This window comes from Furipterus horrens, unplaced genomic scaffold, assembly GCF_987537825.1.
Source record: "Furipterus horrens unplaced genomic scaffold, mFurHor1.1.pri manual_scaffold_2, whole genome shotgun sequence".
NCBI classification, from domain to species: domain Eukaryota; kingdom Metazoa; phylum Chordata; class Mammalia; order Chiroptera; family Furipteridae; genus Furipterus; species Furipterus horrens.
Window position 1 is genome coordinate 61,396,548 of NW_028327172.1, and position 1,077,735 is coordinate 62,474,282.

General features: G+C 38.2%; 4 protein-coding genes, 1 long non-coding RNA gene, 1 other non-coding gene and 2 pseudogenes across 14 annotated transcripts; 4 read left to right on the forward strand and 4 right to left on the reverse strand.

Moving 5' to 3' along the window:
* Window positions 1–61,028: 61,028 nt before the first annotated feature.
* On the forward strand, window positions 61,029–786,284 carry DLG2 (discs large MAGUK scaffold protein 2). 5 transcript variants are annotated; one of them, XM_090265790.1, is made up of 22 exons: window positions 61,029–61,137; window positions 80,166–80,219; window positions 146,457–146,507; window positions 201,985–202,109; window positions 232,652–232,821; window positions 287,881–288,017; window positions 301,665–301,809; window positions 304,036–304,174; window positions 344,169–344,324; window positions 400,836–400,904; window positions 437,291–437,447; window positions 482,085–482,187; window positions 630,672–630,786; window positions 711,967–712,143; window positions 721,118–721,193; window positions 756,578–756,677; window positions 770,893–770,943; window positions 771,874–771,975; window positions 773,703–773,875; window positions 775,946–776,055; window positions 780,908–780,999; window positions 782,984–786,284. In XM_090265790.1, the coding sequence occupies exons 1-22, from the start codon at window positions 61,033–61,035 to the stop codon at window positions 783,088–783,090; spliced, it is 2,514 nt and encodes an 837-aa protein (XP_090121916.1). In that variant the 5' UTR covers window positions 61,029–61,032; the 3' UTR covers window positions 783,091–786,284. The 5 variants fall into 5 exon arrangements, with proteins under 5 accessions (XP_090121916.1, XP_090121917.1, XP_090121918.1 ...); XM_090265791.1 differs by lacking the exon at window positions 756,578–756,677 and adding an exon at window positions 757,504–757,549; XM_090265792.1 differs by lacking the exon at window positions 775,946–776,055 and having other exon boundaries at window positions 782,984–783,045.
* On the reverse strand, window positions 189,056–189,186 carry LOC150018666 (small nucleolar RNA SNORA72). Its single transcript, XR_016509544.1, has one exon. It is a non-coding gene; the product is annotated as a small nucleolar RNA SNORA72 (small nucleolar RNA).
* On the forward strand, window positions 455,281–475,007 carry LOC150018667 (L-lactate dehydrogenase A-like 6B; annotated as a pseudogene).
* Window positions 786,285–865,081: 78,797 nt separating the features above from the next.
* LOC150018668 (large ribosomal subunit protein mL42 pseudogene) lies at window positions 865,082–865,578 on the reverse strand (annotated as a pseudogene).
* A 33,855-nt stretch (window positions 865,579–899,433) lies between these two features.
* Window positions 899,434–917,686, forward strand: CCDC90B (coiled-coil domain containing 90B). 3 transcript variants are annotated; one of them, XM_090267817.1, is made up of 9 exons: window positions 899,436–899,933; window positions 902,110–902,229; window positions 903,419–903,522; window positions 909,451–909,552; window positions 910,134–910,175; window positions 910,270–910,341; window positions 910,436–910,489; window positions 911,835–911,949; window positions 916,937–917,686. In XM_090267817.1, the coding sequence occupies exons 1-9, from the start codon at window positions 899,834–899,836 to the stop codon at window positions 916,990–916,992; spliced, it is 765 nt and encodes a 254-aa protein (XP_090123943.1). In that variant the 5' UTR covers window positions 899,436–899,833; the 3' UTR covers window positions 916,993–917,686. The 3 variants fall into 3 exon arrangements, with proteins under 3 accessions (XP_090123940.1, XP_090123941.1, XP_090123943.1); XM_090267814.1 differs by lacking the exon at window positions 910,134–910,175 and having other exon boundaries at window positions 899,434–899,933; XM_090267815.1 differs by lacking the exons at window positions 911,835–911,949; window positions 916,937–917,686 and adding an exon at window positions 910,602–910,690 and having other exon boundaries at window positions 899,434–899,933.
* A 3,380-nt stretch (window positions 917,687–921,066) lies between these two features.
* Window positions 921,067–979,121, reverse strand: ANKRD42 (ankyrin repeat domain 42). Its single transcript, XM_090267316.1, has 13 exons — window positions 979,071–979,121; window positions 978,106–978,991; window positions 976,415–976,581; window positions 970,943–971,050; window positions 965,058–965,177; window positions 963,738–963,873; window positions 952,380–952,580; window positions 947,841–947,966; window positions 939,257–939,362; window positions 937,831–938,006; window positions 930,953–931,079; window positions 926,858–927,002; window positions 921,067–921,205 (listed from the first exon to the last, which is right to left on the reverse strand). The coding sequence occupies exons 1-13, from the start codon at window positions 979,119–979,121 to the stop codon at window positions 921,116–921,118; spliced, it is 2,439 nt and encodes an 812-aa protein (XP_090123442.1). The 3' UTR covers window positions 921,067–921,115.
* Window positions 979,122–979,164: 43 nt separating this feature from the next.
* LOC150018671 (uncharacterized) lies at window positions 979,165–986,349 on the forward strand. 2 transcript variants are annotated; one of them, XR_016509019.1, is made up of 5 exons: window positions 979,165–979,583; window positions 980,726–980,769; window positions 981,076–981,188; window positions 985,124–985,233; window positions 986,226–986,349. It is a non-coding gene; the product is annotated as an uncharacterized LOC150018671 (long non-coding RNA). The 2 variants fall into 2 exon arrangements; XR_016509018.1 differs by lacking the exons at window positions 985,124–985,233; window positions 986,226–986,349 and adding an exon at window positions 982,760–982,974.
* A 6-nt stretch (window positions 986,350–986,355) lies between these two features.
* PCF11 (PCF11 cleavage and polyadenylation factor subunit) lies at window positions 986,356–1,009,989 on the reverse strand. 2 transcript variants are annotated; one of them, XM_090265796.1, is made up of 16 exons: window positions 1,009,497–1,009,989; window positions 1,005,730–1,005,855; window positions 1,003,465–1,003,653; window positions 1,002,874–1,003,068; window positions 1,000,651–1,001,765; window positions 1,000,071–1,000,251; window positions 999,877–999,967; window positions 997,412–998,970; window positions 995,456–995,555; window positions 992,884–993,003; window positions 992,263–992,368; window positions 990,068–990,251; window positions 989,414–989,569; window positions 988,877–988,969; window positions 988,331–988,366; window positions 986,356–987,436 (listed from the first exon to the last, which is right to left on the reverse strand). In XM_090265796.1, the coding sequence occupies exons 1-16, from the start codon at window positions 1,009,686–1,009,688 to the stop codon at window positions 987,221–987,223; spliced, it is 4,659 nt and encodes a 1,552-aa protein (XP_090121922.1). In that variant the 5' UTR covers window positions 1,009,689–1,009,989; the 3' UTR covers window positions 986,356–987,220. The 2 variants fall into 2 exon arrangements, with proteins under 2 accessions (XP_090121922.1, XP_090121921.1); XM_090265795.1 differs by having other exon boundaries at window positions 999,484–999,967.
* Window positions 1,009,990–1,077,735: the final 67,746 nt, after the last annotated feature.

Below are 1,077,735 nucleotides of genomic sequence, written 5' to 3' on the forward strand. Positions count from 1 at the left end.
TTTAACATGGTTCCAACATATTTTATCATCTAGTTGATCAGCCTACGATTCTCCCTCCCCCCACACTGATTGGCATATGGAAGAGAAATCTGGGGAAATTAGTGGCCACTGACATGTTCCTATGATATAGAAGGGGAAAGAAATGCTAAAATCCACTGTAATATGTGAAGATGTGTGCTCAAGATGTTATAGCAACTTTTGGATATCTAACATAAAAGAAATTAAGCCAGTATAGTCTTTGTAGACAACACTGTAATCTACTCCATTACAATAATACATATTTGCAATGAATGATCAGAGCAAATTTATATTAATTATTAACTAATAAAACTACTATATGGGGACTATAAAAACTGTCATATATAAATGTATATTATATTTAATTCTCACATAAGCACTTCAAAGTATGTATTATTGATACTTTATATATAAGGATACTGATGCTTCCTCCGCTGCCTTGCGGCATACCTCTTCAGGGGAAAGGCTAAGGGAGTAAACCCCGACAGAAAATCCGGAGCCGGAGTCCCTAAGGCGGTTTGACGTTGTAGTCAACACCGGCAACTCCTGCGGCGCACCTGAAGCCAAGCTGTATTGACTCCGTCTTTCCCTTGGACCCTTCAGCTGTGAAGAGAGGGGGGGTCTGCGGCATGGGCAACAGCAGACCCTCCATATCACCCTGCCCAGGCTCTGTAGCTTCAGCTTCACTGGAGAGGACACTCCAGCGTCATCGCAAGATGTCGATTCAACACAGGAGGAGACAGATACCATGTCACTCCCGAGTCGGACTGCACAGCCATTCTCGGCAGTGCAGATAGACTGTTAAGAAGCTACACCATCGTCTCTCGAGACGGACGGCTGCCGACGACGACTGATGCTTAAAATTAAGGAAATTGTTTAAGACCTCAAATAGTGTCACTAAGAAAATTTTAAACTAGCTAGAAAATCTATTTGTTGACAACTTCTCTTATTTTCATATTCCATAAAAAATGAGTTGCAAAATATTAAATCGAGTATTTAAACCAATTATATCTAAAAATCTTCAGAGAAGAATGATCAAGTTGCTTTCTCAGGTTGGGAGTCATCAAGGAAATAAGGCTTGGATTGGTAAACTGAATAGACAATGAAGAAAGGCATGTCAGATAGGCAACCCTTGTGGACATTTGAACCAAAGTTCATGTGGATGGGCCTTCTGACCTATGCAGATTTGATACCCATCTCAAACTGCATTTTTTGAAAATGATTTATATATGAATGAATAAATATTTCTCTTATTTAAATTTTGGTACCAAGATGCACACTAAGTACTTTAGTAGTTCAGCAGGTCTATGCATCCAGCAAATTGTTCTTTCATGTTTACTTCTCTTCTATTTACCTATTTGTCTTCTATCCTGAGGAGCTCCAATATGGGTTTTGCACCAGATGCTGGCTAATCTGCAGTTTTTAGTGAAACCCATGATCACTGTGTTGTAATGATATTTTATGAAGTACTGTTTCTTCCTTAATTGTGTGATGGAGAGAAAATCTCTTCTGTTTTGAGGTCTTGTGTCTGTTGTGACTTTTGTCAAGTAAGTCCTTTTGTGAGTCAGTGAACTGGGAACTTGCCTATAAATCTCTGAGGCAGTAGAAGAAATATGGGCTTTAAGACCATTATTAGAGATGTGAGACCTGGTCAAAGATATCAACTTGTTTAGTCACTCACACCAATTTTGTTTTACCCTATATAATTTACTGAGAATATTTATTGATATAAAAATATCAAAAAGTATATTAAGCATAAAAATAAATTTAAAACAGTAAGCATAGTATAATACTACTTTTGGAAAAATTTGTAGAAAACATCTAGAAAGGTCGTCGTCGTCGGCAGCCGTCCGTCTCGAGAGACGATGGTGTAGCTTCTGAAGAGTCTATCTGCACCGCCGAGAATGGCTGTGCAGTCCAACTCGGGAGTGACATGGTTTCTGTCTCCTCCCGTGTTGAATCGACATCTTGTGATGACGCTGAAGCTACAGAGCCTGGGCAGGGTGATATGGAGGGTCTGCTGTTGCCCATGCAGCAGACCCCCCCTCTCTTCGCAGCTGAAGGGTCCAAGGGAAAGACGGAGTCGATACAGCTTGGGTTCAGGTGCGCCGCAGGAGTTGCCGGTGTTGACTACAACGTCAAACCGCCTTAGGGACTCCGGCTCCGGATTTTCTGTCGGGGTTTACTCCCTTAGCCTTTCCCCTGAAGAGGTATGCCGCAAGGCAGCGGAGGTTTTTTGGAGTCAGAGTTTTCCTTCTCTGATCTAGAAAGGTAGTACCAAAATATTAAGCATTGTTATTTATAAGATAGGGTCTGTGAGTAATTTTTTCTCTTTGCTTATCTGAATTTTCCAATTTTTTCTGCAATGAATGCAATAGTTACAGTAATAGTAGTAATGATCACCAACTTTCATCAAGTGCTCACTATAGTGAGCTAACAATGGTCTCTGCTCTGAGGTCTGACCACATGGGTATGGATCCCAGGTTCCCCTTTTATTATCTGTGTTAATAAATAAACCAGGTATCTCACATGTATTATCACTCAACATCTCTCTGGAGCAGATGCTACTATAAAGTTGAATTTATACATAAAAAAACTAAAGCTTATAGAGTTTAGTATACTTGCCTATGTTCACATAAAATGTGCACATTTAAAACAATAGAATAAAATGAAAGAAAATTATTCTTATAAAGAATGTCAGAAATGATCATGTTAATTACAGTGAAATTTCATGAATGGTTGTTTTTATCAAGATCAAAAAAAGTTTAATGCAATATATATATGTGTGTGTGTGTGTGTGTGTGTGTGTGATTGTGGAGGGAGGGAAAGAGAGAGAAAGAATGTGAGAGAATGAGAGAGAATGCTTGTTTTCCTTTGGACTGAGTTTGAAATTTGTGAGGTGTGAGGATATGAGCAATATTTCATTTGTGGGTACTCAGTTATACCTCCTACAGCAAGTTCATCAGCTTGTTTTCTCCTTCTCCCCTCTTATTATAGTCATCCATGCTCTGCATCTCTGAACCCAGAAAAGCTGCATAGCCATAGGCTTGCTTCAGGGTGGAAAGACTGGCTGTCTTCCCAGACTTGGCTCTTGACGAACCATGTTGGTTTTTTAATGTGGTTGCTGACTCAGGGCTTAGCACTAGAGATGATGGCCCACCAATGGGAGGGGCCTTATGAGAGCCAAGAGAATGGATAAAAAACCAGAAGCCAGGAGAGGAAGTTGATCCAAATGACTGTCATGGGGCTCAGTGGTCTTGGTAAGAGGAATCTATCTGTAAGGCCAAACTGTGAGTCTAAGTAGGGGAGCAAACTTTACGAGTTTCTGGTTGCTGCCTAGATCAGCACTCTTTAGTGGTATGATTGGCAGGCATGAGGTTAGATGAGGGTTGGAAATTATTGGAAGGAACTGAATTGAATCAAGCACAAAAGACACTGGATTACAGTAGAAGACAGGGGAATAGGTAGAGATGGAGCTAAAGAAATCAATTAGTTCTTCATCAGGAGGCTATAACAGTCGTTTTTCAATTGCTACAGTATTTAATCAGAGAAATCATCTTTCTTGATCTCAGTTTTTACTACCCCCAATCTTTATGTTGTGTAATGTTAAATTACCACATAGGCAAACTGGGAATGTGCTTAGAGAACTGACAAAGCACAAGCATCAAAAAGTGAGAAATGGCCCTGTTTCTAAACACATCCATACTTTTGCAATCAGAAAAAAATCTACAAAGAAACCTTGTAATTACAACATAAATATGAAAAATATTAATTAAAAGAGTAAAAAAATTTCCCTGGACAGGTGGCTCAGTTACTTGGAACATCATCCCATGCACCAAAAGGCTGTGAGTTCAGTTCCCTGTCAGAGTACATATCTAGGTTGTGGGTTCGATCCCAGGTCAGCTCACTTACAGGAGGCAATCAATCGATCTTTCTCTCTCTCACATCAACGTCTCTCTCCCTCTTTCTCTCTCTCTCTCTCTCTCTTGCTTCCTCTCTCTAAAATCAATGAACATATATTCTTGGGTGAGAAATTTTTTAAGTAAAATTTTATTTTTAATTATATTGGTGGGGATACTAATCTTTTCAGGGCTCAGAGTCATTAAATGCAAAGGCTTCTTCATAGTTTTTTATCCTCTCCTCCTTCCTCCCACTTCTTCATGGCTACCTTCACCACAAAGAAACCTAAAAACTGATTCCTTCCTTGCAATGTACCAGATAGGCATGGTGCTAAATGCATTACAAGCATCTCTTCTTAGGAAGAGATGACTGAGGCAGAGGGATGGTAACTGGCCTGTTAGAGAAACCACAGCTGTTATGATGGTGGAGCTCAGGTTTAACTTCAATTCTCCCTTCTTACCTGTTAAGTACTCTGTAAGTCAAAAGTCATATAATGAGTAATGCAGGCAGTTAAAAATGACATTCAAACTCCAGGTTTAAAGGTTTGAATCGGTTTAAAAAACTGAGTATTCAGGATACCCATACTGCTTTAGAGGGGTCATCTCAATGACCCATGTCTGTTCCCAAATTCCTTAGATATCTGTCAGTAGTGCTATCCTTTTATTTGACAAGGATTTCAGTAATTCCCAGCATGTTATCAAAATAAGAGAGGTCCGTTTTTCTTTGTCTTTATTTGTAATTGTTATCCAATATAGTACAACTTTGCTACCCAGTGCAGTCTAGTAATGGTATAAACTTCTTTGTATTGTTTTTGAAGCTGTGTTAAAATTGTTGTCCACCTTTTCCTCCTTTCCTTTTTTCATCTCTTTCTTTTTTTCTTTATTCTTTTGTTTTAGTTTTTTTTGTAATAAAAGACTTTAGTCAAAATATAAGACTGGCACCAGTTTTAAATAATAAGAAAACATGCATTTGGGACTGTAAATTTTAGCTATTTGCGTTTTGGAATACATTTGTGTATGTGTGTATAACATAAAAATTTTCAGATTGTAAATTAATTTAAAACATTTTGATTTTATTGGCCAATTGATCAAGAGTGGAACAGATTTTGCTTTCATATATACCAGGTTTCTCAATTGAAATGTCACATCCTCAGGAAAGCTGTCCCTAAAATATCTCTTAAATACTCTCATACTTTCTAAACTTCTTCTTTATCACCACTACCAAAGTTGTAATTAAATAATCATATGTCTAGTTATTTGCTCAAAATCTCTACCCTTAGTCTGAAATGAGCATCAGGGCATGGATGGCATCTGGCTTATACATTGCTGTAAACTGAATTTCAGGCCCAATGCTGGGTTATAGTAGGCACGCAATAGGGGAATAAAATATCCCATCCTTAATTGTTTCCTGTATTTGGTTCTTAATGATGAGGACAAATAGATTTCAACTATTTCAATATTTGGCTGCCTTTGAGAACCAAAAATGTCAACAAGCAACGGTTCTCTTGAAATCTAATGGAAACTGAAAAAACTATATCATGTGGCATTTCTCTCTGGTAATTTGATACCTCCGTGTCTGCTAGTAAGAAGGGCAATCATGCCATGTGGAAGAACTAGCAGAATGCGAGAGTGTCCTCGCAGACCTCCATACAGGTGTAGTCACTAATGTAGGTCAGGTTTTAAAAGTTCTAGGGTTAATCTTGGAAAAGTATGAGTATTGTTTGCATATAAGCCAAACATTTCGGGATTGCAACAACAGAAGTTTTTCCTCTATCCTGACTTTGTGTGAGATTCCAGGAGACTGAAACATAATATTGGCATAATTTTACGGAAGGAAGCTGTGAGAGTAATTTACAATTTTTATATTGATTAAGTGAAGGTCTCAGAGTCTGTTGCTGTGGGAAGCTCTGTTTAATATTTGGGCATTGTGGGGATATCCCAACCTGCAGGGCATATGGAGTATCCTGAATCTAGGAAGATCCCAGAGTTGGTAGCAGATACATCTGGATATTACCTATTTCTCTGCCTTCGCCCCTCACCCTCGCCACACATATGCTCACATTTGCAAGTCAGCTCCATTTCTCTGAACCCCACCATTCTTAAAAGTGTCATTGTATTTGTAATCATAATATCCTCAGGCACTTTTAAGCTTTAACTGATTTGTCTAAAACCTCATATGCTTAGAATAAAGTAATTCCTAGTATGTGTGATATTATGAGGATTAGAGATCTAAACAGGCTCATAGAAATGACTTTCAGATCATTGCAATGTTAAGCTCAGCATTATAGGTTTTAATGTTAAGATAATGGTGCTATCATCTTTGTTGAAAGACATCCATTTTATTGTGAATGTTGTACTTATGTGGGTTTCTTTATTCTCAATTAAAAAGTTTGGCTCTAAGAAAAAAAAGTATACATAACCTTTTACTTTCCTGTAACAAAATTGTACCCATTAACTGCCAAAGTTATTAGGAACCAAAAGTGATGGCTTTAGATTACTTTTCAAAAGGGGCCAGGTCCTTTCTGGAGCAGCAGGAGGATATAGCAGAATTCAGCAATGTCACAAGGAAGAAACTGTAGATCGAATGCCAATTCAGTCGTGGACCAAACCTGATGGTTGACACAGCCCTAGATTGTATGAGAACATATTTTAGTCAAAGCCTAATTTAAGTAAGAAACTATTGTGTTTTACTAGTTGGAGAACCATTTGGAAAACATGCCTTGCAGCCCTATCTTATTTTCAGAGACATTTTGTGCTGTTTTCAAAAGATTTTTCCTTGGACCAAGACACCAAAGGAATATTAGTCCTTTGCATTTATCTTTGCAGAATTCCTTATAGGAAAGAAGGACCGTGCGTGCCAACAGTCAAGAGGCAGTGGTTAGGGAAAGCCAGGGGATGTTTGAGAAGTGGACTGTAATTCAAATGGTATCTGTCCATGACATGCAGGGGTGCAAAATGTCAACTCAGCTACTCACCTGGACTCTATTGAATCTCATCAAGAGTCTGCACCGAAGCTTTATTACTGGGACTTCCTGTTGGATGCTCCTTTCTTGAAGGATTTGTTTTACTGCCTTTAATTCATTTTTCTACCTTGAAGGAGATTGATATCTATTTTGAATGGTCTCGTTCTTTCTAGCACTGAAAGGAGGCCTGGGTGCCATGGCACAGTGACCATCTTGACTAGTAATACGTTTCAGGCAGAATGAGGTGCTGTTACTGATCTGTCTAATGGAAAAAGGCCACCTAGAAGATTGGATGCAAGCAGTCAATAAGTTCCCCCATTGCTCTTCAGACTGGCTACTCCTTACCCACATGAAGAGGGCAAGCAATGTTGTTGTCTTCAAAGGGAAATTATAAAAGGAAGGAAGGAGAAATATCAGATAATTAATTTTATACTCTATTAGCTGATGATTATTTAGGAAATTGCTTACAGAGTGATGTACATTCTTACTGCACATTTCACCAGAAGAACATATTCCAAGAATGAAGTAAATGACCTTTCAACAAAAAAGAAAAAAGTTTTATTGTTTACTGCATGTTAATAAATATGTAAGCCCTGGCTGGTTTGGCTCAGTGGATTGAGCGTCGGCCTGCGAGCTAAGTGTCGCTGGTTCGATCTTCCAGTCAGGGCATATCAGAGAAGGAAAACTCTGACTCCAAAAAACCTCCGCTGCCTTGCGGCATACCTCTTCAGGGGAAAGGCTAAGGGAGTAAACCCTGACAGAAAATCCGGAGCCGGAGTCCCTAAGGCGGTTTGACGTTGTAGTCAACACCGGCAACTCCTGCGGCGCACCTGAAGCCAAGCTGTATTGACTCCGTCTTTCCCTTGGACCCTTCAGCTGTGAAGAGAGGGGGGGTCTGCTGCATGGGCAACAGCAGACCCTCCATATCACCCTGCCCAGGCTCTGTAGCTTCAGCTTCACTGGAGAGGACACTCCAGCGTCATCGCAAGATGTCGATTCAACACGGGAGGAGACAGATACCGTGTCACTCCCGAGTTGGACTGCACAGCCATTCTCGGCGGTGCAGATAGACTCTTCAGAAGCTACACCATCGTCTCTCGAGACGGACGGCTGCCGACGACGAATAAATATGTACAAAGTGAATTTTCAAAATACATTTTTGGTGTCAGTACCTGGGCTCTAAGCAGGCTGTCTTGGGACCAGCATCAATTCTGCAGAACCCAACCCACAAATAATTTGCATATCATGTGTGCTTTGTTGGCATATGAGTGGAATCTAAAATAAAGATTTGTTTGAAAGGTCTCACAGCAGGCACTTTGGCATTTGGGTCTACAATATCACATTTCATTTAACCCAGCAGGCCTAAATGAATATTCACTGTCAGGTGGCGAAGAACTCCACCCAAAGTAGCTGATAACTAATTTCTGTTTGGACTTCTCACCAACATAGTTTTTATATAATTAGAGTTTGAGTTATTTTCCCAAAACCCCACAACTTGACTCAGAGTTTATATCAACCAGAGGTAGAAGACTCATCACTTTGATTCACCTGTTTTGTTTTGTTTTTCCTCTGAGGAAAGCAATGTAGTAGAGTAGGAAACATCAGATTTTGGAATTAGACTGACCTGGATTTGTATCATGACTTTGCCGTTTAATACCTGTATGACCTTGAACAGTTACTTAACTTCTCTAAACCTCTTTTTTTTTCATCTAGAAATAAAAATGATGTGACATCTGCCTTTCAGGGCTGTTCAGAGAATTAGCTCCATTCTGTGTATTTCTTGGCACATTCATAGCAGATAATCAATAAATGGTAACAGCAGCTTTTATGATTAAAGCTGTCCTACAGCTAGAAGAAGTGGATTTATGTAAACTTGAACCTCTTTCTCATGGCTACAAAAAACCACAGATGCTCCTGGATTTATATAAAAATATAAAATTAAGGCAAAACTTTATTTTTTATTTCAGATATTCTAATTTAGGAAGAAGACATTTCTTTCAGATGTCTCAAAATTCTGATTGATCCTTTCCTTGGGATCATAAATAGAAACAGAGAAGGCCAATGCCAATTATTTTGCTAACATTAAACTTGAAACCTTAAATTTTAGGTTTACTAACTGTTTCTCATCTTTTATCCTTTTTTGATGGCAAAGGGAGTGACAAGGAAAAAAAAGTGCTGTGTGAGGAAACAGAATGGAATAGCAGAAAGATTTTGGACTGAACATTGAGCTTTGCATTCTGGTTCCAACAATATCACTTATCAGCTGTCTAACTCTAGTCACATTATTTTACAACCATGATTTTCAGTTCCTTTCCTGCCTACCATTTGGGGCTATTTCAAGGATTAAGAGAAATCAAGAAGATAACAGTATTTTCAAAAACCAAAGTCTAACATAAAAATGAGATCCTATTTTGCATCGTTTTCTTTTTATTGTTAGAATATTTATTTTTACTTTTCATTTATTTGTATTAAGTTTATTGGCATGACATTGGTTAATAAAATTACATAGGTCTCAAGTGTACATTTCTAATATGCATGATCTGCATATTGCACTGTTTGCCCAGTAGGTAAAAGAGGCCAAATATGCGGTGACAGAAGATGAGTTGCACAGGTTCTAGTGTTGTATGAACCTTAATTTTATTCCTGGTTTCACTTCTTACAAATGCTATGACAATGAGAAAATTATAATATCTTTTTAAGCCAATATCTTTATCTGAAATTGGCATCTCAAGGTTATTAGGATCAAATGAAGTACCTATGCTTAGGCACATTGTAAGTACTCAAGAAATTATGAATATTTTTCTAGTGGTGATGTTATTTAGCACCTGGCCAAGGGGAAGAATGAACTCAAGAAAGGAGTTAGGAAGATAAGTTTAGGACCAATATGGAATTCCGGCATTCAATGGAAATCAATTGACCGTCACTGAGTTTCTGTATATAGGCACTACAGAATTTTTTAATGTCAGCCTCTGGGATTTATGATTGGAGTGCGAAGCATGGGAACTATGGAAAGAATGATGAAGAGGATGATAGATAAAGTGTATTGTGTATTATCGGTGTCAGGCACTGTACTAAGTACTTTACAGAAATTTACTCACATTATTCTCACATCAATTCTATGAGGTAGGAACTATTATCACGTTATGTACAGAAGAAAAATTAAGACACAGGGATGATAGGTAAACTCAGAAGTCTAATTCTAGAGCTCATGCTGCATCTATTATGACTAGGAGAAAATAATCACATAAATGTTATACTAAGTTTTATCACATTATGCAAAAATATTTTTTAGATGTTCCAAACAAGGGAGAATTTTCATCAGACTTCAAGTATGTACGCATCAATTAAAATGTTCTGAGTCCTTAGGTGAGCTCTGTGAAAAGCTATTTAGGGAAGGGAGAGGTGCTTGCCTTAGCCTCTGAATAAGTGGTGGAGGTGGTATGCATATGAGAGTCTGACTTAGAGGCTATGCTTCTAACCACTGAGTCACACTGCCTCCCTGTTTGTCAAGCTCTTATTGAAAGAGTTTCAAAGTGAGAAAATAAACCAAAAAACTCACCATGCCATACTTTTAACCACAGTTCTATGTGTTAAAAATGTTACTAGACCTAAGTTTTTATAATAATAATATATTACATCTATATTTCTATAGTCATTTGGGAGGCATGGTGATTAAACCTAAAGATATTGACAGGGCATCATTTCTCAGCTATGCCTGCCTTTCAACAACCACCCAATGTGCTTTCGCAGACTTTTTAGTCCACTTCCTTAATTTTACAAATGGGGTCATTAAAACTTAGCAAGTTAAAATAACTTCTCCAAGATGAAAGTTAGTTAGCTGCAGAGCTGGAACTAGAGGATGTTTTCTAAAGCCAAGTCCCATATTTTCCAAGTTTAAATCAAGAAGTATTTACTGAGCAATAAGAATTGTATTATGAGGCAATGACAAGGAGGGTATGAGTTTACAAATAAAACATGTTTTTCCGCTCTTGATAAGTTTATAATCTAGTAGTAAAGACAAACATGCCCACATGAAATTATAAAATTCACCATAATGGAACACATTCAGTAGCGGGGGACATCTCTCACATTGTCCCTGTATGTATGTCACTTGACACACTTGTTAATTCAAGGAATTTGGCCCTGCCAAATTGCTACCCAGTCTACAGTTCACTACTTTATCACTAGCTTAGTTCCTGGTACAGAATAGGCAGTCAAAATATTTATTGAATGAAATGAAAACATGAAAGCAAAATAATATGGAATGACAGAGGAGATCATTAATTAAATGTGAATTTAAAATGTACAGGCCAAAACAAAGATAATTAGATAGAACTTTAGTAAAATGTCAGTCTCCAAGAAGAGGAGACCATTCATCTGGAAGAGGGCCCGTCATTTCTATTTATCCATACCCCTGCCTTTAGGCCAATCCATAGATGAATTATCTCTGACAAGTCAGAATCTGGCTTATTTTTAACTCAGAATGTTTTTTTAACCTTTTGGTAAATTTCAAATATATCTATTACAAATTACTCATCAGGAAAAAAAAAGAACATGTAAAACCTAGACCAGAGAATAACTGATTCCAGATCATGGTTCTCCTCCAAATTCTGGGTGTGACAACTGCAAAAAGCCAGGTAGACTGGTGCAAGGGGACCTCGGTGGCATGTGCCAGACTGTTCCACAGACAGAGGAAGGTCCATTCATCTTTACTCCAATTTGATACTGTGCATGGCATCATTCAACCTACCTCTATGTTTTATCTTTTTTGAGAGCTATTTTTGCTCATTTTGTGACTATTCTTTCCCCTTTTCTTTTCTTAGTTTTGTTTTCTCTCCTTTCCTCCCTTTCTTCCTTCCTTCCTCTCTGTTTTCTCCCTCTTCATCCTCCCTTTCTCTTTTATTATTTTTGCACACTTCATTGTTCATGCATTTTCTCTCTCATGAAACTCAGAACAGGTGGTGGCATGTGCCTTTGCCCCGTGTGGGGCCCCATGCTCTCTGTTCCTGCAACCAGCGAAGAGTCAGTTGAGCATCTAGCATTGGAAGTGTGGGGACACTGAACTTGGAAACAACACACACAGGGTGTTACATATATTAGTTTCCCAAGAGTCTCATTGAGAGCCAAGAGCACCCCCCCCCCCCATTTAAACCAATATACTTTATAAATATTTAAATTAACCGTTAAGCTGATTAAAGCTTGGATAAAAGCATATATAACTATGCACTAAGTCCAGAGCTTAGTGATACAGTTTCTGTATTATGTAACTAAAGAAGTTAAAAGTATAAAAAATAACTACAATTATAAAAATATGTTAACGAATGCATAATACAAACTATGTAATTTGTGACATTAATTACAAAGTATGGGTGAAAGTAAATGTGTAGAGTGTATAATTGAAATTAAATTGTTATCAGCTTATTAGTTTACAATAGATTGTTATAACTATAATATAAAATAAAATGACAAAGGAATCATGTCATGCCACTACAAAAATATCATTGAGACACATTGGGAGATAACAAGAGAAGAAAAGAGGCATACCAGAGCTTTAAAACAGAAAACAATTAACAATATGACAATAGTAAGTTCTCTCTTATCCATAATTTATTTAAATGTAAATGGGTTAAACCCTACAGTCAAAAACATAGAGTGACTGAATGGATAATAAAAACAAGATAACTGTGTGATGTATATGGGACTCACTTTAGATTTAAGGACACATGTAAGCTGAAAGTGGAAGAATGGAAAAATATATTTTATGCAAATTGTAACCAAAAGATAGCAGGATGACTATACTTATATTAGACAAGTTAAGTCAAAAACTGTCAAGAGAGACAAAGGATTGTAGGGTCTATTTTCCAAGAGAATATAACACAAAAATATATATGTACCCAACATCAGAACATCTAAAGATGTGAAGCAAACATTGACAGAACTAAAGGGAGAAATGAAGAGCAACAGACTAATAGTAGAAGATTTCAGCACCTGACTTTCAATAATCTATAGAACATCCAGACTAAAGGTTAATAAGTAAATGGAGGATTTTAACAGCACTATAGATAAAAATGTCCTAGCAGATACAGAGAGAGCTATTTCATCCAATAGCAGCAGAATACACATTCTTCTTAAGTGCACAAGATGTATGCTATAGAATTAATCATGTGCTAGGTCATAAACATGTCTTAACAAATTTAAGAAGATTGAAATTATATGAGTTATATTTCAACCCTAATGAAATTAAACTAAATATCAATAGTAAAGGAAAACTGGAAAATTCACAAATATTTGGAAATTAAAAGGTACATTTTTGAATAATCAGTGGCTCAAAGTAGAAAGCAAATGGGAAAATCAAGAGTATCTTGAGACTAATAAAAACAAAAACACAATATACCAAAACTTATGGGATAAGAAAAAATAATACTAAGAAAGTTTATTGTGATAAATGTTTACATTAAAATAAAAAAATCTAAAGTGGATAACCTAACACAACACCTCAAGGAACTTGAAAGGAGGCAGAGGAAGGTATATAGTGATAAATGCCTACATTAAAAAAAGAAAAATATAGATCTAAAGTAAACCATTTATCTTTTTACTTCAAAGACTAGAAAAATAAGAAACAAGTAAACTTAAAGTTAACAAAGGGAAGGAAATAATTACGGTTGAAACAAAAATAAATGAAGTAGAGAATAAAAACAATAGAAAAGGATCAATAAAACATAACAACTGTTTTTTAAAAGATAAACAAAATTGGCACTCCTGTAGCTACACTAACTAATAAAAAAGAGAAAAGACTCAAATAAAAACAAAACTGAAAGGGATGTTACAATTGATGCCACAGAAATTAAAAGGATTGGGACTACCATGAAAAATTACATACCAACAAATTGGATAACCTAAAAGAAACAAACTCCTAGAAACTTATAACCTATAAAGATTGAGTCATGAGAAATAAAAAATCTGCATAGACCTATATAACTAGTAAAGGAATTGAATCAATCATCAAAAGCCTCCAACCAAAAAGACCCCAGGCCCAGAAAGATTGACTGATGAAATCTACCAAACATTTAAGGAAGAATTAATATAAATTCTTTTCAAACTCTTCCAAAAAATATTTATTACTATGATGCCAAAGCCAGAAACAGATACCACAAGAAAAGAAAACTTCAGGCCAACATCCCTGATAAACAAATTAAAAATTCTATATAAAATACCAGCAAACTCAATTAAATAGCATAATAAAAGAATTATACACTATGAGCAAGTGTGTTTTATCCCTGAAATTCAAAAATGCTTTAAAATGGAAAAAAATTCAATGTGATACACCACATTAACAGAATAGAATAAAAAAATCACATGATTATCACAACAGATGAAGGAAATCATTGACAAATTTTAACACCCTTTTATGATGAAAACACTCAAACTAGAAATAAAAGGACATTACCTCAACATAATAAAGGTCATATATGAAAAGCTCACAGGTAACATCATGCTCAATGGTGAAAAACTGAAAGCATTTTTTCTAAGATAAGGAACAAGATAATAAGGGTACCCACTCTCACCATTGTCAATCAAAGCTGTACTGGGAGTCCAAATCAGAGCAATTAGGCAAGGAAAACAAAAGGTTTTGAAATCAGAAAGAAAGAAGTAAAATGTAAAACTGTCTCTGTTCACAGGTAGCATAATTTTATATTTAGAAAAAAATAAAGATAATACGTACAATTGACAGAACTCATAAGCAAATTCATCAAAGTTGTCGTCGTCGGCAGCCGTCTGTCTCGAGAGACGATGGTGTAGCTTCTTAAGTGTCTATCTGCACCGCCGAGAATGGTTGTGCAGTCCGACTCGGGAGTGACACGGTATCTGTCTCCTCCCGTGTTGAATCGACATCTTACGATGACACTGGAGTGTCCTCTCCAGTGAAACTGAAGCTACAGAGCCTCGAGAGACGATGGTGTAGCTTCTTAAGAGTCTATCTGCACCGCCAAGAATGGCTGTGCAGTCCGACTCGGGAGTGACACGGTATCTGTCTCTTCCCGTGCTGAATCGACATCTTGCGATGACGCTGGAGTGTCCTCTCCAGTGAAGCTGAAGCTACAGAGCCTGGGCAGGGTGATATGGAGGGTCTGCTGTTGCCCATGCAGCAGACCCCCCCTCTCTTCGCAGCTGAGGGATCCAAGGGAAAGACGGAGTCAATACAGCTTGCCTTCAGGTGCGCCGCAGGAGTTGCCGGTGTTGACTACGTCAAACCGCCTTAGGGACTCCGGCTCCGGATTTTCTGTCGGGGTTTACTCCCTTAGCCTTTCCCCTGAAGAGGTATGCCGCAAGGCAGCGGAGGTTTTTTGGAATCAGAGTTTTCCTTCTCTGATGTGCCCTGACTGGAAGATCGAACCAGCGACACTTAGCTCGCAGGTCGACGCTCAATCCACTGAGCCAAACCAGCCAGGGCTATCAAAGTTGTAAGATACAAAATCAATATACAAAATTTTGTTTACATACACAAACAATGAACAATTTGAATAGGGAATTTAAGAAATCTGAATTACAATAACATCAAAAGGATAAAATGCACAAGGAAAAGGTTAATCAAAATAGTGAAAGATTTTTTATACTAAAATCCATAAAACATTGACAAAAGAAACAAAAAACACAAATAAATGTTCATAGATCTGAAGACAACATTTTAAAAAATGTCTATACTACCCAAAGCAGTCTGCAGATTTAATGCAATCCCTGTAAATATTCCAGTAATATTCTTTACAGAAATAGAAAAAAAAAATCCTAAAATTCACATGGACCCTGGATAGATAAAAGCAATCTTGAGAAGGAAAAACAAAGCTCAAACCTCTTAGTACGACTATTATAAACAACAATAACAAAAACAAAGCACACACACACACACAGAAAATAAGTGTTGGTGAGGATGTGGAGAAATTGGGATACTTGTGCCCTGTTGTTGGGAACATAAAATGGCTAAGCTGCTATGAAAAACATGGAGGTTTCTCAAAAAAATTTTAAACCATCATTGATAAAAGAATTCCATTTCTGTTTATTTATTTAAAAATTATAAATTAGGATCTTGAAGAGATATTTGCACAACCTAAATATCCATTGAAAGATGAATGAATAAAGAAAATGTATATACAGACAATAAAATATTATTCATTCATATAAAGGAAGAAATCCTGTCACATGCTACATGGATGCACTTTGAAGACATAATGTTAAGTGAAATAAGCCAGTCACAGGAAGACAAATATTGCATGAGTTTATTTATATTATATGAGATATCTAAAGTAGTGAATTCATAGAAGCAGGAAGTAGAATGGTGGTTGCCAGGACCTGAGAGGAGGGGAGAATGAGGAGATGCTGTTTAAAAGGAATAGCATTTTAGTAATACGTGATCAAAATATTCTACAGATTTGCTGTACAACATTGTGCATATGATTAACAATACTGTATTTTATACTTTAATATTGTTAAGAGGATAAGTATATATTATGTATTTTAACCACAATTTTTAAAAATCAAAATAAGGTAGTTATAAATAATAATGGTGTTTAATTATTTTTAAACTCTTTTAACTTGATTAATGGGGGGAGAGGAGGCTTAATCTTGCTTTTCTGCTTTCTAATGTACACTTTCAAAATTCTGTGAAATAACTGTGCCTTTGGGATATCATTTTAAGAGGGTCGAGACTTTAGTGGTTGGGGCTTGGGATTTTCTCCCTGAGGTCCCAATGACTGGCTTTTGATTGGGGAACCAGTCCCCCTTTTGCACTATCTAGTTATGAAGGGAGAACAACTTGAAAACACTTGAGAGAAAATCACAGCTGTCGGGAAGTATAGCTTTTACAAATGAATATCTTAACTAGAACAAACAAAAGCTGTTCCAGTTTCTTAGTATTATAAGACTACTAGCAAATTTCTTCCAAAAATGAGTTAATGCATATATACCATTTTACCACTCAACCAACCTGAATGTTTCACTTAAATGACCTCAAGAGCACATTGCTATTTTGTGTTTGAATTAAAAATGCTTATTTATTCATTTTGCACCAAGACATAGAACACAGACCTGAGTACAGATGTTGGTATAACCAGTGAAAGACAATTTTAACTTCTTTCTTGCTTTTATTTATTTTAATAAATAATAACATTTACTTTGTGGCTTGGTACAGAGGATGCAAATTAAAAAAAAAAAAAAAAAAGCCCTCTCTCTTTCCTAATGATGTTTACTTACATTCTGATTGAGGAGAATGGCATAAAACGTGCAATAGTGTAATCATTATTTTAAATACAATCATCTAAGTGTTGAAATAGAAAAGCACAGGTGCTAAATGAGTGTTTTGTGGGAGAATGACATCATCTGTTCTGGAAGAGGGGTTGGGTACAGCGTCCAGGGAATGCTTCCTTGGAAAGGTGACATTTGAGCTGAGCTCTAGAAGGCAGGGAGGACTCCAGAATTTCTGAATAAAAGAGTTTTTGGGTTGGCAAGCTGGTGGGAAGGAAGGCCTGGAGACTTATTTTGGAGCTGTGTTGCGTAGTAAGCTCACCCTTCTGGAGTGTATTGTATGTTTCCTTGGGATGGCTTTTGGGAGGTGTCTCTTGATGCACCTCATGAAGGGTGGGCAAGAATGAATTACGTGAATGTGTAGAGAGGGTAAGAGGGTATATGCAAGGGCCACAGGGTAGTCAAGGCCTGTGTGGTTGGAGGGTGGAGGCCAGGGGGTGAGGTCAGGATGAGACTGGTGGAAGTACCAGAGGCCAGGTCACAGAGGATATGATTAAGGACTATGCAAGCCACTTTAAAGCTGTACTGTCCATGAGGATAAAGATCTCAGAGAATGAGATTTTATTGACAGGCATTAAGCAGAGTAGGACCTTATCACATTCGCATTTCAGAAGGAGTCTCTCTGGCCCCTATGTGAGGATGAATTGGAGTAAGGGTGGAGGCCAGAGACCAGTTAGGAAGCTCTTTCACCAGCGCTACAGAGAAATGATGGTTGCTTAGACAAGGGCGGTCGTCACAGTGATTGAGAGGAAGAGACAACTCTAAAAGATATTTACATCTACAAGTACACAAATATTATGGAGTGTAACTGACTATACCAGAGGTGTCTGGAAAGCTTCACAGAAATGACATTAGTTTCATCTTGAAGAATGAGACCAAATTTCTTGTAGGGGTTGTAGTTCATTACTTAGATTCAATTGCTAAAATATGTATATTATACATGATTATTACTGTTTCATTAGTATTCTTTTCAGAATCTCTAGGAAATGTCATATAACTTGTATTCTAATTTCTCCAATAGTGTTACTGTGTTAGAATATAATTAATCTGCATTTCCTGAAAACTGTTTTACAATTCAGCCTTATATTAATTCAGATTAATCTCTTTCAACACCCCCCAAAATCCAAGTATATCAGTGAGAATATGAGACATTTTAAAACTATATTTTTTACTTTTTATTAAATTCTATATCCAGGTTAAAAGTCTATAGAAATTAAGCATGTATCCTCCCTCACCATCAATTCCTTCTTGCTTTGCCTAAGATTTATGACTAAATTGGTTTAAGTATTTTGTAAATAAATTTAGAGACTAAAATACTTTAAATATTCTTGGTTCTCTTATTTCAAAAGGTAAATGTAATTGGATCTGGAGATTGCCTAGGCTGAAGGTTGTTGGGTGTCCAAGAATATTAATTTGTTAGCATTTATAACATCTCTAGTCTTTGCCATCACAGGAATAGACTACATACAATTTTCAAGTCAAGATAAATTGTATATAGTACTTTATATCATTCTGTGATTATTTAACACATTAATTATGGATGCTAAAGGGCTTCTGCTCTTCTTTTGTAATTAATATTTTTATTATCCATATGCAGAGAAAGCCTGAAGGAAATTTTATCTGGAAAAAATATATCTACATAGTGTTTTAGTGCAGTGCAATTTGCTTAGCAAGTCATCATTGTTATTTAATTTTAAACAAATCAAGGCAGGATATTAATTTTAAACTTCAGCTTTAAAACTAGTGGTTGTTCTATTCAGACAGTAAGAGGTCAAAGAGAGGTCACGAAGATATATCTCATCTAGGCATTGCTGTGTGCACCATCTGCCCATGTTAAATCACAGTGATAAGTGGGATATGTACTTGTGCACCACTAATTCTTGTTTGGCCAGAATTTCACGTCATCTCATGGTCATTACAATTGTCAAATTACAGTTGATCAAATTGAATTATCCTTAATTAGTAGGTCTGTCTCATCATACAATGGGTTAGTTGAACATATTTATCTGTTTAAGTGGTCTGTTCTCAGACTTGGAAAGCCAAATGTCATATTTGAAAAGAAAAAGTAATTGAGGGGGGAGGGGAAGACAAAAAGCTTGAATTATTTTACATGTATTACAGTAAAAAAGTGATTTCAATATAATCTCGTAATGAGTTTAACCAAAATTTGTTATGGTCTTTGAGATCTTCCAAAAAAAGTAATATTAGTTATGCAACATATGTAGCAATATAGAAATGACTTGCTGAGATTATTAAAATAGGAATTCTGTTGTCCTTGTGTCAAGAAGAAATAGATCATAACAAATAACCCAGTCATAGCAATTTAGCATTCCTGTGAAGATTTATAATATCTTTGAGCAGTGCCCAACCAAGAAATTTTCTGTTTTGCAAGCTGCACACACCATTACAAAATTACAGTGGATTCACACTGACTTACTCCTGTGCAGATTGATTCTTACAGTTGTGAGGTAAATTGGTGAGAACAGGGCATGTTTTCCCTGAAGATGCCAATGGGCTGCAATGACACCTGCCTGAAAAAACTGGAAAAGTGTCTACAGTTACATAAGACTTGAGAGAGCCAAACTTACCACTTCCCAGCATTCAGGGCATTTAGGTGTAATGGAATTGCCATATCACATCAAGCCCCACTGTATAGCCATGAATCATGATACCAGACATATATGAAGTTCTCTGGGGCTTTATTGATCCGGACGTTTTTTCAGGCATTATCCATGGATTAAGCCTAAAAAATGAGAGAAAGAAAGAGAGAGAAATGATTTTCTTCTTTATTCTTTACTGAGTATCACATGATGATCTATTTGCCTCAATTTTACTATTTTAAAGCATTTATATTGACTCCTTGATTTTCTTTCAGGAAGAAAGACCATAATGCTACTGGTATTTCTTCCCAATAATTCATGTTTTTATATTTTTTGGCAAATTTCTTTAACACATCCAAACCAGCACTGAAGCTAACCTTAATGGAAGAGCTTATGTTTATGGAGTATTGATGAATGAAATATTGTTTTCAAAAAACTGTTGGTCAACTCCTTCATTCCTCTACACTTCCATTCTATTTATATATCTACCCAGCCATCCATATAACTATTTAAAAAATCTATTTATAAGCCTGCTATGTGCTGGGCAGTTAGTGTGCTGGGTACCTGGGGGGAAAAATCAGTAATGGTGCAGGGCCCACCTCTGGAACTTATTCACATGGGTTGTGATTGTTTAGCAAAGATGTTTTGGATGCCTACTGTGCCTAGCAAGGTACTAATGTCAGCCTCTTGTGCAGAATTTTGAAAAGCACCGTTTTGTGGAGATAAGCCAAAAGAGAAGATACTGCTTCTTTTGTTCAGGATTTTCATATATAACAATGATTTATATAGCAGATCCCACTGTTGAAATGAATAATATGATATAATCCTGACCTTTGAAATAATAACTTTGCCAACTCAGTCAGAAATGAGGTCTACATTACCCCGATCCCTGGCCAGTCCATGAGAGGGTAGGTCTGATGGTATCCGATGGCATGTAGAATAAGATTATTATATCATGGGATTATATCATCATTGTTGAGTGCTAAATGGATGGCAACTTGCTTCCCAATCAAACAAAAATTATTTCTTTAGGGATATGTGATAAGGATAGACATTTATGTTACAGATGGGGAAAGTTTCAAACAGGAAAGAAATTCTAAATGCCTTTCCCTTTACTGGAAATATTATGAATGACTTCTACAATCATACTAAAATTTTCAAACAATCATGTCCTCTCTGGAAGGCAATTGCTTTAAATTGGATAGATTTTACTTATTTTTCAGTGAAAGAATTTTAAAATTTTGTCTTTGGAAACCAAAACACTGGATACCAGAGCTGGATGTGTCTTTCACTTTAAAATGCAGACTTTCTCTGTGGTGAATGCATTTGTTGTGGTAAAGTATTTGAAAGGAAATCCTCAGAATAATTTTGGGTAAGGAAAAACACTGTGTTAAAATATGCCAACCCGTCAGTTCTGAACTTTAAAAATTGCTTTATTTCAAATCAGAAAGAATTAATAATGGTTCCTAGCATAAAGAATATATGCTTAGATTACAGTGTATAATCATGATCTAAAACACATTCAAGTTCCAAATTTTAAAGAACTGTAGTATCATTCTGTGATCTCGGTGATTTTTCTAAATGAATTGAGGTTCTTTAGAGTTAATATTGACACTCTTAACCAGTTACCTCATGATTTGGTCTGTCTTGGCATATATCTCTTTAGATAAGTGATTCCTGTAAATGTTGGAAATTATTTGACAGGTTAACTTTCTCATCATTTTAATCTGCTTATGCTATATTGTTTCAGACTAGATGCATTCTTTCCAGAAAGAGGGGTCCTGCTAGTCTGATAAGAAGCTCTCTGCCCTGAGGTCTGTATTTTGTGTGGGGATCAGCCAGGAGAGGAAAAGCCAGAATGCCAAATTGCAGAGAGTATTCTTTACTGTGGGGCTCCATCCAAAAAGGGTTTGTAACACAGTGTACAGTCTTGTAGCCCAGCTGTGTGGAGCATTGATTGCTTCTGCCTAGAGCAGGGATACTGTCAAGTTGCTCTGTGAGTTGAGTCATCTATTGACAAAGAGCTACCAGCCCGCAGATAATGCTGTGCAGAGCTGCTCTCGCTGCTCCCACTGCTCCCACGATGCACTGCTTATAGCAGCTGTCAAAGATACTGAGGGATCCAAGGGAGGAAAAAGAAAAAAGACTTTTACAACTGCCTGGAAGAAAGGGGTGTGAGGGAAGAGACATTCCTGTGCAGAGCTGACCAAAGGAGAGAGTAGGCATCAGTGCAGTATGAATGCATACCTCACCAAGCAACACAGCTGCAGCCGGGGGTCCGACGGCCTGGATGCCGGCAGGAGTGCACCCACACTGGTCAGGGATGCCCACTGCACTTGTGGCTGGCCAAGGAGCCCTCAGGGGCTTGGGTACAATTCTCAGACCATGCCCTCTTCAGGACCTGCAGGACCAGCTTCAAGCAGGACCAAGCTGGTCACCTTGTGGGACAGTATGCGGAAAAGTCCCCACAAGATGAGCACCAAGGGCAGAGGGACTTGTGGGGAGCATTGTGCCTGCCCACATGGTTGGTTCAGCCCAGCACAGGTGAGCCTTTTCCTTATGACTTTCCCTTGAGTATCAGAAGAAACTGAGAGCAAGTTGTGTCAGGTGGGGATGGCTTGGGAACTCGGCTGAGTCCTCCTTGCTGACGGGGCACGCCTGTTTGGAAAATGGTAGGCGAAGAAAACCTGTCATTTTCACAGGTGTTTGTGGGCTCACACCTCTGGGTGGCCTATGAACATCCAGGGATGCTGTGCTCAGGTTTTCTTCGTGACTTTTCCCCAAGTTCAAATGTTTTGGTCCTCAGATGATTTTACTTTTCTGCATCATAGTCTTCTAGCTGCACTTCTACTTCTGATCATTTTTAACTTTTCTATTCTGCCTAGCCTAGGGGTTTTGTTTGTTTATGGAAGAGAAAAAGAGCTTTAATCTCTTTAAAGATTGAAGAACATAGATTTCTTCAGTTATGGAAGGTAATGATTTGAAGTACATTATTCTACTTTTATTCTTATAATGCTCTATACCTTTTCAGTAATAAAATTTGTTTATACTGAATATTTTACAAACAAAAGGAATAATTCAAAGCAAGCTACAGGACTATTACACTCAAAATAAACTAATGAAACATTTCATTTTTTCATAGAGGAGCAATAGGTTATTTATATTAAACAACTCTCTCTCCTAGATATGCAGATCCCCTTAATTTGATTCCTAGCTTATTCTTGGCCCCAATAACTAGCATTTTATCAGAAAATAAATTGGTTTATTTTTTTCTGCTTCCATCCAGAGAAAGAAAACAACTTTCTGTAAATGATGTAAAATATAAATAAAATGCACCTGTAATCACTGTCATAAGTGCAAAACAATGACTGTTCTTAAATATGCATTGAAAAGAGAAAATCTGTGTTTGCAAAAAAAAAAATCCTTTCTTGATATTAATTGGTTTTTAGCATAATTTAGAAGTGAATATTGATCATGAGTAAAATGTTATGATATGAGAGTTGTAGAGAACATTCTAATTTTATTTTTAGTTTTATAAGAAGTACTTCCAAGAATATATATCACTAGATCTTAATGATACAGTTACATGTACCTGGCCAAATATATGGCTTTTGTTGCATTAACATCAGGCATCTTAGCGTCCTGATTTAAATCGAGGAATATATTGTCATTATAGTATTAAATTAATTCGGCTTGAAATGGAGCTTGACATTTTGAAACTCAGTTAATTTTTAAAGTTAGCATTAATCTCAAACTGAAGAAACAGCTGACAATTTTGAAGTCTATATATAGTCTTTAACATGTGTTTAAATGTCTTTAACCTATATGTCTGTACTGACTGCACTCTCAAGGCTCACAGAGGCAAAGCACACAAACTCATATCTAGTTTATGGTTTTTGTACAGAGCAGAAAAAAAGCAAACTTGGTTTAGAGTAAAATAAGCAAACTTGCTTTATTATTAAAATGTTTATCCAATATGTAACAAAATTTTATTTCATAAATGATAATGTCCCAACAAAATCTCTAATACTATATTATAATAAGTATTCTCTAAAACTCTTTATACATTTTCCATCAACCAAAAGAAACTTTTCTCTTCCTTGGTTTTTAACAAAATCAGCCACCTACTTGCTTTAAATTTATAGCTATTTAATGCTTTAAAGGATTGAAATACACTTTCTGCTCTGATAAAGACCCAGTGACATGTGAGAAGGCAGTAAATTGAGACAAAAACCATCTCCCATTGTTATTTTGAATACACATTTCTATACCTTTTCTCTTTTATTCCCATGTGCTTTATTATTGGATAGGGAAAACAGTAGTTCTTAAATATTGGAGCTAAAATACTATATCATTTAGGGTCTTCAGAGTTGTGACCTCTTACCCGATCCTTTCAGTCTTATACCATTTCAGTCTTATAAAGGTGCTGAGCTAGACTTATCAATTTCTTTCTTTAGGCTACTCCTGTACCTTTACAAATATATCGCTGAATAGTTTTAAATTTGCCTGTATATACATATGTGCATAGATTTTAATATATGTATTTAAATATTTCTAAATACCTATCTACTTGCATTGCATATATTAATATTTTTATGTATACATAAGTATGTATATAAATATACACACGTATGCATGCATACACATATAAAAAGTAAAGTTCTATATTCTTTTTATCTAGAATATACTAGCTTGTCTTTGCAAAACCATGTCTTTCTCTGTATAAAGTATATTTACTTTTGAGAGGTACTCAAAAATGCTGATAATATATATAATATGTATGTATGTTGGTATTCATTCACATATGCATATATAAAATATATCTAATATTTGAAGTATACAGATATGTGTATAGACTATATGCCCATGTAAAACTATCACAGAAACAAGAGCATATTAAGTTTATATGAATATGCATTCATTTAAATTAAGTCTGTTTTGAGAATTTTGTCATACTACTTTTACCCCTTAAATTAACTACAGATATTGTAGGAAATATTGTAAAACAGAGAGTGGGGGCTAATGATATTAAATATTAGAATCCTGATAAAGCAGGAAGAAGGATAGTGCATATTTTAGAATAGCCTAGGGACCCACATGTGGTACAGAATGTGCCTGAGGGCTGTTAAGTGTCTGGGAGCTGGGATTCTGCCCTCGGAGATATTTGCTGTATTACATGGAAATCAGTGTGATTTCCGGCTACTATAGTAGAGGACTTGAGCTCCTCCCAAGGCTGTTTGCCAAACTACTGTTATTCGGGGTGCTGTGTACTAACAGGACTCTGTCATTATGTTGTTCCTCCGCAGGATTTAAAAACAGCTCTGTCCATTCTCCAATCAGTTTTCATTCCATTTGGATCTGTAGAATTAATATAACCATAATAATAGGTAAGAAAATGGAAAATTATAGAGTCCATAAATGAATTCTAGAATGTACTTCTAGGATAATAGTGTTGGCCTTGGGAGTTGGGGAGAACAAACAAATAAACCATGCCCATTATTGTTTGTGGGGCATTTCTCCCCTATGCAGACTGATCTGGGAAGGCAGCACAAAATGGTGATCTGGAGACTGGTGATCTGTGCATTTGTTCTTCATTCTTTAATTCATTCATTCTTAATTTGTTTATTTCCTGAATGCTTCCTCTGTCCTACTCTGTCAGGCTCCATGGATATAATAGTAAACAAAGTATATACTATCCTATCTTTGTGCAGCCTATGGCCTTTAATGGTATATAATATTTAGCAAATACATATATATCATTATGTACACAGAATTATACCATCATGAATCACAATTTGGAAGTGAAGCAAAGTTCCGTGGAGTGCTACAAATTCCATAGTACATGTATATTAGGACACAGGGGAACCACAGAGAAGTGAGAGAGCAAGATACTTAAAAAAAATAAAAATAAAAAGATACCACATCTCTTTAGGCCTGGGTTTTCTGTTTTATAAAATGAGGATAAAAATATACAGTACCTAACTCATATGATTCTGGTGAGGAATGATTAACATAATACACGTAAAGCACTTAGCAAGTATTTACATATAGTACAGGCTCAGGAAATATTTGTAGAATGAATGAATAATAAGTTCTCCAAATGTTGACTGTTATTAGGCTATTCCTTAATTTATTACACCTGATTTTCTGGGAAGAGAAGATAGGTGAGTCTGTGAAGACTTCATAGAGATAGTAATATATGGGTTGAATTGAATTGAATCTTGAAAAAAAAATCGAATTTATCAAGAAATATGCTTTGGGAATGAAAGTAACCGAAACAAACACATGTAACACATGGGGCCCATGTGGAATCACCCCTGGTACTGTGTGCCCAGGGAGAGATGAGGGGGATTGGTCACAGAGGCCTGGTGGGCCTGGATGAAGACTCCATTGTCAGCAGCGAAGAGTCACCACAGGATCTGGGTGCCTGCTCTGCCACTGTCTTTGTGTCAGGCAACCTTCATGGTCATTAAACCCTTCAGGGTCTCAGTTCTCTGTTTCGAAGAACACTGACTTTCCCTAAATGAACCTCCTTGTCTCTGCCAATACTAATATTCGGTGACTGTCAACTGACACCTATTAATAAGTGGGAAGCACTTTGGAAAGGATGTATGTACTAGAGCTCGATAATCCTAAATTTGAACTTGCTAGATCTATGTGACCTCCCTTGTTTAACCTCTTGAAGATTCATCTGTGGCCTCTGTAATACTTAGGATGATAAAATTATATTGTCAGAAAAATATAGCAAGAATTCAAAATAATCCAGCATGTTACTTAGAACACAAATTTTTCAGTTGAAGAAAGTTATTTATGATTACTAGTAATACCCAACTTATGTATTTTAAACCTGAAAAACTTATTATACATAAAATTAATTGTTATTATTGTGGTCTTTTATTAGAACTTCTAGCTTGTCTACAGAATTTTCTGATTACTTACTTATAATGATGAAGGTTAGGCTAGCCAACTGTCCAGAAACATTTGGCACAGTACCGCATGAGGACAGGGTGATATTTTGTCCTTCAGGGTTCTCAGAGATTTACGACAGTACACACTAAAAAAGATCATGTAAAATGGAATTGTATTGATGAGGTAGCATTCCCATAAACTTGTATTAAGAGGTCGGTGATGTTAGGTTTTCTCAGTAATATTTTGCTAGAACAATCTCATTTGAAATATTTAGCCAAAATCTATAAATCTTCTCTAACAGCACCTTTGAAGCTTCTCCAGAAACAGCAGTTTGCAGCAACTTGAGTGCAGAGGACTTTTTAGTCCAAGAAGTAGAGTTGCCCTAGGCTCAGCTTATGCCCAGCCAGAAAGATCTGTCGGCTTGTTTTAACTCTGTGGTTGCTTCCACTGATTCCTTCTATAAAAAGAGCCCCTTACCAATAAAGAATAATAAGATTTTTTAGACTCTGGAAAACCCCAGTAGCTCCGGAGCAAGGGAAACAGAAAAGACTAAGAGGTATTATTACAGCAGGAATTAAGCATTCCATGGGCAGACCTGAAGCCACCTTGTCAACACTCCTGGCACCCCTGCTTCTGGACGCTGACATCAGCAAAGCATTCTTTCCAGGGCAGAACAAGGAGAAACAGAATACAGATGGTGGGGAAAAAAAAGAGCAGAGATGACAATGTTTATTGAATACTCACAGTATCTACAATGTGTTAGGGGCTTCACACTATCATTTCTTTAAATTCTCCCAATGACACTAAAAGAGTAGAATGGTAATCCCCATTTTACAGATGTGGAAATTGAGGTTAAGAGTAACTTGCTCATGATGGGACAAATGATAAGGGAAGAACTAGTTTCAAATGTAGATCTATCTGATCCCCCTAAGCTTTCTGTCATATCTTACAGAAAGGCCTCTTTGAGGTACCCTGGGAAGCAGAATACCCCTAGAGACTTCTTTAATTCTGTCATTTAACAGGTAATTTCCATAAGGGATTTGAATGTTTTAAATAGTTGGGAGGACTGGCCCCCCTAGCTGAGTCTTAGATTTCCCCATTCTATTTCGTTTTCTGGCCTCTTGAATTGGTTGGGCCCTTAAAGGGCCCTCTCTTCTCTGATCAAGGTTAAGAACTGTGCTGATCTGAACCAACTGGAATTAATCGCACAGCACTGAACACCAGAATAAGATACTTGCTTCTAGAAAGACTTCATAATCTATGGTTATTTACAGTTTGGATTCAGTATTGCAAATTTTTAAGAAAATTTTTATTGAATTTATTGAGGTGGCATTGGTTAATAAAATTATGTAGGTTCCAAGTGTCCAATTCTATAATACATCATCTGTATTTTGCACTGTGTGTTTACCACCCAAAGTCAAATATCCTTCCATCTTTTGCAAAGTTTATGGTGAGGAATTGGGAACCATGTACTGCAATACAAACTTAATATAAATACAAAATAAATGTGCATGTGGACATTGTCTGTCTTTAAGTCAAAGAGTATCATCTCACATTACTGAACATTAATGAATCACATCTACATAGTCTACCTACCTGTGTATCTATCATGCCAACTATCAAGTATCTGCCTTTAATACCACCATCTCCATTGTCTTCTTCTTTTTCCTGATAGTTTTATTTGTTACAAATATAGCTTTGCTTGATTTTATTCTCCTCTGTTATCTTCTCTGTTCCATTCGTTTAAGTTCCCAGAGGCATATAATGTTTTATAATTATGTTAGAGCAGTATGGGAATTTAGAGGTTATTAGTATATTTTCCAAAGTAGAACCAGAAGCCTGGAAAAGTTAAGACTTGCTCAAGGTTATTCATTTTGTGACAGAATTGATCAATGTTTTTGAACTCAGAATTGAGTTCCTTTTATACTGTTTCAAGCTGCACTGCTTTTCTGAGCCCCTATGTACTCATCTTCATGAAGTGTAATTATTGACAGAAGATTATTAAGTATGCAATTTGTTGATAATGCAGTGTTGGTCATTATACAAAAAATTGCATAAACCTAATTTCTACTATCTCATAATTCAGACCAACAGTCCCCAAAGAGATAAGGAGAGAGAAGAGCCACTAAAATTATTTTAGAAATGCATGGAGGTATTTATGTGTGGATAATTACTGGCATTCAGGAGAAGGGAGACAGGGGTGCTAAATGCACTGTAATGTGAAGAACAGTCCTGCACAACAAAGACTTGTCCCGTGTACTGCACAATTGTTAACAGTCCACTGGATATTCATGAACATGTTGTTAGTTTATGATTTTCTAAGCCTTCTAAATCAAATTCAGTTTTACAAACAAACACAAAATATTTCCTGAAAGGATTTAATAATCAGTAAATATTCTAGGAATGTAACTCCTGTGCAAATCAAGGAATTGTACTTTGTTCTGTTAGAAATTTTATCAGGAGTTGATTCCCATTTTGGAAAATCCCATCCTTATAGCAATGCTGCTGCTCTTGGTATTTGTGTCACTGATACACCTCTCCTGAAAAGGACTACATTTGTATATGTCACCTGCAAAAATATAGTTGAAGAGAAAAATATAATTGAAGAGACTTAAGAACCTTTTGAATAAACTTAGACCTAAAGATTTTAAATTGGTAGAAACATGAAATACAATGATCTCACCAAATTTGATTACCATACCACATATTAATTTTAAAAATAATTTATCACACAATAAGAAATCTGTTTTGTGAAATTATATGAAATTATTTACTTTAGCATTTTCTTTTGTCTTCAATGTTACTCTGATACTATCCCAAAGATCATCAACACTAAATTTCCCTATAGCCCTTAGTTTGATGAGCTTTTTGTTTGTTTATATCCATTTCCCATATCCTTTTTTTTTTTTTTTTTTTGGTCAAAGGATAAAGTTCCAAGGTCTTTTGAAGTACTAGAAATTAAATGTATACCTTTACATCAGGGGAAAGACATAGATAGGGGATAGGGATAGAGATAATTAATATAATAGATGATAAATAAACTTTGTCACTGGCCTGCCCTATATTAAACAGAATTATTTTGATGCTAAAGTAATAAATAAGGGCCGTTTGTTTATAAAAATATGACATTTTATATTCTCTTTATATTTTTATTTTAACTATTGTCAACATTGTTAGATTATCTATATTTCAACTAAATTTATTTCCTTTGAACACTTATCATATATAAATGATCTATTATTACTTCTTCTAATACTAATTTTTAATCTATAATTCATTACATGTCTGCTTTGTTACTTTTCCTCTGCTTCTTGTAAGAAATGGTATATGGTATCTTTATTCCACTTGAAACTATATTTATTCAATATAAATAACTACTGTATTACATTTTCTACTATAATTGGGCTTATAGATTGCCTTTTGAAAAGATTTTAATAAAAAGTAATTTCTTTATATTTCTCCTTTCACTTGAGTTATGGCAATATATAAAAAATTATGTATAGGCAGTTGTATTATTATGAATTTGCTTTCAGATGGAGAAAGGAGGGTATTACAAAACATTTGTTATAAAATGGGAAAGTTATAATGGGTCTGCTATAATTGAGAACCACTGGTTTAGACATTTGATGTTGTTATGTGTTTTGTTATGTGTGTGTTTAGCTTGTCTTACAGCTATACCAAGAGTCAGTAAAGTATAACATACTTGTACAGGTCAGATCCAACCTTATACCAGTCTTTATATAGCCCATATACTAAGGATGTATTTTTTTAATATTTTTAATAGCTGAAGAAAATAAGAAGAGTAATCTTTTATGACATTTGAAAATTATTAATATATGAAATTTCAATTATACCATCTAACAATGAAGTTTTATTAGAACACAGCCATGCTCACTTGTTTATGTATTGTCTATGGCTGCTTCTGCGTTGTGGCCCAGTTGAATAGTGACCATACAGACTATAGGGTGAGAAAGTCCTAAAATATTTACTGACTGGCCTTTTATAGAAAAAGTTTGCCAACTTCTGCACTAAATGAGCAGCTGTCCATTTCCTCCTGATAAAATGTCCCATTCTGCCTGACAAATCCTATCTGATTTTTAAGGTCCTGATTCAAGTATATGCTCCTCTTTGATCCTTTCCAGTCCATTTTAGCTCATAAAACTTCTGCTTTACATGGTGATCTACACAATTAGTTTATTACCTTCCATCATGATTAGTTGTTTCCTTCTCAGTTTCCTGATTAGAGAGGGAGAGATTCCTCATATGCCCACTGTAGAACTAAACTCACAACAGCCATCTGTTCAATCAACTCTGTGGCAGATCTTGTAGTAGTATTATTGTTATGTAGTGGACCCAGACTTGTCAGCTGCATCTGTGGCTGCAGAATAGAAAGACTTTGTCTGCTTTATCTTTATATCTATACACTTCACTAGCTAAATTTCATTAGAGCGCAACCTGTTTATATGTCCTTGTTTCTCCAGTGCCCAGCATGTATCAATGGTCAATAAATTGTCCTTGATTTTTGAATGAATATTAGCACTAACCCATGTATATAAAGGTACCTTATCAGTTTTGGATTTGATTTATAATTATTATTATTAATTATGCAAGTGCCTTCAGATCAAGAGGGACATCTTCTACCCTAACAGTAACTCAATTTAATAACAAATAGATTGTAATAAACATTAACATAGTTTATTATTTTATTTCTTTTTCTTTTTATTTTACTCAGATTCTTTTTTTTTTTTTTAAGATTTTATTTATTTTTAGAGAGAGGGGGAAAAGAGGGAGAAAGAGAGGGGGAGAAACATCATTCTGTAGTTGCCTCTCACATGCCCTCAGCCAGGGACCTGGCCCACAACCTAGGCATGTGCCCTGACTGGGAATTGAATTGGTGGCCCTTTGGTTCTCAGGCCGGCACTCAATCCACTGAGCCATACCAGCCAGGGCCTCAGATTCTTATTCTATTATATGGTGCTATTAAAATATTGAAATGACAAAATTGGTTCTACATTCAAATGAGTTCATAAACTGGTTCATAAATTGCTTCTACGTTCAAATGGGTCATGGTGTTCAATGAGGAAAGCTACAGTGCTGCAGTTTGAGAGGACCAGAAAAAAATCTGATTTGAAAAAAAATCTGATTCTACAGTTTCTTTGTCTAATTTAGGAGTCACTTGTTCTCTAGAAGTTTGAAATAATGTCATGAAATAACATTTTATAATTACTTTCTGTACAGCCTGTGGTAGACTGCATTATGTTTCTTTCCCACCATTTTTGTTGTTAAATATAAGTGCTTTAAGTACGGTAAGTAGGTGACAGTACCACATTAAAAATTCATAATTGAACAAATTTGCCGTTTATTCTGAAAGGCTGTGCTATTTAGTTAGTGGTCAACATTTATTGTTATAGTTTTTCAGTAAGTTTTTTTTCTTTAAAAAATGAACTAAATTTAAAACTATATAAGTCACTTTTGAGAATAATTAACATTTATATTTGCTTCTGATAGACTGGGATGCTAAGCTTATGAAACACTTTTTGATTCTGTTTGTATACTGGTCATCTCTGATCTATTTTATTTGTTCTTTATCACACGTATCATTGCACTTAATTGCAGTGTTTTAGCTTTTGTACTCTATTTTTTACAGCAGTTTTAGGTTAACAACAAAATTAAGTGGAAGATACTTGCAATATTTTTTCTTTGTTTTCAGCTTCAAGTTTTTAAAATAAAAATAAACCTAAAAAGCTAATAATAAATTCTCTTAGTTTAATAGTAGGCATTTACATTTTAAAGATATTTTTATTTGTTATTTTTGCTGTAGAAATAATACAAGTTTATTATAAGCTAATGATATGTTTGAGAAATTAAAAAACACCTAAATTCCACCTAGAGCTAACCAGTTTATAATTTGATATAGTTTTAGTTTTTAAAATTGTCTCTGTATATGTATCTTCAGAAAAAATATATAATATTTTGTACTAAAGCATGTTGATAGATGTACCTAAATTTAAAAGTATTGCTTATATGTATGTTAGTGAAAATATGAGAATATAAAACTCTATTGATTTTTCAACTTAACATCATATTAAAAACATTTTTCTAAGTAAAATATTTTTTTGTTGATAAAATTTTTAATGACTGCCAAATATCCCTGTTTCTACCAAAACTCATATTTTAGACATTTAAGTTACCGTATTTTATTTTTATTAATATAAACAACACTGAATTAAGAATTGGTGTACATGAACTTTTAACCACATTTGTCATAAGGACATATTTTCAGAAAAGGATTCACTGAGTCAAGGGTATACATTTTTTAAGGCTTATATTTATCTAGCTATTCAGTCAATTTTCATTCAACAATTAAACTATTGAGAAGTTCTCTCATGCCAAACACTGTGTTAATCAATGGGGACATAATGGAAAACAAAAGAGATTTATTCCTGACCTATCGACCTTAGAATTCATCGCAGAGTTGCTTTTAAGAAGACTACAAAATTAGAATCCCCCTGTTCCAAAAATGTATCAATATGTCTTTTCCCCTGCACCTCTGATGGTTTTATTTTGTAAAAAAGAAAAATCATAAATCCGGCAGGTTAAGAATTTCACGCCATTGCTATTTTAATTTTTTTTATTTGTTAATAAGGGTGAGTACTTTTCATGTCATTTTAATCAGTGGTGACACGATTTTGTCATCTTTAGCATACCAAGTACAATAATAATGCCCAGTTAACAATTTAATACATGCTTAGTTTGTTGACTAGATAATGGTAGTTAGGAAGGAGAAATGGAAAAAGATACAAATAGGTGATTTGTCCCTATTTAAAAGTCATCGTGAAAGAAATTTTCACCTATCCTATTTAGCAGGGTAGTTCTTAACTGTCTTTGTAAGTGATCTATACTCCTGTCTCTCCTGTCGCTGTAACTTCTTTCTTTGTGTCTGTTTTCTGGACAGAAAAAAAGCTGAATGCTCTTCTTTTTACACTGATGTGGGTGAGCAAGATTGAATTGAGTGATAGATAAAAAGATAATTAGCACAGCAGTTAGAATTAGACAGGCCACCTGACTGTCGATAGAGTGTTTGCTGAGGAGTGCAATATGGGCATTAAATTGACAGTGAGGGAGCTTAAAGAGGGCAATACTCTGGAAATCGCCTGCCTGTTTATATATAGATAAGAATTTTATGAAATTTATATGTAGATACTTTCAAGGATGAATTTGTATCCATGTGTCTTAAAGTGCAGGCAGTCACACCCTAAAAGTCAAAACCATAATATATTAGAGTGATTGGTTGAAATTTTATCCCTTAAAATTACGCTATTACTGCAGTCCAATGCCAGTATTAGAATTAAACATATACATGCAACAACTCTGTGAACTCCTCTTACAAAAGTTGGGCAACTGCTGGCTGTTCTAAAAAAATCTAAAGCTACTCTGTCAGTAATATGAGGGCAGCTATTTTTTAATATAGAAGGAAACATCATTTTCAAAAGAAGGAATAAAAACGTGACAGATTTAGAATTATAAGTAAATTGAGGACAGAAACTCTTTTGAATTTGTGAAAGAGCCCAATGTAATTGGGAAATTCTTTTAGGCTTGTAATTATTATTTTCCCAATAATTGACTAAAAAAAACAGTTCAGTAACAATTAACATTACGTTACCCATCCCTTTCTGTGCAGTTCACTCAGAGCCTTGAGCCTGTTTTTCATTACACTTCCCCTTCTCTTCTCTACAGTGCTCTCAAACCTGTTTGAGAATTCACTCCGTCTACCACGCCAGAAAATCAGGAAGTCATCACCAGCTCCATCATCTTTCTACTCCCAAAGCCCTCACTAATTAAATGAGGACTAGTTGACACAGAATTAAAGCTCAGAGTGTTTCAAATGTTTTCCCTTTTTTACATTCTCACTCTCAGTGCTTGAGCATACATGTGCATTATCATCTACATAAGCTTTTTGCAATAGCGAGTAACCTCCCAAATTCCTTCCATACAATCCAAGTGTTTTTGTTGCCAGATTTATCTTAACACTCAGTTCTGTTTGTATCACTCACTGAGGTAAATGAATTAACAACCCAAAACCACTTTAAATGTATTCTGACTTCTGGAGAAGGCAAGTATGTCTGGAAATATTAATGAATGGTCTATATTGGATTACACATGTGAAGCAGTTGTTTATTTTTTAGTATAAAATATTTAAAATGCTTGGTGGTTTATATCTCCCAAAGGCGGGTAAAATGTGTGGAGCCTTTCCTAAATGTGTGTGATGATGAAATCCCTTTTTCATGGATACATATTTACCAGTATCTCATGAAACACAATTTCCCAAAAACTAGTTTACAGACTAAAATTTGATTCCCTAGCAGAACACTCAAAGTTGTCTTAAATATGGCCCCAACCTGCATTTCCAACCACTCCTGCTATATTCTGGTCACACCCAACCACTGTATTTTCCATGATTTCCTGAGCCACCATGATGTCTCCTGTCAAGTCTTGTTTTAATGACCTCCTCTCTCTATAACAATGCTCTTTGTCTCTGTGTTTGATAAACTCTTATTTATCAAAGGATCATCTCAAATGTTACCTTTGGTAAGCCTTCTTTTCTCTGTGCTGCCAGAGAATGTTGTACATATACTTGCTTTTCATTTAGCATTGTGATGGCTTACATGTCTGCTTCCTCTATTATATTGGAAGCTTTGAGAGAACACAAATCATGCCTCAATTATTTCTGTATGTTTAGTGCTAGGATAAGACCAGATGTATTTTATGAATGATTGAAAGAATAGTATCTTTACAGTTTGGTAGGGAGGCTACTCTGGCTGGGTATCTAGGTTGTTTGGAGCCTCGTCCTGTGCACCAAAATGTTGCGCGTTCTATCCCTGGTCAGGGCACATGCCTAGGTTGAAGGGTCAATTCTTGGTTGGGGTGTGTACGGGAGGCAACTGATTCATGTTTCTTTCTCTCCCTTCCTTGCTCTCTAAAGTCAGTATATATATCCTCAGATAAGGTTTTTTAAAAAAATGATAGGGAAGGAATAGTGTTGTGTCAGGCAGGGCACACTGAAGAAGTACTTCTTTTGATGATTCTGTGGTTAGATTCCTAGATTCTGCATTTTGTCTCTCTGATAAGTATCCAGAGGGAATTGGGACCAAGAAACTGACTCAGACTTGATAAAATGTACATGACATCAAATTATGTAAAAATTATTTATTTTAGTGAAAAATATAGTTATTAGAGGAATTGAAACACCATGTTCATAAAATTTATTTGTTTATTCAGTTGCAAGGATTTGCTGATTATCTATTATATGCCAAGCCCTTTCCTTTTCTAGAAGCCTAGAAATATAGATAATTCAAAGCATACATTCTAGCTGGGAAATACTTAAAATTAACAAGTAAACAAATAACATTACTTCAGATGGTGATGTGCTATTAAAAAATAAACTCAGGCAATGTGATATGGACTATAGGTTGGTGGAAAGGGAATTACTTTGGATAAGCAGTAAAGTAAGGAAAGGCCTTAATGAGGATGAGACAAATGAGTTGATATTTGATGGATCAAAGGCAAAAAAGAAGACAGCCTTAGGCGATCTTTAGGTGATGTCACAAACAAAATTGTAGCATGTTCAAGGACCCTAGGGTAGAAACAAGTTCCTGCAACAATAGAAGGTGGACAGTATGGGGGAGGGCAGGAAAGACCACTGGAGTGTTAGGGACTGCCAGATCATGTAGACTTTGGAGATTATGGGAATAAGTCTGAATTTTAAACAAAGTTCAACAAGAAGCCATTGGATTTTGTAGAATAAGGATATGACATTGAGAATGAACTGCGGGCAGGTGGTATGAAGGCAGGGAAACTAGTTAGAATGCTGTGTAGCAGCACTTCCAACAGAGAGGTCATAATGGCTGGACTCAGGTAGCAGCAGTGGTGTCAGAGAGCCACTGTGTGGATAGAGGATTTTTTTTATAGAAGGAGGAGAAAGTTAGATTAAACAATGTGGTTTTCTTTGAGGTAGACTGTGACAAAAAGCAGTTAAGACAAATAAAAGTTCAGTTTAACTGCTTAGAGTAGGAACATCTTCAGAAGTTGTTAATTATTTGGACTCAAATATCCAGACTCCTTTCCACCTAGTAAATTCCTAGATTGGTGAAAAAAAAATCTTGCCTGTCTGACTTTTCTTTTTCTTTGCTTTTCTTCTTGACCCATAACATCCTTTCAAAATTTTTATTGATATGGTTTTCTTTAGTGAGAATAGCATATTTATCTTGCTGGCTGGGTGTTCTTTCATTCCTTTATGGTTATTTGGCATGGCTAAGTTTTGATCTTACAAGGGCAATGATAATTTACCTCATTTTAAGTTGCAGATTTGGCGAATATCTTGATAAAGCCCAGATGCTGATCACAAGGCAACAAATCACTACTCACCAAATATTCAATGTTGACTTCCCCCTTTCTCTTCAGTTCTGTGCTTGACCCTCCCTCTAATGCTTTAATGAGAAAGGTATTTATAATATCTCATTTAAATACATTGGCTGATGAATATCCTTTATCTAAGAAAGTCTCCAGATAAAAAGTTTGGGTGGGGTGCTAAGAAGGATATAAAGTAACTATTTGACTCTACTGGAAAGTATTTTAATTTTTTAGAGCATGTGGTCCCAAGCCTATGGTCTCCCTGTCTCTCCCCACTTTTCTTACTTTTCTGCTATACTGTGAAATCATAAGAACATCCCTGGAACACCATTTATTAACTTCACAAGGAATTTCTCCAAAAATGAATGGTCTAGGAATTTGAGATCATTTAAAATGGGGAGCCTGACTCATTTCTTACAATTTAACTTTAAGTAACAAAATAATACTACAGGCATATGTCTCTTGTTGATTCTGAATCTTTCATTTTGAGAGTTGATATTGATTATTTTGATGATGATATTCCAGGAAGATTTTTATAAAACCTATTTTTTCTAAGAATTATCCTTTCTTTAATCTGGAGTTTAATTTAAAGACAATAACAAGTGAGTTGTATTTTCAGGAACAAACTTCAGCCACAGAGAACAGATAATTTCATTGTACATTCTAGACCAATGGACTAAATTGATGTAAAAATTGATATATCATATTTTGAAGTACCTGAAAGTGTCCTCTCAGCATGAGATGCCCATAGCTAGCATGGCAGCAGCTTGGCTAATATCCACTATCTTACCTCTAAAATCACTGTATTGTAGACTCTGTTCTGTCATTGGTCTTGACACAGTACATGAATAGTCTCCTAAGCAGTTTCTTATTTCAGATCAGTCTGTAACTGCATATTGCAAGGGCCATGATTCAATTCATACCTCAGCAAAAATCATTGTCAGGTGAGGTTCAGTGATCTGTCTCTTCTAACTTGTACTCATGCTTGAATTTCACAACTCAGGAGAGAGAGAGTGTGTGTACTGCAGTGCAAAGATACAGAACTAGCCTCTCAACTCTGAATCACCCTTGCAAAGTCCTAGAATCTTAGTGTCTTCATGTCAACTGCAGGAAGTTTGACTAGATGAAAGACATGATTAATATGTTTCACTGTGCCAACTCTGATTGATTCATAATGGTTGTATAGACTGTTGTGCTAAGGATGGTAAGGCTACATCAGGGCCCCTCAGAAAAAAATAATGGTGAACATTAGCACAGTTATTCATGAAAAAGAAAAAAGGGAACAGCCAAGATCTGTAGTTTCTTTTACAGACCTGATGTTCAATGGTGCTATGTGCTTTATGTGAATGACATAACTATAACAAATTAGAATAACAACTCTAATTTGTAGAGCATTTCTTATTTATCATTATCTTGATTTAACCTTAAAATGTCATGGGGAGGCCGGTCATCTCATTCCCATCTTATAAATAAACAAATAGACTTTTAGAAGCAAAGTGGCTTGCCCTAATTCACACCACTAATAAAGACCAGATTATGGTTGGAACTCAGGTCTGGACCCAAAGGGGCAGTGCCCATTCATATGAAAGCCTGCTTTTGTTGATGTTGACTTAATTTCTAAGAATCTGATAAGTAAGCAAGGAGTGGTTAGAAAACTAAACTTATTTAGGTCACTGTATAATTCAAAAAATAATGATTATGGATGAGGCTTCAGCAAATTTAAACAGTTTAGGAATGAAGTAGGAAAAAATATACTTTATAAAATAATTTACAGCTATTTGGGAAGTTCTATTTAATTTTTTTTCTCCTGTGACTTCATCATTCTGTAATGGGAGTAAACATCTCAAAAAAACTTAATGAGAAAAGCTTTTTAAACTCCTTTGAAATTGGAAGACAATTGTAGATGATTTAAGGATAACCCCCACTCCCAGGCTGAGGGTCAAGTGTGGCTACTGTAGTTGTTCTATCCAAGAGACAGATCCAGTAAGTCCTCAATGAATAATTGCTGAATGAAGAGTCATGGTATCACATTCCTAAGCTTTATCTCTCATATCTGCAATAGACAACAAGAGATGTTCTTCAGAAAGCTAGCTCAGTTTACCTTTTTAAACTTATGCATAATAACTTTAAGATATAAACCCATACTTCTCGTAAATGAAAAACAGAATGCTTGTTTAGCAAGATGAATCTGGGCCAGAGTATGGATAGTTAGAATAGCAGCTGTGATTTCCAGTCCACTCTTTATTCATTAGAACTGGCCTCCTATCTAGTTATAGGGTTACACCATTAGATGAGTCATGTAATGTATTATCTTTCTTCAAGCCTTTATGCCCGAATCTGTTATACAGGTACTATTACATGCATATTCTGTTTCTGGTGTTGGTAATGGTGGTGCAGGGAGGGAGGGAGAAGGTGGTGTCAGACACAAAGCTTGTATCCTCGTGATTTCCTGCAGAACATCTATTTTTTGCATGATTGGTGAAATCTGGCTTGTCTTTTAGACAATGTTTTTTAAAGTAGTTGTGATTATTTGTGATAAGTTCTAGATTGCCCAAATAATCCTCTCTTCACTTCAGCAATAGCTGACCTTAAACTTATTTCTCTTATTGGAACTCTCATTACATGCAGCTCCCCCCACCCTGGGCCTTTATATTTTAACATTGTGCTTTCAATTTAAGTATGTTGGCTTTTTGTCTTATACTTCTTGGATTCTAAAGGAATTTAGAGGTCAATAGCAAATCAATGACTAAGTCTACACTCAAGGATCTTACCTGCCTTATTGGAACAGTTTTTAAATTGTCTTTTGTCTCCAGTGTACTGCATAATACATCCATTTCAAGCTGCCAGAATCCCTCAAATATCCCCTTCCTCCCACCAAATGCCTTGGCATTCTCCTGCTTAATATCCTTTGTTGACTCCTCATGCTTATGGGATAGTCCAGATTCCTTAAAGTCACCCCGAACCCTCTATAATCCATTCACTAACCAAATTTAAACCTTAAAAAAACAATTTCTCCTCCTCTGCCCTTCCTAAGTATGTCACTCTTCTGAAAAAAAGAAAAGTGTCATATGAATACACTATGCATTCCCTTATTTCTAAACTTTCAATCTCTATCAAGTTTGAGGGGGCTCAATAAATACCACTTTTTTTCATCTAAAGATTAAAACAAGATAAGATAGTGGCGCCAGGTTCTGATAGATATTTTGTAGAAGTTGGATTTACTATTGATAAAAGCTAGACTGGAAGAAATGGCTATAGCAGGCAGTCCAATGGGCTTACCAACATCCTCTGTACTCAAGCTAACTCCTCACGCCCAACTGCCAGCTTGTCCTGCAGGAGTGCCTGCCTTTCTAAGCTGGTCTTATGGTGAAAGGAGAATGCAAGGCTTATGCAGGCTGGCAGCTCCCAAGAGGAAGGAGTGAGAGAGGAGGCACAGTTCCTTTTTTCAAACTTACCCAGCATAAAACTTCCTTCTCCTTCTGAGGATGGTACAGGAGACCCAGAGGATTACACTGGAAACATCTCTCCATTCAAAACCACAGGCGTGAAGAATAACCTACCTCACAGCTGTTATTCTGAGCTGGGGAAATCCTTTCTATCCTTGTCTTCTGCAGAATTCCAGTTATCCCTGCACATCCAGGCTTAGTGACATTTCTTTTCATTCATAGCTTTTCTTAGTCTACTGACTATGCTATGTAGATTAAGAGAGAGGTTCACTAAAATTTTGCCTAAATAGCTATGGAGCTGATATTCAAACCCAAGTTGGCCTATTGTTCTTAGATGAACTCTTGTACTCCTCTGATTTCTGATCTTTGGGTCATTTGTAGACTGACATTATTTTTTGGAATATAAATCAAACAGATAAAGGCCACTACATGGGGGAAAAAAAACTCACACTCATGTATATTTTGGCCTTGTTCAATGAGTTTTTTGAGATACGAGAGTATAAGTTTAGAGGTTGGCATTTTCATATTGACTTTCTAACATTTTCAATGAGGGGATCATAGGTCTCATATCATATGGAATATATACTATAAATTACACCACACACAAATGAGTAGCCTGGAAGTTAGATTATAAGTTAGCTGTCTGTCAAGATATTTAATTTTAAGATCTGTGCGTTACCATTTAGTCTAACTTGGGAATATTATTTCTTTTTATCCTGACTTTATTCACTTTCTGTTATCTTGACCATAACTTTTCACTTTATGCCTGATTCGATTTATTTCTTTAATCTGGTAAAATTGATTACACCCAGCTGACTTCCAATCATTTTAGTCAATGTTCATTTGTATGCGATAAAATCTACATCATTTTCAAAACAGTTGGAGTAAATTATGAGGAATTAGATGAATTCCCTAGATCATTTACTGAGCTGGTTGCTAACAAAAACAAAAATTGTTTTTAATGATGAAACAATATTAACTGACACATAGTGAATGCTGTGTGCTGAGTGTCCTGCTAAGTGCTCTGCGTGCACTTGGAAATCTTCACAAGAACTCTGTGGGATAGTCACCTGTCTTCCCCATTTTTAGCTGAGACAACAAAACTGCAGGGTGAGTTTAAGCAACTTACCCATGGTGACACTGAGTGAGTGGCAGCATTTGAACTCAAACCTTTGCTGACTCACTCTCAAACCTTGTATTTTTACCACTTTGCTACCAAAAGCATAATTCCCATTTTCTAGAAGCTATGTAATGTATTTGGAAAGAGGCAAAATTGAATTTAATTCTGGCTCTACAAATAACAAGCTTTGAGACCCTAGATATGCTACTCTGTCTTCCCACCACTTCCCTTACTCGCCCATTTAGTGAGCATAATGCCTACCTATGTCATGGAGGTAATTTATTATTAAAAACCATAGTAAAAATAAGAAAACAAAAATAAAAGACCTAGTACATAAGGAGTTTAGTGCTGTACCTGGTACTTGGTGATATTCAATGAATGCTAAATCCCTTTTTCTTTTACTCACATAGAAAAATAATCACTTCTTATGTTTTCAAAGCTTTTCTACACTTTTTATTTAAGTCCCCAAGATCCCCGTGATGACAGGAATTATAATTCTTATATTAAAATAGGGAAAAGAAAGGCTCAGGAAAGTCAAAAGGCTTAGTTTTAGTCATACACACCTTGTAAGGAGCAGAGCAAAGACTCCCTGTTTCTTACCCCTTTTTATTACCTAATATTTGCTTCTCAGAAAAACAAGTGAAAGCAAGAAGAGGATGTCAATAAAATTTAAAAGTCACTCTATGAAAAAATATTTCACAAAAAGTATTTGCTCAATCTTCTATCCCTTCTTTCCCTGAGAGGCAAAAATATAGCAAGAACTCTGTTAGGAAGGAAGAATAGGCTCCATTAGGAAGATTGTCCCTTAGCTCAGTGAAGGCCCTGATCTGAGTTGACATCTAATTGTATTTGCTTATTTCAGTGCTGCAGCCGCTCAGCCTCTAGTGAGAACTGTTCAGTAATAGATTAGAAGGTACACTGATTATTACCAGAATGCCTAGATTTAGTTGTTAAGAGTGATCCAAGTGGTTCTTGTTAATAACAAGCAGGAAGCCCCTTTCTAAAATGCATTGCTATATTATGGACCTGGTTAACATTCCCTGTTGGGCCTCCAGCAAAGAGCACTGTGAAAGGGACTTATTTTTTTTGATCACCACACAGTCCCCTAAAATTCTTAAAACACAGAGGCCAGAAGTGGAAATGGTTGATACAACCTGCTCCTATTCCTGTAGCTTGCACTAGTCTCTCCAGACTATTCCCCTTGCCTGCTTACTGTTAAGGTGAGGCAATCATACTCAGAGGGATCATCTCTGATATTTGTTTAAGAACTGTCTTTTCCTTCTGCTCTGGGCTCCAGGAAGTTGGGCAGTGCCATTAGAAAAGTTGCTTGTGAGTCTAGATCTCACTTATTTAGAAGAATAACTTGCTTCTAGCTCTCTCTTCGGTGTAGAAAGTTTTCCCTTTTTACTCCTAATAATGTGGTGTGACTTAGATCACAATTACTTTTTTGATTCCACACTATTGGTGCTATAATGTGTTTTTCCCCCTGTGTTAAAAAACATGGGTCAATAAAGGCCAAGGTTTGTTTGATTCTTATAATTTTCCTAACGGTCTCAAAATAGCTTGGACCAATAGTCTTTAATTCCAAGTCTGTAACTTTAACATAAAAATAGTAGTACCTAATGACTGATTTTTGTCACCCAGTTGTAAAAGTGAAACTCTTTTGTTACATTTGAAAGAACTTAAAAACGAGAAAGCTAAGGGATTAACTAATTACGTATAATGATTAGAAACTCTTCATCACAGCAGTTTTCCTTTCATTATAAAAGAAAAATTGGAGGTCCCCTGGGGAGTGAGGATTCCCAGCCCCACACCAGAACCCTCAGCCCAGGATCCAGTGCAAGGAAAAGAAGTCCCCATAGCTTCTGGCCGTAAAAACCAGCAGGGATTGAGGCTGAGTGAGACAGAGGGTGTCTGGAGTCCCAGATGTTCCTCTTAAAGGGCCTGTGCATGGACTTAAGAAAATTCACCCCACCTTAAGCTCCAGTGCTGAGGTAGCAGCTTGAAATGAACTGGGGACATACAAAGAGGAACTTAAGTTATCTGACATTCAGGCCAGGGCTGGGGGAATAGCTTTCTTCCAGACAGTAGTGCTGGAAGAAGCCATTGTTCCTTTGATGAACCTTCTCCAACAGAGCCTGTGTCTCCATCAACCTGGCTCACACTGTTCACCCAGCTCTAGTGATTCCCCAAGACCCTGCCCCACCCAACTTGTGGGCTCATTCAAGCTATTTTAAGTGGCTTTTCCATAAAACTGATTTCTTTTGCCTCATGCTTTAGACTTTCCAAAAATCTCTCAAGCAGCATTTGGCCTTGGTGTGCCCTGTACTTTTTGCTAAGTGGCCCCAGGTCCATCACTAGCATTGGCCAGCCTTGGTTCTCAACTTGGTCTCTCATAGGCACCTCCAAGCCCAACACAAGTAACAGCCATCTACAGATTACTCTATAGCTCCTGCCAGGTCACCCCGGGCAGGGCACAGGCAGTAGCTGATGAAGCAACTCCTGGGAGGTTCTAGAGCAGGTACACTTAATACATACCTTCAGACCCTGCCAGATTACAACCTTTCCATCTCCATGAGCAACACATTCAAAAGGTGGAACTTGATTAGCACCAAAGTCCTGCTAGAGCAAATCCTGCTCTATAGGGTTGGCTCTTGCATACCAGCTCCTCCACTGTAGTCACAACTGATAGGCATGGGTTTCAGTCCCTCACAGTATGCCAACAGCAATTAAAGCTCAAATATAATAGCACAGTGCACACATCTTACATAGGAGTGCATCTGGAGTGCTCAGCTCAAGTGACTGGGAAAGCTGCACCACTGTATCCTAAAAAAACCACCTACTTACTATACAAGGCCTCTTTGCCAAGTCTGGGAGATGGAGCAGCTCTACCAAAACATAGAAACAAACATAGGGAAGCAGCAAAAATGTGGAGGCAAGGAAATGTGCTAAATGAAAGGATAGGAGAAATCTCCAGAAAAAATAGCTAAATAAAATGGAGACAAGCAAACTACCAGGTATGGAGTTCAAAACAATAGTTAGAAGGATGCTCAAGGAACTTAGTGAGAACTTCAACAGCATGAAAAAGAACATAAAAGCCACGAAAAGAACCAGTCAAAAATGAAGGATACACTAACTGAAATGAAAAATAATTTACAGGGACTCAATGGTAGAGTAGATGTTGCCAAGAGTCAAATCAGTGACTTGGAATATAAGGAAGTAAAAAAAAAAAACCAATCAGAACAGCAAAAAGAAAATAGAACCAAAAAAATTAAGATAGTGTAAGGAGCCTCAGGGACAACCTCAAGCATACCAACATTTGCATCATGGGGGTGCCAGAAGAAGACAGACAGCAAGAAATTGAAAACCTATTTGAAAAAATGACAGAATACTTCCCTAACCTACTCAAGGAAATACACATACAAGTCCAAGAAGGACAGAGTCACAAACAAGATGAACCCAAAGAGGCCCACACCAAGACACATCATAATTAAAATGCCAAGAGTTAAAGACCAAAATAGAGTTTTAAAAGCAGCAAGAAAAGCCATTAGTTACCTACAAGGGAGCTCCCGTAACACTATCAGCTAATTTCTTAACAGAAACTTCGCAGGCCAGAAGGGAGTGGAAAGACATCTTTAAAGTGATGGAAAGCAAGGACCAAGAATTACTGTATCTAGTAAAGCTATCATTTAGAATCAAAGAAAAGATAAAGAGCTTCCAAGTTAAGAAAAAGCTAAAAGAGTTCATCACCACTAAACAAATATTACATGAAATTTAAATATTCTTATTTAAGAATAATAATAAAAGACCAAAATATGAATAAAATGGCAATAAATACATATCTATAAAAATAAAGGAAAACTGACAGTCTCTGTTCAATTAGAGTTCATTGAAATGTTTTTTAAATAAAATTTTTCTGAATAAAAGGACATCAAAAAGCATATTACATGATTAAAAGTCTTGCTTTTCTACTTTTTTATGGGGAATTATTAAGTCCACAAAACATTCTGTTTCTGTGCATGAGTAATATTTAAGTTTCAGTGCTTTATAAAATTCAATATCACAAAAGCTTCACCCCACTATAAATGTTTGTGATCCCTTTGTTAACTAACATTTGATCATGTCAACACAGTTTAGCAAAATCAAAATTGCAAGGCTTATTTTTATGAAATTCATTATTTGTGTTTATGGTGCTGCCTTTCAACTTTCAAAAAGTTTATATGTCACTGTCTTGACTTCATAGTATAATTTCAAATGATTTAGTTTGTTTAATTTGGGGTTTTGCTATTTGTATATTAACATTTTATATACAATTTTATTTTGGGGTGAACAGGCCTGGATCTCACGAGCACCATGGAAAAATGCTTTTGATGGCTCTGAGACATAGATTTTTCTTGTTCTAGCCCAGAATCACTCAATTCTTGCAAGTAAATCCTAGCTGAACTCCTTGTAGCTACAGTACCTGCCTCTCCAGTTTTTAATAAAATAACTATAAATTTTCTTTCCATAATAAATGTTCTTTCCTTATAACTTTTTACTGCCTTACATGTCAAACAGGAATTTATCACTCTTAGCTTGATTAATTGAGGCCTTCTATACTCTCTCCTTCCTTAGAGCATTAATAATATTAATGATAATGACAATAATATTGATGGTACCCAACATTTATTCATTACTATTTATTTAATACCTTTTTGTGTTCTAAGAAATGTTAGCTATAAATAATTTATTTAATTCTTTCACTAACCCTAGGAGATTGATAACATTATTATTAATTATTATTATTCACTGTTTACAAGGGAGAAAACTGAGACTTGGTGAAGTTAACTAAGTTTCAAAAATTCCCACAGTAAATAATTAATGATGTAGACACTCAGACCCATTCATCTTCCCCAGCAAGAATGTTCGTTTGTTGTTTTTCTGCTGTTTACAAGCTTTATTAAAATCAGGTACTGTGTCTCTCCCCTTTTTGTGTTACTTTTCTTAAACCCAAATTTCCTCCATTTCTTTGATTTTTTTATGTATTAATTGTCCCCTTACCTGCTCTAGTAAGCCAGGCTCAGCTGTTTTCAACTCTCGCCTCATTCCAAACATCTCATCACATAAACTGGAAACCTTAAAATCATTATTAATGTGGCCTTCTTCATCCATGTGAAATAGACAGGTGTGTGTGTGTGTGAAAGAGAGAGAGAAAGAGAGAGAGAGAGAGAGAGAGAGAGTATAGAAGAGAGATACAGAGGGAGGAAAGGAGAGGATGGAGGTAAAGGAGAGAGAAAAAGAGAAGAATCAATGAGGAGGGCAGGACAGAAACAGAGAGAGACATGTGAAAAACATTGACTAGAACATGCAGTTGCTACCCAGGCAGATGTTAGAGGAAGAAAAAGGTAGGACAGATTTCCAGAAAACTTTACTTTAGGGTCATCTTGATATCTGAAACAGTTGAGACAGGAGATAATCTATGACAATTCTATTGTTTTAACAGAGGAAAATAATATTCCTAAGAAAAACAATGCTTTAACCTGTCCCTAAGTATCTAACTTCATAATTATAGGCACACTTCCATCAGTCTGCATCTCAGTTTCCAGTATGTAAAACAGGCACAACCATCCAGCCTCCTAGGATTGTTGTAAAAATCAAATGTGATATAATGATGAAAATGCAATAAGAATTAGATTCTTGAGGTGCTTATGAACTAGTGAGTTTATAAACATCTGACATATAGATGCAGCTTAGTAATACACAGAAATAAAAATATGTCCATGTAAGTAAAGAGAGATAATAGCCAATAATTATTTGTTGGATGCTTATTTGTGCTGACCAGATTAACTGGCTCATTTAATCCTCACAACAACTATATGACAGAAATATTACTATCAAATCTATTTTACCAATGAGGAAACTGAGGCCTAGAGTAAGCTGAATAAGATCATGCAGTTAAAAATAAATGTAGCTAGTATTCTAGCCCAGAAAATCTGACTCTAAATCTTGAAGTCAACTATTTTTTTCTGCTGCTGTGTAGAGATGGGAAAACGTAGGTGTTACTTGAGAGAAGGTACTTCAGCCTCCAACCACTGCTACCAAGTAAGAAGATTCTATCATCACAAAGCGCCCTCCCCCCAATGCAGCTCCCCTCCAGGGTTGCAGAGCACCTCTGTGTCAGGTTTACCTCTTACAAGTGTGCTCTGCCTTCACTCAGCTCTTTGTTATTGGGATGAAGGCACTTAGGTCATGCAAATATATTTGTTTGGAAAAAAAACAATCGAGCACCTTGGAGCATAGAAGTGCATTAGAGACATACCATTTAAAAGAATTTCTATTTTCAGTTGAGATTTTTTTGCTTGGCCATATTCAGGTAGCAAGGTAACAAAAGATAACTTTTTTAAATATTTTATTTATTTACTTTTAGAGAGAGGGAAAGGGAGGGAGGAAGAGAGGGAGAGAAACATCAATGTGTGGTTGCCTCTCTCGCACCCCCAACTGGGGACCTGGCCCACAACCCAGGCATGTTTCCTGACTGATAATCAAACCACTGACCTTTTGGTTCGCAGGCTGGTACTCAATCCACTGAGCTACACCAGCCAGAGCTACCCTAGCTGGTTTGGCTCAGTGGATTGAGCGTCGGCCTGCGAGCTAAGTGTCGCTGGTTCAATCTTCCAGTCAGGGCACATCAGAGAAGGAAAACTCTGACTCCAAAAAACCTCCGCTGCCTTGCGGCATACCTCTTCAGGGGAAGGGCTAAGGGAGTAAACCCCGACAGAAAATCCGGAGCCGGAGTCCCTAAGGCGGTTTGACGTTGTAGTCAACACCGGCAACTCCTGCGGCGCACCTGAAGCCAAGCTGTATTGACTCCGTCTTTCCCTTGGATCCTTCAGCTGCGAAGAGAGGGGGGGTCTGCTGCATGGGCAACAGCAGACCCTCCATATCACCCTGCCCAGGCTCTGTAGCTTCAGCTTCACTGGAGAGGACACTCCAGCGTCATCGCAAGATGTCGATTCAACACGGGAGGAGACATATACCGTGTCACTCCCGAGTCGGACTGCACAGCCATTCTCGGCGGTGCAGATAGACTCTTAAGAAGCTACACCATCGTCTCTCGAGACGGACGGCTGCCGACGACACCAGCCAGAGCTAATAAAAGATAATTTTAATCAAGTATTCTTGGAAGTTTTTCATGTTCTGGTTAACAATTCTGCAATGCCTTCATTAAGATCAGATTATCTTTACTTGCCACGTAATTACTTTTCTCCAGGACCACAAGGCTAAAAGTACCATCAAAGCAAATTCACTCAGAAGATTTATTGATTGATTTTTCCCCTCTTGCATTCCCATTACAACAGGAGAAGCCCTAATCACCTTCCTCCTATATTTAATATGCTGTGAGTTTTCAAAAACATCTTAGTGAGGCATCATTGAATGCCACCATGAGGTCCTGAACATTTCAGACCTTGCAAAAGAGCTAAGTGTAAATTACTGTTACATAGATGCAATGAGAAGCTTGGAAGGGAAAGAGGTAAAGTGATACGATGAGATTAACAAAATGGTAATGACAGTAAAAAGATATATGTAGATAAGAAGAATTGAGAGTAATAAAACCTAGATGCAGGTCTGATACAAATATACCATTTATCAATAGTGTAATTTGTGTTCCTGTCATTTAACAATTCTGTGCATCTGTTATCTCCAGTTAGAAATGATAGTGCCGATTCTTGTTATACATGCTCCATATAATTTTTGTGATAATTGAACTCATTCATTCATTCAACAAATATTTATGGAGCATCTATCTCATGTTAGTCACTATGTATGTACAGCATATAATGACAAACAGCTGTTCTCTATCCACAAAGGGGTAGTCTAACAGGGAGTTCAGCAATAATCTGAAAGTCACAGCTTTTTCTATGAAAAGCTATAACAGAATGTCTTGGTCAAGGTTGTGGTTCTCAACTGAATTTGATTTTGTACCAACTCCCCCGACCCCCAAAAAGGTTTCATTTGACAATGTCTTGGAATCTATTTGGTTGCCGCCATTAGGGGAAGAGAGCACTACCGGCATCTAGTGAGTAGATGACAGCATGCTGCTAAGCCTCCTAAGTTCCAATGCACAGTGGAACTCAGAATTGAAGGATAAGTTGGAGAGCATTCTGGAGAAGAGGTGGGAGAAGGTTTGACGCAGAGTACATAGCATGTGTATAGGAACCGACATGAGAATGAGCATCATTATAGCCTAAGTATTGAGAGCAGGCCTGTGGAGCAAGGGCATAGACATGAAATAGAGGGCACAAGAGGGCATTAGAGACAGGAAGAATTAGACAAGGCCAGGCCCAGAGGGTCATGATGAAGTGGATATTTGGGCTTCCTGAGATGAATGCATAGGACTTGAGCAACTGAGTGGAAGGACCTGGGGTTTACTGGGTAAGGACATAAAAGATGAGGAAGTTTGAGGAAGTAGAAAAGAGAAGAACTCAGATTTTGAAGGTGGTAAATCTGAGATGTTTGTGAGATGCCTGAGTGGAGATGACCAGCAGGCAGCAGGATATGCAATTCAGGAGAGAAATCTGGGTCAAGGCTAGAAATGAGGGAGTTATTGGTATACTAATCATGAAATGAGGGAACAGAAACAGTAAAAAGTAAAAGAGAATTTCTAGTTGTGAAAGTGCTTTGTCAACTGAAGTATGCTCTATAAATACAAGAAATTCCTATTATCAACTGTCAAGTGCAATACTTTTCACATCCGTTTATCCATTTATTTAACAAAACTTAATCTGTCTTTTGTTGTGTGCTAAACAATGTGCTGGGGCCTGGGGGTAAACAGATAAATAAGAATGACACCTGCCCTCAGAAAGAACCAAGAAAGTAAGTGGGAGAGAGATAAATTAGAATTTTAATACTGTCCTATTAATGAGTTCATGCAGTGTTCCTTCTGTCAGGAGAGTTCAGGGGAAAAGAGCTGAGGGCTCTTAAAGGGGAAGAACATGAAGAAGACAGACTTGATCTGTCTCATAGTTCTATCCAAGTTAGCCTCAGCCTTAACTCTGGCCTGAGGTTTCTCATGCTGCGATCTAGCGTTCAGTAGAACTGTGTTCAAACACAATGTGATGTCCTGCCTACTTCAGTCAGTTTCCTTCTGATCACTTGCTTTCTCACCCTTATAGTAATGGATTTAGGATTCCAAAGACTCTGCCCAGTGAATGGACTAGCTTTCTACTACAATGACTTGCATTCCTGTAAGTACGATTGACTATGTAGCACAATTCTCTATTGTATGAATTTTGTTATGCTACAGGTCATGTCATGTCCTCTGGAACACTACTGCCTACAATAAAAGGTCATTGGCCCTTTCACTGTGGTATAGTCATGTGAGTCTTGCCCCAACAAAGAAGTGCCATTCTCTCTTAAATACGAGAAAACGGATCAGATGTGAGTTTTTGATAATAAGAACCATGGCCAAATTCACCAGAAATCTTCAAAAATACAGAATAACCTGTACAATACATTAACATACATTTTTGAAATTTTAATAAACTTTTTTCTATTTTAAGCCCAATTAATAACAACATCAAGCAAACACTGAAAGAGTCTGCTTTCCAGGCACTGCTGGTGCTGACTGTACATTTGCTTTGCTGCCTGGGGCAGGCTAGAAAGAAAAAGTAAATCAATAAATTTATTTCAAATTAGTATTAGAACTATGAAGAAAATAAACAGGGTTCAGGAATAAAGAACATTAGGAAGAACACAGACTAGACTAGACTAAAATGTGTTGGTGGTCAGGAAAAGTGAATCTGGAATTTCCTCAATATTTACTAATTTATTGCAAAAGTGTATATTGGATCAAGAACCAAAAGATATAAGTTTATCTTAGTGTTATTACTTACTTTATTATTTAATTATCAATTAATCAAATAAAGGGGAATAGGATGATTTCATGAACACTAAACGCTAATTATGTGTTGAACTCTGCTGTAAAGTTTTACAAATATTAATTCTTGTTTAAACCTCAATAATCCTATGAGATAAGTAACCATTATAATCTCCATTTTACAAATAAACTGAAGTGAAGAGAAACTAAGGGATTTACTTGTCCAAGGTCACATGTCTAGTAAGTGGTGAAGAAAGTTACATTAGCCTCTGTGGACCTATTGCTCTAACTGTAAATTGGAAATAATATCTCCATGGGGGTGAGGGAGTACTACATAAAAAAGCAGTTTTTAAGAAGTGCAAGGGTAGATTTTTATCTTTATCATTTTAATACCAGTTGTAATGTCACTGTTACAGTGATGCAGGTTCTGAATTTTAAATGCAGTGGGGAAGCCAAATATTTTAAGACAAATGAACCTATCCTCAAGAGAGTGTACCATCTTTGTTTAAAATTATTTTTAAGTTTTTAATTATAGTTGACATACAATATTATATTAGTTTCAGGTGCACAGCCCCAGTGATTAGACATCATATAACTTACTGTTATCATCCCATTAAATCTCATCCCCACCCAACCCCACAATCACCACACTGTTCTTCATGTCCTTGAGTTCTTATTTTTTATTTCAATTTCCATTTATTTTTTGCTTATAGAGAATACAATTGATCTTTTTAACATTGATCTTGTGTCCTGCAGCCTTGCTAAAATCATTCATAAATTCTAAAATTTGCTTTAGATTCTGTGTGATTTTCTACATAGATAATTATTTCAAATGTAAAGAAATGTGCTTTTATTTCTTCCTTTACAATATTTATTTCTTTTTCTTGACTTGTTGTGCTATCTAGAATCTCCCAGATAATGCAGAGTAGAAATGTTGAGAAGAGATATCCTTATCTAGTCCTGAACATTTCTTTTTTTTTTTTTTTTTTAATTTTTTTATTTTGGTTTTTCAATTACAGTTGTCCCCTTTTCCCCCAATTTCTCTCCCCCACCCAACCCACCCCCTCTCCCACAATCATATCCCTCCCCGTTGTCCATGTCCATGAGTCTTTCATACAGGCTCTTTAATTAATCCCTTCCCTTACTTATCCCCCTTCTCTCCCTCTCCCCTCCCCCCTATTGACTGCTATTCTGCTCTTTGTTCTATTTAGTTCCTTTGTTTGTGTTGTTCTTTAGTTTCCTGTATTAGGTGATATCATATGGTATTTTTCTTTCTTTGCCTGGCTTATTTCACTAAGCATAATTCTCTCTAGTTCCATCCATGTTGTTGCAAATGGCAGGAGTTCCTTCTTTCTTTCTGCTACATAGTATTCCATTGTGTAAATGTACCACAGCAGCACTGTTTACAATAGCTAAGTGCTGGAAACAACCTAAGTGCCCATCTGTAGATGAGTGGATCAAAAAACTGAACATTTCTTTTTAAACAAAAAGTAAATTTTGGATTTTGTTAAATATTGTTTCTGTGCCTATTGAAATGATCATATGGTCGGCTGGTTATTTTTTCTTTAAAAAAAATTTTAATATGAATTACATTGGGCCATTTCAAATGCTAAATCTAATTGATCATGATTCACTATGCTTTTTATATATTTTTGGATTTACTTTATTAAAATTTCATTTAAATTTTTGAATATATATTCATGAGAGCATTTTGGTATTTGCTTTCCTTGTATTATCTTCATCTGATTTTATACCAGTGTAAATATGACTTCAAAAAAGAGTTGGAAACAATTCTTTCCTTTAATTCTCTGAAAGAGTTTGTGTGTAATTATTATTATTGCTTCCTTATATGTTTGGTAGAATTCACTAGTGAAATGATCTGGGCCTTAAGTTTCTTTGTGGTTTTTAAATACAAATTCAATATATTTAAAAGACATATAGTATGGCTATTTAGGGTTCTTATTTTTCTTGAGTGAGGTTTGGTAGTTTATATCTCTCAAGAAATTCATCCATTTTATCTAAATTGTTAAAATTATTGGCATAAACTTGTTTACAAGATTTTCTTATTAACCTTTTCATGACTGCAGAATCTGTAGTGATCCTTCCTCTAATTCCTGATTTTGATAATTTATTTCTTTTCTTTTTTCTCATTAGCCTTACTAGAGGGTTATCAGCTTTATTGATAATGTTGAGCAACTAAATGATAGTTCCATTGATCTTCTCTTTTCTATAAGCTATAATTATGGATTTTTCTATTTCTCTTTGTTTCTTTGGTCTCTTCAGAAAACCAGCTCTATTTCCTCGATTCAGCAAGTTCTGAAGGGTCTTCCTGGCAATGTGGCCTGGACATTTAAGGTTGTAAGCAAGGCCATCATAGAGACTTAACTGACTTGTTTCCTTTGCTATTCTTTGTTTTCTAATGTCCATTTTTGAAATTCATTGTTTCATGTATTTTTTATAGTTTTTTGTTTGTTTGTTTGTTTGTTTCAGATAGAAGTATAAATCTAAGACCTGTTACTCTTATTTTTACTGGAGGTACAATTGTCAGGAACTTATATGTAAACCAGTCACCAGCAGAAAGAATTCAAATGCAGACCTATCTGGGCATAGCAATACTACCATACAAAAAATACTTTTAGACATTCTAAGGCTTGTATCTAGTTTAGAACATGATGATATTTTTAGATATGACAGACATAGGGCCTAGTGACTGAGTGTTTAACAGGAAAAAAAGGTAGCCATTACGTATCAGGCAGTGTGCAAATAGGAAGAAATATGAACACTGTACTTTGTGGTCAGGGACAAATGTGCATTGAGTGGTAGTTGGAAGGAAACAGAGGGTTGAAATTATATTTACCTTTGCAGTCCCTGTTCCTAGTACAGTGTTTAGTGCATAGTAAAGCTTAATAAATCTTGTTAAATTGAGCTAAAATGAACTAAGTCAAATATTTGATCAGATGAGATTCATTGTGGACCCTACTTGGATGTGAAGGTGAAAGATCTTACAACTTATAAAAGTGATTGGGCATTAGTGCAAAATATATTACATATACTTAATAAAAATCACATGATTATTTAACTTAGTGATGTGGCTGAAATGATTGAGACACCTAAAACCTCCAAACATATATAAAATATACCTGTTTTAAAGAGTGGGGATAAACATATGGAATTTATCACCTCATGAGGTTTATTTTAAGGATAGTTTCACTGAATCTATGCATATTGATGCTGTAAAAATTGGTTAAAGCTAAATTTAGTTAGCATTAAGAATAGGAAATTACTGGTAGACTTTCGGCCAAGATGGAGGCCTAGACTGACACTCTGCATCTCCCTCCACAACTAAGAAGGAATACAATTACTTCAAAACTAGAGACAACTAGAAGTTCCAAAAAATCGAGCTGCATGGAAGTCCAATAAACAAAGACATAAAGAAGAAATACTCATCCAAACAGATAGGAGGGGCAGAGCCAGAATGGAGAGAATGCAATGTGGTGGCAGCGGCAGGCTGGCGAAAGTGCAGTCACATTTTAAAAAGTCAGGAGGGACACCTGGGGAGTGCTCCCAGCACCAGACAAGACTGCGCAGCTATGGTTCCAGTGCTAAGGAAAATAAAGCCTCATTGCTTCTGATTGTGCAGACCAGTGTGGGTTGGGGTGGAGGAAGAAACTACCAGTCTCTCAGCAGAGTCCACTTGTTTAAAGGACCTCATGGTTCTAGCACATCCACAGACCCACCCAGTCTGGGAATGACAGGCAGGACAACAGCTAGAGAGGCAACAGTCCCATATGGAAGTGAGAGAGGTGCCTGGAAAAGGTTCGAGTGCTGAACAAGTGACATTGTTCCCTCTCAGACCCCTCCCCCACATACAGCAGTGCAACATGGTGAAATGGGTCGCCCTATACTGATGAATTCCGAAGGCTCCACCCCGTACAACATAACAGGTGTTACAGCTCTACCTAAGACACAGAAGCAAACAAATCCAGGAGCCTGTCAAGATGAGGAGACAGAGAAGTATGACCCAAAAGAGGGAACGAATCAAGGTTCCAGTGAGAGAACTAAGCAACAAAGAGATAGCCAACCTAATAGATGTAAAGTTCAAAACATTGGTGATAAAGATGCTCACAGGCAAATGCATAAGGGAAGAAGTAAAGGCTATGCTAAATGAAACAAAGGAAAATCCACACAAAACCAATGGTGAAAGGAAAGAAACCGGGGTTCAAATAAATCATTTGGAATATACGGAAGAAAAGAACAGTCAACCAGTGCAGAATGAGGAAACAAGAATTGAAGAAAATGAGGAGAAGCTTAAGAACCTCTGGGACAACTTTAAATGTGCCAACACCCAAACTATGGGGTGCCAGAAAAAGAAGAGGAAGAGCAAGAAATTGAAAGCTTATGTGAGAAAATAATGAAGGAAAACACCCCCAATTTGGCAATGCAAATAGGCATAAAAGTCCAGGAAGCACAGAGAGTTCCAAACAAGCTAGACCCAAAGAAGACCACACCAAGATACATCATAATTAAAATGCCTAAAGTTCAAGATAAAGAGAGAATCTTAAAAGCAGCAAGAGAAAAGCAGAGAGTTGCCTACAAAGGGGTGCCTATAAGACTCTCAGCTGATTTCTCAAGAGAAACTTTGCAGGCAAGAAGGGGCTGGCAAGAGGTATTCAATGTGATGAAAGCAAGGTCTTACAATGAAGATTACTCTATCCAGCAAAGCTGTCATTTAGAATGGAAGGGCAGATAAAGTGCTTCCCAGACAAGGTAAAGTTAAAGGAGTTCATCATCACCAAGCTATTATTATATGAAATGTCAAAGGACTTACTTAAGAAAAAGATCAAAATTATGAACATTAAAATGACCACAAACTCACAACTATCAACAACTGAATCTAAAACATAGGAACAAAATCCAGCTAAGCAAACCAGCATAGGAAGAGAATCATAGGTAGAGGATCATTTGGAAGGTTATCAGCTGGGAGGAGAAAGAGGGAGAAATGGGGAAATGGTGCTGGGATTAAGAAGCATAACTGTTTGGTACAAAATAGACAGGGAGAAGTTAAGAATAACATAGGAAAGGGTGAAGCCACAGAACTTATATGCACGACCCATGGACATGAACAAAGCGGGGTAGGACTGCTGGAGGGAAGAGGGTGTACTGAGCAAAGGGAATCAAAGGGAAAAAAATTGGGACTAATGTAACAACATAATCAATAAAATATACTTAAAAAAGAAAGAATAGGAAATTACTGACTTTTTACTCAAGAATATGTGTAGTCTTGGCTGCAATATAAATCTGAGTGTTAAGTTTTTTTGGTAATGTGTTCCTTCCAAACCAACAAATAAGGACCCACTTTCCCACTCCATGCTTTTGGTCTACCTTTCTTTCCTTGGGAACTTCCCCTATCTATCACTGCATGTCCAGATTTTCCCCACACTTCAAGCTCTAGCCAAGTGCTAAATCTTCCATGAGGCTGCCCTAATTTTCCCAATGGGTGTATTTTTAATTGTTTTATGAAGAGTTTATATCAATGTTTTTATGGAAATTATTCTATTTTAACTTGTCTTTTTGTTATTCATTACTAAATATCATCTCTTCAGTTAGACTTTAAACTTCTTTTTTTTTTAATGTGTTTTATTGATTATAATGTTACATTTGTCCCAATTTCCCTTCCCTCTGCTCCCCTCCACCCGGTGGCCCCCTTCCCCCCAGTTGTCCCCCCCTTTTAGACCATGTCCATTAGTTGTGCATATAGTTCTTCTCAACCTCTCTCTATTCCATTCCCTCCTACCATGATCCTTAATTCCTATATCATCTCCCTCCTCTCCCCGTTCCCCCTCCCTGTTGACCTCCCCCCAATATGTTCCCCATACCTATAGTTCTTTTTCCACTCTTGTTGCCTATTTAGTTTGTCTTTGTTTCAATTCCCTAGCTTCTGTTGTTGTTTCTTGTGATGCAGTTTTCATTTTAGTGTTCATAGTTTTGATCCTCCTTTTCCTAAACCAGTCTCTTTAACATCTCATATAACAGTGGTTTGGATCTAATGAACTCTTTCAGTTTTATTTTGTCCTGGAAACACTTTCTCTGCCCTTCTGTTCTGAATGACAATTTCGCTGAATAGAGTATTCATGGTTGTAGGTTTTTGCTTTTCATTACTTTGAATATTTCTTGCCAGTCTCTTCTTGCCTGCAGGGTCTCCCTTGAGAAGTCATCTGATAGTCTAATTGGGACCCCTTTGTACATAATTCTTTTCTTCTCTCTTGCCACTTTTAAGATTCTCTCTTTATCTTTAACTTTTGACATTTTGATTATAATGTGTCTTGGAGTGGTTCTCCCTGGGTCCAGTTTTTTTGGAACTCTCTGTGCTTCCTGGACCTGCAAGTCTATTTCCTTCCCCAAGTTTGGGAAGTTCTGCTTTATTATACTTTCACTTAATTTTTCAATTTCTAGTTCATCTTCTTCGCCCTCTAGCAAACCAATGATTCTTATGTTGGGCCTTTTATAGCTGTCCCAGAGGTTTCTGATCCTCTCATCCTTGCTTCCCATTTCCTCTCTCTGCACTGGTTGACTGTTTGTTCCTTCTCTATGTTCTGGTTTGTTGATATGAACTCTGGATTTTTTTTCCTCACCATCTGTCTCATATGTGGTTTTGTTCCTTTCATTATGAGTGTTTTTCGATTCTTTCTCATCTTTTTCCAGATCTTTTGTTAATTCTGTAAGCCACCTGATAACAATGGCCCCGAACTGAGCCTCTGACAGGTTTCTTATCTTTTCATCTGTCAGATTCTTCATCTGTTGCCTGGTGAGCTGCGCCACCAGGATTTCTATAGTTGTCTGCCTCATTTTGACAGATGCGTTTTGTTTTCTTGGGCCGGCTATAGGGGGCAATGCCTGTGTACTCGTCACGACCCAGCGACCGGCGCTGATCCGCAACCTATTTCGCAGCCCTGTGGAGCTTTGTGTGGGGGCGGGGGTCCAAGATGGATTCACACAGTTATTCTGCTAGGAGACCGGGATCCGTCCTCCTGCCCTCTGGGCCTCACTGTTCAAGGCGATGTGGTGGCTGCTTTCCCCAGCGTTGGGGTTGCAAGCTGCCGGGGGTTCGACTGCAGCCGGGATTGTCCTCCCTACCGCTGGGATTGTTCTCCCTGCCGCTGTCCCTGGTGCCACCGCAAACAGCACCGCCCACTTTCGCTCTTACCTGCCCAAAGGGCGCCGCTGGTTTATAACTTCATACGTTGGGCTTCCGTGTAGTTTTATTTTCTGGAATTTCTAGTTATCTTTTGTTTTGAAGTAGTTGTATTCCTCTCTAGTTGTAGAGGGAGACCGAGCGTGTCCGTCTAAGCCTCTGTCTTGGCCGGAAGTCTTCAAACTCTTAAACTTCTTAAAGACAGAATCAACATCTACTCTATCCACTTGCGAATACTACAATCAAATGCTATAGCACTTGGGAGATGCTTGATAGATTTGTTGGGTTAATGAATAAATAAATGCATGTATGATTCCAGGGGCATTTTTTATGTAGAGTTTCTACATGCAGAGACTGGATTTTTACTCATCCCCCCCCCCAAAAAAGGAAAGGAGGATCTTTTAGATGCTGCATAATTGAAAGACTAACAGGACCTGATGAATAAGAGATAGAAGAAATTCAAGCATGACAGAAGACCCAGTAACAATGAGCATTTGCTCAAGTAATGTAAAAAGGATTGGCCAGAATTTTGGAGGGTAATTTAGAAAACAACTTTTTATTTTCATGTTCCTTGCTGAGAGAAATACAGAACATTGACTAGTTAAGGAATATTTTCCGGAAGTTGTGAACTGGCTTGTTGACAGCACTTAAGAAAGAAGCATGTGGCTGGAGCAAGTGGGAGACTAGAAGGGCAGGAATGAAGGCAGAGGAGGACCTGTGGGTGTGAGCTGAACAGAAGAACATCGTGAATGAGAAGAAAAGCTTTATTACATTGATATTGAAAAACAAACTGTCTAATGGCAATAGCCTTCTGGTGTGTATTCATGAAACATTAAGGAAAAACAATCTCCTTACATATTATACCAGGTAGAAATTTTAAAAGGTCAATTCTACTTGCACACTCTTCAATTCAAAATTGAAAGTAATTGAGATGAGAGGGAAACTTTGCTGGTATCAACCTTTGAAATTTTCACATCCAAGGTCATTGGTAGGAGCTAATCCACCATCACCAGGGTACAAATGCAGAAAAACTAGGTAACCCAAATCATGGAGCTCTTCTAAAAATAATTCAGCAAAAATTCTTCATTTATGTTATCAAACTGTACCTTGCTTTATACTCCTTGGATTTTCTAGGTCGATTAAAAGCATGATTTATTCATTATATTGTGCATTGCTCTCAGTTTACCCCTCACCTCTGGAAATGCTTGAAAAAATATCCCCACTGTTAGCTTTTTAACTGGCCCTGAGAGTATGGATTCCTTTGGAACTTCTAAATGCTTAGGACCTTATGAGCTACATTAACTCCACTTCGACAATCCCACAGATAGTGTAGGGAGGTAGTGGAGCCTCACCTTATTTTGTGAACTCCTGCCTTAGGTGAAGGAAGACTCAGAATATGTTGCTATATTCTGCTGTTCATATATATATATATATATATATATATATATATATATATATATTTTTTTTTTTTTTTTTTTTTTTAGTGCTTACTAGGATTTTATTGTCCAGGGCACTCTCAGGTCCCAGGAATATTTAAATGTTCAATTCTCCTGATATTGTTTATGTAAATTATACCTAGAACAAGAAATAAATGTGACTTTTATCTAACACATAAGACAACATGAAGGTCTTCTAATTGCTCTTTAATTTTAAGATAGTCAATGGACTGCATTTTATACTCAAGAACCTTCTGTCTAGTCTTTAGAGATACTCCCAGGTAAACAACTTCATGGTTAATAAGACCAGTAATACTCTGTAGATGAAAAATATATCTCATCCAGATCTTAACTGAGAAGAGAACTGGGCATATTCAATGACACTGGGAGAATGCATGTATATAATTGTACTTTTCACACAGCAGAAAGTGCAGACACCTGCATATGTATGTACATGTATGTGTGTATAACACACTGCCTTCAAGCTAACACACTTTGCACAAGCTACTCAAATGCTACCTCCGTTGCCTGTCACCGAAATCTTCTGCTGGAAACATTTTTTCACATCTCTCTCCCTCCCACTTCTCTCATCCCACACACTTATGGTATGTGCAGTTTCGCTAGACCCATGTAAAGGCAGGGAAACATTGATGGGATTGCTTTTCACAAGTGTGGGAACAAAAATCCTTCCCAATGAAAACGTCTGTCTCTGTTCAAGTCATGCCCAGTTATCCCCCAAAAGAAATGTTCTCATTAACTTTTTTTTTAAGTCTTAAGATAGCAGTTTGTGTAGCAGATCTAATTAAGAAGTTTATGTAACAGATCTGCAGGGTTTTTCCATTCAACTTGGTTCTTTGAGCTCAGTTTGAGTGTTACTAGCTTTCACCATGCAACGGCCAAGTGCTTCCCGGGCTGAAAATTATCAGCTTTTGTGGGATACTATTGCTTCCTTAAAACAATGTGAGCAAGCTATGCAACATGCATTCATTCCGGTAAGGAGAATTTTTTTCTTTTTATATTTCTAGGGATTTTTAAAATTTTTATGATTTTTTTCTGGCATAGCTCTGGATAAATGGCATGTAGTATATTCACTTAAAGATATGGTATTCTTTTTTGTACTTCTTGTTTGGGATAAATGTATGTCTGTTTTTCATTTATTTTTTTGCTCTGTATGAAATCTGAATTTTTAATGTGGTCTAACATTAATTGGTGAAAAAGAGTAACAGTGGTCAACAAATTTATCCCACTGAAGTTGGTAGTTTCTAATAGTAAGATGTATTAAAGAAATAGCACAAGATTGATATTCCTCATATTAAAATTTAAAACAGATTTCAGTGTGTGCATCCTGGTTGGTTCCAATGACTTCACTGTTTTGCAGATAGAACAAGAAGCCAAAAGTTAGTTCTTAAATTTCAGTTATTTCCCTATCCAAGTAAAACCTACCATAAAACCTCTCTTAAAAATTGTAATTGTTCCTTCAGTAAGGTAGTGAGACACTACTTAGAGATTTATAACAATGGCTGATAGAAGTGTATAGATATATAAAGTGATTTAATAAGTCAGTGTTATGTTTTATATTGCACAAATAATGTGTGTGCTTATAATTATCCAACCACAGGAATATTTGATAGGTTGAGTTGAGGTAAATGGGACTTGGAAGAAGAGTATTAAAATATTTAATTTTTAATTAGATCTATTTTAAAAGATTAAGATAATCTATTAAGTATAAGAGAACACTATTGGAAATTAACCTCTGATAAAAATTTATTTCGAATCCCTCAAGAAAAACATTTTTCTGACATAAAAACTCAAGAGATGTGCTCCTTTTGGTAGTTAGAATAAATCTTTAAAGTTCAAGTTATTTTCAGTGACTTGTTAGATGCCATTATATTTTTCTCTGTAACTTGGAATTATGTAAATGTTTCAAAGACTGTACTATATTTAAAGTTCTTCTCTTTGAATACTATTTTCTATTCGGATCTCTCTAAATTGATCTTGAATGTTAAAGTCATTAAACATATACTTTTTGCAAGAACTTTAAAAACTAATGGTGGGAAACTCTCTAAATCAGATTAAATTATAATGATTTTAAAATACATTGAACCAGAATCTGATGTGTATAATCTGCTTCTATCTTTATTAACTTCTTCTTGCTTTATTTCATCAAGAAGAGGATGATACTTCTTGTGAAGCTCAAGTATCTCCTCCTTCATGAAGCCCATTATTAAAATATTACTATCAGTTGAGGATAATTCTGTTTAAATTGAGCCTAAATTTATTTCTTTGTCTGAGTATATAAATTAGATATCAGAAAATGGACCCCATTTATTCTGTCTGTTATCCACTTTTTAACCTAGTGATACATATTTCATAAACACATTTATACACACACATACACATACATGGATAGATGGCATTTTTACATAATAATACCATTATTTAGAATATCCAAGTAAATCCTAAAAATACACATCATTACCATGCTGTATTAAGCATATTAAGGAAATGACAAACTATATTGACTCAATCAATTTGCCTTCTTTAAAATAAACCTAGTTTTATTTTTTTAAATACTTTGAAATGAATTATGTGTAGAAAGTATAGACACACACTGACATAGCTAATCTTAGGAAAACTGACCTGAAAACTTCACAAGTAGGTAAATGCTGTCTGTGCAGATCCCCTTTGATAATCTAGACCATTCCTTCCACACACAATAAGCTATAGATCACAAATGATTTCTCAGTCCTTGCAGTTCTATGGATTACTAATAAATCTGACTTAAAATCTCAATTATAATACAATCACCCCATGTAGCCTAGATTCCACAAAGCAGCTCATATAGTGTACTTCCCTAAATGGTCAGCAGAAAGAAGGAAAACAAACTATGAAGTCTTTCAAAATTTCACTATTTGATTTCACATAATACATAATGTCCAATAATGATGAAATGGAGATCAAATTTGGATCTTAAACAGGTTGGTCTACTTGACCAAAGAACAACACAGAATTTCCCAAATCCTTAACAAAAGTGTCAACCAACACAAGCTCCTAAATATTTATTGAATGAAAGTTTTTTTAAAAGCTCTTAAATGAAGTGCCATAAATTCATTCCATCACTGAAGCTATAAGAGCATTTTTATAGACAGTCAGTATCTTTGGGTATCAGGCAAATCAGAAAATCAAATGTTGTTGGTGTCTTATTATGTGAGTTGATATGCTTATAAGAACAGTCCCATAATTTGTATTTCTTTTCATAGAGACTGAGCTGTGTTTCCATTCACTTCATTCACATTTTATTGAGCCCCTGCTATGTTCGAAGCATGGTACTAGGTGTAGGATAGGGACCTGAAGGTATGCTTAAACTTCTTTGTGACACCATCACATTGAAAGAAAGACTGCATTATCCCTTGGCTGAATTGTGCCCCACTGTCTCTTACTGCAATGTATAAAGTTGATTTTCCATCATTGGATTTGGTTTAATGTTAAGTGTCATCAAGCTTGCCAAACACTGGAGGAGATGTGATAACTAAACCAGGAGAACCCCTGATAAAACCTACATGTAATCCTGCCCACAAGAAATTTTCAAGTGAATGCATAAATCACTTTAACACCAGCTACAAAGTGTTGAATACCTTAAGTACCCATTAATTACAATAAAAATTAAGGATAGGGGCAAGCTTCATGGAAGGGTATCTCAGCTGGGTTTTGAAGGTTAAGAAGAATTTTTATATGCAGTGATGATGGAGGAAGAAACCATTCAAAGTTGAGAAAGCAGTAAAGGCACTTACTAATTGTGTAAATGTGGCCATTTTTTCACCTGTTCATTCATTCAATTAATATTTATTAAATGCCTTATGTAGTTGATATTGTAATACGTCTTGGCTTATAGCAATAACTAAATGAGCTAAAATGATGTCCTGAGGGCACTTATATTTTAGTAAAAGAAACAAACATTATATATATATATATACACACTTGAATACTATCTTGTGAGGGTTGTTCATGGCATTTCTCACAATTGCAATTCAATATTCTGCATATACATTCACAAATACACATCTATTATCAGAATAGCATAACAGCTCTAGATATTTTGCAAAGCCACTACAGACAAAACAACACACTCTTTCCCAAATATTTTGTAATCTTAAAATACAAGTTGCTTTCTTTAGCCAACAATTGGTACATCCTGTCTGACACATCCTGGGTTTGGTACTTTTAGTATAAAAGTGATAGTATTTATTGAACATCTATTTTATGTCATGTGCTGTTCCAAGCATTTCAAATATTATTTTACTCTCCAACAAATCTCTAATATGGGCATTATTATCTCCTTTTTTACAAAGTTTACAGAGGATAAGTAATTTTCCCCTAATTTCATAACTAATACATGGAAAGACCAGGTCTTGAAAATAGTTATCTGACACCCAGACCATTGTCTTAAAAGGGTTTACTAGAATAAGAAGAAAACCACTGAAACAAAAAAGAATGTAACCAGTATGAAAGGAGAAGTAATCAAGGGATGTACAAACCACAGTACATGCAGCAAGGTGGAAGTGGTCCATCTGCTTGGAATGGAGGAGAAGGATGATTAAGAAAGACTGAAAAGGGAAAAGACAAAAAGAGATATTGATATGGTTTTAAAATAAGGGCTTATCAAGTGAAAAAGGTGAGGTGGGAAGAAACAGTATGTGCAAAGGCACTGAGTCATGAAAGAACATATGAAATTAGAACTAGTTATCAGCTTTCCCCAAGTCCTCATATTCCTTTTTGAGCATTAGGTTGGAAAGCCAGAAACAACAAGGATTAGAGTTGGGTAAATTATTTTAGGTCAGATATTCTGCAGGTCAACCACAAGTAAAGCAATGAAAATACAGGCCCAGACTAAGGCACCGAAGCTATAGAAGAGAATCTCCAGTGGAGAAAGAAACGACTCCCAGACACCTGTCTTCATTACCCCCACTGTGCATGGCCTGGCCCATAGGTTAACACCTATCTTTGCCAGGGACTGACATATGCACAGTAAAGCTGAGAAAGCTTGTGCACAAATATAAAAGAATGAAGCAAGAGTAGAAAGAGAAAAGGAGATGAGAAACCACATGGTCCCCAAGAAAGATACTGAGAGACTTGAATCTGACAGGAACAGCAAGTGAGAGACTGAGAGCAGCTGGATTGTGGCTTCCTGGGTCCTGCAGAATCCCCAGTTCTTAGTTTCTATTCATCAGGTGGCTAACCTGCCATGCTTCCTGCCCTTTTAACCTGGTAAGTTCAAATTTTGCTTAAGTCTATGCAAGTGTCTTTCTATTCTCTGCAATCAGAGAACCTTAACTAAGACAGGGGCCAGCTTGTGACTAGTAGTCCAGGAACAGGATCCAGCTCTACAAGAAAGGGCAGAACAAGAGTTGCAGAGAAAAGTGCACAGATCTCCCGAGTCCACTGGGCTTCAAGGTGAAGTTCCCTCCTTTAGGGCTTCATTCACAGCCCCTTCCACAAGACTTTCATCACAAGTCATAACCAGATGGTCTGCCTTCTCCCTCATTATTTCAACCCTGATTAATGCTCTCTGAAGAAAAAGAAGAGTAGAGAACCTACTTACATATACTTTAATCTACACGTTCTTATTTAATTATCCTGATACCAATAAGAAATAGCCCCAATATTCTTATCTTCATTTTTGAGGATCAGTGAAATCAGATACCTTATAGGTACCTTGTTTAAAATCATATAGGTGTTAAAACCAGGAAAGAACCCAGAACTCCTGGCCCGAATTTCACTTGCCTTCACACTCACCATAGTCCTTTGCCCCTATATCTCTTGTGATATTTCTCTGCTTTGTATTATAAGCATTTGAAGGGTTTCTCTTATTTGCACATGACATTGTACAGTCCTTTCAGGGACAAACCATGTGCTTCATCTTCTTAGCTTCTGCATCCCAAGTATAGTATCTTAACTACCATGTTTCCTAAATAAATCTGTATGGACTGATTAATAGTTAAAATGTGAGCTTAGGCAGAACTGAGGTAATGAGGAAATACTATTTTCTGTCTCAAATACATCCTTGAAGCCTGCCTGTCTCCTCAGCTGCAGTGTCACTTCCGCAGACCCAGCCTCCAGTCCCTAGATGTCGAGTCTGAACTGTTGTAAGCTTAGGTCAGCTCTAAATAGAATTTGTTCAGTGATGAGATTTAGTTCTAGTTCATGGTGTTCCGAGTCTGTTTGTCCTTTCTGGATTCTAAATATTACTTGACTCATCATTCTCAATCATGTTGGATTCATTTCTCTATTTTATTCTTCTTGGCCTTGCTTTGGATTTTTGTCTAGTAATACCCCAACTTTTAGTCAATTTCCTTCAGAAGAATATGAACAAGGCTATTAACGGAATTTCTATTAGTAAGGAATAAAGATGACACATTCTATAGAGATGTTCAACCTCATGGGGGGAAAATAACTACACCAGAAGTGACCTGAATAATTGCAACAGCCTGGAACTGCACAAACATTTGCAGATTTCTGGTAAAAGGAATGGAATTGTCACTTTTGTTGTTGAACAAAAGGCAAGAGCTTGTTATCTTTTTATTTTCTTCCTTTGTGTGATTTGCATTTTCTTTGACTGCTGGTCTTGTGATTCCTGTGCATAAGCATCTGGAGTCCATGAAAAAGTAATGCCAGGTGCAGATGCCTTCTCTTTATTACAGTATTGCTCATTGTAAAATGCTTGTGTTGACTCATCAAAATGAAGTATTAACAAAGATATATATTACTGTACAACAATGTAAAGCCCCTTCTCTGATACTCCCATCTTTTCTCACCCACTCCAGAAATTGCGAAACTAAAACACAAAACATTTTTGTTACAGAATAGAAAAATAGTTGTTCAGAGTTAATAATGCAACTTTGCCAGGTAGCAAGGCAGGTTTTAATATCCCTATATTATTTATTTAAAAAAAATTGAAGTTCAAAAAGTTGAAGTGGCTGGAATCAGAAGTGGTTAAGTAGTAAGTTATAATGTAGTAAGATTAGAACCTCAGTCTAGTGCACTTTTGCTGAGTCAGAATTTTAATTACTTGAAAGGTCTAGATCTAAATCCTTGCTCTACCACTTGCCATCTTGGGCAAATTGCTGAACTTCTGTAAGCCTCAGTTTCATCCTCTATAACATTTTATATTATACAAATCTCTTCTGGGTTGTTTGCAGTTTTAAAGATACTGTGAGTTAAACCCTTAGCATAACAGCTAACTAAAGAAAGTGCCCATAAGTGTTGCCATTACTAATGTTGCTAATTTTTAATATTATCCTAAATGTATCCTTTTATAAATTGAATAGTGTTTTATATATAAACTCATTTGCTTATCAAAGAAGCGCATGAGGATGATTAAGTAATAATTTATAATGTCCATTTATACATGAACTGGAAGCTTCAGAGAAGTTATATTAATTGGCTAAGAGCATCATATACCTGAAGAGAAGTGTCTTAAAGCCAATCAGATGACCCAAATCCTAAACTCTTTCTATCACACTTTTTATTATATTTAAAATTAGGTTAGTGTTAAAGTCAGGTATCATCCAGTCCTTTTTGATAGTTGGATACAACCTTAGAAATAATAGAGAGTTAAGTGACCTGACCAAATTCTGTAAAGGCACAGCCGACTCTAGAAGCCTCATCTGCTAACCCCAATTGTAGGGCTAGAAAGTGCTCATCCTAAAACATAAAAGCATAACATACAAATGCTTCTGTCGAGTCTGTGAAGAAAGGTTTCAAACATTATATTTATAAGGAAGTTATCTTCTTTCCAGTTTATTTAGGAAATTCTTTATAAAGCAAATAAAGGTTCTAATGTGTTCAAGTTTACAATTCCAGTGGGCAGAATGTCAAAGAGAACAGAAGTGAGTCAGCCTGACAACCATAATTCTGCTTTCCAACTTGTGACAAGTCCCTGTGCTACAGAAAACATCTCCCCTCTGCTTTCTTCCTCTTCCGTTCATTCTTCTCTCTTATTATTTTCCTCTCTCTTTTCTAGCCCACAGTAACAGATAATATTCCTCTATCCTTACTCTGAAACATACAGTTGTAGCATTATCCTGGGCTCAGTAGGAGATAAATTGGCAAACAGAACCCTTGTTTTGCAGAATAACTGAGGGTAAGAAAGCCATTGGAAAACTGAGAAACCATGACCAACATACACACTGCCACTCTGAGAAGCTAGAGCTGCTGTGGGGCTAGGAACTGCTTGGCATTTTGGATCCAGAAATGTGTAGGCTCTTGGCTGTAGAACAAAGAGTTTATTGCCTGGTCAATGACAGCACAAAAACACATCTGCAGAATATATTCCTTGGTACCAGCAAATGCTAGCAGTATTTGGCCAACCCCCATTTTTCTAGTCCCCATTCATTTCTCCTTTTTACTTATTCTTTCTCAATGTTTTTCTTATTGAAAATAACTCCAAATATAACATTAATTTTGAAGAAAACTGGTAAAATAGAGATTGATTGACTTACAAATGTTGTGAAAATTTAAAATAGGGAAAATGGAACTGAAATGTTCTTTACTATGTTCAAACCTAGCCCAGTTGCCCTCTCTTAGAGGCAGGTCTTGAAACATCTTCCAGATCCAACATTGGTGTGAGCATGTTACAGATTACTAATGGTTAAACAGTAAACTAAACACACCTCTTCTTGGTCTCTCTTCCTAACATTTCCTCTTATACAAAGGAATCATTCTAGATATGAAATGTTTTAAGACTTTCTCCGTGGCTTAGTCTACTATGTCTTAAGCTATGAGTATATGAACTGGTATTACATTATGGTTGATAGAGGACAAAATGAAAGCTTATTTTAAATGTTAGAAAACTTTTTCTGAAGATAAGGCTAAAGAACATGGAGAAAGGCAAGATAGAAGACAGAGATTGATAATTCTCTGCTTCACTTTACATCTTTTTAAAACTCTTGTTTATTCTGTTACAGTTGTCCCAATTTCTCCCCCTTGGTCCCCCTCCACCCAGCCCACCTCCCACTCCCACAGTCAGTCCCTACATTATTGTCCGTGTCCATGGGTCATTCATAATGTTCTTTGACTAATCCCCTCGCCTTCTTTCCATCATTCCCCCTTCCTCATCCCCTCTGGCAGCTGTCAATCTGTTCCATGTTTCCATGTATCTGGTTCTGTTTTGCTCATTAGTTTATTTTGTTCATTAGATTCCTCTTATAAGTGAAATCATATGGTATTGTCTTTCACCAACTGATTTATTTATTTTCTTTCTGCTGCATAGTATTCCATTGTGACTCCTTCATATAGAAGGTAATTTTTTGTTACTAATTTCATGGTTTTGAGTCCATAAAATTAACTGATTCATAAGCAAAACAAAATATAGGCTATAAGCATAGAACAGTAGAATCACAAATGGATTTTAGGTGCCCTTCTCAGACATATAGAACCTCATCTTTTAGCCAATTAATAAGAAACCACTTTATATGCCATTTTTTAAATGTTAATTTTGTCTTATTTATGCTGGCCTTTAAGATGTTATGTCTTCTAACTTTCTGTATCTGAATATAAAAGCAGAGATCATTTCTTTCTGGGAGGAAGAGTTGCATAGCATCCCTGCTTTCTTTCTAGTATTTCCCAGCAGGAAAAATTTATGAGTGAAATCAGATTCTTGATGAGACATAGATTCTTATAGGTCGTTATTTACACTCTTTAGTCCTCAAATACAGAAATAAAGGGGGAGGCTCGGTGACTTGGCTTTCACCTGGTTACTCTACTTGCTTGGTCTAAAACTGAGATTTCCTGATTCCTAGTCCAGTCATCTTTCTAACAGGGACATAATCCCTCAACTGGACTGTGGTTACTACTAGGGAGATGGGCTGCCGGAATCTTAATAGCCGTGTAGCAACTACTTGAGATATCAGCTTGACTCCATTATAAATAATGGAAACATTATTTTTTGTTAAAAATATATGTTTATGAATTAAAATAAAACTATATATATTTTTATGATAAAGCATGAGGCTTCAAATAAATGTCTAGTTTTAGATGGGTCTTTTGTGATACATCTTCTGAAATGTTTGATAAATGCTTAGGATAACATCTTGCTTTTTTTTTTTTTTTTTTTTTTTGGTCTTTGAGTTCTTAGATTTCCACCAAATCCTATGCTGCCTCTTACCTCTCCAACTTCTGAAATATACAGTGGAAGAATAGGTTGGTGTGGGCAGCTAATTGCAGTTATCTTTCTTGCTCCACACAGGGTGGTGACACAACAAAAATGGGGATTTGTTGTTAAAAAGAATGAGCCTTTCCTCCACTAGTATTAATCTGGTGAGCTTGAGCAAGTTGTGTTGTAGATTCATGCCTTATTTTACTTATCTGTATAATGATCATAACTGCAGCATGTAATTCATAGGCTTGTAGTCAACAAAACCAGGCAGTGTGTTACAAGAGCTAGTTACCAAAGAGCAGCATGAAATTGCCCCTTCCTATCCATGTGATCTAATCCAGTGATGCATGTTTTCTCATGTATCCTATTTCTTGTTGCTATGGCTTTCATTCCAGAGGTTTAAAAACCTAGTAGCAAATATCTTTGAATATATTGTACACCATGCACTTTTAGGAGTATACCTGGGAGTGGCTGGTGAGGAAATGAAGTAATATGAGGGGTCTGCCCTCAAGACATTTAACTTTTGAGCAAGAAGATAAAATCATCACATATGAACCCCTTAGCCATCAACATCTTTAAGAACAGAAGGAAACGTTCAGTAGGAATGTCAAGGCTTGGTGCTTTCACATAACTTCTGTCCTTTAATGTTTATAATTCATCGTGAACCAAAGTGGTATAAAGATAGATAGATGGAAACTTGCATTGAGGATTAAGGAAACTTCCATGGAGAGTCTGGGACTTGAGATTGTCATTGCAGGATGGATAGAATTTTGTTGTGTAGATAGGAGAGGGGACCATGATTGATTCAGGATGTAGAGAAGGGAGAAAGGTAAACAGTGATCTTATAGTAGGCAAGCAAGCTTTATGCTTGGAGTAGTGAGAACCCTGTCCTGATGGAAGAAAAGAAGGAGACAGAAGGAAACTAAATAGCAATTATTTATTGGTCCATGTGATACAGAATTAAATACATTCCACCTTAGTCGGATGAACCAGGTTATTGACAGGTTGCTCGCAATTCTGGTACCTATGTCTGGAAAATACAACTGTACTGCTGATATATTAGCTCTTTGATGGCTTAGCAAAAAGGAACAGATGGTATCTGCATGGATCTTTCCAGGAAAGCGCCACATGGAGTGAATCAGTGAATTAAGTAAGTACGGTTATTGTGGCATGGGGCATATTGACTAAATCACGTCTGAGACTTGAACTAATGACTCCATTTTTTATGTAATCTTCAGAGACTACTTGCACAAATAAAGCAGTTAAGTTTATAAAAGCTCAGTGTGGATCAGTGGGATTTATGGTATCATGGAAAAAATGGGGAAAAACAAAGAATTCAGAATTGACTGATCTGAGTTTGAATCCCAGCTCTGCTTCTTTCACTGAATCCCTTTGAGCCTCTGTTTACTTATCTATAGACAAGGGAAAATTCCATAAGCCTTTCAGGAGTTCTGTGAGGAGTAAACAAGAAAACACAGGTTTAAAAGGTTCCCATATTTTCTGTCGCGCTGTGGGTGCTTGCTCAATCAATGCTAGTTCCCTTTCTTCTTCCTATGAGAATTAAATAATCTAATGTGTGTGGGAACAATTTATAAATTATAAGACATGTTATCAGTGGTCAATCTAATATAATTATCAATTTGAATTTCAGTGATGATGTGCAGACCTAGTTTTGGTGAGTTTTTATTTCAGCCTTATTTTCTAAGTGCAAAGAGGTATGTGCTAACGGTACAGGACAGAGGTCTAAAGAGTCTTTGTAACTAAGTGTACAAGCAATTTTTCTCTCTTGTTTCAAAAGGGATGGATTCTAGAGAAAATATACAGTAAAGAAAACTCTCTTTGGTTCTGTATCTCCAGTTTCTATGCCTCCTTCTCTAGACTGCCCCATCTTTTCTGCACTGGGGATAAAGAAGTGCACAACTCAGCCTAACTGAGGTCCTCAAGATATCATCCATTTTCTGAAACATATCACACTGCCTTGTATTTTAAAGGAGGCTCAAGCAGACATGTTAACACTTGAATCCAAAGGGAAGAAGTGCTCATGGTGGGTTTTCAAATATCAGTGAGAGAATATGTGTTGATGAGAGCAGGCTTCTGGGTACATATGAAACCTAAATAGGGAGGCAAAGCAACTGTTTTGCAGTTGTTAAGTTACCCACATAGGCACAGGCAACAGTGTGGCGATAGCTAGAGAGAAAGGGAGGTTGGGGGTGGGTGGACATGGGCAAAGGGCGGAAAAATGGGGCTGGAGAGAGACTCTGCTTGAGGCAATAGGCACATGATGCAGTGCGCAAATGGTGTTTTGTTGAGTTTCATGCTCGAAACATGTATGATCTTGTGAGCCTATATCACCCCAATAAATGCAGTTGTAAATATAAATACATACATACATACATACATAAAATATATAAGTCTTTTTAAAAAGTCACCCTCTTTGGAATCAGGCTGATAGGTTTGACACTTGGGCCTGCTATTACCAGCTGGATAGCCCTGGGAAAAATACTTAATATCTCTGTGCCTCAGCTTTCTGTAAAATGAGAATATATTATATTTATTATTAAGTGAGTTCAGGTAAGCAGAATTGGATCAAGTTCAAGCCAAACATGAATCAAACTTTCTTCTTATTTTCTGATATAAACTGGTGGTAGCTAATCATCTATGCCTTTTGTTAGGTGCTAGGGAGAGGGACCAAGGTGTTAGCTTCCTCCAGAATTGCTCCCTTGAGATATCCTGCCATAGCCATTAACCTGTTGGTAAGCCTGTCTAACCAAAGCTTCAGTATGCACCCTGTTTGCTCACCCACCCATCAGTTATTGCCTCAGGGTCCTCGCCTGTGACATGGGGCCCTATGTCATTGCAGGGTAAGGGTGAACCAGGTGACAGGCCACAACCCCTTGGTGCTACTATCGGTGGTAACTCAAAGCAATACTGTACTGAATTACACCACGTGGTTGGTCTTTTGGAGACAGAACATGAGAAGTAGAAAATCCAGGAAAGCAAAAATAACCACAGTGATAAGTAACGTAGCCTTAGCTCTAATGCACTTCACATGCATCATTTCTCCAGCTAACTTCTTGGGAAATAGGTTAACTGGAAAATAACATTGTCCCATTTTTTTCAAGTGGTTTGCAAGAGATTAAGGGACCTAGAAACCATCTGAGAATTTGGGAATTGAATCTGAGTCAGTATGGTGAGAAATTTCTCTTCAGACTGTGAAAGAGAAACTAACAACTTTCAGGGCAGAAAATAACTGCATTTTCATCCTGGTAGCCTGGAAAAACTCAGGAGCAAGAATCAGGAGATGTGGGCAACTGCCAGCATGGGTGCAGGGGCTAGAAAGACATGGACTTGAGACCTGGGTGTGGTACCTCTCAGATTTGTGACCTTAGGCAAGTGACTAAGCCACTTTGATCCTTCCCTCGCCCGCCCCTTTAAAAAACTTTTTCTTTAAAAAAAATGGAAACAATAATAATATTTTCCTTAGAACATTTTGAGAATTAAATGCATTGATGCATCTTCAGTATTTATCCCAGTCCCTGGAACATAATAATCATTCAATAAAGGCTTAATATTTTATTTTTGTTATTCTTATTATTATCCTGTCTTCAGTTTTTATTCTAAATAATTGTGAGATCTGGGATATGTCACTTTCTTTCTCTCTCCCCATTTCATATTTGTAAAATGAAAAGGTAGAATTAAATGATCATTAAGGTCCCGGCTTTAAAGTTTTATGGTTCTAGGGTATATTCTCCGTATTTTGTTTTTCTTCTCTCACACAACTGTCAATAAAAATGTGCTTAATCAGTCATTTTCCAAAGATTTCCTTTGGCGCTTACTGAAAAAAAACCTGATTCAGTCAGCCTGGGCGTACCTGTGTCATTAGACTTCTCCTGGAGCTTGCCCCCTGCAGACCTGATCACATGGTCTACTGGAGCTCAGTAACTGAGGCAGAGGGAGGAGGTGAGGGTTCAGGTGCTAGCCGGTATCAAAGTGGATAGGTCTGATTTGAGCTGCTTTCTGAGTTGTTGGTGAGCAGTAAACATTAAAATCCAAAGAGTTTTGGAAAAGTCTGATTCCGCCGTGAGAGGCAGTACAGCGTGACTCTCAAGAGTGTGGGCTCTGAGTCGGATTGTTTGGGTTTGAAGATTCTCTCTCCATCCCATGTATGACTTTGCAAACTTACTTAACCTCAGTTTTCTCACCTGTAAATTGAAAATAACAGGACCTATCTGTTTGGTTATATGTAGATTAAATAAAAGATGTAAATAAGTGCTATTTAAGTACTTGTCCTTATCATTATCTATACCAGTGTTCATATATCAGGAGATTTGGGTGCGACTGGGTCATGGTATCATGAGGTTCAAGGTAGCGATGATTCTCAGGCAGGCAGTTGCAGGCTCCAGGTAAATCCTCTAAGGAGGAGTAGGATTTGCCAACCCCTAGGGTTGTGAGGCCCCAGCACAACATTATGGAAAATAAGGTGAGGAAAGAAAGGCTTTCATTCCCAGCAGAAAACTAGAGTACAACTCAGGAAACCCAGAATTAAGTCCCCCTCCCAGCACATCACATTATTTATTTCCAGAATGGACCAACATGATGGATGGGTAGGGAGAAAAATCTAATAGAAAATAAGTGTATTTTGAGTTCAGTCATTAACATACCATTTAGTATTTCATGTTAAATATCTCATTTCAGACCTAATTGAGGATGTGAGTAGTAACCCCACATTCTGTTTTCTTGGTTAGGATCAGAGCATAGTCTGACTGCCAATATGGTATCTTGTAGCAGTCAATCCAAGACAGTTAAGATTTACCATGAAGTTCTGGAATCTCCAGCTCTCTTAATGAAATCATGCGCATACACAGAATGGATTTACTTTAAACTTCCAATGGCTTCCATTTCATTTCAAGTTGTCATGCCATACTATATATAAAAGTCATAGGGCCTGTCCTTTAAGGCAGAGAAGATAAGTCAAAGATGCTTGACCCCAAAAGCCACTCACATGTTATTCTTGCCATATTTTACCTCCTATTTAACTTGGCCTGTTGACAACTACCTGCTTTCTAGTCACATGTTTTAGGCAGTTGAAATTCCTGCTCAATTTCTAACTCCTTCAGTATTTCTGGTATTACTACCATTCAAACCCTGGCTGGTTTGGCTCAGTGGATTGAGCGTCGGCCTGCGAGCTAAGTGTCGCTGGTTCGATCTTCCAGTCAGGGCACATCAGAGAAGGAAAACTCTGACTCCAAAAAACCTCCGCTGCCTTGCGGCATACCTCTTCAGGGGAAAGGCTAAGGGAGTAAACCCCGACAGAAAATCCGGAGCCGGAGTCCCTAAGGCGGTTTGACGTTGTAGTCAACACCGGCAACTCCTGCGGCGCACCTGAAGCCAAGCTGTATTGACTCCGTCTTTCCCTTGGATCCTTCAGCTGCGAAGAGAGGGGGGGGTCTGCTGCATGGGCAACAGCAGACCCTCCATATCACCCTGCCCAGGCTCTGTAGCTTCAGCTTCACTGGAGAGGACACTCCAGCAACATTGCAAGATGTCGATTCAACACGGGAGGAGACAGATACCGTGTCACTCCCGAGTCGGACTGCACAGCCATTCTCGGCGGTGCAGATAGACTCTTAAGAAGCTACACCATCGTCTCTCGAGACGGACGGCTGCCGACGACAACGACGACTACCATTCAGTTCTTTCTGTCTAAGTCAGTTGATTATGTGGACTTATCTCCTGTTGTAGTTTGCTTCTTAAAAGCTTAGGCATCACCTGGGATTAGTCTTTTGATGTTTCTACTACCTAGCTTACCACTTGTCAGACCTAAGCTTCCCAGAATGTGTTCCTGGACTGTCTGGCTCCTCTACCTCCCCTGTCAGTACCTTGCTGGAAGAGGTGTCCTCACTACAGCTGGCCTGGTGACTACTTGCACATTTATTCAGAGGCATTTCTTAGATCTACACTTTACCAATATCAAGAAGTAATCACATCTGTCAGAATCAATGAACTCCTTTGAAAATTTGCATTCATTATGTCAAGCAACAGAAGTTTATTTTTTCCTGGTATAAGCAAAGTTATTGATGCAATATAAACATGTTTGGGTATTCCATGGAACCCAAGAACAGGAAGTCAGTAGAATTCATGAATAAATTGATCTGATAATTAAGATTTTATTGGTAGTCTCTTTGCTTGCTTCTTGCTTCTCTATATTCTTCCTTCTTGCTATAAATTGGCTTTCTCCAGATGGAAGAGAATGTAAAATAAAAGACAAACCATTTTCATCGTATAGTTTGCGTTACCCAAAGCAGATTAATTTTCTGAAGTCTTAAGTCTAAAGTTTGCCTAGATTTACATAAAGTCAAGCCTTGAAGCTTCTGATTAAAAAAGATATTATTTTCTATTTGTTACAAATCTTTTTTCAGTTAAAGGAAATAAGCACATTGAAGGGTGATACTGGAATCTGCTAAGTTATAAGTCTGATTTAAGGGGTCAGTTAAAGAGGATATCTAATATGGAGAGAGATGATGTGGGGATAGGTCAATGTGAAGCGTATAGATAAAGATTAGAAGGAATCATCAAAGGAACTTAAGGATTGATTTCAAGTCTCAGAAATGAAACCAGATCAATCTAGGCATGGACTCACTTGAGTTCAAAAGTGAGACAAGAAACAGTAGTCAGGCTGAGCCAAGGCAAGATCTGAATTTACCAACTGGCGAGAACACAGTCCTGGGATGTACTTAGAATTCTACTGTGCTTTGTGTTATTACCACTTGATTTTTATTCTCTGATGATATGTTCCATTGACTATCTGGAAGATTCTAGGACACTTCTGTACAAATGGTCTGAGGTGGACTGTGAGGGTCCTGGAGCAGAGCAATGCAGCAACTTCAGAGAGCCCGGTTTAGTAGCACGGTGAGATAGTTTGTTATTCAGAATAGTCCACCATGGCATCACTTTTCCATGCATACCAGGGTGCTACCAGTGTCACATGTATGCAAGGGATGTGTGTGTTCACATAACTCACACATCCTGTATGTTCGTGCATTTTTGGTGACTTTTATAGATGTAGGTGTTAATAGTGGCTTCTGGAACTTTTTATCACTGAAAAGAAGCAAAAACCTTTCTACATAACATAAATTATGCCTCAGAATTCACATTGTCCACATCCTGGGATTATGAAATAATTAGTATTTTATAAAAGCCAGAGCTAAGTAATAGTGACTGATTAAAGAAATAATCAATTACATATTAGAAAAGTAGTCATAGTCACAAGGTTCTTGGTAACTAGATACGTTTGAGTTTTCTTAGAAATGTTCTCCAGATCTTATAAAGCTTTCTATTCCTTTATACCCTCATCTATACTTTATAGATACATTTAGTAAACAACTCCTAAGTATTTATTGAGCCCTTTCTGTGTACTCAGGTGCTGTGAAGAATTCTAGGAAAGTATACAATCCTTGTAATTTTCTAAACATAGAGTCTGATTGAAAAGTCCAAGTTTATATGTATGAAATGGAAAATAGCAACATAAACATGCAAAAATGATGAGTGGTACTGTATGGGAAGTGGGTTTGTGTCTAAAATTTATTCTCAGACCACATTAATTATAATCTATAAGGAAAAAATAACATAGATTGAAAGCCCCAAATCATTGATCATACTATGCTAGATAATAAGGTGAAATACAAGTATTCGGTGTGATACTGAGAAAGTTAGTAAAAGAAACAAGGCACCATCACTTTCTGGAGTCCTGGGAACCAATCAGAAAGCAAAGGAGAGGTGACATCAAAAGTAAAAACAAACAACAACAACATATGACATTAGGGCATCTCCAGGTTGCTTTCAACACCTAATATGCAAGACCCTGAGGCATCTCTTGTCTTCACAGTCTTGTATGGTATTCTAGCTAGAGATCTCTAATCAATGTGAGATGGAGCCACCTACATCCTGGATCATGGAGAAGCATAGTAAAGAAAAAATGGATTTTGAGGTTAGAAAGACTAGTATTACATCTCAGCTCTCATTTTCCCTGAGCCTCATTTTTCTCACCTATAGTTTAAACATGGTGATAACAATGCCTCATCAATGTGCTTTTGGGAAAGTTAAATAAGAAAATATATGCATATCCTTCTATATGAGCAAATCATATGCATTTAACAAATGGTAGTTCACATGATCTAAGCTATTCTCTTCAATGCAGTTATGACCACAAATATAGTGTTGAGATCTCTGGAGTATAAACAGTTCACAAGCCATTCAATGATATATCCTCATAGTAGTTCATCTTTAGAGACACTTAACTACTAATAATATTTAACATAAATGCTGAAATTTAAATTTACAAACATTCAAATACATCACTTCATTTATTCTTCAAACAACCTTTTCGGAATGTGATTATTTCTAATCCCATTCTACAGAGAAGAAAATGAGGCAAAGGGGGTTGAGGGACTTGTACCCAAATCACTCTACAAGCAAGTTGCTGAGCCCTCAAATCATATAATTAGAAAGTTGAAACAAACTTGAACCCAGGTCTTCTCATTCTAAACCTCATGTTTTTCTCCCTTCACATGCCTTTTGGCAAGCACTGGTTTTTTGTTTTGTTTTGTTTTGTTTTTTTGAAGTCCTGTGGAAACTTTCTCCAAAGCCTCCCATTAACCCACAAGGTACTTGCTATTAGGAGTTAACAAACGAACCAGGAACATCTAGTTGACCCACTATGTAGGTGTGTAGGCTGGGGTCATGTTCTCAATTCCCAGAGTGTTTAGTTAAAACATGGAATTTTGTTTTGTAAAACCTGTTAAATTGCCGTTTGTTTTATCATTTGATTAGGATTTCATAGGCACAGATCAACATTATAAAACTGACAACTCTTTTAGCTCCAGAGGGTACATCTAATGAAATGTCCTAGAATTTGAGTACTTGCCAGAAACCACTGTGACTTATAGAACAGCTCTCAATTAATCATGATGAGAGTATTTCCTCTATCTAAATGAAATCTGCAGTTTGGGAAGGAGATAAAGATCTTTCAGGGGATGAAGGGAAAGTTGCTGTGGAAGTTCTAGAAACTAGAAAATAAAGATAGGTCTACTCAATATTCATGAAGTCAGAGCTGTTGGTGCATATACAGATTGCAATCTTCTATTTTTTTTTAATGACTTGGCTTGTTGTTCTCCTACATCAATTTTACAGAGATTCCTACTCAACTTTAAGGCAAATGACTGAAGTTTATACAGATTTTTTTAAATGGAAGTTTAACATATCCAATATGATTGTCTGCCATCTTTGACTAAGTTTTAATTTTAAATCTAAAGATTTGTACATTATATTATCAGAGGTATATAAATTACAAAGAAAATATATGATTCATCATGTATAATAGCTAAGCATATATCACTAAGTGAACTCTCCTATCTTGCATTGAATACAACATACTCTCGAAAGACAGGTTAAAGAGAAGGGTTGTAAATGTTAATTTAGGTTTAATTTTGCTTCTTAGAGTAGGAAATCAAATTTATTTAGCACAGCCATTTTAAAAAGAAATGTTACCAACTTTAACTCTCACACAATTTATTAGACATCCTTGCCTTGTAAGCAACACAAATCCTCATCTCCTGCACTATCAGATAAAATTTAAGGAAAAATGAGTATAAGTTCTATCTCTTACTTCATTTCATTATGTGGTAAATGTAGCAAACAGATATTTGGAGGATGTTGGCAACGTTGAGCCATTTCATTTTTTCTACCAACACCTAACACAGTGCCTATACAGGTCCTCAAGAAATACTGTTGAGCTCTTTGTAAATAACTTAACAGATTCTCAGAATAGACTACTTGTTACTTAAAATTGTTTCTACTTCTCTTTTTTAGGCCAGCCCTGCTCCTATAATTGTCAACACAGATACTTTGGACACGATTCCTTATGTAAGTAACATTTTTATTAAGAGTTTCTTTAAAAACTGTTATAGAACATAATAAGCTAAATTTAATACATATTTAGTTTTACTCAATCCAGATAATTTTGTGAAATGGTATGTAGAATGAGTTTCATGAGTTTTCTTTTATATTTGCTAAATCTCAGCTTAGTCATGTAAACATTTTTCTCTTTTATTCATTGTTTTGTAAAGCACAAGAGCCCATCATAGGGAAAAAATAACATAGCCAGTTGTGTTCAGATAATGTTAGTTCCCTAGGTGGTTCACTGAAAGAGATTGAATTGCTTATGGAAGAGATGAACAAACTTCTTTGAATCCCTTAGTAAATAAAAACTCAAATCAGTTTCTGTTACAGAGCCTAAAACATAAGTAAGTGTCAATAAATATTTAATGGATTTTGCTGGGCTTCTAACAAGCACTGGAGCAAAAGTTTTGTGAGAGTGAAGGCTGTGTATATATAATAAAGTGTATGGTCTTGTACAAGCATGGAACATGAAATGATAGGATCAGTCAGAGCAGTAAAGCCTGGGATTCTATACCTGAAATACAATCACTATGATGGCCAAAGTTCTTGACAACACAGTCTGGTTGAGCAGGGGAGATTGGAGAGGCAACAGGCCATAGCTGGGATGAGTGGTTGGCATTATGGAAACTCAGCAAAGCTTTGTGAGTGGCGCTTAACTGGTGGATAGAGAATAGTGATTTGGGAAAATGGAAAGATGTACATCCATGCAGACAGGGGGGTTTAAAGCAAGGAGAAGGGCTTCAAGAATAATGGATGTAAGAACAGGCAGATTTCTGAGCCTTGGTTAAATGAGTGAAGAATGTGAAGCACTTAGAATACCTGGCACAAAACAAGTGCTTGGTAAATACCAGCTACTTTCAGTCTTACAGTTCAACCTCAAATGCCTGCAAGGGCCAAGCAAACAGATCCAGATCCAGACCCAGTAACAAATAGAGCAGTGAGGAAAAGAAAGCACATGGCCTTCCAAAGGGAGCAGCTGTTACTCAGCTCCAGTGGGTTGGTACCAAGGAGAAATGGGGGCCAAGTGCTGTCAGACCATCCAATGTCTCAACAGAAGTCAGAACTTTGAATTTTTATGTAAAAGTCTGCAAGTTTTAGATACAAGCATCTAATTTTCAAATGGTCAAACACTATGTGCCAAACCAAGTGTAGTTTCTAGTTCAGAGGCTGCCCTTTGGGAGATGTCTGCCTCAGAGCACCTGGAGGACCTGAGCAGGTCCTGCTAGCTGGGACTCAGCTGCAGGGAAGCAGAATGCTAGAGCTGCAGTGCAATGTGGGGGCTTGATTACAGGAACAAGTGACTAAAACTGGGACACAGGGTCAGGACAAGAATAGCAGCAAACTTGATTTAATGCTGAGTCACCTGACCTACTGATCTAGGGCTTCTTGAATTTCTTTCAACCAGAGTTGTTTGGGATCAGACCGGAAATGGGGTTAAGCTTACTGGTGAGAGTCAAGTGGCCCCAGCTTTGGAAAGTAAAGGACATTGTTAGAAGGAAGCAAACCGATGCATTAAGGACACAGAGTATCCAGTATTCTATCTCTCACTCTTTCTACCTTCTTTTACTTATTTAACATATATATTGTGATTAATGTATCCCTGACATTATTTTAAGCACTAACAAATATTAGTTCATTTAATCCTCATAATAACCCTATTAGAAAGATATTATTAATTTATCCATTTTACAAATGAGGAAACTGAGTCATAAAGAAATTAAATGACTTTCTCGAGATTGCACAGTAAGAGGCAGAGCCAAGAATGAACCTCCATAGCCTGGCTGTAGAGTTTGAGATCTTACTTAGTGTGCTGGTCATGCTCCTTTCTTCCTCCCTTCCCTTGTTTTCTGCCTCTCAACTTGGGAACAAATTTTGCTTACTTACTCCTTTGCTACATGTAGTTTTGAGTGGGAGCCTTGTCACAGAGGCTGCAACCCTTGGGGCAGAGATCCATGTCTATATTAAGGAATCCAAAATCTTTACTATAATAAATCTTGTTACTGTATCCATTGACAAAGCAAATGCTTTGAAGAAGTAGACATGGAGCATGAAAACTTATTTATATAAGTAGGACTGCTTTCTTGGGTTAGACCTATATTAGTTTAAAGCCTTCTACCAAGATTTTTGTGGCTCACCTGACAGATACTCTCACAAAGAAATAATTTACCAATAGAATCTGAGGATTTTGTACAGACATGCCTAATTGATATTTCAACTAATTAGCTAGTAAGACCAGCCACATAAAATAAATAACCAAACTGCTCTCATTCTCCTAAATATCAATTTTGTACATGACTTTAAGTTCCTCAAAGGGCTTTTCTTTCCCTGTCTTCAACTGTTTCATATTTGGTGCAACTCTCTTACAACCTTCTTGAGTTAGGATCATTAAGGGATTTTGCTGAGCAGATAGATATGGTGAAAATGTTTCAATAGTCATTGCAGTGTGTTCTTGGGTAATTCATTTAATTTTCATGGACCTAAATTGATCCATAAGACAAATATAATGCCAACTTCAGAGGTGGCTGGTTATGAGAATAATGAGATTATATATGTGAATTGATGCTTTGTCAACTTTTGGTTGCTAAGGATTTATTTATTTATCATTTTATTTGGTAAACACTTATGAAGGAATACATGCTAGACCCCAAGAGAATGGTAAATATGAATATTTCCCCCCATATAGGAGAAACATGAGTAAATTATCTATTAAAAGCGGCAGATCTAGTACATAGACATTAATGTGGGATATGCTTTGCGTCTTAGCATCGGCCCAACTCTCCCCTTTTTTTCTTGACTCACTGGATAACCTTGAACAAATCACTGTTCCTTTTGCAGTCTATTTTCTCATTCCCCAGTGTTCTATACTTTGTTTTCCTCTTTTATTTCTCATGTTCTAGTTGTTCGCATAATTTCAGCTCTATTTAATGAAAAAACGATTTTAGAACTCCCCAGAGCATTTCAGTCATGTTTCATAAGAACGTTTCCTTCTTTAAAAATATTACCTAAGTGACAACTTTTAACTTATATATTAAAGTTCTTCTCAAAAATAATTTCATTACAAGTAAATGTATTAATTTGGTCAATTACCAAATTTGATTTTAGCAACATATTGTCCTTGTGGAAATTATTTCTTGGCATACATGCAAACAGCAGTTGGGTAACTAGAGGAAATCTGTGGTCAAAAGAAATTCTTAAATAAGTGTCTAAGAAAGGTACAATAGATATTTTTTAAAGATTTCTGCCTTTTTTTTAGGAGGATAAGTTGAGGATATTAGAGCTTTTAAAGTGCCTGCCATTAATAAAAGAGTTACTTAGTCTCTTACACATGAATTTTTCAAATAAACTAAACCTTGTATAATGTCATGATATTTTGGGGTTGTATAGGACCTTATATGTGCCATAGTCAGCCCTTCGTGCAAAGCAGGAATACCCTATATGTAGGTGTTTTCATTACAGGGTCCACTATGGAGTGGGACAGTACTACCCAGAGTTTGTCATTTTGGTTTGCAACTAACAGCCACAAAATCAGTGGCAAAAAGCAATAAGTGTTTATTTGTCCCATAAGAATTTGCTGGTTGGCCTGGTTAGCTGCTTCAGACTATAGATTACTAGGTTGGCTGGAATATCTTTGTTTCACATATTTCAGTATGGGGCTCAGAAGTTGAGACAGTACTACTCAGAGTATATTCTTTTCATTATGATGGCTGAAGACAAGAGGACAAGCCCAGGACGTAAATATAGTTAAAGCCTCTGCTCATATCATATCTACTAACACCCCACTGGACAAAAGCAAATAATATTGTCAAGCTCAAAGTGAGGGGAGAAACAAATATTTGCTAAGCAAGAAACTAATTTGCCATACCAAATCCTTAAATAAAGGGGCCAAGAATCTCTGTGTGTCCCTTTTTAAGAAAAATCTGGTACTTTAAAAATATGAGTAGGTCAATGATAATAAATAATGAAAGCTTCAGAGAGGCCTGGTTAACTGATACAGGAAGTGGGTGTCTATTAAGGGTGTCTAAGGGAAAATAATGATAAATAAAAGAAACATCTAGCAAGTACTGGCAGTACAATGACTTTAGTTTCCTGTGAGACACTGTTGTCTGAGACCTTGTTTCCAGAAGTAGAAATAATAGTGGAGACAAGGGAATTTGTTCCAGAAATTCCAGGACTGTGGCTTGGAAAACCTCCTAAAAAAGAGAGGAAGAGAGAGAGGAGAGGAGAGAGGAGAAAAGAAGGAAGAGTTAGGTTACAAAAAAATGCAAGAGGGTCCTTTCTAGAGGCTATTATGCTAAGTGAAATAAGTCAGTCCGAGACAGATAATACTATATGAGTTAACTTATATGTGGACTCTAAATAATAAAATCAGTGAGCAAACTAAATAGAAACAGATTCATAGATACAGAGAACAAACTGACCATTGACAGAGGGGAAGGTGGCTGGAGGATTGGGTGAAAAAGGTGAAGAGATTGGGAGGTACAGATTGGCAGTTACAGAATAGTCATGGGGATGTGACGTACAACATAGGGAAAATAGTCAATGATATGGTGGTGCCAGGTGCATTCTAGAAATATCAGGAGGAACAGTTTGTAAAGCACCTGATTGTCTAACCCTATACTGTACACCTGAAACTAATAAAAATAATATTGAATGCAATATTATTTTAATTTAATTAAAACAATGAGAAGGTCCTGAGTAGAATCACCCATTGTATTTGCCGAGACGATTGTTTATATAAAAGTTACTTGAAAACAATCATAATATCTTTATAATATTATGAGAGAGATTTTATGAAGCATGTTTTAAATGTTAACGGTGATTGGATGCAGCTATGATCTGGAGCATAGCACAAGAGAGTGACCTAAAGGGAATAAAGTGGACTGAAGAAAGGCTGACAATGTGAGTGAAGGCCAGTGAGAAGAGAGAGGGAGGAGAACAAATAAAGGATGACATGGGTTCAAGGACATAGACAAGCACTGAGGTTCATTTGGGAACCAAAGAATGGGCTTGAAACAAAGAGGTGTTGTTAAGCAGGATATAAATGGCATTCCTGATTGATTCCAGCAGCAGGAAGCTGAGAGTAAGTCCTCTGAGGGGGAAGCTGCTGTAGTACAGAAGTGGGATGACCAAGGGCTTGGTCATAGAGGTAGACAGTTAGGCATTCATTTCTTTGAGTTATGTTGTGCAGTAACAGACCCTTGTGATTTAGGCTACTATTCACTTTTAATTGACTAGTTTTTCAGAATGATTCATGAAGGTAAGAAAACAGAATTATGTTTGTTTCTTTGAACCATCCTGGCAGTGATTAATAATGGCAAGGTATTTTGGAAGAATGTGCTGAATTCAGTACATTGATCCTTCACTGAAGAAGTTTGTTTCTTTTTGCAGTTTTTCCCATGAACACTGTTAAAACTATATTTTTGATATTTTTATCTGTTGGGAATGTTGTATAAGCTAGAAATGAAAAACCCTTACCTGCCAGAAAACAGCTTAATTTTGGCTTCACTTTGCCCATGAGACAATAGGAATTTGGCAGTAGAGGCAAAGCTATCAATATTTGTTCCAGAGTCAAACCTAGCCAATCTAAATCAATTCCTCAACCACCACAATCAGCAGATTCCTTATCCCTCCACTTAATACTTTGCTCTAAAAGGCAAAAGATGGAACATAAGAGTGCTTCTCAAATATTCATGTGTATAAAAACTACCTGGAGATCTTAAAATGCAGATTCTGACTCAGTGGGTCTGGGATGGGTCTCATACTCAACTGCACAATGTACCACACCCTTAGTAAATAAAGTGTCTAATGAGAAAGACTGGGCTTTAGATTCAGGAGCAACTGGGTTCTTAGCTCTTTCTGCCTGTAAGTACTCAGGTGAATTTTTGTTAAGTCAAATAATCTATATAAACCTCTGTTTTATTATTTGTGAAAGGGGGGTGATAATATTTGATTTGCTAGGATTGTAATGAGTTTTCTTCATAATATCTAGAAGGTTGTTAATAAATGTCCATCCTAATATTGGGGGAGACATATGCTTTTAATAACACAAAATTTTTTAAATTTAATTTTGAACTGCTTAGCCAAGAATGCAGAAGTTGGTTCAGAGGGCAAATAGCAATTATGTAGGTCCATGGGCTTACCTATATCTAGATTTCTGCTTCTGGAAGCGTAGCCCATTGACTGGCAGCATTGTTATTATTGGGGAGCTTGTGAGCATAGAATCTAAAGTCCCATTGAAGACCTACTAAATCAGAAACTGTTTTTAACAAAAAGCCCAGTGAACTGTATGCATATTAAAGTTTGATAAACATTAGTCAATATGACAGGATTTTTTTTTCCTGTTTAGATCCTGCAGATCCCTTTTTAACTCTTTCACCTAAAAGCACATACGTAAGGAAAAAAAAGGAAAAAGGATCAATTTATTCAACACATTGACACTTAATAACTTAATGACAAATTACTGTGTTGCACTGGCTTCTAGACCTGTGCTCTCCAAGAGTTCATTCAAACCTCCAATTAGGCCCTTAAATTATGGGCCAGGTTATTTAAATTTTATTAATATAAAATTAAAATTCAGTTTGTCTGAATTTTGAGTGCTCAGTAGCCACTGTGGCTAGGGGGTACCATATTTGGCAGTGCAGATTTAGAATATGTCCATCATTCCAGAAAGTTCTATTGGACAGGACTGTTCTAGATGCTAAATAATAAGAAAGAAATAGAAGGGGAAAGGGAGCTAGTGTTTATCAAGAAACCATTATATTCTTATATATTAGCTAATTAATTATTAAAATTATCTTTCCAACTTTTGAGAGTTGGTTTCATTTTATTCTTTTTAGAGTTGAGTTCTTTTATGTCTTCCAAATAGTCATCACTCTCTTCAGGAATTGTAGGAAATTTTCATGTGTAAGACATAGTCCCTGTCCTCATGGCCCTTAAAAGTTTATTAACTTTTTAAATTTGTATACATGACATATATGGAGGCAAATGCAAGCAATTATTGAAAGCTTTCTTAAAAGTTCAGTGATTCTCTCATCATTTTTTTCTATGAAATTATAAAATTCCTATTTATACTGAAATGAATCTTTAAAAAAATATTAGTAAAGACTTGATTGACCTCCTTACTCATTGACAAACCTACTTTAATCTTTCTTTCCTGTGGTACCCTTCTAGAGGGCATTTAGCTGGCTACTTTACTCATAACTCCCCATCCACTGGCAAGCCCCCATATATAGATTTGTCATAGTGCACCTAAGGTGGAAGGCAATGGGAAAATATAACAGTTGTCTGAGTGGAGAATGTGATTGATGGGTGAGAGTCACCCCAGAGGCCCTTCTTTCTGGTAATGATTCCTCTGATGGCACATGCATGCCTTATATTAACTTGGGCAAAGAAGCCACTGATTCCAAGGAGCTCAGCTTGGCAGAGCAAGGTTAAGAACAAGGGAAATAATTCTGATAAAAAATATGTGTATATCTTCTCTAAAGCATTGTTACTCAAGATGCAGTCTGTGATTGAGTAGCATCAGGTGCCACTGGGAAGATTATTAAAATTGCAGAATCTCCAACTATCCCAGGTCTATAGCATCAGAATCTCTGAAGGTAAGACCAAGGAGTCTATTTTTACAAGCACTCCAGGTGAGTCTTATACACACTAAAGTTTGACAGATGTTAATAGGAGCTCAAAGAAGCTTTTGATGCTGGGATGAAGTAGGGGTGAAAAGTAGGGTAGGAAACATTGCATATAGGAAAGACAAAATAGAACTCTGGGGTTTCACTAAAGTACATTGGTAGCATATTTAGAAATAGTCTGAGCCAGTATTTAATTCTAGAGTTGTTGTTGTTGCCATTGTTGTTGTTTAAATCATGTGGGATGTTTTTAAAAGCATTGCTTTTAATAGTCTAGTGGAATCTACTGAATAATGCATAGTGGTAGCACATGGTGTTATAACATCCCTTGACTATCTCTGCCTGGTTCACTCCTGTGCATCCTAAAGGGTTCGGATTGAATAATGCTTCTTCTGGGAAGCTGAGGTTAGGCATAATGGTCCTCTTGTGTGTTTCCACTTCAGGCTCTTCTTTTCCATAGAAGTTTCCACACTGCATTATTTCTTTAATGGCTGATATTTCTTCCTGGATTATAAACTGTAAGCACAGAAAAAGAAATTTCTTCATCTTTCCAACCATTGTTACTTCTATAACGCAGCACATTTTTACTGGGCTGGCTAAAGGAATGAAGGAATGAATGAATAAAGATGTGAAGAAATTGCATTATGGAAATATGCTGTAAGAAACCATCCCATTTGAGGAATCAGGGAAAAGTAGAATTTTAGCTAGCTCTTAAAGAATAAGAAAGATCAGAAAGAAAGAAGGAACTCCTGCCATTTGCGACAACATGGATGGAATTAGAATTATGCTTAGTGAAATAAGCCAGGCAAAGAAAGCAAAATACCATATGATATCACCCAATACAGGAAACTAAAGAGCAACACAAACAAACGAACTAAATAGGCAAAGACTAGAATAGTAGTCAGTAGGGGGGAGGGGGGAGGGAGAGAAGGGGGATAAGTAAGGGAAGGGTCAGGTCAAGGAACGTATATGAATGACTCATGGACATGGACAATGGGGAGGGATATAATTGTGGGAGAAGGGATGGGCTGGGAGGGGGGAGCAATGGGGGAAAAATGGGACAAAAAAAAAAAAAAGAAAAAAAAAAGAATAAGAAAGATGTTTCCAGGCAAAGTAGGGAAAAGGCATTCCAGGGAGAGGGAACTTTATGTTCATAAGTCAGAGGCCTGGAAACTCATATGTTCTGAGATCTATGTGGCTGAAGCATAGAACAGTAGCATGAGGCTGGAAAAGTAAGATTGAGTCTGATTGTTAAAACTTTATTTACTTGATCCTGTACACATCACTATTAGTATCATCTTCTCATATTTGGGAACTAACTTATAGACATTTTTTTTCACCACTAGGATTTTTTTCATGCCTGCTATATAGTAGGCACCCTAAATATATATTGAATAAATAAAGCCAAGAGTACTTAACAGCAATGTATCACAAGCTTTTCTTGAGTCTTTTGTATACTTTCTTATATCCTTGCCATTGTTCACTCTGTCCCATTAGCCCAGAATGTCTTTTTTCTCCAAACAATATCTTTACAATCTCATAAAACTACCACCTCTACCAGAAATTCCTCTTCAACCATTTTAGGCAAAGTTAATATCTCCTTCCTCCTCGATTCTATAGTATTTAATTCACAGAAGGTTGCCTGCTTTAAAGGATGGACTTTGGACTCTTTTGATTCTACCATTTACTAGCTGGCTAACCTTGGAAAATTAACTTCTCTGACCCTTTTCCTTCATCTGTAAGTACAGAGGTTAATAACTATGTTTTATCAGCTATTAACTAGTATATATGTTCAGTTATATATAATAGAGACTAAAATAACAGTGCTTTTGCAAGATAGAAATGTATTTCCCCTCACATGTATGAGGCTACATGTGTTTTCCAGAAATTGAATATCTGCTCGGCTCTACAAAGTCTGAAAGGGACCCAACCACCTGATCTCCTTGCTCTTCCACCTTTGGATATTGCCCTTGTATACACAGTACCATGATGACCTGCCAAAGAGTAGGTTAGAAGACAGAGAGATGAGCATGGTTCCTGCCTTTAAAATATGATTTTATTTATATCTCCAGAGTAGAACTTAGGCACAAAGCTACACCTAGCTGCAATGAGGGATATACATGTACTCTTTATTCTGGGCTACCCTGGGCCCAGATAAAAATTTGGGAATCTCATCACTATGGAAGAAAAGGATAATAAATATTGAGGGATAACCAGTGGTCTCTGCCACACAACCGACATATTAGTGTTCTTCACTGTGGGATCTTTCTCCAGAGGATGCTAAAGATGGTCCAAAGCTTTTTCTTTTTCTCATCACTTCTAATTTCAATATTTGGATTTGTTTCATAAAAAATATAATATATTATTACATTTGTACAAATATATAATTACCAATTAGCACATATAAGAAATGCATCTTCATAAACATTTTATAGACAGAAACACTGAATAAAAAACTATAGAGATCATTGGTTGAAGCATTAGAGATAATATTTATACATTGCTTGACTTATAAATAAATGTGTAACGAATGACATTTCTACTGTGCAAAATTAGTGCCTACTGTATTCTTTCTTGTTTAGGAATAGTTCTTATCATTCTATATTAGTCTTTAAAATAAAAAGCCATGTTTAGCTTATCTTTAAATTCCAAGGAGCATCTCACTCAGATTCATGCACATAATAGGGTTCTACTTGTTATCAGTATATTCTGTTGCATTAGTCAAATTTAGCTGTTTTATTGAAGAATAAGTTTTTATATGAAAAGGTAATTTATCAGGTCAAATATGTGTGTTTTAGTTTGATCCACGAGACCACAAGGATTGAGGTGCATGATACTACCCAAGAGTGGGGTGCCCAGTTTATTATCTTATTTGCAAAATGTAACATATTCATACATAACCACTCTTTTAAAAGTATGATGCTTTTAAACTGCTTTTTCTTTCTCACATAGTTTTGAAAGAAAATGTAAGCAGCTATATATTACAAAGAAGATTATGGTTAGCTGGATGAGATCAAATAGAAGAAAGAAAAAGAAAGAGTTAAGTAAAAAGCAAAATCAGTGAAAGAAATGAAAGCATAATATTAAAGAGAAATGACTTAAAGCATTTATAATGTCTTCCCTCAATTTTAAGAATATTACAACTGGAATGAAGCTAACAACACTTCTTATAACTTAAAAAAAAATCAGAAATACTAAAACATCATTTATCTAGAGCCTCAGGAATTTTATGTGATACTTAGAGTATTTTATGATCTCTTATTAAATGTTGTTAAGCTTTTAAATTGACTTTTCTACACTGATATTTTCTAGGAACCAATTCTTGGGGGACAATTACAGCTGCATATGCTCTTAAAAATTTAGCACATACCTTGTTGTTGTTGTTTTTTAATATAATCTTTATTGTATTTTTTCCATTACCATTTAGTCCCCTTATACTCCACTGCCCCCAACAATCACCACACTTTATCCATGTCCATGAGACCTTTTTCCTTCAGATACCTTGTTTCTTTTGTGACTATCCAATATAAATCCTTCCATTGGCACCCATACATCATTATTTGAACTAATTCAAGGGCTAATTATCTTCTTAAGAAAATCTGTGATTGTTGGCAGAGACCAGGATTGTGGGGTGCCTAGAGTGGGGATTCTGGGTCACAGCCTGAAGATATTTAGGCTCACTTCCTGGCCCTCTTCCTCACACAACCACAGCAAAAATTACAGCTGAACTACAAAACAACCATCACTTAGAATCATCAGAATATCAAGCTGTATGGAAGTCTGACAGTCAAGGAATTAAAGAAATCACATCCATCCAGATGGGTAGGAGGGGCAGAGATGCAGAGACACAGAGATGTGGAATTGGGTGGTGCCACAGCCACTGGTGGTGGATAAAAATTGGGAGGGATATCTCAGGGGTGATGGATCCCGGCTCAGGGTTCAAGTGCCAGGAAGATAAGCCCCCATAACTTCTGGCTATAAAAACCAAGGGATTTAGGGAGGCAGAAAATACTGTGGGTTTTCAAGAGTCTGATCTTAAAGGGCTCAAAATCGACTTAGGACTTATGCAGACTCACTTCTTCTGGGCTCCAGCACCAAAGCAGCAGCTGGAAGAGCACCAGTGGCATATGGGGAGAAACTGAAGTATCTGGCATCATGGCGAGTGCAGGGGTACAGCTCCCTTTTGGACAAAACACCAGGGGCCAGGCAGCAGCCATTGTACTTGTACTGAGCCCTCCCCACCACAGAGCCACAGAGTGGCGACACCATACTTGAGACTCCATCAACCTAGTTCACACAGGTTGCCCCATACTGGTGATTATCTAGGCTCTGCCCCGTCCAACTTACAGATGTGCTTGTCTATAATAGGCCACACTACTAAGACAGGGAGTTAAAGCAGCTCTGCCTAATACATACAAACAAACACAGGGAGGCTGCCAAAATGAGGAGACAATGAAATATGGCCCAAATGAAGGAACAGAACAAAACTCCAAAAAATGAATTAAATGAATGGGAGATAAGCAGTCTATCAGTTGCAGAGTTCAAAACACTAGTTATTAGGATGCTCAATGTACTCCAATAGCATAAAAAAGACCCAGGCAGAAATGAAGGTTACACTAAGTGAAATAATGAAAAATTTAAGGGAACCAACTATGGAGTACATGAAGCCAGAAATCAGATCAATTATCTAGAACACAAGGAAGAAAATTAATTCAATCCAAACAGCAATAAGAAAAAAATTTTTTTTTAAAGATAGGGTAAGGAGCCTCTGAGACAACTTCAAATGTACCAACAGTCAAATCATAGGGGTGCCTGAAGAAGAGGAAGAGCAAGAAATTAAAAATTTATTTGAAAAAAACTTTTGTAATTTGGTGAAGAAAATAATATACAAATCTAGGAAGCACAGAGAGTCTCAAAAAAGATGGACACAAAGAGGACCACACCAAGACACATCATAATTAAAATGCCAAAGGTTAAAGATAAAGAGAGAATCTTAAATGCAGCAAGACAAAAGCAGATATCATAATTACATACAAAGAAGTTTCCATAAGACTGATAGCTGATTTCTCAGAAGAAACTTCGAAGGCTAGAGGGGCTGTCAAGAAGTATTCAAGTGATGAAAAGAAAGGACCTACAACCTAGATTACTCTGTCCAGCAAAGCTATCATTTAGAATGGAAGGGCAGATAAAATGCTTTCCAGACAAGGTAAAGCTAAAGGAGTTGATCATCACAAGGCCGTAATTATATGAATTGTTATAGGGACTTCTTTAAGAAAAAGAAAAAGATCAAAACTAAGGACATTAAAATGGCAATAAATTCACAACTATCAATAGCTGGATTTGGGAGGGGCAGTGGAGAGCAACAGGGGAAATAGTGGGACAACTGTAATAGAACAATAAAAAAAGAAATTAAAAAAAATGACTCTAAAAAAAAAGCTAAGCAAACAAGCAGAACAGGAACAGAGTCATAAATATGGACTTCATTTTGGGGGGGCTTATCAGTTGAGAGGGGGAAGGGGAGAATGGGGAAAAGGTGCAAGGATTAAGCATAATTGGTATGTACAGAATAGACAGGAGAATGTTAAGGACACTGTAGGAAATGGAGTAACCAAGGAACTTACATGTATGACCCATGGACATGAATTAATGGGGGGATTGCTGGAGGGAAGGGGGGTACTGGGTGTAGGGGAGCAAAGGGAGAAAAACTGGGACAACTGTCTTGGCATAATCAATAAGTCTGTGACACTGGCTGTGGAAATTACTTTAGCTTTGTTGTCTGGCAGGCATACATTGTATCCTTCTTGGTTCATCTACTAGTCCTAATAACACTTGGAAAATTACTTTAAAATTTTGCACCTCAGTGTTTTCTCCTATCAAATGGGATGAAGTTGCCTACCTCATGGGTCCATTTATAAAATAAAGTATTAAATATGAAACATTTAATATAGAATCTGAAGTAGAGCCATCAATTACCTCTAATCTCTGATTTTTTGATGAAGGAATCCATTTTCAAAACAATTAAAATTTTGAGCAACAACAAAAAATATCCTGAGAATTTGGTTTTCAAAAGAGCCAAATGGTTCAATCTCCTACACTAATAGCAATAAGCTCAAAGACGAAGATGCATTGTCCTACCTGCATTCAGGCTGTGACCCATCTACCAAGCAGCCTTCAGTGGTTGATTCCCCCTATTGTCTTCCCTTTTCTCAGTGTGTCTGTCTCAGACCTAAATTATTTCCCAGACTTATCACTTAGAAGTTCCAGGTTTGTGTGAATATTTGAATAACAGGATGAACTTTTATGAGTCTTTCCTTTGGTGAAAAAGCATAGTTGCTGCTTCAGAAGCAGCAATAACAGCAATGTGTTTTGAATATCCTGCTTTCCGTGAAGTGCTCCAAATGATGTTTTGCCCAGAGGTGTTTTCTTTTGGAAGCTCAGGAGCATAAAACTCAAATAATGGCAATCTAATGAGGTGTCACATGAAGGAAAAGCAGTTATGAAATAACAAAGCCAGATAGGTCACACAACATGCAAAGTGGAACAAATAAACTAGCCCATCTATCAGTATTTCTTTAAATACAGTCTCAGAGAATTGTCGTTTCTTGTTTTTTTAAATGCATTGCTAATACTTTCCTTAATCCCTTGAACCAATAGGTCTAACCTTAGTTTCATGTTTTATCTCTGTGTGTGCTTTAAAAATACTGATATCTGGACTCTAGAAACTGAGATTTCTTTTTAATGGGCCTGATGATAGCCTGACTATAGACATTGGGATGTTTAAAATCTCCTGGGTTATTCGTTTATGCAACCAAGGTTGAGAACAACTGACTTAGAGCTACAAAATGGAAAGAGTTTGATCTATTTGAACTGAAAGTATAAAAGTAGAGGCTAGCTCTTATATTGCTTAATATTTTGAGAGGAAACCACAGTAGCTGTAGCGTGGGCTGTGTCATAAATCTTCAAGAATTTTAAAGCTACTGGTCTTCCTAATCCATTGTGATTCTAGAAAAGCGTTTCAATGAAAATGGTTGCTTTGGTGGACTCATTATAGGTAGTAACCTGAACTTGTTCCCTGTTAACTTGGTAACAGACACAGCCACAGTTAACAAAGCTGTCTCTGCAAGGCGCATGACCCCAGGTTCAGACTGATCAAGTTAATGGAATGTCCCTCCAAGGGCTGTTCTGATGACACATGTCACCGTTTATGAGTTGTAAATGGGGTAATTGGCCTGTACTTGAGCAATTTGGCCTAAGGCCCCTTACAAGACTGAGAAAAGAGATTTTTAGGCTAGAATACTGCTGAAAACTAGTCTGAGTTGACCTTTAGGTAGGTCATTGTGGTAACCTGGGGCTCAGTGTAATTAAAAAACAGTCATATATCTAGGCTCTGCCCAAGTCTTTCAGGAGCTTTTCCTGACCACCCAAGTCACTGAATTTTTCTTTCTTTTAATGCCTATTGCTCTTATTTTAAAAAACACACTGGTTGAAAGTTTATTTAATCAAGTTTATTTGATGGCAACTGGTTTTAACAAATGTCCAATTTCATAGGGAAATAATCTGGTTCTTATAAAATGGATCACAATGTTGGCATGGCCAAAAATATAGACTTGGTGTCCTACAGAAGTGGCTCTTTAACTTGAATATCAACACTGCCACTTTATTTGCTATGTGAACTTAAATTTTCCAAACCTTAGTTTCTTATTCAGTAAAATGGGGAAAACTCGAAATACATCCTAGTACTTGCAAGGGAATGATCTGAACAATTTCATACATGGTTTAATAAATGGTAAGGATAAAAATAGCTAATTATTTTTTAACTATCGATATATCCTATGCACTATTAAAAATTCTTTACATATATTAATTTAGGCAATCCCAACAATACCCTGATGTTACCGGAGAAACCCTGAGTCTTCTCATAGACACAGCAATGAATTAAAAATCAGTGAGCCTATTAGCATGCACGCAGTTTATTAGTGCTAAGTTCTAATGGGAGAGCAAAAGCAAGGGTGACTAAAGTAAGAGTGGCAAAACCAGGGTGGCTAGAGCCCAGGCGACTAACACCTGGGTGGCCAGAAGCCCCTCATGGCCAGAGGCCCCCCGCAGCCAGAGGCCGAGTGGTCAGGGCCACTGTGTGAACAAGAAAGGGTCAAGAGAAGAGTCCTTTTTTCTGGGGACTAATATAGTTGGCAGGATGGGGGTGAGGGAGTTGCATTTTGATTGGCAAGTAAAGGGGGTGTCAGCTTTCCTCAGGGGAACATGACTACCCAAATATAGGTATAGAGTGGAGGTCTGTTAGCCCAAATTCTTATCTTGCGCCAGACTCTATTTTTTCATCTTGTTTTAAAACATACATGTGACAGGAGGCAGTTAATTGAAGTTGAAGCAGTTGTCAAAAGTCATTTACGGGCTCTTTCTGTAAGCATTACGGACTCTGTAAAACAGATAGCAACAAGAGGTAGGCAATTAACCAAAGCTGTTTTACCGGTTTCTTCTTTGGGTACTGTGGACCCCCTTCCAGGCCTTGGAATGAAAGCACAGCTTCAAAGGCTTTCTTTCTCAGACAGTGGAGATTGATACATAGAATTTCAAGTACTGCCCTTCTTCCGTGTTAGCATGGTGTTTCTTGTGATGTTGGAATTTTTAATTTTTATTTATGATTTCTGGGTTCTATACTTCTGTTTACATACTGTGATTCCTTCATATAACAAAAGTGTTTTAGATCCTACAATGTGTCAGGCTGACTTGAGTTCAGTTTTTGGGACCAAAACAAAATTGCCACTCTTATGTAGCTTATATTCTAGACAAAGTGAAAAATAACAAAAAAATGTAGCTCCAGAACAGTGGGTGCTCAACCTTCCTAATACCATGACCCTTTAATACAGTTCCTCATGTTGTGGTGACCCCCAACCATAAAATTATTTTCCTTGCTACTTCATAACTAATTTTGCTACTGTTATGAATCATAATGTAAATATCTGATATGCAGGATGTATTTTCGTTGTTACAAATTGAACATAATTAAAGCATAGTGATTAATCACAAAAAAATGTAATTATATATGTGTTTTCCAATGGTCTTAGGCGACCCCTGTGAAAGGGTCGTTTGACCCCCAAAGAGGTCGTGACCCACAGGTTGAGAACCGCTGCTCAAGAACAATAAGTGCTCAGAAGAAAATAAAGCAAAGTGATGTGATAGTTGGAGTGGGAGGGCAGTGACTTCTTTAAAAAGAGGACTTAGAAGGTTTCTTGGAGAAAGTGATATTTAACTTGTAACATGAATACAAGAAAGACTCAAACATGAGGGGAAAAAAATTTCACTGTTGCTGTTTTTCTTTTCTATTTTTCCCCTATCTATTCCAAAAAGCCTGACTTTTGTTTGTATTTTGTTGTTATTTCTTTTCCTTTCTTCCTCATTCTCTGTCTTGAAGAATTAAATCACCATTAACTCAAAAGTCCAAGCCATGTTCCATTCCTAGGAGTCATCCTGACTTCCCTATGCTTCCTATCCCCGCATTGCTAATTCTTACATAGTATGTTTGCTGAATATCTCTTTTCTCTCATCTTCTTCGTTGTCAAGGCTCTTAGTCCAGGGCTCTTTACACTCCAGGACTCCAGCAATTGCCTCCACACTTGTCTATCTGTTTATTGCTTTTACTTCCTCTAGTTCACATAGCTCTCTGAATTATTCCAATAACCAGTTATAGTCCCAACATGTAGCTATCTAAAAACCTCTATTAGTCCAGAATTGCCTCATAATATCTAAATTCCTTAGTATGATATTTAAGGCTTTTTACTGATACCTATTAACTCTTCTCCATTCTCCCCATTCTAGCTCTTTCCCACTACTCAGAAGTTCTCCTAGTTCCAGAACACACTGTATTCTTGTTGATTTCCATGCACATGTTGGCCCCCCATCTCCTACTGATCTCCTCCCTTTTCTTCAGTAATACTTTAAATGTCACAACCTTCTTATTTTTGCACCTGTAACACTGAGAATTAGGATAAGTGGCATACAAATCCCAAAATAAGAGCAGAAGAATCAGTGAAAGAATTTATTTTTCTCTCACATAAATGAAGTTGAAAAGCTAGACAACCAGTCATTTTTTCTTAACTCTTCGTGTATTCTAGCACAAGGACCCCTGTTTCTCAATCATCTCATGCTTGAACGGCTGCTATGGCTCCAAACATTACATTACATTTTAGGCAGCAGGAAGGGACATTAAGAAGAATATGCTCCCTACTTTTAAGAATACTTTCGGATTATGCACAAGAATCAACTCATTAGTTGACTCAAAATAGTCATGTGGCTATACCTAGCTGATTGAAGCTAGAGTATTTCATGTTTTAGATGCGTGACAATTTTTAAGAAGAGAGTAGATATTCAGAGACAGTTAACAGCCTCTACTTCAATCACTCTTTGTATATTATTATTAGTACTCCTCACAAAGAGGTTTATTCATTTAGTTTTTTATCTGTTAAGTTCTTATCCTTCCACAATAACTCACACCTGCTATGGATTAGAAGACATATGTTGTCCTCTATGAGCTGGACCTTGCCTTTTTATCTCTACTATTAATTTCCAGGACTCTCCATCCTCCTCAGTACCCATTATTATATCTAAAGTTTCTCATTTGTCTGTTTCACACTTCTGTGAAATTGCATGATATTTTCCTTTAATTGGAATGCTCTATCCCACCCCTAGCTCTGATATATGAACACTCTCGTTATCCATTCCCTATCCTTCTGGGGATTCTCTTGTATTTAATTGTTGCTCACATATATGTCCCCAGCTAGACCATGACCTATTTGAACAAACAGACTATAAGGTTTTTTTTTTCTTTTCTTTTTCTCAATTTAAAATGGTTTTTATTTATTTTTAAATTTATTTATTGTTTTTTTTCTATTAAAGTTGTCCTACATTTGCCCCCATCTCCCCCCATCCCTTCTCCCACAGTCCATCCCCACCCCATTACCCCATTGTCCATGGGTTATTTATACTACAGTACTTCCTTCTATACTTTTCTCCTTTTTTCTTCCTTCTCTCCTCTGATCATTGTCAATCTACTCCTTGTTTACTTGCCTCTGGTTCTATTTTGCTTATTTGTTTGTGTTGTTTATTAGTTTCATTGCCTGGCTTATTTCACTAAGCATAATTCTCTCTAGTGCCATCCATGTTGTCGCAAATGGTAGGAGTTCATTCTTTCCTTCTGCTGTGTAGTATTCCATTGTGTAAATGAACCACAGTTTTTTGATCCACTCGTCTACAGATGGGCATTTATGCTGTTTCCAGCACTTGGCTATTATAAATAGTGCTGCTATAAAAATAGGGGTGCGTATGTTCTTTTGAATTGTTGTTTCAGGATTCTTTGGGTATAGTCCTAGCAATGGAATTGCTGGATCAAAAGGCAGCTACATTTTTAGTTTTTTGAGGAAATTCCATACTCTTTTCCATAGTGGCTGTACAAGTCTGCATTCCCATCAACAGTGCACTTGGATTCCCATTTCTCCACATCCTCGCCAGCACTTGTTGTTTGTTGATTTGTTGATGATGGTCATTCTGACCAGTATGATGTGGTATCTCATTGTGACTTTAATTTGCATATTACTAATGGATAGTGATGTTGAGCATTCTTTCATATGCCTTTGGACCCTCTGTGAATCCTCTTTGGCAAGGTGTTTGTTCAGGTCCTTTGCCCATTTTTAATTGCATTGTCTGTCTGCTTGGTGTTGAGTCTTATAAGTTCTTTATATATTTTGGAGATCAAACCCTTATCTGAGGTGTCATTGGCAAATATGTTTTCCCAAACTGTTGGTTCCCTTTTCATCTTGCTAACATTTTCTGTTGCTGAACAGAAACTATTTAGTTTGGTGTAGTTCCATTTGTTTATTCTTTCCTTTATTTCCTTTGCTCTAGGAGATATATTGGCATAAATATTGCTATGTGGGATACCTAAAATTTTCCTGCCTATGCTTTCCTCTAGGACTTTTATTCTGTCATGGCTTACATTTAAGTCTTTGATCCATTTTGAGTTTATTCTGGTGTATGGTGTAAGTTGGTGGTCTAGTTTCATTTTTTTGCATGTCCATGTCCAGTTCTGCCAGCACCATTTGTTGAAGAGGCTCTTTTCACTACATTTTATGTTTTTTCTCCCTTTTTCAAGTATTAGTTGTCCATATAGACCTGCATTTATTTCTGGGCTTTCTGTTCCATTCCATTGATCTATATGTCTGTTCTTATGCCAGTACCAGACTGTTTTGGTTACAGTAACTTTGTAGTATAGTTTAATGTCATGTATTGTGATTCCTTCTACTGTGAACCTCCCTCTCAGGGCTGCCACCACTGTGTCCCATATGTTTTGGGCTGTTGTATGTTCATTTTCATTTGTTTTCAGAAACTTTTTGATTTCTTCCTTGATGTCATTGTTGACCCATTCATTACTTAATAGCATGTTATTCATTCTCCATAAATTTGAATGTTTTTAAGTTTCTTCCTTGAGGTTGATTTCCAATTTCAAGCCATTATGATCTAAGAAAATGCTTGATATAATTTCAATTTTATGTTCTACCATGTGGTCTATCTTTAAAAATGTTCCATGTGCACTTGAAAAGAATGTATATTTTGCTTCTCTGGCATGAAAGATTCTATGTATATAAATTAAGTCCATTTGATGACTCATGGACATGGACAATGGGGAGGAGTATGATTGCAGGAGAAGAGGTGGGTTGGGTGAGGGAGAGAAATGGGGGAAAATGGGACAACTGTAATTGAAAAACCAAAAATAAAAAAAAGAAAAATAAACAAATTTAAAAAAACAATAAAAGCTATTTTTATTAGAAAAAAAATTAAGTCCACTTGATCTAGACTGTTTTTCAATGCCTCAATATCATTGGTATTTCTTTGCTTTGAAGATTGGTCCATGGTTGACAATAGGGTGTTAAATTCCCCTGCTATGAGTGTGTAGCTGTTGATATCCTTCTTGTAGTCTTGCAAGATTTTTCTTATATATTTGGGTGCTCCTATGTTGGGTACGTATATGTTTACCAGGGTTATATTTTCTTAATGGTTGTTCCCTTAAGTATTATGAAATGTCCTTCTTTGTCTCTTTTTATGGCTTTTGTAGTGAAATCTATTTTGTCTGATGTAGGTATTGCTAGCCCCCCCCCTTTTTTTTTCATGTTCATTTGCTTGAAATACTTTTTTCCATTCCTTCACTGTAAGTCTGTGTAGATATTTTGTTCTGAGGTGGGTATCTTGTAGACAGCATATGTGTGGGTCATGTTTTCTTATCCATTCAGCTACCCTATGCCTCTTTGTTGGTGCATTTAATCCATTTACATTTAAGATTATTATTGATAGGTACTTATTCATTGTGATTTTCTTCCCTTTGTACCTGTGTTCTTCTCTCTCCCTTTTTCTTCTTCTTCTTAAAGCAGTCCCTTTAGCATCCCTTGCAATGCTGGTTTGGTGGAAATGTGTTCTTTTAGCTTTCTTTTGTCTGGGAAACTCCTTATTATTTAACCTTCCATTTTGAAAGACAGCCTTGCTGGGTAGAGTAGTCTTGGTTGTAGGCCTTTGTTTTTCATTGCTTGAAATCTTTTTTTGCCATTTTCTTCTGGCTTGTGGAGTTTCAATTGAGAAATCAGCTGATAGCCTTATCAGGGCTCCCTTGTATGTTACTTACTGGTTTTCTCTTGCTGCCTTTAGCGTTCTTTCTTTGGGTTTGAATTTTACCATTTTAAATATGATGTGCCTTGGAGTGGGCCTCCTTGGGTTCATCTTCATTGGGACCCTCTGTGCTTCCTGTATTTGTGAGACTTCTTCTCCCTGCATGTTCAGGACGTTTTCTGTCATTATTTTTCAATCCAGTTTTCTACCCCTTGCTCCTTTTGTTCTCCTTCTGGTATCCCTATGATACAGATATTATTACATTTCATGTTGTCCTGCAGCTGTCTTAAACTATCTTCATTCTTTTTCAGTCTTTTTTCATTTTGTTGCACTGTCTGGGAATTTTTTTCTATATTGTCCTCTAGCTCACTGATCCGATCCTCTGCCTCCTCTAGCCTGCTTTTTATTCCTTCTACTGCATCCTTCAGCTCATGAATTATATTCTTCATTTCCTTCTGGCTCTTATTGATAGTTTCTATGTCCTTTTCATACTGGTTTAGTTCTCAGTAAGTTCCTGTAGCTTCCTTGTAGTTTATTGTGGTTCCCCTTGAGTTCATTGTAGTTTTATCTGAGTTTGTCAAGTTCATTGAGCTTCCTTAAACCATTCTTTTGAATTCCATATTTGATAGTTTGCTTGCCTCTATTTCATCTAGCACTCTTTCTGGGGATTCCTCTTTTCCTTTTGTTGGGAGGGTTGTGTCTTTGTTTCCCCATTTTAGGTGCCTCTTCTTGTTTTTATTTCTTAGATTTGTCTGCTTTGATTTCCCACCTTCGTGGTGTGACCTTCTGTAATAGAAGACCTGCAGGAATCAGTGGTGCTGTCTCATTGATCTCCTGATCTTGATGCTCTTGGGATGCCCTTTATGATGCTTGTTTAGGCTGTCTGGTTGTAGTTCAGTTTTGGTTGTTGTTGTGTTGCTCTTTGGTGGAATCTTCCCTCTGGCTAGTTGATTGAGAGTCACTGCCCACCATGTCTTGAGTTCTTTTGTGGAGATGCTGTTAAAATATATACAACCCAGGCAAGAAACCCACACCTTCCAAAATATCCCTCACCCACAATCACACTATCAGCAGCAAATGAGCCAGTATTAATATAGACATAAAGAGATTAAGGCTATTATACTAAAGAAAAAATGGATAAGAGTTGGCTAACTGAAAGAAAGATGATTTTTGAGAGGGAAGGTGTAAGAGTAATAATACTAGCAAGCAGGGACAAGACAATGTGAGACAGTAAACAATATTTACATTGTATATTGAAAAAGGGAGGGAAGAAGACAGAATGAAGTGAGAGAGTCAAAGTATATAGTATTAGGTTTATACATAGGTTATATGTTATATATTTAGTGAGAGAGGGAGCATAAACAAAACAAACAAACAAAAATAAAGAAGAAGGAGAGAAGATAAGAAACATATTAAAGGAAGAACTTTTTTCCAGTACAACCTTTGGGCTATGACTGATATAGGTGGCATAGGAATAAGATGGGAAAAAGAAAGAAAGAAAAGTTTAAGAGATGTCCAAAGTAAAGGGCAGTGAATTTTAGATGATAGAGGGGGTAATTATACTAGGAATGAGGAGTGAAAACCAAGCTAAAAGAGGAAAAAAATTTTCCAAATTTAAGCTGAAAGAATGGATACTAGTCATAGTAGGAGAGAAGATAGAATTTAAGACCAAAGTAAGGAGAGTTTGGATGTTAAGGTGGGGTAATACAAGGGAGGAGCAACATATGATATTTGTAATAAACTATAAATAACAACTGGTGACTTAAAATACAGAAACTAGGAGGGCAAGAAAATAGCTCACGAAAAATACCATGGCGGAATTTGTCCCAGTAATGTCTGGTTTTTTACCACTGTCTTCTCTTTCTGGACCTGTCTTGGTCTAACTTCCATGGGTTTCATATCTTCCTTTCTGGCTGGCTGTCTGTGAGGAAATCTAGCTGGATTCTGGGGCTGCTATTCTCTCACTTGCGGGTCTGCCACAGCTCTCTGCTGTGAGCTGCACTGAGCTGGGCCCCCCACACTGGTCCTGCAGCACCCTCCAGGGCTCCTCGCACTTGTCTAGCAATGCTACTCTGCCAGCGAGTCAGTGTGCATGCTCATAGTCCCTGCCCAGCCTCGGATTCTGTCTCTGTTCCTCCTCCAAAAACTCTTTGTGGCCTCCAAACTGTAGCACCAGCCCGCGTTTCTGCCTGGAAGAACCTTTTTGTGCATGTGGGTACAGAGTTGCCTGCCTAGGGTCCCCATCAAGTCTGGGGTTCTGCTTCAGCCACTGTGTGGGCCCCTCTCTGCGGCTCAATTTTGTGTTTTTGTTTGGCAGAGCCTTGGTGCGCACACCTGCCGGTGCAGGGTTGCCAGCCCAAGGGGTCCCTACCAAGCCTCAATTCACACAGTTTCTTGCAGTCCGAGTTGGTTTCTGTCTTCCCACGCCTCTGACTGTTTCACCAAACCTTCTCGCTGACTCCGTCCCAGACTTTGCTGGTCAGGGCACCTATAACAGGAGCACAGTTTCCAAGCAGATCCTGCTAATGAACCGGTCAGCAGCTGCCCCTTTCGGTGCGGTGGATGCGCTAGGCTGGGAAGCCCCGTGACTCCACCTGGAGAGTGTGGGCAGTGGTTTCTGCCCTCTCCCACGCTGCTTCAATGCTCCAGTCTCTGTTCACCCTAGCTGAGAGCCACTCTCACTCCCTCTCCACTCCGTGTTTGTACTCCGAGCCCTTCTGCAATGGGAGCAAGCAGACAAGACTCTGCTGCCATCTCCCCACACCCAGACTGAGTTTTTCATTTCCGAATCTCCAGCCCCTTGAACAGAGCCAGAAGAAAAAAAAAAAAAAATTAGACACCCAACGCATTCTTGAATAAATGAATGAAATGTACACCTGAGGTATGTATTCAACCATTTTTTCTTTTATTTTAAAAGATTTTATTTGTTGCTAGAGGGAGGGGAAGGGAGAGAGAAAGAGAGGGAGAGAAGCATCTATGTGAGATGATCAGCTGCCTCTCATAAGCCCCCCAACTATGGACTAAACCTGCAACCCATGCCCGTGCCCTGGCCAGGAAAACCAGTGGCCCTTCACTTTGTGGGAGGATGCTCAACCAACTGAGCCACACTTGTCAGGGCTCAACCATTTTTTTCATATTTTTGAAAACATTTATTTATTAATGGTATATCAAAAATCAAGCGGCAAGCTGGATGCTGAGATATAGTAGTGAATAAGATAAACATTTTTCCTCTATCAGGGAGTTTAAACTCATGATGAGGGAGACAGACAACAAACAAATAGAGCGAGTTTAGCTGTGAAAGAGGTTGATGCAAAGCAGGAAGAAAACAAACTATCCATAATGCTGAGGGCTACTAACAGGATGTATTTTAGCTCTTCATAAACCTATTTGCATTCTTACTCATGAAAAAAGTAGATGAAGGAGTTTGTTTTATCATGACAGGTTCATGCCTCTGAGTGTGGCTCCTGCCAAGAGAATTGTTAATGAGCTTCTTTTTTAAGTTCAGTGACTTTAAAATTTATAACATGCCAAGCTTTGGATGTGGAGATTAATGTGATTGTTGACATTAATGACTTAAAATAAATTATTGTAGTGAATTAAACTCAATTAAAATTGTGAGATGTTCATCTTGTTGACTGGTTAAATGTTTATAACGAGAAACCCTTATTATTTTAAAATTTTTATATCTATTGAGTGCTTGCTCATTACTGGTTGCTGTTTTATATGTTTTGCATATATACATTAATTAATTTTGTCCTCACACTAACCATTTTAGTTATATACTAATATTATTCTTATATTACAATAAAAAGAAAACTGACAGAAAGAGAAAATAACTTGTAATGTGGCCAAGGTCAGGTAAGAAAACAAGTCAGTCCTCAAACCCAACAGGATCTGTGCTCTGTGTCCTTGCTACTAAAAAGGGGCCGCCTCAGGCCAGCAATATCAGCATCACTGGGCAGCTTGTTAAAAACACAGACTCTCAGATCCACCCAACCTACTGAATCTGAATTTTAAGAAGATCTCCAGGTGTTTCAAATGTGTACCAAAATTGGAGAAGCACTGCTCCAGACCACTATTTTATAGTGCCTTAGGAAGCTTACATTTGGGAATACTTTCATATGCTAAATATTTACTTGGTTCCCTTTGTCTCTGGGCCAGTCAGACACTTCTGTCTTCCTGCAGCCTCAGCAAAGCAGCAGGTGAAATGCTCCAGACTGCATAAGTGCTCCCTCAGAAAATAGGTATTTTCCATTGCTTTGTTCTTTTTTATTTATTTTCTTTTTTGTTTATTTTTTATTTACAGTTGACATACAATATTATATTAGTGTCAGGTGTATTACAGTTCATATACCTTATGAAGTGACCAGCGCACTAAGTCTAATAACCATCCTTCACTATAAATAATTATTACAGTATATTAACTGTATTCCCTGTGCTATACTTTACATCCCCATGACATTTTATAACTGGCAGTTTGTACTTCTTAAACTCTTTCATCATTTTTGTCTATTCCCCCTATTCCCTTCCATTTCTTATGTTCTATATATCACAATGCTATATCCACTGTGGAATCTTGCTGCTTACTGAGATTTAATTAAAATATCAGTCAAAATATTGACACTATTGACTTCTATTTCCCTGACTTGGGTCATGTGGATTAAGAGAAATGAGGTATCATCTCATTATTAAAAGTAGTTATACTATGATATTGAAAAAACTTGGAAGCAGGAGGTTAGATGTCCCAGTAAAAAGAACATTTTAAATCCTCCATTGATTTTCTTTCTCTGTGTTTTCTCTTTTTTATTACAGGAATACCTGCCAGCATCATTTTCTTATTTCTTTGGTTTATAACTTTTCCATTAAAAAGTAATTTGAAAGACAGTATGGTCAGAGAGTTTTATCTGTAACTCTCTTATAGCACTTTATCATTTTGTCTGTTATTTGAGTACATACCAGGGTATGATTAAAATCCTCAGCATCTATAGAATGTATATGATAAACGAGAAATTGTGGCAAATGGTTTTTATCCCCTTGGATAATTTATTTGATCCTCACCACTACTTTACAATAGAGCTGTGATGTGATCCTCATTTAACACATGAGGTATCTGAGTCCCAAAAAGTTTTAAAATATACACAAAACTCACAGCTTGTAAATGGTGAAACCGGAGTTGAACCCAGGCAGTCTGTTTCCAGAGCCCATGCGCTGTACCTATGTACTGTGCCAGCGAGATGATTTCGTTATAAGCAATGGGTATAGAAATAGCATAAATAGTAGTAAGCTAGAGTTTATTTTTTCTGGATCCTGAAAGACAGTTGTTTCATTCCTTGTATTTTTGAATTATAATTTTGCTCTCACAAAATTATAGATATTTCAGTGATAAGTGTTTTAAACATCTTATTGTTCAACAACCCCCTTTTCTTTCATGTATCATATTGGATCAGAATGTGTAAGCATTGAATTACAATTATATAGGTTTCCATTTTGAAGATCACTTGGCCCAAACTCTAGAACCTACATAAAATTATCAATTCATAGTTAAAAGTAAAACTCTAATTAATGTCTGGTTCCCTACACATAATAACTAACAGTGGCTAAGAAGCACCAATTGAATAAGTGCCAGTGTAGTTCAAAATGATGTGTCAAGGGCTAATGTGATGAAAATAATTAGTCCCTAAATTACTTTGAATCATAATAAATCTATGACCAATGCAATTAAAACAAGTATGATTGGATCTGACTAAAAAAGCAATAAAAATATTCTGGAAAATATTCCTAAAATAAGCCTGTTCCATGGAGTCTAGAAGTCAGGCAAGAGTGTGATAGTCAGAAGGGAGCATTAGAGGAATAAGAAAGCCCATCATATCAATGAGGCACCAGATGGGTCAGATAGTTAGAGAACAGCAATCATGAAATAGTTTGTCATATTGGTTTTAATTAAAATGAACACAAGATTTTGCAGACTTCCTGTATAGCACTATAGATCCAAACCTTTGAGTCCAGATTTTATGGCATGAAAAGTTATACATGTAGTCATTCACCATATATTTTTTAAAACATCACCTCTGCCTGGCATAGAGCTAGCTGTTGGGAATAATATGATATATGAGATGGCTTCAGCGCTTAAGAAGTTTATAGTTTAATAGGAGAAGATAAAACTATTTTGATCAAATAACTATAAATTGTTATAGGTGCTATGACAGTAGTAGTAAGTGTCTCCGTGGGAACAGAAACATGAGAGTGTTCAATTCTTTAGCATTTTCTATGACCTTCCTGACCCTAGAGGTGTCTTCTCTGATGCCTGACTTCCTTTCTATCCAGTTTCACTGAATGTCTCTCTTCCTATGTCTCACTCCCTTGAGTCACATGGGATTTATTTTTCCAATGATTCCATTATCTTTTCTAACCTGCACACATTTGTACTTCTTTTTCTCTATGCCTGGAATTTTTTTTTCTTTTATCTCCATCTGAAAATAATTGGTTCATCTTCAGAGCAGAGCCTCTAGTAATGCCACCTCCTCCGTGAAGCCTTCCCACTCCTTGTTTTAAGTACATCCTCCTCCATGTTCCGACAAACTCTAAACTTGACTCTAATTTAGCATGTGTCACATTACATTTGCTTATATGTCTGTAGGTCCCTGAGCAATGACTTTTTAAATATTTTCTCAAAGATTTATCCAACTGTCTGACATGTATTGGTTTGGTTTTGTTTGTTTTGAATATATAAAAGCATAAAATAAACTGAGTATTTCTTGAATCTATTTTCTTTTTTAGTCCATTATATAGAGTTAGTTTATACATATTGTGATATACATACTGTTGGAAGTAGTATTCCTAATTGATTTTTACATTGCCCCATGTGGGGTTTAAAATCCTATTTGGCTAGAATGTCTATGTTTAATCTACCTTCACATTGTTAGGGATTTATATGACACTTCTATTCCTAAATTAAAATACAGTGTACAGTATTCCCTCACTTATTGCAGGTATTACATTCCAGCACCCCCCATGATAGGTGAAAATCCATGAAGTAGGAACCTTACATTTATTTTAGTGTGTGTGTGTGTGTATATATGTATATATATATATTTAAGGCTTTATAAACCCTTCCCACATACTTATAAACTATTCCCAGTCCCTTATTAACCTTTCTCACTTCCTTATTAACCTTTCCCACACTTTTAACAAAGATGAAAATTATAGAGACTTCATCCTACAAGGAACATATAGTGGGGGAAAGAACATGGGAGGGAGGAATGTGGACCTTGATGTTCCATCACTGTGTGTGTCCCATCTCAGTGCCAAGGAACTGATGGCAAAAGAGCCCACCAAAGAAGAGGGATGCCCTTGTGTCACATCGTAGGGGAGTGGTCAGTACTAGAACATTCTGCATAAAAACAGACAAGTCCATTGGTACAATTGAAAATCCTGACAGAGGACCACTCTGGTGCTGGAAAAAAATTGTCCTCTCTAGTTCACCAGCACAAGATTTAAAGTTGAAGGAACTGAGACCAATTTTTCTTAATATAGCTTTCTTCTCAGTTGTTAAACAAGGCTCATAATGATCTCTCCTTTACAGTTTGTGTGTCTGTCATATGTATGTGTGTGTCTATGTATAGATAAGTCAGAGTATGCATAAAATTGTATAAGCGAAGTGCTATCCATAGAGTTATTAATATTAATTTATTCATTTATTACAGAAATATCCATTAAGTACAATTACTATGTTTGAGACCTTATGCAATATACTGGCGCATGGAGGGGAAACTAAGTAGAGTCCATGTCTTCAAGAAGGTCTTAGGCTTGTAGATGACAGAAATAGTAAACAGACAAATGAAACTCAATATAATGACTATGAAGAGGGAGTACGAAGTACAGTGGGACACAGGCAAATAAGTAACTAACATTTCTGAGTTCAGGAGAGGCAAATGTTTTTGGTAAACTAAACCTTAAGGTATAGGAAGGAGAACCTATGGGCAGATGAGGTTTGGGAAAGGGTAATCCATAGGGGAAGAAATCTAGTGTAAAGATTCTCAAGTACTAAGAAGCTTAGCAAATCAGTCAGCTGTTTCTCGTTGGTGGAACAGGAGTAAGGTCTGCAGGATGAGGGGTGGTGGGTAGTTATGCAGAGCAGGGGGCAGTGGTGTAGCATAGCACAGTGGTTAAGAGCATTGGCTCAGCCACTCTGCTAGGGTTTGAATTCTGATTCTGTGGTCAGAATGACCTTGATCAGTACCTAATTTCCTCATCTATGAGATGGGGGCAATAATGGTACCTATCTCATAAGGATATTTGAGAACTTCATTATAATGCATGTAAGGCATGAAGAAAAGTGCCTGGTACATAGTGACAAGTGTATGTCTGAGCAGTCATTATTATCATGATTAGTCCCAGCCTATTCCTAGGAAATGATGTACACAGTTGCATAGCCATTGATCCTAGATTCTGATTTTCTCATTTAATATTTTACTCATGAATTTCCAACAAAAATATGAGGCAGACAATAAAAGAGCAAACAGCTTCTTAAGAATTTAGGAACTTTGTCAGGCTTGGTCAGTGAGATGGAAGCAGCCCAGGATCAACTGTCTTCGACGGTGTTGCCTGACTCTTAGCTGGCTGCTTCAGTCTTCCTCCTGGCAACACCATTATTCCTGGCTAAACACAAGCACCTCTCAAGTATCGTGAAATACCCACTCGCAACTTCCTCTAGCCTTGATCAGAGCTCTCTGCTGCATCCTTCCTCAAAGTCTTCCTAACCTTTCTATTAAAATAAAGCCAAGTATTTCTGGGAAGCAGAGAAGGAGCTGGGTGAATGGGCTTTATGTGTGTGGGGAAGCCCTCTGTCTTCCATGCCCCACTTTTTCCTGCCAGTGACCTAGAGGCCCAGACCAAGACCCTTGAGTAGAAAGACAGGTCTCCGTGAAGATGGGAGGAGGCAATTCTCCTGCCTCCTGGCCTTGGTGGGCTGCTATTAGAGTGTGTATCAGAGAAGGGGTGGAAGGGCAGAAGAGAGGACAGGGTTTCTTTTTGTATGTATGATGAAGAGTTTTTATTTATTTTTATTGCTAATATTTTTTGGAGGAGGGTGAAAAGATTTTACTCTTTTTGTATGTAATGTTCTTAGGAAAAGACCTGTGTGCCTACAAAGCCTGGGGTGAGGGCAGGAGGCTCTGTGGTGGACTGACCCTGACCCACTCATGCAAAATAGGGATGTTTCTTCAGAGCAGTAAAAACCTAGAAAAATCCTGTTATTTAGATTTATTGACCCAGAAAAGCACATTAATTATTCCATGCTATATTCTATCTCCGAAATATTTTATCCAGCACAATAACTTTTCATTCAATTCCATGGTGCTTTTTGTTTAGACCAGCACTGTATCCCTCCTCACTGTTGGGTCAAGTGTCCTATTATTACAATGAAACCTGACATTTTCTGCTGCTACCCCATCTTGTTATTATTTGGGAGCCGAACAATAAGAGCTGCTACACCATTTTGCATGTCCACGACTCTGATCCAGCTGTACTCCTGCCCCAAGGGAGGAAGTTGCAACAATAGAGAAACATGCTGAGGGTTCCCACTACACAGACGTGATGAGTTTCACAAACTATATCCAAGCATTAAACTCATTAGCATCTTCATTTTGCTATGCATTAGCCAAGGATTTTATCACCTTTTTTGTTCATTTGCAATTTCACTAAATTGGTGCTCTGCTCTTTGTATCTATCCCATTAATAGAAATTAGGAAAAAAATTTAATAGTCATTTAATTAGTTTTAAACATATATCTCTGCATCCATTATTAAACTCTACAGTGGGTTTCTATAAATTCATCAGAGTAAGGTAGGCAGAAGCCACAGTGTGTGACTGTGCATGTCCAGTGACCTGTCTGGTTGGGCCTCAGGCTCTTGGGCTGTAGGACTAGAATATTGATACCCATCTCCTACAGCTGTGGTGAGATTCAATAATATCTATGAAAGATATTTTATGAACATTAATATATGTGAGATATTTTGGTTATTATTGTTGTTGCTATTCAATATCCAAGGTAGGGAAATTTGGTGCTTAATATGCCTTTCCTCTTAGTTACGTCTTTCTTGCAATATGAATTGTAGTTAAATTCTGAATTAGTTGTGAGTGTGATAAAACTGAAAAGTATCTGTGAGAAATGTCATAATAAATTAATATACTATAAATACAAGCACTTATATATAATACATTACTATGTTAATATTAACATAGCATCAATATTCTAATATTGTTACCTTTTAGTTCTTTAGCCTTTTATTTAATATTAACAGGATAATAACCGTAAAGACTTAGAAAAATTAAAAAATAGTGGACATGATGTTTTCTATATATTTTAATTTTAATGTGAGTCAAATTTATATACCATTTATTTATTCAGCAATCATTTGCTAAATTTCCAACATGAGGCAATTGGGGCACTAGTTATTGGAATAAGCAAATGTAAAGAGATAGTTCCTGCTTTCGAATTATTATGCTAACCCCAACTCCCAATTCTCTTAAAAGAAAATATTCTCTGATATTTCTTGGAAAAGTTGAAAGAAATCTTCTTGACAATAACAGGATCTAACATGTAAAAGAAGTTTAATTAAATGAGGTCTATGAGAATCAAACTTGACAGCTATACATAATAAAACTTTTGATAAAAATGGCCTGGAGTAAACTCAAAGAGACTTTGCTATTCAGCAGCTTATAAAAATAGCATTAATTGGGAAGGATGCTTAAGAAATTGCATGTGAAGCTGTATTAGCTAATATAAATTATTTATAATGTAAACAGTCAGTATCCTGAATCCTCTAAACTAATTTAGAGGATGGAATTTTTATATGTTATTGGGCTTTTATTTCCCTTTCATTATCCAAACTTCTTAAGTGTGTAACCGTCAGACGTGTAAGCATATTAGTATTATTCCCTGAGTACCCTAATTTAAGATTAGTATTGCCCAAGTTATAGTCTTGTTTTATGCATCTCTGTCTTAATTTTTAATTGCGTTTGTTAGCACCATAGCTGATAGCTGAGATTTAGAAACCAATGGATTTAAGTTTTTGTGTATGTGTTTGATTTGTGAATCTTCTCCTTAGAGTCAGTGAGGTATTTAGAAAAAATATAGTAGAGAATAGTAATAATCTCTAGCCTTTGTGTGAAGCAGTAAATATTAGAGCTATTTACTAAGCACTTATCATATGTCTAGGTACTGTGTGTGTGTGTACATATATATGTGTGTGTGTGTGTGTGTGTGTATCAGTAAATTATGGTCTGCTTCATTAAGGAATTTAGTCTAATAGGAAAGATAAGAGAAGACATAAACCCCAAGTTCAAGGCACAAGGCAACGATTCTCAGCACAGAGCTTGATGCTTATTGAATATTTGTGGAATGACTAAATCAGTGGAATGAGTGGACACCTGAATGAACAAATAATGAGGGATACTGACTAGGGAGATTATTTTTAGCAGATTTCTCAGGGAAGTTTTCAGGGTAAAAGCGAGGCATCTGGTAGAGTGGTAAATTTGGACATGAAGGAATTTCAGAAAAGAGGAACAATGTGATGCCCTGCCTAGGGTTTTCTTGTTTGTTTCCCCGATTTTTTAGAATATAAATTTATTGTAAATAAATAACTAAAATTAAGAACCTAGTTACAGTACAAAGCACAAAGGAGCAACTTTAAAACCATTACACCTAAAAGTTTGACAGACTGGCAAAAGAAATCCAAATGTGAGTTGATCATATAGCATGCATGTCACAAAAACGAAAGGCTAACCATATGTCTAAGTGTTCTGTGCAGGATCACATATGCAACTCTGTGTAGAACAACAGTACTTGAACCATCTTAGGAATTTACCACCACCCTCATTGACGGTAAAACATAGTGAAGGTTAAGCAAAGATCTACCTAGAAAGAAAGTAGCAGTGAGTAGTTCAGTGATCCTGGGCCAATTTATATTTCTTTTTTCATAATAATTTGTTATTTAAATGTATACTTACCATGTTACAAGTATTATACTGTCTAAAAAAGAAAAATATTTTTCATTATTTCTATTTGCAGATGAAGTAAAACTCAAAGACATATACATATACTTAGTAATTTTTCCAAAATTATAATTTTAGGAAATATCAAAACTAAGATTTAAAAAGAACAGATATGAAGGACCCATGGACAAGGACAACAGTGTGGGAATTGACTGTGGGGATGGGAGATGGGATGGGCAGAGAAGGGCAAAGGGGTAAAATTGGGACAACTTTAATAGAATAACAATAAAAAAAAGGTTTAATAAAAAGATGTCTTTTTAATCCTCCAGTCCAAGCTTTTCCTACATTAGGCTGTCTCTCACTCTAGTATAAAGGATTTAGAGGCAGAACCTTGTGACGATAACCAAGACAACTAGAGACAAAGAGCCCATTTAGGAAACTTTATAACAGACCAGGAAGGAGGAATGTATGTGTGAGTAGGATATTAACAATAAAAATCAAAATTTGGGCCAAATTTCAGAAATTATCTGAAGGTAAAGTCAGCATGTCTTTGCAACCAGTGCAATGTGTTATCTTCATATTTACAGTATCAGTTATGTAGTCTGATTTTCCTGAAGTGTAGTCTTGGAACACTAGCTCTGGGAGAAACTGCACAGAACTTAAAGTAACAGATGCTAGTGTAATAACCCCTGAGATTTTAGGGACTTAATACAATTGAAATATATGTTTCCCTCATTTAACTGTCCAATGAGGAACTTCTCACATTGGACTGGACAGTCCGTTGCTGTGTGGGGACTGTTCTGTACATTGTAGACTAAGAGCAGCATTCCCAGCCTCTACCCATTGATACTAGTACAATCCTCTCCTCAACTGTGATAACCAAAAATATGTATAAACCTTGACAATATCTCCTGGTGGTAGTGGGGGGTCACTGTAAATCCCACTGGCATGAATTGGTCATGTAGCCATACCTAGATGCCAGATCTGCCAGGACATGCACTCCTCAGCTGGGAGCTGCTTCCCAGGTTCCACTTTTCACTGTGGAAAAGAAAGCACAGCTTTGTTGGGACAGCTAACCATCTCTGCCATAGTCTGAATTAAAAAGAAATCTCCCTGGTAACATATGTTTGGGAAGTCTTCAGGTTAGTTTATGAACAATCCAGCATAAAATACATCTGTTAATGCTTAGCTAAACTTGCTTCAATTGTTTTTATCATGCAATATCTTCTTCCTTGCCTTTTTTTTTTTTTAAGGTAACCGTAGTATTCTTCTGAACATTGAAAAATAACCATCATGTTTCTTATTTTCCCTGTGTTCTCTGCCACCTCATTTCTGGTTCATTTCTGAGATATGAGAATCTCAACCAGAGAATGGGAACGAAGAAGCTCATAAGTGTGGTCAACAGAATTCAACAACCAGTTAGTTTTAGGAGACATTCTGCCTAGTCCTACTTATTGATTTTATGTAAGCTGAAGAGATTCGGTTTTGTTTTACATTTAGTATTCATTTTTCCTTTATTTTTTCCATTACCATTTAGTCCCTTATACCCCTCTCCCTCAACAATACCACACTGGTTGCCTATGTCCATGAGTCCTTTTTCCTTTTTGCTCAATCCCTCCACCCCCTAACTCCCCTGCCTTAGCTGTCATCTTGCTCTCTCTATATGAGCCTTTCTCTATGTTGCTTGTTAGTTCAATTTGGTCATTAGATTATACATATGAGGGAAATCATATGCTACTTGTCTTTCTCTGCCTGGCTTATTTCACTTAGCATAATGTTCTCCAGGTCCATCTACACTGTTGTAAAGGGTAGAATTTTCTTCTTTTTTATAGCTGAGTGGAATTCCATTGTATAAATGTCTATCAACTCATCTACTGATGGGAACTTGGCTACTTCCGTATCTTGGCTATTGCAAATAATGCTACAATGAACATAGGAGTGCTTATGTTCTTCTGAATTAGTGTTTTAGATTCCTTCAGATATATTCCCAGAAGTGGGATCTCTAGGTCAAGAGGCAGATTCATTCTTAAAATTTTGAAGTATCTCCATACTGCTTTCCACAATGACTGCCCCAGTCTGCACCAAGAGTGCAGAAGGTTTCTCCACATCCTTGCCAGCACTTGTTGTTTGCTGACTTATTAATGATAGCCATTCTGACAGGTGTGAGATGATATCTCATTGTGGTTTTAATTTGCATTTCTCTGATGATAGTGATGTTGAGCACCTTTTCATATATCTGTTGGATAATTGGCATAAAAACAGACACATAGATCAATGGAACACAATAGAGAGCCCAGAAAGAAAAAAAAAAAAACCACACCTTCACAGTCAATTAATATTTGACAGAAGGAGCAAGAACATATAATTGGCCAAAGATGGTTTATTCAATAAATGGTATTGGGCAACTTGGGCAGATACATGAAAAATAAATAACACTAGATCACCTTACACCACACAGAAGGATAAACTAAAATGGATTAAAAACTTAAATGTTAGACCCCAAAGCATAAAAATTATAGAAGATAACATAGACTGTAATATCTCAGACATTGCTCATAGCAATATTTTATCAGATATATCTCCCCAGACAAGGGAAATAAAAGAAAAAAAATTAACAAATGGGACTACATCAAACTAAAAAGTTCTTACACAGCCAAGGAAAACATCAACAAAATGAAAATACAACCCACACAGTGGGCGAACATATTTGCTGGTACATCTGACCAGGGGTTAATATCCAAATTTTATAAAGAACTTAAAAAACTCAACAGCAAAAAACAACCCAATTATAAAATGGACAAACACCTGAATAGACCCTTCTTCAGAGAATCAGTTTTTTTCTTTTTTAATAATTGGACTTCTATCTATCATTAACTCTTTCTTTTGGGAGCTGAATGTGAGCTAACCATTCATATACATATTGTCTTCCTCAGTTTTACATGATTTCATGCAGAAAAACATAACTACTTATTATAATTTATTTAAGTAGTAGGGAACCATAACATTGTCACCATATTTAAACTTCTTAATACTTGAATCACCATAGTTGATCCAACATTCTCTTTGCTGCCAACAGCCCATATTATAACCCACTGTAAAGTCTCTCCCCTGATTGCTGGCATCAACATTATTGTATCCTTCATGCTTCCAATTACACACCCCCTGCTCCCTTTATTCTCCTTTCTTATGTCTGCACTTAGCTGTTTTTATTCCTATTCTTTGTTTTCGTTTTCCCTCATTTCTCAATTAGACAAACTTTCCCTTTATATCTTTCTGTTTCTTATTTATCACTCAATCCAACTCATCTCCATTGCAAATATGCCTGGTTTGTGATAATCCGCTAAACAAGCAAAATTCTTACATATAAAACAAAAATATCAGAGATACAGATTCCTGTTACAATGTATTAGGCACAGTGTTGGTCCTCGTTATCTTTGCTAGTTTGTGTCAATTTTGCACTTGTAGCTAAGATTACTAATCAGCTGACCTTAAAATAGAAAGGTTATCCTGGATTTCCTGAGTGGGCCCAATATAATTACAGGGTCCCTTAAAACTAAAAGAGAAAGTCAAAGAAGTTTGAAGCATGAGAAGGATTGGTCTACCATTGCTGCAAGGAAAGCGTGAGTAAGTAATGAGTTCAATCAGAGAGCCTAGACTCCAAGCTGCAGATAAGAAATCCACCTCTGGCTGATACTTAGATTTAGCCCAGCAAGACCCTGAGTAAAGAATACAGTTATGCCATGTTAGACTTCTGACCTACATACAGAAAGATGTCATATAATAAGTGAATATTGTTTTAAGCCACTAAATTTGTGGTAACTTGATAATGCAGAAATAGAACACTAAAACTTAAAAAAACACTCTTCCCTTTCTAAAAATGATGTTTCTGAAATTCTTTTAAGCATGAACAATCATATTACATTCACATTATTAGTTGAATCAAGGTATTGCCAACTACACCATTTTTGGACTATTTTTTACACTAAAAATGAGGTAATCTTATTCATCACAATGATGGTATATCTTTCTTTTCACCCCAAATTATGCCTCTAGTTGCCTCTTTTCCTCAGAGATTTCCTTTGTTGGCATAATCAAACTTGTCATGCTCACTAGCAACATTACCAATGTATGGTTCTCTCCTCCTCAAGAGCACATAGAAGACATCTCCTTACCCCTTTGAAGTAAGGCAGGGTTTTGTGATTAATTCTCACCAATGGACTGTGAATTGAGGGAGCAAAATGTCCCTTCATGACCTTCAGCTTTTAGGGAACATTCTGGAGAAGTATCATTTTATAGGAGGTTTGCGTAAGAAACAAACATTTATATTATTAAGACACTGCGATTTAGGGGCTAATTTTGTTTAACAGTGTAATCTAACCCATTCTGACAAATCCAGATAGGAATAGAAATAACACCTGTGGCAATATTGTACTAAATTTCTGGATTCTTTTTAATTATATAGAAGTCAAACAAAGATAGTATACCTACAATGATCTGGAAATTTTCTAATTTAGTTTGTGTTGAAATGAAAATTCAGATTATGATTTTTGAAAAGCAAAAATAAGTTTTGACATGTTTTGGACTTACATATTGATTAAAGCAGACACATGGTTAATTCCCCCAGCAAAGTCTCTACTGTGATTCATACTCTTTTTCCTGTGATTTCCTTTGAAGTTGCTTCATTCTTTTGAAGTTCACCCTGAAGAACTGAGTAACTCTGAGATAGTCATTATTTCTTCACCATGACATGACTAATAGCCTCTGCCAAGAGTGACAGTTCTTTGCAATCTTTAATTTCTCTTTCTGTTCTTAAGATTTGCATTGAAATGTATCTTCTCCAAATGGATATTTTATACCTATTTAGACTTAATCACATTTATAATATATGATAACTCTTTTCTGTGGATTACCTAAGTGCCTGAAAAGGTAACCACTCTTAAGATAGAACCAAGATGATTCTCTTTAACAGCTGAGCTGAAAAAAGTCCAGAGAGTTGGTAATCTGTTCAACAAGGGGAATCAGGAGAAGAGCTATAAATTCAATGTATTAGTTATGGTTCTCTCATGAAATTAAAACAAGCTAAGCTTTAATTTTCAACCTGAGATTTCATATGTACATACTTTTAGAAAGCTGGACTAGAAATGCAATCTGGGTAAATTTAATCTTAGCTAATTATTTTTTTATCTTGAGCCCCCACGGCTTAAAAATATTGATCTACTAAGTCTCCAGTGAACTGAGGTTGAGCTTCTGGAGAATTTGTGTATTAAAAAAAATATGACAAGACCCTAGTTTTAACAGCTCAACTTTCATGTTCATATTTGTAATATATCACCTTCTTCCCACCAATTACATTGTCTGTGCTCTTTAAATCACTTTTATTTTGTTAGGGAGAAGAAAGAATAAGTGAAATAATAGTCCATTGGTGTCAGAACATAGAGGCAGCTAGAATGCACACCTGGACTTTTCATATATGCTAATCAACCTGGCCCTGGACTTAGCTGTTCCCAAAGGATATGCTGATGGACTGAACCTGTTTGTTCCCAGGGGAAATGGTAATGGACCTAGCCTGATATGTTAACTAATCTGGGGGGGGGGGCAATGTGATGTAAATGACCTACTGAATATGTTGATAGGCAAACTCACCCTCACTGAAATGTGTGGTTGACACGTATAAAAAAGGTGCCTTCAGAAGCGCAGGTGGGACTCCTATGGGCCCACAAGGAGGACCAGGAGTCCCCATTCCCTGTTCCCCATTCCCCATTCCCTTGCTCCCCATTCTCCTTGCTCCACATTCCCCTTGCTCCACATTCTCCTTACTCCCTGTTCCCCCTGCTCCCCAATCCCTTTGCTCCCCATTCCCTTTGCTCCTATGGGCCCTTGAGTTGATCTGGGAATTGCCTCTCCCCTCCACCCCCCTTCTCCTTTTTTCCTCAATAAACCCATTGCCTGATCCCACGGTGGTCTCTGGGTGATTTCTCAGAGCATTACTGCCCTGACAATCAGGTCATTTGCTTTTTGTGGGACTGATCAGTGTAGCCAAACATATGAAGAACAAGTGAGAGAACAGTTGTTGTGAAGTATAAAGCAATATTCTCCTTGAATAATAACCACAATATTTCTCAAACTTTAATGTGCACAGGAATCACCTAAGGATCTTATTAAAATATACATTCTGATTCAGGCAATCTGGGATAGTTATGGAAATTTTGCATTTTTAATAAGCTCCCTGATGATGCTGATGTTATTGATCCATACTTTGAACCACACCTTGAGTAGCTTGCCTCTAAAGCTTTCATTCATTCAATGAACATTTATGAAGCCCTCGATTTGATTGGACCCCTTTGGTTCAAAGATGGGCATTTCCTTGCTCTTAGGGAGCTCCCATTCTAGCAAAGTCAGGGTCATACACAGATAACTGATAACATTGAGAAAAATAATGTAATCAAGATGACTACAAAGGCAATGGAAAGTCAGATAGGGATGATTAATTCTTGTAGTGTGGCAATGGCTGGGAGGTGGGAATGGAAGACTTCTGACCTGAAACTCAAGGGCTTTGTGTTTGGTGGAACAATGCCTAGGAAATTGGTAAACTGTGTGAGTAGCTCCCCCTACAAGTAAGGAAGAATAGCACTGCAGTTCACAACCAGAAAGCAACTTTCATATGGGGACTATCCACCTCTCACCCAACCAAAAAAAGAAAAAGAAAAAAAGAAAAGAAAAAAGGAAAATAATACATGAAATCAAATATAGAAGTTAAATTTAACCAAATGACCAGTTAGAAAATGAGTCATTAACCACTTATTTTCAAGTCAGCTTAAGGGAATTATGCTTATTTGATAGTTTCTAAATAGGTTTTAGGTAGACAAATTCTTTGATCCACTACCACCACCTCCTTAAAAAATGCTTGCAAAGGTAGATTTACCTTTAATTCAATGAAGATTCCAGGTTCATTCATTTGCACAGTCCTTTCTAAGACCCTAGGAAGGATCACAGCAAAATCTTGATCCACTCCTGAAAGCATATCTTCTATTGTAAGAATTATTATACTTTTAGTTTTTGTTTTGAGAACTATTTTCTAGCATCACTGTAATTAGTAAATAGTATTTAATCAATTTTCATACACTTGAGTTCTGCTGGCAATAAACAACCCAAAGAAAGCAACTCTCCAGGGATGATAAAAATTATCTCTTAACTCATGAATATTTCATGTGCCTATTTTCTACAGATGGATGACATCACTTGAAAGTAGTAGAAAAACACAGAACAGCCTGCATGAAGTGACAGTGCTTACAGTAGATGGATCATAATGACCCCGGCATCTTGGCATAACTTTATGTGCAATGCAGTGAGCACTTCCAGCTTTCACTTGGGGATTCATACACATACATTCTCATTCCTTAATATTAGAGTGTAATTGTTGAAGCCATCTACTCCATTGAATTTTGATAAAATATGTCATATTGCTACAATGAACAAATTTCTGAATATAATTATTTCTCCTTTTCTTTAACAAAAAGGATATTCTATAGTTAAATCTGATTCGTATAGCCTAAGTTTCTGGGAGGTAATAAACCTGGATAAAATCTTGTTAGACATGGTTATAATCCTAAGGAAAGTCTATTTTCTCTTCAATGAAAAAATTTTCTTCTATTATTATTAATATATTTTGGCATTATTTAGCCTAAAACAATAGGGAAAACAAATGGAAAGGTAGATATGCTCTTATCATGTATACCTGTTGACATTTTTTTACCTTTTAAAAATCTAAATTATTCAAAATAACTTTTTGAAAGCTTCCCTTGCACAAGATACGGCTCTGGTCTTGGTCTGGGGCAAGGAAGGAGTGAGTTTCACATAGAATAATATTCAGTTTCCTAGTCTGAAGTAGATTACCATTTGCTTTCATCTTCATGCTGTAATGGAAATGCCACAGAGAGGAATACACCAACAAAATGAGAGGGTTTAATTACAAAAATTAGATTCTGAGAAGGGTATAGTTACTTATTTATAGTTTATTCTCCAATGAGAGTTAACGGGCATCATACTTTTCTGTTGATTCTATTTCTATAGTTGTTCTTTTTTCATTTTATCCAGCAGTGTGCTTTAACAGCCTGAATTGAGTCAGAGGCTTTTTTTTCCTTACCTAATATTTTTTAATTGAGGTGTAATTGTTATACATCAAAATGTGCAGATCTTAAAGTGCATAGTTTGTTAAGTTTTGAGAACTGTGTTTCCCAAATTAAGATGTGAAGGACTGCCATCATCCTAGAAAGTACTTGTTTCCTTTCCAGTCTGTGCCCTCCCAGAAGCAACCAGCATTGTGATTTCTTTCTCCATAAATTAATTTTCCTGCCCTTCAACTCATACAGTTGTAATCATATATACAGTATATACTTTTGTCTGGATTCTTTCATTCAAAGTAATCTTCTATATATTCATCCATAGTGTAATATATATCAGGAACTCATTTATTTTTAAATACTATTGCATTATATGAATATATCATAATTTATTTACCCATTTCAGTTTCTAATTTTTGCTACTGTGAGTATAGCTGCAGTGAAGAATCTTATCCAAGTCTTTTTGTGGACATGGGGTTTAGTTTGGGTAAATACCTGAAACTAGAATTCCTTTGCCATTGGCTATATGTATGTTTCATTCTAATTTTAAAAATTGCTAGTGCTTAACGTTAGTCGGAACCTGCCAAACAATTTTCTATATCGGCTGTTCTGTTTTACCCTATCACCAGCAATGTGTGAGAGAGCAAGTCTGCATCCTCTCGAACATTAGGGATTGTAAATCTTTTTAATTTTAGTCAATGAGTGTGTAGGGACATCTCATTGTGGTTTTGATTTGCATTTCCCTTTGATTAACAATTTTGAGCATCTTTTCAGGTATTTATGCACATTCATATATCCTCTCTTATAATGTGTTGGTCCAAGTCTTTGCCCATTTAAAAAATTTATTTTACTTTGAAATAATTTTAGATTTATAGAAAGGTTGAAAAGATAGTACAGAGCTCCTGAATAGTTCTTATCCAGTTTTTCTCATTGATAATGTGAGAAATGCTTGCAATAAAACACTGGGACACAGAACTTAAGCAGTAGATGAGACATTGTTTATTCACAGGTCTGCAGGGCTGGACACACAGCCATGTCAGGGCACACAAGCAAACTGGTTTTATACTAACTCAAGTAGTGACCCCCTTCCCCCTCCTCCTTTCTCCCCTGTTTCTTCATTTGTTGGATAATCTGGCGTTACAATCTAACATGATTAACTAAATTAACTGAGGGTAGTGACTAACTAAGGGTGATCTGGTTATAGGTCTGTCTCCAGCTCTCCCTTGAAGATTCCCTAACTTGTTTGCTGGGCTGTCTAGCTACATTTTCCCATCTCCCTGTGTTTGGTGATGAATATCTCTCCCCTTTGATCTCAGAGGCAGGCATTTGTGCTGAGCTGCGGAAGGTCCCTTCCTGATTTGTAAGTGTGCTAATGCAGAGACCCCCTGATTCAAGATTGCATTTGTCCTTTGCAGCTAATTATGTCCTGCTGGTTTGCAAGTCACCAGTTTCCTTGCCCCTTACAATACCTTACATTACCATGGTATATTTGTAAACATTAAGAACCAACATCATAACTAAACTCCAGATTTCATTTGAAATTCAGTTTTTTCTGTGAATATACACTTTCTCTGTCAAGATTAAATCCAAGGTTACACATTATATGTATTTTTATTGTGACTCTGGGTCCTCTAGTCTGTGAAAATTTGTCTTTTCTTTTTTCTTAGGGCCTTGATGATCCTCAGGAATACTGGTATTCTGTAGAATGTTCCCAATCTAGATTTGTCTGATGTATTCTTCTTTCATAATTAGAGAGAAGTTATTCACTGTTGGAAAGAAAACCACAGAACTCAAGTTCTTCTCATCACATCACATAAGGGGATACATGATACTCACATGACATTTCTAGTAATGTTAACCTTTAGCACTAAATTAAACTAATGTTTCTAGGCTTTTTAAAGTGACAGAACCAGAAAATGTATTTGTTTATTAATCCATGTATGCACACTATATCTATAATTTTCGTATCTGTTTATTTTTGTGTTGAGTCTATGCTGAGTTCATATTGATGTCTTTGACACTAATCCAGTTTCATACGATTTATTCTAGACTTCTTTTCTTGCTTATCTGTAATGTCCCTCTTCTTCCCATTATCTGCCATCTGTTTACTTACTTGTTTAATATCATTGCAGATGTAAAGCGATTTCAAAATGTTTTACTTGAATACCAGTGAATAACAAATTTAACAGCTGAATATAGTATTCATGTATAGTATGCAGGTCCTTTTATCTTTAACTATTTCATTTCTAGTTAAAACACCATTTTCCGAAGTTACTTAGGTAACCTCATTTTTTCCCATTTATGAAAATTGTGTTGTTTACTGTTTTATTTGTAAGAATTTTTATATATTCAGGATGCAAATATATTTTTTAGATATTCGTTTTACAACTATTCTTTCCCAGAATATATCTACATTTTCTTAACAGTGACTTTTTTGACAAAAAGTTAAAACTTTTATAAAGTTCCATTTATCAAAGTTTCTTTTATGGTTAGTATTTTTTCATTCTTTATTCTATCACTAAATGATTTGTGTATATGCTGTGCCACAGATGTCAAAATTCAGTTTCGCTAATACAGATCTAGCACCATTTATCTATATTTGACATTTCATACCGCATACAGAATTGCCCTGCCTGACTCTCTTCTGCTCTCTTTGTGCGAGTTTGTTTCCCCAAAACTGATAAAGGATGAGCACTCCACTTTGTACTTTTATCTTACCCCTGATTCTGATATACAACTTATTTGAGTATTTGTAAGTGATTGTCATAGCTTTATGTCTTCCTTTCGAATATGTACAATTTATTTACAAATGAATTCAAATTTTATTCTGATACTTTGATGTTCCATTATCTGTAAATAACACTATTGCCACCATATCCATTTCCTTGTGCTCTCCCATAACTGGAGTAAACTGTCAGCTAGAGGCCATTCAGGACATTTCAATTTCTTTAAAATAAAGTTAAGGAAAATATCTGCTGCTTTTATCAAATGCACATCCCTAGTGCAATTGCTTTCTTTGAGAATTCCTAAGACAACACTATTTCAGCAAGTGACAGCTCTAACTTTGTTAGTTCCTGCATTTTTCATTGAACCTACTATGACATTGCAGAAAGAACATCCGATGTTTTGATTTCTGAAGAATGTGGATTAACATATACTTTGTACCACTTAGTAGCAGTATAACCTTGGGTTTATCATGTTCTAATGTACTTCATAGAATGAATATGAAACTTAAATTAGTTATCAAGCCAGCATGTCTGTACCTATGGGTAAACAGAAGTGGTCCAGGAAGGTACTCAACCCAAAGGAAAAATGTGGCTCATTTTCCTAGATCATTATGTGGAGGTTTGAGGGAGAAGTATATTAGTATTACATTTTTTAAACTTTTTAAAAATGAAGTATGAGATAAATAACTTTGGGTAGGGGCTGAGGCAGCTATACCTCCAAATCCTACATCCCCAAATTCAATTATTTTATAATTATATATATTAGTAAAAATATGTGGGAACCTCTAGACTGACCCATGAAAAGTATCCAGAATTGCTTCATACAGAGCAGGTGCTAACTAAATGTTGCTGTTATTTTAGTTACTTTAGTACATATCTGGGACACAATTTAGTTTCATGACTATTTTTTTAGTCAATAATGTACCACAGTTTTGTTGTTAACATTTAGGTTGTTTTATTTTACCTTTAATATAAAAAATGTTATTAAAAGTTAAAAAGAAAGTTTGAGCCTGATTGTGTTGAAATAATTCCTGCTTAGGGTATAGCCTTCAAAATGTAAGAATTTCTTGACTCCTTTAGGATTCTTAGTTATTTGTATTTGATTCTTTCTCCTGGTGACATGAAAGTCATTGCCCTGGTCCTGGGTTGAATAATAGGAGATCCTTATTTTTTTCTGGAGAACAAATAAAATATGACAATTTAAATTCATTGCATTTTAACTATACTATTATAATTTTATGCATGAGATACTTCTTTTTAATTATATTTTGATTATGTACCTATATCTTCTCATTCATCATAGATCCTTTTGAAAAGTAGTTTAAAATAAGTCATTAGGGACCCATTCAAAGGGAAATGAGTGTACTAGGCATATGGGCCTAGGTATAATTGGGAATCAACCTTCATTTCTCCTATATATTTAATATACCTTAGATCCTCACTTATTATAAAATTGCTCAACATATGGTTCAAATCTTTTTATTTCTAAGTAAATATTCACTTGAACATTATTTTAATTTCTAACCTAGTTTCTTTGGAATGCTCTATGTTACTGAAATAAATTTAAATGGTAAAAACAATTCCTTCCCTTTAATTAATGGTACAGTATATTGGCAAATTAAAGTCAATCTTTCTGAAATATCACTTATTTAAAATTGTTCGATAGTTTTCTGTTAACATCAGGATAAAATTCTATTCCCCCAAAATGGCTTTGAAATAATTCTTTGCAGCCTATTCCTAGTATTATGCTCTTTTATTCCTCAATGGAATCTTTCTTTTTAATACCTTAAGTCAGTCTCATAATTGTCATTTATATTCTTAAAAGAATCATTCCAGCATCTCAACACTTTTCATGCAGTTCTCCTTGCCTAGAATTTCCTGTCTTCTTGTTCCCAGTTGGGGCACAATGGAATATTTCTTATGAAATATCTATAGGATTGTACTTCTGAACATAACTTCAATTAAACTGGTCAGAATAGTCTAACATATAAGGGGCTGTATGTTATTTTCTGTAGAGTGTAGGACCCATAACAAATTAGATGTGTCTATCCAAGATGAAATCCTAATAAAATCAAATGCATGGGTTTAATCCAAAAGGAAAAAGAATTCCATAGAAGACAAAATTGGTTGTATTCACCTTGCTCTGAGGATCAGTTCACTATATAATTACATTGAACATTTCATTAGTTGTTAAATGCCAGCCACTGTTCTGAGCACTCTTTCACATGTTGTCTCATTTTGCCCTGACAGTCTGATCGAGAGTCCCTGTTTTGATCATTACCATTCACTTCCTGTCCAGGCAACTTCTTTCTGAAATGCTTATGTGTTAGTTGAGTATCTATGAACCCCAGGTCAGTCTAATACTATGAAATGGGGCTTTTTCCCACTAAAATTAGTCTCCCTAAGTCACTGTTTTCATCCAAATTTTTTTAAATGGTTGTATTAGGTGTTCCCCTTCTAAGTTCATGCCAAAGTTTGGGGCCTGGAATATTGTCTTAATTTGTTATTCTCCAGAGATGACTGTTTGACTAGCTTTTATTATGTTATTACATAGATGCCTCTCTGTACTAGTGCCCCATACCATGGGGTTTAATACATTCTTGTTATTTAACCAACCAAACAACATAAATTTGGTTAATTACAGATGGTTCTATATACCTTCATTGTCAGCCACTTAAGAACTAGATATAAAAATTACTCTTTAAGCCCTGGCTGCTGTGGCTCAGTGGATTGAGCGTCGGCCTGCGAGCCAAGTGTAGCTGGTCTGATTCCCAGTCAGGGCACATTACTAGGTTGAACATCAGGTCCCTAGTTGGGGGTGCAAGTAAGGAGCAACCACACAGTGATGTTTCTCTCCTTCTCTCTCTAAAAATACATAAATAAATAAACAAATAAATTATTTTTTTAAAAATCACTCTTTAGTGAATTAAAAATTATTATTTTAAAGCTAACCTGTCAATAAAGTGGAATCAATTCTATTTAATATGGTAATATTTGCTTCTTTCCCCAAACACTTTCTGAAGAGTAGACATCACCTAAATATATTTATTTGAAGCCAGTTTTTATAAGAAATGAGTCTTGTTTTAAGTTTTTATTCTAATATTAATTCAGTGGGAAACATTTTATTGCAAAGCTTGTGAAAATTAGTTGAAGTTCTCAAGTTTTCAAAAGAGTCCTAAATCAAAGTCAAAAAATAAATAGTCACCCCAACTCTATCACCTGTTCACTGAACTTGGTCAAGGTACCAACCTCTCTAAGCCTCAGTCTCTTTATATTTAAAATGGGGGTAAAATCATTGCTTATCTCATAAATAATGTATGTGACAACACCTTGAGATATGATTATTAAACAATGGTTTTTTAATCAAAATGTATCTGTAATTGAGGGGTTGAAAATTTCTAAATTGTTAAGTTTCTAAAAGTTCTGATTTGAGATGGACAGACATTGGTTATTCAAATGTTTTCTCATGTATGTACCCCCACATAAACATGAACACATAAAGCACATTGCTGCTTTATATTTAAGTCTAAGTGGCTCTGTTATGATCCCTAAAGCTTTTTCCTGCTCTAATAACTGAATCCTTGGTCCAAAGGGTTGTTCTCATAAGACCACTTGCATATTTGGATATTGGCAAGTTTATAGGAATCTGGATTTAAAGTGAATTTGAATGTTAGCTGGAAACCATCAACAGTAATTGTATCCTATTTGATACTGGAAAAGCTGAAAGCTGTGGGCATTCTGCTCAGATTTTAGATAGTAGTGGTTAAATTTCAGTTTTTCTAAAGATTTCTTCTAAAGAATACATGCCACGTTGCCAAGGCAATGTGCCTTGAGTAGTTATTCCTTTTTAATCCTATGTTTAAAGCAATCATGTATATTACAATGGAACATTCCTATTGTATCAATTAATAGTTTTGAGCAGTACAAAGGCCTTTATCAAAAACCCTCCATGATGTCGTGCTTCATTGCCTCTAATAGACAGGAGGAGTACTTATAAAACAGTGACCTTTTTTCTTTCTTTTTTTAACCTGGAATAATGCTCATATGGGCAGATTCTGCTGATGACAATACCAGGCATACTTACCACCAAGGGAAAAAAATCCCTTAAAGCTTTAAATTTCCTTTTCTAGACATAGGAAAAACCTAGGTTCTCATTGATTTAAAATGTATTTTTTCTTTCAGTTTTAAAATGCCCAAATTCCATAACAAATTGTGAGAAATAGTCCTTGGTCAGGTTTGATTTGTAGCTCAAACAAGAGTGAGGCTCTTTTTCATTTCTTGTGATGATAAGGGATAAAATCTATACAAGTATGTTGCTTCTGCTTCTTTATAAACCCCTCGATTTCAAAGAAAATTGACAAACCATCCTCCAGAGGCCTTTAAAACCAAATGCATGCTCTGAAAATAGGAATTGCATTTTATCTGACTCCTTTTATAAGGCTAGATAGCTAGAAAAGTATTATAAAGACAATGAATATAATAAGGGTACACCAGCTCTGTTCTTAGCAATTTTTAGTAAGAAAGGATGCTATCATTTTATCACTTGATTTCAGATAGAAACTTATACACCTCAAGATTAATTATATATAATTTATATATATTAATTTGTATGTGATATTAATTTATACATAAATTAATAAAATTTATATGTTAATGAGATTAATATATAAAGAGGACCCACAAGTGTTCCCTTTTCCCCACCTCCTCACCAACACGTGTTTTTGATTTACTGATGGCCATTCTGACAGGTGTGAGGTAATATCCCATTGTGATTTTAATTTGCATTTTCCTGATGAGTAATGATGTTGATCATCTTTTTATAAGTCTGTTGGCCATCTGTATGTCCTCATTGGAGAAATGTTTACTCAAGTTGTCCATTTTTAATGGGATTGGATTTTTGGGGGAGGGCGGGTGGTGTTGTCACATGAGTTCCTTTTATATTTTGAATATTAACCCCTTATCAGATATATGAAATATCAGAAAGAGAAGTTAGGAAAATAATCCAATTAACAATTGCATCAAGAAAATAAACTATCTAGAAATAAATTTAACCAAGAAGAAAAAATATCTGTCCTCAGAAAATTATGACATTGAAGAAATTTAAAAATATACAGATAAATGGAAGCATATGCCATTCTCCTGGGTAGGAAGAATTTACATCATTAAAATGTTCATACTACCCAAAGCAACCTACAGATTTAATGGAATCCCTATCAAAAATACTAGTGTGATTTTTCATAGAATTAGAACAAATAATACAAAAAATTTATATGGAACCGCTAAAGACCCCAGACAGACAAAACAGTCTTAAGAAAGATCAAAGTTGAAGGTATTGCACTACCTGATATCAAACAATACTACAAGGCTTTAGTAATCAAAGGAGCATGGTAGTGGTTTAAAAACACATAGATCAATGGAACAGAATAGAGAGCCCAGAAATAAAATCATGCCTATATGGCCAATGAATATATGACAAAGCAGGCAAAAATATACAATGAGGTGAAGACACTTTCTTCAATAAATAGTGTTGAAAAACTGGGCAGACAAATGTAAAAAAATAAAGAAAGAAAGAAACTAGACCATTTTCTTACACCATATACAAGAATAAACTCAAAATAGATTAAATGTAAGACCCTAAGCAATACAACTCCTAAAAGAAAACATAGGCAGTAAACTCTGACATCGCTCTTAGCAACACTTTTATGGATGTGTCTCCTTGAGGAAGTGAAACAAAAGAAATAAATAGATGGGATTACATCAAACTATAAGGTTTACACACAGCAAAGGAAACCATCAACAAAATGAAAAGACAGGCTCCCAGTTGGGAGAAGATATTGGCTGATCATGCATTCGATAAAGAGGTAATATGCAAAATTCACAAAGAACTCATACAACTCAACACCAGGAAAACAAACAATTCAATTTTAAAACAGGCATAGGATATACATTTTTATTTTATTTGGAGCCCATAAATTCAACTGGGGAATCCAGGTAGGAACAATTTCCATAAACAGAATATACACACCTAAGACATGTAAAATTATGTGAGTCCCTGAAGCTGGCTTAAGAACCTCTAGGTTTTATCCCAATCTAAAATGTTTGGGTTTGACAAAATTCAATTTCACATATAGTTATTAAATATCTACTATGCATGTGCCAGATACTCTGCTAGGTACTGTGTATAGGAAGATTAATATGACATGATACCCACCTAAGGAGAGCTTAAAGCCTAATGGAATATTGAAATTTAGGTAATTAAAATATAGTATAATTATAACAAGTGCAATGAAGATGACAGTGATGAAGATATAAATAACAACTGAGAATTTCCACATCTGTGTTCATGAGAGGTATTAGTATGTAGGTTTCTTATAATATCTTTGTCTCATTTTGATGTTAGGATAATAATGGCCCCATAGAATGACTTACAAAGTATTCCTTTCAATTCTATCTTCAGGAGAGGATTTTAGAGTATTGATATAATTTCCTCCTTAAGTGTTTGATAGAATTTACCAGTGAAACCATCTGAGTCTGGTGCTTTCTCTGTGGTTCAATTTTAAATTAAATTTATTGAGGTGACATTGGTTAATAAAATTATGTTTCAAGTGTATAATTTTATGACACATCATCTGCATATTGCATTGTGTGCCCACCATCCGAAGTCAAATCTTTTTCCATCACCATGTACTTGACCCATTTTACCCTTTACTTTCCTCCAGCCCCTTCCCTCTGCTAACCAAAATCCTGTTGTCTGTGTCTATGAGTTTTGGTTTTTTTTTCTTATTTGTTATTTGCTGCTTTCATTTTTATATCTCACATATGAATGAATTCATGTGGTTCTTGACTTTTTCTGACTTACGTTGCTTAGCATGTTATTTTCAAGATCCATCCATGTTGTCACAAATCGCATTATTTCCTCTTTTTTATGGATAAGTAATATTTCATTGTATATCTGTACCACATCTTCTTTATCCAATCATCTATCAAAGAACAGTTCAATTCTTCCTATGTTTTGGCCACGATTAAAAATGCTGTAGTAAACATATGGGTACATATATCTCCGCAAATAAATGTTTTCAAAATTTTCAGGTAGATAGCTGGGTCCTATGGTAACTCTGTTCTTAATTCTCAATTTCTTTAATAGATATTACATGCATTCAGATCGTCTATGTCTAGTTTTGTGAGTTTTGTCATATTTTACCTTTCAAGGAAATGGTTCATTTCATATAGGGGCAGAGTAAGTATAAATAGTATTTTAGTGAGGAGGAACTAAGACTATGTAGCTTCTCTAAAGTCACAAAGCTTGAAGGTGGCCAATTTAGATTAGCATCCATGTCTAAATGAATCCAAAGCCTGAAGCTGGTGACCAACACATTAGACAATCAGGGCAAAGATCTACATAAGTACTTCATAAGCACAGAGAAATAGCATTAGCACAACCTGAGCCTTGCACATGTGTGTGTGCACAGTGTACATGGGTATGGGCCTGTATATACGAGCCAGAGAAAGAAAGGCAGGTCTTATGTTGGCATTAGAAAGCCTGAAGGAGAGAAGAATCGGCTTTCTGAAAGATAAATAGGAATTACACAAGGAAAGCAAGACAAGTAAGACCATCCTCGGTGTGAACATTAGGAAAAGTGATAGTGTGGTGAGAGTATTATTTTAATTTTTTTACATATCTTCTCCAAATCCTACCAACTGCCTTTTTACCCAAGATTTTCTGATTAACTAATATTTGTTTACTATGTTTAAGGTATTCATGGAATTTATTGAATTGAATTTAATATAATTGAATAGTTATGCAGGTACCCTTTTGAGTCTTCTTGTTCCAAGGGGATATTTAAAAATAACACCAAAACAAACAGCAAAACCAGCAGCAGCAGTGACCATTGGGTAATCATGCACTGTTTGGAGCTTATCCTATTAGCTTCCCAGTTGACACTGTGGCGGAACACCTAAAAACCCTGAGGGCTGGGCACACAAGTATGCAGAGATGGAAAGATTTGGTGTATCCAATTCGCAGCCCAGAGTTGCCTGTAGTGACAGCTGTTTTTATGGCCACAACTCACTATGCCTGGATAGCCCCTTCTAAACTCCAAGATCCAGTCTGAAAAGCAGTGATATAGATATGGAAATTTGAGCTTTTTAATTTTCTTTGAAAATATACTGTTTATATTTTTGTCACTATTTGATTTAAGTTACTTGAATCTAAATTAATTGAAAATAAAGTAACTTAATTCCTCTGTAGGAATATTAGGCACAACTTAATGTATATATCTTTGCTGATTTTTATAAAATTTCTTACAAACAAGAGCCATTAATCTCCTACCTATCATGCCCCACTATAACACACTCTCTCTCTCTCTCTCTCTCTCTCTCTGCTTTCTGTTTAGAAAGGTGAATAGGCAGAATTTAAATATGCTAATGGAAGACCTATAAAAAAAGTTAAAATAATCATAGTTAATATTTTTGAGGATTCACTAGGTGCTAAACTTTAAATCTTTGTAAAATTATATCATTCAATCCTTATACAACCCAATGAGATAAGTATAATTACTATCCATCCACATAAAATGGTTATGAGAAAATATAATAATGTATGTGAAAATAATATATAAATTTTTAATTCTGTTCTTAGTATAATCTGAAAAAAAATACATATAAACCAGTTGAAACTTTACAGTCTCCAGATTGTATCACCTGGTAAGGTGTGAGGGTGGGGTGGGGGGCACAGTGGGGGGAGAAACAACATTAATAATCAGCTCCCTGTAATGATCCTATGGTAATTCAAGAAAAAGTGAAATAAAATAAAGCATCAGAATGTTTTCCTTAGCATCTGATCCACAAAGATGAATCTGACCTTTTTTGTAACAAGCAGCCCAAAGCATTTTTCCAGAATCACATAGAACTTAAAAACTTCTTCATGTGGCTTGATAAAAGGGAAGATAAATTATCAGGGCAATGGGGCTCTGTCACTCTTTTCCAAGGTTGTCAAGATAGTGATGTACTTTTAAAATCAGATGAAAAGGGATCTTAGGAGTTAGCAAAAAATACGGGGATAGTTACTCAATAAATATGTGCTGATTGATGGATTGATCTTGAAGGTTGCCAAACCAGTGCCCTATACTTAGATGAAAAGGGAGTCATCTTATTGTTAGTAAGGGTTTAAGATCAGAGAAAGTAAAGCAGTTTACTCCTCTGGAAACTGACAATGGCAAGTAAAACTTCTGAGTACAAAGGATTGTAGAGGTTTTTAGCAAATAAGAATCCCTTAACATAAGGTCCAATTGATTTATTTCTTCAATAACTATTTTGAAATGGATACTGTGGACATTTATTATGATATTATAAAGATAGGTGCCACAAGAGGCGAAAAATTCAAATATACTGCCTCGTCTAAGCAGGAGGACAATATTTCAGGAAAGATAACGTGCAAGTTAAGGAGGGGGTCCCTGGGGAAGACCACTGTACAGTAAGAGAGTGCCTGTGCTCTGCATGGCTAGGAAGCAAGATTAGTGCTTTAACAGTAGACTTTCCTTAATTAGAACACTAATACCCCCACTTCTTTCGCTCACCTTACAAGCACTCATTCTTCCATTTTGTTCAACTCGTTTGTCTTAAGCACATACTTCCCATCGCTAAGTGATGCGGAGGACGAACAACATCGTCCAATTTCATGTTGGTTATGGCTGTGTAACCTCGGAGAATTTGTTTAACTTAGAAACTTGGCTCCCTCAGTAGTCAAATTAATGTTAAAATGTCTAACTCTCAGGATTATTGTAATTATTAGAACAATTTATGATAGTGCCTGGCATGTAGTAGATTCTTCACAAAAAGCAGCATCAGTAGCACTGATAGTAGTAATCATTGTTATTAGCTTTGGGGGAGAATTAAGGACAATACAGGGATGATTTTTAAGAGATTGACAAGAAAAAGCGTTTGACTTTGTAAAAGAGACAGCCTTTGGCTGCCAGGAATGGAAGCTTCCCACTTCCCCAAATAGAATCTAGCTCCATGAGGGTGGGTCCTTGTTTTGTTTACTACTGCATTCCTAGGAACTAACAGTACCTTGGACATTCTAAGCATTCTAAAATATTTTTTTCTAAATTAATTATAATTTTAATAAGCATAGATTAAATAAAGACATGTAGGTTAGAGGATATGATATTAATAAAGATACCAAAGAAAGGAGGTTTGTTAATAAGTTCAGCACAATTACTTGACTAGAAAACCTCTAAGAAGATAAGGAGTAGGGTCTGTAGCTAGAAAGGATAGTTGGATGATCTGGAGGTTCTCTAGGGATAAAGAAAAATTATTTAAAGCTACTTGAGCAGCAAAATTATATGATGAAAACATTCCTTTTTTAGAAAGATAAATCCCCAAAAATGTAAAAAATAGACTGATATTGGAAAATGAAGACTTGAGATAGGATGTTGGGTGTTGATAACAAATGTAAAGAATGTAAATTAAATAATAGATTTTCTTAATATACATATAGAGTGCATTGGAGGAAATGATGGTTATAATTAGGCAAGATGTTTAGTTCTGTTTTAGATTTATTGAGACTGGGGTGATACTAGGGCATTACTTAGAAAATAAAAGTTGGATGAGATGACAATTCAGGTAAATATTGTGTGACAACAGGGGTAGACCTCGGTGGATGTGGCAAGAGTTAAAAAACGGCCATAAATTCTGTGGACAGTGTAGCAGGAAGGAGATCAGCAAAGATATCAGCCATGACACAAAGGAAAGGGAGGTTTCTAGAGGTAGTCGCTCCAGAGTGTCAAAGGCTGCATGAAAACTAGGGAGAATCAAAGAGAAGACCATCATATTCAAATATAGAAAAGTGTTGGTAACTCGGAGACTTCCGGCCAAGATGGAGGCTTAGACGGATGCGCTAGGTCTCCCTCTACAACTAGAGAGGAATACAACTACTTCAAAACAAAGGATAACTAGAAATTCCAGAAAATAAAACTACACAGAAGCCCAACATATGAAGTTATACACCAGCGGCGCCCTTTGGGCAGGTAGGACGAGCGAAAGGGGGCGGTGCTGTTTGCGGTCGCACCTGGGACAGCGGCGGGGAGAACAACCCCAGCTGCAGTCGAACCCCCGGCAGCTCGCGACCCCAACGCTGGGGAAAGCAGCCACCACATCGCCTTGAACAGTGAGGCCCAGGGGGGGCAGGAGGACGGATCCCAGTCTCCTAGCGGAATAACTGTGTGAATCCATCTTGGACCCCCGCCCCCAAAGAAAGCGCCACAGGGCTGCGAAATAGGTCACGGACAGGCACCGGTCGCTGGCTTGTGATGACAAAGCACCACGGCACAGCAAGAAAGGCTGCCAAAGGGCGCCGGTCGCTGGGTCATTACGAGTACACAGGCACTGCCCCCTACAGCCGGCCCAAGAAAACAAAACGCATCTGTCAAAATGAGGCAGACAACTATAGAAATCCCGGTGACACAGCTCACCAGGCAACAGATGGAGAACCTGACAGATGAACAGATAAGAAACCTGTCAGATGCTCAGTTCTGGGCCATTGTTATCAGGTGGCTTACAGAATTCACAAAAGATCTGGAAAAAGATGAGAAAGAAGCGAAAAACACTCATAACGAAAGGAACAAAACCACATACGAGACAGATGGTGAGGAAAAAAAATCCAGAGTTCATTTCAACAAACCGGAATATGGAGAAGGAACAAGCAGTCAACCAATGCAGCGAGAGGAAATGGGAAGCAACGATGAGAGGATCAGAAACCTCTGGGACAGCTATAAAAGGCCCAACAGAAGAATCATTGGTTTGCCAGAGAGCGAGGAAGATGAACTAGAACTTGAAAAATTGAGTGAAAATATAATAAAGGAGAACTTCCCAGACTTGGGGAAGGAAATAGACTTACAGGTCCAGGAAGCACAGAGAGTTCCAAAAAAACTGGACCCAGGGAGAACCACTCCAAGACACATTATAATCAAAATGTCAAAAATTAAAGATAAAGAGAGAATCTTAAAAGCAGCAAGAGAGAAGAAAAGAATTATGTACAACGGGGTCCCAATTAGACTATCAGCTGACTTCTCAAGGGAGACCCTGCAGGCAAGAAGGGACTGGCAAGAAATATTCAAAGTAATGAAAATCCAAAACCTACAACCACGAATACTCTATCCAGCGAAATTGTCATTCAGAATAGAAGGACAGAGAAAGTGTTTCCAGGACAAAATAAAACTGAAAGAGTTCATTAGATCCAAACCACTGTTACATGAGATGTTAAAGGGACTGGTTTAGAAAAAGGAGGATCAAGACAATGAAATCTAAAATGAAAACTGCATCACAAGAAACAACAGAAGCTAGGGAATTGAAACAAAGGCAAACTAAACAGGCAACGAGAGAGGAAAAAGAACTATAGGTACGGGGAACATATTGAGGGGAGGTCAACAGGGAGGGGGAACGGGGAGAGGGAGGGAGATGATATAGGCATTAAGGATCATGGTAGGAGGGAATGGAATAGACAGAGAGAGGTTGAGAAGAACTGTATGCACAACTAATGGACATGATCTAAAAGGGGGGGACAACTGGAGGGAGGGGGGCCCCCGGGTGGAGGGGAGCAGAGGGAAGGGAAATTGGCACAAATGTAATATTATAATCAATAAAACACATTAAAAAAAAAAAAGAAAAGTGTTTGTTGATTCTTAAGAGCTTTTTTATGGTGGTGGAGCACAAGCAAGGTTGCAGGGGTTTGGGAAGAGACGTTGAGAATGATGAAATGGATGAAACTGATATTCTGCCTAATACTCTAGTTGTATTATTATACCCAAGTGAAAGAGAAAATACTCTTGGCTGTCTGCATCGATCACCATATTTGTGAAGTTTCATCTTATGGTTCAGTGCTCATTTAATTTTTTTTGTTTTTCACCTTTTAGTGATTTGAGTTCTTGATCCTCTTGGACACGTTGCTTGCCTTTGACCAAATGGTTTGCATATGGGAGTGGTGAGGTGAGAGAAGGGCTTGATGGGACAGAAAATGGTGCATTATGATGCCTTTACAACCATTAATTCATTGTGTCAACAACATTTTTTTATCTCAAAGAGCATGTTTAAACTTATGGAATATTTAAAAACCCCAAAAAACAAAGCAGCCTGCCTCAGGCTAGAACTAAGTGAAGGCAATTAAACCACCTGCTATTACACCATCAGCATATGGCACAAAGCAAGGGAGCAAAGCTGGGAAGAAATGTGCCACTTCCAAATCAGAGCAGAAGCAGTTCTGAATTTAAGCGACTATATTTTTTCTTTATTACAAAGCCTTTAATCAAGAAAAATTTGCATATATAAAATGATTTAATTTTTATACTAGAACCCTAAGCTATTGCCTTGATTTCTTTTGACAGAAAAAATTCACAATTTTACAGGTAAAACTCTAGTTAATTAAAAAATGGTTTATAATTAAATGGAAAAAGCACATGTAGTAATTATTCTCTATGATCACTTTTCTAGACCCGAAGTTCTATGCATCCTAACATCTTAATAACAAAGGCAGAAAAAATAACAAAAGCAAAAAATTGTTTAAGAATAAAACAAATTATAGAATACTGATTATTTTTTCCCATATGTAATTATGATTTAGCAATTCACTGAGCTCAGAAGTCTGTTTAATTAAGATTAGAAGTTATAACTTAAAACCAGGGTTTATTTATATAACACATTTAGTTGAAAAATAGGAATAGTGCTCTTACAAAAATTAGAATATTAACTGAGGCATCAATACTTATTTTTATAATTTGTGAGTGTGTAATAAGAGTAAGAAATACTATGATTAGCTCCTTGTAAAATTGCATATTTTAAACCAGTCTCATTATAAATGAATAGTGTCATAAAATAACCAGATGCATACCTTAGATTAAAACATATGCTTTACAGAGCTTAAACAGAAAAATTTTTGCTTACTCCTAAGTGTTTAAATGAACAATATTGACACTTAGACAAACGTGTATAATATGTAACAGAAATGAATTTTAATAGCTTGTAAGTGACAGAACTGGTATTGGAATTTAGGCCTTTTGGATTTGAGAAACCAAACTTTTCATTTCTGTGTGAATTCCTCTTCATATGAAAGGAGGGCCCAATTTTAGGCAGTGGAGATAGTCTAGGAGAAGGGGCATTAGTGAATAACAGGGAGTGAGGTACAGCTTAGTTGCATGCTGCACACCTCTGGCCTTTGTCTAATGAAGTTCTCGTCCTGATTAGAGCTGCCATGCAGGTGGGTTGACTTTATTTTTTCAGTACTTGGTTGTTTTTTATTCACTCAGCAGAGACATTCAAAGTTAAGTGGAAATATGGAGGTGATGAACATGAGCGTTTTCCAGTTGTTCTTCCTTTTGCATTATAGTTCAGCAAACTTCCTCACCTTTTTATTCTCTTTAAAAGAGAAAAAAGATACTGTTTACTTCCCTAGAAGCCTTGAGCTTTTTGAGTAGTAGACGTGGGGAACAGCTGATGATGTCCTTAGTGGAGCTGAGGAAAGTGGATGAAACTACCCTTTAGTTTCCTCCCTGATGGGGGTAACCTTACAGATTCAGAAGAAGGGACATGGCAGACATTCGTGGACTTTAGAGAGCTACCAGTTGGTAGGATTATAAATTGCTGATTGAGATCTTTGGAACAGAGGTAATAGAGGAAAAAATCCATAATAAAATTTGAACAGGTGTATCTTGATTAAAGTGACAAAGTAAATATGATTTAAGCAATAGATAGGAAGAAACCCTGATGCTAGAAGTTCAGATCTGGGAGGAACCTCAGAAATCATCTGTCTGCATAAAGAATTGAAGCACCATGCTCTGCCCAAGGTTACCAGCATGTAAAACCAAAGAATTAAGACTAAAATACAGATATTCTGACTCTAAGCCCAGTGTTCTCTCCAGCAGAGCACTCTGATGAATAGCTAATGCTGCTGCTTATGTCTTGGGTACGCTTGTCTCTTTTCACCTCATTCTGATGAGCACCTGCCCATGAAAACATTCAGTTCATGCCACCTTCTCTATAAAGCCTTTTCTGACTCTGGATGAAACCAACTGTTCCCTCCCCTGTGTCCCCTTACAGCTATTATAATCTACAGGCAACTATCACAACACCCATATCTCTTTGTTCTCTTTGTTGCATGTTTCCATTCATTTGTCTCTCTGCTGGACTGAGTCTTTGAGGATAAGAGCCACATCTCATTCATCTTTATATTTCTAGGGCTTATCATTCTATCTACACTTGGTAGATGCTCAGTGAATGTCAGATTAATGCTTTAATTCATTATTTACATTAGAAATTATCAATGCATGGATGTAAAAATTTTCCTGGGATGGAGGGATTAATTGAAGCTTTATTTCATAGGAAAGAACAGCAGTGGTTAAGGGCTGACTAATGTGAAGATGGAAAATAGTTTAATGACAACTCAGTTTTTGGAGTTCTTGGGTTACTTGTTTCTAATGATTCTTCTGGAGATCGCCTATGAATGAGGCATGGTATCAGAAGCTACAGTGAAGCAAAAATGAATATTATACAATGTTTGCCCTCATGAGATGGTGACATAAGGAATGCCACAAGAGCAGCTCTAGTGAAGTAAGTGTCAGTAGCAGAGCAACATAATGGTCAAGACTTGGCAAGAGAATGTTCAAAGGAAAGTGCAAGAGTGAGTGGGCAGAAGATCAGGAGGAAGTCCACCTGAAGTAATATTCTGAGTGAGGGCCACACTAACCTGATTTTGGAGAAAAAGCTAAGATGATACTTATCCACAAGTCAGTACATTTTGAATGAGTTCAGGAAAGAAGTGTTTGGGCTAGAAAAGGTTTTTAGTAGATTTCATAGAAAAAGTTTGTTTGCTTAAATGATATTTTATATTGTTGAGGAAATAAGCAAACATTTAATATTTGATCAAGTAAATCATGTGGCACTTATAGATTGGCAATCCATAACTAATCAGAATTTCTCTCCATGTTAAACACAACACCATGTGCCAGATAGTTAATAATGTGTAATCTTATTTATTCTTCCCAACAATTTCATAAAAAGGATTGTGTGATATAATAGTTTAAACCTCTTCATCACTTAAAATGTGTGCTAAATATTTCACATAATTCATCTAATTTAATCCTCTCTATGACCATATGGGGAAAATATTTCAATACATGAGAATTAAGGAAGTTTTCAGAGATCAAGGAAATTGCCTACCTTCACACATCTCATAAATATTGGGACTAAGATTCAAATCTGTGTCTTTCTTTTTACTCTGAAACTTGTGTTCTTACCAGTGAGCATAAGAGTACACAAAGGAGACTCAAGTGTAAGGAACCTAAAACATCATGACATGTTTGTTGTAAAAGGTCCTCCAATAGGAGAGAAAGATAAATATTGACAAGATACTAAGTAAGAGGAACACAAGTGTGTGTGTGTGTGTGTGTGTGTGTGTGTGTAGACTTGCTGGCCCATTTGATGATGGCTGTGGCTCTGTGCAGTGAGGGCCCCTGAGAAGAGCTGATTTGATCTCAGAGGTGAAGATATCTAAGCTGGAAGTGGTGAAAGGCCTGGAGCCTGTGGTAACTGCATCCCCAACTAGCAGGCAGAGTTTCTTTGAGAGCAGCAGGTGTTACCCATTCAACAATTCTTATTTATTGATTCATTGATTTTTCTAATTCCCCTTTCACATAGTCTCTGTGAATGTGAGTACTAGACACTGTGTTAATTGCTGCTGCCATAGATAAAGCAGGGACATGGGCCCTGTCTTGCTCTGGGAGTGTCAAGAGGCTATAGAAACAAGATCCCCTTAGTCTAAATGATCATCACATTTCTCCCAAAGTCCAACAGCAGCTTTATAGTTTACTATAACTATGACATTCAGAGGGTGTCCAGTATTTTGGCCATAAGCATCTTTGCTGTGGACATTTTTGCTGCATAACTATTTGGCTATAAGGCAATTTTGCTGTAAAAAGGCGGGGGATAAAACCACAACAAATAAGAGAGAGACATTAAAAAGGACAAAATAAAATTAAAAAATGAAAAACAAAATTTAAGAGAATTTAATTTAAAATGAGTATAGATTCATGACAAAACTTCTCAAATAACTGATTTTATTTTGCACTTTTCTTTTTCTATGGAAATGTGGGTTCAACTAAATCTGCAACTGCAAAGAGGGCCTTCAGCCTCTCTTTCTCTTCCCGAGGTTGTGTGTTTCAATATAAGAAACCAAGTCTTGGGATAAATAATCCTCATTTGGAAGAAACGCTAACTATTTGAGACCACCAGCACCTATCCACTTGTCACGCTACTGACTAGTGGAAGAGCTAGCTAAGATTTATATACATAAAAATGGGAGGAGCTGTAAGAACTTCCTCGATGGAATGAAACTGAACTGACAACTAGCTTAAATACATTAAGTCTGCCATGCTTGGTTCATTGATTCCTCAATGGAAAAATGAAAACAACCAAACAAAAAACACCCCAACTGTCAGCCAGGTATTTTTTGCGGCAAAATTGCCTTTCAGTCAATTAATTAGGCCATAAAAATGTTTGCAGCAAAGATCTCTGTGAAGAAGATGCTACAGTGTAAGTACCTAGAACAGAATGAGAGAAAAACTGTGTTTCTTATATCATAATTACTTATAATAAAGGGCAAAATTAGTACATTATTAATTATGTACTATGCCACTGAGGAATCAAATCTATAAACAGAAGGTCATTTTATTCAACATCGTTTTGTTATGACATTGATGTGATACTAATTAGCCTATACTAAAATTGGTTTTGTTATATGTCCTCTGCTTAAAGTCACAGAATTTCTCAAAGAAATATACCAAAAGTAAATAGATCTGTATAGCTCTTGCATGTGGTAACAGTGCGGCTCTAGTCCACCTCTCTGTTTTGTATATTGGATATCACACTTCCGTGAGGCCTTAATATGTTTGCATTTGGTGCTCTTTGAGAATTGTGTGTTTCTTAACAATGAGGGGTATAGCTTGAAAATCTTTATTTTCTCAGTCCCTGTCATACCATGTAACACATCATGTATGCTCACTAACTGTTCATGGAGTAGAATTGTGTTTAGTCTTCAGAAGCTTTGATATTCCTGTTCCAGCTCTCGTTACAATACATGTGATATGGAAATGTATAAAATTTATTCATCCCAGATTTTAACATGCTGTTAGCTTCAATAAAATTACAAATTTCGAAAAGAACAAAAAAATTAGAAAAATCATTACTTAAAATTTCAATTAAAAAACACTAAAATATGGAATAATTGACATGTGTAATATATGAAAAACCTCTTTTCAGGAGATAAACATACATCTCAAAATCAAATTATATTATCATTCAGATATGAGGTTATTACAGCACTGAAGAAAATAAAAGGGCAGTGAAATTAACCAATGCTGTCAGAGTAGAGGAAGAAAAAAACAAACATGTAAAGCATTCAAAGTTAAGGAAATTAAAATTTTAAATACCAAGCTTACATTTGAGTGGGTCACTCTCTTGACTTAACTTCCCTAGGATGCCAGCAAGGCTACATGCCCAGAACAGTACAGGACAATGTGTGGCATTAATTTGCTTTTTCTGGCCACCATAGAAACCTACCAGCTGTCACCACAGAACCATTCAGTTCAGAAAAATCATGTATTAGAAGAAAAACAGATTTTTCAAAACTGGGAAATTTCATCCACTTTATTGGCCCTCCAAGTCTACAAAACTGCCAACCCTGTCTCTTTTCTCATCATGAGGTGGAGAGGAGACGGTAAGTGATGGTTGGGGACAGGGCTGGAAAAACAGAAGCCCTCATCATACAGCAGTCCAGGTCCCAACTCATAGGAACATTGAATATTCCTAGAGTGCTTAGATATCAGGGGAAATATTATTGATCAAGAAGAGCAAAAAACACTATTTGGTAAAACTCTTGTTAGGAAGAGAACTTTGTGAATTGAAAGGCATGAGTTGGTAAACTGATGGGAGGGTAGAGTGAGACCACCAAGCAAGTTAAGATAATGAATTACCTATAAAACCCCCAGAAAATAATGGAGGTTTTGTTTGTTTGTTTGCTTCTTTTCTTGATAATACACAAAATTATGTCTAGGAAGAAATTACTGTTCATACATCTTGTCTCTTTACCACTTAATAAGGAGCTACTCCTCTAAATAAATGTGGAAAAATATTTGAAGAAGATTGCATTGGTATACTCATTTGTAAAGTCACTAAATTTTTATGAATGTCTTAAATGGAAGTATTCTTAGTTCTTCTATCTTATCCTTTCCTCCATGGTCTTTGCCAAGGAAGTTTGTAGGATTTCTTGTCTTAGGGGTCCGTAGGCAAAACATAGATCATGTTCTAGTGACAAGAGACCTCTTAAATGCCATTCCTGAACTCCCACAATGGCTCTTGTGATACCATGATTTAAATTTCTCAGTTAAAGGTTAAATATTGCTTCACCTATGCTAAAAACCTTTCACACATTTTAATTTTACTAAATTATATTGTAGTCATGGGATGCTTTCTTTTAAAAGCAAGGTTACACCCAAACCCAGATGGCATTGCCCCATCATAGGAAGATGTCTTGGGTACTATTAAATTAGGCAAATGGCGCTACTTTGGGGGGTTGAAAACTAGAAGACCCATTAAGTAATTCATTGAGCTGACCAGGGAACTTTCAAATACTAATTAGGATGTGTATATATAATGCTTCTAGGATCTAAAATCAGCATATATAGTCATAGAAATGTTAAGCACAGTTTTTTTGTAGACCACGACTATGCAACATATGCCACTAAAATATATTTGTCTTTTAAGCACTACATAACAGAATGTCTTTTACCCCAAGTCTTTAGATTTTATTATCAAAAGCTTGTTTCATTCTCTTTGAAGTTTTTTTTTTTTTTTTTTCTTCTCCATTTGCTGCTCTTCAATATTGTGAAGGGCTTTACTCTAGGGAACCAGTGAAGCAAAGAAAAGCTTCCAGGGGCCCTGCTGAGAGAATGAAAGCATATCACATTAATTCAGCCTTCTCTTTCTGCCCTCCCTCTATTAATCCAACAAAGTTATAAAAACAAACAAAAAGAATTAATATGAAAACACACCCATACAGGCAATTTGAATTTTGTTTTGTATTTTTACTCATGAAGAACAAAAACCTCCATAAAGCTACTAGCACTTTCTAACCTCATCAAATCCTCTTCTATGACTCATTAAGTTGCTGAAGCCCAGAAAATCAAATTTGGTTTAGGGCTGTTTGATAATGTGGTAACACAATAAAATGTGATTCGCCAATTAGCTCATGTAATTAGAAAATCAAAAACATGCTCAAAGGGGCTGGCAGACACACACAAATGCAGTCTATTGTCATTCTTTGTATTTGCTGATTATAGTTATAATTACACCTTCAGCTGATGTTACTACATCCCAATTCCCTATGGAAGAGGAGTACTTAGTTCATTCACTTCTTTTTTTTTTCTTTTTTCATCAATTCATTCTTGCCAGGCTCTCTACTAGACTATCTATTCATTGCACCATAGACCTCTCAGTCTGCAAAAACTATGCTTAAATTCTTCTAAAGAAGGGAAAGTCAACTGAACTTAAAACCCTACAAAAATGACAGTTTTGTAGTTAAAAATTAGTCTCTCTTGTTGATTCCTAAATTCTACTGATGTTGTTGAGGCACATATAAGAAAAAAAGAAACTAGGAATTCAAAATTTTCTTTGCTTCAAAGTTTTGCCTGGCTCAAAAGGTCTCAGTGATAGGTAAGAATGGGAACTAAATATTTGTTGTATTATTTTAAAGCAGATCTTTATATATTCTGTATGCACATCTGTTGAAATCTAAGGCATATGTTTTATGTTGCCTGGCTATATTGAAAAATGTATTTCTCTCTGTAAGTTCAAATCAATTCAAGGGCTGGTTGGATGGTTAAAACAGTGTCTCACTAAGAATTTCAACCATGTCCTACTTTGCCCTTTTATGATTACACCTGAGCTACATGGGCATGGCTATATGGTTCAGGGCTTCCTAATAAATATAACAAGAGGATAATAGGAATGGATACCTGGCCTGAGTCAATAAAGAAAAGGCATTTCTTATCTGACATGGTCATTCCTAATGATGTTTTACATCAAAAAGTGATATGTGGTGTGCTGCCCTTAAAACTTTTTTTTTGCATCATATTTTAGTATTCATTCATAGAAATTTTAAAATATATTAGGAAATATTTTTCTTATAACTGTAACATTGTTGCTAAATAGTTTATTCTTTGTAAATTCACAATACATATTTGTGCTGTTCTCTCTCCCCCAAATATTATAAAATTCTGAGAGATGCAATAAGCTTTTATTTCTTTTTTGTAGAGTCTTACTCATATATTAAGCCCTGGCTGGTTTAGCTCAGTGGATTGAGCGTCAGCCTGCGAGCTAAGTGTCGCTGGTTCGATCTTCCAGTCAGGGTACATCAGAGAAGGAAAACTCTGACTCCAAAAAACCTCCGCTGCCTTGCGGCATACCTCTTCAGGGGAAAGGCTAAGGGAGTAAACCCCGACAGAAAATCCGGAGCCGGAGTCCCTAAGGCGGTTTGACGTTGTAGTCAACACCGGCAACTCCTGCGGCGCACCTGAAGCCAAGCTGTATCGACTCCGTCTTTCCCTTGGACCCTTCAGCTGCGAAGAGAGGGGGGGTCTGCTGCATGGGCAACAGCAGACCCTCCATATTACCCTGCCCAGGCTCTGTAGCTTCAGCGTCATCGCAAGATGTCGATTCAACACGGGAGGAGACAGATACTACCATGTCACTCCCGAGTCGGACTGCACAGCCATTCTCGGCGGTCCAGATGGACTCTTAAGAAGCTACACCATCGTCTCTCGAGACGGACGGCTGCCGACGACGACTCATATATTTTAAAATAGCTTGGATTATATTTTATTTGGATAAAAGAATATAATCACAAACACCAAGAAAATGTGGTTTAATCATAGCCAGAATAAAACTTAAGCCCAAATGTTATTTAAAATGAAGCTGTCTTTATTTTTCTATATCTTTAATCATTCTCTTTCTTTTTTCTATTTACAGGTCAATGGGACAGAAATTGAATATGAGTTTGAAGAAATTACTTTGGAGAGGGTAAGCAAAATATCACAATTCAAAACCCCAATCTTGCTTTCCGCATTCTGCAACCTAATGGGTTGTCTTGTGAAATTGCACAGTTGTATATCATACCCTAGAAGTTTCCAACAGGACTCATGATGAGAATATTAACAAAATTCTTGCAGTGGAAGGAATGGTGACAAAAAGAGCAAATAACAAGAACGTTCGGTATATAGCTTGCATTGATTGCCAGGATTTGGACAAATGAGTGGGAAAGGCAAATGTTCAGTGAGCTAGTGCAGTATTTTTTCCTATTGTTTTCATTATTAATGTTTTCCCATACATTTTAGAATACATTACAAAAATATTTTCATTTGTGTGATATTAATATTGTCTTTATAGCTAACATTATAACACATTTTTAAGTTTAAAAAAATGATGTATTCTAAAAACACCCCTATGGAGAAAAACATAGCAACCCTACAGATCTCTAGAAATGAAAATATGCTGTTAGGGCCATGCCAAGGTTTTACAACACAACCCTAGTATGTAAAGATAATTTACAAAAACAGTAAGAGAAAGACCAAAGATGACCTACAAAAAAAAAAATAAAAATGACCAAAAGGCATTAACCCAATATGCATCCATTTTTTACCCAGATATTGTACTTATTGAAACATACAAATACACAAAGAATATTCATATTGGTATTGTTTAAAACAGTGAAGAATTAAAAACACAGCTGTTTAATAATACATTATTTTATTTCCATATAATAGAAAATCATATTAAATTATATTGTAATAGTATTTTAAATATTTAATTATAAGGATAGAGATGTAAGTAGACTATTACATGTTATTAAATTAATAATAAATATTTAAAATGGTATTTAAAATATATTCCAATAAGCATAAACAAGTATATACATGCAAATATACATTTATAAATACATACATAAAGCCTAGAAGCATGTACACCAAAATGTTAAAAGTGGTTAACTCTTGTTGAGGATTTTTGGGTGATTTTTTGTTTCATCTTTTTACTTATATTTATTTCCTAAACTCTCTGTAACAAACATATATTATATTTATAATAAGGCATAAAAATGAAAGCGTATTGTCCTAAGCTATTATTCAAGTATGAATTTACACTCTAGACCTACACTTAAATATATTTTTTCTTTTGAGTTTTCACTTTCCTGAGTCAGGGAATTTATCATGCTCAGCCTAATTTTTATTAAGTGTGAGTGGTTTTAAAAGGAAATTTACATTGAAAGTTAAGTGTCTAACAGATGGGCACTTTAAAACTTCCATTATGAACTCTGATAAAACTTTCATGGCATGCTAAATGGAGAAAAGTGAAGCTTGTGGAAAATTAGCCCAGATGAGAAAAAAGAACATATTTTTCCTTCTAAATTACTAATCTTCTCTCCAGAATTGGCTACATAATTTGTGTTGCGCAGTACAAAATGAAAATGTGGTGCCGTGGTTTAAAACACAGTAAGAGTTAAAAGATGGCCACAGCAGAGCATTACACCAAGTGAGGGCCCTTCTGTACACAGGGGCCTTTCGCACACATCTCAAACTCAGGAGACCAACCCTTCTCTCTCCTCAGACTCCATACATAAAACATTTTGAAATATACCACCATTTAGTTACCCCAGTTTTATAAGTTCAAAAAATACTGAGAAGCTAATGTTGGTGTGAGCTACAATGCGCAGCAGGCGTCTGAACAGTTGGGTGTTCTAGTCTGGGTTCTGCCACTTAATTGCTTCCTGATCTAGCTTGACATTTTGCCTCCCTTGTGCCTGCCCTCGGGTTTCTGTTATACGCTAATAAATCTTGTCATTGCCATTCATTCCAGCCCTCTTTCCAAACCTCTATGTTAAACATTGTCTTCTCTGAACAATACCTCCTCTTTGTGTTTACCATTTATTCTAGTACCCCCCAAAATTCTTCAGCCCCATTGGGATGTTGAATCATTGATTTCACCATTTCCCTTCGGTTTTCACCCTTCATTATGCCCTCCCCTCCTTCCTAACTTCCCACGTGTTCCAATTCTCCTCATATACTCCACACTTTTCCTCCTTTCTCTCTCTCTCCTCTCTCCTTTCTCTCTTCTCTCCTTTTCCCTTCTCCCCTCTCTCCTCTCTCCCTTCTTTCTCTGTGTTCATCCACAACTTACTCCAGGCCAGCGCCCGGGCATCTGAACCTGGCTACAGAAGTACTCACTCATCTCACTTTAAAATTAGTACTATTGATTTCAAACGGACCCTCACAACACCCTAGCAATTCTTATACATTTCTTTATAAAAAGTACTTTATCATTCTCTGGGACAACAATTTCACATCTTATTTGTACTTCTCAGATTTCTAATACCCCCTCCCTGATTGATCCTCTGACTCAGCTTTTGACCTCTCTTCTCATGTCCTAGAGAAAATCCAAACACTCAAATGAAAACCACCTTACTTTGCTATCACCAGGTCTGCTAGTGTGCTGTTATAATGAAGGACATTTCCCTGCTCCTTTCCAAGGTCAGCTCTTCTCTCGTGACCTGGACTCTGTATCTTTTCCATTTAAGGATTTTGCTTCTGCAGTTTTCTCCTCTTACTCCTGCACTATCAGTTTCTCTCTCACTGTTTTCTGGATACAATTTAACATAGACTTGATGTAATATCTCTCATCTTAAAAATAATAGTCTCTTGACCCAAAGTTCCCCTCCCATTTACTCCTTACTATTCTATTTTTTTTCCAAATAACTAGGAAAACTGTCTATTTTTATCAACTCTGTTATCTCATTTTTTAAATTTAACCCATTTCATCTTCGCATCCCCACAATAGCCCTAAAAACCATCCCTAGCAGAGTCTCAAGAGGTTCATCTTGCTAAATACAAGTATCACTTCTCAGTTCTGATTTCTAGCAGCATTTGATGCAGCAATCACTGCCTCTCTCCTCAAATACTTGTGTTCATTTCTTGGCTTCACAAACAAAGCACTCTCCTGTTGGTTCACCACTTCATCAGTGCTCTTTTTCAGTCGCCTTACTGGGTTGAACTCTAAATGTTGGAGCAATCCAGAAGTCCAGTGCACAGACCTCAATCTCTCCCCATTCCATAGGTGATCTCATCCAGACTCATGGCTTTACATGCCAACTACCAACTGGTGATTCCCAAATCTGAAGTCCTGACCTCCTCTGCACTTCAAATGTGAACAGCTAGCTGTCTAGTTGGCATCTCTGGTGTGTTCCCAAAAGAATTTATGATTTTCCTGCACTCCCTACACTTAGGGCCAAATCTGCTTCTAGCCTAATATTCTTCATCTTAACTAATTGGTTCCATTATTTTTCTTATTATTCGGGCCAAAAAAAATCATTTAGGCATCTTGCTTAATTGCACATTTTCCCTCAGCAACCAGAGCAAGCCCGGCTGGTACAACCATAAAAATATATTTCAAAATCAATTACATCTTGCCACCTGTTCTGTTGAATTCTGGTCCAAACCAGTTATCATTCCATGCCTGGACCACTGTAATAGCTTCTACTTTTGCCCACTTTTCTCCTCAAAGTAGCCAGAGTGATTTTTTAAAAACTATAAACCAGATCATACCACTTTTATTCTTAAAACTCTCATGCAAAATATACATTTATAAATACATAAAAAGGCGATCATTACACTCATCATCATCATCATCATTGACAAGGACTTATACAATGTGACCCCTACTTCTGCAACATTATGCCCTCACCACCAACTCTGAATATCTGTCACTCTGCATTTCTCATCATTTCTCAAAAAAGCTGAGCTTTCCCCACCTCTAAGCTTTCCATAGGCTATTCCACCTCCCTGGAAAAATCTCTCTGCAGATCTTTTCATGATGTGGTCATTTCAGTATTTCAATATCTGTTCCAATGTCTGCCTTTCAGAAAAATCTCCCTTTTGCACCATATTCAAATTAGCACTAACATTCACATAATGTTTTGTCCTTTCCATTGTTTTATCTTTTAATTGCATTCACCAATATCTGAAATGTATATTATTTATCTATTTATTATTTACAGTGTTAACATCTACCTCCACCTAAATATATGCTACATTTAAATATATAGTCATTTCTATAGTCAACCTACCTCCAACAGTGTCTGGAGGAATTTGATATGCACGCAGGGACTATTTGGCTCACAAATGGATTACGCCTGTGCCCTCCCTCTGCAAGTGCAGTGAAGTAGAGACGCATGGCCTGCTTTTGAACCCTAACTCTATCACTTACTGGTTGAGTTACTTCGAGCCGAATACTTCTTTCTGTGCCTCAACTTCCACATCTGAAAACAAAGCTAAAGATTTTGTAATGACCTCATAAGGCCCTTGTGATGATTAAACGAGTTTATGTAAAAATTTAGAACAGCATGCATAGATGTTATTCTTAACATTTTCTGTGTATTAACATGGTTTTTCTCATAGTGTTATTTGTCAGAATCACTGAGGAAGCTTACTAAAAACACAGTTTCCCAGTCTCAATGAACAGTGTACATTAACCTAGCAATAACTTCTTTTATACCCAATGTTCTTTGTTTTTTTCAGTTTCTTTTTTAGATGTCAGGCATTCAGTGATGAAGAAGTTATGGTCATTGCTATATGAATTTATAGCTTATACTTTTTTCTACATTTAATCTCTATGATATTTTGTAACATCTCTATGAATTGGGTATTGCTACCTCCTTTTTACATATTAGAACACTGAGGCTCAGAAATTAAATCACTTGTCAAAAGTGGTAATATTAGTAAGAGATGAAGTTAGAATTCAGCCCCATGCACAACAGACACTAGACCTGAAGTTCATTGCCACTGAGTTAGACTGCCCTCAGAATTAAGCTCAACTGTCATATCCACCAAGTTTTCTTGACTTTCCTTCTTGGGCAAGATGGCCTTTCATAAATTAACATCAGTAGAAAACTCTTACATTAAATGATGAATAAAATCTGTCTTTTCCACTGACCTATGAATTCCCTGATAGAAGGAATTTTATCATAGTGTTCTTTATCCTAACAAGATGACATGAGAAGAAAAGGGAGAGCCACTGGGCGATATGTGGACAAGTTGATTACTCCTCCTCTATGTCAGAATTGTTCAATGCATTGACTACTTGCTGCACATGGAATTCCACAAATGTCTTATGTACCTTTTTTTGTTCAGCACTTACTGGACAAAAGCACTGGCCACAGTCCTTGTTTCACGGCATTTTATAGTCTGGTAGAGGACCCAGAAAAGCAAATAGGTAGAAGCCATGAAGAACAGAATGCTGAGGATACCTGACCCACAATGGAGTACTTCCCTGGGGCATGACACCTGAGCTGGCTTATGAAAGATGAGAAGAAGCTAGCTAAGGGAAATAGAGTGAAAGAAGGTGGCCTCTGAGACAGGGAACAGTGGGTGCAAATGGTCAAAGGCCCCATAGAAAAGTAACATGCTCATGGAACTGCACATCGTTCAGAGTGACTGCACTTCAAGTTTTGAGGTAGGGCTCAATCAGAGGAACCAGGCTAGAGAAATGGAGAGGTCTGAGCACAGAGATGCCTTGGATAATAAACAGAAAGGTTTCAATTTTATTGTGAAGTAAGTGGAGAACTTTTGAAGAATTTTAACCAGAAAAGTGACATCATCATAATTGTGATTCAAAAAGATCATTTGGTGATATTGGGTATACATTTCATAGAACTCAGGAGATGATACAGGTATCACTTTTACATCATATGATCAATGGTTAAATTTTGCCAGTGTTGATGTAGGAGATGATTCAAAATATATTAGAAATGTTAGAAGAACAGATTCTGATTTTTGTGGGATGGGAAAGTGCCAGAGAGAGCAGAGAAGTCAAAGAGGCCTAGACTATAATCCAACAAATGTCTTTTGTTAACATAATCTGGGACTTTCAGAGATGGACAACTGTGATATTTCAAGTCTCTTTTGACACTCTGGGCTCTTATGACAGTAACAAATGTAGCTGAGTAATAAAGTCATTGCCTCTGAGTGATTTATTGCTTATCCACCTATGAAGTGATTAGGTTATGTACCTCCACTAAGATTTATATCAAGAGAAACTAGTAGACCCAGCGTTGATAATAGATTTATCATGCCTTCATAACCCTGACCAACATGCATGACTAGGATTTAGCAGTGATGTTGAAGTGACTTTCTGACTATTTGCCATCTCCTCCAATGCCTGCCCCCAGCCTTCAAAAAAGAAAGAACATTTGGGTGCTTTCCTGACAGCTGCAAAATGTATAGCCATGTGATACTATTCAAATGTTCTGTCTGACAAGTCAAGGATATTTTCTTACAATTAAAAAAAATCAAAGATCTATGCCCTCTTCCCAAATATAAATCATTGACTTCTGTTACTTATTATTTAACCCATGCTAAAACAAACAGATTTATACAGTAGAGGGATGTGATTGATTTATTACACCCTGCAAATTCCTAGAGATGAACCAAGTTTTGGGTATAAGGTGGGTAACATGGGAATTTTGAAAACAGTGTTTGTGAACTGCCAGGTGATTCATGAAAGTGGTCTACTGATATACTCTCTATATTCATCCAGATATCAAATTAATTAGAACATCATTGGATGTCTAAATCACTTAAGCCCAATTTGTTTCTCTCACATTATTGAATTTTCATAAAGATGAAAGTTTCTAAATTCAAATGGAATTAAGGGTTTATTACTTCAAATAATGTAGAGACTTTGGGTTTCTCATTTGTTTTTTCTGAGTCTCTTTAGCCATTTTCTATTAATAACAACAGAAATGACACATCAGAGTCCCAATAATACTTGATTTGGTTTCAGTTTTTCTGTAGTCAGCTGTAGTGCAATCCCATTCTAGTTAAGTTATTTTTAATATTAGATAAGTTTCTTAGATGAATTCCAAACTTTATGCATACTCAATTATCAGTGTATATTTGAAGTATTTGTAATATATGTCCATGTATATGTGTATAAGCACATAGATACATGCACATTTAGAAATAAACAAGGATATTCATTTAATATGTTAAATTTTGATCACTTTTAATAGTTTGGTGGAAGGTATTGTAAGATTTATGAAACAAGCATAAATTTGTATAAGCAGTAGAAAATAACACAGTTTTTGAACTCAGACCTTATTTTGAATCTAGGATCAGCTACTTCCTGTGTGATCTTCAGCAAGTTACTTAATCTATTAATGCCTACGTTTTCTCCATAATAAATGGAATACTTACATCTATCTTAAAATATTGTTGTGAAAAATAAAAATAGCATTTGTAAAGTGCCTAAAAGACTTCACAGGACCTCTTAGATACTCAATATTATTATTTATTATAAAGTACACACACACACATAAATACATTTATCTGGGTCTCTTTTTTTTTTTAAGATGTCAATGTTGGTATAACTGGAGGCTCTAATTGTAGGGCTAGGTTAATTGGAAAATACACGGATCTGCTTTCCTGTGTATGTGTGGGGGGCAGGGGCCGGGAGAGGATGAGGCTATATCTGTATTAAAGGATAGGCTTATTAAATGATCTCCAACATGTATACATACCTAATTATCAATGTATTTTTTTAAGCATGTTGAGTATATCAATGGAATCTGCCCTTGAATTTGCAGCCATAGCTTCCTCTAGAACAGTGATTTTAAACCTTTTTCATCTCATGACACACATAAACTAATTACTAAAATTTTGTGGCATACACACACACACACACACACACACACACACACACATTTTGCCAGTCTGACAAAAAACGTAGACATAATTTTGATTCATTCACACTTGAAAGCTATTGTTGTATTGGCTGTTGTCATTTCTTATTTGACCATATAAGGGGAAAGAGGTCAGTGGCCCTGACTACATAGTCAGGTATTACATGTTTTAAATGTTCTTCTGGCACACTGGTTGAAAATCACTGCTCTAGAATAACCCAGTGCTACTGTAGCTCTGTCTTTTCTTCCACAACAATATAATTTCAAGCTAGACAAGCAGCTACAGTATATTTTATTTTCAATAGCTTCAGGCTATAATGTTTGCTTTAGATACTCTGATACCTCCTTAAAATACTCAATTATAATGATCCCCCATTGCCAGTCTCTATATATAGCAGCTATTGTTTTGTCTGGACATTGAAACTGGCAGGAATAATATTCTGTTTTGGGGGGGATACTTCTCTTCTCCCCATTCCAACCATGTGGTTCTGGGGTAGACCATCAGTCACAATATCCGTGGTCACACAGTTGTTTGGTCTAAAGGTACTCTTGGGAATTACCTGTTGAGCCAGTAAAAACTAACACTGATCCTGAGCCCTGCCCCATGCCAAGTGTATGAGAACCTGAGGATATACAGCATGGAATATCTTTATTTTAACATCTTTTCTTAGTGATTTGATGCACAGTCCAGAGGCTGACACTTCAGCCAAAATGAGCCAATCAGAGTGCTCCTCCTGGAGCACCAGAGAAAAGAGATAAAAAAAGAAAGAGAACTGGAAGCATCCCTTTCCTGTTATGACTGTCCTAAAGACCCACTGAGACATAGATGTCTTTCAAATAGCTTCATATGCCTTCCTTGAAGTTCTTCTTAGCCAGATCAGTTGAAACCAAGCATTATAACTTACCAGCATGTGGGTTTCTACAAGTTTTTCTTGGTGCTGTATTTTAGCTATGCTGAAATTAAGTCATGTCCTAGGCTTTCAAAGTAAATGTTGTTCAATTCTCTAGCTTTCTAAATTCTAATCATGTCTCTCACCACTAAGGTCATAAAGCAAAGCTCTCCAGTAGAATGGTGTTGGCAGGTTGCAATAAAGCTTAATGCTCCAAAGCTTACACATAGCATCTCCTTTAAAGTAACCCATTACTGTGTTCCAAGTCCTAGAAATAAAACAGCAATAAAAAAAAAGAGTGTCAAATAAAAAGAATGGCTAGTGACAGGTCTATGAATTCAGGTCTCTACTGTCTAGAAACCTTTCTGGTTGGGGAACCAACGATCTTTGCACATGCGGAAAGTGCTTTGCAGTGTTAACTGTTGGACTCAGGTGTCAGGAAAATATCAACTGTTAGAAATATAGCTTGCAGGCATTTGGGGGGGTCATTAACCTAACATTTCCTTATTTGTAAGCATCAAAGTCTCAGGATCGAGGAGCACCTAGTAAACATACCTCGCAGAGCTGAGTTAGATGAATCGGCACAAAATATATTTTCCTCAAATTCAGCTGCTGACTCCAACCTTCTCCATTTCTTTATGAGCTCCCAGCTGAGTTATCTTCCTTCTTCCACCTCATAAACCCTCTGTATTAACAAGTGCTGTCTTCCAGTTCATTAGTCTGAGCCTTAGTGCCCCCATGTCATATAAACCAGCTATGTGTTTTCTTTTGTAAACCTCTTGTTACTCCCTTACCCACACCCCCCCTTTGATAGGCCCTTGACTATTGCCATCATAATGGCACTTCTAAAACTAACAGCTTTTAGACAAAACATACAATAAAAAGACTTGCAGGGAAATGACAAAACTCTTATCATTCCTGAGTTGACTTTTCTAGTCAGGTTAGATCTCTTCCCATGACTTGTTATCAAGAAGTTGTGGGTGGTCCAGGAGATTTGGTGAAAAAAGCTCTAACTCATTGGTGCCCTGAGAGTTCTGGATCATGGTGGAGGTACTGAATCCCAGAACTGTTGGGACATAAAGACCCAAGAAGCAATGTAGAATAGGGCCCAGTGATCATACTCATGTGACTAAATATTAAATGCTGGTAAATGGTAAAAGCTGAGGGTTTTGTTAATTGCAGCTGATCAAACTGTGACTTATACAGATATGTTTTTCTGTAGCTCAACTGTCTGGCTAACAGCAACTGTAAGCTCAGTAATTCTTAGTGCTTTTCTTTCCAACCACTTCGGCCATCTCAAGAATCATCCCATAGTTCTTGGTCCCTGCTCAGTGACAAGACAACATGCACATTGCCTGGTCGTGTTTCTCCCAAGTAACTGCTGCAACATTCACTGCCCCCTCTGAGTTGTACCTTCCAGTCTGTCAGTTTCTGCGATACCTTTCCAATGTAGCGGGCGTTTGTTTGTTCTCTCCCCATTTCATTGTGTTCGCCCTTCGCTTTGCAAGCTGTGCTCAGATTTTAGTTCCGACTTTTAGCTTTACCCACATACTGCATGTGCTTGGATGGAAGCTAAGGGGATTCTGAACTCCAGAGGGGGGTGCTTATTGGTTTAGGCCAATTGACATAATCTGCTCCCCTGGTCTCCATCAGCAGGGACTATGAAGCACAGTCCAGTACAATCCAAGTGAATTTCATGAATCTTACTGAGAATTCTGAAACAGAAACCTATGCTCTTCCATGGGCGTGAAGTGAGAAAGACTGCAATCCAGATAGCAGTAGCTTGGAGCCATTTTATGACCATGACTAGATCATAGATTTAGAAAGAAGTGACATTTTAAATAGCAGAGTAAATAAATGGGGTAAAGAACAGTCTTGGCACTTCGTTGGGATTTATATTGAAGTAAACAATGAATCCTCTTTATTCTGTTAGCCAATTTGAATTGGGGCTTATGTTACTTGCAACAAAACAAAACAAAGCCTAAGTGGTATAATGGCTCATGAGAATCTTTAGAAAATGCTTAAGTCCCCATTTTCTTTGATGTGCCTCCAAATCACTCATATCTGAAAATTATCATCTCTCCTTTCTTATTCCAGTTCGAGGGCATCTCTTCCCACCATATCCCCCCCCCTTATTGGGAAAGCCTCCTCCTTCACCACAACTCTGGCTCTGAAGAAGACCCCTCTCCTTTAAGTCCTCCAAAAAGCCTTTAATTTCTCCTAAGGGTTTAGGTTTATAGAAACATAAGCAGGGATGTCTTTGCAAGCTGCTTCTGATTTCAACCCTCCCTCTCCTTACCTCCCCCTACAATGAACACCTGCTATAGTGTGGGGGGAGGGGGAGGCACAGGCAGGAAAAACTAAAACACATCTCAAAATAGAGTTGCAATAGTAGAAAAACTGAGAGTTATTTCCAGTATTTGACAAATGGTTAGAACTGGTAGGTTTAAAAGCTTCTAGTTCATCCACTTGGCTTGATGAACTTGATGCATTTTTAAATTTTCAAATTATCTATTCTTGGAGAAAAGGAATGCATGGATTATGAAAATATTCATAGGCATCAGAACTTCTGTGGTGTATTACCTTGTTTTAAAATGTGTCATCTAAATAGATTCAGCATAAATTAAACAATGCCCATTTTGTCACTGAGGATAATGTCATCTTTCATTTAATCCAAGATCATCAATCTATTGATCCTAAAATTGCTCTTTTACTCCCTTAATTGTTTTTGTCTGACAAGCCCTTTCTCACTCAAAACTCAGCTTACAAGTTATTTCCTTCAAATCTTTGTCACATTCCTGAGGCAGAGTGAATTTATACATTCTCAATCACCTTAGGGCTTTTCTCATAGTCATTTGTATTCATATTGCATTGCCTGTCTTGATTTAATTATTTTTATTTGTAAAATAGCATTTTACATATAGGTGTTGTTTTTAATCACTGGAAGAATCTAAGAGATCAATAATAATATCACTATAAAAATAATTTAGTCTTTTGACAAGAGATAGAGGTTAAAGATTGTTTTCGCTCCATTTAGTGTGTATATATACATTTATGTAAACAAGTACATGTGTATAAATTTTTATATATTTTATATTATATATTATATACTTTATAATATATACATATATTTTTCATGTATATGCCTGTATTTATGTATTTATAGATTGACAGGATTTTCTTTGTAAGCAGAACGCAATTTTGAGTGCTATTTTTCATGCTGGAAACAGTAGCTGCTGCCTTAGTAAATATATCAGTCACCATCATTTATTGAAGTTTCAGCATTCTGAGTTAACTATTCTATAATGTTTTTTTCATATCTTAATAATTAGTCTATTACATAAGCTTTAGGGCCTCCCTTTTACAGATAAGCAAACTGTTTTCAAAGAAGTTAAGGCATTCATTTATGGTCACAAAACTAGTGTGTATCAGAGCAGGATGATATCTTCAATTAGTACACAGTGCCACCAGGAAGCCTAAAAAATACAGAAGGTGTTTTTGGAGTAGCATATTTATTATCTGACCAGCCATGATATACTCAGATCGCCTTTACAGCTTATACATTTATCAAAAGGGAATAATGCCCCAAAAGGCAAAATATCTTAGGTTAGCATTGGAAATCTAAAAGCACCTTCAAGAAAAAGACAAAGACAGTAGGTGGGTAGATATGCACTTATTTACATTCAGGATTATTTCTTAATGTTTGAGAAATAAGGAAATCCCCTCTACCCCTATTTGCTTAAACTTGGCTCAAAGATTAGTAACGTTACCATAACTCAGGATGGGCAGGCAGGGGGACAACAAAAATAACATTACATCTTGCATACTTAGCATTCTTATAATTTAAGGAAAGGAATCCAGTTCAAGCAATGTTCCAACTGTATTTTTGAAATTTGTCTCCTAGAAACATATCTGTTTTCCGAAGCTAAAACTGATGAGGTTGTTCCTTCGTATTGTTTGTAGTACTGTTTCCATTCAGTTGATATAATGTATACATTATAATACAGCTCATATTTTAAGAGTTACTATTTTCAAAGTATTTTTCAGGTATTTTATTTTACTTTTCAAACCACCCTGTGAAATAGGAAAAGAAAACATGGCACTCCTTATTTTGTAAGTAAGGAAATAAAGGCGCAGAAAGTATTCATGAGAATTCCCCAAAGTCACTCAGTACAGAGCAAAGGCCAATCTAAAATTCACATCTTTAACTTCCAGCCTTGCTCCTTTTCTTATATCTCTTGCTATTTTGGTTTTTTTTTATTTTGTTTTAATAATAAATAAATCCAAATAATTGCCCAATTCAGGTAAAACAAATAAAATATCAAATGTAATCAGTGATTTCTTGAACTGAGCTGAAATCAAAAGAAAATTCTCCTACCCAGTGAGGTTTTAAATCACCCCAAATCATTAAACTTGCTTTTCTTAAAGCAGCTATCATAAATATTTAGTTTCATGAGAGGCATTTTTACATACCAAGTTTTATCTTGCAACGCCAATAAGAGGGAACCCTTTGTAACTCCCTAAATTTTGAACATTACTGTTCAAAAGGCATTTTTTACATTGATTTAAATTGTCCTCTAGTAATTTCTACCAAGCTATTTTTACCAATACAGCAAAGTATAGTGAACTATCAAGTGTAGACTTTATAGTTACGTAGCCTGAGACCAAACTGTGGCTATAACAGTTATCAACTTTGTGGATGTGAGCAAGTCTGTTCATTCGCCTGTGCCTCAATATGCTCATCTGTAAAACAGAGGTGATAACCACACCTCCCTCATAGAATTATTGTGAGGACTAAATGAGCTCATAAATATAATATACTTAAAACAGTGCCTGGTCCTAATAAGCACTATAGAAGAGTTAGTAATTATCATTACTATCTAGATGCTTTTCACAGGACCAGCCTTGAATTATTTAAAAAAAGAAATCGACATTCACTTTCTTATTTAGCCTTCTGTTCTACAGAATCACCACTACTTCCCCATGGAGAATTATTATTATTATTCCCCACATGGTCTGCTTCCTCTAGCAATGCTCCTGATTATTACTTTCCCTCCTCATTTCTCTCATTCTACACATCTGCCTTGACTGCTCGTTACAGTGCCTGGAATTCATGCTTTGTTCATTCAACAAGCATTAAGTGTAAGTGCATTATGTGCACTACCTGCTGTGAATAGATAGTGAACAAGGTAGGGTCTGCCCTTGGAGAGCTTAGGATCCCGTGGGGGACACAAGCATGCAAATGAGAGTCATTAATTCTGGAAAAATCTACTCTCATAGAGTGTCAACCAAGCTTTTCATCTTCTTGTTCTGTATAACTATTCCATGACATAGCCTGAACAACAACAAAAAATATATTCTTTTATACTCATTTTTTTGTGATAAAATGAAAACCCAGACGTTTACATTGTCTGGTTATTAAAAAGAACCTTTCTTAGTTGGTGGTGTTGGATATAAAATATACAGTGACAAAATATTTTCTGAAGGTTATTTATTACTGCTTCAAAATTAAACTCACGTCAGTGTTATTTAACCACCTTTTCTTCAAGCAAGTTATTTTAGAGACAGGCTGTCTTCAGGCTGGGTTGTTTGACAGAAATTATGACACATGCTTTCAGAGCAGCCCATCCCATTTGGCATGGCCTACAATGATGCTCTTAGGTAAACTGACCAAATCCTTTCAAACACTTGGGAATGAAGTTGAAATGCAGGACATTTCATCCCTGCCTGGACAGCCTCTGCATCATTCAGACTTGGCTATTCCTCTGAATAAGAAGGGGATTTTTTTTTTTTCAAATATATGGGAAAATGTTCTGGATATATGACCTTTGTGATTAAACTCATTTATTATATTACCTCATGTTATCCTAGTGCAGCAACTCTTTGAAGTGAAGTAATTATTATCATACTACTTGCAAAATGAGGCACTGAGTGGTAAAGTGACTCGTCCAAGGTCATGCAGCTCAAAAGGGGTAGAGCAGAAATCTATACTGAGACTTATTCTAATCTAAAATTTCACAAAGAACCATTTGTACTATAGTTTCAGTGTCTCTCTTCCTGATGATTCTCAAGGCTGACTGTGTTGTTTCACATAGCATAGTGATTTTTTCTTTGGAGAGCTTGGCGTTTGAGCAGCTGATGTGAGGAATCTTGCCTCTGGTTTCCCCTGAACATAGAGTCTGCATTCACGCTCAATGGGAAGAAAGAATAAGGACATTAAATGAAGGCATCACTGACTGTGAGATCAGTAACCTTTTAAATCTCAGGGTTATTGAATTAATGAATTAATCTTAGAAGGCTGTGTATCATTCTTGGAATCCTGAGAAAGGAAATTGAGTATTAACCCCATTCACATCTGTAATGCACAATTTATAGCCACATGCAGGATAAACCATATGGTGGAAACATTCTTTCATTTTTTAAGATTATTTTATGTTTGGGTGCCCCACATACAGCAGGCTTTTAAAACTGGCTTGTCTTATGTGATCAAAATAATAAAACATCTGTTGGTAATAACCTTGAGAACAAATTGGTGCTTCCCAAATGTACTCGAGCTATAAAATATCTACCATTATCATGAATACAAGATATAGAGACAGCATTCTAAACATGTGCTCTCTCTCTCTCTCTCTTTCATAGCCACACACATGCACACATAATTTAGTCATGTCATCTCAAAAAAATAATGCCCTCCAACATTGCTGAAACTTCATTCACAGAAAACTCAGCTTCATTGTGAATATGTGGGGCTAATTTTTAATGGTTAGAAGTATGGTTGTGAGCGCTTGAAAAGTCTACAGAAGGAGATTAAATAACTACACTTAGGCAGTTTCATATGAAGCATGTCAAAGCTACATAGTTTTAAAACCACAGAAGAACGTTAGCCTTCTGAACATTTACAAGCCACCAGTGAGCTGCCAAGCCCCAGACCATCACAGAATTTCCTGGCTGTCTGGGGAGTTGCCACAGTCTATACAATTGCAGCCCAAAACATACTTCATCCTGGAAAATCTGTGATTCTCATCACTATCTCCCCCTTCCCTGCTCTAGGACCACAAGTCTAGTTACAACGAGAATACTGAATATTTTGTAATGTTTTTATTTTCCCTCCTTTCTATTCTGCCATGAGCATGAGCCTCCCTGGGAGAGACCAGAATCTTTAGTAGAAATTCCAAAAGCAAAATTTAGTGAAACTTTTCTGCCCCCTCTTTCAGATGGGTGTAGCAAGAGCAATGGGCCTTTTGGCTTAATCTATTGAATTGTTGGACCTAAGTGGAAGCGCACTCAATTTTAAGGAGTGCTGTAACCTACTCCCCTTGCCACATAGCGCCCTCCAGAGACTTTGCCTTGACCAGAGACACAAATTAACTTTTAGCCAATTACAAAGTTCCTGACCCAGTATTTCCTGCTATATGTTGGCTGAAAATCTCAGTTCTAGCCAATTTTCTTCTGTTTATTCTTTTGCCTCATGAGCTCGCTGCTAAAATTTTGCTCATTGTTCTTCCCAAGACTACCAAACCATATCCTTCATTTCTTCAGAAAATGGTCCACTAAATGAAGAAATTGTTCATAAAATTCTATTTCCTTTTAACACATATGTGATGATAATATTAATAATAGCTCCTAAATATTTGAGACATACTATCGAAGCCTCCATTATTTACACTCCAAAACAGCTATTCAATTTTTTGTTATCCTCATTTGGAAGACAGGAAGACAGAAGGTTATAGCAGTTAAGTAAGTTGGATTTCAAATTACATTTCTATTGAATGGTAGGGCCAGAATTCATTTCTAACTATTTTGATTACATCTGTCCATGTTCTGTTTCTTGCTATAAACCCATATTAAATCCCTTATGCAGATAAAGGAACAGTGGCTAGACAGTTAAGTGCTTACCCAGTGTGTAAGGTTTATATGAAAAAAGAAAACAGAGATAGAGAAAATGATGCAACTGTGTATCTCTGGAACATTCTTCTCTAATATTCTTGCCTTGGCATCACCATCTGTTTAACAAGAAAGCAACCTTTACTATTCACATATAACCATCACTGAGTCAATTCCACATCTTTATTCCCTCTATGATCCACCTATTTTTTCCCCCAGATGCACTATCTACTTCAGGTCACTATCATTTCTTACCAGGGTTACAGCAGCCTCCTAACCCTTCCTTATGTCCTGGCCTTAAGTCCCCTCAGTACATTATCCACACTGTGGCCAGAGTGATTTTTCCTAAAATAATCATGACTGTGACACTCAATGCCCATTGGCTTTTAGGTAAAATCCTGTCTTCTTGGCTTCTAAGCACCCAAGGTCTTACATGTTCTACCTCTCACTTAAGCCTCCAACTCGTCTCTTACCATTTCCTTCTTGCATCTGGACTCCAGCCACATGGCATGAGTTGAAATTTCCCCAAATCACAGAGTTCTGTTGTTTTCACCTCTTCTTTTCTATGAATGCTCTCCTCCAGGCCCCACCCCCTTTATCTAATTAGGCCCACTCAAACTTCCTACGTGAACCTATTATTCCTCCTAGAAGCCTTCCCTGATGCATCCCGTGGCTCTGGAGTGCATTTCTCCTCTATCAGCCATTTGGAAATTCTCTCTCACAAAGTAGGCCCTTTTCTACAACTTATAAATTGACCTTTTTGGTAGCTGCTCAAAATAATATTAGCAGTCCCCATTTTCTTGTCTTTCAAAAAAAGAGTATACGTACTCAATTAAAGAGAAAATATAGTGTCCTTGAGATGGAGTCCGTTGTTGAATCTCTGCTGGCTTAGCAATATTCATTAAGTCAGTCAGACAATAAACATTTATTGATCACCTACTGTGTGTTATGTTTTATTTTAATCTCAAAGCCTATAGAAGCAAACAAAACAAATAAAAATCTTTACCCTCAGGTAACTTATATTCTAATGGAGGAAATATTACATAAACTAAATAAGTAAAATGAATAGTATATTAGGGCAGTGAGTTTTTTAGAGAAAAACAGAGCAGATTTGTGCTGACATAAATTACCCAAACAGATAAAAAACCTGACATGGAAATTGCTACTTCCATGGTATTTTTCATACATGTTTGGACCCAACTCCTACTTAAAGCAGAATGCTCGAGATAAAAAAAAATTATGTAAATATTTAGCAAGCACAGCCTCCAATAGCCAAAATTGGCCATTCAGAGATGGTGCTTCTACCAAGTTCGTAGTCCCTATCCCAACAAACCATGGCACAGCTGTTTATGCCTCTAGAACTGAATATATCAAGAATAGGAATAGAATACATCCCTCCTTTATTTGCATTGGTATGTTTATTCTGTTCTTTTAGAAATATTAGACTTTTGATTTTCTCTTTTTTTTTTTACATATATGTATATTCTGTTTCTTGTGACCTCATCACTATTTCAGAGGAGCAGCATTTGAAGTAAAAATACTCCCTCATACTTCCTGCCTGGTTGTCTTTATCACAGTTGCCAATTTTATCTTAGCTATTTAAACGTTTATTTTTTTACATATTTCAATATATTTGCTATGACCTTTGGTCAATGACAATAAATGTTTAGTCCTGATAATTTTGATTTCTTATTTTTATTTCCTGTTTATGACTCACAGATACGTTCATGCCTTAAAAATCCAAGATTTAAAAAATGCTAATTCTTCAGCTGAAATGCTGTTTCAACCATTTTTTGCTAGCAACTTTCAGCCATCCTTTAGGTCTTAGTTTAACTATTACTGTCTCAAAGAGCTTATGTCTGACCTTCAAATCCAGATTAGCCAGCCACTCTGTTCTTTTCTAAGTACCCCTCCATCAACACCCCATTACACTGCAGAATTCTGCAAGCACAAACTCAAAATCACTAAAACTCAGATATCCTGAGATACCAGCAATTCAGTGAGAAATCCAATGTTTTTAAAACAAACACTTAAAGTAGGCCATGAGTATGCCTAAGATCTGTGATTATCTCCTCCAGCCATTTAACTAGTAGTCTTGACCAAAGCTAAAACCAGGACAGAAGCAGTTTACATCCTGCTTTAGATCCACATAAGCATCTAGAGTGCAGCCAGGATTGGAAAGCTTCATGTAAAACATCATAATTAAAGAAGTAATCCTGGCATGTGTCAGAAGAATAACCTTCTGTCTTCTTTTTGTTTCTTGATATTTTTTACCCCTCAACCCTAATCTTTCTCCCCACCTTTGCATGTGTGGCTCAGTGTGGTCATGTCAGAGTCACCTTCCATCTGCATGCATGACTCCACCCCACACCTGCTCTACTGCATGCCAGTGCAGCTTATCATGATTATCCCAGTGCCTTAGTACTTGGCTGAAAGTAGACAATTAACAAATAATAGCTGAATGAATGAAATTTTATAGGGTCCAAGAGAAGAGGGTACCAAAACCTCAATGCTTAGAGCAAAAATGTGAAAAATAGACCCCATTTATGTATGTGTGTGTGCATGCATATGCATCTGTATACACATGTGCTTGTGTACACACACACCTACCCTAACAGTTCAGATCTACTTTGGGGGATAAAAAGGCATATTTATTGTTAGAACATTGAAACTTTATTATAGCCTTCAATAATCTAAGGTGGCTCTGTTCCTCTTCACTTAGTTCTCTCATCCTTGATTTTTCGCTTTGGGCAAATTCCTCCCTTTCTAAATATACCCATCTAACCTAAGTTGCCTCTTTCTCATTATATGGGAGCTTAATTTTTTTCATCTTTCAAATCAAGCTTTACCACTTATCTTCTCCATAATGCCTTTCTAGCCTATGTCAAAGAAGACACAATTGGGACATGTGTTGTGCTACATTACAAGGAGGGACCCTCGCCCCAAGAAAGAGAATTTATTTATAAAAATTATGCATTTATTTTTACATGTTTAAACTTCAGTCACCTTCAAAGTGTTCTCCATCTTATTTCACTGCTCAAAACAGTTTTTGAACCCATTGATTTTGATGTCTTTTAGTGTTTCTGCCATTATTTGTTTCATCTCTTCCACATCTGCAAAATGTTTCCTTTTGAGGAGTTTCTTCATCTAGGGAAACAAACAAAACAAAACAAAAAAGTCATTTGGGGAGAGATCAGTTGAATAGGAAGAGTGGGGCACAGGGGCCATGCTGTTTATTTAGTCAAAAACTACTGAACACTCAGCATACTGTGGGTAAGTGCACTTGTAAATCACCTATCATGAAGTGGGCAAACATGTTAAATCTTTCCAAAAAAAATTCACTGAAGCCAAATGCAGCCTCTCACAACAATGCCAGCTGGTACACTGACACAGATGGGTCCCTAGAACACACCTAGTGAGAGAAGCCTGGGGTTTGCACTCCAGGAAATACTTCAAGATTTTTTTGAGTCCTCCCTCATATACTTGCCCACTTAGAAAGTACATGTAGCCCTGGAGGGGTGACTCAGTTGGCACATCATCCCATATATCAGAAGGTTCTGGGTTCCATCCCCAGTCAGGGCACATATCTAGTCTGAGGGTTCTATCCTTGGTTGTGGTGCACATGGCAGGCAACCCATTGATGTTTCTCTCTCACATCCATGCTTCTTTCTTTCTTTCTCTCCTTCCCACCTTCCCTTCCTCTTTCTCTAAAATCAATAAGTATGTCCTCAAAATGAAAGTTTATAAAAGAAAGAACATGTATATGCAGGTTTACTTATTTCATTCAACATCTGGGTTGTACCATCTTGACCCAGTGTTCTCCAATATGCTGGTCCTCTTAATGATGACCTCCCTTAGGCTTTCTCTGTGCACTTTTGTTTCTCAGAACAGATAGTTCCACTTGAAACCTGAGACACTTCCCTAAAAGCAATTTGAAGAGGAAAAGCAACTGGGTCCATTTACTTCTATGTTTACAAGCATAAATTTCACACATTTTATGCTCTAGTTGGTGGTGTTGTGGTTTTTTGTTTTTTTGGGGGGGGTTTGTCCATTTTGGGGAAAAAATGGTTATTTCCACTGCTCTGAACATTTAGGTCACAAGTTGAACTCAACTGAAACACTAACAAACCAATGGTGTATGATTGTTTTACCACAGAAGTTGCTTCAGGATGATCACTCTTATAAAAATATACAGCTACTTTTCTTCTTGTACATATTTGTTAAGTTCTTACAGAATTGAGGTTGTCCTGTATAGTAACTATGCCCTGCATTTCTTTTTATCCTTGACAATGCCCAAAATAAATCTTTACCTATTGTAGGTGTTGCTGAAGGTGTGATTTTTCTTGTTACCAAGGGGATGAACAAGTATTTAACTTGTCTTCCCATGTAGAAAAGAAAATGTTGCATTGGTAAATTTAAGTCTGTCAAAGATTGACTCATTTAAATTTTTTTTTCCTTTTGTGTGGAAGATAGTTTAGGATTCACATCCCCCTTCTTAGGTTAAGATAGGTCAATCTAGGCTATTTTATGTATCATGGGATTTATCCATTATATGTTATCTCAAGAATATTTTTATATGTAATTGGTAAAGCTGGGTAGTAGTTTTATAAACTAGAACTTTTGTGAAATTACTAAGTACTCAGTATAATACTAAATACTATATAAGGACTTTTTATTAGTACTTGTAAAAGTATTAAATATTTAATGTAGTATTAAGGACTATGTTACTACATATTAATCTTATGACAGTTTGACAATTAGAAAGGGAGAAAGAATGAGTTTCTGCAAATATAGTCATGTTTTTAGGTATAATTCATAGGTCAATCACTTTTAAAATTTGAGGTGGGTCAGGGGGTACTGGGATATGGAGAAAATGTAGTAATATTTAAGACTCCATAATCACAAATTATAGATCTTATTCACTGTGAGTCTTATAGTTGAGATTAGGAATATCCCCTCAGTTTTTATTTAGCAGCATGTGAAAAGACCAGAAGTATTTGCAGGTTAAATAAACTTAGAAGTGCATATTTTACTTTCTAAGAAAGAGCAACTATAAAATCCTTATCCTACCATTCACCTTTCCACCAGCCATTGCTGTTCTGACCAGAAAGACAGGCTGTCTCCATCATGCACACTTTCTTTATAATACGTCAGTTGACAGTGGAATTGTATGCAACACTCACATTGGAGAAGTACTGAGAAAAGTAGCTTAGGTATTTAAATGTAAGGGACATTTCCACTGCTTACTGCATAATTGAAATTGGGCTCATCATGAAAAATTTATACCATTGGTTAAGGTTTCTCACAGATGCCCACTCCCCCACCCCCAGATATCAGAGGTACCTTCCTGCTTCCATCCTCTTAAAGCCAAAGGACCTGAGAGAAATTATTTCTCTCTTTGGGTCTATACCTCCTAGTGTGTAAATAGTACAGAGGTTCAGTTAGACAATATCTTAGTTCTTCATAGTTTTAAAAGTTTTCTTCTAGATTGGAAGGACAGAATCTGTTATATCTAAATGCCTGCTCTTCAGTTATTCAGTTATTTTGTGAAAAAAAAAATCTGTAGCAGAAGACTTGTTTAGCCCTGGCTGGTGTGACTCAGTGGATTTAGCATAGGCCTGTGAACCAAAGGGTCACGGGTTTGATGTTCAGTTAGGGCACATGCCTGGGTTGCAGGCCAGGACCCCAGTTGGGGGCACGCAAGAGGCAACCACACATTGATCTTTCTCTCCCTCTCTACCTCCCTCCTTTCCACTCTCTCTAAAAATAAATAAATAAAATCTTTTTTTTAAATAAAATAAATAAAGTTTTAAAAAGAAAAAGAAAAACCTGTTCAGGTTTCCAAAGCACTTTTCTCTCGACCCAGTTGATGTACTGTTTCACTTCATTTTTATCTGTCATAGATTGAATGACTTTGGTTGGGTTCAGGGTCATTAAGCTAAAATAAAAAGGCTGCTTTTAAGAGCACTAATTGACAGCTTAGAAGTCTCTAGCAGAACATGCCAAATGAAGGTGGATTATTTTATAAATTGCATGTTGAACTCTGAAGTTAGAAGTACTTTTAAAACCCACACACGTTTTTTCAACTTAAACTGCTGTTGCTTGTGTTTTTTTACCATATGGCTCCTGGTTTACCAGCTGCACAACCTGAGCTGATTATATCAATCAAGTGTACATTGCTGCCTAAATGTCTGTTTGATCCATTAGCTAACAACGAAAATTTCTTACCTCATCACGCAACTAAGGGGAGAGATTTTGAATATATTAGAATCAACTCCAGTGCAGACTGGCAAAATGAAGAAGGAATCTGATAAAGAAAAGAAAATAAGAACACTTAGATTTATCTGGTCATGCATATATTATTCACACCTCTTGCAGAAGAAATTGTTTTTGTTATAAGTAAGCCCCTAAATAGTAAAAAGCTGTTTGGAATCTGTAAGTAATAGTAAACATATAGACAAATGGTAACATGCAGAACTGAATAAGAAATCAATAATGTAAAAATGTCATCACAAAAATTCAGTGAGTTAATAAGATAAATGTTCTGGTAAGGTATAGATTGGTAGCATTTAGCATAGCAAAGCAGGTCAGGTTTTTATAAGCAGACATAGGATATAACTAATTAGACAAATTCCCAAGTATATAACACAAGGCCTTCTTTGATCTGGGTGCCAACTACTGGTCTAACATTATTTCACACCTGGCCCCTGCCTACCCTGCTCTCTATTCCTACCACAGCTTATAGTTAATTTCACATACACTTATTAAAGTGCCTACTACGTGCTGGCACATTTTTATGTCCTGGTGATATAACAATAAATAGATAAAATATTCCTGACTCCATGGGACAAACATTCTAAAGGGAGAAGCAAAAAGAAGTTTTGCTGTGTGTTAGGGGTTAGAAGGTTTTAAGGGTTGTTATGGCTTGAATTATGTCCCCTCCAAAAAAAAAAAAAAAAAAGGATGATGTCTAACCCTCAGTACCCGTGAAGGGGACCGCATTTGAAAATAAGGGCTTTGTGGATGATTGTGTTTTGGTGAAGTCATTAGAGTGGTTCCTAATCTAATCTGACTGCTGTCCTTATAAGAAGAGAAATTTAGATACACAAGACAGACATGCACTCAGGGAAGACACCATGTGACAAAGAAGATGGAGATCAGAGTGATGCATCTGTAAGTCCAGGACTGCCAAAGATACCAGCACACCCCCCGAAGCTGGGAGAGAGGCAGGGACCAGATTCCTGCTCTCAGTCCTCAGAAGGAGTCAACCCTGCCATGCCTTGTTCTCAAACTTCTAGCCTCCAAATCTATGAGATAATTAATTTCTTTTAAGCCACCTGATTTGTGGTGCTTTGTTGCAGCAGTACTAGCAAACTAATAAAAGAAGGAAAATAAAGTAGGGGAGGGAGGTAGAAAGTGTCAGGAGCTGACATTTTAAGGGATATGGCTAGGCCTCACTGAAAACACGGCATTTAAGCATTTTTACTTGAAGGTGAGGGAGCAAACCCAGCAAACAATCAAAGGGAACAGCAAGTACAAAATGACTTGGGACAAGTAAGGTTGGCATGTTCTAGTAACAGGCAAATGATCAGAGAGAATGAGCAAGGATGGAGGTGGTAAGAAATGAAGCCAGAGAGGGATTGGGCAGTCAGATTGTCACAGGCAAGAGGCGCTTCTCAAATGCTTAGACCACAGCATCACTTTATATATTCCTGAGGACACTAAAGAGCTTGTGCTTATGTGCCTTATGTCTATGTACATTAACTGACTTAGAAATTAAAACTAAGAAAATTTAAAACTAGCCATTATTTATTTAAAATTAATAATAAAATCTATTACATGTTACTATCATAGCACTTTTATGAAAATTGGCTTTATTTTCTAAAACAGAAGGGTAGCTTGCTCTACAATGTGTGACTTGGAGCAAGTTACTTAACCTTTCTATGTAAATTTCCTCACGTGTTACTGATACTGAACCCAGGTTTGGCTGCCTGCCACTTAAAAGCCAGATTAGAGACAGGGGCTGGTGGAAGAAAAAAGCGGTTTATTCAGGAGCCAGGAGCTTGAGGTGATGGACACCCTTGCAAAGACCACCTTATCAGCTCAGTGCAGGCAGGGGCTTTTTATGAGCTGGAAGGGGAAGGCAGAACAAAGGAAACTGGGGGGGGTGGTTATGGGGGAGTCAGCACAGTCTGCTCCAATAGCCGTCTCAGAGCCAGTAAGCATGGTTTGATTTTCATCATTCTGGTTTTAAGGTTGAAGATTAGCAAATCTCCAGTGGCTGCAATGCCTGAAGGTCAGAGTTCTTTTGAAGTCAGTTCCTAGAATTCTTAAGCAAACAGGTTATCTCCAGTCACAAATTAGTTAACAGGTCATCATTTACAGAAACAATGTTAAAAGAATGGTAGGGTGAATTACATTACTAGCAAAGGTTTGGGGAGGATTAAATGAGATAATGCAGATATGCTATATAGCACATACAAAGTGCCCCATGGGCATTTCCTATTACTTGTGACTTTTAGTATTGTTATTTATAATTACATGTAACATCACTGTCAACAGTGAGGACACAGAATACCTACTGTGTGTTGGCCACTCTCCTGGGTTGTTGATAGGAGAAGACAAAGGTGATTGAATCTATGTTTCCAGGTGCCCACAATCTAATTTGAAAGGAAGAATCTGTAAAATAGTATTTTATATTAATTCTTTATACCATTTGTAGTTTTCTCTCTGTATGCATATGTATTTTGTATTTTCTGCAATATAATACAATATGATGCATGTCAATTTCAAAATAAGTGGCATATAGAGAATCTTAGGTGTTCAGAAAATGGAACTGCACCATGGGATTACAGGAAGACTTGGCAGTGGTTATGGACTTTGCTGTATTGCACAAATGGGATGAGTAGCCTGAGAGAACAAAGGAAGGTCTTCCAGGCCACTGAAATGAGGAGTAAAATCAGGACTGGTTTGTACTGGTATGTTCAAGTGAGAGCAGATAAAATGAAATAGTAATTTGAAGGACTAAAAGATCACATAGAGCTTTAGTGGAAGCAAGTTGAGAGAGGTGGTAGTTCAAGCTAAATGTGAATGGAAACCTTATGATCACTAGGGAGTATTGGAATCTATGTCAGAATTGGGTATGCTGCTGAGTTTACTCCCAGTATTAAGCAACTGCCTTCATCATTTGGGGTTCTTCTACAAGGCCTAAGCATAAGCCCTCTCTGCAGTCTGGTGGTCTAGGTTCAAATTCCTGTGCAGACACTTACTCATCCTCTCTTGTGCTTCAGTTTCAGCATCTCTAAGGAAAAATTATATTGCTCATTTCATAGGGTTATTATAAAAATCAAGCCATGCATGTAGAAACTCTTAACACTGAACTATTCTAACATGGGTTCAATGCAACCACACTGAGACTCATGGAAGAATACAAGAACCTTCAGGAATTGTCAACCCCATCCTTTTACCATTATCTTCACTTTCCACCCCCCGAGAACCATGCCTTGCTACCCAACTACACTTAATCGCCATGAACTCAACAGATATTTACTGCTGTCTCCATTTGTATCATATAATGCTAGGTGTTCTGACTAGCTATTAAAGGACCTTTAATAATTCTTTAAACAAGGGTCTATGTGTCCTGTTATTGTCAGACCCAGTGTGCCTAATTTTAGTATATCCCATTGCCTTCCACAGCTTCTCTCCCATCTTGTCACCACTGTTCCTCGACTTGGACTTAGGCAAAGAGTCAGAGGATAACTGAGCTAGTCCCACTGCTCTCAGAAGTCATCAGACAAAATGGGAGGAGTTATGGACTTTAAGAAGCAAACAATGTCAGGATTAAAAGACAAGTAGAAAAATGCAACCAGCCGTGCATTTTAGTGGGGAAAGTGATATTCTCTAAACAGAATTTCCAAGCCCTGCATAGGAATTATATTGTCACTTAAATAAACACTATCAATAAATACCAAGCTAGAAATATGCATTAAAACACCTGTGCAAATTATGTATTCAGTCACTTGCTCTAGAAAGGATATGATACAAATAAAAGTGATTTATCTTCTGAAAAGTGAAACTTTGTAAAGGAACAGGCTTTATTCGAATCCAAATATCACAAATGAGTTACTACAAAACCAAAATTACTTTATTAACTAACAAAGACAACCAAAATCATAAAATAATGCACAATTCTATTTCTAGACAGCAATTGTATTCTATAATTTATATGAGTTCATTAAATTTTTATATCTGCCTTAGTCCTTTAGGTGAAGATTCTAATCTGTTTTAAATTTGGCTTAAATATGGTATTAGACTTAAGTAACTATTAAAAGATAATTCTAAACACACACACACACAAATACAGTTCTATAAATATAAGAAAGTTCAATGGGCGCAAATGTTTTAAAAGGTTAGAATTAAAATCAGATTAATTAGAAATGATTTGAGATTTTAAAAAATAGACCATTGGTTTTCTTTCCTCCAAACATGGTGGAAAGAAATTTAGGTTTTTTTAAGTTGTAACATTCTGATAGGAATTCATAAGCTATTTTAACAATATTATGTGTAGAAATTTTGGAAGACATAAAAAACTTAAAAGAAAGTCTCATATGTATTTTTCAGTCATTTTATGTACCTCAAACTGTTTCTTTTTAAAAAACTGAGATTATATCATACCTATTTTAAAAGATAGTTGTCTCATTTACTGATATTTGAGCATTTTGTGCCATAAAATGACTGTAAAATATTAATTCAAATGGTTTAGTATATGATTAAATTTAAGTATAATAATTTACTTAAATTGAATATTTACTTTTGGACATTTAAACTGTTTGTTGTTTTTGTTTTTATTTATTATTTTACAGTAGATTTTATTGATTATATTGTTACCGTTGTCCCAATTTTTTTCCCTTTGCCCCCCTGCACCCAGTGCCCACCTTCTCTCCAGCAATCCCCCACACTTAGTTCATATCCATGGTTGTGCATGGAAGTTCTTTGGCTTCACCCTTACCCATACTATTCTTAACATCCCCCTGTCTATTTTGTTCCTACCAATTATGCTTCTTGATCCCTGCACCCTTTCCGCATTTCCCACTCTGCCTCCTCCCTGCTGATAACCCTCCAAATGATCCCCACACCTATAATTCTGTTTCTGTCCTGGTTGTTTGCTTAGTTTGGTTTTATTTTTATTTTTTAGATTCAGATATATTTTACCACAATATAGATACCTCTTTGATGAACATCTTTATCCTAAATTATATACAGTATAAATACTGATTATTTATTTTGGATAAATTCCTAAAAATATAATTGCTAATTTGAACAATATGGTGTTGACCTTTGATATTTTCAAGCTTCTCCCCAGGTGGTTTATAACACTTGATGTTCCCTTTAGCACAATGTGCAAGGGCCTCACTTCTTATCGACGTCCTTTCATTCATTCATTCATTCAATATGTGTTTATTGAGAACCAGTCATGTGCCCCACATTGTAAAAATATTGAAAATACAAAAGTTAGCTAAACAGACATTTTACCACCTTCTTAAAATGTCCAGTTTAACGAGGGAGTAAGAGACTATAGTAAATGATTAGACCAGTTTATAAAATATTTATATATTAATTTAAATATTACAAAAAAAATAAAATGACAGTCTAATTTTTATCTTTGCCCATTTGATAGTCAAGATTGTTTCTTATTTTAATTTGCATTTATTACTAGTAAGGTTGAACATAGTTTTGTATTGACTTGCCTTTTTTCTGAATTATCAGGATATGCCCCTTGTCCACTTTTTAATTTATATGCTTATACATTTTATTGAGTTTTAAAATATATTAAAGGCATCTCTATTTTTCCTTTTAAATTTATTTTTGATGCATACAAATAGTCAACTTTTAGTATTTCCTATAGAGTTTTTCTTTGGTATTATGTTTAAAAAGGCATTCTCTCCTTGAGATCAGTTAAATGTGCTTCCGTATTCTTTTCTACTATATTTCTCTTCTATATTCTCCATCAAATTTCTTTTTTCTTTTGAATTTTTACTGTCTCTCTTTCTTGATCTCTCTCATCAACACTTTGATTTCTTCAGTTCTTTGCCAAAATAAATGGGATACTTCCTTTCATACTCACAAGTAACTATCTTAATTCTACTGGCCCATCACAGCCAAGGTTACCTTGCTGCCTCCATTTCCTTATCTTTTTCTCACTCTTCACACTGCCCTGCCATGATTTCTATGCCTAAGGGCATTACACAACTCTTGCTAAGATTTCCAAGGACCTCCATATCATGTAAGCAAATGGATTTGTGCATATTCAGAAATAGAAAAATTAAACCATAATATTCTTCATTTCAACAGATGATTTCATGCTCTTTATTTTAAAAACATATATGACTTTTTCCCCATTAATGGTATCACATTTTCTTCCCTTTTAGAACCATTATTTTCAGTAAATACAGTATATTATTTAATAATCACAGTGATTGAATAAGCAATCAATTTGAGAGTTTAAACATGTTATCAGGGCTAGTTCTTGAATATCAATATATCTCCATGTCCATTTGGCTAGACAGCCTGAAAGTATAAACCTTACTGTCCTCATTGTAATGGGAACTTGTGGCTCATTTGCATGCAGCTCCCTGTGCTATTCTCTGAGTCTTCCCTGAATGGTGTAGCTATTTCTCTGTCTTTCCTTTGGGCATCCTGCGGGCATTTGTACTTGCAGTCTGCAGCTGGCGAACTTTTGCTTAATGTTTTAGGCATTGTGAGAGCCCAGTTATCCCCTGTGGCATATTTGCCCGCATCTCAGATCTTAGTGGCTCTCAGTATCCTCAGCATCATAACTACATGTTCTCATTGATTTTGGCATAGGTTGTTTGTCTAGAAATGCTTGTTTGAGGGTTACCTCATTCTTCAGCATGACAGTCTCATGGGAAGCTTCCTATAAGAGAGATTGAGATAAACACATTTAACAAAAAATTTCTTTCCTCATGCACTAACAGCTGTGATGGAAGTATAAGAAAGAAATTCTGTAGACTCACAATGGAGGGGCTCTTACAACCTGGAGTTAAGGGGCGTCTTCTTGGAGATAACACATTTGAGGACTTGTCCCAGCCTGCTCCTTTCCATTGTCAGGTGGCGGTAACAACTCAGAGAGATTTGTTTTATCAGAGGATATGGAGGTTATATTTTATGTCATCTCTAGACTACTCTGGGATGATATAGCTTTTCTGCTAAACCTGTAACATTAGGGCATAGCAAGACACTGGGTGTAGTTAGTACATCTAGGAAGTGAGTGCCTGAACCATGCCACCCGCACAGACTCTGTGGCCCCAACAACACTGTATATTACCTGAGGTTCATGTTAAACATCTTTCACAGAGGGGCATTTTTTTATTTTTTAAGAGAGAGTTCTTTTCAATGATAATTTGCTAAACTCAATATTGTCAAATACCTCTAAAACAAAATTTATTTTTATTCCGGCCACAAAACTTAATATCGGCAGGTCCTTGCTTACATTTTAGTGAGAAGAATACATTTTCAGTACTATTTTGTGAGACTCAGTTTTATAGTAATCAGAGTGCAAGCCTCAACCTCTAGAAATAACTTCTCATATATCTTATGTTGTGATAAGTAAGCCCAGAAAAGATACTAAAATGTAAAAAAGCAGCCTCTCTCTTTATTCACCTAGTTGCCTCTTAGACCTCTGTTTCAGACAAGAGAAGTGCATTTGAGATTGGTAAAATAATATACTTTAGAGCCCTGACTGCTCTAATTTCTTCTGAATTAGGAGGCCAGCATTCATATGGGAACCTCTGAATAGCAGTTCACTACAGAGTCAGAATGAGTGTAAGCAGGGTCCATACTGTACCTCAAATACAAAAGCTTAGTAGTCCCTGAAAGGACTACTTTTAAAATGTCCTCTTCTGTAAAAGAGGTCTCATAGCATGATTCAGGGTCCAGCTCTATAGGACCCAGGGTTGATGAGGGATGACAAGTGATAATGTGATATGACTATTGAGTACAACACAGGCTTCAATTTGACATTTAGCCTACTGTTTTATGGGGAGAACATGTAAGAGAACATGTGGTATAAGACCATCTTATACCAAGATCTGATAACTCAAGGCAATGTTCCTTTCACTGAGTGTATGAAATTATTAATATAAACAAGATATAATTTATTACATTCTTATTGTGAAGAATCTATGCTGCATGTGTAATGGATTTTAACTCTTTTTAACCCTCACAACAATTCTGTGAGATAAGTACTATTATACCCATTTCATGTGTGTTGAAAGGGATTCATGGAAAAGTAAATATTGATGATACATTTAATAAAAAGCAGAAGAGAGTGCCACAGAAGTTTGACACCAAAACTCACACTCTTCGTTACAGAGAGCACCTAGTACATTTAATACTCATATCTCAGCAAATGTCGGTTTTTTCTTCCAGTATTTTATTTCTTTCCTTTATTCTATTATTGCTTTCCCTGCCCCCCTTTTTTAAAAAGACCTTTTTAAAAGTGCCTAGACTTTAGAACCATAATTTTCCCCCTCTTCTTAGGTAAAATAAATTAATTGCCTCTCCTTCTCCCTAGATGATATGTGTGTGAGTGCATGCACAGTGTTGTGTGTCTGGTCCCTTTCTCTCCCACAAGAGTGTAAAATATCCTCAATTTAATTTAGAATTAATGCTGCTTCATTTTAAGCAATCCATTCAAGAACTGCTTTGTTTAAAATAACAGTAGTTGATTTATGCTTATAAACACATTTGAAGCCCTGTATATGCTTAAAATAAGTTAGCATCTCCCAGTATCTAGCCTTGAAACCTTTTATTATTTGCCCTAGTATCACAGAAGTTCAAAGTGAAGTGTCAAGTGTGCATTGGATTTAGAGTTGTGAGCTCATAGGTCACATGACCCCATGGATAAAAATCAAAGCAAAATCTCAGTGAAGAGACATCCCCTGTCGTCAGCAGCTGATTTGTGAGTCTCCAACTTTACAGGAAATCACAATGTCCTCTCCTTGGGTATTCTTAGTGTGCTAAGTTGCCAGAGAGAAAATCTGGGCTCAAGAATTATTTTTACCACTAGTTTAGTTTGGATAAGTCAACGTCTCTGAAGTTCTAAATCTTCGCATGGAAAATGGGGTGAATAAACTCTACTTTGACTATCTCTCAGCATTATTTAAAGATGTAATATGGAAATTCTACAAATTATCTTTAAAAATAAGCAAGGAGGGCCGTGGTTGGTGTGGCTCAGTGGATTGAGCGTCGGCCTGCGAGTCAAGTGTTGCTGGTTCGATTCCCAGTCAGGGCACATGACTAGGCCGCACGTCAGGTCCCCAGTTGGGGGCATGAGTGAGAGGCAACCACACAGTGATGTTTCTCTCCCTCTCTTTCTCCTTTCCCCTCTCTCTAAAAATAAGTAAATAAACAAACAAATTAATTAGTTAATTTAAAAATAAATAAAAATAAGAAGGGGACAAAGTGAGAGGCTGGACAAATGTAAGTTGTCACATTCACTGCTGCTATCATGTACAATAGTGGCTATAACAAGGGAGCAGAAACTTAATGTTGTTCATATTAGCTAGTATTTATCGTGTACCCACTGTTTAAGTGATCTATATTCACTCTCTGATGCATCATTAACTATAAAGAACACATCGTGCCCACTACATGCCAAATAACAAGGGATACACAGCTATAAACAAGACAGAAACACAATAACCCTGCAAGGAAGATATTATGAACCCCCTGTTACAGAGAAGGGAACTGCGACTCAGAGAGATTAAGTAGCCTTGCATAAATTTATAGCTATAAATCCTTTTCACCCATAAATATTTTGGTTAATGAGGACTTGATGAAGTCTGGGCTGTCCCTGTTAATGCACCCTGTACAACCAGCATGTCACCCATCTCCAGACAAAGAGTCGTCGTCGGCAGCCGTCCGTCTCGAGAGATGATGGTGTAGCTTCTTAAGAGTCTATCTGCACTGCCGAGAATGACTGTGCAGTCCGACTTGGGAGTGACAGTGTCTCCTCCCGTGTTGAATCGACATCTTGCGATGACGCTGGAGTGTCCTCTCCAGTGAAGCTGAAGCTACAGAGCCTGGGCAGGGTGATATGGAGGGTCTGCTGTTGCCCATGCAGCAGACCCCCCCTCTCTTCGCAGCTGAAGGGTCCAAGGGAAAGACAGAGTCAATACAGCTTGGCTTCAGGTGCGCCGCAGGAGTTGCCGGTGTTGACTACAACATCAAACCGCCTTAGGGACTCCGGCTCCGGATTTTCTGTCGGGGTTTACTCCCTTAGCCCTTCCCCTGAAGAGGTATGCCGCAAGGCAGCGGAGGTTTTTTGGAGTCAGAGTTTTCCTTCTCTGATGTGCCCTGACTGGAAGATCGAACCAGCGACACTTAGCTCGCAGGCCGACGCTCAATCCACTGAGCCAAACCAGCCAGGGGGAGACAAAGAGTAAATAGGTGCTTAATAAATATTTGAAATAAATTAATGACTGAACAAGTGAGTAAATGGATGAATGACTGGGGGGTGAGGGGAGTAGAAGAAAGATATAATAAGCTAGAGGAATGTTGATAATGTGCATTTATACATACACATCCCCAGCCAACCAACAGCACGGCACCATAGTGACCAAATGTGAGAGCGCAGTTATCTGGCAGGCTAGGCACTGCATAAGGTTATACACTATGCTTTTAAACACAGCTCAAAAAGTTTGCACTGGCACCCACATAGCATGACTACCTTAACTTCCTTCTTAAGCTTTTAGTTCTATTTGGATGACTGGCCATAATAAAAACTTGCTGAGAGCACAAACTGCTGAGCAACTGCAAGCCTCTCAGTCCAGATTCTCTGATTAATTATTAATGAGAGAAATAAATTTTATCTTTGTAGCCCAAATGTTTTAAGGCTCAGTGTCTGTCTTCCAGCATCCTTATTTACTTTTATTGCAGATCTGTCAAGTGAGTCTGTCTGGACTACCACTTAATTTAGCTGGACCTTTCTTTCCTTATTTTTGATGTAGAGATTCCTGTACAAGCCTTTCTCAGAGCCATTATGAGCAACTGTTTTAAAAGAATTAATGTTAAGTAACTACCTGGGTATCCCCATTCACATAATCAGATAATTTGTATCTTTCCCCTCCTTAGAGTTAAAAGGAATGAATGGATGGATATACAATTAGCAGCTTTCTTGAGTGATCGAAACACCCAACCCTACATCATTTTGGAATACTCAATTTACACATTTTCAAAGTGCATACAGATGTGTGAAAATCTTTTAATATGGTGAAATTCCTGGACAATGGACAAGCTTTTATAGTTTACATATAGGAAACAGATTGTTAAATAAGCCTATAGACATTGGGCACATTTGAGAATTATTTGCTTATTCAGGGAGTAAAAAAGAATTCACCTCAACCAAAGACTGGACAGTTCTTGCCTTTGTCTTTAGATGAATTGAAATTGAAATGATTTCAGGCATCAGTTCTCTTCCTAGTCCTCCCTTTCCAGCCAAAGAAAAGCAGTTAGTAAGAATTATGCTGCCTATATTCTACTCACAAAAGCAAACAAATATTCCATATAACATCTGTAGGAGGCATTTAATATCAGATTAATTCTCTTTTCTTTCATTGCCCTTGGATTTGTCTTTAACTACACCCATATTTTTCAAAGAACTATTTTTTAGGTTCTTATTAATAGGTGAGCTAATATTTTAAGCAAAATATAGAAAGATTCCTATATTATTCCTGAACAACTTTTTTAACAAGTGAAAGTCTTAGAGTTTTGTTCTATTAAATTTGATAGATGTGCTTTTTTTATCTAGGTAAAAAGTAGGTAGAAATAGGGCACATTTTGAAAAAATACTTTTTTCTGCATAATTTCTTTAATAGTTCTTGATTTAATTCTAGGTATGACACTCAACACCAAATACAGTCCTAATTTATAGTACAAGTTCAGTATTTTTAAATTAATAAATGATTGTGTAAGTGGAAGAATGAATAAATGTTATAGTCTGCAATTGTAAATCGCTTCTTCATCTAAATGTTTTCCTGGACACTCTTGCTTGCAAAGTGCAAACTGTCCAGACCTGCCATGAGATCCGATTATGGAAAAATTGTTTCACCTATGTAAGAAGCTCCACCAGTTCCTTTTAGGGGAAGGTATCTGTGTCCTAAGGTGGCATTTTAAATGGGTTATGCCTGATTATGTATTCATAAAATCATATCGTTGTACAATATGTGTGTCTGTGTGTATATATAGTACATATTTATGAATATATTATACATGTATGTCATGTGTGTGCAATTTATACAGACATATATGAATTCAGTTTCAGATATATGAATTTGGCAGTAGCATCCTACAATCCTTATCTGCATATAGCCTTATCTTCTCCTACTTTGCCATGGTGGTTAAACTGTTTAGCCTCACCCTAAGATGACAGAGCCTATATTGTAGGCAGACATACTGCCCATCCAACATTAAGTACAGTACTTGGGTAATGAGGTTTTATCTCTAAAATGCTGTGCTGTGCTTTGCTACCAGAGATTTGTGCCCTGACCTTCTAGCTGCTGTTTTCAATTCAGCTTTTTTTTTCTTCTAAGATTGTCATTTTTTTCCATCTGGTGGATGTGTCTTCTGGGAGAAAAGGAGCTGCACACACAAAAACTTTCAAGGAAGCATTATTGCATAATTTGCTTAAGGTCAAAGCCAATATTCTGGAAGTTGGTTCATCATTTATTGTGATGTGGCAGATATTAAAGTACTTTATAAATGTGCTGTTCTGTTGAAGTGTATTCACAAAAGATTGTAAGTGGAAGAATGTGGCAAGTCATATTTATGCCTCAATGAGAATTATTAACCTGCTTAAAGTGCGATGGTAAACCAGCATTCTTTGTCAGCTCTACTTACCCTTGGACTTCAGTGTCTGAAAGATATTTTAGGAAGTAAGAAGTGAATGGAAGTTTTTTTTGTTGCCTAAATATAAAAATAAAATTCATTTCCACTGCAAAATAAAATAAAGTAAATGCTCCATATTTCTGCTTCTGCTTATAAAGAATAAGTAAAGAACCAAAGAGATTGTTTAATATTCTAGTTAAATACCTTCTAAACAAAATATATTCTTCTCTGCTGCACTCCAATTCAGTGTATTTACCTTTGTATGTAGATGTATTCTAGAGTTGATGCTGAGAATTAAAGTTTTATATCGTGTTCTTAAATCCTTAGTCCGATATGAGCTCTTTAGAGAAAAATGACTTAGGCAGGACTTTTAACAGATGAGGGAAGACCCTAAGAAGTAAGAAAAGTATAAATTAGATTTTAAGCCTCGTTTTCTTTTAAAGTCTGAGTGGATTGTACCTGTGATTAGGTAGTTAAAAGGAAACCATTGAGGTGAATTAGTTCCTTCAGGCTCCTATTGGGCAAACCAACTCTAGTGTACCTTTTGATACAGCAGAAGGCTGAATGAGTTTCTTCTTCAAAAGGTAAATTTCTTAGTCTTCTGTAACTGGTAGAAGCTAGAATAAATATAAAGGAGAAGATATTTATATTATTTTATGGAATAACTAGGATAAAGCCCATAGAATTCTTATCATAGTAACGGTCAGTGAAAATACAATTCTCATTCATTTATTTATTCAGCAAATACTTCCTGCCTACTTACTATGAGCACATAAGTAAAATTATGTGCCCCAGGGGATCCAGTGTTTAAAATGTAATGTGATAACTGGCAGCAGAAGCAAGATCAGTGCTCTCTGGAAGCACAAAAAAAGCCTATCAACCCACTGGTGAGTCACACCAGCTTCGCAGAACAAATAATGCTTGAACTGATTTTAGATAAATGGGGGTAGAAGGCATAAGACAGGAGCATGATGATTGAGTTTGAAAGACTATAAATAGGAATAGAGAGGAAGACTGGAGGGAGACGGGGTGTGAGTTAAGTAAGGGCAGATTGTGAGAGGTTTTTGTGAGCTGAGCAAAGAAGGGCAAACATTATCCATAAGCTAAGGAGAACCAGTGTGTTTAGCACTTTGTAGGACAGTTAGATCATGAAAGAATAATTATGCATGGACTTCTCAGGAAGCTCTGATAAAAATAGTAAAGTGTTAAGAGTAAGAATTATGAAACAAGTTGGCAGTAAAAGTAATATGTAATTGTGTCATGCTAAATTGTATGGTATTCTCTTCCATTCCAGCATGGGATTTACCTTAAGATCTCAATTCAGTACTCCAGGAAGCCTTCATAGTTTATTGGAATTGGCACAAGACATAAAAAAATATTTGCTATCCTTTGTTTATAGCGCTGTACAATAAAGTAGACATAATATAGCTGAAAGATCACAATCCTAAGATGAAAGACCCAGGTAGAGAATTGAATCTCCCACTAAGCTTCTTTTTATTCATTTTAAATTAATTCACTCACCATCTCCCTCTCCCTAACTATGTTGAGGACATCTATGATATGTGCACAAGGCTTTGGTGAATGACTAAGATGAACATAAGCAATTGCTTACCTCATGTTCTTAAAAGTTAGGCTTAGAGATAAAGCAAATACTCATATGCTCCAAACACAAAGTAGAAAGTAAAAAGTTCCTACGAAGAGGTTTAGCCGTCTGCTCTGGGACCTTAGACTAGGGAACAATTGCTTCCAATTGTGAAGATTGGGTTAGTGTGAGATCAGGTGAGACTTCCCAGACCAACTGACAATTACTTCAGGCCCTGGGCAGTCAGAATTCATATATAAGGAGAAGGAAAGTGTGCAAGCAAAGCTGCAGGGCTTATCAGACTATATACATATACAACCAAGTGAGTGGTGGAGTTCATTAGGGTGCCTTATAGAATGAAGACACCAATGGGAAATGATAATTGAAAAGGAAGGAGGAGCCTGATCATGAAGTGCTATATATGTTACGCTAAATAAATTTAGACTTTGTTTTTTGGGTAGTAGAGAGTCAATGAAAGGTTTTTTTTTTTTTTTTTTCTTCCTTCAAGCATTTATTAAGCACTTACCATATACTGACATTTAATGCCATGTATCCTTTATGTCTATATATTCTGCTTCCCCAAAAGGTGCTAAGTTCTGTGATGTCAGAGACTTAACCATTAATGTCATGCATGTAGCAAGTATTCAGGTTGGGTGCGGGAAGGATATAATTTTTATTGAGTACCTTTTATGTGTCAAACAATGTTGTATGCTTTTGCACATTGAAACAATTCCTTGCAGGAGTCTAGCAATCACTGTTTTTAAGATCAGGAGACTAAGACCCAGAGAAGTTAAGTAACTAGCCCAAGGACACACACTTAATAGGTAAAGTCAGGCTTCAAACCCAGGTCTGCCAGCTCTGAAACTGGTACTGGTTAAACTGTATTATAGTGTCTGATTGATTGATTCACTCATTTTTAAACACATATTTCTTAAATGCTTATGTATGTGCCTAGCGCTGTTCTAGGAAATGAGAATACAGTATAATGTTGAACACAGCAGAAGAGTTCCTGCCCTCTGGAGATTACATTGTAAGAGAGTCGGACAATAAATAAACAAGCAAATAAATAATGAAAATGATATAAAGAAAATAGTTGATGGATAAAGAGGAATAACGTACAGTAGTGTTGGGGAGAAGAGTTTATTGATAGTCTGGGAAGGCCATTTCGCAGTGGTAATACTTGATTTACCTTCTGAAGAATAACAAGGGTGTAAAAATCCTTAACATAAATATAAAAACAAACACAAAACCCCCAAGGCAGAAATAAACTTGAATTTGAACCTTTCTGGCTGGAGAGCCATGGGAGGATATGATGACTGAAGCCTAGCGAGGGAGAAAGAGAATAAAGGAGGAAGCCAAAGAAGAAACAGTTTTCATGACTTAAAATGCTTGTGCCCCCTACAAAAGCAACAGGACTTAGACAGTAACACAAATTGCTAGGGTTACAAAGAAAGCAAAGGCACCTCCAGAGGAACGGAGTCCATGCAGCCTGCCTTTTCCTAGTGCCACTTCCCCTCTCCCAGTGCATATGTGTAAAAGAACACAGAGTCCATTTGCTCCAAAAAAAAAAAATCTCTGTTTCCTGGGTCTATGTTTTATGAGCAGCAGTCTGAAGTTAGGATTGTTTGAATACCAATGAACAGATTTTGAGACCAGTGACCATGTGGGTTGAGGGCAGTTTAGCCTTCTGACCCAAAGAAATGATGTTAACATAGCTCTGAAAATTATACATGATGTTTTTTAGTAAAGGACACAGATTCTGCAAATAACATTGCTTTCAAATTAAATTAAAAAGGGCTTTGAAAATTTTACTGCTGCCAGCAGTCCATGCATATGTCAAACAGAATAAAAGTGTTAGCTAAAGGCATAGCTTTAAGATGCCTCTGACTGATGATTTGCTTGGTGTATAAATGTGAAGTCACACCAGGCCTGGGGGAGATCGTGCTCCAGTTTTAAAACAGGTAACCTGTGCATGATTTTAAATTCTCTGTGCAGCTGCAGAAAAGCGCATCACATGAAAACCTTTTCACTTCAGGACTTGGTCCTTTATCTTATGTTCTGAGGCGGTAAATAATATCATCAACGTGAAAGTGTTCAACTGTGATGGACCTACCCTTTCCCTCCCCTCCTCAAGTGCTCTGCTGCCTCAGCACCTTAGGTTCGCTTTCAAACTAAGGCAAATGGATGGTCATCAAGGCTGGTTTCAAGAAGTTATAAAAACTGGCTAACACCTATTGAACACTTGATGTATAATAGGCTTTTTGGCTTTTATTGTGTCCTTATAGTGTACCATGTTAAGTGGTTTATGAGGATTATTTTATAGACTGTTTACAACCACAGATCTTAAACATTTTGGTCTAAGGACTAATTTTTACTCAAAATTAATAAAGAACCCAATATTGTTTATATGTATTTTGTCTATTAATATGTATTATATTATAAATTAAAATTAGAACTTAAAATATTTATTAATTTATAAATAATAATAGTCCACCATGTTAACATAAGTAACTTTTTGTTAAAACTATGTTTTTCAAAACAAAAAGGTTTTCAAGAAGACTGGCATTGATTTACATTTTTCAAATCTCTTTTACATCTAGGTTAATATAACACATCTGGATTCTCTTCACACATATTTAATCTGTTTTATTTGTTATTTTAATTGTACTGAATGAGGAAAATGAGACTCTTTCACAGATAGATAATGGAGAAAGGTGACATGTTTTCATAGCCTTTTCAGGTAATTGTGGTTATTCTTTGATGTTACACCAAAACTTGACAAATGGCAGGTTTACTTGCTTTGATTCCCATTTGCTTAGTGTAGCATCTGATCTAACTTCTTGTTTTTCAAACAAGAAATTTAGAAAAATTAAAAATATTTGCTCAAGGTGAAACTGCAAGTTAAGGAACAAGAGGGCCCAGGTATCCTGATTCCAGTTCTGGGCTGCTGGTTCTATTTCTTTCCATATTTACCTCAAAAGGGGACTTGTAACCTTTCTGGGAGTAGAAGCCACCAAATTTAAAAGGGTGAATCATGAAGACCTTCATCCAATTCACAAATGATCACTTTTTTCAAAAAAATTAGTTGCATTGTGGAATCTGAAACCATATTAATGAATGTTTTGTATTATGTTACACCAAAATTTGTTCATCTATCTTACACTTTAAATGAACCTTTTATTCATGCATGGGTTTGTAATATGTATTGGTAGTTGAAAATTATTGGAGGGTAGTCAGGGGAGGGGTTGAGCAAAAAGGAAAAGGGACTCATGAATATGGACAACAGTGTGGTGATTGCAGGGGGTTAAGGGTATAATGGGACTAAATGGTAATATAAAAATACAATAAAATTTTTAATAAGAAAAACATTTGTTTACTGAGTTATACAGACCATCCAAATGTTGACATATTTCATTATGCAATAAAAAAGTTCCTACTTGTCAATATTACCAGCTATCCCATTAGAAAAGTCTTTAAGACTTGATGAATGCAAGGTATGCAAAATCAAATGTCTGCGTGAAAACTAAAATTTTACAATTTTCAACAAATATCATTACTTGTTTTCTTGATCAAACAAGCTCACTTCATTAATTTTCAGGTTGCCAAATACCCAAGACTAAATAATTATTGTTTGTATGTAAGTCATTCTTTTAAGTAAAAATGGTACTAAATGAAAATGATGTTAGTTTAGCTTGCAGCTCAAATGATTGCACAAATATTTGTTTCTGTAAAAAAACATACAGAGCGGAGCAAAAGTAGGTTTACAGTTGCTTGTATGGAAAATAATACAATAATTAATAAATAATAATACAAGACTAAACTCTGTATTTTGCACACTCAACTGTAAACCAATTTTTGCCCCACCCTGTATGCAATAGAAATAAGTGCTTTAAGCATAACCCTGTTTCATTACACATAATCTTATAATATTGTGGACTCAATGGTCAAGATTTTATGAAGTTAATAATTTTCATTGCTTCATCAAATACATTCTTAAGTTAAAAGGACTTTTTATTGGTAATATATTTACTGAAGAATTCAAGGATTACTAGTGCACTTTGGTGCCATTGCCTCGATCAATGCTAAGGCATCAACAGTTCTACACACCATTGCTTTTGTGTACCATCAGTACAAAGGTAAACAGTGGAAAATAAAAATAATATTTTATAATTATGAAAATGCTTTTGAAGACACCTTGAGTACTGCTAGTTTATAACCAACCCTAAAGCTGTATTGTTTCCTTTTTCAGATGAAGAAACTATAGGTCAGAGAACTTAAGAGAATTTTCCAGATCACAAGCCAGAAAGTAGTAGAACTAGGATACAAACACAGCAGGAATAATTCCATGGATTGCTTTCTTAATCCATTTCAAAAGAGTGACACCTAGTAGCTGATAGAAAGTACCCACTTCCATTCCTCTTGGCCTAGTCAAGATTAATAGATGTTGGGGTATAGGTTGAAGGCTTATGTCAGAGTCACAGTTGGTTATTCCCAAGTTACCATTTCAAAGCAATTATATTTAAGGGATATAGCTTTATGATTGTAGCAAGTAAGCCCCCACAGAACTGCCAAGAAATAGTAGAAAGAGTAAGTGTACCCTACCAGAAATTTTAAAAAAAAAACCTCTAGGAATCAGCCTTTTTAAAAATTTTTATAGTTCAGTAAAGAGTGAAAAGAATAAGATTGTTTTGTCAAACAATTTTTTTTTCCTGAACATTTGGAGAGAAAATGGGAAAATTATACTTTTGAAACACAATGAATCAAAAACAATGGTGTATAAAGTGATCATTCTCAGATATTGGCATTTTGCAATATCCTGGGCAATAAGATATGTCAAAATTAGCTAGGATAAAGGCAGTAGAAATAGAAATAAATGGTTAAAAACAAGAAGCACTCAAGAGATAGAATCAACAGAACTTGGCAAGTGGTGGACAAGAGGGCCCAGGGAGAGGAAGAGCCAAAGGTAAATGTGAAATATTGAGCCACAGCCATACTGTTTTTGTGTATGTGACACCTCTTCATGGTGGGACTATAAGCTCCTTGAGAACAAGGACCAGGTCTTTTATTTATTTATTTTTTTTGTTCACAGAATGTGACACAATTTTAAGCACATAGTAGATACTCAAGTAAATACATGCAAAATTTACTAGGTGATTCAATCTTTATTGCTTTTACATGAAAACCAAATACCCCCCGTAACATCTTTATCTGACCTTTCCTTGTTAGCTCATTATACAAATTATTTAAAGTATTATTCAGTTTGGTTTAATCCAGCAAAAATTTACTAAGGATTTTCTGTCAGCAGGAATTGAATTGAGAGCTAGAAATACAGCTGCAACTATTGCAACTATAGTGTGGCCCCTGCCCTCCCGATGCTAAGAATCTAGAAGAAGAGAGACACATATACAAATAACTTTTTTGTCTTAGTCACATTATGAATGAAGTTGTGTAGAATCACATAAAAAGCAATCATACCTGCCTGAGGCAACTGGAGAAAACATTTTTGAAATGAATTTTGATGTTTGAATAGGAGTTCTTTTTTTTTTTTTCTCTCTTTTTTTTTTTTTTTTTTTTTTTTTTTTTTTATCACCAGCATTTATAAAACCAGACCCAGGGAAAGAACTTGGGAACTTGGTCTGGGGACACATGCATGGCCTTAATATAGCGAATTTTTATGAATAGGAGTTCTAAAGAGAAGAAGATAAGACATATTCTAGGCGGAGGAAGCAGTTTACTTCAGTTCATGCAAGAGTTTATCTAGTTATTTTCAGGTATAGGTGCTACATGATTCTGGCATAGAAAATGAATATGTAACTCAGATGCTGTGGATTAATGCTCACAGTAGAATAAGGTAGGTAAACATGTAAATAATTATTGATATAATACAATACTTGTGCAACAGTAAACTTGTGAACCAGACACAAAATGAAATGAAGGGGAAAGTGAGCACCTATACTGACGGGGTCAGACCCTTTTCTTTACATGTTTCCAATGGGTGAATAAGGCTGCACAGAAAATTACAAATTAGTTAAAGAGTGATCAATTTACAAAATAGTGACCGTTAGATCACATCTCTGGCTTTAAGGTGTATTTTCTTTAGTCCTTGCAATGTCAGCTTATATGGCAGCCATGAAATGTGCCTCACAAATGGTCAACTATAGAGGGAGCATTCTTGACTAAGAGCATATATAAATGTTCCAACATTTAAAAATTGATATTTTACTTAAGAAAATTTGATTCCTGGCTTCCTTCAGAGGGAAAAAACAATCTTCCAATACTAGGCACTCATTCTAGAGTGTCCACCATTCATAAGAGCTGAACAGAACCTCTACCCTTTAGATAAGATGAATGCTCAATCCCTATTTCTCCCTCCTTTATTCCCAATAGAAAGACCAGCTCCTATTGAACTACATTTTTGCTCTATTATTTATGTCTCCTGGGTCCACTTCTCCCTTCTATATATCTTGTCTGCCTTCAGAGCATTTGAGTTTGAGACCCATTATTTTAAGCACATTCCACTATGAGTATAGGGTGAAGTGAGTCAGGCCTGGAAACCAGAAGAGCAACGAGGAAAACTAACAAAGTTCTAAGTGGGGGCAGTGATAATAGATGTTGAGAGGAGCTGGATGGATTTGATGGATATTTTATGGGCAGAATCCACAAGACACAGTGTTTCATAAAATGTAAGGACTGAAGGACAGGCAGTTTCTTGATGTGGTAGCTGATTGCTTCATGAATTTCCCTATTTCTTTATTTTCTATACACCATGACTATTATAAACAGGTATCTATTTAATCCTTCATATCCCAGGAACTTTTCAGAGGACACAAGCAGAGATATCATGGTAAATAGAAGATGTGATGGAGTTATAGGAGAGGGAATCCATTGTTACCAATTTACATTGCAAAAATGATCAAAAAGTTGAGACTGTATTGGGAGATGTTGACAAGCATATATTACCGTCTAGTGGCATTTTCAGTTAAATACTATTGTAGGGGACAAGATAGTTGTTCCTTGAAAATTTTATAGCTGGAATGCCATTGACAGCATTCTAAATAAGATCATAAGAATTCACAGCTCAATTATTATGTATGATACCAAATTACCCCTCTTGCTTTCTGACTCAGTCCACTCAGCCTAGTCTTAACTCAGCCTTCACACTGTCCTTGAATTAATAACGGTAAAACATCACATTTATCATGCCATTAAGAAAACCTGGTTTCTCCAAGAAAGCACATACTTATAGGTCTACACTCAAAACATTTTCACATATACCCTCAAAGAGTTATCATGGGAATTAAAGGAAACAACTGTCTGGCACTTATTCCTGATATTTCTGCAATTACGCACCTATTTTCTTGCCATATCTTGACTATCCTTAGGAGGGAGTTAGTTGTAAGGTCTAGCACAGTGTCTGGCATATAGAAAACACTCAGTGAGTGTTAACTATTATTGGTCTTCTTTCTCGGTAAGTTTTCTGCCACTCCATTGACACCAAAAGGATCTCTCAAAAGGATTCGAAATGAACTCTTGATTTACTTCTCCCAAACTGGTTTCCTTAACATATCAGAGTTTCCTTAACATCTCAGTCTTCTCCATCTTGTATATGGCAGCCCTGTCCAGCTATGCATCATTTTTTATTTTCTCCTTCCACCACACATTCCAACAGTAAGTTCTGTCAATTCTACCTTAAATCATGTCTCTCATCTTGTCATCCCCACTGCTTCCAGCCTACCAACTGCCATCCATTTCCGACCTGGACTGCTGCAACAGGTCTCGCTGTTCTCCCCTTTGGCTCTCTCCAATGTGTTTTTTAAACAGCAGCAATATGTAATCTTGTACTAAATCAGATCATGATACTTTCCTGTTTGAAATCTTCATGATCCTAAAACCTTACAATGTCCTACTGGCCCCCAATATCTGACGCCTGCTATCCACTCTAACCTCACCTCTCCCTTCCTTTCCTTATCACCCTGTAGCTATTCTGGTCTTATTTTAGTGCCTTAAACAGTTCAACCACTTTATTCTTTTTAGGGTTTGTCACACCTTGTTCTTCTACCTGGAACTCTCTTAACTGCCACACTGACTCACATCCTACCCCCTTTTCATCTCTAGTCTAGGTCTGCCCTCACTTTCACTAAAAAATTTTGGCTCTCTTTTTTCTTCTCCATTTTTTTCCTTTCTATCTTCTGAGGAAACTTCAGTTTTGACCACAAAGTACTGTGACTCGATCATCACTTTAATACATCCACATGACCTTTATTACACTCATGTGACTATCAAGGAGTACTTCTTCATCTCTAAACTCTTGAACCCTGAAACCCCACAGTGTCCACAGCCTGCTGCCCCCTCTTCTACCCCCTGTTCTCCATAAATCTATTCTTAGACCTTGCTATCATCTCAGTCTACCCATTTCTATTCTTTCAGTCTAAGAATATCCTCCTTGCTTCTCTTCCTTTGCTATTTTTCTGACTTATATTCCCTGTTCTGTTGAAAATCAACCACATTTGATTTTTAAACCTCATCCCTAGAGTAATCAAACCTTCCCTTTTCACTGTTCAAGATTACTAAGCACTGTTAGAGAAAATCCCGTAATCATGCTGATGATGTCCCGCCTTATTGTTGCTCAGCAAACCCCTACTGATCCCAATGTGTCGCTCTTGCCTCACAGCTGCAAATCCAACCCTTCACTGCTTCACATAAGGCTCCAAATTTATTCTAAATGTTTCTTTCTGAAGTTTTGACATCTAAATATATAAGGCAAATATTGAAATACATGTTTTTAGTCAAGAACTCCGTTAGCTCCTTCTCCTCTACCTTTAAACAACCCTGTAATTTCTTTCACCTTAAAATAACACTTTATGTATAAGATTTTTGCTCATTCTTATCTCAGAATAGTATCCTTCTCTCTACCCAAAGGTGCTCTCAAAAAACAAACTTTTCTTTTTCCTTTGTTAGACACGTTTTACAAGTAAAATGTGTATGTCTGTGTTTATAGTAAAGTCTATAAGAAAAATTAAAAATGAATTTTCTAAAAATGACAAAATTTTTAAAAAATATCTACTTTTTATACCCATTGAGAACCACTAATAACATGTTGGTGGACACAGACTTCCAAAATTTTTCTATGCATATATACTACAAAGTGAGATCAAAATTTAAATGCTATATTGTATTCTACTTCCTTTATATAAAGATGTATTGTAATGTTCTTTTCATTTCATAATACCATTGTATTCCTTGATATGGCTATACACACACACACACACACACGCACACGCACACACACACACACACACACACACACACACACACACACATATATATATATACAGTACCTTTGTTAGGACTCAAAGTATCTGGATTCTAGGCAGTCCTGTCACTCATCCTTCCCATGTACTCCATCTCTTCTGTAGCTTCAATATTCCTTTTCAAGCACTTTTCATTTTTAATTTTTTATTGTGTTTTTCCCATTACCATTTAGTTCGCTTATATCCCCCGCCCCCATAATCAGCACACTGTTGTCCATGTCCATGAGTTTTTTCCCCTTTTCCTCAATCCCTCTAACCCCTAACCTCCCTGCTCCATCCCTTAGTTGTCATTTTGATCTCTATCTATGAGTCTTTCTCTATTTTCCTTGCACTTCTTTGCCTTAGCCCACAGACACACTTGAGTCCCTTCCTGCCCTCCTCTAAAATCTCTTCTCTACTCTGTTTCCTTCTCATCAGACATTACAACATATCTCCCCTAAGAATAAAACTCTTTCACAGAAACAGTAATCTGCCTTTACTATATCACCCTTAACTTCTTATAGTTATATTCTCTTTCTACCTGTTTGTTGAAACAGCTTCCTCTCCACAGTCCTGCATCCCCTTAAAATACTTTCCTACAAATTACCAATCATCTGATCCTCACCAAACCTACAGTTACAAATCCTCAAATGCAGATCTCCTGATGGAGTCTCTACTCAGCAACTTCCAGAAAAATACAGTTTAATATAGCAAACTTTGGGATGTTCTAAATGCAATTCCTAAAATGTATAAGTGAAAACAGACATCTCATTTTTTTTTTCAGACATCTCACTTTTAAACTGAGAACTTTGCAGTTATGAGTTGTTTTGTGTTTTCTTATATTAGAAACATAATACTGTGACAACACTTTGAACATAAATCTTTGCACACATCTCTGATTATTTCTTTAGGATAAATTTCCAGAAATTGATTACTATATTAAACAGTATTTTACGTTAGTAACAACTTCTTAAAATCAAATAAATTATTTGTCAATAGAAAATTCTATAAATTGCATATGATTATTTTTCCCTTTTTTATTACCCCATTTTGGGATGTAATTTTTATTTGGAGAACATACTTTTAATGAAAGAGAAGCTTTTATAATGATATTGTGTTTATATTTGCAATCATCAATTAAGTGGCAAAGTCTTTTTCTTTTTTACAGAATTTTATTTTATTTTGTATGTTTTATAGATTATGTTGTTATAGTTGTCTCAATTTCTTTTCTCTTTGCTCCCCTCCTCCCAGCACTCTCCTTCCTCCAACAGTCTCACCCCCATTTAGCCTATGTCCAAGAGGTGTGCATACAAGCTGTTTAACTTTACCCTTTCTTGTACCATTCTCAACATCTCCCTGTCTATTCGGCACCCTCCCACTATGCGTCTTAACTTCTACATCATTTCCCTCCTTCTCTCCCCTCCCCTCTCCCAGATGACACCTCTCTCCATGCGCCTAATACCTAAGATTCTGTTCCCACTCTGGTTGTTTGCTTAGTTTATTATTGTTTTTATCTTTTAGATTCTGTTGTTGATGGGTGTGATTTTGTTGTCATTCTAATGTTCATAGTTTTGATTTTTTTCTTAAATAAGTCTGTTTAACATTTCATATAATAATGACTTGGTGATGATATACTCCTTTAGCTTTACCTTGTCTGGGGAGCATTTTATCTGCCCTTCCATTCTAAATGATAGCTTGGATGGATAGAGTAGTCTTGGTTGTAGGTCCTTGCCTCTCATCACTTTGAATATTTCCCTCCAGTCCTTTCTTGCCTGCAAAGTTTCTTTTGAGAAGTCAGCTGATACTCCTATAGGAACCCCTTTGTAGGTAACTCTGCTTTTCTCTTGCTGATTTTAAGATTCTCTATCTTTAACCTCTGGCATTTTAATTATGATGTGTCTTGGTGTGGTTCTCTTTGGGTGTAGCTTGTTTGGGACTCTCTGTGCTTCCTGGACTTGTATGTCTATTTCCTTCACCAAATTTTGGGAGTTTTTCTTCATTATTTTTTCACATAAGTTTTCAAATTATTTTTCTTCCTCTTCTCCTTCTAGCATCCCTATTATTCACACATTGGCACATTTAAAGTCATCCCAGGGGTTCCTTCCTTTTTTTAATTCTTGTTTCTTCATTCTGTACTGGTTGACTGTTTATTTCTTCCTTATGTTCTAATTTGTTGGTTTGAACCCTGGTTTCCTTTTCTTCACTACTAGTTTTGTGTGGATTTTACTTCATTTCCTTTAGTATAACCTTCATTTCTACCTTGTCATGCTTAATCTTTTCTGTTAAATCTGTGAGCATCTTTATCACCAGTACTTTGAACTGTGTGTTTGTTAAATTGCCTATCTCCTCATCTGTTAGGTTGGCTATCTCCTGTTGCTTAGTTCTCCCACAGGAACCTTGATCTGCCTCCACTTTGGGGCTGACTTCACTGTCTCTTCATCTTGACAGCTTTCTGTGTTTCCCTCTGTGTCTTAGGTAGAACTATTACACCTATTATGTTGTAAGAGGTGGAGACTTAGGTATTTGTCAGTGCTAGTGACACATTTCACCACGTTGAGGCATTTTATGTGGGGGACAGGTCTGAGAGGGAACAGTGCTACTTGCCCCACACTCACCCCTTTGAGACCAGTGGTTTTTTCCTCTGCATCAATTCCCCACTGCTTTTCACATTCAGAAGCAATGTGGCTCTGTTTTCCCAGGTGCTAGAACTGCAAGCTGTGCGGTCTGGTCCAGGGCTGGGATTGCTTTCCAAGTTTAAAATGTATGACTGCACTTTTCACTATGCCTGCAATCCCTATTCCACTGCTGCTGCTGCCAGCACCACTGCCACTAGTTGTGTCACCAGCCACTACCACCAAGCACTGCCCCCGCTGCCACTGTTGCAATGCTGCACCTCATTCCCTCAATCTCAGCTCTATGCCTCCTACCTTTCTGGTTGAATATTTATTCTTTATTTCTTTGTTTGTTGAACTTCCATGTAGTTTCAGTTTTCTGGATTTTTTGTTTTTGTGTTTTTGTTTTTGTTTTTTGAAGTGTTTGTAAATTCCTTCTTAGTTGTGAGGGAGATGCAGCTGTCTACCTATGCCTCCATCTTGGCCAGAAGTCTTCATCAAAGTGTCTTTCCTTTTTGCTGATCCTTTTGCTGAAAGGAATGGAGTGTGGTACATGAAGGAAGAAGTACCATGTGGTTAGACAATGGACTTGTGCTCCTGGGCAAAAGTCTGCAAATGTGGAAGACTGGAAACTAGGAAGAAGAATGGCTCATGCCAGCTACATTCATCAGTCATGGAATCTGCCCAATTAGAAGGAAATGGCAGCCCACCCATAACTCTGTACAGGGGCTGCCCTCACCAACATGCCACCTCACAGTTTCCATTGACTGGGTCAAGTATCAACACTTGGTTAATTAGGAACAACTTTCAGGATCTAAGGGTGTCAGCCAAGGGCATGTTATTTACATGGAGAGAGTGCTGCTCAGAAGAGAGGTTCAGGGGTCTTCCTCTGCAGCTGGCTTGCTCTGGGATGATTGTCAGGGGACTGGAGTGATTCAGTTGTGGAGAACAGCAGGCAGTAATTTAACTGTTTTTTTTTTATCTGTCTGTCTCTCCATTGAACATTGCTGGCAGCTAGCAGAAACCTGAAAAGGAAGGCTGGGATAGAAGAAACAGGGAAAATAGAAAAGCAATTTAAATAATTTCCTTAGCTAAACTAAGATGAACCTCTTCTAAAGAACCTTGGTGACTGGTCAGGCCTAGCTGGCAAATTGGTTTTAACTAAATCACAAAAGCTTTTGGGAATCCTTGGGACCAGAAACACAGGTCCAGTTACACCATCTCTACCTTGCTCTTTTCATTGTGGACTTTTTGATATATTTATTCTTTTTCTTCAGAGCAAATTTGAGGAAAGGAGGAATATATATTAGTAAATGCTAGAGCCACCGTATTCTCCATCAATTCTAATAATAGCCACTATTTAAAAAATCTATTGATTCACAGAATACATTTTTAAAATACAACAGTGATCTACCTCCCTTTGAAAAATTCTTAATGCTTCCCCTTATCTCTGTTGGTAAAAAAAGCTTCCCTACAAATATAGTCAGAGAACCAGAAGAATTCTTTAACGTTATCCAGTTTAACCTTTCAACTGATATTTGAGTACCTTGTGTCTACTGACTATAGAGCTGCCAATTGATAGAAGAACCCTCCCTCCCTTCCAAAACATCCTATCATTAATTTAGACAGCTCTACCTCATCATCTTTCATCTAAGCCACAATCTGAATACCTGGGCTTTCCATTTTTATTGTTGTAGCCACAGAGAACAAAATTGCTTTTACTTCTGTATTATATCTCTTAACACATTGTAGACTTCTATTGTGTTCTTCTGAGTTCTCCTGAGTTTGAATATTCTTAGTAAGTTTGTCTGTTATTTCATTCATCAAATATATATTTAACAATCCTATATGCCCCAAAAAGGCACACACACACACAAAAAAAAAAACAAATATAAATACAGTTCCTGCCTTCTGCAAGCTCAATTTGAAGGAAATATAGACTCATAAACATATAACTTTAAAATAACACAATGTATGACATAGATAAGCATAGAAATCTAGAAAGACTCAAAAGAGGAATGACATTCCCAGAGAAGAGGAGTTGGGGTGCTCATTTAATGTTTTCTGGAACAGATGCCATCTGAGCCCTATCTTAGAAAATGAAAAGGAACAGGCCAGTCAAGTCGAAGATGGAAAGTTTTTGGTAGAGAAAATAACATGAGTAAAGGCAAAAAAGGAGTTATACTATGGATTTTTCAGGAAAAAGCCAGTAGTTCAATTCAGTATGCCTGGGGGTAAATGTCTAAAACTAGGAATAAAGAACATAGGTTAAGAGCTATATCATGAATATCTTCATCAAATAACAGAGTTTTGAGTGCTCTCTACAAAATTATTGATGCTGTCAGGAGTAAGCATTTGAGCATCTCCCAATCTCTGCTTTCCTCCTTCCCTACCTCCATTAATCAAGAAATTATTATCCCTGAGGTATGAAGTATAGTAAGATCAATATACTGTAGTTGATGTTCTTGGAGGTAGACCCAAATATATTGAAGATGCTCATATTATCCTTTCTTTCCAAATTTCCCAGACCTTAGATATTACCTTATAAATCACCTAAATGCTGTCTTGGTGAATATAAACATGACAATGTAGTTGATCACCAGATGCCAGACTATCACTGCCTTTTTTGCTCTGCTTTGAATTCTATGAAGGCAAAAGTCATCCTGTTTTAATCTCTGTAGCCCTAACTTCAAGATAGTCACAACGGAGATATTCATCCAATACTGATACAGTCATCTAGTGCCAAATGGCACTTAAAACCAAAAGTGGATTTATAGGCATTCTTTTCTGAAGAATCTCATGATAAAGACTCATCTAATTTAATTCTCCTTCCTTTCTTTGTCCCAGCCTTAGTGTCTGTTTCTTGGACCTGATATCCCCTTTCTCACCTCAGAGTTTTGCACATGTTCTTTCATCTGCCTGGAACATTCTCTCCTCCTCCCCAGCTCTCACACTGACCCCCTTAAAAGTAATTAACTGTTATTGACCTTCCAGGGAATTCCCTATGTTTTTTCTCCTGTTAGCCACTCCTGTTCTCCATACTTCCCATTCATGTGCCTCATAAATTGACATATTCACTGCTATAGCATCAGGGCTTATTCTAGTGCCAAGCACAGAGCTGGTGTTTAATAAATATTAAATTCATGATTACATGACTGCTACTAAGTAATATCTCTGTTCAGTGAACATTGGAAGTTCTCAAAACTCAAATAAAATTTGTTAGATATTACAAGTATAAAGACATGGGATTTTACTTACTGTGGTAGAATTATTAATTTAAACCTTTCAACATAAATGTACAATTGTGAAAACATCCCTCTGGAATTTAGAGTTTTATTAATTTAACCCATAAAATTGGTAAGCATTATCTTGAACTTTGCAGTGGTATAATGTAAGTTTATAGCTGACCTTATCTTAACATTGAATTTTTTTGACTAATTGCCTGCCCTAATTAATTTTTGTGCATTAACTGCTAAGTTCTTAGACCTCATCTCTTTTTACCCAAGAGTAGAACTTAATCAAATGATTATAAATTTAGTCAGCTATATTTATATAAGATTATAAATATATATGTATATTAAATATCCAGTGTTGGAGAACTGGTTAAATAAATGATGGTATAGGACCTTGATGAAATATTATTTAGTCATTTAAAATGGGTAATTAAAAAAATAAAAAATAAAATGAGTAATTATAAAGACTACTTAGCTGCTTAGCTGTATGGAAACAATTTAAATTATAATGCAAATTAGAAAATAAAATTATGGAGATAGACATTAAGAGAATATGTAAGTAAAAAATATGTTGGCTGACTTCTAGTAAAGTTGATGGCATAGGTAGAAGACACGCTTTGCCTCCTCACAGAACCACAAGAAGAATTACAACTAACCTCAAAAAAAATAAATAACTACCAGAAAATCAAACTGTATAGAAATCTGAGAACCAATGATTTAAAGAAGCCACATTCATCCAGATGGGTAGCAGGGGCAGAGATTTGGAGTGGAGAGGTGAGGAGATGTGGCACAGAGAAGTGGATGCAGCTGAATGAGTGGTCCCATATCCATGTGTGGATAAAAAATGGGAGGAATACCTTGGGAGCAAGCAATCTCAGCCCCAGGCCAGACCATACATCCCAGGGTTCTGGTGTGAGAAAGACAAAGCCCCATAACCTCTAGTTGTAAAAACTAGTGGGGGTGTGAACAGCAGAAGAAACTGCTGGTTTCTCAGGAAAGTCCATTTAAAAGACCTGCATGGACTTAGAATGTATGCAAACCCACCCACTCTAGAATTCAGCACCAGGGCAAAACCTGGAAGGGTGCCAGTTACTTACAGATAGTGGGCGAAGAGATTGGAAACAGGCAAATGCCATTCAAACCTCCAGAAGCTAAGCAGTGGCATTGTCCCCTGTCCAAGCCCTCCCCCCACACAGTGTCCCGAAAAGATGAAGCAGGTTGCCCTGCCCTGGCAAGCACCTAAGATTCTGCCCCATGCAACTTAATAGTTGTGCTAAGACAGGAAGTCAAAGAAGCTCTACCTAATTCACAGAAACAAACACAGGGAGGCTGCCAAATTGAGGAGATAAAGAAATATGGCCCAAGTGAAAGAACAGAACAAAATCCCAGAAAAAGAACTAAATGAAACAGAGATAGCCAACTTATCAGATGCAGAGTTCAAAACACTGAGATCAGGATGCTTATAAACTCATTGAGTATGGCAACAACAAAAAGGAAGAAATGAAGGTTACACTAAGTGAAATAAAGAGAAATCCTCCAACAGTAAAGGGAAGGAAGCCAGGATTCAACTCAACATTTGGAACATAAGACAGAAATAAACATTCAACTAGAAGAGAAAGAAGAAACAATAATTCAATTACATGAGGACAGTTTAAGAAGGCTCTGGGACATCTCCAAAAGTGCCAACATCTGAATCATAGGGATGCCAGAAAGAGGAGAAGAAGAAGAAATTGAAAACTCATTTGAAAAAATAATGAAAGAAAGCTTCCCTAGTCTGGTGAAGGAAATAGACATACAAATTCAGGAAGCACAGAGTTCCAAGTGTGTTGGACCCAAAGAGGACCACACCAAGACACATCATAATTAAAATGCCAAAGGTTAATTATAAAGGGAGAATCTTAAAATCACCAAGAGCAAAACCAGGGGTTACCTACAAAGTAGTTGCCATAAGACTATCAGCTGATTTCTGAAAAGAAACTTTGCAGGCAAGAAGATACTGGCAAGAAGTATTCAAAGTGATGAAAAGAAAGGACCTAAAACCAAGACAACTCTATCCAGCAAAGCTATCATTTAGAATGGAAGGGCAGATAACATGATTCCTGACAAGGTACAACTAAAGGAATTCATCATCACCAAGCCATTATTACATGAAATGTTAAAGGGATTTATTTAAGAAAAAGATCAAAACTATGAACAGTAAAATGACAACAAACAGCTATCAACTGAATCTAAAAAAAACAATAAACAAATAGACTAAGCCAACAATCAGAATAGGAACAGAATCATAGGTATGGAGATCATATGGAGGGTTAACAGCTGGGACGGGGAAGAGGGAGTTTGGGGGAAATGATGCAGAGACTAAGAAGCATAAATGGTAGGAACAAAAGAGACAGGACGTTAATAAGAATGGTATAGGAAATGGAAAAGCCAAAGAACTTATACGTATGACCCATGGACATGAACTAAGTGTGGGGTTGCTGGAGGGATGGGAATACCAGGTGGAAGGGGTCAAAGGGGAAAAACTGGGACAACTCTAATAGCATAATCAATAATATAAAGTTAAAAATCTCAAAAGTCTGAAATATGTTAAGTAAGATGATCTGTGAATTTTGGGGAGACTTTAAATGTCTTACATACAAATTTCAAAAGATTATATGTACATTTGATGTCAATTATTATAATATGCAGAAGTAATAAAGCAGAAGTAATCTGCTTTATTAGAAAAAAAACTATTCAAGTTTACCTGAGGCACCCTAATTTCATTCCTTTTCTACATCTACTGCAAATTAAAACCTGTTTACAACTGAAAAATATCTCACATTTATTATGACTTTAGAAGTGGTTCTGACTTCTGAAATCAAAGTTCCTTGTTATATAGGAACAGAGTTATTTGATGAATAAACATTACTGGAACAATACTGAAAATAATAAAACATCCAAATTTCACTATTCTACCAAATCAAATATTTTTATGTAACTCATTTCCTTCCATTCTTATTTCATATTTATGTATAAATTTAAAAATTGACAGTAATAATTTTTTTATATTACATAATTTACAAGCTTTTATTTTCTACCTTAAAATGATCATTTTAACTGCTGTATAAAGGAAGCATTTCTTAAAAGCAAAAATATAAGGCTCTTGGAATAAGTAAAAATGTAAGGCCCCTTGAATGCTTGCAGCGCATGAACGAACTTGAGTGTTTTTCCCGACCTTCCTTTGTCCGCTGACAGTGCAGTACACTTTATAGCTTTGCACACAGGACTGTTATCAGCTGACTTCCATTTAAGCAGGGAGATGATAACACAGAGTGCAAGGGGAACCAGGCTTGGGTGACAGCCACATCATTTAACATCTACTTATTGTTTCTGCAGGGGAATTCTGGCCTGGGATTCAGTATTGCTGGAGGAACAGATAATCCCCATATTGGAGATGACCCTGGCATATTTATTACGAAGATTATACCAGGAGGTGCTGCAGCAGAGGATGGCAGGCTCAGGTAAAGAAATGAAACGTTAGAATTATCTAGAAAGTCAATCTGCCATAAAGAGACACATTTCTACCTTTGGAGAATAATAATTCTACAAAAGTTCTATACTTCAAAGAAAAGGTTTTCAAAGCAAGCGTTCTGGAATGACTTTGCAGGTCTCTAATTATTTATTGAATTTCAAGTGATATTTAATTTGTATTTGCTGATGGCTATTACATTCATCAGTCCAGGAGGGGATGCAATATATCTTCTGTTTATGGGACCTTCAGTCTGGTTGGAGGGAAGAATCCTATGAACTTATGAGCAAATAGTAAAATATATGGGAAAATAATATATTTTAAGTTGTTGTTGGCAGCCGTCCGTCTCGAGAGACGATGGTGTAGCTTCTTAAGAGTCTATCTGCACCACCGAGAATGGCTGTGCAGTCCAACTCGGGAGTGACACGGTATCTGTCTCCTCCCGTGTTGAATCGACGTCTTGTGATGACGCTGGAGTGTCCTCTCCAGTGAAGCTGAAGCTACAGAGCGTGGACAGGGTGATATGGAGGGTCTGTGGTTGCCCATGCAGCAGACACCCCCTCTCTTCGCAGCTGAAGGATCCAAGGGAAAGACGGAGTCAATACAGCTTGGCTTCAGGTGCGCTGCAGGATATTTTAAGTAATATTAGCAAATAATGTGATGCTATAGACACTGTGTCTATTCAATATTTATAGATTCAGCGGCCATTTGTAAGGGCTTTAGGTAAGAGTTTGGACAGTGTCTAAAAATCTATCCCATTGGAAGATTCCCTTCTGTGTCTTAAAAAATAATTAAGATTTCATTAACCCCACAAATCTGAATGATAACACAGAGGGAGAAAGAGCAAGTTGTCCCAACAAAGAGGGAAACGAATTGGGCTTGGATGAAGACCACAAGGTGAGATGAAGAAGTTGGATGGAGTGGAGCAGATACTGCTCAGGGGAGAGTAGTAGCTGCTTGAGTCAGGGCACCTCTCTTTAAGGAACTCAAGATTATTTGGGGAATTAAGAGTCACCCAGATAAGGCAATTAGTAAATAATATAACTTTCTATCAGTGATCAAAACACTAGCTAAAGACATTGTGAATTGGAACATTTAGAAAAGATTTCCTTGGGGAAAAGAGGATGTCCTCATGTTACTTTAGTGTCTCTACCAGATTGTAATCCTCTCAGACCAGGCAGTTATGTATAGAAGTGGATCAATAAATTCTTGCCAAATGAATGAGTGAATTTTTGAATAAATGAATGAACAAGAAGAGGAAGGAGGAGGGTAAATTAATAAGGGGGGAGGTTAGCACAAGTTAGAATGACTTTAGCTAGCATGGAGTCACAGTGAAGTCAATTGAGGGAGGTCACCCCCAACGCCCTCGGCTCGGTGGAAACTTATTGTCAAGCAGTGATCTCAGGATTGCAGATGAGAGACAATAAGTAACCCAAACACTGTATTTTGTCTGGGAGGAGGAAAGGTGGCTGATGTCTCTAGGGGAGAAAAGCCCTGATCAAGCCTCTCAAGCTCCTTTTATTGAGAAGTTATCCTGGGGATACAGAGTCAGGATATACAAATTATCAATCAATTTCAAAAGCTTGGATTACTGTTAACAATCACTGGTTACTAATAACAATGTAAGGAACACCGCATTCTGGGTCACAGTCCACTAGGCATCCTGGCACTATATGGACAGGTACTTGATGTCACACAGGGTCTATAGCTAACTTAAGAGATGAGAAAAACAGAGCAAGCCTCAAAGCAGAATATACATTCTTTAAATCCAGTTCCCACCGTGACCCCCTGAATGGGCTTTTGGGTCATGTCTGTCTCCAGCCTTCCCAGTCTTCCGGTCAAGACTTATATGCCTCCCGGGGGGCATGGAGGCTAGCTGCAGCCAGGATACAATTCCCAAAACCACGCAGGGCGGTCCCCTACAGACAATGACTTAAGTAGCAGAAATGTAAGCTTCATGGGCTTTCCTCAGCCTGTTTCTTCATTTAGCATAAATAAGCTAGTTTACAGTGTTTCTTGTAAAGCAGCCAGGGACACTTTTATACTCCTCTCAGTTCTTCTGATGCAGTTATCACTTTTGACAGCAGCATCTTTGCAGCTTGTGGGGGAGAATCACTTTTTTTTTTTTTAGATACATCTCCATCTCCTCTCAACAAGAAAAGAAATGAGTGACTCTCCCTCAAGAGACACATGCTTTTTGACAATAGAATTTTCAAGCTGATTTGATGAAATTGATTCCTGAGTGAAGAAATATCCCTGCTACAGAGTGAACAGTTTGAAATAAATGTTGTGTAATTCTACGAGGCATGGTGGGGACTGGGTATGCTAATGCTGGATGTTGAAGAAGCTCGATTTTCAAGGTTTAGAAATAGAGCCATTAGAGGATAATTCAGAAATTTGTGGGTCATAATCATTATTTCATACTATATGTTACATAATTAGGCTCCGTTTGGAATGCTGGAAACAGCCTAAGTGCCCACCAGTAAATTAGTGGGTCAAAAACCTGTGGTCATTTACACAATAGAATACTATGCAGCAGAAAGAAAGAAGAAACTCCTATCTTTTGTGACAGCACGGATGGAACTGGAGAACATTATGCCAAGTGAAATAAGCCATTCAATGAAATACAAATACCATAAGATCTCACCTATAAGAGGAATCTAATAAACAAAATAAACTAATGAACAAAATAGAACCACAGGCATGGAAACATGAAACAGACCGAAAGTGACCAGGGGAAAGAGGGAGGGGAATAATGGTGGAAAGAAGGGGAAGGGCCTATACAAAGAACAGATATGAATGACCCATGGACATGGGCAACAGTGTGGGAATTGACTGTGGGAGCAGGGGGTGGGATGAGCAGAGGAGGGCAAAGGGGAAAAATTGGGAAAACTGTAACAGAATATAAATTTAAAATGATTTAATTTTTAAAAGGTGAAAAACAAAAAAAATGTCATCTCTGAGACTGCCATCATTCTTTGCTTATATCATTAAAAAACCTCTATAAATATTTTAATTGCTTTTAATATATTTACTATTCATATTTTTATGTGTTTAGGTTATTTTAATTTTCTTAGCATTTTAAATAACTGGAAATCTTTTGGAAGACACTGTTGACCCTGTTTCTCATAATTTTGTTAGGATATATTCCTAGTAGTAGAATTTCTAGACCAAAAAGTATAACCATTTTAAAGAATTTTGATACCTATTGCTAATTTTCCAGAAAGATTATACCAAAGTCTACATCCACCAACAAGTTTGGAGAGGGCCCATTTTATGATATGTGCTCAGCACTGCAGGTTTTTACTACATACATAATTTTGGGTTGTTTAACAAAGCAAACAATGGTATATTTATTTGCTTTACATTTATTTGATTAATAGTAAAGTTAAATTTTTTGAAAAAATGTTACTAGTCATTTGCATTATTTCTTCTAGAAATAGTCATTAAAATCTGATAGCATTACCTACCTTTAAAGTAAGAAAATTTTAAAGAGAACACTAAGTTTTCTTCCAAAGAAAAATAGATATGCTTTAAAGAATGCTTTTTATTTCTACTTTTGAATATGAATCATAAAAATGCCCTCTGTGGCTTCAAGTCCCTGGATTGCTGTGGACGAATATTGATCTGTCATCCTTGGGAAGAGCTATCACTGGACAACCTTTGCTTGGTGATGCAGTAATGACATTTTACACAGCAGGGCATTTATTAAACCCATCCACAGCACAAAAGCAGCATGTAGTGGCAGGCATGTAGTAGCAGGCAGCAAAGATGGCTGCTTGCCAATTTCTTGACAAGTGACACAAAATAATCTCTTAGTGCTCGGCACAATCATTTCTACTCCCCGACATGATGAAAAAAACAAGTTTTCTCTACGTCCGCTGCTTCATTTGTTCTTTCAGTGTCTGTTTACAGGTAAAGTTGGCTTTGTCCTTATAAAAACCAGCATAACATGCATTGTTGATTTCAAAAAGAATAATCTTTATCACAATGAAGTTAGACTATACTGATCAAAGATGAGAGGTCAAGGACCAATGTTTCAAGAACACAACCCCTGTGTATAAACTACTACATTGTTCCTTTGCCTGTCGTTTGGCAGTTTTCTCTTTTGCATTTTTATTACCTTATATCCATTAACTCACTGGTGATTTTAAAATGAGAACACAAGCAGAAACAGAGGAAGGGGGGGGAAGGGGACAAATAGAAGGAAAAGAAGAAAATGGTGATTATCAGGAGCTAAAGACTTCATACAACTTGAAAATGGAGAAGATAGACTTATACTTAAACATTTCCTGTACAAATGAAAAGCACCAGCTTCCAAGCATCATGGTCTGAAACGTATGCCCAAGCTCCACTTTCAGGTTGTTTAAGGAAATAAAGGATTTTCAGTTAGTGAAGCAACCCGAGATTGCTAAATTCTTGGAGTACCTCTTCACATTGAACTTTCATGAGTTCGGAAAATTCCAAATGAAAACCTCATGAGTCACCAAGTGCAACCTGTCAGTTTCCACTGTAACCCAACTGATTATTGCACCAAATGACTATGATTATGCCAAATTTTCCACAGAAAGACAGAGACTCTCAGTGTCTTCAAAGCCAACTGAATTTTTTTCATCATTGATTTGAAGCTAACACAGCATATAAGTGTAACTGCTGACATGAATAATATCTTCATGAGAGGGACATTATTACCCAGTGCAAATTAAATGAGCACTCTCCTTAGGAAGAAGTACGGTTAGGATCTCAGTGGACTCATTCTGATGGATTATTTTCTTCCATCTCTGCTCACAAGAATGAAAAGAAGAGAAAGGAAATAGCCCCCTGTCCTTTAATTTTCTCCATTAATATCAGTTCTAAATGTGTTGACATCCTGCTTAGACCAAAAAAAAAAAAGAAAGAAAGAAAATCACTTAGCAAGTAGTTCCATGGTGACTGGTAATGACAAATTCCCAACTTAGAACTACACACAGGAAAATTACTAAACAAAAAGAATAATTTCAGCTATGCATCTGGTAGAACACCAGGCACCCAAGTACAGTCATAGCTGAAAAGACATCTCCAACAGTTTTCCTATTTCTGTCAACTGTTATGTAATATAAACAAAGAAATCCCTCTATGGGTTAAATGAAATAGCTTTGTACCAGATATGTTACCTCCACCTTTTTAAAACAAATTATTCTAAGGCTTCTGGATATGCACATGCAAAAGAATTAAGTTGGGACCTTACCTCATATCATATACAAAAATTAACTTAATACGGATCATAGACCTAAATGTAGGAGCAAAAATGATAAAACTCTTAGAAGAAAACATAGGAGTAAATCTTCAAACCCTGGATGAGGCAGTGGTTTCTTCATATGACACCAAAAGCACAAGAACAAAAGAAAAAAAAAAAAGATAAATCAAATTTCATCAAGATTTAAAACGTTTTTGCTGCAAAGTAGAACATCAAGAAAGTTTTTTTTAAAGTCCTGACCAGTGTGACACAATTGCTTGGGCAGTGCCCCATTAAGGGAAAGGTCACCAGTTTGATTTCAGGTTGGGGCACATGCCTGGGTTGCAGGTTCGGACCCTGGTCAGGGCACCTACAATAGGCAACTGATCGATATTTCTTTCTCACATCAATGCTTCTCTCCCTCTGTTTCTCCCACCCTTTCCCCCTGTCTCTCTCTCTATCTATCTATCAATAAGCCTTGAAAAAAAATTTAAAAAACAGCCCACAGAATGGGAGAAAATATTTGCAGTAATATATCTGGTAAGGAATTTGTGTTCAGAATATACAAAGAATTTTTCCAACTCAACAATAAAAAGACAAATCACTCAATTTAAAAAATTGGCAAAGGATTTTGTATTAGTTTTCTGTCACTGCTGTAATACATTACTACAAACTTAGTAACGTAAAATAACACAAATTTATTATCTTATAGTTCTGGAGGTCAGAAATCTAAAATAGCCTAGCCTCACTGGAATAAATTCAAGATCTTGGCAGGATGGCTTCGGGAGACCTATGGGAGAATCAATTTCCTTGCCTTTAAAATCTCAGCTTTTTGAAGGCACCTGAATTTCTTGGCTTATAACTCTTTCTTCTTCTCCAAAGACCATCAGTTCAACCTTTGCTTCTGTTATCATATCTTTTCTCTGACCATAACTCTGCAGCCTCCTTCTTATAAGGACTCCTGTGATTACATTTGACTCACCCAGATGATCAGGATAATCTCTCCATCTCAAGATTCTTAATTTAAGCACATCTTTTTGTAAAGTCTCTCTGGCTTGTAATGTAACATTCACAGGTGAGAGATTAGGAGTTGGACTTCCTTGGGGGGCCCTCATTCAGCCTACCACAGATTTTGATATATATGTTTTCAGATGATATACAAATGGCCAATGAGCACATAAAAAGATGTTCAACATCACAATTCATTACGGAACTAAAAACCAAGATGACACCGTGATACCACTTCACACGCAGAATGGTGGCTATATTCAAAAAGATAGATAATAACAAATGTTAGCCGGGATGTGGAGAAATCATAACTCCCACTCACTGCTGGTGAGAAGATAAAATGGTGTAGGCCCTATGGGAAACAGTTGCTCAAAAATTTCGTAGTAACTACATGAACAATTCTTTTCCTAGGTATATATCCAAAAAGAATCGAAAATATAGGTCAACACACACATAAAATTTCAACATGAATGTCCATAGCAACACTATTTATAATATTCATAAAGTAGAAATAACTGAAATGTCCATCAACAGATGAATGAATGAATTGTGATATGCATATAATTGAATATTATTTTGCCATGAATAAAGTACTGATGCATACTACATCACAGATGAATCTTAAAAATAGTATTCTAAGTGAGATAAGCTAGATACAAAAGGTCACATATTGTACAATTTTATTTTTATCAACTGTCCAGAATAGAGAAATCCATATAATTGAAAGTAAATGAGTGTTTGCCAGAGCCTGGTAATGAACATGGGATTTCTTTGGGGTGTGATGAATATTTCCTAAAATAAAATAGTACAAATGATTGCACAACTCTGAGAACATGCCAAAACAATCACTGAACTGCAGACTTTAAAAGAGGTGAATTTTAAAGTATGTAAATTACATCTCAACAAAGCTGTTATAAAAATATCCAGTCATTCTTTTCTAGCATAAAATATTCACTCTTATTTACAAACCTGAGGATATCATTTTCTAGTTTCAGAAAGCTCATGACGTCTTCATATTGCTGTCAAGTTATTGATATATTTCATTTGCAGTTCTGTTATTTAGAAAAGCTGTTGAATCTGCTGACCAACTAGAGAATACATCTGGTTTGGGTTCCATGCCTGTATGGTCTAAGTAATCTTTAAAGTAGGGGAATATCACACCATGTTCCTATTTCCTAGACAAACTAGCATATATATGCCCTGTGCCCCAGCTGCTAAAATGTCAACAATTTATAAAAATGGTTCTGAATAAAGTTCGTATTTTCAAAAACCAAAAACAAATCATTGAAGCGCATTAAAATTTCGGAGGATTAATTCAGACTTGGTTTTATAAAGTCCAGTTATCCAAGTATTCTTACAGAAGAAAAGAAGATATTGATTCCTGGCAAGTGGGGTAATAGGATTGTTAAGACATAGATGTGATGGTTCACATTCCTTAAGATGGTTGCATGAGTACATAACTCTTCTAATTTAATCCCAGCCGCTGCTTGTATGTGTAGAGACCAATTTATAGCATTATTTGCAGGTCAAGACTCAAACTTCCCGTTCAGACTGAAAGTTAACAAGATGCACTGCTCTAGTGAAGATAAGAGAGAGGCCTGCGTGTCTCTGCCACTATCTGGCTCTGAGGCCTTGAGATGGTTACACAGCCCTCTGACACTTTGCATCTTTCTCCATAAAATGAGTATGCTAGTGGATCATTCCGGAATTTTTAGTTTTTAAATCCAATTCTCATCAAGTGACTTTTGTTAATGGCCTGAGATGTTCAGGAATGCAATCATCACAGCCAGGAAATCGACCCTTTGTTTTGATTAAATCTGTAGCTCTGAGAAGATGCGAACTTCATTACATTCCTATTCCTAAAGCAAAGAGCTGGTCACAATTGTAAATGCTAATAAGACATTTGTTATTATTTATTTCTAATAGTCTCCTAAGAAGGCATGTTCTCATTCTAAATTTTTGAAACTATATTTGATATTGATTTTAGCAAGTAATTCTTTGGAAATAAACCAAAGCAAAATGATTTGGGAAAACAGGTTGTGGGGGAGAGACACAAATTATATCCTGGTTTCTAGTTCAATGGTAATACCAATTATTTTAAAGAATTTTTTTACCAGTTATAAATTATATCATTATTTAAAAAGGCCTAATGTGGTTTGATTTGTGCGAGCATCAGATCATTGAAAATTGGCTTATTAGTTAGACGCCAAAATCATGAAGATGTTAGAGATACTTAATATTCATTCGGCTCCTATGGAGAGGCTGCAGCAACAGCAAAATAGAGACTTATATATCATCCCCCTCGAGTGAAGTTTTACGCTGCCCAGTGCAAGCCAGGCAGCCTGTGCTCTCAAGGTTCTCTTCCGCCCTGACTGATATAGCTCAGTGGGTTGGGCATTTTCCTGCAAACTCAAAGATCGCCGGTTCATTTCCCATGCCCGGGTTGAAGGCTGTGTCCCAGGTTTGGGACACCCAAGAGGTAACAGATCCGTGTTTCTCTTGCACATCGATGTTTCTCTCCCTCTCTTTCTCCTTCCCTTCCATTTTCTCTAAAAATAAATAATAAATAAATAAATAAATAAATAAATAAATAAATAAAATCTTTAAAAAATAAAAGATCTCTCTCCATTCTTCCACATCTCCCACCTACCCACCTCTGTACATAGATTAGAAAGTAATGCATATTCATTGTGAAAATTTAGGAAATATAGACTTTCAAAGTAAATTAGAATCATTTATAATTCCATCACCAATAGGACCTATTTATTATATGCCTTCATATTCAGGGAAGCTCTTTATGTAGTTGAACTTTTTAATCTGTCTTTTTAATTTAATGTTACAAGATAGTCATTTCCTTACATAAAAATACTTTGCAAACATTAGTTTAAATATCTGCATAGTTTCATGTCATACAGGTGTAACATTCCTTAGCTTCTACCCTGTTTTTGAACATTTAAGTTGTTTATTACACTATAATGAACAACTTTGTAGAAGGGATTAAAACCTCTGACAGTTATTAGGGAGAAAAAATAACTATCCCCAGGTAGGTTGTTACTCGCACATTTCTGGATTTGAAATGGTTGAAAACTGGTTCCAGTACTACTTATTACTTTTTTTGGTTTTAAAAATTATAGACCAGAAGTTTGCTTATACAATGAATTAAAGATAACAGTTTTTACTGAGAAAACACCAAGCTTCCAAAAAGGTATTAACATTCAGTATTGCTGTTTCTACAGCACTCTGAATTAAGACAATTTACAAGTCAACCTCAGTAAAGAACTTCCTGTTATCTGGAAATCAGCCCAAATCATTTTTAGTTATGTAAGTCTTGTATTTAGAACACAGCTATTAGGGCCCCAGTTTATAATTCACAATACTTTGTATTCATTAAAACATTGATATAATTTCCCTTCTCTTATCCTCCATTAACTTCTTTAAATATCTAATTTAGTACTAAAGTACTTTTTTTAAAAAGACAGACAGCGTGGGGGAGGCAATGCTTTCTTTTGAAAAACAATCAATTAAAGAATGAATTATTTGCTACCTCCTCTGTTCGTGTCTGTTTTAAAACACAAATAAGCTCTTTTAATATTTATTTCCCAGGTATATATTATTATAAAATTATATGTTTTAGAGCTTCTTTCAGAGGCATCCTATTGATTAATTGTTGGGATGGGTGTGCTAGTACCAGAGCTGCTTTATGTGCCGTAAATTCATTTCCTCTGCATTTCCACTTCTCTGACATTCCGATTGAGCCATCAAATAGGCAAATCTAAGCTAAAAAAGGGAATGAGCAGAGCAACTTTTGTGTGAGTGTGGGGAGTGAGAGGAGCTAGTCTCAGGAATTCCAGTGTAGTGGGATAAGACATCTCGAGGAGTTGATGTCACTGTCCTCTCCTCCTATGACAAGTCGCTGAAGTTGGAAAAATCAGTGACAAACATTAGAAGTAAAGCAAGTATTTATTAACTGACACTGAGTCTTCCATTTTACTTTCAGACTTCTTACCCATTGGACGGATAAATACTTACTATTCTGCTGCTAAACAGTTGGAGCTGGGGATAGAGCAGAAGAACAAGAAAAACAGGATCCGTCTTTCTATAGATTTCAGTTTAGTAGAGTACTAAACAAATTTATAGTCAAAATGAGTGCTGTGACAGGAAAGTACATAAGCTGTGAAAAGTGGTAATAGCAAGACCTCATCTAGTCTAGGGTGTCCAGAGGAAGCCTTCCACAGGATATATTTAAGCTGAGCTATAAAGGGCATGTGGAAGCCCAATGAAAAGGGCTGGAAAAGTCTTCAGCCCAAAAGCCTGAGGACAAATAGGGAAGAGGCCGTGGGACTAGAGCTGGGGAGGGGGTGGACAGGCACAAGGTGAACATGAAGAGGTGAACCTGAGAAATTAGGCAGAGAGAACCTCAGGTGGCATAGTAAGTAATTTGTTCCTTATTCTTCTAAAAGCAACATAAAACTTTAAATGTTTCAATAAGAAAATGACTGGATTAACTTGTTGTCTATAAAGATCGCTGATTGCTGTGGGAGTCTGAGTTGGCTGACAAGAATACACACAGGGAGTGCCGTTTAAGAAGCTATTGCAGTAATTCAGGTGATAAATGATGGAAACTTAGGCTAGAAGCCGGCAAAAGGACTGAGAGAAGTGGACAGATTTTGGAATTTCCTTAAGGAGTAGACTTGATAAAGCTTAATGATTAATTGGAGTGAGATATGAGGGAAAGTGGTATTTAAATTAAGCATCAGTGTCTTCTCTGTCCCGGACCTCATATCAGGTCTGGGTATCCTATATCCTTAATTTCATAGAGTATACCATCTAGTAGAATTACCAATGGATGACTTGGATGACTTTGATCTATGGAGCTTAACAATTGGCAAAGACTGGTGAAGATGCAAAGCTGGAATATAAGTTTTACTTTGGACAATGTTAAGTTTAAGATGCCTATAAGGAATTCCAGTGGAGATACCAAATAGGCAGTTGAACATACAGATTGAAACTGAGAGATCTGGCTAGGGATGTAATTATGAATCTTTAAAGCTAAGAAAATTAAGAAATTACCTTGAAAACATATAGACTACAGAGAGAAGCTGACTGAGAACTAAGTCTTGAAATACTCAAACATTTTGAAGCAGGTTAGGCTATAGATTTTTAAATAGAGTCATGCATACACCTACGAGTACATGGATAAATTGGTGGGACTTAATTTTCAGATCTTTAATTTGACCTGCCCAAGAAGTAGCCTGCAGCTTTATACTAATTCTTCTTTCCCATTTTTCCATTTATAATTCCTCTTCTCCCATCTTATAGATGATAGGTGTATGTCCTATCCATTCCAAATCCTTCTGTGACTCCAAGTACTACTTACTATTATTTACTATTTAGGACTATTTTATTATTTAATAGTACTACTTTACTACTAGGTATAAATAAAAATTTGAAATATTATTTTCCAGTATGACAAAGTCAGTGACTCTAATGAATGAGTAGTTAATCTTTTCTATAAACCATGTGGTTCTCCTTTTTTTTCCTTAGTAAAATTGAAAAGCAGTTATCATCTGGTAGGTTATTAAAATGGTTTTAATGATAGATCACAGGATTTGGGGCATATAAGTTGGAAGGAATTCAAAGTTCTCTTTCTATTCCTATCCACTTGTATCTCTGAACAACTTTTTTCATCACTTACATTTGTACAAATGAAAAATAGAAATTTGAAATCTTATCTCATTCTCCCTTAATTCATATTTATCAGTGGAAGCATGAACTAATTTTAAAAAGCTCTACTCATCCTATTAAAAATCCCCAATGGAATTATATTTTTATTGTTTCAGGTTTATAAATTAAAATTCCTAATATATTAGGTTATTTCAACCAATGTGTACTGTTAAAAATCACAATAACTCAGTCCATATGAAAATGTTTAACATTTAGAGTTTTATATCTTTGGAAGTTTGAAAATAATCATAGGATTTATATTTGTACATGCAATTCTGTTTCATATAAGTTGTTAATGATGATCCATATAAGATATTTTAACATAAAGTATCTTAGAATAAGACTCTCTTGAAGTGAAATAAAATATTAATTCAAGAAGAAAATAGCAACAGTGTGAAATTTCCAGCTGTTCAAAAACATCTTAATTTATATTTTAAATTGGTGAGCATAGATTTCAAAGCAGTATGTATTTATATTCTACAATATATATTTGAAATAATTATGTAACACTTAAAAATAAAATTTTACAATTCACAATAGGCCAGAACTTAAATCTTTTTTTATTATTTAAACATGTGAAAAAATTAGATATCAACTTAAAGTATGCAAAACAGAGCATAGATTGGTTTTGTTGTTGTTGTTCTTGCTTTTGTTTTTTTAAGTATGAAATCAATAGGTTAGAGTGGAACTAAGATGAAGATTTAAAAGCAAGTAAGCAAAACACAACACACTCCTTTGAAATGCTTGCTGTATTTACTTAAGGATGTAGTTGAGCTCCTCAATGCAAGTAGTCTTTGGGACTCCTAAGGCAGAAACTGTTTCTGCTCCTATGGTCACTGAACCATAACTAATTACAGCAAGTGGGGCAAAAATAGGTTTACAGTTGTTCATATAGAAAATAATACAACAATTAATTAAAATAATACAAGAATAAACTCTATGTTTCATGTACTCATAACTATTAACCTACTTTTCCCCAACCCTGTATTTCTCTTTGAATTGCCTCCTAAAAATCAGAGTCAAATTTGCAATCCTCTAACAAACACTTATGACTTCAGTCCACATATTTTGTGTACAGATTTTATTCCTCTTTCAGTCTTACATTTTCTCCCTCAGTCCTGAATTCATCATCCTTATTTCTGCATATTACCAACAATATGTTGTATGTATCTCCGAAAGTCATTATGGATTCTTCCCAGAAAAATATGTGATATAAATGAATGATATGCTCCACTTAAAAAACATTATAGCGTAATAAAATATTTTCTTCCATTAATAAACATTTTGTAAGTTCAATTGCTAAAAAATAGAAACAAGTGAGCAGAATGGTAGGAAGAAAAGCATGAAGGAGCCAAGAGCTGAATGCTCTAGTGAGCAACTGGCCTTAACACTGTTGTAAAATCAACTAATGTGAGGACCAAGGAGATTGTATTAAAATTTGGCCAAAACCACTTTACTGGTGAATTTACTGGGAATATTTTCTGTATTTTTCTTGGTAGGGATATTGTGAGAGGACTCAGTTTAGAATGGGATAAAGAAAGATTGGGCAGAAATAAATAGAAAGTGTATGTAAACAGCTGTTTTGATAAACTTGATTTGTGAGGAAGAGAGAGACAAGACAGCCAAGGGGAGATGTTAATTTAATGCAAAGCTTTTCAAAAGATAGGAGATACCAGAGCATGTTTGAACCTTCTGAGAATGTTAACTAGAAATACTGGTTTTGAAGATGCATTATATAAATGATCAAGTGAGGCTTTAAGAAAATGTGAACTGATGGGCCTTTTTTATTAGAAGAGACATTTCATTTCTTGTAACAGGAGAAGGGGAGAATGTGAGTTTGCATGTGGTAAAATATCTAAATCTGGCATAATAAATTAAGATACTTCTCATCACATGGTTTCTTTTTCCTCTCTTGGAAGTCTGAGGCAAACTTATATGCTGGAACTGATGTAGAAAGGAAGGGTTTAAAGATTGTAATTGCAGAGCAAGGGACAGGAAGCTGACCAGGTGTTTAGAGATCAGGAAATTATAATGACTCCTGTCATCTGTGAGTTTTCTCTAGCTCTTTGGTATTCAGCTACTCAGTAAAAAGCAATGGAGAAGATAAATAGTTGGGTTCAGTCAGGTTTGAGGTTCAGCCAGACAATTGTAACAGGAAAACCAAGTAACAACAGCATGAACGGGAGTGATAAACGGCTGGAAAACAAGACTGGGAGCCATACATCTAATGTGTAATTTTTATTTCTGTCTCTTGCCTGCTTCATGAATTTAAGTAAGTTACTTAACTTGTCTAATTCTCAGATTTTTTATTTGAAAATATAGTAATACCTGCCTGCCATACTTCAAGGCTTTAAGAACAAAACAAAATATTGTTAGACTGTTTTATAAACTATCTTCGCAGAGGTTTCTACATCTGTTGCCACAGTAGTACTGGGAAATGTCTGCTTTTACTTTGGGATCTCTTTTTGATTTCCTTTATCTTCTGGTACCTCCTCTCCACTGCTCTGTGCCACTAACCTCTCCTAATTTAAAGATCTCTCATGAAAGTTACCCTAAGAGCCCCCTGGTCTTCCCACACTCTAAAATGAAGTCCCATTGTCTACATGGACAGTTACAATGTGCAGGTGACAGACACCAACGTTTTTTGTTTGTTTCTGTTTGGACTTCAAAAGAGAAAATTATGAATTCAAATGAAACCCAATTACTGAAAGCAAGAAAATATTTGCGAGCAAAGGCGCCCTTCTGGGTGCTCCTAATCCTCCTGGCCACCACCCCTCCTCGGACCTCTGAATTTTACCTCCACAGCAGAGACAAGTATAAGGAACTAAGATAGCACTGGCAAAGACCAGTTTAAACATGAAATCAGGGAGCTACAGTTATGGTTATGAAATCACAAAATATGTTTAGTATTTAAAAGTGTGTCATGAGTTTTCATCACAAAATGTATTTGAATTTATTTTATAAAATATGAATTAGCCTAGGAAGAGACGAGGGGTATGGGTATTATGATATCACATAAACAATAGCAGGTGATTATTGTAGCTCAGAAAAGGTCAGAAAACAGCATCACTAATCATCTACCCTCGAAAATTAGTACCTCCAGGCAATGTAGCATTATCTGCTCTGCAGAGAATTGCTCACAGTCTTTGACAATACTAAGTAGTCTCAATAATTATGGGTTTAAATTCAAGTTGGTCTTTGAGCTAGAGCTAACAAAATTCGGATTTGTACAAGATTGTATATACTTTATTGTTGACAAACCCAGTCCAAACTAGGTAGAGCTATTATTTATTTGTTCCTTCATTTGTTCATTAATTTGTTTCACTATTTTTGAGTGTCTACTATGGGCTTGGCACTGTCCTAGGCACTGAGTATAAAATGGTCAACAAAACAGACAAGTTTCCTGCTCTAAGGAGCTTATGTTTTCCTCTGTTGAGCAGAACAACAAATACACAAAATGGCACAAGTAATAACTGCTATTCAGAGAATGAAGCATAGTGATGTAGGAGTGCCTTGTGACTACTTTAGATTGGGTGATTAAGGTAGGCTTCTCTAAGGAGGTGATATTCAAGGTAAGATCTTAATGACAAAAAGGAACTTGACAAGAAAAAATTAAGGGAAAAAAGACTTTTAAAGCTGAGAGATCAGTAAGTACAAGTTCCCTAAAGCAGTGTTGAGCTAGGCACACATTAGAAACAGGAGTAGGGCCAGTGTGGCAGTGTGAAGGGGACAAGAGGGAGGTGGCTGAAGATGTGAACACAGGAAGAAGTGGGAGCCAGGTAAGGTAGAAAGGGCTGGTAAGGGGGTTTAGGTTTTACTTTACATGATATAGGAAGATCTTGGAGGGCTTAAGCAAGGGGTGAGTGACTTCATCTGACTTAAATTTTAAAAGTTGGGTATTCTGGCTACTATGTAGAGAATGTATTCTAGAGAATAGGAGTAGCACCAGTGAACCAGTGGTTCCAGATAGAAGTGGTGGTAACTTGAATTTGGTGGTAGTAGAGATGAAGAGAAATGGATGGATCAGAATATTTTGGAGTTAGAAGCAACTGATCATGCTGATAGAGTAGACACAGAGGATAAGCAAAGTAAAGGAATATGGAAAACTGAGTAGATGGCGGTGCCTTATTGCATGAGGTGCTGTGCCAGCAACTGGTGATAATCTCACATGATAACAGGAACCTAATGAACATAACAAATATACTAGCAAAATAGAACCGGAGGCATAGAAACAAGGAACAGACTGAGAGTGACCAGAAGGGAGGGGGAAGGGGGAGAAGGAGGGCAAGAGGGCGAAGGATTTAGTAAAGGAACTAGTATAAATAACACATAAACATGAACAACAGGGTGGGGACTGACTCTGGGAGAGGGGGCTGGGCAGGACAGGGAAGAGCAATGGGGGGGAAATGGGACAACTGTAATAGAACAACAATAAAAAATACAAAAAAAGAAAATTAGATTTCTAAATTTATAAAACTTACATTCTCATAGGGAAAAACAGTAAATTAAAAAAATGAATTAAGTTATATAGCTACCTGATTTGTTATTGAGCTGTATGAGTGCAAAAATTATTTTCCTATAACAACCAATAAATTTATTCACTATGAGATTTAATATTTTCAATTGTAAAGTGTTGAAATTTTCTCTTGAATATTTTCTACATCTCAAAAAACTGCTAAAACCACTTAACATCAAGTAATATGTATTCGCTCTGCATAACTAGAAGTGCACAAAATTCCAAATGGCTCGTAAGATGCTGAACATTTCCCAAGGTGGGACATTAAAGCACACCATTTTGTTCTTAGTAAATGAAGAACAGCTCAAAAGAAGGGACAAGATTACAAGCAGTTTGCCACATGGTATACTTGAATTATTGTTTATGGTTCAATTCCCATTCTATGAAAATTAGGTGACAAGAATTAAAATAATCATGAGAATAATAAAAAAAATTCAAATTAAAATATAAACTCTAAAGGTTAAAAGATATGCTTAAGCTAGAAATAGAATCCCATGTAAATGAGGAAGGCTGCTGCCCTTGTTATGAGATTTGGGGCCTTCTACTAAATCTTTTCCTCCTGACACCCTATATCAGGGGCCATGGTGTTTTTCTCATTGCCCACTCTATCCTCAGGGCCATACCTGACTCTGTATAGTAGATGATCAATAAATATTGGAGAATGTGTATGTGAGTGTGTGTTAGATGTATCTCTCAACTGATATTGGGATTCTTATCATTAGTGATAAATTGCTTTTGTTTAAACCTTGTCCTTTCATTGGTATTTTTATTTATTTTTAATTTTTTAAATTATTTTTTATCTTTCAATTACAGTTGATGTACAATACTATATTACTTTTAAGTGTACAACCCAGTGATTAGACATGTACATAACTTATAAAGTGATCACACAGATAAATCTAACACCCATCTGACACCTTATGTAGCATAGTATTATTGACTATATTCCCTAAGCTATACTTTATATACTTTAACTCCCATCACTGTTCTGTAACTATCAATTTGTACTTCTCAGTCCCTTCACCTTCTTCACCCATACCTCCAACACCCTGGCATCTGGCAACCACCAAAATGTTCTCTGTATCTGTGAGTCTGTTTCTGTTCTGTGTGTTTGTTTTGTTTCTTAGATTGCACATATAAGTGAAATCATCTGGCATTTACCTTTCTCTGTCTGACTTATTTCACTCAGCACAATACCCTCTAGGTCCATCCATGTTGTTGCAGATGACAGGATTTCATTCTTTTTTATGACTGTGTCACATTCCATTGTATATATGCACCATTTCTTCTTTATCCACTCATCTATTGATGAACACTTAGGTTCCTACTATATCTTGGCTATTGTAAATAATACTGCATTGACTATATGGATGCATGGGCCTTTTCAACTTAGTGTTTTGGGTTTCTGTAGATAAATACCCAGAATTGAAATTGCTGGGTCCCTCTTTGTCTCTTGTTATAGCCTTTGTTTTAAAGTCTATTTTGTCTGGTATAACCATTGCTACCTGTTTTATATTGTTGTTGCTTCCATTTTCATGAAATATCTTTTTCCATTCCTTTACTTTCAGTTTCTGTGTGTCATTTGATCTGAAGTGAGTCTCTTGAAGAAACCAGGTGGAAGGGTTTGTTTTGGTATCCATTCATTAACCATATGTCTTTTGATTGAACCATTTAATCTATTTGCATTTAAAGTAATTATTTATTTTTTATTTTTTTAATTTTTTTTGGTTTTTCAATTACAGTTGTCCCATTTTTTCCCCATTGCTCCCCCCCCCCACCCAGCCCACCCCCTCTCCCACAATCATATCCCTCCCCGTTGTCCATGTCCATGAGTCATTTATACGGGTTCTTTGACTAAACCTTTCCCTTACTTATCCCCCTTCTTTCCCTCCCCCTCCCCCCTATTGACTGTTGTTCTGCTCCTTGTTCTGTTTAGTTCATTTGTTTATGTTTTTTAGTTTCCTGTATTAGGTGATATCGTATGGTGTTTTACTTTCGTTGCCTGGCTTATTTCACTAAGCATAATTCTCTCTAGTTCCATCCATGTTGTCGAAAATGGCAGGAGTTCCTTCTTTCTCTCTGCTGCATAGTATTCCATTGTGTAAATGTACCACAGTTTTTTGATCCACTCATCTACAGATGGGCACTTAGGCTGTTTCTAGCACTTAGAGATTGTAAACAGTTTATTGCCATTTTATTCATAGTTTTATCCTTTTTTTCTTTTCTTAAAGAAGCCCATTTAAGATTTCTTGTAATACTGCTTTGGTGGTGTTGAAGTTTTTAGCTTTTTCTTGTCTAATAAAATCTTTGTCTCCTTTTATTCTAAATGATAGCTTCGTTGGGTAGAGTAATCTTGGTTGTAGGTTCTTGCTTTTCATCACTTTAAATATTTCATGCCAGTCCCTTCTGGCCTGCAAAGTTTCTGTGAAGAAATTAGCTGACAGTCTTACAAAAGCTCTCTTATAGGTAACTAACTGTTTTTCTCTTGCTGCTTTTAAGATTCTCTCTTTATCTTTAATTTTTGACATTTTAATTTTGATATGCCTTGGTAAGGGCTTGTACAGGTTAATCTTTACAGGGACTCTGTGTGCTTCCTAAACTTGTATAACTATTTCCTTAACGAGGTTACTGTAGTTTTTTATTTTTCATTTCTTGCTCTCTCTCACCTCCTTCCAGCACCCCTATGACATGAATGTTGGTACACTTGAAGTTATGCAGAGGCTCCTTATACTATCCTCATTTTTTTATTATTCTTATTTATTTTTGATGTTCTGATTGGATGTTTTCTGCTTCCTTATCTTCCAATTTTCTGGTTGGCCTTCTGCTTTATCTACTCTACTGTTGTTTCCCTATAGTCTTCATTTCAGTTATTATATTCATTTCTGACTAGTTTTATTGTACATTTTCTAGCTCAATTTTTGTTTATTATCTCTTAATTTATGTTCCCACTAAGTTTATCTACTCTTCTCATAAGTTCATTAAGCATCCTTATAATCTACTAGATTGCTTGTCTCCATTTCATTTAGTTCTTTTTCTGGAGTTTTGTTCTGTTCCTTTATTTGGGACATGTTTCTTTGTCTCCTCATTTTGGCAGCCTCCCTGTGTTTGTTTCTATGTTCTAGGTAGAGTTGCTACATCTCCCTGTCTTGGTAGAGTGGCCTTGGACAGTGGGTGTCCTGTAGGGTCCAGTGGTGCATCTTCCCTGATTATTTGAATGGGAGCTCCAGGTATAGACTGTATGCACCCTCATGTTGTAGTTGAGCTTTAAATGCTTTTGGCACATCAACAGGAAGGACTTATCCTCCCACCATTCAGCTTCAAGGATGGGCCACAACCACTATGGTGGATCTGCTGTGCAGGGTCTGATCCCACAGAGCAGGACTCACTTATCAGGGTTCTTGTACTCACAGAGCCCACACCATGAGTGTGTCCCTCATGGAGGAGTTTCGGTGTGTTTTGGCATAGTCTGAAGCTCTCTCTATGGTGCCTGAATCTGTTCCCATGATGCATGCCATCTGGGACCTCCTGAGTGGTTCAGGCCAAGGTCAGATGCAGCCTGTGTCCTGCTCAGGACCACCAGGAATGAGATACAGAGCAATATGCAGGTGGCTGCTCCTTCTGCTGGGCTTGGAGGTGCCTGGGAGAAGCCAAGCTGCAAACCCAGCCTCCCTGCCACTAGTGCTGTACTTGGGTCTGCTTAGAAAGACATGTGGAGCATGCCAAGGCCAAATGCTGCCTTTTTGGGTTTGTATACCCTTGAGAGATTAGAGGAAAGACTGCAGCATGAGCCAATACAGGCCATTGATATGGAAAAAACACTGGGACAGGCTTCGGTTGGCTTGAAAGTTGGGTGGAGCCAAGTCACAGGGAATCACCAGGTAGAGCAAAGAGTGTTAGCCAGGTTTATGGGGACTCCAATTTGGTGCCTGCTGACTTTGTTGGGAAGGGCTCAGCAAAGAAACAATGGTCACTGCCAGCACTGACATCTGGGAGAAAGCTGGCCTTCTAACCTTTACCCTAATGCAAGATGACCCAGCTCTTCACTGTATGTCCAAGACCTACCCCCTCCAACTTCTGCCCCAGTGATGGAGCTCATGGAGAGTAAGCCCAAGTAATGTAGTGTGGGGGCCATTTAAGAGGAATGCCTGAAGCTTTAGGAGCCTTACATCTCACTCAGCTGTAATCCTCACAGGTTTTCACAGCCAGCAGTTATGAGACTTCTCTTCCCAGCACTGGAACCCTGGTCTGGGAGGCCTGATGTGGGGCTGGGATCCCTGTCTCCTCTGGGGGTTGAGGAACCTCCACAGCTGAGATATCCCTCCAGATTTTTAACTGCCACAGGGAGATGTGGGACCTGCATCTCTGCCCCTCCTAGCTGTCTCTCAGTGTTTGAAAATCTTAGGAAATGGAGAGCAGTTGAAGACTATTAAATTGAGGAATAAAGCAATCAGATATACATCTTAATAACACCATTCTGACAATAAACTGGAAGATGGATTGTAAATAATGCGTCAAACTAAAAGCAAAAGACTAGTTACAACTATATTTCTAGAATTTAGGTGATTGGCAATGAGGCCAGATCTTAGATAGGATAAGTGGAGATAAAAGAAAAGTCTAAAAAAAATGTATGAAATATTAGATATGTGGCTGAGAGAGAAGAATAACTCCCTGTTTTTGTTAATGGAATGATTTACATTGCTACAAACTAAAAAAGAAGTACAGAGGGCTCAGTCGAGAGGAGATAAGAATAATTTGGTTCTCTGCTCTGTTTGAGGAGCACTCCAGACTTCCAAGTAGAGACAGTGGCCAGACTGACCTTGAACTCAGATTTATAGAACACCAGAGCTAGAATAAAATTTAAAAATCATTGAACTCAACTTAAACACAGAGATGAAAAAGAAAAAGACTTAATTAAGTGGAAAGTGGCAGAACCAGGATTAGAATTCATATCTGGTTTATTACTCAGTATTCTTGCCATTATACCATGCTCCTTATGGTTCTCACCTTTACATTAAAATATTCATTGATATCATAAAGTCAAATCAAAGCCAAATGAGAAAATGTATAACTATGAATTTTATATGTGCTGATCCATATAAATTTATGGGATTTTAGTAGATTTGAGTATAGGAAAGTAGGAAATCAAATTCAACATTTTAAAATGTATTGCTTAATGTGTATATATAATCAAATATATGTTATCAAATATAACATCTTCTTTATTCATCCATTGATGGACACTTAGGTTATTACCATATCTTTGCTATTATAAATAACACTGCAATGAACATAGGGGTGCATAAATCTTTTTAAAATAGTTTTTTTGTTTTCTTTGAATAAATACCCAGTAGTATTTATTGCTGAATCATATAGCAGTTCTACTTTTTATTTCTTGAGAAACCTCCATACTGTGTTCCAAAGTGACTGTACCAATTTATCAGGATCTACCATGTGTTTTTTGTACTTCAGGCATTATGGGCAATGAGGACCTGAGTCATTAGGAAATATTTCATAAGGAGTGTGACCTTGACCTTGAATTGGGCTGATTTGTGGTGGGAATTTGGGAGGCAGAAAGCACCATAAAATAAAATGCAGAAGCAGAAATGGGCTCATTATGATCTCAAGACAGTGAGGATGTGGACTGGCTGGAGCAGGAGTGTGAGAGGTATAAAAAGAGGCCATATTTAGAGGCTCTTTCATGATGCTCATTCATTTTTAAGTAAAAACTGTGTACAAGACACTAAGAACACAAAGATAAATTAAACGCAGCTTTTATTTTATATTGGCTAAGTAACTCTATAAGGAGAGAGGAAATGATGATTGGATTGCTTTAGGAAGTGGAAGCTGAGCTGGGGTTTTGTGTCAGGATGAGGTGGGAGAGGGATTAGTTAACCTGGCATCAGGAAAACAGCTAGAATGCTACTGCAATAATCTAGTTGGGAGGTACCAGGGCCTTGTTTCATAAAAGCTGACATACACTCTCATTTGTAGACAGAGTATTGGACTAGTGGGCTAGGTAATCTCAAGTCTCTGCCTATAAAATTCCCATTCAATACCTCTTTTCCATGTTGTGTTCACTAAATTACCTGGCTTGAGATTTGTTATTGGCCTCTCTGCTTTTCTGGGAAACTGCCAAAAGGCCAATTACTGATGCTGAAATAGCAATTTCTTCCCCCTTTGTGGAAAGCTGTGATCTTTCCCAGATGACAGCTGCAGAGAACCCTATAAGCATTTTATATAAGGGAAATGAAGTGGTAAATGAAAAAAAGAAAAACAGTATATTCACTGTAGGAGATGGCTACTATGGATCATAAACCTGAGTTACTCTCACCCAGAATTAGAGACAAAGCAGAAGCCCCATTTTAAAAATATAGAATGAAGTATCTATTGTTTGGTCTTTGCTGAAGGAAGAGAGCTTCAAATACAAAACGAGTGCTGGAAAATGGCTCGTGTATGCATAGGCTCACATGGAGTGGCAGCTGTGATCTCCCAGTCCAGATTCCCTCAGAGACTTCATTCCAAATAATAAAAAGCTGCAACATTGAGGGGATTGGCACCAGAGTCAGAGCCCAGGACTTTTGTCACAGTCAGCTAAGTCTACATAAGACTGAGTACACCTGTTCATTTTAAAATGAACCACACACAAGCCAAGTAGAATGCCCCTTCAAAACCTAGAACAGTGGTTTTCTGAGTATGATCCCAGACCAACATCACCTAGGAAATGTGGATCCTCTCTTCTATTCCAGACCTCCTGAATCAGACACTCTCTAAGGATGGGGCCCAGCAATGTGTGATTTAATAAGCCCTTTAGGTAACTCCAATGCCCTCTGAAGTTTGAGAACCAATGATCTAGGTTTTATTTGGCCTGGGTTTACTGTTTTCCAGTATGAACCTTGACCCTACTGATGGTCAACAGTTGGGTTGGTCCTTAAATAAGTCCCAAAATTATTTTTCACAAACCAGGGAGGTATGGTGGTATAGTGCATGAACTTTGAGATTACCTAAAGCTTTGAGATTATTTGTAACAAAGAAGAGAGGAATGGATGGTGCAGTGCATGAGCTTTAAAATTACCACTTACCATTATTATAGGCCTCATTGAGCTTTAGTTTCTGTTGTAGAAAGAAGGAAGCAATGTCTACCTTTTAATGTTTCTGTTTAGATTAGAGAATAATAACAATACACAATGTAAATACATCCCACTGTGTGTCAAGCATTATGCCATTTGAATAAACCAAAGATCACAGTTAAGTATAGTAAGTGCAGTTCCATGCTTTTATAAAAACTGTATTTTTATATAGTACATCTAGTTAAATTTGAATAGCGGATAAACACAAGTAATTTTTTAGCATAAGTATTTCCAAACATGGTATTAAACATACATACTCTAAAAAAGTATTTATCTCAATAATAATTATTTTTGTTTTCATCTGAAATCCAAAGTTAACTAACTGGATATCTTATAGTTTAATTTCCTATGTCTAGCAACTCTATTAATAGTTAGCATATTAATGTGTCTACTTAGTGGAGAGACACAGGACTAGCCAGTTGAGCCAGGGGTGACTTCCCAAAAGACAAAATAAAATTTAATTAAATATTAAAAGGAAAATATGAATGAGCTAAGGAAGATAACTCATGTAAAGTGTTGGTCACAAAGTCAATCTGTATTAGTTAAAATTTTTATTTTGGCAAGTAATGAAGATTCAGCTGAGCTTACCCAATTAAAAGGGGGAATGAATTAGACACTTGGAGTATCTTCTCCAGGAATAAATTGGACACCTAAGCCCTAGGAAGAACAACCGCGGGCTGTGGGGAAGTACTCTGGGGAGTCCAGATGGGTCCCTCTCTTTCTGAAGCCCTCGCTTCTTTCCTTGTATCTTCTTTATTCCCCATCTTCTTGCAAATAAGCTTTTACTATTTTGCAAGTAACATGGAAGAAAATTGCTCCCAAATTAAAGCTCTCCAGCTTCTATTTCTTCTGTTCAGACACTACCTCTGAATCTCATGGCTTCATTTCCAGATTCTGCCAAAACAGGGACTGGCCAAACTTGACAAGTTGTCCATGATAACCTCTGTGAACTTGTTATTCCTCCAGCAACCATACAGATGCTTATTGGGAGCAAAAGTCCCAGTAGACATCACTATATAAGCACATATGTGATGCTTCCAAAACATTAGTCCTTTTCCTTTTCTGGAAAACTGTTAAATTATGCTGATGTTGACTATTTTATCCTCAGTTTTAATAGGTTAATAGCATGTAATAAGGTCAATGAAATAAATCAATTTTTTTAGATGAGAAGTTTCAACCTTAGCTGGTGGTAGACTTTAAGGATCCCCAGTGAACACTTACATGTGCTTCATGAGAGGGAACAGGAAGAGGGCAGATAGACCTGTCAAGATTTGGAAAAGGTCAGAGTGATTTGAAGCCATTTGGGTCAGCCTCAATTTGTTTGTCTGTGTTTATATGTGTGTGTGTTGTGATTTTTTCTCTTTTCTCTGTTCACTAGCATAAAGCACCTCTCTTTTATTAGTTTTGAGTATTTTTGTTCTTAACCTGTCTTTTGTGAGCCTAGGAATAAAAGAAATATAAGCCATTTTTGCTACCTTAACCTTAAGAAGTTTTGTGGTTTCATTGTGGTTCACATACAATCTATAGAGTTATTTATTTTAAATAAATTCCCATAGTTTTAAGTGATTTTTTCATTAAGTGTGTGCAGTGTAATTCCCCAGCTAGTGTTTTCTGTTGGATAGTGTATTATTGCATTTCATCCAACACATTAAGCATTAATCAGGTTTCTCCATGATGTAATCATTTCGTCTGTAATTAACTCATCTATTTGACCAAAGGGAATAGCAGGTACTACATGGAAACAATAAAGGATAAGCCAATTAGGGGGCTCCCGTAATAACCAATAGCTACTGTAGAGTTAAGTTTCAGACCCTGTGGTCTAAAACCTCCTTTTGAATCAACTTGAGAGGATCTGAGTGAGGCTGGGTATAGTTAAAGGTGCAGAGTGGTGCAAGGACAGAGTAGACATGAGTTGGTGGGAATTCTGCCAAGCATGCTGATTTTTAGAAGCTTTCACCAAAGCTGCCATAAAGCTATCATTTCTATCAGAACAACTGTTTTCTTTGGTTGTAGGGGAGGAGGAAGATGAAAGGAGAATTGAGTTTCACTCCATAAAAGTGTACTTACTAAAAGCCTCATTTTTGCATTTTTCTTCCCCCAAATCCCATTCATCACATCTCTTCCTCCCTTTCTCATACAAAATTTCAAAAATTCTTTCAGTACCTTGATTGTAGCTCCTTCTTCCTCTCTCTCCGTTTAGCATGTTTTTTCCCTCAACTATCGGCTCTTCTCATTGTTTCTTATGTAAATGTTCTTGACTCTCTTTAAAGACTATAATACCACAGTTAGGCGTTGCGCTATTTCCCAAGCATTATCTTATTTAATCCCTACAGCAATAACATTGCTTCTAATTCAGATGAAGAAACCGAAGTTTTGAGATGAGATGTCGAGGTGACTTGCCCAACATTGCACAGCTCGTAAGATATAGAGCTGGGACAACATCCCAGCTCCTGAGCTCCTAGGCCTTGTTCTTAGGTGCTCTGCTGTGACTCATGCCCATATAACATTTTGGAAGAAACACAAAAGTGGAAATATGCTGTTAAAAATATCCACAATCTCCACATTCATAAAAAAACAGAGCTGAAACCTTATCTTTTCTTCCAGTATTTTTAATTAAACGTATTAAGTTCACATTGGTTAATAAGATTATATATGTTTCAAGTATATAATATTATATATAATCGTCGGCAGCCGTCCGTCTCGAGAGACGATGGTGTAGCTTCTTAAGAGTCTATCTGCACCGCCGAGAATGGCTGTGCAGTCCGACTCGGGAGTGACATGGTATCTGTCTCCTCCCGTGTTGAATCGACATCTTGCGATGATGCTGAAGCTACAGAGCCTGGGCAGGGTGATATGGAGGGTCTGCTGTTGCCCATGCAGCAGACCCCCCCTCTCTTCGCAGCTGAAGGGTCCAAGGGAAAGACGGAGTCAATACAGCTTGGCTTCAGGTGCGCCGCAGGAGTTGCCGGTGTTGACTACAACGTCAAACCGCCTTAGGGACTCCGGCTCCGGATTTTCTGTCGGGGTTTACTCCCTTAGCCTTTCCCCTGAAGAGGTATGCCGCAAGGCAGCGGAGGTTTTTTGGAGTCAGAGTTTTCCTTCTCTGGTGTACCCTGACTGGAAGATCGAACCAGCGACACTTAGCTCGCAGGCCGACGCTCAATCCACTGAGCTAAACCAGCCAGGGCTAATTATATATAATACATCACTCTATATTTCATTGTGTGTTCATTACTCAAAGTTTAGTCTCCTCCTGTCACCATATATTTGACCCTCTTTACCCTCTTCAACCTCCTGTCCCCTTCCCTCTGGTAACCACTATATTTTGTCAATGAGGGTTTTTGTTCTTGTTTGCTTTGTTTGTTCATTTGTTGGTTTCTGTTTTATACCCTACATATGAGTGTAATCATAGGACTCTTGTCCTTTATTGTCTGACTTATTTCACTTAGCATGATACTCTCAAGATCCATCCCTGTTGTTGCAAATGGTAATATTTCATTTTTTCTAATGGCTGAGTAGTTTTCCATTTATATATATACCACATATTCTTTATCCAATTGAAGGACATGGGTTGTTTTCATGTCATGGTTACTGTGAATAATGTTGCAGTGAACAGAGGGGTAATATACTTTTACAAATAAATATTTTCAAATTTTGAGGGCAGATACCAAGAAAATAAATTTCTGGGTTATATGATAGCTCTATTCTTCATTTGTTGAGAAACATCCTCCTTCCAATATTTATTAATGCATAATAAACAAGAACTTTTTAATTTTAACACCAGCATCTGGTGATTATTTTTAATGAATTAACATTTTTAAAAGTATAAGAGTACAAGTCTTAGTTTACAACAGAACACACTTTAATATCTATGAAAGAAAGTATATATTACACATTATTTTATATCTCCAAAACGGAAGAAATAATTTGTTGAGTATGGTTTGACTTTTCAGTGATATATTATCATGTTCAAGGATACTAAATTGTTTAGTACAAAATTTGAATGTGACATGTTAGTGATGACATGTTCTTTTTGTTTCTAAGATATTTTCTGCAAGGAAAGGTACCAGAATGTCCAAAGGAAATAAGACTAGAAAACAATTTAAATTAATCTTTTAAACTCATAGACAATTCTTGTCCACAAAAAAAAAAAAAAATACTGTATTGTAGACTTAGATCTGAAACAGCAAGCACTGAAAGAGTGAAACTATCAACTTAATTACATGGATCAAGTAGAGAGGAAATTTATATGTGAATATCTCTCTAAAACAGTGCCTCAGAAATATGATAAAGGCTGCACATTTTACTGGGACAAGGTAATTTTTTTAAAGCTGGTGATATATTTGTATGTTTCAAAATGAATACAAGCAGTGGCTTTACTCACACAGATTATTTACTGGTAGAGAAGGCACATTAATTTTAAATAGCTATGACCCTCTAATCAAATGCTATTTGAAGTGATTAGGAGGAAGGGAAGTTGAGTGCCCTACTTTGGCTTGGTATTCTCTCCTTTCTATTTTAAGAATTTGAATGCAAATTTCTCTCTTTACACTCCAAATTTCTTTTATAATTTAAAGCAGTCGATTCTGAGGAACTTTTTTATCAGCCTAGGCTTCAGAAAAAGACAAACCCACAAATCATGTTCAAGACCTCACCAACACTGCACCTTCCTTATCAGTGAACTTTAATTGTGTCACAAAATGAGAATCAATGCTTCATAATTTATCTGATCTAATTTTGGGCAAATAAGTGAAGTGATGAGAATGGTATGGCAGATAGTAGGCCCTCTAAAATTTTCAATTTCCAACCTATTTAACACTTAAAAAATCCTTGAGCATAGCACCTTTGACTCACCTATCAATAATTGTACCTCTCAGATGTGTCTTGTATTACAATTGACACATACCTCCATATCTGTTATCTATCTGATTACTCCTCCCACTAACTCTGGCCATTCCTACTCTCTTTCTATGGGAAACTGAAGTTTGAAGAAATGAACTAATTATTTCACTGATACAGAGCTGGGACTCATACCCAAGCCTTCTGACTGCTATTCCAGTGCTCTTCTCAGAGCACTAAAGCTGCCTACTCCAACCTCATGTTCAGGAAAAACCATCTGATTAAGGCTATGATTTCCTTACCCAAGCAATCAACAATTAAGGTTCAGATTGTATACAAAAGGGGAAAAAAGGACTCATTTGAATAGATACAGCATGAAGATTTTTTTTAATATCCACTTCTACAGCAAGCAGTGTTTTAAGATATGATTAGTATTCTGAGCAGAGGGTGATGGTAAACATTATGTTTTTGCATTATCATGAGATGAAAAAATTACCCATTCTCAAAGACCCAGCTGCTGCAGGGAGGCTGGCACCGTGATGCCTATATTTTCCCAACTATTTTAATTGTTAGTTTTCCATGAATTATTTTTTTAGTCAGTCAGAGAGGAAATGTATTTGTAAACCTATCAAAGCCATAGCATCTGTGATGATGAAATAAATCACTAAATCTTAGTAAGTAGAAGTTCCACTTCAGGATCTTGAGACTAATTAGGCTTCTCACTGAGATAAGAGTTCCTATATCTCAGTTCCTCAAATAGGTATAAAATATATATTTAAAAATTATTAAAATGTTTACTCATGCTTTTTGTATAAATTTTCTACTACTGTGTTATAATTTTGAATTGATGTATTCAATATAGGTGACTGTCGCAGTAGACGTACAGCAGATGCTCAAATAACATCGTTTCATTTAATGTCAGTTCCTTATAATGTTGACAATATCTTATAGTAACTTCACTTCTGTTTATATATTTAGCCTGTGGTAAAATTGGTTTTGTTATATGTTGTTTTGCTTAAAGTTGCAGAACATGTTAGCAATACTAAGTGAGGACTTACTATATGTAATCCTCAGAAGAAAGAGCCCAAATTTTGAAATAGAAAGATGTGAGATCATACCAAATCTCTACCCAAATTCCTGACAGATTTATACATAGAACTTAAACAGTTGGAACAACTCTTATTTCCATCTTAATAAATTTTATTCTACAAGATTATGGAAAGGACCCAAGACTTAAGAATATAATAAATCAATAAATTTGTACTGCTACCAATAGCAATCATTTATTAAGTGCTTACTATATACCATGGTCTGTGCTAAAAATTTATGTGTATGTTATTTCATTGAATTTTCCTCCAGTCTTTATAGTAGTTATTATATTGTATCTATTTTACATATAAGAATATGGAGACTTTAGGGAGGTTAAGAAAATCATCAATATTTAACAATTTAGGAAATGGAGGTTCCAATCCAATAATTGAACTCAGACTTAATATTTCATTCATTTAACAAATATTTACAAATATTAAGGAATAGGTGTTCTGAACAAAATCAGGGATCTGAGGTGTGGAAGGTGAGTAAGCAAGTGACAATGTTCACTTCATCCTGGGCACAGTGTGGAGAAGGGGTTGACGGGCGACAAGAAAGGATCCAGGGAGAGTAGATTGGAGGCTGTGGAAGTAATTCAGGTGAGAGATGATGTTGACTTCAACCTGGGTGCTTGCCGTGAAGATGAGGAATCCTGGATTGCAGATACACTTTGCAAGTTCTGTAACCCTCAGTCCAACTAATTAAAACCAATTAAAATTATGATGTAACTGAAAGACACCTTAAAATATGTGTCCTTCTAACTACACCATGCCTGATCCATTCCCAGTCAGAGTGGACTGAAGTTACGGACTTAACCAGTAGTGTAGTCAATGTGGGAAAGCTGAGGAGTTCAAGATTTTTCTTTCTGATTTCCTCCATTTGAAATATGCTTTCCAAATGTAAGCATTTTAAAATTGCTTATATTCTTTGCTCCATCATTCACAAGGTTAGAAGGTCATAATCATTGAGAAATCCTCCTCAACACTTCTGACCTTTGCATTTTTCCTTCCTTTCAGGGTCAATGATTGTATCTTGCGGGTGAACGAGGTGGATGTGTCAGAGGTTTCCCACAGTAAAGCGGTGGAAGCCCTCAAAGAGGCGGGGTCTATCGTTCGGCTCTATGTGCGCAGAAGACGACCCATTCTGGAGACTGTTGTGGAAATCAAACTGTTCAAAGGACCTAAAGGTAATAAAACCATAAATGACTCACAGAGGGACACCAGTGACAAACCATTTTTTTAAAGGTTATGCTCTAACCCATCTATGACGCATGCTCTTTTATCCCTCAATATTCGGCGTGTACCAAGAGATCTGAAATGCTGCAGTAGGGATTATTACAGAGGGTAAAAAAAAAAAAAAAAAAAAAAAAAAAAAAAAAAAAAAAAACCCTAAATGTGAAGTCAGAGAAGAAAATAGATTTGTGTAGGAAAGTCCTTATAAACAATAACAACAACAACCATTTATATTTTTTCTATAAATTTTACATCCGACCAGGTCATCATGGCTTGGCTGGCCTATTAATACTTGCTAATTTTTCAGGTATAAATGGTTACCCTTCACATTTAAAAAATACCAATAGTAATAATAATAATGATAATTAAAATAGTCTATCCTGAAATAACAATTGTCATATTTTATAACACTATTGTGATATTTTTATTTTGTAATTCCTATATGTTATACTCAACAAGTACTAAATCACATTTTATATTTGCAATAGTCAAAATAAGTTAAAATTTATTCTTTTGAAATGGTCGCAAAAAATTACCTCTCGAGGTAATTACAGTTATCCTGGGGAATCACATAAACATTGAGATAGTCATTTTAATTTTTAAGAATAGCCATTTGAGTTCTGCTTTACAGAATTATGACATTCAATTAGCTTAAGAGAATTTCACATATTTTAGAAAAATCTAATAACTAGCTTAAGTATTTTAAATATTTTAGAAGGTAATGAATTGATAACTATTACAATCTTTTAGTAAACTCACTTCCCTTTATTTTAATATCTATTTTATTTAATGCTATATGCAATTAAAAATAATAAATATACCACCTTCTCTGAGAGATGGTAGTGGGTGGTATTTAAGATCTCAGATAGAAGAGTCAGACAGGACTAAGTTTGAAAGCCTCATTTGCCACTTGGATATTGGTTGGACAAATCCCCTCATTAGTAAATGGATGTCATATTGGCAGTAACTGTCCCGTGGGGTTTATGAGAATTATGCACTTAACTAACATCCAGCATGTGATGAGCAGTAGAACTTGCTGGTTAAAAATGCAGGCTCCAGATGTAAAATGCTAGGCTTGAGCCTGAGACCTTGTTAAACTAAAAATAGAAAACCAAAGCGGGAGGTAATAAATGTTCACTTTTAGATAAAAAAAATATTGTACTTCTGGGAAGCACTGATTCAGACAGAAACTCAAATAGCATTATAGTTATAAGGTGCAGGAAATGGTATTTATGAGGAAGGAAAGAGAAATAATTACATGAATAGTAGGAAGGAATTTTTACTGATGTTAATTAGCTAAGGACAGAATTTCTACAGGTACAAATCCACTAATTTATTTTCTAGCTATACATGGTGATGCTTATTCTAAAGAATGTGCTTAATTTGCAGTCCTCATATTCAAAATGTCTGATTTTTTCTTAGTTTTACAAACAGTTGTTTGAAATACAATGTTGGATTGGCCCAATCCACAGGTTATTTTTCCCAGTTCAGCCATTCCAACGGTTTGAGGACTTAAGACATGCAAGGCAATTTCTCTGCGATTGTGGTTTTGACTGCATTTTGAAATGGCTCCATGTATATCATTTTTCACATTTGGCAGCTTACTAGTTCTCTGGCCTTGGGCAAATTGCTTAAAAGCTCTGAGCCTTAATTTTCTCTCCTACAAAATGTGAATAATAATATTGCTTGCCCCTTAGGGATATGAGGATTAAATGAGTCAATTCATATAAAGCAGCAAAAATTGACTTCTCAACAAATGTTAGTTATATGAGATCTGTCCAGAAAGAGTCCAGCCATTATTAGTATAATGAGAACAGTTTGTATAACATCCATGTAACCTGGCAGCCAAGGGGAGTGGATTGGAATACACATGTGTGAACTGTGATGACTTCACTATACTAGCCAGTAGGGGCAGTAGATATCGTTGAGTGACCATGCGTACAGTGAGGATGTCACATTCAAAGTGACAGAATGAGTACAGCAATGAATCTGCATCAAATTTTGTGTTAAGTGTGAACATTCCTCCATGGAGACTATTTAGATGACTCAGAAGGCCGCAGCTATGGGCAACTGGTGATTGTCAACTTCATCATGACAACACAGCTGCTCATGCATTACATCTCATGCAGAGTTTTTTGGCAAAACATCAAATCACCCAGGTGACTCAGCCCCCTTACATCCCAGATTTGGTGCCCTGTGACTTCTGGCTTTTCCCAAAACTAAAATCACCTTTGAAAGGAAAGAGATTTCAGACCATCGATGAGATTCAGGAAAATATGATGGGGCAGCTGATGGTGATTGGAAGAACTGTGTGAGGTCCCAAGGTGCCTACTTTGAAGGGGATTGAGGCATCATTGTCCTATATACAATGTTTCTTGTATCTTCTTCAACAAACATCTCTTATTTTTTGTAGTACATGGCTGGGTACTTTCTGGACAGACCTCATATATACATGTTATTTGTAGTATTCTATGCTACATATGGCTTTGGCCTTCATAATAGTTGTTTGGCACTGTAATGAAAATAAAGATTCCTCATCAGCTAAATTCAAATGCATTAAAATAACAGAATTAAATCTGGTAAAAGAAAGTAAATCATTTTTATACCAGTATCTGATGGTATGAAAGAAAGGACTTCTACATGTTTACTAAAATCATATTTGAAAGGTGCTTTAAAGCAAAACAAAATGAGCATAACACTATTTCTATTTTTAAAAATATACACACGCGTGCACGTGCACACACACACATGTATAATGTAGGTATTTCTACATTTCAATTACCAGCAATTATTCAGCATAGCCCTAAGGCAAATACTAATTTTAAGCTCCAAGCAAAGCATTATCATTCATTAGCAGGCCACTTCCTGGCTGAGTCATTTGATGACCTCCATCTGCTCATCAGAGCATTTAAGGACTCTAGAGAATCCATAGCTAAAACTCCTTAATTTTATCAGGAACACATGTTTTGTTTTGTTTTTATGCTTTATCCTTGATACCCGGGCCCCCTCTGGCTGGTTTATATGGGTCTGAAATGTTTTTCCTTTGATCCTGGAGTGGAACAGGAATTGCCCTGGGACGTGAAAGTGAGGACAGATGAACATTCATCAACCAGGAATACCAAGTCTGTAACCCAATGACTTTGCATAGCATAGGGTCCATGGGGTTATACCTGGGCTTGGTTTACTGAGACAAGGAGAACAAAGAAACTGCTAGAATTAAATTTATATTCCTGAAAGCAGACTCCTGCCAAATCTTTGTAGAGGGGTAGGGGTTATTGGTCCTGTTGGGATCATGCTGGGTCAGTTATGCTTTTTTGTACTGTCACTATACCAAGGTCACTGATGGGGATTTGTTTCCCTATGTAAAGGTTATTAATACACTGGGAAAGGAACTGTTTTAGTCATGGTTTAAATTCCTAATGCCTCTTACAGTGCCTTAAACAAGGAAGTGCTGAATCAGAGTAAACTGAATAATTAAATTGGATTCTACACTGAATCTAGTGATACTTGCAATCTTAACTTCACTTAGCACCTGTAATTCTTTATTTTTGAATGATGATATATTTAAAAGAAATTTTTACCAATGTTTATCTCATACCATGGAGACTCTTATGCAATGCGGAGGATGAAGATGTATCAGAAATGATTCTGCTAGGACAATCAGAAAGTTCTAATGGGAAAGACAGGCATAAAGTCAACTAAATTTAATGCAAGGCAGAGTGAAATCAGCTCTGTGATGAAGTTTGAGCTATTATTCCAGTGAAGCAGAATGGAAGATGTGGTTCATCTTAACCAGGAGAGACAAAATCCTCCAGAGAATTTAGAACTTAATGTGCCCACAGGTTCTCAACTGCCCTTATTGAGCTCATGGGCACTAAGCATCAACACACTAGCCAACTGAGCCAACTGGCCTTGATTATGTGTGTATAATACAGAGCTAACTGGATATGTTCATCAATTCAGTCTTTCAATGATTCCACAAATATTTCATAAGTATTTATTATGTACTTGGCACAAAGCCAGGTAATGAAGATTGACCAAAAAAAAAAGATAGTTTTTGCTCAAAATTATAGTCTTATGGAGAGAGCACCTATAATATAAACTAGGAAAAAATATTATAAAGTGGTACCAATTAAATGGTTGGTAAAAGAAGACTTCTCTGAGGAAGTGCCACTTAAACTGAACCTTGAAATATAAATAAAAATAGAGGTTATCCTGATACAGAGTGGAGAAAAAAGCGTGTATGTGTGAAGGCCCTAATGTAGGAAAAATTGTGATACTTTCTAGAAAATAAAAGAAGTCAGTTGTGACTGAAGTTTAATAATAGAACAATGAATGACATGAAATGGTATTGTCAAGGTAAGCAGGGTCACATCGTGCACAGCTTTGTCACCATATTTAAAATTTTGTGTTTTTATTTCAAGTGCAATAAGAAGTTATTTTGAAATTTTCAGCATGGGAGTGACATGATCAAATTTGTCATTTGTAAATGATCATTCAGCCACTGTAAAAAAAAAAAATGCATTGGGAGGGACAAGACTGGGAGCATAGATCAGTTAGAAGTTACTTGAAGAAAGAAGGAGTCAAGCTAAGTGTTAGAGATATAATTGATGCCACTTATTGATAACCTAGATGTGGGATGTTTCAAGAATGAAGTCCAGTTTTCTAACTGAGCAATGGGATGAATTATGGTATCATTTGTGACATGGGGAAGACTATGGAGAAAGCTCTGTGGGGAGATTAGGAATTAAATTTTGGACATGTTAGGATAAGATGCATCTGAAAAGGAGATCCCAGTGAGGCAGGAATGAAAATATCTGTCTAAAACCCTGTCAAATTAATATTATAGTTTTTTCCTATGTTTTGCAAAATATTCAGAAGGGGAAATATCTAATTGGCTTGCTCACTTTTTATTAATAATCTTTAATATAATCATGAATAAAGCTATTTCTGCTTTTGAACAATTATAAGCATTAAATATATTTTAAAGTAATTTTTATTTTTCAATTAGAGTTGACTTATATTATTTTCAGATATACAACCCAGTCATTAGACATTTATATAACTTATGAAGTGATCACCCTGATAAATCTAGTACCATCTGACACCTTACATAGTTATTACAGTATTATTGACTATATTCCCTGTGCTGTACATTTCATAACTACCAATTTGTACTCCTCAATCCCTTCACTTTTTTCACCAATCGCACCAACCCCCATCCCATCTAGAAACCATCAAAATGTTCTCTGTACCTACAAGTCTGTTATGGTTCTGTTTCCCCCTTTATTTTGTTTTTAGATTCTACATTTAAGTGAAATCACCTGTCATTTATCTTTCTCTGACTTATTTCACTCAGCACAATACCCTCTAGGTCCATCCATGTTGTTACAAATGCCAAAATTTCATTCTTTTTTCTGGCTGAGTCATATTCCATTGTATATATGCATCACTTCTTTATTTATTTATCTATTGATTGACACTTAGGTTGCTTCTATATCTTGGCTAAATTAAATAATACTGCACTGAATGTATGGATGCATATGTCTTTTCGACTTCGTGTTTTGGGTTTCTTCAGTTAAATACCAGAATGGAATTGCTGGGTCCTTTTTATCTCTTGTTGTGGCTATTGTTTGAAAGTCTATTTTGACTGATATAAATAGTGCTACCCGAACTTTTTCTTATTTCCATTTTCATAAAATATTTTCATCTCTTTCCTTTCATTCTGTGTGTGTTTTTTCATCTGAAGTGAGTTCCTTGTGGATAGCATATAAAAGGGTCTTGTTTTGTAATCCATTCAACCACTGTATGACTTTTTTTTCCCCATATATCTTTTGATTGGAGCATTTAATCCATTTAAGTTTAACACTAAGTTTATCTGCTCTTCCCCTAAGTTCTATGAGCATCCTTATAACCAGCATTTTGAACTCTGCATCTGGTGGATTGCTTGCCTCCATGTTGTTCTTTTTCTGGAATTTTGGTCTATTCTTTCATTTGGGATATGTTTCTCTGACTCCTCATTTTGCTGCATCCCTGTGTTTGTTTCTTTGTATTAGGTAGAACTGTTATGTCACCCAGTCTTGGTAGAGTGGCCTTACGTAGTAGGTATCCTGTAGGATCCAGTGGTGAGCCTCCCTGATTACCTGAGCCAGAAGCTCCAGGTGTGGGTCATGTGCACCCTCCTGTTGTAGTTGAGCCTTGATTGCTATTGGTACATTAATGAAGGGTTTACTCTCAGGCCAATTAGCTTTGAGTACTGGCAGCAACCACCATCGAGCGTCTTCTGGGTAGGAGTTGACCCCACAGAGCAGGACTCACTTCATTTAGCAGGATTCTGGCTCCTGCTGAATCCACCCCGTCAGTGTGTCTCTCATGAAGGTGCTTTGGCATGGTCTGAATCTCTCCACCAGCTGCACTGGCTCTGGGTCCTCCTGGGAGGTGAAGGCCAAGATCAGCTTCCACCTGAGCCCTGCTCGGGACCACCCAGCATGAGCTATAGAGCCCTCTGTAGATGGCTGCTCCTTGGGCCAGATGAACTTTGGTGTGCCTAGAAGGGACCAAGCTGGGAACCAAAGCCTGGGGCCACTTAACAAGAGATATGGGACTCCAAGGCCAGACTCCAAGGCCAGATTATTTGAGAGGTTTTAGGAAAGTCTGCAGCATGAGCCCAAAAAGGCCATTTTTATTAAAAATCCACTGTCACTGATGAGCCTACAAGTTGAGTGGGACAGAGCTTCAGGGAATCTCCTGGGTGGGGCTAACAGTGTTATACGGGTTGCTGGAGACTCATACATGAAGCCAACTGTGTCAGGGAGGACTCAGCAAAGGAACAATGGCCTCTGCCAGCACTTAAGTCTGGGAGAAATCTTCCCCTCTCCATCCCTTGTTCTGAAGCAAGACAACTCAGTTCCTTTCCGTATGTCCCTGGTACCTTTCAAGCTGCTGCCCCCAACAGTGGAGCCCAGAGCAAATGAGTCTTTTTTTATTTTTTTATTATTTATGTTATTACAGTTGTTCCAATTTCTCTCCCTTTTCCCCCTTCCCCACAGTTAATCTGAGTGAGTCTCAAGTCGCATACATAGGACCTTTAAGAAAAATGCCTGGGACTCGAGAGGCCCTCTGGCTCACTTAGCCACAAATCTCTGCTGGCTTTCACAGCTCAAAGTTATGGGAACTTCTCTTCCTGGCACTGGAACATTGGGCTGGAGGTTCTGGTGTGGGGCTGGGACCCCTTACTCCTCAAGAGAAACCTCTGCAACTGAGATATCCCTCCTGATTTTTATCTATTACATAGGGGTGTGGGACCAGCCTGTTTTGAGTCTTTTCCCCTCTTACCAGTCTCAATATGGCTTCTTTATATCCTTAGTTATAGGACTTCTGCTAGTGGGATTTCAGGAAGTTCTGAATGATGGTGTTCTATAGTTTAGCTGTAATTTTGATGTAGTTGTGGGAGGATGCGAGTACTGGTGTTTACCTACACCACCATCTTTCCTGGGAGCACTATTAAATCTTTGTACATGGGTTACAAGGTAAAGTGTTATTCCCTCCTGTTGTACAGATAAAATATTAAGGGATTCTTTTTTATTTAATTTTTATTTTTCCGTTACCATTTCGTCCCCTTATACCTCCCTCCCTCGGCCCCAGTAATCACCGCACTGTTGTCCATGTCCATGAGTCGTTTTTCTTTGACAGAACTAAATTTACAATTTTTTAGTTCCATAGCTTGTGTTTATTCTATACAATATTTGTACAAATTACTGTTTCTGAGATGACCTTTGGTGTATGTGATTCTGTCTTTATAGCACAGCTCATCTTCCCAATATTCAACGGGAATCATTTTGCTGGTGATTTATGGCCGTGTATTTCAGTAATGAATATTTGAGTAATATGCAATACTGATTTAGAATGTCTTTTCTTAAGAATATATAAAATTTTTTCTAACCTCACAGTTAATAGATTTGGTCATTGCAAGCAGCTGGGGTGGCTGCATGTGGGCAGTCATTTGAAAGAAAAAAATGGTACTCATGTACAGGAAGCAGTGATTAGGCAAATCCATTTAGACTTGCCAAGCAACCAGAAATAGGAAGAAAGGAAATATGAAGTACACATGTGGTTTCCCAGGAAATAGGTCTGCAATAAAATTCTTTCTAGTGACTTTCCCAAGAACACTCTTAAGTCATAACTCTAAGTAGCTATATAACTAAACATGTGCAGACTAGTGTTTCTGTGGCCTGATCCTATTTAAGAAATGAAATGCCTTTTTTTCAGTTGTCCTTGTTGCTTAGAAATAATATAGTTGAAGTCCAAATTCTAAAAATAAAAGTGTGAAAGCCATAGCTTTACTGATATCCTGTAGTGTACAGATATGATGTTAAATATGGCCGGGGATGCTGAGGTAATTCCAATAAGCAGGATGAATAGCCAGTACGCACGGAGGACTGTGGCTCGCTCAGACCAACAGCAGAGAGCGGGAAGCCTCATCCTCCTCTTATTGGATTTTACAGATATGCTAATTAACAGGGAGGGTCCAGGAAAGAGCTTACAATTAAGGTTAAACACCATTTGTCAGAAAGCAATTAAGGTTAAACACCATTTGTACTTAATTTTGTCTGATTTCCTTATCAACATCAGGGAAGATAGAGTACTCAGCAAGATTCTGTTTAAGTCACAGGATGTCTTTAAGATCCTGAGTCCTGAGCAGTCAGAGACTGTCAGCAGCGGCAAGTCTATTTCGATGCTCGGATCATTAGACACCTGGACCGAGAGGCATGAAAACATACCTCAAATCAGAAGTCTTGATTTCCAGCATCAATATCCAAAGGCAGACTTGCTTGTGGCTCTATTTCAGCCAACTTATTCTTTAATGAAACGTGGAAGAGTGGTAAAGTCTATCAGGCAACACATTTTAGCCATTCTCCTTCATTATTTTTTTAAAAAGTGTTTAAACATCATCCATTATAGAGATAGGGATTTATATCAGTGAAGATTGAAAATTCAGTGAATATTGTAACTCAATAGTCTTTTAATTCTTGTCTAAACTTTTTCTGCCTTTTCAAATCAGGCATCATGTCCTTCAGAAGCTACTTCCAAAATAATTAGTTCGCTCTTTAAATTTTCTATTGCCACTACTATGGTGCTCTTATCTTTATTATACATGCTGGAGCAAAAGTAGGTTTATATTTTCTCATATGGAAAACAATACAATAATTAATAAATAATGCAAAAATAAACTGTGTTTCACATACTAACAGCCATAAACCTACTTTTGCCCAGCCTTGTATTTTGCCTGATCTACTGTAGTAGATTATATTGCCAGTCCCTCCCAACACAGCTCACTAATTGACCCAATCAGAAGCAATATTTAACTCCTAAGAACTTCAAATATGCTTTATACCTTCCCTCTTCTTTAGTTTCCAAGCCATCTGTGCAATCCACAGGGTGTGGAAAGGATAAATAGCAATAACTCATATTAAGGAGATTAACAAACTGTTAATTCTAACACTTAAGACACTGAGTTATGATCTCTGCTTTGTGCTAAATTCAAAGCATTTAGTGAACACTTAAAAGGAAAGTACAAGCTCTATATTGATTCTGTGACCAAATTTGAGTAGAAATGGGAGGATCTGGGGTGAAGAAATGGAGGAAAGTCCAAGACAAATGATGACCATCACCGCATTATGGCACCGGGGAAAAGAAACAGCCAAAATGGAAGCTGAATCATTTCACTGCCAAGGGGAGTTCCTTAAGGGAATGGCCCTTGTTTGGCCATTTTCTTTTTTTTCATAATTTATGTAAACTTTTCAAGAAATTGGACCAAAACAGTGTTTGAAGCATCTAGCACTTAGCTTAACAGGCCAATTAACCAAAAACCAATTTTCAAATTACTGAGGATTTTTATATTATTGTTTTCTTAAAAACCTGTTATGACACATATATTGTCCAACTTGGTTAAATATTGACTTGACATGTGTCTCACGTTACAGACAATATCTCAAATATCTAACTTAAAGTTTTCCAAACTGTGTACATCTGCATATCATTTATTTTTCTCTAACCTGTCCCCTTGTTCTCCATCTGCTCTTATCTTTTTCTCTTTCTAATACTAATATGACCAGAGTGAACTTTCTCAGTGTTGATGTGGAAAATCTATCTGACAGGTTTCAGAGGTGGCCATTTGATAAAATAACTATTCTACAACTTGATTTTTTGGTGTGTAATCCTAGAGCTGTAGTTGTTGAGCAAATACGTGCTCAGTGAACATTGAATGAACTAATATTTTAATTAAAAATTAAATGCACTGTCCTTATACATAGTACAGAGATCGCCTTGATTGAAATTCTTCTTTTCATTTCCTCTGTCCATGGATAACTTTGATAATGAACTACTACCGCTTGACTACAATAATTGAGAATGTTTGCAGTTATCCAAAATTCAGCTGTTTATACCAAAGCCATTTATCAAACCATTGGGTGAAGACTAAATACAAAGGTTATGTAATGGTTTTTAATACTAGCATCCAACCATTCACTGCATCAAGGGACACCATGCATTTGCCTTTTTCTTGCCATGGGGAAAATTATAAATTGTATTCATTTTTCATGCATGTTCAAATGTGTCTCTGAATGCAAGGCACGGTTTACTCTTTATTGAAGCCCATGTCCTGGCTACTGAGTGCTAAGTGGTAGGTAGGCCTATTTGTGGTGAAGGGCCCTTCTTAACAATGGTTTGACGCGTAAGAACTAATGGCAAATTCGCATGTTTGACATGAGATCTCAAAACACTATATTTTCCTTTCAGTGCTAAAATGTTTTTAGCCTTTTTGATTTACCAAAATTGTTCCCTTGAGAACACAAGATTTGAGTGAGTGCATGTGTAGTGCAACCTTTTACTGAAATATAATATTCATAGTAAAAAAAAAAAAATGCCTACTTGTGTTAAGCCGAAAAAATAGTCTTCTTGGCAATAAACTGTGGCTAAATCACCTCTTTGCCCGCTCCCCCCCCCACCAACACACACACAAATAAATTCTTACAACACAGTGATGAATTCACCGTGTTACCAAGCACTTTCTGTAGAATTTCTTGAATATGTACATGATTCATTTCTGATTATTTCTGGATAAAAGTTATGTGCTTGTGGATTGGAGCACTCTTTCTTTCAACTAATATTTGGTCAGTCTTTATAATGATATCTCCAAAAGAGTTCTCTCCTGAATCCTTATAGCAAGTGATTTTATTCATGAAAAAAACAAACTATAAATATTACCACTCTAACCCCCACTGTCTTGTGCATTATAGCATTATGGGAGAGTAAAACAATTGATTACATTTGCTGAATCTTTTTGAAAATTAAGAAATGAAGCCATGCCTCTGATTTTCCCTTTGAGGCTAAGATGTGGCCATTGTGTTTTTCTTTTTGTTTTATTTCTTTGCTGTTTAATACTAGCTCATAATTTTTTATAGAATTTATGATCAGTGGCTCCTTGGCAACTCTTTAAAGTCAAAATTACTTTTACCTTGAAAACTTCAGGTTAAAAGAATACATTGTACTGGATGTAGTTTTTTATTTTTGATGTTCAAAAGTTTGTAAATCACACAGAAAACTCTCTTTACCTAGCTGTGAATATTTGCTGGGGTATATATTTACCTGTATAGCATTTTTTAAAGTTTTAAAAAGAAATTGTTGTCATGGTAAATATGATACTATGACTAGAAATATTTCTGATTTATGGTCAGCAGAAATGAATTTCATAAAAAAAATCAGGATTTGGACCAGCACCTAAGTTTAAATATTTCCTATACCTAACTATTAAAGGGCACATTAAGTAGCTGCCTTGTTGATTTGAAGGATTAAATGAGATACCTCATACATCTCAGTGCCCAATAAACTTAAATTGTTGTTCTTTCTTGTTTACTCTTTTAAGAAGCACATAAGTGCAGAAAATAATCATTCACTCAATAAACATTTATTTTAAAAACAATTATGAAGCCAATCAGTTCTTAGTGCTAAATCAAAGGAATGGCAATAATAAAGAAGTTTTGGCTTTTCTCCCAAATACCTTCTTGGAACACTGGCGTTCATCTAGACTGAAATAATTCAGACCTTCTCTGCTGGCTGGCACTGACTTCATGCTAAATTCATCATGGTCCACTAACTAATGTAAATGGATTTACATTTTGGTTCCCCAGCTCATCAACCAATGTATATTAAATTCTTCCTCTGTTATAAAACATCGAAATCCAATAAAATTAAAGCATGCAATATTTTTTATTCATGGACTATGACTCCTAATGCTATTAGCTGTCACTCAATAGCCTTATACTACATTTTGTCTCTGCGCATAATTCAATTGCAGCTAGGTATTTTGGACATTATATCTCTTATATAAAAGTTAATAAGAAAGGCAAAATAAAATCTCTATTTTTAATTTTCATAAAGAAAGCCAACTTGGGTATTTTTAAACATGGAGTATGATGTAGGTTATCCAGGTATGAAATTCCCACCAAGAATCTACTGAAAGCTGGAAATTTGCACAATGCATTGATACTAGGAAAGGTGAGAATTGTCAGTCAACGTTAATAGGAGAGCAGTTAGGAAGAAGAGTAAAAATAACAAAGAAAACAGACTGGGTATATTTTTCTAGGTGAGTCATGTCTTATAGTCATGAATGAAGAAGACATATAATTTGTTCCATATAGGCCATCAGTCTTTTGAAGAAAGAGTTCAATAATTGCTTCCCAGGAATCTAAAAATATTTCTTTAGTATTCATAAGTAGTTGAATCATATGGGAAAATTTAACCTTCATAGATACATTCATTTGAATCAAGTGAATATGATACCAGTTTTTTTTAATAATAATTTTGATTGCAAGAATTCTTAGGTTTTAAATATTCTAATCTCTCAAAATAAACACATTCATTCATGTATTTAATAAAACATTAATTGAATGCTGCTGACTATAGGACTAAAAGTTGGAGATACAGACATGTTGTAACCTCAAGGGGGATAGCAGTTCCAGTATAGTAAGTAAAATGTATGTGTGCATAGATAATTACGATACCACTGGATAAATATTTACATAGGCTCTTTTGCAAGGAAACCTTGACCAAGAATTCAAATTCTGCTTTAATGTTCTGGGAAGAAACAACTTTCTAACAGTGGTAATGACTGTTCACTTGGGAGATTGCCCTAATTACTGGATTTTTTTTTCTCTCTTTTCTTTTTTTTCATAATTGAGCTGAGAGCTGGAATTACTTTAAGATGTTCAGTAATATTATTTCTAACCTCTCCAGCTATGATGAACACTCTTCATAGGAGAGCCTTTTACATATTTGTAGGACACTGCCCAGCCCTTTTTTAGTTCTCTTGTCTTTAAACTAACCCATTTACCAACCATTCTTGATACATCATGATTTTCAGACCCTTTATTTTACTGTTTTCATTCTATGAGTTTTCTCAAGTTTCATAATATTCTCCCCAAATAACAATACACAGAATTGTATACAGAGATTCCTTGATATGCTTGTAAGTACAGACCATGGTGAGTAGAATTCTGTATGTGAACTGCATATGCTGTTTATGTAATATAATATAAAATTGTGTCAGCTTTGATTTTAAGACTGTTTTTGTTGGTTCATATAAAGATTATGCACAGTTAAATACTTTATATTAACTACTAACTATCAAATATATTACATATATATTAGGATAATTGATTTTTAATATAAAATTTATATTTATCTCTATGAAAATTAATATTGATGAATGGGACCTAATATCTAGTGCTGTTGATATCATTCTTTTTTTTTTATTACATGGTTATGTGTTTATTTTTTTAAGTATATTTTATTGATTATATTGTTACAATAGTTTCAATTTTTTCCCTTCTACTCCCCTCCACCCAGCAGCCCCCTTCCCCAGCAATCCCCCCCAAGTCCATGCCCAAGGTTTGTACATACAAGTTCTCCCACTTTACCCTTTCATATATTCTTCTTCTTTTCTTTAATAAATAAATGATTAATTAATTATCTTAACAATAAAAAATAACAATGCCTCCCTCTCAGATATTAAGACCCTTTATAATCTTATAAAGGACAATGGGCAATGATCTCAAGCTCCTTTGGCTGCTTCAAGCTGGACATGGTCATCGTCCTACCTACCCTTGGGTCCAGAAATCCTTAATAAGATTGGGGGTGTGGAGGGGAGGGTGGCCTTCCCACATGGGGAAGGATCATGCAGACTCCAGGTCAGTTGGCTGTCCCTGGACAACGACGTGTTTGGTTTAACAGGCTGGCATCCTTGTTGTATTCTGGGGGCAACAGATTTCGCAAAAGGGTTAAAAGACATCATTCAATCCATAACCACTAGATGACCAAAGGCAGGGATTAATTTTTCACTGTTCCACATTAGGGGGAAAAAAAAGTGCTTCTTTGGAGGAAGGTGTGCCAGGCACATCTCACCTGTCCAAAACCCTTTTGCCCATTATACTTAGTTTGGTCTGAGGAAAATATTTTAGATTTCCCTTCTCTCAGACCTCTGGGACCTTTCGGTCCAAGCCATTAGGATAAAAAAGAGAAACCAGTTTTAAAGTGAAGCCCATTCTTCACCAACCCAGCCACTTAGTTCTGCCAAACCGTTGAGTCTCAGGAGGCAGTGATGCAGACAGGATTAAGTGAGGCCTATACGTACAGACAATCACTCAGGTAATGATATCATAGGCTTATGCCCTTTGAAAACAGAAAACACATTTTAATTTCTATAACATAACCCACAAACAAGTCTCTAAATCTGTAAGACTGTCTTATTGGAAAGACATCCAGTTGCAAGGCATTTAACAGTCTTCTTGCCTGTGAATTAAACACCTTTGATGATATCACAGACATAGTTTAACTTTCAAGTGAAAACATATTTTAAATGAAAAGAAACTTTAAAGACAGTTAGCTGCACTACTTTATAGTCTACCACTGATCATTGTGATTTTCCTTGAATAATGATTTTTCTCCCTAAGATTGCCCTCCTTGTCATTAAAGGGACTGCATTAAGTCCATTTTTAATTTATCCTGTTCATTTTCATAAACACAACAAGAGCAGAAAATGATCACTTATGATCTTTAGTTCTGCTTTGCTGGTACTTACCTAAGGAACAATTAGGGTGACTTTTCGTCTGCCCTTCAGGGCACAAAAGCTGAGCCACATACCTGGCATTCAGCCTTGCCTGTACACACCTGTCTTTTCCAAGTCCTTCTGGTTTTCCAATGTGCCTTAAGGTCCCTTCTAGCCATCTTTCAGGAAAACAACCTTCATTCCTTCCCTGGAAAGATTGCTGTGGACCGCGCAACCAACCATGGTACCAGGCCTTTTATTTCATGTGCTTTTATTACCTTTGAAAGTCATTCCCAGTTCCTCAGGGCTTTTTGGTAGCAACCAGAGCCCAAGCATGTCTCCTTTAGGCATGACATTCCAGTCAACGTCTTGGTAAAAAGAAAACCCCTATTAACAACTGGTCTTATTAGTTTTAGGCAAATAAACTTATGTAATTACTTACTTCTTTAGAATGCCAAACTCTGGAGGGATCAGACAGAGAGAAAAATATACAGTGTGAAGGAAAATCCTTGTCCTTCTAATATTCACTGAACTTTCATTTCCATTCTTCATATTTTCATTTATCCCCCACTAAAAATTTTTTTGTTTGTTTTTCCATTACAATTGTCTCACTTTTTTTCCCCCTCTTGCTTCCCTGCACCCTGTCCCCTCCTTCTCCAACATTTAGTCCCCACTCAGTTGTCCATGTCCATGGGTAATTTATACATGTTCTTTGACTAGACCCTTCCCCTTCTTACCCACCTCTCTCCCTCCCACCTACCCCCTTGTTACTGTTAGTCTACTCCTTGTTTACATACCTCTGGTTCAGTTTTTCTCATTTGTTTGTGTTGTTCATTAGTTTCCTGTAATAGGTGACAGCATAAGGTATTTTTCTTTCATTGCCTGGCTTATTTCGCTAAGCATAATTCTCTCTAGTTCCATCCATGTTGTTGCAAATGATAGAAGTTCCTTCTTTCTTTCTGCTACATAGTACTCCATTGTGTAAATGTGCCACAGTTTTTTGATCCACTCGTCTACAGATGGGTACTTAGGTTGTTTCCAGCACTTGGCTATTGTAAATAGTGCTGCTATGAACATAGGGGTGCATAGGTTCTTTTGAATTGGTGTTTCTGGGTTTTTCAGATATAATCCTAGCAATGGAATTGCTGGTTCAAAAGGCAGTTCCATTTTTAGTTTTTTGAGGAAATTCCAAACTGTTTTCCATAGTGGCTGCACCAGTCTGCATTCCCACCAGCAATGCACCAGGGTTCCCATTTCTCTGCATCCTCGCCAGCACAAGTTGTTGATTTGTTGATGATGGCCATTCTGGCTGGTGTGAGCTGGTATCTCATTTTGGTTTTTATTTGCATCTCTCTTATGGCTAGTGTTGTTGAGCATTCTTTCATATGTCTATGGACCCTCTTTAAAGAAGTGTTTGTTCACGTCCTTTGCCCATTTTTTAATTGGGTTTTCTGTCTTCTTGGTGTTGAGTTGTATGAGTTCTTTATATATTTTGGATATCAATCCCTTGTCTGAGATATCATTGGCAAGTATATTTCCCATATAGTTGGTTCCCTTTTCATCTTGCTGATATTTTCTTTTGCTGAGCAGAAACTCTTTAGTTTGATGTAGTCCCATTTGTTTATTCTTTCCTTTATTTCCCTTGCCTTAGGAGATATATCAGTGAAAATGTTGCTACGTGAGATATCTGAAATTTTCCTGCCTATTTTTTCCTCTAGGACTTTTATGGTGTCACAGCTTACATTTAAGTCTTTGATCCATTTTGAGTTTATTCTGGTGTGTGGTGTAAGTTGATGGTCTAGTTTCATTTTTTGCATGTCCCTGTCCAGTTCTCCCAACACCATTTGTTGAAGAGGCTCTTTTCATTCTATTTGATGTTCCTTCCCCCTTTGTCAAATATTAGTTGACTATATAGAGTTGGATTTATTTCTGGGCTCTATTCTGTTCCATTGATCTATATGTCTGTTCTTATGCCAGTACCATACTGTTTTGATTACCGTGGCCTTGTTGTATAGTTTGATATCAGGTATTGTGATTACTCCTACTGTGTTCTTCTTTCTCAAAATTGCTGTAGCTATTCGGGCTCTTTTTTGGTTCCATATAAATTTTTGAAGTATTTATTCTAGGTCTGTGAAAAAATGTCATTGACATTTTAATAAGGATTGCATTGAATCTATACATTGCTTTGGGTAGTATGGACATTTTAATTATGTTGATTCTCCCCATCCATGAGCATGGTATATGCTTCCATTTATTTGTACCTTCTTTAATCTCTTTCTTCAGTGTTATGTAGTTTTCTGAGTACAGGTCTTTTACCTCCTTGGTTAAGTTTATTCCTAGATACTTTATTTTTCTTGTTGCTATGGTAAATGGGATTTTTCTTTCAGTTTCTATCTCTGAGATTTTATTGTTGGTGTACAGAAATGCCTTCGATTTCTGAATATTGACTTTGTACCCTGCTATTTTGCTGAATTCACTTATTAGGTTGAGTAGTTATTTTGTGGAGTCTATAGGGTTTTCTATGTACACTATCATGTCATCTGCAAATAATGACAGTTTTACTTCCTCTTTTCCAATTTGGATGCCTTTTATTTCTCTTTCTTGTCTGATTGCTGTGGCTAGAACTTCCACGACTATGTTGAATAGGAGTGGAGAGAGTGGACATCCTTGTCTTGTTCCTGACCTCAGGGGGAATGCTCTCAGTTTTTGCCCATTGAGTATGATGTTGGCTTCAGCTTTCTCATATATGGCCTTTATTATGTTGAGGTATGCTCCCTCTATTCTCATTTTGCTGAGAGTTTTCATCATAAATGGGTGTTATGCTTTATCAAATGCTTTTTCTGCATCTATTGATATAATCATGTGATTTTTGTTTTTCATTTTGTTTATGTGGTGTATTACGTTTATTGATTTGCGAATATTAAACCATCCTTGCATCCCTGGAATGAATCCCACTTGATCATGGTGTATGATCTTTCTAATGTGTCGTTGGATCCGGTTTGCCAATATTTTGTTGAGGATTTTAGCATCTATGTTCATCAGAAATATTGGCCTGTAGTTTTCTTTCTTTGTCATGTCTTGACCTGGTTTTGGAATTAGGGTTATACTGGCTTCATAGAATGAGTTTGGGAGTCTTACCTCTTCTTGGACCTTTTGGAATAGTCTGAGAGGATAGGAGTTGGTTCTTTCCTAAATGTTTTGTAGAATTCACCTGTTAAGCCCTCTGGTCCAAGGCTTTTGTGTGCTGAGAGTTTTTTTATTACTACTTCAATTTCACTAGTTGTTATTGGTCTATACAGGCTTTCTGCTTCTTCTTGATTCAGTTTGGAAAGGCTATAAATTTCCAGGAATTTGTCAGTTTCCTCTAGATTGTCAAATTTTTTGCCATACAGTTGTTCATAATAATTTCTTACAATTCTTTGTATTTCTGTGGTATCAGTTGTGATTTCTCCTCTTTCATTTCTGATTTTATTTATTTGGGTCCTCTCTCTTTTTTCTTGATGAGCCTGGTTAAAGGCTTGTCAATTTTGTTTATCTTTTCAAAGAACCAGCTCCTACTTATGTTGATCTTTTGAATTGTTAGTTTAGTCTCTATGTCATTTAATTCTGCTCTGATCTTGATTGATTTCCTTCCTTCTACTTGATCTGGGCTTTGCTTGTTGTTCTTCCTCTAGTTCTTGTAGCTGTAGGGTTAAATTTTTTATTAGAGATTCTTCTAGCTTTTTTAGGTAGACCTGTATTGCTATGAACTTTCCTTTCAGGACTGCTTTTGCTGTATCCCATAGGTTTTGGGTTGTTGTGTGTTCATTATCATTAGTTTCCAGAAACTTTTTGATTTCTTCTTTGATGTCATTGTTAACCCATTTACTATTTAATAGCATGTTATTCATTCTCCATGAGTTTGAATGTTTTTGAGTTTTTTCCTTGAGGTTGATTTCCAAATTTAAGCCATTGTGGTCTGAGAAGATGCTTGATATAATTTCAATTTTCTTGAATGTGTTGAGGCTTGTTTTGTGTCCTACCATGTGGTCTATCTTTGAAAATGTTCCATGTGCACTTGAGAAGAATGTATGTTTTGCTTCTTTGGGGTGAAAAGTTCTATATATATCGACTAAGTCCACTTGATCTAGAGTGTTGTTCAGTGCCTCAATATCTTTGGTGTTTCTTTGCTTTGAGTATCTGTCCATTGTTGACAATGGGGTGTTAAAGTCCCCTACTATGAATGTGTTGCTGTCTATATCCCTCTTGGAGTCTTTCAAAATTTTCCTTACATATTTGGGTGCTCCTAAGTTAGGTGCATATATATTTATAAGGGTTATATCTTCTTGATGGACTTTTTCCCTTAAGTATTATGAAATGTCCTTCTTTGTCTCTTTTTATGGCCTTTGCTGTGTAATCTGTTTTGTCTGATATAAGTATTGCTACCCCAGCTTTTTTTTCATGTCCATTTGCTTGAAATACCTTTTTCCATCACTTCACTTTAAGTCTGTGTAGATCTTTTGTTCTAAGGTGGGTCTCTTGTAGACAGAATATATGTGGGTCATTCTTTCTAATCCATTCAGCTACCCTATGTCTTTTGATTGGAGCCTTTAGTCCACTTACATTTAAGGTTATTACTGATAAGTTTTTATTCATTGTCATTTTCCCCCTTTGTATTCATGTTCCTCTCTGTCTCTCTCTGTTTCTTCATCTTCTTAAAGCAGACCCTTTAGCATCTCTTGCAATGCTGGTTTGGTGGAGATGTATTCTTTTAGCCTTCTTTTGTCTTGGAAACTCCTTATTTCAACTTCTATTTTAATGAGAGCTTTGCTGGGTAGAGTATTCTTGATTGTAGGCCTTCGTTTTTCATTGCTTGGAATATTTTTTGCCGTTCCCTTCTGGCCTGTAGTGTTTCTGCTGAGAAATCTGATGATAGCCTTATTGGAGCTCCCTTGTATGTTATGAGTTGTTTCTCTCTTGCTGCTTTTAGGAATCTCTCTTTGTCTTTGAATGTTGCCATTTTAATTATGATATGTCTTGAAGTGGGCCTGTTGGGGTTCATCTTCATTGGGACCCTCTGTGCTTCCTGGACTTGCGTGACTCTTTCTCTCCTCATGTTAGGGAAGTTTTCTGTCATTAGTTTTTCAAAGAGGTTTTCTATCCCTTGCTCTTCTTCTTCTCCTTCTGGAATTCCTATGATATGGATATTATTACGTTTCATGTTGTCCTGCAGCTGTCTTAGAATCTCTTCAGTCTTGTTCAGTCTTTTTTCATTTTGTTGCACTGTCTGGGAGTTTTTGTCTACATTGTCTTCCAGCTCGCTGAGCCGATCTTCTGCTTCCTCTAGCCTGCCTTTAACTCCTTCTATTGTGTTCTTCAAGTCAGAGATCGTATTCTTCATTTCCTCCTGGTTCTTATTGATAGCTTCCATGTCCTTTTTCATGCTGGTATAATTCTCATTAAGTTCCTTGTAATTTCCCTGGAGTTCTTTGTAGTTTCCGCTGAGCTCATTGATCTTCTCCATAATCCATGTTTTGAATTCCATCCCTGATAGTTTACTCCCCTCTGTTTCATTTAGCACTCTTTCTGGGGATTCTACCTTTCCTTTTGATGGGGTGTTGTTTCTCTGTGTCCCCATTTTTGTGACTCCTATTGTTTGTTGGTGCTTCTTAGAATGATCTGCACTTCCTGGATCTGCCCCTGGTGACATCAGATCCTGTACCAGTCTGGGCCTAGGCAGCCTGTTGGAGACTTCCAGGGATCTACTGCCTTTGTCTGTCTCCTTTAGTTGTTAATCTATTCAATCTGTGATTAGCCATCAGGCTTAAGGACCATGGGTGTGGCAGCTTAATTCCTTTAGGCAGGGCTTTTGCTTCCCCTCAGGCTGATGCCACTTGGAGGGGGGGAATGGTCTGCCTGCAGTACTGGGGATGAGTCAGCACTGGGACCCGGTCGGCTGTCTCCCCAGTTCTCCCTTCAAAGCCACCACACCAAACTCCCCCCAAGTGTCTTCAGTCCTCTCTGCCTTCCCTCTGCTTGAGCCCAGGGTAAGTGGGGGCCAAAATATTTTTGTATGTGATCCACTTAAGAGCTCTTTTTCTCCCACTGTTTCTCTCCAGCTAGCAAGAAACCCTGTGGCTTTTTTCTTTTCACAGCTGGATACTATTTTACTTTCCACTCTGTTGCTGTAGGCTGGGAAGCCCAGCTGGGGGTTTAGACCCTGCCCTTCTCAGGGGGAACCCCCAGCTGCTGAGCTGTTTCTCAGTCCCTTCAGCTGCCACCTGTGCGAGCCCAGCCAGCCTTTCCATGTCTCCACACTCCCTACCGGTCACATTGTGATGTAGCGGCCTTCTCTGTCTCTCCGTGGTTATAAGACTTGATATCATTCTTAATAGTAGTTTAACAATTACTGGTATTAGTCAGCTTTTCTTCATTTGTGTCAATTACAGGTGACCTGAGATAGATCCATAAAATCTTAGAAATAGATTGGAATTGGGAAGGGAAACGTGTTTGCCCAACATGAATAGAAATGACATTAAAACCCACATATATAAGGAAAAATTGGGTTTAAAAATAAGAGAAAAATAAAATTAATGCCTATGAACAAAATTTTCCACCAAACAGATTTATATACTACTGAAAAACAGGTTATGAGAGCAGATTAATCTTATCTGCTCAAAGAAATTCTCTGAACAAACCATAAGGAAAATCACTAACAACCAAAAAAAAATATATGCTAACAGTGATGAAAGAAGAAATGAAATACATCTTAATCCAATACCCTTAAAAATCTAAGACTAAGGAAAGAAATTGTGGCAGAGTCTTCAAAAGACTGGGTGCTTCTCCACTCCCATTCTCCTCCTGAAACTGTAGGTTTTTGACAAAATCCTGAGACTTCTCAGATAGCACTAAATCTGGAGAGTAGTACACTGAGCTGATAGCATTTTTTTTTTTTCAAACAGGAGTTGAAACTTGCTGTTGGGAAAATCTAAAGTGGGAAAAGTGAGCAGCAGTGCTAATATTATCTGATGGAAGTCAAGGTTCTGTAGCCATAGACCCTGAGTTAGGGAAATTACCCAGCTAGATGCATCTTGGTATTGCACATTTAATAAGAATCTCAAAAGATGGCAGAATTTGGGTGTTCTAAGAAAAAATGGCACACTTGACTGCAACCTCTCTATTGAGCTCTACCCAGCTTCTTCTTCATCTCTTGCCTGAGGCACAGAAAGTGATTAGAATACATCCCCCACTGTAACTTTGAAGGAAAAAAACAAAATGATTATAAGTAAAAAGAAAAGGGTAAAATGGTTTCATATACTCTATCAGAGCAAACAGAATGTGAGCTTCCAAGCATGAGCAGTATAAGAAAAATTTAGTAGCTCTGTAAACATACCACAATAAAAACCAAAAAAAAAAACACCACCATTATAATCTAATTTATTAAGTACTTACTAGGTGTTAGGCATTAGTCCAAGGGTTTTATATGTTTATCTCTTTTAGTCCTTGTCAGGCTCTCCATGGGGTACTTTTATTACATATTCAAATATGGAGGTTCAGAAGCTTTCCTGAAATCATACAAATGGTGTCAGAGCTGGGACACAATCAATTTGGCTCTAGAACTCAAGCTATTAACCCTAGTTAATCTTGGTCCTCATAACCTGCAAGAAAAAGAAAAAAAGGGGGGTGAGGGTAGAAAATATTAAAGATAAAAGACAAATGGTTCAATCTAAAATTAAGGAACAAAAAGAAACTATTTATAATTATTATTATAGAACAACTTAAGAATATAAATCAGTAAAAACATGCTGAGAGACAAAATTATGATATACACTAAGCTGAAAAGAAAAACTGCAGACCTAAGGAATGCAATAAAGGGCCTAAATATTATCATTAAAGAAACTATAAATATGTATATTATAAACAAAAAAAATAGATGTCACTAATATTAGTGGCAAAGATCAAAGCTTAAGATAATCATGGTGAGCACAGAGTTAAATAAAGAGAAGGAGGAATAGTTTAAAGCTTTACTAAACAGGAGCTACAGGGCCTTGAGAAAAAAGAGCTGGAAGGCCATGGTAACTAGACCCTGCCAAGGGTTCACAAATTATGTTGTCAACCATGCAAACTTTCTTAAAATGTATCCTTTATCACAACTATTATTTACATTATTTTAGGCATATTTGATTATAAATTGAAAGGGAAAATATTTTAACTTTATTTATGATGATAAATCAAAGGAAATCATCCAAAAATTATTTCAAACAATTAAAGAATGTGATAATCTGGCTAGTTATAAAATTAATACACAGAAATCATAGCTTATAAAATATATGCACATATATAAACTCAGTAACCAATTAAAAGATATAAAGGAAGAAAATATATCATTTACAGTAACAACAAAAATTGTAAACACTTAAAAAAGAACACGTGAGATTTACATAAAAGAAACTTTAAAAGACTACTAAGGAACATAAGGAAGGGAACTTCAGGATTTATCACTACAAAGAAAGATGCAGCATCAAAACCTGTCAATTTTTCCCCTTCACACAAAAAATTTAAAGCAAAAATACTGAGAAAATTTTTATTCTATAATTTATTTAGAAACTAATAAGCCAGAATAGCCAAGAAAATTAGAAAAAGAATAATAATAAGACAGGTCCTAGCCTACCATATATTTTCAAGTATTATAAAGCTATAATAAAGTTAAAAGGTATATCAATGTATAAGACTACAAAAATTCAAAATAGACAAGAAATGTATATATGATACAGATGGTATTTTGAATAAGTGGGAAAAGATTGATTGTTTAAAAAGTCATATGGAAAATACTGTTCATCTACCTTAAAAAAGTAAAGTTGGATTGTACTTCATAATCTAAACTAAAGTTAACAATCAATTTTTTATTTTATTAAAAAATAAAGCATTCAACAATAAAGGTAGAAATGGGTAAATTGAACTACGTTAAAATTAGGAACTTTTCCTCATTAAAAAGACAACCATGGAGTGAACATATTCCCAATAAATCAGTCATACCTTTGTATGATGCCCAACCTTACTCATAGTGAAAGAATTGCAAATTAAAAGTACATTTTAAAATTTGTTTACATTTTAAAACTGTGGCATTCACTGTGGTGCCAGGTGTGGTGAAAAAGTCTCCATCATCTTGGAGAACAGTGTTAAAATACCTTTAATTTTTTTAATGCTCAAACTATTTGGATTCTACTTCTAAGAACTCATCCTGGAAATGAACTTGTATAAGTGTGAATTAACAAACTTAATTGCAAAAATGTCTCTAGTACCCAAAAATGACAATCAAAATGACAAAGGAACGGCTACAAAAAAATTAATCCATCCATATAATACTGTTCCACTGTAAAAAAGAGAGAGAGAAGCTCTGTATGTACTGATATGGAACTAAATTCCGCATATGTTGTTAAATCATATACATAATGGAAGCAATATACATAATGTATTGTCATTTGTGTAAAATAAATTAATATAAATAATATACATATGTAGATAAAATACCTCTAGAAAAGAATCTGGTAACAGTGGTTTCACCAGAAAGAGAAACTGTGTGAGGAAAGCTTACTTTTTTGCTGTGTACTCTTTGTCCCTTTTGGACTTTCTATCATGTACACATATTACATATTTTAAAAAAATTATTTTAAAGAAAACAAAGTTTAGAAATAGAAAGGTGAGCAAAGATACACAAAATATCATGGCAATATAAATACTACCAGCAAAATGAAATTTATTTTTCAATTAATTTTTTATTATATTTTTCCATTAGGATTTAGTCCCCCTATGCCCCCTTCACACGTCTTGCAATCACCACACTGTTGTCCATGTCCATGAGTCCTTTTTCCATTTTGCTCAATTCATCCACGCCCACCCTTTCCCAATTAGCTGTCATCCTGCTCTCTATGAGTCTGTCTCTATTTTGCTTGTTAGTTTAGTTTGTTCATTAGATTCCACATATGAGTGCAATCACATGGTATTTTTCTTTCTCTAACTGGCTTATTTCACTTAGCTTAATGTTCTCCAGGTCCATCCATACTGTCACAAAGCGTAAAGTTTTCTCATTTTTTATGGCTCAGTAGTAATCCACTGGGTAAATACCCCATAGTTGTTTTATTCACTCATCTACTGATGGACACTTGTGCTGCTTCTATATCTTGGCGATTGTAGATAACACTGCAATGAACATAAGGATGCTTATGTTCTTTTGAATTAGTGTTTTGGGTACAGATATATTCTCAGAAGTGGGATCACTGGGTCAAAAGGCAGATCCATTTTGAATTTTTTGAGGTATCTCCATACTGTTTTTCACAGTGGCTGCACCAGTCTGCATTCCCACCAACAATGCCAAAGGGTTCCCCTTTCTCCACATCCTCGCTGGCACTTGTTGTTTGTTGATTTATTGATGGTGGTTATTCTGGCAGGTGTGATGTGGTATTTCCTGTGGTTTTAACTTGCATTTCTCTGATAATTAGTGACAGTGAGCATTCCCAGTTTTTAAAAGTGTGTATTTATTTTCTGGTTATAACAAGTGAAAAATACTATGTATAATGAAATGATAACCAGTCATTAGAAATAACCCAATGTTAACATTTATACAGTTAAAAGTGTTAAAATACATGAGGAAATGTAAAGAAACATCACTTGATATATAGCCTGAAAAACGTTTGGCTAGAAAGAGAAATGCTGAGTAGATTTAGTTCAATTCATTCAACAAAAATCTAGTTTAATATATCTTACCATGGGCCAGGAAATATAACAATGAAATAAGGCTCTCCTCTCTCCTTCGGTGCCCATGATATAATTACAGTATTAGAGCCTTTAAAAGTACAGTCAGTCAGACCTGCCTTAACTATAGTTTTTCACATTTAAATCAGTATACTACATACACAGTCTGAACAATCTCACTTGAACCAAGATAATTTAAACCGATTGTTTTCCCTTTCAAACCTATTCTTCATAAAAATAAACTAGAATGTTTTTGATGGATCTTGTCTTCAGAAACTTCAACTGTTTTATCTTTGATACTCTATTCTTTCCCAAGCATTTGTTCTTTGATTTTCTGAGCAACTGAATCAGTGTGTGGTTCTTTTGTTGTTGTTGTTGTTCCCTTTTTTTTTTTTTTTTTAAGGAGAGAAATGTTAGAACAAAATGTGCCTCTTTTTCAGAAGTATCTACACCCTATTCCTAAATTTAAAATAAAATCCATTTTTTTCTTATTTACTTAATATGAAGGTAACCCTTTGAGACTCTGCATTTACATGAACTAATAAAAATCTTTTAGGTCTACTATCACATGGATTTCTTCACTGCTCTAAATAATTCAGCAGTTTATTCATATGCATAATTATCTGCAATAAACATTTCTACTCCAGATTGTTACTGGCAACAGGCTTTTCAGATGGCTCTAGCAAGATTGATAGTGATCATTTCCTTATGGCTCCATTAGACCAGGCTTCAGAAGGGTTTTACTTTGGATGAGTCCTTGGAAGCCAAATATGACAGTTGAGTGTTTGGCAGCTCACCAACTGGTTGATGAAATTGAATTGCTCCCATCTAAATCTTCCCTTCAGCATTTGGAAATTAGTCTCTATTTATTCACAGAAGGTGCCATGACCCATTTGATGAGGAACCAAGCCTACTTAGTGGTATAGTTCCTCTTTATTGTAATTCACAGCTTTTAAAACTTTTATCTGGAACATTTCCTTGGAACTTTTCTTTAGAAAACTCTTGTGATTTAAGGAAACCTAAGAAAAACAAAAATCATTCTGGACATTGGTTATAAATTTAACACCATTTCTCAGGAAAAGACATAACTGTTAAGAATAGTGTGAGGAAAAATAGAACAGTTGATTGTAAAAAGCTTCAACTTTGCTCCTGCCATTTGTATTCATTATACCTTTGAATTAACATCAGTAATAGGATTAGATGGGACATCTGTTAGAATGGAACATTTGATCTATTAGACAATGTTAAAAACAAAAACTTGAGGCTTTTCTGGCTTAGGTTTTCTACCTTAGTTCCCAAGTCCTAGCAATAACATTTCATTTTCATGAAGGATATCAGATATTTTTTCCAGGAAAAAACTGCTTTGGGTTTCCAATAATATGATCTCAAAAATTTATCTGTGAAGATATGTGAGGATTAAGTTGAAGGAATGAAATTGCAGAGGTTTTCAAACATTTTCTATTTTTTAACCTTGAAAGCCTAGAATTTCTTAGGACTCAGTGCTGGTACCTCCTTATTTCTTTAGCTACCTCTCTCCTCCTAGGTCAGCGGTTCTCAATCTGTGTGTTGCGATCTCTTTGGGGGTCGAACAACCCTTTCACAGTGTTCACCTAAGACCATCAGAAATCACATATATAATTACATATTGTTTTTGTGATTAATCACTATGCTTTAATTATATTCAACTTGTAACAATGCAAATACATCCTGTATATCAGATATTTATGTTATGATTTATAACAGTAGCAAAATTATAGTTATGAAATAGTAACGAAAATAATTTTATGGTTGGGGGTCACCACAACATGAGGAACTGTATTAAAGGGTCGCGGCATTTGGAAGGTTGAGAACCACTGTCCTAGGTCATTTCATCTGGTCCAATGGCTTTAAATTTATCAATGTACTATGGATTTAATACACTTACTCTAGTACTGCATACCAGGTAGTCATTTCAAGATTAACATAAACAAAACACAACATAATTTTGTTTTCCAAAACCAGTTCTTCCTATAGTCTTCTTTAGGTCATTAAATTAAATGGCACCCAGGTGCTTAGGGTAAGCATGTATGAGTTATCCTTGATTTCTCCTTCTTATACTCTACATTCACTTAATTAGCAAATTCTGTAAACTCTACCCTCACAATAAACTTTGAATCAAATCACTTTTCACCAGCTATGCTCTTGCTGCCTTAATCCAAAGCACCATCACCTCTTCCCCAGGCTGTTGTGGTAATGTTCAAATTAATCTGTGTAACCAGTTCGCCTCTTCTACAACCTATTATTCTCCACGCAATAGCCAGAAAGAGTTTTTAAAAACATAAATCAGATTTTAGCCACTCAACTTTTTGCTTCAAACTATTCACTAGCATTTCTTCCCACTTAATCAAACCCTATGGCCTTACCACAGTCTATAAGTCCATGGCTGCGCCTTTGACTTTATTTCCTCTCAATCTTCCTTTACCCAGGAAGCTTCATTCATATTGGCTTTCTTGCAGTTGATCCAAAGTTCCAAGCATGTTTCTGCCTTGGGCCTTTGCACTTGCTGTTCTTTCTGTCTAGAACACTCTTTTCCCAATGTTGACATGGCTTTTTCCATCACTATATTTAGGGCTTTGTTTTTATTCATAGCATGTATCACCACCAGGCATTATATTAATAATTTAGTTATTTGTTTAAATAGAATAGAAGTTCCCAGAGGGCAGAACACTTGGCTTTGTTCATTGCTATGCCCCTAAGCACCTACAACAATAGCTCTCACAGAATAAGTGCCCAATAAAGGTGTATTGGATAAATGAGAAAAATAAGAAAAGTATTCTAACACAAAAGAACTATCAATATGGAAGGCAGAACTAGGGAGAGTAAGTATGATTGGGTAGTTGACTTTGGCTCACTGAAAAGTTTAAGAACTGTGAGAACTACCTGATACTGGAGCACAGGGCCTTGTAATGAGCACCATAGCTCTTTGTTACCAAAGATTCGGGGTCTTGTTACTGAGAAGCTTCTTTTGACTCATGTCTTAAGACCTGTTCACCTGCAAAAGTCTATGTCAGAGGGTAGGTGGAAGAGAAAGAAGAGCTATACTGGAGAATATGAGCATGAGGCAACTTGTACAAAGAGACAATCACTTAACATAACTATAAAAAGTTCCCCAGAAAAAGCATGAGGTGGTCTTCCACTCCATTGACATTCCATTTGAGGATGCCATCAGCCAGACCCATCATTGTTTCTATGAGGAATCTTTCTGATTCATGGGAGAGCTCTGACCCTCCTGCTGTTCTCTGGCTATTAGGATACTCCTCTGGGATGGTGGATACAGTGCACTCGGTACAAATTTATATGCTCTTGCATTTTAACCTTTAGATGAGGAGGCTTCTCAGACCTCATCGATCTTCCTATAGTAAATCATATTGAGGAAAGACTGACTTCCATCTGGGTTTTTATTATGTAAAGGACTCATCGTAAGTTATGATGATGTGAAATATCCTGTAGAATATTCAAGGAAGAGCTTCAAAATTATTTAAAAGTTTATGCTATATTTTTGGAAGAATTTTTTATTGAAATAAAGGAGCAATATGTACCAAGGAGAAACAATACATGCCAAGCATCTACTATGTAACAGATGCTTAGATCTTTGTCGTTCATTAAGTTTCAGTGCTGTTTGAAGTATTTGGTATCCATTCATATTGAGTTTGTGAGGTGAACTGGATTTAGTAAAGTAAAAACATAGAACAACTTTATTTTCCTCCCTCTGCCCTCCCACAAACCACTCTCAGGATAAATTCACCCTGCCTTTGATAGAATTTCGGTTATGTCACTTATAATAATTTCAAGCCTTATTCCAGTGTACCGATCCCATAACTTTAATGCAGTTAAATGTAAAATAAAAACTCAGCCCTTGTATGTTTTTAAATGTCTTCCCCTCTTCAGCTCCATCTTGCCTCAGACCAAAAAATTTGCTGTGATTTGCCTCTTTGCTCAAATTCTTTGCTTCCTCTTTTTCTTCACCTTTCTTGAGCAGAGCAGATGATTGTAGGGAAAGGACATAGTTTTATGGTGTGAGAGTCTTGTAATCTGATTTCAATGCAATTAGAATGGCACATGTGTAAACTGGTGCCTCCTACTTTCTGGGACATTGGAGGGTTCCTTAGAGTTCTTCCTTCTGGTCAACTCAACAGTGTGTTCCTTTGGATGGAAGCAATACTTCCTCTGCATGGCCACACTTAACTCTTTCCCTCAGCTCTGGGCAATCAGTGACCCATCCCACTATTTAGAAGCAGGTGGTCCCCTTGAATAGAGTCCCTTTAATGAAGATACTTGACCAACTGTCTACCTCTGGAACCACATCCAGTCCATGGTATATGTGCACTTTTCCCTATTGTCCAAGAAATTTCTGATCCCTCTCTTTGCAGCACCAAATCTTTACTCTGCTCCCAGATGGAGCAACTCTAGATATAATCTCTCACTTTACATTTTCAGGTAAAGGGACCTATCCAGATTTTTTTACCCTCAAAATTCAGAAGCCATGTGTCAAGAGCTTTGAGTCAACCCAGAAAGAGTCTATCTCTCTAAATTAAGTTGAAGGGAAGCATCCCTAAGACTGACAAAACCAATTTGGGATCACCTCCATTTCAGGTTGTGTGTAAACTTGATTCTGTATTTAATTCTGAATTGGGGGATATTGTTGGACTCATTTCAAAACAATAATAAGAGTTGTATTTGATTCTATTCATGTAATTTTTTTCTTCTGAACAGTTTTGTAAGATAAATACTATTATTGCCCAAATTTATAATTCAAGAAACTACATCTCAGAAAGTTTAAGTTACTTATCCAAGATCCCACAACTGACATTGGTCTCTTTTGTCATAGCAGTTTTTTCTTTGGGGAGGACAGAAAGTAAACTATTTACAGGGAAATAAATGCATCCATGTGCATCCATGCTGAAGAGAAATTCTGAAGTGCAGTGAAGGATAAGAAAAGTGTGCAATGATAGAAATTAACAAGAAAGTCAGAGAATGTCTTTTCAAGAGGTAATCATTAAACTGTCTCATTAAGTATAAGATTTCATTAAGTATGTAGTTTCCTTATGAAGCATGAGAAATAAACACTTCAGGCAGAAAGACTAGCAGATGGAAAAGCCATGAAGTGGAAAAGAGTATGTTAGATAAAGAACAGAGCACTGACCCGAACAGAGTGAGCAGTGGGAAAGGTACATTAGCCATGGTTGGACAGGTGAGCATGGGTCAGAAGACCTGGGTGAGAGTCCTGTAAGGTTAAAGTCTTTGCTCCCCTCAACCTCATTGTATTATAATACAAGCCACAAGATTATTGTCAGCAGAACTCATTTCTTATACCCTGTGATACCACTTCCTTGGTGTTCTTACCATTTCTCTCCCTCTGTATTGTGTTTTCTCTTTCTGAAGCTCTTCATGCCAGTTTACCTTTATATGAGGGCTTTCAGAAAAAGTCCAGCCATTGTTAATATGAGAATGGTTTACATGACATCAATGTAACCTGGCAGCCAAGGAGAGTGGACTGGAATACGCATGTGTGAACAATGACAGCTTCACTGTACTAGTCAATGGGTGTGGCAGATGCTGTTGAGTGAGCATTGTACTGTGTGCCCTTCCCATTCAAAATGACTGAGTGAGTAAAGCAATGACTGTGCAACAAATTTTGTGTTAAGCTTGAACATTCTTCCCCAGAAATTATTCAGGTGATTCAGAAGGCCACAGCTATGGGCAACTGGTGATGAGCAGCTTCATTATGACAATGCGCCCACTCATGCATCACATCTTGTACACAATTTTTGGCAAAACATCAAATCACCCAGGTGACTCAGCCCACCTACAGCCCAGATTTGGTGCCCTGCAACTTCTGGCTTTTCCCCAAAACTAAAACCACCTTTGAAAGGGAAGAGATTTCAGACCATTGATAAGATTCAGGAAAATATGGTGGGGCAACCAATGGCAACTGGGAGAACTGTGTGAGGTCCCAAGGTACCTACTCTGAGGGAGACTGAGGCATCATTGTCCTATGTAGAATGTTTCATGTATCTTGTATCATCTTCAATAAATGTCTCTGTTCTTCATATTGCATGGCTGGATACCTTCTGGACAGACCTCAAATATTTATGTAAATCACCCTTCAAACTAGGCTCTCATTGCAATTTCTCCTGTAAATCCTTTTACATTTAATAAATTGGAAAGAATCTGGTCTTAACTACTTAGTTTTGTTTTTCTCTTCTCTAACCCAACTCCCTCCTCCCTATCTTTCCTTTGAAACTTGCTGTCAAAATGTGAGTGTTTACACCATAGAAGCCTAATTTTTAACCACCAAACAACCAACCCAACTGAGCAACCTACAACTAAAAGGCCATGTTAATGACAAACAGTTGAATAGTGTTTACTTACTTGTTTGTGATGCTACTAAGCTGGAAGGGCTGTATATTTTCCATTGCCCTCAGTCTGAACTAAGGATGAATAAGGATCTTTAGTTAGATGTGAAATTTCTAAGATTGTTAACTACAGTTTAGAAAGTTTGATTCATTTTTAGCATTTGAGAGAGTTAGAAATATAGATCTTTGTCATGATTTAAAAACTCTAAAATCCTTCCTTTTGTAGAAAGACATGCACTGTCGCATAGAAAAAAAGCACAGGCCACAGAGTCAGACAGACCTGGGTTCAAATGCTGACTTATCTACTCATTAGCCTGTCAACTTATGTGAAATCCTTAAATGTCATTAGGCCTCAATTTTCTCTTTTATAAATAGAAATAATACAATCTACTTTATTTAGTGGTGTGCTGTGGGGGTTAAATGAAGCAATAGTTGCATATTATTTGTCCTTATTACTGTTATTACCAAATAATACCATAACAATTGGGAGAACCTCTGAAAATGATAGCTGAGAAAGTGTTAACAGTTAACATCCTTTAGAAAAATATTCAGCAATAGCCAATTGAACACTAAATTTAGGAAGCCATTTTTTTTCTTGGTGGTTCAGTAGTTTGAAACATTATACTTGACAATTTCATTACTGATGAAGTAGTACCTCACCGAATGTACTAGTTTTTACCCTCTCAAGACTATGGATAGCTTCAGATTACACTGGTAGTTTAAGGAAAGAGAATGATAATATTAGCTCCTTTAATTCTCAAAACAATTTTATTTTTAAAATGGAGAAGCTGCCTCTTCCATTAATAGCTTTGCTTCCACATTATCAAGTTTCCCATGTTGGGTTGCCCCAACCAAAAGCAACAAGAGAATTATTTATTATTGCTTCTTGGGAACTTGCATCAACATTTTGGTCACCACCTTTGAAAATGCCTTGTCCAATAAACTATCTTAACTCCCAGATGTTTCTTAGAAACATATCAGGCACTACCCAACTCTCAAAAAACATATGTCTGTTGTTGACTTCTCTTTAACTTGTTCTACTTTTTCATTTTCTAAACTATTTCAACAAAGATCATTGTTTCAGTATTAAAAAGATGCTTTTGCTGAGAAGTCAGAAGATAATGCAAAATGGTGTGTGCTTTGCTTATATTTCTGTTTCCTTTGGAGGAAAGAAAAATGACAAATAGACCTTTCCCCTCCTACTAGCAGCTGAGTCCTTTTATCTGCCTGGCCCAGTGGGGCTTTTCTTCTGTTGCAGAGAGCCCTGTGATTTTTCAGTGGCTTTTGTATACAACAGTCCTTCCTGTGGTTCTACTCATCCAGCACATTTTGCAGGAATTAACATCAAAAAGACTAAGCATTGTTGGGTTTGGGTGTGTTTTATGATGTTGTTGTTCTCCCCACAAATCTTTCATAAACAGGGACTTAATTCTGTTGCTAAAGAGTGGATGTGTTGGCCATTTTGGTCACTTGTTTGATTTTGGTAGTTTGGGATCAGAGGAAAGATGCCTGGAAATTTTTAATAAGCTTCACTTGTTAGTATTGCAATTTCTTTCAAATATCTGTAATCTGACAGAAGAGCATCCCTGGGTGTAATAGCAGTGAAACTTGAAAATATATTACACCTGTAATTGTGCCTTAACTGTACTCAAGGTTGTCCCTTCCCTGATGTGTTCAGGAAGAAGTGCTTGTAGACAGAGTTAAGAACCAAGAATGATGAGAAGAAAGTGAAATTATATTGAAGGCTAAAAAAATTTTATCTAAGGATTTAATTTATTTCCCCCAATTGATGTTACCACATGTCCAAGATATCTGGACATCACTGGATGGCAGTGATTCTCTACCTGGAGTTCCACCTGCAGGTATAGTCATGAACTCATATTCCCTAAGCAGTTGCTGCTGACAGACTCAAAGAAAAATATCCTCCCATTAGGAGCTTGTTAAGTACCAGACTGGTGGGAGTTCAAACCTGTCAGCTCTTTCTCTTGAGAACTGCAGCAGCATGACCAGGGTCAGTTCTTCTGTCAATACTGGGTTGAAACATGAACTCTTGAAGAAAAAAGACTGTATCTCATAACGGATTGTAATCATTTTGCTTTGTCAGCATGGCAAATTGGAAAAAGTACAGGCTTGGATGTCAAACAAGTTCAATTTCTGTATATGATTCTTAATAATAGATATCTATAAAAAGAGAAATCCTCTGAGTCTCAGCAACTTTTTCTGTAAGTTGAGAATAATAATACCAATGTCAAGTGTGGTTTTCCAGTTTAAGTAAGATAATAGCAGGTGGAAAGGGGCAGGGGCTAGCCCATGGTAGACTTCCTCAGATGGCAGCTCTTACTATTTGTGTTCTAGAATTAAATACTCATCTCTTATGGTTCCTCTTCCTGTTTGTCAAGTCCCTGTTGATGCCCATTTGCTGAGTCAGGACACCAATCTGCCCAGCCTACTGAGTTAGGAAGAAAGTGGAGAGGCCCAACTGTCTTAAGATTAAGGACACTTGCATAGTATCCATAATGAGAAGTCACTCTGTAATTAGCTCTAGTACATTAAGGCTTTGAAAATATAACAAACAGAGCTGCCCACACAATAATTTAATGTTAATAGTTATAATTTATGGTCTTTATATACAGAGAAGCTGCCCAGAGGGAGTTGAAATGGGAGGCATTATCGCAAGGGGGCTATGCAGGTAGCAATACAAATGTCCTTGCCCACAATGCATGAAAGACAAACACTGAAAATGAAAAAAAAGAAAAATAGCCAAGCAATAGAGTTACAGAAATAATTTCTGACTTCAAAACCTTAAAAATAAAACTGTTTTCCTTGTGTGCCTGTCCTTAACAGTGATTTCATCTTTTTAGTTGTCTTTCAGCTGGTTTTATTTCCGGCTGGGAGAGAGAGAAGCCTTTGAATAAAGAGTACTTTATTTTTCTTTTTCATGCTAAGACATATATATTCATGTTCTCTCTATATACATATTTATATACAAGCAAGTATACACATAAAATGGGTTTATTATGTATTTATCCAATATATATACACATATGAATTTCTTCAGTAACATTCATTTCTTATCTACATAAATGCAGTTGTTCCTCATATATATTAATAAACATAAATACTGTAATGCCTAAAGACATGCAGTTCTCCATATATGCCTTGCTTTATAACCTTAATGTCACAAACTTCTCTGCCTTCTGGAATCATGCTTTCCTTTACTACCCCAGTATGGGTTCAGGCCCTCAACCTGCATGCTGTGGAAAGTCTTGCACCCTTCTCAGAATTGCAGAAGGTTGTTTCCTGGCTACCTCTAATCTTACAGGTCTTCAGCTAAGTCACTACAGGGACTCTCCCTGGTGCCTTTCCCCTGTCACAAGTGAGTGTTGGTGATATGATCTTTCCTATAAGTCAGCCAGGCAACTGCTCACCTAGCTTCCTGCTGAACAGCCCAGCACCAAGAAATAGACAAGAGTTACACACGGTCACTATGCTATTCACTCAGCTTTTATTGAATGCAGGTTCACTCAAAGTAGAATATCAACATGCATTAATAACCTACACACACTCTAACATTCTAAGAGAAATATAACACAGACACACAGAGCAATCAATGGGAGATAATGAACCCAAGTCCCAGAGTTTCAGTCTGCAGGTCCAGGAGAAAACATGGTGGGCAAGGGAGCTGTCAGCATATTGCAAAGAAGGATCTCCAGAGCCAGGTGGGTGCAGGGCAGACAAAGTCTTCAGTCCAGCAAGGCAGAGCCTCTGGCAGCTGATTACCAAGGGAGATCAGCGTGGCATGGAGCAGCACTCTGGTGTGTGGAGCTCAGCTATATTAGCTGTGATCTGGAACTTGCCTCAGTTATACCTTGAAAATGGTGTAGTCCACACTTCTTGGTCTTTTTATAAGTGTCATGGAATCCCTGATGCCAAATGGGGAATTTTCCCAGGAGCCTGTGGGTGATACATGGCTGTTCTTCTTGGTACCCAAGATGGCAAGTGTGGGATTTCTCCAGGAGCCTATCTATGGGTGGTTCTGCTCTGTAGACATGGCTATTCTGATCACATGTACAGATACCTTAGGTGTGTCTCCTTGCCAGGTGTGTCTGCTCTGATTTAGGTAGTTTCACTTTTTTTTTTTTTTATGTGTGGTTGCCTCTCACTTGCGTCCCCAAATGGGGACCTGATGTGCAACCTAGTAATGTGCCTGACTGGGAATCGAACCAGCGACACTTGGCTCGGAGGCCGATGCTCAATCCACTGAGCCACAGCAGCCAGGGCTCTAGGCAGTTTCATTCTTAAACGAAAGTGTCATGGCTGACTGGCAGCCATTTTGGTTGATATGAGTGACTCCACTTTGTTTTATATACTTTATGATAACTTGATTGGACCAAAGCCATTTTATTGGTCCTGTTCTCTACATATTCTTAACTCAGAATCTGTCATTATTTATCCACAGCCTACTCTCTTCATGTTAGTTTGCCAGAGCTGCTATAACAAAGTGCCAAGCACTGAGATTTAAACAACAGAAATGTATTGTCTCACAGTTCTGGAGGCTAAACACTTAATACGAAGATGCTGGAAGGGTTCATTTCTTCTGAGGACTGTAGAGAGACTCTGTCCTCTGCATCTCTACCAGTTCCCAATGGTTTGCTGGCAATCTTTGGCATTCCTTGTCTTATTGATATGTCACCCCAACCTCTGCCTTCATCTTCAGATGTTGTTCTCTTTGTGCATGTGTCTGTTTCTGTGTTCAAATTTCCCCTTTTTAAAGAGACATAGTTATATTGTATTAGGGCCCACTCTGATGACTCCATGTTAACCCAGTGATCTGAAATGTCTTTCAGGCAAGGTTACCAATACTGCAGTTAGGACTTAAAATATCTTCTTAGGGGACACAACACCCTCTCTCTCTCAAAAAAATTCTATTTACATCTTTTCTCTTTATAACTGCCAGGAAAACATTCCAAAATTTCTGATCTTCTATTTTGTAGAAAAACATAGATCCCTTTTTGTTTTGTCCATTCTTAATTAGCTCATTCTTGAGGCCTATTTTGGCACAATTAAAAGTCCACCCAGGAATTTTCTCTAATTAAAAAAAGAAAATCTATCATTGGCCTAACAGGACATTTTATATTCTTCTAAAACAGCCAGTTCAAACTAACTTAAGCTTTTTAAATACTTTTATTTTCTTTCCTACTTTATCCCTTTGAGTGCCAATGTTCCTGTGAGTGATGCTAACAGATTTTCCCAAAAGTGCCAGCATTCCTCCCAGCATCTCTTTGTTCGATAGCTATAAATGTAAATAATAATGGAATAATTTGCATTTTATGTTCTGTTCTCTTTTTTTGTACCTCAGGTTATATATTGATATAACTTTTTCTCAGGTTGATCCAATTTTCGAATTACGCATGTCACTCAAAGGGTTAAATATGATCTCTCTAAATGCATCCACACAAAGAGAATAGTGAACATTCAATTGTTGTGTATGTTTTATCATATTATTGTAAAATACAACACAGATACAGAAAGGCACACAAAACAAATGTCTAGCTTACTGAATTATTTCCACATAATTACTGTAAGACAAACATCCTGGAACAAGACTAGAACTTTGCCAGCCACCAGAAGTCTTTCTATGCACCCCACTATAATCACAGCTCCTTTCCACCTCCAAAAGAACTACTAACCTGGATTTTACAGTAATCACATCCTTACATTGGTTTGTTTTTTATTCACCCATTTATTTGCTTTATATGTCCCCAGACACCCTATTTTAGTCTTGTCCATTTTTTAGTTTAACATGTCTTATATGTTGTCCCTCTTCATCTATAGAATCCCACTCCATTACTTTATTTTTCTTATAGTTTATCTGCTGAAGAAACCAAGCCATTTGACATGTTGAGTTTTCCAGTCTATATCTCTGATACACTCACGATGTTGTTCAATATCTCTTTCCTCTGTATTTTCCACAAATTGGCAGCTGAATTCAGAGGTGTAATCAGGTGGTCTCTCTGGCAAGACTATAAGGAGTAATATGCTTCTTCATAAGGAAGCAAGTAATACTAATTTTCACTCTTAATGTTAGTTGTTATTAATGTTCAATTCTTACACATGTTATTTTATTAGAGGTGAAAATGGTAATGTAATTCTATCAATTTGTTTTTATTTCTTATCTGAAATTATTTTATTATGGGGCACTTCCTTTCATTGATTACAGTTATAAAGTTCATGTAGAAAAAGCAGGATAAGTGACTGGTTCTTTCCTGTTATTTATACAGTTCAAAAGATGATGAATTGGTTCTCCATCATCCTCAAAAAGTGACCAGTTAGTTGCATTATTATCATTTCTATTTATTATTGTGAACCTATGCATTAAACATAACTAAAACAAAGAGATAAAAGACTAAAAAAAATGAACTGAGCCTCAGTTACCTATAAGACAATATTAAGCAGTTTAACATACATGTAACTGGAGTCTCGGAAGGAGAGGAGTGAGAAAATGGATAGGAAAAGAATAATATTGACTAAAAGTTTTACAAATTTAATTAAAAACATCAACACATACATCCAAGGAGCTCAGTAAATCCCAAATAGGACAAATACAAACAAATAAAATAGAAAACTAGGGATCTTCCAGCCAAGATGAAGGCTTAGACAGACATGCTCTGTCTCCCTTTACAACTAAGTAGGAATACAACTACCTCAAAACCAAAGATAACCAGGAATTCCAGAAAATAAAACTATATGGAAGCCCAACATATGAAGTTATAAACCAGTGGAGCTCATCTGGATGGGTAGGAGGGGCAAAATCGGAATTGGGATGGAAAGGTTGGATGGTGCTGTCCGCGGTAGCAGCGGGGAGAGCGGTGGGACTGCAAGAAATGCCAGGGGAGCAATCCCAGCTGCAGTCGAGACCCAGCAGCTCACGATTCCAACGCTAGGGAGGGCAGACCCCCCCCCCATTGCCTTGGATGGTGAGGCCATGGGGAAAGAGCCTCATGGTCTCTCAGTGGAGAGTAACAGCAGGAATCCATCTTGGACCCCCACCCCCACACAAAGTGCCACAGAGTGGTGAAAAAGGTCCCCGATCACCAGGTAGTGGCAAGTGCACAGGGCACCGCCCCCTACAGCCCACCCAGGAAGCAAAGGTAAACAGAAAACTGACAGGATGAAACAGACCATGATTGAAATCCCGGTGACGCAGTTCACCAGGTAGCAGATGAGGGACCTAACCGATGAGCAAATAAGAAATCTTTCTGAGGCTCAGTTCAGAGCTATAGTCATAAGGTGGCTTACAGAATTAACAAAAGATTGGGAACAAGACAGGGAAGGAATGAAAGCTAGTCATACTGAAATGAACGAAAACGCATACGAGACAAGTGGTGAGGAAACGAAAACCAGGGATCAAATCAGCAAATCAGAACATAGGGAAGGAACAAACAGTCAACCAGTGCAGAAAGAGGAAACAAAAAGGGAGTAACATGAGGAAAGGCTCAGAAACCTCTGGGACAGCTATAAGTGAGCCAACATGTGAATTATAGAATTGCCAGAGGGCAAAGAAGAAGAACTAGAAATTGAAAAATTATGTGAAAAAATAATAAAGCAGAACTTCCCTAACTTAGGGAAGGAAATAGACTTACAGGTCCAGGAAGCACAGAGAGTTCCAGAAAAACTGGACCCAGGGAGAACCACTCCAAGACACATTATAATCAAAATGTCAAAAATTAAAGAGAGGATCTTAAAAGCAGCAAAGAAAAGAAAATAATTATGTACAAAGGGGTCCCAATTAGACTATCAGCTGATTTCTCAAAGGAGACTTAATAGGGAGGAAGGGACTGGCAAGAAATATTCAGAGTAATGAAAAGCAAAAACCTACAACTGTGAATACTCTATCCAGCAAAGCTGTCATTCAGAATAGAAAGGCAGAGAAAGTGCTTCCAGGGCAAAGTAAAACTGAAGGAGTTCATTAGATCCAAACCACTATTATATCAGATGTTGAAGGGACTGGTTCAGAAAAAGGAGGATCAAAATTATGAACATTAAAGTGAAAACTGTATCACAACAACCAACAGAAGCTAGGGAATTGAAACAAAGGCAAACTAAATAGACAACGAGAGTGGAAAAAGAACTATAGGTATGGAAAACATATTTGGGGGAGGTCAGCAGGGAGGGGGAAGGGGAAAAGGGAGGGAGATGGTACAGGAATTAAGAAGCATAGTATGAGGGAGTGGAGTAGACAGGAAGATGTTGAGAACTATATGCACAACCAATGGACATGGACTAAAAGGGGGGGACAACTGGAGGGAGGGGGATCACTGGGTGGAGGGGAGCAGAGGGAAAAGAAATTGGGACAACTGTAACAGTATAATCAATAAAAGATATTTTTTTAAAAAACGAAAAAAGAATACAATTAAAAAAAAAAAAAGAAGAATATAGGAAAGGGTGAAGCCAAAGAACATATATGCCCGACCCATGGACATGAACTAAGGGGAGTGGGATTGCTGGAAGGAAGGGGGGTATTGGGAAGAGGGGAGCAAAGGAAAAAGAAATGGAGACTACTGTAACAACATAATCAATATAATATACTTTTTAAAAATAATAAATAAAATAGACAACTATAACAACAATAACAAAAAGACAGAGAGACATCATGGAAAACCAAAGATAAAAGAGTAAAAGCAGCCAAAGTAAACGCTTTACTTGCAGGAGAACTATGACAATTATTAATGACTTCTCATTAGAAACAATAGAAGTCAGAGGCCAATGGAATTACATTTTTAATGACTGAAAGATAATATGTAAAGTGCTGAAGTGCTTAGACCCACACCTGACACACAGTAAACACTATACAAATTTTTGTTGTTGTTAACTGTATTATCGATTTTCTTCTTTAAAGTGGTAGGGACCAGTGAATGAATGTGGTCCTTTCCTCAGTACCTAAATGATAATTTGAAGGATTACTTTCTGATATAAAAACACAATCTTCATGTGAAGTACTAGACCACCAGGGGCATTGACATTATTCTAAAATAGCTTGTTGTATAAGTGAAACTAAAAGTTCTTCAGGAGATCTGCTGCTCTTTTTATTCAAGGTATGGATTTATGAATTTCACTTTGATTATATTATATGCATGATATATAACAGATCTTTCCAACTATTTGACCTCAGAGTGACAATTAGAAAAGGAAAAAAAAGAAATGGATTTTTACAAGAATGTAATAAAAAAAACTCCTTCTAATTGTGACTGGTTTAATTTATATGTAATGTGGCTTTTAAATCCCCCATGAGTTAATTCTTGCTTTTTATTTCCTTTATTTGTTTATAATCTTCTGTGAATTTGTAGAAGAGAACACTATGCTTTATTACATTAAAGCATTATTCAGATAAAACAATATTTGAGGAGGCGGTACTTATTTACACACTTTCTTATATGCCTCTCTTTAAAATCTGTTGGTTAAATGTCACCACTCCTCCCAGTTTGAAATTATAATTCTCTGCAATGCTGAACTGTTATACTTGTTTCCCAAAGTACCATTCTCTCTTTTTCTCACCTTGGCACCTTTGCACACATAGATTTCCTGCCTGGGAACTCTTCCTAAATATTCTCACCTGGTTAATGTCTGATCTTTTTGACAGTGTGATATAAATTCACCTGACTTCACTTGGCAAGGTGTTTTTACTTTTTTCCTCTTTTCCATTTCTCTTAAAACACTTAAATTTCTTATCACATTACCCATTTTATCACAGGTATTATTATGTAACTGTTCCTCTAATCTCATCCGATATACTTACTTATAAAAAGTATTTCATGGTCCTTTGGTAAGTGAGGAATATTCTAGAATAGTGATTAAACCAAATCCTCACAACTGTCTGAAATAGACCCACATCCCAAAATTACTGAGCCTATATATCCAAGAGATATGAGCTCCTTGTGTCAATCATTGAGCTATATTCATATTTCTGTACATTTGGAATTGTGCTATGCATTCCAGCACAGTTCCAACTATATAGACATTATTCATTAAATTTCATATTATGTATATGTGCAAACTTGATAAAGATTCTTAGGAAGATGAAGTACTCATGACTTACACAATGTGTACAATAACTGGGGAGGATTCACTGAGGAGGTGATAGAAGTGTAGGGAATTAACCCTGGCTGGTGTGGCTCAGTCATTTGGAGCATCCTCTGGTACAGGAAAGGGTTGCAGGTTTGATTCCCAATCAGGGCACAAACCTAAGTTGTGGGTTTGATCCCCTGTTGCAATCCATCTCTTCCCCCCTTCTCTCTTTCTCTCTTTCTCTTTCTCCCTTTCTCTCTTTCTAAAAGCAATGAAAAAATGCCTTTGGGTGAGGAAAACAGAATTTTTTAAAGAGTAAGGGAATTAGCCACAAACCAAAAGTTCACCAGTTCAGTTTCTGGTTAGGGCACATGCCTGGGCTGTGGACCAGGTCGTGGTTGGGGACATGCGAGAGGCAACTGACTGATGTTTCTCTTGCACATCAGTGTTTCTCTTCCTCTCTCCTTCCCCTTACCTCTCTCTAAAAATAAATAAATAAATATATTTTTTAAAAGAGTAAAGGATTAGAATCCATATATGTATTTAGTCTCACTTTCTTTCATGGGAGAAACCAAGTTGTAAAGATGAATGAGTATTTTAACAGTTTGGGAAATGAAAATAAGATGAATTACAGTGATCTTATAGTTGTGTGTCTGATAACATTTTATGTTCATGTTTTATCATATTTTATACATTAGTAATATCTAAATATGTAAATATATGCTATAAAGTTTATAAAGAGTTATCACATTTGACTCTCATTACAACCTTGAGAGGAAAGACAAAAGAAATGGATATTCTGTTAATACTAGTCCTTATGCTATATTGTTCTTTTTCATACATTATCATAATTAATTATAGCTGTGATATTATGAGGAAACTATTATCATCCTGATAAAACTGATGCTGTGAGAAGCTAAATAATTTGTTACAAAGTCACAAAGCTTTTAAATAATAGAAGCTAGGTTTGTACCATTAATCTTTCCACTACACCACATAGCTAACACTAATGAGGTAAATTGGGAGAGACCAGGTCTAATCTTGTCACTTCCTTGTTTAAAACTCTTCAATAAATTTAATAAAAATGAAAAAAGAAAAAAGAAAAAAAAAAACCTCTTCAAAGGCTTTCTATTGCCACTAATATAAGATCCAAGCTCAACACAGCACCTCTGGAACTTCATGAGCCTTTCTTGCTCTAACTTCCGTTCTCCATATCTCCTCTTACCCCCATTCCCTCCTTTGACCGTAATGATCAAGGCTGTTTGTACCTTTCTACAGGCTACTCCCTCCCTCTGCTTAGAATTCATTGCTGCCTCTCTTCTTCTAGTCTCTCAACAGAGCTCAGCTCAGCTGTCCCTGACCTGACTCTCTGCCTTTCCTCAAAGGACTGGCTTGTACTCTGTTTACTTGTCACCCCTTCCACCCTGGCCTGTGAGCTCTTTGAGGAAGGAACTATGTCCTGTTCATACTTATCCTTCCCAGTGCTACTGTTAGGAGTTGAACTGTGTTCCCCTAAAACAATTTTGAAGTCTTAACTCAAGTACCTGTGAATGAAACCTTATGAAAATAGAGTTTTGGCTAATGATCAACTAAGGGTGAGGTCATCAATATGGACCCTAATTCATTATGATTTGTGGTCATATAAAAAGAGGAAAGTTGGACACAGAGACAGAAACACACCCAGGGGGAACATCATGTGGAGATGAAGACAGACTTGGGGTAATGCATCTATAAACCAAGGAATGCCAGAGATTGCCAACAAGCCACCAGAAGCTTATTGAGAGGCCTGGAAAAGATTGTCCTTCACAGCCCTCAGAGAAGCTGATGCCTTGTTCTGGACGTCTAGCCTCCAGAATCCTTGCACAATAAATGTCTATTGTTTAAGTTGCCCAGTGTGTGACACTTTGTTCCAGGATCCCTATGAAACTAATATAGCCTGGAGATGAATATTTTTTAATGAATGAATGAAGTAACCCACCACATTTACCAGCCTGAGCCCTTTCTCACACAGTCCATTAAAGAATGCTTATGGGAACAGGATTCAGTGGCCTGTATTTAATTCATTAATTAATTTTAAAAATTACTTTGTTCATAACACTCCTGGGGAACATAAATAAAAGTATTATTATTCCTTCTAAAGCAGTCAGCTAAAGTATACTTGTACACATTTCTGTTAATGTGAAATGCTTGACATTTAAAAGTGTACCTATGCCATGTCATTACTTAGCCTTTGAAAATATTAATCATTAATTCATTTTGAAAATATTTATTGAACAATTACTATATGCCAGCAGTGTGCTCAACGTGGTCTATTTTATGCAGTCCCTACTTTCTAGGATCATATAATGTAGTTGAAGATAGAAGATAAATGCACATAAAAGATTCATTTGTAAAGTGATTTAATCTAGTTGCTCACATTTTCTGTGCTTATACCCAGCCTACTAAGAGTTGCTAAAGAAAAAATAAATTACTAGAATAGTAATAGCCACTAAACCTTAACTAGACAATCAACCACTCCTTGTAACTTGCCTGCATTTCTCTGATCAGTTTTCTCTTCCATTTTCCCTAATAGCTATTTTAAAACTTCTGTACTTTCCTCAAATCTCTGACCTCACTATTTTACTCATTCTTGGTCACTGCCCACACTTCCTTGTTTTCAAGAGTAAATTGAAGATAAGAACTTCTTTATTGTCCTGCCACTAAAACTATATTCTTAACCTTTATCTATAGCATCTTTTTCTCCTTTCCTCTTCATTCAGTGGAGAAAGTGTTTTCCTGTCTTCATTTATTAATGTATCCCAAAATATTTATTAAGCACACTCTCAGAGACTAAGTGTAAATTGGTAAGTACAAGAGATATAATTCTTCTCCTCCAGAAGCCTTTATTCTGCTTAAGATTACTTGTTGCTTTCACCTGAACTATTTTCAGTTTCTCAAATGAGGCATGTCATCTCTCAGTTCTGGGTCTTTGAATGCATGTTGTTTTCTGCAGGGATGTTCTCTCTCCACTCCCTTCTTTTTCTCGGGTTACTTTTATCTTCCAGGTCTCTGATTGGATATCAGGACCTCCAGTTAGTTAGCCATCTATGTCACCCTGCTCAGCCCAAGATAGGTGGCCTACCTGTGTGCTCCCTGAGGCCCCGTTCCTCCCTAATCAACTTACCACACTGGGATTTTATGGCCTCTTGGTCTTACCTTCCACTTGAAAAGAACCATAGATCTCTATTCCACTAATATAACCACAATTTTTAGGCCAATACTTGACAAATGATTAGTCATCGGTATTTGTTGAATAAATTAATTCTATTTAAATAGAAGTGAAAATGCTGATACAGATAATTAGTTCTACTGGAATTCAAGTTAGAAATGAACAACCATAGTAGGTTGGAATTGGCAAAGATTTGATTGGTCTTGAAAATCAAAGTGGTGAAGGCATTTCAGATGCAGGAAATAGGCATAAAAAGTGTTTAAAAAATCTGCACAGCTGCATCAATTTGCCCAGAGGAAGCTCAGTAGTATTAGTAGTAGAGAAGTAAGGAATAATGAGAAGAGAATATGAAGACTATCTGTAGAAAATGAGCAGTGATGGACAACTTGAACTAATAGAGCAACATAATGAATATAGAACTTCAGGGGAAAATAAGCTGGAAAATATTTGCAGAATGGGTTAGAGAATTAGGGAGGGAAAATCTGAAATCCAAAAATACAAATCATAAGCCTTTTACAATAAAGCAGGCATGATTGGATAAGCACTTGGTTTAGTGAAGTAACAGTGGAGAGAAATAATATAATTATATTTAAATATGTACACTGAGGTTTCTGATAAAACATAACAATTGCTATATTATATATATTACAATAAATATCACCTAGCAACTCTCTGCCTAGTATCATAATAAGCTCTGGAATTCAGCAATGCCAAACGCAGATCTCCCAGTTTACACTGAAATATAAATCTAATTGAATAACACAGAGGACAAGAGAGAAAGCCAGTTCTGAAGGTGTTTGTGAGTGCATTCCTTCAAGCTTGTGAGTTTAAAGTGACAAATAAAGCCCAAGAGAGTGCTGGAGGAACAAGTCTGTGTGCTTATCACATAGCAATGGTAACTGAAGTCATGGAAATGGATTCTGTACCAAAAAGAGATTTGGGAGAGAATAGGATTCTATGGAGTGTGCCTTGAAGAATAACTATTATTCTAGAGAAGTGGTCATCAAATTTAGCATGCACCCCCAGGAGTTTCTGATACAGGATTATCTGGCATGCTCCCCAAATCTATCTAACAAGCTCCCACATGATGCTAATATACTTGGGTGAGGACCACATTCTGAGAACAACTGTTTTAGAGCAATGAAATGAAGATAAATAAAATGAAGAGAGAAGTAATAAGAGAAGGAGCAGAGCAGTATAATATTATGAGCACAGGCATATGAAAGTAATCAGTAGTGTTGTATGAAATACAGAAAGAGCAAAAGTCCATCAGAAGTTTTCAGGGCTTTTGGAGGAAAACTCTGTATCAATATCATTTCTATTTAAAAGGAAGAACGAGCTAGACATATGTACAGCCACTCAGACCATAAGACCATTTCCTGGGGCCGCCATAACAAATTACCACAAACTGGGGGGCTTAGACAACATAAATTATTCACTACAGTTCTAGAGCCTGAAAGTCTAAAATCTAGGTCTCAGCAAGATTGATTGCTTCTGAAGAGTTCTGAAAGAGAATCTGTTCCTTGTCTCTCTCATAGATTTTGGTGGTTTCTGGCAATCTTTGGTGTTCCTTGGCTTGCAGATGTATCGCCCCAATCTCTGCCTCTGTTGTCACATGTATTCTTCCCTGTGTGTCCATGTTTCTGTGTTTACATTTCCTCTTCATACAAGGTCACCAATCTATGGTTTAGGAACTACACTAATCTGGTAAAACTTCATCTTAAATTGATTATATCTGCAGAGACCCCATTTCCAAGTAATATTACATTCACAGGTACCAGGACTTCAGCATACCTTTTGAAGGGACATAATTCAACCCATAACTGATGCCATATGAGTAGACTATGGTATATAGAACAAGATTGATGAGCTTGAGAAGGGTGTATGTGATAAGGAAGCAGAGTTAGTAACTATATATTTTTTTAAAAGCTTCAGCTCTTAAAAGAAAGGAGGCTGTGGTATTTTCAGGATAGGAAGGAGGCATGCACAAAACTAGAAGAAAAGTATTAAGAGGCAATGCTCTGGAAAGGAAAAAGGAACAATGAGTTGAAGGAAAGATTTAGGTTTAGAAGAAAAAGAAGATACTTATTTCTTTGGACAAGGAAAAAGCAGAAATAATTAGTATAGACATTGAGACTTTTCACAATAAAATGGCATTAAAGCGATGTGTTAAACTGTATGAGTGGGTATTATAAGGTACATGGGAAAAAAATTGGAACATTGACTGTGGTATATTAATAGGGTGATCTGTGAGATATTTCTTAAGCAGGATTGAGTGTGCTTAGCCAGTGCCTTGGGAATTTTAAACAGAACCATTGCTTTCAATCCCAAACTTTGTCTTTTGAACCCAAGAGGAATCTGGAGAGTAAGAAAATAAAGATTTGGCTTTTAATTAACCATCTCTACGGTGCCCAATGAGATTAATTAGTGTCTCAAATGAAAGGGAATGATACATTTCTGGTATTTATTTAAGCAAAGTTTTCTTTCTGAAGGGGAAAAGATGTGAAACAGTCTATTACTGGTAGACCAGACCCATTGGTAAAGTGTTTTGTTTTGTTTTGTTTTGTTTTGTTTTGTTTTGTTTTTGTTCTTAATGGAATGCATGTACATTCAGAAGTTAAGTTGCTTGTGAGGGCGGGTGTGTTCTAAGAGAGGGCCAGCAAGGGTTCCGTTTCGATTCTGTTTCCTTTAATTAAAACAAGTAGTCAGAAGGCACAGAATACCACTAGTGTTTTCTGTGATGCAGTAAACACCTTACCTAGTAGTTCCTAGATAAACTCCGCCAGGAGCTGTCTGCTTAATAATATTGAATTGTTTAGAGAAGCCTCAAGAGTGCTCTCCTAGTTGAGTCACATCAAATGAAGTTGAAGCACGTTATTGAATGACTGCAAGACATCACGCCGGCTTAGTTCTCTACACCCACAATGAATACATGGGTACATTGTAATCACATGACTCTTTTAAGCATTTGAGTTTTTATTCTGAGCTTCTCAAGCACAGTATCAGTCTATGTTGCCAAGATTTCTGCTTTCCATCCTCCACCTCTCTGACACTTCCTCCTCAGCGTAGGCAGGCAACCAGGGAAAAGGGTGAACAGTGTTCCTCGTGTTCTTTTTTTATAGGATGCGGAAGAGATGTTGTGTGGAAGGAGGTTAAATTAAACTTCTGAACATTCCTTTCCCTATGCCTACACCTCCCGTGTTAACATGAGGAATTGCAATTTGGGGGTATGCGAGAAATATGGAAAGAAGAACCTAGCTTTAGGCAATAGATATAAACCTAAAATTCTGTTTCCACATCACATGTTTGTCAAACAGATCAGTTTTTAATTGCTCGGGGAATTAGGTGTTTAAATTTCATATCCTTTTTTTCCTTAGAGTACTGAAACATGCAGAATTTTCTTCCACAATTTTACTTAAATATTTTTCTGTGTTAGCTTTGTTCATTACTGGTACACATATAGGCATATTTAGTATGATTCTTAATAGCCAAACATTTCACAGCAGATAGTGTTAGAGTCAGTATTTTGGGTGAGACCTTCCAACTCTTTTCACTGAGTTTATTTTATAATTGATTAGTAAATGGTCACCTGATGATTCAGGGCTATTTCTTAATCATGGACACTTCTTTTCAAATTAATGAGAAATTCTCTAAATTGGTCTCCTCTCAAGAATCATTGTTTTTGCTAGTTTCAGTGCCTCTTATTCAGATATTTGTGAATATTACTGTTTTTATCTTGTTAGGGACCAATCTAGCTTATCTCATCATAAATACATATTTTTAGTGTTTGAAGAACATCTCTGTCTCAATTTCCAGCTCAGTAGAGCTGGGATTTTATGAGCATTATGTGAGCTAAGTCAGGATGACTGACTCTTTAGTCATTTAATCTGATGGAATCCAGAGGATGTGTTGATTTGAAAGAGGCATTTTCTTTTATCAGTTCTAGCTTAACCTTCAAGACACAGCTCAAATGCTAAACTTTTCGTTGATTCTTCTCCTCTATGTAAGTCATAGTCCCTTCTGGGCTCACATAACATCAGTACTGTGAGAGAACTTAACAGGTTAAATCATGTCAATGTGTTTAGGTAACTGTTTTTCAAAACAACTTGCGAGCTGTCTAGAGCAGAGAATTTTTAGTTATCAAGCATCTATTATATGCCAATTACTATAGAACATAGACATACTTATTTCCTCATTACAAATTAGGAGTTTTACACAGTTAGTAGGTGAAAGAATCAAGTTGCAAGCTGGTTGCGCTGTTTCCTAGTCAGAGTTCACCTGAAGCAGGGTTCCACCGTAATAGTTATCAACTCCAACTAACATCCCTCATTTCTCAGCCGTCCCTCACTCATTAAAGCCACCAGCTCCATCTTTAAGGTGAGGCTTTCTCAGAGACATATCATTTTTCCTGTCTTCTTATATTTATGTTTTTATTCATTTTTATTTAATATATATTTATGGGGTAGCTGCAATAGTCTTCCTTTATTCATGGGGGATATGTTCCAAGACCCCCAGTGGATGCCTGAAACTGGATAGTACTGAACCCTGTATATAGTTTTTTCATATACATAGATACTTATGATAAAGTTTAACTTAGAAATTAGGCACAGTAAGAGATTGACAACAATAACTGGTAATAAAGTAGAACAATGATAACAATACACTATAATAAAAATTGTGTGGATATCGTCTCTCTCAAAATATCTCTCTGTACTGTATGTACAGCATGGATGCACTGGAAAAAGGGATGATTCATGTCCCAGGTGGGTTGGAGCAGGACAGTGGGATATTTCATCATGCTGTTCAGAATGGCATATAATATAAAACTTAAGAAATATTTGTTTCTGGGATTTTTCATTTGCTATTTCAGATGGTGGTTGACCATGGATAACTGAAACCATGAAAGGCAAAACCACAGATAAGGGGTACTACTGTATATAATTGGCCTTGTTCTATTGCATAGCATAAAACAGACAGAAGTCCTTGCCATCATGAAGTTTCCATTTTCACCAATGACACAGACAGAAAATAAAATAAAATATATACATGACTTAGGTAGTATATCACAAGGTAACAAATGCTAAGAGAAAGTGAGAAGTAGAGCAGAATAAAGAAGTGGGGTGTATGGTTAGGGGAACAGTATTAAATAAGTAGATCAGGTTCAGGCTCCTAAAGAAATTGACATTTGTTCAAAGCTCTGAAGAAAGTGGATCCCAGGAAGAGGGAACAACTAGAGCAAATGCCCTAAGGAGGAAGTGTATCTGGCATGTTCTAGAATTATCAAGCTACAAGTGTGTCTAGAATGGAATCCAGGCAGGGAATGTTAGCTAATGAGGGGAGAGAATGATCCTATCATGTAGACAGCCCGCCCATGCTTTTACAGGTTGTAAACAAGGAACACCCAATGCCTCTAAACTGAGCGTTTGGATTTGGTCTTTTTGCTCAGGAGTCCTAGCCTACATTTGTCTTCATAGAGTAGTCCTCCAAAAATCCCTGACATCCTCCGAGTTTAAAACATTGCTTCATCCAAGTTCAACCACACTCACCCATATGAACACACTCATCGATCATTACTTCCATAGTGTTTCTGGTCAATCCATTCTTTTCCATTATGTTGACCATAGTCAATAGCAACAATGTATAGTATGTACTCAGGGGAAGTTTGTTAAATGAATAGATGTATGAGTGAGTTAGTTAATTAATTAATTAATTAATTAATTAATTAAGGTACATTAAATCTTATAACATAGATGGATACTCCCACCTGTAAATAAACTTGTATTCTGGATGTAGAAGTAAGCTACACATTTACTTATGTTGAATTAAATATCTGGAATATGGTTGAGTGTTAAGTGTCAATTCTTTTTAAGTGTATTTGTGTTCAAACAGAGTAAGAGAAATCAGGGAATTCTTTAGTTCTGTACCTTCAGTGACTTTCTCTGGCTCTCACTAAAAATATTTTGCTTCACCTTGAGTAGAGTCACCAGTTAGAAAGTATTGAAAACTAATCTCAAACATAAAAAAGGAAGTTACTTATTTTCAGTGATATAATTTTGTCTATGAAATTTATAGTGATTCAGTTGTCTTGGTATAATCTTTAACTTCAAATGTCAGCTACATAGTTATTTCCTTTGTTGAACTTAACCTTGTTTACAGTGGTAATTTGTTTCCTTAGCTCTTCTGTAACCCAAATGGTCTGTAGCATTTACAGGTTGTCATAGTGAATGTAAATCAAAGTCCCTGGATTTGTTTTAACCTTTTCTTTCTACAGTATGGAAAGACTTCTTTACTACTATAAGTGCAGCAGATTGATCCTGGCATGTGGCTATGAAACTTTTATAAATGTATTTTTAAACTTATAAATACAAAGTAATAGGGTTAGAAAACATGAGCTGATATGTATTTGAAATTTCATAGGAAAGGCCAGTTGGGTGCATTTTATTTATTCTGAGTCATCATTTGTTTGATAAACAAATTTTTAAAATCTGAGGCAAACAAATACATTTATAGGTTTGTGGAATTCAAAACATCAGTAAAAAATAATTACCCACTTTAGTAGGAAATTAGATTATACTGATTTTATTTTTTACTTATTTATTTTTTATTGTGAGCCAACAATCTATTTTCAATTACTTGTCCTGAGATCCTACATTCTTTTAGCCCAGTTATCTTTTGTTAAAGTGTATTTTATTGATTATATTGTTACGGTAGTCCCAATTTTTCCCTTTGCTCCCCTGTGCCCAGTAACCCCTTTCCCCAAGCAATCCCAACCCCCTTAGTTCATGTCCATGGGTCATACATATAAGTTATTTGACTTCACCCTTTCCTATATTATTCTTAACTTCCCCCTGTCTATTTTATACCAACCAATTATGCTTCTTAATCCCTGCACCATTTCCCCATTTCTCCCCCTCCCCCCTCCCAGCTGATAACCCTCCAAATGATCTCTATACCTATGATTCTGTTCCTATTCTGATTTGTTTAGTTGGATTTTGTTTTCATTTCTTAGATTCAGTTATTGATAGTTGTGAGTTTGTTGTCATTTTAGTGTTCATAGTTTTGATCTTATTTTTCTTAAGTAAGTCCCTTTGACATTTCATATAATAATGGCTTGATGATGATGAACTCTTTTAGCTTCACCTTGTCTGGGAAGCACTTTATCTGCCCTTCCATTCTAAATAATAGCTTTGCTGGATAGAGTATTCTTGGTTGTAGGTCCTTGCTTTTCATCACATTGAATATTTCTTGCCAGTCCCTTCTTGCCTGCAAAGTTTCTTTTGAGAAATCAGCCGACAGTCTTATACGCACCCCTTTGTAGGTAACTCTCTGCTTTTCTCTTGTTGCTTTTAAGATTCTCTCTTTATCCTTCAACTTTGGCATTTTGATTATGTGTCTTGGTGTGGTCCTTTTTGGGTCTAGCTTGTTTGAGACTGTGCTTCCTGGACTTGTATGTCTATTTCCTTCACTGAATTTGGGAAGTTTTCCTTCATTATCTTTTCATATAAGCTTTCAATTTCTTGCTCTTCCTCTTCTTCTTCTGGCACCCATATGATTCAGATGTTGGCACATTTAAAGTTATCCCAGAGGTTCCCAAGCCTCTCCTCATTTTTCTCAAACTTGTTTCCTCATTCTGTACTGGTTGACTCTTTTTTTCTTCCTTATATTTCAAATAATTGATTTGAACCCTGGTTTCCTTCCCTTCACCATTGGTTTTGTGTGGATTTCCCTTCATTTCATTTAGCATAGCCTTCACTTCTTCCCTTATGTGTGTGCCATACTCAAGCCTGTGAGCATCTTTACCACCAGTGTTTCGAATTCTGTGTCTGTTAAGTTGACTATCTCCTTGTCTGTTACATTAGCTATCTCCTCATTGCTTAGTTTTCCCACTGGAACCTTAATCCATTCCCCCTTTTAGGCCATACTTTTCTGTCTCCTCATCTTGACAGGCTTCTGTGTTTGTTTGCTTCTGTGTCTTAGATTATACTTATTTTAATTGCCCTACCAACTGAAATATATTTTCCATTTATTTTAAACAACTAGTATAGTTAATTTAACAAAAATCATTTTATTTCAAGTATAATTTCAGATGTTACTTTATAATTTACTATGCCACTATTTCTCCATTAACTAATTGTTTATGCCATCTTAAGAGCACATAGCCCTACTCGATATTAACTCAGTAAAAGCATAGTGAAATGAAGTATTTTCAGAAGTATTTTTCATCATTTTTATATAAAGTGTCAAAAATGTTTGATTGTTTTATCATAAAACAGGTGTGTGAGTTTTTTAAATTAGGTTACTAAGTATATGTAAACATTTTTTCTCATAAAATTTTTTTAAGCCAAGTAAGTTACAGAAATTTTCTCTTTCTACTACCAAAGCATTTTATTTATATCTATCTTTCTTACTAACTTGCATATTAATCATTATAATTTAAAATGCAGTAAAAATATATGCTACAAATATTATGCTGAATGTATATTCAGTTGTATTCTGAAAAAGACTTTTTATACCTTTAAAAACTTCACAAGTCATTCTTTTAAAATGACTTCAGATTTTAATGTTTTTATCATTCCATAGCTTTATATAAATAAAAGTTTTGTAAGCTACAATACAGTAAAATTTATCTCTCAATATAGAAAATTGCCATGTTTAAAGTGATTTGCTATCCTGTACTATATTATAAAAATAATAAAGTCAAAACATATAGTCTTTTTTAATTCTTAAGAATTTATTAGCAAGTGCTGAGCTGGATGGAGGAGGGCAAATGGGAAAAAAAAATGGGATAACTCTTAATAGAATAAGCAAGAATAAAATAAATAACGTATATGGGGGTAATCTACTTTTGTGTGACTAGCCTCACTACTAGTTAATAGCAGTTCTAAGTGCCAAGAAATGTGAAAATATGACAAGGTCAGAGAAGAAAAACAGGAATAGCAAGCATCTAGTTCCTTATCTTCTCTCTGAGATTATTGCTCAAATGCCTAATGTACCCTCCTCATGGCTCTTGTCTCAAAATTTGGGGAATTTACAAACAGTTCTACTTTTAATCCTGAAATATCAAAGTATCCAGATCTCTACCCAACTCTTCTGTTCTCTATGCTGGAGTAACAACAATGAGCTCATAGACTCAATGTGAGCGGGACTGCACTTGTGTTTTGCCTGGCTTACTTAGGATCCTTTCACACACTTTTGCCTGATCCCTACTGCACCTGGTCAGCTGTTAGGAGCTGATTAAATGGGGAACAACAATAAGTGTACAGTTATAAAGTGGAAAAAAACTAACAGCCACATGGGATTGACTATAAGAGCTTTGCCTCATTTGGCATTATCAATGTCTTCAGATATTTAAAGAACAACAAATCAATTTAAGTAGAACCTTTACTATTATTTATTGCTATTGTAATAAATTGAGGATTAAATTTTTTAGAGTATTGAAATGTAGCTAATAGCATTTTTTTTATACAAAACAAAACAAAAACAAATTTTTTTTTCTGCTTCTTCCCCGTAGGTTTAGGCTTCAGTATTGCAGGAGGTGTGGGGAACCAACACATTCCTGGAGACAACAGCATTTATGTAACTAAAATTATAGATGGAGGAGCTGCACAAAAGGATGGGAGGTTGCAAGTAGGAGACAGACTACTAATGGTGAGTGTGACTCAAGCAAAACTATGTGTATATTTGTAAATCTCTTGTTTCCCAATGTATGAATTTTGGTTGGTTCAGGCTGTCATAACAGAATACCATAGACTAGGTGACTTAACAGAAATATTTTCTCAGAATTCTGGAAGCTAGGAAGTTCAAGATTAAGGTTCTGGACCATTCAGTGTCTAGTGCTATCCCTCATCTGGGTTTGCAGAGACTTCTGTCTTCTCTGTGGGTCCTCACATGGCCTTTGCTCTGTACTTGTGCAGGCCCATCAGTCCTACTGGATCAGAGCTCCCCCCTTATCTTAACTACCTCCTGAACATCCTATCTCCAAATGCAGTAATATGGACAGTCAGAACTTCAACATACAAATCTGCAGGGAGGGAACACAATTCACTTCATAGCAGTGAACATAAACAGAAATACAAAAAAAGTAAGAGCAGATTTTGTGGTAAGAGATCTCAAAAGTACACATGCAATTGTATCTGACTTGTTGACATTTTAAAAACAGAAATCTAAATTTCCACCAGCTTTCATAGATACATAAGGCACAGAGATTATATGTTATTTTTCCAATGTAATCTAATTATTATTTGCCGGAGAGACCTAAAACGTGACTGCTAGAGAGGTGAGCTTTGCATAACAAAGGGAACAACACTATCTGGTTTATTGTTAAGTATATTTCTTTGTCTCTCTGTGGTTCTTTGTTCAGTGAAGACACAGCCCCTAATTTCCAAGAATTCATAAACTGAGCTCTGGCACATGTGTAAATGGATCCTTTCCTCCTCTCCCCTCAGACAACATTACAGCTATTATATCTGCCAGCTGCCCACATGCTTCCGGAGCTCTGGAAATGATTGATACCAACATATGGCCACTCTTCCTAAGCCATAGGGTTATATGATAAACTAAGGTAACATAAGATAATTATAAGCAGTAAAACTGCTTCATCTCTATTTACTCTCTTATAACAAATATATACAATAATAATCAAATACTGAAAATTAAAAGAAGATCGCTCTTAAGTAAGATCAGTATATCTAGTCATATCTAGCTTCTTGTCTGCCCTTATAATATAGAGCCTCCAATGTATAACTGCAAGGAGCCATTATCTCCAACACTTTTAAGAAGAAGAATTTCTAGAACACATGCAAGTGTTATAGGTTGAACTGCAAAGTTCATTGTGCCCACTTCCCTGTTCTAGTCTCTCTAAATTCATAGTTGCCAATGATTTTTGTATTGAATTATTAAGATAAGATCTTTATAATATTCTTGATATTTATTTGGCTTTAACTATTTTCCATGTACTTTTAAAAATGTTTTTCTATAATTCTCACAATGGCCTATTTTATATAAGCAAAAGGAAACTGAGGTAGAGAGCGATTTACTAACTTGACATGGTCAGATAGTTAACAGTGGACATAACAGGGTTTAAATCCAGGCAATCTGGCTTGCATCCATGCTTGTGGCAAATAGGCATGGTCTTTGCATTTGTTTCCTAGAATTTGTCAGTCAATTCTTTCCTTCTTTTAGTTATCATTCAGCCACTCATCAATTCATTTACTTAACAAGTCATATGTTGAGCACATACAATTTCCCAGGCAATAGCCAGCACTCAGAAAACAACTCTGGCTGAAGAAAACATCTGGTCAAATTGGATGGACAAAAAGTATAGCATTAAGGACTTTAGTCAAAGTTACAACTAAGAGTTTTTGGCTTTTTTACCACCTGAAGTTACTATCATTTTATTTTCTTTTTTTAAATCACTTTAATGAGGTAAAATTGACATGCAAAAAACTCTACACATTTAATCAATATAACTCCATGAGTGTAGGGAGAATTATACACCCATGAAACCATCACCACCACTAAGGCCATAAATATATCCATCATCTCCCAAAGTTTTCTCATTCTTATAATTATTATTACTATTATTATTATTATTGTTTTTTTCATTATGCAACAGCTCTTTATTTACTTTATGTAGGATTAAAGTTATATATTTCTTCTTTTTATTTTTTATTGCTTTCTTTATGGTTGTCCCACATGTTTCCCCATTGCTCCCCTCCACCCCACCCACCCCTTCTCCTACAGTCAATCCCCATCCCGTTGTCCATGTCCATCGGTCATTTATACTAGTTCCTTGATTAGACCCTTCCCCTTCTTACCCCCTTCTCTTCGTCCCCCCTCCCCCCTTGTCACTGTTAGTCTACTCCTTGTTTATATGCCTCTGGTTCAGTTTTGCTTGTTTGCTTGTGTCGTTCATTAGTCTCCTGTATTAGGTGAGATCATATGGTATTTGTATTTCATTGCCTGGCTTATTTCACTAAGCATAATTCTCTCTAGTTCCACCCATGTTGTTGCAAATGGTAGAAGTTCCTTCTTTCTTTCTGCTACATAATACTACATTGTGTAAATGTACCACAGTTTTTTGATCCACTCATCTACAGATGGGCACTTAGGCTCTTCCCAGCACTTGGCTATTATAAATAATGCTGCTATGAACATAGGGGTGCATAGATTCCTTTGAATTGGTGTTTCAGGATTCTTCAGGTATAATCCTAGCAATGGAATTGCTGGTTCAAAAGGCAGTTCCATTTTTAGTTTTTTGAGAATATTCCATACTGTTTTCCACAGTTGCTGTACCAGTCTGCATTCCCACTAGCAGTGCACTAGGGTTCCCACGCTGTACCAGTCTGCATTCCCACTAGCAGTGCACTAGGGTTCCCATTTCTCCGCATCCTCACCAGCACTGGTTCTTTGTTGATTTGTTGATGATGGCCATTCTGACTGGTGTGAGGTGATATCTCATTGTGGTTTCCATTTGCATCTCTCTGATGGCTAGTGATGTTGAGCATTGTTTCACATGTCTTTAGACCATCTGTATGTCCTCTTTGGAGAAGTGTTTGCCCATTTTTTAAATTGGGTTGTCTGTCTTCTTGGTGTTAAGCCGTATAAGTTCTTTATATATTTTGGAGATCAATACCTTGTCTGAGATTTCATTGGCAAATATATTTTCCCATATGGTTGGTTCTCTTTTGATCTTGCTGATGTTTTCTTTTGCTGAGCAGAAACTCTTTAGTTTGATGCAGTTCCATTTGTTAATTCTTCCCTTTATTTCTCTTGTCTTAGAAGATATATCAGTGAAAATATTGCTATGTGGGATAGCTGAAATTTTCCTGCCTATGTTTTTACCAGGGTTATATCTTCTTGAAGGATTGTTCCCTTAAGTATTATGAAATGTCCTTCTTTGTCTCTTTTTATAGCCTTTGTTGGGAAATATATTTTGTCTGATATAAGTATTGCTACCTCAGCTTTTTTTTTCATGTCCATTTGCTTTGAATACTTTTTTTCCATCACTTCACTTTCAGTCTGTGTAAATCTTTTGTTCTGAGGTGGGTCTCTGATAGACAACATATATGTGGGTCATGTTTTCATATGCATTCTGCTATCCTATGTCTTTTAATTGGAACATTTAATCCATTTACATTTAGGGTTATTATTGATAGGTATTTATTCATTGTGTTACTCTCCCTCTTTCTTTTTCTTCTTCTTAATGCAGGCCCTTTAGCATTTCTTGCAATGCTACAAATGTGTTCTTTGAGCTTTATTTTGTCTGGAAAATGCCTTATTTCACCTTCCATTTTGAAAGACAGCCTTGCTGAGTAGAGTAGTCTTGGTTGTAGGCCTTTGTTTTTCATTGCTTAAAATATTTTTTGCCATTCCCTCTGGCTTGTAGTGTGTCTGTTGAGAAATCAGCTGAAAGCTTTATCAGGGCCCCCTTGTATTTTATTTGCTGTTTTTCTCTTGCTGCCTTTAGGATTCTCTCTTTGCCTTTGAATGTTGCCATTTTACTTATGATGTGTCTTGGAGTTGGCCTCCTTGGATTCATCTTCATTGGGACCCTTTGTGCTTCCTGTACTTGTGAGACTTTTTCTCTCATGTTTGGGAAGTTTTCTGTCATTATTTTTTCAATCAGGTTTTCTATCCCTTGCTCCTCTTCTTCTCCTTCTGGTATCCTTATGACATGGATATTATTGTTTCATGTTGTCCTGAAGCTCTCTTAACCCTCTTCATTCTTTTTCAGTCTTTTTTCACTGGGAATTTTTTTCTACTTTATCCTCTAGTTCACTGATCTGATCCTCTGCTTCCTCTAGCCTGTTTTTTATTCCTTCTAGTGTGTTCTTCAGTTCAGAAATTGTATTCTTCACTTCTTCCTGGCTCTTATTGATAGTTTCTATGTCCTATTTAATGCTGGTGTAGTTCTCAGTAAGTTCCTTGTCCTTTCCCTGGAGTTCTTTGTAGTTTCCCTGGAGTTCTTTGTAGTTCCCGTGGAGTTTGTTGTAGTTTTCTCTGAGTCTGTTGACTTTTTGAGCTTCCTTGTTACCATTGTTTTGAATTCCATGTCTGATAGAATTTCTCCTTTCCTTTCAATGGAGTGTTGTTTCTTTGTCTCCCCATTTTGGTGGCTCTTCTTGTTTGTTTCTGCTTAGGTGGATCTGCTTTTCTTTCCTGCCTTTGTGGTGTGGCCTTCTGTGGTAGGAATCCTGTGGGATTTTGGTTCTGGTTGTTGTTGTGTTGCTCTTTGCTGGGTCCTTCCCTCCAATTAGCTGACTGAGAGTCACTCCACCCACCTCATCTTATAAACAGTTGTTGAGATGCTGCTAAAACAGAGTTGCAAGTCCGGGCCAAGTAATTTTTCCAGGAGGGGCTGCTGCTCACCCTCCAGCTGATGCCACTTGGAGGGGAGTAGTCTGCTTAAGTGATTTCTCCCTTAGCACTGGGGATGAGTGTGCACTGGGATCTGGTCCACTGCTCCACCAGCTCTTTCTGCAAAACCAGCCCCAAAAACTTTTCCAAAGCACCTCTAGTTCACTTCACCCTCCTTTGGCTGCAGCCCAGGGAAGGCCAGACACATGTGCCCCCACACAGGTGCGGCCTGGCAGGCAGGCAGGCCAAATGCGCCCCTGTGAGTGCACAGCCTAGTGTAGCCGGGTTGGCCAAATGCACCCCCACAAGTGCACTCAGCTTGGAGCTGGTGGAATGCTCCCCTGAGAGGGTGCAGCCCAGGGCACCCAGGAAGGCCAAATGTGCCCCCACAAGTGTGCCCAGTTCCAGACAGGCGGGTCAAATGCACACTTGAGTGGAGACTCAAGTGTTCAGCTCAGGGTGGGCGGGCAGGCTGCCTGAATGTGCCCTCCCCAACGGAGTGCAACCTGGGGTGGCCGGGAGGGCCAAACGTGCCTCCACAAGCGTACTCAGCTCAGGGCAGGGTGGCAGGCCAAAGGCGCCCCTGCTCATGTGCAGAACCTGGGCAGTGGGCCGGGATGCGCTCCTCAATAATCTCACCGTGCCCCTAGCCTTTCCTCCCCAGTCAGCAAAAAAACAATCAAACCAAAAAACAAAAAATAACAACAAAGAAAAGAAAAACAAAAAAATTACACCGCTCCTTGCCTCGACTCTGCCAGCAGGCACAGCCTCGCTCTCCACCCCGACTCCTCTCAGGGGAAGCCAAGGGGCATTGAAAAGTCTCCCTGCACACCAGCTGCAGCCCTGGAGCCAAGCCAGCCAGAACTCCCCTTTCTCCTTGGTCTCCTAAGCCGTCTTCACCAGACAGGTCACTCTGAGACAGTCTCCTCTGCCACCAGCCGCCCCAAGGCTCAACTCCCGCCAGTATCCAGATGTTAACTGAGATGCTCTGTCCACAATTAGCCAACACTCCCGACAGGTCTCGCGAGCAGGCAAGCGCAGCCTCCCGTCACTCCTCCGCCATCTTCCTTCTCCCGCTGCTATTATTCGTGTGCATATGTGCTAAGAACACTTAACGTAAGATCTAATCTCAGCAAATTTTAAGTATATAATATGGCATTGTTAGTTACAAGAACTAAACTGCATAGTAGAACTACGATTTTTATTCTTAAGACTTTCTGGATTTTTTTTGTTTGCTTGCTTTGTTTTTGTTTTTGCCTTTCATGTAAAAGCTTGTTCTTAGGAAGTTGTGTCTTTTGAACCAGAAAAGTGTTTCAGGAGTGTAAGACCTAACAAAATTCATTTCAAGAATATAAATTTTATAGTTTGTTGACTTAGGAATGAAAAAAACAGATACCTATCTTCTACATAATGATAAATTGAAATGAAGAGGACAATTTTATTCTAAGGAATGAATGACTACCATAGATTATTAATGATGGGATCCATGACTCATTGTTCTGAAAGTCTGTTTGTAGACAGCTTTTCCAGTATTTCTTCAATTGCTGGTATTGTAATGTCATTCTAGATGTTGATTTCTAAGGGTTCTGTTAAAGTTCTAGCTTTATTTCAAATCCTTAAAACAAATCCATAGTTAAGTAATTCTTTCAAAGGATTTTTAGGCATTATGCTATTATTCTATTACCATTTTCTTGATATTTATTGTAGATACATGATTTCATAAATCGCTGTGACATAATCCTTATCTGTTTTGAGTGTTAAAATAAAGAATAGCTTAATAAAATGAACTTTCAACAGTAAACTTCTCTTCTATAAGGAAAACATAATTATTACTTCCAAGGCAAGTGTCAAGTTGAATTTGGAAATAAGAGAAAAGTATTTATTTTATAATATTCTGAAAGAAAAAATGACTGTGAGGGAGAGAATAATGAAAAAATTATGGAAGCCACCCAAAAGACCAATTATTTTGCTTTAGCCAAAAAAATATTTATTCATGTTCTCCCCCTGTTGTTTCTTCCCACCTTCTCTTCTCTTTACTACCCTACATTCATGTCTTTTTTAGCTTCCTCATCTTCTAATCTCCTCCCCCAAAGGGAGTATGAATAATTTAGACTCTGTGATTTACCAATTGAGCCACCTGGCCCCATTGATTACACCAACCTTAGATAAGAACCAAAAGCTGTACTCTCTCTGCACATGGTACTCTCTTTCCTACCACCAACATACTGCTTCCATCTTAAAGAGCTCTTTCACCTCCAGCAGCCCACACAGTCTTCACTCCAACACTTGAGAAATGGATAGAACAGTCATTACTATTATTATTCTTTTCCAGAAAAGAAAGGTGGAACTCAGAGCAGGCAAAGAAATTTCAAATATTACTAAACTACTAAACTGTGAAATCAGATTCAGACCTAATATCCATGTCCTAAATCCACATTCCATTTACCGGTTTACTCAGCCTCTCTGGTCCTCAATCCAGGTTACACATTTTAATATTGTGGTGAGTTTTTGAACCTGTGGATCCCCAGGTTTCAATCAATCCTGAATAACCAAATTAGAATCTCTGGGGTAGGAGCCACATTTCATTTTTTAAAATTTTTCTTATTTTCTAAATGATCCTAATTGCATCCAGGTTAAGAACCATAGTCCAACCTTTACCACTGTACTGCTTCTCCCGAGGATTACTTCGTGGGGTAATACTCATTCCAGCAAGCTGGAACAGCATCATTTAGCAATTGCCAGTAATGGACTGACAGGCATTTACAAGTAGTTCACCCTTAAAACTCTGTCCCCTGCAGTTAGAGTCACTTCTGGAACACCAGAAAAAAATATATATGGATAATTGTTTCTCGGACTTCCTTCTAATTTTTTTCAAATGTGAAAATTACAGTGCAGTGCCATTGAAGTGACATTTTACATAAGGTTTAAAGCATTCCACTACATTGTTGTTGCTGTTTTCTTACTTATATACAGTTTAATGACCCTATTTATAGAACTTGCTCATAGTTATATATTGATGCCTACTACAGAGTGGTGGTTTTAAAATTCTTTTAATAATATACCCCATCTGTAAAACATAAAGTTGCCTTTAATATATGTATATTTCTCTACTTTAAATTGCACACATATATAACTATGCTAAAATATTATGCACATTTTAAAACATATACAAAAATAGAAAGAAGAAAATCAATGTGACAAATATTAATAGAAATTCAAATATTTCTTTCTGTACCCAGTGAGTTCCCAGGGGCTCATATTACACTGACCACTCCTGTAGAGGAAGATGGAGACAATCAACACTTCACTGTCACTATCTCTTTCTCTATCTCTATGAAATAAGATTAAGAAATGCATCAGTATTTCATTTAGGAGAAAGAAATTTACACTGCTGGAGCTCTCATTTTGTCCCTTACAAGTTGATGTGCCCTGGAGCTCACATTCTGTTCCAGCCTTTCATCCTTATACCCTATGCCTGACACAGAGAGACTGTCCCATAATTGTGTGTCATTGGTTGAATGACCTTCATTTCCTATCCTTTCTTCTCTGACTCAACACAAATGCATCATTCTCCCTATAAAATAGGGAATGTTGATCACTTTTCCTTTGGTTTGCAACGTTGTTATTTTTAACTTATTTAGCTTATTATGTCAACACTTATTAAATATGTAATATTTACAGTGTACCAGCTGGGGGTTTGCAAAGATGGAAATGATTTAATCATTGTCCTTGAGAAGGTTAGTCTCTGGGGTGGGAAGAGGCAGGAAAGATGAAGTGCTGTGCAAGAAGGTTTTCATTTTCACAGAAAGAACACTGAACAGGGAGAAACTATTTCCAGTAGCAGGATCAGCAGAAGCATTATGTCTGACTGTGATGTTTTATTACTATTTATATACTGCTTTATAATATACAGTGTTTTTTTAAGGTTCGTAGTATTATTCTTTCCTTGTAAACACAAGTAAATCTGTATTATCCATGCTTTACCTATAAGAAAATTAATGCTCAATAAATAAGTGAACTGACCAAAATTCTAGGACTTGAAACCAGATCTGATTCTACAGTCAAACTTACTCTCATTATACCAAGTTTACTTTATTTCTAGAAACATCTAAAGTTAAAATATGGCTAATTATTTTAAATATATTTAAATCAATTCACTGAGCATGAAAAATCACTTTCCTTCTTTCCTATTCCAATTTTGATCACTCATGAGACTTTGCTATGTGTATTTCATAATGAAGCCACTGCATTTTATGTTTTTTCTTATTTAAAGTTTTTCTTGTTCATTTTTAAAAATAGAGTGAATTTTATTTTAGCAATAACTAATACATGATCACTGCTGAAAAGAAAACTAAGAATGTATTTATTATTCAAAGGTAACCATTATTAGTGTTTTCTATTTATTCATAATTATCATTTTAAAAATCAATTTTATTATGAGAATTAATTTCAATGTCCTGCAAAGATTTTCGTCTTTGGTTTATGCATATTTCTTTTCATATCATTGACAATACTACCTTAGATTCGTCCCCTTTTAAATTTAACTTATAAGCTAGTGGTCAACAACTTCGTTACCTTTTTAAAAAGTTAATTTTGGAGTTTGTCTTATTTTTTACTTTTTAGTTTTTAGTGTTTCTAGCATGTTACATTTCCTCATAGTATGTCTCAGGTAACTTTCATGTCCCTAATCACCTCCCAGTGTGTCCCACCACAGGGGTGTTCCTGAATGAATACAGAAAGGTCAGGATCTTGCCATCAGTTCTTTGCTCATTTCCTCCTTATCAACACCCTCTCCTGCCACCACACCTCCCATCTTTGTGCTGTCACATATATATTTGCTGACACTCATTTGAATTCTTACCACACTTGCCATATTCCCTTTTTGCTAGTCCCCTGGCGCCTCTTCCTTAGCTGGTTGCCCTCTTTTATCTGCCTCGTCCTCAGACTCAGTGCTCCCTCTTCTATATGAGAGAATGAGTCATCTCACCTCCAACCTTTCTCTCTTGGCCTCAGGCCATGTCCTATTGCATACGTCCTAATGGACATACAGCCAAGCTGCACATATGCCCCCCACCCATGTAGCACACACACTCCACGGAAATACTTCATTCAAATGCACATGATTTTTTTTTTTCTGAAACCAGGCCAGTTGCTCAGTGTTCACCATTATACGCAGATACTGGGCGCAAAAGAAAAAAAACAATGACAAGAGCAACTAGCCAATCACTATAATGTCCCTTCTCTCTTCGTACAATCAGCTGCAGCTGTAGGCCCTTTATCTTGAGAGTTCATAGGATAATGCACACACGTAATTAACCCAAATAAAACTACTTTCGTGAAAAAATTTGAAGACTTCAGCACAAAAGAGCACTTTTTGGTTCAGATCCTGTACTATTCTGAATTTAAAAAAAAAAAAACAAAACAGAAGCCTCATCAACAGTACCCTAATTAAACTCATCAGTTCACAGATGTTTACAGGAAAATGCTCAGCAAAAAAAATTTCACCAAGAATTTCTGTTTCCTAGGAAGAGAGATAGATGATGGCAATAGTAATACTAATAAGAGCCACCATTAATAAGTACTTCATTGTGCGTGTCACCCTACATAGGTCGGTACATTTAAGTCCATCACCCTCTGAGGCACTGATTATTATTATACCTATTTCACAAATGTCAAAACTGAGGCTAAGAAGGTGAAATAAGTTTCCAGAGTTCACACAGCTAGAAAGGCCAGGACCAGGACTCAGATCCTAGTCTGCATGACTCAACCGCATTTACTCTTAATGACTACATTCTGTTGCAATATCAGGACCACTCATTCCATGAATGAAATCTGTGTAAATTTCCCAACACTTCTTTGTCACAAGTAGAAACAGACTGACCTACCATTATTTTAAACTACTTTTATTTCCCCCAATATCCATTCTTTCCCTACTCCTCATCTCCACCCATCTTCAATTTATGCTTTCTGATCTGAAGATTTTCCTTGTGGTCTTTTAGCAAAGTCATTCTCAGAAAACATGCTTGAAGGAAACATTTTCTAGACTGTTTCACTACCCACCTTAAGAATGGCAAAAGTGCAATTTAATAATCACTGCCCACATTTCTTTTTCACTGATAATCTGATGAGCTGTGTTCTTTCTGTACCCTGGGGAGAGAGACAATGAGCCCTTGTCAAAAACAGAGCTCCTGTGCCACTTGTAATCTAATCCAGTTGGTTTCTAGCCTCTGGGATTTTTATCCCTTGATTTGCCATGCCCTCTTTGTTATGCCAACAGATTCCTTTTCAATTCTGTATTATCGATGTAAGTGTTTCGGGGCTCATGGTCATAATATTCAGAGCCACCTTAGTTTAATAACTTTTTTAGAGAGAAAACACCCACTTCAATACATATTTTAAACTATATTATGTGGGCATCGTTTATAAATATAAATGGTATTGTCCTAAACTATGTGATCAAATATATAAGCTATGTTCCATTTTATTTATTTATCTTTTAACTATGTCAGTGTATTTGGAGGATGCAATATAGTCACCACTGGATTAAGAAAGAAGTGTAATGATTTCTTAGGCTTATTTAACACTTAAGAATTTGTTACTTCTTTATGTAAACTTGGAAGGAGACTCTGTTCTTTTCAAGGAAGAACAAATAGATGATGCAAGCACTGGGTTTCAATGAAAGCATGTCTCCAAGGGCAGTCTCATTTTCATTTTTTCAAGACTGGAATCCAGCTGATGGCTTTGCCATCTGAAGATTGGGTGACCTCTTTGTTGCAAGCTGACCTCTTTAAATATCAGTTTTTCTTATCTATTAAATGGGCCTAATTATTAAGGCTTGTCTCATGGAATTATAACCAGTTTTGTTATATGATTTATATCAAAACATATATTTAGTACACCAAAAACATATGACATGCAGGTGTTAAATATTAGCTTTTATTATTATAGCTGTTATTTTTTTAAATTTATCCATTACATAAGGGCTGCCATGATCAACTATGTTTCTCATGCCTGTAGTCCCTCTAGGTTCTCACTTTCTGCATGTGCCTATTCTATCCATTCATTCCTTAAACAACTGTGTTCCTAAAATGTATTAGAATGTGAGTTCTAGGGAAGCAGTATAGAGGAGTAGTTAAAGTATGATCTCTGGAGCCAAACTGACTGGCTTTTAATTATGCCTCTACCACTTACTAGATCAGTGACTTTGGGCAGGTAACCTCTTGGAGACAAGCTTTTCTCAACTGTAAAGTGAAGGTAATATTAATAGCTACCTCATAGGTATTTATGAAGTTTGATTGTGTTAATATCTGTAAAATAGTTTAGAATAATGCCTGACATGTAATACAGACTATATAAGTGTCTACTATGAGAATCATTCTTGTTGTTTATTGCTATATCTCTAATACATAGAACAGTGGCATATAATTGGTATTTAATAAACATTTGATCAATTAATTAATAAATACTAGACCCTGGAAAGACAAAAGAGTTTCAGAGAATGTTTCTTGTCTAGAGAAAATATATAGGAACATATAGAGAGGCTTGCAGCTTAGCAGAGAGCTCACAATCAGTATCCATAATCCTCAGGCAGGTTCAGTTCCCTGCAGTTCCAGGGTCCCTAACTTGGGCTACACCACCAAACTGGCACATGGAAATTATATAATAACATGAGGCCAAAAAAAAAAAAAAGAAAGAAAGAAAGAAAGGCATTTTCTGCTAATGTGCTAGTTAAATAGTACAGAGACAATATAGGGATTTAATATTGGCACGTTTATTTTAATTCTACATTATTTCAGCAGAAACTAAGGAATTGTGTCATAATAAAATAGTAGCCAAATAAGAATAACCTAGATATTTAAATACTTCCTAAATATTTTAAAACCATTTAAGAAAAGTGCTGCTGAGATCAACTGCAGTGCCACATCATTGAGTGATCATTGCACTTATGATCCAGGTTTTCCATCCAATAAAGGAGGAGGAGCTCCTGTTAAAACTGATGACAATAGGATACCCTTGAACTTGTTCACCTGCAAAGCTCTAGGTCCCAACATTAGCACTCTTTTCTTAGAAAAGTGACTCATGTTAAATGGGACATTTTTATGGAAATGATTTTTAAAGTGAAAAAAGCCAAGTTTGGTGAAGCTATGGGAAAATAGGGGCTTTCCTACAGATGGTATAAGAGTAAGCTAGTTCATGTTTCCAGAAAACACTTTAGAGTGTGTATCAGTAGCCTTGTAATATGTAGTCATGCAGTTTGGTCTAGCAATTCTACTTGTATAATTTATTCTGAAGGAGTCATCAAAGTTAAACACAAATATAGAAAAGGTTTGCTGCAACATTACTTATAGTAGAAAAATTAGAAACAAATTAAGCATGCTTCAGTGTGAGATTAAATTACTATGTTATAGCCATGCAAGATAATGCTCTGTAGAAAACAAAAGTCATGTTGTTGAAGTACATTCAAGATATGGACAAATGTTCATCTAGATTTAAGGAGCAGATTCCAAAACAATGTGTATAATGTGGTCAGAATTGTGTAAAGAAATATATCCAACTAGGGAGATAATGAATAATTTTTATTTTTAATAGTTCAATGAATATGTAGTACTTTTGTAATCACAAAACAATAGCATAATAAAAAAGACATTTGACCACTGCTTTGCTTTTTCCACAGAATATTCTGCTTGCCATTATAATGTATTCCTTCATCACAGAAAAAGGCAGAAGCAGCCTTGTTTTTTAGGAACAATTTGTACCATATCTGCTTTGACCAATGCCATTAATCCATCTGTTCTGTCAAAGTTTGATATAGATACTGAATTGTAATCATTGCAATTTAATCTTTAAATAAGGTCATAATCTATATATCTTCTTGCTTGAGTATTTCTCTTCACCTGAATAGATTTGACTCTAATATTGAATTTTTTCAACTTTCAGGTAAACAACTACAGTTTAGAAGAAGTAACACATGAAGAGGCAGTAGCAATATTGAAGAATACATCAGATGTAGTTTACCTAAAAGTTGGCAAACCCACCACCATTTATATGACTGATCCTTATGGTCCACCTGATATTACTCACTGTAAGTACCACACTTAGTGTCATCTTCGAACAGCATGCCAGGATTGTGAAATTGGAATTCTACAAAACTTGGCAAAGTCCTGTGCTTGCACCTTCACATTCGTTAACCCCATAGAAATATTTCAGAGAGATCTTGTGCTTTACTTCCTGGCTACCTTACAGGGCTCTAATTAGTGTTTGGAAGGTGAGACACCCTGATGATATGGCAGGTCCACCACTATGGAAAGGTTTAATATGGTATGTTGTAGACAGTGTGATTATAATAACACAGGGGTAACATATTTTTAAGGGCTATTTCTTAAGCCCCTGAAGCATAATAGCTCTCATGCCATAATATTTTCTCTTTCTAGTTCAAATCTATATAGTAGCAGATTGGAAAAGAGAGGCTGGCAAAATAGACCCAAGATAATACTACGCTTCTTCCTGGGAAAGGATCTTATATATGAATGGTGAAATTATGGTCTTTAATCATCATCATCATAGCTTTTACCTTTACCTGAATTTGTTATATTGATAGGGAAGACAAAGAGAATCATGAGTCACTATGGCAGTAGAAATGGGCTGGAGGTGGGGGTTTCCAGGGCAACAACTAACTATGAGATTTTGAGCTGCCCATGTTTTCTCCTCTTCTTAATAGGTCAAGAATCTTATCCAAGGTATTATCTTTGGAGACTGGATTTAGAAGCAATTCTTTTTTTGATTGAGTTTAAGGAACAGTTTTGTTGATATCAGTAAGTTTTCTCATTCTGAGATTTTGAGGAGCCAATTGTAAGGTTGGGGACTCAATATCTTCAGGACCTTCCATTAATTAGTACTATGGTCTTGAGGAAGTCATTTAACCTCTCTTAGATGTAGATGCTTCTTTTGAGAGAAGTTTAAAGGTCAAATAATTTTGTTATCTACCCATTACATTAGCTATTGCTTTTCTTAATGGTGATTCTAAAAGGACTTACCCAAAAATAGATCCTTTTTTCAAGCAGGCAGTACACTGAGATCAATCTTACCTTAAGATATGAAAGAGCTTGAACTTCAAAGTTTTTCACTCTGGATGAATTTAGAAAAATCAGCCTTGAGACTCTGTGAGCCACTTCATTAAGGGGATATGAGCTCAATGTCAAAGAGAGAGAAAAAAAAACAAAATTTGCTATTCAAATGAAGAAATATGTATTGAGAACTTTAATATGTGTAAAACACCTTGTAAGGTAATAAGTGGGATACAAAGGAGATATAACCATGGCTTTCATTGTAAGGAAAGCTAATTCTGATATATAAATAGCAGCAGCATGTGGCAAAATAAAGGGATGTATATGCAAGGAAAGAGGTAAAAATATATATCCTTTAAGCACAAAGGGGGAATATCACCTGTCTCTGGAAAACCAAAAAATATTTATGCAGAAGGTGGCATTTGAATTTTATCCTGAAGAATGGATGAGATTCCAATACCAGAGATGGGATAAGAGGCAGAAATTGTTGTAATTAATACAGTGGGACAAAGGTACAGATGTTGAAAAGAAACACCTTTGTTTGAGGATAGGACATGTATAAGGGAGATTTGAAATGGGCCAGTCTTGTAAGATAGGTGAAATGGAGAGTTACTATTCAATACTATCATGGCAATGAAGGGCATTTAAGCTAGAAAAAATAATGATCAGAGCCAGAATTCTCAATGTATACAATGGAGACAGAGAGGGGCAGGAGACCCAGTTAGGAGGGGTTTTTAGTTTCCCAAAAGGGAGATGAGTTAGGGTGGAGGAATAAAAAAGAAAGGCCAGAGTTCTCTACCTTTCTGGGATGTGAGTACAGCATATTTTGAGATTAAAGTCTATACAACAATTTGTTTCTAGGAGCCTTCTACTTTTGAGGATTGGATATTAATATGTAAAAAGAATGTGAGCTCTGTAATTAGCAAGTTAACATTTTTATTTCAATATAAAATTAATCATTGTTCTGAAAAACATGTGTGATGAATCTCTTTTCCAATTCTTCCCTTCACCTAAGTATACTAACTAACCGGGCTTATAGATGTAACTGCTATTCCATCTTTTCAATCCTAAAGGTCACTATGTGCTTGTACATATTAAATGCAAAGAAACAGCAACCTCCCCCCTTGTAGAGGATAAGAAAATCCTTAGCATGTAGCAAAGCCTTTCTATTTTTAACAAAACTACAGCAGGACACATTGAATAACCTACATAACAGGTTTTCTTTTCTTTTTTTCACCTCATAGCTTATTCTCCACCAATGGAAAACCATCTACTTTCTGGCAACAATGGCACTTTAGAATATAAAACCTCCCTGCCACCCATCTCTCCAGGAAGGTACTCACCAATTCCAAAGCACATGCTTATCGAAGACGATTACACCAGGTCAGATTGCTCGTTGGTTAATTGGGTTTGTGATCATTACGAGGAAGAAATTGCATTTGCCTAATATGTCAGCCATTGCTTTGGGGCTAACTGAAACTTCTGAGTGCCATTCAACTTCTTATATTCTTGTTTCCAGTGGAAATGTGCAAATATTCGTAAACGTGTGTCATTGTTGTCTGTTAGTAAGCAAAACCACAAACTCTTTGTGGAGAAATAGTAATATATGCTTATTCGTCACTCTGCAATTTTTTAAGACTTTCAATATCCGATTCTACTTGAGCTTTAAAACCATACTGTAGGCTAGGTATTATTACTTGAGGAGAGAAGGTGGTGCTGAGGTTTGAAAAAAAGGAAGTAGCAACCATTATTGAATATCTGGTGAATGGAAGAGTCAGAACTGAAACTCTTGTTTTTTTGTCTCTAAATTCCACTTCTTGCCTCCAATGGCCAACCACAACTTAGTGGAAATGGGAAGTCAATCAATCTTCCCTCTAGGGCAATAACTACAGGTAGAAAGGAAAGGAGTGAAATTAACTGCAAGTGACTTGAATTTAATAAATTCTGTTAGTCCCGGAGGGGGAACAAGACAGGCTTTTAGAACAGAGCACAGAATCACATTGCTAATCCCAAAAAATAAAACCATATTTAGCCAGCATGCCTCTGTAAAAGTCAAGTCTGACAATTCCCAGAGAAGACCAATCTTTAATCATTTCTATTAAAGATTTAATAAATATTAGATAATTAGTAAATTAATAAAGAATTGGTGGACAAAGACTAAGAAATGTATACTTTTTCTCTTAAATCTTTACATAGTTTTGTTTCAAAGTAATCTATGCTCATTGTATTGGGTGAAATAATACAATGGTGTTCAAGAAACAAAACTGTCCCTTCAAACTCCCTCTGGGGCAACTACTCTTGAGGTTTCCAATGTGACATCCTGGCATGAACTGTTAATACTTTCTCCATGTCTGTACAAACCCGTAAAATATATACTCAGGTATAAGTGGGGCTCAACATTGTTTTTATAAAATAAGTTCATATTTAACACATTGTTCTTAGTGAACAATACTTTTTCCCAAAATGAGATTACATATAGATATGTACACTTTTTTCTGGATGTGTTTGTGTGTAAAAATAGTAGAGATGAACCCTTTTGATTTTATATCCTGTCTATTTAAAGAAGGCATCTGTCAGCCTTCCAAAAAGCAGAGATTTCCTGCATTTAAGTTTCCTCCCTGACACCCATGCATGCTTTGGTTTTTTCATCTCTTGCTATTTATTTTTAAATGATTAAGCATTTTCCATTTATCTTGCAATTTCAGGTTTGCTGAAGTAGTTTGTTACATCTCTAGCCACATAATAGAATGTTGAGATGCTGTCAATATGTATCTGTGGTGTAAATCAAATATAAATTTATCCTTATAATGAAATATTTAATCTCTATGTTCTTAATTTGAAATGAGAGCTGCAGCAATGATAATCCTCATGGCTGTCTAAAGAATTTTGAAAATATAGGCACCTTTATTCCCCAGAGTAATCATCTATTTTTTCTCATCCTATCTCTAATATTTAATATGATTTTAATTTGAAATATTTTATCTTACTAGGCCCCTTAGAAATTTAACATTATTAAACCACATTCATAATCCACACCCTTTGTGAGCTATTTTGCATACACTAGCCTTTTAATCCTCCCTAAAACAGAGGAAGTGGGGGGGCTCTCACCCCATTTTAGATATACAGTAATTGAAACTCAAAGGTGTTAAGGAACTTGCTTATGATCACACAGCTTTTAAGTAAAAAAACTGGGTACCCAACCTGCTTTAAAATCCTAGCTAGAAAGAAACAGTTTAACTTTCTGCTCATTTTTAAAATGAATGACAACTCATATAAAACTCTGCTCATTGGAGAAATATGTGGCTAGAAAGGGACCCAAGACTTTTGGTAAACTCCGAAGACAAATGTATCAGGGTTGAGACCTACTTCTACTATCAGCTACCTGTGTGACAGCGGGCAAATCATCCAACCATTGTAAGCCTCAGTTTCTTCATCAGTATAATGGAAATAGTAATCACATCACCTCAACGGGTTGTTGTAATAATTAAATGACACAGTGCATGCAAACAACTTCCAAAGAGTGTCTCACAATGACTATTAAATAAATGTTCTCTATTTACTATAGCTATATGTACTCTAATTCTTAATCCACCCAAGGTGTCACATGTAATATTTTACATGGTGCCCCAGGAAGAGAGGTCATTTCTTCCTACAATGATATGCTTCAGTATCTTCTTGCGCCACCCCCGCCCTTGATCTCTGGCAAGACAACTCACTTATAACTGCGAAACTCTGCTGAATGGCTGGAGCCCAGCAAACTTGTGAAGTAAATTCTATCAGTACACACACACCTCTGCTACCCTCTCTCTACTGCTCCGTCCTATCCCGGATGCTCTGTGCTGTAGGTACGCCATGGGCCTGAGAGGTGTTTTCTCAGAGGCAAATTCACGCTTCATTCACAAATACTTATTAAATATTTCCTATTAGGTGGTGATGAATATACTAAGAATGCAAAATTGAATGAGAAATAAGTCTGTAAGAACTATCACATTGGGACAAAAATATATTTAAACCAGTGGATTCCCCCAATGCCTGTTACCTGAAAATGCAGACCCCCCCTCCATGAAGTTTCCATAAAATTTAATCTATTAATTTTTTTAATCCTGAGATTTTATATTTTGTTTTCAAATGCCATTTCTTGTGTGGTGGTTTATTATAGCCTTACTTAGAAAATTAAAAGTTGGCAACTTTACATTAGTTCTCACTTTTTTAATGAAAAAAGTCTGTAAAATCCCAACATGTGGGAATGTCTAACAGAAACAAACAAAACTAGATCAGTTCTTTGAAGTGCTCTCATGTTGTCCTTGCAGAGTTCCATAGAAGGCACTTAGTAAATATTTATAAGTCAATTTGAGTTTTACTCAAATATCACAAGAACAGTCTATGGCATCAGAGAAAGTTTTTAATGAGGAGGTAAGTCTGGAGTTTGAGCTTAAAAAAAAGTGCAAGCATTCATCAGAAAGTCAAGAGATCAGGAAGGGCATTTGTGGTAGGGGATAGCCCATGCATACTTAAGGAAGAATGTGAAATAGCCCTGACTGGTGTGATTCACTGGATTGAGTACCAGCCTGTGAACCAAAGGGTCATCGGTTCGATTCCCAGTCAGGACACATACCTGGATTGTAGGCCAGGTCCCCAGTTGGGGGCGTGTGAGAGACAACCACACATTGATGTTCCTCTACCTCTCTTTCTCCCCCGGCCCTGCCCCTCTCTCTAAAAATAAATAAACAAAATCTTTTTTTAAAAAAAGAATGTGAAATAAAATAAAATGAAAACCACTATTACAGTTTGAAATGTAAGACTCATAAAAAGAAATAGTACCTTCCTTTAAGTTATCTTTATATACCTATCCTTTCTCTCAACCTAGTTGTAATATTAAAAATACATAGGGTAGTAAAAACAAAAAGATTACTACTGTGCACTATTAACACTAAGTGATTTAATGTATGTTGTTGCCTCTATATTATTTATATGATATTCTTCCTGATTTTTTACAGAGGACAAAAATGAATTTAAGTCATTACTTCATATCATACAGCAAACAAATAGCAGTATCAAAATTTGAACTCCGGTCAGTCTGTCTTCAAATGCCTTGTCTCCATATACCTAGCCCATCTCATGCAGTCTCTTTCCAGAGAGAAATGTTGGATAAAGAGGACTGGGTTTATATCAGGAGACTGGGTTCTAATCCTGATCCTTCTACCTACTATCTAGATGACCCTGACTGACTTATTGAACCTCTCGGAGTCTTGATTTTCTCATCTATAAATCTAGATCAAGGGTCTTTAATTTTCTGATGGAATTATGAAGTTTCCATGTGACAATATGTGTGAGAGTTGTCATCTTTGTGAAAGTTGCCATCTTTAGATGACTACAAATTATTATTCAATAGTAAAATTACTGAAGTGTTATAGTATCTCATATTTGAGGCCTAGTTTATATTTTCATAAAATAATAACTAAAGGCAATGAATCTTTAATGATGGCACTTAGATTGATAGGGGAGCATTTCTTTGAAAATGGGACCTTCAATAACCATATCAAGTTGGCAGCCTTTTATTCCATATGTTCTTAATATCTTACAATGTTGTAAAAAAATTTCTCTATTTTCTTGATTCATATTCACTTTTGTTGGGAAATATCATAAGAATTTCTTTTTAATTTTGATTGAAATGATTTAGCTGCACTTTTTATATAAATCTCTTTATTACTGTTTAAGGAAATGTATACATGAGTAAACCAGGAAATTTTGTTTTTTCCATAGATTTATGAAAGGGAGCATAAACAAAAAAGCCTTGGGTAAAAATTATTTTAGCAGAAAGTCATTTGAATCCCCTGTAAATCAAAGTGATGTAAATACTCTGGTCTTTGATTTTGGGAAAAGAAAGCTATTGCAGTGATGCTGAGATGGTGTTTTGGCACAAATAATTACAGACTATCATCATTGAAAGGGCCAGGGATGAATATAGAGTCTAATCTTCCTCCATGTGGTGGGTAGGAAGCACAAGGCCTAGCATGATTTGTTAGCTATCCTAAATCTCATAACTTGTAAAAGGTAGAATGAGATTTAGACTCCATGTCTTCAGATACCCAGCTTAGCACTCTTTCTATTCCTCTAAGTTAATCACTTTTGGGGGAGGGGGGGTGCAGAGAGGAGTAAAAAGGTAACAATTATAAAAAGGTACAATCAATCAATCAGTGGTCTTCTATGAGCAGTGCCCACTTTATACAGTACCTACTATGGATTCCACTTCTACTGAGCCATCTTCCCTAGTCACCCAGAAGAGATGGAGGCCACACACTTTCACCATCTGGCTAAATATTCTCAGGATATATAAATAAATCATCAGTACAAAATGACACCAAGAAAGTTAGGGATGCAAAGTACAACTTCTGTTTCAAGATATGAGGACAATTTCCTAAGTTATGAATATTGTGAATGTCATTATGAAAGCCAGGGTCCTAAACTGTGGCTGTGATTGATTTATTTCCCAGTGATGGAAACCAAGTTAACCTGGCCTTGGACTTAGTATACCCTGGTGTCTTCCTGACTCAGTCCATGTAATGTCCCCTCACATAATTTGGTTAATCAAAAAGCAAAAGCTAAGCCTTGGCTGCTGTGGCTCAGTGATTGAGTGTCGGCCTGCGAACCAAGTGTCGCTGGTTCGATACCCAGTCAGGGCACATGATTAGGTTGCATGTCAGGTCCCCAGTTGGGGGTGTGTAAGAGGCAACTACACAGTGATGTTTCTCTCCCTCTCTTTCTCCTTTCCCCTCTCTCTAAAAATAAATAAATAAGTAAACCAACAAACAAATAAGTAGATAAATTTTTTTTTAAAGCAAAAGCTAAATAAAGTTTCAAGAAACTTTCTTGAGATTTCTTGTCTCCAGAAACTTTCAAGGACCACTTTAAATTGTGACTTCAATATTCACCAATATGACTTTCTTTATTTACTAAATAGATAAAAACTATCAGACTAGAATCTACCTGCACTTCATTCTCCCAAATTATAGAACACTAGTTTACTAGATTTAGTACCTAAAATGTTGTTTTTCTCTTTGTTTCTCTCTCTTATTCATGCGCTCATTCAATGAATATTCGGTTTAGATGCTGTGTCAAGCACAGCAATTAGCAACAAAATTACAATGGTGAACAAATCAGAGAAGATTTTACAAATCAAGTAGTTTACATTCTAGTGTACTGAGTAAGAGCTGAATAGATAAATGAGTTAAGTTCAGGTAGTGATAAGTGCTACAAAGAAAATAAAAAGATAACTGTGCTAGTGATTGGAGAAAAGAGAAGAATATTAAGTAGGATAACCAGAGAATTCCTCTCAGAGGACATAGCATATGAACTGAGACAAGAATTTAAAAAAAAACAAAAACAAAAAATGTAGTGATATAAAGATCAGAGAAAGACATTCCAGGAAGAGAAAAAGGCAAGGCCAAAGTCACTGAGGCAGGAATAAGTTTAGTGTGTTTCTGGAACATAAGAAAGTCCAGCTTGGCTGAAAAGAAATGAGCTGATTGAAGGGGGATGGCAGAAACTTAGGTTAGAGAGGGAGTCAGGAGCCAGACAACGTAGGCCTGTGTAGATAACGATGAAAAAGTGTAGGTTGTTTTTTTTTTTAAGTGCACTGAGAATCCATTATAAAATACTAACCAAGAAAATGAAATAATCTGATTTATGCTTTAAAAGAAAAACCTCTGACTCCTGTGTGGAGTAGAAGGGCCTTTGAAGAAAGAGAAGAGATGATGGCAGATGAGGCGAGAGGAGGGGAGCAGTGGAAGAGAAGAAGAGTAGAGGAACCCGAGCTACACTTCAGAGCTAGATTCAGCAGTCAGTGTTCTATAGGAGGGTCTGGCCTGCTTCAGTCACTCTAATTTACTACTGACCATTGTATGCCTTTATCACCTATGGAATAATCCTTCAGGAACAGAATAAGTGTTTGCCACAGTTACTGATTATTTTACTTTGGTGTTTACCTTTGTGGGTTAGAACTGGTTAGAGATTAGACCACCCACGTTTCTCAAATATTCCTACCACATGCCCTGAGGCCTTGAAAAATGTGCTTGTTCTCCTTGGGATCTGAGCTAGAACATGAAGCTTTCTGTCTAAGCATGAAACAAAAAATCTTGTATTTTTTCCTAAAAGCTTGAGAAGTATCTCTGTTTGCTTTAATGTGAAAATATTTTTATTAAATATAGACTTATTTTTATACAAAATCTTCAAGTGAAGTTGACATACCAGATAGGTTTTTGCTGGGGATACTCAGTCCCTGTCAAGTACCACAAACCCCAAGGTGCATATGAGTGCCCAAGTCGGAGAAACATTGAGCTGAAAGTACACGAACTTGTCAGTTTTTAATTCTGTGTTAGGGAAACGATCCCTTAATTATGAGTCCATGTTTAGGTCTCTATTAGGGACAGAGTCCCAAAGGATTGGATAACACCTTCCATCAGATTAAAGTCCAGGCATGTTCTAGTCTCTCTTTTTTTTTTTACTTATATTTAATGACTTTAAACCATTTCTGGGTGAACTGAAAGTTCCATCTTCTGACACAGGACAAAAAATCATTTCTTACATGCCTTTAACCAAGTATAGTAGAAAAGAACTGGGTGTGCCCTACACAGCAACTGACCCTGCTTTAGAATTAGGATCCATCCATATAGCAGAGTGATTAGGTATGTGGGCCCTGAGCCACCTTAACCATTTCCTAGCTGTTTGAACTTGGATAACTTATGTAACTGCCCTTTGCCTCAGTTTTCTCATTTATGGAAGGAGAATAAAACTTTTGACCTCTTAGTTTCATTGTGACAATAAACTAAGTTAATACATGTGAAATGCTTGGGAAAAAGTAAGTACTCAATAAATGTTAGCTATTATTAATACAATTTAGAACAAGGATTTAAGATGAACTACTACACAAATGATATCATTTCTTGGTAAATATCTTCCGTAGAATGAAAATGTAGCCAACGATGTTACACAGCAGCCCGCCAACGATGTTACACAGCAGCCCAAAAGCAATCTTCAGACCTTTTTTTCAACTTATTTGTATTACAGGGCATACTAGAACATTTTGTTACAGAAAGTCACTGTAGTCATAATGCTTTATTAAAGATCTTTATTTTATGACTACAACAAACATGTAGTACCATGTGCATTGACAATCTAATATAGGATTCAGTGGAACACAATACGATAAAAACCAGTCTTTCAGTCTGGCCTCTGGAGCTAAATACAATCATCCTCTGGATAGGTTTTGTTTTTGTTTGTTTGTTTGTTTTTTATGCCCTATTTTATTTAATCATAGTAGCTCTCAACAACCAATACCATGTAGCTTTCCGCTTTTAAAAAAGTGTGCAAAACAAACAAATCAAATGTTCATCAGCAATGTCTCTGAGGTATCTGTTTTGCTCAGTGCTACATGCCTGCCTTCTCCAGTGTAGAGTCTGGCATTCATTATAATGCCTCTTTTGAGGTAAAGTGTAGTAATGAGAAGGGGCAAACAGGCAAAATTAGTGAGACAGATGGAGGATAAACCATTAAATGGAAGCTTCAAGGGGAGTTTTCCCTTTATTGATTGTAGCTGCACACAGCCATTTAGGTTAACTCACATAAATTCTGAGGCATGACAAATAAAGCTATCCTGTTAGAAACAGACAGTGTGTATGCTAATGGAGAAGTTGACAAATCTTAATTAAAGGCAGATATCCAAATAAGTATCAGAAAACATGTTAAGCTACTGTTTGCTGTCAGGGAAACGAATTTAATGTTAGGAGGGAAAAAACAGTAATGGAGACTTTAGAACTGTCTTTTATAGATATTTATCATTTCCTAGGCACCTAATAAATTAGCCAGACATAAACACACAACACTAGGCCTTATAATTTTATGGAAGACAGTTATTGCACATCTATAACTATTGTTGTTTAATTAATGCTGCATTACATTTTAATAGAATGAGTTCATCCTTAGTCTTCAGGGCTGGTTGAAAAAGAAAAAAGATAAGTGGTGGGCAATGGAGAATGTTGGAGGGACCACTGTAGAATCAATTAACTATTAACTGATCCATGTCCCCTTACATTGCAAGTAACGACTATCACCAACACAATGTGCATCTTATTTGTTTTTTCTTTTAATTTTCAAACTTCCTTCCTTTTATTTTTTTAACTTTTATTTTTATTCTTATTTCTTAAATTTATTTGTTGTTTTTCTATTATAATTGTCCCACTTTTCTCCCCATTGCTCCTCCCAAACCCAGCCCACCCCTTCTCCCAGAGTCAATCCCCACCTCGTTGTACATGTCCATGGGTTATTTATACTAGTTCCTGTACTAAACACTTCTCCTACTTACTCTCCTCCACTCCCTCCCCATCCCCCCTGGTAACTGTTAGTCTGTTCCTTGTTTACATGCCTCTGGTTCAATTTTGCTCATTTGTTTGTGTTGTTCATTAGTTTCTGTATTAGGTGAGATCATATGGTATTTGTTTTTCATTACCTGGCTTATTTCACTAAGCATAATTCTCTCCAGTTCCATCCATGTAGTCACAAATGGTAGGAATTCCTTCTTTCTTTCTGCTGCATAGTATTCCATTGTGTAAATGTACCACAGTTTTTTGATCCACTTGTCTACAGATGGGAACTTAGGCTGTTTCTAGCAATTAGCTATTGTAAACAGTGCTGCTATGAACATAGGAGTGCAAGGTTCTTTTGAACTGGTGTTTCAGGATTCTTCGGGTATAATCCTAGCAGTGGAATCACTGGTTCAAAAGGCAGTTCTATTTTTAGTTTTTGAGGAAACTCCATACTGTTTTCCATAGTGGCTGCACCAGTCTGCATTCCCACCAACAGTGCAGTAGGGTTCCCGTTTCTCCACATCCTCGCCAGCACTTGTTGTTTGTTGATTTGTTGATGATGGCCATTCTGACTGGTGTGAGGTGGTATCTCATTGTGGTTTTTATTTGCATCTCTCTGATGGCTAGTGATGTTAACCATTTTTTCATATGCCCATGGACCCTCTGTATATCCTCTTCGGAGAAGAAGTGTTTATTCATGTCCTTTGCCCATTTTTTAATCAGGTTGTCTGTCTTCTTGGTGTTGAGTCTTATAAGTTCTTTATATATTTTGGAGATCAGTTCCCTGTCTGTGATATCATTGGCAAATATGTTTCCCATATGATTGGTTCCCTTTTCATCTTGCTGATGTTTTCTTTTGCTGAGCAGAAACTCTTTAGTTTGATGTAGTCCCATTTGTTTATTCTTTCCCTTATTTCCATTCCCTTGGGAGATGCATTGGTGAAAATATTGCTACATGGGATATCTGAAATTTTTCTGCCTGTATTTTCCTCTAGAACTTTTATGGTGTCATGCCTTACATTTAAGTCTTTGATCCATCTTGAGTGTATTCTGGTGTGTGGTGTAAGTTGGTGGTCTAGTTTCATTTTTTTGCATGTCCCTGTCCAGTTCTCCCAGCACCATTTGTTGAAGAGGCTCTTCTCACTCCACTTTATGTTCCTTCCCCATTTGTCAAATATTAGTTGACCATATAGACCTAGGTTTATTTCTGGGCTCTCTATTCTGTTCCATTAATTTATATGTCTGTTCTTGCATCTTATTTCTGATCTTTATCTGCTTGATATTAAATCAGGGTGTATATTATGACTCAAGATAATTAGAAATGGCCTCATTTTCTATCTGTTTATTTTACATCAACATGTCAATAAACTAATAGTAGACAGAAGACAGATGATTCCTAATTGCCCACATGTAGATGTATAATTTGAAAATCATTCATGACACCACTGTCATCCCTTAGTGGCTTCCTGCCATCCCCTATATCATTAGCTGCTGTGAGTGAGATTACCATATTAATATTAAAAATCACCTTAACAAAATATTTGGAAATTGTAGGACATAATCATTATTTTCCAAAGACTTATATTCTTATATATTATAGATTTGTAATTACACAAGTTTTGGGCTGCATTATTATTATTATTTTTCTTCTAGGTGATTTGTTTAATCTAAAAAATGAAACAAGCTATATCTGAGTAGAAAGCATTTTAAAAGTATTTCCTTCATATACTTCCCCAGGCAACCTTTTCAATATTTATCTCTATAACTATTCCTTAGTCTTTTTATTATCTTATGCCCCTCTTTAATTGCTTTTTTCCAATAAGTGCTATCATATTGTATTATTTTCCCTAATTTTAAAATAATATATATTTTTACAAGATGGAGGCTTAGACGGACGCGCTAGGTCTCCCTCTACAACTAGAGAGGAATACAACTACTTCAAAACAAAGGATAACTAGAAATTCTAGAAAACAAAACTACACGGAAGCCCAACATATGAAGTTATAAACCAGCGGCGCCCTTTGGGCAGGTAAGAGCGAAAGGGGGCGGCGCTGTTTGCGGTCGCACCTGGGACAGCGGCGGGGAGAGCAATCCTGGCTGCAGTCGAACCCCCGGCAGCTCGCGACCCCAATGCTGGGGAAAGCAGCCACCACATCGCCTTGAACAGTGAGGCCCAGGGGGGCGGGAGGACGGATCCCGGTCTCCTAGCGGAATAACTGTGTGAATCCATCTTGGACCCCCGCCCCCAAAGAAAGCGCCACAGGGCTGCGAAATAGGTCGCGGACAGGCACCGGTCGCTGGATTGTGACGACAAAGCACCACGGCACAGCAAGAAAGGTTGCCGAATGGCGCCGGTCGCTGGGTCATTACGAGTACACAGGCACTGCCCCCTACAGCCGGCCCAAGAAAACAAAATGCATCTGTCAAAATGAGGCAGACAACTATAGAAATCCTGGTGACACAGCTCACCAGGCAACAGATGGAGAACCTGACAGATGAACAGATAAGAAACCTGTCAGATGCTCAGTTCTGGGCCATTGTTATCAGGTGGCTTACAGAATTCACAAAAGATCTGGAAAAAGATGAGAAAGAAGCGAAAAACACTCATAACGAAAGGAACAAAACCACATACGAGACAGATGGTGAGGAAATAAAATCCAGAGTTCATTTCAACAAACTGGAATATGGAGAAGGAACAAGCAGTCAACCAATGCAGAGAGAGGAAATGGGAAGCAACGATGAGAGGATCAGAAACCTCTGGGACAGCTATAAAAGGCCCAACAGAAGAATCATTGGTTTGCCAGAGAGCGAGGAAGATGAACTAGAACTTGAAAAATTGAGTGAAAATATAATAAAGGAGAACTTCCCAGACTTGGGAAAGGAAATAGACTTACAGGTCCAGGAAGCACAGAGAGTTCCAAAAAAACTGGACCCAGGGAGAACCACTCCAAGACACATTATAATCAAAATGTCAAAAATTAAAGATGAAGAGAGAATCTTAAAAGCAGCAAGAGAGAAGAAAAGAATTATGTACAAAGGGGTCCCAATTAGACTATCAGCTGACTTCTCAAGGGAGACCCTGCAGGCAAGAAGGGACTGGCAAGAAATATTCAAAGTAATGAAAATCCAAAACCTACAGCCAAGAATACTCTATCCAGTGAAACTGTCATTCAGAATAGAAGGACAGAGAAAGTGTTTCCAGGACAAAATAAAACTGAAAGAGTTCATTAGATCCAAACCACTGTTATATGAGATGTTAAAGGGACTGGTTTAGAAAAAGGAGGATCAAGACAATGAAATCTAAAATGAAAACTGCATCACAAGAAACAACAGAAGCTAGGGAATTGAAACAAAGGCAAACTAAACAGGCAACGAGAGTGGAAAAAGAACTATAGGTACGGGGAACAGATTGGGGGGAGGTCAACAGGGAGGGGGAATGGGGAGAGGGAGGGAGATGATATAGGAATTAAGGATCATGGTAGGAGGGAATGGAATAGACAGAGAGAGGTTGAGAAGAACTGTATGCACAACTAATGGACATGATCTAAAAGGGGGGGACAACTGGAGGGAGGGGGGCCACCGGGTGGAGGGGAGCAGAGGGAAGGGAAATTGGCACAAATGTAATATTATAATCAATAAAACACATTTAAAAAAAAAAACTTAGTTAAAAATAAAAAAATAAAAATAATATATATTTTTATAAAAGTTATAAAATAACAAAAACATGAATAAATATGAATAAAAATGAATACAATTACTACTTACCACATAAAGAAAATTATTATTAATATTTGTCACATTTTTTAGTTTTTTCTATGTATGTATATATGTTTATAAAATTTGTATCATATACTTAGTAGGGTTTTTTCTTTTTTAATTTAACATAATTTGGGCATTTTCTTATGTTCTTAAATCTTCAAAAACATTTTTAGTAGTTATATAATATAGAAGAACCATAATTTGCTTAACTATATTCCTATTGATGGACATTTAGATTGTTTCTTATTATAGATAATGCTTGTACAATCTTTATCACCCCATCTCTTGATTATATATTTCTTTAAGATAAATGCCTAGATTCCCACAGCCTAATCAGCACCTTAATTGGTTGCCTTATAAACATTACATATTTAACATTCCCAAAAACAAGCTCTGATGTTTCTCCCCAACCTTCCCCTCCATAGAAAAATAGGATCCATAATCAAGAGCAAAATTAAAATAAAAACAGACCAAGAAATGACAAAAATGATAGAACTGTGGACAAGAAATTTTAAGTTATTAAAAATATGGTTAATCTTTCAAAAAGTAGGGAAAGACATGTAAATCAAAAGGAGAGAAATGAAAGTTATAAAATAAACCCACATTAAACATTGAGTGATGAAAATATGGTGTCTGAAGTGAAAATTAGTATTACAGAGATACCACAGAAGAAAGAATCGTGAAATTTAAAGCATAGCAATAGATAACCCATTCAGTTGAAACAGAGTAAAAAGACTTAAAAAATTCTAGCAACTTTTGGCACCAGAAAAAGGAGACTTTGAAGTACCAAATAGTCAACATTTTTTAACACTTGAAGAAAATTCTTATCATATTGGTCTGAGAGCCTCAACCAATTCCAAAGACGTTATGAAGAGAGGAACATAATAAAAATAGGCTTCTTGTCAGAATTAGTGCAAGCTGGGAGATGATAGAACAATATACTTAAACTCCTGAGGGGCTGACACCGGAGTTTGTAGTCTGAGCAACAGCAGAGTATAGCTATTATGACTAAGAAGAGGAAGCTTGAAATTGGAGACAAATATCAAGAGTTTGTTTTTGGAAATGTTAAATGCATGGTCTCTATAAGGTAGTGATTTTTAACAGGTGTGCCACAAGGATTTTTAAAACATGCAATACCTGACTATTTAGTCGGGGGCACTAACCTTTTTTCCCTTAGATTGTCAGATTAAAAAAATGACAACAGCCCATACAACAATAGCCATCCAGTGTGAATGAATCAAAATTATACCTAATTTGTTTTGCCAGACTGGCAAAAAATATATTTTTTGGTGTGCCGCAGAATTTTAGTAATTAGTTTATGTGTGCCACAAGATGGAAAAGGTTGAAAATTACTGCTATAAAGCAACTAAGTGAGATGCTGATTAGGCAGCCAGAGTCTAGTAATTAGCAAAGCTGGGATCTCAGCACAGTTAGACTGGCTCCAGACTCCCTATCTTTGACCACAGTATTAAAGGTCATCCAGCTGATACAGGACAGGATCGGGATTCACACTAACTTCAAAGTCTGGCTCTTTTTGCTGCAACACGTGGTGGGGTATTATTAGCTTTAAGATTTCTCAAATCTTCTCTGTGCTTCAATTTAGTCTTTGGGGGAGCTTTTTGGGCTATACAGGTACAACTAAAGTTTTACATCATTGCCCCCTCCCAGCAACACTTACAACCTATTCAGGGTAGGCAGTCAACTTTTTTCAGGAAGAAGTGAGGCTTCCGGGATGGTGCAGTCTCAGGCAAGCGTTCAGACCTCAGTGCCTTAATGAACATCGTAAGTCCTCATTGAAAGAATTTAGCAGTCCCTTTGAGTGCATGTGCTTCTGGGTAGACATTTAAATATCAAATCTCATCCTTGATCTTTTTAAATTATATTGACCTTGAGGTAGGGCAATTTGAGTCTTTTCCTCATGGAGATTGCATCCTAATGGAAATACTGTCAACTGATCCACTGGAGCCCATATTTTGTTTTATGTTTTTTTTTTTTCCCTCCCCTAATCTTTTTCTAAAGTCTCATTTATCATTTTGAGACAGGGGATGAAGGCAGAATGAAACAGCTGAAATCAATGTAACAGCCAGAGATTTCAAAGCCAATTACATGAGGCCTTGCTCTGAATTTTTAATAGTATTAGTAAACCCTTATAGCCGTCTAGTACTGCACAGATACTTTCCTATTTCTTGTTTAGATTCTACATCACCATATAAAATGAGCAGAGAAATGCTGTCATACCTGTGTAACAATATGAGAATCTGAAATGATAATCTACAATTTACCCTACAACCAGCAGAAAGCACCCAGAACCCAGAACCCAGAATCCAGAAACAGGGTAGCAACTTGGTTAAGAGCAGAGATATTGAAGTAGAATAACTCTGGGTTCACCACTTACTAGCTGTTTGACCTTGGATGAATTACAGAACTTCTCTGTATCTGTTTTATTACCTATGCCTGTACCATGGGTTATTATTCAGATTAAATGACATATTTATGTTAAACACTTGGAATAAAGCCTGGCACAAAGTAAACTGTATTCAGGTTAGTTGTTGTTGTTATTTTGTTATTATTATTAATAACCTTGACTTCTAGTCCAGGGCATTGTGGTAATTACAAGACTGGGAGCAGTTGTTATGGTAACAGAGCTGCTTAGGGATGGTGGAATGAGATTAGAAAGTGAATTAAAGGAGAAATATGCCTCTAGTTAGCCTAATGAAACATAGATTTACACTACATTTATACTTGCCTTACTGGGTAGATTGTGAGACTTTATGGTGATTTAGTGATGTTTCCTTTATATCTCAATGTCTTTTAAATATATATACTGATCCTAATTAAGAAGAATCTACTTAAAACCAAGCCTACCTATGAAAGTTATATTTAAAAAGTTTTTAAGTGTTAAGAAAACTGATTTTTAATTTAAAAAATCTAAAATTAAAAATTCTAGAATGTTAAGTGAGCAAATATATATACCTTCCCTACTATTTAGATTTACTATGCAGACGTCATAAAACTTTTTAAGTGAATGCAGCATTTACTTTTGCATGCCTTCATGTTTGAGCACAGAAATCAAGTATATACACATCGTAACACCTATAATGATGTCTCCCAGTTCCCAGGGGTAGCATTAATTCTGTGGCTTCACTGTGTAACATTAGATTGGGTCATGGACAGCTAGACAACTTTTCACATACACTGTACATCCAAATCTATATAATGTATAGTTCTAATAAGGCTATGCTAAATTTAAAATCATGAGAACTAAGGGGGGCCATGTAAGAGTTGCGATCAAGTATAGAACTCAAGAATGTGGTCATCCTGGCTAAAGTAGAATCTTCCCCAGAATTAGTATGTTCTGTAGCTTAAAGAGAAATACTTGGTTAAATTCTTCTTACAAAAGTTAAACTTCATATATAAATACATAAATATATAAATAAATATTAAAAAAAATAATAAACATAATATATAATAATATATATACACATATATAAATAATACATAAATATATTATTACCACATATATATTACACATATATGTATATAACACTGGCGAAATCATGAAAAGTTTTTCTTTTTTTAACCTTTCCTTGAAAAAAATGATATTACACTCTATGGATCTTAACATCAACCAAATACTATCAAGTCAAAAAATTTTGGAGCAATACTTCTATTTAATTGTTCTGAAATAGATAATGCAATTCAAAAATATGACTAATTCATAACTTTCTCAAAAATAACAAGACTACTGTGTAAAATTGTAGTTCCAAACTCTGACAACCCTCCAGTCTCCAGCGAAAGCTTTGGAAACACAGAGTCCTGTGTCCCACCCCGGATCTTCTGGGTGCTCATGGGTATAACTGGGATATAAGTATGCAAAACAAGACAAAAACTCTCACAGGTGATTCTGCACAGGCAGATTTGGGAACCACTGGATTAAATTCATTATGTCTGTGACTTCAGAAAAATTGTCAATACTAGAAGTAAAAGCAAAACAGAGCATGTTAGAAGAAAACCTGGTCACACATTTCTCCCATAAGGTAAATTTTTATAAAAAACTTTGGATGATGCTAAACCATTGACAATGGTAAGAAAATATCCAAAGAAAGGGTATCTCTTGCCAACAGGAATCACCAAACATAGCATTTGTTCAGTGGTGGTTAGATTTTTGTCATTAAAAGTGTTAGCTATTTAAAAACACCAGTAGAATGCAGGTATGCATTTTACTCTATAAACATAAATTTTTTTTAAAAGATAACACATTACTTTTCTTTCAATCAAATTATATTCTACAATAAGCCCCTATCTTGCCTGTTTCTCCTCTTAAATCCTTCCTTGAACAACAGTACTTTAGGATTCAGACTTTGGAAGAACAAAAAAAATTGGAAGGGAGTTTCTTCAGGAAAATTATCTGTTCCCTCCTGTATCACAAACCTCCAGTGAGGTGAGGGGACACAAAGGCCTGCATATCTGCCTTGGAGAGAAAAAGGCAGTAAGTTCAAAACACAAATTAATAGTCAATAAATTGTCCTATTCCCCCTCTTTTATTATTTACATTGCTTCAGAAAAAGCATTTTGTTATTCCAATTCAGAAATGCTCCGCTCCCTAAACCCCCTTTTTCTGTGAAGCAAATGCAAATTATAAAGTAATCTTAGATACTTCTAAGTTCCTTAAGTACACAGCTACCATCTTACAGCAGAACAAGCAATATCCTTATGGCTAAATGCATATCAGAGTCAAGAGTAGCTGTTGATCCCCTGATGGATTTATCACAGATACCAAAGGCAAGAAAATGGAGACTGTGGGGAGGTAGGATGAGAATTCTAGCATCTTCTCTACCTATATTAGGGTGCCACCTACCTCCCTTTGATCTGTTTTGTATAACTAGACACTCCTCGTGGGATCGAATACATCAGCAAACAGAGATTCAACAGTGTGTGCTACTACTATATACACTGCGGGAAATTCTTAATTTGCTTCACATTTCCCACTCAGTATTCTTCAATGAAATATTGCATAGTGAATGCTGCAGTCAAAGAAACCTGCATTCAAATCACATTTAAATTGGGCCACTACCTCATCGGTGTCACATTCTCTCTGATCCTCAGCTTCCTTATCCAAAAACTACAGGTAATAATAACTTGAAGTTTGCTGTTGTAAACATCAAAGTTGATGATGTATGTGATCAAACAGTAACTGAGATATTTGGGGATCCTCTGTTATTGAGCTTACATTCAACCACTTCCCTTTCCTATCCCACTGTCTCCCTCCGCTCCCCCCCCCCAAATCTAGTTATGTAGCTCAGGCAAGGCATGTAGATTTTGTAGAATATTTCCTGTGGACAAAAGAGAAAATTATAGGATGCCTTTTAGCTCTATAGTCTGCATTCCACCCTACTGGCACTGAGGTATCCTGAGCTGACATTGAGATTCTTGACACAAACCTATGGAGTCCACTGGCTCTTTGACGTTTTGACCTACTTTTCACTGTATTTGTGTTTTATTATGATCCTCATGCAGTTTTGTTGCCTGATAGTCTTCATAACTGTGATCAGAATGGATCGTTCTAACATTCTCCTATCTGCTGAATCTATATATTTTTTTAAAACCTCTGTCTAGTTTCATTTAGCTGTATTTTCATTCCACCCTTTCATTTAATAGCAGCTCTCACTTCCATTGGACATACTGGTCCAGCTGGGATTACCAAAAAGAAAATAAAAGTCTTGCCTGAATCTTAGAGATAGGCCAGGAGCCCTCTCCCCACATGGGCTTCAATGCGAGTCATCTCATCCCTCTGGGTAATCTGTGTTCTTACTCGAGTGCTGGAAATACTTTGGTCAAGAATGCACAGGAGAGATCTATTTAAAATTCCTCAGAGCATGGACAGGCAGACCATAGGTATGATTGTCTCAAAAATGTGTTTTGTCGAGAGGGAGAGGAAGTTTGGAAAATGGAACAGTCTGATGAATTTGGGGAGTGCAATTAATATTGGCTGAGTTCTGCCCATGCCAAGCACTCTGATAAAGTATTTAGATAATTCCGTTCTATTAATTTTCACAATAGTCTTGTCATCTCTATCAAATTTGTACAGGACTGAACTTCAAAGAGATTATGTAACTCGTCTAAATCTGCACAGCTAATAAGTAGTAGAGCTGTGACTCCAACCTGGGCTGTATTTTGCTAAAATATGTTACCACCTAGGGAATTAAAAACTATATCTGTAAAATTTCTCAAATATACATAATATAGTCAATGGACCCAAGAGTTGAGGGAGTTTATTTTGTCCATTAAAATAGAAGCTCTGCCAAAAATGGGTTCATATGTTGTCTATTGCCATATTTTCAGACATATCTTCACTTCTTTCCTTAATGTCCTCAATTCTCCAACCTACTTAACCAGATAACTAACTAGCTTCATCAGCCACCCTGACTGCTCTTGCAACACCATAAAGCAAACATATACTTCCCTCAGTCTCTCTCTCTTCATTTTCACATGTTAAAATCCTGTCTATACACCCAAACTCATGGAGATTGAATAACATGCTATTAAATAATGAATGGGTTAACAATGACATCAAAGAAGAAATCAAGAAATTTCTAGAAACTAATGATAATGAGCACACAACAACCCAAAACCTGTGGGACACAGCAAAAGCAGTCCTGAGAGGGAAGTTTATAGCAATACAGGCATATCTGAAAAGGCTAGAAGAATCTCAAATAAAAAACCTAACCACAATGCTACAAGAACTAGAACAACAACAACAAACAAAGCCTAGGCAAGAAGAAGGAATGAAATCATCAAAATCAGAGCAGAACTAAATGACATAGAGATTAACAAACAATCCAAAAGATCAACAAAACTAGGAGCTGGTTCTTCGAAAAAATCAACAAAATCGACAAGCCTCTAGCCAGTCTAATCAAGAAAAAAAGAGAGAAGACACAAATAAACAAAATCAGAAATGAAAGAGGAGAAATCACGACTGATACCTCAGAAATACAAATGATAGTTAGAAATTACTTCAGACAACTGTATGACAAGAAATTTGACAATCTAGAAGAAATGGACAAATTTCTAGAAACATACAACCTTCCAAAACTAAATCAAGAAGAAGTGGAAAGTCTCAACAAACCAATAACAAAAAAGGAAATTGAAACAGTAATCCAAAATCTCCCGGCACACAAAAGCCCTGGACCGGATGGCTTCACAGGCGAATTCTACAAAACATTCAGGGAAGAACTAACTCCTATCCTCCTCAAACTGTTCCAAAAAATCCAAGAAGAGGGGAAAATCCCAAACTCTTTCTATGAAGCCAGTATTATCCTAATCCCCAAACCAGGTCAAGACACAACAAAGAAAGAAAACTACAGGCCAATATCACTGATGAACATCGATGCTAAAATCCTCAAGAAAATATTGGCAAACAGGATCCAGCAATACATCAAAAAGATCATACATCATGATCAAGTGGGCTTCATTCCAGGGATGCAAGGATGGTTTAATATTCGCAAATCAATAAATATAATACATCACCTAAACAGAATGAAAGACAAAAATCACATGATCATATCAATAGATGCAGAAAAAGCATTTGATAAAGTACAACACCCATTTATGATGAAAACACTCAGCAAAATGGGAATAAAGGGAGCATATCTTAACATAATTAAGGCTATATATGAGAAGCCTGAGGCCAACATCATACTCAATGGACAAAAACTGAAAGCATTCCCCCTGAACTCAGGAACTAGACAAGGTTGTCCACTCTCTCCACTCCTTTTCAACATAGTGTTGGAAGTCCTAGCCACAGCAATCAGACAAGAAAAAGAAATAAAAGGCATCCAAATTGGGAAAGAGGAAGTGAAACTTTCATTATATGCAGATGACATGATAGTATACCTAGAAAATCCTATAAACTCCACTAAAAGACTACTCAATATAATAAGTGAATTTGGCAAAATCGCAGGGTACAAAATAAATATACAGAAATCTAAGGCATTTCTGTACACCAACAATAAAATAGCAGAGACAGAGACAAAAAAGAAAATACCATTTACTATAGCAACAAGAAAAATTAAGTACCTAGGAGTAAACTTAACCAAAGAGATAAAAGGCCTGTACTCTGAAAATTACATAACGTTGAAGAAAGAAATTAAGGAAGAAACAAATAAATGGAAGCAAATACCATGTTCTTGGATGGGAAGAATCAACATCATCAAAATGGCCATACTACCCAAAGCAATTTACAAATTCAATGCAATCCCTATTAAAATACCAATGACATATTTCACAGACCTAGAACAAATACTCCATAAATTCATATGGAACCAAAAAAGACCCCGAATAGCAAAAGCAATCTTGAGACAGAAGAACACAGCAGGAGGAATCACAACACCAGATATCAAACAATACTACAAAGCCACTGTAATCAAAACAGTATGGTACTGGCATAAGAACAGACATATAGATCAGTGGAACAGAATAGAGAGTCCAGAAATAAACCCAGGCCTCTATGGTCAACTAATCTTTGATAAAGGAGGAAGGCACATTAAATGGAGTGAGAAGAGCCTCTTCAACAAATGGTGCTGGGAGAACTGGATAGGGACCTGCAAAAAAATGAAACTAGACCACCAACTTACACCACACACGAGAATAAACTCAAGATGGATCAAAGACTTAAATGTAAGCCGTGACACCATAAAAGTCCTAGAGGAAAACATAGGCAAGAAAATATCAGATATCTCACGTAACAATCTCTTCACGGATACATCTCCTGAAGCAAGAGAAATAAAGGAAAAAATAAATAAATGGGATTACATCAAACAGAAGAGTTTCTGCTCAGCAAAAGAAAACATCAGCAAGATGAAAAGGAAACCAACCATATGGGAAAACATATTTGCCAATGACATCACAGACAGGGAACTGATTTCCAAAATATATAAAGAGCTGATACGACTCAACATCAAGAAAACAAACAACCCAATTAAAAAATGGGCAAGGGACCTGAACAAACACTTCTCCGAAGAGGACATACAGAAGGTCCATAGACACATGAAAAAATGCTCAACATCATTAGCCATCAGGGAGATGCAAATAAAAACCACAATGAGATACCATTTTACACCAGTCAGAATGGCCATCATCAACAAATCAACAAGCAACAAGTGCTGGCGAGGATGTGGAGAAACCCTACTGCACTGTTGGTGGGAATGCAGACTGGTACAGCCACTATGGAGAACAGTATGGAATTACCTCAAAAGATTAAAAATGGAACTGCCTTTTGAACCAATGACTCCACTACTAGGATTATACCCGAAGAATCTTGAAACCCCAATTCAAAAGAACTTATGCACCCCTATGTTCATTGCAGCACTGTTTACAATAGCTAAGTGCTGGAAACAACCTAAGTGCCCATCTGTAGATGAGTGGATCAAAAAACTGTGGTACATTTACACAGTGGAATACTATGTAGCAGAAAGAAAGAAGGAACTCCTGCCATTTGCAACAACATGGATGGAACTAGAGAGAATTATGCTTAGTGAAATAAGCCAGGCAAAGAAAGAAAAATACCATATGATATCACCTAATACAGGAAACTAAAGAACAACACAAACAAAGGAACTAAATAGAACAAAGAGCAGAATAGCAGTCAATAGGGGGGAGGGGAGAGGGAGAGAAGGGGGATAAGTAAGGGAAGAGTTTAATTAAAGAGCCTGTATGAAAGACTCATGGACATGGACAACGGGGAGGGATATGATTGTGGGAGAGGGGGTGGGTTGGGTGGGGGAGAGAAATTGGGGGAAAAGGGGACAACTGTAATTGAAAAACCAAAATAAAAAAATTAAAAAAAATAATAATAATAATAATAAAAAAATAAAATCCTGTCTATAATATTTTTCAAGGTCTAACTCCAATGATACCGCCTCAGCTGAATTCTCCCGGCTGCATGTTGTTTCCTCTTCATTTGAATTCCCAAGAGAGTCTACCCTTCCCTCCCATTACACTTAACCAGTTTTAGTCTTATTTTATTAAACACACACACACACTTTTAAGACAAAGTGCTTAAGGGCAGAATCTACATCCAGATCCCATTTTTATCTTCCACATCACCTAGATTCGTACATAGAAACAGTACATAAAAATAGTAATTTACTGGGCACTACCATATAATAGTGAGTTCTTAAGGTTTTTTCACACTGTATCTCATTTAATCTCCTAGCAGTCCTATAAGGGAGATGTTGAGGTGAATCATTTTCTAGATAAGGCAACCAAGACTCAAATAATTTAAGTAATTTACTGAAGTCACACAATTAAGTAAGTGGCAGAAGAGTATTTAAATCCAGCTCTCATAGCCTGAAAGCTCATGTTCTTTCCCCCAAGTTCATAGCCTCTCATGTTTTCTATGTTAAATGAATGAGTAGATACATTAGTAAAAACGGAGTACAGTTGCTGTAAATTTGTCTTAATTGTCACCATTTCTATAAAAGGATTTGAGGTAACACATAATTTATCTGAAGTAGACTAAACCTTAACTGGAATCTCCTTAGGAAATGAATATATTTGCATAACTGAAAACATTTCAGATTCTGACAAATTTAAATAGACAACATGGTGATGACAGTTAAATCATCCTGTTAGTCATAAGCAATTCTAATGCTGCATTACCACTGTTATATTGCCTTGTTGGAACCTATGCATCACAGAGAAGTAAAAGTTGTTTATTATTAAAGAAAAGTTACTCCTAAAATAGGAAATTTTATATTTTTCTATCTCTGAGTTGTTTGAGAAGCTGTAGATCTTTGGGGCTGAATTAAACAAGATCCAATAAAAAATCACATAACAGTCCTCTGAAGTGAGAAAAAAAAATTTAATAATTTTAAAATAAAGAGAAATATAGCATATTTTTGCTTCATAAGATGTACTTTTTTCCTCCAGAAGTTGGAGGGGGGGGGGGCGTGATGACTGTGCATCTTATGGAGCAAATATTGCATCACAGACCATGATGTGTATTTTTTCTTGTCTTCCTCCTCTAAACCTAGGTCCATCTTATGGCCAGGTGCATCTTATAGTATGAAAAACACAGTAATTAAGGAACTCAAATAATTTATAAATCAGAGAAAGCACTGTTCACATTTTATTGACATTTCCAAATGTACATATAGACATACAGATATGCATCTCACAAAATTGGCATCCTACTATATGTACAGTTTACAGCTTTTTATCTCTCAGCTTATATGATGAACAATTTTAATGTCATTTAAAAGTCATTTAGAAAATATGCACTATTGAGCGAAAATAAAAGTTTTATGTGGAGATATTTCCTAGAAATGATATTCAGCAAATTTCCTGGCATGAGCTTCCAGGCTCTTTTTTTCTCGTCATCTCTTATATACAATTGGTAAAAGGTGAAAGATTTATATGAACTGAAGAGAAACCAGAGTATCTCTTAAATACAATTGAGATAGTGCATTTTATTTTGTATTATTTACCAAACTGTATGTATACCACTAAGTTCTATATATATTATTTTAACCTGATTCCTTCACTTAATATTATGTTGTAAATATTTTTCCATGTCTTCAAATCTTCCACAGCAGTGTCTTTAATGCCTACTTGTCTGTTCAATACTAATTTTTCTGGTGTTTGCTTTTACAAACTATGTGACATTTGCATTCTGTGCATACCTATTGTACTCAGCTTTGTAGGACAGACTACTAGAAGTGGGATTTCTGGGTCATAGGTTCAGCAGTTTATACCACCGATGTATGAAGAGGGTCTTTACAGCTATTAGAGAAAAGGTAGATAGTACTCTGTGTACTGATGTGGAAAAATATCTAATATATAATATAAAATTTAAAAAAATAAAAGCAATAGCATAATAATATATATAATATAATCTAGACCAAATTTTTTATTTAAAAAATATAATTGCATGCTTATGTATAGATTTGGGTATAGAAATGAATTCAGGCATAGATACAGTAGTATAGTGTTGAGAATTGGAAATACAAAATTAAATTAAGCACATTTGCTGACTTAAAAGAATTCAGCAAACCAAAAAAAGTCAGAGCAAAACAGTAAATTGTATATGCTCAAAGGCAGGGTACTGGCAATGCAAGGGCTCTCCCAAGGCACAGGGGCCAGCTCATTGCCAGATAAAATAGCAATATCTAGTTGAATTAGAGTTTAAACACTAAGAATAAATAGGTTTCTTAGTATAAATACTTCCTATATAATTTTAGCATATCTACATTAAAAATTATTCATTGTTTACCCAAAAAATAAAATTTAAATGAGCACCTTTTATTTTTATTTGCTACATCTGATAGTCCTAGGAATGATCAGGAATATAATTTTGTCATCATAAGAGGAAGTGATCTCTTAACAATAAATTCACACCCACAAAAGTTTGGAGCCATGGGTATATAAATCAGGTGAGTGACTGCTAAGTTTCCTATTTAAAAACTGTGCTATTCATAACATTTACTGAGTACCTACCAGGTACTATGCTAAGTGATATTCTAGCATCATTTCATTTAATAGTCATAATGCCCTTAGAGGTAGGCACTATTCCTGTTCACAGGGGAAGAAACTGAGGTGTAGAGGTAAACAAACTGCCCAAGATCACACAGCTTGTAAACAGTGAACTGGAACTTGAAAATAGAGGACTGACTCACAACTTGCTTTCTTTATTCTATTCTCTATTACCTTTCAAATAGGAGCTATAAATGCCACGGTGAACAGAAAATATAGTTAGACCCTTAAGGGAAAGTATATGCTAGAAAAAGAGTTTCAAAAAATAAAACATAATGGTTGCACACCCAAGCTTTGCAGCCAGACAACCTGGGATCAAAGCTGAGCCCGACCACTAGCAAGTCAGCTATGTGAGGAGAAGCAAGGTAGTGCTAAGCCTTGCAGATAACATTATACACATTTTAGGATTAATGGGAGGATTACGTGGTATATGATACAAAAAGCATATGTAAGTTCCTAATACATATGTTTCATTATTGTTGTTGTTATTATTTAAAATATATAAGACTACAAAACCAACTGGCAGTCATGAAGAATATATTGTATTGGAGTTAAGAGAAGAGAAGAATCTGCAATCAGGTGTATTCAGCTTTACGGAAAAAATAGGAATGAGACCCTGATAGAAATAAGGAACAACTTAGAGATACATTCATGGGAACTTCATAAAATATGGCATTGGAGGAAAGAACCAATACATGCAAAATTTAAAAGGATGTGAACCATTAACTCCAGGGAATGTATGACCTTAGTTCGTGTCTCAGGCTGAGATCCTTGGGTGCGTGCAAGGAGTGTTCTTCAAGGAGAGCAAGGCAGTGCTACAGCTGTCTCCTCCTGTCTGAGGGATGGCTCACCCTTCCTTCTGGCCACTGGGCAGTCTTCGTAACCTGCTCGCAATAACTGTTCTACAGGAATAAATGGCAGTAGCTGCATGAAATTGGGGATAATGTACCATTTGGATAAAGCCATTTCATCCTTCCTGTTGATGTGTAGAGAATTATTTTTGAACATTATTTTTTCTTTTAGGGAGCCACTGTTATATTCAAGCTGAGCTCTCTGAGTTAAAGGCATAATGCTTTTCTCCCCTGTAGAGTCTCTATCCATAATTTAAAACTGGCATATGGGAGAATATAGTTGAATTACCATTTTTCATTCTATTTTAGAAGCTATGATTTGATTAAACATATTCAAAAATTCTTATATAGGTGTGAATTTTAAAACATAAGACCCTATCAGATTTGGAAACCTTTAGTTTGGGTGCTATAGATGTAAATAATCTTGGAGCCTCTGAGGAAATAAAATGGTAATTGCAGAGGTACAGTTTCTGTTCTATGATATTACATTTTAATATCATGATAAACAGAAAGAAACCCTGGAGAGATACTAAGCTTTGGATCTTTGGGAGGGGAGGGGGGCTTTGTAGTTTTCAATACTTTTCTATCATTCAAACTCTTCTCTTTTGTTGCTTCCAAGTTTTTCTCCAAAAGGAGTGGTCTTGATTTTTGTCTGTACCACCTTTGAATAGTACTAGTTGGGAACACAGAAATGTAGGCAGGGACCCCACTGACCAAATCTATGCATATCAGTGAATGCCCAGCTCACCTCAGAATTGTGGTCTCCTGCAGCTCTGCTGAAAGAGCAAAGAATCAGATGCTCATCGTCCAACAAGACCTGATGCACAGCGTGAGTACTTGACCCAAAGGATGCCAATCCAGAGGCTAGCCAGTGACCAATAATGTGGTTTACTCAAAAACGTGAACTAGATTTATTAAATTCTCTCTTAGCAACTTTTATTTGAAAAGCAGGCCAAATGAGGCCACTATCAGTGAAAAGTGGAACTGAGAGTCATGAAGTGAAGGAGGCCAGAGTGCCCATTGTTAATCATGTGCAAGTTGACGTTATTAGGAAGAAGAGACTATGAGGTAGAGAGTGTGCATGTCATTTATAAATTAGCAGTTAAAGGAAGGGGTGGGAGGAAGAGGACAAAGAAGTAGCACAGAGAGAAAAGATATTATCTTGATGGGAAAGCTCTAAAGATCCCGCTCGTTAGATCTCACTCTTCCTGATCTATGATGGCTCAGCTTTCTCTGAGTTCCCTGGCACATATGCCCTATTACCTGAAGTAGCTTAAATAAGTTCGTTGCTTGCAATCAAATTTCCTCGTTTTTTAAATGGTTTCTCAATAATCGCAGGGAGCAGTTTGTCCTATCCACTACTATACACCTAGTGCCTCTCTCTGGGCCTGGTACAGACTATGCCTTTGGTAGATATTTATAAAAGGAGTGAATGAACATACAAATGAATAGTCAAAACGATTGACTCCTTTAACTGCACTCAGTGGGAAAGAGCACTGACCTCCATGGCTTTCCATCACCTGTGGATATTAGTGTTGTACTCCCAACGTGCCTACATTTTCATGCCTGTCTCCTACTCAAGCCTTTAACAAGCTTCCTCAGTGGGAATGTTTGCAGATTTCCTCTTTAACTCTGCACATGTTATTTATTACCACTTCCCCTAAAGCCCTTTTTTTCCCTACCCCAACTCATCCACTATGTTCTTTTTACATCTCCCTAGTTCAGTCCCTTTCCCAAATAATGAGAAAATTAGATGCTTTCACACCTCCCACTATTCCCATAACCCCCTGTGCAATTTTGTACTCCATTTTATTCAACATTATAAAATTTATTTCCATATATCAAAATTTTTACAAATATTAACTATATATCCTTGATTGTTTCATTTTGATTTGTTCTGTTTTGCACTCACAGCAAACCACAATGACTTTCTCTCTGTGAAAACATTTATCCACACTTTTTATTTTCTTATTCAGATTGCACACGTGGTAGAATTACTAAACCAAAGAGCAGGATTACTTCTAAAATTCTGAACTATATTGCCAAATTGCTTTCTTTAAATGTTGCAAAGAGAGTTTTATACTCCACAGACCAGAAATTTGAGTGTCTATCTCACCATACCACAACTATGAATAAATAGTAATATATCATTTTTAAAACTTTATTTTTAACAGGCAAAGGGGATGTATTATTTAATTTGTATTACTTGTATTCCTAGTGAGATTAAACATTTATATCGTGTGTCTGTTCATTGTTTGTATTTGCTATTTTGTGATTGGATGCTAACAGCCTTTGTCTATTTTGTACTGAAAGTTTATGGTTTTGCATATTGAATTGTAAGAGCATCTTTAAAGTGTTGATAAATATATGTGAGCAGATGTTTACCCAAGCTTATTGCTTGTTTATGTGGGTCTTTTATTTCAATGGTCTTAAGTTTTTATGTAGTCAAATCTCTCATCTTTTATGTGATTGCATTTTTGTTTCAAATTTTCTTTTCCATCATGATATTAGATAACTATCAACCTGATATTTTTGGTAGGTGTATATTATATCCTATGAGTTCAGTTAAAAATAACTTTAAAACTAGGTTTACAAAAATATGAGTTTATACACTCTGATAGGATATACTGAACCTTCCTTAAGTAATTCAAATCTATGTCAGTATTATGTGGCCATAATACTTATATTATGCATCTTTAATAATATTTGTTAAAACATCTTTCAGAATGACATAAAATACGTACTACAATACCTGAACACATACCTTGTACAGTCAATTCTACTTTGGAAGTCGTCGGCAGCCGTCCGTCTCGAGAGACGATGGTGTAGCTTCTTAAGAGTCTATCTGCACCACCGAGAATGGTTGTGCAGTCCGACTCGGGAGTGACATGGTAGTATCTGTCTCCTCCCGTGTTGAATCGACATCTTGCGATGACGCTGAAGCTACAGAGCCTGGGCAGGGTAATATGGAGGGTCTGCTGTTGCCCATGCAGCAGACCCCCCCTCTCTTCGCAGCTGAAGGATCCAAGGGAAAGACGGAGTCAATACAGCTTGGGTTCAGGTGCGCCGCAGGAGTTGCCGGTGTTGACTACAACGTCAAACCGCCTTAGGGACTCCGGCTCCGGATTTTCTGTCGGGGTTTACTCCCTTAGCCTTTCCCCTGAAGAGGTATGCCGCAAGGCAGCGGAGGTTTTTTGGAGTCAGAGTTTTCCTTCTCTGATGTACCCTGACTGGAAGATCGAACCAGCGACACTTAGCTCGCAGGCCGACGCTCAATCCACTGAGCTAAACCAGCCAGGGCAGACTTTGGAAGTAAACCTGTTATAATCACCATTGCCAAGGTCATTGACTTTTAACTTCTTATTCTAATTAAACACTCCATGAACCATTCATAACTCACTTTCATGACAGGGCCAAATTTTGTTGAAACCCAAACATTCTTTGAGAAAATGAAGCACTTAATAATTCAAAACTTTTAAATTGACTTTATGTGGTGTAGCTCTGACTCTGCCATTTTTCTCCTCAATAAGCAAACATAAGAAAATATAATTAAGAGCAATGTTTATAAAGAGAAAATGGTAAATCAATCCTAATTTCTATTTTAAAGAGTAAATATTTATAGATTATGGTGCATAAACTATCATTAATAACAAATTACTTACAGCCCCAACAATTTGATATGACTTCACACCTGTGAGCCATACAGGAAAGCAAATCAATGTGAAAGTACAGGCATAAATTAGAGTTTGGATTTGGGGGTAATACCTTATTAGAGGCAATGAAAATAATTGAGAAGTTCAAAGAAAGTGAGAATTAACCTCCAGGATCAATTACCTTTTCAACATCAGGAGCAAAAGTGAGTCTTTAGAAATCATCATTATGCAGTGCCTTTTGTGGTCCTAAAAGCTACTGATTGTTACTTACTTTATCCAACCCTCTTGTAAAGAATCTACATTCCATTAAAGTGTTAATGTGTGACCTGCCTGATTGGGGGACAACATTCTCAGGAACTAGCATCCCTGCTTGAGTGCCTGAGAATAAAAATAATGCTATTTGTGAGTGTCACACACTGAGTGAGGTGCTTTATAAGCATTCTTCCTATTTCTCACAGGCACTCTGAGGCCAATAGCATTATCCCCACTTTCCAGATGTGGATGCTGAGACTCAGAGAAGTTAAGAAACAGCAGATCACACAGGTAGAATTTGGAAGAGCCAGAATCCAAACTAGCTCTGTTTCTTTGCAGTCACCTCATTGTCCAATAATAATTTACTTCTGCGTAAATATTGTAGTTTACAACTTTGCTGGTGTGCAGAGGAGGCTTTTTAATAACATTAAAATGTGGAAGCTAAGTTTTGGAAAACTTGAGTATGGTGAGTATGGTGAGAATAGACATCTTCTCCAAGGGCACTAGTAGAAGTCCTTGGGGGGCCAATCCGATCGTGCCTAGAAATAAGGCATGAGGGAGAGAGAGAGAGAAACATCAACATGAGAGAAACACTGATTAGTTGGCTCCCACATGCACCCAAACAGGGACCAAATCACCACCTAGGTATGTGCCCTGATCAGGAATTGAACCCACAAGCTTTCAGTGCACGAGATGACACTCCAACCAACTGAGCCACATTGACCATGAACCAGTTTCTTAGAAATCATTTAGACAAATCCATTTCTCAGATTTCTATATATCATATTTTTAAATTTCTAATAGCACCTTCATCAAATGACTAATACATTTCTGCTTAAAATTCAGTGTAAGCGAAGTCAGCTTCTTCCTTAGTCCTTATCATTATCATGTCAGATTCACATGTTGAGCCACATAGTTCACAACCTAGTCCTATATTCTCTTTTATCCCCCAGTTACTTTCCAGAATTTTCGCCTTAACACCTATTATCTCAGGCCTGGAATTCAATCCTCTTAAGCTTGCTTACTTCTCCACATCTTTGGCCAATAAAACCCCAGTGTATTACTATAAAGAGGAGCATGGGGCATCCTTATAAGATTAAAACTCTTTTCTTCTGAATTATGTCAGGCAATATACTAGATGCTTAGGGATGCTAGCCAAGCTCTTTGCATCCCAGCTGCAATCATTAAGAGAGTCTGGTTCTGTGTCCTGTTTATGTAGGAGCATGGAGCTAGGTGTTCCTCCCCATTTTGGATAGTCAAGGAAGGCCACAGAAGCATGAAGGTTGGAGAATCTGAATTATTTACAGATTTATCCATGTTAGTCTATAAGAGAAAGAGAGACTTGTGTTTAAAGGTGTACAAGGATATAACCCAAATCCTTCCTATTGCACCTATTGCAATTTTAGGGTCTCCATTTTAGTTCTAGCTCAGCAAAAGAGAATAAGAAATGATGATCACTTTTTCTGTCACAACTCTATTTCTTTTCTATGGCAGTGCTTCATTCGTACATTCTTGTATTCAGGAAAGCTATGGGGAAACAAAGATAAATGAGGTTCGGTCCTGATCCTCTATGAGCTGACAGTCTAAGAAAGAAAGAGCCCTGGGAACCAGGCATGACAGTGCACTGAGGGAAGGACCCTACCTGAGGCTGCCTGAGGGCTTTGTGATCAGTCCCTTGAATGGAGGGACTCAATCAAGTGTGAGTCATTTGAAAGAAAAACTTATTTGCAGTGTGAGTCACTCTTACTGTTACCACTAAGAAAAGGGAGTTATATTCATTTGACCTTGTATCTTCACAGATCAGTATTTACAATCACCATCATTGTCATCATCAACATTGTGTTAAATATTTATTATCTCTGGTACAGAGATGGGACTAAGAGGAAGCAAGTGAGGTCAGCGTGGCAGACCCAAAATTTAAGGGGGCATCAGAAACTTAGTAATTAAAATAATATTTTAATGCAATATTTTAGATACTAAAATTAATACAAAGTAATTCATAATGAACAAAATATCAAATTTCTAAAGACAGGATCTCAGGTACTATGGGATTACATAGGGGTCCAAGTTTTCATCTTTTGTCTTTGAGTAGCATAGTCTAGTTGAGGTGATCTGAAAGAAACAGAAAAAGCAAAGTTCCTGTTTTATTTTCACTCTATTGATTGCAAGCAGATCTGACCTAAGCTCCTGTAAAGGAATACGATGGAAGATGGTGGTTTGTTTTCATTATATAGTTAATGTCATATGGGAACCAGCAGAGAAATTTAATAGCATAAACCATCATAGCCCCCTTAAAGGATGAATACAAGCTATTATTCTAGGTTCAAGGAACCTTTAGACACTTTATCAATAAAATTTGGTAGAGGTTCACTCTGGAGCTCTATAATTAGTGGTCATAGCCTCAGCTGCTTTCTACATGTCTGAGTCTTGCCTTTATGCTACCAGTTGGTAATTCGTTTTTCTTCCCCATTATTCATAGTCCACAGGAGGATCCAATTGGCCTAGCTTTTTTTTTTTAAGACCTATTATTCATACATATCATGTCTGCAGAGTCAGTGCCCCAATCCGAGTCTAAGGAACTTTGGCTAGGGGAGGACTGAGTTGGGCTGGAGTCAAGTGGGACAAATGAGAAAGGACAGTTGCAGGGAAGGTAGTTTTTCTTAGAATAATATTCGATAAAGCACCTCCCTTTAATACACCAGCATTATGGACTAGCAATTGAAAATGCCAAGAAAACAGTTTTAACCAGGTAGCTCAGTTGGTTAGAGCATCATCCTGATATGCCAAGGTTGCGGGTTCAATCCCTGTCAGTGCCCATACAAGAATCAACCAATGAACACATAAATAAGTGGAACAACAAATTAATGTCTCTCTCTCTCTCTCCTCTCTCCCTCTCTCTCTTTCCCCAATTCCTCTCTCTTTAAAAATCAATAAATAAATTTTTAAAAAGGAAAAGAAAATGCTCAGGAAACAATAGCAAGTGCTAATGGAGTTCAGAGAAGAGAGAGATCACTAAAGGCCAGGTTGTGCTAATTACATGCTATAAGAGCCTGTAATTACAAATCCATATATATGCAAATATATGCTGATGGCTCAGCACTGGAAACTGCAAACCCATTTATCTCTGGCCCCTGATAAGTGGACAACAAGGTAAATGATTTGTTTATAAATTCACTTAGAGGTTCCACTAAAATCTCTAACTACTTTTTCTCTCTTATGGGTGCATCCACAGAATGAAAAGAGACAGTAGGTACCTCAGATTGGATTTTCATATTCATTACCTTCTGATCCAGGTGACTCTGGAGGTTTATAATAGGATAAACAGGCCCTTTCAATTTTGACTGGCACTTCTTTACTGAATAAATGGGAAGTGATGGTGGCATCTGTTTCTGCCACCCAGATCCCTGTGACAGCTCATAAATTGGCATTACTCTTCTGTCTGTCAGAGAGGTCACAGAGAATTAAACTGCAGGAAATAATAAGAATGCTGAGTGCTGGCTTTAGCTCTTCTGGAACTCGGGGCTGAGAAGCCTGTGAGGAGCCCAGTGTTCATGGGATGACCCCCATGGGAACTTGGGGCAGACACTGCTATGGCCATATTTGCACATATGTGAAGCCCATCCCACTGAGAGTGGATGAATCGTGCACCTCAAGTGCTTAAAGCTGTCAGTTCCTAATTGACAACACTGGGGTTTCTGCTCTTCTGTATAACCTGTGAGAATTAATGATGGCCTAACAAAGTTAAACCTAGTTACGAGATTCAAACTAACTTAGAAATTCCTTTTCATTTCTGTCAATGGAGAATGGTAAAAATTAACAATATAAATTACTTATTCATAAAAATTAAGTACCAGCCCTTGGCTGGTTTGGCTCAGTGGATTGAGCGTCGGCCTGCGAGCTAAGTGTCGCTGGTTCGATCTTCCAGTCAGGGCACATCAGAGAAGGAAAACTCTGATTCCAAAAAACCTCCGCTGCCTTGCGGCATACCTCTTCAGGGGAAAGGCTAAGGGAGTAAACCCCGACAGAAAATCCGGAGCCGGAGTCCCTAAGGCGGTTTGACGTTGTAGTCAACACCGGCAACTCCTGCGGCGCACCTGAAGCCAAGCTGTATTGACTCCGTCTTTCCCTTGGACCCTTCAGCTGCGAAGAGAGGGGGGGTCTGCTGCATGGGCAACAGCGGACCCTCCATATCACCCTGCCCAGGCTCTGTAGCTTCAGCTTCACTGGAGAGGACACTCCAGCGTCATCGCAAGATGTCGATTCAACACAGGAGGAGACAGATACCGTGTCACTCCCGAGTCGGACTGCACAGCCATTCTCGGCGGTGCAGATAGACTCTTAAGAAGCTACACCATCGTCTCTTGAGACGGACGGCTGCCGACGACGATGTGCCATTCCCTGTGTTCTGAGTGTAGCTTATATTATGGCCAATCTAGTACATAATACATGCTAGAATTCTAAGATGGTAATGAAGCTAGCAAACAGAATTCTTCAAATATGAACCCCATTTTATGCCACTTGAAAGGATATTCTCACTGACATTTTCTAATTTTATTAAATTTATAGGGATGACATTGGGTAATAACATTTTATAGATTTCAAGTGTACAATTCTATGATACATCATCTATATATTGCAGTCTGTTCACCACCCCAAGTCAATTCTCCTACTATCACCATATATTTAACCCCTTTACCACCTCCCAGCTTCCCTCTTTCCCCCTCTGTTGTCTGTGTCTATGAGTTTTTGTTTGCCTTTTTTATTTGTTGCTTATATGGTTGTTGACTTATTGTGCTTACCATGATATTCTCAAGATCCATTCATATTGTCAGAAATGTCAGTATTGAATCATTTTTATGGCTGAGTAGTATTCCATTGTATATATGTACTACATCTAATTTATCCAGTTGTCTATTGAAGGACATTTAGGTTGTTTCCATGTCTTGGCCACTGTGAATAATGCTGCAATGAACATAGGGCTACATATATCCCTATGAATAAATGTTTTCAAATTTTTCAGGTAGAAACCCAGAAGAGGGATAGCTGGCTCATATGGTTAACTCCATTCTTAATTTTTGGAGGAACCACCAATTGTTTTTCATAGTAGCTGTACCAATTTATAATCTCACCAGTGGTGTATGAGGGTTTTCTCTGCCACCTCTCCAACTCTTGTTATTACTTGTCTTGTTGATAATAGCTATTCAACAAGTGTGAAGTGGTATCTCATTGTGGTTTTGATTTGCATTTCCCTAATAGCTAGTGAAGTTGAGCATCTTTTAAAATATCTGTTGGTCTTTTATCTGTATGTCTTCTTGGAAGAAGCGTCTATTCAGGTCCTCTGCCCATTTTTTAATTGGATTGTTTGTATTTTGTTGTTGAGTTGTATGAGTTCTTCATAGATTTTGGATATTAAGCCCTTATCAGAAGTGTTTGCAAATATCTTCTTCCTTTCATCTGGTTACCTTTTTTTGTTGATGGTTTTTGTTTGTTTGTTTGCTTGTTTGTTACTATGCAGGAGCTTTTTGGTTGAATATAGTCTTATTCCTTTATTTTTGCTTTTACTTCCCTTGCCTTTGAAGTCAAATTCATAAAATCCTAAGACCAAGGTCTGTAAGTTTAGTACCTATGTTTCCTTTTTTGTATTTTATTGTTTGAGGTCTTATGTTTAGGACTTTGATCCATTTTGAGCTAATTTTGTGTTTCATGACAGTTTACTTTCATTCTTTTGCATGTGGCTTTCCAATTATCCCAGCACCACTTATTGAAGAGGCTTTCTGTTTTTCCATTGTATGTTTTTGGCTCCTTTGTCAAAAATTGTTTGTCTATATGCATGTGGGTTTATATCCAGGCTATCAGTTCTGCTCCATTGGTCTATTTGTTGGTTTTTCTGCCAATACCATGCTGTTTTGATTATTGTCACTGATATTTTTAATTGAGCTCTTTGGTTGCACAAGGACATTGTCATTAATGCAAAAAGGCTTACTTAGGTTTGCCAAGTGGTTTTTTTATGGTTTTTTATCTACCCACATTCTGCGATATAGTGTTCTCTCAAGAAAAGAAACCAGATTTGATATATCTTCTCTTTAGTCAGTGACTATACAAAATGACATGTAGATAAATAGGGAAGGAATGAAAGACTGAATGATAGGTTAAAAGAAGCCTGCAATATTAGTAGCTAAATCTCTGCATTGATAAGGCTATAAATCATGAGTATTGAAACAATTCTGGAAGTGATTGCAGGCAAATAAATAAGGGCCTCTTTCTAAAATCTAATGCATTTAAGCTTCCCCCAAATACCAAATCTACTAAATAATGAGCCATAAAATAATATTACATTCATAAAATGGTTCCAAAAGACATAGGTGAAAGTCTCAAGAGCTCAACAGTGTGCAATGTACAGGGCTTCATATTTATTTTCTTGAATCTATTGTAGTGTTTAGAGAGTAAAAATATCCCTTGATTTAATTTAATACAATACAAGTAGGATAGATTTTTTCTTAAGATATCTACTAGCCAGCTTTGAATCTGATCATTTGTCTCAAAATACTGAGGTAAAAGGACTGGGGGAAAATTGGTAACATCATTTTCTTGGTCTGTCGTGTCAACATGAAACTAAGAAAATTGAATTAGCCCTCCTAGGCAGAAAGTACAATGTTACTGGAATAACATCATCATGAAAATGTTTTATGGCCTAAAAGAAGTCATCGGTTCCTTTATTCTTAGGCCCTGAGCTGGCAGTTTAGATCAGCCACCATTTTATATATGTAATATTTTTAAATAAAGATGCACTAAGTTCTCTAAACAGTCACAGACTTTAAATTTATAGCCAAAAAAAAAAATATTTATATTTGTTCTGTGTATACAGAAGGTGTTAGATGAAATTCTGACAAATTAAATGTATTATTGCCTTATGGCAGGTCCTAGTAATTTCTTTGTATTAGATTATTGGTCTTATATTTTGCAAGAGTATATTTGTTAATACTAGGCCCTGTTTATATACAAAAAAATGACACTAGCTTAAACAAGATAGTTTATTTTTATCCTACATAAAAAAAACCCAGAGGTAGGTAGTCCAGAGGTGGTACAGTGTCACTCCATGTCTTCAGTGACACAGGCTCTAACATGATGCTCTGCTACTGATATTGTTTGCTTTCATCCACAAGGTTGCCTCATGGTCCAGGATGATCACTGAGGCTCCAGCCATCATACATGGATCCCAGGTCGACAGAGGGAGGAAGTAGGAAAAAGAAGAATTACAAGGGTCCCAACAAAATCATCTTCCCTTTAAGCCATCAGTTAAGGAGTCTCTTGAAACCCTTCTGTTTAGATTAAATTGGGCTGAACATCTTCCTGGGCCATATCTATCTACAAGGGAGTCTGAGAAATAAAATCTTTACTACAGGAAAAGTGACAAGTGGAAAATAGGGTTTCTGTTACTGAGAAAAAAGGAGTACATGGATGTTTGGAAGGCAATCCAGCCATTTCTACCACAGCAGCTCTATCTCAGAGTGGAAAAGCTGGAGAATAATATACAGACCTTTGGTGATAACCTACCCAGAGTAATTCCTGTAGAGCCTGTACGTGCCCCCTCATGTCTTGTTTAATTGATATAAATGCAGCTCGTTAATACAAAGCCCTTTACAAGCTAAAGTTTGTATGTGGACAGCAACATTTTAGGTGCAGAAAAGTCCATCATCTCCCAAGGTGACTTTCTTTATCTGATCAGCCTTCTGGGTCTTTCTGTCTCCAGGACCCTGAAAAATGTGCATGTATCTCCATTAAGCTGAACATGTCAACAATGCAGAAACAGACTCCCTGAAAATCAAAAATAGTTTCTAACCTGACTATTTGAAAGATATATTTGAGTAGCTAACTGAAAATGTCTTTTCTTTTACAGTATATCATTTCACACAAAACGATTTATCAAAACTGATAAAAACACTTTTTAAGAATGATTTTGCAGCTGCCTTTATGAAAGACTGTCATTTACCATTATATTGTATGTATGTATAACTAATAAACAGAAATTTACAAACGTCCTAGGTTTTTCTAAAACTGGAGTACTTGTTTTAACTAAATATATATCAACTTCCCTAAAGTAAGAATAATTTTGGTTATCTCATTTAAGAAACCTTAAATTTTTCTTATAAATGTTACCTATTAGCCACTGGGATAGAACAAGCCGACTTTATTGTAAAGTACCTCATTTTACCACTGAGATAACGATTCTGGAGGACAAAATAGGCCTCTGAATTTCTCCTACTCAGTTCTCAGCCCCTCTCTGGTGCTGTGCAAAATCAACAGATGAAGGGATCTCTTTCTGTGTGGTAGAAAACTTTGTGTTAGGAAAGAATCCAGTTCTCTAGACTGTGTGTCTAAACAATGACTGGATCACAATAATATTATACATTAGGTAAAGTTTGCCTTAATACTTATTCTCTTTTCCTCCTTGCTCTCCCTCCTCCATCAGTTCAGGAAGCATTGACTGAGTTCCCATAATACATTAGGGGCCATGCTGGGGGCTAGAGCTACAGAAACATGGACTCTGCCCTCACTGAGCTTGCCACCTTCACATGCTATACCCGTCCTCGGGCACGTGGCCACCGCTTGCTACCTCTGGAGTCCTGTGGCCCCAACACGCGCCATCAGTCCTGCGTGCTGACCTACTCCTTAGTTTCCCAGGCAAGCCTACACTTCCTGGGTCTATGGCCCAGTCTGCTAGATAGTTCTTTCATTTAAATTTATATCTTTAAATTCTTACCGTAAAGGGAAGATATTGGTAGCAATTTCAGATATGTTAAAAATAGGGGAAGGAGCTGTGGAATTTTTTTTTTTTTAGTAATCAGGGTTTTATAGCACATGGATCTTTGAACAAAAATTATAGGTAAAATGTATCTGATCATACTATGTATGTGTAAGTAATAACCATAAAAATGTTACTATTTTATATAATGTTTCAGTACCCCTAGATTAATTCATTTAATAGAAATTTTACTAAAATGAACATCCTATTTATAGAAAACTGAAATCAATTTTTGTGGGGTAATCTATAAATAAATAATTTGAGGAACCACCCAGATCATATAAGCTATATTAGATTCCTAAATAAGGCCAACACCCCCCAAAAAATTGCTATATATGTGAAAAGTTATATTCATATATTTATGTAGGCATTTAATAAATATTTATAGAATGTGTATTATGTCCCAGACTCTATTTTAGCGGCTCAAAAAACAAATGAAGTCTCTGTCTTTATAAAATTTATGGTGTAGTGACAGTGGAAATAATAAATTAAAGAAAACAAACAAGAAAGTTTATTTCATGCTGACAAAAAATATTATGATGTGAATAGGTGCTGTGAAAAATAACAGGATGTCTTAGCCCCACAGTGGTCAGGGAATGATGTCTCTGTGAAGTTCGCATTAAAGTTGACACTAGCCCTGACCAGTGTGGCCTAGTTTGTTGGATGTTGTCCCACAAAGTGAAAGGTCTCTGGTTCAATTCTCAGTCAAAACACATGCCTGGGTTGCAGGTTTGGTCCCAGGTCCGGGCATAGACAAGAGGCAACAGATCAATGTTTCTCTCCCTCTCTTTCTCCCTCCCCTCCCCTCTTTCTAAAAATAAAATAAAATAAAAATTTTTTAATGAGACTAAAGTTTAGAAAGAGCCATATCAGATGATCCCAAAGTGTGGCATTTCAGACTGAATTATCCAAAAAGGCATAGCATTTATAGGGTGATTATGATGCTACTGGGGTATCTGGCATATGGATTTTGGTCATGCCAAACATGAGCCAAGGGTCCGATTTCTAACTAGAGATCCTATTTCCTAAAAAGACCTTTAACTTGGGCCTAATGAAACTCTAACATTGTTTTGGATTTTTACTTTTGTATACAGTGAAATGCTATCAGGCTCACAGTTGTTTGATGTGCTAACCATGCATCTCTTTCTCTTCCTCTTGTATCACCAGGCCTCCGGAACCTGTTTACAGCACTGTGAACAAATTGTGTGATAAGCCTATTTCTCCCAGGCACTATTCCCCTGTTGAGTGTGACAAAAGCTTCCTTCTCTCAGCTCCTTACCCCCACTACCATCTAGGCCTGCTCCCTGACTCTGAGATGACCAGGTACTGCATGTGCTTCCTCACTTCATCTTCTCAAATTGCATGTGCTTCCACAATGAATGAATGGGTAGAATCCACCTCTGCTTATTTCTCTGGTGCTCGGCACCTTCAAGGTGGAGAGATGTTCTGCTCCCCTGGTGCAATGGGCGAAATCAAGAACATTGCCTTGTTTTTTTTCCTGGTGTGTTCAAAGAACACTCAGACATGATCACATGATCCTCCAATGTTCTCGGTTCCCATGCATTTTTAATAAGGTATTAATTATAGTTTTCCAGAAGAATTAATTTTGACATATAAGTAGCACTATTTCCCTAAATCAGAAGGATAAAATATAATATTTATTAAGTATATTTTTGCTAATAAATGAACACTTACTATGCTCCAGGCATATAATAAAGTCTCAGAAGTAGATACTATTGTCACCATTTAATGTTTTAACTAGAAGATTAAATTAGTGCCATCATTTAACTGACTCCTTTGGGATATTAAGAAACTTGTCTAAAACTACATAGTTAGCTAGTTCTATCTAACGACAAAAATATAGAATCTTAACATTTACAGTATGTTATCAAGCTAGGTGATTACATATGTTCTCTTAGTCGTTCCCATTATATATATATATAAATATACACATATATATTTATATATATACACATATATATTTATATATATACATACATATATATTTATATATATGTATGTATATATACATAAAATTTAAAGAAGCTAAGGCATTACCCTCAGTATGATATTGCCAATAAGTATGGATTCCAGATTTGACTTTAGAATGTTTAGTCTTACCACAATTTTGTAAACAAATTGTTCTAAACCTAAGATTGGACATAATTTTGCATTAATATTCTAAAGTATGTGTATGGTAAATAATAAAACTCCATTTTTACATAGTAACCAAAGTCAGAGAGAGAAGAGAGTCAGTTTAAACTGAGAGATCTCAATTATGACGTTCCTAGACATAATGGGATACTTATATAGTTATGTTTTCAGATAGAACATTTTTATAAGTCTTCATAATTCTTTTAAGATTTGAGAAAATATAAATCTTATAATGATTCAAAGTGAAAATGAATATATCAAGAGCATCTCAGAATATTATCTCTATTTTTTTGTATTTTCAAAGAATAAGTTTCGAAGTCAATTACTGACCTCCCTAGAGAGTTAAATAGCAAGTTTTAAATTATATCTAACATTTCTAGAAATAAATGAAAAGACATATTTTTGGCTCTGTAATCACATGGGGCATTTTAACTAATTTGCATCAATTAAATCCTAATAATATTTTAGAATGCTTTATAAATATTCATTATATCCTCCTGTATTTTTTACCAAATCATAAAAAACTATTTTTTGATACAGTAAACTATACAATTTTGAACCTAAGAGATCAAAGTCTCCATAGCTATAGGGAAGTGAGAAGACACACACACCTACAACCACTTTCTAGTAATTATGCATCTATAGTCAGCTAGATAAAGGCAACTAACATTTTTTGAGCACTTCCCTTGTGCCAGGCATTTTGTTAAACACTTCTTGTGAGTTGTTTCTTTTAAACTTGACAATCACGTTATGAGGTAAGTGCTATCATTATCAGTGTTTTAAAAATAAGAAAATTGAGGCTTGAGAAGTTACCTGACATGCTCAAGATCACCCCTAATAAATGGCAGGGCTGGGATTCAAACCCAGGGGACCATTAGCACCTGCATTGGCACAGGCATGATGGCAGAGATGTCTTCGCTTGCTGGAAAAATCCTCCACCCATTTCTCTTTTTCTCTCCTTCCCCTTTTTTTATGCTGCCTTCTCATCTCCCTTCTTCTGGCTCAGTGTCAATAAATCTTTTTTTTAACCTGTGCTCTTTTCTGATAAACATAAAAGTTACATTTCTTGCATTTCAGTGGGGGTGTTGATGCTTTCTTCCATAAAACTCACCAAAGCCAAAAAGCAGACAATAGTCTACCTTTTGTGTGGACCCACCAGATATGATTCTTTTTAGTTTATTTCCTATAATCTGTATTCTGAAGAACATAGTGGTTTTTTTATTTTTCCCCAAATTAAAAAATTACAGTATAATTTTGAATATCTCTTTTTCAAATTACACACCCTCAGCAATCCTGATATACATCACTCCCCAATCCCCCTCACATCACGCCTTTGGAAATTTTATTTTCTACTTTTTCAAATTGTCTCCTTATTTCCCCCTTTTTCTTACCTCTTTTCATACTTTATTCTTCACTTGTAGAAAAAATGTCAGACACACACACATTTTAGTTGATTGTCACCAGTACACTGATGCTGAAATTCCTAATTTTACCCCACTCTGCTACCCTTTCAATCCTCTCCAACTCAGTAAATGGCATATACATTTACCCAACTGTCCAAGCCAAAAATCTGAGAATATTTAACATCTTGTTCTCCCTCACACCCATCATTCAGTCTATCTTCAAGTCCTATTGATTCTATCTCCAAAATGTACCTCAAAGCTATTTTTTCCACTTCTCTTTCCACTTGAATCCAAGCCTGCGTCATCTCCCAGCTGCAATAACCTCCACTGCAATAACAGGGCTCACTGCTTCCATTATTGTCCTCCTGGCTTATTCTCAGTGCAGTCAAAATGATCTGTAAAAATACAGATCAGATTTTTTTCCTCCCCTTTTGCATTAGTATAAAATGCAAAGTCATTAACATAGCATCCAAGCTATGCATGATCTCACCCCTGCCTGCCTCTTAAACATTTTCCCTTTGCGGACCACGTTATTTACATTCACAAAATGCACCAAACCTCTGCCTGTCTAGAGCGAGCGCTTCACACATGCTCTTTCCTCAAACTGAAAAATCTCTTCTTATACTTTTCCTGGTTAACTTCTGGTCATCTTAGATCTAAGCTTAAATTTCACTTCCTTGGAGAAGCTCCCTGAAAGAGAAAAGTTGGTTTCCTATTGTATTCTCTCTATTGTTTCCATAAGACAAAAACAACTTCTTATTATACATTTATTTATGTGATGTTTAAACTAAATGCCCGACTCGCATTCTATGCTGTAAGTTCAATGAGTGGGATCGTGTCTAATGTGTGCACTGCTATATCCTTAACACTTGGCATAGTGCCTGGCACAGCAGGGGCTCAGAATTATTGAGTGACTAAATTAACATGAAAACAAAATCATCAGGCAGACGAGCAGACAGATACCTATGCCAGGAACAGGTTATGGCTCAAGCTGTGCCTTACTCAGTTCTTAGTAGGCACATTAAACAACTCCATGAGTGAATGAATCCAAGCATGGACACAAATAACAATATACACAAGAGCTCACTTGGTGTATTACACTCTCACCTTAAATTGTCTTGACGCTCAGTGTCCACATTATAGGTTCGTAAGGTAACTAACTGTCAGTTCTTCATGAAGATTGAGGAATTCCTTTCAGAGACTATTTACTTCCTCTCCAATGGGAAGATATCTCTGAAGCAGATGTTTTTTGAAATGTGGCCAACATTTTTTTTAATTTCAAGGATTCTAGTTCCACTTATGATACCATCACTTGCTTTTTCCACTGTCACCTTAAATAACTTATAGAATCTCAGAGGTGGATGAGAACTTAGATAAACAAGCCCTTACCCAACTCCTGTAGTGATGAGGAACCCAGTCCCCTCATGGGTCCATGTCTTATTTCTACTCTTGGTAAAGTAAAAAGTATTTGGGAATAGGCTGCCCTGAAAAGGATATTATAAGAATGCAACTATTAATTCATTCAACCAAGATTTATCAAGCTCTGACAAAGTGCAAGATATTGCATTAGGGCAATTTTTACAAAGATGTAAACAGAAAAAGCCAACCAAAAAATGTTTTAAAAATGCCTAACCTTTAAGTTGCAATTTATGGCATTTGAGAATTTCCTAAGCTAATTTCAGAAACATGCACATATTAATATAGCAAGTACTGTCTCAGATTAGGATATGAGCTACCTCTGTGGAAGTTAGCATGTGAAACCACTCTTGTACCAGCTCAGTCCCTAATCAGCATTCAGAAGAATGGAAACAAGTCAACAGAAGCTGGGAGAGTCAACCATCTGTATTCTCTGCATTTCAATGGGAATACTCAGTTCTTATCTTTTCTCATTGATAGCAGAGATCCAGGGATGAATTGATTGTATACACAATTTACTTCTCTAACATCAACTAAAAGAAAACAAAGAAATTATACATTTTCCTTAGGAAAGCAGTCAAATTACTTGGCAAAGTGTCAGCTCCTAAGGCTGCAGATTATATTTGGAGTAATTTCATTTTCAGACCTTGCGAAAACAAGTAATGGGCAGCAAATGAAATTGTTGTTGAGCTACTGCTTATCATGTACATCTTTTTTGTTTATTTTTTAGAGTGGGTTTAGATGTTCTAATTGGCTTTCTATTTGGGGAGAATGGTAAATTACCAAGCTTTTGATATTCCTAGGGAAAGGAAAATATTAATACTATTCTGGTCTGTTTTTCAACATGTATGGCATATTTTCATTCATCCTTTTATATAGCTGGTACTTATTTTGTAGTTAATAATCAGAGGTGAGATAAACCAGGTGAAGGCTAATTAAAATATGTTGGCAGATTTTGAATCAGAAATGGACTCTGAGTCATAATATAATCATAAAATAGCTTCACTCATTGAAGAATATATATATATTCATGAGACTTCTACTAGATATCAGGCATTATCATGGATCCTAGGGATTCAGAGGTGAATAAGGCATGGTCCTTCCCTTTCAACAGTTGTTATTGATGTATATCTGCCAAAGGCTCTCAGTTTCCCAGTGTACCTAATCTCTGGGTAACTAAAATCAGAGTAGTATAAGAGGTTGTGATAGAAGCAAGCACAATCTTAGACATCCGTTCTGCAGAGGTGTGGACATACACACAGGAATGTCCCCCACTCGCATCTCGTTTAATTAATTCCTAATCACTAATAAAAAGGGTTATTTATGGGAAATTTACCCTTATATTCTCATAGGCCCATCTGCTAGTATATCTTCAAAGCTCCGAATTCAGGTACCATTCATTCCCATTGTAGAAATAAAGTTGGCAGCCTCAAGTCATTCCCAGTTTGGGGACATAGAGTAAAAGCTTCATCCCACAGACCTCAGCCACTTGTGCTGGCCTATCTGTGGCGAGCTTTGAACCCTTGAGAAGTAATAGGAAATGTATCTGGGCCTTTAATGTTTTAACTGCTTCTAGTCTGTATATCCAAAATCAAATATAATTTCTAGATATAATAATGCTGTAATTTAATGTTTTAACTGCTTCTATTCTGTATATCCAAAATCAAATATAATTTCTAGATATAATAATGCTGTAATAGAAGTACATGAGTCTCTAAAGGTAAGCAGGGAAGAAATCACATAATTCTGCCTCTGTTGTTCTTAAAGTTTTCAGAAAGGCACTGAGCTCATCAGTCAGACTAGGGGAGAAATTTGTTCCAAGTGACAGGAATAGCACAGAGTCAAGCCTGTGTGTAAAGCCTGGCGTGTAAGCCCGGCGCACTGTGGGGCTCCCAGCAGTTTTCTGTGGCCAGAGGTTATTGAGTGGGTGACAAAGTTGGAGACATGAGCAGCTGCAGATCATAGAGGCCTTACTTGCCAAGCTGAGGATTTGGGACTTTATCCCGTAAGTACTGAGAAGTTGTTGGAGAGTTTTAATGCTGAGCAAAAGCAAAATTCAATTTGTGCATTTAAGATCACTTGGTCAGCTGTGCAGAGAGAGTTTAACGGCAGGGAGACTAGTTAGCACCTCCACCAGAGTGGAAGTCGGGAAGAACTGAAGTGAAGCTGTAGAAACAGAGTTATAAGTGGGTCCGGGGTTGTTTATCAAATAGAATGGGTGGTATTTAGTGATTGACTTTTTCAAAGGGAAGCATCTTCTAGCTTGGGGTATTTGCTAGACAATAATTGAATGACCTCTCAGAGACAGAGAGTAGTCTTATCCACGATAAATGTAGTGACTGTAAACATAAACCCCTGCAGAAAGAAACTCAATAGAAGGAATGGAGGCAAAGTATATTAGGAGGTCTCTTGTTTGAGATAGTGGCAATCTAATGTCAAGAGCAAGCCAGGGATTGTCTAGATTTGTCCGGACTGTATAGATTTGAGGCCTTCCTTCAGCCATATGAATCACATGCATTTAGCTAAGCACTTCATCTTCCTTAGAGCCTCAATTCACCCATCAGAAAAGGAGGAGAAAATAATCACATCTGTGCTGTTTTCCTCATAGGATTGTTGGGAGCATCAAAGGATGTAAACCAAATGAATTTTCATCTATTTACTAGTTACATTAGTTATTATTAATTATTTCCGTATGCTTATTTTTATTTTGAAGCCTTGAGCTCATGTACATTTATTTTAATGTCACAAATCAGGTAAAAAATATTTATCAGCACAAAAGTAAATCCCCTGAGACTATAAGAAAGCTGTTGATGCTAATTTCTTCCATCATTTTTAGCAGCAATCCTTGTCACCATAGGCAAAGTCATATATTTCCTTGTTATTAATGCATTTATAGGCTCCCTGTAAGAGGTGGCAAGTGCCTAAAGCCACATGTGACTTCATACTTCTCTAAGACAATCTTCTTTCTTATTTATTCATGGAGCAGTATTTCTGTCCTAAATGTAACTTTTTAGGAATGCAGACAAAATAACAACTACTCTATGGAGCACTGACAAGTAGCAGGCATTTTATGTGGTTTCTCATAACCCCAACGCCTTTGAAAGTGTGTGCTTTGATCTAGCAGGTGGAGAGGCCAGGACTGTGACCAGGGCATTTCCACACTCACTCAGGCTCTCATGAGCCTTAGCCCCTGCCTCTCCCACACACCACAGCTCCTCACTCGGCACCCCACTTCTCACATGCTCTTTTCCAGAAATCTGTGCACCTGAAAGAGAATTTGAGCTCTGCTCCCAAGATTTCACCTGGGAAATAGCACCACGAAGAAGAGAAAGATGCTTAACAAATCGTTGACCTTCTTAAGCCTTTAAAAGGTTGATATAGTCTTCAAGAATTCTTAATTTTACTGTTAATTAAAACGAGGGGAGGAAAGCCTCTAGGCACTGCTCATAAGCCACAGCCCCTTCCCAAACTTATGCAGCAGTTTCTTCTTCAAAGGCCTTCACTGCCTTTTTGAAGTAAGCGATAACTAAGCTCCATTTAAATTAAGGAAAATGAGAGATTAATTGTTTCCCACAAAGTCAGAGGCTGCTCTTGCCATATTCCATTCCATGGCTCTTCTCCCTTCACTATGATACATGCAAGCGTTCACCCTGAGAGAAAGACCTCCAGGTTTGGCATGAATGCATTCTGTATGTAGATACCTTTTTTAAAAACATGCTATTTACTGTTGCCCTTCTTTTTTTCATATTAGGGAGAAATGTTCTTACATTAAGAACTCAAGATTTTTTGAAAGCACTTTTAAAATTACATTATATGGTGTAAAGAAGGAAGAAAAACAGGGAATTCAGTCTGTTCCAAAAGCCCTTATTTACTCTTCACAACTCTGGTAGGTAGTTTGAGCAAGGGAGGCTCAGAAAAACTAAGAAATGAACCCAGATTGATCTTATTCCAAAATTCCTGTTCTGTGATATTCAAATAAAACTCTGTGATGAAACAATATAGATTTAATTGATTTGTTTTTTTATTTTTAAAAAGCGCCAGATTACTTATATCTATCTGAGATGTTAATATTTTCCCTTGACTTTTGTATATCTTTGTTCTGTTTTGGGAACAATTTTTATATTTAATTTAGTAACCATTATGTTATTGGATAACCATAAGAAACTGAAGAATAAGCATAATTTCAAAAGCAATCCTCTATCGAGGCAAAGTAGCTATGAGAAAATGCTAGGCAAAACACTATAGTAACAAATTATAGGAACTCAGAAAGAATCAACATAGTACATTAGACCATAACACCCACAACATAGATACTAATTAAAACCACTAACATGCACTGAGTACTTTTATGTGCTTAGCACTGTTTGTATGTGCTAACTCATTTTATCTTCACAATACCTATGGGATAGGTATGATTATTCCAAATTTCATAGAAAATACATGGAATATTTTTTTGTTTTTTTTAATATGCATTATTGATTATGCTGTTACAGTTGTCACATGGTATATATTTTAACTAACAAATGAAACAGTGAGGTGAGCTAGTTGAAATTGAGTACATTAGGACTTATACTTGAATACTGATTTTATGAGAACAAGATATATGTCATTTACTGTTCTAGTCCCTGTGCAAAAATGTGGTTCCTGGCATGTAGTACTAATAGTAAAAGTGATGATGATGATAATGATGATGATGATGATGATGATGATGATGATGGAGGAGGAGGAGAAAACAATCACTATCATTTAAATAATCTTATTACTTGCAAGACTGCACTTTATACAAAGTAGCTCATTAATCTCCAAAGCAATCCATGAAGATGTTTGTTTTTATTATTATCCTCATTTTGCAAATGAAGAAACTGAGGTCTGGAGAGGTTGGTCACACAGATAGGATTTGAATCTAAGTAGGCTGGCGCCAAAATCTGTGCTTTTAAAATGTGCTTTATAAATGTTTAATAAATATTATTCTTGCTACATATAACACACCTCAAGTATTAAATTCTACTTGAGAAAAAAAGTACACCTTGTTTAACTATAGTCAAATTTCAATAGGAAGATAGATAGATAGACAGACAAATGGATAATGAATATGTGCTTAAGAACCTAGACTCTAGAATCAGTGTTAGGGTTAGAATCCTGCCTTCCCAACTTCCTAGTTGCATAAACTTGTGCAAATAACAACTAGTCTGAGCTTCTGTATCTTCATCCATATAATAGCGGTCATTGTAGTGTTCATCTCATGGGGTTGTTCTAAGGATTTAATGAGGGTATATATAAAGTGCTAAGAGCAATGCCTGATAAGTATGAAGTGCCCCATCAATTTTAGCTATCTTTATATGTGTGTATTAAATGACATATTGTGACCCCCTAAATAGAGACCTCAGGCTGAGGTGGGAAAAACTATTCATCAAAAGTTATAAAAGGTTGTTTAATTCACAGCCTGATTGCTAGTGAACCCAATGAATTGTAAAAGAAGATGAATCTTAGGGCTGGCAGTATGGGAGGAAGCACTGTGCAAGGCTACTTATATTTATATAGAGATCTAGGTATTTTAAAACATAGAAGCTTGTTTTAATTCAGGGATCAAAATTTACTTCTTAGAGCAGAGAAAATAAATCTTCTATTTCAACACTTTAATTCAGTTCAATAGACCTTAAGCTCATATAAAGTTGAAAGGGTCCCATGAACAGGGTTTATAAAGTCAGCAGGGATGTGTGTTCCAAATTGAATACTAAACATAAGATTATTCTGGGGAAAATAAATACATTGGAGGATAAAGATGAATTTTAAGGTTTTCTTCAAAAGCAGAGGGAGGGTATACTGGGCCTATCTAACCCAGCCAGAGCCTTTGTCTAATTTTTTAAAAAAGACTCCCTTTCTGAACAGTTTGCCATGTCCCAGGACCCAAATGTGATAAGGCAAACAGTTCAGACTGGGTTTCAGCCCGAGCTCATGCCCTCAGGCAAGTGTTCTCATGAACAGCCTGCCCAACAAAAAAGATTGGCCCAGACTAAGAATGGGGACGGAGGTAAGAAATGAGAACCATATTTCTCATTGTTATTTTTTCATCTCTCTCAAATTCATTCTGATGTTCTGCTTTCTTTCTTATGCCTCCAGCATAATTACAAGGACATCATTCTGTCAAATGTACAGGTTTAAAATTAACTGAGAGTTAATGCAAGTTCTGAGATGGAAGACTTTCTAGAAACAATTTAATCCAATCTTTATATGTTACAGATGAGAAAACTGTCGCTTAGATCACAAATATGTATTAAATGCCTATTATATGGTTGATACTTCTCAGGATATACAATCCAGAAATAATCAAACCCTATTCTCAGGAGATTTAGGGACCACTCAACTCAGAGGGGATTTTGTGCATGGGTGTGTATGAGTGTGTAAGTGTCAGCTATTGGTAATGTAAAAAAAGTTTAGAAATTTATTATAGATAATTTTCAAATATATGTGAACTTGACTTAGCTTTCAGCCTTATTTATTTCAGATCCATCCTGATTTCTCCTAGGTCCTACATGTATAGGTTTGTTTTCACTGGTTTCTAGGCATTCAGACCTTTTCCATGTGAAATCTAAAGGTCAAGTGACAGCCCAGATTTCCTTCTAGCTCTCCCCACTCTCACATGATAAGTTCCTACTGTCTTACTGTCACTGGAATCTGTGTTCCTTCTAGGTAGGCCTTAGCTTCACATTGCACATGAGAAAAGGGGCTATGAGTTTTAAAAAAAAGGGGGGGGGGGCGGCAGTCTCTAACCACATTTCCACCAGTACAGTTGCTGAAATTCTGAGACATCTTTCCTTCTTTGCAGGGGCTTTCAGTGACCCATGCATCATTCTGGACACCATTTCCATTTCTTACCATGCAGTCTTTCCCATTGCTTCCCCATAGGAATGTCCTCCCTTATAACACATTACTTACTCTCACTTTTGTCACTTTCCCAGCCCCTTAGAATATTATTTAATAGGTACATCTCCTCATTTTCCACTGTCGTCCATACTGCTGCTCCATGTTTAGACCAGGCTCCTGGGAGCTGGGCAATGTCTAGGAAGGGCAAGATGAGAAGCCCTTTCATCTCTACCCTAGACTGCTACTTGTTAATTGGAGGTCTCATGCTACAACACAGAGACCCTTTTAACAGGTACCCTCCCCTGTGTGATGTGTGGTCAGCCAGGGTCTTTTCCACCAGGCAAGGACTTTTGCCTTCCTTGTTTCCCTCTTATCTTCCATAAAAGCTCTGTTCCTGTCTCTGCCAGATTCCCTGCCCTGATTTGCATATCGGAGACTTTTCCTCTGAGGTCCTTGTGACCCACAAAATCAGCCTCTAATTTAGACTCTTTCTCTAGCAGAGAAACAGAAAGACAGACAGACTTACCTTCATTGAGCAGCATTAATATTTAGTTTCAGGAGTAAAACCTTTCTCAGAAGATTATCTACTTTTTTAAAACCCCAAAGTTAAAAAATTACAATAGGAGGGATGGGAATAGTGACTGTGGGAATCATAGCAGAGGTTGGTGACTGCCTTGGCCAGAGGTGCTTCAGGCAGCTGCTGGCATCCAATTGGTCAAGGGTTCCTATAAATCTCTGGTCAAAAACCTTCTATAAATCACAGCTCCACAATACTAGATGTCTTTCCTCAGTCCTCATCTAAGCATATAGTACTGGCTTCTTCCCTCTAAAAAAACCACTTAATGAATCCTGTGCCTTTGCTATATTTCTCAATGAGACCTCTTCCAAATATATCTTCATACCCTTTCTGTCTTCTTGCTAGGTCTAAAGTCAGCTACTAAAGCAAATGAACTTTAATTCTTCATGCACTTCCATCCCATAATGCCCAGAAGAATAATGAACCTCAAGAACAAAGTCAGTTTGAAACTTTTTTTCTACTAATAGCTCTGTGCAACATGAAAACAGAGTATCTCTCTGTCACCCCTTTTTTAAATGTATTTTATTGATTATCCTGTTACAGTTGTCCCAATTTTGCCCCTTTGCCCCCTCCCCCTGGTACTCCCATTCCCTCCAGCAATGCCTTCTTAGTTCACATCTGTGGGTCATTCACATAAGTTCTTTCACTACTCTATTTCCTATACTGTCTTTAACATCACCCAATTTTGTACCTACCAGTTTATACTTCTTAATCCCTATACCTTTTCCCCCAGCTGATAACCCTCTAAATTATCTCTGTATCTATGATCTGTTTCTGTTCTACTTGTGTGCTTAGTCTGTTTTTTAGATTCAATAGTTGATAGTTGTGAGTTTGTTGTCATTTTAGTGTTCATAGTTTTGATCTTCTTCATTTTCTTAAATAAATCCCTTTAACATTTCATATAATAATGGCTTGGTAATGATGAACTCCTTTAGCTTTGTCTTGTCTGGGAAGCACTTTATCTACCCTTTCATTCTAAATGGTAGTTTTGCTGGATAGAGCAATCTAGGTCATAGGTTCTTGCTTTTCATCACTTTGAATACTTCTTGCCAGTCCCTTCTAGTCTGCAAAGTTTATTTTGAGAAATCAGCTGAAAGTCTTATAGGAACCCCTTTGTAGGTAAATCTCTGTTCTTCTCTTGCTGCTTTTAAGATTCTCTCTTTATCTTGAACCTTTGGCATTTTGATTACGATATGTCTTGGTGTGGTTCTCTTTGTGTTCATCTTGTTTGGGACTTTGTGCTTCCTGGATTTGTATGTCTATTTTCTTCACCAAATTAGGGAAGTTTTCTTTCATTCTTTTTTCAAATAATTTTTCAATTTCTTGCTCTTTCTCTTCTCCCTCTGGCACATCTATGATTCAAATATTAATACATTTGAAGATGTTCTAGAGGCTCCTTCGCCTACCCTCATTTTTTTTTTTTGATTCTGTTTTCTTCTTGCTCTTCTGATTGAATATTTTTTCCTTTTGTTCCACATAATTGATTTGATTCTCAACTTCATCCACTCCACTGTTGGTTCCCTGTAAATTTTCCTTTATTTCATTTAGAATAAACTTCATTTCTGCCTGGGTCTTTTTTATGCTGTTGAAGTACCCAATGAGTTCTCTAAGCATCCTGATACCCAGTGTTTTGAACTCTGCATCTGATAGATTTATTATCATTGATTCATTTAGTTCTTTTTCTGGAGCTTTTTTCTGTTATTTTATCTGGCCCACATTTCTTTGTCTCCTCATTTTGGCAGCCTCCCGCTGTTTGTTTCTGTGTATTATGTAGAGCTTCTTTGACTCCCTGTCTTAGTAATGTGGCCTATTGTAGAAAAGCATACTGGTAAGTTGGATGGGGAAGAGCCTTAGGTAATTGCCAGGGCAGGGTAACCCGTGTTGCTGCTCTGTGGCTCTGTTGGGGGTATGGCTTAGAGAGGAGACAATGCCACTGCCTGTCCTCTGGAGTTTTGTCTTGGAGGAAGCTCTCTCTCAGCACTCAGTTTCTCCCCATATACCACTGGTAACCTTCCAGCTGTTGCTCTAGTGCTGAAGCCCAGAGGGAGTGAGTCTGCCTAAGTCCTAATTGCATTGTATGCCCTTTAAGAGAAGACTCCTAAGAATCCCACAGTTTCTTCTGCCACCCCACCCCTCACTGATCTTTACAGCCAGATGTTATGGGATCTTATCTTCCTGGTACTGGAACCCTCCCCCTGGCTGGTTTGGCTCAGTGGATTGAGCGTCGGCCCGCGAGCTAAGTGTCGCTGGTTCGATCTTCCAGTCAGGGCACATCAGAGAAGGAAAACTCTGATTCCAAAAAGACCTCCGCTGCCTTGCGGCATACCTCTTCAGGGGAAAGGCTAAGGGAGTAAACCCCGACAGAAAATCCGGAGCCGGAGTCCCTAAGGCGGTTTGACGTTGTAGTCAACACCGGCAACTCCTGTGGCGCACCTGAAGCCAAGCTGTATTGACTCCGTCTTTCCCTTGGATCCTTCAGCTGTGAAGAGGGGGGGGGGGTCTGCTGCATGGGCAACAGCAGACCCTCCATATCACCCTGCCCAGGCTCTGTAGCTTCAGCTTCACTGGAGAGGACACTCCAGCGTCATCGCAAGATGTCAATTCAACACGGGAGGAGACAGATACCGTGTCACTCCCGAGTCGGACTGCACAACCATTCTCGGTGGTGCAGATAGACTCTTAAGAAGCTACACCATCGTCTCTCGAGACGGACAGCTGCCGACGACTGGAACCCTGGGCTGGGTGGTCTGTTGTGGAGCTGGAATCCCTCACTCCCCAGGTATTCCTCCCAATTTTTATCTACCACATGTGAGTGTGGGACCACCCATTCTGCATATCCATGTCCTCATGCCTCTCTGCACCTCTCCACACCTCTCTGCACTTTTTGGGTGTCTCTGATTTCTACCCCTCCTACCTGACTGGATGAATGTGGCTTCTTTAATTCCTTGGTTGGAAGACTTGCATACAGCTCGATTTTCTGATGATTCTGAGTGATATTTGTTTGGTAGTCTAGCTGTAATTTTTGCTGTGGTTGCATGAGAAGGCAAGCCATGTTTACCTACACCTCCATCTTGTCTGGAAGTCACCTCTTTTTTAATAGATTTTATTTTTCAAAGCACCTTTAGTTTCATAGCAAGACTGAGTGGAAGGTATAAAGATTTCCCACACCCCTTGTCCCCCTACTATCAGCATCTCACCCTGAGAGGTACCTTTGTGACAACAGATGAACCTACACTGACACATCATCATCACGCAAAGGTCATAGTGTACACTAGGGTTCACTCTTGGTTGTGTATATTTTGTGGATTTGGGCAAATCTATGAGATAAATTCACCATTATAGTAACATACAGAACAGTTTCACTGCCCTAAAAATCCTCCGTGCTCCTCCTATTTGTCCCTTCTTCTCTATCACTTCTTTATGGCTAGGACCATGCTGTATTCTGTCCATGTGACACATGAGCATGTCCAAGAATAGTAGACATTCTGTGGAATGACAAGTTGTAGGTGTTCACCTAAAAAGTGACTCAGAGCAAGAGTTCACATTTAGTGGAAGTCCTTCTCTAGGCTAAAGGCAACGCATGGACAAGTTAGTAATTGGAGAGGACACCTCTCTGAGTCATAATTCACCCTTATTCTCTTTGGGAGAGGTGATCGGTACAGTTTTCCCTGGGATTTCTGAGTGAGGCCACAGAAACAGATTTTCTTCATCCTAAATGCTCTGGTAAAGACACATCATATGTGGATTCCTCAAGCATGTCTTGGAGGGGTTGGGTTATTCTAATGTGTACTGCTAGACTTTCAAATGTGGAATCAAGGTCCATAGCAAGCAAACTCCTCAGCAACTCTGACTCTATGAAGAGTAATACAACAAAAATCAATTCAACAAATGTAAGATTGAAAAGAAACAGGTTAGGACATTAAAAGGACTTGAGTTACAGCACCAGTCCCTCTGAAAGTTTGCTCAGCATGCTAAGTAAATACCATTGCTTGGTAGATGAGGGCAGTTGCCATTCCCTTTCTCTAATGTTCTTGCCACCAACTATAAGGAAAAAATAGAGGGAAAGAAGCATGTGTTGCAAATAAGTCCAAAGCTAAAAGTATGTCTTCAGGGACTTAAGCACATTATATCATAGAATGCTTGATCATAACGAGTTAGAGAAGATTATATCCAAACAATTTTTTTTTAATTAAGAAAGTAAGTTTAGCAAAATTAAGAGACTCACTCAAGATCACACAGTCACACAAGTAGTTAGTGGCAGATACAGGACTTGGGTCAGAGACGGCAGATGCCAGTGCTCTTTTTACTATGCCAGTTTATAACTTCAGCTAAACACAGTCTTCCAGAATATTTTATGCTAAGAAAGGTTATATATCATAGACCAAGCCTGGAAGTAAACAGAACTATTACCTCGGGATAACAGTGTTTATTTAACTCAGGGGAAGAAGATTGGAATGGGGAAAGAAATTATCTTTTCCTTTATACAATTTTAAATTGCTTTAATTGTTAGTAAAAATTAATTTAAGAATTCCTCATTTAGACTCAGTCATTCCATTTCAGGCATAAACTCAAGAGAAATAACATAGGTTTATATAAAACTTGTATACAAATTTTCATGACATTTTTCATGATAGCCAAAAGATGAAAACAATCCAAATACCCATTAACTGATGAATGGATAAATAATATATGATATATCCATACAAAATAATATTATTCAACCAGAAAAAGGAATGAAGCACTGATACATGCTACAGTATGTATGGATCTTTAAAACATGCTAAGTGAAAAAAAGCTAGTCATAAAAGGCCACATATTTCTATGATTTCATGTATATCATGTGTCCACAACAGGCAAATCTATAGAATCAGAAAGTAGATTAGTGATTCACCTAGGGCTGGATAGGGAGGTGGCAGAAATTAAGAATGACTGTAGATATGGGATTCCTTCTGGGGGTTATGAAAATGTTTTAAAATTAGATTGTAATGATGGTTGCACAAGTTCGTTAATGTACTGAAACTCACTAAACAATGCACTTTAAAAATATAGGTGAATTCATGGTATGTGAATTATATCTCAATAATGCTATTAAAGATTCCCATTTAAAGGTTAAATGACTCATATAGCAACAATGAAACTATGATTATGTTCTTATTACATTAAATATTCAAATAAAAATAATAGAAACCCCACTTAAAAGGTTTAAATAATTTTTCTACCCTATGACAGACTATTTAAATAGTAAATTAGAGGAATTATAGCTCTTCAGACGTTTTACATTTCAAATAGGGCTATAGCTCTCATTTACTGAGCGCTAATTTTTGTTAGGTGTTCTATAAACATAGTCACTAATCCTCATAATAAATCTAAAAGCAGGTATTTTTATCCCTACTCTAACTGAGGAAACTAAGAGCTGGCAGAGCTAAAATTTGAACCTAGCTTCACTTGTTTTTACTATACTACAACCATCATTCTGTTATATAAAAATAATCTTGAAAACTCACCTTGACAGCTAGAAGAATTGTGTGCACTCTCTCCCTTCCTCTTGTCCCATTCACTCTTCAGAGCGCCGCAGGCTAAGTTCTACCCCCACCTCTCCACTGAAATCGTTTTCAACTGGGGTCACCAAGAGTCTTTATTTCAAAATTCAGTGGAGACTTCTTAGTCCTTACCAAATTTTATCTTTCTCTGCACTTGACTCTGTTGCTTACTCCTTTCCAAAACCTCTTTTTTTTTTTTAAACTACAATCCCACTTCCAGGCTCATGACTCTCCTTTGCACCCCCACTTTCTTTCTCTTCTCCATCTCGATAGACATTTCCTCTTCTCAGTCCTTATTTGTCCATTTCACTCAGTGATGTCTTCTCTTTTACTCTGCACGCTCTTCCTAGTAGAATACATCTACATTCACAGATTTGGTTCCCAGCTATGTGCTATGTCTCCAATCTCTATATCTGCATCAGATGTTTCCTTCATTCCAGACTCATACACCTAGATACCTACTGCACATCTATCCTCTAATGCCCTAAAATACATCAAAAGGCACACTTTCATCTTTATCTTTCGGATGGTTGTCTCCAGTTATATCTACTGTCTGAATGACCAGAGTATTTAAGAGCATGTGCTTAGTTAGGTTCAGATTCTTGCTCCATTCCTCAGTCACTGTGTGATCCCTGTGCCTTTGTTTCCTTATTCATAACATTGAAATAATAAAAGCACCTATCTCACAGTCATGTTGAGGATTAACAAGTTTAAACATGAGAATGCCTGCCACATAGTAAACTTAGTACTTCTTTGGTAATAGCACTAAGACATCTTTCTAGCTTCCTCCTACTGATTTTCCTTAAGTTGATCTTTTAAGTGTCCTATCCATATATCTTTAATATCTTTTAAATAATTTCTCTGCAGTCTTTCTATATTACCTACCTTCTAGGTCCAGCTAGAATTATTGCTTATCTGAAGTACTTACTAACTAGTCTCCACCATAAGTTCTATGTCCTCAATCCATTCTCCACACTGTGGCCCATGTGAAGTCTTCTAAAATACACATCTGAGTTTGTCCCTGCCCCGACTAATCTGACTACTCCTCTGCTTCCTACATCATATTATTTTCATTTAAATCAGTTCTCCTTTCAGTTCCCAGTGGAAAAAAAACTGTCCCCCTTACCTTCAGTTTCTTTCACATGCTTCCCCCATTTTTAAACTCCTTCTCCCTAAATAATCACACACAGCATTCGCCTGGCCATCTCAAAACCAGCCCTCACTCACAGATTTCTTCACTTGGGTAGCTGCTTATAAGTTCAGGAAGTGCATCTTCTCTGATACCACCAGAAATGATGCCTGATGCTCTCAGCCTGGGGGAGGGGCCCCTCTATCCTTACAAAGTTAAAGAACTCAGTCTACTATATTACTGTTATTATTTGCTTGCCTGTCTCATCAACTAGATTGAGCTTCTCGAGCTCAGGAACTATATTTTAATCATTTCTTGTATGTATGGTGCCCAGCAATATACCTGGCAAATATTAACACTTCGATTTTTAAAGAGGAGATACAATTATTTTAAACATAACTAATTTATTTATTATAATAAATACTTAGCCATATATTTAGTGAGCCTGTGACAGGCTCTGTGCTTTGCCTTGCTTAGATTGAGCCTCTCACCTGTAGGGATTCAATCTGATAGAAGAGACCACAGCAGACAGGAAAACAATTAGAATTCCATACAATGGATGCTGTACTAGAGAACATACGCTGACAAGGTATCTAGAAAGGAATGTGATAATTTATTGTCATAATTAAAATGAGGGACAAGATAAAAACTGTACACACATACTAAGTGATACTCAGAAGTCTGCATGTGGTCAGTGATTACATTAAATCTGATATGAAATAGGCCTCTCTTGCATATAACAATAACCCTCCCTGCCTTACTCTTTCTACTACTTAAATTGCCTTGCTAAGCTATTCCCCAACCATTGACAAAGTCACAGACACACTATAAGACATTCTATTCTATATAGTTCCAGCTTTCTGGATATTCTCTCAGTAGTATTTTCCCAAATCTAAGTCCATAGACTGGTGCTGGTTCATGGCCTAATTTTTACTGGTTTCAGGTAAAATGCAGGGAATAAAGGACTCTGCTAAGTACACATACACACGTGAGTATTAGCTTGCTCCCTGTCCATCCTTGGGATAATAATCTACCTTTAATTTTAGCATTAAACATTTCATTTTATGAAATTAGTGTGATAATAGATAGTTGATATTGTATTCATAGCCTTAATTTGAAAAACCTAGGTGGTGGCTTTGCCGTAGAAATTGTGTGTTTAGATTCTTCCTGTCACTGTGTGCTCTTGGCACAGCTGCTGGTCACGCTCTCAAGCCACGTAGCACTTCTTGCTGTGGCTTTGGTGCCCCCCTCCACAATGTATGGTGGGAATTGTGTTTGGATATCTGGTTGGTTCCAGCCTACAGTTTTGCCTATGAGCTCTCCCTTTCCAAAAGCCCTGGATCTAGTCTTTGCAGCTTGTAGGCCAGACACATGGGACGCCCAAATAAGATAAATCTTAAATATGACAACCTAGTCATAAATTTGATAACTGGCATGCATATTAAGTCACCATTGACAGTGTTACTTTAATGGACTTTTTGGTTTTTGTGCTATATCACTGACAGCATTTCACATCTCTAGTTTAACAGTGAAATTCACATGTAGTTGTTTTGTTTTGTTTTGTTTTTCAATATAGCTGTGGTACATACTTGCCTTGATCTTCTGACAGTCCCCAAACAAGTAACTATGTAAATGTAAAATACAATTGCCATTTTTGCTTTTATGCTTTATTTGTTGCTGTTTTAATCATTCTTTCTTCTTTCTATTATTCTAAACTGCTTATTATAAGCTTTGGGGTAGAAATAAACAAGTTATCAGTGTAACTTTCAAAACACCAAAACAAGGAAACATGTTTTATAATTGCACTGTTCAAAGAAATCTTTTGCTTTTCTCTTAGCAACAGGCAGAGTGTCATTTTATTCCCTAAGGGCTTTTTTTTTTTTGTTTTTGTTTTTTTTGCTCTAAATTGATTCCTCAGTATTTTAGTTGATCATTACACAGTGCTAACTTATAAGAGAACATTTTTTGTAGCTTTGATCTTGCTAGAATGAAAAGTTATTTAATAGCTCTATATTATTAAATATTATGAGACTAACATGTTGTAAAGTAGAGTTGAGAATTACAGTGGCAACAGAGGCCAGCAATAACACATGGTGTGAATAATTGTTCTGTAAAATTAGCATTCTTAAATGTCACCCATTAACACTGTATATGCAGAGGAGCTGGTCTGAAATACAATGAAAAGGCCCTACACATTTAAAAAGAAAAACCCTAGTTCACAAAAACATTTAAAGACCAATTGCTGAGAAGTAGAAAATTATAGCGTTAGCCTCTCAATTCTGCTAATATGAAGCTCTAAGCTAGAGAAAAAAAAATAACCATGGTAAAAGCTATATAGAATTTTAAGAGGATTATTTCACATTAAGCCTACATCTTTGTTTTGAATCATCATTAATTGACTTTTACACTCAGGCAGATCTCTCTAGTGTCATTCATACCCATGATCCTTTTCACTCTGTACCTTTGCCCACCCGAAATTGGACTGCTTTATCCATCGTTCTCTGATTTTCCAAATTCTACTACTATACAAATTCTAGCTCAAGTAGTCCATGAATTCTTCCCTGAAAAATTCCCACCTGTATTACTGCCTGCCTTCTCTGAAGTTAAATTAATTTTTTCCAGTATAGCTCAAATTATCATTTCTTGAGTAAAGATTGCCCTGTGTTATTCACAAATCATTCATTTTGGTAGTCGTGTCTCACTAGCTGTGTTGTAAACCTCTTGAATACAGAAACTCTTAATATTAATTTTTTTAGTGTCCCCAAACCCTAGGAGAGTGGCAAACACATAGTAGGGACTCAAACACTCCGTGTTTCATCTTCAGTGATCATTGCTACAATGATAACTGGCTGGGGATCAACAGCAAGTGAAATGTATTAGAAAAATATCTGTGCAAATACCAGGTTTTGCTTTAAGTCAAAATCCCTGTATTTTCCCCCTGAATAATCACTTGTAGCACAAATTGAAACAACAGGAAAACAAGTTCCCCATGATGCTTTCAAGACCTGTTCACTTGATGTTAATGTTTCATAGCACTTTGACCCCTTTAGTGGGAGAAACGTTATACCTTAGTAAAGACACTGACCATTAACCAAATATGTTCTTAGTTTTAAAGTTCTCAGCTAAGAGTTTATAGGGTGTAACTTTCTGCCTTAATACCAGTCTTCTCTTCTTGTGTCCCAGCATATTGTGTGTGTGTGTGTGTGTGTGCATGCATGTGTGTGTTGTGTACTTTTGCAATGCACATTACCTTCTCAAATAGTCCATTATAGGGCACAAGAGTTGTGATTCTACGCATTTGACACCTTTTCAGTCCAACTTTTCAAGGTAGCCTGCCTTGTACTTCACTTGGCTGAGTTACTGTGTTGGTTTTATTACTAAACTGTTCGTTTAATTTAATGACTAACAAAGGGCTCAGATAAAATTCTTTGTTCAGTTTTTAGAGCTTAGCATAATTACTCACATCTCCCACATCTTCAGGTAGCAAAGTTAATTAGAATCTCCAGTGGGTCACTTTATAAGGCAAAACCATGACACTGAGGTTGCTTCCCTGTAACTGAGGAAGTCTTCCCAGGCTTTCTTGGTATTGACCTATATCAAATGTTTCAAAGGAAAGTTGGACTAGAAGATAAACCTGTGATGGATTCAAAACCTTGTGCTGTATTATGCTTAGGGATCAAAGTCCTCTCCTCTCAACTAGGAATCTTTTGATGAAGCATGACAATTAATGACCCTTGTAATTTCTTAGGTGGTCCAGCATGTCTGTCCTTGCTCAGATAGTTTATAGCTTGTTTTTTTTTTAATCATACATTTGAAGTTGATATCAATAAATTCAAAAAGTTAAATGTATTTTTGTTTTACAACAACCCATAATTTAAAGAAATTTTCTTCTCACTTTTTACTATCCCATAATATGACTTTATAGCTTTTCCTGAAAGTTCTCTGCTTTCTTTGTTTTTATTTTTACATTCAATATTATTTTTATTAGTTTTATGTGTACAATATAGCAGTTAGACACCTTTTAATTTTGTATTGCATTTATTGGGGTTTCTTTTCTTCTAGTCCCCAGAATGGATATAAGTGAGGCCTTGAGCAGTTGCTCACATTGTCGATCTCAATGCTACCAGTTTGTCCTGGGATGTTATGCGGTTTATCGACAGTAATTAGTATACTCATTTCTCTGTTTAATGGCTATTTTTTAGCACTTTGCAGCTAATCAGAGAGGGTTACCATTGAAAGGAATCCCAGGGATTGTGTTTAGTATTCTCGGTTGTACAAATGGGAAAATATTCCCAGAGGGAAAATTGTTTCCCTAAGGTTGTCTAACAGCTTAGTAATAGATGTTCTACCAGAAGGAAGGTCTTGCTGTTTTCACTCCACCTGTTGTTTTAGTACTCTACACTAGACTGTTTAATTATTGTGAAACATAAAACCCTACCATTCCCTTAGTTTCTTTATGTTGATAACTCAGGGGAGGCAACAAAGCAAAGTCTTCACAGTCTGAGAAGCTACATACTGGGTCCCTTTCTCTGGCCAATGGCTAACTCCCAACTGCCCTGTGCACTCATTGTTACTGCAACAAACGTTTGCTGAGCAAATCGCATTTACTGTGCTAGGATTGGCTCAGTTAGATGATTATGGTAAGATAAAAAAGGACACTATCTTTTACCTTCAGTACAAATTTTAATGAAGAGAACGGGCCAAAGGAAAATATACTGCATTTTTATGTGTGTTCATATGCACATATGTGTGGAAATGAGAGAAAAGAGAGACATATGATCAATGGATCTAATCTGATTGATTAGCTAATGTAATTCTATAAGAGGTTCTAAGGAAAGAGAGAGGTCTTAAGTAGTTAGGAGTTCAGGAGCAGTTCACATGGGAGGGTTAACCAAGTGAGAAGATGAAAGCACTGTGGAAGGCTGATGAAAACAACCAAAAAAACGGTGAAATGACTTGAATAAAGAGCAGAGATGAGGAAGCATGTATGAACTCATTTACACATTCAATAAATCATAACTTATTAAATGCTGCTCTTTGCCAAATGGTAATAGACATCAGGATACATATGAAAAATGTGTTTCCTGACCTCAGAGAATGCATACTGTAAACCAAACTTCTCAAATTTTAACAAGCATAAGAATCCCCATTTCTAAGGAGCTCCGGGAAGATGATGATGATGCTACTAGTACTTGGACCACACTTTAAGTATCAGTAAACTTCCCTCCAGAGCAATCATTATGACCTAATCTAACAGTTGCCATAATGGAGGCAAGTCCAGGGGGCCTTGGAAATCCAGGAGTGGAGATGCTGACAGCGGGTGTCTCGTTGGGCTTAGAGAGCAGAATATGTGCATGGCACAGTACATGAGTCTGAAATCATGGGCTACAGTTGGGTATACAATGAAGCGCCTTTAATGTGGGAGCAGAGAAGGCTTCAGAACTTGCTTATGAACTTTTCTTATCACTGCTCCTGAGCATTTTTTCTTTTATCAGTAGTTATTGGTGATGAGGATAATATCAATAATAACCAGTAATTATTGCACACTTATAATGGGCCAACACTGTACTAAACATGTCACATTACTCATTTGATTGTCACAAGCATCCTATGGCATAGGTGCTCTTATTATCCTTCTTTTGGAGAGTGAAAGACTTAGAGAGGAAATCTGGGTTATTTGGAAGTAAATCTTATCCACTCCAGGGTAGCTATCATCTCAGTTAATTCAGTGTGAAACAAATAAAATGGCTCCATGATGACGCATTTTTTGTTCTATCTCCTATTACTTTTTAATCTTGTATACACTTCTGTTATCACACCAAATAAGAATTTGCTTGTTTGCCTGTACCCCGCACTGTGCTGTGTTTTATTTATATTTATTCCCAAGTATCTAGGATGTAGAGGTGTTTGGTGAATGACTACATTTTGTACTTCTCTTCTAGAATGATTCTCCTACTATCTTTCATGACTGCTTTCTCAAGATGTTTCTCCCACATTAAATGTTCTCTCACAAGCCCTGCATCTAAAATCTCAGTCCCAGGCCTTCAAATGCCATCTCCTCTATGTAGCTTTTTTCGGTTCTTCCTCTGCAGACCTCGAGGGAAATAGGCTCTTCCTTCTTGGCAGGTTCATAACACTTTTTTCCTGTACTTCTGTTATCACACTTTTTCTTTTTTATCTGTGTACAAATTATTCGTGTGCTCTTTACATCATCTCTTGACTCTAAAACTCCTCATAAAAGTAATCAGCCCCTGTGGTGTGGTTATCAATCAAGTGGTTAAATTTTGAAGCCAGACTGAACTAGGATTTTTTTAAGGCTACTTTTGCATTGGTTTGGCTGGTTTTCATTTCTGCTTGCTTGTTACAACATCTCCGCTCATTGACCCAATGATGTTAGACACATTTCTTAACCTCAATGAGATTCATGGGCAAAGAGCAGAAAATAATGTCTACCTCTAAGACTATATGGAGAATTAAGTGGCCACATGTAAAGTGTCTTTCATTACCTGTATAAAAAGTATTCAATACATGGTAGCCATTGTTGTTGTCATTTGTGGTCTACCCACACCTTACTACTCTCTACAAAAACAGAAGCTAATAATATCTTGGAATGAATGAATGAATAAGTGAGTGTTCAAATTATTTATGGGGCTCACCCCTTCTACAATATTATAAGCAGTTTTATTACATTTTTCCTCCACTCTCCTCTCTCCTTAATTATGTACATGAATATGTCTTTATTAAATATTTTTATCTAATATAGCACCCTTCCCATTAGCAACATAGAAACTTGAATTTACTTCTAACAAAAGACAGCTATTCATGAAAACCTTTCCAATTCCTATTTTTGTGAGCTCTTAAAGTGGACAACTGTAATTTTATTAAAGTTGTTTCCGTAAAGGGGATATTTGCATATCAGAATTTATTTGGCCCACCCTATCTATTATATAACTGCATAACAGAATGTTGATAATGTACAAATAGCTTATGGCAAAGATAAATTAGATCATTAAAATGTAAAAAGCAGCAACCCCTCAAAAAAATGGTAATGAAAGCTCGATGGGGCATTTAGGACATCTAGTGAGTAGAAGTGCTTAAAAATCAATTAGGATGAAATATTTCAGATGGTGTAGTGCTTAATCAGTGGCCTATAAAATATGTATGTAAGTGGAAATGTCCATGGTAAACATGTCTGCTTGTCTGCTACAGTCTTTATTACGTGCTCACTCCACACTGTGTTTACTGCAATTCTGCCAGCATGCCACGGACTGTGAAAATGCCTTTGATATTTCTCATGGGGACAAGGTCCTTGAGTTTTATTTATTTTAATAATATAAATTTACTATTCTCACAATAAAGGTAACGTAGCTGCATTGCAGAATATTTTATATTTTAATATATACAATTTTTATTTGTCAAAGAATATTTTAGAAATCATAAAATCAGTGCTGTGTAAGCAAATATTTAGGTTCTTTGCAGTCCACTATTATATACAATTCACTAATCCTTTCATTCTTTCAGCACATACATTGAGCACCTGGCATGCTAAAGCTTTGGAGAACAAAGTTGACCTTATCCCTACACTCATGGGTATGTGTAGTGTGGAAGGCAGACAGTGCATAAGCAATCACAGGGTCCCTCAATGAATCGTTAAATTCTCATAAACTGTAGTAAGTGCTACAAAGGACAAAAACAGAGTTCCATGTGGAAATAAGCCTGGAGGAAAGGTCAAGGAAAGGCTTTTCACAGGAAGTGTGCTTAAGCAGAGTCCCAAAGAATGAGTAAAAATCAGACCACAAATGAGAGCATTTGCTTTACACATGGACTGGGATGACTAGTGACCCTTGGTTCTTCTGAATAGCAAAAACTACTCCTCAGTAATACCAACATATCACCTATAAAGGGTGATATTTATCCCTTAGGAATATTTACCCCTTAGGAAGAGTATATGACACATAACATGCTTAGCTTCATGTTTGGCACTCATTAAATACTAGCGGTCGTTGTTTGTTGTTGTTGTTGTTACTATTAATTTTATTCTAAATGCAATGGGATGCTATTGAAAGCCAGTTAAACAGATTTAAGCAAGGGAATGAATGTCAAGAAATGTGAAAGGTCTGAGATTTTTTCCTTACTTGCCAACTAACATGTTAGCCTGCTGTACTATCATTGATACCGACAGAAGATTCCAGACACTTGAATCAGAAACTCTGTTACTTATAATAATAGTTGTAGGTAGAATATTAGCACTTACCCAGAGACTGACCACCAGTTCCTACAGGGCAGAACAAGGTGACACTGGCACGCGCAATGGCTGGCGTTCCAGAAGAGGAGCTCCAAGACTATGGAACTTGAATCTTTTATAATGAGCAATAAAGCTGCCTGGCATTTGCCATAGAGAAAGACGTTATTTTTATTGTGCTGGACAGTAAACAGAAGTACTCTTTTTTCCAGAAATAAACAGAAATAAATGCTGTCTCTATCTTCCCAGCTGTTTAATATCCAAATATCCTTGAAAAGATCAGAACAAAGGCAGTCAATGTTTTAGTTAGCAAGGTGTGTAGAGATTGAAGACTTAGAAGACTGTTTTCCAAGAATTATATGATTATATCTGAGTCTTAATAAGATCATTCTGGCATCTGTTGCACTCATAAGTATTTATGCAATTTTATATCCCTAACTTCATTTTTTCACACCATAAGCATATTTTTCAAACTGCCCATCATCTTCGTAATTTTTATTAATTACACGATATCAATTACATGATCCATAAAAATTTATTTAGCTGTTTTCCTGGTACAGGAGGATTAATTTGCTTCTAATTTTTGGAAATTAGCAAGAAACATTTATTTTAAGAGATGGGTTGGTTGGTTGAAAATGTGAAGCCACTACATTCTCTGCTAAAGTAACAATATAGATGACTTAGGAAGTATCATGAGAAGGCTGATGATGACAATTTGCCTAAGCCTGCAGTTCCCATTAAGAGATTATACTAATAATGGAACATCTTCAGTCAGAGATCAAAGGTTAACAATGTATTTCAAAAAAAAATGGTCAGTATACACATGAAATGGTTTTGCTTCCATCAAAAACACGTTCTGAGTCTGAGAATCAATGAGTACTCTTTATCATACCGTAAGAACTTTCGTCTGTGGAATTGTTAACCTGAGAGGGCTTCAGGCACAGAGTATTATATCAGATAAAGTTTAAAAATCTCTGCCTCCAAATATGCTCCATATAAAATGGACCCAAAGGGCTTGGTCCAATTCATCATAAAAATTCATTTTTAGGTCCCTATTAATAATTTTTCATTATTTGAAAGTAAACCATATTTTTTATTTGTTGTTAATTTTTAATTGTTATTCTGTTATAGTTGTATCAATTTTTCCCCCTTTACCCTTCTCCACCCAGCCTAATCCCCACTCCCCCAGTCAATCCCCACACTGTTGTCCATGTCCACGGGTCATTCATACATGTTCTTTGACTTGTCCCTTCCTCTTCTTTCCCTCCTTATCTCCCTCCCCCCTCCGCTCTGGTCACTGTCAGTCTGTTCCCTGTTTCCATGCCTCCAGTTCTATTTTGTTCATTATTTTATTTTTTCTATTAGTTTCCTTTTTTTTAAAATAATTTATTTATTTGTTTGTTTAGTTATTTATTTTTAGAGAGAGGGGAAAGGAGAAAGAGAAAGAGAGAAACATCACTGTGTGGTTACCTCTCACTCACACCCTCAACGGGGGACCTGACATGCAACCTAGTCATGTGCCCTGCCTGGGAATCAAACCAGTGACACTTGGTTCACAGGCCGACGCTCAATCCACTGAGCCACACCAGCCAGTTTATTAGTTTCCTTTTATAGGTAAGATGATATGGTAGGTTTTTGTCTTTAACTGACTAGCTTACTTCACTTAGCATAATAGTATCCAGTTCCATCCATGCTGTCACAAAAGGTAGGAGTTCCTTCTTTCTTTCTGCTGCGTAGTATTCCATTGTGGACCAGTTTGTTGATCCACTCATTTACTGATGGGAAGTTAGGCTGATTCCAGCACTTGGCTATTGTAAATAGCTCTGCTATAAACATAGGGGTAAGTACATTCTTTTGAATTGATGATTTAGGATTCTTAGAGTATATTCCCAGCAGTGGAATTGCTGGGTCAAAAAGAAGTTTCATTTTTAGTTTTTTGAGGAAATTCCATACTGTTTTCCACAGTGGCTGCACCAGTCTGCATTCCCACCAGCAGTGCACATCCTCCGCATCCTCACCAGCACTCATTCTTTGTTTACTTGTTAATGATGGCCATTCTGACCAGTGTGAGGTGGTACCTCATTGTGGTTTTAATTTTTATCTCTCTGATGGCTAATGATGTTAAGCATCTTTTCATATGTCTATGGGCCATCTGTATGTCCTCCTTGGAGAAGTGTCTATTCGGGTCCTTTTCCCATTTTTTCATTGGATTGTTTGTCTTCCTGGTGTTGAGTTAAAGGAGTTCTTTATATATTTTGGAGATCAAACCCTTGTCTGATGTATCATTGGCAGATATGTTCTCCTATATGGTGTGTTCTCTTTTCATTTTGCTGATGGTTTCTTTAGCCATGCAAAAGCTTTTTAATTTGATGTAGTCCCATTTGTTTATTTCTCTTTTATTTCCCTTGCCCTAGAATATATATTGGCAAAAATAATGTTACGTGAGATATCTGAAACTTTAGTTTCTACATTTTCCTCTAGGACTTTTATGGTGCCATGACTTATATTTAAGCCTTTTATCCATTTTGAATCTATTCTGGTGTATGGTATAAGTTGGTGGTCCAGTTTTATTTATTTATTTTTTTTGCATATACCAGTCCAGTTTTCCTAACACCATTTACTGAAGAAGGCATTCTTGCTCCATTGTATGCTCCTGTCCCCTTTGTCAAATATTAATTGACCATAGAGACCTGGGTTTATTTCTGGACTCTCTATTCTGTTCCATTGAACTATGTATCTGTTCTTATGCCAGTACCAGACTGTCTTATTACAATTGCCTTGTTTGATATCAGGTATCATGATCCCTCCTACTTTTAAACTTCATATTTTTAATTATTAGAAAGTTTACTGTATAGCATTAGTTAGAATGCCAGATCATCAAATTTAAAACTCTTGTGTACTACTAAAGAAACTCATTAAAAGAATGAATGAATTGTTCATGGACATAAAATTAATTCAATTACCATTATTGAGTATCTCCCATGTTAAAGGACCTGTGATTGGCACTATTAGGACTAAAAAGCCAATGACACATTTCCTATCCAGAAATAGCTTTCATTATAGCAGCTGAAGCAGAGATACAATTTGTTATGGGGAAAGTGTTATGATAATGGTAACAAATGCAATGGAAAGTAAGAAATGTGTGTGAATCATTCTGACTGTGAGGGCAAGAACAAGTTTCATGGAAGATGGAGCCCTTCAGTCACAGCCTCTCAGGGACATCACAGCTCATGTCATGTATTACCTATTTGGAACTTGAAGTCCTTTTTCAGTGCCTCTTCTAGTCTCCCAGATCCTGCTTTATTATCCTCAGGGGAAGGAAACTCAGTCTCTTCATGCAGTCTGATCTGTCTTCCAATAGTTCTGATGATTAGAAAGGGTTTCGTTGGGATGCATTCCTATTTGACTCTTTATCACTTAGCCTGTTGGCTATAGTGCTACTTGCTAGGGCCACACACTGGAAGTGCATTACCCATTTCATGTCAGGGGATTGCACATGTTTATACTTTGTTTAGAGCCTTCTCTTCTTCAGGTTAAAGGTTGCCAGTGCCTTCTATAGCTTCTCATGTGGCATGATTTTAAAACACTCATTATCCTGGTTCTCTTCCAATTGAACAATTCATTTTGTCTCTGTCTCATTTAAATGTGGTTCCCAAATCTAAAACAGTATGCGTAATGTGGCCTGATTGGTGGAAAAATAGTGTAAGTATTCCCTTCCCTGCTCTTGATGCTACTTTTATTAATATAGCTCAGGACTAGTTTCTGTTTTTGCATACCATTCTTGATTCATTCAACACAAGTTAATCATCAAACGAACCCTCCACCAAATTTTAATTTTTCAATAAAGGCTGGTAATTCATGATGGTTACTACAGAATAAAGATAATACCTACGGCAAGAAGTAGGAGTTAGGAGGAAGACATTCCAGGTTGAGGGGAATCGTACATATACTTGTATAAATGCCTAATGAAATTTCTTTTTAAAGTGTGTTTGAGAAAGGCTGAGTAGCCCAGAGTAAATATAAAGCATGCAGAGGAGATAGGGCTAAGAAGGTGGGTCATGGAAGGCTCCTGAATTACATTATTGAATAAGTGATTTTTAAGATTACTTTGATAGAAGCTTAAAGAATGAACTGAAGGAAAAAAGACCTTCAAGAGTGGAAAGTTACTCAATAATAATAAAAACAACAGTAATACTTAGCAATTTATTGAGTACCTATTTTATATATGTTGCCTTTGATGTCACAAAAGTCCTGTGAAGTACTATTATTTTTATGTTATGGATGAGGAAATTGAGACTTAATTAAATGGACTTACCAGGGTAACCCAGCAATTCAGTGGTGGAGCTTGGATCAAATCCAGGTCTTCTGAATTTTTGCTTTGCCAAACTATGGTGATAACTGGGGTATTGTGAGACAGAGACCAATGTGAAAATATTCTGGAAGTAGAAGTCGGTCTGAGACAGACTCAAAGTGCGCTACTGAGCACCAGAATGATCCTTTTTGGAAAATGAAACTGGTGACTTCAGCCAGAAGTACAATTACCAGAAAGTCTGAGACCTGATAGATATAAATGTCTTTGCTGACTATCTTCACTGGCTCAGAGTTGGCAGTAAGAGTCAGCCGTGTGTTCAGATACTATTATTGTTGGCAGTGCTTGATCAAATGATTCAACCTGAAAATACCCTCACTTATTGTGTACTAAAGATACTCAGTGCATAAATACCACCCTCTGACAATTGGCAAAGGGAACTATGCTGCTTAATCATCATCTATCACAATAGAAATGCTCTCATATTTATCAAACTTGGTAAGATTGTTAAAATAAAAATTTAGACCATGTTATACTGTATCTATATTTCTTTGGACTTATACAGGGATATGAAAAGAAGTACATAATGCAGTTTGATTAGATAGAAAAACTGATGGGAAATTGTTATGTCTATAAATATTTGAAAGGTGTTAACATCAGGAAAACACAAAATTTAGCAAGGTAAAGAAGATAAGTCATGTTACAGGAATGTAAAAGGAGAAAAAATTAAGTCAGAGAAAATTCAAATTGATTATTGGGAAAAATACTCTTTCCTCTGAGATTTAATTTTAAAACAGCATCTTTTGGAAAATAATAAGAACAAAATTAAAAGATAAAAGATTCTTCCTCAGTTCATTTACTCAATGTTAGCACTAGTTTCTGAAAGTTATTAAAAGAAAACTTCTCAATCATCAGTGGAGTTATAACACATGACATAAAACATCATTATGATTTTTTATCTAATGATTGCATAAAATGAAATTACAGCTTACCATTTTAGACACAAAATATTAACTGATGCTCTGTAGCCTAAAGAAATCTCTCATTTATAGTCTTCTTTAAAAGAGAAATTTATATTTACATGAAGATAGATATTTTTATATAAAGTATGTATGTATACATACACATGCATACATGGGTATATGATATATGCACATATGTTTATAAATTATATAAATACATACTTTTATATAATTTGTGATTATGATGCAGCCAAATATTTTCAAATTAAAGGACAGATATCTATTATTTCTTATAATTTCTAAAGAGTACTTTTATCTGCAAATTTTGAGGGCAGTCTTTATTTAACTAGTTATTGTTCTTAAGGCCCTTTGTACAGGCAGTCGGCGGCGGCGGCAGCCGTTCGTCTCGAGAGACGATGGTGTAGCTTCTTAAGAGTCTATCTGCACCGCCGAGAATGGCTGTGCAGTCCGACTCGGGAGTGACACGGTATCTGTCTCCTCCCGTGTTGAATCGACATCTTGCGATGACGCTGGAGTGTCCTCTCCAGTGAAGCTGAAGCTACAGAGCCTGGGCAGGGTGATATGGAGGGTCTGCTGTTGCCCATGCAGCAGACCCCCCCTCTCTTCGCAGCTGAAGGGTCCAAGGGAAAAACGGAGTCAATACAGCTTGGCTTCAGGTGCGCCGCAGGAGTTGCCGGTGTTGACTACAATGTCAAACCGCCTTAGGAACTCCGGCTCCGGATTTTCTGTCGGGGTTTACTCCCTTAGCCTTTCCCCTGAAGAGGTATGCCGCAAGGCAGCGGAGGTTTTTTTTTTTTTTTGGAGTCAGAGTTTTCCTTCTCTGATGTGCCCTGACTGGAAGATCGAACCAGCGACACTTAGCTCGCAGGCCGACGCTCAATCCACTGAGCCAAACCAGCCAGGGCTTACAGGCAGTATTTGTAGTGATTAAAAGTATCGGCTTTGAACCTTGAGAGACTGGAGGAGAATCTTATCTCTTACTGGTTTTTGTGGCTGCAGACAAAGCATTTTACTTGTCTGAGCTTGTTTCTTCATCAGCAAAATGGGGATTATACAACCTTAAGTGGATTAAGTGAGATAATGTATGCAAAGCAATTAGCAAAGTGCTTTAGACACAGTAAACTTCAAATAAGCAGGAGCTATTTGTATTATTGTTTTGCTTTTTGACTCCTACCTACTCCCACCAGAAGAAGGTAAGTTGAATGAGGAAAGGGATATTTTTCATTTTATTCAGTGCTTTATCTGTAGGTCCTAGAGAATACATGGCACGTATTTTGCATTCGGTGAATGAATATCTGTGGAATAAGTCAATGGGTGAACAATTTAAGGAATAATTCAGCCTCTACATTATTCAGGATTGTCTGGAAAAACAAGTTACTCCTTTTGCTCTCTATAATGACAAATAATATTTTTTTAATTTTGTTAGTTTATTTTCTTCATTAGATTCCACATATAAATGAAATCATATGGTATTTGTCCTTTGCTGACTGGCTTAATTCACTTAGCATAACGTTCTCCAGGCCCATCCATGCTGTCACAAATGGTAAGGTTTCCTTCTTTTTATGGCCAAGTAGTATTCCATTGAGTAAGTGTACCATAGCTGTTTTATTCACTCATCTACTGATGGACAGACACTTGGGCTGCTTCCATATCTTGACTATTGTAAATAATGCTGCAATGAACATAAGTGTGCATATATCCTTTTGAATTAGTGTTTTTGGATTCTTCAGATATATTTGCAGAAGTGGAATTACTGGGTCATAAGGCAGTTTCATTTTTTAAGATTTTATTTTTATTTATTTATTTTTAGAGAGAGGGAAAGGGAGGGAGAAAGAGAGGGAAACATCAATGTGTAGTTGCCTCTCACACGCCCTGAACTGGGAACCATGTGCCCTGACTGGGAATCGAACAGGCAATCCTTCAGTTCACAGGCTGGTGCTCAATCCACTGAGCCACACCAACAGGGTGACAGTTTCACTTTTTAATTTTTCGAGGTAACTCCATACTGCTTTCCACAGTGGCTGCACCAATCTGTATTCCCACCAATAGTGCACAAGGGTTCCCTTTTCTCCACATGCTAGCCAGCATTTGCTGTTTGTTGATTAATTTATGATAGCCATTCTGACAAATTTTGAGGTGATTTCTCATTGTGGTTTTCATTTGCATCTCTCTGATGATTAGTGACATTGAGCATCTTTTCATGTGTCTATTGGCCATCTGTAAGTCCTATTTGGAGAAGTGTCTATGCAGATCCTTAGCCCAGTTTTCTGGACAGGTTTTTTGGGGTTTTTTTTTTTTTTTTTTTTTTTTTTTTTGGTGTTAAGTTCAGTAAGTTCTTCATAACTTTTTGATAGTAACTTCTTATCAGCTATCTCATTGATAAATATGTCCTCCCATTCAGTTGATTGCCTTTTCATTTTCTCGATGGTTTCCTTTGCTGTGCAAAAACTTTTTAGTTTGATGTAGTCCCATTTGTTTACATATTTTTTCTTTGTTTTCCTTGCCTGAGGAGATATATCAGAAAAATATAACTATAAGAAATGTCTGAGATTTTACTATGTTTTCTCCTAAGATTTTATGGTATTGAGTTTCATATTTAACTCTTTAATCCCTTTTGAGTTTGTAGTTATGTGTAGTGCAAAAATATGTCCAATTTTCCCAACACCATTTATTGAATAGACTATCTTTACCCCATTTTATATTCTTGCCTCCTTTGTCAAATATTAATATAATGGCAAATAGTATTTTAATTTTCATGTAAATTTTAAAGGTGGATTTGGTGAACAGAGGCTCAAAGAAATAGAAGTTTGAAGCAACAATTAAATCTTTAAATATTTTAAATAAGGTATAATTTGGGGCCTGGTAGTTTTACTTTAATGTCAGTTTATTTTCAAAGAGATAGTTAAAGGAGTGGAAATACAAAACACTGTCTCCTTAAGGAAAGTTTATGTTCTTCCCTTTGAATCTGTGTTTTGCATTTTTATTTTTTTTCTCATTTGCTTAATATTTTTCCATGGCACAAAGCTTCAAAGCCAACAGTACTAAATCATCTGTGGCCCAAATATAAGAAATTGACTAAAGGCCAGATAGCGGCTTATATCACCACATACTGGTGGATGCCCCTTCATATTGAATTTAGCCTTAGTGTCCTGAATTTTGTGAATCCTCTGAACAAATATCTTCTCTGATTTCAGTGCCGGAAACAAAAATATAACTAAACATGAATGTCATTGTCAGGTGGTCAGCCTTCTATAAAAGGTAATACTTGCCCTGACCAATATAGCTTAGTTGGTTGGGCATTGTCCCACAAAGCAAAAGGTCACCAGTTCAATTTCTGTTTGGAACATATGCCTGGTTTGTGGTCCCAGTCCCTGGTTGAGGCAATCAATTGATATTTTTCACCCTCTCTTTTTCCCTCCCTTTTCCTTTCTCTAAGACTTAATAAATAAAATCTTTTTTTAAAAAAGGTAATGTTTTATGTTTGTGTTTGATAAGATCAAAAGTTTAGTAAAAACCCTAGAAATTTGGAACTTAAAAATTACAACAAGCAACCCAAAACACTAATTCAAAAGAATATATGCACTCCTACATTCATTGCAGGGTTATTTACAGTAGTCAATAGATGGATGCAACCCCAATGTTCATCAATAGACAACTGGGTAAAAAAGCAGTGGTACATATATACAATGGACTATTATTCAACCATAAAAGAGATGAAATCTTGTCATTTGAGACATCATGGATGGACCTAGAGGGTATTATGCTCCATGCACTAAATCAGACAGAAAAACACAAATACCATATGATTACACTTATACATAGAATCTAAAAAATAAGTGAACAAACAAAACAGAAACACACTCATAGATAAAAAGAACAGACTGATGGTTGCCACAGAGGAAGGGGGTGGAGGTACTCGGTGAAAAAGATGAAGTGACTAATCTCAGTGACTAATCTGAGAAATAAAGATTAGTAGTCACAAAAGAGTCACAAGAATGTAAAGTACAGCAAAGGAAATATAGTCAATAATATTGTAATAACTATGTATTCTGCCACGTGGGTATTGAAATATCAGGGGAATCACTTTTTAAAGTATATGATTATCTAACCACATTTTATACACCTGAAACTTAAAATAATATTAAATATAAACTGTAATTGAAAAATAAAAAAGGAAAAATACAAGTGCTTAATAACACATCATTTTTAAAAATCTTGTACTATACTTTTCAAACTTTGTATTTTGCCCTAAACTTTTTAAAACAATTTCATGAGATATACTTTCCATATTATAAACTTCACCTTTTTCAAATATATAATTTGAAAATTTTTATTAACTTTATTCAGTCTTGTAACCATCACCATAAAAAATTTTTAGAACATTTCAATGCCCCCAGTAAGATCCTTCACGCCCATTTACAATTAATTCCCATTTCTACCCCAGACCCAGACAATTACTAATCTATTTATGTCTATAAATTTGTCTTTTCTGAATTAACTTTTGTATTTTTAATATTCATTAATTCATGAAAAACTACCAGTAGTTAGAGGACATATTCAGAATCCTTGTTTATAGAATCAAACTGTTTTATTTTTCTTTTTTGTTTAACCAGGGTAAATATGGCTGTTCCATCTTTCCCAAAACTAACTTTAAAGTGACATTTGACTCTAATGACTGCGAGCATCTCTGTGGCAGCAGAGTAGGATTCTGTAATTTCATGCCCAGCTGCACTGATGACTTTCAGCCTTGTTTAAGCAGCACTGACCACAGACAGCAGTACCCCCTGCAAGGCCCTGCCATGGCTGATCGGTTAAATCATGTATCTCTGTAACTTCTATGCCTGCCATTTTAACTCAATGTTTCCAATAAGACTCAAGTTCATTGGAGCAGAGAAGAATTTATTTATTGTTATTTTCATATATTAAATTCCACCACATACTTTATTCCAAAATTAAGATTCACCATTATGTTTCTTAAGTAGCAGTAGATAGATCCTTTATTTGCATTGTCCTTTTTCATGCATTTGAGGTGGTCTAATAGGGAGTATATTTTCATTTTCCACCTTTGTCAAGGGTGTTTTACACATAAACATAGAAAACCTGGTATGTATATTTAGGCTTTGATTAAATGTAATCACAAATGTTTTTGCTTGACAAATTTGAATATTTTTGCTTTGGGGTCCCTGTGGAAACAGCATAACAAACATTGCAATGCTCAGTCCAAGGGACAGGAACTGTGCTGGCATGGACTGAGGGGCTACAGGGGTTATTTCATCATGATTACTGCTTCCATGGATCTCACAGTCTATCTAGGGAAACAGCCATTGTTAACATAGTGCTTTGCTATAGTGTGGGAAGTGCCTCACTAAGTGTATGCTGGGGTGCAGGGGAAACAAAGTGGAGGAAAATATTTCTGGTCTGGGTCTGCATAAGATTAAGTCCTGAAGAATTAATGGCAGCAGACTGGGCAAGTAACAATAGCAGGACAGCAGCTCTTGATATCATCTTAGGGCTTTCTTTGCAGTTTTTACTAGTTATCAAATGTCAAGTTTAAATGGCCTTGTACAAAGAAAATAGCTGACATTTTTGCAAAATAAAAGATACTTGGAAATGACACCTGGGTCTAAAGTTCTACTACTTACCTAGTGAATATTTCTGCTGGTGTGTGAGCAGACAATAGTTCTTAGTAACATAATGTTTTCAATATAGGTGTGCATGCAGAACTTGTCTTATTTATAAAAGTATCCCATTGAAATATTTAGAAATTTGAAACTCCAGAAGAAAAATACCAAAAAAATCAAAGGGCATGCTTTCTCAAAATTTTAAGGTAAACAAACAAAAAATCCTTTTAAATATTATCATTTCCCATTTTTTTTCTGGACCACTATAAACTTCTAGGCTACAGTGAGCTCTCCTCTGTTATAATGAATGCTCAGTCTATTTTTGCTTTATTTTTTTCCCTATAATTGCTTACTTGATCACTTACTCATCTCCCTGTGTAAACTGTAAGAACCTTGATGACATGAAATGGGCCTGCTTCCTATTTGAATCTCTCATGGTATCTAGCATAGTGCTGACTTCTAGTACACACAGAAATGTTGGAGACTGAATATAGAATGTTACAAGAAAGCAACAAGGAGAATAATGTAGTAAACATGAGATAGAGGGTTAAGTAAAGTCTATAGGGTAATGGGTTGTTGCCTGGCACATATATGGTGCTCAGTAAATGTTGGTTGAATGAGTGTACAGGTGAAAAAAGATTTGCATTGGTGAAATTTGGAGGTGAATAAAAGGATTTGGAGCATTTAAAAATCAATGGGACACTGAAGATGTGACCTGAAGTTGGGGAACATAGTAACCCCTGATAAGGTTTGTTGGGATGATCCCTCTGTAATATAGTCAACAAATGGTCTTTAGGTATTTCACAGAACCAAGACAGGGGGGAAATGGAGTCTGGTGAGAGAGCATGTCTTCAGCAAGATTAAATGATATTGAAATAATGACCTTGATTTATTTTTTAAATTTCACTTCTACTGTTTATGCTGTTACAGTTGTCCCTGTTTTTATTTCCTTTCCTCCCCTCTCCCAAGCCCCACCCTCACCCCTTCCCAAGCCAATTTCCATATTGTTGTCCATGTCCAGGGATTGTGCATAAATGTTCTTTGATTAATCACTTCATTATCGTTCATCTCCCACACCTTCCTTTCCAGCAACTGTCAGTCTGTTTTACATATATAAGCTTCTGTTACTATTTTGCTCATTAGTTGTGTTCATTAGATTCCACATATAAGTGAGATCTTGTGATGTTTTTCTTTCACTGACTTGCTTAATTTACTTAGCATAATTTCCTCCAGGTCCAGCCATAGTGTTGCAAAATGTAAGTGTTTCTTCTTTTTTACTGCTGCGTACTATTCCATTGTGTAAATGTACCACAGCTTTTTCATCCACTCATCAACTGGTAGGCACTTGGGCTGTTTCCACATTTTGGCTATTGTAAATAGTGCTGCTATAAACACAGGGGTGCCTATATTTTTTGTATTGGTGTTTTGGCACCCTTGAGGCACATTCCCAGCAGTGGAATGTGCCTCAATTTTTTAAGAATACTCCATGTTGTTTTCCACAGTGACTGCACCAGACTGCATTCCCACCAACAGTGCATTAGAGTTCCTTTTTCTCCACATCCTCACCAGCACTTGTTGTTTGTTGATTTATTAGTGATGACCGTTCTGACTGGTGTGAGATGATATCTCATTGAGGGGCTTTGTTTGTTTGTTTGTCTTTAAGATTTTACTTATTTATTTTTAGAGAGGGGAAGGAGAAAGAGAGGGAGACAAACATTAATGTGTGGATGCCTCTTGCACACCCCTAACTGGGGACCCAGCCCGCAACCCAAGCATGGGCCCTGACTGGCAATCAAATACAACCCTTTGGTTCTCAAGCCAGCACTCAATCCACTGAGCCACACCAGCTAGGGCTCTTTGAACTTTTAATTTTCATTTATCTGATGATTAGTGACATTGAGCATTTTTTAATATGTCTACAGGCCTTCTGTATGTCCTCTTTGGAAAAGTGTATATTCAGGTTTTTCGCCCATTTCTTAATTAGATTATTTGTCTTTCAGGCATTGAGTTGGATTTGTTCTCTGTATATTTTAGAGATTAAACTAATGTCAGTTGTATCATTAATGAAAGTGTGATTTAAGTTATGGCATCAAGGAATCCAGAATGAGTTAATGAGTCTCCCGTATCCGAATAGAGCTAGCCAAAATACGCGTTCATAGACTTTTCTTGCTCCTTCATTCCATAGTCATATACAAGGGGGAGGCATCCTAAAAAACTGAGAATTACCTTCTGGAGGGCATGCCCATTGTAGTACAAGCCTCCCTAGCTAGGTGAGTTTTCTAGGAACCCATTTGTATCAGTGTACCAGTTGATGTCATTTTGAGAGTCTGTGTTCAGCTTCAGTGAATTTTTTTTTTTTGAAGACTTTTTCAACACATTTGCCCATTTTTTGATGGGTGATTTACAAGAACACCTGCCCATACCTCACTGAGTGTTCAGCATTTTTTGAACAAAAATGACATGACCCCCATGCCCCACCCTCCCTATTCATCTGCTCTCACCCCAAGCATCTTTTTTGTTTATTTGTTTCCCTGGATAAGAAAAATCCTCAAAGGGAAACATTTTGCTGATGTGGAAGAGGTGAAACAAAAAACAGCAGAAGCTCTAAAAGGTTTCAAAACTGACAAGTGTAAAAACAGTTTTAAGAAGCAGGAAAAATGTCTAGATAGGTGCATTGCATCAAATGGAGAGTACTTTGAATGTGACTGAAGTTTGAACATGTAAAAATAAATACACAGTACACAATTTTTTATTAAATATATTCCAAGAATTTTGGGGTTCCCCCCCCATGTGTGTGTGTGTGTGTGTGTGTGTGTGTGTGTGTGTGTGTATGTTCCCTATTCCTACTCATGGAAGCAATATTCTCAAAGGGAGAGGATGTCAGTGAATACAAAAAAATGAATCAATAAACAGATAATTTCAGTGAGTAAGAAGTGCCTGTGCTATGGAGTTAAGAAAGTAGTGTAAGAGGCTATTTATTGTCTGCAGTAAGAGCAGAGCATCTTTAGCTGGAAGACTAGGGAAGGCCTCTCTGAGGAGATAACCTTTTACTTAAGACTGGAATGAGAGGAAGGTGTCTATAAGAAGACTTAGGGAAAAGCAAGCAGTCAATGCAGATGTCTTTAGGGAGAAACCAGTGAGAATACCTGAGACTCAGGAAGAAGGCCAGATGTCTGGTCTTAGGGAGTGATGGACCGCAGTGAGCACTGAGCATTAAAAGGTAGACAGTGACAGCAGGACCTTATAGCCCTGGAAGTGAATGTGAATTTTATTCTAACTATAATTGGAACTCTTTAGGGTCTATGTGATCTGATTTTATGATTTTAAAAACTCTTTAGGCCACTATGAGATATGTGTATAGAAAGATAGGAGGAAAGCCAGTTGGGAGGCTGCTGTAGTAGTCTCCCAAGCAAGGTGTTGTCTCCATTAGGGTGGCAGCACTGGAGAGGTGGAATAAATTTTTGTGGTAAAAGCAAAAGAGCTTAATGAATTGGTTGCAGAGTATGATGGTGTGATGATTGGAAGTGAAGAATCAATATAGTTTTTTGAACTGAACAACCAGGTCAGCAGTGCTGCTGCTTACCAAAAGACAGACTGAGAGAGGATGAGTTAATTTGAGCAAGTAAGTGGACTTATGTCCTTTCTCCCAGATTAAATTATAAATGCTTGAAAATAATAATCCTTATTTTAGCATTCTTTTTTTCATTACATCAGGTATAGTGCTTTGCATACTGTGGGTGCTCTTGACTGACTGCTGGCTGGCAAGGTGATTGGAAAACTGGGACATAGAAAATTGATGTGTGAGCCTTCTAATATGAAAATGAACTATTCTAAAGCTTTTGGCCTTTTATAAAGAGGTGATTTTTTAAAAATTCTTTGCAAATCTTAAGAAATGTGAAGAAGAAAGGCATCATAGATTTAAAAGTTAATGCCCTTTCAAATTCTCTCACTTGCATCTTGATGAAGTTGTAACTTGCATTCAATTTAGTTGCTAAGAGAGACATTTTTCATTAATGAGGATAAATATTTCATTTCCTTCATTTAGAAAATTGTTACTAAGATCCAAAGTCAAAACATTTTAGTGTTTTGAGGCTTTCTTTACATTGATATTTAACATTTGATATTTTTCTTACATTAATATCCCAATAACTATAAATTCTCAAAGTTATCAAGCTTGTCAGAGCCTGAAAGACTTTTAAAAAATTGCTTTGTCCTGGAAATTAATCCCTAAGGAAAGCAAGCATTTATTTAAACAGAAAGGGTTCACTGCTGGTACCTAGTTTCATTTTGATGACCAAATTAAAATCTACATTAAGAGACTTAGGAAGTATTACACTATATCATGTTGGGTTCCAGTGTTCAGATTTTTAGTTCTGTTAATAAATAGAAACTTAGCTGAACCAATGACCACATGGCTATATTGAACATATTCAAGCAAGGGAGAATACCAGAAAAGACAGTTCCTACTTGGAAGTGTAAATTGTGAAGAGTGAAGGGAAATGAACAATTTGCCTTTTACTAATTTCACTTATTAGTGCAAAGATGGTGATGACTTCTCCATGTTGAGCATTGTGAGGAATATTCGGTCTCCAGATGTCAGATGAAACAATTTCCCTTTTGCTGCACATCTGTGCTTTATCATGACACTCATACAAACTAATAGATATCACCAAGCCAAGCAACCCACATTTATTTTGATGTCCAGCTGTCTGCATGAAAATCAATAAGGCAACAAAATTATAGAATAAGAGTAATTCATTAGAAATAGACTTCAGTGTCATGGTAGGAGGCACAAGTCTCCATTTTATTTATTTGTTTGTTTGCATTGCTGTATATCTATGCTGACTTGACATGGGAAAAGTAATTAATTATTTTATTTGCTCTACAGAAAAGTTCTCTGAGGGCTGGCCCCTAGTGATAATAGGACAGGAAGCTTTGTTATTCATACCCAGTCTTCTTAAGACCAACTTCCTCTTGTAGCTCCTTGGCTTTTTTAACCCTTCTCTGGGTGTTTATAAATCTTGGGATAATGGAGGGCTCATTCTAAACTACAAAAGTGACTTTATATTAACTTAATATTGTTCATGACCTCCTCTTTGCCTATATAATATAATCAAAACTCCAGTGACCAGTTTTCCCTATTTCATGTTTAAGCTCTTTAAAGTCTTTGATAACTATTAACCAAGCTCTCCTTGAAACCCTCTCCTTGCTTCCATTGTTAGCTGACCTTACCTCATATTTTCTTGGTTTTTACTCCTACTTCTTACTCACTCCTTCCTAGTTTTATTTCAAGGTTTGGCTTTCTCTGTGCATCTTAAAATGTTGGCTATCTCCAGATCTGCATCTCAGCTTTCAGTTTTTTTATAATAATCTTTCCAGGAATACCCATGACTTTAAATGCACCTATACTATATTGTCTTCAAAATATACTTTTTCATACCAGAACTGTCTCTTGAACTTGAACTTTGATAAATATCTAACTATCTGATGAGATATCTTGAATGTCACACAAGTTCCCACAAACTTACCATATACAATGTTAAAATAATTATATTCCTTCTAAATCTGTTATTATTCTCATATTCTCTTCTCAGTTTGAAGTACCATTATTAACTCAGTCATCCCAGCCAGAAACATGGAAGTTATCCTAGACTCCTCACTCATTACCTACATGTAATTGCCAAATCCTATAGATTCCATTTCCTTGATATATCTTAGCTCCAGTCACATGTTTTGTCGTCAGTTCCATTGAATAGTTCAAGTTCAGGTCACTAGCTTCAGACATCTCATGACCAAATCACACTGCCTCCCTGGAAAATAATTTCTATTTACCATTATCCATGCTTCACACTTTACAAAATTACTTTCACATATGTTGCTTTATATCTCGCTTCAGGGCAATCTGTGAGAAGGCACTATGACCTATGTTACACTGTTAATAGGAATGGAGATAAGAGTGTTTGGATTTTGAAGTAGTTAAGTACCAAATTAGGAAGGGTAGGAAATCCCTAACCCAAGGCCATCAACTCTCAAGCTCATGCTCCTTCCCAATCACAGTATAGATGGTCGTGACTTATGATTATTCTACTTTATGATGGTATGAAAATAATACTCATTCAGTAGAAACAGTACATCAAATTTTATATTTTGATCTTTTTCCAGGCAAGTAATATATAGTAAGATACTTTGTCGTGATGCTGGGCAGTGGCAGAGAGCCACAACTCTCAGTCAGGCATACAGTAATGAGAGTAAATAACCAATACTCTACAGTGTATTATTTGTGTTAGGTGATTTTTCCCAAATATAGGCTAGCATAAGTGTTCTGAACACATTTAAAGTAGGCTACGCTAAGCTATGATATTCAGTAGGATAGATGTATTAAGTGCATTTTTGATTTATGATATTTTCAACTTATAATGGGTTTATCAGGACATAACTCCACTGTAAATGGATGAGCAACTGTTTCCCAGCAATAAAGTAGATGTGGAGGGCAGAAGCAGTTGTTTCCTATTCAAAATGAAGGTAAAATTAAAACAAAGTAGGCAAGTAAGGTAACTTATCTCAGGCCATTGGGCTCTCATTAGGAGCACAGTGGGGAAAAACCTACATTTCTGACTTCTATACTTCTGCTTTTTTGTCTACACACTCTGCTTCCCAGATGTTGTCAAAGAATAAAACCCAGAAAGTGTTGTCCTGAAAAATCTGTTTCTTGTGTGAAATGAAGGAATACCCAGGGTCATATTAATTAAATGCTTAGCATCCCAATAGGTGTACAAAAACCTTCCATTCCAAATTTTCTAATTGTTGGTGCATTCATAGTACTTTTCTGTATTTTATGTAAAGTTTCTAACTAAAATTGACTTTCCTTTTTGAAGTAACTGCATTCATGGTGCTAGCTGACACCTGTTTTAAGCTATTATAAATTCAATTTTTTACTTTCCTTGTAAAGAATGGTCTGTCTGGAACAAAGCTTTTGGATAGATGTTCGTACATTGCCTCATTACGTGAAGCTTGTATACTTCAAAAGTCAAGAAGAGTGATGTGCAGGCAAAAGGCAGGAATGTGCCTACTGTATTGAAACACTGCACTTTGCTACTATTTCAGGCTGTAAGACCAGCCATATATCATTTGGTGTAGTCCAGAGGGCAAAATATTGGGATTTCTCATTGTTGCTTTAAGCAAAATATTTGTCATAGAGAATGGACCAGTATTTATAGGACCCCTTCAGAGTCTTCCAGCTAATTAACAGTGATGAGCAGGATTTTTAGAATGGCCATTTTTGGACTAGAGTATTCATTACTAAACTGTTGTCACAGAGAAGAATATGAATAAATGACAGTGACATGGGACAGGGAAAACCATGGGCGAGGAATTGGATCTGTGATCAGATCTCACCTTAAACACATTCTGGCCATACACTGTAACCTCTCTAGGCCCCCTCTGTGACAAGATTCTAAGATGTCCCATGTTATTGTTTAAGGATAAGGAGAGAACTAATATCTGGGTAATAATCTTATTGCATATTTAGACAATGGAGCTTCTTGTAACCTACACAACCAGAATCAGTTATCAATTCATTAGTCAAAAGATTGTAGATTAGTCAAAAGATTATTTAGAGAAAAAAATACTTGCATGCCTTAATTATTTCATCTTAACTTAAAAATATAACTGTATCATGGCACAAGAAAATCAATGTGTAGTGGTATTTAAAAGAATAAATGGGATTTCTCCCAATAAAGCTTCTCCAATTTTTTTTAGTTATCATGCTATTACTGACTATTGATTGAAGCTGTCTTACCTAAAGCCACATTTCTAGCATCTTTGGCTATGGCATGAGAAATTTGAAGCACTAAATTTGACGTAGTATATTTTTTCATATTTAGATCCATCTGTTTGTTGCAAAATGTATGATTTCTTCATTGTTGACAAGTTTAATTTTAAACAAATCATTCTTTTTAGTTCAAGTTATACTTTGTCTTTCTTAAATTACCAGAACTTTTAACTTGTCTGAGATTAGTTAATAAATTATGCTCTTTATCATTTTTTATATGTTAGGATCAAGATTTTCTCTAGCATTATCAATTTTTAGCCACCATTTTTATGATATTTTTTCAACATTTATTATTATCCATCAATTGCTTTAAAATGTTTGGTACGAGAAATTGATTTAAAGGGCCAGACCTGGGCCCATTTTTTTATAACTTCTACTTCATTTTTCCTGAATAAATTTTACAATGAATTTATCATCCATGCCCTTCAGTTTGGGTTTCTGTAAATTGGGATGAGAATTAAAAGTAAACTAAGTGAAAATTTCATATTTTGTTATACTTTCTGATTTTTACACTTGTCTCTCACACCTAATTTAGCAGCAATGTTTGTAACCATATATAATTAATTAAGTTTTTCTAGCTCAGTAAGTTTACTCTTGATATAAACAATTCTTTTTACACACTGTTTCATTTATGCAATGTTTAATTAAATTACATAATTATAAAATGAGTACAATGGAATAGACAGACTTGAGAACAATTACAACTGATTCTTAGTGAGCATACAAGTCATGTGGAAGGAATGAAAATGTATGAGCCATGAGCATCCCACATGCTATAAGCATGGTCAGCTGTCACTGAGAGGATGGAGAGGATTACTTAATCTGTAAAAATATGCTAATTAATAGCTCTCAATAGTGAAACATGTAAACTAACTATTAAACTTGAGGAAGGTCTGTGATGATTTACTACAATGCACAGTCCTTATTTTTATTATAATTGATAATTTTCATGAAAATGTAAAAGGCATGTTATATTTGAAGATGATACAATACTAGATATATAAGCCTTATAATGGCTAGCACATATTAGATGCTCAATAGATATTTACTGAGTTGAATTAATGATGCAGTGTTAGCATAACAAACTATAAAACAATCAAAATCAATACCATTAAATTTGACAAAGGTGAATATTAATAACTATATTGAGTTGCCAGAATCCCAGTGTATAAATACATGATATATTTAATTTTGAATCATTTGATATCAAAAATATATGAGAATTTAGGTTGACCCTAAACTTAACAAATCAGCAAATTTTAAAAGTCCATGTTATCTTCAGTTGCTCTAGCAAAAGTATGGAATTTAGAGGGAGGGAAGTCATTGCACTCAGCCCTACTCGGAACACATCTGGAACTCTGAATTCATTCCTAAGTTCTACAATTTAAATTTAAAAAAAGAAGAAAAGTTTAAGAGTATGCAAGAAAAGATGACTAGGAATATTGAAACTGTCTCATAAAGAACCAAAAGTGTTAGCAATGTTTATTTGAGGAGAAAATGATGCAAAAGAGGAAAAGATGAAGACCAACTATGTGATGAATTCCATAAAAGAATTCATAGGCATGAGTGTACAGGATATGAACAGGGCTGCTGAGGAGAGGACATTGTAGACATCATGTATTAAAAGGGTCACCAGGAGTTGGAGTCAACTCAATGCCATGTAACACACAAAGTATGCAAGGACTATCTATTATTCAGTGACTACTATGGGCAAATGGATGTAACACCAAGAGAAGAAAGAACTTTTTAGTAGTTATAGCTGCTCCACTGTAGGTCATAATTTCCACAAGTATAACAGGCACATCAAGCTAATCTTGCACAAAACCAAAATCAATTATATTTTTTTATCTACACATGTGTTTTCCTATATCCTCGTCGTCGTCGGCGGCAGCCGTCCGTCTCGAGAGATGATGGTGTAGCTTCTTAAGAGTCTATCTGCACCGCCGAGAATGGCTGTGCAGTCCGACTCGGGAGTGACATGGTATCTGTCTCCTCCCGTGTTGAATCGACATCTTGTGATGATGCTGAAGCTACAGAGCCTGGGCAGGGTGATATGGAGGGTCTGCTGTTGCCCATGCAGCAGACCCCCCCTCTCTTCGCAGCTGAAGGGTCCAAGGGAAAGACGGAGTCGATACAGCTTGGGTTCAGGTGCGCGGCAGGAGTTGCCGGTGTTGACTACAACGTCAAACCGCCTTAGGGACTCCGGCTCCGGATTGTCTGTCGGGGTTTACTCCCTTAGCCTTTCCCCTGAAGAGGTATGCCGCAAGGCAGCGGAGGTTTTTTGGAATCAGAGTTTTCCTTCTCTGATGTACCCTGACTGGAAGATCGAACCAGCGACACTTAGCTCGCAGGCCGACGCTCAATCCACTGAGCTAAACCAGCCAGGGCGTGTTTTCCTATATACACACATGCTATTTGGTTCTGTTAACAGTTTTATTATAATTTCAATCAGTAATACAACTCAATTCATTTTTTTCGCCACTACCACCCTTCTAGCATCAAAGTCAGTCTACTTTGGAAGGCTTGTTTGGAAGTTCTAGAAGAGAACACAGCTATCCTTATACCCTGGGAAGAGCAGGTTTCTTCTAACTAGGATATTTTTACTTTCAGAAGAAATGTCCACTAATCCAGATCACTAGAATCAATTCAGAAGATCAAAGCGCCCTCTCTATAACCCCTTCTATTCATTTTTGGGTATTTTACCTCCAATTGTGTTGTGTCCCTTATTCTTAATCCCTACTGCTGTTATTCAAATTTAGGCATTTATTCATTTTCCCATTAGTCTCTATGCCTGTACATTTGCTCCTCTTCCTTCCAGAGTATTTTCAGGTTTACCCTTCTGAGCCATACATGTTACCATCCTGACCTCTCTCCCCACTTCCACTTATCAAACTTGATAAGGCCCAGTCCACTTGGCATGATATTTGGTGCCCTTCAAGACCTACCCCTAGTCAGCTTCCTGACCTCATTCTTGGCCCTTCTCTGGCTAAGCCAAACCACTCCCTCCATGACCTTGATCATACACTTCAGGCTTCTAAGAAAGTTTTCCTTTAATTCTCCACCAATTAAAATACTTATACATTCTTCCATATCCAGCTTAGATGGTTTATCTATCAAATATACCTAGAGATTTATTGAAAAATGCTCTCCATATGAAAAGGAAGCAAATGATTGTTTTGATTTCACCATATTCATTATCAGGTATCTATTGAGTATGTACTATACTATTAAGGAATCAGAGTCATTTCTAGCACCTAACATAATCCCTGGTACATTGTAAGTGCCCAATTAACATTTGTTAGATGTAAACAGAACATATAAGTAATTATAAGACAACTCATATTAAGTATCAATGAAACGATAGGATGACTATCCAGCTTCATGGAGGATGTTTGATTATGTTGCATTTGAGGTACTGGCTGGATATCCAAGAAGACATATTATTTTTTTTAATAGTGGCAACTTTTTTATATATGCTTTATTGATTATGCTGTTACAGTTGTCCCAATTTCTTTTCCCTTTGTTCCACTCTATCCAGTGACATCCCTCCCTCCAGTTGCCCCCCCCGCCTTAGTCCATGCCCATTGGTTGTGCATATAGTTCTCAACATCTTCCTGTCTACTCCATACTCTCCTACTATGCTTCTTAATTCCTGTACCATCTCCCTCCCTTTCCCCCCTTCCATCTCCCCGCTGACCTCCCCTCATAATGTTCCCCATACCTATAATTCTTTTCCCACTCTCATTGCCTACTTAGTTTGCCTTTGTTTCAGTTCCCTAGCTTCTGCTGTTGGTTGTTGTGATACAGTTTTCATTTTTATGTTCAAAGTTTTTATCCTCTTTCTCCTAAACATGTCCCTTTAACATTTCATATAACAGTGCTTTGGATCTAAAGAATTCCTTCAGTTTTACTTTGTCCTGGAAGCACTTTCTCTGCCCTTCTATTCTGAATGACAGCTTTGCTGGATAGAGTAATCGTGGTTGTAGGTTTTTGCTTTTCATTACTTTGAATATTTCTTGGCAGTCCCTTCTTGCCTGCAGAGTTTCTTTTGAGAAATCAGATGATGGTCTTATAGGCATCCCTTTGTACATAATTCTCTTCTTCTCTCTTGCTGCTTTTAAGATTCTCTCTTTAGCCTTAATTTTTGACATTTTGATTATAATGTGTCTTGGTGTGGCTCTCCCTGGGTCCAGTTTTTCTGGAACTCTCTTTGCTTCCTGGACCTGTAAGTCTATTTCCTTCCCCAAGTTAGGAAAGTTCTGCTTCATTATTGTTTCACATAATTTTTCAATTTCTAGTTCTTCTTCTTCACCTTTCAGCAACACTGTGATTTGGATGTTGGCCCGCTTGTAGCTGCCCCATAAGTTTCTGAGCCTCTCCTCATTTTCCTCACTTTTCATTTCCTCTTTCTGCACTGGTTGACTGTTCCTTCCCCATGTTCTGATTTTTTATTTGATCCTTGGTTTTCTTTCTCTGACCACTACTTTCATATGTGTTTTTGTTCATTTCAGCAGGACTAGCCTTCATTCCTTCCCTGTTGTTTAAGATCTGCTGTTAGGTCAGTAAGCCTTTTTATAACCAGAGCTCTGAACTGTGCCCCAGAAAGATTTCCTATCTGCTGCTTCGTTAGATTAGGTATTTGCTGTCTGGTCAGCTGTGTCACTGGGATCTCTATCATGATCTGTGCCATCCTGACAGTATCGTGTTTATCTTTGCTTCCTGGGCAGGGCTGTCATGCCTTCTATGCTATAGGGGGCAGAGTCCTGTGCACTCATCACAACTGGGCGACCCTTCTCACCATGCTGTGGCATTTTCTGTGGGGGTGGGGGTCCAAGATGGATTTCTGCCATTCACTCTCTACTGAGAGACTGGGAGCTTCCACCTCCGTCCCCACCCCCTCTGGGCCTCACAGTCCAAGGCAATGGGGGTCTGCTTCCCTGGCGTTGGAATCACAAGCTGACAGGTCTGGTCTGCAGCCAGTGGTGCTCCCCAGGCACTTCTCACCTCCCCTTAAAAATGGGTGTCTGTGCTTACTGCCATCACACCGCCATCGCCACTGCTGCTGCCGCCAGCACAGCTTGACCTCTCCTCCCTGGCTTCACCCCTCCTACACATCCAGATGAGCACCGCTTGTTTTTGACTTCATACATTGGACTTCCATTTATTTTCTGGAACTTCTGGTTATTTCTGGTTTTGCGGTAGTTGTATTCCTTCTTAGTTGTGGAGGGAGATGAACCATGTCAGTCTAGGCCTCCATCTTGGCTGGAAGTCCTAATAGTGGCAACTTGATGCATGTACTTGAAGAGAGAGAAAGTAGACATAGAAAGAAAAGAAAAGAAATAGTAAGAGAGAGCAGATAAGTGAAAGGGGTGAGGAGTTAAATATGACAAGAGGACATGCAAGTTCTTTAGAAGGATGAAGTAGAACATTTAAAATACTTCAGAAGGGGACTTCCGGCCAAGATGGAGGCTTAGACGGACACGCTAGGTCTCCCTCTACAACCAGATAGGAATACAACTACTTCAAAACAAAGGATAACTAGAAATTCCAGAAAATAAAGCTACACGGAAGCCCAACACATGAAGTTATAAACCAGCGGTGCCATTTGGGCAGGTAAGAGTTAAAGAAGGCAAAGCTGTCTGCGGAGCGGCGGCGGGGGCGGGGCGGCGAAAAAGCCCGGAGGCTTGGCGCGACTCCAATCAAGCCCCTGCCGGTGCGCGACTCCGGGCGCTGGGGAGAGCAGTCGCAGCATCGCCTTGAACAGTGAGGCCCAGGGGCGCGGGAGGACGGATCCCGGTCTCCTAGCGGAATAACTGTGTGTATCCATTTTGGACCCCCGCCCCCAAAGAAAGAAAGCACCACAGGGCTGCGAAATAGGTCGCAGACAGGCGCCGGGCGCTGACTTGTGACGCCAAAGGGCGCCGGTCGCTGGGTCATTACGAGTACACAGGCACCGCCCCCGACAGCCAGCCCAGGAAAACAAAACGCATCTGTCAAAATGAGGCAGACAACTATAGAGATCCCGGTGGTGCAGCTCACCAGGCAGCAGATAGAGAACCTGACAGATGAACAGATAAGAAACCTGTCAGAGGCTCAGTTCTGGGCCATTGTTATCAGGTGGCTTACAGAATTCACAAAAGAGCAGGAAAAAGATATGAAAGAAGCGAAAAACTTTCATAACGAAAGGAACAAAACCATGTACGAGACAGATGGTGAGGAATCCAGAGTTCATTTCAACAAACTGGAATATGGAGAAGGAAGAAGCAGTCAACCAATGCAGCGAGAGGAAATAGGAAGCAACAATGAGACGATCAGAAACCTCTGGGACAGCTATAAAAGGCCCAACATAAGAATCATTGGTTTGCCAGAGAATGAGGAAGATGAACTAGAACTTGAAAAATTGAGTGAAAACATAATAAAGGAGAACTTCCCAGACTTGGGGAAGGGAATAGACCTGCAGGTCCAGGAAGCAAGGAGAGTTCCCAAGAGACTGGACCCAGGGAGAACCACCCCAAGACACATTATAATCAAAATGTCAAAAATTAAAGATAAAGAGAGAATCTTAAAAGCAGCAAGAGAGAAGAAAAGAATTATGTACAAAGGGGTCCCAATTAGACTATCAGCTGACTTCTCAAGGGAAACCCTACAAGCAAGAAGGAACTGGCAAGAAATATTCAAAGTAATGAAAATCCAAAACCTACAACCACGAATACTCTATCCAGCGAAATTGTCATTCAGAATAGAAGGACAGAGAAAGTGTTTCCAGGACAAAATAAAACTGAAAGAGTTCATTAGATCCAAACCACTGTTATATGAGAAGTTAAAGGGACTGGTTTAAATAACAGAAGATAGGGAGATGAAACAAAGGCAAACGAAACAGGCAACGAGAGTGGAAAAGGAACTGTGGGTAAGGGAAGCATAGTGGGGGGAGGTCAACAGGGAGGGGGAGTGGGGAGAGGGAGGGAGATGATATAGGAATTGGGGATCATGGTAGGAGGGAATGGAATAGACAGAGGTTGGGAGGAACTGTATGCACAACTAATGGACATAATCTAAAAGGGGGGGACAACTGGAGGGAGGGGGCCACCGGGTGGAGGGGAGCAGAGGGAAGGGAAATTGGCACAAATGTAATATTTTAATCAATAAAACACATTAAATCTGAAAAAAAAAAAAAAAAAAAAAAAAAAAAAAAAAAAAAAAAAAAAAAAAAATACTTCAGAAGGTATTTTAGTGATGGATGAAACTTTACAAGGCACATTAAATAAGTTTATTGTTATCAGTGTGTTAATAAAAGACAAAGGACTTTTTGTGTTCTCCATTTAAATAACATAGGTTTCATATTACACTTTGGAAATACCACTTATTTGCCTTTCATTGCTTACAAGATGGAGAAACTTAAAAAGTCATTTATTACCACCAGCTAGGACCTTTGTGTTCCATGTGTAATAAAGCAATTTCAGTTTAGATGCTCAAAATTTTTTGTTTAATGCAGCAATAGGAATGTACCTTTCAATACCATTCAGATGTCATTTTCTTAAGCATCAACTAGGGAGTCTTTCACTTGGAAAGTCAGAGAGTTGTTGGAAAAAAAGACTCTACTTGTCTCTGGCTCTGGCTCAATTTTATTCAATGACAGCATGATTTAGAAAGGCAATAGTGCTGTTCCCTCTCTCTAAGTCTTAAATATCTTGGTAAAATTTACCTCCACAGTCACCTGATTTGACACTTCAGCCTGCTACCTAGGCACAGCGTTGGTACCACAGATTGTCTACCAGGTGACAGGGACTTCTTCCCCAGAATCAGTGCTGTGACATGATGCTAAGCCTCATTCTCATTTGACTCACCCACTGTTTATTGTCACTTAAATTCTCATAAAAGTCCAGGGCTCACTAATGAGGTGGTGTGAAAAGGAGAGAGAAATTCCTTTATTAAATGATCTTCATTAAAGAAAGATCTTCAAAAGCCACTGACTTGCAAGTTGGACATACACCATGAAAATAATGGGTGGTATTTAATGGGGGAAAAAAAAAAACTCTCAGTAATCATTAGTGAGAGTTCAGCATTTCCTAACTGAATGTGTTGAGTCCTCTACATGGAAAAGCTCTACTCCTTGCTCTAAAGCACACACGACACAGTAGGAAAAGCAGGCACACAAATAGATGGCTGTGATCCTTAGCCGTGGATGCTATTATGCATGTGTGGAAAAGATGATGGGGTACAGCACAGCATGGCAGCTGCGCTGGGGAGGAGGGAAGGCATATCCTTGAATACTTCCAGAAGAGACATTTGACAGAGTCTAGAAAAATGATAGCTACAAGGAGGAGATGGGCTTTGTTTTGCTTTGTTTAAGACAAGAATCTTCCAAGCACTTAGCTCTCCAATGGAGAAGGCTATAAGCTTTAGCTCTGTTCCTCCCTTGGTTCTTTCCGCTCCAGTTTTTAGAATCCCATCCAGTTGGCCTCTCTGCCAGCAGAGGTAAAAGAGCTAGGCTTTTTTTTTTTTTTTTTGTTACCTATAATTTCTTAGTCACAGTAGTACTAGCAACAGCTATGTAGCCAATAATATGGAAAGAATGGAACCCTTTCTAAAATACCAGTTATCATTACCATCAGGTAGCTCCTAATACCCACTGCAAGTATTCGCCATGCAAGTACTGCTTAAATGTTACTGTCAGGGAACAACAAAAACTACCTCGCATGCAAAGGTCTTGACTGTCAGATAATTCACCTTAATTGTCTTATTAGAGTAGAAGGGTAATTACATATTGTAAAAATCTCTGTCTGTTCCAAATTTACATGGTAGGAGAAACTGGCTGACTTTGCATGAGTAATATAAAAGGAGTCAAATTCTCTGAGCATTTTATGGTACATTTTGCATTTAATAGCATCACTAAAATTTTAAGAGAGACATTGTTGAAATAATTTAGGGCAGAATAATAATGTAGTTAGTTTAAAGTAGTGATAAGTAAAGTAAGATTACTGAATATTTCTTTGTTTTAATTATGTGGACTAAGCTAATGGTGAGGAAGCTATCAGGGATTCCACTTACTCATTAATCTTGGTTTGTGAGCAGCATTGATCTTTACACAAGAAGAACTGTTGGTACTTTCTAAACCAGTGGAAGATAAATGGTAAGGGAAATTATTAAACATTTTAAGCAAAAGAAATACAATTAGCAGATAAGCATATAGAAAAAATCATTCTCACTAATAAACAAATAATATAAGAAATATAATTTGTATTGATTAAATTATCAATTGTTGTGCAACTGGTGTGGATGTGGGTGTCTGGGTATTTTAGAGGCAATAAAATGGTACAAAGCTTTTGAAAAGTTATCAAGAGCCTAATAATTTTTTTTTCATTTTGGGGAATACATCCAAAAGAAATTATAAAATAAGGAAAATAATTAACATCATTATCTTCATTGCATCATTGTTTATAATATTAAAACAATAGAAGTAATCCAATATCTAACCATTAAAGGGTGGTTAAGTTATATCTTCATAGAAAATAACATTCTATAACACTAAAATAGTAACTCTGGAGACCCTATCAGAAATGCTAAAATTATAATGTAAGGGAAAAATATAAGATATGTAGTTATATATGTTCTGTGTATATGTAAAACTATATGAAACACATAGAGTCAGTAGCATGGAATAGAAAGTGCATACAATTGGTAATAAAACAGCTTTACTTTTATTTCTGGCTCCATAGTTCCAAACTGTTGATCAAAAGTTATTTCAGTTCTATGTGTTTTGTTTTCTTAAACATAAAATGGGGATACTCATACTTACCTTAAAAGAATTAAATTACATAATTCTGTAAACTCTGGGACAAGATAATGGAATTATGTGTGAATTTGTTTCTCTAATTTTGAGTTCCATTAATTTCTTGTTTTTCAATAGAAAATATATTTTCTATTAATATTAATCACCAAAGTTATACTTAGAAATACATACACACCTTGAAGTATTGACTATATGGCTAACTGTAGAGATCTAAATAATAATTTTTATTTCATTCCAAACATCTCAAATTACACAGTGTGAAATCATATTAGTTTACTTATTTAACAAACATTTAGGTAGCTTTCATTACCATGTAACACGCACTGTTCAAAACACTTAATTCATTGAATCACTATAACAACCCCATGAGAAAGATATTATATCTGAATCTTACAGGTGAGAAACTGACATTCAGAGACCTTTAAGTAACTTGTGCAAGGTCACACTGAGAAATGTGGTGGAGCTGGAATTTGAACTCAGGCTGTGGCTACATGGTCCAGCTTCTGAATGTTGTACTACTTTTCAGTTGGTCAATCAAAATATGTCCAGTGAACATGTATGGTGCTTCACACAGTGAGAAATGTCAGGAAGCAAAGGATATAATCCTTAACCTGCAAGAAGATATAATAATTCTTTAGGGTTTAGCTGACAATCCAAGATTCTGCTCCCTCAACTCAGACAAATGCCATTCATGTCACAACTAAATGCTATTCACAGAGAGCCACCTCTTCACATCCCTAATGACCAAGGGTCTAAATGAAAATCTGCAGTCTACAGCTCGGCTTTCTATGTCAGTCAGTGTTTTCAGAGTATATGCTAAGAAATCCTAGAGCTGTGTGAAGGAACTCTTTATAAATATATTTGCATATACACATCATCACAACTAAAATCTTAAACTAATACTTCAAACTAAAATTACACATTGAAGTATGTTTCATTATGTTTTATCATACATTTTAACACAGGGGAAACCCAAAGTGCATTCTTTTTTTGCTGTTGGATTGTCATTGTGTATATCTCAGATAAAAGTATCCCTTCATCTCTAATTAAAGAAAATTCTGAGATTGCGAGGCAAGTTCTGACAAATATGAAAAATTCTTATTATTTGGAAGGTAATATGACATTTAAGAATAATGACTCTAATCAGACAGTCTAGATACCATTTCAATCCCAGGTATTTACCAGATGACTTTGAATGCATTCCTAAACCTGTCTGTACTTTATTTTTCTCCTCTGTTCAATGGGGCAGTACATACCTCATAGGATCATGAGATATAAAAGATGTAAACACATAAACTTAGAAAAGTCACTTGGGCAATATAAGTGCTCAATAAATGTTAGATATTATAATTTTTGTTGCAACCATTTATCTATAAAATCGGTCTTTGCTTGTTACCATACAACCAAGACAAAATACAGAATTACATTAAATTCTACGATTGATATGTAACTGAAAATCCCATTTTTCAAGTGTTTATGTTTATCCTACAGCTGAATTGTTATTAACTATACAAGTAAGTGTTGCAAATTTGAACTAATAAATGTGTATGAGTTAAGTACTACCCCAATTTGCAAATTTGCTCTTTTGAAAAATTTGCTTTGAAAAAAAAAATGTTCTGTACTAAAAAAAAATGCGTTGCATCATAATGAAATTTGTTTCTATGCTCTATGTTGTCTTATTCCAAAGAGAGAAAATTACCTTTTTCAATGTATGTTTATTTTCAAGTCTACTTGTGATTTAAAGCTTACTTTTGAATAATACATGTGTGTTGAAACCAAATTATATGGAAATAATTACCCCTTATTAGGTAGAATGTTTTATTTGGTAGTATTCTACTTACCATCAAAAGAACAGTGATTTAATCTCTAATGTATTTCTTTGAAGACTGGTCTTTTTTTGCAATAATTCTGATTTGAATGTGTGAAGGCATTTTAAATAATTGATCCATGTTTGTTTTTCTTTCTTTTCTTGCAGTCATTCCCAACACAGCACTGCAACCCGCCAGCCTTCAGTGACTCTCCAACGGGCCATCTCACTGGAAGGGTAAGAATAATAAGAAGCCTTCTCTTAAACTAAACTGTGGTGACCTCATCATTCTTTCTCTCTCTCTCTCTCTCTCTCTCTCTCTCTCTCTCTCTCTCTCTCTCTCTCTCTCTCTCCCTCTCTCTCTCTCTCTCTCTCAGCAAATATCTATGAATCTTTTGTTATGTGCCAAACACTGTGCTATGTAATAGATTTAACAAGTCAAGGGATTAATGGAGGATTCAGGAAAGATATCTGACAGAGAATGGGTATCAGAGAGGGCGGGAGGAGCAGGTCAGGATGGTTTCAGAGAAGGTAAAACTTTCAAGGTGAGAACTGAAGCATCTGTGGATATTTGCTTGACAGACATTAGAAAGAAGGGTATTCTAAGCACAAGAAAGAGCATGTGCATAAACATGACCACATCCTAACCAAGGATCTAAAAGACATGTACTTGGAAAATTATAAGACACTGAAGATAGAAACAGAAAAAGATACAAATAAGTGGAAGCTCATACTGTGTTCATGGGTAGGAAAAATTAACATCAAAATGTCCATACTACCCAAAGCAATCTATAGATTCAACACAATTCCTATCAAGATTCCAATGATGTATTTCACAGAACTAGAACAAATATTTCACAAATTTATATGGAACCACAAAAGGCCCCACATAGCAACAGCAATCCTGAGAAAGAAGAACAAAGTTGAAGGAATTATGCTACCTAACATCAAACTATACTTTAAGGCCAGAGTAATCAAAACAGCATGGTACTGGAATAAAAACAGACACATAGTTCAATGGAAGAGAATAGAGATCCCAGAAATAAACCCACACCTTTATAGTTAGTTAATATTTGACAGAGGAAGCAAGCATATAGAATGAGCTAAAGATAGTTTATTCAGTAAATGGTGTTGGGAAAATTGGAAAGATGTTCAGGAAAATAAAACTACCATAGATCACCATCTTACACCACACACAAGAATAAATTCAAAATGGATTAAAGACTTAAATGTTATACCCAAAATTAAAAAAAAGCCATAGAAGAAAACATAAACAGCAAAATCTTGGACATTGCTCATAGCAATATTTTATCAGATATATCTCCCTGGACATGGGAAACAGAAGAAAAAATAAACAAACGGGACTATATCAAACTAAAAAGTTTTGCACAGCAAAGGAAAATATCAACAAAATAGAAAGACAACCCACAGAATGGGAGAACATACTCATCAATACATCTGATAAGGGGTTAATATCCAAAATTTATAAAGTACTTACTAAACTCAACACCAAAAAAACAAACAACCTAATTAAAAAATTGGCAAATGACCTGAATACACTTCTCCAAGGAGGACATACAGATAGCCAATAGACATATGAAAAGATGTTCAATGTCACTAATCATCAGAGAAATGCAAATAAAAACCACAATGAGCTACCATCTCACACCTGTCAGAATGGCTATCACCAATAAATCAACAAACAAGCGCTGGTAGGAGTAGAGAAAGGGGAACCCTTTGGCACTGTTGGTGGGAATTCAGACTGGTGCAGTCACTTTGGAAAGCAGTATGAAGATACCTCAAAAAATTAAAAATGGATTTGCCTTTTGAACAGTGCTCCCATTTCTGAAAATATATCTGAAGGAGCCCCCAAACACTAATTAGAAAGAACATAATCACCCCTATGTTCATTGCAGCATTATTTACAATCACCAAGATATGGAAGCAGCCCAAGTGTCCATCACTAGATGTGTGGATAAAACAACTATGGAACATTTATGCAATGGAATACTACTCAGCTATAAAAAAGAAGAAAATTTTATCCATTGCAACAGTATGGATGGACCTGAAGAACATTGTGCTAAGTGAAATAAGCCAGTCAGAGAAAGACAAATACCATATGATTTCACTTATATGTGGAATCTGATGAACAAACTGAACTAACAAGCAAAAACAGAGACAGGCTCATAAATGGAGAACAGGATGACAGTTGTTGGGGGGGGCGGTTTGAGCAAAAAGGAAAAAAAGACTCATGGACAATAATGTGATTGCAGGGGGTTGAGGGTAGAAGAAAATACTTTTTTTTTTTTAAGGCCATTGAGTGATTCAGTGCTGAGGCATAGGGTATGTGAGGCAGTAGAGATGAGAGTGGAGATGTTGGCTGGACAGGATTACATGTAGAGCATTAGTATTTTGTATTTCTAAATTCCCCAATCAGATAAAAGCTGGAGGAGCTGGGGGAAGGGGCTAAAATTTCTCCCACTTGCCTTGTAATTGAAACTGGTTTCATTGAGAACATTTAATTTATTAATATATAAAAATCATTTTATTTTTCCAATATCTGTTACCAGCTATGCTTTGTTTAATCACTATTTCCCAATTAGTCTTCCTTAGTGGCATCTTCAATGGAAATCTCTAACTTTATTATTTATTAGTCCTTCCCTAAAATCTTATGTTTTATTCAGACCTTTGTCCCTCCTTCCAACATAACTAAATTTTGGATTCTACCAAAGTGTTCTGGAGATGATAGAGGTGTTATCTTTTCTCTCCGTTTCTTTCATACCATTTTCTGGATTAGACATTTTCAACATTTTTCATCTCATGGCACACAAAAACTAAAATTCCGTGGCACACCAAAAAATATATTTTTTACTGATCTGACAAAAATAGATATAATTTTGATTCATTCACACCAAACTGTTGTGTTGGCTGTTGTCATTTTTTGGGGGCAATCTAAGGGAAAAGAGGTTAGTGCCCCTCACTAAATAGTCAGGTTTTCATGTTTTAAAAGTTCTTCCAGCACACTGGTTGAAAATGACTGCTTTGGATCTTTCTTTCTCTTAGAGTCATCTTTTGGTAATATTGGGGCAAAAAGAAGGGAAAGATAAATGGCATTCCTTACCGCTCTACTGTGGCTGTCTCCTTTCTCTTTGTTGTCTCTGGCCGTGTAGTCTGGGTAGGTGGAGAACCAAACATGCACTGGTGCTGAGATTCAAACAACCCCTCCAGCTGTGTGGTGCCCTGGGAGGCTCAGCTGCCTCTTCCACAAAACCCTAGCAGTAGCACACTGTGCTCACCACTCGATCCGAGCAGCAGCAATCCCTCACAAACCCAGTTTTCCTTTCTCATCTGTCCTCAGCAACTTCAGATGTGAGGCTTGCAAGCATGAGCAGCACCTGTCTTTCCTACCCCTCAGGTGGAACCTACCAGAAATAGTCCTTGCCTCCTCTTTCCCTGGGGTTCTTTTCCAACCTCAGTAGTAACAGGGCAAGTCAGCAGACTCCAGGGCTAAGTGGACATCCACCTGGAAGGGAGATGTTAGCTTTTCCTTCCTGGAACAGCATAATGTTTATAAACACTTTTCACAGAGCTCCCTTTAATACCTTCAGCTAAAGAAACCAACTGAATTTTCCCAAACCCTTGGGAAGGCAAATGAAAGGAAAATGACATGTCTACAAACACTGAACACCCTGCAAAAGGACACCAGCTTCTCCTGCTAGTTCTCCTCTTCTTCTTTTGATGGTAAAGAACATCAGACTGCTTTAAGTCCTCTAGTAAAAAAAAAAAAAAAAAGAAAACAAGCAAACAAAACAGAGATATGAAAGTTATAGGCTAAATGCAGGGTGGGGCAAAAGTACGTTTACACTTGTTCATATGGAAAATAATACAATAATTAATATGTGATAACAAGAATAAACTGTGCATGGATAGCAGTGTAGGAATTGACTGTGAGAATTGGGAACAGGCTGGGTGGAGGGGAGAAGAGGGGAAAATTGGGACAACTGTAACAGCATAAACAATAAAATATTTAAAAGAAAAAAATAATAAATTCTGTTTCATGTACTCACAACTGTAAACCTACTTTTGCCACACCCTACATAACTTAGGTCTGGAGAAGTAACTTTTTTCTCTATAGGACACTATCTCCCTTGCAATATTTGTTCTATTCCATTAAAAAATAAGTAAACACACATGCAAGAAGTTCTCCATCAGGCCTTCATAGAGGTTGGTTCTGTAATAATATACAGGTAGTCTAGATCATGGATCCAAGCTAGATTTCTTGCTCAGGACATTACTGGCTGCATGACAGCAAGTTACTTGGTTTTTTTATGCCTCAGTTTTCTCATCTGTAAAATGGAGATACTAATAATATTTCTTAAAGGGTTTTTTTTCCAAGAATTCAATTCATAAACATTATTTTTATAATAGTATTAACATATGTGTTTTTGTTTAGTAATTGTTCCTGTTGTTGTTATACATAATATATACTTAATTTATCAGGTGGGAATTTCTCATTTATATTAAATAACAGTTAGTTAAAACAATCAGGGATTGGTGACTTCACTATACTTTGGAGAGGCATATTCATATATACACAGCTAAAAATCATTTGTGGAAGCAATTCAAATCATTGAGTCTGCTTCATTGCCTTGTTAATATTTATATGAAAATTTTAATTACCAGTATTATATTTAACTGCTTATTTAACACTTTAAAGAATAATCTAAGCATTTTCTGTATATTGGCTCATCCTCAGCTCCAAAAGAAAGAACTTAGGGCCAGAATAAGAAATGCTCTTTACAATTCTGGTATATATATCTTAGTAAGTTTAAGACAAAGAGACCATTTAAACACATGAGAGGAAATTGTCTCCCCAGCCTGTGAACAACTGGGCTTGAGGGTCATTCAGCACCTGCAGTGCAAGTCTGGAAAGCCTGTGACTGTACCGTCCATATCACTTCCCTCAATTTCTTTTTTCTGAGACATGTCGTGGTTCAGAAAAACTATTTCACAAAACTCAGCTGTTGGTCACATCCTCCAAAAGACTGTGATCAACTTTGAATTCTGTGTGTTAAGTAGGATATGTGTAAAGAACCTACAAAAGGACATCCAGAGTTAACAAAGGGATGAGCAGCATTCTATCAAGAACACATTGACACTGTTAGGATTCTATATTGGCAAGAAAGGGAGTTTCATCCAGTGCTTCATGAGATTCTAATCAAAATGTGCACTTGTTAGGAATAAATGCAGTACTAATTCATGGGTATTTCTTCAAGGGAAGAGAAAAGAAACAAACATTTATTGAGCGCTAATATAGCTCTCTATCTATTGATTGATCAGTCTATCCATCCATCTGATTTATTTCCAAAATAGTCTTAGGAAATAGATAGCCTGTTTTCTAAATCTTGATTCATAACAAGGTTAAGTAATTTTTCCAGAGCATCTACACAGAAAGTACCACAGTTTGGATTTGAAGTCAAATTTGACTCCACTTTACAACTCCATCTTCTATAATGTTGCATGAAATGGCTTTATTGAACAGGTCACGACATTCATAAACCACATTCATACTAAGTTAGACATACTGAAGAACTCCCTAGGGTAAAAAGTGGTAAAGAACTGGAACTGACTCTAAGCCTAGAAGTCATTAAATAAAATGAATAACCCACCATTTTGGGTGGCTGAAGGTCCAGGGACATGCTAAGTGGCTGAGCCTACCACTGATCTCTACTTCACCTTCCTTTTTGTTTATGAAAATATCCATTGGCTGAGTGGCTGTCATTCCGCATTTTGGTCATTAACACAAAGATTTCCTCCAGCTATGCTAAATAATAGCATTTCTTCTAAAGCTATTTCTAAATCTTTTTTCTTTGTTTGTAGTCACAAAGCTATTAGCAGCTTGCCAATAAGCATATTTAAGCATTTTGCACTGTTTTCTACTTACATTAAATGACTTCTGTAATAAATGCAATCAGTAATTCTAATTCTCTGCTAAGATAAAGCCAAAAATGGCAAGGCCTTACTCTGACTTCATAATGCAAGAGTGATTCCTTTGAAAGAAAGAAAGAGAGAGAGAGAGAGAGAGAGAGAGAGAGAGAGAGAGAGAGAGAGAGAGGAAAGAAGGAAGGAAGGAAGGAAGGAAGGAAGGAAGGAAGGAAGGAAGGAAGGAAGGAAGGAAGGGAGGGAGGAAGGAATTCCTAACTATACTTCATTGTTCTAACTGGTATAGACCTGTTTACCTCTAGTGAATAATACACTAAGAAAGATATTGTTCCCTACAGTCCTGAAAGAAAACTGACCCTGGAATCAAAGAATTGGTTTTGAATCCTGGCCTCTGTGCCATCTTGTTGTTAATCTTAAACAGGACCCTTCCTTCTACTCTTACTATGGATTTCCTCTTCAGCCAAAAGGGAGAATAGCATAGGACTCACCAGCTTTCTGTAAAAGTAGGAGGCCAACATGTTCTGAGAAAACAAACAAAAAATTTATTTTTATAGCCTAGATTAGTTTGAAGACCTACTTTTATCACTTGTTGTTAAATGCATATATATGTATTTATTCATACCAAAGAGTTTTGAATGTAAAACAAAATACTTAAAGTAGAAATAATTTTGCATTGCTGGAATATTCAGAAGGGGACACCTCAGTAATTGTCTACAAAGCCCAGGACACTAAAGTTAATGCTATATATGCCCAGCTGGTTATCAAATAGAGAGATTATGTGGCATATAATCACTGTCACTGAGTGCATAGTAAGAAGTTTGTTTTTCACTTTGCATAGGCCAATGGGTCTTTAACAGATTTCCCATTCGGGTGCTATAACACTGAGTGTAGGCAATCAGCTGAAATTGCATTATTTCAAAATTCCTTCCCAATCATCTTGTGAAAGCTAACTACACAAGATTTTTTTTAATGAGTGTACTTCAAAAGATCATGTGTTTATATATTTTTCACCTAAGTTGCTATTTGTTTGTCATAAAATAAGTAGAAATATTTCAGATTTCCAGTTAATTTGATCCATGGAAGCCACAAAACTGTCTAATTGAGCTTCTATCTAGAGTTACTGCTGTTTTTTAAATTGATATCTGAATCATCTATACCTATGCCAGACATAACAAGGCAGAATGACATCTCCGTGTGAATCTTTGCTTCAGGTTCAAGATGACAGATGTGGCCTGCACCTTAATCTCCACTTCCTCCAGATACCCCATTATGAGGAAGCTGATGGAATAAAAAAGGGACAATCCCATAACCATGAGCAATTGGGAGGGGGCATCAAAAGCCAAAAGATTTCATCACACTACCGAAAACAAAGGGAAGGTATAGAGTGATGAAACAGAACAAAGAAGTCCCAGCCTTAGATCATCTGTAGAGGCAGGGCCACATGCTGTCCAACTCCGTCTCTTAGAGTTGTGTTTCCAGGGAGGCCACACACGAAAAAGCATTCCACAGTGCAACCGCCTTGTGTGGAGGGCCCTACAGCTCCAGAGGGAGCAGATCTGCCTAGCAGAACCTGGGGAACTCAGAGACTTCAGAATAGTGACAACAGATGGGACCGAAAGCAGTCTGAGAATAGGACTAAAGATGCCCCCACTCAGGATACACACCCCTGCATACGGAACAGCTGCCAGGCAAGTACTTACCACCAGTCAGAAAAGGAAGGCGTTTTTCTAGAGAAATAGAGTTTCTTCTGAGGAAATTGGAGAAGCTAGCTGTGTGTTACCCACACAGCAAAGCCCTTCACAGTGTGCCAGTAAGGAGGACAGTTTCAGGTTTGCTTCTCTAACCTGGAGCCTTTCGGTGAAAAAGCCTTGCTCTTGTCTGCAACACCCCTGCAGCATTTTTCCTACCTTATTGCTAAATATCAACAGATAGCCATGAGTTACCAAGTATTTTAACAAAACCCACAAAATATGAGAAATAAGATTAAAACACACACGCATGGAAAAAAATATTCTCAAAGAAATAGAGATAATTCTGGGAACAAAATAGAATTGAAAGAAATGCTCTAGTATATGCATATTTTTAGCAATGTGAAGGTAACCACTAAACTTAAAACTGAAATGGTTAAAAATGATTGCTTCTGGGAAGCCAGGTAGGAGTCTCAGGGGAGATGACATAAATTTAATTCTGGGGAATGTATATGAAATTAGGCAGAGGTTATTAAAAAAGAGAAAATCATGTGCAAAAGCCTAGAAGTATGTACCTAACACTGCAAAAACTAACAAGTGTAGTCAGCTATTCAAATCACTTTCACCTGGGTAGGACCTACACTTTATTCTTTCTAACCTTAGAAGATTATTTCAGCAACAACATAGAGGCTGAATTTTCAAAACTAACATTTTCACATCAATAAAATAACTGCCTTGGAAGGTGCTAACCACCCTTTACAAGTAACACTTAACAAGAATCTAGATGACCATCTTCATGAACATCATAGAAGGAATTCTTTAAAGAGGTCATGTCTGATTGACCCCAACCAAAAATCTCTCCCAAATCCAGAAGTCTCTGTGTGTCCAAAGGAGAACTAAAGAATGGTCTTGTCTATAAACAAATACATCTAATGGAACCCATCCTCTCACATTAACTGGCCTGTTGTGATATCATTGTTATTCTTCCTTGGTGGAACAGGCCTGTCTCTATAGGAATAGTCATTTATAACCTCTCCAGGCTCTTGAGACCATGGCACTATTGGAGCCAGAGAGCCTCTGGTGTTCCCATGTTGGACCTGAGCAGCTGTCCTTTCCAAGGAACATTCTGAGAACAAAACCTCAACTGGAATCATTGGCTCTCTTGTTCTCTGTCAACCCCTCTTCCCTGGATGGGAGAAGCTTTCTTATAGCTACAGTGCATCAGATTTCCTAGAATAATGCTGACTTAAAATACTCAGTGTTCTCAGTCTCAGTGCCCAGATACTTGGCCCCAAAATACGTGGTCACTGTGGAAAGTAGAAGTGTTATTGACCTGAAATGTAAAAAAATTACTGTATAATTTTTGAGCAGTTACCTCATATACAAAGTGAGGAGGTTCCCTTAAATAGGCAATGTCTTAGATTCCTTCCAACTCTTAACATTTTATATATTCATGAGTTAGAAAATATAAAACTCTGGCTACTGGATTTATAGGAATATTTCCATATAGGGAGCCTAAGGAGACAGCTGGCCTGCAGGAGCCGTTGGCTTGAGTTATCACTACCCACACACTCACAGATCCAGCCATCTCTAAGGATTTGTAATGTGTGAATGCTTGACTTCCTCCAACACACTTCCTTACCCTGACCTTCAAACACACACAATACAATATACAGATGATGTGTTATAGAATTGTACACCTGAAACCTATATAATTTTATTAACCAATGTCACTGATTAATCAATAAAAAAGTTTGTTAAAGGCAGTGCTAAGCAGTGTTTCCCAGAGTAATTTAGGTAGCCTGGAATGCTGAGAAATACACTGAACTACTTTCAGACTCAAAAGAGAAGTTTTATTCAGGTTATTAGTTGTTGGGGTCACTGGTCAAAAATCAATCTGAGCCTTTGTCAACCACAGAAATGTATGTGACCTCACCAAACTAGAAGAATGAGCTAGGTTAAATGGAGAGAATTTTTGTGTATCTTTAGAATGTATTAAAATAATACATGTAGTTGTCACCTTCTTCTTTATTTTGCTCTCTTGCCAGATAAAAAGTTTATTTGCAGAGAATATAGGAAAATTAAGGAGACAAGCAAAAGAGATCAACTCCCCCCAGCCCTCTAATTTTTTTGGCTTGTGATTTATAGTTCAATAAAGACAGACCAGCCTATTGTGTAGCTCTCAGTGAGAGTCCAGCCTTCCTTCTGCAGCCAGGTCACCTGCTGAAGAATCCTGGCTGCTTGGAAGGACCAAGGGAGTTTACAGACTCCTCCTTTCATCCTGGGAGGGAAGAGGGACCTTCAGAGCTTAAACCTCAGGCAAATCATAAGGAGTCCAGCAGGAGAGCAGATATCCCCAGATCCTCTGTTCACCATCATGCATTTGCTTTCCATTTCTCCTCCTGTCCCTGCAGTCTCCACCTCTGCTCCTGCTTGAGCTGTCAGCTCATTTTTCTCAGCTCCAATTCTACTGGCCTACTTCTTTTTCCTGTTTCCTTCCTCTCTATAAGACTTCCTTTCCTAGGCCTTGTCATCATTCTTCTTTACATGTGTAGAGCTGAAAAATGTAAAAGATGTCATTACAGCAAACTTGAAGGATTGCCCAAAATTTATCAGTGTGAAAAAAAAAAAAAAAAATGCTGAGGCTACAGAGAGTTAAGGAATACTTAGGACTACCATACATGGGATTCTAATTCTGTCACAGGGCCTGGGTTTCTCACACCATCTGCTTTTGAAATAACAATTCCGGGGTTTTTTTATTTGTTTTTCTTTTAAATTTTTATTGGTTTTTTTTATTTTTAATTTAATCTTTATTGTATTTTTTCAATACCATTTAATCACCTTGTACCTCTCTCCCCGCTTCTCCCACTGTGGTCCATGTCCATGAACCCTCTTTCCGTTTGCTCAATCCCTCCACCCCCTACCCTCCCCCTCTCAGCTGTCAGCCTGCTCTCCATCTATGAGTCTGTCTCTATTTTCCTTATTAGTTCAGTTCATCAGATTCCACATATGAGTGAAATCATATGGTATTTGTCTTTTTCTGACTGGCTTATTTTAAGTCCAATTTCTTGTATAAGACAGAAGTTTTCAAATTTGGAATTTTAAGTAAAATATCAAAAAATATTTTGGGAGGTCTGACTGGCGTTGCTCAGTGAGTTGGATGTTGTCCCACAATCTGAAGGGTCTCCAGTTCAGTTCTGGGTCAGAGCACATGCCTGGTCTGCAGGCCGGGTTCCCAGTTGCAGCGTGAGAGAGGCAACCAGCTAGATGTTTCTCGCACACATGGATGTTTCTCTCCCTCTCTTTCTCCCTTCTTTCCCCTCTCTCTAAAAGTAAATAAATTAAATCTCTTTGAAAAGATATTTTGGGAGATGGCAATGAGAATATAGATTTATATTTTTCCAGATAAAGACTTTAATAAACATTAACCCCCATAATCATTATTATTCCATTAGAAAAAAAAAGGCTTTCTTAAGTGGTAGAAACTAGGAAAGACATAAAATCAAGACTATAGAGCACTCCATCATGAAAGCAGGCAGTTCAGAGATATAGATTGTAAAGTTCAAAAAGGATATTTTCTATATTCAAATGCTAAAAATAGAACATTATATATTACATATTTAATAATAGTTGATATGTTCTAAGTGCTTTATGTGGATCTCATTTGGTTCTCATGACAGTTATTGTTGTATATGGGCACATTATCCTATTAGAGAAGTGCCTGATGCCTCAGGTCACACAGACAGTAAGTGGAAAACTTGGGATTTAAACTCACATTTCTAAATCACTACCTTCTATCTTCTCCAGCCTCCTCAGAATGATATGTGTTTTGTTAGTAAAAGTTGGCCAATTTGAGGCCAAAGTAAGACACTGGCATACAATGTGGAGGTCAGTATGATTTCTGGGGTCAGGGAGATTTCTATTATAGTCATTGTCAAAAATCCACTTTCGTGTAGGAATGCTATTTGCAAAATTAGAACAATCTATTTAATATGATTTCCCTAATCTTGAATGTGCTGAATTAGAAGGAGCAGAGGCATAATATTTCCATGCTTTGGGCATTTGTTTTACCCTAAAGGACTAGGAAGAAATTCAGAGGTGACAGGTCAGGAGTCTGGTTATCCAGACCTGTGGGGCTCTCCCACATGGTGGCTTCACACGTGGGGCTGCTCAGTGTCAAGCATCTGAATTTATCTTAGAGAGATGCCACAGAAGTCACTGGGGAATTTTGTTTAGGATGTTTTTTTAATAAGTAGTACTCCTTCTCATTTTCTGTGCATAGTTCAATGCCAACATAATTATTTATCATCACACTGTATATCTTCCTTGGCAACCTTTTTATGTTTTAATAAATTGGTTTAATAAAGGACTCAAAGTAAATTGTGAGGAAATATCCTCCTCATTACTATAAATTATACATGCTAGGAAAAGTGTTCTGCAGAACATTCAACTAGGAAATTGCCCCTCTTAATTAATACTCATAATTATTAAGGCTAATAATAACATGATCATCTATGGTGTTGATTGAGATGGCATTGAAGAGCTAGTTAATATACTAATGACCCAAGGATGAATTTTAAAAGTACTCAGTCCTAAGTTTGTTAAGCTAGTAAAAATGAATACAGGAAATGTTATTCCATGACAGAATTTATTAATAGTTGCCCAAACTGTCAGAAAGATTTATCAGTTTATAAACCACCTAATTACAGTCCTAGCACCAATTCCTCTTTATATTTGCACCATTATCCCTCTTTGAATACTGCCCTTTTTAAAATATCTTTCTACTCCGAAGGCTGCCCTTGCTGAATTCAGTCTGTTTATGACCAATCCACAAACTCCACTGGAAATATAGTGATGAGCCACGCAGACACTAACCCTGCCCGCAGTCTGGTGGGAGAGGCAGACATTAATCAAATCATCAGAGAAGCAAATGTCAATCTCCAACCATGGCAAATGCTGTGTAAAAGTGGCCCGAGGTACCCTGAGTGCCTGTGGCAGGGGATCTGACCTTGTCAGGGAGCTCAGGGAGGTCATGAAAGTCACTGAACGATGAGTGAGGGTAACTAAGCAAAGACAAAGGGCCGTCAACAATGGCTGCACAGCAAGGGGTACAAATCTGTCCAAGTGTGTGTCTGAGCTGAGCACAGACTAGAACAACATGAATTCAGTAGAGCTTGGCATTTAGACATTTATAACAAGGAGGCTGACTCATGGCTGACTGTCTCCTCTGGAGAGGCCTTCTGAGGAAGACTTTCAGTTGCTTATCAGAACCTTATGATTTGTGTGGAAATGATTTACATGCATGACCCATGGACATGAACTAAGGTGGGGGGTGATTGCTGGAAGGAAGGGGATACTAGGTGGAGGGGGGCAAAGGGGAAAAACTGGGACAACTATAACAGCTTAATCAATAAAATATACTTAAAAAGGAACTATATGATCTCTGCATAGATGTAATTTTCTAAATTCCATCTCTGTTGTTTCATTCTTTGATGTGTTTGTTTGCTTGTTACCTGTCTGTGCAACAGAACTCTAGATCTTTCTCGCCACTGCCTGTTGTTCCTTCCTGTCCCCCTACTCTCCCAAGTTCTTTCCCTGGCCCCTCATATTTTGTCTTTTTTCCCCTCTCCTCTCTTCTCTCCATAAACTTCCTCCTTCTGCTTTTCTTTTACTCTTTGTTCTCCATTCATTTCCTTCTTTTCCTTTTTAATTCTTCTCTTCTTTCACTGTTCACCCTGAAGGTACTAGGATTATATTTGTGCAGTGCATTACTTCAATATTTACAAAGGCATCTCATGGACATTATTCTCTTTGATCTCAACAACAGTTTTGTAAGGGAGGCTGGGTAAGAATCATTTATACTGTTTACAGGTGTGTTAGTAGGTTTAGCAGCATCTCAAGATCATGTATCTAAGGGGAGAAGCCTTGACTATAACCCAGATACCTATCTTCCAGCCCCATACTCTCTCCACTAGACCATCCTGCCTCAACAGAAATGTAGAAACATTCTAACCATGTCTTTTAGTCTGATTGATTAAGGAGGTCCTTCTCTGTCCTGTCTCTATTATTCACAAAAATAAGTCTAGACAGAAGTTTTGGTCAAAGGAATTTTCCTGTTGCTCATCCCTCATATAAGTAGAAAAAGCCTCAGTCCCATCTGATGAATATTTACTGCCTATTGCATTTGACCTTGAACTGAACCCCTTATAAATAATGACTTTTGTTATATTTTTACCTTGCTTGGCTGTGACCTGGGAGGTGGTATGGCAGGGAATGATGAGGAATGATTTGAGTATCATTTGTCAGCCTTCATTAGATTACTCATCTTGAGACATTCATCTTTACATATCCAAACTGAATCTGGTGTTTTGTTCTGTGTGTATTGCTAATCCCTCAGAGACCTTGAAATTTTATTAAGGTTTCTGTTTACTTCCTTCTCCTGGCCAGTTATATGACAGTTTAAAGAGAGAGCACATCTGTATCCTATGCCATAGCTCAGACGCCCATCTATTACCAGAAAAGCAGCCAGGGGTCTTCATCCTTTATTTAATCTCTCTGCTGGTTTCTAGTCCAGGCGAATGTTTACTCCACTAAAGTATGCTTTTAAGATGTTGGTCAGTAACTTTTACTGACTGATGGATGACAGCTGGTAGAGGCTCCTGCTTGTTACATAGAAAATCAGACAGTTTAAGGAGAATTGAGGAGACAAGCACTATCATTCATTCAGTCAGTCGATCAATGATTGATTTGATTAACCTCTTGTTCATCCTTTTGTTCAACTAATCATTTTCTGAATGTTTAGTATGTGCCAGGCACTCAAGGGAGGCATTTGAGAAAATCAAGAAGAAAAAAGCCCAATCCTGCCATTGAGAAGTACAAAGTCTAGTGGAGGTAACAGAACATTGAAAATTGCATCTGCGTAATTTCAAAACAAAGGAACAAGCATCTGATTTGGAAAAAACTAGAACTTTTTAGGTGCAGCTTCAGTGGTTTTTAACAAGTGACTACCAAACCCAAAGGGAAAAAGTACCTTCTTCATACCGAGGAAGTTCCCCGCTCATATGGGCTGGTCTTGTTATCCAGCAAACCAGGGCTCTTTCACGTGGCAACTTGGTGTATAACCCAACAATTAGTGTTGAGAAAAACAGGTCTTTATTTACAATATTCCAACCTTGTGGGGGCTGGGAGCATTTCATCTTGGAGCCCTGTTCTCTCACAACACCCAGCACTTCTCTTGCTCCCCAAAAGGCTATAAACCAAAACTAACCCCAGCAGTTCCCCATCCCTTATCTGTCAGCTGTCTCCTTCAGGATCTGGGGTATGTTGTATTCAGCCTCCATATAACAGTCCAGGAAAGCATGTGCCATGTTACACTGGATCATGGTGAAGTCCAGGAAAGGCACAAGTCCTAAGAGAGTGTCCTTTCCATATGTCCTGAGTTCCAAGAATCCAGATAGAGTCCAGGTCTACAAGGCAGAGTCCTTGGTGGCTTCAGAGTCAGCTAGAGCAGGCACAATCAAAGCAGCAGCATGCCCACTTTCTTACTACACCAGGACGCATGGCGGAATCCTGACTACAGATTGTGTAGCTGCTTGCTGCTTCCCACATGGCTACTACAACATCCTCCTACATGATGGCACCCACTTCCATCATGCTTCTCTCTCATGCTTCTCTCAAAGCTGCCCACCTTTCCCTTTAAATCCTGAAAGTCAGTACACATTTTGCCCTCGGGCAATAGCACAGCTATTATCTAGCTACCAGCTGGCCATAGATATGCAAAGTACCTTAAAAGCTGTATTAGTTCCTTCCTCCATCCTCCAAACCCTGGGTTTTGGGGAATATCTGTACCCTGTTTCAGTATCAAGAGTTGGGAGATTTTATTTTAAGCACAGGTCTGTAAAAACTACAGGAAACTTTAGAAGAGAGCCTTGCTTTTCACAGCCTACTTATTTTGCAAATGAAGCGTTCCCTTGTGGTCAAATATTAATTATGCACGTTGACAGAAAACTGCCTGTCATTGTCAATGTTACACGATATTAAAATATGTAAACATCTCTCCCCTTATGGTGCTTTTGAGTACCCCAGAAATCCTTGATTGGACTCAAATCCCTCTCTTTGGTTATAGCAGCCTGGTATAATTTAAAGAAAATGGTGTTTTGATTTATCTCTACCTTCATTTAAATACTGCTCATACTAGCTGTATCACCTTTGAGTTGTTACTGAACCTCTTTGAGCTGCTGTTTGTTTAACCTATAGAGTTTAATATCTATTTCATAAGATTGTTTTAAGAATTTTTTTAATGTAAATATTCTAGCACAGTTCTTAACAAACACTGGGTACTCAGTAGGGGTTAGTTCTGTTTTCTCACTCCCTATATCCATCTGCTCCTTTTTTTCTGATATTCTAGAACCTCCTTCCTCCTCTCCCATATCAGGAATCAATAGGCAAAGTCTTCACTCATCATCCTTTTAACAAACATTTCCTGTGCATCTCTCGTGTACCCTCAGGGAGATAAGTCAGTGTGTGAAAAACAGTACATCACAGAGAAGCAAAGGAAGAAGAGCAAGTGCTCCATTTAGGACAGAGACCCTGAGAGTCTAGACTCCCTTCTAGACCCCCCCCCCAAAAAAAATGCATTTCTAATGGCAGACTTTCAGAAAGAATAACATGCAAAAATGATACTTTGGGACAAAGTGTCACCTCATCCCACTTCCTTATTTCATACATGACATTCAAGTCCAGAGCCCATGCACATTTTTGCCAGCTCATATACATGCACGCACATATGCTCCTTCCATATCTTTGGGTCTCCAGTGTTTCCCATTCGATTAAAAAGGTTTGTCAGAAACTGGTCCATACACATTCCCAGGGTTCCTTCTAGATTGACTTTATAACAAATCAAATTTCCGCCACACAACCTAATGCTTGTAGTTTTCCCCTTGTTTCATATACAGTACAGTATGTATAAGGGTTTCTCCCCACTACTAGGCACAAAAAAATCCTAAGGGTAGCTCCTAGGTCATATCCTGTCATGTGATTATGAAGCAGTCTCCCAAGCACAGACGATGTTTAACAACTGATGATTTGCTAAAGTCCCTTCTCCCTTCTCCTAGGAATAGGGGATTTATTTTGCCTGAGTGACTGATTTTCTCCACTATTAATCACTTTCATAGTAGAGGACATAAGCCGGATGGTCATTATTCTTGTTCTCTCTCTGTAGTTGTATAATGGAGTGGGAGCAGCAAAGACTTTTGTGGGCAATAAGCAGTGAGTATGAATGCTGCTGCCACCACTTTTAAAGGTTTGATCTTAGACAAGAAACAACTTTTTCAACCTCAGTTTTCTCATCTTTAAATAAGGTAAATAATACCTAATTTACAGGAATATCATAGGATTATGTTTAATAAGTAGACTTAGCTCTTAATAAATGTTGGTGACCAAAATTAAAATTAAAGCTTATCTCACTAACAAAAATGTAAACTTGTTATGTTCCTGTATGAAAGCTACTAAGGTTGATGGTAGTTGTTTTATTCCCTCTTACCAATTTTATTGTGTAATTCGTGACATATTTAACTGGGTTGAAAGTGCTACAGTTTACAAAGCAATAGGAGTACCAGATCGTGGTGGTGGTGGTGGTAGTGAGGTGTGTGTGTGTGTGTATCTAAATATGTCTGAGCTAACAAACAGTTTGGGCACAAGGAAAAACTACATGTTATATCAACATCTGTCACCCTCAGCAAGGAAGAGAGCCACAGCTATCAAAGGTCAAGCCTGTGTTTGACTGTGCATGTGACTTTTGCAGAGGAAACATCCTTATCATTATCTGGCTTGCATGTGAGCAAAACATACATTTCTGTGGGGCATTGCCTTGCAATATTCTCCTAGTTTTGATTTATTTGGGCCATTCTGAGTTTTAGGGGAAAAGGGTTAACATGAGAACTAAAGTTAAAACTATTTAAGAAATCATCATGTCCAACCGTCCAGTTTCCATAGAGGGCAACTATCTGAAGCCAGAGATAGGCACAAGATTTTCCAAGGCCACACCAAAGTCAAGACCAGAACTCAGGCTCCTAATTTTCTAGTGAAAACTTCTCTCTTTCCAGAGAAGAATGAGAATGAACAAGAGTCTGTTCCTCCATTTATTCTTTTTTCACCTCTTCATGCCTTATCTACTTTTATCCTCTATCTAAGACTTAGATGAGGTACACTGGCCCTTCTAGAAATGTGTGACTTTCATGCAAAGAGGTAAGGATTACAGCTTAAATAACACATTCAAGCACAAAACCCAAATGAAACTGAGCTATAGTTGTCGCACCATTGTGAGACATACACAGGGTTTATGAGTTAAGCAACTGTCATGTCCTGCCATAGATGTAGACAAACCAGGATGAGGGAGACAGATTCACTTAAAGTTTTTCTTGGTTTTGGTTTTTGTTTCTTTTTATAGGGTTTCTTTTGCATGGAGAGGGAATGATTATGGGGAAATAGGAGTGATTTCAGTGAAAGATGATGAAAAGTGATATAAAATATCAGAAAATATCTTTCCCTATATGATGTTGGTCCTGTGACATACCCATGAAACCATTTCTTGTCTGACAGTAAAATTCCTTCCATATAACCACAAGTAGCTAGTTAGGCCTGGCAAGAATCCTAGGTTGGCTTATGTAGAACAGAACTCACACTCAGCAACTGGACACATGGAATATTTTTGATGTCCCATTTCTACTCCTCCCAGACCAAATCCTCTCTTCCCTTAGCCACCCTCCCTGTTTTTGGTTTCTAGAGTTGTAATGTTTCTTTTATCAAAATTGACCGTTAGGATCAACTACTTCACACTGATATATAGATGGTCTGTTAGGGTTTTATTCCATAGTCATTCATTGAGCATGTTCTTTGTGCAAGGTATTGAGGACATGAGAGCAGAGAAAAGAAAGTTTCTATTTATTAAGCACTTTTTAGGTGTCATATATTAACTCACAAGTGAATATAATACTCAAGAATTTCAGAGTCAAGTGGAAAAAGCAAGCATGCAAATAAATATCATTGTAGAAGACTGGTTGTACTTGCCAATTTACTCTTCTGGCATATAACTGTATTTCAAACTCCAGGGAGGCAGAGACTGTCTGCATTATGGTTATAGTCCTAGCCCCAGTGGAGCCCTCCCGAAGCATAGTGGATTCTCATGGGTACTTGTTAAGTGGGTGTAGTATAATGATTCACATAGTCCATATATGAGTCAGTGGCAACAGAATCCTACAGGAGCTGGTGCTAGAGCTGAGGAGAGCAAATGTTCAGTCATGAAGAAAAAAAAGGAGCTTCCCAAGCAGACAAAAGGGAAAAAGCCATTTAGCTGCAGGCAGAAGGGACTTTTCTTGCAAAGACCACGAGAGGGAAGGAATTGGGTATTTGAAGAAAAATTCATAATTGAGAGAAAATCAAGGACTTTTGATGTGATTGCAATTCAGAGTATTTTTGAGAGTGTGCCAAGCTGGGAGGCTACACATGTTTGTTCAGGAAAGAAAATGTTGATGATTCTTTCAAAACCACGTTGTATTAATGTCCATGTCCAAAGTTGGCTTTCAGATTTCACCTTGGGTAAAGGAGCTGGTCAACGAATAACTGAAAGAATGCCTTGCCCAAGAAGGTTTTGACCTAACCTCTACATCTAAGGGCAGGTGTCTGGATAAGAGAATGTCAATCAGTGAAAGAAATGACTTTTCTCAATTGGGAAGGCCAGATGTGAAGCAATGATCTTATGCTTCTCCTGTTGAGGAATCAAAGGAATCAGAAAGTCTATCAGTGTTGAATTAATTGGCATGTAAAGCTTTTCCTGGAATTAGCAGGAAACAGAATTTATAGCAGGAAAAGGCTACTGTGACATTTGCACAGCCAACATCTACTCTACCCCAGAGAAGAGAACAGATGAATGCTTCTTTTAAAGGAGGAATTTTTAAGGGTTCAGCTACAGCTAAAGGTTAGTGAAATGCTGGTATTCCTTGTATATAATTTTTAAAAATGAATTTCACAAATAGTAATTAACCATATGTTCATTTTAGTGCTTTGTCATTTTTTTCTTTAGTAATTTTTACATATGTGTGTGTCTTAAGTCTGTGGAAACCTAAAATTTTGTTAACTAGGTTTATGGGAAGTCTTGCCATTTGAATACCAAGGTGAATGCCCAGGCACCTGGTGAAAGCTACCCTTTACTACTATTATTAGCCTGGTACTAAAGTGACAGTCAGGGGGATTGGACCAGCCCCCCTTTCCTCGCTAAGCAGGTTATGCTCACAGATGTCAAAACACTGGCTCATGTAGCCCCTATAAGAGTGCTTTAGGTTCCTCAGGCTGCCATTACAAATTATAACAAACCAGCTGACTTAAACAACAGAAACGGATTGTCTCATATTTCTGGAGGCTAGAAGTCCGAATCAAGATGCTGTCAGGGCCATGATCCCTCTGACACCTATAAGGGAGTCCTCCCTTGCCTCTTCCTAGCTTCTGGTGGTTTGTTGGCAGTCTTGGGTGTCTCCTGTCTCCTGTCTCTGTCTCCATCTATATATGGTATTCTCCCTGTGTGAGTCTGTGTCTTCATATGGGTGTCTTCTTGTCAAAAGACCAGTCAGACTGGATAAGGGGCCCACCCTACTCTAATATGACCTCACCTTAACTAATACATCTACAAAGACCCAATTGCCAAGAAAGGTCACATTCTGAGGTTCTGGCAGTTAGGAATTCAGCGTATCTCCCTCCCATCCCAGAAAGAGAGAGAACGCAATTCAACCCACAACACAGAGTTGTGGGGCAGAGGCTGTGCCTTGTGTAGCTTTGATTGGCCAAGCCCCAGCAAGTGTCCAGTAAATTTTTGTTAAGTGGATGAGTACCCTCTACTTGGTATTCTTGAAAACTGACTCTCTGTTTACCCTGTCCAGGAGCATCCTCCTGACCTGGCCTTTGCCTCCAGGCCTCCACTGCAGCCTCACTAGAATTGTACATTCCAGTCAGACAAGTTTTCTCTATCTTTTTCTTTCATGCTTTTTCTTCTTCATTAAACATTTTCCTATTTCCCATTACCTCTATATCAAATCATTGCTCTCCTACTGTTATAAATGTATCCCAAGTGTTTATGAATGAATGTTTGTTATTATAATTAGTTATTTTTACATACTTCCCTGTCCCACTAAGAAAAGAGCTCCATGGAGTCAGTAACTAAGCTATGTTCATAATTATATTCCCAGCACTAAGCATAACACCAAAGTGAATTTACCTTAAAACCCCAGGGCTCCTCAATTGCATGGGCCATTTCAAGAACCTGCACCTTGTGCCAGGCACTTTGCTGGGTCCTAGAGACAGAGAAGCAGGGGGAAGGGAGTTCATAATTATTCAGTACTTTTTAGATGTCAGGCACTAGCACTCTGAGTGAAGAAAAACTTCAAGGAGTATAATGTTATACATAGAATATTACATTTTTAAAGAGGGGCAATCAAATTTTAAAATCTTCAGACCTCACAAAACCCATATCTGCCCCTGCATAGCGCTTATAGAGCTGAGTGATGTAATTCTAGCCATATTTTCACTTGTAATTTAAATGTAATCTCTTTCATCAAAACTTCCCCAAACCCTATCCAGAAATTATTTATATTTAGACCATCATAGTACTTTTAATATATCTCTATTATTACTTATTATATTTCCTATTAAATTATAGCTTAATATATTTGTCATTTTCACCACTAGATTATGAATTCTACAATGATCGGGTCTGTGTTATAATAGTCTTTATCCATTCCATATATGCTGAAAATTTATCGTGTGCTCAATAAATATTTGCTGAGTGAATATTAAGAGCTTTCAAGAACTTATTGATTAGGATGAGTGGTCAAGACATTTACTTTCATTATTGAATTCAATACAAAAACACATGATATGAGTACCATTATTCCCATTTTAAGTATGAGAACACTGAGGCTCAGCCAGATGAAGTTAAAATGACAGGTCCCATAGCTAATAGATTGAAATCCCAGTTTCAAACTTCAGGTGTGTGTCAGAAGTCAAAGCCAGGCTCTTAACCACTGCAGTGAAATAAATCAGTCTTTGGGTAGTTGAATAAAATATTATTTCTTGTGCTTAAAGAATTTCACTTGTAGAAGAGTCAGACATGTAACTTTTTTTTTTAAGTGGTGAATGCTATAATGCTCCTAAACTAAAATGCTCAGGGAACACCACCCAGGAGATGACTAAATGTGCCTGAGAGAGTTGTTGAAGGTAAGCCATTCAGGTGGAATGGGAGTTCCAAGCAGAGGAAGAACACTTGAAAAGGCACATTACTGGCAGGGCCACGCAGGAAGTTCTGTGTGACAGGAGTGTGTGAACCATAAGGAGCATGTAGACAGCTGAGGATGAAAGAGTCCATGGAGCCCAAATCATGAAGGCCTCACAGGTCATATGTAAAAGAAAATAAGAAGGATTTTATTTCTCAGGTAGTGGAGAAGCAATTGGAGCTTTAAAGATGGGGTGAAATGATTGCATTTGTTTTGTAAGAGTATTGCTCAGACAGCAGCATGAATGCGAGAGTGCAGGGTGTGTAACTACTAGGAAGAGCCTAATGAGGAATCCCGGCAGGTTCAGGTGTGAGGTTCTGTAGGTTTGAACCAAAACAGCAATGCTAAGATGATTAGAGAGGCATTTCTCAGGTAAAACTGATTGTGTTTGTTAGATGATTGAGGTGCTACATAAGAACTAGAGAGGCAATGCAGAAGTTTCTGATTGCCAGATTGAACAGACAGCATTAACCAGATAAGGAATAAAAGAGAAAAATAAAGTCTGGGGAAGATAATGAGTTCATTCTTAGGCAGTGAAATAAAAGTTTGGAGTAGAGGAGACTGTGATCTAGTCTGGAGATATGGATTAGTGACTCATCAATAGGCAAAGGATAAGAATATCCATTTATTAATTCATTCAACAAGTAGCAGGGCCTTAATGTGTGCCAGGCACTATGCTAGGTGCTAGAGGCACAAGATGTTGCCACTCGTGGAAATTATAGTCTAGGCCCTAGCCAAGTAGCTCAGTTGGTTAGAGCATCATCCCTATTCATGGACAGGGCATATACAAGAATCAACCAATGAATGCATAAATAAGTGGACAATAAATCAATCCCCCCCCATTCTCTCTCTCTCCCTTCTTCTCTCTATAAAATCAATAAATAAAATTTATTTGAAAGGAAGAAAGAGAAAGAAAGAAAGGGAGAAAAGTAAAGAAAGAGGAAGGAAGGAAGGAAGGAAGGAAGGAAGGAAGGAAGGAAGGAAAGAAGGAAGGAAGGGAGGAAGGGAAAACTGGCCTGGCTGGGTGGCTCAGTTGGTTGGAGCATTGTCCTGATGCATCAAGGTTGTGAGTTCAATCCCAAGTCAGGGCACATACAGGAATCACCAATGAATATGTAAAATAAGTGGGGCAACAAGTCTATGTTTCTCTCTCCTTTCCTCTCTTTCTAAAATCAATAAATGAAAAAAAATTTATTACAGTCTAGTGGGAGATAAGCAACAAACAAACAAATGAAATAATATTATTTTAAGTATCTTGAGGAAGACATACAAGGGGCCTATGATAAAAAATAAATAATGGAGTAGGGGACTGATCTGGATGAAGTGGTCAGACAGTGCCATTTAAACTGAGCCCTAAAGGAACAAACGTTGTTCTGCAAGGAGGAGCTAGGGAAAGGCACAAGAGGCAAAGGCAGCCAGGGATACAACTTTTGGAAACACCATTTATGAACAACAAGCCAATAAAGGAACCCCTTCAAGGAGGCTAAGAAGAAACAGAGGTAAGAGAATAAACAAAAAACTGTACTATCTTTTCAAGAAAAGGAATCTCTAACCGCTGTCTACTACAGTAGCGACAAGACACGGTACTATTTAAATGTAAACTGCTTAGAATTAAATAAAATGGAAAATTAAGTTTTTCAGTCACACTAACCACATTTCAACTGCTTAATAATACATGTGACTAGAGGCTACTATATTGGACAATGCAAACATACAACATTTCCATCATCACCAAAAGTGCCAGTGTTGATGGAGAGAAGTTTATAGTGTCACGTTAGAGGGGAACTAGAGGGCCATTCTTGTTCTTTCTACTCTCCTCAAGATGAATCCTAAATATGTATTGAATAATCAAATGGAGTTGTGGTTTTAGAAGTAGGAGACTCCCATTTCTGGTTTTCATTAAGTAGATACATGTAAAACTAGAGTTGGAAGGGATGATAGCAACTCTCATTTACTGTATTCACGACTCCCTCTCTCATACAACACAAATACGGTCACTTGGAGAGGCTGTTCTCAATCAAACCCAGAGCTTCACACTGGAGTCAAGATTCCAACAGATTTCAGCTATTTTTTTTCCTACAATAACATGGATGATCCAAATTAGAGTTAAGGGAAGACTGTAAAACTTAAAAACAAAGATTTTTAGTTTAATTATTTCAAGCCATTTCCTCCATATCACACTAATTGCAGAGGGTTTGAGCATTTAGTAATTAATTGGAATTTCATAATACCATAGAGCTCTATTTCAAAAAACAATTTAAATAATCTCATAAAATGTGCTTTGCCTTTAGGAAGCATATGCAGGGTTTATTTTTTTTTCCTCTCTAATCCTATTATCGAATATTTGTTTTGCTTATACCTGGTTTTTATAATGTTTTCAAACAGTATTTCACCTGTCATAAAAGCTTGAGGAAAAATGTGCAACTATAAAAAATAAGTCTGTAAAATGCTTATGGTTTTATTTAATAAGATTGCTAAAAATCATTCCTTTTGTAATTAACTGCTCTTTAAAATTCAAAATGTAACAGGAAGCAGAAGCAAATACCTGTCATTATGGATAACTTAATAGGGACGCTTTCAGCCAAAACATTATGAAATAAAGAAAAACAAGAAGGGTAATTCTATTTTCTTTCACTTTAGAAATGAGATGATGGATACAAGGCATATGTGAGAGCAATACTTAACTGCTTCTTTGTCTTTCTGAGAAATGTAGAAGAAAGAAAATTGAGATATAATACATGGTTATCATATTTGATATGTGAATAAGCAAAAATTCCAAATATTTCAAAATCAAGCTGATCAACATTCAATTGATATGAGTCTATAGTTAATTTATATTTGTGGGGAGAAAATTATTTGTCTATTTGATTCATTTTACCAAGGATAATATATATTCTCAAAGGTGTGACTAATTCTGAGATTTCCCCCACAGAGGAGAGCTGAGAGTTTTGGGTTTTATTTTTTATCACAAAAGTTGCAAACTAGATTTTGGCAGTTAAATCTAATGCTGTTTGTTACAGCCTCAACCAAAGCCCTTTGCTTTGCAGCTGGGACGCCTTTAGAGACCTCTAGAATGTGTAATTAAGCTCCTTGCAGTCAAACTTCAGAGGCTGTAGAAACAGCACAACATGATGTAAACACTTGAGGCTCACAAACGGAAGTTACTACGTGCACAGCCTCCCTGGGGCAGAAACTTTCAGTGCCTTCCCGTTCGTTTGCTACCCAGCACAAAGTGTGAATTCCTGAGCTTGGCAACTGTGTTCCTTCCCAATCTGCCTCAGTCTTCTTTGCTTTGACACAGACCCCACATGCCATTCAAGCTGTGAAACTCCTGTTCTCTAAACACATTCTGCATATGCTCCCCTCTGTCTCTAGGTTCACGTTACCTTCTGAAGTATCACCTACTTTCCTTTCCACTTAACCGGTTTCTACCCATCTGCCAAGAGCTAGCTCAGATTCTGTCTTCTCCATGACTTAATCTTTTTTTCTTTAAAGCAGAGTTGTCTCACTATTCATAGCAATCATTGGGCACTCAACATATGTGGCCTTGTATTACTGGTTTATTTTGTACGTATGTCTATTTGTTTTCCAAAGGTCATAATTCCCTAAAGAGAAAAGAAGTGAGTTAGCATTTATTGAGCAATTGCTGTGTGATTTTAGTACTTTATATATTATTTCAATCCATCCTCACAGTATCTTTAGATATTATTGTTCACAATTTACAGCTTAACACATAAGACATCAAAAAATTCCACCAAGGGAGCATTGTTCCATATACTGAAAGGCCACAGTTCAATTCCTGACCAGGGCACATACCTAGGTTGCAGGTTTGGTCCCTAGTCAGGGTGCATATGGGAGTCAACCAATCAATGTTTCTCTCCCATTAATGTCTCTCCCCACACTCCCCCACCCCCCCTCTCTCTCTGGAATCAATAAATATATGTATTTAAAAATTTTGCCCTGGCTGGTGTTGCTCAGTGGATTGATTGAGTACTGGTCTGTAAACTGAAAGATCTCTGGTTCCATTCCCAGTCAGGGCACATGCCTGGGTTGCAGGCCAGGTTCCCTGCAGGGGGCATGCGAAAGGCAACCAATCAATGTTTCTTTTCCTCTCTTTCTCCCTCCCTTCCACTCCTTCTAAAATATAAGTAAAGGGTTTTTTAAATTTTTAATTCCAACAAGGTTAGTCAGCTCTTAATTGATATGCTCTATCTAGCTCCAATGCCATAGTCCTTCCCAATATCACAGTATGCCACACTTTCTCTATCAAATAGAGTTCTTTCTATCTCACATAGTACCAATCACAGTATATTTAGTATATACCCAATATCTCCCTTGTGGTCATTTTGCTGAAGTCAGCCTGTTGTCTATCACATGAAATCAACTTTGTAAAGCCAGATTTCTTGTGTGATATTGTAACATCATGTCCTCATAACAGCAGTTCAACAAAACCCCTTTACATTTGTGTATCTATGTGATGTCCAATAATCTGCTTAACTGATTATTTGACTAATTTATAAAATTATTTAAATATAAAGCATACACTGCATTACAGTCTTCTAAGGCACTAGGCCATGTAGATATAAGACATCAGTCACAATTAAATTAGCACATCCACTCCATAAGAAAAAGCACTATGCTAAACCATAATTAAATTAATAGATGGCTTGGTGAGCCTGAACTCTGAGGGAGGGAAATCAGCCAACGAGACGATCTTCATGGCTACTGTCATTGAGCTAGGATGGCCAGAGGAACCCACCTTGTTGGTCCCAGCCAAGAGGCACATTCATATGTATCAGCAACCTGGAGGTGGAACTGAGAGCACCTCCAGCACATAGTGCTGAAGACCTTGCTAAGTTCTTTCTCCTAACACCCAGGACGACTCGCCCTCTTTCCTTTTCCCAACTTATTTAGTTTTATGAATTTTATTTCTAAAGTAAAACTTCTTCCACATTTAAATATGCCTTGCTTAACATGTCTTAAAGAAACAGGTGCTCCCTTTCTTCTTGCTTTGAGCCAAAGTCAAATCAGATATGTGTCTTTGACATCTTTGAGGGGCTGTTGTTTTGTGCTTTATCCTTTTGTTTAGGATGCAGCTTTTCAGGGTCCTGATATCAGCAGGGGTCTTTGACCGAACCCCACCTCTGGGCCTACACTGTCTTATTCTCTGTGCCCCTCCCACTCTGGACACTGGAATACTAGCTCTTCGGGGACCCGCAGAAGCTCTTGAGTCTACTGCTAGTCACAGTGCTTGCTTCTTCTCTGAACTTGTATTCCCACTTTATTTCCAGCCTCTGAGGATTTCTCTTACTTATGTACAAGTTTAGCCAGTCATTTGAAAGTATTTTATGAGTCTTCTATTCAGAAGTTTAACTGCTTTTTAATGAGAAGTGTTTTCAGGACATCTAGTCTGCCAAATGGCTAGAAGTAGAATCTCAAAGTATGCTTTACTTTAACACATTTTGCTTTCTGGATGCTTTTACCTCATTGTCTTATCTGAATTTTATCACTCCCCCATGAGGCAAACATAACTTCTTGACAGGTTATTGCCCAAGCTAGAAACCTGCCCCACAGAGGGCATTCACAGGCTCTTACAAATCCCTAGAGAGAAGGAATTAGAATTCGATATAATTTCTTCCAAACTCTCACTTCTTTTTTTTTTTATTATTCATGTAATATATTTTGTGTGCTGGTGTGTCTCATAAGCGCTGCTTGTACTAGTTTCCAAAACTACAAAAATACTTAAACCATTTTCTACATTCTTTAGGACCATACCAATTAACAACAGAGGTAGACTGGTAAACAAAGTAATTTCAGAAGAGTAGATAGTACCTATGACTAGTGGGAAGACTATGTGTTTTCCAAAAAGTAGCAGTTAGTTTGTCTAGAGGCAAGGGTGCATAACACAGCAGAGAGAAGGAGACAGACAGTACCCAATTTCAGTCTTGAAGGCCACATAGAAGTTCATTACATAGATGAGGACAGCATCATTTTAATCAAAGAGAAACAGCCTGAGAAAAGACATTAAGATGAGAAACAACCTGGTATGAGGAGCCATGGTTGGCAATTTTATATGCCTAAAATATGGGGTGCAAGGGAGCATGGTAAAGTTAGACATTGGGGAGGTAGGTCAAAGGATGAGGAACTTTGAGTGCCATGCTTAGAAGTTTAGACTCTATCCTGCGGGCATAGAGATCCCTGGAAGGCTTTTGAGTGAGAGAGCAACATGACAGAGATGTATTTTAGAACGACAACTGGAAACATTTTCATAGCTTACTTCCCATCGCACCACATAGCCTCTCGCTGTGGATGTTTTGGGAGTTGACCAGAGCGACTTCACAGAGCTCAGATGTTCAAAGCTCAGCAACATCCCTCCAATGGCCATGAGAAAGCCTTCAGGTTTAGGTAGTTGGTTCCCTTTTTTATCTTGAACCCTCTTAAGCCATCTGGTTTAAGGAAAAGGAATTATCCCATAATATCCAGCTCCTGAAAACATTCCAGCTAGCTTAGAACATCCTCCAAGACTCCAGCTAAACAAGATTATGCTGCTGATCTGCCACAGCTGAGAGCAAATCAGGCTGGCTTCTCTCCAATTGTTTGGCATCCAGGGGTTTTATAAAGGCTTTTTACATCACATTAAAATGAAAAATAAAACTGCATAAATAAGTGTAGCAAATTTCACCCAGGTGATAAGAAAAAGGTAATCTTCTTTAGAGGAAGACTTGCCGCTGTTTGCTCTTGGCTGCATTAGCTTATTGCACGCATGTTTCTGGATGAACACTTGTCCCATTCCTGGGCTTTTATAACTATTTACATTTGGCTCCTCTCACCCCAGCCTCTGTAATCTTTGTATTCACAGTGTGTGTCACAAAGTACAGTAGCTACTTCATAGATGTGTATGTATTGAAAGACTGGAAGGATGAATAAAAGGTTTTAAATGGATAGGTAAGATTTTTTTTTTAGTTTATATTCTGAGTAACCAGTTTTTATCTTCTATAGGTTCCATACTTAAAACCTAATAGGAAAACTGAAATTAGTAGATAGTACCTATTATGCACCAGGTATTGGAGACAAAAGCAAATTGTATGGTCTCCGCTCGCTAGTTGATCACGGTAGCTGCAGAGGGAGACAAGTAAACCAACCCAGTGTAGTAATAATTATGATAGATACTTGGAGAGAATGCTAGAAAAAGCACCAACCCAGACTAGGTTGGGGAGATTAAGGAGAGTGTCAGGCTTCCAGAAAATCGTGATCCTTGACCTTCATCCTGAATGAAGAGTGAGAGTTGGGATTTTGTTTCACAGTCCATGGATTATGATGTGTAATAGTGACTAGTAATGGGCCCCTACACCATTGAATTCTGGATGATAAATGACATAGCAAACTGGAGCCCGAATCATTTCAGTAAAAAAGTATTACAGTCCTTTTATACACTGGTGGTGTGCATTCATTTATTCAGTCATTAGGGGTTTGCTGAGCAGCCTTTAGGTGTATTGGCGATACCTAGAAAAATAAAACATGAAACCATATCCTCAAGAGTATGATCTCACCGGAGGCTACAGTGACCTCACACACAAAATATTTGACCTCACACAAATATATACGGCATTATATTTACCAGACCTAAAGTCACTGGCCCAGGCAATAAACACGCAGAAGTGAGAGCTATAACTCAAAATATTAGAACATGACCATCATGAAGAAAGTGTACTTTGAGCAGGTCTAATATAAAAGGGGAAAAAAATAAAGTAAAAGAAAATAATATTCCAGATGAGAGAACTTGGAAAGAGGAAGACAGAGGTGTGACTAAGAACGGAATACTAAATCAACTTGGAGTTACAGAGAACTACCGTGAGCCAAGTGCCACCCTGAGCACCATGGAGGAGACATCGAACGGGTAGTCGAAGTGCCAGCAGTGCAGAGTCTCACCGGAGCCCATAGCCAAAGCCACTACAGACATGTTGGGTTTGACCTGCACCATACCTTGAATTTTTTTCATCATTGTCAACTTAAAATTCTGGAAAACTTATATATAAAAGCCTAGAGTCTTCACATATCTTTAGAAATTGTAGAATCTGGCAATACTAGTCAGTGTTCCTGCTTGGAGCAATGGTCCAGACCTGAACAGAAGCAGCCCTTTAAACGGGATATATTCCCCACTTTGCTCTGTCTCTATTCAGCCTGTTTCAGTCATTAGTGTTACCTACCCCATCCCTATGGACTTTAGATTTTGCCATCCCTGGTTGAAATCTAGCAGAAAGGAAAGATATTTGCATAAATAATTATACAGTCAGCCCTCTTTATCCACAGGTTCTACATCCACAGATTCAACCAAACTTGCCTGGCTGGTTGAATCTGTGGATGTGGCCCCTGCAGATACCAAGGGACAACTGTAATATAAAGTAGAGAGCAAAGTGAGGTCTAAATCACTGTGGGCATTCATTCATTCATTTAGTAACTATTTTATGAGTTACTGCTATTTGTCAGGCACTGTATTATAATTAGGGAGATGCTGGTGCCTGGGTCCTTGAAGTTCACAGTCTATTGAGGCAGAATATGTAAGAGCAAGTAACCACTGCCCAATGTGATAAATATCACAATAAAGTTATGTGGACAAGACATAGTGTGACCCCAAGGAGCAAGTGACCGCCTATACCTAGGGAGCCAGAGAAGCAGCACTTGACCTGAGTTTTAGGATGGCTTAAGCCAAGGAATGGAAATATAAAGCACCATGTCAAACTCAGAGGAACACAGGAGTTTGATATGGCTGGAGTATAGGATGGTTGGAGACATTTAAGCAGGAAACTAAGAAAATCAGATTTGTATTTTAATGGGGACAATTTGTTTGGAACATTGAAACTGGAATCAAAGACACTTCAAATTAGGAGCCTATCCCAAGAGGGTAGGCCTGAACTAGAGGGAGAGGAGAGATGGGGGTGGCTATCACAACATTCAGAGAGAGAAGAGTGCAAGGCAAAATATTAAAGTGTGTGATTCAAATGAGAGAGGCTAGGGGCAGTTAAAGTGAAACTTTGAGTGTCAATAATTCTGGAAACTTTTTTATAAATATATTGTGATGCTTTGTAAAAATTTTCAAGTTCTCCTCTGGCTTACATAACATATAAAATTCTTTTTATTTTTATTGTTTAAGTTCTCTCCCCATTTAAACAACAAAATGTTTAACTTGTAGTAAAGAGACTAGTTCTATCAAAACGACAATGAGATACCACTACACCCCTTTTACAATGGTCAAGATCTAGAACATAGATCCAAATGCTGGTGAAAAACTCTTATTCATTGCTCATAGAAATGCAAAATGATACAGCCACTTTGAAGGACAGTTTGTCAGTTACTCACAAAACTAAACTTACTCTTACCATGTGACCTGACAATTTTATTCCTTGGTATTTACCCAAAGGAGTTGAAAAGTCACATCCTCACAAAAACCTGCACATTGATGTTTATAGCAGCTTTATTTGTAACTGCCAAAACTTGGAAGGAACCAAGATGTCCTTTAGGAGGTGAATGGATAAATCAACTGTGACACATCCAGACAATGGAAACTTGTTCAGTGCTAAAAAAAAATAAATTATGAAACCATGAAAAACACAGAGGAAAGTTCAATGCTTATTGCAAAGTGAAAGAAACCAATTTGAAAAGGTAGCATACTATGTGATTCCAGCCATACTACATTCTGGAAAAAGCAAAACTGTGAAAACAGTAAAAAGATCAGTGGTTACCAAGGGTTGTGTGGAGAGGGGAACGAATAGGTGAAGCACAGGGGATGTTTCTAGGACAGTGAAACTATTATGTATGATACTTTAATGATGTATACATGGCATTATACATTTATCCAAACCCATAAAAACATATGACACCAAGAGTGAAAATGATGTGCCATGAAGGTTCATCAGTTGTATAAAAAAGGTACCACTCTGGTCCAGGATGTTGATAATGGGGGCGGGGGAGGGGAGTGGATTATGCGTGTGTGGAAGCAGAAGCTATATGGGAAATCTCTGTACCTTCCCCTTATACTGTGAACCAAAAATCGCTCTAAAAAAAAGTCTTAAATTATTTTTAAAGGAAGAAAGGAACTGGCTCTGATGTTTACTAGCTATGTGTTTAAGCTCAACTAGCTTAGACAATTGACTTATCTAAGTATCAGTAAAATAAAACTTCTAATACTTCACAGGGTTTTTATGCTCTAACAGGAAAGAATGCATGAAAACACATTAAAATGTACAGTTTAATATAATTAGTCCTCAATATAAAGAATTTAAATTAGAAAAAGTAAATCATTTGGAGTGTACTTACGACATTTTATTTGCATACTATTTTAAAGACCTATTTTTTATTATTTCTCCCTATTATTAAAATAAGTATCATAATTCACTGCAATATAAAATTGTGTTTTCACAAAGACATTTAAATCTCACATGTTAAGAAAATTTCCATTAATTTGGTTTAAAGACTTGTTCAGATCATTTGAAATAAATAAATGAGGCCCAGGCAAAATAAATAAAATCTACTGTCACTCAAAGATTGCATGTTTTGTGTCCTTACAAATAGGAAGCCATTTGTCAAAATGCAGAGCTCACTAACAAAATGCTCCCACATGAGTAACATAGAGAAGTTATGGGGGATGATGCTTCACAATGCTCTTTCAAAGCTATATTCTTTCTGCAGAGAGTCACTTTACATATTAAACATGTAAAGATAATTCTTACTTCCAAAGGAATGATATTATCTCCCATTTTTCTGCTAAAATATTATAAAGCTTTCACTTCCCAGTTTTTGATAGAAGCACCAGTACAGGATGCTTCACTTTCTCCTCAACTTTGCAAGAAGCGCGACTGCGACGTGACCGAGAGCTTTTTGTCTGAGAAAGGCGAGATGGCCAACGGGAGAATAAGGGCAGCATGTAAAGAAGACCATGCTCTGGCCAGTTGTTGCTATGCAACAAGCTTGAGAGCCAGTGTTGATAGAATATCTGATTCCACATGAAGCCATAAATCCATATTTTAGGCGAATCTTTCTAATTTTAAACATGAGCAACTGATTCAAAAATCTGTAAATACAGTGGGTCAGATCAGGCCTTTGGTTTGCTGATTTGCAATCTCTGGGATAGATCATGCTCTAGACTCTGAGATTTTGAATCAGAAAATTGTGTGCTAATCTTGCCTTTACAACTTACCAAACAGTAAAAACTTGGGCGAGCCATTTCATTTCACTGATTTAAAACATCATGGTAATGATGTATTCATCGGCTGTTTCTTTTTCTTAAAATTTTGTATAAAAATTTCCAAACACAGAAGTTTGAAGAATATTACTACAAACTTGCCACCTAGAGTCCACTATTAATGTGTCCCTCCACATGCTCTACAGGTTACCTGTCCATCTATGAATCATCAATCCATCTTACTTTTGGATCAGTTTCAAAGTAGTTGCCAACATCAGTATACCTCCTTCATTGGATTGCCTTGAGGAACAAATGGAATGATGCACAAAAAGCATCAAGCACAACATCTAGCTCATGGATAAACCTTAGAGTCAGATTCACCCCCTTCTCTCCATCTATAGCCCGGATGCCATTGGACCAGTAAGAGTGTGTGTTTTGTACCTGGAAAGAGGGAAGTTACTACAATAACTCTTTCATCAAAATCCTTTTTACCCGTATCTTCAAATTGTGTTCAGAATGAACTTCTGGTTCTAGCTCTCCACCAAAAAAAAAAAAAAAAAAAGTGTCTTCATTCCTCTCTAATCCTTCCTCTTAAAAAACATAGATATAATAAAGCAAGCAAACATAGGAAGACTCTAATGGTTGGAAAGAAGAAAGAAGATGTTTGGCGAGAAAAGACTCTGCAATGAGCTCTCTAGATTTTCTTTCCGTTTCACTTATATTCCGGATGGGGCACTGGAGATGCCTGTACCCTGGAACCCCCAACAGGTACAGATAGAAAAAATGCCTCGAGAAAAGCCTGCTCCTTATAGCCAAAGGCCTGGGGAAAGGGTGAGCTAATAGGACAGGAAACCTTTGATAATGCTAGCTTTACTCCAGCCGAACACCAAAGGGAAAACTATCCCCTCGCCCTCACAGTGCCGGTGGACTACAGGATAGCGAGACTTGTGGCCCCACCAGGGACAGCCAGGAGAGGCAGTTATGAGACGGCCCTCTACCTCCTCAACCGGGCTGCTGCCTGTGGGCCACACGGAGCTGGACCTGCACCCCAGCAGGCAGCAGAGGGGCAGAGCCAGCGTTGTGAGCGAGTTCCTGGGTGAGGTTCACATTTGAATCCATACATGACATCGAGCAGGTTGCCCTCTCTAATTTGGGTGAACCCATCCAACCTATTGAGGGCCTGAAATAGAACAAGAAAGCACAGTAAGGAAATTTTTTTTCTTTCCCTTTCTGACTGTCTTTGAGCTGGGACAGTGGTCTTCTCCTGACTTCAGACTCAGACTCAGACTGAAACTTCCACCATCAAGCTTCTCCGGGTCTCCAGCTTGCCAACTGTAGATCCTGGGATGTCACAGCACCTGTAGTCACATAAGCCTTATAATAAAATGCCTTTATACATCCTATGGGTTCTGTTTTTCTGGGAAACCCTAACTAATGCAGTCCTACTAACCACAAGGAACTGGATTCTGCCAACAGCCTGAATGACTACGGAAGCAGGTTTTTCCCCAGAGCTTCCCAATAAAGCTTGGTCTGACTGGCACGTTGATTTTAGCTTTGTGAAATTCTAAGGAGATGACTTAGACAAGCCCATCCATATTTCTGACCTGCAGAACTGTGAGATAATTAGTGTAATTTTAAAGTATTAAGTTTATGGTGATGGTCTCCCATCAGTAGAGAATTAATACGCTGACTTCTTTATCTTTTACCATCCTCCTTCCTTTATTCACTCAGTTCAGCCACTCTGGCCTCCTAGCTGTTCCTTGACCACACAGGGCAGCCTCCCACCTCAGGGTCCCTGCATTGGCTGTTGCTGCTGGCTGAAATGCTCCTCCGGTAGATACCCATGTGACTAGTTTCCTCACCTATTCAGTCTTTCCTCAAGTATCACTTTCTCAATGAATCCTACCCAGGCCCATCCCTGCCACAACCTATCCTTCTTACACAGCTCTGCTTTTTCTTTGTCTCCAAAATATTTATTGTCTTCTGACCTACAGTATAACAGACTTATTTATTGTACATATTGCTGATTAGTGATCTACCCTGATTAGAATGTAAACCTACAGGGGCAGAGATCATTTGTTTTGCTTACGAACTTTCTGAGCACCAGGAATATTTCCTGGCATAGTATATGTTACAAAGTATTTGTAGAATAAAATGAATTAACTCTAAGTCAAGTTACATCATATTGAAACATAACAATCTGTGATGTGCTTTTTATACCCTAACTCATAATAAGGCTAAATATAGATATAATGCATCTCTTTGTGCATGGAAATGTGACAGAAAATTACAGATTCTTTTTGTGGTCATTAGTATAAAAATACATTGGATGGTTCTTTGTCATTCTTACATCATTAAGAGCAGGAAAATAGAAAGACTTTAATGATTGGAACTGAGATATTTGGAAGAGGTGGTAGGTGATACAAAAGGCACACTGGTCAAACCTAAGGCTTGCAGAATACATTTCTTAAAACTACTGATATAGAAAATAGAACTAAATGCCTTCTAAGATTCCTTATAATCTTATATTCTGTAATTTTGTGGCCTCTCCACAAACTCAATGAACTGTTGACTCAAGCTTTGATCTCTCATCTTTTTTATTGATGCCCCTCAAATCTGCATTTACAGTCTTCGCTAAGGACCGAAATCCCTATGCTTTGTGTCCATCTGCTTCCAAACATCTCCACGTGATGGTCCACCATGACCTGAAACTGAACATGTCGAAATCATACTAACCTTCACGACCCTGGATTTCACTCCCTTCCTGCTTCTGTGATTTACTTAGATGTTCTTACTCTCCCCTCCTCCAATGCCTGAGTCCTCACCTGGGCCCACTGTTTCTCCCTCCAAACTTGTCTCTTACCTTCTTTTGTTTTTGTTTTCTTCATTATCGCCATCATCACCCTTGTCGAGGCTGTCACTTCCTGAAACCTGGATTACTTGGTCAATATGCTTACTAATTTTCCTGACTCCCATCATATCTGCACATCCCTCTCCAACAATTCTATACATGACAATTGCTTAATCTTTCTAAAACAGGTTTAAGTCTTCTTGGTACCTCAAAGTCTTCCAATGAGTCCCCACTGCCTACACAGTAACTTTTAATTAACTCTGTAAGATCCTTTGTGTCTGGTCTATTCACACTAGTTTCTTGTCCCCCAAGTTTTCACCCTCTTTTTTGGATACATCCATCTTAGCAAGTACTATGGTGGTGTTTTAAACAGAGGTAAAGTGGAAGTGGAAGTAAGGCCTACTTCAAGAAAATGTTTTGGAATTAAGAAATGGCTTTGCAGGGTGTGTGGGTACTTGTTACAGTGAGGAATTCAGCATCTTCCCTGAGAGAAGCATCTTTCTGGGTGTACAGATCTATCTTACTTTGGGAAGCCATTTTCCTAGGCAGTGAATTGCTGATATAATGTATCCCAGTGAAAGTAAAAGCAGTCTAAGTCTTTTATGGGTCACCCTGTGAGCTGTGTTCTCTACTTGTTTCTGCAGGGAGCCCCGCAAGGTGGTGCTACACAAAGGCTCCACTGGCCTGGGCTTCAACATCGTAGGTGGGGAAGACGGAGAAGGTATTTTTGTATCCTTCATTCTGGCTGGTGGACCAGCAGACCTGAGTGGAGAGCTCCAGAGGGGAGACCAGATCCTGTCCGTGAGTACTTCTCCTCAATCTTCATTCCCACCATTCAAGAATAATTCACTTTTAGTTATGACTCCGAAAGCACCTAAATTAAAAGGGAAAATCATGAGAGCATAATGGCTTCAGGTGCCTATTGCAGTTTAAATGGTGTTCAGGTGCTTGGAGTTTATTACTTCTTTAGATTCAGTTAAAGGTGCTAGTGTTTTTATTTAGATTTTCTGAGATATATGTGCATCCAATTGAACATTGAGAAGTATGCCTCTTTAAGATATATTACTTATTTTTTAATGAAATTCTTTTTCCAAATCTAAATTCTAAAAACTGCACCTTAGTAATGTGTATATTTTGTTGCATACAACTATGTATGAGAAAACATAATGACCTGGCTGGTGTGACTCAGTGGATTGAGTGCTGACCTGTGAATCGAAAGATCACTGGTTCAGTTCCCAGTCAGGGCACGTGCCTGGGTTGCAGACCCAGCTGGGGACATGGGAGAGACAACCGATAGATTTCTCTCTCATATATTGCTCTTTCTCTCCATCCCTTTCTCACTCTCTTTCCCTCTCTCTAAAAAAGTAAATAAATAAAACTTTTTTTTAAAAAAAGAAAATACATAACATAATTTATACACAATTTGGTGATGTTGATAAGTGGTAGCAGCATCACCATTTACCTAAATGCAAGAATTACCAACAACATGTTATTGAGCACTTATTATTTACCAAGAATTTTATAAAAGTAATTTTTAATTCTCACAGTCACCCTGAAAGGCAATGCCCCATGTTCAGATGAAGAGAATAAGGTCCTGAGAGGTTAAATAACTTGTCAAAGTTTACCTAACTTGAAAGAGTCAAAGCTGGGGCTTAAATATTCAGTTCTACTGCCTATCACATCTGCCCTCCCTTTTTTATTTCTTTTCTCCCTCTTTTCTTTTTTTCCTTTTTCTCTATTTTCTTTCTCGTATTCAAATATTTATTGATTGCTTCTTTCCACTACATTAAGCTACCTCCCTGGCATAAACTTCACAATAGGCCATTAAGTCCATTGTGAGTGTTCATGTCTACACTTAAATTTTGGTAATCATGCAAATAATAATGGGGAATTACATAAGGAGCCTACTTCTTCTGACTGAGGTTGTGGTTCATAACTCAGTGAAGCACTTAGTTTGTGGTTTCCATTGTGTACCTAGAAAAATTTGCCTTTGTTTTGTAGTTATGATTTATAGCTGGTGTTTTCTAAGTAACCTTATATTTGTTAGCCACTATTCCATCTCCCCCCGACACCAAGCATACACATGACTTGCCCATATAACATGGTCAGTTGACCTGAGTAAACTGTTCAGTGATCATGCCTTGTGAGTTCCTGTGGTTCTCCCACACATGCACGCTCTGCCCACTCACCTCCTAGCAGGTAACTGGAAGGACTCAGTGTGGAGGGAATAGGGAAAGGCCCCAACTGTGTTCTGCCATTCAAGAGTTGAACATCACCTCTTCAATGATTTCCCCTATCTATTTCTTCTACACTTGAATAATATATAAGATATAAGGTTTAACATATGCAATTAAAGATTATTGCCTATATTTACTTACATCTTTCTTTATCTACTAAATGGTAAAAACTCCCTAAAAGCAAATTCTCATCTTACACATATATGATTTTGTATCCTTGACATTCCTGGCACATAGCAGTCTCTCAAATAAACATTTATTAAATGAGAAAGTACTAAATAAATATGATATGATGCTTTAAGAGATGGCCTGTGAAATTCTATCTAAAACATACTAATATATCCTCATCTTCCTGACTCAAACTCTGTAGACTGGGGGTTCACTCTGTCCATTGATCACAATCAATATTCACATTGTCATTAGTGTTTTCCAGATGCAAAGCCCTTTCAGAGGCATTAATTTGGGGGATCTTAAAAGAAATGCTAAGTATCAAGATAGGTTATTGTTACTCTCACTTTCTACATCAGGGAACAGGGACTCAGAAAGGCTAACTGATTTGTTCAAAGCTCCACAGCTATTGAATGTGGTTTCAAACTCAGAATCAGGTCACCTGACCCAGAGCTGGCGTTCTGTCCCCCCCACCCCCACCCCACAGCACAGTCTCTCTGCAAAGCCTGTCGATGGTCTCATGCAGCATCTTCTTAGTGCACACTGCTCTGTGTCCACACCACGCTCAGGAGCACACAGAACTAGAAAGAGCTAATATTTACATGGTACTTTTGAGTCAGCCACTGTTATAACTAAATCTTGAAACAACCCTATGCCTTATTATGCTCCTTTTAATGATGAAGAAAACTGAGGCATGGGGATAACATTAGACTCTAACTCTGTTCAAATGAGAAATTCACTAAGCCATAGGTTTTATTCATTTTAACCTCTATGCATGTGGTAGAAAAAGGGATGCACTAATAATCTTTGTATGACTCAACAAAGAAAACTCACAAGTAGCTCTACTTTTCAAAAGTAGGTGTATCCATTTAAATAATATTGCCAGCACCACATAAGTAAATAAGGCAACCAATTGGGATACATGGTCTTCTTAGAGATTACAAGTCACCTAACAAAACAACAATCTCTGAAGTTCAGATATATCCTTTTTATGTAAAATATTTGCAAAGAGTAGTTCAATGATGAAACTGTTAGCTGCTTTTAGGAAAATTAAAAAGAAGAGGGAACATTTCTCCTTTTTAGCTTTCAAAAATGTATTTAAACTGTAGCTAGAAAGTAGCTAGTTTCAAAGCTCAGCAATGGGATTTCATTGATTAACACTGTGAGAAAAGAATAAATAGACTTGAGAAGCTCAAACATTACAATATAAGAAGAATACAGCCAGCATTGAATGATTAACAATGGACTATGAAGGAAAATTATTCTGCATCTACAGCTTACACTGTACATATCAGGACAAGCTATACCTTCCTGGAAAACTCAAGAACAAAAACTCTAAGTAGTAATTGACTTAAATAAAAGCTTAACACATATTACTAGGTCGTGTGAGGTTAATCTGCAAGCAAGTTATGCTAACAGTAATGTAATATAGAGAGGAAAAATAGAATCTTCAGGAAAGAACTGGAGAGTAAGTCCCCACTCTCAATTGGTCTTTATATAGAAGAAACTTATATAATAGACAATTACCTTTGTGATCAGAGGCATAATGCCCATTCCTATTTTCCAGAATTATTCTCCCACACAGACCATAGAGTCTTCCTAGATTACTTATTTTACTAATGGCTTACTATGTGCCAGTTTCTTACTAGGACCTGAAATCTCAAAGATGAATGAGATAAATAGCCTCAAAATGTTCACAGCCAAAAAACAGGTATATCAATATTATTTAATATGTATATGAGTGCACCGACGTAGATATAATATAGATGGCATTCTGAGGAATAGAGCATGTCATAGTGTAAGTAATCAATGCTGCTATTTCTGCTAACAACTCTGCGTTAAGAATGTGTCTGATCAGATAACCATGTATAAGGAAGGACAGGACTTGGACTAGGTCAGTATCTCCCAAAGTGTGAAACAGCAGGATTGTATTAAGTTGCCTCTAAGAGAAAGGTTAACCTGGTACCAAGTTTCTTCATTGAAACCTCTCAAAAATATCTGTTACTAGTGTGCATTGGGAATCTCCTTAGAGACAGATAAAGTATATGAATTCTTCCAAACAGATTTGACCACCAGACCCTCACATAAGGAGCACCTCACAGGACACCAGCAGTAGGAAATGCTTGCATAGATATTTTTACAGTCCCCTAATTGTTTTCCTACAAGGTAATTATCATACCTGCCTAGGAAGAAAAGGCAACCAGCTTTTCACTATGTTTGAAGGTGATTGGCGCCATCTAGTGTTCATGCATTGTCTAAACGCCTTGCACAACCACCGAATCTGCACAAAAGTTGCAGATGTATCCTCCACTCCCATCTCACCACTGGAGCTTAGGAATTAAAGTAGTTAAGATGCTGAAAGATAAAGAAATCATCATCTGAGGCTATATTCCATACATGACTTTTGAGTGATCTTTTCTGTCACAATTCTCCTCATGTATTCTGTTTCTCGGGGATTTGTTATAGAAAGTCTAATCCCATAATTGAACCTTCTTCTACCTAGAGGCATTCAGCATGCAATCACAATAACTAGTGCAGTTGTCTCTTCAGGCATTCTTTCTGCAGAGGGAAAGATAGAAATGCTTCTGTTATTATTTGTTTCAATGCTTATGAAAAAATGTGGAGCAGAGCACATAAAGATAATACCCCTATAAAGAGATTCTCCCCATCTCCCCAAGCAATCTTACTTCATTCCTTCCTCCAGAGTCTAAACAAGATCACTCAGGCTGACCTTACTACTCCAAAGCTCACTCCAGATGGACTGGAAATATTTAACTAACATGATTGGGAATAAGTGTTATCAGAACGAAATGTTGCAGCTATTTGGGTGAAGGGACAATAGGTAATTGTGAATTTTTAACTTGAAATTGGAATGACATTGTGGATTTAGAGTGAGTAAAAATGAGTCACAGCTGACCCTGGTGTTTGATGAATTCTCAGGGTACCTAACTATCTTCATGTTTAGAGCTAGTCAGAGGGGGGAAGACTATATTTGCACCAGATCCTTACTGTCAAGTTATTTTAATAAAATTGGGTATCATGTACACTATTCACCATCCTGGGGTACTGATATTTCTTTGATTCCCTGTGTGATCCTCTTAAAAGCTTACAAAACCTACCCCTTTTAGTGACCGTGCCATTATGGGCCATGTCCTTTCTCTCTGGCTCTGGTCCCCTCCCCATAAAGAAGCCTTGTGTTCAGGGCTTGGGAGTTTCTGCTTTAAGGATCTGTTTCTCTGTTTCTCAAAGTGCCTGAAACCAGCACATCCCGGATACCAGAGAGGCTCCTGGGGCCTGTGTAGAGACAGGAACAAGAGCATCTCTCAGCTCCATGCTGCTCTGTCACCTTGTTTCCAAAAGCACGCCAGCTTCAACTAGAAGTCTCACTGAAGCAGTGTCTTTAACTTCTCCCTTCCCATCCTCAACACTGGATTCCCCCGCTCACCCCCACCCCCTCCAACACCACCCCTCACCCACCCCCACAACCCCACACACCCCGCAAGGCTTCCACCCCACCCCCAGGGACCAGCATCAGTCCCAGCTCTGGCTGACATTTTTTTCTGGTTGAGTTCCACCCACTCCACCCTCCCCACCCCCAGAAGAAGGGCAAAGACTCAGACCATCACTAGGTTGAACACAGCAGTACATATTGGCAAACTGAAATGACTCAACATCTGTATTCAGGTTAAGGGTAATTCCACAGCCTCCCCCCACAAAATGGCTAGACCTACTCTTCCTACCCAGCCTTGTCACCAAGGGCCTGCCTTATAATTTGGTTCCAAGTGGCAGTATTTGCTGAAAAGAATGCTGAACAGCTTTATCTTAAGAGATATTAAGTAACATGTATTTTTCCTGCATTCCCACCCTGCTCCTTCTCATCAAGATCTAAGAAATGCCAGGGTTCTGTATCAGCCAGGGCACCCTATTAGACAACTTTGAAGTAAAATATAACCAAGTGGAATAGACCATGTTGATGGTGTTTTTGAAAGGGTGAAGACTTTTACCCTAACTGTGACCAAAGTCAGGCTGCCTCTCCAAAGCATGTGCCTGTTCCAGGCGTTGCTCTGTCAGAACCCCACTCTCTGCACTCACTGACGCTTCAGTTTCTGGCATTTGCCTCTCATTTGTGCATCCCACTCAGATTTCCCACTTCCCTGGCCTTGTCTTCCTGCCTGACCCAGAGGCCTCAGCTCCCCCCCTCAGGGAGTGGCCAGTGAGGAGACTCCAAGGGAAAGATCTTTCCTGGGCCTTGGCAGCAGAGCCCCAGCTTCCCGGCTGATCCCTGGCCAACCTGCCAGAGGGCAGGAGCTCAGCAGGTCCTGTCTGCGCCCTGTGAGTCCTTTATTCCTGTTTATTGCCCAGGATGAATAAATATCCCCATTGCATATCAATGTCCAGCCAACAGGAAGTGCTTTTTTACGGAGCATTTCACAGACCTGATAATAGACAAAATGCATTTGTGGAAATATCACTTTGAGAATAGCTGGAACTGATAGCATCAAACTAAATTTCAGACTTTTGAATGCTCTTTTTAGAACCTTTTCTTGGCTTTCTGTTGTCCTTAAAGTCAAAATTCTTGACACGGCCTCTGAGGTGTGGTAGGGTTGGCCCCTGCTTACCTTGTTGGCCCCCTGTACACCACTTCCTCTGCTCTCACTTATGCCCCAGCCACCCTGGCTTTTTCCTTTGCCCAGTCAGGGGGGCTATTCAAAATATTTAGCAACTTGGCACATACAATGGCACACACAGTTTGGCACCAGCCTGTACAATGAGTGCCCACTGGGCCATAGCTGCAGAATCATGGGAGATAGGTTCTTCCAGGTAGCCCGTGTAGTGAGTCAATTGGGAGGGCTTGGAACACTTCCTTACTGACAAACCACACGGCTGTCTTTCACAGTTGTAATGAAAGGAATAAAATGTTGATGAGCGTGAACTCCCACCACATGCTTCTGCATGTACTGAATTTCCTCAGCAAAGGAACTTAGAATGAATAAGGGACTTCTGCTCCCTGAGAGGGCCCTGAGAACACAGGCTCCACTGAGGAAGCAATACCCTTGTCTGGCAGGGAATGTGTACACATATCAAATGAATAAACTCAATAAATTTTGTAAGCATTGTAGGAAGCCAAAAGAAGCATTGTTGTTTTCCAGTTCCATTCCTTGGGTACTGCTTGCTCAATGTGTCACAAATAAATTATGTATCACAGCTTGTAGAGCTGCAGCAAAAATACTACTAGGTTCATAGCCCACAGTATATGAAAATAACTAGAAAAATGTATATGAAAAGGGAAGCTAAATATCGAGGTTTTCATTTAATTTTTCTCACTTTGAATGCATGATTCACCTTCATTTTTCTTCATGAAAAGTATGAAGATGTGTGCATGTATGTGTGTGTATGCATTGTGCATGTGTATACATGCATGTGTATGTTCTGTATAATGATTGACCCATAGAAGGCCATTCATAAGTGCATTTTAATCAGCAGAAATATAAACAGAATTCTCTCCTTTGTGCCTTTAGAGACTTTGGACATAGAAAATTATGATGAAGGAAACCTAATGAGGTAGGACCAGTGGGGTAGGAATAACATGGTGTGGACATAGTAGTGGAAACTTGTGGCATAATCAAAGCCAGGGTTGCTTGTAATTGGAACTAGACTCTTGTTCTCTTCAAATGACAATTCCTGTTTAACTTCAAATACAACCACTACCAATTTTCCTGGGAATCTTTCCTGGGTTCCACGCTACCTAAGTAAGCCTAAAAAGATTAATTTCAGCAAGCCCCTTATGGTCAATTCTGGACAAAATGACTTTGAATTTAGTGCGAGAAGGGAGAAGGGGTAAGAGATATTTATTGTGCATTTATTATGTGGCATGTGCTTCACGCAGTCTTATCTCTATTATCTCACAGGTAAGATCTGAGATGCAGAATGTTTAAATAACTTGACCAAGACCTCACAGTTAGTAAAAGATGAAGCTAGAACTGGACCCTAGATCTGCTTGATTTCAAAGTTATCATTTTATTCAATTCCCAAGTTAACCTCACAAGTTCTGTCAACTCTAATTATGCTATTCCCCTGTGGGATGTTGTGATTTATAATAAGAAATAAATATTCGGTCTCCATCCCCATTTCTGGCACAGAACTCCTGAAACCCTTGAAATTCCCTAACTGATGAGAGTGACAACGGTGTATATAGTTATGTTAATGGTGTGACTTTTAAGCTGTACCTAAGAATGGTGTGGCTGTTGGCCAGGAGGACCGACCCTGTGTTTAGAGGGTTGGAACTTTTAATCCCAAACCTCAGACCTCCTAGAGGATAGGCTATAGATTGAATCAATCTATGGCCAATGATTGAATCAATTGTGTCTATGTAATGAAACCTCCATAAAAACCCAAAAGGCCTGGGTAGGAGGAGTTCCTGGGCTGATGAACATGAAGAGGTTCCAGGAGACAGGTGTGCCTGCAGAGGGCATGGGAGCTCTGCGCATTTCCCCATACCTGCCCGCAGCACCTCTTCCATCTGGCTATTCCCGAGTTATAGCCTTTTATGATAAACCAATGATCTAATTTGTTAAATGTTTCTCTGAATTCTGTGACCCAAGGAGGTTGTTGTTCTGATCTATAGCCAGTCGATCAGAAGCACAAATGATAACAGGGACATGAACCTGGTATCTGAGGTGGCCTAGGGGTGAGGGGTGGGCAGTCTGGTAGGACTGAGCCCTTAGCCTGTGTGATCTGAGGCTGTCTCTGGGTAGAAAGTGTAAGAACCGAGTTAAATTGTAGGAGGCCCAGCTGGTGTTGGGAAATTGCTTGTTAGTGTGGGAAAGCACCCCCACCACCGCGTGTTAGCATTGGCGACTGCCTTTACTATGCTTGAAACTCTTCCACATATTCCTGCTGCCCTTTTGTCCTCATTCCCTTTTAAGGCCTTAGAAAGTATATGATGTGCCTCCCTCCTGGCTAATCCCACATCTCCCCAAATTCCCTCTCTATCACCCTTCACATGGTGTGCTCTCCCTGCTTCTGGGCCACATGCCAATCTGCGTCACTTTTCCTCCCTTGCCCTGCCCTCTGGCTGGACTACACTTTATATATTTTTCAGCCCAAGATCAAGACATCGCTTCTTCATAAATACCTTTCTGGTGCCCTGGTCTGGGCCAGGTCACCCCATTTGTGCTCCCCAACACCTGTGCACACTCAGAACTCAAATCTGCCAACTCTTTGGAGGTCAGGATGGCATCGGTGGTCTTTACCACTACATTTCTAGCCTCTGGTGCAGTGTCATATCCAGAGTAGGACAATATATTTTCTGTATTTTCTATACATATTTTTCTTATATATTTTCTCTATAATTTTCTATATTTTTTCTTTCCCAACAAAAATAAAATAGTAGGTTGGAGACCATGTCCCATTTGACCTGCTCCTCATCTCTTCTAAAGATCAAAATGTGGATTCACCTCAAAGAACCGATGATCCATTTAATCATTTATTAGAGTGTAGCTGTTTAATAGAGCTACACAGACTTTTCAAGACAAGGTACTTTGATATTTGTAAATCTCTTTACCTCAAAAGACATTTTTAATTATTTTGGGGCCCAAAGTGCTTGAAACGGAAAATCATCAGCATTAGAATTGAAGTCTTCATGGTCCACAGACATTGGCAAAGTTGATACTTTGTCCTTGCCTGAATCTCTTGTTGACATACCAGGATGGGCAGCATCAGGGAAGGCAGGCCCAGGCCCCTTCCTCGGAGGCTACTCCCCACAAATACTTTCTATTAAGAAGCAATTACGATTCTCAAGATTTCAGATCTAAAACATTCCTCAAGTAGAACTCAGTGAACCAAATGATCTCTAACAGACATTTATCATTTACTGCTTATTGTTCAAATACCCTTCGTATTTTGGGCCACCTAAGATAGAGAGGAGGCACAGCCTCGTCCCCCATTAGGGAAGCTGGGATGGGGTGAGGGGTGGGTATTCCCTTTCCCCATCCTTTACCCATAGCATGGACTGGCCAGGCAGATGTTCCTGCCAGAACTTGGAATTCCCACACTAAGGTGTAAAGCGTGTGGAGAGAGAGGTCTCTTCACAGCCCTTCCAGAAGCTGTGATCTGGCCTAAGTGGCCTACAGTGATACCCTCAGGAGCAACATCCTTGACAGACTGCCCTTCCTTAGAATTTCCTCCTGGCCTCTCATCCTGGTTTCCCAGCCTTCCTGAAGATCTAGTGAGTGATCTTTTCTTTCTGCAATAAATTCCTTTCCATTTAAATCATTCACTGTCCAATCCCCCTGAGGCACATTCCAAAAGCAATTAGCATGACAGGTAAGACAGCTTGTGCCTGGAGACCAGCTGGCTCCAAGTGGCAGAATCAGCGAACTCTTCATCTCCTACCACATAAACATGGCCAGGTGATCATCTTCTTGGCTGTCTTGAAGACATGCAGTAAGGATCAAAGGCGCTAATGTCCACAGAAAGGGGCTTTATACATAGAAACGATGATGCAAATATAAGAGTTGTCAGGAATTAGCTACCAAAATAAATTAGTCTGAGACAAAACCAAAAGTCAGTCCACTTTTGGTTGAGGATCACTCCTTCCTTAGAACTTGAGGTCTCTATGCAAGGTTTCCCTTTATCGGAGGGTCCTCTATCATTGCTCATCTTCAGTGTTTGCATGGAGAAGGCTCAGGATCAAGTGTTAGCTTTTGAGGCCTGTATAGGGACTCCATCATCCAAACATCTTTTTGGAGGAAGAACATATATTGCAAACAAATTTTAAACAAACATCATGTATTTAGCATTTAATATGTGTAGAGTATTTATTTACTATTTTCTTGATCTACGGGAATTCCTATTAGTCAACAGGAAAGAATCTATCTGATTTGGAAATATATATTCCATTGGTCAAAGAGATAAGAGCTTTAAGATACTCTGAATTTTCAGGACAGAAGGGGCCCTCTGAGCCAAGAATCTAAATGAATGCAACTGAAAGAAGCCCTAAGATTCCCTTCAGAGAGGTGGGCAAAGATATCTCATCATTCACTCATTCATTCATTCATTCAACATTTGCTTAGTAGCTGGGTTCTGTGTTAATTAATGGGGTGCAGAAATGGGAGAGACACAGTCCTTGCCCCCAAGAGAAGCTTCCATGGTTCTAGATGCTGCTTATAAGTCCCCTCAGCTTTAGTGTCTCTGTGTATCATGGCTTCCTGTGGTGGCTTGTGTGTCTCCCTGTAACGATTTCAGGCATTTAGGTTTCCCTCATTACCTGAACTTACAAGCGCAGACAGCTTCAGACATAAGCAAACTGCCAGATTCAATTTTCTTTCTTAAGGCTGGAATTGCAGAAAAGAATAGCTTTACAATCAGAAACAATGGTGGTCCAAATACCACTGTCATCGCTGATCATTTGAGTCATCTTGGGCAAATTACTGAATTTCTCTGAGCCTTCAACCTGACAAGGCTGTTGTTAAGATTCAATAAAATTATACTGTGTTATCCAGCCTCATACTTAGTGCTAAGCTCGGACTCAAGAAATGCTAGTCATTTTACAGTATCCCCAATTCTCCAGTGGTCCTGCATTCTCAGGGCCCTCTTTCTTGGGGAAGTTTCTCTTCCTGAAGTCTTCCCATACTCCTGGACTGGGTAAGGATAGCCTCTCTTTTGTGTCCACGTGGCCCCCAGAACTTAATATTAGCATTTTCCATGTTATTGAAATACCCAGTGTATGTGTTTGCCTCCCCTCCTGAGGCTATCCTGAGGCTTTATCTGCAGGTTGGTTTTATAGAAGAAATAGGTTGATAAGTTGTATGTAAAATATATCCTTTATCTAATGCTCCATTGCCCCCTCCTGAAGTTACACTCCTATTTGATGAGGATCTTTCCAGACAGAGTAGGATACTTCTTGTCTTCAGCATTTGGGTTGCACTGTCTCTGCTGTACCACCTGAGCTCTGCAAATAAGATTTCAATGTGAAAATATTACTTCTTCCAAATGAAATGCCTACCTGAGTTTTTCTGGGGATTAATTTAAGGCAGAATTTCTAAAAGTATTGTTCAATATTGGATAGTAATTCATATTCCAGGGAAAAAAGTTTCCCAGTTAAATAAGGTTAGAAAATGCTTTAATAACATGTCTTTATTTGCTGCAACACTTCTCAGATCCTTTGTTTGATTGTGAACTCTTTCTTAAGCAAGATTTTACAGATCTGGTACCTAGCACAATAAATAGCACATTGTGACTAAGGTTATTTCCTGGCAATCCACAAGATGGCAGTAAATGATTTTTCACAGAATTGTGTGTACCAGTGGTGTCCGGTATGTCGGCTGATCTTTTATGCTGCAGACTGTATTTGATCACAGTATTAAAAACAGTTGGTATCATAATGTTAGACTTTCAAAATATAATTCAAGGAATGAAAGGTGAATTCAAATCTGAAAGTAGAATTTGTGGCTTTGTTGCCTTCTCTCTCTCTCTGTGTCTCTCTGTCTGTCTCTCTCATATTGTGAGAGTCCCATTTTACAAGTGACAAAGTTCAGAGAACCAACCAGGAGACCTAAGAACCAAGATGGCTTGGCTTGAGAGCTCCTTTCTGAACATAGACTGATGGAATGGTTCTCCTGCTTGAGCAAAAGAAAGAGGGGTCAGTGAAGAATCAACAGTTAATCTTCCATCTAATGTAATTGCTTGTTATTTCTCCATGTTCAAAATCTACCCTGGAGGAAAACTTTCCTGATGGACCGGGTTAGAAATTATGCTGTGATCCAAACTACAAAAACATTAATTTTCAATATCTCTCATATTTCATGTGCAATATAAGTGCACAAAATATCGCTATTTTTTTCACATATTTTTATTATTCTACTCACATATGTATGATAGAATTAAGGAGACAGGAAGCTGCACTTTTCTTCCATCTCTTTGATCTGCCTTCATATTCAGCATATATGGACATGAGTCAGGTGTCCCTGAAATCATGAACATCTGAGAAAAGCCCCTTTTTGTATCTAACATAATGTAATTGTGTGTCCATTAGCATCTCCTCTGTGAGTAGTAGGCAGCTCTTAATACTCAAAAAGATGGAAGTGATCTGTGTCAAACATGTAAAACATTTTAAATTCAGCATCAGATATCTCTCTCTGGTTTTCAAGTTCTTTCGGCACTTGTCCCACTCTGCCCTGATTTCTCCCTGTTTTCCTCCCTCCTCACTTTCTCTAATCTCTTACTATTTTAAATTCTTGGGTATTTTTTATTTTTTATTTTAAATAGTACAACTATCATTTTTGCTTACTTGTAAAAGACTCTCTAAGTTCTGTTTCTTCCTTGAGAAAAATTCCAATGCCTACTATTAAGATAATATACTTTTCATTCCCTTTGTAACATCTACTTAAACCTTCTGTTAGGAAATAAGATATCCCACTCTGTTCATTTATCCACCCATTGCTGTCAACAATAAACTTTACAGGCATTTTCAGTGCTCATATTATTTTGCAATAAAGATATAGTCATGACCAAGCTGTGTCTACATCCTTAAGATGCTTGTACAAGCCCCTTGTAGCAAGGGAGTGTCATAGAAGAGGCAAAACCCAGCCTGCTGATCTGGGGAAGATTTATGCTCTCCTCAGGAATGGGAAGATTCTCCCAGATACAATCCTCGGCTCTAAGCTGCACCGTCTGTTCATCCGGCCACAATGAAGAAGAGCATGAAGTTCAGTGCAGAGGAGAAATGTCGGGATGCTCAGGGATCCTGAACAGTCCAAGCCAACAAGATGTGAAATAGAGGAGACCACCTAGCCCCTGAATCCCAGGCCTGGGACTCCAAGCTCTAGATGGGTAGGAAAAGTTTCCAGGCACAGACACTCGATACATCCTGAGGAGATTCTTGATGCCCTCACTTCTCAGTAAAGTAAAAAGAGGAAATCTTAGGATCTCAAAGTCCCTCCCAGCTCCAACATGGTAGGAATGTACAGGGGTGGGCAAAGAAGGTTTACAGTTGTGAGTACATGAAACAGTTTATTATTATTTATTTATTAATTATTTCATTATTTAGTATTATTGTTAACCTACTTGTGCCCACCCCTGTATGTGTTTGAGAGAAACTTGGGTGATAAAAAGGAGGCTCTGAAAGTTTTTTTTTTAATGTGTTTTATTGATTATAATATTACATTTGTGCCAATTTCCCTTCCCTCTTCTCCCCTCCACCCGGTGGCCCCCCTCCCTCCAGTTGTCCCCCCCTTTTAGATCATGTCCATTAGTTGTGCATACAGTTCTTCTCAACCTCTCCCTGTCTATTCCATTCCCTCCTACCATGATCCTTAATGCCTATATCATCTCCCTCCCTCTCCCCATTCCTCCTCCCTGTTGACCTCCCCCCAATATGTTCCCCATACCTATAGTTCTTTTTCCAGTCTCGTTGCCTGTTTAGTTTGCCTTTGTTTCAATTCCCTAGCTTCTGTTGTTTCTTGTGATGCAGTTTTCATTTTAGATTTCATTGTCTTGATCCTCCTTTTTCTAAACCAGTCCCTTTAACATCTCATATATCAGTGGTTTGGATCTAATGAACTCTTTCAGTTTTATTTTGTCCTGGAAACACTTTCTCTGTCCTTCTATTCTGAATGACAATTTCGCTGGATAGAGTATTCGTGGTTGTAGGTTTTGGATTTTCATTACTTTGAATATTTCTTGCCAGTCCCTTCTTGCCTGCAGGGTCTCCCTTGAGAAGTCAGCTGATAGTCTAATTGGGACCCCTTTGTACATAATTCTTTTCTTCTCTCTTGCTGCTTTTAAGATTCTCTCTTTATCTTTAATTTTTGACATTTTGATTATAATGTGTCTTGGAGTGGTTCTCCCTGGGTCCAGTTTTTTTGGAACTCTCTGTGCTTCCTGGACCTGTAAGTCTATTTCCTTCCCCAAGTCTGGGAAGTTCTCCTTTATTATATTTTCACTCAATTTTTCAAGTTCTAGTTCATCTTCCTCGCTCTCTGGCAAACCAATGATTCTTATGTTGGGTCTTTTATAGCTGTCCCAGAGGTTTCTGATCCTCTCATCGTTGCTTCCCATTTCCTCTCTCTGCATTGGTTGACTGCTTGTTCCTTCTCCATATTCCGGTTTGTTGAAATGAACTCTGGATTTTATTTCCTCACCATCTGTCTCGTATGTGGTTTTGTTCCTTTCGTTATGAGTGTTTTTCGCTTCTTTCTCATCTTTTTCCAGATCTTTTGTGAATTCTGTAAGCCACCTGATAACAATGGCCCAGAACTGAGCATCTGACAGGTTTCTTATCTGTTCATCTGTCAGGTTCTCCATCTGTTGCCTGGTGAGCTGTGCCACCGGGATTTCTATAGTTGTCTGCCTCATTTTGACAGATGCGTTTTGTTTTCTTGGGCCGGCTGTAGGGGGCAGTGCCTGTGTACTCGTAAAGACCCAGCGACCGGCGCCATTCGGCAACCTTTCTTGCTGTGCCGTGGTGCTTTGTCGTCACAATCCAGCGACCGGTGCCTGTCCGCGACCTATTTCGCAGCCCTGTGGCGCTTTCTTTGGGGGCGGGGGTCCAAGATGGATTCACACAGTTATTCCGCTAGGAGACTGGGATCCGTCCTCCCGCCCCCCTGGGCCTCACTGTTCAAGGCGATGTGGTGGCTGCTTTCCCCAGCGTTGGGGTCGCGAGCTGCCGGGGGTTCGACTGCAGCCGGGATTGTTCTCCCTGCCGCTGTCCCAGGTGCGACCGCAAACAGCGCCGCCCCCTTTCGCTCATCCTACCTGCCCAAAGGGCGCCGCTGGTTTATAACTTCATATGTTGGGCTTCCGTGTAGTTTTATTTTCTGGAATTTCTAGTTATCCTTTGTTTTGAAGTAGTTGTATTCCTCTCTAGTTGTAGAGGGAGACCTAGCGCGTCCGTCTAAGCCTCCATCTTAGCCGGAAGTCCTGAAAGTTTTTTTGAACAATTACTTTATCATTAATAACTAAAAATTTTCCCTTTAAATAATAGGAGTTAAAAAAATAAAAATTGAAGCCATGCATTGTCAGAGTCTACAGGTTATAATTTAACCATCAGGCTAAAGTCTCAATTCCCTAATATAGCTTTTTTTAAAAAGTTCCAACCTCATCTTTAAAACTCCCCCCTTTCTCCATTATCTAACGATACTGAATATGGCATCCTCTCCTTCAAACACTCTCCCCAAGCCTGCCATCTTCTCCTAAATAACTCTCCTATTTATTCTTCAGATCTCAGATTCCTTGTTACACACTCTAAATTCCTGCTCTAAATTCTACTTCACCCTCCCAAAAGCACACAGAAATTCCTCCAGGTCAGGGTTTCTTAATGCACTTATGCCCAGTACTTGCCCTATCACAGCATTTACCATGCTTATTTGTAATGATATATTTAATAAGCCATTTTCCTCATGAGATTTTAATCCAGGAAAATGTCTCTCTTGTTGGCCTGATGTATAATAGACATTCTATAAATATTTAATGAATAAATGAGTAAACTTAGATTATTATTTTAAGTCAGTAGATTCTATGTGGAAACCTAATAAAACAATGCACCGCCAGTCATACTTGTCATTGTATGAGGTACATCTATTTTATGCAAGGCATAGTGGTTGGCACTGTCCTTATAGGCTGATCCTTGAAGGGTTACCAACTGACAAGAATGTATATAACCTAACAATATTTAAAGAATATTTATAAGACTGCCAAGCATCCCCAAAATACAAATGTAAAACAGTAGTTATGTCTTCTGCATAGCAACCACGAGAGGGCAATGAAAGCAAACTTTGAACATCTTGTAAAGGGAAAATAGAATTGTAAAAAAAAAAAAAATTATGATTAATCTGAACAGATGATCTAATGTTTGGGATAGTTATAAGATCTTTAGGCTGTAGTTTATGTGATTATGGTCTTGGTAGTTATAATTACCTTTCTAATGTGGTGTTAAAATCTATATTATCTATGATAACAACACCACTTACATTTTGCGCACTATCTCATTTGAACCTTCCACAAAACTAGCAGGAAATATATTATTGTCCCATTTTCTAATAAAAACACTGATCTTTATTTTTATTTAATATATTGGGGTGACATATGTTAACAAAATTACATAGGTTTCAGGGGTACACCTTTATAACACATCATCTGTACACTGTATTGTGTGTTCACCACCCCAAGTCAAGTCTCCTTCCACCACCCTTTATCCACCTTTACCCTCTCCTCCCTGCCGCAAACAACCTTTCCCTCTGGCAGTCACCATACTAAACCAGTGACATTTAGAGCTATTAAAACTAAGTAGTCATACGAAGGCAAACTGTTGGCATTGGCACAAGCCCAATAATTACCTATTGACTGCTTGCATTTTCCAGGCATACAGAGTTTCTTGTTAAAGCACACAGTCTGGAAAAATACATTTCCCAAAGTGAATTGCAGCAGTTTAGAATGGAGATACATTGCTGCGACTCCTTAAGAGATCTTTTGGTTTTAGGTGACCACAAGGTGGCCATCGGATGATCCTGCCAAAATACCTGCTTAGAATTTATTTACAGAAATGTACCTAGGGAAAAGATACGCTCTGGACCCCACACCTGTTAGACACTTCTTAGGATTCTATGTTTCATTCTAGTTGCTCCATTTTTATAAAGGAATCAAGAAGCAACAGGTTAGGATAATGCATCTGATACATTAGGGGGTGAAACGGGAAATGGGGTGTCCTGAAGAGAGTGAGATCAAGGGAGATGGAGTTCAATAAAACAATGCTTACACGTGTTGGCTCCGGGGTCAGAAAGAGTAGGTCTGACTCGGCACACACTACAAATAAACACCTAATAATCCCAGGAATCTGGAAACCAATACGCGTTTATAAAATGGCCACTCTAGGATTCGATCACTAGAGAAGAAGCTCCTTGACTGACACAGTCGAGCAGATGTCAGAGGTCCTGTCTGCAGACCCTGGTGAGGCCCAGGCGAGGTGGGCGCAGCTTGCACAGCTGTGCTGGCAGGTGACAGGAAGCAAAAACCCGCAGCGGCATCCTCCTTTGCTCTCAATGCGTTGGCCTTCAGTCTCCTCCTCCGCCTGTCGCCTGTTGGGTCAGCCAACCTGAGCTGGGCATCCCTGCAGACCAGCTACAGAGTGTGTGCTGCAGGAGGAGGCGCCCCTCGCTTGGAGTGGCTCTGTGACCCTGTAGGTGGCAAGCCTCCCTCAGCTCAACGGGCTCTTCACCCCAATCTCCAAGATGACAACTGTCAAGCGTGAATGTATGAGAAATTCCACTTCCGAGGAGGTCATTCATTACGACAAGGTCACCATTATAAGAACTGGTTCCGTTGGCACAGCCTGTGCTATCACCATTTTATTAGAAGGCTTGAGTGAGGAACATGCCTTCGTGGATGTTGATGAAGCAAATGGAAGGGTGGGACAGTGGATCTTAAACATGGCAGTCCTTTCATGAAAATGCCAAACACTGTTGCCACCAAAGATTGCCTTGTCACTGAAAACACCAATTTAGTGATTATCACAACAGGTGCATGCCACGAAAAAGGATAAACATGCCTTAATTTAATACAGTGAATCATGGACATGTTTAAATTAATGATTTCCAGTGCTACCCAATACAGTGTCTGCTACACACGGATTGTTGTTTCCAACCCAGTGAACAATTTCGTATATGTAGTCTGAAAACTGAGTGAATTGCCCCGAAACTGTGTTATTGAAAGTAGCTGACAGCCTGTTTTCACTTGAACTACTCTGAAAGCTGTCAAGGGTAGATCCTTGGAGTGCATGGAGCCTCAAGTGTTCCTATGTGAAGTGGAGCTAACATTGCTGGTATCCCTCTGAAGGATCTGAACTCAGATATGCGGGAACTGATCGAGAGCCTGAGCAGTGGGAAATCATCTACAAAGATGTGATTGCCAGTGCCTGTGAGAATATTAAAATGATAGGCTGTATATCTTGGACCACGCCCTGGCTGGTTTGGCTCAGTGGATTGAGCGTCGGCCTGCAAGCTAAGTGTCGCTGGTTCGATCTTCCAGTCAGGGCACATCAGAGAAGGAAAACTCTGACTCCAAAAAACCTCCGCTGCCTTGCGGCATACCTCTTCAGGGGAAAGGCTAAGGGAGTAAACCCCGACAGAAAATCCGGAGCCGGAGTCCCTAAGGCGGTTTGACGTTGTAGTCATCACCGGCAACTCCTGCGGCGCACCTGAAACCAAGCTGTATTGACTCCGTCTTTCCCTTGGATCCTTCAGCTGCGAAGAGAGGGGGGGTCTGCTGCATGGGCAACAGCAGACCCTCCATATCACCCTGCCCAGGCTCTGTAGCTTCAGCTTCACTGGAGAGGACACTCCAGCGTCATCGCAAGATGTCGATTCAACACGGGAGGAGACAGATACCGTGTCACTCCCGAGTCGGACTGCACAGCCATTCTCGGCGGTGCAGATAGACTCTTAAGAAGCTACACCATCGTCTCTCAAGACAGACAGCTGCCGACGACGACGATATCTTGGACCATTGGCCTATCTATGGTTGATTTAATGTAAAATCTTAGAAGGGGACATTTATTTTTCCACCTTAATTAAGAGCCTCTATTGAATAAATGAAGTATTCCTTAGTATTCCTTGTATCCTGGAAGAGAATAGTCTTACAGACCTTATAAAGCTAAAGCTGAACACTGAAGAGGACGTCCATTTGAAAAAGTGCAGAAACACTTTGGGAAATTCAGAAGGAGCTCAAACTTTAAAGTTGTTTAAACCTACCATTCTAAAACTATTAAAGAAGAGATAGTAGATATGGGATGGACTGTGTTTAGCTTTTGAATAAACTTGAAACCCTAAAAGCTGGAAACAGAGAAGTGGATAGTGACTTGTTTTGTGTTGCCCCAGAAAATTTATCAGAATCAAAAGAGGCACAAGCTAAAAGCAAAAGTTAGTGAATCTGACAGTTTTGTTTTCAAATTCTGTTTATAACACCTAAGTAATCATGAGCAAGTCACTCAGCCTCACCAAATCTCCATTTTCTTGTGTTATTGAGAATTTATTCTGAGTCTTCACTGTGCTAAGTCCAGAGCGTAGAGTGATAGGGTCTCATTTCACTCAATTGCAATTACTCAAGCAGGGGCCAGCTGACCAACCACAGGGATTTTTTTTTTTTAATATGTTTATTGATTTTTTTAGAGAGAGAGGGAAAAAAACATCAATGTGAGAGAGAAACATCTATCAGTTGCCTCCCATATGCTCCCCAATCGAGGATCAAATCTATAACCTAGGTACGTGCCCTGACCAGGAATCGAACCCCTAACCTTTTGATGTATGGGACAATGCTCCAACCAATTGAGCCACACCAGCCAGGGCCAACCACTGGGATTTATGGGGCTTGGGAGAATATATTCATGCAATGAATAAAATTTTTTATTGAATATCAAAGGATCCTATTAAGAGTATTTCTACTCTTGAAAACATTAAAATTTGTTATAATGTTCAAGTTATCTTCATCTGGTATGTCATAAACTGATCATCAAGTGGACTTCTATTCAAAATTATTTCCCTTGGAAAAACATTTAGCCTTTAAGGTTGATTGATTCCTTTATTTCCCAAGAAGGAAAAATGGTGGCCTTGGAACCAAAGGTTTGACCACTGCTTTACTGCTAACTAGCTGTGAGACCTTTGAACAAGCACTTAACCTCCTTGAATTGAGTCTTCTCTTATAAAATAGGGCTGACCTCTACCTCAAAGGATTGTTATGGGGCTTAAACGTGCCAGGGTGTATAGAACATCCAGCACGGCACCTGACACAGAGTAGGTAGTGGGAGGCCCTACCTTCTTTAGCACTGCCACCAGGAGACAAAAAGTTCACAGCCCTGTGAGCCAGCCTCAAACTCCAAAAGCAATAGGCATTAGCCTTTCTTATGGTAGTTGCCCCATCTCCTCAACCTAATGACATTGCCCCTGCCAGGTGAAAGCTGACCTCTGATACAGCTCCTTCCTCATGCTCTGTGTGTACCTAGGACTCGAATGTCCTCATGCTCTTTTTCTGCCCTCAATGAAATCCTATTTCTTGATAGATCAGATATAGCAGTTCATACTGAAGTTGAATGTCAGGAAAAAGGCAATGCATTATCCCATCTATAGCAAGATGTTAGTATATAACAACCTTAAAGCCAAAGCACTGAATTTCAAATAGCAGAATTATAGGATTTCCAAGAGCCCCTATGAGGAAAGACTTTCAGAGACATAGTTAAGCCTTTTATAGAATGAGTATATTTCTGCACCTTATGAGGCTGTGATCTCTGTTATGGCAAACCCAAGTCTTTCTTTCATTGATTCCAATACATGGCACAGCCTCTGGCACATTTGTAGGCATTCAATAAATGTAGACAAAATGGTTTTAAGGCCATGTCAGATGGATGGATTTATTTCTTAGCCCACACATCACTTCTAAACACAAACATAAACTATTCACAGAGCCCCTGGGAGCAGGGAGTTGGAAAAAATAGAATTACTTTTCTTAGTTTTCAGGATAGAGGATGTAAATGCCGTTTGCTTACTAGGAAGAAGTTCATAGAAGAAGTCAGATTTGAATTGGGCTTCCCAAGGCAAAGGTGATAGAGGCTTCCCAGCCCAGTAGACAGCACAGATGGAAGCTCAAAAGCTACTAGGAAAGGGCTCTGATGACAAGGCTAGAAGTACCTATCTGCATAGCTGGTTTTGAAAAGCCATGTCCCAGTGTACATTTTTCTGCTTCATTTTAGTTTTCTTTGGACATTTTAAATACTTCTTCTCCCACATATACTCACACTTCTCCTACACACTCCCAATTCTCCATTTTTTCCCACATATATAGCCAAAAAAAGTCTCTCTTTCTCTCTTTATACTAATTTCCTCTAATCTTTGCTCAGTAATGTGTCACAGTCAGAACAAGTTTCAGCTCATTAATTGGCAATCTTAATGCTGTTCTCTTTAAATAGTCAAAGATTTGCTCTTTTCTTTAATAGCCAACAATAAATATGGATTTTAATATTCCTTAGCCCATTGTGTAAGGCTGAAATTTTCACATTGTCAGACTCAAATTTGAGCCTTCTAAAACTACTCTGGAAAAAAGAACCAAGTAGAAATATTTAACCATTTTTTCCTTAATCTAAAAGCAAATAAAATGGATTTTACTCATTAAATATTTTTAACCAGGAAATAAAGAAATAAACAAAAAAACTATTCTTTAATTTTACATGCCATTCACATTAAAAAGTGCAAAATTGAAATTTGCTTTCAGTTGTTTCAGCAGTAGTACTAGGTCTAACCATGTGCAATTGCAACTTTTGTAGGTCAACTCTAACACTGGCAATTTGGTATAGTTCAAATTAATATGGATTCCTATCTATCTAGTACCCACAGAATCCTCACAGATGTCTTTGTCCTGGAACTCTTGGGTAGAGGTTACAGCCATAGATAAGAGTGTGTAAACAGTCTTCAGAAGGTTCAGGCCTTTTTTAAAAAAGGATGAATATTTTTCAAATTTTAATATTGAAAGCAATAGCCATTGTTCATTGAGAGATTTTTGTTTTTGTCATCTTTTTCAGTCCTCACTTTAGCTCTGCAACCATTGAAGCAGATATTCCTATCATTACATTATATCACAGATGTGAAAATGGAGTCTCAGAGCAGGTAACTTGCTCAAGATCACAGAGCAGATAAGAGACAGTGCCCAAATTTTAAACCCAGATCTGTTTGTCAAAATGCATGCAAGTTCCCTTCTATCACACTGTCCCTGTTGATAGAGAAATAGAAACTTGAGAAGCAGAGAGGGAGAGATAATAAAATAGGAAGGAAGGAATGGAGGGAGTGAGGGAGGAAGGAAGGTAAGAAACGAGGGAGGGAGGAAGAGTGGGTCAAAGGAAGGAAGGATTCCCTAAAATGAAACACCAGTTATCATCAGCATTTAATATTATGCATACATTTTGAGTTATTTGCAAGAAACTGACTTTCTGCAGTTAGGCCTTTGAGATGAAATTCTATAAAATAGGAGCTCCTCCTATAGACCAAGAGCTCCTCAAGAACAGAGGCTGTGTCTAAATAATCTTGACATCCTTGGGCTATGTCATAAGACCTAAAACAAAGTAACTCCCAAATAAATGCTTCTAGAATGAATGTTTGAATGAGTAGATGAATGAAAGGAGGCAGAAGAGTTACCTAGCTCTTTGCAAAATTAAACATCATACAGCGTATATGTATTTTTTAACATCATGATTGAATCAGGGGATCATAACTATGAATGGCACCTCATGGACTCTTTTGCACAGTATTTGTGTAATAAGTTAAGGAAAGCCAACTGGTAACAGAAGCTAGAGTTATATCCACTGAGCATTCTCTAAAATATACCTATTCCTGAATTTTGCCTCCTTTTGGAACATAAAAGCACTAACCTAAATTACTGAATTATCCTAATTTATTTATAGTTTGAGCCATAGGATATATGTGTATTTAAATATACATATACATGCATATAAATAATTGCAGAAAAATTTACTTTAAGTTAATTGTTCTATTGCATATAGCAATTGATAGAGATCAATATTAGCCAGGAATTTCTAGATGGCAAAAAGCCAAATACAAGTTCTTTGCTTTGGGAACCAACCATTTATTAATCCTCAGGTGGATTGGTGTTTCTGAAAGGAAACTCTGGAGCCAAACACTCACAAGCCAGCAAAACAGGGGGAAAAAAAAAAAGGCTTCTTATACATACAACATACACCTTTTTTACATGTTATCCTAAAAACACATCGTACAAATTATCCATACTTTGTCGTAGTGTTTTATGCTTTTTATGTACATTTATCTTGTGCCCTATTCATAGAAAAAGCCACGTCTTTTTCCTAGTTTACCTGACTTTCTCATTACACCTAACTTTGAGAAGAAGCATATTTACAACTTATGCACTTCCTATATATGAGTGCTAGGTATACATAATCATCTATAATCTAACATGATATTCATGGTTTTCTATCAGTCATTTTATATGTCTCCAGTGTGACTTTTCCCCTAAGTGCTTCTTTAACCCTATATTTTGTATCTGAGGTGCATACTAAAGTTGCGTCAACACAGTGATCTTTTCATGCTTTGAAAAGCAAATGAATTGTTTGCAAGGCTGGTTAACAAATGGAGGTTACCATGGTGGTGATGTAAACCTTGAGCTACGCACACACCCCAAAGCCCAAAGTTAAGCTATTGTTGACTGACTGGTGCTAATTAAGGAACAAGGGACAGATGGGGAAGCCAACTTGGAGTTACAACATTCAGCTTGCAATGACAGTGTTAGGAAGGAGTCTGAACATTCAATCAGTTCCTTGATATGCAGCAAGGCATCCACATTAGACAAAGAAATAAGTGGGTTGTTTTTTGTTTGTTTGTTTGTTTGTTTTTTTTTTAAGTTATACAGCAGCTCCAGGGCCCTATAAACTCTAGGGGGCTTCTCCTGAACCTCACCATAGAAAAACTCTAGCTTAAGGCTTGTCCTTGACTTAGAGTCACAGAGCATTAAATACAAACAAGACAGCCAGAGATGACATTTCAAAATGCAAGCAGAGATCATTTTATCTCAGTTCTAGTATAAGCTCCTTGGGTTTGCCTATATTTGACAGCTAACCCAATGTTTTAGTTGTATTAATGGAATGAAAACACTTTTTCATTTTTATTAGCATAATTATAGCTCTCTCACAGCCAGTCAGCTTAGACTTCAAATGGGCAACACCACTCCAGAAACCCTGTGTTAGGCAGTAAACACAGTAGGTGGTAGTCTGACTTTCCAACGGAGCAGGAGAAATCAACCAGAGAAGAAAAAAGAATAGAGCAGAAAGTTGAGGCAGATCACAGATCCGTCAGAGGGAGGGGGCAGAAGAAAGACAAGAGAGATCAGCAGCAGGAGGAGGGAACAGACAGCAGCAGAGGAAAAGTAAGGAAGGGAGAAGCAAGGGAATGTGTCACAGATGCAGATGCAGAGAGATCAGAAGAGGACCACAGAGGTGAGACCTAGGGGTGAGGTTGTTGCGGGGAGGGGAGCCGGAAATGGTGTCTGGTGATCAAGGGATGCCACCTCTGCAGGCCAGGATTTGTGGTAACTTTTCCAGATGGCTAAGTGTTTGACAAGGAAATTGCAAGAGGAAGCTGCATGCAATGTTAAAAAGTTGAGAAAGAAATTTTAAAGAATCCAGAATTATGTGTCTGAGTTCCACAGAACTCCCAGGGCCACGAACAGCAAGGGATAGTCAAATATATTTTATTCTGATATTGGCAATGGTTAGAGCAGAGAATAGAATTTGAGAGTTTGAGGTCTGGGTTTCAGTACGCCCCCAATGCTGGTTCTCCTTCCCCTGTCCTCGTGCTTATTGATTTAATGCTGGTGGGTCTCACAAGATGTGGCAGAGCCTACAGCATGTCTTTCATGTACCTGGCCCCAAGTGCAGAGTGAAGTACGTACGCTCAAGAATCGAGCTGGGTGAGGAGGCACTGAACTTGGCCACAGGGATGTAAAAGGCTTTGATATGATTAAGACGCTGGACAGGGTGAGGAGAGATTATTAGCTCTCTGTAACATCCAAGGTGTCAGAGGGACTGAGAGGGGTTGGCCCCTGCACTGGACAATTGGGGTTGAAGGGCGCAGCCCCGAGAGACCAGGACTGGACATCCCTTCCCTCTTTATTCCCTCGTTTTTCAATTTTGTTCTCCTTAATGTCTTTTGCTCTCCTTCCCGTTATTTACTGATCTTTTATTCTGTGCAAGGAAGTGAACCAAGGCAGTGCAACCTGATTTCTTGATGTGTTTGTTCTTTAACTCAGGGAGTGTGGCTTTTCAACTCTATTCACATCTGGAGCTCCAACAACTAACAGTGGAAATTCAGACTTCGCTGGGGAGTTGTTTTCTGCAGGGAGTGACGTTCTCTGAGCTAAATTAGGAGGGCTGGAAGGAGGGAATTGGTTGTAATTAGAAAAGACTTAAATGGTTGAAAATACATTGCTGACTACGTAAATGGAAAATTTTCTGATGCTTACAGTATTCCCTTGGGACTGATGGTAAAAGACTGTGCACAGCCTTGGCTGCTTTTATGAAGTCCTGGTACATGTTTGAGAGAACAAAGGCAGTGATGAGGTGGTATATTCTAGAGGGTGGCTGTTCTCCCACACTCTTTTGACTTTGGGAAGATTGTCTTCTCAGAAGAATTTTGAACTTATTTTGTTGCTTCTAGTTATTCGACTGGCCAGAAAGAAAATGTATGTAAAATTATTGACTTGTGGAATGAGGGCTATATGTTGTGTGGTCCAGCTAGCACTTCCCCAAAGAGACAGCATTCAAGATAGAAAATCCGCCCTTTAAGGAAAGTGATGCTTTCCTTTTTGGGGTCCTGTGTATCTCTTCCATTACTTCTTCTCTCATCACTTCCTTTTCTAGTTTGTCTTCTCATTATTAGCCACTGGAATTGGCCACCAAATATTTGGTGCACTGGTTAATAGTTCTTTTTTTTTTTTTTTTTAGAAAAATAGGAGTCTTTGTGAACCTTAAAACCTCTTCAGAGAAGGTACATCAGCCACATGTAATTACAATCACCCTCAATAATAATCTATGAGGAAGGGAATTTGTGTCATATCCCCGGAATACAAGAAGAATAACCCAGTGGTTTGTCCTGCCCTCGTGAGGTTTACAGTCTAGTTGGTGACATTATTCATAAAAGGTAATTTAAATGGAAAAAGAAAGTGAATTACATGACAATGAGTCATATGATCTATTTTTAAAACAACCATATATGGAAGTATATATATATATGTGCTTTTGCAACTATTTGTGTTCACTCAGTTACATATACCTGATGCTATTCTAGAGATCAGAAATATAGCTGAGGATATTATTTATGTGTATGAGGGGAAAATGTGTAGACAGCATATATTCAATTTATCTTCAGTGGTTACCTCAAGGTTAGAGTAGAAAAAAGGAGATATTCAATTTAATTGTTGTTCTTCAGTTTTGTTTTAATTAGTTAAAATGAATTCAAATTATATCTGTACTTTAAAAAATAATGAAGAAGCACTTAAAGGAAGATGAAAATTTATATAATGCTGCCAGACTGAGAGCTGATGGCCACATGAGTAGCACAGACTATCAATAGGCAATCTGGGAAAGTAGAACTTGACATGGACATGGCAGAAGATCAGGACTTCAGAAAATCCAGGAAGCAGAACAGGGTGGAGGAAGAGATCCATAGGAATAGCATTAGAATAGGGACGTGCATAAGCTTCCAGCAGAGGAGTTGCTTAGGAGAGGAGATATGTAATATAGGGGACCAAGTACAGGCACTTCCATTCCTACTCTGTGACAAAAACGCTGTGTTACCCTGCAAGTGACTTTATTCCCTGGGTCTATGAGATGGGAGCATTGAAGAAGAACAGTTCTAATATTTCCTCACATTAGAAAAATATGTTGTCTTAAGAAACTACAGAGAGATGTAATAAATTTTAGATATGGAGGACCTTAAAGGTAAGGATAAGGAATTTTCATGTAACCTACAAGCAGTGAAGACTATAGACGAATAAGAGAATCTGTATCATGTGCAACTGTGAAAAGCAGTATTTCAAATAAAGTAGATTGTCCATGATATACAAGATGACTGTCAAAGTGGTAGAAGTGGAAAGAGAAGGAGTAAGGGTGGGAGAGAGAGAGAATTTAGAGGAAGTCTTGCAGTTAAAATGAAAGTCTACCACACAGTAATGAACTACAATGTTCATCAAAAAGAATACATGAGTCCATAATGGGGAGGTAATAGTATAATTTAAGGAAAGGCCTCCTGCACAGAAGAATACCAGTTAATCATTTGAGAAAAAAATAGAGAATTCGAAAGTTACTATTTTCAACCCTCAATGAAATGAGTGTTTCAGGCAAGTATAGTAGTCAGTTGATGTAAAAAAAAATTAAAATGGAATTTTTTCAGGTAAAAAGATATTTATATGGTCTCAAAAATTACCCCACAGATTAGTATTTACAAAGGTGGCATTCTAAAAGTGCCCTTAGACTTGGGGAGAGCTGGTGTCCTTAATCAAGCAAACAAACTTAGTATCACCAACAGGAGACAACCTCACATTTTGATCCTCCTCCTAATGTGATACAGTAAGAAGTACACAGTGTTATTCACTAGATTTTGCTAAAATTGTTTGACCTGATTCTGGTCAGGAAGAAACAATTAGATCCAGAATGTTGAACAGTCTATAAACATCTGGCCTGAACCCTTTTAAAAAAAAGAAGAAGAAGAGAAGAAGAAAAATGGCAATTTTATCAAAGAAAAAAGAAGGTAGTTTTTTAAGTTAATAATAGCAACCAAATATAAGTAAACCTTGATTCGATATGAGATTGAAAAAAAAAATCTATAAAAGACATTTTGAGGTCAATTAAAGAAGTATGAATAAGAATACTGGATGGTATAGAATTATCATTAGCTTTCTCTGGTATAATAATGGCAATGTGGTTATATAGGAAATATCTAGAGAGAAAGAGAGAAGGAAAGAGATATAGGTAGGCAGAGAAAGAGAGTAGAAGGGTAGGAGGGAGGAAAAATGTGCCAAAATATTAGCAACTATTGAATCTCAATAAAATGTTATGGATGTTCATTATACTATTCTTTCACTTTTACTGCTGTTTGATAGTTTTCCAAATAAACAGTTGAATGGGGGGGGGGGGTCTGTTGCAATAGTCTACATTAAGACTTAGAGTTAGGGTAATAAATTAGATAAGAAAGAACAAAAGCAAAACATGTTTTCATAGGGAAATAGATGAATAAACATCACTTCTCATCTCATACAGCATTTGTATCTGTTCAGCTCACCTCCCCTTGATTTGACAGATGAAACTATCAAAAGAGGATTTTAGTCCTTGGCACAATTTTCTTGAACTCAGAATACCTGGTTCCTGGCAGCTTTGGGGCAGTGAGATGAAGATCTTATTCTTAGGTGAGGGATAAATAAGAGACATGCTAAAATGTAATTATGGACAATTGTCAGATGCCAAGACACGTGAGCTCAAACACAAAAGAATGTCATTATCCTTAGGAGCTATCAGGTAAGTCTCGCAAGCAGCAGCCAGAGTTTGAGTCTTGCAATAATGGATTTTGACCTCATTAATACTTTACTTAGCACCTTATCTTATTTAAGCCTTTTAGATTCTTTAGGAATGAATCATATGACAGGTATATCTCTAGATACAATTTTTTCCTTTCTTTAAAACTGTTATTAATGCTTATGAAAACATCAACTATGTAGGAAAGAAAAAAAAAGAACCAAGAATCTTTTTCACCTATACTATAATTTAATTAAGGCTCATTTGGAATTATCATATTTATATTAAAAACAATTATGATCCAATATTTTTATTGCAGGTGCTATTGCATATTTGGCAGGACAGTTTTTCACTTGTGTAACACTGTCACAGTTTGCAGGATATTTAACATACCTTGGATTGCACAATTAATGCCAATACTGATCCCAAAATCTGACATTTTAAGAACAAAAAATATCTACCCCTTCCCCACATTTCCATACCCAGTTAAGAACTTATGTTAGACTTTAAGTCACTGAGGGCAGAGCCATTGCTTTCTTCACCAATGTATCCCAAAACTTAGTATAAAGACTGACACAAAGAAGACACTCAATAAATACCTAATGATTATTCAAATTTACTCAGTTTTTCTCAAAACATCACTGTATTTTTAGTTTGCTTTGCCAGCCCTTCTTTGTTTTTTATTGTCAAAGTAACACAAACCTTGAACTCAATAGTTAAAACTTGTTATATACTTTGTCAAATGACAACAAACTCACAACTACCAATAACTGAATCTAAAAAAAAAAGAACCAAACTAAGCAAACAACTAGAACAGGAAAAGAATTATAGATATGGAATCATTTGAAGGGTTATCAGCAGAGAGGGGGAAGGAGGAGAATGGAAGAAAAGGTACAGGGATTAAAAAGCATATTTGAGGCCCTGGGCAGTTAACTCAGTTGGTTAGAGCATTCTCATGTTATGCCAAGGTTGCAGGTTCAGTCCCCAGTCAGGGTACATACAAGAATCAACCAATGAATGCATGAATAAGTGGAACAACAAATTGTGTTTCTCTCTCTCTTTCAAACCTATAAATAAAAAGGAAGAAAAGAAGCATGGTTGATAAGAAAAGATACAGAATAGACAGGGGGATGTTAAGAGCAATATAGGAAATGGAGAGGCCAAGGAATGTATAAGCATGACCCATGGATATCAACTAAAGGGGGTATTGCTGGAGGGAAGGGGGTTACTGGGCAGAGGGGGGAAAGGGAAGAATTGGGACAACTGTAATAGCCTAACCAATAAGATATACATGAAAAATAAATAAAATCTTTGTGGCAATACATGTTCACTTAAATTATTCAGATACTACTAAAGACTATAAAATAAAATACAAGCTCTTATCTCCTCTTTAACATTTCTCGCCCACCATGGCCTTACTACCATAACCCTTTGAAACTTCCATTAACATTTAGCATTTGGTTATTTAAACTTTAAGGCATGCTCTGTCAGATCATATACCCTTTTTTAAATGACCAGGGTTGTGTATACCTACAGGTTTGCAATGTATTTTTCCTTTAAGTTAGTGATATATCATTGATATTTTTCAGTATCAGAATATTAGATATGTATACCATTGCTTTTAATGGCTGCATAACATTTCATTGTATGGATATTTAGTAATTCATTTAATCAGTTCCCTATTGATGGTGTTTTTAACAGTTGATAAAATTCAGTGATAGTTTAATTTTGGAAACCACAAAATCCAAGTTTTTATTTTATTTTTCTAGTATTTTATTTAGTTAGTTTTAGAGAGAAGAGAATGGAGCAGGAGAGAGAGGGAGAGAAACATCAATGTAGGAGAGAAATATTGACCATCTGCCTCTCGCACACCCCCAACCAGGACCTAGCACACTACCCCGGTATGTGCCCTGACTGGAAATCAAACTGGTGATCTTTCAGTTTGCAGGCTGGCACTCAGTCCACTGAGCCATATCAGCAAGGGCAGCTTTAAAAAAAAATAAATAAATGAGCGTTTGCACTCAGCCTACTGATTTCAAAAGGGATGGCATGCTGAGCAAACTCAGAAGGTTGCTTTCATTACTGCCATCCATCAAGGAAAGGCCTCAGCTTTAAATCTGACCCTAACCAAAAGGAATCTTTCAGTCTGGAAACATACGCGCACCTCATGCCAGAACAGAAGGTGAGGTGAGAAGCAGGTCTTTGAGGACAGATGTAAGTCTCACCCCCCAGAGTGTGACCCTTTGCCTGCGCAGCTGTGGGACTTGGGTGAGTGAATCCTTAGCAAGTGTTTCGAGGGCACTGAGACATGGAATGGGGACTTCAAGGATATCTCCACCGTGCTACCCAGAGAGACAGTTGCCTCAACAGAGTCCCATGCACAAAGTACAATGTGGTGAATAGAACCCTGGCGTGAAGAGACTGAGTCTATCATGGGTTGTGTGGGTCACTGTTTTCACATTCATTTAGCCCATATCAAAGTATAAGCCATTCTGCCAAGTCCTAATAGGCAATAGAGCCCCAAAAGGGCTGAGAGTTTTTAAACGAGCAACATCACAGCACAACCTGAGACTGAAACCAAATATAGCATGAATGAGGGGCCAGCGAGTCTGCACAGAAGAACAAAGAGCTACTTCTGTCCAATAGGTGCCCACATCTGACTGATCAACTGTCATTAGGGAGAGTTTTATTTTTTATTTTTCAATATTATTTTAAGTACATTTTATTGATTATGCTATGACAGTTGTCCCAATTTTTTTCCCTTTGCCCCCCTCCAGCCAGTATCCACCTTCCCTCCAGCAATTTCATCCTCCTTAGTTCATGTCCATGGACCATGCATGTAAGTTCTTTGGCTTCACCCTTTACTATACTATTCTTAACATCCCCTGTCTATTTTGTTCCTACCAAAAGTGAAGAATCTTGAGCCCACCCTCAAAGATTCTGTTCCATTGAGTCCAGTTTAGTCAACCATTCTCTCCTACATGACAAATTCCTTCCAAAAAGGCCTCTGACCAGTACCTTGCTCTTAATCAATATGCAATACATGATTGTAAAATAAATTTTATTGATTCAAATAAATTACATGAGCTAACAGTCATAAGAATTTATTAATTCAAGAAATATTAAGTACCTACATGGTGTTCCAGGTATCAGAGGTTTGGAGATAAAAGAGACAAAATTCCTACTCACAGGAAGCATTTCTTGAGGTGGATGAGTTAATAAATAAGCAAAATATCAGGTAGATCTAAGTTCTGTAAGAAATTAAGACAGGATATTAAAGATAGGCTGGAAAGCCACTTTATTTATTTATTTATTTATTTATTTATTTATTTTTAAGATCTTTCAAATATTATATTTATTTAAGTATGTATACCTTTTTTGTGTGTGTGGCTGGCTTATTTATTTAGCTTTTATTTTTAATTTTTTCCCCCACTAAAAATTTTGGTTTGTTTTTCTATTACAGTTGTCCCACTTTTCCCCTCATTGCTTCCCCCCTCCCTGCCTACCCCTTCTCCCACAGTCAATCCCCACCCCATTGTTCATGTCCATGGGTCATTTATACATGTTCTCTGACTAGACCCTTCCCCTTCTTACCCTCCTTCTCTCCTTTCCCCCTTCCCCCTTGTATTTAGGCATACCTTTTTAAATTAAGTTTATTTGGATGACATTGGTTAATAAGATTACATAGATTTTAAGTATACAGTTCTGTAATACATCATCTATATATTGCCCTGTGTGCTCACAACCCAAAGTCTAATCTCCTTCCATCACCATATATTTGACCCCCTTTACCCTCTTCAATCTCCCACTCTTTTTCTATAAATACAGTTACATACATGAAATAACTGTCCTTCCTGAGGACCATTTGGTGAGCTTCTTGAGGACAGTTGTGAACATAAAAGCCATGCTCAGGAGGGAGGACTAACTGAACAGAAAGCATCCCAGCTCATTTTAATATGACTGTTGATGCTGATGATGATGTAAACCATGATGATAATTTGTTATAAAATGAAACATCTGGGATGAGTGCTAACATAGATAAGAGATCAGAGCAACAGGAGTAAATAGGAACTGTCCAAAGCAAACTAGGGCTATGTATGGTTGTTCTCTATTTGTAGTAATAATATTTTCCTCTTAGCCTATTGTTATATTGAATGTAGTAAAATACATAGAAAGAATTCCCATCACTTAAGGGTTAGTTTAATAATTCTGAAGTATAATGGCTGGGATTTCATTTTAACTTCTATATTAACTGTAAACACATTCTATTAGGGTTCAAATTTACATATACTTAGGACATGATCTTAAAGTAATATTTTGTATTAAGTTGATAAAACTGAGATAAAAAGTTCAGAGAACTGAAAGCAACTTTTCTGAAAAAAAGAATTGATAATACAGCATTGCTTTGCTACCTTTGATGAAAAGTTTGATGCTTCTTTTCTTCATTTTCTTCAATTTTGAAAGGGATAATTTGAGGACTTTTTCCTTTTTTATTGCATTTATTGGAGTGATACTAGTTAACACAGAGAAGGAAAACTCTGATTCCAAAAAACCTCCGCTGCCTTGCGGCATACCTCTTCAGGGGAAAGGCTAAGGGAGTAAACCCCGACAGAAAATCCGGAGCCGGAGTCCCTAAGGCGGTTTGACGTCGTAGTCAACACCGGCAACTCCTGCGGCGCACCTGAAGCCAAGCTGTATTGACTCCGTCTTTCCCTTGGATCCTTCAGCTGCCAAGAGAGGGGGGGTCTGCTGCATGGGCAACAGCAGACCCTCCATATCACCCTGCCCAGGCTCTGTAGCTTCATCTTCACTGGAGAGGACACTCCAGCGTCATCGCAAGATGTCGATTCAACACGGGAGGAGACAGATACCGTGTCACTCCCGAGTCGGACTGCAAAGCCATTCTCGGCGGTGCAGATAGACTCTTAAGAAGCTACACCATCGTCTCTCGAGATGGACGGCTGCCGACGACGACTAGTTAACAAGATTATACAGGTTTCAGGTGCACAATTCCACAACACATCATCTGTACATATTTACCCACCCCCACCCCCCACCTGCCATGCCCTCTTCCACCATCTCCCACCCCTCTTTTCCCAGTAATCCCACTCATGGACACAAACAGGAGTGTGGAAGACTACTTTAAACTCGGTAGTCAGCAAAGAGCTCTCCAAGGAACTGGCCTTTACTCTGAGACTTATGAAAAATAAGGGATCAAATGTGAGGAGATCTAAGGAAGGGTGCTACAGTCAGAAATACAGCTTCTACAAGTGCCCCAAGGCCAGAGGAAGTTGGATTTAGGAGAAGCAAAAGCTGTAGAACACTGAAGGAAGCAGACAGTGGAAAGACATAGAATCAGAAGGGCTAATTGAGGTTATGGTGAGTTGTTTGGATTTTATTCAAGTTACAACAAGAAGCTAATAGACAAAAAATTAGCAAAGAGAGAGACATGGTCTGATATCTACTCTGAAAGATCATTCTGGCTGTTGGGTCAAAAGTAGTTAGAGGAGGTGGGGAAGCCAGAGTGAAAGCTGAGAACACAATAAAGAAGCTATTGCACATCCTCGGGAGGCATGGTGGCATGGCCAGGGGGGACAGGGGTGGACCTGGAGAGAAATGGGTGGACTTGAAATACAGTTTGGAGCTGGAGTAAACAGACATGCTGATGGTTTGCATGGGGAGGTGGGAGAGAAGGAGAATTAAGGTTGGCACATAGGTGCTGGCTTGAGTGGTTAATGTCAGTATTACTATTTGCTGAAAGTAGAAAAGTTATCCAGAAACAAGTTTGGAAGATTAAGAGTTTGCTTTTCAGCATGATGAGTTTGAAAAATCTTAGACATCCAACTGGAGAGTCAAGTAAGCTGATGGATTCACAAATCTAACGTTAAGGGGAAAATCAGAGCTAGAGAGATTAGTACTGTCTTATACTTGTATAACGTGTATAAGGAAGGTTTCAACTGTTTTTTCTTTCCATATTCTTATAAAGATAGTTACCTGATTACTCAAACACATTAATCCTAAAAGTTATTTACTATGTTTTGGCCAGTAGTAAGTGGGTTTGGATAGCCAAATTATATCATATCATTTTTAGTTAAAGACTCTAAAATAATCAGCCCTCTATAAATGCTCTGGTCAACCAAAACATTTTTAAAGGGTTTTTAAAAATATATGCCCATTTTTTGCATCAACAGGCCATATTTAAAAGGGATGTTAATTGTAACTGCTAAGACGTGTACACATCCAATATCAATTTTCCATTTTGCCTCTGCTCCAGGATTCTGGTCTTGAGCACTCATGCAGCTCCTGTCAGAAATGTTATCACTCTCCACTGAGTGTAACAGCCTCCAGGAGGAGAGGGAACTTAATTAGAAATTTCCACTTCAAACACAATTTATAGTTCATTCACTCTGAGATGTGCTAGAGGGTACTTAAAAGTTTAATGCTGAATGAACTGTTTGTTTTACCCAAGTTGTCAACAAAATACATACTGCATATGGAATATATTTGTTTATTAAGCAGAGGAAGGGACTGCAGAGATTTAGCATGAGGCTGTCTTTCTAGATGCAGAAACTGAGTCCCAGAGAGGTAAAGGGCCTGCCCAAAGTGAGATAAACTATCAGCAGGATGGGACTGAAACTCCGGACTCCAGACTCCTAGGACAGAACTTTCCAGAGTCCCATGCTTCCTCCCGCAATGCCCACAACTCCCGCACTTCTCTTGGGTCTGCTGAGTCTTCATTAAGTTAACTTTATACTTGCCTGGATCATCTTTTGTGTGTGCCACGGGAGGGGTCAATAAAGCTAATAATTATATGTCCTTCTATATACAGGCCCTATTGTGTTTTACATGCATTAACTAACCTTACAGCAACTCCGTGAAGTGGGTACTCTTATTATATCCATTTTGCAGAAGACTCTTCTGTATCTTGGTCTAGTCTGAACAGGGTTCTCAGTTTAGAAACAGCAAGACTAAAATGATTATTAACATTAACTCTTTTTCTAAGCTTCAGGCAGATATTTTCCAGCTGCCTGCAAGATGTCCAGTAGACACCACAAATTCAATGTATCTTAAAATGAATTATCCTCTTATCCAAACCTACTTTCACCCTGTGTTCTCATCTTGATTAATGGTACCATCTTCCCTGTAAGCACCCTTCTCATCTCTCATCTTCCATTCAACACTAGAAATATCATTTAATCTCCCTTGGATTCCCAGAGGTATCTGAAGAGAAGAGCTTTATAGAACCTCCTTCTGTGTCGTCTCTCACGTCTATGCCCATTTCCCATTGTAAATTCCATTCTCATTTTTCTAGTTTAGGTCTTCATCATCTACCATTTGTAATATTGCAATAGTCTCCCACATGGGTATCCTATTTTTGATTACTTAGTTCTTCAACCTCAACATTTCACTATTGCCATAGTCACCCCAGCACAGATCAAATAGTGTCTATGTCTCTGTAAAGCCCTCTCCTAGCCACTTACTGACAAAACTTTTTTTTTGAGATGTTATTTATTTATTTACAGAGAGGAGGGGAGAGAAAGAGAGGGAGAGAAACATCAATGTGAGAGAGAAACATTGACTAGTTGCCCCTCACCCCCACCCCCACCAGGTACCAAATGTGCAACCCAGACATGTGCCCTGTCAGAGAATCAAACCAGCTACCCTTCATTTTGCAGAATGACACCCAACCAACTGAGCCACACCAGGTAGGGTGTCAAAACTTAACTTGGCATTCAAGGCCTACTTCTTCCAGCACCGTGTCTCCTCTCTCTCTCTCCATGCTCTGTGCCAACCTGCTCACCATTCAGGATCAAATGGGATATGTATAGTTTCCTTGCTTCCCTCACAAGTATATGACAAGGATCAGTTAATACATACGAATGCTTCTATTATATTTGTTTCTTTATGTTTCAGCTTGTTTGGTAAGAAATGTGACATGGGAAAACTGTGTAAAACACTTTTGAGATGTTATTTTTAAACCCTGGAAATCACTGAATTTTGAATCACAAGGACCCTAGAGATGGTGGGACCTGGCAGCTTGCGTTTCCCACAGCAGTTTATCCACTGGCCCAAGTCAGTTAGTGGCCGAGTTAGCAACTGAACCAAATCTCCACCTCACTACATCACATCACTTCAAGAAAATGGAAATAGATTCTTTTCCTCATGAGCAATGATGGCGTCTTCTATATTTATTCAATTCATTGGTAATATATCTGCTCATCTTAGTGTCTCTAGTCTCTCTGAATAAAAGAGAAATTGTTAGGATTCTGCCCCAGTTTCTTCCCTGCTGTCCCCCTGCCACATACCAACCAGACTCCCAACAGTGAAATAATTTGCTTGAAACAGTCCCTTGTGTTCTGTACCTGACTTATTTTAATTGAAATCTAGTGCCAATTATCTAGCCCTTTCCCACTGGGTCACCCCTTTTTATTTTTTCACAGTTAATAATTCTGTTAAACTTGTAGTTCTTAGCTACTCTGAAGTCTGGGTTTCATAGATAATGGATATGCTATAATACAAATAGCAACCACTGATTGAGTACCTTCTCAGTGTGCCAAGTATTATGTTAAGTGCTTTATTTGCATTATCTCTAATTATCCAAACAACAACCCAACAAAATTAGGGTTAACATTTCTTACTGCATCTAAGAAAACTAGAGATCAAAGGGGTTAAGTCACTTACTCAAGTACCCAAGGTCATAGAGTTGGTAAGTAAGGAGACCAAGATTTGAATCCTGTCCTTTGCAAGTTTAAACCCAGTGTTCTTCACACGGCCCTGTTTCCATAGCAGGCAGATGACATCCGCTGGGATGGAAAACCTCAGCAGCCACAAGCAGTGGTGCTGCCCCCTGAGCAGCATCTCCAAAGGGACAAATTCAACTAGGGAGGCTCTTGATAGGGCTGGCAATAACACAGGGCTCCTGCATATTCTCTGCATTTTCTCTAGCTGTAAGTGATAATGCTAAAATAATATTTTTCAATTCCAAGATGAGGAATGGTTCCCCATTGCAGTCACAACAAACTCCAAATTTACTAAAATGTCTTATCATGCCTGACCACCAAATCCTAGAGATACAGTGATGTGTCATGGTTAGGAATGCAGACTCTTAAACCAGAATGCCTGGGTTCAGTTCCTGGCCATGCCGTTATTAGCTGTGAAACCTTGGGCAGGTTATTTAATCTGTCTTTGCCCCAGTGGGTTTCTCAATGAGATGGGCATTATCATGTGTTCTTATGTCATAGAACTTTTGGAAGGTTAGGGGAAATGGTATATAGAAAATGCTGAGGACAGTGCCTTCCAGAGTTAAGTACATACATGTCAGTGATCCACACCCATCATCATCATCATCCACATCGTCACCTTCATTTCTCTTGCCTCATTTCTCACCTCTTTTCTGCTTTATTTTCTTATCCCTCTGCCCTTCAGAAACAACTACTTTCTCTTTTCCAGATGTCCCATACCCTTACTCTCCTCAACGCCATCCTATCTGCCTCCCTCTCTGCCTAGAATACTCTTGCTACTCCTCTGCCCTTTCCTCTGTCCACAGTCCTTTCTGGATAACTCATTCAGATCTTGTTTCTGATGCCACTTCTTCCAGAAAACCTTCTTAGACTTCTTCATACCTTGGAATGGGTCCCTCCTCTGTGTCCCAGAGCATTGTGACCTTTTCTTGTCATAGCACTTAACCACCAGGTACTTATTTACGGGTTAAGCTGCCATTGTCCTCTACTGAATGGTCAATTGCTCAACAATGTCCATGTGTCACTCTGGTTCACTTAAATTGGAAACAGAAATGGCTAGAATAGATATTTTGAAGAAATAAAATTTATATCAGTACCGTGTTTAGCTCTAGATACTATGCTAGGAGCACCTTAAAGGAAAATAGTTATAGTGAACATTTATGTTACCATAATTGACTTCATATGTACTCAGCTGAGTCTGATGAGGTATTAAAGAATATCAAGGTGCTAAAAATAACACTTATAAAAGCCATCCCAAATGGAATGTATGGACTAGAAAGGAGAGTTCCCTGTCACTGGAGGGATGCAAGCAGAGGCAAACTGTCACTTGGTGAGAATGCTATGAAGGGGTGAGGAAGGGAGTGAGGTCATTTCAGTCAGGGTCACATAAAGCGTAGATGACCACTGGCCTAGGATACTGTAGTGCACATATCTTCTTCACTAAGTCTCTTGCCTATTCATTCATGCCTTCAGTTGTCTGCACCCGCGATTGGCCACGCCCTTTGCTAGGGACACAAGCTCCAGTAAAACAAGCTTCTACCATTAGTTGTTCACAAAGAAGCCTATTCCAACGAGTTAGTTCAGACTGAATCTTTAAGGACTAAGAGAAGTTTCCAGGTGAAAAGGGTGTGAAAAATTGTGTTCTCGGTGAGGAATGTAGCCTTGCAAGGATGTAGGAATGCCTGAATCAGAGAAATGAGAAAGTCCAACACGGTTGGCAGTGGGGAGTACGGGGGTATGAATAACGTGGTTGTATCAGTTTAAAGGTGCACATGGGTGGGTGCAGAAGATCACAGAGGCTCTCCCCCTTTCTGAAGTTCTCTCATCCTGATATTATCCCTTCTGTAATACTAAGAAATACTAGAGAACATAGAGTTATTTATTCAGGGAACCTCTGATCCCCAGGCCAGGGGCCCTAGTGGCTGATGTAGCAAACATAATCCTCATCTTTTAAAAAAAGTAAAGTTTGACTGAACATGGTGCACCATTCTCCTTCATAACAGCATCTGAAAAAAAACCTATAACTGCTTGAATTAACTAGAAGTCCTAAACTTCCTATCCATTACTGACTTGGTTGTGAAAAGGATATCATAACAAATGAAATTTAATGATTTCTATGATCCAAAGATATTTGTATACATAAGGAGATGGCAACAAATAGGATTTTTCTAGACTCCCCAAAGCCTTTTGCTTCAGCCCTACATGATCGATCATCCTAAGCTGGGCCATAATGTCTATACCCAGTTGCTTGTGCCCGTTACTGAGCTGACCAGCGTGTCACACCCAATGGTGGGCTGTCAGTCTCAGGGAGCTTGAAAGGCAGACTTCAGGACTGGCGTCTTACAGGTGTAGACTCTCAGAATTAGGATATTGAAGAAAGAACAAGAAGAAGTGGTAGTTATAGCTCAAGAGTTTCAGTTAGACTATTTAAAATTCTTAACCTCTTGCAACTATTTAACCTTGAATAAGTTAGTGATTCTCTCTGAGTTCAGTTTTCTTATTTATAAAATCAGAAAAATAAGCCCAGGCTTCTGAAGATTAAATGAGATAATGTATAAATATCACCATAATATGAGCACAACTGATAATCAGTTAATGTTAACAATGACTATCATTATTAATCTCAGCAATAATTAATGGCATCCAATTGTCCAGTCCATGGTTCAAGAAGAGAAAATTCAAATTGAAGCAGAAAAATAGAAATAATATATGAGGCTGTGTCACACCTGATATTTTAAAATGTCATGTCAATGATTGTGTTTTTGAATGCCACTGAAAATGCTATTTGAGCAAAGATTACCGATAAAAACTCAAACCACAGAGACAGAAATAAGCAAAATGACCTTGAGAAGTTTGAAAAACTGAAGGAGAACATGTGTGTTAAAACCTGGATGAAAATCAACAGGGCCACAGCAGCATCAAATGCACCACAAATGTGGAGACCCATGTAGAAAAAGTCCTAAAACGAACAAGATTTGGTTAATCCTGGCCCAGTGGAAAACAAACACACATCCATCATAGGGAATACCTGCTCCAGTGAAAAGAGAGAAGCCCTGGCTGGTCCCAACCCTGTACTAACTCTGATAGGACTTAGGGCAAGACCCTTCCTTCAGTGGGGATCATCTCTGATGTGTAAGGGCTGGGTGAAAAAGTTTCTAAGTCCCCTCCAGTGCCAAAGTTAGGTGTTCCTAAGGAAAAAAAAAAAAAAAAAAAAGGAAGTAAACCATATACTATATTTTTTATTGGTTAATTTGCATTGGGTTTTATTTCATCACAGCTCTTTGAAGAAATACAGTAGTAATAGATACTATTTGCTGAATGCCTATTTGCACCAGGGTCTGTGTTAAGGGCTTTTTGTCTCATTTATTTTATGCAATAGCCCTGATATGTAGGTATTATACCCATTTTACAGGTAAGGAAACTGAAGTTCAAAGAATTTAAGTCACTTTCCCAAGTTATTTAGGCATAACTGGTAGACTCAGGATTCAAACCATTTCTCTCTGATTCCAAATCTTTTGTTTCTTCTTACTTTTTCATGCTCCCTTAGTTCACTAAGTTGGGAAAATTTAGAGTATAACTGGAATATGAAAAGACGTAGAAATTTGATTCTATAAAGGAAAGGTCCAAGAACAGGTAGTTATTCACCTGGTTCTCACATCAAACACCAAAATATATTCTAATACATGAAAGATTAAATGGCTAAAAATTAAACTATGGTTACACTAAAAGAAAACATGGCTAATTTGCTAAATATATTAGAAAGAAGAAGATATAATACAAAACTCAAAAGCTAAAAAGGAAAAAATGTGATAATTGTGACTTATAAAACATTTTAAACTTCTTGTATGACAAGAAATAGCATACAAGGGAAAAGTTAACATAGTCAAAATATAATAACACAAAATACAAATACCAAACTAGTAAGAATATTTGCAATAGTTATATAATATGGAGCACTGGAGGCAGCCGTCCGTCTGGAGAGACGATGGTGTAGCTTCTTAAGAGTCTATCTGCACCGCCGAGAATGGCTGTGCAGTCCGACTCGGGAGTGACACGGTATCTGTCTCCTCCCGTGTTGAATCGACATCTTGCGATGACACTGGAGTGTCCTCTCCAGTGAAGCTGAAGCTACAGAGCCTGGGCAGGGTGATATGGAGGGTCTGCTGTTGCCCATGCAGCAGACCCCCCCTCTCTTCGCAGCTGAAGGGTCCAAGGGAAAGACGGAGTCAATACAGCTTGGCTTCAGGTGCGCCGCAGGAGTTGCCGGTGTTGACTACAACGTCAAAGCGCCTTAGGGACTCCGGCTCCGGATTTTCTGTCGGGGTTTACTCCCTTAGCCTTTCCCCTGAAGAGGTATGCCGCAAGGCAGCGGAGGTTTTTTGGAGTCAGAGTTTCCCTTCTCTGATGTGCCCTGACTGGAAGATCGAACCAGCGACACTTAGCTCGCAGGCCGACGCTCAATCCACTGAGCCAAACCAGCCAGGGCTCAATATGGAGCACTAATATTTTTAATATGCATATAAATTTTTAAAAGAACAAACTATCCCAATGAAATGTAAACAAATTAAATGAACAGGCATTTTATGCAAAAAGAAACTTAAATAGCCAACAAATATATAAAAAGATGCTTAACCTCATAATTGGAGATATGCAAAAATTTTAAATAAAATTGTCTACCTATAAAAATGGCAAAGGTCAAATATTGGTATATGTGCAGTTTTTACAAGAGTGTGAAAAAGTAGCCAATTCTATATTATTTTGGGGAGTATAAATTAATGTTACCTTTTTGGAGGCAACTTGGCAATAGCTATCAAAATTTAACACTAATATCCTTTATTAAGCAACTTACTGTTCAATAATATTTATTACGGGATTGTTTATAATAGCAAAATGCTGAAGCAACATGAGGGTTGTACCACTGGTAAAATAAGTTGTTTTACCTTGAATAATAGAACACAGTTATATTTAAAAGTTGGCAATATATCATAATATGTGAATGAAGAAATCTCTTGATATACAGGAGTGGGCAAAACTAGATTAATAATAATAATAATACGATAATAAATCAATAAATAATGCAAAAATAAACTGTTTCACATTCTCACAACTGTAAACCTACTTTTGCCCCAGCCTGTATTTTCAGGGAATTTATCCTCCAGAAACACATCCATACATGTTTGTGGTAGCAAAAAACTGGATACAACTATAATCACACCAATAGGGATAATATTGGAAAAAATGCTGGTACAGCCATATCATAGAATAGGTTCCCATTAAAAAGGTAGAACAATATCAGCTAATATTGAAGATGTCCAACGTATATGGTTAACTGAAAAGCAAAATTAAAACAAATTATAGAATTATATATGATATAATCCTATGCATTTAAATAAAAAGGTAATGATATATGAGAGTATGTAAGAAAGAAACAGAAATAAAATAATGTGCTTGCATGTGCAAAGAATAAATTTCTATGAAGTATGCACAAGAACCTGCCAACAGTGATTACCACGGGAGTGCAGACAGTAAAGGGACCTTTTACTTTTCCTTATATACCTTTCTGAAACATTAGAATTCATTTTCCATGATCATATATTATTTTTAATAAAAAGCTGTTTGACAAAAGAAGAGGCTATTTGGTCCATGACTTACGCACTCAGCTTCCTGTAGACAAAACCCTAGATCAAATTACTTCTCCTTTCTCTTCCAGCTCTGAGTCATACTTCTGACTCATCAATGCCTGGACGATCTCTGAAATGACTATCGTCTTCCAAGGACTGAATCTGAAGTTGTATAGTTTAAAGGGACAGTTAGAATCAGGGCTCTTTGAGTCTAACTCAGAGAAGCAGGAGAGAGTTGAGTCTCAGACTGGTGACAGGACAGTGACTCAGCTAGTGAGTGGCACTGGCTGGCCAAGCCTAGCTCACGGGACTTTCCAACGTACTATGTAATCAATGCTTTCAGTAAGAAGTTCACCAGAATAGAAAGCCAAGGAAGAGGCCAAGAAAATTATATAAGTGAATAAGGAGATTTGAACAATATTATTTTATGAGAGGACCAGGATGTGGTATTGAGGATTACAAGGGTTCCAGGCCTAATTGAGAAACAGAGTAGTAACCCCTGACCCATCCAGTGTCATTGCCCAAGAGAATTCATGAGAGGCCAAGTAAGAATCTATGTGTAGACAAACTGATCGGTTCCTTTATTCTTTTTAATGGGCTGTGGCCATCTTCTCTGTAAATAAAAGGAAGCAGAATTCTGATATCATGTGCAAAAACAAGCCTCTGAGTAGGTTAGAAAACTGGACTTAAACTATGTGCTCAATTGAAGCAGAAAAGCTTCCTAGGGCTTGGCTTGTTCACCTTCGTTCCCCACCCCCACCCTGTCCTGGGGCAGACAGACAGCCCTGTCATTGAAAAGTACTCAGTAATTATATTGTGGTGACTTAGAATGAGTTGATTTGAGAAAGATTGTAGCTTTTGCTTCTCATTAAATTTGGCTTAAGAATGAATTTTCCCTCTCGGCAGAATTTTGTGCTTGTTTTTCGATGCTCTGTTTCTCCTTTGGCGCAGGCCCCAAAACGGGAGTTAACAGCAGCAACAGAAACTCCAGGCATTCTTTATTTCATTTTGTCCGAATTCATGTTAGAATTATACATGAGAAATGGGGCGGTCCAGTTTATTTTGGAAAAAGTCCCAGGGCTATCTAACCAAGCTCAGGGTGACAGGAACAGGCATATGACCAAGAGGGGGTTCTGGCGGGCAGCCAGCCCCATTCCATACAGTGTCCCCATAACCTCATCTGAATTTATTAATCCGTCAGCACATACTTGTCTATGTACATTACGTGTCTCTCTTTATTACCCTGTCTTTCCTCTAATGTTGAAGGCTCCTATCTACCCCAGAAATCTGGGAAACTCACAGAAGCATATTAAATGCACACCCTGAGATCCTAGTGGTCGTGGGCATATGAAGAAGCTTCAACCTGGTCAGACCACATAGCACAAACATCACAAGATGAAATTTGATGTGACTGCTAACGAAAAGTTTTCAAGAGCGTAAAACCTACTACATTAACACACAAATGCCTGAGTAGGACATGAGGGGTTTTGAGACAGGTGGCATAATCTTAAACAATCTCTCAGTTTTGGGAAACTTTTTTTCTATCAGAATGATATGCCTTATGAAACACCAGAATTCTCTGGCTTCCTGTTTTTTAGGTAAACGGCATTGACCTGCGTGGAGCGTCCCATGAACAGGCTGCGGCTGCACTGAAGGGGGCTGGACAGACAGTGACAATTATAGCACAATACCAACCTGAAGGTCAGTGAGTGCCCAAACATCTAACGTTCTGATATGTGAATGTGTGAACATGAATATGGGTTTCTGGTTACCTGTATTAATTAGTCGCTGCTGACAGGGTTTTTCAAGACTCTCTGTTGTGAAAAATCGATGCTTTGTCTCCCAAGAACATGAGGCTTTGTTACCTTTAATCCTCCAAGAAAAACATTAGACAGTAAGAAAGGCCTTTTTGAAATATGAAATCAAATAAATAACAACTGCCATCAGCTTTAGTTTATTTATATGCTTATCTGGTCCATACCTTTTTGGTCAGCAATGGATACTATAGGAACAAGATTTAGGAAGCAAGGGGGAGAGATTTCACGTATAGAAATATACCATGATCAGTAGACCATAGTCTCTCCTTGTGGCATTAACTCTTATTAACACTAATATGGTTTTTGGATGCCCTTGATATAGGTTTTTTGTTTGTTTGTTTTTGTTGTGTTTTGTTTTGTTTTGTTTTTTTGCTGCACTATCACTTGTTTGGAATGCATCACTATAAACCCTGAGATTTGGTGATGTCATAAATCAAATTAGCCAACTGAGATTTGATGAGATATCCTAAATTGGATTAGCCATACCCTGTTCTTTGGTTTGTTTCAACATCTGTTTCTGTGTTCAGAATGAGGTGCAATGAGACGACTGGGATGTTATCTAGTATACTAGTTGATTTCTTGGGAAATTTGTACATAGAATGCTCCTTTGTTCATGAAACATAGTTAAGCACACCACTGTGAGCTAGACTTCATACAAAAAAAAAAAAAAAAACCAGAGGAATATGGCTTCTGTCTTCAATAAATATAGTTAATTGCTTTTCACCTACATCACTGGCAAACAGGACTGTTAAACAGCTAAACATGAAAATAGAAGATGCCATCAAGGAAGAGCCTTTGCATATGTGGGTATATGGAGCTTCTTTGACCTTTTCAAGTGATTCTTTCTTAATGTCAATTGGTCTATTGTTGTTTGGAAGACTGAGGTTTGTGTCTTGCCTGTGGCTTCTTAAAATTTTTCATTACCACATGTTTTACATGAGAATAGAGAAAACATTTTGCCAAGTGTGTTTTGCTACATTACTTTCACTTTATCTGGCTTTAGAATTAAAATATGCAATCATTATACCAAAAAAAATATATTATTTAATGTTTTCTCTTATTGCCCTATCCCAGATGGGCTGGGGAAGAAGGGATAGATTAGTGGTTGCCAAAAGACAAATAATGAAACAGCAAGGGAGCATGTTCTTCCCAGCTTTAAAAAGCCATTCTACCTCTTACAAATAAGTAGATCTGTTTTCCATTAGGAATAAATGGCTTCTAAAGAATCCATTGTAAAACAGAAAATGAAAAGATCTGGGTTATCACAACCTGATGAACAAATTCTACTTCCTATAATCATAACTTTCTCATGGCATTCTTTCATTTTCTTGATAGCTCTTTTCTTTCAGTCTTATAACCTGGCACATGGAATAAATACTCTGGGCTATTTTCCTATTTTGGAAAACTTTCATCTCAAACAATTCTACAAACTGATAAGATGGTCAGAAGTATAGTTTTCATCAATTAGAAGCCCTTGATAGTAAAGACAGCCATTCAAATAACCTTGAACAGAATGATTTCAAGTTTTAAAGGCTACAATGAAGGACAAGCTTGTCCAAGTTCTATCAGCATAAATCACCCTAAGCATTCTTACAACTTAGTTTCCTTTAAGCAAAACACTTAATTTGGATACTATGTTGTAGTTTATCAAGATGCCTGTTCAAATGGCATAAATCAATTTTGAAAGTGCTTCTAAAGAAATCTGTAAATAACAACAACAAGCTTGTGTTTAAAATGTCAAGTATAAACCAGATTCACAGAATGACTTCCCTATTTTAATAGTTTAACTGTATTGGGACTTGTTACAGCTTTCAATCAGTTGGAAATGCAGTTATGCAACATCAGGCAATCATTTTTCCTTTGCAACTTTAACGTGCAACTCAGCCTTAATTTAACTACTATTTGAAATGGAAAACTGATTGGATTGTTCTTTAGGTCCTTTAGGGGCATTTAAATTATACAACATTTTTATGAAATGATGAACAATTTACCTTTAAAATAACAAGTAGAAAAAAAAGAGTATGCTATGAGATTTCATTAGGAAATTCTCACCAAGTCCCCTTCATTTGCACCAGTATTGTGAGGTGTCCATGGTAAGACAAATTTTATTGACATCTCTTTTAGTGTCATCAAGATCCACACTTTCAGTAAATAAGTTTTTGTCACATTCAAATGTTTTTACCAGGAATATTCTGGATGCTCAATATTGCCAAATTTCAGAAAATATTGCCCTTATTTCCATCTCAAGTCTTTATATTTAAGGATATTTTTTACCTTATTGAGGAGAAAGGACTTAGATGCATTTAATAGACATCAGTGCCTGATGACATAGGACCAAAATTGTATGATAATGTTATCATCTCTGTGAATCATGAAACGTAAGAGAATGTATAAACCTGAAAGAGCCAGAACAGTGCAAAGAGTATTTTATAGAAATGAGGAAACAGAGCCAGACCTTGAAGAATGGGTGGGATTTCTATTCTGGAGAGGAGAGAGAAAGAATACTTGCTAAGATATTGAGCTCCATGGGTACAGACACAAAACCTGCATTTTCTTTCACTGATAAATCTACCTTCAGTGTTGTGTTATAATTGGTATTTCTTAGAGTTGCTGAACTAATAAAAAAAAGTTTGTCATTTTTCAGTACTTCAATTTCCACTTGAAGGTAATTGAAGATTGAAGAGATTCATTTTTACTCCTTGCATTTTTTAATTTTTGCTTCAAAGCAAAAAACAAGTGCTCAACAAGGGCATGTCATAAAATGTGTTTTTCATAGTACTTAGCACCTTTTCTGAAATAATTATAAATGATTTATAAATATCATAATGTAGCAATAAATGTCTTTCTTGGCAAATTTCACTGCCCAAACTAAGGCCAAAATTGTCATACTCACTTCTGCTTAAAATGGCCTTGGCACCAGTTGTCTGAATTCCTCTTTCAATTGTCAATCTTATTCATTGTAGTTCTAGGTGGTGGAAGTGAGGAGTCACAAACAAACATTTATTTCCAGTCGTGTGATTGTAATTTGTTTTTAAAATATTTTTTATCCAATTCATATCACATGTTTACTCTGAAATTAACAAGCACTATATTCATAATAGGAAGAAGATGAAGTAATTTTCTCTCTCTTTTTTAAAAAAGAATCATATATGTGATACTTCAGGAATAATTCTATATAAACAATATGGAGAGTTAATTCTTGTGAAAACTTCTATTACCTATACAGTATTCCCTCATTTATTGTGGGTATTACATTCTAGACCCCCGCGTGATAGGTGATAGGTGAAAATTCACAAAGTAGGAACGTTACATTTATTTTATAAAGGCTTTATAAACCCTTCCCACACACTTATAAATCGTTCCCAGTCCCTTATTAACCTTATAGTGAAAAATCCGTGATAAATAATTAAATAAAATATTTTTTAAAATCCTGTGATACAGTGAGGCCGCGATAAGTGAACCACGATATAGAGAGGGACTACCATATTCAATTAGTGAAATTATTTCAACATTATTATTCAGAAAAAGCAAGCATAGACCTGACCAGTGTGGCTCAGTTGGGCGTTGTCTCACAACGTGAAAGGTTGCCAGTTGATTCCCAGTCAAGGCACATGCCTGGGTTGCAGCTTCGGTCCCTGGACTAGGTACCTACAAGAGGCAACCAATCAGTGTTTCACTCTCACACTGATGTTTCTCTCCCTCTCTTTCTCCCTCCCTTCCCCTCTCTCTAAAAAATAAATAAATCTTTAATTTAAGAAAAGAAACATAATGCCTGCCACCCCACCCCACCCCAAATATACACACAACTTTCCTTCCTCTACCCAGCCATCTTCCCCATTCCTTTTAGAATTACCTTTCTAAAAGATATGACCCCAATGTACCTGTGCACAGACTCCTTGCCCTTCACAATATGGTCCCAGCCTACCTTCATGCCCCCTCCCCTCTCACCCATCACGACCCACCAGAACCGTCCTTTTTCATCATCCTCTCCCACTGCTATCTAAGACTGCTCTCCTACACTTAATCCTCAATTGTCATGTTTCTGGGTCTTTGATCATGTGGGTTCCTCCACCTGGAATTCCCTTGTTTCCCTTTCCACTGGTAAGATTCCTAGTGAGCTTGAGGGCCCTCAGATGTCAATTCCATTATGAAGCTGTCTTTATTCTGCAAAGACAACATTGACTGATTATTTCTCTGAGCTTCCTAGACCTGTATTCAGATACCTGGTATGTCCCTTACCATGATTTGCACATTTCTCCACTCAAGTAAGCTACTAGAGGGCAAGGACCTCCCACATTAATTTGCTCAATATGAACTTGACTGTACTCATTAAAAAGTTATTGAATGGTTCTCCACCAGTTTTAAAAGTGCGATATAATATTTTAAGCACCTAATAGTATATGCTTAAGAAATAGTTAATGAATGAATATTGAATGAATGGCCTAGTTTTGATATAAGACACAGAAATGGTAATAAGAATCCCTAGGTTGGACATTTGGTGTTGATGCAGTTTTTGAATGTTGCCTTTTGGGTTTTTGTTACAAAACCTTTAGTTTCCCTTCCTCTTGTGTTGCAGAAAATCTGCAGCTGTTGCTCTGTTGTATAGCACAAAGAAAAGATTGTTAGAGACTTAACATTTTTTAAAGTTCTGAAGCTCAACTTTAACACCATTGATGAATTTTTTGAAAATCATTGATCATAACCTAGTTAGTTATATGCCTGTCAAAACAGGATGAACACAGCATTCATCTGGGTCGGGCTGGGACAAATCTTTATAGCATTTGTTGCTTTCTCATTAGTATAATAACACCTGTATTTGTTGTGAGATTACTGACTGAAGTTGGAATAACAAACCACCAGATATTCACAAAAAGAGCCAAGTGAATGATATAAATTGTTGAGTGAAACACAAAATGGAGACAATGAGTGGCCATCAATATCCTCTTGCCTTTAATCTGTCTACTCAGCGCACTGTTGGGAACATAAAGGTTTCAGAAGGGCCTGCAAGTAAAAAAGAGGAAGTGAGCAGCGGTCTCCATCAGCCAGAAAGGTAGACAGTGGAGGAGCTCGTTTTTCTCCACCTCATTTTTTAACAGAATATTTGAGTTTCTAAAAGAAAACCCCAAAGGACAGAGCTGCTTATTGCCTGCAGACCCCTAAGTGTGGTGTGCCTTATGGAATTGTAGTAGAGTGGCCATGTAGTTCATTTATACAATCATTCATAATAGATATTTTTACTGAACACTTCATTATGCCTCAGTCAATGGTGTCGGGAAATGATAAGCCATGAATCAATATAAGTAAATATAACATTTGTCAGATAGTAATAAGTAGTATAAATAAATATGAAGAACAGTAATGGTGATAGTGACAGGGAAATATACAGTGGGTGGGGAAGGCCTTGCTAATAAGATGATATTTCAGCAGAGACTTAAAAGAAGTGAGAGAGTAGGCCATGGAGAAAGCTGGGGGAAGAAATTAAGTATTCTAGAGTCTTTATCTACAAAGAATGGTTCATGAACTAGCTGCATAAATATAAACTGAGAGCTTCTTAGAAATGCACAATCTCAAGCCCACACACTGGCCCACTAAGTCAGGATCTGTGCCTTATGTGTACATACATTAAAGTTTGAGCACTTCCTAGAATACTTAGGGACCCCAAAAGAATTGTCATTTGTCACTGTTGAAACTGACTCTCTCTGCCTATTGTACTGAGCAAAGTCATATGAGGCTGCATCACCTGATTTGATTTCTGGCATGTATCACTCAATGATTAGTCATGCCTCAGTGGATTTTTCTAGGGATATGTTAGGCTGCGTGGGATCTAAGACGTTCACGTGTCATCCACCTCTACTTTGCCTATACCATCTTTCTAAATACAGATTTTCAAGCAAATTCATAACTTGCTCAAACTCCTGAGTTAGTAAGACAATGAACCTGTTCATAAACCTTCATTCTCTTCAATTATGGTCTCTCCTGGAGGTGAATAAAGAGAAACATTGTGTCAGATGGGGTCAGACTGAACCTTATCCTGATGGATAACTCTACAAACAAACAAACAAAAAAAAGGGGGGTAATTTACTGTATTTTAAAGCAGAAGTTAATTTAAATAATCTTTTCCACTCCTTTTAAATTGTGAAGTTAATTCAGAAAGAAAAGTGGGTATTCTTTTTAGCAAGAAGTGAATCTCTGATCTTATTCAAAATAACCACAATAAATTAAGTCACTAAGCTTAAACCAGGTTTGCACCCTATGGCACATTTCCCCACAGGGTCAAACATATGATGAGAGCTTGAAATGAATATCTGATTTACCCTCAGAAGAATAAAGACACTTTCTATACCTAGAGGCTTTCATAAATAAAAGTATGTGCAACATCCAAAAAGCTTACTTAAAATGCAAGCTATATTTCTGTTTTTAAATCAATGTCTACATAAGTTTATGCATATGAATGAGCAGCTGTGGCATATTGAAATATTTTTCAGTGCAAATAACTGCATCTGAAATACCCAAGCAAGATTCATAGTGTCCAACTGTGGGTCTTGGTCAGAAATTGCATCAGCATCCTTAGGGAACATTTAAGATGAGCTTTGGAATGGAAAGTACTGTGCAAGACTCTGAACTGGAAAGAGATCAGTATCCTAGTGTCAGCTGTAACATAAGCTGTGTGAACTTGTAGTAGTTGTTGATCTTTGTGAGCTTCAGCGTTCTCACTGATAAAGGAACAAAAAGGTTGGGATGGGTGAGACGTTATCAGAATAATCTTCCTTCTATTAAATTCTATATTAAAAACATGATTCCCAGTCTCAAGTAGTTTAGAAGCATAAGTTCCATTACTTGAAAATTTTGTCACTAATATCACATCTTTACTCTTTACATTTTTTCAGTCTTCAAGAAAAAATGTACACACAGTCTAGTTAATTTGATGCATTCTGTGTGGTTTAAATAGAATCATTGAGAACGAGAAATTAAGAGTTGGGAGAAACCTGCCCTAGCTAATGTAGCTCAGTTGGTTAGAGTGTTGTTTTGTTACTGAAGGTTTGCAGGTTTGATCCCCAGTCCGGGCATGTGCAGGAGGCAACCTATTTATGTTTCTCTCTCACATCAATGTTTCTCTATCTTCCTCTGTCTAAAAAAGCAATGAAAAAAAAATGACCTCAGATGAGGATTATAATTAATTGTTAATTAATTAATTTTTAAAAAGGGTTGGGAGAATCCTTAAGGATCATCTTGTCCAGCTTCTTCATTTCACAGATAGGGAGCTGAAACTCAGTCAGCATTCCAATAAGAAAGCAGTTTAATATCTTAAAAGTTGTAACTTCTAAAGCTGAGGCTAGCTGAACAGCTAGTAAATTTCTTTTTAAAAATATACTTTATAGACTATGCTATTATAGTTGTCCCAATTTTCCACCTTTGCCCCCTCCATCTTTACTCCCATTCCCTCCATCAATCCCTCCCCTTAGTTCATGTCCATGGGTCATGCACATAAGCTCTTTGGCTACTCCATTTACTATACTATTCTTAACATTTCCCTATTCTGTACCTACCAATTTGTACTTCTTAATCCCTATACCTTTTCCTCCATTCTCCCCCTTCCGGTCCCAGCTGATAACTGTCCAAATCACCTCTATATCTATGATTCTTTTCCTGTTCTACTTGTTTGCCTAGTTTGTATTTTAGATTCAGTTGTTGATAGTTGTGAATTTGTTGCATTTTAATGTTCATAGTTTTGATCTTCTTTTCCTTAAATAAGTCCCTTTAGTATTTCAAATAATAATGGCTTGGTGATGATGAACTCCTTTAGTTTTACCTTGTCTGGAAAGCACTTTATCTGCCCTTCCATTTCCATTCTAAATGATAGCCTTGCTGGATAGAGTAATCTAGGGTATTTTGAGTAATCATCACTTTCAATACTTCTTGCCAGTCCCTTCTAGCCTGCAAAGTTTCTTTTGAGAAATCAGCTGACAGTATTATGGGAACTCCTTTGTAGGTAACTCTCTGCTTTTCTCTTGCTGCTTTTAAGATTCTCTCTTTATCTTTAACCTTTAGCATTTTAATTATGATGTGTCTTGGTATGGTCCTCTTTGCATCCAACTTGTTTGGGACTCTATGCTTCCTGGACTTGTATGTCTATTTCCTTCACCAAATTAGGGAAGTTTTTTTTTCATTATTTTTTCAAGTAAATTTTCAATATCTTGCTCTTTCTCCTCTTCTTCTGGCACCCCTAAGATTTGGATGTTGGGACATTTGAAGATGTCCCAGAAGCTCCTTATTCTGTCCTTATTTTTTTCTTCTTTTCTTCTTGCTGTTCTGATTGGATGCATTTTCTTCTTTATGTTCCAAATCATTGATTTGATTCTCAAATTCATTCCCTCTACTGTTTGTTTCCTGTATATTTTTCTTTATTTCACTTAATGCAGCCTTCATCTCTGCCTGGGTCTTTTTATGCTGTTGCCATACCCAATGAATTGCTGGAGCATCCTGATAACCAGTGTTTTGAATTGTGCATTTGATAGGTTGCTTATCTCCATTTCATTTAGTTCTTTTTCCAGAGTTTGATCTGTTCTTTCATTTGGGCCATATTTCTGTGTCTCCTCAATTTAACAGCCTCCCTGTCTTTGTTTCTGTGTACTATGTAGAGTTGCTTTGACTCCCTGTCTTAGTAACATGGCCTATTATAGAAAAGGCCCCTGTAAATTGTGTGGGGTGGGGTCTTAGGTGATTTCCAGGGTGGAGTAACCCATTTTACTGCTTTGTGTGTGGGGATGGCTCATAGAGAGGGATGATGCTGCTGCCTGGCCTCTGGATATTGCCTGTGAAGAAGCTGTCTCAGCAGTCACCCTGTTGTCAGTCACTTTACTTTCTCCACTTCTCCCCATACGCCACTTGTGCTATTCCAGCTGTTGCCCTGGTTCTGAAACCCAGAGGGGATAGGTCCGTGTAATCCTGAGACCTTTGCAGGCCCTTTAAGAGGTGTCTCCTGAGAAACCTGAAGTTTCTTCTGCCACCCCAACCCCCACTGGTTTTTATAGTAAGAAGTTATGGGGACTTATATTCCTGGTGATGGAACCCTGGGCTGGGTGGTCTGGCCTGGGGCTGGGATCACTGCTCCTGAGGTATCCCTCCTGATTTTTATCCACCGCATGTGAATGTGGGACCACCTATTCCACCACCTCTTTCTGTCACTCCACCTCTCTGCTCCTCTCCACATCTCCACCCCTCCTACCTGTCTGGATGAATGTGGCTTCTTTAAATCCTTGGCTATTGGACTTCAGTGCAGCTCAATTTTATGATAAATCTGGGTGATATTTGTTTTGTAACCTAGTTGTAATTTTGCTGTAGTTTGTGGAGGTGAAGCATGTTTACCTATGCCTCTATCTCTACTGGAAATGCTAGTAAATTTCTTAATTCTTTTAACTCACCAAAGAAACTCATAGTGGCAGATGGCTTTAATAGTCCAAGGAATCTACCTCAATAAGATTATTATGATCAAATGGACATTAAGAAGTTAAATTCTCATGAAGTCTCAGGGCTTCCTCATATACACAAATTCACTTTCATTTCTAACTTGTTACTGTTGTTAATTGTTATTTGTGTATCACAGTTAAATGATGTATAAAACAAAGTTTTTAAATATAAGCAATTATTGTTAATTTAAAAAATAATCACCAATCTTGCAATATTGATACTTCAATAAATATTTCAAATACATTATGATTTTTCTCTTCTCAATTTTTACTTCTCTCTGTATCACCCTTCACCCATTCATCTGTCCCTCCACTCACATACCTGCTCACCCATTCATTTATCTATCAATAAATTCATCTTTAGTGATAGTTTGCATTGCCATATATCATATTTCTCCAAATATATTATGTTAAATCTGGTTTAGTTAATCTGGTTGGCATATTCTAATTTTTACCAAAATATTAGGAAGGAAAATTAAACAATTTTTTACATGACTCTAGAATTTATATTACTTAACCAAGTCTTTCTTCATAGCTCTCTTTCATGTATACACATTCCACTAACAGACACTGACCCTTTCTGCAACTAAAAATCTCCCAGGAAATCATCTCACTCAATGTATCCTTTTTTTAGCCTTCTTCTCATTGCTTTTGTTTCCTCTTCAACCTGCATCTAACACATAGCATCATAGAATATGACTGAAAAGATGATTTCTATACCCTGCAAATAGAGTCTACAGATTCATAGGAGGTTCTCTCCAGATAGTTTAATAATTAATTATGCTGCACCCTCTCTCCTTGCCCACACCCAGTTTAGACCTAGAAAAATGTAATGAAGACAAGTGAGGTGTCATTTCCTGACTCTTAGAAAACTCTCTTGAACTCATAATCTTTCCTGGGAATACAGCATTTCAAACTCATATCAAAGGAGTTAAAAATACTTACAAAGTTGATTATAGCTCATGCCTCCTCCCTGTATTATCTCTGTCCCCATCCCCATAACAATTTCCATTCCATAATTAAATACATTGATCTTTTAGGTGTCTCATCCTGTGACTTTATGTTATTTGGGGCAGTTTCTTGACATCTAGTGACATAAAGCACCCACTTGTTAATACAGAGGTTAAATAAATCCTTTGCTAAGCACATTTTGACAACCAAAAAGATCTCTTAGATCCATACTTGTCTTTAGTAACACCTAGATCAAATACATGAAAATAAAGGTTTGAATCCTATTCTTGACTACACAAGCATTACAAAATGAACACAAATCCTCTTAGATAATGCTTCCACTTGATATTGCATTTCATGATGTTAGAGAAGTATAAAAGTGTATTCTACAGAGACAAACATAAAGGGAATATAAACCAAGAGGGATTTAAAATACTTAACTAACTCAACTCCACATTCTGGGTTCCCAGTCTAGTTTATCCCCACATCTATCTGAATATAGCCCCTATTTAAAACAATGCTCAAATGTAAAACTGAGTAATGAGGCATTTTTCTTCTCCTTTTCCTGACTCAGCAACCAATGCTTTATTGACCACCTCAAAGTCACATCACTTTTCTGAACATTGATTCCCTTGTTTATTAGCTAAGACGGTTAGAAAAATTATTTAAGGCTCTTTCCAGATGACACTCTATGAAATTTAGCTTACCATGTTTTCTAATTAAAACTTGTCATCAATGAACAATAGTTACAAACAGGTAATTTCTAAATGTTCTCTTTTTATTGCACACATCTTAAAACATGGAAATTCTGCTGTTAGATACTTATGGGAAGGAGAAAGATCAATATCTCTGACAATTGCTCTCTCTGCGTTCAATAGGATTTGAACCCTCCAATGATGGTTTTAAGTTTAATTCAGATAGAGGCCCTTATTGCTTGTTGAGGCTTTCAAGATTGACAACTTGCTGTGAATGATCTCTTTGTTTATAGAACCATTGTAACCAAATTGTATCAATTTGATAAATTAAATTATAATTACCAAGCTTGTAAATAGGTTTATTGAGGCTGAAAAAATGTAATATGAAAGAAGTTAATTTCAGGAAATCAAGGGTGCAGAAAGTTGAAATAGTGGCAATGTCTTGAATTATTAGAATGGCAAGTAATAGCAACTTTAAAATAAAAAAAAACAAGCAGAGAAAGTATATACATCTTCAATGTGCTTTATAGATCCCTAATCCAAATAGGATTCCTAGTACACTCAATGACTAAATGTATAAAAGGCAACGATATCCAAACTGCACTTTGGTTCAAGATAATCTTTTCTATTTTCCCTCTCAATTTCCTCATATTCATGTTCTCACTGGCAAGGGCATTTTGTTTTCTTAATAAAAAATTGCTGACCTACTACAAAACTTGAGTAATGGCAGAACAAACATTAACTTGTTCAAACTTCATTCACCTAATGTTTATTTAATGCTTCTGATAACTAAAACACTGTTCTGGACATAAGAGATAAAATGATGAGCAAAACAGGCATGGCCCTTTTGCTGATGGACCTGTAGTTAACGAAGTAAAATCACACTAGTGAATTATACAAGCTAAGTTGCTCATCTAGAAAAAGAAAAGGACTTGAATCTAGATATTTTTTCAGTATATTTTTAATATATTTTATTGATTATACTATTACAGTTGTGTCGATTTTTCCCTCTTTGCTCCCCTCTGCCAGGTGTCACCATTCTCCCCAGCAATCCCTCCCTTAGTTCAGATCCTTGGGTCAAGCATATAAGTTTTTTGGCTTCTCCGTTTCCTATACTATTCTTAAATCTCCCTGTTTATTTTGTTCCTATTAATTATGATTCTTAATCCCTACATTTTTCCCCCATTCTCCCTCTTCCCCCTCCCAGTTGACAACACTCCAAGTAATCTCCATGTCTATGATTCTATTCCTGTTCTAGTTGTTTCCTTAGTTTGCTTTTTTAGATTGCGAGTTTGTTATAATTTTAATGTTCATAGTTTTAATCTTTTTTCTTAAATAAGTCTCTTTAACATTTTATATAATAAGTTTGGTGATGATGAATTCCTTTAGCTTTACATTATCTAGGAAATGCTTTATCTGCCCTTCAATTCTAAGTGTTAGCTTCACTGGATAGAGTACCTTGGTTGCAGGTCCTTGCTTTTCATCACATTGAATGCTTCTTGCCAGTCCCTTCTAGCCTGCAAAGTTTCTTTTGGGAAATCAGCTGACAGTCTTATGGGAACTCCTTTGTAGGTAACTCTCTGCTTTTCTCTTACTGCTTTTAAGATTCTCTCTTTATCTTTAACCTTTGGCATTTTAATTATGATGTGTCTTGGTGTGGTTCTCTTTGGGTCCAACTTGTTTGGGACTCTCTGTTCTTCCTGGACTTGTATGTCTATTTCCTTCACCAAATTAGGGAAGTTTTCTTTCATTATTTTTTCAAATAAGTTTTCAATTTCTTGCTCTTTCTCTTCTCTTCTGGCATCTCTGATTCAAATGTTGGTACATTTGAAGATGTCCATTTCACTTAGTTAACTATTTTTCCATAGTTTTGTTCTGTTCTTTCATTTTGGCCATATTTCTTTGTCTCCTCAATTTGGCAACCTCCTTGTGGCTGTTTCTGTGTATTAGGTAGAACTGCTTGGACTCCCTGTCTTGGTAGTGTGGCCTATTGTAGACAAGGCACCTGTAAATTGTGTAGGGTGGAGCCTTAGGTGGTTGCCAGGGCAGGGCAACCCATTTCACCACTTTGTGACTCTGTGTGACAGGGGGTCTCAGAGGGGACAGCACTGCTGCCTAGCTTCTGGAGGTTTGTCCAGGAGAAAGGTGTCTCCTGAAACTCACCCTGTTTCCAGTCACTTCACTTTCTCCCTGTATGACACTTGTGCCCTTTCAGCTGTTGCCCTGGTGCTAAATCCCAGAAGGGGTAGGTCTACCTAAGTCCTGAGACTTTTGCAGGCCCTTTAAGAGGAGTCTCCTGGGAAACCTTCAGTTTCTTCTGCCACCTCAACCCCTACTAGCTTTTACAGTCAGAAGTTATGGGGATTTATCTTCCTGGTGCTGGAACCCTGGGCTGGGGTTGGGATCCTTTGCTCCTGTTGTATTGCTCCCAATTTTTATCCACTGCTTGTGAATGTGGGACTGCCTATTCTTCCACCTCTCCATGCCACTCTGCAGCTCCTCGCTTTTCCATGCCTCTCCACCTCTCTCCATGTCTCCACCCCTCCTGCCCATCTGGATGAATGTAGATTCTTTAAATCCTTGGTTGTCAGACTTTCATACAGCTTGATTTTTTGACAATTCTGAGTGATATTTGTTTTGTGTCTAGTTGTAATTTTTCCTCAGTTGTGCAAGGAGGTGAAACATATTTACCTATGCCTCCATCTTGACTGGAAGTCTCCCCATCACTTTTTTTATTTGACAGGTATTCATTGGAAGTGGTACTTCTCTGTATGTGGAATTAGTCAATACAAGGTAATGTGAAGCTTATATGGTATGTGGGAAAGGGTCCAATAAATGCTTTTTAGTGACTGGCATTTCCATCTATAACCCTATAGGTTAAAGGAGTGCTGATTTTATAATCATTTCTGTGTTCTTTGAATTATCTGCAATTCCTTCAGCATACCCATCTGCCCATGGTTCTGCCCTAATGCCCAGCAACCATCATGTACCTGGAGCTAGAATCTTGAGTCTAGAAACTCAAGTATATTCTCAGAATATATTTTATCAGACCAAACCAAAACAGAAAAAGAAAGAAAGAAAAAACCTATAACCTAGATAGAGGGTCAGGAAGGCATCCCAAGGAAATAACATTTTTTTTCACCTGAAGGGTGAGTAGGCATTAATTTATTAAAGCAGAGGAAGAAGTTTTAAGGAAGAGGAGGGAAAAGTGTGTAAATTTACCTGTGAAGGAAAGAGGATGGTGCTATTGAAGGACTGACAGCAAATAGGGGAAGTGGGAGAAACACTGTGCATGAGATAGTAAAGAGGGAGGCTGAGGCAGATCATGTGGTACTATGTTGAGTACTTGGTTCTTTCTCCTGAAAGCAATAGTGTTGAAAGGTTTTAAGCCAGAGACTGGCAGAATCAGACTTGCTTTTCAAAATGATGAACATAGCTGCTGAATAAAGAATAGGCCCACCCAAGAACTCTGAAGGGACTGAGGGAGGACCAGTTGAAAGACACTCATTAAGGTGAGTGGAGGTGGTGATTGGATCAGAGTAGCAGCAGAATAAGTGGAGAGAAGTAGACAGACTTAGGAAAAAGTAGGTGATTAAACCCATAGACATACATATTGGTTTATAAAAATATATAAATTCTTTCATTTCATGGAAATATGGCAACTCATTATTGACTAATTATAAGACAATAAATTTATCAGAGAAAAGCACATTATATTCATTTTTACATTTCCAGTCCCTAGCACAGTGCCTAGTTCATAGTAAGTGTTTAATAAATATAGGCTTGATGAAAAAATAAATGAAAGGTTCTAATGCATAAATATATCTACTTTATACAAAGTCTCTTTTCACTTGTTTTTTTTTATTTTATCTAATTCAGAAAAATATATAGATGAAAGAAAAAGATGGAAAGAGAAAGAGGGATGATTGCAAAAAAGAGAATAATTAAAACTAGCCAGAATGGAACACTCATTCTATGCCTGATGACATTCTAAAATCTATACATATGTTAACTCATTTAAACTTCTCAAAAACTTAGAACATAAGTCTTGTTGCTTTGCCCATTTGCTCATTTACACATGAGGAAACTGAGACTCAGAAAGCATTAGTGGTTTTCCCAAGAACTTTATCTCAGACAGGAAGATTCCAGAACACTATTGCACTAGATTATTTCTCACAGAAGAAGGGGAAAGTAACCAGATTTATGTGATGCTAAAGGGGTTGGAGAGAAAAATGGGAAGGGATAAAGTGGGTATGGAGAATCCAAAGAAAGAAAGATGCCATGTACTCATGGAGAAAAGAAGAGAGGCACAGCAGGGACAAAATGAGTCTAATGGGGAAATAGCCATAGGGGTGTTCAGGCTAGGCAAGGCCAGTGGGTAGGCAGGATTAGTAATCAAATGTGATTGAGAATGAAGACAGGTCATATTGGCGTGGAATAGAACCTGGGCTGGGGAGTAGACCCAATCTAGGAAAGTGTGTTCTCCTTTATTGTTACTGTTTTCGTTCTCAGAATATAGGAGTCTTGGGCCTGCAGTTTGGCTCTGGGATAGTTGTGGTCCCAAAATGGCATAAAGGCAGTCAGAGGACTCACCCCATACTACCTGAGAAGCCTTAAAGTGAATGAGTTGCAACCTCTCTGAGTCTGAAATTCTTCACCTATAGCATAGGGATAATTATATTTACCTTCAAACATTGCTGGAAGAATTGGAGGAAATGAATGTAGGATGTCTGGACTGTCTTGGGCTGTCCATAAATGACAGCTAGTATTACAACCTTCAACAACAAGCTTCTCTGAGTAAACACTGTGCTCTGCTCTGCTCTACTCTGTACTTTGCACTGTACTTAGAATTATCCCTCTGGTCAGAGAGCTTCACAGAGTTTGGGAAGCTCAGTGGTTAAGAGTTCTTCCTGTGAGATCAGATAGATGTAGTTCAAATTCCAGCTCTACCATTAACAGCTATGTGATCTTGGACTAATTACTTCTCCTCTCATAATGTCATTCTTTATCTGTAAAATGGGACTCATACCCATGTCACTGGATGATTGTGAGGATTAAATGAATCAATTCATGTAAAATGCCAAACCCGTTTCCTGACAAATAGCACATCTTCAGTAAGTGATAGCTATCGTTATTATTGAAATTATGACAAAGATCAGAAAGCCTAGACTATGGTTATTATGTGGAAATAGACAGAAGCGGACCCAGAGAGGGAAAGAACCTTGAAAGTGCCTTGGAGGACTGTGGATATGGGTTTTTGAGGGATTTGTTCAAGTAACAGAATTGAAATTGAAATAAGTCCTATGGGAGTGTCAAGCAAACTCTTCTCTGAAGACTCCTAGGGTCTAGCAAAGGAATTGCAGGCACAAGAGGTGAGGAGTATGGAAGGAGGCAGCATGGGCCCCGGCCCCAATCCCACCCACTCCGGCTAGAGCAGGCTTTATTGTTTCTCATATTTGGTCTTGGATATATTAAGCAAGGACTCTGCCACCAAAATAAATAAATAAATAAAAGTTTTCAGCTATTTTAGTAGAAGGCAAGAAAACCTATTCATATTTTTAGAAAACTTGTTTGTTTGGTAGGTGAATATTTGACGGTATGTCATTTTATCTTTATTTTTTAATAGTATTATAATTACATGGGTTTACAAATCAAAAAAAGATTAGAAGTTATACACTGAGGAGTCCCATTTCTACTTCATCACCATCGACCTCATTTCCCCTTGCCCTTATAAGTAGCCATTTAATTAATAAGTAACTTATTTAAGTAAAAACTGAAGTTGAGATCATTGAGGTATAGGTAAATCTTATCTATAGTGTTCTTTTTAATTGTTGTTCTATTACAGTTGTCCCATTTTACCCCCATTGCTCTCCCCTGTCCTGCCCACTTCCTCCCTCTCCCATCGTCATTCCCCACCGTGCTGTCCATGTCCATGGGTCATGTATACTAGTTCCTTGACTTTACTCTAGAGTGTTTTAAAGGAGAAAAATACTAAATAGGAGAGTGCTTAATAGACTGGAGAGTTAGAAATAAAAAAAAAGTATTTCTTAGTTGGGTTTCCATTTACATCTCTTCCTCATACTTTAAGATATTTTCCCAAGTCAGAAACAATTTTATAAATATTAATTTTCTTTCAGTGTGACTATATAATACCCAATTGCTGTGTAAATTGCCAGGGATCATAAAGTTCTAAAGAAACCTTCATGCAATTGTTCTCAATTGATATGCTTTTTTTCCTAGAAAAATTTGGGACACTTGATATCTTTTAAAGAGGTCACTGGATACCCTCACTGGTGTGGCTCAGTGGATTGGGTGCTGGCCTGTGAACCAAAAGGTCACTGGTTCTATTCCAGGTCAGGGCACATGCCTGGGCTGCAGGCTAGGCCCCCAACTGGGGGCATGCACGAGGTAACTGATTGATATTTCTCTCCCTTCCCCTCTAAATGAATAAAATCTTTTTTAAAAAAAGGTCACTGGAGTCTAAAGAGATCTGAAATCAAGGTCCAAGCCACCTCATTTCCTTAGAAACATATTCAAGGCTTACCTAGTTTCACATAATAGACATTTTCATATAAAAACATTTAATATTCTTTATGTGATATTGAATACATAAGTTTCTCTTTGTTTAAGGTCAATCAGAACGTTCTTTATATATTATTGATTTCTTGGTAATGTAAATAATCATGCCCTATATTATCCAATTGTTTAATATTTTGTTTTAGATGTTTGAATGTCTTAAAAATAGGTATCATTCATTGTGGGAGATTTTTTTCAGAAGCAAAGCAGGAATGTTAATTATCACTAATAATTAACATTAATTAATTCTCAGCTGTTAGGATTTAGCAATGAGCAACAAAAATACAAAGGGCATTTTAAAAGAAACACAATTACCTATAAAATTGCAGACAAATAGTTGCTATTAGTGAGCAATAATGAAAATAGAGTGTACATAATCATCATCAAAACACAGCTGCTGTGGTCCAAAGAAATAAAGATGTGAAGATTGTTGGGGGGGGGGGGTAGTAGGGAGGTAGAGAGCACATGCAGTGAAAACTGTTAAGGAAAAATCAAATGTTTTCAACTTGGATAGTTCTACTTACAGTTAGGAACACATTTTTCCCTCCTAGTAAATTCAAGGAGAAACATTTTCAATAGTCTTCTGGTAAATGAAAATTGAATCTTTTTATTAGAAGCAAAGAAGGTGAATTTCCTTGTTGATTTTTTATTTGATTGTTCTGTGTTTGTTGATGGTATTGAAATATTCAATATGCATTATTTAGTTTTTTTCTCTGACCTGTTAAATTTCTCTCACAATTTGTGTTTTCTCATTTAAATTCCCTATCTTTGTATTTCCTAATTATGAACTAATAATAGTAATAATAATAAAGCTTTACAATGTCTGGACTATAGAACAAGCTATAAGGAAGACACATATATAATATCTGAATATAAAATATGATCTGCTTCATTTCATAAGATGAGAGTTGGTCTTTAGAATAAAATTTAAATGTACCTGTCGAGCATTGTATGCCAGGCATAGTCTTCTTAAGTATTTTCCATCTAAATACCTGTATCTAAATGTGTATCTCCTTTCACATCCCCAGCAGCACCTCTCCTTGAGCTGTTTATCCTAATGAAAACAAATTGCTTGTTATTTCCCTAACAGGACTTGATGTTTTGTCTCTGTGAGGTAACATTTTTTCTCAGTCTGCCCAGAATTCACTTCTTTCCTTTTCTACTTGAGACAAACTTTTCCTTTCAAAGAACAAGCTGCACCACTGCATCCCCCAAATAACACTGCTTCCTCTGTGCTGCCTCAGTACCTTGTATTGTTGCACTCCTCCCTCCACTTTGCAATCTCAAATGTCCACTCTCTCTGCAGACTATAAACTCCATGGGGGAAGAAAGTGACCGTGGACTGAAGTCAATAAATGTTTGATAAATGACTCAATCAATCAAATCAATGAAGAATTTGAGCACTGGTGTTTTTTTAAGTCTATGCATCATGCAAATGGATTAGACCATGTGAAAAGCTGATGGTGGCTCTAAAGATAATAGTAAAAATAAATAAGAGGTAAAAGAGAGCTTCCACTTTATTCCACCATGAATTGTCCACGTATTAAGGAATAAACTAGGTTGAAGGACTCAAGCAATCACAAATAAACATGAAGAGCATAGGTAACAACTAATAATAATTATTGTCATTATGCCTGGTATGTCTAAATATTTCTGTATGTTATGTCACTTATCCCTCACAAACACTATAAAATGTTTAGCTCCATTTTTCACATGAGGGAATAAAATACTAGAGAAGTCAGGTGCCAATTTGCAACATCACATCTCCAAGTGGGGCCAAGAGTCAATCAACACTTCATCTCAATACCACTCTCCCTGTCCTCACCAATTCCCCACTTCTTTAGAAAGGAGAAAAAGTCCATGGTGCCTCAACTAGTATGAGCCAAGTTTGTAGATTTTATAGCATTTTCTCTTCAAAGACTCATTAAACATGTTGTATGCATAGTCTTAGAATCTGCAGAGCTACATTGTACTGCTAAGTCCTGGGGCTTTAGAACTCTCCTTTCCTCTAAGAGCACACTTTTCTTAAATCTTGCAAGATGTTGCTTAATAAAATACACAGCAAGTGTCTGAGCAATTGAAGGAAGAGAGTAGTGATTATGGTTTAAAGCTGGATAGAAAAAGAAAGCAGATTACCACTGAAGTGAGGTTTTCTGCATGTCATTTTGGTTTAAATGGAACTGTGATTAGGAAGAAAAAAAGACATCTGAAAAGGTCATAAAAAATAGCAATTTTGAATTTCAACTAAATGGATAAAATCTGGGGCATCACAAATGGAAATACTTTCTAAAGCTCTCTGCACTAAAGCATTTAATGTAAAAAGTAAAAATGCCACAGGAAACTATAGGTAACCTCTAAGGGGTAACACAGTTGATAATTAATTGTATTTGAATGAAGTGATATCAAATGTATATAAAATTTGTTGCTAAGATGAACAATTAAACTTTAGGCAGCAGCAAAAGACATAAAAAATTTTTTAAATTATCAAAATCAGAAAAGAGAAAACCTGAGAAGGATGAATTTTATTGTCAATAAATATGTATTATCTTTCTAGTCACAAACATGAGATTTTAGATATAATGTACTTAATAACTGAGCCACTGGAAAGTAAATATTTGTAAGAAAAACAAAACTAAGAAGAGAGACATTTGAGGATGGAGCACAAGTCAATGTTTCTGCGACTTTCTTGCTGCATGACCTTGTGAAAGGTATTTAGCCTCTCTAAACTTTAGATTTCTCATCTGTGAAAAGGAATTAATAATAGCTTCCTCCCAGGGATGAACAAGTCATAATCATAATTCCCAGCTCATAGCAGGTGCCGAGTTGCAAAGCACCTAATACATGACAGACATTGTTCCAAGGGCTCTTCATATATAACCATGCAATCCTTAAGGCAAGCCTCTGAGGTAGGGACTACAATTGTCCCCATTTTAGAGATGAAGGAACTGAGGTATAGAAAGGCTAAGTAACTTACCCACAATCACACAGCAGGGAAGTGTTAGGGCTGTGATTCAAACTCTAGTCTGGCTCCAGTGTCCCTGTTGTTGACCGTCACAGCATGCTAACTTTTTATACTAACATGATAGCTTGTTTTAATTTCTCCATAGAATTGATCACTATGTAAAATTATCTTTATGTTTATTTACTCGTGGTCTTCTTTCTCCCATTTGAAACTAAGCCCCGTGAGAACTAGGGCCTTGATTGCTTACTTATTAGTTTATCTTCAGCAACTAGCATAGTGTCAGGCACAAAGTAGGTATTCAAAAAATTATTTTTGGCATGTTGCATTATAATTATATTTACTATTAATAAAGAAGCATGTTGAGAAACCATAAAAAGTGATGAAAGAATCAAATAAAAAATTAAAGGAAATATATGCAATAAATTAAGATTCTGAGATAGTAATATGCAAAGTCATTATTAGTAATGGATCCAAAATACTCCCCAGAATTAACAATGATAGTTTATTTACAAAAGATAGTCTCAGAAAAATGCATGGAACAGATATTTTCCCTCTATTTTTGATAACAGAATTAAAAACAAACACAATCTGATTTTTCTTCATTTTCCAAACTGATATGAAGAAGAAACACAGGAGAGTTCAGCATTGCCATGGAGCACAAAGAAGAAATACTAAATATAAGTAGGCTTACCTCATAACTCGTGGTAAAAGAAAGCATTCAGTAAAATCCACCAAGATTCATCTTAATACCCATATCATTTATTACAAGAAAATATGATAATAGCATTGGCCAACATCCAAGTTACTGAGCAAGCACAACATTAAGGAAGTAAAACGGACATTACATGCTGCCAAGTGTGCCCAAGATTCCGCGTGGATCCACTTTTCACTCATTATGCACATCTACAGCCCAGGCGAACATATCCTATCACTACATTGTCTGTCTTTGAGTCATAATTTGATGCCTTTACTTTCCAGGGTAGGGATAAAATCAGGCAGCACTTTACTATCTCTGTCCAGTTAGAGAAAACCAGTAACACATTGATTGTGCCTCCTTCATTCCAGCCCTTTGCCAGGCATTGGGAACAAAGACACCACACTCTCAAAAGCTGAAAAAGCAAGGTCTTCTTGATTACCATGCTTTTCTGGGGCAAATTGTTAGTGGCAAGTACCGGGGCCCAATCTACTGTGCACACATGGACAGTTCGTGATTTCTGCTCAAAGACAAGCCTAAATTACAAAGCTTTTTTCAATCTCTGTATAAAATAACAATGCAGGAGCCAGAATTTTTATTTAGAATATAGTAATAGTATGGAATTAAAACAGAAACTAAGACATCAAGAGAATTTACAAAATAAATCTTTTACCTCTAAGTATTTCAATTAATTCCCATATTTTACAGTAATAAAAATATATGTATGCTGTTGATTCTGTGTCCTGTTAAGATGTTAATTTTCCATCTCAAGAGACTGAGGAAGAAATGGAGACTTTTTAAAAAGTGTTTTAAACATGCTAGTAAAAGAATTGGGCTGAAATATTAACTATGAAATTTTCCCTAGAGCTTTCTTTAGGCTACATTTTTGCAACACTAGGGACAAAAAAGAACCAAGAAAGTCAATACATTTTCTCCAACATCAGTTCTTTCTGACCTGGAAAAGAAGGAGGGGAAGAGGGAGATGTCACTTTAATACTATAATGGAACAGGCAGTCTGGGGTCAAATTTTGAATGGTCTTTCCAGAAACCTGGATCGTGTCCAAGTGAAATCCAGGATGTGTGCCTTCCTATCTGCCAACACCTACAGGGCAGGCTTAGGAGCCTAAGTTCTTGCAGCCTGAGAGCTACCTTTGTTCCTCCTCAGGCTGGGGCAGATTGCAGACATCTGGCCTCAAAGGAGCTATGATTATAGTGGCTACAGTATTTAAAGAGCACCTGCTGGGTGATTAAAGCAGCATTGGAGGGCAGAGGTCAAAGCACAGATTCTGGAGCCAGACTTCTGCATTCCAATCCTAGACCTGTCACTTTTCAGCTATGAGACCTTAGGCAAAGTACTTAACCTCTTCATGTGTCAGCCAGTCTCCTCATTAGTCGTCGGCAGCCATCCGTCTCGAGAGACGATGGTGTAGCTTCTTAAGAGTCTATCTGCACCGCCGAAAATGGTTGTGCAGTCCGACTCAGGAGTGACACGGTATCTGTCTCCTCCCGTGTTGAATCGACATCTTTCGATGACGCTGGAGTGTCCTCTCCAGTGAAGCTGAAGCTACAGAGCCTGGGCAGGGTGATATGGAAGGTCTGCTGTTGCCCATGCAGCAGACCCCCCCTCTCTTCGCAGCTGAAGGGTCCAAGGGAAAGACGGAGTCAATACAGCTGTATTGGCTCCTCATTAGTAACATAGAGATAATAATAGTAGTTATCTTATAAGATTATTATAAAGATGAAATGAGCTAGCAGTTGTAAATCTTTTAAAAAACTACCTTGAAGATAATGTGTCCTAAGTATTAATAGAGAGATAGAGTGACTTCCATCCAACCTTATGACCAAGACAAGGTCAGTGATATTGGCCTTCAACCCCCTCTATGTACCCCGTCTAGGACAACTGGCCTTTGTGATTCTCATTACTTTTCAGCACCACTCATTCAGATTGCTTTAATCTGATTTTGCCGGGCTAGGTAAGGTCATTCATGCAACAACCATATATTAAGTCTCTTCTAAACATCAGCATTCTCTAGGTCCAGGAGCTGGGGGTGGTAAAGGCAAGAAACTGCTCTTCCAACCATCACCCACACCATCACCCCCACTCTGATTTTCCCAGCTCTGTGCCTGTCCTAGAAGACCTGGTCGCCAATGCCTATATGTATTCCTGGCCATGTGATAATCTTGTGGTTTTAGATAAACTGGTGTGAAGCAATGCTCCCATTGACTTAGAAAAGGTCTCTCATTCCTTAACAACTCATCCACTGTTCGGCTCTTGCTCAAACACTTGGCCAGTTCACTTACCTTGTGTTCTGAATGCACTGGGCTAGATGCAAGGCCTGTGTTATAAATGGACAGACCTTTCAAGAATATGAAATCTGGCACAAATAAAGAGTCAATTTTTTTAATGAGCTGTTAATGTAAAAGGACTAGCGAGAGGTGAAGATTATAACTTTGAGGGCACTATCATAGGGTCCAATGAGTCTAAAAAGAGAAATTTATTTTCTTCCCTCAGTTCATTTTGGGGTGAGGGGAATATTTATTTATTTATGTTTATTGTATTTTTTCCATTACCATTTAGTCCCCTTATACCACCCTCCCCACACCACATTCACCACACCATTGTCAATGTCCATAAGTCCTTTTTCCTGTTGCTCAATCCCTCCATCCCCTCACCTCCCCCTTTAGCTATCATCCAGCTCTCTTATCTATGAGTCTGTCTCTATTTTGCTTGTTAGTTCAGTTTGTTCATTAGATTCTACATATGAGTAAAACCACATGGTAGTTGTCTTATTCTGACTGGCTTATTGCACTTAGCATAATGTTCTCCAGGGCCATCCATACTGTCGCAAGGGGCAAAACTTTCTTCTTTTTTATGACTGAGTGGTATTCCACTGTATAAATATCCCATAGTTATTTTATCCACTCATCTGCTGATGAACACTTGGGCAGCTTCCATATCTTGGAAATGGTAAATAATGCTACAATGAATAGATGTTTAAGTAAAAAGTGGGATGTGGAACCTGGAGTAAGTAACCTTGAATCTAAAATGCAAATAATGTAAGATACAGTATTATTTTATGTTCCATTAAAAAAGAAAAGGAAATACTTCCAGCCAAGGTGGAGGCCTAGACAGTACACGCTGCATCTCCCTCCACAACTAAGAAGGAATACAGCTACCTCTAAACTAGAGACAACCAGAAGTTTCAGGAAATTGAGCTGCATGGAAGTCTAACAAACAAGGATATAAAGAAGAAATACTCATCCAGACCAGTAGGAGGGGCAGAGCCCGGGCAGAAAGGACATGGTGTGATGGCAGCAGCAGCAGCAGCAGTGTCAGGCCAGTGGAAAGTGCAGTCAGGCATTTTAAAAAGTGAGGAAGGACACCTGGGGAGCACTCACAGCACCAAACCAGACCATGCAGCTCAGTCCCAGCATCAGGGAAAATAGAGCCTCAGTGCTTCTGACTGTGCAAACCAGTGGGGGTTGAGACAGAGGAAGAAACTGCTGGTATCTCAGTAGTGTCCAATTGTTTAAAGGGCCCCCACAGTCCTAGAACATCTGCAAACCCACCCACTCTGGGAATGATGGCCAGGGCAACAGCCAGAGAGGTGCCCAGAAAAGAGATGAGTGCTGAGCAAGCAGCATTATTCCCTCTCAGACCCCTCCCACGCAAACAGCACCACAACATGGTGAAATAGGTCACCTGTACTGACGAATACCTAAGGCTCCACTCCTTACGATGTAACAGGCATGACAGCTCTACCTAAGACAGGAAAATACAGGAGCCTGCCAAGTTGAGGAGACAGAGAAGTATGGCCCAAAAGAGGGGACAAATTAAGGTTCCAGTGGAAGAACTAAGCAACAAGGAGATAGCCAACCTAACAGATGTAGAGTTCAAAACACTGGTGATAAAGATGCTCACAGTCTTGACAGATGTGCTTAAGTACAGCAAACACATAAGGGGAAAAGTGAAGGCTATGTAAGTGAAATGAAGAAAAATCCACACAAAAACCAATGATGAAGGGAAGGAAACCGGGGTTCAAATCAATGATTTGGAACATAAGGAAGAATAAAACAGTCAACCAGTACAGAATGAGGAAACAAGAATTGAAAAAAATGAGGAGAGTCTTAGGAACCTCTGGGACAACTTTAAACATGCCAACACCCGAATCATAGGGCTGCCAGAAAGAGAAGAGGAAGAGCAAGAAATCAAAAGCTTATGTGAGAAAATAATGAAGGAAAACTTCCCAAATTTGGCAAAGGAAATAGACATACAAGTCTAGGAAGCACAGAGAGTCCCAAACAAGCTAGACCCAAAGAGGACCACACCAAGATACATCATAGTTGAAATGAAAAAGGTTAAAGAGAAAGAGAGAATCTTAAAAGCAACAAGAGAAAAGCAGAGAGTTACCTACAAAGGGGTGCCTATAAGCCTGTCAGCTGATTTCTCAAAAGAAACTTTGCAAGTAAGAAGAGACTGGCAAGAAATATTCAATGTGATGAAAAGCAAGGACCTACAACCAAGATTACTCTATCCAGCAAAGCTATCATTTAGAATGAAAGGTCAGATAAAGTGCTTTCCAGACAAGGTAAAGCTAAAGGAGTGCATCATCACCAAGGCATTATTAAATGAGATGTTAAAGGGCCTTATTTAAGAAAAAGAAGATCAAAACTATGAACACTAAAATGACAACAAACTCACAACTATCAACAACTGAATCTGAAAAAGAAAATCTAACTAAGCAAACCAGAATAGGAACAGAATCATGGGTATGAGGATCATTTGGAGGGTTATCAGCTGGGAGGGGCAAGGGGGAGAAATGGGGAAATGGTGTAGAGATTAAGAAGCATAATTGGTTGGTACAAAATAGGCAGGGGTGAGTTAAGAATAATATAGGGAAGGGTGATGCCAAATAACTTATATGCACGACCCATGGACATGAACTAAGGGCGCTGGGATTGCTGGAGGGACGGTGGGTACTGGGCAGAGGGGAGCGAAGGGAAAAAAAATTGGGACTGTTGTAAAATATAATCAACAAAATATACTTTTAAAAAAAGAAAAGGAAAAAAAGAACTCTGCCTATTATTACTATAGGACACCATTGACTGTAAGATGCATTCCTTAACCAGAGGTATTCAAATGTAAAAAAAAATAGCATTTTACAATTGATGAAATATGATCATTCACATTTTCCCTGCAACTTACATGATGGACAGTCACTTAACACACCTTGGGCTATAGCAAAAGTGAGGTGGGTTGCGGGTTTTGTGGGCCATTCTATGCACTCATGATAACTTCACTTTGTGAATTCCTAATCAAGAGAGCTATTTGGATATCAAGAGATTGTAAGAATGAAGTTATAGAAACAACCTTGATTCACACCTAATTATTAAAAACCATGTTTCATTATCATTAAAAATTATAGTTTTTATGGTTTTCATGTTTATCAGCTCCCAAATTTCACTTCTTTGAGTATAATTGCTAAAATGTTACTTATGATCCATCTCACTACCAATGGTAACATATCAGTCTGTAATTTCACCGTGGATGAAAACTAATGTCCCAAACAAGGTAAGAGGGCATTACTGGAATCCCTTTATGAGGGGTTTTGCTTTCAGGGTTAGAGAAGAAGGTTGCCTCTCAAAAAATCAACTTTGCAGATGGGAAGAGAAAAAAATACCTTCTTGTTCTAAACCATATCCCAGACCTTCACCCAGATTTTCAAAGTTTCAAAGAAGCTGCCACATTACAATACTTAATCTCTATGCTTAAATTCACCATCATCACTATCATGAAAGTACTACTGAAATTTTAAACTTATGGCACAGTCTAGCATGGTATAGTAATGAGATCTTCTAAAGAAAATGCAAGATGGCAGCTCGTGATGCCATTTGCTCCATGATTTTGTTGGAAAGCTTTCCAAACTTTAATAGGATGGTCCAGCTGCAACCTGGACCTTTTCTGCTCTGTTGGGTATCCTCAGATAGCTACCTTCAAGGACCAGAGCCTTATTAAAAACACCTCAAAATTGTTTCTTGTGTCAGCAGTAGCTAATAGCTTTTTGGAAATTGGCAGAAATAGCCCTGGCTGGTTTAGCTCAATGGATTGAGCACCGGCCAATCAATTAAAAAGTCACCAGATGATTCCCGGTCAGGGCACATACCTGGGTTGCAGGCCAGGTCCCTGGGTGGGATTGTGCAACAGGCAACCAATCAATGTTTCTCTCCCTCTCTTTCTCTCGCCCATTTCCTCTCTCTGAAAATAAATAAATAAAGTCTTAAAAAAACACAAAGAAGGATCAGACATTTGATTAAGCAGGGAAATCTTATATTTAAATCTGTCTTTTGTGTTCCCTTCTTCAAAATAAAAACTAATATTAGGGTCTGTCACATTTAAAGTTCAAGTTTACATATATATATGATCTTATTGGAACTCTTAAAAAATCTGTGAGGTAGACTGAGGACTATGAGCCCCTCAAGAATTAGAGGAATGCCCTGGCCAGTTGGTTGAAGCATCATCCCATACACCAAAAGGTTGCAGGATTGCAGGTTTGATCCCCACTCAGGGTACATACATAGGTTGTGGGTTCAATCCCCTGTTGGGGTGCTATGGGAGCAACTGATTGATGTTTCTCTCTCACAACGATATTTCTCTCTCTCTCAAATCAATAAACATATCCTCAGGTGAAGTTTTTTTTTTTTTTTTTAATTAAAGCAGTGTCCTTTTCACAGCGTTCTGGCAGTTGCTCAGTGCCCAGCTTGTAATAGTTATAATAACTTCCTGGGAGATTCTAGGGGCAGTTTCAAACCAAGTAAGAACTGGAAAGGAAAGATCTTTCCATTTATTTTCTTAAATACTTTAGCTCTTTATTTTCAGAGAAAAGAGAAAGGAAGGAGAAAGAGAAGGAGAGAAACATTGGTGCATGCGAGAAACATTAATCAGTTGTTTCTCACAAGTGCCCAGCTGGGGACCTAGCCCACAATCCAAGCATTTCATTTCGCAGGTCAGTGCTCAATCCACTGAGCCACACAAGCCAAGGGCAGATATTCCCATTTAAGTAAAAATACATTTTATTGAAATGTATTTGTTGAGTAGCTACCATGTCCTAGGCTCTGTAATAGGTGGTGAGTTTACAGGGATGAATGAGACATGCTCCTGGCCTTCAAAGGGCATGCCTAGTAGGGAACATACATCAATACATTATTAGGGATGGTACGATATGGGGAAGCACAGTGGGCAAAGAGAGTTCTAGTGCTGCCATTTGCATTCAATTGGAAAGTGTCTGGGAGCAGTCAGTAGAAGGATGGGGTTGGGGACAATGAGAACTTTGGGAGAGGGAATGCAATTCAGGCAGAAGGAAAAACATGTACAAAGCCTCAGAGAAGAGTGACCAGGGCATATCTGTCCCATTATTCAATATAATTCTAAATTAAAGTGGAAACAGGGGGAGTGGCCAAGTATCAGTTGAGATCTTCCCAGAAATATCTGGTAGATCCAAAGTAACTTATTCGAAGAAAGTCTAACACAGGTTATTTACAAGTGAGTAGGCAAGATATATTAAAACCTAAGAGAGACTTCAGGACTGTTAGCTACAGGGAGCTCTTCCCCTAGGCTGGAAGAGACAATGGGAGGAAGCAGTTGCCTGAGCCCACAGAGAACAGGGTTCACCTGATAGAACTGGGGCCTTGCAGTGAGAAACCCAGCAGAATAAATATCCACGCTCCCTATCATCCCTCTCTCTGATCTCCTGCTTGTGTTCTCCACTTGCCAAACCCAACCAGAAGCCATGTATGACCCATATTTATCAGCTTCTAGGCACAGAGCAGGGTGAAGAGTTGAGAAGTCAGCAAACAGAATTTATGCAGCACAAGTCTGAAGAGGAAAAATTGGCTAAACCTTGAAGGGTCTTACACCCTATGTCAATAAGTTTATCATTTATACTTAAGACAATAAGGAATTCAAAAGTTGTTTTGAAGGGAGTATTTTGAAAAGACTACAGTGCATTCCATGTGGACAGAGAGGTGGAGCAAGACTGGAGACAGGGAGAGCAGTCTGTAGATGGCTGCAGTTACCTAGGAAAGACTGTGATGCTGAACTGGGAAGGCAGCAGTAGAAATGGGGAAAAGTGACTGATTTGGAAAGGTTTTTTAGGATAGAGGCAGCTGGTGAGTTAGAGAAGAAAGGGAGCAGACATTGAAGTGGAAGTCTAGAAAAGAGAAAGCAGCTCTTGCACTTAAGCACCGATGTGACCCAGTTGTTCAACCTCTTTGAGCTTCAGTTTTGACATCTGTTGATAGTGAGAACGTAAGCTGGACATCTCAGGTTTAACATTCTTTTTTTTCATCTACCCTGAGATGAAAGATAATTTCTACCCAGCAGATGCAGAGATTCTTGTGAACTGAGCATGTCAACAGAACTTCAGGAACTCACAAGAAGTTCCTGATGATAGTGCCCAGCTAAGAGGCTTAGGAGCATTGACTTTGTTAAGCAATTCTGCTGTCAGTGTCTCAGAATTTATATCGGAGAATAGAAACCTCCCATGCATTGGAAGCCAATATGTCCTCTCTGCCTTCCAAAAATCACAAACCAACGTCAGCATTACCCATGCTGGGATAATTTAATAGAACATCTTCAAGAACTTCAAAAGACTCCCTATCTGGTGCCCTACTTGTGGGATCTGGGATCTGGGACAGAGCAGGACTGAGCTGGCACTTATTTATTATCAGTGTTGTAATTATTAATTTGGGTTCCTGGGTGTTTTTTATAGAACCTTCCCTGGTGAAGAACAGCAGTTTGGCTGATCCATCTCAGCTGCTGGTATAGATTTGTTTTTTAAAACCACTATGAACAGAAGGCCTTCCGAAGTCCTATCTAACATTCCACAGTTTTTGAGTCAACAGGAATCTCTCTAAGAGAGGGAAGTCACTTCTCAAAGAAACAGATAGTGTAGCAGGAAAACAGCAGGAGTGACTTGTTGAACCGTGAATCCAGAGTCCCACGGAAAATTGAAGTCCTACAACCAAAAATCAATAAAAGCAGCTGGAAAGCAAAAGCATTTACTGAAGTCTTTAAGGTCACAGTTGTGTTAATTAAAAGAAAACCCAGGAGATTGAGTGAATTTAGAAAAGAGCTTTAATTTTTTTTTTTTAATTAAATCGATTGGGGTGACATAGGTTAACAAAATTATATAGGTTTCAGGTATACACCTCTATAACACATCATCTGTACACTGTATTGTGTGTTCACCACCCCAAGTCAAGTCTCCTTCCATCATCATTTATTCCCCCATGCCCTCTTCCACCTTCCTCAATCCCTTTTCCCTCTGGTAATCACCATGCTGTTGTCTGTGTCTATGAGTTTATTTGTTTGTTTTTTCTTGATCCCTTCAACTTTTTCATGCCCTAATCTGAATTGATGTTCCCTTACTGTTCACCATGGGCGCCTGCCTGTGCCTTGATTTGAAATGCACTCGCTGCCACTCAGCCCCTCCCTGCTTCTCACCCTCTCAGGCTCCAGTCACCTCTCGAACCTGTCCTTCAAGGACTGCTCAGGGCTTCTTCCTCAGTAAAGCTTCCCAGTTGCATCTTTCTGTCTTTGAAACCATCATTAGACATAAAATTGCACTTTAAATAAGGGACAGACCCAAATATTAGGGTTTATTTTGAAGAAGACATTGCAAAAAAAAAAGTTTCTGTATCTTAAGTGTAAGATTTCCCTGCTTAATCAAATAAATGTCTGATCCTTTCTTTTTTAAAAAAAGACACATGACTTTTTACTTGGTGTCACAGCAACTCATACACTTCTTATTCTCTCTTTTAAGGCAGAATCATTCTGATTCATCTCCGAGTTTGGAATATATTAGATGCCTAAAGCATAGCTATTGAACAAATGAATGAATATAGCAATGAGTAAAAGTAAATGAACATGTCCTTTAAAGTGTACATTCTCTGTGGCTGTTAAAAGTATGTTTTATTATTTTCTTCTCTACCAAAAAGTCTGCACTCAATATCTATAAAAATATTATATTGCGAAATGATAAACATACTAAAGCATTATATAAATTATACAATTGCAGGCAGTATTATTGATTAAAGAGGAGGGAAATTTAATCAAAACCAGAGTGATCAACATAGGAAGTAGGATTGGAACTATCATATTTAATTTTTTTTCAGTTACTTTTATTAAGCCCTTACTACTTTATGCCAACCACTGGGCTAAGCAGATGCTATGCATTGTTTTATTTAATCTTCAAAGCAAGTCTGTGAGATAGCTCTTTGTATTTTCCCCATTCTATGATTTAGGAAACTGAAACTGGAAGAAACTAAGTAATCTGCCCCAGATCACCCAGTTATTCAGTGACAGAGCTGGATTTCATATATGACTCATGTATGACTTTATGCTGTATTGTGCCACAGAGACCAATAGAATTTGGGAAATGTGACTGGAGAATAAGAGGAAGCAGCTTGAACCCAGATCTGTAAAGGTATAAAATGGAAACATGCCTGGTAAGCTCAAGGATCAAAGTTTCTGTCCCCTGATGGACTGGCTGGGGCAGGTCAGGGGAAGGGCATATCTCTGTGCATGTAATAGAATATGATGTATGTGACATTGTCATTTATAATAAATGTATTAATATATTTGGTCTTCATTCCCTTTTCTGGCACAGAGCACCTAAAACCTTGGAATTTCCTCTTTTGTTATGCTAATGGAGCAAGTTTTAGGCCACACCTAAGGATGGCCTAAATAGAGCTAACCATGTGATTAGAGGATTGGAACTGTTAGTCCCGCCCCTGACCTCCCAGGTGGAGAGAGAGACTAGAGGTTGAATCGATTCCCTGTGGCCAATGACTTAGGCAATCATGCCTTTGTAATGAAGCTTCCCAAAACACCCGAAAGGACTGGGAAGAGTTTCCAGGTTTTTGAACCATAAAGTTTCCATGTGCCACCAGGCTGTGCCCCAAATTCCACCAGGACAAAAGCTCCTTTCTTCTGTACCTCTCCCCTTATGAATCTCTTCATTTGGCTGTTAATTCATATCCTTTAATATCCTTTGGCATAAACCTGTAATCTATTGAGTAATTTTTTTTTTCTGGGTGCTGTGAGCTGCACTAGCAAATTAATCAAACCCAAGGAGGTGGTGTGGGAACCTCTGATTTATAGCCAGTTGGTCAGAAGCACAGGGAACAACCTGAACTTGTGATTGACATCTGAAATGGAGGGCAGTCTTCTGGAACTCATCCCTTAACCTGTGGAATTTGATGCTGTCTCTGAATAGATAAGTTAGAAATGAGTTGAATTGTAGGACACCCAGCTGATGTCTGAGAATTACTAGATGGTATGGGGAAAATAAAAACCCACATATTGAAATTGGTGATCAGAATCTTAATGTGGAAAGGAGTATGTAGTCAGAAAGTCAACAGCTTTCAATAGTAGACTAAGAAGACTGGACTAGATCCTAAAGGAAATGAGTCAGATACTAACCAACAGAAACTGCAGGTTTAGAAGATTAGTCTGACAAGGGCAGAGAGAGTAGATGGAAAGCAAAGAGACTAGTTGGTTACAGAAATTTTTACTAAGAGCTTCAGAGTATGTCTCTCTCCCCACCCCAAAAAAGAGTTTATAAGCAGCAAAAGTTTGAACTTAGATCTCTGTATGGTAACCTCCATACAGCTATTTTCTAAACTAAATTCTATAAAAAATTATGTAAGAGTGTTGTGTGTGTGTGTGTGTGTGTGTGTGAGATCAGAGAAACTCTTCTAGAAGCTCTACAAATGTTTCATGAAACAACCTCCCTTGCACAACTCTGAGATCAGCATGAAGCATAGAATCACAGTTTTAATACCACTAAATTATTTAAGGTGTGCATATCTTTGTCCCCAGTGTCTAAAATGCTCCACCTACTCATCTCAGCCTGCTTCAAGCAGTGGGTTGTCCCTACCATTATGCTGTTAGTGGCTATCTTGGTTCCCACTGTGAGCCCCTAGCTAACCTCCATAACACCTTTAGGCCCCTTGGGCCATAAAGTAGGCATTGGTTAAGTAATAACTTTCTATCTCTAAAAAGTTTCAGAATGTCAATAATGCAGTCTATATTCAACCCAAATTGTGTGAAATATGTACATTTATTGGAATGCAGTCAGGAAGAGCCAAGAAAATATCAGAAAGTGAAGCCATCCTGCTCTAGAATCAGACCAACCTGGTTTGAATTTCAGCTCTGCCACTTACTGTGCAGACCTTGGGAAAACTTATTTTTGGTTTGTTTTGTTTTTAATTATTATTTTAAAAAATTTTATTTACAGCTTACATTCAATATTATTTTGTATTAATTTCAGGTGTACAGCATAGTGGTTAGACAGTCATATACTTTACATAGTGCTTCCCCTGATATTTCCAGTACCCAAGTGAGACCAAACATAGTTATTACAATATTACTGACTATTTCCTATGCTGTACTTTACATCCCCATGACTATTTTGTAACAACTGATCTGTACTTCTCAACATCTTCATGTTTTTCACCCAATGTCCCAACTCTCCTGTCCTCTGGCAACCATCAGTCTGTTCTCATATCTATGAGTCAGTTTCTGTCTTGTTTGTTTATTTATATTGTTCTTTAGATTCCACATATAAGTGAAATCATGGGATATTTGTCTTTCTCTGACTGACTTATTTCACTTAGCATAATACCCTCTAGGTCTATCCATGCTGTTACAAATGGTAACATTTCATTCTTTTTAATTGCTGAATACTACTCCATTGTATATGTGTACCACCACATTTTTAGCTACTTCTTTATTGATGGGCATTTGGCTTGCTTCCATAGCGTGGCTATTGTAAATAATACTGGAATGAACATAAGGATGCATATATTCTATCGAATTAGTGTTTCAGAATTTTTAGGATATATTTCCAAAAGTGAAATCACTGGGTCAAATAGAAGTTCCATTTTTAATTTTTTGAGAAAACTCAATATTGCTTTCCACAGTAGCTGCCCCAATCTACAGTCTTACCAACAATTACCTTTTCTCCAGATCCTTGCCAACATTTATAATTTGTTGATTTCTTGATGATAGCCTTTCTGACAGATATGAAGCAATATCTCATTGTGGCTTCAATTTGCATTTTTCTTATGATTAGTAGTAACACTGAGCATCTTTTCATATGTCTATTGACCATCTGTATGCCTTCTTTGGGGAAGTGTCTATTAGGTCCTTTGCCCATTTTTTAACTGGATTGTTTGGTTTTTTAGTGTTGAGTTGTATGAGTTCTTCATAAATTTTGGATATTAACCCCTAATCAGGTGTATCATTGGTGAATATGTTCTCCCATTCAGGGGGTTGTACTTTTGTTAATGACTTTCTTTACTGTGCAAAAACTTTTTAGTTTGATTTAGTCCCATTTATTTTTTCTTTTGTTCCCTTTGCCTAAAATCAGAAAAAAAAATCACTAAGAGAAATATCCAAGATTTCACTGCCTACAGTTTCTTCTAGGATTTTTAGGGTATCAAGTCTTATAGTTAAGTATTTAATCCATTTTGAGTTTATTCTTATATATGATGTACAAATGTGGTCTAGTTTTATTTTTTGCATATAGCTATTCAATTTTCGCAACACCATTTATTGAATAGACTATCTTTTACCTCATTATATGTTCTTGCCTCCTTTGTCAAATATTAATTCACCATGTTCTGTTCCATTGATCTATATCAGATCTCAGTTCTCTCAGAATGAAAATGGGGATCATATAAGCATCTTAAGTCTAAGGTATGTGAGTGAGGTAATGCAGACAGAATCTCGTGGTAGATAGATAACCAAGCACAAAATAGGCACTCAGTGAATGGGAGAGATGATGATAACTATTATTTTCCACTCATGTACTTTATAGATACATTTAATATCGAATTGATTATTTATATTTCTTTATTAGTGTTGCAAAAGTAGGTTTACAGTGTGAGTACATGAAACAGTTTATTCTTACATTATTATTTATTAATTATTGTGGTTTTTTCCATATGAAAAACTGTAAATCTACTTTTGTCCCACACTATATATCTAATAATGCCCAAGACATAGCCTAACACACAGTGTATGCTCAATAAATATTTGCTGAATAAAACTGAAAGGCTAAATACAATGGTTGTTTTATAATACAAATGTTATATTTTATGGTTAAGAATCAACTCTAAGACTCCCTCAGAATACTGACTCTATATGATGGTCCCCACTACTTGATTACAAATTTAGAAAATTTTTCTATTCATTTATCTGTTTCTTCAGAACCATTTTGGATTACATTTATTGAATGCTTTTCATGGTGTCAGACACCGTCCTAGTGCTTTGCATATATTAACTGATTTAATCTTCACAAGAACACTGTGAGATTATCTCCTCTACAGATGAGGAATCTGAGACATGACGGTGTAAAGCCACTTGCTCAGGCTCACAGTTTGCAGGAGGGAGACCTAAGACTCAAGCCAGGAAGTCTAGCTTCAGATCCTGGACTTGAAATTACTGTAGTGTCTCTCCATTTGTTTTATTTTTTTGTTTGTTTGTTTCTTTCTTTGTTTTAACATAGAAACTATGAAAGTTGGCAACATATCTCAGTCTTTCAAAGCATGATAAAAATAAATGCATTTTGCAGTGTTATGTACTTAACAACTATATAATCACAGTGGTCGAATAGTTCTTTTTCCTCTTGACCACAAAAAGATAGTAAATTCACACTCGAGAAAGAAACATGTGGCCCACCCAAGCAGTATCAGGCCCCAGTGAGGCATGGTTCTGAATCAAGTCATGCTTTCTGGGCTTCACTCTGGGACTCAAACTATGGGTTTTCTCAGCTAAATCTAAGTTGATGGTGTCTCTCCATAGTGATACTTTTGGCTCTAGTTTACATAGTTAATCAATGAATTTAGTGAAAAGAACTAAACATGCTGAAGGATAACACACAGTTTAATTAATTTTTTACTGAAGCAAAAGTATATGTAGTAGAACCTTGATATTTTGAATTTGACACTGAAGGTCCATCGCAATTTTTTTTACAATTTTTTTCTGGCTTGTAATGTGTAATTTCATTAGAGGGATAAGTAGGAATAAACTCTTACCTAGTAAGAGCATCTACCACCCAAACCTACTTTTTAGGAAAACCTTGTTCTCATAGTTAATTGCATATTAGCTCCATGCTTCTCTGTGAGAAAAATAATAGTAACAAAGGTTTTAAAAGAAATGCAGAAAAAAAAAAAAAAAACCAGCAAGAGATTGGGAAAATAATTGCCCTTTGCCAGAAAATAAACTTCCTATTGTGGGACTAGTGGACAGGACAGCTATTATAGGCTAAAATGTTACCTGCTAATTTGGGAATCTTGGATGATCTGGGGACGGGTGGCTGAGGAACAGCAAGGGTCCACTCTATCACAAAATGCAAAATATATGGCTCCCCTCTTCCTGTTGATTGTTGACGCAATTGCCATTTGTACCTAAGGAAATCGGTCATCTTTGCCTTGGTTCTGGTCCAGGGCTGCCTATCCAATATTTTCCTGCTTTTCTTATGCCTTCATGTATAAATTTGAGGCCTGTGTAGGCTGAGTTGCACTACCACGCCATGTCAGCCTGGCATTGGCTGTTTGGGTTTCTACTTGCTATCCCATAGACAGTGCAGTCTATGGAATTGAACAATTATGTCTCTCTCCTCTAGTTCTGCTAAAATTTCTGCAGTTGCTCTCTACAGCAAAGCACTTTTTTTCCCTACTGAGACTGTGGGAACAAATGCTTATATAGGCAATCCTGACTTCAGGTAGAAAACACCAGAGGAGCCTCTCCTCTTCCTTAACTGGAAGGCTTTTCTTCTGTAGTCATTGCCAATCGCTCACTGTACTCTTTCCCCTTCCTCAGAGGCAGAGCTCTATTTAAAATGGTCTAATAACTGACTGTTGGGGTTTGTGTGTTTACAATTTCGGGTCCACTTACATATTCATTACAATGGCTCAGACTCCTTGCCAGTAAAAATGTGAGTCCATTAATCTGTCTAATCAATAATCATTTAATTGGGGGGGGTGCTAAAGAAATCAAAACAATATTTCTTGAGTCTGGAAAAGTAGTAGACTATCCTTACGTTCACCCGTCATTTATAATTCTGAATATACTTTCTAGATGCTTACAGTCTGTTTTATTAACTATGTTCTTTGTATGTGTATATATACATCTATATTTATACATGTGAGAATATTAAGTTGCAAACACAGTTGTCATTATAGTCACACCTAGTATTTGCTGTTTACTCAAATGTTTTACATCGTCTACTAGACCTATTTGAGCTCTAAACTCTAACAAACATATCTCATATTCTCAGCATCAGATTGGAGTCAAGGCTGAGTAGTTTAAAGCGGTTCTACTGTCATTCAAAGCATAGTTTATGTTGGATTTGTAAAAACATTAGCTAGTAAAAAATCAACTTGTATTCTTTTTTAGTTAAATGTATTGCATTTATTTATTTTGGCAATCTATTATTAAATAAAATATTGCTTCATTTACATAATCTTCTTTAATAAAAGGTAAAAAGTAGATAAGAACTTGCAACACCGATTTATCTTACAAATGTTAATCATGGGCAACACTGATTTAAATTTTTTCATAAACAAATGGTTGTGACATTTAAACTATCCTGGTGTTTAGCAGGTAGGAATTTTATTCCAATATTTGCCTTAACTAATATCACATTTTTCTGGAAGAAAGTTAACCTTCTTTTCCATAATTATTGAAAACTATTATAGCAATTAGAATAATAAGTAATTATGAATTAAATTATCATTGATGTTAATTTCAGAGTTTTCATCCTGAGCCATATGTTTGTCAACATTGTCTCTAACTATTTCACAAGACTCTCTTTGCTTTCTCATTACTTGTTTTTCTCATGATGAATTTTTTCTGTGGATCTTTCCTCCTGTTATTTTGTGTTTTGCTGAAATGCTCATATCTCTTACTTGACACGTTTGAACAATCACAAGACCCTTCACCACTGGTCCTCCCGCCCCACCACCACCTTTCTCAAGTCATTAAGTCAGAGGCCAGAAAGGCAAATGCCAAAGGCAGGAATGTAAAGTGATCAAGTCAGTAGGCCCTCATTTTACTTAGCATCAGTGAGGACAAGAGACCTCTACCTTCTCAGTGTGAATGATGAATGTTTTATGTGCACTTTACCCACCTTAATTAGCAGATGCACTGCTTTTCCATAACAAGTGTCCCGAACATAGATTTCAGCACAATAAATTAAACACAATTAGGCGAGATAGAAGTCAAATTCATTATTTGTAATGTCAGTCCTCTCATTGAATATACTTGACATTTAATGTAAATAAAGTCAAAGCTGCACTGACTTTCAATGAATGTTTATAAATAGGTATTTATAGCATAGTAGATACTCATTTAAAAATTAATGTTAAAAACTCTACCCTCCCCCAAGAAAAGTAGATCACCATTGATTTTAAGGAATGTTTTTTTCTGCTAGTATTTTTCTGAAATAGTCTACTAGTAGAGTATTAAGGTAGTTATTTGGATAATTTAGAATAAATTATCCCAGTTATAAACCCAGCATTTTTAACTAAACAAGTTCCATATTTAGGACAAAGACATCTTTTGTGGGGAGAAGGAAGAAGAGAAGAGTGGGGGCTTCTTTATTTTATTTGGCCTGTAACTCCTTTAGGTAAAGCTGTGAAACAGACTCTAAATATATAAAAATATTGATGAAGATGAAATGAAAGCCCTATGTGTAGAACAGATGAAAGAAGAGATGAATGTAGGGTACAGCAAGAAAAACAGCCTCTCTCTTTTGCCTCTGTGGCACCTCAGAGCAGCAGTTAAAAGTAACTGGAGTCTACAATCATTTATTCAAACAGAACTATTCTACATATAATATTTCTTATTAGTTGGATTATTCAATTAATCAGAAGACCCTATTCTTTAACTGTATTTGATATCACTGTATTAGGAATGTTAGGGAAATACTACTCATATTAACGGTGTTGCATGCGGTCAGGGACCTCAATGATAGAATGCGGACTAGACAACCAACAAGACTTTTCATAGGAAGATAGAGAATGCTAAGCAAAGTCACATTCTTTATTCCTCAAATCTTGGCACAGCAGGCTGGATCATATAAAAATCTTGGGGGTTCCTCTTGGTGCTTTAACTTAAAAACTAGAGCAAAGACAAGCTTGAGCATTTTTTCTGGTGACCCCTTTTGGTCTCTGCCCTTGATTTTCCCTTAGCACAAATCAGACCTTTCCTTCCCTGAGAGTGAAAGGGAGCATGGGTCTAGTTAGTTCATTGCAATCTGGTCCCAAAGAATAGTGTTTATTCAATAGCACAAGTGGCTATAAGTAGAACATTCTTTGTGATTAACAGCAACAAAATTCTTAATAGGAAGCAAAGAAATGCTTTACTTATTTCATCTCATGAAGTCAGGCTTTATGGCCTTTCTCTTTTTAGAATAAAACTTTAGTATTTACAAAACATACCTGTAGTAGAAAATTAAAAGGTATCTGCCAATTTCCTCCATATAGATCCCTAATACGTACTCATATAAAAAATAATCCCAGCTCTGGCTGCTGTGGCTCAGTGGATTGAGCGTCGGCCTGCAAGCCAGGTGTCGCTGGTTCGATTCCCGGTCAGGGCACATGACTCGGTTGCACATCAGGTCCCCAGTTGGGGGCGCAAGTGAGAGGCAACCACACAGTGATGTTTCTCTCCCTTTCTTTCTCCTTTCCCCTCTCTCTAAAAATAAATAAACAAAACAACAAATAAATAAGTAAATAAATTATAAAATAATAATAATAATAATCCCACCTCCCTGTGCACAGCCAGATATGAACCAAAGAGAACCTATCAGCCTCCATTCCAGCATCTGAAATTAGGTCTTAGAGATGTTCATCTCTCCATGTTAGTGCTCAAACTCAAAGATGACATAACACTGGGACATAACACTGGGACAGGGACTGGAGATGGAGCTGGAGCGGCTGCGTGTGGCCATGTGTGGGGAGAAAGTGGGCTGCAGAGGAAAGAAGAGTGAAATTGACACAAGAGAAGATTGAATGTCAGGGGACAGTGAGAAATGGTGGGAATAATAACTTAAAACTCCCTGTTTCTAGACCTTTTCAAGGTTGGGTTCCACAGTCATTCCCTTGGGTTCTGAGATGATACTCGTATCCTGACAAGTATATTTGGCTTAAGTAATCAGAATGAGAATTTGTTTTTTAACAAAATTATTCCTGAAAGGGATGCTATCATGACAAACACCTTCAAGAAGAAAGGCAAAATTTTGAGAGCTATGACTTTATTCGATAGCCTTCCTTCTGTGCTGATCATCACTGCCACCTCTCATCTGTGTTGTGCTACAAAAATTTCAAGGTGATAGCTATCTGTGCATGTCTAGAAGGAGCTATCTCTTGCAGTTGTCAACCCCATAAACCTGTATGTGAAAACATGACCAGTAATGAACTTAATACTGCAGCTGTCACAGAGTCAGTCAAAAGTTACATAAGTGATCAAAATCTATATAGTGTTTTTCCTATAAAAGGTTAGAGTGTTAGAAAATGTTTTAAAGATAAATGAATCTGATCTTGTCGGAGGGTATAGAAAACATTTTCTTTCATTTGTTTCATTTCAAATGGGAAAAAGAATACCTAAACAATTGCTTCTTTTGGGGGGGGGCGATGGAGAGAGAACAAAGTTAGAGAAATTACATTTTGTAGCTGAAAAGAATACATTCTTGTGCCTTTTCTAATGCCAATATAAATAGTGCACATACAAGATACTCTTCAGCTATATGAAAAAGACAAGGAGAAAGATGCAAGCAGTCATTGTTTTGAGATAGTTTAAATAGTGCCTTCTTAGTGAAGCCATCCCTGAGCCTTCCATCTCAGGCAGAGTCCTATTTCTGTCTGGCCTCCTTGGCTTTTTGGGTATATCCGTGTGCCCATGGTAACAATTGCTTTGCTTATCTCTCTCACCCACTAAGCAGGGAGCATCTTGAGGGGGAAATAGGGCCATTAAACAAGAGAGATAGAGTAGAAAAGGTAGGTTTATTGGGGTGGGGATGAAGTAGGGAATGGGAAAGCTTATCTTATAGTTTAAGTTGAACCTGAGGTGCCTTTGAGACTTGCAGGTGAATATGTCCATTTGGTTATATGTATCATTAAAACAGGATAATGGTCTAATCTGCAGTTAGAGATCTAGAAATAATCAGGATAGTTAAAACTATAATAATCTATGATGTTGTACTTTGAGAACACATCAAGTAGAAAAAGAAAAAAGCCAAAGGCAGAATCCTGGTGAATATATATCAAAGGTAGACCATATACCCTAAGGCAGTATAATATGTTTCAAACTTGAACAGAGTAAATAGACTCAATCCAAAGGGAGGCAGAATTCCATATGGTGAAAGGCAGGGACTCTGGAACCAGCTTGCTGGATTGAAATCCCAGCTGCACTTCTTATTAACTGTGTGGCCTGGGGAGGGTTATGAATCTCTCTGTGCCTGAGATGTCTCCTTAGCAAAGTGGGCAAAATAGTAACATAAGGTTGTTAAAAGGTTATTAAAAGAATTACACAAATGAGTGAATACTTAAAACAATATCTAGCATATAGAAAGCTCTATATGTTATTTTTAAATAAGAAAGGAAAAGAATTGTTAAGTTGCCTTAAGTTGACTTAAAATTACTTAAATATATATATAAACAAAAACTAGATATAAATGATCTATACTTATAGCCCTAATACAACCAAGAAACCGAAACATGCTTATAAATTAAATATAAAACAAATTGAATTCAAACTTACAATATAAATTTAATTCAGTAGCTTATGTTATTTTGTCAAACTATATACCATTCTCATCATGAACTGTGGTGCTGATGACAGGTTGTTCTGAGTTTGGCATCTACTTCCACTTCCATGTTCCAGGTCATGACTCGGCCCTCCTGCCACCTTCCCATTTTTGTCTAGTGCCCCCAAGACACTATCTAACCTTATAACATGTCTGTCCCTGATCTTTTCTCCTCAGTACAAGACTATTAAAACAATACAATTTGGTGTCAAAGTATTCAGATATACTATGTTAAAAGGCACTGAAATTTCAGGGTAATACTTGGTGATGGAGCAGTCATCCAGATGTTCTAAAATGTATTTACATTGTTATTCAAGATAATCATAAAAATGAAAACATAAGTTTAATATTTTTATGAAGAACTCATGGGCCTTAGTAATATATCACCTTGCCTCAGTCTAAGAAATAAAGTTGTAAGAAGTTGCTTTGAAAGATGTAGGTATTAACTAAAGGGGGTGTAGTGTTACAAACTTTTAAGAAAGAAAAAACTTAAACACATTTAATCTCGGAGGGGAAGGATCTAGGAAAGAGGTAGAGGTTAAAGATAAAGTGAGGGAAAGACTGAGCCAGTATAAGATCTTAAAAGAAACAGGAGGAAGGTTTGGGAATCAGGAGCAGAAGAGAAGGACTAGAGTAGAACAAGAGAAAGCATAATCCAATTCAAGTTTGTAAATTTGGTTCAGAGAGAATACACGTGTCCCCACCCCACCCCATCCTGCCCCCATCCCCAATTGGACTGCTTCTTGCTAAGTAAAGTATACAACCAGTAAAATCTGTCTTGATAGCATCTGGCTAGGATTTTATTCTACAGTTTGCCTCACAAGCATTGAGAATAAATTTGTGGGTTAAATCCTGAAAGAAGAATCTTCAGCATTAGTAGATGAACTGATCAAGATGAATGGGAAGCAGACTTGAGCATCAGTATCCAGAGAGTTTGGGAACTGAGATTAGTACTTCTGGTTGTTTTTGCTAATGCTAATGACATAGCATCCTAAAAAGACAGCTGGCATGGAGCCTGGAGTAAAATTCTAAGCACAGGAAGAGCATTATTTTTCCCCTCAATATAAAAGGTTCTGGAAATTAATCATTTTACTTCAGAATGAAACCTGATGGCTACAGAATGAAACCTGATGGCAAGCCCAGGCAGCTAACTTAACATAGTTTTAGTTCCTGTCTAGGTGGAATAAAAAACTTCCCGAAACCGTTGTTTATACCAAAGCCTGGTGCCAAACAGGTATTTCAGACACCCAGCATCAGTGAATCATAAACATTCATGTGACATTTTCTTTGTCAGTATTTTCAGCTATCAAATTAAAGTGGCAGTGGATCCAGAACACACTGGAAAATCACTCTCTGTTATATGAGAATGTCTAGGGGATGTGTCTGTATGCGAGATGGTCATTTCTGCATAGCAAAGGCTGGTCATGACTTCCATATTCAACACAGGAAATAGATTCATTTATTTGCCAAAAAATGATACCTGACAAGTTGAGCTCCTTAAAAAGCGCAGAGTTTGGTGTATACCAGCCCTGTACTCATGTAGGTCCATGTGATCAATCATAGTTCATAGAGAAATGGAGACCTTCCTATGTAGTTTAAGAAGAAGATTTAATTCAGGGAATTAAGTGCTTGTAGTATCACTGAAAAATGGTAAAAGTCAAAAATATACCACCATACTTTGCAATCTAGAGAAAAGGGACAAAGGATTAGAAACAGTTGCTATATCCTCCACCGCCACAGAACTGCCTTTCAATACTCCATTCTGGATGATCTGTTGAAAGCAGAAAGACAGGAGAAAAGTAGCCTCTTCCTTACTAAAACCTTCCAAATTCAGAAGAAAGCCATCTAACAGTGGGAACTTAATTTGCATTATGAACTGTACCCAGAAGGGAGTCTAGGAAAGTGTGGTTTTAGCGTTGCAGGCTCTGCAGTAAGGAAATTCCATAGAAAGAAGTAGGAAAAGATGCTGAGGGTTGAGTGGCCATACCCAGTACATCGTCATAAAAATAGCCACCGTTTATTGCACATTCACTATTTTCTGGATACTCTGCCTATTTTCACTCTTTTAATGCCCTTAGCAACTCTATGAAATACATGATGTTTTTATACCCAATTTACAGATGAGGAAACTGAGAACGTAAGCTAGACAGTCCAAAGTCATAACCTTGTAGATGAAAGATTAGGGATTCAAACCAGGCATTCTAGCTCTATAGATACCTACCCCTGCACATAATTGCCATGTATATAATAGCTGACATTATGCCTTTCCTGTAACATCTAACATTTTTCTACTGTTTTATGGACTTAAGAGCACAAAGCAATTTACAAAAAAAAAAAAATGTATCCACCAAGCAGGTAGATCTTCATGGCCTGGCATTTCAGGGAAAGCTTCTCAGAGAAGGTGGAGCATAAAATGGAATAAGTGTACAGGGTAAATTAGAGTTTATCAGATAGATTAATAGAGGGAAGGCCTTCTACAAATAACATTGAGTAAGACCCAGGTACTCAAAGGTGAAATGAGCTCTGGGAACCACAAGGAGCCTCAAGTTTGAGGGTGAGACCAGTGAAGAGTGAGGCTGAACAAGTTTTAAAGGGACAAGCTCATGATATACAGCGGAGTTTTTGAATCATAAACTCTGAAATTTATCTCCAACCTTTTTCTATCAATAAATAACCTTTGGACACTCTCCTTATTTTTATGTGTATTTATACTATGTTGGGTCTACCAAGTATAACTATGTGACTTGGGCAAACTATCTATAAAGTAGAAATAATAATACTTAGAAAAAAGTACTTGGCAAATAAAAAGTGATCAGCATGTACTAGTTATCATTACTTTTGTTATTTTATTAAGTTAATAATCACTTGCTATAGACTAAATGTTTGTGTCCCCCAAAATTCACACTAAATTAATAATCAGTTGCTATAGACTAATAGTTTGTGTTCCCCACAATTCATATGTTAAAACCTCATCCTCAATATGATGGTATTTAGAGCTGGGCCCTTTGGGAGGTGATTAGGGCACGAGATGGAGTCCAAAGAGAGCTCCCTCCTTACCCCTTTTGTCATTTAAGAATGCAGTGAGAAAGGACAGTTAGTTGTCTGGGAACCAGAAACTAAATCTGCCAACACCTTGATCTTGGACTTACTATCCTCCAGAGCTGTGAGGAATAAATTTCTGGTATTAATAAGCCACCCAGTTTATAGTATTTTATTATAGCAGCCTGAATAAACTTAGACATGCTAAAATCATGATATCACGAAGTATTAAACAAAGAGCATTCACATTGGCATTATTAATAATAGTTCAAAATCCACTGAAACTTCTCACTTGGGAGATTTTTGAACAGGATAAAAATGGTGCCTTCATGATTATTAGTGTGAAGAGCACTCACATACAAATCATTTTGAACAGCAAAGACACATTAACAATGAAAAATTTTACAAACTCTTATTTTCAGATGCTTTCTCCATGGCACAAGTGTTTGCAAAATGCAGTTACTTTCTCACTCATAGCGAAAAATATAATATTTGTATTATGAGTGATAGAGGCAGTGTATTTATTTTTACTATTTTTATAAAATTTTCATTGAAGTAAAACACACAGGCAGGAAAGTTCACAAATCAGGAGTGTACAGCTTGTGTTATTACATGGTAAATACACCCATGTAATCACCACTTAGATCAAGAGATGAGACAATACATAAATCTTTTTGCCTCTCCCAGTTATTACCCTCTGTCTCTTTCCCATAGGTAACCACTATCCTAACTCCCAATGCCCCTCATTAGTTTTTGCCTGGTTTGCATTGTAAATAAGTAAAGTCATACAGTATGCATTCCCTTGTATCAGGCTTCTCTCAGTCTGCTTGATGTTCATGAGGTTCATCCATGTTGTTGGGTACAGCTGTAGTTCATTCAGTTTTATTGCTATGTAGTACATATTTATTGTGTGAAATACAATCATTCACTCACCCGTTCTAATGTTAGTGATCATTTAGGTTATTTCTGGTATTTGAGTATTATTGATAATATTTCTATGAATATTTTTGTAATGTCCTTTCAGGCAAAGGTATATATCGTCGTCGGCAGCCGTCCGTCTCGAGAGACGATGGTGTAGCTTCTTAAGAGTCTATCTGCACCGCCGAAAATGGCTGTGCAGTCCGACTCGGGAGTGACACGGTATCTGGCTCCTCCCGTGTTGAATTGACATCTTGCGATGATGCTGGAGTGTCCTCTCCAGTGGAGCTGAAGCTACAGAGCCTGGGCAGTGTGATATGGAGGGTCTGCTGTTGCCCATGCAGCAGACCCCCCCCCCCTCTTCGCAGCTGAAGGGTCCAAGGGAAAGACGGAGTCAATACAGCTTGGCTTCAGGTGCGCCGCAGGAGTTGCCGGTGTTGACTACAACGTCAAACCGCCTTAGGGACTCCGGCTCCGGATTGTCTGTCGGGGTTTACTCCCTTAGCCTTTCCCCTGAAGGGGTATGCCGCAAGGCAGCGGAGGTTTTTTGGAATCAGAGTTTTCCTTCTCTGATGTGCCCTGACTGGAAGATCGAACCAGCGACACTTAGCTCGCAGGCCGACGCTCAATCCACTGAGCCAAACCAGCCAGACTAAAAGGTATATATACTTAAGTGTGAAATGGCTGGAATACAAGGTATGATTAGTTTAGTTCTAGGAGATATTGCTAAACAATTTTCCAATGTGAAAGTGAATTTACAACTCCACATGAATTCTTCATCATTTGACATCATCAGGCTTCTTCATTTTAACCATTCATTCCAGTGTGTGTGTGTGTGTGTGTGTGTGTGTGTGTGTGTGTGTGTGCACGCATGTGTGTGTGAGAGAGAGAGAGAGAGAGAGAGAGAGATGGATTATAGAATTGATATTTTATCTCTTAGTTGCAAAGACATAGTCTACGAAGCTAAATTAGTTTGGGACATTGATCAATTCCATTAATCTACCATAGCTAACAGAAATCTTACTCAACCTAACTTCCTTGATTATCAAAAATATCTAATCTGCTTACATTTTTCTTTTTTTTTGTTTTCTTTTTTCTTTTTTTTTTTTTAATTTTATTTTTTGGTTATTCAATTACAGTTGTCCCATTTTTCCCCCATTGCTCCCCCCTCCCAGCCCATCCCTTCTCCCACAATTATACATTTTTCTTTATTATTTCCTTCTGCTTTGATTTTACCACTTTAATACTCAATACCTAATTGAGAAAAAGATAGTTTTGAATGAAATCACAATCGCTTTACCCAACTGTATATAAAATTTTAACATTTCATAAATTGCTTTGGCTCTAGTATCTAAGAGTGGTCATTCTTCACAAAATTCTATTCATTTAAAGAAGAATTGGCCAAGGAAAAGAATATGTACACCCAGCTTTCTTTTCTTTTTGCTATATTGGGCCACGTTTTATTTTGTTTGTTTTGTTTTTCATTTTGTGCCTTTTGTTCTCTGTGGTTTTTATTTCTCTGTTCATTTGCCCCTGCCTTTCTGTTACTTGCATATTTTTTTTGAATTCCATTTTGATTATCTTGGTGTTTTTGAAGGTTTTGCTTTGTAGTTTTTGTTTTTTAGGTATGAGTGTCTTTTGATTGTCTTTTTCCCTATTTGGTTTGAGATCTTCCTGGGTTTGGGTAAGACAGGTGATTTTCAACTGAAACCTGGACATTTGGTATATTATACAACTCTGGGTTCTATCTAAATCCTGTGTTTTGGGAAGCCTCCTCTGACCCTGCTCTGATAGCTGAAGGGAGATCTTATTACTTCCAGGATGGGGTCGTGTCAAACTTCTTCACATGGGCCTCCAGAAGGTAAGGGTGGGTTAGGGATTCCTTGTTGCTACTGGGTGGGAATAGGAGCTCAGAGCCCCTCCTAGGGTCCTCTGTTATCATCCCTACAGGGAGGGATAGGGCACCTCATTACTGTAGAGGTGAAAGTCCAATCTCCTCACCTAGTATCCACTGACACCAAGGTCACCACTTAACCACCTGGTGGGAATGAACCTGGCTCCCCAATCAGCCTTTATTGCAGATGGTGGTGATGGCGATGCAGGTTACTTTGGAGGTATTTGGCTGGAGTACAGCTGTTATTGTCAAAAAATTTTGTTTTGCTAGACTGCTCATTTCCAGGTCCTTGGATAGCAAGCATAGACTTTGGAGAATGCCTATTTGTCTGTTTGTTTTTGCTAGCTCTTGTTGGTATTTCTGGGTTGCTGCCTTCTCCTGCACCCAGTCTGGAATATACAGGTGGTAGGAGAACCTGGGGATTCAACACTGGTGGAATAGGGAAAAATACATCTACTTCATTTTCTTGGGAAAACCTCATTTTGGTTTAAATTTTATTTTCCTAAAGACTAATGAGGTTGAGGGTGAACTCTTCATATACTTATTGGATACTTAAATATCCTCAGTAGTTTTATTGAACTACCTCTTTTTCCTTATTAATTTGTAGGAGTACTTTATTTATCTCTGTCTTCAGAGATAAGAATGCTCCTTCTTCCAGGTATAGGAGGGTCCTTCTCACATAAGGGTTTCAAGACCTGCTTCAGGGAAGGTCAAAGAGTCCTTCCTGTTCCTGCCATTTCCTGAACCCTGTTATTTGCTATGTGTCATATTTATGATAATTTATCACAGAAAAGATAAGCAAAATTTGAATGCTTATTGAAAAATAATTTATTATTATAGAGAAGCACCACTCAAGTACTTTGAACAATATAACCAGTTAATTTCTGTTTAGACCAAAGGCTCTTATGGCCACTTTCCAGCTTTTTGCAAAATACAGTAAACATTCTACAATTCAGATCCTGTTAACTAGGCCCACAAAAGCCAATGGGTCACATTCTCACCCTTCTGCTTTATGAAACGCCCTTTCTCTCTTCAGGTTTTTTACAACCCTTAAACAGAAGAGAGATGCACTAACAGAGGCCTGAGTGAAAGCATCAGTATCAATGAACCTATTCACTATAGCAAGATTTGATTTCTGATTTTTAAAAGAAGCCTGGTATTTTCTCCTGGCGTGTGCACTGTCTTGTGCACTCCCTGAGCTGTGCTCAACTCCAGCACTTTAGAGCTCACTGCTACAAATAGTGGGTAAGCTTTAAAGAGTTTGAGCAGGAGTTGTGTATTGAAAGTACACCCTGATAGCAATGAGAAGAATGGATGAAAATAAAGCAGGGAGGTTACTGTCATGGTCCAAGGTGAGAGACAATGCAGCTAGAGAAATACTTAAGAGGCAGGCTTTTTTAAAAGTTGATTATGCTATTACAGTTGTCCCGATTTTTCTCCCTTTGCTTTTATCTGCCCAGCACCCCCCACTTCATCTGGTGATCCGAATGCCTATGTTCATGTCCATGGTCATGCTTGTAAGTTCTTTGGCAACTCCATTACCTATACTTGCTCTTAACATCCCCCTGCCTGCTTTTACTACCAATTTGTACTTCTTAATCCCTTCGCCTTTTCCCTCATTCCCTCAGGCCCCCCTTCCTACTGGCCATCATCCTAACATTCTCCATATGTATGATTCTCTTTCTGTTCTGCTTGTTTGCTTAGTTTGTTTTTTAGATTCAATTTTTGATAGTTATGTATTTGTTACCATTAATGTTCATAGGTTTGATCTTCTTTTTCTTAAATAAGGCCCTTTAATATTTCATATAATAATGGTTTCATATAATAATCCTTTATCTTTACTTTGTCTGGGAAACACTTTATCTGCAAATGATATCTTTGCTGGGTAGAGTAATCTAGGTTGTAAGTCCTTGCTTTTCATCACTTTGAATACTTCTTGCCAGTCCCTTCTAGCCTGCAAAGTTTCTTTTGGGAAATCACCTGACAGTTTTATGGGAACTTCTTTGTAGGCAATTCTCTGTTTTTCTCTTGCTGCTTTTAAGATTCTCTCCTTATCTTTAAACTTTGGCATTTTAATTATTATGTGACTTGCTGTGGTCCTCTTTGCATTCATCTTGTTTGGGATTCTCTGTGCTTCCTAAATATGTATGTCTACTTACTTCACCAAATTAGGGAACTTTTCTTTTATTATTTTTTTCAAATAGTTTCTAATTTTGTGCTCTTCCCCTTCTCCTTCTGACACCCCTATGATGTGAATATTAAAACATTTGCAGTTGTCCCAGAGGCTCCTAATATTATCCTCAATTTTTTGAATTCTTTTTTCATTTTGGTGAACTAATTGGATGTCTTTTCCTTCCTTTTGTTTCAAATCATTGATTTAATTTTTGGCTTCATCCATTCTGCTACTGATTCCCTATGAATTGTTCTTTGTTTCAGTTAGTATATCTTTTTATTTCTGCCTGCGTCTTTTTTATGCTGTTGAAGTACCCACTGAGTTCCTTGAGTATCCTTATAACCAGTGTTTTAAACTCTGTAGCTGATAGATTGCTTATCTTCATTTTATTTAGTTCTTTTTCTGGAGTTTTGTTCTGTTCTTTCATTTGGGACATATTTCTTTGTCTCCTCATTTTGGCAGCCTCCCTATGTTTGTTTCTATGTATTGGGTAGAGCAGCTTTGACTCTATGTCTTAGTAGTGTGGCCTAATGTAGTAGGTGTCCTTAGGGTCCTGTGGCAAAGCCTTCCCTATCATCCAAGCTGTGTACTTGAGGTGCTCCCTTTGTGTGAGCTGAGTAAACCCTCCTCTTGTAGTTGAGCCTTGGATGCTGTTGGCAGGTCAATGGCAAGGGAGGGGGGTAGATTTACCCATTCTAGACAGCTGGTAGGACTGGCTGTGACCCTTGGCCAGCAACCACCTCATTCCTTGATTTATGGAGATGATTGGTTGGTGCTGTAATTTGGTCTGGAGCTATCCACTGTGTGCACAGGCCAAGGTCAGCCTCCACCTGTGTTCTGTCTGGGGCCCCTTGGTATAAGCTATAAAATGATCTGCAGATGGCTGCTGCTAGTGCCAAGCTGGTGGCCACCCACCAAGTGGTATGGGGGCTGGACTCAGCTGTTCCTTGTTTGAGTAGATTCAGAAAGGTCTCAAGCCGGCACCTAACCCAGCTCTTCAAATGGAAAAGCCACTGTTACCAGGGTAGGAGGCTTACTTGGGTGGGCACGTAAACTGGGTGGGGCAGACCCTTAGGTAATCATCAGGGTGCGACTTACCATGTGAGCCAGGTTGATGGAGATTCAGATATGGTGCCACTGCTCTGTGGCTCTGTTAGGGGTGGGTTTGGAAAAGGTATAATGACCCATGCCTGCAGTTCTGTTTGGGAGGAAGCTGTCAACCAGTCTCACCCTGATGCCAGACACTTTAGTTCCTCCCCATATGCCACTGGTGCCCTTAAAGGTGCTGCCTCAGTGCTGGAGCCCAGAGAGAGTAAGTCCTGTGCGGGGCCCTCCAAGAGGAGACACCTGAGAATCCTGCAGCTTCTTCCGCCAACCCAACTCCCACTGGTTTTTATAGCCAGACATTATGGGGACTTATCTTCCTGGCACTGGAAACTTGGGCTGGGTGGTCTGGTGTGGGGCTGGGATCCCTTGTTCCCAATATATCCCTCCATTTTATATCCCCACGTGTGGGTTTAGGACCAGCTGGTTCCGTGTCTCCGCATCTCCACCCCTCCATACCTCCTACCCGTCGGGATGAATGTGAGTTCTTTAAGTCTTAGTTGTCGAACTTCCATACAGCTCAATTTTCTGATGGCTCTGAGTCATGGTTGTTCTATATTTTAGTTGTAAGTTTGCTGTAGTTGTGGGAGGAGGTGAGCCACATTTACCTACGCCTCCATCTTGACCGGAAGTAAGAGGTAGACTTGACAGGACTTGGTAATTAGGATATGATGCTCAGGCATTTGGGTGATGGAGAACCTCTGAGGACACAAAACTTAGAATTCCTTCTTTCTTTGTACGGAACGCAACTGTCTAATCTGACTATACCTTCTTTTGCTTTGGGTCAAGAAGAAGTTGGGACCAAATTCACATTTTTTTTTTAGAGCTTTTCTGCTTAATGCATTTAGGAGAACACAGCCAACCAGCTGGACTGTCCCAGAGAAGTACATACATATTATGTAGACAATAAAGCCAGTGGCCCACATGTGATAAATTCCAGCAATAAGCCTATTTTCAAATATAGCAACTAGAAAAATAAGCATTGGCTATGTATTCCACATCATATCATCTCCAGGCAGCCTAATAAGCAAATTATAACATTAATGTGGACAATAAATAGTTTGCTAATGTGGGTTATTGTAAACATTGTAATGGTAGTTGGCTGAGGTTAAAGAGAAGGAGTATATGATTTATGATGGTACATCTTTAAAAGCCATGGAAAATATAGACCCATTGGAACTTGAACTTGATGTGAACCTCTTTTTCTCACAGAAGGGTCAGGAGGGAGAGAATCGGTATCATCACTAACATTTTTTCATTAGCTATTCAATGCCCCTCCTCTCACTCCCTCTTTCTTCTCCATCTGGAGCCCTGAATATGAAGCTGGGAAGAGACAGGGTGGAGCAAAGGGGAACAGACATGGAAGTAAAGAAGAAAAAAGGACGATTTTGTAGGACAGCATCACTATCCTACAGGGGGAGAAGATGGGAAAATTTTAGGTCTAGAAGAGCACCTCAAGATCCAGTTTAGTTCAGCTATACCTTTTAGAGACCCACTATGTGCCCAGCATTACAATACAGAAGATATAATTAAGACCAGTGGGTAGACATTATAGTAAAGTGGGTTTCAACTCATAGGAGAGTTTTTTCACCTGTGGAATTCTTCAAAAACAAAAGGAAGTGTCCTGTGTTAAAGTGAGGGCCCCATAACTTAAGTATGAAAACAGGGTTGTTTCAGAGAAGACCATTATGCTAGATGCAAGTTAACATGTTGACCTTTAGGTAACCATTTCAAATAGAAGATTCTCTGACCATAGTTTTTAAAATAGAGCTGCTATCAATAAACCTGGCCTTCCATGGTTAAGAAGTTGAACTTGGAGATACTACTTTCACCTTTTCTCCTATTCTTCTCTGCCCATGTTATCAACCTAGAAAACAAAACAAAGATGGAGGAGGTGCAGAATTGTTCCAGAGATGGGAGAAGCTTCCCAGATGTGAGCCAGCTGGAGTCCTCGAAGGAGGACTGTGAAAAGTCAGGGGACCAAAAAGGAGGAAATACCTCTTTGAGGCCCCTTGACTCATGGTTGAATCAGTTATGTTGATATATTTGAGAATGCCCTTATATAAAACATATAGAGTTTAACAGGCACTGAATGGGGTTTCTAGAATTTTTCTATAAACAGTATTATTAAACAATCTGCTTTGTAAGCTAAGTCGCTGCCCTCTTTATTCACTTGGCTCCAGAAATAACAATAGTAAACATTTATTGAGTACTCACCAAGTGCTAGATGCCATTTAGAAGTGCTTTAAACAGATTAATGGGCATAATCTTTAGAACAACCCTATGAAGTCATGCTAAGGACTGAATTGTGTCCCTCCCCACAAATTCATGTTTTGAAGCCATAACCCACAATGTGGTAGTATTTGGAGGTAAGGGCTTTGAGAGCTAACTAGGTTTAGATGAGGTCATGTAGGTGGGGCTCTCATGATGGAAGCAGTGATTTTAGAAAGTGAGACACCAGAGAGCTCTCTTCCTCTCCACACATACACACTGAGGGAAAGTCATGTGAGCACACAACGAGAAGGTGGCTATCTGCCAGCCAGAAAGAAAGGTCTCGGCAGAACCTGACTATGCTGGCACCCTGATCTTGAACTTCTAGTTTTCTGATCTATGAGAAAATAAATTTCTGTTGGTTAAGCCACTCAATCTGTCCTATTTTGTATGGCAGCCCAAGCAGACTAATACAGGTCAGTATAATTATTATTCTCTTTTTTACATAAGGAAACTGAGTGATGGAGAGGTTAAGTATCCTGCCCAAGACAGCACACTAATGACTGGAAGAAGTGGGATTCAAATCCAACCAGGCTGCATTTGCATCCAGACCCTTTGCTCTTTACCACAGTAATCTACTGCCAACCTGTAATATATTAATATGTGTACTTACTGCCTGTGTTTCTCAAGTCATTTCACAAACTGGTCTAATCATTCTTTACAGCATTGTAATGTAGATGGAGGAGATGTTTCTGTCCTACTTTTACAGCAAGAAAATTGACAGATTAGGTGGAGTGGCCAAGGAGAAAATTCAGACAACTAGTAATTATCTGAATTGAGATGGCATGAACGTCATGAGGTCATGTATATCCAACACCTAGAATGAAACCCAATAAGAAGGTACTAAGTAAATTATTGAATGTCGGATGAATGGGTCAAAAAATGACTTGAAACCCCATAGTCAAAGCAGTGCTAAGTAAAATAATCTTTTATTCCTAATCAATAGTTTAATTATTAACAAATCAGTTGTTTTATTAATCATTCACTTAACAATTATCTAGAGTTAACAATGGACTGAATATATAGTTCTATTTCTACCCTTTTCCCTATGACAATATACTTTGAAATACCTTGTCACTGAATATATTGGTACTTGAAATGCATCTTAAGTATAAAAATACATCTTTTGGATCCCAGAGAAAGGGAGAGAAAAGTATACACCCAAGAGAGGAGAAAATTTATGCCATTAATCAAAACATGGTGTAAAAAAATCAACATTTTATTTCTCAACAAACCCTCTCATCTCTTTTTGTTGATTTAATTGATTTCCTTCAGCTTTATTCACTTTTTCTTCATGAGAATTTGTATCTGTAGTAGTAAATTGTAGAAGTTCAGTGAAAAGTAATCCATCAATAATTCATTTGATAAAGAGAATCATATTTCTATTCTAGCCCCACACCTAAATTCTGGGAGGTAACAGATCATTCCCAGCATCTTCCCAGAATGACAAGGCGCAGCTTCCATAGCCTGATCTGTTTATTAACTTGCATCCAAGCAGGTGTGATTTTTTTGTACCCTACAGTGTGACCCATCACTTAATTACAAGCTGAGATTTTGTGCTCGTATTTTATTTCACCTATGATGCTTGTAGATGGACTATCTGGCTTTCTGGAGTTATGTAGATATCTTGGAATTGTACCATGCACAATGTCCCAAAGTCTGGCATGCACAGAGGCTCAGTAAATTGAACATCATCCATAGAAAAGTAGTTAGCCTCAGGTCACATTGGAATCACTTTGCTGTATCCTGATATATCCTTAAATTGTTGTTTTCTCTCTATATCATGAGCTAAACAAAGATATTCTTCAAGTTTGGATGCTTTCTTCTCCTCCTTTTTCTTCACCTTCTTCTCTTTCTCCTTCTCTTCCTTCTCTTCCTTCTCCTCCTTCTTTTCCTTCTTCTTCTCCTCTTCCTCCTTTAGTGTTTTTTTTTTTTAAGGTAATACTGTAGTTTAACTGGAGAATAAACAGGCACTTTAGAGAGCAGCCATATTTTCAAAAATAGATTAAATAAAAACAGAGCAACACATCATACACACAGTTGACTTTTGTTGCTAGGATGTCTCAGCCTCTGTGTTTTATTGATTAACCCACATTGTCTGCAGAGAGAAATAGCACTTTTGAGAGCACCATTTGTGACTATAAAGCCAAATGCCAGTCAAACAAATAAATAGCAAATCTTGCCAAGGAAAAAGGCTGAAAATCTCTGTCTCTACAAAAGACTTATGCCAGAAAATACATTTCAGAAAAAGTAAGTGTATAAAGTTACCCTAACTTGATGAGGCCATCTGGCTCATCAGTATGTTGAATTTTAGCAATAATAATAACAGCAAACACTTATATAGTATTCTGTCCCCCTTTCAGGACACTGAGAAACAGACAATCTAAAGGAATATGGCCAGGCAGTGTAGGTACCGAGACTTGAACTCAGTTTCGTTCAAACCTATGTTCTTTACAAATACACTATGCTGCTGCTCATGTGAAAATTAAGATCTCAGGCTGGCATAGGCAGCACTTATTAAAATAATACAGTTTAGTTTGAACCATAGAAAAGTGCCAGTATTTGACAGTTTTTGACCTAACAAATCTGTAGTTATACTGTTCAACCTAATAGGAAATAACGCAGGTAACTAAGCACACAGCTGTTATGCCTCTGCTTTGAGTCGGGCTCAGTGTTCTGTGGCACAGCTGGAGTTGAAGTGATTTGATGGCACAGAGAGTCTGGAGGCCTGATTTCTTGTCCAAACACCTTTGCTGATCTTGATTAGTCAGTTCATCTCCTTGGACCTCATTCTTTTTATCTATAAAATGAGTGGATCTCATACTTTTTAGAACTCAGTCCACTTAGGGTAAAACATCCCATGTCTTCTTTACACCAATAACTCTTAATTTTGAGTACCAAACAAACCTGCTGTTAATGAAGAATGTGACTATAAAAGCAAACTGTGCATGTGAGAACTATATTTGCAGATGCTACAACAATATAGATATATCTATCCCTATTTAGGAATGATTTATCTTTAAGTATACATATATCTTAAACCCTAATATTGGAAAAGGTTAACCCAAAATATAGTTAATGAAGATTGTGTGTTATTGAGGGTTAATGAATTTATTCAAAACAAATAGAAGGGATAATGGTAAACCTAAACTAAATTTATAATTAAGAGCAAGAATTGTGAAAAGTGATATCCATGACCAACTCAAAAAATATTGATGCTTTGGATACAGTGTCTTTTTAAAAGCATCTTGCCCCCCAATTTTGGGATCCTCACCTCTTGGCCTGTGCAGCAGAAGCTGTGTAACACAGCCAGTGACGTGGAAGCTAGCCTTCCTGGAGGAATACCAGGTTTAAGTTCTTTTTTTGTATGTTTGTTTTTTCAGTATAATTTTTTTTATTATAAACAATATCTTGAAGTCCTTCTATAAAAATCTTTTTTCAAGTATATTTTATTGATTATGTTGTTAGAGTAGTCCCAGTTTTTTCCCACTTTGCTCCCCTCTGCCCAGTTCCCCCCTTCCCTCCAGCAATCCCACCCCATTTAGTTCATGTCCATTGGTCGTGCATATAAGTTCTTTGGCTTCACCCTTTCCTATATTATTCTTAACATCCCCCTGTCTATTTTGTACCAACTGATTATGCTTCTTAGTCCCTACACCATTTCCCCATTTCTCCCCCTCCGCCTTCCCAGCTGATAACCCTCCAAATGATCCCCATACCTATGATTCTGTTCCTAATCTGGTTTGCTTAGTTGAATTTTGTTTTTATTTTTTAGATTCAGTTGTTGATAGTTATGAGTTTGTTGTCATTTTAGTGTTCATAGTTTTGATCTTCTTTCTCTTAAGTAAGTCCCTTTGACATTTCATATAATAATGGCTTGGTGATGATGAACTCCTTAAGCTTCACCTTGTCTGGGAAGCACTTCACCTGCCCTTCCATTCCAAATGATAGCTTTGCTGGTTAGAGTAATCCTGGTTGCAGGTTGCCTTTCATCACATTGAATACTGCTTGTCAGTCCCTTCCTGCCTGCAAAGTGTCCTCTGAGAAATCAGCTAATAGTCCTATAGGCACCCCCCTGTAGGCAACTCTCCACCTCTCTCTTGCTGCTCCCAGGACTCTGTCTTTATCTTTCACCTTTGGCATCTCTATCATGATGCGTCCTGGTGTGGTCCCCTCTGGGCCCAGCTCACCCAGGACTCTCTGTGCTTCCTGGACCTGTATGTCCATCTCCTTTGCAAAATTTGGGAAGTTTTTCTCATTTTTTTCAATTCTTGCTTCCTCATTCTGCACTGGTTGACTGTTTTTTTCTTCCTTATGTTCCAAATCATTGATTTGAACCCTGGTTTCCTTTCCTTCACCATTGGTTTTGTGTGGATTTTCCTTTGTTTCACTTAGCATAGCCTTCACTTCTCTTATGTGTTTGCCATACTCAAGCATATCTGTCAAGCCTGTGAGCATCTTTAGCACCAGTGTTCTGAATTCTGCATCTGTTACGTTGTCTATCTCCTTGTCACTTAGTTCTCCCACTGGAACCTTGATCCGTGTCTCCTTTTGGGCCATACTTCTCTGTCTCCTCATTCTGACAGGCTCCTGTATTTGTTTGCCTCTGCATCCCAGGTAGAGCTGTCACTCCTGTTATGTTGTAAGGAGTGCAGCCTTAGGGATTCGTTAGTACAGGGCAACCTGTTTCACCACGTTGTGGCGCTGTATGTGGGGGAGGGTCCAAGAGGGAACAATGCCGCCAGCCCAGGACTTGCACCTTTTCTAGCTGCCTCTCTCACTTCCACACCAGACTGGCGCCCCTCTCGCTGCTGCCCTGGCCGTCGTTCCCAGAGTGGGTGGGTCTGTGGATGTTCTAGAACCATGGGGGCCCTTTAAACAAGCAGACTCTGCTGAGACTGGCAGTTTCTGCCTCCATCCCAACCCCTACTGGTCTGCACAGTCAGAAGCAATGAGGCTCTATTTTCCCTGGTGCTAGAACTGTGAGCTCTGAGGTCCGGTGAGGAGCTGGGACTGCTCCCCATGTGGACCTCCTGACTTTTTAAAACGTGTGACTGTGCTTTCCGCTGGCCCACTGCTGCTGACGCCGCTGTCACCACCACATCACATCCTCTCTGCCCTGGCTCTGCTCTCCTACCTGTCTGGATGAGTATTTCTTCTTTATATCTTTGTTTGTTGGACTTCCATTTAGTTTGATTTTCTGGAACTTCTGGTTGTTTCTAGTTCTGAGGTAGTTGTATTCCTTCTTAGTTGTTGGTGGGGGGGGCACAGCATGTCTGTCTATGCCTCCATCTTGGCCAGAAGTCAAGTTTAAGTTCTTAATAAACTCTAGTAACCTCCAATTTGAAGACCAAATTAATAATCCTTAGTTCACTCAGTAGTTACTGGTCAGCATCTCTTAGTCTCATTTGAAAACAAAGCCCATGAAATTGCAAGTGATTTACCTAAACCTGCCAAAGAAAGGACTTCTTTGCCATGATTGTGATGCCTTCACATTCTGTTCCTAACTCTGTCCAGTTGCCCAGTGTTGATATCAAACTGCTTTTTTTAATCCTAGCTCACAATAAGAAATATATTAACTTTAAAACTCAGGGCGCACATGCACAGTCTCCCGTTATATCAGTGCAGTTGGAGGCCTACGCAGAAGCACCAGGACAACAGGTGAGTAGGAGATAACATTTGAGCCAAATTCTACACACCTTGTGGGATGCCCTGCATGTGTGTGTGTATGTATGTGTGACAATTGTGCACATATTTATTAATATATATACATAACAGCACACAGGCACACACAAATTGATCTTGCAACTCTCTTATAGGCTATGATGTGCAATTTTTTAAAAAATTACTCTCTCTTTAAAGATTTTGTTTATTTTTAGAGAGATGGAAAGGGAGTGAGAAAGAGAGGGAGAGAGACCAGTGATTGAAAGATACATCTGCCAGTTGCCTCTCACATGCTCCCAACAGGGGACCTGGCCCACAACCCAGGCATGTGCCCTGACTGGGAATCAAACCAGCAATCTTTCAGTTTGCAGGCCAGAACTGAGCCACACCAACCTGAGCTAAAAAAACATTACTCTTAAAAAATGTTGCCCAGAGTACTAGACATACCAGGGTGATCACTTTGTAAGTTATATAAATTATAAAACATACTTTGTTCTACATCTGAAACTAATATAATATTGTGTGTCAACTGATATTGAAAAATTAAAAAATTGTTTAGTGTTGCTAGGATATGAATACAGTATGGCCTCCGCAGATAGTGTAGGAGCTTCTTTAGTCTTAGAGATCCAAAGTGAAATTTTCCCTCTTTAAAACACATGAAAGCATATTTGGAAGTTCCTTTGATGAGTGGGTTGGAAGCTGTGGGTCACAAGAAAAGATGGCAGGAACGGGGGATAGTTAGCCTGGAGGAAAGAAGTGATGGCCTTGTAGGGAAGAAGGAGCTGGGAGAGTAAGTGGCAGTCCTCCAGGGTAGCTACCAGAGTAAGAATTGATGGAGGGACTAGGCATTTATTTATGATTCCTAGGAATGAATATTTACTGACTCAGCCTACTGAGCACTTACTGAGTACCAGCTTCTGTGCTAGAGACTACAAATAGAAAAATAATAGAAAATACAGTCAGGTATACTTTATGCAAAGAAATTGTGGTTTTTCCAACAATGTGATAGTAAAGCAAGCCTGATGGCTAACACAAATCTATGGAGATACAACCCATAGTATTGAGAGATGATGAGGTTTTTTTTTTAAGTTTCACTAAGTGGTTTTAGTGACTCATGTAGCCCCGTGTTTACTAAGGTTGCCATTTGATGTTAATTTCTAAAGACTTTTAAGCATTCACTTCTGAGCAGATTGTGGTTTAGTTATGGAGAAGCAGATGTCCTCAAAGATGAGCCTACAAACCCAGCCAAAACTTGTCCCAAGGCTGCCTCTCCCCCATTTGGCTCCTCAGATGAAACATGAAACTATAAAAGTTTCCATCTGAACTTTAAAAGAGCCTTTCAGAATTCTAGCTTTCAACATTTTTTTTCCTGAAAAAAATTAACTGAGCTTTCCTTGTATTTTAGATTATTCAATTTGCAAGAAAGCACATGTGATAATGAATATATAAATCTTCTCAATTTCTCTCGATATCTGAGTAATGACATCTAGGTTTTACTGCATTGGGTCCTCATCAATCTCTTTTAAATTCTGAAATAAATCAATTAGAGGCTGTGATTCCCATTGTTGCACTATATTCAAAACTGTGTTAAAGCTTATTTTGGGGTGATCTCTGAGTTTATTATTATGTTAAAGTTATAGGCATATTTTGGTTCAATAGAGAATAGATCTTCTAAGTTCTAAGTGTGAGAACTCTCTTGGTAAGAAGTTCCCCATTGTGAGAGACCTTCCAGAATAGTCAGAGATCACCAAGCATTTGGTTGGAGATAGAGTACAAGTGTTACATAAAATCACCCTTCAGCTCCCTACCAGCCTAGGGACTGTAATTTTCCATTAAACAGTGACTTCATCAGCCTTTAACTGGGTTCTTTTCCAGAAAAGAGCTTCCTGTACCTGCCTTCTAGAACCATATAACATCAATAAGTGTTCTTAAATAACTGAGTTCCTTGTCAGCAGCACTGAAAAGGATTATCAAGTATTTTTCAGCTCACAAATGATGGTGAAGACCAGTTGGGCTGGTTTGGAGGACCTAATGGGAAATGATGTGATTTATAGTCAATTTTGGCAAGTCTTTCTAAGTGTAAGTTGTCCCCAGGCTCGAGGTTTCAGTGTCCAGCCTCAGACGCTGAGGAAGAGTGATTTATTTAGGACTAGTTATGATTAACCTGGGAGACTTAAGGTGTTTCTTTTTTAGGAAAGCTTAGGCTGTCCCATATCATTTGAGATATGTTTTTGGAAAACTGTATCTACCCTTGTTGTTGGTTCATTAATTGTCACTTACGTGCCATGTAAGACTTCTGTTTAATTGCATCTCCTTTTCCTTTTTGGCTTTCAATCTAAATGGAAATTATCTAGCATTAGACTTTGTGTTTAGAGTCATTTACAGAATAACTTTTAATACTACCCTTTATGGCATTGAGTGAATAAGGATAGGGCAAACATCAGAATTTCAGCCTTCTAGCTTTGCCTGCTAAGCAGTTGATCCACAAGAAAGATATGTTTTACAAACTTATATGCCTCTCTCCTGGGTAGAACTGCTCCTAACCTTAGAATTGTCTAAAATAATTTATTCAGAGATCTTCATGGGAGAGAACCCTGGAAGCTATCTACAGGAAAGCTATCTGTGGGATGTTACAATGATTATTCCCACATTATAGAAGAAAAGAACAAGAACAGGGGCAATAATATTCTATCAGCCTACTTTACCATCACTGTGGTATACAGGCTGTGAAGTCCCCATTTAGTTCAATTTTGACTTGAAGTGGGGGAAGTAGACGGGTGCTCAGGTACTGTATTTATTTCTTGGAGGAGGAGTCTGGGATTCAGGCTTAAGCCATTACCAAGGGTAGAGATAGCTCCTTACCCCAGAGCTGTGAAATGTGTCCAGGGATTGATGCTGAGTCTTCCATAATCCATTAAAACCAGGACATGAGAAATTCTGTGCTGGGTTATACCAGTGGTAGCTCCAACCAAACAAGGATGCAAAACATCCAAACCATTACAGGGTGATGTGAACAATGCTGTAATAATAGGAAGGTAGAAAGTGCGGTGGGAATAACAGTGTGGTCATAACCCAGTCTGTGAAGTTCAGAAAGGTTCCCAGAGACAGCGATATTTGTGTTTTAGAAGATTGAATAGTCAGCAGACTCAAAGGAAGAAAGAGCTGCCTGTGCAAAGTCACCAAGTTTTCCAGGAAGAAGACAATGAGAAAGGCAGTGAGGAAATCGAGTTTGTGAAGCAGTGCTATGCTTCACTAAGAACATAGGCTTTATGCTGCAGTTGAAGAGGAGTCAGCAAAAGATTTTAAGAGGAGAAACCATTTTAGAAAGAAATCCCTGACTGCAGGTGTGGCTAATGCATTGAGGGAAGGTGAGATTAGAGGGAGGGAACCAGTTTGGAGAGAGCCTCATCCATGCCAATGTTCACAAAGAAGGACACACAAACTAGGGAGACATTTTGGAGATAGAATTAATGAGATGTTATGCCTAATTAGATGTGGAATCAAGGTTTGAGGCTGAAGCGTATAGATTATATCACTAGGAGAATTGTGATACTTGATAAAAACCATCACTTTTTCTGAAACCATAGTATGATATGACTTTACCTGTATACTAGTTCTGTGGCAACTGACAATATGTACTAAATCTTTAACTTTTCAGAGCACTTCCTCTTGTGTGGTCTCATTTAATATGCCATTTGACAGATCAAAAAACTAAATGTAAGTTGTTTGACTGAATTTGCCCAGCTGGTTTTAATTGAGGTAGGACTAGAACCAAACCTCCTGACTCCCTAGTCTTAAATTTTAAATCAAATCCCATATCTGACAGTACTCCACCCCATGCCCCTCACCATTTTTTTTTTCTATTTTGCATGAAAGATACTAGAATTGGAAAAACTTTTGAATAGAAGAAAAAGTTGGGAGCTTTGGAAAAGCCACAAAGAAATCATGGAAGCTTCTGGGGAAGAAGAGGCAGCCAGCAGAAGAGCAAGTGACTGAGCATTCCAGACCTTCCAGATGTCAATGTCACTCACAGTACAAAGACATTCTGGTGGATTAGTTCCTCTGAGTTTCCCTATAAACTTCACCTCTTCACATCACATTAGCCCTGGGTGATGGGGACTGGAAGGTGGGGAGGAACCAGCTGGTAATGGCTGTGAATGGCAATTATAGTGGCCTCTACTTAGGACAGCCCCTGTATCCCTCAAATCTGTGCAGAGGATCCTGTGAGGCTTACTAATCAGCTTTACACTCAAAATCTGTCCCCAGGAAATCTCGACCACAAAGTAAGTAGATTTGCTGATCTGCTGATTTGTTGGGTGAGATTGTCTGTGCAGAAGCCATGAAAATAAGCCTGTTCAATTTAAAGTGGAATCTCAACTTCAGTGAGGAAATGATGAGTCTTGGTTCCAGCAAGTCATCATTTCTTTATTAGAAATAGTAGGGAGAGTCATTTTGAAATCATCCTCAGTCCATGTTGGTGATTGGGAAGAGGCAAAACACCTGTCTCAGACAAGCAAGACATTCATGGGTAGGAACAGAGTCTTCATCTGTAGGGGTTATAATAGTTTGTTTCTAGGAGTCAAAAGGGGCAATAGTTTTAGGATGCCTGGAGAGAGAGGAGAGAGAGAGAAAGAGGGGGGGGGATTCTTGATGAAAACTCCTCAGTGTACTGTTTTCTTTAAAGCAAATGTGATGCCTACAATAACACCTAGCAATCAGCTCTCACTTATGGCTGACTGACTTGGAAATGGTAGTCAAATAATTGTACTTGAGAGAGGACATAACCCCTCATTATTCTGGGGGCTTTCATTAATTATCTGTCTCCCTGCCTGGACTTTTAAGCTCCTGCCTCAGGGACTCACCTGATTTCCGCATGCTCTTTTGTCATCTACAATCAGCAGACTCAATAACTAATTGTAAAATAAATGATTAATGTACTGCTTTTAAAGAAAGTTCGTTTTTTGATTTTTTGTGTTTTTTTTTTGTTTGTTTTTTTTTTTTACTCTTTTCCCCTAATGTTTTTGTGTGGAGTGGGAGAGATATCCATACAGAAAAATGCACTCTCACACCCATAGGTGTGGTTTAAACAGATGTTCTTTAGTTTATAAGCCAGCCTAAAACCTGTGAGACTACCACAGCTTTCAAACCCATCAAGGCAGCCAGTTTGTCAAGACATGAAGTGTTAGTGATAATCCCATTTTATCCCTGAAAACTACTCTGAGAATTTTTTAAATCTCCAAGCAGATTCAAATCCCTTAGTTCTGTTTTTCTAGTTATAGTTTGTTTCTGATTAACACATTTGCAACTTATTTTTTTAAACAAAACATTTACACTGAAATGATTCTTTGTTTTCAGTGAGCGTGATTGATTCCTATTTGAGTTGTTTTTTTTTGTTTTTTTAAATCATAGGATTTTCTAGGCTGTGTACTTTAAGTTTGATAAACAAAATAATAGGGAGGAAGAGTAGGTGGCTGCCATGGTGACCAAAACATCTGATCTGTGTGTTAACAGATAGGGCAGGGAAACAGTGCCATACGGCAATGAACTGCAATTATGACCAATAGTTGTGAGAGGAAATTTAAATATCTGGGCTACACTTAGCAACTGGTTAACCAATCAATACATGAATAGCAATATCTGCAGCATATATGAAAATGAAGACTCCTTAAGCATATTTGGAATAAAACTTACCCTAATTTCCAAATGTTAGCTACTCATCTTGAAGTATCAAGAAAAGCTTTCAATCAGGTCTTGATGTTGGCATTTCCCAGTTCAAAAGAAATGAGAAGGGGGTACGTTTCCTAGACTGGAAGGACCTGGTTTGTGGCTTGATGTGGCCACACAAGAAGGTGAAGTTAGAAGATCTGGCCACACAAGAAGGTGAAGTTAGAAGATCGGCTTCCCTAAACCATTTCTTTTTGAATACTCTTCTCACCTAAAGGCTGCTGTAGGGAGGCATTTCCTGGCCGAGGGGAACTGCCAACTTCCTGCCCACCAGATGGAGAATTAACTCTACAGTGTGAATAACTTTGTTTGGTCTCTTCTACATTTTAAAAGAAGATATCAAGCTCACACTTCAGTGCTGGAATTGCAAACAACAGTAACTAGCTGAAGGGCTGAGTGGGATTTGGGAGTAGTAAGTCTCCCAGGCTCCCTCCAGCAGGCTCCCCAGGCAGGCTTCCAACTCCTCCACCTTTGCAGTGCTAAGGCCTTTTTAGCTGAGACGAGAAAGAAAAAGAGGTGAGTAAAACAGCTGGAAAGTGGTTTGTTATGGCTTTTAAAAGGGCAGAATGGAGAGAGTAATTCCATCTCTTAAATTGGCCCTTTTGTGTTGCAAAGCGTCTCAAACTAGCTCTGCCACTAGCCTGGGAAAGTGCTCCACCTGCTTGGCTCTGAAGAGGCTTTGGCCACAACTCAATAGCTTCAGGAGTGTGTGTTGGCGGCAGAGGTTATACACCACACAACCCAGCCAGGAGGAGGGAGCGGAGCTGAATTCAGGGAGCAGCTGCCTGCTATGCTGAAAACCTCTGGAAACTGGCTACGGGGCTGTGGTGAGGATCATGCTGCTTTTCTCAGACCCATTTCCTTGACAGAGCAGTGGGGAATCGTGGCCAGTGAACTAAAGAGAGGACAGCAGGCAGATCTGCCTACCTTTTCTGTCCTATAACTGCATGCCGTTTCTTAGCACCTACCGCTTGCAGGTATCTTCTGAAGGCTGCTTCTTTTTTATGCCTGTTGCCACTTGTGTTCCAGGAGAACAGCAAGCAAAGAAATTTTCTCTTCTTCTCCCTCAGTCAGTGCAGCCCCCAAACCACACTCTGTGGGTTTGACTCACCACTGGCCACTTCACAGTAAGCCTCTCTCATGTGAGCTGCTGGACTCTTGGTACTGTGTATCACAGAGAGAGATTTAGGAATGTGAAATTCTTGCTGCTAACTTAAATGTGTTCCAGAAATGCCTGGGTCCACGCTGACTTCACAAAAGATATTTGATGTATGCAAGTTCTGTTCAAATAGCCGGAGCATGTTGAGGGGAGAGTATAGTTCTGACACAGAGAGGCAGACTTATGTGTCTGAAAGAACCAGAGGATCTACAGAGTTGAATCTTGCTTTCACAAATTATAAGCTACGCAGCCTCGGAAAATGACTGAAAATTGTGCCTTCGGTTTTCTCATCTATTAAATGGGGATTACATTACTTTGTAAGGTTGTTTAAGAATTGGTAGTTGTATGTGGAAAGCTGGACTCTAGGGAACAGGGACTGTGGTTACTTAATTTGGGGGCATATGGTTAAGTATCTAGAAAATGTAATTTATTAACAATTATCATAGTTAAGAATGTCAGCTCAGAGCCTTCTCCTGACTTTGAATCCCAGCTCCCTCATGGTTATCTTAGGTTCGCTGTTTCCACTGTGGTAGTAGGAGTAGTAACTATTTCATGGATCTTTGAAAATTTAACAGACAGAATGCTTCCTATGTGCCTAGCACACAGTAAATACTCAGGAAATGTTAGCTGTTGTTATTATGAAGCAGAAATCTGACTGTGGAGCTAGGCAGGTGGCCTCCCTACAATAAATTCACCTCTTTTCTTCAAAGATTTTATTTATTTATTTTTAGAGAGAGAGGAAGGGAGGGAGAAAGAAAGGGAGAGAAACATCAATGTGCAAGAGATACACCTATCAGTTGCCTCTCCTACACTGCCAACTAGGGAGCTGGCCTGCAACCCAAGCATGTGCCGGAACCCAGAATTGAACCGGCAACCTTTCAGTTCGCAGGCAGGTGCTCAATCCACTGAACCACACCAGCAAGGGCTCATTTGTTTTTTGTTGTTGTTTTTTTAAATGCAGAGATCAGACAAGATAACTCCCAAAGAGCCTTCCACCTTTTAACAGCTGTGTTCCTAGGTGCATTCACATGCAAATCACATAGCCCCCACATCTTCTTTGGAAAGAGCCATAAATTAAAACTTCAAACGTTTTATGATGGAAAAACTACCCAACATAATATACATTTTGGACTTAAAAGTCATAGCCAGTACATAAAGCCAGATGTGTCATTTCATATATTCTCATGACTTGATTTTCCTAAGATGTATTTTCACAGCCCCAGATGCTATTTTTCTTGTCTATGGCATTGGGAGCATAGAGATCTGCATCCAAACACTGTGCTGGTTTTAAGAAACTTTATTCACACCAGTTGTCTGAGAGTGGCACGTGTTAGCATTTTTAGTTTCTGTATTATTTTTGAGAAGGAATCTTAACTTGCATCTCTGTCTTCTGATGGCAATTAATATGCATCTGGCATTACAACTGAGCTGTTGGCAATCAGCTTTAAAACCAGCCCAGAGTCACTCCTCACCCCGCCTCTGGGGTGAGAAAGTAGACTTGCTGGGCTGGGGAGATTTGTATTCTCCTCAGACATGGATGCCCCTCCTCACCCCATTCTGAACTGCCTTTGCTACTGTATTCTCTCCATCCCCCTACCAAATTTACTTCCCACAGTTCCACTAAATCTCTGGGTTCTCTGAGCTAGGCTAGCAAAACCATTAATCATAGAACACATAGTCACCTGTTTTTAGAATTAATTTGGTGATGTAAGACCACCAAGAGAGCAAGGACTTTTTCTGATGCCTGGCACATAATACATGCAGTCCTTGCTTTTTGCATGGTAGTGTGAGACCAAAAAGAAAAGAAAAGACATCCTAATATCAATGGGAAAAAATACTGTTGTCCATATCCTTTCAAAATGTTTGTCAAGGCATTAAAAATTTTTTATTGGCTATACATGTATAGGGAAGTGAAAAAAAAGTAAAGTAAATATTTGTTGATTACACTGTTACTGGAAATGTTAGAAACATTAAGAATTAAAGTGTTTTATTTGTTTTTTTTTTTTAAAGGGTAGTTTGAATAGTGCTTGCCTTTTTCCTGTCATCGGTCATATAACTTACAATACTGAGCAAGCATCTTTACTATGTCTTGGTGAGTCGTCCTTCTCTTTTCTAAGTTTGGATCCGCTTTCAGCCTTTTATCCTTTCAACTTTCAGTGTAATGAACTGTTTCCAAGAGCACCTTTAATGTGAACTTTTTGCCTAGTATTATTTCCTCTGGAACATTTTCATCCTTTTCATTCTCAACCACGTAACTCACTTATGTCCATGAAGTTTCCTTTTCTAAGCTCCCCTGGCCACATAGCTGGGCTTCTCCAAGGGCAGCACCGTCACCATGCCTGCAATCAGCTCTATGCTCTTTAATTCCACCATTCCATTTGAATTCCATTTTGTCCATTTTCTCTTTTTGTTTCTATGTTGCACTTTCATCTTTGTGGGCAAATTCCCACTTTGGCTTACCCATTTTTGTAAAATATCATGGGAGACAAAGAAGCAGTAGAACTACCTGCTTTGCTGTGTGTGTGAACCCCTATGAGGGGTGCATTGACCCATTACCTACAGATCTGAGAAGTCGCTAACCATGGTGTGCATCTGTTATTACATAGTGACTTGTGGACCAAAGAGGTAGTACCAAGTTTATACTTTATTCACTCACTAACAGTTACTACGCTGTGGTAACTTAAATTTGAATCATGTTATTAGGGAACTTAATTACTTAGGTAAACCACAGTAATAGAAATCCATGCATATTGGAACCAGGCAAATGAAAAGCGGCCTGTAGTTGGTTGCACAATAATACATGGCTGTCGATAAGTGAATGAACGCACGCATTCACGTTGATCTCAGTTTTGCAGTCTCAGTGTTTTTACAGCCTTTCCCATAACTATCCACCTTCTCCTCCTTCCCATATACATCCAAAATAGCAGGTGAAGGCATGTCTGCTAAAAGCTGGCTTTGAACCAGTCATTGAACTCTGAACCTCATGTCTCCTGTGCTAAAGACCCAGCTACTACTTTTCTTATCAAAATCCTCCCTAAGTGCCCAGCTTCACTTCTAAAAGGAACTAATTTACTCAACAGATTTAGATACTAAATGCAAAGAGAAAGAGGGATCAGACCCTGTGGACAGAAGAACAGAGCAGTCATGTTGGCAGAACTTCCCTTTTCTCTCTCTTTCTCCTAAAAATCATTACCAAAAAAAAAAAAAAAAAAAAAAACAGTGAAAGAGATCTGGATGATGGACTCAGAGATAATCCTGAACTTTACTTAGCCTTTGATCTCAAGGAGTATATTGTCCAAAATGGGTTATGAATGCTGCAGACAGGTAAGCAGTAACACAGTGGTGATCACCAGCACTGGCTTTGTCTGGTGTGGGTTCAGGACTGGCTCTGTCACTTCCTAGCTCAGTGAGCTTTCCCAAGTTTCTTAGGCTCTCAGACAACCATTTCTCCACCTGTAGCCTGTAATAATTGTCTCCAAGGGCTGTTGATAGTCTTGAACAAGATAGGAATGCGATGCACTTAGAGTATACCTTTTGTAGAATAAGAGTTTGGGGAACAGAAACGATTTTACCGAGACCGTAATTCAGGTAGATGTCATTATTTTCAATAAGATTGTCTTGTCCACAGTGTGCAGAATTCTGGTTACAGAGTCTGAGTATAATATACATATGGAACTTGACAGAAATTACCCAACCCATTCATAGGAGACCCATCTTTTCCCCTGCCTTCTTGTTGATTGTCATTTGGTGACTGAGAATCTGCATTATGTTCTGCCTTATAGAGTCAGCCCCCTAAAGTCTTTTAGAACACTTCCTTTGGGTGTGTTCAAAGGCATTTTCAAAGCTTTCAATAACATGACACGCAAGTCACATAATGGCAAAGTCCTGCTTCCTCCTCTCCTAACAGTACCACTTCCTCTGGAATGATCAGCTGGCCCCAAGGACATCCCCATCTGGTTACCATGTGTCCCCACAACCATATGCATACACTTGGAGACTTTTGAGACAGGCACTGAGTAATAATCACTGCTATGCCCAACTGCTGACTGGGCTATGGCTCACAGTTCTGGCTGTGAGGGGCATTTAAGGAGTACAGATTCTCCTAGGGATTCTCAATTAGTTAGCATGGAGTGGAGTGGAGGCACCGGCATTATAAAAGAATATTTCCCAGGTGAGGGGCAGGCAGAACTGAGAACTACTGCTGTGGCACCTGTGGGTGCCAGAGTCTAAGAACAAAACTAGCCCTGGCTGCAACTGTCCAGACAGGAATGTGACCTTGGCTTGTCTGGTGCCTGGCCTGGCCTGTGAGGTGCAAGCTGGCCTTTTGCATATTAGACCTTTGTTGCTGCTAATTCTTACCTTGGAGCACCATTGGTATTGTACCTTCAGAGAGTGTCCCACAGATCTTAACTGAACTTTTTGTAGTAGCTGCATAAATGGCCTCAATTTCACTTGCCTTTATTAACCTTTCAGTCCACTCTCCACTCTACCAACTAAGTCATCTTGCTAAAATGAGGATTCCATTGTTATTCCCCCACATTCTAGCCACAAAGAACTGTTCCTTGTTTCCAGCATGAGAAATTGTTTTTCTGCTGGAACAACCATTCCTTCAATCAATAGTAATGATATTACTTTCATACATAGCAGAATATTTCTTTATTTGAAAATGTAATCTTTGTTAGATCCTCTGCTAAGTGCTTTTCATATGTCTGACAAACTCTTAATGGCCTTCGCAGCCCAGTTCTGAGGACTGCCCTGAGACTTCTCTGCCCCAAATTGCCCAGCAACACAGCGAGTTGCCCTTTCCTCTGTGGCCCTACAGCCCAATCAGAGAATTCAGCATATCAGATTGTAATTTGCTATTTATGACCTATCTGTCCTCCGAAGGGCAAGGGCAAGGACAAGTGCTGCATTGGTCTTTGTAATCCCTTGAGCAGAATGGGCGACCAGCCATCATGAGCCACCAGAGGAACTGGGGGAGTCGATGTGAGGGCAAATCATCTTCAATCTTAAAGAAACACCTGGATGCAGATGGTTCATTTGACAGTGGATCAGTAGACCTAATAGTGTCTTTATTTGTAAATCATTTGGGCACAGAGAAAATGTATCCCCAATGCTCTGCCTTTACACACAGCAGTGTGACATAGCGCCTGGATCCCTGGGCATTCCAAGTAGCACTGCCTACACTTCTGTGCTCGGCAGACCAGACCTCCCAGCACAACTACCACATTGCTGGGTTCACTCTATTACCAGAGAAGGGCTGAATTGCATTATATCATCAACCTGGGGGGTATTCCCCGATGAGCCCATGAAAGACCACCAAACAGGGCTGTGTATTTTTTTGTGTCTCTTTTTTTCTGTCCCTGTGTATTCACAGTCATTGTAATCAGCTCTCATGATAGCTACAATCTCCATTACTTTATGAGCTGTTTTCTTCCATCTGGACTAATTGTTTTTATTTTTGCTTTCCCCTCTCTACTCACTCCCAACTGGACCATGAGACTAAGCCCCTGCAAAACCTTCGGCTGCTCCTCCTTTAAGATAGGGCAGTAATCCATTAATCTCCAGGGAGATTTGCATCTGCATTTATATCTAGGAGTTATTTATTTGAAAAAGATATGAGTCTCTGTTGTTAAAGTGAAAAGCAAAAATTTAACTCACCTACATTAGATGAGTTAAGATTTAAATTAAAAATTGCAGAAGATTGTTTTTATTCCATTTGTATTGGTATCGGTGTTGTTGGGAGCTGGGTCTGCACATCATGTCCTCTGTAGTTTCAAAGGGAAAAAAATCTAGGACTTCTTAATATTGAGAGGTACCCTGCTCTTCTTTGAAGAAATTTAGGTGGAGAGTAAAATGTGTAGAATTAAGAGGGGAAAGGTAGAGGGTACTAGAAAATATTTGTTTCTTTTGAAGCTGGGATTTCAATAGATCACAAGTCAGAGTTGCTTTCCTGACAGGAAGCCTCAGAACATGACTGACAGAGCTCTTACGAGGACTGGACAACATTGCAACAAACTTTTTTTCATGTCTACACAATTCTACATCCTGCCATCAAGGAGCTTAAAGTCTGATAGAAAAAGAAAGATTTATTCTTTAAAAACATACACACACATTAAAGCATTTATCATGGTGTGAGAGAAGTGTATATAATGGGGCAAAAGGGAAGAACTGGGTTAGAGAAAAAAATCCCTTTTCTAAAACCTTCTGTTATGTGCCCAAGAGGAAATGATTCCTGACTTCTTCATCTCTCGGTTTCTGTCTTAAAAATGAGTACAATCCCATGCAAGTGTTTAAGTTCTTTTTGGGGTGCATTTTGAGAGCAGTGGGAAAGGACCTAGAACAATGCACTCCCCCAAGGATAACTATTCAATAAATGTCATGTTAAAAACATAGTATTTCTAAAGCAATGCCCATTGAACTATTAATTGATTTTATTACCGGCTCCTAAAAAAATTACTGTGGGGCCCTGAAGTTGTTTTAGAAATGAAAAACTGAACAACTGGTATTAATTCCACCAGTTAGGAGGGGAAAGCCAGGACCCTGGGACTCGCTGCCAGGGCTGCTGCCTCCTTATAATGTTTTTTGTTTTTTTTTTAAATCCTCACCCAAGTACATGCTTATTGATTTTAGAGAGAGGAGAAGAGAGTGAGGGAGAGAGAGAACCATCAATCGGTTGCCTCCCAGATGCCCATGACAGCCCAACTGGGCCAATCTTACAACCCAGACCCCGACTGGGAATCAAACCCATGACACTCCATCCAACTAAGCCACACTGGTCAGGGCCTTGTAATCAGTTTTAATGACTCTGTTCTCTTCACTTTCCTATCTCTGCGTTTGAGGCTCTGATGTATAGTTGTCTTCTGCATGGAATTAAACCAAAAAGAAAAAAACACCTCACAAACAAAAAACTGTGCTCCCTCCTTTGAAGATTGGCCTCTTTTCATGAAGTTTTAAAATGTATTCAGCATAGCTTTGTTGAGCACCTGCTCTGTGCTAGGCATGGTGCCAGGTGTTGGAAAACATGGCAGACATGGTCTCCATCCTCACAGTTCTGGGTCACTGTGATGCATTGGGGTCAGTGCTATTGGGGGTCTTTTAGGGTGCTGAGAGAAAAGCCCTTAATTAACCAGCTTGATGATACAATCACAGAAGGCTCCCTGGAAGAAGTGTCAAAGCCTGGATGTGAAATTCTGAGAAATGAGCCCTGAATAGTGGAAAGAAAGAACACTAAGTAGAAGGAGCTCTCAGTCTGTTTGACTTTAGGAAGGAAAGTAGTTCAGGAGGCTGGAGCTCAGATCAATGTCTGGTGGAGCCTGGATTGCTGAGGACAACCCAGATCCTGAAAAGAACTTTATGCCCAGCTGGGGTTTGATCTTTAGCTGGAGGCAGTGGGGCCAGTTAATGGTTTTAAGCAGGATAGTCACAGGATCAATTCTGCCATTAGAAAAAATATATATATTTGGCTCTGCTAAGTGGATAGAAGGGAGAACAATCATTAAGAAGATGGACATGAGGATTGTCAATATAAAGGGTTGAGATGTCAGATGCAGGCCTCAGCTCCCCCCCTCTTCTGTGTGGAATACTGTTAAGGTTTATACTCAAGGTCACCCCCAGGGTTTTTGAATACAAGGATTCCCTTTATAGGGACCTGAGAGTGATTGCATTTTTAGGTTTTGCTTGTAGTGATAATTCTTAATGATACAATGATACTTTGAATTAAACTCAATGTACATTTAAATAGAATGCATCCTATGTACATTTAACATTTAATAGGACATATATGTAGAGACATTAATTTAGTCTATGCAGTGTTTGATGCCTGGTAGATTTGAGGATTCTTTGCCAAAATACTCTTATGGTATTCTAGAGATGAATCATCCACCCAATGCCCTACTTAAAAGATATTTGAGGAGCCAGGAGTTTTGGATCCTCAGATTTGGAACCAGAGGCAAGGAGGATTTAAAGTTGTAGTTTTTAGCAGTTAGTATGTTAACTAATCCTTTTCAGTGTGATTTTAGGCAAATTACTTAAATCTCTAATAGTATCAGTTTCTTTGTCTATGAAACGAGTATATCTACCACAGGATTTAGGTCAGTATTGAAGCAGATAATGGATGTCAAAAAGCTTGATAATTTTCAATAAATTGTCTTCCCACCATGACTTCTTTCCTTGTTTCTCCTTTATCTTCTTTTCTCTCTATTGCCCCTGTGTCTGTCTACATTTTAGTCCATCTCAATGTTTCCTTTATTTCTTGTCTTTTTACTTAATCTTCACAGACTATTGAACTGATATTGTTTAGGGTTTATATTGTTACATTTGAGTTTTCTATTCTTAATTTAAACTGCAGCCATTTGTGTTTTGTTAAGATGGTGCTTAAGAGTCAAGATGCTATGTGCACGTGACCCCCAGTAGATAGGCACGTCACACTCGCAATCATTGACCTAACTGTGCACATATGTCCCGGCCACTCTGGCGACTGTACTTACTCCACGCTCTTTTGGTACTCACAGGGTGAGTCATCCACCCAATGCCCTACTTAAAAGACGTCTGTGTTCCTAGCTAGTGCTCTTCATCTTTACACGTTCTCAAGTGCTCTGGAAAATACTGCACAACCCTGCGAAACAGTGATGTCAGGTCTCCCGGGATGCAGCCAGCAGTTAAGGAAGCAGGTGCAGAATTACAGAAGGTACAATTGCCACAGTGCAGTTGTGCAGAGAGAGCTTTCTAAAGTGTTTTTTGAAATTGATCTATCTCTTATTTTTAAAGCATATTTACCATTGCATATTAAAATCTATAAGAAAAGCTTAATGAATACAATGACAATGATTTCTCTTCTGAAAATACAATTCCTTCTGTTGTGAGATACCAAGGAGCCAGACCCTCTGGCCTAGCTTTCAGGATCTGCTTCCCATCATCATTTCATATTTTCTCCCTGCTGTTCTTTTGGGCACATGAACCCTATATTTAAATATTTTCTTCATCCTTCTCTTGAAAAAAATTTTTACATGCCAGTCTCCAGCTGGTTATGTGTCTGTTTCTCTGCTTTGGAAATCCCTCTCTTATGCAAACGTCACCCATTATTCAAGTCTCAGTTCAAGTCCTACTTTTTCTGACCATTTCAAGTTAAAGTCACCTTCTAAATTCCTCTAGTGAACTAGTGTGATTTATAGGAAACATCTGGGGATCTAGAGCTGGAATTCCTAGTTTGAAATGCTACCATAGAGATGTGATCTTTTTACCTTTTATGGACGATTTCTTTTTTTAAATTATTTATTTATTTATTTCCAGAGAGAGAGGAAGGAAGGGAGAGAGGGAGAGAGACATCAATGTGCGAGAGAAACATAGATTGGTTGCCTCTCACACACCCCTAACTGGGGACCCAGTCCACAACCCAGGCATGTGCCCTGGCTGGGAATTGAATCAATGACCCTTTGATTTGCAAGCTGTGCTCAGTCCACTGAGCCACACCAGCCAGGGCCTGGACAATTTCTTTATCAGTAAGAAGATAGTTAAGATCTTAAAGTTTGTTAAAACACAGTAGAAAAACTATGTGAGCATTGTGTAACTAGTATTATATATAATCTTACCTAGTACATTTAATTATAATTTCCCTTTTACATGGTATTTAATTTGTAATTAAACATATTTTTAAAAGTATGTACGTAAGAATCATGAAGGGATCCTGTCAAGATGCAGATTCTGATTCAGTAGCTCTGAAATGGGTCTTGAGCTTCTGTGTTTCTAACAAGCTCCCAGGTGAGCTTCTGCTGCTGCTTGCCTGTGGACCACACACTTGGATTAGCAAGGCTCCGTATGCACCCACGTATAAAGGAGGGTGGTGAAAACACCCTACCCCCCCTGGCTAGAGTCTAGACAAGATGTTTGCATGCAGTGACCTTCTCCTCAGTGTCCAGTTATGTTATCAGGAAACTTTCAGTGCTCCCACAGGATGAACTTGATCTACACTGAGGTCCATACTGCATGATGATGGTGAAATGACTCACTTGATGTCAAGGCACAAAGGGACATCATCTTGTCCCTGGGAAGACCTCCTTCTGGGAAGACCTCCTTTTGCACCGAGTGGTGTCATAGGGGCACCTAAGTGAGAGGCTGGTTATCTGACTGACTTTCAGCAGTGCAGAGCCTCTACTGAACATAGTGGTCATAGCCCCTACACCAGACACTGTCCCACGTGATTGTCCTTTAAACAGTTTAGCATGGACTTCATGTGACTGGTGATGGGTTATCTTCCTTACCTAGTTCTTCTTGTGTACAGAGGACAAGAAAGAATGTACACCTGCTTTTGAACTGCATGCTTTGATTGCACAGTTCAATCAGGGGAGTTTGTGTGGGAGGTGATAACGAGGCCGCAGCTTTACAGTCTGGCCTGCTCAGGCTCAGGCTGTGTGAGACCTTTGGCATGTTACCTAATCTAAGGCTTCAGTTTGCATTTGTCAAAAGGAGCTCTTAGAATAAATGAGATAGTCCATGTTAAACGTTTAACACAGACCCGGCATGCAATTAGTGCTCCACATATATTAGTTATGTTTATTATATTATCAATGATAGTTATTAGCACATTTATGTTACTAAGATACTTCACTAATATAATACTACATTTTAGGGTTGTTTTTATTGATTGATTTTAGAAGGAGAGAGGAACATCGACCAGTAGCCTCCTGTATGTGCCCCAAACAGGCATCGAACCTACAAACTAGACATGTGCTCTGACCAGGAATCCAACCAGGAACTTTTCAGTTCACAGAACGATACCCCAACTAGCTGAGCTACATGGCCAGGGCTACAGTTTAGGTTTTTTGATCATAGTAAAAATACATAACATTAAATTTACCATTTCGAGTATATATTTTAAGTAATGATAAGTATATTCATACTGTTATGCAACAAATCTCTAAAACTTTTTTATTTTGAAACACAAAATACTCAATATCCACCCCTCTTTCCCCAGCCCTTTAAACTTCAGTTTCATTTCTTGAGACTATTGAAATGAACCTACCCCATATGCCCTCAGCTCCCTGTCACTATGGAATGAACACATAGGATTCGAAGTTAGAAACTTTAGGTGCAAGACTAAGCCCTGAATTATGCTAACTGCATGGATGTCCTTGTACCAATTACAAGCTTTGATTACATCACCGACATCTGCAGACAGGTACATGAATATGCACTGAATATTACTGGTAATTAGTCTCTGATTACTCTCTTCTTTATACCCCTCCTATGTTCCTAATAGTCATCCAGGTTAGCACTTAACATGTTACACTGAAATTGTCTGCTTTATATGTCTTCCCTTGAGTAGACGGAAAGTACCTTGTAAGCTGGGGTGAGGTGTTAATTCAAACCTAATTTTGCATGTGTTAAACAGAACCGTTCAGGACAGTGTATTCACCTCATTATTCTTCTGTTATTTGCTCCCTGGGGCCCCCTTCTCATCATGTTGCATTTCTCTTTGTTTCACACCCTTCTCTGAAACCGTTGGCAAGATGCCTACCCACAACAGTGATACGTAAGGAGGAACAGACCAATCCAGTGGAGTAGGGACAGCAATAGGCTAAAATTAGAAAGAGGTTGGAAAAAGAAATCCTAGCTCAATTTTAGACTGCCTCTCACCTTTCAACGACTACCCAGTTTATGGTTAGAACCTTCTTTCTCCTGCTTCTTCTGTCAAGTGTCTAGAGAGGTCAAGAGCCATCTTGTTTCCAAAAATGATTTGCGGCAATTTACTTCCAGCTACAAGCAGCTCTGCTCCTGGGGATCTGCATTGACAGTTAATTTACAGAGCCAAGGTTCACCTCCTGAAGCGGAAGCCAAGACAGTTATGTAACTTCAAGTTCTCTGTTGAGAGAGAAAAAAAAAAGAAACCTGCAGATGCTCAGAAATCTAAATCAAACTCCGAACTTGCAGTTCAGCTACCAAGCTTCATGGGCAGTCTAAAGAATATTACCAACACCAGGGTGGTAATTGTAATGATGCCAAATGAAACACTGTATTCATCTTCCAGCCAGTGTGATGTAAGAGTCTGCTGGATTAGCTGGTCAGAAAGCATGCTGAGGTTGAGCTGAACTTTACAATGTAGTATGTTGGTTAATGAACAATCTTGTTAAAAAAATTACTTTGGAAAATTGTTCCTATGCACTTTTGATTTGAGAATATTTTTCCTTCCTCTCAGAAAGACTCTTTTTTGATGTAGGATGCATGACCTGGATTGAAGGGGGGGGGGGTTGCTAAGAGAATGAATATCATTGTCAGCTTCCCCAGCACTGAACATTCATCTCTTGCCTTTAAGAGAGGAAGGGAGCTGGCAGTGGTTGAGCACAGGCCAGACTCCAGACACTCTGCCTGTTCCCTCAGTAAGTCATCAGGTGGGCACCAGCAACTTGATGTTAGAAACTATGTAAACAGGAAATAATTTGTCCAAGGTCACTCAACTAGTATATGAAATAGGAGGAATGCAAATCAGGTCTTTCTGTTATGACCCAAAGAGAATGCCTACTGTTCTCACAACACCTTGGACATTGTCCTTTCTCCCTCAGAAACTAGGGTCCACATCCAATCAAATAATGGCTCAGAAATAGAGCCCTAAGTCTTCAGAATATAAACTTGAATTGTCACTAGATAGTATTCATTAACCAATTGTTTTAAGAAACTATATAGCTATGCAATAAAAATAAGACAGGAAATATTGCAAAGTAAGCAGTTTTTTATTGTAGTGTACAAGTGATATCAATTTGGGGGAATTACGTATGTTCAAATATTTTTTTAAAAATTTGTGACCATACTGAGATTAATGCCCACCCTTAAGAGTAAGTCTCAAATTTACAGCCTTGTTTTATGGCATCACACCTTCCAAAGGCTATAGAGCTCTTTCCCTTCTTTGTTTATAGTCAGAATTTGGGACACTATTTTCTTCCTGTCAGGTGTTAGTTAGCAACCTATAATGCATTTGTTCGTTTTCTTTGTGTGGGCTGATGAATCTTGCCAAAAGCAGATGTGGCTCATTGCTTTGACAGTCAACAAATATTTATTGAGCACCAGCTTTGTGCCAGATACTGTCCAGCTACTTGATACTTTATGTTCTAGAGCTTTTCCCATAACTGCTACAGTGGGCATTCCAAAAGTCTTTGGGTTTAGTTTAGGGACTCCTAATATAGGGTAAACTCTAACAGCATAAATTTTCCAAAAATGATAATAGCTAATATTTATCACATGTTTGCCAGGTGTCAGGCACTACTGATGAATATGTTTAGGTACACCTCATGTAATCTTCACAATAACCCTATGATGGAAATAGAATTACTATTATACATTTTAATAGATGATAAAACCTTGCCCTAGAAGTATTATTATTTAGTTTTCTCAAGCCTGTATAGCTAGTAAGGCTACTAATAGGTCAAAGGTGAGGCTCTAACCCAGGCCCGTCTGACAGAAAGTCCACATTTTTAACCACGATATACTCTGCCTTCCAGAAAATTCCATTCTGTTGGGGTCAACAAACGTGCTGGGTGCTGGGATGTAAAGATGAATGAGACATAGTTTCTGCTTTCAAGAACAAGTCTACTTGGGAATAGACACGCAAATTGTACCAGGTATTGGCAAAAAAGCATGCGTAAGGCACAATCTCTGCCCCCGAGAAACTCACACTCTGGTCAGAGACAGGTACAGAAACAGGAACTCCACTGCGCAACAAATTTCTGCTTCTGATTTCCTTATGGAGACCTTTGGATTCTTGGGGCAGTAAGAGAGCCAGTATTGTACGTGGGCTCTGCAACCAGTCCAACTTCAGCCTCATCTTTAGTCCACCCTTCACTGATGACCTCAGACAGACCACCTAGCTTCTCAAAACATGTTTTCGTGTATTTAAAAAATAGGTGAACATATAATCTACTTCATGGAGTTGACTTTGAGGATTAAGTGATGACATGGAGGCAAAGTTTCTGTACATGATCCACAAATATTAGTTACTGTTATTCTCATACCCTCAGATGGCTTAGAGGAACCTACAGGTGGTGCCATCTCTTTACTCTGCCTCACATCTTTTCTGCTAAACTAACAAGGCGTTGCTGCAGCAACCAGCTTCATGCAGGTGTAACCAGACACCATCTTGCTTCTATTGCCACACCTATCAGCTTTCTGCCCAGGAGTCCACTCACCATCCTGGCATGCACAAAACTGGAAGTGCAAGGGAGTTGACTCCCCATGTGGCAATTCTTGACAGTGGAAGGTCCAGAGGCATGAGGAAACTGGTGGATAGAGGCTCCCCTCCTCATCCTTTGGAGAGATAGTTCTGAACTGCATTATGGATGTTCCTCAGAAGGTCCTGCAGGGTTTGAGTCCCAGTTGTCCACTGCAGTGAATAGCCTGACAACATATCCTTATATCGCATTTTCCTCCTTCCAAGCTTTCTCTCCCTGGTTCTTCATTCCTCTTCCCTGGGATCACTGCTTAAAATGAACTCTTACACACAAGTCTTTTAATGAGGCTCTGATTTCCAGGGGATTGTGGAAATGGGGATGGGGAAGGAATGTGATTGGGAGAGTGGAAATAAGAGGTTTCCAGACTAAGAAAAGGGTCGTCCAGATACATCATTGCCACCTCACGTGTTCACATCTCCTCTGTTGTATCTTCGCCAAGTGGCCATCAGTACTGCTTTAATATGTCCTTTGGGAGAAATGTGCTATTTCCAATCTGATTTGCAGACAGCTCTATATCCCTGGCACCTAGAATAATATCTGACATGGAATAAGAACTTAATTAAAATTATTGAATAAATTTGTAAGTGAAGAAAATTTATACGATGACTACAAATCAATCTTTGCCTTCCAAACATTAGATTTAGTTTTTCTTCATATGCTTTTGAGTCTGTGTGGTTTTTTCATAAAGAAAATTCATTGCCAGGGGATCTGTAAGTCTTTTAATGGTGTACTTTAAAAGAATAATAATGGAAGTAAATAGGAGAGTGACTGTTTCTACCTTATTTAATTGGTGTAGGAATTTTTTTTTCTTGTATTTACAAAGTATTTTTAGAAGGTCAGCAGTATGGAAAGTAAAGTAGATTTGGAATCAAAGGGTCAGAGGTTTAGTCTGAAGAATTTAACTTTGAGTGACTGTATGGTACGGTTCATTTTTTTCTGCTTAGTTCTATTTTTAAAAAATAACTTCTCTGATTATAATAGCATTGTGTGTTTATTGTTGAAACTTTGGAAGATACAGAGCATGTTAAAAAAGAGAAAGAAGGAACAGAAGAAATGACCCATAATTTCTACTACCCAGGGGCAACTACTGTTTGACATTTTGGCTTATTTTATTTCAGTCCTGTCTCTGAGCATAAAAATATAGGGTAGGTTATATTACAGGTAAATATTCCTATCCTAGTTCATTTCAGTTACATTATAGATGTGCATTTAGCAATGTTATTTAACATATGTTATAAACATCATATTTAATGTCAACAAAGTTATATTTTCAGATGCATTCTTTCCCATATAGCCACTGTCCACCAAAGTTCTCATTAGAAAATTAAGTATTTTAAAAGATTATTATATTTGGATTTTTCTAATTATAAAAAGGAGTAAGAAAAAAATAAGAAAATAACCAGAAACTGTTTATTGATTTTATTGCAAGACTTTACAACTTTTTTCTACATTTTATAAAACTGGAATCATAACATATATAGTATTTGATAACCTCCTTTTTCATTTAATAATGTTTTATAGGCATTTCCTCATGTCATTACTTTTTTTTTGTAAAAGTTAATTTTAAAAAGAACTAGGATTCCATTATGTGGATGTGATATTATTGATTTAACCAGTTTGCCATTATTAAACCTCTGGGTTCTAATTTTTTTCACTACTGTAAATAACATTGTCATGATAAGTGTTAGGTTCGTTCATTATGGGTCATTTATGTTGGATAATGTGGTAGCTTTTCATGATAATTGACATGGAAAATACAATTTATTTAGAGTATAAAAAAATTCTGTGCTGAAATTGTCATGTGTTATATTGTATTAATGGTTGGCATTAAAAAATACAATATTAGGTTAATAAAGTAGCATCTTCTTTGTTGGTCACTATTTTTTTCATCATTGGGTCACCAGGATCTAGATTATGGGATTTCTGTGATGTGTTAAGAGTGACTCCCTTAATAGTCCATCGTAAGTGACGTTCATTATAAAACATTTGTGTGCTATGGAGGTAATGAGCCTTCACCAGTTAAAGATATGAGGTTAAAAGAGCATGTGGATTTCCTGGGGCTATATGACTGTTCAGTCCTGTCTATGAAATGCTTGCACAACACAGATGAAATAGAGGATAATGTATTTTCCCCATGGGGGGCTGAATCGATGCCTATTGTAATTTATGGTGTATTTGGGAAGACCTGCAATTTCTTAGCAACTGAGTGCATTTGCTTTCTTTCCACCACGTCCTCTCCTAAGTACATCTGTATGAACTACAGAAAAAAACTGCTTGTATTTAGCAAGCCTCATCTCTTAGCTCTTCATTCTGCTTCAGCTCTAGAGACCTGAGGTAACTTGAAAACTGAAAGGAAACACTTTGGTTAACATTTATTGATCTATGAAGCTCAGTCTAGCTACGGGAAGTTTTCAGTGTACCGAGAAAGAGAGAGATCAGTGTCTCCAACCTCAGTTCAACACACAGGAATTAGAGCTTTCACAGTCCCAGCCCAGCCAGAGCATGGCACAATTTAGAAGTGCAAGCTGACCTGGCTTCCTCCACAGCTACCCGCACCTGGCATCCTCCTGCCTTAATAGACTCAGATTTCTGTCTGCGGAGGCTGCTGTCCAAATCAGCTACTTTACTCTCACAGGTAGTAACAATAGCCACCCTTTGTGGAGCTACGTCAGGCTCTTGGTATAGATCCTTGGCATTAGTTATTCTACCCCATGAGATAGATCAAATTCTACCTCTTTATAGATAAAGAAGTTGAAATTCACAAAGATTTTTAAAAATTCCTAAAGTTCCTAAGTTTACACCATTGGTAAGTAGAAGATATTTGAAACTATGTATCTTGATACCCTCCATTTTACTACATCCCCTCTAACCAATACTGACAGTTAATTCTTTTGTACTGAAGAGAACTACCTATTTACAAGAACACTTATTTACAAGAAGATTTATCTACAAGCAAACAAAATGAGTGTGTGTTTGGGGGTGGGGGGTGCAGAATGCTTGTAAGGCCCTTATCCCAAGTGAACTCTGAGTTGGCAAGGAAGGCTAAGTTCCTGGCAAGACCAGGCAGGATGCTCTTTCAGCAGGTATCTTGTAAGGCTGGCTAAGATAGTACAAAATTATCTTTCTGCCGTAATAATATGGAGTGCTCTCGAGACATTCCCCTGGCTGACATTCCTGGGAAATGCTATTTCTCAACTTCTAATTAAAGAAGTTACATTGTCAAACGCACCAAATTACACAAACTTTTATGTTTACTCAGCCCTATGCGTTGAGCCTCCTGGCCCTCCCTGACCCTCCCTCTCAGGCCAGCTGTTCATTCCCTAGGATCTGTTCATACCACTCTTCTTGCCTCACCCTACCAGTGTCTGTGCCCTTCCCATGGCTTTTGTCCCAAAAGTCTTGTACATACATGTTTTAAACCCTACATCAAGCATCCCCTCCTCCAGGAAGCCCCTTTCTCATCTTTATAATACCCCGTCTTTATGCCCTAATATGCCTGACACTGACTTGTCATAATATACCCAATGCCATATTGCCTTCTTTGTTCATCTCCCCATGCTGGGCTGAAAACTTCCTGTGGCCCTGAACTGTATCTTATTCTTAGACTTCCTTTGCCTGACCCAAAGCTTGATGTGAAATGGTTCCATCATTGGATGGCTTAGTAGCTGGATGATAGATGAAAAGATAGATGATGATGATGGTGATGATAATGATGATGATGATGATAAGGGTTAACATTTACTGAATATCTACTATATCGCAGGCCCTGTGTTAAGCATCTTAGATACATTATCTCTTCTGATCCCCATAACATCTCAATAAGGTAGCATTTTATTTATCCCTATTTTACTGATAGAAAAATTGGAATTCAGCAAGGTTAACTAACTTGCCTAAAATCTTGCCTAAAATTACTTAAATAATGATTGATAGAATTAGGGTTTGGCTCAGATCTGTCTACTTTCTGAGCTGGAATTCTTAACCACCACAGCTAACAATATGGCAGCTACACAGGGATGCCTCATCACCATCTTCCAGACCCTCACCTGCTTGTTCCTATTGTAGAACCTCCTTAGAGGAAGCATCGAACAAAGCCAAGACATCCTACTGTATGCTATTTTCCCAACAAGTACCTAAAATGGTACTTTTTTGTGTTCCAAATGCTATGTGTTTTAATCCTAAATGAACAAAGAATTGGAGTCTTTATTCTGCAGCCCCTTAGGATAACCCTAAGTAAAATAAGCAATACTAGAAAAATTATTTGGGTTACAATATCTGAATACTCATGATTCATTGTAAATTCCTGTCTTTTGTATCCAATTATTAAGTCTTTTTCAGTGCAGATGGAGCAAAAAATGTAGATTAGTAAATTTTGTGACTGTATAAAGGGTTCTATTCAGAGCTAGATTTTTTAAAGATTATTTTCATTCCATTGTGGCATTTTCAATTAATCCACTGAAATGTATGCTCTAAGGACATAGAAACTTTTTTTAGCAACACAGTGAAAGAAAGTGACATTTCCTTGGCATCTGTTCATCTTTCCTCAGGTTTTGTTCTGAGGCATGCTTGTTTTCAAATCACTTCTACCTCTCGGTATCGTGGATAGATCTCTGTGTTGGTGTTGCAGGTCTCTCTGCCTTTCCGTACTGTTTAGTTCACTGTGCTCAGGTTCCTGAGTAAAGGCTCCATCTTTATTTCTGGGTGGGCTTTTTGCCCTAAATCCCCAGGAACAGGGCTGGATAACCAAAGAGCAAACCAGGATATTATGGCCTTTCTGCTACTTAAGCCTCAATGAGAGCTTCCTGCAACTTGTCTCCAGCTCTCTTTGGTCCTTGAGCAGAAAGAGGCCAAGGGAGCTCTCCTTCCCACTCTCTTTCTCAAAAAGAGATGCTAATCCCACTAATGTGTATTTAATTCTTGCTATGCATCAGGCTCCAAGCTAAGCTCTTTAAAATACATTATCCCATTTAATTTTCAAAAGAACCTTAGGAGCTATATACTAATTGCTAGCCTTATTTTACTATTTAAAATAATTTAAATATTTTATTCTTATATTTATTGAAAAGCTTTTTCCTCTCCTGTCCCCATTCACCTTACATATCTAACCATTATTTTTAGTTTTTTGTGCATCTTTCTGGAGCTACATTTGCAAATATAGCAAATTAAATATATAAACATACTTTTTTTTCATTTTACCCCTTTCTTCCACACCCAAGGGAACATCCTGTACACTATGTTCTGCACTATCCTTTTTCCACTTACCAATATGTCTTGCAGATCTTTCTATGCCAATACATAGAGAGCATCTCCATTCCTTTTTGCAAGTACATAGTCGCCCAATGTAAATTGTGTTATTATTTTATCATTCCAATTTTAAAGATGAAACCAAGGCAGAGAAGATTAAATAACTTTCTTAAATTGAAAAGAAAGAAAAAAATTCCCCCCATGCCACCTACCTCTGAGCCCAGAGTCACAGATTCTGAAGATCATCTGACAAAGAAAGGCCACATTGTCCACCCCCCCACCAGTTCAGCAGCCCCCTCTTTCTGCTCCCTTTCATACCTCCTCCCTAAGGCTTTGCTCGGAGTCTTGTGGGTATTTCTTCAAGCAGAACATTTTAAAGTATATTTTGTTGATTATGTTGTTACAGTTCTCCCAATTTTCCCCCTTTGCCCCCCTCCACCTTGTACCCCCCTTCCCTCCAGCAATCCCACCCTCCTTAGTTCATGTCGACGGGTCATGCATATATGTTCTTTGGCTTCACCCTTTCCTATGTTATTCTTAACTTCCCCCTGTCTATTTTGCACCAATCAATTATGCTTCTTAATCCCTGTAGCATTTCTCCATTTCTCCCCCCTCCTCCTCCCAGATGATAACCATCTAAATCAAGCAGAGCATTTGGATGTGCTTTGTTTTCTTCTTTCTGTCCTTTTCAACCCATTTGACACATTTGGGTCCTATCACTCTGCTCATGTCTGCCTTTATTGTCTCCCTTTAGATGTTTGCTCTAGATGTCTAAGGAGTAGTTATTTATGATAAGCCTTAGAAACTTGAAGTTTGACTGTAGGTCACAAAGTTTCTGATGTCTGTGTATATTCAGAACTTTTCCCCTGCCTTACTAGACTTCTATCTGCAGACCACTATGCACCTGTCAAAGACCCAGTTATTGTTTAAACAGCAAGAGTACTGACTGATATTTTTGGTCATCATTTATCAGCCCTCTGCCTGTCAACTCACCTGATCCCAGCTGGCTGGTTCTGAACTTAGAGCTGTAGACCCTGATATTACGACCACACTTCTGAAAAGCAACATAAGATGTGGTAAGGGTGAGATAATTTAATAAAGGCTGCCAGAACCTGGCAAAAACTCAGTCAAGATTATGATGATGATGATGATGATGATGATGATGATGATGATGATCACATGTAATCTTTCAAAATCATGGGAACTATAAATACAATTGTTATCCCTGTTTTACAGTTGTGGAAACTAAGACTCAGCAAGGTTTTTGTTTTACCAGAACACATATAGTCATTAAGTGATGGGGCAAAATTCAAATCAAGGTCTTTGCAGGCTTGTGTTCTTTGTATTATATCATTAAATTGCATTCAGAGAAGATCCGTGTACCGAATGGCACATTAAAATACATAACTAATAAGACACTCTACATACAGCCCAGGTTCACTCACAAAATAATCTTATTATGAGAAAGAGTTTGTGATTGGCATAGAGTCTGCTATGTTCTTCAGTACATTTCAATGGTATTAAAATGAAACACCCACTCGCATTTCTGCAAATCCATGACCCACAGTTTTTCAGTCCCAGGAATCTTTGAAACAAGTTTTTTAAGCCAATTTTGAAAAGAACATTTCCCTTTCATTAATCCTAATTATAATGTTAATAGTTACCATACTTGTTATATGCCAGGCACTGTAATAAGCATTTTATTTCTAATATCTCTTGTACTCCCCATGACAACCTTATAAGATAGGCATTATTATTATTTTCATTTGCAGAGATTGAGGTTTAAATGATGTTAAATGACTCGTCCAAAGTCATAACAGCTTACTAAGTGGCAGAGGCCAGATGTCAGCCCAAGCCAGCCTGTGACCAAAAGCCCCTTTGTGAAATTACTGTTTTACTTTAGTTTCCTCTCCCCAACACTAGACCACATGGTGACCATCTCCACACTCCTCAGAGTCCATGGGCCAAGCCTGTCACAAGTCCTTTAGAATCATTTCTTAGTGGCCAAAGGGTTTTAAATTCAGTGTCATAAGTTCTTACCAGCTGGATCGCAATGCTCTGGGCCTCTCTGTTTAGGGAAAATATCAGAATATGGCATATGTTCTTTTTTAGTTCTACTTGCATTGTTAGCACCTTTAATTTTTTTTCAAAGCTTTTTACATACATTATTTCATTTGTCAAGTCAACAACTTTTCTCAGGCTACTAACAAAATTCCCCTTCCATACCCTCAACACACATAGACTCCATTCTTTCTAAGCAAGGCCATTCCCAAGTATGGTCTTTCCAAATTATATATTTAGAAACTACTTGTTTTAAGTGGTTAAGAGTTAATTTCTTTTAAGGAGAGCTCCAAAAATTGAACTCACCCTGGCTTAAAGAACCAACTATAGTCAATCAAAGCCTCTTAAACTAAATTAGATGCCATCTGCTTCCCAAGACTCTGGGAATGTAGATCTGCTGCTTGGAAACCTTGTTTGAATTAATATTACAACAAGCCAGTTGCCTATGGTTTGACTAATTACTAATGACTTCATACATAAAAGTAATTTCTCCTAAGTGAATTCTTTGGATAATTAAATATCAAGTGTGTGTTATTATTTTAGAGTCAACTTCATTTTCTTTAAGTAACAAATGTGATAATGTTCGCTTCAGTTGAACATTTATTAAGCACCTACTATATGTTAAGCACTGTTCAAGGCACTTTGGATTGCTTGATAGAAAAAAATAGAACCCAATCTTTTCTGCTACCTCATCCCACAATACAAAGCGCTATGAACCTGTAATTTCTTTGAGGGCAAAGAGCATGTCTTGTTGCTCTTATATAGAACACCTAACATAGGACTTCACCCAGGGAAATGCCTTTTTTTGTTTAAAGTGAATGATTTTTTTGCTTCCTCTGCTTTCCTGAAAGGAACTATTGGTGGTACTGGGTCACAGAAAAGGGCATTCATATTTCTGTTTGCTGTCACAAAGAATAAATATGGACTTGATACCAATTCTCTTATCTCTGGGCTCCCACAGTGCTTTACAACTGTAATAGCAATGATACTTCTTCATTTGTGACTGTGAGCTCCTTCATATCAGGAGCTGTGTCTTCTTATTCCTCTGTTTCTGTACTGTGGCAGACATAATACTCTACACATAAGCATTCAGTAAGTATGTTTTGAATTTAATTAATCACAGGCTCTTTTGTTTCCCTCCCAGAGAGCAGAGACCACACATTGATCATTCCCATTTCTATCTTTCCTATAGTACATTGTGACACACATTTTGTCCCTAATACACGATCAGCAAATGCTTATGGTCTTCAAGTCTTAGCTTTCCCTTGGTTGAGTCCTTTGTACTACCATTTTGCTTTTTCATAACAAGTCCCCAAAAAGTATGAATCAAGGCATGAGTGCCTTTCCTGACTGATTTGCCCTTGAGTGAATAATAACCAAACACATGAATAAAGAGTCTTCTCATACAGCCACATAGTGTCACCCTCTCACCTGACAAGTTGGGAAACAGGTGAGAACTCATGTAAGGTTACATAAGGAGACTTTACCAAAGCTGAAACTAGAACCCAGATTTCTGCCTTCTTAACATTGGCTCTCGTTCCCTTTCTCTACATCCGGATGGATGCCTCCTGAGGTCAGACCTATCCCTGTTGGCTCTGTTGCCAGCCTTAACAACTCCAGCTCAGCCTCCACATGGTTGCTACGGTGATCTTCTAAAGTGCAAACCAGATCATGTTCTTTAAAGTCCTTTAGATGTTCCCACCACTTGAGAGATAGAGTTCACGCTCCTTCATGTGACCCACAGGGCAGAGAAGGATCTGACCCCTCACCCCCAGGCCTGCCTCTCATTTCTCTCTCCTAGAGCCTACTTCCCAGCTAGCTTCCAGTGTCTGCACATCCCTAACCTTCACTTGCTTTATGCCACTTAGCACAGCTGCCCCCATTCTTCCAGAACATCATCTTAACTTGTCTCCTTGGTAGACAGCAGCTGCTAGGGTCTTCTAGGTGGACACACAGGTGTCTCCTTTACTGAACTCCCCAATCTCCACTGTCTGCCCTCCCCACACATACTTCCTCTCTCATTAGAGCTGATCACTAACACCTCATGCACTTCTTTCTCTGTTAATACCTGTAGTGCTTCTTTCACTTAGTTTTTTAATTCATCTCTCTCCAAGGAGGCCGTGAACTCCTTAAGGACAGGGGCTGGGTCTTATTCATATTTATGTCCCCAGAACCTGGCAGTAGGTGAGGCATATCATAGACACCCCATTACGCAGCTGCTAACTTTCTGGAATAAATATAACTTCCATAACTCTTCACAGTAAATTAACTCAACTTAAGGTTTTCTTTAAATTAAGCCTCACATGGGATGATAGTTGAATTATGTAAGAAGAAAAGTGGCACTTAAAAATGTCTTGCTTTCCTAGATGGTGAACAAATATTTCATAGCCACCATGGGATAAGGTATCAGTATGCTGGTAATACAAAGTGACCAGGGTCCCACTGTCCCCACTGACCGTTTCCACAGAGCCCTTTGTAACATCCTCCCCACTGCTTCTCTCTCTAGTCCCTGATTTACCGAAAGAAGTCAGCGTAGCTACCTGTTAAGTGAAGAGCACTTAGGTCGCCTTCAGATCTTTCATCAGGGAGTAGATTTTCAGCTGTTTTTCCAGCTCAATTGTTAAACTCATTCCTGCCTGATTTGCCAATTGCTGAATTGTTCACGTGTTTATTTATTTATGATGCGAGTCCCCTGGGCTTCGAAACAAGCTTCACGATGCTACTGCTCCATCTGGTTTAAATAGAGCATACTAAGAGAAAGTGAGAGAAACAATGGGACTGAGGAAAACAGAGAGAAATTCAGATTCTTGTTTCTCACTTTAGGAGTTTGTCCTGGGAGAGGGGAGCTATTTTTAGCAAGAAGATGTGCTCTCTAACTGGAAGTTCACATTTCTACCTGCAACAATCTGATATATTGGAAATCTATGAGATCTGAGTCCGTGAATGACTTTATGAATCATGTTTAAGCAGACTAGTCTCTGGGGCCCAGGACAATGGCCTTTGTTCTTCCCTCTTCCTGTTTCATTATTCTCTCTGGTGCTTCTTATGCCTGAATGCAGGCAGCCTTGTAGGACGTTACGCCTCCGCAATGAACAAGGATAGGCATCTTGGCCTTGTGTGTCCTGGATTCTCCAGTAAAAGAAGCAATTCACCTTGGTGTAATACAATTCATTTCTTCAGAGTCAGGAAGTGTGGAGGTTAGAGATGTAGGCTTTTGGAATCTATCAGGTACGGGTTAGAGTCCCAGCCCTGCTTCTTACCACCTGGGTGATCATGGGGATGCTGCTTTGTTTAACGTCTCTGAGGCTCACTTTCCTTATCTCATAAGCGGGGCTAATAATAATAACACTTATGTAATAAGCTTGTTGGGAAGATTGAACAAGCTATGTAAAAGGACTTAACAGCAAATACTTGGGAATCATTAGCTATTTTTATAAGAGCTGAGTGCACTTTCACTTTCCATGACCACTTGCCCTCACGGTGTCCCTGGGAGAAAGACAGCAGAGACATCACTGGCCACATTTGACAGAGGGATGGGGATCGTCATCCTGAGACCCCTGCCCCCAGGGATTGTTCCCTCTCCACTCTGCCACTGCCTGTTGTGATTGCCTCTCCTCTGCTCACCTTTTCTAAAGCATGACTCAGAGCTTTTACTTCTGACAGTGAATCTGCTGAATGAGAGACAAAAACAATCAAATATTTTGGCATTATTCACCAGGAGAACTAATAGCTCTCTTTGCCTCCCACATTTAAAGAAGGAAAGATTCTGCGTTAGAAAGCACTGAGCGAGGATGCTACACAATCTGATTGGGTCACCTCTCTGATTTGTGTTGTTTTCCCTTTTATCAAAGGCAAAGGTGACAGGGTGAGTGTCCTCCATGAAGGAGAGCAGGAGAGAAGTGCAGAGCTGCGGGCACAGAGCTGCCCGAGTTCTATCCACACTCTGCTGCTGCTCATGGCCTGATGGCATGTTGCCTGCTGTGCACTTGGCCCTTTCCGTAAGGACTGGAGGGCAGTACAAGGATTCAGCTTCCCCAAGTTGGGAAAGCTGATTAGATGCTATGTACCCTCTCCAGTTTGTCCAGTGACTAATTGATGGTATTAGAAGTATAGTTGTATTTGCCAAACAACCTTTCCTCTGTGTATGTCCTCAGGACCCCAGACCCGTCATGGTCAGCTAATCCACATTCAATTTATTTCATGCAATTTGGAAGGGTTAAAACTGTAGCAGTCATGTATTTGTTATAATAATACTAGCACTTGTTATAATCACATCTCAGTATGAATAATGGTTTAAAAATAATAGCAGTTAATTTTCTTTCTCTTGATGTCTTTAACCCTCCTTCGTGCCAAGATTCTGGGACTTTTTATGCTCTGGCTCCTCCATCTTCAACTTGTGGCTTCCAAGATGAAGGGATTCATTGACATCAAGCTGGAGAGAAAGAAAGGGAACATGAGGTTTGCATGCAGAGCATCTCCATGGGCCAAGCCCATTGCATTTCATTGGCCAGAACTCACATTCTCTTGGCCAGAGCTCAGACATGTGGCCACACCTAACTTCTGGGGTGGAGTCTAGGTTTGTACTCCAGATGAGGAAACAAATTTGCTGACTCAACCAGTCTCTCCCTCAAAACAATAATGACAATATTAACATTTCTAAAGCATTTACTTTGTGCCAGGCACTGTGCTAAGCACTTTATCTACATTATTTTTATATTCATATACTACATTATTCATTTAATGTATACAATTCAGTGGTTTGTAGTATATTCACAGTTGTGTAACCATCACCATAATCAATGTTAGAGCATTTTTACCATCTGAAAAAAACTCAAACCCATGAGCAGTCACTCCAAATCCCCCTCTACAACCTTAGGTAAACCTTGAATCTACTCTCTCCTGTATGGATTTACCTATTCTGAACATTTCATATAAATGGAATGCTTACTTTCTCTCATTTAATCGTTATAACAATCCTACCAGGTAGGCAAATGGTTATTCCCATTTTACAGATTGGCAGAGGGATCAGGTTGCTTAAGTGATTTGTTAATAAATTTGAACCCTGCCCTGCATGTTGTGCAGTGTCCCGGTTATAAAGATCATGATGCCATGATTTGGGGGGAGAGAATGGAAGGGGTGATTGTTTCCTTGCTTTGTAATGAATGTTATGGCAAGAAAAAGAAAAAAAGAAGAAGAAAAGCCCTGACTTCTTCATGGAGGGCTTCTTTCTTGAAATAACAGACACTTACTTAGTCAGAGAGCTCTAGGTTTAAAGCTCAGACCTGCCACAGGCTGTAGAAAGTCTGTGCTGCTTAATTCCTTGAGCATTTGTCTTTATCTATAAAATGGGAATAATAAATCACTGTGTGCTGAGAGGACTCAATGAGATTAACTTCTGTGAGAGCTGTTCTTATAATTTCACATAGTTGATGTCTTGCCACTGTTAGGTATTCTTGCTCACAGGTGAAATTCTGGCTGTAATTGAACATCCACAGAAATTCTGTTAATGTACCTGGGCCTCCAGGATACTGTCCAAGAAGAAGTAATTGTGACTTGCATTGTACAGCATCCAGGTTACCAGTCAGCAGTGTCTGAGACCCCAGGAGGATCAGGTACATTGAGGACTGAAAAAAAGGGACATACTCTCGAGGATAGAAAAGCATGTGCAGAGCCTGGCCCATCAACTTCTGATCTCAGCTGGGCGGAGCAGCTTATTATAGGCACCTGGAAAGAACCAGCTGAGCCAGTGTAAGTTTGAAGTTCCTTGGGAAAGAAGATAAGCTGGCTGAGTTTCTGTAGGCAAAGAGCCAGTAATGAGGTTTCCAGCATTCCATCACATGTCCTTTTCATCACTTTCAGCTCAGCCAGAGACGGCAAAGCTTCATAACCAAGGGCTGAGCATGGATTAGAGAGACTCAAGGAGGTAGTTACGAAGGAGTGAATTGTGCTTCTGTTCCATTGACCCCTTCTCCACTCTACCCTGTCCTGAGGCAAAACAGTATTAAAATCTGGGCATGAGAACACAGAGAAGACAGTGGAGGCATTGGAAGTTATATTGGCAGTGGCTGGCTAAGTCATGTAGCCAGAAAAGGTCATCAGAGAAAAAGGGCCTGAACTTATGTAGAAGCAACAGCATATTCCAGCCTTAGAATTCTGTCCTAAAAGTCTCTGGTTCTGCCAATTCCTAATGACACAACTAGTGACTTAATGTCTTTGAGCCTCCATTTCCATGTGGGATTGTTATCTGAACCATGAGTTACAACCATGTAAGCCGTAACCCACGTAATTCCAGTGAGCTCTATTCACATACACAGGGGGTCAGCATATTGTAAACATGTAAAAGGCCAGAAAATACATATTTTAGGTTTTATGGGCCATATGGTCTCTACTACAACTAATCAGCTCTCTATTATAACTAATCAACTCTGCTGTTGTCATGTTAAAGCAGCCATTGGTAATATATAAAAGAATGGGCATGGCTAAATTCCAATAAAACTTGATTTACGAGCGCGGAAATATGAATATTATATAATTGTCTTATGCCATAAAGCACTATTCTTCCTTTGATTTTTGTCCAATCAATGAAAATGAAAACCATTCTTGGCTTATGGAGTATACAAAAACAGAGAGTGGGCCAGGTTTGGCCTACATGCCATGGCTTATGGACCCCAAACACACACCAAAATATGTTTGATACCTTCTAGAAAGATGCAGTGATACCCTGAATATTCTAAGAACCAAATATACATATATTTATATATATATATATATAAACTCAACTTGCCATGGACATTGGAAGGGAGGCAGTTACATTTTTGTTGCTTAACATTTCTACTGTATTAAACTTTTATTATTATTAAATTATATATTAAAATTAATATAAAAACTGGCAAGCCCTGGCTGCTGTGGCTCAGTGGATTGAGCGTCGGCCTGCGAACCAGGTGTCACTGGTTCGATTCCCAGTCAGGGCACATGACTAGGTGCACACCAGGTCCCCAGTTGGGGGCATATGAGAGGCAACTGCACATTGATGTTTTTCTCCCTCTCTTTCTCCTTTCCCCTCTCTCTAAAAACAGATAAATAAAATAAAGTAAAAATAAAATAAAAATAAAGTAACCTTGTTAATAAATTAATTAATTTAAAAAATTAATATAAAAACTGGCTTAAACAGGTAGTCACCACCCAGTTTTCTTGCTTTTATTTTCTTTCTAATGTCCCAGTATTGCCTCTTTAATTTCTAGAAATTTCTTTAGTACTTGATCTGTGCTGCTACGTGATCCATGCATAAATGATATTAGGTCTTTTCTCTCCAGGAGCTGCTAGTATTCTCCAAAGTGGGTGCATGTATCCCAACAGTATTTAAGATGACAGCCCTTCTCTTGTATTAGTTTTTCATCTCAGCTTTTAAATTTCTGCTTTGGTTTAGGTTTTATAATGTATACTGTGCCATAGTACTGTTGTTGTACAGCCTAAAATTTATAAATATGTATATAAATATTTAGATAATGGGGTGTTGTGCTTCAAATTTTAAAAAAATTATGAAGTTAGCAATTAATGTTTTGAAAAACGTGGTCTAGGAGAAAACAAGTGAAAGTATCCCAGTGGGAAACAAAAATTGGTATAAGTGACATAGGTTCTTATTCACAATGACACAAGTTTTAGGACATGAATTAGTATCTGCTGTGGTATATATTTTGTGGCAGGCAGGAAGTAAGATAGTTTACATTTTTAATTTCATAATAACACAACAGCTGTATGCACTAGGTACTGAGGAACAAACGTTCAATTCAGAGAAGTTAAGCAACTTGCAAAGGTCAGGTTGAATGAATCAGGACTGTCTAACTATAAATTATGACATTTTCTAATTCTGCCTTCATTGCATTGAAGAAGTTCATGAAAAGAGGACTAATTATCATCTGGTATTCCTAAAAACTCTGATTACTCTTTTTCTATCATATGTAGTTGAGTTATTAAGTGGTAGATAAAATTCCATTCCCCAGAGATTCATGATCTATTCCTTGCATCTCAAACCTTTGCTTATCACGTGTCTCATCCTGATTGGATAGCTCCTAGTCATCCATCCAGATTTAGTGTAGACATCACCTCTTCCAGGAGGCTTTCTTGCCATTACCTCCTCAGGACTAGGTTGGATGCCCTTCCTCTGCACAGCAATAGCACCTCAATGAAAGGTCTTATAAAATATGCTCTATAGCTGTATAGTTAGCTATTCTCTGTTTATATCTCCCCTGGACTGATAGCTCCTTAGGGGATATAAAATCTAACCTTGATTGCCTTGTTCTTCTGGCATCCAACAAAATAATACAAAGCCTGGGACATAACAGTTCCTCCAGTAATACTCATGGGAGAAAGGAATCCCTTTTTCATTGATTTGGAATCTGAGATAACTTTTGCAGATAGGTGGGTTGAGGTTTGCTTTTACTAAGTTTGCCCAGGATAGGACAAATTGGTGGATATACATGAGATTATAGGGGACTAGAGAATGTTAAAACAAAGAAAGCAAACTCTTATATGTATGAAGGCTTTTCCTTCTGGGTTTCTCAGAAACAGGAAAGGATTTACAGACTCTCACCAATAAAATTAATATTAACAATACATATGATTTATCGATTTCCATATGTTTATATGTGTACACATATATAAACCCATATATATCCATGAACTTGGGTTCATAAAAAATGGACTACCACAATCTAAATAAACTGCCTTTGTATCACTGAGTGCTCAGCGGAAGGATAAAGTTCATGAACACTTCCCAGGTTGGCTCATCTTGCCAGTCATCCAGGTGCTCAAAAAATCCTGTGGTCCTAAAGCTATTTCCCTCCTGGGTGCATAAGACTTCGCCCTTTCTTCGAAGGGAACTAGCATTTACTGAGAGGTTTTGAGATGTTTTAGGTATTTAACAGAGGTTATTGCATTTAATCCTCAGAGGTTTGCTCAAACCCGCAGGTCCTGAACCTGAAAGAAAATGGATTAGGTCAGAAGCAAGTTAAGAATGTTACTGAAATAGAAAATCTTCACTTAGAAAGAGGGAAGAAGGACTGAATTTTGACAAGAAAAAGTCTGAATTTTGTTGAATTCAGTTGTGGACAAATACTGTTAAATTGATTTATACAAATCTGTTGCATGAGAGATTGTGACCATTCACACAGACATTTTATATATGAGCAGGGAGGGGTCTTTTCAGCTAATTGAGAGAAAAGCATTCTTTTTCCCACCACCAAATGTGGCTCCATGTTAAAAGCTTCTTTTTTTTGAAACTGGACAGTATTTAGAGAGCATTAGAACAAACTTTTCCATTTCATAGACCAGGAAAATTTCAAAATAAATTTTATAGGTCAGTAGAATGGCCAACTTTTTATCTTGCCATTAAAATAAAGGTCATTTAAAAAACAAGGCAAAAACTATCTATTCTCATCATCATTTCGGAAATAAAAAGACAATCTAATAGCAAAAACAATAGGAGGAAAAAAACAGTAGAAAAGACATAATCTTATTTAAAAAGGTCATTTTAACTTGATGAAAAATCACTGTCTCCTACATTTCTCATCCTGCCCTGGATCAGCAAGGGTCAGGGAGCAGCCTCTAGCAACTATGCTGCTGCTGTGCCAGGGCCTTGAAAGTCACACAGATCCAGGCCCTACTAACTCCTAGCTATGAAACCTGGAGCACGTTACTCAACTTCTCTGGCCTGCAGTTTCCTCCCGTGTCAGATGAGGATAACATCTGACTGTACTAATATCCTAGGGTTGCTGTTACAAAGAACCACAAACCAGGTGGCTTAGAACAACAGGAATGTATTGTCTCCTAGTTCTAGAGCCCAGGAGTCTGAAATGGAAGTGTCAGTGGGGCCACGGTCCCTCGGAAGGCGCTAGGGAATTATCTGCCCAGGCCTGTCTCCTGGCTTCTGGACAGTCCTCGGCTGTGTGAGCATTATGCTCCAGTCTTCACATGGCCTTCTCCCTCTCTGCATGTCTGTGTTCAAATTTCCCCCTTTTATATGGACACCAGCCATATTGATTGGATCAGGGACTCACTCTATTTCAGTATGACCTCTTCTTAACTTGATAATTACATCTGCCACAATCCTGTTTCCAAATAAGGTCACATTCCAAGGTTATGGCGAGTTAGGACTTCAACATAGAAGTTTGGGAGAAATACAAGATAATCTACACCACTAACCAGTCTCATGGAATTGTTGGAATTGTTGTAGCAAAGTCATTCAAAGGAGAAGCTGAATACATTGTAAAAGTACCAGAGTGTAATATAAGGGTTTTTTTTTGTTTGTTTTGTCTTGGATTTTTTTTTTTTTTTAATCTCAAATGTGTTTATTGGGATGGGTCCCCACTCATCTTGATTCGGGGTGCGTTTAGTGCTGCCTCCTTCTGAAGGCGCATCTGCTGGAAGCCTTGCTTCCCCTCCTGTGGGCTGACAGGACAGTAGAGCAGCCAGCACCCAAAACTACCGCCTATGCATGGCTAATGATGGTGGTGATGTTACAACATCCTGGGCGGTTCACCTCCGCAAAGTAAGAGCTGGGGCTCTGCACCAGGCACTTCTTGTGTTTCCTCTTCTCTTCTGGGGAGAGAGGAAAGAGATCCTTAGCAAGAGGCATGTTGTTGTGGGGAGGTCATCACTGCTAGGCAAAAGGTTGTTATTAAAGAAAATTTATAATTGAGGGATTTATGACTTAGGAACATTAAGCAATTTATCCAATGATATATAACTAGCCCTGGCCGGACATGCCAAGGTTGTGGGTTTGATCCCCAGTCAGGGCACACACAAGAACCAACTAATGTTTGCATAAAAAAAGTGGAACAACAATACATATCTCTCTCTCTCTCTCTCTCTCTCTCTCTCTCTCTCTCTCCCATCCCTCTCTCTCTGTCTCTCATTCTCTCTCTCTTTCCTTTCCTCTCTCTAAAATTAATAAATAAAAAAACAAATATATGTAACTAAGAAGTAGTCAAGATGGGCCTTTGAACACATTCATTTAATAAATGTTTTAAATAGCTACTGTGTGGCAGACCCTGTTCTAGTGCCATGGACAAAACAGACAAGACTCCTGACCTCATGGGTCTCACGGGGGGAAACAAAAGTTAATGATATAAACAAACAAATTTAATATAAATTTAAGTATCGATAAGTACTCTAAATACAAACAAAGTCCAATTAGAGAGTAAAGCATAGTGGAGGAATGCAACGTGCTGTTGTTCATAGGATGCCAGGGAGTTCTTCTATGAGGGACACACAAGCAGCAAATCCTAAGTGAGGAGCAAACCCTAAGTGTGGGTGGGGCTAAGGAGGGCTGAGCAGGGAGTGACAAAACCAGGATTAAACACCAGTCTGGGGGGTTCAAAACCTCTGATATTTCTGCAATTCCTACTAAAGGCCGTAGTAAACCAATCTGTTTCCTTGCTTTGCTCATCTGCCTCTGACAGTTGACATGAAACACGGCTTGGGACAGGATGACGTGTCTGAGCGTGGGCTGCGACACCAGGTGGTCTGGACTCCATTCCAGCCCTGCCACTTCACAGCTGTGATCCTGCTTGGATTTTTAACCCCTAAATCTCAGTTTCTTCATCTGCTTGTTGTTGTGATACTATCTGCCTCATAGGGATGTTTGAAGGTTAAGTGACTCTAAGCACCTAGAACTCTGCCGGGCACATAAGAAGTGCCCGGTAGTAGGTAGGTATTATTACTGAAGACAGGTTTTCTGGTACTGATATCCAGTGAAGCTAAAGAGGTGATTCTGACCTCAAGAGAGGAAGCAAAAAGCCCTGGCACTGCTCTTCCTCCCTGCAGCCTGCCTGCTCATGATTTTTGCCAATCAATGATACTGTTTCTGATTCTTGCATGCCCCCCGTTTTCAGGACTTCTGTGCTTGGGAGGTACCATGGTAGGATAGAAGGACGCTGTTCTTGACATCAGAAGACCTGGGTTTGGGTTCAGGCTCAAGTCACACTCGGAAACTGTGTGACCTGAGCAAGTTACTTTATCTCTCTCGCTACAGGTTCCACATCCACACAGTGAGCAGGTTGAACAGCCCGATCTGTAAGGCCCCTCTCATCCATCAATTTCTGTGAACACTGGACAATGTCACTTAACTTCTCTGAGCTTTGGCGGCTCATAAATACTGTAGCACTCCTGATACCTCTCCTGGTTGCTAAGAGGCTCAGGGAGGGTGAAAGTGTTTGGTACGTTGTGACACTGTATGCAAATATGAGGGCTGATCTTTACAGGACTATTATGAGAATTAACCCTGAGGACTACTCGTCCCTATGTGTACATTTGAAATGCGGGGGATTTCCTCCACATTCTGCCAAATTTGCCTGCCCCCCACTGGGTTGGGTGGATCCACCTTAACAAGGTGTGGGGGAACTCTAGAAGAGGATGGGGGCACGGTACTGTGGTGGGAAAGCATCTCATTGGTTAATGCTGGCACATCCCAAGCACCAATCACTGTATCTGCTTCTAAGGCTGATACATTTATCAGGATGAGTTATAAGGAAATATATGTACCCAGGGAGCGAGGATGCTACATGGTCACCCCCTGTGATGTAAAATCTGAGAGTCTAGAAGGGGCTGTTTTATAATTCATCAGGTTTCGCTAGTGAGTTCTGTCGGAGTCTTAGTTATAAAGGCAAGTGTGAACCGGCCGGCAGACAGGAGAACCTGGCACCAAGGAGACGGAGAAGCTGCCTTTAGTGCCTCCTGCCTGCTCCCTGCTTTGTTCCAATAATTTTGCGCCTGGTAAGTTCCCTGGCTTTGCAGCTAATCGCTGTTGTTGAATAAGCTTGGCGAATGAATCTGTAGTTCAGAATATACACTTGCTGTCAGAAGTGTGTGTTAGTATCTGGGCTTCTGACAGATTCCACAATTCCCTTTAATGAGCAAAAGAGCTTAAAAGATGAAACAAAACCTGACAAATCAATTATTCACCTTGATCCTTGGAAGGCTGCTTTCTTTGGTTGCCGAAGTTTCTCAGGTTTCATTCTGTCGGTTTCATTTGGTCGGGGAGCTTTGTCATGAAATTGTTTTTCTTAGCTGCCAACAGGAGGTATGTACAGCGTGGCTTGTCCTCCCCACCCCCCAGGGTCCCCTCCCCAGCATTCGGTAAATCCTAAAACAGACAATTTGCCTGGTAACCAGCTCCAACAGAGCTGAACCTGTGGAAGGCAAGATTCAAATGGCAACCTTTTGTGTGAACGGAACTGAGGGGCTGTGAATAATTGGCATTGTGGAGATTTTATTGTGAAACTCGGCGTGGTGGTAGTCCTTGCATTTTGCCGGGATGGGATCAGAATCCAAGGAGATTTGCATGCCTGTTGATGGTGTGGAGGAGACAGTGAAAGAAAAGACTGGATGTTACAGAAAGAGCTATACAATGCATCTGCAGGACCGACAACTGCAAAAGGCATGACTGTTGTCTTTGTGGAACTTGTGACTGTTTTCTCTAGTTTCCTGTTCCCATTAACAGTTAGTTACCTGAGGCTGCATGTTGGTCTTCCAGTGGATGTGTTCCGGGGCCTCGGCTCCAGGCAGGGTGAGCGCGAACTCCCGGGCAGCTAGCTGTAGGGAGTCATTTCCTCCTCAGAAGGAAAGAAGTAAAAGCTGTGTCTTCCCCTACTCCTTTCTGCTGCGTTTTCGCCTCTGTCCAAGTCTCATGGAAACCAACAGCTTGGTGTACTTTTTTTTTTTTTTTTTTGCAGTAGCAGATTTAACTGTGGTGTCATATGGCATATTAAATATAGAGAGCAATAGCAAGACATTTTTCTGAATGTTTCAAGTGTGTCTGGCTTGTTGACATTTGCTTTATTTCCCTGGCAAGGAGCTACTGTCTTCCAAACCCATAAACTGTCTGCCCAAAACGTTTACCTCATACATAACTGCACGTTCTCTTTAGCTGTAGAAGCTGTAGGTCTGACAAGAACATTCTCTTTCTCTGCAAGAAAAGCAACTCATTTTAGCATCTCTTTGGGAAAAAAAAAATGGTATGCATTTTTTTTTCACCAGGGACTTAGCCTGCTCTTTCCTTTCTCTAGATAAATATTTTGGTCATCAGTACCACTACACTTCCAATAAAGTTATTTCTCCTTTCCTGGTTTACTTTCTGATTGCTCCAAAACTTGGCAAGTTGGGAATATGGAATATATCTTTTTCCAGGAACACATTTTTCAGTCATACTTCTTTTGTCCCTAAATAGCTTTCCCATATTTTTCCATTTCCCTGTGTAAGTTCTGCTTAAAGAGTAGAGGAGTGATATATTGTGGTTGGCACTTAGGGGTGTGTAACCTGAGACTTGGTTCCTATTCTACAGCTGCTGCCTCACAAGGGGTCTGTAAAATGTCTTTTTGTCTTATGTTCAGCTCAAAGCCTCTGGGCTGTAGCAATGAAAATTGAGGTAGGAAATCAGCACAACATTGCAGGTATAAAGGAACATCTGGTTTGATGGTCCTGCCAGCCCATGCAGCTTTGGAAAGCTTGGACACACAGCTGAAGGTTCCTAAAAGTGTTAATGTATCTCAATGCCAAGAACAATAGCATTGTAAAGTAGCTTTGCAATGTACTATACCCTGGCTTTTATTGTATCACATTTTTAAAAAAGATGCCAGAGTCCGTGGTTTGTTTCACAGCAGTATCTGGTTTTTGAGTCAGAGTGGTTTTATGGAGAAATAAATCAATGTACCAATTTCAATAAACTGAGTTTCTGCTCATTTGGTGGTGGTTTGCCCATGTTTTCCACCCACCAGAAATAACACTATAGCAACAAAAGGAAATTTAGCATGAGTTCTTCTCAATGAAATTTACAGCAAGACAAATATGAAGGGTGACAAGCACCCTCTGAGACAGCACACACACTCAGGAAAACATGCCTCTCAGAAAAGGATTAAAAGCCAAAGAAGCATGAACATGTGGCCTACGTGACACTTGTGATTTTCTTTGGCAGAGGTTGGGGAGGGGGGTGGGGGTTGTTCAGAGACTTGGCTCCAGCAGTCAATGGCAAGAGTAGGGGCTTTGTGCCCACTGTGGTCTTATCTGTAAAACAGGGGAGGGTAGGTTAGGAAGATTACACCAGATACATGCCATAGGTGTAGCAGGTACTGCACTGTTTGGCACAAAGGGGAGCCAAGAAAAAGCAGTCATCATTGTTCTAAGTTGAATTCTGTAAAATGTATGAACTCATTCTGATGTTACTTTTGAAAGAAATATGCGCAGTACATAACAGGAAGATGATACAAATTTTTCTTGTTAGCAAAGTACACTTCCTACAGCTAATTCTTTTTTCTTTTGTTTTTCATTTTGGAAACCTAGTATATACATAATTATTACCTTTCAATACACTTTCAGCTAATTTTTAGAATGGCATTCAGAGTCTTTACGTAATTTTTCAAAGAATAAATTGAGTTTTGAATGGAGAGCATGAAAATATACTGATGCCAAATAAAACATTGTTTTCTAAGTTATTTGCTGAACAGTGATTTGGCCGTAACTCCAGCCCTGACATTGCATTAAAGTACCTGATTATACAGTAAATATAATTTATTACATTCCGGGCAATGTACTGAACGTGTTTACATGCACTTTCTCTTTCAATGCACATCACAACCCTACCAAATCCATTCTATTTTGCTTCCCATTATCAAACGAGAAAATGAGATCAGAGAATGTTTGTTTAAATACTGCTAGTTTAAATAAGCATTGGCAGCTCTAGAATGTGAACTCATACCTGTCTGATTCCAGAATCTACACTGTCACCACCATGGTGGGATTACCCAATAGGACTGCCTAGCTGTACGTGATACCATCGGAGGCTGTTGGCCCTTTAGCTACTTTGATTCCCCCCTCCCCCCACATATTTAACCTCTATCAGAGTTCAGAGGGTATAAAAAATGAAGTTAAGGATTTCCTTTGCTCTCATTTTTGTTCTCTGCCAGTCAATATCACATTTTCTGGCCATCTCTATAATTCTCACCAAAGTGTAAAATCAAGTATGAAAAAAATTTAAAGATCTTACATCTACCAAACTCAAGATAACAATCTAAGTTATCTTGAATCAGAACTGGGCCTGGGCTGCCTTCTCTCAGACCTGAGCAACTTCCCTCTGTGTCTCTAGGTTTAAAGGAGTCTGTGGTCTAAGGTGATGGACATATTCAGATCTTGGTCTCTAGACCACATTTAAGGTAGATAGGACCCCCAAGTTTCTTCCCCAAACAATCCTGAGCCTATTTCCAGAAGTTGTATGGTGCACCTCCCCCTGGGAGTGTAGGGAAAACCAAGAGACTGCTGTTTGCTTGGGGTTTGATCACGTGTTTGGACTTGTGAGTGGGGATGTCCACACATCTGCATGAAAGGCCTTTTGTGGTACAGGAAGAAACTATGGCAGAGAAGAGGGGCTGGCCACTTGTGTTCTTGCCCTGAGCCCCCAAAATGTTAGAGACAGCCCTACCCTGCTTTAAAGGATGTTTACTTGAATTTTAGAATAGTGAAACTAAAACTTCAGTGGGTTGGTTTTGTAGGGCTTTTGTTTGTTTTTTGCTTTTGTAGGGCTTTTGTTTGTTTTTTGCTTTTGACCTTTTCTCATTAAGCCAAAAGAAATTATTTGAACAAAAGATGATCAAAGCTACCAAGACTAAAAGCTCTTTAAGTTCCATTTTGGAATTGATAGCAGCCAGACTCATCCAGAGTAGAATTGGCCTTTCTTTCAGTGCAGAGGCATAGACTGATATTGGTAATCTTAAGGTCAGCTGGATTAAAACACTCTGCCTTTTCCCTGACTGGTGTGGCTCGTGGGTTGAGCATCATCCCACAAGCCAACTGGTTTGATTTCCAATCAGGGCACATGCCTGGGTTTCTGGCCAGGCCCTGGGGTGGGAGGCGGCCAATCCATGATTCTCTCTCACATTGATGTTCCTCTCCCTCTCTCCCCCTCTCTCGAAAAAGAAAGAAATAAAATCTTTTAAAATAACTCTCTGCCATTTGTCTTTTATGCCATTTGAAAACAGTTGCTCAGAGAGACCATTGCTAATTTCAGATGCCCTTTTCTTATCTCTAGTTTTACATTGCAGTTGTAACCCTTAGTGCTAAGGACTAATGGAAGGCTCCCTGTAGGATCCCAGTGGAAGTCTGCCTTACAGGCTGGTATGAAAAGCAGAGATGGCAATCAGTGGCTTTGTGTGGTCTCCTGTCATTATTACAGCCCCTTCTGTTCAGGTCCTCATTCTCTCAATGCTTCCTTTTCTGTTGTATTTGAGATAAAGACCCACCAAAGGAGAACTAACTGCCAGGAGTTCCAAGCAGAAAAATCTTTACAATTATTAAGAATCTTGAGGTTTTGGAGCATTTTTTGTTTGTTTGTTTGTTTTGTTTTGTTGAAGGAAGGGAAGGAAAGAGGTTAGAGGTAAGAGGGTAACTCCCAGTCCAACTCGAGGGCCCATAGGAGTCCACTGAGAGAGTTTTGTTTTGTTTTTCTTTTTAAGTGCAGTGAAAGATGTTATCCAATTAACAGTGATTTTTTTTTTACTTTTGCTTTTGATTTTGTTACTCTTTTTTTCATAAAGTCATTTTCTAGCTGAAAAGGCACAATGCATTTTGGAAAGTATTCTCTATCACCAAATCTTGCAACCTTGCTTTCTTTAGCTATAAAACAAGTTTAGTAATTCCTGTCTCAAGGCTGTTGGGAAGATGTAAATGAGATAATATATATCCCAGTAAATAACTATTTCATCATCCATGTGAAAGCATCTGGCACGGTAAATACTCAGCACAAGTGTGTCTGTGTTAAATGTTTGCCCAATCTGAAAATACAGTAGTTAATCTGGTGATTCTGTGATGACTAAGATATGAACTACATTTATTTTGCCTAAAGAGGTGGTAGTAAGGACAGTACAGGAAGTTATTTCTTTTTTAAGAACAAAATAAAACTTATTTAATCTCTGCATTAAAAACTTGTAATAGTGTGTGCCTTGGGTGGTGGTAATCCCATTGATTTTTTTTTTACCTTCTTTTTCATGTTTTATGTACCTTTGGAACTCTTATAATGAGTATGTATTATATAATTAAAAGGAGAAAAAACAGTTTAGGGACTTGAATTAGAATAGAAAATAGTTATGGCTATATTGTAGGTTTCTAACTGTAAAAAGAGTCAAGTCAAAAATAAAATATGCAAAATACTTCAGAGAGATGTTTTTAATTTGAATAATTCAGGTTAGCTTGTTTTATTTTGTATTAGTTTGTTTGTCTATTACTAATCATTTGTTAAGCATAGACTAGTGCTGGAAGTTCTGTTAGGAGCTGAGATTACAAAAATGAAAAATCGTGATCCTGAAACCTAAAGAACGGTAAACCAGGAGAACTGGGCACATGAGCCCGCTATGCTAACACTGTCTGACTCCTGCTCTGCGAGAGGTAAGGATGCTTTCCCTTCCAAGTAACAGAAAACGTGACTCAAACTGACTTGCTCAATAAAGGAAATATAGTGGTTTGGGGGTTTTTGTTGTTGTTTTTTATATTGTTTTGTTTTTTTTACACTGCGTGTCTTGGTATTAGCCACATCCTAGGGTTAACTGCCCTCGTGGTTCCAGGATGATAGTCAATGGTTCCTGGGCAACTTGTTTTCTTAGTCACATCCAGCCAGAAAGAGATCCTGAGAATGGTCTCTAAAATTTACTCTGAATGGACTGGCTTACCCATGATTATGAAACTGAATCACCAGCTACATTCTGAAGCTGGAACAGAATAAAGACAGCCTCCCCGCACTGCCGCCCCCTCCCCCACCCTCCCCCATGACCTTATGAGTTCCTAAACAGATCTGGCAGCTGTTGCTGTTAGGAAGGGATGGTGGTGGTGGTGATGGTTGCTGGCCCAGCATCCAACAGCCAGCTTCAACTTTTGATATGCACAACACATAACATACAAAAATGTCCAGCAGAGTTGGTACAAGCTCATGAAGAAAAGGCCAAGCATATAACGGTGCATGTTCTTAATTGACTTCCATGATGAGTAGGGGTTTGCCAGGGGTTAAGAGAGAGGGAAGGGCTTCAAGACAGAGGATAAAGCTCTCTGCAGTCACAAACACTCACCAGGTAATTGTTTAACTCTCTGCTTCTCATTACATTGGCACCATTGCAGAAGTTACCAGCCTGAAGCCTTCTGTTCGGTAGTATAATTAACAGAAAACCTAACCTATAGTTTCACCATAACCTGCTATTGAATGATGGCAGTTGTGTTTTAAGCTACACCATGGTCAACTGGTCTTATTTTTTATAATGTAGTACAGATGTGGAGTCAATTCAATAAAACCTTAAAACTTTTGACCCCTGGTTCAAAATTATAGTACATTAGAGCTGAACCATACCATTGTCATCTTTTATTCTCCTTCCTTGCTTCTGATGAAACCTGATCAAGAAGGTTAATGACTTCCCGAATACCTCAAATTTATTTGAATTTTGATATCATGAAGTTTATGATGCTAAAAAAGTGGTATAGACAAATGGGGTTTTTTGAATAGATGTGCTTGCCAATTGTGCAGTCCCCACCGTTTTTGGCACCAGGGACCAGTTTTTTGTCCACGGACCAGGATTGGGAGGATGGTTTCGGAATGATTCAAGTGCATTACATTCAGGCTCACTCCCTGCTGTGCGGCCTGGTTTTTAACAGGCCCAAACCAGTACCAGTCCATGGCCCAGAGGTTGGAGACCCCTGGTGTATAACATATTGAAAATGACATAGACTAGGATAAAATACTTTTAGCCAGATATTAATGTTCCATAGAAACATTGGACTTTGACTTTGATGTCTGTGTGATTCACAGTTTATGTAATTTATTCGTTCATCAGTTCTGTAGCCTTGGGCAATAATCACCTTTTTCTTTACATTGAGAATGTAAAATACTTCCTGGATAAGATTTTCTTGGATGGGCTAGGTACCAGTTTTCAGTAAAACTCCTAACTCCAAATTTAATTAGCTGTATTTTGGATTGTTTTTCCACTTTCGTAGCATAAAAAAAGGGAGTGACAAGACTATTATTTACTTTCCATGGGAAGCGTGCTTATACTGTTTATGATTTTCTGACATTCAAATGCAATCATAAAACATTCTCTTTTTTTACTCATGAAGCTTGTCTTAATGCTGTCAACCTACCTGCCCAATAGTGAGCATACTCCTAAATACTCATTTGTCTAGCTTCTTTTCAAAGAACACTCGATAATGGCAATAACTGGAATCAAAATATATTTGCTTCTGGTACAGCAAATCTGTTCAGAAAACACTCAGCCAGGCAAGGGCAAGGGTTCCCAGCCCAGCTGTGTCAGTGAGGAACCTCTGACTTAACTCAGAAAACATGCTTGAGTTAGACAAGGCTGCAGCAACCTTGTAGGAAATGTTCCCGGGGCACTGGCTCCTTCCTCTTCAAATTAGATAGCTCTTCAGTGCAGAGCAAGAAGCAACTAAATATAGTGAAAGGGTGATGGGTAAGCACCTATGTCATGCAACCATTAAAAGGTGTCATTATCCCATGGCATATACCGTGTTTTTTCCTATATGTACATACACTTTTTGGCTTCTCTTTGGCATATCTGAATTACCAGCATCACTGTTCCTGCACTTGGGACCTTTATTAAGTAAAATAAGGGTTATGTGAGCACAAGCTCTGTATATCATGTCAGGCAATCTGATAACTGAGACAACTACTAACTGACAAACAGGCAAGTAACATGCACTGGACAATGGATGATGTACGTCCTGGGTGAAGCAGAGTGAAATGGGTCAGGACAGCATGAAGATGTGTTTTTTCAACTGTAATGGCCAAAAGTGAACTCAAGGAAATATTGGCAGCCCTTAAGTGAATGTAAGAGTGTTCTTGGGCCTTCCACAGTTGAAAACATCATTTTAAAATATGACTGGGTAATACATTTTTACATTGCTTGCTTTAGTTGCTTCAATAGCAATATAAAATGTAGATGAGCCACAGGGAACTAGCTAAACTCATCATAATCTGATTGTGTAGTCTTTCAATATTAGTCTTCTTAGAACTTTTGCATAAGAACATTAGAAAAAGCAATAAAGCACACAACCTAAGTATTTAGCCTATTGACAAAATGTTGCTTTCCATCTTTAAGTGGAAATGGTTTTATATCAAATCTAACTTTTTCAAATTCTGCTTTCCAACTTATACCTTACACAACAATGGGAAAATGTACACTGATGGGCCAGAGTTGGCATCACCGCACTTCTTGCCAAAATATCTCACAGTGAGTCTCTTAGGGGCAGAGATTTAATTTCATTTATCCTTTGTACCCAGCATCTGTCATGGTTAGTTGATAGACACCAGATTATACATCCTTCAAGAGAAGATAGAGACAACATGAGACTGAGAAGTTGAGGAATAATTTCTGGAGAGGAACCTTGAAGCTGATACAGAAATTACTAGATATATGGAGGAAGACATTGTAAGGGTGTAGTGTATACTGAGCGCTATTTGTAAAATAAGAATGATCACAGAGTTTGTATGTTTAAGGAAAGCAAGGAAGGCATGAGTGCCTTTGCAGTATTTTTACTCTCGTCTACCCATTTTTCTGGCTTTCTTTTCCTACTCTCCTCTCCTTTGTCTTATCCCTCACTCATCCTTAAAAATTCAGACTTCTTCAACAAGTAAGTAAGAAGGAAGAAAGAGATGTAGGAGAGGCACTTAATAGGAAAATTCATTGTACTTCACAAACCTGATTGGATCCAAATTCAAACGGACAAAAAATTTCATGACATTTATGAAACAATTGGAGCTTTGAATACGAACTGGATATTTGATGATAAGTGATTGGTCATATTTTAGATGTAATAATGGCATTGTGGTAATGTTAAAAATAGATTTGTTTAGAGGTACACACTGACATTCACAGATGAAATGATTTTTATCAAAATAATACAGAAGAGAGAAATGAGTAAGGATACAGATTAAACAATAAGTAAATAAATAAGCATTATTAATATTATTATTACTTATTTATATCTTCCTAGAATTCATTTTTTCTCCTTCCTCACCAGCAGATGTGATCCCATCTTCTCAGTGTATCCCAAACAATCTGGACATGCACGTTTCAAACTTCCTTTTTTTAAAAAAAATTATTTATTTTATTTATTATTTATTTATTTATTTATTTTTAGAAGGGAAAGGAGAAAGAGAGGGAGAGAAACATCACTGTGTGGTTGCCTCTCATGCACCGCCAACTGGGGACCTGATATGCAACCTTGTAATGTGCCCTGACTGGGAATTGAACCGGCGACCCTTGGTTCGCAACAAACTTTCTTTTATGTGAGTCACCATCACCAGAGGAAGCTCATTAGTAAGAACAGAGATTTTTCTTTGTCCTCCCATTGACTGATTCATAGGAGGAGCACAATAATGTTGGATAGAAGGGTAAAAGATAAAGGAGTGGATAGAGACCTCCAAGTTCTACATCATGGTGTGTTATTCAAGGAGTCGGCCCCCCTTCATTTCTTTAACTTTCATCTAATTCTTAAGTAACAAATCTTAATTCATATTCTATATACAAAACAATGTTTTCTCATAACGGAAAGCCAGGAATGCAGGAGCCTGATTGAAACTAGATAATTCACACATTTGCATTTAATATTCATGGAATGCCATGTTGGGAGGCCATGTTCTTAATGAGTACAAGATAGCATTGTTCTCAACTTATTTAGTTGTCATACAGCTAAGGAAAATATTAAGTGAATATTTTTCTTGTATTAAAAAAATCTTTTAATTAAGTTATGGTATGTGAACCTAATTTTTGCACATAAATTTACAAAAAGTCTGAAGATCCCTTCATCATCTGCCTTATGAACAGTTTTTGGGTCCATTGCAGGTGCTGATTTTGTACCAGTGAAAGTAACAGCCCTGAAAAGTAAGGAAAAGAAAGACCCGGAGGGGATTTGCCAGGTGTCTTAGTGCTGTCACCTTCAGTCCGGACTATGCTGAAGCAGACAAGACTGACAAAAAAATCTGATTCATTTTTATTGTTTTAAAAAGATTTTAATCAAATCACTCCTTAGTAGTATACTACTATTGGAAATACTAACTTAATTATATAGCCAAACTTTTCCTCTGATAAATGTTTGGGCATGTATGTATTAATAATAGAGAGGAATCTATCTGCCTTTTAGAATTCTTAGCGACTCACCCAGGAGCAATCCAATGAGATGGATTTGTTCAAACATGTATGATATCCCCTAGGGAACCTGTTTCATAGATTGGATGGAACTTGCAGGGGGTGTTTAATGAAATTTTTTAATCTGTGTCAAAACAAACTTAGAATTTTAAAACTATGTGCATATGAAAGAGCCCAAAGGGACTTATATTCTTCTTGGCTATAGATACACTTTCCAACACTAAATTAGAAATAAGGATGATGTATACCAAGGCCATTGTGCTTCCTAATATTGAGCATTGAGTATCCAGATATAGAACCTTCAGTGGAGGGTTTTGTTATTGTTGGTTTTCAGAAATCTAGCACAAAGCCTGAAAAAAGTTGGCACTCAGTAAATGTTCATTGGCCTTTCCTCCTGCTTTCACCTTCTCCTTGGGTGTTATCACCCACCACCACCCAAAATAACTTTATTTGTGATGAGTAGAACAAGCCCAGGAATGATGAAAGCACAGTAGCTGAAGACAGTTCTAAAGAGCCTGGAAAGACTGTTGCTAATGTGGAGGTTATTGGACATCCACTTCTCTCTAATCCTCATTGGGATTCCCTGGATATAAAGTGATTCCTGACTTCAGCAGCAGGATAAGCTAGTTGGGTTAGGTAGATGGGATACTACATGCACCAACGTATACATCACTGCCCCAAGAGTTGAAAGACTCTTTTGTGTTTTAGTTTTTATCATCTACATGGAATTCTTTTTATCATTTGGATCAAGTCTTGTTTTTGGATTGCTTTTCCCTATTAAAGGCATTTTCCCTATTAAAACTCTTTTCATTGGCTTGTCTTAATGAAGAATTCTGTAATTGCAAGTATTTGTTCTTTTATTCAGTTATTCATAAGATATTCATTCAGTGCTTACTTTGTTTAGCACTGTTCTGGGTGCTGAGAAATATATGAGAGCTTTTTGAATTTGTTTGGCATTAATTTTTGTTCCTTTATTTTCAAGGTTGGAGCGATTATCTGTCTCTCTCAGTTTTAGGGCATAAATGTACTTGTGGTGCCTTCACAATAGGGTTAAGAGAAACAAAGGACCAACACTAAACTTGAAAATCTTAAGCCATTATGTTAAGGTATAAACCATACTCTGTTTTTAATTAAGTGGATCTAAGTTTGAGGGGTCAGAGGATCATTCTATTTACAAATTTGTTGTATCCTTCTGTGGATCTTACTTGTATATTGCATATTTATAATATATGCATACATTTGGCATAGAAATGTACATTTGCAAAGAAATACACACACACGCACACACACACACACACACACATATATGTATTCACAAAGAAAAATTACACTTTCCAAGGGGCACAGTAGCATAAAATATTTCTTCATAGATTTCTCAACTGAAGCATAAAACCAATTTACTTCTATACATGGCCTTCTGAATTGAAAAGTTATTGCCAGAGGCAAGAATATTACTTTATAGTGAATTAACAGGAATGAGTAATTTGAATGAGTTTGAACAAAGGGCAGCAGGGGTCCATGAGGGGAGGGACCATATATTTTTTGTCCAATGCTCTATCCCTAGGACCTGATACCCTGCCTGGCTTATATTAGGCATCCATTGAAGAGGCAGATCAATTAATGCAAGCTTGGAATTGAAAACATATTCCAATAGAGTATCGTGATGGGCCAGGGAATTCATTGTTCAGGGAATGAAAAAAAAATATCTTTGCTGCCTGGAGATTCAATTAAACTCAGCATTGTCAGGTAAATTCTGCCATGGATTAGGGATTTCGTGCTGAGTAAAACAGATCCTTAAGCTTTAGAAGCTATCAATTTAGCAGAAAGACAAATATATATATATACACAATTTTACTTATGTTTTATTATAATTTAAATTACAATATCAAGATATAAATACAATTGTATTAGTGTTATCAAAATGCAGAGTCACCCCAGGGAAAGGAATGATTATTTCTACTTAGAAGAACTAAAGAAAGCTTCTCTGAAAAGAATGTCTCCACAGTATTTTAAAGAACTAAAGGACTAAGAATATCCCAGGTAGAATGAGCAGTTTATACAAAGCAACAGAGAGATGAAACAGCAATGTGTATTCTGGGACTCCATAGGTTTTTGTTTCTATCTTATAAATTGTGTTATCAGTGCTGTGACAAGTAGGCAAGACTAGAGAACAAGAGTTGGAAATGGGTTTTCTATTCCTACATTTTTACAAACTGACAGTTGAGTGTTTCTATGCATAAGTCAAAAAGGTCTCCACTTATCTTCTTCCTATGAAAATCCTACCCTGCTTCAATTCCCACCATACCTGTGATGCCAGATACGACCAGTGCTACCCAGTTACATGCCTTCCACGGACTCCAGCTTAAGTTCCATCGCTCAGTTTCTGCACTTCATCTCCTCAGGAAATGGTGAAGTGAATGGGCCTGATCTTGCCCTGAACAACTTTTTGTTTGTTTGTTTCCCTTGAGGAAAAACTTCCTCGAAAGGAAACATTTTGCCAACATGACAGAGGTGAGATAAAAAACGGTAGAAGCACTAAAAGGCATCAGAATCGATGGGTTGAAAACCTTTTTTGAGTTAGTGAAAAAACCATCTCAACAGGTGTATTGAATCAAATGCAAAGTGAAGATGACTGCAGTTGAAACATGTAAGAATAAATACACAATTTTTTATAAATAACTTCCAATGTTTTTGGTCCCTTCGTATAACTGCAGATGGCAGAAGAGGTCTTATGGAAGGAGAGAGAATTAAAAGAAAGATTTCAGTTCGCTATAAGATACTTTTTTTATGATGAGTTCCGTCTAGCAAGGGGAGAGGGTGATCTAAAAAACTGTGCCACTGAAAGCATGAAGCAGAGAAACGGGCACAAATGTTTATAAAATCATAGGGGTAGTAATGGGGTGGGTTGGGCAGGAGGCTGAGAAAAGCTCAGTGGCGTGTAATAGAGTTTGGCTTGTCTGCCAACACCCAAGCACCTCTGGTTATGTCACGTCATTGTCCTTTTCACTCCTCAAACCTATACAGCTGACAACTGCAAGCCCACGTTTCTGTGGTACACCTCATTCTCTACAAAACATTCAGAGAACTTCCAAAATGTCAGTACAGATTCTTTATTTTCTTTTAGGCAAGTTGCGTGATGGTTGAACGACAGCATGCCTGATCTATCTTTCTTTTGTCCAGGGCACATGATGCTTTGAATGCTTATTATTTTAGTGTAAACAACAGATGTATTTGAAAAGATTTTTTTAATGGTAAACTCTGTAGCCTTGAAATTCTCTCTGATCTCTTCCTTCAACCTTGTTTAGCCCCAAGTCACAATTATCCATTATATCCCTCCTGTCACCTTGGCAAAGAGCTAATCTAACTGCAAAAGTATACCCCCTGTTTATACTCTCCTTTGCTTTAAGCTGTGTGCTATGTTGTAGCTAGTCCTTGTTTTACTCCTGTTACTTAAAGTCTTTGAGAGAAAATACTGTGCCTTATTCATTGCCATATCTGCATTGCCTAGCACAGTACTTAACTCAAGAAAGAAACCCAGCAATGGTTAAGAAATGGGGAGCCGACTTGTCTTTCCTAGAACCAACTCTACCAGTCTCTTCCATGCAAGATTCTCCCTCATACCCCAGTTCTCCTCTTACCAGTGGTTCAGTGCCTTCTTTCTTATGGTGTTTTAAGTCTTCTCTCCAAGCTGAGCACCAGTCACTTATGTGCACACATTTTATTTTTCCACACTTCTAAAGTTTTAAAGCATTCTATGTATTTCTTACTTCTCTGACAATATTTTAAAACTAGTTGTTTAATCAAGCACTTAGTTTCAAGCTCCTGCTGGACAAATGCATTTTCAACCATGCAAAAAAATATGTCTTCTGCCCTCAAAGTCTAGTGGGAGCTTAGGCTATGTAAGTAGGGTGGGAAATCTCATCAGTATTAGTGCTGACTGATGGACTTTCAGAAAAGGATTTTTTCAAACTGAGAAATGCAGAATTTTCAGGAAGTATACATGCTTCAGTTAGCTTTTCAAGGATATGTCGAGTCTAGATCATAAGAGAAGTGTGGGACACATTCATGTTAAGGAAGATTAATATGATTTCCAATCTGATATTTATTGGGAATCTGCTGTGTGCCAAGCACCAAGCTAAAGATTAGTACTATGAGTTTTCTGAGGTCAAGTGTGGTTCAGTTTTCCCACACTATCCGTGACCTCATTCACTCCTACTGCTTTATTACCTTCTGGCGTGCAAAAGGCACCCAACTTCAACTGTCCACCCCCAGAATCTCCTAGCAAGCCTAGCTTTGGATCTCCTCTTAAGGGAAAGTAAGGTATGACAATTCTGCTCCACCCACTCTCTGCCGGACGTTCCCACTCTCCCTTCCCAAAGACACCAGCCGCCATGAAGCCTACAAAAGTTATAACATGCAGATACTCAGTTCTTTGCAATTACATAGTCTCTCTAGGTAGTGCAATTATGAGTGTACAAAAGATGTTTTTAAGTGCTCCGCTGCACCACCACTGCTGCCTGTTTGGGACTGGAGGGCCTGTGGACTGACATGGACCAGCCATGTACTATTTTCACTCACTGACTCCATACCATGGGCCAGGTGCTGTGCTGGGTGCTTTCTGTGTGCAATAACTCACCTTGCAGTAGCTCTGGAGATGTCACTACTGCCATTTTATAAGGGAGAATAATGAGGTCACAGGTGTAGCTTGTCCATGACTTCCAGTCTAGCAGGTGGCAGCAGTCAGGGTGAGAACCCAGGTCTACTTGGTTCCAAATGCAGTGCTTTTTCTACCACATTACAACAGAAGTAGGTTAATACAGTGGTTTCAGTACATGAATCCTTCCTTTGGAAAGGAGAGATGGACTCTTATCTCTAGCTGCCTCAGAATCACAATGCTCTTGACACCTGAGGTTTCTCAAAGAAAATCAGTAGCCTTGGTGGTATTGCAATTGTGCTGGACAGTGGGAAGGACACAGGCAATTTTCATTTTTTTAAATTGTTGTTCTATTACAGTTGTCCCAATTTTCTCCATTGCTCTCCCCTGCCCCACCCACCCCCTCTCCCACAGTCAATCCCCACCCTGTCATCCATGTCCATGGGTCATTTATACTAGTTCCTTGACTAGACCCTTCCTCTTCTTTCCCCTCTTACCTCCCTCCCACCTCCCCTCTGGTCACTGTCAATTTGTTCCTTGTTTCCATGCCTCTGGTTCTATTTTTCTCTTTAGTTTATTCTGTTCATTAGTTTCCTCTTATAAGTGAGATCATATGATATTTGTCTTTCATCACCTGGCTTATTTTACTTAGCATAATACTGTCCAGTTCTATCCATGCTGTCATGAATGGTAGGAGTTCTTTCTTTCTGCTGCGTAGTATTCTATTGTGTAAATGTACCATAGTTTTTTAATCCACTCATTTACTGATGGGCACTTAGGTTGTTTCCAGCATGTGGGTATTGTAAATAATGCTGCTATGAACATAGGGATGCATAGGTTCTTTTGAATACCAACACACAAGCAGCTTACAACCCAGGTAACCCCTGAGTAGAGCATACAATTTATCTGCAAAGAAACTTTTCACCAAGTAAAACCAGTGAACTTATATTCATTCTCTTATTCACTCACTCAATTAATACTTTGGAAGCTTGGAGTGTGGATCACACACTGATAATGTAGATACAGTGTCCACTGATAATGCAGATACAATTACATTTTTAACAGGGTTCCTTGTGGAGTCTAATACATATGTAATAGACAGCTTACCCGTCTCATTTATAAGAAAGTTTCCAGCTGCAATGGTGCACTAGCAGAGGGAACAGTAAAAACAACAGTTTTTACCTTCTGAGATAAGATTTTGGCAGCAATGTGGTATGTTATACCCACTGAGGGCAGTGTCTGAGTGGAAAAAGGAAAAGCACTTTGGCATCAGACGGTCTAAGGCTCAACTCTCAGCTCTGACATTTAATAGTTGGCTGTGTAATTGTAACTTATTTCACCCTAGGAGTCTATTCTACAACTGCAAGGTAGGAATACTACTGCCCATTGAATTGCTTTTTGTTTTATTTTCACTCAGTTGTTTAACACATATTTATAGAACATTAAGGCAGTCAGGAAAACAGATATTTTAAGCAGAAAGGGAAGTAATTCAGGGTATTAGTGTGCTTAGAAACCATTGGAAGGAGGGGCAGTGATAGGCAGGGGTGGAGGACGGCTACACCCAAATTGGAAATTTGAAGAAGCCACTTGGGAGCAATTGTTTCTTGCAAGCCCTGGAATGGAGACCAACAGTGAACTGTGAAGTCTGAGGACACTAAGAAGCCACAGCAGTGTTGTGTAGTGCAAATCCTGTGTCAGTAGGCTACCACCCTTCCACATCCCAGGACTCATGCAAGTTACTCTGATTGGAAGAATCTAAGCTGTAACCCTGCTGATGAGATTCTGGGGACACAGTTCTCAGGCTTCTAGCCCCCGTGACACAGCGGAGAGCACTGGGGAGGGAGAGGGGGAGGGTCAATGATGGGTGCGGAGGACCAGTAGGTGATAGCTGGATCAAGCCCCTCCAATGTGCCAGGAATTGTTCTGCAAGTACTGAGGTGAATAAAGACAAAATATTCCCCTCATGTGGCTCACATGGGAGTGTAGGAGATTAAATGAGTTAATGTATTAATATGTTTAATAGAACCAGGCACATGGCAGGTACCTTAGAATCAATTGTTAGTTTACTTAAATCTCATACTAACCCACTCTGTGTCCTCTCTATGAGAGTGCTGACAAGGTAAATCATTTCAAAGATTAGAGAAGGGAGAGCTGAGGGTGTGCCTCTGGTGTCAAATAGTAAGGTTGTAATTGACAGTGCCTGCCTTTAACAGATAGAGCTTTAATTTAGTTTGTATTGATTTTGAAGGTCATTTGGACATGCTTCCAAGCATATATTCTCTAAATAGACCATATAGACCATGTGTAAAGACATTTATCAGTAGATGTGTGTATTAACTCAATGCAAGTATCTTGAAATGCAAATGTCCCTTAGAGATACAAACATTGCCTCCTCACAGGTATGAGGATGGGAGATAAACCTTTCAGGGCATGTATTAGTGTATTTATTCATATGAATGATTCATTTATCCTGTCCTGAGTTTTTTCCAGTCACCGTCATATCTGTTTCTAACAGGAGGTCACGGTGCTTTGTTCCATGTCTTAAGCCAGACATGTAAAGTGCAGTCGATTCACTTAAGCCCCCACTGAGGCAGCTTCCCAGTGCCCTTTGGAGTCTGGGGTGAGAGCTGTCTTGAGCACTTGTGGTTGCCTTTGTCCTTAATTCAAGCTGTGGATCACAAGGAAGAACAGGAGCTTTGGAGAAGTCATGAGAAGTGTAAGCATAGGGAGGGATGCAAGGAAGGAGACAGAAAAGGGAGGAGAAAGGGAAGTAAAAATGGAAGGAGGAGGAGAAATCAATCGTATAATGTTACCACCTTTTGCTCTATCTTCCCATCACTACTTTTCACCTGCAGCACCTCCCCCCCCCACATACTTCTGTAGCTCAGCCCTTTCTCTCCCTGTCAATACTGCCTTGATCTTTTTTATGCATGTCACCTTAAATGTCAGTGCATGACTTTATCTGGGACTTTATCTGTTCTTACCTTGGTGAGCACTCTTACCAAGATGAAATAGTGTATTCAGCGAGGTTCCAGTAGAAACTGTCTATAGGTAACCTTCCTGAAAACTGTTAATTTAATGAAAAATGGGAGCTTATATACAAATACGCACACACACACCACCCTTGGAGGCAGCAGCTACTGGGCTCAAGTTGATGGTAGCTTAACAGGCATCAAGGCTTAGCATTATCTGACTTTTCATTTGGGGGGTAGCTACAAACATGAAGTTTGATGTTTACTTTCTCAATTTGTAACTGTTAACCCTTAGTTCTTATTTCTGCAAACACCACAAAGTCAGAAAAAACAATCTGTGTTACACACGATTGACATGCTGCTGATTCGTCACTTACTTGGTAACATCTCCTGTCATAGAACTTGAACAATGTTCTTACACATTATTGTTTCTGTGTATTCTTCCCCTGGGCTAAGAGCCCGTTAAGGGCTAGGTTGTGTCTTATTTCTCCAAGATTATCAACCACCATAGTCCTTAGGACATAATAGGTGCTTTAAAAAAAATCTGTGCTTCTGTATATCTCTCTTTTTTTTTAAAATAAGTATGAGTTTCTGTTCATTCTCTAGAACTATATTTTTGTGTCTAGTCTTAGCTAGCTATACATCACTTATTTATAAAGTCCTGATATAAGTCATCATATGTCACAATAGTAATAACTATTTAAATATTTAAATTTGGAAACTTGATAGTTAACACTTTTAAGGAACTTATAGTCTACCTGATGTAAGAAAAATAAGCAAAACTCATTATCACTTTTTTATTTTTATTTTTTGCTTTCAGATTTGGTTTATTTGGAGCCTACCTGGTATAAGGAAGATGCTTACATATTCTAGGGGACAAATGTAGGTTTAAATCCTGTCACTGTCATTTGCCAGCCATGTGAACTTGGGCAACTCATTTTATTTGTTTTGGCCTCAATAGACTCATCTATAAAATGTGAATAATAATAATACCAACTCCATGGGCTAGTTGTAAGGATTACAATAAGTAACGAGCATGCGGCCTTATGCACAATATAAATTAAATAAATGTTAATTCGTTGCAAGGAAAGGGCAGTTCACTTTATTTCACTTCTCTGACTCATTAAAGACTATGCATATAGGAAATAGAGCTGTATGTTTGCTTTTTTAATAAGCAGAAATAAAAATGATTGTCTAGTACATATGGATAAACAGAAAACTTTTCTATATTTGGATAATTATGTAGGCCAAATTTTTAAAAATAAAGTGCAGTGTGTAAGTTTGTTCTACAGTTCCTGATGTTTATTATTATTCTTATCTTTAGTATTAGGCCTTTGACACAAATTTCAAGAGCTGATTCCTGCTGCTGTTTTTGACCCAGGAAACAGGCTGGTCCACAGTGCCTTCCAGAAGGAGGAGCAGGTTTCTGAAGGTCAAATTCAGTCTCAACATTCTGAGATGTCTGAGGACATGCAGGAGGAGACATATGGGAAAGTTGTGAAGGGAGAAGTGAGGTGCAGAGGGTAATTGAATGAGGAAGAAAGAAGTGCTCAGGGAAGGGTATACAGAGTAAGGAAAGAAGAGAGAAATAGAAGACTTTCATTAGCACTTGGGAAGCCCTCTCTAGTGGTCTGGAATTGTAGAACTTTTCTGGTTCTACTTGCACAGACATTTATCTGGGACAGAATCTCCAGTTTAGCATTCAACAAATAGTAAGTCCAGAACTTGAGAGTGGCACTCTGAAGGCACTAAAGGAAAAAAATATGGCATTATGTCAGCAGTCTACAATCAAATAGGACACATATTAAGAAGCAATTGCATAGCAATACCATTTAATGTAAGGTCAACACCATACAATACAAAACGATGCAATGCAATATAATACAGTTTAGTATGGGATCACTTTTACCAATGGCAGGCTTTAGGAATTTGAAGACTGAAAGTGAGTCATGCATGGTCTTGCAGTATGTGAATTAAAGGCCGGGCTCAGGAGTCAGATTGTCTACTATCAAATCCCAGATTACTACTTAGCCTTTCTGTTCCCCAGCTTCCTTGTCTGTAAAAAGAGGGTAATCCCCACTGCACAGGGTTGTTGTGCTCAAGAAAGAGGAGCCTCGTTGGCATGCCAAACCTGATGAGTAAGATTATGAAAAGAAAACCAAACCTATTGACCTGCCAGACAAGAAACCTTACGTCACCTGTGGGAAATAATTACCCAGTAGAGGATTTAGGAGTAGGGTACAAATGGGTAAAGAAATAAACCCAAGGCAGTGGGGTGTGAGTACCTACTTTATTTCTGAGCAGAGAAGATGTGTGGACTCCTGCAGACCTTAGTCTGGGTGTGGACCGAGGGTAGACGAGGAATAGGAGGTTGGTGTTCTCTCTCTGGCTCTCAATCTCATTAAGTAATCCCTGTGTGTCTCGGTTTTGTCATCTGTAAAAGGAAATAATAGTACCCACCACACAGAACTGTTAATATGAAATGAGTTTATCATAGACACAGACAACAGTATGGTGGTCACCAAAGGGAAAGGGGGGTTAGGAGGGAGATGGTAAAGAGTAAATGGGGTCAAATATATGGTAACCAAGAAGATTTGATTTTCGGTGGTAAGCATGTAATGCAATATACAGATGATGTATTGTAGAAATGCACTCTCGAAACCTGTATAATTTTATTAACCAATGCCACCTTCATGAGTTTAATTTTAAAAACTTTTACAAGAATTAGTTTACATATGTAACCCTCCTAGAATGCTTTTTGATACAGAAAATGCTCAAAAAAATGTTGGCTATTATTATGACCGTTATCCCACAATAATTTATTGTGTTTCTAATATATATTATGAACTATGAAAGTCACTGAGACATGAAGGTAAAGAAGGTTATGGGCGGCCAGGGCAATAGAGAATAGCAGTTCAGAATGTAGCATCTGGACACATGGACCTGGTTTCAAATCTGGGATCCATCATTTGTTTCCACCTGTGTAACCTAGAACAAGTGTCTACTTGTAAACTGTGGGTAATGTAATGCCAACACCCACATCCGTGTTGTAGGGGAAGGAATGAGATCAATCTCCATATCAGGCATCCAGTATAGTTCCTGTCACATAGTTAAGTGCTCAATCCTAGAAATATTGAAGGAAACTTCAGAGAGAGGATGAAACTTGAAGGGTCATAAAGTGTGGAGAGCTGAAAAGATACACAATTCCAGGGCTTTCCAAGGGTGAAGATATTTTTCAAAGACCTTTGTTATGTTTGTTAAGCAGTGTTCTCGAGCAGTAGTGCAAATCGTGAATAAGAAGATGGGTCACATTGTGCAAAGGTAATTTTACTAAGATGAAGAATCTATTGTTTCAAACAAGAAAATATATTGCAAATCATTTAGCTTACCAAAAAGTGAAAGTCAAATGGTGTCAGTTACAATTGCAAAATATGCTTTAGCTCCTAAGAATAGCTATGTTTATTATCATTCCCATCCTGTGAAGCTGAGAAAAGACTTAACCTTAGACCTTTTTGCTGGCAGTTAGATAGAATTAACATAACTGGTTGGTTGGACCAATAAATTTTGGCAAAAGTTTTTTTCTTCTCTCGTGTGTCTGTAGATTTAGATGATCACAGTAAAGCTGCATTTTTTCATAAGTAATAAGATCTCTGTGTTTGTTCCTCACCCTTGTTAAGAAGACAGGAAATGTGAAATCTTTCCAAAAGCCTTTATCTATAGAAAGTGTCCAGTTTAAAAATCTGTTGGGGATTCACTATCAACAAACGAAAATAAGGAAATACTAAGCAACTGGACTATAATTAAGAGATAGTACAGATAAGATACATCAGAAAATCTAATTTGGGGAGGCACTTCATGTTAAGTGTTTTCCAGACCTTAGCTCTTGTATGCCCATAATTACACAGTCTGAGCAGGTGTGACTCTAGTATCCTTGTTTCACAGAGGGTTAGTAACTTGCCCAAGGTCACAGCACAGCCACATCTTGTTTCCTCTGTAGCCATGTTTTCTTAGGTATGTGTGTTCACGAAAGACATGAGTTTTTTCTCTGTTGGCACCTCTGCATGTTCTCTTGGCCTAACATCTTGGTGGTGAAAAGAAGGTGATAAGAGTAGAGTACTTATGGAAGTGCGGGCACTATAACCTACAGTGCAGCAAACAATGATGTAACAAAGCAAAGGTTACTGGTACTGATAAGATTTACTAAGTAAGCGGCTGATAAACTAAAGGTTAAACATTGTGTGAATTGAGGAGGGGAATGTTAATGTCAGCGATGAGATTAGAACCCAGATTTCTTAGATCATAGCCTAACAACCAACAAATGGGTACCCGTCTTTCATCTTTATAGTGTCGAGCACCTGGCTTATGTGATTTCTTACCTCTACTAATGGGGTTAGTGAGTTAGGAAAGTCAATTCAAGAGGTCTGTCCTTTTGTGAAGCCATCTAATTGTATCATGCCAGGCACTAACTGTAATGACTGTAATGGTTAGCAGCTTTTCATTAGAGTTGTAGCAGCAAGAAATCACAGACAGAATAAGACATATTCCAATTTAAATGTTATCACAAAGAGCTATGGGAACAAATGTGAAATAGTAGCTCTTACTGACTGAGGCTTTATGAAATGTCAACTCTAGAAAAGGTGGCATTTGCATTGGGTCTTGGAGCATGGGTAGGATTCCAGGAGACACTGATGGGGTAACAAGCAGGAGGGGCCTCGTAGAGAGAAGCCGGGATTGTGAAAAGTTGTGACTATTCAAGATTCTACCTCTTGGCCTCAGAAGCTTCGTGGAACAGATGATGAAGGGGAGATGTTGGCTTCTGTGTCAATAAGTGCAAAGCAGTCTGGGGGCAGTGATTTCAGAATCATTACTCAGTATTGGGATTGTGTTCATCTGATCTTAGTTTTATATAACAATATTTTAATTTATTGATGGCATCTAAAGTATTGCAAAATGTAGTTTTACAGCCTGTATTGAGATCAGTGCATTCCATTAGGAAGGAAGAAAGGATTTTCTTTGAGAAACAAATTGGTAATATATTTATAAAAAACATGAGGATAAATAAATTTTCATTGTGGAACAAATTCTGACCTATAGAGTAGCAAGTTTTCTCTATCCCTCCTCCACAAATTCTCCGCCCACCCCCACCCCCAAGGCTGTATTCTGATGAGAAAGGAAAGTAGGCAGAGTAATGAGAGCCAGGCTAGGGAAGGAAGGTCTGAATGCTCCCTGGATTCCTTTCCTAGATACATGTAAAGAAGCCCACAGGAGAGATCTGGTCAGGACCTGGCCAGGAGGAAATGCTGGATGGATAGTCCCCGAGGCTCTGAGAGAGTCTCAGTTATCTGCAGAGAGCTTCAACCAAGCCTGCCATTTAGTATCCTATAGTCACCTTTCTTCCAGCAGAATGACAGCATTTGAAAAGTGATTATTTCATTGATATGGGGTTTCGCTGAAAGTGGAATCAGTGGTGGCTCTTAATGAGTGTCATCCTGCTGACAATGCAGGGTTGTGTTCTTCATCTCATCTCTTAGCATTTCTGAGTTCTCCTCACAGCAAGCAAGTGCTGCGTGATGTTCCCCCATCCTGTGTAGTATCAGGCCCGGATAGCTGGGTACTGACCAGGGTGTCTTCATGGCAGACACTCCTAGAAGGCTCAGGTCACATCTGTGGAATTCCTACAGCCCTATTTAGATGACTTTGAGGAAATGCCAGGACTTGAGATGAGCACAGCTTCTCCGGTGCACTCTGATGCCCACAGCTCACTGCTGAGATAGTAAAATAGCATGTGACAGCAGTTTAGGGGAAACTATATATTTTGATTTTGAATTTAGGCAGCGAATTAAGGAGGCATATTTCGCAAGAGTATAGGGATGTGGGGAGATATTGTATAGTCTTAATTGACCTACATATTCTAAATTTTTTATTTCTAAAAATTAATTGTGGGGAAAAAAAATTAGATCTCTAAGACATGGTTGAGAATTTACATTATTGTTTCTTTTCAGTCCACACAAGCACATGCACACATATGTCAACCCCCATGGTAAAGAGCAATTGCTGCGAGGTCTCCGCAGGGCATAGGACTCACCCATCTGCTCCCGGAGCACGTCCCAGCTGACCCCCCAGGAGCTCTCCCACAGAGCCTCCCCCTTGCAGTTTAGCTGTCTCTGAACAGGGAATGCTGGGCACATTGTGGTGAGGCCCAGAACACCTTCTGTCTCATCATGTTCACGATCTCCGTCATGTTTCCTGAAAAGCTAAGCTGCAAACATCCATGTGCGTGTCTATTGTCTTTCCTTCTTTTCTTCTTACATGCTTTCTTTCCTTTGTTCAACAGACATTTCTCTATTTCCCTAGAGCTGATTGTGTGATTGCGTACTAAGTACTGATCTAGGTGCTGAGGCTATGTTTTAAAGTGCCCCAGTCTCCAGTGCTGAGGGACAGAGTTGTCACCCGTTAAAGTACAGTTTGGTGTAAGTGCCGGATAGCTGTGGAGCATAGAGGACACCTTATTTATTGAGCATGTACTTTATACCAGGCCACCTAATCCTGCGGACCACCATCTACCCTCACATGGTCTGGGATCTTACAGTGCCCTGATGACATGAAGTTGTCCGTGTTAATTGTTCCCCTTGCTGTGGAACAAGACCGACAGCTGAGCTGCCTCACCTGCGCCTCCCGTCCCTTGGTGCTCTCAGGCCGACCACACATGCCAAGTTCTAGGATCGAGTGCTTATCCCCTATGCATGTGTCAACCCACTACTAGCAATATTTTTGAAGATATGCAGCCATACATTTAAAATAGCCAGATTTCTCTTATTTTAATTTCTACAGATATTAGCTAGTACCTGTTTCCTATCCTCGTGGAGTTCTATCTTCCGGGGGGAGGAGAACATGCAAATAACCAGCAAAATACAAAGCAGGGCATGGGCATCACAACAGGGTGTTGTGTGAACATGCAGCACATGAAGCAGCTTCATTTTGACCAGAAGGGTCAGGAAATGCTCAGATGGGGACGTGATCGTTTTTCTGGGTCAGCAGAGAGAGAAGCAGCATTTTAATGGCAGGGGCAAATGGAACTAAAGGAAATGTGATTGGGAAAGTGCAAAGTATGCCCTGAAACTCTGGGCACACTGGGAATACTGTAAGGGAGGGTCGTCATAGGAGTTAAGAAGAAAGGGAAGCTGAGGGCAGATCCACTAGAGCCTTGAATGCCAGGCAGAGGTACTTGAGGTACATTCTCTGCTATTCTAATTCAACAGGGTTGGTAAAAGAATTTGTCGCATAAGGTGAGAGGTGGTACTAAGAAAGAAAAAACAAAATTCCTGCTTCAGGAGCTCTCAGTCTGGTGGGTACCTACTGTTATCCACAGAATACTATAAATTTGCCCTCAAAAATGTAGTATTTACCAATTAAAAAATATCTTCCATCCTCTCCCCCTCAGCATGGCTTATTTTTTCTACTCTTTATATGTGCATGGTCACTTCCATTAACAGATAAAATATATTCATTTCTTTGTGCAAATGGGCCTCTAAAGAAATTCCCCATGTGATGGAAATAAAAAGAAGTGACTAATATTTTACTGGATTTTATGAGTGGATGTGACAAACACAGGGATAGTCACAAATCTAAGAATTCTCAGTGGCCCACGCTGTAGCCTGCTTGAATTTATGGACAAAATAGATCTAATTCAGGACCAAGAAAACGTAGGGCTAACATGCATAAAAAAGCTTCATGCTGATCACGAAAATTAGGTGTGGACACTTGGGAAGCAGGGGAGGCTGTCACTGGCACAGAAAGATGGCTTATTTGTGGGCTGTGCTTTCAGTCTCTGGAGGAGAAGATGAAAATGAGGGAAATTCATGGCAAAGCCACCGATGTTATGAGTCCCGTGTCAGGTTTGTCCAGTATATAGTTGTTTCATTGGAATATGTAACGCCTGTTTAACACAATGAATATTAAAGCTTATATTATAGTAATTGAGCTGTGATAGAAATGTTGCCTTCTCTTTGTTGTTCAGATACTTTCTCATATTGACCAGTGATTTTGTGTCCACAACAAAAGCAGCATACACTTCTGGAAAGTTACTCTTAATAAGATTGGGGTTCCAGTTCTGCTGCCATCACTTTCTAGCTGTGTGACTCTGGGCACATTCTGTAACTTCTCTGAGCCATGGTTTCTGCATAGGTGCATTGGGACGAGACGGCCTTTCACACAGAGCCTCTGGAAGGGCTGGGAGTGTTGCTGTGAATCTCGCTGCTGTGAGCTGTGAGGCACAGTGTTAGAGGCTAGGAAACTCAGAGAGAAGGGTCTGAAGGAGGAACACTGAAATACAGCACTTAAAAAGCACATGACTGCCTCTGAGGTGTGCACGTGAGCACTATTCATCTTAATAATCATATTTCAGATTTAGCGATTAGCTTTTAAATCTGATCCCTCTCCCCTCTTTGAACAGCAGGCAGGGAAGGGAAACGAGCACAGGCTGTCGGCAGCGATAACCTCCTACGCCATCTGCAGTCACTGCTTCGTGGCTCCGAGCTGGGGTGCGATCGCACTGCAAAGGTTCAAAAAAATAAAACCCATAACTCCAATTATGAAAGCTTTTAGCATATGGGGGTGAACACTGATAATTCTGCATTTCAGCTGAGGAGCAACTGCTCTTCTCTGCCATGAAAAATTGTTTCCTAAAAAGGCCAAATTTGACTGGGCCACTGCAGGCTAAATTTACTAATATGTATAGATTTCAGGGGGGTTGTTTCATGATTTCTGCAAAGGTGCTGATATCCCATGACGTTTCACCAGGGCTTCCTCTAGCCAGAAGTCATGTCCTTAGATGGTTAGTGTGACCTTGGTAACTCTGAGCCAGGTGGGAGCAAAGTCCTAGCATGACCTCATCCTTTAAGCGTGTTTTGGAAACAGAATTTACATGTATCCCTACCAAATGTTCTTTGTTTAGAAACAGAAGTATAAATTAGACTTCCTGGTCAGCAATTTAATAAGAATACATTGAATATATTGGAAGCTTTCTTCTGCCTCCTATTCTCCCTGCCTCCTCCTACATTTCTTCCTCCTTCTCCCACTTTTCCTCCTCCTTTTTTTTCCTTCATTATCACTACCATTATTAATAATGATAACAGAGAAACTGCAAAAGAGTTCATCAAAACACTGTGTTGTCCTAAAGTGGCTTTAAAAGCCCTGCTATCCCCTGAGCACATAAAACATAAAAGGTATGAACAATGTGGTCACAAACTAATACTGAATTTAAATTAAGAGGAGCTGGCCTTTTCTGGGCTTCATTTCGTGTAACTCTTTTTATATGTGTCATCTTATTTATCCTCACCATAGTCTTATGATTGAAGTTGGCATTATTTCCAACTCATGGATATTAAGTTATTTGCTCCTGGCGGTAAGAATGTACATCTGGGGTTTCCTCTGAGTTGTGTTTTGTTGTTGTTGTTGTTGTTCTGTTTGTTTGTTTGGCTTCACACTTTGTGTTTATTTTTAATTCAATTGGTATTTATTGAGCACCTATTATAGTCTAGGTACCATAGTAAGAGCTGAGTATAGAGTTAAGTAACACATAATGCCTTCCTCCATGGGGTGTTTACATTAGCAGGGGAAGCAGGTTTTAAAAAAGGCATACAAACAAGTATAACAATGTCATAAATGCCACAATGAATATATGTGTTAGATATAAAGTAAAATGAAGAGGGGCATGATTAATTCCATTAAGGAAACAAGTTCAGAGAAGATGTACTGTTAAAGGGGACACACCTTGATTTTTAAAGAAAGAAGTTCACCGTGCAGATAAGGATAAAAGATGCATGTAGCAAACAGACCATTTACCTGTTAAAAGAAATAGAAGTGTGAGGAACTGAGTGTTTCTAGAGTACTTTAAGCATTAAATACGTATAGCCACTAATTTTATGCTGAGTCTAGGGGTTTCAGATATGGTATGTCTAAGCCAGCTCTCCTTCAGGTTTTAGTTAAGTGTGAAAAATACAATTCATACAAAAGCAACTACAATACCATGGACTGATGTGCTAACTCTCATAGCAGTAATATAGACACTACATGCTATAGATATTTGGAGGCAGGAGAGTTGCTTCTGTTTGGGGTGATCAGAAAAGGCTCAAAAGAGATAGCATTTTAGTTGACTCTGGAAGGAAAGACAGACCTGGAAGAAAAGAGAGACCTGGAAGAGAGACATTCCAGGTAGAGGGACTATACATGACAAAAGCACTGAGGTTAGAAAGCTCGCAGAACCAGAAAAGAAAAAGCCCGGGAGAGTGGGAACATGCCTGCAGGAGAAGATCAAACCCTGCATGATTTTTATGGAATTGGAGGAGTGGTTTCTCCTATGGATTCAGCAGCAGCGTCCTCCCCATGCCCAGGCCTCCCTCAGTGATCTCCAGCAGTTAATAGACGCTCCTTATACTAGCTAGTTCCTTAAATCTGCCCAAGGAACCCTAACTCCTGATAGCATGGAAAGACCTGGACGCTATTCAAACAATCCTGGATTCAGTTCTTGCTTCAACTATTTCCAAGCTATATCCGCTACCCAGGTTGAGCCTCAGATTCCTCACCTGTAAAAAAACTGAGGAGGACATGATCTCAGAGGGCCATAGTAAGAATTAAATGAACAGTGAATGACAACGCATCCCTCATCCTTATGTAACTTCATAAATGTCAGTGCCTGACATTCCAATCTGCACCTCTTCCCTGGGGCTTTCTTCCTTCCTCCCTGACACACTGCGCCTGAGACCTCAGCTGAGAGACAGTTTGTGAATGGCCATGTTCTCCTTTGAGAGGATCTTACTTTCTTGTTAGTGATTTTTCAGCTTGATGTGTTATAGGAGAGCTGGTAGATTATTGTCAGCAGATATAAAAAAAAAAAAAATTAACCCAATAAGTTGGGTTTTTGAGAAAGCAGACTCAGATGGAGATTGGCAGGTGGGCATTTATTCTTCTGTGCTTCAGAATCAAAATACAGAGGAAGGGAGCAGGACTGGGCAAAAGGAAACGCGGATGCTGGTGCAATTTTAACGAAGTTTTTTGAAGGAATGGCCCTCAGCATTGTCCTCAGTTGGGATCAATGGGCTGGGCCTTTATACTCCTTTATTCTCCTGTCACTACATGCAGGGTGATACCACTTTCTTCATATAGGGGCAGCTGGGGGAAGAAGTGCTTCAGTCTTGAAGGGAGATCTGAGAGACACATTACAATGTCTACTGTGATATCTGAGGCAGGACATTTAAATACTAGCAGGCTAGAATGTATGTATGGATTTCACTGATAGCCAAGAAGATATGGAATTCTTAAAACAAGAGAAATCTGTTCATAGTCTGAGCATTGTATTAGTTTCCTCTTGCTGCTATAAAAAATTAACACAAACCTAGTGACTTAAAACAACATAGATTTATTCTTTTATAGGTCTGGAGGCCAGAAATCTGAAATGTGTCATTAGTCAAAACATCAGCATTACTGGTTCCCTTTGGAGGCTCTATAGGAAGTTCATTTTGTTGCCTTTTCTAGCTCCTAAAGGCACCTGCACTCTTTGACTTGTGATCCCTTCCTCACATCACTCCGTCTTGCTTTCACTGTCTTCTTTTCTACTTCCTCCTTTGACCTTCTTGCCTATCTGGTATATGGACCCTTGTGATTATTGTACATCTAAGGTAATCCAGGACACCAGATAATCCAGGACAATCTCCCCAATCCAAGGTCATTAACACAATGACACCTTCCAAGTCCCTTTTGCCATATAAGGTAACATTCCCAAATTTTGTAGATTAGTACGTGGATATTTAGGGAAGCCATTATTCAGCCAGCTGTGAGCATTATAGTCAAAACAGCTTGCACTGGTTCTTCTCCTCCTCCTTCTCCTTCTTCTCCTCCTCTTCATCTTCATCCTCCTTCTTCTTCCTCCTCTTCTTCTTTCTTTAACTTTTAAAAGTTGTAAATGAAGTTGCAAAGAAACGTTTCTGAGAAGTCCTATTCAGCTTCATCACGTCTCCCCCAATGTTTTTTTTAAGATTTTATTTATTTATTTTTAGAGAGAGGGAAAGGAAGATAAAAGAGAGGGATAGGAACATCAATGTGTGAGAAGAACATCAATCAGTTGCCTCTTGCACACCCCCAGCCAGGGGATCTGGCATGTGCCCTGGCCAGAAATTGAACTGGCAACCTTTCAGTTTGCAGGATGATACTGAACCCACTGAGCCACACCAGCCAGGGCACATCTCCTCCAGTGTTGACATCTTGCATAAATATAGTGATTGGCATTGCTACAATCCACAGAGAAGATGCTTCTTTTCATCAATTGTAAAGGACATCTCAGTGCTGGGGATGGTGGTGGTTGACACTGTGCTAGTATTAATAATCCATATAATCACAGTGCTTTTATACTTCTCAAAGCCTTTTATCCCTTCCCACTAAAACAGGTGTTCTGTTAGCAAGTTTCTCACTTAGCCAAGGGTTGATGATACCTCAGTTTTACTTGGTAATTCAAAAGTCAAACAAATTCATTATAAGAGAGCTGCTTTCTATTTTCTCCTAGGACACTGACATCAATTTACCCCCATCAAAAGGTGACTCAATTCTCTTTGCCCTGAATTTTCTATTGATTGAAATTTCTTCCCTTCAGGGGCAAAGGAGGCATGAGCCTTTGCCTTTACAGAGCTATTCTCTTTGCTTTGATCTGCCTTTCACCACCCCTATACTTAGTCTTGTTTGCCTGTCCACAGCTTTCTCATCCTCTAAAATTAAATCTGGCTATTACCTCCTCTCCAATACCTATCAAGCTGGGTTAGGTACCTCTCTGTACTGACACAGCTCCTTGTTTAGGTCTGTAATAAGCTTATTTGTATTGTCTGTCTTGCCTATATCCCCTAATAAATAGTGAGTTGTCTGAAGATAGGGATTAAATTGTTTAAGCCTTTATTTCTATCCCCAGAACATTTTTGAAATGGATTTCTGTAACATCTCTATGTCAGCCTGAAAAGATAAAAAGCTTTGGTAACAACTGAATGAAAGATATGAAAATAAATGCATCCTAACTTATCTCCTCTTGAGGTCTTGTGCCTGACACCTTTGCCTATAGGGAACCATTTGAGCATCAAGAAGACGAAAATCATGACTACAGAAGAAAGACACAACTTTAATATAGATATTGGAGACACTGAAATTGTTAAAGACTTTGCTTACCTTGGTTCAGTCATCAGTTCAGATGGAGGCTACAGCTAAGATATCAAGAAAAGGCTGAGACTCATATGGGCAGCAATGGAAGAATCAGACAAGACCACCAAGAGCAAAGATGTGTCGTTGGAGGCCAAGGCTAAGATCATTCACACCCTTGTATTCCCAATTATTAAGTACAGATGTGAAAATTGGACAGTGAAGAAGACTGAGAGAGAAAAAGAATTGATTTGTTTTGAGATGTGATGTTGAAGGAGAGCTCTGTGCATACCCTGGACCACCAGAAAGGTAAACAGTTGGGCACCAGGGCAAATTAAGCCTGAAACATCCTTGGGGTAAAAATGACAAAACTGAAACTGTACTACTGCAGGTATATCATGAGAAAGCAGGGTTCTTTGGAAAAGACAATAATGCTGGGGAAAATAGAAGGCAGAAGGAAAAGAGGAAGACCAAATATGAGGTTGGTTGACCCCAAAAAAGAATCCAGAGGTACGAGTCTACAGGGGCTGAGCGGGGCTGTTGAGGACAGGATGTTGTGGCCGTCACCCGTTCACAGGCGCACCAGGAGTCTGAGCCAATTCAGCGGCACATAACACACATACGTCTTTGAGATCAAAAAAAGAAATGAGTCTTGACAACACATGTAGGAAACATAAACAAATTGGAGAAGCTGTAAAGAAGATGGGTGAGTGTAAAATGGTTTAGCAGAGCTGAAAATGCATAAACCCAAGTACCTGCAGGGGTGTGAGATAATACAAAAAATAGATTTTGGTCTCCGCCTCCAGCTTCTGGCATAGAACTCCTAAAACTCTTGTAATTCCCTATGTGATAAGAACACTTTGGGGCATCTCTTGTTCTAATATTGGACTTTGACTTCTCTTCCTGACACAGAGCTCCTGAGACTCTTATAATCTCCAGAGTGACAGCAGTATCTTTTGTTCTAACATGATTGTGGGTGGGCTCCTGGATGAGGGCTGGTCACCAGAGAAACCGCGCCATGTTCAGAAACTTGTCATTTTCAGCCCTTCCCCCCAGTCTCTTGAGAAGGGAGAAGGGTTGAGAATGGAGTCAATCATCCAGCATGCCAGTGTAACAAAGCCTCCACACAAATACAAAAAGGACAGGGTTCAGAGAGCTTCTGGGTTGCAAACATATGGAGGTGCCGAGAGTGTGGTTCCTCCAGAGAGGACATGGAAGCTCCATGCCCTTTCCCAGTTGCTCTGCCCTTCTCATCTCTTCCATCTGGATATGCAACTGTATCCTTTTTGTATTCTTTTATTATAACTGGCAAAAGCAAGTAAAATATTTCCCTGAATTCTGTGAGCCACTCTAGCAAATGAATCAAACCTGAGGAGAGGGTTGTTGGAATCTCCAATCTGTTGCCAATTGTTCAGAAGCACAGGTGATAGCCTGGACTTTCAACTGGCATCTGAAATGGGGTCGGGGCAGTCTTGTGGGACTGAGCCCTTCATCTGTGGAATCTGACGCTACCTTCAGGTAGGTAGGGTCAGACTGGAGTTCAATTCTCAGATGCCCTCCTGGTGTCAAGAATTGCTTGTTGATGTGAAACCTCCATTCATTTGGTGACCAGAAGTGTTGCAAATAGAGTGAGTGCTCTGTGTGACTGTGGTAGTAGAGTGAGCAGTAAAGGAGATGCAGAGAGAAGAAACATAGTAGGCAAGAACTGGATTCTTCCACACAGAGGTGGGAGACTGAGCTGATTTTCTTTACAAAGGGTATGAGTCAATGAGAGGTACAGACTCCTGGAAGGACTCGGGTATCAAGGCCTTGGGTATCTGAAGGTGGGGATGCGGCAGGGAACTGAAAACACACATATCATTTAGAAGTCTTCTAGGTAACTTGTACCTGCCAACCACGCCCACCCCAGCAAATGGATATTTTATCTTTGGAGAAACTGAACCAGAGAATCTCTGGATTTGAGGCATCATACACAGACCAGGGTCAGGGTCAGACATTACACAGAGAACAGGGGCATTAAGGAAAATGTGTGGTAAACAATGAGGGGTTCCTCCACACCCCAGGCCTCTTCCCCCCCTTCACTTCCAGAACTCAGCATGGGCTTTTCACGGCAGGGAGCAGGGTGGGGGAAGGGTGGTGATTAGGGATTCTGGGGAAACTGAAATGGCCTAAGCATAGAGACTTTTTAAGTCCTGATATTTGGGTTTCTCCAAAAGAAATACATCCCTACCTTATCATTACATAGTGATGACCACTAGCCCACAGTCCCTGCCCTGCACATAGAGCTTCCAATCAGCATCTTTGCACCTCATTCTTGATCTGGACTTAAAAACAAGGTCACCAGGCATTTCAGGGCCTCCGTAAGACAAACAGAATCAAAAACAATACCAGGAATTCAAAGATAATTCTGGGAAGAGAGAAAAACTTGAAAATACCTGTAACTAACATACTTAAGGTGATGAGATGACCATGAATTAAGAACAGGAAGCTGTTAAAGAGGAACTTTTAGAGAAGAAAGAGCTTTTGGACATTTAAATGTATTAGGCCACATCTGGAGTATCATGTTCAGCACTAGGGAGACCCCACTGCAAGAAGGATATTGAGGAAGTAGAGAGGCCCTGAGAAAGTCAGGACCTGGGTTTATCCATTTACGCACGCATACGTGTACGTGACATACATTTCCCATGTGCTTTCATGAGCCAGCCAGACACTCGCAGTTCTGGGATGAAAGAGCCAGAAATGAGTAAGAGGGGGCTGAGCTATTAGGAGCTGGGGTAGTAGGATAGAAGCAAATCACAGAAAAATAAAATGCATTGATAAGTGGTTTGATGAGAGCAGGGACTAGCGGAGGGGTCAAAAACTGTCCCTAAGAGGGAGCTGAAGGATATGAGAGGGGCGGGGTGTTTTATCTAAAGACAGGAAGATGAGGGAAAATGAGTCTTCCTTCTTTCTTCCATTCTCCTCCCTCTGTCTCCCTCCCTCACTGTTCCAGTCCCTTCCCTTCTCTTCCTTTTTTTCTTTTTTCTTTCTTTTGATACCTGAAGGGTTATAGAGGAAAGCAGATTCATTCTATATAGCTTTAGGAGATAAGACTGGGGAGAAAAAAACGAGTTAGATAACATCTCAAAACAGGAAAGAAACTAATCAATGCAGGCAATAGTTATTAAACTCCTATTCAAAACTGGCTTTCTTTGTGAAAGGTATTCTCTTCACACCCTCCTGTGTTCTAATGAATCCAGAATTGGCTGGCTAGAGACCTGCCAATCTGTTGGAGTTCTCTGTTGAACAGAGTGGGCTCGGTGACTTTTTGTGGATCTGTTAATTTATTCTAAAACAAAGCAAACAGAGCTAGATTGTATTCAAAACAAAAGTTTCTTGGATTGATCTATAGAAACCAGCTCTGCTTGAGTTTAAATAAAGAGGGAACTTGTTGGAGTGCATTGATTTCTGGCTCTTGAATCGGAAGCACAAATCCCATCCTAAAGCAAGTCCCACAGATATTTTTCAGTCCCCAGCTTAAGGAGATGGAGAATAAATTTACCAGCAAATAATAACCAAAAGAACTTAACATGTGACTGTGCTGAAACAATCCCCAGAATTGAGCTTTAGTCATCCAACATCTTCCAAATTCTGAGCCTCTCATTGTACAAGTTACAAATAATGGACACCAGACCCTGGGTCAGCTCTCTCATCCTTACCCGCACACTGCTGCTCAGAGTCTAATTGCAAGAGTTGCTCCTACGTCTCCAGAGGCAGCATGCTTGGAATTTCTTCATAAATTATTAATCTAGAGGAAAGATAAATTTATCTGATTCAGTTCTACAGGGATCAATTTTCCTGTGGGGTATTTTTATTTATTTGTGCATAAAAGTCTGTTTTATGGTTACTTACTTTTATTATGTCCTAATTTTTCTGTGGGCCTAGAGGATAGAATGATCAGGTTAGTTTGCATCTCACAATATCTACCCGTAGTTGTAGCACAAGCTTCATATATAATGGTTTCATGGGCCCAGGAAGACATCTGGTTTGAAAATTGCTTCAGTTGTTAAAGATTTATCTCCTCATACCCCCATTCCCTGGAATTAACAATGTCTGGCTCAGGAATATTGGGCTATAATAGTGACCTCAGATGCAATGTGTCCCAACACAGCCTCTTTGTCGTTTTCTTTGTTCCTCTAAACGACACCTCTTTTTCTGTTCTCAGTCAGTTGCTCCAGCGAGACACCTGAAGGAACCCTGGATACTGCCACTCTCTTTTTCATATGCCACATTGAATTCATCACAAACACCTATTTATCCCTTCCAAATGTCTGTCCCCTCTTCTCCATTTCCAGGTCCTCACCATCTATCACCTGGACCATTGAAAAAGACCCCTAAATAACCTTCAGATTTCTGCTCTTTCTACTGTCACTGTTCAGTCTCCTTATCAAAATGCTGCTGGCTAAGTGACAAATATAATATATTTTTTAAAAGCTACTCAGTGGTTCCATATTATCTCTGTTTTAGAGTTCAAATTTCTTAGCAAATGATACTGTGCAGAAGACAGTATAGGGTTACACTTGTCCTTACTTACATGACAATTCCAATTTCACATGCACCCAGGGAGTTCTTCACACTCTCATAGATCTTTTTGCCAAAAGTCAGGGGAACAATTTTATGGAAAAAGAAATTACTGAAATAAGCAAAAGATTTTTTTTCCTGAGCTAAACTGAACATGAAATTGTTACCATAAATTCTAAAGAAGTTCTGTTCAGCTCTTGTTTGTATTTGGGAGCTGTGGGTAGTTTCTGGTTGCATGCCATCAAATACTTGCAATATTAAGATAACAGAGAGAAATATGTATATCATCTCAAGGAGTAAAAGGTTATCTTAGGATTGGAGAAGAATCTAGCCAGGTGACTTTAGGATTCAGAAACAGAAAATTATGATAAGAAAGGCGTGCAGGGTTAAAACATTCTCTCAATCCCCATCTCTGGTGATTCTTTCATTTTCCTCAACTGGAAAATGAAAATTATTTTAGTTGAGCCATGGAGGAATAAAATATCTTAATCAAAACCTCAACATTTTCAAAATGGCCTGGTCACTTTTTTATCTGGATGAGAGAGGAATAGTAACATCAGCAGCCCCGCCCTGTCGGTTATCAAGCATTTCTCAAGCATCTACTATGTGCCTCACAAATAACAAGCAGGTACTTTAAAAATCAATAGTTTTATGTACGTGGAGTGCTGCAAAGGAGCGATATCCCTGGCATTTGATAGAAGGACCTGTCATAGCTCAGGGAGCCGTCTGAGGAAGTGATGTTGAAGACAAGATGGGAAGAATGAGAAGCTAGATGAAGACTAATGGGAAGGTATTTCAGGGAGCGAGAACAGCGTGGGTGATTTTTATAGTTGGGAGAGAATGAAACTGAGAAAATATCAAAAGCTAGGATCTAAGGGAACCAAAAGAGAGGGGAGTTTAAGAAAGAGATGAGCTAGGGAGTTAAGCAGGGACATTCTTGCCTTTATTAAGAATTGTCAACAGTATTTACACTAAAAGCTAGAGCTAGTCCTGGAGTTGCCATCACTGCGGAAATCAATGTATATGTCAGATAGTAGTAATGGGAAGCCCTCGTGTGCAGGAGCCTCATTTTAATCATTTTATCACCGGTATCTAGCACAGAGACTTACTGTGGTTGATGCTCGAAAAATGTTTGCTGATAAAACAGATGCATTCAAACTGCATAGAACTTACATGCCTATTTCCTCAGCTGAATCTCAAAATGATACGAGGTCTCAGTGGACTATACCTGTTTTACTACAAGGGAAATCAGAGCTCAGAGTGACACACCTCGGGCCACCCAGGTGGAAGAGCCAGGAGGAGCCAGGTCCTGTCACGCCTGGCCCACTATACTCGTAGGAGCACTGACATAGTGTTGTCAACGTTCAAATCCTATCAAAGTGGGATGTATAATTTTTTAATGATCAAAATTTTTTATTATGAATATTTTAAACATATACAAGCATGTACTAATCACCCACATGCAATAGTAGTCAAGAGTTTGCCGATTTACACCATATATCTTAGGAAGTATTTTCTTTGCTAATGTATTTTAAAACAAATCCCAACATTATCTCTTTTCATTGCTATAATCAGAAACTATAAAGAAAAAAGACAAAACATTTTCTTATATTACCATGATGCTTTTATCACACCCAACAGAATTAAAAATAATTTTTGTTATGATCTAATAGGCAGTCTATAACAACTTAAAATGTTCTTTTTCCTAATCAGGATCCAAACAAGGACTATACATTACATTTGTTTGTTATGCCTCTTAAGTATAAAGAGGGCATTTAACAACAAAAAAGTAATAAAGATGACTTTTAAAAACAAAATAAGCCCACACTCCTAGAGTTTAGCTGTATGAAGTACTCCCATCCTCAGCCTTCATGTTCCGAGGCATGGCCCTGCTGTCTGCAGATGCCACTGGGATCCCTACACCACACTGTTGCCGAGTCACGGGTATCAGAGTCAGCGCTGAATGATCTCTCTCCTGAGCATCTGCTACCGCCCCAGACCCCTGGTAAGTGCTGAGCCGTGCTCATTGGACAGAGCGCTGCAATATGAACCTGCCAGTCGGCCCCATGTCTGGAGAACGGCAGCAACAGGAGCCTGCCTTAAGCCATGGTTTCCAGTTCATTTCAAGTCTTAGACCCGGAATCATACTAAGATGCTAACTGAGATGCTTTCATTTGGGAAACTTATTGGAGAGACTGAACAAGCCTTTTCTTTTTTATGTTATCAACCTACCTTATAGAATTTACTGTAGAGATGAATCTATAGTTGTATCAGAAATTGGGTATTAAATGGTTGCTTAGAGTGACTGGCCAGTCTGGGATGGCTATGGGCCTGTACGTGTCAGGAGTGAGAGACGGGACAGCATAGTCATTTGTAGAGGAAATTGTAGAAAGAACACAGGGGGAAAGCACTGCCTGAGGTTGGGAGTAGAGCGTTTGAATTTGAGTCCCAGTTCTGCTGTGTGACCTTGGGCAAATTACCTAGCCTCTCTGAACCTCTATCTTCTCTGTTTTCTTCCCATTGTGTTTCTATTTATCTAGGGATAGTGGGTTGTCCATCAGGATAATATATATATGTACTTCTCAGGATACTACTAAAGGGTAAATATGATAGGAATGACGTAGAAGCAAGACAGATATTTGTATCCCTTAAGTTACACCAAAGGGGCTGCCAACCTTCCAACTTCTAGAGCCAGTCTTCTTTCCCTGCCCTGGTCTGTAATTAGACAACAATATTACCTTTTCATTGGGCAAGAGCTAACTGATTGTTATTACAAAAGAACACAGGAAGCTTGAACATTATTATTTTAGCTTCTAGCTCTTGATTATAATACAAAGAAAGGAACAGGGCAAATCCAGTGAATATTGAATATTTGTATTTGCTAAGGAAGACTTTCTTCTCTGGTTGGATGTAGTCTTATGCACTATGCCTTAAATTAGAAGGCACAGCTCCTTGCTCCTTCTGATGCAGCATTAGCAGCAAATCCCACCAATGTAGCTACAGCCTGTGCATCCCGCTTTGAGCCTTTCACCCAACCTGCCAGCAGAATTGCCATTGGCAGCTAGGCCTTAATGATAGCAGAGATTTCCAATTTCCCTCAGACATTAACATTTATTCTCTCATACATAATGCTGTATGTGGCTTTATTTCCATAGGCAAGGCAGAAATTAAATTCTACAGTTTTGATACAAATTTCAGATACTGAGGAAATAAATATTCTTCTAGGCAGATTGGGATTTCAGAAAAAACTATATTGATATGAGCTGTTTTTATCTTCACTTTAGTTTTGTACTGGACTAGTCAGTTTATGAAATATTTTTATATCTGTTTCTTCACTTGACCCTAACAACAACCTTATACTGTAAGTAAAAAAGGTATTAATATCATCCCCATTTTATAAATGAGGAATATAAAGTTTAAGAATGTTAATCATTTTTCTTTTCCATTTATTGAGCATTTAGTCTATTCCTGACACTGAACTATGCCATTTACAAATGCTATTGCTTTTAATATTCAAATAATCTGATAATGTAGGTATTATTTTTCTTTTGTACACTTGAGAAAATTAAGTCTTCTCTGGCTTGAATAACTTGCACAAAATCCACACCATGCATCAGTAGTGACCTTAAGATTCAAAGCGGGGTCATATTTATTTCAAAGCCTTAAAAAAAATAACATTTTACTAGGCTACACCCAATGGCCTGAAAATACAGGCTCTGTTTCTGTGCTGACTCTATTTTGCAATAATCCTGATAATCAAAGAAAATCTGCCCTTAATTAGTCTATAAAACAAAGCTTGCATAAAGCCAAATTGAAATTTGATGTATCTAATTTTCAGAGTTATACTCATATAGTATGAAATAGCTGGTTAGGGATTCAGACTGCTGTTGGCCAATAAAACTTACTTCATTTCACACATTAAAGAATTCCTAAGCATTTGGCTGAACTTCTTTAAAGGGTCTCCAGCCAAGCTGCACAGAAAAGTGTTCTAGTCAGAACAAATTATCCCAATTCTACTGTGAGAGAAGGAGAGAAACAACACACCTTAATTCAGTCTGTTATTAAAAATTATTCTCAAAGGTTTGATATACTTCATAAATTTGGCAAATTAACAGATCAATTTTGTTTCCTTAAAGTCTTTATTTAGCTCACGCAACTTGGCAAACATTTATATTAGCATTCATTAACAGATAACTTTGAGTCACACTCTATTTCAAATGTTAGGGATACAGAAAAAAATGTGACAGTGACTTGCCTTCATGGTGTCCATAGCTGAGTTCTTAATGCTCAGTACTAGAAAAGTACAAGAGGTTGGTATATACATTCTCTTCCTTTGTGGGATTCAGAAAAGATAGCAGTCTTACCCTGTTGTCTAGGATTCCTGGTTTAATTCTAGTGAATTTAGATTTTAATCTGTTTGTCTTCCTATCTTTCTGTCTACACTAGTTTGGATCAGAAAGTAGGCCAAACAATATCTGTAAATATTTAGCAGTGAAGAATTCCATGTCCCCACTAACACAGAAGCAGGTTGGCAACCTGAGAAATGAGCTAAGTCAGGGGTTGAATTAACAGGCTAATAAAATCATTAGGCAAATAACCAGCTTGGGGAAATCCACTGAAAATCCTTCCAGAGGTCAGCTCTCTAGAAGGCAGGCAGGCATTGCAATGTATATATGGGAAGGAAACTAATCTTCTAAAGCCATCCATAAAAACAGTACTCCTCCTAGCATGAGTACTTGAAAAGCAGCCAGAGTAAGAAAGCTCTTAAGGGTATCTCTATGATACCTTTTCTGTGCCTGTCTGGCTTGGAAATACCAGGGAAACTAAGAAAAGAAGAAACAGTGAAATGGTAACTATTGATTATTTTCTGAGCCCTACATAAATAGAACTTTTTTTGTATCTTAATACAAAATAATTTTGGCAAAACTATTGCTTCTTAGACTTGAAATATAACCAGTAGTCTGTGCCTGATCTTCTTATGTGTGACTATTTGTTTAAGATTCTAGGTGAGAAAAAGCAATAACATATTTGAGGTTTTCTAGTTTTAAGAATTTTTATTTACCTGTTACATTGGTTATAAGGCTCACATCTATCCCCCTCTATGCCCATACACTTCAGCTTATGAAATTAGAATAAGTCTGTGTCCACCCTCTTTAAAAAGTGCTCATTATTATTAATTGACGGTGCTTTTAGAAATCAATTGCTGCTTTAAGTGGTGAAAAGAAGTACACTGTATTTTTTATATTCAGAACAACATTGTATAGGAGTAGAAATAATTCCACACTTTACAAGGAGGAAACAGTATCTCTGAGAGGGTAAGAGAATTTCCCAGCATCATGCAGAGCCAACAACTCTGATTCCAGGGCACCATTTCGAGAGTGTTATTACTCTGCTCATTCTAGCAGTAACCACATAATCTTTCACAAAGATTTAACCTGCCTCAGTTTCTTCATCGTAACATGGATCTGGCTGCCTCGGCTTTTTCCCACCATAGAGATACCCCATTATCATCTGGCAAGCAATTGATGCTCCTCACAGGGAGTAGATATTTAAGTGGCAGATGCTCTTTTCATATTCACAAAAAGGAACCAGAAAATGAAAAGCAGCTGGCATCAGCCTTAAGGCATAGATCTGTCCAGGGAACTCACTGTCCCTAGCAATTAGCCCAGTGCCTGGCATATAATAAACCCTGAAAAAAAATGTTTGCTGATTAAATGAAAGAAGGATGTTTGCCCCCAAAGAAATGCAAGCATTTACAATTGCTCACCAGCATCTCATTCCTGGACCAGTGATCACATGCTCCGCTAAGGACAGATGTACGCGATTTCTTCCTCATCCTTCCCAGGCACCCTGGTGAAAGGGACAGGCATGTCCAGGTAATAAATATTGTGACCCCAATAGCCTAAATACCAAGCCCTAGCCCTGTTGGAAGGTCCCCAGAGCTTGAACTTCCTTAGCTCGTCAACTTCCCAAAAGCTTCTAGTGTGGATTTGTTTATCAAAAAAAAAAAAAACAAACAAACAAAAAAACAGCACTTTTCCATTGTACAGCAGGTGGGCTCTTCAAACTACTTCCCCCGTAGTGTGGAAATGGACAACTCGGCAGGAAGGCAACCTGTCGCATGGACGTGCAGAGCCCTGCTTCCAGCCCAGTGATATCACCAGTTGTTCTTAAAGCTGTACAATGCTCTTGATGAGCAATTAGAAATAAGATGCTACTGTCCTCATTAATGCCACTAAGGACTGCATATGCATTTGTCCTGGGAGGAGCCACTGTGGTAACAGCAGCGATCTTTTACTAAATGCTTCATGTCAAGTCTCATTTTGATTCACAAAACCACTTTGTGAGTGAAGCCTTACAATTTTCAGATGAGTAAACTGCGATCCGGTAACTTCCCAAGGCCCTGGGTTGGTTGGTTGGTTTGTTCGTTTGTTTTGTTTTGTTTTTACCAATGATAAAATTAAGATGTAAAGCTGGCCCCCTAGTTCAGTTTCTATTCCTACTCCCTCTGTTCGCTGCTTCCTCTGCTAACTGACAATCCAGTCGGCCGGTGGTCCTAACTGCGGAGGGATATGCTACCCACCAGCTTATGTGGGAGAGGACACGCCCATGGCTTTATGTTCTAGTCCAACCACTAAGCTTACTGTTTCCTCCTCTCAGACCCATGGCTGGCTGCCTAAGCTTTAAAGATGTGAGCAGCTTTAATCAATGCAGATTAATCCTACTGTAATTAACAACCTCAGCCCCGCTCACAAGTGGCAATGCCTCTTTTCCAATGTGAACGATAAGGTGGATTTGCATTCTGGCTCTCCTCCATCACCCTTGACAAATTGCAAGGGAAGCAAGTGAATGGTAGAGCCCTGTCTCATGCATACTCTTGTGTTTGCTTCATCAGTAGCTCAGAGCCTTGAGATGATACTGATAGATGAGATCAATGACATTCCTGAAAATGGCAGCAACTTTGGTTAGACTTCCTTCTCTCGACCTCCTAATTAGTATGGATTTTTGAGAGGACCCAAGGGGCCTTTTAGTGGTTGCCTTGCCAGTGAGCAGTTGTGTCTGGATGCCAAGTGTCCTAAAGTATGACCAGCTGTGGCTCATTCCTCCTTGGCCTTGTAGAGACATCAAATGATAATTGGCAAGCTGAGGCTGTATGGGGGGGAGGCTTTGGGAGCAGACACAGGTTTCCATTTTACGTGACTTTTGCAAATAATGACCCTTTTAGGTCCATCAGCTCTCTCTTGTAATCTTTCCAACATATCTTAAAACAGACACAATTATAATTTCCATTTTACTTAGGAGAAAATTGAGCCCAGAAAGTTTAATAACATTCACAGTGATGCACAGCTAATAAGTGGTTAGAGCCAGGCTGACCCCATCAACGTAACCCAAATCTTGTACGCTGTCTACTGGTATCAGCCATCACCCAAGTGAAAGAAAATGGCGCCAGCCCAATATGAATGTGTCTAGTCAGAAACAACCAGATTTAGATATCCAAGAGAGTGGAAATTTTTTAAAAGTAGGCTTATCACACTTAGGAAAAAGAACTCTCTGAAGATAATGCTTCTTAAAGTTGGTTTGTGTCTTGTTATAGCAAAAAAAATAAAAACCTTTTTTTTTTTAAAGAAAAAATAGATAACTTTTAATTTTAAAACCATTTACCAGGCACCTATTTCATGCAAAGCAAGACAGAATTAGATACTTGTTCTTTAATGCAGTTCCCTGCCTCAGCATTATCATGCTTCATTTCCATCAGTGTCCTATTCTGGAAGCAAACGCCTTCAGGGTCTGTCTTATTCAAAACTGTATGCCAAGCGCCTGGTACAGTCTTGCAGGTAAGGGAAGAGGAATGATAGAGTGTGAGGATTGGGAAGCAGAGGTGAGTGAGACATCCTCACTCTTTAAAGAGTTTATGGTGCAATAAAGACCAGCATGCACATAATTAATACAGTGGATGAGAAGAAGGAGGGCGAAGATGTCAGGTGGGAGGGATGGAGAACTGAGGAGGCCTTAAGTTCCAAAGGAGAATTATGGTGTCGTAATGGGTGTTTGATATAATGGAAACAAATTAGCCTTATAGCAATCCAGGGTCAATGCTAGCTTTGTCTCCAGTGAGCTCTATTTCCTAGAAGCTCTGTGACTTTGGTGAAGTTAGTTAATCTTTTTAAACCTGTATCCTCACCTCTAAAATAATACACTTACTTTAGAGCTTTGTTGGGAGAAATAATATAAAATATCATAAGATACTAATTCATTGCAGGTGCTCAGTAAGCATCAATTCCCCTTTAAATTATATAAAGATCAGAGTACTTTAAAATCTCATTTAAATGTTCTCCCGAGTGTTGGCAGTTTGATGGAAAAGTGTTTAAAAAAAAGAGCGTTTAGGGGAAGAAGAAGGGATTAAGACTAAATGTAGTGTTAGATTTTGTTTTAATTTGTTTAAAAATGTTATTTTCAGTATTATTGTAAAACATAAAAAAGACATAGTACACAATTTACCTACCTGCTTTCTTCTTTATTTCTAGAGCATTTCTAACTGTAAACTTGATTTTATCCCTGAGAAGCTAGAGATAGCCCCTCTCCTCTTTCTATCTCCTACCATCTTACACAAATACACACATACGTATACATGCACACAAACACACATTTATATTGTAAACCCAGATCTTACTGTTTTTGCTCTGATAAAATTACTTATGCTTAAGTTGTATTTTTCAAAAGAAAGAGAAGGGTAAGCACTTTAGAACACAGAATTTGTGATAAACAGGACTGTCAGATGGGAAAAGTTGCGAGTAGGGTATATTCCAAAGACAAGTGCAATAAGGACGTCACAGCACGATACAGTGCTTCTCCATTCGTAATGGGTAATGTAAGCACTGCTGAATATGATGTAGAACAACCATTTGAAAAGTATGGCAGATAAAATTTTAGAGATCTAATGAGTCATACAGTAAGGACACCACAGTTTATTGTTAAAGCAAGTATCCTGTTGTGGCACATAAAATGTGACAGCTAGAAAAGCCTTACAAAGTGCTGAGCGCATGTAGATTAAGGATCAGAGAAATATTTCCAATGTATGACACAGCTGAAATGGGGTGAGCACAGAGACTGCCCAGAAAACAATAAAAATAACCATAGGATTTGGGAGCAGCAGTGATTAGACAGAAATAGAGCCTTGAAATTAGAATATTTAGCCTTGAAAAAATAACACTCCTGGAGGAAGAGAGTTTTTTGTTGTTTTCTTTTTCATTAAAAAACCTTAATAATAAAAAACAGTCAATTTCAGTACCTACAGGCATTTTATAACTGAATTTATTTAATGAGTCTGCTCATTTCCTCATTCGTTATTTATGCACTTGTTCATCAAATGTTTATCAAGCACCTATTATGAATGTCGCCTGCATTCCAGACACTGTGTTAGGAAGGGGGAACTCCAAGGACAGTGAGATGTGGCTGCTGCCTTCAGCTCAGTCTAATGGGGGGTGATGGGCAACTGCCCAAGTAACTGCACTAAGGTGTGATGAGTAGCAAAGCGGTCACACGGGATAGGAGAGTGGCACTCAATGAGAAGCTTAAGGCGGGGCAGTTGGAGGTGGCATTTCAAGTTTTTATCATGGTAGTAAAGTCATCCAAGTTGTAAAGGTGAAAGTTCTGGGAACAGATGGAAGATTTAGTGGTTGGAGGGAAGGGGAGTGTGGGAGTGGGGAGAAAGGGTGATGTGTGGTATTTATCAAGTGGCAGTGTGGAGCACAGATCAGAAGAAGCTAAGAGCTCTCCATGTCCCAGGCCAGATTATCTTCTCTGAGATATGCTAAGGGGGAGCTGTTGGCTGTTATGCAAGGCTCTGACCACTGCTTGCACTGTGGTGCTGTACCAAGCTTCCATAAATGTGCACACATACACTGAGATCCATGTTTATAACAGCAAAAATATCTACCTCTATTGAAATTGTTAAATAAATTACAGTCTAAACTATGGAATGTGATTCAAGATATTAAGAAACATGGTATTTATACGTTTCATTGAAGGTAGGGAAAGATTCAGGTTAGAATCCTGTGTATATAACTATATATACGTATATGTGTGGCAGTGAGAGAAGGAAAGGTGGGGAAAGGGAGAAAAGCCAAGAGAAACTCTCAACTTTTGTTCTTTGTTTTTCTATATAGTTCAAATTTTACAATATCCACAGAGTTTGTTTTGTAACTTAAATTAGGTGAAATAATACCCATGAAGTGTTCTAGGCACAGTCTCTGCCATGTGGCCCACAACATTGACTCTTTCAAGATGGCAAGAATATATGACTTTCACAAAATGATTTAAATCTGTATGCAGCATCATAGTGATGGTTATAAATGTTTCTCTCTGCTAAAATGGAATGAAGTAAATATTTTAAATTACGGTCAATAGATTTTAGTTCAAATATGTGTTCTGCTTATTTAGTCATTTCGGATTTAATTATTCAAAGCTAAGTTTGAAACAGGAAGCTTTACAAACCTAGGTAACAGCAGACTTTACTTAAGCGCTAAAAATTTCTCGTCAACCATTATGGTCTTATCTTTATAGTACTCAACTTTAAAAATATTTAACATTCAAAGATCATTTTTTGACTATCATTGAAAACCAAAGTCAAATCTTTTCTTTTACGAAATCTCATCCCACAATAACCAATAGATAGATATTTAGTAAATAGGGTTTCAGTTTAATTCTGTAGAGCTTTTTTATTTATAATGAATGTCAAACACATTGTAAGTAGATCATCTTTAATTATATTCATTTAGTCACTCTTGTTTTTGTGAAAAGTTACAAATAAATTGAAGTGAAAATCCAATTGATTTTTGAAATGTACTGAGAACCTCTGTTAACATTTCTCAGATGAGTTTCTTTGTAATTAAAAGAATCATTTATAATTCGAACTAACATTTTCACATTTATCTTAGGGGTAAATTGAGACTTTCAGCTACTAGATTTCCCTAAAGCAAGATATTATAGTGCCAAACAAATGATAGAACAAGTTGTGATCAAGAATATCAAAACTTCAAAAGCTAGTCCTTTTTCACATGCTGATTGTGTTAATAAGTACCTAAAAAACCTTTGTTCTTAATTTTTATTGGATTTACATCTGCCAAAAATATTTTCCCTATGAAGAAATAATATGGTAAAATATCTACATTTTCTTAATGTTTTAGATCCATATATTTTTTCAAGTCTGGATGTTTCTAAAATATACTTAATATGAGAGTGTTCTCTACCCCATTTCTATCCCATATCCTGAGAAGTTGATTTAAATATATTGTGTGCCTTAGAATTGATGAACTTTGGCATATAGACTTTTTATATTAAAGTTATAGGGCAAAATTGAGATATGTTCTCAAATGGTCAACTTCTAGCCACCTGCAACAGAAAAAACTTAGAAAATTACATGAGCAATAACCGAACACTTGATTCTCTGGTCCACTAGCTGAGGGTAAGTGGAGACCCACCTGAACCTCCTAAGTCATTTTGTGGATTTTTTTGGGGGGGCTTCCCTTTTCTAAATTAGGCATTTTATTTTGAGATAATTATAGGTTCAGATGCAATTATAAGAAATAATACAGGGAGATTCCATGTAACTTTGACTTAGTTTTCCCAGTGATAATATTTTAGTAAAATTATAGCACATTATCAACACCAAAATATTAATATTGACATAGTTCATCAACTTACTTTGATTTTTCTGGTTTCATTTATACTCATATATATGTGCCTAGTTAGTTGTGTGTCATTTGATCCCATGTGCAGGTACCTGTATTCACTACCACAATCAAGACGGGACATTTTCATCACCATAAGGCTACCTTCTGCTGCCCATTATAACCACACCCTCCTGCTCCCCCATAGACTTTTCATAGGGGTTGGGGTGGCAGTCTATTCTCTAGCCACGTTTTGGAAAGTAACTGATTTGTTCTTTTCCTCTTGTGAATGTCTGCAAATAAATAATACAAAGTAAGCGAACAGTGTTCTACCTTTCTGGAATTGTGCACCTCCCTGTTGCTTGGCAAAGGAACCAAGAGCAGGGGCGAAGGGCTGCCTCTGGTGCACAGCATTTCTTACTCTCTGGAGGCACAGAACCAAATTTGCTACCTTTGTTTTCATTCCCAGATTACGCTCGATTTGAAGCCAAAATCCATGACCTACGAGAGCAGATGATGAACCACAGCATGAGTTCCGGGTCCGGGTCCCTGCGAACCAATCAGAAACGCTCCCTCTATGTCAGGTAGGCAACGGAGCATTTCTTACTGTCATCTGCACTGTGTGAGCAGTCCAGCTTGGGGAGACAAAGGCAACGTCTTATAGCAATGGATCATGTGTTCTTGCTAACGCATGCTCATCAATGCACCACTGTAAGACCTTAAGTTTAACCATTTTTGAAGAAATTTTTGAAATGCCACTATGTTAAATTAGTTAAAGGCCCATTCTTTTAACAAGTTATTCTTAAACCATGTTATGACCCAGCATAAAGTTCTTAGCACAGGCTGCAGTAAAAATAATGAGAAAAATATATTTTTAATTTTAATAAATCTTAAATTGAATATGTGGACTAAAGCTCTGGACATTTGCTAACCATTGGTATGGGAAGCAGTTGTTCCTGTATCACCTCCAGACCTGCTTGATATCTACTACATTAACTTTGGCATATTAATTTGACATCAGAAGTACTCTTTTATAGAGATATGTGTTTTTCCCTAAAAGTCTTTGGTGTAAAGACTTTCTTTCTTCTGTGGCATCTAATTAGCAATCATTTCTCAGACCACAAAAGTTACTTGTTGCTTGCCTAAGAAAAAAAAACTCATTAATTTACCCCCCCAAAAAAATCAGTTGAACTTGAAATGCCTTTTAGTCTTTTATTCTCATAAAGATCCACCCTCACTCAGCTATTACATGTGCCTTTTCTTAGCACAAGCCTCCTATATTGCTTCCAAAATATACTTCATCAGTGCTTACTGTACTTAAAAAAAATAAGTATGAACAGCCAATGAGGCAAAGTGGTGGTCAATTAATAGCTCAAATGAATCCAGGTACCAATGGAGGAGCCATGTCCCTTCTCATTCACTGTATTCTCTCTCTGTCTTGCCAATTTGCCCCAGATCTGGTCTGGCTCCTACCCAAGGTCATATTCTCCTCACTTAAAATTTCACTATTATTTCCTGGCAGTGGGTATGTGTTATAGACACTAAATGATGTACTTGGATTGACTTCTCCTGTTGATTCCACGTTGGCTATAAAGTCATCTCTTGTGTGTCAGGTAGCACAGCAGGGCCAGGAGGAGAGCAGGATTCCAGAAGGCGGCAGGCTCTTGAGGTCCTTGATTTGCCAGCCACTCTGACAAGCACAGAGTCCCTTCTCATTCCAGGCAGTTCCAGTACCTCAGAAGCACTGAGATTTTAAATTTTAAAAAGTCATAATATTAATATTTCACATTTGTCCAACTGTATTTTGGAAGATTATTTTGATATGCTTCTGTGTAATCTGTGGAAAGAATTATTGAGGACCACCCTAGAGTGTGTCTTACAGTGACATCACACATATGATGGAAAGTGGCTATTTCTGTTTTCCTTACTTATATTTTATTGATGGTCTTTGTGATATGAAGCATTTTAACTTTGAAATGTTTTAGCCTTGCATAGCAACTTGGGAAAACCAACTAGGTTAATAAGCTAGAGATAAATCAGTTAATGAAAACAGAATGATGATATAGAATAAAACTGGAAGGAAAAATTACCGTAGTGTTGGTATCTTGTTAAAAATAGAATGTATAAAATGTTAATGTACTAGAAGAAATTTGCTGAAAATATATTGATGATAGTTTAGTCCTTTTAATAAAGTTGTAGATTAGAAAAATCAAATGAAGTGATACAATATTATGTAAAATTAATAGACTTATTTGAAAGAGTAGTGTTCATCAGAATCAAACCTTTATTATCTAATGTGGTAATTGAAATATGACATACAAAAGATTTGAAGCCTTACGGTAACAAAGAACGTTATCTTTATGACCTTCTAACAGTTGGGTGTTGTATTGAAATAAGAAACTGCTTTTAAATGAGACTAAAAGCTAGCTAACACTTTATGGGAAATTCTCCAAATGATTTCCCTACAATATACAAAAATGGCATTTGGTTTCCAGTGTTCAATTATTATTAATACTTATTTTGCGGATAGAGGGCTGACTGCAGCATCTAAATGACTCCTGGAGGCATAGAATTGGAAGAGATATGGGCCATGCATTGAGTGAAAATCAGAGGGAACAAACTTAGAGCATCCCCTGGCCCTGTTCTCCTGTGAAAAAACAGAGACACCTCTCCCCCTCCCCCCAGGCGCTGCCAAAAAAGCAAAAAGGCAGTAAAATGGAATGAACTAGCAAGGCCTTTGGGGAATCCTTACTAAAAATGATTCTGTAAGTCTGTACCTTTGTCATTTAGGGTTTGTTTGTTTTTTTAATGCCAATTTTGGCTATAGGATTTTCATAGAGATGCTTGCTTTATCTAGAGTACTTCAGTAGGAGTAGTGCCAGTTGGTTGTGCTTATTTTATAAAACCAACTAGTTGCTCTCTCAAGATAAACAAGAGCAGGGTTTCTCTGATTATATAGCTATCTGATAATGAGCATGTCCCTTTGATCTGAGAATGGCATCCTGGAATGTTTATGTAATTCTAAAGGTGAAAGGAACCTTAGCTATCACTAGGTCTATCATTTAACTTATAGAAGAGAAAACTAAGGCCCCAGGCAGAAAGAGATTTGCCCAGGACCCCACAGCTATTTGGTGACACAGGCAGATCTTCTGCTCCCTTCTCCCCACACCACTCAGCCTCCCACGGGTGCAGCTTATGTGGAATCCGCTGTTGAATGCACTTTAGCTGTGATTCCCCTTCCCTTCTGTCAGCACTGCACCACTCTTAGATTCAGGAATAGGTAAGCTGAGAAGAGAAATTCAAACATAAATCTCTTCGGATTTTTGCAGAGGATAAACTGTGCTTGAGAACATATGGTATTCCTCTAGTATTATTCAAATTTTTCTATAAAGCAAAACTTAAACCAGAAAGCAAACAGCCTCTTTCTTCTGGAATAAACAACTTAGCAGACTTAGAATATTTATGCTTACCATAAATCACCCTCCCCCTTGTAGTTGCCGTGTGTCTCTCTCTCTCTCTCTCTCTCTCTCTCCCTCCCTCCCTCCCTCCCTCCCTCCCTCCCTCCCTCCCTCCCTCCCTCTCTCTCTCTCTCTCTCTCTCTCTCTCTCTCTCTCTCTCTCTCTCTCTCTCTCTCTCTCTCTCTCTCTCTCTCTCTCTCTCTCTCTCTCTCTCTCTCCCTCTCCCCAACTTCTCGCCACCCCCCATCCCAACCCCATCCCTAGCCCTGCCTTGTCCTGGCTGTGCCTGAAAGGATGGATGCATCTTTTTAGCATCATGCAGAAACTGGCCTCATTTTCCCATTAGAAATGGCCTTCCCACAGGATAGCAATTGGTTTTTCTGAAAGTGTTGAAGGAAGGCAGAGGGAACTACCACCATATCAGAGCCAGGCAGGGTTTCAAATTTGAGCCAACCCTCTCTTTTCCAATCTAGTTGTAATTATTTTTCTTCTATTAATTTTCTGTGTAAGGTGCTTGAAGTACTTTGGTAGTGTTGTACGCATGGAGTTGCTTGCTGCCAATGATAATACTATGCATGTTCTATGTGAATGATTTGGATATATTCGATTTAATGGGTCATTTGTATTGTGTATTTCCTGCATTGTGAAACCTATCTAGTTGTAGAAGCTTAAAAGTAAATAAAATGTTCAAAATTTGAATAAACTATTTTTCAAAATGCTCCACAAGACATCATCAATTCTTGAGACACAGAAGCACTCAGCTCCTAAGGCACAGGAATACAGATTTTGTTGTATGTACTTTAAGGCTTTCCACATGATCTCGCTGCCTCTGTAATATGCGCTCCCCTTCTTACCTACCAGCTGGTAAAAGCACCCCTGTAAAAGAGAACCAGGCTTTTCCTGCTGCTGATAGGAATGAACGTTTGTATCCAAAGGTTATTAAGAAAGGTCAGAGAAATAAGCAGATTAAAATTACACAGAAGTGCAAATAGCCAAGGAAAAGATTCTTTTTCCTGACTGAAGAGAGCAAAAGTACCCATGACCCTGGGGAGAATGGGGAGGAGAAGAAAGAAAAGCAGGTAAGTCTTCCAATGGGGAGTAAAATGTCACAGGAAAGACTGTAAAAAAGAAACTTGGCCCATGTTCATTTGTTAATGAAAGGTATCAATTTTGAGAGTTCAAGTAAATAACATCTCTATTGTGAATTTGGGTTTAAAAGGCAGTTGCTATGAGTTACTTATGCATCACTGAGCATTTTTTTTTTAGTGCATATTCTGTGCCAGAACCTATAATGGACACTGAGGACCCAGCAGTAAAAGTCATGCTTCCTGTCTGCCAAAAAAGTCATGTCTAGTGAGTGAGACAGATGAGGGGAAGACAGTCACAGCGCAGTGTGATGTGAAAAGTAAGCTCTGGAACTTTTATTGCTTCCTGATTAATGCAAGGATATCTGAATTGGTTCTGGGACCTCTTTGATGAGTTCACCCAGGGGACTTCAAGTCTTTTTACTTAAAGTAAGAAATTCATTCTTTATCATGACCCAGTAGATACATATACCATGCACACAGAATGCTAAAAGAAAAATTTTATTAAACTATATTAATACTTTTTATGTACAGTGTACTTTGTTATTTTTCATTCTATTTGTCTGCTTTTTTAAAAAAAAAACTGAAGGTCACATCTCATTGTCTTGATTTAATAACTCACTAATGGGTCACTATCTACAGCTTGTAGACAAGTGAACAGGAAGGAGCATTCCAGGCAGATGACACAGCAACACACACGTTGATCTTCACTCCAGTACATTTAGCATCTCTGGGAGGCCCAGACCCCTGGTGTTCTAGCCAGTGATCCCTGGTACAGATGAGTAAGTGGAAGCGAAGGGAACATTTGTTAGGCAATTTGAATGCTAGTGTTCTATACATACTATCCCATATGATTCTCCTAACAACCAAGGAGTCAGGGACTATTTCTACCATTTTACATACAGAGATGGAGACTCAACGACATGAAATAATTGCCTTAGGGTCACAGAGCTAGTCTGTATGTGAGCATAGACATTCAAGTCCTGTGTGTGAGGCAGCATAAAGCATTGTTAGGAGCACCATTCCTGGATTCTGTCACTTACTAGTTCAGTGATTTTGGACAAGTCAGTCTCTCTGCCTTAGCTTCTTTTTCTGTGAAATCAGAATAATAATAAGATACCATAAAGTGGGTATGAAAGTGAATTTAAATAAAGTAGCAAATTTAAATACCTGGCACAAGGAAGCAATTGATACATGTTGGTGCTATTTATCATTTATTATAATGACAACCTTTCCTCTGTAGAACAGAAAGACCACAGAATTGATTCTGAACAAGGTACTGTCTTCTCAGCAGTGGGATGAGACACCCTTGTCATTTGATTTCCTTTGGCGAGAGGAGGAGGACAGACTTCCTGGCAACCTTTTACATTTTTGCTCCTCTAGACCTCATAAAGGCTGAAGGGAAGGGCCAGAATTCTATGGCTCCAGAATGTCCAGCTTTGTCAACTCATCAGGCTTTCTCATCCCCTACAGAAGTCTAACCAGAGGAAGAATTTAAAAAGAATTCAGCTAGAGACATAGATAAGAGTCACTGTGCTTGGCTGGCCCTTCCCGGTCTTCATAGATGTTATCAATGTACCTAACTAACCTCATGCGTTCATCCACTTCCCCTCTGTGTTCTCCACCCCCTCCAAGTCTGCTCTGGATTTGAAGGACTTACTTCTTGTTTACAGTGGTTCTAATACTTTAACTCAGTAACTCAAAGCTGCTGCTAAGACAGTTTCTAGGTCTGCCTCCTGCCCCGTGGTTTAACACAGGCTTTCATATTGATTCATTGGTACATTGATGCTTTCATTCAACAAACATGGCTTATGTACTTGCCTGCAAAGTACAAATCTAAGGTAGATGTTAAGGATACAGAGATGAATAAACACAGACCTCCTTCCCTCAGGATTCTCATAGTCCACATCTATAAGCAATTCAAACAGTGTGAAGGTTATCTTTCTAACTATCATTTCCTGATACCTCATGTGTTATGTACTTTGCAATTATTTTCCTATTTTAATCTTTACAACATGCCTGTAAGTCTTCCTACAGTGAAATCTTCCCAGAAGACCACTGGTATTTAAAGCTGATCTATAAAAATAGTTAACACTCTAGTCTTTGTTAAGGTTTTATGGTAAAGCTCCTTTAAATGGAAATAAGACTTGCAAACCCCAGTTAATTTCTTCATTTTATTTTATCCTTAATGTTTTATGTCATAGTGCTTGACATAAAGTTGTCTCTTTCATAAATATTTGTTGAATTAATTCCTAGATGTTCTTTCCTATATAGATGTGAAAAAAAATAGAATACAAGCCAAGATCATTGATGAATCAATCCTATGGAGGTTCAGTGCCAGCTGCACTGCCACCAAGTGCGTGGAGTCTGGCCATATCCTGAGGACATAGGTACTACCTGCTTGTACTAGGGTTTCTGGGACACATCTGGCACCTCATGGCCCTTCAGGCGTTCCATCTGCACACTAAGCTCTGTGACTCTCTTTAAATTGGGACCTAATTCAATCATAAATTTAGATAAGTACACGTGGTTTTATACCCTCTCAGTGAGGGGGTTTGGGGGTAGGGGTATAGTGAAGCTCATCCTGTGGTTTATTCTCAACACCCTTAGTCCTTTTATTCTAAGGACACAACACTGGCAGTTACATTGAGGGAAGTGTTGAAAGCAAATCCAGCCCAGTGTCCTTCATCCTGATGGGTTTTTATTCTAGAGGATGTTCCAACCTGACTGATTTTTGGTGGGAGGGGAAAGATACATTATTTTATAAGTAAGAAACTCTGGTGTTTTTTTCTTTTCTTTATAAACAGTAGCATATTCTTCCAATTCACTTCCTGCCCCCGCTGCAATGCTGGTCAGTAACCCGGGGACGGTGAGAATGTGAAATGGAGTCTATCAAGGGACGGCAATGCAAAGCTGCATCCAACTCACTTGGCTCAGTATTTCTCAGGGAAGTTTACGGCAAAGACATGAAACCTGTGGACCTCCTTATTGTTCATATTTTTATCTTCTTCCTTTTCAGCCTTGGACCTCACATGCTCTCAGTAGCTGTCCCAGAGACCATGTCACAGTCAGCTATGTGCACCCCTGGCCAGTCCTTGGCACAGCGCTGGCTGACAATGGCATTTTTAGTGCCTCTCAGTCATTCACTCATATATTCTTATTTAGCAAAATCATCATTTACCCATTCAGAAGTGCCATATATTAACACAGAATAGGAAATTAAAAATGCCTGGATTCAGATTTCTTACCTCTCTTAAAATCTTAACCTCTCTTAAAATCTTACTTAGAGACATGAGCAAGTATCTGAAACAGTTTAATAGGGTGAGACAGGAAGTCTAGACTCGAGAAACCAGAAAAGATCAGGGGAGAGCATTGTAATGACCGGGTACCCTACATGAGCCCCACCAAGGGGCCAGAGCTTATATGCTAGTGCTTCACTCCTAACTTCATTTAAACCTCACAACAGTGCTATGTATGACACAGGTGACTATTATACTCATTCACAGAGGAGGAGCACTATTGAAGGCCAAAGATGTTTAAAAATTACCTACACAAGGTGCTATGTGGCCTAGTCATATTCTTTACCCAGGTATGCCTCTCACTGAAGCCCATGCTCATTGCACTATACAGTAAGGTGAAGACATACTAATCCTGTAGGGGCACAGGTTAAATTCATATCTATAGATCTGTGGTTTATAGAGACATCCTCCACATAGTCCTGGCTTCTGGTCCAGCCTTCAAATCACATTGATGGCTAAGGTTTGAGTTTCTCATTCATAAAATGAATGCAATACCTAGTTCACAGGCTTAGTGTTAGGATTAGGTTAAACTAAGTCTACCAGATGGGACTTATTGGGTCAAGAAGAGGGCACTGCACCCCTCTGAGTGCTCAGAGCCTGCCTCCTATGCTGGCACCTCCCTTAAAGAAGAACAGATTTGGACTCTTCATTTATACTCTTAAGAATCATTAACATTATGCTCACTCTCTTGGGCATTTGCATTTTTAATTTCATCTTAATTGTGGAATAAAGGATTTTGTCTTCAGGCAACTAATTTTGAGCCAGAAATAGAAAGGAGAAGGAGTCACAGGGGATATGGGGAAGTTTCCTTTTTTTCCTGAAATCATAGGCTGTCCCTGATTTTAAAAAGGTTTCTAACTTTTAGATTTCTATAGGAAGAAGAACAAATGTACCGTGGGTGAACCATTCACTGACTATCACATTTTCCCTCTAATCCCAAGATCTATAATCCAGATACCATTTTTATTGATGGTCCTCATTCATTCATTCACTCACTCACACAGTCATTCATCCAGAAAACTTTTTCTGAGTCATACATCCACCTCATGTTGTATGTGCTGTGCTCTAGGGATAAAATGATTAATAGGGCATCATTTCTGCCCACTTCTGCTTCTTACCCCCAACCCATAGTAATCACATTTTCAGAAATCTCGCATCTCCTGAGGAAGTGGTTGGCCTCTTAGCTCAAAATTACTACTTTCTAGAACAACCTAGACAGCTCTAGCTAGAAAAGAGAGCAGAACAGTCAAAGGTGGGTCACAGGAAACAATAGGTGAAAGGTGAGGGCATGGAAATATCAAGGGAACCTTCAGCCTAAATCATGAGGTTAGGTTAAGAGCAAGAAAATAGTCTCAAGATATTTTTTCATTAATCTCAGTACCTGATATATTATAGGAATTTTCTGAATACTTGTTGAGTGAACTTTCTGAGTGGCAATTGAAAATGGTGATTTAACAGAACAAGGTATTAGGGGAACCATCAATGACTCATAAATGATGGTTGAACACATGCTTCTCTGTGTTCCTCTGCACCTCATAACTGCTCTCTTCTAACCTTTTCCTGCCTTTTGGCTCACCTGTTCCCTCCACTGGATGGTGAGTACCTCTTGGATGGAGAGTCACCAGGTTACAGTCTATATTTGCACAGTCAGGTATAGGGTAACTGCTGAATCAATCAAGTGAATGAATTGCAGATGTCAGTAGGTTGGAGAGCATTTAACTTTAATTAAATTTTGCTTGATCAAATGAGTATGCTGTGCGGCTCTGGAGTGATAATCATATCAGGCTACATTTTAAAAAACTCATTCAGCCAAACAAGCTCCATACTTAATACAGGTTAAACTCCAAATCTATTTTCCTTTTTATTATAAATCCATAAGGACTGTAAGATAACTTTCACAAGTACTTTCAAAATAATAGTCACAATCATAATAAATAGAAGATCATACTTGCATCATACTTTGTGCTAGGCAATTTGCTAAGCACCTTCTGTGGATTATTTTATTTAATTCTCACAAAAACCCTATGAGATAAATGCTATTTTTGTTTTCATTGTAAAGAAGAGGAAATAGAAGCCTGGTTTGAAGTTTACCCATAAGAGGCTAAACTAGGACTAGAACCTAAACACGCTCTCTATGCTTCTACCCGCGGTGCCATGTGGTTTTATTGAAGGATTTTCATTTACTTTATTTTGAGTGATTTGATACAATATGTCTGTAAGTGGATATTGATTTTTCAGTTTTCGGAGAAGGAAGCTAAGGCTCAGAATACTAGGCTATCTATTCTTATCTCTAAGTGTAGAGCAGTACCAAGCCCTTGCCTCAGTCCATTCTCTTTAAAGATGTATAAACATACAACTCCCGTGTTTCTTTTTCTAGTGTTTGCCTTGTGTTTCATTTACTGCCATGAGACATACTACATGATTTTTATAGACCTACACATTATTAAATGTTGAATGGGTAGTTGAATATCACACTGTCTCCTTAGATCCAATACTCTAGTTTGAAGATGCCCAGAGCATGTGGATTTGTGATTAAATTGAGTGAATTCCCACTGAGCTGTGGCCATTACAACAGTATGAACAAATTCTCTGCCTCTCTTCTGCCAAGACAGAGTCTATAGGCCGAGTAGCCCTATACAAAAAAAGTCCCACATCAAAAAACACAATTGAAATGCCCATGACACAAAGTACCCTGCACGTGTCTGGGGACATGCAGCCTTGACACCCACAACCAGCCACAGAATTTTCAGGGCTCACTGCAAAATGAAAATGTGGATCTCCTTGTTCAAATATCTGAATGTCAAGACAGTAGGAGCAGAGCATAACGCTAAGGGCAGGACTCCGCGCACCTGTGCAGTCCCAGACCCACTCCTGCTGACACCTGGTTTAGGACACTTTGCTCAAAACAGAGAGCATGTGTGTTTTTCTTAGTATGCAGCACTATAAGAATGAGAAACACAAAGTCAGTATTAGAATACTTTCGAGAAGCCAAGCTTTGTCTTTTACTTAAAAGTGTACTTGATATAAATTATCCCTGTCCACTTTTAGGATCTATAGAAACAATCTTCCGGTCCTGTTAGTGCTAGAGAAACATTGAATCCCCACTTGCTTGATCCACTGAAGTAAATCTTTCAAAAACTAAGTAGTATCATTATTTCACATTGTTAGCACCTATAGTATACTATTGTCTACCTGTTTTGCAGTCACTAGGACTTGTTTGGCTGTTGGGGTTCTTTCCATGTGTCATTTTCTAAATGCAGAAGCTGCCAGGCACGTGGATTTCCCTGACTAGCAACATTAGAATAGAAGAAAATTAGGGGCTTGACACGGGATTTACAACCTAATTTTACCAAGTAAGAATGCTAGAAATAACAAACACATATACAAATTATAATATATATATTTTAATTGATTGCTCTTCATTATTGCCATCATTTTCTATCTAAAAAGGACATTTTAATGCCAAAAGAAACATAAGAATATAATCTGAGCTTCCGGAAAATTATTCCAAATTTCAAAATTTATATTGTCAAAACTTTACTAGATGAATCTTCATATCTCCTATATCCATATAATCCTACCTTATCACTGAAAAAAAATAAGGCAAACATTGTGATGGATAATGGCTTAATCTTAATCCTGAATCTTTTGGTTCTAAATGATTCTAAAATGCTTGGGATGCATTTTGACCTTTGCCCTTTCTTAACAAAGAAATCCATCTTTTAGATTTCTTTTTCCTCATGTACATTCTTTATCTTTTATACTATTTTCTCAATAACTAAGAAGCCCTGAACCATCTTCTGTGATAAATTGATGCTTGCTTTTTGATAATGCTTATTAAAAGTAATAAGGAATTTTTATCCCCGAAGTCATTTCTCATTATTTTTAAGTTGTATTTTTATTTTATATTTTGTCATTCTTCATTTTCAAAACTGACTCTTTTAATGATATTATCACATTATAGTATCTTCAATTCTTCATTTAAAATATTGTCTATGCTGTATCGCTTCAGACCAGATTGCTTGTATAATGTGCACATTTTCCCTCTTAATTTTCTTAACAATTCAGATTTGGCTTGTCACATGCAGGATTCCACACTTTAAAAAAATCTGATTCCATGGGTAAAATAATGAGAAAATGGCATGTAAACTGAATAAAACTTTACAATAAAAAAGATTTTGGCAGTTTTTAGTGACCTCTATCATAAAAAATACAAATTCTGATTTAAAGTAGCTGTAGTTATTAATTTCCAGACAAAGTTTTTAAACCAGTTCCAGTGGCTTCTTCTGAACTGTTCCATCCCTCCCTTCCTATTAAGGAGGGCTCTGAATCAGTGAGCAAGAAGGCTGTCTGTGATTCAGGTTGCTGTGAAGCCGGTTAGTGCAGAGTTCCTCCACATTGAATAGCTGGTTAGTAGAGAGTTTCTCCATGTTGAATGAATTCCATTGTTGGCTCTTTATAAGATGATGACACTTTTCTCTGTTCCCAAAATTCCCTGTTCCTCCCCCATCCCTCATAAATGGATGCTCCCATACTACTCCCACATCCACAACACACTAAATTAGTCCTTGATTATATAATGGACCCAGGTATCCTAAGGACAAGTAGATGGTGATGAGAATTTAAATCTCATCATATTTTCACGGGAATGTCATTATTATCCCTATTTTATGATTAATAAAACCAAGGTTAGTTTATATTATTGCCCAGAATAACACAGCAAAGGAGAACAAATATAACTCAGTTCTGTCTGATGCCAAATCCCTGCTATTAACCTTAGGGTCTATATTTTGCCAAAATATCACATTTTCTTGGATGTGTCTGATTTCATGTATGCTCCCTCATTTCCATTAGCGCTTATAATTGTTATAGAAAGTCCTGTGAGTTTTGTGCTAGAAAATATAGTCATTTAATGTATAGTGCATCTCCCACAATAATAAAGGACCTTAATATGGTCAGTGAGTGAATTCTTGACACAAAGTGATGATGACTCAAATTTCAACCATAGGGTCACACCATTTGTCAAACAAGCATTTTCAGCAAAGAGGCATGAGGTTTCCTGCCATGGGCCTCTGAGTATAGAATGGGAGGATTGCCAGACCTCCTGAGTAACCTACAACAAGTATGGTATAGTGGAAAAGATATGGGCTTTAGTTTTTTTTAGTGAATATTAATTACAAAATACTATATAGGTTGCTGTCAGGAGTGAAAAGGTAGATCAGATATGTCTTCAAGGACTCAGTTAAAGCTAGTTGGGAAAAAAAGAGATGAAAATAAAATTATATTATTCTGAATCCAGACTCTGCTCCAGGATCTGACAATATGTGGGGAGTAGGAAATAGATGAGATTTGAAAGGTCAAATATAATGGGTTCCAAAAGTAAAGCTGTATTGGCGCGGGGGTTGGGGGGGACTGTCATCTTTGGCAGTGTATTTCCTCTTTGTGGGAGATAATTAGGGACTGTCATAGAATGAAACCCTAACACCTCTGGAATACCAGCTCACTCAGTCATTCATTCATGAGCTCACAGCATAATGGAGTAGGCAAAAAGCCTGGGTATTAGAGTCCGAAGTACATACCCGGATTTGAATCCTGGCTATGCCACTTACTGCTTGTGTTGGGACCTTGGCAATTTATTTCCTCTCTATCTGGGCCTCAGACTCTTCCAAAAATATGAGGGTAAGACGTATACAACTTAAAAGGTTTTATGTAGAATAATGTTTGTAAGTCACCTAACACAAACTCTTCCAGAAATTACAAAAGAAGCTTTTTAGCTTTTTTCAATGTTACTATCTCCTTGATACCAAAACATGACATAGTCACTATAAGAAAAGAAATAGATGGTCCATTCTCTTTTAACAAGATCAAAAATTAAAATATCAACAAAGTGAATCCAGTTATATATAAAAAAGGATAATATAGGCACAAAATGCCCTAATTAGAAAGAAAATACTGGTCAATCAAACTACAGTAAAATAAAAACTTTGTTCATCAAAAGATATCATAAATAGAATAAAACTGTAAACAGACCATGGAAGGAAATTTATCATACAGAGGTCCAGGGGGAGAAAAAGTATAATCAGAATATGTAACTAACTGTCAGAAGTTATTAAGGAAAGGATGGAGACAAAAAATGTTTAAGTTCTCAAAACACTTGAACAGGCATTTCATGAAAGAGGGTACGTAAATGGTCAATTCACATATAAAATGATATTCACTTCATTGGTCATCAGGAAAATGCAAATTCAAATACCAACCAATGCTGCTGTCCACCCACCACAATAGCTAAACTGAAAAGATTATTCATTGCAAGTGTTGGCAAGAATGTGGACACTCTCATACATTTCTCATGGGAGATAATTGGTGTGACCACATTGGAAGACTGTTTGTCATTACCTACTATTGTCGAATATCTTAACCCTATCATTCATTTCTAGATATATACACAATAGAGATATTTACATATCTGTAACAAAATACATACAAGAATGTCTGTAGCAGCTTTGTTTATAATAGCCTAAACCTGGAAATAACTCAAAGCCCATCAACAGTAGAATAGGTAAATAAATTGTATTATATTTAGTCCTGGCCTGGTGGCTCAGTTGGTTGAAGCATCTCTCCATACACCAAAAGGTTGCATGTTCAATCCCCATTTGGGGCAGGTACGACAGTCAGCCAGTCGATATTTTTCTTTCACATCAATATGTCTCTCTCTCTCTCTCTCTCTCTCTCTCTCTCTCTCTCTCTCTCTCCCTCTCCCTCTGTAAAAAAAAAAAAATCAATAAATATAATCTCAGCCCTGGCTGGTGTGGTTCAGTGGATTGAGCACCAGCCTGTGAAACAAACGGTCGCGGGTTCGATTCCCAGTTGGGGCACATGCCTGGGTTGCGGGCCAGGTCCCCAGTAGAGGGCGTATGAGAGGCAGCCACACATTGATGTTTCTCTCCCTCTCTTTCTCACTCCCTTCCCCTGTCTCTAAAAATAAATAAATAAACAAAATCTTAAAAAAAAAAAAAAATATATATATATATATATATATATATATATAATCTCAGGTAAGGGTTAAAAATTGTAGTATACTCACATAACACAATATTACACATCAATGAAAAGGAACAGCTTCTACATGGAACAGCAGGTTGGAATCTTGCAAATGTAATATTGAGTGAAAAAAAGCCATATACACAAAAAGTACTATATGTTACTAGTTTTCTATGCTGTTGTAACAAAATACCATACATTTACTGGCTTTAAAAAACACAAATTTTTTATCTTATCGCTCTGTGGGTTAGAAGTCCATTAAGGGTCTCACCAGACTAAAATCAATCTGTCAGCAGGCTGCATTCCTTTCTGGAGGTTCGAGGTGAGATCCAATTCTTGCTTATTTGGGTTGTCGACAAAATTTAATTTTTTACAGTTGTAGGGTCAAAGTCCCTGCTTTCTCGTTGGCTGTCAGTGGAGCATCATTCCCATCCTCTAGAGGCTGCCACGTTCCAGGGCTCATATTAAAAAGCAAGAGCTGCTAGTTGACTCCTCATTTGCATCTCTCTCATCTACCCAGGAAAAGTTCTGTGCTTTTAAAAATCTAGTGATTAGATTGGGTCCACACAGATAATCCAGGATACTCTCCCCCACTTCAAGGTCTTTAACCTTAACCACATCTAAAAAGTCCCCTTTGCCATGTAAGTAACATATCCACAGGTTTCAGGGATTAGGGCAATGGCATCTTTGGGGGCCCATTATTCTGTCGACCATAGTAGGATTCCATTTGTATAACATTCAAAAATGAGCAAACTTAACCTACGGTGCAAGAAGAGAGTGATGGCCTTTCGGATCACATTCCTTAAGGTGTAATAAGAATAATATCCACTTTAAAGGGTTGTTACAAATATTAAATCCAACAAAAGTATTAATTACATTGAAAAGTGTCTGCCACAAAATAGAACGCATTGTTTATGCTCTATTTTCTCCTATTCCCCCTCCCCCAACTTTCACCTGTAAAAATGTTGTAATCAGGACTTTGCAGGCTAAGTTATTCTGAAGATTTACAGACACTCTATACAATGCTTGCTTTGTAACGAATATCCCCTAGAAATCAGATTCCAGCAAGAATTCCAGGTGCTACTAGAAGGCAAATTTGGGAAATAGTGCTCTTTGGAATGTGTTTCTAACACTGCTGAAAGCACAGGAAGTGCTGAGTGATCTGCTCCAGCCCCATCCAGAATACCAGTTGCTGCACTCTTTACGCCACATAAACCCAAATCCATCAGATTATATGAACCAACTAGTTAAAGTAAGGATTTTTTAAAACAGTGGACAAATCACAAGTCAATATAGAACTAGCAGTCAGTGCTTCTAGAACTTAATCTTTTGCAGGAAGGCTCAGTCTCTGGTTCTTAGAGCCTAGTGCAGAGTCTAAATAGAAAAGTTTCATAATTATTTGTTCAATTCACTTGAAATTATGGAAGGCTACTGGTTGTTTTTGTTTTTGTTTTGCTTTGGTTGGTTTCTTTCCTGAAAGCTCCTGTTGCCCAGGCCCATGACTTCTTGAATGTGTCATGAAAGAAGTCTGTTAAAAATTAGATTTAACATTCATTTTGTTCACTTGTTCCTCAGACTTTTCCATTGATTCGTTTTATAAGCAACCGCTGATAACTGTGTGCCAGAGACTTAGACGTGTTCAAGGAATACAAAGATAAAAACCTTCAGACCTTGTTTAGGAAACTTCCAATCTAGGGCGTGCAGATCTGACATCCCCTTCAGCATCCTACACAGAATTTGTTAATTAAGAGGGATTTGTCTTCATTAAGAGGGATTTGTCAAGTATGAGAGTCCCTCCTAGGGTAAGTCATGTTGCCAGCCTCTGTCACAGTAACCAGTCTACACTGGCTTTCTCTCCTGGGAAGGGCCAAAAAGAGCCTTTAACATAGGATTGCCTTCTTGCTTGACCTCAGTGTCTTTCAACCTTGGTTAGAATCACCTGGGGAGCTATAAGAACAAAACTCTGCTTCCTTTACACTGATCACTGAATGCTGTACTTCTGATACCAGATGTGTGGTTTTCTCTCACACTGACCAATTCTCTGATACCAGCTGGGTGTTCTGCAATTTACCTCAATTCTGACACTATCTGCATGAAGGTAGTGTCATATCCCACAGATTCAGAGCTCAGTCCCACAAGACTTCCCCCACTTCAGAAGCCAATCCCCAGGCAAGGTTGTCATCTGTTATTCTGACTGGCTGGAAACCGTAAGTCCTCATAACCCCCTCCTGGGGTTGGATAATTTCTTTGTGCGGCTCATAGAACTCAGGAATACAGTTTACTTGGTAGAGTACTGGCTTATTCTATAAAGAATAAAATTCAGGGGGAAAAACACAGAATGCCTAAGGCATGGTATTGGGAACAGGCACAGAGCTTCCATGCCCTCTCTGGGTCTGCCCCTCTCAGCATCTCCATGTTTTCAGCAACCCAGAAGCTCCCCAAACTCCGGTCATTTAGAATTTCACGGAGGCTTCGTTATATAAGTATGATTGATGAACTTACTAGCCTTCAGTAATTAATTCAACATCCAACTCCTCTGCGTTCTTCAGAGGGCAGGAGCTGAAATCTCACGTGGTTGCCTTGGCAGGCAGCCCCCATCCCGAGGGGCTTTCCAGAGTCACCTCAGTAACAGAAACTGAGGTAGGGTTGAAAGGGGCTTGGTATGAGTACTAAAAGCCACTTCTACAGCTCTAATCACATAAGAAAGTCCAAGAGTTTTAGGGGCTTTGTGCCAGGAATGGGACAAAGACCAAACACAGATTTCTTCTTATAAATCACAATATCATAAGTGCTCTTCCAAAACCCTAATTCCCAGGCCCCAGCCCAAACCTAGTGTCAGAATCTCTGAGAATGTGTCCTGGGTATCAATAGTTTTAAAGCCCCTTTAGTGACGGCAATGTGCAGCACCGTTATAAACTACTATTGTTTCTTTGTTTCTTCTTTTCCAAACTTTATTTTCTTCTTCATCTTCCTGAGCTTAAAATGTCTCAGATTTCTTGCATGCAAGGCCAGTTCCTGGGACAGCTTTCAATTTTGATCACATTCAGACTCCAAATTTGAAAACCAACCTTAAACGTGATGCTATAATTTGCAAACTTAGCAAAAATTGAATTTCCTCGTTCAAGACTAAGTAACTTTGGAGAGCAGTGAAAAGATTGCTTAAGAATCAGAGTTCTAACATTCATATTTTGATTTCTGATGAATAAGAAATGAACTAATTAGAAGCTCTTAAATTGCAGGAGGTCTTTTTAAAAATGGCTAGAGTACTGGCAAGCTCCAGAAAACCTGATTTGAGTGTCTGTGTGTGTGTTTGTCTGTCTGTCTGTATGTATGTATGTATGTTAATGACTAGGACTAAAATGAATTCAGGTACAACTAGGTTTACCCAATCCCCATTTCTGGTTCTTACTGCTCCCCTACACCACCCTGGCGCATTGCTGTACCCCTCTTCCCACCCACCCCCACAGTTTGACTCTGGCCTTTCCCTTACTCTCCTTTTTATCCGCACCACTGCCCACCTTAGGGCTTAGCCTATCCCAGGCCTCAGCAACCGGTTGGCATGGAAACATTAGATGAGCCTGCCTGCTGGGAGAGACCTTCTGTTTCCAAGTGAAAATGGGAAAGATTCAAGTGTGATTCACTTCCAGCCATGTTAACTCTTGAGTTCATCCATTTATTTCAACTGTCCATGGCTCCTGATCACTTACAAAGTCAAAGAAGGTGAGGTTATCTTAATCTAGACTGCCCACCTCTGCACCCCCTCTGCTGCTTCCACTACAGACCCCAGACTGCAGTCTCAGGGAGCAGCCTGCTCTTTTATCTCTTCCTGCCATTGCACTGGCCCTTCCTTGAGTCTGAATGCAGTCTCCTCCTTCCCATTTCTTTCTAAAAGCTTCTCAAAGAGCTTTCAAGACCCTGTTCAGGGATCAAGTCTTCTAGGAGCTTTCCTGACCCACACCACTTTCCCCTTCTCTCATTGTAGGAAACTCCAAGTTCAGATGATTGTTTTCCTCCCTAGACTGTGAGCTCAAGAAAGAAGTGTGCTAGTGTGAGGAACTTGTGTGTTTGTAGGGTGCATCTTGGCTCCATCATTTACTAGATGTGAGATCTTTCACAAGTCACTCACCTCCCCAGAGCTTCAGTGTCCTCATACCTAAAACGGGAATGATGCTACGTAACACGTCTGCTATTTATCAGATGCTAGGTATGTGTTAGGCATTTTATCTTATTTCACCTCCACACTAAGTCTTTGGGAGAAAAGGCGATATTGTCGCCCTTTGTACAGTGAGAAAACTAAGTCTTAAGCATTGAGAAACCTGTCCTAAATCTCATAGCTCCTACATGGTGGAACTAAAATAGTCAAGCCCAGGTATGAATCTTTATTGCTCTGCTCCAGTGCCTATGTATGTATATAAAGCACCCAGCCCTGTGCCGGCCTTTTGGGGTTAGGAGCAGACAGGTGGACAAATGGATGGGTCAATGAAAAAGTGCCATAATTCTATGTTCTTTATGAGGCTTCAGGTGAAAGACAAGGGCGCCTATGACCTTTGTTTGTACCTGTGCCTCCTCCAAAGACATGCTTCCTTACCACTTGAAGCACTGCCTCCCCCCACCCCCCCACCCCCGCCCCAAAGAAGATCAAGGTAGATTGGCTACATGAGAACTGGAAAGCAGGGGAAAAAATGGCCTTTGAATAGCTATTCAGTCACCTGACAGCTGCCACTGCCACTGGGAAACAAGCCTTTCACTGTCCCATGTTGCTGTCATAAGCAAAGTGTCACAGCACCTTACTGCTAGAGGACAGAGAAGAGGGCAGGCAGGCTAGTGAGTGCCACACAAGGAGGCTCAGTCAAGCGTTAGTACAAATCATTCAGTACCATTCAGTGAATTTCTACAATTTCCTTTCTAACCAGTAATCTAACAAAAGGAAAAAATTATGCTGTCTTATTCAGATATTTCTATTTTTACATATAGATAAGTGTAAAAAAAATCTCTTTTAATGAAGGGATTCAATGTTACAGCTTAGCATACGTAAATAATACCTTGAGTTTCAAAAAGGAGAGAACGAAGCTTGGCAGTTTGTCTGGGACCAGCCACCACACAATGTTTCTTTTTCTTAATGGCATGCTTCAATCACAGACTTGGTTGCCAGGGCTACTGATTTTTTAAATTATAGTGCTGAAATTATGCAATAGCATGGTCTCCAGAATCCTGGAAGCAGAAAAGAAAGTAGTAAGTAGTGCTGTAGTGCCTCCTTCCACTCCTTCCATCATATTCTCTCTCTCTCTCTCTCTCTCTCTCTCTCTCTCTCTCTCTCTCTCGCTCTCTCTCTCTCTCTCTCTCTCTCTCTCTCTCTCTCTCATCTTGCTCTTGCTCTCTATATATTATACATATATATATCATGTTTATATATTATATACATAATATGTATAATATTAAATCGAGTTTTCTTTACACCCAAAAAGGGCTATGCAATTGTTTTCACAATATTAAAACACAGAATTTTTTTTTAAACCACAGCCAATAACACTTCTAGATAGAATGCCAAAACTGTGATTCACTACAGCTTGCAATATAAATAGGTTAGACAATTAGAATAGTCTTTATTTTGGATCTGGTTTATCTTTGAGGAAAATTTTAAAAACCAGGAGTGTGAATACGGCAATGGTTGTGTGTTACTTTTTAAGCAAACTGCAGTTGAGAGCCAGAATAGTGATGCATTTACAAGCTTAAATTCTTTGATCAGATGACTTGGGTCTTAATTTGATTGCTCCATTTACCAGTTCTGTGACCTTGGACACACTGTTTTGCTCTCTAGGTCTCATTTTGCTCATCTTTATAATGTGGATAACAACTGCATAATCATGTTGTATAAATAAAATCAGATGCTGTTTATAGATGCTTAGCACAGTGTCCGGTCCATATGAAAAGGGTGCTCAATAAATGGTAGCTACTCGTTATTACTGATTTTTCATTGGGTAGTTATAAGGTTTAAGAGAGATCACACATTCAGTTGCTTGACATACTTCTAGGCAGATAGGATGTGCTTCATAACCATCAGGCATCATATGGATACCATTGGTTTCTATCCTGTCACTGTCCTATAGATGGCAGCTATACCGCTAGACCCAAAGCTCTCTTTTCTCTCTTTATTTTGTTTGCTTCATTCCAGGCAAATAGCAGGGCTTTATAAATGTTTAGTTACCTTCGTATTTTCTTTTTGCTCTGTTTCCAATTATGCCCCATAGGTAGAGACATTTCTTTTCCCACCTTGATACAGACCTGCGCGGCCTGGTTAAAATTGGAGAACTGAAGTTTGAGTTGCTGAGTTGAGGCTAAGGGTTTCTGTATGACCTTGTACAAATTACTCTCACCTCTGATCCTCAGATTTTTAGATGTAAAACAAGGTCATTTCCGAGATCTCATTTTTTCTTTTACCCATTGACTCTCAGATTCTGTTTTAACCAGGAGTTTTTGGAAAGCTACGTAGTACAGAGGTCCAGCTTTTAGAGACCTGCTATTTGCCATATATTTAAGGATTGTACATGAGAAGAGTAGACTCCAGACAGTGTTATGCCAATTCTTTACCAAATATGATATTCGAGGGGTGTCAAGACCCCTCGGGTTATACTCAAAATTTGGTGATGTAAAAATAATCCCCAGCTTTGCCAAAAGCCCAAGCGTGTGGGTTTAAGCACCAAGCATTTAAAACTTGACCACACTTTCTACAGAGTAGTGTCCAGCATGCATCCTTGTGGCAGTCTCTTCCTGGAAAGACAAATTCCATTGCATGTGAATAGGTAATTCTGGATTAATAAGGAAAATCAAATAGAAAAACCACAGGGTCCCAAGAAGACAACTTTAGAAACAGAATTTTACAATAGGATTTTATTTGCATGGGGACAGAAAGGGACTGCAATTTATAAATTTCAAATTTCAGCTTATTTTACCTCCAGTCTTGAAGCAGGGAGTAAAGATGAGGAGATGGGAGAAGGCAGTGTGCATACAAAGATCTATGCCTGCTCTTATGTACACCTTATGTTGTTGCCAATAATGGGAAAATATATTTTCCTTTTTGTATTTAAAATCAGTTCTTAGATGGTTTCCTGAAATCTGATGATGATGTTTATTATGATGACGGTGATGATTTGTGCTCTCTCTCTCTCTCTCTTTATTTTTTTTTATTTTTATTTTTGTATTTTGTTTGTTGTGGGTATAAAAATCAAGCCTGCCTAATGGGAAATTTCGGAATTTTGCCCCCTCTCGCTCCCAGGGCTCCTCCATGTGCCCTAGCTGTGCCCGGAGCAACAAAGGAGCACAGGGCCAGATTTCTCATTAGCAGTAAACCTGTTGGAACACAAGGACGCAGGCATATGAAGCCCTGCGGGGGCATGTTGGGTACAAGGCTGGCGGTAGTCATCTCAGGCTCTGAAGTCCATGAAGTCTTTGTGTTGAGGTAGAAGGGCTAGGTTAAGGGATTTCTTGGCTTTGAATATTTTCTAAGTTTATCATGAGGTAGGCAGTTTGTGCCTCTGGTAGGAGACGTTGGACTAAGGGAAATACTGTTATTCCTGCCAGCTCCTTTTGGTCACTTTCATCTCTGATCTAACTCATCCTGTGATTTGATGAAAATGTTAGTATGAACCATATGAAACTGTCAGTGTTTCATATGGTTCCATCTAATATTGCACTTTAAAGGGGGGCTTCTGTTTGAATATGCTGGCCGCTTGCTGTCACTTTGTTGGCAGGAAAGAAGGTTCTTGGACAGCAAGGGGGCTCAAAATGCAAACGTGTGCATAATTCCTGTCTGCCGTTCTGTGAACAGTCTGTTGTGTTAAAGGAACTAATTGGGGAACCCTTGAGTGTCTAACAGAACCCCACCATGTTTACTGGCTTTTTAATTAAAATAATAGAGCTATAAATGAAAGAAACGCTTCATCTATCAGCCTGCCATACCAACAAACAGCACAGCTGGCTCTGCTTTTAGCTCTTATGTTAGAATCAGCTATCGTGTCTGAAGTTCAGTGTGATGTCAGGTTGACCACAGGACTCAATTCCATTGCTCATCCAGACAGAAGCCATGCACAACATTTTTTAAATGTCATAAAATTTATGCAAGGATGTGTTTGGATATAAATGCACAGAAAAGAAGGAGAGAGACAGCCTCCTGTACCCAGCTCATCTGGGAGAGGTTGGCCAGTGCTACTTTACTTGCCTGCCACAGAGCCTCTATATTGCCTTTTGAACTGAAGGTATCAGAGGTGCTGAGAATCCAACAGAAATTTCATTTGGTAATGAATATATTCCAGGTATTTTAAAACTTCAGTGAACAAGGCAAAACACAACTAACTAAAAAAGTCAGACGTGTACATACTAAATCACTTTCTTAAAATATGGATCTCATCTTTGTGAGAGAATAGTAGTGGCTAGAACTTAGCTCATACTACATGTAAGGCCTCTTCGTGTGTCCACGCAGTTAACACTCCTAGCAAACCTGGGAGTTAGTGTTGTTATGCTATTTATAAGATGAAGAAACAGTCTTGGAGTCAGTGAACTTACCCAAGTTCACACAAAGGCGGAGTCAAGAATTAAACATGAGTATGTCTGACTTCCAACTTTGTGCCACTCAGGAGAGGACTCAGATTCTCCTTCCAAATTATTAAAGAAGTTTGAGTTTATTATTGATATTTGATTATACCCAGGTAGATGAACTGCTCCTTTTAACCATCAGTTGGCTTTCATTTTTTTCCAGCTAACTTCAGTGGTATATGCCAAAAATAAATTAATTGATCACAAGTGGGGAAAAGACATCCATTCCTCCTTTTAGCCTTTGTTGTTTTAGAACTAATTGCCTTGAAAAGTATAAATTGTTTGGCAATGCCTTTAAATACTGCAGAGAGAAAATACATACATACATACATACTCCAGAGAGGATTTCAGGTTGTACCTATAGATTGGCACTCCCAGGGGTTGATCAGTCTCCCTCCTCCTTCTCCCCCTCCCCCTCCTCCTCTCCTTTCCTATCTATTTATCTGAAGTATAATTATTACAATAAAATGTACAGGTCAATGAATTTTAATAGAAGTATCTGTGTAGCCACCACCTGGATCAAGATACAAAATGTTCCAAGATCCGGGCTTTCTTATGCTCCAGTCCAGTCAATATTAGACCTCAGCCCCCACCCCAAGGTCACTGCTATTCTGGATTCTATCACCATGGATTAGTTTGGCCTATTTTTGAACTTCTTATAAATGTTACCATGCAGTGTGTGTTCTTTATGTCTGCCTTCTTTGGCTCAACATATATTTTATGTGTTATTCATTTTGTTTTGTATTTCAGTAGTCTGTTACTTTGTATTTCTTTATGTATTATCCCATTGCATGAATATAGTACAACTTGTTCATTCATTTTTCTGTTGAAAGACATTTGGATTGCTTCCAGTTTGGAGTCATTATGAATAAAGCTGCTATAAACATTTTTGTATAAGTCTTTTAAAGAAAATAGCACTTGTTTCACTTGGGTTTATATACAGGAGAGAAACTGCAAGTCATAGGGACACAAATACTTTAAAATAAATTGCTAACCCGTTACCCAAAGTGATTGTAGAAAATCCAGTCTTTACCTGGCTATGCTTTCCTAAAATTCACGGTGCATGGGAGAGAGGTATTGTATTCCTGACAGGAAACTGGGAAAGAGCGAATGTCTGGGGACAATTAGCAGCCTCTGCTATAGAGCCCTGTGACTGTATTTCATGAATACATTAACTCCAACAGTTCTTCTGTGAATTTTGAGTATAAAGTTCAAACACTCACTTAGGTTTGCAAGTGGCAGTAGCTCTGTTTCTTGAAATGCAGATAAAGTAGACTCCATGGAGACACTGACGACTATGGGCTGATGTTTCTAAAGGGCTGCTAAATTGGTCTCCTGGGTTTCAAAGATGATGAGAAATGCTAGTGGAGATGTTAAAGGCTTTCGGTACCTCTGATCAATGTTGCACTTTGATAAGGTTACATTTTAGCTTCTGGCTGCACCATCTAATGGGTCCTTCCTTTGAGTAAAACAATGTACCTACCAAGTTAAATACATAAATATGGATTAACTAATTTTTTTCCTGTTCATTATGTTATCTTTAAATTTCTCTGTTGAGTATGAATTATCTGGTTCTTAACAAAGAGATTAAATCTTCTGTGGATCCCAAGTTTACATAGTACTCCAAGTACACATTAGGTAACTTATGTTTTCATGTGGCATCAGCTCTTTGTTGCTTGAAATGAGTTAAACACCAAGGAGACACTGACGACTCTGTGTAATGACATTCCCAGAGAGCAGCTTAACAGCCAGGGTAGTAAAGACACTCAACAAATGTGTGACCCCTTCCTCTAGATCTCCCAGGCAGGTGAAATGGGGTGCACACGTAAGTAGGTCATAGTGACAATCTAGGGTGCTAAGTGCTATTCCTCAGACAGATGTGAATATTTTTATTATTACCTTTTAGGGCTTGATATCAGAAAAATGCTACTGCTATACAGTCCAAGAAACATGACATTCTCACATTGATGGACAGTAGTGGGATCCTGAACTTTAAATGTGTACTACTGCATTCACTGCCTACCTGTACCCACTCTGTGAAAATACCCTCGGGTGTATTGTGCTGTGATCCATTCACTCACCTGGCTTCTGCATTCTTCGACAAAATGAGTGGTGTACAGAAGGTGAGAGCACCTAGTGCCACTCCATGTCCAGTTGGCTATGTAACCTTGAACACATTCTTAAACTCTGCGTCTTGTTACTTCACCTTTAAAACAGGTGTAATAACAGTTCTTATCCCCTAGGGTTCTTTTGAAGATTAATTGAGTTTATTGGGTAAAACTCTTTAGAATACTACTTGTCATTCATTAGGTGCTTGTTACTATAATATTACCATCCTTGTCTTTTCTATAGTTATTTCCCTGGTGCCATTGCTTTAGAAACTGGTTAGGACTTGTATGTTTGTTGGAATGCTTGCTTGCTTTTTTCCCACATTGTTCAATATCACTCCTGAGTGAGTCTTACAAAGCTCATTTTAAACTGCATTTAAAAACTTTTTTTTTGAAATTATTTTAAATTTTAATAGACTTCATTTTTAGGGTGGTTTTAGGTTCCCAGCAAAATTAAGCAAAAGGTACAGAGATTTTCCATATACCGGCTGCCCCAATTTATGTTCAGTCTTCTCCACTAACAAACTCCCCATCCAGAGAAATACATTTATTAGAATCAATAAACTTACATTGCTACATCATTATCACTCATACTCTGTAACTTACAAGAGGGCTCACTCTTGGTGTTGGCCATCCTTTGGGTTTGGACAAATGTATAATGACATGTATCCATCTTTATAGTATCATACATAGTAGTTTCACTGTCCTAAAAAAAAACCTAAATTTTAGGTAGGGTTTATTGGTCATTTCCTCAAAAGCCAACAATGAGTTGACGAAAAAACATGACTGCAAGAGAATTGTATTTTTAAAAATTACTCTCAAAGTTTTACTTTGAAGCCACACTTGAAATTCAGTGGTAAACTTCGTAACATTTGTCTCTGCTGGCTAGGTGATAAATATACTTGAAATAGATGGAATGTCTTATGAGTAAAGGAAGCAGTTTGAAGTGTTGTCATTGTAAATGTAGTAAACTGTGAAAGATAAATGTTTAGAGTATTTGGAGCCTTGGCATGCAAGAATTTCTCATCACAACGCTGCCTTTTGGTTTTTAATTTAGTTTTGTTTATTTGGGAAAAAAAAAGCTCTTCAAGTACTTTTCGCAAGCTTGAGCAAAGATATTCATGAATATATTTCTGCTAAACCGTACTACTGAGTTATTTATTTTGAAATCTGTCTATATTTTTAACTACTAATATCAGCAGTTTTAGAGAAATGGAAACCTTTGAATGCTATACATGACTTTTCTGAGGTGAAATGTGATGTGAATTGAAAATAGAAGGAAACAGGTATTTGCAATGTGGACAGCTGATAAAAGACTACTATCTAGAATACCACATATAGAGAACTACAACAGTCCCCCTTTATCTTCAGGGAATGCATTACAAGATCTCAATAGATGCTGTAAACTACAGATGGTTCTGAAGTCTATACATACTATGTTTTTTCCTATACATACATACCTTTTCACTTAAAGGAAGCACTTCACAGCTTCTCTTTGGCATATCTGAATTGCCAGTATTGCTACTCTTGCACTTTGAAGCCCTTACTAAGTAAAATAAGGGTTACTTGAACACCAGCACTCTGATACCAAGACAGTTACTAAGTGACTAACAGGTAGGCAGCACATACAGCATGGTTAAGCTGGACAAAGGGGTGATTCATGACGCGGGCAGGACAGAGATGGACAGCACAGGACTTCATCACACTATTCAGAATGGTGTGCAACTGAAAACTAATGAATTGTTTATCTCTGGAATTTTTCATTTAATATTTTCAGACTACAGTTGACTGCAGGTCAATGAAACCATGAAAAGCAAAGCTGCCGATAAAAGGGGACTACTGCATAAAGTAATGAGAAAGGTCCCAACAGCCCTGTAGAAAATGTGCAAGGTTGTTTTATATAAAAGCAGAAAAAACATAAATGACTTATTATCATATGAAAAGATGCTTAAGTTATTAATAATCAAGGAAATGAAAATTAGGCTGCAATAAGACACTACTTTGCATTCACCAAATTGACACAAATTACAAAGTCTAGTCAATTCCAAGTGTTAGAATACAGAATTATTGGAACATTCATCCACTGTGTCAGCTAGAACAACTACTTTGGAAAACAGTTTTATTTTGTATAAAAATACAGCCCAATAACTCATTTGTTAGGTTTATTCCTTAAAGAAAGTCTTCTACATATACATAGGACATATGTATAAAGATACTTATACCAATACTGCTAATAAAATTTAAAGCTAACCCAATGGCCAGCAGTAGGATAGAAACATTAATTGTTAAATTCATACAGTAAACATAACTGTAAGAATTAATGAACAGCCATAAAATATAATATGGGTTTCAAGAAGCAAGTCATAGGAAAATGTATACAGTTTGATTCCATATTCATATACATATTCCATACATTGTTTGGGAATGTGTATATATGTGATAATATTTGAAAGATAATTAGGAAATGATTTACCCTAAATTCAGGAGACTTACCCATGAAAAAGGAGTGTAGGTAGCAGGAACATATTACACAGGGGAAACAATTTCTAACATAATTCCTGTTGAGTTTGATTTTTCAACTGTTTTAGACTTAAATACGCATGCTGATTTCAAAATTGTAGTTAGTTTTCTTCTATCACATCAAGTTTTTCTGTACAGCTTATCTTAATGCAACCACTCTAGACTGGATTGAGCCTGGATAAAAGGAAGCACTAGTGCTCTCCTATTGGCTGAGAGCAAACCTCAGCCAAGGGGGAGGTGGGGGGGATGACCTTGGAGACCAGTAATAGGTTCATATTTGTCTAGGCTATTCAGTTAAACTTGAGACAGTGTGGTGAGAGTTTGTGTGCCGCTCTATATAGTGAATTATATTCCAAAGTGTAGTCTGAGTTCTTGTCTGTATACAAGGAGTTAGCAGAATTTATTTTTTTATTTACATACATGCTTACTTCCTTTCCTTTAGATCATGTCTTCCTCTGCTATTTCTCGTCATAAGTGCCTTAACAACCCTGATTCATTTTGTTATATCTGTGGCAGTTTCACCATTCCCAGTCAAAGGACAAACATGAGCGCATTTGTCAGGAAAGCCTATTTTGCATGTTTTAAAGTAAAACTTGGTGATCAAGATAAGTCTTGGGCCACTCACAAGGTGTGCAAGCACAGTGTCTACAGTTTATGGATGTGGACACAGGGAACACATGATAAATTGCCATTTGGTATACCTATGGTTTGGCAAGAGCCCAGAGATCATTCAAGTGACTGTTACTTTTGTATACTGAAAACGTCAGGATCTAACAAAAAATAAAATAAATGTAAAATAGAGTATCCTAGTCTACCATCAGCTCTATGCCCAGTGCCTCATTCAGCTGAAATCCCAGTGCCAGTTTTCACTGAACTACCCTTTTTCAAAAAAACAGGAGTATGGTGAAGAACTAAGTGACAGCAACAATGAAGATTTTGAAATTGAAGATGACTCAGTTCATAAGAGACTTGATCAGAATGAGTTGAATGATTTGGCATGAGATTTGGGACTATCCAAAAAAGCTTCAGAACTCCTAGCATCAAGACTGCACGAGAAAAACTTGCTTGAAAAAAAAGCAAAGGCATTCTACTTTCAATCAAGAGAAAGTGCACTTCGGACTTCTGGCCAAGATGGAGGCCTAGACTGACATGCTCCATCTCCCTCCACAACTAAGAAGGAATACAACTACCGCAAAACCAGAAATAACCAGAAGTTCCAGAAAATAAATGGAAGTCCAACGTATGAAGTTATAAAGAAGTGGTGCTCATCCTGACAGGTAGGAGGGGTGAAGCCAGGGCAGAGAGGTCAAACTGTGCTGGTGGTGACAGCAGCTGTGATGGCGGAGGGATGGTGGTAAGCACAGACACCGTATTTAAGGGGAGACGAGAAGCACCTGGGGAGCACTCACGGCTGCAGACCAGACCTGTCAGCTTGTGATTCCAACACCAGGGGAGACAGACCTCCATTGCCTTGGACTGTGAGACCCAGAGTGGGTGGGGACCGAGGAGGAAGCTCTCGGTCTCTCAGCGGAGAGTGAATGGTAGGAATCTATCTTGGACCCCCACCCCCACAAAAATTGCCACAGCATGGTGAGAAGGGTTGCCCGATAGTGACTAGTGCATGGGGCTCCACCCCCTATAGTGTAGGAGGTGTGACAGCCCTGCCCAGGAAGCAAAGGTAAACACAAAACTGTCAGGATGGCACAGATCATGATAGACATCCCAGTGACGCAGCTAAGCAGACATCAAATATCTAATCTAACGAAGCAGCTGGTAGGAAATCTTTCTGGGGCACAGTTCAGAGCTTTGGTTATAAGAATGCTTACAGACCTAACAGCAGATCTTAAACAAGACAGGGAAGGAATAAAGGCTAGTCCTGCTGAAATGAAAAGCACATACAAAACTAGTGGTGAGGGAAAGAAAACCAGGGACCAAATCAACAAATTGGAACATCAGGAAGGAACAAATGTCAACCAGTGCAGAAAGAGGAAAGGAAAAGTGAGGAAAATGCAGAGAGGCTCAGAAACCTATGGGACAGCTATAAGTGGGCCAACATCCAAATCATAGGGTTGCCAGAAGGTGAAGGAGAAGAACTAGAAATTGAAAAATTATGTGAAAAAAGAATGAAGCAGAACTTCCCTAACTCGGGGAAGGAAATAGACTTATAGGTCCAGGAAACACAGAGAGTTCCAAAACAACTGGACCCAGGGAGGACCACACCAAGACACATTATAATCAAAATGTCAAAAATTAAGGATAAAGAGAGAATCTTAAAAGCAGCAAGAAAGAAGAAAAGAATTATGTACAAAGGGGTCCCAATAAAACTATCAGCTGATTTCTCAAAAGAAACTCTGCAGGCAAGAAGGGACTGGCAAGAAATATTCAAAGGAATGAAAAGCAAAAACCTACAGCCACGAATACTCTATCCAGTGAAGCTGTCATTCAGAATAGAAGGGCAGAGAAAGTGTTTCCAGGACAAAGTAAAACTGAAGGAGTTAATCAGAGTCAAACCATTGTTATATGAAATGTTAAAGGGACTTGTTTAGGAGAAGGAGGATCAAAACTATGTACATTAAAATGAAAACTGTGTCGCAGCAACCAACAACAGAAGCTAGGGAACCAAAACAAAGGCAAACTAAGTAGGCAATGAGAGTGGGAAAAGAATTATAGGTATGGGGAACATTTTTCGGGGTGGTCAGTGGGGTGATGGAAAGGGGGAAAGGGAGGGAGATGGTACAGGAATTAAGAAGCATAGTAGGAGGGAGTGGAGTAGACTGGAAGATGTTGAGAAGAACTATATGCACAACCAATGGGCATTAGCTAAGCAGGGGGGGGGGCAACTGAAGGGAGGGAGGGTCACTGGGTAGAGGGGAACAAAAGGAAAAGAAATTGGGACAACTGTAACAGCATAATAATAAAGCATATTTAAAAAAAATAAAGGAAAGTGCATTTCTACAGTACTTTTGAAGTGACAGTGGCTTTGTGTATTGCCATAACGTACATGGTTTAATGAAGGAATTGGGAATTTCTATCTATAATGCAACTGAATGGTGACTGTTCATCAATAGCTCAAAGCAGAGCTTGAAGTATGTCCTCCTCCACAATGGCAATTGATTTGGTGCAGTCCCAATTGGCCATTCAGTTTGTTTTCGTGAAGAATATGAAGACATAAAGAGAGTCATTGATCTGTTGCAATATCACAAGCACAGTGGGATCATCTGTGTTGACCTTAAAATTGTCTGCTTCCTTCTTGGTCAGCAATGCAAATATACCAAGTATCCCTGTTTTCTGTGTAAATGGGACAGCAGAGCTCGTGAGAAGCATTGGGTGGAGTTGAACTGGCCTCCAAGATCTGACCTCAAACCTGGTGATCCAAACATTCTACATGAGCCACTTGTTGACAGAAAGAACATTATATTCCCACTTTTGCACATAAAACTGGGTCTCATGAAGCAATTTGTTAATGCTTTGCCAACTGAAGAAGACTGTTCCAAGTATCTCATTTTGGCATTTCCTAGCCTGTCATTTGAAAAGATAAAATACCTTAATATGGATGTTTGGTGGCAGAACTTTACTACTTGTACACAATTTGACTTACAGTAATGATATATAGCCTTTATATGAATAAAATAACTCTAAATAAACAGTATGTTCAGGTAATTTTTTTCTTTATTTTCCTTTGTATGTACATGTTGTATGATTTTGGGGACAAAAGGAGGGTATCTTGTACCTTAAAAAGTTGTCATGATAGAGAAAAACTGGGGTTGTTTTTGGATTCAGATGCCAAACGTTAGTCAAAAGAAATGTCAGGTCTAACTCAATGAAGATTGTGTTCCCCAGTGTTATTATAAAGAAAGACATCCAGAGAGATTCTAAATTGCTGTTGATATTCTTTGTTTGCCTCAGTGATATAGGTATAATAGTCATTTTATTTTTCCTTAAACTCTACAGATAAAGTTTATAGGATTTCTTGAATGTGTGATAATATACCATTTTCTCTTTCTCTCTCAAACACATACACTGTTTTTATCCACTAAAAGAGAGCAGAGCATGGGCACAGATCGGCTGTAGCTCACAGAAAACAGAAGCAAGATAGAGATAAGAATGGACTTTAAAATGTGATAATACAGCCTTGATTTTTCATTAAATTGGTGAGATTGAATTACATGTATGTAAACAAAACTGGAACAAAAGAATGGCAAACTTACTTTGTAACTCACCAAGCAACATTGTATCCTTACCACTGTTCACTGAGCACTTCACATATTTCAGACACTGTCTTCATTTTCTGTTCCTCACAATAGCACTGTGAGGTAGGTAACAATGGGCCCCAATGTACAGAGAAGTGCACTGTGAATCAGAAAGGTGGAGGCGATTCAGATTCAGTCTCTCAAGCCCATGTCCTGCTCTCTCCACTCTGCCCTGCTCCCTGTGGGTTTCGTATTTCCCCCTACAGGGAAGCAGTATTAGAGATAAATAGATTCTTGGTTCAAGTCTTAGGACAAATGATGTCTTTGTCAGACATCCATTCATCCTTTCCTTCCTGTAACTTTTCACAAGAATAAGAGCTTACATTTTCATAATATTCATTCACTGGCCATGGACAGCATGGTGCTATGCTTTATTGAAAAATAATGACCCAAGAGACCAATCAGTATGAAGGAACATGCAATTTGCAAAGTGTTGTGTCAGAGCACGGGTCAAATCAATTATGTTTTTTTGTAATGACCAGATTTTCATATTACAACATGTTAAATAATTGGCTGCGATGAAAAATGCTGGGGAGAGTTTGTAAGAAAACTAATTGAACTGGGAAAGAAGAAAGACTTGTTCACTTCCAGAAATGATATTTGAAATCCAGAAGCATGCTATTCATTCATTTCCTCCATCCATGATTTATTCCTAGTACACATAAATCTCTCAGCTGTTTTGCAAAAATTATGATCAATCCTCATCTTTCTTCCTGAGATAGGGCACTGTGGCAAAGCCATTTGGGATTGGAATCTGACTCACCAGGAGGTCTCAGGAAAGGTGGGGACAGGCCTGGTCTCAAAGGGCAAACAGGACTCAGAGCCTGGGAGATTAGAGACAAAGACCTCTGCTCGGAGTAAGTTGTTCCTCTTTGTGAGAACTTCAGTGGCACCGTGTTACCCTGTAGCTGTAGACCCCAAATCTGGCTGATCATACAAATTGCCTGGGAAGCTAGCAAATGATTACGACAAACAAACAAACAAACAGAAAATCCTTGACCCCACCCCAACCTTATCAAATCAGAGCATGACAAGGTAGGGCCAGGGATTCTATTTGTGTAATGTGGTGCCCTGGAGAGTTCAGGTGACTTTGGAACTATTGGCTCATGTAGTATAATGGCCGAAACTCCTCATGGTATTCAGGGTCGTTTATAAAGTGACCTCAATATGCCCACTTCCCCCATTATTGGGCTTTAGGGGGAAGAACTATTCTTCCAACATAAAGCCATACAATTTTGCATTCATTTCTTCAAGAAATATTTACTGAGCACTTACTATGTGCCAGGCCCTACCGATATAATAGATTGTATCTTACTGTCATTGCATGCTCTCAGCTGAGTTCAGGAATGGGGACAGCCTTTTAAAATAATAGCATGATGACTGGCTTATACTAAATGACAATTGAAACTTCTACCAAGGATGGCAAATTGAGGATATGTGTCTCTCAATCTCAGAACAGACATTGTTCATCATGCCCAGCATTTCTCCATCTGAGGCTAGAAAAAACTTCAGAACCCTTCTCAAGAGCCACCATAATGCTGTCTGCTTTGGAACATGAGAAAAAGCCTGTTGTAGTCTCTGCTATAGACCATATTTAAGAGGCCCAATCTAACAGTTCCCACCTCTGCCCTCCAAGGTGATCAAACTTGTGCTCAGACTTTCAGGAAGGTGGGGTTTTCCAGAGGTTGCAGTTACTCGTGGGATGGGCCAGTGGGCAGTAATGAGCCCCAGGACAGATGCCCCAGTCCACACTCCTCCCTCTACTGGAAGGCCATGTTCTTTCTGGACTGAGAACATGAACAGCTTTTGACATTCAGACTCTACCTTCCCCCTCCTCCTGTCTGCCTTCATCACCCATACACAGCTACTATAGTAAGTCATAGCATCAAACAAGTTTTCTGAAAGTTTCACCAACTTCAGGCAACCTAAGTATGCAATTAAATTTTACATGTTCAGTTATGAAAAGTTAAGTAGTGATAAGAGGAAAATAAATATAGAAACATTCCCAAGAGAAACATTACATTCTTATCACTAGAGAATAGCTCCAACGGGAACAGAAGATAGCAAACTGAAGAGCACAGCTAATTACAGACAGACCTATTTCTGAGTATCACACTCCTTGCCCCCACCCATAACTAGCTGTGTGAAGTCATATTTTTAAAAAGTGTGGGTGTGTTAATGATATCTATACCTGTTTTAAACTATATAAATAATTCACGAGTCTCTTTTTTAATTGTATTTTCCATTACCATTTATCCGCTTTATACCCTCTTCCACCCCCCATCGCCCCCCACAATCACCACACTGCTGTCCATGTTCATGAGTCATTTTTCTTTTTTGCTCAGTGCTTTTAAATGCCTTGCTGAGCAGGCCTTTATACTCTTAGTTTCTGCCCTAGAACCTGACACACTAGAGAAGGGCTCGATATATGGTAGTCACCTTCATGTTACACTCCACTTCACTGTGGGCAGTTTCTCTGCCAATCTCTGGAGAACACCACTGAGAACTAGCTGACAGCCAAAATAAATGTCAATAGGAGCACAAACAAGCTCACAGATTTGCCTCAAAAAGATCTCTACCGTCCCTCATACAAAATCTATTTAGCATTAGTTTAGTTCTTCCAAGCTGCCAATACTGTTTGTTTGTTTTTGACTCACTGAAGATTACAGGTAAAATAATGTGAGGAGCTGGCAGGGATATCCACTAAAAATTAACCTGATAGAGAGGGAGAGACAGAAAACTAATAATCTTACCCTTTGCAACAGCATGAATAGACCTGGAGATTATTCTAAGTAAAATTAGCCAGTCAGAGAAAGAAGAGTACCATATCATTTCACTCATGTGGAATCTAATGAACAAAATAAACTAACAAAGTAGAAACAGACTCATAGATAGAGAACAGACTGACAGCCGTCAGAGGAGAGGGGGGTTTGCGGGGCTGGGTGAAATAGGTGAAGGGATTAAGGAAAAAAAACATAGAAACAGACAACAGTATGGTGATTACAAGCAGGAAAGGGAAGGGGGTAGGCAGCAGAGGGTAAGGGGGAAAACAGTGACAGAAGGAGACCTGACTTGGGGTGGGGAATACATGCATAGTACAATATACAGATGTTGTATTATAGAATTATATACCTGAAACCTATATAATTTTATTAACCAATGTCACCCCAATAAATTCAAGAAAAAAGAAAGAAAACTAGTAAGACTCAAAAAATACTCACACAGTTATTGTAGAGCACCTACTCTGCATCTGGGGCTTGACAAATAAGACAACCTCATGTCCTCAAGATGCAGAAAGTCTGGTGGGGATAGGAGGTACACAACTAATCTCAGAATATTGTGGAGTTACAAATACCTGTACAGGTCCCCATGGTGTCCCAAAGGAAGAAGTAAGTGGTCCCATCTTCTAGTCAGAGATTGGGGGAAAAGGGACAAGACAGGTTTCCTAAAACCTCAGATACTTTAGGAGTCTTTTGAAAAATTGGCAAGTATTAATCAGAAAACCAAGGTTAGGGGAAAGTGTTAGTTTTCCGATCAGAGCAAAAGGAAGAAGGTATGAAAAGGTCCAATGCCATCAGCAGTCTACCAGACAAGACCCCGTTCAGCATGACAGGAGCATAGGTGGTAAAGACTGAGGCAGGAGAAAGGGCTGAAGCTGGAAGGGTGTTAGGCCAGCTTACAGCAGTGTTTGAGTATACACCAGGCTGTGTGTGAACTTGAGGCTGTAGTCCAGAGAGAGCTACTAGAATGTGGTGGAGGGAGGTTCATTGTTTTTTGTTTGTTTTGTTTTTGAATCAAGGAAGTGAAGTGGTCATATTTGTTTTAGAAAAATTGTTTTTGCTGAGTGCAGAGGTAGGACTTGGGCTTGATAAGACTAGAAATAGAGAGACCAGTTAGGTTATAGAGATAATCCAAGCTAGAAATCGTGAGGCCCTGAGCTAAGGCCAAAGTGGTGGAACTGGAAAAGATCGGACAGGTACAAACCAGTCCAAGGAGGTAACAACAGGATGTGAATGTGTGGCAGATTTACGGCAGGGGCTGAGGGCTCCAGATGTGTCAGTAGCCTTGAACACATCACTGCATTATGCACAGTGCCATGAATGTGTTGCGAGTCATGAGTCTTCAAAAGAGTTTAAATTATGTTTGCTGTTTGCTAAAGCAGGGAGGTATTGCATCTGTCAGATAGCATTCTATCTGAATAATTTATTTATGTTTGTGTTTCATTCTCCTGGGTTTCTAATAAATGAGTTTTAATGTGTATAAGGATCTTAACGTTATTGTGTAACTGGTATATGAGGGTCTCTGTAGGTATATTGCTTCATTTAAATCTCAAAATGACCCTGCTGGGAAAGTGCTGTTGAATCCAAAGGCAGACAAGCAATCTAAAGCTTGGACCAATGCCATGGGTGTTCCACATATACACAGCTAGAAGTGTTAGGGTCATTTTAATTTCAAAGCCCAAGCTCTTTCTTTGCACTGCCATTAGTCTGATCTTATTCACCGAACAGTTATATTCTGATTAAAATGAGAAGCTATTAAAGACCATACAAACTCAAATAGGTACTTGGCGTTTGCTATCCATTTCTCACTTTAAGGTGGTGCCCACGAGCTTCTGAGATGTTTTTCATGCACTAAGTAGCAGATGATAACTTGCCTGAAAGAGCAGCCAAGGCAAACAGACAGTACATGTGCGGAGCAGAGAAAATCATCACAGTCACAGGGGGATCTGATTTTTTTTCTCCTTCTCAGAAATGCAGACTGAAACGTGTACAACCTTGCCCATGCAAAACACACATCCTCTGAAATGGTGATGTAAATTCATTCCCACCCTTTAGCAAATATGAAATTATTGCAGGCAACCTAGACCTCTAGACTCACACAAGGAGCGTCAGACTGTGGCTCTAACCTCGCTCAAGCCCCAGGTTAACTTTGGGAGCCTGGGCAGGCCATGTCATCACTCTGAGCCTCGCTCTCTTCAGATGCAAAAGGAAAATGATAATACCTGCCTTTGTCAAGATGTCAGAAAGATAACCGTAAGAAATGTCAGTGTTCTTAAAGGTCAAATAGTCTGTACAAGTGCAGAGTTTATTTTTATTCTGTCAGTCTCCTGGATGCGAGGGGAAATTTTATCTTATTCCTTTTCTTTTCTTCAGCAAGAGCAAACATTCAGTGAGCACATACTGTGTGCAGGTGGAGGGGAGACACAGTGGGAAACTGGGCATATTTTCCACTCTCAGAGGGCTCATGTTTCCACTACCCAATATGTGACATGTGTATAACACTCTCATTTATGTTATCTAATTTAATTTTCACTTCATCTTTTGAGGTAAGGATTTGTCCATTGACTTTTAATAGATGTGACTCCTGAGCCTAGGAAGCAACTGAAAGACAACTAACCCCATACATCCTGCGTCCCCAAACTCAGCTCTATTTTCATTATCATAGAATTGCTTCACGGTCTCAGCAGAGGAAACTGGTATATTCACAATAAGCTTCCATCAAAATCTGATTCATGCAAACTAAGAGCTGTGGGAGTTCAGAGAGGAGAGCAATTAATTTTAGATTAGGTCCATTCTCAGAGTGTGTTCTCAGAAAAAGAAATATTTGAAATGGACTTGAGAGAATAACCAGCACAGACAGAAAAAGATTGAAAGTCATTCTAAATGGCGGGAGAAACATAAACAAAAATGTTTGGAAATAAAGAACATAGTGAGATTAATACATGGAAACCATAGACTGAAGATATTTTTTGGTAAAAGAAAGGTTGGGCTGGGATATGAAGAGTCTTGGACGTCAAGTTAAATAAATAGTGAGGAGTTTGATCAGAGGAGTGATGTAATCATACTGGTGATTTAGAAATTACCCTAAAGCAATGGCATAGATGGATTATAGGTGGCTGAGATCAGAGGTTAGAAAACCAGTTGGGGATTATTACAGTACCATAGGCAAAAATTAAAAGGAACCTGGATTAAGGCAGAGGCCGGGGTGTGGGGGATGGGTGAAGAAGATTTCAACATTGACACCATGTTAGAATAAAAGGAAAAGTAGAGATCAAAGATAAAGCTGAGGTTTCTGTCTTGGGCAACAGTGTCAATGGTGGTGCCATTAACTGGGAAAGAGAATGCAAGAGGGGAAAGTCATGTAATCGAAGGAAAATTATCATTTTTATTATGTTGACTTTAAGGGAGAGATGGAGGGAGAGAGGGACATCCTCCACTCAGATCAGATCCTCAAAGACAACTTTGGTGATTGATATGGTAACCAATGAGCCATAGTCACAGGTCCCTTCAATCTTGTCATTGTTCTGCATGTTTTTTACTTTGTTTTATAGTTTAGGCTAATTGTAAAGTTAACGTAAGAGAGGTGTTGTGTTGCTAGACTTTTGTGTATCAGATCATGTTCTTGCTGATATGCAAAACAAAGGAATAAATGCATTTTAAGAGTTCATAAAATTCCTGTTTTAATTCCCACAGATTGCTTTTCACCTGAATAACATTTCAATATATTCTCTTATAATGTGCCCGTGACAAGCATCCTCTCTACCTTACCAAGGTCATAGCTATGACATTGAGGACCAGAAAATTGATAATGGAAGACTTTTGTTTGTTTTTTAGGAACTTTTCATTTATTTTTTTTTGTTATGTTCTTCTATAAAATACTGTCAATGGCATTTTATATGTTGATGGGCATTTATATTTCAGTTAGAGTTCCTCCAAGATGCAGGAGAATCAGATAAAGCCTGGAAAAATGTGAGCTATTGAAGTTGCTGGAAGTCGACCTTAGACCACATTAATAATAGTACTTCCTAGCTCCCTGCAAAGTAACTCGACTTGAAAGACTGATTTGTTCAGCTCTCCTCTCTGCACTCCCACAGCTCTTAGTTTGTATTAATCATATTATTATGGAAGCATATTATGAATATACCTGTTTCCTCTGCTGAGATTGTGAAGCAATTCTGTGACTCAATTTAATTGTAATTACAGAGCCACCTGTGCAGCAACATTAATTAAAATATATATCTTAACCATAAATTTGGATCCTAAATGGATTCATGAATCTGGATCCTAAAATGTGGGGAGAATGAGGAAGATGCCCAGATCATCACACCTAATACCTGAAAATAGTAAATTATCAACAGTTGTCCTCAGTTTCCTCATCTAAGAAATGTGAATGATAATAGTCCATACAAAATAGGATTTTGAGACTTGCAAGAGAAAGTCATAATACACTCAACACAATGTCTAGCACAAAAGCACTTAATGCATTCATTAGTAGTTGAAAACCAAATGTAACAATACTTTACTTCTTTTAGTGCCCCAGAGCTGCAGAAAACTTAGCCCATACTGTCATTTACATTTGAGAAATCAGAGGGTTCAGAGGCAAGTGGTTGTTTTATAAGTAATTAGATTTATTGCTTCTCAAGTTTTCTTGCTCTGAGATGATTTAAATATAGTTAGTAATTTATGTGAGAACTTCTACAGTCAGAATGAGCCTCTATCCAATATACCTGAGTGGAAGAATTTGCCTAAATACCTATATAGTATGAAAAGCTGAGAAAGTCATCACTGTCACTATCTGATGGCATTATGAATTCGATCAATTACTATCATTCAGGAAGTAGCAAACCTACCCTTTAATTTAAGTTCAGCTCAGCTATATGGAGCCCATCTAATTTCTCTCCTGAGATCTGGCTGAATAAATGCATTTTACATTAAAGAATGTTAAAAAAAACTATAAAAAATCATAATGGAAGCCCACGTGCATTCAATGAGAAATCCCATTAAACTTTTCTGAGACCAAGTATTGCCAGTCTCCTAGCAACAGACATGCCACAGCTCCTTTGGTCACAGCTCAAGAGTTTGAAATAATGTGAGGCATCTCTTCTAGTTCAAAACTTCCTTCCCATCCAGTTCATAAATCCTTCCTAAGTATCCTTTACACATGGTTTCTCTTTAACAACCGTTCTTCTTAGGGAATTTTCTAATGTGTCTAATATAAACCTTGATTACTTCAATCTAAGACAATATAGCTTCTAATTTTATGCTCTTTGAACCAATAAATAGAACGTTCTTTAGACACTGTGTCAGCCTAAAAAGATCTTGCATTTGAAATATCTATGTAAAATGTAGAGAACTGTATAAAACTACTTATTTGGAGCATTAACCACATTAAGACTATGATGCCATGTCAAGCAATCCTTAAATTGGCTTTACACAACAAAAGTTTGTTTCTCACTCGCATTACACATCCAGTGGGGTCTGAGGCACAACTTTGCCCCATGCTGTCACTCAGTACCCAGGACAGTAGAGTTGCCACAACATTGTTGTAACTGCACCATAGTGAATAAGTTCTTTGATAGTAATGGCAGGAAAAGAGAGAGGGTTGCATACTGACTTATTCACTGATAGTTCCTTGACGAGAGCAAGCCACACGGGTTCTGCCTAATGGAAAACAGAAGGAACACATGAGTATTTGGTAAGCCATAAATGCCTCTTCTGCAGCACTTTTTCCAAGCTAAGGAAAACAAAGACCCTTACCTTTTTTTTTTTTTTTTACTTACCTTTTTAAATTTTTTTAAATTTGTATTTATTCGTGTTAGAGAACAATTTGTTGTTCCACTTATCTGTGCATTCATTGGTTGATTCTCATAGTGTGCCCTAACCTGGGATCGAACCCACAACCATGGTGTATCAGGAGGAGGCTCTAAGCAAGTGAGATACCCAGCCAGGGCACTCCCTTTTTAGCCCTTCAATTGCTGTTATCCTTATTTAGGTTTACTTTTGGCTTATAATATGTGTAGCTCATTTTTTTAAGTAGTTTTCTTTTTAATGGAGACTATTTAATATTTTCAGTATCCATACATCTTTTCTGTTTTCCTCAGCTTTATGCAGACATAATCAATGCATAACATTGTATAATTTTGAAGTGTGCAGTGTAATGATTTGATACACATATATATTGTGAAGTGATTATCACAATAAAGTTAGTTAACATCCCCATTACCTCATATAATTACCCTTTTTTGCATATTTGGTAAGAACTTTGAAGATCTACTTTCTTAGTAACTCAGGAGTACAATACAGTATTCTTAAGTATAGTCACCATGCTGTACATTAGAGTCCCATAATTTATTCACCTAACAACTGAAAAATTGTACCTTTGACAACCTTCATCCATTTCCCCCACCCTGCCCCTGGCAACCACTATTCTACTGTCTGTTTCTGTGAGTTCACACGTAAGTGAGCTGAGTTCACGTGAGTCCACAAATGAATTAAATCATACTGTATTTGTCTTTCTTTGACTTATTTCACTTACTAATGCCCTCGTGGTTCATCCATGTTGTTGTAAATGGCAGGATTTCCTTCTTTTTATAGCTGAAGAATATTCCATTGTGTGCATATACACCTCATTTTCTTTATCCATTCATCCCTGGAGAGACACTTAGGTTGCTGCCATACCTTGGCTATTGTAAATAAAGCTACAATGAACATGGGAATGCAGCTATCTCTGCTAGATAGTGATATCATTTTCTCTGGATAAATACCCAGAAGTCAGATTGCTGGATCATATAATAAAGTAGTTTTAATAGGAACTTATTCAATGCCACATTTTAAAAAGGGGTTATTTCTTGTTGTTTTCCTGTCAAATGATAGCACTATTTTATTTTTCCTTTTCTAAACAATGGCAACATCATGACCTAAGAAGGTTCTATTTTTATTCTTATATCCAGCCAATTTTATGTTTGTGCTTTTACAAATCCCAACTTCATACTTGCCCATATTGGATTTCCATTTGATTTTTATGGATCATTTCTCTCTGTTAACTACCAATTCTAATTCACTGTCTCTTATTAAAAGTAGCCAATTTAACATTGTTGATGAGAGACTATTAAAACTAAAGTGGCTGCTTACAGCCAAACAATTTGAGAGCATTTTTTAAAAAATTATAAGCAGACTATTTTTAATTCAAAGCATAATAGTAATAGCAACAACCTTCTGAAATGGTTGCTGTGTGTCAGGCACTTTATAGAGGTCATTTTGTGTAACTTCACACCACCTTTATCAATAGGTATAATTGTTCATAGCAACATTGCTAGTAGTAGAGGAGCCAGGATTTGAAATCAGACTGTTCTTCTTCTAAAGCATAATCTACTAGGGCACAAAATAGCCCCTGTGGCCATTGCCCCATCACCACCTTTGATGTTCAACCTCCATTCAAGTTCATGATAACAGTACTGATCATGGGCTAGAGAGGCATTGCAGGACAGTGGGGAAGAGCACCAGCTTGGGAGCTAGTTTGCATGAGTCTCTGCTGGGTTTGCAACCTGGCTCTGTGATCTCCTAGCTATGAAAGCTCAGCTAACTTGCTTCTTAGCCTCTCTGTGCTTCAGTTTCCTCCTCCAAAAAATGTGAAGAAAAATAGTATGCCCTATTGAACTATCCTGAAGATTAAGGCATTACTACAAGGAAAACACTTAGAAAAGTATGTGGAATTCAATAAATATTAGCTATTGAGTTTGAATTCTTACCATGTGCCTTGAGAATAGAGGTGAAAGGAAGAAAATGATATTTTTAAAGAACCTCACATACTAATATTACATAGATATAATTATTGCATTTAATCCTCACAACAACCCTATGGAGTAGATAGTTCTCCATGAATACAAGAGCAAAACATGAAGTACAGAAGAGTAAAATGATTTGCCCCCAAAACCCAGCCAGTAAGTGGCAAAACCAGGAGTTCATCCTAGGTCTATCTGGGCTGCAACAGAAAGGAAATATTTAACTATATTTACTGTTTTGTTTTTAATGCAATATGAAAATTTTCCCCTAAATTGGCAAGCATAATGGGCTCAGAATTAAACTTAAGTTGAATCAACACAAATATCAAGAGGCTGACAAAACTCTTTTTTTTTTTTCTGGCTTCTGACCCCACTGTGTCCTTAGCTCAGGCAATGCCAATGTCCCCTCTTGACTGACACTGAAGGGCTGGCATCTGCCCAGGTGCTCCAGCTGTCCTGATCTGCTCGTCTACCTAATGCTGAGCACTTGCAGGTCATGCCCCCTCTTGAGCTCTCACTTCTTGAAGAGCTCTCTTGTTTCACTAGGAGGAGGTCGCTGCTACCTTACCCATTTCTTTATCTTTTGACATTTTCTCATTTCTTCTCTCTTCCCTTTTCTCCTCAGGCACTGCCAGGCTTCCAAATCCCACCCCCATGGTACATAACTACACCATGGTCATGAGCTATCTTACTCTAATATTTTCAAGCCTTGAATGTGACTCTTCTGCTTCCTCTAGCTTGATTTGAAAGCAGTATTCTAAGCTTCAGAATTTTTTCAAACATGGCTAGTAACCAATGCTTAAAAGTTCTCTTTGGGGAGCAGGGTGTCAACACTTTCATTTGCAAAACGCAGTGCAAAAGTACTATCCAAGAATTTTTTCAATCAGAACAATATCTGAATGTTGTTCATGTGTTGTTTCTTATTTCAACCCAATTTGTATTCCTTTGGCCTTGAGTCCCAGCTCCCATATCACAAAAGACAATTGAGGAATGAAATAGGCAATAGATAAATCAGCTAGTAACAGTTATGGACTTAACCTGATAAAGCTACCTATAAATAGGCCAATAGTAGCAGCAAGGATTAGGGACTATTCTGGCGGTACCTCCCCTGGTTTGATCATGGTTTGCTTGTTACACCTTGATTAGGTCTGCATCCTGTTAGAAAACTAATCTTAATCACAACTATTTTTTAAAGTTTTTTCACCTTGCCTGGTGTGATTCAGTGCATAGAGCACTGGCCTATGAACCAAAAGGTTGCTAGTTCAATTCCCAGTCAGGGCAGATGCCTGGATTGTGGGCCAGGTCCTAGGTTGGGGAGAGGCAACCGATCCATGTTTCTTTCTCTTCTCTCTTTCTCTCTCCCTACCCCTCCCTCTAAAAATAAATAAATAAAATTTTTTTAAAATAAAAAGCTTGTTTCAACATATATATTATTTATTTCAATTCTTGCTTTATTCTTTACTACTAATGTTGTCATCATAGTAGTAGTAGAAAAACTCTCTATTTTCATATAATATTTTATGGTTATAAAGCACCCTCACAATAATGTTACCATTTTATCTCCAAACTCTGCTTAGATAGGTTGGTCAGAGTGTAGCATCCTCACTTTACAAGTGAAAAATTTGAGCAGGTACATGATGTACTTATTTTCCCAGTCCTGAGAAGTAGAGGAGCCCCTTCACTATAAATTACTTAAAGGCAAAAATGTCTTATTCATATTTATTCTACGTCTTATAGCACCCAGTTCTTTGCCCAGCACCTACTGTTGGCTGAATAAAGGAATAAATTATTGTAACTTGATGTTCACCTGAATTACTGTTTTCTACATTGTACTCTATCTTCTGTGCCTCCGTTCTCAAACTACTTCCCACCAATAGTTAGTCTAAGACAGGACATAGTCTCTAGGATGGCTCAGATTGGCGACTGTCACATTCTGTGAGTTCATTTCCATAAGCATATTCCTCAAAAATCTGCTACCTTTCAAGCTTCATTCCTATTACCTCTAACATTTGCTTGCATTTGCAACTGAGATCTATCTATTTTATATGCTCTTTTATTATTGATCACACAAGCCTCATTCCACTGTGAACATTATTCCAGCTTGATGGCTCCTTTTCATCTGGGTAATCTTCCAGTATGTAACCTGATCTTTGGCTAACTCCAGTAATTCTGCATTCTCAGAATTACTGCTTAGACCTGAAGGTATTCATTTAGGATTGAGATTCTTCTGGTTAAATTCATTAGGTTTAGAGTGATCCCTCTCTTAAATTAGCAGCGTTATTAAATGGAACTAGAAGACCAACTTCTTCGCTATGTAACATATGTCATAAAACATATTTATTCCAAAAGCAGTATAAATTCAATTCTGTAGTTAGGTGTCTATTCATAGGTTCATTCACACACAAATTTTTTTTAAGCACTACAATGTGCTTAGTACTGTGTTAGGTGCTAGGAATTCAAAAATGGGTAAGACAGTCTTTTTCATCATAGACCCTTGTTTACTCATTATTCTAATCCACCTCTAACACCTAGACAAGTGGCTTAGAGTTTAGAAGTTTGTGATAGGGAACAGAGACTTCATTTAATTCATATTTTCTGTTTCTCAGAAGCATATAAAAGTGGCTTGATGCTGTCCTTCACAGTGTTCCTGAGATTCGATATCAAACACACAGGAAAAAGCCTGATTTTTCATTGTAAACACTCCTTAGCACTAAGCTCAATTGTAGATAAAATACAGAATTTTTTTAATGTTTCAAAGGCTTTTGACCAGACAGCCAGAATTGTTATTTTTGCACTAGATTAAGAAATACATGTATCAAAACATCTGAGATTCGTCACATACCTTTCTGGGGACTTTTGTATTTGAAATCTCATCCATTTCCCTTTAGTATATAAAGTGTTCAGTTATTCCTTTATTTATAAAAAATTTCAGTTGAACACCTACTATATGACAGGTATTTTGCTAAGGGCTGCAAAAGAATAGTAAAAGGTACATATTTTTTTATTCTCGAGAAACTTAACTACTCACAAGAAAAAGCAAGAGAGCTTTAAAATCCTTAATAGGAACCATGTTCGTCAGCTCATTTAGACCCTTTTTTAACCCAAAAAGGGAGCCATGGCAAATTGAGGCTGCAAGTTACCTTAGGGAACAACCACTCCAAACCTTCCATGTAATGGGCAAAGAAAAGCTGAGAGTCAGAAGGGCTGAAGAATTAATGTCAGGCCTCACTGAGTGAGAGGCAGAGGTAGACCTACAGTCCACTTCTCAGATTTGTGGTTGGTGTCCTTTCCCGTGTACCTCACTGCCCCTGCTGAGGGGGTCAACTAAAGTGCAGCGAATGGCACTGCCCAAACCTGGCCTGGCCTGAAAGCAGGTTTGTAATACGTGGGAGAGTGAATGTGAGTACGTGCAGGTGGGCAGGGCAGGCCGGGAGGGCAGGCCGGGCAGGCCAGTCCCCTCTAAGGCCGATCGACCTGATGGGGCATGGTTAACATTAAAGGGGAGATTTCTGACTTAAACTTTGAATATTTAGTATTCAAAGGCTATTTCTTGTTGTACGCCAAATACAATCTTCACAAATGGTAGTGGAACAGAATGGAGTATTTCATCCTTATTTAATTGGCATGCCTTGCTAAAACAAAACTCTCAAATGAGAGATCATGCAAATTAGCTTCTGCACTGTTTTCTGTTCCAACTGCACAAAAGTAGAAAGAGCAAACGCTTCAGAGCTAGGCCCCCTGGGTGGTACCCCATTTTGCCATGTACCAGCTTTGAGACTACCTCTTCAAACCTTAGCTTCTTCCTTTGTTAAATGGAAATAATAAGGACTTTCTTTGCTAGGTTGTTATGAGATGGAGCAATAATGGTAATAGTTCATCTCTGTGCCAGGGTCTGAGCTGGTGTGTTTTGTACATTATTTCTCTATAGCTGTATAATATACGTAAGGCTTGTAGAGTGCTTGGCCCTGAGGGATGGTAGTACACTTGCTGCTTACTACTTATCTAATCTTCTCTTGAAAAACTGCATTTTCTTTGAAAATCAGAATCTTATTTATTAAAGCCTATGGCGGATTTAAAAACCGAACAAATGCAACCAATCCATTGATTATATTGCTGGGCAGAGGATAGGGCAGAGACACAGGGATGTGGTAGCTCTGAAGCAGCCTGTGATTTCAACAATGCACTGTGGGCATCTCTCCCTTTTTGTGAGAACCTCGAGGGCAGCAACAATGTCTTTATCTATTATTGCATTCCCAGCACCACACCCCATCCCTGGGACCTGGTAGGTATTTGGAAAGTGTACACAGATTTGAGCTTAATTTGGCTGTTGGATCCCCATCCTCGAATCAGAAAAGTCTGTGGTCTGACTGAGTAATATCTGATAACCTGGGCCTGGACAGCCTTGAAATTAAAGTATACTTACCAGAGGTAGAGATCCATGTGGTTGCCAGGGTGAGGGGCCCAAAATCAGAATGCCAAGTCCAAGCACATCAAAATGAGAAGCGGAAGGTAATATGGAGTAACTAGTGTAATAGTCCTTAAACCCAATTTTATTTATTATTCTCATAGGGGTTTTATTTGGTGTTAGCAGCTGTAGGCAAGGCCAGGCTGTGATCAACAAATGGAGCTCTGAATCATAGAATCTTGCTACTTATATGGAGGCATTTCCCAGGTTCAACTTTAGTTCATTTCTAAACTTTCCACATAGGACCTTTTTTATTTCCATTCTCTCTGGAATTATATTTATTTTCATCTCTGGTAATAAAGTAAGTCAATATTACCTGATAAATGAACACCATAATTTATATTTAAGCTAGATCTTGTGTCTTCTTGCAATGATGTATTTTTTGAACTGGAATAATGTTATTTCCTCTTGACATGTATTTGGGGGTGATTCTGTATCATAAAACAGAATATCTTGTTCATAGAATTACTATTAAACTTACTGATTAACAGTGTAATTTCTGTTCTTCTCTTATCTGAGCTCTTTAAGGCAGCAGTCCCCAGTTGGAGTATCACAATACACTGGTTCATGTTCTTTTGTTTACAGATAATTTAAAAAAGAAAAAGCTCAACAAGCTTAGGCAAAAAGAGGGCAATATGTCTCTTAGACCAGAGGAAAGGGCAGGATTAGAGCTGTGTCCCAGGAACTACGACCAGGCAGATGAATGTCATCAAATTCTCTCAACCTCCCCATCTTTGCTTCTCTCCACTCAGGTGTTCGATTTTTCTGTGGACAGATTTGTCCATGAATTAGGGAAGATATCTCTCAAAGTTCCCAAGTATATCTATTAAACTTTCTTCCACAAGAAAAAAGTTGTCTGCTGTTCAATGTGGTACCAAAATGAAAGAGAGAGGGAGGAGGGAGGAAAGAAGAGGAGAGGGAAGGAAGGAAGGAAGGAAGGAAGGAAGGAAGGAAGGAAGGAAGGAAGGAAGGAAGGAAGGAAGGAAGGAAAGAAGGAAGGAAGGAAGGAAGGAAGGAAGGAAGGAAGGAAGGAAGGAAGGAAGGAGGGACGGAAGGAAGGAAGGGAGGGAGGGAGAGAGGGAGGGAGGGAGGGTGAAACATGGGTGGAGCGAGGAAAAGAGAAAGAGAGAGAGGGAGAGAGGAGGTCTTTGATTCTTTGGCCTTGGTTAGGTGCTGCTGTTCCACAGAAATCGAGGTGAAGGTTAATTTAGGAACACAGCAATGACTGTGACAATTTTAATGTTGAAACTTCTGTGTGGATGGGAATGTAGTGGTACTGAGGAGACAGATATATCATTCAATGTAATGTGTTACTATTAATGAAGTAAGTTTCGCAGATTTACTTTGTTTATGAATTGGATCACATTTAAAACTACTCTTATTGATAACCTCTTCACTTCCTACTGTCTTGAGTAGGAGAGAAAAGACAGTGCAGAGCTGGGCTTTATTGACTGGCTTTTAATTTCATGTGGACAGAATGCATATCTGTCTTAATTTTCCCCAGTTCCTAGGGGAGGGCAGCACTCAACAAATATTTGTTGAATTACTTATAAGTCCAAGGTTATGGTCCAGCCTATAAGCAAAGTAGAAGGAAAATCTGAAAAGCACAATTCCATCTACATTGCATGTACTCATAATAATGTTGCAAATATTTCTTTTAGTAATGACACAACAGAAGAAGGCAAATACAGTTATATGATGATGCTGATGAAATTTTCAGGGATAATACTCAAGAATAACAGAAAATATTAAGAAGTTCTCTATATTGTCATTTTAGAAGTAAGTTAACTCTGTTTCTCCTTCAGTAGCACATATTTGCTATATTTATTTTCTTTTTTAATCATTGTATTGTTTCTTGTAAAATGACTGTTTTTCAGTCTTTAAATGTCTACCTTCACTTTATACATGCTTATAAAATGCTTTGATCAATAATACAGCAAATAAAAATCTGCAAAATCTGTGCATAATTTGCATTATTTTTGTCTTTCCTTTTTCTTTTTGGTCAAAATCTGGGACCAGCTTCAGGAATGTGGCAAGCTCCTGAATGTCATTCATTTTGCTAGTTTTGCCAGAAATAAAGTTGCCACAACTCCATGGTCTAAGGTATGGGCCATGTCAGAAAGAGGTTGTTTTACAAAGATCAAGTAGCAAATGAGAAAAGCTGAGTAAATAGAGCAGAAAAATGATATCATTGCACCAGCTTCTGAAAGTAGAGCTGTTTCCAGACTTGAAAAATAATGTATAGGAAAAAATATGACATTATTTTCACCGAGATATCTTCTATCCTAAAGTCCAATGTCTTACGTAAGAATTTTGCTCGCCACAACATGTTGCTTTCATTAACTTGATCACAAAAAATAATGTACTTACTCTTCAAGTTCTGTGAAGTTTTAATTTTAACTTAGTTTTATCTTTAAAGTATGAGTCTTATGAACAGCATCAGATTGCTGTTCCAGTTGAGGCAGGGAAAGAAGCCCAAGGTCATGCAGGTCAGAGGACAATCAAAACACACAGGAGGCAACAGGGGGGAAAACACGGTGGGAAAAAAGGAGAAATTTGGGTGCCAGGCAGGACTTGATTTGTGGTAACTCTACTGCTAATCGCTTGTGTGGTCTTTGTATGGCACAAGTCCTTGAGACTTGTTTGATGATCCAGGCTATGACCGACCTTTCTTGGCAAATGTTTCATATGCACTTTAAGAAAATGTGTTATGGTGCTGATGAGGGGACTATTCTGTAAATGATAATGAAAGCAAATTGGTGGTGTTTAAGTTTTCTTTTCTGTGTATTTTGAAGCTGTTATTACATGCATAGACATTTAAAATTATTTTGCCCTTTTTATGAATTTGTACCTCTACCGTTTTAAAATTACCTTCTTTATTGTGGGTAACATTCTTGCTCTGAAATCTACTTTTTCTGCTATTAATAGACCCACCCCAACTTTTTTTGGTTTTGGTCCAGTTTCAGTATGGTATATCTTTTCCCATTCTTTTCATTTTAATTTAGTTTTATCTTTAGATTTAAAGTATGTTTCTTATAAATAGCATATAGCTGTATTTTGCTCTTGTGTCCCCTCTGACAATCTCTACCTTTTAATTGATGTATTTAGAACTTTTACATTTAATGTGATTATTGATCTGATTAGGTTTAAGTCTAATCATCTTGATACTGTTCTTTGTTCTCTTCTTCCTTTTTTTCTGCCTATTTGGAGGTTTATTGAATAATTGTTATAATTCTGTTTTATCTCTTACTAGCTAAGAACTCTTTTTGCTGTCATTGTTTTAGTAATTGCTTTGGGGTTTATAGTACACATCTTTAATTTATCCTAATCCAGTATCACCATTAAGTAATATTATACTATTTCACATATAGTATTAGAATATCCGGAGCCGGAGTCCCTAAGGCGGTTTGACGTTGTAGTCAACACCGGCAACTCCTGCGGCGCACCTGAAGCCAAGCTGTATCGACTCCGTCTTTCCCTTGGACCCTTCAGCTGCGAAGAGAGGGGGGGTCTGCTGCATGGGCAACAGCAGACCCTCCATATCACCCTGCCCAGGCTCTGTAGCTTCAGCGTCATCGCAAGATGTCGATTCAACACGGGAGGAGACAGATACCGTGTCACTCCCGAGTCGGACTGCACAGCCATTCTCGGTGGTGCAGATAGACTCTTGAGAAGCTACACCATCGTCTCTCGAGACGGACGGCTGCCGACGATTAGAATATTACAAAATATAGTTTCATTTTCTCCCTTCTGGCTTTTGTGGTATTGTCATACACTTTATATGTATACATGTATATATTTATGTTTGTATGTATTTAAATTTATAAAATAAACTTTATAATACGTTATTAATATTTTGTTTTAACCAGTAAACTGTTTCAAAGAGGTTTAAATAATAAGGAAAAAGTTATATATCTATCCACAAAGTTATCATTCCCAGTGAACTTTTGTGAAATTACAGACTTCATTTAATTTTCCTTCTGCCTGGAGGACTTCCTTTATCATTTCTTATAGTGCTCATCTGCTGCTAATGAACTCCTTCAGTTTCCTCATGATTTAAAATATTTTTATTTTGCCTTTATTTTTGGAAGATACTTTCTCTGTATATAGAAGTCCAAGTTGACTCTTGTTGTACTTTAAAGATGTTGCTCCACCATTTCCTGACTGGTGCTTTTTCAGATGAGGGGTTCATTGTCACCCTTATTTGTTGTTGTTGTTGTTCTGTATCCATAATGTGGTCTTTTTTTCCAGCATAAAGATTTTCCCTTTATTACTGGTTTCAAGTTATTTGATTATGATGTAGCTTAGTGTATTCCTTTTTAGTTTCTTATGCTTGTATTGAACTTCTTGGATCTGTGGGTTTCTGTTTTTCAATAATATTTGGAACATTATTGGCCATTATTCCTTCAAATATTTTTTCATTTCCTTCCTTCCTCCTTTCCTTCTAGGATAATCATTAGGCCATTTAGAAATGTCCCACAGCTCACTGATATTGTTTTCCTTTTCTAAATAATTTTTCTGTTTCCTTTGGATAGTTTATATTGCTATACATTCACATTCATTTACCTTTTCTTCTCAGTGTATAATCTGCTGTTAATCATATGCAGTGTATTTTTCATCTCATGTATTATTCCATCTCTGGAACTTTAATTTTAGCCTTTTTTAAATATGTTTTATTGATTATGCTGTTACAGTTGCCCCAATTTCCCTTCCCTCTGCTCCCCTCCACCCAATGACCCCCCTCTCTCCAGTTGCCCCCCCCTTTTAGTCCATGTCCATTGGTTGTGCATATAGTTCTTCTCAACATCTTCCTCTCTATTTCATTCCCTCCTACTATGCTTCTTAATTCCTGCATCATCTCCCTCCCTTTTCCCCCTTCCCCCTCTCCGATGACCTCCCCCCAATATGTTCCCCATACCTATAATTCTTTTTCCACTCTCGTTGCCTACTTAGTTTGCCTTTGTTTTGATTCCCTAGCTTCTGTTGTTGATTGTTGTGATACAGTTTTCATTTTAATGTTCATAGTTTTGATCCTCCTTCTTCTAAACCAGTCCCTTTAACATCTCATATAACAGTGGTTGGATCTGATGAATTCCTTCAGTTTTACTTTGTCCTGGAAGCACTTTCTCTGCCCTTCTACTCTGAATGACAGTTTCGCTGGATAGAGTATTTGTGGCTGTAGGTTTTGGATTTTCATTACTTTGAATATCTCTTGCCAGTCCCTTCTTGCCTGCAGGGTCTCCTTTGAGAAATCCGCCGATAGTCTAATTGGGACCCCCTTGTACATAATTCTTTTCGTCTCTCTTGCTGCTTTTAAGATTCTCTTTTTATCTTTAATTTTTGACATTTTGATTATAATGTGTCTTGGAGTGGTTCTCCCTGGGTCCAGTTTTTCTGAAACTCTCTGTGCTTCCTGGACCTATAAGTCTATTTTCTTCCCCGAGTTAGGGAAGTTCTGCTTCATTATTTTTTCACATAATTTTTCAATTTCTAGTTCTTCTTCACCTTCTGGCAATCCTATAATTTGAATGTTTGTTCACTTATAGCTGTCCCAGAGGTTTCTGAGCCTCTCCTCGTATTCCTCGAATTTGTTTCCTCTTCCTGCACTGGGTGACTGTTTGTTCCTTCCCTGTGTTCCGATTTGTTGATTTGCTCTCTGGTTTTCATTTCCTCACCACTTGTCTTGTATGTGTTTTCGTTCATTTCAGCAGGGCTAGCCTTCATTCCTTCCCCGTTGTGTTCAATATCTTTTGTTAATTCTGTAAGCTGCCTTATGATTATAGCTCTGAACTGAGCCTCAGAAAGTTTTTCTATTTGTTCATTGGTTAATTCCTTTATCTGCTTTTTTGTTAGCTTCATGACTGGTATTTCAATCATTATTCCTGCCATTCTGACCGTTTTCATTTATCTTTCCTCATTGGGTGGGGCTGTCACACCTCCTACGCTATCAGCTGCAGCACCCTGAGCACTTGTCACAACCCAGCGACCTTTTTCACCACACTGTGGCGTTTTGTGTGGGGGCGGGGGTCCAAGATAGATTCATGCCATTACTCTCCGCTGTGAGACCCGGAGCCTCTTCCTCCATCCCCACGCCCTCTGGGCCTCACAGTACGAGGCAATGGGGGAGGGGGGGTCTGCCTTCCCCAGCGTTAGAATTGCGAGCTGATGGGTCTCGACTGCCGCCGGGACTGCTCCCCTGGCGTTTCTCAGTCCCAACGCTATCCCCGCTGCTACTGCAGACAGCACCGCCCGACCTTTCCATCCCAGTTTCACCCCTCCCACCCAACCGGACAAGCACCGCTGGTTTATAACTTCATACATTGGACTTCCATGTAGTTTTATTTTCTGGAATTTCTGGTTATTTTTGTTTTGAGGTAGTTGTATTCCTTCTTAGCTGTGGAGGGAGACAGAGAGTGTCAGTCTAGGCCTCCATCTTGGCCAGAAGTCCCTGATTTTAGTCTTTTTAAAATATATAAATTTCCTATCTCTAACTTTTGACCATCTGGAATACAGTTATAGTAACTGCTTTAATGTTCTTTTCTGTTAATTCTCATATTTGTGTCAGTTCTCGGTTGGTTTTGACTAGTTAATTTTTCTCCTCAGTGGAGGTCATATTTTCCTGCTTTGCAATTTTGGTAATCTTTGACTTAATGCCAGACATTGTGCATTTGACCCTTTTGGGGCCATATACTTTTGTACTGCTGCAAATATTGAACTTTGTTCTGGGATGTAGTTCAATGATCCAATTCTCTTCAGTCTTGCCTTTAAGGTTTTTAGTTGGGAGCGAGCAATATTTAGTCTAGGGTCAATTATGTTCTCCTACAGAGGCAAGACCCTTCTGAGTGTGCTTCTCAATGTCCCATGAATTGTGAGGTTTCCAGTTTGGCTGGAAAGAAGCAGCACTGTTCCCGGACCTTTATAATTGCCAATTGGTGATCCCTTCAGCCTTTCAAATGTTTTTTTCCCCCCTCAACTTTGGTAGTTTTCTCTGCAAAACACTCAAGGGTGACTCTGCATATTTCCAGAATTTTTCTTTCTGTATAGTTCTCTTTTCTCTTGTACGGTCTGGCAAATTCTTGCCATGTTGATCTCAGATTCTCAGTTTCATCTCTTCAACTGATGGAGCCTGCCAAGATCTCCTGGAGATGTTCTCCTTGACTGGTGACCTGGAAACTCAAGGCAGTAAACAAGGGCAATTATGGGCTTACCTCCTTTCTTTCTCATGTCTGAAGGATCGCTGTCCTTTACTGCCTCTATCCCCCTTTCATTGTTTGAGTCAGGAGGTGAAATATGATTTCTGTTATTTCATCCATCTTGCATGTAAATGAAAGCCCTTTTTTATATCTTTAAAGCTGACAGCTACATACTAATACCCCATATGTCCTTGCATATGCCATGTCTCTAGTCTATTAGATGTAATCTAGGCTCAGCCAACTATATGCACTCAACCAAGTCTTAGAATTTGGAAATCAGTTGGAAGCTTTACACTTTTGCATATGTTATTTTTCTGGCAAGCCCAGTGGTAATAGAAATGTGGTGTGTTTACTGTACTGTCTTATGAGAATTCCCATGGTTTTATCAATAGCATCATGAGTGTCAAGTGGCTAAGCTCATGACATCCACTTTTTACCTGTGCTAAGCTAGGAGCTGTATCACATGCCTGGATCCAAGAGTTTTTCAGTAGCAATCTGCTGATTCCTGGAGCATAGCCAAGGTTGTATGTTCTTGGAGACAACAGTTCTGGTGACAGGCTCTTATGACAGAGGGAGAAGCTTGTCTATCAGCTTTGGAGTCACAAGAGTTTATTTCAGTTCAGGAGAAAGTGAATCTATAATACCTTGATTATTCTGCTCATTCAGAGCAGCGTGACAATGCATGGAGACCACCTGAAAACAGGCATTTAAAAAGGTGAGTGAAGAAACTATCAGATCACAGCAAATAAAAAGTTTTTAAGTTTTTTTGGAAGTCAGAGTATGGCTATATTGGATACCTTATGTATTCATTTCCTACATTTAAAAAATCTTGTAGACAATATTTGTATTTATCAAATATACTAGGAATAAGTTAAGTGCCTATGTATACAGGAATATCTTTGCAAACTGTTCTATATCACCTACAAAGAGAATTTAAATTGTTTGAAATATGCCCTGACTGGTGTGGCTCAGTGGGTTGAGCATTGTTGCACAAACCAGAAGGTCACTGTTTCAATTCCTGGTCAGGGCACATGCCTGGGTTATGGGCCAGGTCCCTGGTTTGGGGAGTGTAAGAGGCAACCAATCAATGTTTCTCTCATACATCAATGTTTCTCTCCCTCTCTCTCTCCTTCTCTTCCCCTCTTCCTAAAAATAAATAAATAAAATCTTTAAGAAAAACAATAAATTGCTTGAAATATGTCCAAATGATTTTTAAAATCAATACATACAGAGAGAGCAGCTATATCTGCAAAGTACTGATACTTCCATTTGAACTTGACTTTTGACTTCAAAAAACTCTCACCTTCTTCCATGTCTAATTCATAACTTTATGCCTTCAAAAGAATGTAGTGAAAAGGGGACCGTGAGTTACCTTCTCTAGGTTTAGTTGAAGAGTTTTAAAAAAGGACATGAACATTTCTAATACATGCCAGGCTCTGATAAACATATTTATATATTAACCAATTTGGTCATCACAACATTCACTGGAGTAGGTTTTAACTTTTTTTTTTTTTTATGTGTGAGGAACCTGAGACTAAAAAGTTTACAAACCTAGTAAGAAATGAATCTAAATTCGAGCCAAGTCTACCTAGATTAAAATCTTATATTCCGCCCTTGCCAGTGTGGCTCAGTTGGTTAGAGCATCATCTCATGAACCAAAAGGTCATGGGGTTCAATTCCTGGTTAGTACACATGCCTGGATTGTGGGTTCAGTCCCCAGTCAGGGTGCTTATGAGAAGCAGCCAGTTAATGTTTCTCTCACATTGATTTTTCTCTCCCTGTCCTTCTCCCTTCCTTCCCTTCTCTCTAAAATCAATAAGCATGTCCTCAGGTGAGTGTTAAAAAAAAAAACTCATATATCTTCCTTTATGCTATACTACTTTCAAGCACTGTTGTAATGGTAATTATGTTTCACCAGCAATAAACCATATACGTACAGTTATCTTGTATCAAAGGACAAACTTTCATTCATTGTCCATTCAACTGTACCCAATGATATGTTTGTTCATTGCAAACAAAAGGCCCCTGCATTCTGTCCATTTCAATACCGGCTTTTGTTGAAATGAGAAGAGATAGAAAATAAATGGATAATAAATTGCCTACTTATTGAGAATTATCTGTTCTTCTCAAAAGAAAAGGTTACCAGTATTAGATTTTCCTCAAGTTTCAAAGTTTATGTTTCTGTGAATGAAGATACTGATTTTTGTGTTTTTGTGCTGTGATGCAGAGTGTTGTCAGTCCATTCTATAAAAGAATGATTGTGTTATTCATCAGAGCAGTTTTAGTAGGAAACAGACTTCGAGATGAGAAAGCAGTCCTATACTGTCCTGTACTACATCTATGCCCAATATGCACTTACGCTCCTCTCCTGACAAACTCAGTATTGAGATACTTGGAGCCACATCTCTTCTAGTCATAATATTTGGTCACTCATATACCTAAGAGATGCCTAAAACATGAATCTAACTTCTATTGGAGGCTCTAATATTTTTTAATTGCTCTTTTACAACCATTTTGATGGGATAAATCACTTGTGCATAGTTATGAACATAAGTTGGTTCTAATAATGTGATAGCATATTTATCACTCCTAAAATAAACAGACAAAAAAGACTTATTAATTGGGTTAGACTAACAAATCAGTTATTTGGGAACAGAAGTAAATGAGCATCCCATTTTCAAATCATAGGAAGGTATTAAAGAACTATGTGGCACATGGAACATTTAATCTGGCAGAATAATTCCAATAAACTAGGAAGCCCTAAGAATGCTATAAAGTCATGTTCTAAAATAATCTTTTTAAATCAGTAGAGTCAGGTTCAAGTTCTTAGCATCACTGTCGTTTAGTACTTGAATAGCTATCATGCAGAGGAGAGGATGACTCATTCTCTGGTATTAGGTCATAGTAAGGAAGAACTTTTTTATTTACCTATGGGACCCACCAAAAAAAAAAAAAGCTGAGTTCCTCACTAAATAGTCAGCTGTCTACCCATCACAACAGGTGCCCCAACAGGAGCCGCACAGCTAGAATCATGCATGGTAGAAACCATTTCTCTCAACACCCTCCGATTTCAGGTGACCTTACATCTTCATTGCACATGAAGTTTTCTGGGGTTCTGAGCTGGGTATACAAATGCCTTGAGTAGAGGTGGTAGGTCTGCTACCTGTCTGTATCATCTTACTTTCTTCTTAGAAGCTCCTGTGTTTCATGTCTGGTAAGAGATTTATTCAATTTTTTAGACTTGGAATTCAATAAATACTTAGTAAGTAACTTGAGTTACACAGATGGTCGTGCTGTATCTCATATCACTGACTCACACTCCTGATCTTCCCGCCTCTATTTTAACTCCTCATATCCCCCAGTTTCTACTTGCTAACCCTCACCTCAAGGAATTTATCCATAATAAATTATCTCAAGTTCAAAGCATCCAAGCATTTGAAATGTTAACAGAAATATATAAGAGGACTTTCTTACATAAGTTGGAGTGATGTTACCAGTATTTCCTACTCAAAATAAGAAGTATTTTAAATATTTAATAAATATAGAAAAATCAAGAAATAGAGAAAAATGCAAAGATAAGACTCACTATAATTCTGCCACTCAAAAAGGAAGTATTCGTTCTTTTTGTCTCTACACTTTGCATCTTTATATATGAAAAACAAAATTAGAATCAACCATATAGAAAGTTATGTCTATTCCTTTTATTTATATACCATTATATTATAATCATTTCTTCCAATTATTATATTATATATATTTTAGAAAGATGAGTTTTTAAATGGGTACTTGATAGCAATAGAAGCTAAATAAAAAATAGGACTATATGAAGACCAACACATCAACCAATCATATTAACCACTAAAATTCAGATCCCATACCAATCTCTATTATCCTTCTAACTAAAATCAGCTTTTCATTTTAAATTTCCTATAGAAAGAGAATACAACAAACAGCCTCAGTCCACTTATCAGTAGTATTTTTCACTATACACGTTAAGTCATCATTCAAGTTTATTAATGCAACATGCACGCTTCTCTTCTGCCAAATAACAATATCTTACATTGGCATAGTCTGTTATTTTATTTAATTCTCACAAATTTCCTTGAGTAGTCAGGGCAGATAGTACAATTTCTGTTTCAAAGGTGAGGAAAAAGAGTCTCAAAATGGTACATAAATTGGTCAAGGTCACCTTTTAACAGAGCTGGACAACCCTTGCTTGAAAAGGGGGTTTCAAATTTGTTTTTGTTTATTCAATTATATTATTTACTTAATAAAATAATTGAATAAACAAAAACATTTAATTTACTTAAAAAGCAAAGCTGACAAATAACAGTAATTTAATATAATAAATTTAATTTAATTTAACAAATTTAAATTTAACTCATCTACCATTTATCCTAAGCATAGGTTTCCCTACTGTCCTTATTACTGTTTACCTATTGGTAGAAGTTTCTCGGAATAAAATGATTGCATAAATTCACCTAAACCATTAAAGAAAGGGTTCTAATGAGAATATGTTTTCTTTAGTACTCCAAAAATAGCAATAAACAGTGAGGGTAGTAACAGTATTGACATTCCTTCACATTTGGATAGCCATGCTGGAAATTAATAGGCATTTTTATAGGTTAATAAACAGTGGATCTGAGAGTTTTATAATACTTGTACACCATGGGTTTAGGCTTCTTCTGCTTCCCAGAGGACTTTGTAATTGCCATTTGGGTTAGAGGGAGTTCAGGTTAAGGTGCTAGCCTGATGGGCCCCATGTCCAGTGTGCTTGCTAGTTACAGGTCTTTAGAGTAATAGAAGCAAGTAGGTATTAAGCAGTTACCATGTTCCAGACACTGTGCTAAGTGCTTGAACAAAAGGGTATATGAAGTGACCAGACATAGATTTCACTTTCTTTTTATAGACAAGAGAAAATAAGTTCACTTTATTCTCTGCTTTCATGGGGGAATGTGGCTTGAAAGTCTGGATCTTATTTAACATATCCTCAAGAAGCTATTTGCACAGAGCTGTCCTGTTTAAACAGATGGCCCTACTCTCCTGCAGCTCGAAAAACTTCCCAGACAGGTTGTATTTTTCTGACTGACTTGGCCAGGTCTTCCATGTGGCCTCTGCCTTAGCAGAGATCTACCTAACATCCCACTTTGTTAAGCTAGCTCCTCTCTAGGCAAGGCTTTCTCTTTTTTTAGGGGATGTTCCCTCTATTCACCCAATCTCCCCATTCTTTTAGGATGAAAGGAAGTATTCCTGGGTTTGAGCCTGCCTGCCCCCTACTTTGCATCATATCCTGGGAAAATCATTATATAATGTTTGTGTCCCAGATCAGTAGCTCGTACAGAGTCTCTTGTTGTGTGACCTAGGCAAGTTGCTTCCCCACTCTGATCTTCAGTTTCTTCACATATAAATGGGCATAAGAGTGTTGAAAGGTTAAGATAAGGTTATATGTCAAGGACTTGGCCTACAGCAAACACTCAGTAAGGTGGTGACCATTGTTAGATCTTTATTGGATTCCTACTCTACTCTTTCCATTTTTCTGTTCTGTCCTGCCTTCCACATGCCCCTCATATAAGATTTCTGACATAAGGTGTCAGAAAGAAATAACACTGTGATATATAATGGCCTTCAGGGACCATTTGAAGAATTTAGATGTATCTCATCCCTTAAACAAATCAAATTCAGAAATAAAAACACGGAGTAGAATTCTTTCCATAGCAACCTAGTTTACTGGATTTAAAATAGATATTTTAAAAAAGAATTTATCAATGACTTTTTAGGAATGCTTACTGCTCAGAGAAAGAGAAGCCTATATTTCAGGTCTTTGAAAGAGTCTGCTGAGCACATTTGAAACTAGGATGTTGTGAAAACCAACATTATTCCTTTGTGACGATGGCAAGTAATTTAACTCTTTCTGGTTTGACTTTCTCATTGATAAAGGAAATATGAAAGAGGGATGATGATAGAAGCAGGTCTTCTGCTGAAACCACCGATCGTCAATTTTTTGTCTTCTCCATTAAACTCTGCCTTACTTATCTTCTTATGCCCAGTACCCCAGCACCTAGAAAAGTGAACACTTAGCACACAGGAGGTACTTAATGTTTTTTGGATGAAGTCACATTTTATAAATGAGAAAATGAAGGCAAGAAAGGCCAAAATCTTCCCATTGATACATGGTGGTGACAAAACCAGGTGCCCAGTCTTCTCACTCTTTCTCCAACATTCTTTTCATTCTGTTGCTGCTTCTGAAAAAGAATGAACTGAAACAGAAGGTTCAAAAGGACTTCTGTAAAAAGGTTAGCTTTAAGTAGATGAGGCCATTGCAAAGAAAACCAATGGCTTAGGGAAGTCAAGTAAATATCCCACTTTGGAATTCACTTAGATGTGACTCATCTTTGTGTCTCCTTTAAGAGGTTGTACATATTGAGTTTTGTAATACCTGTTTACTCCAGACTCACAATGAATCACCCAAAGCTTAAGAATCAGATGGCTCCTTCCTGTTTATGTCTTCCTGTTCCCATTTATAGGAGATAATGTTTTTCAATTGGAGTTGCTGTTCCTGGGCAAAAAAATCACTAGCCCTTGAGAAACAGTCAGCATAAAGTAAACAGCCAAGTATTAGCTCAGCAATAAAACAAAGGTATGTACTTTATAGTGGTGATAATAATGGCACTTACTAGTTGCTTAGACACTTTTAAGAAAGTTGCATACTGTATTTACTCTCATATAAACTTTACCATAACATAAAATAAATTGCAAACACACACACACATGCACCCCCTCTACCATTAGCATCTAGTATAGCTGGGCAGAATGGTCTAATATACATGCCGTAATTAGAGAGAAAGAGAATTATGTCTTGAACGTATTTGTGCTAGGCACTATGTTAAGCATTACATATTACATATAAGTGTGTGTGTGTGTGTGTGTGTGTGTGTGTGTGAGTGAACTCCTCACAGAAACACTATAACGTGTTCTTTATGGTAAAATATAGGCAGAGCCAGAATTCATGTCTGGTCTGCTTAGATCTTCCAGTTCTATCACATGGCATTTCAGCCAGCTGAGATCAGTAAGGAATGTGGAGAATAGAGGTGAAATGATCAGAAAAGACATTGTAGGAGAAAATCACTCTTGAGTTGGACCTTGAAGGATGTGATTGGAATTAGATGAGAAGAAAGGAGGGAATTCTGGACACATCAGCTGTACCTTGGGCTTTAGGACAGGTGCCCATAGACAGGTCAGAGAGCTACTAGCCTGTTTGAAAATTGGAAATTCCAAATGTGTAAATTCTTCAGTTATTACAGAATGCCTAAAATATGAATTTTAAACCACACTTCTCTTGTGTACTCTTACTCTGGAAAATTATGTTTCTAGGAAAGTCATTTTGTACTAGAAATCAAAAATACCTCAGAGACTGCAGCCCACTGCACTAAAACATCATTGATTATTGGGTAAACAGAAGGGATGATATTGCCACTGCAGAAAGTTCTCTCACTGGCTAGGAGTGGTCTACAGTAAGGAATAGTGGAAACAGGTACTCATTTCTGGACCGGAAACCAGACTACGTAAAGTCCAGTCCTGGCTTCATACTAAAGACTGTATTTGAAGTCTCCTTACCTGGTAAACCATTCAATATAACTCTACCTATGAAATGTCCACATTGAACTGAACCATGTTTTCTAAGATGTGCTCCTCTAAATAATTTGTTACAAATGTTTGTGAAACAGTTACATATCCTATATGTCTTTTTTGTGGATTCACAATGCAAATGATGACATCAAAGGCTCTCAAGTCCCCGATAGTAAACAAATATTATTTAATACATCATTTAAACAGCTACCCATTGACAGAACACAGCCTGGGAAATGTGCCACTATGTTCTCTGCATTGAACTGAAATTCCTACCAATTCTGGAAAATTCAGTTTGCTTTTAAATATGAATTATTGGTTGCACCGCTCACATCCTGGAATATGATACTGTCTGGACTTTTTCTCCTCAGTTTTCTGGATGCAAATCAAAGTGTTTTATATAACTCCAAAAGCAGTGGCGTATGAAGAAGAGGAGATATAATGCTTTTGGTTCACTTGCTGAGTAGCCAGCTAGAGAGGTGAGTTAAGGATGCAGCTAGAAGGCTTCAGATTACAATCTGAACTAATTCCTCAGCACAATCGTAGTAATATAACCTCCGATGTAACCAACTACCGAGGGTGACCTCTGGGTTTGTAGTCTCTAGATCAAATAAAACTTCGGAATGGTTTAATTATTCTAGAATGAGGGATCTGTGCCAGGAACTATGCTAGTCCCTGGTGATACCATAGTCATTAACATGGGTCCCTGACCTTATGGAACTGGCAGGCCAGTGGGGGAGACTGCCAATAGCACAATAACAGCACAGGTAGGTAAGTTTCTTAGATCGGCATAGGTATGGGATGCAGTGGCACCATGAAATAAAATTCCTTGTAGACTATGACTAAATTATATTTAGTCGAATCTTCTTCCTTGCTCGAATTAGTACAGAGGACAAGAGATTGTTCTTGTGTCTGTAGCCAGTAACCTTTCTGCCATGGCTAGCATGATGATGATAAAGGAATAAGCATGTGAGACCTTATAAGACATGGAGCTATATTACTTAACCTTTGTGCAAAGGTCATTAATTTCTCAAAACAAGTAGACAGCCCACTGATAATTAATGCAAACAATCTTCCACTTACATAAATTTTTTAAAAAATTTTTTTCTCAAGGTGGCAGGTTAAGTATTTTAGTAAGGTCCAAAAGCATAGGTACCAGGCTTTCTTTCTTTCTATCCCTGATTTTACCTGCCAAATAGCAGAATTTCTTCCAAGGGATCTTGGTTCATCATGTCAGGTAAAGACAAGAGGGAACTTAGATCATGGAGCACAAAGTCCTCAATTTACTAGTGACACCTGGAGAAAAAATGAGGGGAGGGCAGGAGTTGCTTGAGCAAGGCCACCCAGCTGGTCAGGGAGAGAGTTGCAAAGATTTAGGGTTTCTGAACCCCATTCCCATGCACTGTATTCTACTTCTATCTCTGGTGTCCCAAAGTGCTTGTGAGCATTTACAATTTTTATTTATTGAATTTAATGTTGAGCTGAAATAAATTATTGAGTAGAACTTTTTTAAAGTATATTTTATTGATTAGGTTGTTACAGTAGTCCCAATTTTTTCCGTTTGCTCCCCTCTGCCTAGTACCCTCCTTCCCACCAACAGTCCCATCCCCCTTAGTTCATATCCATGGGTCATGCATTTAAGTTCTTTGGCTTCACCCTTTCTTATATTATTATTAACTCCCCCCTGTCTATTTTGTATTTACCAATTATGCTTCTTAATCCCTGCACCATTTCCCCATTTCTTCCCCTGCCCCCTCCCAGCTGATAACCCTCCAAATGATCCCCATACCTATAATTCCGTTCCTATTCTGGCTTGCTTAGTTGGACTTTGTTTTTATTTTTTAGATTCAGTTGTTCATAGTTATGAGTTTGTCATTTCAGTGTTCATAGTGTTGATCTTCTTTTTCTTAAATAAGTCCCTTTAACATTTCATATAATAATGGCTTGGTGATGATGAACTCTTTTACCTTTACCTTGTCTGGGAAGCACTTTATCTGCCCTATCCATTAAATGATAGCTTTGCTGGATAGAGTAACCTTGATTGTAGGTCCTTGCTTTTTCATCACATTGAATACTTCTTGCCAGTCTCTTCTTGCCTGCAAAGTTTCTTTTGAGAAATCAGCTTAGTCTTATAGGCAACCCTTTGTAGGTAACTCTGCTTTTCTCTTGCTGCTTTTAAGATTCTCTCTTAATCTTGGACCTTTGGCATTTTAATTACGATGTGTCTTGCTTGGTGTGGTCGTCTTTGGGTCTAGCTTGTTTGGAACTCTCTGTGCTTCCTGGACTTGTATGTCTATTTCCTTTGTCAAATTTGGGAAGTTTTCCTTCATTACTTTTTCACATAAGCTTTTGATTTCTTGCTCTTCCTCTTCTCCTTCTGGCACCCCTATAATTCAGATGTTGGCACATGTAAAGTTGTCCCAGAAGTTCGTAAGTCTCTCCTCATTTTTTTCAATTCTTGTTTTCTTATTCTGTACTGATTGACTTTTTTCTTCCTTATGTTCCAAATCATTGATTTGAAGCCTGGTTTCCTTCCCTTCACCATTGGTTTTGTGTTGATTTTTCTTCATTTCATTTAGTGTAGCCTTCACTTTTTCCCTTATTTGCCATACTCAAGCATATCTATCAAGCCTGTGAGCATCTTTATCACCAGTGTTTTGAATTCTGTGTCTGTTAGGTTGGCTATCTCCTTGTCACTTAGTTCTCCCACTGGAAGCTTGATCCATTCCCTCTTTTGGGCCATACCTCTCTTGTCTCCTCATCTTGACAGGCTCCTGTGTTTGTTTGCCTCTGTGTCTTAGGTAGAGCTGTTGTGCCTGTTACATTGTAAGGGGTGGAGCCTTAGGTATTCATCAGTATGGGCAACCTGTTTCACCATGTTGTGGCGCTATAGGTGGAGGAGGGGTCTGAGAGGGAACAATGCTGCTTGCTCAGCACTCGTCCCTTTTCCAGGCACTTCTCCCACTTCCGTATGGGACTGGCACCTCCCTAGCTGTTGTCCTGTTGTGGTTTCCAGAAGGGGTAGGTCTGGGGACATTCTAGGACCATAGGGGCACTTTAAACAAGTGGACTCTGCAGAGAGACCAGCAGTTTCTTCCTCCACCCCAACTCCTACTGGTTTGCACAGTCAGAAGCAATGAGGCTTTATTTTCCCTGGCGCTGGGACTGTGAGCTGCATGGTCTGGTCTGGGGCCGGGAACGCTCCCCAGGTGTCCCTCCCAACTTTTTAAAATGTGTGACTGGGCTTTCTGCTGGCCTGCCACTGCCACCGCTCCTGCTGCCACCACACCACATCCACTCTGCCCTGGCCCCGCCCCTCCTACCTGTCTGGATGAGTATTTCTTCTTTATATCTCTATTTGTTGGACTTCCATGTAGCCCAATTTTCTGGAACTTCTGGTCGTCTCTAGTTTTGAGGTAGTTGTATTCCTTCTTAGTTGTGGAAGGAGACACAGCGTGTCTGTCTAGGCCTCCATCTTGGCTGAAAGTCCAAAATTTTCAAAAAGAATCACAAACTAACACCTGATCTTGTCATAAAACAGACATTTTAAGTTTACCCAACATAGACATATCTGCCAATGATTTATCATTGAAACTCACCAAACATACAAATAATAGGAATATTTTACTAATTTCTAAAAATATGTGGGAAAAGGTCCATGGTGAGCAATCAACAAATTCTGATGAATAGACCAAATATTGGCCATTTGAAACATTACATCAAAACAATGAGTCATGTCACTGTCAGTTTCCTCTCAGTCAGAAGTAATTTCAAGAATCCAAATGCTAAGGAGATGGTGTGATGCTTGAGACTGATATTGAAAAGAGATAACAAGATAAGGTATTAATTTAAACAGCAGCTCTGCACCAGGCCGAATACTTGGTAAACTATCTCATTTCACCCTCACAATGATTCTATAAGATAAGCTCTCATATTTGATCAGATGAGTCTTGACTTAAGCTGGACAACCTCTCCAGACTTTAATTTCCTCACCTTTTAAAACAGTGATAATAATACAACCTATTCCCTTGTAAGTTTTTTGTAAGAACATGAAATAATGGCTAAGAACTGCTTAGCAGAGAGCTCAGCACATCATAGTTGCTAAACAAAAGTAGCTTTTAATATGATTGTTACTCTCATGTCTCTTCATCAAGTTTTACAGAATGTTGTATTTTAGAATTTGTAACTCTTTGAGAGGGGAAGGTGAAGAAAGAACTTTCAAAATCCTTGTCTATAGCCATGTTAACACTCTAAGTGACTTTTCTTTATTAAGAAACTACATAAGAAGCATCCTAAACTCCTTTTGATTTTTTAAAAATTTTCACAGCTTCAATTAAGAAATGATCAAAGAACACTTAATTTAAAAATTTCAAAGTTAAGCCCATGTAGTAATGTTACTGCATACTCCCCATGTGGAAAGACTAGCCTACTACCAGGATCCTAGATACCAAATGCTGATTAGTAAGGTGAACAGGAAATGTGAATAACTGGAGTTTGCTAGACAGATTTGGTCCATGTTAGTTTATCCTTGATTCCTAATTAGAATTAAGAGAGTGTGTGTGTGTGTGTGTGTGTGTGTGTGTGTGTGAAAAAACACCAGAGTCTTTGGAGAAAAGGAAAAACCTACTTAAACTTCACCAAGTTCTCTTATTTTACTTATTCTTCCAGTATACTGAAAGTACGGATTTTACTAAATTGTGCACCCATTTGCATGAAGATAATATTATTTTATTGAAAAAATAATAAATATAAACTAATTAAATCTCATCACATCTCTGCCCTTTAAACATTCTTTTCATTATTCATATAAAAGCATTAATAGTAATCACCAATTACAGCCTTGTGTTTCTAGTTTAAGCTTCTTTCAGGGGTCTCAATAAACTGAATGTCTCAACTACTTTCTTTACCATCTAATAGTTCCTCAAGATAGATTAGGGTAAATGACAGCTTCCTGGGCCATCACAGGGTCAGCGCTGACATTTATGTGAAAAAAGATGCTGGCAGGGGGTGAGTCTCAGTGTACCAGAGCTGCTCCCCAGTGTCATGTTCACTGTGGTATAGAGGAGAGGGTCAAGGATTTGGGGTCCGAAGATTTTAGTTTGAATATTGATTCAACCAGTCACTGGCTATGAATTTTAAGTCACTTCAACTCTTAGAATCTCAGTTTTATTCTCTATAGAATAGGACTACTAAGTCCAACTTTGCGGGGTTGGTATGAATGTTTTTTAAAAAATTATATTCCTAACACTCTGCCTTGTACTTAATATGAGTCAGTCGTCGTCGTCGGCAGCCGTCCGTCTCGAGAGACGATGGTGTAGCTTCTCAAGAGTCCATCTGCACCGCCGAGAATGGCTGTGCAGTCCGACTCGGGAGTGACATGGTATCTGTCTCCTCCCGTGTTGAATCGACATCTTGCGATGACGCTGAAGCTACAGAGCCTGGACAGGGTAATATGGAGGGTCTGCTGTTGCCCATGCAGCAGACCCCCCCTCTCTTCGCAGCTGAAAGGTCCAAGGGAAAGACGGAGTCGATACAGCTTGGCTTCAGGTGCGCCGCAGGAGTTGCCGGTGTTGATCACAACATCAAACCGCCTTAGGGACTCCGGCTCCGGATTTTCTGTCGGGGTTTACTCCCTTAGCCTTTCCCCTGAAGAGGTATGCCGCAAGGCAGCGGAGGTTTTTTGGAGTCAGAGTTTTCCTTCTCTGATGTGCCCTGACTGGAAGATCAAACCAGCGACACTTAGCTCGCAGGCCGACGCTCAATCCACTGAGCTAAACCAGCCAGGGCTGATATGAGTCAGTAAATTATAGCTATTTATAGTATTATCTTCATCCTCTACTTTCTCTGCATTATCTTCTCTGGGTCAAAGTGTAAATCAAATGGAATACAATTGCTTATTCCATGGGGAGACCATGAGGACTGAATAACATATGTAAAGTGCTTTGTTAACTGTTGACACTGTGTATTATTCATGAAAATAATTATTACTATATAGACTTGAACATCTAGGAAACCCTTACTACTAAGCTACAGAACAAATACTAAGGCTCACAGTCTTTGAGGAAAACTAAAATTTTCCTTTATCTGGTGAAGTCTCCATAATTGGCTTCCAGTGCTTGGATCTGAAGGACTGTGGGATGCAAAGCCACAGGAGAAAGGGACTGGGCGCAGTTCTTCACCTCTACCCCATCACAATCACCGGTAGGCAGACTGTGGACTCCTTTTAGCCTTGGCTAGAACAGAGAAGGGGCATTCACATATGGTGTCTAATGTAGGGCAAAAGAGTGATTTAAGGTAAACTTATTCTCAAGTAGAGGTACAGTCAAATTCCCTATTTTATTTGTGATAAAACACTTTTCCCCTACTCTTGATATTGGCTTTCATGGACATTCTTTCAATTCCTGATCATTCTACCCCCAGAGAGATGGCATTAATTAAATGATCAAAAATTAGGAACAGGAATTGGCCTTGTGTAACCCAATCCTCTGTCTTGGAAATAGCCTGAATCACCCTAGTTCAGTGGCTCCACCATCATCAATTTGTTTTTTATTTGTACAGACATTTAAGGCACGGTAGTACTTCTACTACCATTCCCCACCCACGCCCCACACACAAACTCACCTGAACTTTCCACTGGTTTAGATTCTCAACTCTCCATGTCCTGGAACTTCTTAAAATGTATGTGCTTTCCAAGGTTAAGTCCTCAGCCTTTTCCTCTCCCATTATACTTTCACTTGGGAATTTCTTTTAATTTTATTGAATATCAAAAATGATTTGAGTTTGGCTACATATAAAAAGCCCCAAATAACAATGGCCTAAATAAAATGTTGCTTTCTATCTATGTACATATGGAGCATCCATGGTAGGCAGTTTAGGGCTAGTAGGGCAGTACATAAATTCGTCAGGAAACTCCAAGCTCCTTCCAATGCCCTGATCTGCCATTTTAATGGTAAGGTCCTTCTCTCCAGTGTCTCATGTGGCTGCTAGAGCACCATCCTTCACATGTGCTCTCCTAAAAGCAGAAGGAGACTATGACCTCTTCTTATCAAGTAACAGTACCATATGCCATTACTGCTTACATGTGTCAGATCATAGTCTCATGGATGTACAATGGATAGATACAAGAAAATACACGTTTTATCTCTTATATACATGGCTGTGTGCTTGCCTAAAACTTGGGATTCTAGTAATTTGAGAGAGAAAGTAGAGGGCTGAACATGGCTTCAGTGATCAATGCTGGGCTAATAACTTAAATTTCTCTCTACTTGACTTGCTCATAGGTGTAAATTCTCACTTCCAGCCACCTGCTTGACTTCTCCACTAACTGATCATATCCAAAACAAAATTCTTTCATTCAATTTATGCACAAAGGAATGAATGGCTACTGTTGCCCTCAAGTCTGCCCATACACACAACTGGAAGAGTGAAATTTTTAGAGTAATAAGGCTCTTTACATACAGAATGACACCCAGCCTCCTCATCAAGCCTTTCAAATTCTTCCATATACTGTCCTCATCTACTTTCCCAACCTCATTTTCCACCATGCTCCCAAGCACACTTGGACACATTTTTTCACTTTTATCAATAACTTTATTTTTCGATATTTTGGGTATGTTGGCTATCACCTGCTAATGACTTCTAGAGGCCAGAAGTGCTGCTAAACATCTTCCAATGCATAAGACAGCCCCACAGCAAAGAATTATTTGACCAAAATGTCAATAGTACCAAGAAACCTTTTAAACCACTTTTGACACATTTGATCAGTCACAACACCTTCTCCATATACGGCACAAATCTTTTTTGCATTTCAGTTGCATTTTTATCTTTCCTGAAATAAAGCATAATACACAAAAAATGTTGCACATTTCCTTCCATCTTGAATAATAAAATGGCTGCACAAAAATTCACCAATTTTAGTAAGTATTTTTTTAATGCATGCTGATATGACAGCTGTCAAAATGCATTCTAACAAAATTGTTTCAAATGAAATTAAAACAATTAAGCACTACTAGAGTCATAGTACAGAAAAACATAACAGACTTTACTGCCAATCAAATTATTGTTGAATCACTATATTTTATACATAAAACTAATATAACTAATATAATACTGTATACTAACTATATGTAAATGAAAAAAAAAGGGGGAGAGAAAAGCAAAAGGCAAATACTGTTATAACTCCAAAAAGAGAAAAAAGTTACCCAGTGTTCCATTTTTTACATTAAGTGATGAATATTTTAGGCATTTATCTATGCATATAGACAAATCAATCAACTATACAGATGGATAAATTATGCCTGGTTTAATTATACCAACAGAGAGATAAATTTATAAAACTTGATCATATTATACATGGAATTTTAAAATTGTTTTAATTCATTAAAGGAAAAGAAATAAAACAGTTCTCTTGAATTAAAAAAGATAATTGAAAATTATTTAAAGCCACCAAAAGAGTTATTTATTAAATGCACCAGAATTGGGGCGGGGGGGGGTGTTGAAAGAAGAGACGAGAGAAAGCAAAGAAACATCATAGTCACTATGGACTAAGTAAGGGGTTACAACTAGAGCCAATTTAGAGAACTTTTTGACTTTACTCTGAAATTGTAAAAGCCCGTGTCTCAATGGATAATCAAGCAAATTACTTCACTGAAGTACATATTTCTCTCCCTACTTCATAGATTCCATATCCTCCCCTACTCAATGTTAGTAACTTATCTTCCCTAACTGATTAAGTAAAATTGAAAACAGCTCCTTGTGGATTTTCCTTCCTGCCAAAATTGATCTGACCTGTCCTAGGCAATGAGCCTCTTCCTTGCCAAACAGTCTACCTTGATTAACTTCACAAGTTGGTTCCCTTAGGATGCTCACCCATCTGTAAAACAGGAGAAATCCTGCTCTCCACTGCTCCAAATTACTACTCTGCAGGGCATGTCTTCAAAACCCAATACACTGTACCTGCTTTCTTTTGGCAAATTATATGGGAATTAAGCATTTGTCTTACCTAAGTATTTCACTGCCAGCAGCTGATATACCTACCACTCAATGATGAAATACCTGTGAGCAACCTACGGCCTGTTTTCAGGTTCCATTTATCATTTCTAAACTTTGTGTCAAGACAAGAAGCACACCATCCAAATGCATGGCCACGAGGCAAAGGCTAGCCAATCACTATTTCTGTGAAGCTTGTATCAAATCCGTCGGCAGCCGTCCGTCTCGAGAGACAATGGTGTAGCTTCTTAAGAGTCTATCTGCACTGCCGAGAATGGCTGTGCAGTCCGACTCGGGAGTGACACGGTATCTGTCTCCTCCCGTGTTGAATCGACATCTTGCGATGACGCTGGAGTGTCCTCTCCAGTGGAGCTGAAGCTACAGAGCCTGGGCAGGGTGATATGGAGGGTCTGCTGTTGCCCATGCAGCAGACCCCCCCTCTCTTCGCAGCTGAAGGGTCCAAGGGAAAGACGGAGTCAATACAGCTTGGCTTCAGGTGCGCCGCAGGAGTTGCCGGTGTTGACTACAACGTCAAACCGCCTTAGGGACTCCGGCTCCGGATTTTCTGTCGGGGTTTACTCCCTTAGCCTTTCCCCTGAAGAGGTATGCCGCAAGGCAGCGGAGGTTTTTTGGAGTCAGAGTTTTCCTTCTCTGATTTCAAATATTGCTGCTTAAATCAGAGGTGATGGGAGGTTCCTAAAGACAGATGATATTCCAGCTTTACAAGTTATTGCCCACAGCTTGGGTTCCAAACCTTTCCTTTTCTCTGTGGCTTAACCCCTGGCACTGTCTGGGGAAGCTTGGGATCTCGCAGAGCACAAGATCTGGCCAGTCCAACAGAAGTGGGCAGCTGTGGGAGACTGTGACACTCATCATCCAGAGTGGGCAGCCCTTGGTTTCCTCTGCAGGTTGTACTGCTTCTACTGTTGTATTTTACAGATGAGGCACCAAAGAGATGAAGTAATGTCCCCAAGGTCACATAACTTGGGTTCTAATCTCAGTTCAGTTCAATTTAGCTTCTTGTTGTGAGGGCCTTCTCTGTGCTCAGTGCAAGACATGCAGAAATGAATGAGCCTCTCTCCTAACCCTCAGGAACTGAGCAGTTTAGAAAAACAGATACACAGGCAACTCAACTGAAGTGTAGCCTACTAAGTACAAGAGTAAGACCATGTGCATGGTAGCAACCTGGCACAGAGAAGAGAATGGATAGCCCTCTCTGGCTAGGCTCAGGAAGGGTTCCCAGAGAAAGTCATGAGCTCCAAATAATGGATTGAAATTTTCAGAATGATTTTATGCTGATTTCTTTATATTCAGTCAATGCTTCAACTTTTTAAACACTGTTAAGAAAAATTCTTGCCTGCAAAATTCCATCTGCATTGTATGAGTTTTGGTAGAGTATGTTTGAGAGAAGAGGTGTTCCGTGGCCCAGCTCATGGGCAGGCTTCAAGGAGAGGCAGGAAGAGGGAGAGGCAGAGGCAAGAAAGCTGAGCCCTTAGGATATGAGATTACTATTGCTACAGAAGAAGTTCCTATCAGGAGAATGCCTAACGGATGCACCTGCTCAGCAGGGTGGGGTGGGCAGGTGTGCTACCACCTGTCAGCTATCAACTGCTTTCTGAGCACCTGATGAAGGTTCCTGCCCTGAGATCTCATAGTACCCTGTTCTGATTCCTATGATAACACACATCACATTCAATTTTAACTATATTTAGAGCCTTTGCCCTGGCTGTTCCTTCTTCCTAGAACACTTTGTCTCAGATGCCTGCATGACTCCCTCACCTCCTTCAAGCCTTGCCTTGATGTCTCTTTCTCAGTGAGTCCTACTTTGGCCACCGCACTTAAAAATGCATCCTCACCACCACCACTACTCTACCCCATCTCAAAATCCTGACCCCTCTTATCCTGCTCTATTTTTAATTTTTCCACAGCACTGATCAACATGTAACCTATCATACTATTTACTTATTCATTATGTTTATTACTTATTGCCCATTTCCCCTCACTAGAATATAAGCTCCATGAAGGCAGAAATTTTTGTCTATTTTCATTCACCGATAGGCCCCAAGCTCTTAGAATCATCATTGGTACATATTCAGACTCTATAACTACTTGCTGAATGAATAAGTGAATAAGTGAATAGCTGAGTGAATGTACTTCTTACCATTCTCTCAATCAAACATTAAGTTCCAGAAGGACGGGAAACAAGCCTTTTGTTCCCTGCTGAGTCCTCAGCAAATAACACAGTCATTAGCATTGTAGGCACTCTGTAAATAATACTGCATTTAATAATTAAATGACTATTGTCTCATATCCATATGGGAGAGTTAAATCGCATAACCTGGATGAGGAAGGAATCATCTTCTGTCCTCTATACCCTCATTCAGGAGGTGATAATGGGAGCCTTCATCTCACACATGTGAGATTTTGAGGCAAAATTTTCCATAATTCCAGATCTTCTCTTGCCTCTAGTTCACACCTGTTTTCTGGAAACATATAGACAAAAAAAAAAAAAGCTCAGTATTGGGGGAGCTGTAGTGATTGTCTGTCCCACAGTCTGGTTTTGTGGTAAAACACCACTAAGGATTTGGGGTAGTTGTGTGACATGTTCTTGGATGTGTTCCACCTCTTTTTTCGATGCTCATGAAAGAAGTAAACTTTCTTTAATACATCTTCTAAGCCAGGTACCACACAAGCTGATATAACTTGTTTATGCTTAGTGAGTAACAATAGAAAAAAGGGGTGGAATTTACAAGGAGGAAATTTATACTTAACTCAGTTGACAAATATTAAGCACCTGCTGGATTCCTAAAGCTCTTGTAAATGCAATTTTCATAAGGAATCTGTTGGACAGACATTCTTGCCCTTCCTTCTGCACCTTTGGAGTCACGGGTACAGAAATGAAAATCACACAGCTGCTTCAATGGCACAGTCACTCTTTGTCCATGTGCCATGATCTTTACATGAGTCTTCTATATATACACTTAAAGGCTTAAATGATAATTGTGTACCAGCAACAATGAAATTCCATATCAGGATATTTGTTCTTTTTCTCCACTGCAAGGTTACTACTACTCTGTGGCAATAAGACCCTAAAAAGTGAATACCAAATCTTGATCTACATTTTTAGCTCAGATCAGAAATAAAAGGCTAGAGTCAGGGATACGTTACCCTTTCTGAAATATTTTTATTAATATACTTGATTGTCTGATCAACAAGGCTGGAATGTAAGAGCTTTTATGTCTGTCATGAAACCTAGGCTATTCATCCTGGACTTGTTCCTCTTTCCCATGTTTCATTTTCTGAGTCCAGCTGATGGCATTTGGGGGAGAAGACAATGACTTTAAGTTGATTGGTCTTTTCAGCCTCAGCCAACCCTGAAACCTGAAGCACAGCGGTCTGATGAGTCCTGCCTGGGCAGGTTCAGATTTGCCTCAGCTTCCCTCAGACGGGGGAAGGGGTGGGGTGAGGGGCTGTCAGCCAGCACTTCAGTGTAAACCAACCAGCCCGACAGATTGCTAGGACACCCTGAGAGAGAAGGCAGGCTGCAGCAGGCTCTGTCCCTGGAGACTCATGATGATGAGTTGTCAGAAATGATCAACACACAGCCCTCTGGACATGCAAGGTCAGCTCACGCCATGTCCTGCAGGGAACCAGGAACACTGGCGATGAGAGAGAGAGAGAGATATGCTGCTGGAAGTGATGCTTCTTCCCCAATTATAATCAAAATGCCACAGCCACAAAGGACCAGACCATGAGGACCTCTGGTTGGTGCCCAATTAGTTCTATCTCCCATCATGACAGTGACAGCCTGACTCCTTGGGGACAGTAGAAATTGACATTTTCCAAACACCATCCTAACATGGAAGGAAACAGTCAGCAATGATGAGAAGAGTATCTTTAAAAGGCACAAATCTGACTTATAAGGTTATAGAGTATGGAAGGAGTGAAGTAAAAAAGATTGTTGGTTGACAGTTCTTGTACAAAATGGTTTTTCCTAGGTCACTTCATTGAATCTTTGCAAATACACTGAGATTTAGGAATGATTAAGCCCATTTTATAGATAAATGAAAACTCATATTAGTCCACTGATTTTTCTCAGCGACACTCAGGAAGAGGTGGACCCACCTGAATGTGTCTTTATTCCAGCCTCTATGCATTTTGAAATATCCTGAGCCACTTACCTTAACAATGGAACATAATACAACCAAGCCAGGCACAGTGGGATGGAGCAGAGAGCAGACTTTATCTAGGTGCTTTTATTATTCTTCCTGTTGCATGGAAAAGAGGGAACCAGGTTTCCTCTCATTAAGCAGAGGTCCCATCTTCAAAAGACAGGAAATTGAGTTGAAGCACTCTGCTTCTTGGATCGTAAAGTTGTCATGGAAACAGAGACTTCTCCAGCCCACAAGTTCACAGCAAAGGAGAGAGTAATTTGCTGGTTCATTTGTTCCTTTATAAATACATTTGCAAAGACTGGACCTGGAGCTTCTGACCTTCAGCAGCTTCTGATCCAGCAGAGAAGAGACACATTCCCAGTCTTGAATGGGCTTCCCAACAGAGGAGCAAGCAGACTGCTTTGCAACTTAAGAAAAAGAAAAGGCTGCTTCTTTTGTGTGTCAGTTTCCTTATCAGAAAATTGGGACAATAATATTTATCTCATAGGGTTTTTGTGAGAGGTAGATGAAGAATAAATGTAAGAAATTAAAGCCTTAGCTTTTTATCTGCAAAGGAGAAATAATCCTACCTATATCTCAAGCTATTTACAGGGATTCAATAAGATGAAATCATGGGGAAAAAAAGGTATTTTGCACACGGCCGGGCCAATAATAGGTACTCAGTAGGCTGTTATTATTCTTGCTGACTAGTTTTTATTACAAAGAAACTTAGAAAGGTATCCTTTGCCTTCTGCCCACCCTCTATTAAATCCCTTTGTCTCTTGTACTCCGTTACTAGTTTTCTCTTACTGCTGTAACAAATTACCACCTGCACCTCCACACCCCGCAATGGCAGTCTAGCCATTCTAGTGTTGCATCTCTCTGACCTATTCTTCTGCCTTCTCTTCCATGGTTAAGGACTCCATTGGCCCCACCCAGATAATCCTAAATAATCCCTTAACCCTAATCACATCTGCAAATCTCTTTTGCCATACAAAGTAACATTCACAGGTTCTGGGGAATAAGGTGTAGACACCTTTGGCAAGAGGGGTTGGGGGATTATCCTTCCTGTGACATCCTGGACAACCATGACACACATCAAATAATTTTACCTGTTTTTAGGGGCACTGTCCCTATGAGTTCTGTCCACCCTTGGCATTCTGCTATACCAGTCTCAAAGTGATTCAGCCAAAGTCGATCCCCTGACTAACATGGAAAAATAACATACAGTTATGATCCATGATTATTAAATGTTACTGCAGTCTAAGCCCAATAGAGAGTGGGGGTGTTTGTGGTTGGAGAGGACTGCTTGCAAAACCACATGGGTTGGTGTAGCAAGAAGGTCACAGGCCTCACAGTGGCAGACAGGTTTTGAGTTGAGTCCCGCCCCACCGCTTGGTATCCAGTGTGACTCTAGATATGTTGCTTGGATTATCCAAGTTTATACCTTCTCATCTGTAATCTAGGGCTAGTAGATGCTTTGCAAGGCAGTTGTGAGAACTGAATGTGCACTTAATAAACTCCTCACGCCTCACTCCTGGAGTCTAGTCCATGGTGTCATTATAAATGTGACTATCAAATCACAGCATCCTTGGACATGTGGTCTAAGTACAACATTCCTAATAGAGGATTCTAAGCTGGCTATCAGATCAGACACATCTACCTATATTTGAATCCTGGCTGTGCCGCATACTAGCTTTTTTCATTTCAGCTCTTTGAATCTCATTTTCTTTAAAATGAGATCAAAATGCATATGTGGCAGAATTGCTATCAGAAGTAATTAAGTGGAATTAGCTCTATGTTGGTGTGGGCATTTTGCATGCATCTCCCATTGTTGTATATCTATAACAATCTTTTGAGTTAATAACATCATTATCTGCATTCCATAGATGAGGGAATGGTCATTTATAGTTAAAAGACTGTCTGAGGGGTTAAGTTACATACCTCCTGAAATTCACAACTAGGAATGGTAGGGTTGGGACCTAAACCCAGGTCTCTTCTCTCTCCAAAGCTTGGCGTAAAACCCATACACTGTGTTCCTACCCAGTAAGTTGAGTGAAACAATGAATATAGAGTCTTTAACACATTGTGGGCACTTAATAAACACAGTTTCAATTGGGTACCCAAGTATCTCGCAGCCACATTTGCCAGACCTCAGGATGAGCATCTTTATTCTTCCCTTACTAGCCTTGCTGGTTGGCAAGGGGCCACCACACATTGAAAAGCAGGAGGGGCAGGAGGGACGGGAGAGCCATTGCATTATTCATGTCTAATTCTACTTGTCTAATGGACTTGTTAAAAGCACCCTGGGTGGGAAATGTGAGTCTTAATGGCATTTTATCAAAGTTTCTGTGATGAATTAGCACATAAAGCAAATTAAAAACAGCTTATCACTTTTTAAATTACGTGGTGGGGCATTGGAGCATTTTTCGCAGACCTGAAGATCCATTAATATCCAAAGGAGCCAGAAACTGCTGAAATGTGTCAGCTGCTTGTTTTTAGGGACCCGACAAGCCTGAATCAGTGCAATCCCAGAGGGGAAGATTGTCCGAGATAAACAGCACTCATGAAAAGAATGTGTCACTGAGCCCCTTCCTCAAGGACACTGGTTGCTGAAGGCCGGAGTGGGAAACCTCCCCTCAGAGCTTCTTGGGAACAGAGTGGAGCACAGTAAATGAGTGTTTGCCCTGATGGGGACCTCTGGAAACAGTCTCTACTACCCTACAGGGGACTCTGAGGCTTTCAAAAAGGAGGTCACCTGAAACATTGCCACAGACCTGTCTTGAGGATCCACTTAGTGCCCAGTGCTGCCCTGGGTCCTGAGGATACAGCGGTGTTTTGCATGTCTGTATAGAATACACAGGACAGCTAAACTGAGTGGCACTTGGATCCCCTGATTCAAAGACTAATACATTTTTTTTTAAATAACAATTATAATAGTAATAGTAGGTAACATTTTTTTGAGCATACACTAAGGCAAAGTTGGTATTGCAATAGTTTACATATATTATTTCATTTAAACTTCAGCTGTTGTTATTACTATGCCAGTTTTACCATTGATAACACTGAAGTCCAGAGAGGTTAAGTAACTTGTTCAAGTTCACACAGTTAAAAAATTGGCAAACCCAGGCAGTCTTACGCGAGAGCCTGCTTCTTAGCTACCAAACTTGCCAGCTTTCCTGGTGGCTTTTCTACCTCTACTCCCTACACTTTACATTCAGAAGGAGCTGGGAGCCAACCCAGAGCTTCAAGGATATTTAGGATAAGAAACACTGGGACAAGAATTGAATGATAAGGAAACTTCAAGGCTTTGGAGGGGAAGAGGCGGTAAACCGTGAAGGGAAGGTTACAGGTTCCTAGTGCTGCTAAATGTTGGGGCTGGGCAGAGGGCGACAGGCTGGGAATTGAACCTGATCATGAAATGGCCAAGAACGTGGATTTTGAAGTTAAGCAGACTTACTGTAGATCCAGTTTCTATCATGTGTATGTGTGGCCTGGACACACCCCTTCACTTCCTGAGTCTCTTCCTCATTGCTGTGATGTGAGACAATAGATACAAAGTGTCAGGCCCCCTGACATGGGCATTCATAGTGGTTGCCATCACAGTTATCACCTCTGCCACCTTGTGACCACCTCCACCACCTCCCAGATTGAGAAGGAGACAAGGTAAAAAGCATTGAGCTGGGACTCGGGATCAGGAAGACCAAGCTCCAGCCCTGGTTCTGCTGCTAAGCCATGTATCCTGGGGTTAATCATTGAGCCTCGCTGGATAGATCCCTCATCTCTAGAAAGGGGTAGCACTATGTTCATCAAACCTTCTTTGCAGGATTGGATTGAGTCACAAATGAGGTAGTGTATGTGAGTGTGCTTTACAATCTGTAGAATGAGAGTCGGGAGTCCACCAAGACACTCATAGACCTCAGCCTTGTCATACTCATGACTTATTTATTACAGCAAAAGGATTCACAGCAAAATCAGCACAGGAACGGAGTGTGGGTCAAAGCCCAGAGGGAACTGCGCGCAAGCTTCCAACAGTCCTCTCCCAGTATAGTCTCACAGGACATGCCCAGGTCTTCCTGCAACAAATTGGGACAACGGGTGTGAAATATTGTCCACCAGGGAAGCTCACGAGAGACTCAGGGTCTGGAGTTTACAGTGGGGGCTGGTCACGCAGGGCCCTGTGCCTGGCACACCTCCAGACTCCCAGAAAAAAAAGCAAGTGTTCGGCATAATGTTATTGTTTATATAGTCTAGTTACAGGGAGCCATTCTGAATAAAAAACGGTGAGAAACTCCCCGAAAGCTAAGTTCCCAGATGTTAGCCAAGGGCCACCCTTGCAAGCAGGCCTCTTTGAAGATAACAGCCTCAGGATTGCTATGTTAGCTACTTTTACACAGAGTAGCATTATAATGATAACAACAGTTCATAGGACTGATTGTCACTATGTGTCTGTCACTTTTGTGCATGCTTTCTGTGCATTGCCTTATGTAAAATTTCGTCCATGCAACTGTTACCATCACTATGTTACATATGAGAGAGAACTGAGCCCTCAGAGAGGCTAAGTAACTTGCCTGGATATCCAGCTATATGACTAGGAGGAAGTCATAGGACCAGAGTATGGCCCTGACATTGTGGACCCTCAGTCTATATTCTTTTTTTTTTTTTTCAATTCTCACCTGAGGATATGTTTTTATTGATTTTAGAGAGACAAGAAAGGAGAGGGAGTGAGAAACACCAATGTGACAGAGACATTGATCATTTGCCTCCTGTGTCTGCCCCAACCAGAACTTGAACCTGCAACCTTTTGGTGTACGGGACTATTCTCCAACCAACTTAGCCAACTGGCCAGGGCCCTCAGTCTGTATTCTTAACCCCTATATTGCACTCTTCTGCACTGCATCTACCAGGGGCGGGGTGCTTTGTATGTGTTATTTCGTTATGCTCACAACAGCTTGGTGTGAATAGTTATTGGACTAATTTTGCATTAAAAAACCTGTGGCTCGGGAATGTTAATTTATGTCACATCAGCCCACCAGAGAAGTGACAGTGTCTGGAGCGGGCCTCTGCCCTCTCCTGACCCTTTTATTCCTGGCAGGGGCTTTGCTGAAACATTTGGTAGAGAACATGCAAATGTCAAGGTGGAAATGAATCATTCTCAGGTCTGGGACCTAGAAACTACCCCCAGAGTCCTCACGTGGGGACAGAGTTAATGGAAAAGGGGGTTGTGTTGGAGTAATTCAGCTTCTCCTGCATTATTTCAGAGCTCTTTTTGGTTCCCATGATGGCAGATAATGACATTTCTTTCATGAGGATAAAAAAAGAAGAAAGGAAAAGAACCACACTTGGTCCTCAGTGATATTAGAAAATCTGTTTCCCAGATCTAGCTATTTTTTTGTTGCAGAGTGGTTACACTCTAGGGAAATTCTTAGAATGGAATCAAAAGGGAATAAACAGGGAGATAGCAAAGCCTGCTTCTCCAGAGAAATTGTTCGCTGGGGTGTGGTGCTGGGGTGAGAGAGTGGGGGACCTGGGAGGAGGGGACGCTAGAGTACTTGAGACAGATTGTCAGCATCTGAAGGCAACAGCTGGTTACTAAGGTCTCGGTCATCATTTTACTTCTGCTTCCAACTCCTTCACCCCACCGAAGTCATACATGTGTTGGGCTTTGCTAGGCTGAGTAGATGCTTTTCGGTGGGAAAAGCATGATACATAGAGCAAGAATTACAACTCGGAGTGATGACTGCTTTCATGAGGTAGGCTCAGCATTCTGTGGAAGCAAAAAGATTTGTCTTGTTCAACAGTAATTTTGCCTATGTAGACACACACACACAAACATAGGTGTACATATTTGCATTATTGCTTTTTCAGCATTTACTTGTGTTATTATATTAGCCTCTGCAACCATTCAATTTCAGTGATGGTCCAATATTCCAACTGAGTGGAAAGATCACAGTCCCCTGTGAGTGGATCTTTAAGTAGTTACCATTCTTCCCTATTATAAAGGAAAGAGTTCTTCAGACTGAGAGGATTTGTTCGTAACACAAATGTCTTATTCAGAAAGATGCCCATGTTTCTCTTCATTATTTCCTTCTTGTTAGTGATTTTTAAAAATTTGTCGTGGAAACTGGGGGAATCTTCATGAGATACTAAACTGTGTTAACCACCTCCTATCGTCACCTTGCCCCAGATGATGGTCTCCAAAGAAAGTACCCCGATTTCAGGTGTCTATAGGCTCTGCTCGCAGCCGCCAAGGAGAAGCAAGAACTAACCTCAATGTGCGACCGAAGTAATAGGCATGTGGACTGCAACTGGGGACTTAGTCCTAGAAAATGGATGATGGGTTCTCAGGGCAAGACTGAATCATCCAAACGACAAATCCCAGGTCTGTGAGATTCCTCACAATGTCTTCCCCTGTTATTTCCTCCAGAGCCATGTTCGACTACGACAAGAGCAAGGACAGCGGGCTGCCAAGTCAAGGACTCAGCTTTAAATATGGGGATATCCTCCACGTTATCAACGCCTCTGACGATGAGTGGTGGCAAGCCCGGAGAGTCACCCTGGAGGGAGACAGTGAGGAGATGGGGGTCATTCCCAGCAAACGCAGGTAAGGATGCCTTTTCCATTTCAGAGCTTTTGCTTTTCAGCTCTCCAGGGAGCGGAGATAAGGCAAGGTGAAGGTGAGGCAGGCCACTCACAAAATCTCTATCTGAGTGGGCTAGTCAGTCTGCAGGAGAAGTGCTAGTGGTGATAGGAGATGTGAATTAATATTCTCACTCCCTTTGTACTGGAGTTTTACCAAAACTGGTGACTGTGGTGAGGCATAAAGGAAGAAAGGGATCTGCTCACACCGCCTCCCTATAACTTGCACCAGCACTCACATTTCCAAGATTAAGTTTACCAGCTTGTATGCTGGTTTACGGACTCAGAGGGCTTAGTCCAAAGGTTCAAAATGTAACAGATAATTCCACAGAAAGGCCAGGAAAAAGTAAAATAAAGTAGATTGTTTACTACACTAAGGCAATGGCTGTGTATTGAAGGAAATAAACTAAAGACCTCCATTCCAAATTCACATGCTCAGGACATAAACTGTCAAACACCTGGTGAGGAACAGAGACTGGTTTTAAACTGCTTTTCACTCTTTTCATCACTCCTGTTCCCCACCCTCCCCTACAACTTTCCACTTCCACTCAGACACACAGCTCTGTGTGTTTCCTAAGTCAAGAGTACCATGCTCTCTCTTTTCTAAGTATCTGTTCACCTCTGCTTTTGAAAGGCATGAATATACCTCAGAACCGCCAATCCCTTCATCTGTCCCAGTAGCTTGTACTCATCCCCACCAGAGAGGAACTTTTCTTTCCACAGATATTGTCTGAGAAACAAATCATCTGCACCCTAGGAAAGAGAGACTGTGTAAAACCAAAGTCAGGCGCACTGCTCCTTCACAGCAACTCTTCTTGAGCTGCAGGTTTCTCAAAGGGTTCTTTGCACACCCAGACACCCCAACTACCTTTGTCAAAAATCCTCAGGGGAGCTGAGTGTGTAAGTGCTGCCACACACAAAGTGATCCAGTGACTGAGCTAGGACAGCCTCCGTGGGAAGATGTAAATTATACCAAAGAATAACTCCGAGGGGCATTTGCACCTCAAGGAATACCCATCTCCCATCTTCTCATCCTGTGGCCACACAGCCTGGGGAGAAATGTAGGGGGCAGTTCCACAGCTGCTCCTTCACTTTTGGGGGGAGTCAGTGAGGGGCAGAGAAGCAGCTGAAACTGCAGGGAATCTCCCCACCCCCATGGCCATGCCTACGCATCTTCCAGCGACAGTTCCCGGGGTCTCTCTACCCTTCTGGGCTCCTAGATTATCGCCTCACATCGCTTTGAGAGAACATTCTGAGTTTGTAGCATGGCTTGTAATGTTTTCTGAAAGATTTTGTATTCAGAGCAGTTTCTCTCAGCCCTAGTTTATATTCTGTGTTTCTCCATTTCCATTTACTTCAAAAAAAAAAGTCAAAGCAGCATGCATTTTTATTTGCTTTGATTTAACTAATTGAAGCTGTCTGAGGGGCTGCTCTGTAGAAAAATGCCCCAAGGATTAAATGGGTAGAGGAAGGAAAGCTATGTGCAAATAGATTTCAGCTCATTTTTTAATTTATATTTTATTGATATGCTATTACAGTTGTCCTGATTTTCTCCCCCTATGCCCTCCTCCACCCAGCACCCCCCACTCCCTCAGGCAATCCCCACACCATTGTTCATGTCCATGGGTCATGTGCATAAGTTCTCTGGCTACCCCTTTTCCCATACTGTTCTTAACATCCACAAGGCTATTCTGTAACTACCTATTTGTACTTCTTAATCCCCTCACCTCTTCACCCGTTCCCTAAAACCCCTTCCATCTGGCAACCATCAAAATGCTCTTATATCCATGATTCTGTCTCTGTTCTTCTTGTCTCCTTTGTTTTTTAGGTTCAGTTGTGGGTAGACATTATTTATTGCCATTTTATTGTTCATAGTTTTGATCTTCTTTTTCTTAAATAAGTCCCTTTAACATTTCATATAATAATGGTTTGGTGATGATGAACTCCTTTAGTTTTTTTCTCGTCTGCCTAGAGATGGTATGGATTTCCTGGGAAGACAGTAAACTAGAATAATGATTTTCACACCAGGGGAACATTATAAAAGCTTAGATATGCTCAGCCCCTGCCTTCCTGACCCTCTTCCACCCTGCCCCCCCCCCCCACACACACACATACAAACACACTAAATAGTCCATCTGGAGTGAATCCTGGAAATCTGAATTACAAATTTTTTAAGTTCCTACTGGTAATTCTGATAATAGACAACCCAGTGTTACACAAATTGCAAAAGTGATTCAAGCTTCAGATGAGAGCTAAACTGTATGAGTTTCTGCCTCTTTCCCAACCTGCAGGTCTGTAACTAACCAGCCTCATCAATAGCCCTTCATCTGTCGGATTAAACGTCCTTATCTCTCCAAGCAGCATTCTCAGTGCTGTTCCTCTTCAGGTGATTTCCCACCTGATCTTCCACCTGGCTGTCTTTCTTTTTTGGGTGAAACCAGTTTAACAACCATACTACAGCTGGCCTGGAAAAGAAGTTTGTCCAGTGCACCTAATATTGATTTTTATTTGTGTTGTATCTCATGAGGGTCCTGTAGTTCCCTCCTTCATGTGTGAGCACATGTGTGTATGTGTTATTTCTCTAAAATTTTCTCCTTGGGATTTCAATTCTTTCCAAACACGTTACTATTGTTGTTTTATATGTTTATAAAAATAACACATTTCATTGCAGAAAAGTAGAAAATTTAGAAAAGAATAAAAAAGAAATAAAAATCACTTAAAATCATATCCCACAGAGTTGCACCTATTTTAATGCAATTTAAAATCTGTCATAAGCCTGTTCTGAGCCTGCTCTTTAATGCTTTGCTTTTAAATGAGGCAACCTCATTTTATACTACATCCAGCATCTTAAAACTATAGCTCAGAATAAAGGGCAGCAGGCACAAGTATGATTTACTATTAGATTGGGGTTATTCTTTTCAATCCTTGCTTCCTCTCTAGCCCCTTTTATGAATATAGTTCAGGTAATAGAGCTGATCTGGAAAAACCTCATAATGGATAATATCAGTGTGTGATATTTCCCTTTATAAAACATTATTATGATTCCATTTAACCATCCCAATAAAACCAATATGAAAATTATTGCCTTCCCCTACATTTTTGAAGGTGGCGAATAAATTTTAAATACCAAAGCACTCCTAGAATGTGCTGGATGCTGTTCTAAGCAATTAACTTATTTAAACTTCAGCACAACCCTATAAAGGAAATGATATCATTATTTCATTTTATAAATCAGAAGGTTGGTTAACTTGCCTGAAATTGCCCAGCTAGTAAGTGACCGAGCTGGGATTTGAATTCAGGCTACAGAATTGATGCTCTTGATTCATATGCAACCCTACCTCCCAAGGTTCCAAAAGTGAGACTGACAAAATTTTAATTCAGCAAGCATTGCTTGAGCAACATCTGTGTGCCAAGGACTGTCATAGCGTCAACATCTAGAGCAGCACTTTCCAGACCAACACATAGCTACAGCACAGCTACGCCGTGACGAGAGCGATGAGGGCTGTATCATAAATAGAGGTGCTGTCCCACTCTGCTCAGGCTGCCATAACAAAAACCATGGACTGGGTGGCTTAAACAATAGACATTTATTTCTTCCAGTTCTGGAAACTGGGAGTCCAGATTCAAGGTGCTGACTTATTGGATTCTAGCTGTGGGCCCTTTTCCAGGTTGGCAAAAGGCCTTCTCACTATATCTTTACATGGCTGAGAGATTGTCTTTTCTCATGTCTCTTCTTATAAGGGCACTAATCCCACTTACAATGTCTCCACCCTCCTGACCTAATTATTTCCCAAAAGCTCCACCCTCAAATGCCATCACTTTGGGGGTCAACAGATGAATTGGCAGGAGATGGGGGGGGGGGGCACGACCATTCAGTCCATAGCAGGTATCAAAGCAAGTGAAAGGGCAGCAGACAGAGGGATGGATTCCATCTGATGATAGCACAGACTGTGCATTGAGCCAAGTGCTTTCAAATAATGATTTCACTTAATCTTCACAAATGTCTCATAAGGAAACAGAGGGTCAGAGCCAGCCACTGGCTGAACCCAGGTCTCCCTAGTAGTAAAACCAGATGGCTTCCCCCTACACCAAGAGTATACCGGGAGCCCTTGCCAACTAAGGAATTCTTACTATGTTTCAGACACTGTGCTAAAAAATTTTCTTGTATTATCTCATTTAACATTCACCATAATTTTATATATAGATAGAGATTTGAGAGAGAGAAAGAGAAATATCAGTTTGTTGTTCCACTTATTTATGCATTCACTAGTTGATTCTTATATGTGCCCTGACTGGGGGTCAAACCTACAACCTTGGCATATGAGAGCAACACTAGCCAACTAAACTACCTGACCAGGGCTGCCATAATTTTTTTATCTCTGTTAATATTCTAATTTTAACAACATGGAACCTGAGGTCCTAACAGGTTGATTGACCTGCCCTAAGTCACAGAGCTAGTAAGTGGTAGAGGCAAAATTCAAACCCAGGCTTATGTAATTTTAAAACCTAGACTCTTAGCATAGAATCTCTGTTTTCTGAGACTGTATAGTTTGTGAGTGGCCAAGCTGAGCTTTGTTCCACAGTCTCCTAATCCGAGTATCTATACATTGCCCCACAGTGACTGGTGCCCTGGGCTCTCAGATGACAGGTTGCAGCTAGCATTGCATAAGGGTTTACTCACCTAGCCTTCGCAGCAATCCTGTGGCCAGTAACATGGATGGCATTTCAATTCTCCCTGCAACAAAGCTTTTTGGAGCACAGGCAAACGATCGCCCAGTGCCAAATGATGTTCCCACCATCCAGAGCTCCAAGCCTGACTTCATTGTGTGGTTGGCCAGAACCTAAAAATGCCAGATGGCAATTGGCTGAGAGGTTAGAGGGAGACAGTTAAACTCATTAAAGCATGACCATTTGGTACTCTCTGGAGATGCTAGGTGTCAGAACTGATTGCTCAAATTTTGCCATCCAGTTTATGTTTTCAGTATTTTGGTCAGTGACCAAACTAGGGCGGAGAGGATTATTTCTGCCTAAACAATCTAATTAATTGCTTGCCTCTCTCAAGTGTGAGAGGAGTACAGCAGTCCTTCTCATCACTATTCAGTCTACCTTTCCCTTAGCTAAAGATTTATGGACCCTATTATCACCTATTTCTGCCAAAGGAGTCTTACTTAGCAAAATAATTAGAGAAGGTGGTGCTAAATTTGCCAAGTGAAAAAGTTGTGAAATGCTGGACAACTTTTTATCAGAAATACTGGTTGTTTGGGCAACCAGTCTTAAAGTCTCTGAGCCTCAGTTTTCACACTCAGGTCAAGAACTAGTAAGTTTCTTGAGAGTTCATTTATTCATTCATTTATTCAACAAAGATTATTAAGTACCTAGTATAGTCCCAGCTTTATCTTAAGCCCTGGGTCATTGTATAGATTATAGATATTATAGGTAAAGGGCTTAGAATAGCTTTATTTTTATTTTTATTTTTTAGAATAGGTTCTAATACTTTTGTGCATTTTCAAATGATGAATATTCTCCTTTCTTCAGACTTTGAGCTTTTGGTGCTCAAAAGAGCATAGCATTATTTAGGGTACTACTTCCCAGCCCTAACTCTCATTTCAGCAGAAAGCTATCCCAAGAAGTCCTAGGAGAGAGGATGGGACCAAAGCAGGTGAGGAAGAAAAGACAAGCTGTAGCTACTGCTACCAAGGAGGGAGGTTTGCAGAGAACTCCAATAAGCAATATATGTGGCCCTCAGTGTTAGGAAAGCAAGACTATAGAGGGGTTTCAGTGAATGCAAAAAGACTGCTCAAGACAGAAATCAATTAAATACTATGTACAACCCATTCCAAATATCACATTTTTTGAGAGTTCTGATGGGATAAGGGAGGCATGGAATGTCCGTGAAGGCTGTTTCTGAAACTGAGTGGATATGGACAGGCACTGAAGTCGGCTGTTAGCAGACATGTGTTCAGGCCCTATTTTTACCACTTTCTAATTGGGGAAGCTTCAAGTCTCAGCTTTCCCAGACAATAAAATAGGGTTGATAATACCTACATCACCTCGTTATTATGGGGAGCCAATGAGATGGTGAAAATCTGAAGGAATGTTTTTATTAATATATATCATCATTATTATTATTGTTAATGAAACTTTCAACCCAAGTAGAAAGCAAAACTTTCCAATTTCCTTCATTAGAGACCCATACCATGCCATCTATATAGTAAGGCTTTAAAAATTGATGTTTACTTATTCTATTGCCTGTTTCAAAATTAATAGTACACCATATCAAACATGGGGTTTGTGTGCATGTGTTTATATGTCTGCCTGTCTCTTTATCCATCTGACAACATTCTTCACAACCTTTTTAAGAATTAAGGGACAAACCATTAAAAATGACCTAATATGGACACTTCTTAAGAAATCTGAAAAAAATGGACTTAAGAACCGGGGAGTGGGGGGGAGGATTTAGAATATTGTGGCCAAACAATTCTTAGAATAGAATACTGAGTTAAGCCTAATATTATGCAGGTTTGGGGCTCACGTGATTTCTGTGGGTTTATGCAGAATCTGCATAGCATGATCAAACAACCATGTATTCTCTGCATGCTACAGTCATTTTGGCAACATCTATTCAACTAGTCATTTCCATAATTAGACTGGTTGATGCAAAGAAGCCAGGATAAAGTCAGGACTGTACAGCAGTCTTAGAAAAAAAGCCCCAAGAAATGAATATGAATTAACATTTGTTCTTGGATTAAAACTGAGAAAAGCTGAAGGAACTCAGCAAAGGCATTTTCTCAGTGAGCACCTTTCCAGTTGGCACCTTATCCGAAGACTTCCTCACTCTCCTCCCAACTGTTGTATGTTGGGTGCAAGTAAAAACTCCCAGTGGAACATATTGCTTAATATCTGAGGTTAGATTTGAAAAATTTTGTTCAGCTGTTTCCACTGAAATATTCTACTTTCACATTGAAATAAATATATTCAGAAACTCCATTTCTGTAACTATAGAAACCCAGATTCTCACTGTGTTTCAGCTGGAAGCACAAGAGAGCTCACAGTTAATTATTAATCTATGAATAGCTTAGATTTCAGAAATCATTAAGGTTCGGTAGATTTAGGTTTTTTCTCTCTACCTTTTCTTTCCCTGTTTTTGAGATAAGAGCTAGCCATATTAAAGCAAAATGTCACGTTAAACAATGCAATGAACATTATCTTTGTTCAACGGTTATTTATCGAGGACCTGTTACAACACACTGCAGAGCAGTCTGTGGGCTTGCCCTCAAGGATCATGGAGCCTTGCATGTGCAATGCGAAATAAACAAATGCAAGGAACCCAGACAATATGTAGAGAGATACAACTAAATGCTATTGTGGCACAGAAGAAATGACCGTGTCTCCCTGGAGAGGCTCAAAAAAAAATCAGGGAGATATTTAAATTTCTGTCTTTTTTTCTTTTTCAGTGCCAGCCTTCAAACAAGGCACGAGTCCTAGAAATTTTATTTTACTAGTATTTCTCAAGCCCTTCTCTCTCCGCCACTTCATTATCATTTCTTGCCTAGATCATGGCAGTATCTTTTAAATAGGCCTCCTGCTTCCAGCTGTTCCTTCTCTCCTCCGGTCTGTCTTTCTCCTTCACGGGTGTCATTTACTGAAAATGCTAATGTAACCCTGGCCAGTGTGGCTCAGGTGGTTGAACACTGTCCCATAAACAAAAAGGTCACAGGTTAAATTCCGGGTCAGGGCACAAGCCTGGTTTGCGGGTTTGGTCCCAGTAGGGGTGTGTATGAGAGGCAACAATAAATGTTTCTCTTTCACATTGACATTTCCTTTTCTCTTGCCTTCCCTTCCCCGTATTTCTAGAATCAATAAGCATATCCTCAGATGAGGATAAAAATTAAATAAATAAATAAATATGCTAATCTATTCTATTACTTTCCTGTGTTATGTCCTCTAATAATTCATGAGGGTTCCCCAAGAATAAAATTCAACTCCTTAGTGTGGATGGATACCCTTTACAAGGAGGCTCACCACCAGCCTCACATCCCCATGCTGTATATATCAAGTATCAGACTCTTCCTACAATCTTAAGCTTGCTTATAGCCTCAGGTCATGGTGCATGTTGGTTCTTCTGTTTGGGAAATTCTACATGAACTTTTCCTACTGACAAGCTCTTCCTCATCCTTCAAGTCTCACATAAATTGACACCTCCTCCAAGAAGCCCACCTCAGTGCTTTCCACTTCTCTTCATCTTTCCATGAGATCCATGTTCCCATATTGCTATCAACGGTCTTACTGTGCAGCATTTCAGTCTTTATATTTATTACACTCATGCTTTTCAAATGCTTTTTCTTTGTTCCCCAGCTCCCTGCTTGGTGCAGGGTAAGCGTTCAGTAGTGATAAATAAACAACATAGCAGGTAAAATGATGAAATCTGCAGAAGAAGGACATTGGGGAAAAGAAAAACTTCGCTATTATCTGTAACATGTTTGGCTTTGTGGTGACGGTAGTACATTCTCCAGTGTTTTTAAAGGGTAGGGTAGAAAATGGAAACAAAAAGAAAAAGAGAGAAGAGTGAGATGGTCAGAGAAGAGGGGAGAAGTTTACTTAATCTCCACTTTAAGTGTTTATCTCTAGGGGCTGTGATGTCTTGAAATAAAATTTAATTGATTTATTCAGGCATTTAAATGACAGATACTGGTTTCTCTCCTCTTTTATTCCAAATACTTTTACTCTCGGTACATTTAACACAGAAATTCCAAGGGGTGTGCAAGCAGCTTAAAGACATTATACCAAGACTTTTTCTACTGAACAAAGGAAGAGAAATATTTTAGAACACATTTTATTTGAGCTGTATGATAAGAAGAAGAGGTGTTTTTCATTTAATGAGGAACTTAATCGTAAATGACTGCTCATGTGATAGAGTCTTTATTTTCAATTTTCTTTAGGGTGGAGAGAAAGGAACGTGCCCGATTGAAGACAGTGAAGTTTAATGCAAAACCTGGAGTGATTGATTCAAAAGGGGTACGTACAAAATAATCAAAACATTAAGTTCTCTCAGTTGCTATGGTTTTAACTATAACATCTAGGTTTTCAGTGGCAAACAAATTATGAAGCTATCAGACAGTAAGAGCACTGTTATAAATGTATTGCCAAAAGTAATAATGTAATTTCTGATGAAGTGGATTTTGGTAAATATATTAAATCCTGGGGGTAAAGCTGCTATCATGTATTGATAAAAGCGATATAATGACTACAGTGAAGAAGAAAAAATATGATTTAGGTGTTTTCATTTTTAAATTTCTTTTCTCTTAAATTTAATGTTCTAAAAGGATAGATTTCATAAAAGATACTGACTCATCATGAAATATGTCTAGTCTGTTACACATTCTAAAGCTAAGACAATGGTTGTGGAAACATACATATGGATCATCTAAGTGAATACATGGATTGTTGTGACAGACATAGAAGAGAATTAACAAATGAAATTTAGTGACCAAAATTAAAATATTTACTCGTATGCACATGTATCTTTTTTAATAACAGCTTTAATGAGATATAATTTGCTACCATACAATTCACCAATTTAAGTCTGTCATCCAAAGGTTTTTCAGTATATTGAGAGTTCTGCAACCACCACCACAATTTTAGAACATTCTGCAATCCCATTAAGAGATCCTGTAGTTGTCATTTTCCATTTCCTCCAACCCCACCCTGATCCCCACCCAGCCCTAGGCAACTACTAGTCTGCTTTGTCTCTGTAGATTTGCATGTTCTGGATATTTCATATAGATGGAATTATACACTATGTGGTCTTTTATGACTTATTTCACTTTACATATGTTCCCAAAGTACATTTATGTTGTAGTATGTGTAAGCACTTTTTTTTTCATTGCCAAATAATATTCCACTGTGGATATTATCTCATCTAATTTATCTATTCATCAACTGATGGATATTTGGGTTGTTTCCACTTTTTGGCCATTGTGAATAATGCTGCTGTGTACATTTGTGTATAGTTTTTTGTGTGGACATACACTTATTTCCATTTGGGATATACCTAGGAGTGGAACTCCTGGGTCATAATAGTGCTCTGTTTAACATTTGAAGAACTGCCAGACTGTTTTCCAAGGTAGTCATACCATTTTACACTCCTATCATCAGTGTATGAGAATCCAATTTCTCTACATCTTCACCAACACTTGTTATTATATGTCTTTCTGCTTATAGCCAACCTGTTTGGTCTAAATTGGTATCTCATGATGGTTTTGATCTGCATTTCTCAATAGCTTTTGGTGTTGAACATCTTTTCATGTGCTGATTGGTCATTTGTATATCTTCCTTAGAGAAATGTCTATTAAGATCATTTGTCCATTTTTAAATTGGGTTATTTTGTTGTTATTGAGCTGTAGAGGTCCCTTACATATTCTTAATATTAATCTCTTATCAAATATATATTTTCCAGGTATTTTCTACCATTCTATGAGTTGTCTTTCTACTCTCTTGATAGTGTCTTTTAGTGCACAAAAGTTAATAATTTTGATGAAGTCCAGTTTATCTATTCTCTTTTTTTCTTTTTTTTGTTACTAAAACAGTGTCTTAGATATCATATCTAAGAAATCATTGCCTAATCCAAGGTCGTGAAGATTTATGTCAATATTTTCTTCTAAGCATTTTATAATTTAGTTATTTGATCCATTTTAAGTTCGTTTTTATATATGATATGACCTAAGGTTTCAGTTTCATTCTTCTGCATGTGAATTGTCTTCTTAATGTTGTTTTGGGATTGTTCTTTGCAAGTATATAGAAATACAATTATTTTGTATATCAATCTTATATCCTGCTGCCTTGCTGAACACATTTATTAGTTCCTCAGGACTTTTTTGTATATATGATCATGTCATATGTAAAAAGAGAGTTTTAACTTTTTTCTTTCCAATCTAGATAACTTATTTTTTTGTCATGCCTGATTGCCTGGGCTAGAACGTCCAGTACAATGTTGGATAGAAGTGGCAAGAGCAGTCATCCTTGTCTCATACCTGACCTAAAGGGGGAAAGCTTTTAGTCTTTCACCATCAAGTATGATGTTAGCTGGGGGTTTTACAACTTTTTAAATTTACTTTAAATGAAAATACTGGTATCTTTAGTTGCTTTATTATATAATAACTTTGTCCTCTTCTCTCTTTCTATTCTTTTTTTGTTCGTCTCCTTTCCTTTACTTTTCCGTTCTAACAATTCTTGTTTGTCAGTGTCAAAAAGAAACACGGGTTATGGTCAATACATATCACTATGAAAAATAAGAAGAAAATCTATTATTTCTCAGGACTTTTGAGCCCCAAAACAAACACTGCCTTTTGTATTTTTAAGTATTAATAGAAAGTTCATTGGGGCAGCCCATTCATTAACATAACTTACTTTCCCCTAAAACATTCAGATGGGAATTTATTTAAACATATGATACTACTCTAAAGAAAAAAAAAAAAAGTGAAGGTAGCCTTGACCAGTGTGGTTCAACTGGTTGGGTGTCATCCTGCAAAGCAAAAGGTCACAGGTTCAATTCCCAATAAGGGCACATGCCTCTTAGAAGAGGCAACCAATCGATGTTTCTCTCTCACATCAATGTTTCTCTTTCTCCCCCCAACTTCTCCTCGCTCTAAAAATAAATACATGACTTTTTTAAGTGAAAGTATATGTCGTCATGCATGAAATCATTTTAAATTAATACTGCTTATAAACAAGGGGATAGAAGTTTTCAGTAATTCTTGGTAAAAACTTATGGATAGATTTCCTATTTTTTTCATATATATAGTTGAATATATATCAAAGAATTTTTGTTGAATATCTGTCGCGTGCAAAACACAGAGCTGGACTTGTGAAAGGTTCAAAGTGTAACATAGGTCCTTCTCCTCAAGAAGTTATAACATCAATGAGAGCCCAGATGCCTTTTTGATCGTCATATTTTTAAATCCTATTAAGTATGAACCAGTGCATACAATATAAATCCTAGGGCTTGAATGACTGTTGGGAGAAAAGCAGTGATTATGTGGAAAGGGAAACCCTGGACTGAAAGTCAGGTGGATTAAGTTTGGATTCTGGTTTCAGTTCCTGACTAACTCATCACTGCTCCTTGAGCCTCATTATCAAAATAACAGCTTAAAACTACATTGCATATGTCAGACAAGTTTCATCTCCTACATAGATTGGTGGGTTGATAGTTTCTACCTGAAATAGTGTGTTGAAAATTATTCTGAGGCCATATATGACCTCGGCAGGAGAAAAAAAGTGACATACATAACACAATGCTGGGAATTTTTCTCTACTTGATGTGCATGGATTCAATGAATTTTAAGATGCCCATCAGCTGTAATTGTCCATGAGTCAATAATGCAGAAATAATGAACCAAAGTTTTCCAGATCCCCATGAGAACAATATATCAGTGAGAAGACACTTTTGTCCAAAAGTAGAAAGCAAAAGCCAGTTAGGAAAAAGAACACTGAAGAACAGAGACAAACTATGCAGAGAGTTGGGGCCAGGAGGTGCCACTCAACTTGAGCCAAGGTCAAGGACTATAAAAATAAGACATTGTTATAGAGGTTTCAGCCTCTAGTACCATGAAGTAAATTTAAGATAAACTGAAGAGGAAAACTCTTTGGAATGAGAAAGGGATGGTATTTTAAATAATATTATCATTTGCTGGCATTCACAAAGCATTGTAAAATATTACCCAAGTTCACAGTGAAAGACATGTTACTATTCTGGAGCAGCTTAGAATCAATTAGTATGTGTAAAGCAGGCTATGACAAGAGCTATGAGAATTCAAATTAATGGGTATGGGATGGCCAGAGAGCACTTCATAGAACTGAGACTTTAATTGATCTATCAGTGCTTGAGTTACTTTTCCTGAACTATCCATTGATTTTTTAAAAATATTAAATGGTGAAAAATACCAGGCACTGTGCTAGGTGCTGTATGGAGCAGGAAAATAAGTAGAAAGGCAAAGTCTCTCATCTCAGGGAGCTCACAAAGAAAAATATAGGAAGTCAATTAATGAATACAATATCACTAATGAGCCCAGTAAATTTGGAGAATTAACAATCTTCACTTTCAATATCAGGAGACAGAGCCTCAGGAAGATTAATTTACCTCAGATCACACAGCTAGTCAATACAAGAGTCAGGTATTAATTCAGATCATTTTGACAGCAGAACATATCCATTTCTTCACACTGTACCTTTTTCTGTTAGAGAGTAGAAGAGGAAGAGTTACTAATTTTTTCTTGGGTAGGAAATAAGGCTTCAAAGAGAAGGTGTCATGAAGGCTTCAAGGTCTTGAAATGTAAGAACTTGCCATGCACAAGAACAGCATGGACATGAAGGTAGAAACTGCAGGTGTGCTGGAGGAAGGCCGAGCAGATCAGGGACACCAGATGGATGGTATGGATAGTGTGGTGGGAGTTTTAACAAATGTGCTTGTTAAAAATGTCTGGAAGGTCAGGAAGCTTGCATGGAAAGTCTGGCTATAAGCTTTGAAACTTATTGAATTTTTAGAATATCCATGAGGAAATCTGAGGCTTTCCATTTAAAAGTGCCCATTTACTACAACTGAAATGTCTGGAATTTCTCTCCATACCATGTGCCTTCACAATGTGTGTGTCTACATATGCAAAGACAAGTGGAGAATTGTGTCAGTAACCCAGATAATTTCAGCCTTCCCAGACCCCTAAAGTCAGAGTGGTCATCTGTTTGGACGGGTCGCCTTGAGAACCATCTCAGTTTCAGTTCCCCCGATCTCACTGCTAAATTCCTAATGAATCTCCATTCAAACTAGGCTGTGATGAAAACTTAATCACCTCCTTAATTTCCTTCTTTGCTCTTCTAACTTCTCATCAGTCATTCTGGTAATACCTATTAAGACATTTAGGAAATTGCATAATCTTCAGAATCTAGCTGTTCTCCATTGAAAAAATCAGTATTTAGTGACTTGTGCTAAATTTTGTTTTATTTTTTTTAATCTTTATAATTTAAGGAAGGGAAATATATGTTGGAGAGAGTATGAGAGAGCTATCAATATCCCTACTAAATCTCAGCAATTTGCAAAATGTATGTGTCCCCTTTGTATTATAAATTCTTTTGTAATGTCAGGTAGGCTGTAAATAAATAACTAACCTATTTATCCACAGGCTGGTACAAAACAAAGGTGATAGATGTTACTCTAAGTAGTTGGAGTATTCGTCGTAAAAACCGAGACAGTTTACATACATCTCTTAATCACTACAACAAAATTCAAAGGGAAATTATTTATTCCCTCTTTAGAGAGTTAAAGAAACAGGCTTAGAGAGATGAAGAAGTCTGAGCCCATGCTGATTCCAAAACCCAGAATCTGTTCACCACAGCGTGCTCCTGTCCTTTTTAAACCCATGTCGCACTTGTGCTTTTGAAGAAAAATGAAGAAGTAAATTGAATTGAGGTTGGCTTTGTCAAAAAACTAACTTAGGCATAAACCTAAATGTATGCCTAAAAGGAGGAAGCTGGTTTCCTCGATGATGTATTTTTCTGACTGAGACCATTTCTGCAGTGAGCATGGCTACACACTTTTCTCTACTGTGGCCTACCAGGACAATGAGAGGACCAGTCTTGGCAAATGTGTTCATTCCGTTATCTAATAAACCTTTACTAAATGCCAATACTAGGCAGCTTGCTAGGCAATGTGGACCAAGACAAGTAAGCCATGATCACTGCCCTGAAGGAGCAACTGTGGGAAGGACAGATAGGAGAAGATAGAGACTAACAGTGGGAGATGTTTGAGAAAGCTATTGTAGTATTGTGGGTGTGAGAGTCTAAAAATCTGAGCTATAAACAGCAGCAAAGAGATAGGAAAATGGGAAACTGTTGCTAAAGAAACCAGAGAGGACTGTTATTCTTGGACATTTGACTGAAATGGTTTCTAATATTTTGTTTCCTTTTCCAAAGCCTGAGGTCCCTTTAAGAGGGAATGCTGGCTGCAACAGAGGGCATGGGCAGAGATGACGCATGGTTATAGGGTCATAGAAGGCTCCCTGAATCAAACTGGAGCTGGCATGAGAAATCTTAGTTCTACTTCATAGTCTTAGAAATTTCCCTGTGGCCATTGACTCCTACTATGTCATTTACAGATGAAAAAAACACAGAAAATCATCTCTCTGGGATACACAGAGAGCTGGTAGCAGAATCTGCCATTGTATCATGTATCAAAAAAGTGATTTGACAGTCAGTGTTTTGTTAGCAAGATAAGAATTATGTTTGCTTCACCATGGATGAGTTATAGGAATTGCTTTTATAACAGCTCCAAAGTGACATTTGAAATTTCCAGGGAAAGTCATTACTGCCCTGAAAAGAAATCCCCTTAATAGAGCTAGTCTTTGGATGGCCAAAGCCCAATGAAGAGCTCAAATGGCCAGAGGTGATCTAGAGATTCAGGGAGGAGGGGTGAAAGGAAAGCCATACTGCTCCACTCCATGGGCATCAGGAAGATGACATTTCCCCTCACAGTTCATAAACTCAGAAAAGTTCCTCCTCCATTTTATTATTACGTCCCTGCTCCAGGCCCTCTGACAGTGTCCTCACTGGTCTTCCTGGCTGTAGTCTTTCTCTCTGACTCTTTCCCCATATTGCATGCAGTGTGGTTTTAAATAGAGCTTATCTAGGGAATTCTGGGGTATCGCTAGCCCAGCCCAGGCACAGATGCTAACTCATTACATTTTCTTTGCAATGTGATAATCACATCTGTCCAAACCTTGAGTTCCCTGTCCACTGAGAACCATGTGAACAGCACACTGAGAATTCTCTGATAAAGATGTGCTAGTGGTGTCGCTACTCATAGTTCTCAAAGGGACCTATAATTGAGTTTCCTTCTCTAATATATGTAAGAAGTGTCCCCATCTGAACCTTGAAAGCCAGCTGAACTCAATGAATGTTTTTGAATGACTAAATATAATTATTTCACTCATTCCCCATAAGGTATTTATTTGTCAAGTTACCGAAGAAACTGCTTGTTTGTAGAATGGAATGGAGAATAAATCATGTTCCTTATATATTTCTATGCATACTCACTCTTGGTAGTCATCTCACTCCTAAGTCCAAAAAGTACTGCTATTGAAACTACCAAATTGAACTGCAGCCTTATATACCAAATTCAGTATGATTTATGACTAATAAAATCTGTCTGCTACACACACACACATCCATTTTTACGATGTGATTTAGTTTTAAAAGCTTTTCTACCTTCTCTAGCTTAATTCTCTTTTCAAGAGACTTTTGTTTTATATAGGTTGACACTTGAATGTTTGGTCAACCTCATCATCATCAGGAGAGAAAAATACAAAAATTGTAAAATTAAAAAAATACTATTGACATCCAATGTTTCATTGCTTAATCAAGCTAAATCTTTTATTTAATTAATGTTGGCAGGAGTACAGTAAATTGCTCATTGTGCTGTCCTCTCTACTGTTTTCAGTTGTTTGGGCTTCCATTTAAGAGACATTTGTTGAGGACGCACTACATGCCAAGGACTGATTGAAGCAATGGAAGAACACCATGAATAAGACATGATTTCAGCCTTTAGGAATCATAAAATATTCTGCAGAGATAAACCTGTTAGCAAATAAGAATCCAGAAAGCACTGAGTGAGAAGTGAGCCCAAGGTACTGTTTAAACTCAGACCTGGAATACTTAAACCTCTCTTGGAGTTCATAGGGAAGTTCCTAGAAGAGATAACATCCAAAGTGAGGCCTGAAGAATAAGTAAAATCTAATCATGTATGAAAAGATAGAAAGAATAGTGTAGAAGGAACAGCGTGTAAAACCAGGAAAGAGCCCCATGTGCACTGAAAAGCCAAAAAAGCTTAATGTTGAAGAGCAGAAGCATCAGTACAGAGCCGCTTGTGTCAGCAGGGAAGGCCACAGGACATCAGGAGGGAGATCATGAAGCCAGTGGAGAGTCATTGCCAGATTTTAGCGGAGGTTAGAATTTTAGGAGATTGCTCTACTGCTCTGTGGATTTAATTTCCAAATGCAAGCAACCCTAAAAAAGCAGGAGTCCATTTCAATAATGTGGGTTAGGTGAGGCATGGAGAAGGCCAGGCCTAGGGCCATAGAATAGCTATAGAGAGGAAAGAAGAGTAGGTGGGGCAGGGGAGAGCAATGGGGGAGGGTAGGGGGTGGGACAACTGTAATAGAAAAACAATAAAAAATTTTTAAAAAAGAAGAAGAAATCAGAAAATATTCAGTAGGGGAAAAAATGATAGATAGATGATAGGTAGATGGATGGATAGATAGATAACCTGGAGCACCTCCATTAATATCAGCTGAGGCTCTTATTTAAAATGGGGATGCGCAGTTCACCCCACATCCTGTGGGATCAAGGTGCCTATGGGTGGTGGTAGGAAAGCTGCATTTGTGCAGCCTCTCCAGAGATTTCTTTTGGCTGGCGAAAACCTGAGATACAGACAGAATGGCCAGTTTCTATCAGAGTTATAATAACGTATCTAAGCCTCAATCTCCTGATGTAAAAAGAGAAATTGTATTAAACAAGAAAATATATGTAAAGTACCCAGAAATATTAGTCTCTTTCCCACTCCTACCCACATGCACACACATCTCAAACTCTTCCACCTTTAAAAGGCTAGAGTGAGTAGCTTCCTGAAAGTACCCCTTTCTTTAGGGTTCCAAATGCCCTTGGCACAGAGGGAGAGGAAAGGATAGTTGCTGCAACTTTGCCATCCACCCATTTGCTTAAGGGGTGTTTTTGACCACATGCTGGCTGACATTGAGGCTGTCAGGAAGGTGGAGGTGGTGGCAGGATTGATCTCAGTCCCCTACTCTTGCCCTGCCTTTGTCTAGAAATTGGGATTATTTCTGAGGTCTCTGCCGTACTGTGTAACTACCTATGGGGAACTCCAGAAGAGACTTGATCAGCACTTATTGCATTGGGGAACCACTGCATTTCATTCAGTATAGCAGTTTCTCTGAACATCTGTAGATTGCCCTATTTTCTACAGGCTGTTTTTAAAGGCATTGCTCATTTGCTTCTTACAATAGCCCTGTAGGCTAAGTATCCATAATATACCCATTTTACAGATGAGAAAACTGAAGCTTAGAAAGAATGAATAAGTTACCAAAGCTCATAGAGCTAGTAACTGGAAGATCTGGGCCCTACACAATGATGATGTATTATTGTGTGAGAAAAGTAGAATAACTAATTCTTCAAGGCATTTTTATGTATGAACTAATTCTAAATAACATTAGCATAACTTATTCTATCTTTTCAGTGAGTGATTCTAGGGCTAAAGTAATATAAATAGGAGATGTATAATTTGTGGTTATATAAATAATGAGTGTAGTTTCACCTGATGAGAGCACTGAGCTTTTGTTAAATTTTCTTCCTGCTATTAACTTAGAATGTTAAGTATTATTCAGAAAATTTGGCTCAAACCCATTTCTACTTTGAGAGTTATTCATAAATAAATTCTGATTCACTATAGGACTTCCTTTAACCTGACTCTTTAAGGTAAAAGACCCAGAGTTAAACTTTAGAGTTTACATGTTTTACTTTGCAAGTCTTTAACTAGCTCAAAACTAAAACATCAATACTGAGAGAGAAAGATGCAATTAGCGACTGTCCAGTCATCTGACTTCCTCACTACCGTAATTATAGCCAGAGTCTTAGCAAGCAAAAATAGTGCATCTTGCCTTTTAATTACTGGTCACTGTGTTTATATGTGGGCAGAATTCTGGTCTCTTTTTTTTTAATGACATATTATGTAATGTCTGAAAAGTCAGTAACAACTTTCAATATTCCTAATATTCATGAAAGTATCTAATTATTTTGTCTTTTCCTTTAAAAAGAAATAGGCTCTGAAGTTATATTTCTGAATTCGATCCTTCACTTTCCTAACTGTGATCTAGAGCCAGCAGCTTCTTTCTGAGACTGATTTTTCAACTGTAATAATAAAATCTAGAGAGTAGGTTACAAGTTTTTTGAAGGCAGGGAATGTGACTCATGTAGGACCTAATATAGTGCATGGCATTCAACCAATAAATATTGAATTAGCCCTGGCTGGTGTGGCTCAGTGAACTGACTGCTGGCCTGTGAACCAAAAGGTCGCCAGTTCCATTCCCAGGCAGGGCACGTGCCTGGGTTGTGGACCAGGTCCCCAGCTGGGGGCATGCAAGAGGCAACCACACATTGACATTTCTCTCACTTTTTCTCCTTCCCTTCCCCTCTCTTTAAAAAATAAATAAATAATCTTTTGTTTTAATATTGAATTAAATAATATGAGAATAAAGGAGGCCATGTATTTGGAGGAAAGCTATGTACATTAGAAGGCACAGCCCATGTGTTTTTTGCTGTTGCTTGTGAATGGAGAACTGAACAATTTATTATTGTTGGCTTTAGAAAAAGCTTCTTTTGATCTCAGTGTTATTTCCTTTCATTCAATAAATAAAAGCTGGGTTTCCCCTATGTACAGGGTATTGCCCCGATCATTGAGGGGAGTGACAGATGACGCCCACCTCTGCCATGCCAGAGCTTTCCTCCTACTGTGTACACACACATACACACACAAACGTGCACATCACTACAGTACATATAGCAAAAAGTTTAATGAGAGATGTGCAGAGTCTTAATGGAGATTCAAAGGGGAGAGAGGGCCTACTCTTAGTGAGAGTAATTAAGAAATGGTTCCAAGAAAAGGTAACATTTCAGCTAAGTCTGTAAGGGTTAAGACTTCAACAACTACAGAATAAGTGCATTTCGCACTTAGAAAACAGTAGTAGAAGCAAAAATAAAGGAGTAGAGGATATCTGGCAACCAGCAAGTATTGTATTTGACTGAAATAGGGAACACACAAAGGCTGGTGGGGGAAGAAGCTTGGAAATGTAGCTTGAGGCCCAGTAATGGGTGGTATTGAGTATTTCTTTAAGTTTGAGAAGGCTATTGATTGGACCCTGGGGGACCCTTAAAGGTTTTTTGAACAGAGCAGTGCTATTTGTGAATAAAGAAGCTGACTGTTGTCGCGGAAAAAATGGATGGTGGGTACCTGGCAGAGACTGGAGTAGATAGGCTAATTGGGGGACATTAGAAGGACTCCCATCACAGAGAGTTTGAAGGATGGCTGAAGATGACAATGCCATTCAGTCAGTAATGCTGAAAATGTTACCTGTGGTCGTGTAGAAGATGACGAATAAGTACTGATTGGTAGACAAAGGGGTTAAAGGCAAATCATGCAAAGTAACTGTGCTCACTAGGGTGGCAGTGGGAGAATGAGCTCAGCAGAGCGAAGACTACACATTTAAATTCTGTGTATGCTTGTAGGCCTATCTTCAACCATGTATCTCCCCAAAACCCGCCTCAATATGTTTGCCTTACCTGCCAGTTGAAGTCTCCAGCATTAGGTAATTGCTATGTGCTATTAGACATTGACACCAATTTTGCATGATACTAGAAAAGCCACAGAATTGAACTGAAAATGAACCCAACAGAATCAATAAAACTGTCACTAAAATAAACTTTTTTAAAAAATGAAGCCAATTTTAGACTGAATGCCAGGCTAAAAGCAAAAAGGTAGTTATGATGGATCCAGTTGTCTAGGTTGAAGAGATTCTTTGCAAGTACTGGTAAGTCCTTACATTTGCAGAGCACTTAGGTACAGTATCCATTTCACAGATGAAGAGGCAGGATCAGAGGGAGTGAGTGACCTATCCACAGTCACAGAGCCAAGTACAATCCTTTGGAGATACATGAGCATAGTTTCATTTATTTCGCAAAGGTTTACAAGGTGTCTTCCATGTCCAGCACTGCACTAGGGCTTGAGGAAACACATGCATGAGCCTTTTTGCCTTTGCTTTTGACATACACCAAATGGTCTGGGAAAGATTTGGATTTCCTTGGAGGCTGGCAGTGAAGAGACCTAGCACTGCAATCTTAGCTACAGTGTTGGCCATGTCGTCAGCTGAGACAGGCCAATCACTCCTCTGTGAAATAAGATTAATAAGAGGGATACAGTAAACTTGCTTTATTAAAATCTGAGATAAATTAGTGAAGAGACATGGGGTGAGGGCTATTAAGTAAAATCAAAACTACATGTCTAAAGAAAAACACCCACATGTAGCTTACTCATTGTCTATCAATCATAACATAATAAGCACCATGAACCTATCACCTAATATGAAAGTATGAAACAATGAAAAGCATATGATGACTAAGGATTATGATTTATCACATTTTGTGTACTTGAAGTTCATTGAGGGAAAAGGGGGGAAAATAACTCCGTGCAGCAAAGATGATTGGTATACACAGGTAGCAATGGGGGAGCTAGGGCTATGGAAAACATCCTTTATTTGTTAGCAGTGATAACTTGTAATGCAAACAGTTTCTATTTACTTAGAGAGTTCTGGGAATTTGGGTGACAAAACTCCAAAGTGAGAGCTTCCCCGGTGGCTGTCTCAAATTTATTGCAAGCACTTGTCAGTCTACATTAGGCCCATCTCACTGGAAAAGAAGCAAAGAGCTCACAAATATGCTGTTTGCCTTTTCATGTTTTGACAACTTCATGAACATTTGTAAAGATTACACTATCACTTGTTGAAACTAGTGTTTGGGCATTCTTGATCTGAATGGCTTTTTCTTGGAAGGCCTCAAGAAGCACCCCCACCCCACCCCCGTTTCTCTCTGTAATTGGCTTGTGCTCACCTCTCCAGGAGAATGATCATTCTAGTGAGTTTGGAGCTTGTGATCAGTGTGCATGTGGGCTCAGCACTCCTCATTCATGGAGAAAGCATTCTGGAACACCTCCCAGGCTCCGGGCCCTCTAGAGGTGGAGTGCGAGGAGCACAAGCCCAATTTACAGTTTAAAAAAAAACAAAACACAAATTTATTATTGCTACTCAGTGGTGTTTTGTTAAGTGAGGAGCTCTCTTTATTCCCAACTGATCCCCAAGAGCTGACTGAGTTTCTCTGTTTACCCCTGTAACAGGCAAATTTTACATTTGGTAAATAAGAGATTTGACTTTGATCAGCATGTCTAAAATGTGACGAACATTTATAAGCCAGGCATTTTCCTAAGTAGATTATAATGATTTTTTCTCATTAAATCCTCATAACAAGCCTACGAGGTGAGGACTATATAGGAACCTCTTTTCAAAAAAAAAAAAAAAATAGTTCTTCTAGTCTCCCCTGGTGTTGACTAAACTTTTTTGTGACGGTGGTTCCTAAATATACATAAACGTAAAATTAGGGGCAAATCTCTTATGCTTATAGCCCTGACCATCTATAAAGTTAAATTAATTTTATAAATTAAATGCCATATATATTTAGTATTTATATATTATAGCTACAAAGTTCAAAATCACAAAGTTAATGTGATTGATGATGCTTTAGTGATACTAAATCTCCACCCCCAATGTAAACCTGGCAGTGTGAAAGTTTGAGTTGTACCGCTGGGTGTTAGGGCGAAACTCAATTTTCTCACTACTGTTTCTGTACAGTACACCCATGCAAACTACTGCAGTGGTCCCAGGCTCACCCCACTGCTTTCCCAGCCTCTAGCATAGAGCCCTTAGGAGCTGTTGAATGAATAATTACAAACCTCAGTTATCACACTACAGCCGCCCTCTCCTCTGCAACTGAATCCACAGTTGGTTTTCCTTGGCTGCCCCACTATGTGAGGCTCAGCTGTAGCCTATTGGCACTGTCTGCAGACATCTGCCTGGAGCAGCTCAGCCGCTCTGTCCAGCCACTATCCAAACTGAATTTGCTGTTTTTAACGTACTGTGGGCTGAGAAACCCAAGAACCAAGTTTTTTTCCCCATTTAATAGTCAGTAGGCTGTTTCCTGTAGTGAAAGTATGGAATACTTTGATGGGTAGATTTTGTGACTTCTGTCAACTGTAAAATTCTCCTTCAGGATTTATAAGCCAAACACTTGAAGTTGCTGATTAAATGATCATGAATGATTTTTTAACTCTACATATAACTTCTGTAGAAAAATTTACACTCCTTCTCATCTCCATTTTCTGATTTTCTATTTCTAAATGACACTTTTCCATTGGAGCCACTGAGTATAACATTTGGCAAAAATAAATGTTTGTGGAATAAAAGTAATAATTTATTGAACACTTACCATGACTAAACACTTACAGGCCTGGTTGCATTTAGCACTACAATAACCTCTCCAAGATCGCCCCCCTTAAGTCCAAGACAGGTGAGGTCATCACTGACCAGGAACAGCAAATGCGGCGGTGGACCGAGCACTACCTCGAGCTGTACTCAACGAGGAACACCGTAACAGACACTGCTCTTAACGCCATCCCAGACCTACCAGTCATGGAGGAGCTAGACACCCCACCCACTGCGGCAGAGCTTGGCAAAGCCATCGACCGCCTCGCTTGCGGGAAAGCACCAGGAAGCGACGGAATCCCTCCAGAAATCCTAAAGAGCGGGAAACCAGTCCTGCTACAGCCGCTCCACCATCTACTCTGTCTCTGCTGGAAGGAGGGTTACATCCCCCAGGATATGAGAGACGCCAACATTATCACCATGTACAAGAACAAAGGAGACCGCAGCGACTGCAACAACTACCGGGGCATCTCTCTCCTCAGCGTCGTCGGCAAAGTATTCGCCCGGGTCGCTCTTGCCCGCCTGCAGACCCTTGCTTCCCGCGTCTACCCAGAGTCCCAGTGTGGCTTCAGAGCTGGCCGATCAACAGTGGACATGATCTTCTCCCTACGCCAGCTGCAGGAGAAGTGTCACGAGCAGCATAAACCACTCTACCTCGCCTTTATTGACCTCACGAAGGCGTTTGATCTGGTCAGTCGAAGCGGACTCTTCAGCTTGCTACGGAAGATTGGCTGTCCACCACATCTGCTTGCTGTGGTCATGTCCTTTCACGACAATATGCACAGCACGGTGTCCTACAACGGCGCAACCTCTGAGGCCTTCCCAGTCAGCAGCGGAGTAAAGCAGGGCTGCGTCCTCGCGCCTACACTGTTCGGAATCTTCTTCTCCATGCTCCTCCAATACGCCTTTAAGGACTGCAGCGAGGGTGTCTTCATTCACACCAGATCCGATGGCAAGCTCTACAACCTGGCCCGTCTACGAGCCAAGACCAAAGTCAAAGAGGTGCTCATCCGTGAGATGCTCTTCGCCGACAATGCAGCCTTGACATCACACTCCGAAGAGGGACTCCAGCAGTTAGTCACTTGCCTTTCCCACGCATGCCAGGAGTTCGGACTAGCCATCAGCCTGACGAAGACGAACGTTATGGCTCAAGGCACGGGGACTCCCCCATGCATCACCATCGACGGATACACCCTGGAGGTTGTCAACAATTTCACTTACCTCGGGTCCACCATCTCAAGCTCTCTGTCAGTCGACTTGGAGGTCAATCGGAGAATCGCCAGGGCAGCCACAGTTATGGCCAAACTGAACCGGCGAGCGTGGAACAATTCCAGCCTCACTGAGAAAACCAGACTGCGCATCTACCAAGCCTGCATACTCAGCACTCTCCTCTATGGCAGCGAGACGTGGACCACCTACGCAAGGCACGAAAGGAAACTCAACAGCTTCCACATGAGGTGCCTGCAACGCGTCCTGCATGTCGCCTGGCAGGATAAGGTCCCCAACACCGAGGTGCTGAAGCGAGCCAACATGAGCAGTTTGCATGCAGTTCTTAGTGAGAGACGCCTCAGGTGGCTCGGCCATGTCAAAAGAATGGATGCAGGCCGTATTCCCAAAGACCTCCTCTACGGCGAGCTAGCAGAAGGCCAGAGGATGACAGGGCGCCCAAAACTGCGGTTCAGAGACATCTGCAAAAAGGACATGACACAATGCTCCATCAATCTCAACACATGGGAAGTTCAAGCAGACGACCGCCTAGCCTGGAGGCTCGCGGTCAGGCAAGGTACGTCACGCGCAGAGGCTGCGCGCAACGAGGAGGCGGTCCAGAAAAGATCGAGGCAGAAGCAGCGTCTACAGCAGCAACAACAGCCATCTGCCTTCACCTGTAACAAGTGCGGCAGGGATTGTCACTCCCGAGTCGGACTTGGACGACGACGACGAACCTCTGATGGAAGTATTCGTACCCCATTCCTTTGGAATCTTTAAGTAATGGATATTGTTGTCAAATGTAGTATCTCCTAGTAGGGTACATACTCTTCAGCTCCTAAATGAGGATTGGGAATCAGTCGTCGTCGGCAGCCGTCCGTCTCGAGAGACGATGGTGTAGCTTCTTAAGAGTCTATCTGCACCGCCGAGAATGGCTGTGCAGTCCGACTCAGGAGTGACACGGTATCTGTCTCCTCCCGTGCTGAATCGACATCTTGCGATGACGCTGGAGTGTCCTCTCCAGTGAAGCTGAAGCTACAGAGCCTGGGCAGGGTGATATGGAGGGTCTGCTGTTGCCCATGCAGCAGACCCCCCCTCTCTTCGCAGCTGAGGGATCCAAGGGAAAGACGGAGTCGATACAGCTTGGCTTCAGGTGCGCCGCAGGAGTTGCCGGTGTTGACTACAACGTCAAACCGCCTTCGATGTTTATTAGATGCATTTTCCTGGGCACTGTGCTAAGTGATCTAGTGTATTTTCTTACAAGTGGACTGCAATTGTCATGTGAAGTCTGTGGTGAATTCTATGTCCAAACAAAGTGCAAAAATTTCTCCCCTTGATCCAGGATAGTAGCGGGAGGGAAGGAGAAAAGGTTACAGAAATGGACAGGATGGTTGCAAAGTTTCTGGTGGATGCTGTGGGAAGAAGTTCCTCCTTTGGTGAGAGAAGCATTCTTGGTGGCTTTAAAGTGACCAACAGTTACAGTGAGAGACTTACCCAGTGATCCTTGGTGTCTAATACAGAAATAACAATGAACTTGCTGGGCTGTGACATGAAGATGAATAGAAAGAAGTATGTATGTGTGCAGGAGTGAGTGTTGAGAGATGAAGGGAGGAAGTTAGGAAAAGAGGGAAGGGGAAAGAGAGAGATTGTTCTTAAAAGGAAGTGTTGGGGCTTTCAGAGTTGTTTCCATTTCCTTGAGGTGTATGGATGTGTTTTCATGGTTTTTATCCCTGCACTCTAAAATCTTAGAGGAATTCAAATACTAGCCAAGTGAAAATCTGCACTTTTATGATCTACTGTTTGAAGTTTAGCAAATAATGTTTGATTTTCTTTCCTCCAAAAGTGAACCATTGAGAAATCCTTGAGCCACTTCCATTCTCTCCAGAACTGTGACACACTCCTCCGATGGGCTCTGCTTGTCTTTGAAAACACAGCCCACTGGCATATAGCATATGAAATGTACCTCAAAGGAAATGTACAGATAGACAGTGCAGTGTGAGTGGGACAAAAGCGCCCAAGACAGAAACCACCTCTGCACTCACCTGCCACATGACTGAACTCCAGTGAGAGTCCTCGTTCCTGTGACTCATCCCACTAAAATGAGGCTATTGGCTGAGGGTGCAGCAGTCTCAGCTGTAAGGGATTTGCCTCCATTTGTAAGTAACCCCTCCTTCCATTCAAGCATGAGGTGAGAATTATTCATTCGAGCACAACTTTACAAAAAATACTGTGTGTTATTGTACTTACTGATTTGCCCTCAATTATTCCAAATACTGCAAGTGACCTCTTGTGCTCTAGGAATGGGAGTTGACATCAGACAGAGGGAGACAAAGCTCAGACTGTTAGTTAATGTGATGCTGAGACAGTGAGGCTGAGTACCTCTCCTTGCTGAAAGAGAGAGGTTGAGGAGGGAACAGGCACAAGGAGAAAGAGGAAATATTTTAAGCACATAAAGGACCTTTGAAGTCATCTTATTTATCTCCCTGATTGGCAGAAGAGAAAGCAGATGGACAGGGAAGAAAACAACTTTCCTAAGCTCATATAGGTAGGAAGAGCCACAGCCAGGAGTCCCTCCTCTGAGTTTCCATACTGCATGTAGTCTAAATATCTGCCTATTGCTGGCTGCTAGACAGTGAGCAGCACAAACAAAGCAAGTTACCTCTCTGACCCTCATGTGTTACCAGTGGTAGTGATGATGATGGTGATGCAAATCAGGAAGACAAAAAATTATGAGCATTACTGAGGATGTGGAAAAATATAACCCTTGTTCACTGTTAATGTGATTGTAAATTGGTGCAGCCACTATGGAAAACAGTATGGCAGTGCCACAAAAAATTAAAAATAGAACTACTTTATGATTCAGCAATTTCACTTCTAGGTATTTATGCATAGCAAACAAAAATATTAACTCACAAAGGTATATGCGCCCCTTGTTTATTGCAGCGTTATTTACAATAGCCATGATATGGAAAACAACCTAAGTGTCCATTGATGGATGAATAGATAAAAATAATTGTGGTATATATATATGGAATGGAATATATGAAACAACTGGAATATTATTCAGCCATAAACAAATGAAATCTTGCCGTTTGTGACAACATGGATGAAACTCAAGAGCATTATGCTGACTGAAATAAGTCAGAAAAGGGCAAATACCACTTGATCTCTTATATAGTATGTGGAATCTTTTTCTTTCTTTTCTTTCTTTCTTTTTTTTTTTTTTTTTTTTGGTTGTTGTTTAAGTATATTTTATTGGTTATGTTGTTACGGTAGTTCCAATATTTTTTCCCTTTGCTCCTCTCTGCCCAGTACCCTCTTTCCTTCCAGCAATCCCACCCCCCCTTAGTTCATGTCCATGGGTCATGCATATAAGTTCTTTGGCTTCACCCTTTCCTATATTATTCTTAATTTCCTCTGTCTATTTTGTACCAACCAATTATGCTTCTTAATCCCTGCACCATTTCCCCATTTCACCCCCTTCCCCCTCCCAGCTGATAACCCTCCAAATGACCCTCATACCTAAGATTCTATTCCTATTCTGGTTTGCATAGTTAGATTTTGTTTTTATTTTTTAGATTCAGTTGTTAATAGGTGTGCGTTTGTTGTCATTTTAATGTTCATAATTTTGATCTTTTTCTTAAATAAGTCCCTTTGACATTTCATATAATAATGGCTTGGTGATGATGAACTCCTTTAGCCTTACCTTGTCTTAGAAGCACTTTCAATGCCCTTCCATTCTAAATGATAGCTTTGCTGGATAGAGCAATCTTGTTTGTAGGTCCTTGTTTTTTATAACATTGAATACTTCTTGCTAGCCCCTTCTTGCCTGCAAACTTTCTTTTGAGAATCAGCTGATAGTCTTATAGGCAACCCTTTGTAGGTAACACTCTGTTTTTCTCTTGCTACTTTTAAGATTCTCTCTTTATCTTGAACCTTTGGCATTTTAATTATGATGTGTCTTGCTGTGGCCCTCTTTGGGTCTAGTTTGTTTGGGACTCTCTGTGCTTCCTGGACTTGTATGTCTATTTCCTTCGCCAAATTTGGGAAGTTTTCCTTCATTATTTTTTCACATATGTTTTCAATTTCTTGCTCTTCCTCTTCTCCTTCTGGCACACCTATGGTTTGGATGTTGGCACATTTAAAACTGTCCCAGAGGTTCGTAAGCCTCTCCTCATTTTTTTCAATTTTTGTTTCCTCATTCTATACTGGTTGACTATTTTTTTCTTCCTTATGTTCCAAATCATTGATTTGAACCCTGCTTTCCTCCCTTTCACCATTGGTTTTGTGTGGATTTTCCTTTGTTTGATGTAGCATAGCCTTCACTTCTTCCCTTATGCATTTGCCATACTCAAGCATATCTGTCAAGTCTGTGAGCATCTTTATCTCCAGTGTTTTGAACTCTACATCTGTTAGGTTGGCTATCTCCTTGTCTCTTAGTTCTCCAACTGCAACGTTGATCCGTTCCCCATTTTGAGCCATACTTCTCTGTCTCCTTATCTTGACAGGTTCCTGTGTTTGTTTGCCTCTGTGTCTTAGGTAGAGCTGTTGCACCTGTTACGTTGTAAGGGATGGAGCCTTAGGTATTTGTCAATACAGGGCGAACCCTTTCACCATGTTGTGATGCTGTATGTTGGGGAGGGGTCTGAGATGGAACAGTGCCGCTTGCTCAGCACTCTCTCCTTTTCCAGGCACTTCTCCCACTTCCATATGGGCCTGGCACCTCTCTAGCTGTTGCCCTGGCCATTGTTCCCAGAGTGGGCGAGTCTGCAGATATTCCAGGACCATAGGGGCCCTTTAAACAAGTTGACTCTATTGAGAGACCGGCAGTTTCTTCCTCCACCCCAACCCCTACTGGTTTGCACAGTCAGAAGCAATGAGGCTTTATTTTCCCCAATGCAGGGAGCACTCCCCACTTTTTAAAACATGTGACTGCACTTTTCATGGGCCTGCTGCTGCCACTGCCACTGCCACCACCACACCACATCCTCTCTGCCCCGGCTCCGCCCCTCCTACCTGTCTGGATGAGTATTTCTTTTTTATATCTTTGTTGGACTTCCATGCAGCTCAGTTTTCTGGAACTTCTGGTTGTCTCTAGTTTTGAGGTAGTTGTATTCCTTCTTAGTTGTGGAGGGAGAGATGCAGTGTGTCTGTCTAGGCCTCCATCTTGGCTGGAAGTAGTATGTGGAATCATTTTTTAAAGATCTCATAGGTACAAATATCAGACTGGTGATTGCCAGAGGTGGGTGGCAGGGGTTGGGAGAAATGGGTGCAGTGAGTCAAAGGATAAATAAATAAATAAATAAATAAATAAATAAATAAATAAATAAATAAAAATAAATAGGCTGCCAAAAAGAAAGAAAGCAGAGGGTTAATAGGATGACAAGGACAGTGCCATGCCAGTAGCTATGAAAGGAGACAGGCCTCCCATCCCAGTCTGGAGGTGGAATGGAGAGTAGATCAAAGAAAGCTTTTTGGAGAATGTACATAGAAAGTAGTCCTCGAAGAAAAAAATAAATAAAATGAAAAGGCTTTTTATTTCAAATGCTGCTGCTGATGATGATGGTGATAATTATGAAATTCATGGTTTAGACAAGGAAAAGAATTTCTACAAATGGTTACATAATTAGCTCCAAACAGCTAGTGACTTGAATTGAATATATTAGCAAGGAAGAGAAGACTCTCAGAAAGAAAATGCATGTAGCAGAGAAGCAGTGTGTCTGCTTGGCCCCAGGTCAGGCCTCTTATCTCCTCCCTCTGCACACTCCTCACTTAACAAATACCTGGGCATCTAGAGTGATGCTGGCCTCCCTTGTACCATCACTTGCCTCCATCTGAAAAAACCAGATTGTGAAATGAAGTCATTGGTCCCTCCCTGCCTGCCTGCAGTAGGACATAGCACAGGTCCCCTGCCTTGGACGACTACCTGGCAACCAATTCTTTCCTCAGACAACACTGTTTTTAGGCAGATGCTATCTACTCAGCCCTGGAAAAATGTAAACAAACAAAAAATGGCGACATTCGGGCTCTGGAGTCTGAGAGAGCTGTGTTTAAATCTAGTTCTGCCATTTACCAGCTAGGACAATGGTGTTACCTCTCTCAGCCTCAGTTTCCTTATTTGTATATGTGTGTTAACAGAGGTGGATGAGTGTGTGTGTATATCGTTGAGTTGTGGGGAGGATCCAAGGAAATAATTAGTACAAAATATTTAACAAGATGTATACTGACAATGGCACAGAGAAGCAGCTCAATAAACAGGAGTTTACATTCTAATTGAAGAAAAGGCACAGTGAATTATCAGAAAGTAGTCAAGATCTCTGCCTAACTTCTTTTGTTGGTAAAATAGCCTCCCTTTCTCCCTATTTCACTTGGTAAATAATGATCTGTTCTTTAATATTTAGCTCATGTTTCATCTCCTGCTCCCCTCCACAGCAGAGCTTCCTCTGCCTTCCTGATGCCCCTTCAGTACCTTGCACACACTGTCATAGTGTTCTAGTAACTTAGGAACCTGTCACTGAATTGTGAGGTCCTTTAGAATTTATTGTAGCTGCAGCTCCTAGCACCGCACCTGGTTCATACATATGCTCAGTAGATATTTGGTGCTTCAATAAACTGATATAACTGCTCAGGATAGAGGGGCCTAAAATAGTTAGGAAACCTTCTGTCAGGAGAAGGTCCATGAGAGGTGAATAACTCCAAAAGTGCTTGGACAGACAGCAGTGGAAACATGGTGAAAGATAGAGCACTCTGTTACTTTCCATTGGTGTAAATCAATGTGTGGATTTGAATGAGGATCTTCTCCTCGCATAGGCAAATCAGCTTATAATTTCCCTACTGGCCTCATAGGGGTCACATCACCTTCAGGTAGGTGTGTAGGACCAGCCAGTGAACACTGGCCTGAGAGATTACCAAAAAGGAGAGGGATTAACTTGGAAATTGAGGAGTGGCATGCTCCCTGCAAATAAGCTTAATATTTCATACTAGCGGAAAGCATTCAGTGTTAGTGTAGCCCCTAGGAGACCCGTCACGGAAATCTCATTGTTTGAACTATTTGAAAAGAACAAAGCAACAGAGATTATGTTCAGAAATAAAGTATAAAATTCCACAGGAAGTAATTTGCCTGGAGAAATTCTTGGCCATGGTTATTGCGGCTGTATCCTGAAAGCAGAGGGGAATGCACACTTGGAGACTTTGCAAGCGATCACAGAAAAGGCAGTATTGCGCAGCAGTGGAGAGCTCAACTCTGGAGCCAGCTGCTTGGATAGGAAACTTGGCTCATGACTAGTAGCTGTATAAACCCTGAGCAAGTGACTCAAACTCTCTCTACCTCAGTTTCCTCATGTGTAAAATGGAGCACAATTTGTAGCTTCTAAATAAGAGATGATAACACGTGCAAAGCACTTATAGTTGATCCATGTTAAATCACTTAGAAAAGTACCTGCCACGTGGGTAAGCATTTAACAAATGTTAGTGTTTTGTTTTGTTTTTAATGCCATTATGATTACCAAGTACATGTTATTGAATTCACTCCATGCATTGCACTTGGGCACTGTGGAAAGTGCAAAAGAAAATTATAAGACAAGATGCTGGTACTTACAGAGGAAGACTGAAGATTAAACAAACAAACAAGAACAAAAAAAATTAACATCAGTAAGGCAATTAGGAAACTATTAAATCTCAAACTGGATGGCTGTGGGTGACGAGGTGGGAGAGGACGAGAAGAGACAAAGAAGGCAGGTGACAGATGCTCAGTTAAGTTTTACTAAAGATAATGAAAATGAGATTTCATTAAGGTTAGGATACTATCAGCTATTTTGTGAAACTCTGGATTTTAGAAAAGAAATCATAGAAATAAAAGAACCCTCTCAACTATCTATGCATTTAGAGAATGCTAAAATAAAAAGGGAAAAAATAAATTCTTTAAAAATTGACTTTGAAAGAGGTTTCAGAATTTGAGAATGATAAGAAATAAAGGAAACCTCAGAAATCAGCTTATCTAAGCACCTTGTTTTACAGACAAACAGGGAACTTGCCCAAGTCACGGTGGAAGCCCAGGTCTCCTCATCCTCCTTATTCTGATTCTTATCCACCACTGGACTTTTCTGTTGACTCTTCTGGCTCCCGAAGGCATTCTTCTTGCCCAACACCTATACGTTGGTCTGTGAGTCCTAGAGCTCTTCCTACTGGTGTCTACTGCTGTCCCTACTGTGCCAGTGGAATACTGTTAGACACATCTTGCAGGCTTAGCCTTTCTGGCCTTGGCAAGAACCTTGGAATTGTAGCAAATTGCAATTAAAAGGGAAGGGAAGGAAATAAAAGAAAGGCACAAAAACCATTAACTTTAGAAATCAAGAAATTGGCAGTGACCAACATCTGATCCACTCAACTGTTCTGATCTCCATTTCTCTATCTAACGTGGGAGTTTAAAACTAATTCTAATGTGTCCCAATGATGAGCATATCTTAAAAAATAAGGAGAGTATGAAATGAGGGTTTTTGGATTTTTGCTTCTTTTTTGTTGTTTCCGTATTCTATGGGTTGTTATATGAGCCGTGGTATTTTGTGGCTTAATGATGAACTACTGGACAACTCTATAATTATGAAGCAATTAATTGGAGTCACATAGCCTGGCAATTTCCTATAGAGTCTACCACACAAAATGGTGCCCAAATTGACAAAGAAAGTGACATGTTGTCAGAATGCATTATGAGCAGTAATCACAAATATCAATATCTATTTCAAAGAATATCAAATTGCTAAGGGCTCAGCTGAGGGCTTGAAACATAAACAGACAGAAGAGGAATTCAATAAATAAATCTATTAGTAAAGTGACAATGAAAAATTATAAACTTATTAATAAATATATGAAGATGTGACACTCCCCCCCAGCTGACAGCAGCATGAAGGTACAATAAACTTGAAGAAAGCCATTTCAATGTTTTCCAGTGACCACACAAAGTTTCACGTTTGCAAGGCAGGATGGACTGTGGAAGAAGCACATGTGTAGCGGACAACGCAGAGCCACAGCACCATCCCTGGTGTTTGATTTTCTGAAACTTTCATTCTCCCAATTTGAGGTCATGTCCACATTCACGCTGAAATACTTTGAATCTTAGCAAATAGATTCATACTAATTGTAGTCTGCCAGAAGGATAGCATCCTCCCTCCTGCAACCTCATAAAAAAAAAAAAAAAAATTAAGAAGCAAGTTTGAAAGAATCTTCAGATCATTGGAGAACACATGTCAACAGTAAAAGGTAATAGGTAGCATGCTGGCACAATACTTGTGAGCTACTCAGGAGTGTTAGTTTAACCAGCGATTTCACTGTTTCTGGATATGATGCCCTGAACTTAAATATATTATTTTCGTAAATTTCTAATTATCTTATAGCTTCAGATTGTAATGTAATGGTAATATAAGTTCACTTTTATGACAAATAATCTCTCTTGGAAAAGCCTTCAAGCAGAGGACTTGAGAGTGAAAACCCAGAACTTAATCTTCCAGTTGTAGGATATATCACTGCTCTTATAACTCGATTAAATAAATCTTGCTCTTGGTGAACAGACTTTAAATGGAACTTTTTCATAGGATCCTTACATTATAATTCAGTAATTCAGAGAGGGTAGGGGATGTTAGAAGGGAAAAAAGCAAGCAGGACACATCACTGAGACAAATTATAAATTAAGAATAAATGGCTACTTGTGGAAATGTCAATTAGTGCAGATCATTTTGAAAGCAATTTGACAATGTGTCAAAAATTTCTAACTATCCACAATTTTTAACTCTAATTCAAATTCTAGAAATATATCCCAAGGAAATAATTTGAAATGCAAAAGTGTTATATTCATTGCAACACAGAGTTCTTAAAAATGGAAATCTATCAAAGTGTACAGCATATAGGAATATTTAAGTTAACTGTGGTAAAGCCACTTGAGTAAGTTTTCTTTATGCTTGCAAGATGTATTGGTTCATAGTCTTCTTTTCTTGTGGTGTATTTTCTAGTTTTGATATCTGAGTAATGGTGGCCTCATGGAATGACTTAGGAGGTGTTCCCTTTTCTGTGTTTTGGATGAGTTTGTAAAGAATTTGTATTTATTCTTTTTTAAATGTTTAGTAGAATCTATCGGTGAAGCCACCTGGACTTTTCTTTGTAGATAATTATTTAAATTACTAATTCCATCTTCTTATTTGTTATAGGTCTATTCAGAGTTCCACTTTTTTGTTGTTAATTTTGGTAGTTTGTGTTTTTTTAGGAACTTACACATTTCATCTAAATTATCTAATTTATTGATGTACAATAAATTATAGGTTCATAGTATTCCCTTATAATTCTTTTGTTTCAATAAAATCAGAAATAATATCTCCTGATTTACTGATTTGATAAAATCAGTAATAATGTCTCCTCTGAAATTTTCTAAGTTTAGTAGTGAGTCTTTTTTTTCTCTTAGTCAGCTATAGTTAATAGTTTACCAATTTTAATAATCTTTTCAAAGAACCAACTTTTGGGTTTAATGATTTTCCTGTTTTTCTCTTCTCCAGTTTATTAATTTCTGCTCTCATCTTTACTATTGCCTTTTACTGTTTACTATTAGTTTATTTTGGTCTGCTTTTTCCAGTGTGTTCAAGTAGGAGGTTAGGTTGATTTGAGAATTATTTTATATGTAGGCATTTTACACCTATAAATTTCCCTGGAAGTATTGTTTTAGCTGTTTCTCATAAGTTTTGAAATCTTATGTCTTTATTCTCATTCATCTAAAAGTATTTACTATTTCCCTTACAATTTCTTTTTTTGATGCATTAGTTAGTTTCCAGAGGGTTTTTTTTTCCCCACATATTTGGGGATTTCCCAAATTTCTTTTTGTTGTTACCATAATTGCTAATGTCATTCCATTGTTATATGCATTTGTTAAAGCTGATGCTTCCAAAGACTCTCTAATGATATGGGAAAGTGCCCCTGTTGCCATTAAAACTGACTCCTTTTTATTAAGCTTCACTAAATGTCAGGCACTAATGATAAGAGCTTTTTATGCATTATTGAATTTAAATACAACTGAGGCTTAGAGATTACATAACATTTCTGAAGTCATATGGCTCCATCCCAAAGTCCTTTCCGATGATATTTTTTGCTTTGTGTTATAATAGCAAATAAAAACAACTCGGAATTTTAAATTCTGTAGACCATATAATACAACTAAATTTAAATTGAATAAAAATTTTAAAACACAATAAACAATACTACTAAAGATGATTTGTTTCCCAATAATAGAATTTTCTTCTATTTCTTTCTACTTTTCCCTAAAAGAGACATGCTTCATTTGCTAGTAGAAAAAGTATGTTTAACAAACTAATCTTTTTAGTTACGAAAAGAAATAAACATTAGGAAAAATAGAGAAGGAAAATTAAGTGGTAGATTTCTTTGAAGTTATAAACACTACTAAAATCATTCAAACTTTTCTATTATTCAGTTAGGGACCACAGAGCCAAAAATGTGATACTATGCAAAAATACAATACATACAGCAAGTAGCTGAGCCACAACATTTTTATTACTAGCAGTAAATGGCAACCCAAACTAAATCAGATCATTGAACATAGAATGATGAGATAAAATTCATGAAGAAAACCAATTCTGAGAGATAATAACTGCAGAGAAATGCAATTTTAAAATGTTGCTCATTTTGCTATGGTTCTTATTCTTCTATTATTCTATGAACGTTTGTTATTCCTTTCCCACCCTTCTTCTTTTTTCCTCTTCCTCTTTCCAAGTTTCTCCTGATACTTCCAATGGAAATCATCACTCAGCACTTTGGTTCATGCATTTATTTGGTGCATAATTATTGAGTATCTATTATGCTCTAGATCTTGGAGACAAAGAAATGAAAGAGGTATGGTACCTGCTCTGAGATCAAAATGCAGTAGGAAAGAAATAAGTAAAAATGAGTATTCACTGTGACAGCCTTAGGGAGAACGCCTGAGCATCACCTTAAAAGGTGATAGACAAAGAGGAAAGGGTTTCCATAACCGTCACCCAAGTAAAGAAATAGAAAATATATCTATACACATTTAGGAGAGTACCCTAGCTAGAAATATACTTTTTGGAGGTGGCACGGTTCTAACCATGACAAAGGTGGATGACTTCATTTTCAACTCTTCAGTCACTGATTTGATTTCTATCACTATAGCTTAGTTTTGTCTGTTCCAGAATTTCTTATAATTGGAATCATACATAAATGCTCTTTTAAGTCTGCCTTCTATCACTTAGCATAATACTTTCCAGATTCATCCATGTCGTTGCTTGTATCAGCAATTCGGTTCTTTTTATTGCTGAGTAGTTTTTCACTGTATTAATGTACCACAGTTTACCCATTTAGATGTTGATGGGCATCAGAGTAGTTTCTAGTCCAAAGTAATTCTTCGTATACCTTTTTGTGGAGATATGTTTTTCTCTTGAGTAAATATCCAAGGGTGAATTTCTTGGTCATAGATTATCTATATAATTAACTTTGTAAGAGACTGCTAAACTATGATTTTCAAACTGGCTATTGCAGTCACACCAAGAGTTTATATGAGACTTGTAATTGCTTCACATCCTTACCAATACCTGATATTGTCAGTCTTTCATTTTATCCACTGTAGTGGGTATGAAGTGATACATTTCATTGGCTTTAATTTGCATTTTCTTTGATGACTAATGATGTTTCTCATGTTCATTGGCCGTATACATAACTTATGTTTAATTTGTTCGCCCATTGTTATTGGATTTTTTTATTGTTCAGCTATACAAATTTTTTAATACTCTGAATAAAAATCCCTTGTCACATGTATTGTAAATATTTTTTTCTCAGTTTGTGGTTTGTCTTTTTATTTTCTTAATGACCTTTTTTGAAGAGCAAAAGTTTTTAATTTTGATTAAATACAATGTATCACTTTTTTAAATTATTATTTGTGCTTTTATGTTCTATCCAAGGAAACTTTGCCTATCTCAGATTAAAAATATATTCTATATCTTCTAGAAATTTTATATTTTGAGCTTTTATATTTAGGCTTGCAATCTATCTCTAGAAAATTTTAGTGTATAATATAAATTATGAGTTCATTGTTATGAAAAAATTTCGAATATGTAAAAATGTAGAAAGAATTACGAACCTCCTGTACCTATTACTCAATTTTAACAATTACCTACTCATGGTCAATCTTGTTTTGTATATTCTCATATGTACAAGAATATATATGAGGGGAGTAGTGTGTGTGTGTGTGTGTACCCTGGTATACTTTGAAAGGAAGTTCTAGAAATTAGGACTTTTTTGTTCTGATCCAGAAGTTAATCCAGGACCATACATTGCATTTTGTTTGTCCTATTTCCTCAGCCTCCTTTAATCTAGAATGGTTCCTTAGCTTTTTGTATTTCTCATGACATTGAGATATTTAGATGGTCTCTTAATTTTAATTCACCTGATTATTTCTTTATGGTTAGCTGTAACTAATGCATTTTTGGTACCACTGTGTACATCTCAGTACTTCCCATCAGGAGGCACATGGTATCAAGTTATTCCACTCTTTGGTGATGCTAAATTTGATATCTTGGGTAAGATGATCAGATTGACCTGCCAGATTATTCCACTATAAAGGCAACTTTACCTACCTTTTTAATAATTAAATAACTTGTGAGGAGATAAATGTCCTGTTCACCAACAAACTTTCAATCAATGGTTTTAGCAACCATTGAGGATTCTTGCCTGAATTATTATTATCATAGTTGAAAATGGTGATTTCCTGACTTTATTATTCCTTTTATAGTTATTAGTTGGCATTCTATTGTGTTGAACAGTTTTCTCTTGCTTCCCATTTTTAATTACCTAATTTAGGTATTTATGATAATCTTCCTGGACTCATGAATTTCCTTTTTAAAGCAATATGTTATACTCCATTGCTGTCATATTTATTTGAATATTCAAATTGTCTAGGTTTTGCTGCTGTGACCCCTTTTAAACTGGCTTTAGTGCCCTTTTTGACATGTCTCCATTATTTTTAGATTTTTTAATTTTGTATTGTTTTGTGGTTGTGTTTAGTACTTCTTACTTTCCAGTATAACAAAATTTTTCAGCCTCATCTTATACTTTTACTGCTCATGGAATCAGTCATTTCTCAAATAAAAAAAACAAACCTAGTTCCTTTTTGTGGAAAATGGTATTTAGAAGACAAAGTCTGAGCACCAGGTGTACTTCAAAGGGCAGAAAGGAAATAAACATTTTTAGAAAATCATAAGTTTATACTTCTAATTAATATATACCACCATAAGATTATTCTTCTCCTTCCCCTATTTCACATTTACACCTCATCCTTCTCTCACAATGGCAACCCTGTTTCCCAGCAACATCCAAGTATTTTCTTACTTGATCGTTGCTCACACACCAAAGGGATTCAGAATTCAACTAATAATAAACCAAGTAAGTGAAATTTAAGATTTGTTTACAATACAGTCTTTAGAACGTATTCTGAAGGTAAGTAGAGTACAGCGTTATTCCCATGTTTGGGGGTTTTGGGGTTTGATTGTTTTTTTGTTTTTTTTTTAAGTAAATCCAATGTGTCAAATCATTTCAACTATATATTTCAACATGACATGACCACAATGCCAATTTCATACATTTAAATTAACAGTTACTGGATTAACAAATATCCAGTAACTTTTTTTCAGGTCTCAAATTGACACTTAAATATCATAAATATTTTCTTTTTGTTGCTTTGTTTTGTTTTATAATTTGTTTGAACCAGAAATGAAGTCTGTTGCAATTGGTAGATCCATCTTAAATCTCTTCTAATCAATACATTTTCTCTCCATTTTTTTATTGTTTAATTTTTATATGTAAGAAACCAGGTCATTTGTCTTGTGGAGTTTGCTCCAGATTTTCCTTGTAGTATAATTTATTCTGTTTCTCTGTCTTCTTTATATCTGTTAACTATTAGTTGCATCTAAAGGTTTAGATTCAGAGGAGGATTTGTTGTTTCCTTTTTTTCTTTTTGTTTGCAAGTAGAGTTTACAGGACTACTTTATAGTAATATTTTTTTCTCCCATCAGGAAGCACATATCATCTGACTGTCCTTTTATGTGTGAGTGATGTTACCAGCTACTGATGCTTGATGCTTCGATCCATTAATTCTTAAGAAACCCATTTTGAATTTGACAATGCTATAAACACCACACATATGTATACCCACATTTATAGAGACACATTTCTTGGAACAGATATATTTCAAGTCAATTCTTGTCTTTCCCTTAAAAACCTTTTTGTCTTGTTAATACTTGTCCTTGAACCACTCTTGCTTTAAAATGCTCCTTTTCCTGTATGAAACAAGATATGTATAATATAAAGCAGTGTCCCAAATTTATAGTAACAATTTGCCAAATGGAACAATTATTTTAGAGGAAAAGAGAGAAGAATGAATTGAGGGCAAAGAAGCATTTATAAAAGATTAAGGTGTGTCTGAGCACAATATAAATTTAATAGTAACATCTGCCCAAAAAACATTCATATCATAAAGGTGACATTTTAGAACTATGAAGTATTTGAGGCTGAAAAATTAGAACAGGAACATGAGAACAAAACTGAAACATACCAATAGTTATAAAGTTTTCTGTATGGGAAAGATAAAAAGTCAAGATTCACTCAAATGTCTTAACAACATGGGGTTAGAGTGGGAGAAGTAGAATTTGAGTTTTTTCTTTTGTTTCTTTTTGCTCTTTGTAAGTGTGTATTTTATATTAAGCCAGTTCACCAATACCATCACATCTCCAGGTCAGGCTCAGCAATTTTATGCCATGTGACCTAACACACAATTTTCAACCAGTGGGCCACAAGAGGTGTACTGCAAGAATTTTTAAAACACGTAATATCTAATTATTTAGTCAGGGCCACTGACCTCTTTTCTCTTAAATTGCCCAATAAAAAATAACAACAGTCAATACAGCAATAACTATCTGGTGTGAATGAATCAAAATTATACCTTTTTTTGTCAGATTGGCAAGGAGAAAAAAAAGTGTATTTTTTGGTGTGCTGCAGAATTTTAGTAATTAGTTTATGTGTGCCATGAGATGAAAAAGGTTGAAAATCACTAACTTAACAATTTAGAAACTTCTCCTGGGTGACAGTGATAATATACTGACTCCTGGTATAGGTGCTAATGTCTGTCACAACATGAAAGGTATTCATTTAACAGAGACACAACAGAATTAGATAAACAAGGCATGTGTATCTGGTTGATTGCAAGGGTTGGGGAGGGTGCTTTCCTCTCATTCAATGAAAGATAAAAAATGTTTATACCAAATAAAATTAAAAATACTCTGTGAGTGTTTTTCTTTCATCCTATGGTATGAAGTTTGGAAGAAGGTTTTATTCCAATGGACTTATTGAGATATAATTCACACAATATACAATTTACCCACTTAAAGGTGTACAATTTATTGTTTTTAGTATCACCACAATCTAATTTTAGAATATTTTTATGTCCCCTAAAACTAACACCCTAACCATTGGTTGTCACTTCCCACTCCCTGGAAACCCCACCCTGAGCCTTGTTCATAGCCTGTCCGATTGAAATACTTTTTATTTTACTTTTTTACATTATGATAAGAATAAAAACAATAGAATAGCACCCTCAAAACCATAAATGGGTATCCAAAATTTGTAGCAGAGTAACCCACAAAAATATTGTTGAAGCCAATAGCATCTGATGGCTTAAAAAAATAATTGCCAAGCAGTGAGGCTGTGGGAATGATGACAGATGATGGTATCACTCAAGAGAGTCAAATGCTCATAATTTTAAATATAAACTTAAAATGGGCTCTGGTTATAGAAAGTTGTCTTGCTCATAAGAACTACAATATTTGCATCCAGAAATATTTGCAAATTCAGATCCTGCCTTCACTGCTCACCAGCTGTGTGACTCTGGGCAACTCACAGAAAATTTGTAAACTTCGGTTTCCTCATCCGCAAAATGAGAATGATGGTATCAACCTCATAGAGTTAGTGTGGAATTAGCATATATAGTTTTAGAACCAATCCTGACATATAATAACTGCTCAATAAACATTAGTTGTTTTTTCATTACTTTTGTTCATAACAACTCAATAATTCAGGTCAAATTCCAAAATGAAATTCTTAGATATGCCAACTGACCACTTGCCACGTGCGTTTGGTATTTTTTTTTAATCTCTTGTTCTAAAGAGTTTCCTGTTCTGAATGCAATGGATGGGAATTTAAGATACTGTAATGTAGAGGGACAAAATGACTTTGATGAAGTATGATTAATAGACCTGTAAACCAGCCTTCAGTTACTTTAGAGCCATGTGTTCTATAAATAGTAAAAGTGCTAGTTTATCATTCTCACCTAACACTGGTGTAACAGATTTTCCTTCTCTAACTTAAAAAAAAAAAAACAAACAGCAACAGAAGAGCTTACATAATGGCATTAAACATGTCTAATAAAAAATAAAGAATAGTGTGAGAGCATCATAAACCACACACAACCTCTTAGAGTTGAAATGTTGAACTAAGACCCTAAATGTGTGACTAAATCCATGAGTGTGAACTAAAGTTGTGATTTGGTCTTGTGTCCATAAATGTAACCACAAATTATTCCTTACCTTTTCTTAAATCCAGTACAAAATGGCTTTGGGTAATAAGACTGATATGTTAGATGATTTTATCTTTTGAGGATTTATTATGTATTTTCTATTCTTTTACAAATGCGGTGTTAAATATTATGTCCCAACCAGATGACTCATGATACACAGCATTTTCATACTTGGGAAATGTTAACACATTACAGTCTCCTCTTTGAAAAGATAAAAGAATTAATCACAAGCAACACATTTTCATTTTCCTTTGACCCCTTGAGACAACTTAAGTGATGTGGTTTGCACGTGACCCCCTTTTGCCTCTCAAAGGCCTCCACATTGTCTATCTATGTCTACATTTTAACCCTAGGCTTTACTCATCTTGGCAGTGTTTTGTATTTGCATGAAATTATGTAAATTTTTTTTGCATGAAGTCATCTGTAATGTTGAAGTTAAATGTCTAACATCTTGCAATGTCATGTGTCATTAATTCTTACATGATATTTTTTCTTTTATTTTCAGTTACTGAAGTTTAAATATGCTTGAAATGTAAAAGTGGCATGAAACTGGAGTGATGCAAGAATATTTAATATTTCTTTAAGGACTTACCATTTTTTAAATGGAAAAATTGGGAGGGGGGTTCTTAGCCTCATCTTTGGACATCAGTTCTCAATTACAACTTATGATAAAACTATACTGAACTTAAGTGCTGTCAGCAGAGTAATAAGTTCTGAACTGATACTTCTTTTTCCCCTAAGAATGTGTTTCTAGTTCTTGAATATGTCCCTCAATCTCAAAATTATTAAATATTTGATTTAATGTTTTTCTTAAAGCCTACCTAATAAATGATACATAAAATTAAGCTCCCTCGACTTTGGTGAAAGTTTCTAGCAACTGAAAAAGTAATGAATCAGTAAATGACAGCACCAACACTTCAATACTTTAATGTTTCCAAAGTGAACATGATGACCAAAATGGATATTGATTTAGGAGGGCATGAGTATACAAAGAAAATAAGTTATTCACACCATTTTCTCAAGCTTCAAATCTTTAAGGACCCATAACTGATTCAGATATATGGGCCAAAGACATACATACGAACAAATGCTTTTCTTCCGAGCAATTGCCCTGCTGGCTCTACATTGATTCCTACCACATACCATTGATAAAACTGTCTTAGAATACTCCTTGTCAAATTACCTTCAGAGTCTATTACATTCGCTGCGATACCTATGTGGTATCATATCTTGTTCCTTGGAGAGTACCCCTCAGAGCCAAATCAGTTAAAAAAGGATGGCAATTGAGCTGGAGAAACATATTTTTTAAATGATAAGTGAACATGAAATTACTACAATTTGCATGGTTTAAAGCATATAAAATGACTGTGAACACATTTCCCAAAGAACCCCAGAAAGCTTTTATATAACAGCAACAGTGGGAATAAATGAAAAATGTTTAAGGAATCTTCTAGGCAAGCATCTTATATTTGCTTGAATAAATAACTTCTAATATATGTATTATATTATGTATATATGTATTATTTTAAATATATCCCCATTTAGGCTAATGGAGTAGTTTACATTTTTAAGGACAGTCCTCCCATGATTTTTCATCATACCGGAATATAGATAAGTAGCTGTTATAGCTCCCTTGCTTGAGTGAATGTCAAGTTAATGCCTCTTTAGCAACATCTTGAACAGATTGTGGTTGACTGTGTCACCATGTAGCTCGGTGATATTGGCATAGGACTCAGCCTCTTGTGCCACTGGCCCTCTGTCTATAAATGAAGGCTTGGGGCTTAATTATCTTTAAAATCACTTATGAATGAAAATGTTATACTATAATTATCTGTCTGTGTGTGAAACAGCTATAATTATCATATATCACAAATCCATACACTTGTATGGATTGAAGTAACTCAAATTCAAGTTATTTAAAAAGACGTCAAGACACTGATGTGTCTAGTGTCCTAGTATAATCTTTTCTACCTGACGATGATAATGATGATGATGATAATGTTGATGAAGACAACATTTGTGTAGCACTTTACATTTCTACTTAAGAGCCTCTATCATTATCCTCATTGTGTAGATGAAAAAGATACTGAGGTTCAGAGAGATTCATTAGCTGTCTAAAGTGATGAATTAGCAATTCACAGACTCTAGGACAGAGACTCAAACGGAGACTCTAGGTTTTCTCTATCACAATTTATCTGCAACCAGTTTTTTAATTAGGATACAATTTTCCAAGGTCTCATCATTCAGAATTTATACTCTTTAAAATGAAATTCTACTTCTAGGGACCCTCTGGCACCTCTTTAGATGATCCACTTGCGTCACTACAGCTCTCTCTGCTTTTACAAACTAGTTGTTTTGTCAGCATGAGTGTGACAACAATTAGACGTCCCCTGTTTTTGCCCCATGCCTTTTCTCCTTCACAGTCATTCAATGACAAGCGTAAAAAGAGCTTCATCTTTTCACGAAAATTCCCATTCTACAAGAACAAGGAGCAGAGTGAGCAGGAAACCAGTGATCCTGAACGTAAGTAGATTTTCAAAGAGAATGTCACATGCAACACAAGAGAAAAAAATCCTTCACCGGCAACACGCATGATATAGGCTCCCCCACGCCACACGCCTAGGCAAACAAACATGGCAGGCAGGCAGGTCAGGGCTTACTACTGTGACCAGTGTTTGGCTGCAGTCTGGATCCTTCCCTTGGTGTGACTCTTCTGTACAGAATGCATTGGAGAGGGATTTGAGGAAGCTGGGACTTCGCTTCCAAAGAGCATTTGTCTGTGACCAGGACTGGGTCTAGTTTGTCTTTTCTATCTTGCAAACTCTCTAGGGCTTGAGACAAATTCTATTCAGGACAGAAATATTGGATTCCATTGCCACATATATTTTTTTAGAATGCTAGCTAATTGGAAGTGATTAAATTCCCTATATTGATAACTAGCATTTGTTCACTTCCAACAAATATTAAACTCTTACTGAGCAGTGAGCTTGCATTGTATTGGTGGATACTAAATCTAAGAATTGGTCATGAAGCTTGGAGTGGATCGTTGCTCTAAGTGGTACATTTCTGTGGTAATGTGGACAATGGGCAAAAATGCCATCTGCTGAATCTTTCTCTTTTTTGTAACAATTTTCTGCTTAAACCTTTCAAGTTACTTTACAGATTCTTGAGTCTCAGCCCAAGGAGTTTGGGGGCAAAAGCTGTTTCAAAATAAGAGAGATTGGGATCCAGATTGCTTAGGCAACCCGGTCTGTCATGGTAGTATTCATTTCAACTCCACTGACTTCTTCCTTCCTCTTTCGCGGCTGTTCTTCCTCTCTCATTGCTCTCTCTGGGGACTTCCATGCAGGACATCCCCGGATTAGGTGACGACGGTTATGGAACAAAGACTCTGAGTAAGTTCCCAGGAATGGTCACTGTAACTTTTCTTTTCTTTTCCCTTCCTTTTGAGTTTGGCTTTTGTCCCTTTTCTTGAGGGCCTTCCACTCCTAGCATGCACAAGATACGAGTTTTATTTGTTACCTAGCTGTGAATGCTCCTACAAAGTCACTTTTAACCGTTTTGTTCTGCATGTCAGCATTTAAAAGCCAAGTGTGTCAGGCACTGTAACTTCTGTTGCGATTCACACCTTCCCTTTCTGACCGTGTGATGTGATCAACATGGTCCTGATGCTAACTATTGGCATCACTTGCTCTCCCGCCTAGTACCTCCCAGAGAGCAAGGAACCATGTTGAATGAAAGGGCAAAGCTGAATGTTCTAGAACAGGAAAGCAGAAATGTATTTTATGTCCTTTCTCCTGCCTCTTCACCCAGACTTTGCCAAATTTCATAATTGGGCTGTACCTTGCTGTTAGTAAAGGAGCTATTTTATAGTCAAAAGGAACATGCATTCTCAAAATGTAAATACTAAGCTATTTGATCTTCCATGACTCATTCTTTGTTATTAACTTTGATTTTTTTCCCTGACTTGCAGTGGTCCTGCTTGAAACGTTTGTATGATAAACTTTTAGATATATGTTAACATGTTCTATTAGTGATGTATTAGCTGCATTACATAATCAGGTCTTCATTTTATAGTGAGAAATGAAATATATTAAACTTTATATCTTCTAGTTATTCATGCCTTTAGTCTGTGTTTCATTGCACTGAGCAATAAACAATGATCCTGTATATTGATATACTATGCTATGATTTTTCTTTCTTCAAACTAACTCCATCGTGTAAGCTCCAGGAAAATAAGAAGAGAGTTTTGTGTCTTTTGCAGCTGTATCACATGTTTGATTTTTGTATGTTTTCTTTTAATTTGACAGCTATGGGAAATATTTTTAGAAGCTGTTCATTTCATTTGTATAAAACAAAATAGCATTGAGCTGAACTTTGTTTTCAAGAGCTGTTTATATAACCCTGCAAAATGATACCCTTCAAATTGTTACTTTGCACTTTTTTTTTTAGCTACATGTATATAGACAACAAAGTCTTATCAAGAGTAACTATCTGCTGATCTTAAAGATGAAAACTTTATCTTGGAGTCTATATAGAACAGGTCATCAAATTTTTCTTGAGTTACTGGCTAAGTTCAACGTTATCTGGATACCATCAAGTACCATCAGAGTTTTTACATTTTCAGTTGAGGGGGAAGAGGGAAGCATTTTAATGTATTGCTAATACATTAAGTAAACATCACTAAAAAGTACTTGCTATCAGTGTCAAAAATATGAGTGATGCCCTTTTAAATCTACAATGTGAAAATGTTTTCTTACTCTTTAAAAATTTGAACAGATTTCACTAGGTAATGAATGTTATTTGCCAACTGATGCTATTATTATCCATAATTGGACTTTTGCTGAAACACATTTTTAATTTCCTTTTACCTACAAAAATTTTATTATATAATATTTTGATGGTAAGAGAGATTGTTTATTAAATAAAATGCTGCATGGTCTTAAATTTCTCCACAAATAGTATAGCTTCATTCCAAATTATTTTAGAAGTAAAAATCAAAAGCAAGCAAACAAAAAAACCTGGCATTCCCAATTCAAAATACTTATAATAATCACACGCATTAAGATAAGCCATTGTTGGGTGTATGTCTTGACTTTTTTTCAGTAACAGAAAACAAATTTGCATTGATTCATGCACACTTCTTTCCCCAGAGCCCCTCTGCACTTATTAAATGTGTGCCTGCATCGACGATGCAGCTTTGGTCATATTTTGGTCATACACAAATACAAAGAGGGATGATTTGTGTGAATTTAACCCCTGCTTTGGTTTTCATTAATGTCATGCTCAAACTAATCCATCCTGGATGTGTTAAATAACTCAATTGTAGGAATCTTTTCACAATATTTATACATTTATCAAATCATCACATTGTACACTATAAAGGTATTACAATTTTATTTGTCAGTTATACCTCAGTAAAGCTAAATAAAACTAATCAATTCAGTTGGCAAGAATCTATAATATCGAATACATTTTAATGCACATTTTTTGTTAGAGAATAATATACTTTCCCTTTTTCTAAAAATGTGCAATAGTTGTCACTTTTTAAAAAGCTAAAGTTATTGTGAATAAGTTTCAGAAATCAAATAGTCACATATTCACTTATGTGATATACAAAGAAGTCAATAAGTTGATGAATTTATCTTCTATAATTTAATACATAGCATAGATGAAAGGATATGATTTTGGAAATAAAAGCTCTAATTCTGGCATATACATTCCTGTTATGTGAGCTAAATTGTGATCATAGTTAAAAAAAATATATGAAACATCACTGTACCAGCAAGTCATCCAACATAAATTAAAAATATACTTCATGCCAGAACCAGCTTGGTTTCAGATCCCTTATCTTCTGCCTGTTTTATTCTCCCAGAACCTAATTACTATCCAAAGAAGAATCTTAAAATAAAAACAAGGATATATTGCACTAATTCATAAAACATTTTTCAGTGACTCATTTCTTTCTCCAAGATTTTCTATTCACTCACTGAAGCAGGGAAGCTCTTCAGCAATCCCTTTTCATCCTGAGAATTAAGTTTAGGAAGTATTTAAATAGAAATAAAATTCAAGGGATTCCAGGGATCAATTGGCAATTTGACATGCAATATTCCTGCAAAATTCCTAAAGGCTAAAATAGAGAAACAAAAAGTCTGCAAGAAAACTGCCAGTTTAGAAGCCCCTGAATTTACAGTCAAGAAACATCCAGCTGAGACACACTTCGACCTGAGTAACAGGAATCTGGAAAATCAAACCTATAAGAAGGGGTCCAAGGACTTATAAAAAAAAAAAAAAAAGTGCTTAGACTGGCATCATACATTTTTTTGTCATTAATTTTCTAAAAAGAAGATGCAGCAATCAAGTAGTAGTTTCCTGTAAAATGGAGATAAAGTTTTCATCTTTTTTATCTTATCTGCGTTTTCTTAATGCGGTCTCCTCTGCAGCCCTTTACTTGCCTTTTGCTCACATTTCTAGTAGCCTTGCATGAGTGTATACCTTTACGTTCTGGCTGCTCGCCAATGCTTGGTATCTCTTTAATTTGCTGTGCTGTTCTTGCAGAACATGTTTCTTCTAATGCCAGCGATAGCGAAAGTAGCTACCGTAAGTTATTGCTTTGGTGTGTGGTTCTTTCCTTTGCAATTGCCCCATTGCCTGTGGTGGTCATTTCAGATTTTTGCTGTTGTTGTTTTTCAATTGCTGCCCTTTATCATCTTTATCCAAAGCAAATGGCTTGAAATGAAATCATCATTTGATGTGGAAAGATACAAAAGACACTAGGGCTGTTGGTGGACTGGTGATTTATACACGCAGTTCCAACCTCAGTTGCCTGGCCTATGAGGCAATTCTCCCTGAGAAGGTGGAAGGAGGGGGGTTCACCCTGGTGGATTTTGACATTCTGCTCCCCTCCACAAAAAAATAATTTAAACTCCCTGTAGGAGGGTTGAAAAGTCATGGTTTTATTTTCCTTCTAATTTTGCTTTTTCTGTTCCTGGCTCCCCTCTACAAGATAAATCTTTATAAATTACAGTATTCCTTTTAAATCGAGCATGAACTTTTTATATCCCTTTTCTCCTTGATTAATATTTTAAGGTAGACGCTATGATACCTCTAACTTTTATTTTTGATGGGTGGGAAGTGATAAAAGAAAAAAAAGGTTTCGTCCTTTAATGTTGAAGGAACTCACATATTTTTTTTAAGTGACCAAATCTTGGATCAGAAAGCTTAACCGAGAAGGTAGGTAACTATTGAAAAATTATTTCTATTCTTGGTGTTTAGTCACCTCAAGCCATTTGCTTAGTGTATAAAAATATTCACCAAAACCCAAGCACATCCTTTTGATCTGTTCTTGTGGTCTCTTACCACCTGTAAACTAATTTTTAGAGACTAACATAGGTGCCTATTATTAACTGGGATTTTAACAATTTCTATAATGTTTATTTGCACTCCTTACTGAAATGGGTTACTCAAAAAGCAGTTGCTGAGGATAGTAGAAAACTGCACATGACCCAGTACATATGGCCCACAGCCACCAAAACAGAAATTGGTTGCACTTATTTCCCTTGAAAATTGTATTAATTGAAAACTAGAATAGTTTTTGTTTGGAGGGTTCTATTTTTCTCATTACAGCATGGTACTTTAAAGAGCCATGTCTTTTTTGAGGTGGACTGCCACATAGTGTTCTTAGACTATGACGAATTTAATTGGATTTTGAGAAAGGCTTTGGAGAAGTATATTGCTGGGAAATGGAAAAAGCACAAAAGAGGACAGGTGGGAGAAGGAGGTGGGGCCACGGGGGGGATGAAACACACCATGGGATAAAATGAAAAACAGTGTGATGAGATGCCTTCGATCCATTAAATTTGAGAGCCACCTGATTTTCTTGTTCAACAGAATGGCAAGTCTTAGGAATGAAAGAATCAAAGTGTTCTCGTGCTCAATTTGGTCCTTACTATTTTTATATTCTTCCAATTATCCAAACTTGGAAAAACATTTGCCTTCCCTTTCTCTTCACTTGATTTTAAAACAACGAATCCAGGCCACGAAGTGACCAAAGATTTCCTTCCTGACACCTGAGGCCCCTCAGTTTAGAATAAGGAAAAATATATCGCTTGTTTGTCAAGATTTTATGGTCCTACTCCCCCCCCCTTTTTTTTTAATTTTTTTTTAATCTTTACTGTATTTTTTTCCATTACCATGTAGTCCCCTTACACCCCCTTCCCCTAACCATAATCACCCCACTGTTGTCCCTATCCATGAGTCCTTTTTACTTTTTGCGTGATTCTTCCACCTCCTAACTGCCCCCCATTAGCTGTCACCTGCTCTCCATCTATGAGTCTGTCCCCATTTTCCTTGTTAGTTGAGTTTGTTCATTAGATTCCACATATGAGTGAAATCATATGGTATTTATGTTTTGCTGACTGGTTTATTTCACTTAGCATAATGTTCTCCAGGTCCATCCATTCTGTCGCAAAGGGTAAAATTTTCTTCTTTTTTACATGGCCCTACTTTTTTCTGATGTTCAGCTTTCGATTTTTAATTGTTGTGTTTCCATCCTGTATGCACAGACATAGAAAGGAGAAACATCAGACCTTGTTTTTTTTAATCCTTCTCATGGAAAATACATATAGAAACTGCCCTTTCCTCTAGAAACTTTTTAAGAGTATCTTAGAGGCCCCTCTTTTGTCTTTCAGAGGTAGGAATGTTCTTCCTAGAATCAATAAGTTAAAAAATTGGTCCAGGGCTTTCCACTGCTTTACAATTTTTGGTAGTAATGCTCCAAGATGACATTAAATAATTCTTTTTACTCTCTAATAGTAGGTTCACATAAATATTAATTGAGTGAACAAAAGAAACACTTGGAAGCAGCTTGAATTATTATGAGAAGAGAGAAGAGCTGGAACTGGACTTTAGGATATTACTACAGCAAATGTGGAGTCTTATTAATCTATATTGGTTTGGGTATCATCTGAGGCCACAGAAGGTCTGCCTCTCAAATTGCTTTCTTTACAAATAAACAAAAGAAGAGCCTTTGTCGTGGCTTCAAGGAATAAATGACATTCCTTTCTCCAGTATGGAAATATGAGGAATTCCAGAGGAGTATTCATTTATTTATTCAGTATCTACTGCATGTCATGCTACCTTTATATGCACCATGAGGCCCAATATGAATCTCAGCCAACCCTGGAACTCATCACACGTATAGTGGCAGAGAGAGACAGCAAAGCATAAAAAATGCACACAGTTGTGTCAGTTTTTAGGATAAAAGTCTAACCCCAGAAGAGTGGGGACTTCAAAGGTCATTTCAAAGAGAAAGTGGCCTTTGAGCTGAGCATTGGAAAGATGAGGTGCTTCCCAGCTAGATAAGTTGAGAAAGAAAGCTTCCAGCCAGGGCAGTAGCAGGAAAAAAGGCACACAGGCTTGGAACAGACATGGGTTCCAGAAAGGGCCATTTAGAAATCAAAATAGGCTGCATTTTCTACTGAATTCCTGGCTATTGCTATAATTATGACTATGTTATGTTTTATAAATAGCAAAGTAAATGAATACTAAAAAGATCCTTTTTTCACTGAGGTCTAGGTGTTATTTTTACCCTTAGAATCATTGCATGTCCACTCTGGGGACAAAGTAACTTTTAAAAATGGCCATTGTTTAGGAACAAAGGCCCAGATGACTGCGTGTTTCACAGTTCCAGAGGGCACCATCCACACTGCATCCTAGAGTTACATACTATAACAAACTTACTTGAAAGCCTCATACATTTCCTGAAATACACACACACACATTTAAACAAACCTCAAATTCTAATAAATAGCTCAGAGCTTTGCTGCACCATCTCAATCATAGAGTAATTATTTTTTTCAAAATCCAGCTATACTGAGCACTACCCAAAATGCAGTTAATTACAGTGTACATTGTCTAATCATGCAAAATGCCACCTCAAAACTATCTTAATTATGGGCTAATTTCAGATTTATGTATGTCAACAAAGTAGTACAGTGCTGGCTTGTATTTGTGGTTGTTTTATAGCTTACTGTATTGGGATGCAGTAGAGACCGTACAGGTATAAGGAAGACTTTGCAAATCTCTACAGCTGAAGACCTGCCTGCCTCAAAGCTCAGTAAAGCTCTTTATGGCATTATGGATGTGGGGGAGATGATAATAATCCTTCTAACCCATTAGTGCTCATCAGCTAAGTAGGATTTTCAAAACTAGAATCCTGAAGAAATAATCTGAGTGAAATTGAGTGGCTGATGAGGACGGAAACCCAAGACTTTTCTGCTACAATCAGTCAAAATGATGCCCATATTCTTCCACTTTTCTTCACTTCTCAAGTATCACCCTTATATTTCTTCTAGTTCTTTAGCCTCCATGAAGCAATTTTCATCACATCTATTTTCTCAATTAATTTCTGCAACAAAACTAGAAGATACATCTTGTAGTAATATGTACAGTACTTCTTTTTACAGATGAGGAAGGTGAATCTCCAAGAGATGACATACCTCAGCTAATAAGGTGGCACTGCAGGTCCAACCAAGGCATTTTAATTCTGAATCTCATATTTTTCCATTCTTTCCAATAGTTTGTAATCTGGGGCTCTTCACATTTTATCAGGTACATTTCAACCATCCCACCCCACCCCGACCCCTATCAAATTAATACAAACAGCAATATTTACATAGCATTAAACATGTTCAAACCTGATGTTAAGGTCCTGTATATATTAACTGATTTAACCTGAGCATCCCATGGAAATTCACTATGTGATCTCGAAGAAATCACTCAATGTCTTTGAACCTCTGTTCTCCCCTATGTAAAATGAGTTGTTCAGGTTAGAACAGAGATGGCAGGTAGATTTTAATCCAGACTCCAACCCTGACCAGTTAGTGATATCTGCCTGAAGAGTTGTACTGGAAGTACTGAGGCCAACTTAAGGCTCAGCAGTAATGCAGGCAATGACCCTTTCGTGATGCCTGTCAAGGGCATGGGATTGGGGAGTGGCACCATGTGCTACGTACTCGCCTGTCAAGGACATGGGATTGGGGAGTGGCACCATGTTCTACGTACTCGCCATCTATGAACCACACGAACTTGAAACCCTTCCTCAACACTAAGCTTCTATGACCCTAAGAACTTAATTTATTCTTAACAATCATCAAATGTAGGCACTAAACACTAAATTTAGAACATTAAATGTGCTGACACTTGTCTTCACTTCCCTCCTCTCTCTTTTCTAGTTTCCAAAAATTCCAAAAGAACAGCAACTTGCCCATCAGGAGGGCATATCAAGATCTTACTCTGAATCCCTCTTGTTGTGACTTGCTTCCAGTTCAAACACCAGGTGTTCCATGGAGCTCATTACAAAGCCTCTGCTAAGTTCCCACAGCTGCAGGTGCCCACACACAGCATGCTGCTCTCCCAGTCTCAGCCACACAGTTGCAAAAACAAGACCAAGTAATAGTTGGTACCTTTTTGTCAACTGTTATTTACAAGTGCCAACACCTCCTGCACAAAAATTAGAAAACCTACTAAGAATGACTGGGTTATGGAGATAACACAGCAGCATTTTTTTAAGAGTTGATGTTTACAGATGGCATCTCAGGGACTCTGACCCAGTTCAGCTGCTATCTCTGCCACCCATCCCTTGCTCATTTGTAAGGTCTGCCCCTATAGCCCAGCACCCTCAGAGAATTCTACATTTCTTATCTTTTAGAGACAGTATAATATACTCAACAAGGAGTCAAAAAAGATGTGGTTTTAAATCTCGACTCCACTCCTTACTACCTGAGAAAACAGGCCCCATTATGATCACTGAGCCTCAGCTTCTTCATCTGTGAAATGGATTCTCATCAGAACACATCCCTCAAAGGAAATGGTTGTGAAAAATAGAAGATAGTGGATGTGAAAGCCCTTTATGGCCCGGAGAGTGCTGTACACACATGGATTACCTTTCCTTTATTGATGTGATTTTTCCCCTCCTCCTCTTAGTCTCCTTCCCATTACCGATAGGGCTTTTCATTCTCAAACAAGAAAGTGAAAATTGGTTTAAAGTGCTGGATTCACAGCTATGGTGTGATACCAGGTGCCAGAGCTTCCCTGTAGACTTCCTTACCTAGTACCTGATTGTCATTAGAATCAGTAAGAGTCTTGCCGTAAGGGATGTTGCCACTGCAGTCTGCCAGTCTTACTGCTCTGGACAAGAAGCAGTGCCTTGTACAAGAGAGAAAGTAAACCAAAACTCAATGGATAAACAAAGAACCACAGAATTGTCTAGCAAAGCTAATCAAAGCTATGTTGCTTTGGCCTAGTTTTCTGAATCAGCAATATACATACTGACACCAAATATCTTATTTAAGAATTGCTTTTAGAATGTTCCATCAGAATGATTTGTACAGCCATTGGAAAGAGATTCCTGTGGGAACTTAAAGTGTTATATTCACTTAGAGAAAACCACACTTCCCAACGTGAAAGCACATAGGCAAACACAAAGTAGAGCCTACCTTTGGCCTCCTTGCTCATCCCATTTTCTACCACTAAAATCAGAGTGCAAATTCAACGACATGGTTCTTTATGTTAAGTACTAAGGAACAGTAGTAAAAAATACCCAGTCCTTGCCTTTATGGAGTTCCCAGTCCAGTGGAAAGGTATAAGAATCGCCTGATGTTTAAAACTTTTGTTATGCGATGGATAGTATTCTCTGTTCACATATTAATCATTCCCCCTAGATTTCCTTATAAAATTAAAGTCTAACAAGGGCTAAGTCTACCGTGTTTCTATTCCCAAAGCTATACTTTTCCCCCAACCATTTTATACCCATCTTTTGAATTCCTATGACCTCTACATCTCAGGCTTTAGATAACTGGGGCTTAGCAATCGATCACATTTTTTTAAATCTAGCCTCTGTAAATGTCAGTAGTTTTGTTTATTAAAATGAATCATTTTGGGCTGGTCCCTCACCCACGTGTGGTGGGTAAAAATTCAGGAGGGTTATCTTGGGAGTGAGTAGTCCAAGCCCCCACACTAGGCCCCCCAGCTCAGGTTCCTGTGACAGGAAGATAAGTCCCCATAATTTCTGGCTGCAAAAACCAGTGGGGATTGAGTCAGTGGAAGAAACTGCTGGAATCCCAGGCAGTTCCTCTTAAAGAACCCACACAAGGACTCACCTACTCAGACTCACTCCCTCTGAGCTCCAGCACCAGGGTAGCAGCTTGAAAGGCACCAGTGGCACACAGGGAGGAACTGAAGTGTCTGACATCAAGGCAAACAGAGACCATTGACCCTTCTCTGAACCCTCCCCCCAACAGAGCCGACAAGCTGGTGCCATATATGAGACTCCATTAACCTGGCTAACATTGTTTGACCCACCCTGGAGAACTCCAGAGACTCTGCCCCAACCAACTTAAGGGCCTATCCAAGCTGCTTTTCCATATGAATTGCTGGTCATGGCTCATGTTGCACCACTCACTAAATCCTATCAAAAAAGCAACAGGTGGCCTCAGTGAACCCCAGGTCCTGTACTTGCAATAGCTAGCCTAGATTCATAGGTTAGCTTCACCTGGGAATCTCCAATTCTATCACGAGTAGCAGCCATTCCAAATTGCTTTATAGTTCAGGCAGAGAGGCCCCAGGAAAACACAGGTGAGGGCTGACTTTGGCCTGCTCCACCTGGGAAACCACGTGGCCACCACACCCAGTGAACAGCTACAAACCATGTTGGAGCACCACCACCCTGCCCCTGCACAGCTGATCCTCCATGGAGGGCGGACATTGGTTAGTGGTCACAGCCAGTCCTTGCTGCTAACTGGCCTGGGTAAATTCCTCCCATTGATCTGCCAACACTAACCAAGGCATATACTCAGCCTACATGAAGAGCTCACCTCGAACACCCAACTTGGGTGATAGGGGAGGCTGTGCCACTGTACCCTACAAGACACCTACTATATTTGGCCACACTACCAAAACACGGAGTCAAAGCAGCTCTACCTAACACACAGAAACAAACATAGGAAGGCTTCCAAAACAAGGAGACAAAAAAACAAGGCCCAAATGAAAGAACAAGATCAAAACTCCAGAAAAAGAACTAAACCAAATGGAGATAAACAATCTATTAGATGAGAGTTCAAAACACTGGTTATAAGGAACTTAGTGAGAACTTCAACAGCATAAAAAGAAAGCCCAGTCAGAAATAAAGGATACACTAATTGAAATAAAGAACAGTTTATAGGGAAACAACAGTAGAGAGGATAAAGCCAAGAATCAAATCAATGATATGGAACATAAGCAAGCAAAAAACAACCTATCGGAACAAGAAAAATAAAGAATCCAAAAAGTCAAGGATAGTGCAAGCAGCCTATGGGATAACTTCAAGCGTTCCAACATTTGCATCATAGGGGTGCCAGAAGGAGAAGAGAAAGAGCAAGATATTGGAACTCTATTTGAAAAAAGTAATGAGAGAAAACTTCCCTAATTTGGTGAAGTAAATAGACATGCAAGTCCAGGAAGCACAGAGAGTCCGAAACAAAATGGATGCAACAAGGCCCACTCCAAGACACATTATAATTAAAATGCTAAAGGTTAAAGATAAAGAGAGAATCTTAAAAGCAGCAAGAGAAAAGCAAATAATTACCTGCAAAGGAGTTGCCATAACACTATCAGCTGATTTCTCAAAAGAAACTTTGCAGGCTAGAAGGGATTGGCAAGAAATATTTAAAGTCATGAAACGCAGGGACCTACAGCCAATATTGCTCTACCCAGCAAAGCTATTATTTAGACTCAAAGGGCAGATAAAGAGCTTCCCAGACAAGAAAAAACTAAAGAAGTTTATCATCACCAAACCATTATTATATGAAATGTTAAAGGGACTTTAAGATCAAAACTATGAACAATAAAATGGCAAAAATAATACAAATCTATCAACAGTTCAATCTAAAAACAAACTAAGCAAACAAGAGCAGGGACAGAATCATGGAAACAGAAAGCATTTTGATGATTTTCAGATGAGATGTAGGTGTGGGGGAATGGGTGAAGAGGTGAGGGGATTAAGAAGTACAAATAGGTAGTTACAGAATAGCTGTGGGGATGTAAAGTACAATATAGGAAATGGAGTAGCCAAAGAAGTCATACGCATGACCTATAAACATGAACAATGGTGGGAGGTGCTGGGTGCAGGGGAGGGGCAAATGAGGAAAAATCAGAACAACTATAGTAGGATAATCAATAAAATATATTTTTTTAATGAAAGAAGATAAATAAATAAATAGAATGAATCACTTTTCCTAAATAAAAAAAATATATATGAATCTGATTCTTCTCATATCAAACCCCTGCCCAGGTGTGGCAATGTCCCCTGAAGACTTCTGGGGAAGATACGAGTAGAGTAAATGCCACTTAGAAAGAAGGTCAGGTCCACTCTCCACGCCTTTAGGAGGCAGCTTGGCCTAGTGGTGTCATTCTGAGAGTGGGCCCTGCTTGAGGGTGAGGTAAAGGATGACTTAGGCAGGAGGACATTTTTCATCCTCGTCAGCGTAACACGCCGCTACCCAACCCCAGCTACCCAGTCCAGGGAAGATGTCTTTACTTCACGGCTCTATCCACATACTGCTTAATTTCCCCAAATCTATTGTTGTTATCAAACTGTCTGTGTTAATAACTCCTTTTATGAAATGAACACACCTGGTCTGACGCTGTGGCTATTTTGAAGGAGGAACATGTGGCACTGACAGACTGACAGGGGTGATGGGGAGACGAAGCAAGGAGATTCCTTGCCCTTTGGTTTCAGGAAAAACTACCTTATGTCACACACCTCCTTTATAACACAACCGACAGAAAGTTCTTTTCAATAGCCGTAAACTGTTTCCTACCAAAGAATAGTCAGTGCTAGGCCTAAAGTGAATAAAAGCAGACCCTTCTGGGTTTACAGTGGAATGAGCCTCATCTCGTGCCCAGGTCATCAACTGGGTAAGACAGATGATTGAAGAAAATAAGTTCCTAAAACCAATTTACTTTCCATGGTGATTTGCTCACTTGAGGCCCACTGTGAATCAGAAAGTTTGTAGCACATGACATTGGAGGGACTGACACTTTTACTTCATTGTCTTTCGTAGTTCTTTTCCCAAAGTTTCAAGGCTAGTTTTAATGGCAATTATCGCCCATGACGTAGGAGACTCCTCAATTTTTTATCTTCCTGAATTGACCCAGCATTGTGCTGACAAATTAACAGTAGAGTAAAATCCTCAGTGACTTGTAGTACATGCTGATGAAGTTTCTGTGTCAAACATGAAACAAGCAGACAATTGCTTTTGAACAACGTGTTTCTTTGGGAAATAAAATAGAAGATGAAATAAAAGGTCAGGGAATTCTGATAATGTAGCAGCAAACTATTGGATGGACCCTGCCCTTGAACTAGATGGTTTTGTTTTAAGTAGTAAGACTGGGTGTAGAGGCCATGATGCTCCATTTCTCAGTGTCAGGCAGAAGGCAGTCTCGTAGGTCATTGCCCTGATGAGCTACAGACAACTAGCCTCCATTCATTCCCTAGAGGTATGACCACCAATAATCTGACACTATAACAGTGCTAAACAGTTTTATGAGGATGAAGGGATTTCTGGAATAGTTCAAGAAGAGAGAGTAAGGAAAAATAACCCTGAACTGTGTCTTTTAACTGCATTTCAGAGCAGGGCTTGTAGCTGTGGTGTATGACTGGTTGTTAGTCCACTGTAATTTTTCTTTCTTCTCTTCTCAGGAGGGCAAGAAGACTTCATTCTTTCTTATGAGCCTGTCATTAGGCAGGAAAGTAAGTTTCCCAGCATGATCTCGTTCCTGATTTCCAGGTCACAACAGATGACGCCATTATAGGAGGAAAAGAGTGGAGGGATAAGGAAAATAAACTGCTTAATACTCAGCTGTCCCCAGACCACATGCTCCCTCTCCTTTGCCCTGTCATCAGCAAACACTGCTGACCATGGGCAGTGACAGCTCCCGAGAGGAGGGACCACACCTGAGTCGCTAAAGAGCCCCACCTATAGTACTAGATAAAAATCTCCCAGAACACTGAAGACCACTCAGTATTGAGAAGGGCTTTCTCTCAGATCTGTCCTAAAGTACAGGAGCCTACATTTTCTTTTCCTGGAGGCATTTACATAAAGGCTAATTGCTGTTGTATTGCAGAGAAAACGTAAGCATCAGATGCGGAGTTGTACCAAAGAAACTATGAGTTCCTTCTAACCCCACAATACAAAAGAACTGGGAAAATCCCACAGCATGAAAGAGTATTTTGAGCTGAGGAAGAGAAATTATAAAAACATAAGTTGTCATTACTACTAACAATTACTTTTTAAAGTCATTATCTAAACAGTGGCCAAACAGCTGCTTTGGAATCTTTTTTCTCCCACTGAATTGACTAAATTCAGTAGTTGTTTCGACATTGTGTAGGCAGAACCTAAGGATAAGCAAAACCCCTCCAAATGCTTCTTTTCATTGACAGTCACTGCTGTAGCTTTTTCCTGTTAATAAATTACAGAAAGTAGCCACAGCTAACAAATATACTGAATGTTCAACATCAACTTCCCCATGCAAGGCTGTATGGGCAATTTTTCCAATGAAGTAATGCCCTCAGCGATTTTTACTGTTTGGCAAGTTTGCCTTAAGAACTACCCTTGGAGGGTAGTTTTGCAGCTGTTTCCATGTCTTTCTCCTCACCTGCACCTTCCTTTTCCCTCCACAGTAAACTATACTCGGCCAGTGATTATCCTGGGCCCCATGAAGGACCGGATCAATGACGACTTGATATCTGAATTCCCTGACAAATTTGGCTCCTGTGTGCCTCGTAAGTATCACTTCTCTTTCCTCTGGAAAAACAGCTTGGCTTCTTTTGCCATGATAAAACTTAATTCTGTTCCTCTCATAGTCTCTCCATTGATTCAAATACTATCAGCTACCTTTTATCCAAGCATCTTATTTAATTTTCTCTGCCTAACGGTTTTCATCTACATACTCTGCTATGTATTGGTCTCTATTTAGTGAGTATATGTTCTCCAAACTGACTATGCTCCCCAAGAAGGCAGAATGAATCCTTTCTTTATAACTGCAATAGCATTTAAAATTGCATAAGCTTATTGATAGGCATCAGTATGTTCTCATAGATGATTGAAATGCCACTGGAGCATCTTTTCCCATAGAATAAGAGAGATCAGAAACAAACCCATGTTAAAATCATCTCAAGATGACTTAGGGCCATATGTCAATCCAAAAATAAAATATACTTTCCCCTGTGTTTTAAGTCTCAGGTGTTGGGAGGATGAAGACAAGAAGGTGTATAAAACTTAAATCTACCCACCTTCTAGGCCATAATAGACTTTTAATCTACTTTCTTGTCATTATGGACAACTCTCAGGTCTCCTGGTTACTCTGAGTGGAGCCCCGTAAAATTCTATCTGCTCTACCTCCTTCCAAAAAATGCATAAAAGCCTGCTGTGTATGTAAACAGACCCACCAAAAACTTTTATCTGTTTTGATCATTTTTAAGGTTGATTTCTAGAAATAGCATAGCTAAGTTAAAAATTGGAAATATATTAACATTTTTTATTTATATTGATAAATTTTGCCCTTCTATTCTTACAAAGACATTTAGCCACCTCTAGCCATAATTAGAGTTGATGACCCTCAGTCTCAAGCTAACTGTGATCTAATTTTATATCTTTTAAAATTCCTGAATATATTTATACTGTATGTCCTTTTTTTATTCCTGGTTACATGACACATTTTCTTGCTTCATAGCTTGTCCCATAATCTTTTATTGTATGCTAGACATTGTGTTGCTACATTACTGAGAATCTGGATTTTGTTATTTTTCATTATAAAATATTAAGTTTTTGTTCTGGCAGGTAATAATTTACTACAGATCAGCTTCTTCTACTAATGACTTGATAAAGATGGGTTTACAGTACCCTTCCAAATAGTGACCTTTCTAGAGCCACTGTATGACCTCTAGACTCTCCATTTAGAAATGAAAGTAGAGTGAATGTATTTCCCCTTATGTGTTTCTCTTATCAAGAATCACAGCCCCGCCCTGGCTGGTGTGGCTCAGTGGATTGAGTGCCACCCTGCGAACCAAAGGGTCGCTGGTTCGATTCCCAGTCAGGGCACATGCAAGGGTTGCGGGCCAGGTCCCCAGTTGGGGGCGTGAGAGAGGCAACCACATATTGACATTTCTTTCCCCATCTTTCCCCCTCCCTTCCCCACTCTCTAAAAATAAATAAGTAAAAATTAAAAACTACGACTGCCTTTAAAAAAAAAAAAAAACAAGAAAAAGACTCACAGTCCTGCATTGCCTGTTGTCTGATGCCTGAAAGTAGTTTTCCATATATCTTGTCTAGCTTTGTAGTTATTCACCCCATAGGAGGCGAAGACTGGTCCCTGTTACTATGTCACCGTGCTTCATATTACATATTTTTATATATCTGTGTTGAAGGTGTGGTGAAGAAAACAAGCGTAAAGAAAGTTTATGAGTATAACTATACAACCTTAATTTTATTATTTTTTTGTTTTATAAAGATACTACAAGGCCAAAGCGTGACTATGAGGTGGATGGCAGAGACTATCACTTTGTCATTTCCAGAGAGCAAATGGAAAAAGATATCCAAGAGCACAAGTTTATAGAAGCCGGCCAGTACAATGACAACTTATATGGAACCAGTGTGCAGTCTGTGAGATTTGTGGCAGAGCGGGTATGTTCACACATCATCTTGCACCTCCCTTGGAGAAGGGTCTCTGGTGGAAAACTGTATCTTGGTCATTCCTCTTCCCTGGTTACAGCAGGAAATTTTGACTGAATATTTCTTCTAAGATTTGAGCATGGTGGTCATTAATCTTTGTTCTAAGCTCAGTAAAATAAGTTGACTGACTTGGAGGGAATGGGTGGGGTATAAACCTAAAGGCATTTAACAGCTTGAAGTTTATGAAGATTCACTTTGTCCTTGACTTTGGTCCCAGTAAACAACATTGACCTTATTAAGGAAGTTTCATTACTCTTGGTTGTTTAGACCAGCATTCTTAATTTTTTTGATAAGTAAGAGTTAACATCTTATCTGCCTGAAAACTTAAGGTCTTCATGATGGAAGGGTAGATAGGTGGGAGGACTGACTGCCTAGTCTGCTGCTGACAAAAATTCTAACTTAAAAGAGGTATAGATGCTACAGTTGCCTTCCTGCTGATAATTTAAGGAACTGGAAAAGGGGAGAATGTTCAGGAGAGAATAGGATAGGAAGGCATTTGAGTATGGCTTTAAGATCTGCCTATAGAGAAATCCTGATCTGTAAACAGAGAATTAATTTCATAGGAGGAAAAAAAAAAAGAGTTAAGGGCCAATTGTGTTTGTTATGTAATTGATATTTGTTGAGTTGAATTCATTTGTTACATCCATCCCCCCCCACCCCCGCTCATGTACTGGTACAAAAACTATATAAGAAACTTTAATGTCTATCGAAGAATACATTAGAAAATTGCATCTATTTCTCTCTATATCATACTGTTTGTAATCAGTTTCCTGGGTAATTGCATCTATCTTCCTCTTTGAACTTATAGAGATGACCTTTGTTAACTTGCAGTGTTCTGGCTGGTGAATAATCACATAGCATTTAGAAATCTCAAGTAGCCGCTGCACTTCACAGATAGCAAACTTGGCATTGATTATATACGTGACAAAGGCTTGTACCATCTTAGTGTGTTTCTCCTATTATAAACCTATTTTTCAAGTATTCGTGAACTCTGTTCGTTTTCACTTAACATTATAGATGAGTTTTTATTCCCTATTGTTGATTTAGGACTATTTCTATTCGCATGCTATGCTTTTTCTCTTCTTGTGTAAAGTTATTCTAGCATCAGGGTAATGAGGCCATTTCTCTCCAGGAGGTAGAATATGATATGTGGTAAATTATCTACTTTCCAGAAATACTTTGTAAAGCAACTCCTTGCTTTGAGCACTCATTGTAATGGAAACCAAGTTAAATGAGGTATGCTGTAATGTAATAGGGTTTTTATTAGTTAACAAACAAGAAATTTACATAACCTGTGCAAGCCTCTCTCTCAGCCTTTAAGATGCAATATTTAAGGTAACTTTTTGTGACTGTCCTCTGCTAGACTGAGCATATCCAGGCCAGGATACATATAAGCACTCAGCAAACATTTATGGAATTGTTCTAAATTCACATGATTACCATGTTTTCAAATTTAACATCAGGCAGGGTGAGACAATGGGGTACCTGTTCATTCTAACCAACAATTCTGTGAGTGCTCACAACTTGTGTTTCTGTCCTCCTAACACTGATACTTTGGACGAGTTAGTTAATATTTCTAAGTCTTAGTTTTCTCTTCTGTAAAATGTGGTTGATAATACCTACCTCAGAGATATGGGGATTTCTTCTTGACAGTTGTCTTCAGAGATAGTTTACAAGCTTCATGAGAATAGATCCAGGCATATTACACATGGCTACATATCTTCTTTGTACAGATCATCAAGTATTTATTTAAGGAAACAAAGTTAACTGAGATAACACATGTGGGATGTCTATGCCAGTGGTACAGACACTTACTAAGGGGGCAATAAATATGTCATGGCAAGCATTCAGTGGTGACCTATGTATCAACTTTTACTTATGCTTTGCAGTGATTCTTTTCAACCCTTAGAAATCCATTATCCCTTATCTCCCCATAAAACACACTTACATTATTGGTAGTGGGTGTTGCATTATGATCACTTTTTCTGGATTAACTCCATATTTTTCTTCTCTTTCTACCAGGGCAAACACTGTATACTAGACGTATCAGGAAATGCTATCAAGCGGTTACAAGTTGCCCAGCTCTATCCCATTGCCATCTTCATTAAGCCCAAGTCTCTGGAACCTCTCATGTAAGTGGAGGCCACTGGAGGCCTTCATCCGGCCCCCTGTTCCATATGACACAGTATATTATTACCAGCTCTGTCACGAATGCTCACAAATGGGAGATGCCATTGTTGACTTTTTAAGCATTCCCTTTTTTAAAAGCCACTACAGACATAATGTCAGTCATTCCTTAAACTGTCTTCACCAGCGTTCCTTTACTTTTGTTTTTATTTCACAAGTTATTTTTTGTCTGCGTGATTGTTTTGTTTTGTTGCTGGGTTGGTTTGAAGGTATGTTGATTTCATTTGGTTTGGTGGCTTGGTTTTGTTTTCCAAATAATAGGTAGCATCATCTTTGAATTGTTTCTTACTTATGAGATTAGTTCCATTGGTAAATCTTTTTAAATGCGTGGGTTTTTATAGAAAAAGCAATGTTTTAGACTCTTTTCATTGGCATTTCACTTTGTTGTGTCATAGAATTCTTTTGTTCCTTAATTAGAACCTCATGAATATAGACAACTATCCTTAATAGGGAGTTTTCTTCATGGCTTGGCAGTAAAATACTTATTATTTAAACCAACAGCACCATACTTGTGCACATTTATGAACAAGGGAAAATGGATGATTTTTTTATTATTTTATTTTTCAGAGGACTTGTAAATTATCTTTCTTCAAAAATCACTAAATAAATTGGATAGATATTTCTGATCTGACTGTAAAGTAATGTGTTTTCTTTGGCAATTTGATAGAAATTGTTGGCATTATTTTATAGACAATTCCCTTACAAAACTGAGGCTGCAGTAGCCATAAAGGGAACAGAGCAGAGAGACTAAGATCAAGGACTTGAGACTTGGTCAGGCTAGGACGGGTTTTGATTTGCCACAGATCAGTTCTGTGACCCTTAGTTCCCTTAGACCCTCTAGACTAGGCATATTAAGAACATGTACCTCATTGAACTGGTAGTGTAAAGGTTAAACAGGATCATGAATGTAAAGTTCTTCATAGGTCTCCAGCATATAGTAAGCACTCACTAAATAGTAGCTATTATTGCTATTAAATATTTCAAGTTATTTTATTATACTGGAATAAAGCTATTTTATCATTATAAAACACATAAACAGTACAGTACCTTTTCCAAGAGATTGTAAGAGTTAATACTAGTGTGTCTGTTGCAAGAGCTTTGCTCAAATATGCCTCCCTTTGGGCCTCAGGACCTCAGAGTATTTGACAGGGTATAGAAGTGAACCAGAAAGTGCTGAAAAGCAGTAACAGTGTTGGTGGAAAGATCAAAGAAATTACTTGATCCCGGAGGCGAGAGCAGTTACTTGTGGAGGATATTGGCCAACTGTTCTGCCATCTTCTCTGGGGATAAAGAAATGAAGCAAGTTGCAGTAGCTGAAATTGCAACCCAAGAGAGTTAAATACAGAGTGGGAAATTGCCAGATCTATACCTTAAAAGCAGACTATATTCTCATAAATAAAAGATGGACAAAGTTTTTACCAGAGCGAAAAAATAAAATCAGGTGGTGGCCCACAATTCAGCCCTGTGAATTTCATGAATTTAGGTGTTAAAATTTAACATAAAGATCTTTGCCCATAGATGTCACATGGAAAAATGTGTTAACAATAAAATAATGGTTCTTGGTGATATTGTCCCTGATAGTGTGTATTAAATTTCTCCTCGTGTAGGATACTGTGCAGGGCATTGCACAAAATGAATTAAGCAACCAGAAATTTCATTATGTAAAAGTAATTTATAATCTGTAAAGAGCCTCATAAATATTGTTAGCAATGCTAACATTAATAAGAAGAATAGAAAAATGGCCCTCACATTCTGGGAACAGCATCTTAAAAGCCTACTTTATAAATAGAAAAATAAGTCCCACATCATCAACACGTAGCAGGATAAATGGCTTCCCAGGAAGTGAGGCCAGAGGGAGAAACAGCAGTTGCACATTTGATTCCACGGGATTGGGGAGACAGTCCCATCTGGTGCTCCGTAGGAGAAGGTCTGCTTCCTTCCACAACTATGAGATGACTTATTTAGTTTTGCCTTAAGGCATTGTCACAGCCACTTATCACCAAGGAAAATTAAACACTGGATTCCTCCCTGAGGACAGTGAATCTGGCAGAAGTGGCTGCAGCCACATCCGTAGGTCTCCAGCACAGTAAGAGTGACATCCAGTGTGCCCCTTATTCGTAAGTGCTGTGTGTTTACTTTCCAGCTCACTCTTTTCTAAGGGTTTTACTTCAGGAGCAAAGATGACCTGAATTACTTGTTCCCCAGAGAGAGTGAAGGCCAGGGCAGCTGGAATGAGAGCGTGGCCACTGTCACATTTGGGCATCGATACATCATCACACACATTATTTCACAAGTGCATCTTGCATATCAGACCACAGAGCTGAATAGCACATGCATATCTGACTCTTCAGAGAAGCACGAAATCAGTGGCATGTATGAAAGAGATGTTCTTTTCATAGTGTGCCACCCGTGACTCCTGTTCCCTGTTCCACCCAGTGCCAATGAGATGCTTTCCTGTGTTTCTGCACCTTGCCAGCCTCAATCTGCTTTTACTTTCTTGCTCCCATGATGGCCTGTGTTCACTTCTGCCTTCAACTGTAACATAATTATATTTATATCTCTATCTGCCCATTCATTCATTCGATTATTCACTCAGTGTGTTGTGTCAGGCTACTTACCACATGCTGATGAACAAACCATGGTCTCTGCCCTCAAAAAACTCATAGGTTATGCAAAAGACAAGGCAAATTTATATGTTAGAGAATTAAAAATCTGAATTCAGTCATTGTTACAAAATGTGCAAAGGTAACCCAGAGAAAGCAGACTAGCGTGTGCCAGGGAAATCAAGGAAGATGCCTGACCTGGCTACCTGATTTCTTGACATCGGAAGCAAAACACTGTCTTTCTGTGAAATGTATTACTTGGTTTAGCCAAGTATCTTCTGCACCCAAGAGTGACAACTTCTCACAGCTTCTAGGTCCCATGCTGTTTGGGAGGGAGATTATAGATAGTCCTCATGACAAGATGAGTTTATTTCAACAACAAGAGTTCAGGAAATTTTTACTTGTTTATATTGCAGCCATCAGCATCATGTCCAGAATCATGTTAATGTCTGGCTTCAGTTTTTTATTGTTTTCCAAATAAATCTCTTTTGAAAGAAAGTCTTGGTATAATAGACATCCTGTTTGACTAAATATTGGTTTTAAAAAATGTTCTTGCATCAGATTTACTCTTTATTAAACACACAACCTTAAGCAAGTCTCTTTACTACTTCAGGCCTCAGTTACTTGCTCTGAAAAAAGGAATTGACTAAGACCACATGTTCCAGACCCAGACCTCTGGCTTCCTAAGTGGCATGCAAAAGGCAGCAATGCTTTTCAAATCCTTACATGCACCTGTGATGCATCCTGATGGGCCAACTAAAATGTTTCTGCTCTTGCCTGGACTTTTATCAGACCCATGCAGTAACCACTGTTATTCTTATGATGATCAGGGGCAATGACTGAAGCTTTTGATTAAGAAAAAAAATGGAAAGATAAAATAATTCATATTTAATAAGTAAAATTTTGTAGGCAAAAAAAATTAACATCAGGGGACATGGGAAGATAAAGCTGCCACTGGTTAGGAATCAGTAGATTATAGATTATTTTCCATTTTTCTCTCACCTCAGTTTGTCCTTGAGACTAGGCTGGATTTAAATAAACCTACAATGATTAAGCAGCACTTATATGCAGGTAATGATACACCAATGGTGACAGAAGAAAGGGACAGAGAATCTCAGGCATAATTCCTTTACAGCCCATTCTATGAGAACAAAAATGAACAAAGGGAGCATGGGAGATTCTTCCTTAACAAGTCCCTCTCTGCTGGCTCACTATTTGATATTACTTGCTTATAGTCTATTTGAAAATATGTTGGTGGCAGCACTTTTGATTATTACATTCCCTCTGTGTTCATTTTACTTCAAGCCTTCTTCAGCAGCTCCCTGAGGTTCCATCTGATTATAAAAGCAGAGAAAGTTCAGGGCTCTGGTTGCTACAGACATGCCTTGCCATTTGCAGAAGCTGAGCGGCAAGAGCTGCAGAATGCCTCTCAGCCTGAGAGACACACAGGCCTAAGGGGCCTGTCACCTCTCCTATAATTATTTGGAAGCACTTTCTGTGTCTCTCCACACTACACAGTTTTCAGCTGCACATTGTAGATGAGCAGCAGCCCTTGGGGAGGATGGGGGAGTCGAGAAATCAGAAGGTCAAGTCGTGTTCTTTCAGAAGTAATGTGGTCGCAGTTGCTGTGATGTACCTTCCCTCTGGCCATCTCTTCTCCCTCTGACCACCCCTGGAAGATTCTGTTCACTCCTATGGCCCACATTTAACAGAGGTCAAGGTAGACTAGAACAAAATCCAAGGAAGGATGACTGGGAAGGTTAAAGTTTGGAAATCATGGCCAAGGAGAGAATAGATAAAGGAAGCAGGACAGCTGATTCTGAATGGAAACCTCAAGGGACACCCAAGGGCTTGACTTAAAGCCCCTGGTGCCTGTGGTGAAGGAAGGAAGTTTAGCTCTACCCTGTGGGACTGCAGAGGGCAGAACAGGACCAGTAACTAGAAATCAAAAGGAGCCAGATTCTGCTTCAACCCAATGTGGGACCAAGAGACTGCCCTCTAAGAGAGCGAGCTCCCTGGGAGGGAGTCCTTGTTGCTAAAATTATTCCAGCAAAGAAGAGTCCCAAATGAAGATGCGGGAGCTGCTGCTAAGATTACACTAGGCTTCCTGCAGGATTCATTTTGCCAGACATCTTAATTTTTCAGGCTTTGGATAGTCCCTGTGAGGTCTAATACTAAAGCTTCCTTTTTCCAGGGAGATGAACAAGCGTCTAACAGAGGAACAGGCCAAGAAAACCTATGATCGTGCAATTAAGCTAGAACAAGAATTTGGAGAGTATTTTACAGGTAAGTTCTTTTCTTTTAATTTTTTAAATTTTCAGTTACAGTTGACATACAGGGTGGGGCAAAAGTAGGTTTACAGTTGTTCATATGGGAAATAATATAATAATGAATAAATACTAATACAATTAAAAACTGTATGTTATGTACTTACAACTGTAAACCTGCTTTTGCCCCACCCTGTGCAATATTATATTAGTTTCAACTGTACAACATAGTGACTATATAACTTAAAAGTGATCACCCCAGTAAGTCTAGTTCATTTACCCTTGAACTGTGATAAAAGAGATAAATTGCCTAACAGTTGGCACAAATGAGGGCCTAATATATCTGGACCCTTAAAACCTTCCTGCTGAGAGTCCTAATTCCCCTCTGCTTCACCCATTTGCTTCAGACTCTGGGTTCTCCCTGCTCTGAATTAAGCTGCAGCCAACTTCCAGGTTCCCAGTGGCCCTATCCAAAACCAGCAACAGCAGATGCCGCTGAGCTATCTCCTGCTCTTAAGGATATTTTAGGCATTGATACTTCATTAAACTTCCTCCCTGGCATCATCAAAAAACTTGAAAAATAAACTTTTAGGCCTCAAAATGTGCAGTGTCCCAAGCAGTCACTCTCTAGAAGCAATCTCAGGACCTCCACCCCTGCTTCAGTGTCCAGGGCATCTGCCTCCCCATTAGCACACATAAACAGCAGTCTTAAAACACATGGGAGGGAGGTTTAAGGGGACTAAACGGTAATGGAAGAAAATACAATAAAAAATTTTTTTAATTCATTAGCAAAATACACTTCCCTGTGTTTCAGTTAATTCTTCTCTGTCAAGTCTTAATGCAAAACATCTTTCTCCTATTTAAATATTTTCTTGGAAACATGAAGTTTGGGGAATAAAGGAAAATTTTCTTGTCTTGTATATTCTGGTTGTATATTATGGGTTCTAGATAGTTTGAAAACAAGAACTTTCCTCCTGAATTACTTTATGTGCAGTTGGCTATTTTATTTTTAATCTTATTCAGAATTGAAAAATACCAGTGGCTTAGCAGTTGGAAAATATATTGAATTGGGTAATCTTAAGTAAAATTTCTATCAATAACAAAAATATGAGTTATATTTCATCATAAAGAACATCAAGATAGCACCATCAAATCAAAACAGTGTATATTTGACATTGGCTTATATTTAGGAATGAAATACAGTAATCAATATATTCTGAGGAGTGTTTTTGAAAATCTAAACCATGTTTTAGTAGCAATTTATTTCTAAGTTCTACCATAAGGATAGTGCTGACATGTTTTAGAGATCTAGCTATATCTTTGTTTAAAGGAGATAATAAAATGTTCTTAAATCTACTCTAAGTGACTTGGTATTTTAGGTAACACACAGTTTAGAAGTCCATTTATGTTTCTTCCTATTTATGTTTCTTGTAAGTAGTTACCATAAGATATTCTTAATATGAGTATATAGGGTGAAATTTCACTTAACTAGATTTCTCGGAGAACAAATGGAGTTTTCTTTTAAAGGTTTTGGGTGTTGATGAACTTAACTAAAGTTTCTTCCAAAAACATGATTATTTCCTCTGTGTCTAAAATATCTGCATTTCTGTCCCTGACAAAGCAAGTACAGTATAGAAACATAATGCCAACTTTTTTGATAAATGGGGAGCTCAACCTAAAAAATTGATGGATGACTAGCACAGCACCTGGCCCAGAGTAGACACCCATAAAATGTAAATAACTGGATGATTCATTGGCCAGAACAACAGACAGACACGTAGAAAGTGGAAAGTCTGCGGTGCATTTATTACTGATCCAGAAATGTGCCTTGAAAGCATTTTTTAAATCATTGATGTGACCTTGCTTAAGTAAATTTTCTGCTTTTTCTTACTAATGAAAAGTAATATTCAGCTTCCTGATGAGTTTGTCTGTCACTGATTTGAGCTTCTGCTGTGTGATTAATGATTGATTCCTAACTCCAGGTGCATTTGCTTTTGTTCTAGCTATTGTCCAAGGAGACACCTTAGAAGATATATATAACCAATGCAAGCTTGTTATTGAAGAGCAGTCTGGGCCTTTCATCTGGATTCCCTCAAAGGAGAAGTTATAAATTAGCTACTGCACCTCTGACAATGACAGAAGAGCATTTAGAAGAGCAAAATATATATAATATACTACTTGGAGGCTTTTATGTTTTTGTTGCATTTATGTTTTTGCAGTCAATGTGAATTCTTATGAATGTACAACACAAACTGTGTGAAGCCATGAAGGAAACGGAGGGGCCAAAGGGTGGGACAGAAGACACTGCGGTATGCAGGAAGGCTTTGGTTTGCTCAAGGGGCCAGGTGTAGGGATGAACCTCTGACGGGCTTTGTGCCCAGGAGCTGGGCAGCCTCCTCACCCAGCAGATGTCCAGAGCTGACTTAGCTGCTGAGCTCTCTGTGTTTTTTGCTTTAAAGAAAAGTTGCCAGCACTTGAACTTCACCAACCTTCCCATTACCCACATCTATAATTGGTCCACTTCGAATTTTATAACTATGCACATCCTTTGGTTTCTTATCAAGCAAAAGAAAGAAAGAACGAGAAAAGAAAGGAGTCCCTTTGGAAACAACATAATATCAGGGGAGGATAAGCATGTAGTTTCTTTGACTGGCATCTGCAAAGATGAGCATTCATAGAATTTGCAAGTGTATGGAGGACTGACCTTACTGACAGGAGGGGATTCTACCTGGGGTTAGCTTTATGATTGTTTATTGTCTATTTTGCCATTTATAAAGTGAAAGAAGGCACTAAAGATGAGAATAATTTATACAATAAAAATATATTAAATGTATAGAAACAAATTTCTATAGGTTAAAAAAGTTTTGTGAAATATTTTGTAAAGACTGATTAACTAAAAGACTGTGTGCACTACCTGCAGGTGATCAAATTCAAGAACTGAAAGTTGCACTCCCCCTTCTGCTGTCAATGATCCATTAAGAGCATCTGAGTTCCTTCCAAAGTCTGACATAGATTTCTCCCTCACTTACCTCCCATGATCTGCCTTCCCTATTAGCGAGGGATACACTCTCATGGAGCACATCCTTTAATGAATTGCCCTTGTGGATATTTTTGGAAGACATTTGGTTAATGCATTTTTAAGCATTTTTAGGTTGATCACTTTCAGAGACAAACTCATGCAAATAGGCTAAAGGGAAGTTTTTGCTTTTCTCTTGTTAAACCACCTGGGCCTGCCATGCAACTAGTTGAAAAACTTTGTTCCTAGTTACTTACATAAAATTCTGAAAGGATTATTTAGTATTTTGGCCAACCATGAGTAATTAGGACATTTTTTTGTCTGTTTCACAAGTAACTAAGGTTTTATAACAGCCAGAGATGGTATAGAGTCATGGAGAGATCTGTCCCATGATGCACTATTTCTTTGAGGAAGAGAGAGAGGAGAATTATCTGGTTGGGGTGAGGGGTGTGGACTTGTTTCTGTGTACAGGGCAAAAAGAGAGAAGCATAAGAAAAGACAGTTAATGACTTTGAGCTTAACCAATTGAACTACCTTTCTTGGAGGCTGCACCTGGACCAAGTTTATTTTTTAGCAATTATAATAACGATGATTAATTAAAAAGATGAAGAAACCTCCCAAAGCCTATATCCTATGTTAGGGCTTATGGGTTAGCTTTACTTGTGCCCACAGTGTTTAGAAGGAGACTTTTCTGTGATCTCAATAACCACTCAACCCTGGGTTCTATGCAGGCCCAGACTAAGCCCCATCGCCTTATTTCTGGGGTACATCCAGACCTGGCAGGGATTCTGCCACACTGTGTAGCAAACCAGCATGCAGGCTGGGATGGGAGAGCAAAAGATAGAGCCATCAGCAGTGATGGGGCTTCTTCACAGTAAGAACATCAGAGCTCAGAATAAGGGTCTCTTTCCAAAAACAGGCGTTGTTCATCTTACAGTAAATACCACTCTTCGCCTGGCTGCAGTCACCAAAACAAACACAAAAAAGCAAAATTATGCATCTACCTGTAGCCTTGAGGCTGCCTTTGCCAAAGGAAAGGCTTGCAATGTATTTTCCCTCTGACGAAAGTTAAATTTCTAAAAATGTCCTTAGATTGCTCAAAATGTTAAAGATGTGACCATGTTTGTCATTTGCCAGTTTCAGGTTGAGGTCTACTTTCATCAATATTGCTCCCAGAAGTTCTTTGCCACAAGAATGCCATTCCTGATCCCAGCTCTATTTTCAGGCCACCATGATAACTTCTTTGGTTTCTCAACTGAGCATGCAACCATTTATTTAAAGGACTGTCATTATTGAGTAGACGTTTTCGCGGGTCTTGTGACGTACTTTCCATTTACTATTAAGTATTGCTGTGGCTGAGTACAATCAAGTTGAACCACCAACCCTTGGTTTTGTAGTAATATAATTATTTATTTTCCTAGTGTAGATGCTTTCAGATTAGAATTGGCATTTGCACTGATTTTTTATGTAGATTTATATAAATATATATATACATATATATTGCTTGAAGAATCACCAAGCAAACCGGTGAGAAGGTCTTTTCCCATAGAATTTACACCTCTATTTGTTGTGTTGTCTTGCGCTTCCCAATGTTGAGGTCTCTACGGCTCCAATGAACTGGTGTGATTTGCAGCAAACCTGACAACTGGTGTGGAAATGGCATGAGAGTTACCCAGATTACATCTGGTGCGAATGCCCTTGGAGCCTGGGGCCAGACTGGTGCTAACACTGCAAACTTTGTCCGGAGCTCTGTCCAATCTGAAGGCTTGCTGGGGGCGCAATGTCACCTTCACAGGCTGGGCCCTTTCGGGAAAGTGCCAGATCGTGTCACTGGTGCTATTTTTCATGCTCTGGTACAATGTGTAGCACCACGGGGGTCTCAGCTTTACCAAATTCAAAATCCCGCTTGTCAGCTAATTGCAGAGGCGTTTGTTTTTGCTCTCCTCCCATGGGATTTCTTGGCCCTCTCTTTGCAGGCCTTTCTCCCGCCCCCAAGTTCTTGGGTTGGCTCTGTTTAGTGAGCCCACCTCGACGAAGCCGCACTCAGGTGCCTGTGAGCTGTCTTAGATCCTACTGCCAGCCCTTCAGGACTCCATGCCAGGGGAAAGCTCTCCACTCCTCTGGCTCCCACCTCTGGCTCTTCTCATTCTCCCTCCTGCTCTCCCCTTTCTCTTTGTATCTCATTTCGCTGCTTTTGGTGTACCTCTCCTTTTATCCTTTCTTCCTGTCTTCTCTGAGTTGTTGACTTTCCTATAGCCCTTCTTTAGTCCCTCCGCTTGATTACTCATCTCGTCTCTCCTTTGTTCTGTCTCTTTCCCCTTCTTGTTCCACTGTCCCCTCCTTTCCCAATCTTTCTTTCTCACGCCTCTGATCACCTCCTCTCCCATACCTCATGTCTTGATTTTTCTGTCCTATAAGGGCTCATGGCCGATTCAGACAGCAAGTCCATAGGCTGGACTAATGACACAAAGACTTTGGGTCACCGTTTCACCTACACAGCCCAGAAAGCAAAGCTGAGCGTGAGGTCCTGACCTGGAGCAGCTCCAGCCCGACTCACAGAGCCAGCCTGCACCACTGCCTGGCAGTGACACTGCACATGCTCTGGGCTCTGCTGGCACCTGGGTGCCCCTCTGCCAGGAGGCTGGTCCAAAGCGAGCCCACTCTCAGCACCACCCCGTGGCTCTTTGGACACTTCCTTTCAATAGAGGCAGACACTGGCCCCAACAATTATTCTGACAGCAAAACTCTTTTCATTGAAGCCATGCCATCATCACCTTGATTTGGAGACATTTTTTTTCCATTCATAAGCTTTCTTTTTCCCATTTTTATGTGAAACCCCCCTCTGCTTTTCAGCTGGTGATTGCTCTGGTGAGATTGAATAGACTTGCTGGTGAAATAACATCTCTTTTTTTCTTGTTTTGATCCTACCTAAATTCCTACAGAAATATTTAAGTCAAGGACTCAAGCTAGTTCCTAACTTTATCATAGTAATTAGTCACTCCTAGTGGGGAAAGGAGAACATTTCCCTTAAAACATACAGAGTATCTCATGTGACAACTGATTTTCTAGAGAATTCTGTGGATATACATTTTACTTATGCATCTGTATGGTATATGTGGTATGTATATCATGTATACACATACTACATTAAGTATGAATGAATGTGGATGGAAACCCGCCCATGCACTCCAGTCTGTAAATATCCTTCCTCACTGAAGTGTGCTTTGGAAATCACATCTTGTACAGCTGTGCAGTTTCTTGTAGCAGCTGAGGGCAAGCTAAAACAGGAGAACGATTTAGACAAAGATTACTTAAAAGACAGAATTCAGAATCCCCCTAGCAACTCATGAGGACAGACAACCAAATGGCAAGGTTGACTCCCAATGGGATGGCAAACTTTCCTTCTCTCCCTTTTGAATTTGTGTTCCCTAAGTGTGTCTTAACTTCTGAGTGCACCAGGCTGTACCCGTTAGAGCCTTGCAATCTGACAGTGTTGTGCTTCTCTGACAAAATGTTCCTCCACCGAGCTGTCATGCAGGAGGGAGGGAGGGGAGACACTCCTTGCCTGGGCTGGAGTTTACAGAGACATTGCACAGCTTACACTCCTGTTAAGTGTAAATATTCGACACTTCCATTCCATTTGTGTAAAAAATAAAGCACACACAATTATAAAATCAAGATGTATATTTCCTACTCAGTGCGTCCGTGCATATTTATTGCGTTTTTCCGTTGTCAGCGGTGGCCCCGTTGTAAAAGTGCTTGCTAGTGTTTATAAACATGTCATGGTTTTATTTTAAGATTTAAATATTAAAACATTTTATACTTTATTGCAAATCATTTTCTCCCAAAGCATAATTTGTCTTAAGTCATAAAGAACAGAATCATTCATTTCTATTTTTTCCAACTTCTCTGATTTCAGAACTGAAATATAGTTAGAGTAGATTTGCTCTGAGAAATACTGGCACTCCTAAGAGGAGATGGATTAGTGCTTTTGCATATTTTTACCAGGATTTTGTGGAAAGTAAACAACATACTTTAAAACAAAAATAAAAAAACAAGTGTTTTTTAGCTCTGGCTGGTGTGGCTCAGTGGATTAAGTGCCAGCCTGCAAACTGAAAAGTCACTGGTTTAGTTTCTGATCAGGGTACATGCCTGGGTTGTGGGCCAGGTCCATGTTTCTCTCCCTCTTTCTCCTCCCCCTTCTCTTTTCTCTAAAAATAAATAAATAAAATCTTTAAAAACAAAACAGGGCTTTTCAAGACCCTCATATCTATATGAAAATTTTAATTCCCCAGTTTCAAAATTGTGAGGTTCCAAAGATACTCAGAATAGAGAAGAATATTTTTGTCCCATTGGACACATAAGACACAAAGAAAGGCCCAAACTGGAGAAGAGTGTCACTATATGGATAATACACTGGAGGCACAAAATATACCAGTTCTGATCTGAATGTACCAAGAATGGTTTAGGTTGGGAACCTGAACCTGCCAGGTAATGTCCTACATTTTTCTTTCCAAGTTATGTGCTTTGTCATTGACAGTTAGACAGCCCAGCTCTGACAGCTGGGGGACCAAAAAAAATTCCTCCATGGAAGGGGTGAGTTTTCACCAACAAAGCAATTGCTTTGGCCCTGGCTGGTGTGCCTCAGTGGATTGAGTATGGGCCTGCAAACCAAAGGGTTCCTGGTTCAATTCCCAGTCAGGGCACATGCCTGGATTGTGGGCCAGGTCCCCAGTTGGGGCCACATGAGAGGTAGCCACACATTGATGTTTCTCTCCCTTCCTTTCTCCTTCCCTTCCCCTTTCTCTAAAAATAAATAAATAAAATCTTTAAAAAAAAAAAACAAGCAATTGCTTTGAAGTATTTCTGCTTCATGATAAATGATCCCATAATTGAATCAGCAATCAGGTAGCCAAACTTGTTGGTCACGCAGCCTTGGCTATCACTGAGTGGAGGTCCTGTCACTGTCCCTGGCACTTGGTGACAATAAGCAGAGACATCAGAAGCGGTGTGAGGAGGCATTGACAAAGGCTGCAACCTTAATGCAGACCTCATATTTTGATAGTTATTCAAATTTTACAATTTACTCAGCCTCACCAGGTTGAGTATTAATGGTAACCCTATACAACAGCCAGATTCATTCCAATAATGGGTGTGTTTGGAAGGCAAGGGGTTGAAGAGCTTTTTACTTTTATGTCCTATTTAATTTGTAGGTATGTAACTTTTTAAAACACGGTTACTCTAGAAGTCTCAAAAGATAGAAATGAACCTAAGAGGACCTACCTAAAAATCGATGGTCTTTGCAGATACTCTGAGACTAAATATATACAGTGACAGAATTTAAAACCCTCAGTGTAAAGCTAAGCGCCATTGGTAGAGAGGTCACCAGCTTTTTCAGCGCAGCCTGAGGCAGTCTTTGAAGTTGTCAGGGGGACAATGTTTTCTATGGGTCAGGACTGCAGGTGCTCATGACCCCATTTGTTGTTTTTGTGACTCACCTCTCCCTTAAGAACATCTCAAAAGGCCCCAGTGCTATGATGAAACTGATCCCCTCCTTCAAATGTTACAGCCTGTGTCAAGTCTAGACTTGGTCCCTAATTCCCCTCAGCACAGTTGGGACAAAGCTACAATACTTGATCAAACTTTGCTAAAGACTGGGGATAACAAAAGGTGAATAACAGATAATCTGATTTAAGGGATGAGCTTAGTGCCCACCTTCTCGCCAGCTGCCATGTGACAAAAGCCATTTTTCCCCACCACCTGGGAGCCCCTCAAATACAGCTAGACCTGATGTCAGAACCTTTACACTTGTGATACCGTATCCATCATCCTCTGACATCAGCTGCAGGTAAAAAGTGCCTGCTGTTTCCATCCCTGTTGCTTGCTCATACTAGAATACAAGTGGGAGTGAGTTACTATGGTTACCTTGGAAGATTCTCTTTAACTGTAAAGTCAACTTATATGCTAATTCTGATTCAGCAGATGCAAGGAGGAACCAAGAGCCCAGGTGATGTCGACATTGGAGTTGCCAGGTTCTAATCTAAACTGCTGCTGACCACCCACCAATGGGTCATAGACCAGCATTTTTGTTAATGAAATTATAATTAGAGTGCTTCACATGTAGTAAAGACAAATACTGTTTCATGTTGTTTCATGTAAAATGTATTTTCAGAGCTGCACTCAGCAGGCTCCAATCCAAGGGGTTAACTCTCTGGCTGAGAATTGCAAAATATATTAATCCCTTCTCTATGCTGCCTCCTGGCTTTTCCTCACAGGTCCTAGTTTTAGAGTCACAAAACCAATGCACAGACCCTCTTCACCCACTGAGACAGCTAGTGCAATTTGGAACATCCACCTTAAACCTACCAACTAACTAAGGCAAGGTTCTGAACTGCAGTAAAGCAATTGAAGAATGGATGGCTCTTTCCAAGTCAAGGTAGACCTTTTCTTTTCAGTTTCCCAAGCCTGGTCCACATTCTTCACAAGAAAAGTCTAAATCTTGAATTTAATTTGCCACAGTCTTTTATTTGATTGCTTTAAGAGTCTAGGTAAAATTAGCATGGTCTGATGACCCATGGCTTATGACCTATCTGTTGCTTAGTCCTTTTCTAATGCCAAAATAATTTCCACAAATGACATTAAAACTGTGGAGACTTCTGGCCAAGATGGAGGCCTAGACAGGCAAACTGCACCTCCCTCCACAACTAAGAAGAAATACAACTACCTCAAAACTAGAGACAACCAGAAATTCCAGAAAATCGAGCTGCATGGAAGTCCAACAAACAAAGATATAAAGAAGAAATATCATCCAGACAGGTAGGAGAGGTGGAGCCGGGGCAGAAAGGACGCGGTGTGGTGGCAGCAGCAGTGGTGGTGGCAGCAGTGGTGGCAGCAGCAGTGATGGCAGCGGCAGGCCGCAGAAAGTGTCATCACACATTTTAAAAACTAGGGAGGGACACCTAGGGAGAGCTCCCAGCACCAGACCAGAGCAGCTCAGCTCATGGTCCCAGCACCAGGGAAAATCAAGCCTCATTGCTTCTTACTGTGCAAACCAGTGGGGTTTGGGGCGGAGGCAGAAACTGCCAGTCTCTCAGCAGAGTCCACTTGTTTAAAGGGCCCCCACAGTCCTAGAACATCTGCAGACCCACCAACTCTGGGAACAATGACAAGGGCAACAGATAGAAAGGCACCAGTCCCATACGGAAGTGAGAGAAGTGCCTGAAAAGGGGGCAAGTGCTGAGCAAGCAGCATTGTTCTCTCTCAGACCCCTCCCCCACATACAGTGCCACAACATGGTGAAACAGGTCGACCTATACTGATAAATACCTAAGGCTCCCCCCCTTAAACATAACAGGAGCGATAGCTCTACCTAAGACACAGAGCCAAACAAACACAGGAGCCTGCCAAGATGAGAAGACAGAGAAATATGGCCCAAAAGAGGGAACAAATCAAGGTTCCAGTGGGAGAACGAAGGACAAGGAGATAGCCAACCTAACAGATAAGGAGATAGCCAACCTAACAGACATAGAGTTCAAAACACTGGTGATAAAGATGCTCACAGGCTTGACAGATATGCTTGAGTATGGCAAACGCATAAGGGAAGAAGTGAAGGCTATGCTACATCAAATGAAGGAAAATCCACACAAAACCAATGGTGAAGGGAAGAAAACCGGGGTTCAAATCAATGATTTGGAACATAAGGAAGAAAAAAACAGTCAACCAGTACAGAATGAGGAAACAAGAATTGAAAAAAATGAGGAGAGGCTTGGGAACCTCTGGAACATTAAACATGCCAACATCCAAATTATAGGGGTGCCAGAAGGCAAAGAGGAAGAGCAAGAAATTGAAAGCTTATGTGAAAAAATAATGAAGGAAAACTTCTCAAATTTGACAAAGGAAATAGACATACAAGTCCAGGAAGCACAGAGAGTTCCAAACAAGCTAGACCCAAAGAGGACAACACCAGGCAAGACACATCATAATTAAAATGCCAAAAATCCAAGATAAAAAGGGAATTTTAAAAGCAGCAAGGGAAAAGCAGAGAGTTACCTACAAAGGGGTAACTATAAGACTCTCAGCTAATTTCTCAAAAGAAACTTGGCAGGCAAGAAGTATTCAATGTGATGAAAAGCAAGGCCTACAACCAAGATTACTCTATCCAGAAAAGCTATCATTTAGAATGGAAGGGCAGATGAAGTGCTTCCCAGACAAGGTAAAGCTAAAGGAGTTCATCACCACCAAGCCCTTATTCTCTGAAATGTTAAAGGGACTTGTTTAAGAAAAAGATCAAAACTACAAACACTAAAATGACAACACACTCACAGCCATCAACAACTGAATCTAAAAAATAAAAACAAGACCCAACGAAGCAAACCAGAATAGAAACAGAATCATAGGTATATGGATCATTTGGAGGGTTATCAGCTGGGAGGGGGAAAGGGGTGAAATGGGGAAATGGTGCAGAAATTAAGAAGTATAATTTGTTGGTACAAAATAGACAGGGGAACGTTAATAATAATATAGGAAAGGGTGAAGCCAAAGAACTTATATGCATGACCCATGGACATGAACTAAGAGGGATGGGATTGCTGGAGTGAAGGTGGGTACTGGGCAGAGGGGAGCAAAGGGGAAAAATATTGGGACAACTATAACAACATAATCAATAAAATATACTTCAAAAAATTTGGAGGTATTCTTGCAGATGAGAAAAAAAAAAACTTCAAGGACAAATGACTAACAACTTGCTTACCATCTAATATGGACATATCAATAGAACATCACTGGTCTAAATGACTCAGAGCCAGAAAGAATAGTTAAGGCCTGGGAAAGGTGAAGTTCTATCCCGCCCTCCTGTCTAAGGCCTGACTTCCTAGTTCTGGTTTCTGGTCTTGTCTGGACAGTTGACTGAGAGGACATCTACTCCAGGCTTCAAAAGGATGACCAGTGTGAAACAGCACAGCAGAAATCTAACATCCAAACAATGAGGCATAGATTTTACTTTAGCAAAATACAATGGACTCTGCTTCCATCTGAAAGGAGAAGGGAAGAAAAATACTTTATTTTCAGGGGGGACTTTAAAGATCTTAAATTCCCTGTGGCTCTAAATAGCAAATTATAATTAACCGTTCCCTAGTAACAGACTTAGAGTCCCTCAGAGAGAACAGTTGACTTCTAGTCAACAAAAATATGAAACCAACAAATTAAAAGACTGGATGGTAATTGGACTGTTTGATTGTCAGGGGCTACTCTTACATCTTTGATATTCTGCGTGCCCCCCTCACTCCTTCACCTAGCAGTTCTGGTATGAATAACCCCCCAGTGAAGGAAACGTTTCCCCGCCTTCTTCCCAAACCAGTTTCTTCTTAGAATATTACTCATCCTAATGGACCGTAGCCACCAAATATGACTTCAAGTCCACAGTCTTTTTCCTTAACAATTGGTGGTTTAGTGTTTGACTATCTGAAATTCCTCACAGTATAAAGTTATAGGAATGCATGTCATGTTTTAAACTTGGGGTCAATCAACACATTAAAGTATGGAGTACTTAAACCAACATTTCATGCAAAAAAAGGCTAGCAGTTGTTTAATTTAAGATGCCCTACAAAGAAAACCTTTGCCAAAATTTTTAATTATTTATTTATCTATTTATTTATTTGTCATTCCTTGCATGTTTGGTCATCAAACAATAAACACCTGCTTGGAGCCAGGCTTTATTTAGATGCCACAATAAAAACTAAATAAATGCACAGGGCACAGCCTGACTTCTAAAGGAATGTAAGCCTTGCAGCAGACAAAAAAAGAAAAAGAAAAGGTAAAACACAGAAACTTTAGAACAGACCAGTGAGTGCATAAGATTTTGAAAGAGTGACCTGGACACCTAAGAGTCGAACACAGACCTGTCCAGGATTTTCGCTGTTGCTCACACCCTGGGAAGAACCTTTATGGGTAAAGAGAGTCTCTTCTCTGGCAGTCTCTTCTCTGACATTCCTGAATCTGTCCCACTGTTATCTCAGTCTGTGGTGTAAACCCCGGACAGTTGGAGCTCTTTATTGTAATGCAAGTATCTAACATTAAGCTTTTGATTGCAGAACCATCCACTTCAAAGTCAGCTGTTTCCAATAAACACATTGCCAGCTACACAACTAGATGAAGAGCCAGGCTTCCCATCCTTGAAGTTTCCTTTGCTTGGGGATCTCTGGTTGACTTATTGTAGATGACTGTCCTTTTGACCACTTGTTTTTCCTTTCCCACATTTTAATTCTCACTCTTCTGTTTTAAACTCCCCAGTAAAGAATGAACCTGTGAACCCTAGTCACCCCACCCTCGACCCCCGTAAAAGCAGAACCTTACGCCCATGCTCGCTTTCTCTCTCTCTCTCTCTCTCTCTCTCTCTCTCTCTTTTTTCTCTCTCTTAAAAAAATTAATTAATTTTAAAAATTTAAGAAGAATTTCAGGAAGCAAGAAACAGCTTGGACAATTGGTCAAGATACAGGACAATCCGTATGCTCATAGGAGAACTGGAGAAACAGTTTCTGTTTGCTTTGCAATACACTAAATATTGGATGCATCAAAGTACAATGGTACAATGAGACCTTCTTTTCTGTGGTTACAACTTGGGACATTTAAAATACATTCCTTAGAACAACATGCAGAATTTCCTCTTGGAAGTGGTGGCTTCCTGGTCTGGAGAATTAAATAAAAAACATTTGATGAGAACTAAGAGGTAAGTGAAACACAGCTTTAAAAAAAAGCAAATACGGAGCCTAACCCTATGAGTTACATTTGTCCCTGTTTTTGCTAGTACCTTCTACCCAGGAGACATTTTTGAGAGATTTAGAAAGAGTGGTGGTTGAAGGAGAAAATTAATGTTACAGGCCCGTAATTGCCTTGATAATTCATAGAATAAATTCTTAGTTATCTGATGTCAGGCATGACCTTGATATTGAAACCACAGGTAATCTCCAAATCCCTTTTTAGTTAATCACCTTGAGTCCCTGAAGTTTTGGCCAGAGCCTCAGACAAAGGCTCAGCACTTTGCGTCTCAGCACTTCTCCCGAGTGAGGGACTGATGCACAGTGATGAGCTGCCGGCTGCAACGGAAATGAGACAGGATAATGAGGCAATTGTGAGTCTGCCCTCATTGACATTGTATATTTCTCCCAGTGATCTGAAGCAAGTCCACAAGAAGAGAATTTGAATGCTGTCAGCAGCCACTGGTTTTCAAGTTGGCCCCTTATCACACGAGTTTAATGAACACAGAGAGCAGGCTCCGTGTGTGCTGGGATGGGAAACTGGTACTTTGTTATTATGTTCCATTGGACAAAGAACAACACAAAGCAGTGACAAGAGCCAAAATCTGGTGCCAGCCGACCTAAGGAGCCTACCAAGAGCAATATGCATGCTCCATGTCCCCCTCCCCTCTGTTAACACCTCACAGAACTCTCCACAGCATGTCACACAGCACAGCAGCCAGTCCTGTGCACCCATGAATGGCAGAGTACCTTCTCAAAACGCGTTCTGGGACTGGAAGAACTAACATCACCTGAAGCTTGTTGGAAACGCAGAATTTCAGGCTCCATCTCAGATCTGTTGAACCAGAATCTGTATTTGGACAAAATTCACCAGTGATTTCATGCATGTTAAAATGTGTCACGCACTGGTTTCAAAACTGAATCAATTGTGAAAAAAAGGGAATTGGAAAAAATATTTCCTTATAATCAAGAAAGTGAGGTACTAACTACAATGGTGAAACCAAAAAACAACAACAACAAAAACTAATTGCAGAGGAGATTAGAGCCATCTCGTAAGCAAATAGCTTGGTGGCATCATTCTTAAATGTAGGAACCCAGCCTGTCTCTGACTACTCCAGGGTGGAGGGGGATTGCAAAAGTCATATAGAGAAAGTACTTCATCGATGTTTAAATCCAGAACTGGTGATTTCCACTGCACCAACCAAAGAGATCGTTGGCATGAGCCTCTAAGGATGACAAAGTGAGAGTCCAACATCACAGGTGAGAGTAACAACTAGAGACCAGCAGACCTGAGTTCACTTTGCCACAAGCATTCAGCAAGTCTTAGCTGTCGTTATTCTGTTTATCCACTGGTCCTCACACTCTGTGAAAAAGACAAGACCATTTGCTTCCCCATTTTAGAGATGAATAAATCAGACTTTAGGGAAGTGGAGACTCTCCGAATGTCCCGTCTGTAGTGCTGGTGGCAGTGCTGGGTCTCAAGCTCAAGCTTCAGTTTCTCTTGTGCTGTGTCCTTTATTGCCACAACGGACAGGCTCTCATGAATGTTAATTAAGGATCTGATTCAGAGCAGTGATTACCACCAGGAAGGGGCCAGATGGACAAGCAGACAGCCATCTGCCTCCTACCTGGGTCACCTGCCCCCAGGCCCCTTGTTAGGAAAGAGTCACTAGTCAAAGGCAAAGATGTATCAGGAAAGAACATCTCTGCAAGCAGGAATGCAGGAATTAGCTTATCAAATGACTTGTCCAGACATGAGGGACCAAGACCAAGAAGAAGGTTTTATGTGTGGGTAGGTTTTCTCAAAGTGAAGCCACAGGGCACAGTATTCAGCTTTGTGTGACAAGAGGAAGGAGAGAGGGAGCAGGGGAGAGCTGTGACCATTTCTCAGACTTGCCTTGTTTTTCATGGCCTTGATAGGTTTGAAAATCACTGGTCAGGTACTTTATAGAATGTCCTTCACTTGGAATTTGTCTGATGTTTTCTCATGATTAGACATAGGATATGGGTTTTTGGAAAGAAGACCACAGAGCTAAAGTGCCATTCTCATCAAATCATATCAAGAGTATACTGTTTAATCTCTGCTGATGTTAATCATGTTCACCTGGCTGAGGTTGTCTTTTTCAAGTTTTTCCACTGTAAAATTACTTTTATCCCCCTTTTCAAGCTTTATTCTCTGGAAGGAAGTTATTATGCACAACCCGCTCTTAATTAATAGGGAGTTATGCTTCTAGGCCTTGAGGGCAAAGTAGTGTGGAAGGTTTGTCTACTCGCCTCCATTTATTAATTCAATACTTTGTTTATATCAGCAGGGACTCATGGACATTTTATAATTTAGGTTATAATCCCATACTGCTTTATTTATTTTGTCTCTCAAATTGTTTCAGGGTTGGTCATTAAAAGCCCTTCTATTCAATTCCCATGTTGCCTTGACATAGCTCCATCATGGTGGATTTTTTTAAGCACTTCCTTACTTTCTGGTTCTACAAGAGGCCCCGGCTCATTTTGTGTACTTCCTACCTGAATCCTAGAATGAGCCATTTTTCCAACACATCCTGATTCCTTTTATTGGAAAGTGGAATCAGAAACCAAGATCTGGGGGCTGGTTCTATTCACAGCTACTGGGGCTTCATTTCTCAGCTGACTGGACAAGGAAATAAATGTGTGTGTGTTAACTTGTATATACACACATTCCTAAATATTTCTATATGTAACCATCTGTATCTATATTAAGTTAAACATGAGTTCATACTGGTGTCTCCACTTTTCTCTGTTATTACCTGGATCATCTAGCCTTCTCCCACCCCAACAGCGAGAACCCTAACAGCACTCATTTTTCATCTCTTCATTTCATTCTGACTAGCTGCTTCAGAGAGGACCCTCTGCTCAGCAGAGTCCTAAAGAAACTTCGAATCTCTCATATTTTCGCTTAAATGCTCTCTTGATTTTCTCAGGCTCCTGCTACTTCTTCCCAAACTTGATAAACATCTTTATAATTATTCCAGGATTTCACACATCCAAAGCATAGGAAAATGGTAACTAATTCATTTAACTGGCAACAAATCTGACCTCATATGAGAGATATCATTTTCACAGTCAAAAATATGGGGGTTCTAATTGTTTCTGTCTTTGTCTATTATTAGTTTTAATTTCTTTACTCTGAGCTCTCACCTTGCCTTGTACCTTAATCGTGTGTAAGTAACTCTGTCGAAGGCAGTGATTTATCAATGATCTAGAATTGTCAAATATTTTGCCCCTGCTTTCCACAGTCTCTGCAGATGGCACCAGGGTGGTCAGGATCAATTCATGGCACCATGAGGAGGGGTTAGCTTCGGCTCACCCAACCCGACCTGTGTCTCCCGATCTCACTCACTGCTGATGCGATGATCCCATCTGTTTCTCTTTGTACCCTGGATCAACTCCCTTTTGGATAATTCCTGGAAAGGCCTTAGCAAAAAAGAAATATGAAATTATTCACAAACAAATTGTAAATTGTATAGCATGCTGCTTGTATTAGTTAAGCTTCCTCAGTCAAAGGTATGAGAGGAGATATTTGGAAAATATTGATGTGGATTTACATGCGCATTACCTGATCTTCTCCGTAGTCAGCCAAGCTGTTCACCTTTCTTGGCAGCAGGTGGGGAATGAGGTGAACAAAGACGAAATTGGATTCTTAGAGAAGGAATGCAAAGAAAGGTACTAGTCAGCTTTTGACATTTTAAAGCAAGGCAATATGTTTGAAAGTCTAAATTTGTTTTGTTCCCATTTTTCATACCAGCCTGATACAGAATTTTTCCATGGTGTAATTAAGAAGGCCATAACACTTCAGGCAGAAAAGAAAGGACATAAAATAGAAGAAGTAAAAGAGAAACCCATGTCTTTTAAGCCAAGTCTCTTGAAGACAGAATGTGTGCTGAAGGCAGAGAGAAGAGAAGCAGAGGTGGAGAAGTTACAGTCACATTATATTTTTCTCCTCTCCCTGGGCTGAAACCCTGACAAGTTAAAGAACAGTTAAGGCAGAGGGGTCCTGGCCAACTATTTGGAATCCGGGAAGAAAGTCACCTGGTGGACCAGACACCCCAAGTCCATAGAACTTGGGGATTGGCCCCCCCCAAATTAAAGCTCAATGGTACATCACAGTCATAAAGAGGCAACCAGAGCTCAGATCTCCCAAGCTGCCCTCTCTTTCTAGCGGATATGTTGGAACCCAGGAGCTTCCACTGGGTCCAGAAAAGGGAGAGCAGAAGGTAGCTGAGTCTGAGAGCCAGTTTTCCAACCATGAGATCTATTATGGTTAGGGTGACTCGGCAGAGAAGAATGGGCTCTACTCCACACCCCATCTTACTCCAACCAGAAACCAATGGAAGGCATGCAGAGGCTCAGTGGATGTTTTAGAGCCATCATTGGTGAGGTGAGGTTGGCAGCCAGGAAGCAGTGGAGCCTCTGCCAAGCCTAGAGAGACCAGATTGCAAATAATATCAGCTTTGACTTTGGACACAAATGCCACCAGGGCAGGCATCCATCTAGTGGACAAAGAATGTTGCCATGGAAACAGGAGACTGTCATGGATACCAGACAGGTCAGCCAATATTGAGTAAACTCTAAGAACCTTTCCCTTCCCACTGGCAAGAGGACACAGTAAGTCACAACCCTGTCCCATTCACTAAGAGTCATCCTGATAAGGAGCAGGACTGTAGTCAGAAATCTGTGGGACATATTTTTCACCTAAGGAGACTAAGCCTCATTTAAAAGGAATGCTTGAAAGTATTATTAGAGACTAGCTCTTCAAGATTGTCCTAAAATAAAATAAAATTTTATGTGGCAACTCTGATCCATAAACTCCAACGAGCTTAGTCAAAAAAGGAAGTTTTATGGAAGACTCCTGGGCAGCTCACAGAGTTGAAGGAAGAACTTCAGCAGGAGCCTGGGGCGGTGGTGGCAAGAGAACTCTTTACTGGTGGAAATGGAAGAGGGACAGCCCTCCAGGAAGGAGAGATGCTGTTACTAGAAACAGAGGGGAGGGATACTAAACAGACAAATATAACATATGCCCACAGCTTTTCCCTTAGTAAACAAGGCAGCATGGTCCAGGACATAATCATTCATCCATTCACTCATTCATTCATTCAACAGCTATCTATTGAGCTGAGTGAAGAGAAGTAAGACTACTAAGTTGAATGAGTCCTGGGCCCTGGCTTCAAGAGCTGACAATCCAGTGGGAGGGGCCAACAGGAGAAGCTGCATTGCCTACGTAAAGGGCAGAACAGTCTTACAAGCAGAGAACAGCTGCTGTTGTAAGAATGAAAGAAAAAAATAACTACTTCTCCTTGGAAGCTTCAGGAAAGCTTGGCATTTGATCTGTGCCTTGAAAGTGTGTTAGTGAAAAAGAAATGAAGGAGGGTATTTCTTTAAGGCAGAAGCATGAAAGAAAGCATAGAGGTGAGAAAGATAGTACTGTACACCATTAAGTAAATGCCAATAACCAAGCATGGTTATGTTAAAGAACAAAATTTAACCAAATAAATTTGAAGATCTAAGTGGCTTTATCAAGAATCAAGCAGCATCCCATGTAGAAACTGGAAGGGCACTCTGAGAGGTTGTAAAGAATGGAAGGTTTTTATAGAAAGAAGGATGTAGCAGGGGAGTTATTATCAAAAGAAAAGAAAAGAAAAAAGAAAAGGTTATTTTTTGAGCAGGACATTTTTGTGGAGGGATAGAATGGCAAGGGTTCTATCATGCATATTTCCTCTTATTCCTGTGAGGGGCAGGGGTAGAGAGGTCCCACTAGACAGATTACCTCATTGATGTTTACCAGAATGTTCCAGAGTGGTTGATTAAGATTACATTTCTAGTAAAGGTCAACACTGCAATTAAGTTAGCTATTAAGTCTAGGTATGGTATCATGGGCTTTAGCAAAAGTGACACCGTTTGGGGGCCTCTGGTTTTCTCTTTAACAGTTTTTGTGAAGAATTATTGATGACATGTTAAAGATAGGAATCTAGAAAGAAATGCCAGAAATAGAACATCTTAAATAAAGGCAAATGAGTGTAGCTTCATCCTATAAAGCTTCTCAGTCTTTCGTTTTGGAATGTTCACTTTGGCAGCAGTGTGGGGAATGAATTTGGGAAGGAAGAGATGAAAGAGTCTAGTCTGTGGAGAAAAGGACTAAGGGGGGTGAATAGTGCAATAGAATGTTGGAGCTGTTGGAGGAAGTAAGGGCATTGCCAAGTGTCTTAAATCCTCTGCAGCAGCTTATCAAAAGGCAATTCATTAATAGACACCCTGGATCTCTCTGCACTTGACTTTTCAAGGGGTAGAATCCGATCATTATTTCCCTGGCTTTTTCTCACTAATCTCTCTCTTGATGGGGCACACCAACATGCAGATGTACCTTGGCCTCTCTCATCTCTGAAAATATTCTTTTTTTAAGAGTTCATTTTTATTGTATTTTTTTCCATTACCATTTATCCTCCCTATACCTTCTTCTACCTCCACCCACCCCTCTCCTAAAAATATTCTTGATGCCCTAGTCTACAACCCAATCTTTCTGTTCCCCTTCCTTACAGGGGCTTCTTTCCTCAGGGTCTTCTCATGATTGCAATATGGCCACTGTAGTTTCCACCATCCTGTCTGCCATCTGAGCAAAAAAAGGGAAGAACGTAGCTGAGCCAGTCCCTTTAAAAGAGATTTTAGAGAAGGTCTGCCTAATGCCTCTACTTATAGCTCACAGACTTCCCCAAATGGCAAGGGAGGACGGAAATCATAGTTTGTTAATTAACCACTTTTTCTGTCCCAAGAAAAGGTTAATAAAGAATAAGGAGAAAATGGATATGAGGTAGGCAACCAGGAATCTCTGCAGTAATTCCTTTGATTCCCTTCTAGTACACCTGCATTTCTCTCAACATAATTTCTCAAAGGTGATAATAAACATATATCACTTCCACTGCTTTACTTTCCATTCTTTCTTTCACTAATCTGGGTTTTAGCCATATGTTACTAAATTTATTGGACAGACCACTCTTTTTTTACACTCAACTTCTCTGTAGCATTCAAATATTTCCCTATGAAATACTGTCCTTTCTCTCTCAGATTCCTCGTTGTACCAATCTATTTGTTCTCCTACACCACTCCTTATTCTCTCACCAACTCCTTCCTCTTTATTCAGTATTATACAATTCAATTTCAGGCTTCCTGCTGTCTTTCTTCTCTTCTCTCTCTACAATCCTCTCCTAAGTAATCTCATCCAGTCCCATGGCCTTAAATACATCAGCTTTTCAATCACTCCAAAGTTCATATCCCCAGACAAGTCCTTATCTTGATCTTCAGTCCCATGTATGTAGTTGCCTACCTGGTGTCTCAAAGCAGTTCTCTCATAAGCTTAGATACCCAAACTGAAAGTCTTATATTCCTATGATGTCCACCCAAACCTGTTTCTACTTCAGTTTCTCCCTTCTCACTAAATGTAACCTCTGCCCATCTGGTTTGCAGGCCAAAACCCAGAAAAAAATCTATTTTTGACCTCTTTGTCTCTCTCGCCTCACATCCATCACCAAGTTCTGCCAGTTCAACCACAAATATTTGTCAATATATTTTTATTGCCAGTGTCACCAGCCCAGTACATGCCTCTTCACCTCTCTCCTAAACTACTAGGATGTCTTTCTAATTGTTTCTCTCTTCTTCACTCTTGCTCCCCTTCAGTCAAATCTACACAGAGACCTAGAGAGATCATTTTAGTATTTTAATTTGGATTGTGTTATCTCTATTCAGAATCCCACAATACCTTCTTTTCACAATTAGAATAAAGTTTACTTATTAATAATTTTTATTCTTTTATTTTTAGATTTTTTTTATTTTTTGAGGGAGAGGACAAGAGGAAGAAAGAGAGGGAGAAAAACATCAGTGTGTGGTAGCCTCTGGCATGCCCCCAACTGGGGACCTGACCTGACCTGCAACCAGGCCTGTGCCCTGACTGGAAATAGAACCAGCAACCCTTTGATTTGCAGGCCAGTGCTCAATCAACTGAGCTACACCAGCCAGTGACACATGTTAAAATGATAATGTGTTGGATACATTGAGTTAAATAAAACTATTAAAATTTATAAAAAGAATAAAGTCTAAACTCCTTACCTGGATTCTCCAGCTTTTCTTTTACCTTATGCTCCAGGCAAATTGGTCATCTCTCAGTTTGCATTAAATTCAAATTCATTAAATTATTTGTCATGTTAGAAACTTGGTATTTGCTGTTTCTTTTGCCTGGAATGCTCTTCCTTCTGCTCCTTACATGGCTGGCTTCTTCTCATCCTTCATGGTTCAACCTAAATATCAACTCAGAGAGACATTCCTTTGTAACCCTAAGGTAAGACACTGCTCCCCACTGTTGTCTACCACAGAACCCTGCACATTTCCAATATGGCACTGACCTGAGTTCACAACAGTTGGCAAAATTTTTAGTTGAAAGTTTATCATTCATTACTTTACTTGTACTTGTGGTTTATTTCCCTTCTCCAGATTATATACGCTATATGTAGTTAGCACCTGCCACTCATTAGCTACTCCATAACTAAATGATTGCTAAATGAGTGTTTGGAGCAAAAAACTAAGCATATAATATCACATTTAATTTTTTCAAAAACTTGATAATTTAGGTATTTTTATCTCCATTTCATAAATGAGTAAACTGAGGTTCAGAGAACTTAGGTAACTTCACAAAGGATTCCAAGAGGTAAGTAGAGAAGCACAATTCAAAGTCAGATCAGGCAGGTTCCAGACCCTCTTCTTCTAGACCCTCTTCTTCCACACCAGGCTGTCTCCAATGCACCATCTCTCTAGGACATTCATCACACCACTGGGTCATTTTTGTGCTTTATAGTTGACCAGAATGTCAAGAAAACAATACCAGTTGCTTAATACGAAACAAAAATTGGAAAGTCATTCCAGATTCCATTATCTTCCCACAAGTAATTGGGACTAATTAAAAATTTGATTTGGAAGGCAGGAAGAAATCATTTTAATTAGCAATGGAATATACTTTTCCTCAGCAACAAGTCTAGAATCTCAATTTATGCTGAAAGAGGCCCTAATTAGCAAAAAAAAACAAAAACAAAAAAATGCTGCTTCCATGAAGGATGGAGAAAATACTGACATTGGCCCAGGTGCTTTACAACTTCCTGAAGACATTCTATATCTCCCAAGGACTGAAATTGTCTGTTATCACCAGTTTTACCATAAATATTTCCCATTAGACTGGTTGAGTTTTTATCTTCTTTTATATTGATCTGAGTAAGAAGGTCAGGAAGGGCAAAGTTAGGCTAGAAAGCAATAATTATATTTCCCCTTCATTTCTTTTTACACTTGCTATCTATGTTTTATCATTCTTGACACTATAATTAGCATTTTAACACATTGCATTATGGGTGGCGAGAATTCTCATCATTTCTAAAAGGCATTTAAATTCCCCGGTACTCAACGTGTTAACAACTCTAAGAAGTCTTGCTGTTAAGAAACCTTTTTATTGTGGTTTTTATGAGTCAGGAATTCTGTAGTCAATATTTGCTGATAATTTGCGTAAGGATGATCTCCAAAGTTGGCTACCAAGAACTCCTCCCATGCTTGTAGGCACATGCTGTTCCCCCCATCAGCAGATTTTCTATCTCTTTTCCCTTTGAATCTAAGATGACCTTGTCATTTACTTTGCGACAAGAGTTATGCTATACCAGTTCTGGGTCCTGTTTTTAAGAGGTGTGACAGATTCTTCTTTTGCTTCCTGGGAACTTGGCTGCCCTCTAAGAAGTTCAATTACTCTATAGGAGAGAAAGGTCCAGTTAGAAGTTCAGGGACCTTCCCAAGATCATCTATCTATTTGTACTTAGGGAATAACCCAGCTCTCCTGATTCCCTGTTGAGCGCTTTGCCCGTAACACATGCTACCACTGATCTACCTGTCAGAGTTCCTGTTGCTAATTAATGGTTGGTTAATTTGACACATTGGGATTTTAAGTCATTAAAGACTAGAAACTTTAAACTATCTAGTTTAATCTAGACTCATAATTGTACATTTATTTACTTTTCTAATTCTTCCCATTGGGGGTTTTCCCCTTATTCGTGTAGAAGCTCCCCACCTCCTCATGATAAGAGTTGAAGAACAGTAAAGAGCTCACTTCCTGGCATCAATTACTCAGAGTTCAAGTTCTATCTCTACTCACTGGCTTAGACAAATTCATTCCTCTCTCTGAGTCAACTTTCTCATCAATAAAATGAGGATATAAAAATGCCTGCCCATTATTTATCAGTATTTTTGTTCTGTTATTATTATTTTATCACTAATAACGTTTTTTATTTTCTGTTAACCAGAATTAAACTACCAATTAAAACTTCTGATTATCACAGGATAGCCAGTATTACCACTGTGAGTTAAATCGTCGTCGTCGGCAGCCGTCCGTCTCGAGAGACGATGGTGTAGCTTCTTAAGAGTCCATCTGCACCGCCGAGAATGGTTGTGCAGTCCGACTCGGGAGTGACACGGTATCTGTCTCCTCCCGTGTTGAATCGACATCTTGCGATGACGCTGGAGTGTCCTCTCCAGTGAAACTGAAGCTACAGAGCCTGGGCAGGGTGATATGGAGGGTCTGCTGTTGCCCATGCAGCAGACCCCCCCTCTCTTCGCAGCTGAAGGGTCCAAGGGAAAGACGGAGTCAATACAGCTTGGCTTCAGGTGCGCCGCAGGAGTTGCCGGTGTTGACTACAACGTCAAACCGCCTTAGGGACTCCGGCTCCGGATTTTCTGTCGGGGTTTACTCCCTTAGCCTTTCCCCTGAAGAGGTATGCCGCAAGGCAGTGGAGGTTTTTTTTTTTTTGGAATCAGAGTTTTCCTTCTCTGATGTGCCCTGACTGGAAGATCGAACCAGCGACACTTAGCTCGCAGGCTGACGCTCAATCCACTGAGTTAAATAATGCTAACTAAAAGACAAGAAGATTTATGTCTTGATTCACCTGAATGGACCTCTGTACAAAAATGGTTTATGTTTGCTAGATTTGGGGAGATACTAGAAAGAACCTGAATTCTCCTATCATTGTTTATAGTAACTTCTAAGGAGGCGCTGGCCCAGAGACCACCCCTTCCAGCTTTGATGTCCTGAAACTCTATAGACCAGCAGTCCCCAACCTTTTCGGTACCAAAGACCAGTTTCGTGGAAGACTATTTTTCCATGGGCTGGGGGGCAAGGGTTTCTCAATTATTCAAGCACATTATATTCAAGCTCACCTCCTGCTGAGCAGCTCCGGGTCTGCGTTGAGGACCCCTGCTAGACATTCTCCTTCCTCCGAAAATCCCCTGCCAAGGGGGCTCCTGTGGGCACCCAGATCTCTGTGGGCTGTCTAAGACTCTCCCCAGTGAGATGATCTAGTATGCATAGATGGGGGGAGGGCAGCTTTAATTATGATAAGAAAGTTATGAAATTGGGGTCACGGGCCAATCCATAATGCAGTAAAGGGTCTTACTGATACCGGCACAGTACCAAAGAAAATGCCTGAAACCGCATAGGTAAAGCTGCGCTGCTAGCACAGGCTGTAACAACAGATTTCCCTACCCCCTGGGCAGAGATGCAGCGGGACAGGGCTCTACACAAAGTATGCATGAGGCTAGTGAAATGTCTGGACAAAATGAAAAGCCATCCTATTCCCTTTGGTACATGGTACAGGAGAAGGTGCTGACCTGTCAGCCTAGCCTTGGAAAAAGGGTATGATTGGCTGGGGTGCTGGACCCTTCTGAAGTGCATGGAATTTTAGGTTGTGAGACTTAAACAGAGTGCTTATGGACTGGCAGGCCCTGGAAGCTGCACGGCCGGGCAGCTGGAAGCAGGGATGGTGGCTGGTGGCACATGCCACATGCACAGACTGCAGAAAAGAGCCTGAAGCCTGGCAGTATGGGGAAAGAAGCTGAGCTGCTGGGAAGACGACTCAGCGCCTGACTGCAGTTTCCCAAAGAACAGCATTTCTAAATGGGAGAAGAAACTGCAGGCACAGCCTTGGATCGGTCTGGCAGAGGGCAGCAGGGTTTTTCCTCTGGGTGCTCTGGAAGGCGTGGACTCTGAAGCAAAAATCTGCCATTCTTCCGAAATTGTGTAGCTTTTGAAAAAACAACCTCTTTTTCACCAAACCTCTGCCCTGGCACTTGCCTAGGTGGGGGCAGGCAACAGAACCCAAATTTCTGTTTGGTAACATTGTCTCTTAGCATTCCCCTATCCATCACATATACCCACTTCTATAGTCCAACCAATGGAAGGCTCTAAGTATTGGGTACCATGACACCGACAATTTTATTACCTTCCTCCTGGGACCCCCCAACAGTATTAAAGTACCACTTCTAAACCCTACCTGCTTTTGAACTCTTGTCTGACCAGTAACAAATCTCTCTCCCCCTTCTTATTTGCTAGTGTGGTATTTATGAAACTTTATGGTTCATTCCCAGTAAAATATTGAGAAGAAACACACTTCGTGCTACAAAAAGTAACCTCAAAATAGCTCAAGTCTCTTACTTGTATTATCTCAACACTATGAAGGGAACACGGAGTTGGAGGCTCATAATTTTTTTAAGTCCTCTTTCATTCTTTGGCCCATAGGCATGCACAACGGCGTGGGGATTGGCTGTAGGGGTGAGGGGTGGGCTAAGTGGAGAGGAGGAAAAGGGGAAAATTAGGACAACTAATAGGATAAACAATAACATGTTTAAATTAAATCCCCCCTTTTATTAAATTTTAAATCCTCTTTTATTCTCTCCTCTCCACTTCTCTCCCATCTTGCAGCTCGTTCCTTTTATTTCTTACACCTCTTCCCGCCAGTTTGAATCAGCCTCCTTGCGACTTACTGCTTAGAATTCTCTTTCCCCTTACACCAAAATTCTCCAGTATTGTAAGTAGAACCCCATTCAGTGGTGGGGAAGATGACCAGTGGGAGCTTTCAGACTTTAATAAATGCATCTCTTGCCCTGGATGGGTACCTCAGTTGGTTAGAGATATGCCAAGGTTTTGGGCTAAATCCCCAGTCAGGATACATACAAGAAGCAATCAATAAATGCCTAAATAAGCAGAATAATAAAGTCAATCTTTATCTCTCTCTTTTTTCCCTCAAATCAATAAAGTAATTTTTTAAAAAATAGATGCATCTCACCACAATAAGCAGAGTGACCAGAGTTTTTATCCAGTTTGGCCAACAGTTGAGGGCAGTAGCCATTTTGAATATCAGTTCTTAGCTTAGCAGAAAATATTAAACAAGAATGCTTATTTTCCCTTGAAATTGCCCAGCTGAGAGAATAAGAGTTCCCATTGCCCATCAGAAGAGACTTAGTCTCCACTTCCTTCTCTGGCTACAATCCAGGAGGGTGAACGCAGAGCTGAGGTTGGGGGAACGGGAGGCAGAAAGGTTGAAGTCCAGTTGGGGCCAACCACAAAGCCAAGCAGGGTGACAACTTTGGTGGTAACTTACCCCTTGCATAGTGTGTTTGTTGTGTTAATCCCAGTAAGGCTCTCTGTTTTATTTTTCCTCTGAAGACAAAGAAGTTGACCTTTAATTTTATTTCTGAAAACCATAATGAGGAAGGTCTAGTCACGGATGGAAGAATAAATATTTTTGAGGAAGAATAAATATTTTTGAGGCAGGATAGTGAGAAGCTAGGAAAATTTCTTGGTCAGTGGAATAGAGAAGCTGAGACAGATTGCTGAACACAATGGTCAAGCAACTTTCAGCCAGGTACAGAGGGCAAAACTGGGAAAACAAGGACCTTGCCATCAGGGTATCATTGCCTTCCTGGAGAGAACAGCCATGCCTCAGCTGTATTTCAGGTCCAGGCCCAGAAAAACAGCAAAACCAGGTGGGCAGTGCCAGAACCAACTGTAATGACTAAAGACCCCCTGCCCTGTCACTGACCAATCAGTAGAGACCATGACCCTGAAAGGGCACACCTGGAGGACTGATGAATATTCTACTGAAACCACTCCCCTCCCCCCACTTCCCTAAGGATTCTGCCTTCAAGAAAAAGATAAAAGCCTCAAGACAAAGGACCCGGGGCCAGCTTACTCTCCCTCTGTGCAGCAGCCCTTATCATTCCCTTTCCCTTCTTCTTCCCCCACTTCTTCCTTCACAGGCACAAGACTCCTAAACTGTAAGGCAATGCACAGCTGGCAGCTTGTCCCAGACCAACCCCCGAACCTGTCTCCAAAGCCCCCTTTTCTCTGACTCCCAGTGAGCAAGAGCAGCCCAACCTAGGCTCTCCTGTTGCTTCCTCTACACTAACCCCTTCTTTGTTTTACTGTTCCAGCTTTAGTAAATGCGTCCTCATAGTCACCTGGACTCCTTTTGTGAAATCTTTCCTACATGAAGTCAAGAACCCACACACTACAGCTGGCCCTAAGCAGACCCACTCAGCACCAGGCCCCTGGCCAGTAACATTTTGAATAGTGGTCCTCCAAATAGCAGACACAAAATTGCATATCCAGCCACTTAAAATAGTGTTTTGAAGAATATTGAATGATATAGGGACTGCTCACAACAAAAAAAGCAGGAAACAAATTGTATAGACTATTATACTATAATCTTGCTTATTTAGAGAGAAAGCATGAATCTGGAAAAAAATTAACCATATATATCTCTGGAGCTGGATAATTTTAATTTGTGTTTGTATTTGTTCCTCTCTGTATTTCCAAACATATTATTTTATGGAAAAGTTTTTAAAAATAAGAACAATTAGTAAAACCTAACCCAGCTAGTGAGTCGCTCTCCAATGGTCCACAGGTGCTTAAGCACGTACCATTCAGGCTCACCTGTGCATGGAGCTGCTCTCCAGGCTCCCTAAGCTTCACTGTGGGGTCCGCACCAGTGCCCCCCATCAAACCCATCCTCCATTCTAACCAGCATCTGTTCCCACAGCCCTAACTGCCTACACTGTGCACTTCCAAGGAAGATGTAAACAGGGGTGGCTGAGATGAGCAGCAGCTATGCAAAGTGCAGAAGGGAAGTGCAAAAAAGCAAGTGAGTACACTCAGTGAGGGTAGAAAATGACAGCAGGATGTTCTCGGTCACATCTGCCCCGGTGGGAAGGTACAGGGTAGCGTCTGGAGAAGCCTCCTCAAATATAAACTCTAGGGCGTCTCTGTGCAAAGCTAAGTTTGGAGGCTAGATCTCCATGGGAACAAATACAGTCCTTATCTTCAAGCCTTTTTTAATGAAGGGCAATTTGACAACATAATCATCTTCATTAGTTCTGTAAAAGTTTTCAGAAAACAAGGCTGGTGGCCAGGAGAACTTGAGAAGCCCAGGCTTGCAGATTTGGTGCCTGATTTTGTCAGCTCACCAGATAGCACCATCTCTCTGGTCTAAACTCATACAGATAAGCTCATAAGAGACCAATAGACTAACAAGAATGCCAATTCATAGATTGACAATTAAGATGACATTAAATATAGAGTTATGATTGTCTGATTCACCAATTCTGTTTCTAGGTACATTACCCAAGAGAATTGAAAACATACATCCACATTAAAACATGTATGTGAATGTTCATAACAGTCAAAACATGGAAACAACTCATATGTCCATCAACTAATGAACAGATAAGTAAGTGCGTTATATCCATTCAATGGAATATCATTAGGCAATAAAAAGGAATAAAGTACTGATATATGCTACAACGTGAATAAACCTAAAAACTTTATGTTACGTTTAAGAATCCAGACACAAAAGGTCAGATATATTGCATGATTCCATTTATGTCAAGTGTCCAGAATAGGCCAATTAATAGAGACAGACAGTGGATTAGTGGTTGTCAGAAGCTGGGAGGAGGGAAGAATTGGGAGTGACTGCTCACAGGTACACAGTTGTTTTGTGGGTTAACAGAAATATTCTGGAATTAGTGGTGATGGCTGCACAACCTTCTAGATACAAAATAATGAATTATATACTTTAAAATGGTAAATTTTATTTTATGTGAAAATTTATGTTAAATGCATTTCATCTCAATTTTTTAAAAAATTAAAATGATGGCTGCTTAGAGTGCAAGCTCATGTGACCATTTCACCCTCCAAGTTCCCAGGTGTGAACTGAATTATAGCCAGAATATTCAACAAGCATGGATTTTGAGCAAGGAGTATTTGTATGGTTTAAGTGCTTTGAAATAACTGAGAGTATTTACTTGGTGGGCACATAGGTGCCCATAGCTCACCTCCACCCACTCATATGAGCACCAGTGTGAGCAGAAGGATCAATTTTAGCCCTTCTCTGCTTCCATCTGGTGAGTTTTTTAAGGTATTATAGAATGGGCTGGGATTATTCAGGCCTTGAGCATGATGGAACCTTCAGATAATGTCATTCTTCTCTATATCTAGACAAGGAAGGGGTAGGCAGAACCAACAAAAAAGAGGTGTTAAATATGGCAAACCTTACAGCAATCCAGCTGTAAACAGATGGTGGTCTGAGGCCTGATATCCCTGTTTAGTGTAGTCAATCTTCTGTGAACACCTGTGACTCATCTGAAACCATTTCAAATTTTTGGGATCTCACTATTTTTTTATTGTTTATGCTATCACAGTTGTCCTGTTTTTTACCCCTTCACCCCCCCACTCACCCAACCCTCCCCCCACTTCCATAGTCAATCACCCACACCATTGTCCAGGCCCATGGGTTATTCATATATGTTCTTTGACTAATCCCTTTGCCTTCTTTCAATCAGTCCCCTCCTCACTCCCCTCTTATAGCTATAGGCCTATTTCATGAATCCATGTTTCTGGTTCTAGTTTGCTCATTAGTTTATTTTGTTCATCAGATTTCCCTTATAAGTAAGATCATATATTTGTCTTTCACCAACTGACTCATTTCACTTAACATAATACTCTCTAATTCCATTCATGCTGTTGCAAAAGGCAGGAATTCCTTCTGGTTTCCTGCTGCATAGTATTTCATTGTGTAACTGTGCCACAGTTGTTTGATCCACTCATCTACAGATGGGCACTTAGGCTGTTTCCAGCACTTGACTATTGTAAATAGTGCTGCTATGAACATAGGGATGCATAGGTTCTTTTGAATTTGTGTTTCAGGATTATTAGTGTATATTCCCAGCAGTGAAATCTCATTATAAACAGCCAAAACTTCTGAGGGAGCATCTGGCTGAGTCAGGGACAGCCCCTTGGAGGGTTGGGGCTGGAAACAGCCATTATTCTGCATGGTGCACAATTAGCCTCAATGAACCTTTTATTTGGTAACAGTGGGCTAGTTGCTGAAGAATGATGAATCAAGAAATATCCACTCAGGTGGCTATGAAAGCAGTTTCTCTCCTATTAATGGGTCTGTCCTTTCAACACAGTTGTGATTTCAAGCAAAGGTATCTGACCTAAGGAGAAGCATCAGCAGAAAGAAATACATTAAGAAGTTAAGTCAGGGCCAGATACAGTATATGACATTCTCCATATGATATCATTTCTCGTTTTGTGAAACCGATCTTCCCATTTTTCTTTTCTTTTTTCAGAATGGGAATACATTAAACTGGCATTTATTTAGATGCCTCTCTTACAAAGAGCTTTCATATTGATTTGGTTTTTATCATCCCTGCTTAATTCATGTTCCCCACACTTAGCTTCTCTCCCACCTTGTTCCATTTCTTTATCTCCTCCGTTTCTTCTGGGCCTCTTTCCACAAGGGATGCTTACAGAATTAACTGCATCAACATGGCTTTGGAGAGCTTTTAAAAGTTTCACTTTTTTTCTTAACGTTTAAGAAAAATAGATTTCTCAAACTATAAGAAAAAATAATTTTTTAAATCCTTCACTTTTAAATATTAATGAAAACTTCCCAAGAACCCAAACATTTGCACCAGAGCCAATTGCAAGTAGAAATAACTTTTAAAAAAATATGTCATTGTGTTTCCCCACCCATTTTTGTGCCTCTGTTTCCATCTCTGTTTGCTGATGGTAGGTCAGAAAATTTTGTTTTGCTCTACAAAAATCAACAGCCACCTTGGAATAGTCATGGTATAATTTTAGGCTAGTTATAAAGAATTAAATCATCATATACATTTTATAATTGAACTCATGTCTGTATTAAAGTGTTTTCTGCAATCCCATCTCAGTTCAGACTCATTCTGCATCACCATAAGAACTTATATCCCATAATAATCAGAATTGTTAGATAAATGAAATAAGGAGAAACTAGTTTACTACTTGGTTGAGGTGTTTGGTTTTTTAGATTGTGTGTGTGTGTGTGTGTGTGTGTGTAGATATCAGTTAAATACATGCCTTCTCATTTCATGACCTACATTCTACTCATATAGGGCCAAAAATTTCAGATTTCAGAGTCACCTATCTCCTCTCAATTTTTTTTTTAATGTTTATTTATTTATTAGAGAGAGGGGAAGAGAGGGAGAAAGAGAGGGAGAGAAACATCGATGTGAGAGAGAAACATCAATTGGTTGCCTCTTGTATGTGCCCTGACTGGACTGAACCCACAAACCAGGTTTGTGCCCTGACCAGGAATCAAACCAGTGACCTTTCACTTTGTGGGATGACAACCAACCAACTGAACCACACCAATCAGGGCATATCTCCACTCAACTTTAGTCACCATATGACACTTCAAGATCAAGTGTCCCTCCGCCAATCAGCCAGCATTTCTACATCAAAGATCATAAGAGGGGTGAAAAGATTTCTTATTTTAAGAAGCACAGCCTTCCCTGGTATTGTTTGTATATGTTCTTACAGCATCTTGAACATTTTCCTACATTATACCTCACTGTATTCTAATGACCTGTTTAATTGACTCTTCTAGACTGAAATAACCAGGCGGACAGGAACCATATCTTATTTCTTGTTTTAGTCCTTATGCCTAGAACAGAGGAGATGCTCAATAAGTAACAAATGCAGGGAACAGAGGAATTACTGCATTTAGAATACATAGGTTCAGAGAATGTCAGAGGTAATTCAAGCTAAAAAATAATTGAATTGACCACATCATTTGTAGAAATTAGACACAGATTGATACAAGCAATTCAAGGCATAGTAGAGCAACCAGTCTTTTTTCCTAAACATTTTTTATTATTAAAAAATTTTATACATAAAGAAGAGTTACCCACACAATCATATAATGAACATTAGTATACTTACAAGCTAAATAATATGTTGACAATTATTAATATTTAGCCATATTTGCTCTATCTATATCTATAAAGATTTGTAGATGCTTTCAAATAGTTGTCATATTTAATAAAAAGACAGTCTTTATAAAGAGAACATCTAAAGCAAAATCATTAAACAGTCATTCAGTTGCCCATGGAATGAAGGGCAGATCCCTGAGAGAGGCTTTCCAGGCCTTCTGTGATCTTGATCTTATTAACTTCTTTTAGATTATCTGTTTCTGCCCCCTCACTTCATATCTTCGCCAGCTAGGCTGAACTGCTTTAAATTTAAGGATCAGCATCCAGCTTTCTCTCTCCTTCCTCTAGGTCTCTGAACTTACTGTTCCATTTGTCTGGTACATTTTACCCCGATACATCTTCGTCTGGTTAACGCCTCCTTAGCTCCAGGTATTCCTGACATGCTCAGGCTGCTTAGGACTTTCCACCACATGTTCCCCCTAGTACTCCTATTAGAACACTTTAAACATGACATCATAAGAAATACGTATTTGGGTTCTGCCCCTCCTTCACCCCCACCCCCCACCTCCAGCACCCCACCCTTATTTTCTGGCAACAACTCCTAAAACCCCAGGAATCTCCAAACTGAAAAGTACCTTTTTTCTGACACTTTTCCATGACGAAGGGCATAGCCTCAGGATGGGACCTGCTTGCCAGGGGAACCAACCCTGCGATTAGAGAGCGAGAACTTTCAGTTTCACTTCCCAGTCTCTGTGGATAGAAAGAGGGCCTGGAGGTTAAATCAATCACTAATGATCAATAATTTAATCAATCAAAAAATAAAAATAAACCAAAAGTCAAAAAAAAGAAAAGAATAGTCAATCACACCTCTGAAATGAAGCCTCCATAAAAATAAAAAAGTTTTTAAAAACTTCTCACTGTAAACAAATAAATAAATAAAGTTGAAGTCTGGCACCACTTTCCATGGATACTAATAAAAAAGAAAAACCTTAACTAGAGAGGTTCAGACTGCTTCTGGAGTTGGTGAACAGGTAGAGATGCTGGGGGTTGGGGGTGTACCTGGAAAAGAAATGGAAGCTCTACATACGCCTTGCACTGTGTATTTGTTCTATCTGGCTGTGTCTGTTATAATAAAATAACAGTAAGTAAAGTTTTTGCTGAGTTCTAAAAGCTAGTCTAGCAAATTATCAAACCTGAAGAGAGGTTGTGGGAGTCCCCAATTTATAGCCAGTCAATCAGAAATACAGATTACAACTTGGGACTTGCAGTTGCCATTTGAAGTAGTCTTGAGAGACTGAGCCCTTAACCTGTGGGATATGACCTTAACTCAAGGTAGACAGTGTCAGAATTGAGCTAAATTGTAGGACACCCAGTCCGTGTCCACAGAGAACTGGAAAATAGCTTGGTGTGGACATCCACATATCTGGTGTCTGGTGTTAAAGGTAGTCAGGGAAAAGCAGGAATTTTCCTTAAGCTGGTGAGTAGGAAAAGCAGGGGCTCTTTTCTTTTATATGGCATATGTCTCTCTCCACCATTATCCCTGACCCAGATGATAAGAACTGTATTTCACTTTTCTCTGTGTCTCCACACCTGACCAGGGCTTTCCACACAGTAACTGCTCAATGAATACTTGTTGAAAGAATAAATTCATGAAGAAGCACTACACTAGGTAAGCATTATAGAGCTGGAGGCACTGAGTGTCCTTGGCAAACCCTTCTCTAGTTTGGCCTTATTTTCCCCATTTGTGCTCAGTGATCTTCAACGTTTGTTCCAGACCTCAGCTTTCCATAGTATAGAAGGGAGTAGCTTCTTCAGTTACTAAATGCCCAACAGTTCCTACGGCAACCACAGGTTCTATGGGCCCAGGCACTACAAAAGTCCAGAAGCCCTCCCTTTTCCCAGAAGATATCCAGAGGCAGATTATATAATGAGTCTTCTCTTCACCCCAAGCCTGTTTTGAGGCCCCCAGAGATTTAACAAATGGTTGCTACCAAAACAGCATCCCTGTCTGAGATGACCACTCCTGAATATACAGATTAACTCCTGGTGCATTCAGGACAGTTTCCCAATAAAAGCTGACTCAAGGGTGGGGGCGGGGGTGGGGGAGCACCCGGAAGTAACATTCGGTATAAACTATGGCATTTGTAGTGAGCTTTCACTTACACCAGCTCATCTGATGCTCGTGTAAACTAAGGGAAGTTATTGTTATCTCTATTTCAGAGATGAGGACATCAAAGCTTAGCTTAGAGATTTAAAAAGATTTGCTGAGGCCTTGGCCAGTATGGCTCAGTTGGCTGGAGAGTCCTCCTCTGACCAAAAGGTAGCAGGTTTGATTCCCAGTCAGGGCACATACCTCAGTTGCAGGTTTGATTCCCGGTTCGGGGTATATGAGAGGCAACCATGTGTCTCTCTCACATCAATGTTTCTCTCTCTCCCTTCCTCTCCCTAAAAGCCATGAAAAAATGTCCTCAGGTAAGGATAAAAAAATATTAATAATTAAAAGTAAGATTTGCTGAAATTACAGTTAGTTGCAAAAAGGGTGATTTAAAGCTAAATCTGATTTCAAAGATTGTGTTCTTAACCACTGTTACTGCTTCACAAATAAAGCAGGTTCCAGTGAGACCTTAGCACTATATGTTTGGAGAAAATAGGATTTCTGGAAATGACCAGGTATCGGGGCCTTACCAGAAGTCTGACCTCCAAATCTAAAAGATAATTTAAGACTGTCTGGAGCTGACTCCAATGAGCAGTTGGATGGATAAGACAGAATCTTAGGATATACCAGGCACTGGCATAATTCAAAGTCACACAATTATGAGGACAGTCACATCCTCCAAAACCTCACTTCTCACCTTTAGTTCATTTACTTCCTGTGAAAGACCCATGAGAAGCAAGTTATCATACTCATTTTACAGATAGACACTGAAGCTTTAAAAGGTGACTTGTTTAAAGCTAAGTAGCAAGTAAGCAGTTGAAAAAAAACTTGTTCTAGATCTTCTGATTATAATTCCAGTGCCCCAAGCACTAAAATTTTTATCCTCTCTAGTCACAGAAGATATAGCCAGCATAGATGATAATGGTAATGGACTCCATTTACTGATACTTATGTGTCCAAGAGGCTGGAAAGTAAAGGTACTCTCCTAAGATTAAATATTCTTTTCTATCCTCACATCCCCATGAGTAGATATTACTGAAATCAAGTGAAGTATGATGTTGTGATTTATAACAAGAAATATACGATTGGCCTTTGACCCATTTCTGGCACAAATCTTCTAAAATCCTTGGTATTTCCTATGTGATGAGAGCAATAAAGATGGTTTTTGTTATGTTAATAAGGTGACTTTTGGATTGAATTTAAGGATGGAGGCAGGTAGCTAAGGGAGCCAATCAAGTGATTGGAGGGTTGGAAATTCCAGTCCCACCCCCTGACCTTTAAGAAGGAACAATGGGTTTGAGATTGAATTCAATTGCCAATAGTTGATGATTTAATCAACCATGCCTATGTAATAAAGCCTTCATAAAAACCTAAAAGGACAGGGTTCATAGGGCTTCCAGGTTTGTGAACATGTTACCAGACAGGCACTGGTTACCATATTATTCAACAGGGCATTCTGTTACTAAGGAGGGAGGGAAGAATGGATGATAGAGCAAGCAACCAACGAGTTCGTCAAATTGCTATTCAAGACTCAGAATTAGTTTTACCTCTTCCTTGAAGCCCTTCTGATCACAAAAGCCTCTGATCTCACCTTCCTCTGAACTGTTACCACACTTACTAGTGGAAATTTTAGCATGTGCTTTACGAGCTTCTGTATTGTTTATGTGCCAGAAATGACAAGCATAAGAAAGATGTGGGACAGGTATATCTGGGGTGTAAAAATGGCTATGGATATTTTTAGATCTAGATCTAGGTGTAAATAATGTCAATGTAAGAAATGTCCACACCTATAAGAACATATAAGAATTTTTATGAGTTTATTTGAGCCAAATTATCTACAACTGCCAGGATGCAAAATCTCAATGGATTGAGAAAATACTCTAGATAATGGCAGTCTCAAAGCAGAAGGCATAAGGGGGTTAAATGAAATCCACTGGCGATAGGTCAAGAAGGTGGGAGAATGCAAAGCTGGGAAGTCTCTAGGATTGGATAAAAAGTAAAATGAATAGACACATACTTCTTTTACTTTCGTGAGTATACAATAGTTAACGATCAACAATTAACACAATAACAATAACAATGATGGGCTTGTGGTCTCTGCTCTGGTGAGGTGGTTGTGCTTTGAAGGGTCCAAAATGAAGGAAATCACATTAATATTCCAAAGGCATGTTATCAGGTGTGTCATCTTAGATGCAAAAAGACAACAAACAGGCTCAGTTAAGATGAAGATTGTCCTTTGTTTGGGAAAAATACTGCCCTAGATCATAACTACCTGCCATGAGTGGCTTTTAGTTAGAAAGTTTTAATTTTAGACAATCCTATATGGTTACTTTGGACTTTGGGTTTGTAAGGCTGCCATGCAGGCCTCCCCTGAGCTTGTCAGGTTTAGTATGGGGCCCTCTTTTTTGTCCATAATAAAAATATAAATATAAACTTTCAGATGCATAGCACAGTGGTTCAGAAAAAGTACAGAATTTGCCGTCAAACCGAGACAGTTTGAAGCTAGGAAAACTCCTTAGCAAATGGAATGAGGAAACTGAGACAGATATTTAAATAAGGACAAGCAATTTACAGCGAGGTAATAAATTGCAAGGTCTTGTTGTTACTCATCAGCAAGTGGGGCTCTGTTCCTTGCTGCCACCCTCTAGGCAAGATTCTGGAGGCAAAGGTTTGGTGACAAAGGAAAGGAGTCTTTATTCAAAAGCTACACAATTTTGAAATAACAGATTTCCACATGCATTAGTCACTTAAGCCTATCAATTAAAACTAAACTCTTTAACTCTTTAGTTACAGCTTTAATCATTTATGCCTCTCAATTAAGGTTAAACTCTGTAACTCTTTATTTGACAGCTTTAATCACTTAAGCCTATCAATTAAGGCTAAAATCTTTAACTTCTGAGTTCCCCTATTATTTCCTCTGTTAATTTTTAATTATCTTATTTCTATTGGATTAGTTTATAAACTAAAACAACATAAGATATAAAAGCTATATAATTTTGGAAAAATGGCAGGCTTCTGCCTCAGAGCCTATCCCTTCTAGAACACCCAAAGAAGAATAACCCTGCCACCATCTTCCAGGCCAGCCCAATCCTAGGCTGTGCCTAGAATTTCTTCTCCCATCCAAAATACTATCCTTTGGGAAACACAGGCAGCTGCAGCACAATCATCCAGGCATCCTTGAGGAGGAGAGCCTGAGTGCCAGTCTCTGTCCTCCTTTTATTTTAAATCTTCTCCCCATAATTCCATGTACACTGGAGGCATTTAGGTTCTCAGCCAGTCCCATCCTAGACTTTTACCATTGCCTTGGGCAACCTCCTCTTATGGCCCCTCTCTACTCCTTTCCAGTGATCTGATCGGCTCTCTGTATCATCATCTTCCCTAACTCAGTAGAATTAGGAGCAAATGGTTTACACATTTCAGACCATGCTGGGGCAGACCCACCTTGGTTCCTGTCACTGGAAGGTCCCCTTCCAGAGACCTTCTTTTAGAATGAAACTGCCCAGAAAATGACACTGACTCCTCTATATGCTTATTTTGATGAATTAGCATAGTAAAAGCACACCTTGGAAGGTTATGAATATTGCATTGAGGTCTTCCCCTAAGAACTCCCCTAAAATTCACACCTTTAGAAAACAGATAAAAATCCTTAAGACATAGGACCCGGTGTGCACTATCTCTTGAGCACATGCACATCTTCCCCTACCCCAACTCTTCTTTTGTCAGGCATATATCTTTGCTTTCTTTTTCCTAAGCTATAAGTGTTCCCAGGGAACTTGCAACCAGGGAGCAGCGGGCACTGGCAGCTTGTCCTGGGCTAACCACTTGAACCTGTCTCCAAGGGCCCTCCTTTTGCCTCTGTAACTTGTTTCCTGAGACCGTGAAGCCCAGCTGGCTTCTTCCTCCTGCCTCTGTGACTTTCTCTCTAATGGGCCAAGATAGCTTCACTGAGGCTCAACTCTTTCTCACGTTTCCAAAAGGCCAAGACAGCTCTACCTAGGCTCATTCCTGTTGCTATAATCTCACCTCTTCTGTCTTTAGCCCTTTCTTTGTTTCACTGTCCCCAGCTTTAATGAATGTACTCTCAAAATCACCTGGACTCATGTTGTAAAATCTTTCCTACACAAAGTCAAAAATCCACACATGCTAGACCATGTCAGGGCAGATCCACCTTGGCCCTAGTCCCTTTGTGGTGACAAAACAGATCCATTTTCAAGCTGTATCTCTACCTATAATTTCTGTGCAAATTTATAGGTTAATTAACCTTAGCCTCAATTTTCTAATCTGTAAAATGAAGATCACAATTGTACCTACCTGATAAGGTTGCTATGATGGCTAAATAAGATAATGCATGTAAAGTACATAACACTATGCCAGGCATATAGTAAGTACACATTAAATATTATCCATTTTTATTTTTCTTTTACTCCTCACAATGGTCCCATAAGATTGATGATATCACCTTCACTTTTAAAAATGCTAAATTGAGGCTCAGAAAAGTTAAGAACTTGCCTAAGGTAACAATGCGAATGGTTGTACTACTGAGACATGAACCCAAACCGGACCTCAAACCTGAGCGCTTAGCTCAAGATCCCTGCCTCTGTCTCTTTTCACCCTGGGATATCAAATACATAATAGGCTTTTTATAACTGTCTGCTGTAACAAATTCAAATGAATCAGCTGTCATTTTATCTTTTGCTTTAAGGCTTTCTAGACTGTTATCTCCACTGCACATTGAAATACAAAATTTTTTTTTTAATTTTTAGGATAAGGATCATTTTTATATGAAACCCATATAGGGTGGAAAATCTGATTAGAAAAAAATTATTTAGAAACAAAATAGCTTGAGGCAGCCTTTTTGACTAAAAGAGGAATAATGAGAAAAAGCAGATGCATCAAAGTAAAACATCAAGCTGCTCTCTCCTGGAGATAAAACTTAGCATTCCAACACGCATACTTCATTTGCTTCAGGTACAAAATCATTTGAATCTCTCTCTCACTAAGAATTAAGATATTTTCATAAGCAATAATTCAACTTTAAGAGATAATTGTTCTTGGGAAGGGAGAATATGGCACCCCTACACACATTTCTGTAAGTGAAGAAAAATGCTTAATCCATTGTAACTGATAAGCAAAGCAAAAGGGCACTCCTACAGTTAGATGCTAAATTGAGACCTTATTAAAGTGAAGAAATACAAATTCAATGTCAAAACTCTAGTTCCAGACCTTGTTCTGTAATAGATACCTTTATATGCAAGACACTTTCCCTCTTCGTATTTCAATTCTAGCTTGAATCGAATAAGGGAGTTGGGCTTTCTGACCATTTAGACCTCATCTTGCTGAAACAATATCTTCTAAATCTGGGACTAATCCTGGGCATTTGCAAAGGATTAAGTATATCCAGTGTTATAGGTCACATTCTAATTTGTTTTGTCTGTAGAATTTGTTTTCTTATAAGGCATATTTTCCCCTTCATATTTTTTTTTTTTACCTTCGAGGGGTTGATCTGAGTTAGGATTTGTACTCTGTGCAGACTATCACATATTGTTGACATGTTGATGAATATTTTTTAAAACCTCACATCTGTGCAGCATTTTATATACCTCAAAGCAATTTTACTGTCATTATCTCACTCAGTTTTCACCATTGACCCCTGAGACTGGAACCATATTACTGATGCAGAGGAAAAAGCATGGATTTCAGAGTCAAAGAGTCTGAGGCCAATTTCCAGCTCAACCCTTCATAACTTAAGAGAACTTGGGGAAGTTTCTTAACTTTTCTGAGCTTTTCAATTTCTTATCTGAAGAACAGAGAATATGGTAACAATAAAATGAGGATTTTGTGTTAAACACTTAGCAGCTGGTTTTTCCCTTCATTTGGGGAGGACACTGGAGGGCTAGAGAGTTAAGAGACTCTGCTAAGGATTAGTGCTTCCCAGAGCAACATCAAACAAGAGGGAGGAAAGGGGTTGACAAATTCAAGACACCTGCAAAGCATGTACTTCGATTTTCTCATATTTTTGTTTGAAAGATAATGAATGGGTGCATATAATAAGTGGGCAGAGACTAGAGAATTCATAGTGGCCCAAGAATTCTTGAACAACTGGCAGCCCAATCATTCACCTACATCCAAGGAACAATTGATTAAGCATTTACTGTTTTCTGAAAGAACTGCCAGGTCTCTAGGGAACCAGGGTGAGGTAGAGGAAATGAAGGGACAGAGGGAGGTTAGAGTGAGGCCCTTAAGGTACAGGGTTTTTGTTGTTTTTGTCTTTTTCTGTGTGCCTGAAGTGATGGAGTCCATAGGTCTGGAGTCTATGGTGGACTCCAGGAGGGTTCTTAAGTTACTGGTTTATTCCAAACTATGCTGGGTACTGGAGACATCAATACTAGTTTTTTTCAAGTTGCTGGTGGTCTAGAGGGGATACAGCAATGACTCTAGGAGAGATATGAGTGTTAAACAGGTTTTACAGAAGGGAAGGTACTTCTGTGAGGAAAGGTCCCATAGACTTCCCAGAGAAGGTGGTATTAGAACTGAATCGTTAAGGTAAGGCTTAGGAGGAGTTTACCAAACTGATAAGAAGAAATCACTCTAGGCAGCAGTGAGACAAAGCTTAGAGCATTTAGAGGGCCACAAATATGGATTTATAGAGAGCAGAAGAGGCAAGATTATGGAGATAGGTGGTGAGAGCAAGATCCTAAAGGCTGTTAAAAACAAAATTCAACTTAGTAAAATTTTAAGATCTTATTGGCTTTATTCAGCAACTCACAAGTCAAGTATCCAGTCTAACAGATAGAAAGCATTCTGAAGAGCTCTACAGGCAAGACATTCTTATAAAGCAAAGTGAGCAAGAACAATGAATATATTGTGCATTTCCTGGTTGGTTAAAGCAGAATTACTTTTCTTACATGGAAAAAGGAGAGTCTTGGAGCTGGGTTAGGTACGGTGCTGAGCAAACAAGTGTTGATCGGTTGACCTAGGCCTTTTTTTTCTGGGAGACCTGACCACAGAAATTTGTTAAGTCTTGGTTCACTGGCCTGGGGCTTAGCATGAGCAACTCCATCTTGGGACTAATCTGGTTACTTTAACATTAACAGGCTTTGAATGGAATAGAGAATGCTACAATCCCATAGGCAGTAAGATGGGTAAATGAGGAAGTACATCCACTGATCTCTGAGAAATCCTACTGGCTGACACTTAGAGATGAGCTTGGGTGGTTGGGAGAGGGATTGAGGACCAACTGGAAGGCTAATGAGATGCAAACTCATGAAAAATTCCTAGTCAACTGAAATGCACAAAAATTTTAGTTATTAGTTATTTTCTGTAAAAATTTAGAGGGGGAAACAACTGAATTTTCAAAACCATTCCCAGTTCAAGGCGGCTGGGGTTTAGTAGGCTAGACTTGAAACCAGCTTAAATACTGGCTTTATCATGTATTATCTGTGTGACAATGGACAAGTTTCTGAAAATTCCTGCTTCAATTCTATGATCTACATAACAGAAAAAAACATGTCCTATCTTGTGAGGTTATTGTGAAATTAGAATTATATATATAAATGGTCTCATAGTCAGTAGTTAACTTGATCAATGATAATCTATTATTATACAAACGTGTTTATTTTAATTTGCCAGAGTCAGCTCTCTGAGTGTATTTAAGTATGATTTAATTTAGGGCGTTCAATCTGTGGGAAAAAAGGGGCCACAGACTAAACCTGACAAGCTCAGGGGAGGCCTGTGTGGTGGCCTTACAAACTCAGAGACAGAAAGTAACTGCACAGAAAAGTCTGAAATTAAAACTTTCTAACTGAAAGCGGTTTTTGGCAGGCAGTCATGTCCTGGGGGCAGTACTTCTCCTAGCAAAGGGAAATCTTTGCCTTAGCTGAGCCTATCTGTTGTCTTTTTGCATCTAGGGTAACATTCCTTGATAACATGCCTTAGGAATACAATGAAATTTCCTTTTCTCTGGACTCCCTCAAAGCACAGCCACAGCACTCATTGTTACTATTGTTATTGTGTTAATTGCTGACTATTAACTATCCTGTACCCACCTGTGTGAAGGAAGCATGTGCCTACTCATTCTACTTTTTAGCCAATCCCAGAGGTTTCCCACTTTGCTTTCTCTCATCTCCCTAATCTATCACCAATACATTTCATGTAACCCCCTTACATATTCCCCTTTGATTCTGATGTATAAAATAAGTGGTAAAGCTGCCATTTTCCAAAGCATTTTCTCAATCCATTGAGATTTTGTTTCCTGGCAATTGTCAGTTTGACTCAAATAAATTCATAAAAATTCTTACACGTTTGGATTTCTTATGCTGACAAATCTATAAAAATTCAATTTACACATTACATTCTAGGAACACATTTATTCTTTAAAGGGAGGCTTGCCAGCTTCCTCTTTGTAGTTCTCTTTCTGTTCCTGAAGGTCAGATTTCTTGAAATGTTGAGTGCGAAGATAGAGAAGAGGACAAATAGGCAGGAAACTGTTAAATCATTAAATTATATGTTTCAGCTAAATCATTTGAATCATATGGTGACACCTAACCTTTCTCAGTTTTCCTTTGATTTTTCTCTTTATAGCTCTAGTCATCTCAGACAAACCAATTAAACTTCATAAATCCTTGAAGGATTATGCCTTCCCAGCTCAGCCTCATTTAGAATTTCAAATGAGATTCCATCTTCTCAGAGAATACTCAATTGTTCCTCTATCAACTCCTGTGATTTCCTAATGTCAATCATCCAGCCAGCCTTTATTAGGTGATTTCTATTCTTGGTATATAGTACAAAGGAGAGAAAAAGACAAAAAGACAAATGATTTAGATGCAGAATTAACAGCGGGGCTCTAGGCAAAGCCTCTGGCAAAAGGGCTCTGTATGCTTTATAGTTGAAAATCACTTTACAGTTTACCAGTCACTTTGTAGCTTTTAAGTTGCTCTCAGGGACATTATAGTTTTTGATCCTCCCAAGAACTCTCTGATGTTTTATAATCAGCACATTGCAAATGAGAAGCTGTTGCTCAGAAAGTTTATGAGCTACTCAGAAGATAAAGAACTAGGAAGAATCCGAATTGGTGCTTCATTCCAGGTCTCTGAGTCCAGGTCCAGGTCTGCTAAAACATGGTGCCTGAAAACCTGAGCATGAGAAACTGTAATGAACAGGCAAGTTACCCTAAGTTTATTTAAAGTCTTTTTGCAACTGATACAGATGTGTGAGCAACCTCTTCTTCTCTAGAGGAAATGAAAGTAGTCTTCTTAAGTTATCATAAAATAGAGTAGTTTAGAAATGTGTCTCTGTCCGCTTAACAACTACAACATGTTTTAAAGCCTTAAAGTATGTATTTATTCAACACATTGAGCACCCAGTAAGCCCCTTCATTTAAAAATAATAATAATAGCCATGGCTGTTGTGGCTCAGTGGGTTGAGTGCCAACCTGCGAAGCAAAGGGTCACCGGTTCAATTCCCAGTCACATGCCTGGGTTATGGGCCATGTCTGCAGTTGGGGGAGCTCAAGAGGCAACCACACATTTGTGAGAAATGCTCACGATAAAAACACTGGGACACAGGACTTCAGCAGTAAACAGGGCGTTTGTTTATTCATGGTCTACAGAGCCAGGCACAGCCAGGGGTATATGTGCCTGAGCATAAAAAGCCAACTGGTTTTATCCAAAGGTGAGTGGCCCCCACTTTCTCCCTTCCTCCTCCTTCTCCTCCATTTTTCCATGCTGAATACTCCAGAGTTACAATCTAACGTGATTAACTAAGGGTAGTGACTAACTAAGGGTAATCTGGTTATAAGTCTGTCTCCAACTCTCTCTTGAAGATTCCCTAACTTGTTTGCTGAGCTGTCTAGCTATACTTTCCCATTTCCCTGTGTTTGGTGATAAATATCTTCCCCCTTTGATCTTAGAGACATTTGTGATAAGCTGCAGAATGTTCTTTCCTTACTTGTATTTTTTTGTTCCCTTTGTTTTACTGTCAACTTGGAGACCGACCCCCTGATTCAAGATTCAATTACAGCTGGACTTAGCTGCTAATTATTTCCTACTGGTTTGAGAGTCACCAGCTTCTTTATCCCTTATACATTGATGTTTCTCTCCCTCTTTCTCCCTCCCTTCCTTTTCTAAAAATAAATAAATAAAATATTTTAAAAATAATAATAGAACTGGGTGAGATGGAAGGGGTTAAGAAGAAAACAAAAAACAAAAAAATCACTAAGAAAAAAGGAAGATAGCTAACTTTTTTTTTGAGCACCTCTTATTTGTCAAATGCTTTACATACATTAGATCTCTTTGAATCTTAGTAAGATAATTCTTATTGTCCCTGTATGAGTTTGCTAGGGTTGTCATAACCAGGCACCACAGACTGGATGGCTTGAACAACAGAAACGTATTGTCTCACAGTTCTAGAGTCTAGAAGCCTGAGACCAAGGTGTCTGCAGTGTTGGTTTCTTCTGAGGCCTCTCTCTCAGTGTGTGAATGGTTGTCTTTTCTTCATAACTTTACAAAGACCTCTTTCTGTACTTATCTATGTCCAAATTTCCTCTTCTTATCAGGACACCAGTTGTATTGGATAGGGCCTACCCTAATGACCTCATTTTAATGTAATTACCTCTATAAAAACCCTATCTCCAAAGTCCCACTCTGAGATACTTTGACATGTTGTGACAGCATAGTGTTAGGGCCAGAGACTCCATGTTGCCTGCTCTGTAACCTGCCACGCAAGTCAGGCTTTGCAAAACAGACTATAGCCAGTGGTCACTGTGTTCTTGGGAGCTGTGGCCTGTGCGGAAAAAAAGACAGTCTGTGTCACCAGCCACACACCCAATTACAGGGTTCCCCATTAACAGAGGTGACTAAGGCATAGCCACCAGCATCCTGCTGAGAACTAATTACACCCCCATTGCCCCTTCCCCTCTTTCTTAATCATTTCCCAGAAACAAGGACCATAAGTTTCCTGACAGTCATCCCTAATCAGGGGACATTGTTCTTTCGCAAATACCTATACCCTGGATTCTGGAGCTGATCAGTAGAGTAACCCATCCCCCTGTGGGTTTGCTCCATGCCCTTAAAAATCCCCCTACTCCTTCCCTTGGGGCTGCAGTCTATGGTTCAGACTCAGCCCATCTGACCACAGTGTCTCCCTCCTAATAAAACCCTTAATTGGTCCTGGCTGCTGTGGCTCAGTGGATTGAGCGTCGGCCTCTGAACCAAGTGTCACTGGTTCAATTCCCAGTCAGGGCACATGACTAGGTTGCACATCAGGTCCCCAGTTGGGGTGCGAATGAGAGGCAACCACACAGTGATGTTTCTCTCTCTTTCTTTCACCTTTCCCCTCTCTCTAAAAATAAACAAACAAATAAATAAATAAAATTTTAAACCCTTAATTGAACTTTTCTGGCTCTGGGTCCTTCTTTAGCCCCCTTGGCTATCTGACACATAGGAACTTGGGCCCAGGAATGGAAAATACCAGGTAGCCTGGAAGCCAAGTTAGGACAATTTGGCCAGAAGGAATGCCGGATGAGCTGACCTCACGAAAGCCATCATCCCTCAACTCCCTACTCAAAAACGCAGGTGTAGCTGATTTCATCTCCCTTCTAACTATCAATGTTGAAACTACTGACTCGCATGTGCAGTTAATCAAGGCGTGAATGCTATACAACCTTCCTAGGGTGTCAGTAATGAGCAGGCTGCCATCTTGCCTCCACATCACAGGTGCAAACATAGTTGCCAGGCAACACAGCTGGAAGAGGAAGTCAACCAACCCTAAAATGGAAAATGCCTTTTTCAAAAAGCCCACTTTTTCATGCAACACCCCCACCCCCCAAGTCCCCAGCTTATAAAAGCAGCCAAGCAGAGCCAGGCTCCAAGCCAGTTCATAGGACCTTCCTTTCTTCTGTGCTGGACATTCTTCTGGGTTTTTTCCTTGATTTCTATCTTGGGGAGCCCAAGAATCAAAGGCTGATAATAATATGAATTTTGTATGAAATGCAAGATAGCCCGTAAGTCTCAATTTTGTAGATGAAAAAAGGGAGGCTCAACTTAAATCATGTCTCAAAGTGTTACTGGACAGGGGCATGGCCCTGAGCAAGTCTGCCTAGGTCCAGCTGTAGTGTGTGGGTTCCTGGCTTTGTGTAGGAAAGATTCACAACATGAGTCCAGGTGACTATGAGGATCTATTTGTTAAAGCTGGGGACAGTGGAACAAGAAAGGGCTTAGCACAGAGGAAGCAACAGGAGAAGAGCTTTGGCATGCCTGCCTTAGCTCATGGTAAGTCAGAGAAAAGGGAGCTTTGGGGATGGTTTAGGTGATTAGCTTGGGACAAGCTGCCAGCTGCCCATTGCCTTAGAGTTCAGGAGATGCGTGCCTGTGGGGAAAGAAGTGGGGGAAGAAGGGAATGGCACAGGCTGCTCCCCAGAAGAAGAGTATGCACATGCATGCTGAGTCCTTTGTCTTGAGGCTTTTCTTTCTTTCTTGTAGGCAGGAATCCTGGGGAGGTTTCAAGGGAGGGTTTCAGTAGAATATTCATTAGTTCTCCAGCTGTGTCCTTTCAGGGTCATGATGTCCACTGACTGGTCAGTGACAGGGCAGGGGGTCTTTAGTCATTGCAGTTGGTCCTGGTGTAGCCCACCTGGCTTTGCTGATTTTCTGGGCCTGAAGCTGAAATACAACTAAAGTCTGGATGTTATCTCCAGAAAGGAAAGGTCAGGGGAGGAAAGGTCCTCATTTTCCCAGTTTTGCCCCTTGCCAGACACTGTAAATTGCTTGGTCATTGTATTCAGCTTTCTGCCTGCTTCCCTATTCCACTTACCAAGGAATTTTCCTACCTTCTCACTATTCTGTCTCAAAAGTGTTACCGAAGCCAAGTCTATATGTCCAATGCTTCCAAAGACCAAAACTCAACTCTCAGAGTTCAGAAACCCAAAATGCTAATTTAAAAGAATATATGCAGCCCTGCATTCATTACACCATTATTTACAATAGCCAAGATATAGAAGCAACCCAAATGCTTATCAATAGACATAAAAAAGCAGTGGTACATATATACAATGGAATATTATTTAGTCATAAAAAGAATAAAGCCCTGGCTGGTGTGACTCAGTTGGTTGGAGTGTCATCCCAAAAACCAAAAGGCCACTGGTTCTATTCCCAGTCAGCGTACATACCTAGGTTGCAGGTTTGTTTTCTGAATTAACCAGGTTCAGTCCCTAGTTCAGATGCATGTGAGAGACAAACAATCAATGTTTTTCTCTCAGATTGATGTTTTTCTCCCTCTCTCGCTCTCCCTCTCTTTCCCTCTCTCTAAGACCAATAAGTATATCCTCAGGTGAAGATAAAAATAAAAGAATGAAATTTTATCATTTGTGACAGCATAGATGGACATAGAGGATATTATGCTCAGTGAAAGAGTCAGGCAGAGAAAGACAAATACCATATGATTTCACTTATATGTGGAATCTAAAGAACAAAATAAATGAAAAAAACAAAATTGAAACAGACTCATTGACACAGAGAGTAGACTGATGCTTGTGAGAAGGGATGGGGGTTGGGGGACTGGGGGAAAGAGGTGAAGGGATTAAGAGCTAAAAATCGGTAACAGAATAGTCACAGGGATGCAAAGTACAGCACAGGGAATATAGTAAATAATATCCCGATGATAACCATATATGCTACCAATCAGGCACTGGAAATGTTGGGGGGGACACTTTGTAAGGTGTACCATTGTCTAACCACTATGCTCTACACCTAAAACTAATATAAAACAATATTTAAAGTAAATTTTACTTGAAAAATCAAAATAAAAAAATTTTTAAAGTCAGGATTTAGAGTAAGGAAAAATTTACTGCTTGAGAAGACACCAACAAAGAGGATGGGAGACCTAATAGTGCCTCAAGTCCATCTTGCTCACTGGACTAGGTTAAGGGCTTTTAAGGAGTTAATGGGAACAGATATGTGGAAGTGCTGATGGGGCAAGTTTTAACTGGAGGAACTTGGAACTTGGCCATTTATGGTAAAGGTGTGTCAACACTGGATCTTCCTGGACAATGGGCCCTTTGCTTTTGAAATAGTCCTTGTGTACAGTTCTAGTTATGTTTTTGTCCTTTGGTTTGAGGAGGATGTGGAAAGGGGCAAGACTTCGCTTCCTGGTACAGCTGGAGGTGAGGTTCTCTTCTCTGCGCACACCATGCTTCAGCAGTGTGACTTGTGCTTTTGGCCTGTTGTCTCTGAGAAGCAACACAGCATCTCGTTAAGGAGGATGGGGCCACTTGGAGTTAGTTCTGCATTTACAAAAGTTTACTCAGCTGGTAACTGTCAGGACTGAGATTGGAAACCATTTTTCCACAAAATGAATCTTTCTCTTCTAGAATCAGTCACAAAGTATAAAAAATGAAGAGTCTGAAGTTTAAAATTAATTATTAAAACCAAATGGTTCCAAACACAGATATTACCTCTTCATGACTGTATTGGTCAAATTTCTTAGTTGCAAATAACAAAAATAAAAAAACAAAGCAATTTGAGTTAATGTAAGCAGGAAAGAAAATTAGCAGAAGGATATTGGATAGCTCAAAGACATGTTGGGAAGTTAAGCAATAAGGTTCAGAAAATAGGGCAGAGCCAAAGAAAACTAAGAGGTCAGAACTAGGACCAAATTATATTCAGTCAAGTTGGTCCCATCGAGGCAGGACAGTAAGAAGACAGAAAAATTCCTTGGCAAATGCAATAGGGAAACTGACACAGATCGCTGAACAAAGTGGCTGAGCAGTTTACAGCCAGATACAGAGGGTCACCTCATTAGAGATAACATCTAGGCCTCAGTTGTATTTCAGCTCCAGGCCCAGAAAAATAACAAAACCAAGTGGGCAATGTCAGGACCACTTGCAGTGACTGATATCCCCCTACCTTGGTGCTGGCCAATTAGTGGAGACCTAGACCTGGAAAGAACACACCTGGAAAACAGATGAACATTCTGCTGAAATCCTCCCCTGAGAATTCCTCTAAAGTTCCTGCCTGCAAGACAGAGATGAAAACTCAAGGCAAAGGACCCAGAGCACACACACGTGCTCTCCCTCTGAGGAACAGCCCACGTCATTCTCTTCCTCCTCTTCTTCCCCCACGGACACGCATCTCCTAAACTCTAAGTGTCTGCACGAGAGTTGCAACCAGGGGAGCAATGGGCAGCAGCAGCTCTTCCCACGCTAATCCCCTGAACCTGTCCTCAAGGCCCTGTTTTCTCCGACTTCCCAGCGAGCAAAGGCAGCCCAGCCTAGGCTCTCTTGTTGCTTCTTCTGTACTAAGCCCTTTCTTGTTTTACTGCCCCCAGCTTTAATAAACATACTCTCATAATCACCTGGACTCAAGCTGTAAAATTTTTCCTGCACGAAGTCAAAAACTTACACACCACCACTGGCCCTAGGTAGACCCACTCAGGGCCAGGTTCCTTGTCCGATAACACCATGGCACTACCAGTACTCCTGGTGGTAGACCCTGCTGCTAATGCCAGCATTGTAGTTGCCCCAAACTACACTCTCCAGATGCTCTTGTCTCCACCACCCAGGATGAATTCAGAAGTCCCCTGCTCCTTTCTTCACTTCAGATTTATAGTCCCCAGCTCATATCTCTGCTCTGGCTGCCAGGAAACTGGGAGAAGAGAATCTGCCACTACAGCTTTTGGTCTACGGATTACAGATAGAAATGTTTGCATATGAGACAGCATAAATGTTATAAATATGCATGATAGGGATGACTTACCCACACATTTTTAGCAGTGGCCAGTGTACCAGTGTAGACTAAATATTGTTCTACAGACTTTCCACAAAGGAAGAAGAGCACGGGTTTGATCTTGATTGATGACACTAAGCACACTGCCAAAAATCAAAGCATGAACATATGGGCTACAACCCTGAGGGGAGCATGCGATGCAGAGGCCAGTGTGCCTGCATATTGAATTTATATTCTCAAGTCTTATCTAACACTCCAGAAATGTGTATTTTGGAAGCCATGTATAACACCATGAAAAGTACAATCTGTCTTGAAGGAGCAGAAATTTATTCATCAATTGACAAGCACTTGTTCAATATGCATGCTAGGCACTAAGAATAAAAACATCAGCATGGCACAGCCTGTGCTCAGAAATTGCCACAGTCTGATGAGGGAAGGGACTATGATGTGAGGTAGAGAGTTCAAATGTTACAGGTGAAGTCTGGGTGAAAGGCTTCAGCTGGTCATCACAGGGGTCGAGTTGTGAGTGGCAGGGGTTATAGAAGATTGATTCGGGAAGGCACTTATAGAACTGGTTCTTTCACTCTGATATATACTTAAGTGCTGCAGAAGGAGGTTGGGTTTACCTCTTCTCCTTCATGAAGATGTTTAATTATTTCCCCTTATGCTTTTATGATACTTTGGACAATGAAGCAGGGGCTGTCAATTCCTTGGAGGCTAGAAGCAGACCTAACCCAAACATCATGCAAGAACCTAGCACATACTTGGTGCTCAGAAAACATTTCTCCAACCAAATTGAACTACATATACAGGTTAAATCACTTCCCAGCTTGAAGCTCAGTTTTCTTCACTATAAAATAAAATATATAGACTAGATCAGGTGATTTCTGAGGTTCCTGCTAATGCCAACAGTGACCTCACCTTGCATACTTGTTTGCAAATTTATTTATTATAAACCTGTGGATCCTGCTGTTGAGAGTTTGGTCAATGCTGACTTCCTTCTGTCTGGAGTGGCTCAGACTGTGTCTGTGAAATGTCAAAACAACCATTGAGCTCTGTCAAACAGCTCATCAGTAAAGGGAGGGCAGCCAACTTCCCAGTCTTCAGGGAACCATCAGCTCAGTTAAAATGCTTACTCTTATGACCTCAGGCAGATACAAATCTCATTCACTGGATCTTTAATGTCCTCCAAGGCACAGACTCAACCTTTCCTCTAATCATAGGAGAAGGAAATGATGGTAGACACACATGCCTTGAGAGCATTTTTGTAAAAGCACTTTGAAATTATTACCGGCTATCAAAACATGACTTTTATTATTTATTATATTATTGCTAATAGTGATGATGCTATAGAAAAAATAAACTGGAAAAATATACAGCAAGCTCTTAGCAGTGTTTCCATTTGCATGGTAAGATTAAAAGATACTTTCTTATTCTTTCTTTCTGTTGCATAGTATTCTTTCTATTGTGCAAATGTACCACAGTTTTTTGATCCACTCATTTACTGATGGGCACCCTGGCTGGTTTGGCTCAGTGGATTGAGTGTCGGCCTGCAAGCTAAGTGTCACTGGTTCGATCTTCCAGTCAGGGCACATCAGAGAAGGAAAACTCTGACTCCAAAAAACCTCCGCTGCCTTGCGGCATACCTCTTCAGGGGAAAGGCTAAGGGAGTAAACCCCGACAGAAAATCCGGAGCCGGAGTCCCTAAGGCGGTTTGACGTTGTAGTCAACACCGGCAACTCCTGCAGCGCACCTGAAAACCAAGCTGTATTGACTCCGTCTTTCCCTTGGACCCTTCAGCTGCGAAGAGAGGGGGGGTCTGCTGCATGGGCAACAGCAGACCCTCCATATCACCCTGCCCAGGCTCTGTAGCTTCAGCTTCATTGGAGAGGACACTCCAGCGTCATCGCAAGATGTCGATTCAACACGGGAGGAGACAGATACCGTGTCACTCCCGAGTCGGACTGCACAACCATTCTCGGCGGTGCAGATAGATTCTTAAGAAGCTACACCATCGTCTCTCGAGACGGACGGCTGCCGACGGGACGGGGACTTAGGCTGTTTTCAGCACTTAGCTATTGTAAACAGCGCTGCTATGAACATTGGGCTGCACGGGTTATTTTGAATTGGTGTTTCAGGATTCTTAGAGTATAATTCCAGCAGTGGGATCATTGGATCAAAAGGCAGTTCCATTTTTAGTTTTTTAAGGAAATTCTATACTGTTTTTCACAGTGGCTGCACCAGTCTGCATTCCCACCAGCAATGCACTAGGGTTCCCTTTTCTCCACATCCTCACCAGCACTTGTTTGTTGGTTTGTTGATGATGGCCATTCTGACAGGTAGGAGGTGGTATCTCATTGTGGTTTTAATCTGCATTTCTCTGAAGGCTAGTGATGCTGAGCATTCTTTCAGATGCCTATGGGCCCTCTGTATGTTCTCCTTGGATAAGTGTCTGTTTGGGTCCTTTGCCCATTTTTTAATTGGATTGTCTCTCTTCCTGGTGTTGAGTCATATGAGTTCTTTATATATTTTGGAGATCAAACCCTTGTCCGAGTTATCATTGGCAACTATGTTTTCCTATATAGTTGGTTCCCTTTTCATTTTACTGATGCTTTCTTTAGCTGTGCAGAAGCTTCAAGACAGCATGGGTGGAACTGGAGAGTATTATGCTAAGTGAAATAAGCCAGGTGGTGAAAGGCAAATGCCATATGATCTCACCTATAACAGAAACTAATGAACAAAACAAACAAACAAGCAAAATAGAACCAGTGACATGAAAATAAGGAACAAACTGACAGCGACCAGAGGGGATGGGGAGGAGGATAAGGAGGGACATAAGGGGAAGGGTCTAATCAAAGAACAAGTGTAAAGGACCCATGGACATGAACAATAGTCTGACAATTGACTGTGGGAGCAGGGGGGTGGGCAGGGCAGGGGAGAGCAATGGGGGAAAAATCGGGACAACTGCAATTGAACAACAATACAATTTTTAAAATAAGAAAAAAGTAAAAGATACTTTCTTAGATATGCACCTCTAATGAGTTTGACTTTCAAACGATGAACTTATATAAATTTTGTACCAGAAAAACCAAGAGAAAAATAAATAAATAATGTGACTCCCTCTGTGTGTAGTATTATTTCTTAATAATTTTAACCTTTGCCCTGAGTGTCTCAGTCTGTTGGAGTGTCATCCTGTACACTAAAAGGTTGTGAGTTCAATCCCCGGTCAGGGTGCATATGGGAGGCAACCAACCGATGTTTCTCTCTCTTTTTCTCCCTTCCTCTCTCTCTCTCAAATCAATAAACATATCCTTGTGTGAGAATTTAAAATAAATTAATAATAATAATAATTTTAACCTTTTGTCCCTGGTCATTGAGTTACTAGGGTACTGATGCTATACCATGGACTAGCTGGGTGGTGATAGCCCAGCCACCTAACATCTCCAAGTTTATTCCTTTCTGCATAAAATGGGGATAAAACTGAGCCAGTGAGAGGGCTTAAGAGGTAAATCTTAGCATAATAGCATAAATAAAATCAAGGAAGTATTATTATCTTTCCGGGTTTTTCCAGCAACTATGTTGCTATTGGCTAGATTTCTTATTTCCCAATTCAAGAAGGATACACCAAAGGCCCAGAGAGATTAAGTAAATTGTTCCAGGCAACAAGGCTGGTTAGTTTGGAGGTTCGTTTTCTATTTGCATATTTTTATGCATATGTTTTTATGCATCTGTTAGTTTGCCTAGGGCTAGGGTATCACTTGCACATCATTTTCTCCTACAATCTAGAAAAGAATCCAAGTATAAAAGATGAGAGTCTCAGTTAACAAATCTACCATTAACAAAACAGTTGTCACCATCTTGGGGAGCAGTGAAGAAAGAACCACTAATTCAAGCCCTATTGAGGGCTGCCAAATATAATTTTCCCCAGCTTTATTTATCTCTACAAAGCAATTAAGCAGAAGGCAGAAAAGATGGGAGAGGAAAAAATAGCTCATTTCTAACTAAAGCAAGTTACATTCTTTGTGCTCTCTTACCCTCCCCCAAACCCTACTTCAGTTGCAGCCTCCAGAAATGCCTGTGAATTCTTAACACATTGAGGCTCGGTCTCATATTTTCATAGTTCCTGAAATGACAGATAGTGCCCAAATTGTCATTGTGAATGGCAGGTCCCTTCACCCTTCAGTAGGGAATTGCTGAGAGTTATTACTCTGCCATTCCAGGAAGGAATGGTCAGTCCTACTGCCAGCCAGCTGTCTGACTTCGGATAAAGCATTTAACATTTTCAATCATCTATTTTCCATGTATAGAATAGGTATATTAATGTCTGCTTCATAAAGTTGTTGCAAGAATTAAATGAGATAATACATGCAGGACTAAATGGCATTAATAGTAAAATACCTAGCACAGGGTTTGGCATACAACAGATGCTCAGAAATAGCTTGCTCCTTATAAGAAGCATCATGGTATAAGAGTTAAGTACCTTGACTCTGACCTAGGCAAGCTGGGTTTGATTCCTGGTTCTGCTCTTTGCTAGTATGTATTTGACTATGGCATTTTTCTTCTCTTTTCTTTCGCTGTAGAGTGGAGATAATGACAGCACCTATATTACAGGGATTATAAAATGCTTAGACCAGAAAGTTTTTGTTAAGTGAATTGCAAAGAGCCCATACATCATCTGAACAGCCATGTGTAAGGAAGCAGAGGGAACCCTCTCAGACAGTTATTCACAGTACCATGGCTGTCCTAATGATCCAACAGCACCCCCTCACTTCTCTGAACCTGGTTCTGCTCCTCCTGGCAAATTCTCACTCCCGACTCTCCTCTGTCAGACTCATGGCTTCTGTCACTGACTTCTCCGTGCCTGTTTCTGAGCTTCTCCACCTCCTGTACCCTACATTCTGCAATTCACAGAAAGGGTGTGATTGGTGTAGTTACTCACCCATGGCTCCCTTTCCTAACACACAGATCTCAGGACAGACGCGCCTCAGAAGCCACTGACTCCCTCACATCCAAGCTTTAGCTATGATCAAAGTTGCAAAGATGCATGATTTAAAGCCCAGCAACTTCTGCCCTAGGAAGGTGGCTGTAGGAGTGGTGAGCATTTTGAATTTTGATTTTGTAGAACAATCATAGCAGTTTTTAAGTCCAATCTTCTCATTTTATAGAGAACTGAGCTCCAACTGGAGGAAGTGAGTTGTCCAATGTCATATGCTGTGTCAAAAGGTAGAGCCATGCCAAGTCCTCTGATTCCTAGTCTAGTGCTCATTCCATTCTTCCAAAATCTTCCTTGATCACTGTTGAGCCCTTATTGAAGACTAAGCACTCAGATAGGGGCATGTGTCAGACAGGAGCTGGCATTCTGCTCAGGAAGACAGACCAGCACATGAAATCATCAGGCGATATTCTAGAGGAGTCTGTAATGTGCTGGGAAAGCCCAAAGGCAAGAGAGGTGAGCCCTTGTGGGCAGAGTCAGAGAAAAACACCCAGCCTGAGGCTCATCTGAACTGGACCTGGCTGGATGAGCAGGAAGATTGTCAGAATGACAAGATGGGGAAAGCATTCTAGGCAGAAAGAAAAGGTAAGATGAAGGAAAACAGAAAGGCATGAGGGTTAAGAGAGCACACCTATTTAGGAGAAGGATGCAGCAAGGAGGGAGGAAGCAAAATGTACTTGTGGGAGGGGACAGGACAAGCAGAAGGGGACAGTGGGCGCTAACTTCCAAGTGCAGCATGATTATTCCTACGATACTCCCTCATCTCTTTGCCTCCTCATTCCTGCCCACTCACCTACCAGACCACCTAAAATTCACCCCCTGGAAGTTTCTCTGACCCTCATTCTCTCCAGTGTGCTCCCACAGGACCCTGTATGTGCCCCTGTCACTCCACTTATGCAGGGTCATGACTAGGCTGTGAACTACAGAAGGCAGGGCCCTCTCTTCCTTGCCTGTCACCATTTCCTCAGTGCTCAGTGCCTTACACAACAATGAACATCTATGGACTAGATAAATGAATGTATGAAAAACCATTGAATGAACAAAGGCTGAATAGCACTCAGGCAGAAGAGAGTCCCAGGAAGGTGAGTTCTATAGTAAGAATTTTATCTGAGGATATCTGGCCCAAGAATCTTTCAATTACTTTTTTTAATGGTCATATCAAAGAATATTAGGAAAAAATGCTTTAGATGCACTATGGCAGAAATTGCCAATCTTTCTTGAAGTAAGGAAACCTAAATTTTAGCTGGGCATATGGCCTCCTAGAATAAAGTCCACATTCTCAAGCTTGCATGATGATAGGATAGGCATAGCCATGTGGCCCAGTTCTGGCCAGTGGGACATAAGCAAATGTGGCATGCAATATCACATCATGTCTAGTTCTTTCTGCTACACCTTTGACAGCAATTTTTATAAACTATTCACTTTAAAAATTTTTATTGTTGTTCAATTACAGTTGTCTCAATTTTTCCCCCATTGCTCTTTCCTTCCTCACCCTAAACTATTCACTTTAAATGAAGCTTTCAAAATACATCTCAGCTTTCATAGAAATAAATTTCATCAAATTATATAATACCTTATTGAATTATATAATGATAACAGCTGCAATGGGAACAAACAATTTGGGAACAAATAGAACAGACTCTCAGTAAACGATAACTAATAACTAGTAACTCAATTAGTGGGAGGGAAAATCTCCATGCAAAACAAAAAGTAGACTATTAGCTGCAAGGACCCCACCTTCCACAGGTAACAACCAGAACATTTACAGAGGAAAGAGTTAGCTCCAGTTTTCTTGGCAAGGCAGTAACGTGAAGGCCAGTTAAGAGAACGTCTACTATAAAACCAAGGGCACAAGGATGCATTTGGGATCTTTGTGGGGAAAGAGGAGTAGATACAGCACACTGGCAGAAGTGACCAGGGCTGGCTAAATACTTCTCAGGGGCCTCTTGTCTTCTGGGCACTCCTTAGACTAGTATCACTGCCTGTTACCAACAATCTGGCCTTTCCCATAAGCTTAAGGGTTCGTAAAGAACCAGCTGCTCTGATTTCCTGCAGGCATGCTTCCTACCATCTGGTAGGAGGTGGTGTTGGCCATGGGGCTGGGCTAGTACATAGCTCTTTATATACCTTGCAGATCAAAGGGAGTTCTGCATTTCAAGGGGGGAGAAGGAGGATTGGGATCTCTGGGATCCTTTCTCTTGGCATGTCATCACCTCAGAAATATTATAGACACCAAGAAGCATGTTAGGCTTGGCAGACACCTGCTCCCTGAGGCTGTGTGCACACAAGAACAGCCTGTACTTCCTGAGAAGCTGGCCCCACTCCCCTTATGGGATGTTTGCCCAAGGAAGGACAGTAGACCCTGAGGCCTGGAAAGGAGGGTTTGCCAAAAACAGACATGTCAAACAACAGGGTACAGAGAGGACAAACAGTGCCATAAGAGCCAGGGAGAACATGCCTCAACCAGGAGGGAAATACACATGTACTGAGGAGTTTTGTAAGTGGTGACTGGATAAAGTGTTTTATCCATGAAAGTATTTTGTGTCCTCATAGCATGGTAACCTGTAATTGCTTGTTAGGGTGAGTCACAGTAATTTATAAGATGAGTCACAGTAACTTAATTACGTGCTTACTTGTCAATATACACATCAAACTGAAAGCCCACATGGGTAGGGACTGTATCTCATTCTTAGAGTCTCAGGAACCAACACAGACATAAATGCTCCAAATCACTTGATAACAAATTAATGACATGCTCTACCATTTATAGATTTTTATGGTCATTATCTCAACTGATCCCCCCCCTAAAATCCTATGAGTTAGGCAAAGCAGACTTTATCATCCCCATTTTATTGATGAGAAAACCACCTATAGGTTACCTCATCTATAAAAAGGCCAAAGTAGCAGCTAGAATGAGTAACAAAGCCTTTTCTCAGATAACCTCAACCTCAGATCTCCTTCCCAGGGAGAAATAAAATGAGGCAGCATCACCTCCTGGTGTGAAAGAAGAGAGATCTCTGGTTTGACTCTGGCTTTGTGAACAAGGACAGTGAGGCCTTAGAGAGCCAGTTAGTGGCAGAACAGAGGTTTGAACCCAGGTCCCCCACCTCCCTGGGCAACACACTTTCCTGTTGAGCACAGAGCCTCTCTGCCTATCTGGGTATTGGTCCGTTGTTCTGGGTGCTGGTACTACCAGAGTGACAGGGAATTAAATGATGATAAAAAATCAAGAGAAGAGACAGCGGGGACCTGTGTCACTGCCAGTTGTGCCAAGAGCAGAGGCCAAGTGCTCACCAGCCCAGCTGTGTCAGTCACTGCTGTGGCCATGGCAGGTGAGAGACACACTGAATCAAAGGAACTAGGCTCCTCTGTCTAGCTTTCACTCTGTCTTAGCAGCCTTTCTTTCACTTAAGAGAGAGAGAGGGAGAGAGAGAATATTGAGTCTATCTTCTCACCACTTCACCCATGTCACATCAGCAGATATGTGTCCCAGTGATGGGGACACCATGACCATGCTCAGTGCTTTGGCCAGGAGTAGCTGTCTCGTTGCCTCCTCTCCACTGGGCTTCACCATGAATATCCATCCAACTGAATGGGTTGTCATCACTCGACATGAAGTTGCCTTCCGTGAAGGACTCATCTCAACTGGTAAGTTCTCTGCAGCCTCAAGCACCCTGCTGGGCACCTAGGAATGGGGAGGGTGTAGCTTGAACCCAGAACAAGAGCAAGCCAGCTGCTCTGGGCACAGGGGAAGGGAGGGGAGCTACTGTCAGTCCTGGCTCAAGAGACAGCATCTGGAGTCCACAGGGATCCCTCTTCCAGTGGGAGAAAACCTCACCCATTCCCACATGACTCATTCCAATGCCTTGGAGTGGGCTCAGAAGGGCCATGTGTGTAACCTGGATGCCACTTAGAGACCCAGCCCCACCCTCCCCACCCCCGCCTGTGGAAGTGGATGAGGCTCTGCATAGGGTTTTGCCAGTCCCTGAGGCTTGTGCACTCATAATCCAGCTGCAGGGCTGTGGGAGTGCCTGTGTGCATGCCCCATGTCACCCCAGCTGCATGTCTCAATCCCTTCATTTGTTCCCCCAGGAAAATCCACTCATGCTAGACATTGTATGGGTTTAAGAGAGGTGACAGAGAGTGCAGGCCTCTGCCGTCTTCCTGACCCCAGTAAGAATCACGCCCTTTATCAGACCCCAGCCCACATACCCTTCATCTACTTCTGAGTCCACCAACGGCGACAACACAGTGTTTCCAGGACGCTGCAGCTTCCTACCTGCATCTCTCTACTCCTCCACCTGTGGGCTTTCTCCAGGACTTAAAATTTGTTTGATTCATTTAGGGCAGTCCAGAACTGCCAGCTAAGGTCAGTCCTGGAAAAATACTCTGCTTCCCTGACTCCAGATGCGAGAGTTCCAAGGTAAATTCAGTTCAGCTCCTCAGTCCCTTTGGGACTGAGCCACAGTTGTCCACAGTGGAACCTCTTCATTAAAGCACCTCTAGTGGCCTTCACCCTTCCCTGTCACTCTCCCCTGCTGCCCACTTGTGCTTCATGGGATCACCTCCCAGATATACTACCTGCACCGAAGCCCTTGTCTTAGGTTGACTTTGGTGGGACCTACAGTTAGATACTCCCCCTGGAGCTCAAGAATTTTCTTTCTCTGTTATTCAGATGGTTTATTTCAATTCTCTAGTAGCAGCAGATACTCATGGGGTCTCGGCTCTCCTGGAGAGCTCATTTTCCCACAACAGTTGCTCTCTCCCTAAGAGGAATTCTGTACCCACTCTTAGAAAAATATTCTCCTTCTCTCTCTTTTTCTCTCTCTCTCTCTCTCTCTTTGTGTGTGTGTGTGTGTGTCTGTCTGTCTTGAATGCATAGTTGTTTCATGTGTGTTTTTTCTGTGAGGATCATGTGCTTCAGGTAAACAGGGTACCAACAGGGCACTCCAGCTAGAAAAGCTTATTCTGTCCTCACCCAGCTAGTGCACAACTACTGGAACTGAGGACTAGAAGTACTGGCTGGCCTCTAGTTTATTCGTACCATTCACTTGTTGACCTTGGACAAGTCATGTACATTTATGGCATCCATTTTATTATCTCTTAAAAGGAGTTGGGCCATGACTGGTGTGGCTCAGTCGGTTGGGTGTCATCCTGCAAACTGAAAGGTTTCCTGTTCAATTCCCGGTCAGGGCACAGGCCTGGGTTGGGGAGAGTATGAGAGGCAACCGATCAGTGTTTCTCTTGCACATGATGTTTCTCTCCCTCATGTTCTCCTTCCCTTCCCCTCTCTCTGTAAATAAATAAATAAATAAATAAATAAATAAATAAATAAATAAATAAATTTAAAGGAGTTGGACTAGGACAGCTGACAGAGGTATGTAGGTAGCAAAACAAGAGCTGGAGGTGACACTACTCACCAGAGATCAAGTCATGTTCCCCCCAGTTCCACCGTTATCCTTCTGTTCTGTCACTGTAAAACTAAAAAATGTGTTGAAATGGCCTCACACCTCCCCCAGCTCTATAAGCAAGGAGGTCTGGCACCCTGGGTCCTGAGGAGGGCGCCAGGCCAGGCTCTGGGACACCAACCTGCTGGGGAGATGTCTTCATCTCCCCTAGTCACAGAAACAGTGGTGATCACAGGTCCCTGGCAGAGCTGCTGAGTGGGTCATTGGAATAATGCATTGCAAGTATTTATTCCTTCCTTCTCTCCTTCCTTCCTCCCTCCCTTCTCTCTCTCTCTCTCTCTCAAATCAATAAATTAAAAAAAACAAAAACTAAATTGTGTGATAGTGCTGAGAGGCAGTGACAGCTGGGCCCATTACCGCTACCTGGGTTATGGGGCACCTGCCTGGAAGTTCTGTCTACAAGCCAGAGCAGGTCTCAGTCCAGGGACATGCCTACAAAGGCTGGAGGAAAATGAAACTTCCACTGGAGCTACTTGACATCACACAGACCAACAAGTGAACAAAAGAAGTAGTGGATGACTTCGACAGGACCTATGCTTTCCCACTGAATTTGAGAGGCTGCCTGGTATAATATAAAAACACTGGACATGGCCTGGGAAGACTTACGTTCTGGTACATGACTTTTATGAGCCTCAGTTTCCTTACCTGGAAGATGGGCATAATACTATCTGTACTATTTCCTCTCTCTCTCATTGTGAAGATCAAAATAAAGTAATGAACCTGAGGAGCCTGGAAAGTGCAAAGGGCTGCATAAATTTAAGGAAGATCAAAATACATTTTTGCATTTCTTTTTTAGCATGAAGAATAATAACAATAATGCCTTAGCATTGTAGGACTGTTGGTCCCAGGAGTGCTCCCGCTGTATTCCCACCTCCTGTCACAGGGCCTCGCAATTGTGGCTGCTTCATAAATGTCTGATAAATAAAAGAATTAATGGCTATCACCAGCACTTCTATTTTTCTAATCTTTAAGACTCAAGGAAACATCATTTTCTTAAGTAAAAAATAAAAAAGCATAACTTAGTGACTCAGACAGACCTGGGTTCAAATTCATACTTGACCACTGCTGCCTAAGGCTAATCAGTTAATGGCTCTGAGCCTTCACATGCTCTTCAGGAAACAGTATAAAGGAAAACTCTGACTCCAAAAAACCTCCGCTGCCTTGCGGCATACCTCTTCAGGGGAAAGGCTAAGGGAGTAAACCCCGACAGAAAATCCGGAGCCGGAGTCCCTAAGGCGGTTTGACGTTGTAGTCAACACCGGCAACTCCTGCGGTGCACCTGAAGCCAAGCTGTATTGACTCCGTCTTTCCCTTGGACCCTTCAGCTGCGAAGAGAGGGGGGGTCTGCTGCTTGGGCAACAGCAGACCCTCCATATCACCCTGCCCAGGCTCTGTAGCTTCAGCTCCACTGGAGAGGACACTCCAGCGTCATCGCAAGATGTCGATTCAACACGGGAGGAGACAGATACCGTGTCACTCCCGAGTCGGACTGCACAGCCATTCTCGGCGGTGCAGATAGACTCTTAAGAAGCTACACCATCGTCTCTCGAGACAGACGGCTGCCGATACAATGGACCCTTATCACACCAAGTTGCTGTGAGGAAAAATATGAAAATAAATGTACATAAAACTCCTTAGTTGTTATTGGTTTGCCTCTGATGTTTTTCTCAATTCAAGAAAAGTTAGTGTTGTATTAACTCAGAACCATAAAGATTCTTAAATATTTTATATTCTAGTTTTGTAAGTGGAAACCTGAGAGCTGGGAGTTAAGATGACTCTCCAAGTTGACAAAGCTCTCAGATGTGTTCCTTTAAGTTGCCTTCCACCTGGGGCACCTGGGAGTTTTGGGAGTTGTCACAGCACACATGGGACCTCACCCTCTCCCAGACAGTGCAAAGAGCCCTATCTGCCTGCTGTCGCCCCACCCACCCACCCACCCACCACCACCACGAGGGCAGGGAAAGGCCCTGTTAGGGATTATAACTGTGGAGGTTTTGTGTAGTCTTTCTTAGTTGAGCTCTCTGATCTGCTGATTTCTTTGTAGGTATTTGTATTTGATGAAAGAAATTTTAAATGTTTGAAACTGAACATAAAACCAGAAAGTGAGACCATTATCTTTAGTGGGGTTTTTTTCCTTTTGCTTGTTTTTTAATGATTCTACATTTTAATTATCTCCATCTGCTTCTTTTTTTTTTTCAATCAGGAAGAAAGTACTGGAGCATATATCCCATGACATTTCTCTAAAGATACAAAGGACTTGGAGTCTGCGTAGCTCATTATATTCCTTAATAATGCACTAATTACCTTTACCCAAACCATGTGCTTTCATTCCAGCTAAGAAACATCTACACTGAGAAACTTCTCCTGCAGAGCAGAGCAGAGCATGCAGAGAAATGGCTGATAGGATGGGGGCTCCTTTGGGGAAAGGAGCCTGGATGCCAACCACCAAACTTCCTTCTTGGCCTATCACCACAGAGAAGTATACCGAAGGCAGAATCTGAGGTCAAACAAGGAGGCAATTTAACTTATCTAAATAATTGCAAGGACATCTTTTGGCAGGACATGTGCAACTTCTTAATACTGGAAGCTATGAGGCATTTTAAGTGGTTTCTCATCTCCAGAGGTCTAAGCAGAGCCTAATGACTATGGGAGGAGGGGCACTGTCATCACAATGATAGTTCCTAGTATATGCCAGGTGTTTCACCTTTCTCAATTCTAAGTCTCACAATAGCTCTGTAATAAAGGTATTATTATTCCCCCATATTATAAATGTGAAAAGTGAGACCTGGAAAAATGAAATTAACTTTCCCAAAGTTTTATAGCTGGTAAGATGTAAAACCAAAATACAAACTTGGGTCTACCTGGCTTTGAATGAAGATGACGTGTCCTTTCCAAATATCTCATGCTGTCGCTTAGGGCCCTGAGTTCTTTCTTACAATGCATTCCAGAGAGAAAGACAGGTTGAAATAGGAACAGGAGTCTAGCTTCAAGTAGACTCTGATGAGCAAGGTCTGAGGATCCTTCCTATTCTGTGGTGCAAAGATTACAAGCTAATGTTTCTATGTGTGTGCTTGCAATCATCAAAGTCCTCTACAAATTGCTTTTAAGCCGCTGAGTTTTAGCTTTTAGTGGCCTCTGATCATTTGTTCCTGTTCTTTGAATCTTCTCAGCTCTCTGTACACCTTCTCCACTGAAAAGAAGAACCAAAATGTGTAATCATCATACACTTCTTGGAAAGGTAACTGGGTTATTCTCTGTTTTATTAGGCAGAGGTGAAGATGAAGCTCCCTAACCCAGAGAGATGGAACAACAAGTGATTCCTAGCTAAATCCTGGCTAAAGTAAGATTTGCTTTAGAAAAGTTAATGTATTATACGTATTTCTTACAAAAAAAAAAAAAAGATCTTTAAGGAAAGTACCAAAGGTTGATAAATAACCCCTTTCTTATAAACCTCCATTTACAAATGAGGAAATGTGAGGTGCAAAGAAGTGAAAATAACTTGTCTGAGTGGATCAGGAGCAAAGCTAAGATTCAAGCCCAGGAAGTCTGGCTCCGAAGTTCAAAACTTAACCACTGTCATACACTGTCTCTTAAAGCATGTTGCTTCCTAAGATGGCAGCATAGATAAACACTGCTCACCTCCTTGCACAACCACATCAAAATTACAACTAAAATATATAACAACCTTCACTCAGCACCATCAGAAATCAAGCTGAATGGAAGTCTGACAACTATGAAATGAAAGAAACCACATCCATCCAGACTGATAGGAGGGGCACAGTGCACAACAGGCTGGTCCCACACCCACATGTGGTGGATAAAAATTCGGAAGGGATGTCTTGGGAGCAAGGAGTCCCTGCCTCACACCAGGACCCCCATCCCAGGCTTCCAGTGCCAGGAAGGTAAGTCCCCACAACTTCTGACTGCAAAAACCAGCAGGGATTGAGTTGGTGGAAGAAACTTCTGGCGTCCCAAGCAGTTCTTCTCAAAGAACCTACACACAAACTTGCACAGACTTATTCCTTCTGAGCTCCAGCACCAGGGTAGCAGCTTAAAAGGCACCAGTGGCATATGGGGAAGAACTGAAGTGTCTGGCATCAAGACAGCAGCTGGGGGCAGCTTTCTCCCAAACAGAAAGGCAGGCAGAGGCCATTGCCACTTTTCTGAGCCCTCCCTCCATGGAGTCACAGAGCCAGCAGGCTGGTACCATTTGTGGAGACTCCATCAATCTGGTTAACACTGTTTGCCCCATTTGGAGTTCTCCTGAGACTCCATCCCACACAATCTACAGACCCACCCAAACTATTAACTGTGACTTTTCTATATGAATGGCTGATCTTGGCTCATGATTCACAACTTCCTAAATCCTAACAAACAAGCAACAGCTAGGTGGCCCCAGGCTTGGCCCAAGCAGCAGCCAGCCTAGACCCACAGCTTGGCTTTGCCTGGGAATCTCCAAGCCCAGCACAAGCAGCAGCTGTCTCAGATTGCTTTATAGCTCATGCACGGTGGCCCCAGGCAGAACACATGGGAGCTGACCTTGGCCTGCACCATGCAGGAAACCCCAGAGCCTACACACCCTGTGGACAGCTACAGATCACATTGGAGCACCACCACCCTGCCCCTGCATAGCTAATCCTGCACAGAGGATCGATGTTGATGGTCAGTGGTCACAGCCAGTGCTTATAGCTAACAGGCCTGGGTAAATCCCTCCAATTAATCTTCCAACAGCAACCAAGGCTCAACTACAAGAGGAGAGTGTACTCAGACCACACAGAGAGCATACCTCAAGTACCCAGCTTGGGTGATAGGGGAGGTTGTGCCACTGGACCCTACAGGAAATCTACATTAGGCCATGCTACCAAGACAGGGAGTCATAGAAGCTCTACCTAATACATAGAAATAAACACAGGGAGGCTGCCAAAATAAGGAGACAAAGAAACATGACCCAAATGAAAGAACAGAACAAAATTCCAGAAAAAAGAGCTCAATGAAATGGAGACAAGCAATCTATCAGATGCAGAGTTTAAAACATTCATTATAAGGATGCTCAAGGAACTTAGTGAGGACCTCAACAGCATAAAAAGAATCCAGTCAACAGCATAAAAAGAATCCAGTCAGAAGTGAAGGATACACTAACTGAAATAAAGAACAGTTTACAGGGAAACAACAGCAGAGTGGATGAAGTTAAAAACCAAATCAATGATTTGGAACATAAGAAAGAAAAAACACCAATCAAAACAACAAGGAGAAAAAAAAATTTTTTTTAAAGAGAAAAGTGTAAGCAGCCTCTGGGGCAAATTTAAGAGGTCCAACATTCACATCACAGGGGTGCCAGAAGGAGAAGAGAAAGAGCAAGAAATTAGAAATCTATTTTAAAATATAATGAAACAAAGCTTCCCTAGTTTGAGGAGGGAAATAGACATGCAAGTCCAGGAAACACAGAGTCTCAAATAAGATGGATGCAAAGAGGCCCACTCCAAGACATATCATAATTAAAACACCAAAGGCTAAAGATAGAATCTTAAAAGCAGCAAAAGAAAAGCAGATAATTATCTACAAAAAAGTTCCCATAAGACTGTCAGCTGACTTCCCAAAAGAAACTTTGCAGGATAGAAGGGATTGGCAAGAAATATTCAAAATCAGGGAAAGCAAGGACATACAACCAAGATTGCTCTACCCAGCAAAGCTATTATTTAGAATCAAAGGGCAGATAAGGGGCTTCCAAGACAAGTTCATCATCACCAAACCATTATTATATAAAATGTTAAAGGGACTTATTCAAGAAAAAGAAGAAGATCAAAACTATGAAAAAAATGGCAATAAATACATATCTATCCACAATTGAATCTGAAAAACAAACTAAGCAAACAAGAAGAATAGGGACAGATTCATGGATAACATGGATATGGAAAGCATTTTGATGTTCACTAAATGGGAGGGAGGTGTGGTGGAATGGGTGAAGAGGTGAGGGGATTAAGAAGTATAAATAAGGACTTTCTGCCAAGATGGAGGCCTAGACAGACACACTGCATCTCCCTCCACAACTAAGGAGGAATACAACTACCTCAAAACTAGAGACAACCAGAATTTCCAGAAAACCAAACTGCATGGAAGTCCAACAAACAAAGATATCAAGAAGAAATACTCATCCAGACAGGTAGGAGAGGTGGAGCCAGGGTGGAGAGCACATGATGTGGTGGTGGTGGCAGCAGCAGCAGTGGTAGCAGGCCAGTGGAAAGCGCAGTCACACATTTCAGAAAGTTGGGAGGAACACCTGGGGAGCGCTCCCAGCACCAGACCAGACCACACAGCTCACAGTCCCAGCACCAGGGAAAATAAAGCCTCATTGCTTCTGACTGTGAAAACAAGTGGGGGGTGAGGTGGAGGAAGAAACTGCTGGTCTCTCAGCAGAGTCTGCTTGTTTAAAGAGCCCCCGCTGTCCTAGAATATCCGCAGACCCACCTACTCTGGGAATGACAGCCAGGACAACAGCTAGAGAGGCACCAGTCCCATATGGAAGTGTGAGAAGTGCCTGGAAAAGTGCAAGTGCTGAGCAAGCAGCATTGTTCCCTCTCAGACCTCTCCCCCACATACAGCGCCACAACGTGGTGAAACAGGTCACCTGTTACTGACAAATACCTAAGGCTCCGCCCCTTACAACATAACAGGCACAACTGCTCTACCTAAGACACATAAGCAAACCAACACAGGAGCCTGTTGAGATGAGGAGACAGAGAGGTATGGTCCAAATGAGGGAACAGATCAAGGTTCCAGTGGGAGAACTAGGCAACAAGGAGAAAGCCAACCTAACAGATGCAGAGTTCAAAACCCTGGTGATAAAGATGCTCACAAGCTTGACAGATATGCTTAAATATGGTCAACACATAAGGAAGGAAGTGAAGGCTGTGCTAAATGAAACAAAGGAAAATACACACAAAATCAATGGTGAAGGGAAGGAAACTGGGGCTCAAATCAATGATTTGGAATATAAGGAAGAATAAAACAGTTGACTAGTACAGAACAAGGAAGCAAGAATTGAAAAAAATGAGGAGAGGCATAGGAACCTCTGGGACAACTTTAAACATACCAACATCTGAATCATAGCGGTGACAGAAGGAGAAGAGGAAGAGCAAGAAATTGAAAACTTATGTGAAAAAAATAATGAAGAAAAACTTCTCAAATTTGGTGAAGGAAATAGACATACAAGTCCAGGAAACACAGAGAGTCCCAAACAAGCTAGACCCAAAGAGGGCCACAGCAAGACACATCATAATTAAAACGCCAAAGGTTAAAGATAAAGAAAGGATCTTAAAAGCAACAAGAGAAAAGCAAAGAGTTACCTACAAAGGGGTGCCTATAAGACTCTCAGCTAGTTTCTCAAAAGAAACTTGGCAGACAAGAAGGGACTGGCAAGCAGTATTCAATGTGATGTAAAGCAAGGACCCACAACCAAGACTACTCTATCCAGCAAAGCTATCATTTAGAGTGGAAGGGCAGATGAAGTACTTCCCAGACAAGATAAAGCAAAAGTAGTTCATCGTCACCAAGCCATTATTATATGAAATGTTAAAGGGACTTACTTAAGGAAAAGATCAAAATTATAACATTAAAATGATAACAAACTCACAACTATCAACAACTGAATCTAAAAAATAGAAACAAGACCCAACTAAGCAAACCAGAATAAGAACAGAATCATAGGTATGGGGATCATATGGAGAGTTATCAGCTGGGAGGGGGAAGGGGGAAAAATGGGGAAATGGTGCAGGGATTAAGAAGGATAATTGGTATGTACAAAATAGACAGGGGCATGTTGATAATAATATAGGAAAGAACATATATGCACGACCCATGGACATAAACTGAGGGGAGTGGGATTGCTGGAGGGAAGTGGGGTACTGGGCTGAGGGGAGAAAAGGGAAAAAGTTGGGATTAGTGTAACAACATAATCAATAAAATATACTTAGGGAAGAAAAAAGAGGTATGAATAGGTAATTACAGAATAGGCATGGGGATATAGCCAGAGAACTTATACGCCTGACCCATGGACATAAACAATGGTTTGTGGATTCCCTGAGGGAGTCAGGGGTGCTGGGTGGAGAAGGGCAAAGGGAAAAATTGGGATAACTGTAATACTATAACCAATAAAATATAATTTAAAAAATAAATTACATGCAAAGTAAGTAAATAAATTAAGCTTGTTGCTTCCTAATGTTACAGAAACAGGGGTATCCAAAAACAAACCCCAGAGTTTGCGGCTGGGGGATGGGGAAAAGGAAGCAGCTTTTAAGACACCTTTGCATGCCTGGGGCTAGTTGCTAGTGTCTTTGTTATGCAACATGGCTTTGATACTTCCAAGACCCAAGAAGATGGGAGAAGTCTTGAACTGTAGGATGGTACAGAAGGAGCCTACAAAGCCTGCGTAGGGTTCTGCGAATGGTGAGAACTGTTTGCAACACCCACTGCGTCAGAGAACGCAGTCAGGGATATATAAGCAGCTGCAGACATTTTAGCTGGGGCTTGCTCGCTCACTCGCTCTCGCGCTCTCCCTCCATATGGTTTGGAGGAGGGGGCTCTCCAGGTTGCTCTCTCTCTCTCACACTCCCTCCATGAGGCTTGGTGAAGGGGTCTTCTCCATCCGGATTAAAGAAGCTGAGTTCTCCATGCGGTTTTGAGAGGGCTCTCCAGGCTGCTTTAAGAGGCTCTCCATGCGGTTTTGAGAAGGAGAGGAGATGCATGCGGTTTGCAGGAAGAAGGCAGTTTACAAGGAGGCTGAGAATCCACGCGGTTCTGCATTAAAAGCTGGAGGGCACCCCGGCACAGAAAGGACCTCCCCAATCAGAATTGAGTGATTGGCAGCTACTGGTAAAGCTGAACTGTGCCTAGGAAGTAGGGAAATGGTGTTTCCGACTTTTCTAAAGATGGCCTGGTTTGGTAGGGGGAGGCAGAACTATGTGTTTGTGGGTATTTTAAGGAACATAAGACTCAACAGCAGAAATCCGCAAATAATCTAAATCCATTTAACTGTTAAATAAACAGTTCTTTTTCTTTTCACTAAACTCTAGAACTAAGAGTTGTAATTCTGGCAGCAGGCAATTGGGCCCCTAACTAAACAGCCTGTGGGTTCTGTTTCAATTGGAGCAGCCCAAAGTTTCTGTTACACTAACACAACATTCTCTCTCCTTACCTTTAAAATGTCTAGTAATGCTAGTCATAAGAATGATTGTGAGGAGATGCCCAAAGCCCAAAAATGTCAACAATGTGTCCCACAAGGTACAAAGCAAGCACATTTGGAGAGCAACTGGCAGCATTTATTGGAGGGAAGGTAATTTGCCAACCAGAGAGACTGACTGCATTCTGTACACTCAACTTTCCACAACTGCCAGGGATGAGCGAGAGATTAGGAGACAATTCCCACCACAATTGTTGCCACAGTACTGTGGGCATGAGCAATAACCCAGATGACATCGTGGATGATGTGGCCCCTTGCCCAGCGCTGCTCATAGAGGAAACTATAGATTTCAATCTGAAAGAAGCAGGTTAAAAATTGAATTTTTAAAATTTCAGATCAGGTCAACAAATGTGTATATTCTAATTATTATGCATCAGGCAATGAACAAAGCTCTTACCCACTTTATTAATTTAAACCTCATGAAACTTCTCATTACCAGATAGGAAAACTGAGGTCACACAGCTGGTGAAAAAGTGCCGTGAGATGAACCACTTTTTTCTGGCTTCGGATCCTGTGTTCTCCTCCCTTAGATTATTGGGACCCAGAATGAGGGTGACATGGGACACATAGAACCATGACACAAATCAGGATGGGACTAATTCCTCAAGAAAGGTGGAGATGCTGTGGTGGTACAAAGATGAAGGGAGAAGGGCCAACACTCACTGCACCTTCACTCAGTGTCAGGGTCATTGACTGTGTCACACAAATAATCCTCACAAGGACATCTGGTGTGAGCTTGGTGTTCTGGTTCTACAGATAAGGAAACTAGGGCACATAACTTGCCAAGCTCACCAAGCTGTTAAGGTATAGAGTTAGGGCTTGAACTAAGCTCTCTTTAATTCTAATCCCTTCCCATTATGCCATTTTTTAAGGAATCACCTTAAATTGAGGGAGGCAGAAGGGGACTTTAGTAAATCTTTAGAGAGAATATGTTACTTAAGAGGATCCATAGAAAGATCCGTGGGATTTCAACTAGTGGAGGTTGGAATGGAGACTGGAAAGGCAGGGAGACTGCAGAAGCCAAAGCAGTAAAGCTCAGGACATGTTTGCGGAGCATGAGCCGTGGTGTTTGGCATGAGCTTGAGGTGCAGGTGGTGAAGAGGAGGCAGAGGTGCATGTTAACTACACACAGGGAGGGGCTGACCAGCAGGTCCTGTCCCCTGCAGCACAGCAGCAGCAGGAGGACTTCTCTGAGGAGAGCCGCTATTGGGGCTGTGGAGAGAGTTCCAGGAGCAACAAAGCTGAAGTTAGGTCAGCAGAAGTTTGCTTCGCTGTCTGGACATGGGCAACAGAGGACAGGAATTCAGGAGCCCTGAGGGACTGGGAGATTTAAGCAGGAAGAAACAAAGCTGTCACTCTCCACAGATGATGTGTATTTACACAAAATCCCAAGAGAATCTTAAATCAAATTATTAGAATTATAGAAATGTTGGTAGATGACCAAGATGTGGCACATCCATATAATGGAATGTTATTTAGCCTTAAAAAGAAAGGAAATTCTGACATATGCGACAACATGATGAACCTTGAAGACATTAGGCTAAGTGAAATAGCCACAAAACGACCAGTATTCACTTGTGCGAGGTATCTAGAGGAGTCATGCATAGTGACAGAAAATAGAATGGTGATTGCCTGGAGCTGGAGTGAGGGGCAAATGGAGAATGATTGCTTAACAGATACAGAGTTTCAGTTTGGGAAGCCGCAAAAGTTCTGTAGATGGATAGTCGTGATGGTTGCACAATAATATAAGTGTACTTAATGACATTGAACTGTACACTTAAAAATGGTTAAAATGGTGTTTAATGTTATGTATATTTTAACACAATTTTAAAAATAATATTTTAAAAATATATATTTATGGACAAACTTGGAAACACAAAATCATTTGGTACATTGTTGGGATAGTAAGGTTGTGGGTAACTTTCTTCTGTATTTTTGTTGCTATAAAGCATGTGCAGAAAATAAACACTTCAAAGATTAAAAAATGGGCAAAGGACATGAATAGATCTTTATTCCAGAAAGACATACAAATGACTAATAAGCACATGAAAAGATGCTCGGTCGTTAGGGAAATGCAAATCAAAATCACAATGAGATACCACCTCACACACACTAAGCTGGCAATAATAATTTTTTTAAAACATGGAAAATAACAAGAGTTATTGAGGGTGTAGAGAAATTGGAACTCTCATACACTGCTGGTGGCAATATAGAATAGTATAAATTCTTTGGAAAACAGTCTGGCAGTTCCTCAAAGAGTTAAACATTGAGTTACCACATGACCTAGCAATTTTATTCCTAGATATATAGTCAAAAGAAATGAAAACACATGTTCACACAAAAACTTCAACATGAATGTTCATAGCAGCATCACTCATAATAGTCACAGGTAGAAACAGCCCACTGATGAACTATGAGAGGATTCTAAGTTGGCAGTCACTTTCTCTCAGCCCTTAGAAGATAATCATTCCATGTCTCCTGGCCTTTATTGTTGACACTGATGAGTCTGAATAATCTGTTTTTCCTTCTGATTTTGTTTTAGAATTTTTGCATTTAAGATTTATCTTTTGGGGTTCTTGGTTTTTGGGGTTTTTTTTTTTGGTTTTTGGTTTATATGGGTATTTTTTGTTGTTGGTGTTGTTTGTTTGTTTGTTTGTTTTTTCCTTTTTCACTGTGAAATACCTAGCTGTAGTATTTATTTTATTATTAGTTTCAATAATGATTGGGACTTATTGGGTTTCTTAAATCTGAATGAAGTCTTCCATTAGTTTCAGAAATCTCTCAGTTATTATTTCTTGAATGTTACCTATTCTCTGTTTTTGGAACTCCTATTCAACCTATTAAGCTTCTTCTATTTTCCCCATTTATTAATATTTCCACAACTTTTTCATACCTTTATCTCTCAATGTTCATTTTCTCTGTGCTCATAGGTTGGACTCAGTGGAAGGTTTTAAAAGTAATGCAAAGAACTTGTTTTACCCATCTAATAAGGCATTTTAAAAAATTATTCTTTCCTTTTTAGAGGTCTAAATCATGATTTTTTTTTTTTTGCATTCATAAACTTGACTTAGAACTTCCTAAACCACCTTCTCTTTTTTGCAGTGTCTTTTTCTTTACTTAGTGTTTCTTTTTTCTTTTTTTGTATTTATTTGATTATCTTTTTAAAAAATCTCTAGTCTCTAAGACTGTTCTATGTTATATAACTTTTGGAGCTCTAATTCTTTTGTTTTTATGTCTGTTGATTCTTGGTCATTGCTTCTTTTGGGTTTTTAAATTTGTGATCTTCAGCTCACCTCCAGCCAGGCTTGCTATCAGAATCTTATATAGCCTAGGGTCAGGAAGTGTTCCTCTGAGATGGGGTTGTGACAAAAGGACCTAGAGCCAGTTTGAAAAGGCTCCCACTGGACAAGAATGGGATAATCCAAACTTCAATAAGAATACTATTTGTAACTGATTGGAATACATCATACATGTTTAAAACCATGAGTAATGACATTAAAATAATTTTATTAGTCACTTTTGGAAGACGCTCTTTCCTATACATACTGTATATAAAGGTAACTGAAGAATTCATAAGAAGTGTCTTTTTATAAAAGAATTTCCAACTAATAGATGAAGAAGAAATGGGGACTTCCAGTCAAGATGGAGGCATATGTAAACATGCTCCGCCTCCTCACGCAACCACAGAAAGAGTTACAACCAGACCTTGAAACAAATAACACACAGAACCATCAGAAAATCAAGCTGTATGGAAGTCCAACAACCAAGGGTTTAAAGAAGCTGGAAATGGGTGAAGAGGTGAGGAGACAGAGTGTGGTGCACAGAGGTGGCAGCAAGGAAATGGACAGTCCCACATTTATGTGCGGTGGATAAAAATTGGGAGGGATACATTAGGAGTGAATGATGCCACCCCCAGCCCAGACCACACAGCCCAGGAGTCCAGCACCAGGAAGATAAATCTCCATAACCCCTAGCTGTAAAAACCAGTGGGGGTTGAGCAATGGAAGAAACTGCCAGATTTTCAGGAAAACATATGCAGGCCCACCCCCTCTATGATTCAGCACCATGGCCACAGCTGGAAGGGAGCCAGTTGCACAGGGCGAGTGTTGGGCAAACCTCCAGAAGCCAGGCAGCAGCACTGTCCCCTCTCCGAGCCCTCCCCACACACAGAGCCATAAAGCAGTAAAATGGGTTGCCCCACTTTGGTGATTTCCTAAGCCTCAGCTCCACATAATTTACAGGTCCATTCTTCCACAATAGGCCACACTACTAAGGGAGTGAAAGCAGCTCTACATAATCTTAGGTTCAGTAAGAGCCTCAAAAGCCCCCACCCAATACGTTGATTAGTAGGAAGTAAAAACCACAAACAACGACTATTGAGGAGTCCAGTAAAAAGTTCCTCAAATCTTGCAAAACACCAGTAGGAGTAGAAAATTTTTTACTTCCTTATTCTATTCTTCTCCCCAGCAACATGCCCAATAAATCACCAAGTGCCTTCTCCCCAGCAACATACCCAACAAATCACCAAGTGCCTCGTTGTTCCCACCATTGTGCCCACCGTTACCCCCAGACCCAACCCATTGTTCCCACCGTTAACCCCAGACCCAACCCATTGTTCCCGCCATTACCCCCAGGCCCAACCAATCACTAGGCACCCCAATACCCTGTTCCAGTCATTCCCTATCCCTCCCTTTAAAACCTTGTCAGCCTGTACGCCAGCTGCTGTTCTCTCCTTTGAGACAGCCCGCAAGTTCCTCTTAATAAATCTTGCATCTCAGCTTCCTTGGTTTCCTTTTTACTATTTCTAACACATAATGCGCTGAAATAAACACAAGGAAGCTGCCAGATTCAGGTGAGAAAAAAATATGGCCCAAATGAAAAAACCAAACAAAACCCCAGAAAAAGAACTAAAAGAAATGGAGATAACCAACCTATCATTTGAAGAGTTCAAAACAATGGTGATCAGGATGTTTAAAGAACTTATTGAGAATGGCAACAAAATAAAAAAGACCCAGGAACAAATGAAGCTTACACTAAATGAAATTTTAAAAAATCTACAGGAAACTAACAGTGGATGGGATGAAGCCAGGATTCAAACCAACAATTTGGAACATAGGAAGGAATAAGCATTTAATTAGAACAGCAAGAAGAAAAAAGAATGCAAAAAAACAAGGATAGTATAAGGTGCCGCTCCTATATCTCCAAATGTACCAACATCTGAATCATCGGCATACCAACAGGAGAAGAAGAGCAAGAAATTGAAAACTTACTTGAAAAAATAATGAAAGAAAGTTTCCCTAATATGGTGAAAGAAATAGACATACAAGTTCAGGAAGCACAGAGAGTCCCAAATAGGCTGGACCCAAAGAGGACCATACCAAAGCACATCATAATTAAAATTCCGAAGGTTAAAGATAAAGAATCTTAAAGCAACAAGAGAAGAGCAGAGTTACCTACAAAGGAGTTCCCATAAGACTATCAGCTGATTTCTCAAAAGAAACTTTACAGGCAAGAAGGGGCTGGTAAAAAGTATTTAAAGTGATGAAAAGAAAGGACCTGCAACCTAGATTACTGTCTCCAACAAAGTTATGTTTTAGACTGAAAGGGCAGATAAAGTGCTTCCCAGACAAGATAAAGCTAAATGAGTTCATTATTACTAAGCCATTATTACATGAACTGTTAAAGGCACTTATTTAAGAAAAGAAGAAGATCAAAACTATGAACATTAAAATGACAACAAACTCACAACTATCATTAACTGGATCTAAAAAAAAAAAAAAAAGCTAAGCAAGCAACTAGAACAGGAAGAGAATCATAGATAGGAGATCATTTGGATCGTTAGCAGCAGAGAGAGGGAAGGGAGAGAACGAGGGAAAATGTTAAGGGATTAAGAAACAATTGGTAGGTACAAAGTAGACAGGGAGATGTTAAGAACAGTATAGGAAATGGGGAAGCCAAAGAATTTATATGCAAAACCCATGAACATAAACTAAGAGGGGGATTGCTGGAGGGATTGGGAATACCAGGCAGAGGGGGACAAAGGGGGAAAAATTGGGACAATTGTAACAGCATAATCAATAAAATATATTTTAAGAAGAAGAAGAAATGATGCAATAAGAAATCACAATTTTGCAACTTCAAGTGACTACAGATGTAGTCAATGATCATTAATGGCTACTAATGTTACAGAAACCCTGGACTGCTCCAATTGAAGACAAACCCACGGGCTCTTTAGTCAGGGGCCCAATTGCCCACCGTCAGAATTATAACTCTCAATACCAGAGTTTAGTGAAAAGAAAAAGAATAGTTTATTTAACAGTTATATAGATTTAGTTATTTGCGGATTTCTGTTGTTAAGTCTTATGTTCTTTAAAACACCCTTAAACACATATCCTTGCCTCCCCCCTACCAAACCAGGCTAGTTTTAGAAAAGTCAGAGAAACCGTTTTCCTACTTTCCAAACACAGTTCAGCTTTACCAGCAGCTGCCAATCACTCAATTCTGATTGGGGAGGTCCTTTCTGTGCTGTGGTGCCCTCCAGCTCTATATGCAGAACCGCCTGGATTCTCAGCCTCCTTGCAAATTGCTTTCTTCCTGCAAACCGCATGGATCTCCTCTCCTCAAAACTGCATGGCGAGAGCCTCTTAAAGCACCCTGGAGACCCCTTCTCCAAGCCACATGGAGAACTTAGCTTCTTTATTCTGCATGGAGAAGGCCCCTTCACCAAGCCGCATGGAGGGGGCAAGGGAGTGAGAGCGCGAGAGAGCAAGAGAGAGCTAAAATGTCCGCAGCTGTTTATATATCCCTGACTGCATCCTGTGACGCAGGGGGTGTTGCAAACAGTTCTGACCATTCACAGAACCTTAGGTAGGCTCTGTGTGCTTTTTCCATACCATCCCCTGGTTCAAGACTCCTCCCATCTACCTGAGGCTTTGGATGCATTAAAGCCATTTTGCATAAGAAAGGCACTAGCCACTAGCCCCAGGCATGTGGAGGCATTCTGAAAAGATGCTTCCTTCTCCCCATCCCCCAGCCACAAACTCTGGGGATTTTTGGACTCCCCTGTTTCTGTAACACTAACATCACAAAGAGAGATTCTAAACAAGACAAAACGTGATTCCATTGTAGTCATTGCAATCCTTTAACACTTACCTAAGAGCCACAAATTTTCAAGTTTTTAACATATGGGTAGACCATTTATCTTGCTTTCTACTGATGTGTGTGTGTGTGTGTGTATGATATATGTATGTGTGTGTATGTGTTTGTGTGTGTATATATACATATTTAAAGACAATCCTTAAGATTGATTCATTTTCCTGTGACATATTGCGACACAATTCAAAAATGTAGGGTGGAGTAAAGGTAGATTTACAGTTGTTTGTATGGAAACTAATACAAGAGTTAATAAAGAATAAACTCTGTGTTTTGTGTACTCACAACTGTAAACCTACTTTTTGTTATTTGGGTGCAACAGATATCTCCATGGGCTTCCTTTATGTGCTTCCCAGGTGAGAGCCCATGCCTACCCATTGAGTGACTACTTGGGATCCACAGCCATTCAGAAGGCAGCTTTCTATACTCATTGACTCTATCCCTAGGTATATAAGCTCAGCTTTACATGACCTGATATACAACAATAGGTTCAGAAAGAAGCTTTAAAACACCCACAAACCTCAGCAGAACTTAATTGAGGCAGAAGTAGAATTATAGCATCCAAATTTTCTGTGAACTCAAGCATAGTAGAGCAACAGCAGTTTATTATTCATAGTCATGAGGGACACTCAGAGCCTCGGATGTAAAGCGGCCAGTCCCTTGGTGAGAAACGAAATCTGGCATTTAAAGAGAGAACATTGAAAATGTCCTCTTCTCACTATTGACATAATGAAGTTTATTAGCTCCTTTCTATTATGATGTGGGGAACTAAGCATTTTAATCAGAAGTCTTCATTTTGAATCCCCTTTGCCATTTGTTTCTGGTACATTGAGTTCCTGGGTCCTTTTGTGAAAAGGCTGGGGATGAGAGGCAAAATGTCACCATCTGAATGGAAATCAAGCATGAGAACTTATTACAGACCCAGGTGAACTGAAAATAGAATAAACAGTCACCATAGCCCAAACAGGAAACCACTAATTACATTTTGAGCTCAGCATAAACACCTCCTAAACTGTACATTAATACAGGAACTCACTGTATATTGATTCAATTGTCTTAAATGAAAGGATGCACTGGCTAGATATGTCCCCAGAGGCTTAATTGCACTGAGCATCCTCCATCCAGCAATGGTTGTATTGAATGTAAATAACATTGTGAGTCATCGTTTGTGTCTACAGTGTTTGGAAACTGGTGGTTCTGAGTTATTATTTTGATCTTTTTTTCTTGTCTTGGCCTTAGGAAAATATCAAAAAAAAATGGCCAGAACTCATTCCCAGGTTAGACAAACAAGCACATCTATATTAATTAAACAAAGCAGGCCCATAAGTCTAAGTCCCTGTACCAGTGTGACATCAAACAGTCCTCAGAAAGGATGTGGAGTCGACAGGCCTTAGGTTTAGTGACAGGTGACTGAGAGCATGGCCTACTCTTGACAATTGCATTATTTCAGGGGAGAAGCAGGAAGGATAAGAAGAGAGCACAACCAGAGTGTAAAGAAAGAAAGAAGAACAGAGGAAAGTAAATGCACAGTGGGGAACTATTTGCCTGGTAGTCGGGGAGTGGAACAAACTTTTCTTTACCATTAGCAAGAGAAAATAACCAAATTCAATACATATGTATGGAAACCCCTCATACTTGAGAGTCAGAGCCACCACATGCAGGAGAGGTTCGGAGATAGAAAGGAAACCTGGGTACTATAAGGCATCCCGAGCTAGAGACAAGGTGATGCATCTGGGGGCCACACAGGGTCATTGCAGGATGACATAAGAACAGACATTTAGTAAATGGAAGATTGTCCTGCCCCAGAGATAGGTCAAAACAGGCTTTCTCTAATAATCACTTATTATGGACAGGGCCCTTATTCAATTTCTCCTAGGTAGTTAAAGAGAGGGACAGAAATTTCTCTTGAGCCTGTGGCTAAAGTTACCTTTAGCTCAAAACAATCTGCATGCCACAGAAATACATCTTGGGGTGACTCATTTTGGACCCCCATAGTTGAAATGTAACAGAGGTTTTTAACATTTGAAGACATAAACCTAACATTTTATTCTGACTCAGCTGAACTCAGTCCATCACCAGAATAAACTGAGAATCAATCACACATACACACTGAGCTCACAGGATAGGGCAAGTAGTTATATATATCATAGCTCTCCTGGGGTTAGCTTTCTGTAGAACAGTCTGCCTCCCAGCATAGTTTATGTTTGGAGAACAATGCTGGCTGCCTGATTTTGAATTTCCCCCACCCCACAGTTCCTCGGAAGAAAATGAAATCAACAGTGAGGTCAATGAGGAGACCCTGAAAAGAGTTAGAGGCAGAGAATAAGGAGAGGAGGAAGGAAGTCTTCCAAAAATGAATAAAAGTCAACCAAGCTTCTCCTAAATCAGTTGTCCTCAAAGTGTGGTCCCTGGATTATCAACATCGGCATCACTTGTTAGAAATGCAAATTCTCAGACCCCACCGCAGACCTCCCATCAGAAACCAGGTGTGTGCCCTGCAATCTGTTTTCTCAAGTCACCGAGGAGATTCAGATGCAAGCCAAGGATTGAGAACCACTGTCTTCATACATTACTTCTACTAAGACTGCCCCTTTCCTAGCTTTTAAGTTAGCTGCTTCTATTTCTAACAGAATGTTGCGAAAATGATGCTTAAATCTGACACCTGAAGCTTTAGGAAGGAAATTCAGCTAGAACTTCCCCAGTGAACCCCTACCCTGTGGCATCCACCCCTTTCCTTGGTGTATTTGTGCCCCAGGTCTTCCTCTAAGTTTAAGGCTTCTAATTTCATTTTTCTTTCTAATTGTATTGTCTTGCCTGATAATCAAGTTCTGCAAAGATTTCTAAGGAATAACTAAGTTAACTCCATGCAAATTTCAAGGTCAAATTAGACAGCATGTTGATGTGACCTTGAGAAAATTAATTTAGTAGCATTATTACATGTTTATAGCCATCGCCACCACTTTCATAATTTATAAACTTTATTTCATTAAATGTCCTAAAATCAGCTTCTAATATTTTTCAGAGGATCCCTGGTATTATGTATGTAATTTTATATGTACATAATTTTTCCAAGGATTCCTGGATATTATAAAGACCCTTGGTTTTCTCACCTTTAAAATGAAACAGTAATACTAAACTTTCAAGGTCATTTTGAAGACTAGATACAATATAGTGTTTGTCATCAGTATGTGCTTAATAAATGGTACCTAATATCACTGATATTTCAGCTTAGTCTATTACATATATCTAAACTTTTTAAATAACCCAAAATGTTTTTCACTCTAATAAACCTATGACTAGCCTGGGAGAATAATGGCAACTTAAAATTTTAATTTTCAGAACCTTTAAATACTTGAGAGAATAAACACAGTAAAAGAAACTTTATGTTTATTTTTTTCATCTTCACCTGAGGATATGTTTATTGATTTTAGAGAGAGAAAGAGAAACATCGACATGAGAAAGAAACTTGGGTTGGTTGCCTCCCGTATGCACCCCCACCAGGGATCAAACCTGAAACATTTTGGTGTATGGGACAATGCTCCAACCAAATGAGCCACCCAGCCAGGACTTATACTTCTCTTTTTCTTAACCATAACACACCAACTATTATGGGTTGTCGCTATTGAAGAGAAGCAATTACTAACAGAATGGCCATATCAGAGGAAGGAGTTTCACAGAGTGAGGAACTTGAGGTCTAGCAGGAAGTGAGAGGTTCCATCCTGCCTCTTCTCTACCAGAGAGTAGGTCAAGCATGTGTGTGGCCCGTGAGCTCAGACTGCCTGCTTTGGAACCTGGGCTCTGTCACTTCCTAGCTGTGTGTTTGTGTACAAGCCATTTAATATTGCTGCCCCTTTGTTTCCTCATCACTAAAATGGAAACAAAGAACACTTAAATTGCCTGGCATATAAGACTAAATTGTTTCCAAGGGCTTAGTATGAGCCAAGTACCATTCTATGTTCTTTACATGTACATGTACTGATTTATATAATTCTTAGAACTGTTCTAGAAGCTAGCATCATTTTGTAGCTAAAGAAACCAAGGTACAGAGAGGTTGAGTGATTCTCCCCAGAGTTTCATAGCTAGTCATTTGCAGGCCTAGGGATCAAACCCAGACAATCTGAATCCAGAACCTTCTCTTCATCTACTCTTTCTTTCTCTCTCTCTAAAAATCAATAAATAAAAAATTAAAATAAAGACTCAAGGACCAGTTAGGTACAAAACCTGTCAACAAGCCTTTATCTTCATACAGCTAAAAGAAAGTTATATTTGATGACCAATACTTTCATCTTCCCCCCGATGCCTTGATGAGGAGAGGTTGGTATCCACATACCAGAGTCATTTGCAGCCTCTCCCCAACACACACACACACACACACACACACACACGTGCACACACAAGGTTTCTCCAAGGTCAGCATAGATTCTTTGTGCAGCTTGAACTTCCATATGTTTGCTGTAAGCACAATAGATACCATTGGCACTGACAGTTGAAGGCAAATGGAATTTTCTCCTTGACATCTCCTCAGGATGTAATTTACCAAGCAAAGCCTTTTTCTCTATTCCCCAGGCTCTGAAAACATGACCATGCAGGACACCGTCATGTAATGTTGCTGTTACGAGTTCTATTCCATTGACTCTGAAATGTCATTAAAAATTGCTTCTGTCAGAGTGCAGGCCTTGGAAATGAAGGTCTGCTGGGGTGTTGCTGGAGTTGGTGGGCAATCATTGCAGTAGGCTGTGGGTGGAAACCAGGCAAGGCAGAGAGCCCAGCACAGAGAGCCATTAGAAGATAAGTATAAGAATGTGAGGGAGCTAACAGGCAAAGGAGTGGTGGGTAAAAGTGCTCACAAAGGACCAAGCTAAGGCAAATCACTCCTCCCAACCTCCACTCCTGGCTGCCAACTCTTCGTATAATGAATAACACTCTCAAAGCCGTGTTCACTCTGTGTTCAGCATCTCCACTAGGAAAATTGATACAGGTCAAGGCAACCTTGAAATATTTCCATTCTAAACTTCTCTCAACCTAAGTACAGCAACTTCATCACAATCAGGTTAAGTATAGAAGCCTAATCAATGTGTAGCCTAGAGGTATGGATCTTTTTGATTCACATTTCAATTATTTCCTTTTTAGAGTCTATTTTTAGCTTTTTCTCTGCAACTTCTCTCAGAAAAATGGGTCAGCATTCTTAACTGACTCTGTATATTAATGGTTATCATTTCTCTCTCTCTTTCTTCTTTTTTAAATCCCATTTACTTATATAATGTAATCATGGCCATAAAAATAAGCCCTTGCTTCTCTAAATCATGCACCAATGCATTTGAGACAATGAGCTAAGGATATTAAATGTCAGTGCTTTCTAACAAATATTCACCATGAGAGTCTTCCCTGGAGTGCTACATGGAGAAGGCCATCCTGGTCACAGGTGCTTATGGGTAGGCCACGACGTGTACTTGGAGCTCCCCCCAGCTCTCAAATTCTGTAAAGCAGGTGCAGCATTCGTTTGCCTTGTTTTTGGCACTGGATTCTGGTGCAAAATAAGCTCCTTTCCAGTCCTGGGCCCCATGAAGAGTCTGTCTGTCCACAGGTGTGCACAGGCATGTTACTGCTTTTTCTAAACTTGTGAGCATTTTGTTTCATTTCCATACCTTGAATTTTGATTTTGCACAACTCCCTCCTGCAGATGGCCTTCAGAATACGTTTTGTTTACCCACACCTTTGGACCTTTACATATTGCAATCTCTGCCTGAGACACTGCTCTCCTAGAAAATGTTTCCTGGAAAGCCCGCCTTAAGTATCCCCAAGTACCCACAGTGGAGTGTAAATGCTTCTTCGTCAGTGCTCTCTTGGCACTTTATATATGTGGCTAAACTTTAGGGCAATCTTCACACTGGATTAAGTCACTCGTTTGTATGTCTGTTTCAAGAGACACTGAGGTGCTTGAGAAAAGGGACTATTTTAATCAAAGAAACAGAATCAATAGGATATAAATTTTTTTTTTAGTTAAAGAAATTGGCTCATGTGATTGTGGAGTCTTGGTGAATCCAAAATCTGAGAGGAGAGGCTGATAGGCTGGGGACTCAGGAAAGAGTTGCAGTTCAAGTCCAAAAACAATCTGCTTTAGAAGCAGGAAGAGCCAGTGTTGCAGATGAAGTCTCAAGGCGGTCAACTAGCAAATTCCCCTTGCTTGGGGGAAGAGGTCAGTTTTTTGTTCTATTCAGGCCTTCAACTGATTGGATGAGGACCACCCACATTATGGAGTGCAATCTGTTTTATTCAAAGTCCACCAATTTAAATGTAAATCTCATCCAAAAACACTTTCACAGAAATATCCAGAATAATGTTTAACCAAATATCTAGGCATGGTAGCCCACAGAAGTTGGCACATAAAATTAGCCATCACAGGGACACTGTCTCATTTGTCTTTGATATCCTCAGCACCCAGCAAAGGCTTAATATACAGAATTTTTTTATAGGTGAGAAGACATTATTATTTTACTATATAACATAGTAGTAAATATACTTGCTTACATTTTCTCAAATGGCAAATGAGACAGCAGGATAACTTTTTTTTTTTTTTTTTTTGATTACTGGAAACCTCAATATCATCTGTCTTTTGGAGGATTCAGTTTCTTACAACATCTATGATACTGTCCCCAAGAATACCAATGGTGCTTAGTAGTAAAGAACATTTTGCTAAGTCATTCTATCATAAGTCCTCGCTCAAAGTGTTCATATTTTTCTTCTAATCTGGTTTTCAGTACGGTACTTGATCCACTGCTTCTTCATTATTATGGACAGGATCTGGCCAAGGGATAGGTTTTGTGTATACATATGGAATGTCCACAGAAGAATGGTAACAAACTATTGTTTTGCCATCAGATGTCAAAGCAAGCTCTATTTTGCAATTATAATTATCCAGAAGAGAAGAACATGTGGATTGTGGCAAACACAAAATAAAGCTCCACCTTGACAGCTGCTCACCATGACCCCACCATCTTGCCTCCTAGAATGTTTTTTTGAATGAATGAGGTTCAATGAATAGAGAAGCAAATTTTTCGAAGACTCGAAACTTCCAGTTCAGTATGACCCAGGCATTTTCTTATTGACTTAGTACTATAATTACAAAAACCTCTTAAAACAGTGGCAGCATTTTATTTAGAGATTGATAAACAATCTTGACCTGTAGGTAAAAACATTAGGAACAAATACTATGAAGAGTAAAGTAAGCCTGTGGCCAGGGATGAGAAAGGATATGTCATGCCCATCCCTCAAGCTGAGACCATGTGATATTTGCCATTATTACTTTTTTCCCTCACTGGGCCCCTGAGTGGGAATAGAAGCACATCCAACAAAATCTTTGTACTAATCCCTGTGCACAGACTGCACTTACTCTGCCATCTCTGTTGCTCTTAAGCCACATGAACCATAGGTAGAGATTGTACTTGGTGTAGTTCAGGGTTTTGTACAATAAATTCAAAGAAGCCACTTCCCATTTTTCCATCCTTTGGTCTGTATTTGATTCTTGAAACTTTGTATATGGGCCCCTAAAGCCAGGGTGAGAAATGAGGGGGTTGGAGGTACCACTATGAATTTTACTAAGATTATACAATACTTAAAAGTAATAGAATGTCCTTGAAAGACATGAAATGGTTTAACAGAGAGAGGCATGAGGACATTCTATTTAACCAGTAATAGAGGAAAATTCATCTGGAGTGGCTTCGAGGTTTTATTTATTTGATTTATTGTACGTCTTTTTAAATGAAATTAGTGAACTGAGCTCTTACCTTGAGACTCATTTTTGGGATTTTGATATGACTCAATAATTTTCAAGAAGAGAAAAGTGTCTGAGCACTTATTTATTCATTCAAAACACATTTTCTAAGGCCCTGTGGTAAGCCATGAAGATGAATAAGACCTGGTTCCTACCTTCAAAAAGCCCAGTGGGTAGAGGCGACCATATCTGGTTTGCTGGAAACTAACCAAATGTGCCCATCCATCAAAGAGAATAGAAAAATAACTTGGACTGGACCATAATCCCTAAACTTCACAAACTGGAAGTGACTTCATAATTATTTGGAGGTAGAGCCTGACATGAACTAACATGAGGCTTGTTAGTGTCTTTATTATTTCACTTAGAGTGAATATTTTCTACATTTTAACCAGAAATATTCATGTGTCTGATTAATGCTTTTAAAGACTGTAATGGGTGGGTGTCATATAACTGATGGAATTGCCTTTATAAAAACAAGCAGGCCTGCCTGCATGGTTCAGTTGTTTGGAGCATTCATTGCTCAGTGCACCAAAAGGTTGTTGGTTTGATTCCCAGTCAGAGCACATACCTAGTTTGTGGGTTCGATCCCCAACTGAGCTGCATATGGGAGGCAACAAATTGATGTTTCTCTTTAAAATCTACATTTCTTTCTAACATCAACATGTCCCCCTGACCTTCCTCTATCTCTCTAAAATTCAATGAAAACTTGTCCTCAGGTGAGAATCAGGGGAAAAAAAAAAAAAGCATAAAAGGCTATGTGACCCAGGGAATTTTACTAAAGTCTTAAGAACCTGTATACTCATGCAGTGGGATTCCACCAGCAATAAAAATGAGTGAGTTACGGTTATATATATCAACATGGATAAATTCCAAAAACATGTTAATGAAAGAAAGCAAGTCATGGAAGAAAATATTCAGCATGACATGTTTCCTAAAGTTCAAATTCTAATAAACTTTACACTGTAGTGCTTAAGAATGCACACATTTTACCAGTAACTAAAATGGTAACTAAAAGGGAAGAAATAAAAAACACAGATTCTGAGTGCAGCTCCCTTGGGGGTGGGGCTCACCATTTAAAGTGGCAGCACCCTGGCACAAATGCTTGTTGAAGTTTCTGCAGGCCAGGTAAGTGGTCATGAGAAGGGAGCCAGATGGGGTGGGAGATGGGGTTACAGGCTGGGCTCTACTAACTGGAGGCCGCTGTAGTCCTCAGACAGACTGCTTTGCAAAATTGTAGTGTGGAACCTGTGTCTAACAAGACTATTGATGGAGTTTTGTAAGTGTTTCTTTTCCTAAATTTAACCTCACATTTCCTGACAACACAAAATGAGTTGGTTCAGATAGGAGCTGTCAATAACAGATGGGCTAAAAATAAAGGCTAGAGTTGTATGGGGTCCTCCGATAAGAAAGGATGCAATTATCCCCACTCAACAGGAAGTCAAGGTATAAGTGATTCACCTAAGTTTGCAATTCTGACTTTATGAGCATTTCAAACAGTTTATGAAAATTACAAATGAGCATGCAAACCAACTTGATATGCAGAATAGCTAGCTTCATTAAAAACTAATCACACAGAAGCTGCCCAGTTGAATCTGACTGATGTGTAGAGCCTAAGAATGAAATTGCAGAATTCTTTTTTTTTTTTTTTTAATGTCATAAGTCTTATAGCTATGGCAGTGTCCTCAGTAGTACATGGGGGAGTTGTGACATGCCTGAGAACAGTGGATGATGGAAAATAATATTTATCATATGGTCCTGATTCTAACTCACTGAAGATTTTTACCCATCTATCCAGCCATCCATCCACTCATTCTTTCCTTAGACAATCAATGTTCTAGGCACTGTGCCAGACACTGGAAGTTAGAAAGTTGAATATGGTCCTTGCCCTTAGAAGAGCTCCATTACAAAGGGATACAAACTTGAGAATAAATGATTATAAGCAATATAGTAAGTGCTGCAATAGAATGAACAGAAGGGCACCCACTGGACAACTTTATAGAATAAAGATACTATTTATTTATAGAACAAAATTTCATTGCTGCTCCCTGGAGATGTGCATTGGAAGGACGGCAGATGCTGCTGAAACACCCAGAAGGGCTGGCCAAGGACAGGGAAGCCTCCATGAGAGGGTGGTATCAACCTGCGTTTTGAAGAATGAGTAGGAATTGGCCAGTGAAAGAGGGAAAGGTGATATACATGAAGATACAGTTTTGTTCCTCATGAAATGAGGTTTATTCTTTAGCTTCAATCATTTAACCATGAAGATATCATGTCTATTTCCTGTCAGTTCCCTTCATTCTTGAGAAAACTTCAGGTGTTAACAATCTGCAAATTCTACTTTTGACAGGAGGAAATGCCACAAGGTCCAACAGACCAAGTATATGTAACTCTCCAGCGAAATCTAGAATTTGAAAGCCTATGGGGGAACAAATAAATGTAAAGAATAATAAAAACATTTCTATTACTTGAGTGCCAACTCTGCAGCAGGCCCTGAACAGAGAACTTTATAAATAATATCCCAATGAATCCTTGCAAAAGCCGTAAGTGTATGTGAAAGCATTGCAAGTGAGGCTCAAAGCAGTGAATTTATCTACCCAAAGCCACAGAGATAATAAGTGGAGGGCTTAGTTTTGTTTGATCTCAAAGCTTTGCTCTTGAGGAGATGAAATAAATTAAAACAGTAAATCTTCAAGAAATCATGTAAAGTTCTCCCTGTTCCAGATCTCTCCAACTGTAGTTTTGCAGGAGAATCTAATTCACTCCACCACCTTCCATGACCTACTGAAGGACTCTCTTCTTTCACAGATGTAATAAGAGTAAAGTAATAGTCTTGAACTTATATCCTTTTAGACATTTATCTTAAGTGATGCATTTTTTTACTATTCCCAGGAGTCCCCTTTATTTTTATTATTTTTTTATTTTTATTTTTCAACTACAGTTTACATTCAATAATATTTTTATTAGTTTCATATACTTCACAAAGTGTTCCCCCCCGATATTACCAGTACCCACATGGTGCCATATACAGTATTCCCTCACTTATCGGGGGTATTATGTTCTAGACCGCCCCGTGGAGTAGGAACCTTACATTTATTCTACAAGCTTACACCTACGTAACTTTAACATACGCATACAGTACCGCAAAGTCCCGCAATACAGCAAAAAATCCGCGATAAATAATTAAATATAATATTTTTTTAAATTCTACGATACGGTGAGGCCTCAATAAGTAAACCACAATATAGAGAGGGACTACTGTATAGCTATTACAATATTATTGACTATATTCCCTTTGCTATATCAAGTGATGCACATTTTTGAGAAGCATTTCCAACAGTTCCTTACAGGTACAAATCATCTGTATAACTTCCAAAGAAACCACCCGACAACAACTCTGGCTTCAGTAAAATAATTAGAAGTTATTGTGTGTAGTGGATTTTATTACTAATAAGAATTACACAAGTATATTTCACTTTCTCTAATATACAACTGAAGCCTAGAAGGGACATTGTTCAACAAGTCAAAGGAACAAGTAAACAACACATATTAAACAACAATATTGCCTGGTATAAACAACAAAAATAAGCCTTCATTGTCTCTTTTAAACCCTGTACCATTGTTTCAGCAAAGCATTTCTGAGTCATAGGCTTGAATAAAGAGACATCCTTCCGGATTAGTAAAAGTTCTCCAGAGAAATAGAATCAATAGAATGTATATATAGAGAAAAGGAGATTGAAGGAATTGGCTCACACGATGGTGGGAGTTGGCAAGTTCGAAATCCTCAGGGCAGGTTGGCAGGCTGGAGACTCGGTGAATAGTTGACATTGCAGTGTTGTGTCTGAAGGCCTTCTGGGACCTGTCTTTTCTCTTAAGGCCTTCAGTTAATTGAATGAGGCCTACCCACATTATGGAGGATAATCTTCTGTACTCAGAGTCTACTGATTTAAATGTTAATCATATCTTTAAAAATATCATCACAGCAACATCTAGACTGGTGTTTGACCAAACAACTAAGTACAATAGCCTAGTCAGGTTGACACAAAAAATTAACCATCACATCTCCTGTGTCCCAAATCTCAGTAAATGGTAGCAGCATGCACCCAACTGTCCAAGTAAGAAACATGGACTCCTCTAGATCTTTTCTCTTCCTTTGCCTCACATACCCAAGTCCCCAAAATACTAATTCTCAAATATTTCTAGACTTAGTTCCTTCCTTTTCACCTCTTGCTTACTCCCAAACCATTGTCTCTGACCTGATTTATTAAAATGATCTTCTAATAAGTCCTCAAATCTCAAATGTCATCATTTCACATTCCAAAACCATTAAGTTAATTTCCCATCTTAAAATGCTTCAATAATTCATTGTTTTTAGATAAAATTCAAGCTCCCTAGACCGTGGCCTACAGCACCTTTACGATCTGAACCCAGCCTGCCTCTCCATCTTCTTACCTTTCTTCACTCCAAACCTGGTCAGCTACTTGCAGATGCCAAACCTCCATGGCTTTTTCGTACCTTAGTGGCAGTTCACATGCTGCTCCCTCTGCTAGTTATATCTTGTCTATCTGGCAAATTCCTACTCCTCCATCATCACATCCCAAATTTTCTTTCTTTCCTGATCATGTCCACCTTTGCCACCCGCATTTCACACATTTTTTTTTTTCTGTGTTCCCATGGTACTTGGTTCATACTTCTATTAATCATATTTTATGTACAAACAAAATTTATATCTATTTACATACTTGTCATTACCATTAGTGACCTGTTAAAGGATTAAATTTTTGCCTTTATTTATCTTTGTACCATCAGTTCAAAAGACAAAGGTCAGTATGCCCTGACTAGTGTGGCTCAGCAGGTTGAGCCTGGCCTGCAAACCAAAAGGTCGCTGGTTCAATTCCCACTCAGGGCACATGCCTGGTTGCAGGCCAGGTCCCCTGTTGGGGGCATGAGAGAGGCAAATAATTATGTTTCTCTCATACATTGATATTTCTCTCCCTCTCTTTCTCCTTCTCTTTCCCTCTCTGTAAAAAAAATAAAAATAAATAAAAAAATAAAAAAAAATTTAATTTTAAAGACAAAGGCCAGTATAATGCTCCTCACTTAGCAGTAACACCCCCATAATGTTTGCAATGGCTTTAACTTTTTTGTAAACATCTTTTAAGACTTAAGCTCCTTAAGGAATATAATTGTGTCTGCTTGGTTTACCTGATGCTTGGCATATAAGAAACATCCAAAACAGCTTTGTCAAATGAGTGAGCACCTTAGTTATTAAATTTAATCATCTCAACCTCAAGTATTCTCTCAATTTTTCTTATCTGAAGTCTTCAGCTAGGTAAAAAGTCTCCTGCTGGCAGAGACTAGTTCTTCCTTTTTTTTTTTTTTTTTTAATCCTCACCCAAGGACATTTTATCAGTGCTTTTAGAGAGAAAGGAAAAGAAACATAGATGCGAGGAAGAAGCATCAATTGGTTCACTCCCAAACATACTCAGGCAGGGGTCATACATGCCCAGACTGAGGATCGAACCCACAACCTAGGCATGTGCCCTGACCAGGAATTGAATTAACAACCCTTCTGTTACTAGATGACTCTCCAACCAAATAAGCCACACTGCCCAGTGCAAGTCCTCTACTTTTTTTATGTTCTCTCTCCTCTCTGTCCCCACCCATCCTAAGACATTGCACAGTACCAGGTACATACTAGGGACTCACTTATTATTTGTTGGTTAACGGATGAATATGTTTTTCACCTGTGTATTCTTTTTTCTGAATCAGAGCTTGCTCATATCAAAACTAATCCCTGAGCCTGTTGCAGTGAACTGTGGAAAATCAGGCTGACAGAGTCTATCCAACAAGGTCAGCTCTGCCCAGGAGAGATGGAGCGCATGTCTCTTGTGATTAACCTGTACACATCTCAGGAAAGTACACACCCATATTCCCCAAGATTATTGTATTTCATACATTTCCTCAATGACGCTCAGGTGAAGGATGAAGGCAGGAAAACTCAGGGGGTTGAAAGCTTATTCTGAAGAAGAGAGCTCCACGTAGGTATGTTGGAACTAAAATGAAACCAGAGCTAACTGGTTAAGTCAAAGGGAAGCTGAGGCTTCATCAAGAGCCAAAAAGCAACAACAGCTCACCCAGAGCCAAGCAAATTGCTAGTGCTTCTAGGGCAAGCAGCACCTGGAAGGTGGTAAGCCCTTTATATCAAGGGTATTTGATCAGAGTTCTGGGCATCCCAGCCACACCCCAGCCAGTGAAAGTCCTGTATTCCCACATCTCGTTTCCATCTTGGCTCCTCACTTCTCTATTCTTTTTAACTGTATCTTCTGTCTCTAGGTCCACTATAAATAGGTTTTACATCTGTGTATTTTTTGTCAACCCTCCAGTACAAAAGAACAAATATGACTTTGCCAATGTGGCTCTCAGCCCCTCTCTTAAACATGATTTTATAGGATAAGCAGTGTATCAGAATAGAAACAGCAAAGGCTGTGGCGTTATTAGACCTGAACTTGAATCCCTCACAACTGAGTTCCTTGGGCGACCACCTTAACCCCCACAAGCTTCTGTTTCTTAATGGGTTAAAGCAGATTTAATAATATCTACCCCATTGGTAGTTAGTCTGTTCAGACTGTGATAATTAAATACGATAACTGGGTGTCTTATAAATGACCAACATTTATTTCTCACAGTTCTCAAGACTGGAAAATTCAAGATCAAGGCATCGCCAAATCTGATATCTAATGAGGGCCCCTTCCTGGTTCACAGATTGTCTTCCTGCTGTGTCCTCACATGGTGGAAGTGCTAGATCTGGGATCTCTTTTATGAGGGCACTAATCCCATTCTTGAGGGCTACACTCTCATGACTTAAGCACCTTTCAAAGGCCCCATCTCTAAAAACCATCACATTAGGCATTAAGTTTTAAAATATAAAATTGGAGGGGGGGGCACAAACATTCAGACTATAGGAAGGTTGTTTTGAGTATTAAGTGAGATGAAAAAGAGTAGTTATTATCACCATCATTCACCCTCTTTCTCTTTCTGCATTAGTTGCTCCTCCAACCTAGAGGTAAATGGTCATGTCAACAGATACAGTCAATTATTTTATCCTTTTATTCTGGTTATAGCAGTTAGTTCTCAAATGGGCATGTGCCTCAGACCTGACGAATGAGATCAATGACTATGAGGTTTGAACATGGATGATGGGGTGTTAAGGCTTACTTTTCTTTGGAATCATAACTTTTAAGAAAAACATGAGACTCTAAGAACAAACTATATAGTCATCTTTACCACCACATTGAAAGACCTTGCATGAGAATTAAACCAATAGAGGAAATCTAAACCAAGATATGCAGACACTACGTCTTAATATGTCTGAACTCCAGTGGTACCTGAAGCTAGCTCTGCTCTTAGATTTTCCACTACATAAACAATATTTCATCTCTTTCTGGCTTATTTAACTGGAATTGAGTTTTTATCACATGCAACAGAGTATAGAACCTATATAGAAGGAGTGCATTCCCTCAGATTCAGTGGCCAGATTCCAAGTCCTTACTCACTACTATTTTTTTCTCAGGTCAGGTATCATCTGGCCTTTCTGAAAAACTATATATTCTAAAATGTACTAAGTTATGTATTATATATCAGAAATAAGAGGATGATAAGAAGTTTTATCCAGAAGGATCACATAACACTTCTCAGCAAACTGGTAAGAAAACAAGATCATGTCAAAAGATATGTTTTTATAACAGTCTGTGAAGCTGTCTGGGTCAGGTCAGGAAAACAGAAACCACTCTGACCATTTCAGTAGGAGGAAATTACTATAGGGAATTGGTTAGACAGATATTAGAGGGTTGAAAGAGCAAAAAGGGAACTTTTGTGGTACCTAGAGATGGTAACCGCATTAGATGGCTGAGAGAATGAAGAGAAAGACTAAGGGAGGTGCCTCCTGGTGCTTCATTTTGCCTCTAGAAGAGACAAAACCTGGCTCCTGCTGATAGCACTGAAGGGACGAGATGAAGCCGATTATGGCAGTTTCAAAAGAAGCTTGAGGTTAGAATCACTGGGGCAAAGGGCTCCAGCTGTAATGAACAGTAACCAGAACAAAAGCAAGCAGGAAGAAGATGATTGCTTTGGCCCTCCTTTTGCCTTCCAATTTCCTTCTAGTACCTCCTATTGGCAGAACCTAATAAGATGTCACCTGGCAAAGGAGATAAACAGTATGCAGAGATCTAGCATCAGCATCACAAAGGGGAATATAGAAAGTTGGATTTGCAGCTGAGTGACAATAATTTAATAACCAACACAACTTGCTTTTGAATCATATTTCCAACTTGATTTATCTCCCCTCTCAACAGGTTCCCAGACAATTCTCTTATCAAGGCAATCTTCCCAACTCCATTTGTCTTGACTGTCGAAGATAGAACTCAAATCCCTAAAAGGTTTTGTTTGGTTGTTTGTCAAGACTTAACTACATCTTTCCAAGGTATTTCTCAAATAGAATTCCAAATAGACAGCCTCACAGAATTTTATGAGAATAGTTATGAGTGTTCCAGGATGTCTTCTCCAGGAACAACCAGCATAACCATAGTAAGGTAGAGAGCAAGAGAATAAAAATCAGTCTAAGGAAAATGCTATGGCCATGTGCTCTGTACAGGAGAAAGAAGTAGGTTGTATTGCTATCCACTCCTAAAAACTTTACATATCCTTAGAAACCCTTTAAAGTTCACCTTTCTTTTTTTTAAATAAATATTTTATTGTCATTCTATTATAGTCATCCCAATTTGTCCCCCTTTGCTCTCCTCTGCCCAGCCCTTCCCCCTGCTCCCACAGTCAGTCCCCACTGTTGTCCATGGGTCATTCATACATGTTCCTTGACTAGTCCCTTTCCCTTTCAATGATAGATGCAGTGCTAATGCAATGATGTATGGTCCTAATCGTAGCCCCATATGTCCCTTCAAGCCAATGAATATGCATATTTTATGTAATGTCTTCATTTTTCTCCATTTATCCCACAATACACATTAATGTGACCTGAGGGCAAAGTCCTAAACTACTCTGCTTGATTATTTGCCAGAGTACAGGAAACTCAGAGGTACAGTAGAATAAAAAATGAATGTGTTCTGACAACTGATCTTTTACATTGGAGTTCTGACATTTCATGATATAATAAAATGCCTTGAAGTGGAGATTTATTTTTATTTATTGTGCTGAGCACTCAATGAAATCTTTATATCTGCAAACTTACATCCTTCAGTTTTAGAGTTTTTGTTTTCTCTCTTGAATAATTTTTTTTCTCTCTCCTTCTTGGTTCTGCATGTATTTGCGAATAATATCCAGGATACTGAAAATCAATCAGCTATTGGACCTCTTGACTTTTCCTTTAATTACATCTCTCTTCTCTCTATTCCATCTTTGTCTGGCAGTCTGGTTTTCAGTAGCTTAGTGGGCGTAAGATGGTTTGTGCCTCACTGTCCAATATGTAGGGTTTCACTTAATTCTATTCTTTTCAATAAGATCTCTGTCCTCTGCTATCCATGGTGTCTTGAGTGCAGAGCTTGTCTGAGTCCATTTCTCCAAAGAATAAACTCCCTCCCCTTGTCTGCTGGGATGTAAGTGGTGGTTGCCTGATTGGATAGGGTTCAGAAGGACATCTAGTGGTTTTCCTTTTCCTCACACTGTATAATTCTGCTTTTAGCCCCATCCCTCACCTCTACCTTGTGAGGCATCTTGTATTTCCAATTTCTCAGACTTTCTGAAGTTCTGGAATTGAACTGGCTTTGCCTCTTCTTGTCATCTCCTTCTGCAAGATCTCATAAATTGCCCAAAAAATATATATAATAGTAAAGCATTTAAGAGCGTAGGACCTATGTCCACATAGCCAGGGTTTGAATCTTGGCCCTCCTACCTACTAGCCATTTGACTATAGACAAGTTATTTAACAGCTTTGTTTCACTATTTTCATTTATAAATGGAGGTCATAACAGTATCTATTGTTATAAAGATGAACTAATACCTTTAACACATTTATAGAGGTGAAAGAGTTGTACATCGAAAACAAGAAAATATTGCTGAAACAAATCAAAGAAGACACAAATAAATGGACCTCCAGATTAGTGGAATCCTTACCAAAATCTCCATAGTATTTTTAAGAGAAATAGAAAATTTCATCCTAAAACTCATATGGACTACCAAGGGACTCTGGAAAGCCAAAACAATCTTGAAAAACAATAAAGTTGGATGTCTCAAACTTCCTGATTTCAAGTTATTACAAAGTTACAGAAATCAAAGCATTGTGTTTACTGGCATAAAGGCAGACATGCAGAGCAATGGAAGAGAATAAGGAGTCCAGAAATTTGGACAAGGGTGCCTAGGCCATTCAGTGGAGGAAAGAACAGTCTTTTCAATAAATGGTATTGGGATAACTGATATTTACATGTGAAAGAATGAAGTTAATTCAATAAAACTATAAAACTCTTAGAAGAAAACATAGGGGAAAAACTTCATGACGTTGGATCTGGCAATGATTTTTTGGATATGACACCAAAAGTATAGGCAAAAAAAGTAAAAAGAAAGAAATTGGACTACATTTAAATTAAAAACTTCTGTGCATCAAAGGGCATAATCAATAGAATAAAAAAGCAGCACACGGAATGGAGAAAATATTCACAAATCATGTATCTGAACGTGGTTAATATTCAGAACATATAACAAACTCTTACAACTCAAAATAGCCTAATTTAAAAATGGGGAAAAGACTTAAGTAGACATTTCTCCAAAGAAGATATACAAATGGCCTTTTCTCATCTGGCTTCAGTCCTAGAGAGGCAACCATATTTTCCCAGTTATCTCTAGTGAAAAATGAATCAGGCAGGAACTTTCTCTGTTTGGGTCATTATCAGTCCCTTAAAAAGGCCACAAGAGAGTTTTGAAAACTTGAGCACTTACTATAAACCTCAGCATCAGTTCCACCTACCTTAGGGCTCTTGCATGTAAGATGAGGTGCCTGCCCATTGATGGTGGGTAAGAAGGAAATCTGTCCCTTCACAGACAGGCCCAAAAGCCCAAGACTGCCCGCAGGCCACACAGATTGACAGACATCCACTGGCTGCTCCCTACCTACTGTGTAAATCACAGCTTGGAGAGTCTGACCTTCCAGCTCCCCAGGTTTCTGGTGCTAAATCACAGCCCCTTAGAAAATCAACACTCTAAAAGGTATTAATCATTTCTCTTCTCACAGATAAAATGTTTTCTTCTACTGATCCTGGGCAGGAAGCTCTCTCAAAAATGTTCTGTGTTCTTTGGCTAATCTCTTCCAGTCTCCCCCGACCCCTCTCCACTCTGAGATCTGTCAGTCTGCTCCATGTATCCATGCCTCTGGTTTTATTTCATTCATCAGTTCATTTTCTTCATTAGATTTCACATATGAGTGAGAGAGATCATATGGTATTTGTCTTTCTCTGACTGGCTTATTTTGCTTAGCATAATAATCTCCAGGTCCATCCATGCTGTTGCAAAGGCATAGCCTATGGACACAGACAACAATGTGGTGGTGGGGGCTGGGTGGAGGGGGGCAAGGGGGAAAATGGGGGACATATGTGATAGTGTCAATGACAAAAAGATAAATTTTAAAAAATAAATAAAAGGGTCTGTATTCTTAGGTAAGTCCTTTCAATCTTCCCATCTCATGGAAACATCTTTCCATCCAGGGTTCCAGCCTACATCCTGGGCACGTATCATGATTTACTCTGGCATTCAGACATTTTAGAAGTCATGTGATTCACTCTCCCACCACTTCATATATAGAAAGAAAACTGAGGTTCAGAGAGGAGGATAAGGCATGACCAAGAAGCAGAGCTGTGAGGACCTGATTCAAGTCTGGACTCCTGTCCAGTTGCCTGTCCCACCAGACAAAGGGCAACCATGTATTTTCAATACCACTAATACCCCACCTTGGAAGCCTCCGGAAACTAGGCTTTAAGGATCTCCTTCTTTTGTACTGTGAGACCCTGAGCAGGTTCCTTACCTTGTGGTCCCCAGAGCAGCAGCCCTGGCAATACCTAGGAAATGAAGAGTCTTAAACCCCGTGTCAGACCTACTGAATCAGAACCTGATTTTAACCAGAGCCCCAGATGATATATACATTAAAGTTTGAGGAAAACTGACTTAAATTACCTGAAACTCATTTTTTTTTCACCTGTTAAGTGGGATAATAGTACCAGTAAGGTATCTTCAAGCAATAAGATTCCTTGATTTGGAGATCATTCTAAGAAGCACCAACAAACAATAGGAGTCACAAAAATGGGGAGACAGAGAAACAACCCCCCATCGAAAGGAAAGGCAGAGTCCCCAGAAAGAGTGCTAAATGAAAGAGAGGGGAGCCAACTATCAGATACGGAATTGAAAGCATGTATTATGGAGAAGCTCAATGAGCTCAGCGGAAACTACAAAGAACTCCAGAAGAACTATAAGGAACTTACTGAGCACTATACCAGCATCAAAAAGGACATGGAAGCTATCAATAAGAGCCAGGAGGAAATGAAGAATATGATCTCTGAATTGAAGAACACAGTAGAAGGAATTAAAAACAGGCTAGAGGAAGCAGAAAATCGGATCAGCGAGCTGGAGGACAATGTAGACAAAAACTCACAGACAGTGCAACAAAATGAAAAAAGGCTGAACAAGACTGAAGAGGCTCTAAGACAGCTGCAGGACAACATGAAGCGTAATAATATCCGTATCATAGGAATTCCAGAAGGAGAAGAAGAAGAGCAAGGGATAGAAAACCTCTTTGAAAAACTAATGACAGAAAACTTCCCTAACATGAAGAGAGAAAGAATCATGCAAGTCCAGGAAGCACAGAGGGTCCCAATGAAGATGAACCCCAACAGGCCCACTTCAAGACACATCATAATTAAAATGCCAACATTCAAAGACAAAGAGAGAATCCTAAAAGCAGCAAGAGAGAAACAACTAATAACATACAAGGGAGCTCCAATAAGGCTATCATCAGATTTCTCAGCAGAAACACTACAAGCCAGAAGGGAATGGCAAAATATATTCCAAGTAATGAAAAACAAAGGCGTACAACCAAGAATACTCTACCCAGCAAGGCTCTCATTCAAAATGGAAGGTGAAATAAGGAGTTTCCAAGACAAAAGAAGGTTAAAAGAATACATCTCCACCAAACCAGTATTGCAAGAGATGCTAAAGGGTCTGCTTTAAGAAGATGAAGAAACAGAGAGAGACAGAGAGGAACACGAGTACAAAGGGGGAAAATGACAATGAATAAATACTGAAAGAAAGAAGGAACTTCTACCATTTGCAACAACATGATTGGAACTAGAGAGAATTATGCTTAGCAAAATAAGCCAGGCAACAAAAGAAAATTACCTTATGCTATCACCTGTTAAAGGAAACTAATGAACAACACAAACAAATGAGCAAAATTGAACCAGAGGTATGTAAACGAGGAATAAACTAACAGTAACAAAGGGGGAGATGGGAGGGAGAGAAGTGGTAAAAAGGGGAAGGGTCTAGTCAAGGAACATGTATAAATGATCCATGGACATGGACAGCTGGGTGGGGACTGAATGTGGGAGAAGGGAGGGAAAGGGTGCAGAGAAGCAAGAGGGGGAAAAAAGTGAGACAACTGTAATGGAAAAACAAACAAACAGAAAAATTTTTAGTGGGGGGAAAAAATAAAAATATAAAGAATAGAAATGCAAGTTCAGTGAATATTAGAAGGACAAGGATTTTCCTTCACACTGTATATACTTTCTCCCTATCTGATCCCTCCAGAATTTGGCATTCTAAAGAAGTAAGTAATGACCTAAGTTTCTTTGCATAAAACTAATAAGACCAGTTGTCAATAGCGATTTTTTGACTAAGACTTTGACTGGAATGTCATGCCTAAAGGAGACATGCTTGGGCTTTGGTTGTTACCAAAAAGCCCTGAGCAACTGGGACTGACTTTCAAAGGTAATAAAAGTCCACGAGATAAAAGGCCTGGTACCTTGGATGGATAAGCGGTCCATAGCAATCTTTCCAGGGAAGGAACGAAGGTTGTTTTCCTGAAAGATTGCTGGAAGGGACCTTAAGGCACAATGGAAAACCAGGAGGACCTGGAAAAGACAGGTGTTTACAGGCAAGGCTGAATGCCAGGTATGTGGCTCAGCTTCTGTGCCCTGAAGGGCAGACTGAAGGTCACCCTAAATGTTCCTTGCGTAAGTTCCAGCAAAGCAAAACTAAAGATCATAAGTGATCATTTGCTGCTCTTGTTGTGTTTATGCAAATGAACAGGATAAATTAAAAATGGACTTAATGCAGTCCCTTTAATGACAAGGAGGGTAATCCTAGGGAGAAAAATCAAGATTCAAGGAAGATCACAATGCCCAGTGGCAGACTATAAAGTAGTGCAGCTAACCGTCTTTAAAGTTTCTTTTCATTTAAAATTTGTTTTCATTTGAAAGTTAAACTATGTCTGTGGCATTATCAAAGATGTTTAATTTACAGGCAAGAAGAATGTCAAATGCCTTGCAACTGGATGTCTTTCCGATAAGACAGTCCTACAGATCTATAAACTTGTGTGTGGGTTATGTTACATAAATTAACATGTGTTTTCTGTTTTCAAAGGGCATAAGCCTACGATCTCATTACCTGAGTGATTGTCTGTACGTATAGGCCTCACTTAATCCTGTCTGCATTGCTGCCTCCAGAGACTCAATGGTTTGGCTGAACTAAGTGGCTGGGTTGGTGAAGAATGGGGTGGTCTGTGGGCTTCACTTTAAAACTGGTTTCTCTTTCCTATCCTAATGGCTTAGATAGAAAGAGCCCAGAGGCCTGAGAGGGGGGAAACCTAAAATATTTCCCTCAGTCCAAACTAAGTATAATGGGCAAAAGGGTTTTGGACAGGTGAGATGTACCTGGAATACCTTCCTCTAAAGAAGCCCTTCTTTTCCCTAATGTGGGACATTGAAAAATTAATACCTGTCTTTTGTCATCTAGTGGTTACGGATTGAATGATGTCCTTTAACCCTGTTGCCCCCAGAATACAACAAGGATGCCAGCCTGTTAAACCAAGCATGCCGTTGTCCAGAGACAGCCAACCAACCTGGAGTCTGCACGATCCTTCCCCTTGTGGGAAGGCCACCCTCCCCTCCACACCCCCACTCTTATTAGGGATTTCTTGACCCAAGGGTAGGTAGGACGACGACCATGCCCAGCTTGAAGCAGCTAGAGGAGCTCGAGACCTTCGTCCATTGTCCTTTATAAGATTGTAAAGGGTCTTAAGTCTGAGAGGGAGGGATTGTTATTTTTTATTGTTCAAATATTTAACTAATTAATTAATTATTTTTTAAAAAAAGAAGAAGAATATATGAAAGCGTGAGCCATGGGCATGGACTTGGGGGGGGGGAATGTCGGGGAAGGGGGGTGCTGGGCGGAGGGGAGCAAAGGGGAAAAAATTGGAACTATTGTAACAATATAATCAATAAAATATACTTAAAAAAAAAAAAAGATAGATTATTCACCAAAAAAAAAAAAAAAAAAAAAAAAAAAAAGATTCCTTGATTTGAAAACTCAGAGATTCTCTTAAAGGAGGTTTCAAACTCAACCATCTGGCAGAACTAAAATAAATGAAATCTTTATACAGTGCCTCAATTTAACTCAAATATCTTATAACTTATGGTAACGATTACAGCAGGAGATAGAAATTTATTCAAATGAAGAAACAATATATAATATTTAGTTGTGGGCTCTTGGGTGAGACTGCCTGGGTTTGCTCATTTCCTAGACAGGCAGCCTTGAGAGAGGTGGTCATCTTCCTTAACCTCAGTTTCTGCATCTATAAGGTGAGGATAATAATGATGCATCATGTGATGATGAGATAATCCATGGGAAGCACTTAGCGTGGAGCCTGACACATGGTGCATTTTCAGGGAGGGTCAGGTCCCATCACCACCATCACTGTGTGTGTCATCATCATTCATGACATGCCCTCAATGACTGTGACACATGCTCCTAATGAGAGACAGGACAGGAGCCTCTCTGTCTTTGATGTGAATAATCAACTGAAACCTTAGTTTCCCTTCCATGAAGATAATCTTATCAGTGACAAGTAAACTCAGCTTTCTCACATTTAAGGCAGATTTCTTATGAGTTCCTTTTATCCTAGCTAATGAAGTAAAATTTTCTTTTTGCCAAACATTTCATGGGGAAAAGCTCAAGATGGTTGCATGCAGCTTGCTAAATGTCTTTTTTGTCTTCTCCAATTGAGCACAAATGATAGCATTTCAGCAAGTGAACAGCTATATTCAGTTCAGAATTACTAACTAGATTTTCACCAAGTTTTCATACTGTCTGCAACGTGAATTCTCCATAAGGGTGTTACAGGATTGAGTCACCTAACTTATCCTCCTGCTCCATGAATTATACAAAAAGAACAGCCTCTATCTTTCATATCAGAACATGTTTCAGAAAAGGAGAGTCAATTCAGCTCACATTTTGGTGTACTGTAATACACACAATATTACCTCAATACAACCCCTAGGAAATAATTGAGGTCCAGAGACCTTTGATAACTTAGTAAATGGTAATAAGAGACCTTGGTCACTTGCCTGAAATTACACAGTTGATCTGAAAGAACAACACCCAGGTCTTAGAAAGTTCAAAGGTCAAACAGTCACTGTCTCCCAACCCTTAAAACAAGGTTTATTCTTCTGAGAGTTTGACTTAATCTCTCCTGCTATAGTCCAAGCCTATTTGCTCTTGTCCTGCCATCTACAGGGATTCCCTTTCAAGTCTCACTCACCTTGCCCTTCACACAAATTCTTACTGGGGAAAACTTGTTCAACCTTATTAGCCTCAAAGTCCATCATCTTTGAATGGGAAGAGGTGAATCAAAGTGTAGTATGTTCACTCCCTTGGGAGCTGGGGGAAAAAAGGGGGCAGCCTGTGAATTGTGAGCACCCTGTAATAACAATCTAGGTCACTGTCTCCAAGCAACAGAGAACAGAGAGTAATCGCAGGCTCTTTCTTTTGTATTGCACTGAGCATTTTTCAAAGCACATCAACATCCTATCGAGCCTTCCAACCATCCCATGAGGAGAGCAGGGCAGGAACTATGATGCCTCATATGATGCTCAAAAAGGCTAAATGATTTTTCCAAAGTCACAAAGCTGGTGAGCAGCTAGGTTGGGACCAGCCAGAATTAAGACCAGATATTTTTCCCAGGCTTTCTTTTACACATATTGGAAAAGAAATCTCAGAATGGATCATGCCTAAGCAATTTTTAGAAATTATCTGATCATTAGTTGATGCTTTAACAGGGATGCAACTGATAGTCAGCTGAGAACAAGAACAGTACACAAACCCATTATCATGGGGAAGCCCAGGTGGGGTCTGATGGAGAAAAGGGGAGGAGAGGAGGGTACCCAGACAAACATATTAAACTCCATAATTTTACTGAAGAGGAAATCTGACCATGCTAAACAAACCCATTTGAAAGCTCTTTTGACTCTAGGCCTAGATTGGAACCCTGGGGAAATTTTTGTTTTTGAAGGCCAGCACTGTGTAAATTCTCATACAGGTTTGATGAATGAATGAATGAATGAATGAATGACTGTGTCCATACTAACTCTTGGTTTTGTCTTTCCCAGGTCATTGCCCTCACCTTTGGTGTTCTCCCCTGCATCCTCACCAATCTCTCTAGTGGGGATCAGGGTCAGGGCTCCTAATCAAAAAGGGAGTTACAGCCCAGTGAAGCCTCACCCTGGCCCAGCACAGAGTGCAAGCAACTCTGGTCCTGAGAGGATAGCTTTCAGCTGAACCAAGCTAAGCAGATCTATTGCTCTCGGGCACATTAGATTTGACATTTTTCCCAGCAGAGGGATTTCTTGTTGCAAAACAAAATGAAATCAATACAGTTTTATTAACCATCCAGTGCAATAAATTTGCCCCAGATGACAGTCTCTAGACCTGATTGTTACCAATCCAGCCTGAGTCTGAGATACAAAAGGAATTTGCCCAAGTATTATCCACTCCTCCAGCCTCACAGCCCCCCACCCTCCAACCTCCATCCTGAGCACCAACCCTGCAATCCCATCCTTTATCACCTCTGCCTGAACTTCTGCACAGTCTCTTTATCACTCTCTGGGGCTTTGGGCTTTCTCCCCTCCAGTCATTCTTTGCCTGATCTGAACATTTCCCCCTTGCTCTGGCATTTAAGGTCCCTCACAAGGTGGCCCACCTCTCCTGACTGATTTCTCGCCACTCCTCCCAATCGTCCTACAGATCAAAGGAACCATTTTCCAGACAACACATGAACTTCACCACCTCTGGACCCTTGATCATGCTAGTTTTTCTGCCTAGAATGTCCTTCCCTAGTTCTTTACCAAAACTCCTACTCATATTTCAAGGCCCACTTACTCTGGGAAGCCTTCTCTAAAGGCCCCAGAAAGAGGCAGTTACTCCCTCCTCCATGCTTTCTTAGTATTTTATTTATAGCCTGATACCTGGGATATTATCTTTTAATTTCATTTACTTTTCTCTTCTCCTACTTGTGAACTTTTCTAAGATGTGTCTCAACCTTTAGACATCCTCAAATACCCATGCCGACCACAGTATCTGTACCAGGCACACAGAAGTATATTGCCCTGCACCAAAAGAGCTACTGAGTATTGTCCAAGTCTCTGGAGAACTTAGGACCCATTGGTTCAGGCTATTCACACAGTGCATGCTGGTCAGAGCCATTGAAAGTTTTGCATAGATGTATGCCAATTAGTGAAACTTTTTAGAGTGCAATATAGCACTATATTTCAACATTTTAAATTACAGACTCTGACTTGGCCATTCTACTTCTAGAAATTCTTCCCATAAACATTCTTACATACATGTACTGAAAAATATCTACAGAAATGTTCAGTGCAGCTTTGTTTATAATAGCAAAAAAAAAAAGAATTGGGTACATCCTAAGTACCCATTAATAGGAATGCTAGTTAGGGACTTCTGGTCAAGATAGAAGCATTGATAGACACACTTTTCATCTCCTTGCACAATCATAAGAAGGATCACTACTAACCTCAAAACAAAAAACACCCAGAACTGCCAGGAAATCAAACTGCATAGACAACCATGGGTTTAAAGAAGCCATATTTGTAGGAGAGGTGGAGATGGAAAGCCAGGATGGGGAAGACATGGTGTAGTTATGGCAAGGTGGCTGTGGTGGTGGTGGCCAGTGGAATGGGAGGCCATACATTCATATCTGGTGGATAAAAATCAGGAGGGATACCTGGAAAGCAAGCAATCCCAGCCCCCAGACCAGACCATGTAGCCCAGGGTTGCAGTGCCAGGAAAATAAGGCCTCATAACTTCTGGCTGTAAAAACCAGTGGGGGAAGCCCTGGCTGCTGTGGCTCAGTGGATTGAGCATTGGCCTGAGAGCCAAGTGTCACTGGTTCGATTCCCAGTCACGGCACATTGCTAGGTTGCATGTCAGGTCCCCAGTTGGGGGTGCAAGTGAGAGGCAACCACACAGTGATGTTTCTCTCCCTCTCTTTCTCCGTTCCCCTCTCTCTAAAAATAAAATAAATAAACAAACAAATAAATAAATGATTAAAAAAAAACAGTGGGGGTTGCAGCAGTGGATGAAACTGCTGGTCTCTCAGGAGAGCCCATTTAAAGGATCTGTAGGGTCCTAGAACATACACAAATCCACCCACTCTGAGAAACAACACCAGGTGACAGCTAGAAGGGCACTAGTCACACACATGGGAAATGGGTGAAGTTACTGGAAACAGTGAATGTTGAACAAGCCTCCAGCAGCCAGGCAGTGGCATTGTTACCTCTCTGACCCCTGTCCCACCTACAGCACCACAAAGCAGTGAAGTGGGTTCCCCATCCTGGCTAATACCTAAGTTCTGCCTCCCCCATACAACTTATTAGGTGCTCCAAGACAGGGAGTTAAAGGAACTCCACCTAATACATGGAAACAAACACAGGGAGGCTGCCAAACTAAGGAGACAAAGAAATATGGTCCAAATGAAAGAACAGAACAAAACCCCAGAAAACCAACTAAACAAAATGGAGATAATCAACCTATCAAATGCAGAGTTCAAAGCACTTGATAAGAATGCTCAGAAAACTCAATGAGTATGGCAAAAGCCTAAGGGAAAAAATGAAGGCTACACGAAGTGAAATAAAGAAAAACCCACAGGGAACCAAGAGTGAAGAGAATGAAACTAGGGTTCACATCACTGATTTGGAACATAAGGAAGAAATAAACAGTCATCCAGAACAGAATGAAGAAATAACAATTCAGAAGAAAAGAGGAGAGACTAAGACAACTCTGGGACATCTCCAAAAGTGCCAACATCCAAATCATAGGAATACCAGAAGGAGAAGAGGAATAGCAAGAAATTGAAAACTTATTTGAAAAAAAGTGATAGAAAAATTCCATAATTTGGGGAAGGAAACAGACATACATGTCTAGGAAGCTCAGATTCCAAAAAAAGTTGGACCCAAAGAAGACCACACCAAGAGACATCATAATTAAAATGCCAAGGTTAAATATAAAGAGAGAATTTTTAAAGCAGCAAGAGAAAACCAGAGAGTTACCTACAAAAAAGTTCCCATAAGAGTGTCAGCTCATTTCTCAAAAGAAACTTTGCAGGCAAGAAGGGACTGGCAAGAAGTATTCAAAGTGATGAAAAACAAGGACCTACAACCAAGACTACTCTGTCCAGCAAAGCTGTCATTTAGAATGGAAGGGCAGATAAAGTGCTTCCCAGACAATGTAAAGCTAAAGGAGTTCAGCATCACCAAGCCATTATTACATGAAATGTTGAAGGGACTTATTTAAGAAAAACAAAGATCAAAACTTTGAACATTAAAATGACAATAAACTCACAACTATCAACAACTGAATCTGAAAAACAAAAAGAAACTAAGCAAGTAACTAGAACAGGAACAGAACCATAGATAAGGAGATCATATGGAGGGTTATCAGCTGGGATGGGGAAGGGAGAGAATGTGGGGGCAAATGCAGGGATTAAGAAACCTAATTGGTAGGTACAAAACAGACAGTGGGGTGTTAAGAACAGTATAGGAAATGGAGAAGCCAAAGAACTTATATGCACAACCCATGGACATGAGCTCAGTGGGGCCAGGGGGATGATTGCTGGAGGGAAGGGAGATACCAGGCAGAGGGGGGCAAAGGTGGAAAATTGGGACAACTGTAATAGCATAATCAATAAAACATACTTAAAAAAATAGAAACACTAGTTAAAAGGAAAATATTTTAGCTATCCCATGTAATAATATCCAGTTACTAACAAAAATGAAAAGACCTACATAAACTGACTTTGAAAGATGTCTGAGATACAACAATAAGTGGGAAAAACAGTGCAGCACAATGGAAAAGCAATGCACCAAACTATTAAAAGTGTTTACCTTCAGACATGGTGTTAGAGAATAATTTCATTCTCAGCTCTATAGATATCTATGCTTTTATTTCCACACAAGCAACTCATTTATAACACAATACATGTTTTTACGATTATTATTTTTAAGCAGCATCCCAACTGGAGGCTGTGGAAGATGAACCCGGTGCTGTTCACAAGCTAGAAAAGCCAGACCTGCTTCTCTGCAGGTACTCCATGAGAGAGGTGCAGCTCTTACTGCTGCTCCCTCCCAACTGCCAATCACGTGCCCTCTTCTTCTGCTGATGCTGGAGGTTGGAGGGTGCAACACAACAGGAAGGGAGGGAGGCATATAGGTGGAAGAACTATGACATCAAAAACTGTCTCTGCCTCTCCCTCTTATCCCTTAAGGCTGTCTTATAGATACCAGAATGAGAAGGGAAATGAACTACAGGTACATCAATTAACTGCAGAAACAGCCCTCCACTTGTGGCATCCCATGGCAGGGAATTCTGCAGATACAGAGACTGGCCCACCCAGGCACCAGCTGCAGAGGCAGATAGGGACACAGCTCCTTGAGAAGGGAAAGGACAGAAACAGTTGGATGCATTGGTAAATTGACTATTCTAATCTTTCTCTTTGGATTAATATTCTTTGTCTCTGCTTTAAGTGATGGAAAAGGGCACTGGGGTGAGGCTACTGCCAGCTTTCTTCTCATTAAGTGACAGGACTCAGGTCTGACATCAACAATATTCCAGGAGCTTAAGAAAGAACATCACAGCAAATGAGCCTCTTCCTCCCTCCTGCTGTGTCTGCTCTAGGGTATGACCTGTGCTGGGAGGGCCTGAGATAACCATACGTGGTAAATAAAAATAATGCTAGTAATGCTGTGTTGTTAGTTCTAATAATGCCATTACTATTAACTATATATAAGGTCAATAAATATGTATTACCTTTTTACTCTGTTAAGCACTGTAAATGCTTGATGTGCATAATCACACCTTAACGTTTTATTTATTTATTTGTTTGTTTGTTTGTTTGTTTGTTTGTTTATTTATTTATTTATTTATTTATTTATTTATAGAGAGAGGGGAGGAAAGGTTGAAAAAGAAGAGAGAAGCATTGATATGTGAAAGAAACGTCTATGAGTTGCCTCTCGCACACCCCCAACTGGGCACCTGGCCCACAACCCAGGCATGTGCTCTGACCAGGAATGGAACTGGCGACCTTTCAGTTTGCAGGACAACACCCAGCCCACTGAGCCACACCAGTGGTTAATACAGTAGAATCTTGGAACTCATGAGCAATACACCAAGATGAGCCCAAAATATTCAACTGAGCACACACATTTACCTCCTTGTTAAATCCTATTAAACTTCAGAAAAAATATTTGATAAAAAATAATAAACCAGTTAACATGAGGAGCAGTATAGTACACTGGTTAAGCACATAGCCACTGGAGCCAGACTACCTAGGTTCAAATCTCACCTTTACCATCTATCAGCTGTGTGACCTTCAGTAAATTATTTAACATCTGTGAGCCTGTTTTCTCACTTTTATAATGAGTTGTTTTGAGGATTAAAAGAATTAATATAGTTAAGTGTATTAGTTTCCTATTGCTATAACAAATTACCACAAACTTAATGACTTAAAGCAATACACATCTATTATCTTACAGTTCTGGTGGTCAGAAGTCCAAAATGGGTCTCAAAGGGGTTCAAAATGAGCTGAAGTCAAGGGCTGATCTCCTCCTGGGAGTGTCCAAGGGAGCATTCATTTTCTTACTCTTCCCAGTTTATAGAGGCCACTCACATTTCTTGGATCAGAGTCTGCTCTGGTCTTCAAAGCCAGAATCACAGCACTTCAGCCTCTGCTTTCGTTGTCACTCCCCTTTGTCTGACTCTAACTCTCCTGCTTCCCTCTCTTCTTTATGAGGAAAGGTCTCACCTGGATAATCCAACAAGATCCTTCATTAAATCACATCCACAAAGTCCCTTTTTGTCATTAAGGTAACATATTTACAGGTTCCAGAGATTAGAATATGGATTTTTTTTTGGGGGGGGGACATTATTCTACCTATCACAGTAGGACCAGATAGATAGGCAAATAGGCAGATAGACAGACAGATGGAGGCAGACAGCAGGGCTTGCCAGTGAGAATGAGTGCTGTGGTGTGACAGGCCAGCAGATAAGCTGCCAGCACACCCCCTGCCTCTCTCCTGCCACAGTAGCAAAAGCTGGAAGTATAATCTTTATTGAGTCCCTCAAACATAAATTGTCATATATAAAAATGAGCACTAATCAAGTATAACTAACACATGAAGAATGCAATACCCATGAAGATCAGAACTAATTTTAGCAAGTAAGAACTAATACCTAAAGTGCTGGGAGAAGAAAACTTATTGTATATTCAGTTTCATTACTTTCCTCAGGTAGATTTGAGAAGATACTACTTCCTAGAAAAAAGAAAGAACAAAAGACCCTGAAATAACTAAAATTAGACGTTAATAACAATAGGATGAAAAACATGTATTTGTTTCCCTGGCTGGTGTGGCTCAGTGGATTGAGTGCTGGCCTGCAAACCAAAGGATCGCTGGTTCAATTCCCAGTCAGGGCACATGCCTGGGTTGCAGGCTGGGTCCCCAGTGGGGGCCATGCAAGAGGCAACCACACACTGATGTTCCTCTCCTTCTACTTCTCCCTTCTCCTCTCTCTAAAAATAAATAAAATCTTAAAAAATCAAAACAAAAAAAAACATGTATTTGTTGAGTTGAAAATTTTTAAATACTCTTTAAATTATTCTTAGGTTAAAGAGAGAAATAAATAAAATTACAAATTATTTTAAAAGTAAACAACAATGAAAGTACTAAATATCAAAAATGTAGAAAACTATCAACACAGTATCAGAAGAAAGAATCTATAACCTCACATGCATTTATTAGAAAGTAAAATAGAAATTAGATGAAAGGAGATAACAAACAGAAGTTAATAAAGTTAAAAAAAACTAATCAATACAATCAAAAGCTGATTCCTTAATAGGATTAATAAAATAACACATCTCTAACAAGTTTAGTCTAAGGGAAAGAAAAGGTACCAAAACATAGCATTAAGTTAAATGAAGGGAGATATTACAGATGCAGAGATTCTTAAATTTAAGAGAATAATATCTTTTCTAATAAATTTGAGAATTTAGATGAAAGGAATTACTCTATTAGGAAATATAAATTGTCTAAAATAATTCAAGAAAAGGTAGAATGTCTGAGTAAGCCACCAATAACCAGGGAAGATATTGAAAGGGGTCTTGATATATTCCTTTTCAAAAGACAACAGGTCAAGGTTTTCCTGGGAGTTCTATCAAAACTTTAGGAAATAAATCAAATGCAGCAACAGTAAAGAGCTACAAAATACCTAGAAATAAGCTTACTAATGTTTTTAAAAGATTGTACTTATTTACTTTTGGAGAAAGGGGGAGGGAGAAAGAAAGGGAGAGAAACATCAGTATATGAGAGATACATTGATTGGTTGCCTCTCACACACCCCCAACTGGGGAATTTGGCCCACAATCCAGGCATGTGCCATGACTGGGAATTGAACCTGTGATCTTTTGGTTCACAGGCTGCTGTGCAATCCACTTAGCCACACAAGCCAGGGCAGCTTACTATTTTTAAAAACCCTACTGAATGACACAGAAGAAGGTCTGGACATACCATATGCTAAATTGGAAGGCTTAATATTATGAAGATGTCAATTTTCCCAAATTAATCTGTAAATACAATTCATTTCCAAGCATAATTCCAGCTGCAGCTTTTATGGAATTTGGAAAGAATAAGAAATACACCAAAAATCTTTTCAATCCTCAAGTTACAAATATCACTCTTTGCTTATAATTTTCTTTATACCACTTGTGTTTTCTAGCTAAAAATATCCACTTCCTTATTTTATTTCCATAAGTACTGATAGCAATTGGCTTTTTCTTTCAGATTACTATTTTCAAAAAGAAACAAAATTCACTATCTATAAAATAAATATATTTCATACTTATTACCTACCTCACCCTCTATATGAATGCATCAGGTATTATATATATATTATCTCATGTAATTCATGCAATTTTGAATAAGACACCTTCAGTTATAAGAAGTACCATTAATTTATGTACCATTGAAAAAGGAAAATCCCCACCATTTAATCTACATATCCTCATTTTAGAGCTGATAAAACTAAAAAGAAAACATGTCTTAGAATAAGTGAAAGATAGTACTACCCCCATGGCATATATGAGAAAACAAGTATATTCAGAGACTTAAGTATGTCCTCCTCTGTTGGTTTCTCCTCTGCTCTGGCTTGGAAATGTCCTGTGTGAATTGCGTCTTCCCTCCCATCCTCATCCAAAATTTAGAGCTGGTTTTGAATGTGCATTTGTCTTTAATTAAGCCTGGGCTTAAGCCCAGCTCCATCACTGGCTGTTCGAGGAACCTTCGGCGGGTCCCTTAACCTTGCTCGAAAAAGAGGTGTAATGATTCTTCCCTTCATGTGGTAACAATTAATAAATACCTGACACACAGACTGGTATAAAGAACATAATCAATTAATATCATTTATTATTTATTATTTGCAGTTTACCATCACTTACCCTGGTTATGTCTTCTTGAGCTGTGCAGAGTAAGTTCACAGCCACCCTTCACTTAAGTGAGGAGCACAGTCTTGTCTCCCAAGTCTGACCCAGATTAAACTATACATTCCTTTCTATTCCTTTTTTTTTTTTTTTACTTTAAAAAAATGTTTTAAAGATTTTACTTATTTAGAAAGAGGAAGGGAGGGAGAAAGAGGGAGCGAAACATTGATGTGCATGAGAAACATGGATCGCTTGCTTCTCATGTGCCCCCAACCGGGGACCTAGCATGTAACCCAGGCATGTGCCCTGACTGGGAATTGGAATTGAACCTGCGACCTTTTGGTTTGCAAGATGATGCCCAACCTACCGAGCCACACCAATCAGGGCACAATTCCATTTTTTGTGGCATGATTTTTTTGCTCGTTGAAAAGTTGCTTTTCTAGGTTTGAGACTTCCAGCCAAGATGGAGGCCTAGACAGACACACTGCATCTCCCTCCCCAACTAAGAAGGAATACAACTACCTCAAAACTAGAGACAACCAGAAGTTCTAGAAAACCGAGCTGCTTGGAAGTCCAACAAACAAAGATATAAAGAAGAAATACTCATCCAGACAGGTAGGAGGTGTAGAACCAGGGTGAAGAGGATGTGGTGTGGTGGCAGCAGCAGAGGCAGCAGTGGCAGTGGCAGCAGGCTGGTGGAAAGTGCAATTACACAGTTTAAAAAGTCAGGAGGGACACCTGAGGAGTGCTCCCAGCACCACAGACTGTGCAGCTCATGGTCCCAACGCTGGGGAAAATAAAGCCTCATTGCTTCTGACAGTGCAAGCCAGTGGGGGTTGGGGCAGAGGAAGAAACGGTTGGTCTCAGCAGAGTCTACTTGTTTAAAGGAGCCCCACAGTCCTAGAAAATGTGCAGACTCACCCACTCCAGAACAATAGCCAGGGCAACAGCTAGAGAGGCACCAGTCCCATATGGGAAGTGCGGGAAGTGCCTAGAAAAGGGACGAGTATGGGGCAAGTGGCATTGTTCCCTCTCAGACTCCTCCCCCACATACAGTGCCACAACATGGTAAAATGGGTCACCCTATACTGAGAAATACCTAAGGCTCCATCCCTTACAATGTAACAGGCACAACAGCTCTACCTAAGACACAGAGGCAAACAAACACAGGAGACTGTCAAGATGAGGAGACAGAGAAGTATGGTCCAAAAGGGGGAATGGATCAAGGTTCCAGTGGGAGAACTAAGCGATAAGGAGATAGCCATCCTAACAGATGTAGAGCTCAAAACACTGGTGATAAAGATGCTCACAGGCTTGACAGATATGCTTAAGCATGACAAATGCATATGGGAAGAAGTGAAGGCTATGCTAAATGAAACAAAGAAAAATCCACACAAAACCAATGGTGAAAGGAAGGAAACCAATGTTCAAATCAATGATTTGGAACATAAGGAAAAAAAAGTCAAGCAATACAGAATGAGGAAATGAGAATTGAAAAAAATGAGGAGAGGCTTAGGAACCTCTGGGACAACTTTAAATATACCAACATCTGAATCACAGGGGTGCCAGAAGGAGAAGAGGAAGAGCAAGAAATTGAAGACTTATGTGAGAAAATAATGAAGGAAAACTCCCCATATTTGGTGAAGGAAATAGACATACAAGTCCAGGAAACACAGAGTCCCAAACTAGCTAGACTCAAGGAGGACCACACCAAGACACATCATAATTAAAATGCCAAAGGTTCAAGATAAAGAGAAAATCTTAAAAGTAGCAATAAAAAAGCAGAGAGTTAACTACAAAGGGGTGCCTGTAAGACTAACAGCTGATTTCTCAAAAGAAACTTTGCAGGCAAGAAGGGACTGGCAAGAAGTATTCAAGGTGATGAAAAGCAAGGACTTACAACCAAGATTACTCTATCCAGCAAAGCTATCATTTAGAATGGAAAGGCAGATAAAGTGCTTCCCAGACAAGGTAAAGCTAAAAGAGTTCATCATCACCAAGCCATTATTATGTGAAATGTCAAAGGGACTTACTTAAGAAAAAGAAGATCAAAATTATGAACATTAAAATGACAACAAATTCACAACTATCAACAACTGAATATAAAAAATAAGAATGAAACCCAACTAAGCAAACCAGAATAGGAACAGAATCATAGGTATGGGGATCAGCTGGGAGGTGGAGGGGAAGAAATGGGAAAGTGGTGCAGGGATTAAGAAGCATAATTGATTGGTACAAAATAGACAGGGAGAAGTTAAGAATAATATAGGAAAGGGTGAAGCCAAAGAACATATTTGCATGACCCATGGACATGAACTAAGAGGAGGTGGGATGACTGGAAGGAAGGTTGGTACTGGGCAGAGGGGAGCAAAGGGGAAAAAATTGAAACTACTGTAACAACATAATCAATAAAATATACAAAAAAAGGAAGAAAACATAATTCTGCCTTAAGAAAAAAACAAAATTAGAAATATGAATTAAACATTTAGTCAAAATTCTTAAATTAACAGAGAGGTGATTCTCAGAATAAAATTATGAGTATGGTTTTTTCCACAAGTTTAATAATCCTCTTGGTGTTTGAATGCATTTATTTGAAATTGATTTTTAAAAGAATTAAATTACTATGAAAAAAGATGAAAATGCCAAGAAGAAAAAATAAATAAATAAATAGTATAGACTAAGAATTAGTTAAAGGAATAAATGAATAATCAACACGCGCCACTTTCAAATATGTAACACTGCAAAGTATACAATGTTTTAAGTTTTTTTGTTTTTTTAATGATTCTTTCATTGTAATCAGCAAACCTGTAACAGGGTGTCATTGGCATCCCCCTAGTACAATTCAAGAAAAGAATTCTCCCCAGACTTGTGGGGAGCAGGGGTTGGTGGTCACTTCCAAGCCATGATAAACGTGGCATTAACATTAAGTAACACAAAGCTTTTGTGATAATGGGCTCCTGTGGCTCAAGAATTATAAAATCGGAACATGAGTTGCAGATGAGTAAAGCATTGTCTTCTGATCTGTCCTCTTACTCCCTCTAGTGTCGAGAACTCCAAGTGAGGAAATGGAGACCGCTGGTCTTGGGCTGTCTCTGTCTCATTCACCTGCATCAAAAAATACCGTTGGGAATCCTTCCCATCGCCAACTCCAAGAGAGAAGGCCTGACTCGTGTGCGTGGTCCAGACTGGATCTTTTCTCACTGAAGTCACTGTGCAGGAGGCCTTTGGTCATTCATGCAATTGTGTCCAATCCATGTCCTCAAACCTCTGTGGAATATTATAGTATTGGGGAAATTAAAACGGTTCTAAAATTTCAAAATGTTTAAAGAAATTGTACCATCACTGGAGATAAAACTGGAAACCACCCCCAAAATTTGGCAAGTGCCTTCGCCTTCGGCTGGAATGTATCAGCTTGGTGTTGAAGTGGCACTTCTTATCGCCCACTCCCTCATCGTCTTAAGTTAATTGAATATAGTAAAATAAATAATGGCTTCCTACATGTGGTTGATAAAGAGTGTAAGATATGTTTAAACGCGGGCTCATGAGGGTAAAAAATAATAATAAGAGTGGTCCTTCACAGTGAAAAATCCAGGACCCACTTCTCTGCCACCCCATGGGCCTCTGCGGTATGGATAAACTAGGCTGCTTTCAGACAGAGAGTGTTTCTCAAGGCCAAGCCACATCATCAGCCAGGGAAATAATTCATTAGCCTGCAGCAGTGATCCCAAATAGTTATTTTGTGGAAAAGTATTCACAATGGCTTTTATTACTTTTGGCTCAAAAACTTTTGAAGTCTCCGGTGAGTCTACTGTGAGAAACCCAAATTTGTTGGTCTTTTCTATTTTTCTTTTACTTTTCAGTTTTCTGTCTTCCAAATCCACTCAATCTTCCAGATAACTCCTATGTCCCAGTCTATCATCTCTCCTCATTAAACTATGTGGCTATATTTTGAACATTCACTCACTCATCCAGCACATACTTACCACAGGTGCATTATGGGCCAGGCATTGTGCTAGGTGCTGGAGAAAAGAGTGACAGACGTGTCCTCTACCATCATGAAGGATACAAACGAGGGGTGCAGAAACATGAGAAGGTAGGGTTGCTGTAAGAGTCCATAACAAAAACACAAAATCTACACGTGGGGAGTGGGGGACCTCCTAAAGTGACATTTAAACTGAGATCTGAAGGACAGGAAGGAATTAACCAGGTAAAAAGGAGGAAAAAGCATCCCAGGGTTGAGAGAACACCATGTGCATAGGCCCTGAAGTGGGAAGGAGCATGGAGATTAATTACTAAGCCATCCTTGCTCACTCCATCATCTCTCTTAGATTCTGCCCTACAATCACCACCTAGCAAAAACCCTTAAAAACAGGGTTCATACCGTACCTCTTCTTGATAACCATGACCGGAAAATATCATTCTCAACTGAACCAAGAGATTTATTTTCTGGAACCTTTATATGACATTAATCTATTACTGCCTTATGTGGAAGCTGTAGGTACATTTGTTCTGTTCTCCCAATTATATTACAAGTTCTTGAAGAGCAGAAATCTTTGCATACAGGAAGAAATCAAATAGTTATTGGACTGAGTTATGTTTCTTTACATTCCTCACATTAACTTTAAACCTAGCTGGCACTCTGTGAGAAAAATTGAAAGGATGAAAAAAAAAAGTTAAAGTTCAGAGTAGGGTAATAATTGTGAAGAACTAGGAAGGGTCTGAGACCTTACCCTATTTGCAGGCTAACAAGTTAGCCTGTCACACAGTTGCATAGATGCTGGCAGAAGACATGAGGATCCTTGGCCAGAGACAAAGGACATAATTACTCATGGCACAGTAAGCTGCATGAGAATCAGCATATTGTGTCAGTTCCTTGGTCCCAAATCTCACGGGGGATGATGCAGATAGGCCCAGGCATTTATTTGAGTGTGCAGCGGATTGCATTGCAGAGAGGAACCCTGAAATCCCGAATCTTTTATAATAGGGAGCAAGCACAAGCCTATTGCTCCAGAGGGAGACCTGGTATTTCCCGAGGTTGTCTGTAGGCACACATATACACGCTTCCTTAAAAGAGAGTCCATAACAAAAGGCAGAGAGGGCCTCTGCATGCCAGGCACAACAGACCCATGAGAATTATCTCCCAACATTGAGCATGGCCAACAAGCATTATTAATAAAAATAGCTACTGTTTATTGAGTATTTTCATGTGCTATGTATTGTGCTAAGCATTTTATAAGTATTAGCTCCTTTATTCCTCTCAACACACTTATAAAGCAATATTAACAAATTCATAGGAAAATAGTTTTAGAAATTAAGACTTTCAGCATACAAATATACAATAGCGACCATGGAGACTTTGGAAACACACAGAAGTATCAGAGTAGTCTCAGGGAGTGGCTAATCTAGTAGCTCCACTCTCATTCCATCTGCTATCCCTGCTGCTGCCTTTCTGAAATTCTCCTGCCCCCTGGGCAGAATATGACTGTCCCTGCCCTGATCTCACTTGCGAGAGTTCCAGCCAGGCTCAGAAAATGATTAAGAATCCTTCAATCCAATAGCCATTTCCACAAAAGAGAACATGATTGGTCCAGCTTTGGTCACCTGACTAATCAACACTGTTGTATTTGTGTTGAGGAGAGAGTTTTACAGTAATATAAATAAAAACCAGTATTAATAGACAAAGAGGTATACTTTTTATTATAATTATTTAACGTAAGGTAAGTAGAAATACTGTGGTCCCACTTCTGGTCTGTATCTTCAGTGGCTGTGAACTCCTTCGGAGTCGGGATCATATCATTCAATAGAATTATAATCATATTGAAGACATACAATTGACCCTTGAATAACACTGGCTTGAACTGCCCCTGGTCCACTTACACGTAGATTTTCTTCAATAAGTACAGTAGGCACTTCACATCTGCGGATTCGACCAAGCTTGGATAGAAAATAGTATTTTTCTCTTCACAACTGCGACCACGATTCCCAACCGCAGACAGAAAATACCATTTTCTGTCCCAAATTGGTTGAATGTGTGGATGGGACGGGTCTACTGGAGAGTTAAAAATTGTATACATATTTGTGACTAGCCGGGGTCAGCACTCCTAACCCTGCCGCATTGTTCAAGGGTCGTGTGTGTGTGTGTGTGCGTGTGTGTGTGAGTGAATTTTCCTGTTGCTAAGATTTTTTTAAAATACTTAATGGTTGCATATTATTCCAACTTGGGACATTTCTGCAAGTTACTGAATCACTCTGAATATTAATTATTTTCAAATTTTCATTATTATAACACTGCAAGGGCTATAAAATTTAAGTCTTAACTACAAATGTGATTAGTTTTCCTTAGGACAGATTCTTGGAAGTGAAACTTAGGCTATTCACTTTTTAGAGTTTTCATATATATTATTAAACTGCTTTCCAAACATGTGGTACTCGTTTACATTCCTGCAAACAGCTTGAGTTGCCGTAATTGCATATTTGATAGCATTAATAATCACAACTTTAAAAAATCTTTAATGGCTTTCCTTAACTAATGAGATTGAAGCCGTTGCTGGTGGGAATCAAGTGTTGTTCTTTTAATGTGCCTCAGTGGTTAAAGTGTTGCTTGTTACGTAGCGGACGTTCCCAGAGCTTCGAAAACAAACAGGTGGGAGAAGCTAGTGGTAATTGTTAAAAACACTTGTGAGAATAATCAAGCCACTAAAAACTAACGATTGTGTACCATTTTAAGACCTGCAAAATATGTACTAGCCCCGCAACTACTGTGTGATATTTTCAGCATTTCAGCATGTTGAGCAAAGTTTGGAGTAATTGAGGTCTGAAAGAGATAATAATAATGGCAATATCAGTTCTACCCTAAAAGCAGAGGAATTCAGTTTCCCTAAAGAGAGGGACTAAACCAACTTAAGTTCCTCCTCCTGTGCACTAGAGGGCGATGTAAGGCAGCAAGAATAAGGCATTATCTGAACTACACTTCCCAGAAGGTTTCTACATGACCCCCCAGAATGCTTAGCGGCGGAGTAGTTCAAGTTCCAGATAGCTGTGCGGCTAAATATGAGTCTATCTCCCACCGACCCAAAGGTGCAATGGCTGCTGGCTATCCAGGGTTACTCTGCTGTTGAACTGTACCTCATTTCCGGGAAGCGGGCGCCGGAAGGTTCAAAGAAAAGGTCCCGCTTCCTAAGGGTGGTAACAGCATGCAGGGGATTGGGAAGGGGTGGTGGGCGAAGCATAGCAGCTCTGAACCATGCTAGTGAATTGTGGGTCCCTACGTGAAGAGGCCCGGCTGTGCGGAAAGGCTGTTTTAGCAGGCGCCAGGTGGGGTGTTTGTGACAGGTCAAAAACTACACTTCCCAGCACCCTCTTGGCTCCAGAACTACATTCCCCGAAAGCCTGAGCGTGATTCATCCAGCCTTTCCCTTCCTCCCTCCAAGCGGGAAACTGAGGATATGTGGAGTTACAGAGTTTGGCGGCTCCTGCTATCCGAAAGCAGCGGGGGGCGCCAAGTTTCAGACCCCCGCGGGCGTTTCTCGCGGGCACTGCGGAGAGGTGAGAAAAGGCATCGTGTCGTCGTGTCTGAGTGCATTCTAGAGACACGAAGCTCGTGCCTGCTCCTGCGACTGGGAGGCGACGGTGCCACGCCTTCCTGCCTAGCCCACTCCTAGCTCTGGGGACCCTATTGCCGGGTCTCGGTCCGGGAGGGCACGGACTGCGAGGAGGGCTGCCTTCCTCCTCTGACAGCGAGCTTCTAACGGCCTGGGGTTCCCGCCCGGCTGCACACCGAGAGCCCCGCCAGGCTTCTTTCTGAGCTCCAATTCCTTTTTTGCTGTCAAACGAGGCCGATAATCCCCGCCCTCTCGTAGACGAGTCAGGAACTAGTAAGGGGAAGGTAACTGGGGACTCCTGATTTCTTTGGCGGCCAGTTCAAATTTAGACTGTTATTTGGGTGCTGGCCTTGAGACCAGGTTTTTGGTAGACCGCAGCACACGCCAGGTCCGCTTTATTCTCGTTGTAATTTTCAGTATTCTGCAACCATCGTGTAGTAGCCATTCACAAACAAAACAGAACGTGAATGCTGGAACCTACAGGTGTTGAATTCGTTGGCACCCCTGCTGGCAGTGTGCCCTGGAGGACGTCTGACTTCATTCTGAAACGCATTTTCAGAATCCTGCCTCCTTCCCTACATCCCCAATTTTTAAACTCTTTAAAGTTGTCCACAGAGTGAGCACTTGATACTAATATTAGCATTCTCTAATTCACCTTGAATCTTCAGTGCCAGGTAAAATGACCCAACCAGTACCCACTGTACTCTGCTATTTTGCTCATGGCTTCGTTTTCCTCACATAGTTGTTTATCCTCCATAAGAAGGCTGTTTAGCTGCCAGGGTCCTTCACATCTTTGGTTATATATTTAGGTGTTTAGCATGCATACATATTCGGTGAACTTTACAAAAAGGAGGTAGCATTTTTAGAACCCTGAAAAATTACCCCAATCTTGATCCTATCTGTAAACTTTTAGAGTTGTCCTTCGTTTACATACCCAAACATTTTTAGAGAATGAACTTTGAAGTACATATAATATTGGAAAATATATCACCATAAGTAAATGATAGTTTCAGCATATATGTTGAATCTATTGTTGGAGAAAACTTTAAGTGCTCCCTTACTCTTTTTCATCATTTGAATTGGTTTTATGTTTAGATTTTCTAAAATTTCTTGCCTACTAGTGTATAAATTCATTGAAAACACGTGTCTGGTTTTGCTCACCATCCCCTGTGCCTTAAAAAATCGGAAATTTACTGTGGCTCAGTTGGGCAGCCTCCCGCAAAGTGAAAGGCTGCCTGTTTTATTGGTTTGATTCCAGATCAGGGCACATGCCTGGGTGGCAGGTTGGGGTATCTGGTTGGGGCAAGTACAAGAGGCAACCAATCAATGTTCTCTCACATTGAGGTTTTTCTCCCTCTTCTCCACCTTCCCTTCCCCTCTCTGTAAAAATAAATAATTTTTTAAATTGGGAATTTGTTGAAACAGGATATATATTTTAAAAATGTGAAACTTTTCCTTGGAATTTGTGTTAAAAGTAAATACTCCAGCTTTTAAAATTAAATTCATTGATTAAAAAATAAAATATTGAATCCCAGCTATTTGCCAGCACTGTTCTAGGCATTAAAGATACAGTAATGGAAAACAGAGTCAGAGCCTCAAGGGGCTTATGTTCTGGTTCAGAGACACAAACAGTAAACCAACAAGATAATTCCATCTTAGAACTGAGAACTATATGGGAAATAAACTGTGTATGTTGTAAGAGTGGGAGTACAGAAAGCTACTTTGTGTGGGGATATAGGTAGAAACATTTCTCATAGCCCCATAAAAAGACGTCTGAGCACTGAGGAAAGCTGCGCAGTTTCTGTTCTCCAGTAATTGAGAAGTGGCAGCGATATTCAAAGCTTTTGATGTATCTTATGATTTTAGACTGGCTCTCAACATTCCTGAATACTAAAAGAAGGGAAGGAAACATTTATTGAATGTTTGTTATGCCCAATAATGTTGACACTTTTGGATAAAACAGGCTCAGAGGAGTCAATTATCTTACCTGAAATTACAGAATTCCAACGTAGGAGAGCTGGAACTATATTCTAAATAGATGGGGAAAATGCTTTAGAAGCTAAAGTGTGAGGCTTCCATTTGTTACTACCAGAAATAAAAATATTGTCTTCTCTTTTCAGACTTCTTCACCACCACAACCAACGAAGAATATGATATAAGGCGAGTGGACATAACTCCTTTTGAACAAAGAAAATTAACTTTTGATACCCATGCATTTGTTCAGGACTTGGAAACTCATGGTGAGAAACATGGATATCTTTTGAAATAAACGAATTAACACTACTCATAATAAATTACCTAGTCAAGACTATGTCACTATTAGGAACAAGTAAGAGTCACTATTTAACCATAAGTGCCATCCATACAATGGAACATTTTATAGTCATAAAAACGGTATTACTTGAATAAAATATGAAAATGTTCAAGGAATGTTAAGTGAAAAAAGCATTATATAAAATTACATGTGTAGAATTATTCTAATTATGTAAAAAAGCAATAACAAACAAACTGCAGTTGCTAGGCTGAGACTGAAGTCCATATGGAAACAGAGGATAATGTTTAAGAGCAAAAAAAAAAAAATCAAAGAACAAACACAAAAAATGACCAGATATCAAAAGTTCTTTAAATTACGTGATATCACATAGAAAAGTTGATTATAGAATGGGATTCAGACACACATGTGGGTTTAACAAGCAAATATAATGAAGGCATTACAAATTAGGAAAAGGAAGGACTATTTAATAGATGAGTTTTATAACTGACTAGCTAGCCATTGGGAGAAACATATATGATTCCCCTTATTGAAAAATAAATTCTAGGTTGCCTAAAAGATAAATGTAATAAAATGAAAGAAAAACTATAAAAAAGTACTAGAATATAAAATATTTTTGGAAGAAACAAGACATAAAACTCAAAAGCAATGAAAGACTTACAGATCTGACTACAGAAATATTTAAATCTATATCTCAAATGTTATCATCTATAAGTTAAAATTGTTAGCGACACACATGACAATAAGCCTATTGCTTTAAAATTCAGACAGTTCATATGAACCCGTAAGAAAAAGTTACACAATTTTATAGGTAAATGGGCAAAAGCTATAAACAGCTCACAGAAAAATAAGATCAATAACTAATATATAGAGAGACGCTTGACCAAAGATATGCAAATTTTAGGTACAAATTTAAAATGCAGTACCATCTTTACAATTATACACTCAAAAATAAAAAAAGACTAGTAATATCCCATGTTGATGTAGATTGGGGAATTGTAGAGTGCTTTTAGAAAGTAAGTTTGCACAATCTCAAATTTTTAATTGTAAACATTTTTTAAAAGTATAACACTTTATAGGGAAAATCATTCAGCTGTTTATTCTGATAAGAATGCACTTTAAAAAAAAATATATAACTATCTATTTCCTGCCTACAGGATTTGACAAAGCACAGGCAGAAACAATTGTATCAGCATTAACCACTTTATCAAATGTCAGCTTGGATACTATCTTTAAGGAGATGGTCACTCAGGCTCAACAGGTAATATTTTCATTTTTACCACTCAACTGCATTTTTGTATTACCCACTGACCTCCCAAACGCACCTGTGTCTTCCTTATTGTTCTCTCTAAAGGGATCAAAAACAAAAAAAACCCTGCAGTAAAAAAAGTCAGTATCTTGAAAGATTAAGGAGTTAGAATAGTCATAACAATTATGGTAACACAGAGAATGAAATTTTGTCAAATCTTTCATTGTGAGATAATTATATTATTTGAATCATGAGATGGTGGTAGATTGTTAGTGAAACAACGTTTCCTTGTTGAAAATAAAAATAATAAAAATGTTTTAATAAAAATATTTTACTGCAATCATGTGTATATTTTCACAAACTTAGAAGGCTGGAACGGACTTACATAGCTGGGAATGACTTCATAAATCATCTGGCTAAGATGCTTTAATTTGACTGAATACACAAATCCTTTAAGTCAAATAATGCCATTTACTAAGAACTTAAGATACAAGAGGCACAATGTTGGGGACTTCTCACATATTATTTAACCCCTTTAACAACCTTAAAATGTACGTAGAATTATTCTCTTCTGCCTCTGAAGAGATGATCCGGGAGGTTGAGTAATTTGCAAGAGTTGTCATTGTGGTGCTATGAACAAAAGCAGTGATTTTATATAAAGGATAGAATAAGCTCAATGAGCTTAACTGTATTATTCATAGTTTGCCATCATGAATTAATTCACTATGTTTAACAACCTTATGGTTATATTTTTAAATTTTTAATTTTTCAGATTTAGACTTCTTAGATAAATATTTCACAGCAGAGAGAAATTAGGGGTTCTTATGTAAAGTTAGAAGCTCTTGCATAAAATTTCACTAAAGGTCATGAAGAATCAAAAGCTTTTTAAAGTTTTTTATGATAATTTCCAATTAGACATTTAAGTTAAAAGTATTCGACCCTTGGATTTAACTTACCTATAAATTTGTGTGCGCATTATTTTAGCTTAATTTATTCACAATCATAACAGGCTACTAAACCACTAAAGAAAAATCCAGTCATTTAATTCTCCCAAACCTCTGAGTTATTCTGAAAGAGCTAATGGGGCTACTGGCATTTTTAATAAGGTAATACATTCTTAAATCAGATTTTTAAGTTTACCTATTATATAATCAGTGAGTTAAAACTGTGGTTTGAGAAATGTTCATGCTGCCAGGACCATTTAATCACACATTAAAAATGTAGGATGTAGAAATATACCTACTAAGCTTTTTATTGTTTTATTACTGGTGTGTGAAAATAAATCCTATTCCACCCTTGAGCCTAATCCCCTTGCTGACTCCACCTCTCGGACAGAACAACACACAAAGATGTCATGAAAGACGGGGCTGAGGCTCAGGGCCGTAGGACAAAGAATCGTCATACTTGATCACTTCAGGAAGGGCCATACTAAGGTCTACTCAATCTGAAAATACAATTATATTCTGAATTCATTTATAATCTGAATTATATTCATAGTCTCTGGTAGCTCCACAATAGTTACAGTGATCATATTTCAATAGATTTGACTACTTACTACTGGATTATACTTGTCCATTTAAAGTTTTTGAAGATGGACACCTGTGCTGTTTTGTAGGCCTTTTTGAGTCACAAACTGTATTTAAAGGAAGAAAAGGCTATCAGGGTCATAGTACAATTCCTTATCTCAGGTTCAGATTCCACAAGAAAGCTGTAATTACATTTTCAACTGTTCTCGATAGTTTCAGTAATAACATTTATTAAATATTTAAATAAAGATAACATTTAATGTTTTAGAACTCCTTCATAATGACATTTTGGGACAATAGGACTAACACAGCAGAACTAACAAGCAGAACTGCATAAAAAAAATGAACCCCCGACTCCAATAATATAGACGAGAGTTAGGGAAGGCATAAGACTCAGGCCTGTCTATAATGTACAGTAAAAAAAATGATTTTTATGATAGGATTAATTTTTTTAAGTAAATTTTATTGATTATGCTGTTACAGTAGTTCCAATTTTTTCTTCCCTTTGCTCCCCTCTGCCCAGTACCCTCCTTCCCTCCAGCAATCCCACCCCACTTAGTTCATGTCCAGGGGTCATGCATATAAGTTCTTTGGCTTCACCCTTTCCTATATTATTCTTTTTTTTTAATATGCTATATTGATTATGCTGTTACAGTTGTCCCAATTTCTTTTCCCTTTGTTTTCCTCCACCCAGTGACCCCCTTCCTCCAGTTGCCCTCCCGTTAGTCCATGCCCATTGGTTGTGCATATAGGTCATCTCAACATCTTCCTGTCTACTCCACTCCCTCCTACTATGCTTCTTAATTCCTGTACCGTCTCCCTCCCGTTCCCCCTTTCCCCCTCCCCACCGACCTCCCCCCAAATGTTCCCCATACCTACAGTTCTTTTCCCACTCTTGCTGCCTACTTAGTTTGCCTTTGTTTCAATTCCCTAGCTTCTGTTGTTGGTTGTTGTGATATAGTTTTCATTTTAATGCTCATAGTTTTGATCCTTTCTTCTAAACAAGTCCCTTTAACATCTCATATAACAGTGGTGTGAATCTGATGAACTCCTTCAGTTTTACTTTGTCCTGGAAGCACTTTCTCTGCCCTTCTATTCTGAATGACAGCTTCACTGGAGAGAGTAATCGTGGTTGTAGGTTTTTGCTTTTCATTCCTTTGAATATTTCTTGCCAGTCCCTTCTTGCCTGCAGAGTTTCTTTTGAGAAATCAACTGACAGTCTTAGTGGGACCCCTTTGTATGGAACTCTCTCCTTCTCTCTTGCTGCCTCTAAGATTCTCTCATCCTTAATTTTTGACATTTTGATAATAATATGTCTTGGTGTGGTTTTCCCTGGATCGTTTTTTTGGAAATCTCTGTGCTTCCTTGACCTATAAGTCTATTTCCTTCCCCAAGTTAGGGAAGTTCTGTTTCATTATTTTTTCACATAATTTTTCAATTTCTAGGTGTTCTTCTTCACCTTCTGGCAACCCTATGATTCAGATGTTGGCCCGCTTATAGCTGTCCCATAGGTTTCTGAGCCTCTCCTCATTTTCTTTCTCATTTCCTCTTTCTGCACTGGTTGACTGTTTGTTCCTTCCCTATGTTCCGATTTGTTGATATGATCCCTGGTTTTCTTTCCCTCACCACTAGTTTCATATGTGTTCTTGTTCATTTCAGCAGGACTGGCTTTCATTCCTTCCCAGTCTTGTTTAAGATCTGCTGTTAGGTCTGTAAGCATTCGTATAACCAAAGCTCTGAACTGAGCCTCAGAAAGATTTCCTATCTGCTGCTTCGTTAGATTAGGTATTTGCTGTCTGGTCAGCTGTGTCACTGGGATCTCTATCATGATCTGTGCCATCCTGACAGTTTTGTGTTTACCTTTGCTTTCTGGGCAGGGCTGTCACACCTCCTACGCTATAGGGGGCAGAGCCCTGTGCACTCGTCACATTGTCACAACCGGGTGACCCTTCTCCCCACGATGTGGTGTTTTCTGTGGGGGTGGGGGTCCAAGATGGAATCCTGCCGTTCACTCTCTGCTGAGAGACCAGGAGCCTCCTCCTCCATCCCCACCCACTCCAGGCCTCACAGTCCAAGGCAATGGGGGTCTGCCTTCCCTGGCGCTGGAATCCTGAGCTGACGGGTCTGGTCTGCAGCCAGGGGTGCTCCCCAGGCGCTTCTCGCCTCCTCTTAAATACAGGTGTCTGTGCTTATGGCCATCCCACTGCTGTTGCCGCTGCTGCCACCACCAGCACGGCTTGACTTCTCCGCCCTGGTATCGTCCTTCCTACCCACCTGGACAAGCACCACTTCTTTATAACATCATATGTTGGACTTCCATTTATTTTCTGTAACTTCTGGTTATTTCTGGTTTTGCAGTAGTTGTATTCCTTCTTAGTTGTGGAGGGAGACAAACCGTGTCAGTCTAGGCCTCCATCCTGGCCAGAAGTCTCCTCAGGATTAATATTTAAGGCAAAACCTTTCCACATCAAAACACGGAAGTTACACTGTCTTGCTTCAGCCATTTACATCCCTGCCTCTGGTTAATAGTAATAGCCAAGTATTATTTTAAGCATTTGATATGCACTATTTCATTTAATTCTCCAAACAACTCTGTAAGGTGTAAGTACTGTTATTATTTTCATTTTACTAAGAGGTCAAAGAAGCTAAATAACTTGCCCAAAGTCTCAAAGTAAATGGCAGCATTTGGATTCAAAGCCAGACATCTTGACTCCAGAACTCACATTTTTAACATCTTCTCCATATGACTGTGCCATCTGGGAGCTGTTACTGAAGAATGTTGTGCATTCCAGATCCTTTGAAGAGTGAGTCATTTCTTGGTCACACATCTGGAACTGTTATAGCCTCTGTATTCTAAAAGTCAAGTCAGTTTTGAAAGAAGTCTTTCTCGCCCATACTGGTCAGTTAAAGGACTATAACCCCAGTGATGCACTCCTGGCCACAAACTGACCAAAAACAAATGGGAGTTACACTAGTGATCCTGTTCTTATTTGGGTTTGTTTGTTTGTATGTGTTTATGTACCCTGTTATAGAGGATCACTGTTATGGCTACATCCTCATTTGCCTTTTCTTTTGGTAAAGAGGGATAAAATGAATCAAGCTACCTAAGTTTACAAAGTTTAGTGTTGCCCTGGCCAGGTAGCTGAGTTGGTTAGAGCGCCATCCTGATATGCCAAAGTTGCAGGTTTGATCCCTGGTAAGGGCACATACAGGAATCAACCAATGAATGCATAAATAAATGCAACAGCAACTCAGTGTTTCTCTCTCTCTCTCTCTCTCTCTTTTTCTAACCTCTTCTCCCCTTCCTCTTTCTCTCTAAAACCAGTTTTTAAAAAGATTAGTGTTGCTTTTTTATTTTCTTTGTAAGGCTGCCTTAAATCATTTCTACAAAAATGTCCTTCCCTAGCAAAGCAAAAGCTTATAAATCTATCATATAGGAGCCACCTTTTCTGTCACATATTCTTTGTAGTGCCATGTAAAGTTACCCAGGAATTTTGTATGTGTGTGTTTCTATTAATTTACTCATGATGTTGCCACCAGGGATGGGCAAACTTATTTGGATAAAATAGAAATTGGCTTAAAGGTTTAACAAAAATCAACTATATAATAGATGAAAATGTTTAATTAATGTTTTTTCCCCTTTTTCATTTTTATGTGTCTCTTGCTTTTTCTGTTTTAAGAGAGACAGTACTGAAATGTCATTTAAAAATACTAATTAGTCCTGACCGGTATGGCTCAGTTAGTTAGGCATCGTCACAAAGCGACATGTTGCCTGTTTGATCCCGGTGAGGGCACATGCCTGGGATGCAGGCTCGGTCCCCTGGTCTGGGTGTGTGCAAGATGCAACCAATCAATGTTTCTCTCCCTCTCTCCATCCCTTCCCCTCTCTCTAAAAATAAATAAAATCTTTTAAAGAAAAACCATTAATTATGTTATGCTGACAAGGAGTTAATTATTTAAACCATACTTTTACCTATTTTGTTTTACTACCTGACTTCTGAGTCTTACATAGTACCCTGGAATTTTCTGGTGGTAGAAAATCCCTCAAAATTAAAGCAATAAAAGATAACAAAACCCTTTCTGTGCAGGCATTTAAACAATATTTGTTGAGGAACTCTTCGATGTTAAGTATTTTATTGGGATTCTTTTATAAATGTTTCTAGACATTTCTTTCTCTTCACTGGGAAATAATTTTTCTTTGAATCTCCTGTTCCTTTTCATTTTGATATGTATGTTTCATATGTTCTGGGTTTTTTTTCTATATTTTTCTTCTTCCTTTTTTTTTTTTTTTTTTAACTTAGCCAAGTGACATTGTATCTTGTAGCATAAGGTACTCTTTAAGTTTCATGAAAACAATTCCATGTAAAGGGATGGCATTCCATAGATCACTAGGTGGTTTTATTTTGCCTTCTAGGAAATAACAGTACAACAACTAATGGCTCATTTGGACTCCATCAGGAAAGACATGGTCATCCTAGAGAAAAGTGAATTTGCAAATCTGAGAGCAGAGAACGAGGTGACACAAATTTGAGTTTATTACCAATAAAATAACATTTCACAAGTAGTCTGCTTGGTGAATAATAAGACCAAATAACAATTTTATGTGGTTACTAAATAACTTACAAGATTTTAGGTAAAAATATACCATATGTTTAATAATACCTAATCTTTCTATGTATAAAGCATAGTTTCTTGTATACTAAAGAATGAGTTGTATCTTATGTGTATAAAAGTCACACATATTTGAACTCTGTATATTATATGCAATTTTAGCATAGTTCATAGTATAATGAAAGTAATGTCACATTTTCCATTTTATTTGATTCTGCACTAATTACTTTAGTCATTTAAGAGAAAAATGTGTTTTTGTAATTTAGTCAGAATTTTGTTATCTACCAGCTTATTTTTAAATTTTATAAGAATTATTTTCTGAATATGATTAACTATTCTTTTTGTCTTTATATTTAATAAAATCCTGTATTAGAAATCCATATATCATCTACTTTTTGCTAATCTGGGGTTTTAGGTTTTATGAACAAAATTATAATATGGGCTTTTAGTTTAATGCCAGTTCTATGTGATCTTTCTTATATCTAGAAAATGAAAATTGAATTAGAACAAGTTAAGCAACAATTGATAGTAAGTGAAACTTTTCTTCCCACTTAAGAATATTTTATTAATTTCAGAATATTCATTACAAGATCGCTTTTTTAAAATTTATTTTTCTTTAAAGAATGAAACCAGTCAGATCAGAGCAGATAATAAGCTGGACATCAACCTAGAAAGAAGCCGAGTAACAGATATGGTAATGTGCTCTAAAATGTACTTTCTTGGTTACTTATTGCTTTTGAATCCCTTTTAATCTTTTTTGTTAACCTCATATTGCATGATCTCTTTAGTTTACTGATCAAGAAAAGAAACTTATGGAAGCAACCACAGAATTTGCGAAAAAGGTAAGCTAATATATAAAAATTTCTCTTGCACAGTTCTCATGCCTTGTGTGACTGCTCTCATGTACCTTTGGACTTGAAACAACTAGCCCTAAAGAATCCATGATTCTCTCAGAGCTGTTACAGTTTAACCAGCGCTGGGGAAAGCTGCCACCAAGTGGGTGATAGTACCTGAGCTGTGACCTCTGAGTCAGAATCCAGCTTTCCAGGTAGCATATTTTCTTTAACTAAATTATTTTTATATAAAAAATAACTATTTTTTAAAAGAAAAGGATTCATATTTAGTATTTAAGTGAGTGCCTAGATTAAATTATCTTTAAATTTAAAAAAATGATAATAAATATTTAATAAGTGATTATATGTCAGAAACTGTTCTACCAACTTTATGTCTATTAATCTATTTACCTTATATCAGCCTCTGAGAGGCAGGCAGTCTGTGTTGCCATTTTACCAATTTAGAAAATGAGGCACAGGGACATTAAGGTCACACAACTAATGAGTGGTAGAGCTGGGATTTGAACCTGGATTTTAAACCCTGTACTACTGGTTACTTTCTCAGTAATTCTAAATTGTCATCATTACTCCCTGGGGCTTGAGTAAAACCCAGCTTTCTGGCTTAGCCTAGTCCTTTTCTTAAAAGTTAAAAGCTGTTTGGTCTACATTCCAACAGAAGAGACAGCACTGTTTCTTGCTTCTAATTTAATATTGTAGAAGGTACCATCTGTCCTTTTTAGTATCCTATTCTCTTTCTTTTTGGACAGATAAAGAAGATCAGGAAATTCAAAAATTGTCTCAGCTGGTTTCTGAGCTCTAAGGACCATTTTCTCTCTTCCTGTTTCTTAGCTCCTATAGACATAGCATTCAGTGCTGACCAATAAGCATTTCTGCCATTTCCTTTAATATTGGTGCCAGTTCACATTATAAACCTGGTTAGGTTTTTTTTTTCTTTTTCTTTTCCCAAAATATATTTGAATTTTTAACTCTTATCCTAAGGACTTTTTACACATAAAGGGATAGTTGAGTGACTGAAGTGTTTTCTTCTTAGTTTATCCTCATATATTTAAGTCTCAAATATGTTACTATGGGGCTTTTAGTAGAATGTGCCCAGAATGTGATAATCCTCATAAATGGTCTCAAAATATTAAAGTACAAGGAATATTTTTTGTCAGTTTGTAATGTTCACACAATGGGTTTTTGTTTTTTTACTATCACACTGTTTTTACTTTGTTTCCCCAATTAAGACTTCTGTAATATACAATTCACCCATTAATAAGGGTTTCTAATGTAAATATTTTTGCAACAATATGTAAAGACAAAACTTAAGTGTCTTTATTCTTATTTGCTACAGGATACCAAAACTAAAAATATTATCTCAGAGACCAGTAATAAAATTGACACTGAAATTGCTTCTTTAAAAACGCTAATGGAATCTAACAGGCTTGAGACAATTCGTTATCTTGCAGGTAAGGCTGTCAGAGGAAGGAATTACTGTCATTTGACTTTCAGACCTGTCACCTCCTACCAAAGTAACCAGGGCCAGCACAGAAGGAAAAATGGAGGCACTATCACAGATTTCCTTTATTGCTTGGTCCCTACAGTGCATGAATAATCTTAAGTTTGAAAGACAATAAGTTTAGTATATAAGTTTAACAGGCACCTCTGCAACTTACTAAGAGGAAAAAACTTATGGATGTGAAAGAAACATATAAACACAAGTAAAAAATGATGCGAAGATAAACAGGTATTCCACAATGAAAAAGAGTATTACTTTTATTGGCTGTACTTTTCCTTCAGTATTTGAGTGGACTTAAGGGGAAGCATAACTAAAATATATATAGGGCATTAAAAATCATAGCAGCCAGCCTTGGACAGGTGGCTTAGTTGGTTGGAGCACTGTCCTATACACCAAAAGGTTGCCAGTTCAATTCCCAGTCAGGGCACATACCTTGGTAGCAGGTTCGATCCCTAGTCAGGGTATGTACAGAAGGCAACTGGTTGATGTTTCTCTCTCACATCAATATTTCTGTCTGTCTGTCTCTCTCTCTCCCCCCTCCTCCCCCCCCCACTCTAAAAACAATAAACATATCCTCAGGTGAGGGTTTTTAAAAAATGATAGCAAGCAAAGGGGGAAAATCATCTACCTTGAATCCGAATGACTAAGCACAGATACTACCCCAAAATTAGATTATTTGTCCTATACTGGGCTCAAGTACCATGTGCTTTGAACCAATTAAAGCACCCCAAGGAAGTAGGAAGAATACCCTAGACAAGTAGTAATATTTTCCTTTCCTTTCTAAAAAGTAATATGTTTTCATTATAAATTGTTCATATAATTCAAAAGCAATATAGTAGAAGTGAAAACTTTCTACTCCCTCCTCATAGGTATTTTTACTATTAGTAGTATATATCTTTGTAGGATTTTTCTTCTTTATATAAACATTACAATTTTTAAAAAATAATAACTAGATCATATTATACAGACTACAACTTTTTAAAATTTAACCAAATATCTTAAATATCTTTCCACATCAATAGACATCTTTTTACTAGAAAGCATAGTAATCATTGTATGAAACTGCCATAATTTATTTATCCAAATGTCTGACATTCTGCTACCAGTTTTGCATCATTAAAAACAATATTGCATTGAACAGCCATATATATTTGTGTTTTAGTAAACACAAACATATACAAACCCCTACTCCCCTCTGTGCCCTCATGCTAGTATTTCTGTATAAATTGCTTTGCACATCTATACTTTTGGATCAAAAAGATATGCACATCGAAATTTTTTCATATTATCGAACTGTAGTTCAAAATAAAATTGCTGATTTATACCATCACTGATTTTCTGGGCAGCCACTATGAGGTGTCACTAGGAGTGAAGATGGAGCTCCCAGCCCTCAACAATGCACATCCCCCTTTATTTTTACAACATGAATGGCTCAAATTCTTTTTTAAAATATTGGGCTTCTGCGGAAGATTTATGTGAAGCGTTCTAGTGTGAAAACAAATTTTGAAAACCCCCATTCTAGCAAAGTCTCTGGATCTGGAGATCAGTAGTAGTGCTTAAGAAATTTACAAACAGCCCAGTTTGGAGTGTTTGTTCCAACTCTCAAAATAGATTTCAAAGCAATCTAGTTTAGGAAGAGCTTCAAATTCCATTCAGCTTCCTCTATAGATTATTTACTGAAAGAATCAATATCTTCATTAAAAATAGTATCCTTTCAAGATAGTGATGGTCTCCTTTGGGCTTTTGTTCAGTAGTGGGTAGTATAAGACTGACTCTAATAGACTTAATGGCAGTGGCAAAAGAAATTAGCAAGTTATTGTTTGGGAAGTTACCTTTCCTAAGTTATCTCACTTTCCTTTTTTCAATGAGGATTTGCAACAACATTTCTGAAGGCAATGTCTTTCTCCTTCCTTATCCTTCTCCAAATATGTGTTTACTGCTGCTGTTACTGGCAAGCTTTTTAGAAATCTGAATCCCACACTTAGCAGGTGGGCAGTTAATGTCAGGAGAGGATCCATTGGGTCCTAGGATACTTGTGATGTTGCCAGTACAATAATACTCCACTTACCTGAGATTTGCATATTGAATTCAATCATGAACACAGAAAAAGCAGAAAAAATACTAAGCCCAAGTCTTAAAGGTCTTACCATTCCTCTTAGAGAAGAAATCCTTCTAAAATTGTAAATCTTAATCATTTTGGTTTCCCATCATATTATCAGCCAAGGCTCTGTCAGTTTCAAGTATCATACTTTTAACTTGAACTAGCTTAGGCATAAAGGGAAATTTATTGGCTTACATATTGAATTATGGAAGAAGGGCAGAGGTACAGCTTCAGCTCAGGGATAACTGGAATCACAACTTTTCTCTGTATCCTGGATTAGAAACATGACCAGGCTCGTATCATTCCAGCTTCGCCAACCAAGAAAAATTATCCCTTTCTTTAATTTCAATTCAGAAAATCCCAGGAAAGGGATCTGAATGGCCCATCTTGAGTCAAACACCACTCTTTGACCCAGATCACCGTGGCCAAGGAATGGCAGTTTCCATTTAATCTCTACAGTAATGTGGCAGATTCTGTTCTGGGCAGACGAATAATAAAACAGTACTTGAGATGTACCAGCCACATGCTCACCTGTGCATTTTATATATCCAAAGGAAGTGTTCTTGACAGGCCATAGAAAATAACAAATTTGGTACCATGACAGCAATGAGAAGTAACAGTTGACAGCAGAAATGAAAGAGAAACTTAAATGCAGTAACCATTGTGTTGTATTTTCTAATAAAGGAATGACATGCCTCCTTCCTCACAATAAAATGCTCATTAGTAGTCTAAGACAATTTATCAGCCATTTGGGCTAGCAAAGAATATAATCACGTAGGCCCGAGACCCTGGTTAGTGTCCTCCCGATACACCAAGGTTGCAGGTTCAATCCCAGGTCAGGGCACATACAAGAAGCAACCAATGAATGCATAAATAAGTGGAACAACAAATCAGTGTTTGTTTCTCTCTCCTCTCTCCCTCCTTCTTTCTTTCCCTCCCTCCCTCCCTCCTTCCATTCCTCTTTCCAACCACTAGATAGCACTGTGTGGCCCCCAAAATGACAAATTAGATTGAGTCCTTTAGAAAAATATAATTTTTTTTTTTTAACTACAGCTTTGGGTTTGTTTCATCTATACAATGCAAATAATGTCACCAACTGCATAGGGTTTTAATTATGGTTATATATGGTAATGTACGTAATTGCACAGCACACCGCCTGGAACATGGTAAATAATAGCATGATCAAATGGGAGAATGTGTAATTGACCAAGACAAGAAACTCCTAATACTATACTTCCTCCTCAAATGTTTTCATTCCCTCTGTGTCTTAAAGAGACCTAATCCCATTTCTTAAAATTAAGGAAATCATTTTATCATTAACCAAGTTTCAATAAAAAGTGTTATCAAATGGGATAATATATAATTAAATTTATACATTAAAATTAGGATGGCTGTACTATGAAAGTCTGTTTCTTGTGTATTTAGTCAAAGAAGTTTGCCCTTCACCTCGGATTCTATTTTAAAGGTCATGGCTGTTTAAAAATTATAAATAAGAAAATCATTCATAACTCCACCAATTAGAAGTAATCATTACTGACATGTACTTTATTTAGTCTTTTATTCTGTGAGTTCATGTCATTTTTAATGGCTGTATAATAGGCCATCTAATGTCATAAGTTACTTCTATTATACTATAGTTAGGTTAAATTCCAGTTTTTTCTATGTAAATAATGATGTAATAAATGTATTTGTACATGGTGGGGGGGAAGTCATGGCTATTCAAACAAACTAGAAACTAGGGAGTCCCTAAAAGCCTTAACACAGATTCACCTTCTTAAGGAGAACAGGAAGGTTTTCTACCCAGACTGATGTAAGAGCAGGTGGTATATTAACTGGTAAAGAAGTCTGATGCTTGTTTTGCCTTTTCTTCTACCTTACTGAGATTTTTTTAAAGGGTTTTCAGTCTCTCTCCCTTTTACCCCCTCTACCTCCCCCTCCCTCCCTCTCCCTTTATCTTTGGAGTATGCCCACACCTTTCCACTTCTTCTTCCCTAAAGGCACGCACCTTTGCTCTTTCTCCTAAGCTCCAAGGGCCCCTCTTTTGCCTCTGTAACTTGTTTCTTGAGCCCACGTAGCCCAACTGGCTCACTTTTTCTACCTATGTGACTTTCTAAATAAACTCCCTTGTATTTGAAAAAAATAAAGGATTTTCATTAAAATTTTATTTTTGTTTTTAATATAAATTTAATAGTTATGAGAAAAATTATTTTTAAATGTATTGGAAAGGCAAATAAAAATATTCTTCACATGGGTGATAGAGGTGAAGTAGTTTTTCACTTAGAGGTCATAATGTTAATGTTAATAATGACTTTAAACAGTTTATATATCCCAACTAACATATGACCTACATTTTAAAATTATTGTCATCCTTATTGGTTTTAAAATACAGGAAGCTTTTTAAGAAGAATTGGTATCAATCCTGCCCCCAAATGATATCCTGTATCTTTAGCTTAATTTTCTAGGGAATGAAAAACCTGAGATTGCCCTGACTGGCATGGCTCAGTGAGTTGGGTGTCGTCCCACAAAGCAAAAGGTTGCCAGTTCAATTCCTGGTCAGGGCACATACCTGGGTTTCAGGCCAGGTTTTTGGATGGGGGCATGTGAGGCAACCAATCAATTGTTTCTCTCGTACATTGGTGTTTTTCTCCCTCCCTTCCCCTCTCTTTAAAAATAAATGAATAGAATCTTAAAAAATAAAATAAAACCTAAGATAGGAAATTGGTTGGATTCCCTTTGTTTTTTGTTCTTCATTTAAATGGAAAATGACATTATTCTGTTTCTCTCTGCAAAATAATCACAAATGCATGAACTGTAACATGGTTTCTTCTCTTCACAGCCTCAGTATTTACTTGCCTGGCAATAGCATTGGGCTTTTATAGAATCTGGAAATAGCAGTGAAACGACTACATTATGCTCCTACTGCCGCTGCTATTGACTTCTTAAAACACTGCACCAGGATAGATTTACTTTGCACATTGAAAGTTGCAGCAAACTTAAATACAAGAAGATTGTTCAAAGTACATAGGGATTAAAAAGAAATGTTTTAGAACAAGATGTATTTTGTCTTTGTTTTTATGTCTTTATTTTATTATGTTGAAAAGCTGCCATTCAAAACCTGATTAATTTGAGATAGAATGGCCTTTTGTCTTTATCCTTTGATAGTTCATAGAAACTAAACCAGAGTTCTCTTGTGTTTGCTTGAACAATTGTGTAAATCATATAGGATTTCTTTGGTTATCTTCTGCCTACACATTTTGTTATTCAACCTTCCTGATAACTATTGCATAATTACCTTTTCATATAAAATAAAATACTATAAAACAGTTGTTTGGATTTTAAAAGTGACTTACAATATTGCTGGAGCTTGTTTGGAGTTTTATTGTAATGAAAAATTAAAAACAATAAATTTAAAATTGTAAAATGTGTGCCCTAGTGCAAGTGTATGACACTTACTATGAAACCTGTAGAGCTGCTAAATCCTGAGCCCTGATTGTTAAATATATTTTTTAATTTTTTCAATCACAAAAACCAGTTTGTCCCTGCCTCAAATTTATTGCATAAAATAGAGCTTTTTCTTATATTTAAATTCAGCAAACATCTGTTGATATATAATCCCTACTCTCAAGAAATTCATACTTTTGTTTTATTGCTATTGGGTCAACTACATTTTTCCTTATGTAGTAGTATTTATTAATAGTACAATGTAATTTCAAAGAGAGTACAAAATATTTTCAGTTCAGACCTTCAGCTTTACCCAGATCGAGAAGCCAAGGCCAGGAAGTGCTAAGCATTTCAAAAGGTTTCATAATGCCTTGGCAATAGCTTTAAAAGTTAAATAATTCATTACTTAGTCAATATATTAAGAAGAACTCCATCACTTGTTTAATTAGGGAATTTGAAGAACAGAGCAGTCAAAGACTGGCCTATATAGTCTAGTAAGTGAAAACCAGAGGCTTGCCACTAAATTTTCTTCTAACTGCTGGGTTGTTTTCAAAACAAAACTATTTTAATATGTTGTTAACGTTCTCATTTTTATATCAGAATTCACTTCCCTAAGGAAATTCTTAGCACACTGTAGATACATTTTTATTGGATTAATAAATATGGCCCAAAAGGTTCCATTGTAACAAACTCTCCAGTGCATTTGTTCACTGAATAAATAAGAATGGCAGACATCATGCTGGTCCCCATGTGCACAAAGGTGGACACAGTTTTGCTCTCATGGAACTGACAGTCATAGTGGAGAAGACAGACAGTAAACAAGTAAATGATTGGCTTGTTACAGTTTAAAGTATAATAAAATATGGAGAGGGCATACTTCTTTCCTCCATGCGAAAGAAACTCCCGCAGCATAACGTTACTGTCATCACTCTTCCCTTGTCCACGCTGCCCCTGGTGAAGTCAAGGGGAAGGAGAAACAGTCCCAGCAGCCCCGCCACTGCCTCCCTGCTCCTGTTTGGGACCTGCCTGTTCACAGAGAGCATTCATTCCGTGCTGCTCCTGTGGGATCAGGCTCAGCCTCTGCAGGAGGAAGCCTAGCCCCCCAGCACAGTATGCTTGGGGCAGGGTGAATAAGTTTGTCCAGTTCTGAGGTTCAGTGATAGGAAATTTACTGAAGATATAAACCACATTCTCCAATATCAGCTTTATCAGTAAATAAAGGCACTATTTAGGATTCATCAGTTCATTTGTTTTTCATATTAGGTTCACAACACAGATGGGAAGGAAGGAGGGGTGCCATTTATTGGATTTCCTCAAACCTCAACAAATAAAGATGCATATTCCCAGTTCACAACCATTAATGATAAAATAGGTCTGTTCCATCTTTAGGAATTTAGCAAGTGAAGTGCTTTGTATCCAATAATGGAAGAATAGAAGTATACACACCATACCCAATTCCCATTACTTCTAGATCCTATATGTTTTCCAGGGAGATTTCATTTTGGTGTTAGTTTTGGAGTTTAGATAGATTTTTGTTTAGGGAATGTAAATATATGAAATGAAGAAATGAGAGGATTGTTACCCCAGCACTTGCACCCACTATAAAATAGCTATTGTATACATCTGTTTCTTATACTAAACTGTGAGTTCCCAGAAGGCCTCTAAGCTTACATGAGGTATTTCTTAAATTCATGTGGAATAAATAACGTGAATAGACCTCAATCCAAACTTTTAATATTTTAAATATTTTATTATGGATATGCTGAGACTGTTTCATTTATATGAGAGTTTCTAAACCTTTTCGGTGTTTTATGAGGTATTAAGTCTCTTAAGAGGATTAGTTACCATCACCTTGTTTATGGCCTAGACTAGATTCTAACTTGCCCACTCATACTATTTGGTGACAACAGACCAGGCAAGATAATGTAAGGACTGGTCAAGAGTCAGTAAAAACTTCACCATACTTGAAAAACAACTTAAAGCTTATAATACCCATTTTAGCAATCTTTAAAGATTTAGATATGTAACATCTTTAAAGTTTTAAATATTTTAAGATTTTAAGTATTTTTTAATATAAAAAAGAAAATGAGGCAGTGGGAAAGACTATGAGTCACCAACACTGAAATTAGTGATTGTCATTTTGTAGACTAGTGACCATACAACAGTGAATATGCTAAAAGAGAATATATATATCAACTGACCAATTTTTCACAGCAATCCCCTTAGGCAGGTAGTAAGTAGTATCCTCATTTTATAGCTAAAGAAACAAGCTAAGCAAAGTTAAGTAACTAACACAGCAGATAAGTGACACAGAAACTCCAAATCTCATATTCTTAGTCAATACCCTAGTAATCTCCAAATTGAGTCCTCTATCTCAAGAGATTGACAAGCAACCTATTGAGGCATGAGGAAAAAATAATAGTTTCTACATAAATACTTTTTAACATTTTTTACTTTATTTTTGAATTCCACTAATATAATGTGGCATAATAAATATACAGGGCAGGAGGGACCAAAAAAACCCTGGAATATCTTCTGGAGGGCAGGCCCCTTGTAGTTCAGGCTTCCCCTGCCAGGTGAGTGTTCTAGGAACCCACCTGTATCAGTGTACCAGCTGGCATTGTTGTGAGATGCTATGTTTGGCCTCACTGAATTTTTTTTTTAAGACTTTCAAGTGTTTGCCCATTTCATGATGGGTGATTTATGAGTGCACCTGCCCACACCACACTGAGTGTTCAGCAGTTTTTGACCAAAAATGGTATGACCCTCCATGCCCTACCCTCCCTATTCACCCCACCATGCCCGGAGTGACTTTGTTTCCCAGGATGAAAAAAAGTCGTCATAGGAAAACATTTTGCAGATGTGGAAGAGGTGAAACAAAAAACAGCAGAAGCACTAAAAAGCATCAAAATTGACAAGTTCAAAAGCTGTTTTGAGCAGTAGAAAAAAAGTCTTGATAGGTGTATTGCATCAAATGGAGAGCACTTTGAAGGTGACTGAACAGTTTTTTTCCTTTAACAAGCGCTGATCTCCATTTTTTTGTAAAACTTTCCTGAGTGAAATACTTGATTATTGTAAAGTTGTCCATTTCTAAAAGTTACTGGTTTTATGTTGCATTCTCTCCCAAGCCCAGATGCTTTTCAAAAATCAAGTCACTTGAAAAGTTAAAAAAAATTTTTAAAGCCCTATCTACCCTAGTAGTAGTAAATACTACTCTCTAGCAAGTAAAAGAAAGAATTCCACTATGAAGCTACAATAGAATTTTTAATAATTTTAATACCTAGAATAATTTTTAACATCTAGAACTGGATTTTTTTTGAATACTAGACAGTACCATATTATATTTTATAGTGTATGTATTTACTAAATTAGTTACTCCTAAATCTAGAATCTTGCCTTAAATATAAAAAGAATATACTGTCCATGTAATTTTAACAATTTCTTTGATGTTATGTAACATATTTCTGCCCTCAGGATAGTGTAGCAGAGTATTTTTAAAAGAGCTTACAGAGATTAACACATCAATTTTTAAAACAGAAAAATCAAGTAAGTTTATTTAAAGTTATTTCACTGATTAGTACCTTCTCACAAAAACGCCCCCAGAAGACACTTTTTTCTTCACTTGCCTCTTCTCTTTGCTTGATTCACAGGAAGAGTCATTTTCCTACAAATGAAAAACAAAAGAGAGAACCAAATAAGATTTCTATCCTGGGCACATTTCATCTTTCTACATGATCTGTTCCAAAAGAAAAAGTTAACGATAATAACATTTTCAGCTCTGGATTACAGCTCTTTTAGGATTTTGTATAAATAAGTTCTTAAAACTGAAGAACCAGTGCATCATACTGTGCCGAAGAATTTCAGTAATTAGTTTATGTGTGCCATGAGATGAAAAAGGTTGAAAATCACTGACTTAGACTAACATTTCACAACTGAAATGCACAAAGTGTTACTATGTCATCTTCTGTATTCTTTGCAAGCCCCACAGTGCTAGAAATCACAATTCCTGCTCCTCTCTTCCCTCCTCTGTGTTCACACAACATCCCTCCACTGCTCTTGCCTCATTTTCCACTTTGCCCTCCCACCCACTGTTTCTGAATATTTTTATCCATCAAGTTATTCTCAGGACGTAGCACAGCAGTTTCCCTTAAAAACGCTATGGGAAGGAGCAAGAGAGGGTCAGAAACATAGTGAATGCTCACTAGATGTTAATTATCTTTGAGTAATTTTTTCAGTCAAAAATGCTTGCACCCAGTTAGGCAGGACCAATCTGAATGCAGGGCCTTCAAGAACAGCACAAGGTACACGTCCATGGGGAGATCCATGGCTGGAGTTGGTATTCCCCAGGGTGTTCCTGCCCACCCCTTTGCTAATGAGGTCAGTCAGCTTAACTCAAGTAGTTATTTGATGAGCACAGAAGCTGCCATTATCCCACCACCACCTGAAATAACTGGAACCACATGTCTGCTCCTCGCCCCTTCTCAGCTGCAAACTAGAGAGAGAACTAGAGGGAGAATCCGGTAGCGCTCCCTTATAGTATGGCAAAGCACTGGTGAGCATCGGGTAAATATAGATGGGCTCTTCCCTTGAAAAAGCTTACCAACTAGTCTGAAAACCAGTAACAACAAACCTTTCATTGGGAGTTGGCATATGGTGCCACTGTATTTCATATTTTACATATATAACAAGGTGAAGGAGTAGTATTACCAACCTTTTATAGATGTTAACAGATGTCAAAGAGGTTAAATAACTTCCCCAAAGGCCAAAAACCTTTACATGGCAAGATTTAAATCTGAATTTTGTCTGAGACCAAATCATGTTATAACCATTCTTCCAACAAAAAAGAAGGAAAAAAAATACCTCAAGTATTCAGTTCTTACAACTGTACTATATACACTGTATTGTAGGTACACACGAAGGAATGATATCTGATTCCTATTCAGGAGTCTGTGGGTGGAGTAGCAGGTATGAAAGAAAGTGCTCAATTCGCCCCCCCAGGTTTTAGGGGTCTTCAAGATCATTAGGGGACGCACATGCAAAAATGTCCATGAAAGAAAAACACTGCAGGGCAAGATTTTAACATCATCCCATTACACAGAATTAGAGAAGGAACACAGAAAATGTAGGAAAACAGGTAGCTACTTCTCAGAGGTAGCCAATTTGCTGTGCTTAATAGAACTACAAGACCCCTAGAAACTTAATATTTATTTTCCTTTACCTTTCACATATGCTAATTCCTAAAGAAAGTTTTAATAAATACTCTAGAAATTATTAATTTTAAAGCCTCTACTAACATTGAATATGTAAGCTGGTCTAACAACCAAGCTTTACTGTATAACTACTATGAAAGAAAATATGTGCTTAGCACTCAACAGGCCTCCAGTAAGTGTTTGTTAAAAATTCCAAACTTTCAAACTCCAGATGTTTCTACTTTTGGGGAACATTCTTCACCAAAATTACTCATTTCCTTATCATGAATTATACCCAGAAAAAAATTTCTCCCTAATATGGTTTCTCCTAAACTCGGGAAAAGAGAACTATAATATTAAGATATTGAATATATGAAGCAATTCTTAAGTGTAAATGCAGTCTAGTACTACAACGAAATTAAACAACTTGTGTGAAAATGTATAATTTTTTTTTAAACAGTATTTTTTTTCTTCTGAAAGAACTCGAAGGTTTGATGAAGTGATTAATAATACTATACACGAAACTGTTCACAGAGGCTACGTATCTACAAATTATTGCTTGGGTAATGGAATTCTTGTTTTTATTTTTATTTATTTTTTAAAATATTTTATTTATTTATTTTTAAAGAGAGGGGAAGGGAGGTGAAAGAGGGGGAGAGAAATATCGCTGTGAGAGAGAAACATCAATTGGTTGCCTCTTATACGTGCCCCCACGAGGGACTGAACCTGCAACCCAGCCATGTGCCCCAAATGAAATCAAACCAGTAACTCTTCGCTCTGTGGAATGATGCCCAACTGAGCCACACCAGTCAGGGCAGGAATTCTTGTTTATAAAAAATTCCATGTACTCTAAGAAGTTGTGGGAAGCATATAAACTAAAAGAAGATAAACCCTCCCTTCCTGATTACTAGAACAGTCTGTTTTTAACAGAGTGTCAAAACAATATAACCAGAGAGACAAAGAGAGAGATCACAAACTTCTAGAACTTCTCTAGAATAAAAGTTCAACTTGGATAAGCTTACTTAAGCCCTCAAATTGCTCTAGAGACCATTATAGGTTCATAGGCAAGAATGACAGAGAGAGAAACCCAGCAGAGACCATATGGACCATATAGAACCCAGTTCCATACCCTTGTAGGTATAGTAAACAAGGGTAAGTTACACATGAACATAATTATGGACTATCACCAGTTTCAGGTTGGCCATTCTCAGTTAGCAAACATGGCCCAAAGCATTGCACTAATGACTTCCTGAATGATACCAGTTTTGGAGATCTGCCAGATACAAAGATCATGGCACTGAAGCTAATACATAACAAGTACTTAAGTCACTTGCTGTTGATACAGATGTTGTTATTAAGGTAAGTTAGATAATGTCGTGGAACTTAAATTTCAGTACCATAGGTAAAGGAAGTACCCAGCTAAACTCTTAATACAAATGATGAGGTGCCATCATAACTGTACAAAGTATTTGGCAAAAGGAGGAGAGATGTGTAGTCAGGGGTTAAGTCAGGGTTAATAAACAAGATGGTTCCTAGAGGATTCAGAGAAGCAGAGCTGAGAGCCTTTCAGGTATATGGACAAAATAAACAAAGGCTTAGTGGTGAGGCAAGTTCAGAAAATATAGGCTACATGTAGGAAAACAGAAAAATATAAGGCTGGTGAGGTTTAATGTGGACTAAGATGAGACAATATGTGAGAAAACACTACAGAAATAATTATCGAAACCAGTTACTACCATCATTATTGCTGTTGTTATAAAAAAGCTATTTAAGTGCAAAATATAGGTCAAGCTATCCTAAGAAAGTATCATAAATTTTTTTTCTGGATAAAAATTAACTATTGCAGATTTTGTTATATGGGTAAAGTCTTAAGGGTACAGCTGTAATCAATTATAGGGCCTGACCAGAAAGTGGCAGGAGAAAAATTTAGTCAGAGCTTCTTGAAGAATTGATATAAATGAGCACCGAATGAACAGTACATTTTATTTATACTTTATTTATTTAGACTCCAAAATAAACTAACTCCTCCTACTCTGAAATACATAAGGCTCTCATATTTATTTATCCACAGACTATGTTTATTAAACTTGAACACAAAAAATGGGAAGGAAGGGGGAGAAAAAGAAAATGATATGAGGAGGGGAGAATATAATGCTATGAATACTCCTAGACAGGATTTCTATACAGTACTTCCTTTAACATCAATACAATCCATGAGGTAGAAGTTATCTTCATTTTAAAGATGAGGAAATTGAGACTCAGGCACTTTTGCAGTAGAAAATAAGCAGTACCAGGGTTGCGGCTGCCATTAGAGGTCAGTGGCATTTGCTGATTTACAAAAACTGGATAACCTGAAGTAGGACGCAAAACACGATGGGCCCAGAGGACAGGGACCTTGAGTCAGCTCTCCTAAAAGCCTACATACACACTGTTCACAGAGAGCGAGGTTTTAAGGAGGATGTGCTATAGAGTGTGAAATCGAACCCCACCCTGAGAAGAGAGCTTCTGGGAAAGAAAAGGGTATTTTTAAATAGCTAAAAAACTAAAATTCCCTAAGTAGACAATCATTTTTGGAATGACTCAAAAGGTGTCATTTTGGTGATGTCCAAAAGGTCTAGGTAGCTGGACAAAAACGACCTAAGTTCCTGCCTTTGAGGAGACTGTGCGAGTCAGCAGAGTTCCTGCCAGTCGGTGGAGAGGGAACATACTTTGAGTAAAAGTGGTAGTTTATGAAAAGCACGTATCCTCTTGTCCTTCAGCCAACACCACATGGCTGCACAGACTGGCTCCTCTATACTAACATTTCCCCAGAGACCAAGGATGGTACAAGATGAACATTGCAAATATTTAAGAGAACAACTTATTTATAATTAATTATATTCCTTGGAAAATTAAGCACTGGTGAGATACCAAAACCCAGAAAAGTGTTTGAATTTGTATATGCATAGAAATATACATATGTGCTTCTAAATGAACAGAATATCATTTGAAATGAGACAAACCAAATCATTAATAGTAGCTCCCTCTAGAGAGTGGAACTCAGTATGGAGAGGAATGTCTGCCCTGTTTTTAATGTTTTACAACAAGCATATATACTATTTTATTATTTAAAAGTGGTTATTAAAGAGACTAATGATAAATTTGTGCAAAATAAAAAGTACCAGAAAGTTTGCATTATAAATCAGATTTGAGGTAATACAGGTCTGGAACAGAACTAATTCACCCTATGGAAGGAAAATTTGAAATATACCTGAATCCCTGCACTATGTCACATGAGCTACCCACCAAGGGCCACAGCATGGCTGTCTTCACTCACAGAAGACAGCAAGGCTCGAAGTTTCCCCAGTGTACCTTCTGCCTGTTTTACTCTGAGACCAGATGGCCTGAAATACAAGCACCACGGGGATTTCTTGTTGTCTCTGTTACTCTATTATGAAAATACTCCACCTGCTGTTCTGTACTCGTTCTTTGTATCTGTTTCTGTATCAGTTTCATTTTAGCTTTGTTCTGGATATTTGTCCTTTTCATTTATCACTCTAAGCATTTGTCTGTATTCTAGAACTATATTCTGAATTCCAAATTCATAATTCTAGCTGGGAATTATGAAAACAGCTAAGGCTATGGAATCAATGATTACTCTGCAAATATTTTTATATGGTACAAAAATAAGAACAATAACACTTACTGCGCATTTGTGAATCAGGCTGCTATTCTAATGAATATATATAATACATGGACATATACAGAGGTAGGCAAAAGTAGATTTATGATTGTGAGTATACAAAATAGTTTACTCTTGTATTTTTATTGATTTGTATTTTTCCATATAAACAACTATAAACCTACTTTTTGCCCACCCTTATATGTATGTGTGTGTATATATAAAGTATATATATATATTTATATGTACATATATATATATTCCTTTAATCCTTACAATACTCTAGAAAGTATAAATTATTATCTTCAGTTTACAACTAAAGTACAGAGAAGTTAAATGACTTGTTCAAAACAAAAAGGGTTATAGTCAGGATTCAAATGCACACAGCCCCAGTCCAAACCTTGTACTTGAGCTATTCTTGTATACTATTTCTTGAGAACTACCAATGGTTAAGAAGGACACTAACCACTGCGATCACGTTGGGGACCTGAATACTTCCCAGGGTCTCCCTAAGCTGATCCACCTCAGCTCGACACTCATCCAGCTGACATTCTAATTGTTCTCTACGTAGACGTTCGTACTCCAGCTGGCCCTGCAGCTCTTGGATAGTCCTGTCAAAAAAAAGATTTTGTTTTTAATCAGTCTCCAATATGAACTAAATATTATTTTTCATTACAGTGAAAAGCATCCATAGATTATATTTAAGGCAAATAAAAAAATAACTTCATTTGACAAACATGTATTGAGAGTCTACTGTGAAGCAGCACTGATCTAGACTTTAGACACTGGGGATACAGCAGCGAACCAAACAGACCCGATCTGCTCCTGTGGGGCTTGCCTTTGCAGTGGAGGAAGACAAACAGTAAAGAAACAGTAAAGGAAGTTGATAAATGCTATGGGAGAAAAAATAGAGCAAGAAAAAGTAATAAAAAATGTCATTGAAGATTGAAGAGAGCGTTAACACTTCATACACAGTGGCCAGGGAAGGCCTTACTGAGAAGGTGCTTCTGGTCAAAGTTCTAAAGAAATAAGAGGGATAATCAAGTAGACATCGAGGGGAATCGCAAGATCTTATCTTTCCTAACAAACGACACTTGAGAGCAAATGGTTTATACCTCTCCTCCCTAACCAGAGAATACATAGTTTAAATCACCCTCCTCTGGGAAATAAGAGAACAGAGACCCAATTAATATCATTTGTACAGCTGAACCCAAGGACCGATGAAGTAAAAGAAACAAATAACAAAAACTCCATTAGAGACAGTCAGACCGAAGATAAAAGTGAAACAGTAAAGCAGATCAAAGAACAATCCCAATCTCCTCTATGTGCTCATTTTGATGCATCAGCATATTAAAATTGCTCTGGAAAGCTGATGAATACCCTGCTGAAACACTCTACTAAGGTTCTCTCCCACAGAAAAAAAAAGTTTTTTTAAATCCTCAAGATGAAGGACAACCATATCCTTCTCAGGCATGAACTTTTTACTTCCTCCTAAACTCTATGCGTCCCCATGAGACTTGCAACCAGGGAGAGATGGGCAGTGGCCACTCATCCCGAGCTAACCCCCTGAACCAAGGCTACCTTTTCTCTGACTTTTCAGTAAGCCAACAGCAGCCCTGCTTGGCTCACTCCTTTCCTGTAACGTTTCTAGGGAGCCTTCCTTTGTTTCACTGTCCCAGCTTTAATAAAAGTACTCTCAAAATCACCTGGACCCATGTTGTGAGATCTTTCCTACATGAAGGCGAGAGCCCACGCATTACAGGCTGGCCTGAGGCAGACCCGCTCTGGGCCGCCCCTTCAGGTAACAGTCTGAGCAGAGAAATGGGATGATCCCACTTAGATTTGTTTTATTTTGTTTTGCTCTTTTTTATTTTCCAAATGATGTAAAATTTACTTTGAGAGAAATATACAAATATTAAGTGAACGAGTCAATGGGTTTTTATTAATGTGTAAACCTTTATATATATCACCACTTCCAAGATACAGAATACTTCCATCACCTTAGAAGTTCTTTTGTGCGCCTCACAGGAAATCCCTCCATAACCACATTTCTGAATATGTATCACCTTAGATTAGTTTTGCCTATGCTTATAAATGAAATTGTACATTAGATACTCTTGTGTGCCTGGCTTCCTTCACTCAACAGTATGTGAGACTTATTGGACTTAGGTTTTGTTTGTTTTTTTAAAGATTTTATTGATTTGTTTTTAGAGAGAGGGAAAGGGAGGAGAAAGAGAGGGAGAGAAACATCAATGTGTGAGAGAAACATCAATCCATTGCCTCTCACATGCCTCCAACCAGGGACCTGGCCTGCAACCTAGGCATGTGTCCTGTCCAGGAATTGAACCAGAACCTTTCAGTCTGCAGGACAACACCTAGTCCACTGAGTCACGCCCACCAGTCAGGGCCAGACTTAGCTTTTAAAATGATTATTCTGTATACTATGTTGAAAACAGACTATAGGATATGGGGGTGAAGGATTAGGGGTCAGTACAGTAAGCTGGGAAACACCAGGAAGATTTTAAAATATCCAGGCAAGAGAGGAGAGCGGGGTTAAGAATGGGTATGGAGAAGAACGTCAACTGTGGAAGGCTAGGATTCAACAAATAAGAGGAGAAAATCATCCCCCAGGGCAGAGTAATACAACAATTACAAAATGACTTCCCTCAAATCAATACTTACCCAGTTTTTCTTTACAATTAGATCTTAGATCAGGAGTTTGTACCCAAAGAATAAGTGTCTTAAGATGCACTCAACACAAAGCTGAGAATGAATGCTAGAGAAGATTACAACGCAGAAGAAACATTACAGTCTCAGCTGATAGGAAACTATATTCTGGCACAAAAGCTAAAGCCATCTTCAAAAAAACTGTTCAAAATCATTTACATCAATAGTATAACCATTTCTCACTGAAATGTGAACATGAGAGTTAAACATTCCACTAAGGACTGTTAAAATTGCAATATTCTTAGATAACAGGTTTAGAGTCATATAGACTCAGGCTCAAATTCTGGCTCTGCTTCACCTCCCCACCCTTACTTCCCCTCCCTTTGTGACTTTATGCAAGTGACTTAACTTCAATATTAAGTCTTGGTTTCCTAATACATGTAGTGAGCCCTTGAAGCTGTGAATATTTCATGAGATAATTTATATAAGAGGCTTATCTAGTACCTAGAATGTGGTAGGTAGTGCTCAGAAGTAATATAAGCAGCCATAGCAATAGTAATCTACCTTAGAAAAGAAGCAAAGAAAACCAAAATTTAATGCTCAATTATCTACAAAAGACTGGCTCCACTGTGAAGTACTTTTCTAGACTACAAGGGATCTAAAAACGTTCAGGCTCTTAGGCAAAAGCCAATACTAAAACTATTCTACATTTCAAAATACCATAAACAACATGGAGGAAATGAACAGATAACTAAATGACGTGAGATACCAGGAAGGCCCCTGATTTAAAAAAAAAAAAAATTGGTTTTTTTTTTGGTTTGCCACAGTTTCAAAGTGTTTAAAAATCCCACTAAGGGGAGTGGGATTGCTGGAGGGAAGAGAGGTACTGGGAAGAGGGGAGCTAAGGGGAAAAAAGTGGAACTACTGTAACAACATAATCAATAAAATATACTTTAAGAAAATGAAAAAAATAAATAATCCCACTAAGAGTATTTTGGCTTAAGGCTTTGTTTTCTGTTCAAAGTCCCAAGTACCCATGGAACGATAACATATTAACCCTTATCAAAGATGTAGATGTTACTCAATATATTTAGCAGACCTCTTACTGAGTCTATATTCAGAGAGGGTGGGGGAAAGGGAAATAGGAGGTTCTAAGAGTATGAGGGAAAGAGACCCAACCAAAGGGGAGGGCAGGGAAAGAGGAGAATCCATGTGTACTGCTCTTTACAGACCCAAGTTTTGATCAAATTAAAAGTGTCCTCTCCCGTCTCTCTTTGTTCCCTGTCCAATTTGAAAAGAGACAGGCAAGCAGAGGCAGTGGGAGGAAATAAACACCAGGCGTCCTCTATTACAGCAGCGATTAATTAATTAGGGAGGCACCAAACGTGCAGAGAGCCAACTTAGGGCACAGGAAGTAAAGGATGCAACTGCTCACTGCCTCTGGTCTGGACACAAGAGCATTCTTTGATGAGGTACTATAGTCAGTGACCACAGCACTGGGCCTCAGATTCCTGAGCAAGCAGCCCAGTTTGGTAGGTAGGGATGGTTACAGAGAATGCACTGGCTGAAAAGCTTAAAGTAGCTGTGGTCTCAAAAAAATCAGCTCTATAAGATGAAAAGAGTTCTGGAGATTGGTTGTGCAAAAATGAAAATGTACTTAACACCACTGCAATTGTACACTTAACAATATTCAAGATGATACATTTTGTGTATATTTTACCACAATAAAAAATCTTAATACCTTCTCCGTCTGGGGAACTTAGGAGGAAAACAGAACAGAATCTTATACCCTTTGGTGGGGTTAAAAAAGAAAACAAGCTGTTGGTCAACAAACCCTCACATGGCATTTAGAGAAATAACTAAAAACAAACCATCAAAGACTGGAGGACATTACTTTTCAGAGTCCAGCCGTTCTTTCTTCTGCTTTACATCTTCTTCTGTTATCCCTCCCAAGTGTTTATAGTTGCTCTCAGCAATTTCCAGGAGATGTCTCAGTTCTACAATTTTCTTATAAGCTCTCACTGCAAGACAGAGATCAATAGAAACACAGTTTAGACAGGTGGTCACAGGATGCTTGCCCTGGAGTCTATTCTTCCTCTAAAGCCAGTGGTCCCTGTGGTTTGGGGGAAGGGGTAGAGGGAGGTTGCATACACATAGAAGGATGAATATCAGTAACAGAATATTTGGATGAACGAGCAATTTAAAAAAAACTAAATAGAGGATTCTTTTCCTGCTATTGGAGGATATACCAGATTGTTGTGACTATTAATACTACGAACAAGAAGATTTAAAGACTAGCAGTGTTTTAGGACTGGTGATATATTACAGGACCATGCATAATCTATGGTATGTCAAAAAAATACAAAAACTGAAATACGCTGGATTTATTTAAAACAAACAAGAACTAACCCAGCCCCCAAATTTTATGATTAGCTACATGTAATATTTATTCAAGAGGATACTGGGAGAAGGAAGTGTGTTGAGAGCTGCTTTTAGCTATTTTCTAACTCTCAAACCTATGAGTTTTCTATCCTTTGTGGTAGTACTTCTCAACCTAGGGTGATTTTCTCCCCCAAGGGACATGTGACATCACCTGGATACATTGTTGCTTGTGAACTTGATGGATGGAGGGGAACAGACATTGGCATCTGCAGGCTCAGGATGCTACTAAACACCTTAAAATACACAGGAGCTACCCGCCCCCCAAATAAGTATCTGCCCCAAAATGTCAATAGTGCGGAAGTTGTGAAAGCCTGCTTTACAGGACCAGGTCAGCAAATTAAAGCCTCTGCTCCCTAACACTTATCACTCTGATCTACCTCTCAATAGGTCACAGCTGCAGGTTTCAAACTGCATACATCAGAATCAACTGGGATGCCTTTTTAAAATGTCCATATTTGAGCCCCATACCAGACACATTCTGGTATCAGTACTTAGTAAAAGCACCTCAGACAACTCTGATGGGCAGACAGGTTTGAGAACTGCTATAACTACTAGCAAACAAGTAGAGGGGGTTAAAAATATTACTTAATATAAAATTATTTAATATCTGAAGGCTATACTTTGCAAAAAACATTCTGTGGGGTCACCAGAGGCAAGAACTAGGATTAATTGGGATAAGCTCCAGTAAAAGAGATTTTAATTCAACAAAGGAGAAACTTTCCAACAACAAAAACAGTAAGAGCTATCATGTATTGTGGAGTGCCTATGATGTGCCTATACTAACTGCCTTATACATTTTAATCCTCACAAAAACCCTGTCAAAAGATGGAAATGGGCCCCCTGAGCAACAGTGAGTGCCTTGTCACTGACGGTGATTAAGTGGATGCTGGATGACATGTGACAGGAATGTTGAATCAGGAGTCAAGTCTCAAATAGTTAAGGGTGCTCTGATACCATGGTCCTAAACGTAATTCACTAAAGAATGTTCTAAATTCAAGCTCAGTTCCAATAAGTTGGGGATGACAAGAAATCCAACCAGTCCCACGTAGATGCTTCTGGCAAAATCTAGTGTTCAAAGAATTAGTCATCTAGTCCTTTGAGTCTCACCTTGGAATAAAATTAAATAGGGACAAGAGAACAGCACATGATGTCATGTCTAGTACCTTCACTAGCTGCAAGCACCTGAGCTGGCACCAGTGAGCTATATTGTATGGCAAGGTGAAAGGGTGCATTTGTATCAGACACACCATAGTAGGAAATGTTCTGGCCACGTTCTTGGTCTTTCTTGAAACATCTTCTAAAAATTTTATGATTCACTGACAATGATCCCCTCACAATGAAAATAATTTCAGAAGAAACTGAAATTCTACAAATCGACTGCTCATTTTCTAGAGTTCTAAGTCCTTATTAATTCTGAATGCAACCAACAAAAAGAAATCTAAGCACAAACAACAAAATAAAAAGTAGATAAATTGGAATTCATTAAAATTAAAAACTTATGCTGCAAAGGACATCAAGAAAGTTCAGAGACAACCACAGATTAGGAGAAAATATCTGCAAATCATATACAAGGTGGGGCAAAAGTAGGCTTGCAATTGTTCATGTGGAAAATAACACAACAATTAATAAATAATAATATAAGGATAAACTGTTTCATACACTCACAACAGTAAACCTATTTTTGCCCTACCCTATATTCGATAAGGCATTTATAGCTGGAAGTACTCTTACAACTCAATAATAAAAAGGTAAACATAAAAAGATAAACAATTCAGTTGAAAAATAGGCAAAGGATTTAAATACACATTTCTCCAAAGAAGATACACAAGTGAGGTCATGAAAAGATACTCAACATCATTAATTAGGGAAATGCCAATCAAAATTACAAGATACCACTTCACACTCACTAAAATAGCTATAATCAGTAAGAGAAGCAATAACAAGTACTGGAAAAGGATGTAGAGAAACTGGAATGCTCATACACTGCTGGTGGGAATGTAAAACAAGGCAGTCTCTTTGGAGTTTGGAAGTTCATTAGAATGTTAAAAATGGAGTTATCAGATTACCCAGTAATTCCAACTCCTAGGTACACAAATGAAAAATGAAAATATATGTCTACAAAAAATGTGTACACTAATGTTCATAACAGCATTATTCATAACAGCCAAAATGTGGAAACAACTCAGATGTCCATTACCTGACGAATGGATATATAAAACGAGGTATATCCATACAAGAGTATTATTTGGCAATAAAGTACTGATCCATGTTACAATGTGCATGAACCTTGAAAACACTGTGCTAAGCAAAAGAAGCCAGTCACAAAAGACTACATATGGTATCATTCCACTCATGTGAAATGCCCAGAACAGACAACTCTATAGAAAACAGAAAGTAGATTAGTGGTAGCCTAGAGATAGGGTTTGGGGAAAAGGAAAGAGATGGTAGGAGTAATGGGGAGTGACTATTAATGGTTATAAGGTTTCTTTTAGGGTAATGTAAATTTATAAAATGTATTGTGGTAATGGTTGTATAAATCTGTGAATATACTAAAAAACCGTTAATCTGTGTGCCTTAATGAGTAAACTGAATGGTATATAAATTATATATCAACAAAGCTATTTAAAATAAAGTTGTCACAGAATTCTGAAGATATCATTAACTCTGAGCCTTATTGTGAGGTGACCTAGGTGGGTCTTTGTTGGAAGCCCTTCAGCATCTTCAGGTCTCCCCTCGGTTGCATTCATCAGAAAAGAGGCTTCCACCAAGCCCTGGAGAAGATAGTTCTGCCTGACAATGTTCTGGGAGCCCTTAGAATTTTTTTTTAAATCTAGACATAAATTAGCAATTTTCCTCAGAGAAGACAGTTTTGGCAAAACTAGTTTCTCCTGCCAGAATAACTGAAAATACTTCCAAGAAAGTGATGAAGCACTGATGTCTAAATCCAGTAACCAAGCTCTACCCACTTTACTACAGCTGCCTTTGTTCTCACTAGCCTCAATTCAAATAGATCCTTCTCACCTTTCTTGTAGGAAAGAGCTCCACTGAAATAGTTCTCATCCCTTCACATGAACCATGGCTCTCTGACCAAATATCATGAGAACTAAATGCAGAGTTATGTGGCAAGAAAATATTCCTTCATGAGGCAAAGCGTGGTGGCAAGAGCACCATATAGGGAAATCCTAAAGTCTTGCTTCTAGTCACTGGGTGACTTTGGACAAGTAGCTTAGCTTTTTTGAACTTCAGGCTTTTTACCTATCAAATAAGGATATTATACTAAATAAGCATTTTTTGATATAGAAAACAAGAGATATTACCTGCCTCATTGGCTTTAGGTGAATGATGTATGTGGAGTTGGTCTGTAAACTTTGTAAACATTGCAGAAGTGTAAATAGTTACTATTAGGATTTTAGAAAATAAAAATTCTGGCAGGAGAGTTATATGCCAGTAACTGTGCTACCAGTAGAAATTAAAATGTGCTACTGAAATTAAAATTTGCTCCAATTACTAGACTTCAGTTTAGTTCCATTATGTCCAATAATAAATACAACACTGACATAAGCCATTGTCCTGCTGCCTCCTGGATATTCATTTGCATCAACCTAATCACATGTTCATTTAAGGAACAGAAACACTCCTACTTTTACTCACTAATTTGGCGTGCTTTAATGTTTAGCCATTTGTTATGGACTCAATGTGTGTATCTCCTCAAAGCTCAAATGTTGAAGCCCTAACCCCCAATATGACAATGTTTGGAGATGAGGCCTTTGGAAGGTAATTAGGGTCAGATGAGGTCATGAGGGTGGGGCCCTGGTCCAATGGAATTGGTGCCCTTACAGCGCCACCAGAGAGTTTGCTCACTCTCTTTCTACCACATGAGGAAAAGAGAAGTTGGCCAGAAAGTTCTCACCAGAACAGACCCATTGGATTTTGATCTAGGACTTTCAGCCTCTAAAACTATGAGAAAATAAATTTCTGTTATTTAAGCCACCCAGTCTTATGGCAGTCCATGCCCACTAAGACACCATTTAATAAAATAAGATTATTATTCATTGGTAATTATGAAAATTAACCCTTTGGCATATATGTCTCTATAATGCAATCTGTATGAAAAAAATATTTTTATTTAGTTATAAACTCCTATTTAGTTGAAATAAGAGCAGATAATCAAGACTTTTATAGCTTTAAAAACATCAAAATTAGACAATTTAGGAAACAAGAAAATATAGAGAAATGATGTCTGTTTAGCACGTAACACTAGCACCTAGAACAGTGCCTGACACGTAACCAAGTACTTAAAAAACATGTTGAATGGTGGGAGAGAAAGAATTGATAAAGCACCATGTCAGTCATTTCTTTTAATACTACATTGAGAAGGTTCAGAATGTTTTCTGAATTTCAGAAAGCAGGACTATTTCTGATGCGCTGCTATAGTCCCTTAGTCCAGGATTGTGCACACAGCATATACTCAAATACATGTTGGATGAATGGAATGCCTTCCTAATCTATTTGCCTATCTAAATCCTGGCCACCCTGAAAGGAAAAGTCCAGATTCCACTCTTGAAAAGCCTTCCCTGCTACTCTATAGTTCTGAGTGAACAGTCTTTTTAAACACACTATCTAGCAGCACGAGCCAAGAATCTAAGAGTCAGCCTTGATTACACTAATTTTCCAACACCTTATATTCAAATCTATCAGCAAATCCTATCAGCTCTGTGTTCTAAATACACCCAGATCTGATCATTCTCACCCTAGTCCAAGCCATTATCAACTCTCTCCCGAACTGAGGTCACAGTCCCTGATTTCACTGCTTCTTTTTCCCTGTAAAGGGAAATGGGCTTTCTACAACACTGGAAATTTAGAGGCAGAAGCAGTCAAGGCCTACTGGATCCTGGTTCAGCTTGCTCCACCACCACCCTCCAGGTAAATATGGTCTTACTAATGCTGAGTTGGAGCAAGAACCAAGAAAGCCTGATATATAGAAATATTACCTTAAAGAGAAATAAAGATTGTTTATGTAAGACCTTCTGGAATGGTGGTGAAAGCCTTTAGTGCACAAGGCCGGAGCAAAACAATGGAGATTTCCAGGATCACTGGTAGTTGCAGACCTGCACCAGGGACTCTAGGAGTCCAAGGAAATCTGTGCAGATATTCTGCATCTTCTCTTGTACAACTCTAATTACTACTGTTGGCAAACTTAAATTATATCAGGAACCTCCTCTAACCCTGCTTTAGCAGGTGAGTGTGTTCTCCTCCCCCCTATTCAAAACATAACTGAAATGCTATACACTCCCCTACCTCTCAGTCTATTTTCCATCCAGCTACTAGAGTGATGTTATTTTTTTAAGAGAGGGGGGAAGGACGGGACAGAGAGAAGGAGAGAAATATCAAATTGAGAGAGAAACATCAATCAGTTGCCTCTTGCATGTGTCCTGCCTGGGGAGCGGCCCCACAACCCAGGCATGTGCCTTGACTAAGAATCAAACCAGTGACCTTCTGCTTTGAGAAACAATGACCAACCAACTGAGCCACACCAGTCAGGGCTAGAGTGATGCTATTCTTAAACATAAATCAGATCACACCATCCCGACCTCAAAACCCACCAATAAAATCTAAACATAAAATCCTTATTAAGCCCTATTTGATCTCATTCAGTCCCTGCCTATATCTCCAACCAAATCTGTCACTACACCAGCCACACGGATTGAGCTCAATTCCACACATAGTCTTCCTCTGCTTGAAATAGTCTTCTGAGATCTTCAAATGGCCCACTGTCATCAGTTAGGTCTCTTCTCAAATGTCACCCCCTTAGGAGAGGCTTTCTCTAATGGTTACCTTATCTATAGCACCACCCTACTTTATTTTATTATGCACCTATTTTCTTATTATCTGTCACCACCACCATCACCAGAATGTAAGTTCTTGGTGGTAGGGTGGGGATTTTGTGTTGTTCACTGTTTCTCCAATATCTATAACAGTATCTGGCACAGAGCAGACCATAAATATTTGCTGCTATTATTATCTATAAAAATCATCTGCCAACTAACCAGGGAAATCCTTGCAATGTCTCTTCATATTTCCTATGATCCACTTAAATAATGCTTCCCCTTACAGAACTTTTTCCTCCTTGAGGGAAAGGTCATGTCTTACATTTTTATATGTTCAACAAGCCACAGTACAAAAATTATACTAGTTCTTGTTCCCCCCAAATCAAAAGTATTTTACTTTGTAGATGGTAAACTGTCTTTAGGATAATTTCCAAATTTGTGATAAAAAGAATTGCTATGGCATTTCTTAAAGAATAAATCACAACAGAGTTGGCACACTTACTTCTGGCATCTGTTTTATCAGACTCATTAAGATATAAATCATCCTTGGCATCAGTGCTTCCCTCAACACCATGTCTTATAAAAAACTTCATATCATTTTCATCAATTTCATCCTCATCATCTATATCATATTTCTGTAGCCCCTCTAATAGCTTTACTGTTGCTAAATGGGCAAACCTGTAGAAAAGAATCAACAATTAACAAGAAGCACCATTTTCAAACTGACATGGCAATTTGAACTTAATTGAGGAAATCACACTCTGTACATTATGCCACCAACCTACCCACCAGTAAAGGAGCAAAGCTGTAGCTGAAGATCAGTGCCAATTTGATGTACTATATGCAGGTACATGGGAAACTCAAACAGTTACTGGACACTAAGGACAAGCAGTCATATTAAAGACAAATTCCATAATTTTAACTGGCAAAAACCCAACTGGGAGAGGAAACCCAAAGAGAATTGCTAAATTGGATAGAAAGCCCAAAACCACCCTATTTGATCACCTGTGTTGCTTTCTCCAAAAGAATAATTTTCTTTGACCTCTATATAAATTCTGTCCTCCTAGAGTTTCCTTCATAACTCTTGCCAACATCTGTATTAATATTTCTCCCCACAACTTTCAAATAGGAAGACTTAGGCAATTCTTCTCCTATGTTCTTAGTGTACCTTATACATAATGTAATATAGTATAATGATTATAATCAATAATTATGGTTACACAAAATGACTATAATTAATAATGATTATTACAATAATTATAAGTTGTCTCTCCACAAGACTCTAAGCTACTTTGAGGGCAAGAACTGTGTTTTTTCATCTTTGTGATGCAACACTAACTGTGGCACTTGAAACAAGATAAGTACAATAAAGCTGAATTTTTAAAAACCAACCACATAAACAAATGAATGGACTTGACCTGATCTGAATGAGCTGGAGGTGTTCAATAATAGGTGTTATATTTAATTCAAAGGTAAATACCAAAATTTGTTTCAAAACCCATGTGAGTTCTTTTGATTGCCCCTTACAGCGCACAATATTTCTCAACAGGTACCAGCACTTAAGTGGAATGATTCTGTGCTGTGCATCACTATTCTGAGTACTGCAGAACATTTAGTATTTAAACATTCCTGGACCTGACCTCACTAAATATTAGTGATGGTCACTAGTCATTGTGACAAACCCCCACATATTTCCAAATGCCCCTCCCCCCAGGAAAGAGGACAATACTACCTCCCTGTGGAGAATGACTGCTTCAGAGAGAAAAGTTGATACATTGTCAAATGTCTATTCAGCTTGGATATTATCATTCCATTATTGTTTGACTGAGTCCTATAACCCATTAAATATTCAGGGATTTCTGAGTATAAGAGAATATATGCAGAACTTTAAAAACAAAACAAAAAAGGAGCAAAGCAGTTAGGGATACCTCTTAGCCACATCACTGGGTTTCTCTCCTGCTTTGTTGGTAATATTACTGTCTGCTCCCATTTTAATTATCCACTGCAAACACTCTATGTGGCCTTGCCCAGCAGCTGTAAAAATAAACACAAAAAAGAAAATACACATGAAAAAGTTATTGCTATTAGTAGCAATTTTCCAAAATTTTGAACAGTGCCATTAGAGAATACTTTCGTAAATATTGATCCTTGCAATAAACCAACAAAAAGTAAGTTGGGCCGATGTAATTTTCTCTATATCATGTATTCATTCATTAGACAAACATTTAATTAAATATGTACTGTGCTCATCCCCTATACAGAGAACTTTACATACAGATATAAAAGTTAAGGCTCAAAGAGGTTATTTTACTTAAAATCACACAGCTAGTAAGATTGTAATGGGTTTGAAACTATAGTTTTTACTAATCCTTATCCAGTGCTTGTCTGCTGCTATCTATATAGCTCCTGATCAATTTTATATCACACCAGAACGGGAGTGCAATCTAGCCATAGAGAGCCACATTGACTTTGAAAATCTTGTGCCATCTTATATTAATAGCTTATTCCTGACCCTCAAAATTCAAAATTTTCAGGTCCCCCACTGAGCACCTAAACTGTTTACTACCTTTTTCTAAATCTTGTCCCCAGAACACATGCACTCAATATTAATTCTCACTTCCACAACTCTGTTTATGTGTCTTCTCACCTAGTGCCCATTACGCAACCATTTGCTTATATAACTTACCCATCCTTCTAGGTCCATTTCAAGACTCAGAGAAACTGGGAAGAAAACCTAATAGGCTTAAAAGATCTGAATTTAAGTCTACTAAACAATCAGACTGGAACACAGAACAGAATTTAGCAGATGGCTGGTATATACAGACCTGCAATAAATGTCTATAGATCTGAGTGAATGATGAAGAAAAAAATGAATGAAATCTCAACTCTGCTCTTACCAGCTGTGTAGCCTCAGTTAAAAAACCTGGTTCTGCCCAGGCCAGGTGGCTCAGTTAATCGGAGCATCCTCCCATACACCAAAACGTTACAGGTAGATCCCTGGTCAGGGCACATACCTGTTGATAGGTTGCAGGTTCAACACCCAGTTGGGGCATGTACACGGGAGGCAACCAATTGATGCTTCTCTCTCACATCATGTTTGTTTTCCTCTCCCTTTCACATAAATTTTAAGAAATAAGCATATCCTCAGATAATGATTAAGGAAAAAACTGTTTCCTCTGGGCCTCGATTTCCTCATCTCTTATAGAGATAATTTCATATTTATAAAGCATCAGTGATTTACACTACTGCTACAGAAAATGACAGTTTTGTACCCTGTTAAATGTCATACAGACATAAGGTATTATTTCTGAACTCCCCTGAACAGTTCCTCGATAATTTTTTAAATATATGTTATCGATTATGCTATTTCAGTTGTCCCAATATTTCTCCTTTGGTCTCCCTCTACCTGGTACCCACCTTCTCTCCAGCAATCCCCCACCTATGTTCATGTTCATGAGCTGTGCATATAAGTTCTTTGGATTCTCCACTTTCTATATTGTTCTTAACTTCCCCCTGTCAATTTTGTTCCTACCAATTATGCTTCTTAATCCCTGCACCATTTCCCCATTTCTCCCCCTTCCCCCTCCCAGCTGATAAGCCTCTAAATGATCTGTTCCTGTTCTGCTTGTTTGCTTAATTTTTTTTAGATTCTGTTGATAGTTGTGGATTTGTTACTTTTTTAATGTTCATAGTTTCGACGACCTTCTTTTTCTTAAGTCCCTTTATTTAACATTTCATGTAATAATGGCATGGTACCAACCGATTATGCTTCTTAATCTCTGCACCATTTCCCCATTTCTCCCCCTTCCCCTTTCCAGCTGATAACCCTCCAAATGATCCCCATACCTATGACTCTGTTGCTATTCTGGTTTGCTTAGTTGGATTTTGTTTTTATTTTTTAGATTCAGTTATTGATAGTTGTGAGTTTGTTGTCATTTTAGTGTTCATAGTTTTGATCTTTTTCTTAAGTAAGTCCCTTTGACATTTCATATAATAATGGCTTGGTGATGATGAACTCCTTTAGCTTCACCTTGTCTGGGAAGCACTTCATCTGCCTTTCCATTCTAAATGATAGCTTTGCTGGACAGAGTAGTCTTGGTTGTAGGTCCTTGCTTTTCATCACTGTTAATACTTCTTGCCAGTCCCTTCTTGCCTGTAGTTTCTTTTGAGAAATCAGCTGATAGTCTCATGGGAATTCCTTTGTAACTCTCTTCTTTTGCCACTTTTAAGATTCTCTTTATCTTGATGTGGTATTTGGGTCCACCTTGTTTGGTACTCTGTGCTTACTGGACTTGTATGTCTATTTCCTTCACCAAATTAAGGAAGTTTTCTTTCATTATTTTTCAAACAAGTTTTCAATTTCTTGCTCTTTCTTTTCGTCTTCTGGCACCCCTATGATTCATGTTGGTACATTTAAAGTTGTCCCAGATGTTCTTAAGCCTATCCCTTTTTTTTTAATTCTTTTTTCTTCCTGCTGTTCTGATTGAATGCTTTTTCCTTCCTTGTATTCCAAATTGTTGGTATGACTCTCAGCTTCCCCCTCTCCACTGTTGTTTTCCCTGTAGATTTTTCTTTATTCCACTTAATGTAACCTTCATTTCTTCCCTTAGATTTTTGCCATACTGAGTTCTTTGAGCATCCTGATCACCACTGTTTTGAACTCTGCATCTGACAGGTTGGTTACATCCATTCCATTTAGTTCTTTTTCTGGGGTTTTGCTGTTCTTTCATTTGGGCCATATTTCTTTGCCTCCTCAGTTTGGCACGCTCCCTGTATGTGTTTCTGTGTACTGTATTAGGTAGAGCTGCTTTGACTCCCTATAATAGGCACCTGTAAATTGTGTGGGGCAGAGCCTTAGGTAATTGCCCGGGCTGGCAACTGGCTTCACCACTTTGTGGCTCTGTGTGAGGGGAGGGCTAGGAGAGGGGACAATGCTGCTGTCTGGCTTCTGGAGGTTTGCCTGTCATTCACCCCATTTCTATTCACTTCACCCACTTCCCATATGCAACAGGCAACCTTCCAGTTGTTGCCCTGGTGGTGAATTCCAGAGTGAGTGGGTTTCCATATGTTCTAAGTCCATGCAGGCCTTTTAAACGAACTCTCCTGAAAATCTGGCAGTTTCTTCCATCACCCCAACCCCCACTGGTTTTTTACAGCCAGAAGTTATGGGGATTTCCTTCCCTGTTCTGGAACCCTGGACTGTGCGATATAGCTTGGGGTTGGAATTGTTTGCTCCCAAGGTATCCCTCCCAATTTTTATCCACGACATATTAATGTGGGACTGCCCATTCCACTGCACCCATTCCATGACACACTGTGTCTCCACGCCTCTGGGCCTATCTCCACAACTATGCCCCTCCTACCTGCCTGGTGAATGTGGCTTCTTTAAATCCTTGGTGGTCAGATTTCCATTACAGCTCAATTTTCTGATGGTTCTGGTTATTTGTTTTGAGAAATAGTTATAATTCTCTCCATGGTTGCACGAGAAGGTAAAGCTGACTACCTAGGCCTCCATTCGACCAGAAGTCACTTTCTCAACAATTTAATCCTTAGCACCTTTAGCAACTTCTGTTCAATTTCTACACCTGAATTCCTCTTGCATGTATTGGGTTGGCCAAAAAGTTCATTTGGTTTTTTCCATAAGATGGCTCTAGTAGCACTTAGTTGTCTTTTACTTCATTTGAAACAATGTTGCTAGATTGTATTGTGACAGCTGCATATCAGCATGCATTTTTTAAAAAGCATCAAAATGGGTAAATTTTTGTGTAGTCATTTTATATTGAAGATGGAAAAAACACTCACTGTTTTAGGTATATTATGCTTTATTATTTCAAGTTAAAAATGTCCCTGAAATGCAAAAAAAGATTTGTGCAGTATATGGAGAAGGTACTTTGACTGATCAAATGTGTCAAAAGGGATTTGCAAAGTTTCGTGCTGGGGATTTCTCACTGGATGTGGTGCATAGTTCAGTAGACCAGCTGAAGTTGAAAGCAATCAAATGCAGGCATTATTTGAGAAAAATCAACATTATACCACATGGGAGATAGCCAACATACTCAAAATATTCAAATCAATAAAGTTATTAGTGAAAATAAAAAATGTGTCTTTTATTTTACAGGAAAAAAAAAAGTGAACTTTTTGACCAACCCAATACTTTTTGTCATTTATTACATCCCGACATACAAATCTCTAGTTTTCATGGTATAAGTATGTAGCTCCTTAACAGTAAGGTCTGCAACTCATACTGTGTCCATGGTGTGTGTGGGCACATGGTTGGTGCTGAATACATATCTGCCTCTGTAAAATAAATCAGAGTATGAACTTTTGATATGGTTTTTGCACCTTAAAAAGTGAATCCACCTCCAATACTAGGACTAGAAAGCAAAGAATACAAAGCCAGATCCAGTGACAAAGCACCATCACTATAGCCCTATGGCCCAGTTTATAAAGGTCTGCAAGTACACTTGTCCTACCTTTCTCTAATTGACTCAGAGCCACCTGTCAGACTCAGAGTTGGCTCCTGGGGAGCCTAGGGCTTCTCTTTCTTCTACAGCAAATCCAAACCCAAGATTTCTAAAGGATTTCCCACACCTCTAGAAATAACCCTACTATATACAAAAACAGCAACATCTTTTCTCTTTAATACTTACAAAATCATATTTATGAATCCAAAACAATGGTGAATTTTATAAGACAGAGTGAGTTTAACCCAACATTTCCATTTTATTACACAGGTAATATGACAAAGTGTACTCAGGCAGGGCGAGAAATTCGCTTGTCATGTCCACGGTGGAGGAGGGGGGAGTTTTCCACAGAGCCCGGGGCAGGACCCTGGACGCGTTTTCCGCAGACTGAAACTTCTTGAAACCCAGCGTCTGACACTGACTAGGTTCCAAGTGAATGTTGGCCCTGGAGCTGTAAGGCTAAAGGGAAGTCTTTCTCTTCTGGGTTCTCTCTGTGCTTTTTTCTGCCTGGAGTCAAATTCCCTCCTTTGCACTCACCGGTTTTGTAAACCAAGGGAAGTCACCGATGCCCTGTTAGATCTGGCGTGCGCTCACATATCTTGCTTCATGCTCCGTTCTTTCTCTTGCCCGGTTCTCCTGCCACATTCGTTTTCTTTAATGGCATTTGAAAGGCCCAACTGCAGTATCTCTTTCTCCTCAGGACCTTGGTGGTACTTGCCCTTCCCTGCTCTCATAGCTAATAACTAGGCTGGGGGGCCCGGCTCTTTCTCAGTCTTCACCTCTCATTTAAAGTTAAATCACTTCTCATGCTATATCTAATGTAGGTTTCTCTTGTAATTCTGTCCTAAAACCTTGTTCTTTTCTTTCTTTGTAGCTCTTGGGGAGAGTGGCTGGAAGAGCATGTGGGGACCAAAAATAGAGCTGTGGTGGATTTGGAAAATACAGTCTGCTGTAATGCCCATTTTCTAAATATTTTAATATGCCTTTGGTCCAACATGAGATTTTGTATTTATTCATATTGATACAAGTAGCTCTTACCCCTGGCTGGTTTGGCTCAGTGGATTGAGCGTCGGCCTGCGAGCTAAGTGTCACTGGTTCGATCTTCCAGTCAGGGCACATCAGAGAAGGAAAACTCTGACTCCAAAAAACCTCCGCTGCCTTGCGGCATACCTCTTCAGGGGAAAGGCTAAGGGAGTAAACCCCGACAGAAAATCCGGAGCCGGAGTCCCTAAGGCGGTTTGACGTTGTAGTCAACACCGGCAACTCCTGCGGCGCACCTGAAGCCAAGCTGTATTGACTCCGTCTTTCCCTTGGACCCTTCAGCTGCGAAGAGAGGGGGGGTCTGCTGCATGGGCAACAGCAGACCCTCCATATCACCTTGCCCAGGCTCTGTAGCTTCAGCTTCACTGGAGAGGACACTCCAGCGTCATCGCAAGATGTCGATTCAACACGGGAGGAGACAGATACTGTGTCACTCCCGAGTCGGACTGCACAGCCATTCTCGGCGGTGCAGATAGACTCTTAAGAAGCTACACCATTGTCTCTCGAGACGGACGGCTGCCGACGACGATGAATATGACAAAGGGGAGGGGGGTTGCCTACGTAATTTATCTACAATGAAATACAACAATTTTTATCCAAAATCCTTATTGTATATTGATTAGAATATGTTGATTAATTTGATCAATATTTTCTAAGAGAACAGGATAAAATTATGCAGTGGCTATAAATTTTGAAGAAATGACTTGAAATAATTATGGCTTAAAAGTAAGTGAAAGGAGAGGTCATAGTGGATTTAACAATCATTAAATGACTAATAGGTACTGCAGCTTACTTACTGAATCAAAATTAAAATGAAAGAAAAAGAAGAAGATTGATTGACAAAATGTGAATTAAATTATAAGGAAACACCAACTTTTATTTACCCAATTTGGGTAATGATTTAAACATACAGATGTTCCCCAGAAATGATAATGTACACAAAAATTCCCCTTCCCCTGCTACAGTCACTTATCACCCTTTCAGCATACCATCTGATCCACCCCTGGCCCCAGGAGCCCTTAAGAGACAGACTGACAAGAGAAGGGGTGAAGGGAAAGCCCTTCAGGTTTCTCCTCACTTTCACCCTCTCGTGTTCTCAAAATGGCTGTATCCCAGACACCCTGTTGTTGTACATCAATCTCTTTAGAACCTTCTTCCAGATCCCTCATTTTCATCTCAGTTCAAGTGATGAAGAAATAAATGATTGAAAAAGGCTGAAAACCATCTGTCAATAAAATTTACTTTAACATTTCCCCAAAGATGTATTATAAATACCATGAGAAAGCCTCTCTTTTGCTTGCATAAATGACACCCTACATACACATTAGGAATAAAAATTGGTTATATATAGGTCATTAAAGGGAGGCTTTGCTCCAGGGCAGCACATTTTAAAAAACACAATATTTTATGCACATTTCCAGTCTCCACTCCTGTATAAATCCCATAGTGAAAAGCTTTAATGCCTAGGCAACTATCAGAAATTGATGGAGCGAGATCCTGCAAGTACAGCGTAGTGTTTACCAAATTGAGTGTCAGAACATGGCAGCAGCTGGACTGCCCTCCTGGACTTTTGACGTATGCAAATGAACCATATACAAATTAACCTGGTCCCAGCCTCTCCCATAGAAAATAAAAATGGACTTTGCTTGTTCTCAGAAGAAATGTTGATGGACCTATCACCATATATTGACTGGCCTGGTGGGGGAAAAGCAGGGAGATGTAAATAACCTGCTGAATGTGTTGATGGGTAAACGCACCCTAACCAAAATGTGTGTTTGGCAAAGTGTGGAGACGGCGCCCGCAGACTCACAGGTAGGTGATTCCTACAGCCCCCGTGGGTAACCACGAGTCTCCACTCCCCCTTCCTCTCCCCTTTCCCCCTTCCCTTTTCCCCTTGCTCGTACAGACCCTTTGAGGTGGACAGGGAACCACCTTTCCCCTGCTTCCCTTACTCCTATGGGCCTTGGAGTTGGTTCTGGAGTTTCTTCTTCCCTCCAACCCCCTTCCCCATTTTCCCTCAATAAACCCATTGTTTAATCCTAGAATAGTCTCCAGGAGATTTCTCACAGCAAGGCTACCTGACAGAAAGGACCACTCTATATATAAGAGAAACCCCTTTCACTTTCCCTTCTTCCTGCCCCAACCAACCTTTCTCTTATAAAACCACTGATACACATGGGGCTTAAGATTGTTAGGATACATTATTAATTAAACAAACTTTAATGATTAAGCTAAGAACCTAACTAACAGAAACATAATCTGTGATTAGTTGTTATTTATAAAATAATGGAAGGTATTTAAGAACTAAAGTCCAATTCAAACACATGAAGACTTTTGTAAGAATTACCAGCCATCAGATTATTAAAAAACGTAATATCACAAATGAAGCAAAATGGAAATTTCAGGTGCAGTAGGTTAAAGATTTGGTCTTTGTTTTATAAATAAAAATTTGGCAAGGATAAATCCTAGAAATATACTCCTGACACTGAGTTGACAATTTGACAAAGTCCGATTAAAAAACAAAAAAAAAATTGATTAATATTTTAGAATTCCACATAGAAGGAGGGAGAGTGCAGAGAAAAGTTGCAAACATCTTGAAAACATGTTCACATCATGTTAATTGATATTTCTATGGTAGTAAAAACATTTTTGCAGAGTATAAGAAAAAAAGAAAACTCTGCTAGATCTTCTTCAAGACACAGGGTTTCTGTTTTAGCATGACTAGATCATTTTTAGTCCAAAGAAAATGTTAGTTCCAAACAACTTCTCTAGTAATGAAATTCACATCTTAACCACATGACAATATCAAAAGAGAATTTCTATTGGAATTACCCTCAAATGTCATAATGTATGAATGTCTGATATATAAAAGGAATATCACACTAGAATTAAAAATTAAACATTCTATATACCATACATTTTCATGTTTCTGATGTATAATTTTTTAAGTAAATAACTCAATAGCAATTGTGTCAGAATTGAAAATTAAGCAGGAATTATAACTCACCTTTATGCATGGGAGTTGATCCATTATTATCACGTTCATTAATATTGATTACTCCATCTTCAATTAATTTTTTAAGCATTTCCAAATCACCCTTAAAGGCAGCCACATGACCTGGAAATGCTAAAGCTATGAATAAAAAATTCAACATTTCAGAAAACACATGAGTTTATTCTTTTTTCCTGCCTTGAGCAATCACACATTTCAGATTTCAATATCAACTGAAGTATTAGAATATCATATTGGAATTAGCTGATGCAATGACAAGTAATAAAAAAAGAACCACAAAATAAGATTATTATTGTGTAACCCTTCTACCATTAGGACCTCAAACATGCTAGGAGTAGTATTATACCAGAACTATTCTTAGTCATATTTACTTTTACCCTTGGTCCACCATAAAACATGAGAAGATGGTCATTTTCAATCCTTTACATAAAGATGTACTTGGTCTTAATAAGTCTTACATTTGCACAAACCACTGTTTCTCTTCTTGTTTGCAAGAAAGTGAAGAAAGCAAAATAAACTGAAGGTAGATAAAGTGTATGTATGTATGTAAATATATACAGATACAAATATAAATACATATACATGCTATACATGTGTGAATGTAACCTGACCTAGTGTCTAGCACATAGTAAATACTTGATAAAATGTTTTTAATAAAACTATATATACTGAGCCCTTACTGACACAGTTGTAAACACTTCTAAGGATTGCTTCATTTAACGCTCTTAATTCTGAGATACAGTTATTCTCATTTTTACATATGGAAAGGAAACAACCTAGAACAGCCAAAGACTATTTAAAAAGAATGATGTTGGAGACTTACACTTCCTGATTCTAAGACTTAGTATAAAGCGACAGTAATCAAGACAGTGTAGGACTGGTACATAAAAAGACATATCAATAAGACAGAATGTAGAGACCAGAGATACACCTATACATGTACAGGTGACTGATTTTTGACACAGCTGCTGAGAATTTTCAATGGGAAAATAAAGGCTTTCCAAAAATATGGTGCCAGGACAAGTGGCTATATATTTTTTAAATTAAAATCAACACTTTACTTCACTCAATACATAAAATTTAACTTGCTGTAGATCAAAAATATAAATTAAAAAGCTAAACTGTAAAACATCTAGAAAACATAGGAGAATACCTTGCTGACCTTGGGGTGGGCAAATATTTCATAAATAGGACACAAAAACATGACCTGTAGAAAGCTGATAAATTGTACTTTATCAAAATTTACAATAAAACTTTTCGTCTTTGAAAGACACTACTAAGAAGATAAACAAGCTTCAGAGTGGGACAAAGTATTTGCAATACATATATCTGCAAAATGAAAAGAACTGTCAAAATTTAATAATTAGTAGACAAGCAAACCAATAAAAACATGGGCAAAAGAACTGAATAGACACTTCATAAAGAACATATGTGAATGATCTTATGAGAGATGCTCAATATCATTATTATCAGGAAAATGTAGATTAAAACCACAATAATATAACACCACCCATCCATTAGAATGGCTAAAATAAAACGGACTGACCATATCAAAAGTTGGAAATTCCATGGAGCAAACAGAATTCTCATGCATATCTTGTGGGGATATAAGTGATACAACCATTTTGGAAAACAGTTTAAAAACTTCTTAAACATACACCTACCATACACCGCACTCTTATGTATTTACCAAGAGAAATGTAAACATATGTCTAAGTAAATGTGCAGAGAAACTTCATTAATGGCCTCAAATTGGAAACAATTCAAATACTCATCAGCAGGTGAACTGATAAAATAATGGTACATCCATACAGTGGAATACTATTTAGCAATAAAAAGGAATGAACTACTAAAATACATAACACAGATGAGACTAAAATGGTTCCATTAAAAAATTCAAACTAGCCCTGGCCAGGTAGCTCAGTTGGTTAGAGCATCATCCTAATACATCAAGGTTGTGGGTTTGATCTCCATTTGGGGCACATATAAGAAGCAACCAAAGAAGGCATAAATAAGTGGAACAACAAATCAATCTCTCTCTTTCTCTCTCTTTCCCTCCCTCCCTCCCTCACCACCCCCCATCTCACTAAAATCAATCAATAATTTCTCTTTTTATTTCAAACTAATCTATAGCAGCAATTTTCAACAGGTGTACTGCTAGAATTTTTAAAACATGCAATACCTGACTATTTAGTCAGGGGCACTGACCTCTTTTTCCTTAGATTGTCAAATTAAAAAATGACAACAGCCAACATAATAGCTGTCTGGTTTGAATCAATCAAAATGATACCTATTTTCTTTATCAAATCAGCAAAAAATGTTTGGGGTTTTTTTGGTTTTTTTTTTGGTGTGCCACAGAATTTTAGTAGTTTGTGTGTGCCAAGAGTTGAAAAAGGTTGAAAATCGCTGATCTACAGTGACAGAAAGCAAATCAGTGGTTGTGTGGGGCCAAGGTCAAAGGAGGGATAAACTTCAAGGAAGAATGAAAAAACCCTTGAGGTGATGGGAATGTTTTGTATCTTGATTGTGGTAGTTGTTTAATGAGTATATACAACCATCCAAACTCATCAAATTGCACACTTTAAATGAATAGTTTATTGCATATAAATCATACTTTAATAAAGTTGATTTTTTAAAGATTTTATTTATTTTTGGAGAGTAGGAAAGGGAAAGAGAAAGAGAGGGAGAGAAATATCAATGTATGGTTGCGTCTCACACGCCCCCAACTGGGGACGTGGCCCGCGACCCAGACCCAGGCATGTGCCTGACTGGGAACTGTACCGGCGACCATGGTTCACAGGCCAGCACTCAGTCCACTGAGCCACAGCAGCCAGAGCTAAGTTGATTTTTTAAAAACAAGGATATCATCAAAGTGAAAAAACAAACCACAGTATGAGAATATGTATCTATATCAGATAAAATTAATAAAAGATTGGTACTGAGACTATAGAAAGAACTCAAAGTATTTAGAAAAGGACAAAGAACACAATTGTTTAAAAGGGAGAAAGGTATAGGCAGGCAATTCATAGAAAACTAAAATAGACAATAACTTTACAAAAAGATGTTCAACCTCATTAGAAATCAAGAAAATGCAAATCTAAACACAAATTAAACTTTTTCATAGCCAATTAATTTGCAAAAAATTTTAAGTCTGACAATACTGAATATTGTTTCTCTAAATTATTAGCAAACCTAACTGATAAAGAGTGTAAATTTCTACAACTACATTGATGAAATATTGATGAAGAATGCAGCAATACCTATTTATACTGAAGATGGGCATGGGCATATTCCACAAAGCTAAACCTAAAGTAGAGTTTTCCAAGTATTTACCAAGGCAGAGCTGTTAACTCTTAGTCTTCAGAGAAGACAGGCAGTACCTCAAAAATCCTTATTCAGTGCTCCCAGTGTGCCATACAATTATCATTTTCTGTGTGGGCTATGTGTAAAAAAAGGTAAGGAGGCATTTCTCCAAAGAATCTCTTATACATGTACATAAAAGGAGACACAGACAAGAATATCCATTAGTAGACTGACTGTAATAGTGAAAAATTGTAAAAATGTAAATAGGGAAAATGTAAGTTGGAGAATGGATAAATAATGGTTTGTATAAAATATAATGCTATACAATCACTTAAAAAAATAAACTAGGATACATCTATCAACCTAATCTCAAAAATACATCATAGAAGGTAAGTCACAGAAGGAAACAAACTCTTTTATGTCATTTTTATAAAGTTTTAAAAGAAGTTTCAAAGATTGCTAGTTGTTGACTACAATCCCTTTCCTTCATCAGTAAGAGAGTTGCAGCTGAGATGAGGCTACTCAGCTGGGTGTTGGATTTGTCAGGCTTCCTTGCAGCTACATGTGGCCATGTAAAGAAATTCTTGCCAATGGAAAGTTAGCAAAAGTGATGAGTGCAAATTAGACCTTGAAAATCTATAGTCCTAGGCATATACTCTAGTTCCCTCCCTACCTCCTGCTGGATTAGCAACAACCACAGAGAATTAGTTGGGAAGATAGTGGGTCCCTGGTGACTGAATAGAAGAGATTTATTTTCCAACCCAAGTTGTCATAAAAAGAAATGAACTTCTATATCAATTAAACATCTGAATTTTAGGATTTCTCAGTTATATAGCAGCTTGGTCTCTGATTCTAAAATTACACAAAACAATACTACATATTTTTGTGGGTATATATATACTAAATATTAAACCACAGAATGGGATTACAAATCCAAAACGTCCTCTGAGGAAGAAGAAAAGGGAATGGATGGTATTGGAGGAGAGAGATCCAAAAGATTCAACTGTATTTATATCTTATTCTTAAACCCAATAGTATAAAGATTGTTCATTATATTAATCTATATATATTTCTGCCTAAACTATTTCATAATGAAGATAAGAACCTGAATAAATATATGGACAATGATATGGAATACATTAATATAACCTTTAGCTTACAACTTCTTTCTTTTCCTTTTCCGTTTATCCTACATATTAAATGCTAAAACATTTCAGGCTTATTACTTACTTTCTTGATCTTTCGGAGCATTTCCTTCATACTCTGGTCCCTGGATAAACTGTAAAATGTTCTGCTTATAGAACCGCTGGGCCAGGTCCAGTACATTTTCTCCATTATCATTGAATGCTTTTAAAGCTTGTGTTGCACTGCTCATTCTGCTGAGTAGAAACTTAAAACAGTGAAGGTGGCCTTCCATGGCCGCTAAGTGAACTATAGGTGAGAGAAAAAAGAGAATTTCATTTTAAAATTGACAATAAAATAATCATGAAAAAAGAAATAACACTTTGGCTCTAAACCTCACAGGGAGATGGCTATCCTGCCTTATATAACAGAAACATACTCTGAGCAAGGATAACAGAACTTTTTCCAGCATATATGTCCTTATCAGCCTTATAGTCATGCCAAAGCAATACTTTCTACGAGGGCAGAAAGGTCAGGTGAGGGTCACCAAACAGCCAGCCCCAGAAAATTTTCTTAGAAAGTGAAACCCCAATTATTCAGCTTACCCTTACATGAGAAAATACTTGCAATGCAGGATAAATAGATGATAGATAAATTTTAATATTTTTCAAAAAAGGAGAAAGAAATAAACTAAAAGACTCACTATGCAAATATGAATGATGCTATCGTTATCACTATGTATTCTGTCACTTTTCCATAAACATTATTTTTATTATAAACAAGATGGCTGGATCAAAATTACAGACTAAGTATACACACTACCTTATCAAATGATCCTTCAGAATTCTTCAAAATATTAAGATAGCTTGTAAAGCCATAAAGGGCTAGATAAAGAAGAACACCATGTACAGACAAGAAATGTTAAGGAATCCCTGAAAGAAAATATATCGAATCAGATTGAAGGAGAGCCACAATCCAGAATGGTTCTGGGGTCTTCCAAGCTTAGAGACAATGAATACAAACCCAAGAGAGCCTTTGCACTCTTGAGAAGTGACTATCTGGGAAATAGCCTAATCAATATACAAATCTTGCCTCTAGAGAAGTAGGGCAGTGCCCAAGTGACCAATCTAACTCAGGAGAAACAAGAAAGATAAGTTGCCGGCACATAGCACTCTACACTTTCTCAGCCAAACCTCCTCCTTGAAACTTCAAACTACAGACTCCTCTAACTGCTTACTCATCATATACACTGATGTCTTGGAGGCATTTCTAACTTAACATGTCAAGAACTGAACTCCTTATAATTCTTGCATACATTTTTCTTACATAGTGCCCCCATCTCAGTTAATGGAACCTCTCCTCCCCATCTAGTTAAGACCAAAAACCCTGGAACCATCCTTGACTCCACTGTCAATCCCCACATATAGTCAATCAGTAAATCTAATTGGCTCTATCTTTAAAAGGTAGACAGACTCAATTACTTCCCAATATCTTTGTTACCTCTACTCTGGTCCAATCAAACAGTAGCCTAAATTGTTGCATCAGTCTCCTAACTGCCCTGTTTCCGCCCTTGCCACCCCCATGCCCTCACTGTAATCTGTTGTAAACAGCCAAAGTGATGCTCTTAACTACAGGTGACGACACTCTTGTGCGCAAAATCTTTCAATAGTTGCTGTTACCTCTCCGATCTCATCATCTGTTACCCACCCCCTCACTTCTGTTCCAACCACAGCTACTACTTGCTGTTACTCAAATACCCAAATACCAGGCACACCCCTGTCTCAGTTTCATACTTGCTGTTACCTCTTCCTGAAAAGTTTTCCCCCTAATGATACCCATAAGTTGTTTCTTAAACTCCTTCAGGTCCTTACCCAACTGTCATCTATTCAGTGAAGGCTTCCCTGACCAATTATTTTAAAATCCATCCCCTCTAACATTCTCCTCCCCTTTCCTATGTTACCCAAACACACATCACTATTTAATGTAATTTTGTTCATTCATTTTGACTATTGTCTGTCTCCCCACTCACCACCACAAAAAGGCAGGTACTTTTGTCTGTTTTATTTGGTGTCATATCCCTAGAACCGAGAAGAGGGATTAACATAGACTAGATGCTCAACAAATAAATTACGAATTAATAATTTTTTAAGAGAGAAGTTTGAACACAAGCAGTCTAATGCTGAGGACACAACCTTAACCTCTATGACACTATTAAAAATATACTATACATGTTCAAAGAAATAAAAGTTGGATTTTTAAAAATAAGCAGGCATATTTATAAAATACTAAATAAAAATGAAATTGCCCCCTTCCTTGTATTACAGAAAAGTCAGTTCCAGGTGGGTTGGAAACCTAAATGTGAAAGTAAAATAAAATTTCTAGAAGATAATATAAAAGCAATGGGGGAAAAACGGGACAATTGTATTAGAAAAATAATTTTAAAAAAGAATGTTTTCATGACTATAAAGTAGGGAGAGACATTTTTAACAAGATTCAGAAAGCACTAACCATAAAGAGCTTATTAAACTGGACTATCTGAAATTAAAACTTCTAATAATCAAAAGACCTTTTAAGAGAATGAAAAGGTAAGCCACAGAATGGAAAAGATATTTAAATGAAAAAGATATCTGCAACATATGTAAGTGACCAAGAGCTTATATCTAGGATATATAAAGAATGTCTACAATTTGATTTTTAAAAAGACAACTAACTTAATAAAAAAATAGGCAAACGATTTGAACTGGTACTTCGTGAAAAAAAATAACTTAATGATCATTAGGCATATGAATGATGTTCTACATCAGGGGGTCCCTGACCTCCAGGTATCGGACCAGTAGCACTCTTAGCCTGTTAGGAACCGGGCCACACAGCAGGAGGTGCACTTGAATGTAATGCGCTTGAATCATCCTGACACCATCTCCCCCACCCCAGGTCAGTGGAAAACCTGTCTTCCACGAAATCAGTTCCTGGTGCCAAAAAGGTTGGGGACCGCTGTTCTGTATTTTTAGTCATCATGGAAAATGCAAATTAAAACCATAAAATATTACTATGTACCCAAAAGAATGACTAAAACAAAAACAAATCAAGTGTCAATGAGAAAAGTGGAGCAACCTCAGTCTTACACACTGCTCATAAGCATATACAAGGGAGGACCCACAAAAAAACGGAATTATCTTCTGAAGGGCGAGCCCTTTGTCGTACGTTTCCCCCACTAGGAAAGTGTTCTAGGAATCCATCTGTATTAGTGTACCAGCTGGCGATGTTGTGAGAGGCTGCGTTTATCTTCAGCGTATGTTTTTGGAAGACTTTCAACGCATTTACTCATTTCATGATGGGTGATTTACAAGCACACTTGCCCACGTTGCACTGAGTGTTCAGCAGTTTTTGACCAAAAACAGCGTGACCCCCCTGTGCCTCACCCTCCCTACTCACACCATTTCATCCCAAGTGACTTTTTTTGTTTCCACAGATGAAAAATGTCATCAAAGGGAAACATCTTGCTTATGTGAAGAGGTGAAACAAAAAACAGCAAAAGCACTAAAGGGCATCAAAATTGACAAGTTAAAAAACTGAGCAGTGGAAAAAACATCTTAATAGGTGTAATGCATCAAATGAAAAGCACTTTGAAGGTGACTGAAGTTTAAACATGTAAGAATACATACATAATGTTTTTATAAATAACTTTTTTTGGGGGGGGCCACCCTCATAAATTGATACAACCACTTTGGAAAGATCAAAAGAATCCAGACACAAAAGACTACCAGTGTGTTATTTTATTCCATACAGTTCAGAAAAAGAAAAATACAAGTTTTTATGTTAGAAGTTAGTGATTAACTTTGGAGTGATTAACTAGAAAGAAAGAGGACATGAAGGAGACTATTCTATTTCTTGATTTGGCTAATGGTTACAGAGAAGTGTTCGTTTGTGAAAATTCAATGAGCTGTGCGTTTAAATTGGGCACTTTTCTGTATGCATGTTATACTTCAATGAAATGTTTTATAAGCTTATTTTTTATTAAAGTATAGTTTCAAGTGTTCAATATAGTAATCTGACATTTATGTACCTTATGTAATTGCCACAATAAGTCTAGTAACCATGTCGTATGTATAAAGTTATTACAATCTTATTGACTAAATTCCCTATGTTGTGTATTACATCCCTGTGACTTATTTTATAACTAGAAGTTTGTATCTGTTATTCTCCTTCACTTTTTTCACCCATATCCCTACCCCTCCACTCTGCAAAACCAGTTTGTTCTCTGTATATATGAGTCTATTTCTGTTTTGTTTTGTTTGTTTGTTTTGTGTTTTTAGATTCCACACACATGTAAGTGAAATCATATGGTATTTGTCTTTCTCTTATTTATCTCAACATAATACCCTCTAGGTCCATCCATGTTGCCACAAATAGCAAAATTTCATTATTTTTAATGACTAATATTCCATTATATATATATACGTACCACAGCTTTTTAAGAAAACTTTTCATTGAATTTCATGGGTGACATTGGTTAATAAAATTATATAGGTTTCAGGTGTATAATTCTGTAATACATCATCTGTATATGTACCACAGCTTTTTTTATCCACTTGTCTTTTTTTTAAAAATGATTTTATTTATTTATTTCTAGAGAGAAGGGGAAGGAAAAGTAGATAGAAACATTGATGTGAGAGAGAACATTGATCAGTTACCTCTCACAGGCACCCTGACTGGGGACCAAACCTGCAACCCAGACATGTACCCTGACTGGGAATCAAACCAGAAACCCTTTACTTTGCAGGATAATACCCAACCAGCTGAGCCACACCAGTCAGGACTATCCACTTGTCTATTGATGAGCATTTGGGTTGCTTCCATATCTTGGCTATTGTAAATGATGCTGCAATGAGCATACAGATGCATATATCTTCAAATTAGTGTTTTTTTTCTTTTCTTTTCTTTTTACTGTGTGGTTGCCTCTCACTCGCGCCCCTAACTGAGGACCTAGTCATGTGCCCTGACTGGGAATCGAACCAGCGACACCTGGCTCGCAGGCCGACGCTCAATCCACTGAGCCACAGCCGCCAGGGCTCTATGTGTTTTTATTTTCTATGGTAAATACCCAGAATTGAAATTGCTGGGTCATAAGGCAGTTTCATTTTAAATTTACTGAAGAACTTCCATACTGTTTTACATAATGGTGCACCAATTTACAGTTCCACCAACAGTGCATGAGGCTTCCCCTTTCTTCACATCCTCAACAACACTTGTTATTTGTTGACTTTTTGATAATAGCCATTCTAATAGGTATGACAATACAGTAATCCCTCTCTATATCGTGGCCTCACTGTATCATGGGATTTTTAAAAATATATGTAATTATTTACCGCAGATTTTTCACTGTATCGCGGGATTTTGCAGTACTGTATACGTATGTTGTTAAAGTTATGTAGGTTTAAGAGTGTAGAATATGTTTAAGAACATAAGTAGTGTTTATAAAAGTGTGGAAAAGGTTAATAAGGGAGTGGGAAAGGTTAACAAGGGACTAGAAACGGTTTATAAGTGTGTGGGAAGGGTTTATAAACCCTTGAAATATATATAAACACTAAAATAATGTAAGGTTCCTACTTTGCAGATTTTCACCTATCGCAGGGGGGTCTAGGTCATAATACCCACGATAAGTGAGGGAATACTGTTATATCTTATTTCTCTGATGATTAATAATGTTGAGCATCTTTTCATATGTCTGTAGGCCATCAGTATATCTTCTTTGGAGAAATGTCTAGTCCAAACTTCTGCCCATTTTTTAATTGGATTGTTTGATTTTTTAATGTTGAGTTATATGAGTTCAGTATATGTTTTGGATATTAACCCCTTATCAGATATATCATTTCTAAATATCTTCTCCCATTCAGTAAGTTATCTTTTCATTTTGTTAATGGTTTCCTTTACTATGCAAAACCTTTTTGGTTTAATGTATTCCCATTTGTTTATTTTTGCTTTTGTTCTTACTTGGGGGGGGGGGGGGACATATGCTGCCTCCAAGAGACCCATCTCAGATAGAAAAATACACACAGACTAAAAGTAATGGAATGGGAAAAGATATTCATGCAAATTGAAAGGGAAAAATAGCTGCATTAGCAGTAATTACATCTTACAAAATAGACTTTAAAACCAAGGCTACAGTAAGAGACAAAGAAGGGCACTACCTAACGATAAAGGAAACAATTCAACAAGAGGGTATAACCCTACTAAACATAGGAGCACCTAAATATGTAAAGCAAATTTTGATGAACATAAAAAGAGAGATTGACAGACATACAGTCATAGTTGGGGATTTTAACACCCCATTGTCTTCGGTGGATAGATCTTCCAGATAGAAAATCAACAAGGAGACAGCAGCCTTAAATGACACACTAGATCAAATGGATTTAATTGATATCTTCAGAGCATTTCACCCCAAAGCAGCAGAATATATACTTTTCAAGTGCACATGGAACCTTTTCTAGGATAGACCACATGTTAGGACACAAAACAAGTCTTAATAACTTTAAGAAGATTGAAATTATATCAAGCATCTTCTCCAACCACAATGCTTTGAAACTGGAAATCAATCACAAAAAGCACGCAAAGACATGGGAGCTAAATAACATGTTATTACAATGAAAGGGTCAACAATGAGATCAAGGAAGAAATCAAGATACCTTGAAACAAATGTAAATGAGGACACAACTATCCAAAAATCTGTGGGACACAGGGAAAGCAATCTTAAGAGGGAAATTCATAGTATTACAGGCCTACCTCAAAAAACAAGAGAAAATTCAAATAGTCTAATGTCAACTTGAAAAAGAACAACAAACAAAGCCAAAAGTGAGTAGAAGGAAGGAAATAATAAAGATCGAGCAGAAATAGACAAAACAGAGTCGAAAAAGGGGCACAAAAGATCGATAAATCCAAGAGCTTGGTTCTTTGAAAAGATAAATCAGACTGATAAACCTTTAACCAGGCTCATCAAGAAAAAAAGAGAGAAAATCCAAATAAATAAAATCAGAAATGAAAAAGGAGAAATGACAACTGACACCAAAGAAACACAAAGGATTGTGAGAAAATATTTTGAACAACTATGCCAACTCTTAGGCATAAGACCTGGGTTCTGGGAATCCAGGCCTGGTTTTAGCAAGCCCCTACAGCAACTGCTGGTGTCAGGGACTGCCTAACCCCCAATAAATCTGCTGCCCTCACAGTAACTGCTGACACCAGTGGAGGCCTATGTCCTTCAAATATATCTTAGTCTGCTGGCAAGAATTTAATAACTTCTCTGTTTTAGTAAGCCTCTCTGTTCTCAGAGCCAACTCCCCCAAAGCCATCTTGCAGAAAGTCCCTGCAACTCCTTCCCCACTCATCCCCTCTAAAAACCCCTGCCTTTCTTTTGTTCGCTGCTGACACCTTCCTGCCTTCCTGGTCTCAGCCTGCTTGTGCAGCTGGCCAAATAAATCTTTTAGACTCATGGCCTGTTCCCCTGTTGTTTCTCCTCTCACTCTCGCCAGACCCAACACCAAAAACTAGACAACCTGGATGAAATGGATAAATTCCTAGAAACATACAGGAAGAATCAGGGAATCTGAATACAGATTACACCGAGTGAAATTAAAGCAGTAATCAAAAATCTCCCAAAAAACAAAAGCCCTGGACCAGATGGCTTCATAGATGAATATCACCATTCTGAGAAGAACTAAAACCTCTCCTTCTCAAACTATTTCATAAAATTCAAGAGGAAGGAAGGCTCCCAAACTCATTTTATAAGGCCAGCATTATCCTAATTCCAAAACCAGATAAAAATACTACAAAAAAAGAAAATTATAGGCCAATATCCCTGATGAACACAGATGCTAAAATGTTCAACAAAATATCAGCAAACCAAGTACAGCAATGCAGCAAAAAGATCATACACTATGATCAAGTGGGACTTATTTTGGGAATGCAAGGTTGGCACATTTGCAAATCAATAAATGTGATTCACCACATAACAAAATGAAGGATAAAAACCAAATGACCATATCAATAGATGCAGAAAACGCATTAGATAAAATCCAGTGCCCATTTCTGATAAAAACTCTCTGCAAAGTGGGAACAGAGGAAACATACCTAAACCTAATAAAGGCCCTACTTGACAAACCCACTGCCAGCATCATACTCAAAGAAAGTTTTTCCATCTTTCTTTAAAAAGCATAGGACGATATGATTGTCTCAGTAACATCACCAACACTTACATCTACCTCCAACAAGATGGGTGTTTTCTGACAGTCAGAAGAGCCAGCAAGAGAGAAATAAATGCAGTAAAAGGCACAGTTTCACTTAAAAGGCAAAGAACTGAAGCACCTTGGAATTTCACAAAGAATCCATTAGGTGTCACCAAAGCATTAACAATTCCTTGGGAATTTACAAACAACAACAAAAATATCTAGACAAAAAATAGATTGTAAATCCCCCTTTAGAACCACAGCACACCTTTCCCACTGTTTTCAGATTAATTGCTACATAAAATGAGGTTATTTAACCTGCTTTAAGGAAGGCTTATATTGCACATCACTTCTTCAGTTGGCAGGAACATTCACTAATGTTAAAATGTTTCCATAAAGAGTTCCTCTTGTGGTCAGCTGGGGGTAGACTCACCTCCCTTTCTTGCTGCCCCCCTCACTCAAGTCCTCCTCTGGAACTCAGGGTCTGATTGTATTAAGTCTTTCATCAATAACCCTGTTCTCCATTATGCAGGAACAGACTTCAATTTCTAAGAGTAAGGTAGAAGGAAAAGAAGAAAAAGGGAGAAGGCAGGCAGAAAATGGAGGGTAGAGGAAGGAATAAGGGAAATGGAGGGACTGATAGTCATAAACGTGTGCTGTGAGCTCTTTACTTTGACAAATCTCCTGGCTAACAAAAACTGCAAGTGTTCCCCTTAAGATCAGGAACAAGAGATAGGTGTCTGCTCTCACCTCTCTTATTCAACATAGCACTGGAAGAAGAAATAAAAGGCATCCAAATTGGAAAGAGAGAAGTAAAACTGTCTTTATTTGCAGATGACGATAGAGAACCCCAAAGATTCCACCAAAAACTACCGAAACTGATTAAAGAATTCAGCAAAGTAACAGAATACAAAATTAACATCCAGAAATCAGTTGCATTTTTTTTTTTTTAAGATTTTATTCATTTATTTTTAGAGAGAGGGGAAGGGAGGGAGAGGAACATCAATGTGGGAGAGAAACATTGATCGGCTGCCTCTCACACACCCCCAACTGGGGACCTGACTTGCAACCCAGGCATGTGCCCTGACCAGGAATCGAACCGGCAATCCTTCAGTTTACAGGCCAGTGCTCAATTCACTGAGCCACACCAGGCAGGGCTCAGTTGCATTCTTGTATGCCAATAACAAACTAACAGAAAGGGAAATTAAGAAAAAAATTCCCAAATTGAACCAGAGGCATGTAAACAAGGAAAAGACTGGGGGGGTGGGGGGGGGGGGGGAGTTGGGGTAAGTAGGGGAAGGGTTTAGTAAAGGAACTAGTATAAATAACCCCTGGACATGTACAATGAGGTGGGGATTGACTGTGGGAGAAAGGGTGGGCTGGGTGGAGGGGAGAAATGGGGGAAAAAGTGGGACAACTGTAATAGGAAAACAATAAAAAAGAAAGAAATTCCCCCCAAAAGAAAACAATCCCATTCACAATTGCTTCAAAAAGAATAAAATACCTAGGAATAAACCTATCAAAGATATAAAAGACTTATACTCTGAATATTATAAGACACTAAAGGAAAAAACTGAAGATACAAATAAGTGGGAGCACATACCGTGTTCAAGAATAGGAAGAATTAATATCATTCAAATGTCCATACTTCCCAAAGCAATCTATAGATTCAACACAATTCCTATCAAGATTATAATGACATATTTTATAGAACTAGAGTAAATATTTCAAAAATTTATATGGAAACCACAAAACGTTGGAGGAATCACGCTACCTAATATCAAACTATACTATAAGGCCATAGTAATCAAAACAGCATGGTGCACATATTATGGGCTGAAGATAGTTTATTCAATAAATGATGTTGGGAAAATTGGATACATGCAGAAAAATGAATCTAGGTCACCTTTTTACACCACATACAAAAATAAATTCAAAATGGATTAAAGACTTAAATGTTAGAACCAAAACCATAAAAAGTGTAGAAGAAAACATAGGCAGCCAAATCTCGGACATTGCTCATAGCAATATTTTATTGAATATATCTCCTCAGGCAGGGGAAACGAGAAAGAATAAACAAATGGGACTACATCAAACTAAAAAGTTTTTGCACAGCAAAGGAAAACATCAACAAAAGAAAAAAATAACCTACAGACTGGAGGAACATATTCACCGATGCATCTGATAAGGGGTTAATATCCAAAACTGATAAAGAACTTACAAAGCTCAACACCAAAAAAACAAACAATCCAATTAAAAAAATGGGCAAAGGACCTGAATACACTTCTCCAAAGATGACATACATGTTGTCAATAGACATATGAAAAGATGCTCAATGTCACTAATCATCAGAGAAATGCAAATTAAAACCACAATGCGATACCATTTCACACCTGTCAGGATGGCCATCAACAACAAAAAAACAAGTAAGTGCTGGCAACCATGTGGAGAAAAGGAGAAAAAGGAACTTTTTTGCACTCTTGGTGGGAATGCAGACTGGTGCAGCCACTGTGGACAGCAGTATGGAGATACCTCAAAAAATTAAAAATGGATCTGCTTTTTGACCCAGTGATCCCACTTCTTGGAATATATCCGAAGGAACTCAAAACACTAATTCAAAAGAACTAAAGCACCCATATGGTCATTGCAGTGTTATTTATAATCACCAAGATATGGAAGCAGCCCGAGGGTCCATCACTAGATCAGTGGATGAAACAACTATGGGGTATTTACACGACGGAATACGACACAGCTGTAAAAAAAAGAAGAAAATTTTAGCCTTTGTGACAGTATGGATGGACCTAGAGAACACTATGTTAAGTGAAATAAAGGCAGACTCATAGTTAGAGAGCGGGCTGATAGCTAAATGGTGAGGGGTGTGGTGAAAGGGTGGAGGGATTGAACAAGAAGGACAAAGGGCTCATGGACATGGCCAACAGTGAGGTGATTGTGGGGGGGGAGGGGCATAAGGGGACTAAACGGTAATGGAAAAAAATACAATTTAAAAAATCCAGGTTTAATTTTGCCAATCTCTCTCTTGCTGGTATAGCTCCAAAAAAATCAATCACATGATAGGTACACAATATAGGAGTGATACAAGATTTTAAAAATGTTTATGTTAACATATTTACTAGTTAAGTTTTGTGAGGGACTATTAGACTGATGGCAGATTAAATTTCTTAAAGAATTATCAACATTTTAAAAGCTTACATTAATGAGAAACCAAAATATTTGCTCCTGTGAATACCTGGAAGGTTTCCATTACAGTCCACATCTTCTATGCCACATCCCCATTTAACTAGAAGTTGCAAACAGCCAAGTCGTCCATGAAAAGTTGCATAATGTACAGGTTTCCATTCTCTCACATCAGTTATGCTGGGATCCTAGAGGTAACATTCACAAAGACTAAGTTTCCATTTTGTAGTGGAAACACTAAGTCTAGCAGCTTAACTTTGCAGATGAGAATAGGAGTCTCTTCCTAAAATTATAAAGCAAACACTAAATATAAAAGAAAAATGTACTGAAACCACTGACTTAAACACACAAGCTTATAACATACTTTTAAAAAGAACACAACTAGTCACATAAAAAGTTTTTAAAAAGGAATTTTAAAGCCCTGGCCAGGTAGCTCAGTTGGTTAGAGCATCAACCTAATATGTCAAGATTGTGAGTTTGATACCCGGTAAGGGCACATACAAGAATCAACCAATAAATGCATAAATAAGTGGAACAAAAAAATGAATGTTTCTCCCCCCCTGCCCTCCCCTCTCTAAAATCAATTTAGAAAAAGGAACTTCGCTAGTCATTTTACTGGCCACAGGTTACTGAACAATAAAATGAAAGGAATGGATTCAAATGATAAGATCATATCTTTAAAAGCATAAGGAAAGAGTTAATGAAGAAAATACTAAGATTTTTCACTTTTCTCTAAAAAAACATCAACTTTTACCATAATTCTTCAATATAGGTAGTTATTTTAAGAAGTTATTTTTACAACCACTTAGTAGTATTAAAAATAAATATCACAATAAGAGTTACACACAGAAATTCAGGAAGATTTACAATCACCTGTTAACATACATGTTTGGAAGCTTCAGAATCCTCCGAGTTAAACTGAACTGACATGAACCCATAGCACCTGAAATAGTTTACCCTACTAAACTGGGTGGGTTTTTTAAAAAGAGTTATCTAAATTATTGCTCCTATGTTGAAAGAGAAAAGCTAGAGAGATCAAATTACTTCCCTAAAGCCCTGGCCTGTGTGGTTCAGTTGGTTGGAAAGTTGTTCCACAGACCAAAACGTCCTGGGTTTGATTCCTGGTCAGGGCACAAACCCAGGCTGCAGGTTCAGTCCCCAGTGGGGACACATATCAGAAGGCAACCAATCAATGTTTCTCTGTCTCTCTCAAAAGCAATGAAAAAATGTCCTCAGGTGAGGATTAAAAAAAAAATTACTTCCCTAAAATCTTAAAAGAGTATTTAAAAAGTCAGGAAAAGATAAGCAGACTACCAAATGCTATTTCATTTATTTGATTATACATTCTCATATATTAACAGGAATCTCTCACCACTCCACTCCGGAGCATTATTTGTAAAGTGAAAGAATGTCCGTGTGTAGCAGCAAGGTGTACAGGAGTGCAACCGCGATCATCTTGAGCTGCCATATTTGCTCCATTGATTATAAGAGCCTAAAAACAGAAAAATAAGAATGAGTTTACACAAATATAGAGGTTAAATCATAAATGCAGATGCAGATCACTTAAAAGCAAGCAATTTATAAACCTAGCTAAATTACTATATGTGTTCTTACATATGTGCCACAGACTAAGTGTGAGTAGTTATTAGTTAATCCAAAGAAAACGTTTGAGATCCTTTTTAACATCGCCTAGGATACATTCATAATACCTGATTTCACATTCTGATTTGAGTGAGTATGTACAATTTATAAGGCACATTTTTCATGAGCACTGATTAACAACCACTAAGTTAAATACTTTAACGCTGTGCTAATAAAACTGAAATTTAAACTTGCACTATTTCAAAAGCATAATCTTTTATTAACGGGGTTTTAAATAAAAGGATTTCATTATTAAAGTAACGCATTCTAAGCTCCAAATGAAACTTCTAACTGCATCTGAGAAGATTCCATGTGAATTTATAAGTGGCCCAGTTTTTGTTTATGGGTTGTATCATATACACAGCATATCCCTCTATATAATGTACAGAGTAATTGCTTTAAAAATTATTAGTTAATATTCTTTTTAGTTTTTTCTCCCTCAGCCTTCTTTTTTTTAGCCAGCGCATATTTACCAGTATCTTTGAAAAGGTTTAGTTAGTCATAACTCTTATCAAGAGTTTTAAGAATAATCTCCATGATTTTGTTTGACTTACATTAACAAATAAGTTAAATCATCACAAACCTTATATTGAGTGTTTACTACGTTTTAAAAGTCACTACAAAGAATATGAAGACATATTAACTTAGGGAATTAGGACTTATGCAGAGATAAAGGTAACTATACAAAGCTGTCCTTGATAAACAAGAACTAAACAGTACAGCACAAAGCAGAGCAGCTCGGAGAAGAAAGACACACTGAGGAAGAGAAGGACCATCAAGGCAGAGGGAATGGCTTGGACTATTGCTTAGAGGAAGGAAAGTATCAAGTAAAGCTTCATTTGACCCCAATGTCCCCTAAAGTTACCATTTCCACTTCCTACTTCTCAGATCAATACCTCAACTTCAAATCCACCTGCAAACTGAGTGTTGCCCCCACCAATGCCTAGAAATACACCCAGCCTCCTAAAATAGTGACCTCGTATGTTCAAGGGCACTTCCTTAAGCTTTATTCCCCTTAAGTTTTATTCTGCAACTGATACTCTGCCTAATTCTTAAACTTCTTCCTTCACTTGCACAACCCTAATGGGTCTTGGCTCTCTCTCTCAGACTTCCTCCTCTGAATTCCTACTTTTTCTCTGCTTCTTCCCATCCCTACTAGTAACATTCTTCAACATTTGAGCCTCAATACTCTCCATTCACTCTTTACTTTATTAACTGAAATCTTTGCTCCAGCCCCCTTTCAAACTGCCTGCTGCTCCTTCTGCACCTGAATGACCTACAGGCATCTTAAACTCAAAATGAGCTAAATTGAACTCAACCTCTTTCCTCCCAAAGCTCCCCGGCCTTTCAGATATCCTATCTATAGTTTCATAATTATCTGTCATTCTGACTCAAAACTTTAGATTCTCACCATACTCTGTCAATGACTGCTCTGGAAGATGCCAAGCCATTTTCTCTCTTTCCCACTACCATCACCTAATTTCACTCTGTATGGTTAGTGAGTACACCAAAAACCTCTAATTGGTCTTCTTGCTTCCAAACTCTCTCTTCATCCTAGGTAATCCTGGATACATTTCACAAGAATAATTTCCTGAAATACTGCTTTCATTACTTCATTTTTTTTTTTTAACTTTCATTTTTCAGGTGTGGTAAAATATACATAAAATTTTCCATTTTAACTATTTTTAAGTGTGCAGTTTAGAGGCATTAAGTACATTCATTTTGTTGTGCAATCATCACCACTATCCATTTCCAGAACTTTTTCATTTTCCCAAACTGAAACGCTACACATTAAATACTAACTCCCCATTTCAACCCAGCCTCCGGCCAACATTTTTTTTATTGTTTTTCAATTACCGTTGTCCCATTTTTTCCCCCTATTACTCCCCCCTACCCAGCCCACCCCTTCTCCCAGTCATATCCCCCCCGCATTGCCCATGTCCATGGATCATTTATACATGTTCTTTGTCTAGACCCTTCCCCTACTTATCCCCCTTCTCTCTCTCCCCCCTCCCCCCGATAACTGTTATCCTGTTCCTTGTTCAATTTTGTTCATTTGTTTGTGTTGTGCATTAGTCTCCTGTATCAGGGAATATCATATGGTATTTTTCTTTCATTGCCGGGCTTATTTCACTAAGAATTCATTACTTCATTCTATTGTTAATGTCCATGAGCATGTACATGTATGTGCATATCTATATATCTATATATGTATATAAAACCTCTTTCCTATAAAAATGAAACTAAAATCTTCATTTTACTTCTCAAGACATTTTACAAATCTAGCCTATCCAGTTCATTCATAACAGTTCACAGAACAAACCATCTACACAGTCAAACTTATACAACAGTAATATATTCCATGAACACACCTCATTTTTCAATTTAGGGACCTCACATAGAATTATAACATAGAGATTAAGAGGACAAAGCATAGGTTCAAACCCTTGCTTTGTCACTTACTTAGCAAGGTTCTCAACTCTCTGAATCAAACAGATCTAAAAAGTGGGGGGAAACTCATAAGATTGTTGTGTTAAATGAAGTGATGCAGGGGAGACTGTGACTGACACATTAAAAAATGTTCAATAAGTGCTAATCATTATTTTTATTTGTTTCTGACATATTCCCAACTTAACAATGTTTCTTAACTACTTACCTCTTTGAAATCAACTCATTCTTTTAGTCTTAGCTGAACCTGTATTTCCTCCATTTATGATTCTTCTATCTCCAGCTAAATTCTGTAATTCTTCTTTTCTGTATTTTTCATTAGAACCTTAATCACAAACTGTGCTTTGTATTGTTTTTTTAACTCACTGAGTAGAGCTCCTGTCATTTCAAACCCAATCCCAGAATCCCAGACTTCTTATAGGTAGGGACCATTTGCTTATACAATTTTGTATTCTTCCAAATTCAAGTCTATTTCAGAACACTGATTAAGTCTAGTTACTCTAATAAACTAGATCCTGCCACATATTAATGTTCTATTCTTGCCAGGAAACATTAAATAAGTAATTTTAGAAATGGAAAGTTATAAAGGAAATACTATGTGCATAACTGTGACAGCCCTTAAAACAACCCACACAGAAAAACACCTACTTCAAGATAAAAAGGTCTTATCTTTTATCATTCGTTTAAATGGACAGTTAATTCCAAAATATCTAAGATATAGAATCCCGTAAGTTCTTATTTAGAACATATTGGGTTTGGCCAAAAAGTCTGTTTCGTTTTTCTGTAAAATGAAAGACACATTTTACATTTTCACCAGTAACTTTATTGATTTGGATATTCTGAACATGTCGGCTATCTCCTGCTACTGGCGTCTAGTGGGCAGAGGCCAGGGGTGCTGTTAAAACATCTCCAATGCATAAGAAGCCCCATAGCAAAGAATTATTTGGCTGAAATGTCAATAGTACCAAGAAACTTTGCAAACCACTTTTGACACGTTTGATCAGTCACTGCACCTTCTCCACACACTGTGCAAATCTTCTTTTGCATTTCAGTGGCGTTTTTATTTTTCTTGAAATAATAAAGCATAATCTGCTAAAAATGTTGTGTATTTCCTTTCCTCTTCAATGTTAAAATGGCTGCACAAAAATTCACTGATTTTGATATTTTTAAATGCACGCTAATATGACAGACGTCACAATGTAATCCAAGAAAATTGTTTTGAATGAAGTTAAAGACAACTAAGCACTACTAGGACCATCATACAGAAAAGACAAAACAGACTTTTTGGCCAACCCAATAGAAATGTGGTGATTGCGGGGGAGGGGGCATATAAGGGAAATAAATGGTAATAAAAAAATACAATAAAATTATTAAAAATAATAAATTTGGAACAAAGTCAGGGAAGAGGTGGTTGGAATTGGTGCCAGCTTGAGAGAAAAGTTTTAGTTGGATAATTGGGAGAGCACTGGAAACATAAATTGTAAGAAAAAGTGTGAGAGACTGTGAGGTGGACTGTGAGGGAGAGAAAGTAGTAGGCAATCTGGTGGAGGGATGAGGCCAGGAACTGGATGGAAGCCCAGAAAAGCATCTTAATGAAAAGTGGAATATTCAAGGCAGCTGAAGTTCACATCGACATCTCAAAAGAACTGGCATTTATAAACATTCCTTGTAAAATATAGATTCCTTATAGGGTTTTCTAATATTCCTAATAGAATCTCCCAAAATATATTAAAAATTTATTATTTTAATATAACCTTGGACTTCTCCTATATAGTTACATGAAGTGCATGTCTGAATAATCTCAAGGTTGGTATAAAACTACCATGGCCTTTTTTTTTTCCCCCCCAAATCACTCTAGGTTTCTGGAAACAAACAAACAAACAACAACAACAACAAAAACATATTTATTGGTGAATCAGCTCTAGTTACTTCCCAAACAGAAATTTGTTTGGTTGGACCAAAATGACACCTCACTCTTGCATTCTGTTGCTGGAGCCTAAACAGAACTTTTATATTTCAACTATGCCCTCAGTTTAGCTTCTATGCCTTTCTTTTTTTTTCTCTCCAGGCAACAGCCATTCCCCACCCCATCCCCTTTTTTTTCCTTGCATCTCCAGACAGCTAACTCTCCTTCCAACACTTTTTGTGGAAATTTTACTTTCCTTTGAAGTGCTTGCTCCAAGCCAGCTTTGAAGCCTATGTCTGGGGTAAGGATTCTTTGCATACTAAACAGCACAGAGAACATGAACATAGAGCCCTCACCCTGATCAGACTGTCTCCCTTCACATCAGCCCAAGCTTGATGGCAAAGGAACTGGGTCATATCTCCTCAACAAAGTGAAAATTTGATGGCCAGTCCTGCAAAATTGTGGGAGGACAGGGCAGACAGTATGTCTGCTGGCTTCTTAGAGTACAAACAACATGGGAAATAACATGGTGGCTGCTGCCTAGGCTCTAGGGCCAGAGAGTCGGAATTTAAGTCCCAGATTTACCATACCTTAGCTGTGTGACCTTAGGCAAGTTCCTCAGCCTCTCTGGCCTCAGTTTCCTCATTTTTTAGAAAAAGGAGATTCTAATCCCTACCCCACAGAGTTGTTACGAGGAGCATGCTGTGTAGGAGTTACCAACTGTCATGATTCTCATCCCCAGACTGGGGATCTGAAGCTTTTTGAAGAAGGGAAGTATATAACTTCAGAGTATTTGGACTTGATTAAAGAGAATGCCTAATCAGCCAAGAAAAATTATTTAAGGTAAAATGACTGTTTTCACTACCACACCCTTGAATCCATTTTGTTTAACTTTCACCTGAATTGTTACTTTACCTGTACGTCCATGCCCATTTCTAAAACCCCAGAAGCTTTGTGAGGCCAAGTGTTGGTCCAGCTTCATAATAAAATTATCTAAAAATTTTTGCAAAAAAAAATGTAAATGCACCCTGACATGACAGCTGTCACAATACAATCCAACAGAATTGTTTCAAATGAAGTTAAAGACAACTAAGCACTACGAGAGCCTCGGGTGGAAAAAATGTAATGGACTTTTTGGCCAACCCAGCAGAACTAAATCTATAGGATCAAATTATTAGAATAAAAGCAATAGCTTAATAGAACTATGCTGAGGTAATTATAAACTTTCTGAATTTTTTTTAAGTAAACAAAGTTATTTTTACCTGCATACAAGCATCCTGCCCCCTGATTGCAGCTATGTGAGCTGCTGTCCAGCCTCTAGTAGTTGCCAGTGTAACATCAGCTCCATGCCAGAGGAGCCAGTGAAGGCACTAAATTAAGAGAATGGTCATGTTAACAAGTGATAAGGCAGATGTTTTAAACATTTTTATATCTTTTAAATTTAGTCTGTTATCATGAAATACTGTGGCTAAGAGGCATCGTGAGTGAGAGCCAGGTATAAGAAGAACAAAAGCGCAGGCAACAAATGATATGGTAACCAACATTTGGCCTTTTGAAAAAAATATATTTTATTTATTTATTTATTTGTTTATTTACTTATAGAGAGGGGAAGGAAGAGAGGGAGAGAAACATCTATGTATGAGAGAAACATCTGTCAGTTGCCTCTTGCACGTCCCCAAATGGAGACCTGGCCCACAGTCCAGCCACGTGCCCTGACAGAAGATTGAACCGGCAACCTTTTGGTTTGCAGTATAACGCCCAACTCACTGAGCCACACTAGTCAGGACTTGGCCTTACTGTTGGGTAAACAATAGGAGCAATGGGACCTGTGATAAACTGGAGACAACATTCCTTGTCAATAAGGTGCAGATACTACTCAATCCCAGCCAGTCTTTGCTGTGAATAAAATGTTAATCTAAATCTAATGCTTGACCGATACTGTACAAACATGTGGGAGCCGAATTCATTCAGAGGCTGCTACTTTGCAACCTCTGCTATAGATTTTTTTAATAGGTCCTGAAGCTTCTGTATCAAAGCAAACTTTGTTATTCTGATAATACTCTCTAAAAACACAGAAGTTTATATAAAAGGGGATGGGGCAGTGAGTCAGAATTAAATGCATCTTCATTTAAGATTTTATAAATTACCCTAAGTTTCATTCTAATATAGTACTTAGAGGTCTGTGCCAAAATAGTATTACTCTTTTTATATGTTCAAGTTTGTAGATTCTACCGTCAAAAGTTTCTTTTAAAAAATTGATTGTATCATTGCAATACACTAAAATCAGTCATAGGCATATCATTTGTTGAAAACACTTATCATTTAGGTATCATTCACCTGTCACAGAGATTAGTGGCCAATAATATATCTTTTAAAAAGCTCAACTTCACTAATAATCACAGTAAATCATTCATTTATTCAACAAATATTTCTGGAGAAACTACTATATACTAACATCGTTCAGGTACTGGAGAATATTGTAAACATTCATGTATACGTTTTTTATTTGTCCTAGGCAAATATGTAGATGCAAAATTGCTGGAACATAGGTAAGTATATGTTTAACTTTATAAGAAACTGCCAAACTGTTTTCCAAAGTGGCTGTATCATTTTACACTTCTACCAGCAATGTATGAGAGTTCTAGTTGTTCCATATCCTTGTCAATACTCCATATTATTTGAGTTTTTTGTTTGTTTTTGTTTTGTCATTCTAACATGTGTGTAGTGGCATCTCACTGTGGTTTTAATTTGCATTTCCCTAATGCCTAATGATGTTGAATATTTTTTCATGTGTTCAGTTGCCATCCATATTATTTTTGAGAAAGTGTCTATTGAAGTCATTTGTCTTTTTTTTTCACTGGACTTTTTTTTTTTGTTATCTTACTAATGAGTTGTGAGTCTCTTATTCTGGTCACAAGTTCAGATATATGATTTGCAAAGATTTTCTTCTATGTTTTCTTCTAGAAGTTTTATAAGGTAGTTTCAAATTTTTTTTACACATAAATGTCCAACTGTGCCAGCACCATTTAATGAAAACAATATCTGTTCGCCATCAGATTACACTTGCGTCTTTATCAAAAATCAATTGACAAATAAGCAGGAATTCAGAAATGGCTAAGTGAGGAGCTTGGCAAATCCTCCCCAAGAAGCGATGATAAACCCGAAGTTGTCAAAAACAACAATTTAAAGGCTCTGGAAATTGACCAAAGGCAATATAACAAAATAAGGAAAACGTATTCAAGAAAATCTACTGAGTCTTAGCAAGAACAGGAACACTGGGGCTACAGCTATCCCTATCCCCCGCTGCATGGTGCAGAAGATCTGCCTGGGTGGACAGCTCCATTGTCCTTCTGGAACGGCTGACTTTATTAGGAGCTAAGCATGAAAAGTTCTGTGCCCAGGCAGCTTGTCAAAAACACTTCCACTCCTCAGAACAATCTGAGAAAGCCAACATCAGAGCTAGCTTGAAATTATGATACTGATTGGGGCAAGCACAAAACTAAAAACTACCCAGAAAATTAATAGGAAAATCCAAGAAATGAGATGGCCAAAGTGGGCCTTACTAAGATTCCTCTTATTCCTTGTAATCTAAAAGGTGTGTACATGTACAAGGTTGCTCAGACTCAGAAAAGACTGAAGAGGAACTATGTTAGCTAGATATCCCTGGATAATCATGAGGCCTTGAAAACACTTAAAAAAAAAAAAAAAAAAAAAGATGCAGGCTAACTTGTAAGTTGCTTGGATTTTGAAAACATTCTCCAAGACACACAGAGACCCATCAGTAAAAGAAGAAATCCTTACTGGCTCAAGGTATTTAAGCACATGCTCTCATAAGTCACTGGCTGATCACTGAGCTATGCTGATCCAGGAGTGAACCCTAGAAAGCCAGGCCTAAAAAAAACCAAAAACCAAAAACAAACAAACAAACAAAAACAAGAATTAAAAGAAACAACTGAGCAGTGGCCACATACTGTGAGGAAACCAGACTCCACATAATTAGTCCAGGCAAGTAAACAAACAAACACATAGCAACAACCACCCCTGGGTAGTGGTAAGGGCATAGGATCAAATTCCAGAGTTGCTACAATATATAATCTAAAATGTCCAGTTTTCAAATGTCCATGTATGTTGAAATACAAGATTGGAGATATAAGTCTACCATATTAAATAACCTGAACTTTATCCTGTAGAGGATGAGTGTTAAGTAGTATCAGATTTTAGTTTTAGAGTGGTAAGTTTGTATATAGAATATGAACTATAGGTAGACAAAACAAAACGAAACAAAATCAGTTAGAGCTAAGGCAATAGTCATTGAGGACAAAGAAGACAAATTCGAAAGAAAAAGATGGAACAGAATCAACAGACCCAGTGATCAGTTCTTACTGCAACAATGTGCACCATAAAGGGCACCTTCATCTAAAGAAGTGTTGATAACAACAACTTAAGCAGATACTTTTTAAATGATCACACTTGGTGCTTCTCAAATTTCTGAGAAAATGAATTGCCTTGTATTGTATATTACAATGATCATGACTGACAATATTGTTTCACAATAGTTCAGTGGGTTTTTTCCTGTTCTTTTTATTAAACAAATACTTTAGATAAGTGATATTCAACTCATGTGTCGCAAGAACTTTTAAAACATGCAATACCTGACTATTTAGTCGGAGGCACTGACCTCTTTTCCCTTAGATTGTCAAATTTAAAAAGTGACAACAGCCAACACAATAGCCATCCAGTGTGAATGAATCAAAATCATATCTATTTTTTTTTTTTTTGCCAGATTGGCAAAAAATATGTTTTTGTTTTATTTTGTCTACCTGTAGTTCATATTCTGTATACAAACTTACCACTCTAAAACTAAAATCTGAATTTTAGTAATTAGTTTATGTATGCCACAAGATGAATAAGGTTAAAAACCACTGCTTTCGATGGTGAAAAAAATTGATACAAGTTGATTCAAAGGCCATTAGCCTTGAAAACTAAGAAAGAGATAGAAACAAATAATAGTTTTACAGCAATTGAATTTGAGATGTTGGTTAGATATGCATGAGTTGTTGATCAAGCACCCAATACATAAGCCAAAATTCAGGAGAGAAAGCAAATCCATGAATTAGTATGTAGAAGTGATAAAACCAAAGAAATCTAAAAAAAAAGAAAAAAACCTGCCTGGAGAGACAAGAGAAGGCAGAAGCATAAAACTACCTATATTTATAGAATACGCAGGGTAGACTAAAGAGATTAAATAAATAAAACATCAAGAAGTCCTATCCTATTGGAATATGGCAGAGTAAAATCAGTATTTCATCTCTTCAAAATCATCAAAGAAAGAAAAAAGGAAAAGAACAGGAAGACAACCCCATCTTTGATGAAAACTAGGAGACATCTGAAACTCAAACCACAAAACAGATGGGAAAGCTGCCAAACTGTAGAGCAAATGAGGATATGAGAGGAAATGGCAGAAAAAATGCCCACCCAAGGCTGCATGTGCAGAAAGATCTATCAAAGCACATTTCTCACAGCTGAAGGAAGTCACTAAAAGGTCACAGGGAAATCCTTGTTTGCAGCATTTCAAGTGGGGCACACAAACTGGTGGAGATTCTCCAAATCAGATTTGGTTCCAAGAAGCAAGAGAGCCTAGACGAAAAAGAAATCACATCAAGAAGCCATATTCATAGAAAGCAATCTCTGTGTAGCAGGGGGGGAAAAACAGACTGCATAGTGAATAGACATACTGCAGCCTACAGGCTGGGGAAATGTGGCAGCTACAATAAGCTCCCCACGCACAACCTTGAAGCATGAGAAAAATTTCAGTTAGCTTTGTACACAGCCCAAGAATAAGAAATTTTGCATAAAAAATTTACTAAGCACTACTTTTACTAGCTAGAAATTGAAAGCAACTAAATATCCTTCAACTGAAAAATGAATAAATTCTGATATTAGTCTAAGAACAGACTTACAACATGGCTGAAAGAAATAAACTAGATTACATATACTTTTACCACGTGTAGAAAGCCGCAGAATAATGTATAACGTTCATATAAAATACCATTTAAAACAATGATACAATCATATGCAATAACAGTATAAAACATAGATGGGAATAATAAACACCAAATTCAGGATAATAGTTATCTCTGGAGTTGGAAGGATAGAAATGGTGCCTGAGAGGGGTGCTCAGGGACTTCAGATGTATCTATAATATTCCATTTGTTTTCTAAAGATCTGAAGCAATTATAGCAAAAATGTTAGGATTTAAGAGAACTAGGCATTCATTATGTTATCCACTTTAATTTAGCTTTTGTGCTCGTCTTTGGAACCCAGCCACCACACTGTGAGGAAGCACAAACTAGCCCAGGTGGAGAATCCTCACAAATAAGCCCATATGAAGAAGAATTAAGGTACCCAGCCTACAGGCAGCATCTTCCACCAGACATCTGCGTGAATGAGCCTTCAGAAGGTTCTAGCCCCAACTTTTCAATCTGTAGCTGAAGCCCCATATATCATGGAGCAGAGACAAGCTCTTCCTGGGATCCAAATTCCTAGTTCACTCCTGAGCATAAATAAATGGTTATCTTATGCCACTAGGTTTTGGTTTAATTTGTTACAAAGCCATTGTGACCAAAATACCCAACATTAGATTGAATTGAAAATTGCTAGTATAGGGCCTCAGTCCTGTTGGCGAAATTTATAAAACTGCTGTAAACATGTCCCAGTTTTATTTAGCTCCTTACCTCCAAACTTCCAGAATGTGCTGCCCAATGTAAAGGGGTAAATTTATGGAGACTGTCCACTTCATTAATGTTGGTTCCACGTTCAACTATTTCTGAAAGCTGCTTTACATCTCCAGCTCGTACTGCATCACGTATGCTACCAAAATGCACCTTCTTCCTGGCACCCACTGAAAAATTGAATTGCTTTAAATATATTACAATTCAAAAAATACTAAAGCAGTAAGTCAAAAGAAAGAACAAAATCACTTTGCTTCCCAAATAATTTACTACAAAGATGACTGTGATTAACATCTTAATCCAACTTTCATTTCAGTTCTACCATGTAAAGAGCATGGAGAAAAGATGAAAACCAATTACTTTGCTTGGACTGATCAGAGAATTGAGGTCTTGGCAAACTGCCACCCTGAATCGGGAAAGACCGGCAAATACAGAGAAACACAGTCATGTTCAGCTTACCTGGAGCAGAAGCAACTGGAGCCATAAAGAGCTAGAAGCACTTAAATGGGGATCACTGAGCGATTTTAAACCCAAGAAGAATTATGAGATTTCTAATGCTGGGTTTATAAGACTGGCTGTGGTGAGAGGATTGATTGGGGAGCAAGAATTCAACACTAGAGATTGAGGGAGACCATGTAAGCAAATAGCTATGATAACCTACAGCAGAAAGGCTGAGACCTGCCATCAAGATAATGGCATTAGGAACAGAATATTCAACAAATATTATGAAAACAGGTTGAACTGAAATTAGATGTGTATAGAGGGCAAAAAAAGGAAGAGTATTAGGATAATTCCAAGGAGTCTGGCTTAGTCCCTTGGTGTGGTGCCACTGAGACAGTGAACGCTAAAGAACAGAGAAGGCATATGGATACAAAATTACATTTTAGATATGTTCTTGAGGTGCACAAGGAAGAGTTCCAGAAGGGACTTGCACATATGAGTCTGCAGCTCAGAGGAGAGATCTGGGGTTCAGATCTTAGTGTTAGATGTGCCTCACTATTAGGTAGGTTTTTATGATAACCGGCCTCACCCCCTACTGATACTAACAGCACTCTACTCTCCTTTATAATATTCATCACACGAGTCATTATTTGTTCAGCATTTATCTTCCCCAGCAGAAGGTAAGGAATATGCTTATCTTCTTTAATGATAAATCCTGAAGACACAGCACATATTAGGCACTTCATAAATATTTACCGATGGCCAAATGAATAACATAGATTTGGGGGTTGAAGTAATAGTACATAACAAGAAAAAAAAAAAAAGCACCAGTGATGGCAATGTCCAGGGAAGAAAGCAAAATTTAAGAAGATTGAAAAAAAAGTCAGCAAAGAAAAGGGAGAGTCAGCAGAGTGGAAGGAAGAAAGCTAGGTAAGCCTAATGTCATCACAGGATCAAATGCTTCAGAAAAGTCAAGTAAGAACTTAAAGGGGTTCATAAGATTTAACAAGAGTGGACATCAATAGGCAAGAAGTCTCGGGAACGTGCAGATGGAAAGAAAGGGAGTAAAGCTAAAATGAGGGAGCTTGGGGGAAAGGTGAACAGCCATGGGACCCACTGCAAACAGGTCACTTAGGGGAAATGAGGAGTGCCAGCTGAGAAAATGAACTGCCGGGAAGGGATAAGGCCAGCGGGGACATGAGTGAGAAAAGGAGGGTGGCAGAGACCAGGGCCATGGAAGTCATTGGACTCACACGGGGTGGCGGTCTCCGCGGAGGAGGTGGAGGGGCCTGAACGGGGCGCCCCGGGCATGGTGCGACCCCACGGACTCCGGGGAGGGGATGAGTCCAGGTCCCGGCTGCTGCGGCGGTCTTCGCTGGCTGTCACCCACGAGCCACTGCAGCTGCCGTCTTCGTCGTCGCTAGGGCCAGGGCTGCCGTCCTCCCGTGCTCTCTCCCAAGAGGCCCTGCAGCGGGACCCTCCGCCTTCACTGGCTCTCTCCCAGAAGCCACCGAGGCGGCGGCTGGAGTCTTGGCTGTCGCTCACCCCGGAGGAGTCGCTGGCCGCGTAGGCGCGGTCTTCACTTACTCCCTCCCAGGAGCTACTGAAGCCGGGGCCGCCATCGACACTGCCTTCTCCCCGAGAGCCACTGAGGCGGCGGCTGCGGTCGTCACTGCCCTTCTCCCCGAAGTCGCTGGTTCCGGGTCCGCAGACTTCCCGGATCCCCTCGCAGATACCACTGAGGCGAAGACCGCGGTTTTCTCTGACCGTTCCCCCGGAGTCACTAGACTGGTGGCCGCACACTTCACTGAAACTGACGTCGTTGCTGCCAAAGCCGCGGTCTCCTCTCACTCTCTCCCAAGAGCTGCTGTGACCGTGGCCACCATCTCCCCTAACCGTCTCCCGAGAACCACCGCGGCGGTGGCTCAGGTCTTCACTGACCCTTCTGTAGTCACTGCTGGAGAAGCCGACGTCCTCACTTACGCTTCCCGTAGAGACGCTGCAGCGATGGTCGTCATCTTCATGGATTCTTTCCCTATCTTCCCTACCTCTTTCCTTTGACGGGCCGCCGCGATGGCTGGGTCGGCCGTTTATCCTCCACACGCGAGGGCCAGTTGAGGCCGTTGTCGTCTTCGGAGGCTATGCCCCGTGAGTCGCTGTGGCGCCGACCGCCGAACACAATAACCCTCTCCTCGGAGTAGCTTTCCGGCTACCGGACTTGGCCACCGTCGCCTTGGAAACGAACAAACTTCCGGCGTGCTAGGGTCATTTCCAGTTCCTTACGGCTTTGCGTCACTTCCGTCTTCCCTTCCTTCACCTTTTGCAAGGCTTCCACTCAAGAGGAATCGGATGCTGGTATAGACCGGTTCTCGGTGAAGTTCCGCTCGGTCTCACACCCAGGCTTATCTAGGCCCCGTCTCTGTAACTTCCTGGCTTGCATCGCGCCCTCCATGGCTCCTCGCTCAGGTGGAGGCTCCGGGACTGCCGTCGCGTAGGTGACCTGTGTGGCGCGTGCCGGGCGCGGCCTTTCGTCCTTGGCAAACCCAGTGTAATTTTTTCAGTGCTGGTTGGAGCGTTGAAGAAAAGCTATTCTTAACCCTAACTTCTCACAAGCGTGGAAAAAGACCCAAAGGAGAAGTTAGCAGCTGCAGCCGCTCTCACTATTGAGTGCTTACTAGACCCTGGCCCTTGATAATTGCTTGGTACTTAATTCTCAGAATAATTTTGTAAGGTAGGTGTTATCCCTATTTTACAGGTGAGGACATTCAAAGTATCAGTAATTTGATAATGCCAAACAGCAGGTAAGTTGTAGAGCCAGTGAAAAAACAAACAAACAAAAAAACTCACAGGTCGTAAGTCAAAAAACTGCCCCAGGTCTTCTGACTTCAAATCCAAGGCTCCTCTCACTGTAAAATGTTTACTTTGAACAGTCTGGTCCAGGTCTTTTTCTCCAGCCCTATTACCAAACGTGTATTCTTCCATTCACTATTTATTGTAAATGTATGGGTCAAATGTTTGCAAATGTGCTAGCACCTGAGAATACAGAAATTAAAATTCTCTGTCCTTCAAGGGCATTACCCGCCTTGATTCCCCTCACCGTGTTTTGTTTTTTGTTTTATTTTTTTCCCCCTATCATTGCCTAGCCACCGGGTTTTTTTGTTGTTGCTGTTACCTTTTATTCTTTTTTGGGTACAAAACTTTAACATTTTATTTCTCAGTTACAACTTACATTCAGTATTATTTTGTATTAGTTTCTGGTGGACAGCATAGTGGAAGATAACCATGTACTTTACAAGGTGATTCCCCCTGATATTTAAGTACCCACCGGGCACCATACATAGTTATTACAATATTACCGACTGTATTTCCTATGCTGTACTTGATATCACCATGACTATTTTGTTACTACCAATCTATACTCAATTCCTTTACCATTTTCACCTAGCCCCCACCCCCCTGACCTCTGCCTTGCCACAGGTTTTGTGCTGTGAGCATATTTGGGAAACTGCCCTGCCCATATTCTTTCTCTCTTGAAATACAGTAAATTGCATTTCTCTAACTTCCATAGCCTCTTGTAATATCAATAACTGCCATTTGTTGAGTTCATATGGTGAGTCTGGCACTGTAGCAAGTACTTTATATTAGTTTCCTTATTTAACCTTTAATATAAGTATGGTATTACTGTTGCTTTACACAGCAAAAGCACTGAAGTTTATTGTCTCAGAATACACAGCTAGTAAGTTGGAAGTACTTGAATGAGGGATCCTACCTAGATTTTTAATTTTACTGTACATACTCCTCAAAGTCTCTGAATTCCCACGATCTTTATATTAGACTGTTTATCACATTGTATTATAATTACCTGTTTAACAGTTGATCCTCACCCCTACTCTTCAAGGACTCCAAGCTTCTGGAAGGTAGGTACTGTTTAATCATTAGACGTGAAATTCCTGACATGTAGAATACATAGTTCAAAGGGGAAGGGCTTAGTAACTGCTGTGTGGGTGAGGGGTGGGTTGATTGGTTGTCTGGTGGATGAACTGATAAGACTGAAAGTAAAGGTTTTTACAGTTACAAGGGATCTGAGGATTAGTCATCCCAAATGACCTCATTTTTAGAAATGGGGCAGTTGAGGTATTTTACCAGACATCTATTGCATTATTAATATGGGACAGTTTCTATGCTAGTTTCAAACTTAATCAGTATTATTTCTGTTTTTACAGATGAAGAAACACTGCAAATTTTGCCAAGATCACATAACTAGGAGGTGGGGAATTGGAACCCACTATGATTGACTCCAAATTAATATAGTGCTGTAGCCACTTATATAATAATGGTAAAGGCTTCATTGTTTGCTTTGCTGTATGGATAAACTCACTGAGGGAATGAGGCAGCACATCCTTAAAGGATATACACATGGCAGGAAGTATCAGAAAAGGAAACAAACAGAAGTAAAGCAGAAAAAGTACAAATCTTCCAAAATAGATTCCAAAGGATTTAAAAATAAAAGCAGAAATAATGAAAAGGAAAATAAATTGATCACTAATAGCTGGTATTTGAACAGAAACAATAAATACTTAGAAAATCTGAGGAAGAAAAGGAGAGAAAACTATTGGAAACAAAAGGAACATATTATAGATGTGAGGGTCTTTGGAAATCAGAAATGATTTAATGTAAACTAATACTAATAGTCTTGAAAATTCACTTGCATAATTTTCTAGGAAAATTAAAATTTCAAAAAATTGGCCCAAGAATTAGAAAACCTTAATAAACTGAAAATCATAAAAGAATGACATGTGTCCCAGGAACAAAGCAGAGAACAATGGAATACTTCCCAACTATGAAAGTAGCATAACCCTAATATATTCTAAATAAGGAAAGTGGGAGACAACTTATATCTCAGTCTCACTTATCAATGTGCATACAAAAATTCTAAGATTACTATGAAGCCAGCAGTGCATTTAGAGAATGTCATAACCAAGTTGGGTTCATCCTACCAGTACAAGGATGGGTTAACATTAGTATAGCAATGAAAATTTCCCAGTTTAATAAATGAGAAAAACTATATGATCTTAAGTGATACTGAAAAGTCACTTGAAAAATTAGCATCTATTACTGATTCAAAAAGAAGTTAATTCATATTAAGTAATAAAAAGAAGCTTACTTAACTGAATGAACAAATAGCACACTTAATATTATGGTCCAGGTTATCTGCTGTCATTCCTATAAGGTAGCATTGTTCTGAGAGTTTTAGACCCAGTGTAATAAGCAAGATAAATAAGGTATGATATTGGAAAGGAAGAAATTAAGACAAGTGATACCACTGTTTACCTGGAAAATCTAAGATAACTGTAAAATATTAAATATTAGAATAAAGAGTTCAGCAAGATCATAGCTATCAGGGCAACATACAGAAGTAAGGTTTCCTAATAACTAAATCAATTTTTAAATGTAAAGGAAGGTCTCCTTCACATTAGCATCAGTGGTGCAATATTCTAGGAATAAGCCTATCAAGCAAAATCTACATGAAAAAAACCACAGAACTTCATTTATGGATGTTACAGAAGATCTAAATAGATGGAAAGATGCTGTGTCCCTGTGTGAAGAAGCTCAGTATTGCAAAGATAGGATTCTCCTGAGACTAAGTTGGTTGCATTTCAAATAAAAATTCTAATGTAATTTTTAGTGGAAATTAGCAAGATGATTTCAAGTTTATCTGGAAGATTAAATGAGCAAGATTAAACAAAACAATTCTCAAAAAAAACAGTTAATGAGGACTTAACCCAGATATTAGAACTATAAAGCTAAAGTATTTAGAACAGGTGGTGTATTGAAATAGGACTAGACAAACAGATTAGTAGAACTTTATAGAACCCAGAAGTAACCCCATTTATTTGTTTATTACAGAGGTGGAGTTTTTCAGATGGAGAAATATAGGCTCTTCACATTTTCACATACACAAATTTCAGAAGACTTAAAGATATTAACATAAAGTATTAGAAGACAATACAGAAAATTCATTTATTAACCTTAGGAAGACCTTTCTAAGCAAGACAAGCCCCAGAGACCACAGAGAGAAAAACAGTATAATAAACATTTAAAAGGCTACAAGCTATGTTACTATCAAGATCAGAGAAAACAATTTATTCTTAAATTTTAAGTCAGTGAGAAAGACTAATTCAACAAAATAATAAATGAGCAAAAAACAAAATACCAAGTAGAAATTAAAAAGAGTAAGGATACTCAAATTCATAGGCTGTTTGAGCATCATAATGATAAAAACTAAAAAATGGATAATGTGTGTTGGAAGAAGTTGTCTAAACAAAGCTCTCAAGACTGCTGATGAAAGAAGTGTGACCATGAAGGACAATTTTGCACTACCTGTGAAAATTCTAAATATACATTAGGCTTGAAACAGCAACTATCAAGTTGTAAAATCTTCAAAAATAACTTGCTCAGAGGTATGTACTAGAACAGTCATTGCAACAAATTAGGATTGTGAATATTTGTCAGTGAAAGAATGGCTAAATTATGTTATATTCATAATATGAAGTGGACAGTGATAGACATACAGATCTACATGCATTAACATGGAGAGGTTTGTAAGATATGGTAAATGAGAAAGCAAAACTATATACATGTGATCTCATTTCTAAGAATTACTTTGTAAAAAATTTTTCCAAGTTTGGAAAAGATCTATACTAAATTAACTCAGTGGTTACTTTACACAACAAGAAAAGACATGAAAGGAGACTACTTTCTATACTTGTATTTGATTTTTAAAGTTTGATTCTTCCTACAGAAGCACAGGAAGACATGCACTGTCACATAAAGCTAAAGGTCATTTTAAGGAGTATATGAGCCAGGAGAGATTAAGAGGCTAAGAAAAGCACATTGCTTTTGGCAAGGAGTCATTGATAATACTTGAGAGCAATTTTATTGAAGTAGTCAAGATGTAAAAACCAGATTGCACAGGATTTTAAGGTAAGTAAGGGGCTGATGTGAATTTTCTCAAGTCAATCAAATTTCAGGACACTGAAGTGGGCATCTAGCATTCCAAGGAACTGGAACCCTTTGTAAGTAGGAAGATTATGGTTCCAGTTAGTAAAAATGCCTATTTCTCCACCTCTACCTTAGGTTTTCCAAAGTGGGGTAATTAATGTTTATCCCCATAATCCTCCATAAATCAGCTCTTTGCATCTAGTTCCACCCAGAGAAGCAGGGCCAATCCCAGACTAAAAGGTGAATTAAGAGGGTTTTGGTGACCCTCTCCTTTCTGCCTATGTACACTCAGGCTTTCGAGTCGTTCTTGGTCTCCCTTTGGTGCGTGCCTCCAAACCCTCACTAAGGGACTCCACTGGTGCTTTTTGGCTTTTTCTTTTTGCTCTTCCCCACCTGCCCAATGAAGTGTCTATTATTTCAGGGAGCTGACCCAATATAGGATTAGGAGGAAACCTTCTACTCCTACAAAACATCAGGATTGAAAATAAGTCTGGTTTTCCAACTCTACCCCCCGATTACCTTTATAGTTAGCTAAATCTTCACTTGTAGACTTAAGGTGCCTCATATTTTCCTGAATATTTTGTGTAAATCTTTCAGAGTATTAGGCACTAAAATTGGCGGTAAAGAAAGCCAGGAAAATAGAATCTAGACTTCTCTAGTTTAAGCTGTTGTAGGAAAATCTTAGTTTTATTTTTCTCCCTAAAGCTTATTTTGTTTTTAGCTGAGTAATAGATAGTTATTTTCCAGAACATGAAAGTTGGAAGTTTTAAGTAGGTAAATTATGTTGACATTGTAAAGGGTAATGAAATCTGTAGTTTTCAGGAAATACACTATTCCTATTCTCACAAATTCATTTCAAATGATAAGAAATACCACCTTATTTTCCATAAGGTTTCTAGCTTTTCTTGCCACTTTATGGCATAATTACTATTTCTAGTTCCCAGTGCTGTTCCATCTTTTGGAGCTAAAATATTTGATTTCTAGATCAGTTTCAAGATTTGTCCATTAGAATGAAGTTTGGAACTTGATATAATTGACATATTAGTTTCAAGTATAACTGGAGAGTCTTAAATATTAGAGGTGTCTCTGAGTGACAATCAACCGAAATGACTCCAGAGATAAGAAACCTGTTCGTAACATGCACTGTTGTTCTAGAGCACAGCCCTAGTTAAAGTTAGGGAATGGGAGGGCATCTAAATTACTACCTGACATCTAGCCTCGTACCTCAAAAAAAAAAAAAAAAACTAGAATTTGAATTCTCAATTCCAGGTCCAATACCTGTTGCCATCCTGGTGCTGTTCTAAAACTAACTCCTCTGGTGCTAGCGAGTCTTTTCCAGCTCTAACTGACAAGTCGTGTCTCTCTAACCTATGACTCCAGTGAGTTTTAAGCTTAGCATGCTAATGTCTTTCCTATTTATCTTATTCTAACCACAATTAAAACTCTCCAGTTATAGTTCTTAAAAGAGTAGCTCTTAACTATTTTGTCACCTATCAGCCACACTACTTCGCTGGTGTTTTCTCACCTTCCTATGAATCTAAATGTTCTCCAGACACCTCTTCCTAATATACAGATATTAGTAGGTTTGAATGTCTTGATAGTTACATACTTTTAAGCATTTGATAAAAACTGAGGGTCTCAAAAAAAGGCACAGCAGAAAACTTTACCTACATTTTTGGATTCAGATCCCAGCATTTCTTTCATGACTGTTCATGTACATTCAACAGTTCAGCTATCACGTGTTTATAACTCAAGTACAGTGGACACTTAACGAGTTTTCTTACTAGACCTCTATAGCATTTGAAAATCTTTCAAATTTCATTCACTTGTTTAAAAAAAGAGGGGAGGCCAAGATGCAGATAGAATATTGTTTAAAATTTCTAGTGCCTCCTGTGGTCATCAATGTAATACAAACTCCTTAGCATGACCAAAGAGTACTTAATTATTCAGTTATTGGGTTTTGACCATATAAAAATTAATTTTTGAAAACATTTACATTTGCTGTTCATTCTCCATAGAATAGATACTCTTCCCATGAATGTGGACTCCAATCCTAGTTATCTCCCGAGACTTAACTATCCCCACCTTTATAAAGCTTTGCTTAAGCTATCTCAATAGTTTGATGTGCCCATTTCTATCCTACCACTTCCCTTGGCGTCCTTTTTTAAATCATAGAAATAGTGCAAACTTAAATGAATCAAAGCCAGGTTCTTGTTCTTATTCTAAAACTTTGTAAATTGTACCATCTACCATGTAGGATTATTTTTTAAGTACCAGAGAAAATATATGTAAAATGTTTAATGCCTACCACATATTGAATACTCAGTGAACTATGACTTTCATTGTTTTATATGCCTATCTCTTCCAACAGATGGCAGAAATGATCAATGTTGCATCTCTTGAGTACCTGGCTCATAAGTGCCACTTCATGTTTTAAAGCTGATGAAAGAAGTCATAGTCTGAAGCCATTCAAGAAATAAAGACACACAAACAAAGTTTCTTCATTCTATTTATTACGTGTATGAATATTAACATCTCATGGTATTCATCTAATTCAGTCAAAACCAACAAATGATAAAAGTTAACCATGTTTTCAAATGAACATTCTTACAGATCCCCCAGTAACTTAGAAATATGTTCACTGCATTAAATCGTGACAAATTTGAAGTGTCATTAAAAAAAAGAAATCACCTTTAGTACTTAAATATACTTGTTAATTGTTTGATGGCATCAGTGTCTGAGTTCAAGAATAAAAGTTGCTTTATTAGTCTTCAAAAAATGGACATCTGGATGGCTCTCTAAAGCTGGATATATATATGCAAATATGTCCTATTTTTAAAAAATTTTTTCAAATCTGGCTTTTCTATTCGAGAAAAGTCCTGCAGTGCTCTCACGCAGCCCCCTTTTGAAAGATAAAACTTAGACTTTGCCTCCTTAATTGGGAGCTACTAGAAAAAAAAATCTTATGTTGAGGTTGCTGTTTAATTCTGTTTTCACCCAATAAAAAGTACAGAAACACTGTCTTTATTTGATGGTGTGCATAAATATTACACTCCATGGATAGCAAAAATATTTTTTATTTATAATTTACAGTTTCACAAGTGAAAATCATACATTTTTACACATACAATTTCATTTTGTTAAATTTGCACACATCTACAGAACTTTCACACACAAGCACCTGAAACTGTGCAGGCAGTAGGAAATGCAAATACTAAAATGTATTTATTAACCAAATGATAGCTGAAGGCCCTGCCTCAGCTAGACAATTTATATAGATATGTCTATATATACATAAATTCTTCACCTTCTGGATCCAACAGCAGCTTTTTTTAAAAAAGAAAAACATACCTTTCTCATTTTATTTTAAACTGACTCAGCTGTATCATTTTCTGTTTTAATTTCAGTGGGTGTTGCTATGCTTTCCTCTGTACAAGCTGGTGGGATATCAATTTGTTCTTCCTTAACTTTGGGACTTTCAGAGGGTTCCTGCAATTCATTTTTAACAATGTTCAACATAATGTTCAAAGGGTTTTCAACTGGTGTCTTGCTGGGAGATGGTGTACAATCAAATGAAGATGTCTACAAAATGAAAAGCCCTATTAAGTACTGATTATGAAGTTCAAACATACCACATTAAATGACAGTTTTATAAGATCATTATGTGGACAAAAACACATACCTGCTTCCCTACAAACAAAACATGCCATAAAGGCAAGACTACGAAGCATTTAAAATGTACTCAGCAATGAGTTAAGAAAAGCAGTAACTAATAAAAGGCCAAAAAGAGATTGATTCAATATGCTTTTATAGTTAACCCCACATAGATGGTAACCCCTACATATATCTTGGGATTTTTGTGACTCCTAATTTTAAACATTGAGGAGGATTTCTAAAGGCCCCACAAACCTTCAAAACCACCTACGAAGTCTAGTCTTTTGATAACCTACATATATCTAACTAACTGCCTCTTGAACCTGTGGAACAAATTCTTTGAAAGGCAATGTGTTCCACTGTTTGGTTTTTAAAAAATGGTCTCTACCAAAAAAAATTTGAATTTCTAAGTGAAACAGACTGATGCCTTTTTCAGATTTCATGTGTGATCATTTAAAAATTATTCCTAAATTACATGGCTGAGTGAAGTATGTTAAAAAAAAAAAGGGAATGCTATTCATATGTTAGAAACCTATTCCCATCATGGTCCTTCTCATCTTTCAGTTTCCCTCACACTTCTCTATGACCAGTGCTCTAGTAAAATACATCATCAAGGCTGATGAATGGAACGCAAGGAAAAATACAGCAATTTCAAAATTTCTATCAGATTCTATTTAGCACCAATATTTAGTGAACAACCTACATGCCACATCAAAACACAAAAACAGCTCAATATCTCAGTAAGATTAAAATAGCAATATTGCTCTAATGCAAAAAGTAACAAATTAATGTAAATGAGAACAGTAAACAAAAAGAACTTACATTTTGATAATCTTCATAACATGATGGATGATAAATCTGAAGCAAAAAGACAAAAGTAGGTATTCACATGTATATTCATTTCTAGTGGCTATTCTAATAAATTTTCTTTTCTAAATTCAACCAGAAGGTAACTTTGGAAAGGAGACAAAAATCATTTGGTACAAATATAAAAAATTTTTCATCCTGATTTCTCTTAAACTTGGCTTTCTACATGTCAGTAGATAACATGGACAGGTTTGCAAGGCATTAACAGTTTTGATGATGAAATATAAATTCAGAATCAAAAGTGTAGGTTAAGCAGAAGACTAACTAGATTCAGAAGACCTAGTCATGGGTTTATCATTAACTAGTTAGGCAACCTCTTGTATAAAATTAGTACAGAACCAGAAGATTACTAAGATCCCTTCCGACTCAAACACTGACTCTCAATTCCAATACCTCAGAAATATCTTACTAAAACCAAAAACATTTGTCAAAGTGGTGAACTACCCCCCCTACAAAAAAACAAACTCATCTTAAAACTTGTTACAAAGAACTGAAAATTACCTTTCCGTCCACTCTAATAGCATTTTTCAAATGCCACTCCTCCTCTTCTTCATCCCAATATTGTTCAAATTGTTCTTGACAGATTTCACAACTCTAAAATAGAATCATATAAAATGAAATTTATTAATAGGACACATTAAGTTAAAATACATTAACATTTTATTAAGTGGAAGAAGGTTTGAGTTTTCTGAAAGTTTAAACAATGTTCCCTATGTAATACTAATACAAAATAAGTTCCAAGAATTTTGCATTCTTCCATGCAAAAATAGTTAACATTTCACCGCTGTTGATCACAAGTAGTATAACTACAATTGTTATAAAACCCAAAGCCAGATAGATCATAGAGTACAACTGATGAGTAAAGCTTACAAAAAATCTTAAGGAAAAAAAAACTGCTTTTCAGCCTTTTGGCTAAGATCAAGTGAAGAAATCTTAAAATCATCAGAAGAGGGATGTAAATAAAGTGATATGTTTATGATCATTTACTTAAAGTAAGCGACATGACCAGAGATAGAAAATGTAGCGTTCTTCTCTTACCTCAACTGCTCCAGCTGGCCCTGCAGGTACACTTTGGAACTCCTTTTCTTTAGCAGCTTCCTGAGTTTTGAGCACAACTTCTTCATGCACCTTTTCAAAAAACTGGCTCTTTGCACGTTCTTCCAGATCAGCTATTTCCTCAAATTCTATCCAGTCCTTAAAAGGAGTTAATTTAAGAAGAATATTTTCATTGTTCCTAAACTTTTACTGCAGATCTTCAATATAATGCCATTTAAAGGCAAAGGTACATTCTTCTACAATATAGTTTAATATTATAATTATGCCTTCTTGTTGAGGCCCATAACTAATAAACAACATAAAGCAACTAATTACAATTAAGACCTTAATATTAATTTTCTATTACCTCTATAGTTACACAACTACTATTCTAAACAAGATAAATTTTAGTATAATTTTTTAAAACATCAGTCAAAGCAACTTAGAATTTTAAGCCTAAAAGAAATCTGTGTCCTACTCTAATGTCAACAAAAAGCAAATACATACTGTTCAAATTTATTTTAAAAAACCTATATTCTAGGGATCAAATGTTATTCAGAAAGTTCACAAGTTAGGTCTTCATGATTATTTAATATAGTTTTAGAATGACAGAATTTAAAGGGTAAAAGACAGTTCAGAGACATATGGATTACGTACTGTTAAACTGTAGTACCAGCGTCTATGAGTGACCTTTCTGCTAACGTCTTTTTCAGTTCTATTTTGCCGGTAATGCCAGTCCAAGTGATCTGCATACACATCTGTCTGTGATGTTGTAAACCTCATTCCACAAGAGTAACACTGAATACCAGTGTACAGTCGATTTATAACACTATCATAACGTCTATTTTAAAAAAGAGAAATAATCTTTAGTTTTGATACCTTGGCTTAAAGGACTTTAAAAATAAAGGCAGTTATAAATATTTCAGTTTTCTGTATTTTAATAATGGTGAAGCCATTATTATGTGACAAAATAATGTTTCAGCCAAGAGCTGGCTGTTAATACCTAAAGGTCAATATTATTTTCTCACAATGTGTATTACTGATCCTCTTTTCCTTAATTTTCATACATTTTAGAAGATGAAGTCTATCCTATTACTAACAGACCTGGCCCAGTTACTTATTTCCTTTTGGCTAAAAATGCAATGGCCATAGGCTGACTAATAAAGAACAGTTGGCCTACCAAGGTGGATACTGCAGGTGGATATGGCAGAATAATTAGATTGCACCTCTCCAGATCTTTTGAGATCCTCAATAACTCAACTGCCCCACCCTAATCTAAAGAACATTGAAAGAGGTACAGAAGAAATATTAATTGTATAGATTGCTAAAAATAAAAATTAGGAGACTAATGGAAAACTGAGGTCAGCAAATCTTTTTTTTTTTTTTTAAATTATGGGCTCCCTATTTGGAAACAAATTGTATAAAGGCCAAAGAAATCCACAAACAGGGCAGTTAGAAACGCCAAACAATTTTTTAAATAGTAGAATAAAGCAAAGGACAGTACACTAGTACTCTATACCAGCAAACAAAATATTTAGTCATAATATTAATATTGAATAATATAATGAAAAGTAGTTATATAATTATATAAGAGAAAGTTGATAGAACAGTAAAGGAGCTAAAGCTTCACATTCATAAAGTCAAAAGACTTCCAAAAATGATAAATCAAGAAATGTAGATGCAGGAGACAATTCCTACAGGCCCTTCTGGGCAACCAGGAGTCTCTACCCTTTCCTTTTCCCCCTTCCCTTGCTCCTGTGGGCCCTCAAGTTGGACTGGGAGTTTCCCTCTTCCCTCAAATTCCTTTCTCTCCCTTCCTTCAATAAACCTGGTATAAAAACCTAGACTCTTCTCTGGGTGATAAAAAAAAAAAAAAAAAAGTCATATCAGAAAAATACAGGTGGGAGCAAAAGTAAGTTTACAGTTTTTCACATGGAAAATAATACAAGAATAAACTCTTGGTGTTTCACATACTCACATTGTAAACCTCTTTCACACCAACATATATTTATCTTTTAAAAAAATAGAAGTAAATACTAGGAACCACAGAAGAAGTTAAAAAAATGGTTGCCTCTGGGTGAATGAAGAGTAGTACTAGGAGAAAGAGATGCCGTATTTTTTATTTACTATAAGCCTTTATTGTAAGATTTTCATTACAAGGCCTTAAGTATGTGAAAGTATTACTTTAAAAATATTGATTTTTAAAAGGGTGAAAAACATTAGCTGCTGTATTTTTAAATCAAGTACTCATGAAGTTATAATGAATGCATAAGTAGCTTTAAATATTTTTTAGAAGTAATATAGGCAATAGGAAATTATGAAAAGATATGCAACAAAGGTTAACACTGTGTTCAGTAAAGTGGGAATTGTAATTTTATTTTCTTGATTTCATTTGTACTTTCTAATTGTCTACAATGAACAATCATTACTTATAAAGTGGAAATAGATTTGTTTTAATTTTTTAAATACTTGGCTATAAAAATCTGATTTTCTTAACACCAAAAATGTAAGAATATCAATAAAGAAAAAATAATGAGGATTAAGGGAAAATGAATGATTATCAATACTTAATAGTTAAACTCTTTCTATTTGTGGTACCAAAACTATGTGAAAAATAGAAATTTGGGGCTGCCTTCAGGCCTAAACATTTGTGTAGCAGACATATTATAAAAGATTTAAAAACGAGCTTCCTAAAATTTATGTTATATTATATACAGTTGACATTAGAAAAAAAAGAAAACAGGCTTCCTAAATTTTAAAAACAGTAAGGAGTAAAATTAATAGCACTAATAATACTGCCCACTCTTAGTAAAGTCACTGTCCTTTTTATATTAGAAACTTAGATCACATACTGTTTCAATTCTTCAATTGTAAAATTGGTAAGATCTGGAACATCTTGATCTTCACTTTGATCTTCCTCCTCTTCAGTGGAAGGCTGAGCAGCAACTTCATTTACTTCTTCAATTGAAAAAAATATATACCAATTTCTCAATACCATCCTCCATTTATTCTTTATAGGGGAATACTACAGTGTTATAAGCAATAGAGAAGCCTATCTTGTCTATTCAGTGCTTCTAATCTTATATTTATTTACTGGCCAAGAAACCTAATACAATTCTTTATTTTGATAAGTAATATTAGGTCTGATCTCTTTAAATGTCAATCTTGACAAAATTTTACTTCATCAATATTCAAGTTATTTTTAAAAATATAGAATAACTAGTAAAAAGTTTGCACATTATCTGCAGCAGGAATGTTAGTCATTTAAAACAATGTCCACTACAAAAATAATAATACCATCTTAGAAAATATAAGAATTTTATTATAAACCCATACTATTGGATTTTCAAAAAATAGAGTATACCAAAGAATTCAATTATTGCAAGAACTTGTATCATAACTTAACATATCATATCATACATCTTTATGACTTAATGGAGCTTTGTGTGAATGAAGTATGAGAACATACTTACGTGTTGTAACTGAATCAGGCTGAGATAATTTGAGAATTCCTGTTTTTAGCAGTTTTGAAAATAATTCATTTACATCCACCTGACTGAGATGATTATCAGGATATGCCTTAGGAAGGGCTCCTTTAAAAAAAAAAAAAAAAAACCACCTCAAATAAAAGAAGAACTTAAATGTATAAATTATACTAAGCATTTTCAAAGTTTTCTTCAAGATGTCCTATCAACAATAAATTTTACACATTCTTGTTAAGGATGAGTGTAAAGTATCTCAAAAGCTCCTAAAATGAACTTTTATTTTAACATATTCTAGGACAAATACTAAAAGCACCAATACTTTATACTCATACTCCCTTCTATGCAATACAACACACCACCTCTATTTCCAACTATCTAATTTTCTAATCCTCATCTTCTAAACATACTGAGGGGAAAAAAATACCCAGAGCCTAAGTGGAACTACTCCTCCCCGCCGCCATGACTACCCAGGGAAACTAATGCAGGAAGATGAGCCATGTGGGTTAGAGTATACCTGCCCCTCTGACATTTACTGAATTATTACCTTTGCAAAGCAGCTCAGGCTATTGTTGAATAGGTGTGGGGCTTATTACAGCTTCAATAATTTGAATAAATGACACAAGGATAACAATCTTCTAAGCTCTCTGGTGAGGAATCAATCCAATTACCTATTTTGTTAAGCACTAATCTACTTATTCTTTCCCTCAACTATAAAAATAGTATTTTAATGTATCTGTATGTCACTATTATGCATCTCACTACACCTCTAGAACAAGTTGTGAACTACTAAAAATTCCTCCTCATGAGAAATTCAGTTTGCACCCACAATACACATAATCCCTGCCCCTAACCACTGCATACCCTTCACACTTAGCACCATACTTTATACACAGTAGGCTAATTAATGTCTGTTGAAATGTATGTCTGAATACATGTAGGAATGAATAAATCAACCCTGAAAGTCAATAGCAGTGGCATTTCACACACTAGCTTAATATTTACATTTCATTAGAATTAGCTAGCTATATTTCTTAGTGATTAACTAGCCATTCACATGTCTGTGGATGGCCAAGATTAGCAACCAAAAGCATGAACTATGGTACCAGACTCCTTGGGATTCTCACTAGAAATCCCACATTCTAGTTGTGTGACATTATCAAGTTGCTTATTTGTGCCTCAATTTCCTTTACCTGTAAAATAGTATTAATAGTAACTGTTCCTTTCTGAGGCTGTTATGAGGAGCAAATGAAATAATAATTATAACACACTGAGGCATTTGGCGCTATATACACTATTTGTTTTTTTAAAATTGCAGCTTTTGCATACCAAATGCAATACAAGAAATCCTCTACTAAACAAGAAAAATTGAATTCCAAAGAAAAATACATTAATAAAGCACTTTACAAGTTACAAAGTACTTTTGCATATACAATCTGATTTGATTCTCTTGATAAAAATTTTTCTAGGCAAATAATAACTTTTATCATATTCTGTCTACAGAGGAAGAAAGTGAAGATCAGAGGATATTTGCTTATAGCCTGCCCATCCATGAAATAGCAGAGTGGACTTCTGACTTTAGATTCCAAATTCTTTCCTTCCTTTTCATTACAATGACTGACACACACACACACACACACAAATAAATAAAACCAAAAAACATTAAAAATGTTAATTAATCCTAATGGTCAACCCAGAAATTAAAAACTAAAAGCTTTCAAATTAATTGAATGACTATCTTATGTTGACACAGTTTAAGATCTAATGCAAGTTTTGCGCAACTCCCTAAATTTGTAAACTGAATACTGCCATACTAGAGCATTTTCTGGAGATTCAAAAATAAAGTATCATTATGATTTTGTGGGCTAGTTTTCAATACATTAACTTTGCTGTTAATTTTATAAACCACCATAATTTATACACTTCCTATTTTTCATATATTAAAACTAAAATTCATTTTTAAAGCCCTTGCATCCAATATTGTCATTGTATACATGACAATATTGTTATGCTTCACTCTACAATAAAAAAGACACTTATCAGAGGAGCTGGCTAGGGAATCACAGAAGTTTTCTCTCCTCTTTTAACATGTTGGGTATAATTATTATTTGACTGCCCATAAAGACACATGAATAGATCAGCTTTAAAAGGCAATGTCCTCAGTATTTACTTAATGTTTATTGGATCATCACACACATACACACAAAACAAAAACTCAAAATATCAAATAATTGAGATTTCTGAGGTTTGTCATTTATTTCATTTCAACATAAGTATAACACTCCTATCCCATTTTCCAGCTTCTACCCAATAGGTTTCATTCCTCCTCTTTTTAATGGACTACTAGTCCTGGTTAACCATCTCTAGTTGTAAATAGAATCAACGCGAACACACATCAACAACGTAAAGCTAGAAAGAGATCAAAACATTCCAGCCAGATTAAATTTCTCTAACTCACATATGCTCTCAATACCGTCATTTTTTAAAATTGACAAGATAGCTTGATTCAACAAGACGATAATTATTTGTCTTTTGAAAAACACAAAGTTCAGAGAGTACATACCTGAAGGATTCTGAACATATGCTCCAAGATTCTGTGGATGAACCGGTAAAAATTGTTGTCCTTGGCCAAATGGTACTGGCTGAGCAACACCAGTCAGAACCTTTAAGAGAAACCTTGGTTTTAAGAACATCCTTTCCATATTTTAAGTAAAATTTTTAACATCCTAATCACATTAAAATATTCACAGACATCATCATAAGGCCTGGTTTCTATTTCACTTCTAGACTTCCTACAAAAACGAATACCTTCCTGAATCTGCTTCATATAATTATAAAGAACTGAGAATGGATGTGAAGCCTATTAGAAAAGTTTAAGATACCGTGCAAACATAAGGTAGCCAAGAATTAGCTGTGTAATCTTACACAAATCACTTTATCTTGCTGGTGCTTTCTCTTATTTTATAAACAAAAGAATGGACATCCAGAGATGTGACCTGTAGGTGGTCGTATTGGCTAGCTAGCAGCAAAAATGAGACCACAATTCCTGACCTGAGCAAAGATATAAAAGCTTGCTTTAATTAGCAATCTGAACTCCTTTGTAATCATCCTGCTTGGCCATCATACTTTGGGTTACAAAGTAAATTATAAAAAACATCAAGGGAATGTTGAAAATAAGTCTTCAAAAAAGTACTGTACAGGCATGCAAATACTGTATTTGTAGTCCAGGGTGAAGTAAGACTTCTACATGTTGCCATTATGTAAACAAATATCCACTCATAAGCCTTGTTCAGTATCCATGTGAACTTTCAGTGGTATGTATACATTATAAAAACTCCACCAATTCTGTATAATGTAGGAAGACTAGGTCAAATCCCATTCTAGAGAATTTGTCCATAATATCATTTCTTTTAAGAACAAATAATAGAGTAAATCTAACTAGGCAGGACAGTTGTTTTTCAAACTACTGGATATCAACAGAAGACTGCTTTCTATCAATAATGCTTATAAGGTGCTCTTTAAATTCTTTCTTCTTGTTTTACATTTTCTTCCATGCAATGTTACTAGCATATAAAATGATATTGTCTTACTAAGACAGTGACAGCAATAGGGAAAAAACTAAATTTAGCCCAGGAGAATTTTAGCAGGCAAGCAGTAGTCATTAAATAAGTATCAACTAAATTAATCACAAATTATAAGCACATTGCTTTAAAATTATTTCAAAATGCATTTTAAGATGTATGCAGAACATGTGCAAAAGAATATGAACAGGTGACTATACATGTTTAGGTGATAAAATGAATGCATTTGGGAGGGAAATCATAGGTTTGCTATGTTGATATTAATGTCAAATAATTCTATTTGACTGGAATTACTGGAAAAGTAGTGAAAAATAAGAAGAGAGGAAGAAAAAGAATCAGACTATAAAAGAATGGGCAATTTTATTTTCTTACATAACTCAGACTAAGGAAGTTCTAAAAGAGCAGTCTAAAAAATAAACTCTATTGTTACTATAAAGCTTATCAGAGCTCACAGTTCTATAATGTAGCAGAGATCTATAAAACCACCTCACAACTGTATAATACTTTACTGCATTAAGGCCTAAAACAAACAAAAAACCACAGTGGGGAAACTATGCATCTGTGAAGGCAAGAAGTATATGGGAAATACCTGTACCTCACAGCACAGTTTCGCTGTGCACCTAAAACTACTCTAAAAAATAAAGTCTACTAAAAAATAAAGTGTATGTGAGCGAAAGAGGAGACGAGCAAACAGGGGAAGAGAGATTATTTCTCCTAGATACTGGAAGACATAAAATAAATTTTGGATTGAAATTACAAATTCCAGCCCCAAGACTTTATTCCCAATTTCCCTAGCACATGGGGTTTTGAAATACATTAAAAATTTTCCAATCTATAGAATAAGCTACCTCCTGAAAACCTGCCTCAAATCCTAGAAACATTAAAAATGGTTCTTAGCTCCACACAACATAATTTTACAATACCTACAACAGACCTACCTGTTGAGATGCCTGAATATTTCCTACTGTTATTGAAGCAGGTAAATTGCCAAAATTTCCAAATTGAGAACTCTGAAGATTCTTTTCATCAAAATAGTGTCCAGCTCTGTTAAGGGGATTTGAGAAACTCTGGTTTCCAGGGCCATGAGGTCCATTAAAATTTGGTCCTTGAGGTGAATCAAATATTTGTTCGTGTCTTTGGAACTGCAGTCCTTGAGATGCGGCATTAAAAGCATTGCCAGGTGCATCATTGTATGGACCAGTCTGATTGAAAGAAACTGATTCAAGCCTTTGTGAAGGATGATTATCAAACCGTGCGCCTTGAAGACCAAGGGGAATATCAAACCTTGATGCTTGCTGGTGTTGTGGACCATCAAATCTTTGAGGCACACCATCAAATCTTGGTTGAACCTGCTGTCCAGGTGGTCCATCAAATCTCTGTGGGCCTGGCTGACCAGTTCTTTCAAATCTAGGACCTGGTTGCCCATGTAATCCATCAAATCTTGGTAAGAGTGATGGCTGACCTGGCTGCCCATCAAACCTTAAAGCATGACAACCATCAAATCTTGGACCACCTTGACCCAGAGGCCCTTCAATTCTCAGGCCACCTCCTGGTACAGGACCCTCAAACCTCATTCCACCTCCTTGTTGGACTAAAGGTCCCTCAAACCTGATCCCAACCCCTGGCTGACCATGTGGACCCTCAAACCTAAGATTTCCACCAAGTTGATTATGTTGTCCTTCAAACCTCAGACCAGCTACTGGCTGGCCATGAGGGCCATCAAATCTCATTCCAACTCCCTGCTGTAGCAAAGGGCCCTCAAATCTGATCCCACCTGCTGGCTGACCATGAGGTCCATCAAACCTGATTGCAGGCCCTGATGGACCATGACCCCCCTCAAATCTAAGTCCACCTATAGGCTGACCTCGGGGATTTTCAAATCTAAGTCCACCCACAGGCTGACCATGAGGTCCCTCAAACCTTAGACCACCCACAGGTTGACCCCGGTGTCCCTCAAACCTGAGACCACCCACAGGCTGGCCTCCTGGTCCTTCAAATCGTAGACCACCTGCAGATCCCTCAAACCTCATACCAGGGGAACCTTCAAACCGAAACCCACCTCCACCTGCTTGACCAATTGGCCCCTCAAACCGCAGAGGTGTCCCTACTGGTCCTGGAGGGCCTTCAAATCTCAAAGGACACCCGCCTCCTAGCTGACTTTGTGGACCTTCAAATCTCAAAGGGCCACCTCCTCCCATCTGTCCAGGTGACCCATCAAACCGAAGAGAACCTGGTGTAGGAGGTCCATCAATTCTAGGGCTTAATTTATTAGGTCCTTCAAAAATCATCTTGGTTGGGCCATCTCTGGTTACTGATGGCCTACTAGGTCCATCAAATAATGGTCTGTCTTCAGCTAAGGCTGTGAGTCGCTGATTTGTATCAAGGCCGGCAAATCGCGATGCTGGGCTATCTACAAATGGTTTATCTGAATCTTCATATCTAGGTCGCTTAAGTGGAAAACGATCATTGAATGGTGATCTCTGCTCTTCTCGTACACCTTTTAAAAAGAAAAAAAAATTATTTTCCCTGAATCTGAATTTACGTGAAATTTTTAAAATCTTTCTATGTTCATGTAAATGTTTATCCAAAAATATCCGTAACTATCTCACTTATTAGGGGAGGAATAAGAGCACCAAACAAGTAAAAGGATGCCCTCTAGAGTCAGACACCTGGGTCAAAAAGACCCCCTTCTGTCAACTTACTATTTGATTTTGCAAACAAGTTATTTAACCTGTCTGGTCTTATTTCCTATCTGTAAAATGGGGTAATATATTTCACAGGGTTATTGTGAAGATTAAATTAGATTACATATATAAAGAACCTAGTAAAGTACCTGACACAGAGTTGGCCTTATAAGTATTAGCTCTCTTCCCTTCTCTGTGAGGGAAAAAAACAAATCAAATAGAAAAAGGTAGTCTGAACAGTCAAAAAAATCCATCCCCACTTAGCTTGTTCATTTTCCCTTCACTGCTGTGTGATTCAATAGGCATAATCTGATTTAACTTTCTACCTTTAGCAGAGACTTGCTCGTCATGTCTTCTCCGGCCCTCATGGGGTGCAAGATTCTCAGCATAAGTACGACTCCCAGATATAGGAGAAAGACGTCTTGCTCTTTCACTAAATTGTTCTTTTCTGTCAAACTGTGCTCCACTATTCCTACTTGCATGTTTACTTTTGGATGGCTCACATTCTATTCCAGACAACAAGGCATCAGTCAAAGGGTAGTCAAAAATATCAGGATCTAAGAGATCAAGTCTTGGAAATGAATGCTGAACCTGTGTCCTTTTCAGTTTTGCTTTATGTTCATAGTAGGTTAATTCAGCATCAGATAAGAGAGGTTTCTTTTTTAATCCACCTTTATTTTCTTCTGTAGGACTATCGCGTACATTGCATCTATGTTTACCTTCTTGATACTGAAATAGCTGTCGAATTTGATGCACAACAAGAAGGAACTCATCCTGTGTAATTTCACCAGATGCTAAACGCTCACTCGTCTGCATGGGGTGATAAAAGGAAATCAAGTATTTTAAATATAAATGGTTCTTATAAAATACTTAGACAAAGAGAAAAATGATTACATAGGATGATGGTAACTACCTTTTGAAGTAATTCTCTTTTGCTTGCAAGAGTTAACTCTTTAGGAATCTGAAGATTGGCATCTACACTTAATCGATGCTGCTGCTTTGGGGCTCGAGGTGACAAGATTCCTTTAGTGCTTGACCAGCTTTCCCTATGTCTTAGATGAGGAGATTTACTATGTTCATCACCCTGTTGTAAGCTGAAAACCATAAAAGCAGGATGTTACTTCATAAACTTTTTCTCAATACTCAGGACCACATACTTAAAAAACTGTTTTCAAAGGACCTGGTTAAAATGAGTATATGTAATCATAAAAGTTAATTAAATGACTGAAATTAAATGAAGTAAGGAAAATCAGTTATAAATTCTAATTCTTGCATGTTCTGGGTGTGCAGCCTTTGGTAAGATTAACCTTTCTACAAACTTCACTTTATCTGTAATACAGGAATAATAATGGTATTTAACCTACAGGGTTTTAAGAATTAAATGGAAAGGTAAGGCACCAATTATAGCACCCAGTGAACATTATCCAATTGTTTAGCACTGTATTTTAAAATGTACATATTATTCTACTTGATTAAAAATGTAAACATCCTACCTTTTATTTTCTTCCCAACCAGATTTCCACCGTTTGGAAGACTTAGAACTTTGCCAGTTTTCTACATTCTCCTTTGGTTCAATGCCCAGCTTTGTAGAATGCTGATTTGCAGTGTCTTGTGGTCGGTCCTCTTCAGTCTTTTTCATTCGCCTTGGATCTCGAACATCCGGTTTAGTGCTTCTCTTAGCATTTCTTTCGTCCCTGGAAAGTGGCATAAATTCTTCCATATGTGACTGCTTACATCCTGACTGGCGAAGCTTTCCAGGTTTGGGTGTCAAGGTCGGAGACATACTCCTTTGCCTTCGTTTGGGTGATCGCCTCTCTCTCCTCTTAGGAGAATGTATAATTGGTGACCGAGACTTGGGTGATCGCGATCTTGATCGCTTCCTAGTACTTGATCTCCCTGGTTTTGTTCCCTGTTTTTCCGATTCATCCATTATTGTATCCTGTTTTTGTACAATGCCGTTAACAATTTTATTTCTACTTCCAACCAGTCTGTGTTCAGATGATTTGATATGCTCATCTTTATCCTTTTTTTCAGTAGGTTTTCTCTTCTCTTTCATATCATCATCTTTGTTATCACTCTTATCCTGAAGATGTTTTTTTAATCTCGGATCTCTCTTGCTCATATCAGACACCCTTGGGCATTCAGATTCTTGATTTTTCAAGTCTTTTGTGTGGGATAATTTGTTTTTCAAAGGTGATGGTGATTTAGATTTAGATTTAGATTTAGAATCTAATTGGTCAAGTTCTTTCTTGGTTTTTTCTCCTGATTTACTTTTTTCTTGTTTGGATGAATTTAGTTTTTCAGAGGGTATAGTTTTACTTGTCTTAATATCAGATTGGTTTAATGTGTTCATTAGGAATTCTTTTCTGTGACTTTGATCTTTTCCATGAGAAGAATGTTGAGTCATCCTATTAAGACGGGGATCCCGGTTTGTTCCTTTCAAATCCTGAATTTGTAACGATGGGCCTGGACGGCTTTTCTCAGGTTGCACAGGAATCTGATGGGGAGTTTTAACTGCCATAGGGGAAATTTGTGAAACATGTAGTTTGGATGGTGCAGATCCAGGACCTAAGTTGGATGTCTCCTGCTGAACACTAAGAGAAACTGCCTGAAATACAAAGTAAATGTTCATGTTAATATTGTAAGACATGCAGATTATTTATCAAGAAATTGAAACCTAAAGAATATGCTTATTCAACACACACATTGATTCAATGCTATTTTTACATTGTATACTTGTTTAAATGGACATCAAAGTGAAAAGAGAAAACTCATATACTTAAATTGCCTGCTATTTCTTATCCGTACCTTACTTTGAAGTTTTATAATATAATCTCTGGGTAGAATGGAAAAAAATATCATCCCACTTCCCAATTTATTCAGTATTCTGAGCCAGACTGATGCTAAAAAACTGTTAAACAAATCGCTGCACTCCAGCTTAACAAGAGTCAATTATTCCAGCTAAATTGTTATAAAATTTAGTTCTTTCAAAAGTGACACTGATAATAAACTTATAAAACTCTGCCTTCCTGTACCTCTTCAGCCTTAAGTAAGCACCAAGTAAAATAACTTAGTATTAAGGTCACTGGTGCATATAAACATGTAATCTTCCTGGACTCCTTAATTTTATGGCTCTTCTTTGATGGCTTCTAAGAACCTGATCTCTGCTCACAAAGCATAAGCTCATAAACGATTCATGTCTATAAGAACATTCACCACAACATACCTACCATATTGGGACTGATATTAAATCCACATGACAGAATTGTTAACAAAACTAAGGTGTTATCTTAGAAGACAGCAATCCAATAAAATATACTTGAGGGCCTTGGCCAGGTACCTCAGTAGGTTACAGCATCATCCCGATATGTCAAGGTTGCGTGTTTGATCCCAGTCAGGGCATATATAAGAATCAACCAATGAATGGCTAAATAAATAAGTGGAACAACAAAATGATATTTCTCTCTCTCCCCCTTCCTCCTTTTCCCTTTTAAAGTCAATAAAATTTTTAATTGAAAGAAAACAGCGTATAGTTTATGTTCAAGTGAGTTTCACAAGGATATGAAAATATGCCCTAATAAAAAACACTGTTAAGTTGTGAACTAAAAGTGGGAAAACCCACTAATAAAAGTAACATCCTAATAAAATTCAAATACAAAATAATTCTATCAGGAGACATGTTTAAAATATTTAAAATGCAAATTTCCTCTACTTACCAGTTGTGCTTTAGCTTGCTCTAGTTCAAGCTCCAGCTTTTTCTGCTGAAGTTCTAATAACTGTTTTTGTTTGGCCAGTAACTGTTGTCTTATTAGTTGTTCTTGGGTAAGATTCTTCTGTATATCAGGAACAATTGGAGGAGTGGAGATGCTAGGGGAATTGACCACTGTGCCAGGTGTTGAAGGCTCTTCGGGCTATAAGAGAAAATTATGTTAAAGAACTATAAATCACAGCTAAAAAGGAAGCTAAGCGGAAACTAAAAATCATCAGCTTATCTCTTAATACCATTTATAACTTTAAGCAACCAATCATGTTTAAAAGAACACAGAAACTGTTCAGGAATTTAAAATCAAAATAAATATACTATGTAACACCTAACAAGAATATATATATATATATATATATATATATATTTTTTTAACAAGAATATATTTTTAAATGCACTGTGAATCTGAAGGGGAAATAATTTTTTTAAACTAAACTGTTTCAGGACAGGATAGTCTTGATATTTCTTTCTGGCAATAAATTTTAGAAAAGTCAAAATTTGACAGTTATAAGTATTAGTTATATACCATTCATGTAAAACTTACCGATTTATTTAAAAATTTAGGATTCACATGGATGCTAGATGTATTCACATTGGGGGGTAGAGGTTTAATAGGCCAAGCAGGATCTAACGAATTGACTCTGACATCCAGGGCATAAAGTTTCTTCAATGGGAATATTTCATCCCATGTGGAACGTAACTTAAATAAACTTTTTCTAGTATTTTCATCCACCTAAAACAACAGAACAATTCTATGGCTTGTTAAGTTACTATAGAATGTTTTAAATATTAAGTATAAAGCTACATCAATCTCTGTTGTATCTCACATATAGCACACACACTGCTCATTCATGAATATATTCAACAGTAAAAATTTAAGATATAGTTGTTTGCAAATAAAAACTTTCTCCCTCAAAAAATAACAATTAGAAAAATTAGTCATCATCACCTAACCTTCATGAAAGCAAACCACTAGGCAAGTCTTCATACTTTTAAAAGTACAATTCTACAGGAAGTTTGGCTTTGAGATTACTGAGACAAGAGAACTACTAAGAGGTAGAGCCCGCAGATGCATGTGTGCCTCAAAAAAACCTCGAAGTACCTTCTGGCCAGAATGCAGATGTCCAAGTGTCAGACAAATGAACAAAATACAAATGGACTTTCGTGAACTTGCTCTTCACCAAATAAGAGAGGACAATTGGAAAAAAAAAACAAGTGCAAAATGTTTCCAAATTTTAGGGCTTGATATAGCTTTCCTAATGTCATTCTTACTCTATACACAAAAACATAAAGCAGCTAAAAAGTTTACTTAATGACTTAAATTTCTTAAGTTATTTACATGGTAGTACAAAGTTAAAATTAAGACAAAACTATCTCACTAATCAATCTTCTGCAATACAATATGGTTGATACCTAAGAACAAGCTATTTGTGGTGTTGAAGGTACCTTAATTATTAAAATTCAAAATCTTATCCCCTGATGAGCTTTAGTTTTATACAACTTAACTGCTCATGCTTATGATAGGTATAATAATAATAATATTTTAAGAATTAGCTGTTAGAGAAACCCAGTACTTAGGAAAACTGAATTAGGTATTTAACTTTAGGATAATAAAGCCTTGACTGTATTCAAGTCTTTAAATAATTGTATTTACTACAAGGTCATTTTCATCAACTGCAGTGTTAAGGCCCAATTAGATTAGTAAAGGTAGTCTACCAAACACTCAAACGAATTTGAACATACTGAAACTGAAGCCAAGAGGTTAGTTTAGCTCCCCAACTTCTATAAAGCAAAGTGAACCTCTCCTTAAGGCTACAGGCACATTTAAAATGTATTTAGCAAAGGTCTGCAATACACTATTAACAAGCTCCTTAACACAATCTGAAATACAGCTTTCCAAATTTCTTCTGCATATACTTACTTAGCAGTATTTCTTTTCTCTAGGAACTTAAAGGGAAAATAATTATTCAAGCAGCAACTACATTTTCTATTCTAACAAGTAAATCTGATACTGAATAATTCAAAATAACCCAAATTCTCCAAGTCTGACAACTGTAAGTTTTCTCCAAACACCAGTACATCTAAAACATAAGAACTACCACCAATTTTTTGTTAGGAAACAACTTCTAAACCTTATCTTATAAATGTCCTTTTGCCAAGTGTGAAAGATAAAACCTGACTTACTTCAGCCAGTCCCTTATCCTCCTCAACATTAATGCCTTATTTACCAAACTACCAGATACAATGTTATCAAAGGATAATGTCCATCTCTGGCTATAAACAAGCGTTTCTTCTAAATACTAGGGGATAAAAAGTATTTCCAATATAACCTAAAGAAATTAACTAGTCCGCTACTCACATATACCTAGAACTTTCATACAAAACATACTTGAACAAACAAGAGAAAAACATTTCCAGAAAGAAAAAAAATTCACCAAACTTTCAGGCATCTATCACAGGTTGAGACATACTGGTGGATTACACTTTTTTTTTTCCCCCAGATAGGAACAGCCAATACCCTAACACCAGAAATGTAAACAATGAAATCTGAAATACTCTTGATAGCTTTAGATCTTTTTGCCCATCTAAAAGCAGTCATCTATTCTTAAATGGGTAATGTAAAACCCCCAGAATCTGCATTAACTATCTAATATCTAACATCAGACACTAACTTTAGCAAGGTACTTGATAAATATCCAAGAGAATAAAGCATTCCAACCACCCAAGAAAAACCAACACAAAGGCAAGTATTTATTTAATCAGGAACACATTGTTTAAAAATTCAAATGTTTCTAAATGCAATATATACCTTTTCAAACACACAAATAAATGTTGCAACTAGATTTTTAGTAAAGGCAGTGAGATACTCTCGTCCAACGTTTTTCACGATAGAATCCATAAGGTACATAACAGGTAGCTTCTCTGAGGAAGGAGCCTGAATGAAAAGAAACTGAGAAGTTTAGTATATTGAATTACTGCTAAAAAAGTACTTTTAAAAGTGAGTTTTAAACCTACAATACACACCTCTTTTTGTTGTAATTTTTAATATTAACGTTCATGAAACATGTGTTCAATCATGCACTTATTTCTTACAGTGATCTTCAGTTGAGCATACAAAATAAGCTCAGAATCACCATTAAGAAAAACCTTAATCTCTAGTAAACTCATTTAATGCTCATGGAATCTCATGTTCGTAAAGTCAAGGCCAGTTTTAAGTGACCAAAAATAAGGGGGGCTATTTTCTGCAATCCGAGTATAAGCTTTGTGATTCATATTAACTTATAACAATGTACCTAGACTCTTTTTCAGACTTCTGGCAGAAACCCTGATTTCCATAAGCATATTTTATATGTTAGTCTATGAAGATTTTGTTACCTGTAAAATCATTAGCATTACTTCTCTATAATCCAATGCACAAATAAATTAAATATACTTCACACATGAAGTTAATGGCAAAAAAACACCTTTAAACTTGCAGGAACGTGCAAGTTGTTACTGATACAAGAAAAACTGGATGGAGCAGCCGCTGAGTCATGTAAGTCAGGTTGAACTTGACTCTGGAAACCAGGATTTGTCCTGAAGATTTTCTTCACAGCATGGACTCTCCGTCGAAATATATTTCCTCTGACATGCACAAACCAGGGGTTCTAAATTTGTGCAGAGCCAGTGTGGTGATGCGGATACAGGTGGCCCTTTCCAAAGCAAACAAATGTTGCCCCAGTTCAATTGCAATGCCTACCCATCACTGGCTTTAGACAGCACAGCAAGTTTCCAGAAAGCATCAGCAGGTTCACAGACCTTCTCAGGAGCATTAAGACACACCATATACACTAAGTGTTAATCGGACTCCACTGGAGCAACCATGGTTTTAAAAAAAAAAAAAAAAAAAAAACCCCATTTACCCCTCCCATGTGTATAGGAATCTTAACCCTGAACAACACTTACCCATAGCTACCTGTAGCTAGGGTAGGCTCAAAGTTCTGCAGTACACAAGTCCATCATTTCACAAAACCAATTGCCCATACAAGTGTGTAGAAGAGTGCTCGTGCTTCCGATAACCTTTACTACAACCAAAGTTGGCTAAGGAAACATTTGAATAACCTTGTATGAAAAATTTTTTATAATACTATCTAATAAAAGGGTTTCACAAGGCCACGGCATGTGGGTAAATTAAGAATTAACATGTCGAATGCTTTATTGCTGTGTCTTTCTTACCATGTTATGTTTTACACCATTTTAATTCATTGTGGTATTTATGAAAATAACAGGCTCTCTATAAAACCAAAATCTGTTCAGTAGGCTAATTTTTTATTGCACAAGTGAATCCTATATGTAACTTTTTTTCACTACTATTGCCTCATGGAGTCAAATTAGGTGTCAATCCTTAAGTTTAGTAATGCCGAGATGCTAGAGAATGACAAACATTCACCTCCAGAAACACAAAACCAAGCCAGTTTGCTACCAAATGACATTAAAATCCCTCCCCTCACCCTCAACCCCAACCCTGATTAAGGTATTTCCCCAAAGTGACTTTTTACATCTTTTCCTCAATCTGGCTTTACAAAAATAACCAGGAAACGTGTGCCAAAAAAAACTTCCAGCTGTCTTTTATCAGCAAATAGTCCATCTATTTTCACCACTGTGTAGCCATACACAAATACAAGTTTTAATGTGATCACTATATTCAGTATTTAGTTTTCACTTCTCGGAGATCTTCTGGATCCATTAAAACCCAGCAAAAAAAAAAAAAAAAAAATTTTGAGTGACAACCTGAGCTGCTAAATAATAGGCTCTGTGGAATATTAGTAATCCCCCCCAAAAAACGAGATAATCAGATTTCAAAAAGAATGTTATTGTTTTAAAGCACAAGTGGTTTCGTTTTTAAAAAGGCATTCAATGTCAGGTTAAGCCTTCAACAAGGCAAAAACTAAGTATTCATGTTCAACATGTTTGTGGTATCAATAAAAAGGATGTTGAGTATGAGGAATGCTTCCTTTTAAAATCTCATACTTTAAAAAAAAAAAAGACTAGCTGTTTCAGACATTCACAGGAAAGGAGAATGAAAGCTTGTATTTTAGCTGTCAGACTAAGCATGACAACCTGTTGGGCCCCTAAAAAAAATCTGTTTGTCCTCTTTAAATTTACATATGAAAGGACCACCTGAAACCGTGTATCTTGTGAACGGATTTACCCAAGAGTGGATGGAACCTAAAGAATGAACCCAAGTCACTTAAAGACTTTTGTTTAAAACACACAACCACGTAGATAAAAATAAGTCTTGGAAGCAGATTCTACACCTTACAAAGGTAAATAAAAAAAGACAAATACATATTTTATATGTTTTATTCACAAATTTTATAATACCAGTCACACATTTCAAAACCATTTATTAGTCAGACCACTCAGTTTTACACTAGACAGAAACCGCCTTCTAAACAATATATTGGTGGTTGTTGTTAAAGTGGCCTTTTAAAAGGGGTTCACTCTGCTAAAAGGAGGCTCATCCTGATCATTTCAAACACTAACAACTAGAAAAAACTAAACCATAAGTACAAGCTTGAAAAGTAACTTAAAACGTAGTGCTGGGAAGCTCTTAAAATTCATTATGATAACTAAGTTTAACAGTAACTTTACTTAAGTGACATATCACTCCCACATGAATCCACAGAAGAGGAGGACTACAGGGAAATATAGGGTGGCAGAGGACCACTTCTGTCAAGGGGTGAAGAAAAGCACGTCTTCACTATCAGGGAAGGGAGGAAAAAAAGAGAAGGAAGCGGAGGGACTAACTTTTCAAAAAAACTACAAGTACTTGTTACCCAATGGGCCAGTTCTCCACCTACAGGTTGGATAAGATCTCCTCCCCGCACCCATGCCCCACCCTCACCCCCAATTTCCCGTTTAGGGGGACAAATAAAGCACTCCGATAGGAGAATAAAAGTCGTATCTAGCCGCCCCCACCCCAAAATGGGGCTGACGGGTGTGAGCAGCTGCCTGGCTGGCAGGGAATGGATTCTTCTCTCTTCCCTTCTGCATCATGTGCTTTTCAGGCGCCATGTTGGGCTCCTAACAAGCGGCTGCTCCACTCGGAGCCAATTCTCTATTCCCACCCACCAACGGCTCGCTCCCAGGTCCCCCTTCACCTCCTTCCAACCCACAGTAACACAATTAACCCAAAAGGGTGCTGGGGGGAAAGTCGGAGAAGAACCACTCCCCGCCTTCCCAGGGGCTTAATGGTTGTTTTAACTCTTCCTTCCCCACACCACAAACTGCCTTGAAGTGCCCCCGTCCCCCCCGAAGGGCTCTATTCAAAGCGTGTGTCGGGATATACAATGCGGTGGCCTAAATAGGGAGTTGGTGAGCGGAAGTGGGACTCCACCCTTGATCCTCCCCACTCCCTCCCCCCGAGAGAGGCCCACGCTCGAAGCTTGGGCTAAAGACCGAGCCACAGTTGGAGGGGGAGGGTTGGAGAGGAGGAACTCTGTCCCCCTTCGGATGGAAGCGAGACCTGGGATGAGGCTGACACTAAAATCAGGGAGTATTAGAAGAATAGGAGGCTGCGGGGTGTATAAAAACCTTGGCGGTTTGGGCCTCGATGAGAGAGACGATCTCCTTGGCGAAGGGCAGGTTCTCCTCGGCTAGAATGGTCAGCATATTGATGTGCGGTTTGCTATTGAAGGTCAGGTCTTCGAGTGATGACTGATAATCCCGACAGGCGTCCTCCCGGGCCCCCGCAGTACCGGCCTCGGCCGGCGTCTGCTCTGACATTGCGCCGCGGCCCCCCTCCGAGATCCGCCGCAGCTGAAGCTGAAGCCGCTCTCGATTACCCCGCCTCCCTTCCGACTCCTCTTCCTCTCCCCGGGTCTCTCGCGGCTCCGGCTTCACCACATGCTGACCGCGGAGGGGGGTTTAGGGGACGACACAAGGGGGACCTCGGGTATGAAACGCCGCCCTCTCACGGGTGATCTCCGTCCACTTCTAGCCGCCACAGAAGCCTCTTTTCTCCAGACACAAAATGGCGCCGGCACTGCCGACTCCTGCTCCGAAAATGTCTGTGTTCTCAACCGCTGCGTCGTGCGAAATGAGCTAGGGGAGGGGAAATGTGCGGTAAAAGGGCGGGTCCGTTGGACAAAACGAGACGTGATTGGTTCTCCTGGTAACGTCACAATCCCCTCCACCGGCTCTTCCGCAGAACGACTGGGCGCCGTCTTCTCGCGGCCCCTACCCGTGCTTTCGCAACACCTAAAGTTCAGAGGTGCGGTGGAAAAGACGGCTCTTCTTATTGGCCAGTTCATAAGGGACTGTTCGGTCATTTGTTACCATAACAACCCATTCAGGGAGGCCAGTAGGCCTGACAGAGGCTGTTCCCAAGGTCCAACCCAACCCGTTTAAGTGGAACACTCAGCTGTCCCCGTCTTCGTCCCTCCCTCTGCAGTGCCCTAGCCACAGATCGCCTCCGTCAATCACCCTCCCTCCCGCCTCCCCCGGCGGCCTCCGGTCCCAAGGGGGCGGAGGCTTTCGGCCCTCCCCATTCCTTTCGCTACTTGAGGCTCAGGTGCTCCTGAGATCGTGGGCGCATTCAGGTGCTGGAACCTACTGTTCCTCCCGGAACTAAGAACAGTAGAAAGAAGCAGGATTTACTCAAAATCTCGGGAAGAGTCGCTGGAGAGTCGATTTCAGCACGCTTCCTACATCCACCAATAAAAACACTTCGACTGGCTTTCTTGAGTTGAATCCCCAGGAAAATGTCTTTATTGAGAGTTTGTGTGTGAAAGGCTTTTCCCTAGGGATTTGGAGATCTTTGGGAAGCCCACTCAGATCTCTGGGTTGTATTTTTAAAAACCAGACAGACCCGGCCCGGAGCCTGACAGCTCCTCTCGGCACTCTTACACACTCCGAAATACCCTTAGAGTACGCTATTTGGGGCACATAGGAAAGATATTCATATTTCACCTCTAAGATTGTTTTCCCAAACTTCTAAATCCCTATTTGGAGGCTGGAAATGATACTCTAAAAACACAAAGCATTCAGATAGTTCTGCCGTGGAGCTGCCGCACAACATCGTAAACCAAAAAGGTGTTTTTCATTGAGTAGAGATAGTAACCTATATGTAAGCTAAAAAAAAAAAAAAGAAAAGGAAAGTACTAATTAGATCACATTTCCCTCCTTAGACTACCAGGCTCTGTAGGGATACAGTACTTTGTTGTTCCCCACAAGTAACTGCTCTTAAGAAATAAATGAAGCAGTTTCTTTCTTCATTACATATAGAGTTTTTATTTATTTTTGTTTTGTTTGGGTTTTTTGCAGCTTTACTGAAGTATAACTGATATATAATAAACTGCACATAAAGTATACAAATTGTTTTGACATATGTATCTTTCATTTCTTCTTAACATGATACTTCATATGAACAAGAAGTAAAGCCGGGAAAGGAGAGCTTGCCTTTTTTCAAGCTAAGAAATATTGGTGAAAAACTAGTTATTGATCTCAATAACTTCATACCATTGTTGGTGGTGGTATTCAGACATAACAAACAGTTAAAATTTAGGAACTTTCTGAGTTCCTGTTTCCTGGGGTGAGATAGTCCTCTAACAGTTTTCCTTGTAATTTTAAAGGTAGATTTAGTTACTAAACTTTGAGTTTATAGAACACATGTACCTATCATTTTTTAATATTATTTTAACAACTAAATGCACTTCAGAAAACAAAAGTTTTCAAAGCTCTAATTTGGCTTCTATTTGTAACCCTCCCAGGCTACAGACAGAGTAAACAATATATGCTTAGCTTATAAATCAACAAATCTATCTACCCACAAAGGACATGGAAAACTCAAGAGTGAGGTAGCAATCTTATTCAAATCATGTGCTGTACTACAACATGAATGTTTTTCTTTATATCTTCAGAACAGATAGTAAAGTAAGATAATCAGCACTTTTAAATATACAAATAAATGCATGAAACTTCTTCCATGATAGTTTCAGTGCCAGTTCTTTCATCAGAATATGCAGCTAATGCCCTCTTTGTACCAACATTGAGCCTGTTACCAGCCCGTCTCTGTGTTATTTGTAGTGGTGAACCTGATAGGCCCTTGGCCCAGCCTTCATGAAATTTAAAGCCCAATTATAATTAAAATATCATAGAGTAATACGAAAAAAGTCCTACATCTGACTAGGAAACCGTGGGTACTCCACAGCTATTTTCAAAAATGAAACCCATTGACTATTGTGTTTCTGAAGAGTAAAATATTTCCATTATTTTGAGGAAATAACTACACTCTTCTCTTGGTTCACAGAATGTTTGCAAGAGTTGATTTCTAAAAAAATTTTTAAAAACCTGTTCTAGGCAATAACCCTTCTGATGTAAATTTTTAATGTAATTAGAAAGACTAAAATGTGTATAGTAAACACAGAAATTAAAAAGGAAATAAGGAAACAAGAATTAGAAAGCAATCCCTTTGATAAGTTATATAAATGTCTAATCATTAGGTTGTACACTTGAAACAAATATAATATTGTACATTAACTGTAACTGAAAAATATATACAACAGACCCTGATGATACAGCAAAAATTAAAAATAAAAACGTCTTCAGTTATTGTTTATAAAAAAAAAACATTTGGAAACAGATAGTTAACTAGCACTGCCAGCAGGTGGAATTTCCCCTTTAACATGTGAGTCCAGTGTGTGTAAATAATATTCAAGAATAATATTTACACTACATATATAGTATATATACATACAGAGTGAGGCAAAAGTAGGTTTACACTTGTGAGTACATGAGTTTCTTTGTGCATTCTTATTTATTAATTATTGTATTATTTTCCATATGAACAACTGTAAATCTACTTTTTATCCACCTTGTATAATATTTACACCATAAATAATATATGTATATATAATATTTATACATTGTATATATGTTGTCTTATGTATATATAATATATAATATATATTCTTATTATAAACATGAACAGTGTTATCCATTTAAATATATTTTATTGTTTTATTGCTTATACATTTTGTAATTACAAAAGTAATACATGCTTATGCTAAAGAATTCAAATACAAGTATAAAAATTAAAAACTGACAGTTTCTTCTCTCTGCCCTTGGTCATAAGGTAACCACTGTTCATAGTTTAGTGTATATCCTTCCATGTCTTTTTCAATGAACACACTCACAAACATAGTGTATAGCTTTTTATTTTCGATCTTTACAAAAATGGGATCATTATATATAGTTCATTACTTGTTTTATTTAAAACTTAGAGTATCATGGATACCCTTTCATGAGCAGTTCTAAAGCTATATAACTCAAAGCATTTGTTTTTAAAGTCTGTGGCTTAGAAAAATAATTAAGACAAGAATAAAGCCATTCCAGTGTTACTTCTAACACAGGCTCTAAAATGCCTGCAGTAGATATTCAATGAATATTTGTTGACCCAGACCTTCTGATTTCAATTTCACCTTACTTGACCACTGTTATATTCTACTAGCTCAAAGAGGCAAATACTGGGTTAGTTTAAAAACAAAGAGTATGAACTTGATGTTATAGAGTTTAAAGATAGAGTTTATCAGGGAGGGAGCCTGAATGACAATTCAAATGATGTGACCACCATGTTCCAAAAACCAGTGTATAGTTTGGGGGCTTAAAAGTTTTATTTTGCCAGCAATCCTAATCTTAGCATAATAATTGTGGAGATAGACAAACAAGAGTCTGAATTTACTGTCCAATTAGGCAAATAGGTAAGCAACTTGATCAAATGAAGAAATGTAAGGCAAATTTTATAATTGCATAAAGCCAAATTAGCATAAACTTTAAAAATATGTTTAGTATTAACCATTAGGGACTTCTGGCCAAGATGGTGGTGCAGGTAGACATGCTGAATCTCCCTCCACAACTAAGAAGGAGTACAACTACCTCAAAACTAGAGACAACCAGAAGTTCCATAAAATCGAGCTGCACAGAAGTCCAATAAACAAATACATAAAGAAGAAATACTCATCCAGACAGGTAGAAGGGACAGAGCTGGGGCAGAGAGGAGGCGGTGTGGAGGCAGCAGCGGCGACAATGGCTATGGCTGACCAGCAGAAAGCATAGTCACACATTTTAAAAAGTAGGAAGGGACACCTGGGGAGTGTTCCCAGCACCACAACAGACTGTGCAGTACACAGTTCCAGCGCCAGGGAAAATAAAGCCTCATTGCTTCTGAGTGTGAAAACCAGTGGGGGTTGGGGTGGAGGAAGAAACTGCTGGTCTCTCAGTAGAGTCCATTTGTTTAGAGGGCTCCCACAGTCCTAGAACAGCCGCAGATCCACCCACTCTGGGAACCACAGCCAGGGCAACATCTAGAGAGGTGTCAGTCTCATATAAGAAGTGGGAGAAGTGCCTGGAAAAGGGGCAAGTGCTGAGCAAGCAGCATTGTTCCTTCTCAGACCACTCCTCCACAATGTGGTGAAACAGGTTACCCCATACTGATGAATCCCTAAGGCTCACCTCTTACAACAAAATAGGTGCAACAGCTCTACCTAAGACACAGAGGCAAACAAACACAGGAGCCTGTCAAGGTGAGGAGACAGAGAAGTATGGCCCCAAAGAGGGAAGGGATCAAGATTCCAGTGGGAGAACTAAGCAACAAGGAGATAGCCAACCTAACAGATAAGGAGATAGCCAACCTAACAGATGCAGAGTTCAAAACACTGCTGATAAAGATGCTCACAGGCTTGACAGATACACTTAAGTATGGCAAACACATAAGGGAAGAAATGAAGGCTGTGCTAAATGAAACAAAGGAAAATACACACAAAACCAATGGTTAAGGGAAGGAAACCAGAGTTCAAATCAATGATTTGGAACATAAGGAAGAAAAAAACAATCAACCAGTACAGAATGAGGAAAAAAGAATTGAAAAAAAATGAGGAGAGGCTTAGGAACCTCTGGGACAACGTTAAACATGCCAACATCCGAATTGTGGGGGTGCCAGAAGGAGAAGAGGAAGAGCAAGAAATTGAAACCTTATGTGAAAAAATAATGAAGTAAAACTTCCCAAATTTGACAAAGGGAATAGACATAGAAGTCCAGGAAGCACAGAGAGTCCCAAACAAGCTAGACAGAAGGAGGACCACACCAAGACACATCATAATTAAAATGCCAAAGGTTCAAGATAAAGAGAGAATCTTAGAAGCAGCAAGAGAAAAGCAGAGAGTTACCTACAAAGGGTTGCCTATAAGACTAACACCTGATTTCTCAAAAGAAATATTGCAGGCAAGAAGGCTCTGGCAAGAAGTATTCAAAGTGTTGAAAAACAAGTACCTACAACCAAGATTACTCTGTCCAGCAAAGCTATAATTTAGAATGGAAGGGCAGATAAACTGCTTCCCAGACAAGGTAAAGCTAACGGTGTTCATCATTACCAAGCCATTATTATATGAAATGTTAAAGGGACTTATTTAAGAAAATGAAAATCAAAACTATGAACATTAAACTGATGACAAACTCACAACTATCAACAGCAGAACCTAAAAAATAAAAACGGAAACAAACTAAGCAAACAACCAGAACAGGAACAGAATCATAGGTATGCTTGAGTATGGCAAACACAGAAGGGAAGAAGTGATGACTCATTTGGAGGGTTATCAGCTAGGAGGGGGGAGGGGGAGTAATGGGGAAATGGTGCAGGGATGAAGCATAACCTGTTGGTATAAAATAGACAAGGAGAAGTTTAAAATAATACAGGAAAGGGTGAAGCCAAAGAACTTAAATGCACAACCCATGGACATGAACTAAGGGGGAGGGGGTGGGATTGATGGAGGGAAGTGGGTACTGGGCAGAGGGGAGCAAAGGGACAAGAAATTAAGACAACTGTAACAGCATAATCAATAAAATATACTTAAAAAACATTAACCGTTGGTTTAGAACAATCAATTTTATAGTTTCAGGGGCTTTTAGCAACAAATATTTATTTTCTGTCTCACAGATCTGGAGGTTGAATGTGGCTCTGCTAGGCTTGACTGGAACCAGTTAGGCTTGACACCGGACAGTTGGTTGGGATCAAGCCTCTCCACACACTTTTGCATTCTCCTATGAGCAGTGGCTATCTGGGACATGTCCAAGAGAGTAAGCAGAAACATAAGATGCGGCCAGAGAAGAGGGCACCCTGGGGGATGGCTCTGACCCTTCGGTAGGTGACTGGGCAGTTGTTACTCTGGAGCTTCCTCAGTGAGCAGGGACCAGAGCCTCCCTTAGGGAGGTGGGGTGTGCGTGACTGCTCCCTTAAGGCCAGGTTCCGGGAGCTGGAACCGGACCAGGGCACCAGCCTCGAACCCGGTGCTTAATGTGCTGTCTGCCTGCGACTGACAGGGGCTGCTTGGAGCTCGTGTGGCGGTACGTTAGAAGGTTGATAAATTAGAAATGGCCTGGAAGAAGGGAGAAAACCTTAAATGAGAAAGAATATGGGTGAGGGCCCATGATGACTTGGAAAGAGTACAAAATGGTATTAAGGAAGAGCAGGAGAGACTTTGTTGGCAAAAAACGCCTTTTGGGAAGCAAGAGGTTGGTAACAATTTTTTTAGGTTGGTGTGAAACGTGAATATTTGCTATATTAAATATTAAACCATTTTTTAAAAAAGAAACATAAGATGCCTCTTCAGGTCTTGTTGACCTGGAACTGGCACATTTATCACTTTGGCTCACATCTCAAAATTGAACAAAACAAGTTATAAAGCCAGGCACATCATCACTTGGGGTGAGAGAAGATATCCTCTGTCTCCTCTAGTGGGAAAAATGAAAAAGTCATATAATAAGGACGTGTATGTAGAATTCCAATACAGGAAGGTCATGAAGTATTGGGAACAATGATTAATATATCATTCCATTTAAAAGAGCTCAATGTACTCCTTAAGGCTCAAGAATAATGACTCAAGTATATGCAGCCCCAATACAAAATCTCTGGTTCATAAATAACTGCGTTCTGATAAACTGGTAACCCCAATTTCTTTGGGTTAGTAAACATAGAGACAATGAAGTAAATCAAATCCTTATTATAATAATCTGCATATTTGGTATTCATTTGGGGCGATGGGAGTGAAATAGTGGCAGCAGTAGGGCTTTGCAGCCAATATGAGCTGCCACCTTGCTCTGGCCCCAGGCTGGCTCCTAAGCTTTCAATCATGCTGAGTATAGTAGCTCAAGGTGACTTTGCCACCACACACTGGGTCATCATGAAAGAAGAGAACATCCAGCAGCAGAATTTTTGCTGAGTGTGTAGCAGAGTATGAAATTGAAGGCTGGGCTAGATGTCAAAGACAGGGGCTTGTGGTTCTTGGGTCTCAACATGCTACTAGAAGCGAGTTCTCTAATATACACAGAATCTATCTTTCCCTCAAGACATTTGAAACTAGAGATGAAGTGAAACTAAGATGCAATCCCTTCCTACTCACCTTGACTATTGATTAAATCAAAGTGATCAGCTCTTTCTCCTAAATGCCTAACAGAAGAAAGGGCATGTTTTCTGGGGGAGGAGAGATATATACTCCAGTCTCTATGGTTAAAGTCTGGCAGACATTAATTAAAAATTAAAAGACTTGAACCCTGGCAAGGTGGCTCAGTTGGAGCGTTATTTTGTACACCATGTATGCCAAAAGATTGTAGGTTCGATCCCCTATTGGGACACATACCTAGGTGGCAGGTTGGATCTTGGTCAGGGCACATACCTAAGTTTTGGGTTCGATTCCAGTAGGGGGGGTATGGGAGGCAACCGATCGATTTTTCTACCTCACAATGATGTTTCTCTCTCTCTTTTTCTGTCTCTTTCTCTTCCTTCCTCTCTCTCTAAAATCAGTAAAGTGAGGATATTTTTTTAAACGAAAAGCCTTGAGAAGAAGCAGGACAATGTGATCCAAAATCAAGAGAAAAAAGTCAATAGAAGCAGATCCACAGATGACTCAGATGTTGAAACAGAAGGACCACATAACTATTATAAATATTTTAAAGAAATCTGAGGAAAAGATAAACAAAATTAATGAAAAGATAAAAGAATTTTAACAAAGAAACAAATCTCTAAAAAAAGAAAACCAAATGTAAATTACAGAAATAAAAAAAGAAACATGAAGTTAGAAACATTAGCTCAGTAAATATCTGGCCATTATTTCCTAGTCACCTTGATTTGAGATATTTTGATACAGTAGTGCCCCTTATCTGTTGGGGATACATTCCAAGACCCCCAGTGGATACCTAAAACGGTGAATAGTACCATGCCCTATATAATATATAATACATATAAATGGTGTGTATATATATATTATATTTTTCCTATACATACATAACTATGATAAAATTTAATTTATAAATTAAGCGCAGTAAGAGAAAAACAACAATAACTGATAATAAAATAGAATAATTACAACAATATACTATAATAAAAGTTATGTGAATTAGGTCTCTCTATCTCTAGACATTTTTATACTTTTCAGTGTAAACCTATTTCTGAATCTGGGTAACCATCCCTTACTTTCAGTAAATGGCTTGATGTCACTCATTTCAGGGGATTCCTTGCTGAAGTCTTCATACAGCCTTTCTTGTGCAACATGTCCTCAACCAAAACACACTTTCTGCTTATGTCTTCTACCCACAAATTTAATGCCTTTTCTATCTTAACTAAGCACTTAACACATACTGTTGCCATAACTTTTGCAGTTTGACGTGTGACAGCAAAACTAGCATGAATTTCTTTTTCCTTCTTCATAAGTTTATAGATAGAAGATTCATTCTCACCACAGATCTCAGCAACCTCAGCATATGATTATTTTTCTTATTAAGACAAGACCTTTTACCTTTTTATGTAAAGGAAGCACTTTATAGCTTCTCCTTGTCATAGGCAATTGCCAACATCATTACTCTTGAGCTTTGGGGACATTATGAAGTAAAAATGAGGCTTTCATGAACACCAGCAGTCCTTTGTTGAATCAGGTTAGGTAATAAAAATTAAAAGTATCTCTGGTTCTATTTTGTCTGTTAGTTTATTTTGTTCATTAGATTCAGACTCATAAATACAGAGAACAAACTGAGCTATCAGAGGGGAGGAGGATTGGGGGTTGGGTGGAAAAGGTGAAGGGTCAAGTAAAAAGAGAACAACAAAAGTAAAACTCATAGATGCAGCAACAGTATGGTGATTACCAGAGGGAAAGGGAGGTGGGGACAGGTAGAAGAGAGTAAAGGGAAATAAATGGTGACAGAAGGTGACTCTGGGTGGTGAACACACAAAACAATATACAGATGGTGTATTTTAGAATTGTACACTTGAAGCCTACATAATTTTATTAATCAGTGTCACCCCAATAAATTCAATAAACATTTTAAAGGTATTTCTGGTTATTTGAAATGAATATATCATTTTTTGTTTAAATACAATAGGCAACCTTGGAATACATATGGCAGCCTGACATTCTTCACTTCAAAGAACTTAGAGGCCAAGCAGTGCAGTGTAGGTTGCTACTCTCTCTATTCTGCAGCCAGAGCCATCATTCTAAACATCTGCGGAAAAAACATAAACCCTTCCATGGGTTCCCACTGCCACCAGGATCAAGTTCCTAATCCTACAAGGTTCCATTTACTCTGTTCCTTTTCTATCCCTGAACCTCAGGAAGCCAGTCTGTCCTGATTCTCTATATTCCAGCCACATGAGCCCAGCTCCAAGCCTCCTCCTTTCTAAGGGCTGTAGCAATGCCATTGCCTCTTCTTGGATTGTTCCCCTCAGCTTCCCTCCCAATATACACATGTCTACTGTCACTTTCCAAAACAGACCTTCTCACTCTCCAGACTAGGTAAAGGACTACTGGTTTTAGTCTTTGAAAAAGCTTAGAAGAAATCATGTCTCTTTGTCATAATAGGCATCCTTAGCCTGTCTCCTCTAAGGTATATCTAGGTTGTGTATAGTATTTAATTATTATACACAATGACTCAATTAACACCTTTCTATATTATTAGTATACTACAACAGATGCTGTCAGTGCCCCGTGGATATTCCCTTGGCCCTCACTGTTTCCTTATAATGGGGATCTCTTACTACTTCGAGCACCTGTGACTTGGCCTTAGGCTTTCTCCATGGGAGGAGAGAGCTTGGTCCATACGTGGGCAGGACATTAACAACTCAGCAGCCCACCATCTGATAATGAATGGAAATTTGTGAATAACTACCTCAACTTCCTTCAGTAAGATACCTTTGAGGAAAATTTTGTATAGTCCCCTGAGAAGGATTGAGCCCCAGTTGCCCACAGTTATAGTCTGTTAATTAATCTTGCACCCTGTATTAACTTTGCTGCCCTTCCCTCTCTCATTTCTTCACTTCTTCATCAGTGATTCTGGGATCACTGTTCCAATTAACCACTTATCCTCATACCCATATCTCATGGACTGTTTCAGGAATCATGCAACCCAAAACATTATCATATATTTGCTTACTTATATATAGTTGGTAATTACTAAAGTAGAATTAAGAGTTAAACATTTAAAATTTTGATTTCTAATGCCAAATGACTCTCCAAACATGCTGGTGTGAGGAATGCCTATTTAGCAAAGATCACTTAATTTTTTTTATTTTTTAAACATATAACTTACTTTATTTCATACAAGACTTGAGACACATTTCTAGCAGTGAGCAACCGATTGTCAAATTATTTATTAGGATCTTTTGGTAGCTTGTTAAGAGAATAGGGGATTTGGATCAGGTAAACAAACCCAGGTTGGAGTGCCACATCTTACTGATTAACTTACTTGTTAATCTTACTTGTTAACTATGTGACCTTAAAAGGTCATTTTCTTTACATGTAAAACAAGCAACAATAATAATAATACCAATTTTACAGATTATTTGAGGATTAAATGAGATGATACATTTAAAAAAACAACTTGATATAGTGCCTGGCAAACGCTATTATGATGGCATTCATATTTATGTCCTATGGTATAAGCACACTACCTGGGACCAAGAAAATGCTCAAATGCTCATTGAGTTACCTAAACTACACTAGAAAACTAGAAAGAAGCATAGTGCTTTGAAAACTAAAAAATAGTCTAGAAATATGGTGCTACCAATCTCCCACCTAACAACCCATGACTGGTCAAAAGTCTCACTTTTTTCAGAGAAGAGTTGTCTAAATGGGTGTCACTCTTCCTCTTCTTATCAAAATCAGTTATTTGGGGGCATTTTTAGACTTTCCTCTGTGTGAAACGTTCATTTCTGTGCCTATTCTGTTTATAGCTGCCCCACTGAGCTCTCAGGAGCAACTGCTTCAGTATGGAGTCCTACTGTCTATCATCCTGAATTAGATTCTGTTACGCCCTGGCTTTGTGCCACAGGCAATTAGATTGGGTCAGACAGTCCAAATTTCAAGTATCCAGATAATTGAAGCTGATTTTTGTGAATTGTTAATAGTTCTTTTTATATAAATTTGTTATCATCAAATTATTCATTCCTTTAGATTTTTATTGAATACCTGTATGAAATAAGCAAGGTACAATATTGAACAAGATAGACATGATCTTTGTCCTCATAGAGTTTATAATCTTGTAGTTACATAAATCACTAGATATGGTTTAATTTTTATGCTTTGCATGATTTTTCATATGAATAAATTCTCAAATTGGAAAAAAGTTTTCAGAGTCTTCATGTTAAAAATTTTTTATTGTATTTTAAATTACCATTTAACCTTCTTATACCCCCTCCCCACTGTGATTACCACACTGCTGTCCATGTCCATGAGTCCTTCTTCCTTTTTATTCAGTCTCTCCACCCACAAACGTCCCCCACCAACAGTCTGTCATCCTGCTGTCTGTCTATGAGTCTGTCTCTATTTTGCTTGTTAGTTCAGTCTGTTGATTAAATTCCATGAGTAAGTGAAATCATATGGTATTTGTCTTTCTCTGACTGGCATATTTCACTTAGCATAATGTTCTCCAGGTCCATCCATGCTGTCGCAAAGGGTAAAATTTTCTTTTTCACAACTAAATAGTATTCCATCATGTAAATGTCCCATAGTTGTTTTTTCCATTCATCTACTGATGGACACTTGGGCTGCTTCCATATCTTGGCAACTATAAATAGCACTGCAATGAACATAGGGGTGCTTATGTTCTTTTGAATTAATGTTTGGGGTTTCTTTGGATATATTCCCAGAAGTGGGATCGCTGAGTCAAAAGGCAGGTCCATTTTAAAATTTTTGAGGTATCTCCATACTGCTTTCCACAGTGGTTGCACCAATCTGCATTCCCACCAACAGTGCAAAAGGGTTCCTTTTTCTCCACATCCTTGCCAGCACTTGTTGTTTGTTGATGTATGGATTATAACCATTCTGACAAGTGTGAGGTGATATCTCATTGTGGTTTTAATTTGCATTTCTCTGATGATTAGTGACATTGTGCATCTAAAAATCCTAGAAAAAAACATAGGCAGTGATATTTCAGACATTGCTCATAGCAATATTTTATCAGATATATCTCTCCAGGCAAGGGAAACAAAAAATAAATAAATAAATAAACAAATGGTACTACATCAAACTAAAAAGGTTTTGCACAGGAAAGGAGACCATCAACAAAATAAAAAGACAACTCATGCAAAGGAAGAACATATTTACCAATATATCTGATAAGGGGTTAACAGTCAAAATTTATAAAGAACTTACAAACTGAACACTAAAAAAACAAACAATCCAATTAAAAAATAGACAAAGGACCTGAAGAGACACTTCTCCAAAGAGGACATACAGATAGCCAATAGACATATGGAACATATTTTTCATTTTTAAAAATATGGTCACTTTAGTTATGAAGAGGTGAAAGGATCATCTCTTTTGCACAGTCCTCTCAGAAAGAGAAGGAAGAAGAATAAAGAGAATTTTACTTTAAAACCAGGAACTTCACTTAAATTATATAGCTAAATCATAACAACTTCAGAGGAAGATATTCTCATCTCCATTTTAAGAAGTAAAATTAAGACTCAGAGAGGCTAAATGCCTTGCCAAAGTCTATCACTACCAAATGACATTGCTAACATTAAATCTCAGTGTTATCTAATTTTCCAACCCAAGCTTTTTCTTCAACTCCATTCTATCCCAAAGCAAGCAACCAACTATTAAACCAAATAAGTATTAGTGACTATTATGTTCAATAATATTATTGAACATGTGACATAGGTGTGTTATAAAAGAATATGGTTCTTAAATTCAAGGAGCTTAAATCTGTGACATAAAATAACATGAACTAAGCTAAGTGACTTTAAGTATAATGAGTTCTCAGAAAATATACATAAATGTGGGCTTGAGTGCTTCAAAACAGTTTTGTAGAAAATACGTAAATTGTCCTGAGCTCTTTCAGGAATGTGTCTTTTCCATGCCATTAACTGACATCTCTCATCACATTGTTTTCAATGACTTTTCTTGCCTTCCTTCCCTCCAAAAATGTGAGGTTCTTAAGGTCAGGAGACACAATCTCATTTCATTAACCTTTGTGTACCCACAACCTAGCACAATGCCTACCACATAATAGGAGTTGAGTTTGAGAAAAGTTGAATTAAATTGAGATGGGTTTTTGAGAACTGGATATGGAAAGATGATTTAATATTAATAAGGGAAGATCACTATGGATGAAGGCAACAGTGAGGGCAAAAGTGATGAAGTAAGATTAAATATGGCAAGTGTAGTAGAAATAGTCTGAATGGAGCAGAAGTTTGAAAACCTGAATGCTGCGGCTGTTTCAATGTTCACTGGGCCACCTATGATCTGGAAAGGAACTAAATGGAGATTATAGACACTATAAGGGAAAATGGGAAAAGGTAGTCACAACCATCATGAAAACAGAAGCAGTAGAAAGAAGCCCTGGAGAAACTTGCAAACATGCATGATCTCCCAGCAACAGCCCAGATGGGGATGCCGGTGATTCAGCCCAGTGGAATCAGACTATGGCAATTAAGTCATCAGCGTTACTAGCTGGCATTCCAGGGCTGAGTTAATGATGCCATATTTTCATTTGATCAAAGTATAACTCTAGGTGAGGCCCATGAAAACATCTCTGAGCACTAAGGGTAGCCAATAAAAGGTTCTTCTGTCATTGTAATCTTCCCCCCGCCCCTTCTTCCACCCTTCCCACTAGATCATTGAGGACTCCCTCTCACTGGCTGAGTTGCTAAGTTCTTTAGCCAACTAGAGCAAATCAAGGTGAGACTCAAAGGACAAACAAAGTGATGTCACACTGTCTCACACTGAAAAGGCCCAATTTTGAGAGGCTGAGGGGAGGCGTCTTCCATATGCTGGAGCCATTTAGCACAGGTTTCATGCACAAGAAGTCCTCAGATTCTGGCTGCTATTTTGTGTTAGATTTATAGGGGGTAAGAAAAAATCTTGTCATAAATATTAATTCTAAATGAAACGTATGCACCTGTAGGACTAGCTACATCAGAGGGAGAAGACTCATTAAAGACCAGCAGCCTCAAAATGTGAAAGCTGCCCAACTCACAGAGGCTTTTCAAGGTCTAAGAATAAGGAAAAGGGACCTAAACTACAGTGTAGATGTATCTTTGCACCTAAAGGACTGGGAGGAAAACATCCTGGAATTGTTTTAAAAAGCACAAACTTTTTACTTGGTCAATTTAAGTTGCTCTTGCCTTAAACTTACCAGTTTATTTACAAAGAGCTTTCACCCAAAATCACTGAGTTGGTCACAACAACCATGTGAGACTATTATATCCCAGTTTATAATTGAGGGTTTAGATGTTCAAAGAGGTTAACAATATTTAAAGAGGTCACCTAGGAGGAAGTTTCAGGATTGAGACCAGGTTGTCCTTCACCTGGCCCCACACAATATTTTTTCCACTCAACTAGTAATTTGAAAGTGGTCTTTATGGTTTTTACTCTCAGTAGAAGAATCAAATCACAGCCTCAGCTCTGTCGTGTTGCTACTAACTCAGAAAACACTGAGTTTCATTATGAGATGGGCTTTAGGCTAGGTGCTGGGAAGTTAGAAATAAATAAGTTGTAGACTTTACCCTCAAGGCCCCAAGGTCTAGTTAAGGAGGCAGACATATAAACAATTAATGCAGTTCAGTGTGGTAAGTGCTATAATCCAACTGGGAGCTGAAATAGAGTTGAATGAAGAGAGATCGACCCTACTTGCAATGATTGGAAAATAGGGTCCCAGAAAAAGTGATGATTAAGTTAAAACATGAGATATAAATAGGAGTGTATTTCGTGAACAAGGGGAAAATGCATTCTGAGCAGAACAAACAGCTTCTGCAAAGGCATGGAGGTGTGAAACACTGAGGTGTCAATGTAATCACATGTTAATGAGTACAAGATACACTTCCTGGTGTAGCTCTTTCAGTCAGGAGTGCCCATATCTGCAGTCTGCACCATTCTTTTTTTTTTTTTTTTTTCATTCTTTATCGAATATTTATTGAGCCCCCAACTAATGGTGAACTCTGTTCTAAGCACTGGAGATACAACAAAACAAACAAAATCCCTGCCCTTAAGGAGCCTACATTCTAATGGGAGGAAGCAGGCAATAAAAAAATAATGTGTTAGGGGGTGATAAAGGTTATGTTAACAGGGTAGTAGCTACCATAGCATAAGGTCTTAGTTATAAAAATACATTATTTAGGATTTGTTTGGCTGCACATAAAAGAAAAACCCAATATAACAGAGACTTGCACAAGATACAGGTTATTTCTCATGCAAATAGGTAGTCCAGGGCTATTTATCAGTTGTCAGAGACCCAGGCCCCTTCTAAGATTCTATTCTGCCATCTCTAGGGTGTGGCTCTAATCCTCATGTTTCAAGACAGATGCTGGAGCTCCAGGAATCACATTATCATCTAGACAGCAGGATGGAGGAATAGAAAAGTGTGCACCTGCATCCTTTTTAAGAAATATAAGAAGGACTATATATCATTTCTACTGCTGTGGCCCTGCCTAGCTACAAGAGGAACTTGAAACAATAGATTTTTGACTGTGTAGCAATGAACTGAGATAAAATGAGCATTTTGCTTCCAAATAAGGAGACTATAAATATTAGGAAGTATAATAGTCAAGCTAAGGAAAGTTTATTTACAAATTTATAAAAGTGAAGATCAGCCCTGGCTGGGTAGCTCAGTTGGTTAGAGCATTGTCCTGATACACACCGTGGTATACAAGAATCAACCAATGAATGCATAAATAAGTGGAACAACAAATGTCTCTCTCCCTCTCTCTCTCTCTCTCCCCTCCTTTCCCTTCCTCTTTCTCCCCTCTCTAAAAATCAACTTTAACGGTTTTTCTTTTTTTTAATTTTTGATTTATTTATTGTTTTTCTATTACAGCTGTCTCACTTTTTCCCCCATTTCTACTCCCCACCAAGCCCACACCTTCTCCCACAGTCAATCCCCATCTCATTGTACATGTCCATGGGTTATTTACACTAGTTTCTTTTAAAGGTTTTTTTTTTTAAGTGAACATCAGGTTCCACAAGGCACAAGGGCTAGTAGTAGCTGTGCCATAACCAGCCCAAGGTCCAAAGAACAAGGGGAGTGAGGAGTTTCAGAACCTAGAACAAAAGAGGTATGTGTAGATTTAGTGTTCTCAATAGGAACTGTGACTTTGGTTGTGGGACTCAGTCAGCCAGAAGTGGCCCTGCAGGGAGGAAGCCAAGAGAATAAATACCCTGCTCTCCTTTCCTGCCCGGTTCCCACTCTCAGGTTAGGTCATTCCTTTATTCTTACCTAACTGAAAGCTGGAAGGCACTGAAGCCCTAGGCATGGAATGGGGAAGGAAAGTGAAGAGGGGATCTGTGGGGCAAATAGGAAATAAAAAGCACAAGAGGGGGTGGCACTCTCAGCCACAAGGGCAAGTCTAGAAACACCAGACCCCTTTTCCACCTTGAGTTTTGCATCCAGTCGTAATTCTCTCTCACAGGTTTTCTTCTTCTCTACTCTCTCTCCCATGACCCCTAGGCCTCCTTCCTGTCTGCTCATAATCATGCTCTTTTGACTGTTCTTGATTATGGTTCTATCTTTCCAACACACAACTGTTCATTAGTTCACTTCCAACCTCTTGATCTAGAGTTTGTGAAAATTAATAATGGAAACCTTAACTAAAACTAGAGTCGGGAAGGAACTCTCATACTCTACTCTCGCTGTCAATTACCCAAGCAGTAAGACCTTGTCAATTACAGCCTCAGTTAATTCAGTTACAGACTCCAGCAGGAAGAGAGGCACCTTGCACTCCCATACAGGAAGTGCAGATATTTACTACTCCTGCAGGAGGAAAGAAGGTTTTTCTCTCACCCAGCAACAAGCCTATCCAATGAGAAGTCATTGTCACCTGAACTCTTTCTTCCAGTGAACTTTCAGCTCTCTCTTGCTGATGACTTCTTGCCTGACCCTTCTCTCTATAAAAGCCTTCCATCCTGTATAACCCGTGGAGTACATAACCTCTCTACTTGCTAGGTGAAATGCCAACCAATTTATGAAATACTTAATGAATCCAATTAGATTTTCATGGTGTATACTCCCATGGCAACCTATTTCTATCCAAAGAGTAGGACTAGTCCAAGATTCTTAGAAAGTCACAAAATCTGAAATATAAAGAGTTCATGGAAAATGGTGCAATTTCACTTTGTGGCTCAGCACTCCACAAACACAGGGTAACTTCAGAATTTTAATCACCCATTTTGCACCTACCATTTTATTTCTAATCTGCTAATAAGTGGAGTGTTCTGTGGATCTCTTTCTTCGGGCCAGTATTCCAGGGGTCTGCTAATAATAGAAAATATAAGTACTTCCTCAAGGTTAATAATAGTGTTGAATATACTGATAATCAATTCAATAAATAAACCCCAGGAACAGGGCAGTCTACTGAGACACAATATCTGATTATTGGAAGAACATCAAGGTAAATGGGGTAACCATAAATCTTAGGAGAAAAAAAGTGTGATGTTAAGCAAGGATTATTTCTGAGAGTTTCCTCTTTCGTGGTTGTTTTTGTGGGTAGTCTATGATCTGGTAACTATAGCCTCCCCAGCAAACTTATTTATTTTTCTTAAAAACAATAAAGTAATTTTTAAGACATTTAAACTAATCATGAGATCATAATCATTTCTATAGAGAAGTCATTAAAATTTGTATTAATTTACTTAGAGTTAGAAAATTAGTTTCAATGTAGTCATAACCACTTTGTGCATGACTGCAGGCAAGTTATTTCAACAGTTAAGCCTCAGATTCCTCATCTGTAAATCAGGGATAAAAACACTTACCTCACTGCAGGATGTAAGGATTAAGTGAGATAGTTTGTAAAGCTGGTATCACAATGCTTAGCATTTAGTGGGCACTGAAGAAATGTCTCTTTTTTTTCCTCCATCCTTCTTGAAACTATCAATTGATGTAAAATTCTGTAATTACAACACATCCACTTCCAAGCAGGACTGGAAAGATGGACTTTGAAGTCCTGCAAGTAATTATTGGCAAAAAATAATATTAAGTTTAAATTTTCCACTGTTATATGGCAATTATACCTCAAAATTAAAAAGAAATCCCTCAGAAATTCCTTTTCTTGATTAGCACAGTGCCCGCAATAACAGGTGCTCAGTAAATGTCTGTTGAATGAATGAATACATAATTAATAAAAGTCTTCCTTCTTTGAAGCCATATATCATGTTATTTGTCTCATCTTAGAATATAAACCTTTTTTAAAGTGTATTTATTTTTAGAGAGAGGAGAAAGGAGCGAGAAAGAAACAGAAGAGAAACATCAATTAGTTGTTTCTCATACATGCCTGGACTAAACCCCCCAACTGGGGACTGAATCATCAACCCAAGCATGTGCCCTGACTGGAATTGAACCCGGGACCTTTCACTTTGTGGAACAACTTCCAACCAACTGAGCCACATCAGTCAGGGCTAAACTTTATTTTTCTGAGGGGTTTCAGGTTCACAGAAAAATTGAGAGTAGGGTACAGAGATTTCCCATACACAGGCCCTCACACATAGCCTCTCTCATGATCAACATCCACCATCAAATTAGTCGTCGTCGGCAGCCGTCCGTCTCGAGAGACGATGGTGTAGCTTCTTAAGAGTCTTTCTGCACTGCCGAGAATGGCTGTGCAGTCTGACTCGGGAGTGACACGGTATCTGTCTCCTCCCGTGTTGAATCGACATCTTGCGATGACGCTGGAGTGTCCTCTCCAGTGAAGCTGAAGCTACAGAGCCTGGGCAGGGTGATATGGAGGGTCTGCTGTTGCCCATGCAGCAGACCCCCCCTCTCTTCGCAGCTGAAAGGTCCAAGGGAAAGACGGAGTCAATACAGCTTGGCTTCAGGTGCGCCGCAGGAGTTGCCGGTGTTGACTACAACGTCAAACCGCCTTAAGGACTCCGGCTCCGGATTTTCTGTCAGGGTTTACTCCCTTAGCCTTTCCCCTGAAGAGGTATGCCGCAAGGCAGCGGAGGTTTTTTGGAGTCAGAGTTTTCCTTCTCTGATGTGCCCTGACTGGAAGATCGAACCAGCGACACTTAGCTCGCAGGCCGACGCTCAATCCACTGAGCCAAACCAGCCAGGACCTCAAGTACATAGTACGGAATAAATAAATAATGAATCTCTTTGGAGGAAAACTTAGCAATTGGTGCACCTACATTGACACATCATTCTTATCCAAAGGTCAAAGCTTACATTAGGGTTCACACTTGGTGTTGTACATACTACGAGTTTGGACAAATGTATAATGACATGTATCCACAATTACAGTTTCATGCAAAGTAGTTTCTCTGTCCCAAAGCCCTCAGTGCTTCACCTACTCATCCCTCCTTTCTCCTTAACAACTGATCATTTTACGTCTCCATAGTTTTACCTTTTCCAGAATCACAAGATGAAGTCACACAGTAGATAGCCTTTTCAAACTGGTTTCTTTCATTTATTAATATGCATTTCAGATCCTCCATGTCTTTTCACAGCTTAATAGCTCATTTCTTTTTTTTTTAAGTATAATTGATTATCCTATTAAAGTCATCCCAGTTTTTTCCTCTTCGCCTCCCTCCACCTGGTACCCTCCTTCCCTCCAGCAATCCTGCCCACCTTAGTTCATGTACATGGTTGTACATATAAGTTCTTTGGCTTCTCCACTTCTCATATTATTCTTAACTTCCCCCTGTCTATTTCATTCCCAACATTTTTGCTTCTTAATCCCTGCACCATTTCCCCAATTCTCCCCTTCCCTCTCCCATCCAATAACCCCCCAGCTGGTCTCCGTATCTATGATTCTGTTCCTATTCTGGTTGTTTGCTTAGTTTTTTTTGTTCGTTTGTTTTAGATTCAGTTGTTGATAGTTGTGAATTTGTTGCCTTTTTAATGCTCATGGTTTTGATCTTCTTCTTTTTCTTAAATGAGCCCCTTTACTGTATCCTGTAATAATGGGATGGTACTGATAAACTCCTTTAGTTTTACCTTGTCTGGGAAGCACTTTACCTGCCTTTCCATTCTCAATAATAGTTTTGCTGGATAGAGTAATCTAGGTTGTAGGTTCTTGCTTTTCATCACTTTGAATACTTCTTGCCAGCAAAGTTTCTTTTGAAAAGTCAGTTGATAGTCTCATGGGAACTCCTTTGTAGGTAACTCTCTGCCTTTTTCTTGCCGCTTTTAAGATTCTTTCTTTATCTTTAACCTTAAGCATTTTCATTATGATGTGTCTTGGTGTGTTCCTCTTTGGGTCCAACTTCTTTGGGACTCCCTTTGCTTCCTGGACTTGTATGTCTATTTCCTTCACAAAATTAGGGAAGTTTTCTTCCATCATTTTTACAAATAAATTTTCAATTTATTGCTCTTCCTCTTCTCCTCTGGCATCCCTCTTATTCAGATGTTGGCACTTTTGGAGATGTTCCAGAGGTTCCTATGTCTACCTTTGTTTGTTTGTTTGCCTTGTTTTGAATTCTTGTTTCTTCTTTTTGTTCTAGTTGAATGGTTATCTCTTCCTTATGTTCCAAATCATTGGTCTCAATCCCAGATTCCTTCCCTTCTCTGTTGGTTTCCTATGGATTATTATTTATTTCATTTAGTGTAACCGTAATTTCTTTCTTTCTTTCTTTTTTCCTTCCTTCCTTCCTTCCTTCCTTCCTTCCTTCTTCTTCCTTCCTTCCTTCCTTCCTTCCTTCCTTCCTTCCTTCCTTCTTTCCTTCCTTCCTTCCTTTCTTTCTTTCTTTCTTTCTTTCTTTCTTTCTTTCTTTCTTTCTTTCTTTCTTTCTTTCTTTCTTACTTTCTTTTGCCATAATCAAGGAGTCTCTGAGCATTCTGATCATGTTGTTTTGAACTCTATATCCGATAGGCTGGCCACCTCCATTTTGCTTAGTTCTTTTTCTGAGTTTTTGTTCTGTTCTCTGATTTGAGCCGTATTTCTTTGTCTCCTCAATTTGGCAGCCTCCCTGTGTTTGTTTCTGTGTATTCAGTAGAGCTGCTTTGACTCCCTGTCTTAGTGCACCTGTAAATTGTGTGGGGCTGAGCCTTAGGTAATCACCAGGGCAGGGCAACCTGCTTCACTGCTTTGTGGCTGTGTGGGGAGGGCTCAAAGAGGCGACAATGCTACTGCATGGCTTCTGGCAATTTGGCTGGTGCTGGCCTCGTTTCCAGTCACTTCATCCCCTTCTTGTGTGCAACTGGTGCCCTTCCTGCTGTTGCCCTGTTGGTGAATCCCAGAGTGTGTGGGTTTGCATGTGTTCTAAGAAAGGGCTGGCCCTTTAAATGGCAAAAGTTCAGCACTTTCTTCTGCAGCCCTAACTACCACTGGTTTTTACAGCCAGAAGTAACAGGGGTCTGTCTTCCCAGTGCTAGAACGCTAGGCTGTGCAGTCTGGCCTGGGGCTAGGATCACTAGCTCCTAAGGTATCCCTCCCATCCATTCCCCCGCTGTTGCTGCCACTGCCAACTTTGCATGCCACATCACCTCTCTGCCCATCTCAGTGACTCTGCCCCTTCTACCTGTCTGGATAAATGTGTCTTCTTTAAATCCTTGGTTGTCAGACTTCCATACAGTTTGATTATCTGACAGTTCTGGGTGTTAATAGTTTTGAGATCTGGTGGTAATTTTTTTTAAAGTATATTTTATTGATTATGTTGTTATAGTAGTTTCATTTTTTCCCCCTTTTGCTCCCCTTTGCCCAGTACCACCCTTCCCCCCAGCAATCCCACCCCCCTTAGTTCATGTCCATGGGTCGTGGATATACGTTCTTTGGTTTCACCTTTTCCTATGTTATTCTTAACATCCCCCTGTCTATTTTGTATTTACCTATTATGCTTCTCAATCCTGCACCATTTCCCCATTTCTCTCCCTTCCCCTCCCAGCTGATAACCCTCCAAATGATCCCCATACCTATGATTCTGTTCCTGTTCTGGTTTGCTTAGTTAGATTTTGTTTTTATTTTTTATATTCAGTTGTTGATACTTGTGAGTTTGTTGTCATTTTAATGTTCAAAATTTTTATCTTCTTTTTCTTAAGTAAGTCCCTTTGACATTTCATCTAATAATAGCTTGGTGACGATGAACTCCTGTAGCATTACCTTCTCTGGGAAGCACTTTATCTGCCCTTCCATTCTAAATTATAGCTTTGCTGGATAGAGTAATCTTGGTTGTAAGCTCTTGCTTTTCATCATCTTGAATACTTCTTACCAGTCCCTTCTTGCCTGAAAAGTTTCTTTTGAGAAATCAGCTGTTAGTCTTACAGGCATCCCTTTGTAGGTAACACTCTGCTTTTCCCTTGCTACTTTTAAGATTCTCTCTTTATCTTTCACCTTTGGCATTTTAATTATGATGTGTCTTGGTGTGGTTCTTTTTGGGTCTAGCTTGTTTGGGACTCTCTGTGCTTCCTGGACTTGTATGTCTATTTCCTTCACCAAATATTGGGAGTTTTTCTTCATTATTTTCTCACATAACTTTTCAATTTCTTGCTCTTCCTCTTCTCCTTCTGACACCTCTATGGTTTGAATGTTGGCATGTTTAAAGTTGTCCCAGAGGTTCCTAAGCCTTTTCTCATTTTTTTCAATTTGTTTCCTCATTCTATACTGTTGTTTTCCTCCTTATGTTCCAAATCATTGATTTGAAGCCCGGTTTCCTTCTCTTCAGCATTGGTTTTGTGTGGATTTTCCTTCGTTTCATTTAGCATAGCCTTCACTTCTTCCCTTATGTGTGTGCTGTACTTAAGCATATCTGTCAAGCCTGTGAGCATCTTTATCAGCAGTGTTTTGAACTCTTCATCTGTTAGGTTGGCTGTCTCCTCATTTGTTAGGTTGGCTATCTCCTCGTTGCTTAGTTCTCCTACTGGAACCTTGATCCATTCCCCCTTTTGGGCCATATTTCTCTGTCTCCTCATCTTGACAGGCTCCTGTGTTTGTTTGCCTCTGTGTCATAGGTAGGGCTCTTGCTCCTGCTACATTGTAAGGGACGGAGCCTTAGGTTTTCTCGTTGTGGCGCTCTATGTGGGGAAGGGGTCTGAGAGGAAACAATGTTGCTTGCTCAGCACTCGCCCCTTTTCCAGGCACTTCTCCCATCTATGGGACTGGGAACCTCTCTAGCTGTTTCACTGGTTGTTGTTTCCAGAGTGGGTAGGTCTTCGGATGTTCTAGGATAATGGAGCCCTTTAAACAAGTGGACTCTGCTGAGAGATAGGCAGTTTCTTCCTCCACCCCAACCCCCACTGGTTTGCACAGTCAGAAGCAATGACCCTTAATTTTCCCTGACATATGATGTAAAGCATCTTCTCATATGCTTTCTATTTTTCTTTTGACACATCATTTCACATTTTATTTTAGTAATATTTGTGTACTTGTTTTATCCTTGCTATTAGCTTCACCCGATGACCTTCCCCTGTCTAAGGATACTTCAATTTATTACATAGTGTTAGAAACCATTTGTCCAAAATTTGCCAGGGTTGTTTTAATTTTATTCTTTTCCATAAGAGTAACAAAATTTATTTTTCTACTACTATAAAAAATTTTATATACATTTCCAAATCAAAATAATATCAATAGTAATAATAATATAATCCTGTATTGAATGTGTCTCAATTTTTTATTCAGATGGCTTCCATTGGTATAATTAGCCAAAATTTCTATTTAAAAACTTAATAAATCTTAATGACAAAAAAAAACAATAAAGAGGTATAAAGCTAAATTATCATATATAGCAAGATAACTATCAAGAACTGGGGCGTATATTTTGCAATCAATTTATCTTGAGTTAAATACCCATAGGTGCTTTGCCCATGTTAACTAGAGGCTCACTAGAACATAATTTAATTGGCATGCTAGTTAAAAATGCATATTTCTAAATTTTATCCCAAGTATTCTGATTAAGTTGATTTAGGATAAAACCCTGGGATCTATATGTTTTTAATTTTATTTTTTAGAGTGAGGGGAAGGGAAGGAGAAAGAGAGGGAGAGAAACAATCAGTTGCCTCTTATTTGGACCAAACCCATGACCCAGGCATATGCTCCGATTAGGAATCGAGCCTGAGGCTTTTCACTTTTTGCAACGATGCCCAACCAATTGAGCCACACCGATCAGGGCTAAAATCTGTATTTTAGAAAAGTATCTCAGACAGAAAACAAACTTCCCTGGGGTGATTTTTAAAAATTATTTTGCTTTACAACTTTGTTTTGTACATTGGTTTTTACAATTTTTCTACATTGATTGTGCATTGCTGGTTTTTGTGTGTGTGTATGTGTTTTTCGAAAGGAAAAGAAAACCAAAGCTTTAATTTTTAAAAATAAATCTTCCAGGCTATGTACTTGAAAAACAGTTTCTGGCTATGTCCAAGCATAGAGTCTGGAGGTTTAATCAACCTGCTCTCTTGGATACTAAGGCAAACTAGGAGTTAATTCTTTTTTTTAAATATGCTTTCTTGATTATGCTGTTGCAGTTGTCCCAATTTCTTTTCCCTTTGTTCCCCTCCACCCAGTGACCCACATCCCACCAGTTGTCCCCCCTCCCCTTAGTCCTTGTCCATTGGTTGTGCATATAGTTCTTCTCAACATCTTCTTGTTTACTCCACTCCCTCTGACTATGCTTCTTTTTATTTCTTAAGTATATTTTATTGATTATATTGTTACAATAGTTCCAATTTTTTCCCCTTTGTTCCCCTCCACCCGGCATCCCCCTTCACCCAACAATCCCCCCCAAGTCCATGCCCATGGGTCGTACATACAAGCTCTCCTGCCTCACCCTTTCATATATTATTATTATTCTTTTTAAAAATAATTAATTAATTAATTTAACAATAAAAAAGAACAATCCCTCCCTCTCAGACTTCAGACCCTTTATAATCTTAAAAAGGACAATGGGCGAAGGTCTTGAGCTCCTCTAGCTCCTTCAGGCTGGACGTGGTCATCGTCTTACCTACCTTTGGATCCAGAAATCCCTAATAAGAGTGGAGGTGTGGAGGGGAGGGTGGTCTTCCCACATGGGGAAGGATTGTGCAGACTCCAGGTCGGTTGGCTGTCCCCGGACAACGGCATGCTTGATTTAACAGGCTGGCATCCTTGTTGTATTCTGGAGGCAACAGATTTGGCAACAGGGTTAAAAGACATCATTCAATCCATAACCACTAGATAACAAAAGACAGGTATTAATTTTTCAATGTCCTACATTATGGAAAAAAAGGGCTTCTTTGGAGGAAGGTGTGTCACGTACATCTCACCTGTCTAAAACCCTTTTGCCCATTATATTTAGTTTGGGCTGAGGGAAATATTTTAGGTTTCCCACCTCTCAGACCTCTGGGCTCTTTCTGTCCAAGCCATTAGGACAGAAAAGAGAAACCAGTTTTAAAGTGAAGCCCACAGACCACCCCATACTTCACCAACCCAGCCACTTAGTTCAGCCAAACCATTGACCCTTAGGAGGCAGCGATGCAGACAGGATTAAGTGAGACCTATACGTAAAGACAATCACTCAGGTAATGAGATCATAGGCTTATGCCCTTTGAAAACAGAAAACACATGTTAATTTATGTAACATAACCCACATACAAGTCTCTAAATCTGTAGGACTGCCTTATTGAGAAGACATCCAGTTGCAAGGCATTTGACATTCTTCTTGCCTGTAAATTAAACATCTTTGATAATACCACAGACATAGTTTAACTTTCAAATGAAAACAAATTTTAATGAAAAGAAACTTTAAAGACGGTTAGCTGCACTACTTTATAGTCTACCACTGAGCATTGTGATTTTACTTGAATCACAATTTTTCTCCCTAAGATTACCCTCCATGTCATTAAAGGGACTGCATTAAGTCCATTTTTAATTTATCCTGTTTATTTGTATAAACACAACAAGAGCAGAAAATGATCACTTATGATCTTTAGTTCTGCTTTGCTGGAACTTACACAAGGAACATTTAGGGTGACCTTCAGTCTGCCCTTCAGGGCACAGAAGCAGAACCACATACCTGGCATTCAGCCTTGCCTGTAAACACCTGTCTTTTCCAAGTACTTCTGGTTTTCCAATGTGCCTTAAGGTCCTTTCTAGCCATCTTTCAGGAAAACAACCTTCCTTCCTTCCCTGGAAAGACTGCTATGGACCGCACATCCAATCAAGGTACCAGGCCTTTTATCTCGTGGGCTTTTATTACCTTTGAAAGTCAGTCCCAGTTCCTCAGGGCTTTTTGGTAACAACCAGAGCCCAAGCATGTCTCCTTTAGGCATGACATTCCAGTCAAAGTCTTAGTCAAAAAAACCTCTGTTAACAACTAGTCTTATTAGTTTTATGCAAAGAAACATGTCATTACTTACTTCTTTAGAATGCCAAACTCTGGAGGGATCGGATAGGGAGAAAAATATATAGTGTGAAGAAAAATCCTTGTACTTCTAATATGCACTGAACTTGCATTTCTATTCTTTATATTTTCATTTTTTCTCCCACTAAAAATAATTTTTTATTTGTTTTCCCATTACTGTTGTCCCACTTTTTCCCCCTCTTGCTTCCCTGCACCCTGCTCCCCTTCTCCCACATTCAGTCCCCACCCAGTTTTCCATGTCCATGAGTCATTTATACATGTTCTTTGACTAGACCCTTCCTTTTCTTACCCCCTTCTCTCCCTCCCATCTCCCCCTTTGTTACTGTTACTTTATTCCTTGTTTACATACCTCTGGTTCAATTTTGCTCATTTGTTTGTGTTGTTCGTTAGTTTCCTGTAATAGGTATTTTTCTTTCATTGCCTGGCTCATTTCACTAAGCATAATTCTCTCTAGTTCCATCCATGTTGTTGCAAATGGTAGAAGTTCCTTCTTTCTTTCAGTACTTATTCATTGTCATTTTCCCCCTTTGTACACGTGTTCCTCTCTGTCTCTCTCTGTTTCTTCATCTTCTTAAAGCAGACCCTTTAGCATCTCTTGCAATGCTGGTTTGATGGAGATGTATTCTTTTAGCTTTCTTTTGTCTTGGAAACTCCTTATTTCACCTTCCATTTTGAATGAGAGCCTTGCTGGTTAGAGTATTCTTGGTTGTAGGCCTTTGTTTTTCATTGGTTGGAATATTTTTTGCCATTCCCTTCTGGCTTGTAGTGTTTCTGCTGAGAAATCTGATGATAGCCTTATTGGAGCTCCCTTGTATGTTATTAGTTGTTTCTCTCTTGCTGCTTTCAGGATTCTCTCTTTATCTTTGAATGTTGCCATTTTAATTATGATGTGTCTTGAAGTGGGCCTGTTGGGGTTCATCTTCATTAGGACCCTCTGTGCTTCCTGGACTTGCATGAGTCTTTCTCTTCTCATGTTAGGGAAGTTTTCTGTCATTAGTTTTTCAAAGAGGTTTTCTATCCCTTGCTCTTCTTCTTCTCCTTCTGGAATTCTTATGATACGGATATTATTACGTTTCATGTTGTCCTGCAGCTTCTTAGAACCTCTTCAGTCTTCTTCAGTCTTTTTTCATTTTGTTGCACTGTCTGGGAGTTTTTGTCTACATTGTCTTCCAGCTCGCTGATTCGATCTTCTGCTTTCTCTAGCCTGCTTTTAATTCCTTCTATTGTGTTCTTCAAGTCAGAGATCTATTCTTCATTTCCTCCTGGCTCTTATTGATAGCTTCTATGTCCTTTTTCATGCTGGTATAATTCTCAGTAAGTTCCTTGTAGTTTCCCTGGAGTTCTTTGTAGTTTCCGCTGAGCTCATTGAGCTTCTCCATAATCCATGTTTTGAATTCCATATCTGAGAGTTTGCTCCTCTCTGTTTTATTTAGCACTCTTTCTGGGGATTCTACCTTTCCTTTCTATGGGGGGTTCTTTCTCTGTCTCCCCATTTTTGTGACTCCTATTTTTTGTTGACACTTCTTAGAATGATCTGCACTTCCTGGATCTACCCCTGGTGACGTCAGATCCTGTACCAGTCTGGGCCTAGGCAGCCTGTTGGAGACTTCCAGGGATCTACTGCCTTTTTCTGTCTTCTTTAGTTGTTAATCTATTCAATCTGTGATTAGCTGTCAGGCTTAAGGACCGTGGGTGTGGCAGCTTAATTTCTGTAGGCAGGGCTTTTGCTTCCCCTCAGGCTGATGCCACTCGGAGGGGAATGGTCTGCCTGCAGTGTGGGGATGAGTCAGCACTGGGACCCGGTCGGCTGCCTCCCCAGTTCTCCCTTCAAAGCCACCACACCAAACTCTCCCCAAGCATCTCTAGTCCTCTCTGCCTTCCCTCCGCTCAAGCCCAGAGTAAGTGGGGGCCAAGATATTTTGTATGTGATCTGCTTAAGAGCTCTTTTTCTTCCGCTGTTTCTCTCCGGCTAGCAAGAAACCCTGTGGCTTTTCACTTTTCACAGCTGGATACTATTTTACTTTCCACTCTGTTGCTGTAGGCTGGGAAGCTCAGCTGGGGGTTTAGACCCTGCCCTTCTCAGGGGGAACCCGTGGCTGCTGAGCTGTTTCTAAGTTCCTTCAGCTGCCACCCATGTGAGCCCAGTCAGCCCTTCCGCGTCTCCGCACTCCCTACCCGTCACATTGTGATGTAGTGGCCTTTTCTGTCTCTCCGTGGTTATAAGACTTCTCTCCAGCTAGTGTTCAGTTGGTTATTCCAGATGATTTCTCCAAAATTAAGTTGTAAATCCAGACTAGTTCTGGGAGGAGGTTAGTGTAGCTTCCACTTATTTTTTCATCATCTTGTTTCTCCTACTATGCTTCTTAATTCCTGTCCCATCTCCCTCCCATTCCCTCCTTCCCCCTCTCCGCTAACCTCCCCCCATAATGTTCCCCATACCTATAATTCTTTTCTCACTCTCGTTGCCTACTTAGTTTGCCTTTGTTTTGATTCCTTAGCTCCTGTTGTTGGTTGTTGTGATACAGTTTTCATTTTTATGTTCATAGTTTTGATCCTCTTTCTCCTAAACAAGTCCCTTTAGCATTTCATATAACAGTGGTTTGGATCTGATGAACTCCTTCAGTTTTTCTTTGTCCTGGAAGCACTTTCTCTGCCCTTCTATTCTGAATGACAGCTTTGCTGGGTAGAGTAATCATGGTTGTAGGTTTTTGCTTTTCATTACTTTGAATATTTATTGCCAGTCCCTTCTTGCCTGCAGAGTTTCTTTTGAGAAATCAGCTGATGGTCTTATTGGGACCCCTTTGTATGTAATTCTCTTCTTCTCTCTTGCTGCTTTTAAGATTCTCTCTTTACCCTTAATTTTTGACAATTTGATTATAATGTGTCTTGGTGTGGTTCTTCCTGGGCCCAGTTTTTTTTTTTTTTTGGAACTCTCTGTGCTTCCTGGACCTGTAAGTCTATTTCCATCCCCAAGTTAGGGAAGTTCTGCTTCATTCTTTTTTTACATAATTTTTCAATTTCTAGTTCTTGTTCTTCACCTTCTGGCAACCCTATGATTCACATGTTGGCCCACTTATAGCTGTCCCATAGGTTTCTGAGCCTCTCATTTTCTTCTCCTTTTGTTTCCTCTTTCTTCACTGGTTGACTGTTTGTTCCTCCCCTATGTTCTGATTTGCTGATTTGATCCCTGGTTTTCTTTCCCTCACCACTAGTTTCGTATGTGTTTTTGTTCATTTCAGTAGGGCTAGCCTTCATTCCTTCCCCATCTTGTTTAGTATCTGCTGTTAGGTCTATAAGCATTTTTATAATCAAAGCTCTGAAATGTGCCTCAGAAAGATTTCCTATCTGTTGCTTCATTAGACTAGATATTTGCTGTCTGGTCAGCTGTGTCACCGGGATCTCTATCATGATCTGTGCCATCCTGATAGTTTTGTGTTTACCTTTGCTTCCTAGGCGTGGCTGTCACACCTCCTATGCTATTGGGGGCGGAGCCCTGTGCACTTGTCACAACTGGGCAACCCATCTCACTGTGCTGTGGCGTTTTCTGCGGGGTTTGGGGTCCAAGATGGATTCCTGCCGTTCACTCTCCGCTGAGAGACCGGGAGCCTCCTCCTCCATACCCACCCGCTCTGGGCCTCACCATCCAAGGCAATGGGGGTCTGCCTTCCCCGGCATTGGAATCACAAGCTGACGGGTCTGGTCGGTAGCCAAGGGTGCTCCCCAGGTTCTTCTCGCCTCCCCTTAAATATGGGTGTCTGTGCTTACCACCATCCCATTGCCATCACTGCTGCTGCTGCCGCCAGCACAGCTTGACCCCTCCACCCTAGCTGTGCCCCTCATACCCATCTGGACAAGCACCACTTCTTTATAACTTCATGCGTTGGGTTTCCACTTATTTTCTGGAACTTCTGGTTATTTCTGGTTTTGCGGTAGTTGTATTCCTTCTTAGTTGTGGAGGGAGATGGAGTATGTCAGTCTAGGCCTCCATCTTGGCCGGAAGTCTCCTGTGTGTCTAGAATTAATTCTTGAGAAGAATCTGTAGTCTTGTTTTAAGGTACACCTTTGTCCTAAACCCTTTTAGATTACTCTCAATCAATTGACAGATTTGACATAATTTTATGAAAGTTGCAAGCTAATACCAAGAGTTAGGCCCTAATGGTCATTCTTCCATTAACCTAAAAGCATTAAATGAAGGATGTAGGTTTAAACTAGATGAAAGAGGGGAAAAGTGATGGTTTTAAGGACCTTTATTAGATGAAACAGATAAATAATATATTAATGTGTATAGGTTAGTATTTTCTAAAATACTTGCTTAGAAGTCATGATCTAACTTTGTAATTACAAAAAGTATATGTGCCTGGCTGGTGTGGCTCAGTGAATTGAGCGTCGGCCTGCGAACCAAGTATCGCTGGTTCAATTCCCAGTCAGGGCACATAACTAGGTTGCACGTCAGGTCCCCAGCTGGAGGCACGAGTGAAAGGCAACCACACAGTGATGTTTCTCTCCCTCTCTTTCTCCTTTCCCCTCTCTCTAAAAATAAGTAAACACACAAATAAATAAATTAATTTAAAAAATATAAAGTCTTTTAAAAAGTATATGTAGTTACAATTATAAATTAATGCATACTCATTAAATACAATTTGTAAAACAAAGAAGAAAATGGTTGTGCCCATAGATTACAAACCAAAAACAACTGCTATTTCATTTCAGTTATTTCTACCCAATTTTTTTGTAATATACATCAACTATACTCTATTTTAAACATCCCTCTGTGGTCTTGCTGATTTTATTAATTTATACTCTAGGAGAGTAACCCCAAACTTTTCATCATTAAGGACTTGGTATTTTTTGTATATATAGACAACTTCCCCCATCATCATGGATCCCAAATTTTGAAAAACATTGCTAATCAAACTAAATTAATAATTATTATTTGTTTTATTATTTTTAAATAATCAAGATCATCTGTGACTGCCCATCAGAGTGACAGCACACTGAGTTTATCATTAAAACCTAAAGTTAACATGTGAGTTAGCCTGACAGGTCTGAGTAAGGTTAAAAGTTATTCTGGAATCTCCGTTACCACTTTTATAAACCCCTTAAGTATCCAGGAATTCTGCATTGTGAGTTAGTCTTAAGAAGAAGCTAAGGTAAATGTACCTTAAACCCAATCAAAATTATCACCAAGTCTACAGTGATATTTTGATTAATGAGCATTCAGAATCCATTTGTTCTTATGCTAACAACTCAATCTTCATTTGGGAACTAGAATAATTCTCTCATTAAAAATATGCCTTGAGATGAAATCATTTGAGATTTTTTTACTACAATGTAGATTCTGCTCAAAAATATAAATGTGAAACTTATAAATGGTTACACTGTTTACTTCAAGAAAAGTCAGTGTCTGTAATGATTTCAGTAAGACATATTACATCAGAAGTTTCAGCCATAGTCCTAGCCACATCCTCAAATGTCTTAATGAGGCACTCAACAAAACTTACCCAGCAGATGAGATGATAGCATTATTGAATCTGGGTTAAATACAGTTGAATTCAAGGGCTTCTACAATGACTCCTTTTATAAAGTCAGTGTGAACCTTCAGAGTATTTTGGTATTATTAATTTGATGGATAGAACCACAAATTGACTAGAACAAAATACTCTCTGCCCCTTATCAGGCTTTAAACCAGAGCTACAAACTTGGTGCCAGAAGACTTATTCTTAATGTTCTGTTTTAAGACAAAAATGTTATTGCCAGAGTTACCCCTTCATCACTGATTGAGAACGCAGAGTGCTTCTCAATGTCGTTGAAGATAAGATTCACACTCCATAGCACTCCTGAGTTCACATAAGTCATAAACCTCATGCCACTGGTGAGGTGTCTGGGCCTTGTAGAGATAAGGGGATTATTCCCAGCCACGATTTACAGATATCACCATCTCTAAGAGTTATATAATGGAAACATCAGTGGCTTTGGACAGTCTGAAGTTCAAAGCCTAAGTCACTTCCTGGCTAGGCTGACTTTGGGGAACTGAACATTTAGGATCCCTAGTTTCTCCACCAGTATAAATTAGGTCTATAAATACCTTATAAAGAGAATTAAATGAGAAAAATATATACAAGGCTTTCCAAAGAATGTCTCTTTGAAAGGGACTTTGAAGTCCAAAGGGACCTCTAAAATATGTCATCTTCTTCACACCCTGGGGTATTTATTATTACAGAGTCATTAGCCCTAAGACAACCAGACCCTTGACAGTAAAAGATACCTAGGTTTTCCCCTGGCTCCTCTGCACCAGACTGGATTGGAATTTTAGCCTATATGCAAAGCAGCCAACTGTTCTGATCAAAGAACAGATAAGGGGTGCTTTTCTGGGAAAGTATGGTGGTTCTTTTGGCTTTGGTCAAAGGGGTTAGAGTGAGAGATTTGAGCATATTTCTTCAGTTTCTACTGTGTGCAAGGCAGGAGTAGGGAGAGGACCATGCAGGGGTTTTGAGCATGGATACCAGTATCAGATAGCCTGGGTTCCACCTGTAGTCACCTGTAGGAATGTCAGTTTCACCGACTTAAAATTGGCATTGTAGTACAAATGTTATGAGGATCCAGTCAAGATGGAGGCGCAGGCAGACATGGCTCACCTCTTCGCACAACCACATCAAAATTACAATTAAAATATAGAACAACCATCAGCCAGGACTCTCAGAAATTGAGTTAAATAGGAGTATGACAACTACAGAATTAAAGAAAACACATCCAAGCAGACAGGTAGGAGGGGTGCAGATGTGGAACGGGCTGGTCCCTCACCCACGTATGGTGGATAAAAATTTGGGGGGTGTATTTCAGGAGCAAGGAGTCCCAGCCCCACACCGCCCCCCCCCACCCCCCAGCCCAGGGTTCCAGTGCTAGGAAATAAATCCCCAGAAATTCTGGTTACAAAAAACCATCGGGGGTTGAGTCAGTGGAAGAAACTGCTGGAGTCTCAGGCAGCTCCTCTAAAAGAACCCACACACAGACTCACCTGCAGACTCACTCTCTCTGAGCTCCAGCACCAGGGTAGCAGCTTGAAAGGCACCAGTGGTATACAGGGAGAAACTGAAGTGTCTGGCATCATGGCAAGCAGAGGCCATTGTCTCTTTTCTAAACCTTCCCCCCAACAAGAGATGGCAAGCTAGTGCCATATCTGAGGCTTGATTAACCTAACACTATGGGACCCACCTTGAAAATCCCCAGAGACTCTGCCCCACCCAAGCTCCTTTTCCATATGATTGGCTGGCCTTGCCTTATGCTTCACAACTCCCTAAATTCTACCAAACAAGCAACAGCTGGCCTCAGTTAGTTCCAGGACTAGCAGCAGGCAGCTTAGATTCATAGCTCAGCTTTGCCTGGAAATGTTCAAGCCCTGCACAAGTAGCAGCCAACTCAGATTGCTAAAGTTCAGACAGGGTGGCCCCGGGGAAAACACAGGTGGGTGCTGACCTTGGCCTGCACCACCTGGTAAACCCCAGGGCCAATATACTCAGTGGACAGCTACAGACCACATTGGAGCACTACCACCATCCTGGCCTGCACAGCTGATCCTCCACGGAGTGCAGAGGTTGGTGGTCAGTAGTCACAGCCAGTCCTTGCAGCTGACTGGCCTGGGTAAATCTCTCCCATTGATCTGCCAACAGCAACCAAGGCTCAAATACAAGAGGAGGGTGTACTCAGCTTACATGAAGGGTACACCTCAAGTCCAGCTTGGGTGATATGGAAGGTTGTGCCACTAGACACTACAGGACACCTACTATTTTGGCACACTGCCAACACATGGAGTCAAAGCAGCTCTACCCAATACACAGAAACAAGCACAAGAAGGCTGCCAAATTGAGGAGGCAAAGAAATATGGCCCAGATGAAAGAACAAAACAAAACCCCAGAAGAAGAACTAAACAAAAAGAGATAGCCAACCTATCAGATGCAGAGTTCAAAACAACATGATGAGAATACTCAGAGACATGATTGAGTATGGCCCCAAAATGAAGGAAGAAGTGAAGGTTATACAAAGTGAAATAAAGAAAAAATATATAAGGAACCAACAGTGATTGGAAGAAAGCTGGGATCCAAATCAACAATTTGCAACAAAAGGAAGAAATAAACATTCACCCAGAACAGAAAGAAGAAACAAGAATTGAAAAAAAATGAGGATATAATTAAGAACCTATGGGACAATTTTAAACATACCAACACCTGAATCATAGAGGTAATGGAAGAAGATAAAAAGCAAAAAATTGAAAACTTACTTGAAAAAAAAAAAATGAAAGAAAATTTCTCTAATTTGTTGAAGGAAACAGACATACAAGTCCAGGAAGCACAGAGAATCCCAAACAAATTGGACCCAAAGAGGACCACCCAAGACACATCATAATTAAAATGCCAAAGGTTCAAGATAAAGAAAGAATGTTAAAAGCAGCATGAGAAAGGCAGAGAGTACCCATAAAACTATCAGTGGATTTCTCAAAAGAAACTTTGCAGGCAAGAAGAGGCTGCCAAGAAGTATTCAAAGCAACGAAAGGCAAGGACATACAACCTAGATTACTCTATCCAGCAAAGCAATCATTGAAAATGGAAGGGCAGATAAAGTGCTTTCCAGACAAGGTAAAGCTAAAGGAGTTCATCATCACCAAGTCCTTATTAAATGAAATGTTAAAGGGACTTATTTAAGAAAATGAAAATCAAAACTATGAACATTAAAATGACAACAAACTCGCAACTATCAATAACTGAATCTAAAAAAAATAAAACTAGGCAAAAACAAACTAAGCAAACAACCAGAGCAGAAACAAAATAATAGGTTGGGGGTCATTCAGAGGGTTATCAGCTGGGAGGGGGAAGAGGGAGGATGGGGGAAATGGCGAAGGGATCAAGAAGAAGCATACATGGTAAGATCAAAAGAAACAGGTTGACCTTAAGAATAGTATAGGAAAGGGTGAAGTCAAAGAACTTAAATGCATCACCCATGGACATGAAATAAGGGGGTGATAGCTAGAGGGAAGGTGGGTACTGGGTGGAGGAGGGCAAAAGAGAAAAAAATTGGGACAACTGTAACAGCATAATCAATAAAATACACTTAAAAATAATATAACTGTTAAGAGGATTAAATGAGGCAATGTTTACAAAGGTCTTATAATAAGTGTTCTGTGTTTGATAAATTTATTTTTTCTTTAGTGTTTACTTTATCTGTGTAGGTTTCAGTGTTTTCCAGTGGGTTATAAATCCCCACAGAATAAGTGAATTTTGAAAAAGGAAAAGAATATTCACATTTCCCCTTGTGTTAGAGAATGTCCTTATACATGCTCTGTTAGATTGTGTTTTATATCTTTATACACATTTAATTTCACCTTTTGAGATAGATGTTATAATCTTTTTACAATCAAATAAGCTAAAGCTCAGAGTACAGTATTGGAGACAGAATTCAAATCTGCTCTAATGGCAAACTCTGTACTAACATACTTTAATAGTTATGAGGATGTGGAGGGGAGAATTCAGTGCTTGTTGCATGATCATTCTGCTAGTATCTCCTATCAGTCACCCTAAAGTGTTCAGTGTATGTTTCTGAAATAATACAAGGACATATAGTCAATATTGTGCCTATGGGTCATAGGCACAAAAATATTCATCCTACTTTCCCAAAGTAAATATGAATTCATGTGAGAGGATAAAAAGAATAATAATTATATTTCAAGGGGGAGGGTAAAGAAATGGAAAAGATGAAAAGGGGGATGAAAAGGAAGGGAAAGGGAGGGAAGATATTTTGCTAACTAGTAAATGCTGTAAACTTGATTTATAAGACTGATAAACACAAACATGAAGGAAACATCCTAAGAGACACTGAATTAGCTTCTGCCTGGAGGAAAGAAAAGGCCAGCAGGCAAACATGTCACAGGCCACCAGGAAGCGCCCATGTGAACAATCTCAGGTGCAGTCAAGCATAGGAGGTATCACCAGGACCGATAAGTTTCAAGCCAGGTATTAATAAAATAAGGAGTGAGTAAAGAGAAGACTGGGGCCCATTGTCATTGCTACTGACTTTCAGGTAAGGTTGACAAATCAGTAGCTTCTGGAGTTGGGTTTTGAAAGCGCTGTTCAGAGTACTTGTGAAAGACTGTTCCATAAGAAAAGGAGTGTAATGAGAAGGCAAAAAGGGATGGATAGAACCAATGTAGAACAGGCAAGAGGAAGGAAAAAGAGGAAAGACAATGGGAAGAATATTAATTTTTTAAAACCAAAAGATCAGTCAGTCATTTTAATTTAGCACCTACTATATGCAGAACACTGAAACTATATGCTCAGGATACAACAGAATAATAATAGATACAACCATTTCTTGAATGTTTACAAAATGTCAGGTACTATGGTAACAGGTTATATACTTTTTTCTGTTTTAATCTCAACAATAATTCTCTGAGGTGAGGATTCTAGGCTTGAAAGTTTAATCAAACTAGTTAGGGGTAATCAGGAATTCCTAAACTGGGTCAATCAGAATTAAGATAATGTATAATGTACATACTTTCCTTCTCCTACCGTCTCATCTTCTCTTCAATTTTTATAGGATTTAAAAAATGCATTTATGTATATTGTTAATTGTAAAAGGATACATACTCATTGTAGAAAAATTGGAAAACATTGCTGATAGGGTAAAAAGTAGCAAGATTTTTAAAGCCTATGCTATTTTAAAGAAGTATAAGAAAGAACATTCTGAAATTGATTCCTAAAGAATGTATGAAAGATCCTGTTTTTACACTCAAATCAACATTAGCATCGTCATTTTAAAAAGTGTCCATTTGATAAAAAGAAAGGAAAGCTCATTGTTATTTCAATTTGCATTTCTCTAATACTACCAAGGTTTTATGCTTTTTCATGTCTTGGGCCTCTTCTACATGGTATGTCTATGTCACACAGTAACATCTTTATTTTTCTTACTGATTTGTAAAATTATATTAAGAATATCAACTTTGTCTATTGTATGTAGCCAATATTTTTCCTAGTTTCTCTTGTTTTGTTTATAGCACATTTTGACATAAAGAAGCTTTTCATTCTTTTGTAAGCAAATTCATTGAACAATTTCTTTATGTTTTCCTCTTTTGTGTTCTTCCCTTTGGAAAGGCCTTCTTCATCTCAAGATGGGTTTTGTTGTCTTCTAATGGGCTGCATTTTGACAGAGGCAAGGGATATGGATTGACTCAGAGGAGGAGGAAGGGATGATGTAGCCAGAAGCAGGGATGAGGCCCAGGGATTGGCAAATAAAACAGAAACTGGATTGCATCAGTGTACGGAAGGCAGACACGGAGAAGACACAGTATGGGCTTTGGGCCTTGAAAGCTGGCCTGTAGAGCCTGGTATTGATTGGTTGAACAGGAAATAGAGACTCATTTCAGCTTTTCCCAGATGGGAGAAGGACACTTTATATATAAGGATAAATTTGCTAGAAGTTGCCCAGATACAGGGAGCCAGAGGGCTGGGACACTGTTGTTGCAATCCAGGCCTCAGGTGATGACATACCAAATTGGCAGGTCCGGGAAATATTTCTTTAGGAAAAAGATCAACAAATAACTAACAGCAGTAAGAACAAACCCAGGATTTTGTGACTCGGCACACCAGGAAACATACAAAAGATAGGTTAAAATGTCTGCAGTGTTAAGAGAAGGAAGTGAGGTTTCTGTTTCAATGACAGCAGCAGAGAGATTTGTAAGGATGAACTGGTTTCAGGTGCAGTGCTAATTATAATGGTAGGATGTTTGAATTTCTTGGCACTGGTGAAATATTTACCATCACTTATCTCATGATTAAGACGAGGGAGAGCAACTCACTGGTGGAATGAAGGAAGTTTGAGATCAAGCAGGAACTGGAGGGCTTGAGTCTATCTTCCTGAACACATGACTGAGAAAGGCCTGTGCTCAAAGGAAGATAAAACAACTGACTGTCTCCTTAGGGGTGTTTGGAAACTGACTAATTAATGAGCCAGAGCTTAAAGGGAGTAATTTTGAGAAATGACAACTTGCATTTTGGTGTTAGTGCATGGGTGAGACTCTAGGGGGGTTGCCAGATAAAATACAGATCTCGGTTACATTTGAACTTCAGTTAAACAGTGGAAAAAAATTAGTATAGTATGACCCAAATGTTTTATGGGAGATATTTATACTAAAAATTTATTTGTTGTTTATCTGAAATTCAAATTTAACTTGATGTCCTTTATTTTTATTTGCTAAATCTGGAAAACCATACCTATAAGGGAGATTCCAAAAGTCTCCAAGAATATGACAGTTTGTACTAGCAACTGGTGACTTCTGGTAAATGGAAAATATGCCAGGAAATTTCAACTTCCCAAGGAAGAGAAGATGCAAATCAAGCAGGAGGAAGAGGTGATAAACATGGAATAGATAAACGAATCACTATGTATTTCTTAAGCACTTGTTTTGCACTGTGCTGAGTACTTTGATGGCTTCATCAGGAGCTTACAATGAGTTTTAAATTAATCCCTATTTTCAGTCATTTAACAAGTACGCGTTGAGAACCTACTATGTCTGGGTTCAGGCCTTGACACTAAATTATCAGATGAAGAAGATAATATTGGAGCTCACAATAGGGGAGACTAGAGTAAGTCAGGGAAAAAATTTGGTGACCAATTCAAGATAGACTCTAATTGGGAACTAAAACTGTGGCTTCTAAGAGCAACAGGGTGAGCTAAGAAGCAATGTCTCTTCTATCTTCATGGCTTTGCTTAGTGAGCTTTGAGAGGCAGACGTAGTTCAGAGGAAGGAGCAATCACCTGAAGGTCACACATTATTAAAGGACAGGTGCTTTGAACCAAGCCTTGAGTCACTCTAGAGTTCTTTCCATGACACCACACTGCTGTTGTAAGGGAAGAGCTCATGAAACATGCCAACTGTTTGCGTTGCCATGAAGATGAAAAAGTGTGCTCTCATCACAGGAATATTTTCTGAAAAGGAAGTGCTGAGCAAGAGCCCTCTTCCTGAAGCCTCCCTTTTCCTCCAAGTTCCTGGGTCCTTTGTAAGAGGGATTTCGTCTGTAAGAACATTGAGAGGGCCAGTGAATTTTCCTGGTGAGGATGAAGGATGGTGAAGGAATCTCCTTTGTGTCTCCTACCCTGTGACCTTAGTGGCTCAGCATCAAGATCTGCTTTGAGGTCATGAGACCTCTGCAACCCAGCTGATGGGAAACCTGGCACCTCACTTACAGCAATTTATGGCATGGCTGGTACAGGGCCATAGACAAAGGGACTCACTTGTATTTTTAAGAGTATTTCACGATATATAAAAGGTTATAATCTACATATTTCTCTTGTTATTCAGAAAACTCCTGGGAGTTATTTTCAGATGGGGGGGCCCAAATCTCAGGGATGACATGTTAGGGTCAGAACTTGGGGCCTATATTCTTCTCATCCAGTGTCTCATACTTGACCCATGTCACAGCTGCCTGTCTTCTAGACAATTCCTTGTAAAGATACCAATAAAACCTTGTTTCTGCAGGCCATCTTCTGAGGCCTTGAGCCCTTAGATAAGAGACCTTATTATAAAGGGATTTGGTCTCTAACTCTAAACCTTCTTGCTCTGATAACAAGCTACCATTTACTGAATACATTCTGTGTACCATGCCTTGTGCTAAGCAGTTTACAGTCTCCACCTATTTAATCTTCACTACAATCATATGTATAAGTGGTTATGCATGCGTGTGTGTGAGTGTGTATGAGTTACTTGCTCTACCTCAAGTACTAGTAATCAATGGGGCCAGAACTCTAGCATTATAGCCGAGAAGTGTCTGATTCTAAAGTGGCTATTATCTACTTTAAAATTTTTTGTAGATTTTTGTTCCTATCTTTGAAATGCACAAAGTGACATTCAAGTATGCTTTCATTCTAAAAATTCCAACATTCTTTCCTACATGTTTGTTCTGTTGCAGACATAAGAAGAACAAAAACTATGATCCCCAAAAGGACTCTCAAATTTGGAATTAATTTTACTAGTTAACCAAGAACAATCATTTGTGAATCCATTTTTAGGATCATGTTTATAGTTCTGCTGTAAGTAAAAAATATGTTTGTTAAAATTAAGGTCTCCAAATCTTTAATTATTGATTTATTCAACTTTTAAACATGTTTGCTTCCAAAAAAACATGAATACTGCTCAACCCCAACAATGTTATAGTCTTTCTAGTGCCTACCTTAAATAAAGACTCTACCAGTTTTTCAATTAGATGTGAATATCCCAGGTTTTTTTGTTTTTTATCCTCACCAGAGGACATGTTCATTGATTTTAGAGAGAGGGGAAGGAAGGGAGAGAAGGAGGGAGATAAACACTGATGTGAGAGAGCTGATTGGTTGTCTCATGCACATGTACCCCGACTAGGGACCAAATCTGCAACCTAGGTATGTGCCCTGACCAGGAATCGAACCCAAGACCTTTGATCTATGGGATGATGGTTCAACCAACTGAACCACACTGGCCAGGGCTGAATAACCTTGTTTTTTTTTTATCTTTGGATGAAATTTGCAGGTTTGATATTTCAAGAAAAGCTCAATTGTTTTGCTTAGGGCATCAGTGAGGTAGGCCCTGTGTTCCTGAACTTTGAGATGAGGAAGGAAGTCACAATGAAGAGAAGTGGCTGGGGAAAAAGTTGGAACTGGCACAGCTCCTGACCTGGAAGATCCAGAAAAGAGCCTCTGTGTGCTCACTTTCTCCACGTAGCTGATTAGCAAATATTTACTGAATACCTACAATGCTATGTGCTAGTTGTATAGGGACTCTGGCACATGGGAGTAGACAGATGAGTTATTAGGTCATTTCTGTTTCCTTTTTCTACACAAAAATGCCTGCAGAATGTTAATGGTCGATGCCCAGCTTAAAGTTCTAATCACAGATCCTGATCTGCAGGTTGGGACCATTGACGTTTTTCTTTTTCTTTTTTTAAGTATATTTTATTGGTTATGTTGTTACAGTAGTTCCATTTTTCCCCCCCTTTGCTCCCCTATGCCCAGTACCACCCTTTCCTCCAGCAATCCCACCCCCCTTAGTTCTTTCCATTGGTCATGCATATAAGTTCTTTGACTTCACCCTTTCCTATATTATTCTTAACATCCCCCTGTCTATTTCGTACCAACCAATTATGTTTCTTAGTCCCTGCACCATTTCTCCATTTTTCCCCCTTCCTCCCTCCCAGCTGACAACTCTCCAAATGATCCCCATACCTATGATTCTGTTCCTATTCTGGTTTACTTAGTTGGATTTTGTTTTTATTTTTTAGATTCAGTTGTTGATAGTTGTGAGTTTGTTGTCATTTTAATGTTCATAGTTTTGATCTCCTTTTTCTTAAGTAAGTCCCTTTGACATTTCATATAATAATGGCTTGGTGATGATGAACTCCTTTAGCTTTACCTTGTCTGGGAAGCACTTCATTTGCCCTTCCATTCCAAATGATAGCTTTGCTGAACAGAGTAATCTTGGTTATAGGTTGCTTTTCATCACATTGAATACTGCTTGCCAGTCCCTTCCTGCCTGCAAAGTGTCCTCTGAGAAATTAGCTGATAGTCCTATAGCCACCCACCTGTAGGCAACTCTCCACCTCTCTCTTGCTGCCCCCAGGACTCTGTCTTTATCTTTCACCTTTAGCATCTCAATCATGATGCGTCCTGGTGTGGTCCCCTCTGGGTCCAGCTCGCCTGGGACCCTCTGTGCTTCCTGGACCTGTATGTCCATCTCCTTCGCAAAATTTGGGAAGTTTTCCTCATTTTTTTCAATTCTTGCTTCCTCATTCTGCACTGGTCGACAGTTGTTTTCTTCTTTATGTTCCAAATCATTGATTTGAATCCTGGTTTCCTTTCCTTCACCATTGGTTTTGTGTGGATTTTCCTTCCTTTCACTTAGCATAGCCTTCACTTCTTCTCTTATGCGTTTGCTGTACTCAAGCATATCTGTCAAACCTGTGAGCATCTTTATCACCAATGTTTTGAATTCTGCATCTGTTAGGTTGTCTATCTCCTCATCTGTTAGGTTGGCTATCTCCTCGTTGCTTAGTTCTCCTACTGGAACCTTGATCCATTTCCCCTTTTTGGCCATACTTCTCTGTCTCCTCATTCTGACAGGCTCCTGTGTTTGTTTGCCTCCATGTCCCAGGTAGAGCTGTCACTCCTGTTACATTGTAAGGGGCAGAGCCTTAGGGATTCATCAGTACAGGGTGACCTGTTTCACCACGTTGTGGTGCTGTATGTGGGGGAGGGATCTGAGAGGGAACAATGCCATCTGCCCAGCACTTGCCCCTTTTCCAGTCACCTCTCCCACTTCCGCACCAGACTGGCGCCCCTCTAGCTGCTGCCGTGGCCATCATTTTCAGAGTGAGTGGGTCTACAGACGTTCTAGGACCATGGGGGCCCTTTAAACAAGTGGACTCTGCTGAGACTAGAAGTATTTGCCTCTACCCCAACCCCCACTGGTCTGAATAGTCACAAGCAATGAGGGTTGATTTTCCCCGGTGTTGGGACCGTGAGCTGGGAGGTCAGATGAGGAGATGGGACTGCTCCCCAGGTGTCCCTCCTGACTTTTAAAACATGTGACTGTGCTTTCTGCCAGCCTGCTGCTGCCACTGCTGCCACAACTACACCACGTCCTCTTCGCCTTGGCTCCACCCCTCCTACCTGTCTGGATGAGTATTTCTTCTTTATATTTTTGTTTGCTGGACTTCCATGCAGTTTGATTTTCTGGAACTTCTGGTTGTTCTAGTTTCGAGGTAGTTGTATTCCTTCTTAGTTGTAGAGGCGGACACGGCATGTTTGTCTATGCCTCCATCTTGGCTGAAAGTCTCGACTTTTTTTTTTTAAGCTCACATATTTTGAGCTTTTACCATCTGTATGGTGATACAGTAACTATTTTTATATTCACCATCTAAGACTCTGGTTCCTTGTCTGTGAAATAGAGGCCTTAATAGTAGCTACTTGGTGGGGTTATATTAAATGAGATGATGATAATAATGGCACAATTTGTTGAGGGTGAATCCTGTGCCAGACACCATGGTAAGAACAGTAATTATTTCATTCAACCCTTACAAAAGCCATCAGGTGGGCCCTGACCAGTGTGTCTCAGTGGGTTGGTTGTCATCTCACAAACTGAAAGGTCACTGGTTTGATTCCCTATCAAAGCTTCCCAATCAAAGCACATGCCTAGGTTGCAGGCCAGGTCCCCAGTTGGTGGTGTGTATGAGAGGCAAACAATTACCCTCCCTTTCTCCTTCCTTCCTCTTCCCTAAAAATAAATAATTAAAATCTTTTAAAAAACCACACACACACACACACACATGGGGTGGGTACTCTTATTACCTACATTTCACAGATAAGCACATTGAGGCTCAGACAAGTTAAGCAATTTGTCAAGCTCACAAGGGAAATAAGTAACAGTCTCTGAACTCTAATCTAAGTTGGTCAAAGGTTAAAGCTATGTGCTCAACTACTGATCCCATAATAAAAGTGGGAGTAGATATTAATGCTCTGTTTGGTAATGGTTGCCCTATGTTTGTTGTTTCTAATCCATTTTGCAATACTATAAACCCTTTTAAAAGTTAATTTTTTTTCTGCTAAATTATATTGGACAGATTTATTCTTGACCAAACAAATACAAACATAAGGTTATCCTTTAAGGGCTTAGAAGCTAAAGTGACTACATTTCCACTGCATGCTCATTTCTTGCCTTAATTATTTCTTTTCTGGGTAAAAATAGGCTTTGGTGACTTTTGGGAGAAAACTTGAAGGGACGAAAATTCACCAAAGGGCAACACATAGCCTGAACTCAAAGTGAGAAAGGTGGAGAGTTGGAAGAAAATTAATATTTATTTAACTCCTCCATATGTCAGTCATCTTAAGTATGTTATTCATCTATTTTAGTAAACAAAAAATTTTGTGTACCTACTGTGTGCCTGAAATTGTGCTGATGATGAGCTATCAAATTCTTACCACAACATTGCAAAATGAGGACACAAAGCCTCAAAGAAGTTAAGTAATTTACCCAAAGTCACATGACCAGGTGTTGACAAAACCTAGTTTCAAATTGTGGTCAGCCTGCTTTCAGTCTGTGCCTCTTCCTTTCTTTCTTTCTTTCTTTCTTTCTTTCTTCCTTTCTTTCTTTCTTTATTTCTTTCTTTTATTTTGAGAGTACAGTGTACATTTTAAAAGCTGGAGATAGTGAAACAAAGGAAGGGCTTAGGGTAGAAGAAGTAACAGGAGAGCCTAGGCAATCCTCTGCTTTGGCTCACTAGAAACGTTATAGGAAAGAAGTGAGCCACACAGGGCAATGTGGACTCACTGAGAAGTAGAAGTCACCATGACAAAAGTGTGCCAAGGCAGAGCAGCTGTTAGCTTACTAAAACGTCAGAGAAAAGGGGGGTCTTAGGCACAGGTTTAAGGGGTTAGCCTGGGACGAGCTGACATTGCCTGCTGTTCCCCTGGTTGTAAGTCTCACCAGGACCCTCAGAGCTTAGCAGAAAGAGAACAAAGATACACCCCCGAGAAAGGGGGGGGGCATGAGTGTACTCCAGAGGAAGCCCACCAGTCTATGCTAGTTTCATTATACCTTTCATTATACATTTTCATTTTGCTGAGAAAGAAATTCTGAGATTGTAAGTTGGTAAGCCCAAGGTTTAAGTCCCAGGTGATAGAATCAAACTTTACCCCCTTGATCTCCATTGGTTAACTCATACTTCCAGAGAAGATGGGAAATTAGGGGAGACCCTTAGAAGATTTCCTCAAGAAATCTTTCTTATAGATTCAGAAAACTAAGCATGGCTTTAAGTATTATTTTGGAAAATTTGAATTTGGCCTTTTAGGGGTTGCTGATAGCTCTAGAAAGTCTCTAAATACTACAGTGTTTACACATCTCAAAGGCAGGTCACTAGAGCTGGTGGGGACCTATGCTTCTTCACTGATACATGATAAAAGTCTAAAGGGAGCTAGAAATTAGAGGCATCTAGTAAAATGTTTCACAGAATAAACCACAGGGTCAGTCTCACATGCCTGAATCAACTATATGAAGAGGCATGCATTTTTAGAAAGTTTTGAACTATTCTGCTGACCCTGGCCAAGTAACTCAGTTGATTAGAATTTTGCTCTGACACACCAAAGTTGCAGGTTTGATGCCCGGTCAGGGCACATACAAGAATCAATCACTGAATGCATAAATATGTTGAACAACAAGTCAATGTTTCTCTTTCTCTTTCTCCCCTCCTCTCTCTCTCTAAAAATCAATTAAAAAAAAAAAGATTATCATGAACTATTCTTCTTATGCTCCAGAAAACCATACATCAAAGAATTCTGTGGCTGCAGTGTTTAACATCACTATCCCATTCCATTCTTAACTTGTTTGGCATGATAAAGACACAAATCAAAATAGTCTACTTTTTTGAAAGAAAAAAAAAAGTCGGGTTCTAGTATTTACATTTTGTAAATATCTGGTTGCTTAAAGAAAATCATCTAACTCTTCATGCAATAAGCTTTTATTGATGACTTAACACGTGGCTGTCATTGTGATAATTGCTAAGGATAAAGTGATGAATGGCTCCTGTTTTCAAGAAGCTTCCAGCCTAGTGGGGAAATAGCACAGACATGCAGAGTCATGCTCAGAATACAATGGGGTTTTTTCACAACTGAGGTACTTTCTAGGCAGGCTTTGGGGAGGTGGTGCCAGGTAGGCTTGGCTGATATCCATTCTGCTTCTTTTTGTGGCAGGGACACTTTTAAAAGATTTTGTTTATACTTTTAGAGACATTAGAAAAGAGGGAGAAAGTGAGGGAGAGAAACATCAATGTGTGAGAGATACATCTATCGGTGGCTTCTCACACCCCCCCAACTGGGGACCTGGCCCACAACCCAGGCATGTGCCCTGACTGGGAATTGAACCGGTGACCTTTTGGTTCTCAGGCTGGTGCTCAATCCACTGAACCATACCAGGACTTTTTTTTTTTTTTTTCTTTTTAAGAGTCTATGTATTTATTTATTTACTTTTGGAAAATTTTTATAAAGTTTATTTGAGTCAGACAAGACACTCCTAGAAGCAAGATCTCAACAGACAGGAAAAATGCTCCCCCTTCTGCCTTAAAAACAAAAAAGATTTTATTTATTTATTTTTTTAGAGAGAGAGGAAGGAAGGGAAGAGGGGGAAGGAAATATATGCCTACCCACAACCCAGGCATGCACCCCAGCTGGGAACTGAACCAGTGACTTTTTGCTTTGCAGGATGATACCCAATTAACCGAACCACACCTGTCAGGGCTCCCTTCTGGTTCTTAAGGACACAAGGACTTTAGCCAGATACTCAGTCTCATCAATCATCAGTTTAGCTCTCTGTTAGAGATAAACAGTGCAACTCATAGAACTATTCTGAGATGCAGCACAGAACCAGACTTGTATCACTGCTCTGTTATTTTTGAAAAACAATACGTGTGCCTGGTGGAAAAAAAATCAAACTGTATTAAAAAAGTATAAAGCATCTTTCTACTACCCCTTGTCCCTAGTTAGCCACCTCAGAGGCAACCACTTTCCTTCAATCCTTTATACATCACTGCAGAGGTGTTTTAATACTATATATATGTTATATATATATACACATATATATATATCTTAAAATTTAAACAAATAATAGCATCCTACATATACTGCTCTGCACTTTGTTTTTATTTTGAAAAGTTTTCTATATCAGTACACATAGATTACATCATCCTTTTTATTGGCTCTGTAGGACTACATGTTATATATATATATATATATATATATATATTACATTTTATATAACTATCACCCTATTGATAGATATTTTGGTTATTCTTCATCTTTTGCTCTCATAGTTATGGTCATTTTTGATAGATATTGTCAAAAAGATAGTATCAATTATTCTATGAATAATACATGAGAATGTCTTACCATGCCCTAGCCAAAATAATGTAATGTCAACCTTTTTTATCTTTACCAAACTGATAGAAATACTTCACTTTTATTTGTTAGATCTGTTATTTTAAGTCAATTTGAACATCTTTATCATGTTTAAAAGCACCTTACAGATCTTTTTGTTCAGAGAGTTTGCCATAACCTAATCCAATCACAGAAATTAAAGAAGCTAATAAAAGAGTGGTTAACATAGAACACTGTTAGACATTAGAGATGAATGATGAAGGAGACAGATCTGTGCAATAACAATTGGTGATGAAAAGTAATCAGGCAACAGAAGTTGTCTCATAATCAGAGCTGTATGTTGAGAAACTCTGGACAGTGTGGAAAATGGTTTGGAAGTAACAAGACTTCAGGGAGAAAAACAAATTAAGTTATTACAATAATCTAGGAAAGAGACAATAGTATTCGGAACTAAGGCATTGCTAGAAAGAATGGAGATGATGAAACCAATTTAGAAAGCATTTCAGGAGTAGAATCAAAATAACTTGATAACCCAATAAATGTCAGATATGAAAAAAGGAAATAAGTAATTTAAGCAAGTTAATAGATTAAACAGAAAGGGAACACATGTCAGGGAATTTGGTCTCTAAAATTACTAAACAGCTGCTAAGAAAAAGTTTTTGTTAGTTATGTATACATTTACATATATATGAAAATTGAGCAAAAGGAAATAATACACACTGCATTTATTCAATTTCACAGTAATCATATTAGGAAAATATTATAATCCATTTAAATATTTTAAAAACAAATTAGAAAAGTAACATATGCAAAATAAAAAACTACTAGGTTGTCCCAATTTATATCAGAATTCAAAGTCACATGTATCTGACTGCAAATTAATGATCTTTGCACTGTTCAAAGTTATCTAGGATTAAAGAAATGATTTGGAGAGAAAAATTATCTTACATCATGCAGGGAAGCAAACTGCCCACAACATTTGCAAAGCACCAGAAATTATTCCCTGAACTACCGTATCATCAGTTTAGTTTAAATATGACAATTCTCAAAGGAGACCATTATAATTCACAGGTCTCTATTCTGAACTTACCAGGGTCACCCTGTTACAGGAAAAAAGCCTCTTCCCTTCCCCTGTGTCATTTCTCTGCAATGCATTTGGGGAAACACGTCAAATTGTATTAAGATTTTTGAGACTGTAAATATAGCTATATTCAAATGTTACACAAAAATGCCTCCCCCAAATAATAACATCTTCATTAAATATATTGACTGTTAAATTGGGTTGGGATTGTGAACACATAATTAACATAACTACTTTGGAAGAGTAATGGGCTGTTGGGGGGGGGGACACTTGATTATTTAGAACTGGATCTTATGGAACATCTGCCAAAATAGACTCTATATCATTGACTATCTTGGAAAAATCATGTATTTACATTTCACTCAACACTAATCAACTTGCTAGCTTCCTTCCATATTAATTATTATTTTATTCTCAGTCCTTTCATTGAATAAATGCTTTCATCATTGTAACCAGATAGTGTTTGCTGAGCCTAGCAAGGTAATTAATTGCATGGTTGTTTAGTCTTTTGTTCATAAAGCTAATTATACACTTTATTATACTAAGTCCTTAATGAAGACAGTTAAAATAAAACTCTAAGCCAAAACCAAAAATATGAACAATAATATTTTACTATAAATAAATGAACATTAATTCCCCAGATACTGAATTATGGAGAAAAGGTAGAGAAATGACATAATAACATAACAATACAAGTTTCAAGCATCTCAAATTTGGACAAGGATCAAGAGGAAACTTGGTGTTATAGTAGGTAAAAAAGAAGAAGAGGGGATTATAAACCCCCAAAGGCTATGATCATCTCTGCAAACATCTAGTAATGTGCAAGGAAAGAAAACAGACCAATGGAACAGAACACACAGCCCAGAAATGACTGTCACAATAACACCTGATTTATAACAAAGGTGGCACTTCAAAACAGTGGAAAAAGGACAGTCTTTCAATAAGTGGTGCTGGGTCACTAGATGTCCATATGCTATTCAAAAGAAGAGATAATATACAAAATTCAACATCAGGAAGATTACAGCCCAAAATATGAAAAGCAGAACAACACAACTTCTACAGGACTAGGTAGGAGAGTATGTACCTAGAAGTAGATGAAAAGTTCCTAAACAGAGCCCATAAAAGCATAATACAGGAAAAGACTTAACAGTTGACTACATTAAAATGAAGAACTTCTATTTATCCAGAGATAGCATTAAGAAAATGAAAATGCAAAGCACACACAGACTGACAGAAGATATGTTCAACACATCATCTACTATAATTTATACCTAGTACGTAAGAAAAACACCTACAAATCAATAACAGAAAGTCAAACAAGCCAATTTTATAAATGGGTAAAAATTTTCAACAGGCTCTTCACAAAAGAGGATATCTAAATGGCCAATAAAAATTAGTATTTAGGGAAATGTTAATTAAAACCACAGCGATATACCACAACAGACCCACTGAAATGGTGTTTAAGAAAAAAGAAGAAAAAGGATGTGGAGCAACAGCACTCATACATTGCTGATGAGAACAGAAATTGGTTCAACCAATGAGAAAAACTCTTTAGTGTTAGCTATGGAAGTAAATTGCATACACATCCTTGTGTATGTCTTGTGTATAAAAATTCAGGTTGGAGATTTCTTTTTCATGGCAGGAAGGGGATGCCAGCAGTGTTCTAGTTCTTTTTACTTATTCAGTATTTATTTGTATTTTTAAAAAGTTTATTGATTTTAGAGAAAGAGGGAGGGGGAAGAGAGAGCGAGAGCAAGAGCGAGCGAGTGAGCGAGAGAGAGAGAGAGAGAGAGAGAGAGACATAGATGGAAGAGAGAAACACCAATGGTTACCTCTCATAAGCACCCCAACCTGCAACCTAGGTGTGTGCCCTGACAGGGAATCAAACCCCCAACCTTCTAGTGTGTGGGATGATGCTCCAACCAACTGAGTCACACTGGCAAGGGCAGGATTCTATTTCTTTGTATTGATGGTAGTTACATGAGTGTTTGCTTTGTGATCATTCATTGAGTTATACATTTTGTTTTGTGAACTTTTCTATATATGCATTGTATTTCACAGTTTGAAAAATATATTTTTTAAAACACTTCTCTATAGAGAAAACAAATGTGGCAAAATGTCAATTGCTGCAACTAGGTGAAGGGTATATAGGTAGTGTACCATTATTTCAACTTTTCTGTAGGTTTGAACATTTTTTAAAAGTTGGAGGAAAAACTCTTTTGATCTACCTTCCCAGGTGGCCACTTCATCCTTTTTCCTTATGACAAAACTCCTTGAAAGTATCTATATTCAGAGCCTCAAGTTCCCTCCCTCCAACTATTTCTTGAACATATTTCTACCAGGGTTTTGCTTCCACTCCAGCAGTGAAATGGTTCTTCTCAAGGTCATCAATGATCTTCACGTTACAAAATTCAATGATCATGTCTCAGTTCTCATCTTTATTTAATTTCTGTAGCATTTTACACTGTTGAGCTCCCTTCTCCCTAAAACATTTTCCAGTTTCCAGGACACTTGCCTGATTTTTCTCTATATCAGATGCTTCTTGCTATTCTCCTTTCCTGGTGCCCTTAACTTCTCTGACCTCTAAATATTGGAGTGGCCTAGGATGCCCCTGGTAAGCACATGGGCACTTCAAATCTTTACTTAAATGTAGTATTTTCAATGAGGCCTTATCTGGTCACCCTTATCTAAAATTGTAACTCAACACTTCTTAATTCCTTTTAGTTTGTTAAAATAATCTCTTTAGCACTATCTAAAAATGTTATTTTAGTTATTTTGTTGACTGCCTGTCTTCCCTGCTAGAATGTAACTTTCAATAGTTAGTTTCAATGTTACTGCGACATGCCCAGAACCTAGAACAGTGCCTGGCAGACACTAGGCACTCAATCAGTGCTTCTTGAATAATGAATGAATTGGACTTAAAGTAAAATCCATAGCCCAAGCTTACAAAGCCTGCTTAATTTGTCTTCTGCCAGCCTTTCCACTCTCCTTTCATACCCCTTTAATTTCTCTAACCCTACCAAGCCCTTCCCCCACTCAGAAGCCTTTACATTTACTTTTCCCTCTGCTGAGAGAGAATTTTTCTGGCTCTTCACATAATTGGCACCTCAGGGCTCAATTTAAATATTTCCTCCTCAAAAAGACCCACTCTGACCACTCTATTTGCCCATCTTAGCCCATTACTATTTTATACATTTCCTTGATTTTCTCATTTGTTTTTGGTCTATTTACCTTGGTAGGATGTAAACTTCATGAGATTAGGGGTCTAGTCTGTTCATCTTTCTCACTGCTATTTCCTTAAGATCTGGCACATAGCTGGTGGTCAAATAGTGTCTACTGAGTGAAACGATGAATAAACAATTAAGTAAATAAATGAAAAAACAACTTTCTTGGTGTTTAGAACAGGATTCAAATAGACACAGAGATGCAATACCATCACTATCCCAATGAGGACAAAGGACATTTGTCTTGATGTATCAAGAGCCAAAGAATGACATACTCAGCATTCCTTTAGAGTCAACTTCCTTAAAAGATCCTTTTTCCCTCTGTATAGTCTGACCAGTTACTGAAAGATAAAAAGCCAATGGGTAAATAGTCCACCTGCACCAAATGGGCTCCTTTTGATGTACTATGCAAAGATGGCCTGAAATGCTTGGTTATGGATAATTAAGGACGACTGGCCTTTGTAGTCTGCTTGAAACAATAATGGCTGTGTGGGAAGAGTTGTGAGGGTGGCTTCCTGGTTGGGGGCAAAGTACGCTGTGTACTTCCACTTCTCCATTTTGTTATTATATGTTTGAGAATAGGTTTTACAGCAAGTTAAGGTCAGGTTTAAAGGGAAAATGACCACAAAAGAGAAAAAAATGCAACTCGGTGCAGAGAAGTTGAAAGGGCGGAGGGCCAGGTCATTTTCATGAGAAGAATCAGGAACTTTACATAAATGATGCCATTGAATATTCATAATAACTCTTCATGTTAAGTATATCATTCCCATTTAACAGATGAAGAAATAGAGCTTTAGAGATATGAAGGGTTTGTTCAAGTGTGCACAGATTGAAACTTCAATCTCTCTGATGCCAAAGTTCATACTTTTTCTACCATACCTGGCAGTCTGCCCTATCTTCCTCCAAATGCACAGTCTTGGACCCCCAAAACTGTGATGCCTGGAATGATCACCAGAGAGCTCCCTGTGCAGTGCTACCTTATGATGTATCTCTCTCCATTCTCAGTGACTAGCATAGTGCTCTTCAGTAAATATCTATTGAATAAAAAATAAAAGAACGAACAAAGGAGATGCCTTAGACAATATAGCTTCCCTTATGAATTATATGATGAGAATCAAAAACACTTAGCTTCCAAGGGTCTTCCTCCCCACTGTAGTTCTCCAGAGAAAAAGAGTCTGCAGTCAATCTGGTGTTGTGTGTTCTCTGCCCTGCGCTTGGTGATACCCTTGTAAAGCCTGCAGGATTATCTTCTTGTGTCCTGTAGTTGTTGCCAATAACAGTAGCTAGCATACTCGTATATTGAGCAAATACTCTGTGCTAAGCCATTTTCATTTTTAACTTTAATAATCAAAAGCCTGACATAAATCACAGGTAAGGAAAAAGAGATTTTGGCTTGTCTACAAAAATCAGCTACCAATTTGTGAGGCAAATACTATGAAGTCCCTTCTTTTCTCTTTCCTTTCTTCTCTCCATCTCTTCTCTTCTTAAGATGTAAAAATATGCCTACAGAAACTCAGTTGTTTGAGAATAGAGGCATCTGGAAAAGATTTGCCTAGTCAGAAGACTCAAGAATACATAAGACACTGTATTTGCCCTGATAAATGTGGCAGGACAGGGCTGTTCTCTCAAAAATACATTGTTTTTAGCCCTGGCCAGTGTGACTCAGTTGGTTGGGTGTCATCCCACAAACTAAAATTTCACAGGTTCAATTCCCAGTCAGAGCATATGCCTGCATTGAGGGTGCAGTTCCTGGTCAGGGTGCATGCAAGAGGCAACCAATTGATGATTCTTTCCCTCTCTTTCTCACTCCCTTCCCTTTTATCTAGAGTCAATAAAAGAAAAGTTAAAATAATAGTTTTTATATAAGATAATGCATTATGTTTGATTGCAAAAGCCCTGGGTTTGAGTCCTGGTTCCATGACTGACTGTGGGTCTTTGGCTGCCATTAACCTTGAGAAGCCTCAGTTTCTCACATATGAAATGGGAATAATACAAATCCATTCCTGATGAGCTTGTACTAAGGGTCAAATGAAGAAATGTGATTTGAATGGAGTGAACCTGTCTATAAATGCTGACTATTCTCCTTCTATCTGGAGATGAGCTGGGCTTCCCCAGAACCCTCAAACATCAAGGTCTACCATGCAGGCCCAGTAGAGTGTTCCTTGCCATACAAGCTGGCAATAGAGAGCTTGTGTCCACGATTGCACACAACAGTCAAGGAAGGTTTCTGAGGCACTGGGATTTGGGGTCCAGGCAAAATACTATATTCCCAGCAGAAAAAAGCATGGTGAAGAAGACAGTCTGAACATGTATATTTCTCTATTTATGTCTTCTTTGATGTCTCTGAACAAAATTTTAGTCTTCTCCCTAGAGATGGCCTCATCTTTTGTTACATCAGTCCTAGGTTTTGATTTTTAAAAAGTTATTTTTAGAGAGAGGGAAAGGGAGGAAGAGAGGGAAAGAAACATCGATTTGTGGGAGAGATACCAATCAGTTGCCTCGAACATGCCCCCAACCGAGACCTGACCCCTAACCCGGGCATGTGCCCTTACTGGGAATGGAACCAGCTACCTTTTGGTTCTCAGGCCAGCACTCAATCCACTAAGCCACACCAGCCAGGACGGTTTTGATATTTTTAATGCTATTATTATTTGTTATTTCAGATACTTTAAAAAACAATTTGTGGCTGGTATATAAAAATGCAGTTGATTTTTATACACTAATCTTGTATTTGGTGAACTTTCTAAGCCCTTATTAAGTCGAATAATTTACATGTAGTTGTTTGTAGATTTTCTTTCTTCTTTTCCAATCCTTAATGCCTTTAATTTATATATTTTTCTTGCTTTACTGAGCTGGCTATGACGTCCAGGACAATGTTGAATAGAAGAAGTCTTATTCTTGATTTCAAAGAGAAATTTTTCACCTTTTCACCATTCAGTATGATATACTTTTTAAAGTTATCTTTTATCAACCTAAAAAAGCTTTTTCTTCCTTAAGTATAAGGTTTTTAAATAGATATCATTTATCAGTTTACAAGGTTCTATTCACAATTTGCCAAGAGTTTTATTTTTATGGGTGCATGCTGAATTATATAAAAATGTTTCCTGCATCTTTGAAATGACTATGTGTTTACCTCATCAATCAGTTAAGATACAAATTATATCTTTGATTTTTAAAAACACCAAACCAAACTTGTATTCCTGATGTAAATATGTGGTGACAATGTCTATTTTAGATTTGGCTCACTAGTATTTTATTAAGATTTTTGTATCCCTATTCACAAAGTCAAATCAGCCTATTACACCTCATTTACCTTTGCAAAGTGCATTTTCTCATCAATCTTACAAAGTGGGTTTACCATGTCCACTTTACTTGTGACTCCTAGGAAGCTGAATAACTGACCAATGTCACATAAAACTAGTTGGTGACTATTCCAAGAGTGGAAATCAGGTCTATCAGAACACAAAGCCTGTTTGTTTCCTCTAAGCAACATAGCTTCTGTGAACATTTATCAAGGCTTCAACCCCAATTACTCAGCTCCTGAATGTTTTGGAAACATAAGGTTGAGGGGAGAAGCATGACAAGGATAATAGTTGCAAATAGCCTTTGGGGGGCTGTGCTAATATTCTGATTCACCAAAGTCAAGAAGAAATAATTCATCTGTATCTCGTATTTGAGGAGAAAATGTGAGGTCAAGAGCCTAAGTAGCTATTTCTGTAATTCTATAAGAATCAATTTTATAAATAAGCATGAAAAAGAAAGAGAGGAATACATAGCAATAGTTGCTAGATCAAATATATAGCACGAGATCATTCAGAGACCAAGGGTAATCCAAATAACAGGAATTCAAAATCTCAAGATAAAAACATGGTTCCAGCTAAGTACATTGGTGTCCAGAAAATGTGTTAGAATAAGGAAACTATTGATTATATACAGGCTAACTTCAGAGAGCAAGATGGAGGAAGGATTCCCAATGCAGTATAAAATATATATTCGTTCTTGTGTATAAAACCTAGAGAAATGTGTTGAGCTGATGAAACAGGCTATAGAGAGTAGGGCACTGCAGAGATGGTATCTCCCTCCATTCCTTGAGGTGTTCCCAATGGTGTCTATGAAAAAATTGGAAACCAGAGTGTAAATCAAGGATTCCTGACATTTTCTCACACTTTATGCAAAGGACTTTTACAGATACATGCACATAAGCTATCTCATAAAAGTAATCTTTATCTTTCCTAAATCAATGAGGTTAACTACCCTTTTTACTGCCCATTATGTGCCAGACACTTTGAATAATCTATTTTTCCCATACGTGGGTTCCTGTCAAACTTTGTTGTATCAGGGTGCAATAATTTCTGTAACAACACCACATCTTAATAACTTAATACAATAAGAGTTTAATTCTGGCTCACATCACAATCCAATGCAGATTAGAGGTGGGGCGAGGAAGAGATAGGCCCTTGCATCCAATGGTTCTGCTGGACTCTCTGAAAGTTGACAGAAGAAAACATGGAGAATTTCAAAGGAAAGGTTCATGGGTCAGGCTTGGACATAGCGTTCATCACTTCTGTCCATATCTCATTAGCCAGAACACAATAAGGTAGGTACAAGGGAGGTCAGGAAATGTAGTCCTTTTGTGTGTCTAGGAAGAAAAGAAAATGTTTTGGTGAACAACTAGTTAGCTTCTACCACACTAGTCTATTGTGAGAATTAAATGAATTTCTTGTAAAGAGTGTAGCTCAGCGTCTCTGGGCACATAGTGAAGGTTTAATAGTATCATAATAAACTCTTCTCAGTGAGATAAGTGCTGGTATTAATCATCCTCATGTCAGAGATGAGAAACAGATTCCAGGAGGTTGTTGCTCTCTCAAAATTGCATGGCCAGTAAATAGCAGAGCTGGGATTAAATCTAAGTAGGTCTGACAAGGCCCATTTTCTTAAAAACTAGAATGTACTTGTCTGAGGCACTTGTCAAATTAAGTTATACCTTTTTAGGGACAGACCACACTCTCAAAGTTTCAACTATGCTCAGGTCTTCTGATTTCCTGGGAAGTCATGTTGTACCCTTCCCAGCTGTCATTCGTAAATGAATTTCAACCAATTATTGCTAAACATGGGAGTGGTTATTCCCACTTTATCATTGCAGATTTTGCGCCTTAAACCACTGATTTCCATAGTGGAGTGTGCTCACTCTAGAGCGGCAATTTTCAACCAGTGTGCCACAAGATTTTTTAAAACATGCAATACCTATTTAATCAAGGGCACTGACCTCTTTCCCCCTAGATTGTCAAGTAATAAAAATGATAACAGCCAACACAACAACTGTCCAATGAGAATGAATAAAAATTATACCTCTTTTTGTCAGGTCAGCAAAAAATATATATATTTTTTGATGTGACACAGAATTTTAGTAATTAGTTTAAGTGTGCCATGAAATAAAAAATGTTGATAATTATGGCTCTAGAGGTATGCAAGACAATCCACTGAGGTGTGGTAAAATTTTGTAACTTCAGGCGAAGATGTGGAAAAACAGGAACCCTGCTGCACTGTTGGTGGGAATGCAGACTGGTGCAGCCACTATGGAAAACAGTATGGAATTACCTCAAAAAACTAAAAATGGAACTGCCTTTTCAACCAGCGATTCCACTGCTAGGATTATACCCGAAAAATCCTAAAACCCTAATTCAAAAAAACTTATGCACCCCTATGTTCATAGCAGCCCTGTTTACAATAGCCAAGTGCTGGAAACAACCTAAGTGCCCATCTGTAGATGAGTGGTACATTTACAGCTTAAGTGCCCATCTGTAGATGAGTGGATCAAAAAACTGTGGTACATTTACACAATGGAATACTATGTAGCAGAAAGAAAGAAGGAACTCCTGCCATTTGCGACAACATGGATGGAACTAGAGAGAATTATGCTTAGTGAAATAAGCCAGGCAAAGAAAGCAAAATACCATATGATATCACCTAATATAGGAAATTAAAGAGCAACACAAACAAACGAACTAAATAGGACAAAGAGTAGAATAGTAGTCAGTAGGGGGGAGGGGGGAGGGAGAGAAGGGGGATAAGTAAGGGAAGGGTCTAGTTAAGGAACGTGTATAAATGACTCATGGACATGGACAACTGGGAGGGATATGATTGTGGGAGAAGGGATGGGCTGGGTGGGGGGAGCAATGGGAGGAAAATGGGACAACTGTAATTGAAAAACCAAAAAATAAAATAAAATAAAATAAAATAAATTTTGTAACTTCAATGTATGTTTGTAACATTTTTTAAGTATATTTTATTGATTATGTTGTTACAGTTGTCCCAATTTCTGTTCCCTTTGCTCCCCTCTTCCCAGTAACCCCCTTCTCTCCAGAAACCCCACCCACCTTAGTTCATGTCCATGGGTCATGCATATAAGTTCTTTGGCTTCACCCTTCCTTATATTATTCTTAACTTCCCCCTCTCTATTTTTTACCAACCAATTATGCTTCTTAGTCCCTGCACCATTTCCCCGTTTCTCCCCCTTCCCCCTCCCAGCTCATAACCCTCCAAATGATCCCCATGCCTATGATTCTCTTCCTGTTCTTGTTGTTTGCTTAGTTTGTTTTTGTTTTTATTTTTTAGATTCAGTTATTGATAGCTGTGAGTTTGTTGTCATTTTAATGTTCATAGTGTTGATCTCCTTTTTCTTAAGTAAGTCCCTTTGACGTTTCATATAATAATGGCTTGGTGATGATGAACTCCTTTAGCTTTACCTTGTCTGGGAAGCACTTTCAATGCCCTTCCATTCTAAATGATAGCTTTGCTGGATAGAGTAATCTTGGTTGTAGTTCCTTGCTTTTCACAACATTGAATACTTCCTGCCAGTCCCTTCTTGTCTGCAGTTTTTTTTTGAGAAATCAGCTGATAGTCTTATAGGCAACCCTTTGTAGGTAACTCTCTGCTTTTCTCTTGCTGCTTCTAAGATTCTCTCTTTATCTTGAACCTTTGGCATTTTAATTATGATGTGTCTTGGTGTGGTCCTCCTTCTGTCTAGCTTGTTTGGGACTCTCTGTGCTTCCTGGACTTGTATGTCTATTTCCTTTGCCAAATTTGGGAAGTTCTACTTCATTATTTTTTCACATAAGGTTTCAATTTTTTGCTCTTCCTCTTCTCCTTCTAGCACCCCCACGATTCGGATGTTGGCATGTTTAAAGTTGTCCCAGAGGTTCCTAAGCCTCTTCTTATTTTTTTTCAATTCTTTTTTCCTCATTCTGTACTGGTTGTTTTTTTCTTCCTTATGTTCCAAATCATTGATTTGAACTCTGGTTTCCTTCCTTTCACCATTGGTTTTGTGTGTATTTTCCTTTGTTTCATTTAGCACAGCCTTCAGTTCTTCCCTTATGTGTGTGCTGTACCTAAGCATATCTGTCAAGCCTGTGAGCATCTTTATCAGCAGTGTTTTGAACTCTGCATCCGTTAGGTTGACTATCTCCTTACTTGTTAGGTTGGCTATCTCCTTGTCGCTTAGTTCTCCCACTGAAATCTTGATCCCTTCCCTCTTTGGGGCCATACTTCTCTGTCTCCTCACCTTGACAGGCTCCTGTGTTTGTTTGCCTCTGTGTCTTAGGTAGAGCTGTCACACCTGTTATGTTGTAAGAGGCGGAGACTTGGGTATTTTTCAGTACAGGGTGACCTGTTTCACCACGTTGTGGCACTATATGTGGGGGAGGGGTCTGAGAGGGAACAATGCCACTTGCTCAGCACTTGCCCCCTTTTCAGGCACTTCTCCCACTTCTGTATTGGACTGGCACCCCTCTAGCTGTTGCCCTGGTCGTCATTTCCAGAGTGGGTGGGTCTGCAGATGTTCTAGGACCATAGAGGGCCTTTAAACAAGCGGACTCTGCTGAGATACCTGCAGTTTCTTTCTCAGTTCCAGCCCCACCTGCTTTTCACAGTCAGAAGGAGCAAGGCTTTATTTTCCCCAGTCCTGGAACCGTGAGCTGTGCGGTCTGGTCTGGTGCTGGGAGTGCTCCCCAGGTGTCCCTCCCAACTTTTTAAATGATGCGACTGCACTTTCCGCCAGCCTGCCACTGCCACTGCTACAGCCAGCACAATACTGTGTCCTCTCTGCCCTGGCTCCACCCCTCCTACCTGTCTGGATGAGTATTTCTTCTTTATATCTTTGTTTGTTGGACTTCCATGCAGCTCGATTTTCTGGAACTTCTGGTTGTCTCTAGTTTTGAGGTAGTTGTATTCCTTTTAGTTCTGGAAGGAGATGCAGCATGTCTGTCTAGGCCTCCATCTTGGCCAGAAGTCTCTGTTTGTAACTTATTTTAAAAAATTAACCTCTATTAATATGGGTTGAACTTGGCATTGTACACTGTCCCTATTTTGATGTCACATGTCACATGAGGTAAGAATGGAGGGTCTTTCACTTTCAGCATTCAGTGACATATGGCAGTTTAAAACAAGATTTATACATTTTAAAAAAATCAGTTTTCAACTTCCAGCCAAGACGAAGGCTTAGACTGACATGCTCGGTCTCCCTCTACAACTAGAAAGGAATACAACTACCTCAAAACAAAAGATAACTAGAAATTCCAGAAAATAAAACTACACGGAAGCCCAACGTACGAAGTTATAAACCAGCGGCGCTTATTGGACAGGTAGGAAGAGCGAAAGTGGGCAGTGCTGTTTGCGGTAGCACCAGGGACAGTGGCAGGGAGAGCAGTCCTGGCTGCAGTCGATCCCCAGCAGCTCCTGACCCCAAAACTGGGAAAGGCAGTCCCTACATTGCCTCGGATGGTGAGGCCCAGAGGGCAGGAGGACGGATCCCGGTCTCCCAGCAGAGAATAATGGCAGGAATCCATCTTGGACCCCTGCCCCCACACAAAGCACCACAGCGCCGTGAAAAAGGTTGCAGATCACTACCAGTCACCGGGTGGTGATGACAAAGTGCCACAGCATAGAGAAAAAGGTTGCGGATCACCGCAGGTTGCCAGGTTGTGACGAGTACACAGCCTCTGCCCCCTATAGCCTGCTCCAGACGCAAAGCAAAATGCAAATCTGTCAAAATGAGGCAGACAACTATAGAAATCCTGGTGATGCAACTCACCAGGCAACAGATGAAGAATCTGACAGATGAACAAATAAGAAACCTACCAGAGGCTCAATTCAGAGCTATAGTTATTAGGTGGCTTACAGAATTAACAAAAGATTTGGAACAAGATGAGAAAGGACTGAAAGCCACTCATACTGAAAAGAACAAAAACACATACGAGACAAGTGGTGAGGAAATAAAATCCAGAGATCAAATCAACAAACCAGAACACAGAGAAGGAACAAACAGTCAACCAGTATGGAAAGAGGAAACAGAAAGCAAGGAAAGTGAGAAGAGGATCAGAAACCTCTGGGACAGCTATAGAGATTGAACATACAAATTATAGGATTGCCAGAGGGTGCAGAAGAAGAACTAGAAATTGAAAAATTAAGTGAAAATATAATAAAACAGAACTTCCCAAACTTGGGGAAGGAAATAGACTTACAGGTCCAGGAAGCATAGAGAGTTCCAGAAAAACTGGACCTAGGGAGAACCACTCCAAGACACATTATAATCAAATTGTCAAAAATTAAAGATAAAGAGAGAATCTTAAAAGCAGCAAGAGAGAAGAAAAGAATCATGTACAAAGGGGTCCCAATTAGACTATCAGCTGACTTCTCAAGGGAGACCCTGCAGGCAAGAAGGGACTGGCAAGAAATATTCAAAGTAATAAAAATCCAAAACCTACAGCCATGAATACTCTATCCAGTGAATTGTCATTCAGAATAGAAAGGCAGAGAAAGTGCTTCCAGGACAAAATAAAACTGAAAGAATTCATTAGATCCAAACCACTATTATATGAGATGTTAAAGGGACTGGTTTAGAAAAAGGAGGATCAAAACTATGAACATTAAAATGAAAACTGCATCACAAGAACCAACAATAGAAGCTAGGGAATTGAAACAAAGGCAAACTAAATAGGCAATGAGAGTGGGAAAAGAATTATAGGTATGGGGAACATATTGGGGGGAGGTCAGCAAGGAGGGGAAAGGGGGTAAGGGAGGAAGATGGTACAGGAATTAAGAAGCATAGTAGGAGGGAATGGAGTAGACAGGAAGAGGTTGAGAAGAACTATATGCACAACCAATGGACATGGACCAAAAAGGGGGGGGCAATTGGAGGGAGGGGAGCTACCGGGCGGAGGGGAGCAGAGGGAAGGGAAATTGGGACAACTGTAACATTATAATCAATAAAACATATTAAAAATAAATAAATAAATAAATAAATAAAAAGTCAAATTTTCACTAAAGTAAATCTCACAAAATAAACAACTGGTTTAAAAATTTTTGGAAAAGAACCCTGTTAATTGAAGGATTTTTAAAAAAAGGCATAATATACTTAGTATCAGTCACATTATGAGATTAAATACAATGAAGATCTAATCAAATCCAATAAATTGACAAAAATTCCCAAACTATTATGTAGACTAATTGAAACATTAATTTATGTTTGCTTTTAAAAGCAAATACAGAATCCTAAGTATATCTTTGGACCTGAGATGAATTAGTTTATTTCAACTTCATATCCTTTCTTAAAATTCTTGATATTATCTACATCTTGTAATGGGCATCATATATTAGTAAAGTAATCTACATTATTGAGGATATGTGCTCAAATTAAATGTACTTAATTTGAGACATAATAGTTCCCCTTTATCGGCAGGGAATATATTACAAGACCCCCAGTACATAACAGAAACTGCAGATGATACTGAACCCTATATATATCATACACTATGTTTCTTCCTATGCATACATAAAGTTTAACTTATAAATTAGGCACAGTAAGAGATTAACAACAATAACCAATAATGAAATAGAACAATTATAACAATATACTGTAATAGTTACATGAATGTGGTCTCTCTCAAAATATCTTATTGTACTGTACTCATCCTTCTTCTTGTGATGTTGTGAGACGATATAATGCCTCTGTGATGAGAGGAAGTGAGGTGAATGTTGTAGGCATCATTGTCACCTAGAGTTAGGCTACTACAAGGGTTATTTGAACACAAGCACTGTGATACTGAAACAGTAGATCTGATAACCAACAGGCTATTAACCAACTAATGGGATGGGTATCGGAAACAGTCTGGACATGCTGGACAAAGGAATGAGTCATATCTAGGAGGAATGGAGCAGGAAGGAGCAAGATTTCCTCCTAGTACTGAGAACAGCATGTAATTTAAAACTTATGAATTGTTTTTATCTGGAATTTTCCATTTAATATTTTTAGACCATGGTTGACAGCAGGTAACTGAAATCTTGGAAGTGAAACCACAAATAAAGGGGTGACTATTGTATGGACTTAAACAAAAACCTTCTCACCTCTCTCCAGTTAAGAGTTTTGGCCTATGAATACAATAGTGACTAGTACCTAATGCTCATGCAATAAGAGTTAGTGGCAGGAGGGGGTTGTGTGGAGGTGGAAGAGGGTATAAAGGGAATAAATGGTAATGGAAAAAATACAATTAAAAAAATCAGTAAGAAAAAAAAAGTTAATTGCTATTATTTGTATTAGGTTAAGTCCAAAAGCCCAAGGAGGTACAGATTATTCTGATGTAGAGACATCATTTATATAGTAACCTCCACCATTTCACTTCAAGTAAACAAAATAAACTGGTCTCTCTGGAGACAGGTTTTTGTAATGACAACATTTGCTACAATTATAATGCTAGATCTAAAAGGCAGTTGTAGGACTTGAGATATTCCAGAAAGCCCTTCTTCTAATCCCTCTTTCATTGTGACTTGAGGAAACTCAGAAAGACCTCTTTTAACTTCTATCAGCAAAAGCTCCTATCTCGTTTCCCCCTGAAGTCTCACTATTAGCATTTATTCCTGTGAAGGGGACCACTTTTACTGCCCAGCCCCTGCCCCAAATTCACCTTCCCTTCTCTGGGCTCCCAAGCACCTAGTACAAACTTCAATAACAGCACTTTGAAAGTACATAGTTCTTTATGTGTCTAGCTGCCTGCTGTATAATATGTTCCGGTATGGATAAAGGCTATCTTATTCATAGGCTTTGGAATTAGTGTTGATTATATGATCTTAGGCATGTAACTATACCTCTCTCAATCTGTGAACCTTAAATAGGATAATAATTTTTAAAAAAACTATTTGTCTCTCTTCTATGGTGTCCCAATCCCAAATCCACACTCTTTAGCTTGAGCTAGTTCTCTGCTAGTTCTTAGGAATGACAGTGCAAAATGTTATTCACAAAGATGTCTTCCACTGAGTCCCTTGATGTAAGTTTGGGGTCTGAAGAATAAAAATCAATTTCCCAAAAGAACTTGGTTAAAAAAAGGTTCAATTTAGGTGTTAAATGAAACACCTGTTTTCTCCATCCCTCCACCCAAGAAAATAACTTTTGAGTATATATTAAGTGAAAGAATGATGAACCATTAATTTATTTTGTTTAATCTCTAATAAAATATGAGTATTCTTTAAATAATAATAAATAATGTTTCAAGAGTGTTTACTATGTTTCAGGTACTGTGGTATATGCTATATCTGTTTAACTTTCACAACAACCATATGAAGTAGGTACTACCTTAATCCCCATTTCATACATGAAAAAACTGAAGCCTAGTTATTTATCTACAGTTGAGTGGTAGAGCCTAGAATCTGACTCTTGGGCCCATATTCCTTTTTTTTTTTCCCGCCAAAGATTTTACTTAATTTTAGAGAGAGGGTAAGGGAGGGAGAAAGAGAAGGAGAGAAATACCAATGTGTGATTGCCTCTCGCTCACCCTCAACCAGGTACCCAGCCTGCAACCTTGGCATGTGCCCTGACTGGGAATCGAACCAGCAAACCTTTGTTTCACAGGCCGGCACTCAATCCACTGAACCACATCAGCCAAGGCAGGCCCATATTCTTAACCACTGTGTTTACTGTAGAGAAATAGTTATGGTTTAAATACCCAATTTTCAGCCATGCTCAGGGCTAGAATAAAGCTATATATATTTGGACTTAGAGCAAACACAGCCTTGGCTTTTGGCAAACACTTCATGGAGACCGCGAAGTTCCTGTTCCCTCACCCATAAGACTGCCCTCTGAAAAGCAGTATGCATAGCAGTGCCAGGAATCAAATCCTTTGAAGTACACAGCCCATGAAATCAACCTGTCTGGGCTTTGGCCAATCGGCCAGCTCTGAGTCAGCTGGCAGGCAAAAGGGACTGAGTCCCAGATGTAATCAGTTCCTGAACGGGCTCAACCACACCACCTCCACCTTCCTTGACCTTACTTTTATCCTTCCAGCTTAGTTTCATAAGAAACCTGTTTGCAGGGGAAGGCAACACATCTCAGAAATCTCCCAGTAACTGCCCCTTAATTCCTCCCTTACCAACTCCCCCCACCTCAGGGACAACAATGATTAACAATAATGCTTGGAAGCTTTGGTAGCCTATTGGAACGAAGTCAAAACTTTGGAGTCAAATCAGCCAGAGTTCAATGTCTCAGCTTTTTAATATTGTTAGACAAGTTGTCTTATCTCCTTAAATTTCAATTTTCTTTTTTCTTTTTTTAATCCTCACCTGAGGATTTGTTTATTGATTTGAGGTGGGGGGAGGGGGGAGGATGAGGAGGAGGGAGGGAGGAAAAGAGAGAGAGAGTGATCGGTTGCCTCCCGAATGTGCCCTGACTGGGGATCAAACCCACAGTCTAGGTATGTGCTCTGATGGGGGATCGAACCTAAAACCTTTTAGTGCTCCGAGCAAGGGATCCACGCAGCCAGGGTAAATTTCAATTTTCTTATTGATAAATTAGGGATGACAATATTAACAGAATTTTACAGAGTTTTTATAAATATTGAGAAACTTCTGAGTGAAACTTTGCTTATAGGAAGAGATCAAATGTTAGCTTTAACTGTGTAGCCTTGGGATAAGTGAACCATGGAGACTCACTCTCACCCAGAAAGCTTCTGTGTAAATTAAAATGCCCCTGGCACAAAGTGCTCAAAACATTAATTTATTTGATCAAAAACTCCCTGTTTTCCAGTTTAATAATAATAGTAAACAACTCGAGTTTCTTCCATTACAAGCCTGGTGAGATGCAATGCAGTCATGCTGTCATACATAACAGGACAACACTCTTGGAGATTAGGTAAGCACCTTGTTGGACTACAGTAGGTTCTGTGGGTTGTATATCAAACTAAGAGCCATATGTGCTCTAAAAACCTTAGTATACACAGCATTTACTTTACCTTTTACTAGTCTTATCCTCACAACTTCATGAGGTAGTTCTCATATTTGGAATTATTTAGAATACAGTTGACCCTTGAACGTGGGTCCACTTTATATATAGATTTTTTCCCCATTTTACCAGTGCAGTTTAAACCATTGTTTGTTGTTCAAGGGTCAACTCTTCAGTTGAGAATCACTGTGTGGATGACTGTCTGTAGTTATACCTGGTTTTCCACTGCCCAAGAGGTCAGCATCCCTAACGCTGGAGTTGGTCAAGGATCTACTTACTGTATTTGTTTTACATGTCATTCTCCTCCATGATGAGACAAGACAAATTTTTCATCACCTTTCTCTATCCAGATAAAATTTTACTGATAAGGGCACTACCCTAACAGTATTTTAAGTGGGCTTTTGAATGGGGAGGGGTAAAAATAGAAAGCCAGAGATGTTACTCACATAAGGTAATACTTATCATTTGGTTATAGTACAGATTAATCGATCTAAGAGCAAGTTGAATACAATCTTTGCTCATAAAAAGAAAAATGAACATGACCATTAGTTAATGCTCAGGAGGCAGGGTACGATATCCCCTCATCTATAAAGGACCAAGAAAGAATGGTAGCACTGTAAATTAATGAAACTATGTTTCTAGGCTGCCTGGATACCCAGAAACATTTCCTGGGCTCAGTTCTTAACCGGAGGCACAAGAAGGGAGTGCAGGGAGGCTAAAAACATTGCAAATACAGATGTGGAGGTGGTTAGTGTGAGGTGGACTTGGTTGTTCCTTTGTGTCTACGGAGGAGGTTACATCCTAGATGGGTCTATAGCTTTTCTAAAATTCCAAGAGGTTCATGGACCCTAGAAACCACTACTCTAAGGTATGAGAAAAATCCCTATTCAGTCAACAAACATCCAACAAACATTGCATAGAGGCACTATCTGTCTGTGCCCTCCTAGTGGAGATAACCTGAAAAACAAATATTCTGAATAATTCCAATGATTTAGGGTATGAAATAATTTTTTTCTTTTTGTTACCAAAACAAGCTGGCCCAGGCCGGTGTGGTTCAGTTGGTTGGAGCATCATCCCATAACCAAAAGGTCACAGGTTCAATTCCTGGTCAGGGCACATACCTAGGTTACAGGCTTGATTCCTAATCTGGGCATGCACACAAGGCAATTGATCAATGTTTCTCTCCCTCCCTTCCTCTCTCTCTAAAAGCAATGAAAAATGTCCTCAGTAAGAATTTAAAAAAAAGTAGGTTTCCTTTGTGATGTCTCTACCTATCTACCTATCTCAATCTCCTGAAAAAGATAGGTATATATCAAGTGCCTAGTGGGAAGTTAGCCCTCAACCATTAGTTCATTTTCCTTATCAATTTAAAACCACATACATGTTCCCCCTTCTTCCCTTCTTTAGTACTACTTTTAATATTCATTGAAAGATCTTGCTATAGAACTATGTTATCCAAGATGGGAGGAGGAAGCATGGTGTGATTTCCTCATATCTGTATATCATTAAGGATGGCAGCAGTATAAAAGTCCTT

Bases quoted from the DNA above. Each gene is read 5' to 3' on its own strand.
- DLG2 (XM_090265790.1), top strand. From the start codon at position 61,033: ATGCAACGGCCAAGTGCTTCCCGGGCTGAAAATTATCAGCTTTTGTGG. The intron at 61,138-80,165 runs GTAAGGAGAATT...TCTCTTTTTTAG, and splicing joins TGCAACATGCATTCATTCCG to GCCAGCCCTGCTCCTATAAT. The intron at 756,678-770,892 runs GTAAGTAGATTT...TTCTCTTCTCAG, and splicing joins GGAAACCAGTGATCCTGAAC to GAGGGCAAGAAGACTTCATT.
- CCDC90B (XM_090267817.1), top strand. From the start codon at position 899,834: ATGTGGAGTTACAGAGTTTGGCGGCTCCTGCTATCCGAAAGCAGCGGG. The intron at 902,230-903,418 runs GTGAGAAACATG...TCCTGCCTACAG, and splicing joins TCAGGACTTGGAAACTCATG to GATTTGACAAAGCACAGGCA. The intron at 910,176-910,269 runs GTAAGTGAAACT...TTTTCTTTAAAG, and splicing joins AAGTTAAGCAACAATTGATA to AATGAAACCAGTCAGATCAG.
- ANKRD42 (XM_090267316.1), bottom strand. From the start codon at position 979,121: ATGACCCTAGCACGCCGGAAGTTTGTTCGTTTCCAAGGCGACGGTGGC. The intron at 976,582-978,105 runs GTGAGTCCAATG...TCAATTTTTCAG, and splicing joins CGCGGAGACCGCCACCCCGT to TGGGTGCCAGGAAGAAGGTG. The intron at 965,178-970,942 runs GTAAAAATAACT...TTCTGTTTTTAG, and splicing joins GGCAGGATGCTTGTATGCAG to GCTCTTATAATCAATGGAGC.
- PCF11 (XM_090265795.1), bottom strand. From the start codon at position 1,009,688: ATGTCAGAGCAGACGCCGGCCGAGGCCGGTACTGCGGGGGCCCGGGAG. The intron at 998,971-999,483 runs GTAGAAAGTTAA...TCTTTTTAAAAG, and splicing joins CGAGCAAGTCTCTGCTAAAG to GTGTACGAGAAGAGCAGAGA. The intron at 993,004-995,455 runs GTATGTACTCTC...TTTTTTTTAAAG, and splicing joins ATATGTTCAGAATCCTTCAG to GAGCCCTTCCTAAGGCATAT.